We start from the raw sequence: 1,092,456 nt of genomic DNA, 5'->3' as shown, positions 1-1,092,456 counted from the left end.
TTCTTCCATTGTCTCCTGTCCTCTTCCGCCCCCATTACAATATTGTATTTCTCTGCATCCAATATCCAGCACTGTAGCCAGTCCGTTGTGGTGGGGCCATCATGTACCCATTTGGTGGTACCCCCCTGACATCACAGGGATCGCACTGTTGACGCCTGAGCTGTAAACTTCCCACGTATGCCAAGGAGTCAATGCCTGTCTTCCTGGGGCATCAAGACTCCTGGCATCGGCCATCATGCCAGGTGGCATTTTCTGTGGCTGGGAGAGCCCCTGATAGGAATGGGTGGCATCAGGGCGGATGACCCGCAATGAAGCTGGTGACCTACTGTGCCAGCAGTCTCTAAGAAGGGCAAGATAGAGTACAGTGCTGAAAGATGTGACCCTAAATTGTTTCTCTCCCTCGCTACACCATGGGAGGAATGTAGGGGGCCAATTTCACCTCAGTATTTAGTCTGTAGCAGAATGGACAGGGACTCCTTCCTACCTATGAAGCCTCAGTTTTTTGTTGAACATCTTGAGGGTAAGTTTGCGGAAGTGACAGTGCTGTCCAAGATGAGAATCGGTGCAGTCCTGATTCAGGCAGCATCTCTAGCTCAATCCTGGGTGTTACTCACTTGTGACTGGCTGGGTGATAGTCCTGTTACTGCCACTCCCCATAAAAGCCTCAACATAGTCCATGGGATTATTTTCCATCGCGACCTCCTCTTGCAGTCTGACGGCGAGCTCCATGCCAATCTAGAACGGCAAGGTGTCCATTTCATCCGACACGTTCACAGGGGACCCAAAGACAGCAGGGTTGCTACCTGTGTCTTCATTTTGGTCTTTGATGGTGATTCATTGCCTGAAAAGGTCAAGGTGATAGTTTACTGCTGTGACATTAAACCATACGCCCTCCACCTATTCAGTGCTTTAAGTGCTGGAAATTCGGGCACATGCCCTCCAACTGCACTTCCAGCACCGCATGTTGAGACTCTGCCCATCCACTGCATCCAGATACTTCATATGCGCCTCCTCCCACTGTGGAGAGCAGCACTCCCCCTGCTCGCCAGATTGTACACTGCTCCAAAGGAGCGGAAAAGACCCTGGACCATTTGACTTACCAAGAGGCTAAACGTAAATCTGAACGATTACACCCTCTTCGGTCAACGTCCACATATGCTGCAGCTACATTACCATTGCCATCACAAGTACCAGTCATACCACGCTCTGTGCCACGAACTGTGGGGCCTCCGGTATACATCCGCCTCCTTGGTGGTAGGGGGAAAATCTCCTTCCGTTGCTCCCAAAGTACCTACTTCGGGAGCAAGGCCCCCCAAACGCAGGGGACATCGGTACCCTCCTCCCAGCAAGAGAAGCAACAGCCTCCTCCAGCTCCTCATGTGTGGAAGAGGTCCCTTGGGACCCTCTCTACCAAAGCCTCCGCTAATGCTACAGCGAACAGTCGCCAGAGGCTAAAGGAGCCAAAAGCTGCTGGATGAAGAGCTTCATGGTCGTCCTCTGTGCCTGAAGCTACTTCGAAGAAGTCCTCCCAATAAGGCCCTAAATAGAAATGAGAGGGCAAGCAAACAAAAAAGTCTGTTAAGAAAAAGAATCCTCTGCTGGCCCCAACACCACCACCTCCTACCGGTTCTGCACCTACGAATGAGGCGGAGATCTCATTGTCCACTGAGGACCTGGATCTCACTGATGCCTCATCCGCAATAGGAATGGACACAAATACTCAGTCGGTGGCAAAAGGTGACCCTGAGGCGTAACCTGCCTGCTTGCATGCTTCATGCATTTCCAGCCTCACGATAACGTCATCCTCCAGTGTAGTTCCTGCAGTTTTTTCCACCACCTTGCTGAGCTACAGCAACTGTTAAGCTTTACACCATTGTTCTGCATTGCCCTCCAGGAAACTTGGTTCCCTGCCATGCGGACGCCTGCCCTCCACGGCTATAAGGGGTACTACAGGAAACGTAGCAACTGTAATTGAGTGTAAAGTGGAGTTTGCATTTATGCCCTAAACTCAGTCTGTAGTGAAGCTCTGCCCCTTCAAACCCCTCTTGAAGCTGTGGCTGTCAGGATGAGGACAATGCCGGAAATAACTGTCTGCAATGTATATCTTCCTCCAGATGGCACAGAACCCCTAAACGCATTGGATGCACTGATTCTTCAATTCCTTAACCCTTTCCTACTTTTGGGAGATTTTAACAACTCCTTGTGGGGTGGCACCATGCTTACTGGCCAAGGTAGAGATGTCAAAATGTTCCTGTCTCAACTTGACCTTTGCCTCTTAAATACTGGGGCCCCCACACATTTCAGTGTGGCTAATGGCACTTACATAGCCATTGATTTATCACTCTGCAGCCCAGGACTTCTCTCATCTGTCCACTGGAGAGTCCACAATGACTTGTGTGGTAGTGACCACTTTCCCGTCCTGTCACTCCCCCAGCACCATTCCCCCGGACGTCTACCAAGATGGGCCTTAAACGAGACAGACTGGGAAGCTTTCACCTCTGCTGTCACTGTTGAATCTCCCCCACATGGTACCATCGATGCGGTAGTTGATCAGGTTACTAGAACAATCATTTCTGCAGTGGAAAACATGACCCCTTGTTCTTTGGGGTGCCCCCATAGAAAGTCAGTGTCTTCGTGGTTGCCAGAAATTGCTGAGGCCATAAAAGAGCGTCGGCGAGCTGTATAGCGACATAAGCGGCACCTTTCCCGAGAGCACGTAATAGCTTTTAAACTGCTCCGTGCCTGATTTCGCCAGCTTTTAAAAAGACAGAAACAGGAATGTTGGGAGAGGTACATTTTCACCATTGCCCATTTGGCCATATGCCACGTTCCCAAGTCTGGATGAAGACCAGATGTGTTTATGGGCACCAGATCCAGACAGGTATCACTGGCATTAACATAAATGGTGTGTTATCTACCGATGCAGTCGCATATGCCGAGCACTTTGCTGAGCAGTATACTCGAGCCTCTGCTTCGGAGATTTTATCCTCCAGCATTTCGCACCCTCAAATGGCGAATGGAAAGGAAAGCCCTCTTGTTCACTGAATGTCACAGTGAACCCTATAATGCTCCATTTAAATAGTGGAAACTCCTCAGCGTCCTTGCACATTGCCCCAGCACAGCTCCTGGGCCAGATCAGATTCACACTCAGACGATCAAACATCTCTCGTCCTACTACAAGTGACATCTCCTTCTTATCTTCAACTGTATTTGGTGCGATGGCATCTTTCGATCGCAGTGGCGGGAGAGCACCATCATTCCATTGCTCAGTCCCAGCAAATACCCACTTGATGTGGATAGCTATCAACCCGTCAGCCTCACCAACGTTCTCTGGAAGCTGTTAGAACGTATGGTAAGTCAGCGGCTGGGTTGGGTCCTGGAGTCACGTAGCCTACTGGCTCCATGCCAGAGCAGTTTCTATCAGGGTCGCTCTACCACTGATAACCTAGTTTCCCTCTAGAGTCTGCCATCCGAACAGCCTTTTCCAGACTCCAACACGTGGTTGCCATCTTTTTAGATTTACAAAAAGTTTATGACACGACCTGGCAACATCATATCCTTGCCACTTTCTGTGAGTGGGGTCTCTTGGTCCTGCTCCAGGTTTTTATCCAAAATTTCCTATCGCTCCGTACTTTCCATGCCCAAGTTGATGCCTTCCATAGTTCCCCCATATCCAGGAGAATTGGGTCCAGCATGTCTCTGTACTGAGTGTATCTCTATTTTTAGCAGCCATTAACGGTGTAGCAGCAGCTGACAGTCTGTCTGTCTCCCCTTCTCTGTATGCAGATGACTTCTGCATTTTGTACTGCTCCTCCAGTACTGGTGTTGCTGAGGGGCACCTACAGAGAGCCATGGGCTCTAGCGATGGCTTCTAGTTTTCAGCTGTGAAGTCATGTGTCATCCACTTCTATCGGCGTCGTACCATTCATCTGGAACCAGAACTTTACCTCAATGATGATCCATTCACCGTAGTGGAGACATACCAATTCTTAGGACTGGTTTTCGACACCCGATTGACTCGGCTTCCTCTTCTTCGTCAGCTGAAGCAGAAGTGCTGGCAGCACCTCAATGTCCTCTGCTGCCTGAGCAACAGCAACTGGGATGCATATCGTTCTACGCTGGTTCAGCTCTACAGAGCCCTTGTTCAATCCTGCCTTGACTATGGGAGTGTGGTTTATGGTTCAGCGGCATCCTCGGCGTTGTGTTTACTCGACCCAGTGTACCACTGTGGTGTTTGACTGGCGGTGAGACCTTTTTGGATGAGTCTAGTGACCAGCATCCTGGTGGAGGCTGGAGTCCCACCATTGAAGGTTAAGCGTGCACAACTCCTTGCCAGTTGTGTTGCACACATTCGTAGTTATCCTGAGCATCTGAAATACCATCTCCTTTTCTCACCCACAGCATGTGCAACGTGCTGTTCTTGGCAGTTGGAGCAGAACAAGTCGCATGCTTTGGTTTGTCTGTCTGCCAACATGCTATGTGCCTGTGTTAGCTGTTGGTATTTTGGAGGGGGGGGGGGGCATTGCAGTTCGATGCCACAGGCGTACATGTACCATCATTCGTCTGTGCTTCTGTCAACCATAGCTCTCCTTTTGTCACCAGTTGTGCATATTGCGAGCGTCCTTCTCGTGTGTGATTTTCTGCTTAGATGCTGTGACTCCATTCCAGAGCTCAATAGAAGTGGAGAGGCACTGCCTGTACATCTGTTCATGTAACAAATAATAAGTCTTGTAGAATATTATACCAGTGTTGTGTGTGTTCCATTCAAAATGGTTCTCCAAATCTGTCCCCTGCAGCCATGTTGTGTGGCCTTACAAAATGTTTTATACGTCTTTTGTGCTTATAACATATCTGGAGACAGAATTATAAGACTGAACAAATTTCAGGAGCCGCTCTTCACACACAATACTAACAAGCGCTAATGAACAAAAATGAACACACAGAGACCAGCTCTCTTGGCAGACCCATGTAATTTGTTTTGTCAGTTGCATAGCCGACGGCCAAAGTGCTTGCATTATTAAATTATTTTGTGCTGTCATTTCTGTTTTAATTAAAGAGTCCACAATGGTGGTAAACAAAAAAACTTGTAGTGATTCTGGAAGTCAGAAAATACTAATAATATCGAGTTTTGGTATGAAAATAAATATTGTGAATCGTTGGAAGAGAGAATTTTTAAAACTCCGGCCTATTCTGTTATTTTTGTTGTCCATCTTGTCCTTCCACCACATTAAACCAGAGTTTACCATATGTTCAAATTCCTTTGCTCTACATGATGTTGTAGCCAGGATCATTGATGTGTATGGGTCACCTGGATAGAACAGCTCGCACCCATCGTATTAGGTGTAGGCGCTTAGAGGTGGACTGCTCTGCGATACTTAATTAATGTCAACAAGACTACTTCTCTCCTGAGCACCACACTGCCAATCTCTGTAGTAAACACTTGTCCCTATGTGAAGGCTATAGGCGACTCCACATACATAGAACTTGTAGACTAAGTCTCACACGCTGATGCCCACTACGAGCTGTAACCTTGGAACTCGGTACTGGAACTGTCGTACGCCGACGATGAACACGAACCATCCCTTACTGCCTGTGGCCACCAATTATCACAACACGGAAATCCATCTCATTGGCGGCAGTGTGAAGGTTGCTGACTGCGCCGTGCTTGTGGATAGTGGCAAACTCCAAAGTGCTGTCCATGGCTGCGGAAACTGTCCCAGCGATCCAGCTCTGGTTGCACGCATTGACAAGGACACAATAGTCTTGTCAAAGAGAGAGGGGGCTCCAATTTGGTAATGAAGACCTTAAAAAGACTCATGTCTTTCATTCTATTCTGAAACATATTTATTTTATAATTTTATATACATAATTGTCTTTTGAGGAAACTTAATACAGGTAGTATCTGGTCTATAAATTTAAGAAGGAAAATCCTTACTTAAAAAAATATAACATAAATGAGAAACACCCAGTTGTGCAACTAAATATTTCTTTTGTAAAATAAAGAACAACTGCCTTCAATCACAGTTATCATTTTATTTTAGTGCATGAAGCATTTCTATTCCCGGGGGCTGATCATCAGGTGCTTTACTTCCATATATACAAATTGTATATATCCAGATAAACATGTTTACTCATACTGTACTTCAAAACCATGTAACCACTTTTGGGAACAGTAAGTTTCCTTCCACTTTGTTCTAGTTTTCTAACTTATATTTACTACGTGCCACTTTGTAATACACCGTTTAGTCTTACTAGGACCAGAATTTACCTACATCTGAGAAAAGAAAAAGAACTGATACAGACTGTTAAAGTACCTGAACATGGGTCCCTAGGCTCAAAATGATTGGCTGAAGGCGATTTTTCTTTATTTTACGAAAGTAATACAGTCATGAGGAAAACACTGACAACTATGGATAAAATTAAATAAAGCATTTATCTGGCAGTATGGTAACTTCACTATATTGCCAAACGAATTAAAATTCTAATATAATATACTGCCACGTTGCTAACAGAATTCAACTCAATCTTCTAATATAAAAGTCGCTACTGCAGAGCAGAAGAAACATGATTTGAGTTGAATAACTTACAAAGTTAAACTATTTAATATTATTTTTGACAGTGGCTGTATTTCTCCCACAATCTCGTATTTAAATTGACAGCTTGGCTGAAACTGAGTAAGACTTTCTTCGGCAGATGAATGCATCCCAAGTTCCTCAATTCCTTTTCAAATTTTGTTAAAGCATCTTTCATTTCACTAAAATCTTCAGTTTCCTTAAGTGATAAAGACAATTTTTTTAATTATTATTTCAACAGCCAACTTTGAAGCTATAACAGCCAAATTTATTTATAAAACAAAACAGAGTAAGCAGGTACTATGAGGTACAGGTTTAGAATCTTAACACTGATTCACATATTAATTTCAGTTTGGTTTCTACTGTGTGCGACATCATGAATGAGTTCATATTTGTCCTCTATGATCTGTTTATATAACAAACTCCTTTGCAATGTACAACATATGTTGTCATTAATATGATGTTGGACTCACTATTCCAATAATATTACGATAAGACATTTCATAATTGAGCACATTCTTGTAGATAAACCTGAAAGCATGATGCATCGCTGTTCTAGAAGTCAGCCATCTTTATGCAAATAAACATAGAATAAAATGATGATAACTAGCAACCTTTCAATATAAGTATCACTTTAGTACCAGGAATCTCCAGAGATGCTCTTTTTATTTAAGCAGAGAGGTTGCATCTTCAAGGGAATTAGAATCTGTCAGGAAAGAAAGCAGTTCGGATGGAGTTGGCTATGGCCTAAGGTCACAGGTTTGTTTAATCCATGGGAGAGTGTCACAGAAGTCAGGGGAAGTGGCAAGGAGAATCATATTACACAGGAAAAAATGACTTAAAAGATCAGCAAATATATTACTTCAACAGATTTAATCATTTTTTTTCATAATTATGTAGCAATATAGGTTGCACTGTATTTCAAACACATTTTAACACTAGAATAAGAGCGGCAAATAGCTTATTATTGAAACCAATAAACATCATTTAACTTGAAAAGGGCATCTTGTTATTTATTAATATGAATTGGATGTATATTAATGTACCACTTAACAATAATCAAGAAAGCTAAATATGCTCTTGCAAATATACATAAAGAAAGAGATATAGAAATTGAAAACATCATTGACATATTCAGTAAAAAGAAACAGAGACAAATGAGCACATGATAAATTGGGCAGAAGATGGAAATATCCAGTGAATTTTGTTACAGAATTTTTTTTTTTGTATTCATGTCAAGTTCAAGTTTTTACATCCATGTCATCATATCCCGTATCCAGAAAATTAATGAAAACTTATTTGTTGTAAGTTGACCTTTTTTAATGGTTTATGTAATTTATAAAATCTTCCATGTTAAAATAAGTTTTTCTTTTACCCTCAACTCCAAAACAGTTATCAAAAACTACTTTCAGCAACACAAAATTTTAGCAGTTTGTCGGTGGAGGACCCCAAACTCTCCTTTTGTTAATCGATATTCCATTCTCGTAACCCCCACCCCATTAGCCCACCCCTTAACTGACTTCTAGAATCGCCCTGACAGAGGTACTGTAGGAACTGAACTGGAAGACCCTTGAAAATAGACGTAAACTATCACTAGAAAGTCTCTTAGCAAAGTTTCAAGAACCAGCTTTAAATGATGGCAGTAGGAATATACTGCAATCCCTACGTATCACTCACATGGGGATAATGAGGATAAAAGTAGAGTAATTACTGCTTGCATAGAGGCATCCAAACGATCACTCTTCCCGCGTTCCATACCGATTAGAACGGGAAGATACCTTAATAACTGGTACAACGTGTTGTACCCTCTGCCATGCACCTCAGTGGTTTGCAGAGTACAGATGTAGACGTAGATAGTAAGCGACCAACCCCGGCATTTGCCTAAATTGATAGTGGGAAACGATGTCCACGGTTTCCAGCGGATGGGTTCGAGTTACTTCGTCTCTCAGATCCAGTGATTGCTAGCTCAGCACCTATATGTGCAGAGCTACCTTGGTCGGTGAAGTATGTGAAAAAATTGGTTGTTGTTCATTATTTTCAAATAAAATATAATGCATCACAACAAAAACCAGAATTCTGATATTGCATGTTTTTCCTCTAAATGTGCATGTTTCGTCATTTAATAGTGTTTAAATGCATCCATTTTAAGATTTATTTGTGGAGGGAATTCGTGGCTTTAGCTGTAGTAGTTTTACAAGGGGGAGCAGGGCGCAGTCAGCTTGAACCCATTCAAGCAGTCAGCTGAAAAAATAGAAAAAATATCTTTTAGAAACTACCTATAGTATGTTTTATCATCACATACTCCTGCTCTCCAACATTCCATATCGAAACCGGCTTTCAAAACTGAGTACCATCCAGATGATCAGATTTGGGTTAATAATGATAGAATTTTGAGCGAGCAACCATCGCCGTTTGACGATGTTTTTGTTGATCAGCATGATGTGTAGACAACACAACTGTATTTTTATGCACTGATTTTAGTTTACCGCTCTGCTGCCTTGTGAAACACTGAAATATTTCAACTGATAAGTTCTACCCGTCTCCAAATAACGACCCCAATGCAGACTCATCTTTGCAGGGACACGAGAATTGGGATAATTCCGAAAAGGAAAATTTGAAAATGGGTTTATGAACTTCTAGTTTTGCTGTGTTACCATTAGTGTAGTTCCTCCTCTCTCATCCATGAATGTCGGGACATACTAAGAATCATGGTCAGAACACACTTTTTGTCCCAGCTGGTGTCTCTTCAGTTTCTAAAGCGTTAAGCATCTGAATTGAAATCATCGTAGAACGAAAACGGTATATTTGTGTACATAGCTTCCTGTTCAAACTATAGTGTACTCACTCCTCTCTGTAACTTAGAAATTAGTAACGGCAATTTTGGAACACCCTCTATTTGTAACTTCTTATAACGCTAGTGGACCAATCAAAATCGGTTTTCTTCACTCGTGTTACAAACTTACCCATAATTAGAAACTAAGAGAATAGCACAAAACAATAAAAAATTAATAATAATTACAAACGGCAGCTCTTATGTTACATTAAACAGCAAGTAAAAATTGAACTGTTAACAAAACAAAAACTGAACTCAAGCAAGGCCAACAATGAAGAATAGTTAAACTACACTCCTCCCGCACATGCAATGAAGGCCCAAAGGTACCGACTGCCCGCAGTGTCATCCTCAGCCCACAGGCGTCACTGAATGCGAAGATGGAGGGGCATGTGGTCAGCACACTGCTCTCCCAGCTGTATGCCAGTTTCCGAGACTGGAGCCACTACTTCTCAAGAAGGGCTGAGTGCACCCCGCTTGCCAACTGCTCAGCAGACTGGATGGTCACCCATCCAAGTGCAAGCCCAGTCCGACAGCGCTTAACTTCAGTGATCTGACAGGAACCGGTGTTACCACAGCTGCAAGGCCGTTGTATGTAGAGTAAATAGCTAAAATAGGGATTGGCATAAGCTGATAGTGCTGTTGAAATATCGATAGTTTAATTGCATCAATAGCGTCATTGCCTATCGATAGTGCGTATCAGTTATTCGTCGTATGACTGAAAGACAAAATATAAGAAGCAAACAAGAAGTGTCCGTTCGATGGCCGTACAGTCCAGAAAAAGTATGCCACTCAGACAAAATTACCATTGCCAATGGGGCAGTCCCATCAACGCACCAGGTCGGAGATTCCCATTTGGTAAGACGCTGCTCACCTTCGTCTGACAGCAATCGTCGACCCTTCAAGGCCTTTCGTAAGGGACTGAAGGTGTGAGGAGAGATCAGAGAACTATAGGGTGGGTGTTCGAGTGCCTCCCACTTGAATTGACGGAACTTCTTCGTTATATTTGCGATATGGGGACGTGTAATTTCATGAACCAGCAGCACCCCTTGTCACACTATTTCACAACTGTTTTCGACAAACATACTGTGCCACACACATCCTGCATTCTCCGATGGTTCTCTAGCAATATCCATTCTTCAGCAGCCAAGAAAAGAACAACATCACGTTGCCCATCGTTGGACGCATTTGGTAATAACATCGCCATAGTTCACGCTTCCGCATTTACCAGCCGCACATCGGAAAGACACGAATACCAGACTAACCTACACGTCGGTGCTTATATACCCGCATCGGAGTCGCGCTGTGTTGCATATGGGCTACCACGTTCAAAATCACTTGCAATTGCAGCAGCAGTATCCTATCTAACAACTGCGCCATACATCTGTGTTAGATAGGCGTTGATGAACGCAGCAATGTATTCGCCTGTTTATGTACACTATGTAATCAAAAGTAATCGGACACCACCAAATACATACGTTTTACATATTAGGTGCATTGTGCTGCCACATACTGCCAGGTACTCCATATCAGCGACGTCAGTAGTCATGATGAGAGAGCAGAATAGGGCACTATGCAGAACTCTCAGACTTCGAAGGTGATTGGGTGTCACTTGTGTCATACGTCTCTACGCGAGATTTCCACACTCCTAAACATCCATAGGACCACTGTTTCCAATGTGAGAGTGAAGTGGAAACGTGAAGGGACACATACAGCGCAAAAGCGTACAGGCCGACCTCGTCTGTTAACTGACGGAAACCGCCGACAGTTGAAGAGGTTCGTAATGTTTAATAGGCAGACATCTATCCAGACCATCACACAGGAATTCCAGACTGCATCAGGATCCACTGTAAGTACTATGACAGTTAGGTGGGATGTAAGAAAACTTGGATTTCATGGTCTAGTGGCTGCTCATAAGCCACACATCATACCAGTAAATGCCAAACGACGCCTCACTTGGTGTAAAGAGCCTAAACATTGGACAATTCAACAGAGGAAAAACGTTGTGTGGTGTGACGAATCACGGTACACAATGTGGCGATCCAGTGGTAGGGTGTGGGTATGACGAGTGCCCAGTGAATGTCATCTGCCAGTGTGTGTAGTGCCAACAGTAAAATTCAGAGGCAGTGGTATTATGGTGTGGTCGTGTTTTTCATGGAGGGGGCTTGCACCCCTTGTTGTTTTGCTTCGCACTATCACAGCACAGGCCTACATTGATGTTTGAAGCTCCTTCTTGCTTCCCACTGTTGAAGAGCAATTCAGGGATGGCGATTGCATCTTTCAACATGGTGGAGCACCTGTTCATAATGCATCGCCTGTGGCGGAGTGTTTACACGACAATAACATCCCTGTAATGGAATGGCCTGCACAGAGTCCTGACCTGAATCCTATAGAACACTTTTGGGATGTTTTGGAACGCCGCCTTTGTGCCAGGCCTCACCGACCGACATCGATAACTCTCCTCAGCGCAGAACTCCGTGAAAAACGGGCTGCCATTACCCAAGAAACCTCCCAGCACCTGTTTGAAAGTACGCCTGCGAGAGTGGAAGCTGTCATCAAGGCTAAGGTTGGGCCAACACCATAATGAATTCCAGCATAACCAATGGAGGGCGCCACGAACTTGTAAGTCATTTTCAGCCAGATATCGGGATACTTTTGATTGCATAGTGTATCTTTGCATGTGGATACTCATACCTATACCAGTCTCTTTGGCGCTTTACGTGGTATCTTTCAATTTCATTAAACGGCAACTAGGCCCTGTTAATTTCATTGAGGTGAAAGGGGGTTCAGGACACCCTGTAATGTGTCTCCGCCGAATGCCAGCAATACCGGCCACCCGCGGAACGGGCCTGTAATGCGGGTCCCGGACCAAGCAGGGGTTAGCTTTGCTGGTCCTCCCCCCCCCCCCCCCCCCCTCCCGGTGTACGCAAACTCACTCATGTGCGTCATCAGTGGTCGCGGCATCTACGGTTCTACTTTCTTGCGCACACCACGTGACGGGACATGGTCAGCTATGTATCCTGGAGTGGGCGTGCTATATATAGGCCCGCGCCGAGGCGCGGTACATATTCATATCGAGTCAGCCCCTCTTGGTAGGAGCCGCCATCTACAGTTCACCGAACATTGACACGTCGACCGCTGGAAGTCTTCACATTGTCGGCATCCCAGACGGTTACGTGGTCTCCGATGGTACTCATCCTGGCTTACTGCAGTAACTGTTCCGTTGATTAACTTTTACGGCATGGTCGAACTTCTATCATGCGTACTGATATTAAGATGTGTTTGAACTGGAACAATTTTCTGATACAATTTCTTTATTGTTGGCCTCGGAAGTAGTTAGGAGAACGGTTCATTTTGTGTCTGCAGAACCTTTCTGTATGGACATTAGATATGTAATAAAATACTTATAAGTGACTTGAAACTTTCTTTTTCTTTTATTAGCCGCTGGACATTGAACCCTGATCCCCACCACCACCGCCGCCGCCGCCACCACCACCACCACCACCACCACCACCACCACCACCTCCTTGCACTACATTTTTTCCCTTCAATTCACAATAGCTGTATGAATTAGAGATGGGCAAACTGAAACACGTAACTGTTTCGAAACAAATGAAACAGTACAATTTAACGTTTCGATACGCTGTTTCGAAACAGTGAAACAGTTTGTGTTTTGTAATCTAATAAATCTACTCATTTTATCATCTTGAATGTCTAATGTATAAGTATGTCCATATAAACACAAATGAGGTGCGAGAGCGCTAATCATATTGCAGAAAGTATTAAACTATCACTTAGGCGTATTGGCAGATTCGTATTTCCTGCACCAAATGCACTGCTTTCGTGTCGTGTGACTTCCATTGGCTGAGGACAGCCATAGCTGAAGACAGAAGAACCACCACGAACGGAACTGGAGGTGGGAGTAAACTGCAGAAACTACGGATATGCTACTGGGATTCCCATATTCCGTTAGTATGGATAATATACCCATCCTGCTAATATCTATGCACATAAAGGGAATCATTGTGGATAATAGACACATTGACTATAGATTCACAAATAACGCCAAATAAATCGAATAAATAACAAAATATAAAAGAAAAAAATTTTGTCTTTCAAGGTGTTTCCAACCGTTGCTATAAATTCACAATGCTCCCCAGCCTTTCCCCTTCACCATTACAATATGAGTTGTAAGTAGGCTGTTTAGGTTTTCTTATTGGTAACGCCGCTTAGCGCTCGGTATGAAAAATCACTGGGTGTGCTGTGCGCAGTCTGTGTTTAGTTTGCATTGTTGTCTGCCATTGTAGTGTTGGGCAGCGGCAGCTGGTTGCTAACAGCGCGTAGCGTTGCGCAGTTGGAGGTGAGCCGCCAGCAGTGGTGGATGTGGGGAGAGAGATGGCGGAGTTTTGAAATTTGTAAGAATTGGTGTCATGAACTGCTATATATATTATGACTAGTGAGGTAAATACATTGTTTGTTCTCTATTAAAATCTTTCATTTGCTAACTATGCCTATCAGTAGTTAGTGACTTCCGTAGTTTGAATCTTTTAGTTAGCTGGCAGTAGTGGTGCTCGCTGTATTGCAGTAGTTCGAGTAACGAAGATTTTTGTGAGGTAAGTGATTTGTGAAACATGTAGATTAATGTTAGTCATGGCCATTCTCCTGTAGGGATTACTGAAAGTCAGATTGCGTTGCGCAAAAAAAAAAAAAAAAAAAAAAAAAAAAAAATGTGTGTCAGTTTAAGCACAGTTATGTACAATTTTTCTAAGGGGACGTTTCAGAGTGATATGTCAAACAGATTGCTTGCAATTATACCTATATCAAATTTATGTATGTGTCTAATAACTGTCTCTCTACGCCTTTTTTTTTACTCAAAATGTTGTAAGCTTACTTGCGTTTCTTAATATGATTACTGTAAATGAACAGAGAAGCGTATGTTATAAAAAAAAGTGTAATTTAACTGAATGATTCTCACATATTTATTATTTTGAATGTAATTAGTATGCGTTGTTTTATTGTTTGGCTAGTGTTTATAAAGCAGATGTAACGCCATTTCGGAATAGGACAGTCAGCTAGAAACGAAGCTTTATTTTCGGATATCTTAAGCTTCATGCTATTGCCTGTGAAAAAGATTTCGACACTCTTGAAAGTGTTTCATGAAATGGTATGTTGTGTTTCAGTACCTGTGCCGAGACCGAATCTCGTCCGACACAGGGCGGAATGAAACATGATTGTTTCAATACAATTAGTTCGTTCCAAGCATAGGTGGACTGAAACAGCCTTATTTTGAAACAACGATACAGTTTCTGTTTCTGACTTGAGATCGAATCTGGTCCGGTTATCTGAGACAGGGCCGGAATGAAACACCAGTGTTTCGAAACAGTGAACCACAGCCGTTCCGAAACACTGAAACAGTTCCACGTATCGATACACTGTATCGAAACATAGAAACAGTGGGCAAGTCTACAGTGTAGTAGTTGATGTTTTGTCAGACAAACTGCAATAGTTTTTTCTCATAACAGTGGTATTATTGCTGCAGTACTGTGAAACGCAATGCCGAAACGTGCCTGTAAGTTCAGTGACTGTTATTCCAAGGAATGGAATTTCATTAAGAAAGGTCGTATTGATTACGAAGCAGAGTGTTCCGTATGTAACTATTTTATTAGTATAATTCATGGTGGACGTTCCGACATAGTTGATCACATCAGGTCAAAGAAACACATTAACAGATACAGTGCACCGAGCTGCAGTAAAACTCTACAAAATTATTTTGTGAAACATCAGTCAAGGGAAGAGAGGAAAATTTGAGCAGCCGAGCTTACACTAGCCGACCACACAGTAAAACATCACCATACTTATAGATCTAGTGATTGTACTAATAAGCTTAACAGCATTATGTTTGATGATTCTTCCATTGCAAAAAAGTTTACTAAAGTGTCAGCCTTAGTGAAAGAAGTTAATGCTCCCCAGAGCGTAAAGGAAAGCCTTGAATACGTCAAAAAGTCTTCTTTCTACGGGATATCCACTGATGCCAGCAATCATAAGGTCACTAAAATATTTCCGTTTGTTGTTCAGTTTTTCGATATTAATCAGAGAATTCAGACCAAACTTTTGAAGGTGAGTTCTCTACTTAATGAAACATCTGACGAAATTTCAAGATTGTGTATGAATACTATCGAAATGTTTGATCTTGAGAAAAATAAATGTGTGGCATTTTGTGGAGACAACACCAACACAAACTTTGGTGGTTTAAAAAGACAAGGCAAATGCAACGTATTTACCAAATTAAAGGCAACATTGCATGAAAACATTGAAGGCATAGGGTGCCCTGCACATGTTTTACACAATAGCGTGCACACATCTGCTGACAGTTTAAGCTGTGATATTGAAACTATCGTCATGAAGGTATACTCACACTTTTACATGTATACTTGTAGAACAGAGAGGCTTAAGGAGGTCTGTGATTATGTGGGAACTGAATATATGAATGTAATGTGTCACTCGAAAACTCGCTGGTTATCACTGTTTCCAGCAGTTGAAAGAGTAATCTGCCTGCTTGAACCGTTGAAAGATTTTTTCCTAAATGAAGACAAAGCCCCCAAAACATTGGTTCGGTTTTTCAGTAACCCTTTAAGTGAGGCCTACTTATGGTTCATTCACAGTCAGCTTAGTACTTTGCAGCATGGGATACAGGAAATTGAGGGAAGCACGAAAAGTGTAATAGAGGTAAATGATGTTTTAAAAAATACTCTGGAAACTGTTAGTGAGAGGAGAGAACAGCAGTTCATTTCTCTTAATGTTAAATCTGTCCTTAAAAGAGCAGAAGTATCAGAAGTAGCGGAAAGGAGTTTTAGAGAAGAAGTTAACAAATTTTATGACACTTGTGCAGAATATCTCAGCAAGTGGAGCGCTTCGTATTTACCCTTATCGCCAGTGTTTGATTGGATGTTACTGAAGAGAGTGCCAAAATGGGAAAGTGTTGAAGAGACAGTTTCTTATTTGAAGAGTAAAGAGATTGAAATCGATGATTCTATTCTCTTTGATCAGTTCGGCGTACTGACAAATTTTGTTGAAGAAAGTCTTCAAAAGTGGAATGATGAAAAAAAACACCATTGGAATGTCATAAGTGGGTGAGTTTTTTTAAAAGCTGTGACTGTCTTCAGCATTACTCTGAGTTGGTAATAATTGCAAGGTATTTATTTGCAATCCCAGCCCATAATGCCAATGTGGAAAGAATATTTTCGTTCATGAATATCCAGTGGATTGGTGAAAGAAACAGAATGGAGATGGACTGTCTTGAAGCAATCCTGCAGATCCTGAACAACTACAAAATAGATTGTGCCTTGTTTTATCACTGTGTCTCAAAGAACATAGACATGATCAAGAAGGCTGGTGGCAGTGAAAAATACCCTTTTCTCCAAGGACAGTCAATTCCATCTACAATTGCTCAGTAATATTAAACCTCATGTTAATATTAATTGATTAAAAGTTGAATGGCTGTAAAATTTTGTAAAATCGTAATACATTTCTTTATTACTGTATACGTTTATTAAATGTCATTAATTATACAAATAATCCAGATTATATCAATCTTTTGTACCCTCTTATTAGTTATAATAATCGGTTTAACAAAATGTATCAACAAAACATTAATATTTAAAATTAAGAAACCTGGGTACATGTGGAATGTGTCCATTGGCACTCGGGTGAATGTGTCCCGGTTTTCACCGAAAATAATTTGGTCACCCTAAACTACGGCCAAGAATTGTTAAGGTTTGCAGTGAAAAATAAGGGCCGCAAAGAATTTCCGTTTCTTGCATGTTAGATTATATGTTGCTTCGTATGATATGTAGAAAACATACTGAATTATTCTTTAAACATGAGGTGATGTGTCTGTAGTCTCGAGGAAATGGAATATATGAAAACCACTCCGCCATGAAGGCACGCGCCAGCGAAAGAACCAGGAAGAAATAGTTATAAATCGCACGTATCTAATAAACTGTTCACGCTGTCGGAACAAGATTTTTGACGAATGATAACACACACAAAAGCAGAGTATTTTGCCATGATTATTATGTGGAACTTTTAAATCCACTGCGATAATCAAGCAACTACAGATTTTTTTTTTTTTCATTGCAATAATGTAATTCTTAAGGACCTTCCATATCGGGTGAAAAGAGAATTACTTGGGTTTTGTGAAAATATAAGTCAAGAAGTTAGGCGTTTATTTTGTTTCTGAGAATGTATTGTTTCATAAACTGTTGACCTGACTTGCCCTCAGTTACTAGTTTTAATAACACACTGGTTCATGATTGTGTTGCAATTTCAACGGCATTAGAATGTTAGTGAGATGAACAATTTTAAACGATCCTGTGTTTTGACAAAAGAAGCAGATTTTAACATGGCAACAAGAGACGTTACGTGTTACTCAAAACTCGTCATAGGCCTCTTCTTTACACTTAGAAGTGCTTTGAACACATTTGAGTTCTGTCCCCACAGCAGACTAGTCCTCATATCGTACGTGTGAGCCCATCTCATCACCCTCTTGAGGCAATCTCTCTCGCGGCTCACTAATCGAATGATATTCAGATACTATTCGAATACTACTAAAATGCTAAAACGACAAGCTAAGAATCTTTCTCTGCGAACAAACAAACCACTCTAATTCTTTCTTTAACAATAAATGTGTTGTCATCCCTGCCACACGCTGCGATCTAGCAATCGGCTGGACATTGCAAGCTCGCTGACTTGACACGACACAGCTTTTCTCGACCATCAAGTGTCACATATCGAACACGTTTTAACACAAAAAGCTATATTGACAACATAATACCTTCATTTTTCTAGCACATACAATTGGATAATCAGTTGAGGCGAAACAAAAAAGTGATGCACATTTTTCGGGCTAAAAACGGTTTGGCGCATTACAACCTGTCACTTCCATCAAAAGGCCGAATGACCTACACTGGTGAGAAAAGACATTAAGGGGAGAGGAAACGTTTGGCGTTCTGTGTTCTTTTCCTAATTGTAGTTTGAATTCCGCAGAAAGAGGGCGGCTTAGCGGCGGATAAAAACCGCATTTCAGCCAAAGGTCGCATTTATTGCATTTAAAAGATATTTAAAATACATACAAAGATGACGATAACAGAAGATTTTTGTAAAAACCACATTGATGTATGAAACTTACGATTTTTATATATAAGCAGATGATAATAATCGAAGATTTTTCGTAAAAAAAACATTATGTGGAAAATACCAAAACTTGTCGGGGGGGGGGGGGGGGGGGCGGGGGGTGACGGGTGCATGTAAGTACTTCATAAATGAGAGTAATTAAAGTGGACGGAGATGTTTCTTCGATGCACATGCTTAACGAACGGGAAGCGTGTTTCTCCTCAGATAGTGCGATGTTTGCAGGCAAGGCAGCGTTGACATTCGCAATTTCAGAATGTCAGACCACAGCTCTGTCTGTAAGTAAGAAAGAATCGTGCAACCACCCGTCCTGTCCCCAGAACTGCACTCCCGACTCGGCGCTGCGGTCTGACGCCGAAATAACTCCCATTCCCGGCGCTGTGCGGCGCCACTGGTAGCTCAGTGTTACAACGCCGTATAGAATTTAAAAACGGAGAAAGTGCAAATAATTGCTGAATGTAAGACAGGAAATTATAATTACTATATATATTGCTAACTGCATTTACTATTACGGAAACATATACCGGTGCCTAAGAACCAGGAAAACATCTCTACCCATTCAAATCACCCAATCCTGCGTCTATATAAATCTTTTTGTACAGTAAACACTCATAAGGCAGGAAGCCAATTACCGTGTTACTAAAGGAAATTTTTGGAGGGCCGATGCGCCCCACAAATGATTCAATCTTAATGAAGTATATCATGAGGCATGAAAATTAATTACCATGCAAAGTTACGAGATTTAGGAACAATAATGTAGCACATAGAGATAAGTTAATAGATTTTGCAGCACGAAAAGAAACCATCGGGTAATGTCATGAGATTTACGAACAATAATGTGAACAATTTTGTACCTTTGTAATGAGCTACGTAGCATTTCGTTGAGGTTCCGAGTCGTGATATTTCGAACTAGGGTAGGGTGACCAAATGTCCCGGAAAACCGGCATTATCCCGGTGTCCCGAAAATTTATTTCGGTACACTCAAAAGTGCCGAATTCAGTTTTAAATACATTTCGTGAAACTTTCTCAAATTTTTGGGATTTCGCTATATTAAAGGAAATACAACACAAGAAATTAATATATTTTAGCTTATTTGTCTAAAACCTCCATTGTCACAGTATCAGTATTGACACACTCAGGCAATAATTTACTTTGAGCGGTACTTTGGCCAACAAATAGTAAGTTGTATTATTGTAATAGAGCTATGAAACCGTTCGATTGTCGCCCCACTTCCTCACATACTCATTGTCAGAACAGTGTAGTAGAGATGGGCAAACTGAAACACGTAACTGTTTCGAAACAAATGAAACAGTACAATTTAACGTTTCGATACGCTGTTTCGAACCAGTGAAACAGTTTGTGTTTTGTAATCTAATAAATCTACTCATTTTATCATCTTGAATGTCTAATGTATAAATATGTCCATATAAACACAAATGAGGTGCGAGAGCGCTAATCATATTGCAGAAAGTATTAAACTATCGCTTAGGCGTATTGGCAGATTCGTATTTCCTGCACCAAATGCACTGCTTTCGTGTCGTGTGACTTCAATTGGCTGAGGACAGCCATAGCTGAAGACAGAAGAACCACCACGAACGGAACTGGAGGTGGGAGCAAACTGCAGAAACCACGGATATGCTACTGGGATTCCCACATTCCGTTAGTATGGATAATATACCCATCCCGCTAATATCTATGCACACAAAGGGAATCATTGTGGATAATAGACACATTGACTATAGATTCACAAATAACGCCAAATAAATCGAATAAATAACAAAATATAAAAGAAAAAAATTTTGTCTTTCAAGGTGTTTCGAACCGTTACTATAAATTCACAATGCTCCCCAGCTCTTCCCATTCACCATTACACTGTAAGAGAGATGTCAAACAGATTGCTTGCAATTATACCCTACATCAAATTCATGTATATGTCTAATAACTGTCACTCTACGCCTTTTTTTATTCAAAATGTTGTAGACTTACTTGCATTTCTTAATATGATTAATGTAAATGAACAGAGAAGCGTATGTTATAAAAAAAGTGTAATTTAACTGAATGATTTTCACATATTTATTATTTTGAATGTAATTAGTATGCGTTGTTTTATTGTTTGGTTAGTGTTTATAAAGCAGATGTAACGCCATTTCGGAATAGGACAGTCAGCTAGAAACGAAGCTTTATTTTCGGATATCTTAAGCTTCATGCTATTGCCTGTCAAAAAGATTTCGACACTCTTGAAAGTGTTTCATGAAGTGGTATGTTGTGGTTCAGTACCTGTGCCGAGCGCGAATCTCGTCCGACACAGAGCGAAATGAAACATTGTTTCAATACAATTAGTCTGTTCCAAGCATAGGTGGACTGAACAGCCTTATTTTGAAATAACGATACAGTTTCTGTGTCTGGCTTGATATCGAATCTGGTCCGGTTATCTGAGACAGAGCCGGAATGAAACACCACTGTTTCGAAACAGTGAACTACAGCCGTTCCGAAACACTGAAACAGTTCCACGTATCGATACACTGTATAGAAACATAGAAACAGTGGCCAAGTCTAGTATGTACGGACGACCTATGTTAAGTGGTGCTGCATATAGAAAGATGGCTGAAGGAAATAGACAAGGGATAACAAACTTTTATAGAAAATACCACGACGTGACTCATACTGTAGTATTAAGAATGTAAGTGAACCATGTCGTTTGACTGTGAACATTCAGGGAAGTTGTGGTTCAAAACAGTAACAATGAACAGAGTAGCTCTGTAAGTGAAGCCCAGATTAGAGTTCTAAATGGTAAACAGAATGCAGGATTTCTAACTTTCAGACTTCCAGAAGGATGTCAAGAAGTCACATGTTCTTAAGAAGAGGATTTTTCTGTTCCCAGGAAAGATCTATTCTATCGGGAAAACAATGACCAGACACTAGATTATTTGATTAAAATGGTATTAATCGAAACAAAAAATGTTCATTTTTTATGTCCTCACAGCGATACACTACTCGGTGATTTTGCAGCAGAAAACAGTTTCAGGCGGTTTTCGTGAGTGGGGAAATTATCAACCATGAATATCTTCTATATTCTCCTAGACAAGGATCGCGGTTCTGTTCATATAGCAAATTAGTTAGTGTAGCATCTCGATTTGCGACATCTAGTTTCAGTGACTGGAGCCATGCTGGAATACAAATAGCTGAAAAGTAAAATTCTACCTGGTTGAAAACGAAAAATAGAGGAAATAGGATCAACAGAATGGACAGACGGTCAACAACATTGAGTTGCATATTAGAGAAACGTGTTAAAAAGAGTTGTTTTTGAAGTTAAGAAACTACAGGGTGTTTCAAAAATGACCGGTATATTTGAAACGGCAATACAAACTAAACGAGCAGCGATAGAAATACACCGTTTTGTTGCAATATGCTTGGGACAACAGTACATTTTCAGGCAGACAAACTTTCGAAATTACAGTAGTTACAATTGTCAACAACAGATGGCGCTGCGGTCTGGGAAACTCTATAGTACGATATTTTCCACATATCCACCAAGCGTAGCAATAATATGGCGTAGTCTCTGAATGAAATTCAGATGTGGCCGGGCACCATCTTGCATAAACCACGATGTGTTCGCAGTGTCGTCTAAGGCAGTTTGTACCGCCACAAATTCACGAAGAATGTCCAGATAGCGTGATGCAGTAATCGTTACGGATCTGAAAAATGGGCCAATGATTCCTTTGGAAGAAATGGCGGCCCAGACCAGTACTTTTTGAGGATGCAGGGACGATGGTACTGCAACATGGGGCTTTCCGGTTCCCCATATGCGCCAGTTCTGTTTATTGACGAAGCCGTCCAGGTAAAAATAAGCTTCGTTAGTAAACCAAATGCTGCCCACATACATATCGCCGTCATCAATCCTGTGCACTATATCGTTAGTGTATGTCTCTCGTGCAGCAGTGGTAGCGGCACTGAGGGGTTGCCGCGTTTGAATTTTGTATGGATAGAGGTGTAAACTCCGGCACATGAGACGATACGTTGACGTTGGTGTCATTTGGACCGCAGCTGCAACACGGCGAACGGAAACCGGAGGCCGCTGTTGGATCACCTGCTGCACTAGCTGCGCGTTGCCCTCTGTGGTTGCTGTACATGGTCGCCCTACCTTTCCAGCACATTCATCCGTCACGTTCCCAGTCTGTTGAAATTTTTCAAACAGATCCTTTATTGTATCGCTTTTCGGTCCTTTGGTTACATTAAACCTCCGTTGAAAACTTTGTCTTGTTGCAACAACACTGTGTTCTAGGCGGTGGAATTCCAACACCAGAAAAATCCTCTATCCTAAGGAATAAACCATGTTGTCCACAGCACACTTGCACGTTGTCAACAGCACACGCTTACAGCAGAAAGACGACGTACAGAATGGCGCACCCACAGACTGCATTGTCTTCTATATCTTTCACATCACTTGCAGCGCCATCTGTTGTTGAAGATTGTAACTACTGTAATTTCGAAAGTTTGTCCGCCCGAAAATGTACTGTTGTCCCAAGCATATTGCAACAAAAGGTGTATTTCTATCGCTGCTCGTTTAGTTTTTATTGCCGTTTCAAATATACCGGTCATTTTTGAAACACCCTGTAGATACCAGGGATCTAACATTTCATGGAGACAAAGAGATTTTTAGCTCTGTGCAAAGCGAAAATTTCAAAATTTGTAAGAATAAAGTGAATCATCCATCTCAAAAAATTTTATCTCAACAATTGAAAGATCTCTGCGTATTTTGTTCGACGCCGTCCTTTAAACCGTCGCCATTGAATAGTGGCAGAATAGGTGGGCAGATAAATAATGGAAATTGATTAATAATTGCTGCTTGAATAATTAAAAAAATAATTGGAAAGAATAACTGAAAGAAATTGGAAGGTAGACATATCCGGGGTGAACTATAACTGGTACTAATATGAACGGACTTTCAATGTCAATACATTTAATATCAGTATTCATCATTTAAGTTACGTACTTCTTCACTTTACTTCCATTGTGGGTACTCCTGATTATAACAATGCCTATGCAGGACTGATCGTCCGCTGCTCGGGCAAATTCCACTTGTCTGCTCTGAACCTCCTGATGCAGGATTCTCGGCGCGTGCGAAATGATGAACAGACAGGTATGGTCGATGTGAAAATATGACGAAAACTTTACTTTCCTAGTAACTTTTTCTACCACTTTTAATGTACGCCTGAAGTTAATATTTTTAAGCAATACTGGTGTGCATCCACCCGCTACCACTTACAGAAACAAACAGGTGAAGACACAGAAATTAATCAATTGAAGAGCGTATCTCTTTTTTTTTTATCAAAACATTATCTCTTCCACATAACGACTCGTTAATTTACCTTTGGCTTTGTATATATGTACCTTGCATGTACAACAGGAAAAGTACGAAGAAAGAAAAAATAATATGATTTATTATACCATATAACAAGATTTGGTAACTCTGGAAAGTATTTACTTTATACTTGTCACCAGCAAATTATAAAGATTTAATACATCTCATGGGGAGGTTAGCGACCCAAAAAATACTAAATATTTTTCAGTGATAGGTTCTGTACCTGATACATCACTTAATGACTAGTTCAGTGTAATAACTGGGTACGTAAAGGAAGATGGACGCTCAGTTGGAAGATTTCTGTGTTTTCTAACAGACTGGAGAAAAGCTTTCTGAAGCAGTTCTGAATTGTTGATAGTTCCAGTCTCAGATCTTGAGGGGGAAAGGGGGGAGGGGCAAACCGGAGTATTTGCCGCTGGTGGCAGTAGCACCCAGCCCACATTCGTCTATCGATTGTTCAAATGAAGTTGAAACGCATCCCTGTTGGTTGTAAGGTGAGATCTGAACGAATCACGAGTTGATTTTTGAATGCATGCATAGTGTTACGTGATGTCTCTGCCAGAAGAATGCCCTTCACATCTAGAAATAAAAAAAACTTTGTCGCGGACAGAAGGGGATGGGGCTATACGAGTTGAGCCAAATAGATCCGAACAAGTGAATACTAATCGCTGTGTTTTATATGGTTTATTAGGAGTGCGAATTACGAGGGTAATCCCGAAAGTAAGGTCTCCTATTTTTTTGAAGTACAGAACTGTTTGCGTGGCAGTTGGTCACATTGTTACGAAGAGTGCTTCACGCGCTGTGTGTAAACACGTGCACGCCGCTCTGATGCGCTCAGTCTGGGCTTGGCAGCCGTTGACAATGGAGCTCCTGTTGCATGTTACCGCCAAGTGCGAATTGCGCGCAGTTATTCGGTTTTTGAACGCAAATGGCACTGCGCCGATTGAAGTCCATCGCCAATTGAAGGAAGTGTATGGTGAGTCGTGCATGGATGACAAAAATGTTCGTAAGTGGTGTAGAGAACTTGCAGCTGGTCGGACCGAAATTCACGACGAACAAAGGAGCGGGAGACCTTAAGTTTCTGAGGAGACAGTGTTAAAGGTTGAGCAAAGCATGCGTGAAGATCGGCGAATCACCCTGGATGATCTCTGCACGTTGGTTCCTGAGGTTCCCCGAAGCACCGCTCACAGAATTTTAACGGAAACGTTGAACTACCGGAAGGTGTGCGCAAGATGGTTGCCAGGCTTGCTGACTGCGGACGACATGCGGTAACGCGTTGATGGTTCCCGCGCATCTCTTCACCGCCTTGCAGCCGAACAGGACACTTTCTGGACTCAATTGTCACGGGCGACGAAACCTGGACATACCACTTTACACCTGAGACCAAGCAACAATCATAGTCCAGTGAAACAGTCAGAAAAAAAAGCCTGTACCTTGCAAAAGGTGGGGTAGAAGATCTTATTTTTTAACTCGTTCATATTGTTGGAATGGTTAGAAAACCAAGTTTTGCAAAAAAAAATTCTCTTGGGAAAACTGTCTGCAGTCAAAAAACTTCGAAAATTTCGAACTTTTTTCAAAATATCTCAGTTTCATTTGCTCCTATCGCTTTGACGTCTATTTTCTTTTTTAAAGAGCACAAAATTCTCTACAAACTTGATTCTTACCACTTTTTTCTACTCCCAGTATCTAAGGCGCTACAGCACGTCAAAAAATACCATTTTTTTTCAAATTTCGAGCAAAGTGGCAAATTACCTAATTTCTGAACACTGTTATTTCAGTTTCTATTTGTGTAGTAGAAACATGTTACTCACCATGTTATTCATGGGAATGTATCACTCAGTCTGCTCCAGGGCCAGGATAAACAGCATCATATTCAGTAACTACGAACACATTCACGTCGGATTGCGTGAAGTTTATTTGTGTTACAATATGTAATACGATTGCATGCAGGTGCCGTACATTTTCTACAGTTGATTGACGTTAATGATCAGTTATAAGAAAAAGTATGTAGGAATTGTTCTTTATTCTTTGGCCTTCGTTCCAGTGGAAGATGTGAAGTCAGGTGGACCAAGTAAATTTTTTGTCATTGATGGAGGGTACCTTATCCACAAAGTGAATTGGACTCGAAACGTTTGCTTTAAGTCAATAGCCCAAAGCTATGTTTCTTACCTGCAACGTCATTTTGGATCTCAATTTGCTATTGTATTTGATGGGTATCCATGTGAGGGAGACAAATGTAGCTCAAAGAGTGCTGAGAGGATTCGTAGGTGCAAAAAACATTCTTCGGTTGACGTTGTGGTTGAATCAGATATGGTGAACCAAGTCCCTCAGGACAAGTTCTTGTACAGCGAACGAAACAAGATGCGTTTGATAACACTTCTTAAAAAGGAATTTCTGGAGTGTAGCATTGAATTGCTCCAGGCACAAGAAGATGCTGACGTTATGATTGTAACATCTGCCATTTCAAGAACCTAAGATTCTGGAAGTGTTGGCATTGTAGGAGAAGATGTTGACCTGCTTGTGCTGATGACCGGTTTGGGGCAAGGCATTGAAAACTTATTTTTCTTAAAGCCATGAAGAAGAAATGCAGAGGACAAGTGGTTTTCCACTGCAGCTAACAAGTTTGACAGTGATTATATTCTGTTCACTTACGCCTTTAGCGGATGTGCTACAACATCTGCTTTTTTTGGTCAAGGAAAAATTAAGTGCTGCAATATTGTTGCGAAAAATGAACACCTAACCACAGCCCTTTGCACGTTCAATAAACCACATGCTACGCGTGTAGAAATAATAACAGCAAGAGAACAGGTTACTATCGCATTGTATTGTGGAGGTGTCAGCAGTTCCCACGTACTAGACCATTTGCGGTACCAGCTATTCACCAAGTCTGCCACAAAAAGCAAACTGAATCTTGCACGGTTGCCACCTACACAAGATGCTGCACATCATTCGTTGCGGACTTACTAACAAGTCCAAAGTTGGATGGGAAACTGGAAACCACCTGAGAAATGGGGCTGGAATCACAGTGATCACGGTCCAATACCCGTTATAATGAGCCAAGATCCAGCACCTGAAGCACTTCTTCACATTGTTTCATGCTCATGCAAGCTGAACTGTGACGGAGCGTGCACCTGCAGAAAAGCGGGTTTGAAATGTTCTTCAATTTGTAAGAAATGTATTGGGGTCAACTGTGAAAACGTGCCAAAATTTTTATATGAACACAGTGAAGAAGATGTTATGGAGGATGTTGAGGAAACCTCTTACGAAATCAACGAACTTGCTGAGGCTGACTCGCTGTTTAAAAATGAGGTCAATCTGGGCTCAACTCTATGTATAGACCCTGAATCCGTAACTCAAGGTATTTCTGGTGACACTGAGGAACCTGGCCCATCAAAATGTTGGAAGTGATGCTCATATATGTCTCAAGTGCACTAAAGTGTGATATTACAAGTATTGCACACCCAAAACTGTCAACATTTTTTAGTAACTGACAATGCAATTTAATTGGAATAAAGCTACTTATATTTAATGTCAACTGCGTGGCTTTTATACACAAGAATAATTACCTACCTAATTAGGTTGCCTATTGCAGCTAATAATAGTTTAGTTTCCTGAGACAAATTTGTGTGTGTGTGTGTGTGTGTCTTAACGATGTATTTTTACATTTATAGTTTTACAAATACCAGGGCAGAGGTGCCCCATAGTGAACTTGAGGTAGTGATGTAAGAATCACAATAGTTGGGTGCCCAGCAATCCTCGTGTTGCATACAGAGAAATTGAATACCTGAAAGTGAGGTGGTAAATTCCAACATATAACATGATGTATAATGTATTTATAATACACAAACAGGAACAGAAAAATAGTGTTCAAAAATAAGGTATCTTGCCACTATGCTCAAAATTTGAAAAATTGGTATTATTTAGGCGCTGTAGCGCCTTAGATATTGGCAGTAGAAAAAAATGGCAAGAATGAAATTTGCAGAGAATTTTGTGCTCTTTAAAAAAGAAAATATACGTTAAAGCGATAGGAGCAAATAAAGATGAGATATTTTGAAAAAACTGAAAAAAGGCATAAATTTTCTAAGTTTTTTGACTGCAGAAAGTTTTCCCAAGCGAAATTTTGTTGGCAAAACTCGGTTTTCTAATCTTTCCAACCATATGAACTAGTTGCAAAAATAAACTCTTCTACCCCACCTTTTGCAAGGTATATCTGCAATTTGACCGGACTATCACGCCAGTGGCGGCATCCTTCTTCGCCAAAGCCACGGAGCTGGCGGCGAGCTGGTATGGGCATACAAAAACTGCCACAGCATCTAAAAAAATGCATCAACAGAAATGCTGATTAAGTCGAAAAATAGCTAAATGTTCAAGTTGTAAACTGATGTAATCCACAGTAGAAATAAACAGGTCTATGTACGTATATAAAAATATGAGACCTTATTTTTGGGATTACCCTCGTACTAGCGAAATCCAGAATGGAAATAAACGAATAACAGGTAAGGAATATTATACATTAATTTCTTAGTGTATCCGAGGAAATGAAATTTTGAGAGAAAATTTTTGCCTGATTGTTACAGTGATACAGTTAGCATCCGCTTAATTCCATTCTCAGAATAGCGCAGAAAACGCGTTGTGCGAACGCGTAATAACTCCTAACCGGAGAATAAATGCGGGATAACTAAACAGGCGACTGCTGGATTAGTGAACTTAACTGAAGAATAGGTTTTACATTGGCAGGAAAAGTTACAGAATTAATGATGACAAGATTGTTTGTTAGAGAGAGGAAATAGAGAAAACGGGGACATCACACAAATTATATGGAAGAATATGACGATTTCAAATTTATATAAAACTTCATACTACTACTACTACTACTACTACTATTACTACTACTACTACTACTTTTTGATATCGTGTTTGAGAATCTGGAGAAATATCAAACTATTACATAATATAAAAATTTTTGCTTGTTGCAGGCCTAATAGGCATTTGATATTGGTACTTCGTGAATTATATTCTGTCGTGTTATTTATGTAAATGAAGTAGATAAAAATGGCCATTTGTGCCAAAAAGAGTCTCGGTTATTTGGCGTGTGTTACAATTGCTACAGTATTAGACGGGCCTATTTCGTTTTATCTAGCAGGTAGTGACAAAATAGAAGTAATCAAATTGAGGAACCACACCAGTCTTGGGTACTATTCATATTAACAGCTGTTTCAATATTAGGCTGCGACATTTTGATTTTTCATGTAGCAAAACTTTTGTCGAACTTTGATGAGGTCGTAGATTCTTCCACGGAAAGAAAGCACTCCGTTTAAAAGATGTAGCAAGATTAGAGAGAAAAAAAGAGCTGAGACCTAAGGAATGAAGAATCATGTACTGTCTTACTTGTCTCTTGTCTATACTGTTTTTTATGATTCCTATATTTAATTTTGTAACACACAAGAGAAAGTTATTAGCTAATAATAAAATGTGCAATTTTTTTGAAGAGTTCTTATTCTCCTAGTCACAAATAATCCCATCCTGTACTAATTGTGAGACATTTTCATTTCCACTGCCCTGAATATAGGTTTGATGGCTTCCTTTACAAAATGTACACGTTTGAATTCCACAGAGTGAAATACAGTGACGGGTGATGGAAGAATGTTGTGTGCAGAGATGTGGCACTGCACTGTGGCACCGTTAAGACCCTATAACATGTATGTTATATAAAACATACATGTACTCTTCAGAAAGATTTGCACTAGAAAATGAAGATACCTTTGAAAAATCGATTATTTTTTTAATTTGTGGCATTCCACCTCAAACACTGGAAGGGGAGGGGTTGCCATTATCAAGTTTCTGCCCCAGTTTGGAGATATCGTAGATCTACAGCTGATAGTTACACAAACTGAAATTTGACAATCATAGAGGTCAGTCATACATTAATGCAGCAAACATGTCTGTACACATTCAGGCTTGCGAGCAAAACTCTAGGGCTGAAACACTCTAATTTTCTTCAGTCTGTGTTGGGGTCAGTATCTAGTCGGCTCACAGGATGCACAATGCTGCACAGCTGCAACATGGTTTTTTGAGAGTTTATACAACTTCTCTGCAGATTCTACAGGTCGATAAAAGTTCTTCGAAAGTATTTTGATGCTGAGAGTGTAACACTGAAGTCACTGTTTACAACACAATGGTGTGTAAGTGAGGATGCTTGTAAGAGTGTGAATGCAGATTGGAAACCTGTGTTTTATGCATTAAGAACAATTTCAGAAAATGATTGGTAGAGTTAGATGTGAAGCACAAGATCTTAGAAAGTTAAGCAATATTGGGGGATCTTTCACAACATCGCTGAAGGGTTGTGTTCCGCAACAGTCTGGCAAAGCAATAAAAAAGCTGCAAGCTGAGGATGTAGACATTTCTACTTCTGCTGAAACAGGTGACACTCTTGTAATATTTTTAGCTGAGCTTCAGACATCTTTTTCAGTTCACAAGGATTCAACTGGAAAGGAACTTACGGAGATCAGAAATTCAGACTCAGTTCCACCTCCTTCAGCTACTGCGAATTAAAAAAGGAAATGTCAAATTAAACACGAGAGATTCTTTGATGAATCATCTGGCTCAGAAGACGAACACAAATGCCCTGGATCAGATTTTGTTGAGATCTGGAGAAGAACAAAAATCTCGTATTAAGACTATGCAAACTCTTCAGGATAAGTTACAGAAGAGAATTTATGTGTACAGAGAATATTACTTACTATTTTCATTTCTCTTGACCATCAGTGAACTAGAAGCTTTTCAGATATATGATGCTGCACAGAAACATTGAGCCCTCATTAATTCTGTCATACAGAATATCTTTGGTGAAGAATGAATTAATTTTAAAAGCTAGCTGTTTTCTATGAAGAAAAAAGATAGTGATAAGTTGCCCTGTCTCCCTTTTTCTGTAGAATGTTGGTTAAAAAAATTAGTATGCCTATTCAAGTGTGTACACAGCATCCAAGATTTACAACTGTACTCCAGCAACAAACTTTTCAGCTGAAATATCTTTTTCTGTTTTAAAATGGATTTATGACTGACTTCCTACAGACAACAGAAAAGAATTACTGGTAAATTCTTTAGTACCAGCCATAGAGTCAGGCATGTAAGTCTGGATTTTCGGAAAGTGGTAAATGAATTCGCAGATGAAAAAGGAGAAAGTAAGTCATTTCTCTAAGTTCGCTAAATTTTGGAAAAGTTCAGTTAAATCATATTGTAAAATGTATCTGGGGCTGACTAAATTTCACATTTAACTACTTTTGGTATAGCATATTAAACTGTAATATTTTCTTTGTATTTTTGTCATATATTGTTCCCAAGTTTGATGTTTCTGTGATAATTTTTCAGTAAAGATGATATTGAAATGTAGTAGTTATTTCATTTTTTTAAAATATTCAACTTGGCACACATCCTTTGTGTTGCCGCACATGTTATTTCAGTACTTCAATAAAGTTTAGAACTGAAGTTAATGATTGCACAGCTTTATTTCTGGTAGTCCATAATTGATTAGCAATGCTAAAGTTTAGGAACAGGGGGCATAAAATAAAAAAACAGTAAAGGGGTGTTGCATATCCTAAATATGACCCTGGACAGGAGGATAATGTCCACTTGTAGAACAACTCCACATTAGCTGTTCAAAACTTGATGTATTTCACAGTCAATGTAATCAATACACTTCAAATCTTTGGTGTGGTTGTACCAGATTTCACAACAACAGCCTCATAAATAACTGCTTTACAGCCATTTTTATTGTAGATACAAAACGTGACATGAAACTGAACTAAAACACCAGCTCATGTTGACCCAGTATTATATGCTTCCAAACCAACAGGTATTTAAGTTACAGGGCTGGAGGAGGTAACATATCGGACTGACCACGTGATAACTAGCCCCCAACCTTCTATGAATAAAGGTACCAGCAGAGGCCACAACACACCTTCCCAATGAAGCTTCACTCTTTGATATTTTGTTGTCCTAGTAAGTGTAATTTTATCCCCATGTAGCTTAAAAATGTTTATTTTTTACTTCCAACATACCAGTAGTTAGTTTCTCCATTGACTTCCACATCGTATGGGGATGTCCGTTCAAGCCTCCGATGCCATGATGCTGCCTGCAGATCTGGTCGCAACCAGCTGCTGCAGTTGTTCTGGATTCTCTTCAAATCCAAAAAATCGATTGAATACCTGATTGGATAATCAGGTAACGAATCAGGACAATTGTCACCTTGTCCAAATAATACACTAGCTATATTTTCTTACACTAACTGTTCGAAGTCAGCTCTGCGACCACAGACAATTTGTTCAACAGTGTCTTGAGCAGTGTTAATAACAGAATCGCATTTACCAGCCAAAGTTTCACTAATTGATTCTGATCTACAGAGTCATCATCTATCAGATGTACCCAAAAGATTTGTATTGGAAAGGTCTATCCAATCCAACCTTCGTAGAATAAGTTGTACTGAGTTACTGTCTTGAATAATTTCAAAGTGGAACAAACACACAAATCTAGTTGTGACAGAAGCAAATGCCAGACTGATTTATTGTAAGGAATATCAAAGCCTACTTACAGAATAAAGTAATCTCATAGAATGCACCCATTCAACCAATTTTTGATGGCCTCTGGCTGTTTCCAGCAACACGTCTTGCCACTGGTTTTTTCAACAGGTATTACATTCCAAATTAGTCATGAAATGTGCTACTCCCACAAACACAGATTTCTGAGTAACAACAACACTGAAATTGGATAAATTCAAGCTCAGACATGTACTGACAATCTCACTCCCTGTGTAACATATGTGAATGGATTAAGAACAGAGGGAAACAAAATTACTGGTATGCCATATAACCGCTACTAGTGTGTGTTGTGGAGTGCATATTTCTGTGCTCTCCACACTTATATGAACACTATCATTTGCATACTGCACTTACTTGCACTGCTGTAGAGCAGGCCTGGCCAAGATTTTCCCTGACACAGTTACTGCCACCCTATGAGCACAGCAATCTGCTCAGTGCTCCAGCTTCCCTAGTCATTGTGCTATATGTGAGAGAGACATATATGCCGAAGGAACACTTGTTTGCAACACAATGCAACTACTTCAGATAGCCGAATATTGCAGCATACTTTAATGAGAAGCCTTTTTATCCCACATGTTTGTTTATTTTCAACTTTTTACGGACCATTCCTTCATGTATTGAACCAAACACTGAAATAACATTATGGGCCCGTGTGCAGTCAAGATGTTTAGGTACGTGCATATCTGTATAGACAAACTAGATGTACCAATTCATACAGGCGCCAGCTGAATGCAACTAAAACACATTAATTTATTTTACCCGTATTAATGCACCACTTGCTGTTTTGCGTGGCACGAAGACAACACAGGCCTATATTGATATTTTAAGCACCTTCTGGCTTCTCAGTGTAGAAGCGTAATTCAGGGATGGTGACTCCATCTTTCAACACAATCGAGCATAATGCACGGCCTTTGGCCGAGTGGTTACACGATAACAACATCCCTGTAATGGACTGGCCTGCACAGAGTCCTGACCTGAATCTAATAGAAACACCTTTGGGATGTTTTGAAATGCCAACTTTGTGCCTGGCCTCACCGACTGACATCGAAACCTCTCCTCTGTGTAGCAATCCATGAAAAATGGGCTGCCATTCCCCAGGAAACCTTACAGCACCTGATCGAAAGTTCGCCTGCGAGTGTGGAAGCTGTCGTCAAGGCTAAGGTTGGGCCAACACCATACTGAAGTCCAGCATTACCAATGGAGAGTCCACGAATGTGTAAGTTATTTTCAGCCAGGTGTCTAAGATACTTTTGATCACGCGGTGTACTTACAGATCTTTTTTAACAACACGTCTCATTATAATGCTTGTAATGTACATCTTCTGTTCTCGCCTGCCATGGTGTATGGACATCTGTTTGTTCCATGTGTGTCTAACAAATAAAGAAATCGCTAGCTCCTGGAAGAAAATTATTTTATTTCTACGAGCTTCAAGTACACCATTTCCCTCTATGGGCATCACGAATCATTGCAAACCTTTGGATGCAAGGGAAGAATCTTTAAGAAAATGACTTTCATTTTTCAGAAGGTTGAAAGCAGTACTTGTCTGGTACATTGTACATCTATCAACTATAAAGTTGGGAGGTAATGAGTTACTTCAGGAGCCAAAAGCGAGAATGGTCTGACAAATCTAAACACGTTTTCAATCATGGAATATCTTGGAATCTCTGACAACTCATGATATGTTTCAATCACTGAAACAGTCATCTCTTGTCCACAAATGACTGCCTTGAGCTCTAGGAAATGTCCTATGGCATGAACTTTAAGCTGATTTTTTCATTTGTTTCATAGCATCAGTACTGTCCACCATACCTTTCACCAAATTCTTCTCCACTTGCATCGAGACACTTAATGAATTCAAGTAACTGGTGATGTCTACCATGAAATATTTTGTCACCACTCTACTTTTAAGTCAGTTTTTCCCCTGGTGACCACCTCCTTCAGCCATCATTCAGTCATTCGTCAGAAGACGAATGCACATCATATCTTTGTAGATGATGCCGTATTGACATTCCAATAATTACTTTTCCAGCCCATAACAGATGGCATACTAAACACTTTGCATGGCCTTAAAATGGCCCAAAAGTAAAGCATAGCTATTCCCACACGGCACTGAACGAAATGACTTTACTTTTTCTTCTTTGGATTAATGTGTAGTATAGAGCCATAGCATTCCTACTACAGAACAAATCTAATACAAGTAGTGTTATCGGCTAGCTGCTCAGTATCTCTTAAGCAACTGCTTTGCTGTAGCAGCATCCGGCTGCAGCCTTATTTTACAGGTTGTCCTCAATCTTCAACCCTCCCTCACCACTGCACTATGAGGCTAGGTACGAGTACAGCCTGAGCTGTCATGCTCACAGAGTGTTGTTTGGTCAGGCCTGCTGTAGACCATAGTTTATTTAAAGTGCTTATTCAGGACTCAATGAAGAAAACAGTGAACAGTCCATGAATTTTGTATGTGTCACAGTCAATGTGCAACTTCAAACACCAACTCCTGTACATATATGGTATAGGCAGCACGACAGTGCTCTGCACATGTGCAATATTCTACAGACAATGAACATTTTGTTTTTTGCCTTACTAACACAAAGAAGCTTTGGGTAAACATCACACTGATTAATCAGGCATAGGTAAATAATCCTATATCAATTAACTCAGGATATCTATATAGCTATGTTAAGGGGGTATAAGCAGACAAGAAAAAATTTCCGAATTTTTCCCAGTTAAAAATACACTATACCCAGGGTCAAAGTATATTTTTTCCATGTTAAGTGACCGTATACTTATCCTTGGAACTGTAAAACTTACAAATCCTCTGAATGGGCAAGTTTTTATATAATTTCCTGGCACTTTAGGAAACTAACCCCAGCAACTGAATATTTCTGACAAGCACTATCATATTCAATGCTATGCACCGAACATTTCTTAAGTTACCTAGCAAAATAAATGTTCCTTCCAGTGTTTCAACTTCTCTGAAGTTAAGGATAATTATACTTTTTGCCACTGTTAGTGTGTAATTTGTAGTCTATAAAAGAACTAAAATAAATATGGAAAACTCTCCTTGAAGCTCGGTCTTTGTAGCACGCATTACCCCTTAAGAAATATCAAACACAAATGCACCTATAACTTTTAAATACTGCCATAAATGGCCGGTCCTCAGTGTTAAGTTTTGAATCAGTTTCAGGCAGTTTGTGCTGTAACACATTCATGGCATATTCTTAAATGAAACAGCTCATCTTGTGTAAAAGCAGTTTTACTTTAAAAGTAATGCTTCTCAAACGACCATACCCAATATTTCCCCATGATCTATCAAATTTAAACAGTTTTAACATCATGGCAATTGATAGCAGTTTGTTGTTACAAAGTATTGCACACTCTTTGTCCTAAAGCCTTTAAAACATTTTGCTGTTGGCAGTCACTTGTATGTGCACCTTTTGTTTTTGTAAATGACATTTTCTTGCAACTAAAGTTTTATTTTGGCGTTCTCTTATTTATCTTTTATTGCTGCAATATTATCATGTAATAGTGGACCAATGTAAAATTCTTTGTTAGCTTATCAGTTCTTACCATTCAAAACACAAACATTTAACTCTAAATTTAAACAATGAAAAATTACCAGCATTCTAAAAATTCCCATGTTTTTCCTGGATGAAAAAATTTCAAGATTTTTCTTGTGGTGTATACACTCTGTATATTTTCATGTCAGCACCAATCTTATGAAAAACCTATACTAAATTTTGAAGTTCCTTTTTGGAGGGAACAATACAGACACTAGAGTTGGGTGCAACACTATTCTGATCGTCATCTTAGTGTGCGTTCATGTGGGCTATATTTTATTGCAATATTTGGCACTAAAAGCTTTGCTATCAACACCACTGCAACACAGGGCAAATTAATGATATTGCCGGGAATAATGCTGACGTTGCAAGTTGTCTGCATAGGGCTACTGTTTTCTATTGCAGGAAATAGCTCTGTTCTTGTAAATGCTACCCTATCACTGACATCACTGCAGTCATATGTCAGTGAAAACTGATTTTTCCACTTTTGTCCAGACGTTTGTCAGTCGCTTGATGTGAATTCATTATGCACTGCAATGAAGTGAACAAAAAGATAATTACGAATTGTGTGATTCGCTTACAACCAGAGCGCTGGGATGTCAATATCCTTCCCTTAAGGGATTCCCATTTGAGTTACCAAAGCTTCTCTGTTACACTTACATGTTGTTTGAACCTACCAGTAACAAATCTAGCAGCCCACTTCTGAATTGCTTCGATGTCTTACTTCAATACGACCTCATATAGATCCCAAACACACTAGAATGTCATCCCAGCATCTTTTACCGGTATGCTGTATCCTTTACAGGTTAGCCACTCTTTCCTAAAATTCTACCAATAAACCGAAGCTGACCACTTGCCTTCCCTACCACAGTTCTTGCATGGTCATTCCACCTCATATCGCTTTACAACATTTTTCTTAGATATTTAAATGACTTTACTGCTGTACACTAGTAACACTGTATCTGAACATTATAGATTTGATCTTCATATTCATCCACATTACTGTATTTACTCGCATCCAAGTAACTTTTTTTTTCCTGTTTTTGTAATCCAAAAAACCGCCTGCGGTTTAGAACCGAGGCGGAAATTCTGAAAAATGTTGGTAGGTGCCGCCACTAACTTCTGCTGTCGAATATATGTATTGTATAGCGCTACACAGGCATGCTTTGTAGGCACAAAGATAAATACTGACGCCAAAACCTCTGCGTCAGTAAATAAATTAAAAAAGTGGTAAACGAGCTTTTTTTTTCTCTCCGCTCCGAGTTTCGACCACTGCATTTTCATACATTATCCAACGAAGTAAATACAAACTCCGTATTGTTCATCTTCAGATGTAGCAGAAATTCAAAGTACTACAAAAATCCGACTGGCAAGACTGTTCGGGATGTTTGTCAATATAGCCAACTACGTTCTGAATTTTTTCCTACCTGTGAGAAGAGATGGTTGCTAATAGGAACCTGATGAAATGTGAATCACATGCAGTATTCTCTTCACCGTTTATAATACGAATATAAACATTTTGCCATGTATTCTTTCGTGTTTGCTGCTATCTCATTTAAATCCTGTCTGCCTAATAAACTACGAAACTAGAGTGAGACAAAGCAAATGCGGAAGAAGATACGTATCATGTCATGTTTATATTTGTATTATTCTTTTGCCTAGTAGTGATACAGTCAGAAATGAAGCACGGCAACTGACTAGATTTTTAAATCTAAGATTACTCTAATTTCTGTGTAGAATTTGATGTACTAAAGAAGTGGCCGCAAAGATTTTCAAACAGAGAAAAATTTTCGCCTAACTCTTGTTCAGAACATGTTCTATCATACGCGGTCTATTATTTGGTTCTTGCTGATCATTATCAAAGAAAGCAGCAGTGTAAGTAACAACAATAGCAGTCTCTTGCCATTGTTTCACTAATGAGACGATTCTCCTCTATTTTTCTTAATTGTAAGCGGCAGTAGCGTGCACAAAAGCAAGCCATGCCACGAGCGGCGACAGGCTGTAAACACGCACTATCAGGATGCGACAAATAACGCATGACAGTACAGTAATGCATCTTCAGCTTAGAGTCACGTAACGGCACTTATCAGATCAAAGCAAAATAAGCAATCGATTCAAACCAGACGAAGCATGTGAAAAGGAAGGGTACGCGTATAAATACGAACAGAGCGCCTGATGCATAGCAATGGCTACCTGGTAAAGCTTAACTGCTAAGCTTATGACTAACCAAACTACTGTAGGTGTATCGTCATTCACTCGACCTAAGTTGTGTGTGTTATTACAATGGACCAACTTTGTTTCGATTTGGAGGTGTGGCCTAAAACTTTTCTCACCCCTTGAATTTCGTGTCTCAAATTTCAGGTGTGGCTTTGATTCGGGAATTTTTTTTTCCCTTTATTTCGGATCTCATTTTTCAGGTACGGCTTAGATTCGAGTAAATACGGTAACATACATTTTCCCACATTTAGGACCAGCTGCCATACAGCACACCAACTGGAAATTTTGTCTAAGTCATGTAGTATCTTCCTACAGTCACTCAACTTCAACACCTTACCATACACCAATGCATCATCAGCAATCCCCACACTGTACACAAAATCATTTATATAGCTAACAAGAGTGATCCTATCACACAGGATTGCCCCACTCCTGATGATGCCCTTGTCTTTGATGAACGCTTGCCGCTGAAGACAACATACTGGATTCTGTAATTTAAGAAGTCTGAGCCACTCATATCTGTGAACATATTCCATATATTCATTTGTCAACAGCCTGCAACAGGACACCATGTCAAATGCTTTCCAGAATTCTACCTGTTGCCCTTCATTCAGAATTCTCAGTAGACCATGTGAGAAAAGGGCAAGCTGAGTTTCACACAAATGATTTCTAATAACCATGCCGATTCATGGACACAAGCTTCTGTCTCAAGCAAGTTTCTTATATTCGAACTGAGAATATGTTCAGGGATTTTGCAGCAAACAGAAGTTCGGAATATTGGTCTGTGATTTTGCGGGTCCATTCTTTTCCTTTCTTATATACTGTAGTCACCTGCACTTTCTTCCAGTCACTTGGGACTTCTGCTGCAATGCTGTAAAATCGAATTGGGATTCCATATCTGGTGATCTGTTTCCTTTTAGATATTTCAGTTGCTTCTCTACACCAAGTATGCTTATTACAATACCATCCATATGGGAGTCTGTCCAAAGGTCAAATGACGGTATGTACGATTCTCTTGTATGAACTATTTCTTGAATGTGAAATTTAAAACTGGCTTTCATTTTGCTATCTTCTACTGCCACACCAGATTGGTCAACAAGGGACTGAATGGGAGCCTTTGATCAACTTTGTGGTTTTACATATGAATTGAATTTCCTCGGTTTCTCTACCAGATCTTTTGCTAAGGTGTGACATTGGTGGCAGTTGTATGCTTTGTGCATAGATATTTTCACAGATGCACAAATCTCTACTAACCTTCGCTTGTCATTTACGCCTTTCCTTCTCAACTGGGAGTGCAACAGACTGATTCCTCAGCTTCTGCCAAATTTCATGATTAAACCGCGCGCGCATGCGTGGGGGGGGGGGGGGGGGGTGTCTTTTCCATCCTTTATCCATTTACTAGGTACACATTTCACAAGTTAAATATGTAAAAAAATTAGCTTTCTTAGAAATAAAGAACATATCCACCAAGCCAGATTCCTCTTTCTTCCTAATGATTCCTAGTGTGAAGTAAAAAACAGTGCTACACACTTTTCACTTGTTAACATTCATCCATTTTGTAGGAACAGTATAGCCCTGTGTAAACACTTCTGACCACGTAATGTATTGCTGGGCAAGAACGTCTAGTAGTTCTCTCTCTCTTAGGCTGCAACTTATGTGCTGCAGTGTTGGCGACAACATTGTCCAGTTATATTGTCAGGAATATGAAATTTTTATATTTTTTGAAACATACCTTTACACCAGACCTTATCCAGCAATCAAAGTTTCAGAGACTAAAACCTCCAGCAGTCAAATGCTAAAACCTCCAGCAGTCAAATGCTAAAACCTCCAGCAGTCAAATGCTAAAACCTCCAGCAGTCAAATGCTAAAACCTCCAGCAGTCAAATGCTAAAACCTCCAGCAGTCAAATGCTAAAACCTCCAGCAGTCAAATGTTAAAACCTCCAGCAGTCAAATGCTAAAACCTCCAGCAGTCAAATGCTAAAACCTCCAGCAGTCAAATGCTAAAACCTCCAGCAGTCAAATGCTTAACTCAGGCTTAACTGTGTAAAAGCCTGACAAATTCAGTTCATTGTCCTGTTGCAAACTATGAAGTTAATGAGCTAAAAGTGAAGTTCTATTTAATGTTGGGTGAATTCTATGGGTATTGACTAAGATTTTCAGCATTTTAAAGCAAATTCTTAGGATAGGTACGGAGCCAGATTTGTGTTGCTGCAAGATGCTTTGTGTTGTTTCACAAGGCCATTACATAGTACCATTACACAGTTTTCTTTCAATTCATGAAAGGTGAATTCATGAAAGGTGAATCAAACAAAAATTCCACACTATCCACATATGATCCCATGGTATGTGTGTTCGGACATTTTTAAGACAAACAAAAACAACTATCAATTTTGACCAATATTTTGATGTGTCCTTACTGGATGTACATTACATTTTCAATGAGGTATTTATTAAAGATGAAAAGCGAAAGTGGGAAGAGAGTGAATCTCCAAATATGCTGTTTGAACTATCTTTACTCTTGTATATTTCCAAGAAAATTTATGTAAAGCTTTACCTCAACACACTAAAAATATTTGGTCTATGGAAATATGTAGACACTTAGTAACAGGCAGAACATTTATTTTGCTTAGAGCTCTTCCTCAAATATTTCAGATTCTTCATGTACAGAACCTTTAACAGAAAACACACACTTCTCCAAAAGGAATCTTCTACATTGTTTCAATAAGTTTTTAAGTACATTTCCACAAAAGTTACAGCCAGTTAACCATAAATACTATGTCCTTTAAAACAAGTATATTAAATCTGTCTGTCAAGACTGAGGACAGCTTCCAGTGGTACTTTTCAATGATTCCAATCAGGAAATTTGTACTATTTAATAAGGAGTACAATACATTACTATTTCACACTATACAAATGCCACACAGGTTTAAGATGCAATAATCTTTATTGACAAATTAACCTATTCTTATGAATTACAATAAAAAGGAATCACCAACTAACGAGCTGAAGTGTATAAATGCACAATAAGCAACAAGAAAAAGAATTGTGTGTTAATAAAAGTTTTACCAGTTAAAGCTATGTATATTTATATTCACTTTAAATATTTTTCGTAATTTGCTATGCAACCGTACAGTAACGAGGATTCCAAATGTTATCTGAAACAAAGAAGAAAATTACATTAAATTCATTACACAATTTAAGAGGTTCAACTGTAAAAATTTGAAAGACCCCAGAACAGAAACTTTCAGTAGACATGTTTGACTAGTTAAAACTGTACCAGTTCACCTAATCCAGCTGCAGATACTGGGAACACAATTACACCTCACAAACTGCTTTAGAGCTTAGCTTTTGAGAGGAACTAATGGCAAGCTGAAACTTTTACTTGTTGTAAGGCACAAGTGCCAACTCATTTCCTGCAAAAATCAGTGTCTTGGTTAGAGAGTCCTGTACACAGTTCTAACCTGTGAAGATGAAGATCTGTAAAATAAAACTACAATTCCGTCCATGAAGGCCTTATTGAAATGGGAGAGAGAGTAAATAAAACAGCAACTACCTACTTAAGAATTTTGTTAAGTATCTAATAGAAAGCCAATGCTTTTGAGAAAGAAGAAAATGCATACAAATTTCACTCACTAGAACTCTCTTCATTCCACATGAATATTCTGGGACATTGTCTAGATGTGAAATATTTCTACAGGACAATCTCGCAAAACTGCATATAACATGCTACAGTTCATGTCTGCATGAACAACAAACTAGATGCGCAGTAGGCCCCACTTCCCAGACACGGTGCCACCGAATGAAGCAATATCTAACTCTGGGAGAACATATTTGAAGTTGAAAATGCAATCAGTAGACAGCAATGGCAAAGTTCTTCGCAGTCTAATTTGTAGTGATTGCAAAAGTCTACCAGTTCACAGAGAAAAGAAGCTGTGCTAGGTGCATCATTGAAACTAAAATCCACATTGAAACAAGGGGCCAAAGCAACTGGTGTATCATGTAATTCCATTTGGCAAACAAGAGGATTGATCTGAGTCCAGGCAGATGAATCTGGACATTTTCAACACCTTATAAGGAAAGGCCATGAATATCTTGGAAGGCCAGTTTAGACAGACATTTCGACATTTGCCGCATGGTGAATATTTCTACAGTTCAAATGAAAGATGACCCATTTTAAAGTAAATTCATACAAAGTTACAAAGATTAATAATTTTGAAGAAACTATAACACTCTACAATTTAGTTGCAAGAAGATGGCAAATAACCAATGAAATCTCCAGGAACAAAGTGGTACAAGACCAAAACACACTGCTTACTTAAAAAGTGCGAGTAAAGACGAGCCATCCAATTGTTGTATGACAACTGTGAACATATCTCATTCACATAGACATCTTAAGCGTGGTGTGACAATTTACTACAGAGCCTCTTTAAACCTGTTTCAGAAGGAAACAACATCCATGCAAAAACTTCTTAAGGCATCATAGATCAAGACACAGATGGCACTGATCCCAAGTTCCGATGCATTTTGGTGTCTCTGAGGTCATGGGGTAAATTGCTGGGCCTGTGTTAAGCAGATTGCTGCATTGCTCTCTGCTCGGGAGTGAAGTGACAAGCTGTACCGACAGACTTGCACATGGGACTCATCTGATTTGGTAAGACTTAATTTTGTCTGTTTTGGTTAATGGTTACTATCAGACTACATTCTGCTGGATTGCATGCACTCATATGGTTTTTTAAAAAACAGGGGTGAGAGTGTCGTGTGCGCGTCGTTTAATTATTAGAGGCAGTTATTTTTGTGCCTGAGGCAGTCACGTTGAGGTGCTCTCAGGGAACATTAAAGTCACATAATCTAACTGGACCTGTCCTCTGTTTTAGAAGCATGTGAAAATAGGTTGGCATGATACAAGGCTATGAAGGAACAGGCAATGTTTGAGTCTAGTGGTTTAACATACTGGTGGGAACCCTGTATCCCATCAGTGCTGTGGAAACTCTCCTGAGGTGTCACCAACAGAGGATAGTGGTTGACAATCCACGCTCCATTTGTCACTGGAATGACAGAGTGTACACACAGATGAGAAGAAAATTTCCAGATTTTCCTGGTGAAAAAACACTTAACCACTGTCTGTTTAGTTTTAGGGCACAAAAACAACTAGGGTCATATGCGCCCACGTCAAAACTGTGAGAGACAAAGAAGAGTTAAAAAATGACTACACATCACTTTTGATCAACTGAAGAGAAGATAGCTAAAAACAGGGATGCAGGCAAAAGTCTCAAACATGCCATAGAGAAATGGCAACCCAGAACTAAAATTTAAATGGCCTTCGCCATATTGCTATGGTGGACAAAAACTAAAACATGGCCAAGTCTTTTGCCAAAATGGCCAATAACTAACATGGAAAACCCAAACAGGAATGTAAATGGTTAAAAAATGGGTGTTCTGTCATGAAATGAAGGACAGTTAAAAGTTGGGCACAATGCATCACTTTAATTGTGATGCCTAATAAAGTAGTGCCATATATGCAACTTGGTTAAAATGACTACTTCGTGGCAGAATGGCCAAAAGGAGGTCATCCAAGTTACTGAGAGGCTTGGAGCTTATTCCTGGGAAGGGAGGACCAGTGGTGATGCCAATGTGACACCACCTCCTGACGGATGGCAACACGGGGATCACTGGAGGGAATATAACAACTAGTGTGCTGAGGTAGGAGATCTGCAGCCTTGGCAGCAGCATCAGTAACCTTGTTTCCTGTCCGACCGACATGACCAGGAACCCACATAACTGCACAGTCGACCCATCAAGAGTGACAAAATGCCAGTTTTCCTCGACTCATTTCAATAAGGTATAGATGGTGTACAGCACACAGAGGCTTTGAAGGATGCTGATAGAGAGTGAGCAGATGACAATTGAAAAGCCTGTGTCACTGGATGTACTCTGTGACTTCTGCTGTAAATACTGCACAGTGTGCCTGAAGCCAATACCGGGAAATGTGTGCCAATGACAAAGTCACACCCTACACCAGTCAGTCCGTGGACCATCATTGTACACTTTGTTTCAACCCTCCTGAATTTGATATTTATTTTTTGATCAGGAACCTTTTTCTGAATACTACTGACCACAGCTCTCAGTCTGATACTTCAGGGTACCCACCGTCTCCAGCACTTGTGCCTGACACAGTGAAAGACTGTACGCCATTCAAATTTTAAGGACACACAGACTGGCATGAACTTTATAAATTACATAGACTAGCTGTTGTCGGAGATCCTGAAAGCCATTAACTTTGTACTGGTCAATATGTAATTTTCAGTCTCCCCAGGGACAACAAACATCAAGGTGTGAGGCGTATCCACACACTGTTCTCAGTGAACTGCTAGGGAGCCTCTGAAAATGACCATGGAACATGCAATAACTATGCGTCCTTTTGTGACATCAGCAACTACAACTAACATCAAATCTTACGCAGCCCCTTTATAGAAGTGGCTAATTGTCAATGAAGGCTCAAAGTGACCTATTCTGCATTGTGTAATGGGAAACACAAGTTCTGAACATTGTTTTAAAAATGAATATTCATTGTATTCATATGGAGAAATGTCTATATCAAGCACTGGTTTCTATTAGATGTGAAGTATTAAGTGATGACAGAGCACAGAATACAAGTCCAGTGATCAATACAGTGACACAAAATCATGGTTGAAGAGAGAAATCAACAGCCAATAGTGTTTCATTAGGGAAAAACTGCAAGTGTTGATCCCTCGCAGTGTCTACCGGTGTGCCGCCTGAGAGGATCACTAAGCTTTAACGGAATGTGCATTGCTACAACATTTATACACTCTACTGCTGTCATGAGATGCAGACAACAGAAGATCTGCTTCATAATGGTTTTCCAGTAAACACCACACACTTATTAGGGCTACCAGTTACCCTTGGGAGATGGGAATAGAACTGTACACTGCTTTTTTGGAGGCAGGTGGAATGGCTGTATTAACTCTCGGCACTAAAGACTGTCTCGACACTGTCTGTCAGGCCTCTAGACATCCACTGAGCAAAGTACACTTCCCACACCATTCACTGCAGTGTGCAAATAAGGTAGGAAGGGAAATTTTGGAAAGTAATTTGGATCACTGGTATCTTGGTCTCTTCAGTGATGAGGGCAAGACTTTAATATTACTGTCTGAGAAGAGTGTTGAGGCAAGCTGGCATGACATACGTATGTATTGGGCATGCAGCCCCCCAAGTTTATCATGGAAGTTCATTTGTGACATTTTGGGTCAGTACCATATACAGGAGATTAACTTCTCTCAGCACTATTGAGCGCCATCTGAGATCTGTCCAATATCTGGACAGGATCCTCAGACATACCATTCAGCACCACAATCTACAGATTAGTCTTTCAAGGTGACAGTGCACATTAAATCCACCTCCAGGTGGTATACCAAATTGTGCTACACGTCTGAAAATTATTTCGAGCAGTTAGTTCACGAGAACAATAAATGGCTGTAAAAACACACCTGACCTCTTAGCAACAAATAATCCTGAGCTAATAACAAGCATCAAAACTGATACAGGGATTGGTGAACACAGGGTTGTCTTAACAAGATTTAATACTGTAATCCCCAAATCATCCAAAGATAAGCAAAAACCATACCTATTCAAAAAAGCAGATAAAAATTCACTTGACATCCTCCTGAGAGAATCTCCACTCATTCCAAATTAATAACTTAAGTTTAGACCAGACGTGGCTTGAACTCAAAGAAATATCGGCAGAAATTGAGATTTCTACCAAATAAATAAACAACAGAGCTGGTCCTCCTTGGTACACAGAGCGGGTTAGAACACTGTTGCAAAAGCAACGAAACAAACATGCCAAATTTAAACAGATGCAAAACCCAAAATTGGCTATCTTTTAAAGAAGCTCAAAATTTAGCGCGGACTTCAATGCGAGATGCTTATAACAGTTTCCACAATGGAAACTTAATCTCTAAACCTGGCAGAAAATCCAAAGAGATTCTGGTCGTATGTGACGTGTTAGCGGCAAGAAACAACCAATACCTTCTCTGCGAGATAGCAATGGAGATAATATTGCAGACAGTGCTGCCAAGGCAGAGTTACTAAACACAGCCTTCTGAAATGCCTTGACAAAACACGACAAAGTAAATATTCCAGAATTTGAATCAAGAACAGCTGCCTACATGAGTAACATAGAGGTAAATATCCTTTGAGTAGTGAAGCATCTTACATCACTTAAGAGAAGCAAGTCTTCTGGTGCAGACACTATACCAATTAGGTTCCTTTTGGAGTATGCTAATGCATTAGTTCCATACTTAATCATATACAGCTGTTCGCTTAACGAAAGATCCGTACCGAAAGACGGAGAAATTGCACAGGTCACACCAGTATTCAAGAAAGTTAGTAGGAGTAATCCACTTCAATTACAGGCTCGTATCGTTAACATCGATATGCAGCAGGATTTTGGAACATATACTGTGTTCTAACATTATGAATTACCTCTAAGAAAACAGTCTACTGACACACATTCGACATGGGTTTAGAAAACATTGTTTCTGTCAAACACAACTAGCTATTTACTGATTTCAGACTAATTCTGTATTTATGGATTTCCAGAAAGCTTTTGGCACTTCACCACACAAGCGGCTTGTAGTGAAATTGCATGCTTATGGAATATCGTCTCAGTCTCACACAGTTCGTAGTAAATGATGGAAAGTCATTGAATAAAACAGAAGTGATTTCTGGCGTTATAGGCCTTTTGCTGTTCCTTATCTACATAAACGATTTTGGAGACAATATGACCAGGCGTCTTCAGTTGTTTGCATAGGACACTGTCGTTTATCAACTAATAAAGTCATCACACAATCAAAACAAACTGCAAAACTATTTAGAAAAGATACCCGATTGATGCAAAAATTGGCAGTTGACCCTAAATAATGAAAAGTGTGAGGTCATCCACACGAGTGCTGCAAGGAATTAAACTTCCGTTACACGATAAATCAGTCTAGTCTAAAAGCTGTAAATTCAACTAAATACCTAAGTACTACAATTACGAACAACTTAAACTGGAAAGAAGACTGCCTACACTATACTTGTACGACCTCTGCTGCACGATGTGGGATCCTTACCAGATAGGACTGAAGCAGCACATCGAAAAAGTTCAAAGAAGGGCAGCACGTTTTGTGTTATCGTGAAATAATGGACAGTGTCACAAAAATGATACAGGATTTGGGCTGGACATCATTAAAATAAAGGAGCTTTTCATTGTGACAGAATCTTCTCACAAAATTCCAATCACTGAATGCGAAAATATTGTGATGACAGCGACCTACATAGGGAGAAATGATCAGCATGATAAAATAAAGGAAACCAGAGCTCGTACAGAAAGTTATAAGGGTTCGTTCTTTCCGCACATGTACAAGATTGGAATAACAATTGTGAACGTGATTCGATGAACCCTCTGCCAGGCACTTAAATGTGATTTGCAAAGTATCCATGTAGATGTATAAGACACCTTCCTCCTGGAGAGAGAAGTAAGCAGTTTAAACAAGAAGAGAATAGAAGCTTTTTAAGTGAGGTTTTACAGAAGAGTGCTGAAGATTAGGTGAGTATATCTAACAGCTAGTAAGGTACTGGATCGAGCTTTGGAGAAAAATTTGGCACAACATGATTGAAAGAACAGATTAGTTGATAGAGCACAATGAGGCATCAAGGAATTTTCAATTAGGTACTGAAAAGAAAGTGAGGGGGTGAAAACTAAGGAGAGACCTTTAGACACGAGTATAGTGAGCAACTTCAAATGGATGTAGTTTAAAGTAATTATGAGGACTGCACTGGACCAAGTAGCACGGACAGCTGCATCGTATCAGCCTTCAGACAGATGACACCTGTAAATAACGAAAACTGAACCTCTTGCTAACTTCGGAACTCCAAAATCTTTCAGGAGAAACTAAAAACCAGTTCTTACAGCATCAAGTTACTGGTGTTTACTAAAGATTTAATTTAGTTACATGTAATCAGTGAATATGCTTACCGAATTATATTGCATCAATATCAAGGTCGTCTCCTTCCTCCTCTGATTCTTGTGCTGCAGCTACAGGCTTCTGCACTGGTTTCGGCTGCTCCTTCAGGGGTGATGCCTTTGCACGGTCATCGTATTCAATCTGGTGAAATGAAAAATTTATAAGATTAAATTTGCTAAAAGGAGAAACCTGCTCATCAGATTGGTCTCTGGCAGACACGCACCTCCAAGTCATCTTCCTCCTCCTCATCGCTCTCACTCTCCTCCTCTTCTGCCTCGCGCAACCAACGGATGAATGGTTCTGCACGCTCATGGATCTCGTGGCTCAGTTCTTTGCTCACGTATTTCTTGCTTTCCTTGCCTGCCCACTCCAACAGAACCTTTTCTTCCAAGATATCAGCATCGTAGAATAGCTGCAGGTTAAGAAATTGCCAAACATTACAGCAGCACTGAAAATCTTAAGCTAAATTTACAGGGATGGTGGGAGCAATCCATGCCAAATGAACCAATTTCAAGAAAGCTGGCACACGACCGTCAATGAATTTGCTGAAATTGTGTGAACATTTCCACTTGTTCCCAGTGAACGTTGGTAAAGTTTTACTTCCCCAATATCATACTTTTAGAGATTAGCCATTTGTTTGAGCCAATAGCACAGCTATCAATGCACCCTTAAGTCTTCGGCAACTTTGAGACGTAATATCTCTGGCAACATTTACTTGAAAGAAAATTAGACCACCTTGTACAGCTTTTTACACTCTCTGCAGGAGAAAAAAATAATGAAGATGGGGAAATTTTCAGACAGATAATTCGAAGCAAAGTCAGCCAGACACACACTTGAGATGGAATTGGGTTTCAGTGACTTTTTGTCTAAAGAAGATTATCTGAATTTTATGCTATGTTTAGCCCACTGATTTAATTGTAAATGGTAACTACCTGGAAAGCAGAAATGTTTGACTTAATTTCGTACATCATAACTGATGCTTTTGGGAAGCCTGCAAGTGTATTACTGATTATTTAAATAATGAAACAATGCACCATGTTTACATTTTTTCATGCACAGCGTGACATGTTTTAGAAATTTATTCTCATTATCAAGTGCAAATATTTATACAAGTATTTTGTGTGATTTTTGCATACATGCAGATCTGTCACTCTTGCACTGTAGTCTTTGACATCATCCATTATCCAATATATATATATATATATATATATGGTATTGTGTTTCATTAGCCAAGGAGGTTAATTTAAACAAAAAACAGCAGTTCAAGGAACACAACAGCACCAACTAGAGCTAGAACTAGCCATCCATCCCATATAATGAAAATTTTTTAAATTCAAGTAATGCAAAGGTGTCATGACGATCACGACAATCTTAGAGCTGTGCATGTGCAGTGGAGAGTTTGAAAACTGTAGTGATTGGCCATAACACACATATGAATGAACGTAGTTATTTTCCTCAACCTCCACATTGAGTAGAGCTTGGCAGCAGCACGAATTGTTCCAACTTACTGATTCGGATCAGCTGAGTAGAGCACCCTAGTGTCAAGAAACTTAACACACAAAGGTGGTAAACATTGCTTGAAGGCCCACTTCCCGACAGTGTTACTTATATCAGTTGAATCAATCTCTTCTCCAACAACACTGATAGGTAAAGCACACAACGTGGGAAAATTATAAATATTTTCATGCAAAATCAGGTGCAAACTGACATTGTCAATGTGGAAACTTTGTTGAGAGTGAAAGAAATTTTGTGAATGGCAGAACATGTAAATTCAGAAATTTAAGTTGTTTCATTACCAAGGCACTGGAAATCATGGTAGTAAAATTCTTGTACAACAGCTGCAACATTTAACTGTCTTCGCATTTCACACCTTTGTCACATTGTGTAAGTTGTGGTACTTTGTCATGTTTTTGGACATAACTCGTGGGAGAATTGAATATGTCTGCTGTGCAATGCTATTGACATTTGAGTACACCATATTTTGTTTTCGCATATTCTGTGGTTTACGTAGAAATTTCTGTACTTACAGAAAATCTTACACCCTACTTACCCTGAGTATAAGACAACCACCCGCTCCCCTTTTTTAAAGGCTCCTTGAGAAAAATTATTTTAAACGTATTCCGACTAATCAAAATTACATACCTTTATTCATGTAAGGGATCTCTCTAAAAAGTTAACATTAGAACTAAGCCAAATTTATGGCACTTTTCGATTGTTCACATTTTGATAGTAGGAGAAACAAATGATAAATGGTAGATTAATTTGCAGACCATTATCTTTTTCTATCTCTTAATTATTAACTCTTGTCTGTGGCATCACTATTTTTATAGAGTCATTGTCACAAATATTTGGCTGTTTCGGTGGGACCAGAGAACACTGCTTTTCCTACCAAATGCTTTCAAGCACATCTGCCCGCCACACTCACACTGGCTGCTTGGAACCGGAAGATGCCACACCCCATTCCGTTCCCATCAGACGTCTTACGATCACTGACAACATTACAGCACGAAAAACTTTTACAGTCTCCTGCAAAAGTGAGTATTAGTATTCAGTAATTGTTAATTTTTTTTGACAATTAAGACTACAAATGGATTCAGGTTAACTGCAGTTTAAACATGGTAGATTCTCCTAAAAAGCAAAAGTATGTGGTATACATTCCCATGGTTGGCACCACAACAATTTCCTGTCCACTCACTGCTCCACTCCCTACACTCGCCGTAGTTCCCACCCAAACTAGTATCACAGTTCATCCTATAATCCTTCTGTAGGAATGTGCTTGAGCAGCTGCGAAACTGCAGTATCTTGTAGGGTGAAACTCTTGTCTAACAAAAGCAACTACATAATTGAAAGATCAAGGACTGGACTGGACTGGACTGGACTGGACTGCAATTGTGAACTTTCACTCTTTCCGCAATCTACTCATGCTACTTTAAAATAGGCTTATAAACCATGACCTAGGTTGTGCACTAACATTGATAAAATATGTGAAAAGGTGTTTGCTTAGTTCAACCAAAAAAACCCACAACACTCAACCAAAAAAACCCACAACACTCAACCAAAAAAACCCACAACACTCAACCAAAAAAACCCACAACACTCAACCAAAAAAACCCACAACACTCAACCAAAAAAACCCACAACACTCAACCAAAAAAACCCACAACACTCAACCAAAAAAACCCACAACACTCAACCAAAAAAACCCACAACACTCAACCAAAAAAACCCACAACACTCAACCAAAAAAACCCACAACACTCAACCAAAAAAACCCACAACACTCAACCAAAAAAACCCACAACACTCAACCAAAAAAACCCACAACACTCAACCAAAAAAACCCACAACACTCAACCAAAAAAACCCACAACACTCAACCAAAAAAACCCACAACACTCAACCAAAAAAACCCACAACACTCAACCAAAAAAACCCACAACACTCAACCAAAAAAACCCACAACACAACCAAAAAAACCCACAACACAACCAAAAAACCCACAACACTCAACCAAAAAAACCCACAACACTCAACCAAAAAAACCCACAACACTCAACCAAAAAAACCCACAACACTCAACCAAAAAAACCCACAACACTCAACCAAAAAAACCCACAACACTCAACCAAAAAAACCCACAATTGGTTCAATTGACATTCTATACTAAGCCATTGCATGGGTCGAAGTTGCACATTTATTCTACAATTACGTCTTGAGATAAAGGTATCTTAACTTCACGTTTTTGTATTCATATGAAAATTGCTTAACAAATATTTTATTATATCACTTAAGAGTAACATAAGTTGTAAAAGATGGCCTAGTTTTGCTTCTTTCAAGAAAATATTGCCAGAGGCATGTATCAAAGTTCTCAGAAATGCGAACGAGCACTGTTTTAATCTGTGCAATGGTGGGCCAAAGAAGTGACTCTCCCCTTAAGTACTGATATGGTGATTGTGCAACTTTAACAGTGTTTATTGGGAATACGTATAAATATTCACACAAAATATTCACACAAAATATTGTCAAGAACCCCCGAGTCATGCAGGAACCTCTAGACCATCTGCCATGGAATGACCCAACAACAACAATGAACAAGTCACTCAAAATAACATATTGAACATACAAGTCAATGCATATAAACTGTGGGTGAATGACCACATTCAGACTTCTGGCATCACAACGAGGCGCTAAAAGAGAGGGATGTCACAAAAAGCAACTAGCTAACTTAGCAAAAACTATGGCGCGTATAAAAGAAAGCTGCTAGCACATCATAGTAGGTTGGACTGTGGAGAATGTTCAGAACTAAAGTAAATTCACAATGAAATCAATGTACAAATGCACTTCATTAAAGACTTAAGTAATTAAAATAATCAGATACAGCCTTAAGAAACAACTACAGAGAGCTGTTGGCAATGACACACGTCAACCCACAATCTCATTTCCAGGCTGCCCAATCTTCAGGAAATAATATTGAACATTCAATAAAGAATACTCACACCATTAGAGGCCAATATGAAAAATACATTTGGGCACTGGATGTTCCCAGTACATGGTATACAACATACCTGGCAGTAGAGAACAAAGCTACTGTTATTTAAAATCAATACACCACCACTGCAGAGACCAATATTGCACAGCAGGCAGAGAGATGGAGTGTGTCTAAGTGACAAGGCTGTCCCACACACAGCCAACAACTGACAGTATGAGGTAGATTCAACTGAGACCTATGGTGTCTCCAGATCATTACCTCACAACTACGGAGTTGTTTCGAATTCCAATATACGGCAATGCCAATGACTAACGAGATACACTATGTGTGGAGTTACCTGTTTCCCACAAGATATGAACTGAGAATTTGATACCCAAGATGGTTTGTTGGGGAATAATGGACCAAACAATGAGGTCATCAGTTAATCCACAAGTGGTACATCCAAAAGCAGATAGGTTCGCTGCAAACATTTTCTGATCTAATCGGGATATACGTAACAGTAAGAGAAAAGGCTGGAAACTTAATAGATATCTTTTGTACTTTCAACAATAAAAGCAAGATGAAGGGAAGAAAGAAGTCTGCTGGGGGTCACCCCTGGGGAAGACTGCATTCAACATGAACTAGTCATGAGCACCCATTACTTGTAAATTGGGTACGGCAGAAAGGAAGCAAAATAATCTATAAGTTATTACAACAGTGTAAAAGAGAGATGAAAGAGTAATGTGGTCAAGGAGGTAGGGCCAGGTAATTAAGAAGAAAATATATTTTATTGGAAAATTGTCATTTAGTATTTGTTAATTAGCATTACTATTCAGAAAAGTTATGTCTAGCAATGATCGAACAAGTATCCTCGCAACTTTAAGACTAGACTAACACCACTACACACGGCCCTTTTTAACAAAAAGCTCTGAAGCTCTTACACTTAACATTCTGATCATCTTGTCTTCCAAGTGTTTTGGGGACTTGCATGATGGCTTTAGAAGGGAGATGTCTGAGCACCATCATTTAAAACCTTTAAGTATGAAGGCACTGCAAGAGGGCCAATTCTTAAGCTGTCTCCCTGTATGAGATGTAGCAGGCAGCCAAATGGCTATCGCAATTGAATACTCGAGGCTCTCAAGAATTGGTCATATCAAATTCCTGGTTCTGTGACTGAGGCAATTGGACCAGAATGCAGTCAACGTTCCGCCGAAGTTCGGCACATGACACTACTCAAGTGTCCCACAAGAGTCTTCGCCCTACTGCACGTGGGGTTTCACTAGAGGCCCTACCATGAACAATTTCCGAGGATGTTGGTATTTTGCCTCAGGAAGAAGACTGGAGCAGTGGACTGAAGGACACTTGTAATGGTTTCTGGCCAAGACATTACCAACTTTACTACTACTACTACTACTACTACTACTACTACTACTATTATTATTATTATTATTATTAGAATAAACTGCAGAACTTTATGATAAGAAAAGTTAATGGAGAGAAGAATAAATGAACAACTGGTACACAGCAGGATTAGCTAAAGTACTGCAAAGAAATAACTAGAAGAGAGCCATATGTTTTATTACTATACTTTCCCATCCACGTGATGGAGAAGACATGACTAATTTGACTGTAGACAAACTTCAGTGGGAGTCTCTCAGTAATGTATCAGCAAATACAGAGCTCACATACGGCTACAAATTGTCAAGAAAAACTGATTTTACTGAATACAGCAAGTAAGGAAATGAAAGGAAAGGAATATGGCAAGAACAAAATGGAAGTAAAAATGAACTAAGTTATAATTTATCCAAGAATTAGGCAACTACACATATGTGTCTTAAACAAGTTCATAATTTTGTTGGGTGAGGATCACAGTCAAATTTTAAAGGTCACTATTGTCATTTTTGACTGTTTAAATTACTTTATTTATAAACTGAAACTGCAATTTCAGCATCTGAGATATTTTTAAGTTTAACACTTTTATACTTTGGATTTCTAAATAGACACAGGAAACTGACTACAAATTGTCTCAAAGGCTTGAAATTGTAGTAATGGAGTTCATTACAGTAATTTTAGCAGTCAAAGGAGATGACGGTATTCATTAAACAAGAAATCTGTACTTGTTTAAAAAACTTAAGCAAATTTTCTTATGGCAAATCGATCGTCTATTTTTTGTGTATAGCATAGATAGTCTAATTTCAATTTAACACTCCACTTATGCTGATCTACATACTAATTAACACTGAAGGTTGAAAATTTTACACGTTATGAAGTCTTGATCATCCTAAAAAGCACAAAATGTTTTGTGAGGGCCATTCAATAAGTAAAGGAACACTTTTTGCCTGAAAGCAGGTTGGTTTTATTCAAGATTCCAATATGCCATGCTATTCCTCACTTTCAGCTATTCCACCCCATTTTTCACAATCTTCATTCAATGTGAGAGCCTTACACCACCTTACAGGGAGGGTCCGTATGTCCACATGGTACCATTGTACTTCTCGACATCAGAGCCGAATTCTTGCTGCATCAGTAACCTCTGTTTACCACAGCGTGAATCTTTCATTGGTCCAAATAGGTGAAAGGCCAGAGAGAGAGAGAGAGAGAGAGAGAGAGAGAGAGAGAGAGAGAGAGAGAGAGAGAGAGAGAGAGAGAGAGAGGGGGGGGGGGGAGGGGGTGCATTTGTGATCTGTTGTTCAGCTCGAATGAGAGTAAAAATGTTCCAATATTGCGTGGCCAATCAGCACACAGGTTTGCATGACCTTGTTGTGATAAACCTTGCCCAACAATGCAGCATTCTTTTGTTCACTGTCAGAAACCCTCTGAAATTCTGGAAGTGCCTATGAATATCTGAATCTAGTTTTCCAGAAAGGGTGGTGGGGGAGGGGGTGGGGGTGCACAAAGTGGAACAGTCACCCTAGATGACAATGACAGCTTTCTGCTTGCAACACACCTTTTTTGAAGGTTAAGTAAAGTGCTCCATCCACTGGAACTTCATCAAACTAAAGAGCTGAGGCAGGAATAATCCTCTTATGTCCCACAACAAATTTTGCATTTTTTTCAACTGAAACTGACTGACTGAGGGAAAAAAAAGTGTTGCATTAGTTATTGAACGACACTCTTACTATAAGCCATTTTTCCAGAATGATTGGCCTGTTACATTTGACATTCCACCTACCAATTTTTACTATAAATAAAAGCAGCACACACAAGATATAAATTACATGAATTTTTAAAGGTGTAACAAATTATTTTAAGTTCCATATAATACCAATTAAAATATTTATAGATCAGTTTGTTCAACCGATGGAAAAGCCGGAATGGAATAATGACAATATTATGAGAAGTGTAGTTGCTACTCGCCATATATCAGAGATGCTGAGTCACAGATCGGCACAACAAACAGACTGTCAAACTTTTCGGTGAAACACGCCTTCAGACTATCTGCACCCCGTCCGCCAACACACACACACACACACACACACACACACACACACACACACACACACACACACGACGTGTGTGTGTGTGTGTGTGTGTGTGTGTGTGTGTGTGTGTGTGTGTGTGTGTGTGTGTGTGTGTTTTTTTTTAGATATATATTTTTATATATATATATATATTTGTTCTGACAAAGGCCAGTTTGGCTGCAAGATTTGTTTAAGTCTTTTGTTGTGCCTTTCTGCGACTCAGCATCTGAGGTATATTGTTGATTAGTGACTATTCTTTCCATAATATAGTTTGTTCAACCTAATGTTTTTGCTATTGTCCCAATGCTTTCTGTAACTTTCTTACATCTTTTGTGTAAAAGAAGAGGAACAGAAGGTTTACACACTAAATTCTCCATATGTTAACTGATTTTGTTGAGATGAATTTGCTCAGAATGCAATACGTAATCTGATGCTGAAGCTGCTCTGGAATGCAACACTCAACCAGTGATAATTGAAGTAAAAATACTAAATTTTTCTGTAAAAGAAATTGCAACCACTATCAATCACTTACATTAACATCTATTTTAGCAACCCTAGATCCCATACCAAGAGTTTTAACACAAGCCGTTTTCAAGAGTTGCAGATGTAATATGTAACTATTAATAATCAAACTGGAACATACCTTTAGTATGCCAGACACTTTCGGTAAGAGGGCATCTTTGTGTAATCCTATGACTTGTTCAATGCCGCCAAGGAGGTACTTCTGGGCCTTGTGATCATCATGGGTAAAACGAAGAAAAAGCACGCGGTGTTTTTTAATCTGAAAGCAGTAAATAACTTTAAAATAATTAATACACATCATCTTACATATTCATTCAGATTTTCTGTAATTTTACACTTTGCCCATCTTTCAACTACATGAAAACTGTGCACTCTTACTGCCCTAAATACTTAAATACAAATAATTCTCATGGAATGTGAAAACAAGTCTGTTAAAGTGTTTAATTACTTTCATTCTAGACACAAACAATATCAGTCAGCTGCTAAAATATCTACCATTAAGTACTCTAGTAGCGTCAAATACATACACCTTACATTTCAACCTTATTCCAAATGGAGTATGATTCTGTCCACTCCACTCTGTACATATTTATGCAAAGAACCAGAGGAGGAAGAGGGGGGGGGGGAGGAGGAGGAGCCTACCTTTGATTTAAAAGAAATGTGTTTATGACACTCAGTAAAAAAAAAATAGTTAGCCGACTTGGAAAAACTTTACACATATTCATTTTCTTTATTTATAAGAATAGTTCACACAAAATGATGCATACCTGGTAGTTGACCAAAGTAGTGTCACACAGCTTTTAAGCACCCACACATTGTCAAAGTTCGGTCACACTCATTCAAGAACTGATGTTAGAGAAATTTCACTGGAAGTGAGAATTTCAGACAAATGCATCGCATAAGATATTTCTCTAAACAACAAGAAAAAGTTAAGTAAGAAGTAGGTAATGAGTTTGCCCCTCAGTACGACCCTTCTCCCGTCAACCTTACATATTTACATTCGATGCAATAATACAGGGGAAACATGTGTAAAGTCATTGTGTCATGCCTGGAACCACAGAAAGATATATCTGTCAGCAACATGTAGGTTTGAACATTTCAGTTCTTCAGTTGGCACAGTTGTGTTGGAGATGGTAGGCTGTTGCCTTTCTTCGACCTACATTTCCGAGAAATGTGGCCATTAGGTAGAATTATCATCTAGGGCTCTGCTGAGCAGTCCCACTGTAGCAGCTACGCATGATCGGAAAACTTACTACAGTTGGTCCTACTTTCTGAATGTTTTTCAGCTTTAAGTTGACGGTTTGCAATTCACTGAATTAATGAGAATACATGTGAGCTGGTGCAGATCTGAACATCGACAGAGAGCTATTGGCATCAGGGAAGGATGGACAGTTTAAAAGAGGCGGGAAGGGACCAAACTGCTAGGTCATCAGTCCCTTGTTCCGAAGAAAATGCCATACGGGTGAGAATAAAGCAACGAGACTGACAACCCAAAATGGAATGAAAGGAAAAATCACAATAATGGAAGGGCAACAAACACTTAGATAAAATGGAACAAGAAAACCACAGAAATGCAAGAAACAGGTAGAAGAGGTTAAAACAAGAAAGGTTACCACAGCTGGCTGACAACGAGGCTAAAAAGGAAAAGCCAGCCACTCAGCAACACATTAAAGCCTCCACCCTAAAAGCACACGGACAAAGGACACGTGCTAAAATTTAGATCAAATGATAAAACCGAACCTTACCAATAAAACATAAAACTGTATCAGCAGACAAAGTTTTTTCAGATAAAATTAGCAGCAACAAGTACGGTAGCCCAAGATTTGATCGCAGGGCAATCTATGTGGGACAGTGCACCAGAATGTGGGCCACTGTCAACCAGGCACCACACCGACACTGAGGTGAGGTGAGTCTTTACAGTGCAGGACATAGCCGAGGATCGCCAAAGTGTGGCCAATGTGGAACTGGCAGAGAACCACAGAGTCCCTGCAAGAGGCCCACACGGAGGACTTCCACACATTCATTGTCTCCTTAATGGCACGCAGTTTAGTGTGCATACTGATGTTATGCCATTCTATCTCCCAAACCCAAAAACCCTTGCGGCTTAATACTGAATGCAGGTCAGTTTCAGATGTGCCAGTCTCCAAATGTGGTTTCCATGTAGCCTGTCGGCAAGTTCATTGCCCAGGATTCCAACGTGACCTGGGGTCCAGACAAACACCACTGAAGAACTGGACCATTCCAGGGCATAGATGGACTCTTGTATGGTCACTACCAAAGGATTATGAGAGTAGCACTAGTCGATAGCTTGTAGGATGCTCAAGGAGCAAGTGCACAGAAGAAAACTCCCAGGGCATGAACAGATGTGCTCAAGAACACGGGATATAGCCACCAGCTCTGCACTGGAAACACTGCAGCCATCGGGCAAGGAATGCTGTTCAATATGTCCTCCATCGGCATACGCGAAGCCGACGTTACCATCAGCCATCAAGCTGTCTGTGTAAACCACTTAATGGCCTCAGGACATTTTAAGAATGGAGAGGAAGTGGCAGTGAAGATCTGTGGGGTTAACCGAGTCCTTAGGGCCATGTGAAAGGTCCAGGAGAAGCCTTGGCCTAGGTGTACATGATGGAGGTGTACATGATGGAGGTGTACATGATGGAGGTGTACATGATGGAGGTGTACATGATGGAGGTGTACATGATGGAGGTGTACATGATGGAGGTGTACATGATGGAGGTGTACATGATGGAGGTGTACATGATGGAGGTGTACATGATGGAGGTGTACATGATGGAGGTGTACATGAATAGACTTCAAGTATAGGTGGTAAAGACAAGGACTCTAGTTCGGATCGTAGGGATCGGACGTGAACTGCAATTGTAAGCCCTGACCTGTGCCACCAATGCAGGAGATGAATTGCCGTGGGTGGGGAAAGGAGAACTACAATGTGTGCAATGTAACTGACGAGAAATTGTGCACGCTTAACTTTCAATGGTGGGACTCTGGCCTCCAACAGGACGCTGGTCACCAGACTTTTCCTAGAAGCTCCCGTCGCTAGTCAAACACCACAGTGGTGCACTGGGTTGAGTAAATGCAACGCTGAAGGCACCTCCAAATCATAAACCACGCCTTAAAGTTAAGGCAGGATTGAGCTGCAGCAGTGTAGAGCGATCTGCACCCCAGTGTGTTGCTCAGGCAGTGGAGGGCATTCAGGTGCTGCCAGCACTTCTGCTTCAGCTCACAAAGGTGAGGAAGCTAAGTCAATCGGGTGTCCAAAACCAGTCTTAAGAATTGATATGTCGCCACTACAGTGAATGGCTCATCATTAAGGTAAAGCTTTGGTTCCAGATGAATGGTACGACACCGACAGAAGTGCATGACACACGACTTTGTGGCTAAAAACTGGAAACTGTGGGCTGAAGCCCATGACTGCGCCTTATGGATGGCTCCCTGTAGGCACCACTCAGCAACACCCGTAGTGGTGGAGCAGTATGAAATACAGAAGTCGTCCGCATACAGAGAAGGTGAGATGGGCAACCCTACAGCTACTGCTAGACCGTTAATGGCCACTAAATATAGAGCTACACTCAATGTAAAGCCCTGCGGGACCCCTGGATATGGGGAGGAACTATGGGAGATACCAACTTGGAAACAGAATATACAATGCAACAGGAAATTTTGGATTAAAACCTAAAGTGGGCCTCTGAGACCCCACTTGTATAATGTGGCAAGGATATGACGATGCCAGGTCATGTCATACACTTTTTGTAAATAAAAAATAATGGCAACCAGGTGTCAGCATCTGGGAAAGGCTGTTCGGATGGTAGCCCCAAGGGAAACAAGATTTTCAGTGGTAGAGCAACCCTGGGGGAAACCGCTGTGGCAAAGAGTCAATAGGTCACGTGACTCCAGGACCCAACCCAACTGCTGACACCATACATTCAAGCAGCTTACGAAGAACATTGGTGAGGCTGATGGGCCAATAGCTATTCACATCAAGCGGGTTTTTACCGGGTTTGAGCACTGGAATGATGGTGCTCTCTCGCCATTGTTATGGAAAGACGCTATCGTGCCAGATCCGACTGAAGATGACTAGGAGATGTCGCTTGTAGTCAGATGAGAGACATTTAACCATCCGACTGTGGATCTGATCCAGCCCAGTAGCTGTGTTGGGGCAATGTGCAAAGGTACCTAGGAGTTCACTCTGTAAATGGGGTGTCATAGGGGTTCACTGTGGTGTGTAGTGAACAAGAGGACTTTATTTTATTTTACTTTCCATTCCATTCCATCCGCCATTTGCAGGTGCGAAAGGCTAGGGGATAGTTCGCTGAGCACTACAATCGAATAGCTCGAGCGTATGTCAGAGAAATACTCGGCATTTCACTGATGTTAACACCAGAGACACCTGTTGGGGTCAGGTACCCAAAAACACATCCTATCTTCATCCAGACTTGGCAAGGTGACGTATAGCACCCAATGGACGAGACATACCTCCACCAACACTTGTTTGTCTTTTTATAAGCTGGTGAACGCGTGGTACGGAGCTGTTTATATGGCTATTAGATGCTCTACGGAAGGGTGCTGCTTATGTCGCTGAAGAGCTCGCCGAAGCTCTTTAATGGCTTCAGCGACTTCTGGTGACCACCAAGGGACTGACTCGCCGGGGCACCATAAAGACCCTAAAGAATGACGAATCTCTCCAGAGGACAGATGTGAGAATTCCTGGGCTGCAAAGGGATAAATCAATGGCCGAGTAAGTGCCTAAGTGCCGCGAGCCACAATGAAGAGTGTGAGTGTGAGTGTGTGTGTGTGTGTGTGTGTGTGTGTGTGTGTGTGTGTGTGTGTGGGGGGGGGGGGGGGGGTGTCAGTATTTAAGAGGCAGAGGTCGAATTCAGACAGTGGAGAAACTTACTGTCGGATTAAAACTGTGTGCCGGACTGAGACTAACTCAGGACCGTTGCCTATCTGCAGGCAAATGCCCTACCATCTGAGCTACCCAAGAACGACTCACATCCCGTCCTCACAGCTTTACATCTGCTAGTACCTCATCTCCTACCTTCCAAACTTCAGGCAATGGTCCAGAGTTCGAGTCTATCAGGCGCACAGTTTCAACCTGCCAGGAAGTTTCATATCAGTGCACACTTTGGTGCAGAGTGAAAATCTCAGCTAGAGACAGTAAAGTTTCGACATCTCTGCCTTGGCCAGTAAGCATGGTGCCACCTCACAAGGGGTTGTGAGTATTAAAATCATCCAAAAGTAGGAAGGAGATAGGGTTGATCAATCAGTGCAGCCAATGCGTTCAGGGGTAGTACAGTATATGGAGGAAGATCTTTGTTGCAGACCATTATTTCCTGCGTTGTCCTTATCCTGACAGCCCCAGCTTTAGAAGGGATGTGAAGGGGCACAGGTTCACTGCATACTGAGTTCTGGACAGACACAAACTCCACTTCACACTATTATATCCGGTATGGTTCTTTTAACATCCACTATAGCCGCAGAAGGCACGGAACCGCATTGTCAGGAACCAGGTTTTCTGGATAGTGATGCAGAAAGCAGGTGTAAAGCTAAACAGTTTCTGTAGTTCAGCCTGGTGGTTGAAAAATCTGCCACAATTCCACTGTAGGGTGACATGCTTGAGAGACTGGGAAGGCACAAAACAATGAGGCTGTCTACGCGATAATTTCCACTTCATCCTCAGACACAGAGCTTGAAGGTAGCGGTGGTATGGGTGCCCTGCAATATCTGTGCTTTGGTGGGGGATGGTCATCTTTTTGGTTTTATCTCGCTTCACCTTTGACTGTTCTGGCTGGGAGGGCTTCACTGAGTGTCTCTGACTGAGAAATACTGAAGCCCTACGACCAGATACCTGTGGTTGATTCAGCCACTGGCGGGTGTCCACTTTGCTACTGGTAGTTACGTGGGAAGGGAGTGACCAAATGGACCCCTTCCTATCTAGAGGATCCGAAGAAGATGTACGCTTCTTTGGCTGAGAAGTGGAGACTGACGTCCCCAATGGTTGGTGGGGTGTTGCTCCTTAAGTAGGTGGTGCAGTAGCAACAGGGAGGTTAAGTGCCCACCACCATCAAAGGAGCAGGTGGAGCCTGACAGCTGAGAGCTGTAAGCGTAAGTGGATGTCATATACACAGGATGTAGCCTTTCATATTTTTCTTAGCCTCAGTATATGTCAGTCCAGGGTCTTGTATTCCATGGTTTTCTACTCTTTCTGTAACATCCTGCAGTCTGACGAGCAAGACAAATGATGCTCTCCACAGTTGACACAGATGGGGACCTTCTCAGTAATTTATCACCCTCCAAAGCCAAGATGAAGGCACCAGTGGCAACCTAATAGCCCTCTGAGCCCTGTGGACACACCAGATAAATGAAATGAACACCTCACTACTCGAGACAGGTGTGCAGCTCAGACTGTAAAAGAAGGTCCCTGCTGAATGCAATACCCTGGACCATATTTAAGTGCTTATGGGGCATGATGTTAACATACATCCCCAACTTGTCACAAGTCAGTAATATCTGGGACTGGGCAGAGGATGCTATTCTTGTCAAGACTGACCTTGACTGCATTTTGGACAAGCCCTCCACCTCCCCCAATTTCTCCTCTAAATGCTCTACAAAAAACTGAGGCTTCATCAAAACTAAGGAGTCCCCCTCAGCTCTTGTACATATGAGGCACCAAGGCGAAAAAGCTTGGCTGCCATGCTTAGCCTGGCCTTCCTCTGATGGTGTGGCCAGGGAGATGAACAATTTGGGAACACATTTCTTAGCATTGAAGTTAGACTGACTGTTTAGATACTGCTGGTGGTTGACCACCAGCAAGAGATGATTTACTACACTTCATGGCATGTCATCCGCCCTAATGCCACCCACTCTGACGAGGGGACCTCCAAAAGGGTGCCACCCACAATCAGCAAGGGCCACCTGGCAGGATGGACACTGCCAGGAGTCCCAATGCCCCAGGGAGATGGGCATCTATTCCTTGGCATACGTGGGGAGTTAACGGTGCAGGCATTAGCAGAGCGATCCTTATTTAGTCAGGGGGTACAACCACCAGCAGCCCCACCACAACAGCCTGGGTATGAGGTGCAAATAAGTCTATGGTCATCACTGGAACAGAAAACAACACTGCATAGTGGATGGAGGAAAAGCACACCCAGGGAGGTGTCCCCACCCAAGAGATGGAGTGCGAGTGGGACTGTAATGCCACAACGAGAAAGTGGGTGAAAGTCTCAATGCACGACGGACACAATGCACCATGGAAAGCGCCCTTCACCAATTGGCTCACTCTTCGGGAAAATTTTGAAGAATGAAGGTCAAAACCTACAGTGGACCATCAGAAAGGCCGAAAGGTGCAAGACGGGCAGGAATATCTTGGACCTATTGTAACCCCCTGACCCGCAGGGTGGGGGGGGGGGGGGGCAGATCGACAGAAATTGCAAGACTTCAATATCTACATGTGATTATATTAAAAACAAAGATTCCAAGACTTACCAAGCGGGAAAGCACCGGTAGACACACACACACACACACACACACACACACACACACACACACACACACACAATTTCGAGCTTTTGCAACTGGCGGTTGCTTCGTCAGGAAAGAGGGAAGGAGAAACCCACATTCTTTCATCTTTCCTTCTCCTTCCCTCTTTCCTGACATCTTTCCTTCTCCTTCCCTCTTTCCTGACATCTTTCCTTCTCCTTCCCTCTTTCCTCCTCCTCCCCTCTTTCCTGACATCTTTCCTCCTCCTCCCCTCTTTCCTGACATCTTTCCTTCTCCTTCCCGACATCTTTCCTTCTCCTTCCCGACATCTTTCCTTCTCCTTCCCGACATCTTTCCTTCTCCTTCCCGACATCTTTCCTTCTCCTTCCCTCTTTCCTGACATCTTTCCTTCTCCTTCCCTCTTTCCTGACGAAGCAACCACCAGTTCCGAAAGCTCGAAAGTGTGTGTGTGTGTGTGTGTGTGTGTGTGTGTGTGTGTGTGTGTGTGTGTGTGTGTGTGTTTATTGTGCCTGTCTACCGGCACTTTCCTGCTTGGTAAGTCTTGGAATCTTTGTTTTTAATATATTTTTCCCATGTGGAAGTTTCTTTCTATTTTATTACTCCATGTGATTAGATATTTTTATCATCATCATCTGATTACAATTTAATAATATGATGGGCTCAAGCAGAATCATAATTTTCTTTGACTCTTGTCCATTTGTTCTGGAAACATTTTTTCCATTTGTCACACTACTACACTGATGAAACTTTATTTTACAGCAAAGCCTTCAATATTTCTAGAGCTATCCCTAACCCCAATAAGAGTAACATTTTTTAATGGTGATTTTTCAGACATAAATTACAACAAGCATGGATTTTTCTTTTGGTGAAGTATGTTTAACCGTATTATGATGGCCGCCATTGGAAACTTATTTCTGGATTGATAGCAATAGGTTTTTTCATGTCAATTTCAAATTTCAGCAGTATGAACGCAACTTCAAACATTTCATTTGGCATGAATATTAAAATGCAAAGCATTTAAACATGCAGAATATGTCCTATGCATGTAAAGGAGTTATACATTTGAGCTGCCATGAGAATGAACTCACTGGACCTTTCCAAAACTTTTCACAATGCAAATTAAGTGGCCTTTCAATACACAAAATGCCAATTGTGAGGACTTTTAGGTTTTATAGTTGCTAAGGACTGACTGTTCTTGTTTTAACAGCCTTTGTTTGCATTACCTAATTCTACAGTTAAAGGCCAGAGGTGTGAAAGTAGTAAATATAACACGGACATTTAAAAGCAGCTGAAAAATGCTGGAATTTTACCCCATTATTGCAGTTGGCTCTATATTCTGAGAATTTTACCCCTACAGTCTATCTACCCCATATGAAGTAACGAGCCATGGCAGTTTATGCGGCGAACAATGGATGTGGGACTTTGTCAATTAAGAGATACATTGCAAAAATCTTAACGATGTTACACCTATAAAGAAGAATACCCACTTAACTGTATTGATTGAACGATTTGATGCCACCTGGCATTGACAAATATCTGTAGATTGTTAACTAATTACACCATGCTGCATTTTAAAGCTTCAGGAAATGTTGTTTTATGACTTGGAACATTCATAGTCACAGATCAGAGATAGGAAAGGTTAATACAAGTTTAGTAGACTGCAGGAGCACCCAAAGAAAGGTCACGGAATTAGTATCACTAACTGAAGGTTATGCACAGATAGTATTATGAACAGAAAGTTGGTTGAAGCCAGATAATGACAATGAAATCTCTAATTCAGACTGGAATATTAATTGCAAGGATAGGTTAGTCGCCAATGGTGGCTGTGTGTTTATTGCGGCAAAGAATTTGATTAAGTCTAATGAGGTTATTACGAATTCTGACTGAATTAATCTGGGAGAGGTTAAGTATCAAAAGTCATTCAAAAATAATAATCAGATGCTTTTATAGACCACCTGGGTCAGGAGCTCCAGTGGTAAAGTCCTTCACAGAACTTATAGAATATTGTTAATAACTTTCTTGATCAGGCTGTTTTAATAGGGGCGACTTCAACTTGCCAGGTATAGATTCGTAATATCATGCTATCTAAACTGGTGCCAAAGATAGGGATTCATGAGACAGTGTTCCGGATGTGTTGTCAAAAAATTATTTTGGACAGATAAGAAAACCAACTCTTGAGGGTTACATCTTAAGACGTGGCAACAGGCCTGAATGTATGTAGTCAGTCAACATTGATAAAGTACCTGTGATTAGAAGACTGTGGTAGCATCTATGACAAGGGGTCTGACAATGTTAAGGGTAAGAAGATATTTTAGCTTAGCAAGAGTGAAAAGATACAAATTTTAGATTATCTTACAGTCTTCATCAAATATTTGGTGATGAGGGTGAAGATGTGGAAAACTAATTGAAAAAATTCAGAGTAATTGTGCAATAAGCCCTAGACAAGTATGTAATGAGTAATGTGTTAAGGGATGGGAAAGACTTGCCACTGTTTACTAGCCATGTTAGGAAACTCTTATGTAAACAACGAAAACTTTGTCAGCATAAAGTTCTGTTTGTGTACATAGCTGTTTTCTGACACTGCTATTAAACAGTGGTGAGTCTTTCCCATCCCGTAACATCTTATTCTGAATGTACACGAGACTAGCAAAAACCTAGCTGACAAACAAAAGCTGAATGAAGCAAAAGGAGCATTGAGAGAAGCATAGAAACGTTCAATGACTTTAGAAGTAAAACTCTGTCAACTGATCTGAGTGAAAACCCTAAGAGGTTCTGGTTGTACGTAAAATTGCTAAGTGGGACCAATTCACCTATTCACTCACTCAATGACCATACTAGCACTGAAACAGAAGATAACAGAGATAAGGCCAAAATACTTCATTCAGTCTTCACCATGGAAGACCCCTTCTAGCAGTAATTCATCATAGATCAGCTTGAGCAACAATGGGTACCTAGTTACTGTAAGGAAGTGCAGGTCCTAACCAATTTAAGAAGAGCCATAGAACAAATGCACACACTTTTACACATATGTCGTTGGCATCGATCTGTTGCATTGTGGAACATGTTTTATGCTCAAAACTTACGACCTTGGGGAAGGAAAATGTTCTCTATAAAAGTCAACATGGATTCTGCAAAACTCTGCTCCTCAATAAGATCCACAGCACTGTCAACAACAGCATTCTTGTTGATGCTGTGTTACTAGACTTCAGGAAGGCATTCGAAACAGTCTCACACTGCCAGTTAGCGGAAAAAATATGTACTTATCAAGTACTACAGCATATTTGCAACTAGATTCATGACTTCCTTGCACGCAAAACTCAACAGGTCACTCTTAATGGAATAAGATCGACAGATGTAAAGATCATACCCGCATTAAGTGTGACAGGAGCATTACTGTACAAAGCGTCAGATGCTCTCTAAGGCTGTTTGCTGCTGATGTGGTTGTCTGTAATAAAGTGGCAATGCCAGAAGACAGTAACTATTTGCAGAATGACCTCCACAGAACTGATGAATGAGACAAGCTCTGGCAGTTGATGTTGAACATAAATAAATGTAACACGTTGCACATACATAAGAAAATGAATCCATTACTGTGTAGCTACACTCTTGATGACAAACTGCTGGAAATGGTATCTGTTGTAAAATAATATTCTGGAGTAACTATCCAGAGCAACCTTAAGTGAAATGACCACATAAAACAAGTAGTGGGAAAAGCAGATGCCAGACACACCATAATAGGAATACACTTAAAAAATTTAGCTCATCCAAAAAGGAAGTGGCTTACAAGCTGCTTGTTCATCCAGTTCTTGAATATTTTTTATCTATCTGGGATCCCTACCTGATAGGACTGACAAACCAGAGAGAAGATCCAACAGAGTGGATCGTTTCGTCATGGGATTGTTAAGGGGGATGTTCAACCAAGTCTGTTAGCAGATGTTACAAGAAAGGCATTGTGCATCATTGAGATATTTACTACTGAAATTTCAGAAAATCATGTTCCGAGGAGAGTCCAACAACAAAATCGTCAGAATTGGCTGAAACAATATGAACCAGAAATACGACAACTACAAGGTGTTGTCCCAGCACAGCAGAAATGAAAAAGGCAAATGAGATTCTGTGCAAAATACCTCCTTTGAACAGGCAGACAGATGGCATACATTGAGTTATATAATAAACTTACAAGGGCGAGCTGGCCATATAAAGAACATATAACAAGAATGCTAAAGTTCTGGGGAAAGCTGAGCTTCCTTTTTCTTTCTACACAGCAAATTTATGTGAAGATTGACAACTCTCAAGTGTTCCAAAATTATAGGAAGTTGGGGAATAAAGTGCTTAAAAATCTTAACATATTTTCAATATTATAAAACAGGATGGAAACTGGCTTTGCAGAGAAGACAAAGAACTTTGAAGAAATCAAACAGGAGGCCAAGTGGGAGAAAGTGGTAAACATAACCATGATCCATCCATCAAAATGTCTAAGATGCTTATCAGATCAGTCAACAAGCCAAGTCCAAGAGTTCAGTAATAGTAGCACTGAAGTAGACAATGCTAGTGGCAGCAGCATTGATCATGATATTGCTGAAAACTGTCCAACAAATTTAAAGTATCAACCTATAAAATCTGCAGCCAAGTTTGTGTCAAAAGTGTCTTGTCAAGAAGAAAACAATCTAAATTTCTTAGAAGCTTGGCTATTAGATGTAACTACAACATAACAATCTGGGATTTGGCGTAAAGTATGCAGAACACAGAAGTAGTCTCTCAGAACTGACAATACAAAATATCAGCTGGTCTGAGGAACTCTGCAAGAACTCTGCCTCTCTGAATTTTGATCTCTCCAATTGGATAATCTGAGGTCATGTATACCTGTTTGCAGGCCATTATTAATGAATACAAAGCCTGGAGGCGTGTCATTGTTATTTCAGACACCAAAGCAGTCAATAGGGGGCACAAAAGTGGTCTAGTTCCTACACTTTTTTTTGATAGCTCAGACAAAGATGGCTGTAAGAGCCTCAGTTTATAGGGTGAATATTACATTCACAACCTGGTTCTATGGCACTTTACCATTTCACAGTAACTGACGAAATCAGTCACCCAGCATTGACCACCAGTCCACTGAAGATAGTTTTGACCTGATGTGAAAACTTACAAAGAAGCTATTCTGGCTCTGAAACACACACACACACACACACACACACACACACACACACACACACACACACACACACAGAGAGAGAGAGAGAGAGAGAGAGAGAGAGAGAGAGAGAGAGAGAGAGAGTAATGTCCAATTCCTTTTGCCAAAATCCTCCATGAAGGAACTTACCTGCTGTGGCATGTTCTGGTTGAACAGAAGCTCCGCCAAGACCAGTGGTGCCTTGGACCGAATCTCCAACCTGTCAGCCTCTACGACAATTTCCTTGTCCGCTCCATCCAGTGTCCCGGCATCACGCTTGCGTTTCACCATCTCGTACAGCAAGTCCATCCGCTGCTTCTCCGTCTTCTCCAAGTCATCACTCACGGTGAGTCCTTTGGCACCATCTGTAAGGTCTTGCATACGTGCCCTCACTGCCTCTTCTGAAACGTCCACTGCCCAGTGCTCGTTGTCTTCTTCCTCTTCCTGGAACACAATCAAAAGATTTTGGCACCTCCAACTGGTATTACTCTGTACTGCCACTCACACTACTTATGTGCTGAACTCTTTAGATTCTAGTTTTACTCAAGTCACACCCATGTGGAATGAGCAATGCTCACACTATCAGACTTAGCACAAGCTAAAAAAAAAATCACATGTCAAGCAAGTGATAATCACATGGCTATAATTTGTGTCACTCGCAGTTGCCAATTTTATAAATCAAGGAATGAATTTAAGATTATTGCTTTGCTGTCCACGAAGTTACCACCAGCTTGTAGTCACTTTAAATTTGCAACAATGCAGAGTTCTCTTTCCAAGAAAAAAATTGAAGGTACCTGAAAATATAACACCAGCAGCACCTAATGTATTCTCATCTGTCAAATTTGCCCACTGAAATGTATGCACGTTAAAACTACCACAAGGAAGGAAAACTTCCAGCATGCAAGTTCCATCACAAGGTCAAGTGTTTTAACTGTTCCAAAGCACGTACTGCTAACACAATCTGCTGTTAATGTAAGTTGAGATTTCCCTGATATTTATGAAGGTGAAAGCTCCAACAGACTAATGTTACATTAGGATATCCAAGCTAGGGGACAAGGTGGCCTCGCAGAAGCCTAATATAATTTAGTTTAGCACAATCTGAGAAATAATCTTTCCAACATTTTATGTAATTCATATGTCATCCACTGATAACGTTAAATTGACATGGCTTTCTTTCAGGGGTGTATCTCCGGTTATCCAAATTAGAATAAGGTCAATCAGCCAACTGCAAGCAGCTGCACTTCAATCACTTACTTTTCTCCATGCAAACAAAGTCAAGATAGTGATATGACGAAATATTTTATGTATTTTAGTTTCATGAATTTTAAGTTTTCCTTGCAAAAGTAACAACACTTTCAAATTTGCTCACAATATGATTTTACAAATGTAACGTCAACAGAATGTTTGTTACAATGTCATGTTTAACCTACCCAAGGATATTAATTTAGAGGAAAGCACGAATGCTTTGCCTCATCAACAGTGAAACTCACGTTTTCTTGGGCATGCTTTTCTGGTGCTTCTAGAGGCAGGTCTCCACCATCATCAGACAAACGGTTCTCACCATTCGTCTCACCATTTGTGGCACCCTTCTTACCACGTTTTCCTCGTTTGCCTTCTGTAAGTGATGAGCCTTGCGCAGCAGGGTTCAGGTCTGCAAAGTAATGAATAATGTGCAAATATACAACTTTCACAATTTGTCACTAGTTTAATCATATGAAACTGTGCCTCATAGTCTGCCTTATAGAAGGTGTCTTCACAGAGTCAGATATGTATTATAATCATTGAACATTTGCAAGAAATGCCGTAAGATCAAAATAGGAAGATTACACTATCACTGACAAACAATTACCAGTGCACCAATTAGTATTCTGTTAATGTTGCACCTGATTGGCTTGGCACTAAAATTGCTTATATGTAACTTATGTCAAAAGCAAACAGTTAATCATCATCACAGGTTTATGCTAACTCCAAGGAAACCTCAGACAATGTCAAGTTTTTGGCATCCAACAATCAGCTGACTATTTCATTTTTGTGCACAATATATATAGACAGATGTCCTGTCCAGCCTGAACAGGCACCTATCATACGTCCCTGCAGAAATGTCGTAAACTGCAGTGTTGTTCAGACCAATCAGATTCCATGTGATTAAGTACAGTGTGTCAGTTTGCTGCCTCAAACACTAGGTGTTTAATTGCTAGTTTTACATTGTTGGCTATAGCTACATACAGTATCGTTGCGCCTCATTCAAAGTTTAAAATGACATTTAACACTGGACAGGAATGGCCTTTTGTGATTAGGAGCCAATTTGCATCCACCTGTCAAACTGTTACTCGCAATAGGATTTAAGTCTGAATCTCTACACAATGCAGCAGTATCAACAATACTACGCTAAGGATGGATTGCTACTCACCATGAAGATGACCTACTGAGTTCTCGATAGGCACAACAAAAAGACACTGGCCATTCCCACTTTCATCCAAAACCTTCTTCAGTAAAGAACAATGCACACAACCTCTCAAGCCACCACTTGGTGAAAGCTATAATTTGCAACAATCTCCCCCCCCCCCCCCCCCCCGTGTGTGTGTGTGTGTGTGTGTGTGTGTGTGTGTGTGTGTGTGTGTGTGTGTGTGTGTGTGTAAAACTCGACATGGCATCTTCACGGCAGGTAGCAATCTTCCCTTTTAATATCACTGATACTCCAACTGAGTTTCCAGTGTACTTGTATGAGATACATAATTAAGTTCTGTTGACAAATACATTAGAACAAGTCTGTTCAGGATGTACGTAGGCGAGCAAGAGTGCTCATGCTCGCTGGCTATGTGGGGAGTGTGTGCTCGTGGTAAAATTTAGCATCAGACATCATTACGCAGTGCAGGGCAATGCAGCCAATGTGCTTCCTTCAAAAGGATGAAGACTTAGTTCAGCATAGTCTCACACGTGAACATACACACACTGAGCACAGTGCTTTAAGTGCATAGTAACTTACTTCTTTAATCAATGAAACATAGCTTGGTGACAGGTTAGGAAATGAAATGCAAAAATTCAATTTACAATTACATTAAAGTACCTTCCATGCAAAAGATTGTGGACAATTCTAAGGCAAAGAGCGAGCAGCAGAAATGCATTATATAGAAGCAGAGGAATAAACATAGCAGTAATTTTTCCCCAGCGTTTTCATTATGAAAATACATTTTTGTTTTGAGGAGGAACTCTACAAATGATTCTGCAGTTTAAGCACATTACCGTTTTTTGTTTTTTTTTCCTCCCCAATCTGCTAAATGTGCAGTTTCACTGATTTTCTGTTGCTGTTGATGCTGTGGAAACTGAGCTCAAGCAACTTTTTCTGCAGCGAAGATAGTGAAATCCATCCACAGCAGCTCACCGACACACTTATAAGCTTTTCTTCGAATTAACAATGCTCAAGAAATAATAACAGACAGTGTTAGTGAATAGCAAACAAGTAATATTCACTGACATCCGATGTTTCTACATTTGTTTAAATAAAATGGTAATGAAATGAACATTTGTCATATTAAATTTCGCCCTCAGATGGCATTCATTAGAAGGCTCCATCAGTCTCAAGAAATATCCCGTTTCATACTAAGCTGCCCTGCTTTCGTCCCTTCATCAAAATATTGAAAGGAATGTTCCATTTCACTGTTACTTCTCATTAATACATCAGTCTTAGATAATAAATTTGCCATAGAAACAAGATTTGTTGTGAAGCTATCTTCTTCAGATCCTCTCTTCCTCCCCCCCCCCCCCCCCCCCCCCCACACACACACACTATACACCTGTGTGTCACAGTTAAGCCTGCCTGTTTGTCACTGTTGTGTTATAAGTAAGAGCCAGATCATGAGAGCAGATTAGTGAACAGGCCTGTATTAGATTGTTAGGTAACTAGAATTGATAAACAGTGAACAAGTTTAAGAAGAAAATTTATTGCTGTCAAATAACCACAAAATAAAATAGCCTATCCAGCTATGAAGTGAGTCATTTTCAACATAAATTGCCATGAAAGTGGTACCAAAAAATGACTTCTGAAAGTAGGTTAGGCACTGAAGCATGTTGTGCAAGTATTTTAAGAACACAAAAGAAAATTAGCAGCAATGTGCCGAGTCTTTTTCTGCCTTTCTGAACAAGCAAGCCTCAATAATAAACAAGAGGGATATGTAGTGCAAGGTGACACGATGAGGGAGGAAACTACTTAAAAATGAAATATTAAGCAACTGCAGGACTACTAGCACTGTGCACAGCTGTATACTCACTTGGAGGATTCTTCAGAATGAACGTGTTCAGCTTGTGGTTGAACTCCAAGGGCCCATGGAAACCGCAGGCCTTGCACGACTGACTTATCAGGCCCTTCTTCTGGCTTACTGACAGGATTGTTTCAGGGTTCTCACAACTGGGACACAGCACAAACTTGCGGATAAAGCCATCCAACAAGTCTTGCAGTTTTGCTGCATCGTGTGACCCGTTCACAATGAAACGGTCATTTTTGAAATCGAACTGTGTCTGGGCACCCAACTCACAGCCAAAGTACTTTGTTGGATCTGCAACAAAAAAATGTACGGGAAAATTAAATCTGTTAGAAGATACCAGCATTGTCATTTTTGTCCAAAATAAATAAAAATGTACAGAAAATAAGGTAACGAAGGAAAACAAGATTAGTCTACTAAAGCAAATGGCAAAATAACATTGACATTTTAAAATAGAACGTAAATTAACTAACATACTTTTGTTTTCAGAGCTCTTAGACAACATGTGAATAGCACAGAGAGAGAGCTCAAATTTAATACCCTAAAAATTCACGTAGAAGCTGAAAGTTCATGTACACATAGTGATTAACAATTTTTGTATAAAATATACTTTAAGTGAAACGGTCTGCTTAGGTCCTTACGAGAAGAAGGGACCTGCTCCGGAGAGCACTGACTTATTCTGTGAGTCTCTAAACAGAATGGTTACAAAGGCATGTAACAAACTATGTATGTAGTAGGGGACTTCCCTCCCATGCCATCCCTTCAAAAGCACCACATCAATTGCTTACAGGCAAGAAGGGGAATCATTTTTGTGCTGCCCACACAGCTCAATAAAACTGAGGATCCATACATGAGGAGTCTTCTAGTACTGAAAGACATTTAGTCCAATGTCCTCAAAATAACACACAACACTCCAAAGCTGGGTACTGAGACACGTATCTGCAGATAGTGATGCAACTGCCCCCAAATGTTCACCCCTTATATTCCTCTTCCCCTCACTGAAGATGCACAAATAGTTCTCTTCTTACTAGGGTTGTTGGTCAACCAGTTAGGCAGTAAACTTACGCAGAGAGGGGGGGGGGGGGGGGGGGAAGGATAGGAAAGAAAGTAAAGGAACTAAGGACATCACCTTTCTTGGGATATTTTTGCCAACTAACAGCAACAAATAAAAATGTGTGCTAGAACAGGACTCAAACCCATGATCTCCTGCTTATTAGGCAGTTGTGTAAACCGCAGCAGCACCTGGACATCACAAATGCACAGACTGTCTCAGAATGCTTCCCAACAACATACTTCCACCTAGCACCACCTATCTGTATGTCCTCCATGCTCAATTATTTTGGATTCCCTCTTGAATTCTAACATAAATGTGCACCCAAACTGAAGGTTGTGGATTCGCTGCCCATTGAGGCAAATCAATTGTGCACCATTCTGTGCCAAGTGATCTAGAGGTTTTGCATGACCATCATGGATTTTGATGGAATTTTGTATGAAGAATTATGTTCCCAACCAACACTGATAATGTTTCATGATCATTAATTCAATAACTCTGGAGATTAGTCATTTGCTTGATCCCACAGTGCAGGGATCCAAAGTGCATCCTCAAGTTTTTGGCAATTTGTGACAATATTCTCGAAAGCAAATAAACTAGATGATCTTATATAACCTCTGCACACTGAAGTGAAATAATACATATTTCCTGGGCAATTTGCATATGGATAGACAAGCCCTGAAGAGAGTTTACAGAAGTACCATGTTCTAAACCACCTAGAACACTATGCAACAATATAAAGCACCAGAAAACAACTATGTGTATTGAAAATGAGGCCCATATTCTACTGGTACTCAAATCTGATGTCTTATGTTCTACAATTGTTTAGTACTCTCTGAGAAAGGCAACATCAAAAGTACTTACAACTGAAGAGAGAAAGTCACTGCTCGTCTACATATTTTAGTTTTATCTGCTGTAGCTACAGAATGAAACTAGTTATAAACTTAACAATTTAACAGTATTACCAAGGCAGTGGATATGGTAGTCAAACTGTTGCATGACAGCTATAACACTTATCCTATATATAGCCTACAGGATTAATACCACTGCCACATTGTGTAAATTTTGGTGAAGTTCACAGCAGTCTTCCTGGATTTTTTTTTTTGGAATTGATTCATGCTATTGAGAATTACTAGTATGTCCATTGTGCAGTTCTGTTTACATGCTAGTTTTATTCTGGTTTAAAATATAGTTTATGTCTTGTTAAAGTTTGTAGTTAATGTGCAACATTACTACACAGAGGAAAAATTGCATAAATGTGTCGGTATGGTTCATGATGGGTTAACCAGTGCTCCTTCCTTTTTAAATGAGAAAACTAGCATCGCCATCACCAGAGGGGCTATGCCCATGAAATGTGCAACAGCATGTGCAGGTGACTTCTTACCACAGGTTCCCAAACCTGATGCGAAGTTCTTCACATGGAATCCCAAGCTGATGATACATTTCTGTAAGTGTCAGAAGACAAAGCTACAGTGTGTCTTTCAGGATCCTACACTTATGTTTAATTCGAGTTACTTTAATTTTTTACAGGTTCCATAAATTTGCTGTAAATGTCTTAAGAATAACTATACTGCCAGCCAGATGATTTCACTAATCCACTAAAGAGAGAGCTATTCTTTTTAATTGATTTCTTGCTTATTCCATGAGTACAAGCAGAATGTGGCTCCATTATTAATTCACCTCCACCTTGACAATCTTTTTTGGGCCTTATGCTCACATTGCAGAACCAAATTAGTTTTTCAGGTAGTTTAGAACATTACTTTCTAATGAAAGAACATTTTAAAAATTTCCCAGAAAGTTTTTGGCATTTTTATAAAATCATCAACTTTGCCCTCAATTTGTAAACTACACAAAAGCAGTAGAACAATGTTTTAAAAGACTGTTTTAGTAAGTAAGTAAGTAAGTAATGTGCAAAGCTTCGAGTTTATCCAGCAATCACTTTTGGAGACATAAAAATTCGAACTTAACCTCTATTTCAAGGGAATTTTTTCGGCCAACTTTGCTTCAAATTACCCACATGCACATCACTCAGGCAATCCTTTTTTATAATAAAATTTCACTTAAGAAAGCACAAAATGTTAAAGATACTCTAGTTTTGTTTCTTTCAAGACAATACTGCACAGGAGTCCTAAAATTGCCGAAAACACAAGAGTGCACTGTTTTTAACTGCACTAAGGAGTAAAACAAGTCTATCTCCCTGCAAGTAATAATTTGGCTTAAGTAAATCTTTCCAATATTCATTGGGAACATTGTGCAGATGTTCAACCAAAATTTCAGCAAAATCCAAGACGGTAATGTGCAAACTTTTTCTGAAATTAGAGCACCAGATGGCCCTTATATGAAACAATGGTGTGTGTTTTGCATGTCTCAAAGAAGAGACACTATGCATTCATGTAATTGATTTGCCTCAATGGGCAATGAATCCAGTCTTCAGTGCAGATGCACTTCTACATTTGACTTCCAGCAGGAATTTAAAATTAGCAAGCACACAAGACACGGACAGGGACTGCAGATAGGTGGTGTTCGGTGAGAATGTGAGTCAGCTGGGGGGTGCACGAAGGTAGTCTGCACAACTGCGATAAACTCTGCTTCTGGGCAGCACAGTGATTAATGCAACTGCTTAGTACATAAGAGATCCCAGGGTAGAGTTCCAGTCAAGCATACATTTTCATGTGGCACCACTGTTTCTGTACAAATACCCAATGCAACATATTAGTGCCTTCTCTTTTCTTTCTAAGAAAGAGGACACCATGCAGTCATATAACCTATGTTTTGGTGAATATCAGTACTAACAAAGTCATTTTGAATTGTGCTTAGTGTGGCAGCCAATGACCTTGGGAATATTTTCATAAAACTATCTGGAATAAAACAGTCTTTAGTATTTAACACATATCAGTGAAAGATAAGAATTCTATATCTACAGAGGAAGGAACTGGCTAGATGGCTTCTACTGGGTGAGTGGCAATTTGTATCTTATTCATATTATTATGTTCCATAGTTTCCATTGTCTGATTACATGTGGCTTCAGCAACATATCATCAGAATCTGTGTCTTCACAATTGGTAGAATCGACTTGCACCCATATGCCCCAAAATCAAAATGCAGCTGGGATATCAAAAAAGTTTTATGAAATTGAGCTGACTTCTGCCCCTCTTTATAATTCTTTACTAACTTGCTTCACCAATTTTCACTGCCTCCACTGATCTCTAAGCTCTCCACTATAGTTGCCACTACAGGTGAAAATCAAAAGAGCAAATTAGCTCAAACACACTGAAAATTGTCAAGGAAAACATTCCAGATGAAAAAGTGCCTGAGAACTTATTCTTTTACCATCAACGCTGCATCCACTGTGACTGCGTTATCACTGATACCTATTAAAAGTGAGAGCAATTGACATCTGAACCATTCCATAAAAATGTTTATTGTGGACATAAAAAAATCGATATAGCCGTACACGGTAGGATATTCCAAGTAAAGGTCCCAAAAATAGTATCATTTACTGACTGTTATAATGCCCAGATGATGTTAAGAACAGAAGTTGGTTGAAACCAAAAGTGAATAGCAATTAAGTCCTAAGTTCAGATTAGTATATTTATCTTAAGGATAGGTTAGTCATCTATTGTGGCGGCATATTTATTGCAGTAAATTAGTTGATAATATTTGAAGATTATCATGGATTCCAAATGTGAATTTATCTGGCTGAATTTAAGCAATAAAAGCCAGTCAAAAATGGTTATCTAATGCTTTTATAGACCACCTGAGTCAGGAGCTATGATACTTGAGAACACTTGCAAAAAATTGTCAATAGCTTTCCCGATTGGCCATTATAATGGAGCACAACTTCAACTAGCCATGTACAGATTGGGAAAGTCATGCTGTCAAAACTGGCACTAGAAACAGATTCAAATGACATTCTGAACATCTTGATTGAAAATTACTTTGGGCAAATAATTGTAGAACCAACTTAAGAAAGTAACATCTTAGACCTCCAGCAACAAACAAACCTGAACTTACAGACTCAGTTCATGTAGAGCAAGGTATAAGTGATCCTAAGGCTGTGATAGCAGCTGTAACTACAGGTATTAGAAGCAATGTTAAATTGTGAATATTTTTGCTTAGCAAGAGTGACAATACGAATTGCAGAGTATCTGAATAGTCAATATGAAATGTTAAGCACCGAGGACAAAGATAGAAAAATTCAAATGCACCACTCAATAAGTCTTAGCCAAGTATGTTCAGAGCTAGATCTTAAACCACAGTGTCTTTCCAATCTCTTATCAGCAGTGTTAGGAAACTGCTGTGTTAACAAATAACACCAGGTTTAAGGTAAGTCAACACAGATGACTTAAGTTTAAAACAAAATGAGCATAAAGACAGTAATGAGACAACTGTTCCACAACTTTGAAAGTGTAGGCCTAATCATTTCAACCCATCTGATTAAGAACCCTACGAGGGTCCAGCCTACACAAAAAACCCTAAGCACTTCAAAGTCATGCTTTCAGTCACACAGTGACCATGAAGGCACTGAAACTGAAGTCCAAAACACTGAATTCGGTATTCAAAATTGTTCTTCCATGGAACAGTGTTACTGTCCCTTCTTTCAGTCATCGTACGAACACCAAAGCTTTGAAGAAATAACACAAAAAAAGAATAATTCCATGCTTATGCAATGTCGAAAATTGTTCGAATTTTTGTTGGAAATGCCACACTTTACCCATATTTTGCTTGACACTTTCAGTCTATCCAGGTTACAGCAGAAAGGGAATTCTTCCCATAGCATACACATCAAATGGATTTCCTCATGACGATGACAACGTCGAGTGAGGTAAGTTGTTTCCTTCGTAACTACAACTATTATAGCAACACTCCTTTTGCCGTTGCTGCAGTGACCACTATAAACAAGCTCATAATGCGCACCACCACAGTGGCGTGATCGATTTTTAATTGCACATTCGATATCTATTGTTTGGAGCCCACGGCTTCGATAGGCAAACATTCTTGGAAATTACCTAAATTGAAGTACTGGACATACACAGAAAAAGAAAGATTGATGACAAGTTGCTGGAAACTACAGTAAAATATCAGAGTAACAGGCAGATTCATAGAAATGTGAATCATCCATGAAGGAAATGGCTTTTAAGGCACTCATTCCACCAGTTGGTAAGTACTTTTCATCATCGTGGGATCTTTGGCAGGTAGGACTGATGTATTATTTGAAGTGAGAGTGTTACAGAAATGCTCAACAAACTCCACAAACCACCTGACACTGTGTGGCAGAGGATACGCCTGGTACTACTAACTGAACTCCCCCTCTTGCAAGAGGCTTTGTGCATTGCGGAGGTGTTTATACCGAAATTTCAAGTGAGTACTTCCTGGAAGGAGTTTGACAACATATTACTTCGTCCCACATACAGCACATGAAACGACACCAGGGAAGGCCCCCCCCCCCCCAAAAAAAAGAGCTAATGCAGAGGTTAACTAATGATCATTGTTCCCACATACCAATGGAACAGGGGAGAATGGGAGGGTATGTGTGCAGAAGGGGGGGGGGGGTAGAGGGGGGGGAGTTCAGTTAGTGGTGCCAGAAGTACCTTCCACCACACAATGTCAGGTGGCTTGTTGAGTCATGACAAAGGTAACTTTTTTCTTTGTTTGTTGAGCTCTGAATCTGAATCCTTAAAATTCCACATTGATGTTTCGGGAGGTTACCAGTTACAACAATTATTTTTGTGTTATTTCTTCAAAGCTCTGAACATTTTCTATGTTAAGAAGAATGAACTTACTACAAGTGTAATGGCCAGTAATAATTCAGAGGCAAATTTCCACATCACTAAGTCAAAATTGTTTTCATCTATAATTCTTAACTAATAAATATTCACATATATACTAAGCTGAAACAAGCTAATAAGGCCAGTAGTTTACAATTCATATTCTTACAGCAAACAGTTATTTAACATATATCAAAGAACTCACATGTTGCAGGACGTCCAATGGCTTTTGCAACTTCTGCCATATTTACTATGACTGTCTTGATGCCGTTGCCCTTGCCTTCGACTTTTGCCATAATCCGGGGCATCTTGTAGCGATAGAACGCATCGCTCACGTTCCTGTTTACGTTGACACTTCCCATCTTGCTGGGTACACAGTCGCGAGCAGGGGGTCAGATGGGACGAAATGCTGGCAGTTTTAGGTGTCGGGGATAGTGCAGGGTGGGGTTACCGCCTCAAGGCGTGTTCTAGCGCGTCGGCACGAAAGGAGGGAGAGAGCGAGAGAGAGGGGCAGTCACGTTTCTCTGAATGGCTGCAGCTTCCTGTGCCGATTACTGGAAAATTTTGATGTCCTGCAATTTAAATGAAAAAAATACTAGTTGTAACACTGAGAATAGCACAGCAGCAATCTCACATTAATAAAATACATACAAATCAGTGTTACCATGCTTTAATTACTTATAAGTCTCTCAGGCTGCCTTATCAAATACATAAATCTTCATAGTATATCGGCCTGCCAGTATCATCAGTGAGACTACATAGGACAGGAGCCAACATCCATTTTTCTTACCTGTAACTTATAGGTTCCTGCCGCTTAGATGAAATCATACACCTTGAGTCTAGGCCACGAACTGGCTCTAGGGCTATGTGGAAACTCCCAGATTTTCTTCTGGATAATGTCTCTGTAACAAAAATTAAGCAGTTAACATTTCAAATTTAAATAAGGGGGTCATGATTGTCATATACACTGACCTGAACTTTATTCTTCTGGTCTCTGTACAAAAATCTAGGCTGTGGTGTTTCAAGAAAGTGATTATGCAGGAAGTGTAAGGAGAATTATTTCAGACATTGATAAACTTGATATTTTTACATTTGGTTTAAAATATTATTAAAATCAAACTCATTTTGTTTAAGCTGAACATCGCTGTGTCCTCTCAGTCTATATCCTAACTGATAAAACGCCATGGAATTTTGTAACTTGTGTATCTTTCTTTCATACGTGTAGCCGTTCACTTCAGTCTTTGAGTCTTAGTCTCCAATTGCAATTAGGAAAATCTCCAATCGATGTTTTTCCATCGAGATTTCAAATATACTCGCTCTGTCACAGGCATACAACTGCTTTTCGTGGCCACTCTCACTCATACGCATCAACATTTATCGTAGTATGTCGACAAGAATATTTTACGGTGAAAAATGAATATCTAAATGAGATTGTTGTCAAAGATTATTCTTGCGTCCTAGCGAACATTTGAATCTAACACAATAAATCAGAGATGTACGGATTAACTACTAGCAACGACCTATAACTTCCATGCTGCGCACAATTTTACATGAAAGTAATGCGTAAGTCGCAAGGCGGAATTTGTTTTCGTTTGCGATAGAGTTCTGGACTTTTTCTGTTAAAGCGCTAAGAGTAGAGTTAGAAGTACTGAGATCAATCGACCTCAGCAGCCTGTTTGCAGCAGTCATATGTCAGTGAGCAGTAATTATCCTGTTTGCCACACAAACCCATAGATAAAATTTGCTGTGGCGCATGCTCACTAAGTTTTTATCAGTTTATTCAGACAACATTACGCAAGAATGGAAAAATTTCACGATGCCCACGATATTCTAAGAGGAACGCAATTGCGTGTGTGATTTAAATTTCATAACCTATTTTAATAATTTTTAAAGAAAAATCAACTTTGCAGGATCTGTGTAGTATTTTCAATGTATTTCCTATTTACAATATGTTACAAGCATTGTCCACTGTCTGTACTCGCCGACAATGCATGACGTCATTAGGGTACAGTGAAAGGTGTAAACTGCCTCCTAATTTAGTCAAATTACAGCCACGCAATTCGCAGTGTTACTTAATGGCGGCGACCCACGCTGCAACGGCCTTGGGCAAACCAGCTGGTATGTGAGATCAGGGCTGAACAAACTGGCGCGGCAGGCACTCTGCCCTGTGGACTACGAGCACTGCGTACTTTTTAACAGCCGGCCATCGCAGTTTTAAGTATACAACATTTTTACAGCCACCAGAATTTTATTTAGTGTTGGGAAAATATGTTTTCAAAGGTGAATACAACAGGAGATAGGTAGTAAGAGACAGCATTAATGAAGCTTTCGAAATTAATTTCACGGTTTCAAACAAAATACTTTTATTCGTCTGCTCTTAATATTTCATTTTTTAGTTCTCAGCCTGACACTGCGATTAAAAATCTCATCCACGGACTAAGAACTGTTATAACGGAAATAGCATTTGACAAGCAAATGGCAGTTGTTTTAAATATCCTGCGTTAATGTGATATACTTTATGATTCTGTACGACGACTTTCACGTCGAATGTTTGTTATGGAATTATGCATCTACTTGTCATTTACGTAAGTTACGTATAACAACTTAATGCTTCATATAGTGTAACCTTAGGCATGTTTTCATTCAACACGCTCTTCACTCGCTGAAGCCACATACAAACCCAACACGTTAATTTTTTGAAATATGGAAAGATTCCGTGACTTCGCGATAAATACTGCATCGATGCTTGTTCAGGTGGATTGCAGCACGAACGTTTTAACAGTGACTAAATCTGCAGTGAATACTTCACTTTTTACCCGACGACTGTTTTCAGACCGCTTCCATTCTTTTATGTGGTTGACCTGTTTGCCTTCTGATGGTATTCATTAAAATGCACAACTGTATAATGCCAACATATGATTTGTTTACTTCGTAGAAAGAACTGGTATCGAATTAATAGATAAGCAAAATGTTTCGTTCCGCTTACGTAAGTTGCAAAATGTGAACATATGTATGTTCGTAACATTTAGGCGGGATCTTGTGTTAACGGGACTTCAATTACTTGGCTGCGTCTAGCCATTGATGGTAGCGAATTTATTAAACACGAGTTCTCCTTTACCCTGTCTACATTATGCAGCAGCTACAGAAACTTCACATTTTGGAAGACTGCTCTTAGTCTACATGCTGTGTACGAGACCAAACCCATGCTTCAGATAATGGCAAACTTATTTCTTCTCAATACGTATATTTATTGCCAAAATATTACAGCATTTTTACCGCAATGGAGGTGAATGCAGCTCTATAAACAGCTTTAAATACAGAAATTCCATCTTGCCCTTACATAGACAATACACACTTAACTCTGTCGACATTTCGTGGTTTTGAATTTTCATTACAAGCAGAATTTTATGAGTGACTAACACCAAGTGCCTTGGTTATACCCACACGAGCATAGACGGGGGCAGAATGGGTTGGAGGTGTTTGGGCACCACCCCGCCTACAGAAGTAGAGTTTTTATTCATTTAAAGGAGTCTAGAAATAAGTTCTCTGGGAGACCGGAAGTTGGATATCATCTATAAACTTTGCTCTCGTCACAAGAGAAGTGTCGAAAATGTGCAACTCGTGAGAAAAATGTGTGTGTACCGAACCGTTTGGAATTGCAGCTTTTTCATTTTAGAATGCTGGGTACATGACCATCGACACTACTGCAACATCAAGTTTTTTCAGACGCTTCATTTCGAGAAATTGTTTTGAAGGATAAAAAAACATGCGTGGATGATGTCTCATTTACACCGCTAAAAGAAAGTATTTTCGTTTACGGCTGCAATTGTCTATGTTCAACACATGGCATAATTTGAAACAGCGAATCATGCCCGTTGGGTATCTGCAACATTTAGGAGCGTCGTGGAGTCTCCCACCCCCGCGGAATATTGCCAATAAGTCTTTGCTAACCTCCATTCTCCATTTTTAGCCTCAAGCTGTATTTGGTGTTTCACGTATTATTCTAAGTATCAGTTCTGGGATCTGTCGAAATGGCCGTGTTCCCTCAATACTCATTTCTGTTTCCTTTGCAGGGTACTCCGATCCCTCAGGTTTTGTAGCCGTAACTTTGTGAAGTAGCACCTTTCGCTTTTCCCTGTCTAGGTACCACGTGGTACCTTGAGAACTATTACTCTACCCTATGCTTTTATTTGAAAGAAATCTACTGTAACGTGCTGAAGTTCGCTCACCTTAAGTGCTATTTTTATCATTTATTATGTTAAAAAGTGATGGAGGATTAGCATTTGTTTTTCTCCGCCGATTCAGTGGTTTTCAGTCATCTGGTTTGAAGGCAATCAGGCTAGTCTACACATTGAGAGTGCTCATATCCACCGAAGAACGAAATATTCTGAGCTACGTGACTGGTTATCTGGCCATTAATTTTTAGAATTTTCCAATGGTATCACATCTCAAAGGCGTGTGTTCTCTATTTATCGTCTACTTATCTCTTCCCTATTTCAGAAAGCTATTCTTGCTACAGTTGGTCAAAGTTTTACATCCTCTTCACTTCTACAGCCTCATTTTGCTACAAATATAAGCAGCGATACTTGTTTGCTGCTTTGAACGTCTCACTTCCTAGTCCAATTTCCCCAGCGTCGCATGACTGCGATTACACTCCATTACCTCATTTTGTTATTTTCAAACCACATGCACAATCCTGTCATGCGTAGCTGGCTACGCGCTGGCAACACTGCACCCTGCCACTACTTTGTCAATCACGGAATTGTTTCACTCTAACTGTAATAGGAGTCAGATTACTGTGTTAAGTTTTAACTGACGTCTTAGTCTTATTATATGCCTGATAGCGCTCGAATTTCAAAGAGGGTTCTCCACTTTCTCCACGACAAACGGAATTTACGAAGTCACTATAGAATGAAGTATTTTGGGTGTCGGACGACGCGAATGAGATCGCTGGCGCGGCCAGGCGGCAGCAGCGCGGCCAGGCGGCAGGAGGCGGAACAAGCGCAAGCGCTGGTGCCCCATTTGACCAGACTACGGACCCAGACCCCTGTCCCGCTCACCTGGTGTCCGCATAGGACGGCGCGCTGGGGCCCGCGGCGCCGCTTGCGCAGCCGCGCCTCGCCGGTGACGCTCCCTGGAGCCTCGTCTCGTCCGTGATGCCTGCCCAACACATTCAGTAAAAAAACCGAGCACGCACTCACTACCAACAAGAAAACATCGGCCGCCCCAGCTAGGCAAATGCTGCTCTGCGCTCACTGCTGTGCTGCCGCCCACAGCGGGAAGTACATAAAACCGAACAGGGCGACGGCTCGTTATTTAAGGTCTCTTCCTGATATGTGACGGCGGAACATGATTGCTTTGCATCATGAAACTCAGTAGTAGCATGAAACGTTTAGAAGATCACGACAACGGTATATACACATTAACTTTCGAACACTGCACCATAGTAAAGTATGAGCTACTCAATAACTGTACAGGAACGCGATTTATTGAAGAATCCCTGATTAATCTGCAATACAATACATTTGCTTATGGTGTGGGTCAACTGGAACGCCCAAAAAGTGTTTATCCTTCCAGGTCTTCCTACTGTTTACTTAAGTTTTCCAGCGTTGCTACTAATCCATACATAACAGTACATCCATGATGATGCGAGAGAGAGAGAGAGAGGGGTGCGTTGTATTTGCCTATGCACTCACTCTGGTCGGATACTAGGCGGCATCGCGGTCTGTCTCTACCTTCTTTTGGAAATCGACGGACATCAGCTTTAACCACCATAATCTACCTTTGTGGGGTCTGACAAAACGGAACAACCTCGGTCTTTACACGATCGCTGTTTACGAAATACGTAAGGATTCTTACAGGGGACAATTTTGTTGCATGATCGCATGACATACGAACATAACACGCGTTGAAAAGAAGGCAACGTCAATGATGTACACAGGTTCATAGTAGTAAGTCCGACGGTCCTCTTTCGAAACGGGATTTATGAGAATTTTTGTATCTCTTGGTATACTTCGCTCCAGGAGCGAGCGCCAAGATTGCTGGTATAAAGGGAGCTACGTTCTTGTTATGGCGTGAAGTCTAGCAACGGCACGCAAGTCGGGAACGATAAGAGATGGCTGTGAGAATACGTCAGCCAACGACACTGACCGGACCGCCCTGCAGGACGACTTAACTCGACAGCAGCGGCCCCTATGTGAAGAGGACGTAAGCGCCGCGACCGACTAGTGACGGCCCAGTTCTATGGTAGCCTCAACTCTTAGTCACTTCGTAAATTTGTGGTAACGTCTTATAAGACCAAACTGCTGTCATCGGTTTCCAAGCCTAAACGACACAATCTACAACTGGACAACACACAAACACCCATGCCCGATGCCTAAGGGAGGGCTCGAACCTCCGACAGGGGACGTGGTGGTGGTGGTGGTGGGGGAGGGAGGGGGAGGACGCACGAACAAGGCGCCCTAGACTGCGCGGCGAGTAACTTCGCTCATTCTATCTATTTAGCACAGACTTTGAATTGATTGTACTTAAAATTGCTTGCAGCAAATCTTTGTAATTGCAAAAGTTAAATACTGTAATCAATCATTACTAGAAATTATTCAGATAGTGAAGGCAGACGAAAATATAATAGTCATGGGTGAGTGGAATTCGAGTGTAGGAAAAGGGAGAGAAGGAAACATACTAGGTGAATATGGATTGGGGCTAAGAAATTAAAGAGGATGCCGCCTGGTAAAATTTTGAACAGAGCACAACTTAATCATAGCTAACATTGGGTTTAAGTGTCATGAGAGAAGGTTGTATACATGGAAGAACCCTGGAGATACTAAAAGGTATCAGATTATATAATGGTAAGACAGATTTAGGAACCAGGTTTTAAATTGTAAGACATTTCCAGGGGCAGATGTGGACACTGACCACAATCTATTGGTTATGACCTGTAGATTAAAACTGAAGAAACTGCAAAAAGGTGGGAATTTAAGGAGATGGGACCTGGATAAACTGACTAAACCAGAGGTTGCACAGAGTTTCAGGGAGAGCATAAGTAAACAATTGACAGGAATGGGGGATAGAAATACAGTAGAAGAAGAATGGGTAGCTTTGAGGGATGAAGTAGTGAAGGCAGCAGAGGATCAAGTAGGTAAAAGGACGAGGGCTAGTAGAAACCCTTGGGTAACAGAAGAAATACTGAATTTAATTGATGAAAGGAGAAAATATAAAAATGCAGTAAATGAAGCAGACAAAAAGGAATACAAACGTCTCAAAAATGAGATCGACAGGAGGTGCAAAATGGATAAGCAGGGATGGCTAGATAAATGTCAGGATGTAGTGGCTTAGAGTCACTTTTATGAACATCAAGAGCTCAGATGAAAACCCAGTTCTAAGCAAAGAAGGGTAAGCAGAAAGGTGGAAGGAGTATGTAGAGGGTATATACAAGGACGATGCACTTGAGGACAAATATTATGGAAATGGAAGAGGATGTGGATGTGGATGAAATGGGAGATATGATATTGCATGAAGAGTTTGACAGAGCACTGAAAGAGTCGAAACAAGGCCCCAGGAGTAGACAACATTCCATTGGAACTACTGACGGCCTTGGGAGAGTCAGTCCTGACAAAACTCTACCATCTGGTGAGCAAGATGTATGAAACAGCCGAAATACCCTCAGACTTCAAGAAGAATATAATAATTCCAATCCCAAAGAAAGCAGCTGTTAACAGATGTGAAAATTACCGAACAATCAGTTTAATAAGACACAGCTGCAAAATACTAACACGAATTCTTTACAGACGAATGGAAAAACTAGTAGAAAGATCAGTTTGGATTCCGTAGAAACACTGGAACACGTGAGGCAATACTGACCCTACGACTTATCTTAGAAGAAAGATTAAGGAAAGGCAAACCTACGTTTCTAGCATTTGTAGACTTGGACAAAACTTTTGACAATGTTGACTGGAATACTCTCTTTCAAATTCTAAAGGTGGCACGGGTAAAATACAGGGAGCGAAAGGCTATTTACAATTTGTACAGAAACCAGATGGCAGTTATAAGCGTAGAGGGACATGAAAGGGAAGCAGTGGTCGGGAAAGGAGTAAGACAGGGCTGTAGCCTCTCCCCGATGTTATTCAATCTGTATATTGAGCAAGCAGTAAAGAAAAACAAAAGAAAAATTCGGAGTAGGTATTAAAATCCAAGGAGAAGAAAAACTCCGAGGTTTGCCGATGACATTGTAATTCTGTCAGAGACAGCAAAGGACTTGCAAGAGCAGTTGAATGGAATGGACAGTGTCTTGAAAGGAGGATATAACATTAACACCAACAAAAGCAAAACGAGGATAATGGAATGTAGTCGAATTTAGTCGGGTGATGCTGAGGGAATTAGATTAGGAAATGAGACACTTAAAGCAGTAATGGAGTTTTGCTATTTGGGGAGCAAAATAACTGTTATGGTCGAAGTAGAGAGGATATAAAATGTAGACTGGCAATTGCAAGGAAAGCGTTTCTGAAGAAGAAACATTTGCTAACATCGAGTATAGATTTAAGTGTCAGGAAGTCATTTCTGGAAGTATTTGTATGGAGTGTAGCCATGTATGGAAGTGAAACATGGACGATAAATAGTTTGGACAAGAAGAGAATAGAAGCTTTCGGAATGTGGTGCTACACAAGAATGCTGAAGATTAGATGGGTAGATCACATAACTAATGAGGAAGTATTGAATCGGATTGGGGAGAAGAGAAGTTTGTGGCACAACTTGACCAGAAGAAGGGATCTGTTGGTAGGACATGTTCTGAGGCATCAAGGGATCACCAATTTGGTATTGGAGGGCAGCGTGGAGGGTAAAAATCGTAGAGTACACTAAGCAGATTCAGAAGGATGTAGGTTGCAGTAGGTACTGGGAGATGAAGGAGCTTGCACAGGATAGATTAGCATGGAGAGCTGCTTCAAACCAGTCTCAGAACTGAAGACCGCAACAACAACAACATGCAAATCGAAACAGGTATCCCATCAGCTCCACTTCCCATTCATCTTTAGGGTTTCTGTTGATTTTTCCATCCCGCAGTCACATATTTTGGTGTTCGCATGGACGTTTCAACTTTCAGTCAATCTCTCAAATCCAATTTACGAAAACAAAAGTATTGTACGCGCAAACAAAGCTGACACTCGGCGTGGTGGCTGATAGGAACGAATGCGATGACATTTCTCATTTACAGCTGCTCCCATCAGCCAGCGCGCCGAGTGTCAGGTTTGTTTGCTCGATTAATACACTATTTTCGCCTTTGTCATCCTCCGCTTTGGAACCAGTATGGTCTTGATAAGATTCCAAATTACAAATGGTAGCATACCCTGGAAAGCCAATCTAAAATACGTTGGGGGTGAGATACAAAATATACCCCAAATAAAGCATATCGGTATACATTTGGCCAACAGGAAATTTGTGTCAATAATAACAGCGTCAAAATCAAGACAAACATTTTCAATGTATTCGTTCTCTCAATCAAGTATGGCCCAAATTTGGGTGCTTACAGCTAAAAACTAGGAGTACAGAACTGAGTATGCCTACCCATTATCACCGTAAAATACCAATTTATTAACACTTAACAACAGCTCGGAAAAATTCGTATCAACACCAAAAAGGATACCTACACCCAGAATCTCGCTCTTAACGAAACAGTGTCACAGCAACATTCCAATCATAGGTTGAAATTATCAGTTGTGACAAGATTGGTTACTATCCTCCGACTTATTCAAAATGAACTTTGATAGTGTTCTAAACTGGACAATGACGTGAAGGTATACATACTTTACTGTTCACAGAGTGTCAAACCAAGAAATCAAGTTAACGATAGAAAAAGATACAACACGGATCTAGAGGATAGGGAAAACAATGGTATGACCATGTGAGACTATCGATGCTAACAAAACTTCAAAGTCCAGTTCCGCATTTCAGTCCTTCCTAGAATTCTCCTCACCCACAGAACCCTGCATAAACAAAAGACAACTGGAGGACGAGTAGAGAAGCATGGAGATTGAGTGACGGTAGACGGCGAACGATACTGTAACAACCTCTGCAATATCCAGTGTATGGTCTTACACAGCCCATTTAATAGAGGTGAATACGTATGACTTCCAGCAATAACCAATACCAACATCAATTTTTTTGAACAGCAACCCTCCAACCTCAGCCCGGCTCAGGCACGACAGCAGACTGAAGACGCCTCAGGTTACGGAAAAAAAATGTGTGGTCAGAGTCCAGACAACAGGCATTCGAAATTGAGCTCAACAGACCGGAAGCTAGCGAAGCTGTAGAAATATCGCGAAAAATATGACAACTCTGCCCCGAACGCTACTATTGACAAGGAAGTCTGAAAAATCTATATTTGCAAAACAAAGCAATTCAGTACAGTATATGAAAGGTCTGCACACAGATGAGAGAATCTGAAGCTTCGGCCTGGGCAGCAGATGAGCTATTCTCACCGTATACGTCAAGGCCGTATATCGATTGCGCCAGACCGCCCACTAACTGCTTCAAAGTCGCTCCACACTTGCCTTTATGCACCGTGGCATTCAACACTTCCACTGACCATATACTGTGTAACACGTTGCGAGAATGGGACAATGTGGTGCCTGTACCAAAATATGAATTCACCAGACTGACATCTTTCGTTGCTCCTTTGGAGAACTTTTAGCGTAGGTAATAAAACAGCTTCCAGTTTTTCAAAAATCCAGCAACGTGAACGAAGGAACGCCTAGTTAACCCAAGTTTTTTTTTCGTTCACAGCCGAGTTCTATTTTCACTTGGTATTTTGACAGTCAAAATGACATATCGAGATAGGTAAGTGACTGCAGGATAACCAACTAACATCGCACATTGGGAATATTTAAGACAGGTGTGTGGAGTATGCTAAAGAACTAACACCTGTTAGCAGCGATCTGCAGAAGTTAAATATGAGCGTCACAAGTTACGAGCAGGTTTCCCAGTCGCGCGTGCTCTGCGGTCCACGCACGAGGGTCAACATAGGCGTTTCGAAAGAAGTCACTGCAGAATGAAGGGGTTGCGAATCAAGTGTTTTGAGTGGAACGCTGCAGGATGGAAACCAGGAGCAGCAACCTTTTTGTACACTGTAGCTGCATTCACACCAAGTCGCGTTTTGGGTTTTCACCCCTCTTCAGTTTGCGTAATGCACTTAACATTACTACGAGCTTGTTCCTATGGATTAATCTGACACCTACAAGGCTATACCGCTGACAACCCATCGCAGAAGTTAGAGATTTTTAAAGCTCGCCATAACGACGTATTTTTGACGCAAAATCATGGAAGGAATCAGTGATTTCGCAACGAAGGATCCTGTGAAACACTTCTCGCTTTGTTCGTCCACGAGATCCACAAGGCAACTGAAGCCAAAGCCCAGTTTGATGTTTTAGTTTCTTTACTTCCTGAAGACGTTCGACAAAGGTCCGCTGTGTCCGCTAAAGAAATACGGGCTTCTGGATTATCGGACCAGTTCTCTGTTTGGACTTTAGTTATTAGCAAAAGACAGAAGAAGGAAAGATGTCGAAACATCGTGTAAATAAAAAATGGCAACTCTTTTTCAGTCTCAAAAGTTTGCAAATCAATATCACGAGGGAAACAATCTCAGAGCATCTTGCTATCTGTCATGTTCCAAAACGATGTTATCTGGATACCGTTTTAAGAGTTACTGTTTTAGCAATTTCAGACATCCAGGTCAGCTGTTAACTAAATTTTCGTAACAGCCTTTTTATAAGTATTTTTTGGTCTGTTATTTCTTTTTTTTTAGTCTTTAATGTTATTTGTCTGTGCCTTTCAGACAGTTCGCACTTGCTTAGCAAAGGCTTATCGTATCAGAGGTCTCGTACTGGCTGGTTTGTGTGCACTCCCGGCCTCCAGCGAACAGTTGTCGCTCCCAAAAGCGTTTATGGGCGTGCGCCATCTACCCACTTCAATGGTTTCACCCGATAGCGGGATCGGAGCAGTCCGTCGCCAGAGCTTGCGCTGTAGAAGCAGAAATTAATGGAAAGTTGATTGTAAAGGTTACAAGATACTGGGGGATATTTAGGTATTCATGAAACAATGGTACTATTAAACTTTTTAACTCCGAATTACATTAAAGTGACTAAGTGGAGATTTTAATTCGAACATTTTTGGGCGTACGACGGTTACTGTAGAGCTATAAGGCGATGATTATGATGGACTTAAGTCGTTCAACAGTTTCGCTATCAGCGACCTCAATGGACAACACAAACATCTCGTGATTGGAACGATATCTGTTCCCACAAGCCTGACAACTGCGACCATTGCCATGGAACATTTAGCCAGGCATTCCATACGTAAGTCCCTTGGCATTTCACAGTCTCCCCCCCCCCTTTTTTTAATTTAAATTCCTAGTATTCAACTATCCCCTCTATGCGCAAATCAACTGACACCTAAGTCGCAAAAAAGTTTCTATTCCTTCACTTCCCTGCAGTCAAATTTTAAACGAACCCGATTACTAATTTTACTTTCGTCTTTAATGAAACCACCTTTTATCGCCGTTAATTCCGTAATGATGAAACAGACTCAACATTTGTGTTTACAACAGCAAGTGTCAAGAGTCAGTGGATAGGTTCTATGTTATGCAATCTATTCATAAAATCTGAGCTGCAATGTTTTCCGTTAAACTGATTCACGTCCTTCACTCAGAAGACGAGAACCGTAATGACACTTTCTTTCAAATGGGAATGAGTACAGGTATGCTACTTGTAAATTATGAACGCCATTATTGTCGAGATGAATGCTATACCAGCAAGCAATTTTGAAAACATTCTGTCTCTAAGAAAAATGGTGAATGAGAAGCATTAATTCTGGTGTGGGCTACGCATTTAAATTAATAGAAAAGGGTATAAAAATGTCCTAATTCGTAGCTCCATGGATGGATAACTTTTTTATTAAATTGGGTGGCTGATAGGAATGGAATTGAGAACACCATTCCAAAATCCGGATAATGGAGACATTTCCATCGCGAAGTTTAATTTGGGGAGGCTGGGATGGGGTGTATGTGGTTTCCCATGGGAGATTCATATCTCTATACCCAAAGACCACGCTATGTAGTGCGTCTCGCGACGTGAGTTCAGAGTGCCTTTTCTCCACCAACTGTTGTTCCCCTTCCCTCCCCCAGCAGTGATGATACTGCGTACAGCAGTTGCTACGGCGGTCGCGTTTTACGTTTTGACAAATGACAGGCACACTGCGCTAATGGGGTGTAACATTGCCATTGTTTTACACATGGCAGCTCATGAACTGGCTGGGGACTTTTTTTAGAGTTAGAGAGCGTTTAAAAACTGTCAGGACACAAACTCTGCGTGAAGTTTTTCACTGGTTGAGAAGTTAGAACGCTTTCGTGGTCATATGAAGTACTGCATTCGTAAGGTAAAAGTGATACCGTTGCTTAGAGTAGTGCAAAGTACTACATATATTTGATCCTAATTACTGTATTCAAGCCTTTGTCTCCCTCTAAAATTTATCCTCACTGCACCTTTGATTACCAAAACTGACCATTACTTTATGCCTCAGATTGTGCCCTGTAAATGAATCGCTTGTTTTACTGGAGTTGAGCTTAATCACTTCTCCCCAACTCATTGAGTTTATCTTGAAGAATTATACAATCTATCAACCTACTCTGCATTCTTCTGTTGCTCTAAATTTTATATATATTTTCTTGTTTCAACTTTCCTGGACCACATTTCACTTCCGTAGAAAGCTACATAGCACGTAAATTTACATCTTAATTTCTTTTTTAAATTTGTTGTTACTGTCAGATTGCATTTTTTACTCTTTTTACTCCGAACAGTTACTTTGCTGCCCAAATAAAGCTCAACTATTACTTTTACTGCCTCGCATAAACTAATTCGATCATAGCCTGATTTACTTCGACTACATTCCATTAATCGAGTTTTACAATTATTGAGTTAATCTTAATTGTCGAGACTGTCCATTTCGCTAAAATGCTCAACGTTCAGATCGAATGATATCTCACTCCGTGTTTGATGTCTTTAGACATGTCGTAATCCTGGTTTCTGGACAAGTTGCAAATGTTTTGCTTCTTGTATTTTATCCTCGAAAACTGCACAATTTGGACGTCTCAGGAGCTTTCTCTAACTCTACAATGCTAAAAATATGGAGCTTGCGTTTATCACGTCTAAGATTCGGCGTGCAATGAATTAGCAAATGTCTCAGGATAGTGGGACACACATGGCACATGCGAGTCGTATGTGCACCACACTGCTACTATACCAGCCAAAGCTATATAAAAGACCTTCTGAGAAGTGATTGCGCAAATGATTTGTCCAACGCACAAAGTCGTCGTGTGCTGACGCCCTTCGAACGGGGTACGGTGGACGATGCCAGACAGATGGGAATTTCGATTTCGGCAGTGATGCAGAAGTTCGGCTTCACATGTTCAACCTTGTCCGAGGAGTCGCGAATGGCTGCATGAGGGTGTCAGTCCACAACAGATTATGGGCCGTCCAGCCGTGAAGGGCGACATGTGTCCCAGTGGATAATCCGAAGAAACATGCTTTCCACGGTGTATGGGGGTCGACGCCGTACAAGTGTGCCACTGTCAACCCGGCGAAACCAGGCACAATGGCTTGCATTTGTCGCAAATCACCAGTGGGTGGACACTGGAACAAATGACGTGATACTGTCGCACCAAATCACGATTTCAATTGCACCACGGCAATGGGAGGCACTGTGTTTGGCGCAGACCACACGGATTGATGGATCCCACGTCAAGAAGGCTGTGGTCTCATGTCTGGGATACATTTTCCTGGGACGGATTGGGCCCCTAGTTCTGGGAGGGAGTTTGAATAGACCGCGGTATGTTGACCTGCTTGGGAAACATCTCCACCCATTATCGCCCTTCTATCACCCCGACGGTTCTGCGGAATTCGAAGACGATAATGGGCCACCAAATCGCTAAACGTCGTCCGGGAATGGTTCCAGGAACATGCAGTGGAGGTCCAAAGACTGAAATGGCCGCCCTGGAGCACAGATTTTAACCCTGTCAAGCATATCTGGAACACAGGCCCCGTACCATGGATGTGGCACCCAAGAACACCCCAGAATTGGTTGCCACTTTGCGAACTATTTGATGGCAGCTGCTTCTAGAGGAGTACCACGGACTCTTCGACATCCTTCCACGGCGTCTCACTGCAGTCCGCAGGGCCAGAGGCGACCCCACACGATATTAGGTGCCTATTTCAAGACATTTGCTGCCAGTGTAATCTACTGCCTCGGGAGTTCTCCTGAAACGCACCTTCCCCGATCTGGTACAAATCTCTTTTTGCAAAAGTTGATTGTATTCTGCAACAGTAACAAACTGATGGTTCAATACCATTCATACCTCTCACGACGGGGATAAGGAAAATCGTGGAGGATTTGCAGAAAATCGGGTGCGAAGCTATTGACAGACTCGGTGTACGTGCCAAAAGAACAGCAGCAAAACGAAAACATGGAGGAAGAAACAGATACAGTTCAAAGTTGAACAAAATGGCTCATGGACCTCGCCAGAGCAGCTCGCGAATGCAACGTTACACAAGGTTAGACAACTGATTGTACAGACCTGCCTCTTGTGGCGCCAGTGGAGACATGCTGGCGCTGCCGGCGCCAGTGCCAGTATTGATTGCACGCGGCCAGCGCGTGGGAGGGAGTTGCTGCGCGCGTAGATCAATGGGGACGTGCCCGCCACTGGACACCGGACGCCTTACCGGGCAGCTCCGCGACTAGATGGCAGTCTTAGCACGACCAACGAAACCATCTCAGCAGCGACACCATCTCAGCAGCGACACCCTTTTCCTGACTTCCACGAGCAGAATTGTACAGCGATTGCGGGAAGTTATCGAGATACCGCCGAGATGTAGACTTCTAGCAACAGCTGGAGAAGACAGTACAAACGGTTCGTGTGCCTAGTTCAAAGGTCGTAGTGGTTCCTACCAGCACACAGACGCTACGAGAAACTCTTACAGGGGTTCTCAGTGCATAAAAACTGGCACTTACCTCTCACGAAGGAAACGGTACAATTCCATCGTGCCCCACGAAAAGAAACCTTCAGATGTGGGGAATCTCATCAGAAACGCCGAGAAATAAATAAGCTGATATTACAAAAAGCCCGTATAATACTACTAATTACGTTTCTACCATTTTTATCAAGGCTCCTACCAACTTCTGATATGGATTCACAGTTTACTATAATACCTCACAGTTTTTATAGTAACAATGATATCCAAAAACTACGGCAAAAATTAAATGACACGGTGTGCACTACTATGGCAGTGGCTTAAAAGAAATGCTTCAATTTTGTAAATTTCCCAGTGACGTTACTGACGATGCCCTCTTACTGTGAGCAAAAGAACGACATATTAAAATGCTTATTCACCTACCGGTTAAATTAATTAGAATGGAATGAAATATACAATAGAGACATGTATTTACTTCCTTCAAATGATGTTGGTTGACGACACGTGGTAATAGGTAAGCTACGTAACTAGCGAGATAAGTCAAGCATTTATGAAAATGCTGAGAGCGAGCTACTGAGAAACAAACTTATCCGCAGACAGCAAGTGGAAACTTCATTGTACGCCGAGACTGCAGGATCCACACGAGCTACCAGTTTAACTTTCGCCAGCGAAATCGGTATTTCACAATTTGATATTCTGGTGAAGCAATGGCTCTTGGAATATTTCAACTTGTTGCTAAGTTCGATTAGCACCTTTACTTCTTAGCAGCATTATTACAGACCATCATTTTGCACTACCCCACTGCGTTATCTGTCATTAAGAAACCCGTAAGTGCATATGTACTACGCAATGGGCATTAGGTAAAGTGTAAACCAGATATAAGTAAAGAAGTCGGACGGTCCGCTCGCTAGCTTTTCTTGTAACAGATCGGCCGCGGATAGCGTGCTACTCTAGACACACGGAGGATTTCGCCTTTACAAGAACCGGCACGTTTCATAGCGAATACATCAGATTGCCTCCGCGCTAACTGAGGAAGGAGCAGCAGTGAGCGCAGCCGGGGCGGCACCTGCGGCTACCGGGCGCCAGCCAACCTGCTACATCCAAAGCCGCAGCCTTGGTCGCCACACATAACCTCGCTCCCGCGCCGGCCGAACGGACGGACGGTGGTGGTGCCGCTGACTGCTGACTGACTCGCTGCAGGCCGCCACTCCACTCCTGCCGCCACTGCCCTCCGCCGAGCCACTGGCCGCAACCCCCGGGGAGGCCTGCCCAGCGAGCGAGCTATCGATCCATCGACCGTCGCCCGGCCAATGGGGTGCCAGCCCAGGGGGCAGCACGGTCGACGGTCTGGAAACGTCGCTAACGCCCACGCTCCGCAATTGCCTTAAACGCTGTTTCCCGAAATGCTGCGTCAACCCAAAAGGCACACAATCCGTCTACTATTCATTGTGTAGTGGAAGGTGCTTCGAGCAAATATAAGTCACTCCCGGCCTATTCTTTGTGTGTGGTGAGAGGAAACTATCCCTGCGGTATCCGAACAATTAGATTGTCTGACAAACTAAAATCAGCCACGCTCTGGCTACGTCACTCCCCCGAAATATCCTTCCTGCAAGATAAGCAGAAGAACTACCGTTAAGTTTAGAAGGCACTGGCGGTAGGGTATCTGTGAGGGCGTGTCGTTGGTCGTTCCTCCAATTTTCTTCAACTAACAGGTCCCCAGCGGTAGGATGGACTTTTGGAAACATACATACGGTGATGCAGGCTAAGGTCGCAGTTATCACACCCTGCACTCTGCCCCATTCACTCACTCTTGTGGGCCCTCTTTTGCGAATAATCGAGGAAAAAGTATTGTGGAATTTCGCGTGATGCACTAGAACTTTCGATTAGTAATGTTATTCTGACAACTGCCGTAGCTTGACGGTTAACGGAGTTCTAACACAAAAGGTTATTGATTCGAATATACTTAGGTGCATCGAAACTATTCTATAATAGTATCAACAAAAATGTTATTTTTATTCAAGTAACTTGTTTAAATGACTTATGTCTATTACTTTGATACGACATTTTAATCAGCGTATGAACTATTTCCATGGCTCATTTTTCCAATTATTTTTTTTCATTTGGGATCTTTGTGAATGTGACTAATTATTGATATCTATTGATATATCAAATTTCTCCGCTTTTATGATTTTATATTGTTGCCCATGTTATTGCATTCATTCATTATTTTTATTCCTCATTTTGCTGGGATTTCGTTTTACTTTTAATTCCTTCTCACACCTTCACCTACGCTATTTAGTGCACAGTGCACCAAGATTTTATGTTTTAAATGTTTATATGGTGATTGTCACTCAAAAATCTACATAACGAAAATGGCTCTTCTGACACCACTGGACTGTCAATATAAACAGATTAGTTCGTCTTTTGTTCTGAGCGATAAATCGACGTTTTTAGATGTTTGGCTCTCATGACAAAAATAATGAATTGCAGTTGCACACAGATTCCACGTTGGAAAAGAGTTACAGGAAAAAGAAATGAAAACAAACAGTTAATACTCTTATTAACATGACGTGGGAAAGGAACATAAAATCTGATTTTTTATTTTATCAGTAATTTTTCCCTAGTCTGACGTCAGCGGGACCCATGTCGCTGCCTGTACGATTGGGGAATTCCAAAATCATCTTTGGCTCGCCCCTCGCGCCTCTCAACAGCTCTTCGCTAACACTGTTCTTTGTTTTCAACAGTGTTTTTCATCGACGGCTGCGCGTGTTAAGTTAATGGTTGCTTTTAAAAGATTTTATTATAATCTTAGTATAATTGTGAGGCGTTTCATCATGTATGGACCTTCGTGTAATAGACAAGCCACTCTAAAGCTGTGGAGAGAAAATTTTCTGGAGGAAAACAATCTTCTCATTATAGTGTGTTATCAGTAGACGAATATGCGGATTTAGTTAAACAAGTAGAAGACGCGGAAAAGTTGAAAAAATCATTACGAAAAAGAAGAAACGATTTACTGTTTTGAAAATTGGTGATGTGAAAAAACTCATTGCACGGTGTGAAGGCAATATAAAATACTTTGTTCCAAGCTGATAAACTTTATGCTGTGATTGAGGCAGCCCATGTTGCTGTGGGCCCTGGTGGTCGCGATAGGATGTTAGCTGAGACAGCAAAAAAAATATACCAATATCATAAAGGAAATAATATGCCTGTATTTATCAATGTGTGATGTTTGTCAACGAAAGGCAAAAAGGCTACTTTCAAAGCCTATTTTCCATTCGGATATGAACAGCAGATGCCAAGTCGATCTGATTGATTTCCTAAGCCAACCAGACGGAAATTTAAAATTCATTTTAGTTTATCTCACAAAATTTGTTCTTCGTGCGCGAACATCAAAGAGGGCTGAAGAAGTAGCTTATCATTTGAACGACATATTCTTAACTGTAGGGGCGCCGTGCACTCTTCAATCTCATGACAGGAAATGTCAATTATGTTCTAAGTGAACTCGCAAAACTTTGGCCAAAACTGGAAATTGTGCATATACTACCAAGGCACAGCCAAAGTCAGGGTTCTGTTGAATGTGCCAACCAAGACATAGAAAATATAAGTTTTTGGTTAAAGGACAACAATTCAACGAAGTGATCGGAAGGATTAAGATGTCAAATTCACGAAACATCTAGCTCCCATTTGCCATAAACAATCATCTTACAAAGCATTATTCGGAATCGAACCCAGAGTAGAACTTTCCCACTTCCTCGTTGCCTCCAGAAATCAAATGATATTCAGGATGAAGATGACCTGAAGAAGGCAATCGAAGATGATGACAATACTGAACAGTACGAAGACATAACATTGTTAAAATTGACACAAGCGACATTACACATGCTAGGAAAACTGCAACAGAATTTTTTTTAAAAAAAGCTAAAAGAATGAAAGCTGCTTAAGACAAATCTCATCCACCAGAATTGAGGTAATACTTGAAAAGACTGATGGCAGCCTCTATGAAGAAGGCACCAAACATGGCGTACTTCGGAAACATTATTGCGCAGGTATAATTATTGAAATTTTCCATAATTTTTGTAGTATTAAAATACTTGTTTTAACTATTTTTTAGAACTGATTTCGACGTCTGCATTCAGAAGTTTTTAGATTTGGGAGATATTAAGCAGGATATTGAAATATGTAAGGTCTGCAGCCACGAAAAGTTGTACCAGGGCACGCATTGTGAAATAAAGTTGCATGAGAAAGTGTACAACATACAAATGAAATTGTTAGAAAAACAAAGTACTCTGCAATTCTAAGTGCAACCGAAGTAAACCTTGCAAAAATAAGTAAATAAGCATATTGCAGATAAGGTGATTTCTGTGGATGGATATATGTAAGGATCTAGTGATACATGTGAAATTACTGATTAGTTAATACATCACTTTAATGAATCATTACCTATTTTCTTTATATTCCTTTATTCAATTTACTTTGGAAAGCTTATAGAAGATACCAACTAGGTGAAATTAGTTCAGGCTAGGGCGTTCCAGTTTATCCTAAAACGTGTAAATTCTAACTAGGATAAACTGATTCGAACTAACCGAAACTGTTTTATCCTATCGGTAACAAGATGAACGAGTTTGACCTAGGCGAAACTAGTTCATCCTAAAATCGGGTTTGGCAGGTAACATACGCACATGAAGCTGCATGAAGTGCCAGAACCACAAACAAGGAGCAGTTTGCAGCTGTCTCTCAGTCCTGTGTTAAGTAGCTGCTGGGTTGTTAATCCAGTCAGCCACCTTGTCAAAACACGTGACACACAGTTCATTAAGTATCGTACGTTACGGCAGAGATTAATCGGAAAAGACGCTACTCCTCTGTTTACCGAAAGGCAGCACCGACACACGGGCAGTAGAATATGCCTCAGTACAGAGTTCCCACTGCCAGGTGAGGAGCCCTCCCAGACAGTACAGCCAACCGCAGAACCCTCTATACGGACCAATTTAGCTGCCGTTATCGGTCCTAAAAAGAGTTTGATGCAGCTCTCCACGCTAATCTATCCTGTGTAAACCCCTCATTTCTGCTGAACTACTGCAATCTGCAGCCTTGCCTCCCTCTACAATTTTTACACTCCACATTTCCCTTACTTTTTTTACTATTCCTTGCAATAGTGTTTATTTACTGTTTTAATTAAGTCCAAACAAGGCCCTGAGAAAAGACATACCATCAGACCTACTGGCAGCCACGGGAGAGCCAGCCGTGGAACTCTTCCATCTGATGTGCAAGATATGAGAGAGGCGTAATACCCCCATATTTCAAGAAGGATGTAAATTCCAATCCCAAAGAGACTGCTGATAGGTGTACATATTACCAAACCATCAGTTTATTAAGTCCTGGTTACCTAATACTAACTACTACTTTACAGAAGAATGGAAAACTGAAGCAGCCGATTTCGGTGAAGACCAGTTTGGATTCCAGAGAAATATGGGTACGCGCGAGACTTAAGTTGATTGGAATACTTTTTGAAATTCTGAAGGTAGCCAGAGGAAAATACACGGAGCGAAAGTTTATTTACAACTTGTACAGAAACCAGGCAGCACTTACAAGAATGGAGTTGAGCCAAGGCAATCAATAGTTGAAAAAGGGAGTGAGACATTGTTTTAGCCTTTGCCTGATATTATCCAACCTGTACATCGAGCAAGTAGCTAAATAAACCAAAGAAATTTTTTGAGAAGGGCAAGATTCAGGTCGACGAAATAAACCTCTGAGGTTCACCAATAGCATTTTAATTTTGTAAGAAAGCAAAGAACTTTGAAGAGCAGTCGAACGGACTGGACAGTGTCTTTAAGACTGGGTATAAGAGGAACATGAATGCAGTCCAATTAAATCAGGCGATCCTGAGGGAATCAGATTAGGAAACGAGACAAAGTGGTAGATGAGTTGGGGTGTTTAGGTAGTAAAATAACTGATGATAGCAGAAGAAGAGGGGCTATAAACTTAAGACTGCCAATGGCAAGAACAGCGTTTGTAAAAGATTTGTTAAAATCGAATATAGACCTAAGTGTGTGGAAGTCTTTTCTGAATGTATTTGTATGGAGCGTAGCAATCTATGGAAGTAAAACATGGACGACGAACAGTTCAGACGAGAAAAAACCTGAAACATGGTACTGCAGAAGAATACTGACGATTAGGTCACCTAATGAGGTGTTATTCAAGAGAATAAGGGAGAAATTTGTGACTCAATATGACTAAAACAAGGAATAGGCCGATAGGACATTCCGAGACAGCATGGGCTCACCAATTTAATACGGGGGAGGGGGTTAAAATTTTAATGGGAGACCAAGAGAAATACATTATGCAACACAGAAGAATACCGGTTGCAGTAGTTATTCAGAGATGAAGGTACTTGCACAGAACAGAGTAACAGCGAGAGGTGCATCATGGTTTGATGCAGCTCTTCGGACTGAAGACCACAATAGCAAAGACATTTTCTACAACTGTTTAGTTCCTTTTCAGTACTATCGCGATCTAACCATCTAATGTTCAGCATAATTCTTTAGCGACAAATTTTAACATTATGTTTTTCTTGTCTGGAATGTTTGACACTATAATAGTGAAGCCATAGTCACAATATTTTTAAGGGTTACAGTACTGGACATAATTCCAAATCATATGTTCTCCAACTACTGTTTTACATTCGAAAAATACTTAGATCGTCGAAACCGGTAATGGAACCTTTTATTTGAAGAAAAATTTTATGTATTGTGACTATGATTTAACTATTACAATGTCAAACTTTTGACTTATATTTAGTCTCATTCCTTACGAAAATTATGTTCGAATATAGATTTATTGTCTAACTGATTTTCATGTAAGGCAACATTCCAGATAATAGTCTTCATATTGGACGTTGAAGAAAACGTTTTTCGGAAGTGCTTTTGTTACTATTTCCGATCTGCATTTTACATCGTCTGTACTTCGACCATGGCTAATTATTTTGTTGTCCAAACAGCGAACTCCATTACTTCAGTCTCTCATTTTGTAATCTAACTCCCTCAGCGTTGCCTAGTTTTGGTTACTTTTTCATATTCCCTTTGCAATATCTTTTTAATATATAATTCATGTCAAGTTGAGAGTTGACATGGTTTCATGTCATCGGTAAATTAATGTTTCTCTATGAACTCGTAATTCCCTTTTCTAAGTTCTCCTTTACTACCTTATCAATGCACTGAAGGAAAACTACAACACTGTCTCATTCCTTTCTGGCCACTGCTATTTTATGTCCTTCCATTCTTATAACTGCAGTCTGGTTTCTGTACAAGTTGTAGATAATCATCCGGTGTCTTGCAGTTTATTCCTTCTATCTCCAGAATTTGAGGGATTGTATTCCATTCCACTTTACCAAAACCTCTCTCTCTCTCTCTCTCTCTCTCTCTCTCTCTCTCTCTCTCTCTCTCTCTCTCTCTTAATGTAATAATTACGTAAATTTATATTTGCCTTCTATTAGTAAATTCTCTAAGGAAACGTCTTACTGTCTCGGCATGGCCTTGCATGATCGTACAATCCTCGGGAACCCAAACTATCGCTCCAGCAGGCTGCAGAAAATTCATGTTATTTCCAACCGTGACTTATTAAACTAATGATTCGATAATACACAAAGTCGGCTGGTGTAATTTGAGTATAAATGATCATTTTTCATAGTAATCTGATCTTCCTATAATCAAAATTTATATATAGTCACATTCTACGTTTCACATGTGGCTGTAATATGTTGTAAATAATGTGTGTTGGACACAGTGATAGTGCCATTCTGAAATATTTTTCCTAGAAATGAAGACATACAATTTTAGTTGAAGAGGCAGTGTTGAGAAACTATCTGATGCAGTAACCAAACACACAATTCTAATGAACTTAGTAATATCACTAATAGTTTGTTAGTTACATTTTATAAATGTGGGGTAATTTTGGCATGATTGCACGCTGCGATGGACAATGAACTTTGTTTTCGTTTCCTGTTCATGCCACATGTATGTATTAAGAAAACGACATCTACATATAACAAGTGATCTTGAGAAAGATAAGAAGTCAGTGTATTCTTCTTCTGTAGTGGTCAATCCAAGGATTGGTTTGCAATAGCTACAATGGCAGCTTGTCTCCATTCTGTGAGTCTCAGCTTTTCTATTCATTTCTTTATAGGTGTTACATCCCACATCTTTCACGATTTGATCCATGTACTTCAGTCGTGGTCTTCCTGTCTTTTTCCCTCGACATATCCCTCTACGATTGTGTTCAGGAGTCCTTTATGTCTTAAAAGATGGCCTGTAAATTGCACTGTTATTTTAACAATGAAACTCCAGAAGCTCATCTCACCTGCTCTTTCCAGAACCACTTGCTAAAAAATTCAAAATTCCATAGGAAGTACTAAGATTTTCTTTGATAGACCTAGTGACGCAAGGGATGAAACCAAAGAAAGAAAAAATGCCTTGGTTGTACTTAAAATTAACCCAAATTCAGAAATAATAATAGTTTGTGTTCTAAAAAAAAATTTAAGGATCTGGAATCTTAAGCTAAAAAAATGACAAAATTGAACCAATAACTCTGGGAAGGAAAACAAATGTAATTGATGTAAACTGCTTAGCTTTTGCTCATTATTTTCAGAAACACTTTGAATAACGGCGAAATGAAGTAACACACCCCCAGTACAGTCGGACTACTACTACGTGCCACCTATACTTGCTTCACGCAGCCAGAAAGACTGGACGTGATGAAATTTCAAGAGAGGCTCCATCCAGAATCAGATTTTCACTCTGCAGGTGAGTGTGCGCTGATATGAAACTTCCTGGCAGATTAAAACTGTGTGCCCGGCCGAGACTCAGACTCGGGATCTTTGCCTTTTGCGGGCAAGTGCTCTACCAACAGCCACCCAAGCACGACTCACGCCCCGTCCTCACAGCTTTACTTCTGCCAGTACCTCGTCTCCTACCTTCCAAACTTTACAGAAGCTCTCCTGCGAACCTTGCAGAACTAGCACTCCTCAAACAAAGGATATTGCGGAGACATGGCTTAGCCACAGCCTGGGGGATGTTTCCAGGTAGGAGACGAGGTACTGGCAGAAGTAAAGCTGTGAGGACGGGGAGTGAGTCGTGCTTGGGTAGCTCAGTTGGTAGAGCACTTGCTCGCGGAAGGCAAAGGTCTCGAGTTAGAGTCTCGGCCCGGCACACAGTTTTAACCTGCCAAGAAGTTTAATATTCAGATATTGTTAGGAGTGCGTGTTTTAAGCCACTTCCTTTCTTTATCACCTGCATTTCCTGAGGATTTTTCCAATGAATCTCCGTCTAGCATCCGCTTCACCGGCGATAATTTCTGCATTTCAAATCGCTCTGGACGCATACTCCTAGATATTTAACAGTGACACCTTCACATTCTAACAGCTGCTGGCTCTAGCGTTTCTGCCGCTGACCGAGGAGGGCAGTTACGAGAACAAGGCGATAACGCCGCCTTATCACTGTCCGTGACGTGCGCCCGTCCTCTGTGACCGTACGGAACGCTGCTCCTCACGCTCCTGCCGCCTTCTCAACCTCCTACGACTCCAACCACTGCTTACTGGAGTAGCAAAGTCTACTGGCCAATGGGATGTTGCTGAAGACGTCATAAGCGGCCCCCTCAACCTGTTCGTATTCTAAACAGGATCTGTCTAACGTTTCTACTTGGCTCAGAACATAGTTTCGCATCTTTAAGTGTTCACTGGTTGGCTGCAATGACGTTGCCTACACAGCTCCCGTTGTGTACTTATTGCATCCGACATTATGTCTTGCCCTTCAGTGGTCTTCTGCGTACAAGTTCGGATCTCCGGGCGGGGACTACTCAAGAGGACGTCATTATCAGGAGACTAATGAGGTGTTGAATAGGTTGGGGAGAAGAGAAGTTTGTGGCACAACTTGACTAGAAGGGATCGGTTGGTAGGACATGTTCTGAGGCATCAAGGGACCACCAATTTAGTATTGGAGAGCAGCGTAGCGCAAGGTTAACTTATTAACCGGTCGTAGGTTCGTATCTCACACATAGCGAGTTTTTTTGGTTCTAAGCGTAACAGAGCTTGATAGTTTTATTCAATTAATTGGTTTAAATACATTTTTTATTTCTAGTTCTTTGCTGCGTCATTTTCAACATAGTATTTTTCCTCCCATCTTTCCTTTTTCGTTTGGAATCTGCTCGTGTCACCTATAACCTGCTACCACACGCGGACTGCTCAACGATTGCTAACGAGGCATCTAGTGCAGCCCATGAGAGCAAAGTTTCAGATACCCAACGATGGCGAGGAATTCTAGTTTGCTTTTAGCGCTGAAACCGACGTTTCTGTCTTTAGATTTATTCGCTGTGAACAAAGCGGTAGTGATTAATAGTTCTGCCGCAGATTGTTGACCGCCGTTTTCTCGAATACATTGCACTTCACTAGGTTATGGTTGGCTTAGGACATCAGTTTAAACTCAGGGCTACAATACACGTCGTCTGCCGTAGTTCAGTCACTTGTCGACAGAGAATCTCATTTCCGGCATACCTCGCGGCGGCCGCTCAGCGTTACATGTAAGCAGCATTTGCTACGTGAATCGCCGTGTTTGTGTATCGCTTATAACCGAAGACGGCAGTCTATGTGGCAACACTGTAGCGGAAGTAATGGACTTCAACTATCAAGTTTATCAGATTATAGAGCAGCTTGCGCACTGCATTCTATTTTGTATGAAAATCTAACAGAGCTATTTGTTGGCAATTCGCCACATTTTACCGAAGCTTAGAAATCGTTTTGTCAACTGGCGTAACGAAATGCTCGAAATAAGACAGAAAATGCAAGAAGTGTGCAGCAAACAAGAGTTATGATGTTCTGAATGGAAACCAGGAAAACTGGTTCATCCGCGGAGCCCTTTCAAGGCAGTCACCACTTGTTTCTTCTGTGACTGTTTCACGAATATTGCTCTAGAGGATGGAACAACATTTAGTACTGCGTGGTGAATGTCCAATTTTTGGCACAGTTTATCGACGAAATCAGGAAAACATCCGAAAACGTCGAAGCATTCTTCTTCGTGAGAATTCGAACGGCCACACGGCAGGCCGATCTGAATGAACACTCAACGGGGAAGACAACGCCTCCCTGCCGACATTCATCTAATTTGTCGCCATAGGGTATTTTCACACTTATATAGATAAAAAAAATTTATAGTGTAGCGATTTCATCACTTCCAGGGCAAGTTGAATCCTTCGAAAACCATGGACATCACACTGAAACAGGCGTTTTTCAGAATTGGTTCCGAAAAAATTGCGAGCGAATAATTTCAGAATAAGCGATTTCTACGCCTCACTGTAGTGTGTTTCCGCGGTCGACCACTATAAGAGGGATGCGACCAGACGGCGCCACACGTTGCTGTCCCCTCCTGTTGTCGATGCAGCAACACTGGACGCTGCTGCACCTAAGATTGAAGGGATCTACACTAGATCATAATGCTAACAGTGCATAAAAGAACACACTAGAATACAGTTACCAAACCCTCCGGAACGAAAAATGCTTACAATAGCATCTCACATTGTGATTAAACCGGTTTCGGTTATATAGGCGTCATCAGATCATGAACATCAACGTACATAACTAGGAGTCAAAGATTTTACAAGATCTGACAATGGCCACATGTTTAAGTAAATGAAACTGCGACAAACTGAACTACTCCGTTTATTGAGGTAGCTACGTTACTGGTGTTCCTCTAATGGTTCCACTAGCTGCCACCTCGCAAACATTCGGGCTTCGGGAGGTTGTCCAGACAAGTAGTGGTCAAATTGCGGCCAGCCTAAAGTTTTCTAGACCGTATTTGGTAATAATACGTGCCTACGACAAACAATCCAATCCGAAAACAACGTTAAGATCTTCCCAAAAATGCAGTTTTAGGACTCAATAACAGAAGACATCCAAGGTACCACCAATTTAGTATTGGAGTGGTTTTGTGTGTGTGTGTGTGTGTGTGTGTGTGTGTGTGTGTGTGTGTGTGTGTGTGTGTGTGTGTTAGGGGGTACAAATCTTAAAGGGAGGGCCGAGAGATGAAAGCAGTTTCAGAAGGTTGTAGGTTGCGGTAGTTAGTCAGATGATGAGGCTCGTACAGTATAGAGTAGCATGGAGAGCTGCAGCAAACCAGTGTTAGGACTGAAGACGACACCGACAACAAATGCTTGCGGAGATTTTAAGGTGCGCTTAATTTTAATTGACGTCTGTGAATTCGGCCGCGAGCTAAGTAAAGTTGGTAGCCTATCTCGTGATAGAAGGGAAACTAGCGCGGCCTATGCGGGCTTAGAGGGTCTGGCATGAATTTGCAAATAGAAGTAACAGATTGAAGAATGAGCATTACAGAGACTATTGTCCTCCAATGGGGTATATATTTGTGGCAAGAAATCTGAAATTAAGGCTACTGTAATAAAATTTAACGAGTAGAACGAAATTACTTTCAACTCTTTATTAAAGATTTGTGGTCGTGTCTTGTTGCATAATGCTTTTATAAGAAAGCACTATTATTGTTATTAATCGTGCATTTATAATCATTAATCATCCGCTCACATACAACACCAAAGTCAGACAGGTCGTAACAATCTCAAAAAGAACGGTCGATACGAAGAATCCGAATGGGTGCCGGCTTAACCCTCAGTACCTGGGGGCACAGACATACGGCCTGAATTGTGTTCCACAATGCCAGTATTGGCTCATGTGCAAACAGTGACGACCACTGTACTGTTTTAGGCCGTGTCTTCATCCTACGGCGGAAAGGCCATATATTTTCGGCCTTTGAATTGAAAGTAGTGAAGTTTTGCTATTTGGGGAGCAGAATAACTGATGATGGTCGAAGTAGAGTGGATATAAAATGTAGACTGGCAATGGCAAGGAAAGCGTTTCTGAAGAAGAGAAATTTGTTAACATCGAATATAGATTTAAGTGTCAGTAAGTCGTTTCTGAAAGTATTTGTATGGAGTGTAGCCATGTATGGAAGTGAACCATGGACGATAAATAGTTTGGACAAGAAGAGAATAGAAGCTTTCGAAATGTGGTGCTACACAAGAATGCTGAAGATTAGATGGGTAGATCACATAACTAATGAGAAGGTATTGAATAGAATTGGGGAGAAGAGCAGCTTGTGGCACAACTTGTCCAGAAGAAGGGATCGGTTGGTAGGCATAAAGGGATCACCAATTTAGTATTGGAGGGCAGCGTGGAGGGTAAACATCATAGAGGGAGACCAAGAGATGACTACACTACGCAGATTCAGAAGGATGTGGGTTGCAGTGGGTTCTGGGAGATGAAGCTTGCACAGTATAGAGTAGCATGGAGAGCTGCATCAAACCAGACTCAGGACTGAAGACAACGAATTGAATAAGTTTTTAATATAAAATTTCAACATGTTATCTTTCAGAGCAACTGATTTTGTGCCGTGTTTTCCCTAAAAGTCACAAAACTAAATCTCAGCATCCTATGAATACAACATCGATGAGGAACAACTTCAGTCAGCAATATACTAAAAACAACAATCCTGGGGAGGTAGGAGGTAGCTCAGACGAAGATAAGGCAGGTAGTTCGTTGGCAAGCTTCTAGAAAACTGCAGTATACAGATGAGACTGCTCATAAAACACACTAGAATATTACTGAGCTGTGTGGGACCTATACTAAACAGGACTAAAGGGGGATGTTGAAGGGCGGCACCAACGGCTACTGGTTTATTTCACTCATCGGAGGGCGTCACGAAGATGGAGAAAAACTGAATATCGGTAAGCGCCAAGTATCCTGCGAAAGTCTACTTGAAAAGTTTCAACAACCAGCATTAGGTTCAAATGGCTCTGAGCACTATAGGACTTAACATCTTAGGTCATCAGTCCTCTAGAACTTAGAACTACTTAAACCTAACTAACCTAAGGACATCACACACATCCATGCCCGAGGTAGGATTCGAACCTGCGACCGTAGCAGTCCCGCGGTTCTGGACTGCAGCGCTAGAACCGCACGACCACCGCGGCCGGCCCAGCATTAGGTGATGCATCTAGCAATACGCCACAACCTCCTACACACCGCTCCCATAAAATATTAAGTACATTACAAAGATGCCTTTAAGCAGTCATTCCTCCTATGTTGGTTGGTTGCTTGGGGATGGAGACCAGAAGCGTGGTCATCGGTCTCAGATTAGGGAAGGAAGTCGGCCGTGCCCTTTCAGAGGAACCATCCCGGCTTTTGCCTGGAGTGATTTAGGGAAATCACGGAAAACTTAAATCAGGATGGCCGGACGCGGGATTGAACCGTCGTCCTCCCGAATGAGAGTCCAGTATTCCTCCCACGTTCCAAACGTCAACGGAACTGGAAAACCCCTAGTAACTGGCAAAAAGTAACTACCCTATGCCATCTACTTCAGTGTCTCACGAAGTATGCAAGCGAGTCTATCAGGGAGTCTCGTGACCAGTGTGTTGGTGAAAAAATCCCGGCTCCGGTTATCTGAAAGCTCACACTCAATACATATTGTTACTGTCTACGGCCTTGATAATTTCATTTAAGGAAACTGCATGACGTGCAGAATCAATTCTGTGTACAGATCTGAGTAGAGCACACCGCGACTTTAAATTTAACAAAAGACTATGTAAACATTTTTCCTCCAATTTTCTGAGTTTATTATTGCGTGTCACAAAGGTGTACTGCTGTCTTGACGCCATGTAACCCACAGCAGCAGATGCCCTGCGTCTCAAACCTAGCGAACAGTCAACTCCGTCTTCAGATTTTCCTCCACTTTCACAAGTTTTTCAATCTGTTCAAGTAACATTCTACAAATGTAAGAAATGCGGGAAAGCCCTGTAAAGGGTAGCGCTCAAGGAAGACAATCGTTGTTGACCTGATAGTTTAGAAAGCAGCAGCAGGGGCTCCACTAAATCATCTGACACGGTTCCACTACTCAGTCACTTCTTGAGGTCTGAAGACGAAACCGACGAATTAGAAATAGGCCATCGAAATATTCCTGTGGCCGAAATTCTTCGAGCAGTGAAATATGGGTTTTGCAGCAAGAACTTCATAGACTCCTTAAATGGCAGCCTTGACTTTAGGCAAATGACCTTTATGTGACCGTTCAGGCTATTATGAAACTGTATTCGAACATATCAACTCATTCTTACACTGATCATTCGAATGCTTTCGTGGTTAACGGACGCATCATTCAAAACTATGTCAAGTAACTCATATCCACTCGGTATGTTCCCTTTAAACAAATTGCTTTAATGCAACTGTAAATTCGATTTTAACTGCGATTCATTATAATCATAATCATTAACTGATTACGCGAATGGTATACGCAAGCAACAACCTCCACAGCGGGCCATGCTTAGTTAACCACGTAGTCTTCTCAAATAGTACGACAAAACTGATCATAGCGGACGAGGGTGAAGAATGGAATTACATATGTCCATTCCCGTGCCGTTCACATCACGCAGGGCGAGAGCGTGCGAAACAGCCGCCCTCGATGGTGTTAAAACAACCTACAGCAGTGGAGCCACCGCTCGCGGCCGAACTCCTCCCAGACTGCCTATTACGGCTGCTACATCTTCCTGTGTGTTCACTCGATAACCTCTTGCTCTTGTTTACCAAAGCAGTGGGCGCTGTTTGCTACGAAGTCACAGCACTGTAGGTTTGCTTCATGTACGAGAGTTTATATAGGCACACATCGGCAACACCTTGCTTACTTCTAAAGACGGTTTCCGTCACGTTGCAGCCGTCTGAACTAAGTGCCTTCATGAAACGCCGCGAGGCTGGGAAAACGACACGACTAGGAAGAGAAAAGCAAGAGTCGACAGAAACCTCTCACCGATGATGGCGTGATTACAAACAAGACGCGTCTAGATACGACGCGGATATGAATTTTCTTGTATTAAGAAAACACCAGTATCAGACGAGGCAATTCTATCAAACCAACACTGCTCTCTGACTTGATTCTACGAGTACTTTTGCTGCGCGTGCTCAGTATAAAAATATAGTGAGCACGATGCACTGCTCATATCGCCATCAAAACTTGTCACGCGACTTAAATGTGTTTACATTTTGCGCTACGGCAAACTTAATATTGCATGTACTTTAAGCCTTTTTACCGATTTCTTTATTAGTAATCTCAATGGCGAGGAAATTACTTATTGCAGACACAAAACACATACATGAAAGGTGGAACAGTGACTTCACAGTGCAATATTTCTAGCTGCACGGCCATCATATTCAGCTACAAGAAGCTCTTCTTTGAGCAGTTTATAAGGCAGCAGTGGGAGGGACGCGATATAGTTGGAGGTACCGGGTGACAAATGGTTTATTCGGCAAGTATGTCGTGTGAAAGACCGCTTAAATTGTGCTGCTCGTCCGCGATTGGCTACTGTGTTCAGACGTAGCTTGCCAAAATGACTTCTGTTAATATTAGAAAAACTGAACAGCGAATTTACTTGCATTTCATATAAAACCATATCAGTAGCAGGCTAAGGCTATCATTCCATTATTTCTGAAGTGTTAATTGCAAGCAGAGTATTAAACAAATGCAAAGGCAGAATAAGCAATTAGGAGATCTTGGGGTTGCACCTAACTTGGATGGCGGGCAACACAGTACTTCTGTAAGATCAGAGCTGGTTCGACAGTGAGAACAGCGATGTCTGCCGCGGTCGGTATTTATTAAGAACAATCAGAAATCTCTGGTTTTTGGACACGTAACAGAAATAGTTTGACAGTACTTACGCAAACACGCAGTTCACTATTTTGTTTATTCTCTGTGAAAGTGTGAAGAATGGAAATCAGTGATTCATAAATCGGACCATAATTGTGCAGTTTCTCGTATTTCACTAATAAAAAGCGAGTAGCACCTCCTTTAAACAAGGGCTACAACTATGGAAGAATGCAGATTTGTAAACATTATTCAGAACTTGTGAATTTCCCTCAGTGCGGTGGAATCAGCACTGAAATCTCAGTACAAGATGTCTCAGAAGAAAGACTGATTTCTAGCGCATGCGCATAGAGCTCTTCAGAGTGGTTTGTACGTTAATCGCTTACTTGACCTTATAGGAATTCAGCTGATACAGAGGGCTTCTCGGCAGCGGATCGCGCGTTCTGTGTGCGAGAATTTTACACAAATGGTGATTCGGCGAATGCAGCACAGAGGAAATTTTGCAATGATCATGGATTGCCTAATGTAAATTCTTCTGGAAATGATCCCCTTATCGGAAAATTTATCTAAACGTTTTAGTAGAGCGGTTCTACATTGGCTAAAACCGAAATACGGGCGACCAACATCATCGTGACGATCCTAATTTCTCCATTCGTTGGCGAGCAAATTCTTTAAATGTGCATACATGGCAGCATCGAATTCTGCAAAATGTTCTTAAACTGCACGCTTGCAAAATCCGAACGGGTGCAAGATTTAAAGCCTCAGTATGACAAGGCAGTACGTTAATGATAGTGACAGAGTCCTCTTCATTTAACCTCTGGTTTTCTGACGAGGTTCATTTTCACGTAAACGGTGACGTCAATAAGCAGAATTTCCGCTTCCGGAGTGCAACGAATCCTAAACAAATGAGCGAGAAACTCATTTGCCCAGAGGTTCTCTATGGGCTGCGATGTCGACTCTAAGCTGTGTGGCGATGTTAAATGACTCCAGTGCCTGAATTCATAACTCTTTATAACCAAAGAACATGACTTCGAGATGGAGCCACTGCGCACGTCCAATGCGCCTATACTATGAGTTCATGAAGTTTTCCCTGGCAAATTTATCTTCAGAAGTATAACAAATTGGCCCCACTCAATGTAGATTTGAGTCTCATGGAGTTTTTCTAATGGGAATACATCAAATTTGTAGAGAGAGAGAGAGAGAGAGAGAGAGAGAGAGAGAGAGAGAGAGAGAGAGAGAGAGAGAGTTCTCTGGAGCAACTGAAAGAAAATATCCGTAACGAAGTAACAGCCACCCCAGTGTTTAGATGTCGTACGTCATGCGACATTTTGTTCATCTATTAAACGACTGCCGTAAACGTGTTGGAAATCACTTTAATGATATTTTAAAGGAGTAAATTCCTAAACTGTACACTTCAATTATAAAGATTTGGTCTATAGACTTCAACCTCTTCGACACATCGAATATAAACTGAGACATTCTGTACGAATGAGACGAGTGACATGTCGTTTGCTAACAGGAGGTGGTATGAGGTGAGGAAATTTGAGGGAAGGGATTCGTGTCCGTGTAGTGACGCGTCACCCAGTCGTGGAGGCTGCCACGCCTGGTTGGTAATTGTCACCGTTATTCTCCCTTTCCATTGCGAACACAGCAGCTCTAAGGTGTCACTGCGTCCTTTGCTAGGAAAGGTTACGCCCTCCTCCACAATTCCGTCACCGTTACAATATTTAAAGCCATACTGATCTTTGCACACAGTTACATATTTTAAAATAAACCACCACCACCACCACCACCACCACCACCACCACCACCACCACCACCAAGCGGAAAATGTATTCACCTAGCTATGCCACGTGTTGTCCGTAAGTTTGAAGCATCGCTACGAAAAATGTTTTCAGGTCATGTGTTCTGTCTTGGTACATTTTGGAATAGCACGTCACCAGGTGAGTTTACACAAGGTTCTTCGTTTCCTACATTTGAAGAGTATGGAAGCTGGGTTTGTGAAATCATACGGCAATATTACACCATCACGTGACACTGGTTAATGTTTTCGTCGGTTCGGCAGCTTTATCAGTCCAGTCAACTTAGCATCGTAACCGCACGGACTAAACTGATTAAAATAGCTTTGTTACTGACGTTACAGAGAGTCGAGACGTGCTCTTCATGCTGTCTATTTTGCAGATATCTGCAGACCCTTCTCAAGCGAGGCTGGCGGCATACTTACAACGCTGCTCCCCTACCACTGCAATCTGTTACAGTGCTGTGTGTATCTCTATGATCCCGAGACCAAGGAGCAAAACCTGGAGTAATCACAACCGAAAAAGGCCAAGGTGCCGTCACTGTGTGGTGCGAACAGGTTATGTCCCGTAAGCCGTCGGTGCACGGACTGTCATCGAACGTCAACGCTGAGCCTGCTGAGTTCAACGTCTACTGAACTCTCAAACTATGCGACTTGGGCCTAAGCCTGCCTCAACGTGGTTTATGCGATCGCAAAGCGCTCCGGTGACAGTTGTCGGCTGTATATGGACCCCACCAGCTCGCACTGTTTAGCAAACGGACACCAGTGAAATTCCGATATTCGCTCTATTAAAACGTGTATTTCCTCCCTTGTTCATAAGCTAGTCCTGTCTGAGGTACACATAAATTTCAATATCTGTGCGCATATAAGGCCAAAAGGAAAGTACCATGTTCTATCACTAAGGAAGTAGGCCTATAAAAGTTCAATTACAAACAGTGCGCCAAATTCTTACTTTATCAGTCTTCCTATTCAGCAGCAGAATGTTTGCAACGTGTGAAATACAACACATACAACAAGGAAAAGCAAAATATCTTCCTGGAAGTAATGCAAGTTGTCTTTTAGATTAAACCAATCGAAGAAAACTCGTCAGAAAGAGCGCGCTTTTATTACATACATCTAATATTATACCACAATATACTTTTAGTACACTAATAATATCAATACCTATTAGATAAGACGAAGGCAAGTAATAATTTTTCAATCTAGAGGGCCGCGAATCAGCAACAACGCATTACCTTCCCATTCCACGACGCTACTCATTGCACTGTAACGAACATACTTTGCATTTTACCGTCTCCTGAAAGCTTTAGTCGCAGGTATGTTACTGACATTTAACAAACTGAATAAATAACATTGCAGTTACTATGGATGCTCAGTGTGCCATTGACTTGAAACGGCATAATTCCATAATACAGAAGTTACAATAATTTTTTAACCATCAATACGTTTCATGTATTTTAATATAACAAGTCATACAATTAACGGCGGGCTTTCGAGAGATCAATTTGCTGATGCTTAGATACGATATATATACATATGGGCTCCAACTGAAAGCAAATGTGGCGTCCCTCCATCTCACTGGTCAATGTTCCAACGGACGTTTAGAATATCTGTCACGCTAGATTTGCTCTGCACGTTCGGAAAGACTCCCCAAGTGCTTTTCCACGCTATGACGTCAGACAGACGGCACGCTCAACGGTCGAATGCACAGTCCGTGTGCCGACTGCTAAAGAAGCACAGTAACGCATTAGCGAAACTTAGCGACGAGATGATGCGGGTCCGTAAACTGCCTTTTCTCCTAGCATGGCAGCCGGTAACTCCTTCAATAAAGAACCACTGCGTGGCACTTATTTCCAGAGTGATTGCGAGCTGATTTTGGGGGTGGACTTCTATATCAAAAGTCTCAAAGTCATCCACAGCTGCGAAAAATGTGTGCGCATAATGTGAATATGTACGGGAAGACTAGCCCCGCCACCAAGTTTCATCGTCTCAACTTTCTTCAAGGTGGTGATCAGAATTCACCAACTTACCCTCTTAAGGCTGACTAAGGCGTAATTTGTCGAGCCTCTCCTTTGTAGATCCTGCTCGATCTCACTGCAGTCCGATGTAGCACGTTAGAGAGGGACTACACACACGTGTATTCAAGCTCCACAAACCGTACGAGAGATTTGGACAGGGCCATTGCAATAAACCTTATGGAGTTAGCCCTTTAGATCTTTAACGTACGGACTTCAGACATGGAGGCATTGTTGTTTGTTGTTGTGGTCTTCAGTCCTGAGACTGGTTTGATGCAGCTCTCCATGCTACTCTATCTTGTGCAAGCTGCTTCATCTCCCAATACCTATTGCAACCTACATTCTTCTGAATCTGCTTAGTGTAGTCATCTCTTTGTCTCCCTCTACGATTTTTACCCTCCACGCTGCCCTCCAATACTAAATTGGTGATCCCTTGATGCCTCAGAACATGTCCTACCAACCGGTCCCTTCTTCTAGTCAAGTTGTGCCACAAGCTGCTCTTCTCCCCAATTCTATTCAATACCTTCTCATTAGTTATGTGATCTACCCATATAATCTTCAGCATTCTTCTGTAGCACCACATTTCTAAAGCTTCTATTCTCTTCTTGTCCAAACTATTTATCGTTCATGTTTCACTTCCATACATGGCTACACCCCATACAAATACTTTCAGAAACGACTTCTTGACACTTAAATCTATACTCGATGTTAACAAATTTCTTTTCAGAAACGCTTTCCTTGCCATTGCCAGTCTACATTTTGTATCCTCTCTACTTCGACCATCATCAGTTACTTTGCTCCCCAAATAGCAAAACTCCTTTACTACTTTAAGTGTCTCGTTTCCTAATCTAATTACCTCAGCATCACGCGACTTAATTCTACTACATTCCATTATCTTTGTTTTGCTTTTGTTGATTTTCATCTTATATCCTCCTTTCAAGACACTATCCATTCCGTTCAACTGGTCTTCCAAGTCCTTTGCTGTCTCAGACAGAATTACGATGTCATCGGCGAACCTCAACATGGAGGCATTAAGTACCTGTAACTGCCACTAGGGAAAGAAATAGTTTCTCGTTGAATTGGCAACCATTTCAGGAATGCTGAAACCACATGGCGAGAATTGTGTGCCACGCAGGGACGACCGCTACCCGCGAGCACGCCGTCTTACCGTTGCGCTCTCTCAGCACCACCCATTCTGTTTGAGGGCAGTACACTCACGGGTTCTCCCAGCGGGTGTGTGAGTAATACCACTGGGAGAATAGCGTCTTAACGATGTATACCAACTGACCGCGTAACATTCAGTCGCTTACGCACCAACTTGCATAGTCTTGAAAATAGGTTCGGCCGCCCAGTGGCACTTTTGTCCCGGACTAGCGTTAGCAAATTATTAGGTGCCAACACCAATGACAAGAAATGTGCGTCAGGTCTGGAGACCATTACACAGCTAGAACCCTGCGTAGATAAGATACTTACGCGGGTATCTAAGCACTTTAATTCGTTTGATAGCACGCCTGAATTTCCGACTGCTACAGTTTGCTCTTAACATCGAAGATTTGCTGGTAATTAAACTTCGGACTCTTACATTGGTGCATATGTCTGCAGTCCTCGACACACAGCGTAACCATTCTGAAGAGAATTAACAGATCATTGATAGGAACATCTTGATTTTCACATGTGGGAGGGAGGGGGGGGTTCAAATCTGGTATCTTTGTGGTTACGCAGTTTGGAACGATCAGCCAATGATTCGGTTTGCTCCTGACCAATAGCGGCATGAATTGTTTCTGAAGTTCCTGTTGCCATTGCTGAGAATGCTCGACACAATGTGCGATACTCAAACAGTGCACGGGTTGTAACAACACCGGTCCACCGGCCCAAAAGTGCTGCGAATAATAATCTGCGGAATGATATCCGTAAATTTCACATTGGTCACGAACTTCTGCAGCGTGATGCAGATATTCGAGTAGACTTCCCTTTTACGTTTCTTTCAACGGTATAGACGGGCATGTGACATTTGAATATTTCGTGGAGTGGTGATTCACACTTTACGTCCACAGCTGCAGTGCATTTCGGTATCTTCACCGCCATCGAACGTTTATGAAGTTCCCTTGCACAGTGAACGCCTCACTGTGTAATGTAGCTTCGCGGCGCAGTTCATGATCGGTCCATTTTTGTTTGGGGAACCATCACATCAATAATCCAGGTGGTGCAGGGTGAGCCTACGGGAGTCAACTGTTTTGATACACAATGGAGCTCCACCTCACACTGCTCGTGAGGTCACTGGTACTCCTCAACACATTTGGTGGAAACTTAATAATTAACCGATCTATCCAAACCGCGTAACTACGAAGAACAAATTTGAACCACTCGTGTGGAAAATAAAATGTGTCTTTCAATGGTTTATTCGTTATTTCTCTTCCGCATGTCCTTACAAATGTTTTCACAAAGTTTCATTGTCATAAAGTTTCATGGCTCATGCATGCGGTGCCCTCGCTTAATTAGGAACACCGCCTTCACCCCGGGCCTTCGTGGCATCAGCCTGTGAACTCCAATGCGCAAACAGCACCGCCAGTCGCATGAGCATTAACCTCACGCAACAAACGACCGCCATCAGAAAATGGAGGCAGCGGACACGGGGGGTGGGAGACTTGGCTGCATTCCATCGTGCGGTGCCGTCTCGCCGGCAGTGCGGAGAAACTGCTACGAGCGGGCGCAGGCAGTGTCCGGGCCGCATTCCTCCCAGTCTGGAAGCCAAGGCCACGTCACATTTGCTTCCACACTGCTTAACGACAAGCTTATCGGCTTCTTGTATGAATGTGAACCACGTGTTTCGGCTAAAGTCCCTTCTAACAAGCAATATTCTTGGAGCTATGGTCCGTTCCACACAGACTTTGAAGGCTTTTTGGAAATGACGGCAAACAACGGTATTCTGAAACAAAGGATGGGGAGAGGCTGGCGTGGAAGGTTGGGGGGTCCGGGTGGTGGGTGCAGCGTAAGTCATGCTTTAATAGCTAAATCTGTAGAATACTTCAACAGTTAATTCAAACTAGCCCACACTGCCGCAGAGCTAACTATTTCTTGGTAGATAGTGACTGCTTAACACGTTATATAAGCAAGGATAAATTACAGGCATGGGAGCGTCCATGTCCACAGGCACGTCCATGATAGGGATGGGAAAACCGACTGATTAAAACAGATACCGGTATTTTAGTTCAGAATAATCGGTATTTTTCGGTATTTATATGACTTGTTATAACAGGTTTTAGCTATTAACATGATAAATTTTAATTAGCCATAGCGCAGGGCTAATTTTTTTCCTTTTTACATAAACCTTGTTTAAAAAAGAGTAATTTCTTTGTAAAATCTTCACTGCTTTTAAATCTTGCGTTTTTTTATAATATCGGGCGTTTTTATAGAAAATGGGAAAGCTATCAATGTTATTTTAGTAACAATGCCGACAGAAACGAACACTGGGCTTAGAAAGGACCAGATGGTCTGACCCTAGACTGAAAGCGATAGTGTCTCATATACCGTTACAGATTTATCTTGCATAATCCAGTTATTAACATTATCAATTTATTAATAGTTTACAATAAAAAATAAATTACGAGATTTACCTTGTACATGGAGTGACACAAAACATCTTGGAACGCAATTAATTTCATTTACTCTGGCGTTAATATAGGTCCAGTATCTTCAAAAAAAGTCAAAATCTTTCACTCTTTGTTCGATATATACGTTTATCACAGGAGATAATAGAAATAAAAACTTAAAATTGGTTATTTCACAAACCTGTTATTCTGAGAAATTTTAACAACCAGGTTAAACTGGCACGGAGAGAGACGATATAACAGAAGATAGTTTGTTTCAGCCGTAACCGCCATCCTTAGTCCATGCCCATTCTTCACATTTGAAAATAAAATAAATAGAATCAGCTGGAAAGTACTACATGTGGCTGGCTTACCATTAACAAAAACATGGAATATGCCCGCCAATGTGAGCTCAAGTAAATGCTCGTGAACAGTCCACACGTTAAAATAAGTGGAGAATGGGGCCGACATCGGCAGATTAACAGGAAACACCTCAGCATTCGCATGGGAAACGTGGATAACAGATAAGTCGCAAAATGTATTACTGCTCAATACGTATGTGCGGTCGTCCAAGTGATTTTCACAGTTCTCACAGAAAGTTTTCTTCGTTTATGTACTGCAGCGACACTATTTTCCAATTTCAGTTCTATAGCATTTGCACTCAAAATCAGATTGAAAACGTTAAAATTTGTTGCTATATATGTTCGCAGTACACGTTACAATAAACTAGTTTCAGCCGTGAAAAAATTACGGAAAAATACTAGGTTTCAAATGCGTTGTGCAGTAATAAACATGTGAGCGCTGCACACAATACGGTGGCAGTCACCGAACTCAACATTCGAATCACGGGGGAAATGACACGCAACAAAGAGGGAACTATTTCTATGATTTCACGTAACATTTACGGTCATCGTACAATAATCAAATGGATGTAAAACAGTTGTGTGTGCGCGCCTGTACAACATTAATACAGCCAAGCGGCACGTGACTATGGCTAATTACGTAACTGCACCATGACATTGCCTTCTGGTACAGCGCTAGGACGGTGATTTAATGCCAGCTGCGCTACCGGCCTCAACGTTGCAACTCTTATCAGCCGCTATCTATTTTAATATCTAGTCACGTTAATTAAATCGCTTGCCTGATAAGATAACAGCGTCGACAACCGTGTCCAATTTATATTGCAGAACATGACCGTTTTACTTCACCTTTCTTACGCTACTGTTAAAATCTAACGTCATTCATCGGCGAATTTAGGACAACTATCTTCTCTTTCCACCACTGATATATTCACTACTATGCGATACTGCATCACAAACTTTTAAGCTGTCAAGTAAGGTTCGGATACGTTCAGGTCTTATATTTTACAGCACCTAAGTGAGCCACAACTGCGGTACTATTTCTATGTCCCAGAGCTAGTGAAAGAGACGTAGTAGCACTCCTTACATAAATGTCAGGCATGTAGCAACAAGTAAGACCTATTACTTAGCAGCGATGAACATTCTAGCAAAAGCATAGCTGTCAGGGGGCCTCTTGATCCAGTGATTATGACATAGGAGTGAAGCTTCCCACCACTATTAACGTTGAGATCACAGGTTGAGATTCATAGGGACTCCTTAGAAAATTTAGTCCATCAACAAAGGATGTGGCTTACAAAACATTCGTTGGACGTATACTTTAGTATTGCTCATCAGTGTGGGATCCATACCAGGTTGGGTTGACAGAGGAGATACAGAAGATTCAAAGAAGAGCGTCGCGTTTCGTCACAGGGTTATTTGGTAAGCGTGATAGCGTTACGGAGATGTTTAGCAAACTCAAGTGGCAGACTGTGCAACAGAGGCGTTCTGCATCGCGGTGTAGCTTGCTGTCCAGGTTTAGAGAGGGTGCGTTTCTGGATGAGGTATCGAATCTATTGCTTCCCCCTACTTATACCTCCCGAGGAGATCACGAATGTAAAATTAGAGATTAGAGCGCTGACGGAGGCTTTCCGGCAGTCGTTCGTCCCACGAACCTTACGCGACTAGAACAGGAAAGGGAGGTAATGACAGTGGCACGTAAAGTGCCCTCCGCCAGACACCGCTGGGTGGCTTGCAGAGTACAAATGCACATGTAGATGGCCTACACACTGGTTACAGAACTGTGTGCGGCATCGAACACCGGCCCGCTAATCTAACTGCGCCAGGTGGTGTATTGGTTTTAACAGAAGTAGCGACTTTCTAACGCTGAACTAGTTGCACCATTCACCACTTCAAACTAGTGTGCCCTTAAAAAGTGCACGGATGCTCAACGTCAGTCTGAAGCAGAAAGACCTCTAGAAATGCACTACCTGCCTCTACAGTACCTCTAGCGCCGGTCTTCACGACTCACGTCACACGAAGCATCCATGTCAGAAATTTCCCCGCTCACGCAAGCATGAAGGAGAAATTCTGCGAGTGAGTTGTGGACAGCGTCCTCTGAAGACGACTGAATTCCAAAAGGTAAACGGAGAAGTCCCTGGCGTCGTTCAGTTACGCCTTTGCACAACTAAAAAAGAAATCTAGTGAAATTTCCATTTTCTTTGCAACACTGTCTAAAGGTTGACGGCAGTCAGTTCCAAGTGTGGTATTCACAATAAACGTTATGAATGGAATGTGTCCGCAGAATGAAACATTGTGGAGGCGACCGCAGACACGAAGGTATTCAGCATGTAACGCGAACTACAGACTTCTTTGAAATGAATAGTTTTTGGCAAAGCCAAGTGATGCCGTATAATACTATCCTGTAGTGAACGAAAACATGCAAATGCAGAAGAACCTCGCTAATGCGTCTCTTGCGAGACCGGGAGCATGATCGGAACGCAAAACATGTGGGACTATCAGAGCAACACTTTACTTAACCATAACATCACCATACAAGCAGCGCAACCTAAATTTTCAACTGGAAGTACTGTCTGAAACACTGTTCCATGTCACAGCAGCAACAACACGAAAAAAAAAAAAACGTCGACACTAAAGAATCTTAGTCTACTGTACAGTAGTGCCTGTACAGTATCGTACAGTACGAAGTTGTTACTGTGGGCGAGGATTTAACACTATGTACTTTATTACGGTGCTGCATTGACACAACTGACTCATTTTCTGCAGCAAGGTTTCTCGTGGGCAGCATTTGTAGTTCAAGTCTGACTCGTGAATGTCCTACACATGTTCGGGGGAACAGGTTTTAAGCTTACGTTTTCAGATTTCGGAAAAAATTCATTGGCAGCTGTTTCTCCAGCAAATCTCTCGCTGGAATGCCATTTTTTCGCACCGCCATAGTCGGCTTCCACTCGATATAAACTCATTTTTACCGTCTCCATCTAATTTTTGCTACAAAACTAGTGCCTTTTATTACTGGTCGCGATGGCGACTCTTTTCCATCTCTCCTGATAAAATCATCACCCACAAACCATTGTCTTTTTCACTTTTAGGGTTCTGGCATAGATTCACTTCTTTGTTATCATCAATCGTCATCGCGTGACTTTCAAAAGTTTCCTAATTTTTCTCCAGTCTTGAGGAGTTGTTACACTCTGTTTTGAAGAGACTCAGCTTTAAGTTACAAGTACTTTCTCCGCTAAGGGTAGCGTCACGTGTTTACGTTTAGTAATGCCATAATTTAATTTTACGCACTGTAATATGTAAGAACGGCCACTAACTTATAAAACGTGTGTGCACAACAACCCTTATTGATCGAGTAAGAAACAACTTATTTAATACTAAAACTGATCGAACTACCGCACCTATCATCGGTCAACTGCCTACTGATCCGTATCGCATACGATGAGTCACTGACAAATCGAAACACCGGAAATGGGATGGTCGGACTACCGCTGCGTTTACAGTAGTAACGACAACGGTTGCCAGATGCCTTCGCCTGGCGTCGGCCGACAGTTTTGTCAGAATGAGTCCAATCTCCGTCAGTTTTTGATGTATGAACTATGTTAGGTTTTAATCTCCTTGGGACGATAGATATCAGAACGCCTTTGTGCTTGGAGACGAGTGCTACAACGCAGCTTTTGTCATTAAAGCGATGCTAAATGCATGTGAATGAGCTTTAGGTTGGAAACAACGTGGCGTGTACCAGACACGTTTTACAAATATATGAATGGAGGGAGAAACTTTCTGTTACATACTCGGGATGATTCGTACAGACCTTGCAATACACAAACACAATCTCGCTCAATATTTGAAGTTGTGCAGACATGTTCAACCTTCAATGACTTGTCTTTCAGCATACGTGGGAAAGAAAATTGTGAATAAGATACTCTTAAAACCTTTCGCACTGAAGAATGGAAAAACACGCACCACATTTTCAAGTATCTAATTTAACAGACTTACCAGCCTGCTAACATAACAACGCCAGTAAGCAGTAACAATTTGCAGGCAGCTAATGACCACCTAGCACAACCCAAAGACAATTCACTGCAATAACTAAGACACTATCCCTCTCATTTCAACAAATTATTTTTTTGAGTTTATAATTTGTGCCTAAAATTTCCGATAAAGATTCTGCCTACTGGTTTTTTCCAGTAAACCTGCCATTTCAGTCCACAGACTCCGAACTATATCCCAATTGTTATATTTTTCATACTAAGGATACCACCATCTCCTTTCACTAAACAGTAACAGTCGCTGTTTCATGTTTTGTGGGCCTATTTCACCGAAGAAAAAACACTTACTAGAATTTCACCTGTTGTCCGAAGTCTGTACATTTGGTCGACGAGACTGGGTACATTGTGACTGCGCAGGTAGTGGCGCACTAATTTTATCAGATCAGCCGTCTGGCCGATGTCGGTCGTCGGCGGAATCCAGCGATATCAGTGCCAACTGTGACCGCAGTGTAAGCGGTGACTCGGATCATCCGAGATGAGATTAGCGAGGTTCTGTTGTGAGTTACCTTGCCGATTTCTAAGTCGGCAAGTTGGTAGTTATTCTTTCGCGAAAAGCATCTACTCGAGCCATTTCAGAGCAAGCAGTGTTTAAAATGCATAACGACGTGTTACTGGCGCTACACGGGCGGCCCTCGCAGTGTCTGCTGCAGGCGAGGCGCCCCCTATAAATAGACGGCCTTCGCTGCCGCCGCTTGCATGGCCACGGAGGCGCGGCGCCCCGGTCAAAAGCACGCCGCCGCCGCTGCACCGTCTGCTCCGGGCGCCTTTCTCTAACAGAACTCCTTTGGTGCTACCAACATTTTTCAATTATAAAACCCACTATATGATTCTTATTTCCTACGTTGTGCGATAAGCACACAGGGCAGATAGTAAGCCCGTAAAACGGCCACACAGGTCGCTTCGAAGCGCCTTACAAGGTGTACAACTGGTAGCAGGCCGCCACGTCAACCTATGGCGCTGATGTACGTGCAGAGAATGGTGTGTGCACTCAGAAGACGGAGGTCATGCGACACGTCGTAGTATCTCATCAAACCACCCTTTGTCCAGCATAGTGAAGTAAAGTAAAGCCGTCGGCACACGGACTGTGCGTCCCAACGTTCCCAGTTTCTGACATTGCGTGGAACAACACGTTAGGGAGTGTTTTCGAACGTGCAGAACAATACCTAGCACGACAGAAATTCTGAACGTGCGATTGATCGTTCACCAATGAGATGGCACAATGTCACGGGCACGCTATCTCCCTTCTTTGCAGAGTTGTGAGGCGCCATATTGGTATTTCAGTTGCTGCCCGTATGTATATATGACGTTCCTGAGCACCACCAACCTGAGGAGCTATCTTAAACCCGGCCTTAATTCTATGATTCGCTGTTATAAAATGACGAGTAACGTCATATTCGTGGTAAATATATTACTGTAACTTGCGTATAATGGGAGTATGCCATTTGGAGGTGACAGCATGTTGAGGATCCATTAAATCGCATTGTTCTTGGTACAATTTGTTATAATTAAATTTCAATTAGCAATATAGGTACGATACTCGCTTACAGAACATTTTAAGACTCTAGATAAGGATATATTTGAACCGTCGTCGCCCTACCGTAATAAGTAGAGTCAAATACAACTATATTTATGATCTGGTAGCGCTTCGCGTCCCGCTACTTCCAAACAATTTTTTTCTAACCTTTGCATGTTAATAGTTTCTAATACTTATTTTACACTAATAAGTATATACTATGATATTCGATGTTATGTAAAAACGAGTGCGCTCTTTCTGAGGAGTATGTTCCATTGGCGAAATCTACATGACACCTTCCACTACTTGCAGAACGGTATTTTGCCTTTTAAGTTTTGTAATTCACATGCTGTAGAGCTACTGCTACTGAGTAGGAACAATGATCAAGTAAGAATTGCCTTGTGGTTTTAATAAAAAGTGAGAATGATGTAATTTTCATTTTACGTGGGGAACTAGTATTGCATTATTTGTAATGTAACTTATATAAGCCAATGTATAATGCGTATCGAGCGGGCCTGGTTCTTTCCTTTTTTGCCTTATAACATGTTCACGGATATTTAAGTTTTTATTTATGTACTCAACAGACAAAACCGGACTATCATACGAACAAGAGAGGAAAGTCCTTTTTAATAGAGGTAATATAGGAATTTTACGCCCTTCCATTCCGTAAACAATTTGACATACGAGCCAGATACAGCAGACAACTGCCACTGGAGCGTGTTGCAATCGCGTATACCACGTTGAGACCTACGTGCCGTAAGCACAAGTTGCATCGTTTCTGAGCTGACGTTCGACAGCGCGGTCCGTGTGCCGACGTGACATCGTTTGTCGGTAACGAAATCTACGAAAGGGTGCAAATGCTCCCCAAGCAGCTGAGGGTCAGAGAACTGTCCATTCCATGTAAACACAGTCCACACCATTATGGAGCCACCACCAGCTTGCACAGTGCCTTGCTGACAAACCTTGGTCTATGGCTTAGTGAGATCTGCGCCACACTAACCCTACCATCAGCTCTTACGAACTGAAGCCTGGACTCATCTGATCAGGCCACGGTTTTCCCGTGGTCTAAAGTCCAACCGATGCGGTCACAAGCCCCAGGATAGGCGCTGCAGACAATGTCGTGCTGTTAACAATGGCACTCCACATCGATGGCCTGCTGCCACAGCCCTCTAAAGCAGAATTTCGCCGCCATGTTCTAACTGATTACGTGCGTCTTACGCTCCACAACTGCCGTTATTTCAAGCAGTGTGGTTTGTATGTTAGCACTGACAACTCTACACAAACACCGCTGCTCTCGGTCGTTATGTGAAGGCCGTCGTCCACTGCTTTATTCGTGGCGAGAGGTACTCCCTGGAGTTTTGGATTTTCGGCACACACTTGACACTGTGGATGTCTGAATATTTAATTCCCTAACTATTTCAGAAATGTCATGTCCCATGCGTGTAGCTGCAACTACCATTCCGCGTTCACAGTATTAATTCCGGCCGTGTCGTCATTATCACGTCGGAAATCTCTTCACATCACATGTGAGTAGGACAGCTCCGTCAATGCACTGTCTTTACACCTTGTGCACGCGATCCTACCGCGGTCTGTTTATGTCCATACTGCTATCCCATGATTTGTCACCTCAGTATACGCAGTAATACAAATGTTTCAACATTGTATTAAACATAGAACTTTCATTATATGCCGCACAAAGGCTACTTTATGTACAGCCACCGCACATGCCACGGACAATTAATCCAGGCTTTTCATTCTCGTTCACAACAGTGTCAACGAGTTCGTCCCGTTTTACGTCTTTTCGTGATGGTGACTACACTTATAACTGCAAAAAGCAGGCATGTTTAAACATGATTGTTAAAGCATGCGGGAGTGTGTGGGATAAACGACCGCATGCTTCATGACTGTACAAGCAGCCTGGCGTTTGATCGCATGTCGATTATGCATGCTTGCCCGAAATTTCGAGCGCCTGCATGCTTCAGCGTGTGTACTAAGACAAGGAAGGCTTGTGCAAGCGTTCGTCACTGTTTTTGTTAAATTACTTTCTGCACAGCTATTGTAGTTATTTCATAGAGAAATAACGATAATGTGACTTTTCGTAGCGTTTCTGCGGCGAATAAATGTGGTAAGAGTATATTCCTTTCTTTAACCACTCTTTGGTCCTCTTATCACGTTTCTTCGTTTTTCGTAACAAGCACAAAGTCTGCGAAAGCCAGCACTTTTCTAGTAACCAGCACGGTCGAGCTGTTGCGGCGCGAGGAAATTTGTGAACGCCTGCGCAAGCCCCAGCAGTTTCCAGCGATGACAGGCCGGTGCAAGCAACAGTGTGGCTGAGAAGCTATGCCGCTGCAGCCGGAGCCAAGTAGGGCCAACGCTAAATATACTGCCCGGTCGCGCTGCAGCCCTGGCGCTCTGCCCATCCCACTGCCCTCCTCCTTAGCGCATCCCCCCCCCCCTCCTCCCGTTAATCTAAACTAATGTTTTGCAGTTTCGCAAATTCGGCATCAAACTTCCATATTCTGCTTAAAATATCGTCACGATATTTGTATGTAGGCGCTCTAGGTCTTCAGCGCGGTCACAGACTGGTCCCACAAGTGTACATAGATTTGGAATTTACCTGGCCCTCAACACATCTTGATTACGCAGGATATTGCCAGTCTACAACTAGGGACGCTCCCCCTACTCTTAAGTACTGCAGTACGCAAATATCACGCAGCCGATGCTCAGCCAGCTTAGATTTCTCTCCATGTCAAGTACACAGCCTCATTTGTTGTTGTTGTTATGCTCTTTCTCCCCACAAACCAGCTCGCATCCATCCCTCCACTCGCCTCCCTGAGCCCTTCTGTCCCCTTGACTCACAACAATGAGACACTTCCCCACGAAGTGAAGAACACAGTCTCTGTTACATCATAAAAAAAAGCAACCCGTTTTAAAATTTTTCGAACACTGTTCCAAGAAAAACAGCGAGCTATTATTACAACTTATTTAATAAACAGAGCCGAGATCGCATTAGAATTAATTTCTTTGTGATGACCGGTTTCCATCTTTAAGGTATCATCAGATATACATTCCTCGATTACAGTAGGAATTGCTGGTGTGGAGCAGGTTCGCCTATGCGGGCCTGGAGAGCACTGCTGTGCTATTTTTCTGCTGCGCTAACCACATGGCCGAAAACAGTATTTTTCCTAAGCTCTTAGCCATATGGAGCTCACAATCCTGTCACCTTTTACTTCTGGCCACTACTGTAAATCTGGACGAAATCTGAGATAGGGTGCAGTACCCTTGTGAACAAACAGTAAAGGAAGCAAAAGAGAATTGGGAAAATGAGTTAACTTTGTTTCCCTGAGAATTCTCTCACGAGCTAAGCTGTACCGTTCTTCCGAGGTTAAAAAGCTTTTTTCAACCTATTTAATAAACAGTCTAATATCCTCGCGACAGATGAGACTGTCAGCCAGCCATACGACCGATGCAGAGTCCTCAAAAGACGATGAAGTCCTTCCGAGAGGGCTGCCCAGAAAATCTCCACATACTCTTAGACTCCTTTATCGCCATTGTTTGGTGAAGTCAGAGTATGCCATTCCGTATTGCAAATCTTTATTACTTGATGGTGTATACTGATCGAAGGTCTGATCCCGGAATACCAATCTCAAGATGCAGCTTGTTGGTAGCCAGTTAGGCCAGCCTGCCAGAGTTCATTTCTCGGGACGAAGACCACTGAACATCCACATTGCTTGAGGGCAAAATTCCAGATGTTCAGGACAAAGGAATGGCCAGGTTAACACTGGCCAAAAACTGCTCAAGATATTACAGATGAGAAAGGACTCACTGGTGTAGGAATGCATATGTTCAAAAGAACGAGACATGGCTACCGTCTCTGCAGTGAAAGCACTGCAGCCGTCTGGCAAAGAGCAGAGTTCATTACATTCCGCATGAACGTAAGCGAAGCCAGTCAGACCAGCAACGATCGGACCATGAGTATGGACTACTACTGAACCACGAAACACATCGAGAATCGAGAAGATTTGGTGGCAGAGGGCCTCATGTGGAACTGTCTCACCTAGTGACAAGTCAACACAGCTGTGTACAGGGGATGCACCACACAGATGTACATGAGCGGGCCTGAAGAAGAGGCTGTAGAGAGCGACCAGATGCAAATGGGACTTCCAGACCTGGGGCACTGTTGTGTAACTCGAAGGAAGAGACGGTAGTTCAAGTGCTCCATGGAGCAGCAGATGCTCAATACATGAGTGATCAATTGTCGTCGCTGCAGAACATGGAACGGCCTCCACTACGAGGCTTATAATGGTGTACTGCGTCCAGCATCTGTAACATCTAAGGTTATGCTGAGCAGTATGCAAGACTCAATCTAGATGGGGACTGGAACATTGCTTTGTAGCTGCAGCAGAGTAGAGTGGTCTGCACCCTAGCTGGAATCGCTGAAGCACCGCAGAGCGTTGAGATGAGACCAACATGTCTGCTTTAGACAAAGATGGGGGAAGCCATGTCCACAATGGGAATCAGCCCCATCAAGGGGCTGGCTATCAAGCTACTGATCTGGATTGCGATGCACTGTACGGTAAAGAGAAATGTCTGAACCAGTTCTTGGAAGCCGAAAACTGATAGCAATGAACGAGAGTCCAAAATTGTGCTCCTTGTGTTGCTCCCTGCAGTCTGCGTTCAGAAATGTTCATCGCGGACTAATAAAAATAAATGCGTAAGAGGGGGACATGTAGGTCCTGCACCTGCCACCAGACCACTGATCGCCACTAAAACGAGGGACACAAAACGAAACCCTGCAGAAGCATTCTGCTCCAGATGGGAGGTGCTACTGGAGATGCTAACCTGTACCTGGAATGTGCGACACGAAAGTATGTTTCGGATAAAAATCGGGAGCGGGCCACGGAGGCCCCAGTCATGTAAGGTAGCAAGGACATCGTGGCGCCATGTGGTATAAGCTTTATGTACATCAAAGAAGACTGCAGCAAGTTGCTGACAGTGGGCAAAAGCTGTTAGGATAGATTCCGCGGGCTACAGTATCTGTAGAACGATCTCTGCAAAAACCAATGGACAGCAGATGTCCATTTGAAGAGGCAGTTTACTCAACTTCAAAGCTGAAATAACTACACTGTCTCGCCAATGGCGCACGAGGAGAATGTGGGCCAGAACAGTTCAGGCACTTGGGCTCTGGGGTGCAAGAACTCCCCATATGGAGAAGGCGGCTGCCGCAGTAGATGCAAGGAGAAGTCTCGTCACATCAGTAATATGTGAGAGCAAAACGGAGACCCCTGAAGCAGTGCACGGGAGGTGGGATGCAGTGTTTCACCTCACAACGATAAATCTTAACTTTTCCGGAAGGGTATCGGCCTCAAAAGAGGGGGTGGCAGCCTACATCCCTGTGACTAGTCCTTCCGTTTCACGGCCGTGTGGTCTCCGCTACCTTCAGAATGTCCGCCTGGCTTTCGGTGGACCGTGGCCACGACAGTAGATAAGACCGACTGACGCCCGAGCCGCATTCCTGTCCGCGCGGTACGGGCGGCAACGCTGCGCATGCGCACTCTTCCCTCCTGCCGACGCGCCACGGCTTCCTCTGCTGACGACAGCACAGCTCTAGCAGTTCACGCCAAGTCTCGGGCTCGGTTCGAGCCACTGTCTATACGCGAAAGGCGTCGTCACTTTCGTGACACTTTGCGATGGTAGCTATTTTCTTTCTTTATAGCTTTCGTCAAGGGGCAAGTTTCTGGTGTCAAACTTCGAAATGAGACGCTGGCACCGAATTATTGCAACAAAGGGATAAGGCTATTCAGGTTTCCAACAGAAAATAATCAGAGAGCAAAGTGATGACAAAAGTGTACAAGAGACCTGTGGAAACCAACCATACATTACATCTTGAGTCAGAAGTGATTAATTTTATAATTACGGCTGTAATTTTTCTGTAGAGGAAAAGAGCATCGCTAAAGAAGTCCTGCATTGCAACTGATTTTCTAACTTTTTAGATGACAGTTCCAGTGTTTGGATACACATTGTTCACTCTGAAGATTGTAAGGATACAAATTTAGAACTTTACAGCTGAAGTTCACTAATAATATCTCTGAAAGTAATTAACTCTAAGTTTTCAGCTTTCCTAATCATGAACAAATTTCTTGACATAAAAGCTGCACTAGCAATGTGTATCCTATTTACAACACTGTCCCAATGCTGCACTATATACCATATGTGACAGCCACACCTCAATGGTTATGGTAAACTACGTGAAATGTGGAGGTTTGGGACTTTTCCCGGAACTACAAAGTCAGCTTGGTATGGTGTCTATGACTAATCCACAAACTTAACAACGCAAGTTCCAATACAGAACTACCAAAAAGGCGCTATGTTGTCTGCTTTGACAAAGGAAGTCTTTCATAGTCCACTTTTCACTATAAACTGAGTCAAATCTCTAGATACTCTAGTCAGTATGAATTAGATGACTGACTAATGGGGGGGGGGGGGGGGGGGGGGCGGCGGTGGCAGCAAATGCACACTTTCATATCCACACACTTTGGGAATGCAGCTTTAACTGATGATTAATGTGTGTATGCACATGTGTGTATGCACATGTGTGTATGCACATGTGTGTATGCACATGTGTGTATGCACATGTGTGTATGCACATGTGTGTATGCACATGTGTGTATGCACATGTGTGTATGCACATGTGTGTATGCACATGTGTGTATCTTATCTGTGTTAGGGAGGCAGTGCTAATTACTGGACTGATTAACTTGTGCAGGGGCTGGGGAAGTGTTGTGGGAATTGGTAGGGTGTTAGATGCATTCTTTTGAGCACAAAAGTGCATGTACAACATAGTGACAACAGTTTAAGTATTATATGGCACTATTCTGCAGAGGTTAACCATCATCTTATTAGACCCAAATAGACAGTGCACACACTTATCTCCTGTGTTAATGTTTGAAACCAATGTCCAAGTCATGTGGCAGAGTGAATAGGTGAGTTCTTGTCAGTGTACACAGTGAAGCATAGCCAACTTACATTTTTCCTCATCTATAGCTGAAACAGAGCAAGTCCTTACCTCCATATTACATATGTAGTATTACAGCTAACCTAATTTCTCTTAAATTCTCAACACTAACGTACAGTGATATTTCTCTTCTATACATTTGGCCAGGTGAAATCATAATAAATAGTTTGAAAGATTGAACTAACTGCTCTGAAAGATTTCACCACGAATGAAGGAATCTTTACTGAAAACATTACATTTAATATAAAGGAAGAATGAAGGTACTGGTGCAATAACAAGACAACTTACATTTGCACACATTTAACTAACACAATTGTCAACGAACTGGAAAAATTTAACTGGTGTTTTCCAGCGTTTATTTAGTCCACAAAGTCACTAATAGCTTATTAAATAATGAAACAATGCTTTATTAAGATACTTATTTTAAAGCACTGGACTTTATATTGTGCGAACAATTTATCATTTCACTTGGCATTTTCCTCTCACATGCCTCACTGTACATGTAGAAGTAACTCTTCCCAAATCTGGAAACAGTTCCTAATTTGCTAAACTAAATTTGATGAAATAAATACCCACATATGACACTGCAGAAGTACCTGCATTATATGATACTACTATCACATACCGGAATATGATTACTGTTTGGTGCAATAACAAGGCAAAGCCCATACATGTTTGGTTCTTGCCCCAAATAATCAACGCGCATTCTCTACTTTATTCCGAATTTGCCACGTGGACGGGTCTCATTCTTGCACCATACGATCGAGCTATTTCAAACCATGCAATAGTAATAAATTTGCATTATCGGCCAGATGTGTTATTGGTTATTTTGCCAGTGCTCATAATTTAACTGTACTCCAGAACTGTTCGTCAGAAGGGTGGCGCCACTATTCAGCTAATCGAGATGGTTTCAATACAATGGCATCACGAGCGCCCTCTACTTTCGGAAGCCTACGTTATTGGGTCACAGCCGAGCCAAAGGAAACTATTTAACGTCAACAGCACGGCGGACGTACTGTGCCTGAATAACGTAGCGACTGCGAAAAACCCTCTCGGTAATTTAACAGAACAGCCTAGAACCAGTGGTGGGAGAGGACGGGAATTTTCGTTCAGGCGCGTGCCCGGCTGGTCGCGCGGGGCAGAGGGAAGAGGCCCATCTCTCAGCTAATGGCATCCGCCGGCTGCGCGCGGATGTTGCGCAACGCTTACGTCACTGCGCCGGGCTACCTGCCCCGCGTAGCACAGCCTTCTGCCGCCACTCCCAATTCTCTGCCCTTCTTTCATCAACCATAAACGTCAACTCTTCTGCATATCTACCTCTATCTTATTTGGTAGACTGTCAAAACCTACGGCCAGAAGTTTACAGAAAAGTGACAGAAAATCGACAACCACGCATAGAAGACTGGGCTGAAGGTGAGTCAAGACAAAACAGCATTTATCCAATTAGGAACAAAAGAGCAGCACGAATTTATTACGATAGGTGTCTTTAAGTTTAGGATAGCTCACCACTTTAAATACCAGCAAAAAAGGCTTAAAATGGACATCAAGAAAGAATACCAGTGGAAATGAAAACCATGTATTCCCTCAGGAAGATGATCAGCTCGAAATCAATATATACTAATACAAGAATCTACACTACTGGCCATTCAAATTGCGACACCACGAAGATGACGTGATACAGACAAAATTTAACTGACAGGAAGATGATGCTGTGATATGCAAATGATTTAACTTTTCAGAGCATTCACACAACGTTGCCGGTAGCAACACCTACAACGTGCTGACATGAGGAAAGTTTCCAACCGATTTCTCATACAAAAACAGCAGTTGACTGGCGTTGCCTGGTGAAACGATGTGATGCCTCGTGTAAGGAGGAAAAATGCGTACCATCACGTTTCCGACTTTGATAAAGGTCGGATTATAGCCTATCGCGGTTTATCGTATCACGACACTACTGCTCGCGTTGGTCGAGATCCAATGACTGTTAGCAGAATATGGAATCGGCTGGATCCCAACGGCCTCTTATCACTAGCAGTCGAGATGACAGGCATCTTATACGCATGGCTGTAAAGGATCGTGCAGCCACGTCTCGATCCCTTAGTCAACAGACGGGGACGTTTGCAAAACAACAACCATCTGCACGAACAGTTCGACGACATTTGCAGCAGTACGGACTATCAGCTCTGAGACCACGGCTGCGGTTACCCTTGACAATGCTTCACAGACAGGAGCGCCTGCGATGGTGTACTCAACGATGAACCTGGGTGCACGAATGGCGAAACGTCATTTTTTCGGATGAGTCAAGGTTCTGTTTACAGCATAATGATGGTCGCATCCGTGTTTGGCGAAATCGCAGTGAACACACACACTGGAAGCGTGTATTCGCCATTGCCATACTGGCATATCATCCGACATGATGGTATCGGGTCCCATTGGTTGCACGTCTGTCACCTCTTGTTCGCACTGACGGCACTTTGAACAGTGGACGTTACATTTCAGGCGTGTTACGTCCCGTGGCTCTACCCTTCATTCGATCCCCGCAAAACCCTACATTTCAGCAGGATAATGCGCGACCCATGTTACAGGTCCTGTATTGGCCTTTCTGGATACAGTAAATGTTCGACTGCTGCCCTGTCCAGCACATTCTCCAAATCTGTCACCAACTGAAAACGTCTGGTCAATGGTGGCCGAGCAACTGGCTCGTCACAATACGCCAGTCACTACTCTTGATGAACTGTGGTATCGTGTCGAAGCTGCATGGGCAGCTGTACCTGTACGCGCCATCCAAGCTCTGTTTGACTCAATGCCCAGGCGTATCAAGGCCTTTATTACGGCCAGAGGTGATCGTTCCGGGTATTGATTGCGTGAAAATGTAATTACATGCCAGTTCTAGTACAATATATTTGTCCGATGAAAACCCGTTTATCTTTTCCATTTCTTCTTGTTGTAGCAATTTTAATGGCAGTAGTGTATAACAGTTATATGCCCAGCAGTCACGTACCGTTCAGAAACCAGGAGCATAAAAAATATTAGAAGAATGAGAAATATGAGGACTAATCCTAATAAGATAATGGAGAAAGGGGGGGGGGGGGAGTGAAAGACGTAATCTACCTTTTGACGCAATAACCAGTAATACTATAAAAGAGCAAAAGAATTCAGTGGGCAGGGCATGTAGCCTGCAGGCCAGAGGAAAGACAGGGTAAGAAAGCATTTGAGGAGAAACCGAAAGCCACACGCGCCACTGTGTGATTAAGGCAGCACTGGATGTAAGAACTGGCAGCCCTGCAGACTGAAGACACTAGGGGGAACCGGGCACAAAAAGGAATGGAGGCAGTTTGTGAAAGCAGTGCGTGGTTTCTAGGGCCTGTGACCCGTGGATATGACAGACAGGAAACTTCCCCCGTGGTGTGTACCCCAGTGTGGAACTACTAAGACGGGAACAACGTCTGGCGTGGCCGACGCTGAGACACACCACATTAGCGAGGGAGCGGTGCAGTGGAAGTGTGCCGTCGGCTGCAGCGATCGATACTACCGCGTGGCGCTGCATCGGTTGACGTCAGGCGCCGTGCCTGCAGCTGTGCTGGGCTAGCCGGCATCACTTGCGGCCCTCTCTTCCCCACTCTGTACACCACCCCCACACGTATAGCACTGTTATTGTTACCTCCATATCATGGCCGACGAGTCTGCTTACATAATGGAAGAAGAGATTCATGAGCTCACGAACGACCCCATGCAGAAAAATCAATGAGATTCTCTGAAACGTTTCAGAAACCTTCGCCACCAAAACCATTAATTTTACTGATTTAGTTTTAAGTTGGCACAGTGGATAGGCCTTGAAAAACTGAACACAGATCAATCGAGGAAACAAGATGAAGTTGTAGGGAACTATGAAAAAATAAGCGAAATCTACAAACTGAGTAGTCCATGCATGCGCAAATAAGCAACATCAAGGAGAGCATCAGCACGTGAGTGCCATGGTCCTGTGGTTAGCGTGACCAGCTGCAGAACGAGACATCCGTGGTTCATATCTTCCCTTTATGATCTGTCCGTTCGTTCATTGACGTCTTTGTTCACTGTAGTTTAGTGTGTTTTGCGACCGCACCGCAAAACCGTGCTATTAGTAGATGAAAGGACGTGCCTCTCCAATGGGAACCGAAAACATTTGATCGCAAGGTCATAGGAAAACATGCCTGATATGATCTATACGACACTGATGACGGCATGTGCGTCACACGACAGCAATATGTTGTCGACCCACCTAACTTTTACACTTGGCGAATGGGTAAAAAGATTCTTCTACCTTGCCCGATCTAGGTTTTCTTGTGGATGTGATAATCACTATCAAAAAAGTAATGAAAACATCAGAGTGTCACATAAACTGCAACAAACGAATGCAAAAGTTTCACAGTCGCAGTTTTCCCTGTGCTCTTTCAAAATATGTTTTTAACGTTTTCAAATCTTTCCGTGTGTAGACCGTCAAATCCTGCATATGTCCAAGCAAATCTGAACATGTTGTGGAATTTTGGACAGTGAAGTTGATTATGTGTGAGTACCTGAACTTTGATAATTGACACACGATAACGTAAACAATACTGCTCTGTGCACCTGTGCTGCTTGGCAAAAAAAAAATTGTCTGAAAATAAAAAGTTAGTCTTGGGGGGAAGAACTGAACCAAACACCTCTCGTTCCGCAGCTGCTGACGGTAACCACGGGACCACGGCACTCCTGAGCTTACACCATCCATGATGTTGCCTATGTTGCACATGGACTACTCAGTTTGTATATTTTGCTTGTTTTTTCATAGTTCCACATGACTTCTTCCCGTTTTCTCGAGTGATCTGTGTTCAGTTTTTCAAGGCCTATCCACTGTGCCAACTTATAACTAAATCTGAGGGGGGTGCGATGGGGAGGTTCCCTTTCAAGTGAGAACAAGCTCTTTGCAATTGGTTGCATAACAGATTAAGCCCCGATCAGAGCGACCACAAACACCACTGGAAACTTGTACAGGTGCTGCAGCGCCTGTTCAGATTTCGCCACAAAATCTGTGTTTAAGCGATCACAGGAACAGAATTGCATACTAGACATAAAAAAAACACATGCCTAAGGATTTTAATGTGCAGTCAAACCGTGAGTTGTAAACGAACTGAGTGAAGATGTGTGAAAACATGATCAGGCATGTGGGCAAATGCTTGATGTCTTTACAACTCTTCCTTGAAGGGGAAACTTTCTCAGATGAGCGTGCAATATATAGCGGTGCAAAAGCAAGAAACTTATTTCTGCATTGAAGGAAACCTACATTTTTATGAAAAATAACCCATCTCATCTAGGCTGCAATGTTTGCAGCCCACTTGGTAGGTCCATATTTCTTTAAGTGTGCAGTGAATGACATCATCACATATTAGGTGGTTTGTTTATGCCATATCTGCTAGGTATGTGACTTCTCAGTTGTATATGGTACCAGTACGATGCAGCAGCAGCCCATTATGTATGAAGATAATTGCCTGTTACCCAGTACTCCATCTCTGATGGTCTTCCTACATTTCTTCTTCCAGTGCATTCATAACAGACCCTTTACCAGGAGTCTCTCCTCCCATATTGTCTCCATGTTTCATTTTCCCTATTTCCCTTTTCGTTTAGGTTATATAGGGTGGCACAGTTAAAATTAGCCCCTCCCCTTTTGTATGTGAATGCAATATTTTGGCTTCTGAAACAAACCGTTACAACAATGGGCAGTTTTATGCAATGAGCATTCGATAGCATTCTTCTGTCAACATTTCAGTTTATTTGACCAGTGAAGTTTGATGTTTCTCTTTGCAGTCTGCAAAGCAACTTCTAGATAGCCGAACGAAGGGAAATTGTGGAAGCAGGTTTTCTTAAGGAAACTCACGAAATTTCTGGGAATCAGGTCTCCAGATAGAGGACTACCAGCAGAGAGCAATACAATGTGTGAATAAAAGTTGGTGCACCTTTAGATCTGTGTGAAATGTAAAATGACATACTTCCTTCAGTTCACACACCAGAAATTATTGCAGGGATTTGCCAAAGAATTATTCACAGCCCACCGAGTTCTACATGTACATAGGTCCAACTGGTGCATATAAATAGGAGTTGCCAGCAGATATTGAAAAGTTAATATGAAGCCACACTGACAGTCATAGAGCTATTACAGGTGGGTGACAAACATGTACATTACTGCACATGGCTTTTGGCTAACAACTGTTTGTTGGACCATTTCCATTGCATCATGACTGATAACATGTAGTTTCATCTTTCTGCTAATGTGAATTCACAGAACGTTAGGTAATGGACACCAGAGACCCCTAACACTGTCAGCAACCACAACATGATGAAAAAATTTCATTTGATGCTGTGTAAGAGGAACTCATCACTGGATCAATATTTGACACTATCCTCAACACAGTCACCTACATGTAAATTTGATACATTTTGAGCTCACCTCACTGAACATTAAAGATAATACTACTTATAGCAAGGTGTGAAACATGCCACATGTCTAATGTATCCCTGAAACAAGTACACTATGTCTTCACTGAGGAACAATCTGTCAGCAAACATTTATGGCCAGCATGTTTGCAAGATTTAACACATGACTTTCTGTTGGGACACCTGAATAGCAAGGTCTGTGAAACAAATCCACACACAACACAGGAACTGAAAGACAACATCAGCCATGAAGTTGGTGCTAGTGATAACTTTACACTGGATGTACCAGAATATGCTTACATGTGCACAGCTGTGTATTTATGTTGCAAGGGATCACTTTCAACATCTTCCATAAATTTATTTATCACTGCACTTTTCATTGTAAATAAATGGTAGGCCCATTGCAGCCCTTCATTTATGTAATTTCACTCCATTTCCTTTATACTTACACTGGCTACATTTATCTGCACCCACCTGTATACTGAATAATCCTAAATCTTTCCTTATATCTTCATTTCTTATTTGATCTTTTCTTGTAAACCATTGCACTCTTCTTAGAAATCTTAGTTCTTCAGCCTGTATTCTACTTCCTTGGTGTTTTGTTCTTACCCATGTTTCCATTCCATAGCTGAAGGTTGGTACTGCCACTGTTTTGTGAAACTTTAGCTGGGTTTTTTCCTGGCTTTATTTTGCATACTTTCTATGATGGTTCCACATATGGAAATAAGTTATTTGATGTTTGGTCCACCCCATGGTTATATTCTTTGTAAGTGACACACACACACACACACACACACACACACACACACACACACACACACACACACACACACACACACCAATGATAGATACCCCATCACCCACCCCACCAACAAACCAAGTGGCAGGAGGTGACCACTTCCAAACTGGATCACATAGTAACTGGTTTAAATCCAGGAATAATATTTGCATTCCCTTAGGAAGGTTAAAACCTGGACTGCTGTATCTGCATTGCCAGTCAGGATGTGTGGTAATGACTTGTCAAGGCATAATCTACACCATAGAGCTACGGAGTCTAGACATGCCTCAGGGATGTGGCCAACACCCATGGCCACTTCACAGGTGCACTGAGGTACACAACAATGTGTTGGGTATGACAAATACAATTGGAACCTAAAACTACAACTTCTCCATTAGGCTTTTCTCTATTACTTTCGAAGAAGTATTCTATTTGTGGGTCCACAGCTGACAAAATGTTTCTTTTGGAAAATAGAAGTTCCACAGCTACACTTTTTATTTTATTTACATTTCACTCTTTGCTGCTAGTTTATCAAGCTTCAGAACTTCTATTTCCAAAAACGATTACTTTTTCAGCTGTCAGCTCAACAACATGGCTGCAATGAGTGCTTGAGAATCGTGTTGCATTCATATAAAAGTGTAGCTATGGCACTTATTTGCAAAACAACTATCTCCTCTTTGTGAGAGGCAAAGTGATGTTCACCGCCTTAAGTAGGCCTTTATCATTCAGGGTTTGTTTCGGATAAGTCATCCACTCTTGTCCCAATTTGTAACTTATAACATCTGACGTGAGTCCATAACTTTTGGGATTTCTACTGCCAGCAGGTCTAATGTAGGTGCATTATCACGTCCAACAAGTTTGCTTCTGGCCATAAAGGCCTTTATTGGAACTTGTTTGACACTGTTGTGCCTATCTGCAACTCAATACCTCCACTATATGGTGAGCAGTAAACTATTCTTCCCATAATATTGCCATCATTCCATCCTGAATTGTGTAAGTTTTTTTCATGTGTTCCCAAACGCCTTCAGATCCAAAAATTTCACAGCTCATAATCACAGCGATGGAAAAAGCGCTACATACCATGCGTTTTGGGTGCAATGTACATGTAGCCATAGCATTCGCCAAACAACCCTGCTAAGTTTGCGCACATCGCATTTTAATGTGCACAGCATACCAGATATTGGCCACGCGAGGTTAAAAATTCGTTCCGAAAGCGCACGCTATTCCGCACCTGCGTCACACCAGCACGAACGCACGTTAACACGGCACAGTTACGTCACGGCTATTGAATTACAACGGTCACGTGACCACAGGTTGTCAATCACGCGCCGCATGTAGCAGCTTCTCCGCCAGTACGCACACTTACTTATAGTTCCTCCGTCACGATTGCATTCAAAGCACACAGTCGCTTCCAGTGCAGTGACAACACACGGCAACCTAGTCCTACTGGTTCCAGTGGCTCAAAAATGAAATCTGTGTTGCCGTTTTAGTCTTGCAGTTGGATATAGGCTCGGTCTTCTTTTAATCTACTTTATTCGACATTTTCTGTATTACTTCATCTCTCTCCATCTTACGAGGGGGAACTCAATAGTAGATTGTAGAACTGGCGAGAATATAAGAAATTATTATGTGGTATTTAATAAAATTGCTAATTCTTGTAGTTTTTCAACTTTTCGCTTTTAACAACGTCTTCATGTACCTTAAAATGCAAATGACAGTCTTTAAAGCAACTTCGACAGCTTAGGTAAAAATCGATGCATAAACAGTACATTTATGTACATAATAAAGTTGGCTTTAAAAATGAAAAACAATGCACTGATAAATCAGTCTAAAGTTGTTTGAGTGCCACCATGACCTCAAAGTGAAGAGATTTAAATGGCTTCAAAACTTGATGTATCTGGCTTATGTACAAACAAAAGCCTGCACATTCGGAAGAACGTGGCAGTGAGAACACATGCCTTTTTAATAACATCACGGAGATGGCAGGCGTGAAGTTCATGGCTAAGTTTCATGACGTAAATTTTATAGACCACTTTTTAAATCTATTACTGAAAGTAATACATTCCAGGTTTCCAGGACGCCTTTAACTCTTCAATTAGTTCAAGGTCAGTAACAGAAGCACAACTTCTCTCTATCCGACCGTGAACGTTCTAATTAATCTTTTTCTTGAACGATTTCATATTGTTTCTCGACTGGTATCCGAAGACTTATTCGCGCCTGTAGCAAACTGGTTAGAAAGACCTGCGCCAACCGCAGAAAAATGTCTACGACCTGAACACACAGGCAAATCGTGAAAATTACAGAACCGCTTTCCCTTCTTTCTACGGCAAAGGCAGCATGTGAACTAGAGAGCAAGGTTACAAAATGTAATGGATGATCCTGCAAAAAGCAGAAAACACCTTATGCGTTTGGCACCAGCTATGATTTAAGTTTTTTAGCTGTTTCGGTCCGTAAACAGATTGCACTTCACAATATCAACGTTCTTCAGTCTTTGGCTATTCTTCCCTGGATATACTCTACATTAAGACGTTATGAATATAATATGCAGTACGATTAATTCGCCAAAGAGCTCTTCGATTAAGACCGCAAACTTTGGCTAAAATGTCCTTGTTTACCAATGAAAATTTCAGGACAAACACACATTAATGCTTATATTTCCCAAGCCATCCCTTCTGTCTATTACAAGACAAACTTTATTGTCTAAATTTATGAAATACGGCTGCTTTAAGATAGACGATACATGCATCTGGCCCATAGGACGGCTTCTTAAAAGATAAGTGTTCAGATTTTCACGACAAGCTTTTTATCAGATGAAATATTAATCAAAAAGCAATTACTCAATAACATTTCGAGTCCTCTCTGGGGAAGACTTTCAAGCCAACGGAAGATTACGCTTTCTCCGCGTAGCGACATAGAGAGAGAGAGAGAGAGAGAGAGAGAGAGATATTTCAACCGTACAAATCAAAATGCGGCACGTTAAAGGGTTTCTTTAAATGCTTCTTTTCTTGCACGAAACTACCACTTAAGGGGAAACTCTCCATCGCACCCCTCGGATTTAGTGGTAATATGGCCCATTGGATAGCCCGTCTACAACTGAACACATGTCAATCAAGCAGGAAACAGGAAGAAAGTGCACTGAACTGTGGAAAAAAGAATAGAAAGAGTGCACTATCCAAATTTAATATGTGCAATATCGAGTGACGTCAATGACAGCTATGTAGTGTGTGTGATCACTAAACCCGCGAGAAGGGACATCCAGGTTCAAATCTCCCTCGATTCCAATATTTTTCACAAAATTACGAGTTGATCTTCCAGTCATTGACGTCTCTGTTAGTATATTAAAATTTGTGTGTGTCGTTTAACGATGGGACCTATAGACATACGTATCTCCTCCTTGTTCTACACAGCTACCACACATACCTCTTCCGTTTAGTTTTGGAAGTTTTGACTAATTCCTTCGTTGTAATATATTTCACTATCACAGGATGAGTCATGAGGTAAGAAGATCTTATCGTCGCAAGTAAATGTGATAGATAGCGAGAGCAGGCGAGATGCCACAGAGTCCTCTCACAAAAATGAAAAACGTATGTATGCGTGTGTGTGTGTGTGTGTGTGTGTGTGTGTGTGTGTGTGTGTGTGAACTATGTCATAACGAAGAAATTCAACTTCGTTACACGTCACTTTTGCAAACTGACAATGACAAAAAACTAAATACAGACATGGCAATGACCGAACGGACAGTTCGTAATTTTGTGAAAAAATGGTGCACGGGGGAGATTTGAACCAGGATCTTCCACTTCACAGTCTAACACCGTGACCACACAACCACTACAAAACTATCATTAGCGTTGCTCGATATTGCACACCATAAGTTCGGACAGATCACTGTATTTTGCTTCTTTTTTTCACAGTTCATTAAGCCTTCTTCCTGTTTTCATGTTTTCATGTTTGATCTGTGTTCAGTTTTTGACGGGCTATCCAATGCGCCAACTTCCTACTAAATCTGAGGGGTGTGCGATGGGGAGTTTCCTTTCTTAGGACGTCTTGGTATGTGGACCAGAATGTTTCCACGCGTCTCCTGGACGCAAGCTCCGACATCTTCGGAAATTTCCAGAAAGTGAGTTCTCACTGCCACAGGACCTGTCTCCGTTGATACTATATGAACATGTCAAGAGAGATTTCGCTGTCATGTTCAGTTGGCTGAATTAACTAATTTAAAAGCTTGCACTGGCTATACACAAGATTTGAAGCAGCTGTTTAGAAATGACCGATTGCTGTGTGTGTGTGTGTGTGTGTGTTACTGCGTACCTATTCTGGCACTAGAAGACTGACTTTTCAGTTCGCAAGGCGTTTTACGATTAAGGACGTAACTTACACTAACGAGGAGAGGTCCCGAGCGGTGGGATCGACATTGTGAAACTACCTATATGGCGACATACGTTATAAGATCCCAGCTATCACACCCTATAGCCCCTGGTGGGGCCCTCGTCTGATAAAAAAAATGAGGTTTTTATCAACACTGAAAAGGTAATGTGAAAGGCTACACCTCGGCGTGAAGGTCGTGTGTTCAAATCTTATTTTGAAATTTTTATCGAAATTACTTTTATCAGTTTTATCCACTTAATTGGTTTAAGTATTTTTTATTTTCATTACTTTGATACATTTTAATCATATCAACTTCTCTCTTTCTTTGCCCTCATTTTCCTTCCTACCATTCTTTTTCCGCTTGAAATTTTATTTATATGATTTATATCAGTCTCATGTATAATTCTGGTTTAAATTCCTTCGTTTTACTCTTTTTTGTCCACGTTACTGCACACATTCCTATTCTTCATTTTGCTTAAATTTCATTTACAATCCCTTCTCTCGTTTAAATCTTCATCTTACTTCGTAGTGAAATAGGAATTTTGGTTATGTTTTATACTTTTTAGGAGGCTTACCATCCGAAAAATTTATATCTTGCAACGAAATATACATTCTGACACCATTGCAGTCAATATGAATGCATTATTCCGTCTGGTTTTTGACCGACAAATCGGCATTTTCAAGTATTTAAATAATATAACAAATATAATTAAATTCACATTCACAAAACTCCAAGTGGAAAATGAACGACAAAGAAAAACGAGAAATTAAAATCCATGCGATTAAAATGTTAAAAAGGAATATAAATAAATTACGCACATTTAAACCAATTAATTGAATACAAGTAATGATCAAAGTCATTTCGATAGGTTTAAAGTAAAACATTGTAAGCACCGGATGAGATTCAAACCCACAGCCGTCAGCACAGGAAGTCCTTAACCGAGCCACTACCAGTCCTCAAAATCCTTCCATTTTAACGCTATTTACGTTCACGTAAAATTCCGAATATATTTTCATCGATTACTTTCATAAAGAAGGCCCGTCAAGGTGACTGGCTGCAGTGTGTGATAGCTGGGATCTTCAGTTACATCACCATATAGATGTTTTCATAAAGTCGATCCCACCGCTGAGGATCTCTCCTTTTACGTTTGAATTTTTAATCTTTGAGTAAAAGAACCGCAGACTGTATAAGTAGCTGATTTTTGAATTTGAAAAGGTACTTATTTCTTGCATATTTGTGTAGGTAGTCTGCTACACGATCTGTGCACTGGGGTATCCAAATCGTTGTCGTGGCAATATTACCTCGTCTGAAACAGATTTCCGTACAAGTCAAGATCTCCAATAAGGAGTAAGTTCACGGGGAAACGAAACCTAATAATGACAACCTGCGGAGGCCAATGCAAGGCGCACGATTATACACTTCTTTCACAATGCAAAATGATAATTCCAAGTGACTTGGAAGTGAAACTATGAGAAAGAAGGCAGTAGTATACTTTTCTGTCACCAAGCCAGCACGGAGACACTGAAAATATGCAACAAGTGTAACATTTCTTCCAGCAAAGGCAACCAACTTGCGGAACTGAACACTGACTTCTAGCAGCTGGTCGGCTTTCACACGCGTCTTTCACTTTGGGGATCAGTCGGCTCACTAAACACCCATCAACTTTTGAGTAATCAGCGTCATATTGCAATAGTTGGAGGTACATGCTCCTCAGTTGTCTTTCCTTAATTACAGCTGCTAATTCACTGTTTCCTTTATATATTTTGAAAGTTTAAATCGCTGTCAAAGCGAAAGTCAGACATGGCACAGAAACCATGTTCTCGATATGTTTCTTTTGGGGTACAGTTATGATTCGGATTGTTTTACAATGAGATCTATCAGTATAGGAAATTTTCCTGCCTGGGCAGGAGGCAGTATGTTAAGGCAAGCCAGTTACGGAAGACCATTGTACCAGTTCATGCATGTCTGGCTGGATTTGCAAGAACAAAAGGCAAATTCTAAGGGCAGTCGTATCAAGCACTTACGAAAGCCGCTAACTTGCTTTGCTAGCAGCAACGTGTCAAGTAGCCTGTTCCACGTTGGGCCACAGCTTTCTCCGCAGCGAGGCGTACTACCAGCTGTGCAACTAGTTTCAAAGTGCCAAGAGTCGATCACGCCCACACCGCATTACAGCGAAGAAAAAACTTAAAATACTGGTTTCAGCAAACATTCTACAATTGAGGGCTAACGCCCCATTGGATTTCCACTTATTTTTCAGTTTTTCTATACTTATACTTTGTCTTCGTGGTGGGTGAACACTGCGTGTAATTCACGTAATCTATAGAGTAAGTTTGAGCAAAATCTGCCAACTCCAATTTAGACTCACATTTAAGCAGAATGACGTGTGGATCAGCAGTTATGCCAGCAATTTTATTTATCCAGTGAAATTATCGCTTACGAAGATATAGGGAAAAACATTTTAAGTGAGGAAGTGACTTAAAACTTCCCATAAGTTAGGGCGATTTATAAATCTACATTTCAGACTAGAGCTAAACTTAGAACTATTGCCCTAACTGATTACAGATGCACAGTTTTAGAATCTCCTTACAGTACAACAGTTTTATGATACCTATATCAACAGCATGGCACCATCTAAACTTTTAAATGAACTCTACATGTAAATTATACAACTTAAGAACTTTATGTATGACTCTAGACAGCTATAGAAAAATAACTAGATTACGATGAATTCTTTGGCGAACTAATATCTGAACTAAATTTATTGCAAGAATAGGGAGAGGGCTGTGGCAAGTGATGACACTTTAACCTCAAAAATAAATTCTGCAACACCACTTAGAGTTCAACGCACACGACACAGCTAAACAGTGAGTCTGAAGCTAGTTACTAGCAAATCCACATCTATAAGTCTTCCGGATCAAACCTTAGCAATATGGCAACATAATAGGGCCTACTACAACGGAGTCTTTCTTTTTTTTTTTTTAAAAAAAAAGCCAGATAACCTACTGTAGTATTTCCAAAATTAAATATTCATCATTAAAATTTTAAATTAGACAGCACATAAAATTAAAGTAACTTCAGTTTTAGTCTGATGTTAAAGTATTCCACACTTTCCTCCAGGAAGAGTAATTACTGGTCTTTGAATACGGTAAGAACTAAATTTTTTGGACACTTACCTCCGCATGTAGGTAATAAAGTCATATAAAATGGTGTCGCCCAGCGGGACGGTAGAAAACTCCGATAAAAAGCAAACCCGGAGCAGAGTACCGAGATTAAATGGTGAATCCGTTAGGACCCACCTACACCTACAAAATAAGAACCTTAATCAGTAACTACTGACACTATAAGGCTTCAGGTTCAGTCTACTACGTAGCACGAGGCGTAACCAATTTAAATATTATTATTTTTCTAAAATCGTTCACGTCCACTAACACACTTCCTACTCACTTTCCAGGTTGAGCCAGAAATAACACGCAATCTAACTTCGAGATGGTAACACGAGCACGCGATGGGCCACGTTCATAAATTCTCTGATACTGCTGAGTTGATTAAAGTGCTTGAGCACTTAAGTTTTTCTCAAATCCTATTTGAATAAAATGCCATTTTTTTCGTGTTAAACAATATAAAATAAATGTTTCATAGATGTTGAAACTATCTAGAGTTTTCATACTTAAAAAAATAAGAATTCTGTAACATTTCAGAAAGCACCCAGAACAAAACAGCTTCGGGTGTCTACGTAGCAAAGTCTCTGGTTGTAAGTGATAACATCATATCTGCCATATCATAACAAATGAGTGAGAAAGAGTGGTTGTGTAAGAAGTGTGGAAATTGTGTTCAATTTTTTATTTAATCTTTTTTTTTAATTTGGGTGTGAAGCATAGTCTAAATTATTATTTTCTCCGTTTATCAGCGCCAAAACGTTTGACATGAGTGGAAAATACACATGTATCACTTGTCGTGTTGCGTTTACCAGTGCGGAAATACAACGAATGCACTATAAGACTGACTGGCATCGATATAATTTGAAAAGAAAAGTTGCAGAGTTGTCGCCTGTGACAGCTGAGGAATTTCAGCGAAGAGTACTGCTGCAGAGGGAAGAAGATAATGATTTAAATAAGAACTGTTCTTTTCATTGCGATTCTTGCAGAAAGCTTTTTAATACTAAGAACGCCTATGAAAATCATTTGAATTCGAAAAAGCATCAAGAAAGTTTACTAACTAATAGTTTCAGCAGTTCAGGAACCCCAGAAAAGAAGAAACCTGAAAATGATGTAGATTCAGAAGATTCCGAGATCGAAGAGGTTGATTCAGACGAATGGGACGACGACTCTGAAGATAACCCAATACTGAATAATAATTGCTTATTTTGTTCACATCATAGTAGAAACTTAATGAAAAACTTGAAGCATATGTCTGTTGCTCACTCGTTCTTTATACCAGATGCTGAATACGTGGTCGATTTGAAAGGTCTCCTAATGTATCTGGGTGAAAAGGTTTCACAAGATTTTATGTGCCTTTGGTGCAATGACAGAGGCAGAACATTTTATTCTGCTGAAGCGGCAAAGCAACATATGCAAGACAAAGGTCATTGTAAAATGTTGCACGAGGGTGAAGCACTGACAGAATACGCAGATTTCTATGACTACAGCTCAAGTTATCCCGACCAAGATAAAGATCCAGATGAAGAAGTGGATATCACAACATTAGATGATTCTGATTACCAGCTTGTTTTGCCTTCTGGGACAGTAATAGGTCATCGGTCTCTCTTGAGATACTACAAGTTAGTATTGAAAATATTAATTATAAATAAATTTAAAAAAATAATTGTTCAATTTTGCTTGTTTCACACTTCTGAGTTTTAGTGTATGGTAGCATTGTCAAAAAGGAATTGCACTGGAGGAATTAGGTGCCTTCTGATAATCTTAAGACATAAATCAGTACATTGATAAGCTTTGGTACTTGTTCAGCAAACTGAATGATGATCAATGTGTAAATCATACAATTTCACAGCACAGGAAAATATCCTGTCTGTTGAATTCTAGTTGATTAGCCCTTAAAGCTTTTTCAAACTGATAATAAAAACATGTTTCACAGGAGCTGTTATTGACATGACATAGCTATAATACAATAGTAACTGGCACGTGCTCTTGACAATCTCTGTTGGTCCGAGATTTTTTTTCCGTAATGCGGTTTAAAAGTCATTAACAAACTAAATGCAGACACAGGAAAGAAGTAAGCATTGCCATTCCTGCAAGTTATTTAATTTGTGTGATGTTCCAGGCAAAACTTGAAGCCGGAAAGTGCAGTTGCGACCCCTCACCAGAAGAAGCTTCACAGAGTTCTGGCACAATATAGAGCTCTAGGTTGGACAGAAACACAGCAGGAATTGGCTGCAAGGTAAGATGCTCACAGAGCTTACCCATGTTGTTGTTAGGACCTATGCTTGGTCCTCAGGACATCCAGTTTTGCTGTAGCTGAAACTGTTGAGAATTTTATATGTAACTGCAATCACTAGGCCTATACTATTTAATAATTTCAGAACATGGTCATTACATCCTGCTCATATTTTGTTGGCACGTTAGGGTGAGAACAAGGTGTAGTTACAACAAGAAATGTGCCTGAAAATAGTAATATTTGGAAATCCCATTTGCATTATGAGTGTAATAAGCGTATTGATTCCTGTATATTTAATATATCATTACGTTCAGAGGTGTTCAAAAACAGCTTTTCCTTTTACAGAGAATTTTAGCTGTTCTGTGTTGACTTACGTACTGCACTTACGATGAGCCCCCAGTGAGTGGGCAGGTATATTTCTGTATTAGAAAATTAGACTTTCAGTCTGCAGAAAAAAGTACATCACTATTAAATTGTTGGGTAATTAAAATATTATTGCAGACTGAGAATCAAACCTGTACCTCTGGCTTTTGTGGACAGTGTTTCAAGAAATAGTCACTCCACAGGGGTCAACGGAGGCATCCAATCCCACCTGTCGGCTCTGAACCATGACATATGGGTGTTGTGGTGTGTGACGTCACGACAGTGCGGAGTTTAGTTTATGAGAGTGTTTGTAGATGTCGTTTTGTTGCAGTTAGTGGTGTCCTCTGGTGGTGTCTTTATGGTTCGCGTGTTATGTGGTGTATTGGGCTCATTTTTGTATCACTGCTTGAACTGCTCAGTTGTCAGTTGTGATGACTGTTCAACAGAAATTGGTTTCAGTGAGTTAAGAATTAAGTTGCTGTTGTGTTTAAGTTATTGTGTTGTTTGTTGTATGTTGCGTGGTATGTTGTTTAATTTAATTTGTGGCTGCTTTTGTTAGGTATGGATGTGACTGACAAATACAGTAGCGCTCGTTTGTGGGCTGGAATGGGGGATTAAATTCTTGCAATTATTCGGGCTGCTGGCTAAGATTGTGAAATGCGGCATGTGTCAGCAGAACATGCAGTTGGCCAGAGTTCCAACGTCTTGGACTGGGGGCTGTTACATGTGGCGGTGCCGAAGGGACAAACTTTGGCGCTCTGTAAGCCATGGTACCTGGTTCTAGAGGTCTAGGTTGGGCATGAGAGAGATAGTTTTGATGACACATTATTTTTGTTATAGATCCTCCCATAGTTTTTATGCACATGAAGTTGGTGTGAGTGATAGGTAGCAAGGTCTTTGACTGGTTTTCATATTGTAGGGAAGTTTATTCTGAATATATTAAGTACATGGGTAAGTTGGGTATTCCTGGGGTGGTGGTGGTGGTGGTGGTGGTGGTGGTGGTGGTGAGTCGCAGTTTGGGAAAAGGAAGTATGGGAGGAGTAAGTCTCCAGTTGGTTTATGGGTGGGAGGGTTGTTGTTTCCGGTGTGGTTATTCAGAGTGTCTTTTTAGGGTTTTGGAGGGGCATATGAAGAGGGAATTGGTGGGATTCATTATAAAGGAGTATATAGAGGAGGGAAGTACAGTAGTTTCCGATGCTTTTTCATCTTATAGGGCGTTTGGCCAGAGGGGTTATGATCATTTAGCTGTTAACCATAGTTTAGAATTTGATAATTATGATACTGGGGTGTGCACAAATAAGATAGAGGGGTTTTGGGGGACAGTTATGTCAGTTATTGGGAGCGGGAATAGGTGCTCTTCTAACCTTCAGTCTCATTTAGATGAGTATTGTTGGCAGAAGAGCGTCCCAGGGGACTGTTGCATTTTTCGTGTTTTTTAAAGTGCTATAAGTAAAATGTGTAGGCCGAAGGTGGTTGGTTAAGGATGTGTTGTGAGGGTGGGGGGGGGGGGGGCTGCGTTTCGGGCAGGAGGTGGGGGAAGTTGTTGTTAATGTTTGTGGATTTAGGTGGGTGGGGAGTGGTGGTTGTTTTAGAGATTATGTTGTGCAAGATCTGTTTTGTTGCATTTGTTTTTGAATTGTATTGGTGATTGAGATTTGCTTATTTTTTGTTTTTATTTGTTGATGGATCTTTGATTTTGGGGGGACGGTAAAGGTTGGTTGGGTTGGGGTGGGGGGTTGGTAGGTTGGGGGTGGGTTGAGAGTTTGTTTTGGTTCTTGTTGTTGGGGGGGGGGGCTGATCTAGTGTGTAGTGCCGGAACTTTGTTGTGGTAAGTAGTCATTTTTTGGGGGGTGTTTTTCGCGTGTTTAGGTGTTTGGTGGAGTATTTATTGTTTGATCAGTGGTATTTACTGCATTTGTTAGTGGTTGATGTTTTGCTATTGGCAGTTGGGGTTGATTTATGTATCTTTTTGGAACTACTCGATTTAAATTTTTTTGGTATTGTTGTTTTTGAACTATACAGGTCATGAGAAGTGTCCAATTCCAATGTGTCGCAGCTATGTATGTTTTGGTATTGTGAGCTGCTGTTGACCTATATAGGTCAAGGGAAGTGTCAAATTCCAATGCGCCGTCGTAGCTATGTGTGGTTTGGTATCATGAGCTGCTGTTGACCTATATAGGTCAAGGGAAGTGTCAAATTCCAATGCGCCGTCGTAGCTATGTGTGGTTTGGTATCGTGAGCTGCTGTTGACCTATATAGGTCAAGTGAAGTGTTCAATTCCAATTTTGTTTGTTTTGTGGTATCGATGGTTGTGATGGGGGAGTAATTTCTGGAGTTCTTGGAGTTTTATATTGTGGTATTGAGAATTGCAGTTGAGCTATGTAAGTGAAGTGCAGTGACCGATTCCTGAGGATATTGTGAATGTAGTGGAATATGGAAATTTTTTGTTGTCGATTTATGTCGTCATTTTGTGTGGTTTGAGATGCTGGTGTGTGTTTTTATGTGTTTGTACTTAGTTTGCCCCCACTCAAAAAACCCTAATTTCCCATGCTGATCCTGTTAGTTTGGTTATATTTTTGGAGGAAGATGTGTGTGTTGGTTGTTTAATCTATTTTCATTCTTGTTGTCATGTTTACGTAATGACGTCATAGGCGTCATATTGGAGTCATCGTGAATGGTTGTTTCTGCCATATTGGTGACGTCATTGGTCAAAGCAGACAGGTGGAATTGGACACTTCTGTAATTCCCTCCACAGTTCAACTCAGTGCTTCAGTCTTTCCATACAGCTCTTTTTTTCTCTCCTGCAGGAGTACCACTTCTGTGACAAACCTAAAGCCAAGAAGAGATTGGGAATTGAAGAGCAAATTTGTTACAAAACTTTTGAGTCAGATCAATGGTGCAGTTAGATGCGTCATTGGCAATTTGGTTGTTTGAAACAAATAGCACTTGTATGTACACATACAGACTGAAGTAATGAATGCAAATTTGTGCCAGGGCCAGAATTGGAACCGGTGTTTACTGCTCACTAGGCAGACGTGCTAACCGCTACATCATCGTGGCACGCTGGCTTTGCACAACTGCACGGTCTACCCTAGCGTGCTTCCGTCCTCGATCCAAATTGCCATTCACACCTCAGCCTACTTGGTATTCCCCCTAAATTCAATCAGCTCTTGGTTTGATTGCTTATCTCACACAATGATTTTGTCTATTGGTAGGTTTCCTATTTTCCTTTCAGCTTCTGCACGACAATGTGTGTAGGATATCAGATTGAGTTCCATTTTGCAACTGAAATTGCTTTTTGCATCTGCACAAGAAATGTTTTGCTTTTTTATTTCCAACTGTATCTGAAGCAGTAAATCTCCAAATTGAGTTATGACTTTAAATCACAGTTTTTGGTCAAATATCTGCAACTAGTGATCGAATAAAAATAGTGCTCCACAGCAATTAATGGAAGGAACATAAAGATTGTGAAGGACAAGTTTGTAATGCGAAAATGTGCTTATTTTTCACAAGTTTCATTATAGTATGATCTCCAGCTCATGACCAGATAAAAGGAAATGCAGGTGCCAGCCAAAACCTTGGTTAACTTAATTACATAGAAAATAAGACTTGAACTGTTTTATAATCTACAAATATCCCATAGCAAAACAAAACTGTGTCATCGTAGATTCCACTGAAGACGCCTTAAAGGAAGAGGTAAAACCCATCTGGAACAAATGAAATGATTGCAGCAAGAAAAAGGCTCATTTTTATTTACAAAACGAATAATGTCGTAATTGTCCAGCCTATGGCTGCACGGTATTTATACTCGGGAGAACTTTATACACACTGCAGTCTTAAAGTCGCTAATGTATGTCTTTATTGGCTGCCCAGAACTAAATAGGAACTGAGTCTTAATCTAAGTATTATTTTTTCTCGTAATCTAACAGTATGCTTACTAGCACAGAGCCTCAGATTGCTTCTTTACTTAAGTTTTTAACACATTATTATGCATATTCTGCTTTTTCTGTAGATGGCTGCTTTGCATCTTCCCTTCAAAGAACTAAGTAAAATTACATAGTTAACCTCCTTCCATTTCTCCTAGTTAATGTACAATATATGTAAACAATGCTCAGAATACCCACCAGAATCTTGCAGATAGCTGAACTTGCCTTGCAGTGTTCGATTTTCTGATGAAACTTTTATTAAATATGGTAGAATGTGTTAAATATGGTGTGAACATTAACATTAGACTGCACTAAGGTTCATCAGATTACTGTAACCTCTATTTGTCATTCACATTGATTGGATTTGCCAGCATAAAATTCCTCAACCTACTCTAGACGTTGAGGTGCACTACAGGTAACTCTGCCACCACAAGGAGGGGAGGGGCTTCAATACCACACTCTATCCAAAATCTGTTATTGTAGTGTATATTTAAGGTTAAAATCTTGATTATGAATCCTAGATCAAAAAGCCTTTTTGTATAGTACATAAATACAAATCCATGTAAATTTTGTTTCTTTTTATTAGATTCATAAAAACACACTACACTAAATTGAAGCTATAATGAAAATTGTATAATTGAAAACAGTAACGTCTCTTTAAGTATTTTGTTGCACTTTTGCAGTTATTATTGTCTCATTTACAAGAGTTTGTGCACAGATTTTCTCAATATTCTTTGCAGTAAGCACAACATTCCCTGCGTGCAATACGTGACTCTCATTCATGTGCGGATAGATGTGTGTGTGTGTGTGTGTGTGTGTGTGTGTGTGTGTGTGTGTGTGTGTGTGTGTGTGTGTATTAAAAACAAAGATTCCAAGACTTACCAAGCGGGAAAGCGCCGGCAGACAGGCACATGAACAAAACACACAAACACACACACAGAATTACTAGCTTTCGCAACCGATGGTTGCTTCTTCAGGAAGGAGAGGGAAAGACGAAAGGATGTGGGTTTTAAGGGAGACTTCCTAAAATTCACAAACTCAAACATCCTGGCCGCCCCATTGTAGCTGGTTACCAAGCCCCCACAGAACGTATCTCTGCCTACGTAGATCAACCCAAAGTTTGGTACAGATTTATTGATGACATCTTCATGATCTGGACTCACAGTGAAGAACAACTCCAGAATTTCCTCTCCAACCTCAACTCCTTTGGTTCCATCAGATTCACCTGGTCCTACTCCAAATCCCATGCCACTTTCCTAGACGTTGACCTCCATCTGTCCAATGGCCAGCTGCACACATCCGTCCACATCAGACCCACCAACAAGTAACAGTACCTCCATTATGACAGCTGCCACCCATTCCATATCAAACGGTACCTTCCCTACAGCCTAGGCCTTCGTGGCAAACGAATCTGCTCCAGTCCTGAATCCCTCGACCATTACACCAACAACCTGAAAACAGCTTTCGCATCCCGCAACTACCCTCCCAACCTGGTACAGAAGCAGATAACCAGAGCCACTTCCTCATCCCCTCAAACCCAGATCCTCTCACAGAAGAACCCTAAAAGTGCCCTACTTGTGACAGAATACTTCCCGGGACTGGATCAGACCTTGAATGTGGCTCTCCAGCAGGGATACGACTTCCTAAAATCGTGCCCCGAAATGAGATCCATCCTTCATGAAATCCTCCCCACTCCACCAAGAGTGTCTTTCCGCCGTCCACCTAAACTTCGTAACCTCTTGGTTCATCCCTATGAAATCCCCAAACCACCTTCCCTACCCTCTGGCTCCTACCCTTGCAACCGCCCCCGGTGTAAAACCTGTCCTATGCACCCTCCCACCACCACCTACTCCAGTCCTGTAACCCGGAAGGTGTACACGATCAAAGGGAGAGCCACATGTGAAAGCACCCACGTGATTTACCAACTGACCTGCCTGCACTGTGACGCTTTCTATGTGGGAATGACCAGCAACAAACTGTCCATTCGCATGAATGGACACAGGCAGACAGTGTTTGTTGGTAATGAGGATCACCCTGTGGCTAAACATGCCTTGATGCACGGCCAGCACATCTTGGCACAGTGTTACATCGTCCGAGTTATCTGGATACTTCCCACCAACACCAACCTATCCGAACTCCGGAGATGGGAACTCGCCCTTCAGTATATCCTCTCTTCTCGATATCCGCCAGGCCTCAACCTCCGCTAATTTCAAGTTGCCGCCGCTCCTACCTCACCTGTCTTTCAACAACTTCTTTGCCTCTGTACTTCCGCCTCGACTGACATCTCTGCCCTTACTCTTTGCCTTTAAATATGTCTGCTTGTGTGTGTGTGTGTGTGTGTGTGTGTGTGTGTGTGTGTGTGTGTGTGTGTGTGTGTGCGCGCGTACACCTGTCCTTTTTTTTCCCCTAAGGGAAGTCTTTCCGCTCCCGGGATTGGAATGACTCCTTACCCTCTCCCTTAAAACCCACATCCTTTCGTCTTTCCCTCTCCTTCCTGAAGAAGCAACCATCGGTTGCGAAAGCTAGTAATTCTGTGTGTGTGTTTGTGTGTTTTGTTCATGTGCCTGTCTGCCGGCGCTTTCCCGCTTGGTAAGTCTTGGAATCTTTGTTTTTAATATATGTACAGAATGTCTAAGATAGGCAGAGAGCATCAGGATTGAAGGAGAGTTTAGGGCTAGTAAGATGGCATAGATAATATTCACGTTGTTTGTTCGTAAAGGGGTGTATGGAACCTACAGAAAATATCAGTCTCTCAGCCATCGGAATTTTTCATTAGTCTGTCCCTGTCCTCGCACAAATTGATTGTGGGGGGGCAAGCCCCGTTTCCATGCCCTGTCCCAGGTGGAAGGACCACAAGGTAATGACACTGTTACAGTATAGTGGAGACGTTGAGTCACAGACAGGAACAACAAAGCGAATGCTAAACAAGTAAGCTTTTGGTCAAAAGGCCTTCTTTTGAGTTAGACAACCTACACACACACATTCACACAAGTGCAACTCATACATGCATGTCGATTGTATATAGTTTCAAAATTTGTTAAATAATTTTATACCCGTGTGATAGGGGCTCTTAGTGGCACCTTTTGTGTTATACTGTGGCAGTTACAAGCTCAATCACTCCTAGTGTTATATACACACATCAAAAACAGTTTTGCATCACCTCGATTGCCAGAACTCCTGAAGATAGACGTTAACCTGTGGATGGTGTATCACAGACACAGTCCCTTTGACTGTTCAGAGCTGTCACTAAACCCACCCAAAGATGTAAACAACCATCCATGAGCAGCGCCTATTAGTCGGAGGGGGTCCAACAGCTGATCAGTTCCAGTCATTTGACCAGCAAGGAGGTACACGTCGTGTTGTCTGTAGTCCAACCATGCTTAGATGGTCAGTACCCCGGTTTGATTGTTTCCGCATTGTTACCTTGTGCCAGGAAGGGCTCTCAACAAAGGAAGCGTCCAGGCATCTCAGAGTGAACCAAAGTGATGTTTGGACATGGAGGAGATACAGAGAGACAGGAACTGTGTGGTGATATGCCTTGCTCAAGCTGCCCAAGGGCTACTACTGCTGTGGATGACCGCTACCTATGGTTTATGGCTCGGAGGGACACTAACAGCAATGCAATAATATTTGCAACCATGACACTAGGCAGTGCAGTACAGATGGGCCCAACAACATGCCGAATGTACCGCTCAGGATTGCTATCATCTTCTCTTCACCGGTGAGTGAGTGTTGCAGATGCCTTCAACCAGACAGTCGTCGGAGACGTGTTTAGGGCCAATGCGGTCAAGCTGAACGCCTTACACACACTGTCCAGCTAGTGCGAGAAGGTGGAGGCTCCCTGATGTTTTGGGGTGGCATTATGTGAGGCTGACATACGCCACTGGTTGTCGTGGAAGGTGGCATAACAGATGTGAGATACGCGAATGCCATCCTCCGACCGATAGTGCAACCTTATCGGCAGCATATTGGTGGCCAGCATATTCTCCAGACATTAACCCTATTGAACATGCCTGGGATAGATTGATAAGGGCTGTTTGTGTATGATGTGACCCACCAACCACTGTGAGGGATCTACGCCGAATCGCTGTTGAGGAGTGGGACAATCTGGACCAACAGTGCCTTGTTGAACTTGTGGACAGTATGCCACTAAGGACATGAATTATTATCAGCTGTGGGTGCCTGGTAAATCAACATAATAGCACCAGCTCCTCCATTGAATTGTTTCCAGGATGTACATTAAGTGTGACTTGATGATCTGCAGTGGTATTCAGATGGTGTTGTACCACGGCATCTGTTGTGCAGTAACAGATAACAGTTCACCTGTTTTGTGTAGAGGAGTGAGTAAAGTGCATATTGTATTCATCTTTTTAATGCACAGTCTTGTTCTTGACACCTCAGATATTGATCATTTTTGTACATTTATAGTAATAGTTGTTTGCTTGTAAAATTCCAAATTAAAATTTTTTGGGCCTTTTATTTTTGGTTATTAATTTTAAAACTTCCAAAATCATTTGATTTTTGGTATTTTTTACAACCTTAAAATCGTCATATCCCAAAAACTGTTTGACTTGGACCTTAAATTTGTACTATTTTTTTCAGTTTCTCGTAAGTTTTAAAAGTATGAGCTAATTGATGATATTGATAACACGGCTGAATTTTGCCAGATGAAATTATTTATTATTTTTAAAATAAAAAAATCAGTGTGTGTATATATATATATATATATATATATATATATATATATATATATATAAAACAGAAAGAAACTTCCACATGGGAAAAATATATTAAAAACGAAGATTCCAAGACTTACCAAGCGGGAAAGCGCCGGCAGACAGGCACATGAACAAAACACACACACAGAATTACGAGCTTTCGCAACTGGCAGTTGCTTCATCAGGAAAGAGGGAAGGAGAGGGAAAAATGAAAGGATGTGGGTTTTAAGGGAGAGGGTAAGGAGTCATTCCAATCCCGGGAGCGGAAAGACTTCCCTTAGGGTAAAAAAAGGACAGGTGTACACTCGCGCGCGCACACACACACACACACACACACACACACACACACACACACACACACACACACATATCCCAAGAGTGTAGGACAGTAAATCCTTGACAAGGGCAGTTTGGTTGAACCTGGGAGTGGGGCTGAAGGTGAGGCCTTTGGATAGGACAGAGGTTTCGGATTGGGAGAGGGGTTTGGAGGAAAGGTTAACTACTGAATTGGGGTGTTGTGGTTCCAGATTGTGTTGACTAGAATTTTGAGGTGTTGGGGGGAGTGGAGCTGGAAGTGGGAGATTGAGTAGATGGGAGAGACTGGGTCTGTGTGCAATGAGAGGAGGTTGAGGTTTGTTGGAAAGGTTGTGGAGGGTGAGTGAGTTGCCTTTCCGGAGGTGGGAAACCAGGAGATTGGATAGTTTTTTGAGGTGGAGGGTGGCATGTTGTTCTAATTTGCGGTTGGCCTGTAGGAGGATGCTATGTACAGCCGGTGTGGATGTGGGAGAGGAAAGATTGAGGACTTTGATTTGGGATAGGAGTTGACGGGTGTGTTCATTGGCCGAGTCGATGTATAGGTGAAGGATTAGGCGGGTGAGGGCTATGGATTGTGCTGTTTGGAACTGGTATAAGGACTGATGGAAAGAAGGATTGCAGCCAGAGATGGGAACTTTAAGTGTGAGGCCTTTGGGAGTAATGCCAAATGTCAGACAAGCCTGAGTAAATAAAATATGGGAGCGTAATCTGGCTAGGGTGAAGGCATGTTTGCGGAGGGAATGTAAATAAAATTTAATGGGGTCGTTGTAGGGATGTTGTGAGGTTGACATGGTATTGGTAGGTGGAAAGGGTAATATGAGGTTAAAGTGAAAGTAAAGAGAGACTTATATAGGGAGAGATAAAGGTGTGAAAAAAGTCGAAAAAGTGTTGGTTTGAGATGAGCTATGCTGATCATGTGCTGAACTTAGGTTGGTGAACAACAATGGGTGCAAAGGTTGGGTAGTTATGTTGTCTCCAGATCACGTTAAAGGGTGGGGAAATTCAAGAAAATTTCGACAAAAAAATTTTTTCGAAAAAAGTTTCGAAAAAATAATTTGCGAAAAAATAAAATTCGAAAGAAATTTTCGAATAAAATCTCGAAGAATATGTGTGTAAATGTATTCAAAGGACTGGTTATGTACTGGCAGGTTATGATAATGAGGCTAACAATTGTTTGATGAAGAAATAATAACGTGTAAACCTGTGGGAAGCTGCTAAAAAATGATCGGTTTTGTGGGAAAAACGGGAATGGAAATAAAACGAAAGTTGTTGGAAAAAAACTGAGATGGTTGTGTAATGGGTGAAAGGAACTGAAGCTGTGAAATAGTATTCACGAGTTTACACGAAATGTTTGTAAACTTGGAACAATGGATTTTATAGCAGCGGTTATGTTGAAAGCGTTGAAAATTTTAGGCTATGGTTTGGAAGTAAATTATGTGTGTGTGCGAGTGTACACCTGTCCTTTTTTTACCCTAAGGGAAGTCTTTCCACTCCCGGGATTGGAATGACTCCTTACCCTCTCCCTTAAAACCCACATCCTTTCATTTTTCCCTCTCCTTCCCTCTTTCCTGACGAAGCAACTGCCAGTTGCGAAAGCTCGTAATTCTGTGTGTGTGTTTTGTTCATGTGCCTGTCTGCCGGCGCTTTCCCGCTTGGTAAGTCTTGGAATCTTTGTTTTTAATATATTTTTCCCATGTGGAAGTTTCTTTCTGTTTTATATATATATATATATATATATATATATATATATATTAAATGTGTGTTACTTGTACATTATTTGTTAAGGTGTGTGTCAAATTTCATGATGGTGCTCCGGTGAGAACATATTAAAATAAATTGTATTTTATTGGGTAAGTGCAGTACTTTGTGCATAGTCTGTAGGAATTTGGACTTTTAATATGTCAAAAGCCAAATAAGGTTGTAAAATAACTATTTTTATTTAGTTACAATCAGTTTATTACATTGTTAGGTTTATAAACGTAAATTGAAATTCACATTTGACTTTCCAGTGTTAACTGTGAAAATATTTCATCATTATAACAACATATGCTCAAAAATACTATGAATAATTTACTTGAATATACCTTCATTTTACATGTACATTAATATGAATCATCATTATTAATTAAACAATCATGTAGCTGTTAAATAATAAGTGTGTTATCTGAGTGCCTTGCAGAGAGAAATGTTTTATTCATCTTCAACAAGAAAGATGTTTATGCAGACAGACAATTTGTCAGTTGCCATGCCCATGTAGAACACAGCACAGTGGTTGCAGCTTAGTAGATCACATGACAGCCTTCTCAGATAGCCCTGAGTTTGATGAGAAAGGTTATGCTTGAGACTGGACTGGAGTTGGTGGTGGTGGTGGTGGTGGTGGTGGTGGTGGAGGAGGTGGGATATGTGGGATAGGCCTTACATCATATTTCTGTCACAGGAATATGAGGCTTGAGGTAAGGGGTTGGATGGAAGAATAGAATACGGATGGAAGTGGATATTGTAGGTTCAGTGGGCAGCGAAATACCAATGTAGGAAAGGTGGGGAGGATAGTACATCGAACATTCCTTATTTCAGGGTACAAAGAGGGGCAGTCATAACCTTTGTGGCGAATGTGATTCAGTTGCTTAAGCCCTGGGTGGGACTGAGTCACAAGAGAAACACTCCTTTGTGGCCGAACAGTGGGACTTCAGGAGGTGGTCGATCACTGGAGAAATAAGGCACAGGATATCTTTTTCTGTATGAGGCAGGGAGGGCAGTTTTGGTCTGTGAAGGCTTGTATATTTGGAGAGGGATGCTTGTCACTACAGATGAGACCGCTATTGGGGCTGGACTTTATGGAAGAGGCTTCTTGGTACGGAATGGGTGGCAGCTATTGGAGCAGAGCTATTGCTGATAGTTGGTGGGTTTGATATGGACGGAGGTACTGATGTAGCCATCTTTGAGAGGTGGAGGTCTAAATCAAGGAAGATGGCTTGTTGGGATGAGGAGAACCCTGTTAAGCAAATTCGGAAGGTGTTAAGATTCTGGAATAATGTGGATAGTGTGTCCTCATCCTTTATCAAGATCACAAAGATATCATCAGTGAATCAGAACGAGGTGAGGGGTGTGGGACTCTGGGTGGTTAGGATGGATTCATCTAGCTAAATTTGTTTGTAGGTGATGCCTTTGAAGGTGAAGTTATTGTGGGTGAGGATATAGTTGGCCTTGGTGACCAGGAAAGATAGTGCTCAATAGTGGCAAGGCCATCGGCATTAGGGATGTTAGGTAAGGGGAGATGGTATCAGTAGTGACAAGCAGAGTGCTATGAAGGAAATGGTTAGTGTCTTGTATATGGGAAGTAATGTAGTGATTGATGGGCTGCAGGTATTGGTCTACAAGAGCAGACATTCTGTCAGTGGGAGCAAAGTAACCTACCAAAAATGGGTTGTATTGAGTAGTTGGGTTTATGGATGTTAGGAAACATGAAGGAGGTAGGAGTGGAGGGAGTGGTAGGAGTGAAGAGAGGGAGAGACACAGAAGAGAGGTTATGAGATGCACCAAAGGATTTGAGGAGAGACTGGAGATTCTGTTAGATTCCTGGAAAGGGGTGACTGTAGCAGGAATTGAAGGTGGAGCCTTCATCAGCAAGCAGGATTATCGACCACGATCAGTTTTTGGTTGGTGGATTACAGTTCTTTCTGCGGATATAAGGTTACCATGCATGTTGAAGGATTTGGAGAATGATGGCGAGCAAGGGTTGAGGTTAAGAAATTTTGTAATGTTAACAGGGTATGGTTTGGGGGCAGTGAGGGTGGATCACAGTTGAATGGAGGGGTGCACTGAGTCCGGTAGAATCCAGAATTGGTTTTGGGTTGAGTCTGATTGGGTAGGGTTGCTGGCGAAAAAGTGTTTCCACTGTAGGGACCAGGACGAGGAGAAGAGAGATTTAACAAGGCCACAATGATTGGAGTGGAACATAAGGTAAGGCCTTTGGGAAGAATTACTAAGGCTTTTGGATGTGAGGGGATGTGCAGTAGGTGTGGAGGCTGTTGTACAGTTGGTGGATAGTGGTAGCCCAAGGCAGGAGTTGGTGGTGAAGAGGAAAGAGGGTTTTTTGAGGTGGCATTGTGCATGTTGCTCTAGTTCCTTGAGGGCAAGAGTTTCAGTATGAAAGATGAGATACAGAAATTTGGGGTTGTAGAGCAGGAGAATTTTGCAGATGAAATGGAGTTGTTGCCAGGGGCTTTGAGCTTTATTTGCGTAGTTTTGCAGGACTATGTTGGTGAGGGCTAAGGACTGGCAGAATATGAACAAATGGAGGCCTTTCTGGAAAGAGAGATTGCAGTAAGAGGTGGGTAATTTGATGGTAGGCCATTTGTGGAGATTCAATGAGCCAGATAACAACGCAGGAACAATAGTGGGGCTGGGTTCTGGCTAGCGATAAGGAAACTTTTCTGTATTGACATAGATGGAAGGAGCAAGAATCTATGGTGGAAGATGAAAACACAAGAAGTACATAAATAATGTAAAATCTGAGCAAGAAACGTTCACCGAAAGATGCGGGAAAAACCCAATATATAATATAATATAATATAAGGAAAAGGAAGAGAGGGATTAGGATGTATCTGAATAAATCAGAGCTTAAAACTGACATCCTGCTTAGTTTTGGTGGTAAAAGTATGTAAATTAGCTTTTTATTTCTGCACGAACGTGGTATGTGGGAGGAGTGGATATTGTTAATGTTTGTAGGTTCCAGTGATTTGCAAGAGGCCACAGTTACACACTTTACAGTTTGTGTTCTGAAAACGTAGTTTTTGTGTGCTAGTCACCTTAACAGCCAGCTTGGAAATGTCTTGAGTGCTGTCCAATTTGGACTTCGTTCGAATGTGCTGTGTGCACTGTGAGATTGTGTATGGGGTTACAGATTCAAAGTTTCAGTTTCTTCAAACTGAATTAAGTGAAATGCACCTAGCTTTTGTTGTGCATGAGATGTATAGGTTACTAAAAAGATGGGCGTACAGAAAGTGTATTTTTCTTGGCAGGGAGAACTGGCTTTCAAAAACACAAGCTTTTCTTATGGTGAACTTTGTCCTTTTTCAATCACTCCAGGACCTGCACAGTTACACTAGGATCTGTTCCACCTTATTGTGCATGAAAAGCGAATGATGGCTTTGACTGACTGAAGAAATTTACCTATCAGTTCAACCCAGGACTTTTTTGATAGAGCAAGTGTGTCTAAATGCTTTGTCAAGACTTGACTAATGAAATGTTTATTTAACAAGTTTGAAGGAATGAAATGCTCCGCTCAAATTGGACCACTGCAAGCTAAAAGTGGCAATAGAATCTCTTCCATTTTATGGCACGTACACAGCCAAATGTCGTCATCCACAGATGGTAGGATTGCCAGAGGAAGACCCAGCAGTAATTGTGACCACCTCAGCCAACGAGCATCAGACCCAGGGGTATTAATATTTACAGCTCGAAGATGAACATTTTATATGTTCTGGCTCCAGCGGAATATTCTGTTAATGCCAGCATCACTGATGGTCATGAAAAATGCTAAAGTTCTGAAATCCTTTTCTAGAAACTACATTGTCAACCACAGGTGAAATAAATAAATGAATGACTACAGTCCTCCACTAGTTTTGCCTGTGTGTCATTTGGTCCACTGAGGTAAATACCAGTGATGATAATGAAAGACCAAATAAAGTTTCAGTTTACAATTTGATGATGGTACCAAATTAGTGACACAAAAGTGATATGTGGACAACCTATGATAGTGCATTGTAAAGTTCAATCTGTTTCATCTGTACTGGTTTTGGAGAGTATTCAGAGCTAAGCGGCAAGATAGAGGCCTCAACTTTAACATCTTTAAATAAGAGCACACAAGAACCATCTACACAGCTAGGATGTGCTGTCAGTGGTAATGGGGAGAAGGAAGACGAGGGTGTAATATCTTATCTATAATGAGATTATTGTAGGTGGAGCGCTAGTTTGAATTGTGGAAGGAAATTGACTGTGCCGTTTTAAAGGAACTGCCCCAGAATATATTGTTCGTGATATAAGAAGTCATAGAAAACGTAAATCTGTTTGGCCAGATGCGAATATAACTGCCGTTGTAAATAAGAGTCCAGTAATGTGACTTCCCACTGCACCATATTGCATTGTTTCTGCTGAGACTCTCGGGATCCCAGTTGCGAGATTGTGTTGAAAAAACAGTCACGTTTTGACAAGTGTTATATTCATGTTCTACTGGTGAAGTGATGAGTATCAGTGTTCTTGTGTCAGCTCACTTATTGCCCATAATTGATAAATGATTTGTGTGTTTCTGGACCTATGAAAATATTGTATTTATTTATTCTTTAGGTACACCCACAACATTACAAATATTTAGACTTTTCTTATTATTTAACAGCCATTTGATCCACTAATCGATCTACTCGTAGTATTGCAGAGATTTAATATCCATGGGACCAGCACTTCTTAATCCTCTTATACAGCCCCCTGCCCCCACCTCCCCTCCACCCCTCTGAGAAGAGAGACCTTAACTCTGCTGCAGCTGTTCCTAGTTACTCTTGGTTGCTCACACAACTGACAATGATACTCAATTGAGCACTCAACCAAAATTGATGAACTGTTGCTTTCTGCTCTAGCAGTTCTATTACAAAATAAAAAGTTTTCAGCATTTTTATTAGTTATCTTTTGGTGACGGGCAAGTGTATTCTTTATACTTGCACAGTTTATAACTCATTCCTGCTCTTTTTACACCAAAATACTTTTCTATAAGAGCATCTCAGTGATGTGCTATGAGATCACACACCTTTCAAAATTTTAGCAAATCTCGCAATTTTAGTTTCCATTAAACTCAAATATTATTTCAATAAAATAATTATTTATTACGTGCAATACCATACATGGCGTAGGTGGTGAAGTTCTTGGTGATAGTGTCTAAATTCTGTATTGCTACACCCTTTCATTCGTAAGGTCTGTTTCTCTCCAAATGCTGCTTTCTGAGAAATTTCAGATTGTAAGAAAAACAAATGTGCGGCTTACTGCCACCACAACAGAAATATTAATTACCTGTATATCCTTATAATTTCTCACCGATACAGCCTTCCACTGCTTTTCGGTGATGACCATACTGGATGCCAAGTTCTACTCTGTGCCTGGCATCGGCACATTCCCTGCTGAAACCAGAACCTGTGAAATATAAAATCCTTTTCCTCCATATAACATTAGCAGACTTCCTACAGTGAGACAATTGACAAGTGTCAGCTATAGACTTGCAATTTTACCTTTGCACACACACCTTTAGAACCATGTCAACTGTCTTAACATGCAGGCCACTATACAGTCCTACCATGCTGATTCTTTGAGAAGAACATCGTAACCATGGAAAACATGGAAGGTGTGTGTATGGAGAAGGGATTGGTGCTCCAGGAATAAGTATGTTTGTTGTTAGCATGTTTTTGGCGAGTGTAGCATTTACTTCTTTCATTATTTGTATTACAGCCGAGACTTCCAGATTGAATTAACATATTAACATTGAACACATGCTACAATTAAATACTCATTTACTAATTGAGATTTTTTTATTTATGTTGCAGGAAAGCCCGGGATATACATTACATGAAACGACTGCAAGCAAAGTACAGCACCAAACTGGGTATGCAAAACAACAAGCTGCAGAAGCACTTCCGGCCACAAGTCAACTTCTGAGACGTTGGCTGTCAGTTGGATCACTGCTGGAATGTCTTCAATTTTTGTGTGTGTCTAACTGAACAGTAATTGAGCTGAGATTGCTTTGAACTGGTGTGAGAAAGTTGTGGGTGCTGCAGAGTCATCAAATGTGAGAGAGGTTTTTTGTCTGTACAGAGCCATAATGTGCATTTCAAACAACAGCACCCCCCACAGAGAATATTCGAGACAATGTTAAGTTTGCCATTCACGTGTGGTGTGATGAGTTGCAACCAAGATTTAAATATAAGTTGTTTTTATATTTGGACAGTGTAATTATCAAGCAGTTAAAGGTGTTTGCAACATTCTTTCAGTTAGTACCCTGAAGATGGGTTCTTATATTCTGAGGAGTACTCTGTCATATGTTACTTCTAATTGTTCATAGTAGTATCATTACAATTATGTTACCTGTGTTTGCTTTTACATTACCTGAATGGTTGCGCCTCAGTTAAGTAGCTGTAAATGTATATAAACTGATGTATATCACATATTGTTTATTTATTGTGAGTGGAATTGTATGTTGTAAAACAACTCCCCAATCTGTAGACAAGGTGCTGAGCTGTAGGGAGATCATTTGGGGGGGGGGGGGCGCTTGCGTTCAGTAATTAGGTTACAGTGTTTCTCTTGTTGAGATCCTTGTGTACTGCTTGTTGCATGAGTTGAATGGCTATATTTTTTACAAATTTGTCAAACATGTGTTATTCAAAACTCAACCAATTGTAGGTTGTATTTTTTGGGGGGGCTATTGTTATTCTGGATTGTGAAATCTTCAATTTTGGATTAATTAGCACGTTGGTTTTGATGCTTCTCATATTGTTAAGACTAACATGTGACTCTGCAATGTTTATAAGTTAAGCATTTAGCAAACTACTGCATTTCTGATATACGTGTGTACTTAATCTGTTTATAGTGTGTGTTGCTGAGCTGTGTGCAACACATGTTAAGAGGTGATAAATATTTTGAAAGTTTTTGTATGTGTAAAATCCATTCCTGCTATTGTATTCTTGGTACATGAGACACAATGTGTTCCTGGTATTATGGTTTCATTCACCAAATACAGTATTGATGATGGTGCTGAGTGTCACATGGATGTCATAATAAATATGCAGAATTATTTTTGAATTGAATTTTTTATATGTATCTGATAACCTTTTATACTGTTTCTGAGGAGGAAACACTAAATAATGTGACCTCCTAAACTATCACTTCATAAGTCACACACAGAGTGCACTGGAAACTGCTGGGAGTCTTGAAACTAAAGAAAGAAGAAGAAATCTCCTGTAGAACATTGGCATGTTTAAGTTAAACACATAAAGATCTTGCTTTTGAAAGCACCTGAAGATCCATCCAGTTTATATGAAAACCCTTCTTTTGCAGTGTCACTCAGCAACTAAATGGTGGTGATTAACACAGCTCCAAACAGGATCAGGAATTTATCTCACATTAAAGTCTTGAGGAAAATAGCAAAATCTCATAAAATATCTTGAGGAATGATAAACCATGCTGCCCTCTCTTAATGGGTATGTAATATAAGAACTACCCAGGAGTGCAACAAATGTGTCAATGAACTGTGTCTGTCATGGTCTTCATGCAGTTTCCCGCGTGCTTGAAATGAGCAGTTGACATCTGGCTCTCATTCACACCTGATATGCTGCTACAGACAGAGAGCTTCTGTGAAGTTTGGAAGGTAGGAGACAAGGTACTGGCAAAATTGAAGCTGTGAGGATGGGTCATGAGTCGTGCTTGGGTAGAGCTCAGATGGTAGAGCACTTGACCACAAAAGGCAAAGGTCCCGAGTCCAAGTCTTGGTCCGGAACACAGTTTTAATCTGCTAGGAAGTTTACATTAGCGCACACTCAGCTGCAGAGTGAAAATATCATTCTGGAGCCAGATTTTTAGTACATTTGCCAGAACATGAGCTCAAAGTGAAAGTGGAAACAATGGCTTATTTACAAAAGAGGAATTATGTAGAAGAAAACTCAGTTTGGATAGTGATCAAAAACATGTCCTAATGCTTAGTTAATAAGGCAAGTATCACAAGGACACAGTTGAATAAGCTGTTAATGAAACTATATACTATTTCCCATTGCAGAAATTTAACTTGCTGTTACAACAAACACATACAAAGCTGTAATCCATACATGTATTTACTTTCCTTAATTATTTTTTTCCATGAGATTATATTTGTGATATTGTATCTTATAATGATTTTAGAAGCAGCATATACCTTTTTGATACATATCAACATAAGAGTACACATGTGAACATAAGTATTAACTGTAACTACCATAACACTGAATACTGTTCCGTTGTGGGCAAAATTAAAGTTACATTTACAAGGAGATGCCAAAAAAAACAGTATTTTTTAAAAGCTACATATTTTCTAATTGTTTACAAAACAACCTTGTCCCATTCAACATACTCTCCATTATAACTAATACATTTGTCCCACCTGTTTGAAACATTTTTATGGTCATCTTTAGAAATGGCTGACAGCTCCTCCTTCGTTTTTTTTTTTTTTTTTTTTTTTTTTTTGCCTGATTTCTTCAATGTTGTCGAATCAGAGTCCTCACATACCCCTTTTCATGCATGGGAATAAGAAAGAGTTGCACGGAGCCAGGTCAGGCAAGTAAGTTGTGTGGGGCAGCGGAACCGCGCCATTTTTATCCAAGAACTGTCTTAAGAGACATCTTATATGTGCAGGTGTGTCATTGTGTTGGAAGAACCAGTCTCTTGTCTGCCAAAAATCGGGTCTCTTTTGACGAACACTGTTGTGAAATCTTCTTCTTAACTTCTTAAAACGGTCTGTGACCACAGGCTCTCAATTTTTTTCAATATTTTCATTGATTTGAGCAGTTGATGGACGATCAGAATGAGGTTTGTCATCAATTGACATGTCGCCATTTTTAAATCGAGCAAACCACTTGTACCTTGAGTCTTGTCCATAGCACCATCCTGGTAAGCTGCTTCAACAGTAAAACTGTTTCAACAACATTTTTACCAAATAGAAAACAATCCTTGAATAACAAATTGTAGGATAATGTTCTGCTTTTGTAGTGCAAAGTTCTACATCTAAAGTCATACAGTACAGAAGGACAAACCGTCCAAAATAATGTAGGAATTGCACACAATGAACAATGAAGTGTTCAATGAGAGCAAATGCATAGCATTCAAGTAAGGCAGGAGCTATATAAGGTTAAATGTGATTGCATCACTGTGGAAGAGTAAGGTATGCAGCTGACCTCGCGACGGTATTGCCAACGCGTTCTACATCTACATCCATACTCTGCAAGCCACCTGACGGTGTGTGGCGGAGGGTACCCTGAGTACCTCTATCGGTTCTCCCTTCTATTCCAGTCTCGTATTGTACGTGGAAAGGAGGATTGTCGGTATGCTTCTGTGTGGGCTCTAAACTCTCTGATTTTATCCTCGTGGTCTCTTCGTGAGATATACGTAGGAGGGAGCAATATACTGCTTGACTCTTCGGTGAAGGTATGTTCTCGGAACTTTAACAAAAGCCCATACCGAGCTACTGAGCGTCTCTCCTGCAGAGTCTTCCACCGGAGTTTATCTATCATCTCCGTAACGCTTTCGTGATTACTAAATGATCCTGTAACGAAGCGCGCTGCTCTCCGTTGGATCTTCTTTATCTCTTCTATCAACCCTATCTGGTGCGGATCCCACACTGCTGAGCAGTATTCAAGCAGTGGGCGAACAATCGTACTGTAACCTACTTCCTTTGTTGTCGGATTGCATTTCCTTAGGATTCTTCCAATGAATCTCAGTCTGGCATCTGCTTTACCGACGATCAACTTTATATGATCATTCCATTTTAAATCACTCCTAATGTGTACTCCCAGATAAATTATGGAATTAACTGCTTCCAGTTGCTGACCTGCTATTTTGTAGCTAAATGATAAGGGACCTATCTTTCTATGTATTCGCATCACATTACACTTGTCTACTTGCGTTAGTACGTTACTAGCGAGCTATGTACGAAGTGTTTCTGGAATCCTGTTTGCAAATGATCCCAAACTTGAGATCTAGAAGTCTTAGGTGGTTGCCAATGTCTGCCAAATACGTGCAAGGTGTGCAAACAGATCCAGTTTCAAAGACCTCTTTGGTAAATCTCTGCAGCTGGTGTCTTTCTGTTGTGTCTGGCTTCTTGGAAACTGAGGTGGATAGTAATAATACAGTTAATTAGAACACAATGAATACATAATACTTAGTTAATTACAACAAAACTTGTCTTTGCTTACCAGGCTTAGCTGTAGCCATGAAACTGCACACGAGACTTGAAGTTCATAACACACTCAAGGAGTCATGATTACTGAGTGGATGATTGATACAAGTTGAGAATGGACATACTGTTGCTTCACTACAGTCACTAGACAACATGAGTTCGTAGGCACTTGTTGACACAGTTCTGATAGCACTGGTGTGTAGGCCAGTTCATGGGAGATGGAAGTCTCTTCACTTCCTGATGGTCCGCACAGGCTGTGACATGGTGAGTAGGCAGCACGCCACCACCACTCCGACAGGAATTTCCTGAAAGTGGGTAGGATCTGACCTTGACCAGAACTGCACTTCTGGACTCTGGCGACGCTATTTCGGTGCCGAGGTGTGGCGGTGGCACCTCAGATCTACAGAAGGCACGGATTCTTCCTAGCATCTGATTGGAGCCTCGTGACACTGCTTTGCCATGCAGTATCTGTGCAGTGGTCGCTTCGCTCTCAATGTCACCATACTTTCCCCACGATACGATCGGTAGTCACAGCGGTCAAATGCTAGCAGGCGGTGTCATCCGTGAAGACGAAGGCAGTGCTACCCGCAGCTCAGAATAATTACAGATGTCAGCAAATTACATCTCCACTGGCAACTGACACATTCGAATCTACCCCTATGGCTCGCCGTCTGCGAAGCCGAGGGGCTTGCCGAGCTGCCTTCGGGTTGTTTGTTTGGTTGGTTGGTTTAAAAGAGGTTGGGGAGGGACCAAACTGCTAGGTTATTGGTCCCTCATTTTGATTAAAATATTTCTATAAGGGTGGGAGTAAAATAATTGAGACATGCAAAACACAGATGGAAGAGAGGAGAAAGAAGAGATCAAAACAAGAGCTGATTACTGTGGCTGGCTGACCGTGAGAATAAAAACAAGCTAGCCACTATGCTACACATTAAAACCTCCACCCTAAAAGCACTAGGTTGGAGGACACACAGGGACAAAGGACACGCACTGAAACTTAGATCAAATAATCCATCCTGACGAATCAAACATAAAACTAAATGAGCCGATGAGACGACATCAGATAGAATTAGTGGCAACGAGTCCAGTAACCACAGATTTCGTCGCAGGGCAAAGTGGGACAGTGCACCAGAATGTGGGCCACTGTCAACTGGGCGTTGCTCCAACACTGAGGCGGGACGGGTCTTCCCGGCGCAGGAGGCAGCCAAGTGTGGCAAATGCGGAGCTGGCAGAGAACCACAGAGTCCCTGTGAGAGGCCTGCATGGAAGACTTCCACACATTCATAGTCACCTTAATGACACACAGTTCGTTGTGTGTACTTTTATGCCATTCCGTCTCGCAGACCCGAAAAACCCTGCGGCATAAGACAGACTGCAGGTCAGTTTCAAAGACACCCATCTCCAGAAGCAGTTTTCGCGTAGACTGTTTGGCCGGCCTGGGATTCAGGTGTGTCCTGTGGTCCACACAAGCACCACTGAACAAAGGGGTTGTTCCAGGGCATAGATGGACTCCTGAATGGACGCTACCAAAGGATGGCGAGGGTAGCACTGGTCGATAGCTTGTAGGTTGCTCAAGGAGTCAGTACACAGGAGAAACTACTCACGAGGGCATGAGCGGATGTGCTCAAGAGCATAATATATGGCCACCAGCTCTGCAGTGAAAACACTGCAGCTATCTGGCAAGGAGTGCTGCTGTTCAATATGTCCTCCATGAACATCACAAAGCCTATGTGACCATCAGCCATCGAGCTGTCGGTGTAAACCACTTCATGGCCGCGGTACATGTCAAGAATCGAGAGGAAGTGATAGGACAGAGCTGCAGGTTTAATGGAATCCGTAGGGATTCCCAGAAGAATCTGCAGCCTAGATGTACACCATGGAGGTGTACGTAAATGGACCTCGAGGAGGGGTGTTAATGGGAAGGACTCCAGTTCAGACAGAAGGGACCGGACATGAACCGCAATCGTAAGCCCTGACCTGTCCGTCTTCCACCAGGACACTGGTCACTGGACTCCTTCTAAAAGCTCCCGTCACTTGACGAATGCCACAGTGGTGCACTGGGTGGAGTAAATGCAATGCTGAGGGCACCGCTGAACTGTAAACCAGGCTCCCATAGTCAAGGTGGGATTAAACAAGGGTTCTTTAAAGGTGCAGCAGCATAGGGCGACCTACACTCCAGTTGGTGTCTGGCTTTGGAGGGCATTCAGGTGCTGCCAGCACTTACACTTAAACTGACGTAAGTGAGGAAACCAAGGCAATCGGGCATCGAAAACTAGTCCTAAGGATAGATATGTCTCCAGTACAGTGAGTGGATAGTCATTAAGGTAAAGTTCTGGTTCAGGATGAACGCATGAAACATGACTTCGCAGCTGAAAACTGGAAGCTGTGGGCAACAGCCCATGACTGTGCCTTGTGTATGGCTCCCTGTAGGCACCACTCAGCAAAGCCAGTACTGGAAGAGCAGTGCGAAATGCAGAAGTCATCTGCATACAGAGAAGGTGAGACCGATGGCCCTACAGCTGCTGCTTGACCATTAATAGCCACTAAAAACAGAGGGACACTTAATACGGAGCCCTGCGGAACACCATTCTCCTGAATTCAGGGGGAACTATGGGAGTCACCGACTTGGACACGGATAGTACGGAGCAACAGGAAGTTTTGGATAAAAATTGGAAGTGGCTCCCGGAGAGCCCCCTCATACAATGTGGCAAGGATATGATGTTGCCAGGTTGTGTTGTATGCTTTATGTAAGTAAAAAAAGACAGCAACCAGATGTTGACGTCTGGAAAAGACTGTTCGGATGGAAGACTCGAGGGACACAAGATTATCAGTGGTAGAGCGACTCTGGTGGAAGACGCCCTGACATGACGGAGTCAGTAGGCCACGTGACCCCAGGACCCAACCCAACCACCGACACACCATACGTTCCAGCAGCTTACAATGAAAGTGGATGAGGCTGATGGGCCGGTAACTATTCACATCAAGTGGGTTTTCACCAGGTTCGAGCACTGGAATGACGGTGCTCTCCCGCCATTGCAATGGAAAGACGTCGTTGCACCAGATCCAGCTGAAGATGACAAGGAGATGTTGCTTGTAGTAAGACGAGGGACGTTTAATCATCTGATCTGACCCAAGAGCTGTGTCGGGACAATGTGCAAGGGCACTGAGGAGCACCCACTCTTCAAATGGGGTGTTATAGGGTTTGCTGTGGCATGTAGTGAACGAGAGGACTTTCCTTTCCATCTGCCATTTGAGGGCGCAAAAGGCGGGGTGGGTGGGGTAGTTCTCTGATGTAGAGGCTCGGGCAAAGTGCTTGGCAATCGTGTTTGCGTTGGTAGATAACACGCCATTTATGTTAATGCCAAGGACACCTTTCGGGGTCTGGTACCCAAAAACATGTCGATTATTCGTCCAGACTTGAGAAGGTGATGTATGGTACCCAATGGTCAAGATGTACCTCTCCCTACACTCCTGTTTCTGTCTTCTTATAAGCTGGCAAATGTGTGCACGGAGCTGTTTAAAGGCTATTAGGTGCTCTAGGGTAGGATGCCGCTTATGTTGCTGAAGAGCTCACCGACAGTCTTTAATTGCCTCAGAGACTTCCGGCAACCACCAAGGTATTGACTTTCATCGGGGGTACCCTAAAGAATGAGGGATCGCATTTTACTCCGCAGAAATGACAGTTGCAGTGACCTGCTCAACCACAACATCGATGGCACCATGTGGGGGAGATTCAACGGTGATAGTAGAGGTAAAGGCTTCACCATCTGCTTTTTTTGAAAGCCCAAGTGGGTAGGCATCTGTGGGCATGACACCAGGGGAGTGACAGGAGGATGAGGAAGTGGTCACTACCACACAGGTCACCATGTGCTCTCCAGTGAATAGAAGGGAGATCAATGGCCGAATATGTGCCACACTGAAATGTGTGGGGGGGCACCTTTATTTAAGAGGCAGAGGTCAAGCTGTGACAGTAAATTTTCGACCTCCCTACCTCGGTAAGTAAGCATGGTGCCACCTCACAAGGGGTTACGTGCATTAAAATCTCCCAAAAGTAGGAAAGATTTCTATTATAGTCACTACGAGTCCTGTAATATCCCTTATAGCCACAGAGGGCAGGGGTCTGCATTGCTGGTAATCAGGTTTCCTGGAGGGCAATGTAGAAAGCAGGTGTAAAGCTTAACAGTAGCCATAGCTCAGCCAGGTGGTGGAAAAAACTGCCGCAGTTCCACTGGAGGATTAAGTGATCGTGAGACTGAGAAGGCATGAAACACTCAATGAGGCAGTCTATGCCTCAGAGTCACCTGCTTCCACCAGATGTGTACCTGTGCGATCGACGTCCATTGTGTCTGAGGGCCCAGCGAGACCTAGGTCCTCACCAGATGTCAGAATCTCCACCTCACCCTCAGACACAAGAGTTTGTAGGTAGTGGTGGTGGGGATGCCACCACAGTGCCTTGGTTCTTGGGGGTCTTTTTGTTTTTAGGGGTGCCCTGCTGCTCCTTAGGTTTGTCTGGCTGGGAGGGCTCCACTGATTCCATCTCAGGGACTGAGGAGGAGCCTGAAGCCCTACGACCAGCTCCCTGTGGTTGCTTCAGCCACTATTGGATGTTAGCTTTGCCATTGGTAGGAACCTGGGAAGGGAATGACCCAAGGGATCCCATCCTGGCGAGAGGAGCTGAAAAAGATTTACACTTCTCCACCTGAGAAGTGGGGACTGACATCCCCGATGGTTGGGGAGTGGGGGGGGGGGGGCAGGGGGGGGGGGGGGTACTACTCCTGAAGTAGGTTGTGCAGGAGCAACAGAGAGGAAAATGCCCCATCCCCCCCTCATCAAGGGGGCAGGTGGAGCTTGATGGGGTCTGAGAGCCAACTGTACACAGTGGAATGGAAGATAGTAGAACCGTTGTTGTAGCGGTGGCATAGGTTGAATTCATATGCACAGGATGTAGCCTCTCATACTTTCTCTTAGCCTCAGTGTAGATCAGTCAGTCCAGGATATTGTATTCCATTATTTTTCTTTCTTTCTGGAGAATGTTGCAGTCTGGTGAGCAAGGTGAATGGGGCTCTCCGCAGTTGACACAGATGGGAGGCAGGACACAGTGAGTATGGGGATGTGAAGGACGTCCACATTCCTGACAAGTGACACTGGAAGTACAGCAGGAAGACATATGGCCAAACTTCCAGCACTTAAAGCACTGCATCAGTGGAGGGATATATAGCTTTATGTCTCAGTGGTAGACTATCACCATGACCTTCTCGGGTAATGTGTCACTCTCGAAGGCCAAGATAAGGGCACCGGTAGCAGCCTAATTATCCCTCGGACCCCAGTGGACGGCCCAGACGAAATGGACACCTTGCCACTCTAAATTGGCAAACAAAGGACTGCAAAAGAAGGTCCCTGTGAAATATGATACCCTGGACCATATTTAGGCTCTTATGGGGTGTGATGGAAACAGACACGTCCCCCAGCTTGTCACGGGAGAGTAGTGCCCATGACTGGGCAGAGGATACTGTTTTGATCAAGACCAACCCTGACCGCATTTTGGACAAGCCCTCCACCTCCCCAAACTTATCCTCTAAATGCTTGACAAAAAACTGAGGTTTCATTGACAAGAAAGATTCCCCATCAACTCTTGTACATACAAGCTACTGAGGTGAATAAGCTTCTCTGCCATCCTTAGCCAGGCATTCCTCCCATTGTGTGGCCAGGGGGGAGGGGGGGCGATTTGGGGTCGTATTTCTTGGCACTGAAATTAGTCCCTGATCGCTTAGAGACTGCTGGTGTTTCACCACCAGCAAGAGATGACGTACTACGCTTCATGGCCTGTCATCTGCCCTGATGGCACCCACACTGACCAGGGGGCCTCCCCACAGGCGCCACCCAGCTGCAGCAGAGGCCACCTGGCAGGATGGCCATTGCCGGGCGTCCCTAAGCCCCAGGGGATGGGCATCTACTCCTTGGCATACGTGAGGAGGCATCAGCAGAGCGATCTCTGTGTGGTGAGGGAGCTACAACCAACAGGGTACATGGCGACCCCACCACAATGGACTGGCTACCGTGCTGGATATCAGGCACAAACAAGCTAGGAAGTCCGTTATTGTCAACTGCACAGAAAGTGATACTGCACAGAGAATGGAGGAAAATGCACCCAGAAGGGTGACCTTGCTCAATAGCTGGAGAATGAGCAGAAGTGCAGATCCACATCAACGAAGAATACAAGAGGTCTCTGTGTATGATGGTCACTATGCACCGTGTAAGGTGCCCTCCCCCATTTGGCTCGCTCTTTGGGAAAGTTTTGAAAAATTGAGGTCAGACTCTACAGGGGGCAACACATAAAGGCCGAAATGTGTGGGACTCCTTTTAGTCATCTCTTATACCTCGGACCTGTTCTTAATCCCGGACCTGCAAGGGGACGCCTTCGGGTATTTCTGTCACTTGAGCTGGTGGACTGCACGACACCCGGGCCGTGCTGCTGACAGAGAAAGTAAAGTGGAGAGGAGGAGGCCTAAGCAACCAGCAGGCGTCACTTTGTCGGTGCACAACTAGCACTCGGTGGCTCATCCCACTAAGTTCCGACTGCGCGACACGTGGATGGCCCGGCACAGGGATTGAAGCTCTTTTCAGCCTTGCAACATGGTGCTTCCCACTGTAGTACACCACCAACCCCAGAATGTCATATCATTCTGTGAGGATATGAGGGTCACACATGAAGAGCTCATCTTCCCCACTCCTCTCCCCCCGACCCCATAATTTGTTTACTATCACATCTTCACACTGCTGACTCTACCACTAGCAGTCCTGGTCCGGCCTCCGTGTTGCTGTGAGTGGGATCCTCACTGCTGGATGCCGACAACTTCCACACTCACACAGCAGCTGCTCTCAGGATGTCTGGCACACAATGCACCACACTGTAGTCTGTAGGGGGGCTGCAGCTGCTGGCACCTCTAGATTTCTAAAGGGTGGTATTTCAGTAAAGTCTTTGGAGATGAGAGGGAGTAGAGGGTCTCCTCTATCAGTGAAGAGCTTGGTCTTATTTGTTCAGTTTATTGTAGAAAGTTGATGGGGAAATGGCTTCTGCAGATGATGGTTATCACACTTTTAATCAGGAAAGCAATTTACACAGACATAATAGCTCTTCTAGCTTCAGATTAACACATTTGCTCAAAAACAACAGTGAGACCATTGTCTCCAAGGGAATGGCAATGGACAGCTTGTTTTCTTAAGAATCTGTGTGGTGGTAAGTACCAAAGCACAAGTCTAAAGGATTGTTAATCTCACTGCTTTCACCACTGCAGTGATTTGGGAAAACCAAACTACTGTCTGGTTTGAGGCTACATCGAAATGTGTCTTGCCCTATAAATGATGCAATTTCAACACTGGAAGGAGGCAATGGTGCACCGTACATCATGAGTGAGTCTGGTGTTAAATCTGACCTTTGGTTTGTTAACAGCTTTGCATCTCAAATGTCTGCACCAGACGTTGTATGGTTATACGGTTACTGACCTATTTTGTCACTCTTCAGTCTTGTACATATTTTCACTCTTGTCTCCAATCCTCTTCATCTAATCAATAGATGATTTGACACACAATATTCAATGGAACACCACTGAGATTACTTTCTGATTCACTTACATTCATTATTTCTTAACACACAATGAACAATTTTCTGAGAATCTGTTGATATAAATTTCAAAAGCACTTAGTTTTTGTGAATTATAAATTTGGGATATTTCTGTAAATAAAATTTTCCTCAATGAACTATTTACCCTACTGTCATCAGCTGTTTTGAGTAATAAAGTTTAGTGAAGTACATTGTGGATAAAAATGTGGCAGTTTTAAATACTCTCGGTGTCTGCATTACTTGTGTGGTAGAAAAGAGAACAGAAAAAAAAAGATTTTACAAGTAGAACAGTAACTGATGGAGGTATTACACTTCAAGACCTGCTACTGACTGCTGTGGCACATCTGAGTTGTCAATGCTGCAGACCATTACCTGCATGAATCGTGTTGTAAACTTCACAGACACACTTCACAGAGATGCTTAGCTTTCACCACAGATGCAAAGTATGGGACAGTTTGCTTGTCCACATTATCTGGTTTCAGGGCTACGAGATTGTCATTTGGACTACAAGTAGCAACAATCATCGTAGCTCTGGCGTATTCTTATGGCACACAGCTTTTAGTAAGTGTGGTCATTCGAGATAACATGTACCTGTTTCATGTATCTAAGGAAGCAACAACTTTGTCCAAACTTGTGCTTTTCCTGTGAATTTTAGTTGGTTAAATTTGGTCCCCCCCTCCATGAACCTTGGACCTTGCTGTTGGTGGGGAGTCTTGCGTACCTTAGCGATACAGATAGCCATACCATAGGTGCAACCACAATGGCGGGGTATCTGTTGAGAGGCCACACAAGTTTGTGGTTCCTGAAGAGGGGCAGCAGCCTTTTCAGTAGTTGCAGGGGCAACAGTCTGGATGATTGACTGATCTGGCCTTGTAACACTAACCAAAATGGCCTTGCTGTGCTGGTACTGCGAACGGCTGAAAGCAAGGGGAAACTACAGCCATAATTTTTCCCAAGGGCATGCAGCTTTACTGTATAGTTAAATGATGATGGTGTCCTCTTGGGTAAAATATTCTGGAGGTAAAATAGTCCCCCATTTGGATCTCCAGGTGGTGACTACTCAAGAGGACGTCGTTATCAGGAGAAAGGAAACTGACATTCAGTGGATCGGAGCGTGGATGTCAGATCCCTTAATCGGGCAGGTAGGTTAGAAAATTTAAAAAGGGAAATGGACAGGTTAAAGTTAGATGTAATGGGAATTAGTGAAGTTCGGTGGCAGGAGGAACAAGACTTCTGGTCAGGTGAGTACAGGGTTATAAACACAAAATCAAATAGGGGTAATGCATGAGTAAGTTTAATAATGAATAAGAAAATAGGAATGCAGGTAAGCTACTACAAACAGCATAGTGAATGCATTATTGTGGCCAAGATAGACACGAAGCCCCTGCCTACCACAGTAGTACAAATTTATATGTCAACTAGCTCTGCAGATGATGAAGAAATTGATGAAATGTATGGTGAGATAAAAGAAATTATTCAGATAGTGAAGAGATACGAATATTTAATAGTCATGGGTGACTGGAACTCGAGAGTAGGAAAAGGAAGAGAAGGAAACGTAGTAGGTGAATATGGAATGGGGGGAAGAAATGAAAGAGGAAGCCGCCTGGTAAAATTTTGCACGGAGCATAACTTGATCATAGCTAACACTTGGTTCAAGAATCATGAAAGAAGGTTGTCTATGTGGAAGAAGCCTGGAGATACCAGAATTTATCAGATATATTATATAATGGTAAGACTGAGTGTTAGGAAACAAGCTTTAAATTGTAAGACATTTCCAGGGGCACATGTGGACACTGACCACAATATATTGGTTATGAACTATAGATTAAAACTGAAGAAACTGCAAAAAAGTGGGGATTTAAGGAGAAGGAACCTGGATAAACTGACTAAACCAGAAGTTGTACAGTGTTTCAGGGAGAGCATAAGCGAACAATTGACAGGAATGGGGGAAAGCAATACAGTAGAAGAAGAATGGGTAGCTTTGAGGGATGAAATAGTGAAGGCAGCAGAGGATCAAGTAGGTAAAAAGATGAGGGCTAGTAGAAATCCTTGGGTAACAGAAGAAATATTGAATTTAATTGATGAAAGGAGAAAATATAAAAATTCAGTAAATGAAGGAGGCAAAAAGGAATACAAACATCTCAAAAATGAGATTGACAGGAAATGCAAAATGGCTAAGCAGGGATGGCAGGGGGACAAATGTAAGAATGTAGAGGCTTATCTCACTAGGATTAAGATAGATACTGCCTACAGGAAAATTAAAGAGACCTTTGGAGATCAGAGAACCACTTGTATGAACATCAAGAGCTCAGATTGAAACCCAGTTCTAAGCAAAGAAGGGAAAGCAGAAAGGTGGAAGGAGTCTATACAGGGTCTATACAAGGGCGATGTACTTGAGGACAATATTATGGAAATGGAAGAGGAGGTAGATGAAGATGAAATGGGAGATACCATACTGCGTGAAGACCAATTTGGATTCCATGGAAATATTGGAACATGTGAGGCAATGCTGACCCTACAACTTATCTTAGGATAAAGATTAAGGAAAGGCAAACCTACATTTCTAGCATTTGTAGATTTAGAGAAAGTTTTTAACAATGTTGACTGGAATACTCTCTTTTTTAAATTCTAAAGGTGGCAGGGATAAAATACAGGGAGCGAAAGGCTATTTACAATTTGTACAGAAACCAGATGGCAGTTATAAGAGTCAATGGACACGAAAGGGAAGAAGTGGTGAGACAGGGTTGTAGCCTCTCCCCGATGTTATTCAATCTGTATATTGAGCAAGCAGTAAAGGAAACAGAAGAAAAATTTGGAGGTGGTATTAAAATCCATGGAGGAGAAATAAAAACTTTGATGTTCGCTGATGACATTGTAATTCTGCCAGAGACAGCAAAGGACTTGGAAGAGCAGTTGAACAGAATGGACAGTGTCTTGAAAGGAGGATATAAGATGAACATCAACAAAAGCAAAATGAGGATAATGGAATGTAGTCGAATTAAGTCAGGTGATACTGAAGGAATTAGATTAGGAAATGAGACACTTAAAGTAGTAAAGGAGTTTTGCTATTTGGGGAGCAAAATAACTGATAATGGTCGAAGTAGAGAGGATATAAAATGTAGAATGGCAATGGCAAGGAAAGCATGTCCGAAGAAGAGAAATTTGTTAACATCAAGTATAGATTTATGTTTCAGGAACTCGTTTCTGAATGTAATTGTATGGATTGTAGCCGTGTATAGAAGTGAAACATGGACAATAAACAGTTTGGAGAACAATAGAATAGAAGCTTTCGAAATGTAGTGCTACAGAAGAATGCTGAAGTTTAGATGGGTATATCACATAACTAATGAGGAGGTATTGAATAGAATTGGGGAGAAGAGGAGTTTGTGGCACAACTTGTCTAGAAGAAGGGATTCTGTTGGTAGGACTTGTTGTCAGGCAATAAGGGATCACCAATTTAGTATTGAAGCGTAGTGTGGAGGGTAAAAATCATAGAGGGAGACCAAGAGATGAATACACTACACAGATTCAGAAGGATGTAGGCTGCATTATGTACTGGGAGATGAAGAAGATTGCACAGGATAGAATAGCATGGGGAGCTGCATCAAACCAGTCTCAGGACTGAAGACCACAACAACAACAACTACAAATTTAGTTTGCTCTCCCCTCTCCTAGGAACTGCAGACATTTCTTTGGTAGAGTGGGGTGGCTTTGATGCCTCACCAACACAGATAGCTGCATTGTAGGTGCAATCAGGTTGTGGGAGGGAGGGGTATCTGTGGGAAGGCCAGGTTAGCCTTTGCTTTGTGAAGAGAGGCAGCAGCCTTTCCAGCATCTGCTACGGGAACGCCCGAATCAAGTGATCAAGTGACCCATGGTTTTCAGCTGTGTTTTGTAGCTTAATAATATGCAGCTAACAATTAATACCTGAATTTAATACTGTCTGCTAGCTTCAAGAATTTCTTCATGTTGTACTTTTTCTGCTCAGAAATGAACAAAAATACTTACAGGCAGAGTAATACTGTATTTTTAACATGTGCACAATTTTAATGGATAGTAGTGTATTCAGCCAGGAGCTAAGTTGGCCACTCACAGGAAGGGAGACAAGTAGTGCAGCCACTGTGGAGTTAGAGTATGTGATGGGGAGGATTTTTTATTTGACTTCTAGTGGTTGTGAGTCAGGGGTGTATGCAACTTGTTCTGATCAGCATACAGAAGTAAAATGGATATGGGAGAGTGCATTAAATAGAAAGTCAGTGTGAAATGCAGTACATATTTTCAGCAAGAAATATGAAATTAAATTAAGGGTGTCGTAACTGAATGCAATGAACAGAAGAAAAATGACATTCACAACATTTACCAGCTGCAGAAGTATGAAACCTGAATTTGGTTGCAATGATTAGACATCTGTTGTCTGAAACTGATAAACTATATTTTAAGAAAAATAATCTCTATTCCTATTTATACATTTCTCCCACCTCTCCGGCAGGCTTGAATACCATGCCAAAAAACAGTTCTTTTGAAGCGATCCAGTCAATGAGCCATTTTCGTTCAAACTGAAGTGTTGTTCAGCAAGAGCGTGTCCCAGTGATGCAAATAGGTGATAATTGGATGGAGCCAAGTCTGGAGAATAAGCCACGTGCCCTAATATTTTCCAACTTGAATGCCTCAATCGTTTCCCTGACCGTTCCGCTCTGTGTGATGGGGCATTATCATGGAGCAATATGACTTTGTGTTGCCTTTTTCCATATTCTGGTCGTTTTAAACATTGTTGTTGTTGTGGTCTTCAGTCTTGAGACTGGTTTGATGCAGCTCTCCATGCTACTCTATCCTGTGCAAGCATCCTCATCTCGTAGTATGTACTGCAGTCTATATCCTTCTGAATCTGCTTAGTGTATTCATCTCTTGGTCTCCCTCTACGATTTTTACCATCCACGCTGCCCTCTAGTACTAAATTGGTGATCCCTTGATGCCTCAGAACGTGTCCTACCAACCGATTCCTTCTTCTAGTCAAGCTGTGCCACAAATTTCTCTTCTCCCCAATCCCATTCAGTACCTCCTCATTAGTTATGTGATCTACCCATCTAATCTTCAGCATTCTTCTGTAGCACCACATTTCGAAAGCTTCTATTCTCTGGTTGTCCAAACTGTTTATCGTCCATGTTTCACTTCCATACATGGCTACACTCCATACAATTACTTTCAGAAACGAGTTCCTGACACTTAAATCTATACTTGATGTTAACAAATTCCTCTTCTTCAGAAATGCTTTCCTTGCCACTGTCATTCTACATTTTATATCCTCTCTACTTTGACCATTATCAGTTATTTTGCTCCCCAAATAGCAAAACTCCTTTACTACTTTAAGTGTCTCGTTTCCTAATCTAATTCCCTCAGCATCACCCGACTTAATTCAACTACATTCCATTATCCTTGTTTTGCTTTTGTTGATGTTCATCTTATATCCTCCTTTCAAGACACTGTCCATTCTCTTCAACTGCTCTTCCAAGTCCTTTGCTGTCTCTGGCAGAATTACAATATCATCGGCGAACACCAAAGTTTTTATTTCTTCTCCATGGATTTTAATACCACCTCCAAATTTTTCTTCTGTTTCCTTTACTGCTTGCTCAATATACAGATTGAATAACATCGGGGAGAGGCTACAACCCTGCCTCACTACCTTCCCAACCACTGCTTCCCTTTCATGTCCCTTGACTTTTATAACTGCCATCTGGTTTCTGTACAAATTGTAAATAGCCTTTTGCTCCCTGTATTTTACCTTGCCACCTTCAGAATTTGAAAGAGAGTTTTCCAGTCAACATTGTCAAAAGCTTTCTCCAAGTCTACAAATGCTATAAACGTAGGTTTGCCTTTTCTTAATCGAGCTTCTAAGATAAGTCGTTGGGTCAGTATTGCCTCACGTGTTCCCATATTTCTATGGAATCCAAACTGAACTTCCCCGAGGTCGCCTTCTACCAGTTTTTCCTTTCGTCTGTAAAGAATTCACATTAGTATTTTGCAGCCGTGACTTATTAAACTGATAGTTCGGTAATTTTCACACCTGTCAATGCCTGCTTTCTTTGGGATCGGAATTATTATATTCTTCTTGAAGTCTGAGGGTATTTCACCTGACTCATGCATTTTGCTCACCAGATGGTAGAGTTTTGTCAGGACTGTCTCTCCCAAGGCCATCAGTAGTTCTAATGGAATGTTGTCTAAACCTGGGGCCTTGTTTTGACTCAGGTATTTCAGTGCTCTGTCAAACTCTTCGCGCAGTATCGTATCTCCCATTTCATCTTCATCTACTTCCTCTTCCCTTTCTATGACATTGTCCTCAAGTACATCGCCCTTGTATAGTCCCTCTATATACTCCTTCCACCTTTCTGCTTTCCCTTCTTTGCTTAGAACTGAGTTTCCATCTGAGCTCTTGATATTCATACCAGTGGTTTTCTTTTCTCCAAAGGTCTCTTCAATTTTCCTGTAGGCAGTATCTATCGTACCCCTAGTGAGATAAGCCTCTACATCGTTACATTTGTCCTCACGTTATGCTCAATTGAAATTGATCATTTTCTATTGGTAGTAATCAGTGTTAACAGTTCCATAACATTTTAGCAGCTCATAATCGATGACTCCCTTCTGATCCCACCAAACACAGAGCATTGTTTTCTTTCCAAAGCGATTTGGTTTTGCTGTGGATGTTGATGGTTTTCCTGGATTCACACCAGATACAATGCTTAGGATTCTCAAAATATATCCATTTTTCATCACCTGTCACTATTTGATGGAGAAACAACTTTCATTTGTATTTAGTGAGCAGAATTTCACAAATGGTCTTTCAATTTGCTTGTTGTCTTTCATTGAGTTAATGTGGAACGCATTTTTCCACTTTCTGCACCTTTCCCATAGCTTTCAACTGAAGAGAAACGGCTTTCTGCATCACATTCAATTGTTCTGCCAGTTCCGGTTGAGTCTGAGTATCATCTTCATCCAATGAGACCTACAATTTGTTGTCTTACAACTTTTTCAGTGGTTTTCAAAGCTTGTTGTTTCACACTTCAAATTACCACCTTTGAATTTTTTAACCACTCCAAACACTGTGTTTTTGCAAGAGCATGTGCTCCAAAAGTTTAAACACGCATTCAATGCAAATCTTCAGCAGTCTTCTTAAAATAATAACAGAAAACCAATGCTGTCCGCACATCCTAGTTTGTAGGCACAAAACTTGACGTGGTTGCTGGTTTGAAACAGATACTGATGTACGGAACTTGAGTTATTGTTTGTTGGCATTCATTGTCAGCTGTTATAGGTAGCAGATGGCACTGCAGACATGGTTTCATCAGTCCTACACTGATGGCTAGCACCATCTATAGGTAAATTCCAGTTTCATACTTCTACTCGTGGTACTATACATTTGTGAATAGCTACAACTACTGCTGTTAATCAGTTAATCATATACTCACACAGCCAACATAACAACATTTTATCAGGACATTATAGTGTCACAACTTTGGGGCTGCTGAGGGTGGCAGCATTCTGAAACAAACAACAGTCGACATGAAGTGTTCCGAATGGTGTAGACATTAAAACATTAGTAATTGATGTTGGCAGATAACTTATCCTGTCCTTACTATAGCTAGCTTATTGAGATCTCATAACATACTAATTTATGTAGGTTGTCATTTGCTAACCAGGGTAGTATATATGTTGCCAAAAGTCCTGTGCAACAGTGACAGCATTGGCTCTTCCGCAGAAATGTTTGATGAGCACTGGTCTAGATGATTTACATGGACCTGTAACTTTATCCATTGTGGCCTTACTGTGTTTGTACCTCCTTTCAAGACACTACCCCTTCCGTTCAACTGCTCTCCCAGGTCCTTTGCAGTCTCTGACAGATTTACAATGTCATCAGCAAACCTCAAAGTTTCTATGTCTTCTCCATGGATTTTAATTCCTACTCCAAAATCTTCTTTTGTTTCCTTTTGCTCAATGTAAAGATTGAATAACATCAGGGATAGGCTACAATCCTGCCTCACTCCCTTCCCAACCACTGCCTCCCTTTCATGTCCCTCGACTCTTATAACTGTCACATAGTTTCTGTACAAATTGTAAATAGCCTTTTGTTCCCTCTATTTGACCCTTGCCACCTTCAGAATTTGAAAGAAAGTATTCCCGTCAACATTGTCAAAATCTTTTGTCTAGGTCTACAAATACTAGAAACATATGTTTGCCTTTCCTTAATCTATCTTCTAAGATAATTCATAGAGTCCATATTGCCTCACGTATTCCAACATTTCTACGGAAACCAAACCGATCTTCCCCGAGGTCGGCTTCTACCAGTTTTTCCATTCGTCCGTAAACAATTCATCTTAGTATATTGCAACTGTGACTTATTAAACGGATAGTACAGTAACTTTCACACCTGCCAGTACCTGCTTTCTTTGGCATTGGAATTATTATATTCTTCTTGAAGTCTGAGGGTATTTTTGCCTGTCTCATTCATTTTGCTCACCAGATGGGAGAGTTTTGTCAGGGCTGGCTCTCCCAAGTCATTCAGTAGTTCTAATGGAATGTTGTCTACTCCCTGGGCCTTGATTTGGCTTATGTCTTTCAGTGCTCTGTCAAATTCTTCGTGCAGTATCATATCACCCATTTCATCGTAATCTACATTCTCTTTCATTTTCATAATATTGCCCACAAGTACCTTGCCCTTGTATAGACCCTCTGTATACTCCTTCCACCTTTCTGCTTTTCCTTCTTCGCTTAGAACTGGTTTTCCATCTGAGCTTTTGATACTCATACAAGTGGTTCTCTTCTCTCCAAAGGTCTCTTTAATTTTCCTGTATGCAGTATCTATCTTACCCGTAGTGATATATGCCTTTACCTCCTTACATTTGTCTTCTAACCATCCCTACTTAGCCACTGTGCAATTCCTGTCCATCTCATTTTTGAGACATTGGTATTCCTTTTTGTCTGTTTCATTTATTGCATTCTTGTATTTTCTCCTTTCATCAATTAAATGCAATACTCTTCTGTTACCCAGGGATTTCTACTAGCCCTCATCTTTTTACTTACTTGATCCTCTGTCGCCTTCACTATTTCATCTCTCAAAGCTAGCCATTCTTTTTCTACTGTATTTCTTTCCCTCATTCTTGTCAATCGTTCCCTAATTCTCTCTCTGAAACTCTGTACAACCTCTGGTTTAGCCAGTTTATCCAGGTCCCATCTCCTTAAATTCCCATCTTTTTGTAGTTTCTTCAGTTTTAATCTACAGTTCATAACCAATTTATTGTGATCAGAGTCCACATCTGCCCCTGAAAATGTCTTACAATTTATAACCTGGTTCCTAAATCTCGGTCTTACCATTATTAATCTGTCTGAAATCTTCCAGTGTCTCCAGGCCTCTTCCACGTATACAACCTGCTTTCAAGATTCTTAAACTAAGTGTTAGCTATGATGAATTTATTCTCTATGCATAATTCTACCAGGTGACTTCCTCTTTCATTCCTTACTCCCATTCCATATTCACCTACTACTTTTTTTTTTCTCTTCCTTTTCCTGCTTTCGAATTCCAGTCCTCAATGACTATTAAATTTTCATCTTCCTTCACTATCTGAATAATTTCTTTTATCTCATCATACATTTCTTCTACCTCTTCACCGTCTGTGGAACTTGTACTACTGTGGTGGGCATGGGCTTTGTGTCTATCTCGGCTGCAATAATGCATTCACTATGCTGTTCCCTATTTTTTTATTCATTACTAAACCTACTCCTCCATTAGCCCTATTTCATTTTGTATTTCTAACTCTGTATTCATCTGACCAGAAGTCTTGTTCCTCCTGCCACCAAACTTCACCAATTCCCACTACATCTAGCTTTAAACCTATACATTTCCCTTTTTAAATTGTCTAACCTATCTACCTGATTCAGGGACCTGGCATTCCATGCTCTGATCCATAGAATACCAGTTTTCTTTATCCTGATAATGACTTCCTCCTGAGTAGTCCCTACCCGGAGATTCAAATGGGGGATTATTTTACCTCCGGAGTATTTTACCCAAGAGGTCACCATCATCATTTAACTATACATGCCCTCAAGAAGAGAATTTCGGCTGTAGTTTCCCCTTGCTTTCAGCTGTTTGCAGTACCAGCACAGTAAGGCCGTTTTGGTTAATGTTATAAGGCCAGATCAATCAATCATCTAAGCTGTTGCCCCTGTAACTACTGAAAAGGCTGCTGCCCCTGTTCAGGAACCACAAACTTGTGTGGCCTCTCAACAGATACCCCTCCATTGTGGTTGCACCTACAGTATGGCTGTCTGTATTGCTCAGGCACACAAGCCTCCCTGCCAATGGCGAAGTCCATGGTTCATTGGGGGGATGGGGGGGGGGGTGTTAAGGAATTTAAAAAGAGGGTTAGAGACTTTAAAAAGGAAAATTTTTTCGACTGAAGTTATATATAGTGAGGATTAGTAGAGTGGATTGATGGGAAGGATGGGCAGGACATCCGATCAGGTCAGTAGAGCATTATCAACACAAAGCAAAATGGGGAGATTGCAGTAGCAGACCTAATACTGAATAAGAAAACTGTAATTTGGGTAAGATAGTATGATACTGTCAACGGCACAGTGAATGCGTTATGGTAGCTGAGAGAGAAACAAGGCCAGAGCCAACAAACACCACAGTAGTATTAGTGTATGTACTTTAAAATTAATCCAGTGACTGAATTCTTTGATGTCAGCTGTATTAGTTTTAGATTTACTGCACACTGGTAAGAAATGAAAATTTGTGTGGTAAGGGACTCAAACCCTGATTTCCCACTTATCATGAGTGAATGCCTTAACCCCTTCGGCCATCCATGCCCAAATTTTCATATGTCACTATTGGGTAGTAAACCTATACATAATACAGTTGATGTCAAGGAATTTACACTTGGAGAATTAACTTTGAAGTATTTCATGCAGTTGTGGATCATCAACAGCGTTCTTTCATATGTGCATCCAAGTTCATATGTCTAGTATCTCTGCAGATGACAAAGTGATTGAAAGACTGTGTGATGTAATATAATATAAGCAGTTAATCAGACAGTTAAGAAAGACGTGAAAATTTAATTTTGATGGGGGACTGGAATTCAGTAGTATCCTGTTCAAAAACCATTCAGACAAACCATGTAGTTATTTCTTGATGTGGGCACTCTTCATTTCTGCAACTGTTTGAGATGAAGGAAATTGAGTATCCAATCTCATCTGCTAAATTTTTTCTGGTTCACAAGATTTTCTAAATTTTTTCTTAAACTATGATAATGACAATATGAGAGCATAGCTATTATCCAGTGAGTGCATAGTAATTTCAGATGCCTAAAAATAAGCTTTCATAGCTCATTACATACTACTTGCAAATATAGTTGCAGTGATCTAATTAGCTGAAGTTTCTTAATTATGAAGTATTGTTATTTGAAAAGGTACACATGATATGACCTCACATATTTAGTGAACAGCAGGAAACATATTTTGGCATACTGACACCTATCATTTGAAAATATATATGCCCAACTTTTCTGAAAGTTACCTAAAATTATCTGAAATTTATTGTTTTCCAAATTAATTTACATGAAAGGTTTAGACCCCTGTTATCTTCAGTTACAAATTATGTAAAAAAAAACCTATTTGTTTCTGAACTCTGGCAGTATAATTTTGTTGATATATATTTTTATGTTCCATTTGACAGGCAGCATTTGTTAATTAGCTCACTAATTAGAAAGTTCATTATTTTGAAGGTCATAAAATATTTTATTTAAGATGGCTGCCATCAATAATAAGTAGCGTAAAACACATTGTTTACAAACGAAACTATATGTAGACCCAACACATCTGAGGTCAAGTTGTCTGTGGCTGAGAGTAAAATGAGTGACACCAGTGTTTCTTGTCATGAGCAGTGTGCCATAGTCTGATAGCTAACATTGCGAAATATTCACATATATTGCATACAGGTTAGCAATACAGAATGACAAAGGTGTCTTGCAATCGTCACCAAAACATCAGAATTTCATAGTTGACAAACCCAGAAGAATTTTATTGAATATTGCACACAGTTTGCTTTCTTCACTCATGAGTTTAATTCTTGACCTTTTTTTTTTTTTTTTGACAGTAATTACTAATTAATTCTGAGTGAGGAACACATAGGTAATTGATTCCTATGAACAATGACTACTAGCAGGGCAGTGTTTATATACTTACTGATTATTTTTGTGCACTATATTAATTGTTTTGAGTTCCTTAAATGTGTATGAAGACAGTGACGTGGTGAACTGATATATATAATTTTTGTCACATGTGAATAGCTTTGAACCACTGGACTATGTTGTGTGATTACTACACTAGGACATTTTAACAATCTATAAACTAGTGTAGTAGATAACAGTCTGCTTTCCTTTAATTCAAATTATATGCAAGACCCGAAACTGGTCATATCAGTAAATACTTTACATGAGAAAGGCAAATCTGAGTCCATTTTATTCATAGATTTTAATTTTATGTTATTTGTAATTCTGTTTACAGCTCCACTGCCTTGAGAAAGATCAAATTACTGCAACACAAAGTTTTGCCACTCTCCAAATAACAGCTCTGATGCTAACATTAAACTAGTATACATAGGTAACTAGGCTATTACAGTAGTATATTTTTTACTTACCTTACACTAGAGGAGGAATAAAAATTTCTTTTCATCCTCTTTCATGTTACAAAACTACATGTAATTAGAAACTTTGTGTTGTCTCATTGTATCTGTAGGCTTGTACCATGTTAACCAAGGAGAGGATGTTGTTTGGTCGCTGGTATCCTCTGTCTATAACACAACAGCACACATGCATTATCAAGGTTCTTTACTAACATAAACGGGAAGGTACTTGACTCATGACAGTCCAGGTGTTGTGGTACAAGTTCTACCATAATAGTCCATGTTAGCCTCACTGTTGGTGAAGTGCAAGTCCCACTACGTACACTCCTCTGGTCACTAGGTGCTGTCTGACTTTGAGCTAGAGGCTGAGCTAACTGCGACTGCGACTTGACTCAGTGACTTACTGGATGACTGACTGGGCGATCTAAATATCGGCGGTCGAGAGGGCATTGACAGTGCATTGTTTGCGAGTCTGTTGTTGGCCTCTCTCCTGCTAGTCACATTGCTTGTGCCTACTATTGATCTTTTCGCAACCTCTTTGCCACCTGATGTGCTGGCGACAGCTTACACTAGCGCAGGGAACTATCATGATAGCACACAGAACAGAAACAATAAAAAGCAGCACTTACATTAAATTCAGCTGTAAAATAGGATCTGAACTAATTAATAAAACAAAACAACTGAGCTCAAGCAACACCAACAATTTGCAGTAGTTGATCCTGAATGAAGTATGGATGGGCGATAGCTGATATGCTATCGATATACAGGTATTTAAAACTATCAGTTGTTGACAATTTGTTGACAATTGAAGGTGCATATCCCTTTTTCGTTGCACAGCTGAAAATCAAATACTTTCAGTTTCAATACATAGTAACTAGTTCGTGTGTAATTTCATTTAGATGATAGGGGAGTCTGGACTCCCTTGACCCTACTCGCCCCCCCCCCCCCCCCGCCCCCCCATCACCCCCACCTCCCTTGGCTACTTCCTTGCGCTCACCCATGGCGGCTGTTGTGTAAGAGCACAAGAGCATATGAACACCCTAACATTTGATACATTGCGGATTTATTGATTATTTTTCTTTGAATGCTGTTAAGGGTAACACAGGTTTGGTAATCTGAAATACATGGCACTAAATCTGCCACCCTATGCCATGTTGCTACTCCTCTAGAGCCCATGAAACTTGGCGTCAGGATCGTGAGCATATCTTCAGTTGTGCATGTTTTAAGGAGCTTTTGCACAACTGGGCCGGTTGCAGTGGTCGAGCGCTTCTAGGTGCTTTAGTCTGGAACCACGCGACTGCTATGGTCGCAAGTAATCCTGCCTCGATGTTAAGTCCCACAGTGCTCAGAGCCATTTTGCACAACTAGCTTGACGAAATTGCCTTACAGGCCAAAAATGTAGGATTTGATTTACAATGTGCATGGTTACCGCTCAACTACAAGTTTACATCAATGCCATCAGGTGGTAGAACACTGCAGCACATGTTTACCTTCTTTTGCTTGGCATAAATCCCACTAGATGTTACCACAATCTCAGATATGCCAATTCACTCACTATATAGTAAAAGTGGATTGGACATCAGTATATGTTATAGTTATACTGACGGAAAAACCTATTTTGTAGGATTCTGAATGAAATATGGCACATAAAGTTTTGGATTTTATCATACAGTAATCCATTTGAGTCTCTGAGAACCAAAATCACATCGTCGATTGTGAGACTGTAGCATTTATTCGTCCTTCTGTCATCTGTTGATCTTAGGGTGATTTTATCAGGGTTTATCTGGGCTGTAGCCCACATTGTATATATAAACATTCACGAAAAGTTGCCTCACTTGTTTCTCTGAAATTCACTTAAATGTGAGATCAAAGACAGTGTGCCTTTGCCCTTAATGGTTCACAGTGTCTTGTCTGTACTCTAGTTACGAGGGCTGTTCTGAAAGTAAGATCCAATCGGTCACAAAATGAAAACCACAGTGAAACTCATAAATTTTTTATTTGCAACAGTTAGCCACAGCTTCCAGCTACTTATCTAAATTTCTTGATGCAATAATTTACTGACAGCCGTATGTATTGCAGAAACTTCTTATGTGCTACCAGTTTCGGCATTACATTGATGCCATCTTCAGGCCCCACACTTCATAGTCATAAAATCACTATACACGGAAGGAGCCATATAACTGGATCAGCGAATCAAATCGTTATGCAACAGCTCTTGGTGGCCAGGCGACACAGGCTCTGCTTCTCCATAAGCCTCTTCTGTTCTTCTTGGCAGCTGTGCTGGCCACAAAACTGGCTAATTGGCATAGCAATATTGTAGTCAACATCAGAGGTAGATTTAAAATATTTTAATTACCTTTGTCATGTAAAGTATTTACTGATATGACCAGTTTCGGGTCTTGCATATAATTTGAATTAAAGGAAAGCAGACTGTTATCTACTACACTAGTTTATAGATTGTTAAAATGTCCTAGTGTAGTAATCACACAACATAGTCCAGTGGTTCAAAGCTATTCACATGTGACAAAAATTATATATATCAGTTCACCACGTCACTGTCTTCATACACATTTAAGGAACTCAAAACAATTAATATAGTGCACAAAAACAATCAGTAAGTATATAAATACTGCCCGGCTAGTAGTCATTGTTCATAGGAATCAATTATCACTGTGTTCCTCACTCAGAATTAATTAGTAATTACTGTCAAAAAAAAAAAAAAAAAAAAAAAAAAAAAAAAAAAAAAAAAAAAAAAAAAAAAAAAAGTCAAGAATTAAACTCATGAGTGAAGAAAGCAAACTGTGTGCAATATTCAATAAAATTCTTCTGGGTTTGTCAACTATGAAATTCTGATGTTTTGGTGACGATTGCAAGACACGTTCGTCAGTGTGTATTGCTAACCTGTATGCAATATTTGTGAATATTTCGCAATGTTAGCTATCAGACTATGGCACACTGCTCATGACAAGAAACACTGGTGTCACTCATTTTACTCTCAGCCTCAGACAACTTGACCTCAGATGTGTTGGGTCTACATATAGTTTCGTTTGTAAACAATGTGTTTTACGCTACTTATTATTGATGGCAGCCATCTTAAATAAAATATTTTATGACCTTCAAAATAATGAACTTTCTAATTAGTGAGCTAATTAACAAATGCTGCCTGTCAAATGGAACATAAAAATATATATCAACAAAATTATACTGCCAGAGTTCAAAACAAATAGTTTTTTTTTTTTGACATAATTTGTAACTGAAGATAACAGGGATCTAAACCTTTCATGTAAATTAATTTGGAAAACAATAAATTTCAGATAATTTTAGGTAACTTTCAGAAAAGTTGGGCATATATATTTTCAAATGATAGGTGTCAGTATGCCGAAATATGTTTCCTGCTATTCACTAAATATGTGAGGTCATATCATGTGTATCTTTTCAAATAACAATACTTCATAATTAAGAAACTTCAGCTAATTAGATCATTGCAACTATATTTGCAAGTAGTATGTAATGAGCTATGAAAGCTTATTTTTAGGCATCTGAAATTACTATGCACTCACTGGATAATAGCTATGCTCTCATATTGTCATTATCATAGTTTAAGAAAAAATTTAGAAAATCTTGTGAACCAGAAAAAATTTAGCAGATGAGATTGGATACTCAATTTCCTTCATCTCAAACAGTTGCAGAAATGAAGAGTGCCCACATCAAGAAATAACTACATGGTTTGTCTGAATGGTTTTTGAACAGGATACTACTGAATTCCAGTCCCCCATCAAAATTAAATTTTCACGTCTTTCTTAACTGTCTGATTAACTGCTTATATTATATTACATCACACAGTCTTTCAATCACTTTGTCATCTGCAGAGATACTAGACATATGAACTTGGATGCACATATGAAAGAACGCTGTTGATGATCCACAACTGCATGAAATACTTCAAAGTTAATTCTCCAAGTGTAAATTCCTTGACATCAACTGTATTATGTATAGGTTTACTACCCAATAGTGACATATGAAAATTTGGGCATGGATGGCCGAAGGGGTTAAGGCATTCACTCATGATAAGTGGGAAATCAGGGTTTGAGTCCCTTACCACACAAATTTTCATTTCTCACCAGTGCGCAGTAAATCTAAAACTAATACAGCTGACATCAAAGAATTCAGTCACTGGATTAATTTTAAAGTACATACACTAATACTACTGTGGTGTTTGTTGGCTCTGGCCTTGTTTCTCTCTCAGCTACCATAACGCATTCACTGTGCCGTTGACAGTATCATACTATCTTACCCAAATTACAGTTTTCTTATTCAGTATTAGGTCTGCTACTGCAATCTCCCCATTTTGCTTTGTGTTGATAATGCTCTACTGACCTGATCGGATGTCCTGCCCATCCTTCCCATCAATCCACTCTACTAATCCTCACTATATATAACTTCAGTCGAAAAATTTTCCTTTATAAAGTCTCTAACCCTCTTTTTAAATTCCTTAACACCCCCCCCCCCCATCCCCCCCAATGAACCATGGACTTCGCCATTGGCAGGGAGGCTTGTTTGCCTGAGCAATACAGACAGCCATACTGTAGGTGCAACCACAATGGAGGGGTATCTGTTGAGAGGCCACACAAGTTTGTGGTTCCTGAACAGGGGCAGCAGCCTTTTCAGTAGTTACAGGGGCAACAGCTTAGATGATTGATTGATCTGGCCTTATAACATTAACCAAAACGGCCTTACTGTGCTGGTACTGCAAACAGCTGAAAGCAAGGGGAAACTACAGCCGAAATTCTCTTCTTGAGGGCATGTATAGTTAAATGATGATGGTGACCTCTTGGGTAAAATACTCCGGAGGTAAAATAATCCCCCATTTGAATCTCCGGGTAGGGACTACTCAGGAGGATGTCATTATCAGGATAAAGAAAACTGGTATTCTATGGATCAGAGCATGGAATGCCAGGTCCCTGAATCAGGTAGATAGGTTAGACAATTTAAAAAGGGAAATGTATAGGTTTAAAGCTAGATGTAGTGGGAATTGGTGAAGTTTGGTGGCAGGAGGAACAAGACTTCTGGTCAGATGAATACAGAGTTAGAAATACAAAATGAAATAGGGCTAATGGAGGAGTAGGTTTAGTAATGAATAAAAAAATAGGGAACAACATAGTGAATGCATTATTGCAGCCGAGATAGACACAAAGCCCATGCCCACCACAGTAGTACAAGTTCCACAGACGGTGAAGAGGTAGAAGAAATGTATGATGAGATAAAAGAAATTATTCAGATAGTGAAGGAAGATGAAAATTTAATAGTCATTGAGGACTGGAATTCGAAAGCAGGAAAAGGAAGAGAAAAAAAAAAGTAGTAGGTGAATATGGAATGGGAGTAAGGAATGAAAGAGGAAGTCACCTGGTAGAATTATGCATAGAGAATAAATTCATCATAGCTAACACTTAGTTTAAGAATCTTGATAGCAGGTTGTATACGTGGAAGAGGCCTGGAGACACTGGAAGATTTCAGACAGATTAATAATGGTAAGACCGAGATTTAGGAACCAGGTTATAAATTGTAAGACATTTTCAGGGGCATATGTGGACTCTGATCACAATAAATTGGTTATGAACTGTAGATTAAAACTGAAGAAACTACAAAAAGATGGGAATTTAAGGAGATGGGACCTGGATAAACTGGCTAAACCAGAGGTTGTACAGAGTTTCAGAGAGAGAATTAGGGAACGATTGACAAGAATGAGGGAAAGAAATACAGTAGAAAAAGAATGGCTAGCTTTGAGAGATGAAATAGTGAAGGCGACAGAGGATCAAGTAAGTAAAAAGATGAGGGCTAGTAGAAATCCCTGGGTAACAGAAGAGTATTGCATTTAATTGATGAAAGGAGAAAATACAAGAATGCAATAAATGAAACAGACAAAAAGGAATACCAATGTCTCAAAAATGAGATGGACAGGAATTGCACAGTGGCTAAGTAGGGATGGTTAGAAGACAAATGTAAGGAGGTAAAGGCATATATCACTACGGGTAAGATAGATACTGCATACAGGAAAATTAAAGAGACCTTTGGAGAGAAGAGAACCACTTGTATGAGTATCAAAAGCTCAGATGGAAAACCAGTTCTAAGCGAAGAAGGAAAAGCAGAAAGGTGGAAGGAGTATACAGAGGGTCTATACAAGGGCAAGGTACTTGTGGGCAATATTATGAAAATGAAAGAGAATGTAGATTACGATGAAATGGGTGATATGATACTGCACGAAGAATTTGACAGAGCACTGAAAGACATAAGCCAAATCAAGGCCCAGGGAGTAGACAACATTCCATTAGAACTACTGAATGACTTGGGAGAGCCAGCCCTGACAAAACTCTCCCATCTGGTGAGCAAAATGAATGAGACAGGCAAAAATACCCTCAGACTTCAAGAAGAATATAATAATTCCAATGCCAAAGAAAGCAGGTACTGGCAGGTGTGAAAGTTACTGTACTATCCGTTTAATAAGTCACAGTTGCAATATACTAAGATGAATTGTTTACAGACGAATGGAAAAACTGGTAGAAGCCGACCTCGGGGATGATCGGTTTGGTTTCCGTAGAAATGTTGGAATACGTGAGGCAATATGGACTCTATGAATTATCTTAGAAGATAGATTAAGGAAAGGCAAACATATGTTTCTAGTATTTGTAGACCTAGACAAAAGATTTTGACAATGTTGACGGGAATACTTTCTTTCAAATTCTGAAGGTGGCAAGGGTCAAATAGAGGGAACAAAAGGCTATTTACAATTTGTACAGAAACTATGTGACAGTTATAAGAGTCGAGGGACATGAAAGGGAGGCAGTGGTTGGGAAGGGAGTGAGGCAGGATTGTAGCCTATCCCTGATGTTATTCAATCTTTACATTGAGCAAAAGGAAACAAAAGAAGATTTTGGAGTAGGAATTAAAATCCATGGAGAAGACATAGAAACTTTGAGGTTTGCTGATGACATTGTAAATCTGTCAGAGACTGCAAAGGACCTGGGAGAGCAGTTGAACGGAAGGGGTAGTGTCTTGAAAGGAGGTACAAACACAGTAAGGCCACAATGGATAAAGTTACAGGTCCATGTAAATCATCTAGACCAGTGCTCATCAAACATTTCTGCGGAAGAGCCAATGCTGTCACTGTTGCACAGGACTTTTGGCAACATATATACTACCCTGGTTAGCAAATGACAACCTACATAAATTAGTATGTTATGAGATCTCAATAAGCTAGCTATAGTAAGGACAGGATAAGTTATCTGCCAACATCAATTACTAATGTTTTAATGTCTACACCATTCGGAACACTTCATGTCGACTGTTGTTTGTTTCAGAATGCTGCCACCCTCAGCAGCCCCAAAGTTGTGACACTATAATGTCCTGATAAAATGTTGTTATGTTGGCTGTGTGAGTATATGATTAACTGATTAACAGCAGTAGTTGTAGCTATTCACAAATGTATAGTACCACGAGTAGAAGTATGAAACTGGAATTTACCTATAGATGGTGCTAGCCATCAGTGTAGGACTGATGAAACCATGTCTGCAGTGCCATCTGCTACCTATAACAGCTGACAATGAATGCCAACAAACAATAACTCAAGTTCCGTACATCAGTATCTGTTTCAAACCAGCAACCACGTCAAGTTTTGTGCCTACAAACTAGGATGTGCGGACAGCATTGGTTTTCTGTTATTATTTTAAGAAGACTGCTGAAGATTTGCATTGAATGCGTGTTTAAACTTTTGGAGCACATGCTCTTGCAAAAACACAGTGTTTGGAGTGGTTAAAAAATTCAAAGGTGGTAATTTGAAGTGTGAAACAACAAGCTTTGAAAACCACTGAAAAAGTTGTAAGACAACAAATTGTAGGTCTCATTGGATGAAGATGATACTCAGACTCAACCGGAACTGGCAGAACAATTGAATGTGATGCAGAAAGCCGTTTCTCTTCAGTTGAAAGCTATGGGAAAGGTGCAGAAAGTGGAAAAATGCGTTCCACATTAACTCAATGAAAGACAACAAGCAAATTGAAAGACCACTTGTGAAATTCTGCTCACTAAATACAAATGAAAGTTGTTTCTCCATCAAATAGTGACAGGTGATGAAAAATGGATATATTTTGAGAATCCTAAGCATTGTATCTGGTGTGAATCCAGGAAAACCATCAACATCCACAGCAAAACCAAATCGCTTTGGAAAGAAAACAATGCTCTGTGTTTGGTGGGATCAGAAGGGAGTCATCGATTATGAGCTGCTAAAATGTTATGGAACTGTTAACACTGATTACTACCAATAGAAAATGATCAATTTCAATTGAGCATAACGTGAGGACAAATGTAACGATGTAGAGGCTTATCTCACTAGGGGTACGATAGATACTGCCTACAGGAAAATTGAAGAGACCTTTGGAGAAAAGAAAACCACTGGTATGAATATCAAGAGCTCAGATGGAAACTCAGTTCTAAGCAAAGAAGGGAAAGCAGAAAGGTGGAAGGAGTATATAGAGGGACTATACAAGGGCGATGTACTTGAGGACAATGTCATAGAAAGGGAAGAGGAAGTAGATGAAGATGAAATGGGAGATACGATACTGCGCGAAGAGTTTGACAGAGCACTGAAATACCTGAGTCAAAACAAGGCCCCAGGTTTAGACAACATTCCATTAGAACTACTGATGGCCTTGGGAGAGACAGTCCTGACAAAACTCTACCATCTGGTGAGCAAAATGCATGAGTCAGGTGAAATACCCTCAGACTTCAAGAAGAATATAATAATTCCGATCCCAAAGAAAGCAGGCATTGACAGGTGTGAAAATTACCGAACTATCAGTTTAATAAGTCACGGCTGCAAAATACTAATGTGAATTCTTTACAGACGAAAGGAAAAACTGGTAGAAGGCGACCTCGGGGAAGTTCAGTTTGGATTCCATAGAAATATGGGAACACGTGAGGCAATACTGACCCAACGACTTATCTTAGAAGCTCGATTAAGAAAAGGCAAACCTACGTTTATAGCATTTGTAGACTTGGAGAAAGCTTTTGACAATGTTGACTGGAAAACTCTCTTTCAAATTCTGAAGGTGGCAAGGTAAAATACAGGGAGCAAAAGGCTATTTACAATTTGTACAGAAACCAGATGGCAGTTATAAAAGTCAAGGGACATGAAAGGGAAGCAGTGGTTGGGAAGGTAGTGAGGCAGGGTTGTAGCCTCTCCCCGATGTTATTCAATCTGTATATTGAGCAAGCAGTAAAGGAAACAGAAGAAAAATTTGGAGGTGGTATTAAAATCCATGGAGAAGAAATAAAAACTTTGGTGTTCGCCGATGATATTGTAATTCTGCCAGAGACAGCAAAGGACTTGGAAGAGCAGTTGAAGAGAATGGACAGTGTCTTGAAAGGAGGATATAAGATGAACATCAACAAAAGCAAAACAAGGATAATGGAATGTAGTTGAATTAAGTCGGGTGATGCTGAGGGAATTAGATTAGGAAACGAGACACTTAAAGTAGTAAAGGAGTTTTGCTATTTGGGGAGCAAAATAACTGATAATGGTCAAAGTAGAGAGGATATAAAATGTAGAATGACAGTGGCAAGGAAAGCATTTCTGAAGAAGAGGAATTTGTTAACATCAAGTATAGATTTAAGTGTCAGGAACTCGTTTCTGAAAGTAATTGTATGGAGTGTAGCCATGTATGGAAGTGAAACATGGACGATAAACAGTTTGGACAACCAGAGAATAGAAGCTTTCGAAATGTGGTGCTACAGAAGAATGCTGAAGATTAGATGGGTAGATCACATAACTAATGAGGAGGTACTGAATAGGATTGGGGAGAAGAGAAATTTGTGGCACAGCTTGACTAGAAGAAGGAATCGGTTGGTAGGACACGTTCTGAGGCATCAAGGGATCACCAATTTAGTACTAGAGGGCAGCGTGGATGGTAAAAATCGTAGAGGGAGACCAAGAGATGAATACACTAAGCAGATTCAGAAGGATATAGACTGCAGTACATACTACGAGATGAGGATGCTTGCACAGGATAGAGTAGCATGGAGAGCTGCATCAAACCAGTCTCAAGACTGAAGACCACAACAACAACAATGTTTAAAACGACCAGAATATGGAAAAAGGCAACACAAAGTCATATTGCTCCATGATAATGCCCCATCACACAGAGCGGAACGGTCAGGGAAACGATTGAGGCATTCAAGTTGGAAAATATTAGGGCACGTGGCTTATTCTCCAGACTTGGCTCCATCCAATTATCACCTATTTGCATCACTGGGACACGCTCTTGCTGAACAACACTTCAGTTTGAACGAAAATGGCTCATTGACTGGATCGCTTCAAAAGAACTGTTTTTTGGCATGGTATTCAAGCCTGCCGGAGAGGTGGGAGAAATGTATAAATAGGAATAGAGATTATTTTTCTTAAAATATAGTTTATCAGTTTCAGACAACAGATGTCTAATCATTGCAACCAAATTCAGGTTTCATACTTCTGCAGCTGGTAAATGTTGTGAATGTCATTTTTCTTCTGTTCATTGCATTCAGTTACGACACCCTTAATTTAATTTCATATTTCTTGCTGAAAATATGTACTGCATTTCACACTGACTTTCTATTTAATGCACTCTCCCATATCCATTTTACTTCTGTATGCTGATCAGAACAAGTTGCATACACCCCTGACTCACAACCACTAGAAGTCAAATAAAAAATCCTCCCCATCACATACTCTAACTCCACAGTGGCTGCACTACTTGTCTCCCTTCCTGTGAGTGGCCAACTTAGCTCCTGGCTGAATACACTACTATCCATTAAAATTGTGCACATGTTAAAAATACAGTATTACTCTGCCTGTAAGTATTTTTGTTCATTTCTGAGCAGAAAAAGTACAACATGAAGAAATTCTTGAAGCTAGCAGACAGTATTAAATTCAGGTATTAATTGTTAGCTGCATATTATTAAGCTACAAAACACAGCTGAAAACCATGGGTCACTTGATCACTTGATTCGGGCGTTCCCGTAGCAGATGCTGGAAAGGCTGCTGCCTCTCTTCACAAAGCAAAGGCTAACCTGGCCTTCCCACAGATACCCCTCCCTCCCACAACCTGATTGCACCTACAATGCAGCTATCTGTGTTGGTGAGGCATCAAAGCCACCCCACTCTACCAAAGAAATGTCTGCAGTTCCTAGGAGAGGGGAGAGCAAACTAAATTTGTAGTTGTTGTTGTTGTGGTCTTCAGTCCTGAGACTGGTTTGATGCAGCTCCCCATGCTATTCTATCCTGTGCAATCTTCTTCATCTCCCAGTACATAATGCAGCCTACATCCTTCTGAATCTGTGTAGTGTATTCATCTCTTGGTCTCCCTCTATGATTTTTACCCTCCACACTACGCTTCAATACTAAATTGGTGATCCCTTATTGCCTGACAACAAGTCCTACCAACAGAATCCCTTCTTCTAGACAAGTTGTGCCACAAACTCCTCTTCTCCCCAATTCTATTCAATACCTCCTCATTAGTTATGTGATATACCCATCTAAACTTCAGCATTCTTCTGTAGCACTACATTTCGAAAGCTTCTATTCTATTGCTCTCCAAACTGTTTATTGTCCATGTTTCACTTCTATACACGGCTACAATCCATACAATTACATTCAGAAACGAGTTCCTGAAACATAAATCTATACTTGATGTTAACAAATTTCTCTTCTTCGGACATGCTTTCCTTGCCATTGCCATTCTACATTTTATATCCTCTCTACTTCGACCATCATCAGTTATTTTGCTCCCCAAATAGCAAAACTCCTTTACTACTTTAAGTGTCTCATTTCCTAATCTAATTCCTTCAGTATCACCTGACTTAATTCGACTACATTCCATTATCCTCATTTTGCTTTTGTTGATGTTCATCTTATATCCTCCTTTCAAGACACTGTCCATTCCGTTCAACTGCTCTTCCAAGTCCTTTGCTGTCTCTGGCAGAATTACAATGTCATCAGCGAACATCAAAGTTTTTATTTCTCCTCCATGGATTTTAATACCACCTCCAAATTTTTCTTCTGTTTCCTTTACTGCTTGCTCAATATACAGATTGAATAACATCGGGGAGAGGCTACAACCCTGTCTCACCACTTCTTCCCTTTCGTGTCCATCGACTCTTATAACTGCTATCTGGTTTCTGTACAAATTGTAAATAGCCTTTCGCTCCCTGTATTTTATCCCTGCCACCTTTAGAATTTAAAAAAGAGAGTATTCCAGTCAACATTGTTAAAAACTTTCTCTAAATCTACAAATGCTAGAAATGTAGGTTTGCCTTTCCTTAATCTTTATCCTAAGATAAGTTGTAGGGTCAGCATTGCCTCACATGTTCCAATATTTCCATGGAATCCAAATTGGTCTTCACGCAGTATGGTATCTCCCATTTCATCTTCATCTACCTCCTCTTCCATTTCCATAATATTGTCCTCAAGTACATCGCCCTTGTATAGACCCTGTATATACTCATTCCACCTTTCTGCTTTCCCTTCTTTGCTTAGAACTGGGTTTCAATCTGAGCTCTTGATGTTCATACAAGTGGTTCTCTGATCTCCAAAGGTCTCTTTAATTTTCCTGTAGGCAGTATCTATCTTAATCCTAGTGAGATAAGCCTCTACATTCTTACATTTGTCCCCCTGCCATCCCTGCTTAGCCATTTTGCATTTCCTGTCAATCTCATTTTTGAGATGTTTGTATTCCTTTTTGCCTCCTTCATTTACTGAATTTTTATATTTTCTCCTTTCATCAATTAAATTCAATATTTCTTCTGTTACCCAAGGATTTCTACTAGCCCTCATCTTTTTACCTACTTGATCCTCTGCTGCCTTCACTATTTCATCCCTCAAAGCTACCCATTCTTCTTCTACTGTATTGCTTTCCCCCATTCCTGTCAATTGTTCGCTTATGCTCTCCCTGAAACACTGTACAACTTCTGGTTTAGTCAGTTTATCCAGGTTCCTTCTCCTTAAATCCCCACTTTTTTGCAGTTTCTTCAGTTTTAATCTATAGTTCATAACCAATATATTGTGGTCAGTGTCCACATGTGCCCCTGGAAATGTCTTACAATTTAAAGCTTGTTTCCTAACACTCAGTCTTACCATTATATAATATATCTGATAAATTCTGGTATCTCCAGGCTTCTTCCACATAGACAACCTTCTTTCATGATTCTTGAACCAAGTGTTAGCTATGATCAAGTTATGCTCCGTGCAAAATTTTACCAGGCGGCTTCCTCTTTCATTTCTTCCCCCCATTCCATATTCACCTACTACGTTTCCTTCTCTTCCTTTTCCTACTCTCGAGTTCCAGTCACCCATGACTATTAAATATTCGTATCTCTTCACTATCTGAATAATTTCTTTTATCTCACCATACATTTCATCAATTTCTTCATCATCTGCAGAGCTAGTTGACATATAAATTTGTACTACTGTGGTAGGCAGGGGCTTCGTGTCTATCTTGGCCACAATAATGCATTCACTATGCTGTTTGTAGTAGCTTACCTGCATTCCTATTTTCTTATTCATTATTAAACTTACTCATGCATTACCCCTATTTGATTTTGTGTTTATAACCCTGTACTCACCTGACCAGAAGTCTTGTTCCTCCTGCCACCGAACTTCACTAATTCCCATTACATCTAACTTTAACCTGTCCATTTCCCTTTTTAAATTTTCTAACCTACCTGCCCGATTAAGGGATCTGACATCCACGCTCCGATCCACTGAATGTCAGTTTCCTTTCTCCTGATAACGACGTCCTCTTGAGTAGTCACCACCTGGAGATCCAAATGGGGGACTATTTTACCTCCAGAATATTTTACCCAAGAGGACACCATCATCATTTAACTATACAGTAAAGCTGCATGCCCTTGGGAAAAATTATGGCTGTAGTTTCCCCTTGCTTTCAGCCGTTCGCAGTACCAGCACAGCAAGGCCATTTTGGTTAGTGTTACAAGGCCAGATCAGTCAATCATCCAGACTGTTGCCCCTGCAACTACTGAAAAGGCTGCTGCCCCTCTTCAGGAACCACAAACTTGTGTGGCCTCTCAACAGATACCCCGCCATTGTGGTTGCACCTATGGTATGGCTATCTGTATCGCTAAGGTACGCAAGACTCCCCACCAACAGCAAGGTCCAAGGTTCATGGAGGGGGGGACCAAATTTAACCAACTAAAATTCACAGGAAAAGCACAAGTTTGGACAAAGTTGTTGCTTCCTTAGATACATGAAACAGGTACATGTTATCTCGAATGACCACACTTACTAAAAGCTGTGTGCCATAAGAATACGCCAGAGCTACGATGATTGTTGCTACTTGTAGTCCAAATGACAATCTCGTAGCCCTGAAACCAGATAATGTGGACAAGCAAACTGTCCCATACTTTGCATCTGTGGTGAAAGCTAAGCATCTCTGTGAAGTGTGTCTGTGAAGTTTACAACACGATTCATGCAGGTAATGGTCTGCAGCATTGACAACTCAGATGTGCCACAGCAGTCAGTAGCAGGTCTTGAAGTGTAATACCTCCATCAGTTACTGTTCTACTTGTAAAATCTTTTTTTTTTCTGTTCTCTTTTCTACCACACAAGTAATGCAGACACCAAGAGTATTTGAAACTGCCACATTTTTATCCACAATGTACTTCACTAAACTTTATTACTCAAAATAGCTGATGACAGTAGGGTAAATAGTTCATTGAGGAAAATTTTATTTACAGAAATGGATCCTCTACTGTGAAATGTCTTTTTCATAATATCCTTGGAACAGTGAGTAGAGCCACCATAAGTTTTGATGTATTTGTAAATAAACATCATACAAACGATGATACATGTTGTACAACAGAGAGGAGTTTAATTGCATCAAAGAAGGTATAATCATATTATCATGGATAAATGCAAACTCATTTGTGACTTTGCATATAATACAAATCTACTGGAAATCAAGGTGTGAATCAATGTTAAGATGCCAAAACAGTTGCTCATAATATTTGTGTATTCCGCTTTGTTTTATAAATTAATTTGGTTGCTACAGTTTCAAGTTGACTGTTGAAGTAATAATTTAAAAAGAGGTTCTTGATCACTTAATGAAATTGAAGAATTTTAATGAAATGAAAGATAATTTGAGATTGCACTAAGGAACTGTGGATGGTTTAATGTGCTGGCGGAATTATGACTTGGTTTCAGATAAGTAAGAAATATAAATACATAGTAGAAGGAAGATATCTGTTGTCAAAAGAGGTTTCAATCCTTTAACATTATAAGTTTTTCAACCCAACATTAAGCCACTCTGCAATAGCGAACTTTATATTAGAAGACAGAGCAGAGCTGTGAGTTGTGAGGAAGGAGGCAAGACATTATATTAGAGTTTTAATTCATTTTACATTAAAGTGAAGTTATCATATTTCGAAAACACACACACACACACACACACACACACACACACACACACACACACACACACACACACACACACAGTTTATGCTGTTGACTAAACCTCCATCCGAACCGAACAGGCCACGAAGGCCCAACGGGACCGACTGGTCACCGTCTCATCCTCAGCCCACAGGTGCCACTGGATGTGAATATGGAGGGGCATGTGGTCAGCACACCGCTCTCCTGGCCGTGTGTCAGTTTACGAGACCGGAGCCGCCATTTCTCTATCAAGTAGCTCCTCAGTTTGCTTCACAAGGACCGAGTGCACCCCACTTACCAACAGCGTTCGGCAGACCGGATGGTCACCCATCCAAGTTTTAGCCCAGCCCAACAGCGCTTAACTTCGGTGCTCTGATGGGAACCGTTGTTACCACTACAGCAAAGCTGATGGCCATGTATGTATATATCTACAAAACATTAAGAAATAAATAAATTTGTTTTCAAAATAAATAGAAATAAGAGAGCTTTTTAAGGTCCTCTTTAATGAATCAGACTGCCCCCTTGACGCTGTCCTGGCTACATCTCTGGTGGGGATGAGTTTCCACGTTCGTCGAACATGGGAAAGGCCGCCACCTGCTGTATTGCGTGACTGAGACTGCCCGCACCTGTACAAAAAAATCCCGCCTAAGCGAGGCAACAGTTGTGTCGGGCAAGTGAAGGTGACTGTGGACGGGTGCTGGCTGTGTCACTATGACCCCATGGTAGAGGAACGAAGCGAGCAGTGAAATCGTGTCGGTTCACCACTGCCAGAAAAGGCGAAGACTCGAGCTTCATCAGCTGAGGTGATGCTGAATGCTTTTTAGGGTTGGCATGCTGTACTACCGAGAGGAGAAGGGTGGACTGTGGTAGTACTGTGGCACATGCATCTTTCAAGCAGGTTACGGTTGGCTGTCGAGGTGAGGGCTCATGGGAAGTTGCTCGAGGGGCTGTCTCAGCTCCACATCAGGGCCCCACCCCATTCTGCACGGGACCACACACCCGCTCGTGGGTGCTTGCCGCTTTGCGGCATCGCGCTCTGCCATGCACCCTAATTCTCCTGATACAGCATGCAGTCAATTCTTACTCTTTCATCAGATGGCGAGTCAGTCCGCATGGCAGGCATTTCAACAGTGGCCAACTCTTTCTTGGTCATGGTGTGTATTTGCATATTTATTTACTAGCTGAGCCCTGTGATATTACCGATGGTTGAAGATTGAGTTGTAAGGAAAAGTTAATCCTGAAACTTACTACCCACTTGTACGTGCCATCACAAAAGTTCTCCTGGAGGTACTGCGACACAAGCATTTATCTTCCAGCAAAACAGTTGCATAACATGAGTCCCTCAAAACTCACTCTCTTACTTAAGGAAAAAAATTGTATGCGATCGAGTAGGAAAATACAAGATGTCCCAGGAAAGGTAGTAAATAACTGCTCGACTATCTGCAACGTGGATAGCACAGAAAATATCATTATTATCTTGGTACATAGGGAGAACCAGGGATCTACTGCAATATGTCTCTGTAAACAATGTTCAAGACTTCTTGTTTTCTATGTATATTTAGAGATCTCTGGCCTTTGATACACTAACGTACAAGTGTCCATGAGTGAGACATGTTGTGCCCAGATGAATACCTGCCACTTTTAACGTTTGTCCTAGACTCTTATTTACAGTGATCGAGAAGGCCGCTTTCAATGGGAACTGCAAGCATTTAAACTGAAATGTCAAGTTTGTAGGTGTGATGGGGATTTGTGGTATTAATACTGTCTCTCCTGTAGCCCTCACTGCCAAATGTTGATGTTGGTGTGCAGTAGAGGAATGTAGGATGTGGATGGAGACTGTCAGGATGCGCTGTATTAAAACTCGACTGTGATCTTCAAGTGTTTTATTATTCCCAGCTACAGTGCCGCTTTCCTCTCTGTCTACGTCACAGGGTCCCACGCTGCCGAGGACGCCAAAACAGCTTGGCGTGGAAGGGCTAGCTCAGCAACCCGTGCAATGTACTGTGGCGAGCCGGCCGTGTACAGCCGAGGAGTTTGCGAGTTTGACGACGTCAGGGTGAGCCAGCAGCCGACTCAGTGGCCTTTGTCCACGCTGCCTCAGCGCCGCTCGCTGGGAGCCACAGGGCGGCCTGCTGTGTGCTTCTTCACCATCGTGGCTAAGATCACGGGCGAAACAAATTAACTTTCCAATGTTACTATTTTATCTGATACATTAGTAGCTCGATAAGGCTGTTACTGCCCACGTAGCTATTTACTGACATTTAACTAGAGCAAATCGTACCAAGAATGCTGGGTTTGTGATAAATCTTCAATGCCGTGTTGCCTTCAAACACAATACTGTCGTAACACAGTTTCCAATCTGGAAATTTCATTCAAATCCGTCCAGCCATTTTAGCGTGGTGCAATAATACACATACTCACAAACTTTCACATTTATAATATATAAGGGATACATTTATTTATTTCGAACATGTCATACCAACATGTGACACCCGTTGATATTTTACGTTCCAGCTTGTTTAGTAATCCAGAACATCAGTATGGGCACCATGATTGTCGCGGGCCAAAATGATGCGGCACCAGATCTTTGTGGAATTTTCCGAAGCATAGCGGTGCGATTTCCTTGAATGCCTCCCTAACAGCTCGCTTTAATTTGTCACTGGTCTGGTATCGTCGTTTCGCGCTGTATCTTGCACCATTTGACAATGCCGAACGCTTTTTCCAGGCCGACAAATCCAATGAAAGTGTCTTGATTTTTTTTCAGTCTTTCGCCCATTATCAACGGCAACGCCAGAACTTGCTCTTTGGTGCCCTTTAATTTCCTAAGGACAAACCCATCGTCATTTAACAGATCGGAAATTTTCTTTTCTATTCTTCTGTATGTTATTCTTGTCATCTCTTGGATGCGTGAGCTGTTAAGCTGATTGTGCCATACTTCTCGCACTTGACGGCTCTATCTTCGGAATTGTGTGGATAATGTTTTACCGAAAGTCTGATGATATATGACATTCTTCTCGTCACTGTGAATAGATGTTTTGTTGCCATTCCCGACAATGATTTTAGAGATTCCGATGGAATGTTATCTGTCCCTTCCGTCTTCCAAAGATCTTTTCAATTCTGATTCTTTTAGTGGATCTCCTATCTCTTCCCCGTCGACTCCTGCTTCTTCTTCTATCACGTCCTCAGACAAGTCTTCTCCCTCGTAGAGGCCGTCAGTGTATTTTTTCCACCTATCTGCTCTCTCCTCTGCATTTAAAAGTGAAATTCCCGTTCCATTTTTTAATGTTACTGCCCTTGCTTGTAATTTGACCGAAGATTGTTTTGACTTTTCTGTATACTGAGTCAGTCTTTCGGACAATCATTTCTTTTTCTATTTCTTCGCGTTTTTCATGCAAGCATTTCACTGTAGCTTCCCTGCTGTTCCTGTTAACTGCGTTCCTAAATGACTTGTATTCCTGAATTCCCCTGAACATTTGTGTACTTCCTTCTTTCGTCGATCAGCTGAGGTTTTCCGTTAGTTACTCATGGTTTCTTCGTAGTTGCCTTCCTTATGCCTGCGGTTTTGTTTCCAACTTCCGTTGTTGCCCTTTTTAGAGATGCCCAGCCCTGTTATATTATTGCAGTATCTGTAGCCTTAGATTAGATTAGATTAATACTTGTTCCATAGATCATGAATACGACACTTCGTAATGATGTGGAACGTGTCAGGTTAATGAAAGATGTCTGTACAAGATATTACATTACACAAAATATTGCATGACACTAATGCTTAAGTTAGTTTTTTTCCCTCCCTTAATTTATATCTAAAAATTCAGCCAATGAGGACATAAAGCGTATCTCTTCATTCTGTGGCAGTACTTCCGTATCCCACTTCTTTGCGCATTGTTTCTTCCTTGCTAGTCTCTTTAAACTTCAGCCTACTCTTCACTGTTACTAAATTGTGATCTGCGTTTATGTTTGCTCCTGGGCACGCCTTACAGTCCAATATCTGATTTCGAAATCTCTGCCTGACCATGATGTAAAAGAAGGGAACTAGTTTCTCCACTTAGCTGGCAGCATCAAACACACTTAAATTAAAACATTTTGATATATACTCCCTTTCTTACGAGTTAACCCTATGTCCCGAGCACAATTTCGCTTTGACCCAGCCCCTGTTACATGTATGGTGATGAATGTCAAAACAAATGCCGCAGTGGTAACACCGGTTCCAGTGAAATCACCAAAGTTAAGCGCTGTCGAGCAGGGCTAACACTTGGATGGGTGACCATTTGGTCTGCCGAGCGCTGTTGGCAAGCGAGGTCTCTCAGCTCTTGTGAGGTAAACTGAGGAGCTACTTGATTGAGAAGTAGTGACTCCAGTCTCTTAAACTGACATACGGCTGTGAGAGTGCTCCCGTCAGATCACCGAAGTTCAGCCTCTGTCAGGCTGTGCTATCATGTGGATGGGCGAATATTTGGTCTGTCAAGCACTGTTGGCAAGCGGGGTGCTCTCAGCCCTTGTGAGGCAAACTGAGGAGCTACTTGATTGGGAAGTCGCGACTCCGGTCTGGTAAACTGACATGCGGCCGGGAGAGCGGTGTGCTGACCACGTGCCACTCCATATCCGCATCCAGTGACGCCTGTGGGCTGAGGATGATACGGCGCACGGTGGGTACCATTGGGTCTTCATGGCCTGATGGGGTGGGGTTTAATTTCTTTCGTCGAAACAAACAGCCAAAAATTTATACGCTTCTAGAGAGTGGGGTGGATCTGCAGTAGGAAGTATGTATCTACAATGGGAAGTATGTGAGTGGTGATGCATTCATCCTTAAGTTTAATGACACATTTTGTCGTATTGGACGACATAACAAATGCCATGTTGGATATCATGATGTCATTTGACATGTTATACGACATGACTTCACGTCGTGCTTCGGTAGCTCAGTTGGTAGAGCCCTTGCCCGCGAAAGGCAAAGGTCCCGAGTTCGAGTCTCGGTCGGGCACACAGTTTTAATCTGCCAGGAAGTTTCATATCGGCGCACACTCCGCTGCAGAGTGAAAATCTCGTTCTGTGGCTAAGCCATGTCTCCGCAATATCCTTTCTTTCAGGAGTGTTAGTTTTGCAAGGTTCGCAGGAGAGCTTCTGTAAAGTTTGGAAGGTAGGAGACGAGGTACTGGCAGAAGTAAAGCTGTGAGTACCGGGCGTGAGTCGTGCTACGGTAGCTCAGTTGGTAGAGCACTTGCCCGCGAAAGGCAAAGGTTCCGAGTTCGAGTCTCGGTCGGGCACACAGTTTTAATCTGCCAGGAAGTTTCATGACTTCACGAATTGTATTACTGTACTTGATACGATTCATTATATTACATGGCATCGGTACTAATACTAACAAGTAAAAAAGCATGAACATGTCAAGATGTTTTGACTGAAGTGTGTTTGGAGCTGCCTGATAAGTCGAAGAGCTAGTTCCCTTCTTTTACATCTCTAACTCTGCCCAGCACGTTCCTTTTTTGCACTGCAATAGGAGGATTTTGTATTCTTCTTGTGTTCATAGTTGCGTATTAAACTAATGATCCTGTAATAGATAAAACAAAGAACAGCAGGTATTCGAGTAGGTCTTCATACAAGGCAAGAGGTCCAAAGAGGCACATGGCTATGTAAGTATACTGACTGGACGCTCGAGGGCGGTGTTGCTCAGACGGTTAGCGACTGCTTTTCCAAAAGTGCCACTGCACGGCCACCACGGCCACATTCTGCTGTAGGCCAGTGAGGTCGGCTACCGTACCTTGCGACTGTCGGAAATTCTTAATCGTGTTTTTAAGTGTCTCTATGACATTGGAAAAGAGGGCGTGTACCCTTCTCCGTGCCTTCCAGAGATCCTGCTGTCGTTGCCAGAGTTGTAACTCTCTGGCTCTGATGTCTTTTAGAGTACAGCAGCTTCCTTCCATAATTTCTGCTGATTTTTCGCGGTTGTTCAGTTTTAACCAGTGCAGTGGCGCGTACTTTCGTATGTGTAAGGCGAGTGGACAGAGTCCCATTGTCACAAAACTAGGTTTTGCCTGAGACTTTGTCCGCGTGGACCTCGGGCCCGCATGAATTTTGAAAAACCCTGAAAGATATTATCAGGAGAAAAACGGATGTAAAAGATGGAGCTGTCAAAACGGCGCAACGGTAAAGAATTGATGTGTTTATATGCACAGATACAGTTATATGAAGCATGAAGTATGAACAGACCTGGATCGGTTAACAACCTAGCGTTTTAAAGAATTTCTTTATGAAGGCTGTTACAAAAAGATACGGCCAAACTTTCAGGAAACATTCCTCACACACAAATGAAGAAAATATGCTATGTGGACATGTGTCTCGAAACGCTTAATTTCCACGTTAGAGCTCATTTTAGTTTCGTTAGTATGTACTGTACTTCCTCGATTCACCACCAGTTGGCCCAATTGAAGGTAGGTAATGTTGACTTCGGTGCTTGTGTTGACATGCGACTCATTGCTCTACAGTACTAGCATCAAGCAGGCATTGTTGGTGATGTCTTGATTGAGCCACATGTTTTTCCACCTACGCTCAATGGAGCACTTTATCATGATTTCATACGGGATACTCTACATGTACAGCTAGAACATGTGCCTTTACAAGTACGACACAGCATGTGGTTCATGCGCGATGGAGCTCCTGCACATTTCAGTCGAAGTGTTCGTACGCTTCTCAACAACAGATTCGGTGACCGATGGATTGGTAGAGGCGGACCAATTCCATGGCCTCCACGCTCTCCTGACATCAGCCCTCTTGACTTTCATTTATGGGGGCACCTGAAAGCTCTTGTCTACGCAACCCCGGTACCAAATGTAGAGACTCTTCGTGCTCATATTGTGGACGGCTGTAATACAATAGGCCATTCTCCACGGCTGCATCAGCGCATCAGGGATTCCATGTGACGGAGGGTGGATGCATGTATGCTCGCTAACGGAGGACATTTTGAAGATTTCCTTTAACAAAGTGTTTGAAGTCACGCTGGTACGTTCTGTTGCTGTGTGCTTCCATTCCATGATCAATGTGATTTGAAGAGAAGTAATCAAATGAGCTCTAACATGGAAAGTAAGCGTTTCCGCACACATGTCCACATAAGATATTTTCTTTCTTTGTGTGTGAGGAATTTTTCCTGAAAGTTTGGCCGTACCTTTTTGTAACACCCTGTATACAGCATTTGATGCTTTGTCCATAGCAGTCATTATAAGCAAATTATCTGAGCTATCAACGATAATAGTTACACGAATTGAAGAATGAATTAAAGAATTAAAGAAGTTAAACGAACGAAGACACTGATACGAAATCACAACAATTGTATCACTTCGGTTACATAGATAAAACACGATGGACACCTCTGAAGAAATGTACGAAAGTGATTTTTTGTGTCAACTTGACATAGTCTGCTTATCAATGGTAGTAGATTTCTGGTGCGAACTCGACAAACTTATCAACGATAATACTTACACCGATTCCCGAATGAATTCGAGAATGTCTATGGGTGATGGGATTAAACTGTTAACATTATATATATTTTGTCATCTGTCATTTCGATCTTAGTTAACTTACCTTAGTATTATAAAACCTCTGCTTTACCGATTGTTTTCTTCCGGTATACTGCAATGGAATGATCCTTACACGAAAAACTGAGTCGATCTACATAAAAAATTGCCAGTTTGACTAATTTTCATGGACACATGACGCTTAACCAAAAATTTGGTTATGGCAAAACTGACTTCACAAAAAAGCACGTGAAAGTTCCTAAGAGAGTTACCCTGAATCTCCTATGGCTCTGGTTTCCCATACTGACCCAATTAAAGAAAACACACTGTATGTGTATATATCTCGACTTCTAGGCGGCGTATCTAGATGAGACATGTACCTCATTTTAAGTTAAACGGTACAACTCTGAAAACCGTATCCAATTTCGCGCGGTAGCTCTTACATGATGCGCGTACAAACATACGGACAGACAGTCAGATAAACAAAAATTCTAAAAACAATTGTTTTGATTTCTATTGTTGTTATAAATGGTTCAAATGGCTCTGAGCACTATGGGACTCAACTGCTGTGGTCATCAGTCCCCTAGAACTTAGAACTACTTAAACCTAACTAACCTAAGGACATCACACACATCCATGCCCGAGGCAGGATTCGAACCTGCGACCGTAGCAGTCTCACGGTTCCGGACTGCGCGCCTAGAACACCGCGGCCGGCTATTGTTGTTATAGCCGGCCGAGGTGGCCGAGCGGTTTTAGGCACTACAGTCTGGATCCGCGCGATCGCTACGGTCGCAGGTAAGAATCCTGCCTCGGGCATGGATGTGTGTGATGTCCTTAGGTTAGTTAGGTTTAAGTAGTTCTAAGTTCTATTGGACTGATGACGTAGGAAGTTAAGTCCCATAGTGCTCAGAGCCATATGAACCATTTTATTGGTGTTATAAAGACCCCTCATGTCGAGTTTTCTTAAATATCTCCTGTATACAAATACTGGCCAGTTACAATTTCATTATATGTATAGATAGGACATCTGCTGAAGCCGCCCACACTAGTGATGATCGTATTTCGCTCTACACGTCTCACCGCCATAGCAGGCTTCAGCCAAACAATTGTGTGGTCCCACACACTGGACCCGTATGCTGTGTGATTCGAGTACGGGATACATTTCCTCCTTCAAGACTTATTCCTGCGCTGGACAGCCTTTAGCAAAAACATTAATGGAACTGTTGACACCTTGTGACACAAAGTGGCATCACCTCTGCATGGATGATTATTACAACAGTGCTGAACTTGCAGAGAAGTTACTTGAAAAGAAAATTCGAGTTTGTGGCACGATACGGCAAAACAGAGGATTTCAGGAAAAGTGATGCGCGCAGAAGTCAATGTGTTTGAAGCTTGTCATCAACGGAAAGATGACAAGCGGCCGGCGACAAGCCAAGTAATCCGAATTAGCGCTGCCGGCGCCGAGCGAATAACATTTTTACGAGACACACGGACGGCAAAGTGTTAACCTGTAATGCGAAGCAATGTTGGAAGCGCCGCCGTGAGGTATGACGAAAATGGGAGGTGCTCTGTCGCCAGCTGATCTTAAGTGAAAAACGACTGAACTGCAGCAGACGACGCGTTTTGTAGTCCTGAATTTAAACTCATGTCCTAACCTAACCACACTCTCGTCATGTACAATGTATTCGAGAAGACGGCGGCCAACAATCTGCTGCAGAAATAAATTGACGATCACTTTGTCCACTCCGATTAAAGCTAACCTCTACGAGCAAAAGCAAGACAGAGAAACTTCAGTTTCAGCGCTAAAAGCAAACTGCAATTTGTCTCTATCTTTGGTTACCTGAAACTGTTCTCTCACTGGCTACATGAACTGCCGCGTTACCTACTAACCGGTGAGCAGTCCTGGTTGGCAGTTGGTTTGCAGATTATAAGCAACACAGGCAGATTCCAATTTAAAAAACGATAGGAGGGAAAAAAAGAGGAAGTAGAAAAGTAAATAAGAGAAAATGACGCGGCAAAGAAGGACAAATAAAAATAGTTGCATTCAAATCAATTACCTGAACAAAAATAATTATCAAACTCTCTTGATTATATTATAAAAAATTTCTTCGCATTCGATGAGATTCGAATCTACTACTTTCTACGCAGCATGTTTACGCACTAAGCACTGAGCGAGCACAGAACATGGTTTTTACGCTGGATTTCAGGAAAAGTGATGCGCGCAGAAGTCAATGTGTTTGAAGCTTGTCATCAACGGAAAGGTGACAAGCGGCCGGCGACAAGCCAAGTAATCCGAATTAGCGCTGCCGGCGCCGAGCGAATAACATTTTTACGAGACACACGGACGGCAAAGTGTTAACCTGTAATGCGAAGCAATGTTGGAAGCGCCGCCGTGAGGTATGACGAAAATGGGAGGTGCTCTGTCGCCAGCTGATCTTAAGTGAAAAACGACTGAACTGCAGCAGACGACACGTTTTGTAGTCCTGAATTTAAACTCATGTCCTAACCTAACCACACTCTCGTGATGTACAATGTATTCGAGAAGACGGCGGCCAACAATCTGCGGCAGAAATAAATTGACGATCACTTTGTCCACTCCGATTAAAGCTAACCTCTACGAGCAAAAGCAAGACAGAGAAACTTCAGTTTCAGCGATAAAAGCAAACTGCAATTTGTCTCTATCTTTGGTTACCTGAAACTGTTCTCTCACTGGCTACATGAACTGCCGCGTTACCTACTAACCGGTGAGCAGTCCTGGTTGGCAGTTGGTTTGCAGATTATAAGCAACACAGGCAGATTCCAATTTAAAAAACGATAGGAGGGAAAAAAAGAGGAAGTAGAAAAGTAAATAAGAGAAAATGACGCGGCAAAGAAGGACAAATAAAAATAGTTGCATTCAAATCAATTACCTGAACAAAAATAATTATCAAACTCTCTTGATTATATTATAAAAAATTTCTTCGCATTCGATGAGATTCGAATCTACTACTTTCTAAGCAGCATGTTTACGCACTAAGCACTGAGCGAGCACAGAACATGGTTTTTACGCTGGATTTCAGGAAAAGTGATGCGCGCAGAAGTCAATGTGTTTGAAGCTTGTCATCAACGGAAAGGTGACAAGCGGCCGGCGACAAGCCAAGTAATCCGAATTAGCGCTGCCAGCGCCGAGCGAATAACATTTTTACGAGACACACGGACGGCAAAGTGTTAACCTGTAATGCGAAGCAATGTTGGAAGCGCCGCCGTGAGGTATGACGAAAATGGGAGGTGCTCTGTCGCCAGCTGATCTTAAGTGAAAAACGACTGAACTGCAGCAGACGACGCGTTTTGTAGTCCTGAATTTAAACTCATGTCCTAACCTAACCACACTCTCGTCATGTACAATGTATTCGAGAAGACGGCGGCCAACAATCTGCGGCAGAAATAAATTGACGATCACTTTGTCCACTCCGATTAAAGCTAACCTCTACGAGCAAAAGCAAGACAGAGAAACTTCAGTTTCAGCGCTAAAAGTAAACTGCAATTTGTCTCTATCTTTGGTTACCTGAAACTGTTCTCTCACTGGCTACATGAACTGCCACGTTACCTACTAACCGGTGAGCAGTCCTGGTTGGCAGTTGGTTTGCAGATTATAAGCAACACAGGCAGATTCCAATTTAAAAAACGATAGGAGGGAAAAAAAGAGGAAGTAGAAAAGTAAATAAGAGAAAATGACGCGGCAAAGAAGGACAAATAAAAATAGTTGCATTCAAATCAATTACCTGAACAAAAATACACTCCTGGAAATTGAAATAAGAACACCGTGAATTCATTGTCCCAGGAAGGGGAAACTTTATTGACACATTCCTGGGGTCAGATACATCACCTGATAACACTGACAGATCCACAGGCACATAGACACAGGCAACAGAGCATGCACAATGTCGGCACTAGTACAGTGTATATCCACCTTTTGCAGCAATGCAGGCTGCTTTTCTCCCATGGAGACGATCGTAGAGATGCTGGATGTAGTCCTGTGAAACGGCTTGCCATGCCATTTCCACCTGGCGCCTCAGTTGGACCAGCGTTCGTGCAGGACATGCAGACCGCGTGAGACGACGCTTCATCCAGTCCCAAATATGCTCAATGGGCGACAGATCCGAAGATCTTGCTGGCCAGGGTAGTTGACTTACACCTTCTAGAGCACGTTGGGTGGCACGGAATACATGCGGACGTGCATTGTCTTGTTGGAACAGCAAGTTCCCTTGCCGGTCTAGGAATGGTAGAACGATGGGTTCGATGACGGTTTGGATGTACCGTGCACTATTCAGTGTCCCCTCGACGATCACCAGAGGTGTACGGCCAGTGTAGGAGATCGCTCCCCACACCACGATTCCGGGTGTTGGCCCTGTGTGCCTCGGTCGTAAGCAGTCCTGATTGTGGCACTCACCTGCACGGCGCCAAACACGCATACGACCTTCATTGGCACCAAGGAAGAAGCGACTCTCATCGCTGAAGACGAAACGTCTCCATTCGTCCCTCAATTCACGCCTGTCGCGACACCACTGGAGGCGGGCTGCACGATGTTGGGGCGTGAGCGGAAGACGGCCTAACGGTGTGCGGGACCGTAGGCCAGCTTCATGGAGACGGTTGCGAATGATCCTCGCCGATACCCCAGGAGCAACAGTGTCCCTAATTTGCTGGGAAGTGGCGGTACGGTCCCCTACGGCACTGCGTAGGATCCTACGGTCTTGGCGTGCATCCGTGCGTCGTTGCGGTCCGGTCCCAGGACGACGGGCACGTGCACCTTCCGCCGACCACTGGCGACAACATCGATGTACTGTGGAGACCTCACGCCCCACGTGTTGAGCAATTCGGCGGTACGTCCACCCGGCCTCCCGCATGCCCTCTATACGCCCTCGCTCAAAGTCCGTCAACTGCACATACGGTTCACGTCCACGCTGTCGCGGCATGCTACCAGTGTTAGAGACTGCGATGGAGCTCCGTATGCCACGGCAAACTGGCTGACACTTACGGCGGCGGTGCACAAATGCTGCGCAGCTAGCGCCATTCGACGGCCAACACCGCGGTTCCTGGTGTGTCCGCTGTGCCGTGCGTGTGATCATTGCTTGTACAGCTCTCTCGCAGTGTCCGGAGCAAGTATGGTGGGTCTGACACACCGGTGTCAATATGTTCGTTTTTCCATTTCCAGGAGTGTAATTATCAAACTCTCTTGATTATATTATAAAAAAATTTCTTCGCATTCGATGAGATTCGAATCTACTACTTTCTACGCAGCATGTTTACGCACTAAGCACTGAGCGAGCACAGAACATGGTTTTTACGCTGGATTTCAGGAAAAGTGATGCGCGCAGAAGTCAATGTGTTTGAAGCTTGTCATCAACGGAAAGGTGACAAGCGGCCGGCGACAAGCCAAGTAATCCGAATTAGCGCTGCCAGCGCCGAGCGAATAACATTTTTACGAGACACACGGACGGCAAAGTGTTAACCTGTAATGCGAAGCAATGTTGGAAGCGCCGCCGTGAGGTATGACGAAAATGGGAGGTGCTCTGTCGCCAGCTGATCTTAAGTGAAAAACGACTGAACTGCAGCAGACGACGCGTTTTGTAGTCCTGAATTTAAACTCATGTCCTAACCTAACCACACTCTCGTCATGTACAATGTATTCGAGAAGACGGCGGCCAACAATCTGCGGCAGAAATAAATTGACGATCACTTTGTCCACTCCGATTAAAGCTAACCTCTACGAGCAAAAGCAAGACAGAGAAACTTCAGTTTCAGCGCTAAAAGCAAACTGCAATTTGTCTCTATCTTTGGTTACCTGAAACTGTTCTCTCACTGGCTACATGAACTGCCGCGTTACCTACTAACCGGTGAGCAGTCCTGGTTGGCAGTTGGTTTGCAGATTATAAGCAACACAGGCAGATTCCAATTTAAAAAACGATAGGAGGGAAAAAAAGAGGAAGTAGAAAAGTAAATAAGAGAAAATGACGCGGCAAAGAAGGACAAATAAAAATAGTTGCATTCAAATCAATTACCTGAACAAAAATAATTATCAAACTCTCTTGATTATATTATAAAAAAATTTCTTCGCATTCGATGAGATTCGAATCTACTACTTTCTACGCAGCATGTTTACGCACTAAGCACTGAGCGAGCACAGAACATGGTTTTTACGCTGGAACTTGATAGTTACATTGACCAATCTCGACAACAACAGAAACTATTACGGCGCGTTTGGCGTCTAAAATTTCTGTAAGTATTACATACATAGCTTCCATATCTTTCTAGAACGGATTGTAGTTCACATTAATTTTATCATGCAATCTTAATTGCAATTACCTTTCAAGCATAATTTACATAATGTTGTTGTTGTCGTCTTCAGTCCTGAGACTGGTTTGATGCAGCTCTCCATGCTACTCTATCCTGTGCAAGCTTCTTCATCTCCCAGTACCTACTGCAACCTACATCCTTCTGAATCTTCTTAGTGTATTCATCTCTTGGTCTCCCTCTACGATTTTTACCCTCCACGCTGCCCTCCAATGCTATATTGGTGATCCCTTGATGCCTCAGAAAATGTCCTACCAACCGGTCCCTTCTTCTTGTCAAGTTGTGCCACAAACTCCTTTTCTCCCCAATTCTGTTCAATACCTCCTCATTAGTTATGTGATCTACTCGTCTAATCTTCAGCATTCTTCTGCAGCACCACATCTCGAAAGCTTCTATTCTCTTCTTGTCCAACCTATTTATCGTCCATGTTTCACTTCCATACATGGCTACACTCCATACAATTACTTTCAGAAACGAGTTCCTGACACTTAAATCTATACTTGATGTTAACAAATTTCTCTTCTGCAGAAACGCTTTCCTTGCCTTTGCCAGTCTACATTTTATATCCTCTCTACTTCGACAATCATCAGTTATTTTGCTCCCCAAATAGCAAAACTCCTTTACTACTTTAAGTGTCTCATTTCCTAATCTAATTCCCTCAGCATCACCCGACTTAATTCGACTACATTCCATTATCCTCGTTTTGCTTTTGTTGATGTTCATCTTATATCCTCCTTTCAAGACACTGTCCAGTCCGTTCAACTGCTCTTCCAAGTCCTTTGCAGTCTCTTGGCAGTATTACAATGTCATCAGCGAACCTCAACGTTTTTATTTCTTCTCCATTTACTTTAATACCTACTCTGAATTTTTCTTTTGTTTCCTTTACTGCTTTACTCCTTTAATGCTATCTGAAAATAATTATATAAAGATTTAAGCACCTAATAATTAATAATGAAGGATGCAAGTTTTGACAATATAAAATTTATCAGCTTCCTGTCTGTGTATAATTGTCGATTGAATTACCATAATAAAATTAGAAAAGTAAAAAATGAAAACAGAAATTTTACAAGGTGTACAACTTCGCTTCGGCCGTTTTCCCCCCAACATTGGAGGCTTTAATGAAACAAATTAGTTACACATGTATCGATCAAACTATTTTCCATCGCTGGCCACCTTCTCCCATCTTTCGGGCAGTGTACGAATCCCGCGTCGAAAAAATTGTTCATCTTTTGAAGCGATCCACGAATCGATCCAATTTGTGACTTCTTAATGAAATCGGAAGTGTTGATCAGCAATCCCATGCACCATTGATCTAAACAGGTGATAGTCAGAGGGAGCAATGTCTGGAAAATACGGCGGGTTGGGTAGGACTTTCCATTTTAATGTTTCCAAGTACGTTTTGACCTCTTTTGCAAGGAGGGATCGAGCGTTGTCGTGCTGCAAAATCACTTTATCGTACCTCTCGCTGTGTTGCGGCCGTTTGTATTTTAATGCTCTGCTCAAACGCATTAATTGTGTTCAGTAACGAGCACCTGTGATTGTTCCACTTGGTTTTAACGCCTCATAGTACACGAAGCCGAGCTGGTCCCACCAAATGCAGAGCACGATCTTGGAGCCGTGGATATTCGGTTTGGCCGTCGACGTGGAAGCATGGCCGGTATATCCCCATGATTTTTTGCGTTTAGGGTTATCGTAATGAACCCATTTTTCGTCCCCGGTCACAATGCGATGCACAAATCCCTTCCGTTTTTGCTTCTGAAGCAACTGTTCACAAACACACAAACGTCATTCAACGCCTATTGGTTTCAGCTCACACGGGACCCAAGTTCCTTCTTTCTGAATCATGCCCATAGCCCAAGAAACGTTTTGAAACGGCTTCCTGTGTCACTCCCACTAATCGTGCCAATTCTTCTTGAGTCTGACTCGAGTCTTCACTGAGCAAGATATCCAATTCTCTGTCTTCGAAAACATTCTCTCTTCCACCACTATGCCGGTCTACAACGCTAAAATCATCGTTCTTGAAACGTTGAAACCACTCGACACGTTCGTTCACCAGTAGCGTCCTTACCATGCGTACTTGAGCGCATTCGATGAGACTCATCCGCTGTTTTCTTCATACTGAAACAAAACAATAACGCCTCCCGCAAGTGAAGAGAATTAGGCTTGTAAACTGACATTTTCAATCAACAACAACTTTATGATGTAGACGCAATTCGACTAATGTTTGAATGAGGTTATGCTGATCGAGGTCCAAGCTTTCGAGCGCTACTTACCGTTGTAGCCGCCTATCGGCAAACGGCGGAAGCAAAGTTGTACACCTTGTGTTTACATTAAAACTTAAGAGCAACAGCATTAGTTTCACTGTAAAGTGGTTTTTCGCTCACTTAGGTTGACAATCGTGATTACTAAATTTAATGGTTCCAGATCGATGTTAGTAAATGGATCGATATGAAAAATAAAATTATATCATCAGGGAAATAGTGTTTTCGTGATCAAATAGATGCAAAATTATCAGTAGCTGTGGAATATAAAGCCTGAAAATTAATAAAACCGACGAAGTTCAAATGTGTGTGAAATCTTACGGGACCTAACTGCTAAGGTCATCAGTCCCTAAGCTCACACACTACTTAACCTAAATAATCCTAAGGACAAACACACACACCCATGCCCGAGGGAGGACTCGAACCTCCGCCGGGAGCAAACCGACGAAGTGCAGGGATGGATTGCTGACTGGAAATGGAGGAAAACAGGTCCTATGAACATGTGTCAGGGAATGCATCCTTGCCACAATAGATGGCGATGAAGAATGGAAGTTCCTCTGACCACGTGCCGTGTGTTGCAGGCTGTGTGATTGACGCAGCGTACTGTAAGCAGCAGAATGGTTCGGTATCCATGTCGGGAACAACCCGAGATGGTGCCTGTGCACGGCCAAGCAGATGGAAACGGTCGAGAGGCAGCACGGCTATAGCAAAACAAGTACCCTCACAGACACCACGACATCACTCAACGTTTGAAGCCCTTTTTGGGCGTCTGTGTGATCATGGGTCCTTTCCCGGGTTCTACAGGATATTGAGACGAACCCAGGCGCGACTTCCAGGCAATTGGTCCCCCAAGATGACATAAGCCAAGTTACGGTTGTGTGTACACTGCATGACGACCGATACCTTCCCTATCACTTACAGCAGCTTTCATTCTAAGGAAAGGATCTGTCGATGATTTTTGCACCAGACCACCACAATTATGGTATTTCTGTCATCAGTTCTCTTTACTGACGAAGCAACCTATACCAGAACTGACATTATCAATGTGTAAGTCGTCACTTGTGGGCTACAGAGATTCCTTGGGAAATGGTCAAAGTTTGGGTGATCCCTTTGATTACCATTGCAAACTTTGGTGTTTTGTCTCTGGATCGTACTGACAAAACCACCTTTCATCACCAGTGACAACACGGCTCATCAATTCTGGATTGATTTCTGTTCGCTCTAAGAGATCGGCTGCCACATTTCCGTGACGAGAGACACAGAGATGTGTTAACTTATTACAGCACAACTCACAACTGAGCAGTTGCATCGATGTGCCTCTTGGACCAGAAGCTGCTTATAGACGAAGGTCAAAGATATTGCGCCTACGCAAGCCTGCAGGGTTGCCACATCTTCCAAAGAAAATCAGTCTCATTACTTTATTATCGCACCTCGTATATGTAGCTGGCGCGCCAACATATAAGGACTTCTCTGCGGGCATTTCCGGTGCAGTTCTCCACTTGCTACCTGCAATAGTCGTTCGTTCAGCACGGGAAGCCACGATCCGTTTACCTTGACTATCGTTTATGTGTTGTGATCCTGGTGTTGATTGATCGTCTAGTCATTCCAGCATGAACTTTTCCACGTGTGTATGGTATGCAGTATGTTCCCGACATTGCAAGTGGGTCCCTTTCTCTTTTGTCGATGTGTCACTTCGGCAATGTAAAGATCAACGAGTGTCGCAGATCGGAAAAGGAGAAAATGTACCCACGCTATTGAAGAGTCTGCACATCTGGAACTGGTTCAACATAAACAATGGAGGTAAAAATCCAAGAGGTTTAAGTTCAGTGATCTAGTAGGCCATGCTACACAGGCTCCGTATCCTATCCAACCTGTGGGGAAGATACAAAATTGTAAAATGTAAACTTTCACGGTCGCAATTGTTACAGTTAATAAAATATTCCGGGCTATTATGCCGTTGTCGAAGGGATTTCACTTTAAAACCCGACGTTTCCTGCCCATCTTTGGAAGACATTTTCTAGAGCGTTCGTCGCTTTGTTGAGTGTCCGTTTCACATCCTGGCTAGCTAATGACTACAGTAAAATTCCGCTTCTGCGAGCTTCGGCACAGTGGCGTGACGTCACATGTTTTGTACACGCGAGCGCAACTGGCCGTTGTCGACCATCAACCCATGGTGGAAGACTGGGACACACCTTCTTCAGCACCGGAACTGAAATTTCATTCAATTTCACACCCTCCTCCTTCCTATTGAAATTCCTGGGGTGTTTCACAATCCCTATGGCCTCCCTGTATAACCTTTCGTGGTATCCGTTTGTGACTGCCAGTGCTCGGGTCCTATCAAAATGAGTGTGGTGGTCTCTTGGCTGTAAAGCACGCTCCGCGACAGCCGATCTGTCAGTCTTCCCTCTTTTGCAATTGCCCTTGTCCTCTTCGAGTCTAAAAATGGTTCAAATGGCTCTGAGCACTATGGGGCTTAACTTCTGAGGTCATCAGGCCCCTAGAACTGAGAACTTCTTAAACCTAATTAACCTAAGGACATCACACACAACCATACCCTAGGCAGGATTCGAACCTGCGACCGTAGCAGTCGCGCGGTTCCAGAAGGAAGCGCCTAGAACCGCTCGGCCACTCCAGCCGGTTCTTCGAGTCGTTTTTCAGCTCTTTTTGTAGTACACACGTACACCTCCTCGCCAACTACACGGAATCCTACAAATTTCAGCTTTTGCGGTGGTTGGCGAGCATCCTTGGCCGATTTTAGGGGATCTTGTATCTTCCGTGTGGTTGTGTAAATTACCGCGGTGTTTTGCTTTTTCAAGATTTTACCTATGCGGCCAGTCACGTTCAGAATGAATGGCAGGAAAACTTTCGATTTAAAGGGTGCTGGAGCACCGCTATGATTTGTACGCGGTGATCCTAACGCTCTTTTCACCTCAGCGAACGAATAACCATTCTTGAGCAATGTATTGGTGAGACGTTTTAATTCTGTGTCAAGCAGCTCTGGTCCACAGATTTTCCTTGCTTTATCCGCCAACGTTTTTATGATACCTCGGTTGTGTTGTGGCTGGTGGTTCGAATCCCCATGTAGGTAACGGTCTGTTTGCGTAGGTTTTCGGTAAACAATCTGGCCCAAGCTGTGATCTTCTTTCTTGAAAACCAACACATCAAGAAAACTTAATTTTCCACCTGCCTCCTCCTTGGTAAACTGTACCTTCGGATTGATCCCGTTCAGACGTTTGTGAAAACGTTCCAGTTCCTCCCTGCCATGCCGCCACAAAACAAACGTTTCATCAACGTAACGTAACCAAATATTCGGTTACTTCTTCGCAGTTTCCAATGCCTGCTCCCCGAATTTTTCCATAAAGAAGTTCGCTATAACCGGGCTTAAGGTGCTCTCCATAGCGACACCATCCGTCTGTTCACAGAACTCTTCGTACCATTTGAAATACGTAGTAGTGAGACAATATTTAAACAGTTTTGCAACATCGGGAGGAAAAATTCGATTCAGGTCCTGCAACACCACATTGAGTGGTGTTGTGTTGGCAGAAGAGCCAACACCGTGTTGCTAGTGGAGGCCGAAATGCAAGCGTTTTAGCTCACGCAGTCTAGCGTGAGGAGGGAAGAACTATACTGACGTGAGGTCTGGAACATGACAAGGAATTAGAATTCAGAAAGCGGACGTAATTACTTTGATACTTAACTTTAATCCATTAATGATGAACGTCGCTCTTGATGGTACATGAGTCACAACATTATCTGTTCACATAGTACTTATAGTAACTGAATATGGCGCCTTGCTAGGTCGTAGCAAATGACGTAGCTGAAGGCTATGCGAAACTGTCGTCTCGGCAAATGAGGGCGTATGTAGGTAGTGAACCATCGCTAGCAAATTCGGCTGTACAACTGGGGCGAGTGCTAGGAAGTTTCTCTAGACTAGACCTGCCGTGTGGCGGCGCTCGGTCTGCAATCACTGATAGTTGGCGACACGCGGGTTCCACGTATACTAACGGACCGCTGCCGATTTAAAGGCTACCACCTAGCAAGTGTGGTGTCTGCCGGTGACACCACAAGTGGAACCGTAGTGAGTAGAGACAGCACATCAAAACTAACTAATAAGTCCTCCGGATTTAACACTATGCCCTTTGATTTACTGATAAAATCTGCCGAATTCTTGGTATACGAATACGATCGGCCGACATACGGCCGTAATAACGTAGTGAAGAACTTGGCCTTCGAATACGTGGGCGAGCCAATGGCACTCACTCTAGGCCTTAGAGGAACATGTTCTTATGCACCTTCGGCGATCCATTAAGTCTCGGTGCTAGTGCAATTAGCAAACATGTGACGTCGCGCCACTGCTCGGAAGCTCGCGGAAGCGGAATTTTGCTATAGTCAGTAGCGAGCCAGGATGTAAACCGGACATTAAACAAAGCTACGATTCGCCTTGAAAATGTCTTTCGTAGATGGGGACGAAACGTCGGGTTTTAAAGTGAAATCCCTTCGATCATGGCATAATAGCCCGGAATATTTTATTAGTTGAGATACAAAATTTTTAAGGCTTTCGTGACCAGTTGTTGCCTGTTGGCTTTTGTCTTGGGTTCTTCGGCCGACGTTCGTCGGATGATTTTGCTGACGCTTCGCGAGCACGAGTGCCTGTAATTGTCAATGTTTCACCCTCCATTGCCGGTGGTGAACTGGAGCCGAGCTCGCGGCCGCAGACTACACGTAGCTGGCGCGCCAACGTGCGAGGGCTTCTCCGCGGTCGTTTCCCCTTGCATATTTACCTCCGTTGTGTATGCTGACCCGGTTCCTGATGCTGATGCGCAGACCCTTCAACAGCGCGTCCACGACAGCTGTGACGCTATCCGGAGACAGACTGGAGCGTGCGAAGGACTGAGGCAGTCAGTGATGCGAAGAGCGAACACGTGTATTGGATCCCACGGAGGCCACTTCGAACACAGTTCTAGGCGCTTCAGTCCGAAACCGCGCTGCTGCAACGGTCGCAGACTCGAAACCTGCCTCGGGTATGGATATGTGTGATGTCCTTAGGTTAGTTAGGTTCAAGTAGTTCTAAGTCTAGGGGACTGATGGTCTCAGATGTCAAGTTCCATAGTGCTAAGAGCCATTTGAACATTTTTTTATTGTTTATTTTTTTGAGCAAAATAAGTTATATGAGCGTTTGTCCGGAAACGGACGGTGAGCATGCAACAACAAATGGTCCTGCAACATAGTACATAGTTGCTTGGCTCCCACGCCACAACATACGACTATATTAAAAGTGGGCTCAATGGCATGAAGTGCACGCGTTTATCAAGCAGGATACACGTAACAGTGCTTTGGCTTGCACCATGTTGGCGGGTCCCTTGCCCGGAGCTTGTACTAGGGTTCGTCTCAACATCCTGTAGGACCCGGTCCTCCTGTTCTAGCGTACACACACTCCGCCGCCTGCGCGTTCGACTGTCTGAAAACAACCGTGATCAAACAAACGACCAGAAAGGCCGAGAAGTGTTATGTGATGTTGGAAAAAAACGAAAGTTTGTCTATTAAGTTCCGAGAGTCTAGGCCAAGCTGAAATTGTAGAACTGAGTGAAATATTGCAGTTTGTGTTGTCGTACAACTACTTTCTATTTAACAATAAATGTTACAGGCAAGGCGATGGACTCACTATGGGAAACTGCCTAGCAGGAACAATAGCAGACATTTTCATTAACCGGCTAGAAAAGACTTTCTTCGAGACGAATCCAGAGATTATGCCTTTTTTATAGATGTAGTAAAACGCAGTTAGAAGATGTGGCACAGAAGTTACGCAGTTTGCATTCCAAGACAAAATTCACGACACAAATTGAAGTAGCCAAAAAGATACGTCTCCTAGATCTGACGATTCATGACAAAAATGGTAGACATGGGTTCCAAATATTTAGGAAACCAACATGTAGCGAGGGTCGGTCAAAAAGTAATGCCTCCCATTTTTTTTCTACTTAAAAAAATTAAGTTAAGTGAAAAATTTGAATTTGGCGCCATGCCTCAAACCTTCTTCTGCAATCCACTGCAGTAGTAACTTTCTGTGTCAACAGGTGGCAGCACAGCAGAAGTTTGTAAGATGGCCGACATCGATGTTCGTTTGAGACAGCGTTGTGTGATTGAATTCTTGAATGCAGAAGGTGAGTCGCCCATACGCATTCATGAAAGACTGAAGAAGGTGTATGGTGTTGTGACAGTGGATGTCAGCACTGTTAGACGATGGGTTCGTCGTTGTAAGGAAGCTGAAGGGCAAACACCGTTGACTGACGAAAAGCGGAGCGGCAGGCCGGTGAGTGCAGTGACTCCACACAACATTCAGCAAGTTGATGACATCATTCGTGGTGACCGTCGGGTGACTGCAGATGAAGTGTGTCGCATTATTTCTCTTAGTAAAGGCAGTGTGATCACGATTATTAAACAATTGGGGTACTCAAAAGTTTGTGCACGGTGGGTTCCAAGAATGTTAACCGATCAGAATAAAGAGGCAAGGAAAACAATAGCCTCCCAACACTTGCAGCGCTTCCGTTTGGAGGGAGATGAGTTTCTGAAAAAAATTGTGACCGGGGACGAAACATGGGTGCATTTTTTGGAACCCGAATCAAAGAGGCAGTCAATGGAGTGGCGTCACACAAGCTCGCCGAGGAAGAAAAAATTCAAAACTGTTTGATCGGCAGGGAAAGTTATGGCAACAGTTTTCTGGGACACAGAGGGTGTGATTCTGGTTGATTTTTTGGAGCAGGGATGCACAATAAATTCTGTTCAATACGTCACTACCCTCAAAAAACTTAAAGCACGTCTTCAGCGAGTTCGCCCGACAAAATCAATGGCAGATGTTCTTCTTTTGCGTGACAATGCAAGACCACACACCAGTCGTCACACCTCTGACGAGATTGTCAAAATTGGATGGGAAGTTTTGCCTCATCCCCCATACAGCCCTGACCTGGCACCATCAGACTTCCATCTGTTCGGGCCACTAAAAGAAGCTCATCGTGGGATTCATTTTGAAGATGAGGAGGCCGTCATAACATCCGTGCGTCAATGGCTTAGGAAGCAGAGCTGTGATTTTTACCGTGCTGGGATACATGCCCTTGTTCAAAGATGGACCAAAACTGTAGAGATGGGCGGAGATTACATTGAAAAATGACAAAATGATCCTCAATGTTGTGGTTTTCAACCTATGTAATTGCATTTAAATTTCCTGACAATTAAACGTAGAAAAAAAATTGGAGGCATTACTTTTTGACTGACCCTCGTAGGGACGTGATTATCAATGCCCACTCCAATCACGCACTACGTCAGAAACATGTATATTTTTACTCAGTGTTACACAGAATAGTAAAACTTCCATTATGTCAAATTGAAGTGAAAAAAGAACTTGAGATATTAAGTTAGGTCGCCCTTGCAAATGATTATGAGCCAGATATAGTTAACTCTATACATAGCAAAATTAAAAAGAAGATAAAAAAGGAGCGAGAAACGGCAGGTAAAACCGACATCCGAAAAGGCTAAGTACGCCACTATGAAATATATAGGCAAAACATCAGATAAAATAGAACATATATTCCAAAGAAACGGGGTTAAAATCGCATTTAGGACTTCCGATAATTTAAAAAGACTAGTGCGCCATAGCTTGCCACGGAAAAGTAATAAATATAGTTGTCGTGTCACCGCCAGACACCACACTTGCTAGGTGGTAGCCTTTAAATCAGCCGCGGTCCGGCAGTATACGTCGGACCCGCGTGTCGCCACTATCAGTGATTGCAGACCGAGCGCCGCCACACGGCAGGTCTAGAGAGACTCCCTAGCACTTGTCCCAGTTGTATAGCCGACTTTGCTTGCGATGGTTCACTGTCTACATACGCCCTCATTTGCCGAGACGACAGTTTAGCATAGCCTTCAGCTACGTCATTTGCTACGACCTAGCAAGGCGCCAAATTCAGTTACAATGAATGTATTCTGAACAGATAATCTTGTGAATCATATATCGTCAAGAGCGACGTTCATAATTAATGGATTAAAGTTAAGTATCAAAGTAATTACGTCCGCTTTCTGAATTCTAATTCCTTGTCATGTCCCAGACCTCACGCCAGCCTGCGTGAGCTAAAACGCGTGCATTTCGGCCTCCATTCGTAACACGGTGTTTGCTCTTCTGGCAACACAACAATAGCAAATCGGGGTCTACAAAATATCATACTGTGAATGAGAAAAAAAGCTATATCGGACAGAGAGGCAGGTCCTTTAATGTGAGGTTGAAAGAACACACGTATCCCCGTAATAAGACAGCGCTAGGCTTACATATGCAAGAGGACGGTCATGATATTGGTAATATCGACGAACAGCTTCAAATTGTACAGGAAGTTAGAAAAAGTAAATCATCAGACATTTTAAAACAACTGCAGATTTATGTTACGAGACGCAGAGAACCTGACAAACTCCCCAGTGAACAGAATGAATTTGGAACAGACGCATTTACGACGATCTGTTCACCTGAGCGAATCGTTTTTACTACGTACGTGCTTCAGCTGAGGATGGAGCCTTCCGGCGGGCGAGTATTGTACTGTGTAGTGCGGGCCGCAGCAGATGTCAACAGCCTCTAAGGCGGAGGAGCGCGCCAGCCACCTGCAGTAGAACAGTACACTCGCCGTGCTGCCCGTGTCGGCCCTGCCGTACTAATGTACAACGGCACAAACAGGCAATAGCCATCGGGCGTCAGAAATACACTCTACACTCTATTGTTTTCATCGATAGCAGTGTTTTCTCCTTGTTCCGAAATATTATTTCACTGATTTAACGATCTGTTCTGTAATCTTAAATTTTATGTACATTTGACCTAAATATTAATAGTAAATTTGTACATTTTAGGCTTTTCAAAAATTATGACTATCTTATATGGGACGCGAGCATCCATCGCAAAGACGATGACCAAATCTAACAAATTTTTATGTCTATACAGGGTGTTACAAGAAGGTACGGCCAGACTTTCAGGAAACATTCCTCACACGCCAATAAAGAAAAAATGTTATGTGGACATGTGTCCGGAAACGCTTAATTTCCATGTTAGAGCTCATTTTAGTTTCGTCAGTACGTACTGTACTTCCTCGATTCACCGCCAGTTGGCCCAACTGAAGGAAGGTAATGTTGACTTCGGTGCTTGTGTTGATATGCGACTCATTGCTCTACAGTACATAGCATCAACAGGTTAGTGTTCATCACGAACATGGTTTTGCAGTCAGTGCAATGTTTACAAATGTGGAGTTGGCAGATGCCCATTTGATGTATGGATTAGCACGGGGCAATAGCCGTAGCGCGGTACGTTTGTATCGAGACAGATTTCCAGAATGAAGGTGTCCCGACAGGAAGACTTTCGAAGCAATTGATCGGCGTCTTAGGGAGCACGGAACATTCCAGCCTATGACTCGCGACTGGGGAAGACCTAGAACGACGAGGACACCTGCAATGGACGAGGCAGTTCTTCATGCAGTTGACGATAACCCTAACGTCAGCGTCAGAGAAGTTGCTGCTGTACAAGGTAACGTTGACCACGTCACTGTATGGAGAGTGCTATGGGAGAACCAGTTGTTTCTGTACCATGTACAGCGTGTGCAAGCACTATCAGCAGCTGATTGGCCTCCACGGGTACAGTTCTGCGAATGGTTCATCCAACAATGTGCCAATCCTCATTTCAGTGCAAATGTTCTCTTTACTTGGATGAGGCTTCATTCCAACGTGATCAGGTTGTAAATTTTCATTATCAACATGTGTGGGCTGACGAGAATCCGCACGCAATTGTGCAATCACGTCATCAACACAGATTTTCTGTGAACAATTGGGCAGGCATTGTTGGTGATGTCTTGATTGAGCCCCATGATCTTCCACCTAAGCTCAATGGAGCACGTCATCATGATTTCATACAGGATACTCTACCTGAGCTGCTAGAACATGTGCCGTTACAAGAACGACACATTTGGTTCATGCACGATGGAGCTCCTGCACATTTCAGTCGAAGTTTTCGTACGCTTCTCAACAACAGATTCGGTGACCGATTGATTGATAGAGGCGGACCAATTCCATGGCCTCCACGTTCTCCTGACCTCAACCCTCTTGATTTTCATTTATGGGGGCATTTGAAAGCTCTTGTCTACACAACCTCGGTACCAAATATAGAGACTCTTTGTGCTCGTATTGTGGACGGCTGTGATATATTACGCCATTCTCCAGGGCTCCATCAGCGTATCAGGGATTCCATGAGACGGAGGGTGGATGCATATATCCTCGCTAACGGAGGACATTTTGAACATTTCCTGTAACAAAGTGTTTGAAGTCATGCTGGTACGTTCTGTTGCTGTGTGTTTCCATTCCATGATTAATGTGATTTGAAGAGAATTAATAAAATGAGCTCTAATATGGAAAGTAAGCGTTTCCGGACACATGTCCACATAACATATTTTCTTTCTTTGTGTGTGAGGAATGTTTCCTGAAAGTTTGGCCGCACCTTTTTGTAACACCCTGTATACTAAGATGTTCTGTTCTTTCGGACGTCCGCGGTGGCCGTGCGGTTCTAGGCGCTGCAGTCCGGAGCCGCGAGACTGCTACGGTCGCAGGTTCGAATCCTGCCTCGGCCATGGATGTGTGTGATGTCCTTAGGTTAGTTAGGTTTGAGTAGTTCTAAGTTCTACGGGACTGATGACCTAAGATGTTAAGTCCCATAGTGCTCAGAGGCATTTGTTCTTTCGGACATGTCCGAAAGAACAGATACCATCGGTGACCATGCAGCTCGTTAGAATGAAATTACAATGAAATAAACACCCTTAGCTGCTTACAGGCGTTGACATACGTCATCGGGGACAGATGAAAATGTGTGCCCCGACCGGGACTCGAACCCAGGATCTCAAGCCTTCCTCTTTTTTTTAAAAAAAAAATCTAATTATATTCGTTTTCGTTCGTTGTATCTGCTCGGGGTAGGCGTCGCAAGACACCCGTTTCAGTCTGTCGTTGATCCATTAACTCTTTTTTTTTTTATATTACAGATTGCAGCTAACACTCTGACCGAACACGCTGAGGTACCATGCTGGCTATTGATGTTTTTACAAATTAGTATTGCAATCAGTATTGAACGCGTGCAGGCGTCTCAGCACTGCAGATAGGAGCGTGATCTGAGCCACCAAGGACACAGAGGATAGCGCGACTGCAGGGATTTATCTCTGGCACGCCTCCCGCGAAACCCACATTCTCAACGTATTGTCCCGCACTACATTCGTACTGCCCCGCCCATTATACTCATTACTCGCGGCGCGTTGCCGATTCATTATAAATTAAATTTTATGTACATTTGACCTAAATATTAATAGTAAATTTGTATATTTTAGGCTTTTCAAAAATTATTACTACCTTATATAGGACGCGCGCATCCATCGCAAAGACGATGAAAAAAAATTTAACAAATTTTTATGACTATAGAAGACCGTTGTTTTACATTTTTATAGCTAGTTTGACAACACATGGACCTGTGTTCACTGTATGCCGCCTTTAGATATGAACTACATGTATTTCGCATAAATTCAGTTACATTACTAGTAAGGATGGTTAAATATTCCAGTAATTTTTAGGTTTTAATATAAATTTTCTTTTGTATTGTTTTAGCATCTGAAGATGGTCATTGTGTGGCCGAAACCGATTATAAATGGTTCAAATGGCTCTGAGCACTATGCGACATAACTTCTGATGTCATCAGTCGCCTAGAACTTAGAACTACTTAAATCTAACTAACCTAAGGACATCACACACATCCATGCCCGAGGCAGGATTCGAACCTGCGACCGCAGCAGTCGCGCGGTTCCGGACTGAGCGCCAAGAAACGCGAGACCACCGCGGCCGGCAAAACCGGTTATAACTGTCTCATAAACATGTGATTGTGTCTATAAATAAACAAAAAAATTACAATGTTATTTATGTAGGTGGCGTATGTATGTTCTGGTGTATCCTGCTGCCCCTCGACCGTTTCCAACTGCTTGGCCGTACACAAACACAGTCTCTGCTTGTTCCCGACATGAATACTGGATCATTCTGCTGGTTACAGTACGCTGCGTCAATCACACAGCCTGCAATACACAAGGAGCTTACGACACGTGGCCAGCGTGAAACACACCCATAGAAAAATTTATGAATTACTGTGTCGATAAACCCCTTACGCTATTTGATTTTCAAACAGCTGAGCAGAACTGAACGGACTCAGACATTTCTCTCTTTACTTATTCTGATCATCACTAAACTGACACACAATATTTTTAGCGCAACGCAATCTGACTTTCAATAACCCCTACAAAAGAATGGCCCTGGCCAGTAACCTATACCTTTCATGAATCACTTACCTCACAAAAATCATCATTACTTGAACTACTGCAATACATCGAGCGCCACTACTGCCAGCTATATAAAAGATTCTAACTACTGAAGTCACTAACTACTGATATGCATAGTTAGCAAATGAAAGATTTTGATAAAGAACGAACAATATCCCAAGAATGAGGTTTTCACTCTACAGCAGAGTGTGCGCTGATATGAAACTTCCTGGCAGAGACTTCCTGTGAAGTTTGGAAGGTGGGAGACGAGGTACTGGCAGAAGTAAAGCTGTGAGGACGGGCCGTGAGTCGTGCTTGGGTAGCTCAGTTGCTAGAGCACTTGCCCGCGAAAGGCAAAGGTCCCGAGTTCGAGTCTCGGTCCGGCACACAGTTTTAATTTGCCAGGAAGTTTCAACGAACAATGTATTTACCTTAATAGTGTTCAAAAGTCATAAAATATCCAGTCTTACAAATTTACTGTCTCTGATGGACACACGTCCACATAATCCGCTCTCAAAACTCCGCCATCTCTCTCCCCACATCCACCAATGCTGGCGGATCACCTCCAACTGCGCAACGCTATGCGCTGTTCACATCCAACTGCCCAACACCACAATAGCAAAATCCAACAATGCAAACCAGCCACAGACTGCACACCGTACAGTCAGAGACAGTCAGTGATTTTCATATAGAGCGCTACGTGCCGTTACCAACATAAAAACCGAAACAGCCTACTTACAAGCGAAACTGTCATTCGTCAGTGCCATCTACCGTGGCGACGATGCATTTCCTGACACAATCCCAGTGAGGAATCCGTCCACGCAGTTTGTCGGTTTTATTAATGTTCACGCCGTATTTGAGGCGTCGAAATAAAGTACAGATAGAAGTCTATCGACAAAGTCTTTATTAATTGTTGAAAAATATAGTTTAGGAATTTACTTTTTACAAATAACGTCATGTAAATGCAATCCAGTATGCCTGCGAAACTCATTTAAACGATCGACAAAATTTGGGATGACGGCTCAGCATGTAAACAATGGGCTGGCTGTTACTTCTCGCCGGCCGAGCGGTTCTAGGCACTTCAGTCTAGAACCGCGCGGCCGCTATGGTCGCAGGTTCGAATCCTGCCTCGGGCATGGATGTGTATGATGTCCTTAGGTTAGTCAGGTTTAAGTAGTTCTAAGTTCTAGGGGACTGATGACCTCAGCAGTTAAGTCCCATAGTGCTCAGAACCATTTGAACCATTTTGTTGCTTCTCTAAGGATATCTTCTTTCAGTTGTTCCAAAGAAGTGAGGCTATTGACATACACTTTAGATTTCACATAGCCCCATAAAAAAATTCATGGAACTGAAATCCAGTCTGCGTGGAATCCACTTTATGTCATCTCATGTGAAGATCAGTTTGCCAGGGATAATTTCACGCCAGCCGGAGTGACCGAGCGGTTCTTGGCGCTATAGTCTGGAACCGCGCGACCGCTACGGTCGCAGGTTAGAATCCTGCCTTGGGCATGGGTGTGTGTGATGCCGTTAGATTAGTTAGGTTTAAATAGTGCTAAGTTCTAGGGGACTGATGGCCTCAGAAGTTAAGTCCCATAGCGCTCAGAGCCATTTTTAATTTTCACGGTCTCGCAGTATAGACGCATAGGAAGTGTGTGCTGTGGTTCCGTCTTGCTGAAACCACGTTACATCTACACTATGTCTATATGGATGTTCTGCAAATCACATTTAAGTGTCTGGCAGAGGGTTCATCGAACCACCTTCACAATTCTCTATTATTCCAATCTCGTATAGCGTGAGGAAAGAACGGACACATATATCTTTCCATACGAGCTCTGATTTCTCTTATTTTATCGTGGTGATCGTTCTCCCTATGTACGTCTGTGTCAACAAAATATTTTCGCATTCAGAGGAGAAAGTTGGTGATTGGAATTTCGTGAGAAGATTCCGTCGCAACGAAAAACGCGTTTCTTTTAATGATCCCCAGCCCAAATTCTGTATCATTTCAGTGACACTCTCTTCCATATTTCGCGATAATACAAAACGTGCTGCCCTTCTTTGAACTTTTTCTATGTACTCCGTCAGTCCTATCTGGTAAGGATTCTAAAAGAGGACGGACAAGCGTAGTGCCGGCAGTCTCCTTAGCACATCTGTCACATTTTCTAACTGCCAATGAAACGCAGTTTTTGGTTAGCCTTCCCCACAACATTTTCTTTGTGCTCCTTCCGATTTAAGTTGTTCGTAATTGTAATTCCTAGGTATTTAGTTAAATTTACGACCTATATATTTGACTGTTTTATCGTGTAACCGAAGTTTAACGAATTCATTTTAGCTCTCATGTGGATGACCTCACAATTTTCGTTATTTAGCGTCAACTGCCAATTTCCGCACCATTCAGATATCTTTTCTAAATCATTTTGCAGTTTGTTTTGACCTTCTGATGACTTTATTTGTCGATACAGGACAGCGTCATCTGCAAACAACCTAAGACGGCTACTCAGGTTGTCTCCCAAATCTTTTATATAGAGTTGATTATAACCAAATGAGTTTTGCAATTCAGGCACCAAAAAGTCTTTTAACATCCTCGCATACCGTTCCGAATTCACTGCAACTGCACGACCGCTCTTGCCCTAAAGAAGTACGGGCCAGTTATTCCTCTAGCCGACATCACAGCCCATACAGTAAGCTTTGCCGAATGAAGAAGGACTGTTGTAACGTGAATGCGATGCAGGTCTGTACTGTGCTCCGGGACGATTTGTTGTCGTTGACCGCGTGGCCGCTACGGTCGCAGGTTCGAATCCTGCCTCGGGCACGGATGTGTGTGATGTCCTTAGGTTAGTTAGGTTTAAGTAGTTCTAAGTTCTAGGGGACTGATGACCACAGATGTTAAGTCCCATAGTGCTCAGAGCCATTTGGACCATCTGTTGTTGCACGCGCACCGTCCATTTCCAGACACACGTCCATGGGACCTTTTTTCTTCCATTTGCAGTCAGGCAGTCAGGAATCTGTCCCCGCAGTTTGACAGTTTTATTAATGTTTAATGTTCACCCTTTGTACTTTTAAGTATAAATGTTAAGTCAGGCCGAAAACTCTACGGAATCGAACTCTCCAGTTGAAAGCGAGATTCATTAGAGTGCGACTACTGCAGAGTGAGAAGCCGCGACGAGAGCTCGGCGTGCCGGGGGCGGTGGCGGTGGCCGGGGGCGGCCTTCAGAGCGGCTCGTGCGTGGACGCCGGAGGCGGGCGGCGCAAGAAACGAGACAGAGAGGAGAGCAGGAGAGAGGCAGGCACTTTCTCGCCGGCCACAATTCACGGCCGCTCCGGCACCGCCCGGGTGAACGGCCTGGCCGGTGCAGTGTGGCGAGCTGGCGCTGCCCACCTACACAGGACAGGCGGTCAGCCGCGGCGTCCTTTCTCCACCGCCTTCGGGGGCGGGCGGGGGCCGACACTTTCCTCGCCGGCCGTGAATCGTCTCCTCTTAGCGGCGGTCGTTTTCGTGGGAGCACAGTAGCTCGCGAACGGCAACCACTTGCCCGCTGAGTTAATCGATCAACAACGAACTTAAACGGATGTCTTACGACGTCCGCCCCGAGCAGATGCAACGAACGATAGCAAACAAGATGAGATTAAAAAAGAAAATAATATAAAATAAAAATAAATAAAATAAAAAAGCGGTCGCGTTCTCGCTTCCAGAACACGGGGTTCTGGGTTCGATTCTCGGCGGGGTCAGGCATTTTCACCTGCCTCGAGATGATCCTGAAGAGTGGCGATATAACATAAAAGGAAACTCAGTCTGCCCGCCCTTCGCTGCTTTTCTCGAAAAGTGATAAGCGTTAAAATACTAAAAAATAACCACTATCGTCCTATTGATTGTATTTTTCGAAATTCTGCACGAATGTTGTAATAGAGGATCTTACCACTGTTAGGAGATTACAAGTAGTCAGCACTAAAGAGTGAAAACTGGTGTTGGAGAACTCTATTTTTCGTGAAAGAAAACCGAAGAAGACAGGGTTTAAAGTCTCGTCCACATCGAGGCGATTAGAGGACGGAGCACAAGTTGGGATAGTGCCAAGGATAGGATAGGAAATCGCCAGTGCCCTTTTCAAAGGAGCCATCCTGGCATTTGCCTGGAGTGATTGCGGAAAATCGCAGAAAACTAAATGAGGATGGCTAGACGCTGGTTTGAACCGTCGCTCTCCCGATCTGTTTTGGTTTTTGTATATTAATTTTTTCCGTTTTCAAGGACAACAAGCAGATAAAAGCATATTATGTAGACACGGGTAACAGATCAGCTGTTTTCTATTTTTATTGTAACTATGAATGAGCTGTTAAGTTTTTCATGTCTTCTCTCTTTATCTTTTGGAGCAAATGGAGCATTGTACTTCACTGATTGTCGCGCTTCGTAAAATACCTTCAGACTAGGGTTGGCGCAATTCTGTAGAACACCTGACGACATTGACAAAATACCATAGAGATGGGGCACGTCCTGCACACTGCATGTACAAGCGCATCATCTAGCGGGCCACGCCACATGGTAACAGTCACCTTGTTGTCTCAGCAATACTGTACCATTTCTTATGCTATGTGCTTGTTGCTCGTTTCTCTCTGCATTGTTATTGAAACAGGACTTACCGCATTTCCCATTTTCTATAATAACGAAATATTTCAAAGCAATGCAAATTACGAATAATAGTTATTCATTTTTTAGAAAAAGACTTATTTAAAAACGAAAAATGTTAGCTCTGCTGCTATGGCTAACTGATATTGCGATTTTTCACTGTACTATAAGTCAGAAATAAAGAACACCTATTATAACCAAGACCAAAGAAATGCCGAAATATATCAGTTATTCAGAACTAAAATATCGTGCAAATAAAATAACAAAATATTTGACGTTAAGTGCATAAACGAGAAAAAGTTTAGAAAAGGTATGAAATTGTGTTTAAAGTTTGTTGAAAGTCACTAAGTGTTCTCTTTATGAAACGCTTGGTGAGTACAATCTGAGTGACTTGCACTCCACGTTAAGAGGAAGTTAGCTTCCCACGCATCTCAGTGTTTATGACGTCATATTCAGTGGTATATGTGGACACTGTCTGCAAAATGTGTCCCGAGTAGAGTTAGTAGTCAAGAAGGAACAAATTAAGACGGTACGCCTGATTCTGAAGTTTCAATGCATGAACAGCGGAACTGTAGTACTCGATAAATATTTTCCCTTGCAGCACAACGAAAAACAACTCCAAAGTTGCCAATTTTACTATTTTTTATTTATTTCTCTTTCATTTACTTCTTTTATTCACCCGATGACTAGTTTCGGGCCGAGACCCATTTTCAAATTATCGTAACATAGTCAGAAATGGTATTCCCGAAGATGTGAAAACCATGTCAAACCCGAGCTAGATGGCGGAGTGGTTAGCATATTGGACTCGCATTCAGGAGGACGACGGTTCAAACCCGCGACCCGCCATCTTGATCCAGGTTTTCCGTGATTTCCGTAAATCGCTTCAGGCAAATGCTTCCTCATCCATCCCTAATCCCATGAGACCGATGACTTCACTGTTTGGTCCCCTCCCCCCCCCCCTCCCCCCCCCCCCAACAAACCACGTCAAAAATGTGAAACGACCAGATACAGCGCATACAGATAACAGTTATCTGTTATTACTGACATGGTTTTCACATCTTCGGAAATACCATTTTTGATTGTGTTACGATGATCTGAAAATGAGTCTCTGCACAACTAGTTATCAAGTGAATAAAAAAGAGAAGGAAAATTTGCAACTTCGGACTGCTTTTTCGTTGCACTGATTAACAGAAATTGCTGGCTTACAGCTACTTCAGCATGTTGGTAGTTCGTTTTTCCCTTTCATCATTTTGTGGAGAGTCAGCGAGAGAAAGCTTCGCAGAGGTTTGAAATTATGTGTAAGGTTTGTTGGAAGTAACTCAGCCTCTCATTCTTAAATATTGTGTGAACGTAGTGTGTGTAATTTTCGCGCTGTGAGTTACAGTGCCTCAAAATATATACCTAGTTTCTAACGTTTGCAGTTGTTTTCGTGTGTTAAACTTTGAACATAGAATTAAACCTCTTTATAACCATATTATTATAACATTTTACATTCTTTAAACTCTGTCGGTAAATACTGAAAATCAATTGGCAACCTCAAGCGGGGTCGTGCCCCAGGAAGTAGGTTAGCCGTTTAGTTATGTACAGGACTTAGTCAAAAATTCGAAAACATAGCGGGAAATGCGTGCTTCTACATGAATGCAGACGTTAGGGCGTCTTGTCACGGTCCGGGCGTCTCTCCCCGTCGGAGGTTCGAGTCCTCCCTCGGGCATAGATGTGTGTGTTGTCCATAGCATAAATTAGTTTAAGTTAGGTTGGGTAGTGTGTAAACTTAGGGACCGATGATCTAAGCAGTTTGGTCCTGTAAGATCTTAACCACAAATCTACAATCTGCAGACGTTAGCCAATCCTGCAGGTTGAGCCATCGTATATGACCAGGAATGGCGCCTTTGCAATTTCCTCAATATGTTGCAAGTTTCAGTCAGGGTCATAACAGAATTCTGTGTAGCTATCAGTGCGTTATATTGGAGAGAAGTGAAATTCGAACGTGGGCAGATTTTTTTCTTGTATGGTGAGTGGTTCCGTAACCAATGCAATCGCAGTGTTTGGTGTTTCAAGAGGCACCGTATGGCAGATTTATACCGTATACAAGGAAAGCGGAAGAACATCGTCGGCAAAGTCACAACGCGAACGGAAGTGTGTTTTGAGTGTTCACGAGGGACCGTCCTTGACGAGGATTGTAACGAAAAATAAGAGGATAGCAGCTGCAGAAGTCACTGCAGAACAGAATGTCGGACTCACGAACCCTGTCAGCGCCAAAACAACGGGAATGGAGCTCCCTAAGAAGGGGCGAGCTGGGATCCATAAAACCTGGACTGTGCAGCAACGGAAGAAAGTCATTTGGTCTGATGAGTCTTGTTTCACACTGTGTCCAACTTCTGGCCGAATTCACGTTCAAAGACTGAAAGATGACGGTGGCTCGGTGATGGTTCAAATGGCTCTGAGCACTATGAGACTCAACTTCTGAGGTCATAAGTCCCCTAGAACTTAGAACTACTTAAACCTAACTAACCTAAGGACATCACACCCATCCATGCCCGAGGCAGAATTCGAACCTGCGACCGTAGCGGTCTCACGGTTCCAGACTGTAGCGGCTAGAACCGCACGGCCATTCCGGCCGGCCGGCTCGGTGATGATATGGGCTGCCATACCGTTGTATTCCATCCGCTGCGTCATCAAACTGCAAGGTCGCATTACTGTTAAGGATTGTATGACCATTTTAGCTGACCAGGTCCGTCCGATGGTACAATATTTGTTCCTCACTGGTGATGCTGTGTTCCAAGATGACAACGCTGCAGTTGACATCGACCAGGACTGGTTCTGTGAGACTAAGGATGCACTGTCGCATCTGCCCTGTGGTACGCCTTTACTTAAGACATATTTTGTTTAAACTTTAAAACTAAAGGGGGTGGAAGGGCTGACCCAATAAAGTCAACATTTTAATTCCAATGGTTTTATTAACTACCCATAACAATCTCAGATACAATTTTACAGGCACCACTCGGGCAACATTATTTAAGAGACGTTCATTACATAAATCATAAGCAAGTAAATAAATAACTTTAACAAACAACTCTAGTTAAAACACATTACTTTGGTTCAAATGGCTCTGGGCACTATGGGACTCAACTGCTGTGGTCATCAGTCCCCTAGAACTTAGAACTACTTAAACCTAACTAACCTAAGGACATCACACACAGCCATGCCCGAGGCAGGATTCGAACCTGCGACCGTAGCAGTCTCACGGTTCCGGACTGCGCGCCTAGAACCGCGAGACCACCGCGGCCGGCACACATTACTTTATACCCTTTCATTTACCACTACGTTTACCCCACGACTTCCCACCAAAATTGACAGAAGCGACTCAGGCTGAATTTAACCATAGCTTTAACAAACAATTCTAGTTAAGACAGATTATTTAAGACCCTTTCAATTAAAACCGTACATTACATGTAAAATAACATTTGAAACAGAGCCTCTAATTCAACACGAATATTTAAAACGTATTTATAACTTGGTCAGTCTTACAGAGCGACCCCGAAATTACTGAAATGTCCATTGACTTGTAAGATAGACCTTTAGGACATAGAAAGTTACAACCTTGTACAATGATAAATGTGTATTAACAGAAGCAAGGTCAAAGCTTTTAAGGCCGAAGTTTAACCACAAACGAAACGCCGGCCGGAGTGGCCGAGCGGTTCTAGGCGCTTCAATCTGGAACCGCGCGACTGCTACGGTCGCAGGTTCGAATCCTGCCACGGGCATGGATGTGTGTGATGTCCTTAGGTTAGTTAGGTTTAAGTAGTTCTAAGTTCTAGGGAACTGATGACCTCAGATGTTAAGTCCCATAGTGCTCAGAGCCATTTGAACCATTTTAACCACGGACGGTGGAACCGACTGAGAGAAGTAATACTTAACTTCGAACCAAGACGTGCTCCGTTTGCAACCCCACGTCGAGTAGGCAACAAAAATGTGAACCAAGCAAACGCTACCGAAGAGGAACACCCGAGCTCAGGCGAAGTCCACCGCCCGTAAGGCACACTTGTAATCTAAAGGGAAGCTCTGCGCTTCGGTTGCCCGCTGCCTCAGCTCACTGAAACACAAACCACACCCGACAACAGAAGGCAGAAAAACCTTTCTTAACCTTACCATTTGAGATTGATCGGTAAAAATTCTATAAAATCAAGGCTAAACAGCAATTAATTTAATTAGGAAGTGCTTCCTTTAAGTGCAACAGTACTTGATAAACAAACACAAAGAGTGGGAAATGAACTGGCACATGAGAACCGGCACTCACTAGAACTTAATGACACACATCTGCAAATACATGAATATTATGCGGAAGTAGGGCACACGTTTGGTAGGAGGCCTCAAAACAAATCGAACAGGCATCACATCACACGTCGTGCAACGTCTTACTGTGTCAAGAGCGATGACAATCACACTTAACTAAGCGCTCTTAGTAATTAGCGCATTTACTGGGTGTCTAGATGCTGGGGCGACTTTTGCGAAGTTGCCAGACCATCACTTCGCAAGACCATAACAGCCTGTCCGTGCAAGGAAGCAGGCACATCCACAGCTACATCTACATCTACATTTATACTCCGCAAGCCACCCAACGGTGTGTGGCGGAGGGCACTTTACGTGCCACTGTCATTATCTCCCTTTCCTGTTCCAGTCGCGTATGGTTCGCGGGAAGTACGACTGCCGGAAAGCTTCCGTGCGCGCTCGAATCTCTCTAATTTTACATTCGTGATCTCCTAGGGAGGTATAAGTAGGGGGAAGCAATATTTTCGATACCTCATCCAGAAACGCACCCTCTCCAAACCTGGACGGCAAGCTACACCGCGGTGCAGAACGCCTCTGTTGCACAATCTGCCACTTGACTTTGCTAAACATCTCCGTAGCGCTATCACGCTTACCAAATAACCCTGTGACGAAACGCGCCGCTCTTCTTTGGATCTTCTCTATCTCCTTCGTCAACCCGACCTGGTACGGATCCCACACTGATGAGAAATACTCAAGTATCGGTCGAACGAGTGTTTTGTAAGCCACCTCCTTAGTTGATGGACTACATTTTCTAAGGACTCTACCAATGAATCTCAACCTGGCACCCGCCTTACCAACAATTAATTTTATATGATTATTCCACTTCAAATCGTTCCGTACGCATACTCCCAGACATTTTACAGAAGTAACTGCTGCCAGTGTTTGTTCCACTATCATACAATCATACAATAAAGGATAATTCTTTCTATGTATTCGCAATACATTACATTTGTCTATGTTAAGGGTCAGTTGCCACTCCCTACACCAAGTGCCTATCCACTGCAGATCTTCCTGCATTTCGCTACAATTTTCTAATGCTGCAACTTCTCTGTATACTAGAGCATCATCCGCGAAAAGGCGCATGGAACTTCCGACACTATCTACTAGGTAATTTATATATATATTGTGAAAAGCAATGGTCCCATAACACTCCCTTGTGGCACGCCAGAGGTTACTTTAACGTCTGCAGACGTCTCTCCATTGAGAACAACATGCTGTGTTGTGTTTGCTCAAAACTCTTCAATCCAGCCACACAGCTGGCCTGATATTCCGCTCTTACTTTGTTTATCAGGCGACAGTGTGGAACCGTATCGAACGCCTTCCGGAAGTCAAGGAAAAGCTCACTCGGTTGCCGGAGAATGCACAGCGCCGGCCAACTCCCGCGGAATCCAGTACAACCACGTGGCAACCGGCCTCAGGCACGCCGCCTTCGCTTCTGTCCTCCAGCCAATCGCCGACTCTCGCACCGCCGCGTTCCGTTCTCAAGCGTTGTGTCCTCTCTCTTTTCTCGCGCTCGGCACTCCCTTATATCTCGAGCCGGCCTAAGCCCAAAGACAAACCTCTCCACTAGGAAATCGATCGCACTCGTGTCAGAGATACTACTGGAGCCAGTCCCGCCAAAGCTCACCCTGGCCTCGATATTGTTGAGCCTTTGTGGTCTACTTTCAAGAGAGGGTACATGATCGCTATCCACTTCTATCATTGTTAACTGAACTGACACTATTCTGCAGGAAGAATGGTGTAAAACTACTGGAAGAAGCCGGCCGGAGTGGCCGAGCGGTTCTAGGCGCTACAGTCCGGAACCGCGCGGCCGTTACTGTCACAGGTTCCAATCCTGCCTAGGGCATGGATGTGTGTGATGTCCTTAGGTTAGTTAGGTTTAAGTAGTTCTAAGTTCTAGGGGACTGATGACCTCAGAAGTTAAGTCCCATAGTGCTCAGAGCCATTTGAACCATTTTGAACTACTGGAAGCTGTTTTGAATGCGAACAGTTTTCCTACATAGTAATGTTTTGAGTTTTTGCTGTTTTCATGATTTTGGCTATACTCTGTACATAGGACTGTCTGACCTTATCAAATGGGAAATAAGCTTCCAGACTTGTAGTGCATGGAGAAGCTTTGTGATCTGCTTAGCCGGCGTCGTTCTGGGCTTTCACCCTATGAAGGGGATCGATCAGGTATCAATGAGTGGAGCTTCGACGACGTAGTGCGCTCAGAGAAGCGGACAGATGTGCGGCAGATGCTCTTGCACTCAAGCAACGCACACTACTGGCCATTAAAATTCCTACAGCACGAAGATGACGTGCTACAGACCCGAAATTTAACTGACAGGAACAAGATCCTGTGATATGCAAATGTTTAGCTTTTCAGAGCATTCACACAAGGTTGGCACCGGTGGCGACCCATACAAAGTTGCCTGGTGAAACGTTGTGATGCCTCGTGTAAGAAGGAGGAATGCGTACCATCACGTTTCCGACTTTGATAAAGGTCGGATTGTAGCCTATCGCGATGGCGGTTTATCGTATCGCGACATTGCTGCTCGCGTCGGTCGAGATCCAATGACTGTTAGCAGAATATGGAATCGGTGGGTTCAGGAGGGTAATACGGAACGCCTTGCTGGATCCCAACGGCCTCGTATCACTAGCAGTCGAGATGACAGGCATCTTATCCGCACGGCTGTAACGGATCATGCAGCCACGTCTCGATCCCTGAGTCAACAGATGGGGACGCTTGTAACACAACAAGCATCTGCACGAACAATTCGACGACGTTTGTAGCAGCATGGACTATCAGCTGCGGTTACCCTTGACGCTGCATCACAGACAGGATCGCCTTCAATAGTGTACTAAACGACGAACCTGGGTGCACGAATGGCAAAACGTCATTTTTCGGATGAATCCAGGTTCTGTTTACAACATCATGATGGTCGCATCCGTGATTGGCGACATCGCGGTGAACGCGCAATGGAAGCGTGTATTCGTTATCGTCATACTGGCGTATCACCCGGCGTGACGGTATGGGGTGCCATTGATTACACGCCTCGGTCACCTCTTGTTCTCATTGACTGCACTTTCGAACAGTGGACGTTACATTTAAGATGTGTTACGACCCGTGGGTCTACCCTTCATTCGATCCCTGCGAAACCCTACATTTCAGCACGATAATGCACGACAGAATGTTGCAGGTCATGTACGGGCCTTTCTGGATACAGAAAACGTTCGACTGCTGCCCTGGCCAGCACATTCCCAGATCTCTCACCAATTGAAAACGTCTGGTAAATGGTGGTCGAGCTACTGGCTCGTCACAATACGCCAGTCACTACTCTTGATGAACTGTGGTATCGTGTTGAAGCTGAATGGGCAGCTGTACGAGTACACGCCATCCAAGATCTGTTTGACTCAATGCCCAGGCGTATCAAGGCCGTTATTACGGCCAGAGGTGGTTGTTCTGGGTACTGGTTTCTCAGGATCTATGCACCCAAATTGCGTGAAAATGTAATCAGATGTCAGTTCTAGTGTAATATATTTGTCCAATGAATACCCGTTTATCATCTGCATTTCTTTTTGGTGTAGTAATTTTAATGGCCGGTAGTGTATATACAGTGACAACTGAACAGACCACGCACACACTGGCGGAGCCTTAAACATGGGAGTTCAGTACACATCAAGGTCGACAAGAGACTGCACAGAAATATCGTGGTAGGCACATGGGAGTTGGTCCGAAATTTCGCAGAGCGGTCCACACGCTGGGAGACTTAAGTATCAAGCTGTTGTTATAAGGGGCGGCCAAATGAGAACCTGACCAACGGGGAAAATAGGTACATCGTTTAACAAATTAGGAAAAGACAGATTGCTACTTACCGTAAAGAAGATACGTGAAGCCGGCCCGACGTGCCGGAGTTGGCGGTCGTGTGTGCTTGAGGTGTGTGTGTGTGTGTGTGTGTGTGTGTGTGTGTGTGTGTGTGTGTGTGTGTGTGTGTGTGTTGTGTGTGTCTCTCTCTTTACTGACGAAGCCTGTGGCCGAAAGCCACATGTGAGTGTCTTTTAATCATGCCTGTCTGCAACTTGACATGTCATCTTACCCGTGAGGTAAGGCGGGCAGGCCTCGGTGGCCGAGCCGTTCTAGGCACTCCAGTCCGGAACCGCGCTGCTGCTACGGTCGCAGGTTCGAATCCTGCTTCGGGCACGGATGTGTGTGATGTCCTTAGGTTAGTAAAGTTTATGTAGTTCTAAGTTCTAGGGGACTGATGACCTCAGATGTAGTGCTCAGAGTCATTTTTGAAGGCAAGGCTGTGAATGCCGTCGTGGAAAAGTGTATGCGTTTGGCTACGGAGCCATGATTGCACTCAGACGTACACCTCTTCGTCCGAAACAAATCGACGACCACGAATGTCTTTCTTCAGGCGTCCAACATAGAGGAGGCGTCAGGGCAGGTCGGGACTGTATGCGTGAATGAGCCCAGATGTTTCCAAGACTGTTTCGGCTAATGGTGCTTGTGATGGCTAACGCCGAAACGCGTAAAAATGGATTAATAAGTGAAGGGATATTGGTTTCTAGTTTTCTCTGCATTACAATTCCTTCATCCAAGACCAGTTCAGTGAACTGCAGACTACACAAATTGTTATTCACCATGGTAGCAACCCTCCCGGGCGCCTTTATGGGACACCTTTATTGGTTCCACTACTCTGAAGAAGTTTCACTGGGAAACACTCACACACCTTGCGTACAGTCACGGTCTCTTCCCAGCTGTTTCCATACTTTTGGAGCCCTGATGGAAGAGATACGTGGACGTCTATTTGCTTCGGATGAAAAGGAGCGCGTCTCGGTGCAGTCGTGGTACCGCAGTCAACTGCAAACAGTTTTCCATGAAGGCGCTTACCTCCTTGTCTCAGAGTGCGACAGATGTGTTAACAGGTATGGCGATTACTTTTGAAATAGCAAACAGTGTTCGCACTTTTTTTCATATCGTGTTTTCAGCTGGCTGCCCCTTATCTGCATCCGCATGGCTGCCCTGCAAATCACACTTCAGTGCCTGGCAGAGGGATCATCGAACCACCTTCACACTCCTTCTCTGTTATTCCACTCTCGAACAGCGTGCGGAGAAAACGAACAAGACTTTTGGGCAGGAGGAACACGACGTTTGGTCAGGTAATTACAGGGCTATAAACACAAAATCAAATAGGAGTAATGCAGGAGTAGGTTTAATATAGATTAAAAAAATAGGAGTGCGGGTAAGCTACTACAAACAGCATAGTGAACGCATTATTGTGGCGAAGGTAGTCACGAAGCCCACGCCTACTGCAGTATTACAAGTTTATATGCCAACCAGCTCTGCAGATGATGAAGAAATTGATGAAATGTATGATGAGATAAAAGAAATTATTCAGGTAGTGAAGGGAGACGAAAATTTAATAGCCATGGGTGACTGGAATTCGACAGTAGGAAAAGGAAGAGAAGGAAAAGTAGTAGGTGAATATGGATTGGGGCTAAGAAATTAAAGAGGAAGCCGCCTGGTAGAATTTTGCACAGAGCACAACTTAATCATAGCTAACACTTGGTTCAAGAATCATAAGGTTGTAACATGGAAGAATCCTGGAGATACTAAAAGGTATCAGATAGATATATAATGGTAAGACAAAGATTTAGGAACCAGGTTTTAAATTGTAAGACATTTCCAGGGCCAGATGTGGACGCTGACCACAATCTATTGGTTATGAACTGTAGATTAAAGCTGAAGAAACTGCAAAAAGGTGGGAATTTAAGGAGATGAGACCTGGATAAACTGACTAAACCAGAGATTGTACAGAGTTTCAGGGATAGCATAAGGAAACAATTGACAGGAATGGGGGAAAGAAATACAGTAGAAGAAGAATGGGTACCTTTGAGGGATGAAGTAGTGAAGGCAGCAGAGGATCAAGTAGGTAAAAAGACGAGGGCCAGTAGAAATCCTTGGGTAACAGAAGAAATATTGAATTTAATTTATGAAGCAGGCAAAAACGAATATAGACGTCTCAAAAATGAGATCGACAGGAAGTGCAAAATGGCTAAGCAGGCATGGCTAGAGGACAAATGTCAGGATGTAGAGGCTTATCTCACTAGGCATAAGATAGATACTGCCTACAGGAAAATTAGAGACACCTTTGGAGAAAAGAGAACCACTTGTATGAATATCAAGATCCCAGATGGAAACCCAGTTCTAAGTAAAGAAGGGAAAGCAGAAAGGTGGAAGGAGTATATAGAAGGTCTATACAAGGGCAATGTACTTGAGGACAATTTTATGGAAATGGAAGAGGATGTAGATGAAGATGAAATGGTAGATATGATACTGCGTGAAGAGTTTGACAGAGCACTGAAAGACCTAAGTCGAAACAAGGCCCCGGAAGTAGACAACATTCCACTCGAACTACTGACGGCCTTGGGACAGCCAGATCTGACAAAACTCTACCATCTGGTGAGCAAGATGTATGAGACAGGCGAAATAACCTCAGACATAAAGAAGAATATAATAATTCCAATCCCAAAGAAAGCAGGTGTTGACAGATGTGAAAATTACCGAACTATCAGTTTAATAAGACACAGCTGCAAAATACTAAAACGAATTCTTTACAGACAAATGGAAAAACTGGTAGAAGCCGACCTCAGGGAATATCAGTTAGGATTCCGTAGAAATACTGGAACACGCGAGGCAATACTGACCTTACGACCTATCTTAGAAGAAAGATTAAGGAAAGGCAAACCTACGTTTCTAGCATTTGTAGACTTACAGAAAGCTTTTGACAATGTTAACTGGAATACTCTTTTTCAAATTCTGAAGGTGGCAGGGGTAAAATACAGGGAGCGAAAGGCTATTTACAATTTGTACAGAAACCAGATGGCAGTTATATGAGAGGAGGGGCATGAAAGGGAAGCAGTGCTTGGGAAGGGAGTGAGGCAGGGTTGTAGCCTCTCACCGATGTTATTCAATTTGTACATTGAGCTAACAGTAAAGGAAACAAAAGAAAAATTCGGAGTAGGCATTAAAATCCATGGAGAAGAAATAAAAACTTTGAGGTTCGCCGATGACATTGTAATTCTGTCAGAGACAGCAAAGGACTTGGAAGAGCAGTTGAACGGAATGGACAGTGTCTTGAAAGGAGGATATAAGATGAACATGAACAAAAGCAGAACGAGGATAATGGAATGTAGTCGAGTTAACTCGGGTGATGCTGAGGGAATTAGATTAGGAAATGACACATTAAAGCAGTAAAGGAGTTTTGCTATTTGAGTAGCAAAATAACTGATGATGGTCGGAGAGGGTATAAAATGTAGACTGGTAATGGCAAGGAAAGCGTTTCTGAAGAAGAGAAATTTGTTAACATCGAGTATCGATTTAAGTGTCAGGAAGTCGTTTCTGAAAGTATTTGTATGGAGTGTAGTCATGTATGGAAGTGAAACATGGACGATAAATAGTTTGGACAAGAAGAGAATAGAAGCTTTCGAAATGTGGTGCTACAGAAGAATGCTGAGGATTACATGGATAGATCACGTAACTAATGACGAGGTATTTAACAGAATTGGGGAGAAGAGGATTTTGTGGCACAACTTGATTAGGAGAAGGGATCGGTTGGTAGGACTTGTTCTGAGGCGTCAAGGGATCAGAAATTTAGAATTGGAGGGCCACGTGGAGAGTAAAAATCGTAGAGGGAGACGAAGGGATGAGTACACTAACTAGATTAAGAAGGATGTAGGTTGTACAGGATAGAGCAGCATGGAGAGCTGCTTCAAACCAGTCTCAGGACTGAAGACCACAACAACAACAACATATTTTTCCGTGGGAGCTCTGATTTCCCTTGTTTTACTATGACGATCGTTTCTCCTTATGTAGATCGGCGTCAACAAAATATTCCAGCATTTGGAGGAGAAAATTGAAATTTCCTGAATGATCCCACCGCAAAGGAAAAAAACCCTTTCTTTTAACGATTTCCACTCCATCTTGTGTAACATGTCCGTGACACTCCCTTCCGTATTTCTCGATAATACAAAACGTGCGGCTTTTCTTTGAACTTTCTTGATGTATTCCGTTAAACCTATCCTGTAAGAATCCCACACCGCGCAGCACTACTTGAAAGGCGGACGGACCAGCTAGTGTAGGGAGTCTCTTTTGTAGAGCTGATGCATCGTCTAGGTGTCCTTCCAATAAAACTCTGTCTTTGGTTCGCCTTCCCCACAACATTTTCTGTACGTTTTTTTCTAATTTATGTTGTTCGTAATTGTTATTCTTGGGTATTTCATTCAATTTGCGGCGTTTAGGTGAGAGATGAAGGCAGAGCTCACCATCTGCAGCATCGTTGACAGAACCGACTGCGGACCTTTGGTGCAGAGCCGGGTGGAGGGTCTGAATCAGAGGCTCAGACGGTTTTGCGACCGTATTGGCTGCAGATTCCTTGACTTGCGCCATAGGGTGGTGGGGTTTCGGGTTCCGCTGAATAGGTCAGGAGTTCACTACACTCAGCTGGCGGCTACACGGGTAGCGGAGGCTGTGTGGCGTCGACTGGGCGGTTTTTTAGGTTAGAAGGCCTCGGGAAAGTGCGGGATGGGCTGCTATGTCAAAGGGTGCTTGGCAATTACAGGACGTGCTTGGATCAAGGAACAGTCGGAATTATAGTTGTAAATTGTTGTAGTTGCGCTGGAAAAGTCCCTGAGCTTCAAGCGCTAATAGAAAGCACAGAAGCTGATATCGTTATAGGTACAGAAAGCTGGCTAAAGCCTGAAATAAGTTCTGCAGAAATTTTTACGAAGTCTCAGACGGTGTTCAGGAAAGATAGATTAGGCAGAATTGGTGGTGGAGTGTTTGTGTCTGTCAGTAGTGGTTTATCTTGTAGTGAAGTCGAAGTAGATACTCCGTGCGAATTGGTATGGGTGCAGGTTATACTTGACAGCCGAATTAAGTTAATAATTGGCTCCTTCTACCGACCCCCAGACTCCGATGATACAGTTGCGGAACAGTTCAGAGAAAGTTTGAGTCTCGTAACAAATAAATACCCCACTCATACGGTTATAGTTGGTGGGGACTTCAACCTACCCTCGGTATGTTGGCAAAAATACTTGTTCAAAACCGGTGGTAGACAGAAAACGTCTTCCGAGATTGTCCTAAATGCTTTCTCCGAAAATTATTTCGAGCAGTTAGTCCACGAACCCACGCGAATTGTAAATGGTTGCGAAAACACACTTGACCTCTTGGCCACAAACAATCCAGAGCTGATAGAGAGCATCATGACTGATACAGGGATTAGTGATCACAAGGTCATTGTAGCTAGGCTCAATACCATTTCTTCCAAATCCATCAGAAACAACGCAAAATAATTTTATTAAAAAAGCGGATAAAGTGCCACTAGAAGCCTTCCTAAAAGACAATTTCCATTCCTTCCGAACTGACTATGCGAATGTAGACGAGATGTGGCTCAAATTCAGAGATATAGTAGCAACAGCAATTGAGATATTCACACCTCATAAATTGGTAAGAGATGGAACGGATCCCCCGTGGTACACAAAAAAGGTCCGAACGCTGTTGCAGAAGCACCGGAAAAAGCATGCGAAGTTCAGAAGAACGCGAAATCCCGAAGATGGGCTAAAATTTACAGACGCGCGAAATTTGGCACGTACTTCGATGCGAGATGCCTTTAATAGATTCCACAACGAAACATTGTCTCGAAATTTGATAGAAAATCCGAAGAAATTCTGGTCGGTATGTAAAGTACACAAGCGGCAAGACGCAGTCAATACCTTCGCTGCGCAGTGCCGAAGGTACTGTTATCGACGACTGTGCCGCTAAAGCGGAGTTATTGAACGCAGTTTTCCGAAATTCCTTCACCAGGGAAGACGAATGGAATATTCCAGAATTTGAAACACGAACATCTGCTAGCATGAGTTTCTCAGAAGTAGATACCTTAGGGGTTGCGAAGCAACTCAGATCGCTTGATACGGGCAAGTCTTCAGGTCCAGATTGTATACCGATTAGGTTCCTTTCAGATTAAGCTGATACTGTAGCTCCCTACTTAGCACTCATATACAACCGCTCGCTCACCGATAGATCTGTACCTACAGATTGGAAAATTGCGCAGGTCGCACCAGTGTTCAAGAAGGGTAGTAGGAGTAATCCATTTAACTACAGACCTATATCATTGACGTCGGTTTGCAGTAGGGTTTTGGAGCATATACTGTATTCAAACATTATGAATCACCTCGAAGGGAACGATCTATTGACACGTAATCAGCATCGCTTCAGAAAACATCGCTCTTGTGCAACGCAGCTAGCTCTTTATTCACACGAAGTAATGGCCGCTATCGACAGGGGATCTCAAGTTGATTCCGTATTTCTAGATTTCCGGAAAGCTTTTGACACCGTTCCTCATAAGCGACTTCTAATCAAGCTGCGGCGCTATGGGGTATCATCTCAGTTGTACGACTGGATTCGTGATTTCCTGTCAGGAAGGTCGCAGTTCGTAGTAATAGACGGCAAATCATCGAGTAAAACTGAAGTGATATCAGGTGTTCCCCAGGGAAGCGTCCTGGGACCTCTACTGTTCCTGATCTATATAAATGACCTGGGTGACAATCTGAGCAGATCTCTTAGACTGTTCGCAGATGATGCCGTAATTTACCGTCTAGTAAGGTCATCCGAAGACCAGTATCAGTTGCAAAGCGATTTAGAAAAGATTGCTGTATGGTGTGTCAGGTGGCAGTTGACGCTAAATAACGAAAAGTGTGAGATGATCCACATGAGTTCCAAAAGAAATCCGTTGGAATTCGATTACTCGATAAATAGTACAATTCTCAAGGCTGTCAATTCAACTAAGTACCTGGGTGTTAAAATTACGAACAACTTCAGTTGGAAGGACCACATAGATAATAGTGTCGGGAAGGCGAGCCAAAGGTTGCGTTTCATTGGCAGGACACTTAGAAGATGCAACAAGTCCACTAAAGAGACAGCTTACACTACACTCGTTCGTCCTCTGTTAGAGTATTGTTGCGCGGTGTGGGATCCTTACCAGGTGGGATTGACGGAGGACATCGAAAGGGTGCAAAAAAGGGCAGCTCGGTTTGTATTATCACGTTATAGGGGAGAGAGTGTGGCAGATATGATACACGAGTTGGGATGGAAGTCATTACAGCATAGACGTTTTTCGTCGCGGCGAGACCTTTTTACGAAATTTCAGTCACCAATTTTCTCTTCCGAATGCGAAAATATTTTGTTGAGCCCAACCTACATAGGTAGGAATGATCATCAAAATAAAATAAGAGAAATCAGAGCTCGAACAGAAAGGTTTAGGTGTTCGTTTTTCCCGCTCGCTGTTCGGGAGTGGAATAGTAGAGAGATAGTATGATTGTGGTTCGATGAACCCTCTGCCAAGCACTTAAATGTGAATTGCAGAGTAGTCATGTAGATGTAGATGTAGATTAATTTGTCGTGTAACCGAAGTTTAACGCACTCCTGTTAGCACTAATGTGGACGATCTCACTCTTTTCATTATTTATGGTCAATTGACAATTTTCACACCATATAGATGTCTTATCTAAATCGTTTTGCAATTTGTTTTGCACTTCTGATGACTAGACGATAAACGACAGCTTCATCTGCAAACAACAGAAGACGGCTGCTCAGACTGTCTCCTAAATCATTACTGTAAATAGGGAACACCAGAGCGCCTATATCACTACCTTGCGGAACGAGAGAAATCACTTCTGTTTTACTCTATAGCTACCCGACTGTTACTACGAACTGTGACCTCTCTGACACGAAATCACGAATACAGTCGCATAACTGAGACGATATTGCGTAAGCATTGATTATAAGCCGCTTGTGAGGTATGGTGTCAAGAGCGTTCTGGAAATCTGAAAATACGGAACCAATTTGAAATCCCTTTTAGATAGCACTCAACATTTGGTGTGTGTGATTGTGTGTATAAAGAGGCAGATGTGTTTTACAATAACGATGTTTCCTTCACTGAAGTGCCGAAGAAACTGGTATAAGCATCCGTATTGAAATACAGACATATCTAACGAGCAGAATAGGGCGCTGCGGTCGGCAATACCTACAAAAGACAAGTGTCTGGCGCAGCTGTCAGATCGGTTACTGCAGCTAAAATGGCAGGTATCAAGATTTAAGTGAGTTCGAATGTGGTGTTACAGTCGGCGCACGAGCGATGGGACACAGCATCTCCAAGGTAACGATGAAGTCGGTATTTTTCCGTACGATCACTTCACGAACGTGATTATCAGGAATCCGGTAAAACATCAAATCTCCGACATCGCTGCGGCAGGAGAAAGATCCTGCAATAATGTGGCCAACGACGACTGAAGAAAATCGTTGAACATGACTGAACCCTTCTGCATATTGTTGCAGATTTCAGTGCTGGGCTATCAAAAAGTGTCAGCGCGCGAACTATTCAAGGAAATATCATCTATATGGGCTTTCGGCGCCGAAGGCTCGCTGGTGTACCATTGATGACCGCACGACACAAAGTTTTACGCCTCGCCTGGGCCCGTCCACACCGATTGGACTGCTGATGACTGGAAACATGTTGCCTGGTGGGACAAGTTTCGTTTCGAATTGTATCGAGCGGACGGACGTGTACGGGTATGGAGACAACCTCATGGATACCCAAAAAGGGAAGTAGGAGTAATCCTATGAATTACAGACCTATATCACTAACGTCGATTTGCAGTAGGGTTTTAGAACATATACTGTATTCGAACATTATAATGTCTCTCGAAGAAAATGATTTATTGACAAATAGCGAGCACGGATTCAGAAAATATCGTTCTTGTGAAACACAACTAGCTCTTTATACTCATAAAGTAATAAATGCTATCGATAGGGGATGTCAAATTGATTCCATATTTTTAGATTTCCAGAAGGCTTTCGACACCGTTCCTCCCAAGCGTCTTCTAACCAAACTGCGTGCCTACGGAGTATCGCCTCAGTTGTGCGACTGGATTCGTGATTTCCTGTCAGAAAGGTCACAGTCCGTAGTAATAGACGGAAAGTCATCGAGTGAAACAGGAGCAATATCCGGCGTTCCCCAAGGAAGAGTTATAGGCCCTCTATTGCTCCTGATCTATACTAACGACATAGGAGACAATCTGAGTACCCGTCTTGGATTGTTTGCAGATGATGCTGTCATTTACCGTCTTGTAAACTCATCAGATGATTTAGATAGGATATCTGTGTGGTGCGACTAGTGGCAATTGACCGTGAATAAAGGAAAGTGCGAAGTTATTAACATTGGTACTAAAAGAAATGCACTAAATTTCGATTACGCGAAAAGTCACACGAATCTGAAGGCTGTGAATTCAACTAAATACTTAGGGATTACAATTACAAATAACCTTAATTGGAACGATCGTTTGGATAACATTGTGGGTAGAGTAAACAAAAGACTGCGATTCATTGGCAGAACACTTGGAAGGTGCAACAGGTCTACTAAAGAGACTGCTTACACCACGCTTGTCCGCCCTATTCTGGAGTATTGGTGTGCGGTGTGGGATCCGCATCAGGCGGGACTGACGGATAACATCGAAAAAGTACAAAGAAGGGTAGCTCGTTTAGTATTATCGTGAAATAGGGGAGGTGGTGTCACAGACATGATACGTGAATTGGAGTGGGAATCATTAAAACAAAGGCGTTATTCGTTGCGACGGATCTTCTCATGAAATGTCAAGCACCAGTTTTCTCCTTCGATTCCGAAAACATTCTGTTGGCACCGACCTACATAGGGAGAAATGATCATCACGATAAAATAAGAGAAATCAGGGCTCGCACGGAAAAATTGAAGTGCTCGTTTTTCCCGCGTGCAGTAGAGAGACAGCTTGAAGGTGGTTCATTGAACCCTCTGCTAGGCACTTTATTGTGAATAGCAGAGAAATCACGTAGATGTAGATGTAGATCCTGCATATCAGCAGGGGGACTCTTCAAACTGGTGGAGACTTTGTAATGGTGTGGGGCGTGTGCAGTTGGAGTGATTTTGGACCCTGATACGTCTAGATACAACTCTGACAGTTGACACGTACGTAAGAATCCTGTCTGATCACATGCACTCATACATATACATTGTGCATTGTGACGGACTTGGCCAATTCCAGCAGAATAATGCAACGACCCACTCGTCCAGAATTGCTACAGAGTGGCTCCAGGAACACTCTTCTGAGTTTAAACACTTCCGCTGGGCACCACACTGCCCAGAGAACAATACTGAGCATATCTGGGATGCCTTGCGACATGCTTTCCAGAAGAGGTGTCCAACTCTCGTACTCTTGCCGATTTATGGTCAGGCTTGCAGGATTCATGGTGTCAGTTCCCTCCAGCACTACTTCAGACATTAGTCGAGTCCCTGCCACGTCGTGTTGTGGCACTTCTGCGTGCTCGCGGGTGCCCTACGCGGTATTAGGCTGGTGTAGCAGTTTCTTTGGCTTTTCACTGTAAATCCGTGTCGATTATGTCAGCAGATCGTTCTCTTATTTATTTATATTTTCAGGTGAATGGTGCTAACGGCTTATTGTCCCCCGAATACTGAGCAGCAGTGCTGCAGGCCCCCTGCATCGAGTGCCGCGTGTAGAAAGCTGCCCTGACTTGCTGCTTCGCTGTGACGAGCGGGCGCCGCAGTGGAAGCTGGGCCGGGGAGCCTCGCCGCACTCCGCTCTGGGCCACGGCCCGCGCTGAGCGAGCTGCAGCCCAGCGGTGCATCCGGCTGACCGCCGCTCACCCGGCGTGAGTCAGCGGAGCCCTCAACGAGGCGTACCGCAGAGGTCTGCACGAGCGACAGCGGCCGAAGCTGGGCCACAGGGATCTGAGCGCAGGGCGAAGCACTGCAGCTAGACCACACGATTGGGCAAGCACCTTCACTTTTGGAAACTGGTTCGTCGCTCACCGGTCCTTTTGGAGACCTGCTGATTTTCACTCTTTCCCTGTGCTTTGTGTCATCAGTCTTCTGACTGGTTTTATGCTGCCCGCCATGAGTTCTTCTCCTGTGCCAACTTTTTCATCTCAAAGTAGCAGCTTGAAACATCCCTTTAGAAAAAGTAATGAATGACAGTGCTGGTAAACCTCTTACGTTACTCGATTTTCAAACATCCCTTTAGAAAAAGTAATGAATGACAGTGCTGGTAAACCTCTTACGTTACTCGATTTTCAAACAGCTGAGCAGAACTGAACGTACTCAGACATTTCGCTCTTTACTTATTCTGATCAACACTAAACTGACACACCATATTTTTTTAGCGCAACGCAATCTGACTTTCAATAATCCCTACAAAAGAAAAGAATGGCCCTGACTAACAATAACCTATACCTTTCATGGATCACTTACCTCCCAAAACGCTTCGTTACTCGAAGTACTGCAATACAGCGAGCGCCAATACTGCCAGCTAAATAAAAGATTCTAGCTACTGAAGGCACTAACTACTGATAGGCATAGTTAGCAAATCAAAGATTTCGATAGAGAACAAACAATGTATTTACCTTAATAATATTCAAAAGTCATTATATATATATATATATATATATATATATATATATATATATATATATATATATATATATATATATATATATATATATATATATATCAGTTCATGATATACAGTATTACAAATTTACTCTTTCTGATGGACACACGTCCACATCGTCCGCTCTCAAAATTCTGCCATCTCTCTCCCCACATCCACCACTGCTGGCGGCTCACCTCCAACTCCAACTGCGCAACGCTACGCGCTGTTCGCATCCAATGCCCAACACTACAATAGCAAAAATTTCAACAATGCCAACCAGCCACAGACTGCACACAGCACAGCCAGTGATTTTCATACAGTGCGCTAGGTGGCGTTACCAACAGCCTACTTACATAGCCCCCATGCTGCCTACAAAAAATTTTACAAATTGTTTTGGGCAATGCCCCGTACAGATTTGAAAATTTTTTCTTCATAATTAGAATAACAAAGATACCAAATGAACACATTTATTGATTCATTGTTGGTCAAAGGCAAAAATTGTTCTCATAAAGACAGTCCTGATCATTCATCACAGTAGTAATTGCATTGCACAAAGTCTGGTCAGATAAAGAAAATGCACATGGAAGTAGTAGATTTCCATGCAGTATTGAAGAAGTAGTATTGTCATTCCAACGGAAAGACAGTGCTGACTCTTGACATGCAGACAGGTAATGGACCACAACAACGCAAACCAGTCACAGACTGTACAAAACACAGTCAGTGATTTTCATACAGAGAGCTACGTGGCGTTACCAACAGAAAAACCTGAACAGCCAACTTACAAACTGTAACCTACTTTCTCAATTATTCGCTGGATGTATTCCAATCTCTGTCTTCCTCTATAGTTTTTACCCTGTACTGCTCTCTCTAGTACCATGGAAGTAATTCCCCAATGTCTTAACAGATGTCCTATCATCCTGTCTCTTTTTCTTGTCAGTCTTTCTCAAATTTTCCTTTACTCGCCGGTTCTGCACAGAACCACAGCATTCCTTACCGTATCAGTCCACCTACTTTTCAACATTCGTCTGCAGCACCACATCTCAAATGCTTCTTTTCTCTTCTGCGCCAAATTTCCCGCAGCCCATGTTTCACAACCACACCATGCTCAGCACCAAATATGCTGATAAATTATTTCCTCTAATTAAGACCTATGTTTGATACTAAAAGATTTCTGTTGCCCAGGAATACTCTTTTTACCAGTGCTAGTCTGCTTTATTATGTCCTCCTTCCTTCGTCCATCATGGGTTATTCTGCTGCCTAGGTAGCAGAATTCCTGAACTTCGTGATCCTCAGTTCTGCTTTCGTCTTCTGTCGATTTATTCTCAATCCAATTTCTGTACTCGTCAGACTGTTCATTCAACACAATCTGTAAATATTCTCCACTTTCACTTCTCCACTTTCACAGCAATGTCATCAGCGAAACTCATCATTGATATCCCTTTACCCTGAATTTTAATCCCACTTCTGAACATTTCTTTTATTTCCTCCATTGTTTCTTCGATGTATAGATTGAACAGTATGGACGAAAGAGTGCATCTCTGTCTTATACTACTCTCTTTAATGCGAGCACTTCGTCCTTGGTCTTCCGCTCTTATTGTTCCTCCTTGGTTCTTGTACATATTTTATCCGTCTTTGCCTATAGCTTACCCCTATTTATCTCAGGATTTCATACGTCTCGCGCCATTTGACGCTTGTGAACACTTTTTCTCAGGTCGACAGATTCTATGAATGTCTCCTGATTTTGTCGGCCGGAGTGGCCGAGCGGTTCTAGGCGCTACAGTTTGGAACTGCGCGACCGCTACGGTCGCAGGTTCGAATCCTGCCTCGGGCATGGATGTGTGTGATGTCCTTAGGTTAGTTAGGTTTAAGTAGTTCTCAGTTCTAAGGGACTGATGACCTCAGATGTTAAGTCCCATAGTGCTCAGAGGCATTTGAACAATTCTCCTGATTCTTCATCAGTCTTGTTTTCATTGTCAACCACGCCAGAATTGCCTCTCCGGTGCCCTTACCTCTCCTAAGGCCAACCTGATGGTCAACTAACACATCCTCAATTTTTGGTATAAAATTGTTACGTGTATTGAAAGGAATTCTAATAAAAAACAGAAACACACCATTTTATGAAAGCATTGCATCTAATAGTCGATAGTCAATTTCGATTTGTTAACATATATGGCACTTAAATACACGTATAAAAAGGGTTGCTAAGAGTCAGGTTGGATCCAGTGAATTTACTGTTGCAGAACTTCCGCGCTGGACACTTTATTTTTTTCTTTCTGTCTGTTGCTTCGGCGTTTTTCTTCAACAGTTCTGTGTCAAATTACATCACTGAAAATTTGACTTAGCTTTTTTATTTACCGTAGGCGGCGGGCAGCCCTCTGACTGAACACAATAAGCTACCGGCAACTGCGCCGACGTTTAGGACTGTTTAATACTTCAGAGAACCCGGAGATTTTATTCAGAATTCTTTCGTATCGCTTTAAAACTGACGTGCTGTTACTTACTTCGAAACTGTGTCAGTGTGAAGAGCATCGCAGAATGCGGAGCACCTCATATGAGACGCCCCTGACTGGGAAACGTTGTATGGTGGACACAGTGGAACCAAAAATTTGCAAAATTCCACGTAAAGTACTTGCTGACTTGTGCCAGAAAAAGATTAGAATGAAATCTAGGTAATCAGACTGTCCTTTCATCCCTTCTAAGGATTACCAGCTGTGCCTCAGAAGCTGAGAAGTTAAAATGGCAGAGGGAACTCTCCCGATAAATTGATTTCACTGTCGGTCTACCTGTGACAAAATCGATGACTGCACCCTCGAGTGTTTATAGTGTTTTCGCTCACGAGTGTTCGTTCTCATATGATCCGCAGTAGTTAGTATTCTGCTCTGTTTAGCGATGACCCACCGAAGTGGCTCTAAAAGCGATTTGCAATCGTTACCAAAGCACTTGCCGTTTGGTGTCAACGAGGTATCAATCCTCTCCAAAGGTTGGAGTTGTCGCCCACACTCGCTGTTGTTGAGGCCCAATATTATTTTGAAATTAGCAGAACACAGCACTGAAAAAGTGTACCAGCTCGTACCAGTCTACGTCGATACTCCGCGATCCTCCATAAGGCGCTCGGCGGAGAGTACCTTATGCCACCTCTAGTCATTTCCTTTCCACAGAAACGAGTATCTATATGACCGTACGAGCCCAAATTTCTCGTATCTTATCTTCGTGGCCCTTAATCGTAATCTATGTTGATGGCAGTAGAATTTTTTTTAAATTTATTTATTGTTCCGTGGGACAAAATTAAGGAGAAGTCTCCCTGGTCATGGAACGAGTCAATACATGAAATTATAACACGATAGTAGAAACAGATAAAATGAAATATAAGAAACGTATTCAGGCGACAGTTCGTAAGTTTAAATAAAGCAGACCAACAATGTAACACTGGGATTGGCTTAATTTTTTAGCTCTTCCAGAAGCTCCTCGACAGAATAAGAGGAATGAGGAAACTCTTCAGTTTAGACTTAAAAGCGTTTGGGCTACTGCTAAGATTTTTGAGTTCTTGTGGTAGCTTACTGAAAATGGATGCAGCAGAATAGTGCACTCCTTTCTGCACAAGAGTCAAGGAAGTGCATTCCCCATGCAGATTTGATTTCTGCCTAGTATTAACTGAGTGAAAGATGTTAACTCTTGGGAATAAGCTAATATTTCTAACAACAAACGACATTAAAGAAAATATATACTGTGAGGGCAATGTCAGAATTCCCAGACTATTGAATAGGGGTCGACAAGAGGTTCTCGAACTTACACCACATATAGCTCGAACAGCCCGTTTTTGAGCCAAAAATGCCCTTTTTGAATCAGAATCGTTTGACCGTCAGCTTCAAATGCTGTTTCTATAAATTTTCTTAACAGTTTTTTTTAAATACATCATAGTCACCGTTGACTGTATGAAATATTTATTATTACGATTACAATTTCAGCAGAAGGGCCATTTTTAAGTAACACTGCAAAAGTTACTTTGTGATGGGTAGCTTATGGTGCGATGAAATGTTTATTATAACATCCAATGATAACGATAGACTCTTCTTGATTAGAGAGCAGGTTGGATAGATTTGGACCACACACTATCCTTCATTAATTCCAAAATCTTCTTACTACCACGTACTGTGCTCGTACAGGTTCTCGGTCATTTTATTTTGCCTTGACACTTATTATAACACGATTTCCAGCACAATCTACATTTGGCATTTCCGCGCCAATACATACGTTGTAGCAAATCTATTCAACAAGCTCGCTAATCAAGAAGAACCTATCGTTAACAATGAATTTTATAATACACATTTCATCGCACCAGAAGCAACTCATCACAAAGTAACTTTTGGAGTGTTACTTGAAAACGTCCCCCCCCCCCCCCTTTCCCCATGAACCATGGACCTTGCCGTTGGTGGGGAGGCTTGCGTGCCTCAACGACACAGTAGCCGTACCGTAGGTGCAACCACAACGGAGGGGTATCTGTTGAACGTGTGGTTCCTGAAGACGGGCAGCAGCCTTTTCAGTAGTTGCAGAGGCAACAGTCTGGATGATTGACTGATCTGGGCCTGTAACGCTAACCAAAACGGCCTTGCTGTTCTGGTACTGCGAACGGCTGGAAGCAAGGGGAAACTACAGCCGTAATTTTTCCTGAGGCCATGCCGCTTTACTGTATGATTAAATGATGATGGCGTCCTCTTGGGTAAAATATTCCGGAGGTAAAATAGTCCCCTATTCGGATCTCCGGGCGGGGACTACTCAAGAGGACGTCGTTATCAGGAGAAAGAGAACTGGTGTTCTACGGATCGGAACGTGGAATGTCAGATCCCTTAATCGGGCAGGTAAGATAGAAAATTTAAAAAGGGAAATGGATAATACACTAAGCAGATTCAGAAGGACGTAGGCTGCAGAAGCTTGCATAGGATAGAGTAGCATGGGCATGAAACCAGTCTCAGGACTGAAGACCACAACAACAACAACACTTGAAAATGGCCCTAAGGCCGAAATTGCAATCGTAATAATAAATATTTCATACAGTCAACGGCGACTACGAGGTTTTTTTAAAGAAATATTATATGACTGTGAATCCCAACCATGAGAAGTTTCTCAACAGTTTTCCCGGAAAAGAACGTCGCCTTCCCTCCAGGGACTCCCATTTGAGTTCCCGACGCATCTCTGTAACACTTGCGAGTTATTTGAACCTACCAGTAACATATGTACTAGCCCGCCTCTGAATTTGCATCGATGTCTTCCTTCACTCCCACCTTTAACGGATCTCAAAGACTCGAGCAGTACTCAAGAATAGGTCGCAGCAGCGTCCCACATGCGGTCTCCTTTACAGGGGAACCACTTCTTCGTAAAATTCTCCCAATAAACCGAAGCCGACCACTTCCTTTCCACACCACAGTTCACCCAAGTTTGCTCCACCTCATATCGTTTTGCAACGTTACGCCCAGATATTTAAGCGACTTGATTGTGTCAATCAGGACACTTCTAGTGCTATATCAGAACGTTCTTCCTACTCATCCGCATTAACTCAACATTTTCCACATTTAGAGTCATAACACCAACTAGAAATTTTGGCTAGTCGTTTTGTAGCTTTCTACAGTCACTCAACTTTGGCCCCTTACCGTACACCATGTAAGTAGGCTGTTTACGTGTTTGTATGTTGGTAGCGCTCTGTATTAAATCCCTGACTGCGCTGTGCGCAGTCTGTGAGAGACTCTCTGTGACTGAACGGACTTGCAGTTGGAGGTGAACAGCCAGCAGTGATGGTGGCTGGAAGTGAGTAGTTAGCATTGATGGAGGTTAGAGGTCTAAATTTTTGGTGCAAGCTGAGGATCTGGACGTGCATCTGTCATGGAAATATAATATTGTTGATGATTATATAATTTTGAAACTCGATGTCATGGAGGAATATATATTTATTTTGAATTGGTTCTCACATTATTGCAGTAAATACGTGGTTTGCTCTGCAATAAAATCTTTCTTTTGCTAACCACATGCCTATTAGTAGTTAGAGCCTTCAGTAGTAAGAATCTTTTATTTAGCTGGCAGTATTGGTGCTTACGGCATTGCTGTATTTCGTGTAATGAAGATTTTTGTGAGGTAAGTGATTTATGAAATGTGTAGGTCATTGACAGGATTTCTTCTCATTTATGGCCATTCCTTTGTATTAATTATTTGAAGTCAGGTTATAACTTTTGAGCAGTCAGATTGCGTTGAGCTAGGATATTGTGGGTCAGTGTTGAGATGATAAAGAGTAGTAAAGAGACAGTATTGTCAGTTTCACTCAGCAATATAAGGAGAAAATTTAAATTAAGAAGTTTCAACCACGGCATCATCTGAAAACAATAGCAGATTGTTTCCCACCCTGTCCACCAAATCATTTATGTATATAGAGGACAACAGCGATCCTATCACAGTTCTCGAGGGCACCATTGACGATAGCCTCATCTATGATGAATACTCGCCTCCGAGGGCAGCATATTGGATTCTGTTACTTAGGAAGTCTTCGAGCCACTCACATACCTGTGAACTTATTCCATGTGCTCGTACGTTCTTTAACAGCCTGCAATGGGGCACCGTGTCGGATGCTTTCTGGAAATCTAGAAATATAGAATCCGCCTATTGCTCTTGACGCATAGTTCGTAGTATATGATCTGCGAAAAGGACAAGCTGAGTTTCGCACGAGCGATGCTTTCTAAAACCATGCTGATTCGCGGAAATAAGCTTCTCAGTCTCAAGTAAATTTATTACATTCCAAATGAGAATATGTTCCAGGATTCTGCAGCAAACCGATGTTAGCGATATTGGTCTGTAATTTTGCAGGTCCGTTATCTTGCTCTTCTTGTACACAGGAATCACGTGCGCTTTTTTCCGGTCGCTTGGAACTTTGCGCTGGGGGGAGAGATTCCCGATAATTTCAAGACAGGTAAGGGGCCAGTGCCGTAGAGCACTCTTCTGAAAAACGAGTGGCTTGAAACAGTGAGAAAGCACTGCGTAAGTGTCGAGTCAGCGTCCTCCACGTACAACATCTAGGGATGGAAGCGATACTTCGCTGGATGCCAGAGCAAGTGGGAATCTAGGGCAACTAACTGGAGGACGCAGAAGGCGAGTAGACCTGAATGGCGCCTACAGTGGTTTAATGCGAGTCGCTCTAGATGTGGTGGTATCGCTGTTTGGACAAGTGACGCAGCAGTGTCGGGAAGAAGAGCGGCTGCCGGGGAGAGATAATGACTTCTGTCCGGTGGAGCCGCGGCGCACTTACACCCAGTCACCGAGACCGGCGTCCGCCCTTTTTTTTTCATTTGTTCGTTGTTGATCGTTGTGTCTGGTCGTTGCGTACGTCACATGACATCCGTTCAAGTTCGTTTGTTGATCCTTCCACTCATTTTCTTTATTACAGAGGCCAACCGGCTCTCTGACCGAACACGCTGAGCTACCGTGCCGGCGAGATTTTCTCCACTCAAGGACTGAGCGTTGTGTTGCCCTTATGATCATCCTTTCATCCCCCTCGACACGCAAGTGGCGTCAACTCGAAAGAGTTGCACCAGGAGAACGGTCTACCCGACGGGTCGCAGGTTCGAATCCTGCCTCGGGCATGGATGTGTGTGATGTCCTTAGGTTACTAAAATGTAGACTCTCACGGCCGGAAATATCATGTCCATTATAATTATCCGGGCTGTTATGCCGTGGTCGGTTGATGAATTTTGTGTTAATTCCCAACGTTTCGTCTCCGACTGCGGGAGACACCTTCAAGGGAGTCCGTAGCTCCATGGAAGGTCCAACACACCCACTGGCTCGCCACTGACTGCCGCTAAATTCCGTGTCCGCGCGCTCCCACGCCGCGGCGTGACGTCACGTGTTTTGAAAACGTCAGTGCAATTGGCCGCTGTCCGTCGCCGTTGCCATCACCCAGTAGTGGACGGGTGGTACACATCTTCTTTAGCACCGGCATCCATGTACCGTTTAATTTCACGCCTTTCCTCCTTTCGGTTGAAATTATTTGGGTGTTTAGCGATTTCGATTGCCTCCCTGTAGAGCCTTTCGTAATATCCGCTTGTGGCCGCTAGTACTTGCGTCTCCTCGAAACGAATATTGTGGTTTCCTGGCTGGAAAGCATGCTCCGCAACAGCTGATCGTTCCGTTCCTCCTCTTCTACAATTTCCCTTGTGCTCTTCCAAACGTTCTAAAGCAGTTCTCTTAGTGGTACCCACATGAACATCTCCACAGCTGCACGGGATCCTATACACTCCACCTTTTTCCAATGGTTTGCGAGCCTCCTTGGCAGGCTTAAGGTATTCCTGTATCTTCCTGGTGGGCTTGTAAATAACACAAAATTCATCAACCGACCACGGCATAACAGCCCGGATAATTATAATGGACACGTCCTTAGGTCAGTTAGGTTTAAGTAGTTCTAAGTTCTAGGGGACTGATGATCTCACATGTTAAGTCCCATAGTGCTCAGCGCCACTTGAACCATCTGAGGCACCATTTGACGTGCTTGCGAGCTGCCGGACTGCACGCCTGATTTATGGCCTTTATACTTTATTTGCTAATTTGAGACGCAATCAGTACCTTCATTGCACGATCACAATGGTGATGTTATTGATGACAGCGTCACTAAAGGTGAGTTACTAAGCACGGTTTTCCGAAATTCTTTCACAAAAGAAGACGAAGTCAGTATCCCAGAATTCGTATCAGGAAGGCTCCCTTCATGAGTAACTTAAAAGTAGATATCCTCGGTGTCGCAAAGCAGCTTAAAACACAAGAAAGGCAAGGCTTCCGCTCCAGGTTGTACACCAGTCAGGTTCCTCTCAGAGTATGCTGATACAATAGCTCCATACTTAGCAGTCACAACAGCTCCCTCGTAGAAAGATCCGTAAACAAAGACCGGAAAATTACACAAGTCACATCAATACCCAAGAAAGGAAACAGGAATAATTCTCTGAATTACAGATCCAACCACTACCATCGATTTTCAGTAGTGTTTTGGAACATAAGGTGGCAGGGATAAAATACAGCGAGCGAAAGACTATTTACAATTTGTACAGAAACAAGATGGCAGTTATAAGAGTCGAGGGGCATGAAAGGGAAGCAGTGGTGGGGAAGGGAGAGAGACAGGGTTGTAGCCTCTGACCGATGTTATTCAATCTGTATATTGCGCAAGCAGTAAAGGAAACAAAAGAAAAATTCGGAGTTGGTATTAAAATCCATGGAGAAGAAATAAAAACTTTGAGGTTCGCCAATGACATTGTAATTCTGTCAAAGACAGCAAAGGACTTGGAAGAGCAGTTGAACGGAAAGGACACTGTCTTGAAAGGAGGATATAAGATGAACATCAACAAAAGCAAAAAGATGGTAATGGAATGTAGCCGAATTAAGTCGGGCGATGCTGAGGGAATTAGATTAAGAAATGAGACACTTAAAGTAGTAAACAAGTTTTGCTATTTGGGGAGCAAAATAACTGATGGTCGAAGTAGAGAGGATATAAAATGTAGACTGGCAATGGCAAGGAAAGCGTTTCTGAAGAAGAGAAATTTAACATCGAGTATAGATTTAAGTGTCAGGAAGTCGTTTCTGAAAGTATTTGTATGGAGTGTAGCCATGTATGGAAGTGAAACAAGGACGAAAATAGTTTGGACAAGAAGAGAATAGAATCTTTCGAAATGTGGGGCTACAGAAGAAAGGTGAAGATTAGATGGGTAGATCACGTAACTAATGAGGAGATATTGAATAGAATAGGGGAGAAGAGGAGTTTGCGGCACAACTTGACAAGAAGAAGGAACCGGTTGGTAGGGCATGGTCTGAGGCATCAAGGGATCACCAATTTGTTACTGGAAGGCAGCTTGAAGGGTAAAAATCGTAGAGGGAGACCAAGAAATGAATACACAAAGCAGATTCAGAAGGATGTAGGCTGCAGTAGGTACTGGGAGATGAAGAAGCTTGCACAGGGTAGAGTAGCATGGAGAGCTACATCAAACCAGTCTCAGGACTGAAGACCACAACAACAACATTTGGAACACATACTGTGTTCGAACAGTATGATTCATGGAACTGAAGTTAAAATCTTCTGGGTTATTAGGCCGCATCATATTTCTACTAAAATGATGGACGTTTCGACCCCTTTGCTGGGATCTACCTCAGGATCTTCTGGTGTCCAATACTGCTAGAGCACTGTCAGAGTCGAATGTCGTGTCCTTTTATAAAGGGGAATTTTCTCGCAGAATTTCATAGTATGAATCATCTCGAAGAAAACGATTTATTGATGTGTAGCCAACACGGATTCAGAAAATATTGTTCTTGTGCAACACAACTAGCTGTTCATTCTCGCAGAGTAACGAGTGCTATTGACAGGGACGTCAGATTGATTCCATATTTTTATATTTCAAGAAGACATTTGCCACCGCTCCTCACAGGCGCCTTCTAATTGAGTTACTTGCCTATGGAGTATCGCCTTAGGTGTGTGACTGGATTCGTGATCTCCGGTTAGGAACGTCACAGTTCGCAATAAATGACGGGAAGTCATCGAATAGAACAAAAGTAATATCTGGTGTTCCCCAGTGAAGGGTTATAAGCCATCTGTTGTTCCTCTGATCCACATAATGTTATGGGTTACAGATTAAAACGGAAGAGCTTTCAGAAAGGTAATACATTAAGGAGATTATCCAAGAAAGTTTCATGGTGGTGTGAAGGTGAACATTAGGCAATGACTGATAGAAACAGGTGAAACAAATACACCAGATGTCAAACAGCTAGCTTTGACAGATGACGTAGTGAAGGCAGCTTTGAGTGAAGTAGGTAGAAAGGGAATTCTTCGATAATGCACGAAAAATTGAATGTAATTGAAGATATAAAAATGCCAAAACTGAAGCATGAATAAGGGAATGAAGGCATCTAAATAATATTGACACAAAGTGGGAACTGGAAAAGCATGGAAAAGCATGGTAGAGGACAAAAGTAGTGTTGTAGAAGCAATTGTATTAAAATCGTCGGCTCATGTGGGAAACCAGTACTAAGTAAAAATGGAAAGAGTGGAAGGGTGGAACGAATATATAAAAGTTCTATATAAAGGAAAGAAGCTCGAAGATAAAATTATGGAAAGGGAAGAACAATTGGGTGAAGATGAGACGAGGAATGAGATATTGCGAGGAGAATTTGACAAAATACTGAAAGATTTAAACCGAAACAGAAAGAGCCAATTATACAAAACTATTCTACCTGGTGTTTAACGTAGACGAGACAAGGGAAACACCTTGATATTTCAAATTAATTTCAGTAACTCCAAAAAAGGCACATGTTGTCAGGGATGAATATGACAGAACCATTCGTTTAGTAAATCTTGGCTGCGAAAGTCGTGAGTCCAACGGTATGAGAAGCGAGGGAGGTAGGTTTGTAGCTTGTCCCCAATGTTACTCATTCTGTACACTGAGCAAGTGGTGAAGGAAACAGAGGAGATATTAGGACAGGTAGCTGACATTTAGGGAGACGAAATAAATAAGTTAATGATTGTTGATGGCACTGCAATTTTGTCACAGACGGCAAACGGTTTGAAACATAAGTTAAACGCAATGAATAATGTCGTGAATAACGATTAGAAGACGAATATCAGTAAAACTAAAACAAGAAGAATGGAGTGTACCTGAATTAAAAAGGTGACGCTGGGGTAATTACATAACTATATGAGACGATGAAAGTGCTAGACGAGCATATCTACGCTACTGGCCATTAAAATTGCTACACCAAGAAGAGATGCAGATAATAACGCGTATTCATTGGACTAATATATTATACTAGAACTGACATGTGATTACATTTTCGCGCAATTTGAGTGCATAGATCCTGAGAAATCAGTACCCCGAACAACCGACTCCGTCCGTAGTAACGGCCTTGATACGCCTGGGCATTGAGTCAAACAGATCTTGGATGGCGTGTACTCGTACAGCTGCCCATTCAGCTTCAACACGATACCACAGTTCATCAAGAGCAGTGACTGGCGTATTGTGACAAGCCAGTAGCTCGGCCACCATTGACCAGATGTTTTCAATTGGTGAGAGATCTGGAGAATGTGCTGGCCAGGGCAGCAGTCCAACATTTTCTGTATCAAGAAAGGCCCGTACAGGACCTACGACATGCGGTCGTGCATTATCCTGCTGAAATGTAGGGTTTTGCAGGGATCGAATGAAGGGTAGAGCCACGGGTCGTAACACATCTGAAATGTAACGTCCACAGTTCAAAGTGCCGTAAATGCGAACAAGAGGTGACCGAGACGTGTAACCAGTGGCACCCCATACCATCACGTCGGGTGATACGCCCAAATGGCGATGAGGAATGCACGCTTCCAATGTGCGTTCACCGCGATGTCGCCAAACACGGATGCGACCATCATGATGCTGTAAACAGAACCTGGTTTCATCCGATATAATGACATTTTGCCTTTCGTGCACCCAGGATCGTCGTTGAGTACACCATCGCAGGCGCTACTGTCTGTGATGCAGCGTGAAGGGTAACTGCAGCCATGGTCTCCGCGCTGCTGCAAACGTCGTCGAACTGTTCGTGCAGATGGTTGTCGTCTTGCAAACGTCCCCATCTGTTGACTCAGGGATCGAGACGTGGGTGCACGATCCGTTACAGCCATGCGGATAAGATGCCTGTCATCTCGACTGCTAGTGATACGAGGCCGTTGTGATCCAGCACGGCATTCCGTATTACTGTCCTGAACCCACCGATTCCATGTTCTGCTAACAGTCATTGGATCTCGATCAACGTGAGCATCAATTTAGCGATACGATAAACCGCAATCGCGATAGGCTACAATCCGACCTTTATCAAAGTCGTAAACGTGATGGTACGCATTTCTCCTCCTTACACGAGGCATGACAACAACTTTTGACCAGGCAAAGCCGGTCAACTACTGTTTGTGTATGAGAAGTCGGTTGGAAACTTTCCTCATGCGGCACGTTTTAGGTGTCACCACCGGCGCCCACCTTGTGTGAATGCTCTGAAAAGCTAATCATTTGCGTATCAGAGCATCTTCTTCCTGTCGGTTAAATGTCGCGTCTGTAGCACGTCATCTTCGTGGTGTTGCAATTTTAATGTCTAGTTGTGTATGTGGACAGCAGAGGCCACCCCGGCCGGCAGGCGTCAAATCCTGGGAATAGACCGACCAAGGTACAAACCCTCTGCGTCCAGTCCAATGATTTGAAAACGATTGGTGAAGACATGCTGTAGTAGCATTTCGCGCTATGTGGACTGGACAGCCATCATGTTGCTACCAAAGATTCCTCCGCAGACAAATGTCTGCTAGCATGCGTGGTAGATTCTCCCTTAGGAGTCTGCGATACTAGTGCTCTTTCATTGTTCTGCCTACGAAAAACTATACTGTGAGCTGAGGGTTAACTATCCCATATGACACGTTTACACTTCATGGACGCTGATTCTCCACCTGATGAAGCCATCGCGGATTGTCAACAGACAAATAGTGCATGTTTGCGCGGTTATTGGAAATAGGTGGTAAGTTCCTAAGGGACCAAACTGGTGAGGTCATCGGTCCCTAGGCTTACTCACTAATCTAACTTAAACTAACTTACGCTAAGGACGACACACACACCCTTGCCCGAGGGAGGACTCGTACCTCGCACGGGGGAGCTGCGCTAACCGTGGCAAGGCACCGTAGACCACGCGGCTAGCACGCGCGGCTTAGGCTGTTAACCTGGCCATGACTGGTAAATGTGGCTTCATCACTAAAGCCGGCCGCGGTGGTTTCGCGGTTCTAGGCGCTCAGTCCGGAACCGCGCGACTGCTACGGTCGCAGGTTCGAATCCTGCCTCGGGCATGGATTTGTGTGATGTCCTTAGGTTAGTTAGGTTTAATTAGTTCTAAGTTCTACGTGACTGATGACCACAGATGTTAAGTCCCATAGTGCTCAGAGCCATTTGAACCATTTTTGAATCATCACTAAACAAGATACATGATACATCTGGTATACCCTGTCGTAATGCCCATTTACAGAAGTTGACATGATTCTCATATCCGTTTCCATGCAGCTGTTGAAATGAAATGCCGTGTGGCTAGGGCCTCCCGTCGGGTAGACCGTTCGCCTGGTGTAAGTCTTTTGAGTTGACGCCACTTCGGCGACTTGGTGTTGATGAGGATGAGATGATGATGATTAGGACAACACAACACACAGTCCCTGAGCGGAGGAAATCTCCAAGCCAGCCGGGAACCGAACCCATGCTCCTTACCATGACATTGTCTGCCCCGGTAGCTGAGTGGTCAGCGTGACAGACTGTCAATCCTAAGGGCCCGGGTTCGATTCCCGGCTGGGTCGGAGATTCTCTCCGCTCAGGGACTGGGTGTTGTGTTGTCCTAATCATCATCATTTCATCCCCATCGACGCGCAAGTCGCCGAAGTGGCGTCAAATCGAAAGACCTGCACCAGGCGAATGGTCTACCCGAAGGGAGGCCCTAGCCACACGACATTTGCATTTTTTACCATGACATTCCGTCGCGCTGCCGTCTCAGCTGCCGGTACGGACATGCAGCTGTTGACAGAGAGAGATGTGGTAGGGAAGGAACCTATGTCGTGCCACTTCCTTGTGCGATTGAAAGGGAGCTAACGTGCGGTCGACCGCAGTGGCAGCACCAACATTAATATTCTTCTCTTCTGTCGCCATTTGTTTCCTTCTGTTACGTTGTCTAGGTGTTACACCACCACTTTCAAGTAACTGATTGGCTGGGTTGATAAATAATTGCCGAGATGATTGTCGTCTTTTGGAAGATCTTGCCTCTTACACCGTACAAGAACGAATTGCATTCTTCATACACTTTCCGTGCACTATGAGCGTGTCGGCTCTTTCTGCATTGGTAAATCCATCGTCCATTCACGACCTAATCCTTGGAATGTCACACATTAACTGACTAGCAAGCCGCAGTGTATTCAAGGAGTACACAAGCAAACATAACAATATCGTAGCTAGAAACTACACAGGTTGAAGGCCACAAAGAAGTGGCGGTGTGGGAACTTTTAAAAATACGATGTCTCGTAAACGACTCGCACTATAATCCTGCAACCATCACCAGTGACATTCTAATTTACCGTACTTTTAGTTTTTTAATGTCATCACGCAGTGCTCAATTTAAAAAAAGTGTATGTTTGCACAAAAAGCACACTTTGTAAGTATTATTCCAATATGTTTATCGCCTAATAATACGAGCCCCTGACTACCAATTCATTCTGCGGAAACTGCACATCAGTACCACTTTCTGTTTCCGCAATATTTGCAGCGCAAATTTTAGGTCATTCACATCGTATATTATTTCTCATAAGACATGTTTTTTTAGTATTGTATACACAACAATGTATCAATGTATAATTTTGTTTGCTTCCTCATAGTTGGTTTTCGCAGTAGACGGAAAAGTTCTGTATAGTGCTTATCCGCTTCTGATTAGAACACTACCACGAAACACGAATTTGCAATAAAAATAAACGAGGCTGAAAGTCGGAGAGAGGAGGGAACAGCGTATAGACAGAGAAAAGGGGAGGGGAAAGTGGACATAGAGACGGTGGAAGGGAGTTGGATAAAGAGATATGGGGGGAAGAGATGGAGAGAGACAGGGGCAGGAGGAAATAGAGAGAGGTGGCACAATGTGGTGGGCAGAGGGAGGCGGGGGAGGGGATGGATAGGGAGGCGGGAGCAAAAGGAGATTAGGCTGTCTATCCGATTTCCGAAAGTATTTAGCAACTGTGAAGCATTGCCGTGTTCGCTAGTTCGGAATAATGTCACACGAATCCCTGGATCTGTCACCAGTTTTGATAGCATGACTCTCCCAATATATACTGGCAAGTTGAAGTCAGCCCCTATTAGAACGGCCTCTTCAGGAAAATTACTAACAATATTCTGCAAATGGTATCTGAAGCGCTCTATCATTACAGCACCGGCCCCAGGGATCTTTTAAGGGTCCGCAGCTCGTGGTCGTGCGGTAGCGTTCTCGCTTCCCACGCCCGGGTTCCCGGGTTCGATTCCCGGCGGGGTCAGGGATTTTCTCTGCCTCGTGATGACTGGGTGTTGTGTGATGTCCCTAGGTTAGTTAGGTTTAAGTAGTTCTAAGTTCTAAGGGACTGATGACCATAGCTGTTATGTTTCAGAGTCATTGGAACCATCTATTAAGGCAGACTAATACCATTTTTGACCGACCTTTGATGCTTAAATTCACGCATCCCATGATCACGTTACTACATACACTATGTGATCAAAAGTATCCGAACACCTCCAAAAACATACGTTTTTCATGTTAGGTGCATCGTGCTGCAACATACTGCCTGGTACTCCATATTAGCGACCTAAGTAGTCATTAGACATCGTGAGTGAGCAGAATGGTGCGCTCAGCGGAACTCACGAACGTGGTCATGCGACTGGGTGTCACTTCTGTAATACGTCTGTATGCGAGATTTCCACACTCCTAAACATCCCTAGGTCAACTCTTTCCGATGTCACAGTGAAGTGGAAACGTGATGGGGCACGTACAGCACAAAAGCGTACAGGCTGATCTCATCTGTTGACTGACAGAGACCTCCGACAGTTGAAAAAGTGTCGTAATGCGTAATAGGCAGACATCTATCCACACCATCACACAGGGATTCCAAACTGCATCAGGATGCACTGCAAGTACTATGACACTTAGGTGGGAGGTGAGAAAACTTGGATTTTATGGTCGAGCGGCTGCTGATAAGTCACACATCGCGCCGGTAAATGACAAAAGACGCCTCGCTTGGTGTAAGGAGCGTAAACATTGGACGATTGAACAGTGGAAAACGTTGTGTGGAGCGACGAATCACGGTACACAATGTGACGATCCGATGGCAGGGTGTGGGTATGGCGAATGCCCGGTCAAGTCATCTGCCAGCGTGTGTAGCGCCAACAGTAAAATTCGGAGGCGGTGGTGTTATGGTGTGGTCGTGTTTTTCTTGGAGGGGCCTTCCATCCCTTGTTGTTTTGCGTGGCACTATCACAGCACAGACCTACACTGATATATTTTAAACACCTTCTTGTTTCCCACTGTTGAAGAGCCATTCAGGAATGGTGACTGCATCTTTCAACACGATCGAGCACCTGTTCATAATGCACGGCCTATGGCGGAGTGGTTACACGACAATAACATCCCTGTAATAGACTGGCCTGCACAGAGTCCTGACGTGAATCCCATAGAACACTCCTGGAATGTTTCGGAACGCCGACTTCGTGCTACGCCTCACCAACCGACATCGATACCTCTCCTCAGTGCAGAACTCCGTGAAGAATGGGCTGCCATTCCCCAAGAAACCTTCCAGCACCTGATTGAACGTATGGCTACGAGAGTGTAAGCTGTCATCAAAGCTAAGGGTGGGCCAACACCATATTGAATTCCAGCATTACCGATGGAGGGGACCACGAATTTGTAACTCATTTTCAGCCAGGTGTCCGGATACTTTTTGCTGCAATAAGTACGCCGCCACCATCGGCGACTAACGTATAATTAAGAGAAATATTGCAGCCTTTACTTAGGATTTCGTTGCTACTCACTTCCGGTTTCAACCAACTTTTAGTGTCTTGGCACTATACCCTTCAATAAGCGATACTAATTGTGGGACCATTCCTTGGTAGCTCCTGCAGTTTACTACTCTGCAGGCCATCCAAAAATGGTTCAGAGGGCTCTAAGCACTGTGGGACTTAACATCTGAGGTCATCAGTCGCCTAGACTTAGAACTACTTAAACCTAATTAACCGAAGGACATCACACACATCGAGGCCCGAGGCAGGATTCGAACCTGTGACCGTAGCAGCAGCACGGTTCCGGACTGAAGCGCCTAGAACCGCTCGGCCACAGCGGCCGGCTGCTGGGCATCCAAAATGCAACACGAAGAAGAACCGGAGACACCACAGCCAAACTGTTTGGGAGCTAACAAGCTGTACAAAGGTCACAGGAGTGAAAGTACAGCCCCATGTGAAGTGAGACAGATGACGAAATCAGTACAGAGTGTTGCGCCATTCATGGTTATAACCGCTTCTACACGCTTCAGCCTTGAATCAAAGACGTTCTGGATGCGTCTTCGGAGTATGGCAGTCCATGCTGCTTCCGTGTATTGCAAAAGTTGATATGCTGTTGTATCGCAGGCCAGTGGTTGCGCAACCATCGACCACACGTTTTAGACAAGTGCGAGCTTAGGAGGAAAAGGAGGCCACGGTAGCAGTGAAATCCGATGGGCCACGAAAAGTCTCGAACATTGCGTGCCACGTGTGATCACACATTATCCTGTTGAAATGTTGCCGTCGGCAATCTGCAAAGGTGCGGGAGGACAGCAGGCCCCCGACACTCCAGAGATGTAACGCTGGTTGGTTAGGCAGCGCGTACTCGGGGAGTGTGGGAGTGGAATCCAATACCACCCCAGACGATCATACCGGGCGCAGGACCAGTATGGCGATGCATAAGACAACAGTCCACCAGTCTTTCAACACGGCGTCTCCAGACGGTAGCCTGACCATCGAGGTGGTGTAGGCGGAGTCGAGATTCGTCGGTAAAAACAATGTCGTTCCAGTCGGTCGTCCACGTCCATCGTTCATGGAACCACCGTCGACGCAAACGCCTGTGGCTTTGGCTAGTGCTAAATGCACCACGAAAGCCTTCTGAACAATCCACTCTGCTGTAAACGATGTCTACATCTACATCTACATCTACATAATACTCCGCAATCCACCATACGGTGCGTGGCGGAAGGTACCTCGTACCACAACTAGCATCTTCTCTTCCTGTTCCACTCCCAAACAGAACGAGGGAAAAATGACTGCCTATATGCCTCTGTACGAGCCCTAATCTCTCTTATCTTATCTGTGTAGTCTTTCTGTGAAATATCTACATCCTCTTCCATTTCCATAATATTGTCCTCAAGTACATCGCCCTTGTATAGAGTCTCTATACAGGGTGTTACAAAAAGGTACGTCCAAACTTTCAGGACACATTCCTGTAGGCAGCATCTACCTTAACCCTAGTGATATATGCCTCTACATCCTTACATTTCATCCCTGATTAGCCATTTTGCAGTTCCTGTCGATCTCATTTTTGAGACGTTTGTATTCGTTTTTCCTGCTTCATATACTACATTTTTATATTTTCTCCTTTCATCAGTTAAATTCAACATTTCTTCTGTTACCGAAGGATTCCTACTAGCCCTCGTCTTTTTATCTGAATGATCCTCTGCTGCCTTCATTGCTTCATCCCTCAAATCTACCCATTCTTCTTCTACTGTATTTGATATTAAAAAAAAAAAAAGATCCAGCAGAAACAGGCCACGAAGGCCCAATGGTACCGACCGGCCGCCGTTACCGTATGCGGATTCAGAGGGTGATGTGGTCAGCACACTGCTCTCCCGGCTGTTGTCAGTTTTCGTGACAGGAGCCGCTCCTTCTCAGTCCAGTTTCCCCTCAATTGGCCTCATAACTACTGGATGCAGCCCGCTTGCCAACAGCGCTCGGCAGAACCAGACGGCGACCCATCCACTTGCTAGCCAAGCCGAACGGACCTTAGCTACGGTGATCTGACGGGAGCCGGTGTTACCACTGCGGCAAGGCCGAGGTAATTTATATTACACTACTGGCCATTAAAATTGCTACACCACGAAGATGACGTGCTACAGATGCGAAATTTAACCTACCGGAAGAACATGCTGTGATATGCAAATATTTACCTTTTCAGAGCATTCACACAAGGTCGGCGCCGATGGCGACACCTACAACGTGCTGACACGAGGGAAGTTTCCAATGGATTACTCATACACAAATAGCAGTAGACCGGCGTTGCCTGGTGAAACGTCGTTGCGAAGCCTCGTGTAAGGAGGAGAAATCCGTACCATCACGTTTCCGACTTTGATAAAGGTCGGATTGTACCCTATAGCGATTGCGGTTTATCGTATCGCGACACTGCTGTTCGCGTTGGTGGAGATCCAATGACTGTTAGCAAAATATGGAATCGTTGGGTTCAGGAGGGTAATACGGAACGCCGTGCTGGATCCTAACGGCCTCGTATCACTAGCAGTGGAGATGACAGACCTGTAATCCGATGGTTGTAACGGATCGTGGAGCCACGTCTCGATCCCTGATTCAACAGATGGGGACGTTTTCAAGGCAAAAACCATCTGCAGGAGCAGTTCTACTACGTTTGCAGCAGCGTGGACTATCAGCTCGGAGACCACTGCTGCGGTTACCCTTGACGCTGCTTCACAGACAGGAGGGCCTGCGATGGTGTACTCAACGACGAACCTGGGTGGACGAATGGAAAAACGTTATTTTTTCGGGTGAATCCAGGTTCTGTTTACAGCATCACGATGGTTGCACCCGTGTTTGGCGACATCGCCTTGAAAGCACATTGGAAGCGCATATTCGTCATCGCCATACTGTCGTATCACCTGGCGTGATGGTATGGGGTACCATTGCTTACACGTCTCGGTTAGCTCTTGTTCGCATTGACGGCACTGTGAACAGTGGACGTTACACTTCATATGTGTTACGACCCGTGGCTCTACCCTTCATTCGATCCCTGAGAAATGCACGACTGCATGTTTCATGTTCTGTACGGGCCTTTCTGGATACAGGAAATGTTCGACTGCTGCCCTGGCCAGCACATTCTCCAGATCTCTCACCAACTGAAAACGTCTGGTCAATGGTGGCCGAGCATCTGGCTCGTCAGAATACGCCAGTTACTACTCTTGATAAACTGTGGTATCGTGTTGAAGCTGCATGGGCAGCTGTACCTGTAAACGCCAACCAAGCTCTGTTTGACTCAATGCCCAGGCGTATGAAGGCCGTTATTACGGCGAGAGGTGGTTGTTCTGTGTACTGATTTCCCAGGATCTATGCACCCAAATTGCGCGAAAATGTAATCACATGTCAATTCTAGTATAATATATTTGTTCAATGAATACTCGTTTATCATCTGCATTTCTTCCTGGTGTAGCAATTTTAATGGCTAGTAGTGTAGTTTCTTGTACATATATGTGATACCCGAGGACGATCATTTTCTAAGAATGTCGTGTAAGTTCGGTTTTGGCAGGCAATTCGTTCATCCCGAGTGGACCACAGGCAGACATTGACAGTCGCTGCGTCTGCCGCTGCGCCGTGCCTACGGGCCGTGTGGTCGAGGCGGCGGCCGACCTCCGCTCTGCTGCCAGTCCCCCAACTTCCAGCCGCCGTCAGCTGCTGGAAGGGCAGTCGCCTTCTGCCGGGGTCACGAGGCAAACGCCACGAACGCTTCTGGAACCTGCCCAGCTGACCCAGTCGCCGCGCGCCGGAGAGAATTCAGGTTTCTACAGCCGCTCCCCACCTCAGGAGAGACTCAAACACTTGCTAGTCCCTCGCCACACTGGGTGCACCGCATCCTGCTCAGCCGGAAATGTCACGCAGTGGCTCGGCCGACGATGACTTGTTGGAAATTGTTCGTTGTACAGCATGCAGCATTAACTGTTCTTCCATTCTCTAATCGTTCTATCCTTCCAATCTGACTACATTGCTTAAAATCAATGAAACAGTATCGACAGCAATTGAGGGATAGACAGGGTGTATCAAAAAGAATCATCCCATGTGGCACGCCTATATTTCTGAAACTAAGAAATATATACAATGAATTCTGTTTTTTGATCAACGGGAAAGTCAAAAAGTTTCTTTTCATATCTTTTCATAGGTGTTCAGTATGCCTTCCTTGAGATAGACATACACTCATGCTCATAAATTAAGGATAATATTGATACATGGTGAAACAACGCTCTGGTGGGCGGTTTGTGGGTTTAAATCACCTCGGGGTGTGACCATGCAATGCATTTGACCTGCGCACAGTGGCGCTGGCAGCAGCCCACATACGCAGGGATGTGTTGGTGCATCTCAGAGTACGGCGCAGCGAGTAAGTGTTTAGACGTTTCCAGACGTGCTAATGGTGACTGTGTGTTGAAAATGGCTCAGTGAACTCGTTATGATGGGTAGAACACTAGGGCGACTGGAGCTTGGTCAAACACAGCAGGTCGTAGCACGGGACCTCCGTGTACCACAAAGTGTGATCTCAAGATTATGGCAACGATTCCAGCAGACAGGAAACATATCCAGGCGCTACAGTATGGAACGTCCACAGTGTACAACACCACACGAAGACCGATATCTCATCATCAGTGCCAGCAGACGGCCACGGAGTACTGCAGGTAGCCTTGCTCGGGACCTTACCGCAGCCACTGGAACAGTTGTCTCCAGACACACAGTCTACAAACGACTGAACAGACATGGTTTATTCGCCCGGAGACCTGCAAGGTGCATTCCACTGACCCCTGGTCACAGTAGAGCCCGTAAAGCCTCGTGTCAAGAATTCAGTACATGCTCTTTGGAACAGTGGTCCCAAGTTATGTTCACGGACGAGTCCAGGTATAGTCTGAAAAGTGATTCTCACCGGGTTTTCATCTGGCGTGAACCAGGAACCAGATACCAACCCCTTGAAAGGCACCTGTATGGAGGTCATGGTTTGATGGTATAGGGTGGGATTATGATTGGTGCACGTATACCCCTGCATGTCTTTGACAGAGGAACTGTAACAGGTAAGGTGTATCGGGACGTCATTTTGCACCAGTATGTCCGCCTTTTCAGGGGTGCAGTGAGTCCCACCTTCCTCCTGATGGATGATAACGCACGGCCCCACCAAGCTGCCATCGTGGAGGAGTACCTTGAAACAGAAGATATCAGGCGAATGGAGTGGTCTACCTTTTCTTCAGACCTAAACCCCATCGAGTACGTCTGCGATGCTCTCGGTCGACGAATCGCTGCACGTCTTCAAACCCCTAGGACACTTCAGGAGCTCCGACAGGCACTGGTGCACGAATGGGAGACTATACCCAGCAGCTGCTCGACCACCTGATCCAGAGTATGCCAACCCGTTGTGAGGCCTGTGTATGTGTGCATGGTGATCGTATCCCATATTGATGTCGGGGTACATGCGCAGGAAACAGCACATGTGTTTCGGGACGGTTTTCTCAACTTATCACCAATACCGTGGACTTACATATCTGTGTCGTGTGAGTTTCCTATGTGGCTATGTTATTAGCTCCAGTTTTGTGCAGTGCCGCGTTAAGTGGCACCACATTCTGCAGTTATCCTTAATGTATGAGCATGAGTGTATGTCAATGCAGTATTCAAATTGTCCTCAAACTGCAGCGAGCATTTCTTGAGTTACAGTTCCCACGACTGCTGTTATGCCATGTCCCAGTTAATTCACTGATGTCAGTAACGGAGGCACGTAAAAAGAGTCTTTTATAAACCACCACGAGAAATAATCACATACACTCAGGTCCTTTGGAGGTAAGCAAAGTAAGACTGAATCATTTGGTCCAATGCGATCGATCCATCGTTCAGTAAGCCTTTGATTTGAAAATTCCCGCACTTCTAGATGCCATTGAGGCGGTGCCCCATCCTGTTGATAAATGAAGTCGTTCGGATCAGTCTCTAACTGTGGGAAAGAAAATTCTCAAGCGTATGGAGATATATGCTTTTTTTTAACAGTGTTTTCGGCAAAGAAAAGTGGACCACACACATTTTCTTGTGAAACTGCGCAAAATACCGTAAATTTTGGAGAGTGCCTCTCATGTTGTACAACTTAATCTGGTTGTTCCGTACACCATATTCTCGCATTCTGACGGTTCACCTTTCCATTTAAATGCAATGTTGTATCGTCACTAAAAACTAAGCGTGGGGTGGCATCTTCCATCTTGCTTAGAACGAAATTACAGAACTCCACACGTTGTTGTTTGTCACCTTCACGGAGAGCTTGCAGTAGCTGAATTTTGTACGGTTTCATGCGTAAACGTTGGCGCAGCACACGCCACACAGACCAAAAAAATGGCTCTGAGCACTATGGGACTTAACATCTATGGTCAGCAGTCCCCTAAAACTTAGAACTACTTAAACCTAACTAACCTAAGGACAGCACACAACACCCTGCCATCACGAGGCAGAGAAAATCCCTGACCCCGCCGCGAATCGAACCGGGGAACCTGGGCGTGGGAAGCGAGAACGCTACAGCACGCCCACGAGATGCGGGCGCCAGAGGGACGTCGGTGGCATGTTGAACTGTTGAGCTGCACGGTGAACAAATTTCTGCGAACTCCTTGTGAAACTATGGAGATGCGTTCGACGTCTAAAGTTCTGTGCTGTAGGACGATCCACACCAAACCTAGTACGAAAGTTACGCTGAACAGTTATTACTGACCCGCACTGGGCAAAACGTAGAACAGAAAACGCTATCCGTTGACCTAGTTTCCTCTTTACGAGTGTGAGTCAAATGAAAACCTTAAATTTGTAATAACAAATCGAAATTTCGGGCCGTTATCCTGTAAGGTGGTAAGTTAGCTACAAACAGCGTGCAGAATGGCCTGTAGGTGGCAGCATAGTGCAGATGCACACATAACCGCCGCAGTATCACCATAAAGATGGACGCCCCACTTGCGACTTGCACCAGGGAAGAACAGCGTTCTGTTATTCGGCTTTTGCGTAGTGAAGGTGTGAAACCTATTGAAATTCATTGACGAATGAAGGTCCAGTACGGTGATGCATGTTTGTCACATCAGCAAGTCTACGAATGGACTAGGAAGTTCGCAAACGGTGTCAGTTCAGTGGAAGATGCTCCTCGTCCAGGTCAGGCACAACGAGTTGTGACTCCACAGAACATTGCAGCAGTTGAAGCCATAGTGAAGGAAAACCGCCGAGTGACACTGAATGACACTGCTGCATGTTTACAGATCAGTTGTGGGTCAGCACACTACATTGTGCACGATGTGCTCCAGTTTGACAAAGTGTCTGCAAGATGGGTGCCACGGCAGCTGACTCCTGAAATGAGAGAACGATGTGTTGATGCTTGTGAAGAACTTCTTCGGCACTTTGAACGAGAAGGTGATGGCTTCCTTGTAAGTATTGTTACTGGGGACGAAACCTGGGTCTACTTCCATCAACCGGAAACGAAGAGAGCGAGCAAGGAATGACGTCATTCTTCATCACCAAAACCAAAGAAGTTTCGAACAGAACCATCAGCAGGGCTGGTCGGGTGGCGCAGCGGTTCTACACGCTACAGTATGGAAGCGCGTGACCGCTACGGTCGCAGGTTCGAATCCTGCCTCGGGTATGGATGTGTGTGACGTCCTTAGGTTTAAGTAGTTCTAAGTTCTAGGCGACTGATGACCTTAAAAGTTAAGTCCTCTAGTGCTCAAAGCCATTTGAACCATCAGGTTATGCTGACTCTCTTTTGGAACGAAAAAGGCGTCATTTTGGAGCACTGGATGCCTAGAGGGACCACTGTCACCAGTGCATCATACACAGATCTCCTAAAAAATCATCTGCGGCCTGAAATCGAATCAAAGCGGCGCGGATTGCTGTCAGCAGGTGTCCTTCTGCAACATGACAATGCAAGGCCCCACACTGCCCGTACAACGTTGCAACAATCACAGACCTGCATTTTGAGTGTCTTCCTCATCCACCATACCCACCAGACCTTGCCCTAAGCGATTTCCATATGTCTGGACCACTCAAAGACGCAGTGGGAGGAAAGAAGTTCTGTTCTGATGAAGAGGTACGCCACGCGGTGCATGAGTGGATGCGAGGACTACCAAAAGAATTTTTTTCTAAAGGAATTTATGCACTTTGTAAGAGCTGGAGGACTTGCATTGAGCGTAAGGGACATTATGTTGAAAAGTGATACTGCTTTTACCACTTCTGCACAATAAATACTACTTAAATTTTTTTAAGGTTTTCATTTGACTCACCCTCGTAAAACAGTACGTTGTTCACGCACATCTCTCAAACAAAATAATAATTACAATTTTTTTAATCGGATGATTCTTTTTATACAACCTGTATACCAAATAAATGAATAACAGACGTTACCGATCCACCAGCTCATGGTCTAGTGGCTAGCGTTGCTGCCTTTGGATCACGGGGTCGCAGGTTCGATTCCCGGCCGGCAAAGGGATTTTTCTCCGCTAGGGGACTGAATGTTTGTGTTGTCTTCATCATTTCATCATGATCATCATCATCATTCGTGACCGTGGCTTATTTGGATTATGTAAAAACTGGACTGTGTAAAAATTGGGACTTTCTACGGGCGCTGATGATCGCGCAGTTGAGCGCCCCACATACCAAACATCATCATCATCACCCATGGTACACAAAACCGGTAGGATCACTATTGCAAAAGCGACGAAGAAACCATGCTAAATTAAAAAGACCTCACAGTTCCGAAAATCGGTGAAATTTCACAGAAGCTCGAAATTTAGCGCGAACTTCAATGTGAGATGCTTTGTCTCTGTCACGAAATGGGTAAAAAAAAAACCAAAGAGATTCTGGTAGTATGCAAAGTACGCCAATGGCAAAACACAACAAAGACTGCACGATAACGGTGGTGATGTTATTGATGACACTGGCACTAAAGCAGAGCTACTAAACACGGTTTTTCGAAATTCTTTCAGAAAATAAGACGAAGTAAATGCTCCAGAATTCCAGTCATGAACAACTGCCAACGTGGGTAACTTAGCAGTAGATGTCCTCGGTGTAGCGAAGCAGCTTAAAATACACTCCTGGAAATGGAAAAAAGAACACATTGACACCGGTGTGTCAGACCCACCATACTTGCTCCGGACACTGCGAGAGGGCTGTACAAGCAATTATCACACGCACGGCACAGCGGACACACCAGGAACCACGGTGTTGGGCGTCGAATGGCGCTAGCTACACAGCATTTGTGCACCGCCGCCGTCAGTGTCAGCCAGTTTGCCGTGGCATACGGAGCTCCATCGCAGTCTTTAACACTGGTAGCATGCCGCGACAGCGTGGACGTGAACCGTATGTGCAGTTGACGGACTTTGAGCGAGGGCGTATAGTGGGCATGCGGGAGGCCGGGTGGACGTACCGCCGAATTGCTCAACACGTGGGGCGTGAGGTCTCCACAGTACATCGATGTTGTCGCCAGTGGTCGGCGGAAGGTGCACGTGCCCGTCGACCTGGGACCGGACCGCAGCGACGCACGGATGCACGCCAAGACCGTAGGATCCTACGCAGTGCCGTAGGGGACTGCACCGCCACTTCCCAGCAAATTAGGGACACTGTTGCTCCTGGGGTATCGGCGAAGACCATTCGCAACCGTCTCCATGAAGCTGGGCTACGGTCCCGCATACCGTTAGGCCGTCTTCCGCTCACGCCCCAACATCGTGCAGCCCGCCTCCAGTGGTGTCGCGACAGGCGTGAATGGAGGGACGAATGGAGACGTGTCGTCTTCAGCGATGAGAGTCGCTTCAGCCTTGATGCCTTGGCGCCGTGCAGGTGAGCGCCACAATCAGGACTGCATACGACCGAGGCACACAGGGCCCACACCCGGCATCATGGTGCGGGGAGCGATGTCCTACACTGGCCGTGCACCTCTGGTGATCGTCGAGGGGACACTGAATAGTGCACGGTACATCCAAACCGTCATCGAACCCATCGTCCTACCATTCCTAGACCGGCAAGGGAACTTGTTGTTCCAACAGGACAATGCACGTCCGCATGTATCCCGTGCCACCCAACGTGCTCTAGAAGGTGTAAGTCAACTACCCTGGCCAGCAAGATCTCCGGATCTGTCCCCCATTGAGCATGTTTGGGACTGGATGAAGCGTCGTCTCACGCGGTCTGCACGTCCAGCACGAACGCTGGTCCAACTGAGGCGCCAGGTGGAAATGGCATGGCAAGCCGTTCCACAGGACTACATCCAGCATCTCTACGATCGTCTCCATGGGAGAATAGCAGCCTGCATTGCTGCGAAAGGTGGATATACACTGTACTAGTGCCGACATTGTGTATGCTCTGTTGCCTGTGTGTATGTGCCTGTGGTTCTGTCAGTGTGATCATGTGATGTATCTGACCCCAGGAATGTGTCAATAAAGTTTCCCCTTCCTGGGACAATGAATTCACGGTGTTCTTATTTCAATTTCCAGGAGTGTATTTACGAAAGGCAAAGTGTCCGGTCCAGATTGTAGGTCAGCCAGGTTGCTTTCAGGGCACGATGGTACAATAGCGCCATGCTTGTCAGTCATATACAACCGCTCGCTCGTAGAAAGGTCTGTACCTAAAGGCTGGAAAGTTGCACAAGTTCGCTGAGTTACAGGCCCATTTCACTAACATGTACTTGCAGGTTTCTGCAACATATACCGTGCTCGAACATTGCGAATCATCTCGAAGAAAACGATTTATTGTCAAAGAGCGAAGGCGGATTCAGATAATATAGTTCTTGTGAAACACAGTTAGTTCTTTATTTTCATAAGGGAATGAGTGCTATCGATAGGGGACGTCAGATCTATTCCATATTGTTAAATTTCGAGAAGGCTTTTGAGACCGTCCCTCACAAGCGACTTCTAATTGAATTGTGTACCTATGGAATATCGTCTCACTTGTGTGAGTGGATTTGCGATTTCCTGTCAGAAATGTCAGAGTTAGCGATAAATAACGGAAAGTCGTTGAGTAAAACACAAGTAATATTTAGTGTTCCCCAGGGAAGTGTTATAAGTCCGTTGTTCTTCCTGATCTACATAAACGACTTATGAGACAATCAGAGAAGTCCTCTTAGATTGTTTGCTGATGATGCTGTCATTCGCCATCATTTAATGTCATGAAATGATCAGAACGAATAGCAAAAGATTTAGACAAGATATCTGTTTGTTGGAAACGACTCTACGTCATGAAAACTGTAAAGTCATTCACATGAGCACTAAAAGGAATCCGCTAAATTTCAGTTACACCATAGATCATACAAATCTAAAGTCTATACTTAAGGATTACAATTACGAATAACTTAAATTGAAACGATCACATAGATAATGTGTAAGTAGGCTGTTTGGGTTTTCATGTTGGCAACCCCACGTAGCGCTCTGTATGAAAATCACTGATTGTGCTATGCACAGAATGTGGCTGGTTTGCATTGTTGGAATTTTTGCTATTGTAGTGTTAGGCAGTTGGACGTGAGCCGCCAGCAGTAGTGGATATAGGAAAGGAGATGGCAGAATTTTGAGAGCGGGCGATGTGGACGTGTGTCCGTCAGAAAAACGAAATTTGTAAGACTGGATGTCATGAACTGATATATATATTACGACTTTTGAACACTATTAAAATAAATACATTGTTTCTTCTCTATCAAAATCTCTCTTTTGCTAACTATGCCTATCAGTAGTTAGTGCCTTCCGTAGTTTGAATCTTTTATTTAGCTGGCAGTATTGGCGCTCGCTGTATTGCAGTAGTTCGAGTAACGAAGATTTCTGTGAATTAAGTGATTCATGAAAGGTATAGGTTATTGTTGGTAAGGGCCATTCTTTTGTAGGGATTATTGATAGTCAGATTGCGTTGCGCTAAAAATATTGTGTCTCAGTTTAGTGTTGATCGGAATAAGTAAAGAGAGAAATGTCTGAGTACGTTCAGTTCTGCTTAGTTGTTTGAAAATCAAATAACGTAAGAGGTTTATCAGTACAGTAATTCATTCATTTTTCTAAGGGGATGTTTCAAATGCTGTGGGGAAAGCAAACCAAAGACTGCTATTTATTGGCAGAACACTTACAAAATGTTACAGGTTTACTAAAGAGACTGTTTACACTAAGCTTGTCCGCCCTCTTCTGGATTATTGCTGTGCGTTGTAGGATCCGCATCAGTTAGGACTGACGGAGGAGTTCGAAAAAGTTCATAGAAGGTGAGCTCGTTTTGTATCATGGTGAAACAGGGGAAGAGTTATCATATACAAACTGGAGTGGCGGTCATTAAAACTAAGACGTTTCTCGCTGTGGCAGGACATTCTCATGAAATTTCCATCTGCAACTTTCTCCTCAGAGTGCGAAAATATTTTGTTGGTGCCTACCTACCCAACTATGCAATATCAACCCATAACAGATTCAGAGAACTGAGACCCTGCTTAGAGATAACCACAATGTACAAAAGAATAAGTAACTATCTATTCATCACGACATATCCGTCTTATGAAGAAACAGGCCTCGTTCGAGACACCCGCCACTACTGTACGCTGAGCAACTAGCTGTAAGTTAACATCAAAGTAAGAGACCGCTGGAAGCAGAACTGTCAACACATCGGAAAATACAAGAAATTGAATGGTTTATGAAATATAATTGCGACGCTGTGAGTGTCGAACTTGATAGGAAACTGTGGGTCAAGTTAAATACACTGAAACGCCAAAGCAAGTGGTATAGGCATGCGTATTCAAATATAGAGATATGTAATCTTGCAGAATATGGCGCTGCGGTCGGCAACGCCTTTACAGGGTGGTCCTTTGATAGTGACCAGGCCAAATATCTCACGAAATAAGCATCAAACGAAAAAACTACAAAGAACGAAACTCGTCTAGCTTGAAGGGGGAAACCAAATGGCGCTATGGTTGGCCCTCTAGACGGCGCTGCCATACGTCAACTGCGTTTTTTTATAAATAGGAACCCCCTTTTTTTATTACACATTCATGTAGAACGTAAAGAAATATGAATGTTTTAGTTGTACCACTTTTTTTTGATTTTTAGTGAGATATTTGGACCGGTCACGATCAATGGACCACCCTGTATAAGGCAACAAGTGTCTGGCGCAGTTGTTAGATCGGTTACTGCTGCTAAAATAGCTGATTATCAAGATTTAAGGTAGTTTGAACGTGGTGTTATAGTCGGCGCTTGAGCGATGCGACACAGCATCTCCGAGTTAGCGATGAATTGGGGTATTCGCGTACGACCACTTTACGAGTGTACCGTGAACATCAGGAACCGGGCAAAACATCAAATCTCCGACATCGCTGCGGCCGGAAAAAGATCCTGCAAGAATGCGAGCAAAGACGACTGAAGAGATTCATTCGGCGTGACAGAGGTGTAAACCTTCCGCAGATTGGTGCACGTTTCAATGCTGGGCCATCAAAAAGTGTCAGCGTGCGAAACGTTCAAGGAAAGATTATCGATATGGGCTTTCGGAGCCGAAGACCCACTCGCTTCATCTTGATAACTGCATGACACAAGCTTTACGCCTCGCTTGGGCCCGTCAACACCGACATTGGACTGTTCATGGCTGGAGATATGTTGCCTGGTCCGACGAGTCTCGTTTCAAACTATATGAAACGGTTGAACGTGTACCGGTATGGACATAACCTGATCAATCCATGGATCCTAAATCTCAGCAGGGGACTGTTCAAGCTGGCGGAGGCTCTGTGATGGTGTGGGACCCCTGATACATCTAGACACGACTTTGACAGGCGACATACGTGAGCATCCTCTCTGATCACCTGCATCCATTAATGTTCATTGTGCATTCTCAGGGACTTGGGCAGTTCCAGCAGGACAATGTGACACCCCACAAGTCCAGAATTCCTACAGAATGGCTCCAGGAACTCTCTTAGTCTGAACGCTTCCGCTGGCCACCAAAGTCCCTAGGCATGGGCATTATTGAGCATATCTGCGTCTCCTTGCCACGTGCTGTTCAGAAGAGACCTCCACTCCCTCGTACTCTTACGGATTTATGGACAGCCCTGCGGGATTCATGGTGTCAGTTCCCTCCAGCACTACTTCAGACATTAGTCGATTCCATGCCACGTCGTGATGTGGCACTTCTGCGTGCTCGCGGGGGCTCTGGTACAGGTGTACCAGTTTCTTTGGCTCTTCAGTGTAGAATCCGCACTGGATGTGGCCAGTGGTTTGACTCACTCTATACATAGGGTATTGGGGAGTCTCCGAGTTGTGACTGTGATGCACTGAAACAATCTGTCGGACATAGAAGACAGGAGTCAGTCCTACGATGCTATCAGGACACATCGAATGATTTCACGAATGCCACTGGCACAGCCCTGGAAGGGATCAGAAACCTTAATATTAATGTTTAGTCGTTTTATTTTTGTTTTGTACAGTGACATTCATTACATGTACTGCAAGTGTGTGCCATACAAATAATGATGGCGATGTGCTATCTGGAATGTTGGTAGTACTTTGGAACTCACGAGCGACTCCTTATGCTGATTTCGTGCGACCTCTGCGATGCTCGACTGTTCCTGTTCGTATGTTGTTCAAATGTATGTGAAATCTTATGGGAGTTAACTGCTAAGGTCATCAGTCCCTAAAGCTTACACACTACGTAACCTAAATTATGCTAAGGACAAACACACACAACCATGCCCGAGGGAGGAGTCGAACCTCCTGTTCGTAAGTACATGCTTTATGCCTGGTCTCGGTTTAGCTACGGTTGTTTCTTCGCGTTCCCACTTGACAGTCACATCACTAACAGTCGATTTGGACAGTCTTCGATGACTTGACAAGTCGGCGACGGGTTTGTTGCTGAGGTGACGTCCAATGGTTAGTCAGCATTCAGAGTCACTGATCTCTGCTGATCGACCCATTCTGCTGTTAACTGCTCCTCTGCCGACAGCACAACACTGCGTGCCTCCTTTTGCACCGACGAGGTCGCCTCGTGTGACATCTAGCCGTGAGTTCCGCACAGGGACGGCAGTTATCGCTGAAACAAACGGTTTTCGGTTAAATCGGTTCTATTCTCAACACCAGTTTAACTCGACTATTAAAACCGCTCAAAATAATCGTTTTCTAAGATAACCAATTTTTGGTTTTCCATTCTTATTATTTCCTGTAACAAACGTACTAATCGAACCAAGACCGAAAAATTTAATGGGCAAATAAAAGAAAATCTGAGTCCTTCGACGATTTGCTGCTTTTCTCGAAAAGTAATAAGTGGTGGAAACGACAAAAAAAAAAGATCTGAATTCTCCTGTGTACAAATCAACACGGATTCCGCAAACAGAGATCCTGTGAAACTAAGCTCTCTCTGTCCCTCGTTGACACCCACAGCGCGGTAGAAAATTCGCTCAGGTTGATTCCGTGTTCCTTGATTCCAGGAAGGTATTTCACACCGTCCCGCACGGCCGTTTAGGGGGGGGGGGGGGGGGACGAGCTTATCGAGTATCGGAACAGATTTGCGACTGGATTCAAGACTTCCTTGCAGACAGAACTCAACACTTCGTTCTTAAAGGAACAAAATTGACGGATGTAGTAGCCCAAGAAAGTATGATGGGACCGTTAGTTACTCCTTACAATATATATATATATATATATATATATAAATGGTACTCTCTAAGGCTGTTCGCAGATGATACGGCTGTCTATAACAAAGAAGCAACGCCAGAAGATAGTAACGATTTGCAGAATGACCTCCAGAGAATTGATGAATGGTGCAGGCTCTGGCAGTTGACCCTGAAGGTAAATAAACGTAATGTATTGCGCGTAAAAAAATGGTTCAAATGGCTCTGAGCACTATGGGATTTAACTACTGAGGTCATCAGTCCTCTAGAACTTAGAACTACTTAAACCTAACTAACCGAAGGACGTCACACATATCTATGGCCGAGGCAGGATTCGAACCTGCGACCGTAGCGGTCGCGCGGTTCCAGACTGTAGCGCCTAGAACCGCTCGGCCATTCCGGCCGGCTACTGCGCGTACATAGGAAAAGAAATTCGCTATTGTATAGCTATATAATAGCGATGACAAACCGTTGGAAAGAGCATCTGCCATAAAATATCTACGAGTAACTACATAGAGCGACCTTAAGTGAAATGACCACCTAAAACAAATAGTGGGAAAAGCAGACACCAGACCCAGATTCATAGGAAGAACCCACGAAGGAAGTGGCATATAAGACGCTTGTTCGACCGATTCTTGACTATTGTTCATATACGTGGAATCCCTACCAGATAAGACAAGAGAGAGAGAAGATCCAACGAAGAACGGCACGTTTCGTCACGGGATCGTTTAGTCTGCCCGAGCTCGTTACTGAGATGATCAACAAATTTCATTGGCAGACGTTACAAGAGAGGCGTTGTGCATCACGGAGAGATTTACTATTCAAATTTCGAGAAAGCACTTTGCGGGAAGAGTCGCAAAACGTATTATTCCTCCTCCCCCCCCCCCCTTAAAAAATTCGAGAAATTAGAGCAAATACAGAAGCTTACCGACAATGACTCGTCCCATGTGCTGTTCGAGAGTAGAACAGGGTTGGAGGGCTCAGTTAGTGGTACAAAAGCACCCTTTGCGGCACGCCATTAGGTGACTTGTAGAGGATGATGTAGATGTAGATTGATTCTAATTTTTTGAAACTCTGCTCGAAAGTCATGTTGTAATCGAGGATCACACTAGTATTTGGGCATTACGTACAGTCAGTGCTAAAATTTCAAAACTGAAATTGAAGAACTATTTTTCGTCTAACTTATCTGTTCTTAAGGATTGCAAGTAGAGGAAGGCATATTATGTAGACATGGGCAGCTACTTTCTATTTTTATTGTGTGCTATGAATGATTTGTTAAGTTTTTGTCTCATGTCAGAAGTCTGTTGTGGTTCCTCCCGTTTTTAATGATTTAAATCAACTGCACCACTGTACTTCACTGATGTCGCACTTAATAAAATACTTCCACACTAGGGGTGGTGCCATTCTGTCATACAACTAATGTCCGACGACAACAGCGAGAAACTACCATGTACACCAGGTGGAGACAAGTCTTGCATACTGCATACCATACAACAGTGCACACCACACTGTAGTATGAGAGTGAGTCAAATGAAAAACTTAAATATGTTTAAAATAGTATTTATTGTGCGGAAGTGGTACAAAGCTGTATCACTTTTCAACATAATCTCCCCCACGCTCGATGCAAGTCCGCCAGCGCTTACGAAGTGCATAAAATCCATTAGAAAGAAATTCTTTTGGTAGTCCGCGCAACCACCCACGCACCGCGTGGCGTACCTCTTCATCAGAACGGAACTTCTTTCCTCCTGTTGCGTCTTCGAGTGGTCCAAACATATGGAAATCACTTGGGGCGAGGTCTGGTGAGTATGGTGGATGAGGAAGACATTCTTTTTCCGGTTGGTGGAAGTGAACCCAGGTTTCGTCCCGAGTAACGATTCTTGCAAGGAAGCCATCAAATTCACGTTGAAAGCGCCGAAGAAGTTCTTCACAAGCATCAGCACGTCGTTCTCTCATTTCAGGAGTCAGCTGCCGTGTCACCCATCATGCAGTCACTTTGTGAGAGTGGAGCACATCATGCACAATGTGGTGTGCTTACCTATGACTAATCTGCGCCGCGCGGGATTAGCCGAGCGGTCTCAGGTGCTGTAGTCATGGACTGTGCGGCTGGTCCCGGCGGAGGTTCGAGTCCTCTCTCGGGCATTGGTGTGTGAGTTTGTCCTTAGAATAATTTAGGTTAAGTAGTGTGTAAGCTTAGGGACCGATGACCTTAGCAGTTAAGTCTCATAATATTTCACACACATTTGAACGTTTTTGACTAATCTGTAAACATACTGCAATGTCATTCAGTGTCACTCGGCGGTTTTCCTCCACTATGGCTTCAACTGGTGCAATGTTCTGTGGAGTCACAACTCGTTGTGCCTGACCTGGACGGGGAGCATCTGCCACTGAACTCACACCATTTGCAAACTTCCTACTCCATTCGTAGACTTGCTGCTGTGACAAACATGCATCACCGTACTGAACCTTCATTCGTCGATGAATTTCAGTAGGTTTGACACCTTCACTACGCAAAAACCGAATAAGAGAACGCTGTTCTTCCCTGGTGCAAGTCGCAAGTGGGGCGGCCATCTTTATACTGATACTGCGCCGGTACGTGTGCATCTGCACTATGCTGCCAGCTACAGGACATTCTGCACGCTGTTTGTAGCTCGCTTACCAACATACAAGATCACGGCGAGAAAATTCGATTTGTTATTACAAATTTAAGGTTTTCATTTGAGGCCGGCCGCTGTGGCCGAGCGGTTCTAGGCGCTTGAGTCTGAAGTCATATGGCCGCTACGGTCGCAGGTTCGAATCCTGCCTCGGGCATGGATGTGTGTGATGTCCTTTGGTTAGTAGGGGTTTAAGTAGTTCTAAGTTCTAGGGGACTGATGACCTCAGATGTTAAGTCCCATAGTGCTCAGAGCCATTTGAACCATTTGAACCATTTTCATTTGACTCACCCTCGTAATATATAAAGATCTGTCTCAGGAGCGCTGTACCAGTTCTTATGCCACGTGTTTACTGCTTGTATCTGTCGATTTTCTTACTAAAGGAGCGCTGATCGCTTCTCCCCTTTTCTATTGTAGAGCTACGTTTTAAAGCAATTGAAATGTTAAGAATGAAAATAACTACTTTTTTTTAAGTTTTAGTAGTGCTGCAATGGCTAATTCATAATTAGGTGTTTTACCCGGTCATTAGGCAAAAAGTTCATGTTGTAAACCGAGGCCAAACAAATACTGAAAAATACCGGTCACTGAGAACTGAACTACCGGTATCGGTCTTAAGAGGGATATGGCGTCAAACGGGCCGACTTGGAGTAGGAGAGGCACCACAGGACATTTTGATTTCCACTGTCTATACTTTTACAAATAAATTCATAAAACTTTGTCAGCATCACCAGGAAGGATTCAGGATTCACACTCATTGCAGTGGAAGTTCGAAAAAATAACAAAATAAATTTTATTACGTACGAAATTTCATAATTTTTTCGCTTACTAATGGCTGCATTTGTTGCTATACGTACACTTTTCTTCATAAGTTAGAGAGATACTTCGATGAATTTTGCACAGTATACATACCATACTCACAGGTGTATGAAACTATAGAATTTATTTAATTTGTGGAAAAACGAATGAGCTGTTATATTTTAAACTTCATGTTTAGAAAAAGCACAAATTTTTTACTTAATTACCTCAATTTTTACCACAGTTTTTAATAGATTTGGAAAATTCTAGAGTTTCAGACACCTTTAAGTATGGTTTGTATGGCGTGCAAAATTCATCGAAGAGTCTCTCTTACTTATGAAGAAAAGTGTACCTATAGCAACAAATACTGCCATTAGAAAGTGAAAAAAAATGATGAAATTTCACATGTAAATAAAATTTATTTTGTTATGTTTTCGAACTTCGACTGCTATGAGTGTGAATGCTGAATTCTTCCTGGTCATGCTGACAAAGTTTTATGAATTTATTTTTAAAAGCAGAGACAGTAGAAAATAAAATGTCCTGTGGTGCCTCTCCTGCTCCAAATCAGCCCGTTTGACGTCCTACCCACCTTAAGCGGTCGGTTTTCTGTATCCCTGGTTGTCCACTGCACAAGGGTGTCCGGAGGCTTTTGATCGGCCATTGTATGTTGTGTGGCAGGCTGGAACGAGAGCGAGCATCGACACCGTGCAGCTGCGAGACTGTCTGCCCGCGGGAGGCAAACAGGGAAAGTACTCGCCGCCTGGCACGTGTCGCGTTTCGGCTGTCCCACACCTCCTCAGGTTGCACTCGCCGTGCTTCCGGCTGTCGCACCGCTGCAGGCGGAAACAGGCCGCTGTGGCGCGCTGCATCAAACCAGTCCGACGACTGACTACTAAATAATAATGAAATAAACTTTACCGAAAATAAACGCGCATTGCACAGTTTTTCTGCCGTCATCCTGCCTTGACCAGAGTGCAAGAGGAATGTATAAACATGTAGCGTCGAAACGTGGAATGCAATCAGCTGTGGACAATAACAAGGCATGAATTTCACAAGTGCCAACACAGCAGCTCTTGTATATTAGTAGCCGGCCGCTGTGGCCGAGGGGTTCTAGTCGCTTCAGTACAGAACCGCGCGACCTCTACGGTCGCAGGTTCGAATCCTGCCTCGGGCATGGATGTGTGTGATGTCCTTAGGTTTAAGTAGTTCTAAGTTCTAGGCGACTGATGACCTCAGATGTTAAGTCCCATAGTGCTCAGAGCCATTTGGAACATTTGATTCTAGTTCTATAATACTGCCTGCAAGTGCATCTCCGTTGTATAGGCTCTCTCTGTAGTCCTTCCACCTTTCAGCTTTCCTTTCTTTGCTTAGCACTGGTTTTCTACCTGCTTTGTTGATATTCATATAGCTGCTTCTCTCTTCTAGAGCGGTTTCTTTATTTTCCCCGCAGGCAGCATCTGTCTCACCTCTAGTGATTATGCTTCTATATCCTCGGTCAAAACGGTGGCGGTATGCAGTATACTGGAGTACTTACAAATAAACATTATGTACCCAACGGGTGTGTATGTGCACCATCACGCCTTATACCGGCATCGATGCGTCTTCGTGTCCTCCTCAACAGCTTAGCAGCTACGCTTCCCCAAAGGCTTCCTTGACGCTTTTGTACAATTCTTCATTAATCTCGTACTATCGATGAGCGTCTTGGCACTCCATCATTCCCCATAATGCGTTGTCTGGCGAGGTAAGGTTCAAATGGTTCAAATGGCTCTGAGCACTATGGGACTCAACTGCTGTGGTCATCAGTCCCCTAGAACTTAGAACTACTCAAACCTAAATAACCTAAGGACATCACACACATCCATGCCCGAGGCAGGATTCGAACCTGCGAGGTAAGGTCCGGACTTCGTGGTGACCAATGTAGTGAGGCTTGAGATTTTTCTGAAACATACGGAATCCACTGGCCTCAAAGTCGATAGCCTCTGTAGCAAAGTGTGCTAGAGTTCTGTCCTGATGTAGCGACACGCGGCCAACGATTGCCTTTACGTAGTAACTGCGTATGATACACGTGCTAATAAGAACAACTATTGACGTACAGTTTCAAAAAAATGTACCCGGAATAGGTGGCGTGAGGTACAGGTGGCAAAAGCCGATCTGTTAAAATAGATACCGGTATTTTAGTTCCTTATAACCGGTATTTTTCGGTATCTTTTGGAAATTTGTGGTAAGGTCTTATGGGACCAAACTGCTGAGGTCATCGGTCCCTAAGCTTACACACTACTTTATCTAACTTAAACTAACTTACGTTATGGACAATACACACACACCCAAGCCCGAGGGAGGACTCGAATCTCCGACGGGGGTAGCTGCGCGAACCGTGACAGGACGCCCAAGACCACGCGGCGTTCCGTATTTGTTTGGTATCGCTTATAACGAGTGTTTCTATTTCTTACTAATAACCGAGTAAGCAAACCGGAATATCAGTTGATTGTAGCAGCAATGCAAAAATTTTTCGTTTTTAAATAATTTTTTTAAAGAACGAGCTATATTTATTCATAAAATTTGCATCGCTTTCAATTGTTTGTTGCAGAATTATAGAAAATGGGAAAAGTGGTCAGGGCTATTTTAAAAACAAAGGCGACCGAAACGAGCAACAAACACATTTCGTCAGAATTGGTACAGCGTTGTCCGCAGCTCGTGGTCGTGCGGTAGCGTTCTCCCTTCCCGAGCCCGGGTTCCCGGGTTCGATTCCCGGCGGGGTCAGGAACTTTCTGTGCCTCGTTATGACTGGGTGTTGTGTGATGTCCTTACATCTACATCTACATCTACATCTACATGACTACTCTGAAATTCATATTTAAGTGCTTGGCAGAGGGTTCATCGAACCACAATCATACTATCTCTCTACTATTCCACTCCCGAACAGCGAGCGGGAAAAACGAACACCTAAACCTTTCTGTTCGAGCTCTGATTTCTCTTATTTTATTTTGATGATTATTCCTACCTATGTAGGTTGGGCTCAACAAAATATTTTCGCATTCGGAAGAGAAAGTTGGTGACTGAAATTTCGTAAAAAGGTCTCGCCGCGACGAAAAACGTCTATGCTGTAATGACTTCCATCCCAACTCGTATCATATCTGCCTCACTCTCTCCCCTATAACGTGATAATACAAACCGAGCTGCCCTTTTTTGCACCCTTTCGATGTCCTCCGTCAATCCCACCTGGTAAGGATCCCACACCGCGCAACAATATTCTAACAGAGGACGAACGAGTGTAGTGTAAGCTGTCTCTTTAGTGCACTTGTTGCATCTTCTAAGTGTCCTGCCAATGAAACGCAACCTTTGGCTCGCCTTCCCGACAATATTATCTATGTGGTCCTTCCAACTGAAGTTGTTCGTAATTTTAACACCCAGGTACTTAGTTGAATTGACAGCCTTGAGAATTGTACTATTTATCGAGTAATCGAATTCCAACGGATTTCTTTTGGAATTCATGTGGATCATCTCACACTTTTCGTTATTTAGCGTCAACTGCCACCTGACACACCATACAGCAATCTTTTCTAAATCGCTTTGCAACTGATACTGGTCTTCGGATGACCTTACTAGACGGTAAATTACGGCATCATCTGCGAACAGTCTAAGAGAACTGCTCAGATTGTCACCCAGGTCATTTATATAGATCAGGAACAGTAGAGGTCCCAGGACGCTTCCCTGGGGAACACCTGATATCACTTCAGTTTTACTCGATGATTTGCCGTCTATTACTACGAACTGCGACCTTCCTGACAGGAAATCACGAATCCAGTCGCACAACTGAGACGATACCCCATAGCTCCGCAGCTTGATTAGAAGTCGCTTATGAGGAACGGTGTCAAAAGCTTTTCGTAAATCTAGAAATACGGAATCAACTTGAGATCCCCTGTCGATAGCGGCCATTACTTCGTGCGAATAAAGAGCTAGCTGCGTTGCACAAGAGCGATGTTTTCCGAAGCCATGCTGATTACGTGTCAATAGATCATTCCCTTCGAGGTGATTCATAATGTTTGAATACAGTATATGCTCGAAAACCCTACTGCAAACCGACGTCAATGATATAGGTCTGTAGTTAAATGGATTACTCCTACTACCCTTCTTGAACACTGGTGCGACCTGCGCAATTTTCCAATCTGTAGGTACAGATCTATCGGTGAGCGAGCGGTTGTATATGAGTGCTAAGTAGGGAGCTATAGTATCAGCGTAATCTGAAAGGAACCTAATTGGTATACAATCTGGACCTGAAGACTTGCCCGTATCAAGCGATCTGAGTTGCTTCGCAACCCCTAAGGTATCTACTTCTAAGAAACTCATGCTAGCAGATGTTCGTGTTTCAAATTCTGGAATATTCCATTCGTCTTCCCTGGTGAAGGAATTTAGGAAAACTGCGTTCAATAACTCCGCTTTAGCGGCACAGTCGTCGATAACAGTACCATCGGCACTGCGCAGCGAAGGTATTGACTGCGTCTTGCCGCTTGTGTACTTTACATACGACCAGAATTTCTTCGGATTTTCTACCAAATTTCGAGACAATGTTTCGTTGTGGAACCTATTAAAGGCATCTCGCATCGAAGTACGTGCCAAATTTCGCGCGTCTGTAAATTTTAGCCCATCTTCGGGATTTCGCGTTCTTCTGAACTTCGCATGCTTTTTCCGTTGCCTCTGCAACAGCGTTCGGATCTTTTTTGTGTACCACGGGGGATCCGTTCCATCTCTTACCAATTTATGAGGTATGAATATCTCAATTGCTGTTGCTACTATATCTCGTCTACATTCGCATAGTCAGTTCGGAAGGAATAGAAATTGTCTTTTAGGAAGGCTTCTAGTGGTACTGTATCCGCTTTTTTAAATAAAATTATTTTGCGTTTGTTTCTGATGGATTTGGAAGAAATGGTATTGAGCCTAGCTACAATGACCTTGTGATCACTAATCCCTGTATCAGTCATGATGCTGTCTATCAGCTCTGGATTGTTTGTGGCTAAGAGGTCAAATGTGTTTTCGCAACCATTTACAATTCGCGTGGGTTTGTGGACTAACTGCTCGAAACAATTTTCGGAGAAAGCATTAGGACAATCTCGGAAGACGTTTTCTGCCTTAGGTTCGTTAAGTTTAAGTAGTTCTAAGTTCTAGGGGACTGATGACCATAGAAGTTAAGTCCCATAGTGCTCAGAGCCATTTGAGCCATTTTTGGTACAGTATTGCCAGGACAATAGTGTACGTGTTGTGGCGTGGCCTGATAGATGGTACGCATGTACAAGCAGTGAGCAAGACTTGCCCCATCTGGTCTGTATTGCAGTTTTTCACTGTCCCCATCGTACGTAAGTCGTGTTACATAACTCCACCATCCCTAGTCCGAATATATTTTATAAAGTGCGTTATCAGTGAAGTACTGCGCTCCATTTGCTTTAATAGATTAAAAGCAGGAGGAGCCACAACAAACATGCAACGTAATACAAAGGGCGTTGAAAATGTTTTCCACAGTCGTCTCTTATTTTTTTTATTTGCAGGAGGAGAATGAAATTTTTCGTGAACGTACTTGGAACATTTAGTTATACATTGAGCCCACTCAATGTAGCCTCCATCAGCTGTGACGCATCTGGCCCAAAGTTCTTTCCATGATATAAATGCACTTTGGTAAAATTCTTGGTATTGACTTTTACACCATCGTGTGACACAGAAAATAAGGTCTTTATTACTATAAATTGTTTTACCGCTCAGACGGACCTTCAGACGACCAAAGAGGTATAAACCAGGGAGTCAAGTCCGGACTGTAGGGTGGATTAGGAACAATTTTCCAATCCATTTTCCTGATTTTCTCCTATGTCATAAGGACTGGATGGGGTTTGGCATCGTCATGGTGTAGTCTGACCTTGAAGCTGTGGTCTGTGGGGGCTTGATGTCACATCGCAGCTTGTCCAATGACAAACAGTAACGGTCCCGGTTAATTGTGGCGCCAGGTTCCAAGAAGTCAGTGAAAATGACACCACACTGACCCCAGAAGAAGGTCATCACCTTTCGGCCTGCTGTTCGTTAAAGTCTTGGAATCTTCTTCGGAGAGTAACCCGGATGACACTACTCCATGGATTGGGTTTTGCTCTCAGGTTCAGACAAAAAAAGCCATGTTTCATGCTGGGTAATGACGCCGTCAAAACACTGTTTCCACTCTTCAGTAAAGGTCTTCATGAGACCCTCGCACACATCCTTCTTCATCGTTTTCATTTCTCTTGTCCATAATCTAGCCACCCAACGTTCACATATTTTTCTGTGCCCTAGTGACTGTACCAGTGATACCCCACTACCCAGTGACAAACGAGTCATTTCAGCAAGCTGTGGTGTCGTCACACATTTGTCATTTTGAATGATTTGTTCAATGGTTTCCTTATTCACATCACTCACTGCCGTCGATGGTCTACCTCATCCTAGATTGTCCAGTTGAGAGAAACCACCTTCTTTAAACCTCTGCAACCACCGCTGGATACTGCTGTGATCTACTGTGTCCTCCCCATAAACAGTGAGCAACTTCCTGTGAACCGATGTGGCAGAGTCATCGCCTTTCTTGAAGAGGAACTCCATCACCGACCGTTGTCGGTCCATTATGGCTCACTTGTAAACAAAATAAAATTCTTTTATACACCAACTAATAGCTAAATGTTCCAACTATGTTCAGAAAAAATTTCATTCTCCTCCTGCAAATAAAAAAATTAGAGACGACTGTGCCAAAAATTTTCATCGCCCTTTGTATAAGGAAAAACTAAATAGACCATTCATAGTTTACAATAACAACAGAAAGCGAATGATTTGTTGGATGTGCTTGCATAGCGTGCCTTTATCTGCTTGGCTTGAAAATGGTCAGATTAATACAGAAAACAGAGTTCTTCGACGTCAGTTTTCAACTTTTATCGTTGACTTTTCGTAATGTCTAAATATTGGTATGATTCCGATTACTACTGGTTTTCGGGCAGAGTTTTAAAAATATTGGAATCAGTAAGAGAATACTGGTGATTTATTGTAGTAATCAACCACTTACTACTTTTCGTGAAAAGCAGCGAATGGTTAATCGACTTAGTTCTCTTTTGTTTGCATATTTGATTTAATATTTTGATTTTTTGTATCTTGAAACTGAGTGAGTCAAAATTTTTAAATCTTCGTTTGTTTTTTACTTTTATCGTAGGAAGTAACAGGAACAAAAAAGCCGAAAATCTGTTATTTCAGACACCGGTTATTTTGAGTGAGTTTAACAGTCCGGTTAAAAAGGCGTTCAAAAAACCAATATAACCGTAGAGCGGTTGTTTCAGCGAGAACCGGCATCTCCAGCGTGAGGATGTCAGGGCGTATAGTAACCATCAGGTGGTACAGTTCCGACTTTGGCACATAATGAACGTTCTTCTTAGATCAGAATATCGCGTTACTCCTGGGTGAACTGCGTACGTCGCGCAGTGATCAGAAAATAACATCAAAAAACAGCCGCCGTTTGGGATCTGCGGCAGGCTGCAGCTCTGTGCTTCCTGCCGTTGTCAGACAAGTCGCAAGTGTCGCTGGAAATGCTTTCATTTCCGAACTCGTTTGACGCGGTCATACGTCGTTGGTAGCGGTAGCTGAAGTCCAGCTTCTCTTTTACGAATGGTCTTCAGTTGAGCGCGCTAAGCCGACTGGTGTTTTCTCTTGAGTTTCATCGCACTGCGCGGCCTGCCTCTGAGAGCAACGGAAGCAACACCACATTCCCCGCAGCCGAGCAGGGTTCCCGGCCTCGATAGACCTACCTCTGAACGCACTCCTCATCTCTGTGAGCATTTTCCCTGTCTGCAGGCCCACACTCACTCACACACACACACACACACACACACACACACACACACACATGCCACTGATCACTCCTCGACAGTGCCACTTGGTTCACTCATCTCGACCGTGGCTTGACAAGCCGAGAAATAGTGGAACAAAACACTGCAATACTGACAAAAGTGATTTTGCTAAGCTTCAAAGTGGGGATACCATAAATACACTCCTGGAAATGGAAAAAAGAACACATTGACACCGGTGTGTCAGACCCACCATACTTGCTCCGGACACTGCGAGAGGGCTGTACAAGCAATGATCACACGCACGGCACAGCGGACACACCAGGAACCGCGGTGTTGGCCGTCGAATGGCGCTAGCTGCGCAGCATTTGTGCACCGCCGCCGTCAGTGTCAGCCAGTTTGCCGTGGCATACGGAGCTCCATCGCAGTCTTTAACACTGGTAGCATGCCGCGACAGCGTGGACGTGAACCGTATGTGCAGTTGACGGACTTTGAGCGAGGGCGTATAGTGGGCATGCGGGAGGCCGGGTGGACGTACCGCCGAATTGCTCAACACGTGGGGCGTGAGGTCTCCACAGCACATCGATGTTGTCGCCAGTGGTCGGCGGAAGGTGCACGTGCCCGTCGACCTGTGACCGGACCGCAGCGACGCACGGATGCACGCCAAGACCGTAGGATCCTACGCAGTGCTGTAGGGGACCGCACCGCCACTTCCCAGCAAATTAGGGACACTGTTGCTCCTGGGGTATCGGCGAGGACCATTCGCAACCGTCTCCATGAAGCTGGGCTACGGTCCCGCACACCGTTAGGCCGTCTTCCGCTCACGCCCCAACATCGTGCAGCCCGCCTCCAGTGGTGTCGCGACAGGCGTGAATGGAGGGACGAATGGAGACGTGTCGTCTTCAGCGATGAGAGTCGCTTCTGCCTTGGTGCCAATGATGGTCGTATGCGTGTTTGGCGCCGTGCAGGTGAGCGCCACAATCAGGACTGCATACGACCGAGGCACACAGGGCCAACACCCGGCATCATGGTGTGGGGAGCGATCTCCTACACTGGCCGTACACCTCTGGTGATCGTCGAGGGGACACTGAATAGTGCACGGTACATCCAAACCGTCATCGAACCCATCGTTCTACCATTCCTAGACCGGCAAGGGAACTTGCTGTTCCAACAGGACAATGCACGTCCGCATGTATCCCGTGCCACCCAACGTGCTCTAGAAGGTGTAAGTCAACTACCCTGGCCAGCAAGATCTCTGGATCTGTCCCCCATTGAGCATGTTTGGGACTGGATGAAGCGTCGTCTCACGCGGTCTGCACGTCCAGCACGAACGCTGGTCCAACTGAGGCGCCAGGTGTAAATGGCATGGCAAGCCGTTCCACAGGACTACATCCAGCATCTCTACGATCGTCTCCATGGGAGAATAGCAGCCTGCATTGCTGCGAAAGGTGGATATACACTTTACTAGTGCCGACATTGTGCATGCTCTGTTGTCTGTGTCTATGTGCCTGTGGTTCTGTCAGTGTGATCATGTGATGTATCTGACCCCAGGAATGTGTCAATAAAGTTTCCCCTTCCTGGGACAATGAATTCACGGTGTTCTTATTTCAATTTCCAGGAGTGTATGTCGTTGCCGCAGGTGTTCTACTGAGGGCGGCGCCGCCTGCAGTCTTGAAGGGGAGCAGCTGTGGTGGGCGGCGGATGCACCGTGTACGGTACGGAGGGCTGTATAGGACGTCGATTTGCAGCGTTGGCATCAATGAGAGTTATGGATGTTGCTGCGAGGAATGCTATGTCGGCGGATGCGGCTTCGGTAACACAGCGAGTGTGGTGGGCGGGGGCTTGTTCCCGAACACCGTAGCACGCGCTTTAGTTGTACGGGGGCTGTTTTCGGATGGTACCTGGCCTCTGCACCACCAGTGCGTGCGAAAGCAGTGTCGCGAATTGCGCAGTTAGTAGCTGCACTGACGTCTCAAGGCTTCTGCGACCGCAGCTGTGGTCAGTGAAAGTGTGGCATTGCTGAAGGGGTTAATCCCGGCCGGGAACCAGACCGAGATGGAGGTGAAACTTCCTGTCAGATTAAAACTGTGCGCCTGACCGAGACAGGAACTCGGGACCCTTACCTTTAGGGGCAAGTGCTCTACCAACTGAGCTACCCAAGCACGACTCACGATCAATCCTCACAGCTTCATTTCTGACAGTACATCGTCTACTTTCCAAACTTCACAGAAGCTCTTCTGCGAACCTGGTCCGGCACACAGTTTTAATCTGCCAGGAAGTTTCATATCGGCGCACACTCCGCTGCAGACTGAAAATCACATCGCAGAGATGTAGATGGACGTCACGGCGGGGGAACGACCCGATGCGGAGGCAACAGCGAAGAAGCGCACAGCGGCGTCTTCTGAGGACACCTCTGCACAGAAGCCTGCCGCCTCTGAAAGCGAGGAGCCTAATAAGGTGCGCAGAATGAAGTCGTCTGCCGACGGCATGAAGGCCGCCGAGGGCGACCTCCCCACCGAGGACGGCTTCCAAGGGCCGCACAGGAAGCACACTCACACAGGCACAGATGCTACCGACTGCTAACAGGTATGTCACATTCACTGACGTCCCAACCGATGTCAAGAAGGCACAACCGAGCACACCAAAGACGGCCGCACCCCCTTCCATAGCTACACAATGGTCGAGCGATATTAAGAGCTTTCAACAGATCTTAAATAGTGCGGTCCAGTCAAAGTCGCCTGTCGCAATCAAAAAGGGCGAGCCGCGAGCCCCTTAAGGTCATCGTGAATTCTCGGTTATGGGTGTGGCTAAGATCCGAGGTCTGCCATACTATACCCACTCGTATGAGCCACTCGAGCTGCTCAAAGCAGTCTTCCGCAACCTACTTTTCCAAATGGACCCAGCCCACCTCGAGGAGGAGTTGGAAGAATTAGGTTTCAGCGTCAGAGCGGGCTCCCGCGTGACAATGCCGTACGCAAATAAACAGACCCCGCTCTTTGTGGTTATGCTGAGCGACAACGTAGCAAATACACTTATAAGCAGGCTGTTAATGTGTTTGTATGTTGGCAGCGCTATGTAGGACTCTGCATTAATAATTCTGGCAGCGCTGTGCGCTATCTGCAAGAGACTCTGTTGCTGGTCGGACTCAGTAGTTGGAGGTGAATCACCAGAAGTGATGGAAGTTGGAGGTGAATCGCCATCAGTGATGGAAGCTGGAGGTGAATCGTCAGCAGTGATGGAAGTTGGAGGTGAGTAGTCAGCATTGATGGAGGTTAGAGGTTTGAAGTGTTTGCGCGAACGGACGGTCTGGACGTGTGTCCGTCATGCAAATGTAATTCGTCGATGATTATATAATTTTTGGAACTGGACGTCACGCACGATTATATAACTTTTGAACTGGTTGTCACACGATTAAGGTAAAATCAGCTACATACATTGTTTGCTCTGCAACATAACCTTTCCTTTGCTAAGCACATGCCTATTAGTAGTTAGAATATTTTATTTAGCTGGCAGTATTGGTGCTTGCGGCGTTGCTGACGTACGTGTAATGAAGATTTTTGTGAGGTAAGTGATTTATGATATGTATGGGTTATTGTTAGAAAACTGAAGAAACTGCAAAAAGGAGGGAACATAAGGAGATATGACCTGGATCAACTGAAAGAACCAGAGGTTGTACAGAGTATCAGGGAGAGCGTAAGGGAACAATTGACAGGAATGGGGGAAATAAATACAGTAGAAGAAGAATGGGTAGCTTCGAGGGATGAAGTAGTGAAGGCAGCAGATAATTAAGAAGGTAAAAAGACGAGGGCTAGTAGAAATCCTTGGTTAACAGAAGAAATATTGAATTTAATTGATGAACGGAGAAAATATAAAAATGCAGTAAATGAAGCAGGCAAAAAGGAATACAAACGTCTCAAAAGTGAGATCGACAGGAAGTGCAAAATGGCTAAGCAGGGATGGCTAGAGGACAAATGTAAGGATGTAGAGGCTTATCTGACTAGGGTTAAGATAGATACTGCGTACAGGAAAATTAAAGAGACCTTTGGAGATAAGAGAACCACTTGTATGAACATCAAGAGCCCAGATGGAAACCCAGTTCTAAGCAAAGAAGGGAAAGCAGAAAGGTGGAAGGAGTATATAGAGGGTCTATACAAGGGTGATGTACTTGAGGACAATATGATGGAAATGGAAGAGGATGTAGATGAAGATGAAATGGGAGATACGATACTGCGTGAAGAGTTTGACAGAGCACTGAAAGACCTGAGTCGAAACAAGGCCCCCGGAGTAGACAACATTCCATTGGAACTACTGACGGCCTTGGGAGAGCCAGTCCTGACAAAACTCTACCATCTGGTGAACAAGATGTATCAAACAGACGAAATACCCGCGGACTTCAAGAAGAATATAATAATTCCAATCCCAAAGAAAGCAGGTGTTGGCAGATGTGAAAATTACCGAACAGTCAGTTTAATAAGCCACAGCTGCAAAATACTAACACGAATTCTTTACAGACGAATGGAAAAACTAGTAGAAGCCGACCTCGGGGAAGATCAGTTTGGATTCCGTAGAAATGTTGGAACACGTGAGGCAATACTGACCTTACGACTTACCTTAGAAGAAAGATTAAGGAAAGGCAGACCTACGTTTCTAGCATTCGTAGACTTAGAGAAAGCTTTTGACAATGTTGACTGGAATACTCTCTTTCAAATTCTAAAGGTAGCAGGGGTAAAACACAGGGAGCGAAAGGCTATTTACAGTTTTTGCAGAAACCAGATGGCAGTTATAAGAGTCGAGGGACATGAAAGAGAAGCAGTGGTTAGGAAGGGAGTGAGGCAGGTTTGTAGCCTCTCCCCGATGTTATTCAATCTGTATATTGAGCAAGCAGTAAAGGAAGCAAAAGAAAAATTCGGGGTAGGTATTAAAATCCATGGAGAAGAAATAAAAACTTTGAGGTTCGTCGATGACATCGTAATTCTGTCAGAGACAGCAAAGGACTTGGAAGAGTAGTTGAATGGATTGGATAGTGTCTTTTAAAGGAGGGTATAAGATGAACACCAACAAAAGCAAAACAAGGATAATGGGATGTACTCGAATTAAGTCGGGCGATGCTGAGGGAATTAGATTAGGAAATGAGACACTTAAAGTAGTAAAGGAGTTTTGCTACTTGGGGAGCAAAATAACTGATGATGGTCGAAGTAGAGAGGATATAAAATGTATACCGGCATTGGCAAGGAAAGCGTTTCTGAAGAAGAGAAAGGACTTGGAAGAGCAGTTGAATGGAATGGATAGTGTCCTTTAAAGGAGGATATAAGATGAACATCAACAAAAGCAAAACAAAGATAATGGGACGTACTCGAATTAAGTCGGGCGATGCTGAGGGAATTAGATTAGGAAATGAGACACTTAAAGTAGTAAAGGAGTTTTGCTATTTGTGGGGCAAAATAACTGATGATGGTCGAAGTAGAGAGGATATAAAATGTAGACTGGCAATGGCAAGGAAAGCGTTTCTGAAGAAGAGAAATTTGTTAACATCGAGTATAGATTTAAGTGTCAGGAAGTCATTTCTGAAAGTATTTGTATGGAGTGTAGCCATGTATGGAAGTGAAACATGGACGATAAATAGTTTGGACAAGAAGAGAATAGAAGCTTTAGAAATGTGGTGCTACAGAAGAATGCTGAAGATTAGATGGGTAGATCACATAACTAATGAGAAAGTATTGAATAGGATTGGGGAGAAGAGAAGTTTGTGGCACAACTTGACCTGAAGAACGGATCGGTTGGTAGGACATGTTCTGAGGCATCAAGGGATCACAAATTTAGTATTAGAGGGCAGTGTGGAGGGTGAAGATCGTAGAGGGAGACCAAGAGATGAATATACTAAGCAGATTCAGAAGATTGTAGGTTGCAGTAGGTACTGGGAGATGAAGAAGATTACACAGGATAGAGTAGCATGGAGAGCTGCATCAAACCAGTCTGAGGACTGAAGACAACAACAACATTGTTAGGATTTCTTCTATTTCAGGGGCATTCTTTTGTATTAATTATTTGAAGTCAGCTTATCATCTTTGAGCAGTCAGTTTGCGTTGCGCTAGGATATTGTGGGTCAGTGTTGAGATGATAACGAATAGTAAAGAGACAGTATAGTCAATTTCTCTGAATCATTTCAGTTTAAGTAAGTAAAATATAATAATAAAGAAGTTTCACACTATGTGATCAGAAGTAACCGGACACCCCCCAAAACATACGTTTTTCATATTAGGTGCAGTGTGCTAGCCCCTACTGGAAGATACTCATGTCAGCGACCTCAGTAGTCACTAGACATCGTGAGAGAGCAGAATGGGGCACTCCGTGGAACTCGCGAACGTGGTCAGGTGATTGGGTGTCACTGTGTCATACGTCTGTATGCGAGATTTCCAAACTCCCAAACATCCCTAGGTTTACTGTTTCCCATGTGACGGTGATGTGGAAACGTGAAGGGACACGTACAGCACAAAAGCGTATAGGCCGACTTCGTCTGTTGACTGACAGAGACTGCCGACAGTTGAAGAGGGTCGCAATGTGTAATAGGTAGGCATCTATCCAGATCATCACACAGGAATTCCAAACTGCATCAGGATCCACTGCAAGTACTATGACAGTTAGGCAGGGGGTGAGGAAACTTGGATTTCAGGGTCGAGCGGCTGCTCATATGTCACACATCACGCCGGTAAATGCCAAACGACGCCTTGCTTGGTATAAGGAGCGTACACATTGGACGATTGAACAGTGGACAAACGTTGTGTGGAGTGACGAATTACGGCATACAATGTGGCGATCCGATGGCAGAGTGTTGATATGGCGAACGTCATCTGCCAGCGAGTGTAGTGCCAACAGTAAAATTCGGAGGCGGTGGTGCTATGGTCCAGTTGTGTTTTTCATGGAGAGGCTTGCACCTCTTGTTGGTTTACGTGGCACTATCACAGCACAAGCATACATTGACTTTTAACCGCTTTCTTGCTTCCCACTTCTGAAGAGCAATTCGGGGATGGCGACTGCGTCTTTCAACACCATCGAGCACCTGTTCATAATGCACGGCCTGTGGGGGGAATGGTTACACGACATTAACATCTCTGTAATGGACTGACCTGCACAGAGTCCTGGACTGAATCCTATAGAACACCTTTGGGATATTTTGGAACGCTTCATGCCAGGCCTCAACGACCGACATGGATACCTCCGCACAGTACAGCACTCGCTCAAGAATGGGCTGCCATTCCCCAAGAAACCTTCCAGCACCTGCTTGAACGTATGCCTGTGAGATTGTAACCTGTCATCAAGGCTAAGGGTGGGCCAACACCATATTGAACTCCAGAATTACCGATGGAGTGCGCCACGAACTTGTAAGTCCTTTTCGCCAGGTGTGCTGATAGTTTTGATCACATAGTGTAGGAAAGTATTTCAGTTGAAAAACACCGCGAATGCCACTGGAATACAGATTGAAAAGTTTCGCGGCAAGAGTTTTTGGTGCCAACGCCTAAACCGTTTTTTTACTATAGGTGTGAGCCCCTCCACGCTCGTACACGCATGGTGACCAACTCAAGAGGTCTACTGTCACCTCTGCATTGTTAGTATTTAGAATCGTGGAGATCGCAGGAGCGAGGAACTGCGATGTTATCCGTACGTCTGGGTAGGGTTAGCCATTAATACGGGCGCATCAGGATGATAGAAGTGGTCGAAGAAGCTCGACAGAGTCAAGCTTGAAAGAAGAGCGGTTTTTAAGGGCAGAGGGAAAAAAAGGGCCAAGGCAAGTGCCAAGGGAAAAAAACCTATGCGACAGTGTGAGACCGTGTTATTCCTGGGATGAAAGTCGTGACTGCAAGCAAATCGAGAGGAAACGTACCAGTGCAGCAACTGCACCCAAAAGCACGGTTCTCGCTATCGCGGGCGTGACAGCTTCCGAAAGGCAGAGTGCCAATAGCACTCAGGCCAGACGAGTCACTCCTGGCCTCAGTTCTAGTAATTTCAGGAGGGGAAAGGGTACCACAACGCCACCCCCCACCCCCCCCCCCCCCCCCCCCACCCTCCCCCCGCCGCATCCTTCAGGCTGTACCGGCACCAATGTATCGTGGGGTTTCCTGTCGTGGCGCACTAAACCTGTCAGAGGACCGTGCCGGCAAAACAGACTGAGGCTTCCCTTGCTGCTCCCTCCCACCCTCCTCACCACACAGGGGTCCTCCGAGAGTTTCAAACGCAAACGGAAGGAAGTCCCACATTGCTTATCAGTTCATTCTGTGTCGTGATAATTTACAATGTATAACGTTATTTTACGTAAAACTGAAAGTGACTGCTCTCGTAATCTCGTTGCTGTTATATACACTCCTGGAAATTGAAATAAGAACACCGTGAATTCATTGTCCCAGGAAGGGGAAACTTTATTGACACATTCCTGGGGTCAGATACATCACATGATCACACTGACATAACCACAGGCACATGACACAGGCAACAGAGCATGCACAATGTCGGCACTAGTACAGTGTATATCCACCTTTCGCAGCAATGCAGGCTGCTATTCTCCCATGGAGACGATCGTAGAGATGCTGGATGTAGTCCTGTGTAACGGCTTGCCATGCCATTTCCACCTGGCGCCTCAGTTGAACTAGCGTTCGTGCTGGACGTGCAGACCGCGTGAGACGACGCTTCATCCAGTCCCAAACATGCTCAAAGGGGGACAGATCCGGAGATCTTGCTGGCCAGGGTAGTTGACTTACACCTTCTAGAGCACGTTGGGTGGCACGAGATACATGCGGACGTGCATTGTCCTGTTGGAACAGCAAGTTCCCTTGCCGGTCTAGGAATGGTAGAACGATGGGTTCGATGACGGTTTGGATGTACTGTGCACTATTCAGTGTCCCCTCGACGATCACCAGAGGTGTACGGCCAGTGTAGGAGATCGCTCCCCACACCATGATGCCGGGTGTTGGCCCTGTGTGCCTCGGTCGTATGCAGTCCTGATTGTGGCGCTCACCTGCACGGCGCCAAACACGCATACGACCATCATTGGCACCAAGGCAGAAGCGACTCTCATCGCTGAAGACGACACGTCTCCATTCGTCCCTCCATTCACGCCTGTCGCGACACCACTGGAGGCGGGCTGCACGATGTTGGGGCGTGAGCGGAAGACGGCCTAACGGTGTGCGGGACCGTAGCCCAGCTTCATGGAGACGGTTGCGAATGGTCCTCGCCGATACCCCAGAAGCAACAGTGTCCCTAATTTGCTGGGAAGTGGCGGTGCGGTCCCCTACGGCACTGCGTAGGATCCTACGGTCATGGCGTGCATCCGTGCGCCGCTGCGGTCTTGTCCCAGGTCGACGAGGACGTGCACCTTCCGCCAACCACTGGCGACAACGTCGATGTACTGTGGAGACCTCACGCCCCACGTGTTGAGCAATTCGGCGGTACGTCCACCCGGCCTCCCGCATGCCCACTATACGCCCTCGCTCAAAGTCCGTCAACTGCACATACGGTTCACGTACACGCTGTCGCGGCATGCTACCAGTGTTAAAGACTGCGATGGAGCTCCGTATGCTACGGCAAACTGGCTGACACTGACGGCGGCGGTGCACAAATGCTGCGCAACTAGCGCCATTCGACGGCCAACACCGCGGTTCCTGGTGTGTCCGCTGTGCCGTGCGTGTGATCATTGCTTGTACAGCCCTCTCGCAGTGTCCGGAGCAAGTATGGTGGGTCTGACACACCGGGGTCAATGTGTTCTTTTTTCCATTTCCAGGAGTGTATTTTGAACTCTGGAATGAGATTTTTACTCTGCAGCAGAGTGTACGCTGATATGAAACTTGCTGCCAGATTAAAACTGTGTGCCGGACTGAGACCTGAACACGGGACCTTTGCCTTTCGCGGGCAAGTGTAAATAGTTGCCACTTTTAAAGTTCCAACCCACGTACAAGCCACCCTGCCGCCAAAATCCACCTAAACGGGCTGCGCCGGGAGATAAAGGTGGCCGCGGAAAACCACAAAAATCAAAACTAGGCACGAAAAATAGCAATGCTTCGCTTTGAAAATGGCTCTGCTTGGCGAATAATCTATCAGTTATTAAAGAAAGGGCACCGTCTCCCTCCCCTGGAAGTCGGCATGGGTGTTGTCAGCTATACTGGCGCTAAGGCTAACGTCTAGGCTGACAGTTTTGCAAAGAACTTCTCGCCCATACAGGATGACACAAGGAGCACACACAAACTGTGCGACAACGGCTGCTCAATTTCCTCGCAGAAGACGCAGGGGACGCTATTGAACCCATCTCTGAGGAGAAACCAGATGTCCAGCTTCGTTCCATAAACACCAGGAAGGCCTGCGGCAGTGACCAGGTGGAAGCTCTTAACGCTGAAACAGCTGCCACATGATGCACTAAGGCCTATCACGAGTGCCTTCAACTATGTTTTGAGGACTGGCGACTACCTCTCTGCACAGAAACACACGGAGGTGGTTGCTATTAAAAAAAAAGGGTAAAGACGCGAGGCTTCCACAAAACTATCAGCCGGTAAGTCTGCTCCCTGCTCTATCCAAAGTTTTCTCAAGAATGTACACTACTGGCCATTAAAATTGCTACACCACGAACATGACCTGCTACAGAGTCGAAATTTAACTTACAGGAAGAAGATGCTGTGATATGCAAATGATTAGCTTTTCAGAGCATCCACACAAGGTTAGTGGCAGTAGCGATACTTACAAAGTGCTGACAGGAGAAACGTTTCCAATCGATTTCTCATACACAAACAGCAGTTGACGGGCGTTGCCTGGGGAAACGTTGGTGTGATATCTGGTGTAAGGAGGAGAAATGCGTACCATCACGTTTCCGACTACGATAAAGGTCGGATTGCAGCCTATCGCGATTGTGGTTTATCGTATCGCGACATTGCTGCTCGCGTTGGTCGAGATGCAATGACTGTTAGCATAACATGGAATCGGTGGGTTCAGGAGGGTAATACGGAACGCCGTGCTGGATCCCAACGGCCTCGTATCACTAGCAGTCGAGATGACAGGCATCTTATCCGCATGGCTTAAACGGATCGTGCAGCCACGTCTCGATCCCTGAGTCAACAGATGGGGACGTTTGCAAGACAACAACCATCTGCACGAACAGTTCGACGAAGTTTGCAGCAGCATGGAGTATCAGCTCGGAGACCATGGCTGCGGTTACCCTTGACGCTGCATCAAAGACAGACGCGCCTGCAATGGTGTACTCGACGACGAACCTGGGTGCACGAATGGCAAAACGTGATTTTTTCGGATGAATCCAGGTTCTGTTTACAGCATCATGACGGTCGCATCCGTGCTTGGATACATCGTGGTGAACGCACATTGGAAGCGTGTATTCGTCATCGCCCTACTGGCGTATTACCCGGTGTGATGGTATGGGGTGCCATCCGTTGCTCGTCTCGGTCACCTCTTGTTCGCATTGACGGCACTTTGAACAGTGGACGTTACATTTCAGATATGTTACGACCCGTGGCTCTACCCTTCATTCGGTCCCTACATTTCGGCAGGATAATGCACGACCGCATGTTGCAGGTTCTTACGGGCCTTTCTGGATAATGTTCGACTGCTGCCCTGGCCAGCACATTCTCCAGATTTCTCACCAAATGAAAACGACTGGTGAATGGTGGCCGAGCAACTGGCTCGTCACAATACGCCAGTCACTACTCTTGGTGAACTGTGGCTGCATGGGAAGCTGTACCTGTACACGCCATCCAAGCTCTGTTTCATTCAATGCCCAGGTGTATCAAGGCCGTTATTACGTCCAGAGGTGGTTGTTCTGGGTACAATTCTAGTATAATATATTAGTCGAGTGAATGCCCGTTTATCATCTGCATTTCTTCTTGCTGTAGCAATTTTAATGGCCAGTAGTGCATATTAAACGGGGCAAGTGAACTGGAAGGGGATGATTCCTGGAGTGCAGTAGGGTTTCCGGCACCAACTACTGCATGTTATCGAGGATGCGATGGCAGCTCTGGAGCGTCGAGAGTACTCACGGGCGGTAGTTCTTGAGTCTGCAGGGCCTCTGACTGCGTGTGACACTAGGGCCTCCTCGACAACCTTTTTTTACTGGGGGTTCCGACACCGCACGTCACACTCATCGCGTTCTACCTGCGTCGCCGGACTTTCCACTTTCGCGCCGAAGACGGCATCTTTGCAAGTAGGCCTATACGAGCGGGAGTGCCGCAGGGGTCGGTTGTCGGCCCCCTGCCGTACTCCCTGTACACGTCCGACGTGCCGCGCACCAGCAGAGTGTCCCGAGCACTGCACGCGGATGTCGCCGCACTCTACGCGCGTTCCCTAAGTATTAGCGTCTTTCGCCGCCGCTTACAGGAGGCAGGCAACGTCCTGGGGGCCGGGTCTATGAAAAGGCAGCTTATGTTCAATGCCACTAAAAGCCAGGTCGTAGTCATAACATGACGGAGAGTGCCCATGGACTTTCAGCTGCTGCGAATCGTGGGAGGCACCATTTCCTGGTCTCGCACAGCTAAATATCTAGGGGAACTCACCTGGAACCCGCATGTTCGTGAGGTCTGGAGGAAACCGGAAGCACGTTTGAAGGCGCTATATCCCCCTTAAAATCCAGAATCGACGCTTCTTCCACATTTCGGAATTAGCTATATCTGGCACTGATCCGATCAGTGCTAATATAGACGTGTTTAGTGGGGGGGACGCAGCCGATACACACGTACGTCGGCTCGAAGAGGTGCAAGGGAGAGCCCTGCGACTCACCTTGCACTTACCCCGAGACTACCCGACCAGGGCCTTGCACGAGGAATCAGGCATCCCACGACAATAAGGTTCAAAAATGGTTCAAATGGCTCTGAGCGCTATGGGACTTAGCATCTGTGGTCAGCAGTCCCCTAGAACTTAGAACTACTTAAACCTAACTAACCTAAGGACATCACACACATCCATGCTCGAGGCAGGATTCGAACCTGCGGCCGTAGCGGTCACGCGGTTCCAGACAGTAATTGCTGTCCTCTTAGGAAAAGAGCAGTTGTGCCTCGGCATGAGTTCTCAGCGGGACTCAACAGCTTCACCGGTGTTGTCCTGAAGATGGTGAACAGTTGGATTGGGGAGCATTGAATCGAGTTGATTTTAGGATCCGCTAGCAGACCGAAGAGACTTTCGAGACCTATTACATTGAGAAAGCCTACGAACTCACAAAACAACTCTTTATGTTCCCAACTGTACAAACTGAAGGGGGCACATCGACTTCCTCAGACACCCTGGACAATGCACGTCATTAACTTCGTAACGTCACAGAGGACAGCAGACAGCAAACTTGTGGTATCGATAGCAACGCATAGTTTCAAAGGTTGACGCTAGCACGAGGCACAGGCGACAGCGCCCTCTAGCCGGTGCTGTCGAGGTCTACGAGCTCCGCGACTGCTTTCCCCATTTCATCAGGTGCAGACAGCCAGGACACTTCGCTTTACTTGCTTTACATGTGACGGGTCTAAGGCTTCGCATCTGTACAAAGTTATGTATTCTTATTGCTTGCGTAAAGTGGATATAAATTCATACATCAGTACCGACGTGTTTCCTGATCCTCCCACGCGCCACCTTGTAGGCGGGATACAAAAAGAAAGAATTCACTTGCTGAACCTGTTCAGTCAATACACCCGAGTCGCCAGACAGTGTCGCCTCCTTCGGAGTTATTTGTACCAGAGAGTCAATGGTCAGCACGAGACCTGTGCAACGCCGCCTAACGGCAGCGAGGACGCTGTGAGTGGAGACTCGGTCGGTCGGAAGAAACAGCAGCAGTGTGACCCAAGCGCATTGTATGCTAAACGGCGAAGATGTCTCCATAAGAGCGTGCACAAAAAGTAACAGGACGTAAAGAATGCTCCACTGACGCAAGGAACCTAGGGTCAGAGAAGTCAGCTTAAGGAGGTATGGAAGTAAACTTCTCTAGCCCACCCGGCTAGCTGCGCTGCTTCCCGAGAGGGAAGGCGTGCCGGGTCCCCGGCACGAATCCGCCCGGTGTGCGGCCAGCCTGTGGATGGTTTTTAAGACGGTTTTCCATCTGCCTCGGCGAATGCGGGCTGGTTTCCCTTATTCTGCCTCAGTTACACTATGTCGGCGATTGCTCCGCAGACACTGTCTTCACATACACCATAATTGCTCTACCACACAAACATTTGGCGTTGCACTACCCTCATATGAGACGTACCCGTAGGGAATGGGGGGAGAGCAAGGGGGGGGGGGGGGGGGGCGGGCTCCACTGAGAGCCGAACCGCACAATACCCCTGGGTTCGGTGTGGGGCGGCGTTGGGGTGGGTGGACTGCTGTGGCCTGTTGTGGGGTTGTGAACCACTGGGGGCTACGGCGGAATGAAGCCTCTTCATCATTTCTAAGTGCCCGGTTTAATGCACACACAATACACAGAAACTTGTCTAGCATTGCAGTTTCCCAACTTATTTACAACTAACTCGTGTACAAGTTTACACGTACTGTAGTGGTTATTTACATGATCATGATGAGGTCCCATACTGCGAGGAGCGTAGGGGAGGATGTGGGAGACCCGCACCACCGACTAGACAAGGTCGCAGCGGAGCTGGTGTGCCACTGCCTTCCTCCGACAGTAATGGGGATGAATGACGATGATGAAGGCGACACAACAATACCCAGTCATCTCGAGTCAGGGAAAATCCCTGACTCCGCCGGGAATCGAACCCGGGACTCCATGCACGCGAAGCGAGAACGCTACCACAAGACTACGAGCTGCATTGAAATGTACGCCGGCCGCGGTGGTCTCGCCGGTCTAGGCGCGCAGTCCGGAACCGTGCGACTGCTACGGTCGCAGGTTCGAATCCTGCCTCGGGCATGGATGTGTGTGATGTCCTTAGGTTAGTTAGGTTTGAGTAGTTCTAAGTTCTAGGGGACTGATGACTACAGCAGTTGAGTCCCATAGTGCTCAGAGCCATTTTTTTTTGTAAATGTACATCCTTTATTTCCTGCAGTGAATCAAGGATGACAAGCCTGGTTAGCAGGAAGTCATGATGCAGGCTTTGTTTACTTTACTTGTCCCTAGGTGGCTCTGTTGTATCGTATTTACACTGTCCCATGACATAACATGCTGTGAACCAAGGACAGACCCGTTCATTACTCAATGCTATTCAGAGACGTACAGCACAATACGATAGAGCAGTACCGGTACATTTTCGCCAGACTCATCAACATGCACCTTGAGTATGGGGAGTACAGTACGTTGCAATGCTCTCGCTGCTGAAAGGCTGTATTGGGAACGGTTTTCTGTCACGACGAGTGTTTACTTCTCTCGATTGACGCATTCGGGAGACTAGTTCACTGGAAAGAAGAAGAGAGTATCCTGGCACCATGAAGACTACTCGCACACCCGGTTTTGAAGAGGAAGTGCCGAAACGTGTTGCAGCGGACCCCACTACAAGTACTCGTCGTAATACACGTGAAATGGGCGCTGCACATTCTCTCTCCATCTGTGCCGCTGCCGCAGTGGCCGCCCTGCTCACAGACCTGCCGTGTGCTCCACTGCACACGTGATCCCACTGTACTTGTCCTCTTGCAAACGAGACCATTGTCTGACTGGCATGGTCGAAAGAACGTGCATGTCCGTTCAGTTCAAAAATTGTTCAAATGTGTGTGAAGTCTTATGGGACTTAACTGCTAAGGTCATCAGTCCCTAAGCTTACACACTACTTAACCTAAATTATCCTAAGGACAAACACACACACCCATGCCCAAGAGAGGACTCGAACCTCCGCCGGGACCAGCCGCACAGTCCATGACTGCAGCCCCCAGACCGCTCGGCTAATCCCGCGCGGCTGTCCATCGCGTCCGGCGCTAGTTGTGCGGAACCATTCACATCTGGTGTGGTGTTGGGTATGGCTCACCCCAAAGTTTTGAATTCCACATTCACAATAGTCGCGCGATCTCAACCAGCGCAAGCGGTGACATTGCGATCTTGACAGACCACGGCGCTGTCACTGTGCACCAGCGTGACAAAAGTCACGAGGTACTTCCTGGTATCGTGTCGGACCTCTTTTTTGCCCGACGTAGCGCAGAAACTCGGCGTAGCACGGACTCAACAAGTCATTGCCAGTCCCCTGCTGCCTGTATAGCAGTCCACAATTGCGATAGTGGATTTTGTGCAGGAACTGACCTCTCCAATAAAGGATGACTGAATCATTCGCTCGAACTGGCCAGAATGTTCTTCGAAGCAATCGCGAGCGATTGCGGCCCTCTTTTGTCGCCCAATATCATCCCTAAAAATTCTGTTGTTGATGGCTGCAAGTGGTCTGCAAGTCGCCGAATATAACCGTTTCCAGTCAATGATCGGTACAATGGGACCGGAGGGCCCATTCTATTGCATGTAAACACAACCCACACCATTATGGAGCCACCACCAGCTTGCTGAGCGCCTTGTCGACAACTTTGGTCCGTGGCTTCGTGGGGTCTGCGCCACACTCGAACCCTGCCATCAGCTGACAGCAACTGAAATCGGGACTCATCTGACCAGGTTTTCCAGACGTTGAGGGTCCAGCCGATACGGTCACGAGCCTAGGAGAAGGCGCTGCAGGCGATGTCGTGGTGTTGGCAAAGGTACTCGCGTCGGTCTTCTGTTGCCACAGCCCATAAACGCCAGATTTCGCCATACTGTCCTAAGAGATACGTTCATCATACGTCCCACATCGATTTCTGTGGTTACTTCACGCAGTGTTGCTTGTCTGTTAGCACCGACAAGCGTACGCAAACGCCGCTCCTTCCGGCTGTTAAGTGAAAGGCATCGTTCCTAGCGTTGACATCTGGTGTTCTTGGCACACTCTTGACCCTATATATCTCGGAATGTTGACACCCCCCCCTCCACCCCCTCAACGATTTCCGAAATGGGAAGCCCAATGTGTCTAGTTCCAACTACTATTCCCCATTAGAAGTCTGTTAATTCCCATCGTGCGACCATAATCACGTCGGAAACCTGTTCACAAGAATCACCTGATTCTAAACATTCATGGTGGTGTCTGATTGTACTATATCGTGTCTCCCTACCACTTTCGCCCAACGACGCACTGAGCGTGTTTTTTAGGGAATTAACTAGTTTGAACCTGGGACCTGTTGCTGGTAAGGAGACTCCAGACCACACATGACATGTAGAATTCAGAAAAGTTCAGTGAGACTAGCGATGATATAACCAAATACTAAATGATCTCAGCGTCAGCTCCACTGCACTCCCTGTAAAAGAATCTTAATTCTAACTAAATATAGTGGAAAGGGTTCAAGGCTTTCCTATTTTTCGTTAGCTGGTAAAATAACGTCGAAAAAGCAGATAAGTTTACCATTGGAAATTTATTCTAATCACAAAACATCGTTTATAAATTGCACTATTGATAAAAGGAAATGTTTTAATACAGGATGGTAAAAACCAAGTGCGTTCAACAAAAATGTGAACGAATATTCCCTGAATGGGTTTCCAAGTTCTACAATCGATCGAAGGATGACCTATGCCATATCACATCTATAATCTAGGTTTAATTTAAGTTTCACAAAAGAGAAAACTATCAAAATGGTCTACAGTGACCCTCAATTATCTTTAATTACTTATCTAACTTGTCGTAAATTACAGTGGCTGATGTGGCTTCTCAATAACTATATAACAGAAAAATTATCGCGTTCAGATTTTTACTTCAAGTGTCAAATGTGAACACCATGAGTTTTCATTAACGATCGACACTAGTATTACGCAAAAAAGGGGTGTAACAGATGAGTCTTCTGCAGTTCTGAGTGAAGCATTATGCGCTCAAAAATGCAGCATCGCGTGTGTTCATTACCTTGTCGGTGTTTAAGCAGCGTCAGGGCGGCAGCGGCCGGCGCAGCAGCCATCCAGCTCGCCGTCTCGGAACCAACTCTCTAACTTCTCCTTACTACAATTTACCGAAGTTAGTTTAAAAAAAAACTATCTGGCTATGTTTTCATCTGACCAATCAGGGTCTCAATGTTAACCTTAAGCTCCGCCTACAAAAATTCTGTCTATCCAATGGGAAACGTTATACTTTTCGTGGTGGGGCAGTGTTTTTTTAAGTTTGCAACGTAACAGAGACGCTAAAAAGTCTCACGCTAAAACCTGCAGCTGGTGTGGTCCTTTTAGCGTTATCGTGAGATCTACACTGTTCTTCTGGAGGGCTCTATCTTTTAACATGGGCTGGAGGATTGTCCTAATGTAACAGACACGCGAAAAAGTCTCACGCTAAAACTTGCAGGTGGTAGTGGCCCTTTTTGTGTTATCGTAAGATCTATACTGCTTTTCTGGAGGGCTCTAGCTTTTAACATGGGCTGGGGGTGATCCTTGACGTACCTGAGACGCGAAAAAGCCTCACACTAAAACGTGCGGGTTGTATAGTCGTACAGGTAAGCTCGCCGCGTGGGTGCCCAGCCCCTCCCTTATCTAGCTTAACACGGTTCTGCTCTCGGCTTCTGTCCTCGTTTCTCCCCTCGGAACTGCGTGTGCCTCACGGTGGGAAGGTACGACATGCATTTATGCATTCTTGTGTTAGTCTGTGGTATTCCATTTGCTCACTCGTTACTCGTATTACTTTGATTAATTTAATGTCACGATTTATTCCGAGCTATGTGACATACTACTGGATTTGCTTATCATGTCAGGGTTTTCATGTAAGGTGTTGGATTTGCCTGACACCTTACACACCCCCTCAACGATTTCCGAAATGGGAAGCCCAATGTGTCTAGTCCAACTACTATTCCCCATTAGAAGTTTGTTAATTCCCATCGTGCGACCATAATCACGTCGGAAACCTGTTCACAAGAATCACCTGAGTACAAATGACATATCCGCCAGTGCAGCGCCCTTTCATAGCTTGTGAACGCGACACCACCGCCATCTGTTTACGTGCATATCGCTACCCATGACTTTTATCACCACAGTATATCATCATACAGTGTCTCCCGTGAGTGAAATCAACCTATGTGTTTGTCACTGCACCCCTTCTTTATAGACGTCCAGCATCCTCTGACAGTCCTATTTGCTAATGGTCCTACACGCTTGAGCAATGTCCTACCACTGAACGTCCTTCATGGCCCTAGCCTCCCACATCACTGTATTGGTACCAGTGGTGATGATGATACTATAATCCAGCGACAATTCAGAATGCTAAATGTATCAATTTGATACATTTAGTGAGTTGATCTTCAAACGAGTGAGAAGAGATCCAACCGATATGGTCGCGAACTCAGAAGAGGCGCTGCAGGGGCTGTCGTGCTGTTAGCAAAGGCATTCGCGTCGGTCTTCTGCTAACATAGCCCATTAATGTTAGATTTCTCATCGCACTGTCCTAAGGGATACGCTCTTCGTATTAAATTCCGCACTCACAACTCTCAGTCGTAAAGTGAAGGACTTCGGCCTCTGCTTCGTCTGTGGTGAGAGGTAACGCCCGAAATTATGTATCTTCGGCACACTTTTGAGACTGTTAATCTTGGAATATTGAATTCTGTGACGATTCCCAAAATGGATAGTCCCATACGTGTAGCTCCAACAACCATTCCCCGTTCTAAGTTTGTTAATTCTCGTCGTGCGGCCATAGTCACGCCGGAAACCTATTCACGTGAGTCACCTGAGTACAAATGACATCTCCGCCACTGCACTGCCCTTTTACACTTTTTATACGCGGTACTATCGCCGCTGTATATGAGCATATCGCTATCTCATGGCACGCAGTGTAGAATTCCGATGCGCACTGCAAGGCGTTTCCGAATGACAAAACCGCTGCATAAGCTTTCCTTATACACAGAACATACATGGCATTACTCATACCTAACTTTCGCAGCAGGCCTACTGCTCAAGTGCTGTTTGTGACTAACTTGGAAGTACTTATCTTCTGGGTAGCGAAGCAACTCAAATCGCTTCATAAAGCCAAGTCTTCCGGTCCCGATTGTATACCAGTTACGTTCCTTCCAAAGTATTCTCGTAAACTGAAGAGCCAAACAAACTGCTCACCTACCGAATATCTTGTAGGCCCCCCGCGAGCACGCAGAAGTGCCGCAACACGACGTGGCATGGACTCTACTAATGTCTGAAGCAGTGCTGTAGGGACCTGACACCGTGAATCCTGCAGGGTTTGAGTGGACGATTTGGATGGAATTCGGTTAATGAAAAGGGGCATACAATTCAAGGTTTATTTCCCCAAAACAATCAATTAATGTGATAAATTACACTGTGGCTTACAAATTACAGTGACACAAACAAATCAAGCTGCTTACAATATGAGGTAATAAACATGTAAATAGAGAAACTTCAAAACTGTTTACAATTTGATACATTGACAAATAATCGTTGTGCATTAAACTACATACTTTCACGTAATACAGTTACATTTTTAAATGTGAAGCACAAATGTATAATTTACAAATGGTTCAAATGGCTCTGAGCACTATGGGACTCAACTGCTGCAGTCATTAGTCCCCTAGAACTTAGAACAACTTAAACCTAACTAACCTAAGGACATCACACACATCCATGCCCGAGGCAGGATTCGAACCTGCGACCGTAGCAGTATAATTTACAATTAAATTATCAGTTGAAGTTACTCCTTCCTATACCATCTTTAAAAGAGTGATAAAATTTTCAACAGGTATCTCAGTTAAAACTGCCCTAAAATCCTTAACACAGCAACACGGACATGACTAAATACACTCCTGGAAATGGAAAAAAGAACACATTGACACCGGTGTGTCAGACCCACCATACTTGCTCCGGACACTGCGAGAGGGCTGTACAAGCAATGATCACACGCACGGCACAGCGGACACACCAGGAACCGCGGTGTTGGCCGTCGAATGGCGCTAGCTGCGCAGCATTTGCGCACCGCCGCCGTCAGTGTCAGCCAGTTTGCCGTGGCATACGGAGCTCCATCGCAGTCTTTAACACTGGTAGCATGCCGCGACAGCGTGGACGTGAACCGTATGTGCAGTTGACGGACTTTGAGCGAGGGCGTATAGTGGGCATACGAGAGGCCGGGTGGACGTACCGCCGAATTCCTCAACACGTGGGACGTGAGGTCTCCACAGTACATCGATGTTGTCGCCAGTGGTCGGCGGAAGGTGCACGTGCCCGTCGACCTGGGACCGGACCGCAGCGACGCACGGATGCACGCCAAGACCGTAGGATCCTACGCAGTGCCGTAGGGGACCGCACCGCCACTTCCCAGCAAATTAGGGACACTGTTGCTCCTGGGGTATCGGCGAGGACCATTCGCAACCGTCTCCATGAAGCTGGGCTACGGTCCCGCACACCGTTAGGCCGTCTTCCGCTCACGCCCCAACATCGTGCAGCCCGCCTCCAGTGGTGTCGCGACAGGCGTGAATGGAGGGACGAATGGAGACGTGTCGTCTTCAGCGATGAGAGTCGCTTCTGCCTTGGTGCCAATGATGGTCGTATGCGTGTTTGGCGCCGTGCAGGTGAGCGCCACAATCAGGACTGCATACGACCGAGGCACACAGGGCAAACACCCGGCATCATGGTGTGTGGTGCGATCTCCTACACTGGCCGTACACCTCTGGTGATCGTCGAGGGGACACTGAATAGTACACGGTACATCCAAACCGTCATCGAACCCATCGTTCTACCATTCCTAGACCGGCAAGGGAACTTGCTGTTCCAACAGGACAATGCACGTCCGCATGTATGTCAACTATTCTTGCCAGCAAGATCTCCGGATCTGTCCCCCATTGAGCATGTTTGGGACTGGATGAAGCGTCGTCTCACGCGGTCTGCACGTCCAGCACGAACACTGGTCCAACTGAGGCGCCAGGTGGAAAAGGCATGGCAAGCCGTTCCACAGGACTACATCCAGCATCTCTACGATCGTCTCCATGGGAGAATAGCAGCCTGCATTGCTGCGAAAGGTGGATATACATTGGTGCCGACATTGTGCATGCTCTGTTGCCTGTGTCTATGTGCCTGTGGTTCTGTCAGTGTGATCATGTGATGTATCTGACCCCAGGAATGTGTCAATAAAGTTTCCCCTTCCTGGGCAATGAATTCACGGTGTTCTTATTTCAATTTCCAGGAGTGTATATGTACAGCAAGGCCCAACATCAACAGCGCAAAACAGATTCAAACTCTCGCCAAGGTGGGCCGCTTGCTGGTCGAAACATGTTACGACTACAGCAGCGGGCAAACATTCATAGGGAATAACACAGGCCACCTAGCAATCTTGCCAAAATCAGTATACACGAAGGAGTAAGAAGGGGGGGGGGGGAGGGGTAAACACAGTAAATACCATACGCAAGTGCACTTGCCAAACCTACTATTAAAAATGCAGTATAAAAAGCGCTCAATTATTGACAAATCCGGGATAGACCCGGCAATATTGCACCTGAGCGCTAGTAGCCAAAATAAGGTTGACAGATACCAAGGTCTGACATGATCTTAGGGCTAACAGGCACAACAAATAAATAAGAGTAAAAGAATAAGAAAATGACAATGCCCAAGAATTTAAATAGGATTAAGTACACACGAGGCTAAAATTAATTGCTAGCACCTTGGACATCGTCTTAGGCTTAATTGACACTACAAATAAATAAAGGTAAAAGAATAGACAAATGAAAATGCCTAGCAATTTAAATAAGATAAGTAAGCACAAGGCTAAAAGCAATTGCTAGCAACGTAACAAGCACACATAAAGATATCAGACTGCTGCCACGTCACAAACGGAACAGGCGTGCGAGCAGTCCCCAGCAAGCCAGAAAACAACAACACACACTCCAGCAACCGAGCCAGCCTGACCACAGCAATTTCAACTCAGAGCGCGGGTCCACGCAAAATACACACTGCCAAATAATTCCCACCAACAGATACGGCTGCCCCCCGGGCGGGAAAACGGGGGCGACGACCGGGCACACACCAGCAGAAAACTCGACACCCAGACTCCGGCTAAAACGGAAGCACGCAGAAAATATAAACAACAGCTGAAGTAAGGTGAAACGAACCCCGCCACGCAGACCGGACAGAGCAAACCCACAGCAAGCCTGCCCTGCAGTCCTTACAACTCCTGGGTGCAGAAACCCAAACGATATCGTGGCACCCTTTCCAGAGGCTGAGGACCTGGAGCCATCTCGTGCGGGAATCCATCAGTTGTCCACTACACCACATCATCAACACGCCGCACTGGCCAATGCTCAAATCAACGAGGCCCGCCAACAACGAGACCACACCTCCGTGCCGGGGCGGAAGGCAAAATACCGCCAGCTCGGTGCGAATCCAATGGCCGAGCCGAGCGCGCACGGCCCCCCGCGAAAAACGCTCCAGAGGGCAGCAGCCGCCTCAGCGCCTGCGCAGGCCGAACCAGACGGAAACAGAAATACAAGCCGCTATCCATAGTGCCGGGTACGCAACGCGCCAGAGAAATGGCACAGGGTTGTCCATAAATCCCCAAATGTACGACGGGGTGGGGATCTCTCCTGAACAGCACGTTGCAAGGCATCCCAGATATGCTCAATAATGTTCCTGTCTGCCAAGATTGGTTGCCAGCGGAAAGTGTTTAAACTCAGAAGAGTGTCTCTGGAACCACTCTCTAGTAGTTCTGGACGTGTGGGGTGTCGTATTATCCAGCTGGAATCAATCGCCCGTCGCAATGCACAATGGACATGAATTGATGCAATTGGTCAGACAGTGTGCTTACGTACGTGTCATCCGTCACAGCCGTATTTAGACGCATCAGGGGTCTCATATCACTCGAACTACACACGCCCCACAGCATTACATAGCCTCCACCAGCTTGAACAGTCCCCTACCGACACGCAGGGTCCATGGATTCACGAGGGAGTCTCCTTACCCGCACACCTCCATCCGCTCGATACAATTTTTAAACGAGACTCATCCGACCAGGCAACATGTTTCCAGTCACCAACTGTCCAATGTAGGTGTTGACAGTGTAAGTAGGCTGTTTAGGTTTTTTTATTGGTAACGCCGCCGCCACATAGCGCTCTGTATAAAAATCACTGGCTGTGCCGTGTGCAGTCTGTGGCTGGTTGGCATTGTTGTAATACTCGCCATTGTAGTGTTGGGCAGCGGCAGCTGGATGCTAACAGCGCGTAGCGTTGGCAGTTGGAGGTGAGCCGCCAACAGTGGTGGACGTGGGGAGAGAGGTGGCGGAGTTTTGAAATTTGTAAGAATTGGTGTCATGAACTGCTATATATATTATGACTAGTGAGGTAAATACATTGTTTGTTCTTATTAAAATCTTTCATTTGCTAACTATGCCTTTCAGTAGTTAGTGCCTTCAGTAGTTTGAATCTTTTATTTAGCTGGCAGTAGTGGCGCTCGCTGTATTGCAATAGCTTGAGTAACGAAGTTTTTTGTGAGGTAAGTGATTTGTGAAACGTATAGGTTAATGTTAGTCAGGGCCATTCCTTCGTAGGGATTTTTGGAAGTCAGATTGCGTTGCGCTAAAAATATTGTGGGTCAGTTTAAGCACAGTCTTGTAATAATTTTTCTAAGGGGGCGTTTCAACAGGGCAAGGCGAAACGTAAAGCTTTGTGTCGTGCAGTCATCAAGGGTACACGAGGGGGCCTTTGGCTCCCAAAACCCGAATCGATGATGTTTCGTTGAACGGTTCCCACGCTGACACTTATGGATGGCCCAGCATTAAAATCTGCAGCAATTTGCGGAATGGTTGCACTTCTGTCACGTTGAACGTTCTCTTCAGTCGTCGTTGGTCCCGTTCTTGCAGGATGTTTCTGCGGTCGCAGCGATATCGGAGATTTGATGTTTTACCAGATTCTTGATATTCACAGTACTCGTGAAATGGTCGTACGGGAAAATCACCACTTCACCGCTACGTCGGAGATGCTGTGTCCTGTCGCTCTTGGCGCCGACTATAACGCCACGTTAAAACTCATTTAAATCTTGATAACCTGCCATTGTAGTAGGATTGCGCCAGACACTTGTTTCCTTATGTAGATGTTGCCGACGGCAGCCTCTTAATTCTGCCTGTTTACATATCTCAGTATTTGAATAGGCATGCCTACAACAGTTTCTTTGGCGATTCAGTGACTAATAGCTTAGTACATAACAGTCATATACAACCGTTCGCTCGACTAATGGTCCGTAGCTGAAGACTGGGAATTTCGACAGGTCATAGCACTACTCGAGAAGGGAAGTAGGAGTAATCCACTGAATTGTAGACCCATGTCACTGACGTTGATCTGCAGCTGGATTTCAGAACATATGCTGTGTTCGAACATTATGAATTACCTCGTGGATGTGATCTGTTGTCACACAATCAGCACAGATTCAGAAACTATCACTCCTTTGCAACACAACGAGTTCTTTATCCACACGAAGTAATGAGTGCTATCGAAAGAGGATCTCAAATTGATTCCATATTTTTAGATTTCCAGAGCGCTTTTTACACCGTTTCTCACAAGCGACTTCTAATCAAATTTCGTACCTATGGAGAATTTTCTCAGTTGTGCGACTGCATTCCTGATTTCCTGCCAGAAAAGTGACAGTTCGTAGCAACTCACAGAAAGTCATCGAGTAAAACGGGTGTGATATGTGGCGTTCACCGAGGAGGCTCTATGCTGTTCCTATTGTATGTAATTGAGTTAAGAGACCTTAGATTGTTTGTAGATGATGCTGTCATTTCCGCTTAAAAATTAATCATAAGATGAAAAACAATTTGCAAAGTGATTTATACAACATTCTGTATGGTGCAAAAAGTGGCGATTTGTGGTAAGTAATGAAAAGTGCTAGGTCACCCAAATGAGTACTAAAAAGAATCCCTTCCACAGCTTCAAACTGCTCAAATATTAGCAATAATAGACATGGTTGCTAAAGGTTTTCTCGGTTTCCTTCAGATACAGAGTGGCGAAAAAGGTGGCTTGTAAATTCAAGTGGACAAAAATTGGACACCAAAATCGAGCAACTAACTGCGTAATGTAAATAAAAAGGATTTTTTTCTTTGTTTTAGAGCGATAGTAATTAAACTATACATGTAAAACGTGTGTCTATTTTGATCTTGCTGCAAATTATGTTTACGTTACACGACGTAAAATTGTAAGTTTAAAGTAACCTATTTTCCTTGATTTTATTTACAACAACTGTAGAAAGCCGCATGTCATCCTAGGAGCTGTTGATTTTATAGAAGGAGTAATAATAGTTTATCGCAACCTGTTGGTAATAAAAAACATTTGCAGTTCTTGTACTTTTTAAATAACTTCTGACGGATTTTTTTAAAGCTTTTGAAACAGCCAGTAAAATTGGAATCAGTTATATACATGGAGTATGCATGCAGTTCCATCTTGTGCGGACATGAAGTTTTTATGCCTGCTGTGTAGCAGTAGTAGTGGCAGTAGCTTTATTCATCCATTGATCTCTTTTTACAAGGATATAGGACATGTCAAAGTACTTACAAATTTAGACCCATTTAAAATAAGCTAATTCGTATACATATACATTTACAGACTTCTACTTAGAAACAATGTTGTTATTCCGTGATTGTTTACGAATGCAACTCTTACTTACCTAAGTTGATGTACCATGTATAAACCAGAAAATACGATATTGGTAATTCATTTTAACTGTATGTATGCCAATACTTTTACTATGCTGCAATATAATCTGCGCAAGGAACTATAGATCTGTATCTCTAATGTCGATCAGTTGTAGAATTTTGGAACACGTATTATGTTCGAGTATAATGACTTTTCTGGAGACTAGAAATCTACTCTGTAGGAATCAGCATGGTTTCGAAAAAGACGATCGTGTGAAACGCAGCTCGCGCTATTCGTCCACGAGACTCAGAGGGTCATAGACACGGGTTCCATGGTAGATGCCGTGTTTCTTGACTTCCACAAGGCGTTCGATACAGTTCCCCACAGTCTTTTAATGAGCAAAGTAAGAGCATATGGACGGACTAACAGACCAATTGTGTGATTGGACTGAAGAGTTCCTAGATAAGAGAACGCAGAATGTCATTCTCAATGGAGAGAAGTCTTCCGAAGTAAGAGCGATTTCAGGTGTGCCGCAGGGGAGTGTCGGGGTGTCGTAGGACCGTTGCTATTCACAATATACATAAATGACCATGTGGATGACATCGAAAGTTCACTGAGGCTTTTTGCGGATGATGCCGTAGTATATCGAGAGGTTGTAACAATGGAAAATTGTACTGAAATGTAGGAGGATCTGCCAACGAAATGACGCATGGTGCAGGGAATGACAATTGAATCTCAATGTAGACAAGTGTAATGTGCTGCGAATACATAGAAGGAAAGATCCTTTATCATTTAGCTACAATATAGCTGGTCAGCAACTGGAAGCAGTTAATTCCTTAAATTATCTGGGAGTAGGCATTAGGAGTGATTTAAAATGGAATGACCATATAAAATTAATCGTCAGTAAATCAGATGCTAGGCTGAGATTCTTTGGAAGAATCCTAAGGAAATGCAATACAAAAACAAAGGAAGTAGGTTACAGTACACTTGTTCGCCCACTGCTCGAATACTGCTCACCAGTGTGGGATCTGTACCAGATAGGGTTGATAGAAGAGATAGAGAAGATTCAATGGAGAGCAGCGCGATTGTTACAGGATCATTTAGTAATCGCGAAAGCGTTACGGAGATGATAGATACACTCCAGTGGAAGACTCTGCAAGAGAGATACTCAGTGGCTCGAGAACATACCTTCACCGAGGAGTCAAGCAGTATATTGCTCCCTCCTACGTATATCTCGGTAAGAGACCGTGATGATGAAATCAGAGAGATTACAGCCCACACAGAGACATACCGACAGTCTTTCTTTCCAGGAACAATACGAGAGTGGAATAGAAGGGAGACCCGATAGAGATACTCAAAGTACACTCCGCCACACACCGTCAGGTGGCTTGTGGAGTATGGATGTAGATGTAGAACGTACATTTGATGGCCTTAAGAGCATATTAAAAGTGCAAGTGTTCCGTAGAGTTTAAACGAGCGCGTTCAGCGTGGGATTCAAAATGGCGGATTGTTCACTCTACCTCGCGGTGTGATGCGAACGCACTACAGAGGGGGCGTTTGGTCAGCACCGCTGCCGCGGCCCTGTTGCCGACTATCCAGAGGCTACTCGGTCGAGCTGTGATCAGGCGGGTGAGTGTTAGCCGTGGGCTATGTTTCCGTAGCTGCAGAAATTTCCCTCAACGTGCACATTGCAGACACGCCAGACCGTTTCCCTTGGGAGCGTGCAACGCTCGCGTGCTGCGGGACGAGTGTGTCCCGTACTTCGCAGCAATTTGCTTGGTTGCTGGAGTGGGGAAAGTCGAACTGAGCATCAGCGACTGCTAGGCGAACGTGCTCATGGGCAGCATGGGATAGCCATTCCTCCGAACTAATTATTGAAAGGTATACCAGAAATTTCGGCTGATCCCTTCTATACCCCAGAGGATGAGCAGCTTATCGGGTTGGTATCCGAACAGCTGAAGCACGTAGCCAATAGAGGGTTGGAAGTGGTTCAAATGGCTCTGAGCACTATGGGACTTAAGATCTGAGGTCATCCGTCCCCTAACTACTTAAACCTAACTAACCTTAAGGACATCACACACACCCATCCCCGAGGCAGGATACGAACCTGCGACCGGAGCAGCACAGCGGTTCCGGACTGCAACGCCTACAACAGCTCGGTCATTGCGGCCGGCAGGGGTGGAGTATCGGAGTAATCCGGGCTCCCCTCCCCCTAAGTAAAATGAAACACTACAGAGTTGCCGTGCAGTGAAATTGAAAGATATTTTATTTTCAGAGGTTGTTGTTGTTGTGGTCTTCAGTGCTGAGACTGGTTTGATGCAGCTCTCCATGCTATTCTATCCTGTGCAAGCTGCTTCATCTCCCAGTACCTCCTACAACCTGCATCCGTCTGAATCTGCTTAGTGTATTCATCTCTTGGTCTCCCTCTGCTATTTTTACCCTCCACGCTGCCCGCCAGTACTAAATTGGTGATCCCTTGACGCCTCAGAACATGTCCTACCAACCGACACCTTCTTCTAGTTATGTGATCTACCCATCTAATCTTCAGCATTCTTCTGTAGCACCACATTTCGAAAGCTTCTATTCTCTTCTTGTCTAAACTATTTATCGTCCATGTTTCACTTCCATACATGGCTACACTCCATACAAATACTTTCAGAAACTACTTCCTGACACTTAAATCTATACTCGATGTTAACAAATTTCTCTTCTTCAGAAACGCTTTCCTTGCCATTGCCAGTCTACATTTTATATCCTCTCTACTTCGACCATCATCAGTTATTTTGCTCCCCAAATAGCAAAACTCCTTTACTACTTTAAGTGTCTCATTTCCTAATCTGATTCCCTCGGCAACACCCGACTTAATTCGACTACATTCGATTATTCTTGTTTTGCTTTTGTTGATGTTCATCTTATATCCTCCTTTCAAGACACTATCCATTCCGTTACACTGCTCTTCCAAGTCCTTTGCTGTCTCTGACAGAATTACAATGTCATCGGTAAACCTCCGAGTTTTTATTTCTTCTCCATGGAGTTTAATTCCTGCTCCGAATTTTTCTTTTGTTTCCTTTACTGCTTGCTCAATATACAGATTGAATAGCGTCGGGGAGAGGCTACAACCCTGTCTCACACCCTTCTCAACCATTGCTTCCCTTTCATGTCCCTCGACTCTTATAACTGCCATCTGGTTTCTGTACAAATTGTAAATAGCCTCTTACTCCCTGTATTTTACCCCTACTACCTTCAGAATTTGATGAGAGTATTCCAGTCAACATTGTCAAAAACTTTCTCTACATCTACAAATACTAGAAACGTAGGTTTGCCTTTGATTTATCTTTCTTCTAATATAAGTGAAAGGGTCAGTATTGACTCACGTGTTCCAACATTTCTACGGAATCCAAACTGATCTTCCCCGAGTTCGGCTTCTACTAGTTTTTCCATTCGTCTGTAAAGAATTCGCGTTAGTATTTTGCAGCTGTGACTTATTGACCTGATAGTTCTGTAAGTTTCACATCTGTCAACACCTGCTTTCTTTGGGATTGAAATTATTATATTCTTCTTGAAGCCTGAGGAAATTTCGCCTGTCTCATACATTTTGCTCACCAGACGGTAGAGTTTTATCAGGACTGGCTCTCCCAAGGCTGCCAGTAGTTTTAATGGAATGTTGTCTACTCCCGGAGCCTCGTTTTCACTCAGGTCTTTCAGTGCTCTGTCAAACTCTTCACGAAGTATCATATCACCCATATCATCTTCATCTAGATCCCCTTCCATTTCCATCATATTGTCCTCAAGTACATCGCCCTTGTATAGACCCTCTATATACTCCTTCCACCTTTCTGCTTTCCCTTCTTTGGTTAGAACAGGGTTTCATCTGAGTTCTTGATATTCATGCAAGTGTTTCTCTTTTCTCCAAAGGTCTCTTTAATTTTCCTGTAAGCAGTATCTATCTTACCCCTCGTGGGATAAGCCTCTACATCCTTACATTGGTCCTCTAGCCATCCCTGCTTAGCCATTTTGCACCTCCCGTCGATCTCATTTTTGAGACGTTTGTATTCCATTTTGCCTGCTTCATTTACTGCATTTTTGTATTTTCTCCTTTCATAAATTAAATTCAGTATCTCTTCTGTTACCCAATGATTTCTACTAGCCCTCGTCTGTTTACCTACGTGATCCTCTGCTGCCTTCACTATTTCATCCCTCAAAGCTACCCATTCTTTCTCTACTGTATTTCTTCCCCCCATTCTTGACAATTGTTCCCTTATGCTCGCCCTAAAACTCTGTAGAACCTCTGGTTCTTTCAGTTTATCCAGGTCCCATCTCCTTAAATTCCCACCTTTTTGCAGTTTCTTTAGTTTTAATCTACAGGTCATAACCAATAGATTGTGGTCAGAGTCGCACATCTGCCCCTGGAAATGTCTTACAATTTAAAACCTGATTCCTAAATCTCTGTCTTACCATTATATAATCTATCTGAAACCTTCTAGTATATCCAGGGTTCTTCCATGTATCCAACCTTCTTTCATGATTCTGGAACCAAGTGTTAGCAATGATTAAGTTATACTCTGCACATAATTCTACCAGCGGCTTCCTCTTTCATTTCTTAGCCCCAGTCCATATCCACCTACTACGTTCCCTTCCCTTCTTTTTCCTACTGTCGAATTCCAGTCACCCATGACTATTAAATTTGCGCCTCCCTTCACTACCTGAATAATTTCTTTTATCTCATCATACATTTCATCAATTTCTTCATCATCTGTAGAGTTAGTTGGCATATAAAATTGTACTACTGTAGTAGGCGTGGGGTTCATGTCTATCTTCTCCACATAAATGCGTTCACTATGCTGTTTGTAGTAGCTTACCCACACTCCTAATTTTTCTATTCATGATTAAACCTACTCCTGCATTACCCCTATTTGATTTTGTATTTATAACCCCGTATTCACCAGACCAAAAGTCTTGTTCCTTCTGCCACCTAACTTCACTAATTCCCACTATATCTAACTTTAACCTATCCATTTCCCTTTTTAAATTTTCTAACCTACCTGCCCGATTAAGGGATCTGACAGTCTACGCTCTGATCCGTAGAACGCCAGTTTTCTTTCTCCTGATAACGACGTCCTTTTGAGTAGTCTCCGTCCGGAGATTCGAATGGAGGACTATTTTATCTCCGGAATATTTTACCCAAGAGGACGCCATCATCATTTAATCATACAGTAAAGCTGCTTGCCCTCGGAAAAGATTACGGCCGTAGTTTCCCCTTGATTTCAGCCGTTCCCAGTACCACAACAGCAAGGCCGTTTTGGTTAGTGTTACAGGGCCAGATCAGTCAATCATCCAGACTATTGCCACTGAAAGTACTGAAAAGGCTGCTGCCCCTCTTCAGGAACCACATGTTTGTCTGGCCTCTCAACAGATACCGCTCCGTTGTGGTTGCACCTACAGTATGGCTATTTGTATCGTTGAGGCCCGCAAGCCTCCCCACCAAAGGCAAGGTCCATGGTTCATGTGGGGGGGGGTTATTTTCATTTACACAACGTTAAAGGGATACACACTATCGATAGTCAACAAACCATCTATAGATTTAAGCTCTCAATATATCTACAGCACTATTGGCTATTATCCATTCCTGCTTCAGCCAAGACAAAGTACTGTACATTGTTGAGTTCAGTTGATGTTTTGTATAATCAGACCAGTTCTAGCTTCCAATTGAATGTAATGTTTTTGTGTTGTGTGCTGTTGTGGTAGTTTCGAATTATAAACACGTTTTTAATTGAAACGAAGAGGAAAACCGATTTTGATTCGTCCACTGAAGCGCCAAAGAAACTGGTATAGGGATGCGATTCAAATACAGAGATGTGTAAACAGGCAGAATACGGCGCTGCGGTCGGCAAGGCAGTATAAGACTGCAAGTGTCTGGCGCAGTTGTTAGATCGGTTACAGCTGCAACAATGTATGTTCATCTTCAGGCGTTTATACATACATGTATACAGGTAATGTTACTTAAAAATAAACAGTCTTAAACTAGATTAATCTAGAACTCTTTACCCACTGTTTGTTACTGTAGCGGCTGGTGTGGCATTTGGGGGGGGGGGCAGTGGAATGCTAGAAATCGAAGTCCATGTATGATATCACAGCGATTTCATCATCTCGCTGCCTCACTTGCGCCACTGGTGTAGTGGCTGAGCTGTTGATTAACATTACACTATTGCACATTGTATTTTATCACTGACTGCCAACATAATTCACTGAACAAATTGCTTGGACATACACGTAAACGATATGCACAGAACACAAGATGGCGGACTGTAGCATGTAAGTTTGTATCGATTATCGAGGTTTTGTATCGATATTCTTGGTTCTGACAGGTCGTTTACATTGACACATCTTGAATCTATTGAGTTAGAACTGGCTTAAGACTGTTGGTGAATTTTAAGTTGTAAGTGTTTAGGTTTTTTTATTGGTAACGCCGCCGCCACGTAGCGCTCTGTATGAAAATCACTGGCTGTGCCATGTGCAGTCTGTGGCTGGTTTGCATTGTTGTCTGCCATTATAGCTTTGGGCAGTTGGCTGTTAGCGGCGCGTAGCGTTGCGCAGTTGGAGGTGAGCCGCCAGCAGTGGTGGACGTGGGAGAGAAATGATGGAGTTTTGAAATTTGTAAGAATTGGTGTCATGAACTGATATATATATTATGACTATCAAGGTAAATACATTGTTTGTTCTCTATTAAAATCTTTCATTTGCTAACTGTGCCTATCAGTAGTTAGTGACTTCCGTAGTTTGAATCTTTTAGTTAGCTGGCAGTAGTGGCGCTCACTGTATTGCAGTAGTTCGAGTAACGAAGATTTTTGTGAGGTAAGTGATTTGTGAAAGGTATAGATTAATGTTAGTCAGGGCCATTCTTTGGTAGGGATTTTTGAAATTCAGATTGCGTTGTGCTAAAAAAATATTGTGTGTCAGTTTAAGCACTATCTTGTATAATTTTTCTAAGGGGACGTTTCATACGGCGACCCTGCCAGGATATCTCACTGGAATCTTCTGATTTTTTCTTGTAGTTTGTGTAATTAATGTAGATTTTTTTTATTGCTAGTGCATAATCATAGAGAGAATTTCCTTTGTAGTTGCAGTCTTTCATTGTTGTACAGTAAAATAGTTGTGGCATGCATGTAGTTTTGCACGAAGTATTTCGCAGCTGCGCTTGCAATTAACTAGATATTATTTTCAGTGCTATGTTAATGTGTTCTCTTATTTTTGTTCTTCAAATTGTGTTTTTCTGTGTTGTCGTGTGAAAAATTGTGACAATAATGGCGTGTGAAAAACGTAATACTAGGCTCCAAAGTAAACTGAGAAATGACAGTGAAGACGAAAGCAGTGTGTTAGCGCCACCATGTAATGAATTAAATAATGTTCAAAATAGTAATTTGGTAATTGTGTATAGGGAAATGGAGCGGGTTGCAAATAATGGTGTACGCAGTGAAACAATTAGTGAACAGGGAAGCGTTATCGATTGATCGGTCGGCAACAGCTCGCCTCAGGATTCCGAAATGACAGGACACAATCTTGCAAATACTGTAGATTCAGATTTTGCGTCCTCACCGTTTTCTCAAATAAATCAAAACACATTTTCTGCTTTTCAAAATGCGAATATTGCCGGTTCAAATGCACTGCCGAAAAGCACTGAGGAACATGTTTCAGACACCAGTGCACCGTTATTACAGTTAATGCAACAAATGGGACAAAGGCTACAAAAGTTAGACACAACGCTTGAACAAAATCAGAAACAAATGGGACAAAAGCTTCAAAAGTTAGACACAATGGAACAAAATCTTCAAAAGTTAGACACAATGGAACAAAATCTTCAAAAGTTAGACACAACGGAACAAAATCTTCAAAAGTTAGACGCAATGGAACAAAATCAGAGACAAACACAGCAAAAGTTAGACACAATGGAACAAAATCAGAGACAAACAGAGCAAAAGTTAGACGCAATGGAGCAAAAGCTTCAAAAGTTAGACTCAGTGGAACATACGCTTGAACAAACATGTGAAGATTTAACTACTGAATTACATAAAATCGAATCGAAATGTCAAAAAGTCTGTAATGACGTAAAAACACAAATTTGTGAGCATTTCCAACCTATTTTTTCGCGGCATGAAAATGCATTACAGAATCACGAAGCAGCCATAAAAGAACTGCAAACAATTGTTCATGAAAATCATGAGACCTTGCAAGCTAAAATTGACTCAGTTGCATCTACCGATTCGGTTACGCAACTTGCAAAAACTTAAGAAAACTTAAAGGACACAGTAGATACTCTGAAAATTGGTTCAGAAAGACACATGGAGGACATTAGTTCATTATCAGAGAAAGTAGTTGAACTTTCGGATCAGCTAAATAATTTATCTACGAAGGTAGATGATAATTTGAATGACACAAAACCGGTAGTCTTTAATGACACAGAAGAGTGCGAACAAATTAGGAAATTCAAACAAAGTCTGAATCAAATTAGTACGCAACACCAAAGAAAAATCCGGGAAGTACAAGATCAGCTGACACAGGTAATACAACAATTACGTATTTCAGAGGACACTCGCGCTCCAATACGGGAAGAGGGACATAGAAATACGGAACAGCCACAAAATAATAACACAGGGCACTTCGGAAATTATGAAAGAAATTGGCAAGGTACACTGAATTCTAAGATGGAACCGCCGACACGACGTAACAATGACCGATATGCTACCCGCCGAGACGATGATTTTGACTATAAGCTGTTCATTACTACACGTAAATTCAAAACATTTAAGAATTCTGGCAACGACATTCATCCACAAGCGTGGCTCCATCAATTCTCTCATTGTTTTCCTCCCAACTGGTCACTAGAGCACAGATTAGAATTTATGTGTGGCTACTTAGAGAATGAACCAGCTGTAAGAATGCGATCGGTCATTCACGATTGCCACAGTGAAGGAGAATTTTACCATGCCTTCCTCTCAGCATATTGGTCCCAAGTCACACAAGACCGAGTAAAACATGGCTTCATGATGATGAAACATTTCGAACAATCTGAATTTTCCAGTCTTGTGAAATATTTTGAAGACATGTTGCAAAAGAATCAGTACCTGTCAAACCCATACAGCCCGTCAGAACTCATCCGCATTTGCTTAATCAAATTGCCTGAACATTTACGGCATATTATTTTGGCAGGCCGTTGCAAAGACGACATTGAAGCTTTTCAGGGACTCTTACAAGAATTAGAAATTGACACCGACAATCACGGAACGCGAAAACAGGAACACAATAATTACAGGTCACATCCGTCGCAATTCCGCGATGAAAGAAATAATAACTGGACACGACAAGGCTATTCTCACAACACAAATCGTGACCAAAACAGACACCACCCGTATGATAACCGTTGGCAGAGTAAAAATAGTTACAGAAAAAGATCGCATTTCCGTAGTAATGAATATGACAGAGACAATCATAGAAACAGACAATATGGCAACCAGAACTATTATTATCACGGGAGACACAATAACTTCAGACGCAACGGTCCACAGTGCAGTGATAATTCCGGGAGAAATTCTTCACCACATGACCGACAAACAAGAAACTATGTAAACTACCGACAAAATGACAGACCTGAATTGCATCAGAACTGTAGATGTTAGGTCTCCTAATCCCAATAACGGCGCGCGCCAACAAAGAGACAGACAATGACTCGCACCGCAGGCAGCCACGTGCGCCGGCTGGCTCAGAGAAAAATAACATAAGCTAACCTTGAGCAAAATTCCAGTGTTCCTTACCGACGTAATCACATGATAATTGCTTTTCAGTTAACAGTCTGCGTACTAGGAAGAGTAAAGGTTTACACCACAATTCACATGTAAAACCGTTTATTGAAAGATAATCTGCTTTTTAACTTTGTCTTTGCCATAAAACATTTCACTTCACATTTCTAGTATGCTTTGTCACACTTAGAAACTGTTAACATGCAACAATGTTTTGAAGTTCACTATCCAGTCTAGAACCTACGGAACATATTTAGACAGTATTTACGAGTGCATTGTTATAGTGAACAGACATCACTGTGTTATTTCGTGTGTACATTCTTGCTTGTTAGTTGCACGATTACGTAACGATTATAAGGCTCACATACTTAGAACATTTACCAGTATTGCTAATGAGATTTTAATGCAACATTTTGGTTTACTTGAAAATACATTCTGGATTTAAAGTACTTTCTGTGAGATACCAGATGATACAGTGGTTAGTTTATGTGACAGCTACACGATTTTATCACGACGCTACTAATGAGTGACAATTTACAATGTTGCTTTTGCAGTTTATCTGTTTTATATCTGCACAGTTTTTCTGAATTTTTCTGGAAAGTTAAACATGTTTTAGTAGTAACGTTTGTGGTATAGCTGCAATGAGACAGCCTTTTCTGTAGCACAACAATACGTACAGCACAGTACTTACTTCATCACGGCAATAAGCGTAATAACTAAGATATCTATACGCAAAGCATTTCAGTTTCGTTTATCATGAGGTAAGTACATTGACTACTGCAGAACTTAGCTTTCGGAGGACAATAACTACGACACTTCCACAGAGATTGTCTTACAGCAAGACGCACATTTAGCGCTACAGGACACGCATTAAACTATTTATTTTTCAACATATTTGAATTACAAAGAAAGTTTTCCGTGATACATTTCATTCCATTGCTGTAATCTGTAACACCTGAGGATATAATTACATTAATCCTCAGGGGGGTACACGCTAACTTTGTGTACTGGCAAGCACAAGGAGCCCTAGCTAATATGGTATTTACTTATACAACTTTACACATCGGTAGCATATTTCTCTAACACATGAATTACACAGCTATCTGATAATTTAACTGAGAGGCAAACTTTTTTTTTACTATATCAGTGACAGATGTTTACGTAATTACACAGTTGGATAATTTCACACTTATGAAATTGTATTTTGTCTGTACTGTGTGAACCCTTCATATTTTTTGGAACCATTGTGATGCTATGAGAGCTTTGAATGATGTATTTGGTATGGGATCATGATGTTTAAAGTACGTTTGAGGTAGTTGACGCTTTTGACATGAGCAGAGAATTTTTTTTAGGTTTTGAAATTATTGGAGGAAGCTAAGGAGATTTTGAGAATTTGACTGTGGTGTTATGATGTTATTATTACGATGACGATGTGAATTATGCTGCTGAGGTATGTTTAAGCTGATGCTATATGAGTTATTTGGTTATGCTACGTATCTGTTATGATGAAATAATGAAGAAGTGTCGACGAATATATATATGTGTAGTAAGGTAAGAAATAATGAGTAGTGGTTAGGGACTCTGATTTGTGAAAAAGGATGTTGGAAACCGAAATCGTACTATAAGAGTTACGAAATGAGTGTATATGCGTGAATGTATCACAATGCCGACGAAAATTTTTTGGACACTATTCTATTTAAAGGATTTTGTTTCTACATATTTGTAACGCAAATTCTTGACCTGCGAATTTTTTTATATGAGACTGCCATTGTAGCGGAAACTGGTGTCGTAAATATTTCGGTAAGACAGTTAAGTGACCACCTGCACGTAATGCGTTGTGGGCACCCAGCTGCGCGACAACCACCTGACAAAAGAGAGCCATTAGTGTGTGCCTTTCAGAGGCACAGGTAAAAAAAAAAGGGCCATTATCCTCTCTATTGACATTCCTTTGTAGAAAGCACCGCAAATACGACACGCTCATTACTGAGAAAGATACTTACATCTGACACCTGATTATAAAAAACGTCTTTCTACGAGAGTTGAGAGAATTCTACTAACTTATGAAATGTCACATGACTATTGAATGATATTTTTGTGCTTTGTCCATAGTTGCTTATTTCATTTGATATCTGTTTTCCAGCTGTGTTGCAGCATTGGTTTTATAAAATTAAATGAATTTGCTAATGTGAACACTTTCTGTCGACAGATCTATTAAATAATTATTTTATGATCCACATTCTGCGAAAAAGGAGCTCTTGGAATGGAAAGAGCAATAAGAAGCGACTAATAACAGTAACTGTATATATAATTTTCTTTTCAAGTACTTGGTAATTTATTTCATTGAATAAGTAGTGGTGCACCATTTTAATTACATAGACATTAAGATCTGAATATACATTTCCCTTATCTGCGTTGTTGTCTTCAGTGTACTATTTTTTCTGCTTGTGGGTTTGTCATGTTTAGATATAAGTTATAGCATTTGCTGCGGCTGTTTGCCATTCATAGTGCTACTGAATGTCACTTTGTATTACTAGGTTAAGCCAATTTTATTACTGATTTATTTTTCTTGTTTGCTGCGCATTGCCTTATATTAGTTGTAATATTGCTGCCTTTTTTTGCCAATTTCCATTTTTTAACATTGCTGTTTGTGTAAATTGTTTTGTGCTGCTGCACTGCCTCATCCCTTAGTTAAGCATCTGAGCTCAGTAGATTTAAGTTAGCTTAAGAGGGGGTAGCCTATATAAGAGAATGATTTGAAATGGATTGGAAGAAATGGATTGAGAAGATATACGAAAAAAGTACAGAAATCAGGTATAGATAGGACTTTTTGGAAATAATGAAGAACGAAGGGAGATCTCCGAGAAGTAAAGAAAGTTTTGTTTGCAAAATACTGCAGTAAAACAAACCCTCCTTTCCTTGTGTTATCCCACTATGTGTTTGTGTACCCATGTGTATTTATGTTCTTCCTGTCTTTATATGTTCATCTGATAAGACTTATGTTGTAGAATTTTCTAATATTCAGCTACATTCACTATGATGAGGAATACTCTTATCCTCAAATATAATTTGCATTAATAACATGTTATTTACTTTGTAAAAATGTTTAGACATTATTTATTCTATTTTGTTCTAATGCCCATGTGTGAAGTTGATGTTTCAAAAGTTATTCTGATCTTTTATGTATGTACTTATAATTTTTGTAACACTGATGTATTTGCTATTTCGATTCTTTTGTAAAGCCTGTACTACTGCAAATGTTATCTGTATTGTTATATTCTTTAAAGATGTATTTCGTACCTTTGTTATTGCATTCTTATGTTATAATATTGTAATTGACACCAGTTCATCAAATTAAGTAACTTGTAAATTACATTTCACTGCACACGTTTCTGTTAGTCATAGTATATGGACAATATGTGAGAAGTAGGGACTGTTAGTGTTTGCACATGTGTTAATAATTCAGCAAGGGACTGGACAACAGCATTGCTGGTTCTAAGGACATTTCAAACAAAAAATTGGTGAGTGCACAAGTGGTCGTTTATGGATTTGCTATACTCTCCGCAAGACTCTTCGATGGTGATTGTGCACCTGCACAGTAGCAACAGATGGCTGCTGGCTATCTCTACAAGGACTACAGTGGGTCTACACCTTTGATGACCCACCAATACCATTATTTCTACAAGGAGTGCAGTGGGTCTGCACCTCTGGTGGCCCACCAACAGTACTCTCTACCAGGACTACAGTGGGTCTGCTCTGTGATGACCTACCTACCAATAGTCTTCAACTTCGACTGACTCTGCTGTGGGTTTGCTCTGTTGTGGCCCATTACCTGTCTGCATGTCAAGAGTCAGCACAGTCTTTCCGTTGGAGGGACAACACTACTTCTTCAAGACTGCTTAGAAATCCACTACTTCCAAGTGCAATTTCTTTTATTGCTCAGACTCTGAGAAAAACACTGCAATTTTACTGTGATGAACGATCAGGACTGTCTTTATGGACTGTGAGAAAATTTTAGCTTTTGACCAACATTGTATCAATAAGTGTGTGCATTTGATATCTTTGTTATTGTAATTATGAAAAAAATTTTCAAATCTGTATTGGCCACTGCCCAAAACAATTTGTAAATTTTTTTGTGGGGAGCATGAGGGCTATGTAAGAGGGGTGTTTAGGTTTTTTTATTGGTAACGCCGCCGCCACGTAGCGCTCTGTATGAAAATCACTGGCTGTGCCATGTGCAGTCTGTGGCTGGTTTGCATTGTTGTCTGCCATTATAGCTTTGGGCAGTTGGCTGTTAGCGGCGCGTAGCGTTGCACAGTTGGAGGTGAGCCGCCAGCAGTGGTGGACGTGGGAGAGAGATGACGGAGTTTTGAAATTTGTAAGAATTGGTGTCATGAACTGATATATATATTATGACTATCAAGGTAAATACATTGTTTGTTCTCTATTAAAATCTTTCATTTGCTAACTGTGCCTATCAGTAGTTAGTGACTTCCGTAGTTTGAATCTTTTAGTTAGCTGGCAGTAGTGGCGCTCACTGTATTGCAGTAGTTCGAGTAACGAAGATTTTTGTGAGGTAAGTGATTTGTGAAAGGTATAGATTAATGTTAGTCAGGGCCATTCTTTTGTAGGGATTTTTGAAATTCAGATTGCGTTGTGCTAAAAAAATATTGTGTGTCAGTTTAAGCACAGTCTTGTATAATTTTTCTAAGGGGACGTTTCAAAGTTTTTGAATTCGGTTATCTCATTAGGAATGTTATCTCCATGCTTTGTATTATGTATGAAAATTTCCATTTCTTCCATGATATCCATTTACTTTTTCCTATTTTGTGTAAAATTTCGAGGTTTTCTTCGATTTTCAAAGGGTAGCCTGTGTCTGTAATGTGAGTTACTACTGCTGATTTGTTACATTTATTAAGCCTGTAACAGTCTAAATGTTCTTTGAATCGGATTCTGAAATTTCTGCGTGTTTGGCCGATATAATACTTATCACATTGGCTGCAGGTAATTTTGTAAATGCCAGATGCTTTAAGACTTGTATCAGGTGGTTTTATATTGTGTAATCGCTGTGATGTCATTCATAGTCAGCCACAAGGAAAAACACGAGCAGAAGACATCACTGATTTCGATTTCTAGTCATCCACTGCCCCCCTTCCTCTCCCCCCCCCTCCCAAATGCCACAGCAGTTTCTACAGTTACAAACAATGGGCAAAGAGTTCTAGATTAATCTAGTTTCTTTCTAAGTAACATTTCTCTGTATGTTATGTATAAACGCCTGAAGATGAACAGAACATGTTCGAAACGCGTTGTATTATGGTAGATTAAACATAAAATAAAGAGTGACTGGTAGCAGAAATAAATAGTTAGTCTTCTTGTCTTGGCTGCTGCAACTACATCTGGTTCATTGTATAGCTCCCTGTTCTTTCTTCTTCGCCATTCTCCTCCTTCATACATTGGTTCAAATATCTTTCACAGGACTTTATTTTCAAAAACTTTTATGTTTCTCTCTGTGTATTTACCTACTCTCCATATTTCCGCTCCATACAGTACTTCTGGTCTGATTATGGCTTCATATATTCTTAGTTTGGTTCCACTTGCAAAATTTGTAGATGACAGTAGTTTGTTGAGTGAGTATGACGCTCTGGATGCAGGTTTGATCCTCGCCTCTATTTCTTGCTTCTCATCGTTTTTGTTATTTTCTACTACTACCCCAGATATTTAAACTCATCTGCTTCTGGGACATGTAGCTATCGATCTGCAGTTTGCTGTCTCTTTGTTCTGTAATTTCTTTATAGCCTCACGAATTTTGTTTTCTCATTATATACATCTAATACAGCTTCCTCTGCTAAATGAAAGAATTTAAATTCTCTTTTCTGCTTCACTTGCTGCGTTCAGCACATCCTGCTTCACCATGTTAAACAAGAAGTGCAACATTCCATCTCCTTGCCTGACTCCAGTACATTGACTAGTCTGTCAGATTTCGAGTATGCAGTCACGCCCTTAATAATTCTTCTACTAGACTCGGCAGCATGTTGCGAATTCGTTCACCCCATGACCCGCATAATGCCAAGAGCGGCGTAATATCCTCCACCGCGGGGCTACGCGGCTGCGAGTCACAGACGCTGGTTGGCAGCAAAGAGATACGCTTACACACGCGCCTCCTGTGGCGAAGACGTACAGACGTTTCCGAACACCTGTGTCCTCAGCATTTGAAGACAGCAGCTGCTTTTGGGACTGAATTGATGACACGACATGGGCTAAGTCTGGCTGGGTTCGTGAAGTGGCTACAAAAGGCAGACTGCCAAGTATAGCCAATTAGTCCAGCCTTACAGGTGTTTATCGACGTCCTGTCGTGAATTTAACGTGTAAGGACGCGCATGAACCTACGTTATCTTTCTTAAGTAAAAGGTTAAATTTTGCCCCTACTCCAAAGACTTTGCCCGCTATCATATTTCATCAGTACCATTGAAGAAGCTGTCAGACCGCTATCAGAGGATTCAGCTGAAAAAATCAGACGTGAAAGCTGCCGAGCAATTACGAATCATCGCCCACAAAGAAGTAATATTTCCAAGGTAGAGAGACTTGCGTTACGAAGCTGCCTGAGGACTCTGACAGTCGTCCTGCGTTCCGTAGTGCTACCGTCCTTTTGGAGGAATCTACAAGGAAACAATATGTGGTTTACTTAGTTCTGATGCGTACCGGAAGGCCAACAGAGATCCTACCAACAAGGTGACAATAAGGACTTCTGCCTTGCTGGAAACGTCAACACTACCAAAGGCAGTCATAAGAAGTTTATAAGTGCAAGGTGCAGTACCACCGAGATTTTATGGCCTTCCTAAAGTTCACAAGATGGGTAAGGAAGAGTATCTGCCTATGAGGCCGATAACGAGCACTAATTGTTCACCAACGTTTTTTCCTGCCAAATATTTAGCTTCCTTATTAAAGCCTTTGATAGGAAAATGAATCACCACATTCGTTATTCTATGGATTCTATTCAGCGACTCAGCAATGTCAGGCTAAATAGTACGGATGTGCTCGTTAGTTTTGACGTGGTATCAATTATACCGAGGTACCTTTAAAGGCCGGCCCAGCGGTTCTAGGCGCTACAATATGGAACCGCGCGACCGTTAAGGTTCGGGTCCTGCCTTGGGCATGATGTGTGTGACGTCCTTAGGTTGGTTAGGTTTAACTAGTTCTAAGTTTTAGGGGACTGATGACCTCAGTGCTATTTTAACCATTTTTTTACCTTTAAAGTACTCTTATCGGCCAACATTTTGAAAAAACCTCGCGGGCTTATTTGAACATGTGCTTTTGTTATCTTATTTTCATTTAGTGGTGAATTTTATGAGCGTGTTCATGAAGTTGCTAGGGGAAGCCCCTTTTGCCCTCTGGTAGCTAATTTATTCATGGAAGACTTCGAAGACAAGCCATTAGACTCAGCAAGTTTTCAACCAGTGCTCTTCTGGAGGTACGTGGACGACACATTTGTAGTCTGGCCGCACGGGATGGATGAATTACATCGATTTCTTCAGCATTTGAATTCTATCCATGCTAGTATCAAATTTAGCATGGAAATAGAAACAGATGTGTGCCTCCCCTATTTGGACGTTGTTGTTCGCCATAAAGTTGCTGGCACATTAGGACATGACGTTTATCATAAACCTACACAAACACATGGATGCCGTCACCCTTCACAGACCATAGGTGTCCTTAAGACGTTAGTGCATAGGGCGCACTGTATATCCGACAAAGATAATTTGCAAGAAGAGCTCACATACCTCAAGAGCATTTTTAAAGCGAATGGATTTCCTCCGCAACAAACTCGTAGAGCATTCAATGTAAAACCTAGAATGCAGGTATGTGATAGGGAAGAAGATAGTAATTCCTTCAGATAAAGTGCGTTTTTCCTCGAAGATAGGCCGTATTATCGAGAAACGCTGCTTGAAGTTGATCTTCCGGCCTCCCACGAAGATTGCAGCTTTACTCGGCTCTGTAAAGGACGAGTTATTGCTTCGTAAGGCGGGTGTGTGTCAGATTGCTTGCGGAAATTGTGAGAAGTCATGCGCCGTTCATCAGAGATGTGTGGAAGATCGAAGAGACACACAGCTGTGGCCTAACATTGTATTGATACAGGGTATTCCATTAACTACAGTGATGTGAAGATTTTAACATCCATCTCTTTCTTTTGGGATTCTGCTCAAATGGTTCAAATGGCTCTGAGCACTATGGGACTTAACAGCTGTGGTCATCTGTCCCCTAGAACTTAGAACAACTTAAACCTAACTAACCTAAGGACATTACACACATCCATGCCCGAGGCAGGATTTGAACCTGCGACCGTAGCACCTAGAACCGCGAGACCACCGCGGCCGGCTGGGATTCTGTCTTCAAGGAAGCTATAGAGATTAGATTAGCTAATAATTTAATAAATAGAGATAATGGTTTTAATTTGGAAAAAGCATGGAATCCAGCTTTTGGGATAATTAAACTGGAGAGAAGTCGTCATGGTGTCATCGCCGTCGAACATACAACGATAAGCCAATCGAATGTCTGTACGTCTTCGCCACAGGCGGCCCGTGTGTAAGCTGCCAACCAGCGTCTGCAACTCGCAGCCGCGTAACGCCGCGTTTGGCTACTCGAAAGTGGTCGTGCGATTATAATAGGGGATGCATGAACGCATAGCTGCTTTTTGTAATAATAGAATTCAACTGGCGTCCTTGCGAATGGTGGTCAGACGATACGATGCTGCATCGTTAGAGAAAAGTCTCTCGTGTGATCAATCCAGGGGATGGGTGAATGCATGGCTGCATTTTGTAATGGCAGGATCCTACCGGCGTCCCTGCGAATGGTGGTCAGATGATACGGTGCTGAATCATTAGAGTAATGTACTCAATCTATGCCACTGCATGCTGCAAATGTAGTGGGTCATTCTCTATCGAATTTTACTACATCTTACGAGCCCTTCATTGTCACTCTCACAAGACTTATAAACTTCTCCGGTAATCCGAATCTCAGCATTTTTTCCTACAACAAATATCTGAATATATTGTCATAGGCTTTATCAAAATCAACAAATAGTACTGCCATTGTTTTGTTCTACTGCCAATATTTGGACGCGCTTTCTTACAGTATGAATATCTGGTCAGTAGTTAAGCGATTCTTCATATACACTCCTGGAAATTGAAATAAGAACACCGTGAATTCATTGTCCCAGGAAGGGGAAACTTTATTGTCACATTCCTGGGGTCAGATACATCACATGATCACACTTACAGAACCACAGGCACGTAGACACAGGCAACAGAGCATGCACAATGTCGGCACTAGTACAGTGTATATCCACCTTTCGCAGCAATGCAGGCTGCTATTCTCCCATGGAGACGATCGTAGAGATGCTGGATGTAGTCCTGTGGAACGGCTTCCCATGCCATTTCCACCTGGCGCCTCAGTTGGACCAGCGTTCGTGCTGGACGTGCAGACCGCGTGAGACGACGCTTCATCCAGTCCCAAACATGCTCAATGGGGGACAGATCCGGAGATCTTGCTGGCCAGGGTAGTTGACTTACACCTCCTAGAGCACGTTGGGTGGCACGGGATACATGCGGACGTGGATTGTCCAGTTGGAACAGCAAGTTCCCTTGCCGGTCTAGGAATGGTAGAACGATGGGTTCGATGACGGTTTGGATGTACCGTGCACTATTCAGTGTCCCCTCGACGATCACCAGAGGTGTACGGCCAGTGTAGGAGATCGCTCCCCACACCATGATGCCGGGTGTTGGCCCTGTGTGCCTCGGTCGTATGCAGTCCTGATTTTGGCGCTCACCTGCACGGCGCCAAACACGCATACGACCATCATTGGCACCAAGGCAGAAGCGACTCTCAGCGCTGAAGACGACACGTCTCCATTCGTCCCTCCATTCACGCCTGTCGCGACACCACTGGAGGCGGGCTGCACGATGTTGGGGCATGAGCGGAAGACGGCCTAACGGTCTGCGGGACCGTAGCCCAGCTTCATGGAGACGGTTGCGAATGGTCCTCGCCGATACCCCAGGAGCAACAGTGTCCCTAATTTGCTGGGAAGTGGCGGTGCAGTCCCCTACGGCACTGGGTAGGATCCTACGATCTTGGCGTGCATCCGTGCGTCGCTGCGGTCCGGTCCGAGGTCGACGGGCACGTGCACCTTCCGCCGACCACTGGCGACAACATCGAAGTACTGCGGAGACATCACGCCCCACGTGTTGAGCAATTCGGCGGTACGTCCACCCGGCCTCCCGCATGCCCACTACACGCCCTCGCTCAAAGTCCGTCAACTGCACATACGGTTCACGTCCACGCTGTCGCGGCATGCTACCAGTGTTAAAGACTGCGATGGAGCTCCATATGCCACGGCAAACTGGCTGACACTGACAGCGGCGGTGCACAAATGCTGCGCAGCTAGCGCCATTCGACGGCCAACACCGCGGTTCCTGGTGTGTCCGCTGTGCCGTGCGTGTGATCATTGCTTGTACAGCCCTCTCGCAGTGTCCGGAGTAAGTATGGTGGGTCTGACACACCGGTGTCAATGTGTTCTTTTTTCCATTTCCAGGAGTGTATTTTTCTTCATACATCCCGCTTGTGTTTCATTTATTGTCTCCTTTAAAAATGGTTCTAATTTTTTTGTGGAGGATCTTGGAGAACACTTTATAGGCGATGCTAATTAATGAGATGCCTCTGTAGTTCCTGCATTGTTGTTTGTTGCCCTTTTTATGAATTTCTATTATTATCGCTTCTGTCCACTCGTGTGTCATTTTTTCTTCGTCCCAGATGTGCGCAGCAAGTTGGTATATTTGTTTTGCAAAGGTCGGCAAAAAGCAATAGAAAAGTAAAAGAATGGCAATCTAGTAAGTTTCCTTACCATGCACATTGTAACGTTGAGAAATATCTTTTCGGTAAGACATTATAGTGCAAAATATGTTATGTATGATCATAAAATGGCACTGAAGCCATAAGTTATAAATGATAACAAAGCTAGTTATAAGACATTCCAGCGAAAACCGAACAGCTGGTCGTTGTGCAGGATATAAAAAAATACGTATACAAAACTGTAGAATGTTTAGAAGACATAGAAAGAAACATTCTATTCTTTTTTAAAAAAGCAAAGAGGCGCGTCTTTTCCCTGCTACGGTTCTACGAAGCTTTCGACGCTAGTGATGTTCAGATACGGGTGTATGATGTGTATTCTTTTGGAGATATTCCTGGAAATATCGTCCGTTGACATTAATACACGACAGGCATCTGTGTGCTAATCATCCTCTAATATGCTCAAAACATCCTACAGAAAAGAAAAGCCTTTTTCCACAATTTTGACACGTACAAAAAAAATGCGAAGAGGAGTGTTATTAAGCGCCTTAACATGCCGAAGCCGTCCTGGTTCATCTGTGAACCGTTTTCCTGCGTAGTAAGCTTAATGATAAGTAGTAATATTTTGATCCAAGCATCGTCATGTCCGGGGTGCGCTAAGTTAATAAAAGAGTAATACGTTAACAGCAGCAGTCCTATCTAGAACCGCATATTTTCATTATCTCTGGGTATAAGCGTCTTCCAGTCCTGCGCGTTTCGCATCCACACCCCAAAACAGCTAGTGAAGTTATAATTACTTGTTATACGAAACTTAAAAACCAATCCGTCTTTAATCAGCCCAACGTTGTTAAAGAATGAAGTTACCTATTTATTTTGTATTATACGAGGGTTGTTCAATAAGTAATGCATTACATTTTTTTCTCGGAACTTATTTATTGCTAAGAGTTAGAATTTGGTGACAATTGCATCAACATGTCTTGTTTTTCTACGTAGTGTCCATCACGTTCTATGGCCATATGCCAACGTTGTGGAAGAGCATGATTCCCTGTTGGTAAAAGCTCTTGACCTGTAGGCATAGCGATGTTTTCACTGCATGACTGACACCTTCGTCATCTTCAAAGTGTGATCCCTGTATAGAATCTTTAAACGGTCCAAACAGATGGAAATCCGAGGTTGCCAGCTCTGAGCTATAGGGTGGTTGAGGCAATGGTGGCAATTTGCCGACGTGTTCTCTGGTTCTCATACTTGTGTGTGGGCGTGCATTACTGTGTTGGAGCTAGAGCTCTGCTCGTTCCTGGTCTGATCGAACACGTCGGAAACGGTTCTTCACTTTATTCAGATTCTTCACGTATATGTCTGAACTGATAGTTGACCCTCTTGGCATCACATCCACGAGAATGACTCCATCACTATCCCAGAAGACTGTCACCGTGACTTTTCTGGCAGAGGGGGTTATCTTGAATTCCTTCTTTTGTGGTGAATGAGGATCATGCCACTTCACTGACCGCCTTTTTGTTTCCGACGCGAAGTGATACACCCAGCTTTCGCTCCCCGTCACGGTCCGTGACAGAAAGTCCTCTCCGTCGGTGTCAAAACGTCCCTACAGTTCAGAAGGAATGGTCTTTCTTTGAATCTTAGGGTGCGCTGTGATCATTTGTGTAACCCACTGTGAGCGCTTCTTTGAATATCCTGGAGTCTCGATCAGTGCAGACGCATTTCCAATGCTGACCAGCAACTGTAGAGCCATTTGTGGAGTTGTGGTGCGCCGGTCTGCACGAATAATGGCATCCGCACGATTCAGCATGTCTGGAGCAGTGGCTGTGACAGGACGCCTCGAGCGTAGCTCATCATGGAGTTCTGTGAGGCTGTAACTTTCTTTACCCATAGCCCAACTGTATTCCTATTAACCGCAGCATCGCCATGCACAGCACACAAACGTTTATGGATGTTCACCACTGTTTCTTTTTCTGCACAAAAGAATTCAATAACAGCACGCTGCTAAACGTGAATGGTATGTAGACGCCATTTTGACTTTGTACTACTGCTGTGGCGTCTGCCAGAACGGTTCGAAACGTCACCGGCGCACAAAATGGTTCAAATGGCTCTCAGCCCAATGGGACTTACATCTGGAATCATCACTCCCCTAGTCTTAGAACTACGTAAACCTAACTAACCTAAGGACATCACACACATCCATACCCGAGGCAGAATTCGAAGTAGTAGCAGCGTGGTTCCGGACTGAAGCGCCCAGAACCGCTCGGCCATAGCGGTCGGCTCTATAGGTGGAGTTGCACATTTTTGAAAAGATGTGGGTGATCACTTCCGAGGATGTGCACGGTGTGTGTTTAAACTGAAACTGGCACTGCGAGCCGCTTCTGTCACACACACACACACACACACACACACACACACACACACACACACACGTACGCGCACACACACACACACACACACACACACACACACACGCACACTGCCCGACGCACAGAATACAATTGCCTAGCGTCGTTAACCGTTATTTAGTTTGTAATAGGTGCGCGTGAGGATTCTATTGCTACACAGTCTACCGCGCTGTGTGTGCAGAAGCACAATGGAGCGCCAAAAAAACTACTATAGGCATGCGTTTTCAAATACAGAGATATGTAAACAGGCAGAATACGGCGCTGCGGTCCGCAACCCGTATATAAGACAACAAGTGCCTGGCGCAGTTGTTAGACCGGTGTCTGCTGCTACAATGGCAGGTTATCAAAGTGAGTCTGAACGTGGTGTTATACTCGGCGCACGAGCGATGGGACACAGGATCTCCGACGCAGCGATGAAGAGGGGATTTTCCCGTACGACCATTTCATGAGTGTACCGTGAATATCAGGAAGCCGGTAAAACATCAAATCTCCGACATCGCTGCGGCCGAAAAAGGATCCTTCAAGAACGGGACCAACGACGAGTGAAGAGAATAATTCAAGGTGAGGGAAGTGCAGTCCTTCCGCAAATTGCTGCAGATCTGAATGCTGGCCCGTGAACAAGTGTCAGCGTGCGAACCATTCAACTAAACATCATCGATATGGCCTTTCGGAGCCGAAGGCCCTCTCGTGTACCCTTGATGACTGCACTGCACGACACAAAGTTTTCCGCCTCGCCTGGGCCCGTCAACACCGACATTGGACCGTTGATGCCTGGAAACATGTTGCCTGGTCGGACGAGTCTCGTTTCAAATAGTATCGAGCGGATGGACGTGTACGGGTATGGAGACAACCTCGTGAATCTATGTATCCTGCTTGTTAGCAGGGAGCTGTTCAAGTTAGTGGAGGCTCGGTAATAGTGTGGGTCTTATGCAGCTGGAGTGATATGAGACCCCTAATACCTCTACATACAACTCTAGCAGGTGGCACGTACGTAAGAATCCTGTCAGATCCCCCGCGTCCATTCATGTCCATTGCGCATACCGACGAACTTGAACAATTCAAGCAGGACAGTGCGACACCCACACGTCTAGAATTGCTACAGAGTGGCTTCTGAGTGTAAACACTTCCGCTGGCCACCAACCTCCCCAGATATGACCATTATTGAGCTTATCTGGGATGCCTTGCAACGTGCTGTTCAGAAGAGATCTCCACCCCGTCGTACTCTTACGGACTTATGGACCGCCCTGCGGGATTCGTGGTGTCAGTCCCCTCCAGCACTACTTCAGACATTAGTCGAGACCACACCACGTTGTGTTGCGGCACTTCTGCGTGCTCGCAGAGGCCCTACACTATGTTAGAGGCAGGTGTACCAGTTTCTTTGGCTCTTCAGTGTAGTTGCGCGGGAGGATTCAGTCGGTTTACAGTCTACAGCGCAATGTGTGCACAAGTAATTACGTGCTATACGCGGGTAGTTGCAGAGGTGTGAATGCACCTAAAGAGGCACACGGCCGCTTCATTAGCCGCACGGCTGCTCTGGCGTGGCGTGGCGTGGCATGTTGGGCGAACGCAGGAGCCATGGAGTTCCCTCACCTGCAACCGCACAGCCCGTTCTCTCAATCTCCCCCCCCCCCCCCCCCCCCACTCTCTGCCTCTCTTTCCTTTACTGTCTGCAACTGCCACAGGAGGCAGCAGTCCAACATGGTGACTCAATGAATGCGAAATGTTTTTCCAGTCAGGCTGTTATGTATTTGAACTTTTCCTTCCCTTCATTTAATTTTGTTCACCATATTCGAAACTGAAACTGTGTCATTCATAAATAATGAAAACTGCACCACTTACTTTCTTTTTCATGCTAAGCACAACGCTTTTTCTCATTTTTACGTGCATTTGTGCATTTGTTTACATCAATATTGTTGATGATGTTTGCACGTATGATTTTCTGCCTCTCTTGCGTCTTTTTGAGGCAATACGGCAACCGGAAAATCAGACAAAATGAATCTTTCATTTTTAAATGTTAATGTTAAGAATGGTCTTTTTGTTTCTCTACTTACAAGTATTGTGCCTCTACCATTGTAAAGAGTATCAGAGACACGCAAATCATCACGTAGAATGTTGGTTGTCAAAACATGTTACAAAGATATTATGACACTATGGTTCACCACCAACGAGGTTAAGTGGGTAGGACGTCAAACTGGCCGACTTGGAGCAGGAGAGGCACCACAGGACATTTTAATTTCCACTGTACTTTTACACATAAATTCATAAAACTTTGTCAGCATGACCAGGAAGGACTCAGGATTCACATCATTGCAGTGGAATTTCTAAAAAATAACAAAATAATTTTTTTACGTGTGAAATTTCATAATTTTTTCACTTACCATTGGCTGCATTTGTTGCTAAAGGTACACTTTTCTTCACAAGTAAGAGAGATTCTTCGATGAATTTTGCACATCATACAAACCATACTTACAGGTGTATGAAACTCTAGAATTAATGAAAAAATGAATGAGCTGATACATTTTAAACTTCATGTTTAGAAAAAAAAACCAAATTTTATGGTTAATTATCTCAATTTTTAGCACAGTTTTTAATAGATTTGCAAAATTCTTGAGTTTCATACACCTGTAAGTATGGTTTGTATGCTGTGCAAAATTCATCGAAGACTCTACCTTACTTACGAAGAAAAGTGTACCTAGAGCAACGAATGCAGCCAACAGTAAGTCAAAAAATGATGACATTTCACATGTAAATATATATATATATATATATATATATATATATATATATATATATATATATATATATATATAAATTTTGTTATATTTTTGAACTTCCACTGCTACTAGTGTGAATCTCGAATTCTTCCTGGTCCTGCTGACAAAGTTTTATGAATTTATTGCTAAAACTACAGACAGTGGAAATTAAAATGTCCTGTGGTGCCTCTCCTGCTCCAAGTCGGCCAGTTTGACGTCCTACGCCGCTTAAAACAGGAAAGAGTTGGCACTACAGACCTACGTGTACGTTGGTTTGACTCCAGAGTGGGCGGGATCTGCCGGAATTTTAAGTAGCCCAAACCATTAGCAGACTACTCTTTACGAGTGCTTCTTGTTCATTACTTCTGGCTTGTGAGCGCGACAGCTGTTTTAAATAGTAAAAATTATGAATCTTACATGAATAATGTAGTTCAGGAAGGCAATTTCAACGTTTTTCTGTTTTTGAATGAGTATTTGCTCTAGTAATACGACGCAGTTGTGAAATCCACAGAGTATGTACACACCTAGAGAGAGAGAGAGAGAGAGAGAGAGGTCAATATATGCATCATTTCCACCCTTTTTATTGCTCACGAAAACCACACATTGCGTGTTGTACCGCCATATAGCGAGACCTTCAGAGGTGGTGGTCCAGATTACTGTACACACCGGTACCTCTAATAACCAGTAGCATGACCTCTTATATTGAGGCATGCGTATATTCGTCGTGGCATACTATCCACAACTTCATCAAGGCACTGTTAGTCCAGATTGCTCCACTCCTCAACGGCGATTCGGCGTAGAGCCCTTACTAGTTGGTGGACCATGTCGTCCATAAACAGCTCTTTTCAGACTATCCCAGGCATGTTCGATAGTGTTCATGTCTGGAGAACATGCTGGCCACTCTAGTCGAGCGATGTCGTTATCCTGAAGGATATGCACGATGGGGGCGACCGTCGGTGAAGACGAATGCCTCGCCAATATGCTGCCGACGTGGTTGCACTATCGGTGGGAGGATGGCATTCACGTATCGTGCAGCCGTTACGGCGCCTTCCATGACCACCTGCTGCGTACGTCGGCCCCACATAATGTCCCCCCAAAACAGCAGGGAACCTCCACGTTGTTGCACTCGTTGGACAGTGTGTCTAAGGCGTTCAACCTGACCGGGTTGCCTCCAAACATGTCTCCGACGATTATTTGGTTGAAGTCATACGCGACACTCGTAGGTGAAGAGAACATGGTGCCAATCCTGCGCATCCCATTCGACATGCTGTTGGGCCCATATGTACCGCGCCGCATAGTGTCGTGGTTGGAAAGATGCACTTCACAATGGACGTCGGAAGTGAATTTGTGCATCATGCAGCCTATTGCACAGAGTATGAGTGGTAACACGACGTCCTGTGACTGCACGAAAAGCATTAATCAATGTGGGGCGTTGCTGTCACGGTTCCTTTGAGCCATAACCCGTAGGTGCGGTCATCCACTGCAGTAGTAGCCCTCGGGCGGCCTGAGCGAGGCATGTCATCGGCAGTTCCTGTCTCTCTATATCTCCCCCATGCCCGAAAAACATCGCTTTGGGTCACTCCGAGACGCCTAGACACTTCCCTTGTTGAGAGCCCTTCATGGCACAAAGTAATAATGCGGATCCGATCGAACCGTGGTATTGACCGTCTAGACATGGTGGAACTACAGACTACACGAGCCGTGTACCTCCTCCCTGGTGGAATGACTGTAACTGATCAGCTGTTGGACCCCCTCCGTCTAATGGGGGCTGCTCAGCCATGGTTCTTTACATCTTTGGACGTGTTTAGTGACATCTCTGAACAGTTAAAGGGACTGTGTCTGTGATACAATATCCACAGTCAAAGTCTGTCTTCAGGGTTCTGAGAACCAAGATGATGGAAAACTTTTTTGACATGCTTGTCAGGTACCAAATATATTTTTACCATTATTGACTACTGAATTATCGATTACAATTTTTTATTTTTTTTGAGGCAATATAAACAGTTATGAAAATTGCTAGTTATCATTTGCGTGAGAAACATTTGAAAAACTTAAATGTTTCACTGCCTAGTTTGTCATTGAGCATTTTTTCACCTTGTTTTTTTGTGGTGTACAAAAATTTCAAGCTCCTCTATAAATCCATTGTATGTTATTTATGGAAGTGGTGGAATATCTTAAGATCTTCTGCTGAAGTATCGTTTTATAAATAATCGGATATCCTGATCCCTGGAATTTGTCCCTCTTAATCGTCAGTTGGCTTAAGTTTTATTGGAGAATTTGGACCGTTTTAAACTCTATTTGGAAGCTCTTTAGATTAGATTAGATTAGTACTTGTTATATATATCGTGAATGCGACACTTCGTAATTATGTGGAACGTGTCAGGTTAATAAAAGGTGTCTATACAATATATTACATTGCACAAAATATTACATGACACTTAACATTTTTAATTTTTTTGTGGGGTTGGGGAAATTACTCACTTACCATATCCACAAACTCATCTAATGAGTAGAAGGAGTTGCCATTCGGAAATTCTTTTAATTGCCTTTTAAATGCTATATGTCTCTCTGTCAGACTTTTGATGCTATTAGGTAAGTAACCAAAGACTTTTGTGGCAGCATAATTTACCCCCTTCTGAGCCAAAGTTACATTTAATCTTGAGTAGTGAAGATCATCATTTCTCCTAGTGTTGTAACCATGTACACCGCTATTACTTTTGAATCCGTTCGGATTGTTAATAACAAATTTTATAAGTGAATATGTATATTGTGATACTACAGTGAAGATATCTAGGTCTTCAAATAACTGTCTGCAGGATGATCTTGGATGAGCTCCAGCAATTATTCTGATTACACGCTTTTGTGCAATGAACACTCTTTTACTCAATGATGAGTTACCCAGAATATGATTCCATACGAAAGCAGAGAATGAAAATAGGCGTGGTAAGCTAATTTATTGAGATGTATATCGCCCAAATTTGCAATGACCCTAATACCGTAAGTAGCTGAACTCAAACGTTTCAGCAGATCCTCAGTGTATTTTTTCCAGTTCAGCCTCTCATCAATGCATACACCTAGAAATTTTGAATATCAAAAAGATATATAGATACTGTTAATCAGCGTGAAAAATAGTATAAGATAGCGTTTTCAAAAATAAGAATATCATAATTTTCATCCGGACCCTTATGCCGTACGCGTGCTAAAGTAAGTCTAGGCGCACGCGTACCTTAGTTACCGATTTGTGATCGAAGTCTACATTTATTAATTGTGTCATTCCATTTACTGTGTGGAACTGTAGATATTGTGTTTTGTCAAAGTTTAATGAGAGCCCATTTGCAGAGAACCACTTAATGTTTTTTTTGTGAAAAAAAACATCGTTTCACGAGTTAATTCTTGTCTGTCTGGTGTGATAGCTATACTTGTATCATCGGCAAAAAGTACCAGTTTTGCATCTTCGTGAATATAGAATGGCAAGTCATTAATATATATTAAGAACAGCAGAGGACCCAAGACCGAATCTTCTGGCACCCCATTCTTGATTGTTCCCCAGTTTAAAAAATCACTAGTTTTTCTTGCATATTATGTGACCTGCTTATTTCAATTTTCTGCACTCTTCCAGTTAGGTGTGATTTAAACCATTTGCGCACTGTCCCATTCATACCACAGTACTTGAGGTTCCATGATTTATGATGTACCTTTACTATGATTGCTACTCTGTGTGTTAGTTTATGCGTTTAAGTCATACTGTACCATGTGCTTCTTTCTGTGTTGCTGTCATTATGTATGTGTGTTTGGGGGTCTGCGGCACCGAGCCAGGTGGCTTAGTGGTAAGCATACTGGACTCGCATTCAGGAGGACGCCAGTTCAAACCGGCGTCCGGCCATCCTGATTTAGGTTTTCCGTGATTTCCCTAAATCGCTTCAGGCAAATGCCGGGACGGTTCCTTTGAAAGGTCACTGTCGATATCCTTCCCGTCCTTCCTAATCCGATGGGATCGCGACCTCGTTGTTTGCTCCCCTCCCCCAATCAACCAACAATCCATATGTTCTACTGGACCTGCGGCTTGTGAGTTTTCTTGCATTAGACGTCCCAAAAGTAAAACTTGTCAACAATAATATTACACACAACTGAGGCCGACAGGAATATAAAAGTTGAAGATGTAAATACCACATTGTTTGGTTATCAGGTTGTTTACGGGAAGTTGTGCTGTTATCTTGTCGATGCGGCCTTTATCGGCAATATTTTCAATCTTGGGGGATGTGAAACTTTGTACAACGCGTTCGAAATAGAGTACCCGATCTTAGTCGCTTCCTTATAGAAAACGTGACCTACAGTTGCGACAGCCAGTACGCTACAAACACGGCTGCAGGGCAGCTGCCCGAAGCCTGTCCCCAGTAGCCACTGTTAAGTAGGCTGTTTAGGTTTTCTTATTGGTAACACCACGTAGCGATCTGTATGAAAATCACTGGCTGTGCTGTGTGCAGTCTGAGGCTAGTTGGCATTGTTGTAATACTCGCCATTGTAGTGTTGGGCAGCTGGATGTCAACAGCGCGTAGCGTTGCGCGGTTGGAGGTGAGCCGCCAGCAGTGGTGGATGTGGGGAGAGAGACGGCGGAGTTTTGAAATTTGTAAGACTGGATGTCATGAACTGCTATATACATTATGACTTTTGAATACTAGTAAGGTAAATACATTGTTTGTTCTCTATCAATATCTTTCATTTGCTAACTATGCCTATCAGTAGTTAGTGCCTTCAGTAGTTCGAATCTTTTATTTATGTGGGAGTAGTGGCTCTCGCTGTATTGCAGTAGTTCGAGTAACGAAGATTTTTGTGAGGTAAGTGATTTTTGAAACGTATAGGTTAATTTAGTCAGGGCCATTCTGTTGTAGGGATTACTGAAAGTCAGATTGCGTTGGGCTAAAAAAAATATTGTGTGTCAGTTTAAGCAGTCTTGTATAACATTTCTAAGGGGACATTTCACCACGAGACAGCCCCTGCCCTTGCCACTCAACCCGATCTCAACAGTTAAGTGAGCAGTGACCCCGTCAAGGCTTGCAGGGACTTCATGCACTTTTACATGGCAGAGGAGTTGCAGTACAGCATGAAGAACACAGTCGTGGTATACTGCAGGTGCAGTGACCTGCACGTCAGCTGTGGGCTCAAATGCAGAAAAATTACAGATTTCTGCGTTCGATGAGAAGAAATAAATGGTGAAATTCAAGATTGGACGTTCTTAAACTATACATATAGAGCGAAATCCTGCGCCACATCCAAGCGTAGAGTCGTGAGTTCTGTAGACCAGTTCCCATCTCCACACAAAATCGTGTCAAACCAGACATATGAAGAATATCTTGGATGAGTCCTAGGATTTTGAGAGTTGCTTCTTTTGATGGTTTTCTACAGCCATATTAATAATAACAACATGAAAAGGTGTACTTCGCATATACTAATAACGCATGCTTGCCCTTAAGGTAGTGCAATAATATACAGTGACTTAGCATACTTATGTAGAAGCAGGCAGCATATCAGCTATTTTCTCTTTTTATTACTAACGATGAATGAGTTGTTAAATTTTTTATTTACTAATGGTGCCATAATTTGCTGTGTCTTTTTATTTCATAGAAATGGCAGACAAATAGTAACCTTTCGTGTACAATTTGTAGCATTCCTGTTCTCTAATTAGTTGGACTGAAAACCCATTTTCTAGTCAAATACACATATTTAATTTTTAAAAGAAATTCCAATACAATAGAAATTTTGGCGACAAAACTAAAATTTCTCTTTCAGGTAATTGAAATGAACAATTTAGTTAGTAGGTAAAACAAAACATTTACCAAGAACAATTACGAGGATAAGTCAATTACTATCAGTAAAGCAGTTATAAAATTTTATTGTAATCAAGGGAGATGAAGAAGCTTGCACAGGATAGAGTTGCATGGAGAGCTGCATCAAACGAGTCTCAGGACTGAAGACCACAACAACAACAACATTGTAATCAAATAGGAAACTTACAAGGTCACCATTTTTCGACATAGTCGCCTTGGGTTCCTACGAACTTGGGCAATCGTTGTACAAGCTTCTTGATGCCCTCATAGAAGAAGGTTCTCGCTTGAGCTGCGAGCCAGGAATACACCGCTTCTTTCACTGCTTCGCCCGAGGCAAATCGATGGCCACTTAATGCCTGGGTGGACCAAACAAGAGATAGTCAGAAAGGGGCAAGATCGGCACCATATGGAGGATGATCCAGTACTTCAAACTTGAGTTTCTGGAGCGTTTCAGCAGTGTGGGCAACAGTATGCGGACGGGGATTGTCGTGCAACAACACAGCACGTTTTGACAGCAATTCTCGGTGTTTGCTAAGAATTGCAGGCCTCAACCTGGCAGTAAGCATCTCGCTGTAATGTACCCAGTTTATTGTTGTGCCCGTTTCCCCATAATGTTCCAGTACTGGACCTTGTACGTCCCAAAAAACCGTAAGCATCAGTTTTCCTGCGGACGGTTGGGGCTTTAACATTTTCTTGCACGGCGAATTTGGATGTTTCCATTCCATACTCCGCCGTTTACTCTCCAGCTCGTAATGATGGATCCATGTTTCGTCACCAGTCATGAATTCCAAAGAACAGGGTGCTGAGAAGCATCTATTTGAATCCTACGCCATAGCAGCGAATACTTTACCCTCCTGCAGGCGAGGGCAGCACAGCACAACGTGATGACCGACTGCAGTTACGGACAGCACCAATTTGTTATTAATGGCGCTCGCCAGGAATTTTGCAAGTACACAGTCTCGCGTTCGGCTGATTCGGAATGCAGAGGCTCTGAACCCTCGGTGGATTTCAGTGTGCAGGTGGACCCGTTTTCTGGTCTGCCAAACTAAAATAACTCTGGGACACGACCATGTGTGACGGAATATATCAAACGGTTAGACAGCTGACTCAGAACAAATAAGTACACCCACACATAACTCGTGTGCGTGATGCAAGAAGCAGTACATCTGACGGTTCAGTGGACACACTCACAAAGGACACGTCTCACCCTCTAGTTAAAGACCTGCCACTCTTTACTAGCGAAGTGCCAGTACAAGAGTGGTCTACCCTTTCTCTACAGCTATCCTCCGCAGCTCAGTAGCATAACATATTTGCTTGCTTAGACTACACCCGCTGTAGCACAAGCCACTCACAAGCTGGAGCTCGGCATTCGAACCTGGGAAGATGCCGCTCCCCTGCTCTGCATGCAAAGATTTGTCGATCCAGCTACTTTAAAAATTAATTGGGAGAAGAGGAAATAAGATACAGCTTAGTGCCCGATTTCCCATGCGTTTACGCCATGTACACTCTTGGAAATGGAAAAAAGAACACATTGACACCGGTGTGTCAGACCCACCATACTTGCTCCGAACACTGCGAGAGCGCTGTACAAGCAATGATCACACGCACGGCACAGCGGACACACCAGGTACCGCGGTGTTGGCCGTCGAATGGCGCTAACTGCGCAGCATTTGTGCACCGCCGCCGTCAGTGTCAGCCAGTTTGCCGTGGCATACGGAGCTCCATCGCAGTCTTTAACACTGGTAGCATGCCGCGACAGCGTGGACGTGAACCGTATGTGCAGCTGACGGACTTTGAGCGAGGGCGTATAGTGGGCATGCGGGAGGCTGGGTGGACATACCGCCGAATTGCTCAACACGTGGGGCGGGAGGTCTCCACAGTACATCGATGTTGTCGCCAGTGGTCGGCGGAAGGTGCACGTGCCCGTCGACCTGGGACCGGACCGCAGCGACGCACAGATGCACGCCAAGACCGTAGGATCCTACGCAGTGCCGTAGGGGACCGCACCGCCACTTTCCAGCAAATTAGGGACACTGTTGCTCCTGGGGTATCGGCGAGGACCATTCGCAACCGTCTCCATGAAGCTGGGCTACTGTCCCGCACACCGTTAGGCCGTCTTCCGCTCACGCCCCAACATCGTGCAGCCCGCCTCCAGTGGTGTCGCGACAGGCGTGAATGGAGGGACGAATGGAGACGTGTCGTCTTCAGCGATGAGAGTCGCTTCTGCCTTGGTGCCAATGATGGTCGTATGCGTGTTTGGCGCCGTGCAGGTGAGCGCCACAATCAGGACTGCATACGACCGAGGCACACAGGGCCAACACCCGGCATCATGGTGTGGGGAGCGATCTCCTACAGTGGCCGTACACCTCTGGTGATCGTCGAGGGGACACTGAATAGTGCACCTGCCCAGCAAGATCTCCGGATCTGTCCCCCATTGAGCATGTTTGGGACTGGATGAAGCGTCGTCTCACGCGGTCTGCACGTCCAGCACGAACGCTGGTCCAACTGAGGCGCCAGGTGGAAATGGCATGGCAAGCCGTTCCACAGGACTACATCCAGCATCTCTACGATCGTCTCCATGGGAGAATAGCAGCCTGCATTGCTGCGAAAAGTGGATATACACTGTACTAGTGCCGACATTGTGCATGCTCTGTTGCCTGTGTCTATGTGCCTGTGGTTCTGTCAGTGTGATCATATGATGTATCTGACCCCAGGAATGTGTCAATAAAGTTTCCCCTTCCTGGGACAATGACTTCACGGTGTTCTTATTTCAATTTCCAGGAGTGTATTTGCTAAAAGCGTGACTTGGATGGAACCACAGCCCTCCATAAAAAGATTGTTATCTCCCCTGTTGCGTCCATTTCGAACTTTCCAAAGAACAGCCATAAACTCGCCGAATACCTCGTGACTTCACAAATATGTTTTGTAGCAGAATCTGGGCGCCTGGACACCAGTGCCCTGTCCCACAGAATTCGCAGAATCTCTCATTCGTCTCATCCGATTTCTCTACCTAATAAGGGCCCAAACTGTGCTGTATTGCCGGCCATCAGATCTTACATTACACCACCCATAGCTACAGGACAGTGTCTTGAAAGGAGGGTATAAGATGAACATCAACAAAAGCAAAACAAGAATAATCGAATGTAGTCGAATTAAGAGGGGTGATGCTGATGAAATTAGATTAGGGAATGAGACACTTAAAGTAGTAAAGGAGTTTTGCTATTTGGGGAGCAAAATAACTGATGATGGTTGAAGTAGAGAGGATATAAAATGTAGACTGGCAAGGGAAGCGTTTCTGAAGAAGAGAAATTTGTTAACATCGAGTATAGATTTAAGTGTCAGGAAGTCGTTTCTGAAAGTATTTGCACGGAGTGTAGCCATGTATGGAAGTGAAACGTCGACGATAAATAGTTTAGACAAGAAGGGAATAGAAGCTTTCGAAATGTGGTGCTACAGAAGAATGCTGAAGATTAGATGGGTAGATCACATAACTAATGAGGAGGTATTGAATAGGATTGGGAAGAAGAGAAGTTTGTGACACAACTTGACAAGAAGGGACCGGTTGGTAGGGCATGTTCTGAGGTATCAAGGGATCACTAATTTAGTATTGGAGGGCAGCGTGGAGGGTAAAAATTGTAGAGGGAGACCAAGAGATGAGTACACAAAGCAGATTCAGAAGGAAGTAGGCTGCAGCAGGCACTGGGAGATGAAGAAGCTTGCACAGGGTAGAGTAGCATGGAGAGCTGCATCAAACCAGTCTCAGGACTGAAGACTACAACAACAACAGCTGCAGGAACTCCTCGGCGCTAGTCAGCCTACCCTAACGTGGCCGTCGGCCGACCGGCGCCACCCAATGTGTCCGCACAATGAGACCGGGGGATTTGGCTGTCGGCAAACTTTTTCATCAGGTTTGACAGAAAAAATCTCCCCTCCGCTCTCAGCCGACATCCGCTTTTACTGCACTCAATTAACTCGGCACCCTCTTCCTTCGAACTCAGGTAAAGCCTACTGCTGTGCCTTTACTAGAGGACACAAGCAAGAGCATTAACTACTGCCAACCATTTCATCACATGAATGAAGTCAGATCGTGTCAGATATAGCAAGCTAGTAACAAAGAACACCTTCCCTATGAACATTAAGCAGTATGACACCGTATCAAAAGTGAGAGCGCCCGGTAATCTCTCTCAACCTCCCTATTCCTCTCAAACTTATTCTTGGTGAGTGTCACTCCTTAAAATTGTTAGTGTGATGCAGAACAGAATAAATTATGACACTTTAGCTGGGTCATTACCAAAGAAATAAATATGAATTAATCTTTGTTCACCATAAACCCCACCAAAATGTTACACCCTGTCTTTACCACATTCTACCAGGGATCATACATTATCTGCCGCATGCCTACAAAATTAAAGTGAGAATAAAAATGTGCTGGGCATACCATTAGGTAATATTCTTATCTAGTTAGACTTTGATGAGAATTACTAAAGAGTTACAAACATGAATTAATCTTTGTTCACCATAAACCCCAGCAAAATGTTACACCCTGCCTTTACCACATTCTACCAGGGGTCATACATTATCTGCCACATGCCTACAAAATTAAAGTGAGAATAAAAATGTGCTGGGCATACCATTAGGTAATATTCTTATCTAGTCAAATTTTGATGAGAATTACTAAAGGGTTACACGGTCATGCAGACATTCATCTACTCATTTATCCTGAAATTGGGGCCAGAGAAGGTTATTTCCCTAACCAGAATATAATATTGTTGTCTTGAGGATTCTCTGCCCCTTAGAAAATTATTACCACTGCTCAATTATACGCCAATGGCCTTGGAGCAGTGGGAACACCGGTTCCCGTCAGATCACCGAAGTTAAGCGCTGTCGGGCTGGGCTAGCACTTGGATGGGTGATCATCCGGTCAGCCTAGCGCTGTTTGCAAGAGGGATGCACTCAGCCCTTGTGTGGCAAACTGAGGAGCTACTTGATTAAGAAGTGGTGGCTCCGGTCTCGTAAACTGACATACGGCCGGGAGAGCGGTGTGCTGACCACATGCCCCTCTGTATCCGCATCCAGTGACGCCTGTGTGTTAAGGATGACATGGCGGCCGGTCAGTACCGTTGGGCCTTCATGACCTGTTCGGCAGGATTTCAGTTCAGTTTTAGCTCAATTATAAGCCTGGCTGCATTCACTCCTGGACAGAACATCGATCACAAATATTCTCACATTCACCCAATATAAAAGAAGTATAGTGTTCTTGTGGCATGTGTCATTGGTTCAGCTTATTTCTTTAACATGTGTCAATCTGTTCCTCTAATACAAAGATGTAGGTGTCAACACAACGAAACAACATATAAGTGAGATAAAACAAGTGAATCTTTACAAATACAAAAAATAATACATGAGTTCTTTAATAATACTAAAACTTGGCAAGAAAACAAAGAAAATACACGTAATCTTGTAAAAATAAAAACAGCAAGGCATATATAAAACAAATTAATGAAAACAACAAATACCTCCTACAGCTCCCACCTCAAAGGTACTTTTTTTCCATTTTTGTTTTAAATTTATGTTACTCGAATAAACACAGCACTACACTGTCATACAACAGGTTAGATGGGGCATCTATGTGGGATGAGTTTGCCAAGATGGGTTACTCCTTTTACGTGGCATGAACAGTACAGGCAGCAGCCTCGGTGTGGCAAGACCTCCTTCTTCTGTGTGAGCGACAATCACTACCGTCTCGATTACAGAACATCCTGGACGACAAGTCTGCAATGCATTGCTATCATCAAAGACGTTCATGGTGTAAAACATCGTGGTATCCTGACCTTCATTGCTTACATATTTCGCCCTCGCAATCATATTCCGCACATCAAGATGCTTCATTCGAACCCAGACTCGATAAGATAAAGCCAGTGTTGTATGAATTCATGTAAACGATACGCAAATAACAAGTGCGCACTGGGGTTGAGATACTAGGGCTGGCGCACACGTTCAAGACACGACGGTCACAAGAGCTTTTAGTTCGGGAGAGGCGGACCGCATGGCGAGAGGCCGGCCGGTCCCTTCAGAGGACGATTCAGCCTATCTACATCGGGCGGCGACCGCCCATGGAGCGGACAGCTTGTGCCTGAGTGAAACGGGAGAACGACCCCGTGTTCGGCTTAAAAGCAAATTCCGCTATATTGAATGGGAGCGCCCAGCCTACGCATTCTTTACAAACGTAGCACGCAGTTTCAGAGGTTTTCACAGGGAGACAGCAAACGCCAAACGCCGATGCTATAGATTTCCGGTTTGGTCGCCTTAAACGAAACGTCATTCTCCCATTTTAGAAGAGCAGTGCTGATTGGCAGAAGATGTTCCTGACGCCTTGAGCTGAAGCAGTAATGGAAGACACTGAAAGATATACCCCTTCATGTCTGGCATGGAGAGGGGGCATTCCGTTGTCGCTCTTGGCGCGAGAACACGTAACGTGAGTGTGTGCGCTCGTACATGTACTCAAAGAGCGAGGAACAAGTCTCTCCTCAGTGCTTCACTGGGAGAGCACCTCTGTCGAGAGCGAATAGGAGTGTGACTCTATATTGAGTGCTTGCGATTAAGCATTGTTCACTGTGTTGGCCGCCACACTTATTGTGCGGTGTGAATGGACAGAGTTATAGTTAAAACGCATGTGAGCGAATTTTTGAGTGGCATCGCAGTGGACTGGTTATCTGACCGGTGTACCACGCCAATAGTTAGACTAGGGGAGAATAGGAGTCGTTGACTTCATCAAGGCGTAGGGAGAGTTTGATTGGCAAAGTTCAATCCAAATAGAATGAGAGTTATCTTATTTGTCAGCAGCGAGCGGCGCAGACAGCAGTCATCGCAGCTTACGGTATTGTGCGCTACAGCACTCGCGAGCCTCATATTTCCTCCACAACAGTACACTTCACTGAATTTCACTCGACCATACCTAGCCTCATTCTAATGGATAATTATTCAAGTTGAGTAGGCACGGCTCTCAACCATTATGCCAAGTCAATAACAATCTTAAACTTTGTATAGAAATTTCATTAGCGAATCCTGTCGTTAAGAGGTACCTACACATTCCAAAAAGCACCCAGAAATAACTTGTTCATTTCACAACTAAAAGTGCCATTGTGATTTCTCAGAATTTTTGCAAAATAAATAATAATTTTTGTTAGTTTCATGTTTTTCTTACACTAACTAGCACTAATCCAGTACTCAAGTATCGCACTAGTTACGTAAGAAATTTTGTGAATTTTTGTGTCATTTCATTACAGCAGACGACTCCAGAAGATATTTATTGGTGAATGTTTTTCGGGCATTTCTCTTTAGAACGTTTGGAGCGTCTGTCTGACTTCTGTAGTAGTGTGGGAGTGGAAATTGCATCTTGCAGGAGCCACAGGGTAAATCTCAGATTAATCCGTTGCGCAGAATGACAGAATAGCACCCACATACTCACAATGGGATGAGCCAGGCAGCATATTGACACAGGCTTGAGGTGAATCACCAACTGCTGTTGTTGTCTGGATCGTTCCGTGTCTTCGGAGACGTGAACACCTCCATTCATCACTCCGCATCTCCGCCTCTTTGGCCACACTCGCCCTTCCATTCAGTGGTAGATCCAACGGGACCTTGGAAGCCGGAAGTCACCGCCAGGGCACCAGCAATCTGACAGCTCGTGGTACTTAGCGGCTCGTCCACATCTGCCTCCATTCACATAGTCTGATGACATCATGTTGGCCAGCTGACCTCCTGTCGCTACGTGGGCCACCGCCACCAGCAGCCCCCAGCTCACAGGGCTGACGCACGACCCTGAGTGTGCCGCTTTACTCCCAGACACCATTTCAGCGCAGCTCTATGGCCGCCCCAGTGTCAGTGACCGCTCCAACTGCCTCATACGTCGCCATCCACTCAGCACCCATAGAGTGTACAATGCTTACATGTGGGCTTAGCGTCGTGTGTTTACAAATATGGTTACAGGATAAATAAAAAAATGGCTTTGAGCACAATGGGACTTAACTTCTGAGGTCATCAGTCCCCTAGAACTTAGAACTACTTAAACCTAACTAAGGACAACACACACATCCATGCCCGATGCAGGATTATAACCTGCTACCGTAGTGGTTGCGCGGTTTCAGACTGTAGAGCCTAGAACCGCTCGGCCACTCCGGCCGGCACAGGACAAATACAGCGAGAATTATGACGAAATTGTAAAGGGTCGCTTTTTTGACAAAAAATAAAAAATAAAATATGATTCTATTCTACAATTATTCTTTGATTGTATTACAGCTATAATTTTAAATGATTAATTTTTTGTGTCTAAATCTTTATAATCCTAAGTAGTGGTGAGATCTTGATGTTGTAATGTATGATAGTGTAGTCTTAGTTTCCCACTACCTTTCCTGCAACTCAAAGCTGGCTTAGACTACACATTGTAACGGCTCCATGTAAGCCGCTACATGGCTCGACCCCACAACTAAAGACACCTGAGTGCCCTTCCGACACACAGGGAAGAGCCTGATGATAATTAGTAAGATTGTAAGGTGTCAGGCAAATCCAACACCTTCCATGAAAACCCTGACATAATAAGCAAATCTACTAGTATGTCACATAGCTCGGAATAAATCGTGACATTAAATTAACCAAAGTAATACGAGTAACGAGTGAGCAAATGGAATACCACAGACTAACACAAGAATGCCTAAATGCATGTTGTACCTTCCCACCGTGAGGCAGACGCAGTTCCGAGGGGAGAAACGAGGACATAAGCCGAGAGCAGAACCATGTTAAGCTAGAAGGCCCTACAATAAGGGACGGACACCCACGTCTCCAGCTAACCACTAGGGCTCACCACCCGCACGTTTTAGCTTGAGACTTTTTTGCGTCTCAGGTACGTCAAGGACCACCCCCAGCCCATGTTAAAAGCTAGATCCCTCCAGAAAAACAGTATAGATCTTACGATAACACAAAAAGGGCCACTACCACCAGCAAGTTTTAGCGTGAGACTTTTTCGTGTTTCAGGTTTGTCAAGGACCACCCCCCAGCCCATGTTAAAAGATAGAGCCCTCCAGAAGAACAGTATAGATCTTACGATAACGCTAAAAGGACCACACCAGCTGCAGGTTTTAGCGTGAGACTTTTTAGCGGCTCTGTTACGTTGCAAACTTTAAAAACATTGCCCCACCACGAAAAGTATAACGTTTCTCATTGGATAGACATAATTTTTGTAGGCGGAGCTTAAGGTTATCATTGAGACCCTGATTGGTCAGATGAAAACATAGCCAGATAGTTTTTTTAAACTAACTTCGGTAAATTGTAGTAAGGAGAAGTTAGAGGAGAGTTAGTTCCGAGACGGCGAGCTGGATGGCTGCAGCGCCGGCCGCTGCCGCCCTGACGCTGCTTAAACACCGACAAGGTTATGAACGCACGCGATGCCGCATTTTTGAGCGCATAAAGCTTCACTCAGAACTGCAGAAGTCTCATCTGTTACACCCCTTTTTTGCGTAATGCTAGTGTCGATCGTTAATGGTGTTCACATTTGCCACTTGAAGTAAAGATCTGTAACGCGATGATTTTTCTTTTATATAGTTATTGAGAAGCCACATCAGCCACTGTAATTTACGACAAGTTAGATAAGTAATTAAAGATAACTGAGGGTCACTGTAGACCATTTTGATAGTTTTCTCTTTTGTGAAACTTAAATTAAACCTAGATTATAGATGTGATATGGCATAGGTCATCCTTCGATCGATTGTAGAACTTGGAAACCCATACAGGGAATATTCGTTCACATTTTTGTTGAACGCAGTTGGTTTGTACCATCCTGTATTAAAACATTTCCTTTTATCAATAGTGCAATTTATAAACGATGTTTTGTGATTAGAATAAATTTCCAATGGTAAACTTAACTGCTTTTTCGACGTTATTTTACCAGCTAACTAAAAATAGGAAAGCCTTGAACCCTTTCCACTATATTTAGTTAGAATTAAGATTTTACAGGGAGTGCAGTGGAGCTGACGCTGAGATCATTTAGTATTTGGTTATATCATCGCTAGTCTCACTGAACTCTTCTGAATTCTACATGTCATGTGTGGTCTGGCGTCTCCTTACCAGCAACAGGTCCCAGGTTCAAACTAGTTAATTCCCTAAAAAACACGCTCAGAGCGTCGTTGCGCGAAAGTGGTACGGAGACACGATATAGAACAATCAGACACCACCATGAATGTTTAGAAGATAACGTTAGTTAAATATAGACGATATTTTAATATTAGATATGGTAATTGACTTCAAAGTGTGAATGCGAACGTATGATGAGATATGCGTGAGATGTCGCCGGTGGGTGTGCTATAGGCATAGTGGAAGTGTAGCCAACCTCGAATCTAGTAGAGCGCGACTGCACTGGACCAGAGAGGCATAAGCTCCACGCGCGTCATTAGCGCTAGTTAGGTTGGCAAATAACCGTGTGCGGTGTCTCTGAGTCCTTGTGGCCACGATGTGTGGACCCGGACGAGGGAGACGGTATCGGGGTTGTTGCTGGGAAGACCTGGGTGAGTAAGCACGCTCTGCTCTATCGCTCCGATAGTTAGCGAAGATTTAGCATTCCATGTTCACTTTGAACTTGGAAGCAGCTTCCCTGCTGTGGAAAGCCACTATGGTATTTCCTAGAACCATCTCGGTTAGGAGAGATAGGGAGATGATTTCTCTCGCCAAGTAATTTCATGAGAATTTGTGTTCACTGCACTTGGGAGTGAACAGGCGCTTATTGCCGAGTAATACTCAGAATTGCTCAATTTGCATTTCAGTGTGAGTGTGAAGTATATATACAAAGTGTATTTTATTTAAATGTGTTTATTGACTCCTGATTGTGGAGAGATTGGTAACACGTGGTCCGCAGACCCCTGCATTTCTTGGTGAGAAGCTTCAGCTCGACATAATCACATTTCGTGATCGAGCTGGAACTTCTACGTAAATTCACGCGTGTGATTTAATTGTTTTTTCATAATATCCAGTAAAACTCACGGAGTTAGTTAACGGGTAGACGGGACTTGCCCGAATTAAAGTTACAGTTAGAACCATGTGCTCTCTCCCAATGTTGTCTCACTTGGTGTATGGGAACCTTCCCCTTTTATCCGTTAGATAAAATGAATAGAGTGAATGTTAGTGTGTCTGTGTGTGTGTGTGGCTAAATGATGACAGAAATGTGGAGGCGGTAGTCATTGTCGATTCACGGCACATGTTAGCCGGATGTTTAACTAAGTTTACTTAGATATTATACTATTTGTATCACGCCAGCATTCCGTGATAAGTGAGAGGGAATATTTGAGATGGTAATGTTTATTGAATAAATGTGATTGTGTTATTATATAAATATGTAACAGTGACTTCTCCCAGCCACACCATATTCCCTTATCATTTCACAGAATATTTGGTATGCGTATTTCAGTTAATCACCTGTCTATGTACAACTCGTGGGCATGTTTCATTTAATAAACTCTGTAATGTGGTATTAAAACTTCATTATAATAATATTCTAACTTGATCAAAACCACCGAATGAAACTTTAGTTTGAGTATTGATGCTTGTTGCTGCAAATGGCCGTCGGTGTCTTCTATAGTACAGGTGCCATTTATAAAATTGAGGATGCCTGCCAAGGGTGTGGAAAGCAAGTATCATGCAACATTCACTTCAGTCTCTCTCACACCATGTAAGTCTACTACTTATTCATGCACCGCAAGTACTATAAAAGATATACGAACTACTGAAGGTACAAGAGATTACTTCCCCTTTACTAAGTCGCTACGGTGACACTAACGCTGGTGTATGGCGTGAATGTCGATGAGCGCCGACATCACCAGTCTGTTCTCTGTTCTATGTAGGCAAAACAATTCTGCTTTGAAATTCTCTTTTTGCTGAAACTCACACAAAAATTTCTCAGGTTGGTGTACAAATTATCCACTCCAGCTGCTGAAACAAACATAAAAAAGCACAAGGTATTATCGACATTTGGCTGCAAAGCTACGTTTCTTCCGTTCTTCTATTTTTCAAAAATTGATGGTGTGCCTCGATCACTCCGTAAAAACATTCCAAAGTGACTAGCACATTCCGTGCTCAGGCCACATAGTACAAAGTATCCCCCAAGATCTACCATTCAGACACTCACGAACCACTCGCGAAAGCCCACATGAATATCATCGCACAAGAGTGCGGAAAAAATGGTTCAAATGGGTCTGTGCAATATGGGACTTAACTTCTAAGGTCATCAGTCGCCTAGAACTTAGAACTACTTAAACTCAATTGACCTAAGGACATCACACACATCCATGCCCGAGGCAGGACCTGCGACCGTAGCAGTCACACGGTTCCAGAATGTAGCGCCTAGAACTGCTCGGCCACCCTGGTCGGCAGTGCGGAAAGCCACAAGCGAATAACCACAGTGACCAACAGTCGCATAGGACGCGACAGCTCATCTTTGTAACCACACTCAAATAAAATATCCCATTCGCGAGAAACATCGCACCAAAGGCGACATCCCTAGACGAAAAACACACCACAAAAATTTCTCAGGTTTGTGTACAAATTGTATGACACCACAAATACATTGCGCCACTGGCGATGACAATAATCAGCCCACAGCGAAGACACACTGCACTGGGCAATGGTCACAAACCACGGCAAAAACACACAAGAAAGTCAACACGCCTCTCGCGTGGACAATACTCGACCATACTGCAAAATTATGTGTGATGTCCTTAGGTTAGTAAGGTTTAAGTAGTTCTAAGCCTAGGGGACTCATGACCTCAAATGTTAAGTCCCATAGTGCTTAGAGCCAATTGAACCTTAAATTTAAGGAACCATTTCCGTGGTCTGAAGTGGCAATAACTTAAGTGGATGTACCAGATTAACTCATCTGGAATACAACGGCCCCATATCGTGCTGCTTGCGTTTCGTCGGCGGAATAATATCCTCTCCTTTAGAAGGTAGAACAGTCGTAATTTCAGCTGTTTCAATTCCGTACCTTTATCCTGCTCTCTTCTTATATACCGTAATGATGTAGTCATGAAATTCTCGAAACCGACTCCCCACAGATAGAATAAACTAAAATGACTATCCTGCACATCTTCTCCCTTTGCATCTGGTCTCCCAATCGGCGAACGTGAAAGTGCATCCACACTTACATTTGTTTTTCCAGGGACATGTGTGATGCTGAAGTCAAAATGCTGGAGGAATGAAACCCACTGTGTCAGCCTATCATGTCCCAGTTTTGCCAACTGCAAAAATTCCAATGCTCCGTGGTCTGTATAGACATGGGTATTGTGTCCGAGCAGGAAATATTTGAATTTTTTGAGAGCTGACACGATAGCCAATGCCTCCAATTCAGTGGCTGAGTATTTGCTTTCGCACTTTGTAAGGACCTGCCTCCCAAATGCTATGGTCTTTTTTTACTAATATGTCCTCTTCCATAATTTTTTGGATTATTACTATGCCAAGACCTGTTTTAGCTGCATAAGCCCACATGCAAAAATCTGCTGTTAAGTCAGGGTGACCTAGGATAGGTGCCTCCACAAGAGCCTGTTTAAGCGAACTGAAATCATGATCCACTCTTTCCTGTTAAGGCACAAAGTCTTGGTGCGGCAATCTCCTTCGTTCTAATAATTTTCTAATAAAAATTTACGACTCCCTGGAACACTCTGAGGTCTTTCCTGGTCTGTGGTCTCGGAAATTGAGCTACTACTTCGAGTTTTTCTGGATTAAGTGCAATCGCCTCTGCCGAAATCACGAGCCCAAGAAAATCCACCTTCCTCGTTCCGAAACAATATTTTTCCAAATTAATTGTGACACGATTTTGCCTTAATACTCCTAGAATTTCGCCAAGGACCTTATTGTGTTCGTCCCAATTGGACTTTCTGATTAGGATATCATCAACATAGCACCTGATGTCATTCTTCAGACTTTCCATGAAAATTACTTTCAGCGCCCTAATGGAAATGGAAATGCCATGTGGCTAGGGCCTCCCATCGGGTAGACCGTTCGCCTGGTGCAAGTCTTTCGAGTTGACGCCACTTCGGCGTCTTGCATGTCCATGGGGATGAAATGATGGTAAGGACAACACAACACCCAGTCCCTAAGTGGAGAAAATCTCCGACCCAGCCGGGAATCGAACCCATGCCATTAGGCATGACATTCCGTCGCACTGACCACTCAACTGCCAGGGGCGGACAGCGCCATAATGAATGCTGCAGACAATATATTCAGGCCAAAGAGCAATCACCGGAACTGATAGCAGTGTCTTTCAACTAGGTTAACCGTATACTGATGACACGGCTTTCCTAGTTGAAGGACACTGCTATCAGTTCTGGCGAAGGGTGTAATTCAATTTGCCAGAAACTTGAACGCAGATCAATGGACGAAAACACTTTGACACCATAAAATCTTAGCAAGAGATCTTCCAGCTTCTCTGGACAATCTGTTTCTGGCAAGATTATTGTGTTGATTTGCCTCGAATCAAGCACCAGACGCATCTAACGACCCAACTACCCACAATGGGTTATTGAATGTGGGCACACCAGTTTCAATGATCCTTTCTTGTTGCATCCTCCACACTTCTCTCTGGACTTTCTGTCTGTATGTGACGGGAATGGGATAAGGTGGGACAAAGAACTTCTGATGTTCTTTGACACGGAACACATACTGGAAATTATTGATGTTTCCTCTCTTAGGTAGGAACACTTCAGTGTTGTTAAGTAGCACTGTTCATAGTTCTGCCCTCTCCTCTTCGGTAATATTGTCAGTACGACAAACCCTATCTTGTATCGCATGACAGATATCGCCCTATGTGGTGTGCGTACAGTAAGACCTTTGGTACACACACCATCATATTATTTGACTTGACGCTCTAACGAAGTAGGCGAGTGTGAGCAATATGTCTCGTGGTCTTATCGTGGCGTGTTTATCTTCTGCCTTTGGGTCAGACGATAGAAATGCCACTTGCACGCTTAGAGTAGCATATTGACGGTGACCAACTTTAAACGGAACTTGATTAATTTTCACACCCATTTATTAAAATAATAAAAAAGCATAGACATTACATAACTCGATTCTGAATGCTGTTTACAATCGACAATCTGAAGTTCCTTTGGTCTTAGTACGTTAATCTTATTCTCACATACCTCTGATACTTGACAAAGTGTCTATTCACTTATCTTCATGGCTATGTACAGGAATATGGTAATCTTATTAGGCACAGACTGAAACTTGACTATATACTGGTACAGACTAATGCAGACTCGTACAGACTGGTGCAGATAAATGCAGACTGACTAATCGGAGGTCTGTACACTTGTTCTAATACCTCGCGCATTCAGGTATCACTGCGCTAGTGTGATCTGTGAGGCGAAAAGGTTCTACATTAGCAGCAATCTCATTGGCTGCATTACATATTAATACGCAGATCAGCGGAAGCAGAATTTGGTCCGTCTCTAAGGCAGTGCCATCTCGTTGTGCGGAGACGGACGAGTGCTGCGCCTGCACTGTTGTGCTTAGCGGGGCGCGCTCTAGTGGGAAAGTTGTGTACGCGCTGACTACGCGGAACTATGTACACAACACCCTTGGTGTCCTCTGAGTCATTGTGCCAATTCCTTTCATCTCTCGACACTAACTTCGACTTCCATAAATGCTAGTCTTCTGAACGTATGCAGATCTTAAGGAGCCTCGCCTCGCCTTGCGCCCTTATCGCCCAGTCAATGAATCGAAGCATGATGCTTTTATCCTTATTTAATGTCACTGTACCATGTTCTAGATCCACTACTGTACTCGCTTTGAAAATTGGTTCTGATAATCAGCTCAGTTGTCAGTTTTGGCACAATCAGGAAGTTTCCCACCAGCAGATGGCCTTGACAAAGTAGCTCTATCCTAGTCTACATGTTCACTTCAGTTACCTTCCCTAATATTGCTCATTTTATTCTTAATCTGTTCACCGATATTTCCGCCCAGTCTTGCAGTTCCTTACACTGTCTATAAGACTGCTCTAACTTCCTTTCCTCCTATGGTAACGATAATGATTGGATGCGCATCATTATGAGTGAGCCCCACTCTTTCTTCCAGCAACGTTTCTTCAAGATCGTCGTATCTAACAACAGTGATGAAGCTAGGTCCAAATTCAGTTGCAGATGCGTTTTGTGCCTCTTCTGCATATTGAACCAATCATTGACGTTGCTTGTCATTTCCTCGCTCCCCTCGTTGGGTTCGGCCCTCGAATCTCAATTTCCTCGGCCTGATCTCAATTTCCTCTCCTTTCGTTGCTCATTCATGCACATCTTCCATTGTCATTAACCGCCTCCGTTAGCTGAGTTGTCAGCGCGGCGGAATGCACACCAAGGGGCCCAGGTTCGATTCCCAGATGGAGCAGGAGATTTTTTCCACTCAGGGACTGGGTGTTGCCCTCATCATCACTTCATCCCCATCTCCGACGCGCTGGTCGCCCAATGTGGCTTCGAATGCAATAAGTACATGCCCTCGGCGGCCAAACTTTCCTGAATGGGGCTCCCGGCCCACAATGCCGTACGCTCATTCCCATTTTTTCCATTGTCATTGAGACCGGATCCATGGTTTCGCCATCCGTTGTTTTGTGGTCCGCAGCCTTCATTCCCTCTTTCATTTCAGCCTCTGTTGCATAGTACATAGCTATTGAGGTTCCCATTCCAGTTTCTCCGTTGTTCCACTTCATTGTTCCCGAAATTTCCCGAACGTGAATGGTTTCCGTAAGGCGTTCCATTTCGTACATGTCCATTCCTATTATTGTAATTTTTATGTTGTGGATGCGACACAGAGCCTGCGACATATCTGTCAGACTTTCCTCTGTGTTCTCTAATATTCTTTGCTCGCAATGCGTACTCTAATTCGTAAAGAGCGTTACGGAAAGTACTGAGCTCGACATTACACCTGCCAGCTAATACACTCCTGGAAATTGAAATAAGAACACCGTGAATTCATTGTCCCAGGAAGGGGAAACTTTATTGACACATTCCTGGGGTCAGATACATCACGTGATCACACTGACAGAACCACAGGCACATAGACACAGGCAACAGAGCATGCACAATGTCGGCACTAGTACAGTGTATATCCACCTTTCGCAGCAATGCAGGCTGCTATTCTCCCATGGAGACGATCGTAGAGATGCTGGATGTAGTCCTGTGGAACGGCTTGCCATGCCATTTCCACCTGGCGCCTCAGTTGGACCAGCATTCGTGCTGGACGTGCAGACCGCATGAGACGACGCTTCATCCAGTCCCAAACATGCTCAATGGGGGACAGATCCGGAGATCTTGCTGGCCAGGGTAGTTGACTTACACCTTCTAGAGCACGTTGGGTGGCACGGGATACATGCGGACGTGGATTGTCCTGTTGGAACAGCAAGTTCCCTTGCCGGTCTAGGAATGGTAGAACGATGGGTTCGATGACGGTTTGGATGTACCGTGCACTATTCAGTGTCCCCTCGACGATCACCAGAGGTGTACGGCCAGTGTAGGAGATCGCTCCAAACACCATGATGGCGGGTGTTGGCCCTGTGTGCCTCGGTCGTATGCAGTCCTGATTGTGGCACTCACCTGCACGGCGCCAAACACGCATACGACCATCATTGGCACCAAGGCAGAAGCGACTCTCATCGCTGAAGACGACACGTCTCCATTCGTCCCTCCATCCACGCCTGTCGCGACACCACTGGAGGCGGGCTGCACGATGTTGGGGCGTGAGCGGAAGACGGCCTAACGGTGTGCGGGACCGTAGCCCAGCTTCATGGAGACGGTTGCGAATCGTCCTCGCCGATACCCCAGGAGCAACAGTGTCCCTAATTTGCTGGGAAGTGGCGGTGTGGTCCCCTACGGCACTGCATAGGATCCTACGATCTTGGCGTGCATCCGTGCGTCGCTGCGGTCCGGTCCCAGGTCGACGGGCACGTGCACCTTCCGCCGACCACTGGCGACAACATCGATGTACTGTGGAGACCTCACGCCCCACGTGTTGAGCAATTCGGCGGTACGTCCACCCGGCCTCCCGCATACCCACTATACGCCCTCGCTCAAAGTCCGTCAACTGCACATACGGTTCAAGTCCACGCTATCGCGGCATGCTACCAGTGTTAAAGACTGCGATGGAGCTCCGTATGCCACGGCAAACTGGCTGACACTGACGGCGGCGGTGCACAAATGCTGCGCAGCTGGCGCCATTCGACGGCCAACACCGCGGTTCCTGGTGTGTCCGCTGTGCCGTGCGTGTGATCATTGCTTGTACAGCCCTCTCGCAGTGTCCGGAGCAAGTATGGTGGGTCTGACACACCGGTGTCAATGTGTTCTTTTTTCCATTTCCAGGAGTGTACTTGTTGATATGCTGACGGAAGTTTGGTGTAACAGCTACGTATGGTTTCATCGGTAGAGCATGGTACGTCAATATACAGGTTCTTGTCAAGCGTAGCATGAAGGAACTTGGCTTTTGTAGCCCGAACTCTCGAAATTTTTGCCAACAATCATCTCGTACTTTATGCGCTCTTGCGTCTCCTTGGACCAGTAGATGTTTAGGAAGCTTCACAAGCAGCGACATCGTCGCGAAAAAACACAGTGACCCGTATAAAAAGCTTCCTTTAATTTGCGTCTATGCTCACAATCTTTTTTGTTTAACAGATTACCGGTTTCGGTCTTTAATGACCATCATCAGATCTGTTACATAAAAACAAAGTCCTAATGTACTGCAGCCATCGTCAAATGTTAAATGCTGATTCCCCAAGGAAGTATTATAGGCCCTCTATTGTTCCTGATCAATATTAACGACATAGGAGACAATGTGAGTAGCCGTCTTAGATTGTTGCAGATGATTCTGTCATTTACCGTCTTGTAAAGCCATCAGATGATCAAAACGGCTTCCAAAATGATTTAGATAAGATAACTGCATGGTGCGAAAAGTGACAATTGACCCTGAATAAAGAAAAGTGTGAAGTTATTCACATGAGTACTAAAGGAAATCAGCTAAATTTCTATTAGGCGATAACTCACACAAATCTGAAGCCTGTAAATTCAACTAAGTACTTACGGATTACAGATACATAATATATAAATTGGAACGATCACAGATAATATTGTGGGTAGAGATAACCAAAGACTGCGATTCATTGGCAGAACACTTAGAAGGTACAACCTGTCTACTATAGAGACTGCTTACACCACGTCCGCTCTACTCTGGAGTATTGCTGTACGGTGTGGGATCCGTATCAGGTGGGACTGACGGATGACACCGAAAAAGTACAAAAAAGGGCAGCTCGTTTTGTATTATCGCGAAATAGGGGAGATACTGTCACAGACATGATACGTGAATTGGAGTGGCAATCATTAAAACAAAGGCGTTTTTCGTGGCGACGGGACCTTCTCATGAAATTTCAATCACCAGTTTTCTCCTCCGATTGCGAAAACATTCTGTTGCCACCCACCTACATAGGGAGAAATGATCATCACGATGAAATTAGAGAAATCAGGGCTCGCACAGAAAAATTTAAGAGCTGGTTTTTCCCGCGTGCCGTCGAAAGTGGAACGGTAGAGAGACCGCCTGAAGGTGCTTCCTTGAAACCTTTGCCGGGCACTTTATTGTGAATAGGAGAGTAACCACGTAGATGTAGATGTGAATAAAACTTTTCTGAAAAACGAGTTATCTTTAATCGAAAAATTTCCACTGCTTTCAAATATCGGGTTATGCAAAAAGCAATCACATCTATGTTACACCGCGGTCAAAAAAAGAAAAAAAACGCTCACACAAAAAACAAAAGAAAAACCAAGGTCATGGGATAGAGATATGCGCATATCGCTGGTAGGCACTGGAAACCTTCGTCAGTGAAAGTGTTATAATTCCATTAACTTGTAGCCGGGCGCGGTGGTCTCGCGGTTCTAGGCGCTCAGGCGACTGATGACCACAGATGTTAAGTAGCATAGTGCTCAGAGCCATTTGAACCATTAACTTGTAACTCCATTATCAAAGACAGATTTCTCTAATATATCAATAACTAGGCCTCTGTGATATAGTTACACGTAAAGCAACATTATTTGTATCACTTAATATATTTTTTAAGAAACCGTTTTTGATTCTCCTGCAAAATGTACCAAACTGGAGTTTTTATTTCCTATCAACGATATACAGTTGGTGGTATTACCATATACACAGGGTATGGAAAGGCAGCGCACTGGCGGAGCTGTTATTTGTACTCTGCAGATTCATGTGAAAATCTTTCCGACGAGATTATGACGGGAATCAACAGACTCTGAACGCGGAATGGTACTTGGGGCCAGATGACTGGCATTTAGGACACGGTTGGGAAATTCAATGTTCTGAGATCCTCAGTGTCAACATTGTGCCGGGAATACCGAATTTCAGGCGATACTACTCACCGAGGGCAACGCAGTGGCCGACGGCCTTCACTTAAAAAACGACCGAGAGCAGCGGAGTCTGCGTAGAGTTGTCCATGCTAACATACAATCAGCACTGAGTGATATAGCCACAGAAATCAGGGTCGGACGTACGACGAATGTATCCGTTAGTAGAGTGCGGCGAAATATGGCGTTTATGAGCTACGGCAGCAGAAGTCCGGGGCCATTGTCTGTAACAACAGCACGACATCGCCTCCAGCGCCTGTTTACATGGAATGGACGGGTCCTCTGCCCCGACTGAACCGATCATTGACTGGAAATTGTTACGTTCTGCTACTTGGGGATCATTTGCAGCCATTCATAGACTTCATACTCCCAAACAATGACGGAATTTTTATGGATGATAAGGCGCCATGTTACCGGGCCACAACTGTTCGGAACATTTCATACATGCAACACCAATATTTTATAAGAAATACTGCAAAAAGTTGCGTGAGTAGGTTAACCACCCGAAAGGTAAACATTGCCGAATCCTCAGTGTTGGGGGATAAAATGGCGGACGATTCAGCCTATTGTATGGTTCAAATGGCTCTAAGCACTAGGGTCTTAACATCTGAGGTCATCAGTCCCCTAGACTTAGAACTACTGAAACCTAACTAACCTAAGGACAGCACACACATCCATGCCCGAGGCAGGATTCGAACCTGCGACCGTAGCAGCAGCTCGCTTCCTGACCGAAGCGCCTAGAACCTCTAAGCCACAGCGGCCGGCGCCTATTGTATGTACTGTGTTCTTCATAAGAATAAACCTGACGGAAACATTACACCACGTATTCCTCCGCGTTTGCTGTAGTCTCGTTGCATATGTTTCACGTGGAGCGGAAGCCAAACTGGTTTGAGTTCAGTCAAGTTCGACAATAAGGATACGTTTTACGTGTTTCATTCACATAGACTAAGCGGTACTACAGGTTTTATTTATTTCTTTATTTATTCATCCGTGGAACAATATATATTGTATGGATGTCATCTGTTTATAATACATGAGCATACATTTACAATGAAACAGATTTCTCATATTTTGTGTAGTTTTTATAACTAGTCATACACACATTTATAATTACATCATATTTTGGTGATAATGTCATATGTAGCTAATAATCTATATCTATATTAAATATTCTTTTACAGTACAACAACTTTTACTTACTAAGAAGGTTTTAAGCTTTTGTCTGAAAGTGAGGGGCTCATTTATTTCTTTAATTTCCGGTGGTAATTTGTTATACAGTTTTATCCCTTTATAAAATATACTTTTTTGCGTCTTTGCCTTGTTCTTTCTATCTAGATGGAGGTGGTGACAAGATCTTTCTCATGGTCATGTATTAGGCTGTTTGTGTTATACATGTTGAGATTTTTCTTAATGAACATTATGTTCTGAAAGATATACTCACAAGAAACAGTTAGAATGCCTAGCTTTCTAAACGATTCTATATAGTGGGCCCTGTTGTTGCTAGCAGCGCCTTCAACTTCGACAGCACTGGCCAGGCAAGTGATCTAGCTAACCTACAGCGATGTGAACAGTTGCAGTAAAGACGTGAAAAGAGATGAGCAGTGAAACAATACAACTTCCAATATCATTTAATTTTTAAAGAAAATAAAATAATACTCGACAAAACTCCATCAATACCGCAGCTTCCTAGGCGACCAGACGGAAAGAATAACGAGCTATGGTTCTTAGCTAAGACTGTATTGTAATTAAAAATAAAGAGTGATGAAAATTCCCAACTTAAACACAGGGTAATTATTCTGCCCGGGCTGTGTGTGACTGAAAAGCGTACTGCAGGGATATCACCGTATAGTTAAATATTGAAGCCACTGAAGGTGCCCGCATCTCGTGGTCGTGCGGTAGCGTTCTCGCTTCCCACGCCCGGGTTCGATCCCCGGCTCAGAGCCATTTGAACCATTTTTTGAACCACTGAAGGTATTACAGTAAGTCGTCTGATGATTCTGAATTTCTACCATATCCGAATGGGAGAAATATATTTCGGTACTGGAACTGCCATCTGCCACGTTGATAATGAGTCGACCAACAACAGAATCCACGAAACCATCCAAGCGCCACATTTTCTCCTTTTTTATAATAATGTGCCATTCTGTATATTGCGAGCCTTGGGCACCGATGTGCGATAAATCTTCGTGCATTAGATCCAGCAGTTCTGGCAGCTTAGCGTGGCTCCAGTTTAGTTTTGTTGGGTTGGTATTGCAGCGGTACGGCGGCAACTGTGAAAATGCAGCATTTGAATGGTGTGCTCAACGCTTTGAAAATAATTGTTGTCCACGCTTCCACGACTCTTACCATTCTAACTCATGTGAGATCACATCTGTGGCAAAAAACGCTGGACATAGTCCACATGAAGAGTATTTGATTTTTCATGTTTGTCCATAAAACTCCATTTGCTATGATTTCTTAATTTAAACAATCTTTATTACCAAGAAACGTCCTTATTTCTATTAAATGAAGTTCCTTAGAAAAGTTCACAGCTGATTTTTTTCTGTAAACTTGTGGAAAACAATAAGAACAACCTGTTTTTTGCCGCTTTGTAACGTTCTTCCGTGTGCGTGTTTCACTACACAGATGGAAGCAGCGTCAGTCATTTTCTCACTACGCATTAACAACTCAACATCAGAGCACAACAGTACAGAGACTGCGGCCGAACACGATTTTTGAAATAAAAGCAAATACCTGTAGTATGGTTAATAAAAACGTCGATGCCTGTTAATACATTAAAATATTTTAAAGTTTCATTCGCCGAAACATCGTAATAATATTTTAGGTGACAGTTATTGAACTGTATAAAAAAACGCAAATTACTTAAAAATTACGGCGTGCATACCCTTTACTCAACATGTAAATGTCGCTACAGGTATTCGGATTTAGCTTATGGTATGTTCGGTACGCCTGCCATCATTGGCAATGATGAGGCGAATACAAATAGCGAAAATCTGCATGACCCGCTGAAGTGTCGGAACATCAGTGCTGTCGATGACTTCCTGATAACTGTTTTCAGCTCAGCAATGGTTTTGGGGTTATTACTGTACACCTTGTCTTTAATACAGCCTCACAAAAAGGAGTCGCTCGTTTTCAGATCGGGAGAATATGGCGGCCAATAGAGGGCCATGCCAGTGGCCTCTGGGTACCCCAGAGCCAGAATGCGGTCCTCAAAGTGCTCTTCCAGGACATCAAACACATTCGATGGGGTCGGGCTCCGTCTTGCCTGAATCACATCTTGTCGATATCACGGTCACTTTGGATAATTGGAATGAAATCATCTTCCAAAAACTTAAGGTGCCGTTTGATACACTGCACTCGCATTCGGAAGGACGACGGTTCAATCCCGCGTCCGGCCATCCTGATTTAGGTTTTCCGTGATTTCCCTAAATCGCTCCAGGCAAATGCCGGGATGGTTCCTTTCTAAGGGCACGGCCGACTTCCTTCCCCGTCCTTCCCTGATCCGATTAGACCGATGACCTCGCTGTGTGGTCTCCTTCCCCAAAAACAACAACAACAACAACAACCGTTTGATAGTCACCGAGCCATCGAGGAAGATTGCACCGAATATTCCGTGACTGGACATTGCACACCACAGGGTCATCCATTGAGGGTGAAGAGACTTCTCGATCGCGAAATGCGGATATCCTAATGAAAGTTGGCTTCGGCGGTAAACCAAATCATCCATGCCCACGCTAATTACCATGATGCCTCGTGGCCAATCGTGCAGTTTGAACGTCCTAACGCAAACCTTTCAGAAATCATGACAATTTTATTTCATATAGTTCAATAATTGTCACCCTGTATGTTGTATGTACGAGGGTGGTTTGAAAAGTTCTCGGAGCAGAATAGAAAAAAGTACTTACATCTCTGAAACTTTTTTTTATTTTTCAATGTACCGGTAGTCTCCTTGTAGATTAATACACTTGGTCCAACGATGTTCCATTGCCTCGAAAATGAGTTTCCTCCAGGCCTGCAAAATAGCTGTCAACTCCGACTATCAATTCTTCGTTTGAAGTGAATCTTCGTCCACCAAGAAAAATTTTCAGATTTGGAAAGAGGTGGAAGTCTGACAGAGCCATATCAGGCGAATAAGGAGAGTGTGCCAACAATTGATACCTTAGTTCGTGTAATTTTGCCATGGCGACGGCACATGTGTGCGGGCGCGCGTCAAGAGTCGCCGCACCCATCTTGCAAATAATGATCTTATTTCCAACTCTTCAGTTACAATGTAATAAACCCTTTCCGATGACACCTGGCTAGCGTGAGCAATTTCACGCTCATTCAATCGGCGATCCTCCATGACCATTTTGTGCACTTTTGCACTGATTTCTGGAGTAGTGACACATCTTGGCTGATCACTGCCCAGATCAACAAATTTAAATTCATTGGTCCACTCGACAACAGTTGAATACGAAGGAGCAGAGTCCCCCAGTGCATTCTGGATTTCGGCATGAATGTCCTTTGCTCTCATACCTTCCTTTACGAAGTACTTAATCACTGCTCGAATCTCGATCTTTTTTCCATCTTGGCAAATCACAACGCGGGAACAACAGAGCCACATCACCGCCACAGCTCTCTTCCAAGAGCACTGACGTGGCACGTGTTTACAGGCAACAGTCCAATGAATATCACGTTAACAACTCGCTGCTCTAGCACTGATCTCTCGTGGTGTTTCCGAGAACTTTTCAAACACCTTCATATGTAAGACCTACTTCCAAGAGCGTAAGAACACAATTGTACGAGAGTCACTCAAAAAAAAAAAGCACACTAGTTTTGTAAAAATTCAGTTTTCATTCTGCATGTGTGAAAGTTTTACAGTGTGTAGATACATCCTTCCCGCTTGTTTTCAAACTTATTTCAACCTGTTCCCGTGAGTGGCGCCGTCACAGCATGTCTTCAAGATGGCTGCTACTATTTACGTTCGTCTGAAGCAACGTGCTGTCATAGGATTCATGTGCTGTCAAAACGAGACGGTGAGAAACATCGACAAGAGGTTGGAAAAGGTGTATGGAGATGCAGCTGTCGATCGCAGTATAGTTAGTCGGTGGGCAAGCAGGTTACGTGATGAAAGCGGGCACGGCAATTTTGAGGATTGTCCTTGATGCGGCAGGCCTCGTACTGCACACACTCCAGACAAAGTGCAGAGAGTTAACGGATTAGTTACTGCTGACAGACGCGTCACAGTGAACGAATTGCCACGCTACGTTGGGATAGGGGAAGAAAGTGTTTGCAGAATACTGAAAGTGTTGGCGTTAAAAAAGGTTTGTGCCAGGTGGGTTCCCAAGATTTTGACAATGGCTCACAAGGAAACACGAAAATGCTACGCTGGAACAGTACGAGATTGGTGGAGATGAATTTGTTGGAAGAATTGTGACATGTGATGAAACATGGTTCCATCATTTTTCACCAGAGACGAAGAGGCAATCAATGGAGTGGCATCATGCACATTTACTCAAAAAAAAAAAAAAATTCAAAACCACACCTTCTGCTGGAAAAGTTATTGCTACTGTGTTTTTCGATTCCGGATGACTCTTGCTTGTGGACATCATGCCAAGTGGAACCACCATAAATTCTGATGGATATGTGAAGAAACTTCAATCTCAACTGAGTCGTGTTCGACCACATCGGCAAAAGCAGGATGTTTTGCTGTTGCACGACAATGCACGGCCACATGTCAGTCAAAAAACCATGGAAGCGATCACAAAACTCGGATGGACAACACTGGAACACCCGCCTCACAGTCCTGACCTGGCTGCATGTGACTATCGTCTCTCTGGGAAACTGAAAAACTCTCTTCGTGGAACAAGGTTTGAAGTTGATGACTCCCTAGTGCACGCTGCCAAACAGTGGCTCCAACAGGTTGGTCCCGAATTTTACCGTGTGGGTATACAGGCACTGGTTCCAATATGGTGTAAGGTAGCCGAGAGGGATGGAAATTATGTGGAGAAATGAAAATACTGTTCCTAAAGGATGTATCCACACACTATAAAACTTTCAAACATGTAGAATAAAAAATGGATTTAAAAAAAAAATAGTGTGCATTTTTATTGGAGTGACCCTCGATCGCGTATCATGTCATTTCTGGAAACCCAGAATCCACTCTGTAGGAATCAACATGGATTCCGGAAACAGCGATCATGTGAGAGCCAACTCGCTTTATTTGTTCATGAGACTGCCTGGGCGTGGATGTGTGTGATGTCCTTACATTAGTTAGGTTTAAGTAGTTCTAAGTTCTAGAGGACTGATAACCTCAGATGTTAAGTCCCATAGTGCTCAGAGCCATTTGAACCATTTGTTCATGAGACCCAGAAAATATTAGATACAGACTCCCAGGTGGATGCCATTTCCCTTGACTTCCGGAAGGCGTTCGATACAGTTCCGCACAGACGCCTGATAAACAAAGTAAGAGCCGTAGGAATATTAGACCAGCTGTGTGAATGGACTGAAGAGTTTTTAGCAAACGTAACACAGTATGTTGTTCTCAATGGAGAGATGTCTACAGACGTTAAAGTAACCTCAGGCGTGTTAGAGGGGAGTGTTATGGGACCATTGCATTTCACAATATATATAAATGACCTAGTAGATAGTGTCGGGAGTTCCATGCGGTTTTTCGGGGATGGTGGTGTTGTATACAGAGTAGTTGCAGCTTTAGAAAAATGGAGTGAAATTCAGGAAGGTCTGCAGCGGATAGGCACTTGGTGCAGGGAGTGGTAACTGACCCTTAACATAGACAAATGTAATGTATTGCGAATACATAGAAAGAAGGATCCTTTATTGTGTGATTATATGATAGCGGAACAAATACTGGTAGCAGTTACTTCTGTAAAATATGTGGGAGTATGCGTACGGAACGATTTGAAGTGGAATGATCATATAAAATTAATTGTTGGTAAGGCGGGTACCAGGTTGAGATTCATTGGGAGAGTCCTTAGAAAATGTAGTCCATCAACAAAGGAGGTGGCTTACAAAACACTCGTTCGACCTATACTTGAGTATTGCTCACCAGTGTGGGATCCGTACCAGGTCGGGTTGTCAGAGTAGATAGAGAACATGCAAAGAAGAGCGGCACGTTTCGTGACAGTGTTATTTGGTAACCGTGATAGCGTTACGGAGATGTTTAGCAAACTCGAGTGGCAGACTCTGCAAGAGAGGCGCTCTGCATCGCGGTGTAGCTTGCTGTCCAGGTTTCTAGAGCGTGCGTTTCTGGATGAGGTATCGAATATATTGCTTCCCCCTACTTATACCTCCCGAGCAGATCACGAATGTAAAATTAGAGAGATTCGAGAGCGCACGGAGGCTTTCCGGCAGTCGTTCTTCCCGCGAACCATACGCGACTGGAACAGTGGAACAGGAAAGGGAGGTAATGACAGTGGTACGTAAAGTGCCCATCACCACACACCGTTGGGTGGCCTGCGGAGTATAAATGTAGATGTAAATGTACGAGTGCTGCGGCTGTTGACCAACCACTGAGTCTCTGTTTGTTTACGTCAGGTTTGCTCTTATGGCGAGCGAAGTATGGCCGCTCTGGCCGTTGCGGTGGCGCCACGTGACGGGCGTGGTCGCCCTCTGACGTCACGCGTGCTGCGGATTGAATCCGAGAGGCGAGGCGAAAGTGCTCCAGCGTCCGGCCGAGACCTTCACTTCGCTACGACCTACTCTCGGCGCGTTTTGTGAAAAACGAAAGGAAAGCGGCGACGGGCGCCTCCCGCTGCGTGCCTCTTCTGACGCTCGCCTTCCGACACCTGCCGCCTAACCAACACAAAGGCTCAACAGGCCGCGGGCGAAGCGGCACAGACATCTGTGCCTTCTGTCAAAGATCGGCTGAACACTGCCTGTCTATTTTGATCAGTACGCTAAGGGGCTCCACACACGACAGTCATGGGAAAAACCGATCGGTCAAACCCGATACCACCATTTTACTTCTGAACAACCGGTTACGCGATACGTCACACAAATCTGAAGGCTCTAAATTCAACTAAATACTTATGGATTACAGTTACAAATAACCTAAATACACTACTGTCCATTAAAGTTGCTACACCAAGAGGAAATGCAGATGTTAAATGTGTATTCATTTGGACAAATATATTATACTAGAACTGTCATGTGATTACATTTTCACGCAGTTTGGGTGCATAGATCCTGAGAAGTCAGTACCCAGAACAACCACCTCTGGCCGTAATAACGGCCTTGATAAACCTGGGCATTGAATCAAACAGACCATGGATGGCGTGTACAGGTACAGCTGCCCATGCAGCTTCAACATGATACCACACTTCATCTAGAGCAGTGACTGGCGTATTGTGACGAGCCAGTTGCTCGGCCACCATTGACCAGACGTTTTCAATTGGTGAGACATCTGGAGAATGAGTTAGCCAGGGCAGCAGTCTAACATTTTCTGTATCCAGTAAGGCCCGTACAGGACCTGCAACATGCTGTCGTGCATTATCCTGCTGAAATGTAGGGTTTTGCAGGCATCGAATGAAGGGTAGAGCCACGGGTCGTAACACATCTGAAATGAAACGTCCACTGTTCAAAGTGCCGTCAGTGCGAGCAAGAGGCGACCGAGACGTGTAATCGATGGCACCCCATACCACCACGCCGGGTGATACCCCAGTATGGCGATGACGAATACACGCTACCAATATGCGTTCACCGTGATGACGCCAAATACGGATGCGACCATCATGATGCTGTAAACAGAACCTGGATTCATTCGAAAAACTGACGTTTTGCCATTCGTGCATCCAGGTTCGATGTTGAGTACACCATCGCAGGCGCTCCTGTCTGTGATGCAGCGTCAAGGGTAACCGCAGCCATGGTCTCCGATCTGACAGTCCATGCTGCTCCAAACGTCGTCGAACTGTTCGTGCAGATGATTGTTGTCTTGCAAACGTCCCCATCTGTTGACTCAGGGATCGAGATGTGGCTGCACGATTCGTTACAGTTATGCGGATAAGATTCCTGTCATCTCGACTGCTAGTGATACGAAGCCGTTGGGATCCAGCACGGCGTTCCGTATTGCCCTCCTGAACCCACCGATTCCATATTCTGCTAACAGTCATTGGATCACGGCCAACGTGAGCATCATTGTTACGATACGATAAACCACAATCGCGATAGGCTACAATCCGACCTTTATCAAAGTCGGAAGCGTAATGGTACGCATTTCTCCTCCTTACACGAGGCATCACAACAACGTTTTACCGGGCAACACCGGTCAACTGCAGTTTTTATATGAGAAATCGGTTGGAAACTTTCGTCATGTCAGCACGTTGTAGGTGTCGCCACAGACGCCAACCTTGTGTGAATGCTCTGAAAACCTAATCATTTGCATGTCACAGCATCTTATTCCTGTCTGTAGCACGTCATCTTCGTGGTGTAGCAATTTTAATGGCCAGTAGTGTAGGAAAGATCACGTAGGAATGTGCGAGGAGCAAACCGAAGACTGCGATTCATTGGCAGAATATTTAGAGGGTGAAACAGGTCTACTAAAGAGACCGCTTACACCACGTTTGTCCGCCCTTTTCTGCAGCTTTGCTGTGCACTGTGGGATCCGCGTCAGGTAGGACTGACGGATGATATCGAAAAAGTGCAAAGACGGGCGGCTTCTTTTTTACTATCGTGAAATAGGGGAGATGGTGCCACAGACATGATACGTAAATTGGAGTGGCAATCATTAAAACAGGCATTTTTCGTTGAGACCGGATCTTCCCATGAAATTTCAATCACCAGTTTTCTCCTCCGATTCTGAAACCATTCTGTCGGCACCCACCTACGTAGGAAGAAATGATCATCACCATAAAATAAATCAGGGCTCGCACAGAAAAATTTAAGGCTCGTTTTTCCCACGGCCGTTCGATAGTGGAACGATAGAGAGACGGCTTAAAGGTGGTTCATTGAAGACTCTACCAGGAACTTTATTGTGAATAGCATTTAGACGTAGATGCAGATGTATTCTTTGGTATTCGTTTGGTCTCAGTTGTAACAGGTGTTTGTTTTTCATTTTTTGCTAATACCCTATTGTTGTTGTTGTTGTGATTTTCAGTCCAGAGACTGGTTTGACGCAGCTCTCCATGCTACTCTATCCCGTACAAGCCTATTCATCTCCAAATAACTACTGCAACTTACATCCTTCTGAATCTGCTTAGCGAATTCATCTCTTGGTCTCCCTCGAGGATTTTTACCCTCCACGATTGCTCCAGTACTAAATTGGTGATCCCTTGATGCCTCAGAACGTGTCCTATCAACCGATATCTTCTTATAGTCAAGTTGTGCCACCCATTCCTTTCCTCTACAATTCTGTTCAGTACCTCCTCATTAGTTATGTGATCTACACATCTAATCTTCACCATTCTTCTGTAGCACCACGTTTTGAAGGCTTCTATTCTCTTCTTGTCTAAACTATTTAACGTCCATGTTTCACTTTCATACATGGCTACACTCCATACAAATACTTTCAGAAAATATTTCCTGACACTTAAATCTATACTCGATGTCAACAATCTTCTCTTCTTCTGAAACGCTTTCCTTGCCATTGCAAGTCTACATATTATATCGTCGCTACTTCGACCATTATCAGTTATTTTGCTCCCCAAATAACAAACCTCATTTACTGCTTTAAGCGTCTAATTTCATAATCGAATTCCCTCAGCATCGCCCGACTTAATTCGACTTCATTCCATTATCCTCGTCTTGCTTTTGTTGATGTTCGTCTTAATCCTCCTTTCAAGACACTGTCCATTTCGTTCAGCTGCTCTTCCAGGTCGTTTGCTGTCTGACAGAATTACAATTTCTCCGGCAAACCTCCAAGTTTTTATTTCTTCTCCATGGATTTTAATTCCCACTCCAAATTTTTCTTTTGTTTCCTTTACTGCTTAGTCAATATACAGACTGAATAACGTCAGAGATAGGCTACAACCCTGTCTCGCTCCCTTTCCTACCACTGCTTCCCTTTCATGCCCTCCGACTCTTATAACTGCCATCTGGTTTCTGTACACATTGTAAATAGCCTTTCGCTCCCTATATTTTACCCTGCCACCTTGAGAATTTGAAAGGGAGTATTCCAGTCAACATTGTCAAAAGCTTTTTCTGAGTGTACAAATGCTAAAAACGTAGGTTTGCCTTTCCTTAACCTATCTTCTAAGATGAGTCGTAGGGTGAGTATTGCCTCGCCTCTTCCAATATTTCTGCGGAATCCAAACTGACCTTCCTCAACGTCGGCTTCCACCAGTTTTTCCATTCGTCTGTAAAGAATTCATGTTAGTACTTTGCAGACGTGACTTGTTGCACTGATAGTTCGGTAATTTTCAACATCTGCTTTCTTTTGGATTGGAATTTCTATATTCTTCTTGAAGTCTGAGGGTATTTCGCCTGTCTTGCTCACCAGATGGAAGAGTTTTGTCACGACTGACTCTCACATGGGTATGAGTAGTTCTACTGGAATGTTGTGTACTGCCGGTGCCTTGTTTCGACTTAGGTCTTTATCAGTTCATCACAGAGGCAGTGCTAATTTTTTTTCTTTTTAAAATAAACCTTTTTAAAGAAAGAACATTTTTATTCATTATTTGAATTGGTTATAAATACTACGTTATAATAGACAATGGGAAAATGCGGTCAGTGTTATGTTAATAACATTGCGGACAGCAGCGAGCACAAAAACGTGTCATAAGGCTTGGTACAGCATTGCTGAGACAATAATGTCCGTGTTAATGCGTGTCGTGGCTTAAGGTACGCTTGTATACTGCAGTGTGCATGACTTCCACCAACCTGGTCTTTACGGTAGTTTCTCGCTGTCGTCGCCAGACATCCGTTGTATTGCAGAATGGCACCAACCCTAGTCTGGAGATAATTTTACGAACTGACGTAGCAATGAGGTACATTGATTCCTTTGCTCTACTAGATTAAACGTTTGTCTGCCGTTTCTGCGTAATAAGAAAACAGGAAGGACATTATGGTAACAGTAATCAATTAATCCCCCCATGAACCATGGACCTTGCCGTTGGTGAGGAGGCTTGCGTGCCGTACCGTAGGTGCAACCACAACGGAGGAGTATCCGTTGAGATGCCAGACAAACGTGTGGTTCCTGAAGAGGGGCAGCAGCCTTTTCAGTAGTTGCAGGGGCAATAGTCTGGATGATTGACTGATCTGGCATTGTAACAATAACCAAAACGGCCTTGCTGTGCTGGTACTGCGAACGGCTGAAAGCAAGGGGAATCTACGGCCGTAATTTTTCCCGAGGGAATGCAGATTTACTGTATGGTTAAATGATGATGGCGTCCTCTTGGGTAAAATATTCGGGAGGTAAAATAGTCCCCCATTCGGATCTCCGGGCGGGTACTACTCAAGAGGACGTCATTATCAGGAGAAAGAAAATTGGCATTCTACGGATCGGAGCGTAGAATGTCAGATCCCTTAATCGGGCAGGTAGGTTAGAAAATTTAAAAAGGGAAATGGATATGTTAAAGTTAGATATAGCGGGAATTAGTGAAGTTCGGTGGCAGGGGGAGCAAGACTTTTGGTCAGGTGACTACAGGGTTATAAACACAAAATGAAATAGGGGTTTAATAATGAATAGGAAAACACGAATGCGGGTAAGCTACTACAAACAGCATAGTGAACGCATTATTGTTGCCAAGATAGATACGAAGCCCACACCCACTACAGTAGTACAAGTTTATATGCCAACTAGCTCTGCAGATGACGAAGAAATTGAAGAAATGTATGATCAAATAAAAGAAATTATTCAGATAGTGAATGGTGACGAAAATTTAATAGTCATGGGTGACTGGAATTCGTAGTAGGAAAAGGGAGAGAAGGAAACGTAGTAGGTGAATATGGACTGGGGCAAAGAAATGAAAGAGGAAGCTGCCTAGTAGAATTTTGCACAGAGCACAACTTAATCATAGGTAACACTTGGTTCAAGAATCATAAAAGAAGGCTGTATACATGGAAGAAGCCTGGAGATACTGACAGGTTTCAGATAGATTATATAATGGTAAGACAGAGATTTAGGAACCAAATTTTAAATTGTAAGTCATTTCCAGGGGCAGATGTGGACTCTGATCACAATCTATTGGTTATGACCTGTAGATTAAAACTAAAGAAACTGCAAAAAGGTGGGAATTGAAGGAGATGGGATCTGGATAAACTAAAAGAACCAGAGGTTGTACAGAGTTTTAGGGAGAGCATAAGGGAGCAATTGGCAGGAATGCGGGAAAGAAATACGGTAGCTTTGAGGGATGAAGTAGTGAAGGCAGCAGAGGATTAAGTAGGCAAAAAGACGAGGGCTAGTAGAAATCCTTGGGTAACAGAAGAAATACTGAATTTAATTGATGAAAGGAGAAAATATAAAAATGCAGTAAATGAAGCAGGCAAAATGGAATACAGACGTCACAAAAATGAGATCGACAGGAAGTGCAAAATGGCTAAGCAGGGATGGCTAGAGGACATATGTAAGGATGTAGAGGCTTATCTCACTAGGGGTGAGGTAGATACTGCCTACAGGAAAATTAAAGAGACCTTTGGAGAAAAGAGTACCACTTGTATGACATCAAGGGCTCATATGGAAACCCAGTTCTAAGCCAAGAAGGGAAAGCAGAAAGGTGGAAGGAGTATATAGAGGGTCCATACAAGGGCGATGTACTTGAGGACAATATTATGGAAATAGAAGAGGATGTAGATGAAGATGAAATGGGAGATACGATACTGCGTGAAGAGTTTGACAGAGCACTGAAAGACCTGAGTCGAAACAAGGCCCCCGGAGTAGACAACATTCCATTGGAACTACTGACGGCCTTGGGAGAGCCAGTCCTGACAAAACTCTACCGTCTGGTGAGCAAGATGTATGAGGCAGGCGAAATACCCTCAGACTTCAAGAAGAATATAATAATTCCAATCCCAAAGAAGCAGGTGTTGACAGATGTGAAAATTACCGAACTATCCGTTTAATAAGTCGCAGCTGCAAAATACTAACGCGAATTCTTTACAGACGAATGGAAAAACTGGTAGATGCGGACCTCGGGGAAGATCAGTTTGGATTCCGTAGAAATGTTGGAACACGTGAGGCATACTGACCCTACGACTTATCTTAGAAGCTAGATTAAGGAAAGGCAAACCTACGTTTCTAGCATTTGTACACTTAGAGAAAGCTTTTGACAATGTTGACTGGAATACTCTCTTTAAAATTCTGCAGGTGGCAGGGGTACAATACAGAAAGCGAAAGGCTATTTACAATTTGTACAGAAACCAAATGGCAGTTAAAGAGTCGAGGGGCATGAAAGGGAAGCAGTGGTTGGGAAGGGAGTGAGACAGGGTTGTAGCCTCTCCCCGATGTTATTCAATTTGTATATTGAGCAAGCAGTGAAGGCAACAAAAGGAAAATTCGGAGTAGGTATTAAAATCCATGGAGAAGAAATAAAAACTTTGAGGTTCGCCGATGACATCGTAATTCTGTCAGAGACAGCAAAGGACTTGGAAGAGCAGTTGAACGGAATGGATTGTGTCTTGAAAGGAGGATATAAGATGAAAATCTACAAAAGCAAAACGAGGATAATGGAATGTAGTCGAATTAAGTCGGGTGTTGCTGAGGGAATTATATTAGGAAATGAGACACTTAAAGTAGTAAAGGAGTTTTGCTATTTGTGGAGCAAAATAACTGATGATGGTCGAAGTAGAGAGGATATAAAATGTAGACTGGCAATGGCAAGGAAAGCGTTTCTGAAGAAGAGAAATTTGTTAACATCGAGTATTGATGTAAGTGTCAGGAAGTCATTTCTGAAAGTACTTGTATGGAGTGTAGCCATGTATGGAAGTGAAACATGGACGATAAATAGTTTGGACAAGAAGAGAATAGAAGCTTTCGAAATGTGGTGTTACAGAAGAATGCTGAAGATTAGATGGGTAGATCACATAACTAATGAGGAAGTATTGAACAGGATTGGGGAGAAGAGAAGTTTGTGGCACAACTTGACCAGAAGAAGGGATCGGTTGGTAGGACATGTTCTGAGGCATCAAGGGATCACCAATTTAGTATTGGCGGGCAGCGTGGAGGGTAAAAATCGTAGAGGGAGACCAAGAGATGACTACACTAAGCAGATTCAGAAGGACGTAGGTTGCAGTAGGTACTGGGAGATGAAGTATCTTGCACAAGATAGAGTAGCATGGAGAGCTGCATCAAACAGGACTGAAGACCACAACAACAACAACAATCAATTAAAAACTGAACAATTCATTTACAGCGTACAATAAAAGTAGAAGGAAGCTGATGTGCTGCCTGTGTCTATATAATATGCCTTCATGTGCTTTCAGCCCTTGAAAACGGACAAATTAACACGAAAAATAGATCTTTCAACCTCAGGTTTCAGCCTTAAGCAGACTATTCGTAGTGATCAAAGAGTGGTATGACCCTCGATTACATAATTTTGAGCAGAGTTCCAAAAAAATTAGAATCAATGGGCGAATACTGGTGATTTTTTCCACTATTCAGCCACTTACTACTTTTCGAGAAAAGCGGCGAACAGTGGACAGACTAAGTTTTCTTTTATTTGCCTATGTAGTTTCGTATTTTGATTCTACGTATCTTGAAATTGAGAGTCAAAATGTTTCAGTAACTGTTAGATTTGTACGTTTATTACAGGAAATAATAGGAATAAAAAACCGAAAATCGGTAGTGTGAGAAATCGATAATTTTGAGCCGTTTTAACAGTTGCGTTAAACTTCCCTGAAAAAGAAAAGATATAACCGAAAACCGGTTGATTCAGCGATTACCACCCGATCCGTCGCTTACGATATCGCCTTAATTTGGTCGCTTGGCTCGACATGCCACGAGCTATTTGCCGAGCAATTTCAGTAAGTATTACGAACGTCACTGTGTCGATACGTTCTGCTACGTAAAACGAACTGATATACTATGTGATCAAAAGTATCCGGACACCGGCTGAAATGACTTACAAGTTCGTGGCGCCCTCCAACGGTAACGCTGAAAGTCAGTATGGTGTTGGCCCATCCTTAGCGTTGATGAGAGCTTCCACTCTCGCATGCATACTTTCAGTCGGGTGCTGGAAGTTTTCTTGGGGAATGGCAGCCCATTCTTCACAGAGTGCTGCACTGAGGAGAGGTATCAATGTCGGTCTGTGAGGCCTGGCACGAAGTCCGCGTTCCAAAACATCCCAAAGGTGTTCTATAGGATTCATGTCAGGACCCTGTACAGGCCCGTCCATTACTGGGAAGTTATTGTCGTGTAAGCACTCCCACAGGCCGTGCGCTATGAACAGGTGCTCGACCATGCTGAAAGACTCAATCGCCATCCCTGAATTGCTCTTCAACAGTGGAAAGCAAGAAGATGCTTAAAACATCAATGTAGACCTGTGCTGTGATAATGCCACGCAAAACAACAAGGAGTGCAAGCCCCCCATGAAAACACGACCACACCATAACACCACCGCCTCCGGATTTTACTGTTGGCGCTAGACATGCTGGCACATGACATTCATCAGACATTCGCCATACCCACATCCTGTCATCGGATCGCCACATTGTGTACCGTGATTCGTCACTCCACACAACGTTTTTCTTCCACTGTTCAATCGTCCAGTGTTCACGCTCCTTACACCAAGCAAGGTGTCGTTGGGCATTTACCGGTGAGATGTGTGACTTACGGGCAGCCGCTCGACGATGAAATCGAAGTTTTCTCACCTCCCGCCTAACTGTCATAGTACTTGCAGTGCATCCTGATGGAGTTTGGAATTCCTGTGTGAGGGTCTGGATAGATGTCTGCCTATTACAGATTACAACCCTCTTCAACTGTCGGCAGTCTCTGTCAGTCAACAGACGAGGTCGGCCTGTACGCTGTTGTGCTGTGCGTGTCCCTTGAGGTTTCCACTCCACTGTCACATCGGAAACTGTGGACCTAGGGATGTCTAGGAGTGTGGATATTTCGCGTACAGACGTACGACACAAGTGACACCCAGTCACTTGACCACGTTCGAAGTCTGCTGCTGAGCGCCCCATTGTGCTCTGTCACGATGTCTAATCACTACTGAGGCCACTGATGGAGTACCTGGCAGTAGGTGGCAACGCAATGCACCTAATATGCAAAACGTATGTTTTTTGGGGTGTCTGCATGCTTTTGATCACATAGTGTATGTTTAGCAGCCCTTGCAGTTGATTTCCATATCCCCGCGAATACTTGTAATACATGAATTCCAAACAAACGAAAATTATAATTTATTAAGCTTGTTTTGAAACGATTTTCTTAGAAACTCTACGTGGCTTTACAGGACGTATTATACACTAACGAACATGACAATGCTTCCCAATTGCTAAATATATTGGTAAATGGATATACGTTCTAATCTACTTCTAGCTCCATTCTATATCTCCCTCTTCGTCCCTCCTCCCTTTTTCCACTCCTCCTTCCACCCTGCCATCTCCGTCATCACTCCCTCCACCCCTTGTCTGTACATGTCTCATCCTACACTCTTTATCCGTATCATCCTCCCTCATCCCTCTGCCCATATCCTACTCCATTTCTTTACATCCATTTCATACCCCCTTCTCCGTCATTATCTTCCTCCGCCTCTCTCTGACCTTATTTATTGTTTTTTCGAATGGAAACTTGATTAAAAATAGAAATCAAATGAATGGGCAACTTGTTTGGAACCATTAGTTAATGGAGTATGAGAGAGACACTTCCAGCTGCGGGCCCTGTGAGGATAGTAGCTTTAATGACAGTACTTCACATGGTTTTATTTTACGAACTGGTAGAACTATAAAGTTAGCTATAAAAACGGCTATCCTTTTTTTGTTTAAAAAAACTAAGAAAACGAAAAAAAACGCACATTGTCATTTTATGGCTTAGCAGGTTCGTTCTCGCAGTCAGATTAACAGAAAGCGTTTATTGTATAAATCTTAATCGATTTGCTCCTATGTCTACGCTCTTCGTCAGTTCGTTGTTTCGACAACCATGGAATTGGTTTGCGTTTCGCGTTGACTGATGGATATTTCGACACCTTACTGGTGGCTTGTTTTCCAAACAAATAAATCACGAACTGACATCAATTGAATATTTGCAACACACCAAATTTCCGCGAACTGGCACCTGTTCAGCCTTTGCAACGCACCATCACTTCCAGTTGTATCTCTGTTTTTCAGAAAATATCAGTATTCAGTGCGGAAGTAGTTGTTACAAAAACATGTGCCAGCAAACTATCAAACTGAAAATCACATTTTCTTTTTTTAAGCATGTGACAGCAGAACTGTCAAACCAGTTTCATACTTCTTTCATTGGGATTTTAATACAAATGTGCCGTCCAAATTTTTGACTTAGCCGGTGGCTTGTCCAAAGACTTTTCTTTTATACAAACCTTGACCTGGCAATTAACAACAAAAAACAAATATCTGTTGAGCCGTTCTCAAGTGATGATATTTAATAAATGCTGCAATTGATTTTTATTTATGCAGATATATTACATATTTACCTGACGCCAAATGGGTTTTGTACATCTTCCCAGTGTGCCAGTAGAATTCGTTTTACGTTTATTAGTCCAAAATTCCTTTTTTATTCATTAGTCTTATACGTTAAGTGCGAATTTTTGTACAATACACTCGAAGTCTACAGAAATGTTGCCAATATCAGCACTTCTGGTTACTGTAATTCTTGTTATAAATTGTGTGAAAGAGAGTTAATTACGGTATACTAAATGACAACGTAGTATAACTGTACAACAGATTTTCCCTGGACATTAAAATGTTCTCTTAATTTTACACTATCAACATATGTCGTTCTGTTTATGAGTTGAAAACTTGATTAATGAGTTTAATTATTTCATAAATAACTCAGAATCACCACGATTATTACTATGAACTTCTACTTAATTCTACTTCCATATCACAACCTTCAAAAAGTGGATCACTGCAAAATCGGAGGGCCTATTTTGTATTACTTTTTAATACAAACGGTAACTCCGGCTTCCACTTCTTTTCTCACAGTAGTTCGGGGTCCTTGGAAACCTATAACGTAATGTAAAACTCTTACTCGACGTGGGCAAAGCGAAGCGAAACAACATTGCACAACCATGCTAAATAAACAGAAAACATGAGTCGCTACCACATTGCCTAAAAGCTCTGCTAAAGCAGCCAGCACACAGTTCTGAAGTCATCAGTCCCCTAGAACTTAGAACTACTTAAACCTAACTAACCCAAGGACATCTCACACATCCATGCCCGAGGCAGGATTCGAACCTGCGACTGTAGCGCCGGCACACAGTACGAGATAGCTAACGTTGACGTGGCGTTCGACGAGTTTTGTGACGTCACTTACTTGCTGTTTCACATGGAGGAGCCATTAGGTTACGCGAAACGCAAAATAGGTTCTACAATATTTCGACAACATGCCACGTAAAGTAGAACCAGTAGGAAAGAAGTCACAAGCAGAAAGCAGGATGCCGCACTGTATGTGACCTGTTCATAACAAGCCCGTATTCGGCTGATTTTATGTTTTGCGTCGCACAGCATGAATGTATCCTGTTTCTAGATACCACCACATTGAATGTCTTGAATGAATTGTCATTGGTACAATTTTTGTAATCAAATACGAGAAGGGTCATTTTGTAGGTTAAATATGTTTGGTATTTAGTTTTTTTGCGTTATAACTTGCGTGTTATGAGGGAAAGCCATTTTAAGGTAGCGACCCATTGACGATTCACGATTGCTAGGATTTGTTATAATTACCTGTCAGTTAGTAACATTTCGACGATTAAACCCTTTAGAGACAGTACAACAACAAAGTTGTTACACTACCAGTTTGAGTATAGTGTAGTGGGGTGAGACGCCACATTTTGGAACTGCAGGTCGATTGGTAGAGGGTTCGCATCGTGCATTGTACCTTTTTTCCCCGTTCATGTTGTCTGAAGGATTGTGGAACTAATCTATGAAGTTAACAGAATTTTTGTAATGTTTTATGGTGGTCTCGCGGTAGCGCGCTCGCTTCCCGAGCACTGGGTTATGGGTTCGATTTCCGGCGAGGTCAGGTATTTTCACCTGTCTCGAGGTGACTGGGTGTTGTTGTGTGGTCTTCATCATCATCATTCGTCACCATTGCGGTCGGAGGAAGGCAATAGCAATCCACCCCCGCTAGGACGTTGCCTAGTACAGCGGTGCGGGTCTTCCGCCACGTCCCCTACGCTCCTCGGAGTATGGGACTCATCATCATCACCATGAAATCCCATATTCCTTGTCAGAGCATAGGGGACTATGTGGGAGAGCTGCACCGCCGTACTAGGCAAGGTTCTAGTGGAGGAGGATTGCCATTTCCTTCCTCCGACCGTAATGATGATGAAGATCACACAACAACATCCAGTCACCTCGAGACAGGTGAAAATACCCGACCCCGCCGGGAATCGAACCCAAGACCCCGTGCTCGGGAAGCGGGAATGCTACCGCAAAACCACAAGCTGCAGACATCATCATCGTGGTGTGTAAATATAAGTGTGCCCTCTGTCAGGTGTGGGTTTGTTCGATTTGGTAAACTTTTATAAGTTGATGTCTTTACTGACAGGACACATTTCATTTCTTATTGCCCTATTCTATGCCCACAAATAAAGAAGATTTCACTTGTGTTGGCGTAAGTTGTCGCTAGCACGCTGGTCAGCAAACATATAGCACAAAGATCGATAGTAGGCGCTGGATCCAGCATGCCAATCACGAGAGAGGCCAAAGATACACAGTCAAGCAACAGACTGCCAACGCCGTCTCCACAGCATGTATTTAGGCCGCCGCCGCTGACTGGAGAGCTCACTCACTCACTCAGGCTACTGCAGGGTATAGTGACCAGATCGAGACTAAAGTTTGTAATAACCAGATTACCGACACTGTCTGCAAGTGGACTATTACGTTGAGCATGTACCACAAATATGGACTCTTTTCAAGTTGAGTAGCATTTCTTGTAAATAAAGAACTGTGTTAATGCACATGTGTATTTGTGTTCTAGAAAGAGGATACCGGCCACACATAACAACATCCTCTCCCTTGCTTCTCTACGGTACAAGACTCTACAGTGGCGATGAGGACTCTACATACCAGCGACAGAGCAACATGACTAGCATTTGGTCAAGAAAGGAAAAGTGCCTTTTAATAGAGCTAATGTTGGAATTCTATGCGCATCCGTTTTCGTAAACAAACTGTATGGTCTGAGAGCCAAATAAAGCCGACAACTGCCGCTATAGAGCGCTGAGAGCGCAAAATCAAGTTAGCCAGCTCGTCCCGGGTAGCGACGGCGCTGTGTCTCGTGGCATTGGATGTATCCGGTCTGCGTGCACCTTGTAATATTACAGGACATATTGGGATATATTGAAGTATTCGATACTGTAGACTTTTATGGGATGTCGATACAGATATGCAAAATGTAAAGGGAAACTTTGGTGATGTTTAAATATTGTACTGTGTCAATATTAGGACATTTTGCACAGAAAGAACAAAAATAGAATTAATGTAAATATATATTAGTTTTAGTAACCTATTTTCATTCAATTTTGTAATTATATTTCATTTTGTAAAAGAAAGACTCACTGTTTGCTGTAGCTCTGATTAATTGTATAAATTATCAGTTTTGAGCTAAATTATTTCGTATAATATGGACAAGATACTTTTAAAAACTCACCAGCTAAAGAGAAAGTCTGTAAATGAACGTTTAATGCACACTTCTGGAACTTTCTATGGAGAAATTCTATATTATAATCGCAAAAATACGAAAACTTGTGAAAACTGTTTCATAACCTAATTTCGAAAGACGATTTGTATCAAGAAATATTGCCAAAAAGATTTATTTACGATTTGAAACACGATTTAAATCATTTTACATATAAATAGTTGTTCTAAATCACTCAAGAAATATCCAGAATCAAATGTCAAGATATTTCTGGAAACATCGGTACAAATCTGGTGAAGGTTATCCTGAAGCTGGTAGAAAAATGTTATAAAATCTATTTGGAAATTATGCTTGTAAGAATTTATATGTACTGATCTTTTTACTTACTTTAATCTGTACTAAAATTCTGTAATGTCTAATTTAGTTTTAAGTCGTGAATTGCTATCGTATTGTAAACAAAACATTGTCAAAGACTCTCATTGTTTGGAAAGATATTAATACACCTAGGAGTTGTCAGTTTCCAGTTCAGTTCGGATATGCAGTGCGGTTAGCTCGGAGAGTCAGTTGTTGAGTCTGTGAAGTCTGTCAGTTCTGTTTGTAAATAAACGTCTGTAATGAAGAATTACTTGTTGTCGTCAATATGAACTCAAGACCTTTTGCACGAAGCAGACACCTCCTAATGCAACGTTTTAATTTGGTTGAGGAAGCTGGGATCGCTATAAGTGCAAACAAATTGAAGTGGAACGTTTTAATTTGGTGTTGAGGAGCTGAAATGTTATAACCTCAACGTCAGCATACAGAGCCAGGCAACCAAAATGCTTGCACGAATCACATGCTACCATCAGACTGTCTGCGATTTCCATGCGATCATCGATTAGCGACCGATCGCTGCAATTTGCCCACAGACTTGCGATCTACGAAACGATAGGTCGCCAATGTGATGGAACACTGCGATCTGTCGCTCGTGGACGGTCACATTCGAGCCGATCTCATCACCAGAACGTGCAGAATTCAGACGACGATCGGTGAAATTCAAATAAGACAAAACAGACAAAATAAGGGCTCTTACCAGTTTCTCAGTTTAGTGCAAGACAGGATGAGTCTGTGGGACTCTGAGAATGAAAAATATCACAATCAGGATATAGCTCGGAATCTATGCACTTCCATTGCAACTTTATAGGAAACCACGACTAGGCAAAATCTTGATAGGAAATCAAGTTTGTTCAAGTGAGAAGTGTGAGGTATCTTACGTTTAAACTCACTGTAGTCAGTGTTGTTTTGGGACGGCATTAGTTGACCATCAATTATTATTATTGTTGATTATTGGCGTCTTTATGCAAATAGAGTGGTCATTATTATATGAGGTGGTTTGCAAATGCAGTTTAAGCCTGTATCCTTTCACTTTTTAGTGTGTTATGTGCTCAGAGTGTCTTATTCTAAAACTTACGTCTATCTATCGCATGTGTCTCCCATAACAGTGACTGAACGTTAATTGATGTACGTCTATTTTGCGGAATTTATTTGCAGTTTTGCAGATTGTATGTAATCTTGCTTCTCAACGTCACCATAATTATCTAGAGTATATGATAGAACGTTTCTCAATAGTTAATTACCTAAAATTTGCACAGTAAATGTTGCTAATCTAGGAAGTGCTATTGATAGGCAGTTTTCTTAGAATGGATTGTAATCAGGGGCTCGTTCTGTTAGCCAATAAACGGACTGTACACTACTGGCCATTAAAATTGCTACACCAAGAAGAAATGCAGATGATAAACGGGTATTCATTGGACAAATATATTCTACTAGAACTGACACGTGATTACATTTTCACGCAATTTGCGTGCATAGATCCTGAGAAATAAGTACCCAGAACAACCACCTTGATACGCGTGGGCATTGAGCCCAACAGAGCTTGGATGGCGTGTACAGGTACAGCTGCGCATGCAGCTTTAACACGATACCACAGTTCATCAAGAGTAGTGACTGGCATATTGTGACGAGCCAGTTGCTCGGCCACCATTGAGCAGACGTTTTCAATTGGTGAGAGATCTGGAGAATGTGCTGACGAGGGCAGCAGTCTTACATTTTCTGTATCCAGAAAGGCGCATACAGGAGCTGCAACACGCGGTCGTGCATTATCCTGCTGTAATGTAGGGTTTCGCAAGGATCGAACGAAGAGTACAGCCACGAGTCGTAACACATCTGAAATGTAACGTCCAGTATTCAAATAACCGTCAATCCGAACAAGAGGTGACCGAGACGTGTAACCAATGGCACGCCATACCATCACTCCGGTTGATACGACAGTATGGCGATAACGAATACACCTTCCAATGTGCGTTCACCGCGATGTCGCCAAACACGGATGCTACCATCGTGGTGCTGTAAACAGAACCTGGACTCATCCGAAAAAAATGACGTTTCGCAATTCATGCACCCAGGTTCGTCGTTGAGTACACCATCACAGGCGCTCCTGTCTGTGATGCAGCGTCAAGGGTAACCGCAGCCATGGTCACCGAGCTGATAGTCCATGCTGCTGCATACGTCGTCTAACTGTTGGTGCAGATGGTTGTTGTCTTGCAAACGTCCCCATCTGTTGACTCAGGGATCGAGACGTGGCTGAACGATCCGTTACAGCCATGCGGATAAGATGCCTGTCATCTCGACTGCTAGTGTTACGGGGCCGTTGGGATGCAGCACGGCGTTCCGTATTACCTTCCTGAACCCACTGATTCCATATTCTGCTAACAGTCATTGGATCTCGACCAAAGCGAGCTTCAATGTCGCGATAAGATAAACCGCAATCGCGATAGGCTACAATCCGACGTTTATCAAAGTCGGAGACGTGGTAGTACGCATTTCTCCTCCTTACACAGGGCATCACAGCAACGTTTCACCAGACAACGCCGGTCAACTGCTGTTTGTGTATGAGAAATCGATTGGAAACTTTCCTCATGTCACCACGTTGTAGGTGTCGCCACCGGTGCCAGCCTTATGTGAATGCTCTGAAAAGCTAATCATTTGCATATCACGGCATCTTCTTCCTGTCGGTTAAATTACGCGTCTGTAGCACATCATCTTCGTGGTGTAGCAATTTTAATTGCCAGTAGTGTAATAACACTTAGAAACTGTATTTCTTTGTGCAAACATACACTTGTTTAAATAGGACAATGCATATTGACATCAGCATACTAAGAGTATTGTGGCATGAGTGTGACAGTGCACAAATGGTTTAATTCATACTTAACTGAAAGAGAGCAGAAGGTTGAAATGCACAGTACACACAGTGTACAAAAACCAGCAGAGTCCTCTAACTGAGGAGGTATCAAGAATGATGTCCCACAGGATTGTCTTGCGTCCCTTATTCTTCTATATATATGTTATTAACTTTGCCACTCTATATTCATGAAGATGCAAAGTTAGTTCTTTTTGCTGATGATACAAGTATAATAATTACTCCCAAGAAGCAAGAGTCAGCTGAGGAAATTGCAAATAATGTCTTTCAGAAAATTATTAAGTTGTTCTCTGCAAATGGACTCTCACTAAATTTTGAGAAAATACAGTTTATACAATTATGTACAGTAAAGGGAATAACACCATTAATAATATAGACTATGAACGTAAGTCTGTTGCTAAGGTAGAATACTCGATATCTCTGGGTGTGTGCATTGATGAGAAATTGAATGGGAAGAAACACATCGATGATCTGCTGAAACGGTTAGGTTCAGCTACTTATGCTATTAGGGTTATTGCAAATTTTGGTGATAAACATATCAGTAAATTAGCCTACTACGCTTATTTTCATTCACTGCTTTCATATGGCATCATATTTTGGGGCAATTCGTCATTAAGAGAGAAAGTATTCATTGACAAAACCGTGTAATCAGAATAATTGCTGGAGTCCACCCAAGATCACCTTGCAGACATTATATAAGTAGGTCGGAATATTCACAGTACCTTCGCAATACATATATTCATTTATGGAATTTGTCATTAATAACCGATCCCAGTTCACAAATAACAGCGAAGTGCATAGCTACAACTCTAGAAGAAAGGATGATATTCACTATTCTGGATTAAATCGCACTTTGGCACAGAAAGTGGTCAATGGGTCAATTATGGTGCCACAAAAATCTTTGGTCATTTGCCAAATAGTATTAGAAGTCTGAAAGATAGCCATACAACATTTAAAAGCAAATTAAAAGAATTTCTGAATGACGACTCCTTATACTCAATAGATGAATTCTTAAATATGAAGCAGTAACTGTAAAAAAAATTTAATTAATTATTTTGTGTAAAGACAACTTATGTTAAAGTGACACGTTCCACATCATTGCGAAATGTATTCATGATCTATGGAACAAGCATTAATGTATGTATGTTTGTATGTATGAAGGGTGAATTAGAACGTCAGTTTGTGTTTGTTGCAGGAGTCTTGTGCGAGTCGTTTACCAGATATCGTATTTTGAAAAGTTTCCACACCGACACTTGTTTGTGCTATACAACTTACGTAGTTGCTAGGTGCAATGTTTTTATGCTTGCCTACGGTGTGCTTGTGTGTTCCTTGAGTGTACTGCGACTTGCTGGTGAGTTAGCGTGTGACAGTCTAAGAAGTAAGTCGTGAGTAGATGATGGGACTTACCAATGCAGAAAAAACCGACATGCCCATGGTATACGGAGAATGTAGGAAGAATGCAGTCCGTTCTTGTGCTGTGTATGCGACAAGGTGTCCCATTAGACGTCAACGATCTCGGCATTTGTTTATCAACCTCGTCAACCAGTTACGTGGACGTGGGAGAGTAACACATAGACAATGAAGGAAACAAGTGACGGGAGAAGAAGGGGAAATTATTGGTCTTGGTGCTGATGCAGTTCATCGCACGCTAGCTCCCGCGCAATCGCACGAGGAAGTGGCATGGCCGACCGCTGTGACCGAGAGGTTCTAGGGACTTCACTCCGGAACCGCGCTGCTACTGCGGTCGCAGTTTCGAATCCTGCCTCGAGCATGGATGTGTGTGATGTCCTTAGGTTAGTTAGGTTTAAGTAGTTCTAAATCTAGGGGAATGATGACCTCAGATGTTAAGTCCCATAGTGCTCAGAGCCATTTGAACCATTTGTTATTGCAGTCTGTTCGTTGGCTAAGAACACAAGCGCTTGACTACCAATCCATTCTGTGAAAACCGCACATCAGTAACACGTACTGTACTCGCCACGCTCTTCTCAAGACTGGTATAGCTCACTCACGTACCTTCGGCATCTTATCCATGCCCGAGGCAGGATTCGAACATGCGACCGTAACAGTCGCACGGTTCCGGACTGCGCGCCTAGAACCGCGAGACCGCCGCGGCCGGCTAACCTCCTCCATCCTGCGAAAAGTAACGAAGGAGATCGGATGGATTTTGAGCAAGCAGTCGTCAAACGTTAACGGGCGACATCTGGCGATGGTGTATGGCGATCATTGTTGGTGAACCGACAACTGTCGCCATGCGCTGTCGCCAGAGATCGCCCGGTAACGTTTGCCGACAGCTCGCTCACAGTCCTGCTCTGCAGATTTTGATACTGAAAACACGCGAATACAGGTAAATAAGCTACTCCTAATTGGAAACGAACGTGGTGGGTACTGTACTCTCTTTCCTCAGTTACTGCAGAAACCAGACAAGTTTTACGAAAATATGAGCTGAAGCGAGGAGCGTTCTAGTACCCACACGAAATGATTTGTGGTGACATTGAAAAGCAAGATTACAAACACTCTGCACAACATCCGAGGGTTGGAACCTTCTTGCTCTCGTTATGAGGTTGAAATTCCATACGGAAACGCTTCCATCTGACGCCGTCTACGTCTTCACCAGGCCCTGCTGCCTGTCATCGCCATCGTCATCGTCTCCACTGCCAGACGTCACCATTTCTGCCGGTCAACACATCGCATCCAGTCCTCGCCATCGCCACTGGATATCGCCAATGATCACCAGCCCTCGTCTTCGTTGCCACTCTTTGCCTCCGTCAGCTAGTCACAACCACTGCTGCCCTCACTCACCGGAATACCAACCTACTACTAAAACATTCACTATCTACTCGCGCCTGTACTCCACTGCCATCTCCACTACTGACTGTTCCCTCCTGCTTTCTCCTCTTTTCCCTCCTTCTCCACTACTCGGATGGCACCATCCACCTCACCACTTCCACACAATTCATCCATAGACTTAATTACCCCTCATTTCCAGAAGTATTTACTACACCATATATTACAGCTCCATTGCCACAACTGCTGCCACCACCACTGCAACCCCTGGTCAGACCTGCACCAGCCGTCAGCCTGTACCACTGCTCTGTTGCCACTCCTATCGCCATTACATCTGGATGAACAAGCAGAAGCACCAGCCGCACCTACTCCAGCAACAACCCAACCAGCACCAACATATACCACAGCTGTGGCCGCACAAGCAGCGTATGTGTCAGCTTTAACCCAACCAGCTCGAGGTAAGTCGTGCAAAATCCTGACCCACTACACAGACAATATCCTCCGACACCCCGTCCTCAAACAAGCTCTTCAACCCACCTGGTATAGATACCCCACCTGTCTCTGACACCCACCTGCTATTCCATGGGCCCACACATCAGAACCAATGGAGTTCACTCCTAACTCACCGCAAATATCTACAACACATTCTTTCATCCCATCACCTCTCGATGACAGATTCCTCAATCCTAACATGCTTTCCCTCGAAATGAAACCTCAACATATCACAACTCACACCCCAAAAAGACTTTATATAAAATCCTCTGATCTTGATTTTCAACCCACATGCTGAAATGAGTCTCTTCCCTCACCTTTGGTCCACATCCCTCCATGCTCCCACTCAGCCCACCACGACCCAGAAAACCCTTACTCCCATGTCACCCACTGACTCTGTGATCAAGATGGTGTACCCTGACATCACATTGGGGGAAGTTGAGTGGGAGCTGAATTCCAATCCTAACTCCCAAATTGGAAAAGCCCTTCGAATACATCACCATTCTGGTCCTACGTTCCTCATTCGCGTCTTTTCTGAAGATGTCTCGACCATAGATCAGCTGAGAATGCAGCCTTCATCTACCATCGCAAACACAAAGTTGAGCCTTCGTGACCTGAAGCCCAAACACTACTGTTGCCACTAACGCCTCATCTACAATCGTCATTTAACTTCTGACTACAAAAATCCTCTTACTTGCCTCCACTTCAAAACCAGCCACCTGTGCCAACTTTGTTCCAATCTCCAAGCACCATCCACGTACACCCAAACCCCTTCCCACCAAAACTGAACTGACTGTTCCCATCACCACTCCACCCAGACAGCTCCCTATGTTCTACTCCTACAGCTGAAGGCATCACCCACATCATGACCACTGTCCTTCAAAACATCCACCTACTCGAGCATTTACATGTCCTGTATCAGATGACACTGGCAGTCCAATCTGTACTTCAATTAAATGCCACTGCCACATATCCCCAAAACCATTCCTCTTTTCCCAAGTAGAATCCCTCATCTAATACATTGCATCTCACCCTTGACCAGCCCCTCCAACCCCACAGCAGCCTACATCCCTTCCATTATCACCCCTTTCACAACCACGCCAACAACTTTTCTCCTTCTCCACAACTTCATGCCAGCTCTCTGTCCTCAGCTTTGTTTCAGTCTCCATCGTGATACCACAATCTCTTCCATCTACCCCTTACCTGGAGTTGGTCATCAAGCAGATGTCACATCAGCTTCATCTCCTGCACGTTTGGGGTGGTATAACAATAAAAAGACAGATCGGTTGTGGCTGTATACATAACTACCACCACAAAAATTTTTGTGACGAAATTTACGAGCACAGGACCCGACTTTTTTTCCTAATTGACTTATGTTGGCTGGGGCAGGTCTCTGATACTTCTCAATAGCAACCAGCCCAGCATATTTCCTATGGGTGAATAGATTTGGCTGGAGTAACTTTGGTGCTTCTCACTCCCAACATTCCTCTCTCATTCCGAATGCTCCCTGGGAAGATATATATTTAAACCTCTTCCAGTGTGGAGAAATCCAAACTTAGAATTAATAGAAGCAGTATGCAGTGAAGTCTGACTGCGTAGTAGCCTGAGTAAAACACGTCAGACTAGCCAGGACCTGCACAAACATCCTTTGTCTCCAATTTCATAATTTCGGTATTCCAGAACTTGGATTCTGACGTCAAAGAGCCTGTGATCGCATCCCAGGCCTTATATTCTGATGTCATAGAGCATGTGCCCGCATTCGAAGTCTTGGATTTTGCCATCACAGAGCTGTGCCAGTACGCCCCATGCACCACCTTGTATTACAGGCCAGTCATTTCGGATGCTGACGTCATAGTTAGGCTGGTGGTCGTATGTTTAGTCAGCCAGCATGACAATGATGAATTTTCCGCCAATTCGTACTTGGACAACAACATCCTTCTTTCCATAGGTAACACACCAAAGTGATTAAGGTATTTTTTGAATGCTCCGCCAAAATTTTGGATTTCTCGCTATTTTAAACATAGGGCAATTGACCTTTATCAGACGGGAGTGGCTTGGGGAAATCTCATGATGGCTTCAATGACGTTATTGGTGACGCACTTCGGTGCTTCAACTTTCCTTGTTGTACCGCTGACATTTACTCGATCATTACGCATGTGAGTGGAATATGAATGACGAAAACGATACTACTGCTACGCCATAGTGCACATCATGCAGTGTACAGTGGTTTGCAGATAATACAGGGTGATCCATTGATAGTGTCCGGGCCAAATATCTCACGAAATAAGAGACAAACGAAAAAACTACAAAGAACGAAACTCGTCTAGCTTGAAGGGGGAAACCAGATGGTGCTATGGTTGGCCCGCTAGATGTAGCTGCCATAGGTCAAACGGATATCAACTGCATTTTTGAAAATAGGAACCCCCATTTTTATTGCATATTCGTGTAGTACGTAAAGAAATATGAATGTTTTAGTTGGACCACTTTTTTCGCTTTCTGACAGATGGCGCTGTAATAGTCACAAACTTACAAGTACGTGGTATGACGTAACATTCCCCCAGTGCGGACGGTATTTGCTTCGTGATACATTACCCATGTTAAAATGGACCGTTTACCAACTGCGGAAAAGATCGACATCGTATTGTTGTATGGCTATTGAGATCAAAATGCCCAACGGGCGTGTGCTATGTACGCTGCTCGGTATCCTGGACGACATCATCCGAGTGTCCGGAAGTTCGCCGGATTGTTACGTTATTTAAGGAAGCAGGAAGTGTTGAGCCACATGTGAAACGTCAACCACGATCTGCAACAAATGATGATGCCCAAGTAGGTGTTTTAGCTGTTGTCGCGGCTAATCCGCACATCAGTAGTAGACAAATTGCGTTACAATCGGGAATCTCAAAAACGTCGGTGTTGAGAATGCTACATCAACATCGATTGCACCAGTACCATATTTCTATGCATCAGGAATTGCATGGCGACGACTTTGAACCTCGTGTACAGGTCTGCCACTGGACACAAGAGGAATTACGTGACGATGACAGATTTTTTGCACGCGTTCTATTTAGCGACGAAGCGTCATTCACCAAAAGCGGTAACGTAAACCGGCATAATATGCACTATTGGGCAACGGAAAATCCACGATGGCTGCGACACGTGGAACATCAGCGACCTTGGCGGGTTAACGTATGATGCGGCATTATGGGAGGAAGGATAATTGGCCCCCATTTTATCGATGGCAATCTAAATGGTGCAATGTATGCTGATTTCCTACGTAATGTTCTGTCGATGTTACTGCAAGATGTTTCACTGCATGACAGAATGGCGATGTACTTCCAACATGATGGATGTCCGGCACATAGCTCGCGTGCGGTTGAAGCGGTATTGAATAGCATATTTCATGACAGGTGAATTGGTCGTCGAAGCACCATACCATGGCCCTCACATTCACCTGATCTGACGTCCCCGGATATCGTTCTGTGGGGAAAATTGAAGGATATTTGCTATCGTGATCCACCGACAACGCCTGACAACATGCGTCAGCGCGTTGTCAATGCATGTGCGAACATTACGGAAGGCGAACTACTCGCTGTTGAGAGGAATGTCGTTACACGTATTGCCAAATGCATTGAGGTTGACGGACATCACTTTTAAGCATTTGTTGCATCAATGTGGTATTTACAGGTAATCACGCTGTAACAGCATGCGTTCTCAGAAATGGTAAGTTCACAAAAGTACATGTATCAGATTGGAACAATCGAAATAAAATGTTGCAACCTCCCTTCGTTCTGTATTTTAATTTAAAAAACCTACCTGTTACCAACTGTTCGTATAAAATTGTGAGCCATATGTTTGTGACTATTACAGTGCCATCTATCACAAAGCGAGAAAAGCGGTCCAACTAAAACATTCATATTTCTTTACGTACTACACGAATATGTAATAAAAAATTTGGGTTCCTATTTGTAAAAAAACGCAGTTGATATCCGTTTGACGCCATCTAGTGTGCCAACCATAGCGCCATCTTGTTTCCCCCTTCAAGCTAGACCAGTTTCGTTCTTTGCATTTTTTTTCGTTTGACGCTTACTTCGTGAGATATTTGGCCCGGTTACGATCAATGGACCACCCTGTATACAGGGAAAGCTCTCGACACATACGCCCTGCACAAAGCAGCATGTTCCATAGTAACTGTAACTTGACTGGTATTCTGATCGTATTAACACTGACGGAGGCTGTTCGATTTGCCTGCCGCTGCTCATCTGATTACTTATGTTAACTTGTGTGATGTTGTCCGGTGATCTTGCGTGTGCACAGTCTGTGTCTTCTCTGTGGCTAACGTTCGGTGGACGCCACACCTGATGTTGCGGCTTTGTCGTCGATCTGTGGACCAGTATCGCACTCATCGGCCCAATTCCCTTGCTGAAAGTCCACCTCTCGATTTGGTTCTTTCACCATACAGTTTGAAAGCAAAGGTATTGATGAGATGTTTGGAGGTACTCCTAACGGCAGATCTCCAATTTGTGGTCCTGCATTCAGCCCCTGCCTCGTTTGGTTCACTTTGTATTGCTGTGACGGAGGAACAATATCCTGTTGTGTATCCAGATTCACCGTGTTGTCGTTGCATGCAGCTCCATCTGTCTTGGAGTTCATCAATTTGCTGTCAGACAGCACTAGCTGCGGTTTCTTGTGACACTTAGGCGTTCTTTATTTGCTCCTGTGTGGCCTCATGTCCGAGTGTGGAAGTGACTCCTGGTATTCAGGTACGAAAGTAGCTTTCGGCTGTACCATCAATTACTATCTTCCCTGCTGACCGTTCCCCATCGGTATATGGTGTCGCCAGCTCCAGAGTGGTCTGACTACTCATCACTTGTTACTGAGTGACAGTCTCTGCTGCAGGTGGTTCCGCAAACTGCCGGGAAGCTGGAGCTTGTCAGTCTTCTGGGCAGTGTCCAGAGTGCGTCAACATACGTTAATGTCAGGGTGATGGGATGGTCGTAGGCCCAGGTTCGTCTTTTGGAACTTGCACAATCTTCCGCTGCATGCATTCTGAATGGATGTGGCCTTCCTTCCTGCATCCAGAGCATGTTTTGGGTTGTCCATCACAGATGAAAATGGCCCTGCATCTACCGATGAACAAATAGGAGGGTACTTGTTACGTCGATCTATTTTTATCTATCTCATCTCATTGAGAATGACGTAGGTAGTGTGGCTAAGCATCTACATCTACACGGACACTGTGCAAATCACATTTAAGCGCCTGGCAGAGGCACTCTTCCACACAGAGTAACGTGTATGAGTCACTAAGCCAGACGAAACCTCGAAGGGGAAGTGTATACAGTTCGACACAGTAAATGGAATGACACAATTAATAAATATAGACTTGGAAAGCAAGGGGAAACTACAGCCGTAATTTTTCCCGAGGGCATGCAGCTTTACTGTATGATTAAATGATGATGGCATCCTCTTGGGTAAAATACTCCGGAGGTAAAATAGTCCCTCATTCGGATCTCCGGGCGGGGACTACTCAAGAGGATGTCGTTATCAGGAGAAAGAAAACTGGCGTTCTACGGGTCGGAGCGTGGAATGTCAGATCCCTTAATCGGGCAGGCAGGTTAGAAAATTTAAAAAGAGAAATGGATAGGTTAAAGTTAGATATAGTGGGAATTAGTGAAGTTCGGTGGCAAGAGGAACAAGACTTCTGGTCAGGTGACTACAGGGTTATAAACACAAAATCAAATAGGGGTAATGCAGGAGTAGGTTTAATAATGAATAGTAAAATAGGAATGCGGGTAAGCTACTACAAACAGTATAGTGAACGCATTATTGTGGCCAAAATAGATACGAAGCCCACACCTACTACAGTAATACAAGTTTATATGCCAACTAGCTTCGCAGATGACGAAGAAATTGAAGAAATGTATGATCAAATAAAAGAAATTATTCAGATAGTGAAGGGTGACGAAAATTTAATAGTCATGGGTGACTGGAATTCGGTAGTAGGAAAAGGGAGAGAAGGAAACGTAGTAGGTCAATATGGACTGGGGCAAAGAAATGAAAGAGGAAGCCGCCTGGTAGAATTTTGCACAGAGCACAGCTTAATCATAGGTAACACTTGGTTCAAGAATCATAAAAGAAGGCTGTATACATGGAAGAAGCCTGGAGATACTGACAGGTTTCAGATAGATTATATAATGGTCAGACAGAGATTTAGGAACCAGGTTTTAAATTGTAAGACATTTCCAGGGGCAGATGTGGACTCTGACCACAATCTATTGGTTATGACCTGTAGATTAAAACTGAAGAAACTGCAAAAAAGTGGGAATTTAAGGAGATCGGACCTGGATAAACTAAAAGAACCAGAGGTTGTACGGAGTTTCAAGGAGAGCATAAGGGAGCAATTGACAGGAATGGGGGAAAGAAATACAATAGAAGAAGAATGGGTAGCTTTGAGGGATGAAGTAGTGAAGACAGCAGAGGATCAAGTAGGTAAAAAGACTAGGGCTAGTAGAAATCCTTGGGTAACAGAAGAAATATTGAATTTAATTGATGAAAGGAGAAAATATAAAAATGCAGTAAATGAAGCAGGCAAAAAGGAATACAAACGTCTCGAAAATGAGATCGACAGGAAGTGCAAAATGGCTAAGCAGGGATGGCTAGAGGACAAATGTAAGGATGTAGAGGCATATATCACTAGAGGTAAGATAGATACTGCCTACAGGAAAATTAAAGAGACTTTTGGAGAAAAGAGGACCACTTGTATGAATATTAAGAGCTCAGATGGAAACCCAGTTCTAACCAAAGAAGGGAAAGCAGAAAGGTGGAAGGAGTATATAGAGGGTCTATACAAGGGCGATGTACTTGAGGACAATATTATGGAAATGGAAGAGGATGTAGATGAAGATGAAATGGGAGGTACGATACTGCGTGAAGAGTTTGACAGAGCACTGAAAGACCTGAGTCGAAACAAGGCCCCCGGAGTAGACAACATTCCATTGGAACTACTGACGGCCTTGGGAGAGCCAGTCATGACAAAACTCTACCAGCTGGTGAGCAAGATGTATGAGACAGGCGAAATACCCTCAGACTTCAGGAAGAATGTAATAATTCCAATCCCAAAGAAAGCAGGTGTTGACAGATGTGAAAATTACCGAACTATCAGTTTAATAAGTCACAGCTGTAAAATAATATCGCGAGCTCTTTACAGACGAATGGAAAAACTGGTAGAAGCCGACCTCGGGGAAGATCAGTTTGGATTCCGTAGAAATGTTGGAACACGTGAGGCAATACTGACCCTACGACTTATCTTAGAACCTAGATTAAGAAAAGGCAAACCTACGTTTCTAGCATTTGTAGATATGGAGAAAGCTTTTGACAATGTTCACTGGAATACTCTCTTTCAAATTCTGAAGGTGGCAGGGGTAAAGTACAGGGAGCGAAAGGCTATTTACAATTTGTACAGAAACCAGATGACAGTTATAAGAGTCGAGGGGCATGAATGGGAAGCAGTGGTGGGGAAGGGAGTAAGACAGGGTTGTAGCCTATCCCCGATGTTATTCAATCTGTATATTGAGCAAGCAGTAAAGGAAACAAAAGAAAAATTCGGAGTAAGTTTTAAAATCCATGGAGTAGAAATAAAAACTTTGAGGTTCGCCGATGACATCGTAATTCTGTCAGAGACAGCAAAGGACTTGGAAGAGCAGTTGAACGGAATGGATAGTGTCTTGAAAGGAGGATATAAGATGACCATCAACAAAAGCAAAACGAGGATAATGGAATGTAGTCGAATTAAGTCGGGTGATGCTGAGGGAATTAGATTAGGAAGTGAGACACTTAAAGTAGTAAAGGAGTTTTGCTATTTGGGGAGCAAAATAACTGATGATGGTCGAAGTAGACAGGATATAAAATGTAGACTGGCAATGGCAAGAAAAGCGTTTCTGAAGAAGAGAAGTTTGTTAACATCGAGTATAGATTTAAGTGTCAGGAAGTCATTTCTGAAAGTATTAGTATGGAGTGTAGCCATGTATGGAAGTGAATCATGGACGATAAATAGTTTGGACAAGAAGAGAATAGAAGCTTTCGAAATGTGGTGCTACAGAAGAATGCTGAAGATTAGATGGGTAGATCACATAACTAATGAGGAAGTATTGAATCGGATTGGGGAGAAGAGAAGTTTGTGGCACAACTTGACCAGAAGAAGGGATCGGTTGGTAGGACATGTTCTGAGGCATCAAGGGATCACCAATTTAGTATTGGCGGGCAGCGTGGAGGGTAAAAATCGTAGAGGGAGACCAAGAGATGACTACACTAAGCAGATTCAGAAGGACGTAGGTTGCAGTAGGTACTGGGAGATGAAGAAGCTTGCACAGGATAGAGTAGCATGGAGAGCTGCATCAAACCAGTTTCAGGACTGAAGACCACAACAACAACAACAGACTTGGATCAGAAATCGGTAGCTAAGGTAGAATATTCAAGATTTCTAGGTGTAGGCGTTGATGAGGGGTTGAACAGGAGTAGATGGAATCCTACGAGAATTCCTTTCAAATCTAGGACCAACAGGAAGAAACTGGCTAGCAAAACTCTTCTCTGAGTGCATCAAGCAGAACAAAATTATTTGAGAGAATTATGATGTCCAGACTCTCCCCATATATAGATCCCTCCCTACCAATAGAGCAAGCAGGTTTTAGGCCTAAAAAAATTGTTGTGATCAAGTCCGTGTCCTCACAAGCTTTATCGAAAATAGCTATCAGGAGAAGAAGAAAACTGGCGTTGTCCCGTCGGATCTAACCTCAGCATGTGATACAGGGTTGAGGGATGGTCTACTTTATAAACATATAGAAAAAAACTCAGAGCAGCCATCAGACCTATAAACGTATGAAGAACATGTTAACTCAAAGAAAAATTAGAGGAACTCGTAATGACAAAACCAGCAGTTTTTTTTTTTGGGAGGGGGGGGGGGGGGGTCATCAGTCTACTGACTGGTTTGATGCGGCCCGCCACGAATTCCTCCCCTGTGCTAACCTCTTCATCTAAGAGTAGCACCTGCAACCTACGTCCTCAATTATTTGCTTGACGTATTCCAATCTCTGTCTTCCTCTACAGTTTTTGCCCTCTGCAGCTCCCTCTATTACCATGGAAGTCATTCCTTCATGTCTTAGCAGATGTCCTATCACCCTGTCCCTTCTCCTTATCAGTGTTTTCCACATATTCCTTTCCTCTCCGATTCTGCGTAGAACCTCCTCATTCCTTACCTTACCACTCCACCTAATTTTCGACATTCGTCTATAGCACCACATCTCAAATGCTTCGATTCTCTTCTGTTCCGGTTTTCCCACAGTCCATCTTTCACTACCATACAATGCTGTACTCCAGACGTACATCCTCAGAAATTTCTTCCTCAAATTAAGGCCGGTATTTGATATTAGTAGACTTCTCTTGGCCAGAAATGCCTTTTTTGCCATAGCGAGTCTGCTTTTGATGTCCTTGCTCCGTCCGTCATTGGTTATTTTACTGCCTAGGTAGCAGAATTCCTTAACTTCATTGACTTCGTGATCATCAATCCTGATGTTAAGTTTCTCGCTTTTCTCATTTCTACTACTTCTCATTACCTTCGTCTTTCTCCGATTTACTCTCAAACCATACTGTGTACTCATTAGACTGTTCATTCCGTTCAGCAGATCATTTAATTCTTCTTCACTTTCACTCAGGATAGCAATGTCATCAGCGAATCGTATCATTGATATCCTTTCACCTTGTATTTTAATTCCGCTCCTGAACCTTTCTTTTATTTCCATCATTGCTTCCTCGATGTACAGATTGAAGAGTAGGGGCGAAAGGCTACAGCCTTGTCTTACTCCCTTCTTAATACGAGCACTTCGTTCTTGATGATCCACTCTTTTTATTCCCTCTTGGTTGTTGTACATATTGTATATGACCCGTCTCTCCATACTTTTTTCAGAATCTTGAACAGCTTGCACCATTTTATATTGTCGAACGCTTTTTCCAGGTCGACAAATCCTATGAACGTGTCTTGATTTTTCTTTAGCCTTGCTTCCATTATTAGCCGTAACGCCAGAATTGCCTCTCTCGTGCCTTTACTTTTCCTAAAGCCAAACTGATCGTCACCTAGCGCATTCTCAATTTTCTTTTCCATTCTTCTGTATAATATTCCTTAAGTAGCTTCGATGCATGAGCTGTTAAGCTGATTGTGCGATAATTCTCGCACTTGTCAGCTCTTGCCGTCTTCGGAATTGTGTGGATGATGCTTTCCCGAAAGTCAGATGGTATGTCGCCAGATTCATATATTCTACACACCAACGTGAATAGTCGTTTTGTTGCCACTTCCCCTAATGATTTTAGAAATTCTGATGGAATGTTATCTATCCCTTCTGCCTTATTTGACCGTAAGTCCTCCAAAACTCTTTTAAATCCCGATTCTAATACTGGATCCCCTATCTCTTCTAAATCGACCCCTGTTTCTTCTTCTATCACATCAGACAAATCTTCACCCTCATAGAGGCTTTCAATGTATTCTTTCCACCTATCTGCTCTCTCCTCTGCATTTAACAGTGGGAATTCGCGTTGCATTCTTAATGTTACCACCGTTGCTTTTAATGTCACCAAAGGTTGTTTTGACTTTCCTGTATGCTGAGTCTGTCCTTCCGACAATCATATCTTTTTCGATGTCTTCACATTTTTGCTGCAGCCATTTCGTCTTAGCTTCCCTGCACTTCCTATTTATTTAATTCCGCAGCGACTTGTATTTCTGTATTCCTGATTTTCCCGGAACATGTTTGTACTTCCTCCTTTCATCAATCAACTGAAGTATTTCTTCTGTTACCCATGGTTTCTTCGCAGCTACCTTCTTTGTACCTATGTTTTCCTTCCCAACTTCTGTGATGGCCCTCTTTAGAGCTGTCCGTTCCTCTTCAACTGTGCTGCCTACTGCGCTATTCCTTATTGCTGTATCTATAGCGTCAGAGAACTTGAAACGTATCTCCTCATTCCTTAGAACTTCCGTATCCCACTTCTTTGCGTATTGATTCTTCCTGACTAATGTCTTGAACTTCAACCTACTCTTCATCACTACTATATTGTGATCTGAGTCTATATCTGCTCCTGGGTACGCCCTACAATCTGATTTCGGAATCTCTGTCTGACCATGATGTAATCTAATTGAAATCTTCCCGTATCTCCCTGCCTTTTCCAAGTATACCTTCTCCTCTTGTGATTCTTGAACAGTGTATTCGCTATTATTAGCTGAAACTAGTTACAGAACTCAGTTAGTCTTTCTCCTCTTTCATTCCTTGTCCCAAGCCCATATTCTCTTGTAACCTTTTCCTCTACTCCTTCCCCTACAACTGCATTCCAGTCGCCCATGACTATTAGATTTTCGTCCCCCTTTACATACTGCATTACCCTTTCAATATCGTCATACATTTTCTCTATCTGTTCATCTTCAGCTTGCGACGACGGCATGTATACCTGAACTATCGTTGTCGGTGTTGGTCTGCTGTCGATTCTGATTAGAACAACCCGGTCATTGAACTGTTCACAGTAACACACCCTCTGCCCTACCTATTCATAACGAATCCTACACCTGTTATACCATTTTCTGCTGCTGTTGATATTACCCGATACTCATCTGACCAGAAATCCTTGTCTTCCTTCCACTTCACTTCACTGACCCCTACTATATCTAGATTGAGCCTTTGCCTTTCCCTTTTCAGATTTTCTAGTTTTCCTACCACGTTCAAGCTTCTGACATTCCACGCCCCGACTCGTAGAACATTATCCTTTCCTTGATTATTCAATCTTTTTCTCATTGTAACCTCACCCTTGACAGTCCCCTCCCGGAGATCCGAATGGGGGACTATTCCGGAATCTTTTGCCAATGGAGAGATCATCATCACACTTCTTCAACTACAGGCCACATGTCCGGTGGATACACGTTACGTGTCTTTAATGCAGTGGTTTCCATTGCCTTCTGCATCCTCATGTCGTTGATCATTGCTAATTCTTCCGCCTTTAGGGGCAATTTCCCACCCTCAGGACAAGAGAGTGCCCTGAACCTCTATCCGCTCCTCCGCCCTCTTTGACAAGGCCGTTAGCAGAATGAGGCTGAGGAACCTTCGGCCGCCAATGCTGATTATTTATCAAAATTTAGGCAGTGGCGGGGATCGAACCCGGGACCGAAGACGTTTTGATTATGAATCAAAGACGCTACCCCTTATTTTCTATTTTTTTTTTCGTTGCATATGCTCGGGGCGGACGCCGTAAGACATCCGTTTTAGTTCGTTGTTGATCGATTAGCTCAGTTCTTTTTTTTATTACAGAGGGCTGTTAACCCTCTGACCGAACACGCTGAGCTACCGTGCCGGCAACCCTTAGACCACGGGTTACATCAGCACATGTGTAGCGCTCAACAACGGACTCCCTCAGGGCCCGATACAGGCCACCTTATTGTTTAACTTGTACACTGTGGATATCCCAGAAACAACATCCCGTAAATTTATATACCCGAACGATATGGCAATAGCTCATCAAAACAAATATTTTGAAAAAAATAGAGCGGAAATTGAACGAAGACGTAAACCAGTTGTACCTATACCACACAAAATGCCATCTACAAGAGAATCCAGACAAGACATTAAGTGTAAAGATGCATCTCAATTACAGAGAAGCGAAGAGAAAGCTGAACATCTGCATGAATAATCAGACCATTAAACATGAAGATAATCCTTACCTTGGAGTAAAGCTCCACCAGTCCCTAACGTACAGAACCCATCTAGAGAATGCATGAGAAAAACTGAAAAATAGAAATGTCATTCTTGGCAAACTCACCGGAACCATCTGGGATGTGATGCAAATACCTTGAGAACTTCTGTCTAGGCTCTGGTATACAGCGTTATGGGCCAGAAGTATGCCAATATCAAAAATCGATATCCAACTAAGAGAAACAATGAGAATAACATCGGGAGCACTTAAACGTACACATGTAAATTCGCTACTCGTACTGTCTAACATAGCACCACCTGAAATCAGCTTCTATCAAGAAAATATAGCAAAATACTGGCAAACCCAAACCTTCCCATACACTAGGATCTGACACCAAAACACCGCCTAATATCAAGGTCACCTCTATGCAAATAGGTGAAGAGGTGTTTCCCTTCGACCCAGAAAATGAATGGATAAGTTTATCGAGTAGAAGCGCAGTAAAGAACAGAAAACTGGTTAGTGACCAAAGCATACCAATAGAGGGCTTTAAGCTTTCCAGCAGAGTGTGGACTACGTTGAACCGCGTGAGGACGTGTGTCGTAAGATGCAGGGAGATGATGACAACATGGGGCCTCATGAACGAACCTCAGTGCGAATGTGGACTCAACCAATCAATGGCCCACTTGATTGAGTGTACTGCGCATGGTTTTAATGGTGAACTGGAAGATATACATAACCTCGCAGACAATGCCATTGAATAGCTTAAGTAATTAAGTGATGCTGAATGTCTCATTTTAATGCTGTAATGTCCCAGTTTAATATTCCGTCTTGTAAATGCCGATCGAGTAAATAAATAAATAAATCAGTCTTGAGAGTTGGCTTTTGTTATGCATTTGCCATTCTATATTGGTTGCCTCAGAGCTCTGAGTATATCAAAAACCTCGTCATTCGTAATTTCTAACGTTAAACCTCTGTTCTCCTCCTCTGTAACAACTGCCTCTATTCCGGAGTTCTGTAAAAACTCTTGTACTGAGTTGTCGTCAGTAGCATTTTCAGAGTATAATTGCTGAAAAAATCTATGTGCTTCATTTAAGATGTCCCTTTGTTCTGTCAGGATTCTGTTATCCTCCGTTCTGAGGCTGGCAAAATTCTTCTTCTTCCGTTTTTTGTATGTCGTATCAAGTGGTAGATGGAGGTGTTTTCTGCCTCGACCGTCGTTCTAGTGTGTGATTTGATTTGTAATCCCTCCAAATGTACCCTCTTGATACTTATCATTTTGGCTTTAACGTTTTTAATATTGATAAAGACGTCTTGAGACATTGGTTGGTCGTAAAGGTTTCTTAAGCAAGAGTAGTAAAACTCCATTGTGTGTCTTGACCACATTGCCCTTTCTTTGGCGTAAGATATCAGCGCTGCTCTTATCTTTTTCTTAGCGGCCATAGTCCACCATTCAATAGTTGTTCTATATTTAGTACGCATCCTTAAAACCGACTGCCAAGTTTCTTGCATCTTTAAAACTAGAGCACTTTCAGAGAGGATATCGATACTTAATTTCCATAGTGGGCGACCCCAATATGTCTTCTGCCTGGTTAATTTGATGCTGCACCTCACTCCGAGGTGGTCAGAGAAGGTAGCTGGTATCACCTCGATACTGCTGACTTTGGTGTCTAAAGTGGGGGTGACGTATATTCTGTCGATTCTGCTCTGTGTAGCACCAGTGATATATGTGAAGCGAACCAGCGTCGGACATTTTTTATTTCCCACGCGTCAAACCATTTCATGTTGGTGACCAACGCCTGCAGTTCTTGGCAGAAGTTAAAATTTGGTCACTGATCCTTTTTATTTAAAACGCAGTTAAAATCTCCACCACTGACAATTTCTGCAGGGTTTTCTTGGAGTAGAAATAAAATGTCACTTTTAAAAAAGGCTGCCCTCTCTCGTCTCTCATTGTTGCCTGAAGGTGCGTAAAGATTAATAAAAGTGGTGTTAAAAATTTTGCAGCTAATTCCCCTCCACGACTCTAAAAGGCACACGTTTGTAACGCGATACCTTCTTTGCCATGATGGCTGTTCCACACGCGTTTTCTGGAGCCACATTCAACACCTCCTTGTAACCTGAAACAGACAGTTCTTTGACATTAACTTCCTGTATCTGACATACAGAAAGTCCTTCAGTGCAGCTGTCTTTGCTTGACTCTGAATTTTGTTTATGTTTTAGGTGGTCACGTTATATGTACGTTCCACTGTGAGACGCTAAAAGACAGTAAATAGAGGACACGCTATTGGAGCCGCGAACAATAACTTCTGTTTTTATAGACATCAGTGCCACACCACTGCTGAAGGTAAACTGCCGCCAGGTCGGACGTTAATGTGAAGACTCGGTAATATTCACATCTGTCAGCAGTTGTCTCGTATGGAGATGTGATTGTTGCGTTCTTCTTGAAGTCTGAGGCTATTTCACCGATCTTGTAAATAGAGTGAAAGTTTTTTCATGCTACGTATTGTCGCAGAAGAAGCTGCGTAGTACCATGGTGTAGTGGTTATGATATTAAACCGTTGAATACAAGGTCGTGAGTTCTAAACTCACCTGGACTGAACCATTTTAATTTCTATATTCGGTTCGAGTACATCTAGAAGTATCCACAAATGTCAAGAATCATTGTACTGGAACGTTCTGTAGCTGTATACTTATTGTATGTGTTTTGGCCGGAGGCAGTTCGCTCCGTGCTGTTGTATGTGCAAGTGGTGAAGAACCTTCATTAAGTAAAGTTAGTGTTCGTCATTCATCTGATTACACCTTCTTCTATGTGACATCATCCTGGTGGAGACGCTGGGTATTGGAACTTGTGATAGCGCACACTATCGACGACACAGTGGCTCCCATCAGGCCACGACACAGCCTCCGTTTACGTGGCGGGAAACCCGAGTTCGAGCCATATTCAGTGGGTCGCAATCTACCGGGGACAGAAGAAGAAGAGGACGTTACGATGACAGCAACTGTCTGCCACCGCATGAGACATCCTTCCTGGTTCTCTGGTAACGATGTCCAAGATCAAAACAAGTGGCTGAAGGTATATGAGCGGATAGCCAAATTTAACATATGGGATGACACCGTGTGTTTGACTAGCGTACGTTTCTACTTGGAGGGCACTACCAAGCAGGTGTATGAGAACAACGAGGAGAAGTTTACAAGCTGGGAAGTATTCCAGGCGGAACTGCACAAGTATTTCCGCGACACACAAAGACGGAAGTGCAAGGCTGAAGATAAATTAAAGCGCAAGGCACAGCGTCCAGGAGAAACTACAGCATCCTACATTCGAGACATCTTGGAGCTGTTTAAAATAGTGGATCATAGAATGAAGGAGGAAGATACGGCTGCACATCTTGTGAAGGGTGTTGCTGAGGACATGTATCAAGCCCTACTCCTGAAGGAGGTTTCGACAGCAGACAACTTCATAAAATGGTGCCAGTATATCGAGACAATGCATCAAAAGAGAATTACACGCAAGAAGTGTGAACGGCTTCCAAACGTCGTATGGATGTCTGTGATGGAGGAAGCAAGTGATTTCTCAAGTATTCTTCGTCAGATAGTGAAAGAGAAGGTTCAGAAGGCACTTGGATTACACGGCGAGCAAAAAACCGAGACGCCTCAAGAGGTCATAAGGGAGGAAGTGGAACAAACATTGAATCCAATCTCTCGTCCTTCATTTCCCTTTAAAACGGTGAAAAAGTCGAGACGCAGGCGGACTTACGTTCCTACAATGCCGAATGAGAAATCTGTTTGGGCACCAAGGAAGACTAACCCAGGATAACCAACCAGTATGTTTCCACTGCGGACGACCGGGACATGTGGTGCGCTATTGTCGAGGAAGGCGGCGGATATTTGATGACGCCCACTCCAGAAGACAGCAGACCGGTCTTAGCCGACGCCAACTCCGGGACGGCGAGGATGAACTAGAAGACGTGGGAACAGGACGACGTAGGTCACCACCACCGCACGCTAGTCGCTGGAGAGGACGCTCCCCAACAAGCCGATTGAGGTCGCCGTCGCCGTTTAGAAGCTCCAGCCGACCACCTAGCCGCAGCAACCTGGAAAACTAGAGGGTCGACATTCCTTGGAGGTGAGGCCACCGAAGAGAAAAATCCTCTGCCGTCGATCACTACAAAAATGATAGGAAACTACGTCGATATCCTCATGGATGGCCGATCAACCCAAGCTCTTGTGGACTCTAGAGCATGAGATTCAGTCATTTCGGAGAAGTACCGTCGCCAGTTGCAGAAAACCGTATTCGTCGAGAGCAAAGCATCCTTGCTGAAGGTGGCTAATGGGAAGTATGTAAAACCTACAGGAAGATGTACCATTCGTGTGGGTAGAAGTGGCCATACACAGCCCTTACAATTCGTCGTCTTACAAGAGTGTAGTCATAACGTCATTCTCGGATGAGACTTTTTGAAAGGTTCTCAGGCAATTATAGATTGTGGTCACTCGCAGATTATGCTAGACGAGATGAGATGCTGTGGACAGGAAGATGTGCATCCGATTGTGTGGTGTCTATGTGTGCTGGATGAAGTGATTCCTGCAGTCAGCGCTAGAAAGGTAACTGTCACGTGTGATGCCATGCAGCAACCCATGGATCATATAGTGTAATGTAAGAGAAGCGTGCCACTGTCGTCTCGTTTAAGAACGGCTTCGGTGAATTGAAGATAGTTAACTGTCGCCGAGAACCGCAGATCCTTCCAAGATGCATGTGCGTAGCAAACGCTGAGCCGTTAACTGAAGAACAGCTGAGCATCATAGAAACCTCCCATGCCAAGTCTGTGGGCGAAATTAGCGCTACCACTACGAGACAAGATGTTCTAGCTAGACTATCACCAGGTCTCACTAAGGAACAACAGAAGGGGCTACTTGACATTGTTCAAGAGTTAAGTAGGCTGTTTAGGTTTTTATATTAGTAACGCCATGTAGCGCTCTGTATGAAAATCACTGGCTGTGTTGTGTGCAGTCTGTGGCTGGGTGACATTGTTGTAACATTCACTATTGTAATGTTGGGCACTTGGCTGTTAACAGCGCGTAGCGTTGCGCAGTTGAAGGTGAGCCGCCAGTAGTGGTGGGTGTGGGGAAGTGAGATGGCGGATTTTTGAGAGCGGATGAGCTGGACGTGAGTCCATCAGAAACAGTACATTTGTAAGAATGGATGTCATGAACTGCTATATATATTATGACTTTTGAACACTATTAAGGTAAATATATTGTTTGTCCTCTATCAAAATCTTTCATTTGCTAACTTTTCCTATCAGTAGTTAGTGCCTTCAGTAGATTGAATCTTTCATTTAGCTGGCAGTATTGGCGCTCGCTGTATTGCAGTAGTTCGAGTAACGAAGATTTTTGTGAGGTAAGTGATTTGTGAAAGGTATAGGTTAATGTTAGTCAGGGCCATTCTTTTGTAGGGATTTTTGAAAATCAGATTGCATTGCGCTAAAAAATACTGTGTGTCAGTTTAGTGTTGATCAGAATAGATAAAGAGCGAAATATTTGAGTACGTTCAGTTTTGCTCAGCTGTTTAAAAATCAAATAATGTAAGAGATTTATAAGCACAGTAATTCAATAATTTTTCTAAGGGGACGTTTCGAGAGCTCTCTGAATGCTTCAATTCACGGGTGAAGAGCAAATTAGACAAATCGACGGTGGAGCACCAGATTAGCACTGGAGACCATCAACCAATAAGCCAGAAAGCATACCGTGTGTAAGCAACGGAACGTCGAATAATTCTCGATGAGGTAGAGAAAATGATGAAGAATGACATCATTTAGCCTTCGCAGAGCCCATGGTCGTCACCAGTGGTCCTCGTCAGGAAGAAGGATGGCAGTTGGCGCTTTTGTGTTGATTACAGGATGCTTAATAAGATAACTGAAGAGGACGTTTACCCTCTTCCAGGAATTGACGATACACTACATTGTCTCAAGGGGGCTAAGTTTTTCTCAACTATGAACATGTACTCAGGATACTGGCAGATCGAAGTAGATGAGGCTTCTCGTGAAAAAACTTCATTCATCGCCCCTGAGGGCGATAATGCCGTTCGGTTTGTGTAATGCACCAGCAACTTTTGAACGGATAATAGATAATCTTCTACGTCACCTGAAGTGGACGATGTGTCTTTGTTATTTAGATGCCATAATAATTAATTAATTTATTTAACCTAATCAGATTAGGGCCATCAGGCCCTCTCTTACATTGGACCAGTGTTTCACACATGCAGCATTTCAGACATCAGAGTTGCATCATGACAATACTTTAAATAAGAAAATTAGATTACTCTAGTCAAAATATGAATAAAGAATAATGACTAAGTACTGGCAGTATTTTTACAACAGGTGCTATACATACAAATTATGATAAAAGTAATAATAGTAACAGTAAAAAAATTAAATAATAATGATAAACATGAGAAAAATGGGCAATAGTAATGAAGATTTGTGCAGATGTACCTTAATACCTTGGTGTGTAAAGTAGATGTTTACTAGTATAGCGAGTTTTGGGGGAGGGAGACTTAAAGAGGGGGAAAGAGAGAAGTAATGAGGTGAAGTGCATTCGTGTACAAAAGAAAGCATTACTGTTGCTTAAGTAGATACGTCACTAACTGTTTTTTGAAGCTTGACATGTTTTTAAGTTCTCTAACATACAGGTACCGAGGGAGGTTATTCCAGAGTCGGGTTCCCGCTACTGTAAAGGACTTGGAGAAGGTGCCTGAGCGATGCAGTGGAACAGAGAGGATTTTATTATGATGGGAACGTGTGTTTCTGTCATGTTGTTCAGGCATAAGTGTTAAGGACGAGGAGAGATATGAGGGACAGTGTACATTTATAAGGCAGTAGATGAGACAGAGTGTATGGAACTCTCTGCGTTTGTCTGCACGCAGCCAGGACAATTTTGCATATGCTGGTGAAATGTGATCAAAAAGTCGAACGTCGCAGATATATCGGACCCAAGCATTCATGGCCAGTTCCAGACGTCGCGAATTTCCCAGAGAGAGGCCTTGTAGGGTAATATCACTGTAATCAATTATTGGGAGTATAAGCGTTTGTACTAATTTTTTTTTCAGATCGAAAGGGAAGAGTTTTTTATATTTTTGTAGGACATGAAGGGATCCTGATGCTCTTTTGCACACTGCCGTTACGTGCTCTGTCCAATTTAGATTTTCATCTATTATAACTCCCAAACACTTTGCTGAGGGAGAGAAGTTAATATTTGTTCCATTTAGGATAAGAGATGGTACAGATTCCCGATGTTTTGGACTAATGGGGTTAGAGTGACCAACAAGTACCGCTTGGGTTTTAGATGGGTTTAATTTTAGTCCTATGTCCTGTGCCAATTTTGATAGTGCATCGAGATCAGTATTGAAGTTTTCAATAGCTTTCTTAAGAGTGTTTGGTTCCACACTTAAATACAACTGAAGGTCATCAGCATACATATGATATTTGTAATAGGTCAGAACCGATGACACATCATTGACATACAGAGAGAAGAGTATGGGACCTAGTACTGAGCCTTGGGGAACGCCTGACACTGCCTGCCGCCATTGTGATTTTATATTCCCGGACATGACGCGTTGCTGACGAGACGTCTTGTATGAGCGAAACCATTGCACTGCACTTAGTGAGAAATTTAGACCACTAAGTTTGGCTAGTAAGATGTCGAAATCGACAGTATCAAATGCTTTGCTGAAATCTAAGAAGCAAATGATAGTCGCTTCTTGTCTGTCCATGGAAAGTTTCAGGTCATCTGTCACCTTTATCAGTGCGGATGTTGTGCTTCGATGTTTACGGAAACCTGATTGGTATTCGTCTAGTAGTTTGTTAATAGTTAGGTAGTTGGTGAGCTGGTCATGGATTATATATTCTAAGGCCTTTGATAGTGCAGGAAGTAGGCAGATGGGGAGGTAGTCAGAGGGTGCTGTGGCGATGTCCTTTTTAGGCAGTGGCTTAATTTTTCCCAGTTTCCAGGCCTCAGGGAAAACACTTGTCATTAATGAGTCGTTGAAAATGTCTGTTATAGAGGGCAGTAGTTGATCAATTATAAGTTTTACCACCTGGATAGTGATGCCATCATGTCCAGTAGATGCTGATCTAATCCGCATTATGGCTTTCTTGACTGTATTGCAAGTGACACGCCGTAGATAAATTTTTTTTGCTACAGTCGTTCATCCCCATGAAAAAATCAATGATTCTCTGTTTTTTTTTATTTTATGCGGCTCAGTTGTGGTTGTAGGTAATGTGAAGAATCGGTTTAGTTCTTCAGCTGGGACCATGTGATTTTTTGCAACTTTTATTTTGCCTAAACCGAGACTACGGAGATTTTTCCACAGGATAGCTGGTCTACATCTATTGCCAGCTAATGTACGAGCATGCCTGAGCTTAGCGTTTCTCACCGCTTGACTGACTTTGTTTCGCTTCTTCTTGTATACAATGTGATTTTCAGGTGTAGGGTGTATCATGTGTGCTCGATGAACAGCGTCTCTGAGATTCATGAGCTGTTTTAGTTCAACAGTCAGCCAAGGTGCAGGTTTCCTCTTTACTTTTCTGGTCTTTATAGGAGCGTATTTGTCATATAGTTTAGTAATTTTGTTAGTGAAATCCTGGAGTTTGTCGTTTGTGTCCATGAGGGGAGTAGAGGTCATCCCCCAAACTATTTCTTGTGCCTCAGTTTCGAGTTCAGGCAAATTTATGCGTTTGAGGTCTCGGTATGTAGACAGTTTTTGTTTCTTTCTAGGACATTCTAGTGAATACGTCATGGAAATGATGTCATGGGCAGACATGCCAGGCGCAGACATTTGAGAGGTGCGGATTATTCTGTGCGGAGATTTCATTGCGAATATATCAATGAAAGTGTGACTGGTAGCCGTGTGCTGAGTAGGTGCCAGCTCAAGTAGCGTCATATTTGAGGAAGAAAGCATCCTCTTAAATTTCCCAGTGGAAGGACTATTGCACAGAAAATTAATGTTAGTGTCACCTGCTATAATTACATGTTCATATGACGATTCGAGACTAGAGAGGGCAGTTTCGAAGCAGGCGTACCCGCCTACTTTAGGAGGTTTGTAAAGGACACATATTAAGCACTTTCTGTTAAGTGATTTGATCTCTATGAACATATATTCCTCTTATTTATCTACATTGTTGTCGGATGTGTGTAGTACTGCAGGTGACAAATCAGAGCGTATGTACGCCCCTACTCCGCCCCCTCGTCTGTTGCATCTGTCGTGCCTGAGGAAGATATAGCCATCTAGGTTTGCGGAAGTTGTAGGAATATTTGGTTTCAGCCAAGTCTCTGACAAAAGTATTACGTGTATTAGTGTATATAGCGCTCTCAGAGACATTTGATGAACAAATGAAAAGACTGAGGGCCGTTCTTAAGTGTCTCCAACAAGGCGGACTGAAACTTAATCCAAGAAAGTGGTGCTTTGGAGCAAAAGAAATCAAAACATTTGGACGCCATGTGTCAAAGAAGATGTGCGGCCAGACCCAGAAAAGGTGAGAGCTATAACGGAATTTCCTATTCCTAAAAGTATTAGAGATGTGATAAGCTTCCTTGGATTATGTTCTTATTACCGTCGTTTTATCAAAGACCTTTGTATCAAAGCCAGGCCACGCCAAGTGTTGTTAAAAGCTTATGCTAAATTTATCTGGGATGGTGGTCAACAAGATTCTTTCGATGTGCTGCCAAAAGCTCTGGCGACTGACCTTGTACTTTGTCTGTAGATAAGAGAGCCCCTACAGAACGACACACAAATTTAAGTGGGTATGGGCTTGGTGCTGTTCTGGTGCAAATTTCGGATGGAAAAGAAAAGGTTATAGCCTATGCTTCTAGGACACTTACAAAAGCCGAGAGAAACCATTCAGCTACAGAAAGAGAATGTCTTGCTGTGATCTGGGCCATGAGCAAATTTCGACAGTACCTCTATGGAAAGCCATTTGCAGTTGTTATAGACCATCTTTCACTTTGTTGGTAGACAGGTCTTAAGGATCCAACAGGACGACTCGCCAGGTGGGCACTACGTCTTCAAGAGTATGATGGTTCAAATGCCTCTGAGCACTATGGGACTTAGCATCTGAAGTCGTCAGTCCCATAGACTTAGAACTACTTAAACCTAACTAACCTAAGGGCATCACACACATCTGTGCCTGAGGCTGGATTCGAACCTGCGACCGTAGCAACAGCGCGATTCCGAACTGAAGCGTCTAGAACCGCTCGGCCACAGCGGCCGGCTTCAAGAGTATAACATTACCATAGTGTACAAAAGTGTAAGAAAACACCAATATGCCGATGTCTCTCAAGAAGCCCTGTGCAAGACCATCAAGTCTTTGATGAAAATAGGGACTGTCTCGCTGCACTCCAGGATCTCTTTGCTGAGCAGAAAAAGGAAGCCAAGATATCTCAAAATATGCTTGCCTTAAATCGGTCAGAGGATGTGAAAGGACAATTTAAGGTAGTTAATGGATTACTTTGCAAGAGAAACTTTGATCCATTTGGAAAGAGTGATTCTTAAACACATGCGCTTAGATGTTCTACAGAAATTTCATGACAGACCTGAGGCTGGACATTTAGGAAGTATTAAGACCTACGATGGGATCCGCAAGAGATTTTTCTGGTCAGGTTTATTTAGGAGTGTTCGTCACTATGTGTCGCACTGTGGAGTGTCTCAGAGGAGAAAGGCAGTTCCTCAGAAACCACTTGGCCGACTCATACGACCAGCTGAAACGCTTTTCCAACACGTTGGGATTGACCTCCTTGGACGATTTCCAACGTCTGCTAGTGGCAATAGATGGATTATTGTTTGCATTGATTATCTAATACGCTATGCCATTACAAAAGCCGTGAAAACAGCCGAAGCATCCGAGGTAGCCAAATTCATCGTGGAAGACATTGTATTAAAACATGGTGCCCCAAGGTCGTTAATTACGGATCGAGGGGAAGTTTTTCAATTGAATACTGTGACAGAGATGGACCGTCGGTGCAATATTGCTCATCACATGACGACTGCCTACCATCCTCAAACTAACAGGCTTACTTAACGCATTAATAAGACCTTGGCTGACATGCTATCAATGTTCGTCAAAGTTGAGAAGAGCAACTGGGATGAGGTGCTACCTTTCGTGACGTTTCACTACAACACGGCCATTTTTCGTGGTGCATCGGTGTGAGGCGACTACGACGATGGACACTGTGTTTCCGTTACCTCCGGATGATGTGGACGACGACTACATCGGCCAGGTGTTAACCAGAGCTGAGGAAGCTCGGCAGTTAGCTCGACTCAGCACGCTGCAGGCTCAAGAAAACGATCGCCGAAGCTATGACGCGAGCCACCAGCTAGTGACGTCGTCTGGATCTTCACTCCTGTTCGGAAGGTTGGTCTGAGAAGCTCCTCAGGCACTACTTTGAACCTTAAAAGGTTGTAAAACAGTTGTCTGATGTTACTTATGAAGTTGAAGATTTCGACCCCGGCGCAAGATGAAAGATCAGAGATAGGGTCCACGTCTTTCGAATGAAGCCCTACAAGGATCCTGCCTCCCAGGGTAAATTCGAAGCTGCGGCGACAGACAACAAGCGGAAAGGTGGAAGAGCGTAGCGGCGAAAGAAGTTGTAAGAAATCAAAATATCCACGGGTGTACTGACGGTCTATAGTGTCCAACGGGCACAATATTTCGGCGATCATACATGTCGCCATCATCAGGTGAACTGACGGACTGAGCTCCTGTGAACGTGCCGGCACGGAGATCCCTACGCTATGGCTGCTCAGAGGGAACTGGGTTCGGTCGCGGCGGCACGTTCACAGGAGCTCAGTCCGTCAGTTCACCTGATGATGGCGACATGTATGATCGCCGAAATATTGTGCCTGTTGGACACTGTAGACCGGCAGTACAGCCGTGGATATTTTGATTATCAAATACGGCGGGAGAAACTCAAGAGTCACAAGTTCTAAGAAGATCACCGTCAGAGCGGGTATATGCAGGACCGATGACTCGTTCCGGGATTAGGGGGACGCAACACGGAGACGCTGTTCTCTTAAGGAGGAAGCAATGTCGCAGACGAAGCTGAGTAGTACCATGATGTAGGGATTATGATACTAAATTGCTCAATGCAAGGTCATGAGTTCTGAACCCACCTGGAATGTACCATTTTAATTTCTATATTCGGTTCGAGTACATTCTAGAAGATTAAAATCTCCACCACTGACAATTTCTGCAGGGTTTTCTTGGAGTAGAAATAAAATGTCACTTTTAAAAAGGCTGCCCTCTCTCGTCTCGCATTTTTGCCTGAAGGTGCGTAAAGGTTTATAAAAGTGGTGTTAAAAATTTTGCAGCTAATTTCCCTTCCCGACTCTAAAAGGCACACTTTGTCATCTCGATACCTTCTTTAGCAAGGATGGCTGTTCCACATGCGTTTTCTGGAGCCACAGTCAACACCTCTTTGTAACCTGAAACATACAGTTCTTTGACATTAACAATCCTGCAGGAAGGCGATATCTGTATCTGACTGATACAGAAAGTCTTTCAGTGCAGCTACCTTTGCTTGACTCTGAATTTTGTTTATGTTTAAGGTGGTCACGTTATATGTATGTTCCACTGTGAGAGGCTACAAGACAGTAAATAGAGGACACGGTATTGGAGCCGCGTACAACAACTTCTGTTTAGATAGACATAAGTACCACACCACTGCTGAAGGTAAACTGCCGCCAGGTCGGACGTTAATGTGAAGACTCGGTAATATTCACATCTGTCAGCAGTTGTCACGTATGGAGATGTGATCGTTGCGTTCTTCTTGAAGTCTGAGGCTATTTCACCGATCTTGTAAATAGAGTGAAAGTTCTTTCATGCTACGTATTGTCGCAGAAGAAGCTGAGTAGTACCATGGTGTAGTGGTTATGATATTAAACCGTTGAATGCAGGGTCGTGAGTTCTAAATGCACCTGGACTGTACCATTTTAATTTCTATATTCGTTTCGAGTACATTCTAGAAGTATCCACAAATGTCAAGAATCATTGTACTGGAATGTTCTGTAGCTGTACTGTATATATACTGTATGTGTTCTGGCCGGAGGCAGTTCGCTCCGTGCTGTTGTATGTGCAAGTGCTGAAGAACCTTCGTTAAGTGAAGTCAGTGCTCGTTATTCATATAATTGCACCTTCTTGTACGTGACATTATCCTAGTGGAGGCGCTGGGTATTGGAACTTGTGATAGCGCACACTATCGACGACACAGTGGCTCCCATCAGGCCACAACACAGCCGCCGTTTACGTGGTGGGAAACCCGAGTTCGAGCCATATTCAGTGGGTCGCCATCTACCGGGAACAGAAGAAGAAGAGGACGATACGATGACAGCAAGGAGGCAGCTCTCCGCGCTCTTGTATGTGCAAGTGATGAATAAACCTTCGTTAAGTGAAGTTAGTGTTCGTCACTCATCTCATCACAACTTCTTCTACGTGACAATGTGAATAACAATGATTGAATGTCATCTACTCGACGTGCTGGTTCACTGCTCCATCAAGTTCGTCTCGTAGTATCCCACCTCCCGTCCATCTACTTCCTCCAATTTTTCCATAATAACGTCTTCAAGTTTCTTTTCTTAACATAGCCGTTCTACATTTCCTGTACTTTCTCAGCCTTTCCTCTTATGCTTAGAAGTGGCTTGCCATTTTAGTTCCTGATGTTCAACACAACTACAATAGAGAATCAAAACAATAATACTTGTGCTAGTTGCTTATCTTTCGACTAACGCCGTGCTGAAATTCAATTAAGAACACCTATACGAGCCATATGAGACGACTTCTTTGATTATTTTGGAATTTTCTGTTTTTTTGTGAAACCAGTTTCAGTGAAAAAAATATCTTGGTGAAGGGTCTGACACATAAAATACCATGTAACAGGTAGAACAGAGAAATTTTGATTTAATTTTATTTATTCCACATTTCAGGTTTGTTGGCATACAGCAAGAAACTGAAATTTGTTGGCATACAGCAACAAACTGAAAATATTGATTAATCGTTCAGTTACAGAGGCATGGAAACATAATCTGTGCTATCAGTAAACATCATTTTACATGGTAAAAATCTAGCTACATGTGATCTAAGTAGCCGAAATAATTCACTCTTTCGGCTGCTTTCGCATGCGTTTACATACAGATTAGATTAGATTAGATTAGTTTTTCGTTCCATAGACCCGTGTTGAGGAGATCCTCGTGGATCACTTTTTAAGCTGTAATAACAATTCTAATAGTATGAATATATACGAGGGTCGGTCAAAAAGTAATGCCTCCCATTTTTTTTCTACTTAAAAAAATTAAGTTAAGTGAAAAATTTGAATTTGGCGCCATTCCTCAAACCTTCTTCTGCAATCCACTGCAGTAGTAACTTTCTGTGTCAACAGGTGGCAGCACAGCAGAAGTTTGTAAGATGGCCGACATCGATGTTCGTTTGAGACAGCGTTGTGTGATTGAATTCTTGAATGCAGAAGGTGAAACGCCCATACGCATTCATGAAAGACTGAAGAAGGTGTATGGTGTTGTGACAGTGGATGTCAGCACTGTTAGACGATCGGTTCGTCGTTGTAAGGAAGCTGAAGGGCAAACACCGTTGACTGACGAAAAGCGGAGCGGCAGGCCGGTGAGTGCAGTGACTCCACACAACATTCAGCAAGTTGATGACATCATTCGTGGTGACCGTCGGGTGACTGCAGATGAAGTGTGTCGCATTATTTCTCTTAGTAAAGGCAGTGTGATCACGATTATTAAACAATTGGGGTACTCAAAAGTTTGTGCACGGTGGGTTCCAAGAATGTTAACCGATCAGAATAAAGAGGCAAGGAAAACAATAGCCTCCCAACACTTGCAGCGCTTCCGTTTGGAGGGAGATGAGTTTCTGAAAAAAATTGTGACCGGGGACGAAACATGGGTGCATTTTTTTGAACCCGAATCAAAGAGGCAGTCAATGGAGTGGCGTCACACAAGCTCGCCGAGGAAGAAAAAATTCAAAACTGTGCGATCGGCAGGGAAAGTTATGGCAACAGTTTTCTGGGATACAGAGGGTGTGATTCTGGTTGATTTTTTGGAGCAGGGATGCACAATAAATTCTGTTCAATACGTCACAACCCTCAAAAAACTTAAAGCACGTCTTCAGCGAGTTCGCCCAACAAAATCAATGGCAGATGTTCTTCTTTTGCATGACAATGCAAGACCACACACCAGTCGTCACACCTCTGACGAGATTGTCAAAATTGGATGGGAAGTTTTGCCTCATCCCCCATACAGCCCTGACCTGGCACCATCAGACTTCCATCTGTTCGGGCCACTAAAAGAAGCTCATCGTGGGATTCATTTTGAAGATGAGGAGGCCGTCAAAACATCCGTGCTTCAATGGCTTAGGAAGCAGAGCTGTGATTTTTACCGTGCTGGGATACATGCCCTTGTTCAAAAATGGACCAAAACTGTAGAGATGGGCGGAGATTACATTGAAAAATGACAAAATGATCCTCAATGTTGTGGTTTTCAACCTATGTAATTGCATTTAAATTTCCTGACAATTAAACGTAGAAAAAAAAATAGGAGGCATTACTTTTTGACTGACCCTCGTACAACACATCATTTGTTTCTATTAAAAAATTCGTCAATGGAGTAGAAGGAGTTGGCCACTAGTAAGTCTTTCAGGCTCCTTTTAAACTGATCTTTATTTGTAACTAAATTTTTTTATGTTTGCTGGAAAATAATTGAAGAAGAGTGTTCCTGAGTAGTGGACCGCTTTTTGAACTAAAGTAAGTGCTTTTAAGTCCTTGTGCAGATCATTTTTGTTCCTGGTATTTTATGTATGAACTGAGCTGTTTGTTGGAAAAACAGATATATTATTTAGGACAAATTTCATTAAGGAGTAAATATACTGAGAGGCAGTAGTTAGTATACCCAGTTCTTTGAAGAGGTTTCTACAAGACGTCTGTGAGTTTACTCCACAAATAATACGTATTACACGCTTTTGGACTCTGAAAACTTTTGTTTGATTTGAAGAGTTACCCCAAAATATTATACCATATGACATTATGGAATGAAAGTAGGCAAAGTATGCAAGCTTTTTCACTTTTATGTCGCCTATGTCTGCTAACACTCGAATTGGAAATACAGATTTGTTAAGGCATTTCTGCAGTTCTGTGATGTGCTCCTCCCAACTGAATTTATTATCAAGTTGTAATCCGAGGAATTTAAGACTGTCAACCTCTTCTATCTGCTCTTCTTCGTACTTTATGCATATCCTGGGTGGAAACCTCTTACAGGTTCTGAATTGCATATCGTGAGTCTTTTCGAAGTTTAATGTCAGTGAGTTGGCTTTAAACCATTTATTAATATCCATGAAAATATCATTAGCAGATCTTTCTAGAGCTACACTCGACATACTATTTATTGCAATACGTGTGTCATCTGCAAACAAAACGAACTCTGCTTCTGGCAGTGTAACTGATGAGAGATCATTAATATACACAAGAAAAAGCAATGGCCCTTAGATGGATCCTTGTGGGACACCACATGTAATTTCTTCCCATTCTGATGATGACTGATGACTTAATTCACTAGTCCCTTGCACTTACACCCTTTGTTTCCTGTTAGCGAGGTATGACTTGAACCATTTTGCAGCACTGCCCGTGACACCATAGAATTCTAATTCATTTAAAAGGATGTTGTGGTTTACGCAGTCGAATGCCTTTGACAAATCACAGAAAATACCTGCTGCTTGTAACTTGTTATTTAATGAATTAAGTACATTTTCACTGTAGGTGTAAATAGCCTTTTCGATATCAGAGCCTTCAGAAATCCAAACTATGTTCTTGATAATATGTTATTTGTGGTCAGATGGTTGAGAAGCTGCCTGTACATTACTTTTTCTAAAATTTTTTGAGAATTCTGGCAAAAGTGAAATCGGTCTGTAGTTTGATGGCATCTCTTTATCCCCTTTCTTGGATAGAGGCTTAACATCTGCATATTTCAGCCAGTCAGGAAATGGTTCAAATGGCTCTGAGCACTATGGGACTCAACATCTGTGGTCATAAGTCCCCTAGAACTTAGAACTACTTAAACGTAACTAACCTAAGGACACCACACACATCCATGCCCGAGGCAGGATTCGAACCTGCGACCGTAGCATCCCACGGTTCCGGACTCGGCGCCTAGAACCGCGAGACCACCGCGGCCGGCCAGTCAGGAAATGTCCCAGTTATAATTGGCTGGTTACACAAGTAACTTAGAATTGTACTAAACTCATAAGAACATGCCTTAATTAACTTTGTTGATATTTCATCATAACCACTAGAATGCTTTGTTTTTAAAGATTTTTTTTGAAGTTATTTCTTTTGGTAAGTGACATTTGGGAGCAAACAACAAATTTACATACAATGTTAAGGAAATCACTCGTGTACGCATGATATTACCATCTGGCAACATATGAAGACTGGCTGCATCGAGCTAGAATGTATTTAGCGTCACTATGTGGGCGGAAACAGCTGAAAATCAATACTCTCTGCTGAAGGTTTTATAGACAAATCAAAGGAACAAAATCCTATCATAAAACCTGTAATAAATGGACTATCAGATCGTGACATGCAGCTCCTTGTTTTAGATGTAAATTCTAAGCAGATTATCAAGACTGCTAAATCTGAGTACAGGAGAGTATTCAATCAACCAAAAATTGAATTTTTTAGAAAACTGCTCAAAGATATGAACTGGAAAGATGTTTATAGTGCTCATGACATGAATGAAAAATATAACACATTCATGAACAATGTCAGTACCATGTTTGAAAACTGTTTTCCTCTAAAAGTTACTCAAATTAAACAGAAGTCTATAAAAAAGCCATGGATCACACAAGGAATAAAGATTTCCTGTAAGACAAAAAGGAAAATGTATCTGTCGACCAAGAATAGCTCCAATGCTGATGATTTAGCTAAATACAAGGAATACTGTAAAATATTAAAAAAATTAATTCAGACATCTAAACAAATGCACTACGAGAACAAGACAGCAATGTCAGTGAACAAAATAAAAACAATATGGGATATAGCGATTGAGAAGACTGGTAGAACCAGAAAGGAACAGAAGCAAATAGCACTAAGGGTAGATGACACATTAGTAACACCGTGGAATAAATATTGATTTCCACTTTTATTCCAGCGAATACTCTTATTACCAAACTTTGTTACTAGTAGTGGTCAGCAAGCTCATCACAATGACACGCGAATGGATGTCGTAGCGAAACGCTTTTCAGCGCTAACCACCCTGTAACTTTTCACAAAGCTAACCCGTAACAATAACGCGCATGCGACTACACTGGTACTATGGCGTCACAGGCAAAGTAAACACTCTACACAAGAGGATACTATGAAAAGCTATACAGAGAGGCCACAGAAAGAAAACGGCTCAGGAACTACGGTAGCAAGGAGGAGGGCATGAAACTGAATGACATATGGAGTGCGGTGCTGAAGATGATGTGTACCAGTCTTCCACTGTGGTTTGTTAGCAGCCGCGGACAACGGCAATCGACAACGCCTAACTGCGCTCGGTTCCTCAAAACGTGACGTCACGCAGCTGCGTGGGTGCACACGTAAACGAAATTTGCTGCAGCCAGGTGCGAGCCAGGGTCTGAATCGGAAACTCAGAGAAGCTACGATCTCCCTTGGAGGTGTCCTCCGCTGATGGGGACTAAACGTTGGATTTTAATGTGAAATCTGTTCGACCTCGACATAGCAGCCCTGAATATTTTGTTATCGTGACGTCACTGCCAAGCGGCGATCGTAATATACAGCAGCCAACACCAAAAGAATTGTGTGGCTTGTAAAATTAGTGATTTTCGAGTTCATACTTGAATGAGGCTAGTTAACAGAGAAAAGGTATATATCTGTTTATGGTGGAAAAGAGGCAAAAACAAGAACGCACAACTACTATTAATTTCGTGCATAGCATCTACAGCACGACTAGCACATTTGTAAACGAAACTTCTGACGTCTTTGAAAAAAAAAAAAGTTAGTTTCGCGCCTATCAACTATCAGGAACTCGTGGGTATTTTTAAATGTAGCGAACACTGGTTGCCTCACATGTTTCCTAATAATATTTTCGTACAATAACACTAGATCATGCACATCACAATCGGTTTTATTCTCACAGTTTTCCGTTACCAATACAACATCACGAGCAAATTCAGTGACTAGATTTTTTTTTAATGGAACTCCTTTTGAACAGACCTGCACTTTCAAATGATTATCAGTCACTTAGCAATGGGGGTGCACAGATAGGTCATTACTCACACTCTTCATTCACTATTTTCACCCATTCTTCTGTAAAGCTACGACATTAACCTAGTCTTTCAGTCCCTGAATGCTGTTAAATGGAATTGTTTTTAAATACTCATTATGGCCGGCTACGCTGATACGGCTCTGAGCACTATGGGACTTAGCATCTGAGGTTATCAGTCCCCTAGAACTTAGAACTACTTAAACCTAACTAACCTAAGGACATCACACACATCCATGCCCCAGGCAGGTTTCCAACGTGCGACCGTAGCAGTCGCGCGGTTCCGGACTGAAGCGCCTAGAGCCGCTCGGCCACAGCGGCCGGCGCTACGCTCATGTTGATGCTTTTCTGCAGTACTGCTGCCTCGAACGTGCTCCTTCTTCTGGTTCCTCCGTGGATGGTCGTCCAGCTGGACATAGGTAGGCTGAATAGATATGAAAAATGCCTGGCACATCTTTTGACTTAAGCTGTGGTTTTGAAAGTGGACCAGCTGTCGTTTCTCCGTCTGCGGCTGATACTTCCCAGACAATGTCGCTAGCTTTGACACACCTCAAAATTACCAGTGAAGTACATTAGTCATTATATATTCAAGTTGATTCGACAAATAATAGTGTACCATAATCTAAAACATGCATTAATAAATTATGTTCAAATCATAACTTACTGCTGTATAATTAGTAACTGCGAGATCCTGCCTCGGGATTGAGTGGATCCATTGCTGTCACATTACATCGTCTTTAGAAAAACTGAACACATGAATCTTGTGTCCTACTGTGTGATTTCCATTAGCCTTTGGCGCGCAATAATCTTAATGAAGATGAAACTTTGTAAACGTACTATGCAGGGTGTCCCAGCTATCTTGTCCACCCAAAATTTATCTCTGGAACAATAACAGCTATTGGAAAACGACTTTCACCGGTATCAATGTAGGGCTGGGGCCCATGAATGTACATATTTGGAAACATTCTAAAACGAAAGCATATGTGTTTTTTTAACACAAACTTATGTTTTTTTAAATGGACCTCCTATATTTTTTCTACATCAATCCAAAGCATGACAAGGCACATACACAATGGCGTTGATTGCATCGCAATATTCCCATTACATCCAGAGATATTGAGACGCGAAGTTGACGCTTGAAACACCCGACATGCGCTACTATCGCACTTGAGGCTCAGGCGTGAACCCCATGCTGCTCGTTATCGCGATGTGATTGACATGCGTAATCACACTTCCATACTTATCAAGAGGTCCGAAGCGAATAATACAGCCTGCTGCCATCCTGCTGCGATTACGGGCAGCATGGGGTTCACGCCTGACCCTCAGGACGTGCGCCAGCAGCGCATGTCGGGTGTTTCAAGCGTCAACTTCGCGTCTCAATATCTCGGGATGTAATGGGAATATTGCGATGCAATCAACGCCATTGTGTATGTGCTTTGTCATGCTTTGGATTGCTGTAGAAAAAATACAGGAGGTCCATTGTGTTAAAAAACACATATGCTTTCATTTTAGAATGTTTCCAAATATGTACATTCATGGGCCCCAGCCCTACAAAAGGTGAAAGTCGTTTTCCAATAACTTTTATTGTTCCACAGATATTTTGGGTGGACAAGATAGCTGGGACACCCTGTATGTTATGCTGCGTTAAACTCACACAAAGAGAACTTAGCAACATACAGTATGATTTTTGAGTATTTAAATAACAGTCTCGCAACAATTACAAAGCACAACTTTTTGTGACCAACACGTTGTTGATAAACCACAAGACAGCTGTTGCCTTTCGACGCTTCTCGCTGACGTAACAATTCTGAATTCCCGCAGTTATTCGGAGTTTCAGTAGATAGGGTGTTTCACAATTCATGTCACAAGCTTCTAGAGGCAACTTAGTAGATCAGGTTTTCTATAGGAATCCATAGGAAGGAAGAAGGAAGGAAGAATGGGTTTAACGTCCCAATCATTAGAGACGGAGCGCAAGCTCTGATTGTGTCAAAGGTACCATCGCGGCATTTGCCGGAGCGGTATAGGGAAATTAAGGAAAATCTAAATCTGGATGGCCGGACGCGGTTTGAACCATTACCCTCCCGAATGGCGAGTGCACTGTGCTAACTACTGCGCCATCTCGCCAGGCCAAAGTTACGTGCGCCAGCGCCTGTAAATGTATGTATACATACAGGGCGATTCCGTGATGGTGTTACAGACTTCACCGTGACAGAAGTACAACGATTCCGCAAATTGCTGCAGGTTTCAATGTTGGGTCATCAACAACTGTCATCGTGCGAACCATTAAACGAAACATCATCGATATGGGCTATCGGATCCGAAGGTCCCATTCCGTACCCATGACGACTGCACGACACAAATCCTTACCCCTCGCCTGGGCCTGTCGATACCGACATTGGACTGTTGATGACTGGAAACAAGTTGCCTGGTCGGATAAGTCTCGTTTCAAATTGTATGAACGCATGGATCCTGCACGTCTGCAGAGGACTATTGAAGCTGGTGGATGTTCTATGAAGGTGTGGGGCGTGTTCAGTTGGAGTGATATGGGACCGCTGATGCCTCTAGATACGACTCTGACACTTGCATCCACCCTTGTTCGTTGTGCATTCCGACGGACCTGGGCAATTCCAGTAGGACACGTCCCGAACTGCTAAAGAGTGGCTCCAGCAACATTCCTCTGAGTTTAAACACTTTCGCTGGCCACTCCCCAGATGTGAACATTATTTAGCATATCTGGGATGCCTTGCAACGTGCTGTTCAGAAAAGATCTCCACCCTCTCTTACTCTTACGGATTTATGAACAGCCCTGCAGGATTCGTGGTGTCAGTTCCCTCCAGCACTACCTGAGACATTAGTCGATTCCACGCCACGTCATGTTGTGAGACTTCTGCGTACTCGCGGGTGCCCTACACGATATTAGGCAGTGTACCAGTTTCTTTGGCTCTTCAATTTATTCCCTGTATTAAACGTACAAATCGACCAAAGACTGAAATATTTTGACTCCCTCAGTTTTAAGGTACATAAACCCAAAATAATAAATTAAATAGGCAAAGAAAAGGTAATTTAATCTGACCACTGTTCGCTGCTTTTCTCGAAAAGTGACGAGTGGTTGACTGTCACAAAAAATCACCCGTATTATCTTATTGATTCCAATTTTTTTTGAAAATCTGCTCAAAAATCATATTCCAATCGGGGATCATACCACTTTGTGGACATTACGAATAGTCAGTGCTAAAGAGTGAAAACTGAGGTTGAAGGACGGTTTTCGTGTTAATGTGTCCGTTTTCAAGGGCTACAAGCAGACAGAAGCATGCTGTCTAGAGACAAACAGCAGATCAGCTACTTTCTATTTTTATTGCAAATTATGAATGAACTGTTAAGTTTTACATTTTCTCCTTATATAACGTCACAAATTCGTTGTGGCGACTTCCGTTTTAAATCTTTTAAAGCAAATACTGCACACCGTAAAAACTCAGACTAGGGTTGGTGTCACACCGTAACACAACAGACGTCCGATGACGGCAGTGAGAAACTGTGTACCATACAGAACAGATGGGGCAAGTCTTGGGCACTGCAGGTGCACACGTACCATCCAGCAGGCCAGTCACATGGTGACGGGTACATTACTGTCTCAGCAATCCTGTATCAGTTATTATGCCATGTATTTGTTGCTCATTTTTGTCGGCATTGCTAATAAAACAGCACTGATCGCTTTCCCCATTTTCTATTATAACTTAATACTTCAAAACAATGCAAATGTAAGGAAAAAATCTCCTTCTTTAAAAAAAAAAAAAAGGTTTATATAAAGACGAACCATGGACCTTGCCGTTCGTGAGGAGGCTTGCGTGCCTCAGCGATACAGATGGCCGTACCGTAGGTGCAACCACAATGGAGGGGTATCTGTTGAGAGGCCAGACAAACGTGTGGTTCCTGAAGAGGGGCAGCAGCCTTTTCAGTAGTTGCAAGGGCAACAGTCTGGATGATTGACTGACCTGGCCTTGTAACAATAACCAAAACGGCCTTGCTGTGCTGGTACTGCGAACGGCTGAAAGCAAGGGAAAACTACAGCTTTAATTTTTCCGGAGGGCATGGAGCTTTACTGTATGGTTAAATGATGGTGGCGTCCTCTTCGGTAAAATATTCCGGAGGTAAAATAGTCCCCCATTCGTATCTCCGGGCGGGGACTACTCAAGAGGACGTCGTTATCAGGAGGAAGAAAACTGGCATTCTACGGATCGGAGCGTGGAATGTCAGATCCCTTAATCGAGCAGGTAGGCTAGAAAATTTAAAAAGAGAAATGGATAGGTTAAAGTTAGATATAGTGTGAATTAGTGAAATTCGGTGGCAGGAGGAACAAGGCATTTGGTCAGGCGAATACAGGGTTATAAATACAAAATCAAATAAGGGTAATGCAGGAGTAGTTTTAATAATGAATTAAAAAATAGGAGAGCGGGTAAGCTACTTCAAACAGCATAGTGAACGCATTATTGTGGCCAATATAGACTCGAAAACCACTCCTACTACAGTAGTACAAGTTTATATGCCAACTAGCTCTGCAGATGACGAAGAAATTGAAGAAATGTATGATGAAATAAAAGAAATTATTCAGGTAGTGAAGGGAGACGAAAACTGGGTGACTGAAATTCGACAGTAGGAAAAGAAAGAGAAGGAAACATAGTATGTGAATATGGATTGGGGCTAAGAAATGAAAGAGGAAGCCGCCTGGTAAAATTTTGCACAGAGCATAACTTAATCATAGCTAACACTTGGTTCAACAATCATAAAAGAAGTTTGTATACATGGAAGAAGCCTGGAGATACTGACAGGTTTCAGATAGATTATACAATGGTAAGACAGAGATTTAGGAACCAGGTTTTAAACTGTAAGACATTTCCAGGGGCAGATGTGGACGCTGAACTGTAGATTAAAACTGAAGAAACTGCAAAAAAGTGGGAATTTAAGGAGATGGGACCTGGATAAACTGACTAAACCAGAGGTGGTCCAGAGTTTCATGGAGAGGATAACGGAAAAATTGACAGTAATGGGGGAAAAATACAGTAGAAGAAGAATGGGTAGCTTTGAGGGATGAAAAAGTGAAGGCAGCAGAGGATCAAGTAGGTAAAAAGACGAGGGCTAATAGATATCCTTGGGCAACAGAAGATATATTGAATTTAATTGATGAAAGGAGAAAATATAAAAACGCAGTAAATGAAGCAGGCAAAAAGGAATACAAACGTCTCAAAAATGAGATTGACAGGAAGTGCAAGATGGCTAAGCAGGAATGGCTAGAGGACAAATGTAAGGATGTAGAGGCATGTATCATTACAAGTAAGATAGATACTGTCTACAGGAAAATTAAAGAGACCTTTGGAGAAAAGAGAACCACTTGTGTGAATATCAATAGCTCAGATGGAAACCCAGTTCTAAGTAAAGAAGGGAAAACAGGAAGGTGGAAGGAGTATATGGAGGGTCTATACAAGGGCGATGTACTTGAGGACAATATTATGGAAATGGGATGTAGATGAAGATGAAATGGGAGATATGATACTGCGTGAAGAGTTTGACAGAGCACTGAAAGACCTGAGTCGAAACAAGGCCCCGGGAGTAGACAACATTCCATTAGAACTACTGACGGCCTTGGAAGAGCCAATCCTGAAAAAACTCTACCATCTGGTGGGCAATATGTATGAGACAGGCGAAATACCCTCAGACTTCAAGAAGAATATAATAATTCCGATCCCAAAGAAATCAGGTGTTGACAGATGTGAAAATTACCGAACAATCAGTTTAATAAGTCACGAATTCAAATTACTAACGCGAATTCTTTACAGACGAATGGAAAAACTAGTAGAAGCCGACCTCGGGAAAGATCAGTTTGGATTCCGTAGAAACACTGGAACATGTGTGGCAATACTGACCATACGACTTACCTTATAAGCTAGATTAAGGAAAGGCAAACCTACGTTTCTAGCATTTGTACACTTAGAGAAAGCTTTTGACAAAGTTGACTGGAATACTCTATCAAATTCTAAAGGTGCCAGGGGTAAAATACAGGGAGCGAAAGGTTATTTACAATTTACACAGAAACCAGATGGCAGTCGTAAGAGTCGAGGGGCATGAAAGGGAAGCAGTGGTTGGGAAGGGAGTGAGACAGGGTAGTAAGCCTCTCCCCGATGTCATTCAATCTGTATATTGAGCAAGCAGTGAAGGAAACAAAAGAAAAATTTGGAGTAGGTATTAATATCCATGGAGAAAAAATAAAAACTTTGAGGTTCGCCGATGACATTGTAATTCTGTCAGAGACAGCAAAGGACTTGGAAGAGCAGCTGAACGGAATGGACAGTGTCTTGAAAGGAGGGTATGAGATGAACATCAACCAAAGCAAAACGAGGATAATGGAATGTAGTCGAATTAAGTTGGGTGATGCTTAGGGAATTACATTAGGAAATGAGACACTTAAAGTAGTAAAGGAGTTTTCCTATTTGGGGAGCAAAATAACTGATGATGGTCGAAGTAGAGAGGATATAAAACGTAGACTGGCAATGACAAGGAAAGCGTTTCTGAAGAAGAAACATTTGCTAACATCGAGTGTAGATTTAAATGTCTGGAAGTCGTTTCTGAAAGTATTTGTATGGAGTGTAGCCATGTATGGAAGTGAAACGTGGACGATAAATAGTTTAGACACGAAGAGATTAGAAGCTTTCGAAATTTGGTGCTACAGAAGAATGCTGAAGATTAGATGGGTAGATCGCATAACTAATGAGGAGGTATTGAATAGAATTGGGGAGAAGAGAAGTTTGCGGCACAACTTGACTAGAAGAAAGGATCGGTTGGTAGGATATGTTCTGAGACATCAAGGGATCGCCAGTTTAGTACTGGAGGGCAGCGTGGAGGGTAAAAATCGTAGAGGGAGACCAAGAGATAAATACACTAAACAGAATCAGAAGGATGTAGGTTGCGGTAGGTACTGGTAGGTGAAGAGGCTTGCACAGGATAGAGTAGAATGGAGAGCTGCATCAAACCAGTCTCAGGACTGAAGACCACAACAACGACTTTCTTATAAAAAAAGAAAAAACCCTGTTATAACGGAGAGCAGAGAAATATCGGAAAGTACCGGTTACTAAGAACTGAAATACCAGTGTCTGTTTTAACCGGTCTGTTTTCCCATCTACACGATGTTTCACAACTCATCTTGGTTTCCTGTACAAGTTGTAGGGACCACATATTACATCAAATTTTACATGGGAACTCATGTCCGGAACGTCACCCAACGACGCCACAGAGCCTCAAAGTTATAGGCGTCGGCGCCTGTAAATGAATGTATGTACAGGATAATTGCGTGATACTGTTACAGACTTTACAGCATGATGGAGAAGGATGAATGTATCAATTTGAGGTAAAGGTCACTGTATCGGAAGCGAACTAGTCGAGGGCAATGAGCGAAAACCGTTGATACCAGTGCCATGGAATACATCTACCGGCACTGTTGTTTGGAAATTTGAAATTTGTGGCAACGTCTTATGGGACCAAACGGCTGAGGTCATCGGTCCCTAAGCTTTCACACTATTGAACCTATCTTAAACTAAGTCACACTAAAGACGAGACACACACCCATGCCCGATGGAGGACTCGAACCTCCGACGGAGGCAGCCGCACGAGCCGTGACAAGACGGCCCTGACCGCTCGGCTACTCTACGCGGCGGTACTGTCGTTGCTAAGATTGTAGGGCAGGCAACTTCTCAGAGGTCGCTGAAAGGACGAAAAACAAGGGAAAGATATCCGGTAAAAATTGGGTCTAAAATACGTACCTGAGGACTTGTTTATCTTTGCTACTGCGAAACGTATCTCCTCTATTGAACAAACGCTAATAGCTTTTGAGGTATACACATAAAGCTCATGTTTGTTGGACATTTTTTCGTTGTTTTGGTCCATACTGCCACCTCTGGAAGTCGGTTACCTTACAGTCCTAGCGACAACAGTACCAGTACATTTATTCAACTGTCTGATATAGCAGAACGGTTTTCACGTTTAACTTTTGGCTCGCTCATTTCCGGTACAGGGCCCCTTCCTCCAATTGATAGTTTTTCTTATCCATCTGATTTGAACGGTTTTTATAGTCTGTTTGAAATGTTTCGAAAAACAGGTTGTTTCAGCTATAACGGCCTAGGTGGTCAGACACGAAGGTGAGGCACGTACAGTGTAAGATGTCGTGGTCTCCTGACCTTCATTGCTTACATATTCCGCCCTCACAATCATATTCCGCACATCAAGACGCTTTATTCTAACTCAAACTCGATAAGATAAAGTCAATGTTGTATGAATTCATGTAAACGATATGCAATTAACAAGTAAGCACACTGTGGTTGAAATACTCGAGGCTGGCGTGCACACATACATTCCAGACACGATGGTCATAGAAGCTTTTAGTTCGGGAGAGAAACCGCACAAAGAGTCGCCGGTCCCTTTAGAGGACGACCCAGCCTACGTCGGCCAGTGACCATCCGTGTAACGGACAGCGTGGGCCCAAGTGAAAGGGCGGAACGACCCCATGTTCGGCTTAAAAGCAAATTCCGCTACATTGTGTGGGAGCGGCCAGCCTACGCATTCTTTACACATAGCACACAATTTCAGAGATTTTCACAGGGAGACAGCAAATGCCAAACGCCATAGTTTCCCGGATTGGTCGTCTTAAACGAAACGTCATTCTCCCGTTTCAGAAGAGCAATGCTGATTGGCAGACGATATTTCTGATGCCTTGAGCTGAAGGAATAATGGAAGAGACCGAAAGATATACCCCTTCACGTCTGGCGTGGAGAGGCGCCGTTCTATTGTCGCTCTTGGAGCGAGGAACAAGTCTCTCCTCAGTACTTCACTGGGAGAGCACCTCTGTCGAACTGCTATGCAGTATAGAGTCCTTGCGATTAAGCATTGTTGACTGTGTTGGCTGACACACTTACTGTGCGATGTGAATGGACAGAGTTATAGGTAAATGCCCACGAGCGAATTTTGAGTGCCATTGCGGTGGACTGGTTGTCTGACCGGTGTACCATGCCAATAATTAGACTAGGAGCGAATAGGAATCCTTGACTTCATCAAGGCATAGGGAGAGTTTGATTGGCGAAGGTCAATCCAGATAGAACGAGAGTTATCTTATTTGTCAGGAGCGAGCGGCGCAGACAGCAGTCATCGCAGCTTAAGGTATTGTGCGCTACAGCTATTGTGAGCCCCATATTTCCTCCACAACACTACACTTCACTGCATTTCAGATGCGACAGCCTCGATCATACCTAGCAACATTCTGAAGGATAATTATTCAAGTTGAGTAGGGTGGCTCTCAGCCATTCTGCCAAGTCAATAACTTTCATTAGTGAATCCTATCCTTAAGAGGTAACTTCACATTCCAAAAAGAACCCAGAAATAACGTGTTCAGTTCATAACTAGAGTGCCATTGTGATTTCTCGGAATTTTTGCAAAATAAATAATAATTTTCGTTAGTTTCACGTTTTTCTTACACTAACTAGCACTACTCCAGTACCCAAGTATCCCACTAGTCACGTAAGAAATTTTGTGATTTTTTGTGTCATTTCCTTACAGCGGGCGACTCCAGAAGATATTTATTGCTGAAAGTTTTCCAGGTATTTCTCTTTAGAACGTTAGGAGCGTCTGTCTGACGTCTGTAGTAGTGTGGGGGTGAAAATTGCATCTTGCAGGAGCCACAGGGTAAAGGGTAAATCTCAAATTAATCCGTTGCGCAGAATAACAGATCAACCCCACACCTCAGAACAGTTGTGGCCACAATCAGTGTTTACGCATTATTAGTCTGTTAGATCTTAGCGACTGATTATCTGACGGTGTATTGTCACACGAGAAAGTTTAGGCGACGCGCGAATAGAAGCGGCAGTGGAGTGCCCGGCTGAGGGGTCTGTGTTTAGCCGGCTGCTAGGTGCCCACTGTTACGATCGGCGCTGCGTCGCCCACTTTCTCCAGGGCTAAGGATTCCAGTTCCAGGGCTGGGCGAGCGAGATGGCCGCCCCGAGAGGAGAGGTGAGCAGCGGAGAATGTGATCTGGAAGCGGTGGGCGTCTTGGCGCGGCGCTGACCTAGACACGCGGCGCGGAGAGAGCCGGAGAGAGGAGAGAGAAGGGCGGCCGCCCCCCTGTCTCTATAAAAGCCTCGGCCGGCCGACACGGCGCATCACACGCCGCTCTCAGCTCCCCACACACACAGCAGCGCAGCCGAGTCGCAGCCCGAGAGACATGCAGCTACTTCTGGTGAGTCCCGGAGCTAGCGAGCGGGAAAAACCGACCGCTCAAAACCGACACCGGTATTCTACCTCTCAATAACCGGTAACTGTCGGTACTTGTTCGATCTCAGTTACGACAGGTGCTTTTTTTGTTATTTTTACTAACATCTCGGAAAAAAAAAACGGAATATCATTTAGCTTTTGCACCAGCGCTAAAATTTTTAATTTTTAAATAAGCCATTTTTAAAGAAAGAAGTAATTTTTAATCGTAAAATTTCCGTTGCTTTGAAATATTGCGTTAGTATAGAATGAGGGGGAAACGAACAGCGCTATTTTGTAGAATGGAAATTAACAACAGGCTAAATGACAAAAAGCACAAAAAGAATAATGGAATGTAGTCTAATTAAATCAAGTGATGCTGAGGCAATTAGATTAGGAAACTAGACCCTTCAAGTAGTAGAAGAATTTTGCTACTGGGGCAGTAAAATAACAGATGATGGCCGAAGTAGAGAGGATATAAAATGTAGACTGACAATGGCTAGGAAAGTGTTTCTGAAGAAGAGACATTTGTTAACATCAAGTATAGATTTGTCAGGAAGTCGTTTCTGAAAGTATTTGTATGGAGTGAAGCCATGTATGGAAGTGAAACATGGACGATAAACAGTTTAGACAAGAAGAGAATAGAAGCTTTCGAAACATGTTGCTACAGAAGATTTGTGAAGATTAGATGGGTCGATAATGTAACCAATGAGGAGGTACTGAAGAGAATTGGAGGGACAAGGAATTTGTGGCCACACTTGACCAAAAGAAGGGATCGGTTGACAGGTAACATTCTGAGACGCCACTGGATCACCAATTTAGTATTGGAAGGAAGTGTAGGTGGTATAAATCGTAGAGATGAAGACAGTAAGCAGATTCACAAAGACGTAGTAGGTTGCAGTAATTGTTCAGAGAGGAGGCTCGCACAGTATAGAGTAGCATCAAACCAGTCTTCGGACTGAAGACCACAACAACAAGAACCAAAAAAATGTTTTTTGAGTTAGACGCGAAAAACCGACAGCCTGAAAAGCGTGCTAAGGCGCTAAGACCACTTCCAGTAGCGCATATAAGGCCCCAGAGGCAGCATGAGCGGTATGTGCAGGCCCACTGCTGAGGCTAAACCGAACTAAGTGCCACACAGCGTTGTAATTGTTTACAGCGTCTGACAGGGATTTTACCCAGCCAGAATAACTAAGAGGCTGGAAGAATGTCAGAGTGTCAAGTACTTAAAGACCTTGTAAAACTTCCGGAGAATGCGACACTTAACAATGCATTTGTGGTTACTGTGCTCCAGCCTGAGGGCTACTTTTTTGCTTAAAAAAAAAACTTGCGATGCACATACTAACACAATGACAACATATATTTCCAAATGTGGTTGGGAGGCCCTAGCCACGCATTTCGTTTCAACCTGCACGTCGGCGAGGAAACGAGTGCTTTGAAGATTAATTCTGAAATTCCAACTTTAAGCAGAGCTGGAAATTCTGAGAGAAGAATAAAATCTAAGATCGTGGACGGAGATGGTTTTGCAGATTGTTTAGCTACCGGGAACGCATGGTCTCAGGCGTATAAGTACCAGGCTACTAGCTCGGGTTGTCCGATGAGGTGTTCGACACTTCTAAACAGCTTGAGCAAAGAAACAGCTCCCTATTCTCGTGTACCCTGCTGGGTTAATGCATTATTTGTTGTTGTGCAGTCTTTCGCAGCAGTCCCTCGTCGGGTGGACCGTTCGCCAGGTGCAAGTATTTCGCTTTAACGCCACCTCGAGGACTTGCGCATCGATGGTGGTGAATTGAACGTCGGCTGGACCGTTCGCCAGATGCAAGTATTTCGCTTTATCGCCACCTCGAGGACTTGCGCGTCGATGATGGTGAATTGAAGGTCGGCTGGACCGTTCGCCAGATGCAAGTATTTCGCTTTAACGCCACCTCGAGGACTTGCGCGTCGATGATGGTGAATTGAAGATGATTAGGACGTCTACACCTTCATCTATATATATTAATGTCATCTAACAAGAGTCCCCCGTCGGGTGGACCGTTCGCCAGATGCAAGTATTTCGCTTTAACGCCACCTCGAGGACTTGCGCGTCGATGATGGTGAATTGAAGATGATTAGGACGTCATAACACCCAGTCACGGAAGTTGAGATAATCTCCGACCGATCCGGGAATCGCACCCGGGCTCTTAGGAGTAACATTCTGTCGCACTGACCACTCAGCTACCGGGGGCGGACTTACAACTGCAGAGCAGTGCTCTTCAATCTTTTTTGCTCAAGAGCCAACATTGGCTCATTGACATCGTACGGCGACAACTCGGGCGCATAAGCCCTGAGAGGCAGGGTGGGAAGAGAGGGGGTGGTAAAGTGGCCGGTCAAAACGAAACGTTTTCACCAAATCATGGAACCACAGTCACTGATAGAAGCTTACCACTGATACATTTTGAATCTATATATCACAAGCTGTCATACCAAAGTATTTTAGTGAAGAAGTTAATTATGTATAAGACCTACAGGAATTCTCTATGGCTTACATAGCGACCAATTTTCTGTACCTAAGCAGATAATGTGGCCAGCGCCATCGCAACAGGACCCCGTGTTTTCTTGTATTCGGCGCTCATTTTTTACACATGTCCAACCCTTAGTATCTGAAATAACACCAAGCGGCTCCAGCAGACCTTCCTTAATTGGACTTCCGTAATAGCCCTCATACAAAACGACAAAGACGATTTCAAATAATGTACGATGACTTATTTAAAATTATCCCAAAGGGATATAATGGCGGACGATAGCTTTGTATGTAAAAGGGGTTTAGGAGTCAGTTTCATATGTTGTATTATAAGACAAGTTTTTTATTTTTTATGTAAATAACTCTTATTTGGCTAAAAACCACCTTGGCCAGTATTCCGGATGAATAGCGTCGCCAGTTTTCCCGATCGGACCCCATGTCTGCGTTAGTAATTCACAGAAGATATTATCAAATTGAAGGAATTAACAAGGAACCACAATTGTGGGTCATGAGACGTTGTTTAAAAATTGATATTGAAGTATATACAAGTAAGGAAACAAGGTTATATCTATATCGTAAGTGACTTACCTAATGTCCGACGACTCAAAATCCAAAAAGCTTTTACTGAAAAACAACGGAGCAAGCTTCCTTTGTCAATCACACTGACAACAATGGCGATCTATGTTAGAACTATTCTCACCAATTCTCGGCATGCAGCAGTGGTCTTCACTTTTCCCCCCGTGGCCACTTTACCACACCTTCCCCTACCAATATCATTAGTAATTGATAACCTACTTGCATTACTACGGTATATTAATTGCTAACAGTAATTGCAGTATGAGACACGATCACAGATGTTTACTAAATCTAATTTTTCTTTTACTAATTGCATTGTAATGCAACAGCCTGAAGTTGATTTCATGTTACTTGCTACAAGCATGTACTGACCAACCACATTTGAAGATGACCGTCTCTATAGTGCGCGTCTACGAGTCCACGCTACTTCCGCTGTTGATCGGTGCCAGTTGCACAAGCTCGTTATCGTCAGCACTGGAAGACAGACAGCAAAATATCCCCCCCCCCCCCCCTCACTTATGTTAACCCCGCAGTGGCCGCAATACTTACCACTGTCTGAAATAAGTAATGAGATTGCGATCAAATTTCGAAGTGTTGCAGACGTTGGCAACTTTGAGGAACTCAAATTCATCAAAGGAGAATGACAACTATACCGATCAGTAGCAACTTGATTCGATCAATTCATACGAATCCTGCGATGATGGTTTGATAAGTACGGTAAAAAAGCAAGAAAAAAGTCTGTTTCGTAAAGAACTCACCTTAATTCTCCACATAATCTCCTTGGAGGGATATAAAATTGGTCTGCGATCCTCCAGCTTTTTCATCCAGTAGAAAAAATGGCTCCTGTCGAACTCTGCAATATACTTGTTGCTTTAACTATCACTTCTCAATTTGATGCAATTTTCTTACCAGCAAGTCAAAGCTTGAAGTTAGGGAACAGGAGAAAGTCACTTGGGGCTGTCTGGGGAAGAGGGTGGGTGAGGAACCAATTCCAAGCCCACATCATGCGTTTTCGCCATTGTTATTGCTGACGTGTGGGATGATGCATAATACTGATGAAACAGCCCTTTTTTGGTCGCCTAACTTATTGTTTTCGCAAGTTTCAAACGATCCAGCACGGAAGCGTAGTAGTATATAACTATGGCTCTGCCGTTTTACAAGTAAGCTACGAGGATCATTCCTTGTGGCTATCACCTTACAGGCTGACAAAATGGCCTTCGGTGTACCTTCACCAGCCTTTGTCCATTGTTTTGACTGCCGTTTTGACTCTGGTATGTAATGATACATCCAGGTTTCATCAACAGTCACAAATCGAAGCAAAACATCTTGCGGATAGCAATTAAACGTCTCCAGACATTGTGCTGAAATGTTGTGGAAGACAGTGAAAAATCACGGCACCCACTTCGCACACACCTTATTTACAGCCGTTTCTCAATGCAGCACATTATGCCTACATTCTCAGCAATCTCACGTTTATTATTATTATTATTATTATTATTCGTAGGTCTTTCATTACCATGTCATGGATTTTGTTAATGGTTTGCTTTGTGTGACCTCAACGCCCTTCATCTTCGATGCAAGTCCGACCACGTTTGAATTCATTATTCCAAAAACGAATGGTCTCCATTGATGGTGCCCAGTCCGCGTGAACATCATCCAATTCTATTTCGATTTCTGCGGCACTCCAAAATTTCAAATAAAAAATTTTAACAGCAGCATGAAAATCGGTTTCTCCACTTTCACTTACAGTCGACACACTGACCAATTCAAATCCCTGTCAACAGTGGACTTTACGCTGCATATTGTTGAAACTCCTTATGCGATCCTTGGAATAATCACGCTTACGAACCATGAAGGTGTAACGCAAATGTCCTATTCTTTCATGGAAATTTAGTAGATTTGACAAATCACTTCCATAGAAATCAGAAAAAATCGTTACTCCATTTAGCACTTGAGATGAGCATGTCAGCGGCATCTGCTCACAGATATACACCTTAAACAAAGTAACAGTAGGACACAGACTGACCAATTCAAATACTATTGCTTGACGTGAGTACTGCAACTGGCGATTTCAGTTTGTTCATGGTGGAGAGATTGAGGTCCGAACTACTATTTTTTCCTGATGAAACTTGACTGCATTTACTGGGATGCTTGAACTCGCAGGACAATAAGTGTTGAAGTTCTGCATGCGAGTCCATTATGTCGATCATTACATCACCTAGGTCGAAAAAATATTCTTGTCCAGTAATGAGAATTCCTGACATTCTGTTAATACGAAAGCACTACTGTGGCAGTTCTACTGAGAGTCCAGCCGAGCCCAGCTCCGGCTCAGGGAGAGGGAATGTTGCCGGCACGCAGCAGCTGCTACGCGCCGCTTTCGCGGATGGACTGGCCTCGGCAGTGACCGTAAGGACGAGCCGTTGTCAAGCTCCGAGAAGGGCGTCATCCACTTCACGAACAGGCGCGCTGCCAGCTGACCGCGAAACGCTACGAGAATTGATAGCACCCACTTGTCCTGGTTGATAGCTGTCGATGTCCAGTACGGCGTAGGATGTTGCTAGCGTAAGAAAGTGATGGTGACTTCGATGCATGAAAGGAAGACGAACCTACGACTTCGTAAATGCTGTAGGTAAAACATTTCGTAAGGGTACTACAAAATAAGAATGTACTGACGACTTCAGTGCGTGCGAGGAACAGCAACTGTGCCTCTGTGACCCGTGATATTCTCTAAGGCAGACGTTGGTATTGCTTGGGAGAATGGCACAGATTAAAATTAGTGACTTCAATGCAAGCAAAGAACAGCAACCACATCTTAGTTACCTCGGAAATGACCTAGGACAGACGCTGCTAATGGTTAAGAATAATACCAAACCAAGAAAGCGATCGGTGGTACATATTAATGCTTTCCGAGCTAATGACGACATAATAGCGTGGACCAATCAAATGTTCAAATGTGTGTGAATTCTTATGGGACTTAATTGTTAAGGTCATCAGTCCCTAAGCTTACACACTGCTTAACCTAAATTACCCTAAGGACAAACACACACACCCATGCCCGAGGGAGGACTCTAATCTCGCCGGGACCAGCCGCACAGTCAGTGACTGCAGCGCCCCAGACCGCTCGGCTAATCCCTCGCAGCTGTACACCAATCCATCTCATACCATTACAGTTTTAGCCAGGGAGAGTATGAACTTCTGTACCTGCGGTTTGACTCGAGGAGGAGATGCTGGGGACCGAGGAGATGGTATTTCCCTTTACTTACCGCCTCTTGAAAGGCGAGCGGAGATGCGGTTGCGACTTTCCCCGTCAGCCGGCTGCAGCGTGTGCAGCAAAATCGGAACGGAACGGAAGGCGTCTGATGTTGCCTGCGGGCCGGATACGACTTTCGCTCAGCTCAGCGGAACCGGTCGCACACGTGACGGGCGGAGATGTCGCGCCTGCGCCAGGTGGCCCACACGTGCGCGTCCACGCAAGCTTTCTCCCGCGTCGCTGGGCTGGTCGCCCACAATGTAGAAACGCAGCGCTGTCCGCACCCAGCTGTCACTGGAGGCGCGACGCGTGAAGCGGATGACCCACCGGGCTGCTGCCAGAACGATTGTCCTTTAGACTCCCAAAGAGCGGCGTCACGTCCACCACTACTACACGAGCTGCCCCATGGTGTGTGGCGGAGGGTAGATTCTGTCCCTCTGTCACTTTGCCACTTTCCTGTTCCGTTCTTGAATGGTGTGCGGGATGAAAGACTATTAGTAAGCCTCCCTGCGAACTCACATCACTGTAATCATACCTTTGTGATTTTTTCGCGAAATATACACCACTGGCCATTAAAATTGCTACACCGCGAAGATGGTCGTGCTACAGACGCGAAATTAAACCGACAGGAAGAAGATGCTGTGATATGCAAGTGATTAGCTTTTCAGAGCATTCACACAAGGTTAGCGCCGGTGGCGACACCTACAACGTGCCTCATGAGGAACGTTTCCAACCAATTTCTCATACACAAACAGCAGTTGACCGGCGTTGCAAGGTGAAACGTTGTTGTGATGGCTCGTGTGAAGAGGACTTTGATAAAGGCCGGATTGTAGCCTACCGCGCTTTATCGTATCGCGACATTGCTGGTAGCGTTGGTCGAGATACAATGACTGTTAGAAGAATATGGAATCGGTGGGTTCAGGAGGGTAACACGGAACGCCGTGCTGCATCCCAAAGGCCTCGTATCACCAACAGTCGAGATGACAGGCATTTTATCAGCATGGCTGTAACTGATCGTGCAGCCACGTCTCGACCCCTGAATCGACAAATGGGGACTTTTGCAAGACAACAACCATCTGCACGAACAGTTCGACGACGTTTGCAGCAGCATGGACTATCAGTTCGGATACCGTGGCCGCGGTTACCCTTGACGCTGCATCACAGACACGAGCGCCTGCCATGGTGTACTCAACGACGAACCTGGGTGTACGAATGGCAAAAGGTCATTTTTTCAGAGGAATCCAGGTTCTGTTTACAGCATCATGATGGTCGCATCCGTGTTTGGCGACATCGCGGTGAACGCACATTGGAAGCGTGTATTCGTCATCGTCATACTGGCGTGTCACCCATCGTGATCGTATGGGGTGCCATTGGTTACACGTCTCGGTCACCTCTTGTTCATATTGACAGCACTTTGAACATTGGACGTTACATTCCAGATGTGTTACGACCCGTGGCTCTACCCTTCATTCGATCCCCACGAAACCATATATTTCAGCAGGATAATGCACGACCGCATGTTGCAGGTCCTGTACGGGCGTTTCTGGATACAGAAAATGTTCGACTGCTGCCCTGGCCAGCACACTCTCCAGATCTCTCGCCAATTGAAAATGTGTGGTCAATGGTGGCCGAGCAACTGGCTCGTCACAATACGCCAGTCACTACTGTTGGTGAACTGTCGGATCGTGTTGAAGCTGCATTGGCAGTGGTACATGTACACGCCATCCAAGCTCTGTTTGACTCAGTGCTATTACGGGCAGAGATGGTTGTTCTGGGTACTGATTTATCATAATCTATGCACCCAAATTGCGTGGAAATGTAATCACATGTCAGTTCTAGTATAATATATTTGTCTAATGAATACCCGTTTATAATCTGCATTTCTTCTTGGTGTAGCAATTTTAATGGCAGTAGTGTACGTGGGGATGAGGCGATATATATATATGGCATTGCACGCTCACGGAATTTTGACATTAAACCATATTGTGGTGCAACACTCCTCTCTTGCATCCACTGGAGTTGGCGGATCTTCGTGACACTTTCGCGCTTACCAAAGTAATTTGTGACGGAAAGTGCTGCTCTTCTTGTTACCTTCTGCATTCCGTCCATCAATCATCCAGGCTCAGAACACAATTTAAGTACTAATCGAACGAGATTGTAAGCTACTTCCTTTGTGTATAGGCTACACTTCTTGAGGAGGCTTTTAGTAATCTGTCTGGCGTGCGCCTCCCCTGCGACTACTTTTATGTTGTCGTTCCACTATAAATCGTTCCGTACGTGCACTGTCACGGCCTTGCGGCAGTGGTAACACCGGCTCCCGTCAGGTCTCCGAACTGGGATGAGCGACCATCTGGTCTCCCCAGCGCTGTTGGCAAGCAGGGTGCACTCAGCCCTTGTGAGGCAAACCGAGGAGCTACTTGACTGAGAAGTAGCGGCTCCGGTCTCGTAAACTGACTGACATACGGCCGGGAGAGCGGTTGATCTAATGCCGTGTGACTAGGGCCTCCCGTCGGGTAGGCCGTTCGCCGGGTGCAAGTCTTTCGATTTGACGCCACTTCGGCGACTTGTGCGTCGATGGGGATGAAATGATGATGACTAGGACATCACAACACCCAGTCCCTGAGCGGAGAAAATCTCCACCCCACCCGGGAATCGAACCCGGGCCCTTAGGTTTGACATTCTGTCGCGCTGACCACTCAGCTACCGGGGCGGTCGTGAGAGCGGTCTGCTGACCACATGCCCCTCCGCATTCGCATGCAGTGACGCCTGTGGCCTGAGGATGACACGGCGGCCGGTCGGTACCGTTGGGCCTGTTCGGACGGAGTTTAGTTAGAGTACCATACTGTCAGTCATTTAATGGATGTTACTACACCCAGTGACTTTGTAATCATACATCGCAAGTGCTACCTTGTGGTCGTACCCTACTTTGCACAGTTCTGGAACAATATGCGGGACGCTGTGAATAAACATGAAAGTTTACTCCACGTAGGTCTACACAGAGTGAACCAGAACTCCGCCAACAAACTTTCAGAGGCAAGACCAAAGCAAGAAGAAAATGCGTAACAAACACTGGGTCTAAAATTCACAGCAAAAGAAATATGAGCACTTGTTCTACGAGGAGGAGGAATTAGCGTGTAACGTCCCGTAGACAACGAGGTCGTTAGAGAGAGAGCAGAAGTTCAGATCAGGGAAGGATGGAGAAGGAAAGCGGCCGTGCATTTCGAATGAGCCATCCCACCATTTGCCTTATGCGATTTAGGGAAATGATGGAAAACCTAAATCAGGACGGTGAGACGCTGGTTTTAACTGTCTTCCTCCCGACTGCGAATGGAGTGTGCTGACCCTTACGCGACCGTGATCGGTTTCATCTTCGATACTTTGAAATACATCTCTTCTACTGCGAGCTCTCTGTTTACCATATTTTGGGAGGAGGTAGCACGCAAAAAAAAAACAAGAAAAATATTGAAACTGCCTGGGAGATTGAAACAGTGTGCCGGAATGAGACGCGAACTCGGGACCTTTGCCTACCACGGGCAGGTGATCTACCATCTGAGCTACCCAAGCACGACTCACGCCCCGTCCTCACAGCTTTACTTCTGCCAGTACCTCGTCTCCTACCTTCCAAACTTTACAGAAGCTCTCCTGCGAACCTTGCAGAACTAGCACTCCTGAAAGAAAGAAAGTTTCATATCAGCGCTCACTCCGCTGCAGAGTGGAAATCTCATTCTGGAAACATCCCCCAGGCTGTGGCTAAGCCATGTCTCCGCAATATCCTTTCTTTTTGTTTCTTATTTATATAAATGATATGCCTTCTAGTATTACAGGTGATTCAAAAATAATTCTGTTTGCTGATGACACCTGCTTGGTAGTGAAGGATCTTGTGTTTAATACTGAAACAGTATCAAATAATGTAGTTCATGAAATAAGTTCGTGGCTTGTGGAAAATAATCTGATGCTAAATCACAGTAAGATTCAGTTTTTACAGTTTCTAACTCACAATTCAACAAGAACCGATATTTCGATCAGACAGAATGGGCATATTATAAGCGAGACGGAACAGTTCAAGTTCCTAGGCGTTCGGATAGATAGTAAGCTGTTGTGGAAAGCCCATGTTCAGGATCTTGTTCAGAAATTAGATGCTGCTTCATTTACCATTAGAACGGTATCTGAAATAAGTGACTGTGCACCACGAAAAGTAGTCTACTTCGCATATTTTCATACGCTTATGTAGTAAGGTATTATTTTTTGGGGTAATTCTTCTGATTCAAAAAAGGTATTTTTGGCTCAAAAACGGGCTGTTCGAGCTATATGTGGTGTAAGTTCGAGAACCTCTTGTCGACCCCTATTCAATAGTCTGGGAATTCTGACATTGCCCTCACAGTATATATTTTCTTTAATATCGTTTGTTGTTAGCAATATTAGCTTATTCCCAAGAGCAGCTTTCATTCAGTTAATACTACGCAGAAATCAAATATGCCTGTGGAATGCACTTTCCTGACTCTTGTGCAGAAAGGAGTGCAGTATTCTCCTGCATCCATTTTCAATAAGCTACCACAAGAAGAGAAATTTGTTAACATCGAGTATAGATTTAAGTGTCAGGAAGTCGTTTCTGAAAGTATTTGTATGGAGTGTAGCCATATATTGAAGTGAAACATGGACGATGAATAGTTTAGACAAGAATAGAAGCTTTCGAAACGCGATGCTACAGAAGAATGCTGAAGATTAGATGGGTAGATCACATAACTAATGAGGAGGTATTGAATAGAATTGGGGAGAAGAGGAGTTTGTGGCACAACTTGACTAGAAGAAGGGATCGGTTGCTAGGACATATTCTGAGGCATCAAGGAATCACCAGTTTAGTATTGAAGGCAGCGTGGAAGGTAAAAATGGTAGAGGGAGACCAAGAGATGAATACACTAAGCAGATTCAGAAGGATGTAGGCTACAGTAGGTACTGGGAGGTGAAGAAGCTTGCACAGGATAGAGTAGCATGGAGAGCTGCATCAAACCAGTCTCAGGACTGAAGACCACAACAACAACGACCACAAGAACTCAAAAATCTTAGCAGTACCGCAAACAGTTTTATGTCTAAACTGGAGACTTTCCTCATGGCTCACTCCTTCTATTCTGTCGAGGAGCTCCTGGAATAGCTGAAAAATTAAGCAAATTCCAGTGTTACATTGTTGATTTTCTTTATTTAAACTTACGAATTGTCGCCTGAATACGTTTCTTGTATTTTATTTTGTCTGTTTCTACTATCGTGTTATAATTTGATGTATTGACTAGTTCCACGACCGTGGAGACTTCTCCGTAACCACAAGAACTCAAAAATCTTAGCAGTACCGCAAACAGTTTTATGTCTAAACTGGAGACTTTCCTCATGGCTCACTCCTTCTATTCTGTCGAGGAGCTCCTGGAATAGCTGAAAAATTAAGCAAATTCCAGTGTTACATTGTTGATTTTCTTTATTTAAACTTACGAATTGTCGCCTGAATACGTTTCTTGTATTTTATTTTGTCTGTTTCTACTATCGTGTTATAATTTCATGTATTGACTCGTTCCACGACCGTGGAGACTTCTCCGTAGTTTGGTCCCACGCAACAATAAATAAATAAATAAAAATAAAATGAGCCCTGCTGCTGCCCGGCAGGTGACCCTGGCGCTGTGCTGTGCCGCCACGTTGGCGGAGGAGGCGGCGGCGCCCAAGGAGAAGCGCACCACCGCCTCGTCGCTCGGCTACGGCGGTGGCCAGCCGCTTTTCGTGTCGAGCGCCTCACAGGGCGGCGGCTACGCCGGAGGCGGCTACGGAGGCGGCTACGGGGGCGGCGCGGCGGCGGCGCCGGTCCTGCTGCAGGCGGCGGCGGCCGCGCCTCTGCCCGTGCACGGCGTCGGCTTGGCCGGCTTCGGCGGAGGTCAGTATCCCCAACACCCGGCTGCATAAACTGCCAGCCTTCCTCACGACAGAAGGCCACGTCCTATACCGCACCTTGTTTCGCAACAGTTAATCAATGTCACAGCTTTACCGGAATGATTTTGCTACCCTGTTCATGGACGTACATCTACTGTCATTTGAAGAAAACTGCCATTCGTCGTAACCAATAGAAATTCTCTAAAAGTCCTCCCCAGTCACGCTAGAGTCGCTCAATGATGACACTTCTCGCCACACCAGAGCCTTGTCAGCAGTCTCATTACTACACTACTGGCCATTAAAATTGCCACACCAAGAAGAAATGTAGATGATAAACGGGTATTCATTGGACAAATATATTATACTACAACTGACATGTGATTACATTTTCGTGCAATTTGAGTGCATAGATCCTGAGAAATCAGTACCCGGAACAACAACCTCTGGACGTAATAACGGCCTTGACACGCCAGGGCATTGAGTCAAACAGAGCTTGGATGGCGTGTACAGGTACAGCTGCCAATGCAGCTTCAACACGATACCACAGTTCATCAAGAGTCGTGACTGGCGTATTGTGACGAGCCAGTTGCTCGGCCACCATTGATCAGACGTTTTCAATTGGTGAGAGATATGGAGAATGTGCTGGCCAAGGCAGCAGTCGTACATTTTCTGTATCTAGAAAGGCCCATACAGAACCTGAAACATGCGGCCGTGCATTATCCTGCTGAAATGTAGGGTCTCGTAGGGATCGAATGAAGGGTAGAGCCACGGGTCGTAACACATCTGAAATCTAACGTCCGTTGTTCAAAGTGCCGTCAATGCGAACAAGAGGTGACCGAGACGTGTAACCAATGGCAAACCATACCATCATGTCGGGTGATACGCCAGTATGACGATGACGAATACACGCTTCCAATGTGCGTTTACCGCGATGGCGCCAAACACCGATGCGACCATCATGAGGCTGTAAATAGAACCTGGATTCATCCGAAAAAATGACGTTTTGCCATTCGTGCTCCCAGGTTCGTCGTCGAGTACAACATCGCAGGCGCTCCTGGTTGTGATGCAGCGTCAAGGGTAACTGCCATAGTCTCCGATCTGACAGTCCATGCTCCTGCAAACGTCGTAAAACTATTCCTGCAGATGGTTGTTGTCTTGCACTCGTCCCCATCTGTTGACTCAGGGATTGAGACGTGGCTGCACGATCCGTTACAGCCATGATGATAAGATTCCTGTCATCTCGACTTCTAGTGACACGAGGCCGTTGGGATCCAGCACGGCGTTCCGTATTACCCTCCTGAACCCACCGATTCGATATTCTGCTAACAGTCATTGGATCTCGACCAACGCTACCAGCAATGTTACGATACAACAAACCGCAATCGCGATAGGCTACAATCCAACCTTTATCAAAGTCGGAAACGTGATGGTACGCATTTCTCCTCCTTACAGGAGGCATTAGAACAACGTTTCACCAGGCAACGCCGGTCAACTGTTTGCGTATGAGAAATCGGTTGGAAACTTTCCTCATGAGGCACGTTGTAGGTGTCGCCACCGGCGCCAACCTTGTGTGAATGCTCTGAAAAGCTAATCATTTGTATATTACAGCATCTTCTTCCTGTCGGTTAAATTTCGCGTCTGTAGCACGTCATCTTCGTGGTGTAGCAATTTTAATGACCAGTAGTGTATATACGATAGTAACTGTTGTCGAAAGAACAGATACCCCTGATGACCGTGTAGCTTCTCTAGAATAAATGATAATTAATTGAAACCCTCAGCTGCCGACAGATGTTGTTGATATACCTCAATGAGGGCAGCTGAAAATGTGTGCCCCGACCGGGACTCGAACCCGGGATATCCTGCCTACATGGCAGACGCTCTATCGATCTGAGCCACCGAGGGCACAGATGAATAGTGCGACTGCAGGGACTTACCCCTCGCACGCTTCCCGTGAGGCCTACATTCCCTATTGTCCACAATTGACATATGTAATGTACCTAATAGATACTTACCCATCCACTCATTACTCGCGCACACTAAGGTGACGATTCCCGTGAGAGTTCGGGCAACACTGTGCCCATTCGCACAGACGAAGGTCAATGGCCGGGTAGCCTTTAACTATATATGAAGATAGTAACTGCTCTCGAAAGAACAGATACCATTGACGACCATGCAGCATGACATTTTGAGCTGTCCTCATCGAGGTATATCAACAACGTCGGCAGCTGAGGGTTTGAATTAATTATCACTTAGTCTCATTACTGCCCACATTCTCCGGCAGAGCAGACCAGGAATTGTGACGTCGCACTTTCCTGGTGCGTTCCTGACGTCTCCACTGTTTTCTGGACACCGCTGCTCACTTGATGAACGAGCACTCCTTCGGGCATCGCTAAATGGTTTCTCCTATATGTGTAAAATACGAGATAGCAGAAGTACCAACGCAACTGACACTATCACCTCTAAGAAAGTTTCCCACTAAAGGCATGGATTCACAGTAGCTACGTTTTTGTTCTTCATAACGAGATTTTCACTCTGTAGCGGAATGTGCGCTGATATGTAACTTGCGTGCAGATTTAAACCGTGTGCCGGACCGAGACTCGAACTCGGGACCTTGCCTTTCGCGAGGAAGTGCTTGCTTAGGTAGCTCAGCTGGTGCCGGCGCGATAGCTCGGCTGTTCGGTCAGTGGGTTAGTTATCCTCCGTAATAGAAAAAAAACTAAGTAACTTGATCAGCGACGAACTTGGACGGTTGTCTTGTGACGCCCGCACCGAACAAATGCAACGAACAATAACGAACAGGTAGCGTTTCGAGTTCGAGTCTCGATCCGGCACACAGCTTCAATCTGCCTGGAAGTTTCTCTTTTGTTCTTACCCGAACTTTCATTCGTCTTCACCTACATCTACATACATGTCCCGCAGGCCACCTACGGTGTCACAGCAACCTTGTACCCCTATCAGTCAATTCCTTTGCCGTTCCACTCTCAAATAGAGCGAGGGAAAAACGACAGTCTATATTCCTCCGTACGAGCCCCAGTTTCTCTTACCTTCATGATGCTTACGCGAAATGTACATGGGCTGCAGTAGAATGGTTCTGCATTCAGATTCAGATGCCGGTTCTCCATATTTGCTCAATAGTGTTTCGCGAAAAGAACGCCGCCTTCCATGCAGGAACTCCCACTTGAGTTCTCAAAACATCTCCGTAATAGCTGCGTGTTGTTCAAAACTGACGGTGACAAATCTATGAGCCCACCTCTGATTCGCTACGATGTGTCCCTTTAATCACAGCTGACGGGGATCCCAACCACTCGAGCAGTACTCCAGAACGGGTGGCACTTGTATTCTGTACGCGCTCAGCTTCACAGGTGAACCACACTATACTAAAATTTTCCCAATAAACCGAAGTCTTCATTCGCCTACCCTAACACCGCCCTTACGTGCTCATTCCATATCTTATCGCATTACAATGTTACGCCTAGATACGAGAAATGCACACTTCTTATTAAAATCCATCTTTTATTCTACATGTTTGAAAGTTTTACAGTGTGTAGATACATGCTTTAGGAACAAAATTTTCATTTCTCCACATAATTTCCATCCCTCCCAACTGCCTTACGCTATATTGGAACCAGCGCCCGTATGCCCGCATGGTAAAATTCTGGACCTACCTGTTGGAGCCACTGTTGGCAGCGTGCACAAGGGAGTCATCAAATCATGTTCCGCTAAGAGAGTCTTTCAGTTTCCCAGAGAGACGATAGTCACGTGCAGCCAGGTCAGGACTGTGAAGTGGGTGTTTCAGTGTTGTCCATCCGAGTTTTGTGATCGCTTCCATGGTTTTTTGACTGACATGTGGCCGTGCATTGTCGTGCAACAGCAGAACATCCCGCTTTTGCCGATGTAGTCGAGCACGACTCAGTCGAGCTTGAAGTTTCATCATTGTCGTCACATATGTATCAGAATTTACGGTGGTTCCATTTGGCATGATGTCCACAAGCAACAGTCCCTCGGAATCGCAAAACACCGTAGCCATAACTTTTCCAGCAGAAGGTGTGGTTTTTGAATTTTTTTTTCTTGGGTGAATGTGCACGATGCCACTCGATTGACTGCCTCTTCGTCTCTGGTGAAAAATGATGAAGCCATGTCTCATCACCTGTCACAATTCTTCCAATAACTAGTATGTGTGTAGCACTTTACGTGTTGACAGCGTCGCATCCTGTTCGATTGCAGGTAGCGGGCTGGACCTGCAGGCGCTAGGAGGCGGCTACGGAGGCGGCCTGCAGAGCATCGGGGGCGGCTACGGCCTGGGGCTGCACGGCTTCGGCGGCGGCTTCGGGGGTGGTCTGGGTGGCCTCCAACTGCAGGGTCTGGGAGGCGGACTCGGCCTCGGCTCCCTCGGCGGTGGATACGGGGGCGGCTACGGAGGCGGCTACGGAGGCGGCAGCGGCGGCGGACTGTCCCTGGCCTCGCTGAGCTCTGGGGGCCAGCTGAGCACAGTGGCGCTGCCCGGGGGCAGCGTGGGCGGCGGCGTCGGCTACGGCAGCGGCGCCAAGGTGAGCCGACACGTCGCGAGGCAGCGAGGGCAGTGTTCTGTGGCAAATCCTTCTCTCAGGAGCCCAGCTCGCGTCTAAACCTGTGTGGCGGTCCGGGATCCCAGCCAGCACTCCTATTCTGTACCGTTCGGTCGCTCTGCCGTTCGGCTGGCAGATATTACAACTGTGTGCCACACTAAACATAGAACATTTGTCTTTCGTATTCAATTCATGGCTCTGAGCACTATGGGACTTAACATCTGTGGTCATCAGTCCCCTAGAACTTAGAACTACTTAAACCTAACTAACCTAAGGACATCACACACATCCATGCCCGAGGCAGGATTCGAACCTGGGGCCGTAGCAGTCGCGCGGTTCCGGACTGAGAGCCTAGAACCGCTAGACCACCGCGGCCGGCATTCAATTGATCTCTACTGAAGTATAAATTGGAAATAACCACAATTTTTGAAACCTACTTATACAGAATGCATCAAAATAACAGTTAACATTTAGGGTCGATGTCGTCATGTGAACATGGGTCTGTATATGCTTAGCTCCTCAGCTGTGAAATGTTCCATTATGTTTACTGTCTCTGTGTGTTACGTTTAGCTCATAACCATTCATGAAATGTGATACGCGGGATTATCCTTGTATGACATATTTCTGGTAGTACCTAGTCCTTGACATATTGACAATAAAAGTGCACTCAAGCATACCCTACAGGCTACAGTTAAAGACTACCATTTTCGTAAACAAAGCGCAATTTAGATGGCCAATTTCGCTCATTTTACAGGTTTCGGTCAAATTAGTCCATCTTGAGGTCTAAAATATACTGACAGCTGATTCTGGTGACACCTACGCTTCTCCACATATTTTAGATGCGCTAATTAGGCTGAAAGTTATGACACTATTTCAAAGCACGAACTGGACTAGCAAGAGCAGATACGAGTAGTCCCCCTCCTGATGCTTTGCCTCCGCTCTGACTAATGATCTCCATCTCTTGTGTGCCCCTGCAGCAGGTGGGCCCCGTCACGTTCGGCATACACGGCGGCAGTTCGTCCGGCTCTGACGCGTCGTCGTCGGGCAGCAGCTACTCGCTGGGCAGCGCGGGGCTCTCCGCGGCGTCGCTGGGCAGCTACTCGCCGGCCTCGCAGTCTGGCAGCTACTCCTCGCCCTCCTCGGGCGGCTACTCCTCGGGCGGCTACTCCTCCGGCTCGGCGCCCAGCCTGTCCAGCTACAGCAGCCACCTGGGCCGCGGGCTGGCGGCCTACGGCGGTGGCAGCCCCTCCACCCTCGCCGCCTCCTCCTCCCCCTCGCACACCTACGCCTCGCCCTCCTCCGGCAGCTACTCCTCCGGCGGCTACTCCTCGCCCTCCTCGGGCGGCTACTCCTCGGGCGGCTACTCCTCCGGCGGCTACTCCTCCGGCGGCTACTCCGGCAGCTACAGCTCGCCCTCTGCCTCCTACAGTTCGCCGCCCGCCGGCTACAGCCACGGCGGTTCCTCCTCGTCCGCTTCCTCCTCCTCGTCGAGTGCGGCCGACTACCTGGGCAGCTACAGCTCGCCCGTCAGGAGCTACTCGTCTCGCCCCGCGCGCTACTCGGACGGCGGCTACGACACCATCCGCTACAGCAGCCCCGATCCCGGCTTCAAGTACTCCACTCGGTGAAGTGACGGGGCGCCTCCCATACTTTCATCCCTTACTATCCATTTTCGCATCTACTCTCATGCCACTGAGCAATGCCATTCATCCCTAGCATCGTGCAAACCCTCTTCAGTCGATACTGCACCTCCTGCTCCGCTGTTCGGTATCTTATTCTCCTGCACGTGTGTCCCAAAACTGATGTTCTCCTTTGGATAGAGAGATCATTCTCAGACTTGATCAGTTTACTCCACCACAGGGTAAATAAAAGCCTCTGCCCGTCGGTATAACAAAAATGTCTCCTTCCGAAGCCAGATCGTTCTAAAATAAACTGCACAGGTTGTGCGTGGTCAGGTCATTTATGCTACGCACTACCTATCACTGAGAGTTGTACCATTCATGTCGTGGTTTCTTACTTCACTTCCTTGTTGTCCCCGAATGCTCATTTTGTGTGTTGTTATACCTCAGGCTTCATTAAGGTCATTACTTTTGGGCGCACACATAACACGCGTACGATTACTTGCTGCCCTCGCTTTGCGATGCTTGTAAAGTTGCCACATATTGTAAATAGCTCACTGCACCACTTGTTGTTACATTGTTTTGTATTAAGTATTATTGTGATGTCTGTTGTTGTTGTTGTTGTTTTTTTAATAAAAGTTAACACTTAAAGATGGTATTTCATTCACTTTAGTCTCATTTGCACCATTCCCTACCATTAAAGTTTGAAATACAATAATAAAGGACACCTGAAAGGTAAGCAACTAACTGCCATATTTCGCTGATTTTTACTGGATCACTAATGCTGCGAGCCTAAATTCACAGACTATTGCAAAAGTATCAGGGCATATTATCTCGCTTGACGAACTTTTTTAAATAGTTTAATGTCATTTTTATCTTGTTGTGCCATTGCACGACTTCGTTCTAACACCATTATCAAGTACCTCTACAAGCAAACAAAAATTCATCGACAACACATTATACCTTACACGTCTCTGCACTTGTGATTATTTAAGTACTGTCCATCGGTATTCTAATTATAAGTACCTGTGTCGTAGTTGTCACAAAAATGTCATCACTACCGCCATTAGTGCAACTGCAGATCACGATTCTTTCAGATACCATATATAGCACTTACCACTGAACGCAACATAAGTTTTATGGCCACGTGTGTGCTTCATCTACACATGTCTGGTGCATCGTCTTTGAATGTCTATGCATACTTTCGCATAATATCTTTGTTATAGTATTGCCGTATTCCTACACCCACATTAAACTTTGTGCAGCTGTAACTTCTACGCTGAGTGCTATGGCACGTATAATAAATGTAATTTTAAAAACCTGTGTTGAACACCTGCACTAAACGTGGTAGTGGTATCAACTGTATAACAACCGCGACACCTCCACTTGTAAACACAATGCTGCTGGACGGTTTTTAAATATACACAGGAGCAAACATTTGTATTTCATCCTCTTCCTTCAAATTTCAATAAACCCTAATTCCCACCTAGCTGACTTTTAGTCGCTATCTGCCCCTCAATCATATTCATCATTTCACCTCCGTCATGACTATGATCATTTTCATACACCACCATTAGGCCATAGCATCATTAACATTATCGTCGGTGATTGTATTTTTACCATAATATAAAATCATCCATAAGGTTTTTAAAAAACTCATCAGTATTATCCATCAACGTGTTTTTATAAAGCTTCATTTCTTGTCACCTGTTTGTAAGTGTTTTAAAACATCTTTTCAAGCTGTGTAACCTTTTGTTGAAGAGCGTTTTTATCTACTGTCAGCCCGCCGTTTCGTGGGGAACTGAGAAAGCAATAACGAAAAAAAAGATACTTGCATTGCCTAATGTGCCCTCGATGATCTTTTAAAAATTATTATAATGGTATTTGAGGATAGTCTGAGACCGACGCAGTGCGACCATACAACGAGTAAATAAGAAAATAACAGCTGTAGGTGGCTTCAAAAGATTTAAGCGAGTCACCGCAGCTGCAGATCCAGTCACAATGAAGATAATCGAAACATTCAAACTATGCTTGGGGTTCGAGTCCCTGCCAGTTTTTCCAAGACAGTCCCTATTTTTATCCAACTGTCATGGTGTCCCTAAACATGCTTTCGACAGAGAGAAATGTCCCAGATTTTTGTCTTTTGTAGTGTACGTTTCATTTTTTTCCTTCTTTTTCTTAATTACTCCCCTGAATTTATGAGGTGCTTTTTTCAACTCACTGTCAAGTTTCTCTTGTCCTGCTTTCATTAATGCGCGTATTTGAGGAATGTTGATATTAAACTTCATTCTCTCGAGAAGCCTCGACTTCAGTATACAGGGTGTTACAAAAAGGTACGGCCAAACTTTCAGGAAACATTCTTCACACACAAATAAAGAAAATATGTTATGTGGACATGTGTCCGGAAACGCTTACTTTCCATGTTAGAGCTCATTTCATTACTTCTCTTCAAATCACATTAATCGTGGAATGGAAACACACAGCAACAGGACGTACCAGAATGATTTCAAACACTTTGTTACAGGCAACGTTCAAAATGTCCTCCGTTAGCGAGGATACATGCATCCACCCTTCGTTGCATGGAATCCCTGATGCGCTGATGCAGCCCTGGAGAATGGCGTATTGTATCACAGCTGTCCACAATACGAGCACGAAGAGTCTCTACATTTGGTACGGGGGTTGCGTAGACAGGAACTTTCAAATGCCCCCATAAATGAAAGTCAAGAGGGTTGAGGTCAGGAGAGCGTGGAGGCCATGGAATTGGTCCTCCCCTACCAATCCATCGGTCACCGAATCTGTTGTTGAGAAGCGTACGAACACTTCGACTGAAATGTGCACGAGCTCAATCGTGCATGAACCATATGTTGTGTCGTACTTGTAAAGACACATGTCCTAGCAGCACAGGTAGAGTATCCCGTGTGAAATAAAGTTAACATGCTCTATTGAGCGTAGGTGGAAGCGCAGGTGACGAAACTAAAATGAGCTCTAACATGGAAATTAAGTGTTTCCGGACACATATCCACATAACATCTTTTCTTTATTTGTGTGTGAGGAATGTTTCCTGAAAGTTTGGCCGTACCTTTTTGTAACACCCTGTATAACACAGATTTTATCGGAAGCTAGTGGGCGCCCCCTTCTCATCAACAATGTGATGTGTTCAGGTGCTGTAAACGTATTCTCACCTGTTTGTGTTATACGTATGTTACAGTTGAATGTGTAACTGACTCCAATACTGGCAGCTGTGATTTTAGAAAATTATTTTGATCCAACACACACACAAAGAGTCGAACCTCACTCAGCAGTTAATCTTGTAAGGTGTCAGGCAAATCCAACACCTTACATGAAAACGCTGACATGAGAAGCAAATCCAGTAGTATGTCACATAGCTCCGAATAAATCGTGACATTAAATTAACCAAAGTAATACAAGTAACGAGTGAGCAAATGGAATACCACAGACTAACACAAGAATGCCTAAATGCATGTCGTACCTTCCCACCGTGAGGCAGACGCAGTTCCGAGGGGGGAAACGAGGACAGAAGCCGAGAGCAGAACCGTGTTAAGCTAGATAAGGGAGGGGCTGGGCACCCACGCCGCGAGCCTACCTGTACGACTATACAACCCACACGTTTTAGCGTGAGGCTTTTTCGCGTCTCAGGTATGTCAAGGATCACCCCCAGCCCATGTTAAAAGCTAGAGCCCTCCAGAAAAGCAGTATAGATCTTACGATAACACAAAAAGGGCTACTATCACCCGCAAGTTTTAGCGTGAGACTTTTTCGCGTGTCTCTTACATTAGGACAATCCTCCAGCCCATGTTAAAAGATAGAGCCCTCCAGAAGAACAGTATAGATCTCACTATAACGCTAAAAGGACCACACCAGCTGCAGATTTTAGCGTGAGGCTTTTTAGCGTCTCTGTTACGTTGCAAACTTTAAAAACATTGCCCCACCACGAAAAGTACAACGTTTCTCATTGGATAGACTGAATTTTTGTAGGCGGAGCTTAAGGTTAACATTGAGACGCTGATTGGTCAGATGAAAACATAGCCAGATAGTTTTTTTAAACTAACTTTGGTAAATTGTAGTAAGGAGAAGTTAGCGGGGAGTTAGTTCCGAGACGGCGAGCTGGATGGCTGGTGCGCCGGCCGCTGTCGCCCTGACGCTGCCTAAACACCGACAAGGTAATGAACGCACGCGATGCCGCATTTTTAAGCGCATAAAGCTTCACTCAGAACTGCAGAAGTCTCATCTATTACACCCCTTTTTTGCGTAATACTAGTGTCGATCGTTAATGAAAACTCATGGTGTTCACATTTGCCAATTGAAGTAAAGATCTGAAACGCGATGATTTTTCTATTTTATAGTTATTGAGAAGCCACATCAGCCACTGTAATTTACGACAGGTTAGATAAGTAATTAAAGATAATTGAGGGTCACTGTAGACCATTTTGATAGTTTTCTCTTTTGTGAAACTTAATTTAAACCTAATTTATAGATGTGATATGGCATAGGTGATCCTTCGATCGATTGTAGAACTTGGAAACCCATTTAGGGAATATTCGTTCACATTTTTGTTGAACGCAGTTGGTTTTTACCATCGTGTATTAAAACATTTCCTTTTATCAATAGTGCAATTTATAAACGATGTTTTGTGAGTAGAATAAAATTTCCAATGGTAAACTTAACTGCTTTTTCGACGTTATTTTTACCAGCTAACTAAAAATAGGAAAGCCTTGAACCCTTTCCACTATACTTAGTTAGTATTAAGATTCTTTTACAGGGAGTGCAGTGGAGCTGACGCTGAGATCATTTAGTATTTGGTTATATCATCGCTAGTCTCACTGAACTCTTCTGAATTCTACATGTCATGTGTGGTCTGGCGTCTCCTTACCAGCAACAGGTCCCATGTTCAAACTAGTCAATTCCCTAAAAAACACGCTCAGAGCGTCGTTGCGCGAAAGTGGTAGGGAGACACGATATAGAACAATCAGACACCACCATGAATGATTAGAATCTGTCCTCAGCACGTGGCACTGTTCGGATCCCAAAATTATACTCAAGTTTCTTCAGTAACAGATATTGTTATCCAGTTATTCAGACGCGGTTCCCACTGAAGTGATGGAGCGTGGCCAGACATGAAAGTAGCAAAAGTGGAGGCTCCAGTTGCCCAAGCGTGGTTTCCGCGCTGCTGTTGGTGCAGTGAGAAGACTGCGGAACGTTAATCCGAGGGATGTGCGCTCGATTTCTTATGTGAAAACTTTTTTTCATATTTCCAGTTTTTAAGATACTTTCACTACAAATAAACCGAAATAATCCATAGTATATTGCATTTATTGGTCATATATGTGATGCCGCGCAGTTGCAGGCTCCATGTCACGAATCGTGGGCTCCCTCCCACCTGAGGTTCGAGTACTCCCTTGGGCATGGCTGTGTGTGTGTGTGTCCTTATGTCCTTAGCGTAAGTCACTTTAAGTAGTGAGTAAGTGTAGAGACCGATGATCTCAGCATTTTGGTCCTTTAGGAATTCACGCACATTTGAACATATTTTATAATGAAAGTAAGGAAATCTGTTAAGACATCACGGATAACTTCCATGGTACTAGAGGGAGCCGCACAGGGTAAAAACTGTAGAGCAAGACAGAGACTGGAATATATCCACCGAATAACTGACGACGTAGGTTTCAGGTGCTACCCTGAGATGGAGAGGTTGGCAAAAGAGAGGACCGCGCGACACTGAGCAGTGGTTAGCACACTGGACTCGCATTTGTGAGGTCGACGGTTCAAGCGTTCGTCTGGCCATCCTGATTTAGGTTTTCCGTGATTTCCCTAAATCGCTTATGGCAAATGCAGGGATGATTCTTTTGAAAGGGTAGTGCCGACTTCCTTCCACATCCTTCCACAATCCGATGGGACAAATGACGTCGCTGTTTTGGTTCCCTCTCCCAAATCAACCAACCAAAAGGAGAGAAATTCGTGGCGGGCCGCAGTAAACCAGTCACAAGATTGATAATTTAAAGAGAAGTGTGATTTGTCTGTGCGTGTCACCAGAAGCTCGCAAGAAATGTTCAACTGTGTGTGAAATCTTATGGGACTTAACTGCTAAGGTCATCAGTCTCTAAGTTTACACACTACTTAATGTAAATTATCCTAAGGACAAGCACGTACACCTATGCCCGAGGCAGGATTCTAACCTGCGACCGTAGCAGTCGCGCGGTTCCAGACTGTAGCGCCTAGGACCGCTCGGCCACTCCGGCCGGCGCCGGGCGTTTTCTTGCTAGATACACAAATAAACAGTTTATGTCATACCTACCTGTGCTGTCTGCTCTTTCGGACATGTCACATGAGGAAAGGATAGCCTTTTCATCCAGAAACTATTGTGAATTAAGACACAAAGAAATTAAGGACATGGGCTGCCAGTCGCCATTGATTGATATCATTGACGAAATTTGAAAATCTGTGCCCAAGTGGGATTCGAACCTAGGTCCGCTGCTAACTACGCAGACACTCTGACCACTGAGCCATCTGGGCACAGTGGCCAGCGCAATTGCACGGCCCGCCCTAGCGCGCTCCAGTCAGACACAAATTCTCAGCTCACCCACACACTACTAATGTAGTACCCTCATTACCCGCGGCATTTCGCCGATACCTGCAGGACTTCGAGTCGAGCCTGATGTGCATCCGTACTGAAGAGATCATAGACCGTCCTCGCCTTAATGATATATGAATATATGTGGTGTCTGTTCTACCGGATATGTCGACACACCATATATAAGGGGCAAGGGTCACTGCATTAGCAGTGTGTAGGTAAGATGACAATTTGGGTCCCATAGGAGGCATATTAGGATAGTCCCTGACAACTGCCTGTGGATGGTTTAGTTGTTAAGAGCGTCTGCCTAGTAAGTAGGAGACCCGAGCTCGAATCCTCGCGCGACACAAATATTTAACTTTTCCCATTGATTTCAATCAATGCCCACTATCAGCCAATGTTTGTAATTCCTTCGTGTCTTAATACTATGCCTCTCTGACCTAAAATTCACTTATGTCCAGGATGTTACTCACTTGTCCCTGATTTTTGTGAAATATTTTGAGACTCTCCTGATATTGATTAAAATTAATATGGTGTATCTTAACTATGTTATGTGCGGAAAGCCAAAAAATGCCAAACTCAGCTTATTCACCCTAATGTCAGGTTACTGGTCAGAGAACGTACGCGTTCAGACACAGAACATCGTCATCATTTTGTGTCATAACGTGTTAACTGAGCGAAGAGAATGAGTTCGAACTAGCTAATGCCCCATCAGGTGTAGTATTCGTCAGAACCCAGACGGCAGTCAACCGATTCGTAAACTGGAAGCATCTTCAGAGCACCAAAGCTAATTAACCACTGTGGTAGACTTGTCAGCATTAAGTGACAGTGACCCTAGAGCTATAAGTCCTCATGTACGAACCATACGAGGTGCATTCAAGTTCTAAGGCCTCCGATTTTTTTCTCCGGACTGGAAAGAGATAGAAAAATGCGCATTGTTTTAAAATGAGGCCCCATTCATTGTCAATACGTCTCACAGATGGCAGCACCGTACGGCAGATGGAATTTTACCGCCAGCGGCGAGAATGAGAACTGTTTTAAATACTTAAAATGGCGATGTTTTCCTTACTTGAACAGAGTGCAATTATTCGTTTTCTGAATTTGCGTGGTGTGAAACCAATTGAAATTCATCGACAGTTGAAGGAGACATGTGGTGCTCGAGTTATGGATGTGTCGAAAGTGCGTTCGTGGGTGCGACAGTTTAATGAAGGAAGAACATCGTGTGACAACAAACCCAAACAACCTCGTGCTCGCACAAGCCGGTCTGACGACATGATCGAGAAAGTGGAGAGAATTCTTTTGGGGCATCGCCGAATGACCGTTGAACAGATCGCCTCCAGAGTTGGCATTTCTGTTGGTTCTGTGCACACAATACTGCATGACGACCTGAAAATGCGAAAAGTGTCATCCAGGTGGGTGCCACGAATGCTGATGGACGTCCACACGGCTGCCCGTGTGGCATGTTGCCAAGCAATGTTGACGCGCAACGACAGCATGGATGGGACTTTCTTTTCGTCGATAGTGACAATGGATGAGACGTGGATGCCATTTTTCAGTCCAGAAACAAAGCGCCAGTCAGCTCAATGGAAGCACACAGATTCACGGCCACCAAAAAAATTTCGGGTAACCGTCAGTGCTGAAATAATGATGGTGTCCATGTTCTGGGACAGCGAGGGCGTAATCCTTACCTATAGCGTTCCAAAGGGCACTACGGTAACAGGAGCATCCTACGAAAATGTTTTGAAGAACAAATTCCTTCCTGCACTGCAACAAAAACGTCCGGGAAGGGCTGCGCGTGTGCTGTTTCACCAAGACAACACACCGGCACATCGAGCTAACGTTACGCAACAGTTTCTTCGTGATAACAACTTTGAAGTGATTCCTCGTGCTCCCTACTCACCTGAACTGGCTCTTAGTGCCTTTTGGCTTTTTCCAACAATGAAAGACACTCTCCGTGGCCGCACATTCACCAGCCGTGGTGCTATTGCCTCAGCGATTTTCCAGTGGGCAAAACAGACTCCTAAGGAAGCCTTCGCCGCTGCCATGGAATCATGGCGTCAGCGTTGTGAAAAATGTGTACGTCTGCAGGGCAATTACGTCGAGAAGTAACGCCAGTTTCATCGATTTCGGGTGAGTAGTTAATTAGAAAAAAAAATCGGAGGCCTTAGAACTTGAATGCACCTCGTACATCGAACAGTGTAACCGACTTGTGTAGCGGACATCCGTTGCAGCGACGAGAGCGTTTCGTCGACATCGATAGGATAGGAGTCGATAATCGCGCCTTTGTTGCTGCCCAGGAGTACCTGATAAGATTAACAAGTACGTATCGTCCCTTACAGTGGTTCTAAGCAGACGGAGGAGTTAGGTTCGCTATCCTTGGGTTTTATGTCCGTATGTTGGATGGTAGTCTGCACTACACGCAGTGACTCATGATTGCACCTTGCTCAGTACGAACGTCGCAGCACCGAAAGTTTGTCGTGATCTGTACCGTGGCACAGTGTGCCCACGATAAAAACAGGCCTGAACGTAGGTGCGTGTGACGTCAGCAATGTGTTGCTCGCAGCCAGCGATAAACACTTGAGAAAACAGTGTAGAGAGGAAGCTTTCAGCGAAGGTCTTTGCTGCACTATGGATGATGTGAAGCTTATAAAATGAGAGAATGTGGAAGGAGATCGAGATGTGAAGAGCCAAGTGTGCTAGAAGTGTACATAAGTGAAAGAAATGTTTTTGTTTGCACTCTAAATAACCTAAGTTAACCTTCATAATTTCCTCATTGGGTGATTTATATATTGGTTCACGTGCTTCTGGAATAAAACGTAAAATGGTACACTGTGGGATTCGAGTACTATAGTGAGAACTGGAATAATTTCGTTTCTTGCTAAAAATCTGTAACTCGGCCATAAGACGATCTTTAGCACGTATAGCATTCATGATTTAAACCTTGAAACACTGTACCAGTTGCGTATTTTTGCATGATGCTTTGCGAAGATTTATTATAATGATCAAGTATAAATTTATACGGACGTATTTAATGTGATGTTTCGGAAAATCGGCCGGAAGAAATCGACCCAACTGCAGTAAACCATAGAACATAACTGCAAGGCAAGGAGGCACAATAACTCACTTACACACGCCACATAAAACACCTGTGTGACTATTTCCTTTTGATAACGAGAATAAATTGTAGAAAAGCGTCGTATTAAGGGTGAAAAGATACGTAACTGATGCTATGTTTTATTATTTAATTCATGAATGACACAGTTGCCAACATTGCAAAAACATCGATTATGATGAATGAAATTAAGAAATGGCGATTTTTAAATGAGTATCGTTTGTGTAAATATGAGGGTCCACTTTCATGAGAGCAAACTGAAACATTTCTTCGCCCATCCTCATATAATTTTCCTTGCTCTTTGCCCCAGCACTGTAGCTCACGTGGCTAATTCTGGAGAATATTTCTCTTTCATTTCAAGCAGTAGAGTCACCACCAACATGTGCTGTTGTTAACTGTTTGGTATCCCTTCCCGAACAACTATAACGAAAAGTTTTACGATCGTGTGAATTAGTCTGGTCAAAGAAATTTGATGAAATCTTTGACAAATCATGCGTTTGTGTCTGACGAAAGTTAACACTACATTGTTGACGCCACACATATGTGCGCTTCGGCCTATGTCTATCGTCAGCGGCGTGACGCTGTTTGTGAAGTAATCACTGCTGTGCAACTAAATCGTAGCACTGGGTCTCAGTGGCTTATGGGCAGCGTAGCGAAGCGAGGAGCGGTAGTGCAGAGTCGACTCTGCTCCAACATATGCGACGCCGTAGCGTACGGCCCGAGTAGCCTGCAGTAGGGCAACAACTGGGTGTGGATAAAATATCGAAGTATCGATATTTTACCAAAAATGTCCGTATATAATCGGAATATTGTTCTCAACAAAGTATTGGTATGTTGGTATCGATATGGCAATATCGAGTGCCGATATTTTTATTTTATATTATACACACATCAAATAAAGTTTTAAGACATCTCGGTTGCAGGAGTTCCGGAATCTGTGCAGAAAATTGGAATAGGTATCAACATAAACATCATTTCCGCCCTTTTTATTGCTCATGAAAACCACACATTGCATGTTGTACCACCATAAAGCGAGACCTTCAGAGGTGGTGGTCCAGATTGCGGTACACACCTGTACCTCTAATACCGAATAGCACGTCCTCTTGCACTGATGCTTGCATGTATTCGTCGCGGCATACTATCCACACGTTCATCAAGACACTGTCGGTCCAGATTGTCCCACTCATCAACGGCGATTCGGCGTAGATCCCTCAGACTGGTTGGTGGGCCACGTCGTCCATAAACAGCCCTTTTCAATCTATCACAGGCAAGTTCGATAGGCTTCATGGTTGGTTGGTTGGTTTGGGGAAGGAGACCAGACAGCGTGGTCATCGGTTTCATAGGATTAGGGAAGGACGGGGAAGGAAGTCGGCCGTGCCCTTTCAGAGGAACCATCTCGGCATTTGCCTGGAGTGATTTAGAGAAATCATGGAAAACCTAAATCAGGATGGCCGGACGCGGGATTGAACCGTCGTTCTCCCGAATGCGAGTCCAGTGTCTAAATACTACGCCACCTGATAGGGTTCATGTCTGGAGAACATGCTGGCTACTCTAGTCGAGCGATGTCGTTATTCTGAAGGAAGTCATTCTCATGATGTACACGATGGAGGCGCGAATTGTCGTCCACGAAGACGAAAGCCTCTCCAATATGCTGGCGATATGGTTGCACTATGGGTCAGAGGATGGCCTTTACTGCGCATTCCATGACTAGCGGCGTACGTCGGCCCCATATAATGCCACTCCGAAACAGCAGGGAACCTCAACCTTGCTGCACTCGCTGGACGGTGTGTTTAAGGCGTTTAGCCTGATCAGGTTGCCTCCATACACGACGATTGTCTAGTTGAAGGTATATACGACACTAATCGGTGAAGAGAACGTGATGCCAATCCAGAGCGGTCAATTCGGCATGTTTTTGAGCCCATCTGTACTGCGCTGCACGGTACCGTGGTTGCAAAGATTGACCTCGCCATGGACGTCGGGAGTGAAGTTGCGCATCATGCAGCCTATTGCGCACAGTTGGAGTAGTAACACGACGTCCTGTGGCTGCACGAAAAGCATTATTCAATATGGTGGCGTTTCTTTCAGGGCTCCTCCGAGCCATAATCCGTAGGTAGCTGTCATCCACTTCAGTAGTAGCCCTTGGGCGGCCTGAGCGAGGCATGTCATCGACAGTCCCTGCCTCTCTGTATCTCCTCCATGTCCGAACAACATCGCTTTGGTTTACTCCGAGACGCCTGGAAACTTCCCTTGTTGAGAACCCTTCCTGGCATAAAGTAACAATGAGGACGCGATCGAACCTCGGTATTGAGCGTAAGCGTATAGGCATGGTTGAACTACAGACAACACGAGCCGTGTACCTCATTCCTGATGAAATGACTGGAACTGATCGGCTGTCGGAACCCCTCCGTCTAAAGGGGTCTGCTCATGCGTTGTTGTTTACATCTTTGGGCGGGTTTAGTGACATCTCTGAACAGTAAAAGGAAATGTGTCTGTGATACACTATCAACAGTCAATGTCTATCTTTAAGAGTTATGGGAACCGGGGTGGTGCATTTTTTAAGCATCTTTTTCGCAATTTGCAATCAATATTTGACGTTGTTTTTTCAAATTGTAGTAGAAAAAATTTTTCTTTCACTGTGTGAAGAACTCCTACTACTTTTTGCCGTTTCATCACGTCTAGTCTTTCTCTTTGACTGTGTGAAGCAATTATAGAAGGCAGAAAGAATAAGTCCGATTGCACTCGCACTCGAGGATGGCGGTGTGAATGGAATAACAAGATCTCCGATGTAAAGAAATAGCACACCAGTTGAGTTACAAGACAGCTTTGAACGCAACAATTTTGCTATTTCTTCACATCGGCGTTCTTCAAAAACAGTTGCTGAAACTGAAGAAAAAAATCTAAATAACAAGATTAGTCTTTGCAGTGGGCGGAGACGTGTGAGGGGAAACGCTGGCGTAATCAGCGCTACCAACAGAAACTGCAACGTTTAGCTTCACCACACAATTTTGACACTACAACTGCTAGGTTGCTAGCGTTTGGAGAAATGAAAAAAAAAAAAAAGACAGGAAAGTCGACATGAAGTGTTCCAAACAAATCCGATATGTGACGAAGCCGAACGACGACCCTATCGGACACCTTTTATTGTGCCGCTTATCTGCAGTTACCATTGTTAGCAATGTGGTTCGTGCTCTAAGGGGGATAAGCAGGCCGCTAGGTTGCTGCTGTACGGAATATCTAATAATAAATCAGTTTACTGCTCTCAAGTTGGCACAATATTTACAATGTGCAGCCGACATTTCTTTTTTTTCCGATACGTCGATATTTTCCTGTCGATATACAGATAACTTTTCTATATACTGATGGCCGATAATGATATTTATTTAAATATAAATATATTGGATTCCCAATATTTTTTTAAAATATCAACAGTCCTAGCGTGGAGCGAAACTTGACATTTTTTCCCTCATCCTAATTTGATCTCCCTGCGCTCTACGTGGATAGGGGTTTGGACTGTCAGCGGTAAAGGTAACCCGCTCTTCAGCCAATTAACAATAAAACAATTAAATAAGGCCGAAAACAAGAAACAGATAGTGTTCATATTTACAATGGATTTAAAATTTTTTAAAGGTGAAAAGTAAAATGGAAGGATTTACGGTAGATGACTTCTCGCACTGGTGGTTAAAAAAGTAACAATAAAAGGCAAAATGAAATATAATTAGCGCACATTTAAAACATGTTACAGGAGCACTGATGTTTAAAAGAAGCATTTTGCTGCCACTAGAACCCGGAAGGACCTGCCATGGGATAGGGAGTCAGTTGTTGAAGGGGAAAAGGTTAGCCAGTGGTGTAGTGATGGAGGACTGGTGCGTAGCAGCGAAGGGGCTGGAAATGCTGTTTGGGCAGAAGAGGGGATATAGTAGAGGGGGAACTGGCGACATCAGTAGTTGTTGGGAAAAGGGGATGGGGAAAGAAAGGCAGATAAGGATAAAAGGGAATAAGGAAATGAGGGGAGGGGAGGAGAGGGAGAGGAAGCCCTGATAAGGTGGATTGGTTGGGCTGGACCTATAGCTGATAGGATGGGTAAATGTCGCCGTGGAGTTCGTGGGAGGGAGAGATGGCTGAAGTGTCTTTGGGAGAATATGTGGAGAGTATGTAGGTGTAGAGTTGGTGCGATGTGTTGGTAAAGGCGCGGCAGCTTATGACGATTGGAAAGTAGTGGGGAAAAGATAGGATTACTGGAGTCGAATTCCTAGATGATGCAGATTGTTCAGAGGTGTTCAATGCGAGTGAGGAAGGGTGGTAATGTGACGTTGGTAAAGGATCCTTGTGGGGGAAAGCAAACGGATGCAGGAAGCAAGGCAGGATACTTGGCGTTCCACTATCCACGAGCGAGGTGGCGCACTGGTTAGCACACTGGACTCGCATTCGGGAGGACGACGATTCAATCCCGCGTCCAGCCATTCTGATTTAGATTTTCCGTGATTTCCCTAAATTGCCTCAGGCAAATACTGGGATGATTCCTGTGAAAGGGCATGGCCGACTTCCTTCCCCATCCCTCCCTAATCGGATGGGACCCGTGACCTCGCTGTTTGGTCCCCAGTCCCAGAACCAACCAATTCAACAAACCCCTCAAGAATCTGAAGGGAATGACAGAACTTGGACGGGGCGGAGATCCATTCAACTATCGCATAACAAAGGATGGGAGCGGCTGGAGCGTGCGCCTCGGCTTAAGTATAACGCAGCGTGGGAATACCCTCGGGCTCTTGAGGATCACGTGATCCGCGGCCACTAGACAGTCCTCGATAACAGCGCAGCTGTTGTTGCTGCAACGTGCACTACCTGTGGACGATGGAATTGTTATCTGGCGGTGTCTGTTGGAGTTGAGCCCGTAAACGGAACGTTTACAATCTGCATCGAAAGCAGTAGGTACCAGCGAGACGCGCAACTGTTTGTCATCGAAAGAGGAGCGCCTGCGGGAGTATGGAGCGGCAACCCGCAGAGCGGAAACGTCGTGCCAGAACAGGAGCAGCCCTGCCAATACTCCATTCAGCTCTAAAGTTTTGCCCGGGTGTTGTTCGCTGAAAAACCGCGCATTAGAATCTACAGCCAGTGTCCTCTACTGCTGGTTACTATGTGAGTGGCGATCACCCCACGTCACAGGGGCCTTGTTAACTTACAAATCACAAGACTTCGTGCAAACGTGGCATCATTTTGTGGTCATCGTGGCCAACGATAAACCCAGGCCTAAGCCCATATCTGTGTGACATCAGCAATGGAGTGTTACGTGCTGGCCGAGACAGATGCATGCTTTGTCAAAGATTTCGTCAAACTTTTTTGAACAAACTACTCCACTAGAGCTGTTACACAAACGTAAAATTTTTCGTCCTAATGTTCGGGGGTGGATGCCAAACAGTAAAGAACATCATATGTTGCTAGTGAGTCCAGTGCTTGAAGAGAAAGACAAACCGTGGATAACGGGAGGAGAAGCTCGAAGTGTTCGCCAGCTACAGTGTGAGGACGTAAGGAACAACGAAACTTGTTTGAGAATGGGCGAACAAATGTTTCAGTTTGCCCTCATGAAAGTCGACCCTCATATTTGCATACACTAAGCCTGAAACTGTGTCATTCATTATTTAAATAATGAAACACTGCGCTACTGCCACTTTTTTCAGGCTAAATATAACGATTTTCGAGAATTTATTCTTAATATCAAAAGCAGATATTCACAAAAGTAGTTTGTGTAGTGTTTGTGAGTAAATTGTTCTATCCTTCTAGCCCTGCTGTTGTGTTCTATGTCTTACAGCAATCGAGCAGATTTCTTTTGTACTATTTTCCGAAATGTCAGATGAAATTTCTATATAAACATTTGTACTTGATCATGAGACTAAATTTTCGCAAAGTTTCGTGCAAAAATAAGCACAGTGATTCACCATCTAACTCAGGAGTGCTATTTCTGCTAAAGATCGTCTCACGAATAAGTTAAGATTTTTAGCAACCGGAGAAAGCTATTACGGCTTGAATCTCACTGTGTACTATTTTAGTATTATTCCAGAAACATGCGAACCAATAAATCACCTAAAGAGGAATTTTTAGGGTTAAGTTGGATTATTTAGAGTACAAATAAATACATGTATTTCACTCGTGTACACTCTGAACACATTGGGTTTCTCACATCTCTATCCTCTTCCACACCCTTTCTTTTTTATAAGTACGCTTCACATAATCCACAGTGGAGCAATTTCGAACGCAGCTAATTGCTGCAGATATTTCTTTTAAGATTCCAACCGCTTATTACGGTTTTTGTAGTCAGCGCGCTTTATGTTACGAAGAATTTCGTATTCTTGGCACTCTGCAGTGATCACGGTGATGATAGCCACGAATCAAATATACTTCGTCATTTCATAGCTTAAATGCGCGAAGGCAACTTAATCGAAATGTAAACAACGGCACTGAGTCTAGCTTTTATCAGAGATCTTTGCTAAAATCTTCTCTACTACACTGTCAAATATTTGACTAAAGGGCTTTGATAAGTATTTATCGCTGGCCACGAGCATTACATGCCACAGTCTTACATAACAGTCGCGACGCTCCGTCTCGTTTTTGTTTCACACAGCGATAGCAGCGCCCAAAGCGGGCAACTTTTCTGGATAGTAAATGGGATCAGTGCTAATACCAACGTTTATATTGATTTTTGACATAGTTTTTACAACAGAGAGTGTATATAATGTCATAAAAACCGCCAATAACTAAAAAATTACATCACATTTCCTACTTTCTAGATTCCTATGGACCCTGGGAGATACAAAACAGTGCATTACAAGACAGTTCTAGAACAGAGAGTGTATGTAGAGTCATAAAAACCGACAATAACTAAAAAATTGCATCACATTTGCGACAGTTCAGTTTCCTACGAACCCTGGGATATATGAAACTGTGCATAATAGGACAGTTTATTTACGATTCTCTGGTAACTTACAGACATTTCCTGAATAATGTCGTTTTTCCTTAATAACAAAAAATTTCCTGTTAATACCAGAAGACGTGACGTTTTAGAAAAGGCTTCGTATATCTATCCAGTAAAGCAGAGTATTGTTCGCGACACTTTCAGACAAATCGTTAAATGTGGAAAGTAGCAAACCCATATGGAATATAACAGCTACGTCATTTAATGTGTCAAATAAGCCACCACAGCTGCAGCTTAAGGGAAAACCACACAGACGTGTTAATAAATCGTCAAAAGTACTAAAACTCTTTCTCAACACAGGAGAAACCAATTCCACAATTGTTGCTAAATCTTCAACACATTTGCTTTTCAAGCAGAAATAATTACATTTATAAAAATACTGACGTATTATGAAGTTGAGTGAAGTGTAAGAAAGGCCGAAGCACTGAACTCCATAAAAAAATTTTTAGCTGTCAAGGCAAGTGCCTATGATAATAGAAGACAACAGAAACCTATGCTTCTCATGCACAAAATGTGTTTATATCCTCTCGCTTTCAGCTGAATAAGCTGCAAATATACACGTATTCGAAAGTACGCACAGACGTGCGTTCAGGAATGTATTTATCGTTGACCACAGTGTTCACACACTGTAACAAAGTCGAAAAGAGCTTTCTGTCGACTTTCGTGATCGATCGGTTCACAATAGGTGAGGCGAATACAACTATACCAATCACCTTAAGTAGAAAGATTTGAAATTACTCGTTTTCTTTATTGCAGGGTGGATAAGGAAGGGATTGAAGTGTTATCAAGAATTAAATCTGAAACTTTTTCCAAATACGCCTTCATCAACGCTGAAAGTAAGACGACTTACTGATTTGCAAGCAGAAAACAAACTGAAGCCAGTCAGCACTGAATCCAATAACTTGCATTAACTTGTATGTTCAACAGTGCTCAGCAAGGTGCCCTATCAAAGCAAGTTTATTTTTAGAAATTTTGCAGTCTCAGTTCACAATACATTTTGATGAGAGTCCACATCAGCCCAGGAAATGCCTTACAGTTTAAAACCTGATTTCGAAAACTTTGTATTGCCAACATACAATCAGTCTGAAACCATCCAGTGTCTTTAGATCTCTTAAATGTACACTATATGATCAAAAGTATCCGGACACAATGCTGAAAATGACTTACAAGTTCGTGGCACCCTCCATAGGTAATGCTAGAATTCAATATGGTGTTGGTCCACCCTTAGCCTTGATGACAGCTTCCACTCTCTCAGGCATACGTTCAATCAGGTGCTGGAAGGCTTCTTGTGGGAATGGGAGCCCATTCTTCACGGAGTGCTGCACTGAAGAGAGGTATCGATGTCGGTCTGTGACGCCTGGCACGAAGTCGGCGTTCCAAAACATCCCAAAGATGTTCTGTAGGATTCAGGTCAGGACTATGTGCAAGTCAGTCCATCATAGGTATGTTATTGTCGTGTAACCACTCCGCCACAGACCCTGCATTATGAACAGGTGCTCGATCGTGTTGAAAGGTGCACTCATCCCTGAATTGCTCTCCAACAGTGGGAAGCAAGAAGGGGCTTAAAACATCAATGTAAGCCTGTGCTTGTGCTGTAGCGTAGATGTCAAACCACCCTGTATAACAGAAATCTTAGTATTGCTTCGTGATAGGAGATTTTTGGTGTTCTCAGTTGTGTGACTGTGAAAAGTATCCCACGCCAACAAACTCGGTTGATTTTGTACATCATTTGATCGCGTCTGTCACTCATTTTCCATGTACAATTTTACACCATTCTTGTCCATCCATCCCTTTTCGTGAAAATGTACAAAAATGACTGCTGGAAATTTTATTTTAGGAATGATATTACGCTTGAAAATAACCATAAGTTTTAACTTTGCTTCCATTTGCCATGCATGTCAATACTACTGTAAATGTGGTCCTTTCATGGCCTATACTTCCGACATAGCTTTTACTCCTTTTGTTGCCACAGTTCTGTTGTTTATCATATCGAAGTTCTTCAGTGTTTCATCGATATTTCCAGTATTAGGAAGTGAAAAGTTGTATTTTTGCCTCATACGATTAGCGAACTTATGAAAACTCGTAACTTTATGGCCAAGATTTTTCAATAATTTCTACGCAGTTTTTTCTGTTCGTGAAACGGTTGCACCAACCTACTGTGCTTTAAATTCTTTGCCGTGCACTGGATTCATTCGTGTCAACTCCAAAGCGTAAGCCCTAATAATATTATTTTGTTGTAACAACGTAAAAATTCTGCCTCTGTTCTTGCACCCATTCTCCAACGCTACTTTCTAAATGTGGCCAGCAAGCTTTTCCTCTCGTCATAGAATCCTTTTGCATTCGCATTTCTTAAAAAGCATCTTCATTCTTTTGCAGCCCGCTTTTCAGCTATATCAAAAGCCCTTCCTGCAACACAGTTGCTGGATTCTTTAGCCTGTTTTATGACCCTTAGCTCGGATCTTGCTTCGTATTTCCTTCTTTTTGTTTGTTCCATCGTTAGGCACACACTTTAAAAAATTTTGCACCAATTACACTTGCAGACAAACTGTTTGAAAGACAACACAACCTACAACAACACTTGTTAGCTGTACGTATGTCGGGATTGGGACACTCTGGGATGGAGGTGTAGAAATGAAGAAAAATTTGTTTAATAAAACTACTTTTTATTTAGAACACAATTACATGGAACGTGCTGTGGTAGATGTAGATGGTATACCATGTTTCTTGGCCAGTCTGCTTTCCTTTCTGCGTATTTATAAAACTTCGTGCAAATCAGCTTGTAGTTAAACTGGCACTGTAAGACTGATTCCACAGTCATTGCTAGCAGTCGATTTGTTTCATCAGGCCACTGAGCTAACATCAGCGAAAATACTCTTTCCACAGTGGCGTTGTGTGCGGAAACAGAAAAAAAATATTCGCATAATTTTAGCAGATGACATTTGCCTTCAGACCTTAAGAAAGGAAATCCACCTTTCCTCCGCGGAGAAGACTTCCGTTCTTCCGAGTCACGCTTAGCTTCTAAGAAGCTCTTCAGATACATATATTCCCGAAAACAATTGTCGCCTGACATTTTCACACCATTTTTAGTCGGGTATGTAAAAGCGTCTTCAATCATCCCCTCATCTAGGGTTTCAGATGGCGCCATCCAATGAAATACTTGATATTTATGAAAAGAAATAGCCCATGTCTCTAAGTAATCAAATGCTGTATAAAAAGCCATAGTCTCTCCCTAGAATTTCGCGGTTCGTATTACGTTTAGGAAGAACTGTGCTTATCAGATTGCTATTCAAATGGAAACTGCGCGATTCTTTCGCGCGGCGCTGCTTAAATAATTCCAGCCCCATATTACTGGGGAGGTCTGGTACTTACCCGAAATATGGCGCTACATCTAGAAGATGCTTGCATCGTTGATACAGGATACGCAACAAGCAACACCACATGTGAGACGACTTGTCAACATAAACCTGTTGACATAAATAGAACCAGCTGAGGTTGCATTTACACGTTGCGCTATCAGATGGCGTTACTTCAGTTCTTGAGCCAGTATTTTGCAAAATCGGGACAAAATTGGGTCCTGTCAGGATGTTTGGACAAGAAGGTTTGTAACAGTGACAGTACCAATGTATCGGTACGAACGGTAATCCTATACATATGAGTTCGTTATTTGGCACATGCTTCTACTGACAAAACCGTAACAATGATAAAGGAGGCTTTTGCTTATATGACGTGTGCAACTGTACCACTTGTTTAGTATTACGGAGCGGGTATGTCCACAAAACTGAACAGCCAATATGACGCTTTTATAAATACTCAAGGTCAAGGAAAATACGACAGATCTCTGTGTCACGCGTTTACTCGTAAATGATGAGCTACTATTACGCCGTAACCTTGTTGCACAAGTGCTGACATCTGGTGGTGATTCCACGAGCACTGCAGATGAATAGTGTAAAGATGACTCCAGACTAGCTTCGCCTAAAATGCTGATCACTAACACTACAACAGCACATAGCATAGCAAGCAACTACATGTTTCCCCAGAGCCCGTACCTGCTAAAATGTTCGTCGTGAAGCTATACCCAGAACCTTAACTCTACAGAAAAGACCATTGTCTTAACTGTTTGCACCTTCCTCTGCCACCATACCGAAGAAAGCAAAGGCAGTGGTCACCATGGTGTTCCTCTGGATGTAATCACACTGTCCATCTGTACACTCACCTCACTACAAATACCCAGTTTCTTGACTAGGGTTACCCGACTTTGTGTACAATCCTCTGGAGTTCAGGGGGTCCATTAAGGGCTCATAAGGTTCTGCACAATATCGAGCACTTCCGTCCTGAACTCTTGATTCCATATTCAAGAAAGAGTTTTGTGGATTTAAAACCACATGAGAGGCAGTATTGAGGAACAAAAATCCCTCAGCACAGTAGATCACAATTGTGGCACTGCTAAATTCCGATATACTAATAGACAACATTACAAGCTTGTGGAAATACTTGAAAAATTCCTTTTCTGCATTTTCAGTGAGTTCTGACTGTATTAGATTCATTCCTGGGGGGTTATTATTCTTCAGCTTCTTGATGGCTGCCGCCACACCTCAGTAGCTGGTACTGGTTCAACTGTTTCTGAGTTCTTACAGAGGGTAAGATTCCTTGCTTCTCAGCTGTACCATCATTCAACAGTTCATCAAACTGTTGCACCCATCTTCTACATATCATTTCATCACTACTCAAAATACAACCTCCTGTATTTCCACATAAATTTGTCCTTGGCCAGAAATCCTTCCAGCTCTTATTTAACTTCTGATAAGGAAAGGAATTTGGTTGGCTCTAAGCACTATGAGACTTAACATCTGAGGTCATCAGTCCCCTAGACTTAGAACTACTTAAACCTAACTAACCTAAGGAAATCACACACATCCATGCCCGAGGCAGGATTCCGAACCTGTGACAGTAGCAGCAGCGTGGTTCCAGACTCAAGAGCCTAGAACCGCTCAGCCACAGCGGCCAGCTGGAAAGGAATTTGACAACACTTCCACAAGCTTCTGGATAGGTGAAAGTACCCCTAATGACTGTGCAACATTACAGGACATATTGGGACATATTGAAGTATTCGATACTGTAGACTTTTAGGGGATGTCGATACAGATATGCAAAATGTAAAGGGAAACTTTGGTGATGTTTAAATATTGTACTGTGTCAATATTAGGACATTTTGCACAGAAAGAACAAAAATAGAATTAATGTAAATATATATTAGTGTTAGTAACCTATTTTCATTCAATTTTGTAATTATATTTCATTTTGTAAAAAAAAGACTCACTGTTTGCCGTAGCTCTGATTAATTGTATAAATTATCAGTTTTGAGCTAAATTATTTCGTATAATATGGACAAGATACTTTTAAAAACTCACCAGCTAAAGAGAAAGTCTGAAAATGAACGTTTAATGCACACTTCTGGAACTTTCTATGGAGAAATTCTATATTATGATCGCAAAAATACGATAACTTGTGAAAACTGTTTCATAATCTAATTTCGAAAGACGATTTGTATCAAGAAATATTGCTAAAAAGATTTGTTTGCGTTTTGAAACACGATTTAAATCATTTTACATATAGATAGTTGTTCTAAATCACTCAAGAAATATCCAGAATCAAATGTCAAGATATTTCTGGAAACATCTGGTGAAGGTTATCCAGAAGCTGGTAGAAAAATGTTATAAAATCTATTTGGAAATTATGCTTGTAAGAATTTATATGTACTGATCCTTTTACTTACTTTAATCTGTACTAAAATTCTGTAATGTCTAATTTAGTTTTGAGTCGTGAATTGCTATCGTATTGTAAACAAAACATTGTCAAAGACTCTCATTGTTTGGAAAGATATTAATACACCTAGGAGTTGTCAGTTGCGAGTTCAGTTCAGTTCGGAAGTTCAGATATGCAGTGCGGTTAGCTCGGAGAGTCAGTTGTTGAGTCTGTGAAGTCTGTCAGTTCTGTTTGTAAATAAACGTCTGTAATGAAGAATTACTTGTTGTCGTCAATATGAACTCAAGACCTTTTTGCACGAAGCAGACACCTCCTAATGCAACGTTTTAATTTGGTTGAGGAAGCTGGGATCGCTATAAGTGCAAACAAATCGAAGTGGAACGTTTTAATTTGGTGTTGAAGAGCCGGGATGTTATAATTTGGTGTTGAGGAGCTGAAATGTTATAATTTGGTGCAGAAAATCCTGGGACGTTATAACTGGAACATTAGTATCACATGCCTAATGCGCAAGAAAGGCAATACTGTGGTGTGTTCTAACTACAGGAGAATTTGCCTGTCTCCTACAGCATATAAAATATTCTTCAATACTGTTTTTAAAAGGCTTACACCTTATGATGAAAATTGTGTTGGTTACTACCAATGTGGGTTTCTTTAGGGAACATCTACTGTTGATCAGATCTTCACAATACAGCAAATACTAGACAATGCAAAGAATTTAGGACTGATACACATCACCTCTTCATAGACTTCAGATCAACCTATGACAGTATTAACAGATGGGAGCTGTACTTCTCCTTCTTACACAACACAATCTTATTACAAACAAATAACATTCAAATCAGTCCACGCACGGTAGTGTTCAGCACCAATACGTTCCAAAAAGGCGTGCATTAAAATGCAATTTTTAAGATGTTATACCTCAGGTTTTATTGATTGTAATGATAAGGAGTCAAGTGTTTTGGACCACCTTCGGTCTTGTCACCATTTGTATATCCATCGAAAGAACAGGCATACTGTAGCTTCCTGGCAGATTAAAACTGTGTGCCAGACCGTGACTCAAACTCAGGACCTTGGCATTTTGCAGGCAAGTGCTGTACCGACTGAGGTATCCAAGGTAGGAGATGAATTACTGATGGAAGTAAAGCTGTGAAGGCGGGTTGTGAGTTGTGCTTGGGAAACTCAGTCAGCAGAGCACTTTCCCTTGGAAAGCAAAGGTCTCAGTTTTGATTCTCAGTCCGGCACACAGTTTTAATCTGGCAGGAAGTTTCATTTCAGCACATACTTTGCTGAAGACTGAAAATTTCATTCTGGGCATACTGTTGCTATCCTACAGTACAGAGGCAAAATTCAAACATCACACACTTCCTCTAGCCCAGGCGAACTGAGCAAATCTGTTGATCCTCTTGCCTTAGCTGTGGTCTATGGTTGGTTGTCCTTATGCAACTTATAAAAGCACCATTTGTTCATGAATATTTCCTGAGAAAACCCCCAAAGTACCAAAAGTACAAGTTGTGGAAATGACCACTCCTAGGGTTCCTTTTCATAGGAAATCATTGAATATTTTTCCATATGTTTTTAAGATGATGTCCTTAGGGAACTTTAAAACTTTTCTCAGTAACATTATCCATTACAGAGATATAGAGGTTAAAATTTACCATACATATGCACTTAAAATACGCTTGAAATATACGATCTGAGGTATAAATGAAGATTTAACTGACACAGTGAACAGACAACAAAGGTTCTAGGGTCATCAGAAGGGTTCTGATGCCATCAAACAATGTTTTAGCCATTATTTTTTCACAAATGAAACATTATAATGCATTGCGATGGACACTTCATGCCTGTACAAATATGATCAAAGTGATACTGCAGTGAAAACGATGGGATAAAAAGGTTATAACATGCCTGAAAAGGACTTAAAATGACTTCAAAAACTGCATAAAACTCAAAAGACTGCGAATTCAGTAAAATATTTCTAACAATATTTTTGCCCTTTTAAGATGTAAGCCATAAGACAGAATTTTTGATGAACTGCTGTGAACAAGCAAAATAAAGCAAACAATTTTATTTTAACCTTATATAATACATCTTACTTGTTGTTTATATGTGTCAAAGTATGTGAATGTGGCAATGTGAATCAACTGTCAAAAATTTACTGACCTATAGAACTCATTTTATACAAGCAGCAAAAAAAGGTGAATGCATTCCTCTTTAAAAGAAAAGTGGGGAACAAGATGCCTCAGTCCTCCTCACCAAAAATTTTTGCATGTTAGCAGATTCACTCTTTTTGTACTAAAAGAGAGCAGGAAAGAGACAGTGTTGGTGGAAGAGAGAGGAGACAGTGATGATAGGAGATATGAAGTAGTAGTGAAAAAGAAATAGAAATGGGTGCAAACAATAGCAGTGGGATCCAAAGAGAGAGAAGATATTGATGGTCAGTGAGAGAGAGGGCAGTAAAAGAGTATGAGAGATAGGTGGAGATGGAAGTGAAGCAGTTGGGCAAAAAACGAGTAGAGATAGTGGAAATGAAAAATACAGATGAATGGAGATTATAGATAGGCTCAGGGGGTCTTGGCCCTTCCAGACCGGTGAACTTCAATACGTCAGTATAGCAATGACAGTGGCAGTGGGAAAGGAAAATAAAAGTAGACAGTGTAAGTGAGAGAGGAGACCGTGCCAGTGAGATGTAATGAAAATCAATGGGAGGATAAGGTAACAGTGGGAGAGAGACATATAGACAGTGACAGTGAGAGGGAGATGTAGAGTATGAAAGCATAACTACAATGAGATTGGGTAAAAGGATTTAGAATGTTCTGTGTGACAAGAGTGTGAATAAGATCACATGCTAAAATTTTTGAGGCAGACGTTGAAAGTGGACTGGGGCAGGCAGCTGGTTCCCCACTTTACTGTCACATCTTTTGTGGGCCATGGGGTATATACTTCCCACTAGATGTATTTCTTTATAGCTTTTATGGGGATACGTGTTACCACTTCTGTAGGCTACTGGCATCTCGTTACTGCACCAACTGCAGTTTCGGTTTGATAGCCTTCAGGACTGTATATATGCCTCAAAATAACTGTGTTTTAATGATTACTGGGAAGTATGATTACCACCAAATTAGTTTGTGGAAGGGTCTTGGGAAGTACACTTACCACAAAATTAATCTGTTCTTTTGTGGGCCTTGGGAAGCATGTTTACCAGCAACTCAGGGGTATCCCAGAGCTTTTGGGAATATGTCTCATCACTTCTGTCTATGCCTAACATCTTGTAGTAGTAAACTGCATGAGGTGTATGAAAACTCTTACAACAGTCAGTTTCTGTTTGTTGTGGGATCCCTGCTATTGACAAAACACATTGCCTTGCTTCTGCAATGTACATTGTTGCGACCTGTATCAGCTCATACCTTTATTGTGTGATGAAGTGGTAACTAAACTTTTAATATTGGTAACAAATATGTTTTTAAATAAAGTAAAAGGAAATGTAAAATAAAAAACAGAAAAAACTGCTCATTATTTATTTTTTACTTCTAATGGCAACACATAACAGCTCACAAAGGGAAGTTGGAAATCCATTTACATCACAGTTTTAATATGTCACAAAGTGGTTATGGTGATATATACACTCCTGGAAATTGAAATAAGAACACCGTGAATTCATTGTCCCAGGAAGGGGAAACTTTATTGACACATTCCTGGGGTCAGATACATCACATGATCACACAGACAGAACCACAGGCACATAGACACAGGCAACAGAGCATGCACAATGTCGGCACTAGTACAGTGTATATCCACCTTTCGCAGCAATGCAGGCTGCTATTATCCCATGGAGACGATCGTAGAGATGCTGGATGTAGTCCTGTGGAACGGCTTGCCATGCCATTTCCACCTGGCGCCTCAGTTGGACCAGCGTTCGTGCTGGACGTGCAGACAGCGTGAGACGACGCTTCATCCAGTCCCAAACATGCTCAATGGGGGACAGATCCTGAGATCTTGCTGGCCAGGGTAGTTGACTTACACCTTCTAGAGCACTTTGGGTGGCACGGGATACATGCGGACGTGCATTGTCCTGTTGGAACAGCAAGTTCCCTTGCCGGTCTAGGAATGGTAGAACGATGGGTTCGATGACAGTTTGGATGTACCGTGCACTATTCAGTGTCCCCTCAACGATCACCAGAGGTGTGCGGCCAGTGTAGGAGATCGCTCCCCACACCATGATGCCGGGTGTTGGCCCTGTGTGCCTCGGTCGTATGCAGTCCTGATTGTGGCGCTCACCTGCACGGCGCCAAACACGCATACGACCATCATTGGCACCAAGGCAGAAGCGATTGTCATCGCTGAAGACGACACGTCTCCATTCGTCCCTCCATTCACTCCTGTCGCGACACCACTGGAGGCGGGCTGCACGATGTTGGGGCGTGAGCGGAAGACGGCCTAACGGTGTGCGGGACCGTAGCCCAGCTTCATGGAGACAGTTGCGAATGGTCCTCGCCGATACCCCAGGAGCAACAGTGTGCCTAATTTGCTGGGAAGTGGCGGTGCAGTCCCCTACGGCACTGCGTAGGATCCTACGGTCTTGGCGTGCGTCGCTGCGGTCCGGTCCCAGGTCGACGGGCACGTGCACCTTCCGCTGACCACTGGCGACAACATCGATGTACTGTGGAGTCCTCACGCCCCACGTGTTGAGCAATTTGGCGGTACGTCCACCCGGCCTCCCGCATGCCCACTATACGCCCTCGCTCAAAGTCCGTCAACTGCACATACGGTTCACGTCCACGCTGTCACGGCATGCTACCAGTGTTAAAGACTGTGATGGAGCTGCGTATGCCACGGCAAACTGGCTGACACTGACGGTGGCGGTGCACAAATGCTGCGCAGCTAGCGCCATTCGACGGCGAACACCGCAGTTCCTGGTGTGTCCGCTGTGCCGTGCGTGTGATCATTGCTTGTACAGCCCTCTCGCAGTGTCCGGAACAAGTATGGTGGGTCTGACACACTGGTGTCAATGTGTTCTTTTTTTCATTTCCAGGAGTGTATGTACCTCCATAGTTTTTGGTCCTAAATCACAAAAATTAAATTATCAGAAAATAAATAAAGTAAGTTGGGCACAATTATAATAGGATACCAAAAAAATTATCTTCGCTGAATTGCTACAAAGAATGCACCTGCGATAGGGTTAAGAAGGAACATTTGCCTTCTACTGGGTTATGATTATTCAATGAGAAACACACTATGTAATCTTTCGTTATATATATAATGTAGATGGAGTTACTCCTATTTCCTTTGTGTGGTTGCAGTGAAATGCTAACCATTTGCATGTAATATGTGTTATGGTGATTTGACATTTGCTGCAGCCTGCAGTTTTAATGGCCAACAGTGTATTACAGTTTGTGCGTTAAATTTAACAGAACCTAATTCTGTTTCTATTCCTGTCTTAAATCTGTATACTTTCATATTTTAATTAATGATTTACAGCATTTTAAATTATAATTTAGATATACATTAACCTACAATTTTCCTCCTTGTAATTTCAGAACATCGCACACGTTTTGCTATAGTCTGCTGAAAATCACATTGTTGAGGGGGGGGGGGGGAGGGGGAGGGGGACAGAATACCTTCGTCCCATAAGTAGCTAATTTTGTTTGTTTTTCTTTCATCTAAATATTCTGTAGGCATCAGAACTAATTTAGTAACACCAAATTATATTCTCTAGGTGTGGAGAGGGATCAAGGATTAAACTGGTGGCGTTTTAGCAGAATTCAATAAAAACACCACTAATATTGTGTAAAAATACTATAGTTACGTACCATGTAAATGGTATTGTCACACTGAAGTATTACCTTATTATCTGTAATAGATGAACAATTATTTATTGCAGAGAAAGGATGAAAAATGTTATATACAGCATAAATGACATCTCAAACACTAATCTTCACCTCCATCACTATTGTCATTATTGCCTGTTTCATAGTCACATCTGGTTGTGGGAGGATCTGCTGATGCATCTGTGCCAAACAGTCTTCAGTAGTTCTCCTTGCTTGCAAAATTTTCAAGGTAGTCTGCAAGTTTTAATACATTTTCAACCTTCGCAGGTTTCGCTCCAGAAGGGGATGTGAAAGCTCATGGTAAACTCAATGTGTCGGGAGCTTTGAACTTTGGAGCTTGGATGATATGACAGCTCAAAGTATCATGATATGCATCTTGCAAATATACAGCTTTGTTTTTAAAACTGAACTCCATAGACTGAATATGTTAAGTCCTGAATGCTGGCTTTGGGATGTTTAAAAACTACATTGTAGTTGCATTTTTAAAATTCTTGAAATCTTGGCTGGATATCTCCAGAAAAATAAGATGAACCCGTTCAAGCCTTCAGAATCCATTCATGCCAAGTTTTGAGAAGTTTGGCACTGGCAGTCTTCGTGCATTGAGCAGAAATAAGTAAAAAATCCTGGTGGTCTGGTAGGTAGCTGTCATCATGAATAGGGAAAAGGTATGTAACTCTTCAAAAATTTTTGATAATGTGCAGTACACAGAAGAGGAAGTCAACCATTGTTTTATTTTTGTTTTCTCCAGGACAACTGTCACTTATTAAAACCATCTCCTCCATTGATTCCGAGTGTCAGATGCTTGGAAATGTAGCAGTATCAAGATAACCTCATTGGGACCCATTCTTTCCCTCATTTTCCAAATACCTGTACATTTTAACATTTCCTGTTCCCAAACCGTATATCTCAAAGTCATAATACCACATCAGACGCATGTAGTATACAACAATTGTCGGTAAGTGAGGAAAGGTAAATTCTGCATAAAATCAGTTGAGATGCAATTAAACTTTTCCCTGTCTGGCTTTCATAATAAATGTTCCTGTTTCATCTGAGATAGCTTCCACTTTCCTGAGGCGAACAGCTTTCAATACCTCAAAAGCTTTCCTAATTGTATCTTCTTTATCTGCGTTTATTTTTCACTGAAGCAAATCATATTCTTTGTAGGTGTCAGATCTGAGACATCCACAATGGCTGTTGAAAGTTTTGGAAATCTGCCAGTAAAGTTTGTACGGCACATTTATTTGGTAAGTGTTACATTAATCATCATGCACATCATTGACAGAGAGGTCTACTGACAAACAGAGTCTACTGGGATCATCTGTGAGTGAGTAATGGAATTTCCAGTTGGACACTCTGAAACATTTGTGTCCATATTAATGTACAAACTTGGAGAACAGGAGTATAAGAATGAGGGTGGTTGTAAACAAAGTATAGCATAACAGTGGGTTATCGGGAGTTGAGCAAAGCACTCTCCTGGTAGCTGTATGAAGCACCACTGACTATTGGTGTTCTGGATAGAAACAGTCTAGACTTGTGAGGTTTTTTTCAGAATTGCCATAATTTTACAGGCATACACAGTAGAAACATGAGGCATTTTTGACAAAATGGTTGTGTAATCACGTGACTAAAGCACTGAACACTACATGATGGCACCTCTAAATGACATTTAAATTTTTTTACTTGTGTGGTTTCCACTAGGAACCCCTAGCAGACTTCATACACATACCATTTTTTTTTCTTTTTGAAAAATTGCCTCCAAAATTCAGGTTAATCTTATACTCGGTATTAATATAATCATGTCCAGCGTTTGATTTAAAATTCCCACCAGTCTTAAAAATGGCCACGTATTCAATGGCATGGGAAACATATCTCCAACTGGCAACAGTAGATTCAGCTGGCAGCAGCAGTGCACCGGTGCGATGAATGTGAGTTGCAGGGATTCACAAGCTTGCTAACAGTGTCTATCTCAGCCCTTGCTACTGCAAACTCAGAACACTGTTAGCCTGTGATGCATCATTGCAGCCTATGGCACAGTGAATTTGAACTGGAAGTGATTTGTGTTATCAGTAACAGCACACTATTTTTGTTAGTAGCTAGTTTTTTAATTGAAAAAAAAAAAAGAAAGTTTCCTATGATGCAGGCTATAAAGAGAAAGTAATAGTACATGCAGGACAGGGAAACAGAGCAGCTGAGTGACGTTTTGGCCCTCCACCAAGAGAAAAAGACCATTCATGATTGGCGGACTAGTAAAGAAGAGCTGGAAAAAAAAGGAAAACTAAATGTGCAAATAGAGGACTAAGTGCAATGCAAAATGTCCAAAACTAGAAGATGACATACTGAAATGGATTCAAGGACACCATCAAAATGGCACTGGAATTAACACAAAAATGCTCCAAAAACATGCTTGTAAGCCAGCACTACAGTGGAACTTAACAGACTTTAAGGGTGGAATTGGATGATGCTACAGGTATGGACTTAGCATGCAAACCAAAACCAAAATATCTCAGAAAATACCACAAGAGTATGAAGAGAAAATATTATCATTCCATCGCTTTATTATTTAACACTGAAAGAAAACCAGCATGTAACTTGTTCCGGCATAACCACAAGGCCGGAATGAAGATGACGAACTCAAGACAAGAGAAGGCGGTGAGGAAACGTCGGCCAATGATGCGCAGAATTGGACCGTGCCACGCCAGGAGCACCTCCTGCAAGGAGTGCATAAAAGTGCCGCTCCTGCCAGCCTCGGCAGCTCAGATCAGCTCCGTATACAGGCCTTTGTGGACACCACTTGCAGATCAGTTATCCACAGCTGTGTGTCAATCTTACATGGACTTTGTCTATAGAGAAGATCACTTACTCTTTGCATGTCACCTCTCATAGTAATATTTGCTGTAATGAAAGTTAAGTATTGTCAATTCTGCTTTACTGAAATAAAACCACTAACGTTATTTGTTTGAATTGTTGTATAGCATTCCAAGTACGCGGCATCCCTTAGGCACCCTATATGCGATGAGTGGTTAAGATCCAACAGAACTAAGTAAAATAGTGAATATGAATGGAACTCCTTTGACATATGATATGATGAGTAACAGAACTGTTGCCATGATATATGTCAAAGCTGCAGCTATGAAAGCAAGTGAATGTGAAAAAATGCACTGCACTGTTGTCCTTTTGCATTGTGCTGACAGCACTAAACCTAATGCAATGATCATTTTCAAGCCCAGAACAATGCTAAAACCTTCTCAAACACCGCCATGTGCTGTTCATGTTCATGACAATGGTTGGATGGACAAGGCTGTTATGTAATTATGGATTAACAGGGTGTGGGAGAGAAGGAAAGGTGCTTTACTGAAGAAGGATTGTCTTCCTGTGCCAGTTCAGTTTAGTAGTCATTTGAAAAATTCAGTGAAAGAGAAATTGAGACATGGAAATACAGAGCTTGTTGTTATTCTGAGAGGACTTATTTCACAATTGCAACTTGGGGATGTCTCGATGAATAAACCACATGAAGTATATATGAGAGGGGAATGGAACAAATGAATGATGTACAAAACACAACATGAATTCACACCAAAGGGAACTTTAAAACAATCTACAATCAAACAAGTGTATCAATGGATAAAACGGTCATGGTTTAAAGTGAGAGATGACATTAGTTTTAAAGGTATTGCTCTTAATGGCAATGAAGACCATATTATATGTAAAGAAGACAACAATGATAATGAAGAGGAAGAACGAGGAGGAGGAGAAGAAGAAAAAGAAGAAGAAGAAGAAAGTTCACCTGATGATTTTCAGTGATTTTGAAGGTCAGTTTGGATTTATAAACGAAGATTTCTTTAGTGTGGCTTTGCAATCTAATAATAAAAATGGGTAAAAAACATGTTTTTGCAAAAATTGCTTGGAAACTAAGGTGAATCCTATAGTCTGTAGTGTCTTATAGACCATAAAATATGGTATACATGTAAACTCACATAGAGTTCTAGTTAGCTCAAAGCAAGGGAGAGAAAAAGAGAGAGACAGAGACAGAGAGAGAATTGAAACTCCCTGGCTCCCAGGCCGACGAAAACTAGTGATAGACCAAGACTCCAACTCTGCAGGCAAGTACTCTACCAACCGAGCAACCCAAACAAGACTCACAACCTATCTTCACAGCCATACTTTCGCCACTACCTCATCTCATATCTTCCAAATTACACAGAAGCTCTTCTGTGAAACTTGCAAGGCTAGCACTCCAGGAAGAAAGGATTTTGTGAAGCCAAGGCTTAGACACAGCCTGGAGGATGTTTCCAGAATGAAATTTTCACTCTGCAGCAGAGTTGCTCTGATATGAAACTGCCTGGTGGAACACTTGCCCACAAAAGGCAAAGGTCCCAAGTCCGAGTCTCAGTCTGTCACACGGTTGTAATCAGCGAGTGAATTTCATGTCAGCACACACTCCACTGCAGAGTGAAAATTTCATTCTGACTTCAGAATTTCTTATTTTTTCTGTTTATCTGGCTGGCACAAGTTCTTCCAATAAGTGTACCTATTTTATTTGTACCTCTTCTCCTAGTAGTGACTGCAGTTTACAAGCATGAGAAGCCAACACCGGTCATCCACTGGGAATTTTTAGTATGGTGGTACCCTTCAGTGAGTTATCTTGCAAATAATAATGACTCCTAACTACATTTTCAAATCCATTATACAAACCTGTTTTTCATACTGCCAGCTCAATTGGTAGTTGGCATTTTCATATAGTTTTGCACTGCTCACAGCCTGTTGCAAATATATCTGTTGTATCCAGGCTATTCCAATGTGATAAACCTTAATTTCGTGTTTTGAACCCCTGGTGACATGTATTACTCTAAATAAAATTGAAAATGTGGTCAGAATATATTTGTCTACTTATGGCTTCCACTAAGGATCTACATTTCTACATCTACATCTACAAGATTACTCGGCTATTCATAATAAAGTGCCTGGCAGAGGGTTCAGTGAACCATGTTCAAGCTGCCTCTGTACCGTTACACTCTCAAATGGCACATGGGAAAAATGAGCACTTAAATTTTTGTGTACGAGCCCTGATTTCTCTTATTTTATCATGCTGATCATTTCTCCCTACATAGTTGGTGCCAACAGAATGTTTTCACAATTGGAGGAGAAAATTGGTGATTGAAATTTTATGAGAAGATCCGGGCGCAATGAAAAATGCCATTGTTTTGATGATTGTCACCCCAATTCACATATCATCTCTGTGGCACTATCTCCCCTATTTCGTGATAATACAGAATGAGCTGCCCATCTTCGAACTTTTTCGATGTCATCCATCAGTTCCACTTGATGAGGATCCTACACCGCACAGCAATGCTCTAGAATTGGGAAGACAAGTGTGGTGTAAGCAGATTCATTAGCAGACCTGTTGTGCCTTCTCAGTGTTCTGCCAATGAATCACAATCTTTGGTTTGCTCTACCCACAACATTATCTATGTGATCATTCCAATTTGGGTTATTGGTAATTGTAATACCTAATTATTTAGTTGTAAATAAAATGGAAAGAAACTTCCACATGGGAAAAATATATTAAAAACAAAGATTCCAAAACTTACCAAGTGGGAAAGCGCCGGTAGATAGGCACAATAAATAAAACACACACACAGAATTTCTAGCTTTCGCAACCGACGGTTGCTTCTTCAGGAAAGAGGGAAGGAGAGGGAAAGATGAAAGGATGTGGGTTTTAAGGGAGAGGGTAAGGAGTCATTCCAATCCCGGGAGCGGAAAGACTTACCTTACGGGGAAAAAAGGACAGGTGTACACTCGCACACACACACACATATCCATCCGCACATGTCTGCTTGTGTCTGTGTATGTGCGGATGGATATGTGTGTGTGTGTGTGTGTGCGAGTGTACACCTGTCCTTTTTTCCCACTAAGGTAAGTCTTTCTGCTCCCAGGATTGGAATGACTCCTTACCCTCTCCCTTAAAACCCACATCCTTTCGTCTTTCCCTCTCCTTCCCTCTTTCCTGAAGAAGCAACCGTCGGTTGCGAAAGCTAGAAATTCTGTGTGTGTGTTTGTGTGTTTTATTTATTGTGCCTATCTACTGGCGCTTTCCCTCTTGGTAAGTCTTGGAATCTTTGTTTTTAATATAATTATTTAGTTGAATTTACAGCCTTCAGATTTGTGTGACATATCACCTAATCAAAATTTAGCGGAATCAGGGTCAACTGCCACTTTTTGCACCATACAGATATCTTATCTAAATCATTTTGCAATTTGTTTTGGTCATCAGATGACTTTACCATGTGGTAAATGACAGCATCATCTGCAAACAATCTAAGAGAACCACTCAGATTGTCTCTTATGTCATCAATGTAGCAGGAACAATAGAAGATCCATAACACTTCCTTGGGGAACACTGGATATTACTTCTGTTTTACTCAATGACTTTCCATTTATTACTATGAACTGCGACCTTTCTGACAGGAAATCATGAATCCCGTCACACAACTGAGGCGATATTCCATTGGCACTCAGTTCGGCTAGAAGACGCTTGTGAGGAACAGTGTCAAAAGCCTTCTGGAAATCTAAAAATATGGAATCAATTTGACATCCCCTGTCAATAGCAGTCACTACTTTATGAGTAGAAAGACCAGTTGTGTTTTGTAAGAATTATATTTTCTGAATTTGTGCTCACTATGTGTCAATAAATTGTTTTCTTCCAGGTAATTCATAATGTTGGAACGCAGTATATGTTCCAAAACCCTACTGCAAATCGACATTAGTGATATGGGCCTGTAGTTAAGCAGAATGTGCAAATTTCCCTTTTACGGTATTGGTGTGACTTGAGCAATTTTAGGTGCAGATCTTTCTGTGTTGTATATAATTGTTAAATATGGAGATACTGTATCAGCATACTCTGAAAGGAACCTGACTGGTATACAAACTGGACCGAAGGCCTTGGCTTTCTTAAGTGTCTTAAGCTGCTTCACTACACCAAATGATATCTACTTATATGTTTCTCATATTGACAGTTGTTCTTGATTGGAATTCAGAAATATTTACTTTATCTTCTTTGGAGAAAGAGTTTCGGAAAACTGTGTTTGATAACTCTGCTATAGTCTCACTGTCATCAGGGACTTCACCGTTGTTATTGCACAGTGAAGGTATTGATTGTGTTTTGCCATTGGGGTACTTTATGCATGACCAGAATCTATTTGGGTTTTCTGCCAGATTCTGAGACATGTTTTCATTGTGGAAATTATTTAAAGCATCTTGCATTGAAGTATGCGCTACATTTCGAACTTCTGCAAAACTTTGCCAATCTTGGGGATTTTGCACCCTTTTAAATTTGGCATTCTTTCTTTGTTGCTTCTGCAACAGTGATATGACCCATTTTGTGTACCATGGGGGATCAGTACCATCATTTATTAATTTATGTGGTATATATCTCTCAATGGCCATCGATACTATCTCTCTGAAATCATTCCACATCTCTTCTACATTTACATCATCAGATCGGAAGGAGTGGAGACTGTCTCGGCAAAAAGGCATTAAGAGCATTTTTCTCTGCTTTTTTAAATAGATGTACTTTGCATTTCTTTTTGATGGTTGTGGGTATTATAGTATTCAATCTAGCAGAAACTGCCTTGTGGTCATGATACTCCCTATTTGTCCAGGATTATTTGTTGCTACGAGGTCAAATATACTTTCTCAACCATTTACGCTTCAAGTGGGCTCATGATCTAATTATTCAAAATAATTTTCTGAGAAAGCATTCAGTACAATTTCGGATGACGTTTTATGCCTGCTACCGGCTTTAAACGTATTATTTTTCCAGCATATCGAGGGTATATTGAAGTCATCACTGACTATAATTTTATGAGTGGAGTGTCTATTTGAAATGAGACTCAAGTTTTCTTTGAACTGTTCAGCAACTACACACCTCGGTTCTGAAAGTTCTGGAACCTGTACAGACAATTGGAATAGAGATCAACATAAACATCATTTCCGCCCTTTGTCTTGATCATGAAAACCACACATTGCATGTTGTACCACCACACAGAGAGACCTTCAGAGGTAGTGGTCCAGACTGCTGTAAACACTGTTACCTCTAATACCCAGTAGCACGTCCTCTTGCATTGACGCATGCCTGTATTTGTCATGGTATACTATCTACAAGTTCATCATAGCACTGTCACTCCAGACTGTCCCACTCCTCAACGGCAATTCGGCGTATATCCCTCAGAGTGGTTGATGGGTCACATCATCCATAAACAGCCCTTTCTAATCTATCCCAGGCAAGTTCGATAGGGTTTACGTCTGGAGAACATGCTGGCCACTCTAGTCGAGAGATGTTATCCTGGAGGAAGTCATTCACAAGATGTGCACCATGGGGGCATGAATTGTCATCCATGAAGACATATGCCTCACCAATATGCTGCCGATATGGTTGCTCTACTGGTCGGAGGATGGCATTAATGTATCTTACAGCCATTACAGCAACTTCCATGAGCACCAGCAGTGTACGTTGGCCACACATAATGCCACCCCAAAACTGCATGGACCTCCACCTTGCTGCACTCACTGGACAGTGCATCCAAGGCGTTCAGTCGGACCAGGTTCCCTCCAAACTGCCGGTTTGAAGGCATGTGCGGCACTCATCGATGAAGAGAATGTGATGCCAATCCTGAGCGATCCACTCAGCATGTTGTTGGCCCCATCTCTACTGCACTACATGGTGTCATGTTTGCAAAGAGGAGTCTCACCATGGACATCATGAGTGAAATTGCACATCATGCAGCCTATTGCGCACAGCTTGAGTTGTAACACAATGTTCTGTGGATGCACGAAAAGCATTACTGAGCATGGTGGCATTGCTCTCAGGGCTCCTCCCCATAGGTAGCGGTCATCCACGGCAGTAGTAGCCCTTGGGTGGTCTGAGTGAATCATGTCACGACAGTTCCTGTCTCTCTCCATCTCCTCCACATCTGAAGAACATCACTTTGATTTACTCCAAGAAACCTGGACACTTCCCTTGTTGAAAGCCCTTCTTGGCACAAAGTAACAATGCGGATGTGTTTGAACCACAGTATTGACCGTCTAGGCGTGGTTGAATTACAGACGACAAGAGCCATGTACCTACTTCCTGGTGGAATGATTTGAACTGATCAGCTGTCAGACCCCCTCCGTCTAATAGGCACTGTTCATGCATGGTTGTTTACATCTTTGGGTGAGATTAGTGACATCTCTGAACAGTCAAAGGGACTATGTCTGTGATACAATATCCACAGCCAGTGTCTATCTACAAGAGTTCTGGGAACTGGGGTGATGCAAAACTTTATTTGATGTGTATATGTCTTCTGAGTCATAGGAACAGTAAAATGATACAATTAATAGTTTAGTCCAATTGTCCAGTATAACCTATACCCATACTGTTTCGCAGGAACTATCTACATCAATTTCACTACAAAGTAAATTACTTCTCACAGCAATAAATACTTCACCAGCAACTGTATTTAATCTATCCTTCCTGAAAACTGATAGGTCATTCAAAAAATTTTCAGTTGAACTTTAGCCAGCTTTCTGATCACACAAAATCAGTTTCTCATACCGAAATAGCTGGAAAGTTATGATATAAAGCCAATGAATTTCATTAGGATAAGTTTTTACTGTGGGTAAAGTGACAGTAAAACAAAATAATAGATAATTTTTTTCATTTCCAGATTGATAGAGTAGATTACATAATATATATTTGGCATAATATTTGAACATATTCACAACATATAGTCAAAGTCACAAACACTTTATCGATTTTTTTCACAAGCAAGCACTCTACTCACTCCCACACCTCAACTTGATCATCTTACAACAGGACACAAGATTCTAAAAATAAATGTTTACACAGAACATCAGGTGGAATACATCGCAACTGGGAGTGACCTTCTTCTGAAAATATTACCTACAAGTTTTAGGCCCTAAGACTCTATTTACATACAGTTACTTTCTTATCTCTCTGGTATCTTTGCTTAAAGCTGTTTAAGGATAGTACACTGGAGCTTGAACAGTTCACAGCAGTGGCACAGAAGTAAGTAAAGAACAATCTGTTTTATTTTAATTCTAATTATGAGATAAGCTACAAGCACAAATGTGCTTGTTATGTCAGCATATCTAACAAAATTTTCGCCAAAAGATTGCATTGATGTCTTCAGATATATAGTGTGTTTTACAATTCATCTTACACACTTCTAGAGGTTGCAGAGGGGACTTAGCAGATCCAGTTTTACACAGGAATCCATGTCCGTACGAAGCTACAGAGCATCAAAGTTATAGGCTCTGGCATCTGTAAATTTATGTATGTACAATACACTTTTTCTTTTTTTTTTTTTTTGGACCATACTCTGAAAGTTGCTGCCCAAAAATCTTAGCAACAACAGTACCTGTACATGCATTCCACACTCAGAGGTATCCGAACAGTTTTCACTTATAACTTTTGAGTCATTTGTTTCTGGTACAGGGACCCTTATCTCAACCTGATACATTTATTCTTCTCCATTATCCTACAAAGTTTGTAACATCATAACGGTATCACCATATATATACATATATTTACAGGCAGTGGTACCTATAACTTCGACAATCTGTGGCATTATTGGCTGATGTTTACTGACTTGGGTTCTTATGTAAAACTAGATCTACTACATCCTATATACAACCTACAGCAGTTTGTAACATGAATTGTGAAACACCCTGCATAACTGAAAATGACTCCAAAACAATTTTGTTCTACAGTGGGAAATCAGCACCTCAGCTTGCTTAGCACAATTTTCCGTCCTGCATCTAACAATGACTTCTGTTTCAGTGACTAGTATGACCCTCAGATGAATTATACTAATATAGCAAATTGAAAATGGCGTTTGTAATGACTAGCAATGTTTGTACATTGCAAAAAATAGAGAGCAACACTGAAACATGTCACTGAGCAAAATATTGGAGTTTCTGAGGCTTCATTATTAGACTGAGTCTCTGAATCTATTTTGACAGGGCTATGTGAAATCCAAATAAATAACAGTAAAATGTTTACATTTGCAAAACAAATAATAACAAAAATGTTAAGTTATATTTATATCCGTAAAGTACTCTAATATAAACTAGATGCTGCTGTTTATTACAAATATTTACCATAAAAAAATACCATACATTTAACAGCAAAAAATCTCATACATAATACATAAATGTTAGCAAAAAAGATTTCATGTAAAAACACACAGTATAAATTCAAGCACACAAACCAGTTACAGCAACAGTTGTCTTTTAATACAGATATACCTCACTATTTCAATTGGTGTTACATCACTCAAGGACTGAGTTTGGTCCGACTTCAAGACTTTTGTATTTAAATAGACAATGAAGGGAGAGGGGAGAGGAGGGGTTGATTAATGATCAGAGTATAAATCCAAAAAAATATTGGCAAAATTAAAATAATCTGCCTGCAGCTACAGACATTTGCAGAAACTCAACTAGCAGTTAATTAGATCAAGGAGCTCCATGTGGAACTGTCTACCTTACAATCATGTTTTTCATTTCACCTCTCTCTCTCTCTCTCTCTCTCTCTCTCTCTCTCTCCCCTTTTCTCTCTCTCTGTCTATCTGCCCCTGTCTCTCTCTCTCTCTCTCTCTCTCTCTCTCTCTCTCTCTCTCTCTCTCTCTCTAATAATTTCTTCATGTCCTCAGAAAGGACTCATACATTTCAAAAGTTAAAAGTTTTGTCTTCTATATTGTATATTTCTATTAGTTAATGACACAATTTTTCCATTTTTATTGTTAACACCATATTTTGCATTAAAAGATATCAAAAACACCTGGCAGATGATCCTATATTTTACCTAATGGAACATACATTTCCTAAAAATTTAGAAATAACAAAGTGACATTCTTCCTTTTCATGTATAAATGTTATAAATTCATAGGTTCATACAAACTTACAAATAACAAAATACTTGATCACTAATCATAACTCTTAATTTTAACTGAATTGGAGACATAATCATATTCCCTGGTTTCTTTTGTTGCCATCATAAACCATGGATTTGGAGAAGCAGTCTCATTAACAGTACCTACAGAACAAATCATAGAAAGTAAAAAGTTAGTATGTCAATCTATTACTCAGATGACAAATATCTTAAAACACACAATTCCAAAGTGTTATTAGCACTATGTAAGAAATTTATCACATTAATATCCTACCAAAAAAGGTAATGTGCACAAATACTGCTCACATAGAAATGAAGAATGGAAGCTTCTTGATGTTCAACTGCTGACAAAGGAGACTAAAACTGCACTGAAAGTTATGGAAGATCTAAACTTAATCAAAGCAAAACTTAGAAAGATATATCTTGATGAGAGATGAATTCCCCCCCCCCCCCCCCCCCCCTCCTCCTCCTTGTCCCCATGCCATTCTCAAGTGGTATTGACACTTTGTAAGTAATTTATCATAATAATATTCTACGTGACAAAATATTATGTCCACAAATATTGGTCAAATCTGCTAATACAGGAGTAGAGAAGATTTTTGAAATTTAACTGGACATACACTGCATCACCTCAAGAGGAATTTGGGAGTGCAGCACAACAAAGGTCTGCAAGTTTCTGTAGTTTTATCTTTGAGCATGGCTATTGCATTTGTTTGAAGAGACTACAAGACAAATCACAAAATAGTTCAGCACTTTCGAAGCAAAATGTTTATTTCAAGATATTTGTCTTCTGCTAGAACTTATTACAATGAGTTCCCATTGTGGGGTTTCAAGTGGACACATTAAGATACCATAAATTAACTCAAATCTGGCTGACAAACTGTGTTATTCCTAAAGGGCACAAGCTGCTACAGGCCTCATGTAATGATTCAAAAGTTTATAGCCCCCACTACTTTCCAAATTACACATTCTCGCTGATTACAGATACACCTTTTATGCACGATTTTAAATTTTTTTCACTCCTTTTCAGCATCACTCTTGCTACAGATTACAACCTAAGCTACCGATCTTTAGTATGACTTGCACAATAACTCGTAAAAAAGCAATAATTCAGATAAAAGCTATCTGTTGCTATACAAAAAAGCATAGCTGTTGCTGCAATTCTGTTTTCTAACCTATTTACAAAGTCCTCTCTACTAATGCATTTGTCAGTCTGACTAACACTGTCTCTATTTCAGCTCCGGCACAGATCTCGCTCCCAGTTCCGAGTCCAAAACTACTTTAACACTACTCGAAGAAGTGGCAGACGACTCGGTGAGTCTACTGTTTCCACACGTGCGGTACACACTCCTCGGAGGAGGGACTGCGGGGGTGCGGCGCTGGCGGCGCCTACTGTCACGCGACGCCGCTGTCGAGGTGGGCCCTCTTCTTGGAGTCGGTCCTGTGCAGTCTCTCTGGCGTCTGCTGGTGGTCAGGCGTCGACTTGAGAATGTCTGGCTGCGGACCCGACCCGGACGCGGAGCCGTGCCCTCCCGTGCTGCTGCCGGCCCCTGTCGACGTCGTCACCTGCGACTGCAGCGTCGACACTGTTGCCCCGCCTGTTCCGCCAGGAGCCTGGGGTAAATGCAAGAGTTACTCTGTTAACTGTCCGCTGAATTACAGTTCTGCTAGGTGTTTAGTTTTCTAGCAAGAAGTTGTCCCCAGGGATGGAATTGACTTTTTGAAACTTCCTATATGACAATCTAGGTTAGGGTACCAGGTATCACATGCCGAAGCAGTTTACCTCAGATGGCCCTTGAATGCAACTACTCGATAAAATGATTTCAAATTTCGTGTGAACCACTGGAGTCTTGAAAAAAGCACAAGTGTTATAAGCCTAGTGGTTAAGTTGCCATACTGAAGGTTGTGGGTTCAAATACTGTTTGTTGTAATAACTCTTTGCCTTTACATATGTCTGCTTGTGTCTGTATATGTGCAAATGGATGTGTGTGTGTGTGTGTGTGCGCAAGTGTATACCTGTCCCTTTTTCCCCCTAAGGTAAGTCTTTCCGCTCCCGGGATCGGAATGACTCCTTACCCTCTCCCTTAAAACCCACATCCTTTCATCTTTCCCTCTCCTTCCCTCTTTCTTGATGAAGCAACTGTGGGTTGCGAAAGCTTGAAATTGGTGTGTGTGTGTGTGTGTTTGTTATTGTCTCTATCAACATACCAATGCTTTCATTTGGTAAGTTACAGCATCTTTGTTTTTAGATATATTTTTCCCACATGGAATGTTTCCCTCTATTTTATTCAAATCTGATTATTATTTTTATTCAGTTAATTGGCTCAAATATAAGTTGTTTTTGTTTTTAATCTTTCACTGTGTCACTTTAATCTCCGTATTAACAGTTTTATTTCCTCTGATTTTTACTTTCATCTGAAATTTCTGCCCATGTGATTTTAATTATTTTTTATGTATTTACTTTGATTTAATTACTTTCTGTTCATCATTTTATATTTTTGTTGATGTTACTGCAATCATTATTTCTATTACTCATTTTGAACAAATGTTGCATTATTTATGAAATTTTCATCTGTGGTATTTTGTGCACGGTGCAAGAAGAATTTAAGTTTTAATTGTTTGTGTGGGAGTTATCATCCAAACAAATGTTCAACTTGTAATGAAAAATAAATTTTGAGACTGTTGCACAACCAATACAAATAGAAAATGTTGTCTTTTCCTTTTGAGCTGACAGACTGGTATTTTCAAATATTTAAATATAATCATAAATAATTAATAAAAACTGGCATTCCAGTTCAAGCTGCTGGAGGAGGCAATGGTGTGTGCATGATGCTGTTTGCTTCTGTGAATATATGTGTGTTTTCTTATCTGAAGAAGCCTTTGGCCAAATGCTAAATGTGTAACAGCCTTTCTGAAGTGCCTATCTGCAACTCAATGTATCATCTTTACGGTGAGTAGCAATCTATTATTTTCCTAATTTTGTTGATATTCCAAACTGGAGTTTCCAGTGTCTGATCCAAAATAATTCAAAATACTTAAAATCACATGGGCAAAGATTCCAAATTAAAAAAAAGAATAAGAAGAAGAAATACTGAGAGCAAATTAAAAAATTAATATGATGATTAAAATGATATGACAGTAATTCAATAAAAAAAATGGTCACTGTAAAAGGTGTAAAAAACAGATAGACTACAGGCAATAGGGTTTGAACCCACAATCTTCAGTATAGCAGCCAAATTACTTAATCACTAGGTTATGGCACCATTATAACATTGGTGCTATTTTTAAGGCTCTAGTGGATCACATGAAATTCTGAAACTATCTTTCACCAAGAGCTCACCAGGGTGAATGGCTGCAGGGTGTGATACCTGTGCCCATAACCCACACCTATGTATGAACAGCTGCAAAGAGTTGAGCTCACCCACGGGGACATTCTTTGTAAAAGTTTTCCAACATTCTATTTTACACACAGTTGACACTTTTGAAAACATTCAGATGCTCTGCAGTAATGGCAATGTGGGCCACATGGTATGGACATACAACATTTCTGCTGACAATTTTTAACACCAACAAAGCACATGTTGGAAAACTTGATAAAGAAACTCATCTACTGTCCTCCCAGTAGTGTTCCTGCAGTGCCACTGTCACAGCTTCGCCATCAGGGCAAGCTTACAGTAGAATGTTCACTCTTTGTCTTAGACACGATCCTTATTTAACTGAGGAGCAAGTGTGTTACACATAACTGCAGGGAGAATTTACTGTTTCCCAGTATATTAAATCTGTCAGTTATATTGAGACTCAAAACGCTTCAATGGAAAACCATGGTGTGGATGAACCAAATGGGTTCACCAAAATGTAGGTTCTAGAAGACAGTAAATGCAGACGCAGCCAAAGGTGACCAGGCCACATAAGTCAACTTATGTGTGAGCTGCGCATTCTGTAACTTACACAAAGTCTATGTGATGCCTTTTTAGACAGTTTGGTCTCTTTGTACGTAGTGGCTGTGTGATTAAAGATGCATCTGTAAAGAACTGATTTGGTTCACAAGTTGATATCTGAAAACAACTGAAAAGAAGTTGCTTTCTACCAGTAGTTAATGTCAACTGTAACACCAGAGGGGAAAAAAATGTGGTAACAGGTTCTAGTCTCAGAAGGCACATTTACCCACTGATGACCGTGTGAACACAGAGAATTCACAGATTCGGACAGCAGAAAATCCACAACTTCTACATGAATCCCTTCTGTAAGATCTAAAAAGGGGGGTTTCATGTAGAATGACAATTAAATAAATCTTTATCACATTCTTTCATGGAAGTTTGAACAATGACAGCTGCAAATAGTAAGCACTGTAGGAATAATAGCTATAGTACATGAGGTTTCAGCAGGACAGTACTAAGACACACACAACCAACTAAACCTCAGATTTCTTGGAATAGTGTTTACATAGAAAACGTATCTCCTGATATACCCAAACCTCACCTTTTCTGGGGATATGTTAAGGATGCTGCTTATAAAAGTCAGCCTTGCACTACACCCAAATTGCTGAAATAAACTGGAGGATGTTTTGCTTCAGTTCATTGAAAAGTGTAAGAATGTGTGTATAAGAAAATGCACTGTCGTATTCAGTTATGTGACTCAAGTAATGGAGTCCACATTCAATTACTTCCCTACTGATAATTTTGCCATAAGCCTCTGTCTACAGTGTCTGCAACAGAACCAGGGGCATTGCACACAAGGGTATGGGTACAACAGTGCAGAAACTATCAATCCTTTAGCTTCTCTCCTCAAAAGAAATTTGTAGCTGAATTGATAATTTCTTGGTTGAAGGCATGTAACACATTATCTAGGACTGAAAGCATCAACAGAAGTGGAAATAACTTCAGGCATACACCAAGAAAATGTATTGGGACCCTTGCTGTTCATGTTGTATACTAATGGACTGGCAAACAACATTAATAGTAACCACAAACTTTTTATGTTTAATGCAGTTATTCATAATGAACTCCTATCTCAAAAAACTGCACAATTATTCAGTCAGATCTTGATAAGATTTCAAAGGAATGCAAACATTGTAAACTGTTACAGCCGTGAGCAACCAGCAAGCAGTGCACAGCGGATAGTGGAGACGCAAAGCCACCAGGCAGGGGAGTCACTGGAGGTATCGCTAACAACGAACAAACAGTACAGATGAACAAGTAGAGGATGATAGACACTACAATTGACCAAGACACCACATGAGGCAAGCAAGCAAGAACAGAGGTGATAAACATGGTGTGACAACAACAACGCAGGAACACTCCTAACAACAACAGTACTTATCTCGACATGCGGAATTTGAATGCAGTATGGCCAAGATGCACACACAAACTATGACGAGTACTAGACCACCGGGGTAGTATTGCACAGCCTACTAAGTACATGACTGTGGGAAATGCGGTTGGCTGCCGGCTTCACATGGTACAGAGAGTGGCACACTCGCACAGCAAAGCTCGCTGCACAACACACAGAAATGGAACGCACTACGGCTGAGATACACACACAAACTACAGCAAGTACCAGACTGCCGGGGTAGCACCCAATGGCTGCCTGAATACATGACCACAGGAAACGTGATTGGCGCGGACTTCATGTGGTACAGAAGGTGGCACACTCACATGGCGAAGCTCACAGTGCAGGTGTGCCAGAGCACAGAGACCCCTAGTGGGTATCCAGGTCCATACCCTCAGGCACGTATTCAACTTCTGCACCTTCTGACACCAGATCCCTCTCCCCCAGAACCTCTGCATAGGGTTGGAAACACCCCAGACAGTGGAATTGTGGGTGGAGGGAAGGAACACAGGGAGAACCTGTGTTGTCAACCACCCTCGGCTGGTTGGGAGGGCAGTCCATGGAATCCATTGGCCAGAAGAACGGGTTGAGCCTGGAAGAACTGTAGCTGAGCATCTGGCCAGAGAGTAATGGGCTCCTGGAATTCTGAAGCACACCCTAAGTCAGGAAGGCAGGGCATTGCACGGCACCTCTGATCCTTGTGGATGTGGGAAGGAGTGCTGACGTGCCTGTGGGGAGCCTGCGGCCATCGGCAGTGGGCCTTGTGCACACCAGAAGGAGGGGGGGGGGGGGGGGGGGGGGGAACGTGAGATGCCACGAAGGGATATGAGACTGGAGTTGGTGATGGTGGCAGCATCGAGCCCCTTCTGTGTCTATACCAATGTCACATGCCACCCATGGGTCACATCTACTGTGGCGGAGACCAAGTGACCTTGCCCCCATACAAGCGGGTCCACATGGCCATCCCTGGGATGTAGTGCTGAGAGGGTCGAAAGCAGGGCTCAGGAGACGATGGTGTCAGCAGACGGAGCAGGGTCTGTGGTTGCGACCCATGGAGGAGTTTGGCCAGACTATGATCATCAATAATCGTGGTGTGATAAGAGCTCGGGAATAATGTGAGGGCTGATGTGGTGGCAGAGGATTTGATCACTTTTGTCAGCTGTTGTTTAAATGTCCTAACCAGTTGTTCAGCTGTGCTATTGGAGGATGGATGGAACGGAGGGGTGAGGATGTGTTTGATACTGCTGGCCTTACAGAATGCACGGAAGGTGGCTGTTGTGAATTGGGGGCCATTATAGAAGGCCAAGGTATGAGGCAAGCCTTCGAAGTCGAGAACCTGAGCCAGGGACATGAGTGTGGCATGTCGTGGTGGACACCATGCGCACCACATATGGGTATCTGGAGTATGTATCCACAATGAGTAACCACATCGACCCCAAGATTAGGTCCCAAAAATCGAGATAGATCCGGTCCCAGGGCCAGCGATGTGTGGGCCAGGGTGCAAATGATTGCCAAGGACTTGCTGGGTGATGCACACACACCATGCACCCATGGACCAAGTGTTTGATGCCGCCATCGATGCTGGGCCAATACACATGCTGGTGAGCCAGTGCCTTCATATGGGACATCCCCCAGAGAAGCAAGTGTAGCTCTGGCGCAAATTGGGTGGGATGATCACCCAATGGGTGTCAGCCTCTGTGGCCAACAGAAGGACACCCGCCACAACTGAGAGCCTGTGTAAGAGGTGCTGCCAGAGGCTGAATTCAGTTTTCAACCAGTGAGTCAGATAGTTGGGCCACCTAGGGTCACATAGCGGAGAACCTGCCACAAAATGGGATGGCAGAGGCGATCCGTGCAGTGTGATGGGAAATCCGTCCCGTGTATCTTGGCAGGCCAAATCAATGTGAAAGCAGAGGACTTCCTGCTGGTCAAACTCGGGATCAGGGCTATGGGATCAAACTGCTGATGTCTGTGGTCCCTAGGCTTACACACTACTTAAACTAACGTACACTACGGACAACATGCACACCCATGCACAAGGAAGGACTTGAACTTCTGACGGTAGGGAGTAGGGGGGTGTGGAGAGGAGTTGCACAAACCATGGCACGGCGTCTCAGACTGCATGGCTATCCGGCAAGGCTGACAGGTGAGCTTATATCGGATAACATAAGTCTCATTGCGTAAGCAGATGCTTGAGCAGTTCGCTCTGGGAGGTGTGTGTCTGTGAAGCAAATTGGGCAACCAAAGGCTAGTGATCAGTGACGAGAGTGAAATTTGTGCCAAACAGGTAGATGTGAAACTTTTGAATGGCAAACACAATCGCCACAGCCTCTTTCTCAGTCTGAGAATAGTTCCTCTGTGCTGGGGATAGCATATTGGACACATATGCAATGTGCTGTGCTGGGCCATCCTCATTCTTGTGAGCCCCGACTACCCCAATATCATAGGCCAAAGCATCGGCCTCCACAACCAATGGGTGAAGGGGCAGTCTGGAAAGAAGAGAGATCAGGCAATGGGCAGACTTGAGCACAGTTTTCAAGCAGAGAAAAGCTTGATCACAGGCAGGAGTCTAGTTGAAAGGCACCCCTTTGCGACGCAAGAGATTGAAGGGCTGGGTAACTGGAGGTCAGATAAATCCTTGGGGCGGGGAAGGGAGTTGATGGCCACGACATTGCGATCTGATGGATGAATGCCCACTTTACTGAGCCAGTGCTCAGAATATTCTTCCAGTTGAAAGAAATTACACTTTTCCAGCCAACAGCATAAGCCTGTGGCCTACAGGGCATGAAATAAGGTACTGAGGTAGTGGAAATGCTCGTGGTGTGTACACCCAGTGACCACGATGTCATTGAGGTAATTGACACAAGCCAGGATGGGCTGAGTGATCTGCTCCAGGTACCTCTGGAAAATGGTCAGCACCAAGGAAATACCAAATGGAAGGTGCCTGTATTTATATAACCCAAAAGGCATGTTGATGACAATGATGTTCTGGAATTCCTCGTATAAGGGTAATTGGTGGTAAGCCTCCGCAGGGTTGATCTTAGGGAAGCATTTGCCACACCCAAGTTTCAACCAGACACTGTGCATTGATTGTAAAACCGAAATCCCCACATGGGTGAAAGGAGCCATTGCGATTCCTGATCACCACTAACGGAGCTGCCAAAGCACTCGCTTTCATGGGTTCAATGATGCCAGCAGCCTGCAGTCGATCGAGCTCTTGCTTGACTGCTGGACATAAGGACAGAAGAATGGGTTGAGTCTGGAAGAATTGTGGCTGAGCATCTGGCCGGAAAGCAATGGGCTCCTGGAATTCTGAAGCACACCCTAAGTCAGACTGAAATAGAGAGGCATAGGTCGAGCACACATCATTGAGGTCCTGGAACACGACGGCAGTGAAAATGACCTTAACTTTGTCAGAAATCGAAAAGCCACACTGTGTGAAAGCATCAAATCCAAAAATGTTTGAAGCCAAGAGATGGCCAACAACCTGTGGGGTCAGGAGCCGGGGAATGTGTTTATAGGTGGCCGAGACCAAGAACTGCCCGCAGAGGGCAAAAGAACCATCACTGTATGTGACCAAATACCCAGAGATGGGAGGCAGCTCCGAGGAACCCACGCATGTATACATCGTCAGAGACAGTGACCAGGAAAAGAACATCCTCGTTAAAAATGCGTCAGTGGGGCATCCAGGGGAACAACTGATTGCAGTGTGTGCATGATATACCGACGTCCTGTGGGTGAGGGGTAGGAGCAGTTTGAGCAGCTACAACATTCAGATCGGAAAGGCCATCTTTCTGACAGAGTGTGCATGTCTTCCAGCAATGGGGACAGTCTGTGCAAGAGTGGGTGAAAAAGCACTGCAGGCAAGACAGAAGTGACCAATGTGACTGCTGATGAGGGGCGACTGGCGGCACTGAAGCCAGAGTGATGTCGGACAAGGAGGAGTCTCGATGATGTTGCTCTCTGTAGGCTGTACCATGCCAACAGCATGAGGGAGGTGGTCATTGGGAGGACTCTACTGCTACCACCTGGGGCCTCGTCATGAGATGCACATTCGCTGCTTGGTCGATTTCCAAGGATTGGACTATGCACAGAATGTCTTCCAGCGAGAAGTTATCAAGTTTCAACACTGCCATGCGGACCTCCAGATTGGGTGCCAATCGAACGACGACATTGCGAATCAAGGAGTCTGCATATGACACCTTGCAATGCTGACTGGTGCATTTGCAGCTGGGACCCTGTGAGCACGTAACTGAAGAACTGTATGACTGACTGGGCTGTTTATAGTACTGGTGGACCTCAAGCTTAGACACAATGACATGGTATTGCTAGGAATAGTAGTTAGGCAGCAGCACACATATCTCGTTAAAGGAGAGAGCCATGGGGTCTGGCAACAGTGCCAACTAGCAGAGCAGAAAGAATGTGTCTGGGGATGCCCAGGACAAGAATAAAGACCACTGTAGGGAGTAATTGGTGATCTGAAACACTGTGAAATGTTGTTTCAGATGATGCAAGTATGTTTTCCAGTCTTCCTTAAAGTTATTAAAGGGCAGAAACAATGACGGACTTTGGGAAGCATCAGAAACCAAGACACCCAGGAGCTGGTGTGGTAGGTTGTCCCGTGCCATGAATTTGTCCATCAGCAACTGCAAGGATTGCTGTAAGACATCTAACTGGCACTGCTGCTGCTACATGAGCAGCTGCTCTTGCTCCAGGAGACAGACAAACTTAGCCTCCATGCTACTGAACCTCTTTCACCTCATCGCCACTGTCACAGCCACAAGTGAGCGGTGCATGGCACAGAATGGAGATGCAAAGCCAACAGGCAGCAGAGCTGCTGGAGGTATTGCTAACAATAAACAAACAGGATGGGCGAACAAGTAGGGGATGGCAGACACTACGACCAAAATGCAGGGACACTCCAAAAACAACAGTATGTATCTCAACACATGGAACTGGAATACACTACGGCCAAGATACACACGCGAACTACAGCGAGTAACAGACCTCTGGGGCAGGGTCGCTCAGCCACCTAAATACATGACCGCGGGAAATGCATTGGCCCTGTACTTCAAGTGGTACATAGAGTGGTGCACTCACATGCTGAAGCCACAGCACTGGTGCAAGCCGGAGCACAGAAACCTTTAGTGCGTATCCAGGTCCATACCCTCTTGTGCACATTAGCTTGCGCACCTTCTGACACAAAGTAAACTAGCATTCAATGTTCAAAAATGTAAACTATACACTTCTTAAAAATAGGAAAAACAATACACTATCACTTCAATATTTATGAATCGGAAATGGAATCCTATAATTCAAACAAATGCCTGGGTCTAACAATTTGGAAGGATATGAAATGGAATGATCACGAAGGCTCAGTCACAGAAAAAGCATGTGGCGAGCTATGGTTTATTGGTAGGATACCAGGAAAAAGACAGCCAGTAAAAGATATTGCTTATAAAACACATATGTGACCCATCCTAGAACGCTGTTCCAAAGTGTGAAACCCATACCATAAAGTATTAACAGGGAATAAAGAATTTACACAAAGGTGGGTGCTTTAACTGTTCACAGGTTAGTCTGATGCATGGGAGAATGTCAACTTGCATCTCATTCTCACAGTGACCACAAAAATAAAATGAGAATAGAAAATTCCTGACAGATTAAAACTGTGCACCAAACTGAAACTCGAACCTGGGATCTTTGTCTTTATCAGGCAAGTGTCTCTAGCAACTGAGCAATCCAGACATGACACACATAGTTTTACCTCCATCAATACAGCACCTCCTACACTCCAAACTTCACTGCAGTTCTCCTGCATACCTAGTAGAAATAACACCCCCAGAGCAAAGGACATTGTAAAGAAATGATTGAACCATAAACAAGGTGGTTCTTTATAGAAGAAATCTTTCAATCTGCACAGTGGTGTGGCCTGTTTCGAAACTTCCTGGCAGATTAATACTGTGTTCCAGACCAGATAGGCAAAGGTTCTGGGTTCAGAGTCCAACCTGGCACACATTTTTGATCTGCTAGAAGCTAGAATGTTCCAAGTCAGTTTTACATTCCAGGGGTTGTTTGCATGATAAATTGTAATGGTATAGAATGATATGCTTTACATGCACATCACAATTTATTTTGTGGTCATTTACAAGTGAGGTCTTTATTTACTTTAACATACAAAGGCAAGTTAGTAATTCCAACTCATACAACAATGGAAATTCCTTTGTGGAACAGGACGAGTTGTCAAGGCAAAATCTTTTCAGTTTGCTATAAGATTTTACTCTGTTGTAAGTCACACATCTTATATCACTGGGTAATTGGTCAAAAATTTTGGTTGCAAGTGTTGTACATCCCTTTTTGTGCTAAAGACCACCTTAATGTGGCATAATGAATGTCATTTTTAGGGTTCTGTACCTCCATTGGTAAAACTGGAACACTCATAAGATCATTTTGTTGTCTGTCTGCACAACTGTCAGGACCTCTTTTCCCACAGAATGGGTAGAGGTATCAAGTTGAAATTTGCCATACATTTTGATGCTCACTAATCACTCATCATAACCTGTAGGCACTTCTTGTTGACCTAGAATCATAAAATTTGGTAGGAAGCAAGGTTTCACAGCACAGTTACAGGAAAGAATCTGAAAACTGTTAATTTGCAATTATATCACATAATTTTTTTCCATTTGTTGTCCCTCTGTCTGACCATCAGTTAATACCACTTTTTCAGAGAAACAGGTTGAAATTTACAATACCCACTAAGATCTATGGTCCCTTGGTGGTGTAAATAATTTAACCTTTTAAGTCAATGTGTTCTAATGATACAGCCTTATATGTCACATATTGTGATATTCATAAACTCACTCATCAAAACCTACAGATGAACTCTCAATAAACATGTCAGGTCTGGTGATAGTGGTAAAGTGCTTGACTGGAAACTGAGAGGTCACAGGATAGAATCTCAGTTGAATCACAGATTATTCAGTCTTCATTTTAAGCTAGCCTTCACCTCTGAATGAAGTGAGGACTTGCCAGAATCAACATGTGGTTCAGATTCCACATGAAACTGTAGGTCCCCTTTCTCCAGTTGAATGACTGCGGTAGATTAGGGATACACAAGACACCGAAGTGCCATCCAACAAAAATACTTGCGCCAACCAATTGAGCCACATTAAATATGATAATAATAATAATCATTATTATTATTATTATTGTTGTTATTGTTATCTACACACAAGGGAGGATCAGTAAGTGATGCACAATAATTCTCCCCCCCCCCCCCCCACCCCCCTCGGTACTGCAGCTGCTATGTTGAAATTTCAAGACAATAGAGTTTGAAACTAGCACTACACAGGGCATTTTGTTTCCATGTGCAGCTCTTGTGAGAGAAGCCTGAACTGTGGAACAAATATGGAATGCATGCTACTGTTGTCAATGCTGAAGAGCAGTGAAGTGTAGTTTGATATTTGTGAGCCAGAGGGCATAAACTGAATGAAATTCACAGGGGCATGCATGACATCTTTGGAGATGACTTGTATGGACCGTAGCAGTATCTGCCAATAGCGTGCATTTTTCCAAGAGGACCACGCGAATCTCAGTGATAATAGCTGCAACCCCACAAAATGTCAGAGCCATTGAAGCAATAATTTTGAATGACCAGCATATGCAACTGCAAATCTTATTGCAGCAATTCAATATTTGCTATGGTGCAGTGACATGCTGAAATTTCACAAAGTTGGTGCTCACTGGATGCCTAAGAACCTGACAGACAACCACAAAGACCAGTGACTGATGACAAACTAGGGTCACTTAATGTGTTACACTGCAGAAGGGCAGGACCTGAAAGGAATCATCACTGTTGATGAGACGTGGGTGCACTACATGCTCGAAACCAAACAGGCCTCTGTAGAGTGCAAACATGCTGGTTCCCCAGTATGAAAAAAATCAAAGTGACTCAGTCTGCTAGGAAAGTGGTTGTGACAGTGTTCTGGGTTGCATAGTGTGCTATTGGCAGACTTCACTGAACACGGGACCACTGCGAATGCTGCAGCCTATGGTACCCTTCGTGATTAATGCTACGACAATAATGCTGATGATGGCAAACTTCATCACGACAGAGCTCACCCCCATCTATGAGAAAATCGCCAAATATGTGTGGGATGTGCTCCAGCATCCACCATACTGTCTGGACCCTGCACCATCGGACTTTCACCTGTTTGGTCCCACGAAGAAATTCCAGGCCGGTCAATGCTTTGCGGCAGATGCAGAAGTGAATTCAGCTTTCCACAGATGACAATACACCAACCAAATAGACTTCTACAAACTGGTACCATGATGGAAGATGTCCCGAGAATGTTGGTGATTATGTAGGAAAGCAGGTAAAATATTGGTTCATTTGTGATTTTTGTTTTGTTTTGTTACCTATTAAGATATTTGTGATAAATTTATTGTGTATTACTCTCCAATCTTCTTCATACAAAATTAAGTTTGTACAGATCCGTCAGAGTGTGAATCCAACTCACAATTGTCCAGTTTATTCTTCTAGTGTCATAATTATGTACATCATTGTTCTCTGAGCTGCAGTGGATAATATGCAACAAACTTCACATGGGAATAAACATACAGTGAATCAGTATTTGAAATGTGTAATTCCTCAAAACAAATGTCTGCGAGATGGTCAAGGGTGAGCACCACATACTATTCTTACAGCACAGAGTGCAGAGTGAAAAACCAATTTGGAAGTATTAGACTAATTACTACAGACACAGAGGCACGTCAACAGTTATTCTTCTTGCAGACTATCTGAAAATCGAACTGGATGGAGTCCAAAATGCCATACTGTGCAAAGCACCCTCCACCACGTGCTTCACAACATTCTGCAGAGTATGGACACAGATGCAGAATGCAGAGAGCCATGGGACTCACCGGTGGAGCTGTCTGAGACTGCTGCTGCGCGGCTCCACGGCCTCGGACGGAGCGGTGGGAGCCATTGCGAGTGAGTGTCCCCATCTGAGGCGTGCCAGGCAGCGTGTGGCCCATGGCATTCATGTAGTCGGCGATCAGCAGTGTCAGCTCCAGGATCTGTAACAGGTGCCACCAAGTGAAGCCAAATGAACTGAATCACGGTGCCACAACTATGCACAGAAATCTGTCTCGTATAATTTGTGTGTAAATCCAGGCTCGACTGGCAAATTTTCAAAGAATGTGCAGAATGTTTTAAAATAAGGAATCAAATTTTTGTAATTGGTTTGTCTTTTAAACTTCAACTTGTCTATGTTATAGAGAAAAGGATGAATTCCACAATTCTCCTACGAATTTTATAAACACAGTGTTCTGCTTTAGTTTCATTTTTAACCCCTTAACATGAAACTCGAGTAATCTCATTTTTATTATTTTGACAGAAATGTAAAATTTCAGTAAAAGAACATCTGGTGTGACATTTGTAGCCTGGATGTCATGTTTTGGTTGAGGTGGTTGCCACTAGATATTGTCTTTGCTATGTGCTGCTTTAGATACTCGGCATGTATTGTTATTTAGGAAATAGTTTCAAAAAAAGAATTGCTATGGTGAGCCTAAGTTTGACATTGAATTAGTATCTCAGAGAGTAAAGAAGAATGTGATGTTAATAGATTAGAGACTGAAAGTGATGATAGTTCATCAGTTGAGCGACAAGTGCTTATCAGTTGCACGAGATAAATACATCCACTGTGCCCCAGCCAGCTCCCCCAAGATTTATGTTCACAGGAAACCATTTTGAAATAAATGATTAGACTTCACAGCTACACAGAAACTAAAAAATTATGTCATGTTTCAGGATATTTTTGTCAAAGTCCAGTGCACAAGTATACTTAGGATTTTATTATTGGTGATTTTCAAAATTTTGGAACTCATTATTTTGAGCTTTAAAAACCATTTCTATTAGTCTATGTGGCTTTTTTTTTTCTTTCAAGCATTTTATATGCTACTGCTGTTGTCATAGTTAGTATGAAATAAAATAATACATATTATAATAATATAATATGATAACAAAGATAACAGTTAAAGCACACAGATTTACACACAAACATGCAAGAAATTCTTTTGCACTATCAAAAAGTCAAAGGTTTCTAGTGAGGTAATGTGTTCTGATGGCAGCACAGGGATTACCTTCAATTACAAGCAGCTGTTACGATTCTTGCTTACACTGATAAAGAGCTGGTCAGTCATTTCTTTGTGACATGTGTTATGACCACCTTAAATTTGGTTTTCTCTTGTGTAGAGCACGCAACAAGACTGCCAGGATGTTCAGTTTCTTGAAACGTAGCTTACAGGATACATTATTTTTAAAACATCTCCTTCTGCTAAATAAAAGAACGTTTTGCCCCATAGGATCTGCCCCAGCGCAGTGTGCAGTACATCATTTGGCTATGTCAGAATGCATTACACAAACAAAACAATATATTTACACTCACTCATACTTCATGTTTGTGTAACAAGTATATGGATTTCATCATCAGGAAAAACAAAACTAGCAGCCTACAGGTCAGAGTGTAGAATGTTAGGTTCCTTAATTGGACAGGTATATTAGAAAATTTAGAAACAGAAATAGTTAGGCTGACATTAAATGTTGAGGGGGTTATTGAAGGTTGGTGACAGAAGGAACAGGGCTTTTGGTCAGGTGAGTATTGGGTAATAAATACAAAATCCAATACGGGTAATGCATGAGTTGGTTTAATAACAAATAAGAAAATAGGAATGTGAATAAGCTACTATGAACAACACTGTGAATCCATTATCATCGAAAAGACAGATATGAAGCCAACATTAGCCACTGTAGTACAAGTTTATATTCCAACTAGTTCCACAGATGATTAATAGAATGAAAGAATGTATGATGTGGTAAAAGAAACTATTGAGATAGTTAAGGGAGAGGTCAATTTAATTGTGAGGGGGGACTGTAATTCAGTAGTAGGAAGAGCAAGAAAAGGAAAAATAATAGGTGAACATGGACTGCGAGAAAAGAACGAAAGAGAAAACCATCTGGTAGAATTTTTCATAGAACATACACTCCTGGAAATGGAAAAAAGAACACATTGACACCGGTGTGTCAGACCCACCATACTTGCTCTGGACACTGCGAGAGGGCTGTACAAGCAATGATCACATGCACGGCACAGCGGTCACACCAGGAACTGCGGTGTTGGCCGTCGAATGGCGCTAGCTGCACAGCATTTGTGCACCGCCGCCATAAGTGTCAGCCAGTTTGCCATGGCATACAGAGCTCCATCGCAGTCTTTAACACTGGTAGCATGCCGCGACAACGTGTACGTGAACCGTATGTGCAGTTGACGGACTTTGAGCAAGGGCGTATAGTGGGCATGCGGGAGGCCGGGTAGACATACCGCCGAATTGCTCAATACGTGGGGCGTGAGGTCTCCACAGTACATCAATGTTGTCGCCAGTGGTCGGCGGAAGGTGCACGTGCCCATCGACCTGGGACCGGACCGCAGCGACGCACGGATGAATGCCAAGACCGGAGGATCCTACGCAGTGCCGTAGGGGACCGCACCACCGCTTCCCAGCAAATTAGGGACACTGTTGCTCCTGGGGTATCGGCGAGGACCATTCGCAACCGTCTCCATGAAGCTGGGCTACGGTCCCGCACACCGTTAGGCCGTCTTCCGCTCACGCCCCAACATCGTGCAGCCCGCCTCCAGTGGTGTCGCGACAGGTGTGAATGGAGGGACGAATGGAGACGTGTCGTCTTCAGCGATGAGAGTCGCTTCTGCCTTGGTGCCAATGATGGTCGTATGCGTGTTTGGCGCGGTGCAGGTGAGCGCCACAATCAGGACCTCATATGACCGAGGCACACAGGGCCAACACCCGGCATCATGGTGTGGGGAGCGATCTTCTACACTGGCCGTACACCTCTGGTGATCGTCGAGGGGATACTGAATAGTGCATGGTACATCCAAATCGTCATCGAACCCATTGTTCTACCATTCCTAGACCGGCAAGGGAATTTGCTGTTCCAACGGGACAATGCACGTCCGCATGTATCCCGTGCCACCCAACGTGCTCTAGAAGGTGTAAGTCAACTACCCTGGCCAGCAAGATCTCCGGATCTGTCCCCCATTGAGCATGTTTGGGACTGGATGAAGCATCGTCTCACGCGGTCTGCACGTCCAGCACGAACGCTGGTCCAACTGAGGCGCCAGGTGGAAATGGCATGGCAAGCCGTTCCACAGGACTACATCCAGCATCTCTACGATCGTCTCCATGGGAGAATAGCAGCCTGCATTGCTGCGAAAGGTGGATATACACTGTACTAGTGCCGACATTGTACATTCTCTGTTGCCTGTGTCTATGTGCCTGTGGTTCTGTCAGTGTGATCATGTGATGTATCTGACCCCAGGAATGTGTCAATAAAGTTTCCCCTTCCTGGGACAATGAATTCACGGTGTTCTTATTTCAATTTCCAGGAGTGTATTTTAATCATTACTGACACTTGGTTTAAGAACCATGAAAGAAAGATGCATAGAGGGAAGACACCTGGAGAAACTGGAAAGTATTGATTATTTAATGGTACGACTTAGAAACCAGATTTTAAATTTAAGATGTTTCCAGAGGTAAAAGTGGACTCTGATCACAATTTATTGATTATGAACTGTAGATTAAAACTGAAGAAACTGCAAAAAGGTAGGAAGATCAGAAAATGGGACCTGAATAAGTTGAAAGAATCAGAAGTGTTGAGGGTTTCAGAGGGAGCATTAGCCAATGACAGATCAAAAGAGGAGAAAGGAATACAGTAGAAGATGAATTGTTAGCTTTGTGAGATGAAATAGTGAAGGCAGTAGAGCAACAAATAGGTAAAAAGGCAAGCCCTGGTAGAATTCCTTGGCTAACACAGGAGGTATTGAATTTAACTGATGAAAGGAGAAAATCTAAAAATGCAGCACATGAATCAGATGGAAGGAAATACGACTGTCTAAAAAATGAGATTGACAGGAAGTACAAAATAGCTCCACAGGAATGGCTAGAGGACAACTGTAAGGATAGAGAAACACATATAATAAGGAAAAAGATAGATACCATCAATAGGAAAATTAAAGAGACATTTCAAGAAAAGAAAAGTGACTGTATGAATATTAAGATCTGAAATGGGAAACCAGTCCTAAGCAAAGAAGGAAAAGGTGGAAGTTGGAAGGAGTAAACAGAGGGTATTTGACAGAGCACTGAAATACTCAAGTTGAAACAAGGCCCCAGAAGTAGATGAACTCCATCAGAACTACGGCTAACCTTGGGAGAGCCAGCCATGACAAAACTGGTGTGTAAGATGTATAAAACAGACAAAATACCCTCAAACTTCAAGAAAAATGTAATAATTCAAATGCTGACAGGTGTGAATATTAGCGAACTATCAGTTTCATAACACATGGCCGCAAAACACTAACACGAATTCTTTCCAGAAGAATGGAAAAACTGGTAGGAGCTGACCTTAGGGAAGATCAGTTTGGATCCCAGAGAAATGTAGAAATACGTGACACAATGCTGACACTATGACTTACCTTAGAAGATAGGCTAAGGAAACGCAAACCTACATTTATAGCTTCTGTATATTTGGAGAGAGCTTTTGACAGTGGTGACAAGAATACACACTTTGAAATTGTGAAGATATCAGGGGTAAACTACAGGGAGTGAACGGTTATTTACAACTTGTAGAGAAACCAGATGACAGTTACAAGAGTCAAGGGCCATGAAAGGGAAGCACTGCTAGAGAAGGGTTTGAAACAGGATTGTAGCATATCCCTGATGTTATTCAATCAGTACGCTGAGCAAGAAGTAAGGGAAACCAAAGAACAATTCGGAGAAAGAAGTAAAGCTTAGAGAGACAAAATAAAAATTTTGAGGTTTGCTGGTGGCATTGTAATTCTGTCAGAGGCAGCAAAATATTTGGAAGAACAACCGAACAGAATGGATAGTGTCTTGAAAGGAGGACAGTAACCAGCTCTGGCAGGAAGAGAATAGAGGCTTTTGAAATGTTGTGCTGCAGAAGAAAAATTAGAGGGGCAGATCATGTAACCAATGAGGAAGTACTGAACAGAATTGGGAAGAAAAGAAGTTAATGGCATAACTTGATTAAAGAAGGGACTGGCTGATAGGACACACTCTGAGACTTCAGAGGATCACCAATACAGTATTGGAGGGAAGTGTGGGGGGGTAAAAATTGAAAACGGAGACCAACAGATGAATACAGTAACAGATTCAGAAGGATGTAGAGTGAAATAGTAATTCAGAGATGAAGAGACTTGTACAGTATAGAGTAGCTTGGAAAGCTGCATCAAACCAGTTTTCAGACTGAAGACCACAACATAATCAACAGCAAACTATATGATTCTGGATAATTTAATACATTTATGGTCTGTGTGGTGGATCCATGTTAATTTAGGATTAAAGTGTAAATGTAGCAGATTAATGAGTTTACAATACATGTTAGAATTACATAAACTACAGATTATATTTTCACCTTATTATGATTTACAGCTAATTCTTCATATTTGAAGCACATACTGGACATTCTAAGTCTATCTTTCTTCTATCTGTTTAGGTAATTTTCAGTTGCAATGAACATGGTATCATCAACATAAAGACCAGATTTTTATAACAAGATACTATACAGTCATTCACATAAATTGAAAACAATAAGGGTCTGAGCACAGACGTTTGAGGTACAGCTTTGGAATCCAGAACTATGATAGTGCCTTCTGCTTCCTACTACCAAGGTACGATTCTGTTCTTAGACTACCACAGTGTGTCTATTAGAATCTGGTGACTCACCAAGTTAAATGCATTGCTGAGAACAACTAGTAGGGCATCAATTCCCTAGACCATATATTTGTCCACAACCATTGAGCTGGTCAATTTTTATGGAACATGTCATAGTGAAGGACACAGTTCCAAGTCCCAAAACAGTTAGACAACATGACAAACAGTTTATTAATATTGCTAACACTCTCAGTTTTCCTTTACCAAATTAGTACTGCAACCCAAATATCACATACATTGCCACTTTTGTCATTATGATAGTACAGTTAGAGTTGCTATCAAATAGCCATAGTCCATAAAACTTTATTGTTCCTGACATTTCATCCATAGCTGATCTGAACAGAGAGATCTCTAGTAAAGGCTGTGTCATTTTTTTTCCTAATGTTATAAGATAATCATCCGAACAAAGACTGACAAGGCCAATTTCAATGACTCTTAAAAATTAAATCAAACTGCTGTTCACAGACACTTCACAGAGTTAAGAAACAGAAGTAATTCAGTTGCAGAATTAGTATATGTTACCTTTGGTTTGCTAAGAGCAAAGAGCATCTTTTGAGAAGCTCCCCCTCCAGATTCGTCAGAGCCGACAACAAGCATGAAGTCGTCCTGGCAGCCTCCAAACGTGACAACCTAACAACATTTAATTCATAATTATGATAACAGCACACTCATTTTAACCAATTTATTCAAAAAAATCACAAAGAGAGCTCCAGCAGGGAAATTTCTGCAACTATTCTGCCATGACTTGTCAACCCTATTAGCAGATAATCACATATTTCTATTTTTTACAGTTGATTGTCTAGCTGCCTACTGACAGTACTTGGTAAGTACTGGCCAGAGTCTTGTCTCATAAATTATAGTTTCTTCAAGTGAATTTTCATTTAGATGCTAACAACAATACTGAGTTCAGAAGTGGAGGATCTAGTTCAAATTCTGAAACTGTCTGGGACATTAAAAATGGAGGGTTGTGGAGGTAATGTTAGGAAGCAGGAAACAGAAAGGATAAAATGTATAGGCAATTCCCATAAGAAAGAATCAGCCAGTGTGTGGATCAAGAGAGATTCAACATTTCAGAATTTACGTAGACCCTGGTCAAGGTTTGTGCAATTTTCTTTTTCTTTCTCTTCCCTACCCTTCACATTTCTTTTCCCTTGATGAAAGTTTTTTAAGTTCAGCACCTAGACAGTCAACTGTTTACATGATCATTAATGTAAAATATTGCTATTATTAATTTTTAACTTCTATATTTGACACATTGTTACAAACAGACAGAACAGTTCTCCAGTTTCTACATTTTGGAGACAATTTCCAGCACTGCAGATAAATATATTTAATAGCGAAAAATAATTCTTTGTTATTCTTCCTTTCTCAGCAATGAAAGAGATAAAGGTTGGTGGAATGTTAATAGTGAGTGGCAAGTGGATTTTCCAGCTTCCTGTCTGATGTCTACCAGCAAATAGACTTTTGCTTGCACTCAAGAGTAAAACCCCATCCTGGACCATAGTCCATATGGAAATCACTTTCCCCTCTGGCACTGTAGCTGTGAATTTCACAATTCATCCTAAATAGTCCACTCTAATAACTAACCGCAAATACCATCCTCTCTCTCTCTCTCTCTCTCTCTCTCTCTCTCTCTCTCTCTCCCTCCCTCCCCAACCCCCTCCCTCCCCTCTGTGCATTTGCACATGTGTGTGTATGTGTGTGTGGGTGAGTGTGTCAGAGAGAGAGAGAGAGAGAGAGTTTCACCAAGTGATACGATTGTCAATGTAAACTAAAATCCTTCAAGCAAATTGTAACCTCATTAAAAGTATTATTCTTGTCAACCAGCTCAGACATTTTACACTGTAGGAAGGTACGGGACAGTCAGCTAACCTGAGCATATGGGTACTTGACAAGGGGTGACATGGTGCTCAGCTCGAGCAGCGATACACCGTCCTCAGCTGCAGCTATCCACAGGGGAGCACCCACTTCTGGCATGGCGGCAGTCGTGGACTCTGGGGGCAGCGGCACAGGTGCGCGCAGTCGCGCCTGGAACAGCGATGCCCCGAACAGCGACCACTTGCGAGTGCACGTCAGGTAGATCCGCACACAGTCGAGCACCGTGCGCCCACGCAGTGACGACCACTTCTCTGCCAGCACATCCTGCAGCTCCCTGCAATCCCAAAGGTTCCTGTAGCAAAATCTTCCTCGTCGCAATGTGCTTCTGAGTAAAAGTTACAGTGTTTATAATTGTACCATTATGTGTTCTCTATATTCTGTAGCTTATTATTTCAAATCTTAGAGAATAGCATCATGGAACTGCCAGAACCTGTTTTAATGTACATTTATTGACTGATGTCAGACCTGGTGCTCAGTAATGAAACATGTGCCTAGAAACTGCTAGGTCGCAAGGTCGAATCCCAGTAGGATTGACCAAGTGTTCAGTCTGCCTTTAATCTAGCCTCCACCTCTTGGCAATGTGAAAAATGTCAGGAACAACACATGGTTTGGATTCCATGTTAAAACGTAGGCCCCCTTTCCTTGATTCGATAAAACTAAAGAGATGCAAGTCATCGAAGAGGTGTCCAATAGAAAAACTTGCACTAGGCCATTGAGGCAAGTGAAATTTTATTGACTGCCAACCACTTTCAGTCTTCAAGTCACAGATTAACACAACAACATATAGATCATGATGCAGCTTTGACCAGAGACAATACTGAACACTGAAACAGACTGTTGATTTTTGGACTTGATGACTGATGAAAAATGTATAGGACAGTATAATGAGGCCGCATATGTGTTTCAAGTTGACAGCATAACAGTTTAACAAGTGAAGAATGAGAAGCATGAGGTGCCAGGAATGCAGCACAAACCAACCCCAACACAGTAATTGCTTCTGATCATGACATCTATGCTCCTGCATTTCCGACTTTGTTTTGTTTGTACATGTGGTGTTGTGGTTGGTTTCTACAGTGTGCTTGCATTGTTCTGTGCTTTAGAAAATTCTGCTACATGAAAAATGTCAGAGAAAAAGAGTCCATTTGCCTAGTGACAATCCTTAATGTTGAGATGTGCCACTAAACAGCCAGGCGCTAGAGTTACTATGGAGAAATAATCAGTTTTACAAGCAGGAGAAGTAATACATAAGTATTCAGGGACAGCCATCAGTTCCAACCAATAAAGTAGTGGAACACAAGAACAGTAGTATGTAAGGGAATATTACTGCAAAAGTTGAGAGATGTAGACACGAGCGATAATGATTCCGAGGATCAGATAATGTATTTTTAGCAACTCCTGGGAAGAAGAAAAAGCACCCTTACCCTGTCACCAACTTAGTTTCTTTCCAGATTGATGCAATCAATCCATAGCAAAGTTGCTAGTGTTGTTAAAAGAAAGTGAACTTTTCAGGGGTGGGAAAACATCACTAAAAATTGTACTGAAAAATGTGTATTTTGATTCTATGCACTAGACAGATGCAAAGCCCTGTCACAAAAGGTGCATATTGTAATGGCTCAGTGCATATTCTTGCACAAAATTCTGGGAAAGGACCTTTGTTTCATAATACGCTAGAAAATACGTGGGTTAATGCCAGGAAAGCTGTAAGTAAATGCTGGACAAATGGCACTCCAAGCAGTAGTGGTCATCAGCTGAAGGGGACCGATGACCGTAGCAGTGTGGTCCCTTTCATCCCACAAACCAACCAACAGGAGAAAGATTAATTGTGGCCCATGCAGGTTCTTCCAGTGGTTTTTTTGCTGATGCACTTTTAGTTTTTTGGTCCAAAAGGACAGGTGATTACCATGAAGACATGGACCACACACAGTCTGTTAAGTGGGTCACAAACCTGTTAAAACAGTTTTCCATCCCTACAATAATAGTAATGCTCCATATCATTCAGCTATACTGAAGAAATTCCCAACTACAAATGACCACAAAGAAGTTATGGTGCAGTGGTTACAGGCACGAAATATTGACTGAAGATTTGATCATGATGAAGCTTCTGTTGTATTCGCTCATTAAAGAAAGTAAGCCTATGTTTTCTACATATGTAGTACATGAAATCACAGTAGAGCAGCATCATATTGTAATAAGACTGGCACCCTATCACTGTCATTTCAACTCCATTGCATTAGTATTGAATGATGTGACGATGTAAATAAAGAATGATAATAGGTCATTTACAATGACAGAGATGGAAAGGCTGTTACATGATGTTCTTGCGACTGTGGATGCAGCATTGTGGAGGAAAAAGATCAGGCACAATGAAATACTCATTCGAGTAGCACAGGCAATGGATGGCATTATCAGTGACCATAAAAAGCTAATGGTCTGTCTTGATGATGACAATAATGAAGACAGTTTTGGCACTGGTTCCGACAACAGTGAAGATAGGGAGTTGGATGGAATTGCGCCATTGTTGACATACAATGGTGACTGAAAACTATGAATGGTTTTATTGCTTCACTGTTACTATAAAATATAAAGTGACAAGTTACAATCTCCATTATTATTTATTTTGTAAACTTGGTACCATAATGTTTTCAAGATATTGGTCGTCATCAAATGATAAATTCCTCTCTTTCATTGCTTTGTTATTGAAAGTATGTGCTTTGTTATACTTATATCTACAGTATAATGCAGATGTTCATTTGCAGTCACTGTGGTAGCAACTCAAAAACACATTCTTATGTATAATGTTACTTTACGAGAGGGAACGGATATTCATATCGTCTGCTATATGTATAGAGGATGCTGTTGCAACATCAAAACAAATTCCTATTTGTACAGCAGGCAAAGAAAAGTAATCTCGCTGATACTAACTTTGCCCACCTGGAGTCAGGAAGAGAAGAGGCACGATTACTTGTTACGGGGCTCACGTCCATATGTGGATGTGCCGGACTGCAGTACCTGCCTTGTTCACTGTTTGTGAGATTCGTGTGATGTGACGTCATAAGGAAGTGCTCGACTTTGGGTATGCTGAACATAATCTTGGGAAGGAAGTGGTGGATATTGTTGATATGGTACCATGTGATGTCACAGTTGCATACCAGAAATGGGGAAAAGCCCAGTATAGATGGTGAACCATCTCAAATTTGCCCCTCTTTTATTTCATGATTGGTTCAAGATGTTGAAATGAGGTTTTTGGTACATTATAGTATGCACAGGGGCATGTGATTTTATTACATTTGTAATACTATTATCTCTTGTAACAACCAAGATATGAAGCAAGTTTTTTTTTTTTTTAATGGAGTGATATATTATGTTCTATAGCATTTGAAAGATTATGATAAAATAAGTTACTGTAGTTGTTGTTGTGATCTTCAGTCTGCAGACTGGTTTGATGCAGCTCTCCGTTGTACTCTATCCCGTGCAAGCCTCTTAATCTTTAAATACCTGCAGCCTGCATCCACTTGAACCTGCTTACTGTATTCATCTCTTGCTCTCCGTCTACAATTTTTACATCCCACACTTCCCTCCAGTACCAAATTGATGATATCTTGATTCTCAGAAAGTGTGGTGCAGACTTAGGAACAACTGCATTCAACTGGTGCATCGTTTTTCAGTTAATTCTTACCTCAACAGTGATGTCTACCTGGACATTCTGACTGAAAGCTTTCCAGGTATGTGATCTGGAGGAAATGACACGATTTCGTGGCTGTCGGGATTGCCTGTCCTGATGCCACTAGACTTCTTTGTGTGTGGTTTTTAAAGGATCAAATATACCAAACCTAGGTTAAGACCTACAGGAATTGAAGTTTTGCATTCAAATGTGTCACCGTCAAGTTCCTGGAGCATACGTGGAGAGAAATCAATACTGACTGGACATTGTCTGACCAAATAGCAATGCACATATTGGTGTGTATGAATGAGAAGCAAAACTTTGAGTGATACATTGTCACATGATAAAAACCAATAGTTATTATCTAGTGAGGTTGTGAAGTTATAACATGAAAAACAATTATGAACGCCCTTCATTTCTCACTGTGTTGGACAAGACAAAATACACATCCACCCAAGACTGGGGCAGCTGAATCACATTCTCCTTCTGGGTTTTGATTACCTCTTGTCATGCCCTGAAATGAGGAATGTCCCACCCACTATCCTCTCTAATCCTCCCACAGTGGTAGCCCACCACCTACCGAACCTACACAATATCCTCATCAATCCCTACTCAACCCCTGCTCCCAACCCCCTGCTTCATAGCTAATTATTATTATTATTTTTCTTTTTTTGTCATCAGTCTTCTGACTGGTTTGATGAACCCCATCACGAATTTCTCTCCAGTGCCAACCTCTTCATATCCCTTTAATAGACCTAGATGCAAGACCCGTCTGATACGTCCTCCCACCACCACTACAGGGCTACATCTGAAACCAGTCATGTAATCTACCAGCTACACTACAGCCTCTGTGCTGTCTTCTACATGGTCATGACAACTGACAAGCTGTCTGTCTGCATGAATGGCCACCAACAAACAGTGGGTGGCCAAGAGACTGTTGGTCCATCCAGTAGCTAAGCATGCCGGCCAGTGTAATGTTCTTCACTTCAAAGACTGCTTCACAGTGTGTGCCATCTGGATCCTTCCTACCAACACCAGCTTTTCTGAACTGAGCAGGTGGGAACTCTCCCTACAATATATCCTACATTCTCGTAACCTCCTAGCCTCAACCTATGTTGGTCATTGTCCTGCACTCTCCTGTTCCCTCTAGCACTCCTCAGCATTCTATTCCACAATCACGCCCACAGTCATTTTTCTTTTTTCCTTTTGTGCTACTCCCTCCTCCCTCCTCCCTCCACCCTCTTTCTGGCCTCCCAACTGCACCTAGCTGCCCTACCCTCTCTCCACCTCGTCCCTGTATGCTCCCACAAACAGCACTTTACTATCACCCACCCACATCCAACTCTCCCTCCTCCACCCTGCCCCAGCCTCATCCTTACCCCAGCCACCAAGACTGCTTCTCCAATCATGCACAGTTTGCTGCTCCCATCATGCACAGTTGCTTGCAGTCTGGCCCTAGCAACCAGAGATAGTGGTCATGTGGGTGTGAGCTGCATTTGAGTGAATGTATGCGACCGTATGCTGTCTATTTCAGAAGGAGGCCTTCCGGCCAAAAGGCTATGTGTTTAGTAGTCTTTTTGTTGTGCCTGTCTGCAACTCTACATCTCCACTATATGGTGAGTAGCAATCTATCCTTTACATAATATTGTCACATCTAAAACTGTAATTTATCTCTGAGACTGGCACCAGTAAAGGGCCAAGTGCTCCTTACTTGAGCTCGTCGGGGGACAGGCCATCGCGGTAGCGGTACGGGTAGAAGCGGTCGAGTGCCTGCGACACCACCTGCTGCAGGTTCCCGCCGCCAGCACCCCCGACACCCCCGCTGCCCCGCGTCTTGTCAGAATTGTACTCGCCGTAGTCAATCTGTAAACACATTTTTGCCAAGTTCTTTTCACTTTTTATAAATGAGGAAATCATGTCAGCAGTAGCACACTTACTTTTAATTTGATAATTTCTATTATCATTTGAAATACAGAGATTAAATTTATAATATTTAATTATTTACACATAAATGGTCATTTCATTTCACATAATTTGCTGTCAATTGCACAGTTTGGTTTTAGAAGTGGTTAAACAACTGAAAATGCTTTTCTCTGTGAGGTACCGGACAAATTAAACAAAAGGTGTCAAATGCTGGGCATCTTTTTTTATTTAAATAAGGTATTTTAATGTGTTTATTACAAGATATTGCTCCAGAAGTTAGACCATTATGGAATATGGGGAGTAGCTCACAAATGGTGGTTCACCTTTTACTTTAAGAACAGACAGTGAAAGGTCATTCTCCACAGCACTGAAAAAGGTTATGAGGTGAAGTGCCAGTGGGCCATGTTAAATGGGGGGAGGGGAGGGGGGCAGGTGCTCCACAAATCAGTACTGGGGTTACTCCTGTTCCTTATTAATACAAATGGCACACCTTCTAATATTACAGGTGATTCTAAAATATTTCTGTTTGCTCATGACACTAGCCTGGTAGTAAAGGATGTTGTGTGCAATGTTGGCACTGTTTCAAACAGTGCAATTCAAGACATAAATTCACGGAGTGTAAAAAATAAACTAACAGTAAATCACAGTAAAAATCAGTTTTTGTAGTTTCTAATACACAATCAACAAAACCTGATGTTTTAATTACACAGAACGGGCATATGATTAGTGAGACTCAACAGTTCAGATTTTTAGGTGTTCAGATAGATAGTAAACCATCATGGAAAGCCAATGTTCAGGATGTTGTTCAAGGACTTAATGTTGCCATTTTTACTATTAGAACAGTGCCTTAAGTAAGTGATAGTTCAACATGAAAAGAAGTTTGGGCAAAAAGTGGTGTACGTTGGTGAACACTTATCGATCCCTCTTAATTAGTCTGGGTATTCTGACAATGGTCTCTCAATATATACATTCTTTAATGTCATTTCTTGTTAAGAATATTAGCTCATTCCCAAGAATTAGCAGCTATCACTGTGTTAATACTAGGCAGAAATCCAATCTGCACACTTCCTTGACTCTTGTGCAGAAAAGAATACAATATTGAGCTACATCAATTTTCAATAAGATACCACTATAATTCAAAAATCTTAGTGGTAATCCACACAATTTCAAATCTAAATGAAAGAGTTTTCTCATGGGTCACTCCTTTTATTCTGTCAAGGAGTTCCTTGAAAAATTAAGCTAATGCCTGTGGTACACTGTTGATTGCATTTATATAAACTTATAGCTTGTCGTCCTTTTAGGATTCACAAACATTTTATTTTATCTATTATTACTTTTCTGTTGTGTGTGCATGTATTGACATGTTCCATGACAATGAAGATTTTCTCCTCAACTTGGTCCTATGGAACTAGACATGTAAAATAAATGAAATAAATACATAAAGAATAAAAATGTTAAAAGATGCTGATCTCAGGGAAATAGACAGAATGTAACATGTTCTTTGAAATTCTGAATGCAGGAGGGATAAAACACACAGAGCACAAGTTTATCTACAGCTTATACAGAAACCATACTGTAGTCACAACAGTCAAAGGACACGAAGGAGAGGCAGTTGTTGAGAAGGGACTACCAGAGGGCTACAGCCTATCCCTGAGGTTTCTCAGTCTATACACGAAGCAAGCAATAATGGAAACGAAAGAGGAATTTGGAGAGGGAATTAAAGTTCAGGAAGAAGAGATAAAAATGTTGAGGTTAGCAACTTTTATCATAATTCTGTCAAGTTTAGTAAAGGACTCAGAAGAGCAGTCGAACAGAATGGATAATGAAATGCCTGAATATTAAAACTATGTGCTGGGCCATGAATTAAACCTGAGGTCTTTGGCTTTTGCAGATGAGTGCTCCCCCAACTGACCTGTCCAAGCATGGCTTGTGACCCAGTCTCACAGCTTTACTGTCGCCAGTACCTCATCTGCTACTTAGAGCACTCATCTAAGATTCGAGTCAATCTGCCACGAAGTTTCAAATTGGTGCACACTATGCCTCCATCCTTGCTACCTTCCCTGTTGCTTCATAACCTGGGTTCTGAGTAACTAAATCCACTTTCCCTTCTTCCCTTTCTTTCCCCTCTCTCCTCCCTGATGAAGGAACATTTATTCTGAAAGCTAGGAACTTAAATTTTCGGTTGTTTTTTGTGTTTCTATCGGCTGTACTGAGCTGAGGTAAGTACTGGCCAGCCCCTCTATCTCTTTGTTAGAAAAAGTATCTGGACACATGGTTGAAAATTACTTAACAAGTTCGTAGTGCCCTCCATCATTACTGCTGGAATTCAATATGGTGTTGGCCCTCCCTTAACCCTGAGACACCTTCCACTCTCACAGGCATATGTTCAGTCAGGTGCAGGAAGGTTTCTTCGGGAATGGCAGCCCATTCTTGATGGACTGCTCCACTGAGGAAAGGTTTCAATGTCGGTCAGTGAGGCCTGGCATGAAGTCGGAATTCGAAAACATCCCAAAAGTGTTATAAAGGATTCAGGTCAGGACTCTGTGCAGAAAGTCCATTACAGTGATGTTATTGTCATGTAACCACTCCGCCATAGGCCCTGCATTATGAACAGATGCTCGATCGTGTTGAAAGGTGCAATCACCATCCCCAAATTGCTCTTTAACAGTGGGAAGCAAGAAGGTGCTTAAAACGTCAATGTGGGCCTGTGCTGTAATAGTGCCACACAAAACACCCAAGGGGTGCAGCCCCCTCCATGAAAAACACAACCACACCACAACACCACCACCTCCAAATTTTAGTGTTGGTACAACACAAGCTGGCAGATGACATTCACCAGGCATTCGCCATACCCACATCCTGCCATCAGATCGCCACATTATGTACTATGATTTATCACCCCACACAATTTTTTCCACTGTTCAACTACCCAATGTTTATGCTCCTTACATCAAGTGAGGCGTCGTTTGGCATTTACCAGCATGACGTGTGGCTTGTGAGCAGCCACTTGACCATGAAATCCAAGTTTTGTCACCTCCCGCCTAACTGTCATAGTACTTGCAGTGGATCCTGATGCAATATAGAATTCCTGTGTGATGGTCTGGATAGACGTCTGCCTTTTACACATTACAAACCTCTTCAACTGTTGGCGGTCCCTGTCAGTCAACAGACAAGATTGGCCTGTATGCTTTTGTGCTGTACATGTCCCTTCACTTTTCCACTTCACTATCACACCAGAAACAGTGGATCTAGGGATGTTTAGGAACGTGGCAATCATGCATACAGACTTATGACACAAGTGACACCCCATCATCTGACAACTTTCGAAGTCTGTGAGTTCCGCGGAGCACCCCATTCTGCTCTCTCGCGATTTCTAATGACTACTCATATGGAGTAACTGGCAGTAGGTGGTAGCACAATGCACCTAATATGAAAAACGTATGTTTTTTGGCTGTCCAGATACTTTTTATATATATTAAACAACATAATCACATGTGCATTTCACAATTCTAAACTGGTTTCTATAATACGTTAGTACTGCTGACAACAGAATGGAGACCCTGACAATGAAAACACAGTCGAGGTAGGCTGTATTCTTTTTATTATCTATCTGATTGGCCAGTTTGAGTCTTTAGTCATTTCTAAGCACCTTGAGATGACTGCAGCTTGTTAACATTTCTTGTTGGATAGGATACATTCATTCAACTTTACCATTTTTGTAAATCTCCATTGATAGTATATAATTTTACCCCATTCCTTCTCTGGCAAACATTTTAAAATTTTGTTCTTATGGGGGTCCACAACCTCAATGTGTTTTGAGTATGAAAACATGATCCAGGTTGGCTGCATTCTCTTTTATTATGTACGTGATTGGCCAATTTCAAACTTTGGTAATTTTCAAGCACATTGGGATGACTGCAGCTTGTAACATTTCTTGTCCTATGTGATACATTCATTCATCTTGAGGACCCCCACAAAAATAAATTTTTAAAATATTTGCCAAAGGTGAAATGGGGTAAAATTATTTAGTATCATTGGATGCTCATAAAAATAGTAAAGTTGAAAGTAAGTATCTGATTTGACAAAAAATGTCTTCAAGCTGTGTCATCCCAAGGTGCTTGAAAATGATAAAAGGCTGAAATTGGCCGATCAAAAAGATAATAAAAAAAACACAGGCTATCTGGACAATGTTTTCATTCTCAAAACTCACTGAGGCTGTTAACCCCCACAAAAGTAAAATTTTAAATTGAATGGAGACTATTTGCAGCCAGCACTTGTTGTGTGCCTTTACTCTGAAGGTGACCAACTACTGGTCAAAACTGGTTACGACATTGTGTTATAAAAATTAAAACAATGTATATAATAGAGGGAACATTCGACGTGGGAAAAATATATCTAAAAACAAAGTTGATGTGACTTACCAAACAAAAGCGCTGGCAGGTTGATAGATACATAAGCAAACACAAACATACACACAAAATTCAAGCTTTCGCAACCAACGGTTGCTTCTTCAGGAGAGAGGGAAGGAGAGGGAAAGACGAAAGGATGTGGGTTTTAAGGGAGAGGGTAAGGAGTCATTCCCATCCCGGGAACGGAAAGACTTACCTTAAGGAGGAAAAAGGACAGGTATACACTCACACACACACACATATCCATCTGCACATACACAGACACAAGCAGACATTAGTGAAGGCAAAGAGTTTGGGCAGAGATGTCAGTCGAGGTGTGTGTGTGCGAGTGTATACCTGTCCTTTTTTCCCCTTAAGGTAAGTCTTTCCGCTCATGGGATTGGAATGACTCCTTACCCTCTCCCTTAAAACCCACATCCTTTCATCTTTCCCTCTCCTTCCCTCTTTCCTGAAGAAGCAACCGTTGGTTGCGAAAGCTTGAATTTTGTGTGTATGTTTGTGTTTGCTTGTGTATCTATCAACCTGCCAGCGCTTTTGTTTGGTAAGTCACATCAACTTTGTTTTTAGATATATTAAAACAATGTATTTTACATAGTTTGAAGATTCCCATTTTTTGGAGTGGTGGAGAAATGGGTGTGGCATTATGAATAGGGTACTTCCATAAAAGGGGAATGTGTTGGAAAATAAATCGTTTGGTTTTGAAGAAAATGGTGTATTCATTTCTGATCCAGGTGCTTATCAAAGCAGCCTGAACTAAAGAGGAAACATAACCTAGAGGACTGGTCATATTGAGTTGCTGAATAGAGATAGAGTACGGAGAAAGGGTACAGAGCAGAGAGCAGTCCAAGTCGACTTACCTGTGCCATGAGGGCAGCCAGCTCGAGGGCGAGCTCACGGCTGAGGGGGAAGCGGCCCTGCACGGCCTGCAGGTTCACCTGGTAGCACAGCAGCAGCCGCTCCTTCTCTGTCTCAGTGCGTGCCTGCGAGCGCCAGTACAGCCGGTTCTTGTACGTCAGCCGGATCACCCGTGTGTTCTCGAACTTGCCCGACCCTTTCTCCCGGAGGGCCGTCTCCCATTTGGAGATAACGTCACACAGCTGCAAACAAAGAGGAGTAAGCATCTGAGTTGTGCTTCGTACTGCGGTCGACTGTGCACACTGTGAGGAGACAGGAGTGTGCGTGTGAATGAGTGAGTGTATTTGTGTGCATGTTTGTCTTTCGAGCTTGAAACAGGAAGTGTATTCCGAAAGCTATTCAAACTCTGTATCTTTTGTTTGTGTAGGTATTGATGACACAGCACTTCTGCCTTTCAGTGAGCCGTGTCCTTTATTCCTAAATAATTTGTAATTCTCAAACAGAATTTTCTGTACATTATGTGTGGTAATTGGATATATGTCCTCATCTCCTTCTACTTCCTTCTCTCTATCCCTCTCCTCTTCTCTCCTCATTTTGTCCATCACCTTCCCTCTGCTGTCTATATCCATATCCTCCTCCCTCATCTCCCTGTCCTTATCCCGTTTCCCTTTCTTTATATCCATTTCCTCTCCCCTTCTCTGTCCATCTCCTCCTCCCTCCTCTCCCTGACCTTATTTATTGTTATTGCAAACAGTACCCTGATTGGGAATAGAAGTCAGAATGAATGGTTAAATTGGTGTGAGAGAGATCTATCCAGCTACTGGATATGCGATTGTTACTTTAATGACAGTATTTCAAATGTTTTTAATCTACGAGCAGGTACAATTATAAAGTTACCCGTAAACACAACCTTCCTGTTTTTTAAAAATGACTGCAAAATGGAAAACAAAACGCCACATTTTCACACCACAATTTTTCTGGTAGCCAATTTAAGGGAGGTAGGATGTCAAACGGGCCGACCTGGAGCAGGAGAGGCACCACAGGACATTTTATTTTCTACTGTCTATACTTTTACGAATAAATTCATAAAACTTTGTTAGCATGTCCAGGATTCAGGATTCACACTTATAGCAGTGGAAGTGCAAAAACATAACAAAATATTTTTTTTAGATATGAAATTTCATCATTTTTTCACTTACTACTGGCTGCATTTGTTGCTATAGGTACATTTTTCTTCACAAGTAAGAGACATTCTTTGATGAATTTTGCACAGCATACAAATCATACTTACAAGTGTATGAGATTCTAGAATTTTCCAAATCCATTAAAAACTGTGGTAAAAATTGAGATAAATTAACTACAAAATTTGATTTTTTTCTAAACATAAAATTTAAAACGTAACATCTCATTGATTTTTTCATAAATTAAATAGATTCTAGAGTTTCAGACATCTGTAAGTATGGTTTGTATGCTGTGCAAAATTCATTGAACAGTCTCTCTCACTTATGAAGAAAAGTGTACCTATAGCAACAAATGCACCCAACAGTAAGTGAAAAAATGATGAAATTTCACATGCAAAAAAAAAAAAAAATTCTGTTGTTATGTTTTTGAACTTCTGCTGCTACGAGTGTGAATCCTGAATCCTTCCTGGTCATGCTGACAAAGTTTTTTATGAATTTACTTGTAAAAGTATAGACAGTGGAAATTAAAATGTCCTGTGGTGCCTCTCCTGCTCCAAGTCGGCCCTTTTTGACGTCTTACCCCCCTTAAAGACAGTGTTTATTGTAAAACATATCTATATTTCCAGTGGTTTAGGCTGTGTGTTGTCTGTCAGTCACCAAGTCAGTTGGTTGAGAAGGGATTCATCCAACTGAATCTTTCTTGACATTGTTTTAATTGAAACAAAGCACTGTCTATGCTCTCCGTCTGTATCATTACTTGACGATCATGTAGTTAGCCTATGTTGCACCTATGCTGACCAATATTTTGACACTTCACAGGTGGCATTTTTTTCCAAAGCAAACCACGAACTGAAATCAACTGAATGTTGACAACACACAAAATTAGCATGAACTCAAATCAGTTCAATCTTTGCATGCACAAAGATGTGATCATCACTGATTACACACTGAAATATCACTTTCAATTGTATTCTTTCCTGCAAAATATCAATATTCAATGTAGAACCTGTTGTTATGAAAATGTGACAGCAGAACTATCAAAACAACCATCACATTTCATTGATCCATATTTCTAACTTTCTAGCTTTTCCAGTGGATTTTCCAAAAATTTTCTTTCATTCAAATGTTGTACCAACAATCACAAACTAAAAAAAAAAAAGAGAGAGAGAGAGAGAGAGAGAGAGAGAGAGAGAGAGAGAGAGAGAGAGGAAAAGGAAGGGAGAAAAAAGGGAAAAAAATTGTTGAGCCATCTGGGAGAAGATCAATGTGGATTCCAGAAAAAAGTAGGAATACACAAGGCAATATTGTCCTACAATATGTTAAGAAACTCAGACCTGCATTTACTGCATTTTTAAATCTGGAACTAGTATTTGACATTGAGACAAATGTTTGACACTGTTGACAGAAATATGGTACACTATTTCAAATTCTAAAGTTATCAAGGACAAAATAGAGGAAGTGAATAATAGTCAAAGGAAATGAAAGAAAAGCAGTAGTTGAGAAGGAAGTGAAACAGGGTTGTAGCTGTCTCTCATTTTATTCAATCTGCACAATGTTCAAGCAGAAAAGGACACCAAGGAGGAATTCGGAAAGGTTCAGGGAGAAGAAATTAAAACTTTAAGGTTTACCAATGACATTTCTGCTCTATCAAAGAATGGAAAGAACTCAAAACGTCATTTGAATGGAATGGGTAGTGTCTTCAAGGGAGGCTGCTGTTGAAAATCAACAGAAGTAAACCAAGAGTAATAGTCAAACTGAATCATCTGATGCTGACAGGATTAAATTAGGGAATAAGACACTAAAAGCAGTAGAAGAGTTTTGCTTCCTGAGCAGTAAAATAACAGATGATGGCCGAAGTAAAGTGGACATAAAAAGCACACTGGGAATAGCAATAAAAGCTCCTCTGAAAAAGATGCATCATAAATTTAGCAATGGAGGGAAATGTGAAGGGTAAAAATTGCAGAGGGAGACAATGGCTTTGCCACAGCAAGGTTCAGATGGATGTAGGTTGCAGCAATTACGCAAAGGTGAAGAGGCTCATACAGGATAAACTAAAGGGGCGACCCAACAATAATTGGAATCAATCTGTTGCACATGCACACTTTGTAGTTACACATTGTGCCGCAAGGTGGTGATAGTTTGAGGTCTCCCACATCACTCTGTAAGCTGGTGTCAGTCAGAGTTAAGTGGTTTATTTGTAGTACTCTGTTGTTTGCATTCCTATTTCAGCCCTTCAGCCATTAATAATGTGGCCGATAAGAAGAAGCAAGGAGTCTGTATGAAACTCTATTTCCTGTTAGGAGAAACTGCAGCTGAGACAACTGGGAAGCTTTGGAAAGCCTTTAATGATGATGACTTGGGGAAATCACAGGTCTACAAGTGGTTTCCTTGTTTTAAATCTGACAACATATTAGCGGAAGGCATGCCATGCCATGCTCATCCTTCAACAGGAAGAAATGATGAAAACATTGCCACAATCAAATGTGTAATTGATGAAAATCATTGAAGGACCATTGATCAAATTTCTGAGGAAACAAAAGTGTCATGAAGTGCAGTCCAGTGAATTTTAATTGAAGATTTGCATATGAGATGGATGTCTGCAAAATTTGTTCCTCACTTAACTCACAAAGGACCGAAGAGAAAACTGCTTGACTGTCTGCCGCGACTTGAAGAGTGAAGTACAGAACATCCAAATTTCCTTAAAAGAAATGTGACTGGGGATGGTGGTGCTATGGGTATGATCCAGAGTCAAAGTGAGTGTCGAGCCAGTGGAAACTCAAATGTCACCACAACCCACGTCAAGCATGATCCAATATGAAAACATATTAATTTTTTGACTTTTTATTTTTTTTTAAATTTTAATGTCCATGGCTTTATCCACAAGGTGTTCGTTCCTCCACAACAAACAGTGAACCAACATTTTTATCTGGATGTGTTATGAGTATTCCGAGAGACTGCGCAACAAAAACAGCTAGAACTCCAGAGAAATGGGAACTGGTTGCTCCAACACAACAATGCTCCAGCCCCCACAGCTCTGATGGTCCAACAGTTCATGGGGGGAAAAACAGAGAGAGACACATGCTGCTTGTGTCTCATCCACCCTACTCACCTGATCTGGCTCCCTGACTACAGCTGAAGCAGATCCTTAAAGGAAAGCAATTCTGTGATGTGGATGGTGTCAAAGAAAATATGCTAATGGCTTCGAACAGTACTCTGCCTCAGGATCAAAAAAATGAATCGAGATAAGGGCATTAACACATGTGGACAATACTTTGAATGGAACTAAAGTACTATGAATGTAGAGTTAAACAAAAATGCAAGATAACAAGCATTGTGTTTATTTTTTGGCCCTCCCTCATACAGTCAACTTGGCGTAAGTTGATCTCTGAGAGTTACAGTTTTGCAGGCTTATATCTGCCAATAACATAATATAATTTTGTAAATGTCTCCATGGCAAAACCTCAGTGTTGTCACAGACCTATCAATGGCTATTGTTTGTGGCTGCAGCCATCAATGCTTCGCAGATGAAAGCTGGCAGCAGTGCTGTGAGCTGTTGAGGATCTTCTTATACCGTTTTGACTATAGCGTGGAGAGCTGTATCCAACCAGTCTTCAGATTGAGGAGAACAACAACAGTCCCCATAAGTCTGTTGCCTTTCTCCTTCTTAATAAACACTTAGCTTTACACAACAAAGCTACCCCATTTCATTTTTTAGTCACAGCTTTGTGTACCTAATGCTTCACAATGACACTTACAGATGACTATCTTTATATATAGTTAAAGGCTGTGTGAATGCGCACAGGTTGCCCGAACTCTTACGGTAATCGTCACCTTAGTTGGCGTGAGTAATGAGTGGATGGGCAAAAACCTATTATGAACATTACGTATGTAGATTGTGGACAGTTGGGAATGTGGGTCTCATGGGAGATGTGCAAAGGATAAGTCCCTGTAGGTGCACTATTAATCTGTGTCCTCGGTGGCTCAGATGGTTAGAGCATCTGCCATGTAAACAGAAGATCCCGGGTTCGAGTCCCAGTCGGAGCATATATTTTTAGCTGTCCCCATCAAGGTATATCAACAACACCTGTTGGCAGCTGAGGGTTTCAATTAATTTCATTTATGACCTCAGTGCCCAGATGACAGGCATCATGTGTTCTAATGTACACCACAGTTGACATTTGATTGCACCCAGTTATCTCAGTGGCTACCAGAATAATCCAGTTACTTGTATTTTCAAAAACTGATTATTTTTTAATATACGACTTAGCCATTCCACTCTGCAGTGAAAATTCCCTACATTGTAGCTAAGCCATTTCTCCGAAATATTCTTTCTTCCAACAGCACTCATCCTGTAAGGTATGCAGAGGCCTCCTGTGAAGCTCTGAGCATAGGAGGTGAGGTACTGGTGTAAGTAAAGAAGAAAAGTAAAGAAAAAAAAAAACAAGCTGCTTTTACCTTGGCTTGCAAGTCCACATAGTGCTCCAGGTCTTTTTCAATGGGGTCATCGCTGAAGAGTGTGAATCCAGAATGCGCAACATCTCGACATCCAATCTCCTGGTTTAAAGTGCCGACAAATTCTTCAATCGTAGTTGAGCCGTCAAAACTTACGACCTGTAGGTAAAGAATATTACATAGATTTGGCCTATGTACTCACTTTACTTACTGTCAAATGTTACATTTTTTTCTGTCTGTGACATTCACTGAACTATTTCACTGGTATAGGTCAGTAGGTCACTCACCTGGTATGTGCCGTTGAGCATGTGCACAGGGATGGCGTGGGGTAGTGAGTGGTGGTAGGGGTTCTTGAGCAGGATGGACAGCACTTCCATGCGAGATGGCTTCGCTTCACGGCCCCCATTCTGCAGCGTCCTCTCGAGGGCACGTTGGCAGTAGGCAGCATACTTGCCGCATTCCGTCCTGCGAGCATACATCGTTCTCATTAGCTCGTGTGTCCATAGTAATGTCTCTGACTTACTTAGTAGTGGAAAGCACTGTGCAATAGGCATATTGTCTCACATTTAGAAACAAAACAATATGAATAAAGGAATTATGTCACACAGTTCTTATGTACAAAGTGCAATCCAGAAGTTCCAAAACTTAAAATTTGCACATGAGGGCTACAAGTACACTGAAATACAGCTCAGTGTCTCCCTGTACATCTCTCTTGAATTGCTGTAGCAAGTGGCTGTGAGTACTGAGGTTTGGTTAGTTGTTGCTGGGGATATTCCCATTGTCATGTAACCCTGAGTTTGTGCTTTTGTGATGGCTGACCTTAAAGAGCAGCTTTTCTGTACATAGTTTTGTTTTAAACTGACAAAAATGACTGCATACATGCAACCAATGTTGAAGTGAGCTTTTGGAGACAACAGTTTATGTCAGACAGACACTAATGGCCTCCACAAGCACTTCACAAATGGCCACTGATGATGATGACTGTTTCTGTCAGGTGTCAACTGGCATCATAGCAGAAAATGTTCATAATTTGAGGGATATGATTCTTCAAGATCATATACACATCATCTGAGACTGCTACAACACTTTGAGAATACGTTATTGTACATGTGAATGTATTCATTTAGAAGAATTGAACAGAGGAAAGATTGTGATGAAGTTTGTGTCATGTCACAGCTGCTCAAAAGTGACCAGAAGCAGCACAGAGTGGAAGTCTGCAAGCAAGTTAAGCAACTGCTACAATGTGACCTAAAATGTTGTCACCAGCGAAAAGTTCGGTTTATGGTTAGTCATGAAACTAAGCAGGAACAGTCACACTGGAACAGCCCAAGAAAAGTTTTAAAAGGCAAGAGTAATATTAAATCCTTAAGGATTTTTTCTTTTTTTACAGCATGTGGCCCAAATAGCTCAGGAATTTTCAACTGAAAACAAGACATGTCTTTGTGTGATTTCTTCCTCTTCCACAAAATGAAAATCAAGTTGAATGGGCAACCATTTGATACAGTGGAGCAGATTTAAGAGGATTCACAGAGTACTTTAACAAAGAAAGACTTACAAGGTGCATTTTAAAATGAGCGGAAATGATAGGATTTGTGTACTCACTCCTCAATGGCCTACTTTGAAAGTGATGGTGCAGAAAAAGTAATAATTTTAATTAAGATACTTTGAGAACTTTTGGATACTACTTTGTATGTTGACCTGCTCCTTAAGAATGATGGTACTGATGTCCTTTTGACACTAAATGTGTTTCCAGCTATCTCTAAAAACTGAAGGAGACCTGCCTGACCAGAATTGCTAGAAGAAGAAGAGAGGCAGCTGTCTCGAGGACCTCATTTACAGTACAACAACGTGCCAGTGGTTTATTTCCAGAAGTCAGCAAGATAAGGTTCTACTTTAGGATACTGAATTTGGTCCCATCTTCCAGCCTCACCCAACGCTATACTTGGTGGTTTCTTCCTCTTTCCTTGTGTGAAGTAGCAGGTTTTGAAGTCAAAAAGAGGTGACAGAGATGTGGAGTGACTCTGAAATAGCTACAGACAGTTGCCGCCTCAGCAGGATGTCAGCCACCACACCGACAAATGCGAGGCACATGGCATATGGTGGAGCAAATCTGTGGAGGAGGGCTACGGTCCTGACAGAGGATCTTCCTACAGGGTGAGAATGTAGAATTTACACCAGCCTCTCATACACTTGATTGCCACCAGGCACCAAAGGACACTTTTCACCATTTCCAGCCACCCCCGACCCATTCATACAAGCACATAGAAAAATTACCATTTATTACAGTTGTCTCATAGAATTTATTCGAGACACAGAACGGAGGGATCAGAAGAGTTTTCAGTGTACTGGAAGTACTAGTTCTGTAAATGTAGCAACGAGTAGGAGGATCATTTCCGCTTTTCATTATTTTACATTACAATGATTTTCATACTCGATTGTGGTATATCGTGAGGCAACATCTACCGGGGATAGTCGTAACATTTTGATTATCACTTTGGAGAGAAAAATTGTTTGTTTGAGGGTACAAGTTTCAGTCCTGGTGCACAAAGAGGCCAGTGCCACAGTACTAAATGGCACACGCCACTGACAAATTGGACACGGGATGCACCATACTGTATTAGGGCATATGCTTCTGTGCTCGCTAGGACCGCAGGTTTGTAACTGCAAAGAAAAACGTCATAATTAATTCAGTAACTTTATTTTTTGGAAATGATAATTAATATTTGATGATTACCCCTCAGTGAGCTGTGTGATACTAAAAGTGTTTTGATTTGTGCCTAAACACTCCATGAGGTTCCAGCTGCTGGTGAATATTAACCCACTCGCATACGCTGATGGGTATACCGGTCATCGCGCACACTTGGATCTACCTACAATGACGGGTACAGTCATCACTGTGAAATCACCTTGTTGTGTGGTGGTTAGGCATGTACTGCATTACCGATTTTTAGTCCAGGCAGCATGTTAATAGAGATTAGCAGCTGCCTCCACCTTTAAATTGAGCAGAAATGCTCAACTGCAGCTAAATATTACAATGCAAAGTTGACACATTTTTGTAGATTCAGTAGCACAACATGGCTGCTCCATATGAAATCCGAGCTGAAAGAATATGTCAATCTCTTGAAGAAAGTGATTTAAGTGATAATGATGATGAAATAGATTCTGAAAACAGTGAAAGCACAGAATCAGAAGCAAGTGACAACAGTGGTTGAGTTGACAAAGAAGATTTTTCAGTCAACAGTCATGACACTGTAGTAGAGCTGGCAACAGATACATTGACAATTACTGATGAGTGGATCTGGGATAATGTTTGCAATAATCCTCACAGTACAAAGAGCAGCACTGAAGGCGAGGATCATTTCTGGGAGTCAATGTCAAAGAAACACTGTACATGTGGAACAGAGAAGAATGGTTGACAAAGCACACTGGTTTCCTGTGATAGTAGATGAGATGAACGCCCACTTTGCACTTCTGTACAAGATAATTGGTCAGAGAGAAAAATAGTACAGATTCCTATTTTCAGTAAAACCACACCTTTAAGAAGATTCAAAGCCATCTTCATTTCGCTACTGGTTCTGCAGCTGATGAAGGTCAGAACAGTTATTACTATTCTTCTTGACATATTTCAGAGGGCGTACAAGCCTGTAAAATTTTTTTGCATCAATGAGAATGTTGAAATTCAGGGTCGTATGTACAATACGGCCCTTCAAAGAGGGCAAAATTTGGTTTGGAAATATATAAAGTCTGCTCATCTGACAGTGGATACTGTTACAGTTTTAAAATTTATACAGGTCTTGAGGCAAAAAAGTATTCAGCACCCCAGCAAGTGAGAAAAGTATTTTGAATTTGTGTGAGACTCTACTGGATGAATGGAGAACAATATACATGGATGATTGGTATAGTTCTCCCACTTTGTTTCTAAAGCTATTGGAGAAGACGACTTACTCAGTTTGAGCTGTAAAACCAAACAGGAAAAACATACCACCACAGTTCAAGAACTCAGTGATGAAAAATAGTGAACTGACTTTTGCATCAGCAAATAAAGTTCTTGCTTTGAAACACACTGACAAAAAACTAGTGCACATCCTGTCAACCATTCATGATCAGCCTGACTTTAAAGAACAGCAAAAATGAGAAGACTAAGCTGAAACTTAAATGCATCAGTGATTATAACACAGGAATGGGCAACCAACACTTAGCATCATACCCTCCTACGAGAAGATATGTGAACGGATATAAAAAATATATTTTTGTATGTCAGACATGACAATTCTCAATGCAAGCATAGTACACTATATGATGAACTCCAGTAAAAGAAGAATGAGGTCCACAGATTTTCGTCTTAACCTGGCAGAACAAATTTTGATAAACATCAGTTTTTCTAGTCACGAGATTTGCAGATGGCCAAGCCAAAGAACAAATCCATTACAACTATAGGGAAGGTACCGACATTTTTCCATAAAAATACTGGTAACTGACAAAAGGCAGCACCAGCTAGAGGATGTAAGGTCGGTTATGACAGAGGACAGTGTGGAAAATCCTGATTAAGGTACAAAGAGTGCAAGATTTGCCTACATGTGAATAAGTGTTTTAAGCTTTATCACACTCAGACTAATTATGCATGAATATATTTCACACTATAATAGAGAAATACAATAAATTGACACACTAATATAGCTTCTACAGTGTCTCCCACTCAAAAGAGGCTCCACAAACATGTATAGCAATTCTGCTCAAATTGCACTGTGTAATTTGTGATGTTTGACATGGCAACATTGCACTCTGCAACATCATTCAACACAACAGTTTGTTTCCATGCATCACTGTGGCTGGAGCTCAGTGTACAGAGTTTAGTGACAATGTATTGTTATTCTGTTGAAGATGGCATGTTCCTTGTGAAACAATATGGGATCACTGGTTCCATTAAGACATTGTCAGCAAATGTTTGTTGAATAGTTTGGCGACCAGCATATACCATCTAAAAGCTGCATACAAAAGTTAGCGAGCAAGATGGAGAGCAGTGGAATGGTGTTGGACCTTGACAAAGCAGGATGGCTGCCACTATCAGAAGAAAAAGTGACTGACATGAAACAAAGATTGTTGGCTTCTATTGCACAGTCTGTTCAATATTTCTCTCAGGAATGTGGAATGTCACAGAGCACATGTCACAGAGCTACAAGGAAAGCTGACTTGCATCCATACAGGTCTACAGCTGTTCAGGAGCTGAATGCCAATGAACAATGGCGAATGCATTACATTCTGCTATTGGTTTCAGCAATTTATTTTTCCTCTGGTGTGGCCCAAAATGCCAGCTCTACAGGAACAAACCACAGAATATGGAACATTTACAAGAGAACATCATCTTTGAAATCCAGGCAATGACACCAGAGGTTTTGGTAGCAACAATCGAGAATCTGCAGTGTTGTGTTCAACTGTACTGACAAGTCAAGGCCTGGCACTTTCAGCACCTTTTGTGATCCACCTTCATTTCCCCATGAACAAGATATATCATGTTCATTTAATTGTAAGTTCATTTCCTGATTTTTATGCAAAACCTTTAAACACAATTTCAACAAATGTTTGTTTGTTGGGCCTCTTTGAAGTGGGACACTCAGTAGTATGTTACTGTAAAAACTAGGAAAACCGCTAAAACATAAGTGTATTGCTGTGTCACAATGTCAATACAAGTACTGTATGCTAACAGGTTAAAATGTGAAGAAATATTCTTAAACATTATGTATAGCTAGATATCTTATTGTGTACCTGTTGCATTGTACTACAGGTCATCTGATGACGAAAGACAAACACAAGCAAGAGCGAAAATTAAACCCTTTTCTAAATGGCAGCTGAGGTTGCGATTTGAGTAGAATTTAAAACTGAATTACAGTGGCACTCAAAAGTGTTTGGACAAAGTGTTTATTTATGATAAAGTAGAGAGCATTCTAAGGGAGATTAGGAGGTTGTTCCATGGCACAACATACGTGACACGGGTAGGCAAGTACGTGCAATACAAGACAAAAACATAACAACTGCAGATCAACAGTACTTTGACATAACATTTTACAGTTTCCTTTCTTCAGCCATGAACAGTCAAAGCCAAAGTCTTTGGTACAAATTATCCCACCACCAAAACAAAGAATACTTCACATCTCAAGGAGGCAGTAACATAGACTGAGACTGGCCATACTTTCAGAGTATCTACACAAACTGGTGTGTGACCGGAATGAAATCTATAAGATCTGTGGGCATATTAGAGACAAACTGTGACAAGGATGACTGTGAAAAACTACCACCAAAGTAGATAGAATTAGTAGAAAGCAACGTGTAGCAGATCCTCATAAGACTGTATGACAAATTACTGAAGACCTGAATGAATATTGAGGATTAAATGTTCATGTTTCTACAGTACAATGTCAACTTTGCAATCAGAGCTTAACAGACCACTGTCCATGAAAGAAATCATTCCCCAGCTCAGCAAACAGGAAGAAGAAAAGACCCTTTGCTAAAGAATTCTACAAGTGGACACCAAATGATTGGTCAGAGATGTAACTGAACAGTGAAAGCAAATGTAATTTAAAGTGTGAATAGAGTTGCCTGAGACTGCAGTCATGTGTCTGCAAGTTGCATTTGTGTGTGTGTGTGTGTGTGTGTGTGTGTGTGTGTGTGTGTGTGTGTCATGTTTTTGATGAAGACCTTATGGGCCGAAAGCTTTATTTGTGACAGTCTTTTTGTTTTGCCTATCTGTAACTCATCATTTCTGCCCTATCGTGAGTGGCAACTTACTTTTCATAATCTTCTTAATTGTAATTTGATGTATTCTGATGGGATTCAGCGCATTTGTCATCCTGCAAGTAAAAGACGTGGTCCAAACTGCAAGATTCTGAGCATGAAGCATGGAGGATGAAACATTATTGTATGGGGACATTTCTCCATCAAAGGTGTGGGTTTTTCAGTGCGCATAGAGGATATCATAAAGGCCCTGACTGTAGCAACATTTAAAGGAAATATATGCTACCTTTGATGGAAAAGTTATACCACAACACTGGACATTTCAAAATGACAATGTTCCAGAGTATCATATACTCTGTATCCAAGAATACCAAAGGAAAAAAAGATTAAAATTGTGGCATAGACAAGTCACAGTTCACATTTAAATCCAATAGAGCCAGTGTGGGAGCCAGTGGATATATCTGTTGGATGAAGAAATACTAAAATAAAGCCAATTTCTATGAATTCTTCACTCTGAATGGAATAAGATTCTTCACGGCAAAATATTATGTGTAACTGAATTTATGTTCCAGCGACATGCTGTTGTAATAGTACCAAAGGGTTTTGTAACAAAATATTAACATTACTTATTACAGAAAAGTGCACTTATTTTGTTTCTTCCCCATGTATTAAAGGTTTGATTTATTCCAAAACAGTTATGAGGTGAAAATTTCTGAACCTTATTCATTTGAATTACTGAACCTTATTTTCTAATGCAAACATATAATGTGACTACACAAATAATCTCGATTATACCCTTTTTGCGGGTGAGCAACACTCTCACATTCCAACATGAGAGTAGTAAACAATGTGCTGCTCAAACGCTGCAACAGCAGCACTCTATTTTATATCAGTATTCATTGTAAGTACCGAATTTTGTATACACAATGATGATTACAGTAGAATTTATTATAAAGATTAGTTAATGATTTCTATTATGATGTTGTAATTAGGCTTTGCTTTTCCACAACACTATTCCGTTAATGTGTACTTTGATTGCAAATTGTCTGCATAATTTGATTAGCTCTAGTTTTCAAGTCCCCCAATTACTGCAGGTAATTGAGAGTTTACTGTATAAAAGATTTGGAACTTATTAGTTTACTAATTATTTTTATTACTTATTTTATAATAATATGGTTTAATATAATTATAAAATTCAGTAATTATAAAATATGAGGTATTATTTTATGTTAATTTTGACATGTTTCTTTTTCCATGTCTTTTACATGTGTTTTATCCAGCTGACAATTGGTGAATGGATTCTTATATCTATCCGATTCTATTATATTTTCAAACACTGATTTTTTAAAATATATATTTTGTTGTAAAGTGTGATATAACGTCGTATATGTATAATAGTTAGCAGAATACTACCAAAAAAACAGTTGACAATACAATCATGATTAAAAGACTTTTGATGAGCACTACTGACTTTGTGTCAGAACTGCGGTGCAGGTGGCACTTGAGGAACCATAACAGGCGGTTGTTGCGTGGCACGAAGAGCGAGACGGCGAGTGCGAGCAGCTGCCAGCCCTGCACAAACACAAACGTGGGCGGGTTCGTCTTGCAGTCGAGCAGGACAGGTGCGGGGGGTGGTGTGGCCTGCAGCGACGTGGGGGAGCCGCCGCCGCGCCCGCCACCTGCGCCGCCCGCTCCCGCCCCACTGCCGCTGCCCCCGGCACCGCTCCCCCCAGACGAGGAGGAGGTGTCGCAGGCAAACAGCGACTGCGTCGCACACAGCAGCAACTGTGGGAGAGATGCAACAATAGAGTTAAGGCATGCCCGGGTGGACACTGTACATGTTCAAACATCGAGCAAATTATTATCTAAAAATGTTTACAGGAAGCTCCCAGTTGTCTGGGTGCAGATTATGTGGCTTGAAGATTATCTGTGCTTGGTACAGCAATTTTTGTAAAACCAAAACACAAAGCCTGAAGTATCCTACCATTATTATAATGTTCAGAGTGAGTCAAAAATTACTTTACAACTTTTGAATGATATAGAAATTTCTTGAGATAGCTTACAAATTGGTAGGTGTGTCATTCTGCACCAAACAACATCACATTTGATGCACATAGAGTATTACTAGCCAATTCCATGACCAGGTGGACTGGTATACAGCACTGTTAAAATGGATACTTTCACTGGTGCGGAGCACGCTCGTCGTGTGCTTTGTTTTCACGAAATGGACTTTGCAATAACTGTTTGGTGCAAATTTTTCATAAAGAATTTTTAAAAGCCTCTAACCACGCCTATCTCATTGCCTCATGGAAGTTTGAGGTTTCCTCAATAACTGCTTCCCAGGACAGTGGATTGGCTGTTAAGACCCAATTGCATAGCCAGCTCACACCCCAGACTTGAAACCACTGGATTTCTTTCTCTGCAGTTTCATTAAAGAAAGTGTGTGTGTTTCTCTCCTACCAAACTATGCAGCCAATCCAATTAATAGAATTTATGCTGCTGTTGTACAAGTTATGCCCAATTTTCTGCAACAAGTGTGGGAAAAAACTGATTACCACTGGGACATTTGCTGCATCAGAAATGGTAGTCACAAATGACACATGGCACTTTTATGAGAAACTTGAGATTGTTTGCTACAAAATGACACATCTACCAAGTCTATAAGTAATCACAATAAATTTCCATATTATTCTACAACTGTAAAGCCCTTTTGGAATCACCTTGTATATTTTCATTTAGAATGTAAATTTCTAGATGTGAAGACACAGATAATAATAACATCTGTGAGTCATTACACAGCAGCACTTATGAACTGAGGTTTGTGCAGCTTAATGGTGTGAATATAATAAACAAAATGTAGATAGCAGAGAGTATATGAGGTAATCAAGGAACCTATTGTCATGAACAAATTGACATTGAAATGCATTTATCAGTTATTAGAACATGCAAGACAAATTCATTGGGACTACACCACAGTTCTGACTCTTCAGAAAATGAGCTCAAGTGTCTGGAAAAAAAGTGAACTGAAAGCTAGTGATATGAAACACAGCATGTTTGAGTTGTTTTTGACAAAGAATCATGTGTAATATAGTGGGCTCTCAAATATGACATGTATCATGTTTTGTAAACTCATTAAATAGCAGTTTGCACTAGAGATAAATGTATTTTGGATTATCCATGTTGTCTGGTTACCTAGAGAATCTTAGACCTGCATTAATGCAGATAATCATGAGCTTGCTGTACCTACACATATACAGTTCTTTTAAGAATGAATAGAAGACAAGAAATAACATCTTACTATAGGGGAGTGCGACTACTAAAGTAACTTCTTGAACAGCTGGAAGTAGAAATGAATAATGCCCTCCTCATCTCAAGGATTGGTTTGAAGACTGCATTGCATTACTGGTAATAGTGTGCTGTTGCCTTCCTGTGACTTTGAACTGAGTTATCCAGTCATGTACAGCAGGCCTCCTACAGTGTAATGTGCAATCTGCACCACGAAGCACCCCTGGCATTTTTGACAGATACCAATCATTTCCAGAGGCGAAAGAAGTGGTGACTTTCAGATACAATTGTAGGACTGATCAGGGAGTGAACCTGAGAACATGGGATTTGTTGTTCACCAGTTACCCACTGTACTAACAATTGCAAAAATAAAGTATTAAAAATAAATGAAACTTACAAGGAAGTGTCTGCTGACTTTCTCATGGCTTCTGCCTGTGAATTCTTGACACAATAGTCAGATAAATCCATAACTCACCTCTCCATTCTACTGGCTGTGACTGTAATACTCCAATTGTGAATAGAGGTTTGAACTATATCTATGGCAATGTTTTTGGCTGCAATATCCTGATGTTAACTAGAACCCACTCTTCAAATTTCTTATCAAGACTGTGCCTCATGTAGCTTACAAGCAGAAACTTATGAGCATACTGATGGACAATCAAATCTGAGTAACTGAGGAATAATCCTAGGTGCCACACAACCATTGTGAAGTTGCATAAAGGAAAAGCAGTTTTGGCAGAAATTAAAATGTCGAAAGCTCAAACCTATTTCTTAAGAAGAGCAATTTTCAATGCTCGAAGTGAATTACATATTTCATGTTGCCAAAGAAAGAAATCAGGTGAGTCACAGCAGGAGAATATAGGCTCATTTAAACAAAGTGGAAGGTAAGATAGCATTCTGTCTGTTGCTTCAATGCTTGCCAGTATGCACTGTGGAAATAAATGATAGTGCCAAATTGAAACTGAAATGAGACACAAATTAGCTAGCACAGACTGCAGACTGTATGTGGCAAGAGCTTCAGTGCCTGCTGTGGGTTTGTACCACATCAAACGGACAGACTGCATAATGTAAATAGACTTTCCAAACTATATACAGAATAGACTGGTTGTATAAAATGTTTAGTGAAATCATTACTGTCACCAACATAAATCAAAAAGATCTAACAGTATGCCCAACTGAAGTTTGTTTCTGCACAGAATAACCAAACTCTCGCCTGATTCTGACATGCTGGGGGTATGAGTATTAAGGCAGATGATGTTTCAAGAACCAACAAACACATCCCAAACAGCTACTTGCCCCACCCTCCCATTACCTGAACTGTTCAGTTCAGCATGTGGAGAGGCATTCCGTAAACCCGCAGAGCAGCACTAATCAACGTCTCTCTCTTACTTGAGGTCATCATACTTCAAAACCACACATCATACTACAACCTGGATGCCTTTGTGTCACTAGCCACAACTTTTGTAGTTGAGGAAAAGAATAAGAGGTCTTGAGATAAACTAAGATACTTAGTTACACTACGAGATGAATGTTAGCATTTTACACTGCTTTCTTTTTACTGCAAGATGGGACACAGAGCACAATGGTGAATCACTCAGTATATTTAATTTTTGAGTATTCTCCAACACTCTCCCCTTCTGTCCTTAATTTAATGAACACTCAGAAGTAAGATCTAGATTACTGCTACAATGGTCAAATTAATGATCTTTCCCTCATGGGAGGCCACAGCCATATGGAATTTTTTGAACGATATTTCCACCATTTCACTGTTAGTTGTTCATTTATTTTACACAAACATTATTTCAGCTTTGTGGCCATTCTCAGGTGAAAACTGAAACTTTAAAATATATCTGACCTGTTTGTGACATGTCATTATCGAAAAAACATTTCTGGTCTTATAAACCGTAGTTGTATTACAGGGTATGAGTACATATCCAAGATACTTCATATTGCTGACATTGTGCACAGCGAGAAACTATTAACATATTGTATGGCATATTTAACAGCAAATATATTACTGTGACCTGCATTTCACAGTTTTGGTGCTATTTTTTTCCAGTTTTGATTTTTTCCAGTTTCATTGTTATTTTTTTTCAATTTTGGTGCTATTTTTGATGCCCTATCATACCTAGTTATGTGGGAAATGAACTGTCATTTTAAGATTATGCACAACCTACAGCCTTTAGGAAATAAGAAGTCAAAATGCAAATTGCAACATTCAGTAAATATCAGTTATGGAACTTCCTGGCACGTTAAAACTGTGTGCCGGGCTGAGACTCGAACTCAATTTGCCAGCGTATAAGATGCACCAGCAAAGAATGTGACCCCCTCCCCTCTTTTTAAGAGTTTTTTACAGAAAAAATTTCTGACTTAATACATCTACTGCAAGACAATTATAGCACATACAAGCATGTACATCAAATATGTAGGAAATATAAATTATTTAATCATTGTTTCACTTTTGATACTTTGTCCAACTCACAAACTTGAGAAATACTAGGTCTCTACCTCCTTCCTGATAATGTAGTTTCAAAATCTGTAGACTGCATCCATCTGTTCCACTCCTTCTTCATTAAGTCCCTTAAAAGGTCTATTGATACTTACATCTAATGGTTGAAGTAAACTAGTAAGCCTTTTTAGCATTATAGCTAACTGGTCTTCAATTCCTTTGGTTCATTTCTAACGTCTTCTATTTTGTAAGAATGAAACTGATCCAATACTAAGAGGGCAATCTTTTTCAGTAGACCTCCAGGTCCCCTAGACCAAATTTTATCTATCCATGCTTTCATTCCTCCACCATCAATTCATCCAGCCTTTGTTGTGCACATGGACAGTTATTGCTTTTTGTGACTGTTCCTTAGGAAGCACCTTTCTTTTAAAAATCAATTTTGTTCCATCAGCACAGCAAGATAAAATGACTGTGTAATGATTCTTTTAATGGCCTGAAGTTTTAACAGTGACACGTTTTGTACCCTTGGAGTCCACAGTTCTGTTAGAAGGCATGTCAAAGGTTAGCAGAGTCTCAACCATGTTTACAATTTGTAAATTTCAAACTTTTCTCTTCACCTCCTGTTAATGGCAAATCAATGAAATTCAACAATTTGTTCTTCATACTTGGCTGACACCTTCTGTGATTTTGGTCTCGGTCCACATACAAAGCCAATACCTCTCTGTAAATCTTGAACACCACGATGTCGAACTATTTAAGTTGGCAATTCCTTTGTCAGTGGATATTGCTTTTGCTTGATGAATGATCAATTTTGCAAAAACTGAAATTCTTGCTTGTCCATTTTCTAAAATCCAGGTACTGAGTTCAGCTTCAATTTTTGGCCATTTAATAGTTTTAATTCTCAGATTATGTTTACTGCAAGGTGCTTCCTTTAAAACATCTTCCTGATTCCACCAGGTTCTTATCATTTTTTCAGGGCAGGTAGCCCTGTTTGCATGTTCTTTTGCATAGGCAGTCACTTTCAGCTTAAATGCAATAGTTTAGCAGTGCCATTTTTCAGCCATAGTTTTAAAATAAAATAATGCAAGTGGATTTCTAAAATGGTGTTTGTGTATTCCCATGAAGGAGTTTTGCAGATTGGTCGCAAATTAGTGTTCGTACAGATACCAACAGAAAATTCAAAATGTTTAACTTCGATGGTCAATGGATGAGTGTGTGATGATGCAGCACAATTTCATGACACAGTGGGCAAGGATAATAAACAGAAGATATGTCAACACGGGACATCTTTGTGACTTTCATTATGTGTACTCAGATGGAGAGTAACTATGCCTCGAAGACAGGCACGTGAACAATATATGTGGCCCAAAGACAGGCGGGTGAACGACGTATGTAGACATTAGCGTTTCAGAGAGTACGTGTAATTGAGCTCAAAGAAGCAGGATTGGAGTAATTGGTGAATCACTCAACATTTGAATGGGAGTGACGTTACTATTCAATGATTTTGGTAGGTATGGGTGAACTGTGGATGAACAACAGTGTCAAGAAGGAAGTGATTGATGTAGAGAGATAACGGAATGTGAACAATGGAATTCTTACAGTGGAGCAGCAGACTGACAAGAATACAGGATGGAATTTGGAATGTAGGAGACCTCTGTCTGGCAAATAAGTGAGAAACACCTGGGAGGTAGGAAAGTCATGTGCACCCTGGATCAACACAACAGTGAGAACAGCTTTCTTCCCTTCACAAACAATTTGACCTTTCTTTAAAAAAAAAAATTGGACAAAAATTGCTCCATATGACTTTTAATTGTTTATTTATTTTACACAATCATGATTTCAGCTTTGTAGCCATTTTCAGTTGCATGTTCAAATGTTAAAGTGTGTCTACCCTGTCAGTGACATTAACATGTAGTATGGCATATATAAAAGCAAATATATTCCTGTGACCTGCATTCACACAAAAACTGTGAAAGAAATACTACTGCAATTAGCAAAAAATAAATAAATAAATAAATTAAATAAAATAAACTGAATCTGGCAAAAAATAATACCAAATCTGACAAGGAAAAATTCACAGAATGTGGCAAAAAACAGTTCTGTATTTGACTAATATGACACCAAAATTGAGAAACAAAATAGCCAAAGTTGAAAAAAAAGCACCAAAAAGGCAAAAATTTACACAAAAATTGATAAAAAATATCATAATTGGAAAAAATTCTGAATTTAGCTAAAATAGCACTGTATTTTAGAGAAAAATAGCACCAAAACTGCAAAAAATAACACCAAATTTGGCTGCAAGATAAAACAAATTCTTCCTGGCCCTGGGTGTTAGCATCTACTCTGAAAGGACTCTTACTGAGATTACTGGCCATAATAAAAAGAAGCCAATGGTGAGAGTAGTATTTGTTAAAACGTGAACTTTACTTTTTAATTGAGGTCAATTAATTTTGAGACAGTACACATTTATAAACATCGTTAAAAAAGCTTTGCTGGAAAATGTGCTGATCGTACACAGGATGAACCCAAATGCCACTGAGAAAATTTTAGAAGCTGTTCAGGAATATTTGTTGAGTATTTTGGTATGAAGGCCCTGTGGTCTCCAGTGGTTCATTACGAAGAAACAATCTAATTATTCAGTCAGTCTGAAGTCCTAGTTAGCTTTGTTTCTGTTAATACCTTCACAACATGGAACATAAGACACAGAGTAATGTGACAACTCTCAGAGAGACAACATAGTGCTATGAGGTGCTATGCTTGCCGAACCCGTTTGTGAGATGCATATTGGCCAGCTCTTCATTTGTAAACCTGTCTATACTGATATATGGAGTCCATGCAAGATATGGTGGCTGATGCACAGTGACCAGTTTTCTTTGGAAGCAATGAGCAAGTTCATTCGTTTGCTCAGAATGGAAAACTGACAGTGTTTGCCTGCTTTTGGCCAATCCATAACATGATGTAGTGACTGAATTGAGGCACATGCCCTGCAATATTTCTCAAATGATTTTCTATAAACTAATTGGTAAAAACATTTCATTTCTGCATTACTTATAGCTGCATTTATGTCAGCTTCTTGATGGCAAGCCCATCACTTCATTAATGGTAACAGTTATTGCAATATTTGCATTTAAGTAAGACACTATGCGAAATTTAAAAAAGTTTGCAATCAAAAATAGGGATTGGTATGATTTTGCATTTGGTGGATATTGTATAATGCGCCAATGCTTATGAAATTCAGCTGACATTTTAAATTTTTACAATATTATGAAAAGGATAGATGCTACTCACTGTATAGTGGAGATTCTGATAGGTACAACAAAGCAACTGTCAGAAAGTGATCATACGGCCAACAAAGCCTTCATCGAAAATAGACAGCATATACGCACACACTCGAGCAAATGCAATTCACACACACATGACCACAGCCTCTCACAAACTGTGGTCATGTGTGTGTCAGTTGTGTTTGCATGAGTATGTGTGTGTAGGTTGTCTATTTTTGATATAGGCCTTGTTGGCCATAAGCCCACTTTCTGACAGTGTCTTTGTTGTGCCCATCAGTGACTCATCTCCGCTATATGGTCAGTAGCAGCTATACTTTTCATAACACTGTTACATTCCAACCTGAATTTTTCAATGTTTGATATTGAATTTTTACTCAGAGTTGGGTGTGAAGTTCTCTATCTGTCACCAGTCTAGAGAAAATTGATCTGATGTAGCATGCTCATTTCCTATCCTGGGTGCCTACAATGAAGCCAGAATGAAATATCCACAATACTCCTCATATTTCATAAACAGTTTGAGAAACAAAATGAAATTTTGGCAAATGATAGCACGCAAAGAGGAGACTGTTTTGTCTTATGGTTATTATGCAAAACTTGTCCGCCCCCAGTAGCTGAGTGGTCAGTGTGACAGAATGTTAATCCTAAAGAGCCTGGGTTCGATTCCCAGCTGGGTCGGAGATTTTCTCCGCTCAGGGTCTGGGTGTTGTGTTGCCCTAATCATCACCATTTCATCCTCATCGACACGCAAGTCACCGAAGTGGCATCAAAATGAAAGACTTGCACCTGACAAACGGTCTACCCAACGGGAGGCCCTAGACACACGAAATTTATTATTTATTATGCAAAACTTCATTTTGTACCCTCTTATCCCACTAACTACAGACTTTTTCAATGAAAGAATGTAATTTTTTACAGACAATCAATGGCTGGTGAAATGAGAAATGCTGTGGGATTTATCATAAGTTATTGACCTTACTTTCACTCTATGCCTCAGTTAATAAACTTAATAAACTGTGGTTTCAAATTTCTTTCACAATTGTGTCTGCACAACATGTTTGTGAAGTGACATTGTGCAAACTTTGCTGCGTTTTGGAGAAAGAAACAAATTTTAACACAGCAACAAGAGAAATGTAGGTTTTACTCAAAATTAGACAGTCACGACAGTTCTCTGAAAGTTACAAATAGCTAACAAGCCAGATGAAAATAAATCACTGCTTCTATTGCATTTTCAATGGAATTATTTCTAGATACTGTCAAAGGGGTGATTTTGGATGGTTTTGTCATTATTTTGATTGCAACTTTCGTATATATTGTTATATTAAATTGATTGTTATGGAAGTCATAGGGTACATGTGTAATAAATAAAATATCCCAGAACCAGAAAGTGTATGTGTAGGTATATTTATCTGAGGCAGATAAATAAAGTGTCCAAAGTTACCCCATGGATTGGGGTGATCTCAGACACGTGTGTTTTTAAATCTCTGTCCAAAGTTACAGTATACAGAGAGTGAATTCAGACAGTTACTGCCTTTTTTAAAAATTCTACATGCCTTTTATTTGATTTTGGTGACGTTTTTACACAATTTAAGGTAGCCTTTTGTTACTAATAAGTGATACACAATGAGGGTTTCATCACAGTTGATCATGTTGCTAGGTGGGAGATGTTCCAGCTTTGCCTTGATATTGGAGACGAACATCTTAACAGTCTCTTTGTTCACCTCTGCATGAGCTCGTTTAATATTTTCGCTTAAGCGAACGGAAATATCTTCTGACTGTCGTTTGAGGAATAAATGCACCCATTCTCCTCCTGGCAAATTATTATGAAATTTCTTCTCTTTTCGGCCAGATTTATCAAGGTAGCCTTTAACTCAATATCTAATATCCAATTTAGTGAAGGGAAATCCCCAATGTGCAGCCCTCAAGATACCTTGCTTCAACATTTCTTCTTCTTCTTTATTTAGCACTGGCTGTCCTCCCATTTGTTTCGGATGTGCTTCCTGCACTTTATTTTGTAGGGTTGATTTAGGTATAACATACAAACCACATGCCTTTCTGTAAGATAATTTACCACTCTGAATATCACAAACAGCTTTATCTAAAAGTTACGGGTCATAATTACACCATACTGTAGCACTTCTCCTGCTCTTATATGTTCTTGGCATTGTCCAAAATCACCCCACACAGTACACAGTTTTGCAAAAACCATCATTTTATAACCTTGCACGAGAAACTTGGCAAACTTATACATAAATTGTCTCAATGCTGTTAGCTACTGAGTGCGTCAACAGTTACAGTTACAATAACTTCCTGCTTGACACAACAATAGAAAGTTTCCACTTTATGATAATGCATGGATTTTAACACTGAGATTGTTCATCAATTATTCACCTAGGGAAACAACTGACGCAAAATAAAAGTTGTGGAAAGTGATAAATGCAATCTTGCACTTAAAATAACTGGTGCAATGATGTTAAAATAAGTAACTCTTTGTTTCTATGCAGTGGCAAAGACCAAATATGCCATGCTGTCCGATTTCGCCACGGTGTCCAAAATCACCCCATTTGACGGTACTAACCAAGGCACAATTGATAGATCTTTTTGAATGTTCATCATGCAAATGTGGATGTGGAGAGGCCCCACTTGATATTTACAAAAATCTGAGTGTAGGCTTTAATTTAGAATGACACTTTCCCTCCAGCACTCAGCATTTTCCATGCAATGGCTGCCCTCATCACCCACAATTACCACTCTCCCCACGCATGCCTTGCTGACTACACAGCTTCTAGTCACATTATTATGCATGCATTCTATCACTGTTATTGTATAATTGTACTTGAGACAGAACTGAGCAATACCTAATACAAATTTGGTGAAGCTTAAGTAGGCATTACTGTTGTTAACAGCAAGTGGTGTGAGTGAACGGCACAAGTTTGTTTCCAAATGAGCTTCTCATTCTGTACTGTCAACGTTTGTACTGTTGTGCCAGATTTTTAGTAGAATATAGATACAAAGATAAAGAGGGGTACAAAATCAAAGCAAATGCAATTTCAGTACATGGGAGGCATTGGGTCCCTTAGACCAAAATACTCAGTAAATACCCCTGTCAGTGGAGATCAGGTCAACAGGTATAGGCAGGTTGGATGTACGAGATGCAGTCTCAACAGGTCTCATGAGTAAGGAAACTAAATAGCTCTCCAAGGGCAGCAGCACTACACAGGAACTACCGAGAGGTGGAGCCACTGGTCCTGTGTCTTGCACGATACATTTACTCAAAAAGAACAAGTTTCAAAGGAAACAAATGGGAGTGGATTTGAACAGAATGAGGTACACTTTTCTAAAGCTTTTGAACACTAAATGGAGATGAAACATTTAAAGCCATTATTAAAGAAGCATGAGACTCTAGGCTAAACAATGACAGGAACATAATAGAATGCTTTTTATTAAATAAAACTATTCATAAAAGTCTCCTAAGAGATGTGATGAGATATAATGATAATTTGATAGAGGTTTCGACTAGGTGGGCAGAGGAAAAATAAAATTGTTGAGCTTTTGTATTTAGAACAATGTGAAGACAACGACTGGATGGACCGTAAAATAAACAAAGAGAAGAATTAGATTGGTCTAGAGCAATTTTGATAGACCAAATAGGGTCTCCAAAACTGAGCTCAATATGTGCCAGAAATGGTAAGGTTATAGACAGAGTGTTTTGCCAGTTTTTTCTCGCAGCAGTGAGAGATGTACTTTGAATGCAAAAACCATTCGAAACCCGAGTTGTATTGGGAGTTACTGTGAGAGACATAGAAATATGCAAATGGATCAGTATTCAAAACGAAATAAAGGTGTGGGAGGCAAGTGGTGGATAACCTTGAGTGATGGTCCAATGGGCACTGGCTAAAAGACAGTAGGAATCAAGCTTATTTGTTGTGCAAATTTATTATTTACTCGGTCAAATGCCTTTTTTTTAAAATATGGATGCACTTTCAGTAAAGGGAGAGATCATATCACAAAAAATGAATGAAAACAGAATGCCTAAGATAACAATAAATTATTGACCAATAGGGAGAAGGTCAATAAGTAGACAAATGAAGGTGAAGAGACCAAATAAAAACCAACCATAGGCAAAAGGGGCACTGAACAAGAGTATTTAACAGGGAAATGCTCAACACTTGAAGAATGAAGAAGAAGAAGAATGTGCTTTCTTCCGTTCCCTTTTTGTCCAACTATGGAAGATGCTTCCCTGGGCATAATGATTTAGTGCTTATGTCCAAGCACATTTGTTCAGTCGGCACAGATTATCTTTCACTTGTCTGCTTATGAATTATTGTGCTTGCACTGTATTTCATATCTAATTTTCCACTTACAAAAGGTTCACCAAAACCCCGGTATCTTTTACAGTAAATTAAAGTTCTCCAAGTAATGATACTTTGCTTTTAGTGATAAAAATAAAACATGCTTTTCCAAGCATGTGTGTGTGTGTGTGTGTGTGTGAGAGAGAGAGAGAGAGAGAGAGAGAGAGAGAGAGAGAGAGAGAGGTGGGGTGGGGGGGAGTTGGCTATTGTTTCTGTGTAATGATCAATGATGGAATGTCCATTATATGTGCACACAAGTACCATATGTTTTTATGTGGTTTGAGACCATGTCTTAACCAGCCAAATACATTGTATATTAAGAAATGTCTCTATAAAAAATGCCACATTATATAGTAGTTTTATATGAAAGCTTAAAACATTTAAGACCTGTAGAACTATTATAATTCTTTTCTCTTTATTTATGAAGGTTCTAATAAAAGTTATTATCCCCTGTGCAGTATGCAGCAATTATCAAGGAAATACGTTGCCTTAAATACAATTAATTGATATAATATCAGTCAATAAAATTATATATGTATACAAATTTTTATGTATCTTCAATTACAAATCTTATGACAAATCAGGCCACAAACAGTCACAAAAATCTATGTGAAAAACCACCAGAATTATATAATTAAGTACATAAATATGCTTTTTCAGCACTGACATGAAAACATAAATCACTATTGTTAAATTTAACATTGCAAATGACAGCCAAAGATAGAAATGAACAAACAATTACACATAAGAGGGAAAAAAAGTACGCCAGAATTTTTTCACTTCCAAAAATTAAACAAAAAGAAGATAACAGCCCACAAACATCCAAAACATGCATCTGCTTGAAATTACCAATGAATAAGTTGGAATGTGATAGATACAAGTGGAATAAGTATGCATTTGTGATAAGAAATGAACATAAAGCAGAAGCATTCATGCATATATCATTTTGTTGATTCATCACAAAATACAGCAACATGAACAACTACATTCATGAAACTTCCTGGCAGATTAAAACTGTGTGCCTGACTGCCTGACCAAGACTCAAACTTGGGATCTTTGCCTTTCGCGGGCAAGTGCTCTACCATCTGAGCTACCAAAGCACGACTCATGCCCGGTACTCACAGCTTTACTTCTGCTTTATCTCGTCTCCTCTCTTGGTAGAGCACTTGTCCGCAAAAGGCAAAGGTCCCGAGTTCGAGTCTCGGCCTGGCAAACAGTTTTAATCTGCAAGGAAGTTTCATATCAGCACACACTCCGCTGCAGAGTGAAAATCTCATTCAGCTATATTCATGTATAAATAATTTAATTGGATAGATACAAAATATAGTCACCAATTAGAGGCAGAACACACATAAAAGACGGTCATAACTGGCGTGATTTCAGAACCAGTGGCTCCTTCTTCAGGCAGAAGGGTTGAAAGGGAAAGAAGAGGGGTGAAGGAAAAGGACTGGAGAGGTCTACAAAAAGGGATAGAGTTCAGGAAAGTCAGCCAGAACCACGGGTCAGTAACTCTTCCCTGACTCGCATTTCTGGCTGACTTTCCCGAAGTCTACGCCTTTTCCTAGACCCATCCAGTCCTTTTCCTTCATCCGTCTTCCTTCCCCTTCAACCCTTCTGCCATAAGCCTGTCAATTACAGTCATCTTTTATGTGTGTTCTGCCACTGCTTGGTAAGTAGATTTTTTATCTATCCAGTTAAACTATTTTGTCAATAATTGATTGTTTTTGTTATTATATATCCATGTATAGATGTTCACCACATTAAGTTTAATGCTTCAGTTTGTCTATCTTTCAAATTGTACAAACACACTTTTTATACATGTAGCAGTAGAATCACAGATTAAAGGTGAATGCCAATGTATCTTCATGAACTGTTTTTCTGAGTTTTATATAAGAATTACTATCAATGACTAAAAGTAACTGCACTGAGCACTTGTGAATTCTTCTCCAGTGTAACTTATTATCACTGCAAAGGGAGTGATGTCACAGTACAGACATAAGAGACAACATGGTGCAGAAACTACCGAATGTGGAACAGGTCAGCCTTTGCTGCTAATTCTGTTCTACCACTATTGTGTAATTTGGTATGACAGTTTTGAGTCTATGCTAGTTGGTCACAGCCACAATTATATGTTTCATTAGTAAATGAAGATTTTGAAACTGAGTGTTCAATTAACTGAGATACTGCAACAAAAAAACTATTTTCGATCTTCAACCAAAGTGAGGAACCAGAAGAACCTCACATATGGGATCTTGGCAAAGAATGACAGTAACAAACATTGTAGAATGTGGAGGATGGCTTGTCTGGAGAAATGTGAACAGTTGATGGAGAATCCAAAGAACAGAGACCGCTGGGGGGCAACAAGAAGGAGCTTAAACAGAGTCAGCCTATTTACAAATCTGTTGAAGACACTACAGCAAAGGAGGTGCAAGACTGTAGGAGATACTTCAAATGAAGTGACTTGAAAAGTAAGAGTAACCATATGGAATGTGACTGAAGCATCCTTTCTGTTCCTGATATTTGTGCAAATTTTGTGATCACTATGCACTGGTCGAATACGAGTAGGGTGAGAAGAAAGTCGCATTTAAGGGACAGGTTGTGAAACAAAGTGAAAGTGATGTGATACATTTTGATAATTTTGGAGGAACCTAAAGGAGGCTCAAACAAAATTTGTGAATGTGGAAGAGCATGAACCATTTTACATCAGGCTGTATCCTATTCCTGTGCCTGAGCAAACAGAAAAATTGAAGGAATGCTGAAAGCTAGAATTGTAGAATGATCTGATAATCCTTACAACAAACCACTACACCTTATGAATAAAATGGGCAGCAAATCACTCATCATTCTTTTTATTGTTGATGTCTGTGGTATCAAACAGATCAATTACAAGATGCTGATGAAGAAAATGAAGAAACAGAAGACAAGTAAGGAAATAAGGCGAAGAGGATGTATACCAGAGAAGACAAAGAAGAAGGAGAAGATTAGCAAGAAAAGAAGAAAAAGAAATAAGATAGATAAAGAGAAATGCAGAGGAAACCACGGTATGAGTAGCAGAAGATAAGAAATAAAGGGGGAGAAAAAGGCACCTTATTGAGTAAAGGCACCTTATTGAGTAAATCTAATTCAAATATGGTCAGTCTGGTAAATACTTCATCTACCACAAATTGTGTGGAAAATATTAAGAAACACAAAAATCATGGGATAATTGCAATGGATATATCACAATTTGCTGGCTGTTGCAGCAAATTTACAGATAGTGTCTTAGCAGCAATTGGAAATATTAAGCATAGCTCCATGAAGATTTTAGTATGCAACTGTAGAAACTCTTCTCTGTCAGTGAGTCATAGATAAAGATTAATTAATGAAGACATGAGCAAACGAATTAAAGAAATTTTTGGAAATGGACTCTTGCACACTCAATACAAAAGACTGTTGTATTTAGCCACAAATAAGTGAATTCAAAGCAGTGAAGGAGCTGGAACACACAAGACTGAGCAGTGTGGGACCCGGAAGTGATGTTTTACATCACTGCATCAGGTCAGTGTTTACGTAGATGACTAGTGAGCAGAGTTTTGTCTGTGCTTTTACAGACATTACAGAGCAGTCCTCCGACTCTGCTGCCAGCCTTTACAAGTGTCGCAGAGTGATCACCTTCTGATCTGCCACAATGTTTTGATGTGACCTTTCCCTCATTACTACATTGAGGTTACAGGCAACTCACCTCACCCTGCAATGCCAACAGAAAAATGCAACACAACACTTCAATGACCATAGTTATTCTTCTGGATAGTTGCTGACATTGATTTATTCTGTGGTTATCTGGTTCAGCACAAACATTTTACTAGTATAACATTGTAATTAAGTATTTTACAACTTTGAATGTCTGGGGAAAAAAATGTTTGTCAGATAGTGCACCTTACCAAATTTTCAACATCAGTGTTTATTTATTTCTTTGACTGCTTCTTAATCTATTCCTCTTCCAACTGTAGTGAAAAAATTGAAGGTCAATGGAAAATGACTGTAAATACTTGTAAACTATACAGGATGATTCAAAAACGATTTACAAACTGGCATGGCACATACGGCATACAGCAAGTATCAGTAAACATATATGAACCAGGGGTTGCAAAGGAAATCCAGCGCTACTAAATGGCATGCACTTATTTAGTCACATGCTACAAATTGACACTCACTGCAGGAGATTCTCAAAATTTTGTGCAGGTTCAAAGAGACACACCTAATATTGATGCTGCATAGAATGGCGCACCCTCTCAAAGATACCTGGGGTATCTCAAAGACATCCTGTTGATGCAACAATTCTTTCCACTATGTCCTCTGCACTGTAACAGGTGTTTCATACACAAGGCTCTTAATATACCACCACAGAAAAAAATTGGCTGTGGACAAGATCAGATGTTTGTGGTAGTCATGTGATTGGCCCACTGCAACCGATCCAGTGGCTGGGAAAGGTTGCCTGCAGATTTGCCATCACTTGTCTGCTGAAATGCATGGGGCTTCTGTCATGCTCAAATTGAATGCAGTGATGAATAGGCCTGGGAACATCACTCAGCATGTCAGGCAGAACCTCTCACAGGAATAAGAGATATGTGTGACCCTCAAGTCGGTCCAGGAAAGTGCATGCCCAATTAAACAGTCTCCAATGACGCCAGCCACTCATTAATGGTAAATTTGTGTTGTGATGCATGCATGTTGTCAACATTCATCACACCCTTGAGCGAGAACACAGGCTCATCGGTGAAGAGGACACTCACTGTGAAGCTTCAGTCTGCAGCAGGTTCCTGCAGAAATCACCGCACAAATCCCATGTGCTTGTTGTAGTAATCTGGTTGCAATGTCTGGACACATTGAAAAGTAAACAGATGCAGTCCTTTGTTGTATGCAATGTGCCACGAAAGATTGGGGGATATCAGTGGTGCAGGAAACACTCATGTACTTGTTGATGGCATACATTGCACCCTTTCGAAAATGCTTTCTTTCACTGCAATGGTCTGTGTTGTTCATTGGCAACCAGCACCCAGCTTGTGCATATGTAATGAGCTGCTTTAACATAAGTGGCGATGTATGGTGGCAAATAATGTGTAGCATGGCCTCTTTCTATTGGGATATTTCTCACAATAGAGTTGTACAGCTTTTAGTCCATTTCAGTTGCTTGTACCATAAATCAAATGCATCTCAGCCATTTTGTGCTACAAGTAGCTAGCCATGTTACTCCCAATACTTCCACTGCATGAATCTACATATACATCTACATGATTACTCTGCAATTCACATTTAGGTGCTTGGCAGAGAGGTTCATCGAACCACAATCATACTATCTCCCTACCATTCCACTCCCGAACAGCGCAGGAGAAAAAGAAACACCTAAACATTTCTGTTTGAGCTCTGATTTCTCTTATTTTATTTTGATGATCATTCCTACCTATGTAGGTTTGGCTCAACAAAATATTTTTGCATTCAGAAGAGAAAGTTGGTGACTGAAATTTCTCACCGTGATGAAAAATGTCTTTGCTTTAATGACTTCCATCCCAACTCGCGTATCATATCTGCCACACTCTCTCCCCTATTACATGATAATACAAAATGAGCTGCCCTTTTTTGCACCCTTTCGATGTCCTCCATCAATCCCACCTGGTAAGGATCCCACACCACACAGCAATATTCTAACAGAGGACGAACGAGTGTAGTGTAAGATGGCTGTTTTGTGGACTTGTTGAATCTTCTAAGTGTCCTGCCAATGAAATGCAACCTTTGGCTCACCTTCCCCACAATATTATCTATGTAGTCTTTCCAACTGAAGTTGTTCGTAATTTTTACACCCAGGGACTTTGTTGAATTGACAGCCTTGAGAATTGTACTATTTATCAAGTAATTGAATTCCAATGGATTTCTTTTGGAATTCAGGTGGATCACCTCACACTTTTCATTATTTAGCGTCAACTACCACCTGCCACACCATACAGCAATCTTTTCTAAATCGCTTTGGAACTGACACTGGTCTTCGGATGACCTTACTAGACGGTAACTGCCTGTGTTTGTATACCAACACCCTCTTGTGACCCTAGTGCCCTCTCATGGCATTTGCGACCCCTGCATCGGTGCCATGAGGGTGAACATGGGCTGGGGCATGCATGTATGCAGTGTGTTATTAATAAACATTATACAATGTGTAGATTATATAGCAAATTTAATAATTTTTAACATTGTTTATGTTCACTGATGTTAAAAAAACTAGTGTGTCTCAAAAGAAAGTTTATATTTGAAATGTCAAAATAAAATAGAGGTTGAAGACCACCAACAAAATCTTTATTTATTATTGAAATATACAGTTTAAGAATTTACTTCTTAAAAATAACTTCATTGAAATACAATCCAGCCAACAGAACTCTTTTAAATTATGAACAAACTTTTTCATGAAAGCTCAGCATGTAGACTATGGGATGGCTAGTTGGCTCCACTTCACTATGGATATTTTCTTTCAGTTAGTTCAGAGAAGTCAGATTATTGACATATGCTTTAGATCTAACAGATCCCTATGAGAAAAAATCCATGAGGCTCAAATCAGAACTGCGTGGTGGGCAATTTAAGTCACCCCTCCAGGAGATCAATTCACCACAGAAAATTTCATGAACTCACAGTATAAATTCATTGTATGTGTGTACTGTGGCTCCATTTTGCTGAAATTATTACTTTGGTTATTACCAGGAAAGTATGGCAATTCTGCCACCAAACAGTCATTTAACATCGTCATATAATGTTCCGAATTCACTGTAACTTCACGACCACTCTCATTCTCAAAAAAGTATTGACCAATTATTCCTCGAGCTGACATCATAGCCTATACAATAATTTCTGGCATGTGAAGAGGTTTCTCATGCATCTGTCTAAGGTTCATTTCATTCCAGTAGCAGCAGTTTTGCTTATTTATTTGCATGTTCAGGTAAAAATGAGCCTTGTCAGAAAACAAGATGACATTAAATGATGGAAACTCAGTCACATCATTAACGAACTGCAGTCTATATCTGGCATCCTGAGGCTTTAATTCTTGCAACAATTAGATTTTGTAAGGGTGCAGTTTAAGATCTTTTTGCAGAATTCAGTGCTATCATGATCTATGCACATTTAAAGAACTTGCACACTTATGAATGGAGAGGTTATGACTGTTACGAACATAGCAATTTATGCTCTCTACAATTTGCTCATTCTTGATGACCTTTGTCATCCACATTTTGCTTTGGTCAGTTTTAAACTAGTCTCTTGAAATGACCTGATACACTTCTGGTTAAGGGGAACACTTTGAGCATAATTTACATTATGCAAGCCATGATCACTGCAACATTTCCCCAGTGCTACATTTTGGTAAAATTCTGACGTGGACCAAGCGGTCCACTCCTGAGCAGTGCTCCATATTGATCAAATTCCTGAAGGCCAAGCAAACAATGAACAACCCCCCCCCCCCCTCCTACAAATTGTTGTGCATGCACAGAGAGCTCTTCAAGAATATATGTTCCACCTCCTACTTCACCCTCTTAGGAGGCAGACTCTTTTTTGGGAAAAGAAGAAAAAGAATCCTCAGGTTTCAAGCTATCTCCATACCAAATTTCATTGAAATTCATTCAGTTCACTTGTGAAAAATGACAGACAGAGTTACTTTCATATTTATTTTCATACATGAACGTATAATGTTTGTTTCAAAACAATCAAACACAAGATGGATTCACAAGGCATCTAACTTGCTTGCTTCCTGCATAAACAAATGAAGTGCAGGGGCCTTTCCTTGGTGGAGATGTGAGGGGGGTGTATTTGTGCAGTTGTGAATTTATTCCCACCAGCAGAAAGCTTCAGTTGCCAGTAGGTGGCCTATGAGTGGTAATGTGTAGTGGGCCTTCCTCGGTTTCCAATAAATCGTACATTGATAGAAAAAGTGAGCAGTGGTTAAGCATCAAATTTTGTCAAAACATTGCCAAACTATTTGCAAAATTCAACAGATCTTCAGGGACAGTGCTGTGAACTACTCATGAATAAAGAAGTGGTACAATTGCTTCAGAGATGGGTGGACATCAGTGGACAATGAACTGTGTTCAGACAGACCATAAACAATTTTGAAATTGCAATGTCACTGAGCAACTGTGACCTTTAAAGAGCATCATACATCTGTACAAGGACTTGTGAACAAGATAGGGGTAAGCATCAGTTTGGTACATTCAAATTTGACTAACAGTTTGTGCATGAAGAGTGTGAGAAAAATTTGTAGCAAAACTGCCGACAAAATGGAGCAGACATAACATGATCTAGATATCACACAGGACATACTGGACAATGCAAACAGTAACCCAAATTCCTGAATACTGTAATCACAGATTATGAGACATTGGTTTATGGATGGATATCTTGTTGGATAAGGTCATGTTGAACATCTTCAACTCTCAAATAACAATGGTGCATCACAAATACTCACTACAAGGACAAACTGTTACTTGGAAATACTATCAGGTGGTCACTCGTCAGCTTCATGTTGTTGTGCAGTGTAAATGACTGGATCTGTGGGTAGCAAAAACTTGGAAGCTACACCAGAATAACACACCCAGCCATTCTGTGCATCTGATTCAGACTTCCTTTGTGAAACACAACATTCCCACAGTTAGTCATGCTCACTACTCATCTGGCATTGCTCTGTGTGTCTTTATCTATTTCTCAAGCTGTTTATGCCCCTGAAAGGAACACCATTTGAATTATATGATCACTTCACATGGATGTGATAGATTAGCTGGTTACCATTCCAAAAGGTGTCTTCTTAAAGTGTGTCTAACAATGGCGGAAATGCTGGGTGAAGTGTGTTCATTGTCAAAGAGACTACTTTGAAGAGGATTAAGATTGTGCACCTCTGTATCAATGAACATATTTCTGCTAACCGAAGGTTTGACACTTTTTTAACATGCCTCTTAATTTAAATTTAAATATAAATTTGACTACTGCATCTTTCAGCTGTTTTCATAGGGCATTATGGTGAAGGGTTTTTAACAGATGAAACAGCATTTTACTGCAATTAGTAATATCTTTCTGAGGAGCATATGATGTATGCCATTAAAAATATTTTTATTCTGTTCATGAACATTTACACTTGTTCCTTCACAAATCTAGAGCAAAAGCTGCAACTGTGTTTTCAAAAACACTCTACCAAAATAAGTGATACATTGTGGGTCATTATCAATCGTACTCATGAGGCACACAGATCAGTCATGCTGAACTGCTTTTATTCATGGCTGCAATAGATGCTAGTAAGCAAGTTACATAAACACTTAAGTACATAAGGCTGCATTTGTGTTGTGCTTTGTAACATTTAGCTTTTTCTAGCACTTTAACTATGGCATTATCTGTCACATATAGCCACAGAGAAAGCTTGTTCTGGTGATAAATCCTGCAGAATAGTACAGCAATACAGTCAAACGTAAAAGCTGAAATCTTCTACATAGCAACAAACACTGCAAATTCTGGTGCCAACCTACACTGTGTGATAATACAAAGCAAAGCATAAGCTTTCTCCTCAAAAGCTGAAAATATGTTTAATGAGGTCTTACATAATGAACACCATAAGGGATAGTGCATCCTGCAACACTTATATACTCGTACATATGGACACATACAGTTTCTTGCCTACAAATGCATGCAGTCTGTGGACAACTTACCAGGAACAGTGGGACCAAGTTCCTTAATGTGAGAGGTGACAGAGGCGGAATTGATGGGAGAACTTGGGTGCCGGATTTCTTACAAGGTGACAGAAATGTAATGTAAACGGTGTGAAAATAATAAAAAATATATAATGTCACTAATAAGGACATTAGGAAAGGTCTTTTGTACCATATTTGTATTAAGTGTATGTCAAATGCACAGTTTATTTGACATTATTAACATTTATATTACAAGCAATAAATTACAAAGGTTACTGTACAAAAGAGATACTGTTTAAGTGCATTAATTTAGTAATATTTATTTTTGCTGATTTGCTTGAATTATAGGTAATAGTAAATAAAATTAGTTTTGTATGATATGAATGTTTCCCAGCAAATCAACTGTCCGTATTGCTATTAGGTGTCCAGCCGGGTCTAGTCATTTAAACTGAGAGCGATAGAAAAAAATTAGTTTTCATCATTCAGACTGAATCAGGTAAAAATACCCAAAAACTAACAAATACATGAACCAATCTGTAGAATTGTGTTGTCTTTGTCGACCACACACAGTGTACTATGTGCCACACACATCACCAAGGCAAAACTTTTAAACAGTGTGCTCCTGTGAGCTTCACTCTCTCCAGAGCTCTCTATCTTCCAACAGGTGGCACCATGAGTGCCACCAGAAGGTACTTTGACTCACTGTGTATAAATGTAATACTCCGTGCATCTTTTTAAGACACTGACAACAAGCTCTGCCAGGGAATCTCAGAAGATTCTCAGTGAGAATGTCCAACTAATCTGATAACAGCTAACAAGTGATTCTACACTGTAACCACTGTCAATGATCTACAGTATTAATGGGAATGGGGAACATTTACTATCAAGGATACAGAGGTTATGTACAAATACATCTATCTTGTAAACAGTGTAAATATGAGGGTAGTTTGAAAAGTTTATGGGATAGCCTCAATATGTCAGCAATAGTGTAATGAGGTTCCTGTGTAGTAATATGTCATCATTTATGAGTAAATATGTGGCATGTTAGTGCTCTGGGTAAAAATTTGTGGTGCAGGCATGTCTCCATTGTTGTTTCCATGCTGTGATTTTTTAAGTTGGAATAAACTGAGATTCAGTGATTACTTACTTTGTATAGAAACATATGAGCCCAAAGGAAATTCACGCTGATTTCCGGAATACTCTGGGGGACTCAGCTCCTTCATATCATATCTTGTCAAGTGTACACATGAGTCAAAATTTGGATGGGGCAGCTTAGATGATGATATGCATGGTGATCCTCCAAGATGTGCCACTACCTCAGCAATTATTGCAAAAGTGCATAAAATGGTTAGGGAGGATTGCCAACTGAAAGTGTGAGAAACTAGTGAAGCTGTAATGATGTCATATGAATGGGCATATGACATTTTAACAGTGGAATCAGATATAAGAAAATAACTGCTAGATAGGTCTTGTGACTTAACACACGGTCGGAAATATATCAGAATGGAAATAACAGACCCTTTTTAGAACAACCAACAAGATTTTGTGCACCAATTTGTGACCACAGATGACATTTTGGGCCTACTACTGTATACCAGAGACAAACAACAATCAGAGTGAAACTTCCTGGCAGATTAAAACTGTGTGCCAGACCGAGACTCGAAGTTGGGACCTTTGCCTTTTGCAGGCAAGTGCTCTACCAAATGAGCTACCCAAGCACGACTCGTGCCCTGTCCTCACAACTTTACTTCTGCCACTACCTCATCTCCTACCTTCCAAACTCAACAGAAGCTCTCCTGCGAACCTGCAGAAGAAGCACTCCTGAAAGAAAGGATACTGTGGAGACATGGCTTAGCCACAGCCTCGGGGATGTTTCCAGAATGAGATTTTCACTTTGCAGCGGAGTGTGCCCTGATACGAAACTTCCTGGCACATTAAAACTGTGTGCCAGAAAGTTGGTAGAGCACTTGCACATGAAAGGCAAAGGTCCTGAGTTCGAGCCTCAGTCTGGCACACAGTTTTAATCTGCCAGGAAGTTTCATATCAGCGCACACTCCGCTGCAGAGTGAAAATCTCATTCTGGAAACAGAGTAGTGAAAACGGGGTGATTCAACATTCAGCAAAGGCAATACAGTCAGCAAAAAAGGTCACAGCATTAGTTCCTAAGATGCAAAAGGGATTCTGCTGATATATTATCTTCCCACTGGTCAAACAATTATAGGACAATACCACACTAACCTCTGGAGCAAATATGTGAAAGGTAGGTGAAAGAACTAGTTTGGCAAGGAAGAAGTTGTCTTTCATCAAGACAATGTGTGCCCTCACACAAGTTTCATTGCCATGGCAAAAATTTGTGATCTAAGATGCAGACTGATGCCACATTCATCTTATTCACACAATTTGGCTCCATCAGACCTCCATCTCTTCCCTAAGCTTAAAATTTTTCTCGGTGGATGGAGCTTCTCTTCAAGCTAAAAACTGATTGCCAAAGTTGATTTTGCAAGCCTCGAGGAATCTAACTTTTGAGATGGGATTGAGGCATCAGATCACTGTTGGACCCAGTGCAGTAAAGGGGTACTGCACTGAAAAATAAAATATGATCAAATATGCTCATGTCTTAATCACTTAATAAATGTTGAAGTGTATGTGTCACTTCGTACCAGTATGGACACAACAATATCAGCCACAAACTATAATAATTGTCCACACAACCCAGAGATCAGCAAAGCAAATCATTTGATCAATGGGAATGCACCAACCCTAAATGAAATGGCATACCAACATAAAAAGTATACTACGCAACCAGAGCAGAATTAATAATTTAAGTTTCGAGAGTGATACTTCTTTCAGTTCTAGGCTTCTCCCTCTCTCTTTCTCAAACACTCACACACACACACACACACACACACACACACAGACACAGACACAGACAAAGACACTGACACACACACACACACACACACACACACACACACACACACACACACACACAACCACACACACACACACACAAAACCTTATGTAACAACCTTACATTTCAAAACTGCAATGGAACAGTCAGTGACCCCTCTGTCTTAAATTTTTTTTGTCATCATCACGTCTACCTGCAGGATGGAATATTTTACTATTGTTGCCAGTGGTGCACAGTTATCAGCACCAACTACCTCTAGGTTTGTATCTACATCCAGATACCAGTAACCACCTCAAGGAGAGTGGCAGAGAATACTTCTGGTACCACTGTCATTGTCCCCTACCATGTTCCATTCACAAATGGTGCTTCGGAAATGCTGTTGGTAACTGCCTGTATGAGCTCTAATTTCTCTCACCTTTCAGTTGTCGTCATTTAATGAAACATACATGGGAGGAAGTAATATGTAGCCTGACTTCTCAAAATGTATCCTATTGAAATTTTAACTATAAAGTTCACCTTGACACATAGGCTGTCAGCTCTTGCATCAGTTGCTGATCTTCTGCAGGTCTTTGCTATTTTTCCAGCACTGCAGTTTTACTATAGACAAAACACAATCTGTGAACAGCTCCTGAATTTACATACTGCTGCAGAGTCAGCAAAAGAAGATCCCTGATACTGCAAACTGCAAGCAGCTCCAGGTGAAAACAATGGTCATCTATAGAGCTGTGGAAACACTGAGGCATCATCATAGAGATGCAGGCATTACCACATTGCACAATTAGTCTAATGAGATGTATAAATCAGCCTTGCTGAGACCACTGACTGAAACTGTCAGGGATCTTCCTTCACTGACTGTACTACAGGCAATTTATCCACATACTCTAATGAGCCAAAACATCATTTACCATCTGATTAACAGTGTGTTGTTCCAACTCCAGAATACAATACAGCAGCAATTGTGTGTGGCACAGATTCAGCGAGTCCTCGGTAAGTTTCCTGAAGTATATGTAATTGGATATTTGTGCAAAAGTCACACAATTCTAGGAAGTTAGGAATCAGCTATTTACAGCCTTCGAGTTGGTGCCCAATAGCGTCCCAGATGTGTTTCTTCACGTCTAGATTAGGTTAATTTGATGGCAGAGACGTTGTCTTGAGTTCACCATCATGCTCCTCAAACTGCAGTCGCATAATTCTGACTTCATGACATGAGCAGATAAGCTATCAAAAGACACTGCTGCAGTCAGGGCAAGATACTGAGTGGGCCACAATAATGTTCACACAGTTCACAAGTGTCACGGCGCCACCAATAACGAATGCCCAGATGGATGTCCTCCACAGTATATTACTCCCCCACTGGCCACCTTCTGTGACACCACAAACATTTCGAGCACGGCTCTACATCTATATGGTAGAGTATCCGGATGTGACACATGTCAGTTTATCAATTGTCCATTCTCTACACTCCTATATCCACTGCAGTTGTAATCTATGATATCATAGGGGTTAACATGGGAATATGTATGAGACATCTGTTGTCAAGCCCAATGTTTGAGCCAGCCGCGGTGGCCGTGTGGTTCTGGCGCTGCAGTCTGGAACTGCTGGGCTCTACGGTCGCAGGTTCGAATCCTGCCTCGGGCATGGGTCTGTATGATGTCTTAGGTTAGTTAGGTTTAAGTAGTTCTAAGTTCTAGGGGACTTATGACCTAAGATGTTGAGTCCCATAGTGCTCAGAGCCATTTTGAACCCAATGTTTGACAACATGCACTGAACAGTGTGCTCTGAAGCACTTGCAACTGCACTGGAATTGTACACTATTATCAGGTCTGCCTATCCCGCTTCACAGAACGTACAAGCCTCCAACTTCCAAATTCTCCCACGATGCAAGGACACCCAACACATCAGCTTCTACTTGTGTTTTCAGTATCCTTCAGCCATTTTCCCTTAATGTTCACAATAGTAGCTCACAAACAGCCAAGTAGCTTTCTTGTTTCTTAAACGCTTGTTCTCAGGCACCGAACCGTAACAAACTGCCCTTTGTCAGAGCCACTTCTGTCGGTCAGTTTCCTCATTTGCGACATGTATCATCACTAGAGTATTTTCCCGTTCCTATCAGTTTCACTGATATTCTTTCCTTACCACAACCCATGCCCCTGTGCTACTGGATAACATTCCATCTCATGCAGTGGAGTGGTCATAACTTTTCAGTGCCTCAGTATATTTTGTAAACAACAACAGCCCTATAACAGTCCCTCTGGGTACTCACAAAGTTACTTTTAAACTTTTTGATTTCTCCTCATTGTGAGCAACATGTGAAGTCTGTTCAGTTGTCAGATTGTACTTGTTAACCAAAAGCATCTTGGTTAACTTTCCACGCCAGTTTGTGGTAGAAACAATAAGTTTACAATAATATGTACATTGTAATTGTCACAAAAGTAACTGACTGTTGCAGGAATGACAGGAATCCACAGATGAGAATGAAAATGCCGCATTAGCACACCAGCGTCATCAGTCTACTGACTGGTTTGATGCACCCGCCACGAATTCCTCTCCTGTGCCAACCTCTTCACCTCATAGCAGCACTTGCAACCTACATGCTCAGTTATTTGCTAGATGTATTCCCTAAAGCTTTTACTCGCTACAGCTCCCTCTAGTAACATGGAACTTATTCCATGATGTCTTAAAAGATGTCCTACCATCCTGTCCCTTCTTCTTGTTAATGTTTTCCATACATTCATTTCCTCATCGATTCTCTGGAGAACATCTTCATTCCTTACCTTCACCACAATCAATTTTTCGCTACCATACAATGCTGTGCTCTAAATGTACATTCTCAACAATGTCTTCCTCAAATTAAGGCCTATGTCTGATACTAGTAGAATTCTCTTGGCCAAGAAAGCCCTTTTTGAAAGTGCTAGTCTGCTTTTTATGTCCTCCTTACTCCACCCATCATGGGTTAATTTGCTGCCTAGGTAGCAAAATTCCCTTAATTTCATCTACTTCAAGATCCCTAGTCCTGATGTTAAGTTTCTAGTTGTTTTCATTTCTGCTACTTCTCATTACTTTCATCTTTCTTCAATTTACTCTCAGTCCATTTTCGGTATTCATTAGACTTTTTATTACATCCAAAAGACCTTGTAGTTCTTCTTCACTTTCACTGAGAATAAGAATGTCATCAGTGAATCTTATTATTGATATTCTTTTACCTAGAATTTTAATTCCACTCTTGAACCTTTTTTCTTATTTGCATCATTGTTTCTTTGCTCTACAGACTGAACAATTTGGGTGAAAGACTACATCCCTATCTTACACCCTTCTAAGTGTGAGTGCTTTGTTCTTGGTCTTGCACTCTTATTGTTCCCTCCTGGCTCTGGTGTATATTGTATTTTACACATCTTTCCCTATAGCTTACCCCTATTTTTCTCAGAATTTTGGACATCGTGCAACATTTAACACTGCCGAATCCTTTTTTTTCAGGTTGACAAATCCTAAGAACCAGTCTTGATTTTTTTTAGTTTTGCTTACATTATTGGTACAATGTCAGAACTGCCTCACTGGTGCCTTTACCTTTCCTAAAGCCAAACTGATTGCCATCTAACACATCCTCAATTTTCTTTTCCATTCTTCTGAACAGTATTCTTTTCAGCAACTTGGATGCATGGACTGTTAAGCTGACTGTGTGATAATTCTCACACTTGTCAGATCTTGCAATCTTGGGAATTGCATGGATGATGTTTTTCCGAAAGTCAGTTGGTGCATCGGAAGGCTCGTATAATTTACAAACGAACATGAACAGTCATTTTGTTGCCACTTCCCCTAATGATTTTAGAAATTCTGATGGAATGTTCTCTATCTCATACACATTACTGGATCTTAAGTCTGCCAAAGTTCCTAGAAAATCTGATTCTAATACTAGATCACCTATCTCTTCTATATCAACCCCGGTCTCATCTTCTATCATGTCATTCGACAGGTCTTGCTCCTCATAGAGGCCTTTAGTGTGCTCTTTCCATTAGCTGCAGGCTCCCCTTCATTTAACAGTGGAATTCCTGTTGATTACCACCCTTGTTTTTAATTTCACCAAAGGTTGTTTAGACTTTCCTATATGCTGAGTCAGTCCTTCCAACAGCCATTTCTTTTTCGATTTCTTCACATGTTTCATTGCGCCACTTTTTCTTAGCTTCCCTGTATTTCCTATTTATTTCATTCCTAGGTGACTTGTATTTCTGTATTCTTAAACTGCCATGAACATTTCTGTACTTCCCCCTTTCATCTAACAGCTGAAGTATTTTTTATATTACCGAAGGTTTCTTCCTAGTTCTTTGTACCTACATTTTCCTTTCCAGTTTCTGTGATTGCCCTTTTTAGAGATGTCCATTCCTCTTCAACTGAACTGCCTACTGAGCTATTCCTTATCACAGTATATATAGCCTCAGACAATAGCAAGTGCATCTCTTCATGCCTTAATATTTCTATATCCCACTCCTTTGTGCAATTATTCTTCCTAACTAATCTCTTATGCTTCAGCCTACTCTTAATCAATACTAAATTGTACTGCTCCTGGATATGCCTTAACAATCCAATATCTTATTTTGGAATCTCTGCCTGACCATGTTGTCATCTATCTGAAATTGTCTCATATCTCCTGGCCTTTTCCAAGTGTACCTCCTCTTCTTGTGATTCTTGATCAGAGTAATCACTACTGCTTGATGAAATTTATGGAAGAACTAAATCAGTATTTCCCCTCTCTCATTCCCAGTACCAAGCCCATATTCTCCTGTAACCTTTTTCTTCTACTCCTTTCCCTACAGCCGCATTCCAATTCCCCATGATTATCTCCCTTTACATGTTGATCACCCATTCAACATCCTCATATACTTTTTCTATCTCTTCACATTCAGCTTGCGACATCAACATGTATAACTGAACTATTGTTGTTAGTTTTATTTTGCTGTCTAATCTGATGAGAACAACTATGTCAGTGAAGGGTAAGTCACTCAGTGCCCTACCTTCCTATTCGTAACAAATCCTACTCCCATTATACCATTTTCTGCACCAGTCCCTGATTTATTGTACCATTAATGATCCTCATCATTGCCCTATGCTCATCTGACCAGAAATCCTAGTCTTCTTTCAATTTCACTTCAGTGGCCACCACAATATCTAGGTTGAATCTTAGCATTTCCCTTTTCTGATTTTCTAGCTTCCCTACCACATTCAAACTTCTGGGATTCCATGCCCTGACTCATGGACAGTATTGTTTCAATGGTTATTCAACCTGTTTCTCATTATTACCTCACCTTTCACAGTCACCTCCTGTAGATATAAATGGGTGACTAATCTGGAACCTTTGGCCAATGGAGAGATCATCATGACACTTTTCCAATTACAGGCCACATGTCATGTGGATACACAGTGTGTGCCTCTACCACAGTGGTTTCCACTGCCATCTGCATCCTCACGCCATTGATCACTCCTGATTCTTCCACCTTTAGGGCAATTTCCCATCCCAAGGGCAAGAGAGTGCCCTGAACCTCTGTCCACTCTTCAGCCCTCTTTGACAAGTCCATTGGCTGACTGATGTTTACCTCTATGCCAGAAGTCTTCAGCCACCATTACTGATGATTTTTACTCAAAATTTAAGCAGTAACAGAATTCGAACCCAGGATGTTGATGATGTTTGTTTTGTGGGGTGCTCAACTGCGTGGTTGAAGCCAGGAGCAAGGGAGTTTTGATTAGTGATCAAAGATGCTATCCCTAGACCATGGGTGGTTATTTTATACAATAATTACACTTTAAACCATTTCTTATGCATATTCCCAACAATTTAACTGACATGACTGCTTCCAGTGGTTGTTCAACAATCCTGTAATCAAACAGTGATGGGTTTTGCAGCTATTTATACAAGAAAGAAAGAAAGATGCTGCACACTGCTATTTTTTTGTATGTGCTCCCCACTGTATGTGATTTGTTCACTGTTCTTCCATACAAAGACACTTAATTTACCCCAAAACAGAAAACAAAAGCTGTTTTGCGCTTGGCCTGCTGGAGTGGAAATATATAATTTTTCACCTGGAGGCAATGATGACGATCATCGAAAGTGTAATGGTACAATAAATCAGGAACTGGCATAGAAAACTGTTTCATTTACATACAACATACTACTTCCTAACCACATACACCTCACCGAATGACTGGGATGAGAAAATCAGAAACATTATGGGTAACCTAAATGCTTACCAGCACTCATTCTTACTGCATACCGTTACTGGATTGAAAACTAGAGGAGGAAAATGAGAGCCCTCTCTATCACACACAGCATAGGGTGATGTCCAACTCTCAGAGATGGGTGTGAATGCATCCCAAATGGAGCAAGGGAAATGGAAACTTTAAATACTTACTGGTTGCTGTAAATCCTATGACATGAGAATTCCTGCAATGTAAATGCAGCCATTCCAGTCATGCTTTCTGACTAGAGAAGGTATTTCTCATTACATTCATTTTTCTGTCACTTTAGTAGGCAATCTCATCAGTTTTATAATACGTGCATGTTATCATTCTAAACTGTAGGTAAGTTAATCCCGAGGAAGGTGCAGATATAGCACTTTGGCTGATGTTATATTTGAGCTCTGACAGGTATGCAGGCATAGCTTATGAGATAAGTTTAGCGTGCCACATGTAGCTTGCATAGATTTTGAGCTGAGATTTAAGTGCTTACAGCTCATAGCAGAATGACAAAGCCAAGAGTATAGCAAGAACAAAAAGCTACAAAACACGCTTGTATGTGTAAGCAGTTTTGAACTTTGAAAAATATGTTAAAAGTATAATTACATTTGTGTGATAGCCCTGAAAGTTCAACAACAGATTAAATTAATTTCAATTTCACTGAAATAAATATCATAAAGATGTAAATGGAACACATATGACAAATTCATATTTTATTCGCTTATTTTGGTGTGTACAGAGTCCTTTGGAGAGACTGCTGCACAAACACATTTCAGCCATTATCAGAAAATGTTCTAATGAAGAGGAAACTAAGTGCCAAGTAACTAATTCCTTGCTCAGAAACACTATATAGTAACACAGCAGTCAATGGTATCCGGAATTGTTTAGTGATGAACCCAGCACAAAACGCTGTCATCCACTGTCAATGATTCTACAGTTCTGAAAACAAGAGGCACCAGATGGTATCGGAAAGCACTAAATTTCTGTGGAGAGTGGGGTGGCAGATATAAGGAATTACCGATAATGTAGAAAATCAATTGTAACTGCAGATGAAAGACTACTCAATGTGCAATATAAGTTAGACCTAATGTTACAATAGCTGCATGTGACTGCAGAAATTTATTCTTCCATTTTTTAAAGTTTCATTTAGAAATATTTCACTAACAAAATTTACAAAGATACAATGCAAAATAAAACATATTTTTAAAAATATATAAATAAATATAAATGTCAGTATTTTTGTATTGTTCAGGTTAAAAGGTGTGTTCATAAAAAGAGGAAGGAGAGACAAAGCAACAATCAGAGTAGGAAAAGTCATAATTGGATAAAACAGTAGCAATGGACATTGACGTTCTCCTTCTTTGAGTGCCTTTTAATATCATACAAATTAATATTGTTATATAAAGGTTCCCTGATTAGCAGATTCAGTAACTGCTGATTCTCTTTAAAATCTTTTATTGTTATCAACACAGAAATGAAACTCACAAATGAAAAAAATAGAGAGATAAACAAAAAGAAATCCCAAACTACCTGTTGATAGCAAACATATATATAAACCAAACCTGACAAACAGATCAGCTCTGAAAATAAGGTACGATAAACGTAAGCCAAACTTGACTAAAACATCAGCTTTGAACATGAGACATGATCAGTAACAGTTTTTTGAAACTTCATCCACTGCTCGAAGCAGGCCTGCACTGTCGATTTACCCCCAAGCTTAAACATCTCTTACTTAATGCCTCTAGTGACTCCGTCTGTCATCCCTGAGATGAAAAAATCTTCAGTTCAAAGTGGTTATGGTCTTTTTAATAAAATTACAAGGACATGGTGTGGCTAGCCAGTACTTACTTTCAGGAACTCCATTACTGCCAAGAGACACATTAAAAGTAGAAACAAACGTATTCCAAGTTTTCAGAACTGACAGTTCCTCATCATGGAGGAAAGAGGGACAGGGTTGAGACGGAGAGGTCAGTCACTATGACTTTTGTACTATTACTGTGCCTGTCAGCAGTACTAAAACTTCATCCCCTGAAATAGCAAACAGCCAAATGTTTTTCCTACTCCTAAGTTTACAGCTTCCACAAGTAGTCTTTTTATGTGTGCGTCTGCTATTGTATTATGTTAATTACCTTTTTTTTTTCTCTTTCTGTGCACTAATTTCATTTCTTCTCAGTATTTTCCTTGCACTCAATTCCTTCCAAGCCCGCACTCGGTCCCAGACCTTTTGTCCCAGCCCTCTCTCACAAAAATCAGGCATTCATCCTTTTTTAGGGAAACCTGGAAGACTGAACAGGGAAACTGAAGGGAAGAGGATGTCAGCTAAATAATTTTTGATGGGTAACTGAACAAAATTGTCATCAAAGATTAAAGAAATCTAAACTAAATATTTTTATCTCGAATGTTTTTGTTACATTGCAATAGTTCAATGATGTCACTGAAACAGTGTGGTCGCCAGTGACAAGTTGAACAGTGCTATAGGAAAGAGAGAGATTTTGTATGAAATCAGTAGAAAAGGATGGATCAGCTGCCTTTAGTTTACTATCTGCAGCATTCAAAATAGTTGGTAGCTAGTTCCACGTACTTTCACATCTCATATTGGTATGCTTTGAGTACCTTAAAATATTTCTGCATTTGGTGATGACCCACATAAGTCATGATTTTTGCTTCCCTCTTCGAAAGACACTGTTGCATCCACCTAAATAACAATGGAGGTGAACTCAGTGTGACATGCACTGTGGTCTCGTACAGTGGATGCGTAGTCTGAACCACCTGAGTGAGACATTTTGCCATGAAAGTGAGCAAATGTGTTCTTCAGTCAAATGTCTAATCACAGAGATTATTTGTAAGTCATAAGTCATTAACTCTTAATTGTCAAAATTGAAATGAAACATTTTTAACTGAAAATGTGAGAATCTTTTTTCCCCATCAAACTGAGAAAAGTTATTTTACCACATTAGTTACCTTACAAAAATTCCTGTTCCTTTCCTTCTACACTGTTCAGTTTTTAGCAATTTTTCACATCATTAAACTGTGACACTTACAACATTATACTTTCTTGAGAATGCTGTTCACCCATCTAGCCAGTCTCTCTCATTTCTCTAGTTGCCTTCACTGCTCTCATTTCTCAGCAGATTCTGGATGATGTAGAGGCATTGTTTAAAACACAGAATGTTATTGTTGATGTTGTCACTGTGATCTTCAGTCCCAGGACTCGTTTGTTGCAACTCTCACTGCTGATGTATCCTATGAAATTATCCTCACATCTGTCTAACTACTGTGACCTACTTCCACCTGAAACTACCAGGTTTCATGTTACTATCATTATTGATTATTACAACTAAAGGATTACAATTCTGTTTAAATTTTCTCCCCGACTGTTACTAATTTAATGACACCCGTATTGGCTCCAAAGAAGGAGAAAAACTGACAGACTTTATTTACTGTCCTGAACACTCACTCGGACAGAGGACCATTGCTTTGCCTTCCAGAGGGAGAAGAGGAGTTACAGGGGACCAGGGAACAGAGGAGAGGAGAATTCTCAACTGCAGGAACGGCGCGCAGGCAGGCACCGAGCAACGAGCGAGAAAGCAGACGTGACGACACTTACGCGCGAGTGCTTAAGCTTGTTGGCGGCCCTGTTTACCTGGACCCCCAGGCGGTGGTGCGTGTGGCGTGATGTCTGCTTGACGAGTGCGCAAATCAGCTCCGACTGGAGCTCCGGCATGTCGAGGCACTGCTGGAGAGCGTTCTGGGCCAGCACCACGTGGTAGTCGATGCCCGCGCTGTCCAGTGCCACCGAGATGAACAGCTGGCATGACTGCAACACCAACGGCAACAAGCGGTCAGCCTCACACCGACTACTGTGACAGGTCACAATTTTACTGCTTATCACTCTGGTCAGTACTTACCCACAGCAGGTGCAGCTCACAGCAGATACCACAACATGGTACAGAATTTGGCAGAATTAAATTTAGGAAATTTCCCAAATTCATTAATATTGTGAAAATTTCTGTGGCTTAATTATCCAGAAATGAGTGAATGTGTGTTAAAACAAATGTATTGATCGTGGGACAATAATATGAATAGTTAGTAGGAGTCTAGCTAGCTGTCACTCATGAAAGAACACCAGGTTCTAAACTAGTACATGTTTCTCTAGAATTAATGAAAGTATTATTTTTATTGAAGGAGGAGGAGAGAGAAAGAAAAGGGAAGGGAGAAACATGATATCAGCTTCATTGAGACTTTATGCAGAATCAGCAGTGATGAGTGAAAATGTGCCCTAGGCTTTGACTTGAACCAAGGATCTTCTGCTTACCAGACAGTTGTGTTAACAACTCCACCATCCAGACACATTGTTTATTGCAACTGCATGGACTATCTTGGTACATTCTGCAGCTGGCCCATATTTTCACCTTGCATCACATATCTGCAGCCCTATCCATGTCCTCAATGGTTGCTAATTTTAGATTCCCGCTGGAGGTCAAAATATACTGTGCATCCAAACTGAAGGTTATGGATTCATTGTCCATCAAGGCGAATCAATTATATGAATGTATGGCTATTTTGGACATGTCTGGAAGAATAGACACCACCTATTCATATAATAAATCAAAGTATTAATGAGGCAACAAAGAAACTAACAATCTGATTAAAGAAAGGAAGAGGAGGAAGAAAAATACATAATTATTTGATTATCTGTGAATCTGAATGGTGAAAGTAGAGCTGCTACAGTTGGATACAAAAGTCACATTGAATTGGATATAAATGATCTACTGTTCAAAGGCCCCAGGAGGAGGATTCAAATAATAGCAAGCCTGTGTCTCAGCATTTTTATTGGATCCCAGATGCACAGTGACAATTTTCATCAATAAAATCATATAAAAATAATGTTAATAACAGACATTTTATCATGAGCAATCTGTGGTTGGAGCTTCAAGACTCAAGGTATTTTTACTGACAATACACCACCTTCAGCCACAATGTTTTATTATTCTTTGAAAGTTTAGCATGTTTTAAAGTTAAAACTCCATTTCCATGCACTACATTAATTTTTTGGGGTGTTCCATCTGCTTTTGATTGACACCTATTAGTAATGAAAAACACAGCTATTCCAAATCATTCACTGAATGTGAATTTCATGACATCAGCTGCAGTGGATATAAGTGTATTACCCAATCATCACACATAAAAAATTGTGCTGTGCTGTGACTTGAACCCAGATTTCTGCGATCTGAGCACTTGTTTTAATCACTTCAGCTATCCATGCATGCTTCCTGGTCGAGCTAAAAGCCCATATGTCACAGTCCATGTCCTTATAACATAGTCTTATGTACATCACCTTTTTAAGCTTGTAACATTACTTGATTCCCATTTAGGGAGAATGACACTACCAGCATGAAATTTCATATGTCACAGCTGCGTAATACATCTATTCTCACTGCATCTAATGTCTTATAATTTGCATTCAATGAATAATTTGAAATAACATTTCATACAGTTGCTAACTGGCAAATCATATGTACGAAATAGGTTCCCTAAGTTTCCGGTCTGACCTCGAATACGAGTGTGAAGGTTAAAATGACTTGAAGGAAAGCTAGCAACATCTGTCAGTAGATGTGCACATGAATTGCAGCCTGCTACTAGCCTCTGTTAAATGGTGACAGTCATTTGAGCAAGACGTTTCTTGCTGCTGTGGTGCAACAGACAAAATCGAGTATTGTGCAGTGACAAAGTTTCAGACAAAAGAAGGATTTGCCCCAGCGGAAATCAAAGTCCGTTTGGATGGTATTTACGATGATGCTTCCTCTGCATACTCCACAGTGAATGAATGATATAAACAGTTCTGTCCAGACAGAGAGAGCACTGCTGATGATTCACATGTTGGTTGCCCTGTTGAGATGGTGACTGAGGAAACCATCATTATTGTTGAAAGTGAAGTTCTGAGTGACAGTTGGATGAAACTCAAGGAAACTGCATCAAGATTAAGTCACCTAAAAACAACCATTCTCTGGATCATGCATGATCATTTGCACATGAGAAAGGTCAGTGCAAGTTGGGTGCCTAGGTTCCTCTCTGCACTGCAGATGGAGCAGCACGTAACTGGGACCAAGTTTTTGGAACTGTGCCATGGCAACCAGAAAGAAGTACTGGAATTCATTGTTACAGGGGATGGAAACATTGTTCTGCATTATGATCCTCAGTCAACAAGAGAAGTTGTCAAATGGTGTAAACTAGGTGAAGCTATACCAGTTCACGGCAACAATGTCTGGGATTTCAGAGGAATTAATTGATTTCAAGGAAGGAATACCACTGTGAATGAACAATACTATGCTCCACTGCTGCACAAACTACACAACTCTATTAAACTGAAGGGGCACGGAAGGCTGTCACATGGTGTATGTCTTCTCCACGACATGCACCAGTGCACATGGTGGCAACTGTGAAGGGTACAGTAACGGAATGTGGCTTCCAGGAGATTGACCACCCATCCTTCAGTCCAGATCTAGCCCCAAGTGACAACTGTCCCTTCTCCAAACAAAAGAAAGATCTTCAAGGAAGGAAATTTGATGATGATGATGAAGTGAAAGCTGCTGTAATAGGAAATTTTGACAAGAAAAAATCAGACTACTTTTTGAAAGGCACAAAGTTGTTAACTCACAGATGTGAAAAGTGTATTGCAGTAAAGGGTGATTACATAGAAAAGTGGCATCACTGTTTTATTTTTACAGCTTTAGAAATGTGTCAAGCCAGAAACTTCTGGAACCTACCTCGTAAGTTTCATAAGCTGAACAGGGCATATCATGATAAAAATGTCTTGATTCCCTCTGGCGGTGTCATTCTGTCTAAGTGGGAATCAAGTAATGTGAGATTAAACAGGGAGACATACATAAGACTATATAAGAATGTCTTTGTACACCCATACTTAAATTGGATGACGGTGGGACATCAGCTTGTATAATTTTTATTAAAAATGAAACTCCACCAGCTGTACTTAAGATTTCATATTTATTTGGCTACTAGTTTCGACATTGCATCAATGCCATATCAGTTGTGTGTGGCTGAGTACTAGAAGTCTGCGGTGAGACCAATACGTGCTCCACATGGATGGTGGGCAGTAACTAGTGCAAGAACAACACTAGTTATTGCCCGACATCCATGTGGAGCATGTATTGGTCTCACCGTGGACTTCTAGTACTCAGCTACACACAATTGGTATCATCAAAGTGTACGGGCCTGAAGATGGTGTTGACACAACATCAAAACTAGAAGCCAAACAAATATGAAATCTTAAGTACAGCTGGAGGAGTTTCATTTTTAATAAAAACATAAGAATGTGGACTGTGACACATGGAGATCTGGAACTATCTGGGAAGTGTGCATGGATAGCCAGAGTGGTTAAGGTGACCACTCATAATTAGTAGGACGTCTGGATTCAAGTCTCATACACCACTGTGGGATAATACATCTACCCTGACATGACAAAAGTCATGGGATATCAATATGCACAGGTGGCGGTATTATCGCATATGTAAGGTATTAAGTGCAGTTCATTAGTGGAGCTGTCATTTGTACTCTGGCGATTCATGTGAAAAGGTGTCCAACGTAATTACAGTTGCACGACAGGAATTAACAGATTCTGAATGTGGAATGGCAATCAGAGGTAGATGCATGGGGCATTCCACTTCATAAATCATTAGGGAATTCAGTATTCTGAGATCTACAGTGTCAAGAGAGTGCTGAGAATACCACATTTTAGGCATTAACTCTCACCATGGACAACACAGTAGCTGCCGTTCTTCACTTAACGACTGAAAGCAGCAGCATTTGCATATAGTTATCAGTGCAAACAGACAAGCAACACTGCAGAAATCAATATGGGGTATACATCAAACATATCCATTAGGACAGTGTGGCAAAATTTGGTGTTAATTGACTATGGCAACAAATGACTGACATGAGTCCCTTTGCTACCAGCATGACATTGACTGCAGTGCCTCTCCTGGGCTCATTAACATACTGGTTGGACACTAGACAGTTGGAAAACTGTGGCCTGATCAGATGAGTCCCAGATTAAGTTGGTGAGAGCTGATGGTGGGGGCTCGAGTGTGGTACATACTCCATGAAGCCGTGGACCCAAGATGTCAACAAGGCACTGTGCAAACTGGTGGTGGCTCCATAATGGTGTGGGCTGCATTTCCTTGGAATGGACTGGAAATGGTTATGTTTGGCTACTTGGAGATCGTTTGCAGCCATTCATGGACATCATGTTCACAAATAACAAAATGGATGACAATATGTCATGCCACTGGGTCACAACTGTTTGCAGTTGGTTTAAAGAACATTTTGGACAGTTCAGGTGAATGATTTGGTCACCCAGATTGGCCAATACAAATTTCATCAAACATTTGTGGAACATAATCGAGAGGCTACTTCATGCCCAAAATCCTGCACCTGCAACACTTTCGCGATTATGGACAGATATAGAGGCAGCACGGCTCAATATCTCTGTTGGGGGCTTCCAACAACTGTTGAGTCTATGCCACGTCGAGCTGCCACATTAAGCCAGACAAAAGGAGGTCCAACATGACTGGGAGGTATCCTGCGACTTTTGTGTCACCTCAGTGTATACCCACTACAACTTACATCATGAAATTCACATTCAGTGAATAATTTGGAATAGTGTTCCATACAGCTGCTAATTATCAAACCACATGTAAGAATAACACAATTGTTTGTGTTGTGGGTAAAGTGTGTCAGACAAAAATAAAGATCAAGTAATTAGTGCTTACCAACATCAGGGCACATGATCATTGCCTTCCTCAGTGAGCAACATCTACATTTGCACTTACACTTCCAACAAGTCAGTTCAGCTAGCCAAAACAACACAACATAAAAAATTCAGTAGAAATTGCCTCATAAATTGTTTAATACTCACCTATGAATTGATAGCTCTGCAAGATTATATAAATGCAAATAAAGAAAGAAATTGTTTACAACTGACCAAAAGCTGTGGGTCTGGCATGAAATTTGTTTCTTTTACTGCAAACTTTGTGTGCTTATGCACAGACCCAAATATAAGCACATTATGAACAGCGCTATTAAAAAAGTCAAATAATTGAAATTCTGCATTGGACTGTCGACAATATTAGGAAAAAGATAATTGCTACTCATCATAATGACAACACACTGAATTGCAGACAGCACAATGAAAAGACTGTGACACATTTAGCTTTTGGCCAAATCCTTCTTCAGAAAAGAAGTCACACACACACACACACACACACACACACACACACACACACACATATTCATATGAGTAAATAAAATAGAAAGAAATTCCCAAATGGGAAAAATATATTAAAAACAAAGATTCCAAGACTTACCAAGCGGGAAAGCGCCGGTAGATAGGCACAATGAATCAAACACACAAACACACACACAGAATTTCGAGCTTTCGCAACCGGCGGCTGCTTCGTCAGGAAAGAGGGAAGGAAAAGGAAAGATGAAAGGATGTGGGTTTTAAGGGAGAGGGTAAGGAGTCATTCCAATCCCGGGAGCGGAAAGACTTACCTTAGGGGGAAAAAAGGATAGGTATATACTCGCGCGCACACACACACACATATCCATCCATACATACATAGACACAAGCAGACATGAGTAAGCGGAGATGGCAAGCTTGCTTGCATGAATATGTGTGTGTTTTGTTTTCAAGGGTTTGGGCAAAACCTAAATGTGTAACAATCTTTTCATTCTGCCTGCCTGCAACTCAATGTGTCATCTTTATGGTGAGTAGCAAAATAATTATTGTAAAAGTGACAGGAATAATGGGACATTTGCTACTAAAATAAATCCTTGAATCATGAACTGTCTTCTGGATCACAGAGGACAGTAATAATTATTTTAAATTATTTGAAGTGCAACTGCAAATGTGGAAGTTCTTCCTCATAATAGAAGACCAACATTTTATGGCCAACTGATAGCAATCACTAATAAATCCTCAGTCATTCTTTAATTTTGTGTGACACATTTTCGTGATAAAATTTATAACTGTCTCTGAAATAAATTAAATGCACTGAAATGTAATGAACCAATCGATCAGGATGGAATCGACGAGAATGCAGTATATGAAATGATATCAGTTCAGACTGTTCTTCTGTGCATAACCTGCGAGGTAATGACCCTCCAATGTAATTCACAATACATTTACTTGATAACACATGTTGCCCCCAAAAATGTTTACAGAGTCCTCAAAAGTAGGAGCTCTGCAAATTGTTGAACCTACACAGATAACTAAAATATGAAAAGTGAAAACACCAGACTATTAGTAAAAATATTCATAAGTTAAAAAAATATGGGGGGGAGTAGTCCTAGCTTTTGAGACAGGCCCTTCTCTAATGGGGAAAAGAGGGGGAACTGGTATGGTTCTGAGGGATTACTGATCCTCGCCCCCCCCCCCCCCCCCCAAAAAAAAAAAACCTCTTTTCTTCATTGCAGAGGGAACCTGTCACAAAAAAGAAGAGTACTCCTTATACTTCTATTTCCTTTTGTGTATTCCTGTTTGTTGTACTGGGGCCTCCACCTAAGTACTTGGTGGCATGTCTGCCCCTTTATGAGTCAGACAATCTCATAAAATATTTGCTATTCCTCCAGAAGCACACAGTATAGCTATTTTCAAGCGGACAATTCACATGAGATCGAAACCACAACTTGGGCATCTAATTATATAATGTCTCACACAACTGATCCATAAGTAAGCATGAGTCTTACACAGTACATGTTTTCATTCATTCTGACAAACAAACAATTTTTAGGGTCATACTTTCACAGTTATGGAATGAGCAATTAACTGCATGACTAGATGCCCCAATTGACATCTACGTGCTGTATGACATACACTTGTCCATTTTTCCACTTGAAAATAACTGGTGACTAGTATTGGTGTAAACATAAATATACAATTTCAGCATAAGTAATGTCATCTTTCAAGAAAGAGATTTATGGACATGGGAATAACAAGATAGTTTTAAGTGCCATGGAATGATACTAGTTATGTATTAAATCACACACACAGACAGACAGAAATCCTCTCTCCTCTCACACAGAACACTAAACACCCTCTCTGGTTGACCTTATCACAAATACTTTACTTTCATTTTTTAGAATGACGAGTCACCTTGAACAGCTTGATGGCCTCAGCTTGTATCGCCTCGGATGACAGCGTGGTCAGTGGTGAGGCGATGCACTCTTTGCTGTGCAGCAAGTGCGGGTGCCTCCACAGCACGCAGTCTGCAAAACACCGAATGTCTTTCAAAGCCTCAGAGCATGCACTTACAACAATGCTGCACTGTGAATTCACTGTGGATTGCCTACAGTCATTAGAGATACATCTAAAAGCAATGTGTTAAAAAATTCACCCTTCTTAAATAATACATACTGTTCAATATAGTATTACTGAATTAACCATTGCAGGGTTTGATAAAAAACAATGGGTCAGGTAAAAATTGAAAAAATTAATTATCTCAGTACTTGCAGCATAGAGTAGTGTATTATGCATATTAATGGAAAACTGTATACTGAAGGTCCACAATAGAAAATGGCAACTTCCTTTCATCTTCCTAGAATAAATATATGTTTCATTATGGAGAGAGATTTCCTCAATTTTTCAGACAGTCAGCTGAGACGAACAATGAAGCAATGGAGAGCCAGGGTTATCACCACAGCCCTGACGTCACCAAAAAGATGGGCTTGTAGTGTCACCAGTGTGTGCAAATATCACAGCTGATATTTATAGCAGATGCAGTGAAGCCTAAACTAAAATGTTACAATTTAAATGTATCAGTAGTGTGATATTAGTTTTGGAACCAACTAAACCTTTAAGTGATTATATCACTGTGTTTATATTAACATTTAATTATATTTATTATTGTATTAAACTGCCACATCTAATGCCATAATAAGCCCAACCGGTTGGCCGTGCAGTCGAACGCACGGCTTTCCAAGCGGCAAGGAGCACCTGGTCCCTGGCACGACTCCACCCAGCGGATTTGTGTTGAGGTCTGGTGTACCGACCAGCCTGTGGATGGTTTTTAGGCGGTTTCCATATGCCTCGGCGAATGCGGACTGGTTCCCCTTATTCCGCCTCAGTTACACTATGTCGGAGATTGCTGCGCAAACAAGTTCTCCATGTACGCATACACCACCATTACTCTACCACGCAAACATAGGAGTTACACTCGTCTGGTGTGAGACGTTTCATGGGGGGTCCACCGGGGGCTGAACTGCACAATAACCCTGGGTTCGGTGTGGGGCAGCGGAGGGGTGAAGTGGACTGCGGTAGTCGTCGTGGGGTTGTGAAGCACTGCGGCTGTGGCGGAGACGAAGCCTCTCCGTCGTTTCTACATCCCCGGTTGAAAAAAAATACAATACAATGCCATGATAAAATGATCTGTGGTTGAATAAATAGTCTGGCTCTTTTATAATGGATTGGGAAGTTTTGCTGAGCAAACCAGCGTCCAGTTATCCAGATTTAAGTTTTCTGTGATTTGTTTAAACTGTTCCTGGTAAACGCCAGGATGGTTCCTTTGAACCATCCTTGACGCAATGTGAGCCTGTGCTCTATCTCTAATGGTCTTGATGTTGACAGGATGTTAAGCCTAGTCTTCCTTCCTCTTGAAGTGGGTTGGTGACAAACAGGCCAAGCTGTGTTTTGTGAAATCTCTGATTGTAGAATAAGTGTAGACTCTTGTATAGGAGATTTCCCTTCTCCATAAACCACACACGTGAATAGAATACACGTTCCATGATCTAGAATACACTGAGATTAGCAATATAAGTCTACAATCATATGTACATTTTCATTGAAACTGCTCCGTGATCTTCATTATCCCACTGACGTACAGCAATCTGCTGGCAGAAGTGTGACAATCTTTTTGGCTTAATCTCTATAGAATGTCATAGGTATCTCACCTGGTTGATGATAAAATTAAAGTTACTGGTTTATGAATTACTATGCAATACTTTTTGAGAAAAGAAATAAAATAACTTTTATGCACTTCACCTCCCCGCACCCCTTCCTTGCTAAGGGACACCCTTTTCCGTTTTCCTATTGAGACCATATTACAGACAACTCATTGTTTCACACAATAGAACAAAATCTCAATGACTGGAAAACAGGAATTATAGCACCATTGGTTAAGAAAGAATGACAAAGAAGTGCACCAGTTACTGAAAAATTACACTGCTATCACATTGCCTTGTTTGTAATTGGAAAAGATCAGAGAACAGAGACTCAGAAAAAAGCCTAGAACATGAATTTGAGGAACAACAGCATGGATTCTGAAGTAAGAGGGTAACAACAGACCTCATTTTTTCCCTCTGTCAGTTAATGGATAAATATTAAGGAAAATGAAAGGATCTAATAACAGTGTTCCTGGATTTGGAAAAAGCATATGACAGTGTACCAAGGGGTAAAATATGGATATGCTTGAGAAAACATAATGCCCCTAGTAATGAGACACCCTCCTCTAACATAAACTTTTTTTTATGGAAATAGTCGACACCAAGTAACTTGTATAGGTGAACGTTATCTCAGCTGTTCAACTATACGAATTTCATGTGATTTTGTATATGATGTATTACATTTCAGGCTAAAATATATAAAACAAAATTAATTTGTTACAATCAATATGTACTAATGGTTAAAATTACTCATCTTTTAGAAATATCTGAAATTACAAACTACCTGGCATACTTAAAAATTCCTATTACTAACTGCACAATCAAACCAGTCTCAGGACTGAAGACCACAACAACAACAACAATTGCACAATCTGACAACATTTATTAAATTTATTTCTGGATTTATTTATAAAATAATGACATAACTTCTTCTTCCATCAAGAAAGTTTGTAAATCTTTTGTTTTGTAAATTCTTTGGAATGTTGTTGGTACTGTAGAATTTAAGTAATAGTAAGCATGCCTCTGATGGAATCGGATGTATTTTTATGATTGACATTAACAATGTAATTTGTGATATTATAGAAGTGGAAATTGTAAGGACGGCGTGATATTGAAAAATGTGACAAAGAATAAAATTCAAGGGTAAGACAGGCAAATATTAATCAGTTATTTAGTCAACTGGAATCCACAAAATCAAAATTTCCGCCTCCAGGATGTACCCCTAGACACAGAACTGCAGCCAGCAACAACAGAAAATGAAGACAAGTAAAAAGTTTTTTCTTTTGTATATCTTACACCTCTCGGAGCTTTTGAAATTTTTCCAGAGACAGATAAATTTAATGTTGAGGTGGGGGATGGTCATATTACACCTTGATTCATTAATTTAAAAAGTTCAGATACTGTATGAAGGTTGTGAAAGTAGTTTACAAGCAAGATGTGGAAGATAAAAATAGTTTAAGACAAAGAAAGGTATTCAGCACTGCAGCTGACTTTCCCATTACTCTTCTTTACGCTTATCCTGAAAAAAAAAAATCTAATGAGTATGTGGCATAGTTGGCCAGGAGGACCCATCTGGAGAAGTCCGGCTGCCAAGTGCACATCTTATTTCTGTCAACATCACATTGGGGGACTTGCATGCCGGTGATGAGTATGAAATGATGAGGATAACACAACCCCCAGTACACAAGCGGAGATAATCTCAAACACAGCCAGAAATCAAACCTGGGCCCACTACACTGTAGACAAGCACATTACCACCCAGCTAAGCTTTCGGACACAATTGTGAAAGAAATTAAGGAAGTAGAAAATGGCGATCTCAATGCTTTTTCTTTTTCTGATGACATCGCTATTTGTGGAGAGAGAGAAATAGAGTCAGAGGATGCTGGATTATTTGAATAAAAAATTTAAAGAATTCAAGTTGACTGAGAGTAAGAGTAAGACAGTGGGAATAAAGATGAGTGGCTGGGGCACCCACACCTAGTAAGATCATACTGGAAGGAAAGAAGGCCGAATGCGTGAAAAGTTTTGAGTATCTCAGCAGTGTCATATCACGTGATGGAAGTGCCAAACTAGAAGTCTTAAATAGATTAGCAAAAGGATTCTACTTCTTCCACTAAGTAGGAAATCTAATCTGGGAAAAAGGTGTTCTTTAAGAGCTAAGCAGACCAAGTATAAAATGTACCTCCTGCAAATCACGCCGTGTAGTCCGGAGACCTGTGTTATAAATAAGAGAGAAGAGAGTCAAATACAGGCCTGTGAAATGAAATTCCTTAGGTCAGCTCTATGTTTGATGCAGAGGAGAGAAAAAATATACCAGGACAGAAATCAATGGAGATACATCATTCACAAAGTTCCTACCTGGCTTACTCGAACGAATTCCTGATGGTGGTGATGATGAGAACCAAGTTGGGGAGAGGCAGGGGATAGTACAGAAGTATACATGAAACATGTAAAACATGAGCTATTCTAACAACTAACTAACTAGCAATTAGCCAGAGGCACACAGAGGAAGTGGAGGTAAGGGTCACTCACTGGGATCCCCGTCAGTCTCCATCAGCTTCTGGACGAGCTGCTCGTACTGCGTGCCGGCGCTCGGGCCCCCGCCAGACACCACAGTCAGGTGGTACATCCACTGGTCCTGTGTGGCACAATGCAAAACATACTTGTCAGCAAAATCTGAACCTCACTACAAAATCTGTACCTCACTATTTATCTAACAAAAGGGGACCACAACATTGGGATCATGGATTTACTTCAAACATTGTACACCCTTAGTAGGCCATTAAAACAACATAATGTGCAAATATTAATGTGCGCTATTCTGGCAATCCCAAGAAAATTGCAAGAGAAGTTTTACACGTACATTTTGTAACTGATGTATCTGTGCACAGGTGCCACCGATAAGAAGTCAGTGTGGTCGAGTGGTTAGTGTTCGTACTTTGCGAGAGAGACGTGGATGAGTAGACGGTTCGAATTGTCATGAAATTTGGTCTCTGCAATAGTCGCAGAATGGGGAGTCACCTTAATTTTTGTGACAAGAGTGTAAATTCTGTGATATTCAAAAATTGCATCTACACTATTTATTCTTGCTACATTAGCAGCGTCTCACCGCTACACAGATTAAATGCCAAATAAGGTCTGCCTCTGAATCTGCAGCTAGAAGCGTCAAGTTGCAAAGCAGTTCTTGGTACCTAACCAGATTGATTGTATAAGGGATTTCACAAATCACAACAGGCATACATTTTCATGAAAACTCTATGCATTTCTTAGTTGTTTTTTTTTTTGTCAACAGTTATAAATATGTTTGTTCTAATAATTAAATTTAATTAAAAATTGTAAGATAAAAATTCACTATAACTTCATTTAATTATATTACCTCTCAAATGTCATATAAATTAAATAATGTGACCAGTGATGAAAAAAATGTAGATTACAAATAATGTTTGAGTGGAAGGTGAACCATCGTCTCATACATGCTAACCACTTGACCATTATGAACTCCAATGTCTGGCAACTACGCACAGATACATAAGCCACATAATAGATGCATAAAACTTCTCTTGCAATTTTCTCAGAATTTCCAGGGTAGTCCACCTTACTACTTGCATATTATGTTGTTTTAATGGTCTACTAAAGTTGTAAAAAGTTTGAAGTAAGTCTGTGATCACAGTGTCATGGCCTCCCCTTGTGAGCTCGATTCCTCGTGAGTGAAACCAGCTGTGACCTCCAAACGGCACTGTGTCTGTTGACTATGCTGCGTAAACAATACAGTATGTGAAGTAAAACAAAGTTGTTGCTTTCAAAGTAGTGCAAACAAATGGAACAAAGATGTACGGTCAGTGGAATCACCTTATCATTAGCTGCCTCCAATGTTATGGAAGCTACAACCAAAGGAAAAATATGGAAAAATTAATAGTTATAGCAATACAGTACTTTCAATAGGCACGTGTAAAAGTAAAGCAATGCATTAGCTAGCATTTTAAATCATCACCTCCTTCCTTTCACACACAATGGATTCCTCTCATCCTGTCCCTGACTGACCCGTCCTTCCTTTCTAACTGTCCCCAACTCGTTACCTCTCTCTTTCTTGAGGAAAGAACTAATAACTTCAAAAGCTAAGACAGTTTCAGCTGTTTTTAGTGTGTGGACCCTTTAATGTACAAGTTTTAAATGCAGGGTGTTTTGAAACACGGTCATGTACAATGCCAGTAGACGTCGGGCCTAAACTATCTCACTTACAACACTGGCAACCTCGAGGACCATTTGCATTGGAGCCACTACTGAACATTTTATGTACTCTGTTTTGCTCTGTGTTGTAAGAGGCTACTTCATATGTGACATGAGGAAAGAGTACAATTACCACTACCATGAAGAGGATCAATAATCACTCTCACCATGCATCAGTTCTTCTTTTGAAGGAGCAAAAATTACAGATGTCCAAGACCCACATCCCTCCCATTTTGGTCTAAGTTCTTTTCTAATGCTCACACCCAACTGCCACGTTAAAGTATCCACAATACATATCTGTCTGTTAACCATATTAAGAACTTCACCTCCAAAAGGTAGGTCTGCTTGTAATTGTACAGTTTCCTAAGTTAATTTTTTATGCTAATAATAATTGCATACTTCTCAATATATAAGGAGGTACAATACACTTACTACTTAAAATTTATACCAGGAAGACTAGATGACTAAAAAGTTAACCCCAATAATAATCCACCAATGTGATGACCATATATTCCATCTCAAACAGAAAAGTAATCCTCATACACAGACAGCTGATATGGAATGGGAAATTACACTCTGACAGGTAGCTACAAGAATGAAGATGTAAGGGGAGAGCTGAATGTAAGTCCTCTCAACACAAAAACCTTTTGGAAAGGATATTTGTTGCTTAAGCTGTTCTGTAAGCTCAACAAATTGTATAATGTTTACTAATAATCCAGCAGATCTGCTTTTTATATATTTTATTTACTGTATAATCCTTCCAGGGATTTCTGTTTGAGTATACGAAGCATCTCTGTAATGCTCATGAGTTACCAAACCTATCAGTAACAGATCTAGCTGCGAGCTTCAAAATTGCGTGGATGTCTTCTTTAATCCAACCTCTGGGGATCCAAAACATTCAAGTAGCACTCCAGAATGATTTACACTAGTGTATTATAAATGGTCTCCTTTACAGAGGAACTGTGATTTTCCAGAATTCTCTCAATAATCCAAATTTGACCGATTGCCTTCCTGACTAATGACCTCACGTGACTGTTCCATTTCCTATTGCAGTGTAATATTACACCTAGATATTTAACTGGCATGACTCTGTTGAGCTGCAGGCCAGTAATAATGTGCTCAAACACTAGAGGATTGTTTTTCCTAGTCATCTGCATTACCTCACATTTTTCTACGTTTGGAGCAAGCTGCCACACCAAACAGAAATTCTAAGTCATCCTGTGTCCTCCCACAGCCAGTCAACAATGGTACTTTCCCATACACTACACCACAAAGCTTCTATGAAATAGGGAAAGGAACATGCAGAATCATGTGTGAGGTTATTTCATGACTCATGCCATATAGCTCAATTGGCAAACATGTCACTTGTAAGACGAGGTTTCTGATTTGAGTCCTGATGCAGCACACAGTTTTAACTTTCTTGTAAGTTTCTGGAACACTATAACTCTGCTGCAGAGTGAATGGCTCAGTGAGAACTGACACATCTCCATAAGGCTGCCATACCATTGGAATCCTTACAGCCCTGAAAAACTTGCCAGTTCTGGCAATAAACCCTCTGCTTGCTTACATGATTTAGACCAAACACTGCACAGAGCTGATGATAAATTTCAACTAATACCAGGTTCAGTGAGTTCAAAATGTCACAGCTGGTGAAAGGAGGAATCAAACTGTCAAAAGCCATACTTCAAGCACTCCCAAAGTGCCAACAGTCGCATCCTAAGTCCTTCATGTGCACTCCCCTGCTTTTCACAACAAATAGAAAGTTATCTTTTCGGTACTTGGAAAATTTACTTTCTGGATTATTCTGGTCACAGGCCACAAACATATCAGTAACAGCCACTTCACTTCACAAATTTCTTTCTACAGCAGAAAAATTGACTGCTATGGCGGCTAACCTTCTCTTGCTTGCTGGGCACAAGCAGGTATGTCGGTCCCTGGTGCGACGGAAAGATTCCGACAGTGAGGTCGGACGGGCCCGGCTGCCCGTCAGGGTCGCGGTCCTCACTGTCTGAGTCCGACACGTGGTCCACCTCCTCGACACGGGCGTCACGCATGTTGATCTGCCCCATTGGATTCTTAAAAAAGAATGAAAGTGTGACACTTCTGAAATCTGTGAAACTCAAAATGGTCATTTTCTTAATTTGACAATTTTTACAAACAAAATCATACAGTAAAAACAGTCATAACGAAATAATTATCTACACATGGAAGTTGCAGCTGGATACATGTTATGTAAATTGAAGGCAGAGGGGAGAGGAAGGCACATATCTGAAAGAACAGATATTACACATTCATATAACTGATTCACCTTGATGGGCAATGAATCCACAACCTCCAGAGCGGATGCACTGGTGGGAATCCAAAAATTAGTGAGCATGGAGGATATGGATGGGGACAACATATTGGTGGCACTAGGTGGCAGTCTGGGTCTGCCGGGGAGCGTGCTCAGATTGTCCGTGCATTTGCGATGAACACAGTGTCCAGAAGGCGCAGTAAGCAGGACATCTTGGGTTTGAATCTCGATTTGACATGCATTTTTCCTCATTGCCACAGATCCCGCATAAAATCCGATGCAGCTGATATCATAAGTTCCCTCCCTTTCCTTTCCTTTCCCTCTCCTCCACCTTCAATTTACATAACAAAATGATTCTTCACAATTATTTCTCAAAATGTTGTATTCTTCAATATAACTGGCCCCAGAAATTCAACATGTATTGCAAAAAAATTGTTTGTGAGTCTAGATGAAAATATAAATTGACGATGGTAAATATTGCTCAAAAATATCCGGATTAACGTGTATCCAAGACTGCATGGGTAATTGAAACGCACAGATTACCTGAAAAATAATTTTTTTTACCAGAATCTGATGTTTACCATATTAACAAACATGCTACACAACACTTCTGAAAGCCCACTGAATTACTCACGCACTGGAAACAAGGAATGAAAATTATTGATACTTAGTTCCTATTGAAAGGTCTTGGCAAATGTATCGACAGGAAATTGGTTGTAAAAAGTTACCAGGGCAGGGCCCCTGAACTTAACTCAAGATAAAATAAACTTGTCTTATACTACTACAATGTGGGTCTTGTGCAAGACAGTGTATTCTAAACAAAAATATTCATTTTTGTTCTAACATAATACTTTAGGCATCATTTATTTTTTCAATAATTGCTGAACTATCCACAAATAAACTACAAACTGAATAATCCACACCCAGATAATTGGGAGCTTGCTGCAGTTGTCACTTGCACAGAGATTAATGTTACTTAAACTTTGTTTTGTACACGGTTCTGAGAGATCAGAACGTATTATTTCAAAGAGAGTAATGACAGTGTACGTTATTCTAATGGAAATATAAAATTATAATTGTGGATCAACTCACAGTGTCACCGGGTGACTTGAAGTAGAGGAACATTTTACCGATGAGGACACACCAGCAGCGCTTGGCGTGTCCGTTCTTCACTTTGGTCAGCCAGCCCTGCACCGTCGGCTTCTGGTCTTCCCGGCCCAGGAGCAGCTTTGTAGCATTGCGGCGCTGCACATTCTGCCACAAAACAAGTTAATTAATTTTTTGGTTTACAAGTATAATTTAAAAATTTATTGCTTTATAATAAAATGAGTAAATTAATTCTGAATTAAGAAATAATTCATTTGTGTTTATTAGGATGTAATTATTAATCAGGCATATACCTATACTGATTTATAATTCCATGGTTTTGAGCAGTGTTAATGTTGATCAAGAATTATAGCTGAGAACTATCATATATTACATTAGTATTGAAATTCTTATTGCAATTCTACAGCAAACATCCCAGTGCAAGTGTTTTACTCTAGCATCACAACTTCAAATAAGTTGAAAATTGCCTAGAAGGTGGTAGAAAAGATTTGTGGACTTTATTCTCAAAGTGAATGGGTACACTTTGTAATTAATCTGGGCACTAAAAAAGGGGTTCAGGTACTGAACTTATTTTGGTAATCAGAAATATATTGCCACATTTGTTTGTTATGTCTGGCATTTACTATGTGACTAAAATGAAAATTTCTTTCAGAGAACCATAAAGTACAAAAATACGGAATGGCTGGCAAGTGTTTACCTTGAGAAGGCAAAACTCCAATCACTGCTGATAGACACATTTAAAATTAGAAAAATTATACCTATTTTGTGGAACTGTTAGTTCCTTCCTTTGGAAAAAAGGGATATATCATCTGGAGAAGGTTAGAAATGAGGGACACACAGCCTAAGAAAAAGATGTCTTAGGCTACAGACAGATGAATGGACAGATAGTCAGATAACATAGGCAAAACAAAATTCTAGTGTGATATAATTACAGATAAACATTTTCATACATTTCCTCTAGTTTTACTGTAAAATCTTGCTACTCACCAAATTTCATGTTTCTAGGTCAATGAGTGAGTTTGCAAGTACAGTAAAACTTCGTTAACACGAATACAAAGGAACCAAAAAATCAGGGTATTCGCATTAAAAAAATTCGTGCTAAGTGAAAAACACAGATTTTAATAAGTATATATGTACAGCAGTACACTAACGTGTAATACACTACACTATCAATCACGTTATTATAGACTTATAACACTATAAAGTGATTGTAAAATCCAAGTACTCACAAAATTTATATGTTACTTTTTTGGAAAAAAATCAGTCATGGTTTGCTGATGTTCATGGGAATGACAATATTTTGTAATTTCACAACCTATTGTAATGATAACATCTGTAAACCCAGCAGTGACGTTGGATGTTGAAGTGAACCATTCTAAACAGTCCAAGGCTGTAAACATCTCCTGATGGGTAGGTGGAATGGTATCTGTATTCTCTTCCTCTTCACTTTCTTCTGATGGCCCTTCTTGCACGTCGTTCACAGGTTTTGGCACATCTGATTCCACAGAAGCACATACAGCAACATCATCATCTACACTAATGAATTCTTCGAACCTAATCCCAGGGTTCACAATGTCCTGCAGAACTGTCCGTTCATCAGGTGAAGTGGAATCTTCTAACTCATGGACATCTTCAGTGTTGCTATGTCTCCAAGTTCTGTTAAAGCACTTCCCTATATGATGTGGCGATACTGAGTTCCAGGCTGCTGCGATTCCAATTTGGGGTTGCACTACTGTTTTCAGAAGCACGAATTGCAGCTCTTACAAGTCGCTTATGATAAGCTCTCTTTATGAGAGACATTATGCCTTGGTCCAAAGGCTGAAGGCGGCTTGTGGCGTTGGGTGGAAAAAACTGAACCTTTATGTCGGATAGGTTCAGATCATGAACGTTATGGGCAGTACATCTGTCCAATGTAAGAAGAACATGTCTATTTTGAGCAACCATTCGACTGTTGAAACGAAGAAGCTACTTGCGAAATGATGCACCATCGACCCAAGCTTTCTTGTGATGAGAGTAGATACAAGGTAAAGTGTCTATATTTATGTTTTTATAACAATGTGGTTTCTTGGATTTACCAATAGCCCAGGGACGCAACTTCTCACTGCCATCAGCATTACAGCACAGTACAACAGTCACACATTGTTTGCTTCATGCTCCACCATGGCACTTATCACCTTTTATCCCCAGGGTGTGATTTGGAAAAAGACTGTAGAAAAATCCAGTTTCATCCATGTTAAACACATCACACGAGGCATACTTTTCCCTCACTCGGTTGAATTCATGCACCAAGCTGTTCGCACTTTCTTCATCAACTTTTGTACAGATGAAATTGCATGTCTCTTTTGGAATCGATACAACCAACCAGCAGAGCAACAGAAGTCTTTGATGCCCATATCTTTAGCAATATCATTTGCTTTTGACTGAATCACAGGGCCAGTCAAAGGTATGTTAGATACTCATAGTAGTTACAGATGAAACTAGCATAGTTGTATATAGGAGTGGAATATACTACATAATATAAATTATTTAGCCAATAGAGAACAGGAAACAAATTAAGACTTAACTGCAATAAAGAACACAGCATACAGTTTCTGACATAGAATTCTAATAAAATGTGGTCAAATATTCAGTGAAGCCTCACTTTCTGACCAGAGTGACTGGAGATAGCATTCACCTGTGTGTGAGATGTTCTTGGTTATGTGAATGTGTGTTTTCTTTTCTGAAGAAGGCTGGGCCAAAAGCTCAATGTGTAATGATCTTTCCATTGTGCCTGTCTGCAGTTAACGGTGAGTAGCTCTCTCTTCGTTTCATAGCATTGTTGTTATTCTACTCCTGACTTTCCTCTGTCTAATCTTGTCGGTAAAGTCGAACATTTTAAATTCTTAGGACAGAGGATAGGTAGGAGACTTTCAAGAAAGTATTATTTTCATGATCTTTTGCAGAAACTGAATGCTGCTATCTTCAGTTGAGAATGATCTCCACTGTTTTTGACACCAAAATGTGTAGTCTTATTTACATTGCTTATTTTCACTCTATAATTTTGTGTGTTATTATATTTTGAGGCAGACCTGTGCTCTAACAGTGAATTTCTTAGCTCAGAAAAGTCGGTCGTGCAGATCTGCAGTGTCCGTTTGTGAACTTCATGCGGGTTCGTTGTTCAGGTGTCTCAGAAATATAGCAACTGTGCCAGACCTGTACACAAATTCCATCAGCGGATTTGTTGCTGACAGTACTGAGTCATTTAGAAGAAACTGCAGCAATTATTCAGTGAATATGATATGGAAAAACTATACACTCTCAGAAATACTTGTGTGTACACTGTACAAACAGAAGTGTGCTGTTCAGAAGGTTTCATTTTAAATAGGCTTCCAGTAGAATTGAAAAACTTGAGTGATAACTCCAAGTCTTCAAATATGAGCTGATGGTTTCTTTTGTAGCATATTTCGTCTATTTTGCAGCAGAGTTAGTAGATGACACTGCTGCTTTCACAGGTGGCCCTCCATCTGGCGGGATAAGATAAGCCTATGACAGGACTCAAGTAGGAAGTGCTGGGAGGGTGGATGGGGGTACGACTCCTGTGGCAAGGAGTGGGGACTGGGAGTAGCATACGGCTGGACTAGGATGTTATCAGTCAGGTGGGTAACGGAATACTGCTTTAGGAGAGAAAGGGGGTCGTTGGAAGGATCTCAGGTAGGATTTCCCTCATTTCATGGCTGCCGCTCACTGGCTCCAACAACTGTACCTTATAAGCCTAGCCTGTGTACCTGCCATCTCCCTCCCACATTTCTAGCCAGCAGTTGACAAACTGGCTGCCTCCGTACAAGCCACTAGCCACCAACCCCCGATCCCCAACCCCCTGCCTCCTGTCTCTCTCCCTCTACTCATCTCAACTGACACTCTCCCCCCCTCCCCCAAATGCAGCCTAGGCTACTGCCCTATATTCGGTGCTGGCACTTTTTGTTCTAGCTCAAAAATAGATTACGCTGAAAGCTAGCAAGTTTTCTTTCTTTTTGTGTATGCCTATCAATGACTCAACACTCCTGCTTTTTGGTGAGTGGTCTCCTTTAATCTAAAAGTGTTCACATTTTACCAGAACTTCCCAAGAGCAACAATGTGCCACTGCAGTCAAACTTTACTCCTTTGGGTTTAAAGAATTTTTCATTCCTCTTTCTCTTATTCATCTTTACTTCTGACTTCTGCCAACCAACCACTTCTCACTCTAACTTCTATGATTTCTGGACTGAAGTTGGGTCAATGCTTACCAATGTGCTGTCTTTGATCTCCTGTTCTCAATGTCAACTCCCCTTCATCTTTGTCATTACATCATCTGTGTGAGCTGTGCCTCCTTTCTAACCTATCCCCTCTCTACTCCCTGACGAAGGAACAAACAGTTCCAAAAGCTTCAGTTAAAAATATAATGAGAATTTGGTTGCAATGGGGTCTTGTATTCTCCACAGCTGCACACTTTTGGCTGTGTAGACATTTTTAAGTAGTTGTCTGAATCACACACCAGGTGTTGAAACATCAAATGCCTTTTGTTGCACAGCTGCAACTGCACACAAGTCGTGGATGAAAATAATAATAATAATAGTTTAATCCAGACAATGAGAGAAAGTGTAGGAGAAAATATAGTGAGAAAGTTGTAAGCACAGTGTATTTGTTGCGTTGCTCATGCCAGTTACCCTAAAAAAATAAAAAAAAATAAAAAAAATTAACTAAAATAATTGTCTTGGACATTAGTGCACATGATAAACTCATTTTACAGCATCAGTGCAAAGACACACAATGGTTTACATCCGTTCATACAGCTGAAATACTCTCTTGTGAACCGGTTAGTTTGTAACAAAACTTGCCATACTCCTCACCTGTAGAACTCGGATCCAATCCTCCATGGTGGCGATGGAGTCGGCTGTGAGGTAGTACGTCTTTTTCCCGGTGGAAATCTCGAATGTGGCCGCACCTTCAGCCCTGGTGATTCGGCACACTTCATCGAGGACAATTTGACCCTGCGGTTTCCTGTTGACATCATTCTGAAAACAGAAAAAACAGTATTTCAAAAAAGTGTTACACAGTGCTTTCATTTGAACATCTAAATTAAACTTGCTAGTATATTGCCGCCAACATTAGATATTAATTGTTTTCTCCATTATTTCACTTATGACACACTGCAGTTTCACATTTGTCAAAAACAGTTCTGTTAAGAGACAGGTCGAGCTGGTTTACAATGATTTTCACTACAGGTGTACATTATGTGTCTGCCCTCTGCATTACTTACATTTACATCATCAGTCATAAGAAAGAAAACAAAATTTGTTGCTCATTCGTACTTTCACATAAGTATATTATGAGAAGATTAGTGAGATATAAGGCACTTAAAGGATGGTCAGTCAATTTTTTCTCATTCCATTCACAAATAAAACATGAAAAAGAAAGAAAATTGTTGGTAAAGAGTACAGTTTTTTAGTGTATTTGACATAGTTTGTAGAAGACAAGGGTGGATATTGTTTATTTTGTTTTTTAAAATGTGTTTGCTAATATATTTGCAACTTCCTCTGGATTCTTCAACAGAACTATGAACTGACAAAAACAACTGCACCTTTACAAGTTTAATACTTTTGTGATTCAAGCCCAAGCCCTCAGAAAAGCTGTGGAAAGGTGTATAATTGTGCCAATTAAAGACGGTGAAAGTTGTTAGATTTTTGTGCTGTAAGAACCCAGACTAAAAAACAAAAAGTTCAGATATTTATCTCAGCTTTGCAACAGAGAAGAGCCACTTTGTTGTTGTTGTTGTTGTTGTCTTCAGTCCTGAGACTGGTTTGATGCAGCTCTCCATGCTACTCTATCCTGTGCAAGCTGCTTCATCTCCCAGTACCTACTGCAACCTACATCCTTCTGAATCTGCTTAGTGTACTCATCTCTCGGTCTCCCTCTACGATTTTTACCCTCCACGCTGCCCTCCAATGCTAAATTTGTGATCCCTTGATGCCTCAAAATATGTCCTACCAACCGATCCCTTCTTCTAGTCAAGTTGTGCCACAAACTTCTCTTCTCCCCAATCCTATTCAATACCTCCTCATTAGTTACGTGATCTATCCACCTTATCTTCAGTATTCTTCTGTAGCACCACATTTCGAAAGCTTCTATTCTCTTCTTGTCCAAACTAGTTATCGTCCATGTTTCACTTCCATACATGGCTACACTCCAAACAAATACTTTCAGAAACGACTTCCTGATACATAAATCTATATTCGATGTTAACAAATTTCTCTTCTTCAGAAACGCTTTCCTTGCCATTGCCAGTCTACATTTTATATCCTCTCTACTTCGACCATCATCAGTTATTTTACTTCCTAAATAGAAAAACTCCTTTACTACTTTAAGTGTCTCATTTCCTAATCTAATTCCCTCAGCATCACCCGATTTAATTTGACTACATTCCATTATCCTCGTTTTGCTTTTGTTAATGTTCATCTTATATCCTCCTTTCAAGACACTGTCCATTCCGTTCAACTGCTCTTCCAAGTCCTTTGCTGTCTCTGACAGAATTACAATGTCATCGGCGAACCTCAAAGTTTTTACTTCGTCTCCATGAATTTTAATACCTACTCCAAATTTTTCTTTTGTTTCCTTTACTGCTTGCTCAATATACAGATTGAACAACATCGGGGAGAGGCTACAACCCTGTCTCACTCCTTTCCCAACCACTGCTTCCCTTTCATGCCCCTCGACTCTTATTACTGCCATCTGGTTTCTGTACAAATTATAAATAGCCTTTCGCTCCCTGTATTTTACCCCTGCCACCTTTAGAATTTGAAAAAGAGTATTCCAGTCAACATTGTCAAAAGCTTTCTCTAAGTCTTCAAATGCTAGAAACGTAGGTTTGCCTTTTCTTAATCTTTCTTCTAAGATAAGTCGTAACGTCAGTATTGCCTCACGTGTTCCAACATTTCGACGGAATCCAAACTGATCCTCCCCGAGGTCTGCATCTACCAGTTTTTCCATTCGTCTGTAAAGAATTCGTGTTAGTATTTTGCAGCCGTGGCTTATTAAACTGATAGTTCGGTAATTTTGACATCTGTCAGCACCTGCTTTCTTTGGGATTGGAATTATTATATTCTTCTTGAAGTCTGAGGGTATTTCGTCTGTCTCATACATCTTGCTCACCAGCTGGTAGAGTTTTGTCATGACTGGCTCTCCCAAGGCCGTCAGTAGTTCTAATGGAATGTTGTCTACTCCGGGGGCCTTGTTTCGACTCAGGTCTTTCAGTGCTCTGTCAAACTCTTCACGCAGTATCATATCTCCCATTTCGTCTTCATCTACATCCTCTTCTATTTCCATAATATTGTCCTCAAGTACATCGCCCTTGTATAAACCTTCTATATACTCCTTCCACCTTTCTGCCTTCCCTTCTTTGCTTAGAACTGGGCTGCCATCTGAGCTCTTGATATTCATACACGTGGTTCTCTTCTCTCCAAAGGTCTCTTTAATTTTCCTGTAGGCAGTATCTATCTTACCCCTAGTGAGATAAGCTTCTACATCCTTACATTTGTCCTCTAACCATCCCTGTTTAGCCATTTTGCACTTCCTGTCGATCTCATTTTTGAGACGTTTGTATTCCTTTTTGCCTGCTTCATTTACTGCATTTTTGTATTTTCTCCTTAGAGCCACTTTATTATTCCAAAACATATCACACAGCACTAAGCATCCTTTAACAAAAAAACTCTTTCAACAGAATACTAAAGATATGTTGAAAGACTGGATAGCAGTTTATTGTAAACACACAAAGACATTTTCAAAGCAGCCACCTGGTAATCGGAGGCTGACATATGAAGTGCTGTACATGGAAAGCACACAAATTATTAAAAATATTAAAACTATCATGGAAATAAAGTACATTACTATTTGGCAAACAGTTAGAAAAAATGTTGTCTTTACCACAAAGACTATGATACCATTCATCTTTTGAATTTACAGCTCTTGTATTTTTTTCTGCTTTTATGCAAAAACACTGTTCTTTTTCTCTTATTACCCTAACATGTTTCGGCACCTCTGTCCCGTCATCAGTGGGTTTTGTTTATTGAAAACTGTAAAAAGTGAACATATTTTGGGCTGTAATCGATAAACAAAGAGAGGCCTAAAGACAGTTTTTGTTCATTTTTGTTCTTACCGTGAATTTACATTATATTGTTTTGCAAGCGATCAGTAGAAGACACCATACTGACTGTCCTGCAAAACCGTATTATGTAAAATTATGGTAAGAACAAAAATGAAAAAAAACTGTCCTTAGGCCTCACTTTGTTACATCACTATGTTGACTTTTTAAAGTTTTCAATGGACAAAACCTACTGACAGTGGCACAGGAGCGTCAAAATATGTTTGGGTAACAAGAGAAAAAGCAGCATTTTTGCTTAAAAGGCAGAACCTATATCCAATAACTATGATACCAGTTAATCCTGTTATTTAGTTTAACAGACACTCATCAAAACTGATAGTCCAAGATTTATAGGCATGCAAATGTGACAGCACATGAAATGCAATACACACATAGATAATAAAAACAGAAAACTTAGCAAGTGATAGTTCACTATAAGAAAACCACAGAACTCCATCTCGTATAAAGTTTAATTAGCATAGGTGACTCCCCATTCAATTCAGCTGAGTAAAACCTGAAAATGACAACAGTGAGATTTTTGTGGTAAATCCAAGTGTGTACTGAAGTGCTAGGCTAATGGGAAATGGAGATATGCACCTGTCACAGCAGACACGAAACTCAATGCCACTGAGATAGAAACTGAACCTGCATGCCAGATTGTTTGATATAAATTTTTAATTGGATCTTTCTATAGACCACTAGACTCATCCCTGGATCTAACTGAAAACTTAAGGAGAAACCTGAACCCTATAGTATGTATATTCCCTGGTCATATTGTTACTGTCTGATGAAAGTGAACAAATGATCTGCCACGGTGTTCACTGACCTGTGACTTCCAGTAAGTGAGGACACCATTCCTCAGCAGGAACCACCGCTTTCGCCAGGTCTTCAGCTTACCACCCAGCTTTGCAAGGTGCCCGCACTTCTCCAGGGAAGACTCTGTTCTCGTCCCCGTGGCTGGCACCGTCCCAGGAGGTCTGGGGGCAGTAGCATTGGCCGCGGGTACTGCCCCGCCATCCGTACATGCCGTCGACGACCGGTGGTGGTGGTGATGGTGGTGGTGGTGCAGCAAGCCAGCCAGTGACGAGTCGGCAGACGAGTCGCCCGACATGGCATCAGGTGGTATCGCGTAGTCGTCTGACATGCCGGACTCAAACGACGTGTCTGTCGGCATGGCGAGCTCGGTCGAGTGCACTTCAGCTATTTTACAATGGAACACTTTGTGTTGTAATCTAATAACCTGATACCGTGTGTATTTTTTTGTACTTAGATCAATTTACTAGCAAAAGATGCTTCATTTACCACAATGAACTGCAATTAAAAGATTTCTGTGTAATTTATATTTATTTTGTGTTAACATCAGCTCTTACAACAGTTTACATTTAATTAACAGTTGCTTGTAAATAAAAGGCACTCACTGTTTCAATAACTTCCAAACGAACTTTCACAAATAATAAAAATGTTACCTGAAAATTCGTTTTTACTTAACTGAAGTGGTCTACAAAAGAAGTGCTGTGGCACAAGAGTGTATTCTAAGGTATCACAGGTTATATACTCAGTTAGATTCAAATGCAAAACAATTTATAGAGCAGAAAGCACTTTCTGGCTGCACTTATGGAACTACTTGTTACCAGCATGTGATGCATTTGAAAATATAACAGAAACTGTGATCAGTCTAATCCTTCCTAAATCAAGGGTTAGCGCTTTCTCCTGTCAACAAAATCCTCATGAAACGGTTACCACTAAATTTGGAATGAAGTTAGCTTTAAGAAAATTAGTATTAGTTACTTTTTGACAAGTATTTAGCATTATTTATTTTTCAATATTTACAAACAGTTGTACTTTCAAACAAACAATGGAAAATTAAGGCTGGAATAAGAGAGGATAGATTGCTATTCACAGCATATAGGAAGTGTTGAGGCACATTAAGAAAAGCTATCACATTAAATCCACTGTCTCTTGCCTGTAAAGCACAGTGTGCAGTCACTTCCTTGTGAGATTGAAAAGTGATACGGGCCACAATCAAATACATGAGGTGGATTAATGATCAAGGCTGGGTCACCATCCAGCCTGAGTGTAATTTTTAGGTGGTTTCCCATGCTCATTTAGACAAATGTTGGGCTGATCCTCACATTCTGCCTCACAAATTATGATATGCAACAATTAAAATACAATCACACAAACAAACGAAATTACACGAGCCACAGACAAATCATGCCCTGCGTGAGGTTACCTTGACAAATGCAGTGCCAGGAAGGGTAACCACCTATAATGTCAAATAAAATAAAAACTGCTGACATTGGATGACAGTAGGGGCTGTACATAAAATATGGTAAATCCTAATGAAGAGAAGAAGGAGGAGGACTTAGTCCAACAGCTAAATAACGTATAACAGTCTATTTTCAATGTGCCTGTTTGGCACTCAATATCTCCTCTATGTCATGAATAGTTATCTATTCTTATTGTTGAACTTTCAAACATTAAGATTGAAATTCAATCACTCAAAAATACCCCAAATGTTGATAACTCTTTGTAAATTAATTGATTTACTTGAACTTAAGCTTGTTGACTATGGAATGTGGTTTTGTAGCACTAAATAATTCACAAATAGCTCATGCATGTGTAACTGTTGAAAACAGTATTTGAATTCCATAACTAGTTGAGCACTGGATTGTATAAAATGTATCACTGGGTTATGCCCGAGTTGATATTTGACAAAAAAAGCCAACTGTGAAGATATTTGCAATGATGCTTTCTGACTGAAAAAAAAGACACATAATAAGAAAAGTATGAGTAGTTACTAATTGTGTCAACAACCTTGGTCCATTTTATCCTACATCAGAGTTAAGTAAAATATGTTCATTCCTAATAAGTGGTGATATTATATTTGGGTCATCTTCCAAGTTAATTAATGTAAAGACACAATTGGATTCCATTACAGTGTACATCCAAAATCACTGTCAACTTCATGGCCTGACAGTAAAAGGTATAATGCAGTAGACAATTTAAAAAACCTTGTAACTACCATAATTCTTACTCTTTTGTATTTTGAAGCTTTTCTACATTGTAGTGGAGTGCACTGTGCTCAAAGCTGCAGTCTTTGTCACATAACAGAAGCAAAGTTTTCAGCTAGCAACTACCAAAACTGCTTATTTTGATAAATAAACACATTTAGTAACAACACAGTAGAAAACTATGTTGTACAACCAAACTTTTTGTGTTTAAGCCACCTATAACCTACAGTTACACAGGTTGCTTTCATTCTTAAATTATTTCCTCTCTTGCTCATGTTTCTTCATTCTCTTATTCACTCTTGCTCACTCGTTTTCATTGACCTATACATTTTAATTCTGCAAGTCACCTTATAGTGTGTGGCAGAGGGTGTGTTGTGTACCACTGGCCCTGCTCGCCATTTTTCCTGTTCCAATCCTGAACAGTTTGCAGAAAGTTGTCAACAAGCCTCTGATTCAGCTCAGATCTCTCCAGTCTTGTCTTAATGGCCTTTCTGCAAGACGCAATATATTGGTCAAGTCTTCTACAAATGTACATTGTACATTCTCAAAATTTTAATAGTAAATAACACTGTGATGAGCAATGCCTCTCTTGCAGCATCTGCCACCAGAGTTGGCTGAGCTTCCCCATAATGCTTTTGCTGTTGCTGAGCAAATCTAAGATGAAATGGTCTGTTGTTCTTTGGATCTCCTCTATTTCCTCTATCAATCCTTCCTGACACTGGTTTCAGACTGCAAAAAATACTCATGTATCAGTTGAGCAACAATTTTCTTAAGTTAGCTTTTAGTGAGTGGGCTAATTTTCCTGAGGATTCGTCTAATAAATCTCAGTCTGGCATTCGCTTTCCTTTCAGTTATTTTTGCATGGCTATTACACTCTAAATCACTCTGCATCCACATTCCAAGAACTGGATGTGATTGCTTTAAGTAATTTTTCTGACAATATGCTTGTTGTTCTAAGCACTTTCTCAACAGATTGGTCCACTGCTACTGCCTTAACCTTGAATTACTGTTTCCCACATCTTCTTTGCTGATTCCAGACTTTCTTACATCCTCCTGTACTTTTTTTACACTAATAATTTGTATTTTTCTGTTCTCCTGACAAGACAATATATTATTTCAACCCTTTATGGTTTCATTCTTCATAAGTTTCCACATAGAATCTACACAGAAAACCAGCTTTTTTTTTAATTGCAGCTGAGGAAAAAAATAGCAATGTACCATAAGGGAATTAGACAAATGGAATGGAAATTGGTAGATGTGAGGCATACATACAAACAAATGATTAAAATTTCAAAGAAACTGGATGATACATACAAGAGAAAGAGGTTCACAGACTGTGCAAGTCAACAACACATCGGTCCACCTCTGGCCCTGATGGAAGCAGTTATTTGGTTTGGTATTGATTTATAGAGTTGTTGCATGTCCTCCTGAGGTATACCATGCCAGATTCTGTCCAATTCGTGTGTTCGATCATCAAAATCCTGAGCTCGTTGGAGGACCCTACCCATAATGCTCCAAACACTCTCAAATGGGAAGAGATATGGGGCAGATCCAATCACCTTGCTGGCCAAGATAGAGTTTGGCAAGCACAGAGAGACATAGTGGAAACTTCCACAACCTGCAGGCAGGTGGTGGAAGGCCTATAATGCTGCCTCGAGGGTACCATAAATCACTTATGTTTCCATCAATAACTACGAAATACAGCAAAAACAAAACTATTTTGGTGAACAAGACAAGTGTTTTAATATTTATTTCTAACTGTGATGACTGTTTTGCAGCATGTGTGGCTTTTTGAGTAATATGATGATTGTTTTGATGTTTCATGTAAATATTTGGATAATTTTTATTTTGTTCCTCATAAATGTGGTGTGACAAAGAAAATTTATGTTAACAGTATCTTCCATTGGTTCTTGGTAGAACAACATTATAATAAATGAAAATCACCAGTTTGCTTTTGCTCTACAATATTATTTTTATTGTTAACCGGTTTTTGGCTTACAAGGCCATCTTCAGACATTTATAGAGTATTATCACCAAAGAAAAGGTGTTAATACTCAGTAAATGTCTGAAGATGGCCTTGTAAGACGAAAACCGGTTAACAATAAAAGTAATATTGTAGAACAAAAGGAAACTGGTGCTTTCCATTTATTATACTGAAAATTTTGTTGCACTTCTCAGTTTAGCAGCCCCAAATGGTCTAGATACATCCTGATGAAGAAAAGTTTGAATCTGTCAATCAGTGCAATTTTACTACACATTTTATAATAGGTAAGAAGAAGAGTAGATGGTGCAGGGTAAGACTGCTCTGCTGTCGCCTCACCTCTCTTCATGCTCTTGGACGGGGAGCCGGAGGAGGAGCGCTTCGCCGGCGAGAGGCTGGACGTCGTCTTGAGGCTTTTGGAGGGGCTGGACAGCGACGTGTCCGTGTCACCACTGCTGCTGTTGGTTGCCCGCGTGCTGTGTCCTGCACCGTCACCACCCTCACCGTCTGATGAATCGTCTGACGAGTCGCCAGTAAACGGCACCGACCGAATTTGGCTGGCACGCTGTGCGGACGAGAGGGTGTGTCAGTGACACAAGTTCATTTCGTAGATGTTTTTCAAGGTAGTTGCTTCCTTACTAATTTACTGGATTAAATTTAGATTGTGTATTTATGTATGGCACTAAGCAGTTTCGACATAGTTTACTATTAATACCTGGGGATTCAAAAATAGAGAACAGATATCAACTGTTTATTACAGACAATCTATTTAAGGTAGAAACACATTGCACCTGTCACTGGATAGAGGAAATTACTAAGTTCTGAGACAGCTGTGCCATTATGTGTGGGATGAAATGGTCTACCATTTTGGGATTTCTCAAACAACACACGGTGCTCATGTTGAGTGTATGGTACAGTGTCTGCGCAAACATAAAACTTTGAAATTTCCTTTATCCTGTGATATGCACAAGGTGTTTCTAATTTTCATAGTTTGTCTGTAATAAACAACTGAAAACTATTCTTTCTTTTTGAATCACCCTGTACAATATATAGATCATACAAGGGGCAGTCAAATGAAAATGAGGCAAATTGAAAAAAGGTAAGTGAACTGTTTATTACTTCAAACATAATTACCATAACTGTTAATAAATTTATCCCACGGTAAGACAAAATGGTCAATGACTTCATGGAAAAATTGTAGTGATTGCCCCGAATTGCACTTGAGTATGCAGCTCTTCATCCAAAGCAAATCAATGGTCACAAGCATCTTTCTTCAGGACACCAATAATATGGAAATTGCATGGAGAGAGAGCAGGACTATACAGAGGATGGGCAGGCACACAGCTGAATGAAACATTATTCCCTCTTTATAACAACGGCTGGGCTCTTGGGGTTAGTTTTACGAACAGACATGGCTGATAAATTAGAAACATGTTTGTGATAAAATCAGTATGTTAGCTTTCTGAGGAACCTAATTATTGACAGGTTTGAATACCTATAATTAGTGGTGATGAGGAGGCTAGAGTACTGATTACTGAAAAAAATACTGAAATATACTCTCAGAACTTAACTAACGGTCAATATTACAAAATTTATTTTCGAAATTAATTTATTAGATAAACTTATTAGACACATTGTTGATCTCCACTTATAGTTTTAACAACACAATCAGATCTTTAGAGCACTTTGTGTTATTAAGAGAATTATTCTTACAGTAATGATGATTTGTTTGGACAAATTCACATCTAGACAACACGAACAACTTAACCACACTGTCAAAATGTACAAACACATAAATTTAAGATAAAGTGGGCCAATTCTGAGAAGAGCAGGTTATTAAGTCACGTATCTAACAAGACAGCGGGCTAAGAGAATTGTGGGTGGAGTTTAATTGTCTGCCCCAAACAGCCACAAGTTTCACAGTTGGAGGCTTTTAACAATCATTTGTTAATGGATGAAAGAAAAGTTCATTCTCACTTCAAACTGCACCAGCATTACGGTAAGCCTCACAAAGCAAACTGCAAGTGCCAGATCACTCACCCCTTTGACGGTGGCGTAGACGGGCACCGAGATGTCGCAGTAGCCGCCGGCCGGCTGGTGCCCCGCACTGGTGTGGCCCGTGGTGCCATCTGCTTGCAGGCCGCCGGCTGCCACTTGGTATATGCGCGACTCCCACGAGGGGAAGCGGTGTAGCGGTGGCGTCGGCGGTCGGCACGCGTCCGTCGAGCCACTCGTTGTGCTGCTCGTACTGCCCCCTGCAGTGCGAGTGAGTTTTCACCCATTTGTATTATATCTTTGGTGAGTTTCATCTGCAGAACTACTGTAAAGTCCTAAATATTTTCTCTGCACAGAGAGGGCAAACTGATAAACACTTCCATCAGGCTATCACTCTTTCTAAATGTGGTAAAACTAAAAGTAGCAGAAGAATTAAAAGAGCACTACTATCCAGAAAGTCAGGTTATAAAGTATAAAAAAGGCAAATAAAGCTGTCACCATCATTAGCAGTTCTTATCCAACACAGTACAAAATGCGAATGAACAAAATTACAAACTGATAGTGCATACCTCGGATAAACACAGCTTCTTCCACAACCGTGACACTGATCCATTAATGGACCACTTTTGTATAACAATTGGTAATTGTATGAAAAGGCCTACAACACTAGAATTTTTTGTGAAATGGGAATAGGAAATGTCAAATCCACTAAGGAATCTGAAATTATTAAACAGAGAGATACTGATGAATAGGAATACATGTAAGAAGTGATATCTGAGGTCGTAAAAAGGAAATTGGTCTGATGAGCATATGCCTGGAATTGAACAAGTGTGTCTTCAGAAGAATACAGTGAATCAGACAATGGGGACAATGGAGAAGGAAAAGAAACTGGAAGTATTTTAGGAATGACTATACTTTCTGCCTGGAATGTTAGTAAATGTATTTATTTACAAATTGCCACTTTGGTTATTGTGTCATTCTCAAGCAACTGCTGTAATAACATAAATAGCTGAAAACGCAATTCAAATTCTACTGTAAAAGAAATTTAGCTCAATTAATTTTTAAAAATTTAACACCTTTTCCTACCTCATTGAAGCGTGTCAAGAATGTTCACTCTTCTCAAGAAGATACAGTATCAGCCTAATGTCAGCCATGAATATTACAACCGTATGCATAAAAACATGAGATTTCACACCGTATGTTAAAAAGGATGTACTAGTTTATTAAAAACAAGAATATTATGTTAACTGTGAATCTGATGCATGCATAGTGGTAAGTAATAGTACAATATTGACACAAATCTGATCAGAATGATTACAGTAAATAAAACTTTTGTAAGTTGAGCTTAAAACACATATAATGTACTTGTTTTTTTGTGAAATAAAATGTCCTTTTTCATTCTGTTTTCTTATGCAAAGGACAGAAATATGCAGATATGGTTGAGAGAAGAATGATGTCTTCTTAAGAATAATTTATTTTTCTTTGTAGAATTACTAAACTCACCTTCAGAACATGGAAATCTGAGTAATAAGAAACAGATGCATTTAAAGGCAGAAAAGATGATAGCTAGCTTTCTGAACTGTTAGTTTCTTCCTTGTGAAGGACAGAGGATTAGTTTGGTGAAGGTTAGGAAGGGAGGGAAGGCCACTCACACCCAAGGTTGACAGTGAAACACCTGCTGTGGGTCCAAAAGTTAGCATACTTTCCACGTGTGTTCATAGGCAAAACAAGATTTCATCTCCTGAAGATTCAGTAGCGTAGAGCTATTCTGTCTCTTTGCAGTTTTGTTGTTTTCTCAAGCATATTTTCCTACTGATAAGATTACTTCTTAGTATTAATATAACTCATCATTGGAAAAAATAACATTAAGTTTGGCACCTTCTTTTTCAAGTGCTGTAATTTACATAAAATGGCAGTGTGCAAGTGGTACTTACCATGGAAGCAGTTGTGGTAATTGAGGGATAAGAGAGTGGGAGAGGCAGTGGGGAAGGGGGAGGGTGGGAGGGTGATACTACAGTACGGAAGCACATAAATGATAATGGTGATGGTGATCGTGATGACAGTGGCAGTAACAGTTCAGCCGATTATATGAATGACTGTTAATGGTGGATATGTTATTGAACCTAGACAGAACAATAATTTTAGAGAACACAGCACACAGACTTCCCACTGAATTCAAATTTTCTTACAAGCTGTCCAATGAATAATGATACCAAGAGTTGGAGTTGTTGCAACTGAGATGTAAAGAAAATTCTGTATAAACATACAGGCTACCCTGTCTACATAGTAGTATTTGATATTACTGAAATACGTTATTGTCATACTGTTACATGCTCACAATTTCAAACTAGCTGCTCAAAATGCATTTCACCACTTCAGCACAGGATAGTGATGCTCTAACTATCTGCTTCTTACTGCCATTCCCAGCACAAAACAAATTTGTCAAATGAGAGGAAATCCCAGACTTACAAATTACCCACAGTGGTTGACAGTAGGGCACTGGAGGTTCGGTACAGCACTGCTTGCCCCACCATGCGCGACCCGTATTACAATCAGAACATTCTGCAGCAAAGCTGGTAGTACGCCGTGCAATAGCATTCCCCTGTCAGAGTTTGTGGCAAACAACAGATGCTCTAGTGTAGCCCCTAGGTTAGCCGCTTATGCATTTGTGGGAACCTGACATTGACAGAGGACCCAATCAATACTACATATACTACCAGTTTAACGATGTTTACACTTTTCACCAGGACCTGTGATTAGAGAGTGCTCTAATTATTATTCCTTACTGTTCTATATTCCTCCATAACTCTATAGGAATATCCTTCTACACCATTAACAACTGAATCAAATATCGGGTGGTTGACCCTCTTCTTCCATTTGATATCCAGTCCATGACAATAGTTTAGAAACCTTTCTTCTTGTGACCTATTGACAAACCCGTACCATTGCATTTCTTTCTGTCGAACGAAATCAATAACCGAATTCTGAAAACTTATCTGATTACTTCATTTCTTATTATTTCTTTTCTTGATAATATTGCTGAATGTTTCCACAAATTCACCTCTATAGCTAATAATTCTGAATTTAGTTTCAGTTTCACTGTAGAAACCTCTGAATCATATGTAACGATGCTCCTAACAATTGTTCGAAATAGTTTTGTTTTAGTTCAGTTCTTATGAACTTATCCCATAGAATTACATTTAATAAACAAATAGTCCTCTTGACTAAATTTATTATCACACTACTTTGTCTTGTTCCCCGTCATTTGTCATTTTCACCCCACACGTTTATATTTTTCAGTAGTTGCTGTTGTTCCACTCCCTTCTCCCAGTACTAAATCTTCTTGTATTCCATCAGTTACCATTTTCTTAATGTCTACATTTAGACCTCGGTTTTTATATTTTGAGGACATTAAGCTAATGATCAGAAAATTCATACAAGAAGTGGGACCTGCATGTAAGAAGTCAGTGCTGTATCTGTTTCAACCTATCTACACATTTTTTATAGTTAATTTGCCTTCACTGCATAATTCTTCCTTATCTTTAAATAAGGCACTCTCCACACACACACACAACTGTCTACAGACTGTGTGTGTAGCCACTGAGATACACAAATGTGCACTGTAGTTTAGCACACGTAACCACAATTTATTCTATTCTTGAGGGTGGTTGACCCTCTTCTTCCGTTTGATATCCAGTCCATGGCAATAGTTTAGAAGCCTTTCTTCTTGTGACCTATTGACAAACCCATACCATTGCAGTTGTTTCTGTCGAACAAAATTAATAATCGAATTCTGAAAACTTATCTGATTACTTCATTTCTTATTATTTCTTTTCTTGATAATATTGCTGAATGTTTCCACAAATTCATCTATATAGCTAAGAAGCTATACATTAATTACATGCAATAATAATACTATGGACTGGGGTACTCACAGAACACAAATTAGACTAACTTATGGCATCTTTTCTTATTTCTAAAAGCTGGCAGATCAGCACAGTAAATGCACTCAGTACGAAACTTCGACACAGTATACTCTCCCTCACAGATGGACTACGAGCACTGTCGTGTTGTGTATCAAACTGCAGTCACAAAGAGACTGCACCGAACTATGGGTATATAGGCAGAAGCCCTGAGTGCACAGACTTTGCAGTAATTAGCTCATCTTGCCTCAGTCTGCTAAAGAAGTAATCTGCAAACTGTGACAGAGACTACTAAAACCATTTGTGTTCCAAGCCACATCACTTTAAGATGCAGCTCAAAAACAGACTGAGCATTTTCTTCAGGCACAGAAGACTAAATGTGCACAAGTGTGTCATCTTTCACAATTTATACCATTATCTATCTGACACACAGTACACAGTAGTATGAATTCTAGGCTTTTCTCAAAATATTGCATGGGCGTGAGTCAACAAATGTATTGTGAGTGTCACATTATAATTTGAAATTTATCACCTGTGTGTGTTTCTAGAAAATGGCAGCATATGCCAGGTGAAAGATAGCCAGTGTATAGTATTCCAAGTCTCACAGCTAGTGAACTATGGCCAGTTATGCTACAAGAGTGTACTTCTTAGAATAGTATGCATTGCAAAATCTGTTCCGTATATGATGAAAGCCGTATTTGAAGGAGAGCTGTCCTGTATTGGAGACTAGAAATGAAAACAGATGGCAGAGAATTGACAAATGATATGTGTACCATCATCGGTAATGTTGGTGTAATGGTTAGAACATCTGCTTAGTAAGCAGGAAATCTAGGTTGAAGTCCTGGCCGTGGCACAATTTTTAATTTATTTTTTTCAGTTTCTATCATTATCAAAGGTCAAGTTGAGACCCAAGTCAAAGACACCATATTTTTGCCACTGACAGGTGGAGACGTACCGATGGCAGAGACCAATGACGTTGTAAGTTTAGAGACTTTGTGTGACAGTAACTGTGCCACATGATGCCTAGCTACATGAGTTGGCCACTTGGGTGACTAATAAGGTTGCAATGCAGCCAGCCACAGAAATGTCATAAGTTATTTCTCTTTGAGCACTTATCTCAAGTCGATCATCACCAGCTACATTGCAACACTGTCTTCTCGGTGACACTGACACAGAACTCCTATATACAACATCGCTCCACTCTGGTGGACTACGTCAAATTCACCATCTCGCTCTGCCATACCGATGTGGGAATTTGTAAGCAGTCCTTGAAATACAAAAGCTGGCCAGACTAGGAAACATCTCCTCTGGATATCTGTGCAACCACGGCCTGTCTCGTATGGACACTCTGGACTTCCTCACATTATTATTGAGTGTTACTACCTGTAACATCTGGTAGATGCTGAACTTGTGGAACTTCAAGTGTCAATTTCTTTTCCTTCTTTTTTTTGTTTCCTCTGGACTTTAAATTTTCCCACATACAATGATATGGAAGTTTCAGTCATATTAATGTTTGACACCAGTAAATATTTTAACTGTAAAAGTCTTCCATGATTGCTGCATGTTACAACAGAAAAGCAAAATAAATTTGAGGCCAGTACACATCGCACCAGCTTAGCCATCACATGCTGTAACTTATTTATAAACCCACTCTCAGCTTTGGCCATAAGAGTAAAACTTGCCCTCTCGAAGAATGGTTTAGCAGGCAGAAGCAGGTTGTTAACAGATGATTTGGTATGTAGGACCACCGCAATTCAGAGACATGGTAATTAATTTGGAGAGAGCTGCTTCAGTTGTACGAATATTTTTTCAAACCATGACAAGTTTCCAGATTTTAAAATACCACCTTCAGGTGTATGAAATTATTGTGTTTTGTAACGCATAACATGCGGTTGGGCCAGTCAGTGCAAGAGCTCCAATCACTGCCTATGCCAGGTGCAAGATAGCCAATGCATAATATTCCGAGTCCCATAGCTAGTGAACTATGGGCAGTTAAGCTACTGAGCTGCCACAAAGTAGGAACACCAACAACTACTGTGTGGAGGACTGCACCAGAGGTTTCCACAAACACACAGTGATTGGAGCTCTTGCACTCACTGTCCCAACCATTTGTTATGCGTTACCAAATACATTAATGTCAAACACTTGTAGACTGGATTTTAAAATCCTGAAGCTGGTCACAGTTTGAAAAAATATTATTACAACTGAAGTGGATCTCTCTAAATTAACTATTATGTTAGCAGAAGAGGAGACGAGATGTGGATTAGTGCTGCTGCGGTGAGTTCCGCTCGGCTGCCGCACCTTGTGAGACATCGCGCCGGCCCTGTCCGTCGTCGAGCCAGGGCGCACGCTCCCTGCTCGGGGTGTAGATTTCGGCGTAGTCGTGGACCGCCTCGTCGGCAGTGCCGGTTCCGGGGTCACACAGCGGCGAGACTGATGGCAGCAGGGCCAGACCCTCCACCGCTGCTTGCAACTCCTCGTCGAGCATGTGCACGTCCGAACCTGCACAGGGCGGAGCACCACGTTCTGCACGCCACCAGTGCCATTCCACCACCTCCACCACTACCTCCACCATCACCACCACCACCACCATCATGGCCATCACCAGTACCACCACCACCATCACCCAAAACCACACACCATGCACGTACACATTGGCGTGTTCGCTTGTGTTGGCATCAAAATTTTAGTACAGAAACTGAAACTATTCGGTCTTCTTGGTAACCTGAGCAAACACATACAGGGCAATGCAGAGGGAACGTCACATAGTATGTGAGGTGATTCCACCTGTCATAATAAACCAAAAAAGTCCTACAAACATGTTTCCCAATTTTGACCATTACAGGATTGGATCGGGTTGAAGACTACATACACCCTGGAATTACTATGAAGACAAGTTTGAATGTTACTTACCCAAATGCTGTGTAGACACTGTAGTGGACAGAATAATGGTGGGGCAGATGACTGATCCATCCTACAAGAGGTGCGAAGGGTTCTCCGAAAGAGGGTGGTACTGTGACGTCACACTGAGGCAACAGCCAGCTGCAAGCGTACCCAGTGTGCAGTCATGGGTTGGACCAGAGAGCAGTCATGAGGTCATGTGCGAATCATGCTCGTATACCAATTAGCTGAGCAATTCCATTGTATTGCTGAATATCAACAAGCTGCATACGTTCATCTGTGCACAATACACAGACATGTTGTTTGAGAATGGGTACTGCAACCGCAATGCCCATGTGGCTGTGACAGAATACCAGAGATGTTTCCCTGATTGATTAACCCCCTGTGCCAAGATACTTCCCCGGGTTTTTTAAATATTATTTGAATCAGGAACACTACGTAGTGTACACATAACATCAGAACATGAGGCTGTCCAGTAAGTTGAGGAAAGGGAAGAGATTACTGCAATGGTACAACAGAGCCCCACTACCAGTACATGGCACATTAGCACTCAGCTCTATATTCTACTAACCCCAGTGTGGCATATGTTACATTCTGAGGGCTTGTAGCCATTCCATGTGCAGCCCATGCAACATCTGTGTCTAGGTGACTCAGGAAGCAGACAACAATTTGTGAATGGTTAGGTGTACACAGAGACGTAGTGCAAAACATTTTATTTACACATGAGGCTACATTTACACGCAATGGTACATGAACATCTGCAATTCTCATGCATGGGGAATGGAGAACTGACAAGACACTAGGGAAACAAGACTCCAACTTAGGTTCAAACGAAATGTCTCAGGTGTTATGACTGCCTATGTTCCTGCCAGTCACATGACAGCCGCAGCATACACACATTTCCTGGTAGAAGACTTACTTGCACTTTTGGAGGATGTGACATTAGAGCAACGATGGCAAATCTGCCTGCAACACAGTGGTTCACCAATTCATTGTACCACACAAGTATCCCAGTATCTGAATAAATGGTGGCCGTTATGGAGCATCGAGTTGGCCTGATAGATCACCCGACCTAACCCCATTTCACTTTTGTTTGGGGGACTTGTTAAAGGGGGATATGTACGCTATAAAGGTGGATACACGTGGCGAACTTATCACTCGCATCGTTGACACTGTAGCCTACATTAAAGCCCACCGAGATGATGTTCGATGTCCAACACAACACACCCTCCAAAGTGTTGACAAGTGCACTGAGTGGGTGGAGGCCTTTTTGAACACCTTCTGAAGGACAATTCAGTCATCTATCCTACCATTACTTTGTCCACCACAGCTTCTGTACAGCATTTCAGTAAGTAATATTGACAATTGTCTCAGATGTGCGTTGTCTTCAACCTGCTCCAGTTCCACAACGATCAAAAATTGGACACGGGTTCATAGGACTTATTCAGTTTATTTTCATATGCAGAATCGCCTCACAAATTATGTGACATTCTTCCTGAATCACCCTGTGTACATACAGGTTCAGTTGTTAGTATCTCCACAATATCAGAAGACTACTGGGTGAAAACTACAATAATAAAAGGAAAATGGTGGATATCAAGATGGAGAATCTCTCCAAGTTCTGATCCATAATAGACATGGTGACACAGATGCAAGGAGCACCACAAGACGTGCTGGAACATGGCATGCAACGGAATGATGTGCTCATTTTGTGTCCTCAAATCTGCTACCAGTAAGTCAACTGTCATGCTTCAGTGATGATTTGATACAAAATACCAGGTTAAAGTTCCAACACACAAAACAATCTACAAATGATACAACAAATTATACCATATCTAATCAGAGACACAAAATACACATGACACAGAACGTTTTTGACTGGAGCTTCTATTATACTACTTACAGTAATGAATGTTATAAGTAGTATAATATAAACAGCTGTCAAAAAGGTTGTATATCACACACGTTTTGGGTCTGTGATAAGATATTGTATAATTTTTTGGGGATCAAAGAAAACAGACTTACAGAGACTCTTTAAGCTAAAGAAAAAAAATCATTATGGCCATGGCAGGTGCAGAGAAAAGACAATTATGCAGACCTCTGTTCAAGTCAGTTGTTCCTGGCCTCTAAATGTATGAGACAATTGAGTTTTCTAAACAAAACCCACAACATTTTGAGAATAACCTGTTTAAGCATGATTATGGAACAAGAAACAAATCTCAGTATAAGATACCAACACATAGGCTAAAACAGCTGGAAAAGATGCACGGGGCTGGGAAATAAAATCTGTAAAAATTTAAAAATTATGAACCAGAAGAATTTGCACTTCATTAAAAAAGTAACTTGCAAGTAAATATTATTACAGTGTAGAAGAATTTATGACTGACTGTCACAAGTAACCATACCTGATGTTTAATTTTATTCTATTTCATGCTAAAAAGTACTTTAAGTAGATATTTATTCTTATTTTTACTTTATTTTCAACATGATTATTTTAAATCATTTTGTGGTACTTAAAACTACAAAACACTGTAAATTATTCCATCTGTTACAATTATAAAGTAACTTTTAACTGATGAGTCACCTATGACTCAATCATTTGACTGTATATGGCATGTTATGTGATAATAAGGTTTCTATTCTATTCTGTTCACATTCCGTGTCACTGGCTGTTAATGTGGTACGAAAAAAAAAAAAAACAGGTCAGTGAAATCACATCAGCTGGGATCGTCAAAAGAGATTGGCAACACCTGCGAGCAGAGACCTGCCGATACTGCAGTCAACTGTTTGGCATATTCTGCACAAAAGTCTGTCTGTGAAACTGAAACGGCTGCAGTTGTCACGTGTGCTAACTGTTCAGGACTATGAGGTACATTCTAACTTTTGCTATGACTTGGAGTGGCTACTGGAGGGACATGAATTTTCACAGAAGGTGATTTTCGATGACAAAGCTATGTTTCATGCCCTGGAAAGGTGAATCGTCATACTATGCATGCTCATAGCACAGAAAATCCGCACAAGGTTGTGGGACACATTGGTGATTCATCTATAGTCAAAGCCTCTTGCACCTAGTCCTCCTCAAAAGTTTACTGATCATTTTTCTCTGTGGAGAAAACTGTGACTGGTTTTGTGTATGTGACATGCACCAGAAATGGCTTATGCCACAGTTACAGCAAGATAGTAGAGATTTCATTTTGCAACAAGACGGCATTCCAAAACAGTTTCTTTCATACATTTGTATCTACATCCATACTCTGCAATTCACGGTAAGATCTCACGGTGGAGGGTACATCACACTCTACCAGTTATTAGAGTTTCTTCCCGTTCCGTTCATGTGCTGGGCTTGGAAAGAAGGACTGATTGAAAGTCTTTTTGTGTGCATTAATTATTCTAATGTTGTCATCACTATCCGTATGTAAGAGATATATAGGGGGTTGCAGTAAGAGGGTTGACTGAAAAGTAATGCCTCCACCTTCATAACTCTTCATCAGTTGGCACATTGGTAGGTGGCAGGTACTGGCTTGTTCTGTAGCCTCTTCTCTACAGCTGCAGATGGTGGGAAGCCTTAGCATGGAACAGTTGAGTTATTACAGTTTGAAGTATGGGACCTCGTGCAGACGGTCGTTCAATGCGATTTAAGCAACGTGTAGTCATTGAATTCTTGACAGCAGAAGGTGTCACCCCAAAGGAGATTCATCAACACAGAATGAAAGCAGTTTTTGGTGATTGTGTTGATGTGAGTACTGTGTGTCATTGGGCAAGTAAATTTAAAGCGGCAGAAGTGGGAACATCTGACATGCGTGACAAACAAAGACTTGAACGTCCTGTGACAGCAAACATTGAGTTTCATAAGCAAAATGTTGACATATTGATTCAGGATGATCATCGTATCACTCAGAGAGAAATTGCAAGCACAATTGGCATTTTACAAGAACGTGTGAGTCACATTATTGCTTTGCTTGGCTATCGGAAAATCTGTGCCCACTACAGCAGAACTTCAGAGACTGAATCTCACCACCGTACAGCATCCTCCATACAGCCAAGATTTAGCACCGTCTGACTCCCATCTGTTCCCGACAAATAAAGACGATCTGCGGGGACATCGTTATGCTTCTGATATAGATGTTGAGAGAACTGTCAGACTGTGGTTGCGGAAACACCGTGTCGACTTCCTCCGTGACGACTTCAGGAAGCTTGTCCATCATTGGCAGAAATGTATCCAACTGGCTGTTGATTATGTGGAAAAGTAAATATTGGTAATTAAAGGTCACATTCTAAGGATCATTTTTGTGTTTGATTTATTAAAATATTCCCATCAAAACCCAATTAACGAAGGTGGAGGCATTATTTTTCATTCTGCCCCCATATATTTGTAGAATCACCATTTGAAGCCAGTTCTTGAAAGTTTGTTAGTGTAGTTTCTCGGAATAGTTTACATCTACCTTCAAGAGCCTGCCAGTTCAGTTTCCTTAGCATCTCTGTAATACATTCCCACAGGTCAAAACAAAACTGTGGCCATTTGTGCTGCCCTTCTCCGTATACATTCAGCATCCCCTGTTAGTCCTATTTGGTACAGGTCCCACATACTTAAGCAATATTCTAGAATGGGTCACACAAGTGATTTGTAAGCAACATCCTTTGTAGACTGATTGCACTTCCCCAGTGTTCTACCAGAAAACGGAAGTCTTCCATTCTGCTTTACCCACAACAGAACCTATGTGATCATCCATCTCATGTCCTTAAAAAGTGTTACACCCTGCTTTTGTATGAGTTGGCTGATTCCAACAGTGTCTCATTGACATTACAGTCATAGGACACTACATTTTTTTTATTTGTGAAGTGAACAATTTTACATTTCTGAACATTTAAAGCAAGCTGCCAATCTGCATACGACGTCGAAATCTTATTAAGATCTGACTGAATATTTATGCTGCTTCATTCAGGTAGTACTTGATTATAGATAACTAGATAACTGTGTCATTCACAGTCTGGGGTTACTGTTAATATTGTCCACAAGTTCGTTAATACACTACACAGACAGCAAGGGTCCCAACATATTTCCCCTGGGGCACACCCATGGTTGTATGTATGTTGTTTGTTAACCGGGGACCTAGAAACGACGGAGAGGCTCCGTCCCCACCCCAGCCACAGTGGTCCACAACCCCACGATGATGACCACAGTCCACTTCACCCCTCCACCCCCGATGCCCCCCCCCCCCCCCCCCCCCCCCCGGGAACATCTGACACCACCAGACGAGTGTCACCCCTATGTTTGCATGGTACAGTAATGGTGGTGTACGCATACGTGGAGAATTTGTTTGCACAGCAATCGCCGACATAATGTAGCTGAGGCGGAATAGGGGGAACCAGCCCCCCAGACCCCATTCACCGAGGCAGATGGAAAACTGCCTAAAAACCATCCACAGACAGGCCGGCTCACGAGACCTCTACACAAGTCCGCCGGGAGTATTTGTGCCGGCCACCAGGAGCTCCTTCCCGCTCTGCAAAGTACAAGTAGAGTTTCATGTGATCGATGTTCTTGGAATCCACACTGGTTGGATTGTTTGTCATTACGGCAATAGTAGATTAATGTGCATCCCATTGTGAGTCTACTCTCCTCTAGCACCCACTACAGTCATGTGACTTAACTCTGAGTGATCTGTTCTTACAGGGTTATGCCAAATACCGTGTGATCCGGACTCCACTGTCACTTAAAGAGATGCAGCAAAGGATAATGATTACGGTCACTGATATCGACTGTGGCCTATCAGAATCCGTACATCACGATTTTGACTACCATACTGTATCCAGAATGAGATTTTCACTCTGCAATTGTTGTTAACGATAAATGACAGTCTTCCCCGCAATATGACATCAACAGTGTTGACATTGGTTTCAGACTTCAAAGTTGAGGGCCTTACGGGGTGTGGAGCATCTGCAAGGTCATTTCTACCCTCCCGAAATAGTTCATACCACTCGAAAACTCCCGATGGCTTGCTGCAACACTGCCAATGTTTGTGATGGAGTTTTGTCAAGAAAAACGCGAAATCTAATTGAAGCGTTCTGCTACAACTTGAGATCCATGTTGGGTACTGTAAACATGCCCGTACGCTTTCCTTGCTTCCCTTCAACTGCGTACCGCCAAGGTACTGACGCGAATGGTGTTCCGTCACTCAAGATCCGACCTCTCCGGTACTGCCAGCACCGATCTCAATGGAAAAAAAAAAATTATTCCGGTTATTTTTTGACGCCCCCTCGTAAATACTGCCCAGCAATTATTTACCATAATTTATTGGTTCTCTCAACTGAATTTCTCTTTTGATAAGGTTTTTAATATACGGGGTGTTTCACAATTCATGTTACACACTTCTAGAGGCTGTAGAGAGCGATGTAGTAGATCAAGTTTTGCATAGGAACCCATGTCCGGGAACGACTCTATGGAGCGTCAAAGTTACCGACGCCGGAGGCTGTAAATGTGTATACCTACAGGGTGATTGTGTGATGTTGCAAACTTTCAAGGATGATGGAGGTGGACAAATGTATCAATTTGAGGTAAGGGTTTCTGAAAGGGGAACGAACGAGTAGAAAGTTACAAGCGAAAACCCTTCTGATACCTTTTATGGCGAAATACATGCACTGGTACTGTTGTTGCAAAGATTGTAGGTTAGGCAACTTTTAGATGTGGTAGTATGGACCAAAGCAAAAGTCTTGTTCAATAAAGGAGAACAAATGATCGTAGCTCCTCAGGTGTGCATTTTAGAGCCCAACTTTATTCAGCATTTTTTCTAGTCTTGTTCAGTACCACCACCTCTGAAAGCTGCCTACAATCTTAGTAGTAAAAGTACTGCTACATTCATTTCACTGTCAGAGGTATCAGAACGGTTTTTGCGTATAACCTTCGAATCATTCATTTCCGGTACAGGGACCGTACCTCAAATTAAAAATTTATCCTTCTCAATGATTCTCGACAGTTTATAACACCATCACGGAATCAACCCCGTGCGCAATATTCATTAACTGCAGCCGTAGCATTATCATCACATTTGCCGTAAATAAACACCATATCGGCGTATTCCACTGCCGTAAATTTGAAAGGCATCCCTACTTCATAAATAATGAAAAACTACAACAGTTACTATGTGGTTTCACTCAAATACATTGTTCTTATTATGGTATGTTCTTACTCTGAACAATACAAAAAACTAACTCGTTTCAAGGTTACGAAACGACTGAAACAACAATGAAATAAACATTTCTACATTTTTAATGGAATGCAAACAAATTTACTTGTATAATAATCTTTGCTTCTCTCGATGTTCTGGAAAACTACTGCAGATACTCGCTGGGACATGTTTTATTAGATTCATCAGACCAATAACAACAACATAAATGGAAATCGTGCTTTACTTTAACCTCATACAGTTTTGCGATGGCTTCATATTAGCGAAGTCGCTAAATTTCAGGCAAAATCTCTTATTAGCCATAACTCCGTCACTAAACATTCTCGGACCTGTGTTTATACGAACTTTTTCCTTTAGTTTTACTTGTCGAATAACATATTTAAATATTTGCGTATCTTCGTGAATCACCCTATACAGTTTGCATCACTACCAAAATCCTATAAGCTTCGCACGAAATTGTGAGAAGCCGAACTTTTGAAGGCTGCAATTCATCGTTGCGACTGGATGGCGACAGTCATAAATGCAACAACTTAATTCAGAATTGTAGTGTAGCATAACAGTTAACTTATTAACTACACTCCTGGAAATTGAAATAAGAACACCGTGAATTCATTGTCCCAGGAAGGGGAAACTTTATTGACACATTCCTGGGGTCAGATACATCACATGATCACACTGACAGAACCACAGGCACATAGACACAGGCAACAGAGCATGCACAATGTCGGCACTAGTACAGTGTATATCCACCTTTCGCAGCAATGCAGGCTGCTATTCTCCCATGGAGACGATCGTAGAGATGCTGGATGTAGTCCTGTGGAACGGCTTGCCATGTCATTTCCACCTGGCGCCTCAGCTGGACCAGCGTTCGTGCTGGACGTGCAGACCATGTGACACGACGCTTCATCCAGTCCCAAACATGCTCAATGGGGGACAGATCCGGAGATCTTGCTGGGCAGGGTAGTTGACTTACACCTTCTAGAGCACGTTGGGTGGCACGGGATACATGCGGACGTGCATTGTCCTGTTGGAACAGCAAGTTCCCTTGCCGGTCTAGGAATGGTAGAACGATGGGTTCGATGACGGTTTGGATGTACCGTGCACTATTCAGTGTCCCCTCGACGATCACCAAAGGTGTACGGCCAGTGTAGGAGATCGCTCCCCACACCATGATGCCGGGTGTTGGCCCTGTGTGCCTCGGTCGTATGCAGTCCTGATTGTGGCGCTCACCTGCACGGCGCCAAACACGCATACGACCACCATTGGCACCAAGGCAGAAGCGACTCTCATCGCTGAAGACGACACGTCTCCATTCGTCCCTCCATTCACGCCTGTCGCGACACCACTGGAGGCGGGCTGCACGATGTTGGGGCGTGAGCGGAAGACGGCCTAACGGTGTGCGGGACCGTAGCCCAGCTTCATGAAGACGGTTGCGAATGGTCCTCGCCGATACCCCAGGAGCAACAGTGTCCCTAATTTGCTGGGAAGTGGCGGTGCGCTCCCCTACGGCACTGCGTAGGACCCTACGGTCTTGGCGTGCATCCGTGCGTCGCTGCGGTCCGGTCCCAGGTCGACGGGCACGTGCACCTTCCGCCGACCACTGGCGACAACATCGATGTACTGTGGAGACCTCACGCCCCACGTGTTGAGCAATTCGGCGGTACGTCCACCCGGCTTCCCGCATGCCCACTATGCGCCCTCGCTCAAAGTCCGTCAACTGCACATACGGTTCATGTCCACGCTGTCGCGGCATGCTACCAGTGTTACAGACTGGAGCTCCGTATGCCACGGCAAACTGGCTGACACTGACGGCGGCGGTGCACAAATGCTGCGCAGCTAGCGCCATTCGACGGCCAACACCGCGGTTCCTGGTGTGTCCGCTGTGCCGTGCGTGTGATCATTGCTTGTACAGCCCTCTCGCAGTGTCCGGAGCAAGTATGGTGGGTCTGATACACCGGTGTCAATGTGTTCTTTTTTCCATTTCCAGGAGTGTAGATGTGTTGAAGGTCATTAAGTTCGAATCTCGTTAAATGCAACTAATTTTTTTTTTAATTTCTAAATCTTATGGAAAGAATTTGATTGTTATTTTTATTCAGTTACTTGGTTTATATGTAACTTTTTTTTTATTTCTAATTTTTTTCGGCGTCATTTTCACCATCGTACTGACTTTTTTATTTGCTCTTATTTTTCTGCCTATCATTCTTTTCCCATCTGGATTCTGCTTGTGTCACCTGTAATCTATAAATAAGTCCGAACAACGACTGTTCATCGATTGGTAAAGATGCAGCTCGTGTAGCCAATAGCGATGAGGATGATTGGTTTGTGAGGCGCTCAACTGCGCGGCCATCAGTGCCCGTGCAAAGTCCCAATTTTCAGAGTTCGATTTTTTTCACATTCCAAAATAACCACTGTCACGAATGATGCTGAAATGATGAGGACAACATAAACACCCTGTCCCCGGGCAGAGAAAGTCCCCCACCCAGCAGCAGTGATAGCGAGAAATTACAATTTGCTTTTAGCGCTGAAACTGATAAATTTTGTGTGTTTGTGTGTTTTAAGTTTGCTCACGGAGGTTAGCTTTAATCGCTGTCAACAAAACGATAGTGGTTTTAGTTCTGCCACAGACTGTTCACCGCTGTTTTTCGGGTACATTGCATTCCACGAGGCTGTGGTCAGCTTACGACGTGAGTTGAAATTCGGGGCTACAAACGCGTCATCCGCTCTAGTTCAGTCACTGATCATTTAAAATGAGCAGTCGACAGAGCATTTCTGACATAACTTGCGGCGGCCACTCCCAACACTCCCCCGCGTTACATACTAACCCTAGGACGCCTAAGGGGGGGGGGGGGGGTCCGTTGAACCCACAATTTTTTTATGTCCCCTGCTTTTGCCCAAGTAACTTTCATACTACATATTCCCTTTGAGTTATTGATTGTTGGCTATTTTATGAAACGTTAGTGTCAATATATTTTAGAGAAAATAAATAAACTTATTAGGGGTCCAACACCCCCCCCCCCCCTTAGGCTTCCATGCTATAGAAAATTTCCCTTAGTACGATTTTGTATATCTCATCTCTACAACAATGCAAGTTAGTTTCTTGTTGGTTGATATTCTTGATATTCACAACAATTGGTTTACTTTCAGAGGAAGTGTTATTTATCTTGTAAACTTGCAGTGAGTTAGTGCAGTTTACTACTGTTCACACCCACACTTAGAAATGACTAAAAGAATACATGACTCGTCTTTAGAAAGTGTTCTGAATGAAATTTTGGATGAAGATTCTGATTCGGGGAGTGAAAGTGAATATGAGGATGGTGTTATGGAGTATGATTCAGATCGGGAAAGTGAAGTGGAAGTTAAAGAAGATGAAGATAGCGCAGCTTCAGGCCGTGACCATCAGGATGTTATTGTGGCCAAGTCTGGAAGAAGGTACGTAACCACACAGCCTAGAATTCCTCAGAGGTCTGTTGCTAATATAGTAAGAGAGCAGGCAGGAGTAACTCCAGCTGGTGTTTGCCATTCACCAGGAGAAGCCTTGAAGTTACTTCTTAAGCCTGACATCATGGATGTTATAGTAAAACATTCAAATGAAGAGGCAGTTAGGCGAAATGTTACTTTGACTAATGAGAAAGAATTGTATGCCTTTATAGGAATCCTGATATTTATGGGGACAAATAACGACAATTCTGTCAGCGTACACAATCTTTTGTCAGACCTGATGACTCGGCCAGTTTGCAAAGGTATTATGGCAAGACAACTTCTCAAGGAACTTATTGCAATCATAAGGTTTGATGACAAAAGTACCAGCTAGCTAAGAAGGGAAGCAGACAAGTTCACAGCAATCAGTGAGGTTTTCAACAAAGTGAATGATAGGTTTCCACTACTGTATAAACCAGGGGTCCCCCTTACCATTGACGACATGCTCAGCTTGTTTAGAGGGCGCTGCCCCTTCAAAGTATTTATGAAGGATAAACTGGGCAAGTATGACATCCTTATACGCATGATGTCCGATGCAGTTGACAGATACGTCTTGAATATGGAACCCTATGCAGGTAATGTTCAGAATTTGTCGAAAGAAGAACGGGGTTCAGCAGTGTCGTCAAAAGTTTGGTAGCACCAGTGAAAAATACTGGTCGAAATATTACTACAGACCGATACTACACATCGGTGGATTTGGCGGAAGAGTTATACCAAGACTACAAGTTACTACAGTAGGCACTCTCCAGTCAAACAGGAAACATATTCCAGACATAATGAAGAACGCATCAAATCGAGAGCTATATTCATCAATGTTCTTGTTCACAGACCCATCAACAGGTAGGCCTCCAGTAACTTTGGTGTCCTACATAGCAAAAATGAAACCAAGTAAAAACTTACTGATGTTGTCAATAATGCACCAAGATAAAGGCACTGTTGAAGGAGAGAAGAATAAAACCAAGATAAATGCATATTATAATTCCACTAAAGGTGGAATTGATACCATTGACCAAATGGCACGTATGTACACCTGCAAGAGGGGAACAAAGAGATGCCCTCTATCTGTATTTTATTCTCTCATCGACATTTGTGCTATCAATGTAACCACCATATTCATCCAGGAACATCCAAGATGGAATGAAAAGAAACACAACAAACGGAAACTTTATCTTCTGCAAGCTGGGATGGAACTAGTGAAATTGCAGGTAGAAGAAAGAAGTGCCAATGCAAGAGGGTTATCTAACCAAATTGTTCAATCAATGGAGAAGACTATTCTACAAAAGAAAATCAAAGAAGTGACAACAGAAGCACGTCAGCCTCCTGCAGGGAAAGATCGGTGCCATATTCGTGTAAGAGAAACTAAAACAAAGAAGCAGAAGTACAACAAGTTAAGTAAACCAAAACAGTATTGTGGACAGTGTCATAAACATGTGTGTAACACACATTCAGAAAAAATTGTGAAGTGTGTCTCTTGCCTTGAAGTTGAGGACTTAGAGTAGTCTATTGCACATGAACACGTCTGTATTTTGTATTGTAATATGTCAGTTTTTTATTCACTCAATCCAATATTCATAACAATTAACAGCATTTATAAACCGATGCCTCAGTTAAAATACATAAACCATTTTGCAAGTTGTAATTTTTCGTCAGTAAACTTATTTAATACCTGTGGGGTCGTCGAACCCCCACACACCCCCTTAGGCATCAAAGTTGGAAAGAAAGGCTTGGCGTCCTAGGATTAACAACTTTTGGGAAGTCACCTGTCGCATACGGGTGCCACATATAACAGAGCAGTAGCAGCAGCCGACGTGGTAACACTGTGGTAGCAAGTTACAGACGTCAGTAATCAACTAACTTTTATTGGACTATAGTCAATGCGCTCATGTGTGTAACAGAGGGCTCATGTGCCACCTTACACGTAGGGGCGAAGTTACAAACATTTTCGCACATATCCAGATATCTTGGGAATGACAGCTGCTGTTACACAGCACAGCCACACAAACTATAAAATAACTTCAGCATAAAAATCGTTAAAACCAAACAGACCAGACGCAAGACCATATAAGAAGGAGCCCAGAATCAACAACCAAGCAGTCGTACAACTACGGCATTATATCCTTGAAAGGCAATCAGAATTCGACAATATATTGTAATGTCTTAACTCCACCTGACTATTACGGCTGTGTTGGGGGTACAGCTTTAGACTCTACATGATTTCAATCTTGCAATTCGACTAGAGACATGTGGAAGGTTGCTGTCCGCCTCTTCCTGGTTTGAAGTGAACGGGCCTTTAAAGTCACTTTCCCAACTGGTCAATTTGAACTATGACGTCCTGCTTGTTGCAGGTAACATGATTTTACTTTGAGAAGGTTAAGCCCTCTCCTTCTTGTGTCAGGGCTTAAATGTTTAATGACATATGTACATCTGAAGGTGTGATTTGACATCATGAAACCGGTCATGTTGCTGTAAAACTTCATACACTTCTGAAAGGATTTTATTTCAGAAACATGGATTACTTCAGCTACGGGTGTCCTCAGCAAAAAACTATTTATGTCCGGAACTGCGTTATGTTCAGACAGGGGTAACACAAGAGTTTTATTTACTCTTGTAGATATGGAGGGGAAAGAAAAAAAAACATTTCACTGAAATAAGCACTATGTTAAATTAGTGTTAGAATTAATGTGTAGAATATTTTGTTTATAATTCGTATACTACATTTACACTTTTAAAACCACACACGTAAATGAAGTCTGGTCTTGTGTTGCAGATAGGTTTAAATCCTTTTCCTGTACTTTGTAAGTTTGGGATACAACAGCAGCTTCTACATAAATATTACAATTATTCATTTTCAATCAATTTGAGCCCATGTGCAACAAAAATAACTCCAGAATATAACTACTTCTAGGTTCAAAATTACTCTTTGAAAAGACTGGCACTATATATAAGAACTGTTTACACTAATTGGGCACAACTGCAATGTACTTAAGGAACAATTATCGAAAATTCTAATGTCAAACCAACAGAAAATGCATACAAATTCAAAGTAGGAATACTTTATAGAAACAACATTCCATAGTATCGTAACTCGTCATACACTAAGAGAATAGCTATGTGAACGCTGCACAATAGTCTCAAATAAAATAGATAAGACGTGTATAAAATCATTTCATGTTGTGTCCTTGTTGACATGTGATAGAAACTTCTGAGGAAATCAATGCAATATATCGTGTTTTCAGATGCCATAAGATGGCAGCAGTCTATTACAACATATTATTATCCCTTTGAAACAAAATGTAAGGAATTTTATATTTTTTAGTCTCATACACGTCGTTTTTGAAATGTATACGTAAAAAAATCAGTGTTATGGTCATTACTTTTTTTTATAAATGTCATATGTATTTTATACTATTCTCTTACTGTATGGCAATAGACGGTACTTTGGAACGTCGTCTCTATAATGTATGTTTACTTTAAATTTGTATGCATTTTATATTGGTTTGACATTAGAATTTTCCGTAATTGGTCCTTCATCTACATCAGAGCTGCAAGCAGTTGGTATGAGCAGTCGACGAAATGGATTGCCCTGTATAATTTTTTTCTCTCCCCTATGCAAATGACCAGAAGATGGTGATTTAATTTTTCTGAAACTAGTAATCATAGTATATTTTTATGCGATCTGGGCGAATAAACTAATACACTAAAGAGTCAAAGAAACTGCTACACCTGTTTGCATATCTCTGTACTTAAATTAACATGTCTATACCAGTTTCTTTGGCGCTTCAGTGTATAATAAGAAGAGCAACCATGTTCATATACAAAACTTAATTAGGCGACTGCCAATAACAGGCAGTGCGGTGTTACTACATAAGAGTACAGTGGAGAACCGGTTGGCGAGGCGAGCACTTACCGGAGAACTTGGCGGCGGCGCTGGCGCCGGGCTGAGCACGGCGCTCCACCTCGGCGTACAGCGGCTCCTGGCTGTCCAGCAGCGCGCCGTCCGAGCAGTGCCTGGAACGTGCTCTCCACATCAGTACACTGACACACGCTGCCTGGAGAAGGAGAAACTGGAGACCAGGTGCAGGGAGACACACTACTCGGACCTTCAAAGTGCACTGCAAGAACCGAGTGAAGATACACTACTGGCCATTAAAATTGCTACACCACGGAGATGACGTGCTACAGACGCGAAATTTAACCGACAGTAAGAAGATGCTGTGATATGCAAATGATTAGCTTTTCACAGCATTCACACAAGGTTGGCACCTGTGGCGACACCTACAACGTGCTGACATGAGGAAACTTTCCAACCGACTTCTCATACACAAATAGCAGTTGACCGGCGTTGTCTGGTGAAACGTTATTGCGATCCCTCATGTAAGGAGGAGAAATGCGAATCATCTCGTTTCCGACTTTGATAAAGATCGCATTGTAGCCTATCGCGATTGCGGTTTATCGTATCGCGACATTGCTGCTCGCGTTGGTCGAGATCCAATAACTGTTGGCAGAATCAGTGAGTTCGGAAGGGTAATACACAACGCTATGCTGGATCACAACGCCCTCGTATCACTAGCAGTCGAGATGACAGTCATCTTATCCGCGAGGCTGTCACGGATCGTGCAGCCACGTCTCGATCCCTGAGTCAACAGATGGGGTCGTCTGCACGACAACAACCATCTGCACGAACAGTTCGACGACGTTTGCAGCAGCATGGACTATCAGCTCGGAGACCATGGCTGAGGTTACACTTGGCGCTGCATCACAGACAGGAGCGCCTGCGATGGTGAACACAACGACGAACCTGAGTCCACGAAGGGCAAAACGTCATTTTTTCGGATCAATCGATGTTCTGTTTACAGCATCATGATGGTCGCATCCGTGTTTGGCGACATCGCGGTGTACGCACATTGGAAGCGTGTATTCGTCATCGCCATACTGGCGTATCACCCGGGGTATGGTATGCAGTGCCATTGGTTACACGTGTCGGCCACCTCTTGTTCGCATTGACAGCACTTTGAACAGTGGACGTTACATTTCAGATGCGTTACGACCCGTGGCTCTACCCTCCATTCGATCCCTGCGAAATCCTACATTTCAGCAGTATAATGAACGACCACCGCATGTGGACACAGAAAATGTTCGACTGCTGCCCTGGCCAGCACATTCTCCAGATCTCTCACCAGTTGAAAACGTCTGGCCAATGGTGACCGAGCAGCTGGCTCGTTACAATACGCCAGTCACCACTTTTGATGAACTGTGGTATCGTGTTAAAGCTGCATGGCAGCTGTACCTGTACACACCATTCAAGTTCTGTATGACTCAATGCTGAGGCGTATCAAGGCCGTTATTACGGCCAGAGGTGGTTGTTCTGGGTACTGATTTCTCAGGGTCTATGCACCCAAATTGCGTGAAAATGTAATCACATGTCAGTTCTAGTATAATAAATGTGTCCAATGAATACCAGTTTATCATCTGCATTTCTTCTTGGTGTAGCAGTTTTAATGGCCAGTAGTGTAATTAGGCTGTCTGCAACGCGACACCTTCATCTACTGATTAGAAATCTATCTCTCCATACTATTGTTATTCCATCCTGAACTTGCCCCTGTTTAAACTATTAACTACACAATTTTTTCCAGTGATAGTTAAAATTTTACGGCTTCCCCTCACAAAAGTTAGTAAACATATTTCGTATTTCTAAATTTCCTAATGTGTACAGCATGATATGACATATTTATTCAATTTAAAAGGAATGAGTTTACGAGATATCTTACCTAAAATGCGACTGATTCACAGAATGTTTGACACAAATGAACTAAAATGTTATTGCGAGTACTGGCAGCTCATTAAGCGTAAAAGAAATATCCTGGATGTCCTTGGAATTGCAATCTGAGGGTAGTTAGCTAAGTCTGGAAGCATGTTGTTGCTAATCCAAGTTGTTGTTACCATTGTGTGTCACCATCTGTTAGATGATGATTTACGGAAAGTGACATTCATTCATTGGTAAGTATGGATTGGCAGGAAATACTGTTACGTTGTCCTATGAGCTTTCCATCGAGATGGAAAAAAAATAGTACCCTTCAGTGAGTTGCTTTTTACTTCAGATAAGAAAATGTGTGACACGGTAAAAGTGAAGTTGGATGTTGCTTATGGCGACCCTTTGACCCTTCTCAGTCAATGACAAAAATGAGATGTTCTTTCAGGGAATTTAAATGTGGTCGGACGTCTGTCTTTTAAGAGGATGGCCCAAGGTGACTGGCAGATATGATTACTAAAGAAATCACTGAAAAAGACCACACACAATGCTACAGATTTTTAACCGAAACTGCACAAAGTAACGGAGGCCACAGGTATGTCAACGAGAATGGAAATTAATGTTTTAGATGGTAGGTTGGCGATGAAATAATTGTGGCTCCAGAGGTTTCTGCAGTTGCTGGTGTGGTTGTAGACGTTGCTTTCACTTGGCAGCGGTGTTTGGAGCAATTTAAGCATTATTTGAAGGGTTTCTTCAATCGAGTTAAGTGTAAATGAGATCTACATTCGTCATTACACCCAGGAAAACGAGTAACACTCAGACACAGGACTGCTTCTGTTGAATCTGCTCCAAAGAAGGTAAAGACATTTGCATGACTGGGAAAGTTACAGAGTCAGTTTCTAGGGATATTTCTGAGAACGAAGAAAAAATCACAGGAAAATGTTACAGTGATATATCAGAGTGCTTGGGGAACAATTTCAGGCTATGAGTCATTTGACGAAGGAGGAAGTACAGCTTCATCGCTACAGTGTCCCATTACATTCATCTGAAGTTTTGTCGCAAGTTTATATTCCAATTATGAGAGAATAAAAAAGTGGACCTTCATTTCTAACACGTATAGTTATTGAAGCACGCTCATATGGCCACTGTCTCCCTCGGTGCACAATATTTGACTAACAGCTCTGTATTCACGTTCGGAGAACCACATGCTGCCTGTCAACCACTGAATTTACTGTTTTTGGTGTCAGTATGTGGGGCTGTTTCTTCAAATGCATTTACTTGCAGCAGAAAGAATGCCTCAAAACACTGTAATCACATGGTTGACAAGCGTCTTCATTGCTTGGAGCAACTGTAGAACAGTGTTGCCACATTAGCGCACACGGCGGAGTTTTGATTTAGGAAGATCGAAGTAGAGAATTCGATTCCACGTGTAGGCATATTGTATTTTTAATCACTAATTTTAGTCTTAGATTTTATACAGAAACCAATCAGGTTTCGTACAGAGCTTGCACAATCACATAAAGAATAAAAAAACATTGATTTTCGTAGCCGTTGACGATAATGTCTAGAGTTCTCGGATATTGCTCCACCATAATTCTTCCTAGATAAAAAAAAAGCACGAAATTTTAAAAAAGAGCACGGTCACCGAAAGCTGCCTGCTGCACTGTGAATCTACTCGCAGTCAGCCAGTTTGATTCAAACGACCAACTTCATGTCACAGAATGACCTCATATCACGTTAAAGGAAGGTTCGTTGGCATCAAATACATAATTGATCAATGCCGAGGAACCTGCATTTAACCTTATGTGATGCCAATCAGGACGTGTAGGTGGTCACTTGGTCGAAATCGTTTTCTATCTGTGTATGACGGATAATCTCAGGCACTACTGTAATAATTTTGATGTGGTTTTCACTAATAGACAGACTGATTCACAAAAAGGTCTCTGAATGTAATTTATAAATCCAGGGTGAGTCAAAAAGAACTTTGCAGTTATATAGAAATTTATTCGGGGAACTTATAGAATCGATAGGTGTGTCGTTCTGTAGCGAACAACCTCAAGTTTCACATAAAAGTATCAAGTGTTATTTCGGTTCGATGTGACTACCATTTGTGATGCGGCAGACATCCCACCGGTAATGAATTTCTTCCCAGTAACAGAACGGGCATGCCTTGTGGACCGCCAGCGTCGATTCGATTTTTCAAGTCGGATGAATTGTTTGGAAGGGGAGGAACATACACACGGCCTTTTATGAAACCCCAGAGACAGAAATACAGTGCTGACAAGCCTGGGGAACGATGTGGCCATGCGATTGGTTCTTCATGGACACTCCACCAACTTGGGAAGCGATTACTGAGGAAACCTCAACTTCCATAAGGAAATGACGTGGTACATCGTCTTGGTGGTAGTGAACCATCCCATCTCGGTTACCTCCATCTGTGTTGCAGAGTTGGTTTCATGAAACCAAAACACACAGCGAGTACGTTCCGCACCAGTGAAAGTTACCATTTTCACTGTGCACTAAGCTGGTGCTCGTGGTGGCGGAATCGGATACTGATGCTCTATGTGAATCAAACTTAAGGTCGAAACTTCGTGGCAGATTAAAACTATCTGCCGGACCGAGACTCGAACTCGGGACCTTTGCCTTTCGCGAGCAACTGCTCTACCAACTGAGCTAACCAAGCACCACTCACGCCCCCTCCTCACGGTTTTACTTCCGCCAGTACCTCGTCTCCTACCTTCCAAACTTCCCTGGAGAGCTCCTGTAAAGTTTGGAAGGTAGGAGACGAGGTACTGGAGGAAGTAAAGCTGTGAAGACGAGGCATGAGTCGTGCTTGGGTATCTCAGTTAGTAGGGCACTTGCCCGCGAAAGGCAAACGTCCTGAGTTCGAGTCCCGGTCCGGCACACGGTTTTAATCTGCCAGGAAGTTTCATATCAGAGCACACTCCGCTTCAGAGTGAAAATCTCATTCTGCAAACTTGAGGTTGTTTCCGATGTGTCACTCACACCGACACAGTGAAAACAGCGATGAGAGTTTACGAAAGTTTATTGACCAAGGATAGAAACGCCTGCCTTGAATTAGTAACAAAATCGCAAATGCAGTGTCTCACAGGTTTGAAGACTTGACAGTATGGCGATTCCAGAATAAGGCAAGTAGGATCTTCATAGACAAATACACCTGTATGGAAAATATTCAAAGCCCGATGAAGCTGCCCTGAATAACACCAGCATAGGAGCAGAGCCGTCAATCCTCGGTACAGGCTAATTTCACCAAGGAAATCAACGATTAATGCTGAATATAGAGGTGTCGGATGCTACGATGGGTTTCGAGAGCGTCCTAAGACGATTAGGGGGTGTGGGGGTGGGGGGTGAGTAGCAGCCGCCCGAAGGCTAGGAGGGACTCTCGCTGCTGGTGGAAGAACTGACATGTGCCATTTATTTTTCTATATTGTAATGTCATTCTCCTGCCCCATGAGCAGAGTAAGGATGGCAGCGGCACAATCCACTGTTCTTCAGCCAAACGGTTGTACAACATACATGAAAGGGGGATGCTTAAACAAAAAAAAAAAAAAAAAAAAAAAAAAAAAAAAAAAAAAAAAAAAAAAAAAAAAAAGGGAAGGGGGGGCTGAGGGTGATAAGAGGGGGACAAAAAAACAGCAAATGTAGATGATGGGGGTTAAAATATACTCCAATACGGGGTCATGCACAGGGGGGACAGTTAAAAAGTCGACATCAAGTTAAAAGAACACAGCTGGCAATTCAATGCGTACTTAAAATCGCAAGAGTCAAACGAAAGGTAAAAGTCGGCTTGTGCTGCTCTGCCGTCGACCTTTATAGCGGCTGGCAGCGGAATACTCGCGGCCCTGTTTTATGGTTGCGTGTGTGGCGGACGCGAGTAGGTCCCTTGCAAGTGGCGGCCTCTGCTAGCGCTGGTACCGCCGCCGGGTATCCGCCCGTTACTGCGACAGGCCGGGTTCGCGACGATGAGGCGTGCAGGGGCCGTGTAGGCCGCACGCATGTTAGAGGTGCCCGAATGGTTGCCGATCGCTTTTGCGAAGCTCTCTGGTACAGCGGTTTGCAACAAAATGATATACACTACTAGACATTAAAATTGCTACACCAAGAAGAAATGCAGATGATAAACGGGTATTCATTGGACAAATATATTGAACTAGAACTGACATGTGATTACATTTTCACGAAATTTGGGTGCATAGATCCTGAGAAATCAGTACCCAGAACAACCACCTCTGGCCGTAATAACGGCCTTGATACGCCTGGGCATTGAGTCACACAGAGCTTGGACGGCGTGTACAGGTACAGCTGCCCATGCAGCTTCAACACGATACCACAGTCCATCAAGAGTAGTGACTGGCGTATTGTGACGAGCCAGTTGCTCGGCCACCATTGACCAGACGTTTTCAATTGGTGAGAGACCTGGAGAATGTGCTGGCCAGGGCAGCAGTCGAAAATTTTCTGTATCCAGAAAGGCCCGTACAGGACCTGCAACATGCGGTCGTCGTGCATTATCCTGCTGAAATGTAGGGTTTCTCAGGGATCGAATGAAGGGTAGAGCCACGGGTCGTAACACATCTGAAATGTAACGTCCACTGCTCAAAGTGCCGTCAGTGCGAAGAAGAGGTGACCGAGTCGTGTAACCAGTGGCACCCCATACCATCACGACGGGTGATACGTCAATAAGCCGATGACGAATACACGCTTCCAATGTACGTTCACAGCGACGTCGCCAAACACGGATGCGACCATCATGATGCTGAAAACAGAACTCTGTCCATTCAACTTATTTTTTACATCCTCCACCACGTCCACATCTCAAAAGGCTCCAGCCCTTCTCTGTCTTTCTTCCTTAAAGTCCATGTTTCAGCGCCATATAGAGGAACACTCCATACAAGACATTTTATGAGTCTCTTCCTGAGTTCTCTGTCCAGACCGCTGCAGAAAATTCTTCTTTTCTTATAAAATGTCTCTTTTGCTATTGCTATCCTTGTTTTAATTTCTGTGGTGCACTTACAGTCGGTGTCTATCCTGCTTCCAAGATACTTAAAATTTTGCACCTGTTCTAGTATTTCTCCATTCAGCATAATTTTTATCTCTTTATTTTCTCTTAGCGCCAATACTTTGTTTTCTTTGTGTTAATTTTCATTCCATAATTATTTTCCGTTAGCTTCAATGGTGTCCACCAAATCCTGTAATTCTTTTTCCCCTGTGGCTAGACGGACCATGCCATCAGCAAACCTCAAACACGCTACTCTTCTTCCTCCAATATCTACTCCTTTGTCATCTAATGAGCATTGGTCAATCATATTTTCCAGGTAGAGGTTGAAAAGAGTAGGTGATAAACAACATCCTTGTCTTACTCCTTTTGCTAGTCTGATCCAGTTGGTACTTTCTCCTCTTGCTTTAACTGAGGCTTTTTGATTAAGATATAATAAGTTTACAAGTCTTCTAGTTTTTCCAGTACACTCTGTTTTCCCTCATTATAGTCGCCAGCTTGTCCCAAACCACACAGTCAAATGCCTTTTCTAGATCGATGAAGCACATATATAGGTCTCTTCCTTTTTCAATAAATCTTTCTCCCAAGATCCGTAGGAGCCCAATTGCATCTCTGGTGCCCATATTCCGTCTAAAGCCAAGCTGCTCCTCACCAAGATTCTCTTCCATTACTTTTTCAAGTCTTTCATTAATTATCCTTAACATTACTTTGGCTGCATGTGAAATGAGGTTGATTGTCCTGTGCTCACAGCATTTCTCTTACCACACATCGTATTTCCCCATGCTTTCCAGTGTTTAAAAGAAGAATGATGGGACCTACTGCACTCTCATTTCAGTACTAAGTAATTACAGAAACTTTCTGTAAATACAATTTTGTGTTGCTAGCATAAATGAAATCATGATCTGAGGTCCTGTGCTGTGTTCATCGTAAGAATAAATTTTATCTAAACATTACACTACGTTTCCTGGAAGCTCATTGCATTTCGTTTCATGTGGAGAGGAAACCAAGCTATTTGGAGTACAGTCAAGCTCGATAATAAGGATACGTTTTATGCCGTGCGCTATGCGCACACAGACAAAGCAATTATACGGGACAACAGCTTTGCCGGGGTGCTTAACTTAGACAGCACTGGCCAACCACCTGGTCCATCTAACCTGCAGCGATATAAGAAGTTGTAGGTAAGACGTAAAAAGACAAGAGCACAGCTTCGAATGTCATTTAATTTTTAAACAGGACGAAGTAATATCCGGCGAAACTCTAGCAATACCGCACGCTTCCTAGGGGACTATACGGAAAGCATTACATGCTCTCTTTCTTAGTTAATATAGTACTGTACCTGGAAACAAGAGTGATGAAAATTCCTAACTTATTCCTCAGTTCACTTCGGCCCCTAAACACAGGGCACTAGGCCCTGTTGGAACTGTAAGGTTCCTCTGGAGGAGACAAAAACACAGGATAATTTTTCTGAACGAGCTGTGTGTGACGCAAAATTGCACTTCAGGGATTTCACCGTATAGTTAAATATTGAAGCCACCGAAGGTATCAAGTTACCGTTACCCGTCTGATAACTTCTCAGTTCCTTCCGTATCCGAATCGGAGGGAAATATTTCAGTACTGGAACTGTCACGTGCTGCATAGTTACAAGTGCATGAACAACAGAATCTACGAAGCCAACCATCCCCGACATTTCTCCTCTTCTTTTCTGACGTGCCGTTCCGAATCCCGCCAGCGTTCGACAGTGACGCGAGACAAAAGCTTTGTGTTTTAGTTCCAGTACGTCTAGAAGCTTAAATGTCTTTTCGCGGTAAACCCCTTAGGTTGGCCCCAGATCAATACTGTTGGGTTCATTTTGCAGCGGTACGGTGGCAACTAAAAATGCAGCATGTATGGTGTTCCTCGACGCCATGAAAATTATTGTTTTCCACGTTTCTACGACGCTTATCATTCTGGCTCGTCTGAGACCACATTTGGGGGATAAAACAATGGACATAGTCCAAATAAAGAGTATCTCATCTTTCACTTTTGTCGTAAAAATTAAATTTCTGATGTTTTATTAATTTATACTACCTTTAATAACAATCTTTCATAAAATATCGATAGCAAGAATTTATATTTGCAATGAAAAATGCAATTTTCCGTGCATATGTAAATAGAAAAAAGGAAATGTGCACTTACACAAAAATGATTATTAGATATGTGTTAATTAGCATTAATTTTGCGTTTAATAGATGTAGGTATTCCGAATTGTACGAAAAAAAGTAAAACTAAAGTCAGATTTGAACTAGCAATCCGTGAACTACCTGATTATCATCTACAACACTTACCAATGTAAAAACTGCCATAACTGTATAAATACAATACTTAAGAAAATTTCACGACCGATTTTTTTCTGTGAACTTGAAAAAAACATTTAGAACAAACTTTCTAACGGTGTTTCACGAGCGTGTTTCCTACGAGGAAGTAGCGTCAGCATTTTCACACAACGTATTAACAGCGCAACAATCAGAGCACAACGGTACAGAAACTGCGACTGTATACGATTTTTGAAATAAAAAATACACAACTGAAGCATGATTAAGAAAAACATTGATGGTTGTTTGTACATTAGAATACCTTAAAGTTTCATTTACCGTAACGTAGTAAATGGAAATGAGCGTTTCGCGTCATTGGCCGGGAGATCCCTTTGCGGGGCAGGTGCGGCCGCCTTGGTGCAGGTGTTATTACATTCGACGCCACATTAGGCGACCTACGAGCCGGATGGGGATGATACGATGATGAAGACTGAAGAGAACACAACACCCACTCCATGAGAGCGGAGAATATCTCCGACCCAGCCGGGAATCGAAACCGGGCCCGTAGGACGGCAATCCGTCACGTTGACCACTCTGCTATCAGGGTGGACACCGAAACGTCGTAATAAGCTATGTAATACATAAGTAGGACCTACTTCCAAGAGCGTAACGACACCGACGTACATGTGCTACGGCTGCTGAACAATCGTCGCATTTGCGTTCGTTTACATGAGGTTTATTCTTATGATGAACAAAGTGTAGTATTAAATAATTACAGAAATTTTGGTAGACAAAAATCTGTATTGCTAGTGTAAAGGGAATCTTAAGGTGAGGTCTTAGTATTCGAATGTTTCTTCACCACGTACATTAACTACTCTCTTGACACAGAGGACACATTCTGAAGTAAAGAATTTGTTTAGGGGTAGCAACAGAAATGACTGAGGTTCAGACCTGAGAGAAGACGAGACAGTTGAGAGCGGCCGCGTGGGCAGATCCAGCGGCGCGATGCCCAGCGAGTCGTCGCTCGCCGTCGTGACTTCCAGGCTGAGGCTGGCTCTGGACGAGGAGCCCTACACAAAAATTAAGAACACGTGTAAATTCAAACTCTGTTTATAATGTACACACTCTGTCACTACAGTCTAATACATACAGTCACGAAACTCTCTGGTGCGAAAGTTGTAACCGTTTGACAGCTGGTCTGACATTAGCGCTCCAAGCGGTGAGAAAGCAGGCGGTCACATGTGTCGTAAGGATAATGTTGTGGTTTTCAGTTATTTCCTGCTTAATTAACGAATTACTTATTATACTTCTGCATTCCATGTGTTAGTATGGATATGAAGTATCCTGAAACACATGTATATATATAATGTAAATTTTAAGTTGACAAACCAGAATAACTCGGAAAATAAGCTTCACATGAAAAAATGTGTAGAATGCAAAGTTGAATATTTTTGAGGGGGACATCTGCTTGTGCTAAAATTAGCCCGCCAACCCAGCCTCCTGGGAGTGGGGCGGGAGGCAACTTTAAAATTTCAGATCGGAATTCCCATTTTTTATTGCAGAATCTGATTCTGCATTAAAAAAGCTACGTACATTTTGTCTTAAACATTTGCTTTGATTCTTGGTGGTTGGCGCTGTAGTTCAAGAAAATCGGTGTTCTCATTTTTACGTGGAAAATGGTTACGGATAAATAAAAAATACTTATTTACTTCGTAGGATGTTTGGTTAGTTAGTTAGCTAGTCGGATGACTTGTTTGATAATTAAAAGTTGTGTGGCCTCATGAGAGCGAAACAAACAAAACTCATCCGAATTTGCGGGAAAAATTAATATTTGGGCAACATTTGTAAAACTCTAATTCCTCTCTCTCAAACCCCATCCAATATGGAGAGAAGGAAAGTTTTAATTTTAGCGAATCAAAATTTACGAAGTAAATAAGTATTTTTTATGTATCCGTAACCATTTTCCACGTAAAAATGAGAACATGGATTTTCTTGAATTACTCCGCCAGCTATCAAGAATTAAAACAAATGTTAAGACAAAATGTACGTAGTTTTTTATGTACAATCTGATTCTGCAATAAAAGATGGGGGTTCCTATTTGAAATTTTAAAGTTGCTTCCCGCCCCACCCCCATGGAGCTGTACTTCTGCAAACCGACATCGTTATTGGGAAGTGTCAAAGAATGCCGGCATATACCGGATTCCGTGTCAATGTGGGAAGACTTACATTGGACAGACAGTGCGCGCCATTGGAGATCGTTACCGAGAACATCAGAGGCACACTCGACTTGGGTACCCCAGCAAGCCGGCGGTCGGAGGGCACTGTTTGTCCGAAAATCACGAAATGGACTACCAACGCACCAGGGTCCTGGCACAGACATCTAAATACTGGGACAAAGTCGTTAGAGAGACTATCGAAATTCGTACCAGGGACCGACTCATCAATAGAGATTGCGACAACAACCTCAGCAGGGCGTGGGAACCAGCATTGAGTCTAATTAAAAAGACGCTCAGGAAAGGAAACGAACGGACGACTAGGGCAGACGAGGCAATTACCCCGACGCCACCACATACGCCGAAGCCAGCGTCTCACCGACTGCTGACGCACGGGCGCGGACCGCAAAGAGAACGCCTCGCGACGGTGGGGGGGGGGGGGGGGGGGGGGGGAAGGGGGATTTAAGCCGGCGCCCGCCCTCAGGAGCTCCGTTCGTCAGCGCACCTGAAGATGGCAACATGTCTGATCGCAGAAATATTGAGTCCATTGGACACTATGGACTGGCAGTACACCCGTGGACTGTTCGAGCAAGAAACACGTCGGAAGAAACTGAAGAATCACAGGTCTTCCGGTATTTACTAGCAATTTTTGTTATTAAAGGAAAACGACTTTATTCAGTAAATATCCGTACGTTACATGACAACCGTAAATAAATTGTACCTTGGTGTACTGTTTCGTACTTCCGAGGGCCCTTGGGAAACTAAAGAACGACAAATATGGTGTGTTATGGTTAATGGCGATTTTTATGGCACTAAACACACTCCCTGTTGTAAAAACTACGTTACAAACCAACATAGAAGTTGGTATTCGCACTCATCCGACATCGAATGCAGAAGTGTTGCTTGCTGGCCGCTTGGAGCGCTGCTGTCGTGGGTAACAAAAACGACGCGGAGTGCCGCGACTGTTATAGTATACTGTGATGTCACATTAATGGCGGCCCGTGACTATACATTCCGGGTGCTCACAAATTTTTAGATTCAGGCACCTATGAGAGTATAAAATTAATAGCATCTGCTGTACAACAATCATGCTTATAAAAAATGGCTCTGGGCACTATGCGACTTAACTTCTGAGGTCATCAGTCGCCTAGAATTTAGAACTAATTAACCCTAACTAACCTAAGGACATCACACACAGCCATGCCCGAGGCAGGATTCGAACTTGCGACTTAACTTCTGAGGTCATCAGTCGCCTAGAACTTAGAACTAATTAACCCTAACTAACCTAAGGACATCACACACACCCATGCACGAGGCAGGATTCGAACTTGCGACCGCAGCGGTCGCCCGGTTCCAGACTGTAGCTCCTAGAACCGCACGGCCACTCCGGCCGGCCATACTTATCAACATATTTATACAACTACAGTCACGTCAATAATAATAATGATGTTAATAATATGTATACGTTCTCTGAAAAACAGAAAGAATTGTTTTTGTGAAATTTTATTGTTTTGTACATAGGTTAGAGCGAGAACGAAATAAGCTTCAAGCTTTCACTTCTCTGCGTTCCCCATTTTTGTGGGAGCGGGAGTTTCCGTGCTTTTCATTTTTTCGGACAAATGTACAAGGTACCTAACACATGTGCTAGGTCACGAATTAACTTCAAGGCTCAAAATTAAACATTCTTACGTTGCACCCACACAACAACTTGAAACGGGTACGCCACGCAACAAACTCAGATTTGTTGAACGACAAGAAGTGACACTGAGTGAACCACATCTCTATTGCTGCTCCTCTCATTCCGTATTGGAGCTCTTGTGCACCGTGAGAGCTGCATCAAAGAAACGTGATGTCAGCGTCATCTCAGGAACTCCCTCTCAGAATTCTGAAGAAGAATCAAAACCTATGTCATCAAATTCTAGGAACCAGCCACCGGTGGATCCTCCGAAAAAAGATGGTTAGTTGTTTGCTTTGTGAGAGTGGACGAAATAGCAAGGTCATTGGATTAGAGAAGGATATCGGCCGTGGCATTTCAAAGGAACCATCGCGGCATTTGTCTGAATCGATTTAGGGAAATCACGGAAAATCTAAATCAGGATAGCCGGACGCGGGTTTGAACCGTCGTCCTCCCGAATGCGAGTCCAGTGTCCTATCCACTACGCCACCTTGCTCTGTTGACAAAAAGTAAGAAGACCACGTGGTGGGAGAGATAAGCAAGTTATGTGGAAAGATGAAGCTAAGCATAAACTGAATAAGATAACAGAAAGCGGATCCTTAACGACTGCGTTCAATTGGACAACACTGGACACTTATTTATAGGAATGCAAATTTCTTAAGTGCAAGGACAGATCCTTTTGTTGTAGATCTCAGTCCTGTAGACATGTACATAAGCAAATTCGAGGATTGTGCCACTGAGGCAGTCCAGGAACCGGCTACAGGGCAGCGAGGTAGCATTGCTTCAGTCTCTGAACGAGACAACAGCACGAGCCGACTTCTACGCGCCTTGTGGCAAACAGAGTTACATTCAGGGCTGTGTGACGGGCTGCATGCCGATACGCAGCGAGTAGCAGGAAGGAGCCTCCAGCCGTGACCAAATATACTAATGGAAGAACACTATGTACATGGTAGCGGGTCAGAGTGTTCTGGAAGCAGGGCCTGCGGGCCATATAAATAGGAGCACATCAGGATACAAGAAAGAGTAGGACAACGCAGTCTTCATCTCTGTGTCACGTGTCGCCGGACGTCGGACTTTGATTATTTGACTAGCCTCGGTATCAGCCGTTGTTACGGAGACGGGTTTTCAGAGCAGCAGATTGCTGCTGATAAGAGGTTGGGAGACAGTGCTAGAGGAGTCTTCAAACGTTATGTCGCAAGTGGGGGCACTTAGAATTTCTACCCTAAATCCTTGAGTATCTTCACCGAGTTCCGTACTCTCCAACACTTGAAGCTTGAATCTAGCACCTGTCAGGGCTCTAGAAGCAGTTCTGAAGGAATTGCCCAAGCCCGTCGGAATGCACGATCAACATGAATAGATCCAGGTGATCAGACAGGATGCTTATGTATGTGTTGTGCCGATTTTCGGCACGATTGTGTTCCGGCCGCGAGTATTAAGGTCGATACTGGCCTCGCCAGAGATACTGTGGCGCCGAGTTGGCGGCGAGTGGCCCTCTGGCGACGAGGAGAGGAGGATTAGACAGTAGTGAGCAAGAAGGACAGAACGGTAGAGTGTTGGGGTCCCGAGGGTCCGAATTGTGCGTTTAATAATTTTGGCACTCTGTGGTTGTGGACTGATGGTAAACCTAGACGCTTGGGCATTCAACGATACTGTGGAACGGTAAGCCGTGAGCTTTGCAGTTGTATGAACGCGATTACGGCGAGCTGTAGCCGATGTCGTTTGTGGGTGTTTTGGTACGGCAGATAAACAAGATAGCGTGGGCCCAACCTGAACACGCTGTGCTGTAGCATGTTCGCCCACAATAAGGATGTCATGATATTGGAGAAGAAAGTAGTGAAACACGGTACGTGTATTAAGCTTCAGTGACTTCTGCGGTGTTAGTTTTGTTAACTGTGTGGAGATGGAGCAGTAACTGTCACTTTTGAAAGGAACTGACATGTGTGTGCCGGCCGCGGTGGTCTCGCGGTTAAGGCGCTCAGTCCGGAACCGCGTGACTGCTACGGTCGCAGGTTCGAATCCTGCCTCGGCCATGGATGTGTGTGATGTCCTTAGGTTAGTTAAGTTTAAGTAGTTCTAAGTTCTAGGGGACTGATGACCACAGCAGTTAAGTACCATAGTGCTCAGAGCCATTTGAACCATTTTTTTGACAAGTGTGTAAAAGTGTGGCCAATTCCGGATGGGCGTTGTCATAAAGTTATTATATTTCTTATTTGTGAACATAATTTTGTTATCAGTATATTCAGTGGATAGATTTGAAATTCAGTTATGCGCTGTACTTCAGCGGGTTATAAATACTGTAAATTACCATATCTGCTAACTGTGAGTTTGCGTGTTAAATGAAAGTTAATTTTGAAGTTTGAAAGGTACCTTTCTACCATTACGATTCTGTAAGTTTTTATTTGGAAGTGATGTTGTTTGCTACTGTTATTGGCTGAGAATTTATTACCCAAAGGAGCAGTTATTTAATCAGTCTTTTATGAAGTGTTTTAAGGCTTGTTGTTGTTGGTTAACTACACTCCTGGAAATTGAAATAAGAACACCGTGAATTCATTGTCCCAGGAAGGGGAAACTATATTGACATATTCCTGGGGTCAGATACATCACATGATCACACTGACAGAACCACAGGCACATAGACACAGGCAACAGAGCATGCACAATGTCGGCACTAGTACAGTGTATATCCACCTTTCGCACCAATGCAGGCTTCTATTCTCCCATGGAGACGATCGTAGAGATGCTGGATGTAGTCCTATGGAACGGCTTGCCATGCCATTTACACCTGGCGCCTCAGTTGGACCAGCGTTCGTGCTGGACGTGCAGACCGCGTGAGACGACGCTTCATCCAGTCCCAAACATGCTCAATGGGGGACAGATCCGGAGATCTTGATGGCAAGGGTAGTTGACTGACACCTTCTAGAGCACGTTGGGTGGCACGGGATACATGCGGACGTGCATTGTCCTGTTGGAACAGCAAGTTCCCTTGCCGGTCTAGGAATGGTAGAACGATGGGTTCGATGACGGTTTGGATGTACCGTGCACTATTCAGTGTCCCCTCGACGATCACCAGAGGTGTACGGCCAGTGTAGGAGATCGCTCCCCACACCATGATGCCGGGTGTTGGCCCTGTGTGCCTCGGTCGTATGCAGTCCTGATTGTGGCGCTCACCTGAACGGCGCCAAACACGCATACGACCATCATTGGCACCAAGGCAGAAGCGACTCTCATCGCTGGAGACGACACGTCTCTATTCGTCCCTCCGTTCACGCCAGTCGCGACACCACTGGAGGCGGGCTGCACGATGTTGGGGCGTGAGCGGAAGACGGCCTAACGGTGTGCGGGACCGTAGCCCAGCTTCATGGAGACGGTTGCGAATGGTCCTCGCCGATACCCCAGGAGCAACAGTGTCCCTAATTGGCTGGGAAGTGGCGGTGCGGTACCCTACGGCACTGCGTAGGATCCTACGGTCTTGGCGTGCATCCGTGCGTCGCTGCGGTCCGGTCCCAGGTCGACGGGCACGTGCACCTTCCGCCGTCCACTGGCGACAACATGCTCCGTATGCCACGGCAAACTGGCTGACACTGACGGCGGCGGTGCACAAATGCTGCGCAGCTAGCGCCATTTGACGGCCAACACCGCGGTTCCTGGTGTGTCCGCTGTGCCGTGCGTGTGATCATTGCTTGTACAGCCCTCTCGCAGTGTCCGGAGCAGGTATGGTGGGTCTGACACACCGGTGTCAATGTGTTCTTTTTCCCATTTCCAGGAGTGTATTACTAATAAATTACGTAAATTAGTATTGTTCTGTAAGCTGTTATTAAAGGCACCCATCTCCATTAGTCAATCAACAATGGCCAGTTGGGAACGGGCATTGATGTAACAAATGTTCAAGTGGGTGTGAAATCTTATGGGACTTACCTGCTAAGGTCATCAGTCCCTAAGCTTACACGCTACTTAACCTAAATTATCCTAAGGACAAACACACACACCCGTGCCCGAGGCAGGACTCGAACCTCCGCCGATTGAGGTAACATTACGGAACTACAGGCTATTTGTTAAGTTGTGGCACCGCTAAACCTGTTGTTTGTTGTTCTTGTTTAAGTGTCTAGTCGCCCCTAAATTAAATAATAATTCTGCTCAGTGTCATCTGTCAGAATCGTATCTAGACGTACATGCATCCCGTATCACTACAACTGCACACGTCCCACACCATTACAGAGCCTCCACCAGCTTGAACACTCCCCTGCTGACATGCAGGGTCCATGGATTCATGAGGTGATCTCCATACCCGTACACGTTCATCCGCTCGATACAACTTGAAACGAGACTCGTCAGACCAGGCAACAGGTTTCCAGACAACAGCAGTCCAATTTCGGAGCTGACAGGCCCAGGCGAGGAGTACAGCTTTGTGTCATGCAGTCACCAAGAGTAAACGAGTGGGCCTTCGGCTCCGAAAACCCATATCGACGATGTTTCGCCGAATTGTTCGCACGCTGACACTTGTTAATAGTCCAGCATTGAAATCTGCAGCAGTTTGCGGAAGGGTTGCACTTCTGTCACGTTGAACGATTCTCTTCAGTCGTCGTTGGTCCCGTTCTTGCAGGATCCCTTTCCGGCCGCACCGATGTCGGAGATCTGACGTTTTACCGGAAACCTGATATTGACGGTACACTAGTGAAATGGTGGTAAGGGTAAACCCCCATTTCATCGGTACCTGGGAGACGCTGTGTCCCATCACTCGTGCGCTGACTGTAACATCACGTTGAAACTCACTTAAATCTTGATAACCTGCCACAGTAGCAGCGGCAACCGATCTAACAAAAAATGGCTCTAAGCACTATGGGACTTAAAACATCTGAGGTCATCAATCCCCTAGACTTAGAACTACTTAAACCTAACTAACCTAAGGACATCACACACATCCATGCCCGAAGCAGGATTCGAACCTATGAGCGTAGCAGCAGCGGGGTTCCGGACTGAAGCGCCTAGAGCTGCTTGGCCACAGCGGACGGCAACCGATCAGACAACTGCGCCAGACACTTATCGTCTAATAAAGGCGTTGCCGACCACAGTGCCGTATTCTGCCTGTTTAAATAGCTCTGTATTTGAATATGCTTGCCGATGTCAGGTTCCTTGGCGCATCAGTATTTATTGTATTACAAAGTTCTTAAATTTCGTATTTTAAAAAGTGAGATAGCAATAAAACAAGACTAGACTCAACAACATGAAGTGAATTTCTGAATTCAGCGTCCAAGAAATGTCGAGAATGAGCTTAAAAAACGACCACAAAAATGACGCAGACCAGTGTAATAACAACAAAGCGAAATATTAACACATTTTTCAAATAATATACGGTGCGAACATAAGAAAACGGACAAACTGCTGGGACGGATTCCTGACGGAAATGGAGGAGAAAATTTCCGATGAACACGTTTCCGGTAATGCATCGTTGCCACAATAGATGGCACTGAGGAATGAAATTTCCTCTGACCACGTGCCTTGCGTTCCTTGTGTGTTGCAGGCGGTGTGGTCTGGGGCACTGCAGTCATGGACTGTGCGGTTGGTCTCGGCGGAGGTTCGAGTCCTCCCTCGGGCATGGGTGTGTGTGTTTGTCCTTAGGATAATTTAGGTTAAGTAGTGTGTAAGCTCAGGGACTCATGACCTTAGCGGTTAAGTCCCATAAGATTTTACACGCATTTGAACATTTTTGAACAGGCGGTGTGATTGACGCAGTGAACTAGAAGCAGCAGATTGGCCCAATGTCCATACCGGGAACAAGCCACGACAGTGTTTGTGTACTGCCAAACAGATGGAAACTGTCGAGAGGCAGCACGGCTGTAGCAAAACAAGTACCATCACAGACACCAACCACATCACACAACATTTCAAGCCCTTTATGGGCGTTTGTGTAATCAGACGAAGTTGCAGTGAGGTGCTGGACTGTGCCTACACCAGGTTTGGAGAATCAGATTCTGCAAGATATTGAGACGAAAAGCTGCAGGCAACTGCTGCTTGACAACCGCTACTATCCCTATTACCTGCAACGGGTGCAAGGACTGTCAGTAGCGTGAAACTTCCTGGCAGATTAAAACTCTGTGCTGGATCGAGAATCGAACTCGGTACCTTTTCCTTTCGCGGGCAAGTGCTCTACCAAATGGTTCAAATGGCTCTGAGAACTATGGGACTTAACATCTTAGGTCATCAGTCCCCTAGAACTTAGAACTACTTAAACCTAACTAACCTAAGGACATCACACACATCCATGCCCGAGGCAGGATTCGAACCTGTGACCGTAGCAGTCACGCGGTTCCAGACTGAAGCGCCTAGAACCGCTCGGCCACACCGGCCGGCTGTGCTCTACCATCTGAGCCACCCAAGCACAACTCACGCCCCGTCCTCACAGCTTTACTTCTGCCAGTAACTCGTCTCCTACCTTCCAAACTTTACAGAAGCTCTCCTGCGAACCTTGAAGAACTAGCACTCCTGAAAGAAAGGATACTGCGGAGACAAGGCTTAGCCACAGCCTGGGAGATGTTTCCAGAATGAGATTTTCACCATGCAGCAGTGTGCGCTGATATGAAACTTCCTAGCAGAACACTTGCCCGCGAAAGGCAAAAGTTTCGAGTTCGAGTCTCGGTCCGGCACAAAGTTTTAATCTGCCAGGAAGTTTCATATCAGCGCACACTCCGCTGCAGAGTGAAAATCTTATTCTATCAGCAGCGTATTTCCCTGTAAGGGAAGGATTCTGTCGATGTTTATTGCACCAGACCATCACAATCAAGGGATTTCTGTCATCATTGCTTTACCAGAATTGCCATCATCAGTCCGTATAATCGTCGTGTGTGGGCTACAGACAGTCCTCGGGGAATGACTGAGCTGTCTCATCAGTATCGGTTCATCACTGTAAGGGCAGCGATTCTTGGCGGCCACATACTTGGATCTATTATTATTCCAAAACACCTCGACAGAGGAAAGTAACTGGATTTCCTAAGGAACTGCCTGGCTTCTCGAGAATGTGGCTTTGGCGATACGACAGGTTACATGGTTTCTGCATGGCGGAGCACCACCCCACTTCCGCATTACAGTTCGCCGACACCATAACATCTTCCCCGGTCGTTAGACAGGACACAGAGGCCCTGTCGCATGACTGGCTAGATCTTAAAACCCCTGGATTTTTTTCTCTGAGGGCATCTCAACCACTTGCTTCTGTGCAGATCCTTCAACAGCGTCTTCACGACGCCTGTGTCCCTTTTCGAAGAGAGGCCGGAACGTGCAAAAGAGTGAGACAATTCATAATGCGACTTGTGAAAGAGTGCATTGCATCCCATCTGTTGTGATATGGATGCGATGCAGCTCTGCACTGTGTTCCGGGGCGACTTGTTGACGCTGCACGCACACCGTACATTTGTGTTCATAGGTCCCTTTCTTCCTGCACTTCCAGTGAGGAATCTGTCCCTGCAGTTTGTCCTTTTTATTAATGTTCACGCTATACAGGGTGAAAAGTATTTAAACCGACAAACTCTGGGGGGTTGTAGGGGACATCAAAACAAATATTTTTCCCTAATGGCATTTTTCCTATGAGGAGTATTTGAACCGGTAGAGGTAGATTTCTCTGCGACAAATTAATCAAACCAACAAACACTTTTTCATTTTTTATTTCAAGAGACAACATATCAACACAACCCAGTTTTCGTAACAGTAGATTTTCAAAAATGCCTCCATTGACACTTAAACAAAGGTAACACCGTCGGATCATGTTCTGTATGACACGAGCAAAAATCCCTGGAGTATCCTGAATTGGTCCTGATGCTGCTACTATCCGGGCAACCAGGTCCTCTTCTGGTGCAACAGGAGTTGCGTAAACAAGACTGCGGATTCTCCCCACACTAAGAAGTCCAGAGGGGACATATCTGGGGATCGAGCAGACCATGGTATAGGACCACCTCCGCTAATCCACGTTTCTGGCAACCTTGGGTCCAGGAATCGACGCACACGACGACTGAAATGTGCCGGCGCCCCGTCATGTTCGAAGTACAAGCGTTCTTTTGTAGGGAGAGGGACGCCTTCCAGCAATTCTGGCAATGCTCTGGCGAGAAAACTGTAATAGCGCCTGTCATTTAATGGTCTAGGTAGCAGATACGGCCCAATTAAACAGTCCCCAACAACACCGACCCACACATTACCGCACTTTATGAGCGCTACTAACTGTGGCATGTGGGTTATACTCACTCCAAACATGCGAATTTTGCATGTTGAAAACTCCATCATGCCCGAACGTTGCTTCACCGGTAAACAACACAGAGGATGGAAATGTAGGATGAATTTCACACTGTTCCAGGCACCACTGCGAAAACTGTGCTCTGGGTGGATAATCAACTGGTTCCAGGTTGTGGACACGCTGTAAGTGAAATGGACGTAACAGTTGCTCTCGAAGGACTGTTCTTACATTCGTCTGATTCGTCTCCATGTTACGTGCAATTGCGCGGGTGCTGATTGAAGGATCCCGCTTAACATGCCGCAAGCCAGTTTTAGAAATGGTTCAAATGGCTTTGAGCACTATGGGACTTAACATCTATGGTCATCAGTCCCCTAGAACTTAGAACTAACTAACCCCCTAAGGACGGCACACAACACCCAGTCAGCACGACGCAGAGAAAATCCCTGACCCCGACGGGAATGGAACCCGGGAACCCGGACGCGGGAAACGAGAACCAAGCCAGTTTCCTCAAATTGGAGCGTTCTTACCATGCGACGGCGTACCTTTCCAGGTAATCTGCAAAATGGTCGTATGATGCGGGATACGGCGATTAGGATATTGTTATTGATAAACCCGCTGTGCAGCTCATCCGTTGTGGTGCGCTATGTAGCACGCACCAACCATACCAGTGTACTCACTCCAGGTGTATCGCTCCATTAGTAAACAGAGACAATGCACTACTACACAGGTGGACAGCAGTTACCTACAACTGAAGAGCGTAATACGGCCCCCACTGATTTAAATAATCCTCATAGGAAAAAATGACATTAGGGGAAAGTATTTGTTTTGATGTCCCCTACAACCTCCCTGAGTTTGTCGGTTTAAATACTTTTCAGCCTGTATAAAACATAAATTAGTGAGAGTACAGGCACACTGAACACAGAGAGCACCACAACTAGGGGAGGCAGAGGTGGAGGATACGTACGGCGGTGCTGGAGCGGTGGTCCCTGGAGAGCCCGAGGCCGAGCGCGCTCTGGGCCAGGTGGTTCCTCAGCAGCTCCAGCTGCGCGTTGCACTTCTGGTTCTGCTCGCGCAGGTGCTGGTTCTGCTCCTCCAGCTGAAACAAGCGTCCAGTTTACAACTGACAACACCGTCTCAATGTACGCGTGTGTCTGTGTTCCAGAGCAGCTCTCCAATGCCTGCAGCAGTTTCAACCACACTTCTTGCATTTATCTGGAAAAGTATACTGTGGTGGTAGCACACTGATTATAGTGAGGATGTGAAGATGATCATATGAAAGATACCAGAAAATGATTGATATCAGTGTTAAATACTTAGTTTTGGAGTGCCTGTTCCATCCAGTGACCGTTCTGATGGTCTATCAATCTGTAGACGTGAGACGATTGCAACGCAGAGGTCACATGTGAAGTATAACTCCGCAGTACTGGGAGCGATATCAACCAAATTTGGTGACATATGACTTCGTATGGGAAAACAAAACGTAAAGTGAGGATATGAAACCCTTAGCAGTCATAGGGATGGGGTGGGGTGTCGGAAGGGGTTGACACTAAGCATAACTCTGGAAAACACACACACATGTATTTAGGGTGTTTCACAATTCTAGAGGTTGTAGAGGAGACTTAGTACATCAAGAATCCATGTCCGGAAATATCATCCAACGATGCTACAAAGAGTCAGAACTATAGGTTTCAGCGCGTGTAAATGTATGCATTGAAACGGCGATTCTTTTTAAGTAGACTTAATGCTGGTTTCCATGCCTTGCTGAGGTTACAGCCGCAATCTTGGTTGATGAGTCCGTTCCTGGTACGAATTTCAATAAAATACGAGCATTATTGGGAAGTGTCAAAGGCGATCTCGGTTTGCGGAAGGCCGGCATATACCAGATTCTCTGTCAGTGTGGGAAGACTTATACTGGATAGACAGTACGCGTCATCGAAGACCGTTTCCGAGAACATCAGAGGCACACTCGACTTAGATACCCCAACAAGTCGGCGGTCGCAGAGCAATGTTTGTCCGAAAATCACGAAATGGACTACCAACATACCAGGGTCTTGGCACAGACATCTAAATACTGGGACAGCGTCATTAAAGAGGCTATCGAAATGATACAAAGTTTCAAGAATGATGGAGATCAGTACATGTTTCAATTTGAGGTAAGGTTGCCTGGTCCGAAACGAACGAGTCTAAAGCCACAAGAGAAAATCATTCTGATACCTCTGAGAGAGGAATGCGTGTGCCGGTACTGTTGTCACCAAGCTGGTATGGAAGGTAATTTTCAGAGGTGGTAGTATGGAGCAAGACAAGAAACAATTTACAAAAAATATGAGCTCCAAACAACGCATAACTACGGAGCTATGAGCACTTGTTCATCTTCGCTACTGTGTAACACATCTCCTCTATTGGACAAGTGCTCATAGCTCGTAAGGTATGCAATTTAAGAGCTAATATTTACTAGACTTTTTTTTTGTTTTCATTCATACTACCATTCTGAAGGTTGCCTAAGCTACAACTTTAGTTACAGTATCAGTAGGTGTATTCCACTGCCAGAGGTATCAGAATGGTTTTCGCTTATAACTTTCGGGTGGTACGTTTCCAATACAGGGGCCCTTACCACAAATTAATGGTTGTATACTTTTGTATCATCCTATACAGTTTTTAACATCATCACGGAAACATTCTTCATACACACATACATTTACAGTCACCGGCGTCTATAAATTTGGTGCTCTGTAGCGTCGTTGAATGATGTTTCCCGACATGGGTTCCTATGTAAAACTTGATCTCCTAAACTCCTCTACAAACTATAAAAGTGTGTAACATGAATAGTGAATCACCCTATATATGTACCTCCATTTTTTTGTAACAGATTACAGAGACTTAGTGCAAGAATGTAGTGTATGAATTTTTAAAAAACATAAGTATGCTAAGTTTGGTTTTACACTAGAGAGCTTTCATCACTTTTCCTGTCTAATGTAAGCAGCTCATAAACAAGTTAGTGTGTACCACTGGCTATTGAAACAATTATGATTATTATTAATTTATTAGTAAAATAATATTTGTTTATATAGAAAGCAAGCTTCCTTATTACCATAAACAGAAATAAATCCTGGTTAAAACTGGCACTATTTGCCACAAACATGGGAAAATCATTTGTATTTGTACAGCTGTTTCACAGTTTCATCACTAAGAGAACGCTGACGGGATACGAACTGGCTGGAACCGTGTCAGGAGGTCAACCTCCGATCTTCAGGCATCTCGGTCAATTACATCTGAGCAGCGTCCAACTACACAGGGCGTGAGCATTGGAGACTATACTTACTACCACAATCGGTTATGCACGTATAAAATAAGACGGACAGTAAATCACATCTCAACAGCAACCACAGCCAATATTTACAAAGTTAAAACCTCTTCCCTGTTTGTTGACACTAGAGGGCAGCTTTCTGCTTGCCACTCTCTAGAAATTAAGTGAGCCATTGTTGAGCCTTTCCCCTAATCCCATAATATTCCAACTTTTGCAAAAGTACTTCAGCGTCCGCGGGCGCAGATGCTTTTGTTCAGTTGTTGTGACTGACAATTCGCAGTTTTTCACAAATACAACTTTTATTGATGTAAGTTCACAAGGTTGATGACTGAACAACAAACGAAAGGTAAAAATAACGATGCAAATTAAAGTCTCCTAATTGAGGCAAACAAAAGTTCACTTCTAATTTTCCACAAAGGTTCCCGATAACACACACACACACACACACTAGTAAGAGACCAATTCAGAGACGAAGACGTAATCTTCAGCAGTCGCAGTACACGAGGTCGGCAGCCGGAGTGAACTGAACTTTGGGACTGGTTCTAGCCCCTAAATAGATGCCTCCAGCCAGTCAGGTTTTGGCGTAGTGATTCTTCCTGCAGGCTGTGGCTCAAACTCCCCCTACAGGAAGTAGTGCTCGGAATGTCTGTTTCCATTATCTTGTTTGTAAATAGCCGCTTTTTACCATGGTGCTTCTAGTACGCCTTGGACATAGACTACCTTGTCCTCTGTGGTGTAGTATGGGTTGCCGGCCCTCAGGGGCTACCTTGGCTCTGGAATAACATAAATCAAACAAAATAACTGTAGTTTACCTCTGCTAGTGACTCACACATGAAAGAATAGATTGCATTTTCTGTGGATTCTCTTTTCCTGAAGCCAAACTGCAAGTCTGGCAGATGTTGCAGTTACGTGTATTAATGATCTACCCGAAATAAGAAAGTACTCAAATATTCAGTCACATCTTGACAATATTTCAGAGTGGTGACTGACAATACGCTTGAAATGTTTACAAACATAAAACTGCGCAATCCACACCTGTACAAAAAACTGGGAGTAACGCTTTGTGGCGATATGAAACGGAACGATCACGTACACATAGTCCTAGGTAAGGCAGGAGGCAGATTTAAGTTCATGAGTGAACAGTGGAAGAATGCAGTCTGTCTACAAAGGAGACTGCTTACAAAACACTCAGCAACCCATCCTACGATTTGCTCGAATCTGTGGGATGTCTACCAAGGAAGATTAACGAGGGATATTGAAATTATACAGAGAAGGGTAGCGCAAATGGTCACAGGTACGTTTGACCCATAGGGGACCGTAAGAGACGTGTTGAAACACTTGCAGACAGTTGAAGGGAGACGCCAACCAGTCCGCAAAAGCCTACTTACAATGTTACAAGAATCAGTACCACAGGAGGAATCTCAGAATAGACTAGAGCTCCCTATGTATCACTCCCGAAGGGATCGTGAAGACAAAGTAATATTAATTACCATATGCACAAGATATTTAAACAGGAATTCTTTCCGCTCTCTATAGGCGAATGGAATACAGGGAAACACTGTAACATTTGGTACAATGGAAGGTATCCTGTTCACGCTCTTCAGTGGTTTGCAGAATATTTATGTAGATGTAGTCTCAAATTGATTTCTGCAATTGAACAGTGATCACAGGAGTCTGCTGAACACCATCATTAATCACTCGCATTCATTGCACATTTTTTACATTATGTACAATCTCTCTATACTTACCACAATCATAAGTCAAGAAAGGGGCTAATCAATATCGTGATATACTTTGAACACCATGATAGGACTTGGATGAAGTGATATGTGGAGCGCGTTCACGCTTAACTTAGAGATTTGGGACATTCACACATTCCCGAACTGGCCCTCATTCTGTGGCACTGTCTGCACCCTCGAGACGTTGGGGACAGGCTACTTGCCTGGAACATTCAGTCTGACCAAAGCAGTATTCATCGTTCGATTTCATTTCAAATGTGAAGACTAGGTCTAACTTAGAAAAAACGCTCAGTTCCTTAATTTACTAATTCGATACAATTCTGCAGTGTCACCCAGTGAACTAAATCTGCAGAATACACACATCACAAAAACTAGTTGAAAGAAAGGCAGATGGCCGACTTGGATTCAGTGGAAGATTTCTCAGGCAGTATAGTCCATCCACAAAAGAGCTTACAAAAAGCACACTTACTTGAACACCGCTCCCGCGTTTGAGACACTTACACTATGTGATCAAAGGTATCCGGACACCCCCAAAAACATACGATTTTCATATAAGGTGCATTGTGCTGCCACCTACTGCCAGGTACTCCATATCAGCGACCTCAGTAGTCATTAGACATCGTGAGAGAGCAGAATGGGGCGCCCCGCGGAACTCACGGACTTTGAACGTGGTCCGGTGATTGGATGTCCCTTGTGCCATACGTCTGTACGCGAGATTTCCACACTGCTAAACATCCCTAGGTCCGCTGATTCCGATGTGATAGTGAAGTGGAATCGTGAAAGGACACGTACAGCACGAAAGTGTACAGGCCAACCCCGCCTGTTGACTGACAGAGACCGCCGACAGCTGAAGAGGGTAGTAATGCGTAATAGGCAGACATCTATCCAGACTATAACATAGAAATTCCAAATTGCATCAGGATCCACTGCAAGTACTATGGCAGTTACGCGAGAGGTGAGAAAACTTGGATTTTATGGTCGGGCGGCTGCTTATAAGCCACACATCACGCAGGTAAATGCCAAACGACGCCTGGCTTGGTGTAAGGAACGTAAACATTGGACGACTGAACAGTGAAAAACGTTGTGTGGAGGGACGAATCACGGAACACAATGTGGCAATCCGATGGCAAAGTGTGGGTATGGTGGATGCCCGGTGAATGTCACCCGCCAGCATGTGTAGTGCCGACAGTAAAATTACGAGGCGGTGGTGAAGAATAATGAGTGTTTTCAAGTTACAAACCGTTTTCAAGGGTTTTGGGTAATTTAATTTAGGTAGTCAAATTTGGATGCGAGGAGGGTCTGATGCTTCTAATTTTATTCTGAATGAACTGGCATCCCCAGTTTGCTATTTTTCATCTTGAGTAGCTGACAGTAGAAGATGCTTCCACTGCCTATCTGAACACTCACTGTGATACATACGTGTTGGATTACACTGTGTGCCTCTGTAGCCAACAACGCCAAGTTTTGAACTCTCTACAGCCCTGCAGCCTCTTACCGACAGTGACGTGGTTTGGTAACAGCCGATCTAACAGAAACGCTTTCTTTCTGATTTTCCTGTCACACTGTTTTCATTTAAACTGTGTTGTTTGGCTCAAGCCAAGCTCAGAGTTCATTGTCCCAGCTATTCCGGATGCAGTTGAGACACTCAATACTGTACGCTATAGCTGAAGTAGATTCGTGACTGTTGTCACAGATGCCCCAGGTAAGTGGCACGTTTCCAGGTTTCCGGCACTTTACCTTCACTAGCACTCCCGGAGAATAAATACAACAATACGTAGACACTCTGGTAGCTCAGCAAACTTCAACAGATGAAAAAAAGTAGTGTGTTACAGATTAAATCAGGGTGAAAGCTCTGTAAATAAGGTGCTTACATAAAGATGAGCAAATAGGCTATTTGAATCATTATACCACTTAAAACTTTTAGGGGAGAATGAAAATAAACTCTTAAGTTTAAAATTAAAAATTATATCAAGTGGTCGGTTATTGGTTGGTTGGTTGGCTGATTTGGAGGAGGGAATGAAACAGCGAGTCCATGGGTCCCAGCGGATTAGGGAAGGATGGGGAAGGGAATCGACCGTGTCCTTTCAAAGGAACCATCCTGGCATTTGTCTAAAGTGATTTAGGGAAATCACGGAAAACCTAAATCAGGATACCGGACGTACGTTTGAACCGTCGTCCTCCCGGATGCGTAGGGCGACCAACTCTCCTGTATTATACGGTTCTCCCGTATAGCAGCACTTTTTTTTAAAAAATTCTCCCGCCTCCCTTATTGTCCGCCTGTTTCTCCCGTATATTTCGTTAAGTGATCGCTGTTATAACCCGCGAGGTACTATCGACAGTTGGAATCCTTTCATCGAGATATCTCTAAAAATTTTCTTGCAATAATCGATATTCTCGATTACTGTTCGTGTCAGCAATCGAAACAGATGAACGTTAGCGCCAAATGTTTCGATTTGTGCTAACTTGGTTTTTCTGTAATACCTGTTGTGAAGTGTTCGTGAATACATTATTTTCATTTGGTTTTTAAGTGAAAGGGTTTTCATTATATGCTCTCGCCGTGAAAATGAAGATGTGAAAACTCCACGAACCAAGAAGATGAAGTACTTGTGTGTTTACTTGGAGATATTGGAGAAACAATATTCGTGGTTAACGCCCATGGCCAACAACGTAAATCCAGCTTACTTTGTGCAATGTAAGCCTGACATCAGCATCGCTCATGGTGGTAAAGCTCACTGCATCCAACATTCTTCTGCAGAACTACACAATCTACAAATTACAAAGAGACGTAAAGGTGAATTCAAATTTATTTAACCATTTTGGCAACACCAGCAAGGACATGAAAAAAGTTGCAGGTGAGCTAGCAACATTTTTTCATACAGTGAAGCATAATCTCAGCTACAGAGGTATGGATTGTGCAAATAAATTATCGAAGGACATTTTTTTAAATTTGCTCTGGAAGATAAAATACTGTAGAGTTGAACTGCTTTTGTAAATAAGTATTCGTAAATTGTTACATTCTATTGTGATTACTTTTGTGCATTTTAGGTCATGGAAAAAATAACTTGTTTTGTTTAAATTGCTTTTTGATTCCATAGACCAAAAACTGAGTGGCTCCTTGTAGATGTGAAACATAGCAGAAAACATAACAAACACGCTTAGAACACATCTGTGTGACACATATTTCAGTGCGCTTTTAACATATTGAATTTACTTCACAAATGAGTCTTATTAATTTCATTGCACTCTTAAAAACCGGCTTTCAGCTTGAAGAGCTACCCCAAAATATGATATATGAATAAAAGTATGCAAAGTATATTTTACTTTTTATGTTTTCATCCCCTTTCTCGTCCAGTTCAAGGAAATGCGTTTAATCGTGTAGCTGAAATTCACTAGGACTGTATCTCCCATATTCTATCTTATAATCATGGTCAGATTTTGGTCATCTCACATAAACCTGCGATCAAAATTTGGTCCCCTACGAATGCGAGTCCAGTATGTGATATAATGTGGCACTGACCATATACGAGGTACAAGAGGTACAACAGAATAATGTATATCATTTTCTGGTGACGGAATCAGTCATTACCTCACACATGAGCATAGTTTTAACCTGTACTAAGGCTCTCGCTCACCTATTACACCACTAGCATGAAAACAATAAAATTTACGTTTGTAGAGGCATTTTGCCACATTTATGACATTACATAAGAACACGCTACATTTTCCTTGAGAGGGTCGCTTAATGGTAAATGAGAAATTTGAACTGCTTCCTAAACGAAGACGATTCCTGTTATAACTTGTCATTTTGCATCCTGTGTGCAAGGATTGTGTATTACTCACGAGAAAGTTTCCATGTTATTTAATAATTTGATTTAAATTGTTGGAGTACCACACATTTCTGGAGACCATGACTAAACGACACAGGAGCAAAAAAATTCAGAGTAATTTAACGGGAACGGCAAAGTAAGTAAATACGCTACTGGCCATTAAAATTGCTACACCACGAAGATGACTTGCTACAGACGCGAAATTTAACGCACAGGAAGAAGATGCTGTGATATGCAAATGATTACCTTTTCAGAGCATTCACGCAACGTTGATGCTGGTGGCGACAACGTGCTGACATGAGGAAAGCTTCCAGCCGAATTCTCATACACAAACAGCAGTTGACCGGCGTTGCCTGGTGAAACGTTGTTGTGATACCTCGTGTAAGGAGGAGAAAACCGTACCATCACGTTTCCGACTTGGATAAAGGTCGGATTGTAGCCTATCGCGATTGCGGTTTATCGTGTCGCGACATTGCTGCTCGCGTTAGTCGAGATCCAATGACTGTTAGCAGAATGTGGAATTCGTGGGTTCAGGAGGGTAATACGGAACGCCGTGTTGGATCTCAACGGCCTCGTATCACTAGCAGTCGAGATAGGCATCTCATCCGCATGGCTGTAACGGATCGTGCAGCCACGTCTCGATCCCTGAGTCAACAGTTGGGGACGTTTGCAAGACAACAACCATCTGCACGAACAGTTAGACGACGTTTGCAAGCAGCATGGACTATCAGCTCAGAGACCATGGCTGCGGTTACCCTTGACGCTGCAGCACAGACAGGAGCGCCTGCGATGGTGAACTCGACGACGAAGGGCAAAACGTCATTTTTTCGGATGAATACAGGTTCTGTTTACAGCATCATGATGGTCGCATCCGTGTTTGGCGATATCGCGGTGAACGCACATTGGAAACGTGTATTCGTCATCGCCATACTGGCGTATCACCCAACGTGATGGTATGGGGTGCCATTGGTTACACGTCTCGGTCACCTCTTGTTCGCATTGACGGCACATTTCAGATGTGTTACGACCCGCGACTCTACCCTTCATTCGATCCCCACGAAACCCTACATTACAGCAGGATAATGCACGACCGCATGTTGCAGGTCCTGCACGGGCATTTCTGGATACGGAAACCTACCGTCCAATATCTCTGATATCGATTTGTTGCAGAATCTTATAACATATTCTGGGCTCAAACATAACGAGGTACCTTGAACAGAAAGACCTTCTCAATGCCAACCAGTACTGATTTCGAAAAGATCCGTTATGTGAAACCCAACTTGCACTTTTCTCACATACCATACTGAAAGCTTTGGATGAAGGCAAACAGGTAGATGTAGTGTTTCTTAATTTCCGAAAAGCATTTGACTCACTACCACATCTACGCTTATTGTCAAAATTTGTGATTGGATTGAGAACATTTTGGTAGGGACGACACAGCACGTTATCTCGTGTGGAGAGCCATCGTCAGATGTAGAAGTCACTTCGGGTGTGCCGACAGTAAAATCAGGCATTCAGTAGATGATGCATTTATCTACGGGTTGTTCAAAAAGTCTCTCGGAGATGCCGTATTTTCAGTTCTTGCGAGACTGTCACTTTGTATGGGAAAAGTTCTAATTTTTTCCTTACAGCTGTGTGGGCCGTTCCGACACTAACATCGATTTCCTGGGCGAGTTTTGTTACTGACTTTTTCGGACTCGTGGACATTTTATCGGAAATGTCGAGTAGTTTATCCTCAGACAAAACGCTAGGACGACCACTTCTCGGTGAATCTGTCACAGGACCCGTACTTCGAAAATTTTTAATGAAAACTCGCACAGTATCGCGATGTGGGAGTGTTGTGTCCGGAAAAACTGAATTAAATGTTTGACGAACTAAAACTGTGTATTTACCGCCAGCTTTGAACACTTGTTCGACTAAAAACACGTTCTTCAATGGTTAGCATTTTACCAGTGACAAAAAGGAAACAAACGAATAAAGAAACTTAAACGTTCACGTCAACACGTAACGACACACACCAACGGCACTACTGACGCTGGCTGAGATAAACGAAACAGTGGAATGTTGGGAGAGTCCACTTGAAGGGAAGCAACCAAGGCAGGAGAACAGTTATACAGCACTCGCGGCTAACAATCATAAGGCACGCGGAGAGACTTTTTGAACACCCCGTATAATGAAGTACTATCTGAGAGTAGCTGTATAAATACTCAGTCGGATCTTAATAAGATTTCAACCTTGCGCAGAGATTGGCAACTTTCTCTAAATATTCATAAATGTAAAATTTTGGACTTGACAAAACGAAAAAAGTAGTATCCTGTGGCTATAATATCAATGAGTTATTGCTGGAATCGGCCATCTGAAACAAATACCTGGAGGTAGCGCTTTGTAGGGATATGAAATGGAGTAATCACGTGGTCTCAGCCGTGGGTAAAGCAGGTGGTAGACTTCGGTTTGTTGGTAGAATACTGGGAAGTGCAATCAATCTACAAATGAGATTGGTTACAAATCACACGTGCGATCGGTTCTTGAATAGTGCTGAAGTGTGTAGCACCCGTACCACATAGGACTATCAGGGGATATTGAACGTGTACAGAGAAGGGCAGCACGAATTGTACCAGGTTTGTTGCATCCTTGGGAGAGTGTCACAGAGATACTGAAGGAACTGAACTGGCAGGCTCTTGAAGACATACGTAAACTATACCGATAAAGTCTATTAACAAAGTTTCAAGAGCCAGCTTTAAATGATCACTCTAGGGATATACTACAACAGGGTGCCTACGTGGACAAGAAAAAAAAAATTCCCAGGAAAGACAATGCGTTTGTAAATTTGTTTGATGTGAGACAATATGCACAGAATTTATTTTCGTATTGCGAAAGTATATACACAAATTACAGCACGGTAGCTTCCGAAACTCTAAAATAGAGATTGCGTTGAGCGATGCACTTTCGTCAGCCAGTCATAGCTCATGTCACGTGATCTCGCTAGCGAATGACGGCAGTTATTCAGAGCATGAGGCTTACGAGAAAGAAAGGCCGAGCTAGCTCAAATCAGCAAAGTGCGTTTCTACACCGGTTAACTCGTAAGTAGATGTGTATGTACGAACGAGAATTGCATCGTCTATTGGCATCCACTGTTATCAGTCCTACAATGATAGGAAGTCTGTAGGCCTACTAACAGGCTCAAATTTGGCAATTAAATTCGTGCCAAAATAATTATCATTTGCGTAGAAAAGTCGAGGTGTTCTGGCATGAAAACACTTGTGACATTACTCAGTAACACATTATGCACATTTTTTTGAAGGTCAATTACACTTTTTGCCATCGATCGCATAATTTTTTATCTATGTAAGAACAACATTAAATATGAAAACTAACTTGAAGCTCGGTCTTTTTTTAGCGTGTGCTACACGTTAAGTCATATCAAATACAAATGTGCCGGTAAAATGACTTATCTTCTGGGCCCTACATTTTCCAAATGGCTGATCCTCAAAGTGTTACGTTTTGAATGAGAGTTATAACGCCCTGTGATTTAAGAAATTCACTGCACATTCTCACACGTAACATAAATCATTTTGCGTGGAAATTTCCTTTGAAGGTAACGCATCTCAAGCCACTATTCGTAATATTTACTAGTGAAATGTTAAAAATGTAAACAATTGTGACGTCACGCGCATTGAATGCACGTTAGTTGTTACGGAGGTACTGCATAATCTTCGACCTAAAGCCTTTGACACTTTACGGTGTCGGCAAACTGGTCTGTGCATTGTGTAAATTACCCATTTTCTATGCAACTAAACTTTTATTTTGGTGTAATTCCCTGATTCATGTTCCATTGCTGCAGTATTATTCAGCAGTAGTAGACTGAAGTTCTTTGTCAGAGTATCAGATCTTACGCGTCAAACCTACAAAACTTTAACTGAAATCTAAAACAATGAAAAATCCCGGAATTCTAAGAAATTCCCGGGTTTTTCCCGGATCTCCCGGGCCGTATACACCCTACCCAGAGAGATCGTGAGGATAAGATTAGAATAATTACTGCACGCACAGAGGTTTCCTATCAATCAGTCTTCCCGCGCTCCAATAGAACGGGAAGAAACCCTAACAACTGTACAATGGGATGTATCCTCTGCCATGCACCTAACTGTAGTTTGCAGCATTTGAATATAGATCACGTGCCCGTCTTCTTGCTTACAGCAGCGGTGTTTTTCTGGATCAACAACTGATTCTGGTCGATCGTAACGGAACCCATCGCTGACGTAAACGCGACCACTACGAAACGCTGCAAACGATACGCGAACAGTGTTTTTTGAAGGTGACTGATCGTCAATAGTCGAAAGTAGCGACGAAAGGTATTGTTGCTAAGTCATCGAACGAAAAGCTTCACGCTGCTTGTAAAAAAAATTGCTGGCTCAGTTTCTGAGCTGTTATTGTTTTGACAATAACAAACGACAAATTTGAAAACAATGGCGCTATCATGTGCAACAGTTCGTTTGCAACAATGAGCGACGGATCACAACAATCCAGTTATCAACCGCCTGATCGCTCGTAATTCGCAAGCGATCTGATGATTCGGCAATGTGTATGCCGTTAACTGTTCGTGACTGTGATTCACAGTCATGTAATATGTTTTAAACGACATTAAGGTCGCCCACTTTTGCAACTTGGGCCATGTGGCCATTGCCAAATAGAGTACCGCGAAAATTGTACTTGAATATACATCGAAACTGAATCATCATATGTCATCTTCATGTCCATATGCGCGGTGTTGAATGTTACCACTGATGCCGATCTTTTATAAATCACATCAAATCACTATACATGCACACTGTATTAATGCTGTTAATACGCTGAACACGTATAGTCATTTCAGCTCTCCCTCAGACAATTGACAAGAGTTGGGCGAGTCAACAGAATTGCTGTTTATAATATTTCTGCAGACACAGTGAGGCTGCAAAGCCATTGCGTACTACACTATTTTAAAAGTGTTAGTTGCAAGCAGAATAGTAAACCATTTCTAAACGAAAAGGCAGACGAAGCACTTTGGGAGATCTTCGCTCGCGCCTGACTTGGGATGGCGGCCGACGTGGTTCGTCTGTAAGATCACAGCTGGTTCGGCAGTCTCCGAGGACAGACGTATTGTTTGCCGCGGTCGGTATCAGTTAAGACTTAATTAATTAGCAATGACTGGGTTTGGGACATATAATTGAGAACTAGTTTGAGAGTAATTACTCAGACCCACAGCTCATTATTTTGGTTATCTCCTACGAAAGTGTGAAGAATGTAAATTATTCCTGATTCGTAAAGTGGACTACAATTGTGAAGTTCCTCGTACTCTACTAATAAAAAGCGAATGGCAATCCGTTCAAAAAAAATCAGAATTTATTTTTACTATACCAGTTCCCCGTTAACAGTTTATTACAGCCTCATGAAAACAGACTCACGACATATCCTATGTTCTGTTTTCTGCGAGGGTGACAACAATTATAGAAGGCTGCAGACTGGTGAACATTATTCAGAAATAATGTATTCCACTATTCCACTCAGAGCGGTGGAAGCAACTAGGCACGCTTTCTCTCTCTCTCTCTCTCTCTCTCTCTCTCTCTCTCTCTCTCTCCCTGACTGTTCTGGTCGTAGCTTGTGTTCCAAAAAAGAACAGCATAGAGACGGAAATGATGACACTTTCTGCAGGACCTGACCATCATGATGCAGGACAATGCTGAAGCACGTACAGTGCCAGCTGTTACTGATTTGTTTGACTGTTGGGGCTGCTAAGTGCTGTACCACCTACTGCACTCCTCTGACTTACCTCGTGAGTTCAACTGGATTTCTAAACTGAAGGAAACATTTTACGGCATTCGCTTCGAAACTACTACAAATTCGTCGGGCAATAGACCGCGCTGGCAACGGGTTATACACGATGCTGGTGACTACTTTGAAGGTCAGTAACACTTTGAAACACATATCTATTTTGTACGAGCTGTAAATACATAGTTGACACTATTAAAGTTCCAATCCTCGTACATTTAAACTGCGATGGTTATAAATTCAAGCCTTACAGAAGAATTCTAGGATCTGAGGAACGTGGATGGCAATGCTCTACTAGAAAATTGCAGTGTTCTGTTAAATTATTTACAGTACACGGCGAAAACTTATTTTTGCGTTTGGAAAGCACTCATGACCACACAAAATGGCAGAACACTTGCTGAACAGACGAATGTTATCGGATTTCCTGAAAACAAAAGACGAAGCTTTGGATGAAAGACCAACAAAGCTGCTGTGAGTTTACCTCCATGTTTTCGATGGCCAGGTGGCAATACGCCCCACGTAGGGACTTCATAATTCACGTTTGCTATGATCTGCAGACCGCAATGTAACTTTGCTGAAATTAAGGATATATATATATAAACTGTGATGCAGGAAACAACACTTTTATTTTAGATGCTATTTTTACATTAAAATGAAACTTTCTTAAAAAAATGTTACTATTGAAAGATAAACGGGCATAATTTGTATAAAGTATTATTTACCTTTTTTAAAAACATAGCAGAGTAAAGGTTATTCCTCAAATCACGTTATTCCTAAAATTAGCTACACATTATTCACACTAACAAGGGTTGTGTATATTGCTTAAGACACGAACCTTAAAAAAGTATAGCTTTTTAAATTTTTCACGAACTTTTTTTTCTCTGTATTTCAGATGGCGAAAAATACGACCACTTGGTTTGGTTTCTATGTACAAAGCCCAGAACAGTAAACACAGGTTAGTTGTTGCCATTACATCTCTAGCCTAAGCTACTTTTACAATGTTTCTGAGTTGTTTGCTGACCTTGTCAGCATACAGGCACAAGACCAAAATCTCACCAAATTTCACGATTACACAATTGAAAATTACACTGATGACGAAGAAGAGGCGGTATTTCCTGCTCACATTTGGGAACCTAATTGAGCAGACTGCGCTTCCTTATAGAGAAACTTGAGTAAGCTTTAATTCCTGTTTCAATGTTTCGCGTGAATATCCCATCCATCTTCAAGTATAGGAAAAGCCTAAGGCATGAACAAACTGATACCTACATAAGAAGTAACTCCGCAAAAAATGGTAACATCGTCAGAATGGACGCAAAAATCAGGAAGAGGCAAGCTTCCCTACAACAAAAATTAAATCAGCCGGCCGGTTTGACCGAGCGGTTCTAGGCGCTTCAGTCGGGAACCGTGCGACAGCTACAGCTGATTCGAATCCTACCTCGGGCATGGATGTGTGCGATGTCCTTAGGTTAGTTAGGTTTAAGTAGTTCTAAGTTCTAGGGGACTGATGACCTTAGATGTTGAGTCTCAGAGTGCTCAGAGCCATTTGAACCATTTGAAAAATTAACTCAGAAGTGGTTAAACTGGTAAGTCAGAATTTATAAAGCGCGTTTTATATAAAGCGATCGGGAGCAGAACACAAGATAAAACAAATGCAGTTTTCAGAAAATATGTATAACTTGTTATGTTTTGTATCTTCTTTATTGGTCTAGCATTTACAGTATTCTTTAAGACTTCTGTGGAAAGAAATGGAGTTTTCTGACTAGCTACGTTCAGATTTGGAAGAGTTTGCAGACTGTGTGTAGTTGGTCCGCCACAGCAGTTGGAAGTTACCGAGTTCGTGCGTGCCTTTCAGGGGGCGGTTTGGGAACAGCTGCCGCTTTCGACTGTTTCGTTTTCCACCAGCGGGCACAGAGCACAGAAGTAAGTTCTACGATCTGCGCAAGCAGGTAGAAGTTGCTGTGTTCCGGAGCGCCGGTTCACACGTAACAAGTGGTAAGCGGGCTGGACTGTGGCGGGGCAACCTACCCGCTATTCAGCTTACTGGGTCGGGCAGACTACATTGTTATACTTGCCAGTTATATTGAAAACGTCATGAAGACACTTTTAGTTACTAAATCACTCGTCGCTTGACTCAATCTGCTTTCTTTGAACTTCCTCGCTGGCCGCTGTGGCCGAGCGGAAGCGAAGAATTCGCCTCCTAAAATTAAAATAAATATTTTCTGCAAGGCAGACGTAGTTTTAAGATTTTCATTTACATTTCTTGGCAGAGATCTAGGCACACGACTCAGACTACAACTGATTGTTAAAAGTGGTAAGACATAATTCTCTCGCGCGTGTGTAGGCAACTGCAAATAATAATCAAAGATCTCATGCTCGAGAAGAAATATTTAGCCGAGTCAAAAACACCAAAAGATTATTTTAGTTCGTAACTTAAATGTGACGTATTTCAAGATTAGTTCGTGAACAATAAGTTTGCTCAGGATCAATCTTTATTAATCAACCGATGTTAAACAAAAAGTAAATTCAAATCTCAACCATTTTAATGAGCCCACCACGTCAAGCAATTAATTATCTTATACTCACACACACACACACACACACACACACACACACATATACACTCCTGGAAATGGAAAAAAGAACACATTGACACCGGTGTGTCAGACCCACCATACTTGCTCCGGACACTGCGAGAGGGCTGTACAAGCAATGATCACACGCACGGCACAGCGGACACACCAGGAACCGTGGTGATGGCCGTCGAATGGCGCTAGCTGCGCAGCATATGTGCACCGCCGCCGTCAGTGTCAGCCAGTTTGCCGTGGCATACGGAGCTCCATCGCAGTCTTTAACACTGGTAGCATGCCGCGACAGCGTGGACGTGAACCGTATGTGCAGTTGACGGACTTTGAGCGAGGGCGTATAGTGGGCATGCAGGAGGCCGGCTGGACGTACCGCCGAACTGCTCAACACGTGGGGCGTGAGGTCTCCACAGTACATCGATGTTGTCGCCAGTGGTCGGCGGAAGGTGCACCTGCCCGTCGACCTGGGACCGGACCGCAGCGACGCACGGATGCACGCCAAGACCGTAGGATCCTACGCAGTGCCGTAGGGGACCGCACCGCCACTTCCCAGCAAATTAGGGACACTGTTGCTCCTGGGGCATCGGCGAGGACCATTCGCAACCGTCTCCACGAAGCTGGGTTACGGTCCCGCACACCGTTAGGCCGTCTTCCGCTCACGCCCCAACATCGTTCAACCCGCCTCCAGTGGTGTCGCGACAGGCGTGAATGGAGGGACGAATGGAGACGTGTCGTCTTGAGCGATGAGAGTCGCTTCTGCCTTGGTGCCAATGATGGTCGTATGCGTGTTTGGCGCCGTGCAGGTGAGCGCCACAATCAGGACTGCATACGACGGAGGCACACAGGGCCAACACCCGGCATCATGGTGTGGGGAGCGATCTCCTACACTGGCCGTACACCTCTGGTGATTGTCGAGGGGGCACTGAATAGGTGTAAGTCAACTACCCTGGCCAGCAAGATCTCCGGATCTGTCCCCCATTGAGCATGTTTGGGACTGGATGAAGCGTCGTCTCACGCGGTCTGCACGTCCAGCACGAACGCTGGTCCAACTGAGGCGTCAGGTGGAAATGGCATGGCAAGGCGTTCCACAGGACTACATCCAGCATCTCTACGATCGTCTCCGTGGGAGAATAGCAGCCTGCATTGCTGCGAAAGGTGGATATACACTGTACTAGTGCCGACATTGTGCATGCTCTGTTGCCTGTGTCTATGTGCCTGTGGTTCTGTCAGTGTGATCATGTGATGTATCTGACCCCAGGAATGTGTCAATAAAGTTTCCCCTTCCTGGGACAATGAATTCACGGTGTTCTTATTTCAATTTCCAGGAGTATATATATATATATATATATATATATATATATATATATATATATATATATAATTACGCGAGATAAGTAATTTTGATCTCCAAATAAATTTTGCTGTCGCTGCACCACGACACAGCACAGAACCGAACACAATCAGAAGGCGGAGGGTAGCGGCAGTAATTATTACTGCGTTGCGCAGTTGTGCTGTACAAAGACTGACTACCGATGTTACTCTAGGTCAGAATTCAGGACTCACCTCGCGCAGCTTGTTGGTGACCCACTCCTTAATTTTGGCTGCCTTTGCTTCGACTTGCTTCGCGTCCTGAAGACGTAGCTGCCTCTGTGAACACAAGAGAGTACACCTAAATCAGTATACGTCAGCAAAAGTACATCCTATGACGGAGCATCGTATTTTAGAAATAGTTTCGACTACAAATTATATGGCATATGCTTCTCTCACGAATCATATCGAAAGCTATGGGTCTTCGCCCACATGTGCAGCAGTAGAGTGAAAGTTTCATTCTAGAAGCATCCCTCAGGCTGTGGCTAAGCCATGTCTCCACAATATCCTTTCTTTCAGGAGTGCTAGTTCTGCATGGTTCGCAGGAGAGCTTCTGTGAAGTTTGGAAGGTAGGAGACGAGGTATTGGCGGAATTAAAGCTGTGAGGACGGGGCGTGAGTCGTGCTGGGTAGCTCAGTCGGTAGAGCACTTGCTCGCGAAAGGCACAGGTCCCGAGTTCGAGCCTCGGTCCGGCACACAGTTTTAATCTGCCAGGAAGTTTCAGTATTTCTTGGCTTCCGAAAAGCATTTGACTGTGTACCACACTAAAGGTGATCAAAAAAGCTACAATTACGCGGGGTATGGAGCGAAATTTGAAACTGGACTGAAGATTTGTTACTAGGGAGGACGCAGCGTGTTATATTGAATGGAGAGTTCGCGACAGGAGCAGTAGAACTTCAAATGTGCCCCACGGAAGTGCAGTGGGACCAATGATGGATACAGAAAAACCTCAAGGTGGGGACGCTAAAGATATCTTGAGCTACATCTACTTTTACCGTAATAAAAAATAATTAAGTCACATGCAAAGTTTAATAAAGTTTTATTTAAACTGATTATACACATATACGAGGGTGAGTCAAATGAAGACCTTAAATTTGTAATAACAAATCGAAATTTCACGCCGTTATCCTGTAAGTTGGTAAGCGTGCTACAATCAGCGTGCAGAATGGCCTGTAGGTGTCAGCATAGTGCAGACGCACACAAACCGACGCAGTATCAGTATAAAGATGGCCGCCCGTCTTGCGACTTGCACCAGGGAAGAACAGCGTTCTGTTATTCGGTTTTTGCGTAGTGAAGGTGAGAAACCTATTGAAATTCATCGACGAATGAAGGTTTAGTACGGTGATGCATGTTTGTCACAGCAGCAAATCTACGAGTGGAGTAGGAAGTTCGCAAATGGTGCGACTTCAGTGGAAGATGCTCCTCGTCCAGGTCAGGCACAACGAGTTTTGTCTCCACAGAACATTGCAGCAGTTGAAGCCATAGTGAAGGAAAACCGCCGAGTGACACTGAATGACATTGCAGCATGTTTACAGATTAGTCATGGGTCAGCACACCACATTGTGCATGATGTGCTCCAGTTTCACAAAATGTCTGCAAGGTGGGTGGCTCCTGAAATGAGAGAACGACGTATTAATGCTCGTGAAGAACTTCTTCGGCGCTTTGAACGAGGTGATGGCTTCCTTGCAAGAATCGTTACTGGGACCGAAACCTGGGTTCACTTCAACCAACCGGAAACGAAGAGAGCGAACAAGAAATAGCGCCATTCCTCATCACCAAAACCAAAGAAGTTACGAAGAGAACCGCCAGCAGGGTAGGTTATGCTGACTCTCTTTTGGGACGAAAAAGGCGTCATTTTGGAGCATTACATACCTAGAGGGACCACTGTTACCAGTGCATCATACACAGGTCTCCTAAAAAATCATCTGCAGCCTGAAATCAAATCAAAGCGACGTGGATTGCTGTCAGCAGGTGTCCTTTTGCAACATGATAATGCAAGGCCCCACACTGCCAGTAGAACAGTTGCAACAATCACACACCTGCATTTTGAGTATCTTCCTCATTCACCATACTCATCAGACCTTGCCCCAAGTGATTTCCATATGTTTGGACCACTCAAAGACGCAATGGGAGGAAAGATGTTCCGTTCTGATGGAGAGGTACGCCACGCGGTGCATGAGTTGTTGCGCGTACTACCAAAAGAATTTTTTTCTAAAGAAATTTGTGCACTTTGTAAGCGGTGGAGGACTTGCATTGAGTTTTGGGGAGATTATGTTGAAAACTGATACAGCTTTGTACCATTTCTCAATAAACAATATTAAAAAAAAAGTAAGGTTTCCATTTGACTCACCCTCGTACAAGGCAATGACGTCTTATGATATAAAAAAGTTACAATTGTGGTTCTCTTCCTTAAATGATGAATTCTATGCGCCTATTGTTTCTGGCAAATGGTTAACTACATTGCGAATGGGACAATCAATGTCAGGGTGAGTGTTCAACAGAGCTAAGCCATTAAGTCGATCCTGCTTCATTGTTGACCTCAGCCATGTCTTTATACGCCGTAATGTTGAAAAACTTCTTTCCACTGCAGCAATAGGTGCAGGTAGACAAACAAATATTTTGTACAAGTTGTGCAAAGTAGGATAGCCAGATCTAGGACTAACAGACAACGCTTGCATTACAGAATCACGATCATTAAGGGCGTTTGTATTGAAGAATCTCTCCCATTAGTCTCTTTGAAATCACAAAACAGTACAATATTCGCGGCTTTTCTCGTACAAATGCCAGATAGAATAACGTATCGAGATCACTAGAATGGCCGCGACTTTCCTCGTACGTGTGTGTTAGCTATCTATGTGCCAGGCAGAAACGTATAAAATACGGCGACGCGAACACGCGTGCTACATAGGGAAGTGTAGCTACTCGATAACTTGATGCTGGTCCCGGCGGAGGTTCGCGTTCTCCCTCGGGCGAGGCAGCGTGTGTTTGTCCTTAGGTTAATTGAGGTTAAATAGTGTGTAAGCTTAGGGACTGATGACCTTAGCAGTTAAGTCCCATAGGATTCACACAATTTTTTTTGATAACTTGATTCAGTCGAGTCGACTGTCGAAAGGGTAGTTTCCAAGAAAGATTGCCTATCGAAGTCGCTGGGTCCGAACGACACACATCGAACATGCGGTCGTAAATCGATAATGAGACTCCGGTGGCGGGCGTTGTGATCAATTATTTGTGATCGTCATTTTTATCTGTTTCCCGTTGTTCACGTAGGTTCTCTAAACTAAATACCTCCGTCAATTATTTGTGAGTTGCTAGGGAAACCCAGACGATTTAGTGAGTGGAATGTCTGTTGTTCTTGACGTTTTTTCAGCGGCTTCTCTCAAATGGAAAAATCTAATTTCATGTTTATCCAGCGTAGAAAATTGTTTGTCTTTTTTGTCGCAAATATGGAGTACTGACGGACGAGCGAAGAAGGGAATTTGTAGACTGTGGCGGTGCGAAGTGTGTAAAACATCGTAAGAACAGTTTCGAAGCTGAAATACCGTTACAATTTCATTGCGGACAGTGCGGAAAACGAACGAGTGTCAGGAAGAATACATGGTTCGACTCTTCCAAGTTATCCATTCAGATCACCGTAGTGGACTTTAACATGACGACAACACCAACGACGAGTAAGGTAAGTTGTCTCCTTTGCAATTACAAGTATTTTTGTAACGTTCTTCTTTTGTCATTGCTATAGTGACCACCGTAAACATACTCATAACGCCAGCCACCAGAGTTGCATGACCGATTAACGAGCGCACATTCGATACATATCGTTTGGACCCCGCGACTTCGAAAGGAAATCATTCTTGGAAATTACCGAAGAAAGAAACGAACGATTAGCGTGCTGTACGAATGGCGGGGGCGGCGCGGGTGGCAACGCGCTCCCCATATGTATCGGCCATTGATTGGGACCCTTGCTATTCAAGTCGTATATTAATGATCTGGAAGTAAAACATTAAGGGGACCACACCGCGGTTCAGGCCGAAAAAAAATCGATTTTCGTTTTTCATCATATTTCGATAGATTAAGGTTTTATTTAGGTACTCTGAAAAGGATTTTTCTGAAAAAAAGTTTTCGAGCATTTAAATAGCATTTTCCTACCACGTGTGTTTATGTGCCACGCCCACTTTTCTGTCACCCACTGTCAACCCACCCACTGTCATCTCTAAGCCATATGGAGATGCCATTATTAGCTAAATATAATGTATAGGCCATCTTCAAAAACGTTTTTGAACAAGGCTGAAAAAACTAACTGTTGATATGAGAGGATAAAAAAATTTGAAGATGGAAAGTTGTTGACCGGACAGGGTCGGTTAACTAAAACTGAAATAGAAAACTTGCAGGTATACTATGGGCAGGCAATTAGGAGAAATAAAGAAAATCTGGAGGCAACGAAGAGAGATGTTTGGGCCATATTCTTCCATAAGTCCTCTACTGAGGATAAGCCATGTTATGGATTGTGTCCATCAGGAGAAATTCGTGGTGCAAATTCAACAGGGCTCAGGAAAGTGGAGAATCTTATTCTCACCACCATTCTCGTCCTGCTGCTGTTATTACAGCAATTAAACCTATTTTCAGAGAGTTGGCTCATCCTGACCTTCTAAGGAAATGTCTGCATGGGCAGACGCAGAAACCAAATGAATGTTTCAACAGCATAATTTGGAACCGCCTTCCTAAAACTGTATTTGTAGGCATAAATACAATGAAACTGGTAGTTCATGATGATGTTCTTACATTCAATTGTGGTAATATTGGAAAGTGTTGGGTACTGAAAAACCTGGTAATAAATCCTGGTGAAAATATGATCACTGGGCTGCAACAGTGCTATAAAATGAGGATAGCCGACGCAGACAGGTCTGCATCTGATAATGGCCAAAAAAGCAAGACAGACATCCATAAAGGTGAAAAAGAAGCTGGAAGACCTACTAGAGGTAATTAACTGTAAGTAAAAAATTTCTAAAATTTTTTCTTTAAGGTCAATTTCCCACAAACTAAAATTTTCAGTACATATGCCCCATTATATCAGAAACTATCATAGATAAATTAATGAAATTTTCAGAGACTCTGCATAGCATAAAAGGCCACCTCTGATACTACATTCATTAACACTCAATTAGGAAGTTCACAAAAAATATTTTCTTCAGAAAATACTTAATACTTTTTGTTGATAAATTTAAAGAAGTATTTCTTAAAAACAATAAAATCGATAAAGTAGAGTTTAGTACAGTTGACTCTATTAGCATCAAGTAACATACAGTAAAAAAATTAAAGTCCTGCATCAAATAGTTTTTTCAGAAATGGGTCAAATTCTTGCCTAAATTAACATGAGTTAGATAGGCAGGGTGTGGTCCCCTTAATAGCAAGCTCAGACTTTTCGCTGATGGTGCAGCTATGTTCAGTGAAGTTGTGTCTGGAAAAAGCTGCAAACACGGAGGTGACGGAAGACGTGGGATACCTCGTAATATCGTAGCACATTGGCTCGGAGAGGCATCGACTCGACAAGTCCCATGCTGCAGCTATAGCCGTCTGTAATTGCGGAAGTGTTCCCGGTTGAGTTTTTTTGTACGCGGACTGACCTCACGATTACGTCCAATAAATGTTCGATGCGATTCATGTCGGACGATCTGCGTCTCAAAATCACTTGCTCGAATTATCCAGAACGTTCTTCAAACCAATCGCGAACAGTTGTGGCCCAGTGACATCGTGCATTGTCATCCGTGAAAATTCCATCGTAGTTTGGGAACATGAGGTCCATGAATGGCTGCAAATCATCTCGAAGTAGCCGAAAATAACCAGTATATGATCGCTTCAGTTGGACAGAGGACCCAGTCCATTCCATTTTAACACATCCCACACCACTGCCAATCCACCACCAAATTGCACAGAGCGTTGTTGACAACTTTGGTCCATGGGTTCGTGGGATCTGCGCTATACTCGAACCCTACCATTAACTCTTACCGTATTAGCTGAAGTCGGAGCCTATCTGCCAGGCCATCGTTTTCCAGTCATCAGTTGTCCAACCGATGTTTTCACGATGCCAGGAGAGGCGTTGCAGGCGATGTCGTGCTGCTAGCAAAGGCATTCGCGTGGGTCGTAATGCTGCCATGGCCCATCAAGGGGAGATTTACTTTTGCCCGAAAAAAGCATGTTGTTTGAGAATTTTTTTCTAGGGATGTGATATAGATATAAATGTCAAAATTGTTCGAAATGTTTATTGATATTTCCTCTACAAACTGGAATTTTTTGGACCGGAAATGTCGAACAGCAAAGGAGGAAGTGCCGTCGGAACGAAACAAAATTTCGATTTAGACCTTCATCCGCGGTATGTCACAGGTGAGCCGGCTCGTCTGAAAGCAAAATTGAGTTGACGTTAGAGAAGTATATAAGATTCTTTAGGAGCTGTACCTCGCTTCAGTTATTTGGACCATAGGAAAAAAATGGCGCCCATCTGAAAAAAATAGGTTTGTTTACATCGATATATCGACTTCGTCGGCCAAGTAAAAATATTTATTGTCGATGGATCGGAATAAAAGTGGTACAACTCCTAGACAATTTAGATAGCTTTGTCGAAAACACGGAATCATGCCAATCGGTTCATTAGATTTGAAGTTAGCATACCGCGCGATAAATAGAAACATTTCCAGGAAAACACGTTTGAGTTTTTTACTACATATAAATACAATATTATGCAACGTACGTTCAATCTGCTATTCCGGGTCCATAAACTAGTCCTTCCTCTTCCTCACAGAGGGCGTTCTGCTCGATCTGGACCATCCTGCGCTGCTCCAGAGCCGCTCGTACGGCCGGTGACAAGCGGTTTCGACCGCATGAATCCGGTGGTCGTCCGAATGCTTGGCGAACTGCGTCGAATAGAGTCCCAGGGTGACGTCCATCGTTGTCATGGTCTACAGAATTGCTAAAACCCTTCGTTGAAGCTGCTCACTGCCAGGAAAGTCGCAATCTCCACAGTCTTCGCATCAGAATGCAAATGCTTTGGGGGCTAACTGTCAAACACATGCGTTCAAAGTTTCATTTGAATTTTGTGTGTTTACTCCTAAGCACCGGTACAGTAACTCTTCCTCTGAAATAAAAAAAACTTGTGCGTGAAAAAGGTCGATTTCAGGCAGGTGCATTTTTTTGTTCAACCGCGAATAACAAACATTTTTTTCCGCATTCGGGAAAACCGTTTCAGGGGTGGATTCTAAACACTTTTATGGGTCCAAAAATTCAATTAAAATAAAACGATTTTTTGAACCAAAAGATAGTAAACCTCCCCTTGACGCCAAAATTCACCCCACTGTCCTAACGGATATCTTCGTCGAACGTTCCACGTTGATTTCTGTGATTATTTCACTCAGTGTTACTTGTCTGTTAGCACTGACAACTCTACGAACATGCCGCTACTCTCCCCCGTTATGGGGAATGGTTGTCGGCCACTGCGTTTCCCGTGGTGAGAAACAATGCCTGAAATTTGGTATTCTCAGCACAATCTTGACACTGTGGATCTCGGAAAATTGAATTCTCTTTAGACTTCCGAAATGGAATGTCACAGACGTCTGGTTCTCGCTACCATTCCGCGTTCGAAGTCTGTTAATTCCCATTGAGCGGCCATAATCACGTCGGAAACCCTTTCACATGAATCACCTACGTGCAAATGACAATATCAACGCACTGCCCTTTTATATCTTGTGTACGCGATACTACCGCCATCTATATGCCTATCGCTACCCAATGGTTTTTGTCACCTCAGCGTAAATATACTGTAAGTTCAAATGGTGCAAATGGCTCAAGCACTATGGTTCAAAAATGGCTCTGAGCACTATGGGACTTAACTTCTGAGGCCATCAGTCCCCTAGAGCTTAGAACTACTTAAACCTAACTAACATAAGGACATCACATACATCTATGCCCGAGGTAGGATTCGAACCTGCGTCCGTAGCGGTCGCGTGGCTCCAGACTGAAGCGCCTAGAACCGCTCGGCCACTCCGGCCGGCTATGAGGATCGTCAACGCAACTGTGCTTCCTAGTCGACGATTGACTGACCGAGAGATTGCAGAAGAATGTAACATTTCAGTTGGATCATGTCATGAAATCACGACACAGAATCTTGAAATGCATTGTGTTGCAGCCAAGTTCGTCCCACGGCTCACGAGTTCGACTCTTGTCGCTGCAGCACGCGCGACACAGAGCGAAAGCCACGCGTCTTCTTGGCAAAGCAGTGGAGTGGACGCGATGGCAGCTATGAAATACTTATTACCCGATTTTAAGAAAAGTATTGAAAAAATTTGATTTTTCTGCAACCTATAGCATAATATTATTAAAAGATAAAGGTCAGAATTTTCGTTATTCGTCATATGTACTGTTCCGCACGAAATTGGGAACATGGCTGCACGTAATTTTTAAGAATTTGCAGGGGTAAAATCACATTGTGCGGACTTTCCGTATAGTTCATCTAAGGCCAGACATTATTACACTTATTACATATGAAATGTAACCAATATATCTAAATTGTATTTAATGTCGAAATCGTAATGATATCTCTTTTCATTCTTGAGATGTTGGTTGTTATATCCACGTACGGGTCGCTCGGGAATCAAGTGCTCGTAAAAATCGTCGTATCTCATAAAGGGTTCAAGGTATCGAAACGACGAATTTTGGAAATGACAGCACGCAGAAAGGACTATTTTATCGTATGATTAACACTCGATACGCTTTTGTAAATGCGTGAGTGAAGCGAAAACAAGACTCCCTATAACTTACACCATGTGGTTTTGTTTAAATTTTCATAGCCCAACAAACAGAGAGAAACAGATAGACGAGGTATGAAAGTGACCAGCATGAAGTATAGTTTGGCATGCAAATATTTAACTGCTTGAAAGTAATCAGGGTAATGAACTAAAACTTAATTAATAAGCTGAGGGCTAGCCGCGGTGGTCTCGCGGTTCTAGGAGCGCAGTCCAGAACCGTGCTACTGCTACGGTCGCAGGTTCGAATCCTGCCTCGGGCATGGATGTGTGTGATGTCCTTAGGTTAGTTAGGTTTAAGTAGTTCTAAGTTCTAGGGGACTGATGACCTCAGAAGTTAAGTCCCATAGTGCTCAGAGCCATTTTCTGAATAAGCTGAGGAAAAATTGGAATATTTCACGATAAGCTGCTGTAACTGAAGTGTCATAAATGTCATCTGTTTTGCACATAAAAAGATACATTGGTGCGGTATTTAAATGTCAAAAAGCCTTCCTTCGAATCAATTAATTTAGGAAGGCGAACGAGGAGTCAGTAAGATCATGCTTTCTGAATAAAACCTGGAACTCAAAAATGGAAGAAATCAGTCAAATATTTTATTAAATGATTTGTGTAAAAGAAATAACTAGATCAGAGAAACATTCTACGCGCCTTTGAATGATGTTCGAAATCATGAACAGAAAATGAGGTGCACCAAACGTTTCCCTAATATTTTTTATTTCCTACTTTTAGACAAATCATTACATAAAACGCTTGACTTTCTTTTCAAAAATTTTGTAAGCTTTACTTTTACAGACTATTTAGAGTAATTGAAGCGCTTGGCCTTAACGATGAATTACGTTCGTAACATCAAATATCTGTAAAATTTCATGGTTCATTGTAATTTATTAGGAATTAAATGTGTATGATATATTGGAATAGGTGTGAAGATCAAGTTCTTTGGCAAGACCTTAAAAATACACTTAGCGATGCAGTGTAAACAGTATACATAAAAATTACTATGCAGAATCGTAACTGAGTCAGTAAAAATATAAGAACAGCCGTGAATCGAGCCTATGATCTGCTACCCCTACACCACATCTAGCTATTGTTAAGTGAACTCAATCCCTGTGCTTATGTTTGTATTTAGCGTAGTTAGACATGTAATAGCCATTCCCCCACATTTATTGGCTGTTATGAGAGTCGAATGCTCCTCTGATCATTCACGTGTATTCGAAGAACTTGTCTGGTGATCTTCTTAGTTGACGATACTTATGAAATTTTCCATGGAGATTCCTCCCTTTGTAAATTTCATGCACAGCATCCCTTTTCGCTTTATTTTGTTAAGTAAACGTAATTCTGTAGCCTTACTCTCCAGCTACAGTGTTCTACAGGTTAGGGACGCCATTTTATAAAAACAGCTGGTTGGCTCCAAAGTAGCCATCTCGTAGCGCGACATGGTCGCTCGCACACAGGACACCCAAGCTTTCCGCCCGATGCTGCTGGTTGTCGCTGGAGTGTCGCGTATCCAGAAGTCGCTCGCTTCTGTCGCTCACGTACGACACGGCCTTAGCGTCAGATTGGCACACATTCTTCTTCTCTGGTGGCGTAACGGACTTGCTTTCTCGGTTGAGACATTATTGTGTCCTGCTAAGGCATGGAGTATAAGGTACAGGTACTTGACGTTTCTGTACTTCTCTGTAAAGCCACGTTTTCCTAGCTGCGGGAATTTCCCACAACATGCTGCGTAAAACGTATGCGAGACTGCGCTCCCCAGTCGAACAATAAAAACATGCCAGACTGTTTTTCAAGAGTGCGGAAAACGCAGTGGCGCTACGGGCTCCACCTGATGGAAACGCTTGCCTGCTTTCGAGTGGAGTCTGTCCCGCATGTCGCAGCGCTTTGCTTGGTTCGACGAGTACCTCGCTGTAGTGTTGGTAAAACCGACCGGCTAAAGCCGATACCGTTATTATGGTTCTGAACAAATTGTATTTTTCGGTATTTAAATGGTTCTAAGCACTATGGGACTTGACATCTGAGGTCATCAGTCCCCTAGACTTAGAACTACTTAAACCTAACTAACGTAAGGACATCACACACATCCATACCCGAGGCAGGATTCGCACCTGCGACAGTAGCGCGGTTCCGGACTGAAGCGCCTAGAACCGCTCGGCCACAGCGGCCAGCCTTTTCGGTATCTGTATGGCCTCAGTTACAACATGCATTCTTACTTTTTACTAATAACTGAGTAAAAAATGGAAATATCAAATAGTGCTAGAAACCCACCATTCACCGAGCAGTCAACCTCACCCTACAACCCGTAGCGGCCGACCCACTGCTGGGGCAGCTCTCTATTGAGGGAGTTGTGCCGTCTTACATGCGCCGTGTTACACGCTGGCGCATACGTGGTGAATCTCTGTTCTGTTCGGAAAACACATTCTCGTCCTGTTCCCACAGATGTGGAAGAAGCCGTCATCTCCAGCAATCCAGGTACGTTATTCCTTTAACTGTCCATTCCGCAAAAATTAAAGCAATAGTTAAACGATGGAGGAAAAAACTTACACTGTTACTAAAACGTTAAAAACGCTTTTCTTCGATTATTAGGTAAGTTCACACTATTCATCTTTTCCACTATTTCACACATACTTTCCTCGTCTGAATTACTAAGTTCGTAACCTAATATCAAACCTTTTCTTGACAGCAATATGCATTTCATCTCATTCAAGAGATTAAATAAATCATGTATTAAGACGAATTACACCTGAAGATGGACCCATAGGGTCCGAAATGAATCGTGTACTGAATAAAACACGAAAAATTGTGACTGAAGCCGATTTTTAATTCATACCTCGAGTGTATTGAGTACAGTGACGTTTGAAGCTGCAAAATATGGATAAAATTAAATAGTTAAACCAATAGCCGAGTGATAAATATTTTGACTGGCAATTGTGCAAAACAGGTTAAATGTTATTGAGTCTATCCCGTACTAGGGATGGGAAAAACGGACCACCTAAAACTGATGCCGGTAGTTTAGTTCCGAATAACCGGTATTTTTCAGTATTTGTTTGGTCTCGGTTATACCAGATCCGTTTTAATTGTGACTAATAACGGTATCAAATACCGTAATACAATTGGTCAAGGCAGCAGTACTAAAATTGTCCGATTACAAATAAACTCCTTTTTTTTAAAAAAAAGGCAATAATTGTTGTTTACAAAATTAACATCGGTTTGAAAGATTGCGGTATTACAGGAAACGGGAAAAGCTCTTAGTCCTAAGTTTAGTAACAATGACGACAGAAACGAGCAACAAACACACGCCATAAGAAATGATACAGCATTGCCGAGACACTAATATCTCTGTTACTTTGTGTCGTGACTTAAGGCACGCATGTAAGTCCAGTGTACAAGACTTGCCTCCACCTGGTCCGTATCACAATCTCTTGCTGTCATCACTGGAGATCCGTTGTACCGCAGAATGGCACCAATCCTCGTCTCGAAATATTTTTACGAAGTGACATAGCAGTGGAGTACAACGAATCATTTGCTTAAAAGATTAAAGATTCGTGTGTCATTTGTATGAAAGAATGAGGAAGGAAATGATGGCAACAGTTATAACTTAACAACAATGCACACATAGTATACAATAAAAACAGCAAGTAGCAGTTCTGCTGCCTGTGCCAATGCAATATACCTTTATCTGCTTGTAGCCCTTGAAAACGGACAGATTAACACGAAAAGCAGAGTTCATCCTGTACCATTGACTTTTCGTGATGCCGAAATAGTGGCTTGAGCTCCGATTACAACATGGTTTTAGAGCAGAGTTTCAAAAAATCAATAGGAGAGTACCACTGATTTTTGTAGTGTTCTAGTGATCAGCAGAGAACGGTGGAGGGACTATGTTTTCTTTTATTTGCCTATTTACTTTAATATTTTGTTTCTATATATCTTGAAACTATGAGAGCCAAATTTTTTTAATGTTTGCTCGATGTCGAAGCTTGTTACAGGAAATAACATGAATAAAAAACCGAAAATCGGTTTTGTTTGAGAAACCAGTTATGTCGAGCGTATTTTAAATGTTGTTGACGTTTGTGCTGTTTAGTTTGTGTGTGTGTTTTTCCAATATTAAATTACTTTCTACCTATGCCACGCGGAGTGGCCGCGCGGTTTGAGGCGCCATGTCACGGATTGCGCATCCCCTCCCGCCGGAGGTTCGAGTCCTCCGTTGGGCATGGGTGTGTGTGTTGTTCTTAGCATAAGTAAGTTTAAGTAGTGTGTAAGTCTACGGACCGATGACCTCTGCAGTTTGGTCCCTTGGAAATTCACACATTATTGAACATTTTTCTCACTGTACCGCACAGCATTCACTCTACATGCCTACCCAGAACTCCCTCCCTCCCTCCCTCTCTCATTCGTGAAAAAATGCACACACACGAATTAAACACCATAAAAGTCAACAACACATCAAATCCGCACACCAAATCCAAAACAAACATACTAAACAATGAACAGTACACAGCCACAACAACACGCAATGTGACGAAAAATGTGTGCTTGGTACACAAATCGCAGAAAATGAATGTGCAGCGACAGAAGCGTAAAAAATATGCGAGTTACCTCCACACAAAAAGAGTAAAAACACCGCAACATAAATACTGCAAATAACACGCCAAACAACACGATACATATTGATTCTAGGTCGAAAATGTGTAATAAACAGAAAAATAAAGCATCGTTTTGCTGTCTGCAGATGACAAGCTGTAGATTGTGTAGTAGACCTAAAGCTATTAGCATAAATATCCAGTATATCTATCTTATCAAACGGTAAACTTCCACCGAACACAGTACAGAAAAATGTCAAAAGTCACTCACGTGAAGTACTTAGGAGAAAATGTCCAACCAAGATACAACACAATCTTCAATGCAGAAAGAATTTTCAATCTGCAAAAGGAGTACAAACTGACATGGAATCACTACAACAAAAGAGCGATACCTTACAATGCAAAACTACAGTACTACAACACGGCCGGCCGGAGTGACCGTGCGGTTCTAGGCGCTACAGTCTGGAACCGCGCGACCGCTACGGCGGCAGGTTCGAATCCTGCCTCGGGCATGGATGTATGTGATATCCTTAAGATAGTTATCTTTAAGTAGTTCCAAGTTCTAGGATACTGATGACCTCAGAAGTTAAGTCCCATAGTGCTCAGAGCCATTTGAACCATTTGAACTACACTCCTGGAAATGGAAAAAAGAACACATTGACACCGGTGTGTCAGAACCACCATACTTGCTCCGGACACTGCGAGAGGGCTGCACAAGCAATGATCACACGCACGGCACAGCGGACACACCAGGAACCGCGGTGTTGGCCGTCGAATGGCGCTAGCTGCGCAGCATTTGTGCACCGCCGCCGTCAGTGTCAGCCAGTTTGCCGTGGCATACGGAGCTCCATCGCAGTCTTTAACACTGGTAGCATGCCGCGACAGCGTGGACGTGAACCGTATGTGCAGTTGACGGACTTTGAGCGAGGGCGTATAGTGGGCATGCGGGAGGCCGGGTGGACGTACCGCCGAATTGCTCAACACGCGGGGCGTGAGGTCTCCACAGTACATCCATGTTGTCGCCAGCGGTCGGCGGAAGGTGCACGTGTCCGTCGACCTGGGACCGGACCGCAGCGACGCACGGATGCACGCCAAGACCGTAGGATCCTACGCAGTGCCGTAGGGGACCGCACCGCCACTTCCCAGCAAATTAGGGACACTGTTGCTCCTGGGGTATCGGCGAGGACCATTCGCAACCGTCTCCATGAAGCTGGGCTACGGGCCCGCACACCGTTATGCCGTCTTCCGCTCACGCCCCAAGATCGTGCAGCCCGCCTCCAGTGGTGTCGCGACAGGCGTGAATGGAGGGACGAATGGAGACGTGTCGTCTTCAGCGATGAGAGTCGCTTCTGCCTTGGTGCCAATGATGGTCGTATGCGTGTTTGGCGCCGTGCAGGTGAGCGCCACAATCAGGACTGCATACGACCGAGGCACACAGGGCCAACACCCGGCATCATGGTGTGGGGAGCGATCTCCTACACTGGCCGTACACCTCTGGTGATCGTCGAGGGGACACTGAATAGTGCACGGTATATCCAAACCGTCATCGAACCCATCGTTCTACCATTCCTAGACCGGCAAGGGAACTTGCTTTTCCAACAGGACAATGCACGTCCGCATGTATCCCGTGCCACCCAACGTGCTCTAGAAGGTGTAAGTCAACTACCCTGGCCAGCAAGATCTCCGGATCTGTCCCCCATTGAGCATGTTTGTGACTGGATGAAGCGTCGTCTCACGCGGTCTGCACGTCCAGCACGAACGCTGGTCCAATTGAGGCGCCAGGTGGAAATGGCATAGCAAGCCGTTCCACAGGACTACATCCAGCATCTCTACGATCGTCTCCATGGGAGAATAGCAGCCTGCATTGCTGCGAAAGGTGGATATACACTGTACTAGTGCCGACATTGTGCATGCTCTGTTGCCTGTGTCTATGTGCCTGTGGTTCTGTCAGTGTGATCATGTGATGTATCTGACTCCAGGAATGTGTCAATAAAGTTTCCCCTTCCTGGGACAATGAATTCACGGTGTTCTTATTTCAATTTCCAGGAGTGTATAACACGGTTTTGTAGCAGAAGCCTTGCATGCGCCAGAAACCACAGTTATTTAGGGGGATGACAAAGATTCATGACATAGATAAACAAGAATGCGAAATTCTTAGAAAACTCTACGGTGCTGCTCTCCGAGATGAAACCTGGGTCAGACAACCTACAAAGGAACTCTAAAACATACAGAGAACATCACAGATAAAGTACGTACATTTCTAAGTTAAATTTTGGGAAAGGTTCTAAGGACACCTATGTAGAATGGATGAAAACAGACTCACAAAGAACATTTTTAACATTGTTAATGGAAGCACTCAAACAGATCTTCAAAAATTGAGAATTCGAGAAGAAGAAATTGAGGACAGAAAACAGTTCGGAAGTAAAGAGTGAAAATAACATTCTCGAGTTCGGAAGTTAATTCAAAAACAAGAAACTCCAATAAATCTCGACTAAAGAACCAACAGGGAACAAATGGACAGACGAAAGACAGAAAAAACACAATTAATGAAGAGGTTTTGGGAAGAAAAGAACCAACAGGAAACAATTGAAGCTGTGATTGGCTGATGTTCCTAAAGGAGAATAGTAATAACAATATATTGTGTAATATTCCGGCTTTCTACACCACCTCTCTCTCTTTCATACCCCACTAAAACAGGTAGTATCAAATAATGTACTACTTTGTCAGTACATTCCATCCCTCTCCGTTTCATACTTCACTGATGAATAGTGAATTTATATCAGCTTGTCAAAATAATGTATACCTTTGTCTGTTTGTAAATGACAGTTCTATGCGCTACAGTCTGGAACCGCGAGACCGCTACGGTCGCAGGTTCGAATCCTGCCTCGGGCATGGATGTGTGTGATGTCCTTAGGTTAGTCAGGTTTAAGTAGTTCTAAGTTCTAGGGGACTGATGACCTCAGACGTTGAGTCCCATAGTGCTCAGAGCCATTTGATCCATTTTTTTGTAAATGATATCAATTTCTACTACTGTTAATTTGTTTGTATATTATTCTCAGTAGATCTGCAACCTCAGTACCGACTTCAGTTTTTAAGAGCAGTTTATGTATATTTGGATTACACATCAACTGTATGCTGATTTTAACTGCTGTACCTACCATAATAAAAGCAAGCCGATACTGAACTGCGTTTTGTAGGCAAACGATATAAAATATGAATAATATTTATCTACCGACATTATCAATAAGATTATTTTACTGACTCAGAAACAGTTAAGCGTAATAAATACTTTCATATTTATCATACACTTCCGATGAAACGAAGTGTTCACATTGTATAAAGCACCCTTTCCTCAGTGACTGTATTATTTTCATATTTACTTCCGAAAAGTAGTTTAGATCATAGCCAAAACATGTAATCTTGTACTTGAAAACTGAACTCTCTAGCTAGTTAAATAGAGAACCACAACAGGCAACCAAAGGAAATGACATTTTACACACACACCTATTACTAGGCACCTACGAAAAAAAAATACATTACTTCGTATGACTGCTTTTGAAATCAACTTCATCCACTTTACTCAGTATACTGCGATAAAATACACGCGGAGCCATTGTGAAGAAAATCGAGTTCCCATCGCTGATTGCTGATGGTCTTGATGGTAGATACACCTCATAGTTTATCAAAAAAACCGGAACTGCTGCCGGCCGAAGTGTCCGAGCGGTTCTAGGCGCTTCAGTGTGGAACCGCTCGACCGCTACGATTGCAGGTCCGAATCCTGCCTCGGGCATTGATGCGTGTGATGTCCTTAGGTTAGTTAGGTTTCAGTAGTTCTAAGTTCTAGGGGACTGATGACCTCAGATGATAAGTCCCATAGTGCTCAGAGCCATTTGACCCATTTGACCCAGAACTGCTGCTCAAGGTTTCGTGTACCGAGCGAGGTGGCGCAATGGTTACACACTGGACTCGCATTCTGGAGGACGACGGTTCAATCTCGCATCCGGTCATCCTGATTTAGGTTTTCCGTGATTTCCCTAAATCGCTCCAGGCAAATGCTTGGATGATTCCTTTGACAGGGCACGGCCGACTTCCTTCCCTAATCCAATGAGACCGATGACCTCGCTGTTTGGTCTCTTCCCCCCAAACAACCCAACCCAACCACAAGATTTCGTTTGACATTTCTTGCACTCAAGATTCGAAGCCTTTCTCCCTTCTCCAATGCTGACAGTCTTTCGGTGTGTATTGCATTTGCAAAGTCACCGATATACTTCAAATTTTACAACAAGATATCAGAGTAAACCATGTTTTCTTCAATCATAGCAAGCAATTGACAAGAAAAACACAAATTTTAGTTAGTGGTGTTGGTGGTACATTGATGACACACACACACACACACACACACACACACACACACACACACACACACACACACACAGAGAGAGAGAGAGAGAGAGAGAGAGAGAGAGAGAGAGAGAGAGAACAGCAACATAAATGACCTTCTATCTACTATTATTTGTCTCTTTTTTTATACCTATCATCCAGCAGAGGCACGAACTGAATACTTGTTCCAGTTAGTTTCAACACGCAAAAGAGATTAGTCAGTGAGCCGTACTCCGGCTCGCGTTTGTGACGTTGACAGGTTGGCGTCGTGTATTCGGATTGTGACCTCTCACTGACGCCGCTACGTTTGCTCCCTTTGTCTGGCCGTGAGTGGCAGCAGCGGCGTTTATCGATAGCGATTTTTCCTTTTGAGCGACCTCTAGTATTTCCGGGTCGTGGTGTGTCGGAGTTCAGTTGAGTTGGGACGGAGCAGCAGTGAGGTCCGTACAGCGGCAGTTCTCGCCGGGACAGCTGGCGATACACGCACTGCCCGATGGAAGGATGTGATCGCGAGAGTTCACGACCACGTCGCGGTCCGGATTCAGCGAGTTTTAGTTGAACGGATCGTTATATTCGAGTAGTGCAACCTTCACTGGTGTATGTGTGTCCGTCCGTCGAAGTGACCTCATAGAATAAGCTGTCAGTCGACGATTCATACTTGATCGAGAGCGACCGTTGGTCGGTCGTTCGGTCGGTCGTCTCAACAGACGACGTGTGTTTGGTCTTCCGACCGCTTCTGGGCTCTCGACTTGTAATTCGTCCTTCTTGCTCCACAATGACTGGTTTTAGCATTGTTTGAGTTGTTTGTGGAATTGTTTTCGCGGATCCACGTTTATCTAGTGTGGTTTTGAATGAGCAGTCATTTCAACGCTGTCTGCGTACTGGATTCCTGGAGGCAACTTGTAATTACCTCGGATTATTCTTGCGTTTGAACATGTTCTCTCGTATAATGTTTGTCGTTTTACGATGTCAAGAGTGTAGTCCGCCAGTCTACCTGGCATGGGTTATTCTATCGTGTATTGGGCATCGGACGTTAGGTAGACTTTGCGAGAGTGTTGGTCTCGCGTTTAACTGTGACTGGTTTGAGCTGCAATCCTGTTAAGTGAATATAACACTGGGCTGCCTGTCTCACCTTAGTTACGTTTGAGGGACTTTCCCAGGTCGATCCTAAGAGCACTGTCTGTGGATCACTCCCTTCTTTATTTGGTCTGATTATGTCAAGTGTTTAAAAAATAATATTTTGTTTAAATTGTTCCTTTTGCTTGTGGCCTTGAGCCGACAAATGATGCGAATTCTTTCTTTTTGAGGCCTTCAGCCGTCAGTGTAGCTTGTGTTTTTTTAATGATTGTCTTAAAAATTATTTCGGTATTTTTAACGTGTAGTTATCTTCCTCATTTGTAATTCAGGCCTTCAGCCGTTAATTGTTCGGAAGTATTGCTCGTGACCTTCAGCCGATAAAAAATTTGAATTTTTTCTTAATACGGCCTTCAGCCGTCAGTGTAGCTTGTGTTACAGTCATTTTTTTAAATGATTGTTTTTATAAAATTATTTCCTTAAATAAAGTGTACGTGTTTACTGAGCAACCAAGGGTAACTGAGTAAGGCCCCGTCCACACCCTTTCCTGCTTTCCCTAAGTCCCAAGTTTCAGTCAAAAAGTCAACACCTTCGCACTCTCTAGGTCTGTCTCCGCAAAAATGCATGTGTGTTTTTTCTCACAGACAAATAAGGACAAGTTGTGACTCGTTCCAACAAGCAAAAACGGTTAGTTTTCAATGTGTGCAAGGGCGTGTCAGTTTTGTTGAGACAATTGAAATGCATTGACAAGAAGTGTCATGTGTATAAGTCAAATTTCGAAAATTATTTGCAGAAAAATTAAGTATTATTTCCTTAAGCATCAGTCACATCATTATCTTACATCCATAACAGAAGCAGCATGATGAATAACGTAGTGTTGTTTCAGGCGCTCTCCTCATATTTTTACCTTACTTTCATACTTCATTTGCGTATAAGGTTCTTCTTATTTCGATTTGGGTTTTTATTTGCTACCATTTCACTTGTATTGTGCGCTAATTACATGTGAGGTCAGGGTGTAATTTATAGCAACGTAAATGACTCATCCCTCTGGCCTTAATTTAACTTTTCACGCTTGGAGTAGTTATTTCTGTATAATGAATCTGGCTTTCGGGCTACAGGTACCCACACGGGCACTAGAGTACACGGTAGCGATCACGAAGTGTACGCACTGTAGCAAACCGAGCCACTTACGTCAGAGAGAACACAACCTGATCTCAGGAGATCGCAGTTGCCATCACGCATTGCGTTGTAATTGCGCTTGCGAGCGAGAACGACGTTGTTTACGGAAGTGTGAATTTTTATTACTGACTGGCAACGAAGTACAGAGTTACGAAGTTTTTAACAGCGTATTGAGTGAATCTTTAGAGTAAGATTTTAAGCGAGAACTAATGGTAGCCACAGGAATTAGTTAGGAATTAAGTTTCATACATTTTCAAAAGACAAATGAAATGAAACGGAACTGGATTAATGCTGGTAAAAGTACAGATTAGTTCTCAGTTGCAAATGCTCGTGTCTGCTTAATACACTTTACTGATTCGGATTATGAAAGGGATCTGAAATGTGAACTGTTGAATATTCCTTCGAAACCCAAGTTGAAGACTGGTGCTGTTCCAACTCTACAGTCTGTTCATCATACGAATAAACCTGATGTAAACATTGTGCCATGTATTCTCCCGCATCTGCTTGAATCTCATTGGATTTAGTTTCACGTGGGGCGGAAGCCAAGGTGGGACCAGTATAGTCCAGTACGATCATAAGAATACGTTTTATGCTGTGTTAGCCGGCCTTGGTGGCCGACTGGTTCTAGGCGCTTCACTCCGGAACGGTGCGACCGCTACGGTCGCAGGTTCGAATCCTGCCTCGGGCAAGGATGTGTGTGATGTCCCTAGGTTAGTTAGGTTTAAGTAGTTCTAAGTTCTTGGGGACTGATGACCTCAGATGGTAAGTCCCGTAGTGCTCGGAGCCATTTGAACCATTTATGCTGTGTTACACGCACATAGACTGAGCTACAATGCGGGGCAACAGCTTTACAGGCTCATTAAACTTGAGACAGCAGTGGCCCACCAGCGGACTAACTAACCTGCACTGATGTGAGCAGTTGCAGTTCAGAAGAGCAAAGAAATAATATGTCATTTAATTTTTAAAGAGAATAAAATAATATTCCGAGAAACTCCGGTAATACTGCGCGCTTCTTAGGTGATCAGACGGAAAGTATGAAATGCACTCGTTCTCACCTGATATGGTATTCTAATTACAAACAAGAATAATGAAAAAAAAATGTTTCAAATGGCTCCGAGCACTATGGGACTTAACATCTGAGGTCATCAGTCCCCTAGAACTTAGAACTACTTAAAACTAACTAACCTAAGGACATCACACACATCCATGCCCGAGGCCTGGATTCGAATCTGCGACCACAGCGGTCGCGCGGTTCCAGACTGTAGCGCCTAGAACCGGCCGGCCAAGAATGATGAAAACTTCTAACTTAAACATTGGGTAATTTTTCTGAGCGAGTTGTGAGTAATGCAAAAGCATACGGGGGAATTCATCGTAATATTGAATACTGAAGCCACTGAAGGTATTAATTACAGTCAGTCGCCTGGTAATCTCTTAGCTCCTTCCGTATCCGAATACGAGAAATACATTTCAGTTCTGGAAAGTGTCGCCTGCTACGTTGATAACGAGCCTGTCAACAATAGAATCTACGAAGCCAACCAGGAGCTGCATTTTCTGTTCTTCTTTTATGATACTTACCTATCTCTATGGTACAAGACGATGGACATAGTCCAAATAAACAGAATTTGGTTTTCCGTTTTTGCCTTAAAACATATATTGTTATGTTTTCTTAATTTAAGTAACTTTTATGAAGAGTCTTTCATAAAACGTCGATAATTAAGAATATGCATTTCAATAAATGAAGAGCAGCAGTTTGCTTTTGTTCTACATATTACTCTTATTGTTAACCGGTTTTCAGCTTGCCATAATAGTAATACTGTAGAACAAAAGCAAACTGCTGCTTTTCATTTATTATAATGTTGTTCTACCAAGAACAGACGGAAGATTCTGTTAATACGAATATGCATTTCAAATGAAAACAGGAATTTCGCGTCCAATATGTAATTAGAAAGAATAAGACGTGAATTATTCATAAAAAATGATGATGATTTTTACAATTACGAGAGGTAAGTATTTGAAATCGAACGAGTAAAAAATGATACTGGAAAGATTTTCCTTTTTTTATTGTTGACCTCATTTTGTTCGTTGTTATTCGTTCTATTTGTTCGGGACGGACGTCCCATGATGCTTGTTCAAGTTCATCGTTGATTCATTAACTCAGTTTTATTATTACAGAGGACAGCTAACCCCTTTTCTTGTATTGAGCGTTGCGTTTGGTCTGGGCGGACGTCACATGACATTCGTTCAAGTTGATCGTTGATTTCTTTATTCAGTTTCTTTTATTACAGAGGACCACAGCCTTTCTTTTCCCTTTTTTAATCTCATTTTGTTCGTTTTCGTTCGCTGTATCTACTCGGGGCCGACGTCGCAAGACACTCGTTTCAGTTCGTCTTTAACCCCTTAACTCAGTTATTTATTTATTTTTTTATTACAGAGGGTAGCTGACCCTCTGACCGAACACACTGAGTTACCTTGCAGGCGCTCTCTGACCGAACACGCTGAGCTACCGTGCCAGCGTGGATAGATTGAACCATTAACTGTATTTGCTTAACATTCCGTTACGTTATCGTCTGCGCTACACGTACAATGTGGGTTAATAAATCAACTGTATTACATACGGTCGCTGGAAAACTTCAAAGCCGATTACCTCCGTAAATTTATGAAAAACATTAAGAAGAGCATATTTCTCGGCAGTATTTAACCGTATTACACACATTTCACTACGGAACAGAAGGCAGCCGCAGCCATTTTCATGCACAAGCAGAGCACAACGCTGCACAGGCTGTGACTGTACACGATTTTCGAAACAAAAACTACGTAGCTACAGCGTGATAAAGAAAAACATTGATGGCTATTAATACATTTGAATATCTTTAAGTTCCATTTAACGTAACTTACTAATAATTATCTTGTACATAAGTAGGACCTACTTAAAAGAGCGTAACAACACCAGTATACGTGTGCTACGGCTTCTGACCAATCATCGCGTTTGTGTTTGTTTGCATCCGGTTTATTCTTATGATGAACAGATTATAAGTCTACTATCCTCCGGTGCTAATATGTAATGAGCCTAATAAGGCGAGAAATATTCTGGCACAAAAACGAAGCTACGGTAAAGAAGTGAAGATATTTACAGATAAATATATTACCAACTAATGAAAAAATCACTACTAGACAAAACGTTAACCGTGAAAACAAACACATTTGTGACTGCGACAATACCAACAATTGGAAACTACAGAAACAGAAATATAAGACCTTAGGAAAAAGAATGGAAAAAATGGTTCAAATGGCTCTGAGCACTATGGGACTTAACATTAGAGGTCATCAGTCCCCTAGAACTTAGAACTACTTAAACATAAGTAACCTAAGGACATCACACAGATCCATGCCAGAGGCAGGATTCGAACCTGCGACCGTAGCGGTCGCGCGGATCCAAACTGAAGCGCCTAGAACCGTTCGGCCACTCCGGCCGGCAAAAAGAATGCGGATTTACAGGATTACCTCTCCCGATGTAACGCTGAGTTACTGAAATTAAAACTTGCTATAAAAGTGAAAGGCTTCTTTCTCTGACGGCCAATAACAAATCATTATGAAAGGGCGGTGTACTAACTGGTCATCTGAAGGTCTTGCAAAGGCTAACACTTTACGTTGCCTATCTTATAACGCGTTATCTTTTGTCAGGACTTTTCTGTAATGTGTTTCATAAGGACACTCACTTCCATCACTATGGAAGCTATCAACAGGGATAAAACATGCAAATTTAGTTAGCGAACTAAGAGTGAACAACGACAAAAACTGAAAATGAAAAAAACTTGTGACATAACTTTCCAGAATGGAAAGAGAAAACCTGCTAAAACAGTTAAAGAGTTTAAAATGACATACAGGGTTTCTCCGTACAACGGATCTATGTCAGCCTGTGTAAGCCTCATCACGCAAAGGAGGGGGGGGGGGGGGGAAGGGGCCCTCCGACATGTTGAAAGAGCTTGACGCCGTTCAGAGGCTTTACACTAGCATTTCACAGACCACAGAAAAAGTTGTGTAATACAAACATCAAAAAAACTTTTGCATCACCCCAGTTCCCAGAACTCCTCAAGATATACGTTGACTGTGGATATTGTATCACAGACACAGTCCCTTTGACTGTTCAGAGATGTCACTAAATCCACACAAAGATGTAAACAACCATGCATGAGCAGCGTCTATTAGACGTACGGGGTCCGACAGCCGATCAGTTCCTGTAATTCCACCAGGAAGGACCTAGACGGTCAATACCGCAGTTCTATGGCGTCTACATTGTTACTTTTTGCCAGGAAGGGCTCTGAACAATGGAAGTGTCCAGGCGTCTCTGAGTGAACCAAAGCGAGAGAGAGAGGATCTGTCGGTGACGTGCCTCGCTCATGCCACCCAAGGGCTACTACTGCAGTGGATGACGGCTACCACTGATTGTGGCTCGGAAGAATCCCGATAGCAGCGCCACCATGTTGAAAATGCCACAGGACGTGCAATAGGCTGCATGATGCGCAACTTCACTCACGATGTCCATGGCGAGATCCATCTTTGCAACACGACACCATGCAGTGCAGTACAGATTGGCCCAACATGCCGAATGGACCGCTCAGGACTGGCACTACGTTCGCTTCACCGATGAGTGTCGCATATGTCTTCAACAGAACAATCGTCGGAGACGTGTTTGGAGGCAACCCCGTCAGGCTGAACGCCTTGGACACACTGCCTAGCGAGTGCAGCAAGTTGGAGGTTCCCTGCTGTTTTGGAGTGGCATTATGTAAGGCCTCTGATGGTCACGGAAGCGCCGAAACGGCTGTACGATACATGAATGCCATCCTCCGACCGATAATGCAACCATATCGGCAGCATATTGGCGAGGACGACGTGATACACCGAGGGGTCTACGCCGGTCGCAGTTGAGGAGTGGAACAATCTGGACCAACAGTGCCATGATGAACTTGTGGATATTATCCCACGACGAATACAGACATGCATAAATGCAAGAGGAGGTGTTACTGTGTATTAGAGGTTTCGGTGTGTACAGTAATGTGGACCACCACCTCTTAAAGTCTTGCTGTATGGTAGAACAACATGTAATGTATGGTTTTCATGAGCAATGAAAAGGGCGGAAATGATGTTTATTTTGATCTGTATTCCAATTTTCTGTCTGGTTCCGGAACTCTCGGAACCGAGGTGAAGGAATTTTTTTTTTTGGTGTGTGTATAAGGCTTAATGATAACAACAACATTAATTTGGTCAAAAACAAGCTGTCAGACATTATCAGAGAAACGTTAACAGCCATAACTTCAAAAGTGGAGTTTATAGGAGAAATGTCCCAGCCATTTGAAATCAAGACAGGTGTGCGACGGGGCGATGGATTATCACCAATACTGTGACCTGTACAAGACTGTGATAATTTGGAATTTCGAATAAGAAAACAAGGGATTAGCCCAAAGTTTCTAGGAAGAAACTCGGGAGGAATAAAAGTCAACTGCTTGGCTGATGATTTTGCAATACTTTCAGAGAAGTTAGAAGAAGAGACCATACAGATCAACCTACTAGACAGGATCCCTGGCAAGGCAGGCCTTAGGATCTCGAAAGAGAAGGCCAAATTCCTGACAAGTGACAAACATGGACCAGAATTCCTTGAAATAGAGATAGGACGGATCGAGAGGGTAAAAAAATGCAAATACCTCGGTGACGCCATACACGAGAATGGACTGGAGAAAGCTGCTGTACAGAACCGGATCTCAAAAACTGAGAGCGCTTATGGATTAACTAAAAACATGCGAAAAATCATGGATCGAACCCAGGTAGAAACTGGCTGGAAACGTCGAGGTAACTATGAAATCTACGAATAGGCGGAGAAAACCTCGGAGACTATAAAAAAAGAGGAGGTTACCATTTATAGGACACCTGTACAGAATGGACTAAACCAGACTAACCAAAAGGATATTCGACTACGTGTGGAAGGAGAAGGCAACAACGATATGGATTAAGGAAGCTCGTAAAAATCTGGAAAGATTCAACATTCAGGAAGTTCAGATGTTAAACAGGGATACATTTCGGTCCATGATTCAAAATTTGGAAGGATTTCAAGTGGAAATAACTAAGAAGACTGGAAGAGCCTGGACGGATGAACAGAAGTAACAGCAGTGTCCATATGAAGGGCTATTGGAGAAAGAGGAAACTTCAGACAAAGAAGGAATGAAACTGTAGCGTGGTCATATGTAGTCAGTTCGCAAATGAAGAAAATAACAATAACTATACGAGGGGTGTCCGTAAAATAAGGTTCCCGAATTTTTCACAGTGTAAAACATGTTTATTTCATGAATGCGTTCATTTTTGGAAAGTTCAGACTTTAACCTTATTTTTCTACATAGTCGCCACTGAGGTCAATATATTTCTGTATGCGGTGTACGAGCTTTTGAATGCCCGAGTCAAAAAAATCTGCCGCCAAGCCGCGCAGATACCTGAGAACCGCTTCTTCCAGCTCTTCTCTGTGGCTGAAATGCGTTCCACCCAGTTGTTTCTTCGTGTGGCAGAAGAGATGGTAGTCACTTGAGGCTAAGTCCGGGCTGTAGGGTGGGTGTTTGACAACACCCTATTCAAATTTTGCGTTGAGCTCGTTGGTAGCTTTAGCGGTGTGCGGTCGAGCGTTATCCTGACGCAAACGCACCCCATTGGACAGCATACCCCCCCCCCCCCCCCTCTTGTTTTGAATTGTACGGCGCAATTTTTGCGGTGTCTCGCAGTACCTGGCAGCGTTAATTGTTGTACCGGTGGGCAAGAACTCGCACAACAATACTCCCTTCCTGTCCCAAAAACACTGTTGCCATCACTTTGGCGACACTTTGCGTTTGTTTGAATTTTCGCGATCTCGGCGACTATCGGTGCGAACTCATCTTTGGTTTCGGGTGTGCGGTAGTGCACCCAAGTCTGGTCTCCAGTGACGATGGAGTCGAGGTATTTCTCGCCATGAGTTCCGTGATCTTGAAGAAGTTCTTGGGCCGCTGACGTTTGTGGTCTTTGGTCAACATTCTTGGCATCCACCTCGCGCAAACCTTAGCATACCCTAGATGCTCCGTCAAAATCTTGTCAATAGAGGTTTTGCTCACGAACCGTTACTCTTCGATCTGAGAGCACCGCTGCCTCCACTTTTGCGATTGCTTCGTCAGAAACAGATGGCCGTCCAGAACGCTCCTCATTGTGGACGTCAGTACGCCGTTGTTGAACTCTCTGCACCATTTGAGCACGTGTTGTACGCTCATACACTTATCTCCATAGATTTCGCATCACTGAAAATGGATTTCTGCCGGCGCAATGTGTTTTGCAGACAGGAAACGGATCACCAAGCGCAGCTCACACCTGGCGGGCCAAGAGAGGAGGAGATCCATCACGTACGGCTGCCAAGCCAAGACTGAGCGCAGGCATTTGACTAGGCAGAGGATTTGGAGTGGGGGAACCAAGGTCGCTTTTCAGGAATGTAGCGCCATGGGAACCTTATTTTACGGACAACCCTCGTAATACGCTATGACAAGAAAAATCTCGATCACATTCATACCTGCTTACGAGTTAAACACGCGTGCGCCGTACCTATAAGCTACTATGCAGTGCGGCGTGGCGAGAGGTTCATGGTGGCGTCACACCTTATAGTCCGACTGCGCCTGAGAAAGGTTCGCAAATACTGTGAAGAACTCCTGTATACAATAAAAGGTATGTGGCTCAAGAATATCTTTCAACTTACGTTCGAATACTTGGGGGGTGTCACTCATTTTTTTTTTTTTTTTTTATTTTTTTTTTACTTATGCTGGAAGCCCAGTGAAAGTGAAGTCTGCCGAATGTTGCACACCTTCCCGTACAATGGTTATGGAAGAATTATTTGAGTCATCACCTAAGTTAAAACTCTTGTTGAGATGCATCCAACTATTTTATTAGTCTGCACAGCTGGCCCCAAGAACACCACCATCGCCGAGCTTGGGACACAGGTTGAGGAGCAGGTGCCTCCATCTACTCTAGTACTATACACAGCTAATGACAAGGACACCACCAAACTGGAGACCCAGGTTATGGATCGATGACCTCAGCAGTTAGGTCCCATAGTAATTTACCACAAATTTCCAAATTTCTCAGGAGGAAGGAAGTAAGATTAACGACCCGTCGACATCCAGGTCATTAGAGATGGAGCAGGGTTTCGGAATAGAGCAGGAGGGGAAGAAAACCGGCCGTGACCTTACAAAGGACCCTTCACAGCATTTGCCTGGAATGATTTATAAAAATTACAGGAAACCTAAATCAGGAAAACCAGATGGGGATTTGACTCATTCTGGTTTTGAGTGCGAGCCCAGTGTGATTACCACTGAGCTGCATCGCAGTTCCAACTTGGTGATAGTGATGGCATTGTGGCCAGCAGTGTAGACTGCTAAAGTACTTGCATGGACATGCTCCTTGATCTTGGTTTGGTGATGGCAGTGTCCTTGTGACCAACTGTGTAGACTAAAAGAACACTTGGATGCAGCTGCTCTTCAACCTGGGTCACAAGTTTGGTGAAGGCACGTCCTTCTGGTCAGATGTGTACACTATCACAGTAGTTGGCGGCACCTGATCCTCCTGGGTCTCAAGCTTGGTGATGCCTCTGCCCTTGTGGACAACTCTGTAGTCTAGTATAGTTGCACACACCTTCCCCTCAACCTGGGTCTCGAGCTTGGTGATGGTGGTGTCTTTGTCGTTAGCTGTGTACAGTACTAGAGTAGATGGGGGCACCTGTCCCTCAACTTGTGTGTCAAGCTTAGTGATGACTGTGGCCATGTGGCCACCTCTATAGTCTAGCGGAGTAGTTGCACGCACCTTCTCCATAACCTGGGTCTCCAGCTTGCTGATGGTGGTGTCCTTGTCATTAGCTGTGTACAGTGTTAGAGCAGATGGAGGCATCTGCTCCTCAACCTGTGTCTCAAGCTCAGTGATGTTGGTGTGGGGCCAGCTGTGCACACTAATAAGGTTCTTGTGACCAGCAGTATAGACTACTAGAATAGTTACACATACCTTCTGCTCAATCTGGGTCTTCACTTTAGTGATGGCACATCTTGGTGATAGGTACGGACCTGCAGCTAGTAGTATAGACTAGACTAGAATAGTGACCAGCTATGTACACTACTAGAGTAGTTGGGCTGAAATGCTGCTTCTGGGTGATGGTTGTGGCCCCACAGCTAGCAGTATACATTAGACTAGAGTATTTTGACACACCTGGTCCTCGACCTGGCTCCACATCTATGTGATGGCTATGGCTCTGCAGCTAGCTGTATAGACTAGACAAGAATGACACACCTGCTCCTCAACCTTGATCCACATCTTTGTGATGGCTATGGCCCTGCAGCAGACTAGACAACAATACTTGGACGCACCTGCTCCTCGACCAGGGTCCAGATCTTGGTGATGGCCACATCTGTGCAGCTAGCAGTCCCACAGCTAGCAGTATACATTAGACTAGAGTATTTTGACACACCTGGTCCTCGACCTGGCTCCACATCTATGTGATGGCTATGGCTCTGCAGCTAGCTGTATAGACTAGACAAGAATGACACACCTGCTCCTCAACCTTGATCCACATCTTTGTGATGGCTATGGCCCTGCAGCAGACTAGACAACAATACTTGGACGCACCTGCTCCTCGACCAGGGTCCAGATCTTGGTGATGGCCACATCTGTGCAGCTAGCAGTATACACTAGACTAGAGTATTTGGGCACATCTGCCCCTCGACCTGGATTTGCATCTTGGTTGCGACCCTACAGCTAGCAGTATAGACTGGTCTAGAGCACTTGTATATGATTGATCCTTGACCTTCTCCTCCACATCTTGGTGACAGCCTGGGCCTTGCAGCTAGCAGTACTCAGAATACTAGAGGTGGTTGGACACACCTGCTCCTCGACCAGGGTCTTGAGTTTGGTGATTGGTGATGTCTTTGTCATCAGCTGTGTACAGTACTATAGTACATGAAGGCACCTGTTCCTCAACCTGTGTCTCAAGCTTAGTGATGACTGTACCCTTGTGGACAGCTCTGTAGTCTGGTAGAGTAGTTGCACGCACCTTATCCTCAACCTGGATCTCCAGCTTGGTGATGGTGGTGGTGTCCTTCTCATTAGCTGAGAACGGTACTATAGTAGATGGAGGCACCTGCTCCTCAACCTGTGTCTCAAGCTCAGTGATGGTAGTGTTCTTGGGGCCAGCTGTGCAGACTAATAAAGTAGTTGGATGCAACTGATCTTCAACAAGAGTCTTATCCTTGGTGATGACAGTGTTCTTGTGACCAGCTGTATATACCTTCTGCTCAATCTGTGTCTTCATCTGGGTGATGGTTGTGGCCCCTCAGCTAGCAGTATAGGCTAGAGTATTGGACACACATGCTCCTCGAACTGGATCCACATCTATGTTATGGCTACAGCTCTGCAGCTAGCAGAATAGACAAGATAACAATACTTTGACGCACCTGCTCCACGACCTTGATCCACATCTATATCTATGGCCCTGCAGTAGACTAGACAACAGTACTTGGATGCACCTGCTCCTCAACCAGGGTTCACATCTTGGTGATGACCATGTCCCTGCAGGTAGAACTATACACTAGACTAGAGTATCTGACCACACCTGCTCCTCGACCTGGATCCACATGTTGGAGATGGTCATGGCCCTGCAGTAGCAGTATAGACTACTAGTCTAGAGCACTTGGATACGATTGTTCCTGGAACATCTTGGTGACAGCCTTGGCCTTAGCTAGCAGTACAGAGTAGACTAGAGGCGGTTGGATGCACCTGCTCCCAGACCTGAGTCTCGAGCTTGGTGATTGTGGTGTTCTTGGGGCCAGCTGTGCAGACTAATAAAATAGTTGGATACATCTCAGCTTCAACAAGAGTCTTAATCTTGGTGATGACTTTGTTCTTGTGACCAACTGTATAGACTACTACAATAGTTACACATACCTTCTGCTCAATCTGGGTCTTCAGTTTAGTGATGGCACATTTTGGTGATGGCTATGGCACTGCAGTAGCAGTATAGACTAGACAAGAATGCTTTGACACACCTGCTCCTCGACCTTGATCCACATCTATGTGATGGATATGGGCCTGCTGCAGACTAGACAACAATACCTGGATGCACCTGCTCCTCGACCAGGGTCCACATCTTAGTGATGGACATGTCCCTGCAGGTAGAAGTATACACTAGACCAGAGTATCTGGACACACCTGCTCCTCGACCTGGATCCACATCTTGGAGATGGCCATGGCCCTGCAGCTAGCAGTATAGACTAGTCTAGAGCACTTGGATACGATTGTTCCTTGAACATCTTGGTGACAGTCTTGGCCTTAGCTAGCAGCACAGAGTAGACTAGAAGTGGTTGGATGCACCTGCTCCTGGACCTGGGTCTCGAGCTTGGTGATGGTGGTGTCTTTGTCATCAGCTGTGTACAGTACTGTAGTAGGTGGAGGCACCTGTTCCTGAACCTGTGTCTCAAGCTTAGTGATGACTGTGCCCTTGTGGACAGCTCTATAATCTAGTAGAGTAGTTACACGCACCTTCTCCTCAACCTGGGTCTCCAGCTTGGTGGTGTCCTTGTCATTAGCTGTGTGCACTACTAGAGTAGATGGGGGCACCTGCTCCTCCTCAACCTGTGTCTCAAGCTCTGTGATCGTGGTGTTCTTGGGACCAGCTGTGCAGACTAAGAAAGTAGTTGGATACATCTCACCTTCAACAAGAGTCTTAATCTTGGTGATGACTGTGTTCTTGTGACCAACTGTATAGACTACTACAATAGTTACACATACCTTCTGCTCAATCTGGGTCTTCAGTTTAGTGATGGCACATCTTGGTCATAGCCATGGTCCTGCAGCTAGCAGAACAGACTGGACTAGAATAGTAACCAACTGTGTACACTACTAGAGTAGTGGGGCTGAAATACTGCATCTGGGTGATGGTTGTGGCCCCAAAGCTAGCAGTATATACTAGACTAGAGTATCTGGACACACCTACTGCTCGACCTGGATCCACATCTATGTGATGGCTATGGCACTGCAGTAGCGGTATAGACTAGACAAGAATGCTTTGACACACCTGCTCCTCGACCTTGATCCACATCTATGTGATGGCTATGGGCCTGCTGCAGACTAGACAATACCTGGACGCACCTGCTTCTCGACCAGGGTCCACATCTTGGTGATGGCCATGTCCCTGCAGGTAGAAGTATACACTAGACTAGAGTATCTGGACACACCTGCTCCTCGACCTGGATCCACATCTTGGAGATGGCCACGTCCCTGTGGCTAGCAGTATAGACTAGACTAGAGCACTTGGATACACCTGTCCCTTGGCCTGTTTCTCCACACCTTGGTGACAGCCCTTGCCCTTGCAGCGAGCAGTATAGACCAGATAGCGATACTTGGACGCACCTGCTCCTCGACCTGGGTCTCCAGCTTGGTGATGGCCGTGTCCTTGCGTCCGCTGCCGGCTTGTGCATGCTCCTCAGCTTCTCCGGGCGCCCAGTCCGCCTGTGCCAGCTGCTGCTCCATCATCCGCACCTACAATAAGTCACGATTACACTGTAGGCCCATATATATTTTTTGCTTTTGTACTTACATTTTTTTTGCAACACATTTATTCGTTTCAATTCAATAAAATGAAGAGTCTAATGACATGATTGGCTCAGAATTCTCCAGGAAAGACTATCTTCTGCACCGTGCAAGTCTTTCATTTGCATGTAACTTAGGCACTGCTGTCGTGCGCCGTGGTAAAGGGGTGCGTAAGTGGAGCAGAGACAGTGGGGAATCATTCTTGCGATGATCTCGATGATCTAGGCTGCATATGGGGTAAACAACTGACATAAGTCACACTGACACGGGGAGATATTTATAGCCGGGCACTCGATAACAAACGTTTCTGAAATGGCAAAGCTGGTCCACAAATATGGGCTCTGAAGAAATTTGAGCGGTACTGTCAAACAAACCACTTCTATTGCAAGTTCTCTGCTTTCCATATTTTGAAAACGTCCAGTTAACATATGGGCTCTACAGCATATACGTTAATAGCTATAAGCACTTGTCCAGTAGAAGAGGAGTGCTTACATGTTTCACATTAGCGAAGATGAACACGTGATGACTGCCTGTTGCGGTAAGCATAATTAGTGATGCGCCCACCCCCCATCCCTCCCCCCTCCTTGAGCATCTTGCTATTGAAGAAGCTGTACAACGTGGACCTCATGCAACAGATTTAATAACTTTTCGACGTGGTTTATGTTCACTTGTTCACTGATGTCAGAAATAAGTTTCATTCCCCAATTCATCCACTTGAGGGTCGATGTGGTTTTCTTATTTACGCATTTAACTATATTTCTAAAGATGTCTGGGTTATACACTTTGAGGACAGTATAAGTATTCACTATCTTGAAGCGTATTATCTGGAGTATGTTTTCACAAACATAATAAAGTTCAAAAGTCAAAGATTGCACTAAATAGCTTTTGCAAAATTATTTTTCCCTAACTCCAGTTATATTCTTTAAATGCGTAATTATCTTGTACTACAGACTTCCTAAAATAGCCTATGTTCTTCCTCAGAGCTCAAGTTTATCCATACCGAATTTAATATACACTCCTGGAAATGGAAAAAAGAACACATTGACACCGATGTGTCAGACCCACCATACTTGCTCCGGACACTGCGAGAGGGCTGTACAAGCAATGATCACACGCACGGCACAGCGGACACATCAGGAACCGCGGTGTTGGCCGTCGAATGGCGCTAGCTGTGCAGCATTTGTGCACCGCCGCCGTCAGTGTCAGCCAGTTTGCCGTGGCATACGGAGCTCCATCGCAGTCTTTAACACTGGTAGCATGCCGCGACAGCGTGGACGTGAACCGTATGTGCAGTTGACGGACTTTGAGCGAGGGCGTATAGTGGGCATGCGGGAGGCCGGGTGGACGTACCGCCGAATTGCTCAACACGTGGGGCGTGAGGTCTCCACAGTACATCGATGTTGTCGCCAGTGGTCGGCGGAAGGTGCACGTGCCCGTCGACCTGGGACCGGACCGCAGCGACGCACGGATGCACGCCAAGACCGTAGGATCCTACGCAGTGCCGTAGGGGACCGCACCGCCACTTCCCAGCAAATTAGGGACACTGTTGCTCCTGGGGTATCGGCGAGGACCATTCGCAACCGTCTCCATGAAGCTGGGCTACGGTCCCGCACACCGTTAGGCCGTCTTCCGCTCACGCCCCAACATCGTGCAGCCCGCCTCCAGTGGTGTCGCGACAGGAGTGAATGGAGGGACGAATGGAGTCGTGTCGTCTTCAGCGATGAGAGTCGCTTCTGCCTTGGTGCCAATGATGGTCGTATGCGTGTTTGGCGCCGTGCAGGTGAGCGCCACAATCAGGACTGCATACGACCGAGGCACACAGGGCCAACACCCGGCGTCATGGTGTGGGGCGCGATCTCCTACACTGGCCGTACACCTCTGGTGATCGTCGAGGCGACACTCAATAGTGCACGGTACATCCAAACCGTCATCGAACCCATCGTTCTGCCATTCCTAGACCGGCAAGGGTACTTGCTGTTCCAACAGGACAATGCACATCCGCATGTATACCGTGCCACCCAACGTGTTCTAGAAGGTGTAAGTCAACTACCCTGGCCAGCAAGATCTCCGGATCTGTCCCCCATTGAGCATGTTTGTGACTGGATGAAGCGTCGTCTCACGCGGTCTGCACGTCCAGCACGAACGCTGGTCCAACTGAGGCGCCAGGTGGAAATGGCATGGCAAGCCGTTCCACACGACTACATCCAGCATCTCTACGATCGTCTCCATGGGAGAATAGCAGCCTGCATTGCTGCGAAAGGTGGATATACACTGTATTAGTGCCGACATTGTGCATGCTCTGTTGCCTGTGTCTATGTGCCTGTGGTTCTGTCAGTGTGATCATGTGATGTATCTGACCCCAGGAATGCGTCAATAAAGTTTCCCCTTCCTGGGACAACGAATTCACGGTGTTCTTATTTCAATTTCCAGGAGTGTATATCTGTTCAGCGGTTAGTCGTGGAAATGTAACAGAATAGTTACTTTCGCATTTATAATATTAACATGGAAGTACGGATATATACACTACGGGCCATTAACATTGTTACACTTAGAAGAAATTCAGATGATAAACGGGTATTCAGTGGACCAATATATTATATTAGTACTGACATTTGATTACATTTTCACACAATTTGGGTGCATAGATCCTGAGAAATCAGTACCCAGAACAACCAACTCTGGCCGTAATAACGGCCTTGATACGCCTGGGCATTGAGTCAAACAGGTACAGGTGCCCATGCAGCTTCAACACGGTACCACAGTTCATCAAGAGTAGTGATGTCTGGAACCGCGCTACCGCTAGGGTCTCAAGTTCGAATCCTGCCTCGGGAATGGATGTGTGTGATGTCCTTAAGTTAGTTAGGTTTAAGTAGTTCTAAGTTCTAGGGGACTGATGACCTCAGTTGTTAAATCCCATAGTGCTCAGAGCCATTTGAACCATTTTTTGTGCGTTCACGGCGATGTCGCCAAACACAGATGTGACCATCATGATGCTGTAAACAGAACGTGGATTCATCGGGAAAATTGACGTTTTGTCATTCGTGCACCCAGGTTCGTCGTTGAGTACACCTTCGCAGACGCTCCTGTCTGTGATGCTGCGTCAAGGGTAACCACAGACATGGTCTCCGAGCTGATAGTCCATGATGCTGCAAACGTCGTCGAACTGTTTGTGCAGATCGTTGTTGTCTTGCAAACGTCCCCATCTGTTGACTCAGGGATCTAGACGTGGCTGCACGATCCGTTACAGCCATGCAGATAAGATGCCTGTCATCTCGACTGCTACTGATACGAGGCCGTTGGGATCCAGCAAGGCGTTCCGTATTACCCTCCTGAACCCACTGATTCCATATTCTGCGAACAGTCATTGGATCTCGACCAACGAGAGCAGCAATGTCCCGATACGATAAACCGCAATCGCGATAGGCTACAATCCGACCTTTATCAAAGACGGAAACGTGATGGTACGCATTTCTCCTCCTTACACGAGGCATCACAACAACGTTTCACCAGGGAACGCCGGTCAACTGCTGTTTCTGTATGAGAAATAGGTTGGAAACTTTCCTCGTGTCAGCACGTTGTAGGTGTCGCCACCGGTGCCAACCTTGTGTGAATGCTCTGAAAAGCTAATCATTTGCATGTCACAACATCTTCTTCCTGTCGGTTAAATTTCGCGTCTGTAGCACGTCATCTTCGTGATGTAGCAATTTTAATGGCCAGTAGTGTATGTATTTTATACCATGTATATTCAAAAGATACTTAAGTCATGTCCGTGCTGTCGTTTATTAGAGTGTCGTGTAAAACTCGGAGTTAAATCGGCGAAGGATTTTTCGAGTTCTTTGCTAACAACGTTTACCCTTTGTCCGTAACTTTTTAGGCCGGTATTACACTATCACATTTCTTTGTCGAAGCTTACATGTCAAATATTTATGCCAGAGAGATTTGATGGTGTGCTAAGGAACTTTGTCAAATCTCGTCTGCCGTCAAATAAATATGATTAAATCTAGAGCCTCGGCGGAGATTTGATCACAAAGGTCGTTCATTTTTAGTTCACTGCAATGTGAAATGTAACCACTTGGAGAGCTGGCGTCGCTACAGCTATTTGACGTCTCTGTAGTGTGTTTGTAAACATGGCTTCAAAGTTGGTGTGTTCGATCGGCTCGCTCTCTTTTTCTTTTTAATAAACTTGCTTCGACTAGGGTGAGGAAGGGGCACATTGCATGCTATTAATTGTGTATTGATGGACAGGTGGAATATGCTGCAGGCGACTTCATGTCCACACCCACTCATACATCTGGAAAGATCCAGGCTGCGTTTCAGCACGCCGGAATAGACGATGTGGTCACACTCGAAAATAAAAAATTCTTTCTTAACTTTCCCTTCTACTTTGTCTATTTTTGAACTCTGGATGGCACAAGTTGAAAAGCGCTTCAACTGTTTCGTAGTTTTTATTAATTTTGTGTCCGCACCCGGTAGCTGAGTGGTCAGCGCGACAGAATGTCAATGCTAAGGGCCTGGGTTCGATTGCGGGCACGGTAACTCAGCGTGTTCGGTCAGAGGGTTAGCTACCCTCTGTAATAAAAAAACTGGGTTAACAGATCAACGACGAACTGAAACGGGTGTCTTGCGACGTCCGCCCCGAGCAGATAAAAAAAAAAGAGTGGTCAGTGCGACAGAATGTCAATGCTAAGGGCCTGGGTTCGATTCCCAGCTGGGTCGGAGATTTTCTCCGCTCAGGGACTGGGTATTGTGTTGTCCTAATTATCATCATTTCATCCCCATCGACGCGCAAGTCGCAGAAGGGGCGTCAAATCGAAAGACTTACATGCGGCGAACTGTCTACCCGACGGGAGGCCCTCGTCACACGTGGTTGTTGGATCACTAATTCCATTAATTAAATTATTCAAAAATGAAAATAGTTCATATTGCCAATATAGTCTACGAAACATTTATGTACCTTCACGTACTTCCTCCTCAGTGCTTTATAAATCACTTCACACGTTCCTGGAATTAATTTGGTTGATGTGCAATGTCATATTAGTGTGCTGTGTTGCAAACTAGAGTAGCTCTGCCCCGTGTGAAAACATCGCAGTGACACAGTTTGCCTATCTTCTGCATATATAGCATTTCTCAAGAGAGTATTCTGCCCTGTAATATGAGAAACCGCTTCACTGACCAAATACTGAAATACACTCTCATCCATTCACAAGTAATTTATATATAAGAGTTGACATCCTGCACTTGCAGCTCTCGTGCAAAATTTTGCTCAATGCTTTTATTATCTTGACGTAATATCTATGGCGTCTTGCAAGTATGTTTCCTTTTTTTCCGTCGCTTTTCTTCCAAATACGCACACAGTGTAATTGTAGTACTAGCAACTGCGCCGCATAATAAGTTGTTGCCCGTCATGTTGAAATTTGACGAAAAATATGACGACAGTATAACACCCCTTTAAAGCGCCACATCAAAGATCTTTGTGAATGAAATTTGACGAATATTTGATAATATTTCTTTGTCAAAGAAATATGAGTGTAATATCGGTCTTAGACCGTCGTCTACATGTGTGAAGTAAACTGGTCAAGAACTTTTCGATACTTTAAAAAATCGGTTCGCGTGCGACAGCGTACGCTACTTAACACGTTACAAAACGCCGCGCATAAAAACAGGATTCTTCTGGGTCTCTTACCTCGGATTCTATTCGTGATAGAAAGGTATACTCAAGTGTGCTGAACAGCCTATGGGTTAGGGACGATTCGTATACCGAACAGAAGGATCATCTTAGTGTGACTATCCTACAACATAGGGTCAAAACATGAATATTACACACTTCCTCCCGCTTAGGCAAATTGAGCATATCGGTTAGTGGCTTTTGCACTTTATGTGGTCTACGATGGCTCTTAAGAGGCTTACAGATGCACCATCAGTTCACGTGCTGTTCCATAGACAAAACCCCAAAACATGGCTTTTGTACCATTTTTCTTACAAACCCCAACCCGCGAATTCCAAGATGGCTATGGACATTATATGGTAGAAATTTTTGCGATACAATTTTAAGATCCCCATTTAGAACAAATTTAGAATCCTTCTTAATATCTTTATCCAATTCTGAGATACAGAGGTTCAAATTTACCCCACTTCTACATGTAAAATACACACGTTAAATCCTCTATGAGGCGAAATATAAATAATAAATAACCACAGGAAATCGTTCATGTTTTAACATTAGATCCTCTATGTACTTACGTAGAAGTGCCAGAATTTTTGGGAAAATTTTCAGTGGCGCCGAGTAAGGTAGAATAAAACACCTGGTATCCACTTTTCACTAGACTCTTTTAAACAAGAGCATATCCGCTTTTCTTGTGTTCCGAAAGTCTTGTCCTTATTTAGTTACGTAGCTATGGTTTTAAAACATCTTATAACATTTGAATATTCTGAACAAGTTAACAAATTAACAACGGTACCTAAATTAACAATGATTTTATCTTGGAACTATTCCATTTGGTCCATGTTTGTATAGAAAAACAGTAATATCAGAAATTGAGTCCGCCTTGATGCAAAACACCTTGTTATTCGTTTATTCCTTTATTCTCCCAAACTAGTTTCGACCACAAATATCACCATCATCAGCGGGGTTTTTTAATCTAAAACATGCAGAAAATAGCATGGTTACCCAAACACAGTAGCATATTATTACTTTTTTTTTTACTATTCGTTTTTTGAAATATAATTTACTATGGATACTTTCATACTACCTTATTTATTGTATGGTTGCAGATGGCACGATGTTCGCTAAGTAAAAAACGGCAACAGAAAAAAGCGCACAGAAAATATGTCGTAAACAGCGACAATAATTGCTCAAAATATGGTGTTACATACAATAAATAAGGTAGTATGAAAGTATCCATAGTAAATTATATTTCAAAAAACGAATAGTAAAAAAAAGTAATAATATGCTACTGTGTTTGTGTAACCATGCTATTTTCTGCATGTTTTAGATTAAAAAGCCCCAGTAATGATGGTGATATTTGTCGTCGAAACTAGTTTGGAAGAATGCAGAAATAAACGAAAGACAAGGTGTTTTGCATCAAGGCAGACTCAATTTCTGATACTACTGGTGCCTAAATTCTTGTAGTAAGACGCATAAAGTACAGTGCGACGTCTCGTTTTCGTCAACGGAAACAAATACACATTCGAGAACTGAAACGCGGTTGTCGGATAGCGCATCACACAAGCAGGTAGCAGCACTCGGGATGCGAGCCGAAGTACCTGGTACATTTCTGGCAGCCCCAAGCGATCGGGCAACACTGCAGTGTCACGTCACAGACTTCAAACGACAGCCGGCTCAGATAGAAGCATATCGTTAGCCCGTGCAGGCGGCAGCACGGGCTGCTGCGGAACTTGCGGAGCGCCGTGTGTCGGGTGGGCGGCGCGCGACCGCCGGGGCAGTGTGTGCTGCGTGGGTCAGGCTTCCGCCACCCCGGGCCGCGCGCCGCGGTGACGTCACACCAGCTGGGGCGTCTGGGCTGCCCGCCCTCGCTGTAGCCAAAACCAGAGTCCTCCACTGTACAGTTTGCAGCGCGGATACTAGAATACACGGCGGGCTGCACTGGAGTATTTGACACGTGCGCAAGTACGAATGGAATTCAGATTTTCCAAAATTTGCTGTATTTACTGTTATTATTATTAAGCTTCAAATCAGTTGCATTACACTTTTTCAACAGTCGGTGAAATGCTAGTGTAAAGCGTCCGACGGACGTCAACCTCTTTCACCATCTCGGAGGCCACTGGTTTTTTTATCGGAGAAAAGACTTACAAAGGCTTACGTCTCATAGCCCCTTACACGGAGAAACCCCTGCAAAATCGTGGGAGATGGAAAAGAGCCACCGTGGTGCAACAACCGAGTTACAAGACTGCTTCGGAAGCAAAGACAACTTCACAGCAAACATAAACATAGCCAAAGCCTTGCAGGCAGACAAAAATTACGCGAAGCGAAATGTAGTGTCAGGAGGGCTATGCGAGAGGCGTTCAATGAATTCGATAGTAAAGTTCTATGTACTGACTTGGTAGAAAATCCTAAGAAATTTTGCTATTCTGTCAAAGTGGTAGGTGGATCAAAACAAAATGTCCAGACACTCTGTGACCAAAATAGTACTGAAACAGTGGATGACAGACTAAAGGCCGAAGTACTAAATGTATTTTTCCAAAGCTGTTTCACAAAGAAAGACTGCCCTGTAGTTCCTTCTCTAGATTGCCACGCAGATGACAAAATGGTAGATATCGAAATAGATGACAGAGGGATAGAAAATTAAAATCGTTAAAAAGAAGAAAGGCCGCTGGACCTGATGGGATACCAGTTCGATTTTTCACAGAGTACGCGAAGGAACTCGCCCCCCTTCTTGCAGTGGTGTACCGTAGGTCTCTGGAAGAGCGTAGCGTTCCAAAATATTGGAAAAGGGCACAGGTCATCCCCGTTTTCAAGAAGGGACGTCGAACAGATGTGCAGAACTATAGTCCTATAGGTCTAACGTCGATCAGTTGTAGAATTTTGGAGCACGTATTACGTTCGAGTTAATGACTTTTCAGGAGACTACAAATCTAATCTATAGGAATCAGCATGGGTTTCCAAAAAGACGATCGTGTGAAACCCAGCTCGCGCTATTTCGTCCACGAGACTCAGAGGGCCATAGACACTGTTTCCCAGGTAGGTGCCGTGTTTCTTGACTTCTGCAAGGCGTTCGATACAGTTCCCCACAGTCGTTTAATGAACTAAGTAAGAGCATATGGACTATCAGACCAATTGTGTGATTGGATTGAAGAGTTCCTAGACAACAGAACGCAGCATATCATTCTCAATGGAGAGAAGTCTTCCGAAGTAAGAGTGATTTCAGATGTGCAGCAGGGGAGTGTCGTAGGACCGTTGCTCTTCATAATATATATAAATGACCTTGTGGATAACACCGAAAGTTCACTGAGGCTTTTTGCGGATGATGCTGTAGTATATCGAGAGGTTGTAACAATGGAAAATTCTACTGAAATGCAGGAGGATCTGCAACGAATTGACCCATGGTGCAGGGAATGGCAATTGAATGTCAATGTAGACAAGTGTAATGTCCTGCGAAAACAGAGAAAGAAATATCCTTTATCATTTAGCTACAATATAGCAGGTTACCAACTGGAAGCAGCTAATTCCACAAATTATCTGGGAGTAGGCATTAGGGGTGATTTAAAATGGAATGACCATATAAAATTAATCGTCGGTTAAGTAGAAGGCAGACTGAGATTCATTGGAAGAATCCTAAGGAAATGCAGTCCGAAAACAAAGGAAGTAGTTTACATTACACTTGTTAGCCACTGCTTGAATACTGCTCACCGGTGTGAGATATAGAAGAGCCAACGGAGAGCAGCGCGCTTCGTTACAGGATCATTTAGTAACCGCGAAAGCGTTACGGAGATGATAAATAAACTCCAGTGGAAGGCTCTGCAAGAGAGACGCTCATTAGCTCAGTACGGGCTTTTGTTAAAGTTCCGAGAACATATCTTCACTGAGGAGTCAAGCAGTACATTGTTCCCTCCTACGTATATCTCGCGAAGAGACCATGAGGATAAAATCAGAGAGATTAGAGCCCACACAGAGGCATACCGACTATCTATCTTTCCACGAACAATACGAAATTGGGATAGAAGGAAGAACCGATAGAGGTACTCAAGGTACCCTGCGCAACACACCGTCAGGTGGCTTGCGGAGTATGGATGTAGATGTAAAGTAGATGTCATTTAAAACTCTTTAACCGTATTTACCCTCGAGAGGGTGTGCCTATGTGAAAAGTGCGCCAGCCACAAATAACATTGCCTTGTACTATTACACCCATTCCTTCATTACTGCTTCAGCTAAAACACAGCTAAATTATGCTGATATACACTAATGAGCGAAAGAAACTGGGCACACCTGCCTAATATCGTGTATGGCCCCCGTGTGCACGCAGAAGTGCCGCAACACGACGTGTCATGGACTTGACTAATGTCTCAATTGGTGCTGGAGGCAACTGACATCATGAATCCTGCAGGACTGTCCATTAATCTCTGAGAGTACGATGGATGGATATCTTTTCTCAACACTAAGTTACAAGGCATCCCAGATATGCTCAATAATGCTCATGTCTGGGGATTTTGTTGGCCAGCGGAAGTGCTTAAACTCAGAAGAGTATTCTTAGAGACACTGTGTAGAAATTCTGGACGTGTGGGGTCTCTCATTGTCCTGCTGGAATTTCCCAAGTCCGTCGAAACGCACAATGGACCTGAACGGATGCGGTTATCAAACAGGGTACTTACGTATGTGTCACCTGTGTCAGGGTCGTATCTAGGCGTATCAGGGATCCCATATCACACCAACGGCACAAACCATTGCGGAGCCTCCACCAGCTTGAACAGTCCCTTGCTGACATGCAAGGCGCCATGGATTCATGAGGTTGTCTCCATCCGCTCGATACAATTTTGAATCGAGACTCGTCCGGCCAGGCAACAAGTTTCCAGTCACCAAGAGTCCAATGTCGACGTTGACGGACCCAGGCGAGGCGTAAAGCCTTATGTCGTACATCCATCAAGGGTACACGAGCGGGCCTTCACCTTCGGCTCCGAAAGCCCAAATCGATGATGTTTCATTGAATGGTTCACACGCTGACACTTGCTGAGGCCCACCATTGAAGTCTGCAGCAATTTGCGGAAGGTTCATACTTCTGTCAGGTTGAACGGTTCTCTTCAGTCGTCGTTGATCTCGTTCTTGCAGGATCATTTTCCGATTGCAGCGACGTCGGAGATTTGATGTTTTACAGGATTTCTGCTAATAATGGTTCGCTCGTGAAATGGTCGTACGGGAAAATCCCGCGGAGATGCTGTGTCCCATCGCTCGTGCACCGACTGTAAAACTGAGGTTCAGACTCACTTAAATCTTGATAACATGCCGCTGTAGCAGCAGTAGCCGAACTAACAAGTGCGCCAGACACTTGTCATACATGTCCGTTGCCGATGGCAGCGCCGTATTCTGGCTGTTTACATATCTCTGTATTTCAACACGCATGCCTACACCAAGTACTTTGGCGCATCAGTGTATATGAAGTTAACTATAATCCTGCTGATTTTTCGCGTCCTAGATGTTCATCTATCAGCGATCTATTACTGTATAATGTTATTTCTAATACAACAAACTAGTTCGATTTTTTAAAGTTTCATTTCATTTCGCTTCACTGTTATACAGGGTTTATAATTTATTTTGACATTTATGTATTAAACTGGTATTTTGTACTGTAAAATATACAAATATAGAATTTATTAATAAATATCTGTGATGAAAGTAAAAAAAATCTCTTTCCACGGCAAAAACGAAGTGGTATTGTTTTGGGCCCCACAACTCCATTTACGATAGAAAGAAGTCACAAGGCCCATTGTGGGTCAAGAAATTTTGTTACTTATAGTCTAGCTCGCCCGATTAGCCGTGCAATCTAACGCACGGCTTTCCGGACTGGGAAGGAGCGCCTGCTTCCCCGGCACGAATCCGCCCGGCGGACTTGTGTCGAGGTCCGGTGAGCCGGCCAGTCAGTGGATGGTTTTTAGGCGGTTTTCCATCAGCTTCGGCGAATGCGGGCTGGTTCCCCTTATTCCGCCTCAGCTACACTATGTCGGCGATTGCTGCGCAAACAAGTTCTCCACGTACGCGTACACCACCATTACTCTACCACACAAACATAGGGGTTACACTAGTCTGGTATGAGACGTTGCATTGGGGTGGGGGGGGGGGGGGGGGAGTCCACTGAGCGAGGTGGGGCAGTGGTTAGCACACAGGGGTCGCATTTGGGAGGACGACGGTTCAATCCCGCGTCCGGCCATCCTGATTTAGGTTTCCCGTGATTTACCCAAATCGCTCCAGACAAATGCCGGTATGGTTCCTGTGAAAGGGCACAGCTGACTTCCTTCTCCTGTTCTTCCCTAATCCGATGAGACTGATGACCTCGCTGTTTGGTCTCTTCCCCCAAACAACCCAACCTGGGCTGGTCCACCAGGGGCTGAACCGCAGAATAACCCTGAAAGAGTGTTTCAGTGTGGGGCGGCGGAGGGGTGAAGTGGACTGCGGTAGTCGTCTTGGGGTTGTGGACCACTGAGGCTGCAGCGGGGATGGAGCCTTTCCGTAGTTTCTAGGCCCCCGGTTAACATACAATACAATATTTATAGCCTTACTTTTTTTTACGTTTCATAGTAGTGTTTTGGTTCGTGTCAGATGTGACTCTGAAGCACTGTACGTGGATAATACAGCCAAGCACGGGGATAGCATTGACTCCTCATAGCTGCATGCGATGACCTCGCTAGCCGGACAGAGAACTGGCGCCCGCATTCGACGTCAACGAGCTGTTGTCTGTGGGTAGGAAGCCAGGCCTCTCCCACAAGCGATGGGCATTCAGAGGCGTACAAACAGTCCTTCCAGCCGGGCTGCCCCTGTCTCCGCCGCTACCAGTAAAGCAGCTCCACCTGCCGCAACAGAGACACGAGAGTGCACGTGTACTGAAGCACGGTGGTTAAAGCAGGCGAGCTTGGGGTTTCCGCAGGCCTGGAAACCTCCACTGGACCCGTTCAGCCTGATGTACCACACAACAGGTTACGTTGTCAGTCCAACGTGATTACAGGACAGCCAGGTGTATGTCTGAGTAGATAGTTTCAATGCAGATCATTTATCATAACGGAGGGAGCAGCAATAAGAATAGAGGAGGAGGACATTAGTGTTTAACGTCCCGTCGACGACGAGGTCATTAGAGACGGAGCACAAGCTCGGATCAGGGAAGGATTGGAAAGGAAATCGGCCGTGCCCTTTCAAAGGAACCATCCCGGCATTTGCCTGGGGCGATTTAAGGAGATCACGGAAATTCTATATCAGGATGACCGGAAATGGGTTTGAACCGTCCTCCTCCCGAGTCAATACGAAGAAACCACACTTCACGGAGAGAGAGGAGAAATTAAGAAGAGGGGAATGTCTACTAGTCACGGAAAAGAACTCAAGTCAAACAGCGGTTTATGAGGCAGCTTCAGGTAAGTCGGTACGTACCTCGCCATACAAATTGTGTGGAAAGTTACTTGACAGTCATTCTGGAACCCCGAGTATGTTACGGTATGTTTGTAGATCTGACCAGGAGTTTCCTCACTCCAAAAATATTTTGAAAGCGGACAAAGTAGCTGACAAGTGTGTCGAAATGTGTGCTAAGGACTTGAGGCCATTTAGCAATAAGTAGGGTGTCTAAATGTAGGGCTAACGTTGAACAATATCTCTGAAGTTTGTGATCAACACTTATGGTGGCCGTGTGCTTAGAGGCATCGTATTAACGTTTTGATGGTCCCAGATCCGCCACTCGTTATATGCAACTTTTTTACCCTCGCGTTTCTAACGGGTATTGAGAAGAGCAATGACATTTGTATACTTATTTCCCAGCGGGCCGCGATGGTCTCGCGGTTCTAGGCGCGCAGTCTGGAATCGTGCGACTGCTACGGTCGCAGGTTCGAATCCTGCCTCGGGCATGGGTGTGTGTGATGTCCTTAGGTTAGTTAGGTTTAAGTAGTTCTAAGTTCTAGGGGACTGATGACCACAGCAGTTGAGTCCCATAATGCTCAGATCCATTTGAACCATTTTTTTTGAACTTATTTCTCACAAATACCGGTAGTCTTTTTCGACTATGACGCGATTTCCATGGGTGTCGTTAGGCGACAACGTAAGACTACAGCTTAAACTGCTGTGAGTCAATGAAAGACAAAGAACATTTAGAGAGCAAAGTGCCTAAAAGCAGATCTCCATTTCGTTTTAATTTAACAAATAGAAAAGTGTAAAAAATTATGTTTTAAAAGCATGTAATATTTACTTTATAATCCTGTGCACCATTTGCTTTTTAGTAACAGGAAATAAAGGAAAACTTACTATGAAAACTTTTTAAAAAATTTACACTTAGCTAGTTCCAAATTTAGCTGCCAAATCGAATCCCAAGGACAAATAAACAAAATAGTACAAAACAAAATTAAAAGACGGCATTAAATATGAGAATACATAATGTAGTTGCAAAGTAGGTATAATGTAACAACTTCAAGGAAGTGATAGATTTTGTGTGTTTCCTTTGCTGATCCAAAGAGACCTGCTATAGAATATTCCTGTAAGATTTATTTCTGAAAGGTTGGTTTTGTGTGGTTTAAGAACAATCCACATTTTCCCAGAAATTTCGTCTTTGATAGGGTGTTCAATGTTATTTCTCCCTGCCAGTTTCACAGCCATTCTTCACGAGTCATTGCGAGTAACCATCAAGACGCTTCCATAGCAAGACAGCACTAAACCAGCTCTTCTTCAACATATTTACCAAAAAGTGTAGGCGTGACTCTTTTTGCTGTTGCTGCTTCTTTAGTTGTCCTGTACTTATTGCTGGAAATCCGCATATGAGTTGTTTTCGGAACATTAAACTGTTCTCTGGCCTTTTCCAACTCATCTTTTTTAACTATATCAATAGGTTTAGTCATTTTAGACAGACACCACTTTATTTGATCAACCCTTCCTATATACTAGGATCAGTAAGAGAACAAGAGTGTGTAATAATACAGGAGGACTTTAAACGTAAAAAAATAAGGGGTTCAGTTTAAGAAACATTAGGAGGTCCACTTTATGGAACTCAAGCCTACATTTGGTAACAGAATAATTTTTTAACCAAACATTTAAACCAAAATGTGAAAAATTTTGATACAACAAATGCGTCGAAGTATACTAATTATTCCGTGTTTGAATACCGCGGTCTTAGACGCCTTACCACGGTTCGCCCCCCCCCCCCCCCCCTCTAGTCGGAGGTTCGAGTCCTCCTTGGGGCATGGGTGTGTATATTGTCCTTAGCGGAAGTTAGAATAGTGTGTAAGCCTACGGACTGATGAACTCAGCAGTTTGGTCCCAAAGGAAGTTACCACAAACTTCAAAAATCATTACGACGAAAAATACCATTTTACCATATACTGCTGCGCATTTACACTCTGTGTAAAATAACTGCAGTTCATGTAATTTATTTGGTGCCCATTTGATAGTATTCGCAATATAGCACTTGTTTTTACCACTGCATTGTAAAGTGTATCAAACATTTCTGGTAGAAACTATTCTAAAAGCTTCAGATTTCACGCCGTGCACTCTTTCGGTATCTAATTTAACTCTATGAAACAGCAATACGAAAAAGATACTACTCATAATTTTCACAAGCAAGTTCAATTGTGACAAATAAAAAAAAGGGCTCTGAGCACTATGGCACTCAACTGCTGTGGTCATAAGTCCCCTAGAACTTAGAACTACTTAAACCTAACTAACCTAAGGACATCACACACATCCACGCCCGAGGCAGGATTCGAACCTGCGACCGTAGCAGTCGCACGGTTCCGGACTGCGCGCCTAGAACCGCGAGACCTCCGCGGCCGGCTGTGACAAATAAATGAAAGTTTAAGAGGAATCATTTTTTACACACAAGAAAGCAAAATTGTGAAAGAAGCGGCTGTGCTTTAGATACCCAACAAAAATCAGCGGTTTCCAGTCTGGAAGAAACTCAGTTTTCATGCACGCTGGTGAAACGTAGCACTTTCCCATTGGCGTTTCAGTTCTGATTTTTCGTTGGTCGCTCGGTTAGTGCTGGGTCGACGTGGTCGGGGTAGTGCAAAGCCCTGTGTAGTTTCTGTTCTCGCCACTCGGCGGTGTGCCGTCGGCTGCTGTTACTACAACACGATGGCGGCCCTGGTTGGCTCACGGGGAAAACAGCTGACGCACGCCTCTGTCGCCTGCGATCTACGTTGCAGTACAGGGCCCCGAGGGCTGGTGGCAGGGTTGCCAACTATCATTCAATAAAAATAGCGAAACAGCCTCGCAGAAATGGCCACATTATAATTTATATGTTTAGTTCATTAATAATTAAAAACTCGGAAAGAAACACTCACCGAACAAAAACAAATATCTTCCTCATCGTGCTCTAACTTCCTTTGCGATGCTGCAGATCTAGCAAGCCTCCCTCTTCCAAGCGGCATTTATACCAACAAACTTCAGTATTTCTTCTGTGAATTCATATAAAAAACATTACGGTGGCGTCTCAATCCGTATCTTAAGACTAGCAGAGAGCATATTGGTTTCGCTTCTGTTACTGAGTTTGTTTTTGCCTCACTGTTTTCAATGTTTCTTTGACAGTAGGCAACCATATTTGATGAAGATCGCCAGCATCATCTGGAAGCCAATTTAGAAACTCATGAACCAACTTTTTTGTGAAGTTTAGGCATACGTCCCGTAACGTTTCATTTGCGCCATTCGACAGACTGGAGAGGTTCGTTCATTTGTGACTGTGTAGCCGAGATATGGGGATGGACCAAAGTAATTATCAATGCTGTGCTGGAGGGGATAAATTTTAGTAGTGGGATTTATTATTCTGCCACTTCTCGGGCGAACTAAACTGGTCAAACTGTCTAACAACTAGGAGGGATACTGGGATCCGCAGTTTCGGAATCAAAGAAAGTACATATAAATATAAAACTTCTCCAGCAAAACAATGTGTCTTGTGGCGACCTAATTCAAAATGTAACATTAGTTCTGCATGTTGTTCTAAAATTGTACTAACAGCAGGTTCAGTGAAAAGACAACGAGAATTGTAGGTTTTACGGTATATTGATAATTTTTACTTATGGTCCGTCATGTGAACTCTTGGTTCCTGGAATGTTTCATAGATCACATTCAGCCTGTTCACAACTAATTGTGCTGTACATAAGCCTGTATTCTAAGGGGCGCTGAGAAAAAGACAAAAACCATTTATGATTTCATAAACAAGAAATTAATTGTTTCTGGGTAGAGTTTCCTCTGTAGCATGAGATTATGCGAACTGTAGTGAATGATAGACGAAACGCATCAGAACAATATGATTGTTCTTAAATCATTTTTTCATCTGGCCATTTACTCACTGTTAACATCGCACATCACGCTGACATTGTTTGTACCGAACCACTGCTCTCTCTTAGGATCAAGTTCAAACTCAGAAAAACCTGTTTTCTTCCAAAAGTATGGATTCACCATTACATTTTTCTATCTCAGAACACCCTTAAATGTGGACAGTATTTCAGTCATTTGAGTTTGTTTACATCTTCCACATCAGTGAAGCGTCTAGCCAATATATTCAAAATTGTTCCCATACATTTTGTCTCATACAGACGAGTGTAAACGTGTGGTGTGGAATAGCGAACTATCAGCTCATAGGCCTGTTTAACATACACGGAACACTGAACGCGCACAAGTATCGCAGTTTCCTAATAGGCCTTCCGCGGATGCAACAACACGTTCCTCTGCAGACTAGAAAGAACCTGTGGTACCAACATGATGGTTTTTCAGCCTTCGAGGGGGGTCTCAAAAGTCCGTGCAAAGTCCGAGAGATGGCATCACCGGCGCGCATCGAGGTCATGTTTATTTAGTAGCGTCTTTGGAAAGAACGCACACCAAGTTTCAGCCATATTGGTCTATTTCTTTGTGTTTGGCTTTCGTGTAAATCAAGAAAGTCGAGTGATTGTCAAAAAATGAACGAAAAAGAATTTCGTGTGGTGATTAAACAGTACTTTATGAAAGGCAAAACGCTTCAGGAGACTAAAGAGAAGGTTGATAAACATTACGGTGACTCTGCACCATCGATTAGAACAGTTTATAAGTGGCTTCAAAATTTTCGGAGTGTCCCTATGGGCACAAGTGATGCTGAACATTCTGGACGCCCTGTGGAGGTTACGACTTTAGAAATCATTGATAAAATCCATGATATGGTGATTGATGACAGAAGAGTTATGGTGCATGAGACTGTTAGTGCTGTGGGCATATCAAATGGACGGGTACATAATATTTTGCAGAAACATTTGGACATGAGAAAGCTATCCGCAAGATGGGTTCCGCGATTGCTCACGCTTGTGAAGTGTTGCAAGGATGGTTTGAAGCTGTTCAGGAAGAATCTGCAGAACTTAAAGCGCCATTTCGTCATTGTGGATGAAACATGGATACATTACTATACTCCTGAGACCAAACAACAATCTAAACAATGGGTTACCAAGGGAGAATCTGCGCCCAAAAAGACGGAGGCCATTCCTTCGGCCAGAAAGGTTATGACAACTATCTTTTGGGATTCGCAAGAGATAATCCTCATCGACTATCTGGAAAATGGTAAAACTATTACAGGTGCATATTATTCATCGTTATTGGACCGTTTGAAAACCGAACTACAGGAAAAACGCCGGTGACGGGACCGCAAAAAAGTCATTTCCCATCACGACAACGCACCAACACACACTTTAGCAGTTGTGGTGTCAAAATTAATCCCCCCTATTCTCCATACTTGGCTCCTTCGGACTACTATTTGTTCCCCAATTTGAAAAAATGGCTGTCGGGACAAAGATTTTATTCAAATGAGGAGGTGATGGTTGCAGATTTGGACAATTCCTATTATTCGGAAGGGATCAAGAAATTAGAACAGCGTTGGATGAAGTGTATAAATGTAAAAGGAGACTATGTCGAAAGATAAAAAAGGTTTATCCCAAACAGGTAAGTAGTTTTTACTTTTGCACGGACTTTTAATACAGTTCTCGCATAGTACATGAAGTGCTACAGCATGTCTTCACGGATTGTTTCCAAATCGTTGGATTTGACGCAGGGGACCTGTACCTTGTCCGGCCCGATCCCCAGATATGATGCCTGTAGGCTTTTTTTCTGTGGCGAAAGTTGAAACACGTTATCTACAAAGACATACCAACTACACACGATGATATGCAAAGACGTGTTACTGCCTGCTCGGAAGCCTGCGCTGAAACGCTAGCACGTGTGGTTCAAATGGTTCAAATGGCTCTAAGCACTATGGGACTTAACATCTGAGGTCATCAGTCCCCTAGACTTAGAACTACTTAAGCCTAACTAATCGACGGACATCACACACATCCATGCCCGAGGCAGGATTCGAACCTGCGATCGTAGCAGCCGCGTGGTTCCGGACTCAAGCGCCTACAACCGCTCGGCTATTGCGCCAGCTAGCACTAGTGCAGCAGTCTCTTCATACCAGACTGTAAGCGTGTACTGCCGCTGGTCATTTTGAACACAACCTGTGATGGTCAGTTGTCTCGTCACTAGTCAGAATGCACATAACTAGTGTACGTACTTCTGTTGTTCTTTAGTTTATATTACCACAGATACTGTACAAGAGCCAGTGCGAGAAATTTTCAAAATATTTTCTCGTAAACGATTTGCACCAGACGCCTGCAACAAACACCAGTGATATTGTCTAATACTCTAATTTTAGTTTGAATGTCAACAGGCATTGTTCCATTTAAAAAAAAGTTTATCTTTACACAAAAAATACACTTCCTAAGTAGTATTACAATCTGTTGATTGGCTAACAATATGAGCTCCTGACTAAGAACGCATTTCCGCAGTACTTGCGGTGCAAGTTTTAGGTGATTAACCCTGTATATTGCGGTTTCGGTATGATGTACTAGCACAATTAGAAGGAACTGTATATTGTTCCAACACCCACTGTTCGCAAGAGTTATAAATAACAAACCTCACTCAACACCTTTGTAGCTTCTATTGTATTTCCAAGGAATTGCAACTGCATTACTAGAGCTCGGACCTCCTTAGCTGAGACCTCTCGCTTCCGGCTTCTGGAGGCAAAAGAAGTTAAGAAGACAAGACCGTTTATACTATGATCTAACTGCACGGTATGCGCTTGCAGGGATGTCCGATGTTAACAAACGCCCCTTGCGTGGTATCTGCTGATAACGGAGCGTAACGATCGATTGAAAAAAATACAAATACATTCATAGTAATATGTGAAGTTGTACTATTTTTACGCTTTTGTTGGGAAAATTATCAAATAATAAAAATGGCTAGAAATAATATAAAATGGGTAGAAATAAAATAAAAATGACTAGAAATGCCAGCAGTAGTTTTTTTCAAAAACAGTGGCTAATCACCATTTCAAAAAGTTGGCAACCAACGCAGGTATTCGGGGGACGTCCGTTACTTAAGTGAGCACAAGATGTGGGAGAAGGGGCCCGGCAAAACTCTCACCACATGTCATTTAAGGGAACGGGGTGCGGAGCGTGGGGCAATGAAAATCTCACGCCAACTTTTTAATTCAGACAATATACATTATTGTAATAGACAATATTGAAGTGCCCTGCCATCTTCATGGCTCTCTGAACTCAACAGAATGCTACGCACGTGTGCATGCTCTGCCCGGGGTTCCTCGATTTCAAACAAGTGTCGCAAAAGTGTCAGATTTCATTCGGGGAGTTCCCTGCGCGCCGGTCGAAACGAGGGCGTGTCTGTCAGTGAGTCAGTGGTGGTACCCTGCAACGCGTATAAAGCCGATGTTACTGTGTTCAAGACGAATTTACATCAAACCAATGAGTTTGTTAAAGAGGCATGTCGAAGTATACGCGCGAGCGAGAATTTAATCGTTTCTGGAAGCAAGCTAAGCTCAACTTCACCGATAAGAATTGTCTAAGCGAGGATACAAATCAAGAGATTTAAGAGCTTCACATGGTTCAAAGGATGATACAAACACTGCTGTCTTCCATCTGCAAAGTAAGTAAACATTCAAAGAAATTTACTGTACGTATTTAATATACCAAGAAAAGTCCAGTTTCTAGCGATCTGCCGAAACTGCAACGAAAAAACAGTCCAAAGTTGCAAATTTTTTTTATCCACTCGATGACTAGTTTCGGGTCGAGACCCCTTTTCATATTATCGTAACATAGTCAAAAATGGTATTTCTAAAAATGTAGAAACCATGTCGAAGATATGCAACGAACGGTTACAGATGCGCTGTTAACTATTCGTTGCAGATCTTTGATACGGTTTTCACATCTTCGGAAATACCATTCTTGACTATGTTACGATGATTTCAAATGGTTCTCGGCCCGAAACTAATCAACGAGTGAAAATAAATATAAAAAATAATAAAAGAATAAATAAAAACGTGCAGCTTTGGACTGGTTTTTCGTTGCACTGATTAACAGAAGTTGTTGATCCACAGCTACTCTAGCAAGCTGGAAGTTCGTAAATCTGTCGAAACACTTCATATTATTTTTGTGGAGTATTTTTTTCCGTCTGTCTGTTTGTCCATCGCAAAACTACTCAGTGTTGGCGTGTTTCAAATTATTCAAATCGCTCTGAGCACTATGGGACTTAACTTCTGAGGTCATCAGCCCCTAGAACTTAGAACTACTTAAACCTAAGTAACCTAAGGACGTCACACACATCCATGCCCGAGGCAGGATTCGAACCTGCGACCGTAGCAGTCGCACGGTTCCAGACTGTAGCGACTAGAAACGCTCGGCCACAACGGCCGGCGGCATGTTTCAAGTAGCACTCTTAACCATCTGTTAAAAACATTGTTCAATGCACTTTCTAAACAAAATATGATTTTATTATAGTGTTTTAATCAGTGTTAAAACAAATAAAAAATACACTCTTACCTATTTTTAGCCGACTACCGGGTAAATCTCACTTGAGACGGAGGGCGGGGTTGCCACCACACCTCAAGAAGAGGCGAGGGGGAGGGGGTTGGATTTTAAAGGAAACTCCTCACGTAGTTGATTAACTTTTCATGGTCGAGGTTCACAGTCACGGGCCATTTTCAAACAGCAACGCAAAAGATTTTGCTTCAGCATGTATCAGACTCATTCGATTTCAACCGTGAAAAGGTCCGTTTTTGGCGATGATCAAAGTCTGACATTTGCAGAACCAATATCTTTTATAGTACCGCTTGAAAATGGTGCAAAAGTCGAGACCACAATTGTGGAATAAACAATTTCCACAGTGAACGGTGAATATGAGGTCATTCAAAAAATCCCTACGTAACTGATGGACGTCCACAGAGGCCTCGTGCTGGTTTACCGCTCTGTAGTGTAACGTGCCGACACTGCGGCTACAATCACTGAAAAGAATCGTTCAACGTGACAGAAGTGCAACCCTTCCGCAAATTGCTGCAGGTTTCTCTGCTGGGCCATCAAGAAGTGTCAGCCTGCGAACCACTGAACGGAACATCATCGATACGAGCTTTCGGAGCCGAAGGCCCACTCTTGTAACGTTGATGACTCGTCTGGGCCCGTGAACACTGATGTTGGATTGTTGATGATTGGAATCACGTAGCCTGGTCGAACTAGTCTGGTTTCAAATTGCATCGAGCGGATGGACGTTTACGGTAAACGTCATGAGTCGATACACCCTGCATGTCAGTAGGGGACTGTTGAAACTGGTGGAGGCTCTGTAATGGTGTAGCCGGTCGCCTGTGGCCGAGCGGTTCTAGGTACTTCAGTCCGGAACCGCGCGGCTGCTACCGTCGCAGCTTCGAATCCTGCCTCTGGCATGGATGTGTGTGATATCCTTAGGTTAGTTAGGTTTAAGTAGTTTTAAGTTCTAGGGGACTGATGACCTCTGATATTAAGCCCCATAGAGCCATTTGAACTATTCTTTTGTAATGGTGTGAGGCATGTGCAGTTGGAGTGATATGGGATACGTCTCAGACAGGTGACACGTATGTAAGCATCCTGTCTGATCACGGGCATCCATTCATGTGCATTGTGCATTCCGACGGACTTGGGCAAATCCAGCAGGACAATGCAACGCCCAATACGTACACAATTTCTACAGAGTGGCTCCAGGAACACTCTTTCGAGTTTCAATACTTTCGCTAGCCACGAAAGTCCCAAGATATGAACATTACTGAGCCTTGCAACATGCTTTATGGTTGAAGAGTGAAGAGTTTTTAGCAAACAGAACACAGCTTGTTGTTCTCAATGGAGAGACGTCTACGGACGTTAAAGTAACCTCTGGCGTGCGACACAGGAGTGTTACGGGGCCATTGCTTTTCACAATATATATAAATTAACTAGTAGATAGCGTCGGAAGTTCCATGCGGTTTTTTGCGGATGATGCTGTAGTATACAGAGAAGTTGCAGCATTAGAAAAATGGAGTGAAATGCAGGAAGATCTGCAGCGGATAGGCACTTGGTGCAGGGAGTGGCAACTGACCCTTAACATAGACAAATGTAATGTATTGCGAATACATAGAAAGAAGGATTCTTTACTGTATGGTTATATTATGGCGGAACAAACACTGGCAGCAGTTACTTTTGTAAAATATCTGGGAGTATGAGTACGGAACGATTTGAAGTGGAATGATCATATAAAATTAATTGTTGGTAAGGCGGGTGACAGGTTGAGATTCATTGGGAGAGTCCTCAGAAAATGTAGTCCATCAACAAAGGAGGTGGCTTACAAGACACTCGTTCGATCTACACTTGAGTATTGCTCATCAGTGTGAGATCCGTACCAGGTCGGGTTGACAGAGGAGATAGAGAAGATCCAAAGAAGAGCGGCGCGTTTCGTTACAGGGTTATTTGGTAATTGTGACAGCGTTACGGAGATGTTTAGCAAACTCGAGTGGCAGACTCTGCAAGAGAGGCGCTCTGCATCGCGGTGTAGCTTGCTCGCCAGGTTTCGAGAGGGTGTGTTTCTGGATGAGGTATCGAATATATTGCTTCCCCCTACTTATACCTCCCGAGGAGATCACGAATGTAAAATTAGAGGGATTCGAGCGCGCACGGAGGCTTTCCGGCAGTCGTTCTTACCGCGAACCATACTGGAACAGGAAAGGGAGGTAATGACAGTGGCACCGTTGGTTGGCTTGCAGAGAATAACTGTAGACGTAGATGTAGAAGAGACCGACACCGCCTCGTACTCTTACAGATATATAGACAGCTCTGGAGGATTCCTGGTGTCAATTCCCTCCAGCACTACTTCAGACTTAGTCGAGTCCAAGCCACGTATGTTGCGGCACTTCCGCATGCCTTGGAGGGCCTACACGACACTAGGCAGTTGTACCAGTTTCTTTGACTCTTCAGTGTATTATCAGTATTAGAGTTTTACAAAATTGTGATAATAGTAATTATGTTTTGGAAGTAATTTAGTTTCTTGGCTCAAACCGAATCGAATCGTTTTGTTTTCAGCCCTCAGAAAATTTCATTTGACCTTTCAGGGAGGAATTACGACCAGGGTGGCAACCACTGCTCTAATCCGTGGCATTGATAAGTTCGGCGGATCGCTTTCATATACGACGTTCGTGTCGGAAAACTCGTTGATGGTACCAGTAGCAGCTGCAGCGGCAGCAGCAGCAGCAGGAGGAGGGGGAGGAGCCTAAAGACGCGGCCCTGCTTGCGCGGGGTCGAGGGGGGAGCGCTGCGCTCGCAGCTGGCGGGCCGTGGTTCGACGCCCGCCGCCATTGTGTGTCTGCGCACGCGCGGCCCGCCTGACCCGCTGACCCTCGCGCCCGGCCAGCCGCCTGTGCTCCACCTCACGCCACTAAAATGAATCGCCGTCTGGCTGCCTTTTCAGCTGCACGCTGCCGACGCTGTGGCGAAAGCATCGTGTACGGGCAGCCGAGGTAGCGCGACGTTCGCTCTCAAGGATATAAAACGTGAAAAATCTCAAATTCCTGTATGCTACAGCACTATAGTGTCTAATCAGTACTTATACTACTGGCCATTAAAACTGCTACACGACGAAGATGATGTGCTACAGACGCGAAATTTAACCGACAGGAAGAAGATGCTGTGATATGCAAATGGTTAGCGTCTCAGACCATTCATACAACGTTGCGCCGGTGGCGACAGCTGATATGAGGAAAGTTTCCAACCGATTTCTCGGACCCAAACAGCAGTTGACCGGCGTTGCCTGGTGAAACGTAGTTGTGATGCCTCGTGTAAGGAGCAGAAATGCGTACCATCACGTTTCCGACTTTGATAAAGGTCGGATTGTAGCCTATCGCGATTGTAGTTTATAGTATCGCGACATTTCTGCTGTCATTGGTCGAGATCCAATGACTGTTAGCAGAATATGGAATCGATGGGTTCAGGAGGGTCATACGGAACGCAGGTGCTGGATCCCAACGGCCTCGTATCACCAGCAGTCGAGATGACAGGCATCTTATCCGCACGGCTGTAACGGATCGTGCAGCCACGTCTCGACCCCTGTGTCAACAGATGGGGACGTCTGCAAGACAACAACCATCTGCACGAACAGTTCGACGACGTTTGCAGTAGCATGGACTATCAACTCCGAGACCATGGCTGCGGTCACCTTTGACACTTCATCACAGACGGGACCACCTGCAATGGTGTACTCGACGACCAACCTGGATGCACGAATGTCAAAGGTCATTCTTCCGGATGAATCCAGGGTCTGTTTACAGCACAATGATGGTCGCATCCGTGTTTGGCGACATAGCGGTGAACGCACGTTGGAAGCGTGTATTCGTTATCGCCATACTGCCGTATCACCCGGCGTGATGGTATGGGGTGCCATTGGTCACACGTCTCGGTCACCTCTTGTTCTCATTGGCGGCACTTTGAACAGTCGACGTTAAATTTCAGATGTGGTACGACCCGTAGCTCTACCCTTCATTCGATCCCTGCGAAACCCTACATTTCAGCAGGATAATGCACCAGCGCATGTTGCAGGTCCTGTACGGATCTTTTTGGATACAGAAAATATTCGACTGCTGCACTGGCCAGCACATTCTCCAGATCTCTCACCAATTGGAAACGTCTGGTCAATGGTGGCCGAGCAACTGGCTCGTCACAATACGCCAGTCACTACTCTTGATGGACTGTGGTATCGTGTTGAAGCTGCATGGGCAGCTGTACCTGTACACGCCGTCCAAGCTCTGTGTGACTCAATGCCCAGGCGTATCAAGGCCGTTATTACGGCCAGAGGTGGTTGTTCTGGGTACTGATTTCTCAGGATCTATGCACGCAAATTGCGTGCAAACGTAATCAGATGTCAGTTCCAGTATAATATATTTGTCCAATGAATACTCGTTTATCATCTGCATTTCTTCTTGCTGTAGCAATTTTAATGGCCAGTGCTGTAATTTTAGTGAGGACTGGAGCTTCGTCGCGTTTTTAAAAACGGGCAACATTATCTGGAGAAATAAAATGTTCCGAACTTCCCACGTACTAAGTCGAAAACTGGCCACCGCTTTAAGTTTTGAATGAAAGTCAGGGAGCATTGGTCTTCGAAGTCATCTCATTCTCACAACAACCTTGTCAAAGAGTGCAGAGGAGCGGACAGAGGTTCGGGACATTCTCTTACCCTTGGGGTGGGAAACTGCCTCTGAGGGTGGAAGAATCAGCAATACTCAACGGCATGAGAATGCAGTAGGCAATGGAAACGACAGCATTAAAAACACATAATGTGTATCTACAGGACATGTGGCCTGTAACTGAAAAAGTGTCATGACGTTGCCGCCCTTTGTGGCCTAGCGGTTCTAGGCACTTCAGTCTGAAACCGCGCTGCCGCCACGGTCGCAGGTTCGAATCCTGCCTCGGGCACGGGTGTGGGTGATGTCCTTAGGTTTATTTGGGGGGGGGGGGGGTCATCAGTCTACTGACTGGTTTGATGCGGTGCGGCCCGCCACGAATTCCTCCCCTGTGCTAACCTCTTCATCTAAGAGTAGCACTTGCAACCTACGTCCTCAATTATTTGCTTGACGTATTCCAATCTGTCTTCCTCTACAGTTTTTGCCCTCTACAGCTCCCTCTAGTACCATGGAAGACATTACCTCATGTCGTAGCAGATGTCCTATCATCCTATCCCTCCTCCTTATCAGTGATTTCCACATATTCCTTTCCTCTCCGATTCTGCGTAGAACCTCCTCATTCCTTACCTTATCAGTCCACCTAATTTTCAACATTCGTCTACACCACCACATCTCAAATGCTTCGATTCTGTTCTGTTCCGGTTTTCCCACAGTCCATGTTTCACTACCATACAATGCTGTACTCCAGACGTACATCCTCAGAAATTTCTTCCTCAAATTAAGGCCGGTATTTGATATTAGTAGACTTCACTTGGCCAGAAATGCCTTTTTTGCCATAGCGAGTCTGCTTTTGATGTCCTCCTTGCTCCGTCCGTCATTGGTTATTTTACTGCCTGGGTAGCAGAATTCCTTAACTTCATTGACTTTGTGACCATCAATCCTTATGTTAAGTTTCTCGCTGTTCTCATTTCTACTACTTCTCATTACCATCGTCTTTCTCCGATTTACTCTCAAACCATACAGTGTACTCATTAGACTGTTCATTCCGTTCAGCAGATCATTTAATTCTTCTTCACTTTCGCTCAGGATAGAAATGTCATCAGCGAATCTTATCATTGATATCCTTTCACCTTGTATTTTAATTCCACTCCTGAACCTTTCTTTTATTTCCATCATTGCTTCCTCGATGTACAGATTGAAGAGTAGGGGCGAAAGGCTACAGCCTTGTCTTACACCCTTCTTAATACGAGCACTTCGTTCTTGATCGTCCACTCTTATTATTCCCTCTTGGTTGTTCTACATATTGTATATGACCCGTCTCTCCCTATAGCTTACCCCTACTTTTTTCAGAACCTCGAACAGCTTGCACCATTTTATATTGTCGAACGCTTTTTCCAGATCGACAAATCCTATGAACGTTTCTTGATTTTTCTTCAGCCTTGCTTCCATTATTAGCCGTAACGTCAGAATTGCCTCTCTCGTACCTCTACTTTTCCTAAAGCCAAACTGATCGTCACCTAGCGCATTCTCAATTTTCTTTTTCATTCTTCTGTATATTATTCTTGTAAGCAGCTTCGATGCATGAGCTGTTAAGCTGATTGTGCGATAATTCTCGCACTTGTCAGCTCTTGCCGTCTTCGGAATTGTTTGGATGATGCTTTTCCGAAAGTCAGATGGTATGTCGCCAGACTCATATATTCTACACACCAACGTGAATAGTCGTTTTGTTGCCACTTCCCCTAATGATTTTAGAAATTCTGATGGAATGTTATCTATCCCTTCTGCCTTATTTGACCGTAAGTCGTCCAAAGCTCTTTTAAATTCCGATTCTAATACTGGATCCCCTATGTCTTCTAAATCGACTCCTGTTTCTTCTTCTATCACATCAGACAAATCTTCACCCTCGAAGAGGCTTTCAATGTATTCTTTCCACCTGTCTGCTCTGTCCTCTGCATTTTACAGTGGAATTCCCGTTGCACTCTTAATGTTACCACCGTTGCTTTTAATGTCACCAAAGGTTGTTTTGACTTTCCTGTATGCTGATTCTGTCGTCCCTACAATCATATCTTTTTCGATGTCTTCACATTTTTCCTGCAGCCATTTCGTCTTAGTTTCCCTGCACTTCCTATTTATTTCATTCCTCGGCGACTTGTATTTCTGTATTCCTGATTTTCCCGGAACATGTTTGTACTTCCTCCTTTCATAAATCAACTGAAGTATTTCTTCTGTTACCCATGGTTTCTTCGCCGCTACCTCCTTTGTACCTATGTTTTCCTTCCCAACTTCTGTGATGGCCCTTTTTAGAGATGTCCATTCCTCTTCAACTGTGCTGCCTTCTGCGCTATTCCTTATTGCTGTATCTATAGCGTTAGAGAACTTCAAACGTATCTCGTCATTCCTTAGAACTTCCATATCCCACTTCTTTGCGTATTGATTCTTCCTGACTAATGTCTTGAACTTCAGCCTACTCTTCATCACTACTGTATTGTGATCTGAGTCCTTAGGTTAGTTAGGTTTAAATAGTTCTAAGTTCTTGGGGACTGATGACCTCAGATGTTAAGTCCCACAGTGCTCAGAGCCATTTGAACCATTCTGTCATGATGATCTCCACATTGGCTAAAGATTCCAGGATACTCCCCCACTCGGATCTCTGGGACGAGACTGCCAATGGGGAGATCACCATAAAGAGAAGCTGAATAACCGAGGAAAGGATAGTGTTGTCTGAGTCGGGGTGTACAAAGTCAGGTGTCTGAACGTGGTAGGGAAGCTAGGGAAGCTGAAAAGGCAAATGCTAAGGCTCAGTCTGGATATAGTGTGGGTCCGTGACGCGAAATGGAAAGAAGACAAAAATTTCTGGCCAGGCGAGTATAGGGTAATATCAACAGCAGCAGAAACTGGAATAAGGGGGGTTCGATTCGTTATGAATATGAAGGTAGGGCAGAGAGCATTTGACTTGATGGTCAGATGGGCGTGCATTCCTAAGGGACCAAACTGCTGAGATCATCGGTCCCTAGACGTCCACACTATTTAAACTAACTTATGCTAAGAACAACACACACTCACCCATGCCCGAGGGGCGACTCGAGTCTCTGATGGGAGAGGCCGCGCAGTCCGTGACATGGCGCCTCAAACCGCGCGGCCCCTCCACGCAGCTATGTGACTATGAACAGTTGAGCCATAGGGTTGTTCTCGTCAGAATCGACAGCAATCCAGCACCGACAACAACAATTCAGGTATGAATGGCGATGCCGCAGCTGAAGATACAGAGAAAGTATACGATGATCCTGGACGGGTAATTTGTTACGTAGCCCATGTCTGCATCGAGAATAATGTGCCAAATATTGTACACGTCTCCCTCAGTTACTGGAGCAATCAGGCAAGTTTTACAAATACATGAGATGATACGAGAATTGTTCTATTATGTACTGGAGATGAGTCTTGGTTAGCATACCAGGTATGCTCTAAAATGCATATCTGAGGGGTGTGAAACATATCCTCTATTTAACAAGTGCTCACAGACCCTCACCCATGTCTACCGGACATTGCTTCTTGTGTTGGTCCATACTACGACCTCTGAAAGTTGTCTGTCCTTCAATCTTATCAACAACAGTACCGGTACATGTATTCCTCTGACAGAGGTATCAGAATGATTTTCGCTTTTAGTTTTATACCCGTTCGTTTCCGAACCAGGGACCCTTACCACAAATTCATACATTTATCCTTCTTCTTCATCCCTGAAAGTCTGTAACATCATCACAGAATCACACTTAAGAGGCGCTGGCTCCTATAACACTGATGCTCTGTAACATTGTTGGATGACGTTTTCGGACATGGGTTGTTATGTAAATCTTGATCAACTAAGTCTCCTCTACATCCTCTAGAAGTGCGTAATATGAATTGTGAAACACACTTTGTTCAAGTCCGACCTGTCTGCCTTTTTAACGATGAAGTAGAGAATGAACGACTAGGCTTCTTCAAAACTACTGACGTAAATGTCCAGTCAGAGTTCTCGACATTTCAAGCCGATTATCATAAGACACATCAAAATCCCTTTAAAGCAAACCTAAATAATATCTACACAATTGTCAAAGACTGGACATGCGAATTTAGCACCTCATTAAATCACTTACAGTGCATGGCATTAGCTGATGTTCCAACTCGGGAACAAGCAGCAGAAACTATAGTTGCATTAGGGTTGAAAGGCTAAATATTAATGCTCAAATACATATTATTGTTGGTTTTTTGTAAGTCTAACTGAAACGACCGAAGTTAGCGAACAATTTTTCTAGAAAAATTGTTAAGTAGGATGACAGTAAATTCTTTGATGAATGGCATAACTCCACCAAGTGACGAAATTCATGCAAAAAACGATGACGCTGTCTTAAAAAATCTTTTGATATATGAAAAGTGGGCAGTTAATTTCAATTCACAGCTTAACGAAAAATTTCATTCGGAACTATTCAAGCCGGCAGAATATTACTTGAGAATGTTTAAGGTCCATCTCGCAAAAAGCTGACTGTAATTATTAATAAACGTTTTATAATGCCCAAATGACTCTATTTATATGGAAAACAGAAAGTCTGTCTTTTAGGGGAAAATGTTCAACATAACAATAATACCGACTCTGGCTTATCTGTTTTTGTACCTGGCAACCATATTCGTTATGACACCGAAAATCAAAATTAGAGTATTTTACTGTATAACTTCAAATAAACTATGTAAAACAGCCATAATTGTGAAATAAGCTTCAATGACGGTCATTCTACGTGTCTAAGAAAGACAAACACATATTTTAGAAAAAGATACTGTGAACAACTTCACCAATGAGCTTTGCGAACACATTACACCATATTTGTAAACAACCTATTGTAACAAAATCGCCACCTTTCTGGCATGAATACAGCAGAAAGCAGGAACAATAATTTATAGCAGGAATAATAATTCATGTCCACCAACCTCAACCCAAGAAATACCAATAAAGTAACTTTAAGTACAGAAATTAACATGCGCCAGCTTTCTTCTTTTCACATGTATTTTGTTGAGGTTATAAGCTGGGCCAAAATTTTTGATACAGATTTTTCCTTATGTTTATTATAAAAATTTTTAAGTTCTTCGACGTGCAAATGGGGGTGAGTACATAATATTTTTGATGCGAAATCTTTTCTGGAAACATACTGTTTCCATGCTACAACAGTTTGAAAACATGTTTGTTTTGTAGGTTTGCAGCCGGGTGGGGGGTGGTTACGTCGGATCAGATGATGTCATTTGACGTCTGTCCTACCTCTATGTCTTGGTTCGAGCCTCATTAAGTGTCTGTAGATTTAGAGGAATATGGTTGAGTACACGTTTGCAGAATGCACCGTCTTGATCCTTCCGAATGGCGAAGCTCCCTGTAATGGAAGAGATGCCTGTCGCCTTTATCAAGATCGTTCTCCACAAGGCCCGACTCCATCGCGTATCCTTTTCGTCACAGTTACACAACGGCTGCGGGAAAAGGTAACTTCGCCGTCAGCAGGCGTAACTGTCCCGCTTCAGGGAGACTCCGCACACCCGAATTGGAAGAGGCCGTAATCATGTCGAAGAGAACCCGTCACGACAACGCGAGCAATTTCTTTGTCTGTTAATGAATGGAACACTAAAACACGTGACGTACTGCGTCACAAGGTGTTTTCAAATGGTTGTAACACGGAAAAAGATACATTTTTGGACATGGGTTCCAATTCAAAATATTTTCCACTCACTCCCCTCTACAAGTCCTAGAAGTTGGTAACGGGAATTTCCGAACACCCGATGTTTCTCACCTTCAGAATGCCACACTCACGATCACTGAGGCTGTCATCTGCCACTTTGATAACGAGTCGAACCCAAGAAGCTATCGAAACGCCACATTTCCTCTTGTTCTTTTATGAGATTCCACTAGCGTTCGGCAGTAACGCGTGACAAAGCTTCGTGCGTTAGTTCCAGTACGTCAACCACCTTAATGTCTTTGATTACAGATCAGTTATGTTGGGTTCATATTTCAGTGAGACGGTGGCAACTGTAAAAATGCAACATTTGTCTGATGTGCTCGATGGCGTGAAAGCAATTGTTTTCTGTTGTGTTGGCAGAAGAGCCAACACCGTGTTACTAGTGGAGGCCGAAATGCACGCGTCTTAGCTCACGCAGGCTGGCGTGAGGAGGAAAGAACTATACTGACGTGAGGTCTGGAACATGGCAAGGAATTAGAAATCAGAAAGCGGACGTAATTAGTTTGATACTTAACTTTAATCGATTAATGATGAACGTCGCTCTTGATGGTGCGTGATTCACAAAGTTCAAATGGCTCTGAGTACTATGGGACTCAACTGCTGTGGTCATTAGTCCCCTAGAACTACTTAAACCTAACTAACCTAAGGACATCACACACATCCATGCCCGAGGCAGGATTCGAACCTGCGACCGTAGCAGTCGCACAGTTCCGGACTGCGCGCCTAGAACCGCGAGACCACCGCGGCCGGCTTCACAAAGTAATTATAGTACATGAATATGGCGCCTTTCTAGGTCGTAGCAAATGATGTAGCTCAAGGCTATGCTAAACTGTCGTCTCCGCAAAGGAGAGCGTATGTAGGCAGTGAACCATCGCTAGCAAAGTCGGCTGTACAACTGGGGCAAGTGCTAGGGAGTCTCTCTAGACTAGACCTGCCGTGTGGCGGCGCTCGGTCTGCAATCACTGATAGTGGCGACACGCGGGTCCGACGTATACTGCCGGACCGCGGCCGATTTAAAGGCTACCACCCAGCAAGTGTGGTGTCTGGCGGTGACACCACATTTTCCATTTTTCTTCGACGTTTATCACTGTGGCTCGTGTGAGACCACATCTGTGTCACAAGCCAATGGGCATAGTCCAAATAAAGGAAATGTGATTCTCGTCGTAAAAATGTGCTTTATGTTTTCTTAATTCATATAATCTTGGATAATCAAGAATTTATATTCGCAATGAAAATTGGAACTTTGCGTGCAATATGTAGTTAGATACAAGAATACGTGCATTTTTATAAAAACGTGTCGATTAGCATATATTTGATGAATTTTATATTTAAAACATGTACGTATTCTAAATTCAACGCATGAACAGAAAAGAATACCAAAGCGGGAATTTAACCCCTTATGCATCTCCAACAATGTGCATCCCATTTGCAATAACGGCTTAATTTAGTAAATTAAGTCCTCTCACAATTTAAAAGCTGTTTTTTCTGTTAATTTGCGAAAGTTTTGAAAACATTTTCTTCCTCGCCATTTTTTAACGGTGTGCCACGCGCAAGATTCACTGCGGAGCAGGATGCAGCGGCAGCCATTTTCGCACAACGCATCAGTATCGCAACAATCGGAGCACAACAGTATAGAGACTGCGATTGTTCACGACTACATAGCAAAAGTATGATTAGGGAAATCGTCGATGGCTGTAAATACATTAAAAGTATCTTGAAGTTTCATTTACACTAACAAGGTGACGAGACATCTAATACATAAATACGACCTAATTCCAAGAGCGTAACAACATCAGAGTATCTGTGCTACTTCTGCTGATCAGTTATCGCGTTTGTGTTTGTTTATATCAGGTTTACTCTTATGATAAACGAAGTATACAATTTTGCTTATTTATTTAAAACTTTCTTTCAGCGTTCAGCAGACGTAAGTTCAATAAAAGTTTCGAATTCTGCTGTTCTCATGGATTTGAGCCAACTCCCCTCTTGCAACAAAAGGTAAAAAAAGAGCGGTCTTAAGAAGCCAGAGCACAATGGCAGCGATCTTTTAGGGGCGAATAAAGTTTCAATGGCTTAAAAGTGAAATCTGTGGCGCAAGCGGCCGTCCTGCCAAGTAGACTGGAGTGCAGCCCTGCCGCCTCTTGCAGGCTGAGTAGATCTCCAGCCGTTCTGGAGCGACTGGACGACCAAAAATACCGCCCCTATCCGGCACTGAAATTAAGTTGGGATGGACACCGTTCAGTGCTCTACCCGCAGAACCATCACTGCCACAAATTGTTACTCATATACTCAATACCTACACAGCAGAGTATAAGTCTCCGACAAACTGTTAATACAAACTCATTAATGAAAAGGGTATGTATGTATTGAACTGGGGACCTAGAAACGACGGAGAGCTTCGTCCCCTACCGGGGAACGTCTCATTCCAGTTGAGTGTAACCCCAATGTAATTGTGGTGTACGCCTAAGTGGAGACAGTGTTTGCGCAGTAATCGCAGACATAGTGTAACTGTAACAGTCTAATAAGTCACGGCTGCAAAAAACTAACGCGAATTCTTTACAGACGAATGGAAAAACTGGTAGGAGCCGACCTCGGGGAAGATCAGTTTGGATTACGCAGAAATATTGGAACACGTGAGGCAATACTGACCCTACGAGTTGTCTTAGAAGGTAGATTAAGGAAAGGCAAACCTATTTTTCAAGCATTAGTAGACTTAGAGAAAGCTTTTGCCAACGTTGATTGGAATACTCTCTTTCAAATTCTGAAGGTGGCAGGAGTAAAATAAGGGGAGCGTAAGGCTATTTACAACTTATACAGAAACCAGATGGCAGTTATAAGAGTAGAGGGACATGAAAGAGAAGCAGTGGTTGGGAAGGGAGTGAGACAGGGTTGTAGCCTCTCCCAAATGTTATTCAATCTGTATATTGAGCAAGCAGTAAAGGAAAAAAACAAAAGTTCGGAGTAGGTTTCAAAATCCACGGAGAAGAAATAAAAACTTTGAGGTTCGCCGATGACATTGTAATTCTGTCAGAGACGGCAAAGGACTTGGGAGATCAATTGAACGGAATGGACAGTGTCTTGAAAAGGGGATATAAGATGAACATCAACAAAAGCAAAATGAGAATAATGGAATGTAGCCGAATTAAGTCGGGTGATGTTGAGAGAATTAGATTAGGAAATGAGACACTTAAAGTAGTAAAGGAGTTTTGCTATTTGGGGAGCAAAATAACTGATGGTGGTCGAAGTAGACAGGATATAAAATGTAGACTGGCAATGGCAAGGAAAGCATTTCTGAAGAAGAGAAATTTGTTAACATCGAGTATAGATTTAAGTGTCAGGAAGTCATTTCTGAAAGTATTTGTATGGAGTGTAGCCATGTATGGAAGTGAAACATTGACGATAAATAGTTTGGACAAGAAGAAAATAGAAGCTTTCAAAATGTGGTGCTACAGAAGAATGCTGAAGATTAGATGGGTAGATCACATAACTAATGAGGAAGTATTGAATAGGATTGGGGAGAAGTTTGTGGCACAGCTTGACAAGAAGAAGGGATCGGTTGGTAGGACATGTTCTGAGGCATCAAGGGATCACCAATTTAGTATTGGAGGGCAGCGTGGAGGGTAAAAATCGTAGAGGGAGACCGAGAGATGAATACACTAAGCAGATTCAGAAGTATGTAGGCTGCAGTAGGTACTGGGAGATGAAGAAGCTTGCACAAGATAGAGTAGCATGGAGAGCTGCATCAAACCAGTCTCAGGACTGTAGACCACAACAACAACATGTGGTCAAAAGTGTCCGGACACTCCCAAACAGACACGTTTTTCATATTAGGTGCATTCTGCTGCAACCTACTGCCGGGTACTCCATATCAGCGACCTCAGTAGTCATTAGACATCGTGAGAGACAGAATGGGGCGCTCCGCGAAACTCACGGAATTCGAACGTGTTCACGTAATTGGGTGTTACTTGTGTCGCACGTCTGTATTCGAGATTTCCACACTCCTAAACATCACTAGGTCCACTGCTTCCGATGTGATAGTGAAGTGGAAACATGAAGAGACACGTATAGCACAAAAGCGTACAGGCCGACTTCTTCTACTGTCTGACAGAGACCGTCGACAGTTGAAGAGAGTCATAATGTGTTACAGGCAGACTATCCAGACCCTCACACAGGAGTTCCAAACTGCATCAGCATCCACTGCAAGTACTATGAGAGTTAGGCGGGAGGTGAGAAAACTTGGATTTCGTGGTCAAGCGGCTGCTCAGAAGCCACACATCAAGCCGGTAAATGCCAAATGACGCATTGTTTGGTGTATGGAGCGTAAACATTGGACAATTGAACAGTGGAAAAACATTGTGTGGAGTGACAAGTCACGGTACACAACGTGGCGATCCGATGGCGAATATGGCGAATACCCGGTGAACGTCATCTGCCAGCGTGTGTAGTGCCAAGAGTAAAATTCGGAGGCGGTGATGTTATGGTGTGGTCGTGCTTTTCATGGACGGACCTTCACTCCTTATTGTTTTACGTGGTACTATCACAGTACAGACCTACATTGATATATTTTAAACATCTTCTTGCTTCTGTTGAAGAGCAATTCGGGGATGGCGATTGCATCTTTCAATGCACGTCCTGTGACGGAGTGGTTACACAATAGCATCCCTGTAATGGACTGACCTGCACAGAGTCCTGACCTGATTCCTGTAGAACACCTTTGGGATGTTTTGGAATGCCGACTTCGTGCCAGGCCTCACCGAGCGACATCGATACCTCTCCTTAGTGCAACACTCCGTGAAGAATGAACTGTAATTCCCCAAGAAACCTCCGGCACTTGATTAAACGTGTGCCAGCGTGAGTGGAAAATGTCATCAAGGCTAAGGGAGGGCCAACACCATATTGATTCCAGCATTACCGATGAAGGGCGCCACGAACTTGTAACTCATTTTCAGCCAGGTGTCCGGATACTCTTGATCACATAGTGTATGTCTCGCCCTCAGTTCGTAGTTTAATAATACGCTGTTTTATGATTTCGCTACAGTTTCAACTGCATAGAATGTTAGTTTGGTGTGTACCTGTAAACTCCGCTGCGTTTAGGCAAGAGAAGCAGATGTTAACACAGCAACAAGAGAAGTAACTCGAGACAGTCCTTCATGAATCCATGGTCCTCATCTACATTTTTGGTATGCTTGATAACTCGAGACGAGTCCTGTGGTGTAACATTTGCGATGACTTCTTTTGTCAGAAATTCAGCATCACTCAGCGTAAATTTATTACTTTTTATTACATTTCATCTAGACATATATATTCTGTCAGAATAAGACTAGCATGATACAAATGAAGCCTGATTAAACAATGCTTTTTAGCGTTAGCCATTTCGACAACCTGGCAGCGAGGAATTTCTAACTTGTACAGTACTACAAGTTCCAATAAATTCGCGTTACACAAGTTGGGTTCAGCTTTATCCAGTCGAATATTTCTTTGTACCCCGAGAGAAATAGCCGCTTTCCTCCGCTGCGTTGTTGGAGCTTTATCCACCACAGCCGAGCAATATTGCGCACTGTCCACTACTATTGTCGAATTCGGAGGAATATTTTGCAACGGAACTTTATTTTCACAGCCGGCGAATGTGTTCATTTATTTCGAATCTCGTCTTCTGACGTCCTGCACTGTTATTGTTAATGCAGCGCCAACACGAAACACTCGTTCACAATGTCTGACGACTGTAGAGCAGTTCAACGCCTGAAAATACCACTTTAGAACTAGAGCTAATGAACTTAGGTGCCTTTAATGCGCAACACCTCGTGATACTGTTTATCCACGGTGGCAACAGGGGCGCTATAGCAATCGAACTACTGGCGGCGTGATAGGAAAAGCTGGCTCGCTATTGGTGTCACCTGTGCAAGAACGTCATGCTCCCGTCCAGTCAGTCAAACGCCAAAAGTCGCAGCTAATTTTAAACGCACTACAGTATCCATTTTATTAGCCCTCCCGGCTAGCAGTACGGTTTAACGCACTACGGGAAGGCACGAATCCGCCCGGTGGATTACTGTCGAGGTCCGGTGTGCCGACCAGCTTGCGGATGTTTTTTAAGGCGGTTTTCCATCTGCCTCGGGGATGCGAACTGGTTCCTCTTATTCGGTCACAGTTACACTGTAGTTGTTGTGGTCTTCAGTCCTGAGACTGGTTTGATGCAGCTCTCCATGCTACTTTATCCTGTGCAAGCATCTTCATCTCCCAGTACTTACTGCAACCTACATCCTTCTGGGATCTGCTTAGTGTATTCATCTCTTGGTCTCCCCCTACAATTTTTGCCCTCCACGCTGCCCTTCAACACTAAATTGGCGATCCCTTGATGCCTCAGAACATGTCCTACCAACAGATCCCTTCTTCTCGTCAAGTTGTGCCACAAACTTCTCTTCTCCCCAGTCATATTCAACACCTCCTCATTAGTTATGTGATCTACCCATCTAATCTTCAGCATTCTTCTGTAGCACCACATTTCGAAAGCTTCTATTCTCTTCTTGTCCAAACTATTTATCGTCCATGTTTCACTTCCATACAATGCTACACTCCAAACAAATACTTTCATAAATGACTTCCTGACACTTAAATCTATACTCGATGTTAACAAATTTCTCTTCTTCAGAAACGCTTTCCCTGCCATTGCCAGTCTACATTTTATATCCTCTCTACTTCGACCATCATCAGTTATTTTGCTCCCCAAATAGCAAAACTCCTTTACTACTTTAAGTGTCTCATTTCCTAATCTAATTCCCTCAGCATCACCCGACTTAATTCGACTACATTCCATTATCCTCGTTTTGCTTTTGTTGATGTTCATCTTATATCCTCCTTTCAAGACACTGTCCATTCCGTTCAACTGCTCTTCCAAGTCCTTTGCCGTCTCTGACAGAACTACAATGTCATCGGCGAACCTCAAAGTTTTTATGTCTTCTCCGTGGATTTTGATAACTACTCCGAACTTTTGTTTTGTTTCCTTTACTGCTTGCTCAGTATACAGATTGAATAACATTTGGGAGAGGCTACAACCCTGTCTCACTCCCTTCCCAACCACTGCTTCTCTTTCAAGTTAAATATTAAATTTAAAGAAAACATATTTTTAACCCTTAATTACTGTGCACGGTTTCTCAGACAGCCACAGTTTTCGTCTTGTGATATTTCATACACCACTGCTAGGTGAAGTAGGCTATTCTGCGCACCTTCCTATTGAATGGCAAGCTACACGTGCCAGAAATCTAGCATTGTTGTTGCAATTTGTTCCTTAATTTTGGGCCTTGAGGGATCTCACAGACGTACCATAATGTTCGCGTGTCGTGTTTCTGTTGAACGCTGCTGTGTCTTTGTGGTGAGGAAAGCTAGACAAATTACACCTGACGATGGACCCACAGGGTCCGAAATGCATCGTGTAGTTAATAAAACACGAAAAAGTTGTGACTAAAGGTGTTGTTTAATTCATACCCTCAAAAAAAATGTTTGTCTAGAGACGAAAAATTTTAGCACTGGTGCCATGACTAACTGATATTTCGTTTTTTTACTCGGTTATTAGTAAAAAGATAAAAAAATACGCTTGTTGTAACCGAGATGAAACAAATAGCGACAAATACCGGTTATTCAGAAGCAAAATACCGTTATCGGTTTTAGTCGCACGGTTTCCCCCATACCTATTAGTGTTTTGCGTTTTGCGAAGTGCACGTTTCTACATTTCTGATGAAATTGCTAAAATTGTACTTTGGAATTTAATCAAGGTCTGACTGGATATTTGTGTGGGTTTCCCACTTACTGCTGCCATCTCAGCTTGGTGCCTATCCTGGTGGGAAGAAACTTTACAAGCGGCGGCTCACCCAGGGGGTGCCGGACGATCTCTACTCGGACCATTCCTACTTGTATGGGACAGCACAGTGTGGCCCAGACACGGGGCTGGTAGGCCAGGCTGTGCGTCTGCTGTGTGCAGGGTGCGTGACGCACTCGCGGGGTGCGTGAGTCAGCGCGACAATGGCCAGCCCACAAAGGGCCGCACCCCAGCTAGCATGACGCGACTGCTCCACACCACACCACCGCCTGTGTCCTGGCACCCAGTCCACTGTACCTTCTTACAAACGCCGCATATAAAGTGGCGCTTCACCAGACTCTGCACAGAGGCTTGGTACGGGGCTAGTTCTGAATGCCCCGGTGGCCAACCGAAGCCCTTCATGGTGCACAACGTCCAACATCTTTAACTAAGAAGGCGTAGCAGACCCATACACCGTGCACTCATAATCGAGCCGAGATCACACAAACGTCCTGTAAAACTGGAGCAGACTAGTCCTGTCGGCTCCCCATGTACTGAGGCTAAGATATTCTAAAATACTTAAGCCCTTAAGTGGCCGTCGTTTCAGTCACGGACTATGCGGCTGGTCTCGGCGGAGGTTCGAGACCTCCCTCGAGCATGGGTGTGTGTGTGTTTGTCCTTAGGATAATTTAGGTTAAGTAGTGTGTAAGCTTAGGGACTAATTATCAGTTAAGTCCCATAAGATTTGAACATTTTTTTTTTTTTACCGTCGCTTCAGGTCTTTAAGATGAGGGGGTACAAAGTAGACTAGCCTCCAAGTGGTGTACCCCGGGCAACGTAACTAAGTTACGGCTAAATATTCTACAGATATAGGCTGCTGGACCTCTGGTGGTTGCAAATTACCTTAGGATATCCCAGCTGTTAGAGAATACATAGCAATGAAGCAAAACAGTTCTGCCAAGAACTACCTGACAAAGGACTTAGGGAATACCCTCCGGCTGTTACAGCTAAACATAGAGGGAACAAGCAGAGCAAATATGGATTGAAAACAAGGTGGACGTTGTTCTACTACAGGAAACCCACTGCTCAGACGAAGCCCAACTTCATTCCAGGTGTCAGCTCCCTGGCTACATGTTAGCTGCTGCGACATACGATGCAAGTTACGGATCTGCAACATATATCAAGAATGATGTTGAAGAGGTAACAGATGCCCAAACTGCCAAACGAAATAATAATTTAAGATGAGGTAACCACGTAGGGCCAGTACATCCCTTCGTGACCATCATGTTTCCCGACGGGAGTGGCTTTTTTCAACAAGATAACACGCCATGTCACAAGGTGAGTGGAGTGGTTTGGGGCGCACAGTTGCGAGTTCCAAACCATGTGCTGCCCCGCCCCCCTACCTCGCCAGATCTCAACCCAATCGAAAACATCTGGAATGTGACTGATTGTGGCGTCAGAGTTCATCGGCCCCATCCACGGAATTTACGGGAATCGCGTGACTTGCGTGTGAAGATGTGCTGCATCTGACAGCAACGCCTAATAAGGCCTTAATGCGTCGCCGCTGTTATCTGTGCCAAAGGTGGACACACCAGCTATTAGTTAGGTAGTCATAATGTTCTGGCTTGTCAGTGTATATTAATGATCTTGCCGAAACAGTAACCTGATAAATTTGCAGATGATGCACTTGTCTATAAAGAAGTACTGCCTGAAAGAAGCTACCTAAACATTCAGATATTGACAAGATTTCTAAGCGGTGCCAAGATTGGCAACTTGCTTTAAATGTGGACTTCACAAGACGAAAAAAACTAAGTAGATTCTGACAACTGGAATCGTCCAAGCTTTGCAAATAGTTGGATGTAACATTTTGTAAGGTAATGGAATTCGGATTATTGGTAGAATACTGGGGAAAGTGCAATTAGCCTACAAAGGAGATTGTTTACAACTCACACGTTCGATCACTTCTAGAATATTGGTCAAGTCTGTGGGACCCGTACCAGACATGACTAACAGGGGATATTGAATGTATGTAAAGAAGAGCAGCACGAATGGTCACAGGTTTGTTTGATCCGTGGGAAAGTGTTACAGAGATACTGAAGGAACTGAACTGGAAGACTCTTGAAGGAAGACGTAAACTATCCCGAGAAAGTCTATTAAGAAAGTTTCAAGAACCGACTTTAACTGCTTACTGTAGAAACGTTCTACAATCCCCTAAGTATGAATCACATAGGGATCGTACAGATTTGTTGTAGTTGTTGTTGTTGTAGTCTTCAGTCCTGAGCCTGATTTGATGCAACTCTCCATGCCACTCTATCCTGCATAAGCTTCTTCATCTCCCAGTACCTACTGCAGCCTACATACTTCTGAATCTACTTAGTGTATTCATCTCTTGGTCTCCCTCTACGATTTTTACCCCCCACGCTGCCCTCCAATGCTAAATTTGTGATCCTTTGATGCCGCAGGACATGTCCTTTCAACCGATCCCTTCTTCTGGTCAAGTTGTGCCACAAACTCCTCTTCTCCCCAATCCTATTCAATACCTCCTCATTAGTTACGTGATCTACCCACCTAATCTTCAACATTCTTCTGTAGCACCACATTTGAAAGCTTCTATTCTCTTCTTGTCCAAACTATTAATCGTCCATGTTTCACTTCTATACATGCTACACGCCATAAAAATACTTTCAGAAACGACTTCCTGATTCGACTACATTCCATTATCCTCGTTTTGCTTTTGTTGATGTTCATCTTATATTCTCCTTTCAAGACACTGTCCATTCCGTTCAACTGCACTTCCAAGTCCTTTGCTGTCTCTGACAGAATTACAATGTCATCGGCGAACCTTAAAGTTTTTATTTTTTCTCCGTCGATTTTAATACATACTCCGAATTTTTCTTTTGTTTACGCACAGAAACATACACTACGGGATCAAAAGCATCCCCCCAAAAATATACGTTTTTCATATTAGGTGCATTGTGCTACCACCTACTGCCACGTACTCCTTATCATGGACCTCAGTAGTCATTAGACATCGTGAGGCCCTCCGCGGAACTCACGGACTTAGAACGTGGTCAGGTGATTGGGTGTCACCTGCGTCATATATCTGTACGCGAGATTTCCACACTCCTAAACATTCCTAGGCCCAATGTTTCTGATGTGGCAGTGAAATGGAAACGTGAAGGGACACGTACAGCACAAACGTTTACAGGCTGACCTGTTCTGTTGACTGACAGAGACCGCCGACAGTTGAAGAGGGTCGTAATGTGTAATAGGCAGACATCTATCCAGACCATCACACAGGAATTCCAAACTGCGTCAGGATCCACTGCAAGTAACATGACAGTTAGGCCGGAGGTGAGAAAACTTGAATTTCATGGACGAGCTGTTGCTCATAAGCCACACATCACGGCGGTCAATGCCAAACGATGCTTCGCTTGGTGTAAGGAGCGTGAACATTGGATGATTGAACAGTGGAAGAACATTGTGTGGAGTGACGAATCACGGTACACAATGTGGCGATCCGATCGCAGGGTGCGAGTATGGCGAATGCCCAGTGAACATCTGCCAGCGTGTGTAGTGCCAACAGTAAAATTCGGAAGAGGTGGTGTTATGGTGTGGTTTTCATGGAGGGGGCTTGCACCCCTTGTTCTTTTGCGTGGGCACTGTCTCAGCAGAGGCCTACATCGATGTTTTAAGCACCTTCTTGATTCCCACTGTTGAAGAACAATTCAGCGATGACGATTGCATCTTTCAACACGAGCGAGCACCTGTTCGTAGCCGGCCGGTGTGAGCGAGCGGCTCTAGGCGCTTAAGTCTGGCACCGCGCGACCGATGCGGTGGTAGGTTCGAATCCTGCCTCGGGCATGGACGTGTGTGATGTCCTTGGGTTAGTTAGGTTTAAGTAGTTCTAAGTTTTGGGGACTGATGACCTCAGATTTTAAGTCCCATAGTGCTCAGAGCCATCTGAAACAGTTCATAATGCACGGTCCATGGCGGAGTGGCTACACGACAATAACATCCCCGTAATGGTTTGGCCTGCACAGAGTCCTGACCTGAATCCTACAGAACACCTTTGGGATCTTTTGGGACGCCGACTTCGTGCCAGGCCTCACCGATCGACATCGATACCTCAGTGCAGCACTCCGTGAATAATGGGCTGTCATTCGCCAAGAAGCCTTCATGCACCTGATTGAACGTATGCCTGCGAGAGTGGAAGCTGTCATCAAGGCTAAGGGTGGGCCAATACCATATTCAATTCCAGCATTACCTATCAAGCGCGCCACGAATCTGCAAGTCATTTTCAGCCAGGTGTCCGCATAGTTTTGATCACATAGTGTACAGACAATCATTCTTCCCGCGCTCCGTTCGTGAATGGAACGTGAAGAAATCCTAGTAAATTGTACAATGGGACGTAGCCTCTGTCACGCATTTCACAGTGCTTTGCAGAGTGTATATGTAGGTGTAGATATGTGATGTTTGCGTGTGTTGTTCTGCCTCTCTTGCCGTGCAATCGTCATTTTGAGGTTTTACTGCAAAAGGGAAGTCGAAAATATACATCTTGTGTCTTTTTACGTGCTACTGATAGAGAATAGTATTTCTCGTTTGTTTACATATCAGGCATGGTCTCGTTGTGAAGAATTATACACACACACACACACACACACACACACACACACACACACACACACACACGCCCAACCATCACTCAGAGTGTTTCTTTATGAGAAATAAAAATATAGCAGAAAGACATTACGAAAGCATGGCTTTCCAAAGCGTTTGCATTCAACCATAAGTGTTCCATTTCCCGTGGATTACAGTATTTCTATCACGTTGTCATAACTTCTGTCCTGACAATACTAACTATTTAAATTATCGATTGACCTTTGTGTTTTATTTGACACCATTTTGTACAGCCTGCCTGTCCACCAGCAAAGTTGTATAGTGACTTGTACTGCTGGGAGTTTGTTGGCTTGTAACTGCCTCAGATATACTGAAGATGGATGTTTACTGCTGAAATCTGGATGTGCAAGAAAAATAATAATAATGTGAGACTGCCGCTAACTGTTGTGTTCCGATCCTTCCTTATCTACGTGACTACTCTGCAGTTCACACTTAAGTGCCTGTCAGAGGATTCTTCAAATCACCGTCACTCAATTTCTCTCTCGAGCAGCGCGCGGAAAAGACGAACACATAAGTCTTTCCGCAGGAACTCCGTTATTTTATTAAGATGATCATTTGTCCCTATGTAGACGAGCGTCAACGAAACATTTTCGCAATCGGGGAGAATACTGTGGATTGAAATTTCGTGAATAGTCTCGCGGCACCGAAGAATTGCCACCCTAACTCGCGTATCATATCCGTCAGACACGCCTTAATTTTGCGATAATACAAAACGAGCTTCCCTTCTTTCTGCTTTGTCGATGTCCTCCGTCAATCCTATCTGGTAAGGATACCGTACTGCACAGCAGTACTCTTGCAGAGGACAGACAGTCATACTGTGAGGGAGTCTCTTTAGCTGATATGTTGCATCTTCAGTTCTGCCAATAAAACGCAGTTTTAGGGTTGCCTTCCCCACAACATTAGGGTATGTGATCATTCCAACTGAAGTTGTTCGTAACTCTTATGCCTCGATACTTAGTCGAACTGACACCCTTTGGATTTATGTGATTTATCGTGTAACCAAGATTTAACGAATTCCTTTTCGTATTCACGTGGATTACCTCAAACTTTTCGCAATTCAGACGCCATTGCCTCTTTTCGAGCCATACAAATATGGCGCCAAAATCATTTTAAAATTGGTTTCGATATTCTTACGAGTTTACTAGGCGATAAATAACAGCATCATATGCAAGCAGTCTAAGGGGATTGCTCAGATTGTCTCCTAAACCATTTATGTAGATCAGGAACAGCAGAGCGCCTGTTACACTTCCTTGGAGGACGCCAGACATCACTTCTGTTTTACTCGATGACTAAAAACTGAGGCCTTTCTGACAGGAAATCACGAATCCATCCGCACAACAGAGACAGTACTCCACAGGCGTGCAATTTGATTACAAGTCGCTTGTGAGTAGCCGTATCAAAATCCTTCTGGAAATCTAGAAATATAGAATCGATTTGAGACCCCCAGTTGATAGCTCTCATTACTTCATTCACAACTATTATACTGTATCTGTCCTGACTATTTTCATTCGGGCGCTTTCTCGGTGGTAATTCGTAATATTCGAACACGGTATAATAAAAGTTCCAAAACCCTACTGCAAATTGACGTCCATGACATGGCTCCGTAATTGAGTGGATTACTCCTATTTCCTTTTTTGAGTATTGGTGTGATTTTTCCAACTTTCCCGCTTTTTCGTATGGATCTGTCGTCTAGCGATCGTTTGTACTTGTACATTCTCTTTAGTTAAAATGTAAGATATTTTTTGGAAATCTGTAAGTAGAATTTAACTATAGCATCAAACCTAATATCACCTCATCACAATAACCATAACTTTGTATGAATATTTCCGTCTTTTTTTTTCAGAGGCCGTAGAGAAAGGATTGGTTGTTCGAGGATAGAACGACCGAATATGTTGTGCGTTCTTTCGTTACAAATTCAATACCGCTAAGCAGAGCTACCCTGAGATGGAGTTCCCGGTCTTTTTCATTCCTTCCGAGTATTACGTAACAATCAGGTTAGGTTCATCGATAATTACCTTCGAACAATGACGTCGGATGTCGCTTCAGTGGGTCGACGTATATTAATAGACGGTGAACTCATAATTACGTGAATATGTGATTTACATAATTAATTTCATTTACCTATGTTTTTTACCCAGGTTTGTCGCATTTGAAATTGTCTCTCGCAGTCACGAAATTGCATAATAATCAGTAATTTTATTTTCCGTGACGTACAGTCAAAAGTTTTCATAGTAGTAATATTCCAGACTTTCTTCTTGCACTATAAATTACAAAGGGAACGTTTTAAACTTCAGAGAGTTACTGACGCTCTGTAGCCTGATCCTCTCCAACCAAGGAGGCCGGCCGGTATGGCCGAGCAGTTCTAGGCGCTTCAGTCTGGAACCGCGCGACCGCTATGGTCGCAGGTTCGAATCCTGCTTCGGACATGGATGTGTGTGACGTCCTTAGGTTCTCCTTAGGTTAGCTAAGTTTAAGTAGTTCTAAGTTCTAGGGGACTGATGACCTCAGATGTTAAGCCGAATAGTACTCAGAGCCATCCTAGGATATTCACTCCCTGTCATCTCCGCACTAAAGGGTGACAGTAGAACAAGATCAGACCATATCCACCCTGTCGTTAACGCCCTGATTGTGCCACGCACGTCACACGGAGTCCAGTTTGGTGTAGTGAACGTGTACCGGCATGTGACAAGTTCGGCAAGTTCAAACGGTTCAAATGGCTCTGAGCACTATGGGACTTCAATTCTGAGGTCATCGGTCCCCTAGAACTTAGAACTACTTAAACCTAACTAACCTAAGGACGTCACAAACATCCATTCCCGAGGCAGGATTCGAACCTGCGACCGTAGCGGTCGCGCAGTTCCAGAGTGTAGCGAGTAGAACCGCTCGGCCACTACGGCCGGCAGTTCGGGAAGTGCTTGACTGCAGGTAAATGGCGAAGCATTACGTTCGACGATAAATCGTGGTTCCACCCAACCCTGGATGACCATGGTCAGGAAGTATGTCGTAGGGATGGAAAAAAGAGACCGTTTAAAACCTATACAAGTATTATGGTTCTGAATAACCGATATTTTACCGTATTTATGGGTCTCCTTTGCAACGTGTTTTTTTTATTTGTTTTACTAATAACCATGTAAAGAAACGAAGCATCGATTAGCCACAGCAGCAGTGATAAAACTATTCGTTTTTAAATAAACATTTTTTTAGTAAAGGATTAATTTTTATTCGTAAAATCTACACTACTTTGAAAAATTGCGTTATTACAGAAAATGGAAAAAGCGATCAGTGCTGTTTTAATAACAATGCCGACAGAAACGAGTAACGAACACGTGGCTTAAGAATAGCCCTGACACTGCTGAGACAATAATGATCCTGTTGCCGTGTGTCGTGGCTTGTTGTACACGAGTACTGTAGTGAAAAAAAAAATTGCTCCCGCATCATCTGTCCCGGAAAAGTCGGATATTTGGATGGTATCTTTTTATGGAAATCTCAATGAAAGACATGTGACGTACGTTTGACCTTCTGTCACACGTTTTCATAACAGCAACAAATTCCTCATTGAATATTGATATTTTGCGAAAAAGAACACAACTGAAAGCGATGTTTCAGCGTGTTATCTGTGATGATCATATCTTTGCTATGTTGAAAAGATTGAACTGGTGTCAATTCGCGGTAATTTGGTCTGTTGCAAACATTCAGTTGATTTTCGTTCGTGGTTTACTTCCTTGGAAAAAAATATCACAAGTCAGGCATCGAAATATCGGTCGGCGTACGCGTTATGCAAGGCAACCGCATGATCGTCGAGTCAATGAGGCTGAAGAGGAGCGTAGACACCACTTGCATGCAAATCGAATAAGAATTTCGCGACCGAGATCAATTATGACTCCGGGAAAATCAATTCCGGTTTATTTCACTTCAATAAATTCATAATGTTGCTGAAAATGGTTCGTTTCAATTCACACAACTTCAAGGGAAGCTTCAGTTGGATGAATCCCTACTCGACTGACAGACTGACAATGCACAAGAGATACAGACATACTACACAATAAACACTTTCTGTTAAACCGGCTGCGAGAAAGAACATGCCAAACTGTGCTGCGAAGATGTGTGGTTTTGTTTTCCTTTCTGCAGTCATTTCTAAAACACGAATGTTGTGCCTACGGGTAACTTTATAATCCTACCCTTACGCAGATCAAAACCATACGAAATACTGTCATTAAAGCTTCTATCCTCACAGTTTTGACAGCTGCAAAGGTCTGTCTCATACCCCCTCTTACTAACGATTCCAAAGAATTTACTCATTAATTTTCACTTCTAGTCCATGAAGGTACAGTTTGCAAAAACGATAAATAAGGTCAGAGAGGAGAGGGGGAAGAGGAGATGAGCAGCGAAGATGAGAGGAAAGGATTTAAAGAAGGGGAAGGGGCATATGGACAGAGACATGAGTGAGGGGGAGAGATGGATAGTGTGTGGAATAAGAGATGTGCAGGGAGCAGAGGGATCGTGATGGAGAGAGGTAAGTGAGTGGAACAGGAGGTGCACAATGGGAGGGGGAGAAGAAGATGGATAGAGAGAGTGTGGGGTAAGAGATGTACAGGAACTATAGAAAAGGTGGTGGACAGAGGTAGGTGGCTGGAAGAGGAGGGGGGAGGAGAAAATAGAGAGAGAGAGTGTGGGATAAGATATGTACAGGGAGTGGAGGGAAAGTGATGGACAGAGACAGATGGGTGGGAATGGAGGTGGACAAAGGAAGGGGGAGGAGAAGACAGATAGTGCAGGCAAGTGGAAAAGAAGGATGACAGTAGGAGAGGGGAGGAGGAGATGGATAGAGAGGGCGTGGGATAAGAGATGTACAGAGTGTGGAGGGAAAGTGATGGACACAGATGTGTGGGTGGGAGTGGATGTGGACAAAGGGAGGGTGAGGAGATGATAGAGAGTATGGGATAAAATTTGTACAGGGGTCAGAGAGTTAGGTGGCTAGAAGAGGAGCTGGACAAAGGAGGGGGAGGAGGAGATGGATAGAGGGAGTGTGGAATAAGAGATGTACAGAGAGTGGAGGAAAGGTGATGGACAGAGATGTGTGGACAAAGGGAAGGTGATGAGAAGACATGTAGTGTGGGATAAGATTTGTACAGGGGTCAGAGAGATAGGTGGCTGGAAGAGGAGGTGGACAAAGGGAGGGGGAGGAGGTGATAGAGGGAGTGTGGGATAAGAGTTGTGCAGAGAGTGGAGGGAAGGTGATGGACAGAGGGGGGTAGGAGTGTACATAGGGAGGGAGAGGAGAAGATAGATAGTGTAGGATAAGAGAGGGAGGAGGTGATAGAGGGAGTGTGGGATAAGAGTTGTGCAGGGAGTGGAGGGAAGGTGATGGACAGAGGTGGGTAGGAGTGGACATAGGGAGGGAGAGGAGAAGATAGATAGTGTAGGATAAGAGAGGGAGGAGGTGATAGAGGGAGTGTGGGATAAGAGTTGTGCAGGGAGTGGAGGGAAGCTGATGGACAGAGGTGGGTAGGAGTGGACATAGGGAGGGAGAGGAGAAGATAGATAGTGTAGGATAAGAGAGGGAGGAGGTGATAGAGGGAGTGTGGGATAAGAGTTGTGCAGGGAGTGGAGGGAAGGTGATGGACAGAGGTGGGTAGGAGTGGACATAGGGAGGGAGAGGAGAAGATAGATAGTGTAGGATAAGAGAGGGAGGAGGCGATAGAGGGAGTGTGGGATAAGAGTTGTGCAGGGAGTGGAGGGAAGGTGATGGACAGAGGTGGGTAGGAGTGGACATAGGGAGGGAGAGGAGAAGATAGATAGTGTAGGATAAGAGAGGGAGGAGGTGATAGAGGGAGTGTGGAATAAGAGTTGTGCAGGAAGTGGAGGGAAGGTGATGGACAGAGGTGGGTAGGAGTGGACATAGGGAGAGAGAGGAGAAGATAGATAGTGTAGGATAAGAGAGGGAGGAGGTGATAGAGGGAGTGTGGGAAAAGAGTTGTGCAGGGAGTGGAGGGAAGGTGATGGACAGAGGTGGGTAGTAGTGGACATAGGGAGGGAGAGGAGAAGATAGATAGTGTAGGATAAGAGAGGGAGGAGGTGATAGAGGGAGTGTGGGATAAGAGTTGTGCAGGGAGTGGAGGGAAGCTGATGGACAGAGGTGGGTAGGAGTGGACATAGGGAGGGAGAGGAGAAGATAGTGTAGGATAAGAGAGGGAGGAGGTGATAGAGGGAGTGTGGGATAAGAGTTGTGCAGGGAGTGGAGGGAAGGTGATGGACAGAGGTGGGTAGGAGTGGACATAGGGAGGGAGAGGAGAAGATAGATAGTGTAGGATAAGAGAGGGAGGAGGTGATAGAGGGAGTGTGGGATAAGAGTTGTGCAGGGAGTGGAGGGATGGTGATGGACAGAGGTGGGTAGGAGTGGACATAGGGAGGGAGAGGAGAAGATAGATAGTGTAGGATAAGAGAGGGAGGAGGTGATAGAGGGAGTGTGGGATAAGAGTTGTGCAGGCAGTGGAGGGAAGCTGATGGAAAGAGGTGGGTAGGAGTGGACATAGGGAGGGAGAGGAGAAGATAGATAGTGTAGGATAAGAGAGGGAGGAGGTGATAGAGGGAGTGTGGGATAAGAGTTGTGCAGGGAGTGGAGGGAAGGTGATGGACAGAGGTGGGTAGGAGTGGACATAGGGAGGGAGAGGAGAAGATAGATAGTGTAGGATAAGAGAGGGTGGAGGTGATAGAGGGAGTGTGGGATAAGAGTTGTGCAGGGAGTGGAGGGAAGGTGATGGGCAGAGGTGGGTAGGAGTGGACATAGGGAGGGAGAGGAGAAGATAGATAGTGTAGGATAAGAGAGGGAGGAGGTGATAGAGGGAGTGTGGGATAAGAGTTGTGCAGGGAGTGGAGGGAAGCTGATGGACAGAGGTGGGTAGGAGTGGACATAGGGAGGGAGAGGAGAAGATAGATAGTGTAGGATAAGAGAGGGAGGAGGTGATAGAGGGAGTGTGGGATAAGAGTTGTGCAGGGAGTGGAGGGAAGGTGATGGACAGAGGTGGGTAGGAGTGGACATAGGGAGGGAGAGGAGAAGATAGATAGTGTAGGATAAGAGAGGGAGGAGGTGATAGAGGGAGTGTGGAATAAGAGTTGTGCAGGGAGTGGAGGGAAGGTGATGGACAGACGTGGGTAGAAGTGGACATAGGGAGGGAGGGGAGAAGATAGATAGTGTAGGATAAGAGAGGGAGGAGGTGATAGAGGGAGAGTGGGATAAGGGTTGTGCAGGGAGTGGAGGGAAGGTGATGGACAGAGGTGGGTAGGAGTGGACATAGGGAGGGAGAGGAGAAGATAGATAGTGTAGGATAAGAGAGGGTGGAGGTGATAGAGGGAGTGTGGGATAAGAGTTGTGCAGGGAGTGGAGGGAAGGTGATGGACAGAGGTGGGTAGGAGTGGACATAGGGAGGGAGAGGAGAAGATAGATAGTGTAGGATAAGAGAGGGTGGAGGTGATAGAGGGAGTGTGGGATAAGAGTTGTGCAGGGAGTGGAGGGAAGGTGATGGACAGAGGTGGGTAGGAGTGGACATAGGGAGGGAGAGGAGAAGATAGATAGTGTAGGATAAGAGAGGGAGGAGGAGATAGAGGGAGTGTGGGATAAGAGTTGTGCAGGGAGTGGAGGGAAGGTGATGGACAGAGTTGGGTAGGAGTGGACATAGGGAGGGAGAGGAGAAGATAGATAGTGTAGGATAAGAGAGGAAGGAGGTGATAGAGGGAGTGTGGGATAAGAGTTGTGCAGGGAGTGGAGGGAAGCTGATGGACAGAGGTGGGTAGGAGTGGACATAGGGAGGGAGAGGAGAAGATAGATAGTGTAGGATAAGAGAGGGTGGAGGTGATAGAGGGAGTGTGGGATAAGAGTTGTGCAGGGAGTGGAGGGAAGCTGATGGACAGAGGTGGGTAGGAGTGGACATAGGGAGGGAGAGGAGAAGATAGATAGTGTAGGATAAGAGAGGGAGGAGGTGATAGAGGGAGTGTGGGATAAGAGTTGTGCAGGGAGTGGAGGGAAGGTGATGGACAGAGTTGGGTAGGAGTGGACATAGGGAGGGAGAGGAGAAGATAGATAGTGTAGGATAAGAGAGGGAGGAGGTGATAGAGGGTGTGTGATATAAGAGTTGTGCAGGGAGTGGAGGGAAGCTGATGGACAGAGGTGGGTAGGAGTGGACATAGGGAGGGAGAGGAGAAGATAGATAGTGTAGGATAAGAGAGGGAGGAGGTGATAGAGGGAGTGTGGGATAAGAGTTGTGCAGGGAGTGGAGGGAAGGTGATGGACAGAGGTGGGTAGGAGTAGACATAGGGAGGGAGAGGAGAAGATAGATAGTGTAGGATAAGAGAGGGAGGAGATGATAGAGGGAGTGTGGGATAAGAATTGTGCAGGGAGTGGAGGGAAGGTGATGGGCAGAGGTGGGTAGGAGTGGACATAGGGAGGGAGAGGAGAAGATAGATAGTGTAGGATAAGAGAGGGAGGAGGTGATAGAGGGAGTGTGGGATAAGAGTTGTGCAGGGAGTGGAGGGAAGGTGATGGACAGAGGTGGGTAGGAGTGGACATAGGGAGGGAGAGGAGAAGATAGATAGTGTAGGATAAGAGAGGGAGGAGGTTATAGAGGGAGTGTGGGATAAGAGTTGTGCAGGGAGTGGAGGGAAGGTGATGGACAGAGGTGGGTAGGAGTGGACATAGGGAGGGAGAGGAGAAGATAGATAGTGTAGGATAAGAGAGGGAGGATTTGATAGAGGGAGTGTGGGATAAGAGTTGTGCAGGGAGTGGAGGGAAGGTGATGGACAGAGGTGGGTAGGAGTGGACATAGGGAGGGAGAGGAGAAGATAGATAGTGTAGGATAAGAGAGGGAGGAGGTGATAGAGGGAGTGTGGGATAAGAGTTGTGCAGGGAGTGGAGGGAAGGTGATGGACAGACGTGGGTAGGAGTGGACATAGGGAGGGAGGGGAGAAGATAGATAGTGTAGGATAAGAGAGGGAGGAGGTGATAGAGGGAGTGTGGGATAAGGGTTGTGCAGGGAGTGGAGGGAAGGTGATGGACAGAGGTGGGTAGGAGTGGACATAGGGAGGGAGAGGAGAAGATAGATAGTGTAGGATAAGAGAGGGAGGAGGTGATAGAGGGAGTGTGGGATAAGAGTTGTGCAGGGAGTGGAGGGAAGGTGATGGACAGAGTTGGGTAGGAGTGGACATAGGGAGGGAGAGGAGAAGATAGATAGTGTAAGAGAGGGAGGAGGTGATAGAGGGAGTGTGGGATAAGAGTTGTGCAGGGAGTGGAGGGAAGCTGATGGACAGAGGTGGGTAGGAGTGGACATAGGGAGGGAGAGGAGAAGATAGATAGTGTAGGATAAGAGAGGGAGGAGGTGATAGAGGGAGTGTGGGATAAGAGTTGTGCAGGGAGTGGAGGGAAGGTGATGGACAGAGGTGGGTAGGAGTGGACATAGGGAGGGAGAGGAGAAGATAGATAGTGTAGGATAAGAGAGGGAGGAGATGATAGAAGGAGTGTGGGATAAGAATTGTGCAGGGAGTGGAGGGAAGCTGATGGACAGAGGTGGGTAGGAGTGGACATAGGGAGGGAGAGGAGAAGATAGATAGTGTAGGATAAGAGAGGGAGCAGGTGATAGAGGGAGTGTGGGATAAGAGTTGTGCAGGGAGTGGAGGGAAGGTGATGGACAGAGGTGGGTAGGAGTGGACATAGGGAGGGAGAGGAGAAGATAGATAGTGTAGGATAAGAGAGGGTGGAGGTGATAGAGGGAGTGTGGGATAAGAGTTGTGCAGGGAGTGGAGGGAAGGTGATGGACAGAGGTGGGTAGGAGTGGACATAGGGAGGGAGAGGAGAAGATAGATAGTGTAGGATAAGAGAGGGAGGAGGTGATAGAGGAAGTGTGGGATAAGAGTTGTGCAGGGAGTGGAGGGAAGGTGATAGATGTGGGTAGGAGTGGACATAGGGAGGGAGAGGAGAAGATAGATAGTGTAGGATAAGAGAGGGAGGAGATGATAGAGGGAGTGTGGGATAAGAATTGTGCAGGGAGTGGAGGGAAGCTGATGGACAGAGGTGGGTAGGAGTGGACATAGGGAGGGAGAGGAGAAGATAGATAGTGTAGGATAAGAGAGGGAGCAGGTGATAGAGGGAGTGTGGGATAAGAGTTGTGCAGGGAGTGGAGGGAAGGTGATGGACAGAGGTGGGTAGGAGTGGACATAGGGAGGGAGAGGAGAAGATAGATAGTGTAGGATAAGAGAGGGAGAAGGTGATAGAGGGAGTGTGGGATAAGAGTTGTGCAGGGAGTGGAGGGAAGGTGATGGACAGAGGTGGGTAGGAGTGGACATAGGGAGGGAGAGGAGAAGATAGATAGTGTAGGATAAGAGAGGGAGGAGGTGATAGAGGAAGTGTGGGATAAGAGTTGTGCAGGGAGTGGAGGGAAGGTGATGGACAGAGGTGGGTAGGAGTGGACATAGGGAGGGAGAGGAGAAGATAGATAGTGTAGGATAAGAGAGGGAGGAGTTGATAGAGGGAGTGTGGGATAAGAGTTGTGCAGGGAGTGGAGGGAAGGTGATGGACAGAGGTGGGTAGGAGTGGACATAGGGAGGGAGAGGAGAAGATAGATAGTGTAGGATAAGAGAGGGAGGAGGTGATAGAGGGAGTGTGGGATAAGAGTTGGGCAGGGAGTGGAGGGAAGCTGATGGACAGAGGTGGGTAGGAGTGGACATAGGGAGGGAGAGGAGAAGATAGATAGTGTAGGATAAGAGAGGGAGGAGGTGATAGAGGGAGTGTGGGATAAGAGTTGTGCAGGGAGTGGAGGGAAGGTGATGGACAGAGGTGGGTAGGAGTGGACATAGGGAGGGAGAGGAGAAGATAGATAGTGTAGGATAAGAGAGGGAGGAGGTGATAGAGGGAGTGTGGGATAAGAGTTGTGCAGGGAGTGGAGGGAAGGTGATGGACAGAGGTGGGTAGGAGTGGACATAGGGAGGGAGAGGAGAAGATAGATAGTGTAGGATAAGAGAGGGAGGATTTGATAGAGGGAGTGTGGGATAAGAGTTGTGCAGGGAGTGGAGGGAAGGTGATGGACAGAGGTGGGTAGGAGTGGACATAGGGAGGGAGAGGAGAAGATAGATAGTGTAGGATAAGAGAGGGAGGAGGTGATAGAGGAAGTGTGGGATAAGAGTTGTGCAGGGAGTGGAGGGAAGGTGATAGAGGTGGGTAGGAGTGGACATAGGGAGGGAGAGGAGAAGATAGATAGTGCAGGGTAAGAGAGGGAGGAGGTGATAGAGGGAGTGTGGGATAAGAGTTGTGCAGAGAGTGGAGGGAAGGTGATGGACAGAGGTGGGTAGGAGTGGACATAGGGAGGGAGGGGAGAAGATAGATAGTGTAGGATAAGAGAGGGAGGATTTGATAGAGGGAGTGTGGGATAAGAGTTGTGCAGGGAGTGGAGGGAAGGTGATGGACAGAGGTGGGTAGGAGTGGACATAGGGAGGGAGAGGAGAAGATAGATAGTGTAGGATAAGAGAGGGAGGAGGTGATAGAGGAAGTGTGGGATAAGAGTTGTGCAGGGAGTGGAGGGAAGGTGATAGAGGTGGGTAGGAGTGGACATAGGGAGGGAGAGGAGAAGATAGATAGTGCAGGGTAAGAGAGGGAGGAGGTGATAGAGGGAGTGTGGGATAAGAGTTGTGCAGGGAGTGGAGGGAAGGTGATGGACAGAGGTGGGTAGGAGTGGACATAGGGAGGGAGAGGAGAAGATAGATAGTGTAGGATAAGAGAGGGAGGATTTGATGGAGGGAGTGTGGGATAAGAGTTGTGCAGGGAGTGGAGGGAAGGTGATGGACAGAGGTGGGTAGGAGTGGACATAGGGAGGGAGAGGAGAAGATAGATAGTGTAGGATAAGAGAGGGAGGAGGTGATAGAGGAAGTGTGGGATAAGAGTTGTGCAGGGAGTGGAGGGAAGGTGATAGAGGTGGGTAGGAGTGGACATAGGGAGGGAGAGGAGAAGATAGATAGTGCAGGGTAAGAGAGGGAGGAGGTGATAGAGGGAGTGTGGGATAAGAGTTGTGCAGGGAGTGGAGGGAAGGTGATGGACAGAGGTGGGTAGGAGTGGACATAGGGAGGGAGAGGAGAAGATAGATAGTGTAGGATAAGAGAGGGAGGAGGTGATAGAGGGAGTGTGAGATAAGAGTTGTGCAGGGAGTGGAGGGAAGCTGATGGACAGAGGTGGGTAGGAGTGGACATAGGGAGGAAGAGGAGAAGATAGATAGTGTAGGATAAGAGAGGGTGGAGGTGATAGAGGGAGTGTGGGATAAGAGTTGTGCAGGTAGTGGAGGGAAGGTGATGGACAGAGGTGGGTAGGAGTGGACATAGGGAGGGAGAGGAGAAGATAGATAGTGTAGGATAAGAGAGGGAGGAGATGATAGAGGGAGTATGGGATAAGAGTTGTGCAGGGAGTGGAGGGAAGGTGATGGACAGAGGTGGGTAGGAGTGGACATAGGGAGGGAGAGGAGAAGATAGATAGTGTAGGATAAGAGAGGGAGGAGATGATAGAGGGAGTGTGGGATAAGACTTGTGCAGGGAGTGGAGGGAAGGTGATGGACGGAGATAGGTTGTTTCCTAAAAGACATCATAGTCGCCGTTGACTATTTAAAATATTTATTGTTACTATTGCAATTTCGGCCTTACAGCAAGTTACATTCTGTCATATAGTTTCATATTCTGACAGAATGTAACTTTGCAGTGTTACTTGAAGATGGCCATAAGGCCAAAATTGCAATAGTAACAATAAATATTTTAATCTGTCAACGGCGACTATGATGTCTTTTAAGAAATATTATATGACTATGAATCCCAACCATGAGAAGTTAATCAGAAGTAGGTGGAAGTGGACAAAGGACAAAGGAAGGGGAGTGGGGGGGAGAAAATGGATAGAGGGAGTGGAGGGAAGACGATGGGCCGCGCGGGATTAGCCGAGCGGTCTGGGGCGCTGCAGTCATAGACTGTGCGGCTGCTCCAGGCGGAGGTTAAAGTCCTCCCTTAAGCACGGGTGTGTGTGTTTGTCGTTAGGATAATTTATGTTAAGCAGTGTCTAAGCTTAGGGACCGATGACCTTAGCAGTTAAGTCCCATAAGATTTCACACACATTTGAACATTTTTTTGAAGATGATGGACAGAAAGAGGCACTTGGAAAAGAAGGATGACAGTGGGAGGGGGGAGGAGGAGGATAGAGGGAGTGTGGGATAAGAGATGTACAGGGAGCAGAGGGAAGGTGGTGGACTGAGGCAGGTGGGTGGACAAGTAGGTGGATAAAGGGTGGGGAGTGGAGATGAGGAATAGAGAGAGGGGGGAGGGCAGAGAAGGAGATTAGGACATATATCCAATTCCCACACATATTTAGCAATTGGGAAGTTTTGCCAGTTTCGCTAGTTAATATCTTCAATTTTAGTTTTCACATATTAGTAATATGATCTAGTCAATTGTATTTTATCCAAAATGGAGGAAAATCGCAATGTTGACTGCGTCTCTTAACTTTTAAACAAAATGTAATTGTCCCTGCGTTATCTTCAATGTCTCAGAGCTCTAGGTACAAAGCATCGTATCGTGGGAAGCCTGGCGCGGCGGTAGGAAGGAGGGGGAGGGAAGGGAAGCCCCGCGACTGTTGGCCAAGAAAAGGGCGAGCGGAGGGAGGCGGTGCCGTCCAGGGGGCCGGCCTTCGTGACTCGGCACAGTCACTTCACGTCAGGTTCATTTCTGTCAGTCAGGGCAAAATGTTCACCTCATCTGTCGACTTCACTCGTGGCAGTACCTGGTAAGTGAGTGCAGCAGGGGTGCAGTGGTGGGAAAAACGAACCTGTTAACACCGTTACCCTCATTCTAGTTCTGAATAGCCGGTATCTTTCGGTAATCGTTTGGTCTCGATTATAACAGCTGTTCTTATTTTTCACTAATAAACGAATAAAAAATCGAAAAATGAATTAGCAAAAACCGTAGTGCTACAAATTTTCGTTTTTAAATGAACCTTTTTTAAAGAACGAGGAAAATATTCATTGCTTTGAAATATTTCGAAATGCAGAAACGAAGAAAAAAGACATGCCACAAGAGTTACTACAGCATTGCTACGACAATTATGTACCTGTTACTATTTGTCGTGGACTACTGGATCGTATGCGTGTACATGCAGTGTGCAAAACTTGCCCCATCCTCTCCATATGGTACTTTTTCGTTGTCGTCTTCAGGTATCAATTCTATCACAGAATGATATCATCCCTAGCGTATAAGTCTTTTACAAAGTGCAGTATCAGTGAAGTGCAATGCTCCAATACCTTCAAAATATTAGAAACGAGAGCAGCCACAAGCTTACGACAGAATATAAGGAGAAAAACAGTTCATTCATACTTACATTAAAAATAGAAAGCAGCTATCTGCTGTCTGTGTCTACATAATATGCCTTTATCTACTTGTGGCCGCCGTTTGGTCAGATTAAAACGAATAATTGAGATCCTCGAACGGAGTTTACACTCTATAGCACTCGCAATTCGTAATGTCCAAATAGTGGTATCATCGCCGATTACGACATGACTTTTGAATACAGTTTCAAAAAAGTAGAATCAGTAGAGCAATACTGGTGATTTTTTTTTAGTAGTCATCTACTTAATCACTTTTCGCGAAAAGCAGTGAACGGGGACAGACTAAGTTTTCTTTTATTTGCCTATTTTAATTTTATATTTTTATTCTACGTACCGTGAAACTGAGGGAGCCAAATTTTTTCAATCTTTGTTCGATTTCTGCGTTTATTACAGAAGATAAGAGGTATAAGAAACCGAAAATCTTTTATTTTAGAAACTGGTTATTTTGAGCGGCTTTACACTTACCTAATATCGTATAGGGTCCCCACGAGCACCCAGAAGTGTCGCAACACTACGTGCCATGGACTCGACTAATGTCTGAAGTAATGCTGGAGGAATTGACACCATGAATCCTGCAGGGCTGTCCTAAAATCTGTAAGAGTACGAGGGGTAGAGATCTCTTCTGAACAGCACGTTGCAAGGCGTTCCAGATATACTCAATAATGTTCATGTCTGGAGAGCTCGATGGTCAGCGGAAGTGTTTAAACTCAGAAGAGTGTTCTGGAGCCACTCTGTAGCAATTATAGACGGTTGGGGTATCGCATTGTTCTGCTGGAATTGCCCAAGTCTATCGGAGTGCACAATAGTTATGAATGGATGCAGGTGATCAGACATGATGCTTACGTACCGTACGTGTTTTCTGTCAGAGCCGAACCCAGGCGTATCACGGATCCCATATCAATCCGACTGCACATGCTATACATCATTACAGAGCCTGCACCATCTTGAACAGTCCCCTGGTGACAAGCAGTGTCCATGGATTCATGAGGCTGTCTCCATACCCGTACACGTCCATCCGCTCGATACAATTTGAAATGACACTTGTCCGCCCAGGCAACAATTTGCCAGTCATCAACAGTCCAATGTCGCTGCTGACGGTTCCAGGCGAGGCACAAGGCTTTGTGTCGTGCAGTCATGAAAGGTACACGAATGGGTCTTCGGCTCCGATAGCTCATAATGATAATGTTTCGTTGAACGGCTCACACGCTGACAGACGAGCCAACATTGAAATCTGCAGCAATTTGCGGAAGGCTTGCACTTCTGTCACCTTGAACGATTCTCTTCAGGCATCGTTGGTCCCGTTCTTGCAGGATCTTTTTTCCGGCCGCAGCGATTTCGGAGACTTGATGTTTTACCGGATTCCCGATATTCACGGTACACTCGTGAGATAGTCGTACGGAAAAATCCCCACTTCATATCTACCTCGGAGATGCTGTGTCCCATCGCTCGGGCACCGACTACAACACCACGTTCAGACTCAACTAAATCTTGATAACCTGCCACTGTAGCAGCAGTAACCGATCTAACAACGGCGCCAGACGCTTCCCTTATGTAGGCGTTATCAACCGCAGCGCCCTATTCTGCCTGTTCTGCCTGTGTATTTGAATACGCACGCCTATACCAGATTCTTTAGAGGTTCAGTGTAACGGTTCAGCCAAACTGGCGCTGAAGAAAACAATATTACCTAAAATCGGTTCGAATCCTGCCTCGGGCATTGATGTGCGTGATGTCCTTAGGTTAGTTAGGTTTAAGTAGTTCTAAGTTCTAGGGGACTGATGACCACAGATGTTAAGTCCCATAGTGCTCAGAGCCATTTTTGAGCCTAAAACCGGTTGATTCAGCAATGTCTCCACGCAAGTGACGTAACAGCTCCCATTGGTGTGACATTTGGGGGGTGGGGGGCGACAGATTAACGGAGAGTCACATTAGGAGCGACGTGGCCGCCGGGAGGCAATGTAATGAGATCCGCTCTTCTATTGTTCCAACCCTACCTTTTTCTACCGCAGACCATATCTCTCGATTTTGATGAATATAATTAAAAGGAAACCCAGCGATCACGCTTGAAAGCTACCCGATTGTTGACCGGCTTATCCTCAGGTATTCGTTATCGGATGCGGTATGGATGGCATTCGGTGAGCACACTGCATTCCCAGATGTCGACGTACCGACCTTGCAGCCACTACCTCGCAGTCAGGTAGCTCCTCAGTTGGCATCACTGTGCCGAGTTCACCATGGTGCAGTGCTCCCACCAACGGAGGATACCTGGCAGTCCACTGGACTCGCATCCCGGAGAACGACGGTTCAATCCCGCGTCCGGCCATCCTGATTTAGGTTTTCCGAGATTTCCCTAAATCGCTCCAGGCAAATGCCAGGATGGTTCCTTTGAAAGGGCACGGCCGACATCCTTCCCCATCCTTCCCTAATCCGATGAGACCGATGATCTCGCTGTCTGGTCTCCTCCCCCATACAACCCAACCCAACCCAACCCGGGAGTCCCGGGAATCGAACCCGGGTCCCCAGCATGAGGGTCTGTCGCATTCTGCTCTCAGCTGCGTAGGCGGATAGGTATATAATTTACAGGATGGTTTAATTTTTAGGCAGGATCAGACGTAGGGATGATTGTTGTCACTGAAACAACTGGTTTTCGATTGTATGGTCTTTTTTCATACCACTTTAACCTGACTTTTAAAAACGTCTAAATAACCGGTTTCTGAGGTATCTGATTTTCGGTATTTTACTCCTGTTCATTTCCTGTAATAAACATAAAAATCGAACAAACATTGAGAAGTTTTGATTCTCTCACATCAAAGATGTTTAGAATCAAAATATTAAATAGGCAAATGAAAGAAAACTTAGTCCATCCACCGTTCGCTGCTTTTCCTGAAAAGTGGCTGAGTAGTACAAAAAAATCACCCGTATTCTCCTTCTGATTCTAATTTTTTGAAACTCTGCTCAAAAATCGTGTTGTAATCGACGATCATACCACTATCTGGGCATTACGAATAGTCAGTGCTAAAGGGTGACAACAGGATACGAAGAAATCTGTTTATCGTGTTAATCTGTCCGTTTTCAAGGGTACAAGCAGACAAAGTTATATAGACACAGGCAGCATATTAGCTACTTTCTATTTTCATTGTATACTGTGATTCATTTGTTAGGTTTTCAATTTATTACTATTACAATCATTTCCTTCCTCATTTATTATTTCATAGAAGTGGCACACAAATCTTTAATCTATTAAAGCAAATGAAGCATTGCACTTAATTGCTACGTCGTTTCATAAACATGTTTCGGCCAGGGTTGGTGCCATTCCGCAATAGGAGTTATGTCCGGCGACTGCAGCGAGAAACTAAGAGTACAGACCAACCAGGTGGGGATAAGACCTGCACGCTGCACCTTAAGGCCCCTGTTACACTATCAAATTTCTTTGTCAAAGATTTGATCAAAGATATGATCAAATATTTGTCAAATTTATTTGACAAAGATCTTTGACGTGGCGCTAAAAAGGGGTACTACACTGTCATCAGATTTTTCGTCATAGTTCAAGATGGCTGACAACAACAACTGCCGCGCGGGATTAGCCGAGCGGTTTAGGGGCGCTGCAGTCATAGACTGCGCGGCTGGTCCCGGCGGATGTTCGAGTCCTCCCTCGGGCATGGGTGTGTGTGTATGTCCTTAGGACAATTAGTGTGTAAGCTTAGTGACTGATGACCTTATCAGTTAAGCCCCATAGGATTTCACACACATTTTTGAACAGCAACTTGTAACTGCAGCAGTTGCATGTACCACAATTGCACTATGTGCAGATGTGGAAGAGAAGCGGGGGGAAAAAAGGAAACGTGCCTGGGTGAAGCCGTGGGTTTTACGACGAGACGATAAAAAAGCACTCAACAAAACTTGTTACGTCAGCTTGTAGTGGAGGACGACAAGTCGTACATCAGTTACTTAAAAATGGATAATCATACATTTCTGTATGTCCTCAGTGAAATGTATCCTCATTTCACAACGCACAATACTCACTTAAGGTGTGCTATATATGTAGAAGACAGGCTCACTGTAACACTCCGATTCCTTGCTACAGGAAAGAGTTGGGTTAGGTCAGTTTGAAACTTCCCCTTAGAAAAATTAAACATGACTGTGTTTAAACTGACACACAATATTTTTAGCGCAACAATATCTGACTTTCAATAATCCCTGTAAAAGAATGGCCCTGACTTAACATTAACCTATACCTTTCACAAATCACTTACTTCACAAAAATCTTCGTTGCTCGAGCTACTGCAATACAGCGAGCGCCACTACTGCCAGCTAAATGAAAGATTCAAACTACTGAAGGCATTAACTACTGATAGGCATAGTTAGCAAATTAAAGATTTTGATAGAGAACAAACAATGTATTTACCTTAATAGGTGATGCAAAACTTTTTTGATGTGTATATATATATATATATATATATATATATATATATATATATATATATATATATATATATATATATATAGCAGTTCATTACATCCATTCTTACAAATGTACTGTTTCTGATGGACACACGTCCAGAACGTCCGATCTCAAAAATCCGCCATCTCACTTCCCCACATCCACCACTGCTGGCGGCTCACCAACTGCGAAACGCTACGCGCTGTTTATAGCCAACTGCCCAACACTAGAATAGCGAACAACAATGCAAACCAGCCACGGACTGGACACAGCACAGCCAGTTATTTTCATACAGAGCGCTACGTGGCGTTACCAATAAAAAAACCTAAACAGCCTACTTACAAGTTCTCCAATCTTCTTAATCAATTTTTCTATTCAGGGTGCCTCACGTTGTAAAGCGTCTTATCAGCTTCATACATCTCTATTAATTTTGTAGCTGAGGGTACACAACAATTGTGTTTACCGGCCATGTTTATAAACACACTACAGACGACAGAACGCTGCAGCGATGCTAGCGCTCCACGCGGTAACATGTCACATTGCAGTGAACAGAAGACAAGCGACTTTTACGATCAAATCTACAGCGAGGGCGGAAATGATGTTTATGTTGATCTCTATTCCAATTTTCTGTACAGTTTCCGGAACTCTCGGGGCCGGTCGCTGTGACCGAGCGGTTATAGGCGCTTCAGTCTGGAACCGCGCTGCTGCTACGGTCGCAGGTTCGAATCCTGCCTCGGGAATGTGTGTGTGTGTGATGTCCTTAGATTAGTTAGGTTTAGGGCAGGTCTAGGGCAGTGATGACCTCAGATGTTAAGTCCTATAGTGCGTAGAGCCATTTTTTGAACTCTCGGAACCGAGGTGATGCAAAACTTTTTTGATGTGTGTATAATGACGGTGACGTGTTTCTGGCGTTTCCGCACCGCTGTCGGCGCCTTGTAGTGCGTACACCGGAGTGTGTGGCGCACGGTGAGCTCACGGCGTCGGCACCACGCAGCAGCTGGCCCCGGTCCGCTAATGGCTGATCGATACCCCGGCGGCCCACTCGACGCACAGCCTGTTGCCCTGCCCTAGCTGCACGCAACTACCCTCCGACTGCACCACCTAGGTCTCTCGGAAGTGTGCGATGCCAGGTCGAGAAATAAGGAAGCCGCTCTCGGCGCTATATTTAGCCGGACCTTTTGCCCTAGAAGCTAGACTGCCTATTTTAATTAGAAATAGTGCCTATAATTCTAACTGCGAAGCGCTCTGCAGCTACCACGAATTTTTTGAATGATTCAATGATGCACTCAGCAGCCATTGTCTGGCGGAATTAAAGCCGTGAGGACGGGGCGTGAGTCGTGCTTGGATAGCTCAGCGTGTTCGGTCAGAAGGTTAGCTGCACTCTGTAATAAAAACCTGAGTCAACGACTCAACACTGAACTGAATGGGTGTCCTGGGACATCCGCACCGAAAAAATGCAACAAACAACATCGAACAAAAAACGAAAAAAAGAAAGAATGATGGCAGAGAACTTGCCCTTGAAAGGCAGAGGTCCGGAGTTCGAGTCTCGGTCCAGCACACAGTTTTAATGTTCCAGGAAGTTTCATTCTAAATCCTGTAAGATTGTACAATTTTGGCCTTGGGCCATTTTGAAGTATCTAAAACGGAAGCATCATACACGATAAGATCCAAAGACACTGGTTGTTGTTGTTGTAGTCTTCAGTCCTGAGACTGGTTTGATGCAGCTCTCCATGCAACTCTATCCTGTGCAAGCTTCTTCATCTCCCAGTACCTACTGCAACCTACATCCTTCTGAATCTGCTTACTGTATTCATCTCTTGGTCTCCTTCTACGATTTTTACCCTCCACGCTGCCCTCCAATGCAAAATTGGTGATCCCTTGATGCCTCAGAACACGTCCTACCATTCCTTTTTCTGGTTAAGTTGTGCCACAAACTTCTCTTCTCCGCAATCCTATTCAATACTTCTCATTAGTTGTGTGATCCACCCATCTAATCTTCAGCATTCTTCTGTAGCACCACATTTCGAAAGCTTCTATTCTCTTCTTGTCCAAACTATTTATCGTCCGCGTTTGACTTCCATACATGGCTACACTCCATACAAATACTTTCAGAAACGACTTCCTGAAACTTAAATCTATGCTCGATGTTAACAAATTTCTCTTCTTCAGAAACGATTTCCTTGCCATTGCCAGTCTACATTTTATATCCTCTCTACTTCGACCATCATCAGTTATTTTGCTACCCAAATAGCAAAACTCCTTTACTACTTTAAGTGTCTCATTTCCTAATGTAATTCCCTCAGCATCACTCAACTTAATTCGACTACATTCCATTATCCTCGTTTTGCTTTTGTTGATGTTCATCTTATATCCTCCTTTCAAGACACTGTCCATTCCTTTCAACTGCTCTTCCAAGTCCTTTCCTGTCTCTGACAGAATTACGATGTCATCGGCAAACCTCAAAGTTTTTATTTCTTCTCCATGGATTTTAATACCTACTCCGAATTTTTCTTTTGTTTCCTTCACTGCTTGCTCAATATACAGATTGAATAACATCGGGGAGAGACTACAACCCTGTCCCAACCACTGCTTCCCTTTCATGTCCCTCCACTCATATAACTGCCATCTGGTTTCTGTACAAATTGTAAATAGCCTTTCGCTCTCTCTATTTTACCCCTGCCATCTTTAGAATTTGAAAGAGAGTATTCCAGTCAACGTTGTCTAAAGCTTTCTCTAAGTCTACAAATGCTAGAAACGTAGGTTTGCCCTTCCTTAATCTAGCTTCAAAGATAAGTCGTAGGGTCAGTATTGCCTCACGTGTTCCAACATTTCTACGGAATCCAAACTGATCTTCCCCGTGGTCGGCTTCGTCTAGTTTTTTCATTCGTCTGTAAAGAATTCGCGTTAGTATTTTGCAGACACTGGTACACCCGCCTAATATTGTGTAGGGCCCCTGCGAGCACACAGAAATGCCGCAACACGACTTAGCATCGACTAACTTTGAAGTAGAACTGGAGGGAACTGACGTCATGAATCCTACATGGCTGCCCATAAATCAGTAAGAGGGGGTGGAGATTTCTTCCGAAGAGTACGTTAGAAAGCATCACAGATGTTTGGGGAGTTTGGTGACCCAATTCTATATCAACACCTATTCTTACTCTTTGGTCACCCAGAAGCCTACATTTTAATTTTTCCAGGATTTGATATTATTTCACAAATTGTATGTCAAGAAAGATGAAAAATTGAATCATTTGGAACGTTAGGTATGATCTACGCCATGTTATCAACTGGATTAATGGGATTTATTGTGTGAGCACACCATATATTCACAGTAGGAAGTGTTTAACCTGAGAGGAGTGTTCCTGGAGCAATTCTGGACGTGTGGGGTGTCCCATTCTCGAGCTGGAAAGTCCGTCGGAATGCACAATAGACATGAACGGATGGAGGGGTAGCGTTCTCGCTTCCCACGCCCGGGTTCCCGAGTTCGATTCCCAGCGGGGTCAGGGATTTTCTCTAACTCGTGTTGGCTGGGTGTTGTGTGCTGTCCTTAGGTTAGTTAGGTTTAAGTAGTTCTAAGTTCTAGGGGACTGATGACCATAGATTTTAAGCCCCATAGTGCTCAGAGCCATTTGAACCAATTGAACCATGAACGGATGGAGGTGGTCAGACAGTATGCTTACGTACGTGTCACCTCTCAGAGTCATATCTAGACGCGCCAAGACTCCCATATTACTCCAACTGCACACTCCCAACACCATTACATAACCTCCACCAGTTTCAACAGTCCCCGGCTGACATTCAGGGTCCAAGGATTCCTGAGGTTGTCTCCGTACCCGTACACGTCCATCCGCTCGATACAACGCTTGAAACGACGCAGCTCGATACAATTTGAAACGAGACTCGTCCGACCAGGCAACATATTTCGAGTCATCAACAGTCCAATGTCGGTGTCGACGTGCTCTGTCGACGCGTAAAGCACTGCGTCGTGCAATCATCAAGGATACACGAGTCGGCCTTCGGCTCTGAAAGCCCGTATCGACGATGTTTCGTGGAATCGTTCGCACGCTGACACTTTTTGCTGGCCCAGCATTGAAATCTGCAGCAATTTGCGGAAGGTTTGCGCTTCTGTCACGCTGAACGATTCTCTTCAGTCGTCGTTTGTCCCGTTCTTGCAGGATGGTTTTCCGGCCGCAGCGGTGTCAGAGAGTTAATATTTACCGGATTACTGATATTCACGGTACACTCGTGAAATGGTCGTACGGGAAAATCACCGCTTCATCGCTACCTCAGAGACGTTGTGTCCCATCGCTCGTGCGCCGATTATAACACCACGTTCAAACTCACTAACTCTGCCATTGTAGCAGCCGTAACCGATCTAACAACTGCTCCAGACACTGATTGTCTTATAAAGCCCTTGTCGACCGCAGCGCCGTATTCTGCCTCTTTACATATCTCTGTATTTGAATGTGGATGCTTATACCAGTTTCTTTAGCGCTTAACTGTATTTTAACTAGAATAGTGCAAATAACTTTCATTGTGATGGGCTCCGCAGCTGCCACGAATTTTTTGAGTGTTTCGTGATGACTTGAAGTGCCATTCCTTTTATTTCCTGTACGATTGTAGAATTTTGGCCTTGGGTCGTTTTCAAGTATCTGCAGGGTGTTTCAAAAATGACCGGTATATTTGAAACGGCAATAAAAACTAAACGAGCAGCGATAGAAATACACCGTTTGTTGCAATATGCTTGGGACAACAGTACATTTTCAGGCGGACAAACTTTCGAAATTACAGTAGTTACAATTGTCAACAACAGATGGCGCTGCGGTCTGGGAAACTCTATAGTACGACATTTTCCACATATCCACCATGCGTAGCAATAATATGGCGTAGTCTCTCAATGAAATTACCCGAAACCTTTGACAACGTGTCTGGCGGAATGGCTTCACATGCAGATGAGATGTACTGCTTCAGCTGTTCAATTGTTTCTTGATTCTGGCGGTACACCTGGTCTTTCAAGTGTCCCCGCAGAAAGAAGTCACAGGGGTTCATGTCTGGCGAATAGGGAGGCCAATCCATGCCGCCTCCTGTATGTTTCGGATAGCCCAAAGCAATCACACGATCATCGAAATATTCATTCAGGAAATTAAAGACGTCGGCCGTGCGATGTGGCCAGGCACCATCTTGCATAAATCCTCTGTTCTAAGGAATAAACCATGTTGTCCACAGCACACTTGCACGTTGCGAACAGCACACGCTTATTCACCCACAGACTGCGTTGTCTTCTATATCTTTCAGATCACTTGCAGCGCCATCTGTTGTTGAAAATTGTAACTACTGTAATTTCGAAAGTTTGTCCGCCTGAAAATGCACTGTTGTCCCAAGCATATCGCAACAAACGGTGTATTTCTATCGCTGCTCGTTTAGTTTTTATTGCCGTTTCAAATATACCGGTCATTTTTGAAACACCCTGTATAACGGAAGCGTTATATATTGGATACAATAGTGTCACTTACAATTTCAACATAGGAACAAGTCATATCGCTACATATACTAGCCGCGTATGACTTACTCTATGTACGATTCTTTAGCGGTATGTTATGCCATGTATGTCCTTGCTCCTATGACTGCATGTGATTGTCATAAAATAAATAAGAAAATGTATTTATGTATTTTAGGAGCACGTTACTTTTGAGCAGTTGTTGCATAGGTCCTATATACAGTATGTTTCCGTAATAGAGTGAAAAAATGTAACAGGACATCATTCACATTCCCTTTATTCGACCATACTAGTGTTAACGTTCCTATTAGTATTCTATTGCGAAACTGTCGAATGGTTTTTAAATGTCAATGGCACGTTAGATGGATAGGCCGTATTCGGCCAATATGTACTATTTGCAAGATATACGAGAGAGAATTGTCAGAGGATGTGCTTCGATAAGTGCCGAAGTGTTAAGGAATACCACTCAATCCATGATAAGAAAATTGCAGCACTGCATTGATACCAATGGTCATCAATTCACATACTTCTGTAAATCGACGTTCGTTGACCTTCAGAAAATAAGTACAAAACTACACCATCCCATTTAAAAAGAAAAATAAACAATTTTGACCTTCGTATTTCTGAAGCGACCCCACCTAGCAACAAAAAATCAACGTCATATTATGGTCCCCGTTGTACTATGCAACATTTGTCCCACAAACGTTTCAGCTCCTATGATACTTTCGGAGTTATTCTTGGTGGCAATAGTTAGTGACTCACTCTGTAAATACCATCTACAAAAAATTCACTGTGGCTTAAATTTTTTTTTGAGGGTTATTCTTTGTTAACTTGCGTTAACAAAAAACAGTTACCACAAATGTAGTCTGTCTGCACTATTAATGTTTTTTCAGTCCGGAACCGCGATGCTGGTACTGTCGAAGGTTCGAATCCTGCATCGGGCATGGATGTGTGTGATGTCCTTAGGTTAGTTAGGTTTAACTAGTTCTAAGTCTAGGGGCCTGATGACCTCATATGTTAAGTCCCGTAGTGCTCAGAACCATTTGAACCAATGTGTGTTCGGGACCGCAGGGGTTATTGAGTTGCAAGAAGATGGACTAATAAAGGTGTGGAACTAATTTTTATCTTTCTTAAATTTAGAAATGATGGTATAGTGATGGGCGACACGCCGAAGCATCAAACTAGGTCATCTGGATCATCGTGGCGTTATTTAAGTTCTGCCTTAATTGAAATAGTTTTAGAATCAGGAATAATTCTCATCTTCTTACAGCATCCACTTTCTCGCAATTAAATAAATAAATAATGGCTTGTTTGCATTTTCTATTGAGAGGTGTGCAACTTTTATCAGCCGTCCCGTTGGCGCAGTGATCTAAGCGTCTGGTTTCTGAGGATGGGTCCAGTTTCGGGGGCATGGATGTCGTGTTTGTCTAAAGGCACTGGCTCTTTTCCTTCCCTGGAGTCAGCGGTACTGAATTAGGGAGGGACGGACGATTGTTTATAGCGCATTGAGTTGCTCACGGTGGTCGATAAACCCTAAGGGGAAGAAAACAAAAATGTCAAGCAAATTTTGTTGCATTAAGGGAAGGTTTACAATCTTTTGGTTCAAAAATAGATTTTTTTTGAAATTTGCATTTTTGGGTCCATAAAAGTGCTTAGAATCCACCTCTGAAACGGTTTTTCCGAATACGGAACGGCCATTTTCACCCAACAGTTTTTTTTTTCTTTTGGAGGACGAGTTATTGTACCATTTCTTGGGAGAAAGCACACAAAATTCAAATGAAACTTTGAACGCGAGTATTTAGAAGTTAGCCCCCAAGCATTTGCATTCTGGTGCGAAGACTGTGGGGATTGCGACTTTCCTGGCAGTGAGCAGCTTCAACGAAGGGTATTCAGCAATTGTGAAGACCATGACATCAATGGATGTCATCCTGGGCTTCTATTCGACGCAGTTCGCCAAGCATTCGGACGACCACCGGAGTCAAGCGGCCGAAAACCGCTTGTCACCGGCCGTGCGAGCGGCTCTGGAGCAGCGCAGGATGGCCCAGATGGAGCAGGACGCACACTATGAGGAAAAGGAAGGACTAGTTTATGGACCCGGAATAGCAGATTGAAAGTAAGTTGCATAATATCGCATTTATATGTAGTCAAAATTTCATAAGCGTTTTTCTCGAAATGACTATTTTTTTATCTCGCGGAATAGTAACTTCAAATCTACTGAACCGATTGGAATGTTCTTTGTTTCCGTCGAAGCTAACTAAATTGTCTAGGAGTTGTACCACTTTTATCCCGATCCATCAACTACAAATATTTTTACTTGGCCGACGAAATCAAAAAATCGATGAAAAAAACCCTATTTTTAAATGGCCGCCATTTTGTTTCCTATGCTCCAAATAACTTAAGCGAGGTACAACTCCTACAGAATCTTGTATACTTCGCTAACGTCAACTCAATTTTGATTTCAGGCGAGCAGGCTGACCTGTGACATACCGCGCGTGGAGGTCTACATCGAAATTTTGTTTCGTTCCGACGGCACTTCCGCATTTGCTCTTCGACATTTCCGGTCGAAAAAATTCCAGTTTGTGGAGAAAATATCAATAAATATACTGACCAAATTTGACACTGATATTTATAACACATTCAGGGAAAAAAATTCTCAAATAACATGCTTTTTCGGGCCAAAGATAGTAAACCTCCCATTAAACTGTTTCTTCAAGCAAAGTTTTTGAACTTGGAATATTTCTTTTTCTGTAAAGTAAATTTTCGGCTTCAGATTTCTTTCTTGTGCAAAATCAGACTGAAATTACGGCTCGAAATCAAACTACAGCTTTCTTTTCATATGCTGCCCCTCCGACTAACATTTTAAAATTTGTCAGAAGTAATACTCTGAACGACAGTACTTTATTCTTATTTTACACTTACTTCATATAAAAAGTATCACTCATACTCATCCAACGTTTACTGGACAATCTTGATACAGGTCATAAATTCTCTGCTAATCTTTGGCAAGGCAGTGCATGCGCCCCGCCCTAGAGCTTCACAATGTGGCGGAGGTAGGTAGGTGAGGCGCTGTGTGTAATTTTGTCAAAGTAAGTAAAGAAAATTACATGTTTTAATTTTTCCTCTTCTTTCATTTTTCTCATTTGTTCAATTTTTTTCTCTGTTTGATTACAAATTATTTTTTTTCCACTCTATGCCGTCCCTAAAATTCTGCGGCCGCCTAGTGTTGCCTGATGATAGACCCTACAGAATTTATGTTCAGATTTGTGAAAAAAAAGAATCAGCCACAGTAGCTTGAACTAACCTACACTCATTAGAATTGTAGCTGGACAACGCCAGTTAGGAAGACATCGAAACAATTTTTGAAAGAATCGAATATGGTACCAAAAAACAACAAAATGCAGACAAAAACCACAGATCCACTTCTCAGCAGTCACTTCAAGCCAAATCAGTGTGCCACTGAATCCAAACCTAAATATGCTGCTCTCCCATACATAGGCCCACTTTCATACCAAACAGCAAACTTATTTAAAAAGAAGAAAAATATCACAATCAGCTTTCCCACAAACAGTAAATTACGACAAAAAGTAATCCATGATGTAAATACCTCCAAGAGTCTCTACCGTAAATCACGAATATACAAACTCAATTGTTATACATGCCCAAAATTCTACATTGGACAGACAGGCAGAAGTTTGGAAACTAGATACAAAGAATATGATGCTCTCAGACTTGGTAACTTTGACAAATCAGCATTTGCAGTCCATATTGCTGAAGAAAACCATTCAGTGGGAAACACTGAGGACAACCATTACCATCAACATTTGTCTTCAATGAAAATTTGCAGCTACGGAAGTGTAAACTTCCTCTGTGCAGATGTCTTTGTGGTGATGACGATGCGATCGCAGATCTCCCAAACACAGTGGAGACAAAGTCTAATAAGAGAATGAAACTACTACTTTGTACATCAAGTACAGCATCGATTCAGCCTGACACAAACAGTTTTACAGGTTTCCGTAGAGGTTCATCACTCCTGCACGCTCAACCCAATGTGGCCTAAGTTAAAGTGATGGGAAACTTGAAACCTATGACCCAAACACATATGTTCTATTTGGAAACTGAAAATTCAAGAGACACAAATTCATCCTTTTCTACGGAGTATATTCGTGCAGTGGCTCAAAGACCAAAAAAATAGATTGAGGTACTATACTTCTTAGACTCACCAAAAGTTTGTTTGGAATGAATGGTGCGCTTTTTCAACACCTGCTACAAAATTGTGCTCGTAAGCGAATGATACGTCGTGGTAACATTACCAATGTGGGACATACAAACAATATTGATCATACAGACAACGATGCTATTCACTTTACACTACACAGCACAGTCTACCGCTTTTGCCGCGTGGGGTAGCCGTGCGGTCGGCGCCTTGCCACGCTTCGCGCGGCTTCCCCCGTCGGAGGTTCGAACTCTCCCTCGGGCATAAGTCTGGGTGTGTTGTCCTTAGCTAAGCTACTTTAAGTAGTGTGCAAGCCTAGGAACCGATGACTTCACCAGTTTGGTCCCATGGGAACTTACCACTACCACCACCCATTTTCAGTGTCGTGATCACGCGTTACACGAATTGGACATGTTCTTAATGGATTTAAAGGAATGGAATACATGTTGCTTATATTTTGTCTCCAGAAAGGCATAGGACGCTTTTCCAAAATTGAGCCTTTGAATAGTGAATAGATCTTCCGTTGTATTCATCAACTCGATGATATCTCACACAGCACATTTTGCATTTTCACTAAAAATTCAGACACGCAGAAGAGGTGTTACTATGCATTGAATTGTAATGTTATTTGCATTTCCGCCACAGTTGGAAGCTCAAGGTTGCATACAAATTTCTGATGAGCAGTGGAATTTTTAAATCGCTAGACTATTTTTAGTTGTTCTTGTGAATCAGACATATCTAGCCGAGATCGGAGTTCAGACCACACACAATGTGAATATACCATCCAGAAATCCTTAAACATACATACAGCTAGTAAGTTACACACACGATGGCCACAAACTTTAAGAGAACGAGATTACTACTTGGACACCAAATACAACTTTGATTCTGCCTGACATCAACCATTTGTACACTGAAGCACCAAAGAAACCGGTATAGTCGTACGTGTTCAAATACAGAGATATGTGACCAGGCAGAATACGGCGCTAAGGTCGGCAATGCCTGTTTGAGACAACAAGTGTTTGGCACAGATGTTGGATCAGTTTTTGCAGCTACAATGGCAGGTTATCAAGATTTAAGTGCGTTGAATATCGTGTTATAGTCGGCGCACGAGCATGGGACACAATATCTCCGAGGTAGCGATGAAGTGGCGATTTTCCCGAACGACCATTTCACGACTGTACCGTGAATATCAGGAATCCGGTAAAACATCAAATCTTCGCCATCACTGCGGTCAGAAAAAGACCTCGCAGGAAAGGGGCTGACGGTGACTGAAGAGAAATACGCAATGTGACAGAACAGCAACCCTTCTGTAGAGTGCTGCAGATTCCAATCATAATCGATACGGGCTTTCGGAGCCGAAGGCCCGCTTGTGTACCCTTGATGCCTGCATGACACAGGCTCGTCTCGGCCCGTCAACACCGACATTGGACTGTTGATAACTGGAAACACGTTGCCTGGTCGGACGAGTCTCGTTTCGAATTGTACCGACGGGTATGGAGACAAAATCATCAGTTCATGGACCCTTGATGTTAGCAGGGGACTGTTGAAGTTGGTGGAGGCCCTATAATGGTGTAGAGTGTGTGCAGTCGGAGTGATATCGGACCCATGAAACGTCTAAATGGGACTCTGACAGGTGACATGTACGTAAGCATGCTGTCTGATCACCTGCATCAATTGATATCCATTGTGCATTCCGACGGACTTGGGCAATTCCATCAGGACAATGCGACACCCCACACGTCCAGAATTGCTACTGAGTGGCTCCAGGAACACTCTTCTGAGTTTAAACAGACATGAACATTATTGAGCATATCTTGGATGGCTTGCAACGTGCTGTTCAGAGGAGATCTCCACCCCCTCGTACTCTTTCGGACTTATGGACAGCCCCGCAGTATTCATCGTGTCAGAACCCCCGGCAGAACTTCAGACATTATTGGAGTCCATGCCACGTCATGTTGCGGCATTTCTGTGTGTTATATCAGGCAGGTGTACCAGTTTCTTTGGTTCTTCATTGTATATTCCCACAGGTATATAACAGCAACTATTTACGAATTTTACATTCGATTACAGTTTGGAAATTAAAGTTTGTTCACATCATCCTCTACAAAATGATTTTCAACGATTGTAAACGTATGTGAGGAAACAGTAGAGCCATACGAGAGTAATAGACTCTTTTCTCTTCAGTCGTCGTTGGTCCCGTGCTTGCAGGATGTTTTTCCGGCCGCAGTGATGTCGAAGATTTGATGTTATACCTAATTGCTGATACTCACGTGGAATGGTCGAACGGGAAAATTCCTATTTTATCGCTACCTCGGAGATGCTGTGTCCCATCGCACGTGAGCCGACTATAGCACCAAGTTCAAACGCACTTAAATCTTGATAGCCTGCCACTGTATCAGCAGTAATGGATCTAGCAATTGCGCCAGACACTTGTCTTGTATAGGCGTTGCCGTCCGCAGCGCCGTCTTCTGCCTGTTTACATATATCTGTATCTGAATACTTCAACAGTTTCATGATGTAGACTGCGCGTTGCCTGATACATTTGAGGAGCAGTAGGTATCAAGCCAGCATGCAGACATGTTCCCTGATGCAGATTCCACTGCACTGAAGTGGAAAGCAGAAATCAAGTCAGAATGCAGATAAACTCCTGTAAAAAGAAATTTTATTCCCAATAACTGTTTCTACATACCTTAATTTCAGAATGTATTTCTCATCCCTCTGCTTTATTGCTTGCTCAGTATTCACGTTGAATAAATTATTGGCGAGGCTACAATCTTGTCTCATGCCTTCCTCTCAAGCACTTTCTGCCCTCAGATTCTTCAACACCTGTGACTAGCAGCATATACAGAGGGGATATATCTTATGTTCTTCATACATCTACATGTACATCAACATTTTGCATGTTATCTAACGGTGTGTGGGGGAGGGTACTTCTGACGCCACTAAATAGTCCCCCTTTCCCTGTCCCACCAGCGACTGGTGCATGGGAAGAATGATTGACGGTAAAACTAGAATGTGTCGAATTTTCTCGTCGTGGTCGTTTCGCGAGGCGTATGTGGGAAGAATTAATGTGCTGTCCGACTCTTCCCAGAAACTACTACCTCCAAATTTCAATAGAAAACCTCTCCATGATACGCAACGCCGCTCTTGTAGCGTCTGCCACGGCAATTCGTTGATCATCTCTCTGACGCTCTCGCGCCGACCAACAAGGGGAGGCCACGACGTTTGGAATGCGGATTTACTACAAGCTTCGTACACTCGTAGCACTTCATTAGGAAAACAAAATGTGCAAGCAGTTGCGCGTACTTCTCAAGCGTTACTGAGAAAATCTCAAGATAATTTGGGTCGTAAAAATATATACCTGTGAGTGGCCATTTTTGCCACGAAGCGGCAGCAGCCGAATGGTTAGCGTTCAAGCCCCGTAACCATTGGGTCGCTGTATCGAGTCCCGTTGGTCAATTTTTTTCTTTCTAACACAGTCACTTTCTTCACTATTTATGTTGCAATTGATATAATGGGAACAAATACGTGTAATCGGATGAACTTTTATTAAATTTACAATGTTATTTGGCAGTCTACAAATTTTTGTCCTCAAAATTGTTCGTATTTAATCGAAAGAACACGAGAAATAGCTTCTCGTAAAGAAGCCAATAAAATACAGTCGAAACTGCATGACCAATTAGTAGCTCCGGTATTTAAGGAAATGCTGCGTTATGCATGGTTTGCTTCTAAATTACCATCTGAAAGAGAGGTTTTTGAAAATGTTAACGAGGTTTGTTTCCCCACAGAAAACCTCAAAAGACCTTGTGTGTGCGGAAACATGGCATTTATTCAATGCAGCTGGTGCCGTTTAACTTTATGTTTTCCATGTTTTTACGAAAAATACTATCCTGCAACTTGTACTCGTAATGTCGTAAACGACGATTAATTGTACATCTTCCGAAAGCCGTGTGTGCCGCTCATAAACTTGGAGGTAACAACTCGCTGCGGGCTCCTTCCAGGTATGAGGGATTTCTCAAATCACGGACAAGCGTACATCTTCAGTATCACTTTATGCGTTTGGTCGTTTATTAGTCGATAATTATGAATATTATATTATTTGTGGTAATAAAAATTTGTAGGCTGCCAAATAACATTGTAAATTTAATAAAAGTTCATCCGATTACACGTATTTGTTCCCATTATATCAATTGCAATATAAATAGTGAAGAAAGTGACTGTGTTAGAAAGAAAAAAACTGACCAACGGGACTCGATCCAGCGACCCAATGGTTACGGGGCTTGAACGCTAACCATTCGGCTGCTGTCGCTTCGTGGTAAAAATGGCCACGCACAGGTATATATTTGACGACCGAAATTATCTTGTGATTTTCTCGATAAGGCTTGAGAAGTACGTACTACTGCTTACACATTGTGTTATCCTCATGGAGTACTACGAGTGTACGAAGTATTCAGCAAATCCGCGTTCCAAACGTCGTGGCCTCCCCTTGTAAATGATGCTGTGACAAAACGCGTCGCTCTTCTTTGGGCCTTCTGTATCTCTTCCATAAGTCTTATCTGGTAAGGGCCCCAGATTTATGAATAATACTCCAGAATCGGTGGGACAAGCACCCTGTAATAAATTTCTCTAGTGGATACGTTACATTTCCATAAGACCCTCTACATCTACATCTACATCCATACTCCGCAAGCCACCTGACGGTGTGTGGCGGAGGGTACCCTGAGTACCTCTATCGGTTCTCCCTTCTATTCCAGTCTCGTATTGTACGTGGAAAGAAGGATTGTCGGTATGCTTCTGTGTGGGCTCTAATCTCTCTGATTTTATCCTCATGGTCTCTTCGCGAGATATACGTAGGAGGGAGAAATATACTGCTTGACTCTTCGGTGAAGGTATGTTCTCGAAACTTTAACAAAAGCCCGTACCAAGCTACTGAGCATCTCTCCTGCAGAGTCTTCCACTGGAGTTTATCTATCATCTCCGTAACGCTTTCGCGATTACTAAATGATCCTGTAACGAAGCGCGCTGCTCTCCGTTGGATCTTCTCTATCTCTTCTATCAACCCTATCTGGTGCGGATCCCACACTGCTGAGCAGTATTCAAGCATTGGGCTAACAAGCGTACTGTAACCTACTTCCTTTGTTGTCGGATTGCATTTCCTTAGGATTCTTCCAATGAATCTCAGTCTGGCATCTGCTTTACCGACGATCAACTTTATATGATCATTCCATTTAAATCACTCCTAATGCGTACTCCCAGATAATTTATGGAATTAACTGCTTCCAGTTGCTGACCTTCTATTTTGTAGCTAAATGATAAGGGACCTATCTTTCTATGTATTCGCATCACATTACACGTGTCTACATTGAGATTCAATTGCCATTTCGTGCACCATGCGTCAATTCGCTGCAGATCCTCCTGCATTTCAGTACAATTTTCCATTGTTGCAACCTCTCGATACACCACAGCATCTGCAAAAAGCCTCAGTGAGCTTCCGATGTCATCCACAAGGTCATTTACGTATATTGTGAATAGCAACGGTCCTATGACACTCCCCTGCGGCACACCTGAAATCACTCTTACTTCGGAAGACTTCTCTCCATTGAGAATGACATGCTGCGTTCTGCGTTCCTTCGTCTCCCATCGGCTTTTCCTACTACGTGTATTTGTTGTAAGTGGTGATTCTTCTTAAGGTCACTCCGGATAGATACTCCTAGATATTTTACTGTAGTTTCCGGCAGCTTGTCATCAGTAGTGCAGTTGTACGGTAACGCATTTCTTTCTCTATGTATGCGCAATACGTTGGATTCATTTACGTTCAGGGTCAACTGCCACTTTCTGCACCATTCGTAAATCTTCTGCAGGTTCTCCTGCAAATCGTTATTGTCTTCTGGTGTTGCTACTTTCTGAGAGACAACCGCATGGCGTTTCTAATTTTTTATAGACAATCGCAAACGCCTTAAAGTGCTTCCGACGCTCTCTGCTAGATCATTTATATACGTTGCAAACAGTAACGGTCCCAATACACTTTTTCTCACTAGCCGCCATCAGCATCAGCCGAGCACCGATGTTTATAACGCTTTGGATCTCATGGAGGACCAGAGCGAGTGGAGTTTCGTAAGATCTCTGTTTGCGGAATCAATGTTGATTTTTATAAAGAAGATTTTCGCTCTTCAGAAAGGAATAATTCTTGAGTGTTGTCCCTAATCCTACAACAAATTGACGTTAACGATATAGGCCTACAAGTATATGCATCTGCTCTACGACCCATCTTGAAAGCGGGTCGCTAGGTACCCTACGTTGGCCCAGCGTCCTACGATAAACTGCTGCCAGAAGAGGAGATAATTTTTTCGCATCAACTCTGTACAGTCTCATTGATCTCTCCATATTCCGAGGGCATACTGAGAAATAACATCTCCGATTATTTAAAGTGAAGCCTGTTAAAACTTTTTGAAAGAAAACAAACATTATTTTCTACGCCTTTATTCTTTATGTCTACACATTTATTTGTCAACATAGACATCCCGACGACGAAAACATTTCTCGCTACGAGAGACCAGTCTGCTGATACCGTCACTGTACAATGTTTCAGTGTGTTGACGGAGGCACGGGCCTCACCTCTGCTTGCACCGATCTAAGCAATCATTTACAACCGCTCACTTGACCAAAGGGCTGTTCCTAAAGACTGGAAAGTAGCACAGGTCACACCAATATTCAAGGAAGGAAATAGGAGTAACCCAGTGATATAAAGACCCAAATCACTAACCTCAATATGCAGTAGGATTTTCGAGCATATACTGTACTCGAACGTTATGAATCACCTTCAAGAAAATGACTTAGTGATACATAACCGACACGGATTCAGAAAACATCGTTCTTGTGCAATACAGATATGAGTTTAGTCCCATGAAGTAAATGAGTGTTGTCAACAAGGGATCTTAGACCGATTCCATATTCCTAGATTTCCAGAAGGCTTTTGATACCTTTTCTCACAAGCGAGTACTAATCAAATTGCGTGCATATGGAGTGTCGTCTCAGTTGTGTGACTGGATTCGTGATTTCCTCTCAGAGAGGTCACAGTTCGTAGTGACAGACGGTAAATCATTGAGTAGAGCAGAAGTGATATCTGGCGTTCCATAAGGTAGTGTCGAGGCCCTATGCTGTTCCTGATTTACATAAATGATCTAGGTGATAATCTGAGCAGCCCCCTTAGATTGTTTGCAGATGACGCTGTAATTTACCGTCTAGTAAAATCATCAGACGATCAATTCCAATTACAAAATGATATAGAGAGAATTTCTGTGCAAAGAAGGGCAGCTCGTTTCCTATTATCGCGCAATAGGGGTGAGAGTGTCACTGATATGATACGCGAGTTGGAGAGGCAGTCACTGAAACAAGGACGGTTTTGTTTGTGGCGAGATGTATTTACAAAACTTCAATCACCAACTTTCTCTTCCGAATGCGAAAATATTTTGTTGACACCCACCTACTTATAGAGAAATGATCATCATCATAAAACAAGAGAAGTCAGAGCTCGAACGGAAAGATTTAGGTGTTCCTTTTTCCCACGCGCCATTCCGAAAAGATTTAGGTGTACCTTTTTCCCACGCGCCATTCGGGAGTGGAATGGTAGAGAAGTAGTATGAAAATGGTTCGATGAACCCTCTGCCAGGCACTTAAGTGTGAATTGCAGAGCAACCATGTAGAAGAAGATGTAGAACTTTTGCTTGTTGTTATAGCCTTCAGTCGGAATACTGGTTTGATGGAGCTCCGCCACACTAAACTATGCTGTGTAACCCTCTTCAACTGGTGCCGGACTGGGATTCGAAACCAGCTCTCGTGCAAGTCGCCACAGCAGAAGGCATCAGACGCCAGGAAAGGCAGTAAATAATGTTTTAATGGCTTACTGCGTAAATACAAACACCAAATTAGAATTTTAAGGCAAGTGACCACAATCACGGCTGAAGGCCTTACACGCCAAGAACGACAATAATATAAAATATTTATAAATCTGCTGTAAAACAGCAAATACAGTAGCAAAAGTTAATCAAAAAACATCCATCTGATCACCAAATGGGTGAAATAAGAAGATGGTAAACTTTGTAACACAACCCTTAACATTCACTGAACACTACACTGTTAGATTTATGACCAGAACGATTAACTAGACATATATAACCTTTAATGTAGGCATTATAAGATGTTATAATAAATAACACAATAATAAAACACAGGGACCAGTACGTAAGTTCCTTACAGTGTACTGAGGCAGATTATACCATCAGAAGGCGTGGGCTGAAGGAGCGTCACACTAAACTACTGGCCATCAGACCTCATTTAAGAACACACATGTCTCACAAGAACCAAAGGGCGACAGACGGTGCTCCGGAATCGACCTTTGAGAAGGTCCGGCATCAAACACTTTCGCGAGCGATGAGATAGGCAGCCAAGAGTTGTATTCACCTCACAAGATGGTAACTCAAACTAGTTGCAGTCTAACGAATGACTGATGGTAATCTTGCTGAAGCTTCCTGACGTCTGATAAACCAAATGCAACGATGGAACAATGCGCCAAAGCCGGAACCGGCGGTCTGCACCACGTCCCCAGAATACTGTGCTTAGAGCGCCCAGATCGAGAAAAGAACCACTACCACCAGAGTAGAAGACTTATCCACGGGCCTGCAATCAAGAAAGATGTCAAAATTACACGCCTTACCGGACTGCAGCGGCAAGGCAGGGAAACGTACACAGCGGTTACATACACTAACCCCCAGAGCAGGTAGCTGGGGCTTTAGCTGCCACCAGACAAGAAAAATTACTGCTGGTTGAACTTAACAAATTGTAACAAGTTGCACGCAGTAAATAGTAATAAGAAGTAGAGGAAAGCTAATCAGATCCGCCTTCCCCAAGCACTCCACTCGCTGCTCTTCGCCTTGGCGACACATCGAGCAGCAACACGAACCCAAGTCACTGGTCAATCGCAAGGTATCACAATGGCGGAGGCTTCTCTACTTGGATTGAAATGCATTCATGTTAAAGCTTGCTGGATCTGGTTTACGACGAGCCCTCCCATCTGGCAGTCCATGTGTGCTGACAGCAGTCGTGACGTGTTCGTCCGCAGCTCGTGATCGTGCTGTAGCGTTCTCGGTTCCCGCGCCCGGGTTCCCGGTTTCGATTCCCGGCGGGGTCAGGGATTTTCTCTACCTCGTGATGGCTGGGTGTTGTGTGATGTCCTTAGGTAAGTTAGGTTTAAGTAGTTCTAAGTTCTAAGGGACTGATGACCATAGATGTTAAGTCCCATAGTGCTCAGAGCCATTTGAACCATTTGAACCTGGCGTGTACTCGCACTGTATGGACCTGGCTCCTGTTGAGTCCCTAAACGAACTGGCCCACTCACACGACAAGGAAGAACCACAACGTCGCTTCAAAGATAGGGCATCAGTTTCTGCATATCGATAGCCGCCACTGCTGCCACTAGCGGACAGGCAACGCTTGCTAAACCGAGTGGCGCCAGTCAACACGAGAAGACAAAAACCCGCAACCATGCCTACTAAACGATATCGTCTGGCCTCCAACAGAGGACGGAAACATCCAAACAGCATCAACGCGAGCCGCAGCACAGCACACCCAGGTTTCTGGCTTATTTTTTTACCGTCACCAATATGTCGCAAAAACTCGTGCTATGGTATCCGTCATTATACCAAATGAAAGGCTGTGCCCGTCGGCTACCAAACAGGAAGAGAAACAAAACAGGTCGTCTCATTACGACATGGTGACGCTCCATGGTACTAATCTGTGGATAATACACTACTGGCCACTAAAATTGCTACACCAAGAAGAAATGTAGATGATAAACGGGTATTCATTGGACAAATATATTTTACTATAACTGACTTTTGATTACAATTTCACGCAATTTGGGTGATAAATCCTGAAAAATCAGTACCCAGAACAACCACCTCTGGCCCTTGATACGCCTGGGCATTGAGTCAAACATAGCTTGGATGGCGAGTACAGGTACAGCTTCCCATGCAGCTTCAACACGATACCATAATTCATCAAGAGTAGTGACTCGCGTATTGCAACGAGCCAGTTGCGCGGCCACCATTAACCAGACGTTTTCTGTTGGTGAGAGATCAGCAGAATGTGCTGGCCAGGGCAGCAGTCGAACATTTTCTGTATCCAGAAACGTCTGTACAGGACCTGCAACATACGATCGTGCATTATCCTGCTGAAATGTAGGGTTTCGCAGGGATCGAATGAAGGGTAGAGCGACGGGTCGTAACACATCTGAAATGTAACGTCCACTGTTCAAAGTGCCGTCTATGCGAACAAGAGGTGACCGAGACGTGTAACCAATGGCACTCCATACCATCACGCCGGGTGATACGCCAGTATGGCGATGACGAATACACGCTTCCATTGGGCGTTCAGCGCGATGTCGCCAAACACGGATGCGACCATCCTGATGCTGTAAACAGAACCTGGATTCATCCGAAAAAATGACGATTTGCCATTCGTGCACCCAGGTTCGTCGTTGAGTACACCATCGCAGGCGCTGCTTTCTGTGATGCAGCGTCAAAGGTAACCACAGCCACGGTCTCCGAGCTTATAGTCCGTGCTGCTGCAAACGTCGTCGAACTGTTCGTGTAGATGGTTGTTGTGTTGCTAACGTCCCCACCTGTTGACTTGGGGATCGAGACTTGGGTGCACGATCCGTTACAACCATGCGGATTAGATGCCTGTCATCTCGACTGCTAGTCATACGAGGCCGTTGGGGTCCAGCACGGCGTTCCGTACTACCCTCCTTAACCCACCGATTCCATATTCTGCTAACACTCATTGTATATAGGCCAACGCGAGCAGAAATGTCGCAATACCATAAACCGTAATCGCGAGGGGCTACAATCCGACCTTTATCAAAGTCCGAAACGCGATGGTACGCATTTCTCCTCCTTACCTGAGGCATGACAACAACGTTTAAAAACTATGAGACTTAATAGCTGAGGTCATCAGTCCCCTAGAACTTAGAACTACTTAAACCTAACTAACCTAAGGACATCACACACGTTCATGCCCGAGGCAGGATTCGAACCTGCGACCGTAGCGGTCGCGCGGATGCAGACTCAAGCGCCTAGAACCACTCGGCCACCGCGGCCGGCAAACGTTTCACCAGGAACGCCGGTCAACTGCTGCTTGTATATGAGAAATCGGTTGGAAACTTTCCTCATGTCAGCACGTTGTAGGTTTCGCCACCGGCGCCAACCTTGTGTGAATGCTCTGCAAAGCTAATCATTTGCATGTAACAGCATCTTGTTCCTGCCGGTTAAATTTCGCGTCTATAGCACGTGATCTGCGTGGTGTAGCAATTTTAATGGCCAGTAGTGTAGTATTCGAGCACTTGTCATTTCTCGAGAAGACCAGCGAAAGGTTTTATTTGCCTGTTTAGTCTAATAGTTTGATTCACCGCATCTTATGAGTCAGAAGTTAAAAAATTTTCGACCTTTCGCCGATTTGTACGTTTAGTACAGAAATAGCAGGAATAAAATGTCGAAAATTTGTTATGACAGAAAACGGTTATTTTGCAAGGTTTTAACAGTCAGGTTGAACCGCTGTGGGAAAAGCTATCGTTTCAGTGGTAATCGCCATCTCTACGGCAGCACAACGAAGTTTGCGTGATAAATGTAAGACAAGTTTCGCCTCCACTTGGCAGCCAGCACCTCGCTGTTATCAAAGCTCCGCCATGGTCGCCATATCAGAGGCTGAGATTCACACTTAGTTCTACCCGCAGCGCCCTTCAGCTCTGCTGCTCCAAGGTGAACGTATCTGTGCGCTGTAGTGAGACACCGGTTAGCGAGAGCGCCACACCAGCCGGCGGCCGGCCCGGGTGAGACCCCCGCGTGGACGCACCCCGCCTCTGACTCACGCCGCCGCCGCCGCCGCCGCCACCGCCGCCCCCTCTGTCGCGATTACCCCCCCGCCCCCCCGCACCCTCTTCAACCTTCCGCACTGCGTGGCTCCCTCCCATCCTCGCCGCTGTTGCCATATTAAGGCGCCTTCATACTAGATCTCGCATTCTGAAAGGCCTCCTAGTTGCGAGAGTTTCACACCAGCCGTCTGCAGAGATCAAATACGACGGACTACTGAAAAGCAATGCGACCGACTTTATTATGTGAAAACTCTTCAAATACAACAAACGACCGTATCATTCAATTACACTGAAGCGCCAAATAAACTGGTATAGCCGTTCGTATTCAAATACAGAGACACGTAAACACGCAGAACACGGCGCTGCCATTGGCGCCGCCTATGTAAGACAAGAAGTGTCTGGCGCAGTTGTTAGGTCGGTTACTGCTCCTACAATGGCAGATAAACAAGATTTAAGTGAGTTTGAACAGCGTGTTATAGTCGATGCACGAGCGATGGGACACAGCATCTCTGAGATAGCGATGAAGTACGGATTTCCCCGCACGACCATTTCACGACTGTACCGTGGATATCAGGAATCCCGTAAAACATCAACTCTCTGACATCGCTGCCACCGGAAAAAGATCCGCCAAGAACGGGACCAAAGACGACTGAAGAGATTCGTTGAACGTGACAGAACCGCAACCCTTCCGCAAATTGCTGCACATTTCAATGCTGGGACTTCAACAAGTGTCAGCGTGCGAACCATACAGCGAAACATCATCGATATGAGCTTCCGGAGCCGAAGACCCACTCGTGTAGCCTTTATTACACGACACAAAGCTGTACACCTCGCCTGGGCCCCTACATCATCGACATTGGACTGTTGAGGACTGGAAACACGTTGCCTTGTCGGACGAGTGTCATTTCAAAATGTATCGAACGGATGGATGGCTACGGATATGGAGACAACCTCATGAGTCCATGGACCCTGCTTGTCAGCAGGGGACTATTCAAGCTGGTGGAGGATCTGTAATTGTGTGGGGCATGTGCAGTTGGACACGTCTAGATACGACAGTCACAGGTGACACGTACGTAAGCGTAATGTATGATGACCTGCATCCCTTCGTGTCCATTATGCATTCCGACGGTTTGGGCAATTCCAGCAGGACAATGCGACACCCCGCACGTTCAGAATTGCTACAAGCTGCTTCCAGGAACACTCTTCTGGGTCTAAGCTTCTCTTCTGAGTCTTCCGCTCGCCACCAAACTCCCCAGACACGGAACATTATTGAGCATATCTGCAATGCCTTGCAACGTGGTGTTCAGAAGAGATCTCCAACCGCTCATACTCTTATGGATTCATGATTTCAGTTCGCTTCAGCACGACTTCAGACGTAAGTCGAGTTCATGCCACGTCGTGTTGTGGCACTTCGGCGTGCTCGCGGGGACCTACTCGATATTAGCCAGCTGTACCAATTTCATGACTGGGTGTTGTGTGATGTCCTTAGGTTAGTTAGGTTTATGTAGTTCTAAGTTCTAAGGGACTGATGACCATAGATGTTAAGTCCCATAGTGCTCAGAGCCTTTGGAACCTTTGTACCAATTTCTTTGGCTGTTCAGTGTATAAACATCCTGGGGGAATGCCACGTAAAGTCGAATTACCCGACGTTAAACTGGGTGTTCTAATGAAAGATGTACCTAGAATATTGCAGTAACTTCGTAGGGACAACTGTTCCGTTTTGGATTTAGACATTACTCAAGATTTTGGCGGAATTTTTAGTGAAGTGGAAAGTGCGACTACCTAAGGAATGTCTTTGTTTAGAGGTCATAAATTTTGAGAATTTGGCAACGTACCACTTATGTGGCCGCCCTCATGTTGCCGAGATTGTTTCGACTACGCTGCAGAACATCCGCTGGGAAGCCCTTTGACTACCCCCCCCCCCCCCCCCCCCCATACAGTACTGATCTCTCCCCGTGTGATTTCCATATTTTACTGAGCTCTGAAGCAAGACATTCGTGACCGTCGATTTGCTTCGCACCAACGTGTGCACGCCTGGACACGATCTTGGTACTGTAGGAACCACAAACACTTTAAAAAAATGTTTCAAATGGCTCTGAGCACTATGGGACTCAACATCTCAGGCAATGAGAACTTAGAACTACTTAAACCTAACTAGCCTAAGGACATCGCACACATCCATGCCCGAGGCACGATTTGAACCTGCGACCGTTCCAGACTGAAGCGCCTAGAACCGCTCGGCTACCAGCGGCCGGCCCAAACACTTTTCCGTGAAGGCATTTACCGTCTTCTCTGTTAGTCGGGAGAAATCGGCAAAAATAGGAAACCTTCGATCAAGTAGCATACTTAATTCAGCACCCACATGTGGATATTTGCTATTCTACAATTCCGTAGTGAAACAGAAGCAAGGACGTAAATGTTGAACTTGCGCTAGCTGTGTAGAAAGTAGGGAAGGGTAAAACCGACCGGGTAAAACCAATACCGCTCTTTTAGTTAGGAATGACCGGTATTTTTCGACATTTTTTTGGCCTCGCTTGTAACAGGTGTTTTCTTTAAAAAAAAACCAAATATCAATTAGCCAAAACAGCAGTGCTAAAATTTTTGGTTTTTAAATAAACCTTTTTTTGAAAAAAAGAGTACGTTTTATTTGTAAAGTTTCCACTGCTTTGAAATATTGCGTTATAACAGAAATCACGGAAATCGATCATTGGTATTTTAATAAAAAGCCGACAGAAATGAGCAACACACACATAGCATAAAAACTGATACGGAATTCCTGAGGCAGTAAGGTACCTGATACCATGTAATGTTGCCTTGTTACACGGTAGGCGTGTGGATGCAGTGTGCAAGACTTGCACGATCTGGTCTATATGGCAGTTTATCAGTGATGCCGTAGGACGTCAGTCGAATTACAGAAACGCCCCATCGCTGTTCAGGGAGTATATCACGAAGTTCTGTGCCATTGACGTACAATGCTCCATTTGCTTTAAAAGACAGGAGGAGCCACAACAAATTTGAGAAGAAAACTTAAAACTTAATAATTCGTTCATAGCTTACAAGAAAAGTAGAAAGTAGCTGCTCTGCCGCTATTAATTTGAATATAGCATTACAACAGAAAATGGGAAAAGCGGTCGGTGCTGTTTTAATAACAGTGGCTTTATCTGCTTATAGCACTCGAAAACGGACAAATTAATACGAGAAACATCACTTTTTCACACTTTAACTCTGAGTATTCGTAATGCCAAAATAGTAGTATGATCTTCGATTACAATACGATTTTTCAGCAGAGTTCCAAAAAATTAGAATCAGTACGGGAATGCCTAGAAGATGGCAGCTGTGTGAACCGACGACATAAACCATGTTAACGATGTAAGTCTTTTTATGCTGTTGTTATTGTTGGTGTCGTCATCATTTTCAGTCAGGAGAGTGGTTTAGCCGGCCGCTGTGACCGAGCGGTTCTCGGCGCTTCAGTCCGCAACTGCGCTGCTACTACGGTCGCAGGTTCGAATCGTGCCTCGGGCATGGATGTGTGTGATGTTCTTAGGCTAGTTAGATTTAAGTTCTAGGGGACTGATGACTTCAGATGTTGTGTCCCATAGTGCTCAGAGCCATTTGAACCAATAGTGTGCTTATGGGCAGGTGATATACACAATCCCAGTTTCAGCCATCTACCTCTATATCTGGAAGCATTCAGGCAGCTCTTCAGCTACCCGGAATAGTGAAGAAGGAAACAGCCAAAAATTAAAAAAAAATCTTATCTCTCCATTCTACTTTGTCTGTTTTTGAACTCTGTATGCAACAAGTTGAAAGTGCTTCATTTGTTTCGTACTTTTTATTAAGTTTGATGTTGCTGGAACACTAATTCTAGTAATTAAATTATTCAAAACAAAAACAGTTCTTACTGTCCATATTGTGTACTTCAGATTTATTTACCTTCAGGTATTCCTCCTTAATTGCTTTATAAATCATTTCGCACGTTGCTTGAATTATTTTGGTTAATGCGTTCTGTGGTATTGGAGTGCTGTATTGTAAGCTACAATAGCTTTCTCGTGCATCAAGAAATAGCAGTCTTATAATAAGCCTGTCTTGCACAAATACAGCATTTCGAAACTGAGTATTCTGTTTTGTAATATGAGGAGCTACTTTACTGAGCAATAACTGAAACGTACTCTCCATCCTTTCGCAAGTAATTGAGATAAGACTTGAGGTCCTCCACGTGCAACTCCCTTAAAAACTTTTGCTAAATGCTTTCATTATCTCGACGTAAAGTCCACGGCTTCACCCAAGTTATGTTTCCTTCTTTCCGCCGCTTCTTTTCCAAATGCATACACATTGGAAGTGTGGTACAAGCAGCTGCAGCGCAGAGTAACAAGTTGTTGCTCTCCGCCATCTTGAAATTTGACGAAAAATATTATGACAGTGTAGTATCCGTTTTTAGCACCGCGTCAAAGATATCTGCAAAGAAATTTGACGAATATTTGATCATATGTCTTTGTCAAAGAAATATGATAATACTGTAATTCCGGTCTAAGCTAGTTCCTGGTGTCTCAGCATCTTTTCTGCCACCTTATCTTTTCTTTTAGTCAAGTTGTGTCATACACTTCATTTTTCACCATTTCCTCATTAGTTACTCGATCTAACCATGTAAGCTGCAGCGGCACATTTCAAAAGCCTCTGTTCTCTTCTTGCCTGACTTACAATGTCGTCGGCAAACCTCAGTGCTGAGCAATCCTACGGGGACGAAATGACACAGTGACAAACGGCGTGCGTTGAGAGTCGCGGGGCGATGGAAAGGCTTCTCGTAGGAAGGAGAATGGGACGCGAGAGACAGGTCAACTCAACAGCCTCTACCGGCTAATTTTTAACGATCTTCTTGATTTTCATCCGGTGAGTTTTTGCGTCTTTGTCGGAGGCCTATCTCGTCATCCCTCGCTACGACTCCGAATGAATCCCCATAGAAAGAAATCCTACATCCAGTGACAGAAATCATTTGGTACCCCGCATGTGGAATTCCAATTCCAAAGAAAGCAGGTGCTGACAGGTGTGAGTGTTACTGAACTATGAAATTTAAGAAGTACGCGAGGCATTACTAACCCTACGACTTATAGGATAGGTTAAGGAAAGGCAAACCTACGTTTATACCATTTGTAGATTTGGAGAAAGCTTTTGACAGTGTTGACTGGGAATACTCACTTTGAAATTTTATACGTATGGGTTTACGAATTGTACAGAAACCAGATAGCAGAGACGAGATGGCAGATGACGAGACTCAAGGTGCATGGAAAGGAAGCGGTGACTGAGAAGGGAGAGACAGAGTTACAGTCTTTCCCTGATGTTATTGAATTTGTACATGCAGCAAGCGGTAAAGGAAACCAAAGAAAAATATGTAGTAGGAATTAAAGTTGAGGGAGAAGAAATTCAAAATCTGATGTTTGCCGATGACACTGTAATTCTGCCAGAGGAAGCAAAGGACTTGGAAGAGCAGTTGAATGATATGGAGAGTGTCTTGAAACTTGGGGTATAAGGTGAACATCAACAAAACCAAAATAGTGGAATGTAGTTGAATTAAATCAGGTGATGCTGAGGGAATTAGGTTATTAACGAGACGGTTAAAGTAGTGGATGAAATTTGCTATTTGGGCAGAAAAATAACTGATAATGGCCGAAGAAGAAAGATATAAAATTTAGACTGCCAGTAGCAAGAAAAGCATTTCTGTAGAAGACTGTTAACATCGAATATAGATTTAAGTGTTACGCAGTCTTTTCTGAAAGTGTTTGTATGAAGTGTAGCCATGTATGGAAGTCAAACATGGGCGATAAAAAGATTAGATAATAAATCTTTTGAGCCTGCCACGGTGGCCGAGCGGTTCTAGGCGCTTCAGTCCGGACCCGCGCGACTGCTACGGTCGCAGGTTCGAATCCTGCCTCGGGCATGGATATGTGTGATGTCCTTAGGTTAGTTAGGTTTAAGTAGTTCTACGTTCTAGGGGACTGATGACCTCAGCAATTGAGTCCCATAGTGCTCAGAGGCAATAAATCTTTTGAAATGTGGTGCTACAGAAAAATGTTGAAGATTAGATTGATAGATCATATGTCTAATGAGAAGGTACTGAAGAGACTAGAAGAAGGTATCAATTAATGGGACACGTTCTGAGACATCAAGAGATAATCAGTTTAGTACGGAGGGCAGTGTGTTAGGGTGGGGTAAGTGTTGGGGGGGGGGGGGGGGGGGGTAGAAACCGTAGAGGGAGACCAAGAGATGAATACAGTACGCAGAGTCAGACGGTTGTAAGTTGCAGTAGCTATTCGGAGATGAAGAGGCTTGCATGGAATGAAATGGCATGAATAGCGGCATAAAATCGGTCTTCGGACTAAATATCGCAACAACTTTTGTTAATGAACGTTATTGTATCCCTGAGTCTAATGCATTTAAGAAGTCAAGTTAATCGTGCACCCACCTGAATGCCTCGATCCGTGCTTTGAGAGTGTCATGTGATAAAAGCACAAGCTGCTTTCCCCTGGCCCACATCATGGGATGCCCGTTGTTTAGCAAGAAGAAGGACCTTCTGTTCGATGTATGTTGTCTGTAGGATTATTGAGGTCGTCTGTAGGGACTGCCTGGTTACCAACATTTTCTTATATCAAAGCACTCAGCAAACTAAACCTGCATACGTAGCACGCAAACCTCTGTGAAGTGCGTGGCAGAGGTATGTTTTGTATTCATGACTAGTCGCACACCTAAGTGGAAACAGTTTACTTAGCACATATCAGTTTGGTTACCAGAAATGCTTGGCTGAGAATGCTATTTATGCATTCACTCTTCAAATGGTACAAACAAATGAGGGCATTTCCTACCACTTATTGGTCGAGGAAGGCAGACTTTTGGTGTGAAGGCAAGCAAATACTGAGTTAGATCCCAAACACACTCAACCAGCAGTAAAGAACGGTAATGGAGTAAGTGTCGTATGGGGATCTATGGCTATATCCGGTGTTGAGTAAGTTATTTTTGTTAAAGATAACGTGGATAGATGTCAGTATTTAAATATCCTAAAGGAAAGTCTGCAAAACAGCGTTGATAGCTTGGGTTAGGCACAGATTACTACATTCAACAAAACAGTGACCATAAGCATACAGTGGAAATTGTCTGTGGCTGTTATACCATTCTCCCCGTGTTCAACACAGACCTTAATCCATTGGAACATCTTCGCAGTGCACTTCAGATAATGGTCAGAAAACATGGAATGCGAAAGTAGACTGGCCTGAAACAGTGTCTACAGAAGAATGGTAAAACCTTACCTCGGAGAGTACCAAACGACATTCAGTCCATGCCAAAAGGGACAACAGAAGCGATACATGCAAGAGGAATGACTACGAAGTACTAACATACTAACATTGTCGTTATATCTATTAACATCGCAATTTTCTTTGCAGGTATGAATACTTTTTCCCCTCTGTGTGACGCCAGCTGGTACACAATTTTTATACATGTCCTGCAGAAGGCTAATTGAGTTAATCTTTTTATACGTACAGATTAGGGAGAAAACCCCATACTGTTAGTTTGCCAAATAAGACATTTATTGTGATCTTTGGTTCTGATAAACACAGTTATTCTACACGAACAACGTTGTATGAATACTCCGAAAGAGCGTGTAACAATTTAACAGGACATAGAGGATGCTCCACTGAACAATATGAGGCAGGGAACCTGGGGTCGGAAAAGCCAGCTTAAGGGGTATGGAAGTAAACTTGTCTACTGCTTTGTCTAGCATTACCGTTTACCCGCTTATTCACAACTAACATGCTTACAAGTTTACACGTACTATATTGTTTGTTTACATGTACATCCTAAATTTCCTGCAAGGAAACAAGGAGGAGGAGCCTGATTGCAGGAAGTCTAACTGGCCGTCTTTTTTTTTCATTTTGTTCGATATAGTTCGTTGCGTTTGGTCTGGGCGGACGTCACAAGACATCCGCTCAAGTTGATCGTTGATTCCTCGACTCAGTTTTTTTAATAAATTTTATTATTACAGAGAGCACGCAATCCTCTGACCGAACACGCTGAGCTACGGTGCCGGCTCTGAATGGCCATCTCCTACTCGAGATTCGTGCAAAGAGTTGTTGGAGAACGTACCCTTAGCTGTTCGTGAGAGGGTGTGGATGCAACATGACGCTGCACCACATCACTTCAGTGTGGATGTCCGCTACCACCTCAATGCTGTATTTCCTGGTCGCTGCATTGGAAGGGAATGTGATTTAAGTATTGTGCTGTTTATTTACATGTGCATTCTTTATTTCCTGCAAGGAAACAAGGACTGGCCTGATTAGCAACAAGTCATGACGCAGCTTTTGTTTACTTTACTTGTCCATACGGTGGCTCTGTTGTATCGTTCCGTAGTCTATAACACAACGTGCTATGGCTCAAATGGCTCTAAGCACTATGGGACTTAACATCTGAGGTCATCAGTCCCCTAGAACTTAGAACCTAATTAACCTAATTAACCTAAGGACATCACACACATCCATGCCCGAGGCAGGATTCGAACCTGCGACCGTAGCGGTCGCGCGGTTCCAGACTGAAGCGACTAGAACCGCTCGGCCACAGCGGCCGGCGAACGCACATGCTATGAATCAAAGACAGACCCATTCATTACTCCGTGCTATTCAGACACGCACAGTACAATACGATGGAGCAGTACCGGCACAATATTTCCAGGTCGCTGGATTGAAGGGGAAGTCCTATTCCATTGCGAGCGAGGTCCCCTGATCTGAATCCACTGGATTATTTCCTATGCGGGAATCTAAACTCACTTGTGTATGAGAGCCCAGTGGAGACGGAGATTCAATTAGTTGCAAGAACCGTAGCTGGCTGTGATGTGGTTCGAAACACATCAGGGATATTTGTCAGGGTGCGTCAGAATTTCTGTTGTTAACCTTGCGTGAGTTTCAGGACGTTTCGAAAGAGACAGCACAAATGGTATGGTTCAAATGGCTCTGAACACTATGGGACTTAACATCTGAGGTCATCAGTCCCCTAGAATTTAGGACTACTTAAACCTAACTAACCTAAGGACATCACACACAACCATGCCCGAGGCAGGATTAGAATCTGGGACCGTGGCGGCCGCGCGGTTCCAGACTGTAGCGCCTAGAACCGCTCGGCCACCCCGGCCGGCGGCCAAGGGTTCCCTACCTGATATTGTTCAGCGGAGGATGCTCATATGTTCTGTTACGGAGACACCGTGTATGCCCGTCAGAGTCTGTGCGTGACACACGAAGGCATCGAGCGTACTTTAGACACCCTTCTTCGGGAAATATTGTGTCTGGGGGAAGTGGTCGTGTAACGAGGACCTCCCGTCGGGTAGAACGCTCGCCTGGTGCATGTCTTTCGAGCTGACGCTACTTCGGCGATGGGGATGAAATGATGATGATGAGAACAACACCCAGTCCCTGAGCAGAGAAAATCTCCGACCCAGCCGGGAATCGAACCGGGGCCCTTAGGATTGACATTGTGTCGCGCTGACCTCTCAGCTACCGGGGGCGGTGGTGATACGGACCGAGTGTCCACTTGCTGCGTGCGTACGGTGGAGCGACTTACTTGCTGCGGGCACAGCCGGCGGGTTGGGACGCGTCGCGAGACATGGGCGGCGGAGGAAGGCGCCAGCTCCCATCTAGAGCGTGGCTGGCGGCGGCGGTGCCCTGCACATCAGGCGACTGGACCACGGCACGCCACGTCGCAACCGGCCGTGCACTAGCTCACGCGACGCCACACCGCGCACGCACCGCGTAGCCGGTCGGCAGGCTGTGCGCTGCGCTGCCGTCGCCGGCGTGACTGGCCGCTCGCCGCTACCCCAGTCCCGGCGCCCGCCCCTCACCCTCCACCCCCACCCCCGAGCCGGCGTCCCCGCCTGCGCGCGCAAAAATCAATGACTGCGGAATGACAGCGGCGTTGCCAGGGGCGACGGCCAATGGCTGGCCGGCTGGCGCCGCGCGGTGCACGCCGGGAGGCGCGCGGCCGCCGCCGACCGCCGTGCCAACTTTTACTCTCGGGGCCCCGAGACGGCGTGTCTGGAGGCGGAGGGCCACGGCCGCCCCCGCCGCCGCCGCCCCCGCCGCCTTCCCGGCGATCGAGCAAGTGCGGCGGGCGGCGCCGGCAAAAGTGTTGCAACGCAGCCTCCGCCACTCCGCTCCACACCCGGACGTACAGTACCCAAGTAACCACAAGTCTAATCGTACGGTGAAGGTTTCCACGACCGGATGTTTCAGCTGCTGAGAATTCTTCCGGGTTGTATGGCCGCGGTCCATGGTACGCTTCAATCTCTGACGTTTTCTCCAAGGCTACGTTGGACATCTTGCCGACTCAGAACAGTCAGAAGCAGCACCTCCGAAGATGTCCAATGTAGCCTTGGACGAAACGTCAGGGATTGAAGCAGATTTACTAAACATGACAGGTGGCAGAAGCCCCCTTTCATATTTCTATCTTACTCTGAGTAATTCGATTTTCCTCCCTAATTGCATGCGGTGAAAAGTTGCTATTCCTTCACACGCAGCCGGCCATTGTGGCCGAGCGGTTCTAGGCGCTTCAGTCTGGAACCGCGCGACCACTACGGTCGCAGGTTCGAATCCTGCCTCGGGCATGGATGTGTGTGATGTCTCTAGGTTAGTTAGGTTTAAGTAGTTCTAAGTTCTAGGGGACTGATGGCCTCAGATGTTAAGTCCCATAGTGCTCAGAGCCATTTTTGAACCTTCACACGCGGACTTCCCATGCAGCATCTCTTGTTACCCGGGTGGTCCGGTGACAGGCGCGCTCTGCTGATCTGTTACTTCGCAGAAACTTAGCGAAAACATTGGCGGGCTACCAGCGAGGCGTGTGAATGACTTGTGTTCCCAGGCAGTCTTGGCGGGCAAACTCCCGCATTTTGTGCAAAATCGTAACTGTGATTGGCTTGCTCAGGGCAGAGCTCCGTGACGTAGCAAAATCGGCGCAAAAATTGGCGCCAAGAATCACCATTGGTGGAATGGTAGTGCTTCGGCAATAGAGTGGAATTTTCCGCCGGTTTTCGAGTTGCTGATTGGAACGTTTAACCACAGCCACTGTCGTGGGCGCGGGAATGTTCGGTTTGTACAGGTGCTCTTGTGGGGGTCGGCTCCCGCCTTTCAGTCGGAGTAGGTTAGAACACTGAGCTCTCGCTGCTCTGGACAGCCTGCCTTCCGTTGGCTGTCTAATGTACTTTCATTTTAATTGTAACTGTTTGACGAAGTTGCTGAAGTTTCGGAATCAACGTAACTTTCCCAGTACAGTTGTCTTGAGCTGTTTTGGCTCAAGTTGACTGTATCGGAGCTACTGTGTGACTTCGCTTGTTAAAATCAGTCACTGTACCGTCAGTGATTGTGTGGCGATCCGTCTTCGTCTCCCTCAGAGGCGCATTTGTATTGCTAGGAAGTCTTTAGTCTGGAACAACCAGACCAGGACATTTTGTTTGGGGATATACTCGCGACTTTATCATCACCACGACGGGACGTCGAAGCAAGCAGCCATCGTTTCCGGTTCGCCAGATCGTGTCCTTGCAGTTAAGAACACAGCTTGGTAAAGGTATGTCCGCAGCATCGGCAGATTAGGGAATTTGCACTGTGATAATCAGAGCTCAGCAGAGCCCGCCTGTTCGTCTTTTTCTAACTTTGTTCTGTCTTGGTTGTTTATTGCCTGAGTTCTCACTACTGTAGCAGCAATTAATGTTGGGTTGGCTGTGTGTTCCACTTAAGATTTGAGTTGCAAGGTATTGCCTCCAAATACCACTTCGTCATTAATGATACTATCTAGTTTAGGGACAACTTCACCTTCACAGCATTTATTTGAGTATCCAGTTTGAGCCAATTTGATGTATTGTAAAGGTTTCATGTGTTTTGTTTATTATTTTGAGTTTAGTCATAATAAATCATATTGTTATTTTGGACAGAACTGTCTACATCTACATCTACATCCATACTCCGCAAGCCACCTGACGGTGTGTTGCGGAGGTTACCCTGAGTACCTCTATCGGTTCTCCCTTCTATTCCAGTCTCGTATTGTTCGTGGAAAGAAGGATTGTCGGTATGCTTCCGTGTGGGCTCTAATCTCTCTGATTTTATCCTCGTGGTCTCTTCGCGAGATATACGTAGGAGGGAGCAATATACTGCTTTACTCTTCGGTGAAGGTATGTTTTCGAAACTTCAACAAAAGCCAGTACCGAACTTCTGAGCCTCTCTCTTGCAGAGTCTTCCACTGGAGTTTATCATCTCCGTAACGCGATTACTAAATGATCCTGTAACGAAGCGCGCTACTCTCCGTTGGATCTTCTTTATCTCCTCTATCAACCCTATCTGGTACGGATCCCACACCGCCGAGCAGTATTCGAGCAGCGTACTGTAGCCTACTTCCTTTGTTTTCGGATTGCATTTCCTTAGGATTCTTCCAATGAATCTCAGTCTGGCATCTGCTTTGCGGTGTCACCGCCAGACACCACACTTGCTAAGTGGTAGCCTTTAAATCGCCCGCTGTCCGGTTGCATACGTCGGACCCGCGTGTCGCCACTATCAGTGATTGCAGGCCGAGCGCCGCCACACGGCAGGTCTAGAGAGCCTTCCTAGCACTCGCCCCAGTTGTACAGCCGACTTTGCTAGCGATGGTTCACTGCCTACTTACGTTGTCATTTGCCGAGAAGATAGTTTAGCATAGCCTTCAGCTACGTCATTTGCTACGACCTAGCAAGGCGCCATTATCAGTTACTATTGATATTGTGAACTATGTACCGTCAAGAGCGACGTTTGTCATTAATGGATTATTCTAAATTCTAATTTCCTTGTCCTGTTCCAGATTTCACGCCAGCCTGCGTGAGCTAAAACGCATGCCTTTCGTCCTCCTCTAGTAACACGGTGTTGGCTCTCCTGCCAATCACAAAATGCTTTACCGACAATCAACTTTATATGACCATTCCATTTTAAATCACTCCTAATGCCTACTCCCAGATAATTTATGGAATTAACTGCTTCCAGTTGCTGACCTGCTATATTGTAGCTAAATGATAAGGTAACGATCTTTCTATGTATTCGCAGCACATTACACTTGTCTACATTGAGATTCAATTCCCATTCCCTCCACCATGTGTCAATTCGCTGCATTTCAGTACAATTTCTATTGTTACAACCTCTCGGTACACCACAGCATCATCTGCAAAAAGCCTCAGTGAGCTTCCGATGTCATCCACAAGGTCATTTACGTATATTGTGAATAGCAACTCCCTTGCGGCACACCTGAAATCACTCTTACTTTGGAAGACTTCTCTTCATTGACAATGATATGCTGCGTTCTACTATCTAGGAACTCTTCAATCCTATCACACAATTGGTCTGATAGTCGATATGCTCTTACTCTGTTCATGAAAAGACTGTGGGGAACTGTATCGAACGCCTTGCGGAAGTCAAGAAACACGGCATCTACCTGTGAACCCGTGTCTACCCGGGGTCTCTGAGTCTCGTGGACGAATAGCGCGAGCTTGGTTTCACTCGACCGTCTTTTTCGAAACCCATGCCGATTCCTACAGAGTAGATTTATAGTCTCCACACCCGAACGTACGGCACCCAACTAACCACAAGCCTAATCACACAATGAAGGCTTTCACGACCGGATGTTTCAGCTGCTGAGAATTTTTCCGGGTTGTATGGTCGTGGTCCATGGAACTCTTCAATCCCTGACGTTTCTTCCGAAGCTACGTTGGACATCTTCGGAGGTCTTGCCGACTCAGCACAACCAGGAGCACCTCCGAAGATGTCCAATGTAGCCTTGGACGAAACGTCAGTGATTGAAGCAGATTTACTAAACACAGCCTTCCGAAATGCCTTCACAAGAGAAGACGAAGTAAATATTAATGAAGTAAGTATTTCAGAATTCGAATCGAGAACAGCTGCCAATAAGAGTAACGTAGAAGTAAATATCCTGGGAGTAATGATGCAAGTCAAATCACTTAATAAAAGCAAGTCTTCTGGTCCAGACTGTATACCAATTAGGTTCCTTTCGGAGTATGCTGATGCATTAGCTCCATACTTAACAACCATATACAACCGTTCGCTCTACGAAAGATCCGTACCCAAAGACTGGAAAGTTGCACAGGTCACACCAATCTTCAAGAAAGGTAGTACGAGTAGTCCACTAAGTTACAGACCCATGTCGTTAACGTCGATATGCAGCAGGACTTTAGAACATATATTGTGTTCGAACATTATGAATTACCTCGAGGGACCCGGTCTATTGACACACAGTCAACATGAGTTTGGAAAACATCGTTCCTGTGAAACACAACTAGCTCTTTATTCCCATGAAGTGCTGAGTGCTACTGACAAGGGATTTCAGATTGATTCCGTATTCCTGGATTTCCTGAAGGCTTTTGACACTGTACCACACAAGCGGCTCGTAGTAAAATTGCGTACTTATGGAATACCGTCTCAGTTACGTGACTGGATTTGCGATTTCCTGTCAGAGAGGTCACAGTTCATCGAGTAAAACAGAATTGATTTCAGGCGTTCCCCAAGATAGTGTTATAGGCCCTTTGCTGTTCCTTATCTATATAAACGATTTGGGAGACAATCTGAGCAGCCGTCTTCGGTTGTCTGCAGATGACGCTGTCGTTTATCGACTAATAAAATCATCAGAAGATCAAAACAAACTGCAAAACGATCTAGAAAAAATATCTGAATGGTGCGAAAAGTGGCAGTTGACCCTAAAAAACGATAGGTGTGAGGTCATCCACATGAGTGCTAAGACGATCTCGTTAAACTTCGGTTACACGATAAATCACTCTAATCTCAAAGCCGTAAATTTAAATAAATACCTAGGTTTTACAATTACGAACATTTTAAAATGGAAAGAACACACAGAAAATGTTGTGGGGAAGGCTAACCAAAGGCTGCGTTTTATTGGCAGGACACTTAGAATATGTAACAGACCTACTAACAAGGAAACCTCCCAATCGCATCCTCCCCTCAGATTTAGTTTTAAGTTGGCAGAGTGGGTAGGCCTTGAAAAACTGAACACAGATCAATCGAGAAAACAGGAAGAAGTTGTGTGGAACTATGAAAAAAATAAAACAAGCAAAATATACAAACTGAGTAGTCCATGGCAAGATAAGCAACATCATGGAGAGTGTGACCTTAGGAGCTCCGTGGTCCTGTGGTTAGCGTGAGCAGCTGCGGAACGAGAGGTCCTTGCTTCAAGTCTTCCCTAGAGTGATAAGTTTAATTTCTTATTTTCAGACAATTGTTATCTGACAATCTCTTATGTTTTCATCACTTTTTTGGGAGTGATTATCACATCCACAAGAAAACCTAAATGGGGCAAGGTAGAAGAATCTTTTTACCCATTCGCCAAGTGTCCAAGTTAGGTGGGTCGACAACATATTCCTGTTTTGTGACGCACATGCCGTCACCAGTGTTCTATAGAATATATCAGACGTGTTTACCTGTGGAGGAATCGGTTGTCCTATGATCTTGCGATTAAATGTTTTCGGTTCCCATTGGAGAGATAACAATTGCCTGAAAATAAAAAAATTAAACTTATCACTCGACGGAAGACTTGAACCAAGGACCTCTCGTTCCGCAGCTGCTTACGCTAACCACGAGACCACGGCGCTGCTGTGCTCACAGTCTCCATGATGTTGCTTATCTTGCCATCGATGACTCAGTTTGTATATTTTGCTTATTTTTTTCATAGTTCCACACAACTTCTTCCCATTTTCTCGACTGATCTTTGTTCAGTTTTTCAATGCGCGAAAAACCAAACAATGCCTCACACTGCGGGCCACGTGGAGACATCCGACCGAACGCTGCAAATCTCGCTGGGCCGCGCCACGCGCTTCCGCGAATCGCGCGCCGTGTAGCGCGCTCGCTCTCCACAAACCAATCCTTGGATACTTGAAATATTCATCTAGCAACGCGGGTTTGTACCGTCACAGAGTCTCGACTGACCGTAAAGCCGTCGGCACACGGGGCCGTGCTGTCGAACGTTAACGCTGAGCGTGCCAATTTCAACGTGCTGCTGAACGCTCAAGAACGTTGTGACTTGTGCATACGGTACGTGGGCCCCAACGTGGTATACGCGATCGCAACACACTCCAGGGAGAGTTGAAGGATGTTTCTACACTCCTGGAAATGGAAAAAAGAACACATTGACACCGGTGTGTCAGACCCACCATACTTGCTCCGGACACTGCGAGAGGGCTGTACAAGCAATGATCACACGCACGGCACAGCGGACACACCAGGAACCGCGGTGTTGGCCGTCGAATGGCGCTAGCTGCGCAGCATTTGTGCACTGCCGCCGTCAGTGTCAGCCAGTTTTCCGAGGCATACGGAGCTCCATCGCAGTCTTTAACACTGGTAGCATGCCGCGACAGCGTGGACGTGAACCGTACGTGCAGTTGGCGGACTTTGAGCGAGGGCGTATAGTGGGCATGCGGGAGGCCGGGTGGACGTACCGCCGAATTGCTCAACACGTGGAGCGTGAGGTCTCCACAGTACATCGATGTTGTCGCCAGTGGTCGGCGGAAGGTGCACGTGCCCGTCGACCTGGGACCGTACCGCAGCGACGCACGGATGCACGCCAAGACCGTAGGATCCTACGCAGTGCCGTAGGGGACCGCACCGCCACTTCCCAGCAAATTAGGGACACTGTTGCTCCTGGGGTATCGGCGAGGACCATTCGCAACCGTCTCCATGAAGCTGGGCTACGGTCCAGCACACCGTTAGGCCATCTTCCGCTCACGCCCCAACATCGTGCAGCCCGCCTCCAGTGGTGTCGCGACAGGCGTGAATGGAGGGACGAATGGAGACGTGTCGTCTTCAGCGATGAGAGTCGCTTCTGCCTTGGTGCCAATGATGGTTGTATGCGTGTTTGGCGCCGTGCAGGTGAGCGCCACAATCAGGACTACATACGACCGAGGCACACAGGGCCAACACCCGGCATCATGGTGTGGGGAGCGATCTCCTACACTGGCCGTACACCTCTGGTGATCGTCGAGGGGACACTGAATAGTGCACGGTATATCCAAACCGTCATCGAACCCATCGTTCTACCATTCCTAGACCGGCAAGGGAACTTGCTGTTCCAACAGGACAATGCACGTCCGCATGTATCCCGTGCCACCCAACGTGCTCTAGAAGGTGTAAGTCAACTACCCTGGCCAGCAAGATCTCCGGATCTGTCCCCCATTGAGCATATTTGGGACTGGATGAAGCGTCGTCTCACGCGGTCTGCACGTCCAGCACGAACGCTGGTCCAACTGAGGCGCCAGGTGGAAATGGCATGGCAAGCCGTTCCACAGGACTACATCCAACATCTCTACGATCGTCTCCTTGGGATAATAGCAGCCTGCATTGCTGCGAAAGGAGGATATACACTGTACTAGTGCCGACATTTTGCATGCTCTGTTGCCTGTGTCTATGTGCCTGTGGTTCTGTCAGTGTGATCATGTGATGTATCTGACCCCAGGAATGTGTCAATAAAGTTTCCCCTTCCTGGGACAATGAATTCACGGTGTTCTTATTTCAACTTCCAGGAGTGTAGTTCGTAAATCACACTGTTTACTCAACGGGCTCTCGTAAAATTCCCACGTTAGCTCTATTAAAATGCAAGTTTCCTCCATCGTCCACGAAAAGGAAAGTACCATGTCCAATCAGAAAGGACACAGGCTTATAAAAGTTCCGTTACAAACAGTGCGGTACAAATTTGGAATACTTCTCTGCATAAGATAAGGCGGCCGCGGTGGTCTAGCGGTCCTAGGCACTCAGTCCGGAATCGCGCGACTGCTATGGTCGCAGGTTCGAATCCTGCCTCTGGCATGGATGTGTGTGATGTCCTTAGGTTAGTTAGGTTTAAGTAGTTCTAAGTTCTAGGGGACTGATGACCACAGATGTTAAGTCCCATAGTGCTGAGAGCCGCATAAGATAAACATTATTTCATCATTCCACAACATTTTAGCAAAACCCCAAGCTCAGTCTTACTTGATCGCTGTTCCTAACCAGTAGCAGAATCTTTGCAGCATGTGAATTACCAAGCGTAAAAGAAAAAGGAGCAAAATATCTTTGTATAAGTAGCTCAAGCTGTCCTGTAAATTAAGCCAATCGAACAAAGTCGCCCCTCAAAAAAAGGTGAACTTATGTTTACATAACATCAAATATTATGTTATATACTTATATTAAACTAATAATAAGGTATCAGACCTAATAAAAACGCGAATGTTAGGAAAAAAGAATTTGGAAGTGTCAAGACGCGAACCGCCACCCCAATAAAAAATACATCACTGGACAGTGACGCAACTTTTTTCTAAATCTTATTTTTTTCTCTTTCGTTCGTTGTATCTGCTCGGGTCGGATGTCGTAAGACACCCGTTCTGGCTCACTGTTGATCGGTGAACTCAGTTTTTTTAGTACAGAGGGCAGCTAACCCTCTGACCGAACACGCTGATGTACCGTGCCGCCATGCTTATCACCCTAAACCAATAACACACCTCTCTAAACATATTATGTTACGCCATGTGCTGAAAACCTTATTCGTACATATGTTACTAACCGAAATTTAATTATAACGAATTGTACCAAGAACAATGCGTTTTGGGTGGATCTTCAGTGAGTCACTGCCTTCAAATAGCATACTCTAATAATACGCAAGTTACAATAATTCTTTTGCCAGGAATATATCGTTTCTGATTATTTTATAGGAACGAATCACACAGTTAACAACGGGTTTTTCAGTGATTCTCAACTTGCTGGTGCTCAGACACGGCATATATGCATATAGGCTTGAAATGAATGCCAATACGGCACCTCACAACTCTGTACTGAAGGGAGACGGCGTGCGTGTGACGTAGGTGGCGATCAGACTCACCTTCAGAATATCTGATATGCCAGATACTGCTCGGAAAGACTCCCGAACGTGCTGTTCCACGCTATGACGTCAGAAACTCGGCACGCTCAACGTTCGGTTGCCAAGCACTTAAATGTGAATTGCAGAGTAGTCATGTAGATAGTCCGTGTACCGAAGGCTTAAGGCGTGCCGAGAAAGTCTGCTCAGTTACGATAACGCTGTGTCCCGGATGGCTCAGTGGTTAACGCACCTGCCTCGTCAGCAGGAGATCCCAGGTTTGAATCCCAGTCAGGGACACGTTTACGGTCATCACCGCTGATTGGTGTAAGGTCCCGATGTAGCTGACAGCAGTGATCCCCCTTCAGTTTACATATGCTTCGCAGCTGCGGATTCTGCATTGTGTTCGTTCTTTCGGACATCTTGAAACTGCTTTCTTCCGCCGTTTGCCACCCTTAAAGTTTTGCTGCCAAGTCTTGCCTGAAACTAGAAATGGCGCTGTTGGCAAGGATACAATGCAGTGCTGCTGTGACCACATCGCATCCGACTGTGTACTCGCCTGGTACCCTTCCGACCCTCGCTACTGCACTGAATCTGACCTACAAGACTTGGCCCTACGTTCTTTGTGGATGTTCTAACGACCCTACCACAACAAAGGTCAAAAATTAGTTATGATTGTAGTGTTGCTCACGCTGCTAAATATTGCATTTTCGGGCAACAACAAAGTTATATTATGTGGCAGGTGTCATTAGACCACTGTTAATAAAATCATTTCATGAAATAATGGATAAACTAGGCACTCATCCTTTTGTGTTTCCCACGCTGGTCTCGTTGTGAACTCGTGGCTCAATCGTCTAAAATCTAGGTAGTGATGATTCCAAGCTCGGATGCAAAGAGGCCTAGGTGTTATTCTGCGATATTCAAAAGTTTTGTAGATGTGTTTCATAAACCATTCTTGAAGATTAAACTTCTGCAAGTTAAGACAATGGTGATGTAAAAAAAGTAATCAGCACTCCGAACTTAAGTTACACTTCTTTTTTATTCCTTTTGTTGCAACATCACTTCACAATATAAAACATACTTGAAAATTACTTCCTCACTGTTAAAGTTCACATTTCATAAACTGACTACAATTTGCGTCCTTTCAACATGACGATCAAGACTTGACTCTCCAATAATCGCTTACGCGCCCAAAAATCAGAGTTACAAGTACGTCAAAGATCATAGTGACAAAATAAAGAATACACATACGAATAATATCATTGCAATATAAACATATCGATGTATCAAAGTACCTCTACATTAATGAAATCAAATATGAATGTTGTCACAGAAATATGTTAACTATTTTACAGAAACAAAATAGGATATTGCTGGTATCGAGAGGTTGAGGTGAGCTGCCGTAATGGTTACGTAATTCAAGTACCATTACAACGTGACACCTCCGCAGTCCACTTATCTGGTGTTACTCTTAAGAGTAGCGTCAATCAAATCTTTTACTCACAGTGAACATGACTCTTTCTTACAATCACGAACTTCTCTTAGAAAGCTTTATCACACCTGGTAAGGTCACAATTACAATTTCTTGACAGCAGTTTCATAGGTACAACAATTAATTTTCATTAACATTACAATGTTACATTTTCGATATACAGTGATAAAATTTTGCTTTTCATACTTTACAGTTTCCCTTCCCGCCTTACACCAGAAGACTTACTTCCTTAGTCTATTGTCAGTTTCTAAGAGATTCCGACTCCTATTGTCCTTGTGGATTTCTTTCATAGGTTACAACTTCCTCTGTATCATCATGTAATGTTATGTGCGCCTCATTGCGCCTTTTTTAAAAACTAATTTGTGCTTGATTTTATTCCGAGAAGCTCAGTAATGTATGTAAATACCGTAAATGCAAATTTGATTCAAAAAGTACTTGGAGAGAAGTGAAGCGCAGCTGGATAGCAACAAACTATTTAGCGCGCTATCCCTGCATCGATAGTAGTTTTGAATCTTTGAGTATGGACTCAAAAAAAGATTGATTTGATTTATTAAATACATTTAATGAAAATTGATAAAACCGAGTAAAGTACGTGTTAGAGTTGCCAAACATTTATGTATACAAATTTTCTGGAAGCGAAGAATAGAAATATCTTGTTTTTAGAAAAGGAGGTGAACTTCATTGTCGTCGCCGTCTATCAATCGACAGAATTGTAAGTGTACAAAGTTCACTAAAGTACAGGAAAAGAAATCCATTCTCTATAGTTTTCATTCAATAAGTAACAACCTCTCAGCAATTGAATTATGTTCTCGTACAACAGTATGGGGCTGAACTCCACTGACCAATTTCGACGTAGCAGGACGTGTAGTTTGAAGGAAGTTTGTGTGCCAAGCAATCTCCTTTTCTCACGAAAAGCAGATTGCTGTTTGATCTTATTTAGTTACAACAGTGGTCCCTTAGGTATGAAAAGCTACGAAAACTTGGGCTCAAAGCTATCCGCAATACGGCCAAGTAACTAACAGAGTCGTATTTTAAACCTTAAAGAACAATAACTTCCTCCAAATTGTAAGGCGTCACCAACTGGTGCAGAAGCTGATCATTCAAGGAGGCAGCAACCAAAATTCAGGTACCAGTTACGACTTAAAGTAAAGTCTCAATCAAAAATCAATCTCTCTCTCTCTCTCTCTCTCCAAACACATATATAAATATTCATATTATTAAAAAAAAGTCATTTTATAACCATCAATAGGCCGTCTACCCAGTGTGTTTTCTGCTTCTTGATTTGCCATGGTTACAAGAATTATTGTCGCCAAAATATTTCCATACGATCCTAAAATACTCTTCATAAAACTTGTATTGTCTGCAGCGACAAGTTTATATTATTACAACAATCAACGTATAAAACATACAAAATTCATCAAATATATGCTAATTAACACGTATTTAATCATCACTTTTTAAGAAATATGCAAGAATTCTTGTTTCTAATTGCATATTGCGCGTAAAATTCCAGTTTTTATTGCAAATACAAATTCTTTATTATCACAGGTTGTTTAAATTTAAGAAAACGTAACAAATTAAATTTTTACAATTAAAATGAAAAATCAGATTATATTTGGAATATGTCTCAGATATGGTCTCACACGAGTCAGCGTTGATAAGCGTCGTAGAAAGTTGGAAGACAGTAATTTTCGCGGCAGCGAGCATGCCATACAAATGCTACAATTTTACAGTTGCCATTGCAATAAGAATCCGACAGAACTGATCTGGAGCCAAGTTAAGGGATTTGCCGCAAGAAGTAACAAGACATTTCAGCTGCCAGCCGTACTGGAAGTAACACACGAGGCTTTGGCATACACGCCAGTGAAGGACGCTGGCGGGGCAGAGAATGGCACATCAGAAAAGAAGAGCAGAAAATGTGGCGCTTGGACAGCTTCCTGTGTTCCACTGTTGATCGACCCGTTATCAGTGTAGCAGATGACAGTTCCAGCTCTGAAATGTATTTCTCAGATACGGATATGGAAGGAGTTCAGAAGCACCAGACGACTGACTGTAACACCGTCAGTGGCTTCATCATTTAAGTATACGATAAAATTCCTACAATACGCTTTTATATCACACGTATCTCGCGCAGAAAAATTACTCTGTGTTTGTGTTACGGATTTTCATTACTCATAGTTTTCATTACAATACTTCGTGAGTTAAGAACGAAAGCATGTTATGCTTTTCGTCTGTTCCTCTAAGAAGTGTGCGGCATTGCTAGTATCTTAAACTAAAACTAAACTCTTCCCGAACAGGCTATGAAGGCCCAACGGTACCGGCCGGCCGCCGTGTCATCCTCAGACCATAGGCGTTACTGAATGCGGATATGGAGAGCCATGTGGTCAGCACACGGCTCTCCCGGCCGTATGTCAGTTTCCGAGACCGCAGCCGCTACTTCTCAGTCAAGTAGCTCCTCAGGTTGCTTAACAAGGGCTGCGTGCACCCCAATAGCCAACAGCCCCGGCAGACCGGACGGTCACCCATCCAAGTGCTAACCCAGCTCGACAGCGCTTAACTTCGGTGATCTGACGGGAACCGCTGTTACCAATGCGGCAAGGCCGTTGGCATTGCTGATGTGTTGCCGAATATTAATCATTCTGTTTACAAATAAAGTGACACTCGAAACTACACTCCTGGAAATGGAAAAAAGAACACATTGACACCGGTGTGTCAGACCCACCATACTTGCTCCGGACACTGCGAGAGGGCTGTACAAGCAATGATCACACGCACTGCACAGCGGACACACCAGGAATCGCGGTGTTGGCCGTCGAATGGCGCTAGCTGCGCAGCATTTGTGCACTGTCGCCGTCAGTGTCAGCCAGTTTGCCGTGGCATACGGAGCTCCATCGCAGTCTTTAACACTGGTAGCATGCCGCGACAGCGTGGACGTGAACCGTTCGTGCAGTTGACGGACTTTGAGCGAGGGCGTGTAGTGGGCATGCGGGAGGCCGGGTGGACGTACCGCCGAATTGCTCAACACGTGGGGCGTGATGTCTCCACAGTATATCGATGTTGTCGCCAGTGGTCGGCGGAAGGTGCACGTGACCGTCGACCTGGGACCGGACCGCAGCGACGCACGGATGCACGCCAAGACCGTAGGATCCTACGCAGTGCCGTAGGGGACCGCACCGCCACTTCCCAGCAAATTAGGGACACTGTTGCTCCTGGGGTATCGGCGAGGACCATTCGCAACGGTCTCCATGAAGCTGGGCTACGGTCCCGCACACCGTTAGGCCGTCTTCCGCTCACGCCCCAACATCGTGCAGCCCGCCTCCAGTGGTGTCGCGACAGGCGTGAATGGAGGGACGAATGGAGACGTGTCGTCTTCAGCGATGAGAGTCGCTTCTGCCTTGGTGCCAATGATGGTCGTATGCGTGTTTGGCGCCGTGCAGGTGAGCGCCACAATCAGGACTGCATGCGACCGAGGCACATAGGGCCAACACCCGGCATCATGGTGTGGGGAGCGATCTCCTACACTGGCCGTACACCTCTGGTGATCGTCGAGGGGACACTGAATAGTGCACGGTATATCCAAACCGTCATCGAACCCATCGTTCTACCATTCCTAGACCGGCAAGGGAACTTGCTGTTCCAACAGGACAATGCGTCCGCATGTATCCCGTGCCACCCAACGTGCTCTAGATGGTGTAAGTCAACTACCCTGGCCAGCAAGATCTCCGGATCTGTCCCCCATTGAGCATGTTTGGGACTGGATGAAGCGTCGTCTCACGCGGTCTGCACGTTCAGCACGAACGCTGGTCCAACTGAGGCGCCAGGTGGAAATGGCATGGCAAGCCGTTCCACAGGACTACATCCAGCATCTCTACGATCGTCTCCATGGGAGAATAGCAGCCTGCATTGCTGCGAAAGGTGGATATACACTGTACTAGTGCCGACATTGTGCATGCTCTGTTGCCTGTGTCTATGTGTCTGTGGTTCTGTCAGTTTGATCATGTGATGTGTCTGATCCCAGGAATGTGTCAATAAAGTTTCCCCTTCCTGGGACATTGATTTCACGGTGTTCTTATTTCAATTTCCAGGAGTGTATAGTGTAATGTTTACATGGGATTTATTCTTATCATGAACACAGTATAATAAATTGACACAATCCGATCCTCTCCGTATGTTGTACAGTTACTAAGTCGAAAATTGTTCAAATGACTCTGAGCACTAGGGGACTCAACATCTGAGGTCATCAGTCCCCTAGACTTAGAACAAACCTAACCAACCTAAGGACATCACACTCATCCATGCCCGAGCCAGGATTCGAACCTGCGACCGTAGCAACTGCGCGGTTTTGGAGTGAAGCGCCTAGAGCCGCTCGGCCGCAACGGCTGGGTACTGAGTCGACTCCACGCACTCAAATGTTCCAGTTATAAGAGAAGAATATATGGAAGGGAACATGGAGGAGGGTGTGCTTGATACTTAATGGTCCCGGGCAAGGATAGGGGTTTCCCGCCGCCTTCTTGTGTGCTCTCAGTGGCTGAGATGGGTTCTCACCAGTTCTATGTCACATCACCGCTACAGAGTTAGCCCATGACCCTGAATATAACTCGCACAATCTCCCAATTGTTGTGGGGACCTGCTCTATGCATTAATGTGTGGCTATTTTCCGTACGTCTTTTACGCACAGAGGATAGGCATGTATAAGTACGTAGAACACCTCTCCAACAAGGAACACCTCGAGTGCAAGGTTTCAAATGGCCAATGGCGTTTATGTCATTCAGTCCCCCACATGTTGGCTGCTCATGCGAACAGGGCCGGGCTCTGAAACTACCCAACATGAGGCGACAGAGCATAGTCGAACTGCTTAGTCGACGAGTAATACACGACAGTACTATAGTGCTAGTGGTGTTGATACAAAGCAGAGCAATGGCAACGATAAACGAAGTAAAGATTGCACTATACCTACAGCACCAGTTGCCGAAGTTGATATTTCGTCAGAAAGGAACCCAAGTAATTTCTCAGAATGAGAAAGAAGTGGCAGATTATACACTAGCGTTTCTGAAACATGAGGCAGTGGAATGTGTCGTGTAACATGGGCTCGACTGAGTGCATAATGTACGTGAGGAGTATAATGACGATGATATGTGCTTGACAGGTGGATATGATACAGAAACAGGTGTCGAGCCATTTAGTTCATCATCCTCGTTGGAACGACAAATCCCATCTCCAGTAAAACTTCGTAATGGACAATTGTTGTGTTGTTTTGTATTGTATTGTATGTTAACCGGCGACCTAGAAACGACGGAGAGCGTAAGTCCCCGCCCCAGCTGCAGTGGTCCACAACCCCACGACGACTACCGCAGTCCACTTCACCCCTCCGCCGCCCCACACCGAACCCAGGAACGTCTCACACCAGACGAGTGTAAACCCTATGTTTGCGTGCTAGAGTAATGGTGGTGTACGCGTACTTGAAGAACTTGTTTGTGCAGCAGTCGCCGACATAGTGTAACTGAGGTGGAATAAGGGGAACCAGCCCGCATTCGCCGAGGCAGATAGAAAACCGCCTAAAAACCATCCACAGGCTGGCCAGTTCACCGGACATCGACACAAATCCGCCGGGCGGAAAATAACCCAGAATGACACCGACTGCATTCTTCCTCGTGATCCTAACAGGACATCCATTATTCATCAGTCCATTCTCGGGATTGGTAAAGTGCCGCAGAAACGATCCAGTCGCTTTTGTAGGAGCTTTTACGATGCCTCAGCTTGAATGCATGGAAATTCTTGTCTTACCAGAACCTATTTGCGGAAACAGCCCGGAATAACGCCGAATCCATTCCTCTTTATGGTCCTATCATGGCACCCTGTTCATCACATGTTACCCTTCCTGGAAATCGTTAAGTCCTACTATCAAAAACATCCCCGAAAAGCAAACGTTTTCACTGCTTTGTAAAGGCTCCTATGTCCCAGCACAAAGCATATCTTGCAAATCGAGAATTCTGATCGGCTCTTATTGAATTTACCCGCTAAATAACTCATGCTGCCAGTGTTGAAGCACTGTCCGCCTTTTTCTTTCTGCAGACGAGACTTTCAGTGGCAAAACTATTTTGTACAGATCGCCACATTGCACTGACAGTTAAACCCTGCGAAAGTGGCCTACATATCGTGAAATATGGAAAGACTCTTGCTGAATTACACTGCTCTGCTTTTTCTTTCTGCAGACGAGACTTTCAGTGGCAAAACTATTTTGTACAGATCGCCATATTGCACTGACAGTTAAACCCTGCGAAAGCGGCCTACGGATCGTCAAGTACGGAAAGACTCTTGCTCAATTACACTGCTCTGCCACTGAATACGGAATCTTGCATATTTCAGTGTGGAGCCGATCTCCAACCCGGCAATATGTCACTGTGTACTGTGTCAATGTAGTAATCATACAATTAGTACCCTGCGCCATACGAAATCGCCCGTTTTGCATCATGCACATAGCTATCGGCCGCCAGACATTCGTACATATACCGTGAAGACAGACAGCATATGCATATGCACCGGATATACTCCTCGCAGCAGTCGATATTTCCTGTGTCCAATGGTCACAAGTAATCCATCCCTGACGTGTGACCAGGGCGCCCTGACTGGACCGAAGTCTCTCTCAGAACTGTTGAACAAAGTCTGGGTTGGTTCCTCTCGGCACAAAGGCGTTACTGTTTCTGGCCCCGACCTGCTTGGTTGCTTTCTGCACCTATCTCCAGAGTCTGGGACTACAAGGACGTACGTAACTTTCACATGGTTTGCCAGAATTTCATACCATTTTCGCGATACATCTCGATATCAAGCACATAGCAATATCTCTGGCATAGCAGTATCGGTTGCGCAGTGTAATTCCGAAGACTGGAAATTATTTCACTAGAAACCCGAAACTTTGGCGAGGTGCAGCGTGCTGTAAGCCGCTGAGTAACTAGAAACATAAGTCGTCTGCGAAGACCTTTATGTGAAACCCGGAAAAAATAGAGGAAACTGCTATTTCCACTTGCGGATACCGATGTCAGTGACACAACAGATTCCAAATCATCCTTATAATTTACAAAGTCAAATAAGGTGATTTTCATGTCTAGAGAATCATCAAACGTGTCCTCCACCTGTCTTTCGCCTGCTAGATGCACTCAACACACACCACAAGCGATGTTCTCTCAACCAAATAAACATGGGAAATGTGCAGAAGCATCCAACCGGACAATTTACATGGGATGGAATAATGGTCCATCGCAAACACAAGTCCATATTGAATCTTCTCAACTTTCCAAGCGATCACGAAAGCTGTCCAACACATACGATGTTCGCTATTCGGACGTCTAGAGGACGAAGTCAGCTACATTCCTGCATCCCAACAGGCCTCTCCATTCGGACGGCTCCTATTGGTAGCCGGAAATGTGAACGATTCCCGCCACAGGCCACTGCCGCTCCATGCCACACACACCCAGACAGACATCCTAGGAAGCCAGCTACATATATATTTCATCACTGTACTTACAATTAAATATTACGATCGCGGTCTCAATTGTATGACTTTCGACAACGAGCAAAGTATCGGAAATACATGGCTGTGGCTCTGGAAATACAAATATCTGTACTATTCTTATGACTTCCCGTTGCTATCACAGTGTTCCACGTCAAATCCATACCTTCCCTACGATGGGGCAGTCATTCCCTTTGCACATGTTGGAACACACACTCATAATGTATATGTCTGATGCTCAAGGCGAACCTATCACACATCCTCTACTACTAAGTATAATACTTTGCCAATAACTGATTGCTGGCGATACGAAATAATACTGACCGAAAATCAGCGATGAGTGGTACCATTGTGTCTTAGAAAGAGTTGTGTAATCGTCTTACAAACTGCCAGGTGTTAAAAAACACGATCGCAACAATTACTGTATGTTAATGTCACAAGCGGTCTTGGTTCTACAGGTGGACAGAAGTATCCATGTCAAAAGCTATATTGGCTTGATAAACCGAGGTATGGCTTTACCTACAAATGAAGTGGTTTTTCCAGACAAATACTGCAACACTGAATATACACTCCTGGAAATTGAAATAAGAACACCGTGAATTCATTGTCCCAGGAAGGGGAAACTTAATTGACACATTCCTGGGGTCAGATACATCACATGATCACACTGACAGAACCACAGGCACATAGACACAGGCAACAGAGCATGCACAATGTCGGCACTAGTACAGTGTATATCCACCTTTCGCAGCAATGCAGGCTGCTATTCTCCCATGGAGACGATCGTAGAGATGCTGGATGTAGTCCTGTGGAACGGCTTGCCATGCCATTTCCACCTGGCGCCTCAGTTGGACCAGCGTTCGTGCTGGACGTGCAGACCGCGTGAGACGACGCTTCATCCAGTCCCAAACATGCTCAATGGGGGAGAGATCCGGAGATCTTGCTGGCCAGGGTAGTTGACTTACACCATCTAGAGCACGTTGGGTGGCACGGGATACATGCGGACGCATTGTCCTGTTGGAACAGCAAGTTCCCTTGCCGGTCTAGGAATGGTAGAACGATGGGTTCGATGACGGTTTGGATGTACCGTGCACTATTCAGTGTCCCCTCGACGATCACCAGAGGCGTACGGCCAGTGTAGGACATCGCTCCCCACACCATGATGCCGGGTGTTGGCCCTGTGTGCCTCGGTCGTATGCAGTCCTGATTGTGTGGCGCTCACCTGCACGGTGCCAAACACGCATACGACCATCATTGGCACCAAGGCAGAAGCGACTCTCATCGCTGAAGACGACACGTCTCCATTCGTCCCTCCATTCACGCCTGTCGCGACTCCACTGGAGGCGGGCTGCACGATGTTGGGGCGTGAGCGGAAGACGGCCTAACGGTGTGCGGGACCGTAGCCCAGCTTCATGGAGACGGTTGCGAATGGTCCTTGCCGATACCCCAGGAGCAACAGTGTCCCTAATTTGCTGGGAAGTGGCGGTGCGGTCCCCTACGGTACTGCGTAGGATCCTACGGTCTTGGCGTGCATCCGTGCGTCGCTGCGGTCCGGTCCCAGGTCGACGGGCACGTGCACCTTCCGCCGACCACTGGCGACAACATCGATGCACTGTGGAAACCTCACGCCCCACGTGTTGAGCAATTCGCCGGTACGTCCACCCGGCCTCCCGCATGCCCACTATACGCCCTCGCTCAAAGTCCGTCAACTGCACATACGGTTCACGTCCACGCTGTCGTGGCATGCTACCAGTGTTAAAGACTGCGATGGAGCTCCGTATGCCACGGCAAACTGGCTGACACTGACGGCGGCGGTGCACAAATGCTGCGCAGCTAGCGCCATTCGACGGCCAATACCGCGGTTCCTGGTGTGTCCGCTGTGCCGTGCGTGTGATCATTGCTTGTACAGCCCTCTCGCAGTGTCCGGAGCAAGTATGGTGGGTCTGACACACCGGTGTCAATGTGTTCTTTTTTCCATTTCCAGGAGTGTAGATGGTGATCGCTGGAGTGTTTACTATCAGACCAACAGAGCGATTACATGTCGCCAACGGGGCAAACTCGTAATCACATTACCGAATTTAAAAAGTGATTCGGCTAAGGAATGTGGTATGGAACTGGTATTTGCAACTCCCTCATGCCACCGCTACATATTTCTCCAGTATTTGTAATGCATTCTGTTTCGTTGCCACATCAGAGGTTATAGGCGATGGTTGATTGAGAAGGATGACAAACAGTAGATAGTGTGATGACGGAGGTCATAAGAAATGTATACTAGCTTTTCAGATCCATGGTGCTATGCTTTCCGGTAGAAATGATGCCTATGATTTGGAATCATTCAACCACATACCTGCGTTGTATCCGATGGAGAAGTGCTTTAATCATATTTCTGGCAGTCTCATATCTCGAAACGGTTCACCTTTCTCGAATGTATCTGCTACAGTAAAATTTCAGATAGTCCCTATGCCTCTTGAAACTGCTGTCATTTCTGCAGCTTTGCACATGTGATCGTTCGCAACTGGGCAGAAGTCGCAGAGAGCTGTATCTACCACCTTCTGCAACCTGTGTAGAAACAGAGTGACCTGAATTAGTGCGACAGGACCGTGTTTTGACCATTCGCTGGAAATGGGAACAAGTTGTCATAGCTGTGGCAACAGTGTACGATGTGTAAGGTGAGCGTCAAATGAAGCCTGCTTCTGCAACACGAGGTAGCAGAAAAGACAGTACAGGAACTGGGAGAAGGACGAGCATTGTGCTGCGTCCCCAAACTACATACAGATCTGCATTCCTCAGGGCCCATTCACATCTGTCACCCCAACATGCTGTCATTGTTATTCTGTATCATCCAACAGAGAAAAATTACGAACTATAAAAGCTCCACTAACTTCATCCGATACAGAACTCGATAAGATTTGTACTCCATTGTACCCTCCCATACATAGAAAACAAATACCGTGTGCTGGCATTGAGCACATGTGAAGACCCTATTAAATATAAAATTCCATTGCAACGACCAGCTTAAAGTTGCATCGTCTGTACTGTAGGACGATGACCATATCCCACAAGCTATACTATAAGTCGCAATAGACGCTCCCTGTGATCTTTTGTCGTTGTCTGAAACATTGTTTTATTTTCTGCTGTAACACGCTTTGTACACTGCCATACATTTTTTTTCGCGCCATGAATTCGAGGTCTGTGTCAGGTTCTAAACTGACATTACCACGTTCTGATCCATCACACACACACACACACACACACACATCCTGGTGATTTTAAATATAAGACAGTCACAACATAAGGAAACTGGAAGATTTTTGCGATGCTGTGGAGCGTTTCCAAACTGCTGTCCGAAGGTGACTGATGACCTCTACATTTAAACTGATATAGGTACGAAAAGAGGTCTCTATACTTTTGACTACCTAGTTTCAACTACTTTTCAAGGTCATACGATTACCCAGTTTCGACAACCGAAATACTTTCCCATGAATCATTGTTTCCAGGAGATGTCTTACGATTTTTGGTAGATTAGTGAATAAGACAAGCAAATATTCTAGTACCAAATCTTTATTAACTTTTGCATTTACATTTATGCACAGAAAACATCACTTTCCTTAGTTTTGTTAGGTGTAGTTTTAATAATGTCAAATTTAATTTTTAAGTTATAACTTAAATCCACATTTGATTCATCTGTTTCTTTCTCCAGCCAGTTATTTGTTAAACATAGAGAAGGTATGTTTTCGAACTCCAATATATAGCTAATTTTTTCCCTGTAAACTACCTCTTTTATGGCTTTAACAAGATTAAAAAATGGTTCAAATAGCTCTGAGCACTATGGGACTTAACTGCTAAGGTCATCAGTTCCCTAGAACTTAGAACTACTTAAACCTAACTAACCTAAGGACATCCATGCCCGAGACAGGATTCGAACCTGCGACCGTAGCAGTTACGGACATGTCCTTAAAATGTAACGATCATTACGTTTAAGCACATGTAAATAAAAGATAAGGACCTATCCTTAAACGTAATGATCGTTACGTTTTAAGGACATGTCCTTTTATTTACCAAGGTAAGCCAGTTTTTACGAAATATGACGGGCTCTCACGATTATTTACTGATCCGTTACAAGATGGTGATTTTACATCTGGCGTTTCGTCGGGAGCCAATATTTTTCTTCTTAATTTATGGCACCTTTGAGCTTGACAAAATGTTAAGTGTCCTGCAGCGTTTCGTCGGGAGCCAATATTTTTCTTCTTAATTTATGGCCACCTTTGAGCTTGACAAAATGTTAAGTGTCCTGCAATATATGTTACAGACATAAAATCCAATACTTGAAAATGGCATAAAAGAACGAAAACTGGGTTGTACTTAAATAAACAATAAAACAGTCAAATTGCGGTGTGCTCCTTTAAAAAATACCGTTTGAAATATTGTTCCGTGTTAAAACAGTAACTAAACGAAAAGAAGACGACAGCACACTAAAGAATCGTACAAGAAAGTGTTATATACAGTACTGCCTGTACTGTGAAGTACGTCTACATCGTGTTGTAAGATATTGTTACTCTGAGCGAAAATTTAACACCCGTACATACCTTATTACAGTACTGTTTTGACACACAACTGATTTGTACGTAACTGTTTAAAACACGAGAAAGCACGCCCTAATAAATGTTTGTTCTTAAGAAGGACGAAAAGTCTGTAATATTCTTTTGCTTATTAGAAAACGCCCTTGATTTTGCCGCAATGTCACGATGTCTCCTAAAGCACAAAATGTCTGTTGGAGTAGACGGAGAGCTTCGTTCGACGTATTGAAGGTCTATATCGAATGCATTTTTAGCATCTGTATGTGATACTCTAGAGCCGCAATTTCATTGTTTTCGTAGTCATCTTTTCTCGTTGTCATCGGCTGTTCGCGTTACAGCAACAATGAACTAGTCGTCAGTATTTCTGCTTCCGTTGTGAAGCCCATGTCACATGCCCTACTATTTATGTCACTGGTCCAATATCCAACTGTAAAGAGAGCATCAGATTTTTCCATCTATTTGGTGCCATAGTTTTACACACTTTAATGTGTAAGAAGAACTGTCACTAAATTCTAAAAGAAATGCGTGCACAATAACACCTATTGATCGAGTTAAACACAAGTTATTTCGCTCTAAAAGTGATCGAACAATTGCTCTTACAACGGTCAACTGCCTTCTGATTGTAACATCCACGAGATAAATTTTAGCTACAGTGCGACGAGAGGAAATTTGCCTCTTAACGGTTATAAACATTATCTATCCGACATACGAAAAAACAGTGAAAACAATGATAAATATTAATTATTTAAATAATATTTTATGATGTAATTGGACATATGGATATGTATCATACAAAGACAATGATAATTGTAAATTCCTTTTATGATCTGTGTTTGTCTTCCTTTTTTTTTTACCGTTTGTTGGTTGGCTTTTGTACGTTGCAGACGCAAGACGCATGTCAAACTGAGGTCTGTTAAGAAATTGTAATTGTTTGTTAATTATTATTTGAGAATCGAGTTCATTATTATTATAAATATGAGTGAATAATTATTTGTAACTTTAATTCGTTTCTCAATAAGCATTATCTGTGTTAATTATTTCTTTCCGCTGCAAGGAGCGCAGCCATTGATGATAGCGATTTGTATCGCGTTTTTATCTGTGTTTCTTAGAAAAAAATCAAAGGTTTGCTTGATGAAAATTAGTCTAAATAGTGTACAATATGAAAGTAAAGTTTAATAAGTATTTCAAATAGTTATTCTATTTGCTCTAACAATAGAATGTCTCTATCAATTGTCTGCTGCCATCTTAACAATTATCTCAGTGGCAAATTCAAGTTACGCAACTCTGCAAACATAAATGCCGAACGTAATACAAATATGTAAAAATAAATGTGCACCGGTGGTCCTGAACTCATTTTAATGACAATAGTTCGAATCAGATTGGTTCTTTAAAAACAGTGCTCATAGCACGATCCATATAACAAACTTTTTCTTGCTGATGTATGAAGCCGAAATTAACTACGCATGAGTTGCGAAGAATATTGTTTCAGCTAACATACTTCAGTGTTGTGCGCGGCTGATATTCGGTGGTTTTAATGGTCATTTTGCGGAAGATAACTGTTCCCATCATAATCAATAGTTGTACAGAATCTGTTGTATGGACTGTGATTTAGTGACACACAGCTTACAGAAAACACTTTAACACAACGTTAACTTGGGTTTCTTTAGCAACTTGACCAAATATTTAGCTGGGAGAAAAAATTATTTAGTAATTACTCAAGGTAATGAAATAAGATTATCATTATCATTTACAAATTAGTTAAATACCAAACCACTGAATAACACAGCGAACGCCACATGATCCATATCACAGACGATGACTCATGGATAAGCCCAGGTCTGACTGTAGCAGTAGCCCTTGTACGTAAACAAACACCGGTAAGGGGATGGTCCGATTAAGCGGGAAGCCGGACCATCCGAGCTTCTCTATATTCTCGTCTTGTCCAACACAGTTATCAGTCATGTTTGACTTCTGTACTGCATTCCAGAAAAATATTATCCCAAAAGACATCAAAACGTTTAAAATTACTGTAGACACTAACATGTGTGACAGTCTGCATTTTATAACCTCTGTACCTCTGCCAATGCCAGTTATTTTGATGCTCTAAAAAGCAGAAATGCATCTACTACTCTTCGTGTCTCATTTTTTAGTCTACTTCCGTCATTATCGCCTGATTTGATTCGACTACATTCTATTAGTCCCGTGCTCTCTGTAAAAGAACTTTGTCAAATATCTTTTATAAAAGATGTATTGTAAGCTCTTTGACTGTGTCTTTGGATAAGTATGTGTTCTTGTCCGAAGACTGATGCGGATCTCCATGCTACTCTATCTTGTGCGAGACTCTTCATCTCCAAATAACTACTGCAACCTATATCTTTCTGAATCTGCTTACTGTATTCATATCTCAGTCTCACTCTACGATTTTTACCACTCACACTCCCAATGTCTCAGAATGTGTCCTACCGACCAATCCCTTCTTCTAGTAAAGTTGTGCCACAAATTTCTTTACTTCCCAATTCTGCTCAGAACCTCCTTCTTAGTTACGTGATCTACACATCTAATCTTCAGCATTCTTCTCTAACACCACATTCCAAAAACTCCTATTCTCTTCGTGTCTAAACTGTTTACCGTGCTTGCTTCACTTCCATACATGGCTACACTACATACACATACTTTCAAAAAAGTTTTTCTACCACTTAAATCCATATTCAATGTTAAAAAATTTCTCTTATTCGGAAATGATTTTCTTGCCATTCCCAGTCTACATTTCAGATCCTCTCTGCTTCGGCCATCATCAGTTGCCAAGTAGCAAAAGTCATCTACTGCTTTACGAGACTCCTTTCCTAATCTAATTCCCTCGCCACCACCAGATGTAATTCGACTACATTCCATTATCCTTGTTTTGCTTTTGTTAATGCTAACCGTATACCCACTTTTCAAGACAATGTCCATTCCTTTCAACTGCTCTTCCAAGTCTTTTGCTGTCTCTGACAGAATATCAATGTCATCATTGGCAAACCCCAAAATTTTTAATTCTTCTCCCTGAACTTTAACTCCTACTCTAATTTTTTCTTTGGTTTCCTTTTCCGCTTTACAGTGTACAAATCGGGAATAGGCTACAACCCTCTCTCACTCTCTTCTCAACCACTGCTTCTCTTTTATGCCCCTCGACTGTTATGATCCGGTTTCTGTACAAGTTGTAAATAGCCTTCAGCTTCCTGTATTTTACCCCTCCTACCTTCAGAATTTCAAAGTGACTATTGCAGTCAGTATTGTCAGAAGCTTCCTCTAAGTCTCCAACTACTATAAACGTAGGTTTACCTTTCCTCAACCTATCTTCTAACGTAAGTCGTAGGGTCAGTATTGCCTCACGTGTGCCCACATTTCTCCGGAATCCAAACTCACCTTCCCCAATTTCTAACAGTATTTCCATTCTTCTGTAAAGAATTAGTGCTAGTATTTTGCAACCACTATTATACTGATAGATCGGTAATATTAAAACCTTTCATCACCTTCTTCGCTTCTGTTATATCTTTTATAAAAGTTGCAGTGTGATCCTAGAACTTATGAAAGCCTTGTTACTATTTTCGGCTTTTCTCTTGTTTTCCTGTCGTTTAAGTTCGTCTTACAATGTCTCATAAATATACTATCCTCTTTATTCGATTGTTCTTCGAGTTCCTTTTCTGTCTCTTGACAGAACTGCAGTGTCATCGCCAAAACTCAAAACTTTTTCTTTCTCCTCCCTCAATTTTGATTCCCTTTCCAAATTATCTCTTGCTCAGAGTATCACTACAATTTGAGTAAAGCCCGCTGCTATTTGAGCTGAAATCCCAGGCTTCTGCCGGAAGGTTCCAGCGCTCTCTGCAGTTCTTTGCCTGTCCTAGCAGCAGAAGCATGCGACGACCTTATTTCGCGGAGAGCGACCTCCGGAGACTGCGGCCGCTGTAACTGCCGCACTGAAATTTTCACGAGGAGAGCCAGCCCGTCACGTCCCATCTTCTCCGCCGCCCGCGTTCCGTCGCTCTCGTGGGTTGTTATTGACCCCTGGAGCGCCGTACTGCGCGAGAGGTCAAACTGGGCCACGCGGACTGTCTCTGCGTCGGTGTGTGTGTTGGACTCTGCAAATGGACCTGCCCCAACCACACGCGACCACTTCCTCCTAGTTTGCGCGTCAGCCGACTGAGGCGCCCTGCATCAGTCGCGGAACACCAGCGCCGCGCAGCTTGTAGTTCCACCGTTTCGCCGCCGAGAGCGCAGCACCGCATGAGCTTCCGTTATCCATTCGCAATCAGTTCGAAAAAAATCGATTTTCGGTTTCATCATATTTCGATAGATTAAGGTTTTATTTAAGTACTCGGAAAAAGATTTTGCTGAAAAATTTCTTTTTCGAGCATTTTTCTACCACGTGTGTTTATATGCCACGCCCACTTTTCTGTCACCCACTTTTCTGCATATATTTTAGATCTTTATATCCGCTACATTGTACGTTAGGAATTTTTGTTTTACTCCCGAGTGTGTTGGCTATCTTTGGAACGCAAAGGTCGGTATTCTTTTGTTTCTGCTGTTTGTAAACAACACGCTTTCAAACACGCGGTTATTTTTGTTCAAGTGTGATTGCGAGTAGTTGTTATAGAAAACATGCAGTTATACTATGGGCAGGCAATGAAAGATGTTTGGGCCATATTCATCCCTAAGTCCTCTACTGATTGTTCTTGGATTGTGTTAATCTGGAGAAAATTCGTGGTGTAAATACAATAGGGCTCAGGCAACTGGAGAATCTTATTCTCATCACCATTTTCTTCCTGCTGCTGTTATTACAGCAATTAAACCCATTTTCAGAGACTTGGCTCATCCTGACCTTCTAAGGAAATGCCTGCATGGGCAGACACAGAACTCAAATGAGTGTTTCAACAGCATAATCTGGAACTGCCTTCCTAAAACTATATATATAGGCATGCATGCAATGAAACTAGGGAGTTCATAATGCTGGTATTACATTCAATTGTGGTAATAATGGAAAGTGTTGGGTACTGAAAAAGCTGGGAATTAATCCTGGTGAAAATATGATCACTAGGTTGCAACATTGCGATAAAATGAGGATAGCCGATGCGGACAGGCCTGCATCTAATATGGCCAAGAAAGTAAGACAAACATCCAAGAAGGTGAAAAAGAAGCTGTAAGACCTGCTAGAGGCCAAAAAGGGCCATCATACGCAGTAGGACAGTTTTAATTAACTGTAAGTAACAAAGTTCAAAAGTTTTTTCTTTAAAGTCAATTTCACGCAAACTAAAATTTTCAGTACATATGCCCCATTATATCAGAAATTATCATAGATAAATGAATGAAATTTTCGAGACTCTGCATAATATAAAAAGCCACCTCTGGTAGTACATTAATTAATATTCCCACATTAGGAAGTTCACAAAAAATATTTTCTGCAGAAAAAACTTAATATTTTTTGTTAATACATTTAAAAAAAGTATTTCTTAAAAACCATAAAATGGATAAAGTGGATTTGAGTACAGTTGACTCTATTAGCATCATGTAACATACAGTAAAAATATTAAGGTCCTGCATCAAATAGGTCAAATGCTTGCCTGATTTAACATGGGTTGGATAGGTTGGGTGTGGTCCCCTTAAAGCACCTGTAATAGAGATGGTTTTTTCCGCTCCAGTTTAACCTGACTGTTAAAACCGTTCAAAATAACCGGTTTAGTTCTTAAGAAGGACGAAAAGTGTGTAATGGTCTTTTGTTTACTAGAAAACGACCTTGATTTTGCCGCAATGTCACGAGATTGTCTGTTTTTTGTGCCTGTCATTTCATGCAATAGACGTAGAAATCGAACAAGATTGAAAAATTTGATTCTCTCAGTTTCAAAACACGTAGACCCAAAATAAAATTAAATAAGCCGATAACATAAAACCTGTGCCGTCAACCGTTTGCTGCTTATCTCGAAAAATGATACATGATTGACTATTACAAAAAAGTCGCCGGTATTCTCCTGTTGATTCTAAGTTTCTGAAACTGCTTAAAAATCATGTTGTAATCGAGGATCATACTATTGTTTGGGCATTACAAAGTATCATTGCTTGGGGGTGAAAACTGTGGCTTAACAATTGTGTTTTTCGTATTAATTTGTCCATTTTAAGTGCTACAAACATATAAAGACATATTATGGTGGAACAGGCAACAGATAAGCTACTCCCTATATTCATTGTATACTGTGAGTGAATTGTTAAGTTTTACTGTTTTCATAATTTCCTTCCTCTTTTTTTCATTCCGTAGAAATGACAAACAAATCTTTAATCTTTGGCGTCGAAAGTTTACCGTATAGGCCACGTCTTGCACATCTGACATACCGTAAGCCACGACACATGGCAATAGGGAAATTACTGTCTTGGCAATACTGCACCAGTTCTTATGCCATGTGTTTCTACATCTACATCTACGTGATTACTCTGCTATTCACAATAAACTGCCTCCTCCAGCGTTCAATTAACCACCTTCATACTGTCTCTCTAGCTTTTGTTTCTTGTTTCTATCGGTATTGTTACTAAAACAATACTGATGATTTTCTTAATTTCTGTAATAACGCAATATTTCAAAATAATTCAAATTTTTCGGATTAAAGTTACTGCTTCTTTAAATAAGGTTTATTAAAAAAAATAGCCTTGCTGCTGTGGCTGATTGATATTTCGAGCTTTTACTCGATTGTTGGCAAAACATCGAAAAAAAGAAACATATAATCGAGACCAAACAAAGAAGCAACCGCTGTTCGTGTTCTTTAGTATTTTGACGGTACGGAGAATGGCAGCAAATGCTGACATAGCACTATTGTGTTGAAACAAGAAGAAGAAGAAAACAAGATGGTGTCCAGGGAATGGCTTAAAATGAGAGAGAGATTTACCGATGTAAAATCTACTAAAGGAAATATTACTGCCAGAATCCGCTGATTACATTAACTTTCCTCGGACGGACAAAGAAACGTTTAAAAATTTGTCAATGCCCTCATAGAAAAGCAAATTGTCTGTCAGATTCGCTATGGATGGGTCAAACAGGCCGTACACGTACCAAGAAAGCGTGTTAAGTTTATCCTTACTCTTGAAGCAGACGCTTTTCCCGTGTGATGTATTCTCCCACTTACGGGAACGGCTACTTCTAACAACGACTGCGGGGCTGTGTTTAAAGCAGAGTAAGAGGAAGAAAACAAAACGCATGGCCAAGGAATTGTTTAAACTGAGGGAGAAATATACAGATGAAAAGCTGTGACTTCTGAAATTTTCCCGGCGTATTTGTTCTTCTAATAATTTCCGGGTATGCAGCCGGATCCCGTCGACATTTCGAGGATTTTGTCGGTCGCTTGAAGGAAGTTAAGCTTAGCAGCTCGGATTTATTAGTCAGCTTTGATGTGGTCTCACTATTTACCAAAGTGCCTTTAATGGAATCGTTACATCTTATTGATAACTTATTCAGTGCAGAAATGACGGCCTTGTTTGAACATATACTCTCCTCAACGTACTTTCTATTCAATGACGAATTCTTTGAACAAACAGACGGCGTCGCCATGGAGAGCCCTTTGTCCCCTGTGGTAGCTAATCTCTTTATGGAGGACTTTGAGGAGAAAGCACTTGAGTCTGCTGTCTTAAAGCCTACGATCTTCTGGCGGTACGTAGATGATACTTTTGTTGTATGGCCTCATGGCAGACAGGAACTGGAGAAATTCCTTCACCATTTAAACTCTTTACATGAGAACATCAAATTCACGATGGAGATTGAAAAAGATGGCACTTTACCATTTCTAGACGTGCTAGTATGCCGTAAAAATGATGGGTCATTAGGACATTCTGTGTACAGGAAACCGACTCACACAGATCTGTATCTCCAGGCGTCAAGCTGCCACCACCCAGCACAAACAGCCGGTGTTCTCAGTACCTTAATACATCGAGCGCATTTAATATCGGACGAGGAAAACCTCCACGCAGAATTAGAACACTTAGAGAAGGTTTTTAAAGAGAATGGCTACACTTCACGCCAAATAAGAAAGGCCATGCGCAACTGTCATAACAAGAAGCAGCGCACTGAGGACGCTGATGACGACTTTAAATCAACTGCGTTTCTTCCATACGCCGGGAATGTGTCGTCGAAAATAGGCCGATTACTGAAGAAGAATAAAATCAAGGTTATCTTCCGTCCACCAGCAAAGAACCGGGCCCTGGTTGGATCCGCTAAAGACGATTTACAACTGAAGAAAGCAGGCGTCTACAAAATTCCCTGTGAATGTGGCTCTGCATATATTGGCCAGACGACAAGAACTGTCCATGAACGACGTACAGAACATGAAAGATACAGCCGTCTGCGGCAACCGTCAAAATCGGCAGTAGCAGAGCACTGTATTTCATTGGGACATTCAATGGAATACAATGGAACAAAAATTTTAGCTCCGGTTTCCGGATTTTGGGATTCCGTAATCAAGGAATCAGTGGAAATACGTCTTGCCGATAATCTTATAAATCGTGACAACGGCTTTCAACTGGATAAAACTTGGAATCCTGTTATTAAAATTATACATTCACAGCGGAATAGACAGCGTCATTCGATACTCAATGACTAGATGATCTTTTACTTTCACCACCGAGGGCAGCACGTACAACTCGGCTATGCCGCGCATGTCAACACGTGCGCGAGAATCGGTATAAATACCGCGACTGCACCTGGGCTCTTCAGTAGTTGTGTACTCACCTGATGATGGCCGGACGTCTCTGGGCCGAAATATCGTGGCAGAATGTCGACGGGATCCGGCTGCATACCCGGAAATTATTAGAAGATGAAAAGCTGTTAATAATCAGAATCTGAGGATTACATCAAGTTTCTGCGGGTGGGCAGTGAAATATTTAATAACTTGTTCAGAGTAACTTCGACCTCAAACTTAAAAAGGAAGACACAAGTATGCGAAAATTTGTTAAAAACCCCACAAAGGGGAACGTATTGCCCGCAGCATCCGTAGAAGAGCCAGAGAACTTAGATTTCTTTTATTTCATTGCACTCCCGCTGGCATGTAATGTGTAAAATATTTATTTTGTTCATAACCTCTTCCTGCGTAATATACAGGGTGGTCCATTGATCGTGACTTGGCCAAATATCTCATGAAATAAGCGTCAAATGGAAAAACTACAAACAACGACACTCGTCTAGCTTGAACGGGGAAACCAGATGGCGCTATGGTTGACCCGCTAGATGGCGCTGCCATAGGTCAAACGGATATCAACTGCGTTTTTAAAAATAGGAACCACCATTTTTTATTAAATATTCGTATAGTACGTAAAGAAATGTGAATGTTTTAGGTGGATCACTTTTTTCGCTTTGTGATAGATGGCGCACAATTTTAGACGAACAGTTGGTAACTGGTAGGTTTTTTAAATTAAAATACAGAACGTAGGTAAGTTTGAACATTTTATTGTTCCAATATGATACATGTACCTTTGTGAACTTCTCATTTCTGAGAACGCACGATGTTACAGCGTTATTACCTGTAAATACCACATTAATGCAAAATGATGTCCGTCAACCTCAATGCATTTGGCAATACGTGTAACGACATTCCTCTCAACAGCGATTAGTTCGCCTTCCGTAATATTCGCACATGCATTGACAATGCGCTGACGCATGTTTTCAGGCGTTGTCGGTGGATCATGATAGCAAATATCCTTCAACTTTCCCCACAGAAAGAAATCCTGGGGCGTCAGTTCCGGTGAACGTGCAGGCCATGGTATGGTGCTTCGACGACCAATCCATCTGTCATGAAATATGCTATTCAGTACTGCTTCAACCACACGCGAGCTATGTGCCGGACATCCATCATGTTGGAAGTACATCGCCACTCTGCCATGCAGCGATACATCTTACATGTAGTTCCGAAGGAAGCAGTTGCTGACAAGTGTGAAAATTCCGGAATTATCAGTTTAACAACTTATGGTTGCAAACTATTAACACGAATTCTTTACAGAAGAATGAGAAAACTGGTAAAAGGCGACCTCGGAGAAATCTTGGGACACGAGAAGCAATATTGACCGTACGACATATCTTAGAAGACAGATGAAGGAAAGACAAACCTACGTTTATAGCACGTAGATGGAAATTATTATTAAAATTTTACTGATGAAGAGCATTGAAGAGAAGCAGAGTGGGAAAGGGCTCAGACCCAAAATCATAATGCTTTGTGGCATCCATGCTGTGGAAAGTTTCACAAATGTAGTCAGTTTTTTCGGAATTGTTTCGGAAACATACTTTTTTACACTAGTTCCCAAAGATGACGAGTTGTAAAAGAAAATTTAGATCGTTCCTTCACGGGTTATTGGAGACGAAACGATCTGCCCGGGAAGATGCCGTACGTCCTTTGCGAAGTATTTGCTTGGATTACAAAGGGCTCTTGGAGAGCTACTTGCTTTTAACTTTGACTGCGGAGGCACGTAATGAACTAAAGGACATTCGGAAGTATTTGAAATCAATTGAAAGTCTCTTGATGTCCCATGGTACAAAGTATTATGTATTATCTGCAATAAACGTAGGTAACGTTGTGCTTGAAACAGGGGAGGCGACAATAGACCTTGAAAATGCCGATATTAACGGTCTAGTGCAAGAATTAAGTAAATTGCGAAATAATTTGGGACAGTATTTACGCAGAATCTTTGGAGGCAGCAAAAAGTTTTGGAATGTCGCTTCATAAGAACGTAAAAATTCACGGGACAGAGAAATGGTTAGGCAAAAGGAAAAGCTTTGTAGATGAAACACTAGAAGAAGATTTAAACCTGAGACCAGAGGACATTTGAAACTTAATGGTCGCAATATTACTCTAGATGCGGTTCTGGGAAACTTAACTATACAGTGCGTTAGCGTAGGCAACATGATGGACACATTTGGTTTCTAATAATGCTACATAAGGCTAGACGATTCTATACTATCAGAGCCAAAAGGAAACACGGCATTTCTGTGTAGCGTTGACGTTAATAAACAGCGTTATAGAAATAAAATTATGATCCATATTGTCTTTTTTTGTTTCATGATCTTCCTTTTGCAGTATCTTAAAAATCTGATACTTATTAATTGCAACGAATGTCAATTTCCATCAGCTTACTTAGCATAATAAAGTCTGTAGGGAAATATATGTTGGTATTAAAGGATGCAATCGATTATGTCTGATGTTAAAAGTCAACGTTAGACATACACAAGTCAAAATAGTTTATTTTTTTACGTTTATCCCATCAAAATTAAACAATATAAGAGTGCATAATGAAGTCAGTCAGACTTTTCCATACACGACATACTTCGCATCTGTAATTGGCGAATTTTTACATGTGAGCTATTGTGATTGCGTATTAAAAACACGAAATTATTTCAGTTTAAGCTCTTTTCTAGTGTTTGAAAGAGTTGTAGCTGCTGCTGTGCGATAAATGACTGTCGTCGAAGCTGTTGTAGAGTCGTTGCAAACGCCTTAGTAAAATGATCTCTTGATTTCTTAGTCTTAGAATCGACAGTTGTGCAACAAATTTGTATGTAATTTCGTCAGTGTTATTCTAACCCATCTTACTCGTTAGCATACTTTAATAATCGGGACGCGGATTTAAGAAACATGCTAGCAGAGCTTGACTGCCTGAAACAAATGCTACGCGGTGTTTTTATGGCCATAACTAAAGTTCTTGATCCGCTGGTGAATTCTCTGTTCACCCTTAAAACTTCGTGGCAGAACTTAAAATTGTGTGAGTCACATCCACAGACAGGCTGGGTGGCAATGGCAACAGTACAGTGATTTGGCTCCCCTGCAGAACTTCAGTCAAAATGTTGTATATTGTCACACATACTGTCTCAATTCTGAAACTTACTTCTCTGCCGCACTTTCTCTAGGTTCTTTCCATTACTTTTTTATGGTTGTCCGACATAAATAAGCCCCAACACATTTTTCAGTCTTTGTTTTTTTCTCGCACTGAAGTCTGTTTCTTCCTAGGCTATTCATATAAATACTGAGTACTTGTATTTAAAGAATTTGGTGTGGGTTTAGGTGCTCTCATCCACACATATGTTTCTGTAGAAGTAACTGCAACAGCTCAGACCAGTTCTGCAAGTCCGGATTTTGTAATATCTGCCTTCCAACTTTGTTGAAAACCAAACGATACTTATTTCATACTCAATCCTGAACTTCCTTAAATTCTTCTGTTTTCTCGCATGGCCTTTAAATGTATAGCAATTGCTCAATTTCGACTTGAAATACCTCATTTTTAGACTGAATATGCTACTAAACTGCACAGCTGTACTTCACCATATATATATATATATGATAACCGAAACCCTCAGCTGCCGACAGGTGTTGTTGATATACATCGATGGGGACAGCTGAAATGTGTGCCCCGACCGAGACTCGAACCCGGGATCCCCTGTTTACATGGCAGACGCTCTATCCATCTGAGCCACCGACGACGCAGATGAATAGCGCGACTGCAGGGACTTATCCCTTGCACGTTTCCCGTGAGACCCACATTCCTAAATGTCCACAATCTACATACGCAATGTACCTAATAGATATTTGCCCATCCACTCATTACTCGCGCGCACTAAGGTGACGATTCCCGTAAGAGTTCGGGCAACCTGTGCGCATTCGCACAGACGAACGTCAATGGCCGGGTAGCCTTTAACTGTATATATGAAGATAGTAACTGTTCTCGAAAGAACAGATGAAGTATTTTGATGACCGAGCAGGTTCTCTAGAATACATGATGATTAAGTTGTCAAAGAAGTCAGTGCTTTATTTTCAAGAAGGACTTTCTATTCTGAACTGCTGACGAATGGTAGAACTGATATTTGTGAACATAAACTAACTGCGCCAATAAATTGATTTTTGAGTTAAATCAACTGACTTACTGTGAAAGTCCCCCAAGGAAGGACACTTCAAGTTACACTCCTGTAAATGGAAAAAAGAACACATTGACACCGGTGTGTCAGACCCACCATACTTGCTCCGGACACTGCGAGAGCGCTGTACAAGCAATGATCATACGCACGGCACAGCGTACGCACCAGGAACCGCGGTGTTGGCCGTCGAATGGCGCTAGCTGCGCAGCATTTGTGCACCGTCGCCGTCAGTGTCAGCCAGTTTGCCGTGGCATACGGAGCTCCATCGCAGTTAAACTGGTAGCATGCCGCGACAGCATGGACGTGAACCGTATGTGCAGCTGACGGACTTTGAGCGAGGGCGTGTAGTGGGCATGCGGGAGGCCGGGTGGACGTACCGCCGAATTGCTCAACACGTGGGGCGTGAGGTCTCCACAGTACATCGACGTTTTCGCCAGTGGTCGGCGGAAGGTGCACGTGCCCGTCGACCTGGGACCGGACCGCAGCGACGCACGGATGCACGCCAAGACCGTTGGATCCTACGCAGTGCCGTAGGGGACCGCACCGCCACTTCCCAGCAAATTAGGGACACTGTTGCTCCTGGGGTATCGGCGAGGACCATTCGCAACCGTCTCCATGAAGCTGGGCTACGGTCCCGCACACCGTTAGGCCGTCTTCCGCTCACGCCCCAACATCGTGCAGCCCGCCTCCAGTGGTGTCGCGACAGGCGTGATGGAGGGACGAATGGAGACGTGTCGTCTTCAGCGATAAGAGTCGCTTCTGCCTTGGTGCCAATGATGGTCGTATGCGTGTTTGGCACCGTGCAGGTGAGCGCCACAATCAGGACTGCATACGACCGAGGCACACAGGGCCAACACCCGGCATCATGGTGTGGGGAGCGATCTCCTACACTGGCCGTACACCCCTGGTGATCGTCGAGGGGACACTGAATAGTGCACGGTACATCCAAACCGTCATCGAACCCATCGTTCTACCATTCCTAGACCGGCAAGGGAACTTGCTGTTCCAACAGGACAATGCACGTCCGCATGTATCCCGTGCCACCCAACGTGTTCTAGAAGGTGTAAGTCAACTACCCTGGCCAGCAAGATCTCCGGATCTGTCCCCCATTGAGCATGTTTGGGACTGGATGAAGCGTCGTCTCACGTGATCTGCACGTCCAGCACGAACGCTGGTCCAACTGAGGCGCCAGGTGGAAATGGCATGGCAAGCCGTTCCACAGGACTACATCCAGCATCTCTACGATCGTCTCCATGGGAGAATAGCAGCCTGCATTCCTGCGAAAGGTGGATATACACTGTACTAGTGCCGACATTGTGCATGCTCTGTTGCCTGTGTCTATGTGCCTGTGGTTCTGTCAGTGTGATCATGTGATGTATCTGACCCCAGGAATGTGTCAATAAAGTTTCCCCTTCCTGGGACAATGAATTCACGGTGTTCTTATTTCAATTTCCAGGAGTGTATATTTAAAAAGTAATGTCAATTAAGACAGTTATAATAAAATTCATTTGAACAACATCCTCTTCCAGAAGGTTCTCAAAGCTATGTACGTAATACTCGTACTTACAGAAATTTTAGGCGCGCGCTATAACAGTTTTAGCTATAGTCGAGACTGGACACTGTAAGTATCAAGTTCTTCGTGTTGTTTTCCAATATCTCACAAAGCATTTACTTAACAATTGTTTTTGTAGGAAGTATCAAAAATTTACAAACAAATACTTATGTTGTCAAAAGCAACAATATTCCAGCGGCTTTTGCTGGAAGGAAACAACCTTGAATCTACTAACCGGAAAGCATAAACAGGTACCAACACTTTAGCAACGAGACAGCCATAGGAAGACAAGTAACATTTATTTTATTTATTTATTTAAATGTCAAGTTCCGTAGGACCAAATTGAGGAGCAAATCTCCAAGGTGATGGAACGCGTCAGTACATGAACTTACAACACAAAAAGTTATAACAGATAAAAATAAATGTTCATGAACCTGAAAGAAAATCAGTCCATAAGTTTAAGCAAACGCTATCAGCAATACAATGAAAGTCAGCTTAATTTTTCAAGGAACTCCTCGACAGAATAGAAGGAGTGACCTATGAGGAAACTCTTCAGTTTCAATTTGAAAGCGCGTGGATTACTGCTAAGATTTTTGAATTCGAGTGGCAGCTTATTGAAAATGGATGCCGCAGTATACTGCACACCTTTTTGCACAAGAGTTATAGAAGTCCGATCGAAATGGAGGTTTGATTTCTGTCGAATATTAACCGAGTGAAAGCTGCTTATTGTTGGAAATAAGCTAATATTGGTAACAAGAAACGACAATAAGAAATATACATATTGAGAGGCCAATGTCAAAATACCCAGACTCGTGAAAAGAGGTCGACAAGAGGTTCGTGAACTCACACCACTTACTGCCCGAACCGCCCGTTTCTGAGCCAAAAATATCCTTCTAGAATGGGAAGAGTTACCCCAAAACATAACACCACACGACATAAGTAAATGAAAATAAGCAAAGTAGACTAATTTACGTGTCGAAATATCACTCACTTTCGATACCGTTCGAATAGTGAAAATGGCAATATTAAGTCTTTGAACAAGATCCTGAACGTGAGCTTTCCACGACAGCTTACTGTCTATCTGAACACATAGGAATTTGAACTGTTCAGTTTCACTAATCATCTGCCCGTTCTGTGAGATTAAAACGTCAGGTTTTGTTGAATTGTGTGTTAGGAACGGTAAAAACTGAGTCTTGCTGTGATTTAACGTTAGTTTATTTTCTACAAGCCATGAACTGAGGTCATGTACTGCTCTGCTAATATGTTTCTGCTCTTACGAAATAATATAAACGTTGACAAAACTAGAATAGTTAGTACTTTCTGTACATCTACGAGTATTTTAATAGTGAGGGATATGTAACGTTCTAGGGATGGCTTTAGATACCGCGTAATTTCAGTCTTTTCCATGATCATTGTGTGTTCCCGTTTACTTCTTCGTGTATGACTTTTAAATTATAATCTACAACTGTTATGGAGCAGCCAGAATGATGTAAGCGGCTGCTTAAAGTAGACTTCGAATTCCTCAGACTCAGGTGTTAACGGAACCTAATAACAAACCAACTGCCGGGCGGGGTAGCGGCACGGTCTGAGGAGCCTTGCCACGGTTCGCGCAGCTCCCTTCGTCGGAGGTTCGAGCCCTACCTCGGGCATGTTCGTGTGTGTTGTCCTTAGCGTAAGTTAGTTTAAGTTCGTACTTTTCACACGCTACCTTCTCTCAATGTACAAGTCGTTCGCCGAGATTCTGTGGAATAAACGTCCGCCCCCATAGCTGAATGTTGCGTACACGGTAGTTCAGCGTGTTTGGTCAGAGGGTTATCTGCCCTCTGTAATAAAAAACTGAGTGAATGAATGAGCGACGAACTTCAACAGGTGTCATAGGACGTCCGCCTCGAACATATACAACGAACAATCACGAACAAAATGAGATTAAAAAAATGATGGTCAGCGTGACAGACTGCCGTCCTAAGGGGCCCGGGTTCGATTCCCGACTGGGGTGGAGATTTTCTCCGCTCAGTGACTAGGTGTTATGTAGCGTTCATCGTCATTTCACCCCCACCCGGCGCGCAGATCGCCCAATGTGGCGTCCAATGTAGTAAGACCTGCACGAAGGCGGCCGGACCTGCCCCGTAAGGGGCCTCCCGGCCAATGACGCCAAACGCTCATTTCCATTTTTTTCTGGAATAAAGAACGCTAGCTTTATCTTTCTTGTCCTTAACTTTTTCCCTACTTTCTGTGAAATCGTGCTAAAGCTTGGTGGTGTCCTATGGTAACCAAAGGGGCGTCAATCATTCCCACGATATTTGAATATGCACGAAAATGTTTGCAGCTTTCCCCGCTAAGTGTGCGGCGGCGCTAGCGTCCCCGTGCCACACACGAGCACGCTGACTGTATAGCGGTGTGGCTGTGCACGGAGAGGCGGTTGGAGGGATGGCAAAAACCGTGCGGTTAAAACCGGTATTTTTGGTTTTTATTTGGTCTCGGTTATAACACATGGTTTTATTTTTTACTAATAACCGAGTAAAAAACCGAAATATCAATTAGCCATAGCAGCAGTGTTAAAATTTTTGGTTAAAAAAAGCCTTTTTTTTTTAAAAAAAGAGAAATTTTTATTCGTAAAATTTGCATTTGTTTGAAATATTGGGCTGTTATAGAAAATGAGAAAAGCGATCAGTGCTATATTAATAACAACGCCGACAGAAACGAGCAACAAACACAGCATAAGAGTTGGTACAGCTTTGCTGAGACAATAATGTCTCTGCTGCCGTGTGTCGTGGCTTAAGGTACGCGTGTATGTGCAGTGTGCTGGACTTGCCCCCACCTGCTCTATACGGTACTTTCTCTCTGTCGTTGCCGGACATCTGTTGTACTGCAGGATGGCACGAATCCTAGTCCGGAAATATTTTTATGAAGCAATGAAGTGCAATGCTTTATTTGCTTTAAAGGTTAAAGATTACTGAGCCATTTTTATTAAGGCATAATGAAACTTGAAACAAATATGGTAATAGTAATAAATTAAAAACTTAACAACAATTGACACAATTTCAGAGATTTAACTGTTCTCGTACATAGATGACTCTCAGTGTATAGACTGAAGCGGCAAGTGAAAATTTGAAATAAGGCCGGGAATTGAACCCAGGTTTCTCAAGTTCAGTCTTCACTCTGCAGCACTGACTATTCGTAATGTGCAAATATTGGTATCATCCCTGGCTAAAACACGGCTTTTGAGCAGAGTTCAAAAAATTAGAATCAATAGGAGAATCCTGGTGATTTTTTTTATTTGTAGTCGTCAACCACTTATCAGTTTTGATGGACAGACTAAGTTTTTTTATCATTTGCCAACGTAATTTAATATTCTCAATCTATGAATCTTGAAACTGAGCCAAAAAATTTCAGTCTTTATTCGATTTCTACGCTTCTACAGAAAATAAAAAAAACAGAAATTCTGTTATTTCAGAAACCAGTTATTTTGAGCGGTTTTAACAGTCTTGTTAAATGGGCGTAGAAACAGCCGATATAAAATAAAAGCAGTTGTTTCAGTGATAAGCAGCATCCTCAGGCGGTTGGAGATTGCTGTCCGCCGCTTCCTGGTAAGAAGCGGGCTATCAATGTTGCTAGCTGGTACTTTTTACCTTTTCTTGTTTCACTATTTCGCTCTTTTCACTGCAGGCAAACGCGCTTTCAAATGTCACTTTTTCAACTAGTCTGTTTGAACTGCTTGTTGCGGGTGTAACGGTATTTTATTTTGAGAAGGTTAATTCCCCTCCTTCCAGTATCGAGGCTTAAATGTTTAACTGACGCGTGAATATTTCCTATTGGTTTTCCCAGAATACATATAGTCAGGATTGGTATGTGTTTCTTTATCATAATGTCGATTGTAGCTGTCCTCGGTGGTCGAGCGGTTCTAGGCACTTCAGTCCGGAACCGCGCGACTGCTACGGTCGCAGGTTCGAATCCTGCCTAGAGGCATAGATGTGTGTGATGTCTTTAGACTTGTTAGGTTTAAGCAGTTCTAAGTCTAGCGGACTGCTGACCACAGATGTTAAGTCCCATAGTGTTTAGAGCCATTTGAACCATTTGTGACCTTTGCTTCTCTCCAGGAACTGAGCACGGTTTTTTTGTTCGAGCGAGCTACGATTATAGTTAGAAGAGGGACTAATCAGCCACAAATTCAATACGGAATCTGACAACGATTCCATCGGGTGCTGCAGCTTTCTTCAATTTTAATGATTTCAGCTGTTTCTCAGCACCGCTGACACTGATACTTTTTAGTGGTACGATGATTAAATTGGGGCAATTCTCCTGGGTTTTCCTTTGTAGAGGAACATTTGAAAACGGGAGTTAAGTATTTCAGCTGTTGCCATCCTACCCTCAATTCGGTTTCCAGTCTCATTCGTTAGAGACTGGACACTACCTTCGGTGGGACTAACAGCCTTTACACATGGACAGAAAATTTTTTGGATTTTGTCAAACATCATTTGATAATATCCTGCTACGGCAGTGATTGAAAGCATCAAGCATTCCTCCCTTGAGAGCCAAATGCGATTCATCCAGCATCTCTCTATCTACAGCCTTATGCTTTGTTCCACACCCGTCATGCAGTAGTCTCTATTTTTTTAGGAGTTTCTTTATAGTGACCCTATACACGGAGGGTATATTCAGCGGATGTCCGCCGATGGGACTCAGATCCACACAGTTTTCCGGCGATAAAACACGAGTGACACGGATAACAGTCTATTCTACATGAAAATATTCCTTCCATTATAACACAATGCTTCAGTCTTCATTTTTCTTTCCTCAAAAATCGCCGTACTGCGCTTAATCTGAAAATGGATAACACAGACTAGGGTATCCGCCATCTTGTGTTGTGTGTATAACAGCGAAGCAATTTGTGCAGTGAATTACGTTGTCAGTCAGTGACAAAATATAATGTGCAATAGTGTAATGACAATCAACAGCTCCGCCATTACACCAGTGATGCAAGTGAAGCAGCAGGATGATGAAATTGCTGTGACATACACTCCTGGAAATGGAAAAAAGAACACATTGACACCGGTGTGTCAGACCCACCATACTTGCTCCGGACACTGCGAGAGGGCTGTACAAGCAATGATCACACGCACGGCACAGCGGACACACCAGGAACCGCGGTGTTGGCCGTCGAATGGCGCTAGCTGCGCAGCATTTGTGCACCGCCGCCGTCAGTGTCAGCCAGTTTGCCGTGGCATACGGAGCTCCATCGCAGTCTTTAACACTGGTAGCATGCCGCGACAGCGTGAACGTGAACCGTATGTGCAGTTGACGGACTTTGAGCGAGGGCGTATAGTGGGCATGCGGGAGGCCGGGTGGGCGTACCGCCGAATTGCTCAACACGTGGGGCGTGAGGTCTCCACAGTACATCGATGTTGTCGCCAGTGGTCGGCGGGGGGTGCACGTGCCCGTCGACCTGGGACCGGACTTCAGCGACGCACGGATGCACGCCAAGACCGTAGGATCCTACGCAGTGCCGTAGGGGACCGCACCGCCACTTCCCAGCAAATTAGGGACACTGTTGCTCCTGGGGTATCGGCGAGGACCATTCGCAACCGTCTCCATGAAGCTGGGCTACGGTCCCGCACACCGTTAGGCCGTCTTCCGCTCACGCCCCAACATCGTGCAGCCCACCTCCAGTGGTGTCGCGACAGGCGTGAATGGAGGGACGAATGGAGACGTGTCGTCTTCAGCGATGAGAGTCGCTTCTGCCTTGGTGCCAATGATGGTCGTATGCGTGTTTGGCGCTGTGCATGTGAGCGCCACAATCAGGACTGCATACGACCGAGGCACACAGGGCCAACACCCGGCATCATGGTGTGGGGAGCGATCTCCTACACTGGTCGTACACCTCTGGTGATCGTCGAGGGGACACTGAATAGTGCACGGTACATCCAAACCGTCATCGAACCCGTCGTTCTACCATTACTAGACCGGCAAGGGAACTTGCTGTTCCAACAGGACAATCCACGTCCGCATGTATCCCGTGCCACCCAACGTGCTCTAGAAGGTGTAAGTCAACTACCCTGGCCAGCAAGATCTCCGGATCTGTCCCCCATTGAGCATGTTTGGGACTGGATGAAGCGTCGTCTCACGCAGTCTGCACGTCCAGCACGAACGCTGGTCCAACTGAGGCGCCAGGTGGAAATGGCATGGCAAGCCGTTCCACAGGACTACATCCAGCATCTCTACGATCGTCTCCATGGGAGAATAGTAGCCTGCATTGCTGCGAATGGTGGATATACACTGTACTAGTGCCGACATTGTGCATGCTCTGTTGCCTGTGTCTATGTGCCTGTGGTTCTGTCAGTGTGATCATGTGATGTATCTGACCCCAGGAATGTGTCAATAAAGTTTCCCCTTCCTGGGACAATGAATTCACGGTGTTCTTATTTCAATTTCCAGGAGTGTACATAGTCAACAACAAAGAAGGAAACCCGCAGAAGACATCACTGACTTCGATTTCTAGATATACACTGCCCCCCTCCTTCCCCCCTAGTGCCACACCAGCAGCTACAGTAAAAAACAAAGTGTTCTACATTAATCTAGTTTAAGGCTGTTTATTTTTAAGTAACATTTCTCTATGTATGTATGTATAAACGACGGAAGATGAACAGAACATGTTCGAAACGCGTTGCATTATGTTAGATTTAGCATAAAATAAAAAGTGACTGGTAGCAGAAACTTGAAGTAAATAATTATCCCACACAGTCACGGTTCACGAACATAGCCATTATGGGTATCGTCAGTGTGCTGTGTTGCTGTTTCCACGACGATGTGCTACATCTAGGGATGGAAAAAACCGACCGGTGAAATCGATACCAGTATTTTGGTTCTGGATAACGGGTATTTCTCGGTATTTCTTTAGTCTCCCTTATAACAGGCGCCTCTTTTTATTTATTTTTACTAATAACTAGGTAAAAAAGACCGATATATCGACCAGCCATAGCAGCAATGCTAAAAGTTTTGGTTTTTAAATAAATCTTTCTTAAAAAAAACAGTAACTTCATTCGTAAAATTTCGGTTGCTTTGAAATATCACGTTATTATAGAAAACACGAGAAGCGATGAATACTATTTCAGTAACAATGACGACAGAAACGAGCGATAAAAACATGGCATAAGAATGTGTACCACATTGCTGAGACAGTAAAGCACCTGTTCATCATACGGCGTGACCTATTAGGCGGTACGCATATCTATGCAGTGTACAAGTCTTTCCTCATATAGTCCATATGGTTGTTTATGATTGTCGTGCTCGGACATCAATTATATCACAGAATGGCATCATCCCTAGTCTGCAAGTATTTTACGAAGTGCGGTATCAATCTTTCTTTGAAAGACGAAAAACAGGAGGAGCCACAACTAACTTCCGACACAATATAAGGAGAATACTAAACACTTAAAAATGCATTCATAGTTCACCATAAAAGTAACTGATCTGGTGCCTGTGTCTACATAATACGTCTTTACCTGTTTTTAGCCATTGAAAACGCATAAATTACTACGAAAAAACAGTTCTTTGCCCTCACTTTCCATCCTTTGGCAGCGACCATTCGTAATGGCCAACCAGTGGTACGATTTTTAGCACAGTTTCAAAAAATTAGAATCAGTAGGAGAACACAGGTGACTTCTCTAGTACTCAACCACTTATCACTTTTGCAGGTAAGCAGCCAACGTTGGACGCAGTCAAGTTATCTTTTAGTTGCGTATTTAACTTCATATTTTGGTTCTATGTATCTTAAAATTGAGGACTTAATAATTTTTCAGTCTTTGTCCGTTTCTGTGTTTATTACAGGAAATAATGGGATTAAAAACTAGAAAATCAGTTACATTAGTGGCCATTAAAATTGCTACACCACGAAGATGACGTGCTACAGACGCGAAATTTAACCGATAGGAAGAAGATGCTGTGATATGCAAGTCATTAGCTTTTCAAAGCATTCACACAAAGTTGGCGCCGGTGGCGACACCTACAATGTGCTGACATGAGGAAAGTTTCCAACCGATTTCTCATACACAAACAGCAGTTGATCGGCGTTGCCTAGTGAAACGTTGTTGTGATGCCTCGTGTAAGGAGGAGAATTGCGTACCGTCACGTTTTCCGACTTTGATACATGTCGGATTGTAGCCTATCGTGATTGCGGTTTATCGTATCGCGACATTGCTGCTCGCGTTGGTCGAGATCTAGTGACTGTTAGCAGAATATGGAATCGGTGGGTTCAGGAGGGCAATAGGAACGCCGCGCTGGATCCCAACGGCCTCGTATCACTAGCAGTCGAGATGATAGGCATCTTATCCGTTTGGCTGTAAAGGATCATGCAGCCACGTTTCGATTCCAGAGCCAACAGATGCGGACGTTTGCAAGACAACAACCATCTGCACGAACAGTTCGACGTTTGCAGCAGCATGGACTATCAGCTCAGAGACCGCGGCTGCGGTTACCTTTGACGCTCCATCACAGACAGGAGCGCCTGCGATGGTGTACTCAACAACGAACCTGGGTGCACTAATGGCAAAACGTCATTTTTTTCGGATGAATCCAGGTTCTGTTTACAGCATCATGGTGGTCGCATCCGTGTTTGGCGACATCGCGGTGAGCGCACATTGGAAGCGTGTATTCGTCATCGCCATATTGCCGTGTCACCCGGCGTGATGGTATGGGGTGCCGTTGGTTACACGTCTCGGTCACCTCTTGTCCGCATTGACAGCACTTTGAACAGTGGACGTTACATTTCAGTTGTGTTACGACCCGTGGCTCTGCCATTCATTCGATCCCTGTGAAACCCTACATTTCAGCAGGATAATGCACGACCGTATGTTGCAGTTCCTGACGGGCCTATCTGAATACAGAAAATGTTCGACTGCTGCCCTGGCCAGCACATTCTCCAGATCTCTCACCAACTGAAAACGTCTGGTCAATGGTGGCCGAGCAACTGGCTCGTCACAATACGCCAGTCACTACTCTTGACGAACTGTGGTATCGTGTTGAAGCTGCATGGGCAGTTGTACCTGTTCACGCCATCCAAGTACTGTTTGACTCAATGCCCAGGCGTACGAAGGCCGTTATTACGGCCAGAGGTGGTTGTTCTGGGTACTGATTTCTCAGGATCTATGCAACCAAATTGTGTGAAAATGTAATCACATGTCAGTTGTAGAATAATATATTTGTCCAATGAATACGCGTTTATCATCTGCATTTCTTCTTGGTGTAACAATTTTAATGTCCAGTAATGTATTTCCGGCACCAGTTTGAGCGGCTTGAGCACTCGGGTTAAAGTGGCGTTCGAGAATGTGATATAACTGAAAACGGCTTGTGTCAGCGATAAGCGCCATCTGCAGCAGCGTCTCGCAGACGGTCGCGCCGCCAGGAGAGACGCGACGTGACGCGGCTGCCCCGGCACCAGACGGGCCGGTATCGACCTCCACGTGCCGGGATGAATCACGCGTCACGTGACCGCGCCCACCGCCCCCGACCTGCCACAACACGCCCGCAGGGGCGGTGGCCGCCAGAATGCGCCCCGGCGCCACGCAGTGTCGTCCTCTGCCGCCAGATGGCGGGCGCGGCTCTATCGCTGGGCCGCGGTTTCCGGAGCCGCCGACAGATGTCGGGAGGGAAGCGCGTGGGCGTCGGAAACCGCAGACGTCGCAGCTGTCTGGTTATCCGCCGGCGCGTCAGAGGTGTCAGCGACCGGCTCTGCGGGTTGCGGTACGGTCGTTAATCAGTCGCTAGCTAATGAGCTGAAGCACCCTCCGCCGCGCGCCGCAGCAACCCCATATAGATTATGACACTTAACCTCCCACTTAAGGGAGGTGCTATTGGTTTAACTTCTTTTATCCCACTTCTGGCGTCCCCCAGGGTCCTGTCCTCTCCCCTCTCCTTCATCTCTTGTATACGGCTGATATACCCTAGCCACCCATAACTGTCAACCTTCTCCAATATGCTGATCACACCACTTTCCTGGCTCTCTATCCTACCCTTCAATGGTCCAAACACACCCTCCAAACCCACCTTCACCAGTTTACCACTTGGTGTAACCAGTGGTTCCTTCATCTCAACCCCTCCAAAACCCAGGCAATCGTCATAGGCCGTAACACCCGCTCCTTCCACGATTTCTACCTCACCCTTTATGATCTCCTCATCCAGCTCACCCCCACCCTGAGATACCTTGGCCTCACCCTCGACTGTCACCTCACCTGGACCCCTCATCTCCAGCCCGTCCAGCACAAAGAGCATACCCATCTCTGCCTTCTGAAACTCCTGTCTGGCCGGACATGGGGATTGTATCCTTCCGCCATCCTCCACACCTACAAATCCCTCATCCGTCCTATCCTCTGTTATGCCAGCGTTGCCTGGATCTCCACACCCACACCTCCAAATCCTCGAATGGCATGCACTCCACCTTGCCCTCCATATCCGCCTTCCTTTCCCCACACGGCTCCTGCAGGACCTCATCCCCTTCCTACAACTCCTCCTTTTCCTCCAACATCTCCACATCCTTTACACTGTCTGCAGGCTTGATCCCCCCCACACCCTGGTTTACTCCTTCCTCTCCACCCCCCGCCCGTTGCCGCTCCTGTATCGCTGTATCCCTCCCTCTGTCCACCTCCACACCCTCCACCTCCTTCATCAGGGCAATTTCCAGCAGCTCCCCCTCCCGGATGATGAACTTCACCATGACATATACCTTTCCTTCCAACTGTAACCTGGCCTTGTTCCCCCCCCCCCCCCCCTCCCTCTCCAGGGCTCCCCTTTTTCCTCTCCTTCTCCCAGAGAGAATTTTCCTCCTTCCCTCCCTGATTCCCTGCAGCCTTTCCTCAGCTGTTTTCCTCTCCCTTTCCTTGCGAACCCTCCTTTGGCACGCCCCCCACCTCATCCCCATTTATCTCCCCTCCTCCTCGCCTCCTTTCCCCTTCTGGTCATTTCCCTTCTTCCCCCTCCCCCCTCCCATGCAGATCCTCCCAGGTTTTTATTCGGTATGAGTGTGCTACGTTAGTGTTGTGTTTCGGTGCCGTTCTACAGTGTCATCTAGTGATGTGGGTTTTAATTGTGTGCTCGACCTGTTTATCGTCCATGACATTTCCTTACTATGCCGTCCGCCATGTGGCTGTTTTACTCGTTGTACAAACTTTTATGCTCCAACTGTACTTTGCCTGGTGCCTTTTAATGTAATGTGTGGTTTTTTGTGTTACATACTTTTTTAGATTTTTGTCTGCGATTAACAGTCACCGCTTTCTATGTCTTCTTTGCTTCTGTTCCGCCTTTTGTGTTTCTATATTCCGCCATGTTATCTCCTTTATATTGTTTTTAAATGTCTTCCTGTGTATTTATGTGTCTTGGCTAAAGAGCAGCGCTTATGCTGCTGCCAGCCCGCTCCTGATGGGGAATGGAAATGACAATAAAGGAAAAAAAGAGGTTTAACGTACCGATAGCGTATGGCGGTAAGAAATGCATTATCGTCCCACCGGCAGTACCTCATCAGCAAGGACATTATGACCATCTATCTAATAGCCGGTGTGTTCACCCCTGACACAGATAACAGTGGCGATGCATCATGGCATAGAAGCAATGCTGTTGGTGCCACATCAGCACACACAACTCACCTAATTCCCGTAAATTCTGCAGAGCGGGGCGATGAGCTCTGACGGAACGCCCAATCGCATCCAAGATGTGTTCGATCGGTTTCAGACATGGCGAGTAGGGAGGCCAGCAGAACGATTCGAACTGGCTACTGTGTTCCTCGAACCACTTCCTTCGCAATCCTGGCCTTGTGACGTGGCGCGTTATGTTGTTGAAAAATGCCACTGCCGCCTGGAAACATGATCCCAGAATGAGATTTTCACTCTGCAGCGGAGTGTGCGCTGGTATGAAACTTCCTGGCAGATTAAAACTGTGTGCCGGACCGAGACTGGAACTCCGGACCTTTGCCTTTCGCGGGCAAGTGCTCTACCAACCAACTTTTTGTTTTGTTTTAATCTCATTTTGTTCGTTAGAGTTCGGTGCAATTGCTCGTGGCGAACGTCCCATGTCGCCTGTTGAAATTCGTTATAGAGCCATTCACTCAGTTTTTTTTATTACTGAGGGCAGCTAACCCTCTGACCGAACACGCTGAGCTACCGTGCCGGCTACCAACTGAGCTACCCAAGCACGACTCACGCCCCGTCCTCACAGCTCTACTTCTGCCAGTACCTCGTCTCCTACATTCCAAACGTCACAGAAGCTCTTCTGTGAAGTTCCACAAGCTGCTTCCACCAGCGAGGGCGCTGCCGCCGGGGAGGGTGGTACGTCTTGTCAACTTGCATTTTGACGCATGCACGGATTATTCGCAGAGAGCTCTATAGCAAGGAACAGAGCAGGTCTTTGTGTCTTCGATGGATCACCTGAAGCTGAATCGCAGGTGCCCAGTCGACATATGGATCGACATATGGTTTAAATGGCGAACGCCAGCAGGCCCAAAATTTGCTTGAACATTCGATTCGCTGGGAAAATTTTAAAATACGCTCTTGTATGCAGATGATCAAACAATCTTAACAGGATTATGGCAGCAGGCGAAAGATGCGAGTGCCTTTGCTAACAGCACAACATCGCCTGCAGTGCCTCTCCAGGTTTTGCGACCGTATCGGTTGGAACCTGGACACCAGCAAAACCGTGGCCTGATCATATGAGTCCCGATTTCAGTTGATAACATCTCATGGCAGTATTCGAATGTGACACAAGCCCCACGAAGCCATCGACCCGAGTTATCAACAAGATACTGTTCAAGCTGGTGGTGGTTCTGTGGAATGTGATTACGTGGAATGGACTGGCTCTTCTGGTCCAAATGAATCGACCATTGACAAGAAATGGTTTGTTCGTCTACGTAGAAGTCATTCGCAGCTATTCATGGACTTCATATTCTCAAGAAGATAGATTACAGAGAGCAATTTAGTTCTTCCGCGACGTCGTAAATGATTATAAGATGACAATATCTAAAGGTGAGCCGGCTGGTGTGGCCGAGTGGTTCTAGGCGCTTAGTCTGGAATCGCGCGACCGCTATGGTCGCAGGTTCGAATCCTGACTCGGGCATGGATGTGTGTGATGTCCTTAGGTTAGTTAGGTTTAAGTAGTTCAAAGTTCTAGGGGACTGATGACCTCAGATGTTAAGTCCCATAGTGCTCAGAGCCATCTAAACGTCAAACTAAGATAATGGCATTCCATGGAAAGGAGCATTGAAGGACAAAAATAATGACTGATATAAGTCGTTGTAAATACCTGGATGAAAGGTCTCACATATCACACAGCGATCAAGAGTACAAATGGCAAAAATTCCAGCAGTTGTTAGATACTTTAAATAGAACTCTCATAAAAAAAATTAGGAAAAAGGCAGTACTAAAATTGTATAATGTGATAGCAGTGAAGATTCTAATAGATGGGTCAGAGATTTGGTCTCTAACAGCCAGTCAGAGGAGAAGGGTTCAGGCAGCAGAGATGAGGCTCCTGAGATCTCTGGCCGATTACAGACTCATGTATCGGTTAAAAAGTACTGAAATAAGGAATGAATTGGGTGTCAAAAGCATACTTCAGAAAATACAAGAGTATAGAAAGGATATCAGAAGAACGAATTAGGGATTGGAAAAATCGACCAGTTAAAAACGATACCGGTATTGTAGTTGTGAGTAACCGGTATTTTTCGTTATTTGTTTGGTCTCGGTTATAGCAATTGGCTACAGCAGCAGTGCTAACACTTCTAGTTTTTAAATAAACGTTTTTTTTATAAAGGTGTGATTTTTATATGAAAAATTTCCACTCGTTTGTAATATTGCGTTATTATAGAATATGGTAAAGGCGGGCATTGCCATTATGAACGACAGAAGCGAGCTACAAACACATCTCATAAGGACTGGTAGAGCAATGCCGAGTCAGTAATGTGTTTGTTTCCGTGTGTTAGTGTGCAAGACTTCCAGCCTTTGTCCCTCCCTCCCCCCCCCCCCCCACCCTCCCACCCCTCGACTGGACTGTAGTATTTTACTGACACCAACTCTGGTGTTCTAGTAATATTTTTACGAACTGTCTTAACAATGAAGTACAGTGATTCAATTGATTTAAAGGATTAAAGATTTCTCTGCCATTTATATGAAATAATAAAAGAGGAAGGAAATTATTGTAGTAGCAATAAACTAAAAATTTAACAACAGTTCATTCATAGCATACAATAAAAATAGAAAGTAGCCCTTGAAAACGGATGAATTAATACGAAAATTAGAGGCCTAAGACATCCTTTTTTTACCCTTTGTCACTGACTTTTGGTAACGCCCAGATATTGGTATGATACCCGATTACGACATATTTTTGAGCAGGGTTCCAAAAATTAGAATCAATACGAGATTACTGGTGATTATTCGTAGTATTCAACCGCTTACCACTTTTCGAGAAAATCAGCGAACGGCGCTCGGACTGTTTTCTTTTATTTGCTTCTTTAATTCAATATTTTGATTCTATGTATCTCGGATCTAAGAGTAAAAATTTTTCAGTCTTTGCTCTATTTCTACGTGTATTACGGTAAATAATAGCAATAAAAAATCATTATTGGTTATTTCAGAAACCGGTTACTTTTAGCGGTTTTAATAGTCGAGTCAAACGGGCGTGGAAAGAAACCGATATTGTCGAAAAGCGGTTGTTTCAGCGATATAGTAATATACAAATATACACGTCAAGGGCAAAGGAGTGTTGGATACGCTAAGAAGAGACAGGAAGATCCGCTTCAATCTTCTTGAAATGAGAACACGAAAGGATGCCTAAAGCAAAACTACATATGACGATGTACTTTCTCCTCAGACTGCGAAAATATTTTGTTGGTACCAACCTACACAGGAAGAAATGATCATCGTAATAAAATAAGGGGAGGCAGAGCTCGCAGGGAAAGATTCACGACATCGTCTTTCGCGTATGCTATTCGAGAGTGTAACGGTAGAGAAATATATTAAAAGTGGTTCGATGTAAGCTCTGAGCACTATGAGACTTAACATCTGAGGACATCAGTCCCCTAGACTTAGAACTACTTAAACCTAACTAACCTAAGGACAGCACACACATCCATGCCCGAGACAGGATTCGAACCTGCAATCGTAGCAGCACATTTCCGGACTGAAGCGCCTAGAACCGCTCACCCACAAGGGCCGGCATACCTTCTGACAGATACCTGAATGTGAAATGTAGAACAGTCATGTAGATGTGGTTTGCAACAAAATAAAGTTCCTGTCCTTTCCACGCACACCCTCGTATACGTATGCTGAGGTGACAAAAGCCACAGGACACCTCATAATATCGTATCGGAGCTCCTCTTGCGCGCCATAGTACAGCGACTCGACCTAGCATGAACTCAACAAGTCGTTAGAAGTCCGCTGCAGAAATATTCAACTATGCTGCCTCTACATCCGTCCGTAATTGTGAAAGTATTGCCGGTGCAGGATGTAGCGCACAAACTGACCTCTCGATTATGTCAAATAAATGTTCGATGTGATTGTTAGGCGATGTCGGTGGCCAAATCATTTGCTGCCAGATTGTTCTTCGAAGCAAACGCGAACGAGTGTGACCTGGTGACAAGGTGCATTGTAATCCATAAAAATTCCATCGCTGATTGGGAATATGAAGTCCATCAATTGTTGCAAATGGTTTTGAAGTAGACGAACAAACCATTTCCAGTCAATGGTCGATTCATTTGGACCAGAAGAGCCAGTCCAATCCATGTAATCACATTCTCCATCATGACAGAACCAGCACCAGCTTGCACAGTGTCTTGTTGATAACTCGGGTCCATGGCTTCGTGGGGCTTGCACCACATTCGAATACTACCATCAGCTGTTATCAATTCAAATCGGGACTCATATGACGAGGACACGGTTTTGCTGGTATGTAGGTTCCAACCGATACGGTCACAAAACCTGGAGAGGCGCTACAGGCGGTTTCGTGCTGTTAGCAAAGGCACTCGCAACGTTCGTCTGCTGGCATAATCATAACAGATAATTTCTTCGTACGTCTACTTTGTTTCTTGCGATAATTCCACGCAATGTTGCTTGTCTGTTAGCACTGACAACTCTAAGCAAACGCGGCTACTCTCGGTCGTTACGAGAAGACCGCCAGCCAGTGTGTCGTCTGTAGTGACAGGTTATGTCTGATATTTGGTATTTACGACGCATCTTGTCACTGTGGATATCGGAAGGCAGCGACACAATATGCCGCTCTTCAGCCAAGAGAGTTACAGAAACAACATAGTCAAATGAGAAAAGATCACATAACAGAGAATGGTATAAAGTGATGAAAAAATAGAACAAAAATAGATGAGTATAAACTTTAGATTTAAAAACAACATAGACGAGAGCCACACACATGTGAAGAATAAACACTGTGAGTCGACACGAAAAACAAAGAAACACCAGTGGGAACACAAACGAATAACGCTGGCGACACTGTTGGTGCTGATGGAACATAGCAATGCACACGGCACTGGAGTAACACTGACACCACAACGAAAACTGCACTGAAGGGGACCTACCACTGGGTGAAGGGAGGAGAGGGGAGAAAAGGGAGGGGAGAGAGACGGTAGTGGAAAACCAGGAGGGGGTAGGAGGGGGCAGTGGAGGGGAGAAGGAAAGGAGCTGGAAACTGGGGGGGGGGGGGGTTTGAAAAGAAGGTGTTCTGCAGGGAAAAGGAAGGGAGCGAGGGAGGGAGAGAGGGAGCCCTGAGGAGGGTGGGGGGGCAGGAGGAGGGATTAGATCTGGTAGGAGGGGTAGATGGAAGTCACAAGGACATCATCTGGAAGGGGGAGTTTTTGGAAGCCACCTTGAGCGAGGGTATGGAGTGTGTGGAAATGGAGACCAGGTGGGACATTGTGGTACAGGCGCAGCAGAGGGCTAGGGTGGGAGAGGATGGAGGAAACCAAAGGATGGGAGAGATCCAGTTTGTGGGAGATGTATAGGATCTGTATTTGTTCTAGGAACAGGAGGAGATGGGGGAAGGGAATCAGATCATAAAGGATCCACATGGGGGGCTGGAGGTGGATGCGATAAGAGAGGTGGAGTGCAGGACACTCAAGGATTTGGAGGGATTTGGAGGGATTTGTAGTAGGTGGGGTGGGGGGCAGAGATACAAGCGGGGTGGGCATAACGTAGGAGGGGGCAGATCAGGGGCTTACAGGTATATACGACAGTGGAAGGGTTTAATCCCCATGTTTGACCAAAGAGGAGTTTAAGGAGACTGAGATGGTTATGTGCCTTCACTTGGACTGTGAGGAGATGGGGGCTCCAGGAAAGGCGGAGGTCGAGGGTGATGCCAAGGTACTTGAGGGTGGCACTGAGGGCAATGGGGTGGCCATAGATGGTAAGGTAGAAATCTAGGAGGCGGAAGGAGGGGGTGGCGTGGCCTACAATGATTGCCTGCCTAACGATTTTCGAAATGGAATGTCCCATGCATCTAGCTCCAACTAACATCCAGCGTTCAAATTCTGTTAATTTGCGTTGTGCGGCCATAATAACGTCGGAAACATTCTCACATGAATAACCTGAGTACAAATGGCAGTTCCGCCCTTTTATACCCTGTATCCGCGATACTACTGCCATCTGTATATGCGTATATCGTTATCCCATGACTTCTGTCACCTCAGTATACTGTACCTACGTTGAACCGCAACGAGATGGCAGCAGTGGTCAGCGTGCTGCAGTGTAGTGTCTCCCTAGCCCCGGCACGTTTCCTCGCTAGCGTGCTGCCTCCTAGTTGTCACCTCAGACCGCCAGACGCCGCCAGCTCCGCGCTGCTCGTCCGATCCTCCAGCAAGAGACGCGCACGGCTACCACGCTACGTATCGACCCTCCCGCCCGCGCGATCGGTTTATCTGATAACACGCCTCTTACCGCCTCGTCTTCGCCTGCTCGATACCCGTGCATTACTTATGTATGGCCTGTCGTCAGCTTTGACTCACAAGGAACCCCTTGAGTGCTAGGTCGCAAGTTCAATCTCTAGTGGGTCTCATTTGAGAGGCTCGTGTTGACGATTATGACAGGATAAATATTAGCTGCTAATGGCTCACCATGTGCATCAGGAAGCTGAAGGAAAATGAGTGTCAGGGAGACGCAGCGATTACCCTTCTGTGGGATATATGTATTACACTTCACAAAATGTGGGGCGCCACAGTGATCACATCCGTTCGCACCATCAAGATAGAAGTTCAGCTACATATCCTCTTTGTTTATTCCTTTACAGTACTTCAATGCCTCATCTGGGGACGGCTGGCAACAGCATATGCGCTGCTCTTCAGCGGACAGACATATGCAATAGAAGGAGAAAATATGGCGTACATAAATATAAAAAGGGGGAACAAATGGAAGAGAACAGGCGAAAAGGGGGCCACTGTAAAATGGTGATAAAAACCTTAAAAAAGTATTCAGCACAAAAAAAACTCACATTGGGACAATTAAAAGAACACTGATTGTAACACAACATAAAAGTCCAGCACACAAAATCACAGCTCTGGACGCACAGGAGAACAGCACGAAACACAAAAGTGACATAGCACACTGATGACGATGAGCAAACACAAAATTTCTCAGGCGCAGGGCCGGCCTTGGTGGCTGAGCGGTTCTAGGCACTTCAGTCTGGAACCGCGCGACGGCTATGGTCGCAGGTTCGAATCATGTCTCGCGTATGGATGTTTGTGATGTTCTTAGGTTAGCTAGGTTTAAGTAGTTCTACATTCTAGGGGACTGATGACCTCAGATGTTAAGTCCCATAGTGATCAGAGCCATTTGAACCAATCAGGCGCAGGGAGGGAGAAGTGGAGAGGGGGGAGGGGTAGACAAGTGAAAACATAAAACAAAGGGCTGGCGATGCTAATAAAATAAACAGGAAGCAGACAGGTAAAACAGTAGACAGACAATTAAAAAAACATGGCGACAGTCTGGTTTCTGTTCGCAAGAGATATAAAAATAACAGCCAGTGACAGTATGATTTCAGTTCGCAACACTTCGGAAAAGACACACAGTGTTGAAACACTGCGCTAAAACGTTGGAGTGAAGATGACACACCACAGCCAAGGGCAGATGGCGGGGCCTGGACAGATGTGGAAAAAAAAAAACGGCGGGAGGAGGAGCGGGAACTGACGGAGGGAGAGGACGTGGGAGGTGGGGCGGGGCAGGGCAGATGCGAGAGGGAGTGGGGAAAGGCAGAGGAGGGGAATCAAAAGGACTTGGGAGTGAGAAGGGAAGCAGAGAGAGGATAGGTGGGGAAAAACAGGATGGGAGAGGGAGCCCAGGGAAAGGACAGAGGAAGGGAGGGGGAGGTGAGGATCAGAGTTGATAGGAGGGATAAATGGAGGGCGAGGGGGCATCATTCGGGAGGATGAGTCGATGCAAGCCACCTTCGGAAAGGAGAGGAAGGGTGTAGATATGGAGTGTAGGGGGGACATAATGGTGAAGGCACAGCAAAGGGTGGGGGTTAGAGAGGAGAGGAGCAACCAGGGGGTGAGGGGGATCAAGGCGGCGGGAGGTGTAGAGTATGCTGATATGTTCGACGAATAGGAGCAGGTGGGGGACAGGAATCAGGTCATAGAGGAACCGCGTGGGGGCAGGAGGCGTATATGGAAGGCGAGGCAGAGTGCATGGCACTCGAGGATGTGGAGGGACTTATAGAATTTGGGGGGAGGGCGGATATCCAGGCAGGATGGGACAGATTAAGGATTTGTAGGTGTGGAGGATAGTAGAGGTGTTCAGCCCGCATGTCTGGCCAGAGAGCAGCTGTTGGGTTTGGATTGGATAGAGCGGAGATGGGGGATCCAAGTGAGCTGACGTCATTGGTGAGGCCAAGGTAGGTGAGGGTGGTGGAGATAGATATCTGCTCTTAAGGAATCCATATAAAATCCTACTGGTGTAAAGGGGTGACGACAACTGATGGAATGTGATGCTATCCAACCGAATGTGAAGCAGTCTATTCTGGAACTTATGGTGAAACCATCTACATCTACATGTAAATAGTTCTACATGACTACTCTGCAATTCACATTTAAGTGCTTGGCACACGGTTCATCGAACCACAATCATACTATCTCTCTACTATTCCACTCCCGAACAGCGAGCGGGAAAAACACCTAAACCTTTCTGTTCGAGCTCTGATTTCTCTTATTTTATTTTGATGATCATTCCTACCTATGTAGGTTGGGCTCAACAAAATATTTTCGAATTCGGAAGAGAAAGTTGGTGACTGAAATTTCGTAAAAAGGTCTCGCCGCGACGAAAAACGTCTATGCTTTAATGACTTCCATCCCAACTCGTGTATCATATCTGCCACACTCTCTCCCCTATAACGTGATAATACAAACCGAGCTGCCCTTTTTTGCACCCTTTCGATGTCCTCCGTCAATCCCACCTGGTAAGGATCCCACACCGCTCAGCAATATTCTAACAGAGGACGAACGAGTGTAGTGTAAGCTGTCTCTTTAGTGGACTTGTTGCATCTTCTAAGTGTCCTGCCAATGAAACTCAACCTTTGGCTCGCCTTCCCGACAATATTATCTATGTGGTCCTTCCAACTGAAGTTGTTCGTAATTTTAACACCCAGGTACTTAGTTGAATTGACAGCCTTGAGAATTGTACTATTTATCGAGTAATCGAATTCCAACGGATTTCTTTTGGAACTCATTATCGTTTAAGGCGTAGCTGCCGATAGTGCGATAATATGTTTTATAGGCATGGAGGAAACGAACATCCAGATGCTGAATTTGGTCACTGAAGACTTGTGTATGCCTGCAGTAGTGAGATATGGTGAACTTAACAACATAAACCTCTACGAGTTTTGTGACGTCACTTCCAGCCGTTTCATACTGAGGAGCCATTTCGTCCCGTGAAATATAAGTTCTGCGATATTTCGGATATGTGTCTCGTAAAGTAGAACCAGTAGGAAGCGAGAACGCTCCCTGCCTCACAAGCAGAAAGCAGGGCTCCATACTGTATTTGTCGTGTTCGGTAGTAGCCCATATTTGGTGAGTTTTACATTATACGTGCCACCCTATGAACAAATACTCATTCTAAATACCAGCACATTGAACGTCTTAAGAACGAATCATTATTGGTAGAATTTGTTGTATTAAAATGTGATTTTCAGATTGAGCTATTTTCTGTTATAAGTGAACTGTTATGAGAGTAAGCTATTTTAAGGCAGTGACCCACTGAAGATCCATGAAAACATGTCATTCTTTTTCAGATTTGCTATAGTTAAATGTCAGTAACACTTCGGCGATTATATCCTTTAGAGCACTATAACATAAAATAAGCAGCTGTTGGAAGCAGAGTTTCGCCATAGCGTAGGTGGTTGAGGCACAAAGATTCAAAACCAAGAGCTTCCTGATATATTCAATTTTTTCCAACTTCGCATTTTCTAAAGGGTTGTGGGAGTTTCATATGAAATTAGTAGAAATAATTTCTGTAATATTTTTGTTTGTAAATACAAGTGCGCACTCTATCAGAAGTGAGTTATTCGATTCTTTCATAAGCTGATGTGCTTCCTGAGTGGACATGTATCTTTCGTTTTTGTCTTATTACATATTCATAAATACTGAACTTTTTATTTACGAACACAGCAGCAGAGCAACATAGCTAGCATATGGTTCAGGAAGAAAACGTGCATTTTAACAGGGCTAATGTAGGAATTCTACACGGGTCTATTTTTGTGGGCAAACTGTATGATTTGCGAGCTAAATAAGGCAGACAACTGTCTATAGAGAGCGCTGAGAGCGCAAAATCACGTTAACCAGCTCGTGACCTGTGCCAGCGCAACTTTCTCTCATGATGTTGGATATCCCATATGTGTGCATGTCAACATTAACTGCCTGTCCCGTGTGCCTACGGCTTAAGGTGTTTGAACGTGATATACAATAGTTTCTTACCTCAATTACCATTGAGTGTGTGTGTGTGTGTTTGAAAATACCTTCACAACTGTGGCAAATCTGTAACATCCAACAATGAGTTCATATAATATGAAATGCAGAGTTATATAACAACTCTAGACAGGCACAAAAGTAGTGTGACGTGGTTGCCATGACTGCGGGAACCGCTCTTCCATTGCATTCAGTGGACCCACACACATAATGTGCATATTGGGCAACTCTCCACCAGTTAACCTGCCCATGCCATGTATGGGAGATGACACTCCAAACAGCTTGGGCTGCCTCCTTCCAAGGTAAGACAGATGCCTGTGGGCTGTGGCCGGCTCGCGTTGATGCCGTTTGTTCCTTGGCATTTTGTAACAATCGAGTGGCGTCTTATTTCTCCCTGAGTTACTACCATAACGAGTTGCTGACTTGCCTCCGTCAGTGGCAGCAGCAGTGCTTATCGATACTAGTACTGCTGTACCATCTTAGGTGTGACCGCGGTATTTCCGTGCGGTGGTGTGTTGGCAGTCAGTCAGTTTGGGACGGAGCAGCGAGGATGTCTCCACAGGGCGACGTCATGTCGGGACCACTGGCGGCGTGCACGCGCGGTCGGATTGTGAGCTGCTAGCTGCGAGAGCTACGAAGTTCGTCGCCCACCGAACCTGCACGCTGAAGTTCAGTGATCAGTCAACCTGTTATGAAGCCTCAATTGCTGTGACATCTCTTCGTTCATCGCCGGTTGTTGCTAGCAGCAACATATGGTGTGTTGGAGTCGGCGAAATTTTGCAGTTGTCTTCCCGTATGGTCTTTAATTATTAAATTGATTGTTACTTATGAGTGAAGTGCACGAGCAGTATTTTCTGCCTCGTGGCCGTTAACGCCCCAGTCACCCGCCTTGGTTGTTAGCGTAGTTTTCTGGCAGTGAGTTTTTCCTCGCCATGTTGATGCTATCTGGCACAGCGTAGTGTTCGACAGCCTTTTGTTGTTTGTTTATATTTTTTTTCTTAGAGTGGTTATTGTGCATTGGCTGTTTTTAGACGCCAATTTTGAAGACGTAGTCCTGCTGGTATCTTCGTCCTCGACTGATACTTTCCATTGTCATGCCGTTGGTTGTGCAGAAGGGAATTGATGAGGTTGTTGCTTGGGTTGCCATCCAATTGTTTAACCTTACTTTTGGCTCCCTGTCTCACCTCACCTTACGTTAGAGCTACTCCCTCAGGCTGAGCACCACTGTTCTGTTGGTTTTGGATTGTGATTTTCATTTTAGTCTGAAGGACTGTGTGAGGCCTTCAGCCGTGTATTAAGTTTCTTTGTTTTAATTTTAAAATGATGCCTTCAGCTGACTTACATTAAAATTTGAAGATTGATTTGTTTAAAAACTTAATTTTGAATGTTTCTTGTTCTTATTATCCAGGCCTTAAGCCCTGAGTTCTTCAATGTCCAGTGTGTGGCCTTCATCTGAGCTTTTACGTGAAACATTTTTAAGATAAGGCCTTCAGCCATCTAAAATTAAAATTTGAAGATTCATTTGTTTAAAACGAATTTTTTAAAAAACGTTTGCTCTATCTGAAATTCTTGTTATCCAGGCCCTAAGCCCCGAGTTGTTCAATGTCTTGAGTGTGACCTTCAGCCGAGCATTTACGTGAAATATTTTTTTTTTAGTGTGGCCTTCAGCGTGTATTTTTAAAGCAATTTTTTATAACTTGTGTTCAGGCCATCAGCCGTTCTTGCTTTTAGTGTGGTTTTGGATCTTCAGCCCAGGAGGTATCTCAAGTTTTCTTAACTAGGGCTTCAGCCATATTGTTTTAATTTGATCCTTTGAAGGCAATGTGTTATTAAATGGTTCTTGGGAAAATAAAAGTTTGTGTGTTTTGTGCAACTGACAGTAACTGATTACGACCGCGTCCACAACCATAAGCTGATCCTCTCTATCCTGCGAAACCTGATTTCAGCCTACATACCAGAAACAAAGTGAACCAGCTGTCACTCCTCGCTGTCACGCAGACTTACTTTTCTGCGATATACTCATCATGATACTTTGATTTGTCTCCATCCCAATAAAGTGACTGTGATATTTTGGCAACTGGAACCAAATGACTGACACCGCAAAGTAACTAAAACAAAAGTCCAAACGTACTGTTTTATTAACAACTTGCCATTTTGGTACATTAACCATCACGTGATCTCTTCTTAAAAATCCTAAGGATTCGTAACCAAATAAACACACAGAGTGAATCACCTAAAACTTGCACTGTAGATATTGCAGAGATGCTAAGTGCTATTGATGTGCGGTTTTCACAGAATGGATTGGTACGCGGGGGCTCGTATTGATAGCCAATCAACACATTGTAATAATACTTAAAAAGTGTATTTTTTGTGCAAACATAGATTGTAAAAATTGAAACTGCTTGTTGACATTAACAGACTAAAAGTAGCGTAAATTAGAATGTCAGTGATGTTTAATGCAGGATTTAGTGCGAGTCTTTTATGAGATAACTTATTTTGAAAAGTTTCCGCACGATATTTGTTTGTGCCACTCAACTTGCGTACTTGCTAGATATGATGCTGTTGTCTTTGCTTACAACGTGCTTTTGTGTTTCTTCAATCTACTGCAACCTGATAGTCAGTAAGTGTGTGACAGTTCAGTTAGTGGACGATGCGATTTACCCACGCAGAGAAAGCCGATAAGCTCATGGTGCATGGAGAATGTTGGAAGAATGCAGTTCATTCTTGTATGGTGTCTGCAGCAAGCTATTCCAATACATGTCAACCATCTTGGCAACCCCTTCAACTAGTTACATAAATGTGGTAGTGTAACACATAGACAATGTAACAGAAGTAAAGAAGTGATGGCAGATAAAGGGGAAATAAAAGTTCTTGCTGCTATTGCACGTGGTCTGTATGCTAGCTCCCGTGTAATCGCACGAGGAAGTGGCGTGAGTCAGGTATGTGTCCTACGCTTACTCCATTGACATGGGTTCCATCCCTGTCATATATCTCTTCCATCAAGAGCTGCATGGAAACGATTATGAGAATCATGTTCACGTCTGTAGATGGGCATTAAGATGGGATACTCCAGATATTTCATGTAGCTTGTTTAGTGATGAAGACATGTTTATCAATCATCTATAGGTAATCCGCCAAACATGCATTGTTGGACTGTTTACAAGCCCCATTGGCTTCATCAGGTGAAAAATCAGCGTCTATGGAGTGTAAATGTGTGGTGCGTGATAGTGAACCATCAGCTCTTAGGGCCATTTTTCATAGAGCACTGAACATGCATAAGTATTGCAGCCTCCTAATAGACCATCTTCCATGGATGCTAGTAGACGTTTCATTGCAGACTAGGAAGAGCCTGTGCTACCAACATGACTTGCCAGCCCCAAGTGCACGATGTACTACAGCATGTCTTCATGAATTTTTTTCTAAATTGTTCAGTTGGATGCAGGGGACCTGTAACTTGGCTGGCCTGTTCCCTGGATTTGACACCTGTAGACTTTTTTCTGAAGGAATCTTTCTTCATGGGCATACCAACTATAGCTCATGTTAGCAACGATGTATTACTATGGCCTACTCAGACATCTGTGCTGAAATGCTAGGTCAGCATCCACATGTATGCACTTGTGTTGTAATTTACTGTGTGTTACCACAGGTATTGTATAAGCTGGTGTGGGAATTTTTCAAAATAAGGTATGTCCTAAACCACTTCCTCTATAATCCCGCAACAAACGCCACTGACATCCTAACTTACCCTACTTTTAGTGGTTAACATCAGAACGCATTGATCCATTTGAAAAGTGTATGTTTGCACAGGAAATTATTAAAAGCTTTGACTGGCAAAGATTACAAGCCCATGACTACCAATCCAGTCTGTGAAAACCGCACATCAACGGAACTTCCATTTCTGCAATACATGCAGTGGAAGTTTTAGGTGATTCACTGTGTGGAGGTGGAGTTCGTGTGTGTTCCAGCATAATTCTGAAAGGGCTGGAGAAACCTAACAAAATTTGCAATGTATATTAACGCGTGGAAAAAGTCCTACAGATCCGGTGGAGAGTGGAAGGGAGGAGGGGGTAAGGTACCCCTAGCACAGCTAGACATAGTGACAGAGGGGGAATGATAGAAATAAACAATAATAGGGTCGAGTGTGTAGTGTTAGTTGAGCTAGTCCAATCAGCGACAGTACTGGCAGCGTTTCACAGCTAGTAGTATGGTGGTGGTGGTGGAGTGGGGGTGGGAAAGGAGTGATCTGAAGGTGGTCACGAACAACGAATATGTGTAGCACTGTGGTTGGTAGTCTGAGCAGCGTCTGTCCTACTAGAAACTGAAGCACAAGCACTGGGAAAGGCGTGTATGTGAAGGCTTGCCTGGAGAAACACATGAAGGAAAGGTATGCTCAGCACCCATACATGCGTGTGGGAAGAATAGATCGAAAACGGGTGGTATATTTGTGTCATATCAAAAGGTTGTTGGCTGATTTGTGTTTCATTAACATTTCACACTTATTGGTGGTTTTGGAAACAAAGCTATCCTGGAGCACACACACAATGATATGTCCACCCACCCACATAGTCACCCACACACCGACACACACACCGGCCCACACAGCCACCCCCCCCCCCCCCCACACACACACCCTCACCTCACCCCCCCACCCCCACACACACATACACCCACCCACACACACATCCATAAATTCTGACCTATATTCATTTTTAAATTTCTAGAGTTTGGTAAGTTTCTTATTTTGCGTGCTACAGCCAGAAATCAATTAAAAGAGAATTCCATCTTGCACCTTGGTTGTTGTATGTACATTCACTGTCATTGTTATCCAATGATCAGCTGATTTTGGTGGCTTGACATTTCAATGTGTTACTCCTATCAAAACTTGAAAAGTACATTTGAAACATTGAAACCTAACTTTCATAAGCTTAACGAAGTTGTAAGCTATCATATGAAAACACATACGTAATTAGAGACATTCTGGATATTTGTTTCCTACACATATACTGCTCTATATCACATTTGAAATTTTAATTTCATTTTTGTAGAATGGATTTCTATACGAAATGATGCAAGCCTGAACAAATCTGTGCATGCGAGGTAAAATATGTATTTCATGATAATGTCAAACCTACTGACAAAATACACACAGGGTGTTTAGCAATTCATGTTACACACTTCTATAGGCTGTAGAGGGGACTTAGTAGGTCAAGTTTTACACAGGAACCCATGTCCGGAAACGTTATCCAACGATGCTACAGAGCGTCAAAGTTACAGGTACCAGCGCCTGTAAATGTATGTATATAGAGTGTGATTCCGTGATGTTGTAGAAAACTTTCTGGGATGAGGGAGAAGGATAAATGTTTTAATTTGAGGTAGTGTCCCCAGAGCTGAAATGAACGAGTCAAAAGTTATAAACGAAAACCATTCTGATACCTCTAAGAATGGGATACATGTACCCGTTCTGTTATAGGTAAAGCTAGTAGTGTATGCAACTTCCAGAGGTGTTAGTATGGACCAAAACAAAGAAAAATTGTGACACATGGGCTCTAAAATGCATACCTGTGGTAGAGCCCATAGGTACAAAGAATTTTTTTTCTTGGTCCATACTGCCATATGTGAAAGTTGCCTACCCTACAATCCTAGAAACAACACTGTCAGAGGTATGAAGATGATGTTTGCTTATGACTCTCGACTCGTTCGTTTCAGTTGCAAGGACCCTACTTCTCCATCACCCTAGAAAGTCTTAACATCATCACGGAGTCACCCTGTATATACAATTATTTACAGGAGCTGGCGCCTATAACTCTGACACTCTGTAGCATCGTTGGATGTCTCTGGACATGGGTTCCCACGTAAAACGTGATCTACCAAGTGTGTTCTAGAAGTGTTAACATGAAATGTGAAACACCCAGTAAATAAAAGTTAGGTACCGTTTTTCTGGCTCATCCTGATAGATACGCCAGCTCGGCAGTGGTGACTCTCTATGCACTGCATAGCATTGAATCAATCGATGTGGAGGAATGTTCCATGCAATACATTACGAGTTTTTATGTTTACAGTTATGAAAAAGTGGCAGTAAGGGCACTTTAAATCGTTGAGGAGTGTGGAACGTTGTTTTCTGTCGAGTCTACTATGACAGTGGTTACACAATGAGAGGCTTACATTTGTATAGATGTAAAAAGGTCACTATGTGAAGCTACGATAGAATTAGTACTTGAAACTGTCACATCACCAGAGTGAGCCTATGGTGTGAGGAAGTGGAAGTGCACAGTTGTCAGCTACTCACCTTGTCCTCGGCTTCCTCGGCGCGAGCCTCCGCCTCCAGCACGCGCTGCTCCAGCTCGGACAGCTGGAACACACCAAAACACCGACAGGTCAGCACTGGTAAGCTACCCTGCTAACTGCAGTCCGATTAAAATTACTTGATAGCTGACTTCAGTCACCTGCCGCTACAGCGTTGGCATGTCAGCTGCTGGCTACAGCGTTGCCACGTCAGCTCCCAGCTGCTGCTCAGTTATACACACAAACATGGCGACCTACTTCACAAATGCTATTAATGTGTAACGCGGAGCAGCGTTGGAAGTGGCCACTGCTAGATATAACGTCAATGGAGATTCTCTGTCGATAGTTGATTTTAACTGACGAATGACCGAACTGCTGTATGCGAAGTGTTGCGTAGCCATGAATGTTAACTCATATCCTACACCAACCACACCTTGTGATGTGGGATGTATCCAAGAAAATGGCGGTAAACAGCCTGCAGCAGGACTAAAATCACAATCACTTTGTTCATGGTGATTAAAGATAACCTCTACAAGCAAACTCAAGACAGAAAAAAAAATTCAGTTTCAGAGCTAGAAGCGGACTGTAATATTTCTAGCTATCACTGGTTACCTGAAACTGTCCTCTCACTGGCTAGACAAGTTCCCAATTTAAAAACCGATGGCACTTGGTTGCAAATTATACAGAACACAGGCTGATTCGAAACGAATAAAGAATGATAGGAAAGAAAGTAAGAGGAAATACAAAAGTAAGCACAAAAGTAAGCACAATGTTGAAACTGAAGTGACGAGGAATTATACATTACAAGAAAATACATTTAAATCAATAAAACTCACAAAAATAATACATTTAGAAACAAAAATGATTTAGCTACATCTAACGAGATTCGAATCTACCAGCTTCTACACACCAGGTTTGTATGCTAACCATTGCATTATGCCACTATCCTCTATTAAGTGGTTATATTTGACTCTGATGACCACATCGCAACAATGAGCTGTAGCCTTCAAAAATTCGTCCTCACACAAGGTGGTGCGAAGCTTATCTAATGTAAGCCAATCTCTGTGATTATGATAACTGTATATGTGACGCTGAATCCTGTCTTGAGCGGAAGTACGCAGTAGTGTCTCGTTAGTGATGTGTATGGCAAGTGTGTATGACTGTGTGTGTGTGTGTGTGTGTGTGTGCGCGCGCGCGCACATGCCCCCATGCCCATTGGTTTTGGTGTGGTTATCATCTGTGATGAAATACTTAATAAAAATGCCAGACCCATCACTCGAGGATCCAGACACTTCAAGAATGAATGCCGGACAACAAATTCGAAGTGAACTGGCCAATTTTTGTGGCAGATTGGTAACGGCGCAAACGGTTCGGACGTGATGACAAGCGTTCTGATTGTAGGAAACCAGTTCCAACGGGTGAAGTGTCAGCTATCAAGCAATTTTAATTGAGCTATAGTCACACTGCTAATGGCAGCAAATAGAATGTGATGCCAGGATAGTGCGATTATGTTCGTTATGTGCTGCAAAAGGAAATGCCTAGAGCACTAACCTCACAACGTTTACGTTTGCTCTAATAGGTAAACAATTTTACAGTTAAACATTTACTGGTAGACTCCATGCACGTGGGAAAAATTCGTGCATCACAGGATGCCATCAATGGAATGTGATAACAATGTGAGAAGGTTCAGATTGTTTTGCACGATACAGGCCACGATATCGGTGGCACAGGTATCTGTAAGGCCATGTTTGACAGTCAGCTATTTGCAGTGGAGTCTACTGACAGCGTCACATGGCAACACAACAGGCCGAGGCGACGAATTCGCCAGTGTTCAGTGTGGCAGGTCTGCAACTATGGTAGGGATCACGAGGTGTACGTGCAGTAGCAAGCCGCGCCGAAGACGTCACAGTGAACCCACCCAGCGCTCAGTAGCCGCAATTGCTCCGTCCCATTGGCACTGTGATGTATGGGGCTTTTGCGATGACTTCATTCCTCAGCACTGGATGGGTCACAGGGGACTTGAGGACTTGGCTCTGCACATATGGCCACCGAGATCTCCTGACCTCACACCCTGCGACTGTTTCTTATGGGGTTATGTAAAGGAAGCTGTTTACGCCGCGTCTCTACCAACCACTCTGAACGATATGTGGAACAGGATCCCTGCTGCCGTGCACTCAGCAACAGCATATACGCTTTTGCGTGTGTGGGACGAGTTTGGCTTCCATGTCGATGATTGTCATGCAGGCAACAGTGGCCACATTGAACACTTATAACATTGACATAAAACATAATGAAAAAAGCTTTCAAACTCCCTTTTTGATTAGTATAAAGCTTGTCCATTTTGGATTTGTACTTGAATAAATATGAAGGTTTGAAAATCGGTCCATCATTTAGAATAACCCTGTATATTGTCCGCTAATTTCGTTTACGAGCGAAAACAAGGTTGTTCATGGCAGCGTGAATTTTTATTACTGACTGGCGATTGGTACAGTATAGCACTCCATCGTTGCTATGCACCATTCCTCCACTATTCCACCACCCACATTTTTATGCTCCTCGCTGGCCAACCTTTTCCCCTTCACCAACTGACTCCCTACCCCATGACACGTCCTTCCAGTTACTAGTGACAGGAAAGTGCTTCTTTCAAATATCAGTGTTTCGCCAACATGTTTTAAATGTGAACTTATTGTGTCTCATTTTACGTTTTATTATCACTGTTTTCAACTACGAGTCTACGAAGATATATATATATATATATATATATATATATATATATATATATATATATATATATATATATATAGTTTCTATTTCCTTTTCTATCTTAAAAAAGATTTAGATTCAATGAAAAGATCTCGGCTCTGTTTCTTGTTTTTCCGTCTAATTAAATTTTTTATTGTCAATTGGCTGAAGTGCGTGGTGCCTGCATTGTTGACAGCCAACGCCGCCCCCATCCCCCGCTCCATCGATATTGGACATGGGAGGATGAAAAAAAAGATAGGGGAACGGTTTAATGGAGGCAAATAACCGTCCCGTAGTTATAATTTAATACTAGGGATAGGTGATGCAACTACATGCAATACACAGGTAGGTTGTCAAAGCGAACTTAACCGTCCTGCCGTATGTTGTAGCTGTTGTGGTCTTCAGTCCTGAGACTGGTTTGATGCAGCTCTCCATGCTACCCTATCCTGCGCAAGCTTCTTAATCTCCCAGTACCTACTGCAACCTACATCCTTCTGAATCTGCTTGGTGTATTCATCTCTTGGTCTCCCTCTACGATTTTTACCCTCCACGCTGCCCTCCAGTACTAAATTGGTGATCCCTTGATGCCTCAGAACATGTCCTACCAACCGATCCCTTCTTCTAGTCAAGTTGTGCCACAAACTCCTCTTCTCCCCAATTCTATTCAGTACCTCCTCATTAGTTATGTGATCTACCCATCTAATCTTCAGCATTCTTCTGTAGAACCACATTTCGAAAGCTTCTATTCTCTTCTTGTCTAAACTATTTATGGTCCATGTTTCACTTCCATTCCTGCCGTATAACATGAATAATATGGATGTGAAGATGGTGTCTGTTGTTTCGGACATGGTGACCTTGCAGCTCTCGAAGAATGAAATAACAATGAAACCCAGACTTTTAGCTGCTTACAGGTGTTGATGCCTCAGGGAAAGTTGAAAATGTGTGCCCCGACCGGGACTCGAACCCAGGACCTCCTGCTTACCTGGCAGATGCTCTATCCGTCTGAGCCCCCAAGGAACACACGATAGTGCGACTGCAGGGACTTATCTCTGGCACGTTCCCCGTGACACGCACATTCCCAACTTCCTGTCCACACACTACATTTGCGTTGCCACTGCCTACCGTACTCATAACTCGCGGCAGCCAATCTACCGATTCCTGTAGAGTTCGGGCAATGTGAGTGCATCCGCACTGAAGAAGATCATTGGCCGGTAAGCCTTATCTATATGAAGATGGTGTGTGTTCTTTCGGGCATGTCCGGTAGATTGACTGCCGCGAGTAATAAGCGTAGTCGGCAGCGGCACTACAAGTGTAGTGTGTGGATAGTAAGTTGGAAGTGTGGGTCTCACGGGAGGCGTGCCAGAGATAAATCCCTGCAGTCGCACTATCCTCTGTGTCGTCGGTGGCGAACTCGTCTAGGCTTGCCTTGATACACTGAAAAAACCATCCTCTCCCGCTTAAGAAATGACAAAAGACACAGAGCTCACTGGTGTAAAATATTTTTTTTAAAAAAAAGGTGGCTCAGACGGATAGAGCGTCTTCCTGTAAGCAGTAGATCCCGGGTTTCTAGTCAACGCCAGGGCACACATTTTCAATCATCCCCGTTGATATTTATCATCGTCTGTAAACAGCCAAAAGTCTGGATTTCACTGCAATTTCATGAATAATATAGAGTTACAGAGTGATCTACGTAAATGGTTAAAACTGAAACAAAACTCATTAGGGGAACAGTTAAATATATGTAGAAGTAACCGCTCCACAATCATGACTAAATTATAGACACAGATAGTGCAATACATATTGGGAAAAGAGCCTACGCCTCATTCGTCGATGACCGCCAATCACAGCAAACAATGCACGAAGCAGAAGGCAACAGCAGATTCATTTCTTTTTAAATTATTTTTACACTCAAAAACCCTCTACGTTAACTGAGTCACCGTGGAAGCTTAAGCAGTTGTAACACAAAAACAATTCGTCAGGCAAATACGATATCACCATCCTGGGGGCGCTAAGAGTGGCAGCAATATGAGAGGGTGAACAGTTGACACGAAGTTCTCCGAATGGTGTCGACTTTCAACGATCGGTCTTCGTGACTGGAGGCCAGTTTATTGCGCTCTTAGTATACGTACCTCATCCACTGAGAGCTCATAACATATTAATAACTTACGCTGGCCACCAGTCAATAACGACATTAGCGCAAATTTGGCCCGAGTTGCCGAGTACGACTGTTTATATTTTTAAAAAATCCGGGAATCCGATATGTCCATATTTTAAAACGTAACGTTATAGGCCCTCGATAATCGAAGAAAAGTATCGATATGTTGACCAAGAAAATTTCGACGCACCGGTCAATAAAACCATCGGCTGCACATTGTAAGTATACTGCCGGGTTTGGAGTTGTATATTTAAGTACTGATTTATTATTAGATATTCTGTACATCACTTTGTCTGTCCCTCTTAGAGCAAGAATTGAAAGGAAAACGATGCACGTTCACGCTTGGCGATGACCACTTTGCTAACAATGGTAAACGCATGTCACAGTAAAATATGTCCTATGGGTCCGTCACTCGGTTTCGTCACATCGGATTTGCCTGAAACACTCCATGCCGACTTCCCAGTGTTTTCATTTCTGCAAACGCTTGCGTCCTAGCAGTTTTAGTGTCGAAATTGCGTCGTGAAGTTAGACGTTGCAGTTTCTGTTGATCAGCATTTCCTCTCACACTTCTCCGCCCACTACAAAGACTACTCCTGTAATTTACATTTTCGTTCGTAATTTTCTGCAAACTGTTTTTGAAGAATGCTGATGTGAATAAATAGCACATTAGTTGCTTTAATTTTTCTTTTTGGATGCAACTAATCTGCTGTCTCTTCACATCGGAAATCTGGTTACTTCGTTCACATCGCCTCCTCCTAGTGCAACCTGACTTCTTTTGTGCTACCTACACTTGCTTCACACACTCAAAGAGAAAGACTGGGCGTGATGAAAGCTGAAAAAGTGGAAAGAATCCTTCACACAGTGAAAGTAAAATTATGTTGAACTACAATTTCAAACAACAATTTCAAATATTTAAGGAAAAATGCGAAAAATTAGTATAAAATAAAAATATCGGTACCGGTAATATGTGTGTGTGTGTGTGTGTGTGTGTGTGTGTGTGTGTGGCAAAAAAAGGCATTTCTGGGCAAGAGAAGTCTACTGATATCAAATACCGGCCTTAATTTGAGGAAGAAATTTCTGAGGATGTACGTCTGGAGTACAGCATGGACTGTGGGAATACCGGAACAGAAGAGAATCGAAGCATTTGAGATGTGGTGCTATAGACGAATGTTGAAAATTAGGTGGACTGATAAGGTAAGGAATGAGGAGGTTCTACGCAGAATCGGAGAGGAAAGGAATATGTGGAAAACACTGATAAGGAGAAGGGACAGGATGATAGGACATCTGCTGAGACATGAGGGAATGACTTCCATGGTACTAGAGGGAGTTGTAGAGGGCAAAAACTGTAGAGGAAGACAGAGATTGGAATACGTCAAGCAAATAATTGAGGACGTAGGTTGCAAGTGCTACTCTGAGATGAAGAGGTTAGCACAGGAAAAGAATTCGTGGCGGGCCGCATCAAACCAGCCAGTAGACTGATGACCAATTAGAAAATATGCCGATGGTTTATCAACAGCCCTAGTGCCGAGCCACAAAGTCAGTATTGGCTCTTGAGGAAAAAACGTTTGACGATCACTGACTTGGGATATAAGTTGCAAAGCGATACGAAATGGAACGGGCCCTAAGAATTTTAGGAGTGCGTGGTTCAGACGTGAAGAACGTCGCGTATAGAATACTAGTGCGACCTATTCTTGAGTACGGCTTGAGTGTTTGGGATCTCCACCAGGTCGCATTAAAGGAAGAGATCGAAGCAACTGAGAGGCGAGCTGCTAGATTTCTCACCGCGAGGTTCGGTCAACACCCAAGTATTACGAAGATGTTGTTATAGAGGAACACTATTAAGCTGGTTGCAGAACAAAGCTACTGCCGCCACTGTATGTTTCTCGTACGAAACACGAAGATGAGAGAAATTACGCATGTAGACGTTCGTCTCTCCCTCGCTCTGTTAGCGAGTGGAACAGGGAAGGAAGTTACTATTTGTAGTACAGGTTACCTTCCGCCACGCAAAGTATACAGTGAGTGGCATACGGGGTATGTCTGTAGATGTAGATGTAGAATTGTTTTTGAATTAATTCCTCTTGTTTCTGAGTCTCTTCAGCGGACCGAGATTGGTTCGATGGTAAATAATACGAAAATGCGGAATGCGATAATTACACCCGCCAGGTTAGCCGAGGGCTCTAATGTGCTGCTTCTTGGACTCAGGTAGGCGCGCCGGCATCAGATCGAATCCGCCCGACGGGTTACCGACGAGTGCCGGTGAGCATGGATGTGGCTTTTAGGCGGTTTTCCACATACCACTAGGTGAATACCGGGCTGCTTCCCCGCCCCCCCCCCCCCCCCGTCTCGCCTGCAGTACACGACTCGCAGACATTTAAGAAACGTTTGCACTATTTCAGGGGTTACACTAGATGCAGGCAGCCGGGGTACACTAATTCTGTCCCAGGGCAGGGAGGGGGGGGGGGGGGGGGGGGCGACAGGAAGGGCATCCGGCCACCCTGGCTTTTAGGCGGTTTTCCACATACCACTAGGTGAATACCAGGCTGCCCCCCCTCCCCCACCCCCGTCTCGCCTGCAGTACACGACTCGCAGACATTTAAGAAACGTTTGCACTATTTCAGGGGTTACACTAGATGCAGGCAGCTGGGGTACACTAATTCTGTCCCAGGGCAGGGAGGGGGGGGGGGGGGGCGACAGGAAGGGCATACGGCCACCCTGTGACACTAACATCGCCAAATACATAGAAATAAAGCCCGCGTTGAAGTGGGACACAGGCCCAAAGCAAATGGAAATGATGCGGAAAGTGATAATCATGCTCATCGCATACACGTGGAAACGCCCCAAAATGTAGGCAGCCATGCCAATTGCTCGGTGGTAAACGATTTACGTCGCCGGACCTGCAATTCCACGTCCAGCGACACTGACGGAAAACTTATCACAGCACTGTGGAGGAGTTGTGGGACATAAGTGAAAGCTGGTAGCCGTGTTTCTACATCCGAAAGATGATGACTATTCAGATTTTGCGCCAATCGCATAAGAAAGGCGCTCGTAGCGCCACTGTAAGGATGCACTATAATATTTGCTTTCAGTACATGCAGTATGCGTTAGATACCTTTGTGACTGGATGTGGTGAAATGATGTCAGACATGAATGCCTCTAAGGCGATAAAGATGCCATTATCAACACCTCCTTGAGGTTGATCGAGGTCATATAACAGAGCCAGGAGAAGCTGCATGTTCGTTTTGCAGGAATATGACTTACTTGGCTTATTTCCTGTTGTTCCTTGTGGATCATAAGGGAGCAGTAAAGACCTTCCATCTGGTTCTGTTGGCAGCCAAACATTTCACTTCGCTCCATGTTTTACCCGCTTTCTGAGCTTCTTCTTCCACCGTTCACTTCCATGTCTTTTTCGGGCGGTCACGTCTACGTATTCCTTGTGGGTTCCAATTCAGTGCTGCCTTTTCAACTGCTCCTTGTTCTTTGCGTATTGTGTGACCAAACTACCTCCATTTTCTTTCATTTATTTGTTAATGGATTGGTCGTTGGTTTTTCATCTCCCACAATTCGTAATTGGATATAACATCTGGTCACCTAACATTTATGATTTGCCGAAGACACCGATTTATGAAGACTTGCAGCTGGTTTACAGTCATGTTTGTTACCTCTCATGTTTTGCAACTATACAGCAGGACCGACTTTACGTTGCTATTGAACAAGCGCAGCTTGGTTCGTGTGGAGATGTTGTTATTACGCCAGACAGGGTACAGTCGTACAAAGTCTCCATTTGCCTTTCGTATCCGAATCTTTACATCCTCCTCGGCCCCTCCATCTTTACAGACGGTACTTCTTAGATTTACAAAGGAGTCTACGTGTTCCAATTCCTTTTCATACACTGTCAGCTTTGCTGTTTTTTTCAGAGCCCATCCTCATTTCCTTAGTTTCCTGAACATTTATTTTAAGTTCTGGAATTTCTTCTTCCTCTTTCATCTCACCCAATGGTTGCGAGAGCAGACAGATATCGTCAGCAAAGATCTTCAAGCCTGTCTTGCATTTCCCACTGAATACCTCTTCTCCTACCATCAACAACTATTTTCATTACGCTGTCCAGTAGCAACAAAAACAAGGAAGGTGACAGAATACATCCCTGCCTCACCCCAGCATTTGTTTGGATGGATTCACTAAGTTTCCCATTGTGCAGCACCCTACATTCATATGCATCGTACATGGGCTTTAATAATATTCATTATCTTTGATGATATTCCATATTCTTCCAAGGTATGTCACATATCTCTCCTATTAAGACAGTCAAATACCTTTTCAAAATCAATAAACGTAAGGTAGAGTGTGTTCTGCCACTCTGCACTCTGCTCAAGTATTATACGCAATGCGTTGATGAGATCGACACAACTTCTGTGCTCTCTACACCCAGTTCGCTCTTTTCTCAGTCGTGCCTCGACTGAGTCCTCGATATAGGAATATAGCCACTGTAAGTGACTACTGGCAGTGATGGTCATGAGAATGTACGGTCGCAAGAATACCGGCCTCTGGACGCTCACGTGCCACTACCGAGAGGGAAGGCCAATGTGATCGGCGTACGGCTCTGTCGCATCGTACTGCATCTGCAGCAGCAATTTCAGCAGCAATTCGTCCCACAGTGACACAATGAGCTGTCACTAATCGATTACTTCAAGGACATCCCTGAACCAGCCAGCCTACAGTGTCTATCCCACTGACCCCGAACCAACGCCGTTTGCGACTTCAGCGGTGTCAAGCGAGAGCTTATACAAGGAGAGGGTAGAGGTCGGCTGTGTTTTCTGGTGAAATCCAGTTCTGTCTCGGTGCCAGTGGTGGCCATGTATTGTTTAGCAGGAGGCCAATTGAGGACCAGCAACCAATCTGTCTGCATGCTAGACACGCCTGACCTACACTTGTAGGTTTGGATGTGGGGTGCGATTTCGTATGACAACAGGAACATTCTCGTGGTTATGCCACTCAGCCTGAAAAAATGTGTGTGAAATCTTATGGGACTTAACTGCTAAGGTCACCAGTCCCTAAGCTTACACACTACTTAAATTATCCTAAGGACAAACACACACACCCATGCCCGAGGGCGGACTCGAACCTCCGCCGGCATCAGCCGCACAGTCCATGACTGCAGCGCCCTAGACCGCTCGGCTAACCCCGCGCCGCCACTCAGCCTGGCTGCAAACCTGTACGAGGTACGTTAATCTCATGATCCGAACTGTAGCCCTGCCATTCATGATGACTACTCCAGAGTGTGTTTTCCAACAGGATATCGCTCGATCACATACCGTTGCTGTAACCCAACATGCTGTACAGTGTCGATATATTGCCTTGGCCTGCTCCATCACCTGATCAGTCTCCAGTCCAGTACATACGGGGCATCATCCGATGACAATCCATCGCCATCCACACACAGTATTAACCTCTCTGTATTGACCGACCAAGTGCATGGAACTCCATCCCCCGGCACCTGTATAGCACAACGCATGAACGTTGGCGTGCTTATATTAAAAATTCTGGCGCTTACGCCGGTAATTAATGTACGTGTCCAATGGCCTATCTCACGCTTACATTAACCTGTGGTCTTTCAGAGTCAAAGACTTACATATGTTACCTAGACAAATGTATTCTCGAAATTTCATTACTCGTTTTTGGTGTTGTGATTTTTCTTGCGTCACTGTATTTCCCGCGACCTCCGGAAATGGTCGGTTGTCCGTCATAATCCCGCCACTGCGGTTACATGTTCACTGTGTTTGCTGGACGTGTATTAAATTCTCCAGTCTGGAAACACCGCGAGCGGAAATATTTCATATTCCGCGCGGGCAGTTTACCCCGCAGAGTTTACTGGTTGCTCGTCTCAATAAATAAACCGAGAAATAAATATTGCCGGTACATGGTTTCACCATTCGAATGTACTGGAGTTCCGCAGTGTAGTAAGCCAATTTATCTCGGAAAAATCGGACCTCTTCCATGAATACAGATTGCAGTTTTCCATTTTAATTGTTTGTTCGCATTTACGCAACGAGCCTGGCTTTCAAATATTCCGCCGTCAGTGGTGTCCAAAGATTTAAAAATGGCTCTAAGCACTACGCGACTTAACAAAAATTGGTTCAAATGGCTCTGAGCACTATGGGACTTAACATCTATGGTCATCAGTCCCCTAGAACGTAGAACTACTTAAACCTAACTAACCTAAGGACAACACACAACACCCAGCCATCACGAGGCAGAGAAACTCCCTGACCCTGCCGGGAATCGAACCCGGGAACCCCGGCGAGGGAAGCGAGAACGCTACCGCACGACCAGGAGGTGCGACTTAACATCTGAGGTCATCAGTCCCCTAGACTTAAAGCTACTTAAACCTAACTAACCTACATCCATGCCCGAGGCACGATTCGAACCTGCGAACGTAGTAGCCACACGGTTCCGGACTGAAGAGCCTAGAACCGCTCGGTCTCAACGATCGGTTCCAAAGATTTCTCATGAGGACAACGGGATGGTCCTTATCAACTGGAGTACTCTGTACTTTATTATACAATACCGAATTATACCGGTAGACGAGATAAAAGAGTCCCAAGACTGCTTCCGGAAGTGGCGTTGGGAGCGGTGTATTAATTGTGGAGGAGAATATTTCTACATCTACATCTACATTTATACTCCGCAAGGCTCCCAGCGGTGTGTGGCGGAGGGCACTTTACGTGCCACTGTCATTTCCTCCCTTTCTTGTTCCACTCGCGTATGGTTCGCGGGAAGAACGACTGCCGGAAAGCCTCCGTGCGCGCTCGGATCTCTCTAATTTTACATTCGTGATCTCCTCGGGAAGTATAAGTAGGGGGACGCAATATATTCGATACCTCATCCAGAAACGCACCCTCTCCAAACCTGGACAGCAAGCTACAGCGCGATGCAGAGCGCCTCTCTTGCAAAGTCTGCCACTTGAGTTTGCTAAACATCTTCGTAACGCTATCACGCTTTCCAAATAACCCTGTGACGAAACGCGCCGCTCTTCTTTGGATCTCCTCTGTCAACCCGACCTGGTACGGATCCCACACTGATGAGCAATACTCAAGTATAGGTAGAACAATTATTTTGTAAGCCACCTCCTTTGTTGATGGACTACATTTTCTAAGGACTCTCCCAATGAATCTCAACCTGGTACCAGCCTTACCAAAATTAATTTTATATGATCATTCTACTTCAAATCGTCCCGCACGCATACTCCCAGATATTTTACAGAAGTAACTGCTACCAGTGTTTGTTCCGCTATCATATAATCATACAATAACGGATCCTTCTTTCTATGTATTCGCAATACATTACATTTGTGTATGTTAAGGGTCAGTTGCCACTCCCTGCACCAAGTTCATATCCGCTGCAGATCTTCGTGCATTTCGCTGCAATTTCCTAATGCTGCAACTTCTCTTTATACTAAAGCATCATCCCCGAAAAGCCGCACGGAACTTCCGACACTATCTACTAGGTCATTTATATATATTGTGAAAAGCAATGTTCCCATAAGACTTCCCTGTGGCACGGCAGAGGTTACTTTAACGTCTCTCCATTGACAACAACATGCTGTGTTCTGTTTGCTAAATCTCTTCAATCCAGCCACAGAGCTGGTGTGATATTCCGTAGGCTCTTACTTTGTTTATCAGGCGACAGTGCCGAACTGTATCGAACGCCTTTCGGAAGTCAAGGAAAATGGCATCTACCTGGGAGCCTGTATCTAATATTTTCATGAGAGACCCATGAGAGTATCTCGAAGGAGACCATGCACTATAAGTAAAAGGTGAGCGTAGAAAAATGTGGACAGTTCCGCAATTTTCTGAACAGGCCTCGTAAATGATAAGCTTTGCGGCGCGCCCACATGATATGCGGGGCCTGACGGTCTGGAAGAGACAGCAGTACGGAGTGAGTCTGCACGGGGGGCATCACAGGGGATCAGTACGTGCGTGGTGTAGTACTGTGCCGACCTGGTGTCGTCATGGCGACGGCTGTGGCTGTTGCCGAGCGGAACTGGAGTGTGGGCTGCAGTCACCAGCAAGCGGAGGCTCTGTTCAACAGCCGTTTCGGCTTCCCGCTGCGGCGAGAGCCGCCCCCTCCCCCCCCCCCCCCCCCCCACTCCCATAGTTTGGCCTGGCTTGTACATCTACGGCAGCTCCCTAGATTATTTTTCAAATGGTGAGCTATTTATCAGGTGGATCGTTATCAAACCGTGACTGCTCCATCTGGACACTCTGTTCTTCTACACTGAAGCGCCAAAGAATTTGGTATAGACATGCGTATTCAAGCCGGCCACGGTGGCCGAGCCGTTCTAGGAGTTTCAGTCCGGAACCGCGTAACTGCTACGATCGCAGGTTCGAATCCTGCCTCCGGCGTGGATGTGTGTGATCTCCTTAGGTTAGTTAGGTTTAAGTAGTTCTTAGTTCTACGGGAGTGATGACCTCAGATGTTGTCCCATAGTGCTCAGAGCCATTTGAACCATTTTTTACGTATTCAAATAGAGAGACGTGTAAAAAGTCAGAACACGGCGCTGCGGTCGGCAAAGTCTACGTAAGACAGCAAGTGTGTGGCGCAGTTGTTAGGTCGGTTACTGCTGCTAAAATGGCAGGTTATCAAGATGCAAGTGAGTTTCAACGTCGTGTTATAGTCGGCACACGAGCGGTGGGGCACCGCATCTCCGAGGCAGCAATGAAGTAGCGACTTTCCCGTACGACCATTTCACGAGTGTACCGTGAATATCAGGAATCCGGTAACACATCAAATCTCCGATACCGCTGCAGCTGGAAAAAGATCTTGCAAGAACGGGACCAACGACGACTGAAGAGACTTGTTCAGAAGTGCAGCCCTTCCGTAAACTGCCACAGATTTCAACGCTGTGCCATCAACAAGTATCAAAGTGCGAACCATTCAAGGAAACATCATTGATATGGGTTTTAGGTGCCGAAGGCCCACTTGTGTACCCTTGATGGCTCCACGACAAACAGCTTTACGCCTCGCCTGGGGCCATCAGCACCGACATTTGACTGTAGAGACTGGACAAGGTGGTGGAGGCTCTGTAATAGTGTGGGGCGTGTGCAGTTGGAGGTATATGGCACCCCTGTAAAACAGTAAACTGGTAGCCAAAACCGCAGGAATCCTTTTTATTCCATGATTACCGGTTTCGGCGAAACTAAAGCCGCCATCATCGGATCTAGGGAGAACATAAGACACTATAAAAGTGGGCTTGGTTTACACTTATAGAACATGTATACATATAAATCTAGTTACATATATACACATTCAGGTTACATCAAGGCAAACAAGGATTAATAGTTGCCTATAACATGCAGGCCTTACAAAATTGTCGTAAGTAGCATACAGGCGTCCAAAAAGAGCTGACATTATAAATGTTAAGTGTCTCCATCACATACAAGCGCAAGCTAGGTGCTACCGCAACTCCGGCTCTGTTCTTACACTGCAGGCCGCGTCGCGAGATGGCGGTAGCAGAAGAGGCGCTAGTGTGTTAACACTACGTGATTAGTGCTTTTACATAATTCTAGAGATTACTGTATCACGTAAACATATATAAAACTTATGAAACCTGCAGACCTACACAATTCCACATTCTCCTGGTCACATATACGACATATCGAAAAGGAAGTGCAAATTTCATGATAACTGCGAAATTAGAAAAATGTACAACTGCCTGGTCCTATACGTAATAAGATACGAACATGGGTGATATTTTATGAGATCTGCAGGGTTATACACAGCACATTAGTCTGGTGATATATGAAATCTACCGCGAGCATACAAAATTTTAGGAAAATTACAGGGTTACACAGTGCATACCCGTCTAGTCATATATAAAAATATCAATAAAACACACCTTGCATATGGGACCCCTGATACGTCTAGATACGACTCTGACATGTGACACGTACGTAAGCATCCTGTCTGATCACCTGCATCATGTCAATTGTGCATTCCGACGGACTTGGGAAATTCCAGCAGGACAATGCGACACCCCACACGGCCAGAATTGCTACAGAGTGGCTCCAGGAACACTCTTCTGAGTTTAATCACTTGCGCTGGCTACCAAACTCCCCATGCATGAACATTATTGAGCATATCTGGGATATCTTGCAACGTGCTGTTCAGAAGACGTCTTCAGCCCCTCGTACTCTTACGGGTTTATGGACAGCCCTGCATAGTCACGGTGTCGGTTGCCTCCAGCAGGCGACGTCGCGCTGCGGCACTTCTGCGTGCTCTCGAGGGCCCTACACGGTGTCAGCGAGGTGTACCACTTTCTTTGGCTCTTCAGTGTAAATCGCTTAAGTGTTGAATTTGCATTAGTATTAGTCACTAGTGGAATTAACTAACTTGTGTCCTGGTCGAGTTTCCTATCAGTTCTCGATTGCTGTCGTCGGTTGTGGTTCACACTCGACAAATTTGTGTCCTATCTAAATGCTACCTTCACGAATTGTCTGCGTGCCAAAGGTTAACTTTCAGCTTAAGCTAAATTTTGATGTGCCACTTTCTGTATGTGGGCGGTGGTAAGCTGTTGAAGACTTTGTGCCGTCAAAGGGCGGTATTCTTACTAGTGAATACTGTGAGCAGGTTTTAGTTATTTATACGGTAAAAGTGCTGAGTGTCTCTGCAGTTATCTTCTATGAATATTAATTTGACGCAAGTTATCTTAATAGTAGGATTGATATCAGGTGTAGCTGCAGTTTATTGCGCAAACAAAATTTTTAAAATAAAACCTTTGAGCCGAATCTTATCTCCATTTGTTTCCTACCTTGATGATCCTTTGTTTTACCGCTGTGGTGATTTGTTTAACTGAATTGTATATAATGCTGGTTTTGTGTGTGTTGCTGAAGCTGTAGTCGGTGTACAGCCCGTGCTGGTTGTTGTTTCCGGTCCCGTCTCGCGCACGAAATTCGGTCGCGCGGCCGATGTTGAACGCCAACCTTTTACAGTGTGCCAGTGTGCGTTTACTCTTTTCAGCCTGCTGCGTTACGTAACTTATCACCCGATAATTGTTGTTATGCTTTCCTCTGCAATCTGCAGATTTTTTTGGTTATTAATCAGGCAGCTCAATTGTGATAGTTTCCTTGTCAAGAAAATTTACATTTGATTAGTTTGAAACCTTCTAGCTTGCTATAAACAGTGTTGCCGTATTGACATTCTTAAGGGACTATCATTTGCGCAGGGCAAAATTCATTCACTCAAATTAAATCAATGGTGAAGTTTTTTTATTGTGAGGTTAATTGTAAGTGCCGGGCGGAGTGGCCGTGCGGTTCTGAGCGCTACAGTCTGCAGTCGAGAGACCGCTACGGTCGCAGGTTCGAATCCTGCCTCCGGCATGGATGTGTGAGATGTCCTTAGGTTAGTTCGGTTTAAGCAGTTCTAAGTTCTAGGGGACTGATGACCTCAGAAGTTAAGTCGCATAGTGCTCAGAGCCATTTGAACCATTCATAATTATATGTAGCAGTAACAGTGTTTTTATTAAAGTTTTGGCACATAAGGCTGTTTATCTAGCACACTTCTAGAACTGTTTGCTTAAATGGTCGGTAATTGTTTAAAAAAAATGGTTCACATGGCTGTAAGCACTATGGGATTTAACATCTGAGGTCATCAGTTCCCTAGAACTTAGAACTACTTAAACCTAACTAACCTAAGGACATCATACACATCCATGCCCGAAGGACGATTCGAAGCTGCGATCGTAGCAGCAGCGCGGTTCCGGACTGAAGCGTCTAGAACCGCTCAGCCACAGCGGCCGGCGGTAATTGTTTAAAAAATTGTTTTACTTCACTCTCTAACCGGCTGCTTATCATAGTATTGCTCAGTAATTGTGTCCTTACCAGTATTTTTATCTCGGTTTTGTCAAATAAATTTCTCTTCTTTCCTACTGAGTCCTCAAATTGTGGTTCATCATTCCACTCCAGCAGACTTGTGTCCTGCTATCTACATCACTAACACCAGACGATTCGAAAGAAAAACGGGTTTTGCTTAAAAATAACGGAACATTCCTCCTCTGTCAGTCTCAAATAACAGAACATTCGCCGGCCGGAGTGACCGTGCGGTTCTAGGCGCTACAGTCTGGAACCGAGTGACCGCTCCGGTCGCAGGTTCGAATCCTGCCTCGGGCATGGATGTGTGTGATGTCCTTAGGTTAGTTAGGTTTAATTAGTTCTAAATTCTAGGGGACTAATGACCTCAGAAGTTAAGTCACATAGTACTCAGAGCCATTTGAACCATTTTTGAACAGAACATTCTTCCTCTGTCAGTCTCACTGACGACAATGCCGTTGTGCACTGAAGCGCCAGAGAAACTGGTAGGCAAGCGTTTTCAAATACAGACATGTAAACAAGTAGAATAAGGTGCCGCGGTCGGCAACGCCTATATAAGACACGAAGGGTCTGGTGCAGTTCTTAGTTGGGTTACTGCTGCTATAATTGCAGGTTAGTAAGATTTAAGTGAGGTTTAAGGTGGTGTTATAGTCAGCGCATGAGTGATGGTAGCAATGAATTGGGAATTTCCCCGTACGACCATTTTACGAGTTTATCACGAATATCAAGAATCCGGTAAAACATTAAATCTCCCACATCAATGCGGCCGGAAAAAGATCCTGCAAGAACGTGACCAAAGAGGACTGAAAAGGATCGTTCAACGTGTCGTAAGTGCAACCCTTCCGCAAATTGCTGCAGATTTCAGTGCTGGGCCATCAACAAATGTCAGTGTGCAAATCATTCAACGGAAAGTAATCGATATGGGCATTCGGGACCGAAGGCCTGCTCGTGTACTTTTGATGACTGCACGACACAAAGCTTTAGGCCTGTCCTGGGCTCGTTGACACAGACATTGGACTGTTGATGACTGGAAACATGTTGCCTGGTCTGACGGGTCTCGTTTCACATTGTATCGAGTGGATCGACGTGTAGGTGTTGGAGACAACCTCATGAATCAATGGACCCTGCATTTCAGCTGGTGGAGACTCTGTAATGATGTGGGGCGCGTACAGCTGGAGAGACATGGGACCGCTGATACGTCTAGGTACGGCTCTGACAGATGACACGTAAGTAAGCATCGTGTCTCATCACCTGCATTCATCCATGCCCATTGTGCATTACTAAGAAGTTCGGCAATTCCAGCACGACAATGCGACACCCCACGCGTCCATAATTGCTACAGAGTTACTCCAGGAACACTCTTCTGAGTTTAAACACTTCCACTGGCTACCGAACTCCCTAGACATGAACATTATTGACCGTATCTGGGATGCCTTGCAAGGTGCTGTTCGGAACAGATCTGCACTCCTCGTACTCTTACGGATTTATGGACAGCCTTGAGCGTTCATGGTGTCATTTTCGTCCAGCACTACTTCAGATATTAGTCGAGTCCATGCCACGTCGTGTTGTGGCACTTCTGTGTGCTCGCAGGGCCCTACACGGTATTAGGCAGGCGTACCAGTTTCTTTGGCTCTTCGGTGTATTACGTAAACTGGAGGGTGCACTGCGACTTCATGCGGAATCATCGGAGACTAGTGAAAATGGGTGTCGGACTGGGATAGAACCTGGGAAACCCTGCTTAATAGCATTAAGCCGGACACAGTGTTTTGTCGCAGCTGGGCGAACTAGCTCGCTACTCCCCTCAGCCGCCCCACATTCCCAAGCAGCACACTTATCCACAGACCCCGTTCATAACCACGCTTGCCGGCCGGAGTGGCCGAGCGGTTCTAGGCGCTTCAGTCCGGAACCGCGCGACCGCTACGGTAGCAGGTTCGAATCCTGCCTCGGGCACGCATGATTGTGATGTCCTTAGGTTAGTTAGGTTTAAGTAGTTCTAAGTTCTAGGGGACTGACGACCTGAGATGTTAAGTCCCGTAGTGCTCAGAGCCATTTGAACCATTTTTTTCAACCATGCTCGCCGCTCTGAGATTCCCGCAGGAGGCCGAACCTGGCTGTGCGTGCGCACTGAAGTTGCTGGATTCATAACACTCTGGGGCGAATCAGTTATATGAAAGCACGGTGTCCGATTCTGATCTGGCACACATTTTCACTCGCTGCTGATTCCGCATAAAATCCCGAAGGAGTTGACATCAAGAATTCCTTCCGTTTCTTTCCCTTTCTCTGCTCCCCCACTGCACCTTAAATTTACATAACAAACGGAACTATCATTTCTTTTGAGAAAATCTGAGAAATATCCTGTAAACTGCGTATGCTCCTATTTTAATATATAACGTTTGTCAAAGTACGGGCAAGTACACATAGGATTACGTGACCGGTGGTCAGGAATAAATGTGCTAAAAAAGCCTGTGGCTCGTTTCCGCCGGCCTGCGCCACCCTCAGGAATTTCTCATAAGCGAGCGCTGCTCAGGGCATAGCATGCCCGCCAGAATCTCAATACTGCAGAAACTCCTGCGGCTGCCCCACGGCACGGTACGTCGCAGCACGCCACACCACACCACACAGGTGTACAGTGTACACGGAGGCGACAAAAGTCATCGGGAACCTTCGTGTCGGACCATCTTCTGCCCGGCATAGTCCAATAACTCGACGTGCCAGTAGTTGGAAGGCCTCTGCAGAAATGCTGCTGAACCATGCTGCGTCGCTAGGCGTTCATAACCGCGAAACAGTTGCTGCTGCGGGATTCTGTGCGCGAACTGTCCAGTAAATGTTCGATAGGACTCATGTAGGCGATGTGGGTGGCCAAATGGTTCTCTCGAACTCTCCACGTGGTTCAAATGGCTCGGAGCACTATGGGACTAAATATCTGAGGTCATTAGTCCCTTAGAACTACTTAAACCTAACTAACCTATCGACATCACACACATCCATGCCCAAGGCAGGATTCGGACCTGCGACCGTAGCAGGCGCCTAGAAGCCCTCGGCCACCGCGGCCGGTCTCGAACTGTCCAGAACGTTCTTCAAACGAAAATAAAATTGAAACAAAAGAGCCCTCGGTCACAATTACTTTTAGTCATCACCGTTTTCAAGAAGGAACGTCAAACAGATGTGCAGGACTATAGACCTATATCTCTAACGTCGATCAGTTGTAGAATTTTGGTATACGTATTATGTTCGAGTATAATGACTTTTCTGGAGACTAGAAATCTACTCTATAGGAATCAGCATGGGTTTCGAAAAAGACGGTCGTGTCAAACCCAGCTCGCGCTATTCGTCCACGAGACTCAGAGAGCCCGGGTAGACACGGGTTCACAGGTAGATGCCGTGTTTCTTGACTTCCGCAAGGCGTTCGATACAGTTTCCCACAGTCGTTTAATGAACAAAGTAAGAGCAATTGTGTGATTGGATTGAAGAGTTCCTAGATAACAGAACGCAACATGTCATTCTCAATGGAGAGAAGTCTTCCGAAGTATGATTTCAGGTGTGCCGCAGGGGAGTGTCACAGGACCGTTGCTATTCACAATATACATAAATGACCTAGTGAATGACATCGGAAGTTCACTCAGGCTTTTTGCAAATGATGCAGTGGTGTATCGAGAGGTTGTAACAATGGAAAATTGTACCGAAATGCAGGAGGATCTCCAGCGAATTGACGCGTGGTGCAGGGAATGGCAATTGAATCTTAATGTAGACAAGTGTAATGTGCTGCGAATACATAGAAAGATAGATCCCTTATCATTTAACTACAAAATAGCAGGTCTGCAACTGGAAGCAGTTAATTCCATAAATTGTCTGGGAGTAGGTATTAGGAGTGATTTAAAATGGAATGGTCATATAAAGTTGATCATCGGTAAAGCGGATGCCAGGCTGAAATTTATTGGAAAAATCCTAAGAAATGCAATCCGAAAACAAAGGAAGTAGGTTACAGTACACTTCTTCGCCCACTGCTTGAATATTGCTCACCAGTGTGGGATCCGTACCAGATAGGGTTGATAGAAGAGATAGAGAAAATCCAACGGTGAGCAGCGCGCTTCGTTACAGGATCATTTAGTAATCGCGAAAGCGTTAGGAAGATGATAGATAAACTCCAGTGGAAGACTCTGCAGGAGAGACGCTCAGTAGCTCGGTACGGGCTTTTGTTGAAGTTTCGAGAACATACCTTCACCGAGGAGTCAAGCAGTATATTGCTCCCCCCTACATATATCTCGTGAAGAGACCATAAGAATAAAATCAGAGAGATTAGAGCCCACACAGAGGCATACCGACAATCCTTTCCACGAACAATACGAAACTGGAACAGAAGGGAGAACCGATAGAGGTACTCAAGGTACCCTCCGCCACACACCGTCAGGTGGCTTGCGGAGTATGGATGTAGATGTAGATGTAGTCCTATTGACCTGGTTTCAGCACCTCTAAGATTGTCTTCATCAGAATTAAAACAATTAAAGCGGCCTATAACATTGTTACAAATTTATAGGAAAAGACATTATTTATATAAAAAGTGTAAGTACTGACTAACAATAAAAGACAGAAGCAGTACTTACATGTCACATATACAATAATCAACAGGCCAGAAGGGCTTTAGTCACAAATATATAAAAAGGAATGTGTGTAAGCGAGCCACTATGAGCTGCTCTTGCCTGTACAGCCACAGGTTACAAGAGACCGTTGCAAAAATTTGCTACCCAGAAATGAGTTTAAAGGTTAAAATTCAGCTATACAAATTCACCGTCCAACCAATAACACTCTATGGAAGTGATTTCAGGGCATTCATAGAAAGACATTAAAAGAGTTTTACAGCTTCAGAAATGGATCAGCTGAGAAGAGACTGTAGAAATTCCCGGCTTGAGCATGTAAGAAACGGCACACATTCGTTAGCTTATTACGCATAAAATAGCAGAAAGACAGCGGGGCTGGATTGGGCATGTGGAAAGAATTAACGAAGACAGATGGCCCAAGAGAGTAATTTCATGAGAACCTCCTGGAAGGATAAGAAGAGGAAGACCACGGAAAAATGTGGCTAAGTGGTACTCCAGAAGGAGGAGAAATGGCGAGATGGAGGCATTTGACAACAGAGCTTCGAGATGCGGCGACAGCTGTAGGACCCCAGCAGCGAGTAAGGAGAGATAATTCGCGAGAGGTGGTAGTGTGCAGTTGGAGCGGATGTGTGGAAGGGTTTGCGGCGAGCATATTCCAGTCTAGTGGCCGGGTAGCGGAATCTTTTCTGCATCTCTCTACTTTCGGCATGTCTTCGTTTTCCTGTTCCAGTAGCGGATTGTTCTCCGGAAGAAAGATTTCTGGTGAGCCTCTTTTGGGCTCGAATCTCTCCAGTTTTATGCTGATGATCTTTCTGCGACATGTACGTAGCAGGAAGCGATATACTGGTTGAGCCTTCTGGAAACGTCGGCTGTCAGAACGTTTAACAGTAGACTCTACCGTCATGTAGAACCTCTGCAGTGAACCGCCCGAGTTGGCTGAGCTTCTTGCTCACGATTTCGAACTTATTGGACGAATCTGTCACGAAAATTGCTGCTTCTCTTCTATTTCCTCTATCAATTTTATCTGGTATGGATCGAAGACTGTCGAGCAATATTCAAGTATTGGACGGAGTGTGTGTTGTAAGCTACTTCCTTTGTTGGTGGAATGAATTTCTGGTGAATTCTTCCAATGAATTTCTGTCTAATAGCTGCCCTACCAGCGACTATTTTTATGTGGTCGTCCCATTTTTAAATCGCTCCATACGCATACTGCAAACTGTAGTCGAGATAGGGAATCCATTATCAGAATCAGAATTATAAAGAAAAAAAAATGTTTGGAAGACGTAAGATCGAATAAGACAGAAAGGATAGGTAACACTCCATCATAACTTCTAAAATCATTGGGGAAAGTGTCGACAAAACGATTATTGACGTCGGTTTGTCGATAGTATGAGCCTGGCCATATGTGGGACCTCTTTAAAAAAAAAAAAAAAAAAAAAAAAAAAAAAAAAAAAAAAAAAAAAAAAACACCCGCATCATCCACAAAAATGAGAAAATTTCAAGAACCGAGATGTATGAGAATTATCGCACAATTAACAGCTCCAGAATCCAAGTTGCTGACAAGAATAATAAATAGAATAATGGGAAAGAAAATAGATGTTAGATGACGATCAATTTGACTTTAGGAAAGGTAAAGGCACCAGACAGGTAATTCTGACGTTGCGGTTGCTAATGAAAGGAAGACTAAGGAAAAATCAAGAAACGTTCATAGGATTTGTCGATCTGGAGAAAGCGTTCGACAATGTATGAAGTGTCTCGGCTTGGGGAACTTTCACAGTAAGTTGATTACACCCAAAAATCAATTTATTGACACAATTAGTTTACGTTCACGAATATAAGTTCTGCGATCCGTTATAAGTTCAAAACAAGTAAAAAAGCCCTGCATGAAAATGGTGATTGCTTTGACAGCTTCAAGTTCTTGGAAAACAACACAACTAAATCGCTGCGTGAGATTATACTTTGAAAAGCTCTCCTTAGACATCAACAGCAGGCAGAAAGTTCAAGTCCCATCTCGCGACCAGTAGAAGCAGTTTCAGAATCAGAGTCTACGGCCGGAGCAGCGGCTTGCAATGGGCGGTGGTCCCAGGTAGCGGGGGCGACGTGCTGATGACGGTCTTCTGTTTCTGCTGCTCGTCAGGCGACAGCAGTTATACCAGCGTGGCGGATGACTACCAGAAAAGCTGTTGGTCTAGCGATGAGGGCTCGGATTGGCTGAAGAAACTGGCGCGGCGGATGCAGCAAAAGGTCCGTAGATGTGGCGGCCTCTGTTGTTCTTGTGTGCGCCCCTGAAGTAGCCTGCTCTCTGCAGACCAGGCGCAGTTGGGCTGACTTCGGCCGGTGCGCCTGCCGATCTGCAGCGACGACCCGCATATCACTCCTGCGTTGCGGGTTGGCGGCGTTGCAGGAGATCCCGGAAACACACCAGTGTCGAATGGTGCAACATGGTAGAAATTCCGAGAAGAATAGGCGTGAAATATAGGAAAAGGCGAGTAATGTACAATATGTCCAAGAGCCAAGAGGGAACAATAAGAGTGAAAAGCCAAGAACGAAGTGCTCGGACTAAAAAGGATGTAACACACAGTCGCTGGTCCCTACTGTTCAATCTATACACCGAAGAAACAATGACGCAAATGACAGGTTCAAGAGTGGGATTAAAATTCAAGGTGAAAGGATATCAATTACGAGCCTCGCTCATGACATTGCTAAGGAATTCTGTTACCTATGCGACAAATGACGCACCTAGCAAGGCGGGCATAAAAAGGGGACTATTATGACAAAAAGGACATTTATGGCCAACAGCAGTGTACTAGCATGGAATATGGGTCTTAATTTAAGGGAGAAGTGTCTGAGAATGTAAGTTTGGAGTACAGCTTTGTACGGTAATGAAACATGGACTGTGGGAAAAGAGACTCGAAGCATTTTAGATGTGGTACTACAGAAGACAGTTGAAAATTACATGGACTGATATGGTAAGGGATGAAGAGGTTCTTTGCAGCATCAGCGAGGAAAGGAATATATGAAAAGTACTGATAAGAAGAGGGGACAGGATGGAACGACATCTTAAGACATCAGGAAATAACTTCTATGATACTACAGGGAGATACTGTTTGTTATACCATTTCATAGTAAGTAACACTATCTGAAAATGTGACTTTTTTCTTCTTTCGCTGCATCAGGTGTGACTGGCTCGAAGTTTTGCCGAGCCCTAGCACCTGATGCAGCTGACTATGACGTTTTAAATCAACTCCCAATCTCCAGTGTTACCTTAAGTTCGGAAATGCATTATATACTAAGTAATCAATACAATAAATTAAGTATTATTACTGTCAAGATAACATATGTAACAGATGTAACGATACACGCAAAAGGTATGAAGAGAAGAACTGTTACATCATTTCTAAGTCAAATTCACATCTCTTGTTTCTTCCATGAAATACACTTTTAATTTTAATTTAAAACACATCCACGTATTATGTGTCTTATTTATTATCATTATCTAAGTTAGCTACAAAACAAAATTGTAAAATTTTCAACAAAAAAATGGACTAGTAGTAAAACTGTATTTGTATGATATAACATGTAAAATCACACAATGTACGACCTGCTACATAATAAAAGGCAGCAGGTCTTTACTTGAGAAACAAATAAATAATACTACAGGGAGCTGTAGAGGGTAGAAACTAGATAGGAAGGCAGATACTGGATTACATCCAGCAAATAATTGAGGACGTAGGTTACAAGTGCTACTCCGAGATGAAAAGGTTGGCGCAGGAGAGAAATTCATGGCTGGGCGCACCAAAGCAGTTAGAAGACTGATGACTCATAAAACGCTTTCTGCTGGGTATTTTATGGAAGTATAACTGCTTCCAGTGACTGTTCTGCAGTCATGTAACAATGCAGTAATAAGTCTTTCTGATGGTCTATACGCAATTTTCGTAAAATCGTTAGACGGGTAGAGGGATTTTTATTATTGTCTTTCCAGTTGTGATACTGTACCCCGGTCTCTTGGGCCAAAGCTAAGCTGGCGACGCACGCTTGGTTGGACTGATTTTACGTGTATAGTAGTGTAGGAAATTAATCCGCGCCTGCCCATAAACGCTTCCGATTGAATCGGCGGGGCAGTAGGCCGCGTGAGCTGTCTCGCGCCGTCGGCGTAAAAGTCGGCAACAGCGGTCAGTGGGTTCTGACTGCGACTGCGTGGGCTCTGCAGAACGGACCCAACTGCACTCCGCTCTCGGGTTCTGCTCTCAACCTTCCACCAATCTTCAACAATCAATCTTTATTCGGAAACGTGGAAGATAATAATCAAACGAGTGTCGATGTATAAAAGTTTCAAATTACGACTGATTAACTTCTCACGACCGGGGTTCAGAGCCACGCAGAATTTTTTAAAGGATGTCATATTCGCCGTTAGAATAATGTGTGAGGCTCATAGTCGCACATCTTATAGGCATCTGTTTAGAAGGTTAGTAACTTTTACAACAGCCTCACAGTGCATTTACTCACTGATGAAATTTGTTGTCAACAACATGGACCAGTTTAATAACAACAATGACATTCATGATTATAATACCAGAAGAAAGTAAGAGTTACATTATTCTCTACTTAACCGATCTTTGGCATAGAAAGGGGTAAAATATGCTGCTGCAAGACTTTTAGATAAATTACCAGATGAAATAAAATGTCTGACAGGCAGCAGTAACAATTTCAAAAATAAATTGAAATCATATCTCCTTGACTACTCCTTCTATACCACAGATGATTTCCTGAATAGGGATAAATAAATCTATAGATATAATATACGCATTTTGTGCCATTTAAGGGAATGGGATACGTAATAAAAGTTTAAGCTTAAAAAAAGCCTTTATTTATGTGTACATTTCTTTTGCACTTGACGCGTTTCACATCATAACGGTTACCGTGAGATTAATCAATGGAACAAGTAACTACCTAACTAACTAACGGACGTGTAAAGCTGCAAGTTAACATAAAAAACAATTTTTTTTACTGAACAAGTTCAGCGAAATCGTACAGAGAGAGGTATTGCAAGGTGTGCGCCTCGATTGTGTCATCGCAGCGACTCGCCGTTTTGGCCCATCCTGGAGCAAGCGAGATATACGGGCCATGCAGCGAACATGTGACGTCACACTAGTGGGCCTGTCTACCACACTTCGCGAACGCTCGACTACGTACAGGGTCCACGGGAAATCAGTTTTTAACTGAATAGGTATCCCACTAAAGCTATTAATTTTGTCGTGTGCTATCGAGAACTTAATACATTGAAGGCCGCTATGAGGGGCAAGATTTGTTTCATGTGATACAAGACGAAACGAAAGTCGAGTTAGGCGAGATTGCGGATTCAGTATTACAGTTAGAATTTAAGAACGCTTTGGACACTTAAGATCAAATAAGGCATAAGGGATCGACAACATTCCATCACAATTTCTAAAGTCATAGTAAGGGAAGTGGCAACAAAACGACTATTCACATTCGTGTGTTCAGTTTATGAGTCTGGCCATATGCCGTCTGAATTTCGGAAAAATATCATCCACACAATTCGGAAGAGTGAAAGAGGTGACAAGTGCGAGAATTATCGCACAATCAGCTTAACAGCTCATGCAGCCAAGTTGCTGATGATATACAGGAGAACAGAAAAGAACATTGAGGGTGTGTTTGATGACGATCAGTTTGGCTTTAGGAAAGGTAAAGGCACCAGGCAGGCAATTTTCACGTTGCGGTTGGTAATGGAAACAAGACTAAAGAAAAATGAAGACACGTTCATAGGATTTAAGGTCATAGAAAAAGCTTTCGACAATGCAAAATGGTGCAAGATGTTCGAAATTCTGAGAAAAATAGGGGTAAGCTAGAGGGACATACGGGTAATATGCAATATGTACAAGAACCAAGAGGGAATAATAAGAGTGGACGACCAACAACGAAATGCTCGGATTAGCAAGGGTTTAAGACAGGGATGTAGTTTTTCGCACCTACTGTGCAATCTGTACTTCTAACAAGCAATGATGGAAATAAAAGAAAGGTTTAGTAGTGGAATTAAAATTCAAGGTGAAAGGATGTCAACTATACGATTCGCTGATGACATTGCTATCCTGAGTGAGTGAAGAAGAATTACATGATGTGCTGAATGGTATGGACAGCCTAATGAGTACAGAATATGGACTGAGAGGAGAGTAAATCAAAGAAAGACGAAGGTAACGAAAAGTAGCAGAAATGAGAACAGCGAGAAACTAAACATAAGGATTGATGGTCACTTATTAGATGAAGGAATTCTGCTACCTATGCAGCAAAATAACCAATGACGGACGGAGCAAAGAGCACATCAAAAGTAGACTAGAAATGGCAAATAGTGCAATCCTGACAAACGCAAGTCTACTAGTATCAGACCAAGGCCTCAATTTGAGGAAGAATTTTCTGAGAATATACGTTTGGAGTATAGCATTATATGGCAGTGAAACATGGACTGTGGGAAAACTGGAGCAGAAGAGAATCGAAGAGCTTGCGATGTGGTGCTTGTAATGGTACGGCATCTCACCTCAGCCTCCCGATATCAGCAATATTCTACTGCGTTTCTGTAAAGTAGTTAATGTATTTCAGAGACAACAATCAGATTTGATTTCATTAATGTAGAGGTACTTTGATACATCGATATGTTTATATTGCAATGATATTATTCTTATGTGTATTCTTTCTTTTGTAACTATGATCTTTGACGTACTTGTCACTCTGATTTTTGGGCGAGTACGCGGTTATTAAGAGAGAGTCAAGTCTTAGTCGTCATGTTGAAAAGACGCAAATTGTAGTCAGTTTATAAAATGTGGACTTTAACAGTGAAGAAGATATTTTGAAGTATGTTTTATATTGTGAAGCGATGTTTTGTGTGTTACGTGATATTACAACAAAAGCAATAAAAAAGAAGTGTAACTTAAATTTTGAGTGCTGATTACTTTTTTACATCACCATTGTGCTAACTTGCAAAAGTTTAATCTTTAAGAATGGTTTATGAAACACATCTATAAAACTTTTGAATATCGCAGAATAACACCTAAACCTCTATGCATCCGAGCTTGAAATCATCACCACCTAGATTTTTGACGATTGAACCATGAGTTCACAAGAGACCATCGTGGGAAAGACGAAAAGATGAGTGCCTAGTTTATCCATTATTTCATGAAATGACTTTATTAACTGTGCTCTAATGACACCTGCCACACAATGTAACTTTGTTGTTGCTCGAAAATGCAATATTTAGCAGCGTCAGCAACACTACAATCATAATTAATTTTTGATATTTGTTGTGGTAGGGTTGTTAGATGCTACAGACGAATGTTGAAAATGTGGTGGACTGATACGGTAAGGAATGAGGAGGTTCTGTGTAGAATCGGAGATAAAAAGGGATATAAGGAAAACACTGACAAAGAGAAGGGACAAGATGAAAGGAGAACTGTTAAGACATCAGGGACTGCCTTCCACGATACTAGAGGGAGCTGCAGAGGGCACAAACTGTAAAGGAAGGCACAGATTGGAATACATCCAGCTGATAATTGAGGATGTACGTTGCAAGTGCTACTCCGAGATGAAGAGGTTTGTGGCGGGCTGCATCAAACCAGTCAGAAGAATGATGACTCAAAAACGAGAACTTGCACACACTTAAACGCGCGGTCAAGAATTAGTAAACTCGTCTGGTAAAGTTAGTCGCTCCCCGCCTGTCACTCTTTTTACGACCTGCAGTGTCACGTGGCTGGGCCTCGGGCCCGCCCTAGTGACGTCACACAGAGTTCGCCGCGGCCTCCTCTCTAGACGGCAGGAGAGGGCTGCCGGTGGGCAAACTAAGCCGGCCAGCACTGCGCGCAGTTTGCTCGGTAGCAGCGGCCCTCAGGGTATGCCGACAGCGGCAGAACACAGAGCCGGAATCAGTTGTCGGCCAAACGGCCATGCGTGCCCTGTCCAGACAACGGGCAGAGGAGTTAGACGCCGGGCAGTGCAGGTAGAGCCCTAGAGCCCTGAGGGCGGCTGAGCCCTTTTATAGGGGGGCCGACCGGCACGTCCAGCGGCTGGCGGCTTTAAGGGCCCGTTATGGCCGGCGGTGCCCTTCTATCTGACCTGCTCGGTCCTCAAGGGTGGCAGAAGCTGCGCGCCGGAACGGCGCCCTAAACGGCGAGTGTGAACCACTTTGCTCAGAGGCTGGATAGCACCCTCACAAACTGCAATGGCTCGGACCGAATAAGAAGGGTTTTAAAAACACGCCGCTTAGCTATAAAACTCTGAATTTAAGTACAAGAGCAATAGAATGTACGAGGGAAGATCGGAAAGTAGCGCACAATAATGATATTAGCAAAGAGATTAATAGGTAAGAAAACAAAAAAATCATAATGAACTAACATCTAGCAATAATTCATGTTGAATGTTACTTAAGTTTTTTCTGCCTGCTCCACTGATGAATGTAGCTGGAATTTTGATGTTTAACGAAATTTTATTCACATTAATTGACATCCGAATTGCACACTCCTCATGTAAACAGACTTCACAAATCTCTTTGACTTCCAAACAGACTCTGTAGTAGGCTCAACAACAACTAACAACAGCTCCCTCACAGCCACGCTGCTTTTCTTTATATAGAATTTTAAAAATTGTTCACAACATATCCCATTATTAATTTTGTATAATTTCAATGTTACAATTAAAATTTACAAAACGTAAAGAAACTGATGTTACAGCTGAATAAGATATGAAGTACACTATTCATATAACAATATCTTTAGTTTTTCATAAGAAAGTCAATCTGAACTTTACTTGCAATAATGTCTCTCGGATTTTTTTAGTTATGTAATTAATTACAGTTTGGATTTGGTTCCTAACACGTTATGGTAGTACAGATCTCGTGCTTTATCCGATTAATTACACAGAATGTACAAATAATGCATGAAATTCTGAAATTTGAAAACTGTGAGATGTAAACAATTGGAGAGTTGAAACTTCCTGGCAGATTAAAACTGTGTGCCCGACCGAGACTCGAACTCGGGACCTTTGCCTTTCGCGGGCAAGTGCTCTACCAACTGAGCTACCGAAGCACGACTCACGGCCGGTACTCACAGCTTTACTTCTGCCAGTATCCGTCTCCTACCTTCGAAACTTTACAGAAGCTCTTCTGCGAACCTTGCAGAACTAGCACTCCTGAAAGAAAGAATATTGCGGAGACATGGCTTAGCCACAGCCTGGGGGATGTTTCCAGAATGAGATTTTCACTCTGCAGCTGCGTTAACTCGTTACTTGATCCTAATTACGGTAATTAGAGGCGACGCCCACTTATGACTACCGCTGCAGAGTGAAAATCTCATTCTGGAAACATCCCCCAGGCTGTGGCTAAGCCATGTCTCCGCAATATCCTTTCTTTCAGGAGTGCTAGTTCTGCAAGGTTCGCAGAAGAGCTTCTGTAAAGTTTGGAAGGTAGGAGACGGATACTGGCAGAAGTAAAGCTGTGAGTACCGGCCGTGAGTCGTGCTTCGGTAGCTCAGTTGGTAGAGCACTTGCCCGCGAAAGGCAAAGGTCCCGAGTTCGAGTCTCGGTCGGGCACACAGTTTTAATCTGCCAGGAAGTTTCATATCAGCGCACACTCCGCTGCAGAGTGAAAATCTCATTCTGTCAATTGGAGAGTTAATTAGAAATGTAATTACAAGGGATATTAATTACAGAGGAAGACATAAAAATAAATAACAAATGAAAATACGTCGCTTGATAATAACGTTTAAGCTGATTTTCAAGATAATGAGATTCCTTGCGTTAACTCGTTACTTGATCCTAATTACGGTAATTAGAGGCGACGCCCACTTATGACTACCCCTGCACGGCAATTTATTACCTGTTGCTTTTTATTTATTCCTTCAATTTGTTGATTAATCATTTAATTTAGCATTTGTACGTAATTTTGTTAATAACAACAACTCTTGATAATGGTGACAATATACGTTTTTCCAGAACCTTCTATTTGCTTTCCCAATGAGTATAAAGTATTATTAACAAATTGGACAAAATGATATAAATATCCACAGCGCGATTGCCTGTAAATACCACATTAATGCAATAAATGCTCAAAATGATGTCCGTCATTCTCAATGCATTTGGCAATACGGGTAACGACATTCCTCTCAAAAGCGAGTAGTTCCGCTTCCGTAATGTTCGCACATGCATTGACAAGACGCTGACGCATGTTGTCAGGCGTTGTCGGTGGATCACGATAGCAGGTATCTTTCAACTTTCCCCACAGAAAGAAATCCGGGGACGTCAGATCCGGTGAACGTGCGGGCTACGGTATGGTGCTTCGACGATCGATCCACCTGTCATGAAGTGTGCTATTCGATACCGCTTCAACCGCACGCGAGCTATGTGCCGGACATCCATCATGTTGGAAGTACATTGCCATTCTGTCATGCAGTGAAACATCTTGTAGTAACATCGGTAGAACATTACGTAGGAAATCAGCATACATCACACCATTTAGATTGCCATCGATAAAATGGGGGCCAATTACCCTTCCTCCCATAATGCCGCACCATACATTAAGCCGCCAAGGTCATGGATGTTCCACTTGTCGCATCCATCGTGGATTTTCCGTTGTCCAATAGTGCATATTATGCCGGTTTACGTTACCGCTGTTGGTGAATGACGCTTCGTCGCTAAATAGAACGCGTGCAAAAAATTTGTCACGGGCCTATAACTTCTCTTGTGCCCAGTGACAGAACTGCACACGACGTCCAATGTCCTGGTGCATAGAAATATGGTACGGGCGCAATCGCTGTTGATGTAGCACTCTCAACACCGACGTTTTTGATATTCCCGATTCTCGTGCAATTTGTCTGCTACTGATGTGCGGATTAGCCGGGACAGCAGCTAAAACACCTACTTGGGCGTCATCATTTGTTGCAGGTCGTGGTTGACGTTTCACATGTGGCTGAACTCTTCCTGTTTGCTTAAATAACAAAGCTATCCGGCGAACAGTCCAGACACTTGGATGATGTCATCCAGGTTGCCGAGCAGCACACATAGCACACGCCCGTTGGCGCATTTTGATCGCAATAGCCATACATCAACACCATATCGACCTTTTCCGCAATTGGTAAACGGTCCATTTTAACACGGGTAATGTATGACGAAGCAAATACCGTCCGCACTGGCGGAATGTTACGTGATATCACGTACTTACAGGTTTGTAACTATTACGGCGCCATCTATAACAAAGCGAAAAAAGTGGTCCAACTAAAACATTCATATTTCTATACTTACTACACGAATATGTAATAAAAATGGGTGTTCGTATTAAAAAAAAAAACGCAGTTGATATCTGTTTGATCAATGGCAGCGCCATCTAGCGGGCCAACCATAGCGCCATCTGGTTTCCCCCTTCAAGCTAGACGAGTTTCGTTCTTTGTAGTTTTTTCGTTTGACGCTTATTTCGTGAGATATTTGGCCCGGTCACGATCGATGGACTACCGAGTATATATACAAGTCCCTAGGAAGCACTAAATTGTCCGATATATATCCGGATGCATATAAAAAGTAGGTGGTATCAGACATTTCTTATGACTTTTCGGGAAGGCTGTATCGTTATAATCTTTTACCTACTTTTCTATAAAGTCACCGACGTTCTCATGACACTTCTCCCGTCGCGGGATCAATTTCAACACGCCCTGCTCGTAGAAGAATGTTTGATTGGAGTATAGGCATCTGCGGACTGCCGATTTCATTTCCACATGTGCCGCAAAGAGTTGGCCGCCCAGGAATTTCTTCGCAAGAGCAAACAGACGAAAGTCCGACTGCTGGATTATCTCCAGAGATTTTCTCACGAACGGCAGCACATGAGAGCGAGCATTGTGGTGAAGAAATCTGACATTGTTAGTATTAACGTCGTGGCGTTCGTCACGAAGGGCACGACGCGACTTGAGCAAAGTTTTAATCTCCGCTGCAGCAGTCACACTGGTCCCGTGTTCAGTGAAGTCCATCAGTAAGACAACAACCGCGTCCCAGACCCTGCCACAAGCACTTCCCTCTTAATGGGGGACCAGCAAGATTCCACTCCATAGAGGCCTGCTTGGTTCCCGGCGTGTAGCGGTACGCCCATTACTCGTCACCAGTGATGATTCATTTCAGAAAGTCGGGCCCTGCTACGGTGTAAGGCGTGGAGTGGTTCAAGCTTGTCATGATTCAGTGGCCCTTGTGGGCATATTGCGTGTTACAGTGAACCGTTCAGTGATATAGCTGTTCTCATGAGAATCGACACCAAACTAAGGCCAACATCAATATTTTAGGTACACATGTTCAGTGAAGTCCATCAGTAAGACAACAACCGCGTCCCAGACCCTGCCACAAGCACCTCCCTCTTAATGGGGGACCAGCAAGATTCCACTCCATAGAGGCCTGCTTGGTTTCCGGCGTGTAGCGGTACGCCCATTACTCGTCACCAGTGACGATTCATTTCAGAAAGTCGGGCCCTGCTACGGTGTAAGGCGTGGAGTGGTTCAAGCTTGTCATGATTCAGTGGCCCTTGTGGGCATATTGCGTGTTACAGTGAACCGTTCAGTGATACAGCTGTTCTCATGAGAATCGACACCAAACTAAGGCCAACATCAATATTTTAGGTACACATGCAGGTGTCAGAAGCGGATGATGGAAATTTCGATGAATCCTCTGTTCAGTGTAGAGGTCGGTCCAAGTTACATGCAGTTTCCACTATAAAACAATGTAAATTAGCGTTACCGGCAAAAAGGGTATAAACGCTTCATTCTGTTTGAAAAAAAAGCATGGTGTCATTTTCGAAAAGACATGGTTACTGGCAGCTTTGTACGTAACAGGAGTTCAAAAATGGTTCAAATGGCTCTGAGCACTATGGGACTTAACTTCGGAGGTCATCAGTGCCCAAGAACTTAGAACTGCTTAAACCTAACTAACCTAAGGACATCACAACGTCCATGCCGGAGGCAGGATTCGAACCTGCGACCGTAGCGGTTCACACTGAAGCGCCTAGAACCGCTTGCCCACTTCGGCCGGCCTGTAACAGGAGTTGATTTAAAATTGATTTACCAGTAAAATGTTGGCTGCAAATGGAATGTCATCAGATTGTAACCTACTGGTTGGAGTTGTAATATACTGAAACTGTCACCTATATGTTGCAAAATGTCGAAAAGATGTAAAGTGAAATCGTACATGTTTTGGATGTGTTATGAAAACGAAATGGAAGAATACTGGCTGTAGAGGTATCATGAAAACATAACGGAAAACTTCCATAGTATATGTGCCAATGTAACTTAGAGATTTTCGTGGGATCTGTATCTATTATGCTTATTTCAACCTGCGTGGTAAATGGAATATACCATCTCCACAATGTCTGTGTAAAGTGCGTAGATTATATTGCGTTACAGCTTTCAGAGAGTACATGTGTGTAGACAAAGTACATGCTTGGCAGTAAATCATGTACAGACGTTAGACAATTCCTATCGCCACTAGACAAGAACGACATCATCTACCGCCCATCCCTGATGTAGGAAACTATTCGACTGATCTGTTTTCAAGAAATGAAGTAGGAAAGGATGGAAGTGGCGTGGCTTAGGGAGGAGTTGAAAAATGTGATTAGATAAGCTGATGTGACAGTAAAATACTGAGCTAGGACTTGGCTATACGAAGGCTATTCGGAAAGTAAGGTCCGATCGGCTGGGAAATCGAAACCACTGTGAAAATCAAAAGCGTTTTATTTGCAACAGTTAGCTACACCCTGCAGCTACTCCTCGCCGCTCCGAGTTAGACATTTGTCTTAGCGTTCTACCAATTTTCCATCACTGTCGTCAGAGAAGGCAGGCGCCTGTGCCTCCCACCGATCCTTCGTCGTCTTCGCGAAAACGTTGTCAGCATTGCCAGCGGTTCACGTGAGCAGAGATGAATCTCAGAAGGAACCAATTACAGCCTGCATTGCGGTTGATCAAACACGTCCGATCGAAATCGCTGCAGGAGCATACATATATACCTCCAGATTCCTTGTCTTTAATATTAGCAGACGATTTACGGTTGGTTTAAGTGGTCCTGAGTTTCCTACATAAAAGTGATTATTTTCAAACACAAGGTTTTGCTTTGCGCCTGCAGCATGGCAACTGTAGTTATCAGTTTTAGGTCTGGGACCCATGATCATTCCCCGTGCGATGATTGCTCTGTTTTCCCAGTTTTTGATTTGGCCTACCATTTTATGCCTTCCACAGTGTGTGTTTTTAGCTTCCTCGCTTTATAGTTCAACCACTCTGACTGGATCCGTCCACTTTTAGGCGACACTCTCTCCTAAACAAGTAACTTTGGAATCGCGAGACTGACGACCTCGTCGTTTAGTCCCACAAACCTGCCCCCCCCCCCCCCCCCCCGCCCTCAATCAATCAATTAATGAATCAGAAATTTTTACTTTAGGAGGCAGCAGCTCACCTCCACGAGGAGCGGCAAGCAACACACACGTCATTATTTCCCCCGTCACGCAGCCTCTCCAGACAGTGACTAAAATACTTCTGCACCTCTCCTTGAGGTAGGCCATTGTAGACTATTTCCTGTACATAATGGTGACACACGTATACAATGTCCAAACTTTGTATAGTTGGCTACTTTTTCTTACTTTTTTTTGCAATTTTTCTTTCCTGTAAGTTTTACTAGAGCGCTCGGAAATCCGTCTCTACATTTTAGGAACAAAAAAAAACAAAAAGTCCCTACCCGTAGGAGCATGTTCCTGCGGTTGGCAAGTGTGCTGTGACAATGTTTCCTGGAGGAGGTGCGCACACCATCCCCCCCCCCCCCCTTCGCCCCACACAGCAGCGTTGGCACGCTCCCGCAATAATAACGGGATCGCCAGCCCCCGCTTCTGCTGCCGCGGAGCCAGAGATAACACAGAAGCACGTAGCAGCCGCCGGCGCCGCGCAGACACCGGGGGTTCCCCGGCCCTCCCCCCTGGCGGCAGATGCGGGAAACTGCGGCCCGCCGGCCCTAATCGATGCAAACGCCGCCACGCCGCGAGGATGACTCAGCGGCGGGGCTCAGCGCAGCACCACGTGCTGCCGGGCCTCGCTACCTGGCCCCGTGTCTCCGTGGCGAGGCCCGCCGCCAGAATGCACAGCGCGTGCCGGAAGTTTGTCGGGCGTAGCGGCCGTAACTCGCACTCCGACACGGCCGCACTTGTCTGGAGGCGCCGCGCGTCCCACACCGTAGCCACTAGCGGTGCCGGTTCTCACTGACACCACCGGTTTTCGTTGTGAAATACCATTCAGATGCCAAGATCGCACGAACTAGTCTTTATTACAATACGATCGGTGTCAAAAGTCTGGCTGCCATCTTAAGGTCTTAAAACTGTTTTTTCGTAGTGAAACATTTTAATTTTACGTTGAACCTCACGCTCCCGAAGCCAAGGGCATAAAATTCAGCACATTAAAAAAAAGTTTGTCATCGCTAAAATATTAAAAAAAAACATACAGCACCTTGTCCAAAAGGCCATGTCCACAAACACATTGCTCACAGATTCTGCTTATATGATAAAAATGCAGTACACAATAACACATCTGTTTACATATGCTAGAGGCCGGCTGGAGTGGCGGAGCGGTTCTAGGCGCTACAGTCTGGAACTGCGCGACCGCTACGGTCGCAGGTTCGAATCCTGCCTCGGGCATGGATGTGTGTGATGTCCTTAGGCTGGTTATGTTTAAGTAGTTCTACGTTCTAGGGGACTGATGACCTCAGATGTTAAGTCCCATAGTGCTCAGAGACATTTGAACCATTGTTTTACATATGCTAGACGCATAAACACTACGTGATCAAGTGTGTCCGAACACCTCCAAAAACAATACGTTTTTCATATTAGGTGCATTGTGCTGGCACCTACTGTCAGGTACTCAATATCAGCGACCTCAGTAGTAATTAGACATCGTGAGAGAGCAGAATGGGCGCACCGCAGAACTCACGGACTTCGAAAGTGGTCAGCTGATTGTCACTTGTGTCATACCTCTGTACGCAAGATTTCCGCACTCCTAAACATCCCTGGGTCCGCTGTTTACAATGTGATCGTGTAGAGGAAACGTAAAGGCCGACCTCGTCTGTTGACTGACAGAGAGCGCCGACAGTTAAAGGGGGTCGTATTGTGTGATAGGCAGACATCTATCCTGACCATCACACAGGAGTTCCCAACTGCATCAGGATACACTCCAACTACTCTATGATAGTTAGGCGGGAGGTGAGAAAACTCGATTGGTGTAAGGAGCGTAACACAGGATGATGCAACAGTGGAAAATCGTTGTGTGGAGTGACGAATCACGGTACACATTGTGGCGATCCGATGTCAGGGTGTGAGTATGGCGACTGCCCAGTGAAGGTCCTCTACCAGCGTGCGTAGTGCCAACAGTAAAACTCGGAGGCGGTGGTGTTAAGGTGCGGTGGTGGTTTTCATCGACGAGGCTTGCACCCCTGGTTGTTTTGCGTGGCACTGTCACAGCATACGCCTACATTGGTGTTTGAAGCACCTTCTCTAGGCTCTCAGTCCGGAACCGCGCGACTGCTACGGTCGCAGGTTCGAATCCTGCCTCGGGCATGCATGTGTGTGATGACCTTAGGTTAGTTAGGTTTAAGTAGTTCTAAGTTCTAGGGGACTGATGACCACAGATGTTAAGTCCCATAGTGCTCAGAGCCATTTGAACCATTTTTTTGAAGCACCTTCTTGCTTCCCACTGTTGAAGAGCAATTCGAGGATGGTGACTGCATCTTTCAACACGATCGAGCACCGGTTCATAATGTACGGCGTGTGGCGGTGTGGTTACAATAACGCTCCTGTAATGGACTGGCCTGCACAGAGTCCTGACCTGAATCCTACAGAAAACCTTTGGAATATTTTGGAACGCCGACTTCGTGCAGCACTCCGAGAAGAAACCTTCCAGCACCTGATCGAACGTATGCCTGCGAGAGTGGAAGCTGTCACCAAGGCTAAGGATGAGCCACACCACACTGAATTTTAGCATTACCGTTGGAGGGCACCATGAACTTGTAAGTCATTTTGAACCACATAGTGTATGTATTCAGCATACATGCGTCCAGCATGTGTAAACAGGTGTGATATTGTGTACTGTATTCGTATCGTGTAAGACATGCATGTGTCCAGTATATACAAGGTGCGACGATAAAGTAATGAGACTGATGTGAAAAAAAAATGTTGCTTAACGTTTTAGTCAAGTTTAATGTTGTCTCCTTCAAAGTAGTTCCCTTTTGACTGCACACACTTTTTCCAGCACTTCTGCGATTGATGGTAACATCTCTGGGACACATCTTCTGTAATATCCTCCAAGACCCTCGTCACAACTTTTTGGACATCTTGTGGTGTTTGAAAATGGTGTCCCTTGACCGCCGTTTTGACTCTTGGAAATAGAAAAAAGCCGCACAGAGCGATATCTAGTAAATAAGGTGGCTATGGTAGTACTGAAATTCGTTTTGAGGTTAAAACTTGCTGTACTGACAGAGCAGTATGGGATGGCACATTATTGTGATGCAGAATACAATTATCAGCAATATTGGCACGGACACGAAGGACTCTTTTACGAAGTCTTTCTAAAATTTCTTTGTAGTAACATTGGTTAACTGTTTGTCAAGGAGGCATTCACTCTTTATGAGCAATTCCCTTGGAATCAAAGAAGCACACGAGCAGGCATTTCACTACTGACTTTGACATCCGAGCTTTTTTTGGCCTGGGTGATCCCTTTGGCGTTTTGTCTCTGGATCGCACTGAAAAAAAAAAAAAAAAAAAAAAACAACTTTCATCACCAGTGATAAGGCGGTCAACAATTCTGGATTGATTTCCGTTGGCTCTAAGCTTTGTCGCTGTTGTGGTGTGAGATTTTTGGGGACCATTTTTGCACAAATCTTTCTCATACCAAGATCTTCAGTTATTACTAGACGAACCGTTTCTCGATTGATGTTCGGTTCTTCTGCAATAATTTTCATGGAGTTCATGCATCCTGGAGAAGTTGACATCCGTCCATGAGGTTGACGATCGTCCACTGTGGTCTTCATCTTCAACATTCGTTCTGCCTTCACTAAACATTTTATGCCAACAAAAAACTTGAGCTCCTGACATAACCTCCTCTCCAAAAGCCTTCTGAAGCTTACTACAAGTTGCTGTCGCATTTTCAAGCAATTTAACACAAAAAGAAATGGCATACCATTGCGCAATATTATGCGGTTCCATTTCCGTGACGAGAGACACAAACACGTGTTAACTTATTACAGCACAACTCACGACTGAGCAGTTGCATCGATGTGCCGCTTGGACTTGAAGCAGCTTACAGACCAATGTCAAAGATATTATGCCTACACAAGCCTGCAGGGTTGCCACATCTTCCAAAGAAAATCAGTCTCATTACTTTATTGCCGTACCTCCTATGTACCTGGCATACGTAAACAGATGAGCTGCTGTGTACTGTATTTATGTCATGTAACAAGCATCTGTGAGCAATGTGTGTACGGACATGGCTTTTTGGACAAAGTGGGTTGTCTTTTTTAAATGTTTTAGCGATGAGTTTATAGTGTGCTCAGTTTACTCTGCTTGACATCTTGTCCATGATGTTCAGCATAAAATATACATGTTTTTCTACCACTACTTGAAGATAACAAATGAGATTGTTGAAAGCAGTTGCCTTGAATTAAAAGAAATTTGTGCTATGTTGGCTTTTGGATGGTTTTTAACAAAACAGAACGCCCATCAATACTCTTATAATGAGAAAATTCGACCGGTTTTCGGTTATATCTTCTTTTTTCACGCCGATTTAACATGACCGTTGAAACAAGCCCCAAAATAACGAGTTCTGAAATAACGGGTTTTTCGCTTTATATTCCTATTTTTCCTGTAATAAACGTGGAAATCCGAACAAATATAGAAAAAATTTTGATTCTCTCAGTTTCAAGACGCAGAGAACCAATATATTACATTAACTAAGCAAATAAGAGAAAACCGAATCCGTCCACCGATCGCTGCTTTTCTCGAAAAGTGATAAGTGGTTGTACACTGTTAAAAAAATCACCATTGATTCCATTTTTTTGAAATTCTTATCAAAAATCATGTAGTAGTCGCGGAACTACAACTACATACATACCCCGCAAGCCACCGTATGGTGCGTGGCGCAGGATACGCTGCAACACGACTGGTCATATCCTTTCCTGTTCCACTCGCAAATAGAGCGAGGGAAAAAGTCTGTGTCCATGCCTCCGTATGAACCCTAATTTCTCTTATCTTTTGTACGTGGTCCTTACGCGCAGTGTATGTTGGCGCAAGCAGAATCGTTGAGCAGTCAGGTTCAAATGCCAGTTCTCTGAATTTTCACAATATTCTTCCTCGAAAAGAATGTCACTTTCACTCTAGCGATTCCCATTTGAGTTCCCTAAGCATCTCTGTACCACCTGCATGTTGTTGGAACCTACAAATCTAGCAGCCTGCCTCCGAATGGCTTCGATGTCTTCCTTTAATCCGCCTGGTACGGATCACAAACACTCGAGCGGTACTCAAGAATAGGTGATCCTTTACAGATGAACCACTCTTTCCTGAAATTCTCCCGATAAACCGAAGTCGACCATTCGTCTTCCCTACCACCTTTCTAACGTTCCCCTTCCATTTAATATCGCTTTGCAACGTTATGCCCAGATATTTAAACGACTTCACTTTGTCAAGCGGGACACAACCTAATACTGCGAATATGTGCGAACATAGTACTCTTAGGACATACAACAATTAGGACATTACGAATAATGGGCGTTACAAGGTGGAAACAGGTTCAAGAATATTTTGTGTGTTAATTGTCCGTTTTCAAGAGCTGTGAGCAGATAAAGGCACTTCGTAAAATACTTGCAGACTAGGGATGGTGCCATTCTGTAGCAGACACGATGTCCAACGACGACACTCACAGACTACCAGACGAGGCAAGTCCTGCACAATTGACCACCTAATACGCCACGCCACATGTTGTCAGGTACATTATTGTCTCAGCGATGTTGTGCCACCTTTTATCCCATGTATTTATTGCTCGTTTTTGACGGCATTGTTATTAAAATAGCGCTGATCCCTTTTCCCATAGTCTATAATAACGGAATACTCAACGCAATGCAAATTTTACGAATAAAAATTACTCTTTTTTTTATAAAAGCTTTATTTACAAACGAAAAAGCTTAGCACCGCTGCTGTGGCCAGTGACAGATACAGAAAAACCTCAAGCAGGGGGCGCTAAAGACATCTTGAGCTACCTTTACTTTTACCGTGATGAAAAATAATCAAGTCGCATGCAAAGTTTAAGAAAGTTTTATTTAAACTGATAAATAAATGAGTGACTAGGGCCTCCCGTTGGGTAGACCGTTCGCCGGGTGCAAGTCTTTCGATTTAACACCACTTTGGCGCCCTGCGCGTCGATGGGGATGAAATGATGATGATTAATACAACACAACAGCCAGTCCCTGAGCGGAATATATCTCCGGACCAGCAGGGAATCGAACCCGGGCTCTTAGGATTGACATTCTGCGAGCTGACCTCTCAGCTACCGGGACTGGACATTTAAACTGATTATACACATATACAAGAGAATGTCATCTTATGATATAAAAGAGTCGCAACTGTGGTTCTCTCCCTTATACGACGAATTCTACGCGCCTGTTCTTCCTGTCAAATTGGTTAATTACATCGTCAATAGGACAATCAGTATCAGGGTGAGTGTTCAATAGAGCTAAGCCATTAAATCGATCCTCCTTCATTGTCGGCTTCAGCCATGTCTTTGTAAGCCGCAATGTCGAAGAACGTCTTTCTACTGTAGCAACAGATGCAGATAGACAAGCAAATATTTTTTACAGCGTGTGCAAAGTAGGATAGTCGGTTCTAAGACAAACGGGCAACGCTTGCTTAACAGAATCACGATCATTAAGGGCGTTTATGCTCGTTTGCTTGTACTGAAGAACCTCTCCCATTAGTCTCTTTTTTAAAACAGAAACGTATGAAATACACTCCTGGAAATTGAAATAAGAACACCGTGAATTCATTATCCCAGGAAGGGGAAACTTTATTGACACATTCCTGGGGTCAGATACATCACATGTTCACACTGACAGAACCACAGGCACATAGACACAGGCAACAGAGCATGCACAATGTCGGCACTAGTAAAGTGTATATCCACCTTTCGCAGCAATGCAGGCTGCTATTCTCCCATGGAGACGATCGTAGAGATGCTGGATGCAGTCCTGTGGAACGGCTTGCCATGCCATTTCCACCTGGCGCCTCAGTTGGACCAGCATTCGTGCTGGACGTGCAGACCGCGTGAGACGACACTTCATCCAGTCCCAAACATGCTCAATGGGGGACAGATCCGGAGATCTTGCCGGCCAGGGTAGTTGACTTACACCTTCTAGAGCACGTTGGGTGGCACGGGATACATGCGGACGTGCGTTGTCCTGTTGGAACAGCAAGTTCCCTTGCCGGTCTAGGAATGATAGAACGATGGGTTCGATGACGGTTTGGATGTACCGTGCACTATTCAGTGTCCCCTCGACGATCACCAGAGGTGTACGGCCAGTGTAGGAGATCGCTCCCCACACCATGATGCTGGGTGTTGGCCCTGTGTGCCTCGGTCGTATGCAGTCCTGATTATGGCGCTCACTTGCACGGCGCCAAACACGCATAGGACCATCATTGGCACCAAGGCGGAAGCGACTCTCATCTCTGAAGACGACACGTCTCCATTCGTCCCTCCATTCACGCCTGTCGCGACTCCACTGGAGGCGGGCTGCACGATGTTGGGGCGTGAGCGGAAGACGGCCTAACGGTGTGCGGGACCGTAGCCCAGCTTCATGGAGACGGTTGCGAGTAGTCCTCGCCGATACCCCAGGAGCAACAGTGTCCCTAATTTGCTGGGAAGTGGCGGTGCGGTCCCCTACGGCACTGCGTAGGATCCTACGGTCTTGGCGTGCATCCGTGCGTCGCTGCGGTCCGGTCCCAGGTCGACGGGCACATGCACCTTCCGCCGACCACTGGCGACAACATCGATGTACTGTGGAGTCCTCACGCCCCACGTGTTGAGCAATTCGGCGGTATGTCCACCCAGCCTCCCGCATGCCCACTATACGCCCTCGCTCAAAGTCCGTCAGCTGCACATACGGTTCACGTCCACGCTGTCGCGGCATGCTACCAGTGTTAAAGACTGCGATGGAGCTCCGTATGCCACAGCAAACTGGCTGACACTGACGGCGGCGGTGCACAAATGCTGCGCAGCTAGCGCCATTCGACGGCCAACACCGCGGTTCCTGGTGTGTCCGCTGTGCCGTGCGTGTGATCATTGCCCTCTCGCAGTGACCGGAGCAAGTATGGTGGGTCTGACACACCGGTGTCAATGTGTTCTTTTTTCCATTTCCAGGAGTGTATGATAACGCGCGTGCTACATAGGAAAGTACAACTACTCGATAACTGGATTCACTCGAGTCGACTGACGAAAGAAACGGCCGTATAGCGTGCGGGCTGACTGGTGGGGGCGGGCGGGTTGAAATGCGGCTGCCCCACAAGGGGGGGGGGGGGGGTTGGGAGGGTGGCTCATCGCCGCCCCACCCTTCATCGCAAGGGGGGTGGCGGCTGGGGGACGGCTGCCTCCCCCTCCCCCCCCCCCCCATATGTATCCACCACAGGCAGTGGCTAACTGAAATTTCGGTTTTTTACCCAGTTACTAGTACAAAACAACAACACGTGATGTAACCGATACCAAATAAATATCGAAAAATATCGGTTATTCAGAACTAACAGCATGGCATCGCTGGTAGATTTCTTTCCCATTCGTACACCATAGGCTGAAGTGGCAGGGAACGGCGAAGCATTCACTTGCAATAGCACACAGCAGGAAACCTCTCCGCTGCCTGCTGGGGCGGAGTTTCTGACACTTGTACGGAGATGAAATATCTTGACATTTATTTGGAGCCCGGTACACTTTGTAAGTAGGCTGTTTAGGTTTTTTTAATTGGTAACGCCACATAGCGCTCTGTATGAAAAATCACTGGCTGTGCTGTGTGCAGTCAGTGGCTGGTTGGCATTGTTGTAATACTCGCCATTGTGGCGTTGGGCAGCTGGATGTTAACAGCGCGTAGCGTTGCACAGTTGGAGGTGAGCCGCCAGCGGTGGTGGATGTGAGGAGAGAAATGGCGGAGTTTTGAAATTTGTAAGACTGGATGTCATGAACTGCTATATATATTATGACTATTAAGGTAAATACATTGTTTGTTCTCTATTAAAATCTTTCATTCGCTAACTATGCCTATCAATAGTTAGTGCCTTCCGTAGTTTGAATCTTTTATTTAGCTGGCAGTAGTGGCGCTCGCTGTATTGCAGTAGTTCAAGTAACAAAGATTTTTGTGAGGTAAGTGATTTGTGAAAGGTATAGGTTAATGTTATTCAGGGCCATTCTTTTGTAGGGATTTTTGAAAGTCAAATTGCGTTGCGCTAAAAATATTGTGTGTCAGTCTAAGCACAGTCCTGTATAATTTTTCTAAAGGGACGTTTTAGCTTAAGATTGTGGATTTCGGAGCAGGGTGTTTCACAAGTAGGATACACCATCGTGCCGTTGCAGCCTCCTATTTACTTCTCCGAGTGCCAGAACACTAACAGATAGCGGGATCGGTGCGCGACATTCTCCCAGAGGCTGAAGCGCCAGAGAAACTGCTATAGGCATGAGTATTCAAGTACAGAGATATGTAAAGAGGCTGCTACAATGGCAGGTTATCAAGATTTAAGTGAGTTTGAACGCGGTGTTAGAGTCGGCGCACGGGCGTTGGGACACAGCATCTTCGAGATAGCGATGAAGTGGCGACTTTACCGTACGACCGTTTCACGAGTGTACCATGAATATCAGGAATCCGGTAAAACATCAAATCTCGAACATCGCTGCGGCCGGAAAAGAAATCCTACAAGAGCGGGAACAACGCCGACTGAAGGGCAAAGTTCAACGCGACAGAAGTGCGATGCTTCCGCTTATTGCTGCAGAGTTCAGTGCTGGGTCATCAACAAGTGTCAGAGTGTGAACCGTTGAATAAAACACCATCGATATGGGCTTTTGGAGCCGAAGGTCCACTTGTGTACCCTTGATGTACCTCGCCTGGGCCCGTGAACACCGACATTGGATTGCTGATGACAGGAAACATATTGCCTGGTCGGGCGAGTCTCGTTTCAGATTGTATCAGGCGGATGAACGTGTACGTGTGTGGAGACAACCTCCTGAGTCCATGGACCTTTCATGTCAGCAGGGGACTGTTCGAGCTGGTGGAGGCTCTGTAATGGTGTGGGGCTTGTGCAGTTGGAGTGATATGGGACCCCTGACACGTCTATATACGATTCTGACAGGTGACACGTACGTAAGGATCGCGTTTGATCACCTGCATGCATTCTTGTCCATTGTGCATTCCGACGGACATGGGCAATTCCAGTAGGACAATGCGACACCCCACACGTCCAGAGTATCTACAGAGTGGCTCCAGGAACACCCTTCTTAGTTTAAACACTGGCCACCAAACTCCCCAGACCTGAACATTATAGGGCATATCTTGGATGCCTTGGAATGTGTTGTGCAGAAGTGATCTCCATCGTACTCTTATGGATTTATGGCGAGCCCTGCAGGATTGATGGTGTAAATTCCCTCGAGCACTACTTTAGACATTAGTGGAGCCCATGCCACGTCGTGTTGGAGCACTTCTGTGTGCTTGCGGGCGTTCTACACGGTATTACGCAGGCGTACCAGTCTTTTTGGCTATTCAGCCTATGTGTTGTCAGAACGGGGTTCACCGAGACCGCCGATGGGAAGGCTGCATTGACATACAACAGGCATCAGAACACACTGAGGTGAAAAAAGCCGTGGGATAGCGATATTCATTCCTATACAGATGTCGGTAGTACGGCGTACGCAAAATATAAAAGGGTAGTGACCATACTGATTCGACCCTAGGTGATTGGAAAACGGTGTTCTGGTCAGATGAGACACTATTTAAGTTGGAAAGAGCTGATGATAAGGTCTAGTGTGGCGCAGACCCCACGAGGCTATGGATTCAAGATGTGAACAACGCACTGTGAAAGCTTGTGGTGGCTCCATAATGATGTGGGTTGTGTTTACGTAGAATGGACTGGGTACTCGGTTATGTTCGGCTACTTAGAGATCACTTTCATCCATTCAAGAAATTCACGTCCCCAAATAACGTTGGAATTTTTATGGATGACGATGTACCAACGAACCACAATTGTTGTGGACAGTTCGAGCGAATGATTTGCTCATCCAAACCGCCCGACATGAGTCCACTACAACATTTACGGGACATAATTGTGAGGTCGGTTCGATCACAAAATGCTGCACCGGCAACACTTTCGCAATTATGACTGTAGAGCTCACTATTTCTGTAACTTTTGTCACCTCATTATATATAACACCGAATAAGATGTAACTGATTGTTGTTGGGTGAACGTTGTAAAGAATAAACGCAAGGAAAGACTATCCACTAAAAATAAAAGTTTCAAACGAGGGTGCCCAAATTTGAACTCCAGCTGAAGCAGAAAATAAAGTGCAAAAACATCTTGCAACCACAAAAAGAGTGAAAAAGAAACAAATGCTACGATTTCATCAATATATGTAGAAGTAGGGCTACAATCAAGGCTGCGACTTAGTAACATCAGGAGAAAATACATGGGACCTACACAAGATCCGAGTGATTCTTCATGTATATTCTTTCAAGAAAAAGATTTACTAATAAAATATGATGAAATTTTTTTATTCGCAGGTGACAACAGGGGACGGAATGAGATAATACTGAGGAAAAATCATGTTTATCAAGCCGTGAATCACTTTTTGTGGATGAAAGTTAAAACATTCGAAGGAATACTTCGGGCATTGTTTGTAGTTCGCGCCGAAGTTACAAGTTCTTGTCAGGAAACAAACACTGTTCTAGATACCTACGATTTGTTACCGTACAAAAAAGGGGAAACATATCATCTTTTTACATAAATATAAAAACAATGTGCTTGGAAGGAACATTGCTTCTCTGAAGTCGCACTTGGAAACTGGTATTGCCCCATCAGCTAGAAGCTTGTTTCCGAATATATATTATGGGTTGCAATTTTCATTTTAATCAGTGTTTCTGGGAAGAAGTTCAGTGCTGAAGTTAACTGAAGTTAAAATCTTCTGGGTTGTCAGGCCACGTCATGTTTCTTCTAAAATGATCGACGTTTCGACCCCTCTGCTGGTATCTTCGGTGTTATGGCCCTTTTTCTGCCTATAAGGAAAACGACGATATACACCGTTGCATAAAAGTATTTTCGGCTGTAATTATCTTCCCCTGGAAATGCTGGATGATGATTGGCTGTCTGTTTAGGACAGCATGTGTAAAAACCAGAAGCTTCACGGCTTATACGGTATTTTGGACTAGTGGCGCAATAACGAGCATATGTCAAGAGATACGTGGAACTGCTGTGGAATGCGCCATCTCACTTAACGTCTCTGAAGGATCAAACTGTAGGACACGTTGATGTCAAAAGTTCATCCACATGTTAACTCGTTGGTAAAAATTTTTCGAGGAGACAGAGAATACCACAGCCACCAGTTGTACCGATTAATTTCAAAGGGCAAAAGAAAAAAAAGGAAAAATCAGCAACTAAGGCTGACGAGAGTACTGCAAAGGCTTTGAAAAGACTGCAAATTGACGGTAATTTAAAATCGTTTCTGGCTTGTGTGATCTATGTACAGAAATAACACCCATCAAAAAAAGTTTTGCATCACCTCGGTTCAGAGGCTTCCGGAACCTGTAAAGAAAACTGGAATAGAAATCAACATAAACATCATTTCCGCCATCTTTATTGCTCATGAAAACAAAACATTGCATGTTGTACCACCATATAGCGAGACCTTCAGAGGTGGTGGTCCAGATTGCTGTACACACCGGTACTTCTAATACCCAGTAGCGCGTCCTCTTGCATTGATGCATGCCTGTATTCGTCGTGGCATACTATCAACAAGTTCAACAAGGCACTGTTGGTCCAGATTGTCCCACTCCTCAACGGCTATTCGGCGTAGATCCCTCAGAGTGGTTGGGGGGGCCATGTCGTCCATAAACAACGCTCTTCAATCAATCCCAGGCATGCCTGATAGGCTTCATGTCTGGAGAACTGCTGGCCGCTCTAGTCGACCGATATCGTTATCCTGAAGAAAGTCATTCACAAGATGTGGGTAATGGGGGCGCGAGTTGTCGTCCATGAAGACGAATGCCTCGCTAGTAAGATGTTGATATGTTTGCATTATCGGTCGGAGAATGGCATTCACGTATCGTACAGCCGTTTCAGCGCCCTCCATGATCACCAGCCGAGTATGTCTCCCCCACATCCGGCCACCTCGAAACAGCTGGACAGTGTGTCTAAGGAGCTCAGCCCGACCGGGTTGCCTCCAAACACATCTCTGACGATTGTCTAGTTGAAGGCATATGCTTCACTCATCCGTGAAGAGAACGTGATGCCAGTCCTGAGCGGTATGTTGTTGGGCCCATCCGTACCGCGCTGCATGATGTCGTGGTTGCAAAGATGGACCTCACCATGGACGTCGATCACGAAGTTACGCATCATGCAAGCTACTACGCGCACTTTTAATTGTAACACGACGTCCTGTGGCTGCACGAAAAGCATTATTCAACATGGTGGCGTTGCTGTCAGGTTTCCTTCGAGCCATAATCCGTAGGTAGCGGTCATCCACTGCAGTAGTAGTCCCTGGGCGGCCTGAGCGAGGCATCTCATCGACAGTTCCTGTCTCTCCTCCATGTCCCAACAACATCGCTTTGGTTCACTCCCAGACGCCTGGACACTTCCCTTGTAGAGAGCCCTTCCTGGCAGAAAGTAACAATGCGGACGCGATCGAACCGCGGTATTCACCGTCTAGGCTTGGTTGAACTACAGTCAACATGTCTGGAAGTGATCACCTGTCGGACCCCTCCGTCTAATAGGCGCTGCTCATACATGGTTGTTTACATCTTTGGGCGGGTTTAGTGACACATCTGAACAGTCAAAGGGACTGTATCTTTGATACAATATCCACAATCAACTTTTATCTTCAGCAGTTCTGGGAACCGGGGTGATACAAAACTTTTTTTGATGTGTGTAGAATGAAGAAGAAAAGATTATTATCAATGGGAATTATGTAAATACTGAAAATTAATGCACACCAAACTCGTTGGCAATAAGTGTAATGGAGGAAGAAAAGAGACTACCTCCTCATGGTTTCACTTGGAAGTGACACGCAATCGGCTCGACGCCTCTTGAAGTTCGTAGAAAATTCGCTACTGAAGATCGGCACGACTATCTCAAACGACACGGCTCTTCGTGGGAATCATTATGGGATTCTCTTGTGAGGTTCTTCGAATAAAACTCTCCATGGGTCGACACTGAATACGAAATCGTTGAGGTGCAAACTAAGGCAAATGAAATGGAACTACATGAGTAAATTCTCCCTCTGAAGACGTGTCGTAGAGTACAGCACGTTATGCTACACCGATAGACCTCTGGCTTTGCCTGTATCTGTGACAAGTCGCTTATCGCGGCAAGGCTCCCGGCTAGGAATGGGAAAAACCGACCGGTTAAAGCAGATATTCGAATTTTAGTTCTCAATAAGAGATATTTTTCGGTATTTGTTGGTCTTAGTTAGAACACGTTTTTTCCATTCTTTAGTAATAACTGAATTCCCTCATTTACTAAAAATATACAACAACCAAGAGTGAATAAGTACTTCCATATTTAAATTTTCTAACCCGTTTTGACAGACTTTGCTGCCGTTAATGAACGCGTTTAGTAACAAATAGATTTTTTACGACCTGAAGATGACAGTTAAACTGTTAATACCGGTTAATAATTTTAAATAAAGAAATGTTTATATGATATTGGCTGTTCAATATTTTTACTAACAACGCTTTTACTAATAACTTGGTAAAAAGGCAGGTGCCGCAGCAGTAATGTTAAAGTTTTGGATTTTAAGTAAACCTTTATTAAGAAAACGAGTAACTTTAATTCGAAATATTATCAATTATCTTGAAATATTGGCTTAATATAGAAACTGGAAAAAGCGATCAGCACTGTTTTTATAGCAACGCCGTCAGTTAGAAACTAGCAAAAAACACGTGACATGTAAATTGATACAGTGTTGCAGAGAGAATACTATATCCGTTTCTTAGTCACAGTACGTGTGTACGTGGAGTCAGCTGAAGGACTTGCCTCCTTCTGGTCTACACGGGTAGATTCTCGCTGTCGTCCTCGGGCGTTAGTTGCATTGCATAATGGTATCCACTCCAGTTCGGTAACGACGAAGTATAATGCTCCATTTCTTTTAAAATTTTTAAAACTAGAGGAGCCACAACAAACTTACGACACCATACAAGAAGAAAACATCCACAATGTTCATTGGAAGAGAAGGTAAATTTAATTGATATACCTATAATTTCATTGACGTGCTATGAATTTGGAATAGTAAATGAAACAGTAATTTTGTGGTTGCTTGGAACCATCCAAGCGTGACGATGGAGCGAAGTCACCAGCAAGGGGGCTTTTGCTTTTACTGTCACAGCGCCCCTCCCCACCTAGGCAATCTTTGCTGGAGACAGTTAGGCCGATTTCTGCTGCAGACTCAGCCACATTTCGGACGTGATCTCCTATTCAATAACTTTTTTTTTATTGAAAATGAAACTCCTCCAGCTGAATCCTGCCTCGGGAATGGATGTGTATGATGTCCTTAGGTTAGTTAGGTTTAAGTAGTTCTAAGTTCTAGGGGACTGATGACCTCAGAAGTTAAGTCCCATAGTGCTCAGAGCCATTTGACACTTGTTGTCTTATGTAAGTATTGCCGACTGTTGCGCCGTATTGTGCCTGCTTAGAATATCTCTGTATTTGAATACGCATGCCTACAACAGTTTCTTTGGTGCTTCAATGTATATTAAATTTTAATTGACTCTTTTCTTTGTGTACAGTCAGCTTCACTTGGTCCAGCTCTCCCAGGACACTGGTGCATCTCACCTTTGGTTGAGATGGACCACTCATGTATATTTTCATTTTATGATATCTCTTTCGTACTGTAAGTGGCAGTGCCTCAGTAATATATGTTTATATGACCCTTCTGTACGAACATCCTAAATAAATGTCGTGTGACTAGGGCCTCCCGTCGGGTAGACCGTTCTCCGGGTGCAAGTCTTTCGATTTGACGCCACTTCGGCGACTTGCGCGTCGATGGGGATAAAATGATGATGGTTAGGAAAACACAACACTTTGTCCCTGAGCGAAGAGAATCTCCGACCCAACCGGGGGATCGAACCCGGGCCCTTAGGATTGATATTCTGTCGCGCTGACCACTCATCTACCGGGGGCGGACTACTAACACGTCAAAAAAAGTAAAAAAAAACACACAAACTTTTTATTTTTGAATACATTATGGGAGTGACAGTGATCAATGTGTTACAAATATTTACTATTAAAAACAGTCTTGATCACAATTTATTACGGTGACTGGTTTCGACCACTACTGTGGTCATCTTCAGACCAATGAGTAAGAACCTCCTTCTGCTGAAGAATCACTACTGCTCCACCAGAAGGAGGTTCTTACTCATTGATCTGAAGATGACCACAGTAGTGGTCGAAACCGGTCACCGTAATAAATAAACTGTGATCAAGACTATTTTAATAGTAAACACAAACTTTTTGGTGGAGAAAATGTGCTCCAGCTTCCTGGACTCACAATTGTGAATTTTAGAAAGGAATGGAATCACTCTGCTGTGATAAATTTTACGAGATCGAAATCCAGGTTTTATGTTTCCGGGGATGACGGCCACCACTGAACTCTCGTATTACGAGAAAACATTTCGCTGCCCTCAGTTTGGATGCCGTGGTTTTTCGCCGGGTGGCGACCGGCGGCTGAGATTGAAGTGTTCTCTGGTGGCCGCGCACCCAGCCTGCGGTGTCCCGTGTCCTCTCATCTCGCCACACACACAGGCAGACCGCGCGGCTTCTAATTGCAGTCGGACACAAAGCGCTCCGGCAGGCCGCTTTTTGCCATTGATCCTGGCTGGCCTCTGACGGGACGGGCGAGCTGCGCCACAGGAAATAATGCGGCCTCAACCCCCACGCATCCACCTCCCATCCCCAATCTACCTCCCCCCCCGCCCCCCATCCACACCCAAACGGCACATCCAGGCCGGACAAGGACGGCGCGAGTCGCCGCACCAGTAAGCAGCTACTTCTGTCCGCCTGCCTCCCATCGGGGCCATAGGCTGCACAATGTCCGCAGAAAATCTCAAAAGGCATTTCAGTTGAGGAAGGCGAATTCAAAGCTTTTACTTCTTGATGCAATAATTTACCAACAGCCGTATGTATTGGAGAAATTTATTTTATTTTATGAACTTACTGGAAAAATTAGAACACTACGTTATCAGAGGAATTGTAAACAACTGGATTGCTACATTCCTAACCAATCGGATGCAGAGAGTCAGCGTGAAATATACTAATAGACAAAGCAACTCAATAACCGAAATACTATCAATTAATAAAACTGTAAAGCAAGGTTTTCCACAGGGCTCAGTATTGGGACCTCTACTTTTTCTCCTGTATATTAATGACTTGAGCCTGAATGTTGATGCACACAAAACAATAATATTTGCCGATGGAACAACTGTACTCCTCAAAGGGGAAAACACAGAGGCTGTGCAAAAAGCTGTAAACTTGGCTACTGAACAACTCAGCAACTGAGCAAAAATCAACAGATTAACAATCAACACCAAAAAGACAGCTTCCATGACGTTTCACACAACACAAAATGCAAATTCCTCTCAGTCATTTGTCACTATAAATAACCAGTCAATAGATACCGACACTGTTTTCAAATTTCTAGGTCTGTGGGTTCAAGATAACCTGAAATGGAATACTCATACAGGAAAGGTAAATGCCAGGATTTGTACTGGCTGTTATGCATTGAGTGTACTGAAAACATGTGCTAGCCTGAAAACATTAACCAGTGCGTACTAAGCTTACATACAAGCCCACCTAAAATATGGTGTAATACTCTGGGGAAATTCTCCAACTGCTGTGAGCACGTTCAGAATCCAGAAAAGTGCAATGAGGATTATTACTGTGAACAAACCGAGAGATTCCTGCAAACCCAAAAGTTGAAAATCCTTACACTGCCTTGCCTCTACATTCTTGAGACTCTAAAATTTTTCAGAAACCACATAGTGCTAACTGACCCCAGAGTCGTAAAAAAAAATGAAATACATGAACACAACACCAGGAAAAACGAAAACCTGCATGTTATACGTACAAACACTCAACTGTGTAAAAAGGGAGTTTTCCACACGGGCCTCCAACTGTTCAACAATCTTCCCACTAGTATTAAGTGCATCGAAGACAACATAAAATTTAGCAGAGCTGTGAAGTCATATATGTTATGTCACTGTTTTTACTCTGTAAATGAATACTTAGAACAGTCATCTTGCTGTTTGTGTTAAATTGAAAACATTGAGCAATATAATACATTAGGATACTGTAGGCCTACGTTAATATTTGTTAACAATGTTAAATGATATTTTCCGACATCTGCAACACACTGTGTACCATCAGATCACATTGAATAAATAAATAAATAAACTTCGATGTGCTATGTAGTGGGACGCGAAATTGAAGCGTCACCCATCCACCAGTGTCAGCCCAGTTTGCAAGTGAATATAAGTTTAATTTAGTGTTTTGTTTATGTATTTTGTAATATTTGTAATGTTTGTGAATTATCCAAAGTTTTGTATTTATTTTTATATTTCATGTACGGAGAGGGCGGCGCAACGAACAGAGACAGCATCTTCGCTGCCGGGACCAGGGAGGAAATTGCTGGCCACTATACGTAGCGGGTCGACAGCCAAAGAGCAACAGAAGATCCTGAAACCGAGTTGTTGCGTCGTGCTTCTAAAAACTGAAAAAATAAGAATTTGTAATGTTTCTACAACAGTGACGCCACAGAAAGTTTAATCATGTTGTAAATGTTCTTGTCAAGGCTCAGGTTCACGTCTATGTAGTATATAGGAAGATAATAAACTAGTGTATACTATAAAATTTTAAATACGTGTTCCGAGAATTTATTTATGAAGAATTATATTAAGGAAGAAGTATTACTGATTTATTTGACAAGATTATTAATTTTTGACAACGTTCATTGCGAGTTTGAGTCTTAAAAGTTTATTCAGTGTGATTTTAATACACTCCTGGAAATGGAAAAAAGAACACATTGACACCGGTGTGTCTGACCCACCATACTTGCTCCGGACACTGCGAGAGGGCTGTACAAGCAATGATCACACGCACGGCACAGCGGACACACCAGGAACCGCGGTGTTAGCTGTCAAATGGCGCTAGCTGCGCAGCATTTGTGCACCGCCGCCGTCAGTGTCAGCCAGTTTGCCGTGGCATACGGAGCTCCATCGCAGTCTTTAACACTGGTAGCATGACGCGACAGCGTGGACGTGAACCGTATGTGCAGTTGACGGACTTTGAGCGAGGGCGTATAGTGGGCATGCGGGAGGCCGGGTGGACGTACCGCCGAATTGCTCAACACGTGGGGCGTGAGGTCTCCACAGTACATCGATGTTGTCGCCAGTGGTCGGCGGAAGGTGCACGTGCCCGGCGACCTGGGACCGGACCGCAGCGACGCACGGATGCACGCCAAGACCGTAGGATCCTACGCAGTGCCGTAGGGGACCGCGCCGCCACTTCCCAGCAAATTAGGGACACTGTTGCTCCTGGGGTATCGGCGAGGACCATTCGCAACCGTCTCCATGAAGCTGGGCTACGGTCCCGCACACCGTTAGCCCGTCTTCCGCTCACGCCCCAACATCGTGCAGCCCGCCTCCAGTGGTGTCGCGACAGGCGCGAATGGAGGGACGAATGGAGACGTGTCGTCTTCAGCGATGAGAGTAGCTTCTGCCTTGGTGCCAATGATGGTCGTATGCATGTTTGGCGCCGTGCAGGTGAGCGCCATAATCAGGACTGCATACGACCGAGCACACAGGGCCAACACCCGGCATCATGGTGTGGGGAGCGATCTCCTACACTGGCCGTACACCCTTGGTGATCGTCGAGGGGACACTGAATAGTGCACGGTACATCCAAACCGTCATCGAACCCATCGTTCTACCATTCCTAGACCGGCAAGGGAACTTGCTGTTCCAACAGGACAATGCACGTCCGCATGTATCCCGTGCCACCCAACGTGCTCAAGAAGGTGTAAATCAACTACCCTGGCCAGCAAGATCTCCGGATCTGTCCCCCATTGAGCATGTTTGGGACTGGATGAAGCGTCGTCTCACGCGGTCTGCACGTCTGCACGCGTCTGCACGTCCAGCACGAACGCTGGTCCAACTGAGGCGCCAGGTGGAAATGGCATGGCAAGCCGTTCCACAGGACTACATCCAGCATCTCTACGATCGTCTCCATGGGAGAATAGCAGCCTGCATTGCTGCGAAAGGTGGATATACACTGTACTAGTGCCGACATTGTGCATGCTCTGTTGCTTGTGTCTATGTGCCTGTGGTTCTGTCAGTGTGATCATGTGATGTATCTGACCCCAGGAATGTGTCAATAAAGTTTCCCCTTCCTGGGACAATGAATTCACGGTGTTCTTATTTCAATTTCCAGGAGTGTATTTATTAAAGCAGATAACTTGCATTAATATAATTTCTGAGAAGAAACAAACGACATCTAAATTGAAAAAAAAGTTTGCGCAAACCAATTGGACTGAGTGACGTATTTCTCGCATACGACTCAAATGATGATGTTTTAATTACAGTGTCGTTCAAGAAGCATTCAGAGACAACTTTAAAAAGAATTTTAAAAATTTTGAAGTGTTTTGTAACTGTCGTAGGTGACGAAGTCTGCACATGGCCATTTGTCAAAAGAAAATCATTTATGCAAAACTTACGTCGTTACACTATACCTACCGGTTTCGGCATTACGTTGACCTTCAGGCCCCACTCGACATAGTCGTATAGACGCTATACACGGAAGGAGCCATATAACTGGTTCGGTGAAGCAAATCGTCCTGGAACAACTCTTGGTGGCCAGGCGAAGTTCATAAAATAAAATAAATTTCTACAATACATACGGCTGTTGGTAAATTATTGCACCAAGAAGTTCGTGCCAGCCGTCGTCCCACGATCCATAATGGATCAACGAAGGTCAAAGATTTTAGGTCTGCGTGTTGTGATCTTCAAACGTAAAGACTGGATTTGATGTACGGGTGTCGGTTATCGAAGAAACAAACGGTTTCCGGTTATATCAGTCTTTACCACACCAGTTTAACCTGTCTGTTAAAATCGCTCAAAATAACCGGTTTGTCAAACAACCGATTTTCGGTTTTATATTCCTATTATTTCCTTTGATAAATGTAGAAATCGAACAAAGACTGGAAATATTGACTCTATGAGTTTGAAGATACATAAAAACTTAACTTCGCCCGAACAGTGCATTATGGCGCCGTGTCATCCTCAGCCCACAGGCGTTACTGGACGCGTGAATGGAGTGGCGTATTGTCAGCACACGGCTCTCCCGGCCGTTTGTCAGTTTACGAGACCGGAGCCGCTCCTCAGTTTGCCTCACGAGGGCTGAGTGCACCTCGCTCGCCAACAGCGCTCGGCAGGCCGCATGGTCACCCATTCTAGTGCTAGCCTAGCGGGACAGCGCTTAACTTCGGTGATCTGACGTCAACCCGTGTTACCACCCGGGTACGGCCTTAGTTTCAAGATACATAGATTCAAAATATAAAATTAAATAGGCAAATAAAACAAAACTCAGTCTATCCACCGTTTGCTGCTTTTCTCGAAAAGTGGTAAGTAGTTGAATGGTACCAAGGAAATCACCAGTATTTCCATAAATTCCAATTTTCGAAACTCTCCTCAGAAATCATGTTGCACCATTATTTGGGCATTACGAATTCTCAGTGCAGCAAAGTGAGATTGAAGAACTTTGTTTTTCGTGTTAATTTGTCTATTTTGAAGGGCTACAGGCAGGTAAAGGCTTATTATGTAGACACAGGCAGCAGATGGGCTACTTGCTATTGTTATTGCATACTATGAACTAAGTGTTAAGTTTTTAATTGATTACGGTTACGATTTCCTTCTTCTTTTATTATTTAATAGATATGGCCAGGCATATCTTTACCCTTTTAAAGAAAATGAAGCACTGTACTTCATTGTTATGTTGCCTCATACAAATATTTTAAGACTACTGCTGCTGCCATTCTGCAAGACAATGGATGTCCGGCGACGACAGTGAGGAACTACCTTATAAGTAGACCAGGTTGGTGGAAGTCCTGCCCACTGCATGTACTCCCTTACCTTAAGCCACGACACATGGTAACATGGACATTATTGTCTCAGCAATGCTGTACAAAATTTGATTGGGACGTTTGTTACTCGTTTCTTGTCGGCATTCTTATTAAAACACCACTGATCGCTGTTCCTAATTTCTAGGAGAATGCAATATTTCAAACCAGTGCAAATTTGACGAATAAAATTACTCCTTTTATTTAAAGGGTTTATTTAGAAACGAAAAGTTTTAGTAGTGCTGCTATGGCTAATTTATAATTCAGTTTTTTACTCGGTTATTAGTAGAAAAATAAAACCCTCTGTTGTAACCTAGACCAAATAGGGAAAAATGACCGATTACTCAGAACTAAAATGCCGATATCGGTTTTAAGAGGTCAGTTTTTCACATCGCTTGTTTGACGCAGCTCTCCAAGCAAGTCTATCCTGTCCAAATCGCCGCGCGGGATTAGCCGAGCGGTCTTAGGCGCTGCAGTCATGGGCTGTGCGGCTGGTCCCGGCGGAGGTTCGAGACCTCCCTCGGGCATGGGTGTGTGTGTTTGGCCTTAGGATAATTTAGGTTAAGTAGTGTGAAAGCTTAGGGACTGATGACATTAGCAGTTAAGTCCCATAAGATTTCACACACATTTCATTTGCAAATCTCTTTGTCTCTACATTACTACCACTGTAATCATCTCGATGTCGAAGGAAAGTTAAACCCATAGCTGCCGCGATTTACACCGTCCGTCCAAAGGATTCGGAGACTTTCTTTACAAGTATTTATTTGTGCTCTGGCTGCCCTGCTATTTAGCCAGTCGAGACTGAGTTAATTCCTGGCGTATAACCGACGTCTACGGTGGCAGCTCGAACTATCAGGTGTAAACAACAGATGTGTGTTCGGCAAGTCTGTTGCGTGCAGGCAATGTCGAGTAGCGGACGTGCGGCTGGAAAGTGTCTGTCTATATTGTTGTGGCACAAATCGCAATGGAGGAACATCTCTAAATCAAGCACTCAAGACGCTCTTAACTTCCTCTGAAGACAATAAAACTGTGTGCAGAGCTTGTCCCGGACAACTTGACTCCCGAACAAAAACAACGGTGTGTGGACGTCTGCCGCGACTTGATCGGAACGAGAAACGCGGAGCGTTCCTTTGTGGGAAAATCATCACGGTTGCCGAGACTTGGTGTTATTAACACGAGCCTACCAGGAAACGACAATGTCCAGAGACATCTCACATGGTTCGCTAAGATCGAAAAGATGCGAATATGACTCGCATGTCGAAGAATATCCTGAAGAAGAACTTTTCTGACGTGGTTGTATGAACTTCCAGTGCATTGTACACAAGAGGAATCAGACTGTGAAGAACGCTTGAAGCATTAAAATCACCATGTTAGCTTTTCTCTGTTTTTTATTAATCCAGTCTCTAAATTTAACGGACTGAACCTGCTTTCCGTACTGAAGGCTCCGTTTTCCTCTACAATTTTTAGCTCCTACAGTCTCTTCATCACCAAATTGACACTTTCGTGACGCCTCCCTCCCTTTAGTCACGTATATCTATAAACTTCTTTTCTCCCCAAACCTGTTCGGTATGTCTTCACTACCTATCCGGCCTACCCATCCAATACTCACGCTATATTTCAAAAATCCTGTTCTCTTCTTGTCTGAAATGCTTGTCGTCCACGTTTCAACTCCGTACAAGGCTACACACTCCAGACAAACACCTTCACACAAAAGGATTTCCTAACATTTAAAGTTACTATGATCAACCAGAACATTACGAACATCGACATGCTATGGATATAAACCCGTCCAGGCTTTAGCAGCGTCACTTGGGGAGGAATGACTGCCAGTCTCACTTAAGAACTGTGCATGCAATACCAGTGAGCGTGCCGTCCATGTGTAGAACGGGGAAGGCGCGCGATCTACACTCATGCTCATAAATTAAGGATAATTGCAGAATGTGGTGCCCCACAATGTGGCACTACACAAAACTGGCGCTAATAGCACAGGCACATAGGGAACACACACGGCACAGATCTGTAAGTCCACGGTGTTGGTGATAAGTTGAGAAAACTGTCCCGTAACACATGCTACAAAACGCCACTGTTTCCTGCGCATCTACCCCGACATCAATATGGGATATGATCACCATGCACACGTACACAGGCCGCACAACGGGTTGGCATACCCTGGATCAGGTGGTCGAGCAGCTGCTGGGGCATAGCCTCCCATTCTTGCACCAGTGCCTGTCGGAGCTCCTGAAGTGTCCTAGGGGGTGTGAAGACGTGCACCGATACGTAAACAGAGAGCATCCCAGACGTGCTCGATGGGGTTTAGGTCTGTAGAACAGGCAGGCCACTCCAGTCGCCTGATTATTCTGTTTCAAGGTACTCCTCCACGACGGCAGCTCGGTGGGGCCGTGCGTTATCATCCATCAGGAGGAAGGTGGGACCCACTGCACCCCTGAAAAGGCGGACATAGTGGTGCAAAATGACGTCCCGATACACCTGACCTCTTACAGTTCCTCTGTCAAAGACATGCAGGGGTGTACGTGCACCAATCATAACCCCACCTCACACCATCAAACCACGGCCTCCATACAGGTCCCTTTCAAGGACATTAAGGGGTTGGTATCTGGTTCCTGGTATACGTCAGATGAAAACCCGGCGAGAAACACTGCTCAGACTACACCTGGACTCGTCCGTGAACATAACCTGAAAAGCCGATCAGAAAACTGTTTCAATGCAAGTATACGAATTCTCCTCTAACGTGTCCCACTGGAGTTTAAGTATTTCCGTCGCAGTTTCACGGTTACTAAATGACCACTTCAGCCGCAGTTTTTCTTTCAATATTCCTTTTCCCCTACGTTCATCTGGTAAGGGACGCTGAAAAATGAACAGTACTCACGAATCAGTATGGCGAGGGTCTTTCTGCTGTCGCCGTTCAAACGAGAGTGGCACTTTCTTTGAAAAACGGGAAAAAGCGCTAGTAAGTTGTACAGTGGGAAAGGCACGTGCCTATTTGAACTACAATATGCTTCTTAGTTTTTATAGGCTAACTTTCTTCACTGCCTTTATTATATCACAAATTTCTGTAAGGGCGTATCATTTATTTTCTGTTATTATATTACTTTTTGCAGTACCTTTCTGCACTTCATGATGTTTAAACTTGTGAAGCATATGTATGTTCTGTCTCTCGCGAATGTCATATTCATCATTAACAATGATATTTTTTCGGGATTCATTATTGTCAATTTTATTAACTTCTTTCTTTTATTTCTTTTCTGTTTATTTATTTCCCAGGCTTCATTTCGCCATGTTTGTCAACAGGTGTTAGGAGCATTTTGTTTTTCTGTCATATTATTAGCTATTTTTGACATCCATATTTCAGACTTTTTTGCCTGTTTCCTACTGTACTTTTTTCTATTACCTTATCAGCTATTTTCGACATTTTGTTTTTAATGTTTCCCATTATTCTTCAATATTGTCTTTAGTTTCATCCATGTGCAATTCGTGTGTCAGTCTTCGTTGATATAAGTTCCTTATGCTTTCTTTCTGTAGGAGATGAACTTTACATTTCACAGTTCGGCTTTGGATTTTCTTCACATTTGTTTGTTTCCTCCATCTTGCCCATATTTCAACCTTCAGAGTAATCAGACCTCGATCAGGCCCTATATCATTACCTGTTAACACATGAGTATCTCGAATTTGGCATCATATTTTTTTTATTAGTTGTTACCTGGTCAATCATTCCAGGTGTATTTATTTATATTTTTCTTTCTGATTAAGGTACTTGTAATTTTTAGCAAATTAAATGTAGCAAAATTTCTTAATGTCTTGCCATTTTCATTTAAAGCTATTTCATTAAATGCTTTCATTTAAGTCTCTTAATATTAAAAAATGATCAGTTTTATTATATTTAGTTACTTATCTTTGCAGCTCTTCATAAAATATTTCAAAATCTTTGTGTTTTCCATCTTCAGGTGGTAGTAGTCCTATGATATATAAATCTCCTTTATCAGTTCTAATCTAGCAGTTATTATCCTTTCATATTATTTAGTCACAAGAATCTCTCTTTTCTCTTTGCAGTGGTATGTAGATGTCGTTACCTGCCACTGCTAACTTCTAGACGTAGTGGAGTAGTGGCAACCTCTGCACACACTGCCTCACTGACTGCTCTCTCTATGCACTCACGTTCACTTTCACACACATACACACACACATACACACACACACACAAAGACAGTGCTCTCCTTTGTGAGACGCTATCGACCAACGCCAGAAAGCCACTAACGCAGCGACGGCCTTTCAATTAGAACACACACACACACACACACACACACACACACACACACACACACAGAAAGAGAGAGAGGGAGGGGGAGGTAGCCGCCCATGTTATGGAGGGGTTGGCAGCCCTGCGCCTATGCTATATGTACCAGCCAGGAGGGGTGCAGCCAGGGACCAGCTGTGACGTGACAGCGAGACTCGCTCCCAGCTGCCAGCTGCAGCCGTTCTCAGCTGCGACCCTCTCGGCTCGCCACACAGGCCTTCCGGACATCCACCGCGAGCGACAGCCACTGCGCCCATCTTCTATTCTCTATTAATCGTAAGAACGATACTGATGTAAACATAGACGTGCGCGGCGATTGGTCATCGGTAATAGCACACGTTCAGAGGTGTTGTTACTCAACTGTAAGTAGACCGTAATTAGATATTTTGTGTTGTACTACCGCTGATAACTGCGCCATAGCAGGTCCATGCGCGACTGAGAAAGGATCAAGTAGAGGAGCAACATCTCTTTATAAAATCTTTGTTCACGTGACGTGAGTGATAGTGTCGTGGCGGGGTCACTTATCAGGATTATAGCGAAGGCTGCAACATTGGACGAGGCACTGTGAGACCAGGCGCTCCCTACAGTCTTCAACAGCAACCCTCTCTCTTGGGGTTCAATTAACAGAGAAGAAAACGGGAGGTAGATCTCTTAAGGCCTGGTCGACATTCTACCTACGACAAGGTGCTCTCGTTTAAAATCCGGCCCTCCAGAGTGGGGGTTGTGCGATGGGCGGGTTACCCATCCATATAACGAAAACGATAAATCGTAAGTCTGCAAGGAATAAGCTGGATAGGTCTCGAAGTCGACAACAAGGCTGTGGTAAAGGAAACGAGTTGCTGTTAAAGATAAATTGTGTGTAGGTACCTGGACAATAACAGGAGGGTTTAATACAAGTGAATTAAAGCTCACAGAAAACTTGAAACAAAGAAGTATGTCAACATTACTGTAATAGCAGAAACAAAGAAGACAGGAACAAAAGATTTAAATAAGCACACATTAATATAAAGTGGAGTCCAACAAATGAAACCAGCAGTGAGTGGTGTAGGCATTCTTATAAATGAAAAGTGGGAAAGAAAGAGAGATTCTTATGACTAAATAATATGAAAAGATAATAACTGCAAGATTAAGAACTGATAGAGGATGTTTGTGTGTCATAGGATTACTAGCACCTGAAGGTGAAAAACACAAAGATTTTATGAAGAGCTGCAAAGATAAGTAAATAAATATAATAAAACTGATCATTTGTTTATATTAAGAGACTAAAATGCAAGAATTGGAAAGGTACCAATACTAGATACAATATGATGATGATGAGGTCCCATACTCCTAGGAGTGTAGGGGACGATGCGGGAGACCCGCACCGATGTACTAGGCAAGGTCCTAGCGGAGGTGGTTTGCCATTGCCTTCCTCCGACCGTAATGGTGATGAATGATGATGATGATGCAACAACACCCAGTCATTTCGAGGCAGGGAATATCCCCGACCCTCACCGGGAATCGAACCCGCGACCCCGTGCGCGGGAAGCGAGAACGCTACCGCTAGACCACGAGCTGCGGGCACTAGGCATATTTAGTGAAATAACTTTAAATGAAAATGGCAAGACATTAAGAAATTTTGCTACATTTAATCTGGTAAAAACTACAAATCCTTCTTCAGAAAAAAATTATAAATAAATCCACCTGGAATGTAAAAGGTTCACGCTCAATAATTGACCAGGTAACACCTAATAAAAAAATAATCTGTCAAATTCGAGATACTCATGTGTTTAGAGGTAATGACATAGGGCCTGATCACGGTCTGGTTACTTTGAAGGTTGAAATATGGCCTCCGAAACAAACAAATGTAAAGAACATCCAAAGCCGAAGTTTGAAATGTAAAGTTCATCTCCTACAGAAAGAAAGCATGAGGAACTTAGATCAACGAAGATGCATGCACGAATATGCAAGTGGATGAAACTAAAGACAATATTGAAGAATAATGGGAAACAGTAAAAACAAAATGTTGAAAATAGCGAACAAGGTACTAGGAAAAAGTACAGTAGCAAACAGGCAAAAATGTCTGAAAATATGAAAGCCCAAAATAGCTAATAATATGAAACAAAAACAAAATCCTTCTAACACCTATTTACAAACATGACGAAGTGAAGCCTCGGAAATAAATAATCAGAAAAGAAATAAAAGAAAGAAGTTAATAAAAAGTGTCACTAGTGAATCCTGAGAAAAATTCATTGTTGATGATGAAGTTGACATTCACGGAAGACAGAACATAATGCTTAAATTTATGAAGCATATGAATAAACTACAGAAAGGTACTGCAAAAAGTAATATAATATCAGAAAAATCAATGATACGCCCTTACAGACATTTGTGATATAATAGACACAGTGAAGAAAGTTAGCCTATAAAAACTAATAAGAAAATTGTAGTTCAAATAGACATAAAAAATTGAAAGCAGCCTTGAATGTAACAAAAACTAGAAAAGCTAGCTGCCTAGCTTGTGTTAATGCTGAATGCTGAATAAATATGGAGGAACCATTTTAGAATTTGGCTTTCTCCATTTTTAAATATGTGTTGGAAGAACTGTTCTGCTTAAAATGCGAACATTTTGGGTTAGGCTTTACCGTGGCTGTTTTTGACATTAAATGAAACAATAAGTTTACTGTTACCACTCACAGCTTCTCTCCACGACGTGTTTCAAAGATTTAAACTTTCAAAATCCACCGGATGATGGAGGTTTAAACCTTTGAAACGCGTTGTGGAGATAAATGAACAGCGACTGGTAACAGTAAACTTGTTGTTTCATTTAAAGAAATTTTGTACCTGAAGAATGGAACACAGCTAACATTACTACTATATTTTAAATGAGGCAATAGGGAAGACAACGGAAATTATAAAGGAACAAGTCTACTAAGTGCAATATATGGAATAGGAGAGTTCTTAATGAAATGCTAAAAACTATCGCTGATACAATAATCTCAGAAGAGCAACCAGCCTTCAGGAAGGGACATTTGTGTAGTGATAAGACCCCTTTTGTGGAAAATATTGGAAATGAAAGATTTTTAAAAACTTTGTTTATACCAAAAGACTTTATATGTAAATATAAAAAGTTCAGGTTCGAAAATGTTAGATGAAATTTTAATACATCAAGGTGTTTAAAAAGGGTGCAGTCTGTCACTCACTCTGTTTAATTCATAAACTGAAGACCTAACTATGAAGTGGAAAAATGTAATACACCTGGGATTTAAAACAAAATATAGTGTACCAGTAGATACTCTGATATATGGTAATGATCAGATAATTATACAGGAAACAGAATATACTTTACAAAGAGCAATATACAGATTGAGACAAAACGCAGTATATTACAACATAACTAATCTGCAAATAAGAGAAAGATAATGGCTTTCAAAGGAACCAATCCAGTCAGATTGAAAATAACACTAAATGAGAAGTACCACACTTCAGTTATCTACAATCTGATATTAATTTTAACTGTGACAAAGACATTGAGAAGAAGGTTAATAAACATCAAACTGCCTGCGGAAATTTGGGAAGAAAAACAGGAAAAGAAACACAAATGAAATTCTACAAAGTTATGGCTGTAGCCACTCCTGAGTATGGTTCCAAACCATGGACAGTAACAAAAACAGGAAAATCACGTGTACAAACAGCAGAGATGAAGCTCGCGAGGTCTGTAAGAGGTTGTAATAAAAATGTATAAAATAAGAAATGAAACATAAAGATCAGATTTAAACATCTTTTCAGTTAAGGACAAGACAGAAGAGAATATAGAAGAGAATACACTGAAGAGCCAAAGAAACTGGTACACTTGCCTAATATCGTGTAGCCCCCCAGACGTGCCATAGATTCGACTAATATCTGAAGTAGTGCTGGAGGGAACTGACACCATGACTCCTGCAAGGCTGTCCATAAATCCGTAAGAGTACGAGGGGCTGGAGATCTCTTCTGAACAGCACGATACAGGGCACGCCAGATATCTCAATAATGTTCATGTCTGGGGACATCGGCGGCCAGCCGAAGTGTTTAAGCTCACAGGAGTGTTTCTGGAGCTACTCTGTAGCAATTCTGGACGTTTGGGATATCGCATTGTCATTCTGGAATTGGCCAAGTCCGTCGGAATGCACAATGGACATGAAAGTTCGCAGGTAATCAGACACGATCCTTGCGTACGTGTCACCTGTCTGAGTCGTATCTAGTCTTACCAGGGGTCCATATCGCTCCAACTGCCCACGCCCCACACCGTTACGGATCCTTCACCAGTTGAACAGTCCCCTGATGACATGCAGGGTCCATGGATTCAATTTGAAACGAGACTCATTCGACCAGCCACCATGTTTCCAGGCGAGGCGTAAAGTCGTGTCGTACAGTCATCAAGGGTACACGAGTGGGCCTTCGGCTCCGAAAGACCATATCGATGATGTTTCGTTGAATGACTTGCACGCTGACACTTGCTGATGGCCCAGCACTGAATTCTGTAGCAATTTGCGGAAGTGTTGCACTTCTGTCACGTTGTTGAGCGATTCTCCTCAGTCGTCGTTGGTCCCGTTCTTGTAGGATTTCCTTTCCGGCCTCAGCGATGTCGGAGATTTGATGTTTTACCGGATTCGTGATATTCAGGGTACACTCGTGAAATGGTCGTATGGGAAAATCCCCACTTCATCGCTTCTACGGAGATGCTGTGTCCTATCGCTCGTGCGCCGACTATAACACCACGTTCAAACTCACTTAAATCTTGATAACCTGCCATTGTAGCAGCAGTAACCGATCTAACAACTGCATCAGGCACTCGTTGTCTTATATAGGCGTTGCCGACCGGCGCCGCATTCTGCCTGTTTACATATCTCTGTATTTGAATACGCATGCCTATACCAGTTTCATTGGTCCTTCAGTGAAGAATGAAATGGAAGGGTCATGTTGAGAGAATGACAGAAAAATAGACTGTCGAAGAAGGTAACAATCTATCGGCCGATTGAAAAAAAAGGTAGAAGTAGGTAGACATTATATGAGATAGATCGATGGATGATAGAGACCAGGACAGGTGATTAGAGCTCCTAATCCCTGGAAGGAGAAGATGATGATGATGATGATGATGATGATGATGATGATGATGATGATCTGCAGAATTTCATAGAGTGCAGTCCAGTCAACTTTGTCAAAAGCGTCTTCTAAATTTAGAAATTCTGTGAACGTATTTCATTAATGATAACAGTATAACTGAGTGCTATGGCATCAGAAGGGTCGATAACAGATTCCCGGTTAGTCGGAGAAACAGTCTATAAATGCGAGAGCTCTCAGTACTCATTTTACATCGAACGATGTCTCCGCAGTCGGGGACGAGGCGTTAGGTAGCAGTTTTATACATTGACCATGTCCTCCGAGTCCATAAGTTTTACTGAAGAAGACGCCGGCCGTAAAAGCCTACATTATATGACCTCGGAATGTAGTTTACAGAAGCGTATTGCAGTAGATTTCCGGCATTCCGTACACATCAAGACAATTATGATCTTTTTTGCGATAGGCAAGTGGCAAACAGTCGTGACATTAATTAGTCCCTTATCTGACACATTTTCTAATTCGCTACCCGGTCGCGTAAATTTTTTTCGTTAGGTGAACGAGTGAACTGTGAGTGACATTATAACAATACCTCCACTAACAGTTAATTAGTTCAAAAATTATCACGTCGCGCACTCAAAGTATGATCTTTATATTGCGCAACTAAAAGATCTTTAATGTGCCAGGTATTGCTACAGTCACTGAAGAAAATTAACAATAACGTCACTTATCTTGTATTTGCAATCCAACGACGATCCCGCTCTGGCTTTGGCTCGTAATTAAAAATGTTGTCTAGATAGCATGACTATTGCTCTCGGTGCGAAAGGCACTCGGATGTTAATTACACCGACCTGAAGAACTTACGAAGACAATCTTTCAGGATTAATTTGATGATTTATGTTTTTCATTGCCATGTGCTTCATACTTTTTTAAACAATGGTCACTTGAAAATAATTCTTGACACTCACTTTTCACAAAAATTCACATTTATTAAACTTTTTATACTTCCCATGTTCAAAATATTACTTCATCATGCAATTTCGCAGCCGTTACTGCTCTTAATAGAACTCACAACATCTTTCATTGTCCACAACTCAGACTCATCTTTTCATTTCCAACACAAAGTCAAGACTGTTCATATTCAACACAAAAACTTGACTACTCTGTACGCTTCCGCGCCAAAAGTCACAAGCCAGCATCAAAGATAACAATAAGTACAAAGATATTCACACTAGATATTCTATCGATTCCAACATCTCAAAATATCGACGTACATACATATACAAATGAAACCAAATTTGAATAGAGTGAAAAATATGAAACATTACGTAGAAAAATTAATCTACGGTATCGAAAAATAGGGTTGGCAGGTGGTAATGGTTCCACAAATAAAGAACGATTACAACATGTATTCAGTCAACTTCTCCCAATGTCTAAAAAATTTGGTGTCTTCGGCGTCTCGCGATTTGCTGGGCCGCAAGTCGCTCGCGCACCTAGGGTTGTTGATAAAATATCCATATAACGATATACGTAAATTTTTTTCGAATAAAATGTCGATACAAATCGGCATTGCGGTTTTCACCAGTATATCGGTATGTGGGTATCGAATTTGCAATATCGAGCGCCGATATTTTTATTTTATATTTATTTCGTAAATTTCGATAAAAATTTGAAGTTGTTCTTTTGAAACATAGTAGCACATAAGTTTACTTTCACCGTGTGAAGGAATCTTACTAATTTTTGAGCTTTCATCACGTCCAATCTTTCTCTTCGACAGAGTGAAGCAGGTATAGATGGCACAAAGAAGTCCGATTGCACTCTGGGGAGGCGGTGTTAATGGAGTAGGATTTCCCAAGGTGAAGAAACAGCACACCAGTTGCATTAAAAAACAATTTTGAACGTAACTAGTGTGCTGTTTCTTCACATCAGCATTCTTCAAAAACAGTTGCTGAAACTGATGAACAAAAATCTAAATGACAAGATCGGTCTTTTCGGTGGGTAGAGATACGTGAGGTGAAATGCTGACGTAATAGGCGCTCGGCTCTACCAACAGAAACTGCAAACGTTTAACTTCACCACGCAATTCTGACATTAAAAGCGCCATGCCGCTGGCGTTGGAAGGAATGAAAAAACAGGGAAGTCGTCATGGAGTGTTCCGGACAACTCCGACATGTGACGAAACCGAACAATGGAACTGTCGGACACCTTTTACTGTTCCACTTACCTGCAGTTACCATTGTTAATAGGGTGGGTATTTCTAGGCGTGAGCGTGCATCGTTTTCCTTTCAGTTCTTGGTCTAAGCTGGATAGTCATGCTGATAGTTTGTTGAAATACCGAATATCTAATAATAAAGAGAGCTATTGAAAATTGCAATACTGACCTCGATGCACTGTCAAAATGGGCACAGGACATAGGTCTAAAACTAAACCCATCTAAAACCCAAGCGGTACTTGTTGGTCACTCTAAGCTCATTAGCCCAAAACATCGGGTATCCGTATCACCTCTTGTCCTAAATGGAACAAATATTAACTTCTCTCCCTTAGCAAAGAGTTTGGGAGTGATAATAGATGAAAATCTAAATTGGACAGAGCACGCAACTGCAGTGTGCAAAAAAGCATCAGCATCCCTTCATGTCCTACAAAAATTATAAAAAAGCTCTTCCCTTTCGATCTGAAAAAGAAATTTGTACAAACGCTTTTACTCCCAATCATTGACTACAGCGATATTATCCTACAAGGCCTCTCTCAGGAAAACTCGCGACGTCTGGAACTGGCCATAATGCCTGCGTCCGATATATCTGTGACGTTCGACTTTTTGATCACATTTCACCAGAATATGCAAAATTGTCCTGGCTGCGTGCAGACAAACGCAGAGATTTCCATACACTCTGTCTCATCTACTGCCTTATAAATGTAAACTGTCCCTCATATCTCTCCTCGTCCCTAACGCTCATGTCGGAACAACACGACAGAAACACACGTTCCCATTATAATAAAATTCTCTCCGTTCCACTGCATCGCTCAGTCACTTTCTCCAAGTCCTTTACAGTAGCGGGAACCCGACTATGGAATGACCTCCCTCGTTATGTTAGAGAACTTAAAAACATGTCCGGCTCCAAGAAACAGTTAATGACGTATCTGCTTAAACAGCAGTAATGCCTTCCTCTGTTACATGAATGCACTTCACCTCATTACTTCCCTCTTTCCCCCTCCTTAAATCTCCCTTCCCCAAATTCGCAATAGTAGTAAACATCTACTTTGCACACCAAGATATTAATGTACATCTGCACAAACCTTCATTACTATTGCCAATCTTTCTGGTGTTTCGTCATTATTATTTGATTTTTTTACTGTTATTATTATTGCTTCTATCATAATCCGTATGTATAGCACCTGTTCTAAAAATACTGCCAGCATTTACTTTATTAGGTCTTAGTTATGTTTATCATTATTATTTGATTTTTTTACTGTTATTATTATTGCTTTTATCATAATCTGTATGTATAGCACCTGTTGTAAAAATACTTTATTAGGTCTTAGTCGCTACTCTTTATTCATATTGTCACTAGAGTAAGCTAATATTCTCATTTAAACTATGGTCATGATGTAACTCTGATGTGTGAAATGCTGCATGTGTGGAACACTGGTCCGATGTAAGAGAGGGCTGATGGCCCTAATCTGATCAGGTTAAACAAATAAATAAATAAATAAATACCTAAAATATACAGCTCTAATACTGGCAGTTTATTTACAATGTGCTACCGATATTTTTATAGGCCGGTACGCCAATATTTTCTCCTTCGATATATAGATAAATTTTTTCGATATATTGTGGGCCGATAATGATATTATGGCCTTATCTAAAAAAGATCTAAGGATGGTCATTACGGACTGAAACCGGTCATCGTGAAAAGAATTGATATTGTGATCAAAGACGCGAAAAAAAAACATTTGAGAGTATTGGATCACTGTTTCGTATACGTGACTATGTCGTAGTTGGTGAAACCGGTCATCGTCAAAAGAATTTATATTGTGATCAAAGACTGGAATAAAAAACATTTTTTTAAATATCAGTATATCGGATTACCGATAACCCCAAGAGAGCACTTCTGTGATAGCACATACGCGTGGACATTGAGTTTCGGCGTTTACGTTCCTTTGCAGAGAAGAATTTAAAACCGGATAACGGCGCCCTGTGCAGCTAGTATCAAATTAATTACGTCTCGCCAGATCTATGAGTCTCATTTGGTAGTTGGAAGGGAAAACTTTTGACAATAATTATACTGCATAAGCTAGCGATTACGACAACGATTTAATCTCGTAGGATAACAGGAGTTTCCTTTGTGCGCACACAGCTCGTTCACCAAGGCGACCGGGGGATGCCTGCAGAACTTGATTTTGGTTGTCAGCCCAGAAAGTACTCGTAGAGAAGAAGGTTACTCCGCAAAACACCCGCTTCTTGCGGTCTTCTAATGCTCATCGTGGAACCCTTACTCATTTCTGGTAAACTGGAAGTAATCTTTCCCGCGGTCGGTTTCTACGAGTCTTCTCGGTTTTCCAGCCGCATCAATTCGAATGAAATCCTTGAGCTTTCGATGACCATCTCCGCCATTGTTGTCAGGAGTTCACTGATTACCGCGGCTGCTACGGTTTCCCGCTTATACAGGCATGATGACATAAGCAGCAGCCAATAAGATAGGCCCAATGTCGCGCGCGCGCGTAAGTCGACCCGGGCAGCTGGCGGAGCTATTGCCGTGGCAGCACCGGTGACGTCAGGTGTCGCCAGGGGGAGGCGACACGTTTGAAACTGCCGCTCCCGCGTCGCGCATCTGTCTCTGCTTTCTTTCCATGTCCAACGCCCGTCCCCATGCCCTGCTGAGCATGTATCCCTGGTCTCTGTTGAAACTGTTGTTGTTTAAGTGATTCTCGGCCGCTTCCTTTATAACGGAGTCCCAATATGTAGATGCATGAGCCAACACTTTTGTATTTTCGAACTGTATTTTATGTCCGTTTTCTAGGCAATCCTCCGCTATGGCCGACTTGTCAAGCTCCCTTTGTTTTATATGGCGCATGTGCTCAGTACAACGCTCCGCAACCGTGCGAATTGTTTGTCCAATGTACATGCTGCCACATTCGCAGGGTACACCATACACGCCGGACACCCGTAGATCAATGTCATCTTTAACAGGGCGCAACAAATTCATATCTTACGACTTACGCGCGCAAACCACATTGGGTCGATCTGATTTGCTGCTGATGTCATCACGCCTGTACAAGCGAAAAACCGTAACAGCACCGGCAGTCAGTGAACTCCTGACGACGATGGCGAAGATGGTAATCGAAAGCTCGAGGTTTTTATTCGAACTGACGGCGGCTTGAAAACCGAGAACGTTTTATTCATGTCGTGAAAAACTCCGAGGACACATATTCCGTAAATAATTCGGGTCAGTACTTTTCCTCTGCATTGAGGTAGACATTGTAATTCAGTATTTTCCAACCGTGGCTTATTAAATGAATGGTTCTGTGACATTCACTCTTGTCAGCATGTGGCTTGTTCGGAATGGCGCTCTCTGTTATGCACATCTCTTTTTTAAGACGACGGTGAGTGAATTGGATCCTGTGACTGTTTTGGCATATTAGATGATGAAAAACCTAGCAAACATTCTCTTATTAAAAATGAAATCGAAAAAAGCACTAATGTAACAGTGGGGAATAGGTTTTATTTCAACTTAATTGTTCTTTGACGTACTGAAACATATCTGATGTTAAAGATCCCGAGATCGAGTCTCGGTCCGGCACACAGTGTTAATCTGTCAGGAAGTTTCATATCAGCGCTGCAAAGCGAAAATTACGTTATGGGTATCTGATTTTACTGGCAAGAATAATAGATAAAACTTTGTTTTTATTCGATATAAATACTGTCAAATGGTTAGACGGCTTGTAACTGATATTTTGTGGCATAAAAACGTAATAGTCACAATACGTTTACAACTTTTGTAATACAAAGATGTGGTACAGAGTGTTTGACGTTTTGTGGAAGACTTCGAAACCGTGCTTACCCTCCACAGATGCAGTGATTGAATTTTATCCCATTGCTTCAGTTCTGCTACTGCAGTTCTCGTATCGTCATGTCAGTGCTAACAAAATGTGAGCCGCGGTTGGCCCGCCATCGTGGATATCGCATCGCTTCTCCAGACCAGCTTTTTATATTTTTGCCGTTTTTAGAGGTGTCTAGGTCATCTTGTAACAGCAGCCGTATGTTTTCTGCCCAGGCAAGAGAAAAGACCCGCTGCCAGAGACATCCTAAATTTAATTAGTTCCATAATGATCTCTTTAGCAGCGTGGTTTCGTCGATAGTGCTGGCTGTAGACAAAGCAGCTGTTAGCAACGAAAAGCTCTATGCAGTGCAATAGAGAATGAAGAATCGCCACTCAATTCAGAATCGTCTAACAGAGAGGGCATCTGATCTTCAGTTAGATTCGCATATGACAAAGCTAATATGCATCGAAGCTTTTTCGTAAAATATGTACGTAATTGACTCCTCTTCGAACAACCCAGCAGACAGCCAAAACAAGCTCAATGTAACGTAAACACAAACTACTGACCTAAGACAGCGTGGTGCTTAGGTTTTAACAAAACTGAATTACATGTGCCACGCGACGGACAGATGCCGAGAGGCAGCTGAGCAAGATAAGTACGTAGAGCATAACGCGCCCAATCGTCGCAGATCGATTGCAAGACTCAGTGCGACAGGAAAAGCAAGAACAGAACCGGTGTGATCGCGTGTGTTCCGGAGAAAACGGCAGGAATACTGCGTTCACCTTAGGGATGGCGTGTATCGCTGAAACAACCGGTTTTCAATAATATCCATTTCTTTTCATTGCCGGTTTCACCAGACTATTAGAAGCTGTGAAAACAACCGGTTTCTCAAATAAACGGTATTCGGTATTTCATTAGTATTGCTTTGAACAGAAAAAGGAACTGGTACACCTGGCTAATATCGTGTAGAGTCCCCGCGAGCAAGCAGAAGTGCCGCAGCGCGACATGGCATGGACTCGACTAAGTCTGAAGTAGTGCTGGAGAGAAATGGCACCGTGAATCCTGCAGGGCTGTCCATAAATCCGTAAGAGTACGAGGGGTGCCGATCCCTTCCGAACAGCACGTTGCAAGGCATCCCAGATATGCTCACTAATGTTCTTGTCTGGGGAGACTGGTGGCCAGCGGACGTGTTTAAACTCAGAAGAGTGTTCCTGGAGCCACTCTGTAAAATTCTGGAGAAGTGGGTTTTGCGAATTGTCCTGCTGGAATTGCCCAAGTCCGTCGGAATGCACAATGATGGCTCTGAGCACTATGGGACTTAACATCTATGGTCATCAGTCCCCTAGAACTACTTAAACCTAACCAAAGTAACAGCATCACACAACACCCAGCCATCACGAGGCAGAGAAAATCCCTGACCCCGCCGGGAATCGAACCCGGGAACCCGGGCGTGGAAAGCGAAAACGCTACCGCAAACCACGAGATGCGAGAAATGCACAATGAACACGAATGGATGCAGGTGATCAGAAAGGATGATTACAAACTTCTCACCTGTCAGCGTCATATCTAGACGTATCAGAGGTCCCTTATCACACCAACTGCACTCGCCCCCCACCATTACACAGGCTCCACGAGTGTGAACAGTCCGCTGCTGACATACAGGGTCCATGGATTCATGAGGTTGCCTCCATACTCGTACACCTTCACCCGCTCGGTACAGTTTGAAACGAGACTCGTCCTACGTGTTTCCAGTCATCAACAGCGCAGTGCTGGTGTTGACGAGACCACGCGAGTCATCAAGGATACAAAAGTGTGCCTTCGGTTCCGAAAGCCCATATCGATGAAGTTTCGTTGAATGGATCGCACGCTGACACTTGTTGATGACCCACCGCTGAAAACTGCAGCAGTTTGCGCTTCTGTCACGTAGAACAATTCTCTTCAGTCGTCGTTTGTCCCGTTGTGCACGAACCTTTCCAGCGATGTCGGTGATTTGATGTTTTAATAGATTTACGATATTCGCGGTACATTCGTGAAATGGTACATTCGTGAAATGGTCGCACGGGAAAATCCCCATTTCATCGCTACGTCGGAGATGCTGGGCCCATCGCTCGGGCGTCGACTATAACATGACGTTCAAACTCACTTAAATCTTGATAACCTGATATTGTAGCAGCAGTAACCGATCTAACAACTGTGCCAGACACTTGATGTACACTCCTGGAAATTGAAATAAGAACACCGTGAATTCATTGTCCCAGGAAGGGGAAACTTTATTGACACATTCCTGGGGTCAGATACATCACATGATCACACTGACAGAACCACAGGCACATAGACACAGGCAACAGACCATGCACAATGTCGGCACTAGTACAGTGTATATCCACCTTTCGCAGCAATTCAGGCTGCTATTCTCCCATGGAGACGATCGTAGAGATGCTGGATGTAGTCCTGTGGAACGGCTTGCCATGCCATTTCCACCTGGCGCCTCAGTTGGACCAGCGTTCGTGCTGGACGTGCAGACCGCGTGAGACGACGCTTCATCCAGTCCCAAACATGCTCAATGGGGGACAGATCCGGAGATCTTGCTGGCCAGGGTAGTTGACTTACACCTTCTAGAGCACGTTGGGTGGCACGGATGTGCATTGTCCTGTTGGAACAACAAGTTCCCTTGCCGGTCTAGGAATGGTAGAACGATGGGTTCGATGACGGTTTGGATGTACCGTGCACTATTCAGTGTCCCCTCGACGATCACCAGAGGTGTACGGCCAGTGTAGGAGGTCGCTCCCCACACCATGATGCCGGGTGTTGGCCCTGTGTGCCTCGATCGCATGCAGTCCTGATTGTGGCGCTCACCTGCACGGCGCCAAACACGCATACGACCATCATTGGCACCAAGGCAGAAGCGACTCTCATCGCTGAAAACGACACGTCTCCATTCGTCCCTCCATTCACTCCTGTCGCGATACCACTGGAGGTGGGCTGCACGATGTTGGGGCGTGAGCGGAAGACGGCCTAACGGTGTGCGGGACCGTAGCCCAGCTTCATGGAGACGGTTGCGAATGGTCCTCGCCGGTACCCCAGGAGCAACAGTGTCCCTAATTTGCTGGGAAGTGGCGGTGCGGTCCCCTACGGCACTGCGTAGGATCCTACGGTCTTGGCGTGCATCCGTGCGTCGCTGCGGTCCGGTCCCAGGTCGACGGGCACGTGCACCTTCCGCCGACCACTGGCGAAAACATCGATGTACTGTGGAGACCTCACGCCCCACGTGTTGAGCAATTCGGCGGTACGTCCACCCGGCCTCCCGCATGCCCACTATACGCCCTCGCTCAAATTCCGTCAACTGCACATACGGTTCACGTCCACGCTGTCGCGGCATGCTACCAGTGTTAAAGACTGCGATGGAGCTCCGTATGCCATGGCAAACTGGCTGACACTGACGGCGGCGGTGCACAAATGCTGCGCAGCTAGCGCCATTCGACGGCCAACACCGCGGTTCCTGGTGTGTCCGCTGTGCCGTGCGTGTGATCATTGCTTGTACAGCCCTCTCGCAGTGTCCGGAGCAAGTATGGTGGGTCTGACACACCGGTGTCAATGTGTTCTTTTTTTCCATTTCCAGGAGTGTATTATATAGGGGTTGCCGACTGCAGCGCAGTATTCTGCTTGTTTACATATCTCTGTATTTGAATACGCTTACCGATACTATCTCCTTTGGCCCTTCAGTGTATTTCCTGTAATAAGCGTAGAAGTTGAAAGAGGACTGAAAAATTTTTACTCCCTAGGTTTTATGTACGTAGAATCAAAATATTAAACGTATTGTGCAAGTAAAATAAAAATAGGTCTGTCCACTATTCACTGTTTTTCTAGAACAGTGGTAAGTGTCCAACTATTGCAAAAGGCACCAGTATTCTCCTATTGTTTCCAGTTTTTTGATACTCTGCTGAAAAGTCATGTATTCATTCATTCCAGAATTGAACATTACGAAAAGTCAGTGCTAAAGGATGAAACCTGAGTTGAAGAACTGTATTTTCCGTGTAATATTTTCCGCTTTCAAGGACTGAAAGCAGACAAAGGCCTCCTACTACGTAGACACAGGTAGCAGGCCAGGTACTTCCTATTTTGAATGTAAACTATGAATGAACTACTACGTTTTACGTTTTTTCTTTATTTTGCGTCACAAGGTTGTTGTGGTTCCTGCCGTTTTCAATCTTTTGAAGCAAATGGAACATTGTACTTCATTGATAGTACACTTCGTAAAATATTTCCGGGCGAGGAGTAGTGCCATTCCGTAATACAACTGATGTTCGGCGGTGACACTGAGAAACTACTATAAAGAATAAATGGGGAAATCTTGGACAATCTATGGATACATGTACCATCTAACAGACCACGCTACATGGTATCAGGTACATTACTCCCTCAGCAATGCTGCACCCATTCTTATCACATGTGTTTGTTGCTCGTTTCTGTCGGCATAGTTATTAAAATAGCACTGATCGCTTTTCCCATTTTCTATGACAATGTTCAAAGCAATGCAAATTTTGCAAATAAAACTTACTCCATCTTTACAAAAAGCTTATTTTTTAAAAAAAATTGCACAGCTGCTATGGTTAATTGATATTTCTGTTTTTTCTCCGGTTATCAGTAACAAATTAAAAATCACCTGTTGTAATCGACACCAAAAAAAAATATCGAAAAATACCCCTTATTCAGAACTAACACGGTTTCGGTTTTAACCGGTTGGTTTTTCCCATGCGTAGTTCGCCTTGAGGTCTCCTTGGTCGGCTCTGACACGACGCATATTAATTACGGGTCGCAGCTCGCGAATGGCTGACTAGGCAGCGCTACAGTACCAAGCATGCCTCCCTCCCACCCTCCCCCGCCCCGCCCCCCGCCGCCAAACGCACCGCCGCAGTCTGGTGTCATAACAAGGCAGCCGCAACCAAATGTACTGTCGGCAGCTGTCGAGGGGAGTCCCCTAATGGAGACGGACGGCGGTTGGCAGCCCTGCGAGCGCCCCCCCCCCCCCTAGCTGTTAGTAAGTTGGCGCCTGCGCGTTACGGCGACAGCTGCGAACCGGCAGTGCGTCATTCACTTAACGCCGGCGAGCGGCTGCGGCTGCCGTGTCAACGCGCGTGACCCGTGTGTCTGTTATATGGTGCTGGCTGCGTACACGCGCTGTACAACAACCACCACCACAGCGAGAGAAGAATGTCGCGCGCTCAGTGTGACGTCACCCACAGTGGGCCAAGTACGGCGAGTCGCTACGCTGACAGAATCAGGTTGCACGCACCGCAATCTTTCTCAAATGATTTTACAGAATCTGTTGGTTTCCACGTTATATCTCAGCTTCATGGTGAAATGCCCATCATTTCGCTAGTGGTCATATTTATTGTGACTTTTCCTATACAAATAACAAATTCGAAAACGTTGTAATAAAAAGTGGGGGATTTTGGGTTGGTGCAAATTGTACCATAGGCTGGAATAAGATTTTTAATCTGGAGCAGAGTGTGCGCTGATACGTAACTTCCTGGCCGATTGAAACTGTGTGCCGGACCGAGACTCGAACTCGGGACCTTTCCCTTTCGCGGGCAAGTGCTCTACCGTCTGAGCTACCCAAGCACGACTCACGCTCCGTCCTCACAGCTTTACTTCTGCTAGTATCTCGTCTCCTACCTTCCAAACTTTACAGAAGCTGCTAGTATCTCGTCTCCTACTTTCCAAACTTTACAGAAGCTCTCCTGCGAACCTTGCAGAACTAGCACTCCTGAAAGAAAGGATATTGCGGAGACATGCCGTAGCCACAGCTTAGGGGATGTTTCCATTACGGGAGCGCAGTGTGCGCTGACGGGGCGTTAGTCGTGCTTGGATAGCTCAGATGGTAGAGCACTTTCCCTCGAAAGGCAAAGGTCCCGAGTCCGAATCTCGGTCCGGCACACAGTTTTAATCTGCCAGAATGTTTCATATCAGCGCACACTCCGCTGCAGAGTGAAAATCTCGTTCTGGAAACATCCCCCAGGCTGTGGCTAAGCCATATCTCGGCAATATCCTTTCTCTCAGGAGTGCTAGTTCTGCAAGGTTCGCAGAAGAGCTTCTGTCAAGTTTGGAAGGTAGGAGACGAGGTACTTGTAGAAGTAAAGCTGTGAGGACGGGGAGTGAGTCGTGCTTGGGTAGCTCAGACGGTAGAGCACTTGCCCGCGAACGGCAAAGGTCCCGAGTTCGAGTCTCGGTCCGGTACACAGTTTTAGTCTGTCAGGAAGTTTCATATCAGCGCACACTCCGCTGCAGAGTGAAAATCTTATTCTGGAAACATCCCCCAGGCAATAGCTAAGCCATGTCTCCGCAATATCCTTTCTTTCAGGAGTGCTAGTTCTGCAAGGTTCGCAGAAGAGCTTCTGTCAAGTTTGGAAGGTAGGAGACGAGGTACTTGCAGAAGTAAAGCTGTGAGGACGGGGAGTGAGTCGTGCTTGGGTAGCTCAGACGGTAGAGCACTTGCCCGCGAACGGCAAAGGTCGCGAGTTCGAGTCTCGGTCCGGTACACAGTTTTAATCTGTCAGGAAGTCTTATACCATAAGCTATTGCGAATGGATTTTGCTTCCAACCTGGGAGGAGATCTCGATCTTAGTCTAGAGAAAATGGATGTTAAGTAGCGCGTTCACTTCCGATCACACTAGCGCAGGTATGAAATATGCGTAATATCCCATAGGCCTCGAAAACCGTTCCACATATGGAAACGAGATTTTGGTCAAATAATACGCAAAGATGAGAGTATTTTTCCATATGGTTAATACACGAAACTATATTTATGGCAATGTAGCAGAAGCTAGTTTTTATTTTCGTTTTTGGTGACTCATAAAAAATTACATTACTGATTTGAAAAATAAAATAAAATAAAATAAAGACCGTGGCTTCTGCTACTGCCGTAAATGAAGTTCTGTATGTTCATCATATCGCAGAACACTGTCCTCTTTACGTGCACTCATTGGCCAAAATCTCATTTCGATATCTCGAACGGTTTACAGGTATGATCGATTTCATGAATACATTCCCACGCTCGTGCGATCGAAAGTGAACATGCTATTTAAAATCCACTCTCTCGAGATAAGAGACAGATAAGGACCTCTTCGCAAGCCTAAAGAAAAATTCAATGTCTCAGCTAAATTTCATTCGCAGTAACGTACACGTGTCAGACGCATCAAACGCAAAATCATAGCGATCCCCATTTTTCATTGCAACATTTCCGAATTAGTTATTTATGTGGGAAATATCGCAACAACTATGACTATTAACGAAACGATCTGCATTTCACCATGAACCTATATAAACTGCAAGTAACGTAGAGGTTTGGTGGGGTGATGGGAGGGAAACATACAGCGAGGTCATCGGTCCCATTGGATTAGGGAAGGATCGGGAATGAAGTCGGCCATGTTTTTTCAGAGGAACCATCCCGACATTTCCCTGAAGCGATTTATGGAAATCACGGAAAAGCTAAATCATGATGCCCGGACGCCGGTTTAAACATTAGTCCTCCGTAAAGCGAGACCAATGTGCTAACCAATGCGCCATCTCACTCGGTAAGTAACGTACAAATGAAGTTACTTTTTTACAGGTTTTTGTGAAATTGTCTCAGAAAGACCAAGGGCGTGCGCCTCGATTCCGTCAGTGCAGCGACGCGCCAAGCCTGGTCCACTCTGTATGACGTCACATCGAGCGCGCCGTGGTTTTCTGTCGGTGGCAGGTACAACATACAAAAATGGATAGATCCACAATCTGGTGCTCCTCGCTGCGAACGGAGCAACACAGATGTCACACGAACTGTGTTTACGGGTTGTGTGTTGATTTTTTTTTTCAGGCAGATGTAGAGTCTGCGTCTCGAGGGAATGTGGGGTAGTTTACCCACAGCTCGCTCAAAGCTGCGGTCTTTCTGTAGCTGGGAGTCTCGACGGTCTGCGCTGTGGATACATCAAGCAGGGGCGGGGCGCAGGCCACCCGCGCTGTCGCTGAGTGCGGTGGGCTGCCTGCCTCCCAGGGGCCCCGCGTCTAATTAAAACACACTGCGCGCCGTGTACTCGCAGGCTGTGGGGAGTGGGGGGTAAGGCGTGGGGAGCGACAGACTTCTGTCCGCGCCTGCTGGCGTTCCGTGCCACTGCCGCCTAATAGGCTGCTCCTTCTGGCGTACCCACTACATCGCAAGTCCACCACAACTAGTATTACGCGAAATGTATTCGCAGTTTCGAATAACGTCAACGATAAGCTGTACAATGAGAGGCAAAAGATCGTTAACATTATATGTAAGTTATGGTTTTTTTTTTCCTTTTCGTAAGATAAACCGTGGCGTCGCGATATTCCATTGAGTAACGAAGGAAGATAGCTGCCACGGTGGAGGTGTTTTAGTTCCAAAGCATCGTACAAGAAACAGTCAAGGCCCGGACCGAATGGGATGTACCAACGTACCTGACAGTTGGTATGATCTACGAGAAATTACTAAGGACGGAGTCCGTTGAAGCGATTGCATTGCATGCTGCGGTAAAGAGACAGCTCTCCGAACTGAAGAGAATAGCATCCTCGTCCAGGAAACGATGCCCATTCAGCCACCTAATCACAGGAAATTCCAGTTTACAGCTCATTTTGACAATTCATGGGCGATATATTACTTAATTTGTACTCTGGTGCCATGCAACATAGAACTAATAAAGGGCTGATTCGACATAAGAGAAGATTTACAGAGTATATGAAAACGAGTAGACTAGACGAAAATGGAACGCCGGATACGCACAGGTAGTATACTATAAAAAGTCTACTACTGACACAGTAAAAGGTTAAATCGTCGTTGGTACACATCTGAGATATTCCCAATTCAGTCCACATAATGACTACACCTCTACATTAACTATAAAATGTTCTTCGTACGTTCTGTGAGAATTGTTACAAAAGTCGCGTATAGAGAATTGAATATCTGTGCTGGTCTATAAGTACCATCTAGACAGAGCAGGAGAAGAGTTTACAAGAACGGAAGTTATGTGTTACAGCTACATTTATTGTTACATCAGTGTTCAGTCCCATACATATAGGAGGAACATGGTGATGAAAACTCAAAAGCTGAGCGTACCATGTTCTGCAGCGTAACAAAATGGTTCAAATGGCTCTGAGCACTATGGGACTTGACATCTGAGGTCATCAGTCCTCTGGAGCCGGCCAAGTGGCTGTGCGGTTCTACACGCTACAGTCTGGAACCGCGAGACCACTACGGTCGCAGGTTCGAATCCTGCCTCGGGCATGGATGAGTGTGGTGTCCTTAGGTTAGTGAGGTTTAAGTAGTTCTAAGTTCTAGGCGACTGATGACCTCAGAAGTTAAGTCGCATAGTGCTCAGAGCCATTTGAACCATTTTGAAGTCCTCTGGACTTTAGAACTACTTAAACCTAACTAACCTAAGGACACCACATACATCCATGCCCCAGGCAGGATTCGAACCTGCGACCGTAGCGGTCGCGCGGTTCCAGACTAAAGCGTCAAGAACCGCTCGGTCACACCAGCCGGCCGTAGGAAGAAGTGGGTATTCGAGTTCCCGGGTTCGATTTCCGGCGGGGTCAGGGATTTTCCCTGCAGCGTGATGACTGGGTGTTGTGTGCTGTCCTTAGGTTAGTTAGGTTTAAGTAGTTCTAAGTTCTAGGGGACTGATGACCATAGATGTTAAGTCCCATAGTACTCAGATCCAAAGTGGGTATTTTCCCGTACGACCATTTCACCGTGAATATCAGGAATCCAGTAAAACATCAAATACCCGACATCACTGCAGCCCGGAAAACATACTGCAAGTACGGAACCAACTACGACTGAAGAGAATCGTTCAACGTGACGCAAGTGCAACCCATCGGCAAGTTGCAGCAGATTCCAATGCTTGGCCATCAACAAGTGTAAGCGTGCGAACCACTCATAGAAACATGATCGATGTAGGCTTTCTGAGCATAAGATTCATTGGTGTACCCTTGATGACTGCACGACACAAAGCGTTGCGCCTCGCCTGGGCCCGTCAACACCATAAAAATGTTTCAAATGGCACTGAGCACTATGGGCCTTAACAGCTGTGGTCATCAGTCCCCTAGAACTTAGAACTACATAAACCTAACTAACCTAAGGAGATCACACACATCCATGCCCAAGGCAGGATTCGAACCTGCGATCGTAGCAGTCGCGCGGTCCCGGACTAGAACCGCTCGACCACCGCGACTGGCCTCAACATCATCATTCGACTGTTGATGACTGGAAATATGTTGCCTGCTCGGACGGTCTCGTTTCAAATTCTATCGAGCAGATGCATTTGTACGGATATGGAGACAACCTTATGGATCCATAGAGCCTGTGTGTCAGTACAAGGCTGTTCAAGATGGTGGAGGCTCTGTATTTGTGTGGGGCGTCTGCAGTGGAGTGATATGGGTCTCCTAATAAGTCAAGATACGAGTCTGACAGGCGACATGTACGTGAGCTTCCTGTCTTATCAGCTGCATCCACTCATGTCCATTGTGCATTCCGACGGATGTATTCCGACGGATTTGGGCAATTCTAGCAGGACAATGCGACACCGCACATGCCCAGAATTGCCTCAGAATGGCTCAGGAACATTATTTTGAGTTTAAACACTTCCACTCACCTTCAGACTCCCCAGATGATTATTGAGCATATGTGGGATGCCTGCAACGTGGTGTTCGGAAGAGATCTCCACTCCCTTACCGATTTATGGACAGCCCTGTAGGATTCGCGGAGTCAATTCCCTCCAGCACTACTTCAGACATTAGTAGAGTCTATGACACGTCATGTTGCGGTCCGTGTGCGTGGTCACGGGGGCTCTACACGATATTAGGCAGGTGTACCAGTCTCTATGTATTAATTAATGGTGGAGAGACTGACAAAGTTATTGATGTTGAAAGTAGGTGTCCTTCTTTTCCGTAACGTCGCATTTGTGGGTTTTGTCCTATGTTTTTGTTTTACACTTAATTGTCAATCTATAGACTTTGTTGGCGACCCTGTACTGCTCTATATTAATACCTTTAGATACTCTGGATACAGCTGCCTACGTTAATATTTGCTATGTATTAGCTGTAACGGACATATTTTTTCTGAATGGAAACGTCATTTACACATTTTTGAATGTTCCAGCTATTCACCAAATGGAATTGCTGCCACCTGTTGGGCATAACTAAAAAAATTTCAACAAGCAGTACGCAGCAGCTTGTGGCAGCTAATATTTATGGCCGTGGTTGATTAATTATATTCCACTGTGTAACTGAACATTATTGTTGTTATTTTGCATGGTAACTAAAGGATGATCAGTTTGTTTGTTACAACAATGAATATTTCTAAATTAATTATTTCAGCCCACAACAAGAAACCAAGTGTAGAAAATACGTTCTGAAAACGGGTACACACATGTTTATGAATCTTGCATCTGAAATAGGAAACTGGACGTTTCTTTTATGCACACATTTGGTTCACCAAGATGATTGCTAGTTTCGTGGGGGCTCCCAGCAGCACTTGACCTGATGTCCCAGAGAAAAGAGCAGGTTAACTCGTCAGCCCAGGAAGCACTCGCAGAGCCGATAATAAGTTGCAAAACACCAGCTTCTTGCAGCCGTACACCGCTACATCAGATTGAACTCCCCGAGAGAAAAGTGTGCATGTTCTCTCTAAGTCTTGTTTTGTATTGTACTTATTGCTAAATGCCCATTACAGGGTATTTCACCATTGTGGAGGTATTTCCACGAAAGCATAGGTAATGGGGAGTAACAAAGAATGAGATTTTTACTCTGCAGCGGAGTGTGCGCTAATATGAATCTTGTTGGCAGGTAAAAACTATGTGCCGGACCGAGACTCGGACTCGGGACCTTCAGTAACAAAGAAGTCATAATTACGTCACTAATGAGCAGTGAACCGAAATAAGCTTATATACTAAAATCAAATATCAAACAGCATTTTTTCTAACAATCCTCTGCGTATTGCCCTCTTGTGACTTGATATATTCTGCAGATCACAGACTAAAGAAACAAAATTTCATTGACTTTCTAAATACGTGCTTCTTAGAATAAATGTAGCATTGTCGTCACCAGATTAAGAAAAACTATTGTTTTCCTACTTTAGCTCTTGTTTTATTCTGTTTGCCGTAATCGGTATCATTGCGTGTCTTTTGGGGGGCGTGTTGGCGTTCTTCGACGTTATCTCTCTATAGAGATACTGTTAGGTAATTTTTCGTACTGTATTTCAATGTTGTATTTGGCAAAAAGTAGACAAGGTTTGGCGTCTGTCAATAGGTTTCTGTCTCCAATAAGACAGAATAAAGTCGCCTATTTTCTCATTGGAGCAACGTCTAAACGCAGCGGCAATATTAATTGTGGCAGCTGTGCAATCACACAAACCTGTGTTTATGTTCTCGAACTCGTTATATTGCATCACTCCTGACGTCGTGAGTTTACTTATTTTTATAATTATTTTTGGACAATATTACAATTTGGTTGGCTTATTTGTACAAAAGCGTTCATGAGATATTTATGATTTACATTCTTTCGGGATTTCGTTCACAAGCCACCTTTTTTGGTATTGAAATTGGTCCCTCCATTTCCGAAATGACTTACTGTTTTTACGTAACATTTCAGAGTGAAATATTTGGATATTTTCACGCCCAAAATTCAGTAGGTTGTGGGCTTTCACAATAATGATAAATGTAATGAGGTGGCCCTCAACTACGTACCCTCCGACTCAGAGTTGCAATATGAAAAGTTTTGGCTGGTTTCTTTGTCTAGGGGCTGGGATACGTAGTTGCCGCATTACAGGCAAAATACTGCTGAGTCTACAGTATACAATATGAATATACACATGAATATGAACATACACATTAGAACAAAGTGGCAATTATATCAAAACGTTAGAAACAGTCACAATCTAAATGCAGCAGCCCATTACAAACAGTATTGTAAGGTGCTTAAAAAAGTTATTAGGAAGGCAAAAAGTATGTAGTATGCAGATAGAATAGCTAAGTCTCAGGATAAAATTAAAACCATATGGTCAGTCGTAAAGGAAGTGGCTGGTCTGCAGAGACAGGTCGAGGATATAGAATCAGTGCGTAGTGGGAATGTCCGTGTTACTGATAAGTCGCATATATGTACAGTATTTAAAAATCACTTTCTGAATATAGCAGGTGAACTAAATAGAAACCTAGTCCCAACAGGGAATCATATAGCGGTCGTAGAAAAAAGTGTTCCGAGAGTGTTACCTGAAATGCTCTTCCATGATACTGACAAGAGGGAGATTGAGTTAATAATTAAATCACTAAAGACCAAGAACTCTCATGGATATGTCGGGGTATCTAGCAAAATACTGAAGTATTGTTCCATGTATGTTAGCCCAGTACTTAGCCATATCTGAACTTTTCCTTTAGGAGTGGTCGCTTTCCTGACCGATTGAAGTACTCGGTAGTGAAGCCACTTTATAAAAAGGGAGACAGGGATAATGTTGACAATTATAGACCTATTTCTATGCCATCGGTGTTTGCTATAGTTATCGAGAACGTTGTATATACAAGGTTACTGGAGCATTTAAATTCACATAATTTGGTGTCAAATGTACAGTTTGGTTTTAGAAATGGCTTAACAACTGAAAATGCTATAGTCTCTTTTCTCTATGAGGTTTTGGACGGATTAAATAAAAGGCTGCGAACGTTAAGTTTTTCGTTGATTTAACAAAGGCTTTTGACTGTGTGGATCACAAAGAAGTTGGACCATTATGGGGTAAGGGGATTAGCTTACAATTGGTTCGCCTCTTACTTTAAGAACAGAAAGCAGAAGGTAATTCTCCTCAATATTGAGAGTGGTAGTGATGTTGAGTCCCAATGGGGCACTGTTAAATGGGGCGTTCCCCAAGGGTCGGTGCTGGGGCCACTGCTGTTTTTTATTTATATAAATGATATGCCTTCTAGTATTACAGGTGATTTAAAAATATTTCTGTTTGCTGATGACACCAGCTTGGTAGTGAGGATCTTGTGTGTAATATTAAAACATTATCAAATAATGTAGTTCATGAAATAAGTTCGTGGCTTATAGAAAATAATTTGATGCAAAATCACAGTAAGACTCAGTTTTTACAGTTTCTACTTCACAATTCAACAAGAACTGGTATTTTGATCAGACAGAATGGGCATATTATAAGCGAGACGGAACAGTTCAAGTTCCTAGGTGTTCGGATAGATAGTAAGGTGGAAAGCCCACGTTCAGGATGTTGTTCAGAAACTAAATGCCGCTTTATTTACCATGAGAACAGTATCTGAAATAAGAGACATTTCAACACGAAAAGTAGTCTACTTCGCATATTTTCATACGCTTATGTCATATGGTATTATTTTTGGGGTAATTCTTCTGATTCAAAAAGGGTATTTTTGGCTCATAAACGGGCTGTTCGAGCTATGTGTGGTCTAAGTTGGAAAACCTCTTGCCGACCCCTATTCAATAGTCTGGGAATTCTGACATTGCCCTCACAGTATATATTTTCTTTAATGTCGTTTGTTGTTAGCAATACTAGCTTATTCCCAAGAGTTAGCAGCTTTCACTCAGTTAATACTAGGCAGATATCAAATCTGCATGTGGAATGCACTTCCTTGACTCTTTTGCAGAAAGGAGTGCAGTATTCTGCTGCATCCATTTTCAATAAACTACCACAAGAACTCAAAAATCTTAGCAGCAGCCCAAACGTTTAAGTCTAAACTGAAGAGTTTCTTCATGGCTCACTCCTTCTATTCTGTCGACGAGCTCCTGGAAGAGCTAAAAAATTAAGCAAATTCCAGTGTTATATTGTTGATTTTCTTTATTTAAACTTTCGACTTGTCGCCTGAGTATGTTTCTTATATTTCATTTTATCTGTTTGTACAATCTACAACTGAATATGTTTCTTATATTTCATTTTATCTGTTTCTAAAATCGTGTTAGAATTTCATTTATTGGCTCGTTCCATGACCTTGGAGACTTCTCCTTAATGTGGTCCCACGGAACAATAAATAAAAAATAAATAAATCGAATGGTCGAAAGTTCCTATGACTCTGCAATTGCGATTTATGAATGTAACATAAAAATTTATAAATGAAAGATTGCAATTAAATAAAATCTGCAGGTACTATCTTAACGACTTTAAATAATGAGTAGAATAGTATAAGTACTTTTGAGAATGCGGTATATTTCTGCAGAACACTTATTGGTGTCGATGGTCGAGCAATTAAATAAAATTTAAGTTGAATAACACGGAAAGAAATAGACTCCTGCTGTACGTAATTAGTTATGAACAACAACATAGCTCGCGAGATATTCACTTGTAAATGCACACTACGTCTTCATTGTAGAAGCCATGGAAATCTCACAGGTGCACAAGTTGGCACTCTGAAATATTTCTGTCTCTCTCGAACCACGCTCAAACCGCTCCACACTCTAAGTCTTTACTGTCTTTAATTATTTTAATTGGTAGTTGTAACATGTTTGATTTTATAAATTGCTCGCGACCGTGCGTCCGCCGCGCCGCCGCGTCCAGCACTTCCTGTGTCCTCTGTCGCACACCGAATCTCCCCCCTGTCCTCTCGGAAAAACCATGATCCTCCCCAACCACCTTACGTGTCTCTTAGTAACGAGCGCTGTGATTGGCTAGAGCGCTGGTGCCATGTCTCCAAGTCAACGCATCCACACAAATATAATGACATTCGAAATACTGGATTTACATTTAAATAACTTGAAATTAAATAAATATTCCTACGGCTGGACCATAAACATGCTCTAACACACATTATTAGATACATAAACAAATTAAATAAACCTATATCAAAGAAGTAGAACAAAAGGTTGGCCAGTAGCCTAATGTCTTTGTGCTTTCTAAAACACAGTAAATATTTAACCAATTTCTTCATGAATAGTATATATCGGAAATAAACAAAGACATAGATGAATAAATATATTTATAAAGATGCTGCTACCGTTTTTTCAAAAAAAATATGGTTCAGATGGCTCTGAGCACTATGGGACTTAACATCTATGATCATCAGTCCCCTAGAACTACTTAAACCTAACTAACCTAAGGGCATCACACAACACACAACACCCAGTCATCACGAGGCAGGGAAAATCCCTGACTCCTCCGGGAATCGAATCCGGGAACCCGGGCGTGGGAAGCGAGAACGCTACCGCATGACCACGAGCTGCGGGCACCGTTTTTTTGTGTAACTGTGGAGTACTTACGGCCTGACGCGATCAATAGTAATCGGCCACTTTCATCTCCAATAACTCATGTACTATTCAACTGACATGCCTGTAATTTATAGCAATTTAGGTTTACACTAATATCTTTCTTAAGACACGACGATCGACGAAATCGAATGAAGCATTTAGATTTTGGAAATTCGTTGCCTGGTGTTACTTGTATAATTTACCGTCAGATACTAAACTTTAAACTTACAATTTTGAACATGGCCGATAATGCAGCAACCGTAGACGAAATTTATAATATTACTTGAAAATACAGCTCTTCGGTTGCACAGGTAAAAATTTCCAACTTTACCTAGGTTTCAACCGCTCTAAGGCAGCCTTCATCTGAAGTAAAAAAAATTTACATTACAGAGAGTAAATAGTTATGAAATGGTTTAGAGCAACAGTGCTCACGTTAAAGATAAAAATATGTTTGTACATTATAAAATATTCCTTCTGATGAAGGCTGCCTTAGAGCAGTTGAAACCTAGGTAAAGTTGGAAATTTTTACCTGTGGAACCGGAGAGCTGTATTTTCAAGTAATATTATAAACTTTAAACTAGTACAAATACTGAAAATCTGATTACACCATCAGAATCGTCGTGCAAATAATAGTAACACACGTGTTTCTTTTTGATGTATCATGATTCATCTGGCTGCTGTTAATTTCTATACGAACTGTCAAATGTCTGCCATTAAGGTTTCACAAAGTCCGCCATCTTTGGCCCTCCTGGCGCACAGCGTCACCAAGGAATTCCCAGCCATGTGCTCGATGGACCACTCGCTGGGGCTACCCCTCTCGTCTTGCTAACGTTCGGCACCACGTGTTTGCTGCCGGGCCGCTGCTGGCCGAGTAGCCCGTGGGGCCACTGCTTCCTCTGAACTTAGTATATTTTCAGGGCGCCACGACTCGCTAATTACCTCACAAGGTGAAATTTCTTCAAAGTCGGTTTGGTTACAACTCCGAAATGTTGTTCGCAACATTTTTTTTTTTTATTTTGACCATAAGGCTGAACAACAGCATGGTGTTCACGACTTTGTGAATTCTTGACTGAGTTTACGCATCAGTCAGTTGTATTGGTGGCAGTAAGCAAGAATGAAATAAACATTTTCCATTAATGGAATGCACTCACAGCGTAATCTTCAAGCGTCGCACTTTATGAAGCCATTTTATTTGAATTTTGTGTAAATGGGGACAGCAGTGAGGTCGCACTGAGTATTGCAGAGAGACGTGACAGACGCCGTGGGCTGAGCATCATGTGGTGCATCATGTCATGTGCAGCACAGTGTGTCCTGTGCTGAGTTTGATGTGCTGCACAATGTGTCACCTGCTGAGCATCATGTGCTGCACAATATGTCATGTGGTGACTGACATGTGCTGCTGTGCTGCAAGGCATGTCATGTGCTGAACATCGCATGCTGCAGTGTGTGTCACATATTAAGTATCATGTGCTGTGCAGCAAACACTGGTGTGCCGAGTGTCACATGTTGCACAGTGTGTCATGTGCTAACAGACATGTGCTGCAAGGGTGTCATTTGTTGATCATCATGTACTATATGGTGCATCATGTGCTGAGCATTGTATGCTGTACAGTGTGTCATGTGCTGAGTCTCATACATTGTGTGGTGTGTCATGTGCTGAGTGACATGTGCTGTGTGACCTGTCATCTCTTGAGTGTCACGTGCTGTCCACCATGTCTTAAGCTGAGCATCATGTGCTGTGCAGTACATCATGTGCTAAGCATCCTGTTTCAAGTGCTGAGCATCATACGTTATGTGGTGTGCCATTTGCTGAGCATCAAGTGCTGCGTGATGTGCCATGTGCTGAATGTTATGTGCTGTCTTCTGCTGAACACCATGTGCTGAATGCCATGTGCTTTGCCCTACCGTGTGGTTCCGACTGTGACATCATAGTGGCAGCACTCACCTGGGAACAGAGAAAGAGAGATCTCAATTAATGCACAATTCACCTAATCATCTTCAGCAACTTACTGTCACATACATTCACTCATGCACTTATTTCACCTGGGAAGGCCCTCTCTAATGACATAAAGCATCTGAGAGTGGAAAGATTTATATCATGGGATACCTTCTAATACTGTGTCAGAGTAGCGCAGCAACGCTACGTGGCATGGATTCAACAAGTCGTTGGCACTCCCCTGCAAAAATATTGAGCCCCACTGCTTCTATAGCCGTCCATAATTGCGAAAGTGTTCGCACTGCAGGGTGTTCTGCACAGACTGACCTCTAGATTATTTTCCATAAATGTTTGATAGGGTTCATTCATACATTGATCCAGTCATTGATCTGGCAGGCCCATTCATTCACTCAAATTGTCCAGAATGTTCTTCACACCAATCACGAACAACTGTGGCCCAGTGACATGAATGGTCTTCAAGTAATTCAGCATAACCATATCTAGCCAATGGTCGGTTCAATTAGACCAGAGGATCCAGTCCATTCCATGTAACAACAGTCCAACATCATTATGGAGCCAACACCATCTCGTACAGTGCCTTGTTAACAACTTGGATCTATGGTTTCGTTGGGTCTGCGACACGCACTAACCCTACGATCAGCTCTTACTAACTGAAATCGGGACTCATATGACCAGGCTACGGTCAGCCGATAGGGCCACGAAAGGCGCTGTAGGTGTTGTTGTGCTGTTAGCAAATGCAGATCTTAAGTATTTTATTGAAAATTTCGTCGAAATTTTAGAACACGGCTATAGATGACACGATAAGCAAACATTAGTCAGACAAATCTAACACAGTATCTATAAAAACTACACAAGTCCATCGATGAATAAGATATATAGGTAACCATATAACATCGTTGCTTCTGTCAAGCTGTCAAATTTATAGAAAATGATAACTTCAGCAAAAAATAATCAACAACAGCATTTACTGTTGAGAAATATATAAAAACAGCTCAGTCTGCACGACGAATGCAGTGCGCAGAAATATTTGACGGCTACATATGGAAGGAAGTGCTCGACACGCTGTTACAAACCAATCAAACTTATAGCGTAAGAACTGTATATACTACACTGAAGCGGCAAAGAAACTGGTATAGGCATGCGTATTCAAATACAGAGATGTGTAAACACGAAGTATACGGCGCTGTGGTTGGCAACGCCTAGATGAGACACACAAGACAACAAGTGTATGCCGCTGTTGTTAGATCGGTTGCTGCTGCTACAATGGTAGGTTATCAAGATTTAAGTGAGTTTCCGCTTGGTGTTATAGTTGGCGCAGGAGCGATGGGACACAGCATATCCAAGGGAGCGATGAAGTGGCGATTTTCCCGTGCGACCATTCCCCGAGTGTACCGTGAATATCAGGAAACCGTGAAACATCGTAACTGCGACTTCGCTGCAGCCGGAAAAGGATCCTGCAGGAACGGGACCAATGACGACTGCAGAGAATCGTTCAACGTGACAGATGTGCAACCCTTCCGCAAATTGCTGCAGATTTCAATGCTGCGCAGTCAACAAGTATCACCATGCAAACCATTCAACGAAACACCATCGATACGGGCTTTCGGAGCCGAAGAACCACTCGTGTACCCCTGATAACAGCACGACACTAAGCTTTACGCCTAATCTGGGCCCGTCAACACCGACATATGACTGCTGATGACTGGAAACGTGTTGCCTGGTCGGACGAGTATCGTTTGAAATTGTATCGAGCGGATGTACGTGTATGGAGACAACCTCATGTATCCATGGACCCTGCAGGGGACTGTTAAAAGCTGGTGGGGGCTCTGTAATGGTGTGGGACGTGTGCAACTGCAACTGATACGGAACCTGTGACACGTCTAGATACGACTCTCACAGGCGACACGTACGTACGCATCATCTGTGATCACCTGCATCCATTGAGGTCCATTGTGAATTCCGACTGACCTGGGCTATTATAGCAGGAGAATGCTTACACGCCACACGTTCAGAATTACTACAGTGGGGCTCCAGAAACATTCTGTGTTTAAACCCTTGCGCTGGCCACTGAACTCTCCAGACATGAACATCATTGAGCATATCTTGGATGGCTTTGCAAGGTGCTGTTCAAAAGAGATCTCCACCGCCTCGCACTCTTGGACAGCCCTGCATAAATCACGGTGTCAATCTCCTCCAGCACTGCTTCAGACATTAATCGAGTCCGTGTCTGGACGTGTTGCAGCACTTCTGTGTGTTTGCGGAGGCCCTCTACAATCTTAGGCAGATGTACCAGTTTCTTAGGCTCTTCATCGTAATACCGATACATAATTGCAGATAGCTTTAAAATGGCAATTCAACAGTAGTAATATCACGTAAATGTGGAACTCTTCAATAGAGCTTCAAATAATAGCAGCATTCTGGTATAAGAAATCATTTAACATGTCCTCAAAGTTTTTATTTCTTTTCTCTGAACTTTAATTCCTTCTCCAAATTTTCCTTTGTTTTTCTTTACTGCTTGCGCAATGTACAGGTTTAATAATATCGAGTATACAACCCCGCGTCTCTTTCTTGTCAATTACTGCTTTCCTTTCATGTTCATGCGATAGAACCCACAGTAACGCGCACTTGTCTCTCGACATAACCGGAACTGGGTAAGCACTAAGTGGATGAGGCGCGACCGCTAATCGCTGCACGTGTCGCACACGTGCGGCGACGGCAGCAGCTGGCACGTTAATTACCAGCGCGGCCGCCGGGGGCGGAGGCCGCTGCGGTCGCTCATCGATTACACATACGCTCGCCCACATGCGCCCCCACCGCTCTGATCAGGCGGCCCTGATTTGGTGCTCAACACGGCGACCTTGCACCCCCTTTCCCTCCCTCCACAACTCCCCTTACCTCCCCCTTCCCCACAGCAGGCATTCTATACGTTACGTTACAGTTGGCTCACAGCCTGTATCCCCAAGTGGCACAGTGACCATCAGGGTAGAAAAAGCCACACGGGCTAGCTATTATGGTTAATCGTTAGCCGCTCACTTAGAAGTGATTTTGCGAACATATTTCGTGTTGACAACGGTCTTACGCGACAGCAATGTCGTATAAAACACTCTCGGACTTCTTGCCGCCTCATTTCAGGGTAAAACCTCAAGCTTTCCATGATTACCACTATCGTCTTCGGCAAGAGCAACTGATTATCAAAACTGCTGCTCTCATGGCATTACATACATCGTAAACGGCTTCTGATAGGTCGGTAATTACGTAACGGCGTGGCAGATGGTATCAACATTTGCGCTAGTTGCGCCAGCGCTCCAGCCATAGCGTGAACATTGTGAAGAATATCTCTGGCTCTTCTCCATATCAAGAGGTCGCTTCCACACACAGCCAAGACTATATCCACTGTCGCAGCTGTAGATCTAGAACCTTTTCAATTACAGAATCTGATACTGATGGCGTATATAACCTTAGCGATGCATGGAAACGAGCTCTCGATGTGGAGAAGAGCCAGAGATATTCGTCGCAACATTTACGCTACTGCCGGAGTGATGGCGCAACCAGCGCAGACGCGAACTCCACGTGTGGCGCATTACGTAACTACCAACCAATCAAAAGCAGGGACAGCACAAGTGAATGGGAACAGGAGACCAGAGAGAGGAGGAGAGGGGGTGACGGAGAGTGTGACAGTGGGGAGGAGGACAAGGATGGGGGAATGGGAGAGAGGGGTGGGGAGGGGATGGACAAAGAGAGAGGGTGGTGGTGGTGGGGTGTTGTGCCAGTAGTATCGGTATGCCTTGCAGGGGTTACACATGACAATGTGCACTGTTGACCTGAGATGGAAGGGGTGTGCTGGAAAAAGATGGCTAGAGACACAGTGGACAGGATGAAGTTGATATGACTTCAGATCACAGCTGGTAATGACTGTCGGAACTCAGACAGCACAATGGTGTGTCACATGTGTCCTGTGTCCTCAGGTGCTTCTCTCATGTGACGGTATTATTGCACATTTTTCAACAGGACAACGCTCGTCCACAAATGGCTCATGTCTCTATGAATGACCTATGTTATGATGTACTCCGACAGCCAGTAAGATCCCCAGATCTGTTCCCAGCAGAACTTGTGTGGGACCAGTTTGAACATCAACTCTTCTACAGTGCCAGCAGTACCCTGGATGTCAAAGACCAGTTACAACAGCTGCAGGCCAGCTTGTGTCAGAAGAGGATACAATGGCTTTGTAATACCTTTCCCGACTGACTGAGTGTATGCATCCAGGTCAGAGTAGATGCGACGTCAAAGCGATAAGAGAGCTCGTACTGACAAAGTCTTTGCAAATATGACTCGATTTTGTGGTCACTGAAATAACATGACAGACCCACTCGACCCTTGAAGTCTCGTTTCGTTTCCTGCTCCTCTTCTGGACAGTTCGATCTCTCTTGTCCGGCAGTGGCTTACTTCCTTTCACAAATCGCTTGGTGCAACGGAAGGCTGCACAAGATTTCTCTGTTACAATAAAGTAACTGAACATACACTGCCAGTCATCCAAAATGCAACAGCAAGAAGGACCGGAGTTGAAGTCCGCCCCAATAGCTGAACAATCAGCACATTAGATTGGCATGCACGATGGCCCGCGTTCTATTCCTGCCTGGGGTGGCAGATTTTCTCTCCTCAGGCACTTGGTGTTGTGCTGTCCTCATCATCATTTTATCCTCATTGTCAGTGTGGCGTCGGACTCAATAAGACTTGCACTTGGTGGCCGAACTTCCCACCTGGGAACTCCCAGCCACTGACGCGATACGCTCATTTCCATTTACCAGAGTTGAACTGACACAGCAGTGGGTGGTATATCTGTAATCATCTACCAGACGTTTTCGATAGGTGAGAGATGAGTGAAACAGGAAGGACAGGACAGCAATGCAATCCAATGGGTGACGAAGAAGTCTCGCACATGTGGTTATGCATTATACTTTTGCAATGTGGCTGTGTCAAGCTCCGAAGATGTGGGAGGACAACAGGCTCCAGCACTTCAGAGATGTAACGATGGCTGTGTTATGGTACCAGAAATGTGTACTAGGGGGTATGTGTGAGTGGAATCCAATATGACCACTCAAAATCATAATATCGTGTGCAGGAGCAGAACGGTGCATCGTAACGAAAAATTCCAATGGACTCTCACCGCGGTGTCTCCATACTCTAATCCTATCACCGTGGCTGTGAAGGCAGAATTGGGATTCGCCGTCCCGTTCGGTTGTCCGTGTCCTCATTCACCATACCATGGCCAGTGCGGACGCCTGTGGTGATGACTCAATGGTAGACGCAACAATGTGTGCCTTCGAGATTGTTTGCAGCAGAGCGAACTATGTCGAATGGTGTGTGAGGGCCAGCCGCTGTGACCGAGCGGTTCTAGGCGCTTCAGTCCGGAACAGCGCTGCTGCTACGGTCGCAGGTTAGAATCCTGCGTGGGGCATGGATGTGTGATGTCCTTAGTTTAGTTAGGTTTAAGTAGTTCTAAGTCTAGGGGACTGATGACCTCAGAGCCATTTGAATCATTTTTGGTGTGTGCCGACACTGCTTGTTGCTCAACAGATTGAATTAGTTAGGATATGGCGCGTGATGTGGCAAAGTGATCCATCACTGTTATGCACACAGTATGCCTGTCACCGAGTGTAATGGTGCGAGATGGTTGCAGTCGCCCCGTCACGCCGTCGTTTCCTCCTGCATCCAGCAATTACAGATTCTAGAATGAGATTTTCACTCTGCAGCGGAGTGTGAGCTGATATGAAACTTCCTGGCAGATTAAAACTGCCGGACTGAGACTCAAACTCAGGACTTCTGCCTTTCGTGGGCAACTGCCCTACCAATCACTACTATCCAAGCATGACTCACGCCCAGTCCTCACAGTTTTTACTTCTGCTAGTACCTCGTCTCCTACCTTCCAAACTTTACAGAAGCTCTCCTGCGAACCTTGCAGAACTAGCACTCCTGAAAGAAAGGATATTGCGGAGACATGGGTTAGCCACAGCCTGGAGGCTGTTTCCAAAATGAGATTTTCTCTCTGCAACGGAGTGTGCGCTGACATGAAATTTCCTGGCAGATTAAAACTGTGTGCCGGACCGAGACTCGAACTCGGGAGTTTTGCCTTTCGAGGGCAAGTGCTCTACCATCTGAGCTACCCAAGCACGACTCACGCCCCGTCCTCACAGCTTTACTTCTGCCAGTATCCGTCTCCAACCGTCCAAACTTTACAGACGCTTTCCTGTGAACTCTGCGCAACTAGCACTCCTGAAACAAAGGATATTGCGGAGACATGGCTTAGCCACAGCCTGGGGGATGTTTCCAGAATGAGATTTTCACTCTGCAACGGAGTGTGCACTGATATGAAACTTCCTGGCAGATTAAAACTGTGTGCCGGGCCGAGACTCGAACTCGGTAGTTTTGCCTTTCGCGGGCAAGTGCTCTACCATCTGAGCTACCCAAGCACGACTCACGCCCCGTCCTCACAGCTGTAACCTGCCAGGAAGTTTCATGTGCATCTCTCGTTGTCGCAAACTCATGCTGCAAAATTCACTAGATTTCGATGTTTCTTTTTTGCTGTTGCATTTTGGGGTGGCCAGCAGCGTAGTACAGTTAAGATAAACATTAAACATTCTTGCAGAAGTCGTCTCCGAGTGGACGCGTCCACGAGTCAGCTGATGGAGACGCTGGTTTCAGAACAAAGACGCCACTGGGCGCTCTGTGTGACGTATGGTGTAAGGTGGGAGCGTCGGTGTGGCTGATGAGTCTGCACGGCCACACCCCCTCTCTCACTGAGTGCCTCTGGCCTCTCTCCCAGTCTGCTGACGGCCCTCCCCACCATAATTACACCCTCCTCTCCCCCTCCTTGCGCCCTTCACCCAGCTACTGCAGTCTTCTCGCCTTTGCAGTGAAGAGCGCTCTGCTCGGGTGTCTGACGCGGGAGCAGCGTTCAAAGGAGGCTACGGAGAAGCTGGGGGAGACGTTGTGCAGGCCGACAGACGCCTCGCCTTGTACCTCGTACGTCTCCCAACCACGCTTCTGCTGGCAGTAGCCCTACGGCTAACACCCACAGGCCCTTTGAGGGTGTTCGCACCAACGCATCGCGCAGTGCAGACAGCAGAAGATGGCTTGCAGATCCGCGACGGGTGCAAACCCTACTCCTCGACATAGCGTAATAGAGCTGTCTCTCTCTCTCTCTCTCTCTCCTTACACTTGTCTCACTTGTTCCGTCTGTCTCGACTTTTATCAGGACTTTATGTTTCTTTGTCATTACCAAATATTTACGAGCAGTAGACGAAGAGATTAGTTTGGCAGGACAACATTACCGGTGAAAAAGAGATTTAAATAATAATAATAATAAGTGTTGTGTATACTTGTGATCTGTATCCAGTTGTGTTGGTTCGTAAGTTTGTTGCTTGGTAGTAACAGAACATGAGGTGTCGGTTAACTCAATCTGACCATCTCATCCTCTGTCTTTGTTTTCCTTCTAGAGTGGTTGCAGGAAGCATATCCTGCAAAACACCTCTATTTGGATTTAAATCATTTTCCGTGTGGGTAACAGTGTCGTCACCATTGTGGACCCGACCGTGACGCTTGTCCGAGGCTTCATTAGTTCTGTCGTGAACCAACTAATCACGCTAAATGGGGGGTTAGCCCTGTTAGTGGTTTGTTGTTTTCGTCGCCTTTTACGACTGGCAGAACATACCAGAGGCCTATTCTTTTCCCGGGCCTCCACGGGGTCGAAGCGATGGAAAAAACAGATGCCTATAAATATCTAGGATACAGACAAAAATAGGAATAGGTAATACAAATATTAAAGAAGAGCTAAAAGAAAAATATAGACAAAGACTATCAAAAATACTGAAAACAGAATTGACAGCAAGAAACAAGACAAAAGCTATAAATACTTATGCTATACCAATATTAACCTACTCATTTGGAATAGTGAAATGGAGTATCACAGACCTAGAAGCACTCAATACACTTAACACGACCACAATGCCACAAATATAGAATACCTCACATACATTCAGCAACAGAAAGATTCACGTTAAGCAGAAAGGAAGGAGGAAGGGGATTTATCGATATAAAAAAACCTACATTATGGACAGGTAGACAATCTAAGAAAATTCTTTATAGAACGAGCAGAAACTAGGAAAATACACAAAGCAATCATTCATATAAATACATCGGCTACACCATTGCAATTTCATAACCACTTCTACAACCCTTTACATCACATAACATCAACAGATACGAAGAAAGTAAATTGGAAAAAGAAAACACTACATGGCAAGCATCTCTATCATCTAACACAGGCACACATTGTTCAAGACGCATCCAACACATGGCGAAGAAAAGGGAATACATACAGTGAGACGGAAGGATTCATGATCGCAATACAGGATCAAACAATAAACACCAGCTATTACAGCAAGCATATTATTAAAGATTCCAATACCACAACAGATAAATGCAGACTTTGCAGACAGCAAATACACTCCTGGAAATGGAAAAAAGAACACATTGACACCGGTGTGTCAGACCCACCATACTTGCTCCGGACACTGCGAGAGGGCTGTACAAGCAATGATCACACGCACGTCACAGCGGACACACCAGGAACCGCGGTGTTGGCCGTCGAATGGCGCTAGCTGCGCAGCACTTGTGCACCGCCGCCGTCAGTGTCAGCCAGTTTGCCGTGGCATACGGAGCTCCATCGCAGTCTTTAACACTGGTAGCATGCCGCGACAGCGTGGACGTGAACCGTATGTGCAGTTGACGGACTTTGAGCGAGGGCGTATAGTGGGCATGCGGGAGGCCGGGTGGACGTACCGCCCAATTGCTCAACACGTGGGGCGCGAGGTCTCCACAGTACATCGATGTTGTCGCCAGTGGTCGGCGGAAGGTGCACGTGCCCGTCGACCTGGGACCGGACCGCAGCGACGCACGGATGCACGCCAAGACCGTAGGATCCTACGCAGTACCGTAGGGGACCGCACCGCCACTTCCCAGCAAATTAGGGACACTGTTGCTCCTGGGGTATCGGCGAGGACCATTCGCAACCGTCTGCATGAAGCTGGGCTACGGTCCCGCACACCGTTAGGCCGTCTTCCGCTCACGCCCCAACTTCGTGCAGCCCGCCTTCAGTGGTGTCGCGACAGGCGTGAATGGAGGGACGAATGGAGACGTTTCGTCTTCAGCGATGAGAGTCGCTTCTGCCTTGGTGCCAATGATGGTCGTATGCGTGTTTGGCGCCGTGCAGGTGAGCGCCACAATCAGGACTGCATACGACCGAGGCACACAGGGCCAACACCCGGCATCATGGTGTGGGGAGCGATCTCCTACACTGGCCGTACACCTCTGGTGATCGTCGAGGGGACACTGAATAGTGCACGGTACATCCAAACCGTTATCGAACCCATCGTTCTACCATTCCTAGACCGGAAAAGGAACTTGCTGTTCCAACAGGACAATGCACATCCGCATGTATCCCGTGCCACCCAACGTGCTCTAGAAGGTGTAAGTTAACTACCCTGGCCAGCAAGATCTCCGGATCTGTCCCCCATTGAGCATGTTTGGGACTGGATGAAGCGTCGTCTCACGCGGTCTGCACGTCCAGCACGAACGCTGGTCCAACTGAGGCGCCAGGTGGAAATGGCATGGCAAGCCGTTCCACAGGACTACATCCAGCATCTCTACGATCGTCTCCATGGGAGAATAGCAGCCTGCATTGCTGCGAAAGGTGGATATACACTGTACTAGTGCCGACATTGTGCATGCTCTGTTGCCTGTTTCTATGTGCCTGTGGGTCTGTCAGTGTGATCATGTGATGTATCTGACCCCAGGAATGTGTCAATAAAGTTTCCCCTTCCTGGGACAATGAATTCACTGTGTTCTTATTTCAATTTCCAGGAGTGTAGAAACAGTAGATCTCATCACAAGCGGATGTACAATACTAGCAAATACAGAATACACCAGAAGACATGACAATGTAGCAAAAGTAATACATCAACAACTTGCCATACAACATAAACTAATAAAACAACACGCTCCTACATACAAGTATGCACCACAAAATATACTGGAGAATGATGAATACAAATTATACTGGAGCAGAACCATATAACAGACAAAACAACATTACAACATCACATAACAAACATGACATCATAAAAAGAAGAAAACACAACTAATCGAAATATCCATACTCAATACAACAAATATACAGAAGAAAACAGGAGGAAAAAAATGAAAAATGCATCCAACTGTCTGAGGAAGTAAAGGACATGTGACATCAGGATAATGTTGACATTATGCCAATTATACTATCGACTACAGGAGTCATACCACACAATATCCAGCAGTACATCAACACAATACAGCTACATCCAAACGAATATACAGGGTGTTACAAACAGGTACGGCCAAACTTTCAGGAAACATTCGTCACACAGAAATAAGGAAAAGATGTTATGGGGATATGTGTTCAGAAACGCTTAATTTCCATGTTAGAGCTCATTTTAGTTTCGTCCATCTTCGCTCAATGGAGCACGTTATCATGATTTCATACGGGATACCTTACCTGTGCTGCTAGAACATGTGCCTTTACAAGTACGACAGAACATGTGGTTCACGCACGATGGAGCTCCTGCACATTTCAGTCGAAGTGTTCATACGCTTCTCAACAACAGATTCGGTGACCGATGGATTGGTAGAGGCGCACCAATTCCATGGCCTCCACGCTCTCCTGACCTCAACCCTCTTGACTTTCATTTAGGGGGGCATTTGAAAGTCTTGTCTACGCAACCCCGGTACCAAATGTAGAGACTTCGTGCTCGTATTGTGGACGGCTGTGACACAATACGCCATTCTCCAGGGCTGCATCAGCGCATCAGGGATTCCATGCGACGGAGAGTGGATGCATGTATCCTCGCTAACGGAGGACATTTTGAACATTTCCTGTAACAAAGTGTTTGAAGTGACGCTGGTACGTTCTGTTGCTGTGTGTTTCCATTCCATGATTAACGTGATTTGAAGAGAAGTAATAAAATGAGCTCTAACATGGAAAGTAAGCATTTCCGGACACATGTCCACATAACATATTTTCTTTCTTTGTGTGTGAGGAATGTTTCCTGAAAGTTTGGCCGTACCTATTTGTAATACCGTGTATACAACTACAGAAATCTGGAATTAATGATACATGTCCAATTACCCGAAAGTTCAAAATGCAGTGTAACATATACCGTACAGTTACAAGGAAGTCACGCTTGATCAAGGTCCGCGTCACTTTCCATTTTTAACCAGACATAACGTCTGAGAAAGAAAAGAAATAATAATAATAACTTAAGCAAGACTAAAGACGACCTTGATGTAACCGATTTGCAACAGTTTATTATATCACTGTGGCGCCAACTGCTGCTCAAATTGCTGCTGCAGATGCAGTACGATGCGGCAGAGCCATACGTCGAACACTACGTTCTCCCCTCTTGGCAGTGCCGGAACCCGATCTTCCTGCGATCGTGTTCTCGTGTCCACCGCCGCCAAGACTCACGTACAGTGTGTACATTCCTCCCAAGTCTTTCGGCTGGATCGGATAAGCAACATCCAGTTTGTAGCAGCCTTATCAGCAAACGTCCTTCAAACTCAATGAGGTGTTGATAATGGCGTCTTTGTCGCCCTCAAGGCATTATTGACGAACATCAATTTACGAAGTCCAATTGTTGTTGTTGTGGTCTTCAGTCCTGAGACTGGTTTGATGCAGCTCTCCATGCTGCTCTATCCTGTGCAAGCTCCTTCATCTCCCAGTACTTACTACAACCTACATCCTTCTGAATCTGCTTAGTGTACTCATCTCTTGGTCTCCCTCTACGATTTTTATCCACCACGCTGCCCTCCAATGCTAAATTTGTGATCCGCTGATGCCTCAGAACATGTCCTACCAACCGATCCCTTCTTCTAGTCAAGTTGTGCCACAAACCCCTCTTCTCCCCAATTCTATTCAATACCTCCTCATTAGTTATGTGATCTACCCATCTAATCTTCAGCATTCTTCTGTAGAACCATATTTCGAAAGCTTCTATTCTCTTCTTGTCTAAAGTATTTATCGTCCATGTTTCACTTCCATACATGGCTACACTCCATACAAATACTTTCAGAAACGACTTCCTGACACTTAAATCAATACTCGATGTTAACAAATTTCTCTTCTTCAGAAACGCTTTCCTTGCCATTGCCAGTCTACATTTTATACCCTCTCTACTTCGACCATCATCAGTTATTTTGCTCCCCAAGTAGCAAAGCTCTTTTACTACTTTAATTGTCTCATTTCCTAATCTAATTTCCTCAGCATCACCCGACTTTAATTCGACTACATTCCATTATACTCGTTTTGCTTTTGTTGATGTTCATCTTATATCCTCCTTTCAAGACACTGTCCATTCCGTTCAACTGCTCTTCCAATTCCTTTGCTGTCTCTGACAGAATTACAATGTCATCGGCGAACCTCAAAGTTTTTATTTCTTCTCCACGGATTTTAATACCTACTCCGAACTTTTTTGGTTTCCTTTACTACGAAGTCCAGTGTGAAAGGTAATTAACGCTCACGACCGTTAGGGCGTGTATTTGAAGCAAACCTGATTTGCGTTCTCATCGTGGCGCTGCTAGCCTTACCCAACTGGTGCGAAGTCAGGTGTAGAAACGCACCTACCAAGTTTCGTTTATGTCGCACGACTCCTACCTGCTGTGGCAGAACGCGATGCCGCGGGCGGGAACGCGAGAGCAGCCGCGCGGAAGCGCACTCACGTCGAGGGGCAGTTGGCAGCACTGCCGGGACGGTGACAGCAGACGGTCGCCCCGCCACGCCGAGGGCGGCGCCACGCGGCCGGAAAATTGTTTTTAATCTCCACGACTGTCGCGTCAGCTGCTGCGCAGGGAGCGGAAAACGCGCACTTAAATAGGCGCACGAATCCGAAAAAAAAGGGCAGGCCGGTGAGAGACAGGAATTCTGTGCCGGAAAGCCGTTCTTCCGGTAATGAAAACAGTCGCGGAACGGCGAGCGCGCGGGCAGCTTACGTAACGCGGCACGTGACGTGTGGGGAGTGGTTGCTGGTGACAGGGGGACCGGGGGGGGGGGGGGAGGGGGGAGTTAACGGTCAGGATCTCTGTCGCCAATGTACGGCATAAGGTTTGTCGGAAGGGTTGTGAATGTCACATCACCAGTAAAGGCAGGTATGACGTCCGAATACACTGCCGAAAAAGAAATTAGTACAGCCTTTTCCAATTCGTTGTAACAGCACATATGCAGTACATCAAATGATTACAATAACAGATAAATACACTACTGGCCATTAAAATTGCTACACCATGAAGATGACGTGCTACAGACGCGAAATTTAACCGACAGGAAGAAGATGCTCTGATATGCAAATGATTAGCTTTTCAGAGCATTCACACAAGGTTGGCGTCGGTGGCGACACCTACAACGTGCTGACATGAGGAAAGTTTCCAATCGATTTCTCATACACAAACAGCAGTTGACCGGCGTTGCCTGGTGAGACGTTGTTGTGATGCCTCGTATAAGGAGGAGAAATGCGTATAATAACGTTTCCGACTTTGATAAAGGTCGGATTTTGGCCTATCGCGATTGCGGTTTATCGTATCGCGACGCTGCTGCTCGCGTTGGTCGACATCCAATGACGGTTAGCGGGATAAGGATTCGGTGGGTTCATGAAGGTAATACGGAACGTCGTGCTGGATCCCAACGGCCTCATATCAGTAGCAGTGACAGACATCTTATCCTCATGGCTGTATCGGATCGTGCAGCCACGTCTCGATCAGTGAGACAACACAAGGGGACGTTTGCAAGAGAACAACCATCTGCACGAACAGTTAGACGACGTTTGCAGCAGCATGGACTATCAGCTGCGGCATCACGGTGAACGCACATTGGAAGCGTGTATTCGTCATAACCATACTGGAGTATCACCCGGCGTGATGGTATGGGGTGCCATTGTTTACACGTCTCGGTCACCTCTTGTTCACATTGACGGCAGTTTGAACAGTGGACGTTTCATTTGAGATGTTTTACGACCCGTGGCTCTACCTTTCAGTCGATCCTTGTGAAACCCTACATTTCTGCAGGATAATGCACGACCGCGTGTCCTATAGGGGCCTTTCTGGACACAGAAAATGTTCGACTGCTGCCCTGGCAAGCACATTCTTCAGATCTCTCAGCAATTGAAGACAGCTGGTCAATGATGGCCGAGAAACTGGCTCGTCACAATACGCCAGTCACTAGTCTTGATGAACTGTGGTATCGTGTTGAAGCTGCATGGGCAGCTGTACCTGTACACGCCATCCGTGCTGTGTTTGACTCAAAGCCCAGGCGTATCGAGGCCGTTATTACAGCCAGAGGTGGTTGTTCTGGGTACTGAGTTCTCAACATCTATGCACCCAAATTGCGTGAAAGTGTAATCACATGTCAGTTCTAGTTTATTTGTCCAATGAATACCCGTTTATCATCTGCATTTCTTCTTGGTGCAGGAATTCTAATGGGCAGTAGTGTAGAAGAAGCGGTTCTGAGATACCAGGTACTGACCCGTGTTAAAACATCCACGTTAGTACGTGGTGCAGTCTCCACAGGAGACAATACAGGTGCTGACTCTTGCGTCCAGTCGATAGTACAGATGGTGGATACTCTCTTGTATGCATCAAGCCACACCTGCTCCACCTGTTCACTTACTTCTGTAAGACTTGTTGGTTGACGAGTCCATTCCATCATATTCCTTACATGCTCGACTAGAGACAAGTTCGGAGAACATGCTTGCCAGGGAGTTGCTTTTTCAGGGGCAGTGTGTGGCGAGCTTTACACTGTTTGAATAATACTGAAACGCCTGCGCTAGCAGGCCAGAGCGGGTTAGGTTGTGGAAAGGGGCCAAAAAGGGTTACTGTCAGTTGCACTCAACATACAAAGTTTATTTGTCCACACACAATACTACACAAGAATTCAAAACACTCAAAGTTGTAATGGATATCCTTTGATTAACTTTAGATCGGCTGAAGGCCATACTCAAAATCCAAGAGGCAAGGCCTAAGTAAGAAATTCACATAGAAGGTTCTTCTGGAGTTATCACCCAAAATATTTTCTAAATCTTCAATCTAAACTGGCTGAAGGCCTTAGCATTTTAACTTTAATGGAACCCGGCTGGAGGCCGCATATTAAGCAATAATAATTATTTCAGTCCGATGGCAGAAGGCCTAATCTTAAAAAAATTGAATCAAATTCGGCTGAAGGCCCGATGCCAAAACATCACAACCGTACGCCTTTATGGCAAGACAAGAATATTCGTTCAGGATATATAAATCTCAGCTGAAGGCTTCACCTCAAGCAAATAGCTAAAACTCAAACAGGAAAGTTACTATATAACAGACATGGAACGGCACTCAGAAGTTCCAAGAGTCGGCCTGGAATTGTAACACTAACGTCCGTTTAGGCGAGACAGGCAGCCTGGCCAACAATCTCTTAATCAGGTGGCAACCCAACCAACAGACAGGCGATTGACCAATCAACCAAATCAGTTCCACTCGATGTAACCAGCAAAACGACCACAAGGTTTCAGTACAACGACACAGAGAATTAAACGAAGAAATGTAAACAGTTGAGGCTCGATAGTAAGTTAAGCGAGGACTCAACTTTCATGTCCAAGATCGGACGAACTTAGTAGCACTCACAAACAATACCTCACACTCCAACGACGCGTGAACGCCGCCAGCGGCTCCAGCCGGACTCTGCGCGACAGAGGCTAGCTTGCTGCTCTACGCCAACCGACCGACTGGACCGCTGATCCGTCAGCGACTGCTGCTCCGTCGCTACTGTTTGGTGCGTCTCCAACTCACTGACTCCCTTCGAACGGACGATGTCCCAGAGGCACTGGCTCCGACCGAACCATGCAGAGGAAACACAACCGACATCTCTGCACAGGAAGGAACCGACCCAGATACACGTCGTCGATGAGACGACCGACCGAACGACCAACCAACTGTCGTCCCCACTGATACTGGCTGTGCGGACCTCACTGGGGCTCCATCTCCGACTGCACTGCTGCTGCGTCCCGACTGCACTCCTGGTCCGACTCGAACCAAACTGCCAGACACACGACGACCCAGAAATACTATCGGTCGCTCCAGAGATGGTATGACAGTCACTTATCGATTCGTGCTGCTGATGCCATTCACGGCAAGTAATGCAGCGCCGTAATAGAAGATGACAAACAATAAATGGGATGAACACGAGCCGTGCACTGCTCAAATACACCAAAAGAACGGTCTAACAACATTCTACAGGTATGGAGCGCTGGTCAGCGTCCTCTCCAGAGTCACCAAAGGTGAACGAGAGTTGTAACTTACCAGACCATATGGCCTGGGACGGGGCCAGAGGCTACTACGCAGCAGTCACCACGTCAGCATTGTACGCAAAACGACCATCACTTGCTTAGAGGCAGAACTTCTTTTGTCGCTGAAGGCCACGGCATGCCGTTCTATCTTCCAAGTGATCCTCTGGCGCCACCAGCAGAGCGATGCACGACGATGCTGTTGCGCGAGTGGAGGGCGGGCTAGAGGCGTGCGTGCCCGTACTCCCACTGCTAATATTCAGTCCGTGACAGTTCGAATTGACAAGTCTGGGCCCACAAGCCTACTTACCTGTGGTGTGGTAGCTGTACGATCGGCTGCTGCTGCCCTTGCAATAGAACAATCCTCGCGGGCGTCTGTACTGTTTGGACGTTCAGAACCTTGTCTATGGGTGTGAGAATGCTCACTTCACCACCGTTAGAAGCACCATTCACAACTGTGGCAGCATGACCAACTTCCGAAAGAACCATCCCGCCACACAGAAGGCCACAATTTGACCTTTTTAGACTACATCTCTGTGACATGGTTGACTCCTTGGTTCACACGTTTGCACCACACTGAACGTTCTGGCCGTCAGGATTCCCTATTAAATGGTAGACAAAGAAGGCGTTCTGCTAGCTGTGCCACTACGCTGTCTGCGGTGGACGACGTTGAAACCATTGTCAGTAGATCAACTGTCCTGCTGGTAGCATGTACCACCGTCGGATCAAAATCGACGACGTCTTACCACGTGTACAAATTTATTTCCGGCAGTACATGTCGTGGATTTTGAACTCCTGATTCATAGGCATCGGATCAGCATGCATTCAATATCTGGAATGAACTGAGCTTAAATCTCTAAAGAGATAAAGTGCTTCAGTTCAAAGTTTGTCATAGGAAAAGAGGGGTGGACAGTCGCATGTGTCCTTCGGTTTTGGTACTGCGTTTAGCCGTATTAATAAATTCCGCTGTGATGTTGATGTGAAAGGCTTTTTAGCACCTCAAAATAAAAGCATCGAATTCTGAGCTACGACACGCCATAAATTAATTATTTACGACACTTTGTACTATTTTTAGGAGCAAAATTGATCCATTTTTAATTTCTGATACCGTATTCACGGAGTTTCACAATTCGTGTTACACACTTGTAGAAGTTGTACATAGTTCATCAAGTTTTACATAGTATACAATGTCCGGAAACGTCATCCAGCGACGATACAGAGAGTCAAATTTATAGACGCCGGCGTCTGTAAACGTGTGTATATACAGGACGATTCCGTGATGATGCTAAAATCTTTCAGGGATGTTGGAGAAGGATAAATGCAATGAAGGTTGCTGTACCGGGAACGAACGAGTCGACAGTGGTACACATACACTGGTACTGTCGTTGCAAAGACTGCAGGATAGGCAACTTTCAGAGGTCGTAGTATGGATTAAAACGCGAAAAAAATCCAGTAAACATGATCTCTAAAATGCATATCTGAGGATGTGTTTCACAGTGGCGAAGATGAAAATGTGCTCATAGTCCCTCAGATATGTATCTCAGGATATTCTTTCCTAGTCTTCGTCCATACTGCCATTTCTGAAGGTTACCTATCTATAATCTTAGCAAGAATGGTATAGGCACATATATTCCTCTGTCAGAGGTATCAGAACTGTTTTCTCTCATAGCTTTCGACTCGTTCGTTTCCGGTACAGGACTCCTTACCTTAAATTGATACGTTTATCCTTCTCCCTCATCCTAGAAAAAGGGTAAAATCATCACGGTATCACCCTGTATATACATACAGGGTAAGTCATAAATGAGGAAAAATATTTCGAGGACCGCATGCTGTTATGCGTAACATGTGACGCAACGTTGTTAATTTCGTTCTACTCGCCGTACTGTTAACCATTGAACGAGATACCGACGAGCCTCGCGATCACGACATGTCGTTCACCCACAGATACAACACATGACACACCAATGAGCTGATGTGTATCTGCCAGCGTTTGAAAGATGCGAGAAAGAACAAATCCCATCGTAATGTATGTGAAATTGTATCAGAACGTGTGAATCACACGATGCCGGCGGTAACTGAGTGTACAGTCCCATGTTAGGGAATGTGTGTCCTGTAACCGGAAAGAGTTGTCAACGGCGGAAGCAGAACCGCGGCGTGCACGACGTATTTACAACACCTCTGCGGTGCTCACTCTGCCCGATACTCGCCGTGTCGGCAGCTGCTAACGATCGCGTCGTTGTGTTACTACAGTACCATGGCAAGTTTCAAAAACGAGGAATACGCCGACACCTCACCTACGGGCTTGCAGATGGAAGAGCTGACGTTGCATGGCAACTGTATCACGAGAGGTTTCCTAGCTGGCACCTTCTGTTGTGTACATAGTTCCGCGTAGTCAGCGCGTACACAACTTTCCCACTAGAGCGCGCCCCGCTAAACACAACAGCGCAGGCGCAGCGCTCGTCCGTCTCCGCACTACGAGATGGCGCTGCCTTAGAGACGGACCAAATTCTGCTCCCGCCGATCCGCGTATTAATATGTAATGCAGCCAATGAGATTGCTGCTAACGTAGAACCTTTTCTCCTCGCAGATCACACTCGCGCAGTGATACATGAATGCACGAGGTATTATAACGAGTGTACAGACCTCTGATTAGTCAGTCTGCATTTGTCTGCACCAGTCTGTACGAGTCTGCATTTTTCTGTACCAGTCTATTGTCAAGTTTCAGTCTGCTCCTAATAAGATTACCATAATCCTGTACTTAGCCATGAAGATAAATGTATAGACACTTTTTCAAGTATCAGAGATATGTGAGAATAAGGTTAACGTACCAAGACCAAAGATTGTCAATTGTAAATAGCCTCCAGAATCAAGTTAAGTAATGTTTATGCTTGTTATTATTTTAATAAATGTGTGTGAAAATTAATCAAGTTCTGTTTAAAGTTGGTCACCGTCAATCTGCTACTCTAAGCGTGCAAGTGGCATTTCTGTCGTCTGACCTAACGGCAGAAGATAAACACGCCACGATAAGACCACGAGACATATTGCTGACACTCGCCTACTTCGTTAGAGTGACAAGTCATATAATCTGATGGTGTGTGTACCGAAGGTCTTACAGTACGCACACCACAGCTCCTATCCGCAAAAACGTTTTAATCTGTGGACAGGCGCTTCAGGGAGAATGATGCATGTGTAGCACCTCTAGGATTTAGCGGTCGTGGCAGACCGTCGGCGTACAGTGCGGATGGCCGAGGAATAAGCACGAGGTCTCTCGCCACTGCGGTCGGAATGTCACAATCTACTGTTACGCGACTACTCCAAGGTAACCATTACCTTCCCTTTCACATGCAGAAGGTTATGGCAAGAAAAAAGGAATAAAAGTGAGGTAGGGTTAATTAATACCTTCATCCTTCTTTACCTCCTCTGCATTACTGCAGAAGGCGTGTCACTGAGCACATTTGTACTGTGCATGCAGTACACGTGAGGTGCCTAGCTGTTTCCACTGCCCTGTGTGGGATACGTAAGTTCTTGTACACTTCACTAACCTGCTGTCTTCATAATGATGATGTCCCCAGCGCAGAAAACAGCACGCAGGTCGTGGATTCTTTTTCTTGAGGCTCAAATTAACTTCGCAAGGAACTGCTGCTACGAGTAAACTGTAACTCATTTTGGATGCCACTCGCGTTTTTATTGATATAGACACGAGAAACTATTCTTGATCGCAACGTATTGAAGATATCTTTCCACAGTCATTATATCTGGCTAAACTAACATGAAATACATCCTGGCACAGACAACATGTCTGTCTACTGGAACCGTCAGAACTGGAGAATAAAATTACATGAATCAGATACTACTATTACAGACAACATGTCTGTACCTAGCGACGGTCGGAACTGTAGTAAATAAAATTGCATAAAACAAATACTGCTATAACAGACAACATGTCTGTCCACTGGAACGGTCAGAACTGGAGAGCCGGACTGCCCGACACACTTCGCGCGCCAAGCCGGCAAGGCGTGACCCGAACGCCACCGAAGTGCATCCGCAGTAATATCGTCAGTCTTTTGTTTTAGTAATACTTTAATTTTATTAATTTTGAAATGACTGATTGATAGCTGGCTGTTGAGAGATATTTATTTTTTAAAAAATGAAGTAATTTGTATGACTGGTTTAATTAATAATAGCAACTAAAGCTTAACGTTTTGGCGCCCTTCCGCCGAACACAGCAGCCAATCACAGAGCAGCAGCATCATGCAGGCGGTCTCACACGGGAATGGTACCGAATCTAACATCTGTCACCGGTACCTCATCTCACATTGCGCCATCTCTATGTTCACTGCCCTGGGAATAGCTTCCTGCAACCTAATATGATGGATGAATAAGCCAGAAATATTAAAAGGTACAGGCATATTGCCGGAAGACTACCAGAGGAGGCAGGACTTCTGCAACTTTATCCTACGGCGCCAGACCCACGACCAGCATTTTTCACGAACAATGATGTTCACCGACGAACCCTTTTCGCGAAGGAGGGTATAGTGAATTCGCATAATTGGCAGGAGTGGGTGGAAGAAGACCCCCCCCCCCCCCTCTAGCACAGTGATACGTGGGTACCAACAACGATGCGGTGTCAATATCTGGTGTGGTAATTTTCATCACCATCTCATAGGGCCACATATGCTACCACAAAGGCTTACAGGAGAGCGATATCTGCGTTCCCTAGATGCTACGTTACCGGAATTGTTGGAAGACGTTAGCTTGGCCTCTCGTGTGAACTTGTGGTACATGTATGATGGTGCCCCCGCTCACTTCAGCGGCACAGAGCGACACCACCTGGACAGTGCCTTCCCTTCAAAACGGATCGGTCGTGGTGGCCCTGTAACACGCCCAGCAAGATTGCCAGACCAAAATCCACTTTTCTGTTTGTGGGGCTATCTAAAATTTGTGATTTATGAAGGAGAGGTTGTTGATGTCAACACCCTTCAACGCAGAATACAAAATACCTGTGATATTACGCAAAGAGACACAGACATGTTGGATCGAGTTCAGCAATCCTTTCTGCTAAGAGTTCAGCTTTGCCACACACATCGTGGCCGTCATTTCGAACAGTACTTATAAACCGCCACTGCAGCTCTGGTCTTGTGTTTATATGTTAGTTTCGATTTGTACAGCTGTATTTTATTCGTTTGTATTAACTGCCACATACCTGTGTAGTTTTTGTATTCTGCATCTTCGCGCTCGTTTCTTAAAGCTAAGTCTGGAACACAAAAACCAAATTATAGAACATGCATGTACAGTAGTGCAGCCCCTTTCCCTACGCCAACTAGCCACGATACATAATACCGGCCAGCGTAACCGGTACGAGATAGATGTGGGCGCTGTCATTACTTGCAGTGTCACGCAGACCGTCGCTTGATGCCGCCTACTTCGCCTTCTCATGAGTTGCTAGACTACCTGCAACACTCGCATGTTGTGCCCTGTTGCCGATCTGTCCCCTTGGCCAATGTCGGCGCTCAGTAACACCCAAAAGTCCACTGCATATTTCCAGATTTTTACCATTCAGTCGCATTGTCATTTATTGACATAGGAACATGCGGAAAACGAATTTATGTTTGTAGCTCAGTGTGTGACAATTGGCACGACATATTTTTTCTTATTTGTGACTCACCCTTAACATTTTCAGCCGACGGCGCCTATAACTTTGACGTTTTGTTACGTCATTTGGTGACGTTTCCGCACAGGAATCCTATGTAAAACTTGATCTACTAAGTCCCTTTGGGTTACTTAACACATGAAACTGTTTGTATACGATGTATTGTCTATTGTAAATATGTATTGTCAATACTATGTTTAAATTATGTAACATTTAAACTGGCAAGTCAGGGCATATTTAGTTAAAGTTGAAGTCAGAGAGATTATTTTGTCGTGCCGCTGGGCGCGGGAGTGCCTTGCGGGCAATAGTAGCAGTGACGCTGTGCTCGGAGTAAGACGTACAGTCGAGTGCTGCTGTTCCTAGATGTGTTACATCTAACGGCTAGTGTGTGGATCTAAGTACGACGGGAATGTAATGGTCGGCATATCTGGAAGCATAGCCGGGCAAGTTATTATGGATTAATGGGCATAGTGCTGAAGAAACGAGGCACTGTGGGCCCAAGTCGCAAAGGTAAAAGCCCGCTGCCACATTGTGTCGCGGTCGTGGACTTCCATGATCCACCGACAACGAGGGAAGTAAGATCTACGTAATTTTCGTAGGATACAATTGTAGAACCAAGTAGAGTCCTTACGATCCTTACCTTATTGAAGCGAGTGTGTCAAGCCATTATGAAGAGAAAATACGTTAATTATCAAATTATTTGCATAGACGGTGAAGAGTAAATTTTAGACTGTTTTGAACGATTGGTTATCTTAGTTAATTGTTGCACTTAATAAGCTTACGCCAACCGCAGCAACTTAATAATAGACTGAAGTAATAAATTTGATTAGTAAGATTTATTTCAATGCATACTCACCTGAAGTTAGTTCAAGGATGTTTCATGAAACTATAAAGCTTATGCCACCTGACAATCGCCCAATTAATGAATTATTATCATTCAAAATATAGTTAATCAATTATTGCCAATATACTTCATTATCAGCAGATTAAACTCTACAAAGTACGTAATTTTAAAGACAGAATGACAGTCCATTATTCAAAATCTCGATAGATGATTATCTGTGTTGTCAGCATTGCACTTAGCTGACAAATTATGAACAAAATAATTATCAAAATACTTATTGGAAGTTAACCATTAATGTTTAAGTGTAGTTAGATTGTTATGACATTATTTTATATGACTACTGAGCCTGACACAGCACTTACGTAAAAATTCCAGTTCCACCTGCTGCGCTACAAACCGGTAAACTTTATTTTTGACACAATTATTCACGTACTTAATAGTACTGTCACTCATCAGTTGAGCTGGCGACCGATTTTTTAATTGCTTTTACAACTTATTCATTTCTTTCGACAGAATTTCCACTGGCAAAATTTATTGCCAAATTATTTCCATTATTTCATTTTGCGATCGTTATTGAATGAAAATACTCATTCAATAACGATCAATTTATAACGTCTCCTGTTTCCCGTGGAATAATCATTATCTACTTCGGATTCGGATGCCTTATCCAGACACGGGTCAAAATTCATAATTCACGGCCATTGTTAACTTGTAATTTCGAAAATCCCGGGAAGCAGAGGGATGTTATACCCTCTACAAACTTTTGGAATGTGTAACATTTATTGCGAAACACACTGTATGTAATCTTCGATCACCGTGAGGGAAACTAAAATGTTCTGCACGTAAGAGGTACTAGTCCGACAGTTTCGTATTGTGACTGCTTTAAAATAAGCGCCGTAGTTAGGACATCTCCATAACCCAGAGGAAATTATTCAGACTGTCATATATAAATTAATCTAGCAATTGTCTGGCATATATAAGAGAATGCACTTACATAAATTATCCCTACAGTATTAAACTGCATTACAGTGTATCTCGATATTTTTTAATAAAAATTTATACCTCCATTGACGTATTTCGATTTCCGTCCGTAGCGCCAACACGTATTGTGGTGTCACCGCCAGACACCACACTTGCTAGGTGGTAGCCTTTAAATCGGCCGCGGTCCGTTAATATAAGTCGGACCCGCGTGTCGCTACTATCAGTGATTGCAGACCGAGCGCCGCCACACGGCAGATCTAGTCTAGTCAGACTCCCTAGCACTCACCTCAGTTGTACAGCCGACTTTGCTAGCGATGGTTGACTGTCTACATACGCTCTCATTTGCCGAGACGACAGTTTAGCACAGCCTTCAGCTACGTCATTTGGTACGACCTAGCAAGGCGCCATATTCAGTTACTATGTCTTCTGAACAGATAATATTGTGAATCATGTACCATCAAGAGCGACGTTCATCATTAATGGATTAAAGTTAAATATGAAATTAATTACGTCCGCTTTCTGAATTCTCATTCCTTGTCATGTTCCAGACCTCACGTCAGTACAGTTCTTCCCTTCTCAAGCCAGCCTGCGTGAGCTAAAACGTGTGCATTTCGGGCTCCACTCGTAACACGGTGTTGGCTCTTCCGCCAACACAAAACGTATTCATGAATGCTATAACAAACGCATAAATGTTTAAAAGCAGGGCATAACGTGTGACAGTGGTGTTTCGGTCTTATGAGGAGAGCAGCCTGCAGTGGTATTTTTGCATTTTTTTTATATTTATGGTATGTGAAGTTCAGAACTCAGTTCGATGCAAGTCTTAAAAATTCTCGAGAAAATCGACTTGGAAATTTTCTGAGGAACTTTAATTCCCTAAACAGAAAGCGTCTTTCGCCATGGTAACCGTGATGTCCTCAGTAGCATTGGAGAATGGTGATCAGTAAAGCCCTGATTTCCAAGCACAATAACGTAATAAAATAAGTAAGCACGCACGACAAACAAACGCATGGGTGTGTGGGACCACATAGCCCAGCAACCATATATCCCGTCTGGGCAGCGCGACACGGAAGAATTATTTGGTACCACCTGAGGGTGAAGCTGTAAAGATCGAAACCGGTTGTGGAATAAAATTAGAAAATCACTGGCAGCTGAAGCAGTTTTTATTGTATAAATATGTACCTCAATTGCGGATGTCCGCGTGATCAAATATTTTGTACGTCTTTCGTCTTTTTTAGCACTACACTGCCTTCTGCACCCTGCGCCACGAGCGAAATGTAAACGGAAACGGCTTTTCGTAAGTGTCATACTGGCATTTTTAATACATGTGACTTATGATAATCACGTAATTGTTCTGACATCATTGCCTTATAGTTCCGCTATGGTAGCAGGTCCGAATCCTGTCTCGGGCATGGAAGTGTGTGATGTCCTTAGGTTAGTTAGGTTTAAGTAGTTCTAAGTTCTAGGGGACTAATTACCTCAGAAGTTGTCCCATAGTGCTCAGAGCCATTTTTCAACCTTATAGTTCCCACCGGCCGCTGTCGTCCAGCGGTTCTCGGTGCTTCAGTCCGGGACCACGTGGCTGCTATGGCAGCAGGTTCGGATCCTGCCTCGGGCATGGATGTGTGTAGTATCCTTAGGTTCCTTAGGTTTAAGTTGTTCTACGTCTAGGCGACTGATGACCTCATATGTTAAGTTCCATAGTGCTTAGAGCCATCTGAACCATTTTCAGCTTACAGTACGTCGCTTCGATACACATTGGTAGTTTCAGAGCTTTGCCCATAATTGATTTATTGTGAGAGATTTCGATATTAATTTTACACATTTGTACATGTTATAAACCCTGTGATTGCTGTCATTCGATTTGTAATTACATCAGCTGTCAGAATTTGCGATCTGTAGTTAATTGTCTGGACTTGTAAGATGCTCTTTCATTGTGTGGGCCACGTGTAACGTTTGCGTTGGACTCAAACGCGAGAGCGGTTCGCCCCGGCGGAAGTCTGGGAGCTCCAAGTTTGAGCGCTAAGTGATCGCCGGCAGCGCGTCCGCATACTAGAGATGGCGGTTACCGTTGAAACAACCGGTTTTCTGTTATATCGCTTTTTTTCAACTTCAGTTTAAGCGGACTGTTCGAATGACTCAGAATAACCGGTTTCTGAAATATTAGTCTTTCGGTTTTTTATTTCTGTCATTTCTTGTGATAAACAGAGAAATTTTGAACCTCCAGTGTCAAAATACACAGAATCAAAATATCAGATTAAATAGTCAAACAAAAAAGACCTAGTCTGTCCACCGAACGCTGATTTTCACGAAAAGTGGTAAGTGGTTGACGACTACAAAAAAATCACCGCTATTCTCCTAGTGACTCATTTTTTTTTTAAACTGTGCTCAAATATCATGTTGAAATCGGCGATCAAACTACTATTTGGGCATTACGAATAGTCAGTGCTAAACTGTGAAAAAATGACGTCCAGTAACACTATTTTTCGCAATAATTTTTCCTTTTTCAAGGGCCGAAAGCAGATACAAGCATCTTGTGTAGACACAGGAAGCAGATCAGCTGATTAGTATTTTTATTGCAAAATGTGAATGAACCCATATTCACTGTTTAGCACTCACTGTTCGTAATGCCCAAATAGTGGTTTGATCGCCGATTTCAATATGATATTTTAGCACAGTTTAAAAAAAAATTGAATCACTAGGAGAAAACTGGTGATATATATATATATATATAGTGTGTGTGTGTGTGTGTGTGTGTGTGTGTGTGTAATATTACTCCTCACATAATTAATCTTTAAAAGCAAGTGAAGCATTGTTCTCCGTTGGAACTGCACTTCGTGAAATACTTCCAGACTACCGATGATGCCATTCTACAATACACCTGATGCCCGGTGTCGTCAGGGAGAAGCTGCCATGTAGAGCAGGTGGGGCAAGTGTTGTTGCACGCTGCATGTAACGCGTAGCATCTAGCAGGCCACGCCACGTGGCAAGAGATACATTACTGTCTCAGCAATGCTGTACGAGTTCTTACGCCATGTTTCTTTTTTGTTGCTCGTTTCTGTCGGCATTGTTATTAAAACAGCACTGATCACTTTTCCCATTTTCTACAATAAGGTTATATTTCAAATCAATGTGAGTTTTGCGACTAAAAATTACTGCTAGTTCGAAAAGTATTTATGGAACAACAAAAAATTTTAGTACTGCTGAAATGACTGATTGATATTTCGTTTTTTTGTTTTTACTCGGTGGTCAGTAAAAATTAAATAAATCCGTGCTCTAACCAACATCACAGATATACAGAAATACCGAAAAATAGTATCGGTTTTAATCGGTCCGTTTTTCCCATCCGTCGTGTATAGTAGAGCGACTGCCTCGGAAACTATATTTTCTCCGTCATCTTTATGACGTGGCCATGTCATTTTTTATCTTTGTATGTTATCGAAGTGCACGGCAGATACAGAGAGAGAGAGAGAGAGAGAGAGAGAGAGAGAGAGAGAGAGAGAGCAAGTTGTGTTACTGTTAAACAACCTTTGGTCTAGTTGTGGCACATTCTTTGTGCAGTCTGATAGGTTCTTAGTTGAAGCGTGATAGGTGACGGACGTATTCGGTAGTGCTGTATTGATTTGTGGTTGTATCTGTTAAACGAAGAAAGATTTATTGTAAAGGACAGCTAGGATCAATATGACGTATATAGTAGAAAGCGAAGAGAGCATAAGTTTTGAATAACGTTAGTACTTTTAGAAGAGAGGAAGACTGCAGCACTGCGTACCTAATTCGTAGAAATGATTATTGTCAGCTAGTTACCTTTGTTCACCAGCTCAGAGCTGAGACAAAGACCACCCCGCTTCCCTGAGTTGTACATTAGCATATTAACTGATTAAGATGTTTGATTTTTGTAGAAATTCTGTGTTAACATTGAACCCTTTTTAAATCATTGTTCGCTTTGTTAAGCATAGTACTGTTCAGACCCATGTTATATGCGATGATCACGCGAAGCTCTACTCTGTCTTTTGAGTACACACTTCATTCGAAAGTCTTTGTCTCGGAATGTCATTTCATAGGAATAGTTACCTGTTCCGGCATAACGACAAGCGCCGGCACGAAAATCAAGAACGATGCAGCAGAGAGGGCTGTGTGACTAAGTCAGCCAATAACACGCTGTCTAGTATGTCACCACGACGGGAGTTTCCTCTACACGAAGAGAATATAAGCGACGCTCCCGCCAGCCACGGCTGTTCTGGAGTGTTTTTGATACTGTGGCCAACTTTTAAACTGTGCGTTTGACTTCAGTGTCTTCTTTGCGTTTTACGAATCACCAACTGTGTTTTTTTAACTTTATGTCGAATTTTTTAATTGTACCCCATGAACGCCTCTGTGTCAGAGTATACCTACCTCCATTATCTCCCCTTACTCTGTTTTACGTCCCCCCTTTTTATCGTCTTATATGTAACGTTTTATTCTCGTATTAGTTGTTGTGTCACTCGCCTGAAGAGCGGCGGATTGTGCCACTGGCAGCCCTCCTCTGCCCATATGGTGCAGGGGAATGAAATCACAATGCAGAAAAAAAAGCCAGCCACGACGGACAGTGGAAGACGAACACTAGCAGAGAGGCCTACATGAGCACTGATGTTAAAGGTAGCAGTGACTCATGACCGAGTGTGAATACTTACAAGGATACTGTATATAGCGAATGACACTGACTGTTTGCATGGCGCCCATCGCTTGCGACAACTCGTTGTAAATCCAAAGCTAAGTATTGTCAATCTTCTTCATTGTAATACAAACTATTAACGTGATTTGTTTGAATTTTTGTACAGCTATCCGAGAAGGCAAAATCCTTTAGGCAGCCTGTAAGAGACGAATGGGCAGCACCCCACATTACCCCCTCCCCCACACCATTGTCATGACTACGCATTACCACGTGTGGTATGCAACAGTTTCAATATTTATAATAGAAATAGGAATCTACTTTAGTTGCTGCCTCCTTGGCGTTTGCTGCTGTGCTTTCGAAAAATCTGCAACGATCTTGTCGTGACGCGAGGTAAGTGGATAGTTTGATTAGGGCGAGACTATTGTTTTAGCTCAGTTGTGCATTTACTCTAAAGACAAATTGTGTTCAGACCAGTTATAGTACAGTATATAAGAAACTATCAGCCTCGATTGCGGTAAATAACCAAACTTTACCTAGGTTCCGCCCAAATAATTGAGCCTCCTTCAGAAGAAATTAATCTTGATAATATTCTTCATTCAGTACGTGCCAGCAATAAGAAGTATATCTACATCAACTAAAAAAGCGCCTACTCGACCATCTGTGTACAGATTAACCGAGATTATTACATTATAGCGTTTACATACTACAGTTTCGCTGTTTTATGTCCTGTGTCCTCTTTCATTAATAACGATGAGTGCGTTATGCAGCATTCGTTGTGAAATGGCCGATATAGTATAATAGTGTAAGTCGGGGTAGAGTGTTCGAACTTGTTACATTTTAGTCATAACGTGGTGCGGAGGCTTTATGTTTAAGATTTTCACCTTTTCTATGAGTTATTTGTTTTAAGATGTAACTGGGTTGGCCTTTTATATTTGACTGTCATGGTCTCAGTTAGACATGAGCAATGTTCCCCGCCACGTTGATTTGTAGCGCGTTATCTAGTCCTACTTAGCTGCACGTGAGCTCACGAGGACCACCGCACGGCGTCCATAGAGACGAGGCGCACGCCAGAGTTTAACTATTGCTGTTGACTTAGTTCTTATGTACCGCATTTTTAAAATGTAACTGCACCTATTCAGGCTGTTTTAGTTTTATTTCGAGACCATGCCCTCTTAGACAAATTATAGATTCAGTTATATCTTCTGAACAAGGCTCAATTACTTGGGCTGAAACCTACGTAAAGGTTGGTTTCATTACCGCAATCGAGGCTGATAGTTTCTCATATATTAGATTATCACAATTACTGACTGGGCTTCCGAGCGGTTCTAGGCGCTTCAATCTGGAACCGCGCGACCGCTACGGTCGCACGTTCGAATCCTGCCTCGGGCATGGGTGTGTGTGATAGGTTAGTGACGTTTAAGTAGTTGTAAGTTCTAGGGGACTGATGACCTGAGATGTTAAGTCCCATAGTGCTCAGAGCCATCTGAACCATTTGACTGTGCTTGCAATGTTGAAAGTACAGTTACAGTTCAGTTCGGATTAGGTTAGCAAACGAGTTTAAATTGGATAACAGTTTGTGGGTACATAGCTCTGGTAATACGTAGACTTTTATAGAGTGGGAGGTAAAGTTGGAGTACATACAGAAACAAATGCTGTGTGCAGGTTACGTCTTTCGTGTCGCGGCTGGCTGGCTCTTTGCGACACTCCCTCTGAGGTGTGTGCCTCTCTGTGGTGCAGCCTGGAGTGGGGTGAATTAGCAGGCGACGTAATTAATTATTTGGCAGGCGTCGAGTAGCGGCGTCACATCAAAGAGGCGGGATCTGCGTTCGACGTCCGCCCTCTGCGACGCGGCTGAATGAGAGAGTGCCGCTACTGGCTGCTTTTTTTTTCTTTATTGTCATTTTCACACCTGATACAGGTAGGCCAGCAGCGGAATACTACACCGCCCTCAGCCACACATAAAACTAATGATATAAAAGTAGACAATCGCAGAACAGACATATTGGATATACAAATGGAGATATACAAAATTAAATCATAGGGAGCCGTTCACGGGCGCAGAGTCCAAAATAAAAATGTTCAGTAACGTGGAAACGCGCAGAGATGACAGATGACACACGCTAACGTTGGAGCACAAACGATGAAACACTGGAACACGATGGCAGACACAAAGGCGATGATCTCCGGCGCGCGAAAGTTCGCTATACGCGTACGAGTCCGGGGACTTGCCAAAAGGGGGAAAAGGTGGGTCAGGAGGGAGAGGGGAGGGTGTAGATGCCAGTGGCAGGGGAGGTGGGAGGGGGAGGAAAGAAGGTAGGGGGGGTAGGGGAAACCTGGTGGGAGGAAGGGGGGAGGAAGGGAGGAGGGAGAGAAGGGAGAGAGGGTACCCTCAGGAAAAAACACAGGGGGCGGTAGAGGAGGATCAAAGTTGGTAGGAGGGGTAGATGGAGGGGATGAGTGCATCATCTGGGAGGGGGAGTTGGTGGAAGCCACCTTGGGCAAGGGTACGGAGTGTGGAGAGATGGAGAGCAGGTGGGATGTGGGAATGTAGGCATGACAGTGGACGGGGGTGGGAAAGAATGAGAGAGACAAGCGGGTGAGGTGGATCAAGTTTGCGGGAGATGCAGAGGATCCGTACCCGTTCGAGCAAAAGGGTTAGATGTGGGAATGGAATAAGGTCATGGAGGAAACGCGTGGGGGAGGGGAAACGGATGTGATAGGCGAGGCGGAGCGCATGGCGTTCTAGGATTTGAAAGGATTTGTAAAAGGTAAGAGGGGCGGAGATCCACGCGGGATGAGCGTAGCAGAGGATGGGGCGGATAAAGGATTTAGTGGCGTGAAGGATGGTGGAGGGGTCCTGACCCCATGTGTGGCCATAAAGGAGCTTGAGACGAAGTCGGGAGCATGCCTTGGCTTGGATAGTCCGGAGATGGGGTCCAGGAGAGGCAATGGTCAAGGGTCACGCCAAGATACTTAAGGGTGGGGGTGAGGGCGATGGGACGGCCATAAATGGTGAGTCGAGGAGATGGAAGGAAGGGGTGGTTTTGCCTACAATGATCGTCTTTGAAGGATTGACATTGAGCAACCACTGGTTACACCAAGCGGTGAACTGGTCAAGATGGGATTGAAGAAGGTGTTGGGATAGTTGCAGGGTGGGGGCGAGGGCAAGGAAGGTGGTGTCATCGGCATACGGCATGTCCGCCGTGTACAGAAGGTATAGAAGAGGGGAGAGGACTGATCCTTGGGGCACACGGAGGTGTAGAAGGTGTAGGAGTCCGTACTGGCTGGCTGGCGTGTTGTTTTTAATACTGACGCGGAACGCCGCCTGCTGCAGTTGCCGTGCTGTGGCGCTACACGGCTGGCCGCTCCACGCTGAGTGCAGCCCGCTCTGGCCCACCACTGGGGGATGTGTCGGCAGGAGCTGGGTGGGCGTGGCTGACAAAGTCAAACCTATCGTCGCTCGCAACGTACCTCGTCATAACCCGGTACTTCACGTTCCCTTTAATTAGTCCTGCAAATGTTTTATCTTGGGTGTCACAACTAGGACCGCTGATAAAATATCGATATCTCTGCATCAATTTTCGATATTTAAATTTAAATTTATCCATGTTATATGGATGTTGTTTGAAGTCTGCAATATATGATTATGTGAAATAATTTATACTGCTGCAGTCACTTTTTACTAATATTTTATTAGCACAATGTATTTCGGCAGCATGCTGCCATCATCAGGTGCGTTATACAGTTACTTATACGTCAGCTGATACGTACAAGTACATTAACTGTGCGTGCCAATGGGGTTAAGAAGCGAAAAATAAACCTGTGTGGAAGGATAAATCTGTTACTGTGTGTACATTATGCGAATAGCATGATTAGGTAGTATATTAATACGTTTACTTACATTTTTGTTGGCGATTTCATTTCCTGGCAGCATGCTGCCGAAATGCATTGTGCTAATAAAATATTTGTAAAAAGTGACTGCTGCAGTATAAATTATTTCACATATATTTCGACGTGTATCGGTGATATTCTCCCACGATATATCAATACCAAAATCGCAATATCCAGTGCCAACATTTTTATTTTCTGTTATATTTTTTCACAATTTTCTGTAAATATTTTCTTTTGAAACTTTACTAGAGCATAATTTTCTTTCACTGTACGAAGGTGGCTTATTATTTTATTTTAGCTTTCATCACGGCCAATGTCTCTCTTTCACTGTGTGAAGCAAGTATATGTGGCACGAAACAAGTAGTCCGATTGCACTGGGGAGGGGGGGGGGGGGGAGGGGGTCAGCCGCTGTGGTCGAGCGGTTCTAGGCGCTTCAGTCCGGGACCACGTGGCTGTTACGGTGGTAGGTTCGAATCCTGCCTCGGGAATGGATGTGTGTGATGTCCTTAGGTTAGTTAGGTTTAAGTAGTTCTAAGTTCTAGGGGACTGATGACCACAGATGTTAAGTCCCACACTGCTCAGAACCATTTGAGGGGAGGGGGAGGGGTGGCAGAAGGGACGTTGTGAGTGGAATAACAAGACCTCCGATGTCAAGAAATAGTACACCAGTTCTGTTAAAAAACACATTGGCATCTTCAGAACAGCTGGTGAAAATTATGAAGAAAAATTTAAATGACAAGATAGGTGTCTGCCGGGGGGTGGAGGCATGTGAGGGGAGATGCTGAGGTAATCGGCGCTTGGCGATACTAAGAGAAACTGCGACGTTTAACTTCACCACCCAATTGTAAAACTACAACCGGTAGGTCGCTGGAGTTTGCAGAAATGCAAAAAAAGGGAAGTCAACATTAAGTGTTCCAGACAAAACCGATATGTGACGAAACCGAACGACGGATCCATTGGACACCTTTTACTGTGCCACTTACATGCAGTTACGATTGTTATCAAGTTGGTTAACCCAAACGTGAACGTGCATCGTTTTCTTTTCAATTCTTGCTGTAAGGGGGGATAGGCTGGCTGCTAGCTTGTTGATGTACAGAATAATTTGTAACAACAAATCAGCAATTAAATATACAGCTCTAAAACTGGCAGCAAATTTATAACGTGCAGCCCATATTTTTATTGGCAGGAACGTCGGTGATTTTTAGCATATCGACACTTTTTTCGATACATCGAGAGCAAATAATGATATTATTTAAATATCAATATATTGGATTCCCGATATATTTTTAAAATGTCAACTGTGGTAGCCACAACAGTAATTCGTAGGCTATAGTTCGTTTAAAGTTAGTTGACAGTTGAAGTCTCTCACTTTGCCGCTACAGTGTTGCCAATCGGCTGCCGGCCATCGCTCGGTTACAGGCGACACAAACACGGCGGGTCACTTCATAAATGCTGTTAACGTGGAACGCGCAACAATGTTGGAGGTATGACGGAAATGCGAGATTTTCTGCTGACAGTTGATTTTAACTAACCAGTCACTGAATTGCGGCAGACAACGCGTTTTGTAGCCATGATTTTAAATTCCTGTCCTAAGCTAACCACAACAACGACTGACCGGGCGGGCTTTGCGAATATACTTCTGACCAAAAAACAGTTCTGGTACCTGTGGTACGTATTTTCATGCCCTAACATATCTTTATATCCAACAGAGAAGTGAAACACAGATTTTCGTACATTAATGTTTAAAATTTTACTTACCGTAATGAAATATTTTCTTGAAGTTTTTGATTTCTTGTTTCACCCCCCGAAGTGCTGAATTTCCACAAATAGTGAAGGACGCATTTTTTTAGCTCCAACACAGAAGTCAAATGTGAGTTTTAGTAAATGTAGCTTCAAAATTACTTTAGAATTTCCTTCGTAATCAATTATTTTAAAAGCAATTTCACCCAACATTTCGATCCCATAGGGGTTAAATTTCAAAAAATTCCTATCTACGTATTTCTTCATTTCTGATCGACAAACCAAATACCAGTTTTCGTAGGTGTAGCTTAAAAATTGCCTTAATAGTGATATATGCCCTATTTCACCCCCTTTGGGAGTGGAATTTCGAAATATCGCTTCTTAATCGACGTCTACAGTATAAGATCAACACCATCTACAAATTGCAACTTTCTATGGTTAATGGTCTGGGATGGCCAATGATGAGTCACTGACTGAGTGAGTTAGTCGGGCCAGTACCTTCTATACACAGAGTGAAAAGTATTTAAACCGACAAACTCTGGGAGGTTGTAGAGGACATCAAAACAAATATTTTTCCCTAATGGCATTTTTTTCTATGAGGATTATTTAAACCGGTGGTGGCCATATTACGCTCTTCAGTTGTTAGAGGCTGTATTACGGTCTTCAGTTGTTAGAGGGCGTCTTACGCTCTTCAGTTGTAGGCAACTGCTGTCCACCAGTGTAGCAGTGCATTGTCTCTGTTTACTAATGGAGCGATACACCTGATGTGAGAACACTGATGTGGTTAGTGCGTACTACGTAGCGCACCACAGCCAAAGAAGCTGCACAGCGGGTTTATCAACAACAATATCTTAATCGCCGTAACCCGCATCATACGACCTTTGCTGCTGTGTGCCAACGTCTGCGTGAGACCGGGTCATTTGGTAGATTACCTGGACAGGGACGCCGTCGCACGGTCAGAACACTGCAATTTGAGGAAGCTATCCTGCAGCATGTGGAGCGGGATCCTTCAATCAGCACTCGTACAATTGCACATAACATGGGGATGAATGCAAGAACAGTCCTTCGAGAGCAGTTGTTACGTCCATTTCACTTACAGCGTGTCCACAACCTGGAGCCAGTTGATTATCCACCCAGACCACGGTTTTAGCAGTGGTACCTGGAACAGTGTGAAATGCATCCTACATTTCCATCGTCTGTGTTGTTTACCGGTGAAGCAACGTTCGGGCGTGATGTAGTCTTCAACATGCACAATTCGCATATTTGGAGTGAGGATAACCCACATGCCACAGTTACTAGCGCTCATCAAGTGCGGTTCTTCGTTAATGTCTGGGTCGGTGTTGTTGGGGACTGTTTAATTGGGCCGTAACTGCTACCTAGGTCATTAAATGGCAGGCAATATTACAATTTTCTCGCCAGAGCATTCCCAGAATTGTTGGAAGACGTCCCGCTCCCTACAAGACAACGCATGTGGTTCCAACATGACGGGGCGCCGACACATTTCAGTCGTCGTGTGCGTCGATTCCTGGACCGACGGTCCCCAGAAACGTGGATTGGCAGAGGTGGTCCTGTACCATAGCCTCCTCGATCCCCAGATATGTCCCTTCCGGACCTTTTTTGTGCGGAGAGAGATGCGCAACCTTGTTTACGGAACCCCTGTTGCATCAGAAGAAGATCTGGCTGCCCGGATAGTAGCAGCAGCAGGAACTATTCAGGATACTCCTGGGGTTTTTGCCGGGGTCAGACCGAACGTGATCTGACGGTGTAGCCTTTGTTTACATGTCAATGGAGGCATTTTTGAAAATCAACTGCAACTGGAATTGGGTTGTGTTAATGTGATGTCTCTCGGTCATAAAAATGGAGAAGTGTTTGTTGGTTTAATTAATTTGCCGCCAGAGAAATCTTCCTCTAACGGTTTAAACACTCCTCATCGGAAAAAAATGACATCAGGGAAAGAGTTTGTTTTGATGTCCACAGAGTTTGTCGGTTTAAATACTTTTCACCCTGTATAAAGATCCAACTAAACTTCTACCAACTGCTTCTTGTTTGTGGCTATCCTTCCAGACCCTGCACGTTCACACATGTTTCAGCACAAGAAGTGTGAGGTTTCCACGGTCATGGTAGCACCAGAATTTTCACTGAAGGCAAGAAATGACTTATGTGTGAGAAGGGGAGCAACAAGACAGTTAGGGAAAGGCTACAGCGAAAGTTAACAAAACTCAATGTCTGATACACAGGGTGACTTTTAGGAGTACATGCGTACGCAAAGTCAAATGAAGTGAAGATAATGCTCTCAAAAGTTTTGTAGCATTTCTCGCACCAACCAACAGTTACGGAGCTACGGCCGCTGTTTTTCTGTACCTCACAAACTACATGTCCGAAGAAGAAAAAAACAGTCTAAATCAAACGCAAAGTGATCACACTGTAAAGATTTCGTGCACATGGTTCGTCTGAACGCAGCGCGGTAGTTCCGCAATGTACGAAGAGCTTCAGTACTGAAATGACGGAGAGAATGTCGTGACTTTCGAGGCAGCGTACCTCCTCACAGGCTTGGCGGCCAGAGCTTCTTGCCGAATTTTGTCAAAGAAGGGCATGCACAGACTCACAGCTGGGAAAGGAACCAGTACGTCTTAGGTTCGTAGTTAATGAGGAAATAATTTTGACGTATCATCGCAAACGGCTCTGGCTAGACTTGCTACTGGTCAACATCCGTTACATGTTCTGGCTGGCTTTCACAAGAAATATCTCTATTTAGCTTAATATTTTGATCCTATGTGTACTGAAAGTGATGACGATGTTTGGTTTGTGGCGCGCTCAACTGCGCACTCATCAGCGCCCGTACGAAGTTCCAAATTTTTCACAGTCCACTTTTTTTTTCACAGTCCTATCTAGCCACTGTCAAGAATGATGAGGGTGATAATGAAATGATGAGGACACCCCAAACACCCAGTCCTTTGGCAGAGAAAATCCCCAACCCGGCCGGTAATCGAACCCGGGACCCCGTGATACAGAGGTAGCAACGCTAACCACTAGGGCACGAGCTGCGGACCTCTATTGAAACTGAGAGAGTCTAAATTTTTCAATCTGAGTTCGCTTTCTACGTTTATTAGAAGAAATACACTGAATCGCCAAAGAAGCTGGTATGTATTCAAATACAGAGGTATGTAAACAGGCAAAACACGGCGCTGCTATCGGCAACGCTTATATAAAACAAGGGTCTGGCGCAGTTGTTGGATCGATTACTACTGCTACAGTGGCAGATTATCAAGATTTAATTGAGTTTGTATGTTGCGTTAGTCGGCGCAAGAGCGATGGCACACAGCATCTGCGAGGTAGCGATGGAGTGGCAATTTTGCCGTACGACCATTTCATGAGAGTACGATGAATATCAGGAATCCGGTAAAACATGAAATCTCCGACGTAGCTGCGGCTGGAAAAAGATCCTGCAACAACGGGACCAACGATGACTTAAGAGAATAGTTCAATGTGACATAAGTGCAACCCTTCCGCAAATTGCTGCAGATTTCAGTCCTGGGACATTAACAACTGTCAGCGTGCGAACCATTCGACGAAATGTCATCGATATGGGCTTTCGAAGCCGAAGGCCCAATCGTGTATCCTTGATGAGTGCACGATACAGAGCTTCTCGCCTCGACTGTGTCCGTCAATACTGACATTGGGCTGTTGATGACTGGAAACATGTTGCCCGGTCGGACGAGTCTCGTTTCAAAGTGTATCGAGCGGATGGACGTGTACGGGTGTGGAGATAACGTCATGAATCTAGAGACCCTGCATGTCAGCAGGAGAGTGTTCAAGCTGCTGGAGGCTGTGTAATGGTGTGGGGCGTCTGCACTTGGAGTGATACGGGATCCCTGACAAGTCTAGATACGACTCTGATAGGTGATACGTACGTAAGCATCCTGTCTGATTATCTGCATCCATTCATGTCCACTGTGCATTCCGACGCACTTGGGCAATTCTAGCAGGACAATGCGACACCCCAGACGTCCAGAATTGCTATAGAATGGCTCCAGGAACACTTTTCTAAATACTTCCGCTTGCCACCACAGTCCCCATACATGAAAACTTTTGATCATATCTGGGATGCCTTGCAACGTGCTCCACTCCCTCGTACTCAGAGTTATGGTCAGCCCTGCAGGATTCATGGTGTCAATTCCGTCCAGCGCTACTTCAGACATTAGTCGAGTCCATGCCACGTCGTGCTGAGGCACTTCCGCGTCGTCGTGGGGACCTACTCTTCAGTTTAACAAATCGCTCTGAGCACTATGGGACTTAACATCTGAGGTCATCAGTCACCTAGAACTTAGAACTACTTAAACATAACTAACCTAAGGACATTACAAACATTCATGCCCGAGGCAGGATTCGAACCTGCGACCGTAGTGGTCGCCCGATTCCAAACTGAAGCGCCTAGAACCACTCGGAGACCACGGCCGGCTTGACAATAACAGGAATTTAAAAAAAAGCAACGAAAAGTGGTTATTTCACAAACCAGTTATTTTGAGCTGTGGCTTGTTGAAGTGGCGTTGAAATTAACCGATATAATAACCGCCATCCCTATTCTTGAAACGCCCTGCTACAAGATGCAGGTACAAGTGTAGTAGATTATGCAGAAATGGCTAAAAATTGCGCAAATGGCTCTGAGCACTGTGGGACTTAACATTTGAGGTCATCAGTCCCCTAGAACTTAGAACTAGTTAAACCTAACTAACCTAAAAACATCACACACATTCATGACCGAGGCAGACTGAAGCGCCTAGAACCGTTCGGCCACTTCGGCCGGTTTGTATGCAGAAACTGGCGGTGTATCAGAGCGTGGGGACGGTGGAGTTTCCCTGAAAGTCAAACGTTACAGTGCCAACAACTGGAGGTTCCATAAATTCGTAACAGCCGGCTCTGGAACGAGCAGAAACAGTCGTCCGGAGGCGCTTTGTGCACGCAGTAGTGGCTCAGCGTAGCCGACTGCCAACTCCCCCGTTATCACAGGCTGCTCGATGCTCTTTTTCTTTTTTGGCCACAGTGATTATATTTGACATTCCGCCCACCTGTTTCGTCGTGCACAAAAGTCGGGGATGAAAGGCGTGCCTATTGAGGGGGTGGCAGAAGCTTGTAATTTTTGGATGGCTTTCCGATTCGCGACTTCCGCCGTGTTCGGTTACAGCGCCGCTGGTTGCCATGCCGAGGACGCTGACACAAGAGCCGAAAAAACAAAGGAAGCGGACGCCTGTGAGAACGGCCTGGCGCCAATTACGACTGGCGACTGGCCGGCCGAACGCCAGTGACGGTCGGAGAGGACCCGGCACACACGGGCTGCGCTCCCGAGACCCGCCCGCCTTCCGGCTTTTTGCGTTGCGCCCCACTGTGGTCCGCCTGCCGCTGCTCCGGCTTTTCCCGCCTGCTGTGAACTCTTTCGCGTCTCTAGCTTTACAGAATAAACGCCGTTCCGTACGACTGCGATCCGCTGGAAAAATTTTTTAAAAGAGTGCAGGAATTCGCGTTCCCCGGCTGCGGGGTCAGCAAGCGTCTACGTCTATCTACATTTACACTCCGCAAGCCACCCAACGGTGTGTGGCGGAGGGCACTTTACGTGCCACTGTCCCCCGTTTCCTGTTCCGCTCGCGTATGGTTCACGGGAAGAACGACTGCCGGAAAGCCTCCGTGCGCGCTCGAATCTCTCTAATTTTACATTCGTGATCTCCTCGGGAGGTATAAGTAGGGTAAGCAATATATTCGATACCTCATCCAGAAACGCACCCTCTCCAAACCTGGACAGCAAGATACAGCGCGATGCAGAGCGCCTCTCTTGCAAAGTCTGCCACTTGAGTTTGCAAAACATCTTCGTAACTCTATCACGCTTGCCAAATAACCCTGTAACGAAACGCGCCGCTCTTCTTTGGATCTCCTCTGTCAACCCGACCTGGTACGGATCCCACACTGATGAGCAATACTCAAGTATAGGTAGAACAAGTGTTTTGTAAGCCACCTCCTTTGTTGATGGACTACATTTTCTAAGGACTCTCCCAATGAATCTCAACCTGGCACCCGCCTTCCCAACAATTAATTTTAAATGATGATTCCATACGCATACTCCCAGATATTTTACATAAGAAATTGCTACCAGTGGTTGTTGCGCTATCATATAATCATACAATAAAGGATCCTTCTTTCTATGTATTCGCAATACATTACATTTGTCTATGTTCAGGGTACGTTGCCACTGCCTGCACCAAGTGCGTATCCACTGCGGATCTTCCTGCATTTCGCTGCAATTTTCTAATGCTGCAACTTCTCTGTATACTACAGCATCATCCGCGAAAAGCCGCATGGAACTTCCGACACTGCTAGATCATTTATATATATTGTGAAAAGCAATGGTCCCATAACACTCCCCTGTGGTACGCCAGAGGTTACATTAACGTTTGTACACGTATCTCCATTGAGAACAACATGCTGTGCTCTGTTTGCTAAAAACAGCCACACAGCTGGTCTGATATTCCATAGGCTCTTAATTTGTTTGTCAGGTGACAGTGTGGAACTGTATCGAACGCCTTCCGGTAGGCAAGGAAAATGGCATCTACTTGGTAGCCTGTATCTAATATTTTCTGGGTCTCATGAACAAATAAAACGAGTTGGGTCTCACACGGTAGCTGTTTCCGGAATCCGTGTTGATTCCTACAGAGTAGATTCTGGGTTTCCAGAAATGACATGATACGCGATCAAAAAACATGTCCTAAAATTCTACAACAGATCGACGTCAGAGATATAGGTCTATAGTTTTGCGCATCTGCTCGACGACCCTTTTTGAAGACTGGGACTACCTGTGCTCTTTTCCAATCATTTGGAACCTTCCGTTCCTCTAGAGACCTGCGGTACACGGCAGTTAGAAGGGGGGGGGGGGGGGGGCACGTTCTTTCGCGTACTCTGTGTAGAATCGAATTGGTATCCAGTCAGGTCCAGTGGACTTTGCTCTGTTGAGTGATTCCAGTTGCTTTTCTATTCCTTGGACACTTATCTCGATGTCAGCCATTTTTTCGTTCGTGCGAGCATTTAGAGAAGTAACTGCAGTACGGTCTTCCTCAGTGAAACAGCTTTGGGGAAAGGTGTTTGGTATTTCAGCTTTACGCATGTCATCCTCTGTTTCAATGCCACTATCATCCCAGAGTGTCTGGATATGCTGTTTCGATTCACTTACTGATTTAACGTAAGACCAGAACTTCCTAGGATTTTCTGTCTAGTCGGTTCGTAGAATTTTACTTTCGAATTCACTGAGCCCTTCACGCATAGCCGTTCTTACGCTAACTTTGACATCGTTTAGCTTCTGATTGTCCGACAGGTTTTGGCTGCGCTTAAATTTGCAGCGAATCTCTCTTTGCTTCCGTGTAGCTCCAGCGAGTTGCGTGCGGCGCCTCTGAGGGGAAATGGGCGAGTCGGCCAACGTTGCATGTCCCCTCGCGCTCAACCCTCAGTTTCCCCAAGTCATTTTTTTATCACACTCTGACAGACAGCTATTTTTCAAGAGCCATGTTGTTGTGAGATTTAAGACACTGGAACTTGCGAGCAGACCCGGATACAGAGGTACTTCAATAGGACAAAAGGTAATGCTACTGTTTTAATGCTACGGGAGGACTATATTAATAAGATTAATGTTTTATTAAGCGACTCAACGTTTCGCAAAACAGATAAGGGTCCTACTGCCAGAGTGGTGAGGAAATTAGCAGAACTTTCGACTAACAGTGCCTTACGAAAGGAGGTAATTAGGGAACTACACTACCGGCCATTAAAATTGCTACAACACGAAGATGACGTGCTACAGTCGCGTAATTTACCGACAGGAATAAAATGCTGTGATATGAAAATGATTAGCTTTTCAGAGCATTCACACAACGTTGGCGCCGGTGGCGACACCTACAACGTGCTGACATGATGAAAGTTTCCAACCGATTTCTCATACACAAACAGCACTTGACCGGCGTTGCATGGTGAAACGTTGTTGCGATGCCTCGCGTAAGGAGGAGAAATGCGTACCATCACGTTTCCGACTTTGATAAAAGTCGGATTGTAGCGTATCGCGATTGGAGTTTATCGTAACGTCACATTGCTGCTCGCGTTGGTCGAGATCCAATGAGTGTTAGCAGGATATGGAATCGGTGGGTTCAGGAGGGTAATACGGAACGCCGTGCTGGATCCCAACGGCCTCGTATCACTAACAGTCGAGATAACAGCCATCTTATCCGCATGGCTGTAACGGATCGTGCAGCCACGTCTCAATCTCAGAGTCAACAGATAGGGATGTTTGCAAGACTACCATCATCTGCACGAACGGTTCGACAACGTTTCCAGCAGAATGGGTTATCAGCTCGGAGACCGTGGCTGCGGTTACTCTTGACGCTGCATCACAGACAGGAGCGCCTGCGATGCTGTACTCAACGACGCACCTGGGTGCACGAATGGCAAAACGTCATTTTTTCGGATGAATCCAGGTTCTGTTTACAGCATCATGATGGTCGCATCCGTGTTTGGCGTCATCGCCGTGAAAGCACATTGAAAGCGTATCACCCGGCGTGATAGTGTGGGGTGCCTCTTATTCGCATTGACGGCACCTTGAACAGTGAACGTTACCTTTCATTAGATCCCTGAGAAACCCTGCATTTCAGCAGGATAATGCACGAGCGCATGTTGCAGGTCCTGCACGGGCCTTTCTGGATACAGAAAATGTTCGACTGCTGCCTTGGCTGGCACATTCTCCATATCTCTCACCAACTGAAAACGTCTGTTCAATGGTGGCCGAGGAACTGGCTCGTTACAATACGCCAGTCACTACTCTTGATGAACTGTGGTATCGTGTTGAGGCTGCATGGGCAGCTGTACCTGTACACGCCATCCAAGGTCTGTGTGACTCAATGCTCAGGTTTATCAAGGCCGTTATTGCGGCCATAGCTGGTTGTTATTGTTACTGATTTCTCAGATCTATGTACCCAAATTGCGTGAAAATGTAATGACATGTCAGTTCTAGTATATATATTTGTCCAATGAATACCTGCTTATCACATGGATCTCTTCTTGGTGTAGCAATTTTAATGGCCAGTAATATAGTTAATGACATATTCACAAATGAACGATAGAAGGCGTCAAGGGACACTACATTACCCAGTATGAGAGACCAGCGTCACACAAATTCAGTGTGGCGTAGTGAGATGAACAGAGATTGTATTCTTCCTAGACAGGACGTACTGTCCACGTACATCAACGGATGCAGGGACGTGGCTCCGAGGCTAAACGCTGGTCTATTTGGTCAGAGTTGGCCTAATGAATATTACAGAGTTTTGTACCTTTTTACAAGAACAGAGTCTGAAGTGTGTAATCCACTATACTGACAGCATCTCTCTAGCTTCCTTGGAGTGCGTTTCAAGACCCTTATCCCTCCCAGCCTAGCTGGAATGTCCACGGTTAGGGAAGTTAAATTATCAGTGCGGTGAAAGAATGAACGGAAGACAAGAATCAGTGAATATTACATACACACGAGAGAAGAGAAAGAGATGCGGTGTGATTGTAAATCAGGTTCTCCATTATACTGCGTGTTTGGCTAAAATGGCTCTGAACACTATGGGACTTAACATCAGAGGTCATCAGCCCGCTAGAACTTAGAACTACTTAAACATAACTAACCTAAGGACATCACACACATCCATGCCCGAATCAGGATTCGAATCTGCGACCGTAGCGGTCGTGCGGTTCCAGACTGAAGCGCCTAGAACCGCTAGACTCCGTGTTATGCGAGAATGACAACTTTCAAGTAATACGGAAATATTATTTGTAGTATAACAATGAAGAGCTTATTAGTGAAATTCAAATTTACATAACTGTTATATGTGTGAAAGGATGTGGTTTAATTTTTACTGTGGTATGTGAAATATATTTATTAAAATTTAAGTATAGTTGGAGAAGTATAACTTTTTTTTCAATTTCTGATTTTTGTTGAATATTCAAAGTACTCCATTTTAATATACTGTTACTTTCATGCCAGTCTGGTGGTTTTGTTATACTGGTAACATTAAAAAAAAAGTCTGTAATGTGGTAACATTTCGAAATTTAAATATATATACTGCAACTGATGAATGAGAACTGGTGCAACGTTTTAAGTTAAACAATATTGAAAAGAGAATTCAGCTTTCAAGATTTTGTGTAGCCTTTTCTACTGCCAACAACTTTTCTTAAAAAGTAGTCGGTCAAATTGAACCACGAGATTTTAGTCTGTCAATGTCGAATGTTCCGCAGCCAGATGCCTTGCTTGCCTGCATTTTCTTAATTCGTTTGCGTATGTAGCTCTAATTGAATCAGTTTTGTTCTGCAGCTCAGTTAGTGTCAGCTCATCCATGTTCTGATCGCGCATGACGAAGAGTAGCAACATGTTGCTGCCGGTTTTGTAATCAAGCCACAAACACCTACACATGGTAGAGACACCAAAAAAGCGAAAGCTTCCTCGGGTTACCACTTCATATTTCAATTTTTTTACCATTTATCGACACACCTAACTTCAAACTTGTGCCAGCATACTGTGATTAAAATTACTTGATAGTTGACGTCGGCCGCTTGCCGCTACAGCGTTGCCATATCTGCTCCCAGCTACCGCTCTGTTATAGACGACACACCAAACACGGTGGGTAACTTTACAAATGCTGTTAGTGTGTAATGCGCAGAAATGTTGGAAGTGGCCGCCGCAAGATATGATGGAAATGGGAGATGCTGACAGCTGATTTTAAGTGGCTAATGACTGGACACGTTTTGTAGCCCTGAATTTAAACTGAGCCTCGTGATATGCGACGTATCCGATAAAACAGCACTCAACAGTCTGGGGGCGGAACTAAAAGCACAACTGCTTTATTTATGGTGACGAGCACACACAAGGCAGAAAAATATCGGTTGCAGTGCTAAGAACGAATTGTGATTTCTCGCTATCACTGGTTACCTCTAACTATCCTCACACTGCCTAAACAATCTGCCACATTTCCAACAGATAAGCAGTCCCTGTTGGCACATCACTGCAGACTAGAGGTGACACAGGCAGATTCCAAACGAAAGAGGACCGATAGGAAGAAAAATAAGAGCAAATAAAAAAAGTCAATATCATGACGAAAAAGACCCAACAAAGAATTACAATTAAAAAAATTACATTTAAACCAATTAATTGGATAGAAATAATAATAAAAATCTTTTGATTAGATTTAGAAAGAAAAAAATCGTTATGTTTAACGTGATTCAAACATACGATTTCAGCACATCAAGTTCATTCATTAACCGTTGTTCTACGCAAAAATATAGGGTTAACCAGCTATATTTATGTTTGTGACGTTCCAGCAGTTGCAGCCTCCAATAATGCGGCTTTATGCAATATTGTGTGACGCCGAACTCTGTGTGTAAGATAACTGTAAATGTGATGCTGAATCACCTCTTGTGCAGAAGGATCCAGCAGTGTTTGCATCGTGCTGTGTATGACAGCCATGTATTTCATTAGCATCGTTTTGTATGTGTGTGTGTTTTGTTTTTGGTGTGCATATCACGTGTGATGAGAAACCAAATAAAATTGCCAGACCTATCTTTTGGGATCCAAACACATCAAGAAAGAATGCTGGACAAGCAATTGGAAGTGAACTGACATAACTGTTGATGCACTTTGGCAATGCCAAACGGTTCAGCAGTGATGTTGAATGCTCTGATTGGAGAAAACCAGCTCCAACGCGTGATGTGTCAGATATCAAGTACTTTATTACTTTTTTTTTTTTTACATTTCACTACGACCAGTTTCGGCTACTGCCATCTTCAGATCATAAAATATTCTGATGTGATATCAACGTCAAACTTATCATGTAGGTACATAGTTAAGTGCTGAGCACTTACTATGTCATAGTGGTTGTGTGTGTGAGAGTTCAAGCAAAGGGTCGTGAGTGGACTGTACGATTTAGGAACGCAGGAAAAGCCGCCATGCTCATGGTGTATGGAGAGTGTAGAAACAATGCAGTCTGTTCTCGTATGATGTACGCAGCAAGATATCCTAATAGACGTCAATCATCTCGGCAATTATTTATCAGCCTCTTCAACCAGTTACGTGAAAGTGGTATTGTATCACCTAGACAACGTAGCAGAAGACAAAAGATGGGGAAGTTAATGTTCCTGCTGCTGTTGCAGCTGATCAGCATGTTAGTTCCCGCGTAATCGCCCGAGGAAGTGGTGTGAATGATGTAAGTGCATTCTCCGTCGATATAGGTTCCATTCTTATATCTCTCGCCATCAAGAGCTGCGTGGAAACGATTATGAGAATCATGTTTTCTGCACTTGGGCATTAAGACAGGATACTCCAGAAGAATCACATACCTTGATTAGTGATGAAGCCACATTTACCTACCGTGGCCAGGTAAACTGCCAAACATGCACTATTGGTCTGTTGCCAATCCCCATCAGCATCGTTATGTGGAATGTCACCTTCCATGTAGTGTAAACATGTGGTGTGGGAAAGTAAACCAGCAGCTCCTAGTCCTGTGTATCAAAGACAGAATACTGAATGCACACAAGTGTTGCAAATTTCTAACAGACCATCTCCCATGGATGCTAGAAGACGTTCCTCTGCAGACTAGGAGGAACATGTGATACCATTATGATGGGAGTCCAGCCCATAGGGGTATAATGCATGAGTTCTTTTAAAATCGTTGGAATGAACGTGGAGGACCTTTACTTGCTGCTCCTTTCCACAGATTTGGCGCCTATAGACTTTATCCTGTGGGGAAAGTTGAAAGATGCTGCCTAACGGCAGCATTAAGACAAGATACTCCAGAAGAATCACATACCTTGATTAGTGATGAAGCCACATTTACCTACCGTGGCCAGGTAAACTGCCAAACATGCACTATTGGTCTGTTGCCAATCCCCATCAGCATCGTTATGTGGAATGTCACCTTCCATGTAGTGTAAACATGTGGTGTGGGAAAGTAAACCAGCAGCTCCTAGTCCTGTGTATCAAAGACAGAATACTGAATGCACACAAGTGTTGCAAATTTCTAACAGACCATCTCCCATGGATGCTAGAAGACGTTCCTCTGCAGACTAGGAGGAACATGTGATACCATTATGATGGGAGTCCAGCCCATAGGGGTATAATGCATGAGTTCTTTTAAAATCGTTGGAATGAACGTGGAGGACCTTTACTTGCTGCTCCTTTCCACAGATTTGGCGCCTATAGACTTTATCCTGTGGGGAAAGTTGAAAGATGCTGCCTAACGGCAGCATTAAGACAAGATACTCCAGAAGAATCACATACCTTGATTAGTGATGAAGCCACATTTACCTACCGTGGCCAGGTAAACTGCCAAACATGCACTATTGGTCTGTTGCCAATCCCCATCAGCATCGTTATGTGGAATGTCACCTTCCATGTAGTGTAAACATGTGGTGTGGGAAAGTAAACCAGCAGCTCCTAGTCCTGTGTATCAAAGACAGAATACTGAATGCACACAAGTGTTGCAAATTTCTAACAGACCATCTCCCATGGATGCTAGAAGACGTTCCTCTGCAGACTAGGAGGAACATGTGATACCATTATGATGGGAGTCCAGCCTGTAGGGGTATAATGCACGAGTTCTTTTAAAATCGTTGGAATGAATGTGGAGGATCCCTACATGCTGGCCCTTTCCACAGATTTGGCGCCTATAGACTTTATCCTGTGGGGAAAGTTGAAAGATGTCTAACGATCATATCAACTACACCTGCTGATATGCAACGACATCTGCGCTGAAATGCTAGCAAGCATGCAGCATTTGCTCCATACCAGACGGAAAGCATTTATTGCCACCGTTGGTGGTCATTTAGAACACAGCCTGCAGTCGTTAGTTGTCTCATTATTCGTCAGAATCCACATAACTAGTGTGTGCACTTGTGTTTTTTTTGTGTGTACTACCACAGGTATTGTACAAGTCTCAGTTTGAGAACTTTTCAAAATATAATATCACACAAACCACTCATACTAGAATCCTCCAACAAAAACCACTCTCATTCTAATTTACCCTATTTTTAGTTTGTTAATGTCAATAGATGTTGTTCTATTTAAAAATGTCTCTAAGTGTTATTACAATCTGTTGTTTGGCTAAATATCAATCCACTCTGTGAAAATGGAACATCAACAGCACTTTCCAGTTGCGGTGTAAGTTTTACGTTATTTACCCTGTATTATGGGCGTAATAAGCAAAAAATTATTTCCTTTCCTTTGTTTGATGTTGCAGTTTTAATGAGCGGGAGCGTAACATAAACGTGGGAGCTTTACATGTAATGGGGATATGCCTGTGGACCAGTTTCAGAGACACCAAATGCCAGTAGAAGCAGAGTGTGGGGATACCAGCTGTAGCGTTTGGTCGCTATAGCCATCAGTTCGGTAGGTGAGTGCACTGAGTCGTAGAGTTAATGCAACTGAGCCTCTATGTAATTTTATAAACTGTTCGGTACCGAGATGGCATGGGCCCCAATTAACTAAGATGGACCTGTCCCTTGTCATCTTTCCTCACGCCAAGTGACAAGTGACCCCACCTGCGGGCACAGTCATCAGACAACTGTGCACCAGCACAGCACACCACTGCATGCAAAGCGCTCCACATCTGATGTGGCCATCTGGCACAAGAAAATAAATAGGTTGGTATATTCACATCCAAGTGACACTGAAATGGCTTCAAATATTGTCATTGTTTGTCTGTTGTTCCTGTGTGCTACGTTTAAAACAAAACCATCATGTAGTAAGACTATATTATTGACTGGTTCCAACCAGTATGTCTAGCCTTCCTTAGAATAACTTGATGAATGATAAGGACTGCCAGCTGGAGTGGCCGTGCGGTTCTGGGCGCTGCAGTCTGGAACCGCGAGACCACTACGGTCGCAGGTTCGAATCCTGCCTCGGGCATGGATGTGCGTGATGTCCTTAGGTTGGTTAGGTTTAAGTAGTTCTAAGTTCTAGGGGACTGATGACCTCAGAAGTTGAGTCCCATAGTGCTCAGAGCTATTTGAACCAATGATAAGGACTGTTCAACTGATTTAGTCATTTGAGGACTTCTAAACAAATGTACCTTCAGATGCAAAGGGATGGATGTAGCTCTATGGTGTGCTCTCATGTAGGCTGCAGTTCCTCAACCAAATTGTGGGCCACCACACCGCTCAATCTGCACTGTGCCACAGAGCTGCTCTTAGGCATTTCGGAAGGTTTCATCTCATTGTTCAGATTATGTTGACAGATCGCATGGCGTGACATTTCTTCAAGGCACCCTGCATATATTATTTACTCTTGCTTTCTCCTAAGCTGTACCATGTGCACCATGACCAATTTCCACGATTCTCAGCTGAAATGCATGGATGACATCTACACTCCTGGAAATGGAAAAAAGAACACATTGACACCGGTGTGTCAGGCCCACCATACTTGCTCCGGACACTGCGAGAGGGCTGTACAAGCAATGATCACACGCACGGCACAGCGGACACACCAGGAACCGCGGTGTTGGCCGTCGAATGGCGCTAGCTGCGCAGCATTTGTGCCCCGCCGCCGTCAGTGTCAGCCAGTTTGCCGTGGAATACGGAGCTCCATCGCAGTCTTTAACACTGGTAGCATGCCGCGACAGCGTGGACGTGAACCGTATGTGCAGTTGACGGACTTTGAGCGAGGGCGTATAGTTGGCATGCGGGAGGCCGGGTTCACGTACCGCCGAATTGCTCAACACGTGGGGCGTGAGGTCTCCACAGTACATCGATGTTGTCGCCAGTGGTCGGCGGAAGGTGCACGTGCCCGTCGACCTGGGACCGGACCGCAGCGACGCACGGATGCACGCCAAGACCGTAGGATCCTACGCAGTGACGTAGGGGACCGCACCGCCACTTCCCAGCAAATTAGGGACACTGTTGCTCCTGGGGTATCGGCGTGGACCTTTCGCAACCGTCTCCATGAAGCTGGGCTACGGTCCCGCAGGCCGTCTTCCGCTCACGCCCCAACATCGTGCAGCCCGCCTCCAGTGGTGTCGCGACAGGCGTGAATGGAGGGACGAATGGAGACGTGACGTCTTCAGCGATGAGAGACGCTTCTGCCTTGGTGCCAATGATGGTCGTATGCGTGTTTGGCTCCGTGCAGGTGAGCGCCACAATCAGGACTGCATACGACCGAGGCACACAGGGCCAACACCCGGCATCATGGTGTGGGGAGCGATCTCCTACACTGGCCGTACATCTCTGGTGATCGTCGAGGGGACACTGAATAGTGCACGGTACATCCAAACCGTCATCGAACCCATCGTTCTACCATTCCTAGACCGGCAAGGGAACTTGCTGTTCCAACAGGACAATGCACGTCCGCATGTATCCCGTGCCACCCAACGTGCTCTAGAAGGTGTAAGTCAACTACCCTGACCAGCAAGATCTCCGGATCTGTCCCCCATTGAGCATGTTTGGGACTGGATGAAGCGTCGTCTCACGCGGTCTGCACGTCCAGCACGAACTCTGGTCCAACTGAGGAGCCAGGTGGAAATGGCATGGCAAGCCGTTCCACAGGACTACATCCAGCATCTCTACGACCGTCTCCATGGGAGAATAGCAGCCTGCATTGCTGCGAAAGGTGGATATACACTGTACTAGTGCCGACATTGTGCATGCTCTGTTGCCTGTGTCTATGTGCCTGTGGTTCTGTCAGTGTGATCATGTGATGTATCTGACCCCAGGAATGTGTCAATTAAGTTTCCCCTTCCTGGGTCAATGAATTCACGGTGTTCGTATTTCAATTTCCAGGAGTGTATGAACTCAGTTTCCAGTGGGATGCATCCTGGTGATACTTCAGGCAAACTTAATCAAGCACTCCATCTTCAGGCCACAAGTGGCCCATCAGGACCATCCGACCGCCGTGTCATAATCAGTTGAGGATGCAGGAAACTTAATCACTACATCCAAAACTAAAAGTCACACAGTATTTCCAAAGTAACAAATTGTCTCTGCAATCAAAGCATAAAAGCTGAATGAACAGCCTTACCGATAATTGACATCTCAGTACAGTAGACGAATAATGGGCAGGAGGACCGATCCTTAACAGGCCTCAGTAACATACACAATGGCACCTTCGGCTACCGAACCGAAAATTACGTCACTACCGAGGATAACCTACGGAACCGAATGGTATGTGCGATACAGAATAGGGCTACGGGAGACCGGTGTCTGCGGCGACTGGAAACGGTGCTGTGCCGGGCGCGGTCGGCGCGGATTGGCGGTCGACGAGCGCCGGCAATAATAACACCGGCCGGGGCGCTCGTAAAACCGTCTCAGCCCCACTGCCACCACTGCTGCCGCTCGTACCGCCGAGAGTTTTACGGCCGGCGCAGTTGGCGGCACTGACCACGCTCACCCCTCGGCCTTCCCCGCTCGCGGGCAGCGCAGCCCAGCGCACGGCCGCCACAATTCTCCCCCTAAAATCCGGAACCGCTAGCAGTAATACCGCCACCCCGCCAGACCAAATAAAGATCCGGCGCGGCGCGAGGGGAAGACGCGGAATAATAGGCGAGCGCCCTAATGGAATAACGCGACGTGATTCGCGGCTCTCTCTTTGTTTCGGACGTTGCGACGTTTCTGACCCCCACCCACACTGATTCCGACGCTGGCTGCCTCTCCGACTGTTGACTCGGCGATTTCAATGAAACGCTAATTCTGTAACTCTGAAGCAAACGGTGGCTTTCGAAATACAAATATACCACAAAACCAATGAACACAAGCAAAGGAGTACGACAAGGCTGCTGTATTTCTCCTACATTATCAATGTATACCGACAACTGTAGGGGTGGACTGCTGAGACGAAATGGAGGTTAGTTGGTAGCTTGATATGGAGGGAGGGCGCCAAATTGCGAGGATATCGCACCCATTGGATTAGGGAAGGATGGGAAAGGAAGTCGGTCATGCCCTTTCACAGAAACCATCCCGGCATTAGCTTGAAGCGATTTAGGGAAATCACGAAAAGCCAGCACTACTGGCCAATACCTCGTGTCCTACCTTCCAAACTTCACAAAAGCTCTCCTGCGAACCTTGCACTACTAGCACTCCCGGAAGAAGGTACACTACTGGCCATTAAAATTGCTACACCAAGAAGAAATGCAGATGATAAACGGGTATTCATTGGACAAATATATTATACTAGAACTGACATGTGATTACATTTTCACGCAATTTGAGTGCATAGATCCTGAGAAATCAGTACCCAGAACAACCACCTCTGGCCGCAATAACGGCCTTGATACGCCTGGGCATTGAGTCAAACAGAGCTTGGATGGCGTGTACAGGTACAGCTGCCCATGCAGCTTCAACACGATACCACAGTTCATCAACAGTAGTGACTGGCGTACTGTGACGAGCCCGTTGCTCGGCCACCATTAACCAGACCTTTTCAGTTGGTGAGAGATCTGGAGAATGTGCTGGCCAGGACAGCAGTCCAATATTTTATGTATCCAGAAAGGCCCCTACAGGACCTGCAACATGATGTCGTGCATTATCCTGCTGAAATGTAAGGTTTCGCAGGGATCGAACGAAGGGTAGAGCCACTGGTCGTAACACATCTGAAAAGTAACGTCCACTGTTCAAAGTGCCTTCAGTGCGAACAAGAGGTGACCGAGATGTGTAACAAGTAGCACCCCGTGCCATCGCGCCGGGTGATACGGCAGCATGGCGATGACGAATACACGCTTCCAATGTGCGTTCACCGCGATGTCGCCAAACACGGATGCGACCATCATGATGCTGTAAACAGAACCTGGTTTCATCCGAAAATATGACGTTTTGCCTTTCATGCACCCAGGTTCGTCGTTGAGTACACCATCGCAGGCGCTCCTGTCTGCGATGCAAAGGTAACCGCAGCAACGGCCTCCGAGCTGATAGTCCATGCTGCTGCAAACGTTGTCGGATGGTTCGTGCAGACGGTTATCTTGCAAACGTCCCCATGTCTTGACTTAGGGATCGAGACGTGGCTGCCCGATCCGTTACAGCTATGCGGATAAGATGCCTATCATCTAGACTGCTAGTGATACGAGGCCGTTGGGTCCAGCACGGCGTTCCGTCTTACCCTCCTTGAACCCACCCATTCCATATTCTGCTAACAGCCATTGGATCTCGATCAACGCGAGCAGCAATGTCGCGATACGATAAACCGCAATCGCGATAGGCTACAATCCGACCTTTATCAAAGTCGGGAACGTGATGGTACGCATTTCTCCTCCTTACACGAGATGTCACGACAATGTTTCACCAGGCAACGCCGGTCAACTGCTGTTTGCGTATGAGAAATCGGTTGGAAACTTTCCTCATGTCAGCACGACGTAGGTGTCGCCACCGGCGCCAACCTTGTGTGAATGCTCTGAAATGCTAATCATTTGCATATTACAGCATCTTCTTCCTGTAGGTTAAATTTCATTTCTGTAGCACGTCATCTTTGTGGTGTAGCAATTTTAATGGCCAGTAGTGTAAAGCAGGATGTTCTGACGATTGTTCGAGCCGTCGTCTTCCCGAATGCAAGCCCAATGTGCTAATCACTGGGCCACCTTGCTAGGTGGAAATGGGGAAAAAGGTCCCATGAACATGTATCTGGGAATGTATCATTGTGACAGTAGATGGCGCTGACGTGCACCTGTCATGCGTTCCTTGTGTGTTGCAGGTTGTGTGATTGACGCAGGACACTGTAAGCAGCAGAGTGCTCCAGTACTCATGTCGAGAACAAGCCAGGATGGTGTCTGTGTGTGGCCAAGCACGTGGAAACGGTCGAGACGCAGCACAACTATATCAAAAGAAGTACCCTCACAGACACCAATCACACCACTCAACATTTGAAGGCATTTTTGGGCGTCTGTGTGAGCATGGGCCCTTTGAGACAGGCGAACATGCAGGGTCGCGGCGGATTGTGGGTACACCAGATTTCCAGGACCGGGTTCTACAGACAATTGAGGCGAATGCTGGTACAAGAAAATTGAGACGAACGCTGGTACAACCCCCAGGCAAGTGGCCCGCCAGTATGGTGTAAAGCAAAGTGCGGCAATCCACGATGAAGTGTATCGCGTCCATTGCAGCCAATGGGGACCACTTTGAACATCTGTTGTGACGTGGATGCAATGCAGCTCTGTACTGTGTTTGGGACAATCCATTTACAGACATGTGTTCACAAGACCTCCATTTCAACTCAGGAATCAGTCCCTGCAATTTGTCGGTTTTATTAATGTTCACCCTGTCTACAGATGAAGTTAGCATCAAATGGAAAATGTTGAAAATAAATGGAGATCTTGTAGATCGTGACACTAGACTAAATGTAATTTTATATGCAGATGCTCTAACTATGACTATAGAGAATGCAGCTGGCCTTAAGAGGGACGTCTGTAAGTTGCTTACAGCCTAAAGTTGTCGGTAGATAAAACGAAGGTAATGATATTTCAGAGCATACTGCCAGTAAGACCTAAAATAGTGTTGATACTAAAATCAGATCGGTTGCTGCTGCTACAATGGCAGGTTATCAAGATTTTAGTGAGTTTGAACGTGGTGTTACAATCGGCGCATGAGCGATGGGGCATAACATCTTCCAGGTAGCGATGAAGTGGGGAATTTCCTGTACGACCATTTAACGAGTGTACCGTGCATATCAGGATCCAGGTAAAACATCAAATCTTCGACATCGCTGCGGCGGGTAAAAGATCCTGCAAGAAGAGTACCATCGACGACTGAAGAGAATCGTTAAACGTGACTGAAGTGCAACCCTTCCGCAAACTGCTGCAGGTTTCAATGCTGGGCCATCAACAAGTGTCGGCGTGCGAACCGTTCAGCGAAACATAATTGATACGGGATTTCGGACCCGAAGGCCCACTCGTGTACCCTTGATGACTGCACGACACAAAGCTTTAAGCCTCGCCTGGGCCCGTCAAGACCGACATTGGACTGTTGATGACTGGAAACATGTTGTCTGCTCGGACGAATCCGGTTCAAGTCGTATCGAGCGGATGGACGTTTTGGGGTATGGATACAAACTCATGAATCCATGGACGTTACTTATCAGCAGGGGACTGTTCTAGTTGATGGAGGCGTGCAGGTGACACGGACGTAAGTATCGTGTTTGGTCACCTGCTTCCACTCATGTCCATTGTGTATTCCGTGGACTAGGGCAACTCCAGCAAGACAAAGCGACACCCCACACGTCCAGAATTGCTACAGAGTGGCTCTAGGAACACTTCTCTGAGTTTAAACAGTTCCGCTGGCCAGCAAACTCCCCAGATACGAACATTATTGAGCATATCTGGTATGCCTTGCAACATGATGTTCAGAGGAGATCTCCACCACCTCGCACACTTACCGATTTATGGACAGCCCTGGAGGGTTCATGGTGTCATTTCCTTCCAGTAGCACTTCAGGTATTAATCGAGTCCTTTCTACGTCGTGCTGCTGCAATTCTACATGTTAGCCTGGGCCCTACAGAGAATGAGGCAGTTGTACGGGTTCCTTGGGCTCTTCTGTGTAAAACAGTGGAAGTGAAACATGGGGAGCAACAAGACGCCATCAGACTACAGGGTCGAGAAATGAGATTTCTAAGAATATTTGAAGGATGTACAAGGGAGGATGGAAAAACAACTTAAGATATAAGGATAGTTTTAGCTGGTCTCTGTGGTTGTAGCCACTTCAGTCTGGAAACGCGCGACCGCTACGGTCGCAGATTCGAATCCTGCCTCGGGCATGAATGTGTGTGATGTCCTTAGGTTAGTTAAGTTTAAGTAGTTCCAAGTTATAGGGGACTGATGACCTCAGATGTTAAGTCCCATAGTGCTCAGAGACATTCTTGATTTTTGGAAAGTCTTGGGAATATATTACCTAAAAGAGAAAATTAAGGAAATAAGGGGAAAATGGAAGGAACACGTAGACTATATGGCTTGAGAAAGGTTCCCGGTAATGGTTCTATATTATAAATGCACTGCAAGAAGGAATGTAGAAAGACCATACAAGGGATGGGTACCTTAACATGCAATTTGCCTAGTACATTACGTGAAGAAGAAGAACTGTCTCTTTCCTGGAAGCATAACATTACCTTGGATATACTACGCCTCTTGCAGCGCTTCCAAAATTGCGATCTTCTCCCACTGCGTTACACAATTAAAGGATTACTTTTTCCAAACCTATAACTGTCTCATTGCGACATACAAGGTTTGGACCAAAGCTGCCTACAACTTTCCTCTATAACGGTGCAAAAGTCACCCTCGGGCTTGGAGATCCTTCAAACGCATGCGGAAAAGGGCCAGAACTCAGATGTTCATACGGGGTGTAAGACCGGATAATGGTGCTACGTTGCACAAAATTTCACGACAGTTCTGCGCAACCCCACCGTGGTCGTGTCACACGATGGAAAGCTAGTGACACCCCATCCCCTCTCTTACTCACATTTGCACATTGTTTTGACACCTCTGCGATGGATGTAAGAAGTGCAACGACGCCCAGCAATGAAATCACCCTGTATTCTTACGGGTGGCTGAGGAAAACATTTCGGTTGTACCGCCGCTCAGAATCCACACAAAAAAGGTATTGGGTGCTATGGTGTCATAAAGCACGTTGCTGAAACCACCCCTTCCGTGGGGGCGTTGCTAAGTACTTGATGGTCGAAAAGGACAGTTCGCAGTCCGACGAGGACAATCTTGACAACCTTTGGCACTGCTTACACCCCCGGACGACTCAATCCTCCTCTGAGGACATGATGGGGCTGGAGCCCCACTGAACGTGAACTGACCTATTTGGATGGGGTGTGACCGTAGTTTTAGCTCTGGTGTACAGGGTGGAACCACTAGAGGCCTTTCAGAACTGTTCGACGAACTCTGAATGTGATCTGAAGCAAGAAAGGGAGTGCATGCTTTTTCAGCCCTGCTGTTCCACGTCCCCTTTCGATGTTATCTTTGAGGACAGGAGTCTGGCAGAGGGCGCTCATGGTATGGAGCGGATGGGGGCGTGGCTCAGCGGACACACGCCATTGGGTCCGCTAGATCCCTGTGACTGGTGTCAGTGTCAGAAGAAAACTTCCCATTCCATTGCCAACCTTTATATGCTACAGGATAGCGTAAATACTTAATACCACACTGTATTCCTTCTTTGTTCGGAACAGAGCTGCAGTTTTACCCAAAGACTGCTTGTAGATAAAACAGGAAGTATTTTAGGGTTTGATACACACGACATAAAATCCCGTCTGAGGCTTGCAATTATTTTTATGTTAATAATTGGCATCCAATGCTGTACAATCGCAATAAAGTCATGAGCCGTTCAATTGATTTTTTATTACAACATGTTACGTGTTCCTGGATTACACCCATCTTCAGACATCACAAACTTCGACTCCTTCCTAACCAAGCAGGCGTACAGCCTGGACAACTCAAGGAAACTGTCCAATAACGTATGACTATACCTGCGACACAAGCAGTCTTGAAGCAAAGCTTGTGTCGCAGTTATAGTCATATGTTATTGGACACTTTCTTTGAGTTGTCCAGGCTGTACGCCTGCTTGGTTAGGAAGGAGTCGAAGTTTGTGATGTCTGAAGATGGGTGTATCCCGAAACACATAACACGTTCTAATAAGAGAGTCCATTGGACATCTCATGACTTTATTTAGATTGTACAGCATTGGTTGCCAATTATTAGTTTAGGTTTTAACGTTTTGTCAACGATCAGATCATTAGAGACTGAGTCATGAGAGATGGAAAGCTCTGTACTGCGTTTGGGACGATCCATTTCCATACATGTGTTCACAAGACCTTTTATCCTCCATTTCAAGTCAGGAATCAGTCCCTTTCTTATGAGAAAGAAAGGTCAGTTACCCGGTTTGTCAGTGGAGCAGCAGTGCAAGCCTTCGAGATTCCTGAACCTTCTTCTACTTTTCACGTGGAAACGTAGACGGAGGTACGGCATGTGGGGACAACAGCGGCTGCAATGGCGGAGTCAGGCGCTGCGTTGCCAATCGCAAGCATGCAAATTGTTTTCCAGCAGCCCGGGGCTTCGCGGCAACGACGCGTTCAGTTCCTCATCGGTGCGCGCTGGTAATCAGGAGCTCCAGCAAACACAAAAACCGGTCTTAAATATCACTCTTCATAAAATTCCTATCACACTGCACGGTCACAGTTGTTGTAGCTTCGTACAACGACAAGAAAAAAAGAGACCTTCAAAACAAATCCACGCTTTCCATTGTGTGTTTATCCTGGCGGAGAAAAAGTTACGTTACAAAAATCATAAGAAGTTTTTTGTGGGCGACTGAAAAATTCTGTAACTTGGGATTGCCCGCATCTCGTGGTCGTGCGGTAGCGTTCTCGCTTCCCACGCCCGGGTTCCCGGGTTCGATTCCCGGCGGGGTCAGGGATTTTCTCTGCCTCGTGATGGCTGGGTGTTGTGTGCTGTTCTTAGGTTTAAGTAGTTCTAAGTTCTAGGGGACTGTGGACAATAGATGTTAAGTCCCATAGTGCTCAGAGCCATTTGAATTTGAACTTGAGATTGCTAATACCACCATATTTGCCTGTAACCAACTAAAGTTTCATTAAGATCGGATTAATGCAGCTCAATAGTTTTGAACTGAGCAGTTCGTAGCGAAGGCGCCGAAAACCAGACAATTCTTCATATAATCTAAAATAAAAAATATGTATCGAAGTTTAAAGCCAAACTGTTCAAAATAGCCTAATGCTGGATAAAACAAAACAAACTAATTTTGTCAAAGGCCTAGTGGACTGCTTGTAATTAAATCTTAAACTTGTCTCCATTACAAAAAATCCGATAGACGTGTATTTGAAGTTCAAAACTCAGATTTGGACAAGTACATAATATCATGCACAATTAATTTGAAGTAAATCCGCCGAATGCTAATAGCTTAGTATCAGCTGCATTAGTTAGACAATGTGGGACATACAAGTTTGGATTGCTCTGGGAGGCGTTCACGGATAGCCGAAGCAGTTATGACGACCGTTCGCAAAAGCGGGAAATCTGTGTTCGAGCCTGTGTCTGGCGAAATTTTCGTATGTCACTTCCTTTTTTTTCTTTCCTTCTCGGGCCTTTGTCCCACTCCGCGGGGTCGGCTCTGTTATTACGGATTTGGCAGTGTTAATTGCAGAGGGTGGCCGGATTCCCTTCCTGCCGCCACCCCGAACCCCCCAGGACGGAAGTAGTGTACCCCACCTGTCCGCATCTAGTGTAAGTCATGAAATAGTGCGAACGTTTTTCAAATGTCTGTGAGTCGTGTAACTGAGGCGGAACTTGGGGACCAGCCCGGTATTCACCTAGCGGGATGTGGAAAACCGCCTAAAAACCACTTCCAAGCTGGCCGGCGCACCGGGCCTCGTCGTTAACCCGCCGGGCGGATTGGATCCGGGGCCGGCGCGCTTACCCGAGTCCAGGAAGCAGCGCGTTAGCGCTCTTAGCTACCCTGGCGGGTCAAATTTTCGTATGTCACTAAAACGTAGCAGGTATATCTATTCCTAATACTGCTGATGTCAATATATTCGCATTCAGCGAGTATATCGGGGATGGCTATCAATCGTCACTTACGTATGTTCATCCAGACATGCAAGTAAATACTCCACAATTTTCAAAGGCATGTTGGACAAGCTGAAGCTAGAAAGAGGCAGCGAGAGAGAAACAGACATAGAGGTAAGAGATCTCACCTTGTGCAGGAGGTCGTCGAGTGAGTCCATGTCGCAGGCAGGTGGTACGTGGCTGCTTCCGGAGGCGGGGGCGGGCGTGGGGGCGGGGGCGGGAGGCGCCATGGACGGTGGCGGCTGTGGCTCCTCCACCGCCAGCATGGGGGGCGGCGCAGCGCTCTGTGGGCAGGCGGCTGTCAGCCGGGGCGGCAGTCTACTGCACAAGCCATGCGGTGGCGGTGGCAGTCTACTGCACGAGCCATGCAGCGGAGGCGGCAGTCTAGTGCACAAGCCATGCAGGGAGGGCGGGAGTCTACTGCAAGAGCCATGCAGTGGGGGTGGCAGTCTACTGCACGAGCCATGCAGCGGGGGCGGCAGTCTAGCGCACAAGCCATGCAGCGGGGGCGGCAGTCTAGTGCACAATACATGCAGTGGGGGTGGCAGTCTACTGCACGAGCCCTGCAGCGGGGCTGGCAGTCTAGTGCACAAGCCATGCAGGGGGGGCGGCAGTCTACTGCACGAGCCATGCAGTGGGGGCGGCAGTCTAATGCACAAGCCATGCAGGGGGGGCGGCAGTCTACTGCACAAGCCATGGAGTGGAGGTGTGGTAGGTAGAAGTGGGCAAACTCGTACATCCTTGGTAACTAGTTCACTGGTGATCGCTCTTTTTCCGGAACCGATCCTTTTTACTCGTTCACTAGTCATATGTGCATACTGTATGGTTTTTATAAAAAACTGAAAATTAGTAGTGGAGCACGATAAGCTGACCCCGAGTACAGACTGCTTGCCAATTACGCACGATTTGTTGACCGCTACGAGCAAAATAGATAAACATGTAATAATTAGCCTTATTGACTGGCGACTCCATGGACTGCTGTGTGCACAACGACCACAAATAAAATCCAGACACTGGTATCAAGTTATCAACCATTGATAACTTGACACCAGTGTCTAAGTTTAATTTGTACACGGCAGCACTGAAGATGATCACTATGTGATCGAAATTCGATTCTGCTACCAATAAAACATCAATACTACGGCCAACGCTGACCTTCCTCTTAATCTAGTAACTAGCCAGTAAACAAATAATAAGTGAGCTAATGCAAAAAACAACTTCGAAACAATAGATGACGATTGGAGGGCGACAGTAAGCAGTCTAGTACTCGGGGTCGACTTTTTGTGCGCCACCCTGTACCACTGAAATAATAATGTAGAAGTTATCGCATTCTCTTTACAAAATGGTGACACCAGACACTCGATTATAGACCGCGCGCTTCATTCGGTAGTAAGCCGATCTGCCTTCCATAACAATGAACATTCTGTTTTACGTCGGAACAAAAAAAAAAAGAGAGAGAAAATGGCCTCTCGTGTGGGCTCTGCTGACTTCCTTTGCACGTGTAATAACAAAAAAAAAGAAGAAAAACTATCCTTCTTAGGTCTCCTGCTGTTTATCGATATAGTTAAGTAAGTTTGTAGGCCCCTTTGTTACACGACAAGATGTATCTATTACATACCACGTAATTTCTATGTAATTTATGTAATTATCATATACATTTTAATTACCGGTTGTGGACGTTGAATAGAAGTCCAGAGACGAGGTACTGGTAGAATTGAAAGTGTGAGGACGGGGCGTGAGTCATGCTTGGGTAGCTCAGTTGGTAGAGCACTTGCCCACGAAAGGCAAAGAGCCCGTGTTCAAGTCTCAGTCCGGCACACAGTTTTAATCTGGCAGCGAGTTTCATATCAGCGTACACTCTGCTGCAGGGTGAAAATCTCATTCCAGAAGTCCAGAGTTCAAAATACACTCTTGGAAATGGAAAAAAGAACACAATGACACCGGTGTGTCAGACCCACCATACTTGCTCCGGACACTGCGAGAGGGCTGTACAAGCAATGATCACACGCACGGCACAGCGGACACACCAGGAACCGCGGTGTTGGCCGTCGAATGGCGCTAGCTGCGCAGCATTTGTGCACCGCCGCCGTCAGTGTCAGCCAGTTTGCCGTGGCATACGGAGCTCCATTGCAGTCTTTAACACTGGTAGCATGCCGCGACAGCGTGGACGTGAACCGTATGTGCAGTTGACGGACTTTGAGCGAGGGCGTATAGTGGGTATGCGGGAGGCCGGGTGGACGTACCGCCGAATTGCTCAACACGTGGGGCGTGAGGTCTCCACAGTACATCGATGTTGTCGCCAGTGGTCGGCGGAAGGTGCACGTACCCGTCGACCTGGGACCGGACCGCAACGACGCACGGATGCACGCCAAGACCGTAGGATCCTACGCAGAGCCGTAGGGGACCGCACCGCCACTTCCCAGCAAATCAGGGACACTGTTGCTCCTGGGGTATCGGCGAGGACCATTCGCAACCGTCTCCATGAAGCTGGGCTACGGTCCCGCACAGCGTTAGGCCGTCTTCCGCTCACGCCCCAACATCGTGCAGCCCGCCTCCAGTGGTGTCGCGACAGGCGTGAATGGAGGGACGAATGGAGACGTGTCGTCTTCAGCGATGAGAGTCGCTTCTGCCTTGGTGCCAATGATGGTCGTATGCGTGTTTGGCGCCGTGCAGGTGAGCGCCACAATCAGGACTGCATACGACCGAGGCACACAGGGCCAACACCCGGCATCATGGTGTGGGGAGCGATCTCCTACACTGGCCGTACACCTCTGGTGATCGTCGAGGGGACACTGAATAGTGCACGGTACATCCAAACCGTCATCGAACCCATCGTTCTATCATTCCTAGACCGGCAAGGGAACTTACTGTTCCAACAGGACAATGCACGTACGCATGTATCCCGTGCCACCCAACGTGCTCTAGAAGGTGTAAGTCAACTACCCTGGCCAGCAATATCTCCGGATCTGTCCCCCATTGAGCATGTTTGGGACTGGATTAAGCGTCGTCTCAAGTGGTCTGCATGTCCAGCACGAACGCTGGTCCAACTGAGGCGCCAGGTGGAAGTGGCATGGCAAGCCGTTCCACAGGACTACATCCAGCATCTCTACGATCGTCTCCATGGGAGAATAGCAGCCTGCATTGCTGCGAAAGGTCGATATACACTGTACTAGTGCCGACATTGTGCATGCTCTGTTGCCTGTGTCTATGTGCCTGTGGTTCTGTCAGTGTGATCATGTGATGTATCTGACCCCAGGAATGTGTCAATAATGTTTCCCCTTCCTGGGACAATGAATTCACGGTGTTCTTATTTCAATTTCCAGGAGTGTATTACATACCACGTTATTTTTATGTAATTTATGTAATTATCAAATACATTTTAATTACCGGTTGTGGATGCTAAATAGAAGTCCAGAAACGAGGTACTGGTAGAATTGAAGGTGTGAGGACGAGGCGTGAGTCGTGCTTGGGTAGCTCAGTTGGTAGAGCACTTGCCCGCGAAAGGCAAAGATCCCGTGTTCAAGTCTCAGTCCGGCACACAGTTTCAATCTGGCAGCAAGTTTCATATCAGCGTACACTCTGCTGCAGAGTGAAAATCTGATTCCAGAAGTCCAGAGTTCAAAAAAGGTTTGAAACACATCTGGAATGGGCTTGCGCAGTGAACGAAACGAAAAACAACTCGATACCGAACTATGAGCAGTCGGCAGTGGAACTGCGACGAGTGGCCACGCGAAGAAGGACGAGTTCGGCCGAGCGAGACCGAGACCGAGACAGAGGGGGAACGGGACCGAGGCGGGAACGAGACCGGCCGACGTGTCGTTGTGGGTACGAGACCGACCGTTTCCCGTTCCTGGAACTACAAGTAGAAAGCCGCGATTGAAGTGCACTATGAAAGACCGTTCCTTACAATTCGTTCCTCTCTCCTTCCGTTCACCTTCAACCGTTCCTTTGGACCCGTTAGTTCGCGAACGACCCTTCTCTACCAGACGATGCATGCTCTGGCCGCGCAGGCAGGGCTGGGAGGAGAAGTTAGCTAGCTGGGCTTCTTGTGCAGCCTCTGAGATCTAACCGCCGGATGCATGCTTTGAAGGGTTTGCTGTACATGAGGGATTATGATGGCGAATTGCGGAAGCTACAATGTCTGACTGCTGTGGCAGGGTGGGGTGCGGCGTGGTCTCCAGCCCTATGCTCTATCACTTGGATTATCTGCCTATCTGTTAGCCAGGTGAGCGCACTTAGCGGTAGGGTTACGGCAACTGAGTCTCCGTGAAATTCCGTAAGTCACTCGGTAGTGAATCGGTGTGGTTCCCGTGGAACTGAGGCCACGTTGCCGTGTCTCCTCACTGCAGCCAATCAGAGACAAGTGACCGCAGCTGCGGGCGTGCTGACCCGACGACCGCGCGCCTGGAACAGCGCACTGTGGCCCGTACACTGCCCCACATCCAAAGCGGTCAGCCGACTAAACTATCACACATGCTGTTCCCATTACGGTTTTCGAAATATATGTTTACAGTGGATAGTGCTGGTCGTATAACATATCCGTGGAAATTGTGGAAGAGATTGAGCAGATTAGTACGTCGATATCACAGTGACACTGAAATGACTTTGCATATTGCCACTGTGTGTCTGTTGTTTATGTATACTATATATGAAGCAAAACCAGCACCCAGGATTCAGTATCACGCCTCGTTATTGACCGGCTTCGACAAATACGTCTGGCCTTCCTCAGAATAACAAGCGGTCTTAAAAATTGTAGCCTTTAGGCCTCAGCGGGGAGCCGTAATTCGCAAACAATATGTGACGCCTAGCGCTTTCATTCACTTGCTTCCAAAATCGATGTTGGCGCGAGAAGCTAGTAGCTGAGTGGACAATGGAAATGAAGTCTCATGCCTCTTGACAGAGGGTAGGGGAACGATGCGGGAGACCCGCACCGCCGTACTAGGCAAGGTCCTGATGGAGGTGGGTAGCCGCTGCCTTCCTCCGACCGTAATGGGGGTGAATGATGATGATGGTGTTGATGATGATGAAAACGACACGACACCCAGTCATCTCGGGGCAGGAGAAAATACGTGACCGCGCCGGGAATCGAACCCAGGACCCCGTGCTCTTTTAAAGATTTTTAGGCAGTTACAGTGTAAGGTGTCAGGCAAATCCAACACCTTACATGAAAACCCTGACATGATAAGCAAATCCAGTAGTATGTCACATAGCTCCGAATAAATCGTGACATTAAATTAACCAAAGTAATACGAGTAACGAGTGAGCAAATGGAATGCCACAGACTAACACAAGAATACCTAAATGCATGTCGTACCTTCCCACCATGAGGCAGACGCAGTTCCGAGGGGAGAAACGAGGACAGAAGCCGAGAGCAGAACCGTGTTAAGCTAGAAGGCCCTACAATAAGGGACGGACACCCGTGTCTCCAGCTAACCACTAGGGCTCACCACCCGCACGTTTTAGCGTGAGACTTTTTCGCGTCTCAGGTACGTCAAGGACCACCCCCAGCCCATGTTAAAAGCTAGAGCCCTCCAGAAAAGCAGTATAGATCTTACGATAACACAAAAAGGGCCACTACCACCCGCAAGCTTTAGCGTGAGACTTTTTCGCATCTCTGTTACATTAGGACAATCCTCCAGCCCATGTTAAAAGATAGAGCCCTCCAGAAGAACAGTATAGATCTCACGATAACGCTAAAAGGACCTCACGAGCTGCAGGTTTTAGCGTGAGACTTTTTAGCGTCTGTTACGTTGCAAACTTTAAAAACATTGCCCCACCACGAAAAGTATAACGTTTCTCATTGGATAGACAGAATTTTTGTAGGCGGAGCTTAGGGTTAACATTGAGACCCTGATTGGTCAGATGAAAACACAGCCAGATAGTTTTTTTAAACCAACTTCGGTAAATTGTAGTAACGAGAAGTTAGAAAGAGGTAGTTCCGAGACGGCGAGCTGGATGGCTGGTGCGCCGGCCGCTGTCGCCCTGACGCTGCTTAGACACCGACAAGGTAATGAACGCACGCGATGCCGCACTTTTGAGCGCATAAGGCTTCACTCAGAACTGCAGAAGTCTCATCTGTTACACCCCTTTTTGCGTAATACTAGTGTCGATCGTTAATTAAAACTCATGGTGTTCACATTTGCCACTTGAAGAAAAGATCTGAAACGCGATGATTTTTCTTTTATATAGTTATTGAGAAGCCACATCAGCCACTGTAATTTACGACAAGTTAAATAAGTAATTAAAGATAATTGAGGGTCACTGTAGACCATTTTGATAGTTTTCTCTTTTGTGAAACTTAAATTAAACTTAGATTATAGATGTGATATGGCGTAGGTCATCCTTCGATCGATTGTAGAACTTGGAAACCCATTTAGGGAATATTCGTTCACATTTTTGTTGAACGCAGTTGGTTTTTACTATCCTGTATTAAAACGTTTCCTTTTATCAATAGTGCAATTTATAAACGATGTTTTGTGAGTAGAATAAAATTTCCAATGGTAAACTTAACTGCTTTTCCGACGTTATTTTACCAGCTAACTAAAAATAGGAAAGCCTTGAACCCTTTCCAGTAAATTTAGTTAGTATTAAGATTCTTTTACAGGCAGTGCAGTGGATCTGACGCTGAGATCATTTAGTATTTGGTTATATCATCGCTAGTCTCACTGAACTCTTCTCAATTCTACATGTCATGTGTGGTCTGACGTCTCCTTACCAGCAACAGGTCCCAGGTTCAAACTAGTTAATTCCCTAAAAAACACGCTCAGAGCGTCGTTGCGCGAAAGTGGTAGGGAGACACGATATAGAACAAACAGACACCACCATGAATGTTTAGAACAGCAGTGTTTTAACTTTTTGTACCACACCTGCACACGATTTTCTAATAATAAGATTTATGCATAATTGTATCAGATACATTACGTAAAATTTCATAATAACGTCTAATGGGTAAAATTTTATTACTCGTACTAAGCGAATACAGTTGAGTATTCCATAACAAGTCGTACAGCAAGCATTGTAACCAATTATGACGGAGTGCATGATACTTCAGATTGTACGGGAGAGTTTGTTATGATTTGTTTGGATTTTCAACGAAGTTGCTCCTGTGCATTTCAAAGGGGTTAGTCTCTTCCTAGATTACGTTGCCACATCACATGGTGCTGCATTTCTTCGAACCTCCTTTGTCGCTTTTTCCTCCTAAACAATACTATGCACACCATGTCCACTTCCATGAGTCTTGGTTGAAATGCACAAAAACGGTTACAGTTTCCTGACCTCTGCATACGCATGTTTCTATGCATGCATAATAAACTTTATGAACTCATTTCCCACTTCAGATACATCCAAGTGATTCTTCAATACAACCTAATCACCACATTCAAATCTATAAATCACGAAAGATTTCTATATCCGCAATCAAAGCACACCGAACCGAACATGTGGCTTACCAACACCTCACCACCTCTCGGTACAGTAGACGAACAACCAGTTGGTGAACCAAATGGTTAACAGGCCTCAGTGGCACACAGAGTAGCAACTTCAGCTACCGAACTAAAAAATGATGTCGCTACTGAGGCTAACTAATGGAACCCAACAGTATGGACGATATAGAATAGGGCTACTGGAGATGAGGTGGAGGGATATTTCTGTGAACATTTGTGATACTAGATTACGTTGCCACATCACATGGCGCCAGGAGGCAATGATGTCAAAAACTGGCCGCTGAGTAACGAACACCTTTCAGTCCTCCCGAATCAACAAAACGCACAGTGTTTGTCACCTGTTTGGTCAGGCTATCGACCGCTGTGTAGACTGCAAAACACGAAAGAAATGAATCTCTGGTAGTGAATTCTTTTCAGACGCCACGTATTTGACCAGAGTCTGCGGTATCAGGTATCCATAGCATTTGACCAGAGTCTGCGGTATCAGGTATCCATAGCACCCCTACTGGTATATCAATGTTGTCAGTGGAACTACAAGTTTCTGTCCAATGCCAACTGCAGTCACGTGGGATTCAGCAGACCCAATGGAGCACACCATTCAGGCACATCTGCAGTGGCTCTGCCTCCGCGACGCAGGATGTGTGACGGCAGCGACGCAGACCATTTGTGCTCCGAGTCACATCACAACACATGATGCTATGCAAACGCCAGCTGGTCATGGGTCTGTCTTCATCATGTGTGCTTTAGTACAGAGAGACTTATCCTCGTAGACGTTGCGACAGCTGGATTGTGTTTTTGGCTGCAGTATTTGTATTGAATATCTGTTCCTCTGAAAAAATACGTCTTCTGTTTGGTGTGTTACTTGTTCGCTAATCATTTCTGCTCCTATCTTATGACTCTGTGCCTCAACTCTCCTCACTGTAGTGCACAGAGTCGTCAACAACAGACTCAGCCAATGGGGATGTTAGGCAGTAGCTCCAGTTTTTCGGGGCGCACAGATTGCAGTACACAATGCGTTCTTTTTTTTATTGACTGATCTTTTTTGTCGGGGGGGGGGGGGGGGGGGGCGGAATGTGAAGAAGTCCACTCGCCCGGGAAAGGCAAAGGTCCTGAGTTCGAGTCTCTGTCCGGCACAGAAATTTAATCTGTGAGCCTAATGAAAGGCATCTTAAACCTCCAGTTGAATTACACGGAGCTTACGCCACCGTACATGAGATGTTTATTCAGTGTAATGTATTATTTTTGTAATGTGTTTTTAGTATTGAAAGCTGATCTTTTTTAATGTGTGAGTATAGTAGCCAGAACTGAACTTTGTAGTCGATTATATACTAAATTACAGAGCCAGTCAATTTAATGTGCCTGCAGACATTTTGTAAAATTACTTCGTATAATTTACAATATCTCGTATATAAGGGACACACACTAGCACATGGGTGGGCAAATCACCTTGCTGGCCACATGTCGCTCACTAAGGGTTCTTGTGTGGTATGCCAATGATGACGATGATGATGTTTGGTTTGTGGAGCGCTCAACTGCGCTGTCACCAGCGCCCATACAAAATCCCAATTTTGGCACAGTCCCATTTTTACACAGTCCAATTAGCCACTGTTACGAATGATGATGATGGTGATGAAATGATGAGGACAACAGAAACACCCCGCCGCCACGCAGAGAAAATCCCCAACTCGTCTGGGAATCGAACCCGAGACCCTGTGATCCACAGGAAGCAACGCTAGCCACTAGTCCACGAGCTGCGGTCGTGGTATGCCAAGAGAGTCAGAAAAATCCGTCCTGGACCGAGATTTAATTCCCGTGCGCGACCGAGGGTTTTCACTAAGATGGCTACGTCAATACACATGCGCATTGCGCAATGTAGATAATAATAGCACACACAAATCTGACACTATGCACTGTGGCTAATGGGTGCGGACAAACAGGCGTTCTCCAGTTACTTATCGACATGCAGTCACATCACACTGTGAATTTTTGCTGTGACATTAGTGGGCTTTTACAAATCTTTGCCTGCAGAAAAATTACCACGTGTGAACCAATATGCTGAGAAAAATGTGCTGCATATTTGGGTCTACACGTATTTGTGAGTAAACTTTTACTTGCTTGAAGAATAACGAGAGTAAACGTAGGCCCCAGCATGCTTTTCAACGGACATTAACCTGGAGGCCGTGATGAGAATCTCAACAAGCAATCCCACGGTTGATTTCAAAACAACTGCAGAAAAGGATGGTAGGATGCTTTTGTCTCATTAAACAGGTTCTAAGAGTATATGTCCTTGTTTCCATAGATATCCATAGATGATATGAATTTATCACAATCAATAAATTGATTAAAACTCCCACTATTGTACACTCCTGGAAATTGAAATAAGAACACCGTGGATTCATTGACCCAGGAAGGGGAAACTTTATTGACACATTCCTGGGGTCAGATACATCACATGATCACACTGACAGAACCACAGGCACATAGACACAGGCAACAGAGCATGCACAATGTCGGCACTAGTACAGTGTATATCCACCTTTCGCAGCAATGCACGCTGCTATTCTCCCATGGAGCCGATCGTAGAGATGCTGGATGTAGTCCTGTGGAACGGCTTGCCATGCCATTTCCACCTGGCGCCTCAGTTGGACCAGCGTTCGTGCTGGACGTGCAGACCGCGTGAGACGATGCTTCATCCTGTCCCAAACATGCTCAATGGGGGACAGATCCGGAGATCTTGCTGGCCAGGGTAGTTGACTTACACCTTCTAGAGCACGTTGGGTGGCACGGGATACATGCGGACGTGCATTGTCCTGTTGGAACAGCAAGTTCCCTTGCCGGTCTAGGAATGGTAGAACGATGGGTTCGATGACGGTTTGGATGTACCGTGCACTATTCAGTGTCCCCTCGACGATCACCAGAGGTGTACGGCCAGTGTAGGAGATCGCTCCCCACACCATAATGCCGGGTGTTGGCCCTGTGTGCCTCGGTCGTATGCAGTCCTGATTGTGGCGCTCACCTGCACGGCGCCAAACACGCATACGACCATCATTGGCACCAAGGCAGAAGCGACTCTCATCGCTGAAGACGACACGTCTCCATTCGTCCCTCCATTCACGCCTGTCGCGACACCACTGGAGGCGGGCTGCACGATGTTGGGGCGTGAGCGGAAGACGGCCTAACGCTGTGCGGGACCGTAGCCCAGCTTCATGGAGACGGTTGCGAATGGTCCTCGCCGATACCCCAGGAGCAACAGTGTCCCTAATTTGCTGGGAAGTGGCGGTGCGGTCCCCTACGGCACTGCGTAGGATCCTACGGTCTTGACGTGCATCCGTGCGTCGCTGCGGTCCGGTCCCAGGTCGACGGGCACATGCACCTTCCGCCGACTACTGGCGACAAAATCGATGTACTGTGGAGACCTCACGCCCCACGTGTTGAGCAATTCGGCGGTACGTCCACCCGGCCTCCCACATACCCACTATACGCCCTCGCTCAAAGTCCGTCAACTGCACATACGGTTCACGTCCACGCTGTCGCGGCATGCTACCAGTGTTAAAGACTGCGATGGAGCTCCGTATGCCACGGCAAACTGGCTGACACTGACGGCGGCGGTGCACAAATGCTGCGCAGCTAGCGCCATTCGACGGCCAACACCGCGGTTCCTGGTGTGTCCGCTGTGCCGTGCGTGTGATCATTGCTTGTACAGCCCTCTCGCAGTGTCCGGAGCAAGTATGGTGAGTCTGACACAGCGGTGTCAATGTGTTCTTTTTTCCATTTCCAGGAGTGTATTTTCTTTATATGATTGTTTTTTGTGGTGCAATGTACACCTTATTAAAAACGCAACGTTAATAAACGAATGCAATCAGTTTAAAAAGTGAGGCCCTCCACTAAGCTCCGGTCCCACACTGTGGCCCCCGAGCCAAAACAATTGCCCGCCCCCGCAACAGCGAGTTCGCTCTCAACCTACCTTTCGTACTCGGTTTTCAGGTCATAAATTAAGTCAGAAGCTGATGCTATTTTCTCCGAGATCGTCAATCCTCGCAGAATTGCTTCTTGCATTCATCAAAATTGGTCAAATACCGATAATTTGCAGGTTACTAAACAATAATCAGCAACTGATATCTTGGTACGATTTCAGAGATTTAAGAACCAATTTAGCAGTTAATATCTAAGCGTTGAAACAGCGAAACTAGGAGCTCGCAAATCAAAATTCCCGTTTAATATTTACAAAGATATTACTACTAAGTGTTTTTTCCCCCTGTTGCTCTTTTGCGTAAGTGTGATCTCAATATCACTATTCAACTCAGATATCATTATCCTTAAACTTTTCCTCCTACCTGCTTGTATATTTCACCGCCGCTGGTGGTCATGGAAGGCGCTGTAGCGGCTGTACGATACGTGAATGCCATCAAAAATGGCTCTGAGCACTATCGGACTTAACATCTGAGGTCATCAGTCCCCTGGAACTCAGAACTACTTAAACCTAACTAACCTAACGACATCACACACATCCATGCCCGAGTCAGGATTCGAGCCTGCGACCGTAGCGGTCGCGCGGTTCCAGACGGTAGTGTCTAGAACCGCTCGGCCACTCCGGCCGGCCGTGAATGCCATCCTCCGACCGATAGTACAACCATATCGTCTGCATATTGGCGAGGCATTCGTCTTCATGACGACAATTCGCGCCCCCATCGTGCACATCTTGTGACTGACTTCCTACACGATAACGACATCGCTCGATTAGAATGGCCGTCATGTTCTCCATCGAGCGAGGTGGCGCAGTGGTTAGCACACTGGACTCGCATTCGGAAGGACGACGGTTCAATCTCGTCTCCAGCCATCCTGATTTACGTTTTACGTGATTTCCCTAAATCGTTTAAGGCAAATGCCGGGATGGTTCCTTTGAATGGGCACGGCCGATTTCCTTCCCAATCCTTCCCTAACCCGAGCTTGCGCTCCGCCTCTAATGACCTCGTTGTCGACGGGACGTTAAACACTAACCACCACCACCATGTTCTCCAGACATGAACCCTATCGAACATGCCTGGGATAGATTGAAAAGCGCTGTTTATGAACGACGTGACCCACCAACCACTCTGAGGGATCTACGCCGAATCGCCGTCGAGGAGTGGGACAATCTGGACCAATAGTGCCTTGTTGAACTTGTAGATAGTATGCCACGACGAATACAGGCATGCATCAATGCAAGAGGACATGGTACTGGGTATGAGAGGTACCGGTGTGTACAGCAATCTGGACCACCACCTCTGAAGGTCTCGCTGCATTGTGGCACAACTTGCAATGTGTGGTTTTCATGAGCAATAAAACGTGCGGAAATGATGTTTATGTTGATCTCTATTCCAATTTTCTGTACAGGGTCCAGAAGCCTCGGAACCGAAGTGATGCAAAACTTTTTAGATATGTGTATAAATATGTACAAGAGCGAAGAGGGAACTGTAAAAGTGGAAGACGAGGAGCGAAGTGCTCGAATTAAAAAGGGTGTAAGACAAAGATGTAGGCTTTCACACCTACTGTGAAGTCTGTAGATCGTAGGAGCAGTGTCGTCAGTAAATAAAAGGAAGATTCAGGGGTCGGATTGAAGTCCAAAGAGAAGGGATATCAATAATAAGATTCGCTGATGACATTCTATCCTCGGTGATAGTGAAGCAGAATTGCATAATCTGCTGAATGGAACAGTCTAATGAGTACAGAATATGAATTGAGAGTAAACTGCATAAAGAGGAATGCAATGAGAACTAAAATGAGAACAGCGTTAAACTTAGCATCAGGTTTGGGGATCACGAAGTTGATGAATATAAAGAATTCTGCTGCCTTGAAGCCGGCCGCTGTGGCCGAGCGGTTCTAGGCGCTTCAGTCCGGAACCGCGCTGTTGCTACAGTCGCATGTTCGAATCCTGCCTCAGGCATGTATGTGTGTGATGTTGTTAGGTTTAAGTTGTTATAAGTCTAGGGACTGATGACCTCAGATGTTCAGTCCCATAATGCTTAGAGCCATTTGAACCATTTTTGAGCTGCCTTGGAATCAAAACAAACCGTTTTGAACGGAGCAAGGAGGACGTAAAAGGCAGGCTAGCACCGGCAAAAAGGGCCTCCATTTCCAAGAGTAGTATACTAGTATCAAACATTGGCCTCACTTTGAGGAAGAAACTTCAGACAATACACACTGGGAACAGTAGTGAACCATGGACAATGAGAAAACCGGAAAAGATGAGAATCGAAGCAATTTAGATGTGATGCTATAGAAGAAAGTTGAAAATTAGGTGGACCGATAAGGAATGAGGAGCTTCGCTACAGAATCAATGAGGAAAATACAAGGATTATAGGACACCTATTAAGATATGAGGGAATAACTTCTATGGTACTAGAGGACCAGTGGAGGGAATTAACTGTAGAGAAAGGCAGATGTTGGAATACATCCAGCAAATAATTGAGGACGTAGGTTGCAAGTGCTATTGTGAGATGAAACGTTGGCACAACTAAAGAATTCTTGGTGCGCCACATCAAACCAGTCAGAAGACTTATGAGGGAAAAAAAGCACCAGAAGATACATAAAGAGAAGTATACGGAGTGAAAAGCATTTAAACCGACAAATTGTGGGAGGTTATAGGGGACATCAAAAAAAAAATTCCCATTGTCGTTTTTTCCTACGAGGATTATTTAAACCAGTGGAGGCCATATTACGCTCTTCAGTTGTTAGAGGGTGTCTTACGCTCTTCAGTTGTAGGCAACTGCTCTCCACCCGTGTAGTAGTGCATGGTCTCTGTTAACTAATGGATCGATACACCTGGAGTGAGAACACTGATATGGTTGGTGCGTACTACGTAGCACACCACAACGGAAGAGCTGCACAGCGGGTTTATCAACAATAATATCCTAATCGCCGTATCCCGCATCTTACGACATTTGCTGCTGTGTACCAACGTCTGCGTGAGACCGGGTCATTTAGCAGATTACCTGGACAGGGACGCTGTCACACGGTAAGAACGCTGCAATTTGAGGAAGCTGTCTTGCAGCATGTGGAGAGGGATCCTTCAATCAGCACTTGTGCAATTGCACGTAACATGGGGACGAATCAGACGAATGTAAGAACTGTCCTTCGAGAGCAATTGTTACGTCCATTCCACTTACATCGTGTCCACAACCTGGAACCAGTTGATTATCCACCCAGAGCATAGTTTTCGCAGTGTTACCTGGAAGGGTGTGAAATGCATCCTAGATTTCCATCCTCTGTGTTGTTTACCGGTGAAGCAACGTTCGGGCGTGATGGAATCTTCAACATGCACAATTCGCATATTTGGAGTGAGGATAACCCACATGCCACAGTTACTAGCGCTCATCAAGTGCGGTTCTTCGTTAATGTCTGGGTCGGTGTTGTTGGGAACTGTTTAATTGGGCCGTAACTGCTACCTAGGTCATTAAATGGCAGGCAATATTACAATTTTCTCGCCAGAGCATTCCCAGAATTGTTGGAAGACGTCCCGCTCCCTACAAGACAACGCATGTGGTTCCAACATGACAGGGCGCCGGCACATTTCAGTCGTCGTGTGCGTCGATTCCTGGACCGACGGTTCGCAGAAACGTGGATTGGCAGAGGTGGTCCTGTACCATGGCCTGCTCGATCCCCAGATATGTCCCCTCTAGACTTTTTTGTGTGAGGAGAGATGTGCAGCCTTGATTACGCAGCTCCTGTTGCATCAGAAGAGGATCTGGTTGCCTGGATAGTAGCAGCAGCAGGATAATTCAGGACACTCCTGAGGTTTTTGCCTGTGTCGGACAGAACATGATCCGACAGTGTAACCTTTGTTTATGTGTCAATGGAGACATTTTTGAAAATCGACTGTAATTGAAATTGGGTTGTGCTAATGTCTCTTGGTCATACAAAAATGAAAAAGTGTTTGTTAGTTTAACTAATTTGCCGCCAGAGAAATCTTCCTCTACCGGTTTAAATACTCCTCATAGAAAAAAATGATATTAGGGAAAAATATTTGTTTTGATGTCCCCTACAACCTCCCAGAGCTTTTCGGTTTAGATACTTTTCACGCTGTAGAAGAAAATTGTACAGTGAAGACTCTTGATAAGAAATAGTAGACGCCGTATACTGCTTAAAAAGATAACAGAGCGTTGTAATGGCGGGAGATAGGGCAGCACGTTACGCTAGGTCAACGTTTGTGTCTGCCCGCAGCGAGGATGGGGCATTGTACGGCTCGTTGAGTTACTCGCGGCAGAAGCTGACAGGCGGACGGCTTCGTAGCCTCTCACAGCGTCTTAGCTGGGAGGTGACAACTGGAACGCTTGCCATCCCCCTCCCCCCCCCCCCCCCCCCCCACCCATCCACCTGGGCGCCCATGCTAAGGAGGGGAGAATTAAGGGCCGCAATGCTTAGGCGACAACCGCGACTGTCGTTCGTGAGCGCGCCCTGTGCACCTGATAACGGCGGGCCTTTATGCAGAAACGTTAAGCACGGCTCTAGTGGAGGAGTTACACAGGCAGGTGCATTCACTGCCACGCGTACGACACAGTCCTAACAAGTGGTAGCACGCTTTGCTGGCGAGGAAACTGTCAGCTGCCCAGCCGGGAGTAGCTGTTTTCGTAACACGGCATTCAGACAGCCGACCTCGTTGTCATCTTCAGGTGATAACTGTAGAATGTGCATCTTTGCTACATCTGGCCTCCTATATACTCTTATCTCCCCCGACACCTCCCTCCACTGTCGGTCGCAAACTGCAATGGGTGGAGTGGATGGGATGAGGGTGGGGGATGGCGCCGATGAAAAACATTCAGATACGACTGACAGTTGAATACATGTACTGGTACTGCTGTCCTTTCGAAGTAGGGTTGGCAGCTTTCAGAGGTGGTAGCACGACCAAAGCAAGAAAAAAATATACAGTAAACATGGGCTGTAAAATGCATACCTTAACAGCTATGAGCACTTCTTCAATAGTGGAGATGTGTTTCACACTAGCAAAAATGAACAAGTGTTCACAGCTCCTCAGGTATGCGTTTTTAAGCCCACGTTTACTAGACTTTTTTTCTTGATTTGGTCCATACTACCATCTCTGAAAAGTTGCCTACCCTACAGTCCTAGGAAGAATAGTACCTGTACACGTATTCCACTATCAACGGTATCAGAACGGTTTCCGCTTATAACTTTTTGACTCGTTCGTTTCCGATACAGAGACCCTTACTTCAAATGGATACATTTATGCTTTCCCATCATCCTAGAAAGTTTGTGGCACCAGAACGGAATTGCTATACAGGCGGCCGATGTGACCGAGCGGCTCTAGGCGTTTCAGTCCGGAGCCGCGCTGCTGCTACGGACGCAGGTTCGATTCCTGCCTAGAGGCATAGATGTGTGTGATGTCTTTAGATTAGTTAGGTTTAAGTAGTTCTAAGTCCCATAGTGCTTAGAGCCATTTCAACCATTCTTGAATTACCCTGTACAGGGTCACAATTATTGAACTATATGAAATAAAATCATCACAACTTCCAAACGGTTTGCGTTAGGACACTCAAACTGCACGGTTGGCCGCCAGTCATGATGGCAATTAATATGCGCATACGCCACTAAGCCCATATTCATTTGGACGGTTTCGTCAATAAGCAAAATTGGCGTACCTGGGGGATTGAGAATCTGCATTTCACGAACGAGAAGTCGCTTCACCCTCAGAGGGTGACTGTGTGGTGAGCAATGTCCAGTCACAGAATGGTCGGTGCGATTTTCCTCGATAGCACGGCGACTACCGCATTCTGGCCCCGGGGTACCTAGAGGCCACTGGCATCAGTCTCTATTGCCCACCATATTCTCCGGATCTGATCACAAGTGAGACAGGTTGTACAGCAATAACCCCAAAACCACTGCTGAGCTGAAAACAGCCATTCAGGAGGTCATCCACAGCATGGGAGTTCCGACCCTACAGCGAGTCATCTGCGTCACATATTCGCCAATGATGGCAGGCATATTGAGCATATCATAACCTAAATCCGAATATCTGTATTGATGTTTACATGTTGAAGAACGTGTGATCTACACTACTGGCCATTAAAATTGCTACATCACGAAGATGACGTGCTACAGACGCGAAATTTAACCGACAGGAAGAAGATGCTGTGATTTGCAAATGATTAGCTTTTCAGAGCATTCACACAAGGTTGGCGACGGTGGCGACACCTACAACGTCCTGACATGAGGAAAGTTTCCAACCGATTTCTCATACACAAACAGCACTTGACCGGCGTTGCCTGGTGAGAAGTTGTTGTGATGCCTCGTGTGAGGAGGAGAATAGCGTACCATCACGTTTCCGACTCTGTTAAAGGTCGGATTATAACCTATCCAGATTGCGGGTTATCGTATCGCGACATTGCTGCACGCGTTGGTCGAGATCCGATGACTGTTAGCAGAATGTGGAATTGGTGGGTTCAGGAGGATAAAACGGAACGCCGTGCAGGATCCCAACGGCCTCGTATTACTAGCAGTGGAGATGACAGGCATCTCATCCACATGGCTGTAACGGATCGTGCAGCCACGTCTCAATCTCTGAGTCAACAAGAAACCATCTGCACAAACAGTTCGACGACGTTTGCAGCAGCATCGACTATCAGCTTGGACACCTTGACGCTGCATCACAGACAGGAGCGCCTGCGGTGGTGTACTCAACGACGAACCTGGGTGCGCGAATGGCAAAACGTCATTTTTTCGGTTGAATCCAGGTTCTGTTTACAGCATCATGATGGTTGTATCCCTGTTTGGCAACGGTGAATGCACATTCGAAGCGTGTATTCGTCATAGCCATACTGGCGTATCACTCGGCGTGATGGTATGGGGTGCCATTGGTTACACGTCTGGGTCACTTGTTCGCATTGACGGCACTTTGAACAGTGGACGTTACATTTCAGATGTGTTACGACCCGTGGCTCTAACCTTCATTCGATCCCTGCGAAACTCTATATTACAGCAGGATTATTCACGACCGCCAGTTGCAGGTCCTGTACGGACCTATCTGGATACAGAAAATGTTAGACACCTGTCCTGGCCAGCACATTCTCTAGATCTCTCACCAACTGAAAATGTCTGGTCAATGGTGGCCGAGCCACTGGCTCGTCACAATACGCCGGTCACTAGTCTTGATGAAGTGTGGTATCGCGTTGAAGCTGCATGGGCAGCTGTACCTGTACACGCCATCCGAGCTCTGTTTGACCCCATGCCGAGGTGTATCAAGGCCGTTATTACGGCGAGAGCTGGTTGTTCTGGGTACTGATTTCTCAGGATCTATGCACCGAAATTGCGTGAAAAGGTAATCGCATGTCGGTTCTAGTATAATATATTTGTCCAATGAATACCCGTTTATCATCTGCATTTCTTCTTCGTGTAGCAATTTTAATGGCCAGTAGTGTAATTTACATCTTTTCATATACTTCATTAATTGTCTGGCTGTACATTTACAGCCGCCGGCTCCTATAACTTTTATGTCCGTAACATCGTTCAAAGACGTTTCCAGAAATGGGATTCTGTGTAAAACTCGATCAAGTAAGCCCCCTCTACAGCCTCGACAAATGTGTTACACGAAATGTGAAAGACGCTGTATGTATCGATTTCCAAAGGTCCAATACTGTGCGGTCCTTGTCAGTACACCCTGCCATGCATTGCTCAGTGGTTTGTAGATTGCGGATGTAGACGCAGACAGAAACGGCGCCGTCAGCAGTGTGAGGCTGGCAGATCCGGGGAGGCGCTCGACCCGACGCCAGCAGGTTGCCAACCTCCCGGAGAGAAATTTACCGCCGCGCGCCAGCGTGCGCCGTGTCTTTTAATTAAACAGCGGGCGATCCGTCACGCGCCTGTGTCTGTCTCCTTCCACTCGCGGCACTTTTTTTTGTTGCTGTTGCCTCGGCTAGTCGGATGTCGTCACGTCCTGATAAGACGAGAACACTGCCCGTTGCCGGGGCCGTATTTTCGGGGAGGCGCGGCTTTGGCGTACTTCCAGCAGGGGATTCCGACTCGCCCTAGCTGAACGCAGCACGGAGGCAAAGGGACACAGCGAGAGGGGGTTCCGAACTGTGGAGCTAAAAAAAGAAGGGAGACGGCGCTGCGGACTACGTTGTTTTGAAGCCAGAGTGGGCAGGGCCTGCCGCCATCTTAAATAGCAGACTACTGTTTACGATTACTTCATCTATTACACTTGTAAACAAAGCTGACACCTGGCGCGGTGGCTGATAGGGGAGACTGTAAAATATCTACATCACTATTCTACAAATCACGCTTAAGTGCCTGGCAGGTGGTGCATCGGACCATCTTCACGATAATTCCCTGTTATTCCAGTCTCGAACAGCGCGCGGAAGAAACGAACGCCCATTTGATCATAGAATGAAGGCTTTCACGGCACGTGTTGTCATCACTTAACACATCCGGGCTCAGATGCCGTGGTCCATACATAAATCTCTCCCCTGACGTTTCGCCGCTTGTCCTCGGAGGATGCCCTCCGCAGTCGAAGGCGAAACGTCAGGGGAGAAATTTATGTATGGACCACGGCATCTCAGCTCGGAAGTGTTAAGCGAAGAACATCCATTTCTTAGCGTGCAAGCTCTGATTTCCCTTGTTTTATTAAGATGACAGTTTCTCCCTATGCAACAAAACAAATTCGCGTTTCAGAGGAGAATGTTGGGGACTGAAATTTCGTGAGAAGATAACGACGTGACGTGAAACGCCTTTTAATGATGTCCACCCAAAATCCTGTATCATGTCAGTGACACTCTCTCAATAATACAAAACGTTCTGCCCATCTTTGAACTTTCTCGATGTACTCCGTTAATTCTGTCCCGTAAGGATCCCACACGGTGTAACAGAACTGCAAAGAGTAGTATGTGTAGTAGATCTGTAATGTCTTAATATGGCCTTGTAAGCCGAAAACCGGTTAACAATAAAAGTAATATTGTAGAACAAAAGCAAACTGGTGCTTTTCATTTATTACAATGTTGTTCTAGCGCGAAACGACGGAAGCTTCTCTTAACAAAGATCTGTTACGTTTTGCAAACGAACTCGGTTCGCCTTCTACACAACATTTTCTGTGCGTCTTTCCAAATTAAGATGTTCGTGTTTGTAATAGCTAAGTATTTAGTTACGGCTTTTAGATTTGTCTATCAAGTAACAGAAATTTGACGGATTCGTTTTAGCACTCATATGGATGACCTCACACTTTTCATTATTTAGGGTCAATTGCAAATATTCGTACGATGCAGATATCTTTTCTAAATCGTTTTGCAATTGGTTTTGATCTTCTCGTGACTTACGTACACGATAAACGACAGCAGCATCTCCAAACAACCTAAGACGGCTGCTCAGATTGTCTCCTAATTCGTTTATATAGATAGGGAACAACAGAAGGCCTATAACACTACCTTGAGGAACGCCAGAAAACACATCTATTTCACTCGATGACTTTCCGTCAATTGCTACGAACTGTGACCTCTCTGAGGCCGGCCGGTGTGGCCGAGCGTTTCTAGGCACTACAGTCTGGAACCGCGCGACCCCTACGGTCGCAGGTTCGAATCCTGCCTCGGCATAGATGTGTGATGTCCTTAGGTTGGTTAGACTGATGACCACAGCAGCTAAGTTCCATAGTGATCACAGCCATATGAACACTCGCAAATCCAGTCGACTGATTGAGACGATACTACATAAGAACGGAATTTGATTACAAGTTGCTTGTGTGGTACAGTGTCAAAAGTTTTCTGAAAATCTATAAATACGGAATCAATTTGAAATCTCTTGTTAATAGCACTCAACACTTCACGTAAGTAAAGAGGTAGTTGTGTTTCACAGGATCGATGTTTCTAAATCCGTGAAGACTGTGTATCAATGCATCGTTCTCTTCAACGTAATTCATAATCTTAGAACACAATATGTGTTCCAAAATCCTGCTGCATATCGATGTTAATGATATGGCCTGCAATTTAGTAGATTCCTCCTATCGGCTTTCCTGGATATTTGTGTGGCCTGTGCAGCTTTCGAGTCTTTGGGAACGGATTTTTCGTCGAGCAAGCGGGCTGTATATGGTATCTGTCCCGTGAAAGCAACAGCTGTTTTAAATACTAAAAATCATAGTGGTTACATGAATAACACAGTCTCAGAAAGACAATTTCGATCGTTTTTCTGTTCTTGAATGGGTGTATTTGCTCTTGTAATACGATGCATTTGGCATCGTTAATGTTTTTTGTTAATACATTTCAAACAACCGCGAAGAGTAGAATGTGAAGCCCAAAGTATGCTTTCGTAATCCATTTAATTCCACTTTTACTGTGTTTGTATCGATAGCAAATAAAGCTGGACTTGCGAAACGAATTCTTGTTTGTTTATTGGTAGCGCTTCTTATTCTTTACATTTTCAGCTTTCAATTAGTACGCACAACATTTTTAAGCACCACGTTTGAAAAAAAAAAAAAAAACCTACACCTTCTTTATTTGCCCATAAATGTGTGAAATCACGAGAGAAGCAAGATATGCTATCGTAATCTTGTGCATGGCAACAAAGTAAACAATTATTGAAATGTCAAAGAAACACAACACGCACAATAGAGTTCTTTTTTTATTACATTGTTGGTACATTAGTCTTATTGCTGTTTTCACATCTTTTGACTTTGAAATCTTACCAGTGATGGGTCATTCAGTATGCAATAGCAACTTACAGAGTAAAGAGACCACTACAATAAAACTAAACAGCGCAGTCATCTATCTATATCCGAACCCCGCTCCAGCTACTGCCAGGTCTGGGTGCTGACGAGTCCTCTCCACTTGGCTCGGTCCTCCCACCACTTTTCTTCCTCCACTTGCTGCCAGGTCACACCTCTCCTTCCCACAGATATTCTCACTCCCATTTTCCACCGTGTTCTTGGGCGCCCTCTAGGTATTTTTCCATCCGTCTTTAATTCTTCCGTAATTTTGGGGAGTCTCTGCCCATGCATCCTCTTAAATTGCCCACACCATCTTAATCTCTTTTTTTCAATTTTTTCTCTCATACTTTCTTGTTTAAGGTACTTTCTAATTTCTACATTCCTTACTCTGTCAATTGTTGTTTTTCCCATAACTGCTCTGATAAACTTCATTTCCCCTAGTTGCAGTTTGCTACAGTCCTTTTCTGTCATTGTCCATGTTTCTCCATCATAGGTGACAAGAGGGAAGTAAAAATTCTTATATATCAAGAGTTTCCATTTTTCTGAAACTTCCTTATTCCAAATCAGGTGTTTAAATGTTTGGTAGAAATTGCCTCTCTTCTGTAACCTCCTATTAATTTCGTTGATTATTATTCCATCCCTAGATATTTCACTCCCTAACTAAGTGAAACTTTCTTCCACTTTGAGGGGTTCTCCATTCAAGGTAATACACTCCTGGAAATGGAAAAAAAACACACTGACACCGGTGTGTCAGACCCACCATACTTGCTCCGGACACTGCGAGAGGGCTGTACAAGCAATGATCACACGCACGGCACAGCGGACACACCATTTCCGCGGTGTAGGCCGTCGAATGGCGCTAGCTGCGCAGCATTTGTGCACCGCCGCCGTCAGTGTCAGCCAGTTTGCCGTGGCATACGGAGCTCCAGTCCGCGACAGCGTGGACGTGAACCGTATGTGCAGCTGACGGACTTTGAGCGTGGGCGTATAGTGGGCATGCGGGAGGCCAGGTGGACGTACCGCCGAATTGCTCAACACGTGGGGCGTGAGGTCTCCACAGTACATCGATGTTGTCGCCAGTGGTCGGCGGAAGGTGCACGTGCCCGTCGTCCTGGGACCGGACCGCAGCGACGCACGGATGCACGCCAAGACCGTAGGATCCTACGCAGTACCGTAGGGGACCGCACCGCCACTTCCCAGCAAATTAGGGACACTGTTGCTCCTGGGGTATCGGCGAGGACCATTCGCAACCGTCTCCATGAAGCTGGGCTACGAACGCTGGTCAAACTGAGGCGCCAGGTGGAAATGGCATGGCAAGCCGTTCCACAGGACTACATCCAGCATCTCTACGATCGTCTCCATGGGAGAATAGCAGCCTGCATTGCTGCGAAAGGTGGATATACACTGTACTAGTGCCGACATTGTGCATGCTCTGTTGCCTGTGTCTATGTGCCTGTGGGTCTGTCAGTGTGATCATGTGATGTATCTGACCCCAGGAATGTGTCAATAAAGTTTCCCCTTCCTGGGACAATGAATTCACGGTGTTCTTATTTCAATTTCCAGGAGTGTATTACGAACGAAATGTGGTTCCTTTAGATTACGATCGGATAGATTAGTAAATCCGTAAACGACGCAAGCTGAAATTTTTGATGAAACAACAACGTTTCCACGCAATCAGAGCATGTTTGGCATTCGACCACGAAGGCGACAGATATCCCCAACGGTCGAAACTGGCCACGGATAGTTCAGAGTAGCGTCTCGGGAAGTACCACCGCGGTGAACCGTGCAGGTATAAATGCGGTGAACCTAACGTTTTGGGCTCTGGAAGACGGCGGGCGTCGGCTTTAAGTTCATGACGTAGTCACGACGCCCTTCATTTTTTACCTCCATGTTCCAAACGGCGGGACTCCGTGCCGTGGTGCGAGCGTCACTTCCTCAAACACCGTACGTTCACGGTTATCCACAAGTACCTCTTGAGTATCAAAAGGCGCTGAGTGAAAACCACACGACATTAAGGAAAAAACCACACATATCTGTGGACAGAGCGTCTCTCGAGACTATTAACTCACGCTAGAGGTGGCATGAACAATTTCGAGAAACAGGTTGTTTGTGTAAAGGCAAATCGCCGGGCCGTCCCCGAGTGTCTGACACAGATGTTGAACGCATCCGCCATAGTGTCACGAGGAGTCCGCTGAAATCCGTTCGCCGTGCAGCTCGACAGCGCAACATGCCCCCGATGTCCGACTGGCGTGTATTGGGTCGACGTTTCCACATGAAACCCTACAAAATTCAGCTACTACAAGCGGGTATTATTAAATGAAAGGATTACTGAACGATGGATCGGTCGCAGTGGACCAAACGATTCAGCCTTACATTACTGGCCTCCAAGTTCACCGCACCAGACAGTACGTGATTATTTCTTGTGGGGGTTTTTAATAGTCTCTGCTTACGTGCCGCGGTTACCAGCAACAATGAATGAACTGAGACATCGCGTAACAGCAGCTGTGTTACTGTAAATCAAGACATGGTCGCTGCAGTGTGGGAACAATTTGAATACCGTATTGACATATGCCTTGCATCTCCAGGGGGGCATATCCAGCACCTATAAAAAGGTATGAAAAAACTTTTTGAGCTCCCCGTTAATGAAAAAACAAAATTCATTGCATATGTTTGTTAGTTTCACAAATATAGACGTTCACCTCCGTTAACTGAGAGATCGCCGAGCTGGGAAGCCACACGGTCTAGGCCTCTAGGGCGTCTTGTGAAGGTCCGTGCGGCTTTCCCCATCGGAGGTTGGAGACCTCCCTCGGGCATGGGTGTGTATGTCGTCCTTAGCGTAAGTTAGATTAAGTAGTGTGTAAGCTTAGGGACCGATGACCTGAGCAGTTAGGTCCCATAAGACCTTACCTCAAATTGTCAATTTTTAAGCCGACACGGTAGCTCAGCGCTGGCTGGTCTCTATAATAAAAAAAACTGAGTGAAGGGATCAACAACTAACTTCATCGAATGCCATGTGACGTCCACTACGACCAAATACAGCGAAGAATAACGGGCAAAATGCAAAAAACAGAACAAAAGAAGGAAGTGATCCGCGCAGCGGAATGCCCCGCCAAGGGGCCCGGGTTCGATTCCCGGCTGGAACAAGAGATTTTCTCCGCTCAGCGACTGGGTGTTGTGTTGTCCTCGTCATCATTTCATTCCCATCTCCGACGCGCAAGTCGCCCAATGTGGCGCCGAATGCAATAAGTACTTGCTCCCGGCGGCCGAACTTCATCGAATAGGGGACTCCCGACCCACAATGCCGTACTCTCATTTCCACAAACATAGACGTGGGAAATGGGATGATTTCTTTAAATAAACCCTGCACGCTATGATTAAACTGTTGTTATGCTTTTAACTTACTGCTGTTAGCGTTATTTCCGTCCTCTTTATGATATCATAGAAGTAGCGGACGAATCGTTACTCTTTTAAAGGAAATGGAGCATTCTACTTCATTGCTCCGTCGCTTGGTAGAAATATTTCCATACTAGGGTTGGTGCCATTCCACAATACAAAGGATGTCCGGCGACAACAGCGAGAGACTGCCGTGTAGACCAGGTGGAGGCATCTGCTCACACTACGCTGCAGAGTGAAAATCTCATTCTGGAAACATCACCCAGACTGTGGGTAAGCCATGTCTGCGGAATATACCTCCTTCCAGGAGTGCTAGTTCTGCAAGGTTCGCGGGAGAGGTTCTGTGAAGTTTGGGGGAAGGTAGGAGACGAGGCACTGGCAGAATTGAAGCTGTGAGGACGGGGCGTGAGTCGTGCTTGGGTAGCTCAGATGGTGGAGCACTTGCCCGCGAAAGGCAAAGGTACTGAGTTCGAGTCTCGGTCCGGCGCACAGTTTTAATCTGCCAGGAAGTTTTGGGTGGGGACAAGTCTTGCACGCTGCACATACAAGTCTACGAGGGTTGTCCAACAGTAGGTTCAGATCCATCGCGTTATGGAAACCACTGGAAAAATCCGGTTTCGCTTTGCAGACACGTGTTGGGCAGTGTCTCTAGTATGTCTTCGATCGTGTCACGTCGATCTTTTCAGTTTTGAGTGAACAGTGAGGATGCAAAGATGCTTAGGGAATAGCGGCTCTCGCCAAGTATGAGGGCCTGGTTAGAGATTTCGCCAGTGCCATGCAGCCCACATAACACAACTGTCGAGCAGTTACTTCTTCATGCCAATTCTCGGTCGCACACTGCAGGGGCAATGAAGACGCTCCTGCAGCGTTTCCGATGAGAGGTGCTTGATCACAAAGAAACAGTCTGTAATTGGCTCCCCCTGAGTCTCATCTTTGCTCACAAAACCGCTGGCTACGACAACAAAATTTTTCCACAGACAACGAGCTGCAGACCAGTGCAGATAACTGGCCGAAAGCACTGGCGGCTCCTTTCTATGACGAGGATATTGGAAAGTTGATACAACACTACGACAACACTCGAAGTTGAAGCTGCGACTATGTACAGAACTAAATGGAAGGTGTACCTAACTGTTGCAAATAAAACGTTTCTGGTTTCCACTGTGGTTTCCGTTTCGCCACTTACACTACTGACCATTAAAATTGCTACAACAAGAAGAAATGAAGATGATAAACGGGTATTCATTGGACAAATATATTATACTAGAACTGACATGTGATTATATTTCCACGCAATTTGGGTACATACATCGTGAGAAATCAGTACCCAGAACAACCACCTCTGGCCGCAATAACGGCTTTGATACGCCTGGGCATTGAGTCAACATGAGCTTGGATGGCGTGTACAGGTACAGCTGCCCACGCAGCTTCAACATGATAGCACATTTCATCAAGAGTAGTGAGTGGCGTATTCTGACGAGCCAGTTGCTCGCCCACCATTGAGCAGACATTTCAATTGGTGAGAGATCTGTAGAATGTAATGGCCAGGGCAGCAGTCGAACATTTTCTGTCTCCAGAAAGTCCCATACAGGACCCGCAACATGCGGTCGTGCATTATCCTGCTGAAATATAGAGTTTTGCAGAGACCGAATGAAGGGTAGAGCCACAGGTCGTAACACATCTGAAGTGTAGCGTCCACTGTTCTAAGTGCAGACAATGCAAACAAGAGTTAAGCGAGACGCGTAACCAACGGCAAAAAAAAAAGTGGTTCACATGGCTCTGAGCACCATGGGACTCAACTGCTGAGGTCATGTCCCCTAGAACTTAGAACTACTTAAACCTACCTAACCTAAGGACAACACACACATCCATGCCCGAGGCAGGATTCGAACCTGCGACCGTAACAGCCATGTGGCAGGTTGGAATCCTGCCTCGGGCATGGATGTCCTTAGGTTAGTTAGGTTTAAGGAGTTCTAAGTTGTAGGGGCCTGATGACCTCAGATGTTAAGTCCCATACTGTTGTTGTTGTTGTTTTTGGGGAAGGAGACCAGACAGCGAGGTCACCGGTTTCATCGGATTAGGGAATGATGGGGAAGGAAGTCGGCCGTGCCCTTTGAAGGGAACCATCCCGGCATTTGCTTGGAGCGATTTATGGAAATCACGGAAAACCAAAATCAGGATTGAACCGTCGTCCTCCCGAATGCGAGTCCAGTGTGTCCCATACTGCTCAGAGGCATTTGAACCTACTTTCTGGTCAACTCTCGTACGTTAAGCGAACATGGCGATTATTGTGTCAGCAATACTCTACCAATTCTTATGCCATATGTTTGTTGGCGTTCCTATTAAAATGGCACTGATCGCTTTTCCTATTTTCTGTAATAGCGCAACATTTCAAACCAATGCAAATCTTACGAATAAAAATTAACTCTTTTTGAAAAAAAGGTTTATTTAAATACGAAAATTTTAGGCTTTCAACATTTAAAACCATTACAAATTTCACGAATAAAAATTAGCTCGTTTTGGGAAAAGGTTTATTTATAAACGAAATTTTTACGCTGGCTCTATGGCTAATTGAGAATTTGTGTTTTTTACCCGGTAATTAGGAATACTGAAAAAAACATCTGTTGTAATGGCGACTGTAAACGCCGAAAAACACCGTCTATTCAGAGCTGAAGTACGGGAGCGGTTTTAAGCAGACGCTTCTTCCCATGCTTGCAGACAGACAGCTCGTAGCGGCCGCGTGGAGAGTGGAGAGCGGACGTGTCTTGTCCCCCCTCTTTACCCTCCCTCGCCCCCGCCGTGGTCCTGGCGGTGAGATTTACGCAGCTCTCGAACCCCCCCCCCCCCCCCCCCCCCCTCCCGCGCACGGCCGCCGGCTCAGTACTTACAACGTGTATCCGGGCTCTCCGTCCTGCCTGCAGGGGGGAACCTAATGAAAGCACAGCTTATTAACCACGGGCCCGCTGCCGCTTGCTGCCCCCCAGCAGAAAGTATTTACTTATCGTGCGCAAAGGGGAGGGCGCAGTGGAGAGAGGGGAGGTGGTGGGGGGAGCACGTGTTGCTCTCCCAGGAGGACTACAGAGCCTGCTCCGGACTCCAGTGTCCGCAACTGGAGGAGGGGAGCAGAGGTGGGGGGGGGGGGGGGAAGGGGGTGCTGGCCCCACCCAGGTATCTGCCTAAGGGCTTTTTGATTACAGCGGAAATTGCAACCAACTCTAGTGACGGCAGTGCTCTATCCTACTGAACTATAGGTCGCGCATGACACACTGGACGACGTCCTGTGACCAGATTTGGACCAAGACGCTGGGTGAGCTGGTTTGTTTGTTCTCAAGGGGAGGCAGACAAGCGTTGGCCACCCTACTGATGTCAGCGATGACAGGACAGACGCGCAGGCCCTGCAATCCTTCTCACACGATTTTAAAGGAATGTTGTTGTTGTGGTCTTCAGTCCTGAGACTGGTTTGATGCAGCTCTCCATGCTACTCTGTCACGTGCAAGCATCTTCATCTCCCAGTGCCTACTGCAGCCTACATCCTTCTGAATCTGCTTAGTGTATTCATCACTTGGTCTCCCTCTACATTTTTGCTCTCCACGCTGCTCTCCAATGCTACATTTGTGATCCCTTGATACCTCAGAACATGTCCTACTAACAGGTGCCTTCCGTTTTGTCCAGTTGCGCCACAAACTCCTCTTCCCCCCAATTCTATTCAATACCTCCTCTTTAGTTATGTGATCTACCCATCTAATCTTCAGCATTCTTCTGTAGCACCACATTTCGAAAACTTCTATTCTCTTCTTCTCCAAAGTATTTTTCGTCCACGTTTCACTTCCATACATGGCTACACTCCAAACAAATACTTTCAGAAATGACTTCCTTACACTTAAATCTATACTTGAAGTTAACAAATTTCTCTTCTTCAGAAATGCTTTCCTTGCCATTGCCAGTCTACATTTTATATCTTCTATACTTCGACCATCATCAGTTATTTTGCTCCCCAAATAGAAAAACTCCTTTACTACTTTAAGTGTCTCATTTCCTACTCTAATTCCCTCAGCATCACCCAACTTAATTCGACTACATTGCATTATCCTTGTTTTGTTTTTGTTGATGTTCATCTTATATCCTCCTTTCAAGACACTGTCCATTCTGTTCAACTGCTCTTCCAAGTCATTTGCTATCTCTGATAGAATTACAGTGTCATCGGCGAACCTCAAAGTTTTTATTTCTTCTCTATGGATTTTAATACCTACTCCGAACTTTTCTTTTGTTTCCTTTACTGCTTGCTCAATATACAGATTGAATAACATCGGGGAGAGTCAACAACCCTCTCACTTCCTTCCCGACCACTGCTTTCCTCGACTCTTATAACTGCCATCTTGTTACTGTACAAATTGTATATAGCCTTTCGCTCCCTTTATTTTACCCCTGCCACCTTCAGAACTTGAAAAAGAATATTCCAGTCAACATTGTCAAAAGCTTCCTCTAAGTCTACAAATGCTGGTAACGTAGGTTTGCCTTTCCTTAATCTTTCTTCTAAGATAAGTTGTAAGGTCAGTATTGCCTCTCGTGTTCGAATCTTTCTACAGAATCCAAACTGATCTTCACCGAGGTCGGCTTCTAGCAGTTTTTCCATTCGTCTGTAAAGAATTCGTGTTACTATTTTGCAGCTGTGACTTATTAAACTGATAGTTCGGTAAGTTTCACATCTGTCAACACCTGCTTTCTTTGGGATTGGAATTATTATATTCTTCTTGAAGTCTGAGGGTATTTCGCCTGTCTCATACATCTTGCTCACCAGATGGTAGAGTTTTGTCAGGACTGGTTCTCCCAAGGCCGTCAGTAGTTCTAATGGAATATTTACTCCCGGGGCATTGTTTCGACTCAGGTCTTTCAGTGCTCTGTCAAACTCTTCACGTAGTATCGTATCTCCCATTTCATCTTCATCTACATTCTCTTCCATTTCCATAATATTGTCCTCAAGTACATCACCCTTGTATAGACCCTCTATATACTCCTTCCACCTTTCTGCTTTCCCTTCATTGCTTAGAACTGGGTTTCCATCTGCTCTTGAACTATTTCGTAGAAAAAAATTCATTTTTGCTTTACTTGTAGCTTTATACATCTAAATCTACACCTAGATGGATGCTCTGCAAATCACATTTAAGTCCATGCCAGAGTGTTCATCGAACCACCTTCACAAATCTCTATTATTCCTATATCGTATAGCGCGCGGGAAGAATAAACACCTATATCTTTCCGTACGAGCTCTGATTTCCCTTATTTTATCGTCCCTATGCAAGACGGTGTCCACGAAACATTTTCACATTCGGAGGAGAAAGTTGGTAACTGGAATTTCGTGAGAAGATTCCGTCGCAACGAAAAACGGCTTTTTAAATGATTTCCAGCCCAAATCCTGTATCATTTCTGTGACACTCTCTCCCATATTTCGCGATAATACAAAACGTGCTGCCTTTCTTTGAACTTTTTCGATGTACTCCGTCAGTCCTACCTGGTAAGGATTCCACGCCGCGCAACAGTATTCTAAAAGAGGACGGACAAGTGTAGTGTAGGCAGTCTCCTTAGTAGGTCTGTTACATTTTCTTAGTGTTCTGCCAATAAAACGCAGCGTTTGGTTAGCCTTCTCCACAACATTTTCTATGTGTTCCTTCCAATTTAAGTTGTTCGTAACTGTAATACCTAGGTATTTAGTTGAATTTACGGCTTTTAGATTAGACTGATTTATCATGCAACCAAAGTTCCTTTTAGGACTCATGTGGATGGCCTCACACTTTTCGTTATTTATGGTCAACTGCCACTTTACGCAACATTCAGATACTTTTTCTAAATCGTTTTCCAGTTTGTTTTGGTCTTCTGACGACTTTATTACTCGATAAACGACAGCGTCATCTGCAAACAACCGAAGACAGCTAGTCAGATTGTCTCCCAAATCGTTTATATAGACAAGCCACAGCAAAGGGCCTATAACACTACCTTGGGGAACGCCAGAAATCACTTCTGTTTTACTCGATGACTTTCCGTCAGTTACTACGAGCTGTGACCTCTCTGACAGGAAATCGCAAATCCAGTCACATAACGGAGACGATATTCCATAAGCACGCAATTTTACCACCAGCCGCTTGTGTGGTACAGTGTCAAGAGCCGTCCGGAAATCCAGGAATACGGAATCGATCTGAAATCCCTTGTCAATAGCCCTCATCACTTTATGTGAATAAAGATCTAGTTGTGTTTCACAGGAACGATGTTTTCTAAACCCATGTTGACTGTGTGTCAAAAAAATGGTTCAAATGGCTCTGAGCACTATGGGACTCAACTGCTGTGGTCATCAGTCCCCTAGAACTTAGAACTACTTAAACCTAACTAACCTAAGGACATCACACACATCCATGCCCGAGGCAGGATTCGAACCTGCGACCGTAGCAGTCGCACGGTTCCGGACTGCGCGCCTAGAACCGCGAGACCACCGCGGCCGGCGACTGTGTGTCAACAAACCGTTTCCTTCGAGGTAATTCATAATATTCGAACACAATATCTGTTCTGAAGTTCTGCTGCATATCGACGTTAACGATATGGGCCTTTAATTAAGTGGATTACTCGTACTACATTTCTTGAATATAGGTGTGACCTGTGCAACTTTCCAGCCTTTGGGTACGGATCTTTCGTCGAACGAACGGTTGTATATGATTGTTAAATATGGAGCTAATGCATCACCATACTCCGAAAGGAACCTAATTGGTACACAGTCTGGACCAGAAGACTTGCTTTTATTGATTGGAGTTGCTTCACTACTCCGAGGACATTTACTTCTACGTTACTCATGTTGGGAGTTGTTCTCGTTTCGAATTCATCAAATTCATCATGATATGCCCATTTCGTTAATGGTCATAGTATTGTGATATTTACGTGGAAGTCAGTCACTGAGCGAAAGTTTGCAATGAAAAATTGGGGTCGTTATGATTTTGCGTTTGCTGCATATTACATAATACGTTGCTGCATATGGAATTTAGGTAGCATATTGAATTTTTCTTTAGATATGGGCAGAGGTCTCTATCTGTCGTCAATGTCGAGAATATTGATCTGACATAGCGCCAGCGATAAAATCAGAGTGAAATATCCACAACGTTCCTCATATTTCATGAAAGTTTTAAGATATCGGTACGAGATCTTAATAAACGACAGCACACGAAGATAGAGTACTTTACCTTATGGTTATTATAGAAAGCTTCATTATCTACCTATTATTCAGCAAACTACAGACTTGAAACTTCATGGTAGACTAAAACTATGTGCCGCACTGAGACTCGAATTCGGGACCTTTGCCTTTCGCCGGCAAGTGCTCTACCATCTGAGCTACCGAAGCACGACTCACGCCCGGTCCTCACAGCTTTACTTCTACCAGTACCTCGTCTCCTACTTTCCTAACTTCACAGAAGCTCTTCTGCGAACCTTGCAGAACTTGCCCGAGAAAGGCAAAAGTCCCGAGTTCGAGTCTCGGTCCGGCACACAGTTTTAATCTGCCAGGAAGTTTCATATCAGGGCACATTCCGCTGCAGAGTGCAAACCTCGTCGTAACTACAGAGTGATGAAAGAATGCAATTTTTAAAGGCCACAGACAGCAGGTAAAACGAGAAATGCTATGAGTTTTGCAACAACATAAGTGAACACATTCATCTTGTAACCTAGATATGCTTTTTCATAAGGTGCCGAGCTTACTTTTCCTCAGTTCCTCACTTACTAAACTTAATAAACCACTGTTACAGAATACTCTCCTAAAAGCGGTCTACACAACATATTATTGAGGTGAGGGTATATAAAATCTGTTGAGTTTTGGCAAATCAAGGAAGTTTTAATATGGCAGTAATTGAAATGTGTAGGTTTGACTCGACATACCTCACTCATGACAATTGTCTGAAACTTACAAATGGTTAACAAACCAGTCGAAAATAAATCGCTGCTCTTTTGGCGGAATTCTTTTTAGATACTGACCATCTGATAGATCTTTTTGGATGATCACCATGCAAGTGTGGGCGTGAAGGGGCTGCACCTAATATTTACAAAAAAATGTGAGCTTAGGCTTCAGTTTAGAGCGTCACTTCCCCTCCAGCGCTCAGCATTTCCCCTACAGCGCCTGCCCGCAGCCCCCACCACTACCATTCTCTCCAAAAGTGCGTTGCCGTCTCCGCATCAAACGGCTGCAGTATTCTGCGTATACTATACAGATCTAATAGAGACGAACGAACACGCTGGGCACTACTGTACTCAGTGGAAAGAACTGTCCAACGGATCCACGACCCCAACCTGCACTTGCGGAGACGAAGAAAGGCGCTGTTATTCTCCTGGGTACCAGGACAAGTAGGTATCTCTGGGGCTGAGTCAGCCTCTACCACAGCGCTTCCAAACGTAACCGACTGCCGTGTCCCGGCTTTGAAGGTCACGCATCTCTGGGAGGAAGAATGGCTGGGCGTGACGGAAAATACACTCCTGGAAATAAGAACACATTGACACCGGTGTGTCAGACCCACCATACTTGCTCCGGACACTGCGAGAGGGCTGTACAAGCAATGATCACACGCACGGCACAGCGGACACACCAGGAACCGCGGCGTTGGCCGTCGAATGGCGCTAGCTGCGCAGCATTTGTGCACCGCCGCCGTCAGTGTCAGCCAGTTTGCCGTGGCATACGGAGCTCCATCGCAGTCTTTAACAGTGGTAGCATGCCGCGACAGCGTGGACGTTAACCGTATGTGCAGTTGACGGACTTTCAGCGAGGGCGTATAGTGGGCATGCGGGAGGCCGGGTGGACGTACCGCCCAATTGCTCAACACGTGGGACGTGAGGTCTCCACAGTACATCGATGTTGTCGCCTGTGGTCGGCGGAAGATTCACGTGCCCGTCGACCTGGGACCGGACCGCAGCGACGCACGGATGCACGCCAAGACCGTAGGATCCAACGCAGTGCCGTAGGGGACCGCACCGCCACTTCCCAGCAAATTAGGGACACTGTTGCTCCTGGGGTATCGGCGAGGACCATTCGCAACCGTCTCCATGAAGCTGGGCTACGGTCCCGCACACTGTTAGGCCGTCTTCCGCTCACGCCCCAACATCGTGAAGCCCGCCTCCAGTGGTGTCGCGACAGGCGTGAATGGAGGGACGAATGGAGACGTGTCGTCTTCAGCGATGAGAGTCGCTTCTGCCTTGGTGCCAATGATGGTCGTATGCGTGTTTGGCGCCGTGCAGGTGAGCGCCACAATCAGGACTGCATACGACCGAGACACACAGGGCCAACACCGGCATCATGGTGTGGGGTGCGATCTCCTACACTGGCCGTACACCTCTGGTGATCGTCGAGGGGACACTGAATAGTGCACGGTACATCCAAACCGTCATCGAACCCATCGTTCTACCATTCCTTGACCGGCAAGTGAACCTGCTGTTCCAACAGGACAATGCACGTCCGCGTTTATCCCGTGCCACCCAACGTGCTCTATAAGGTGTAAGTCAACTACCCTGGCCAGCAAGACCTCCGGATCTGTCCCCCATTGAGCATGTTTGTGACTGGATGAAGCGTCGTCTCACGCGGCGGTCTGCACGTCCAGCACGAACGCTGGTCCAACTGAGGCGCCAGGTGGAAATGGCATGGCAAGCCGTTCCACAGGACTACATCCAGCATCTCTACGATCGTCTCCATGGGAGAATAGCAACCTGCATTGCTGCGAAAGGTGGATATACACTATACTAGTGCCGACATTGTGCATGCTCTGTTGCCTGTGTCTATGTGCCTGTGGTTCTGTCAGTGTGATCATGTGATGTATCTGACCCCAGGAATGTGTCAATAAAGTTTCCCCTTCCTGGGACAATGAATTCACGGTGTTCTTATTTCAATTTCCATTAGTGTAATTTGCCATCATTAAAATCGACAGTAAGGCCATGGTGTACCTTCTTCTGGTCAGTTAGAATTGATGAAGTCTGTCTAACGTGACAGAATAGGAGGCAGCCCCGTGACCAATAGCTTCCTTCTCAGCTGTAAAGAACTGTGTGAGCCAGATCGCTAGTCGATCGTGAGCGAACGGCTTGTTATCTTTGGCGCGTCCCCGGGCATGAGCATCTTTGCGTTTTCTTGTGGGGCGCGCGGGACGGCGAGAGGCAGTCGGTTTGGGGCGGCCGGTGAGACTGGCGGAGCTGTGGCTGGGGCATAAGCACACGTGTGGTGTCTGTTACGCTGGGGCTGTTTGCGAATCGTGAAAACTCCTGCGGCGGTTACTGGTTGCCTGGAAGGCATTTCGTATAAACTGTGCCAAGCCTCGCAGTGAGAGGGGAGTCCGGAGTTGGTGTCGGCTTAGATGTTTGTACAAGTTCAGGTGCTCGTGTGAGAGGCACAGCGTGGGCCTGTCGGTTGCTTCGTCCTTCTGGCAGCCACCGCAAGCGGATGTTCGGCCGTAATGTCTACAGTTTGTTGTAAGCACAGTATGAACAAGTTTTCGTTGGATGTGCTCCCAGCCTGACTCTTATCCTGTGTTACTTGTGGGTGCCGACCCCTTGTCTGTTACTGCTTCCGGGTGTCCTGTAAGATTTCACAGCAAAACTGTGTTTTTGTGGCATTCTGTGCTTCTGGCTCAGCCTCTGCCTAGAAAGGGAAAGATTTGGAATTCCTTAATGCTGTAATTTAAACATATGAAAAATTGTTTTTTTTTATTCCTGTTTAATGTCAGACTGATTCAAATGTAACTTCGTTTATGTTATTTGAAATAAATGTGTTGGATTGACAATGAATTATGTGCAATCGAAGTAAGGGACCCAGTCCTTCATTAGTGCTTAACAGTGTAGTTCGGGTTGTGAGCCCCGTGCTCGGACCACTGTGATGCATGTTGTTAGCTGATTATGGCTCGCCACAATTAAATCAACTGCACCTTATGGAATGACGAGAGGACTCAAGTGTTCTACCGACAGACCCACCCGCAATGTTAGTTGAAAATCAGCTGAATGTGGCATGTATTTTACAATTTCGTGTTTTGTCTTACCTTCTACCTAAGCTATAGGTCGAAGCTTAGTATGTTAGAAAACGATTGGCTCGTCCAGTTAGTATTTTCATGATCCGCCAATCTTGTTTTCTAGACTTGCCTCTTAGTGGCTGTCCACATCTAATACCATTGTCTGTAATGGTCTTTTTTGACTCGCTTGCTCCATTATTCCGTTCAGAGAAGTCGTGTGTGTTCCTGTAACAAAGTGTACAGTGTACAGGGGAGCGTATGTGGTCTTATGCCGTATTTTAGGATACCTTCATTTTGTGTGCTCTAGCCCCATTTGTTTCATACAGTTAACATACCGCACTGATGGCCACGATGTTGCGCGCCCACAAGATGCAACAACAACAACGACACTGCCATGGCTGCGTCCACCACTTTGGACGCTAATGAACCGAATCATTACGGCCACCTGCTTAAGAGCGTCTCGGCCCGCCTTTGGAACGTATCGCAGCAGGATAGCCATCCAACAAGTAGTTTCTGGTTTGCGGAGGTATGTGGCGGTCACTGTTGACAACGGCCTTGTCACAGTGTTAACACATGTTCTCGTCAGATCCCCGAAGTTAAGCGCTGTTGGCTAGCATATTGATGGGTGATCATCCCGTCTCTGATGATGATGATCATGATGAGGTTTGGTTTGTGGGGCGCTCAACTGTGCGGTTATCAGCGCCAGTTCAAATGCTCAACCTTTGCTCAGACCAATCTCGCCACTTTCATGAATGATCCCGTCTCCGCGCGGAGTTGGCAAGCGGGCGCACTAAGCCCTTATGAGGCAAATAGAGGAGCTACCTGACTGAGAAGTAGCGGTAACTGTTAGGAAAACTGATAACGGCTGGGGGAGAGATGTGCTGACCTCACGTTACTCCACACCCACATCCAATGACTCCTATAGATTGAGGATGACACGGCGGTCGGTCAGTACCTGCTCGGGCGGAGTTTAGCATTACTAATGTGGCGGCCACTGTTAAGTGCATTTTTGCCTCATCCTCCTGTACCACCACGTTTATTGAAATTTAACCCCATCAGTTTTTTATTTTTTTCAAGATTCCATTGCATCCCTGTCGGAACTGTTTATCGTTCAGGTGCCATTTCCACAGAAATCCATTCTCCAGATAAATGCTTTCACAAACGTCTACGTAACTTTTACATTTTTATACGATGTTAACAGTTTTTGTTTTGTTTTTCAGAAATTCGCTTTTCCGTGTTATTGCTCGTGTCTGTTTTATATCCCCCGTACTTGGGGCATCACAATTTATTTCGTCGCCCAAGTACCAAAACTAAACTACTCCTTTCATGTCTCATTAAGTAATGCAACTTCCTCAGTGTTGTCTCATTTCATTCGACTACATTCCATTACAGTCGTTCTTTTGTTGATATTCAATTTACAATCTCTTCTCAAGACATTATTCATTCCGTTCATCTACCGTTCCAGGTCTTTTGCAGTTTCTGAAACCATCACAACGTCGTTAGCAAATCTGGAAGTTTCTCTTTCTTCTCCGTCAACTTCAATTCCCTTTCCAAATTTCCCCACGGAGTTAAGTGTACAGATTGAATGACGTGGGTGTTTCCCCTTCATGTCTTACAACTGCGGTCTGCTTTCTGTACAATCTGCAGATAACCTTTCGTTGCCTGTACTTAATCCCTGGTGCATTCAGAATTTCAACGAGTGTATTTCAGTCAACGCTGTGAATAAATTTCCCTAAATCCTCTCTTTTTTTTTTGGTGCGAAACCTTGAAAGCTGTAAGAGGTGAGAAGCACAGCAACGCAACACGTCGTGCCAACCTCGGCGAGTCACTAACCACATTGTCCAGTGTGGCAACAGTGGCTGGAAGACGAACTAACGCCGACAACTGGGAACGTGCAGTTGGCAGAACTGCTGGCCAGATGCAGCTCGAGGTCGGAACAGCGGTTATTGCTGGTACAATTATATCGTTTTTTTTATCCCTCTTCAGTTTAACTTGACTCTTACAACCCCTCAAAATAAACGGTTTCTGAACTAACCGACTGTCTGTTTTTTATTCCCATTATTTCCTCCAGTAATTGTGGAACTCGAAAAAAAGGTTGAAAAATGTTGTCTCTCTCTGCGTTGACATACACAGAATCACAATATCAAATTAAATAGGCAAATAAAAGAAAAAATTCTCCGTCCACCGTTCGGTGTTGTTCTCAAAAAGCGATAAGTGGTTCACTACCAGGAAAAATCGACAGTATTCTCCTATTCATTCTAACTTTCTGAAACTCTGCTGAAAATTCATGTTATAGTCGGGATCATAACATTGTATGGGCATTACGAATAGTCAGCGCTAAAAGGTGAAAGCTGAGGTTGGAGAACTCTGTTGACCGTTTTCAAGAGCTACAATAGATGTTACGTAGACACAAAACTACTGTGACGAAATTCACGTAAGTCCGTGCCGCATCGAGTTGCTACACTACGCCGGGGAAAAGGAGATCCGGCACGATATTAGGAAGTATCCTATGACTGTCCTCACCTGTGTGTATAAGTGTGGTAGAAAATTTAATTAACTTGCATGACAAGTAACGAATGAGAACTGCCTTCATTTGCATCGAATACAGTCTTGAGATTACAGAGATTTTTCAATTACTTTGCACTGGGTTAAGGCAATATAAGGCTTACACCCGTGTGCATATCGTTTGTGTGTGGAGCACATAAGAGTGGCAGCCAGGTAGCACTCTCCACTGCCGGGCAGTTTATATACATTTCAAGGAGTACGGTGGAGACGGCAGAGTGGAGGGGTCCGCTGCCGATCAAACGTTGGGCCTACGGAAACAAATAGCCCGCTTACACCGCGCTGCCTCCCTCCATTGGCACCCTCAGTCAATCATATTTCCTCTCCACCGCTCTACCGAAAGCTCTCTCTCTCTCTCTCTCTCTCTCTCTCCCTCTCTCTCTCTCACACACACACACGACAGCCAAAAATTGATTGAAACGAGAAAAATTGAATAGCGAGATATTCATCTTGTGGGTGAACTTCAATTTTTGTCCGTGTTTGCTTCCGAATACGTAATTATGGAAATAGGGATGTGCCTGGAACGAACACAATTTCCTTTTTTAACATATCAAGAGCTCAGATTCCAAACTAGAACTTAGGAAAGAAGGGAAGGCTGAAAGGTGGAAGAAATACATAGGGGGTCTGTATGAGGGAAATAAATTCTAAGACCATGCAGTAGAAAGTGAAGAGGAGGAAGCAGCTAAAGATGAGGTGGGACGTATTAGAAAGCGAGAAGGAAGTAGCTGATATTCCGGTGCGAGGTACTATCTCGCGACAGGAATATCACAGAACATTCTGAACATTACAGAGTTCTAGGAAAGAGCAGGCCGTTGAAACGAATATTAGGGTCGATGGTAAAATATAGTCTCACAGTAAAAGTGCATTTGACCCCATAACCTACACAGAGGGTTACGGTAGATGAAACTTCCCACCTTAAAGACGTGCGGGGGTTAACAAACACGGTGGATTTTAGCGAAAAACGTCTGCGATCTCTTTGCCTAGCACAGCTGGAGGTAACCTGCCCACCTGCTGTCTTCAACACATGTCCCGGAACCGCTGTACCGCGTGGTTTCTTCTCCGTCGGTCGAGAGCTCTAACGCTTATACCGTAAACAGTTCAAATGGTTAAAATGGCTCTGAGCACTATGGGACTTGACATATGAGGTCATCAGTCCCCTAGAACTTACAACTACTTAAACCTAACTAACCTAACGACATCACACACATCCATGCTCGAGGCAGGATTCGAACCTGCGACGGTAGCAGCTGCGCTGTGCCGGAACGAATCGCCTAGAACAACTCGGCCACAGCGGCCGGCCAGTAAACAGCACATAACAATGTGATAAGTGGCTAGGTTTAGATGCTGAGTATGATAAGAATCGTTAAATGTCAGGATGCAAATAGCCATGTTTTGTTACATTAATGGCAAATTTAGTAAAGCGGTTTCTAGAGCCACGCTACCGTTAATACTCAGAAATAGATTTCCGGTCATTAATCAATAGTTCTCGAGCACCGTAAAAGGCTCATAAATGCTTCAGACAATCTTAGGGTCCAAACTTCCTGGCAGATTAAAACTGTGTGCCTGACCGAGACTCGCACTCGGGACCTTTGCCTTTCCCGGGCAAGTGCTCTACCAACTGAGCTACCCAAGCACGACTCACGCCCCGTCCTCACAGATTTACTTCTGCCAGTACCTCGTCTCCTACCTTCCAAACTTTACAGAAGCTCTCCTGTGAACCTTGCAGAACTAGCACTCCTGAAACAAAGGATATTGCGGAGACATGGCTTAGCCACAGCCTGGGGGATGTTTCCAGAATGACATTTTGGTAGAGCATTTGAGCCGGCCGCGGTGGTCTCGCGGTTCTAGGCGCGCAGTCCGGAACCGTGCGACTGCTACGGTCGCCGGTTCGAATCCTGCCTCGGGCATGGATGTGTGTGATGTCCTTAGGTTAGTTAGGTTTAAATAGTTCTAAGTTCTAGGGGACTTACGACCACAGCAGTTGAGTCCCATAGTGCTCAGAGCCATTTGAACCATTTTTTTAGAGCACTTGCCCGCGAAAGGCTAGGGTCAGGAGTTCGAGTCTCGGTCCGGCACACAGTTTTAATCTGACAGGAAGTTTCATATCAGCGCACACTTCGCTGCAGAGTGAAAATCTCATTCTGGAATCTTAGGGTCTTTACGCGGAGTCGCACGTCACACACTATTTCGAGAGTCGCCAGCTCGAAAACTGGTCATAGGTTAATAGTAAGCCATCTATACAGTTTGGCGCCTGCCCTATCAGGACACACGTATTGGTCCATCCTTTCCATTAATAAACACTGGCAGTAACTAAAACTTGTAGTTTGCATTTCCTGATGAACTGAGTGATATTAAAGTATTATTAACAAGTTCTCAGCGGTTGGAGTTGTATATTAACATTTAAATTGTAAATATAAATAACAAAGTGTTCGCTTATTTAGCGCCCAGCGGTGTAGGTGAATCTCCAGTGTCTCCCCTGCTCCAGTACCATACGGCTCTCGCTCGCCGGACGTCTGTAACTGTCTGGGGCATCCTTTGATGAGTCTGCATTGTTATCCTGCCTACTACGACTACATCTACATTTGTACTCCGCAAGCCACCCAACGGTGTGTGACGGAGGGCACTTTACGTGCCACTCTCATTACCTTCCTTTCCTGTTACAGTCGCGTATGGTTCGCTGGAAGAACGACTGCCGGAAAACCTCCCTGCGCGCTCGAATCTCTCTAAGTTTACATTCGTGATCTCCTCGGGAGGTATAAGAAGGGGGAAGCAATATATTCGATACCTCATCCAGACATGCACCCTCTCGAAATCTGGCGAGCAAGCTACACCGCGATGCAGAGCGCCTCTCTTGAAGGGCTGCCACTTTAGTTTGCTAAACGTCTGCGTAACGCTATCACGCTTACCAAATAACCCTGTGACGAAACTCGTCGCTCTTCTTTCGATCTTCTCTATCTACTCTGTCAACCCGACATGATGCGGATCCCCCACTGATGAGCAATACTCAAGTATAGGTCGAACGAGTGTTTTGTAAGCCGCCTCTTTTGCTGATGGACTACATTTTCTAAGGACTCTCCCAATGAATCTCAACCTGGTACCCGCCTTACCAACAATTAATTTTATATGATCATTCCACTTCAAATCGTTCCGCACGCGTACTCCCAGATATTTTACAGAAGTAACTGCTACCAGTGTTTGTTCCGCTATCATATAATCATACAATAAAGGATACTTCTTTCTATGTACTCGCAATACATTACATTTGTCTATGTTAAGGGTCAGTTGCCACTCCCTGCACCAAGTGCCTATCCGCTGCAGATCTTCCTGCATTTCGCTACAATTTTCTAATGCTGCAACTACTCTGTGTACTACAGCATCATCCGCGAAAAGCCACATGGAACTTCCGAGACTGTCTACTAGGTCATTTATATATATTGTGAAAAGGCTTGGTTCCATAATTCTATCCTGTGGCAAGCCAGAGATTACTTTAACGTCTATACATGTCTCTCCATTGAGAACAACACGCCGTGTTCTGTTTGCTAAAAACTCTTTTTCAATCCAGCCACACAGCTGGTGTGATATTCCGTAGGCTCTTACTTTGTTCATCAGGCGACAGTGCGGAACTGTATCGAACGCCTTTCGGAAGTCAAGGAAAACGGCATCTACCTGGGAGCCTGTATCTAATATTTTCTGGATCTCATGAACAAATAAAGCGAGTTGGGTCTCACACGATCGCTGTTTCCGGAATCCATGTTGATCCCTGCAGAGTAGATTCTGGGTTTCCAGAAATGACATGATAAGCGAGCAAAAAAAAAAAAAAAAAAAAGTTCTTAAATTCGATGTCAGAGATATAAGCCCATAGTTTTGCGCATCTGCTCGACGAACCTTCTTGAAAACTGGAACTACCTGTGCTCTTTTCCAATCATTTGGAGCCTTCCGTTCCTCTAGAGACTTGCGGTACACGGCTGTTAGAAGAGGGGCAACTTCTTTCGCGTGTTCTGTGTAGAGTCGAATTGGTACTCGCTAACCTAATGTAATGAAATCTTCCTATACTGTGCATGAAAACACAGCAACAAACAAATGGAAAGAAAGAGGGTAGGGATGTGGCATCATAAACGCCACACCATGACAAAACTATTCTGCGTTGTGTGCGAAATAGAGCTATGCGAGATAGGCGACGTAACCTCAGAAATGGTTCAAATGGCTCTAAGCACTATGGGACTTAACATCGAAGGTCAGCAGTCCCCTAGTCTTAGTACTACGCAAACCTATCTAACCTATGGATTCACACTGAACCATGCGCGAGACAGGATTCGAACCTGCGACCGTAGCAGCCACGTGGTTCCGGACTGAAGCCCCTAGAACTGCTCGGCCGCAGCAGCCGGCGGCGTACCCTCAGACGTGAAGAGCAATGTAGTAATTACACTCCGGAGGAAAGCAGGTGCTGACACGGGTGAATCATAACCGAACAATCAGTTTAACGAGTAATGCTTGAAATATACTGCCACGAATTGTTTACAGAAGAATGGACAAAAAAAAAAAATGGTTCAAATGGCTCTGAGCACTATGCGACTTAACATCTGTGGTCATCAGTCGCCTAGAACTTAGAACTAATTAAACCTAACTAACCTAAGGACATCACACACATCCATGCCCGAGGCAGGATTCGAACCTGCGACCGTAGCAGTCGCGCGGTTCCGGACTGAGCGTCTAGAACCGCGAGACCACCGTGGCCGGCGAAGAATGGACAAACTGGTAAAGCCGGCCTCGGCGAAGATGAGTTTAGGCTCGAAGGAACAGGTGTAGCAATACCGATCCTCCGACATGACCTTAGCAAATCCATTGAAGAAGGCAGATGTACTTTTACGGCATTTATAGACTCAGAAAAGCTTTTGAGAAAGACTGGAATACACTCTGTCAAAATTACGGTTGTAGCGGCGATGAAACACAGGAAGGGAAAACTTGTACAGAATTCAGACTGCACTTGTAAAAGTCGAAGATCGTGAAACTGAAACAGTAGTTCACAAGGGAGTGGCCATTGTGCGTTGTCTACACGCAGTCGCTGTTACATTTGATGTTTACAGTAGCTGTCATGTACTTACACGATTCTGCATCTGTTTTGTCTGAGATCCTATTAGGACGAAATTTTAATAAAGATAACGCACAGGCATCGAAGTATTCTGCTTGTTCTCGGTCGAGATGTTCATAGTGTTTGCTGTTGTTGTGGTCTTCAGTTCTGAGACTGGTTTGATGCAGCTCTCCATGCTACTCTATCCTGTGCAAGCTTCTTCATCTCCCAGTACCTACTGCAACCTACATCCTTCTGAATCTGCTTAGTGCATTCATCTCTTGGTCTCCCTCTACGATTTTTACCCTCCACGCTTCCCTGCAATACTAAATTTGTGATCCCTTGATGCCTCAGGACATGTCCTACCAAGAGATCCCTTCTTCTAGTCAAGTTGTGTCACAAACTTCTCTTCTCCCCAATTTTATTCAATACCTCCTCATTAGTTACGTGATCTACCCACGTAATCTTCAACATTCTTCTGCAGCACCACATTTCGAAAGCCTCTATTCTCCTCTTGTCCAAACTATTTATTGTCCATATTTCATTTCCATACATGGCTACACTCCATACAAATACTTTCAGAAACGACTTCCTGACACTTAAATCTATACTCGATGTTAACAAATTTCTCTTCTTCAGAAACGCTTTCCTTGCCATTGCCAGTCTACGTTTTATAGTGTAGCACCCTGTAAACTGGTGAATTGACGCAGTAAAGGCAATTCCCCTCGCTCCAGAGCACAGACGCCACAGAGATGCCGAGTGCAGAGTGCTGTAGCGACGGCTACTGGAACCGGCACTCTCGGAGCTGGAGTAACCGCACAGCTCTCGCCGCCGCAGGCAGGCATGCTACGCGGTGCCAAGCACCCTCAGCCGCGCGCCTCTGCTCGCATCCCCCCCAAGAGACGGATTGCAGCGCCACGGGCGGCGGTTTTCATCAGCACGCACACACCCGCGCACGCACGCACTGTCGGACAGCACGCAACGCGGCAGCAGGGGCGGGAAACCCCCGTCCCAGCCACCAGCTTAAAGGGGAACCCCCGCAGCAGAGGCACGCAGGCCGCGCAAGGCGACACGGCGCAACGTGACGCTGCTTTGTACCGGAAGCAGGGCGCTGCAGTCGTCCTGCTCCACCTAGGGACGGCGGTTATCTCTGAAAGAACCGGTTTTCGGTTAAATCAGTTTTTTCCATGCCATTTCAGCGTGTTAATAGTGCTCAGAACTACCGATTTCCGAAATAACAGATTTTCGGTTTTTTATTCCTATTATTTCCTGTAATAAACGTAGAAAAGTTGAAAAATGTTAACTCAATCCGTTCGAAGATCCACAGAATCAAAGTATTACATTAAATAGGCAAATAAACGAAAATTGAGTCCGTTCACCATTCACTTCTTCTCTCGAAATGTGGTAAGTAGTTGGATACTGCAATAAATCACCAGTATTCTCCTACTGATTTTAATCTTTAGAAATTCTGCTCAAAAACCATGGTGTAACTGGTGGTCATACCATTATTTGGGCCTTACGAATAGCCAGACCTGATCCTTCGCCTTAATTTGTCCGTTTTAAGGGCTACAAGCAGATAAAGTCCCATTACGTAAACACAGGCAGCAGATCACCTAGTATCTGTTTTGATTATACACCGTGAATGAAGTTAAGTGTCTAATTTATTACTGTTAACATAATCTCCTACCTCCTTTAATATCTCATAGAAATGACAGACAAGTCTTTAATCTCTTAAAGCAAATGGAGCATTGTACTTCACTGCTACATCGCCTCGTAAAAATGCTTCCAGACTAGGGTTGGTGCGATTCTCCAGTCCAACTGACGCCCGACGTCGACAGCGAGGAACTACGGCACAGACCAGGCGGGGGCAAGTCTTGTACAGTACTCGTACACTCGTCCCTTAAGCCACAACACACGGTAACAGCGATGGTATTCTCTCAGCAATGCTGTACCAATTGTTACGCCATGCATTTGTTGCTCCTTTCTGTCGGCATTGTTACTAAAACAGCTCTGATCGCTTTTCTCATTTTCTATTTATTTTATTTTTACTTACACGTTAAGTTCTGTAGTACCTAACTGAGGAACAAATCTCGGAGGTGATGCGTGTTGTAATATTTCCGACTCATTCAGCCATCATATTAGGCTCCAGGAAGCTATTCCCAGGGCAGTGGAGATGCAAGAAGCTTAGAGATAACGCAATGTTGGATGAGGTACCGGTGACAGATGTTAGATTCGGTACCATTCCCGCGAGAAAGACCGCCTGCATGATGCTGCTGCTCTGTGATTGGCTGCTGTGTTCGGCGGCAGGGCGCCAAAAAGTTAAACTTTAGTTGCTATTATTAATTAAACCTGTCATCCAAATTACTTCATTTTTAAAAATAAACATCTCTCAACAGCCAGCTATCAATCAGTCATTTCAAAATTATTAAAGTCAAAGTATTACTAAAACAAAAGACTAACGATATTACTGCCGATGCACTTGGGTGGCGTTCGGGTCAAGCCTTGCTGGCTTGGCGCGCGAAGTGTCTCGGGCAGTCCGGCTCTCCAGTTCTGACCGTTCCAGTGGACAGACATGTTGTCAGTCGCAGGATGTATTTCGTGTTATTTTAGCCAGATATAATGACTGTGGAAAGATATCTTCAATACGTTATGATCAAGAATAGTTTCTTGTGTCTATATTAATAAAAACGCGAGTGGCATCCCAAATGAGTTATAGTTTATTCGTAGCAGCAGTTCCTTGCGAAGTTAATTTCAGCCTCAAGAAAAAGAAACCACGACCTGCGTGCTGTCTTCTGCGCTGGGGACATCAGCATCATGAAGACAGCAGGTTAGTGAAGAGTACAATAACTTAGGTATTCCACACAGGGCAGTGGAAACAACTAGGCACCTCACGTGTACTGCATGCACAGAACAAATGTGCTCAGTGACACGTCATCTGCAGTAATGCAGAGCAGGTAAAGAAGGATAAAGTATTAACACTATCTCACTTTCATTCCTCTTGCCGTAGTGTCACTACATGAAACTACAATGTAAAAGTTATAACAGAAAAAAATAAAACATTTATGAACCCAAAAAGTCAAGCTATAAGTTTAAGTTAACGCAATCAACAATGCAACATAAAAATCAGCTTAATTTTTGAAGGAACTCCTCGACAGAAAAGAAGGAGTAACCCATGAAGAAACTTCAGTTTCGATTTGAGAGCGTGTGGATTACTGCGAAGACTTTTGAATTCTTGTGGTAGTTTACTGAAAATGGATACAGCAGTATACTGCACACCTCTCTGCACAAGAGTTAAGGAAGTTCGATCCAAATGCAGATTTGATTTCTGCCGAGTATTAATTGAGTGGAAGCTGCTTATTCTTGGGAATGAGCTGATAATGCTAACAAGAAAAGACATTAAGGAACATATATATTGAGAGGCCAATGTCAAAATACCCAGACTAGTGAACAGGAGTCGATAAGGGGTTTTCCAACTTACACCATTTGTTACCCAAACCTCCAATTTCTGAGCCAAAAATATCGTTTTAGAATGGGAAGAGTTACCCCAAAATATAATACCATACAACATAACCAAATTAAAATAAGCAAAGTAGACTAATTTTCGTGTCAAACGATTACATACTTCAGACACAGCTCGAATAGTAAAAATGGGAGCATTAAGTGTATTAATATATTTCAAACCACTGCAAATGTTATGAATAATAAAATTACTCTTGTTTCAAAAAGGGTTATTTTAAAACACTGCAATGCTGCTATGTCTAACTGAGGTTACAGCTTTTTTTAGTCGGTTATTACTAAAAATAAGAAAACATCTGCCATAACTAAGAGCAAACAAACATCGAAAAATACCGGTTATTCAGAACTGAAATACTGGTATCGGTTTTAACCGGCCGGTTTTTCCCGTCGCCAACTCTACCCACATCCCATCAGCATTCAGAAACACCACAGCCACCAAACACTCGCCACTCGCATGGAAAGTACCCAGCACCCCACGGCTCACTTTCTCCTCTTTAGCACAGTTGCACAGCATGACTGAGGATGTCCTTGCACCCTGAGATCGAAACAGTACATGATTATTCCTAGGTACCTACAGGGTACCAGAAGACGACTGCATGAAGATTACAAGATGTACAGAAAACAGACACTAGCTAGTGGAAATATCACCCCTAAAAGCTACCATAAGGGTCGTGTCGCAATTGAAGGGTACACCACAAGGAGGTAGCTGTATGAGAACATTTAGGTATATCAAATGCTCCATATTGTCACATCAAATTAGATCACGCCTGCAGATAACAACACAATTTTTTTCGATGTTCTTTATATAGTAAATGTACAGTATTTCAACAAAATACACACATATTCACATCAAACGGGGCATAAAACTGCCTTTTGTCATCAGCATGTTATATATGATTTCTTGTAGTCAATAATAAAAAAATAAATTGAGAAGATCGTTGAAATGGGAACTGAGAAGGCTGTTTTTGTTTTATTATCATGTTACGATCGGTAGCGAAATTAAAACGACAGTGAAAATGCGATGAAGCTTTGCAGACATGTGTCGTGCAGTGTCTGTGTACTTTGATTAAAATTACTTGACAGCTGACGTCTGTCACCTGCCGCTACAGTGTTGCCACATCGGCTGCCGGCCGCTACAGCGTTGCCACATCGGGCTGCCGGCTACCGCTCCATTACAAGCGACACACAAGTAACACACTGCAATGTTGACAGCGGCCGCTACGAGGTATGACGGAAATGCGAGATGTTCTGTTCATTGCTGATCTTAACTGAGAAATGATTAGAGCAGACGACTCGTATTGTTGCCCTGAATTTAAACTCATGCTCTAACGTAACCACAGCCTCGAGAGGTGCAATATATCCCAGAAAACTTCTGTCAGCAGTATGTGTCAGAATTGGAACCACATGCGCTCTGTTCAAAACGGTTAAGGCTAAATATGAGCAAACTCCAGACAGAAGAAATTCACTTTCAGCAGACGTACACACTGCAGGACAGTAGCAGTATCGAAAGAAGCGACAGCGCTTCAGGTAATGAAAATATTCCTGTATAACTCCAATGCTCACTCGGCAAAGGATTTTTCTCCTTCAAGTGTAAAGACGGGACACGAAGCTGCAGTTTACCTTATGAAGTACACTGAGGAGACCTAACTCATGGAATACTTCCCCATATCGTGTTGGATAACAGGTGTAGGATTCGTTATGAGTAGGCAGGTAGGGCAGAGGGTGTGTTACTGTGAACAGTTCAGTGACCGGATTGTTCTAATCAGAATCGACAGCAGACCAACACCGAAAACGATAGTTCAGGTATACATGCCGACGTCGCAAGCTGAAGATGAACAGATAGAGAAAGTGTATGAGGATATTGAAAGGGTAATGCAATATGTAAAGGGGGACGAAAATCTAATAGTCATGGGCGACTGGAATGCAGCTGTAGGGGAAGGAGTAGAAGAAAAGGTTACAGGAGTATATGGGCTTGGGACAAGGAATGAAAGAGGAGAAAGACTAATTGAGTTCTGTAACAAGTTTCAGCTAGTAATAGCGAATACCCTGTTCAAGAATCACAAGAGGAGGAGGTATACTTGGAAAAGGCCGGGAGATACGGGAAGATTTCAATTAGATTACGTCATGGTCGGACAGAGATTCCGAAATCAGATAATGGATTGTAAGGCGTACCCAGGAGCAGATATAGACTCAGATCACAATATAGTAGTGATGAAGAGTAGGCTGAAGTTCAAGACATTAGTCAGGAAGAATCAATACAATAAGAAGTGGGATACGGAAGTTCTAAGGAATGACGAGATACGTTTGAAGTTCTCTAACGCTATAGATACAGCAATAAGGAATAGCGCAGTAGGCAGCACAGTTGAAGAGGAATGGCCGTCTCTAAAAAGGGCCATCACAGAAGTTGGGAAGGAAAACATAGGTACAAAGAAGGTAGCTGCGAAGAAACCATGGGTAACAGAAGAAATACTTCAGTTGATTGATGAAAGGAGGAAGTACAAACATGTTCCGGGAAAATCAGGAATACAGAAATACAAGTCGCTGAGGAATCAAATAAATAGGAAGAGCAGGGAAGCTAAGACGAAATGACTGCAGGAAAAATGTGAAGACATCGAAAAAGATATGATTGTCGAAAGGACAGACTCAGCATACAGGAAAGTCAAAACAACCTTTGGTGACATTAAAAGCAACGGTGGTAACATTAAGAGTGCAACGGGAATTCCACTGTTAAATTGCAGAGGAGAGAGTAGATAGATGGAAAGAATACATTGAAAGCCTCTATGAGGGTGAAGATTTGTCTGATGTGATAGAAGAAGAAACAGGAGTCGATTTAGAAGAGATAGGGGATCCAGTATTAGAATCGGAATTTAAAAGAGCTTTGGAGGGCTTACGGTCAAATAAGGCAGAAGGGATAGATAACATTCCATCAGAATTTCTAAAATCATTAGGGGAAGTGGCAACAAAACGACTATTCACGTTGGTGTGTAGGATATATGAGTCTGGCGACATACCATCTGACTTTCGGAAAAGCATCATCCACACAATTCCGAAGACGGCAAGAACTGACAAGTGCGAGACTTATCGCACAATCAGCTTAACAGCTCATGCATCGAAGCTGCTTACAAGAATAATATACAGAAGAATGGAAAAGAAAATTGAGAATGTTCTAGGTGACGATCAGTTGGGCTTTAGGAAAAGTAAAGGCACGAGAGGGGCAATTCTGACGTTACGGCCAATAATGGAAGCAAGGCTAAAGAAAAATCAAGACACGTTCATAGGATTTGTCGACCTGGAAAAACGTTCGACAATATAAAATGGTGTAAGCTGTTCGAGATTCTGAAAAAAGTAGGGGTAAGCTATACGGAGAGACGGGTCATATACAATATGTACAACAACCAAGAAGCAATAATAAGAGTGGACGATCAAGAACGAAGTGCTGGTATTAAGAAGGGAGTAAGACAAGGCTGTAGCCTTTCGCCCCTACTCTTCAATCTGTACATCGAGGAAGCAATGATGGAAATATAAGAAAGGTTCAGGAGTGGAATTAAAATACAAGGTGAAAGGATATCAATGATACGATTCGTTGATGACATTGCTATCCTGAGTGAAAGTGAAGAAGAATTAAATGATCTGCTGAACGGAATGAACAGTCTAATGAGTACAGAGTATGGTTTGAGAGTAAATCGGAGAAAGACGAAGGTAATGAGAAGTAGTAGAAATGAGAACAGCGAGAAACTTAACATCAGGATTGATGGTCACGAAGTCAATGAAGTTAAGGAATTCTGTTACCTAGGCAGTAAAATAACCAATGACGGACGGAGCAAGGAGGACATCAAAAGCAGACTCGCTATGGCAAAAAAGGCATTTCTGGCCAATAAAAGTCTACTAATATCAAATACCGGTCTTAATTTGAGGAAGAAATTTCTGAGGATGTACGTCTGGAGTACAGCATTGTATGGTAGTGAAACATGGACTGTGGGAAAACCGGAACAGAAGAGAATCGAAGCATTTGAGATGTGGTGCTATAGACGAATGTTGAAAATTAGGTGGACTGATAAGGTAAGGAATGAGGAGGTTCTCCAGAGAAAGGAATATATGGAAAACACTGACGAGAAGAAGGGACAGGATGATAGGACTTCTGCTAAGACATGAGGGAATGACTTCCATGGTACTAGAGGGAGCTGTAGAGGGCAAAAACTGTAGAGGAAGACAGAGATTGGAATACGTCAAGGAAATAATTGAGGACATAGGTTGCAAGTGCTACTCTGAGATGAAGAGGTTAGCAGAGGAAAGGAATTCGTGGCGGGCCGCATCAAACCAGTCAGTAGACTGATGACAAAAAAACCGTGTTGGGGCTCCTTTTTCCCGAGAGAGTGCAGGAAGTTATTTGCTCAACAAGTCGTTTGAAGTCCTCTGCAGAAATATTGAGAGATCCTACCTCTATAGCCGTCCATAACTGTGGAAGTGTTGCCAGTGCAGAATTTTTAGCACGAACTGAAGGACTATGGGGCTTAACATCTGAGGTCATCAGTCCCCTAGAACTTAGAACTACTTAAACCACGGCCAACTCTCGATCACATCCCGTAAACTTTCGATGGGATTCATGTCGGGCGATCTGAGTAGCCAAATCTTTCACTCGAATTGTCCAGGATGTTCTTCAAGCTAATCTTGAACAATTGTGATCCAGTGACATGGCGCATTGTCTTCCATAAAAATTCCATCCTTGTTGCCTGCAAATGGTCTTCAGGTAGCAGCAGATAACCAGTTAAATGCTATCATCGGTTCAGTTGGACCATTCCACCAGCTTGCACAGTGCCTTGTTGATAGCAAGGGTCCATGGCTACGTGGGGTCTACACCACAATCGAACCCTACCATCACCTGCACCAACTGAAATCGAGGCTCACCTGAACAGCCCACAGTTTTTCCGGTCGCCTAGAGTCCAACTGAGATGGTAATGAGACCAGGAGAGGCGCTGCAGGCGATGTCGTGCTGTTATTAAAGACACTCTGGTCGGCCATCTGCTGCCACAGTCCATGAACGGCAAATTTGGCCACACTGTCCTAACTGATACCCTCATAGTACATTCCCCATTGACTTCTGCGGTGATTTTATGCAGTGCTGCTTGTGCGGTAGAACGGACTACGCAAACGCGACTGCTCTCGGTCGTTGAGTGAAGGCCGTCGGCCACTGCATTGTCCGTGGAGAGGGGTAATACCTGAAATTCTCGACACGCTCTTGACACTCTGGATCTCGGAATATTAAATTCCCTAACAATTTCTGAAATGGAATGTCCCTCTGCGTCTAGCTCCAACTACCAACGGGCCGTGCGGGGTAGCTGTGCGGTCTGAGGCGTCTTGTCACGGTTCGGTCGGGGGTTCGAGTCCTCCCTCGGACATGGCCGTATGTGTTGTCCTTAGCGTACGTTAGAAATTTTTTCCAAGTCTATTTGTTCCCGTAGTGCAGCCACAGCCACGTTGGGAAGTTTCCCTCATGGATTAGATTGGATTGTTTGGGGGAAGAGACCAAACAGCGAGGTTATCGGTCTCATCGGAACAGCGAAAGACGGGGAAGGAAGTCGGCCGTGCCCTTTCATAGGAACCATCCCGGCATTTGAATGGAGTGATTTAGGGAAATCACAGAAAACCTTCGCTCGTGAATTACGTGAGTACAAGTGACAGTTCCGGCAGTGCACCGCTCTTTTATATACAGCATATCGCTATCCCATGACTTTTCTCACCTTAGTATGTAGCAATGGCTGAATACAGAGGTTCAGCAAAGAAAACCCAGCATGGAGCTTGTGCGGGAGTCCTGCGCTAGAAGTCGGTGCAATAAGGGTGCAAGCACGAGAATAGGATCATCTCTCACATCTGCTCTCTGTCAGAAGTATCATCGGCTGACAGAAGGAGGCTCATAATAATCGGAAAACTTCTCCTCATCACTGGTGAAGAATGCTCTCCAACAGAACAGTAGAAAAGGAAGCACGAACTTCCGGAACAGTAACAAACCCTCTATGCAAAAAGGTAATTGCTCATACCTCCTCAGAAATGTGATTCCGCAATTGTACGGAACCAAGACGGGTACTGGGACTTCTCAGACAGGACTGAGTAACATGATGCACTTTTCAAGCATTTACGAGAAATCGGGAATGAAAGGATCAGGAGCTCTTGTGATGCTACACAGGATTGCAGCTGCAGAGTGAAGGCGTTAACGCAGCCGGTCCAGGCCTTATATTTCTGACGTGTTACAGCCGGTGGCTCTGCCCTACCTGCGAGGTCTACGTCTCCTTGTTTTCCAACAAGATAGCGCAAGACCACACACTGCCCGCACTGTCCCGACCCACCTCGACACAGAGGCTGTTTGCCTGTTGGCCTCGCTGACACGTTCTCCTCCTCATCTCACATGCATTGAACACATTTCATCACGACTTCCCGAAGGGCTGGCAGCTGCCAATTGCGACACACTCCAACCCACGAACTCTGTTGGAATGACGAATAGCACGCGCAAATTACCGTGGTCACTAAATATGCATATGGCTGGAGAAACGTGGGGAGAGCGGCAGTGATGGGACTGTGGGGGGAGGGGGGGGGGGGGGGAGCGGTCACTCAGCGCTGTAGGGGAAACGCCAAGTGCCGGAGGGGAAAGTGCCGTTCTGAACTGAAGCCTATGCTCACATTTTTGTAAAGTGGGGCCTCTACACGCCAACACTTGCATGGTGACATTCAAAACTATCTGATGTGACCTCTGCTTTCGTTAGTATCTAACAGGAATTCCGCCGAAAATGCAATGATTTATTTTCGTCCGGCTTTTTAACCATTCGTAACTTTCAGAGAAGCGTCACGAGTGGGAAATTTTGAGTAAAATCTACACATTTCTCAGGCTGACTTTAAAAATTTGCTTCTTTTGACAGAACACAGCGGAGTTTACAGGCTCTCACTTCACTGTTATGCGGACCAAATTGAGAGAGAATTCTCAAACAGCGGTTTATTAAGTTTATTAAGTTAGGAACTAAGGAAAAATAAAGTCACTAGTTAACAAAAAAAACACGTTCTCTCTTCAAAAAATGGCTCTGAGCACTCTGGCACTTAACATCAGTCCCCTAGAACTTAGGACCACTTAAACCTAACTAACCTAAGGACATCACACACATCCATGCCCGAGGCAGGATTCGAACCTAAGATATTAGCCGTGGCGCGGTTCGAGACTGAAGCGCCTAGAACCGCTCGGCCACTGCGGCCGGCTCTCGCTTCCAAAAAACTTGTAATGTCTTCACGTATGCTGTTCCAAAACCCAGAGCGTTTCTGATTTCACAAGTTACCGACAGCAGTTAAAAATGGCATTCTTTCGTAGAAACAGTCCGTGGTTAGTGGAATAACACGGTAGAGAATGAAGTATTGCATGTGGCAAAATGCTCTCATGTTTGCGTGATATCATTTGCCAAAATCTCATTTCGATATCTGAATTCGTTTATGAAATATGAGGAATTTTGTGGATATTTCACCCTGGCCAAGTCTAAAGAAAAATTCAATACGTTAGCTAAATTTCATACACAGCAACACATTATGTAATTTGCACCGAACGCAACCTAATAGCGGCTTCTATTTTTCATTGCACGCTTTTCCGAATTTCGTGCAGTGTCTTACTTTCAAGTAACTATGACCATTGACGAAATGATGGGCACATCATCCTAAACCTCACATATAAAGGTAGAAATAGAATAAAAATGAAATTTTTTAACCCAATAGTTCCTGTAAACACCTTTGAAAAAGACTGCATGGTGCGCGTTTCGATTGTATCATTACCGACCGGGCGGAAGGTGGAAAACACATATGGGCCTCCCCTTCCGGACAAACGAATGAACTCGCCCAGCCCTTTGGACGAGACTGCGCATCGGCCACCATATCCTGCGCCAGATACACCCGAATCTGTCTTCGAGACCAGTGCGACTCGTCCCCTACATGGCCCTCTCTAAGGGATGGGAAAACCAACAGGTTAAAATCGATATCGGTATTTTAGTTCTGAATAACATTTATACACTCCTGGAAATTGAAATAAGAACACCGTGAATTCATTGTCCCAGGAAGGGGAAACTTTATTGACACATTCCTGGGGTCAGATACATCACATGATCACACTGACAGAACCACAGGCACATAGACACAGGCTACAGAGCATGCACAATGTCGGTACTAGTACAGTGTATATCCACCTCTCGCAGCAATGCAGGCTGCTATTCTCCCATGGAGACGATCGTAGAGATGCTGGATGTAGTCCTGTGGAACGGCTTGCCATGCCATTTCCACCTGGCGCCTCAGTTGGACCAGCGTTCGTGCTGGACGTGCAGACCGCGTGAGACGACGCTTCATCCAGTCCCAAACATGCTCAATGGGGGACAGATCCGGAGATCCTGCTGGCCAGGGTAGTTGACTTACACCTTCTAGAGCACGTTGGGTGGCACGGGATACATGCGGACGTGCATTATCCTGTTGGAACAGCAAGTTCCCTTGCCGGTCAAGGAATGGTAGAACGATGGGTTCGATGACGGTTTGGATGTACCGTGCACTACTCAGTGTCCCCTCGACGATCACCAGAGGTGTACGGCCAGTGTAGGAGATCGCTCCCCACACCATGATGCCGGGTGTTGGCCCTGTGTGCCTCGGTCGTATGCAGTCCTGATTGTGGCGCTCACCTGCACGGCGCCAAACACGCATACGACCATCATTGGCACCAAGGCAGAAGCGACTCTCATCGCTGAAGACGACACGTCTCCATTCGTCCCTCCATTCACGCCTGTCGCGACACCACTGGAGGCGGGCTGCACGATGTTGGGGCGTGAGCGGAAGACGGCCTAACGGTGTGCGGGACCGTAGCCCAGCTTCATGGAGACGGTTGCGAATGGTCCCCAGGAGCAACAGTGTCCCTAATTTGCTGGGAAGTGGCGGTGCGGTCCCCTACGTCACTGCGTAGGATCCTACGGTCTTGGCGTGCATCCGTGCGTCGCTGCGGTCCAGTCCCAGGTCGACGGGCACGTGCACCTTCCGCCGACCACTGGCGACAACATCGATGTACTGTGGAGACCTCACGCCCCACGTGTTGAGCAATTCGGCGGTACGTCCACCCGGCCTCCCGCATGCCCACTATACGCCCTCACTCAAAGTCCGTCAACTGCACATACGGTTCACGTCCACGCTATCGCGGCATGCTACCAGTGTTAAAAACTGCGATGGAGCTCCGTATGCCACGGCAAACTTGCTGTCACTGACGGCGGCGGTCCACAAATGCTGTGCAGCTAGCGCCATTCGACGGCCAACACCGCGGTTCCTGGTGTGTCCGCTGTGCCGTGCGTGTGATCATTGCTTGTACAGCCCTCTCGCAGTGTCCGGAGTAAGTATGGTGGGTCTGACACACCGGTGTCAATGTGTTCTTTTTTCCATTTCCAGGAGTGTATTTCGGCATGGGTTTAGTCTCGGTTATGACAGGTGCCTTTTTCTATTTTTTCTGATGTTGTTGTTGTGGTCTTCAGTCCTGAGACTGGTTTGATGCAGCTCTCCATGCTACTCTATCCTGTGCGAGCTTCTTCATCTCCCAGTACCTACTGCAAACTACATCCTTCTGAAACCGTTTAGTGTATTCATCTCTTTGTGACTTTTACCCTGCATGCTGTCCTCCAATACGCAATTGGTGATCCCTCAGAATATGCCCTACCAACCGATCCCTTCTTCTAGTCAAGTTGTGCCACAAATTTCTCTCCAATTCTACTCAATACCTTCTCATTAGTTATGTGATCTATCCATCTAATCTTCCGCATTCTTCTGGAGCTTCTATTCTCTTCTTGTCTAAACTATTTATCGTCCACGTCTCACTTCCATACATGGCTACACTCCATACAAATACTTTCAGAAACGACTTCCTGACACTTAAATCAATACTCGATGTTAACAAACTTCTCTTCTTCAGAAACGCTTTTCTTGCCATTGCCAGTCTACATTTCATATCCTCTCTACTTCGACCATCATCAGTTATTTTTCTCCCCAAATAGCAAAACTCCTTTACTACTTTAAGTGTCTCATTTCCTAATTTAATTCCCGCAGCATCACCAGATTTAATTCGACTACATTCCAGTATCCTCGTTTTGCTTTTGTTGTTGTTCTTCTCATACCCTCCGTTCAAGATACTGTCCATTCCGTTTAGCTGCTGTTCCAGATCTTTTGCTGTCTCTGACGGCATTACAATGTCATCGGCGAACCTCGAAGTTTTTATTTCTTCTCCATGGATTTTAATTTCTACTCCGAATTTTTCTTTTGTTTCCTTTACTGCTTGCTCAATATTCAGATTGAATAACATCAGGGATAGGCTACAACCCTGTCTCACTCTCTTCCCAACCACAGCTTCCGTTTCATGCCCCTCGACTCTTGTAACTGCCATCTTGTTATTTTTCTGTTACCGGGTGAAAAAAACGGAAAAATCAATAAGCCGTAGCAGCAGTGATAAAATGTTTCGTTCTTAAGTAAACCTTTTTTTAAGAAGGTGTAATTTTTGTTCGTAAAATTTTCATTGGTCTGAAAAATTGCCTTATTATAGAAAATGGGAAAAGCGATCCGTGCTCTTTTAATAACAATGCCGACAGCAACGAACGCACAGCACTGCTCAGTCAATAATGTCCCTGTTTCCGTATGTCGCGGCTTAAGGTTCGCGTGCACGTACAGCGTGCAAGAACTGCCCCCACCAGGTCTACACGGGAGTTTCTCGCTGTCGTTGCCAGACATCCGTTGTATTGCAGAACGGCACCAAGCCTAGTCTGGGGATATGCAGTACAGTGCTTCCACTTCTTTACAAGATTAGAGATTTGTCTGCCACTTCCATGAAAGAATAAAAGAAAAAGGAAATGATGATAACAGTAATAAATTAACAACTTAACGGTCCGTTCATAGTATACGGTAAAAATGGTAAGTAACTGATCTGATGCCTGTGTTTAGATAATATGCCTTACTTGCTTGTAGCCCTCGAAAGCGGACAAATTAACACGAAAAACAAAGTTATTCTACCTCAGTTTTCACTTCTTACCTTTGACTGTTCGTAATGTTCAAACTGTGGTGTGATCCCCGATTACAACATAGTTTTGGCCAGATATTCAAAAAATTAGAATCAATAGGAGATCAGTGGTGATTTTTTTTCTTTGCATATTCAACAAATTATCGCTTTTCTCGAAAAAGCAGCTGACGTTGGACGGACAAAGTTTTCTTTTATTTGCCTAATTAATTTAATATTTTTATTCTATGTTAATCCTGTGAGAGCCAAAATTTTTCAATCTCTTTTCGATTTCTACGTTTATTAGAGGAAATAACAGGAATGATAGAACGAAAACATGTCCTCTCACAGACCGGTTATTTTGAGCAGTTTACACAGTCAGATTAAGCGATATAACCGAAAACCGTCAGTATCAGCGATAACCGCAATTCCTAAAATGTCTACTAAAGTGGGCGCCTCTAAATCACCAACAAGTGTAATCAACTGTTCTTCTTGCCATACTCCACACGTATATTAGATAAAAATACGTTATTTGCTACCGTTCTTGATTTTGCTGCTTTAGTTCCAGCTGGCGAAGCAATGCGATGAATCGCCCCTGTGTGGCACTATGGCTGTCTGCTTGCTGTTGATCTCTGTTGTGTTGTTCTGTTTACAAACGCTCTAGCCGCATAGACTGAGGACTTCACAGCTGCTGAGGAGCACAAACTACTCTGAAAAGTAAATTTACGCCTTACATTTAGAAGTGACAAAATATTAAAACGCAGGCGTTTTCAGATTTGGCAATAATCGGCATTTTGAAGCTGGGCCCGTAGAAATAGAAAACGGTGGAAAGTTGATAGTAATGATTACAATGTACAGGAATCCAGTTGGCGACTTCCATTTATTTCCAGTATTATTCATGCTTCATTAACTTCAAAACAGAGTGTGGTAATAGTAAGAGACGCAAAGCTTTCGAAAGTGGCAACATGTTTCGCATGAAAATATTTATCATTCCTAACTACTGCACGGCAAGTAAACAAAAAAAGAATGGTTCAAATGGATCTGACAACTATGGGACTTTACATCTGAGGTCATCAGTCCCCTAGAACTTAGAACTACTTAAACCTAACTAACCTAAGAACATCACACACATCCATGCGCCATTACAGACTGAAGCGCCTAGAACCGCTCGACCACACCAGCCGGCAGTTAAAGAATACACGGTCGTTGAAGCCGTATTGTAAATACTTGTCACCCAGAGGTATTTGCAGAATATAGATCGCAAAGACGTACGCAAAACACCTGGCGTCGAAGAAAAATGTAATGTACTTTGTGGCATAGTGTACATTAACGAAAAGAAAAGAGTTACGGAAAAACACACGTTTCTCCAAAGGGGGTTATTCACAACTATTATTACAGTCAATGATAAAATCCACTACAGTTTAAAAAATTAAAAATTACTTATTTCTAAAAAGGAAAGCACTAGCCAGTTTTGGGACATATGTCCCATCTTCAGGTGCATATTAAAATGTGGGCCACAAAGGATGCATAACTAAGGTTAAAATATGTTAAAATACGTACCAGAGATTCTCTACATTAACATACGGGCTGTTTAAAAAGTCTCTCCGCAGTGCCGTATGATTGTATGCCGCGCGTGCCGTACGCCTCAGTGAATATACCGAAATGAAACTCAGTAAAATACAAGTTATTAATTTATTGAATATTCATTTTTACTTACAAATTTTCACATAATGGAATGTTGGGAGAGTCCACTTGAAGGGAAGTGACCCGGCCAGGCGAACAATCACATGGCACGCACGGCTAAGAATCTTACGGCACTGCGGAGACTTTTTGAACACCCCGTATTTGAATGTTATTTATGCATCCTTTGCGAACTCAATTTTTAATATGCACCTGAAGATGGGACATATGTCCCGAAACCGCAAGGTGCTTTCCTTTTTAGGAATAAACAAGTTTGACAACTGTTGACAGTTTAGAAAAAAATTTGAACAAATTCCAACTCCTTTTTCTTTGTTTTCTTTTCCTAGCGTTATTGAACATAAGCTGATCATCTGGCACCGGGGCTAAGCACAGCAGTAAAGTTTCCACAGCAGAGCCTGACGACACAATGAAGTCCGAAATGCTGGTTGGGTTTATTCGTCGAATAGCTCGTTCTGTATGTGACGGAGACCAAGCGAGCGAAAATGCACACAGTCGGTAGGCCTTCTGTAATTAATCAGCTTTCAGAACGCAGCTTCATCAATATGGACGAAATATTACGGCGGAAAGCATCCATTAGCACGAATGCGACATTTCTGTGGCTGCTAACCGAGCGTGTTCAGGTGTAATCCATGCGTGGGTCTTGATCCTATTTCGTGTCCATGTTTCAATACACGCTACTCCGACCACCACTCCTAAATATCCGTAAAAATTCCCGGTATTAGCATTCGGCTCAAACAAACCATCACTTTTTAAAAAATAAAAATTATTCATATTGACATCACAAAAGGGGGACGGGAACATTTCGCTAGCACCAGCTAACACTTGCTACGCTTAATAGGGCAGATGCTAATTAAATTTGCTGAAAGTAACCATTCCGGGCAGAAAAATTTTAATTTCCAGAATGAGTGTTCACCCAGCAGCTCAATCTGCTCTGACATGAAACTGTGCCGTACCGCAAGTCGAACCTCGGACCTTTGCCTTTCGTGAGGAACTACTCTACCGACTCACGAGACGCCCTCCCCCTCTCCCCCATCTCTCAACCTAATCCTCTCCCTCCTCACAGCAGCAGTGCTAAAAATTTTCGTTTTTAAATTAAAAAGATGAGTAGCTTTGATCGTCAGTTCGTATTGGTTTGAAATATTATGTTATTATATAAAATGGGAGAAGCACTCAGCGCTATTTTCATAGAAATGCCGACAGAAACGAGTGGCTAACATGTGGCGTAAGAAAAGGCGACCGCTACGGTCGCAGGTTCGAATCCTGCCTCGGCCATGGATGTGTGTGATGTCCTTAGGTTAGTTAGGTTTAAGTAGTTCTAAGTTCTAGGGGACTGATGACATCAGAA

At 43.4% G+C, this 1,092,456-nt stretch overlaps 5 protein-coding genes across 11 annotated transcripts; 3 read left to right on the top strand and 2 right to left on the bottom strand.

The window, feature by feature from the left end:
• Window positions 1-40,925: 40,925 nt before the first annotated feature.
• Window positions 40,926-148,698, bottom strand: LOC126291757 (eukaryotic translation initiation factor 5). 3 transcript variants are annotated; one of them, XM_049985438.1, is made up of 11 exons: window positions 148,617-148,698; window positions 148,346-148,474; window positions 81,359-81,470; window positions 80,774-81,140; window positions 73,759-74,043; window positions 70,981-71,141; window positions 69,641-69,934; window positions 56,921-57,058; window positions 48,572-48,760; window positions 48,360-48,489; window positions 40,926-41,478 (listed from the first exon to the last, which is right to left on the bottom strand). In XM_049985438.1, exons 4-10 carry the CDS (start codon window positions 80,928-80,930, stop codon window positions 48,364-48,366), a joined length of 1,350 nt encoding a protein of 449 aa, XP_049841395.1. In that variant the 5' UTR covers window positions 80,931-81,140; window positions 81,359-81,470; window positions 148,346-148,474; window positions 148,617-148,698; the 3' UTR covers window positions 40,926-41,478; window positions 48,360-48,363. The 3 variants fall into 3 exon arrangements, with proteins under 3 accessions (XP_049841395.1, XP_049841396.1, XP_049841394.1); XM_049985439.1 differs by lacking the exons at window positions 148,346-148,474; window positions 148,617-148,698 and adding exons at window positions 85,629-85,728; window positions 97,670-97,890; XM_049985437.1 differs by lacking the exons at window positions 148,346-148,474; window positions 148,617-148,698 and adding an exon at window positions 81,541-85,060.
• A 256-nt stretch (window positions 148,699-148,954) lies between these two features.
• LOC126291759 (zinc finger protein 622) lies at window positions 148,955-168,723 on the top strand. Its single transcript, XM_049985440.1, has 3 exons — window positions 148,955-149,949; window positions 150,450-150,566; window positions 167,472-168,723. Exons 1-3 carry the CDS (start codon window positions 149,096-149,098, stop codon window positions 167,581-167,583), a joined length of 1,083 nt encoding a protein of 360 aa, XP_049841397.1. The 5' UTR covers window positions 148,955-149,095; the 3' UTR covers window positions 167,584-168,723.
• A 285,163-nt stretch (window positions 168,724-453,886) lies between these two features.
• Window positions 453,887-473,068, top strand: LOC126291756 (loricrin-like). The gene is made up of 4 exons (XM_049985436.1): window positions 453,887-453,989; window positions 465,976-466,237; window positions 470,458-470,780; window positions 471,776-473,068. The coding sequence occupies exons 1-4, from the start codon at window positions 453,975-453,977 to the stop codon at window positions 472,424-472,426; spliced, it is 1,251 nt and encodes a 416-aa protein (XP_049841393.1). The 5' UTR covers window positions 453,887-453,974; the 3' UTR covers window positions 472,427-473,068.
• Window positions 473,069-512,237: 39,169 nt separating this feature from the next.
• Window positions 512,238-1,030,930, bottom strand: LOC126291754 (uncharacterized protein CG43867). 5 transcript variants are annotated; one of them, XM_049985431.1, is made up of 26 exons: window positions 1,030,852-1,030,930; window positions 879,578-879,640; window positions 719,449-719,577; window positions 687,207-687,290; window positions 669,351-669,482; window positions 657,235-657,353; window positions 647,137-647,237; window positions 631,972-632,172; window positions 625,793-626,007; window positions 624,092-624,317; window positions 619,584-619,957; window positions 615,471-615,635; window positions 610,591-610,752; window positions 609,101-609,280; window positions 605,511-605,616; window positions 601,195-601,307; window positions 593,629-593,838; window positions 559,310-559,623; window positions 551,397-551,574; window positions 551,113-551,268; window positions 545,479-545,718; window positions 540,001-540,152; window positions 534,623-534,902; window positions 533,273-533,380; window positions 526,871-527,026; window positions 512,238-514,234 (listed from the first exon to the last, which is right to left on the bottom strand). In XM_049985431.1, exons 1-26 carry the CDS (start codon window positions 1,030,879-1,030,881, stop codon window positions 514,016-514,018), a joined length of 4,413 nt encoding a protein of 1,470 aa, XP_049841388.1. In that variant the 5' UTR covers window positions 1,030,882-1,030,930; the 3' UTR covers window positions 512,238-514,015. The 5 variants fall into 5 exon arrangements, with proteins under 5 accessions (XP_049841388.1, XP_049841390.1, XP_049841389.1 ...); XM_049985433.1 differs by having other exon boundaries at window positions 593,665-593,838; XM_049985432.1 differs by having other exon boundaries at window positions 619,584-619,921.
• Window positions 1,030,931-1,030,951: 21 nt separating this feature from the next.
• LOC126291491 (loricrin-like) lies at window positions 1,030,952-1,075,953 on the top strand. Its single transcript, XM_049984999.1, has 2 exons — window positions 1,030,952-1,031,434; window positions 1,075,603-1,075,953. Exons 1-2 carry the CDS (start codon window positions 1,030,952-1,030,954, stop codon window positions 1,075,951-1,075,953), a joined length of 834 nt encoding a protein of 277 aa, XP_049840956.1.
• Window positions 1,075,954-1,092,456: the final 16,503 nt, after the last annotated feature.

This window comes from Schistocerca gregaria, chromosome 9, assembly GCF_023897955.1.
Source record: "Schistocerca gregaria isolate iqSchGreg1 chromosome 9, iqSchGreg1.2, whole genome shotgun sequence".
Taxonomy (NCBI): Eukaryota; Metazoa; Arthropoda; class Insecta; order Orthoptera; family Acrididae; genus Schistocerca; species Schistocerca gregaria.
The sequence above is the reverse complement of the archived record's forward strand: the minus strand, read 5'-3'. Positions and strand labels throughout refer to the sequence as shown.

Bases quoted from the DNA above. Each gene is read 5' to 3' on its own strand.
- LOC126291757 (XM_049985438.1), bottom strand. From the start codon at position 80,930: ATGGGAAGTGTCAACGTAAACAGGAACGTGAGCGATGCGTTCTATCGC. The intron at 74,044-80,773 runs GTGAGTTCTTTG...TTTTTGTTGCAG, and splicing joins CATTGGACGTCCTGCAACAT to ATCCAACAAAGTACTTTGGC. The intron at 48,490-48,571 runs GTGCGTGTCTGC...TCATTTCACCAG, and splicing joins AGGAGGAAGATGACTTGGAG to ATTGAATACGATGACCGTGC.
- LOC126291759 (XM_049985440.1), top strand. From the start codon at position 149,096: ATGAGTGGAAAATACACATGTATCACTTGTCGTGTTGCGTTTACCAGT. The intron at 149,950-150,449 runs GTTAGTATTGAA...GTGATGTTCCAG, and splicing joins TCTCTCTTGAGATACTACAA to GCAAAACTTGAAGCCGGAAA. The intron at 150,567-167,471 runs GTAAGATGCTCA...TTTATGTTGCAG, and splicing joins CAGCAGGAATTGGCTGCAAG to GAAAGCCCGGGATATACATT.
- LOC126291756 (XM_049985436.1), top strand. The intron at 466,238-470,457 runs GTCAGTATCCCC...GTTCGATTGCAG, and splicing joins CTTGGCCGGCTTCGGCGGAG to GTAGCGGGCTGGACCTGCAG. The intron at 470,781-471,775 runs GTGAGCCGACAC...GTGCCCCTGCAG, and splicing joins GCTACGGCAGCGGCGCCAAG to CAGGTGGGCCCCGTCACGTT.
- LOC126291754 (XM_049985431.1), bottom strand. From the start codon at position 1,030,881: ATGGACTCACTCGACGACCTCCTGCACAAG. The intron at 593,839-601,194 runs GTGACTCGTCAT...TTGGTGTTGCAG, and splicing joins AGGCCATCAAGCTGTTCAAG to TCATGCCAGCTGTTCATCTC. The intron at 551,269-551,396 runs GTGAGTGACCTA...CTTTACCTACAG, and splicing joins TGCTCAACGGCACATACCAG to GTCGTAAGTTTTGACGGCTC.
- LOC126291491 (XM_049984999.1), top strand. From the start codon at position 1,030,952: ATGGACGGTGGCGGCTGTGGCTCCTCCACCGCCAGCATGGGGGGCGGC. The intron at 1,031,435-1,075,602 runs GTAGGTAGAAGT...CCCTCGCTCCAG, and splicing joins AGCCATGGAGTGGAGGTGTG to AGCACAGACGCCACAGAGAT.